This window comes from Pongo abelii, chromosome 7, assembly GCF_028885655.2.
Source record: "Pongo abelii isolate AG06213 chromosome 7, NHGRI_mPonAbe1-v2.0_pri, whole genome shotgun sequence".
Taxonomy (NCBI): Eukaryota; Metazoa; Chordata; class Mammalia; order Primates; family Hominidae; genus Pongo; species Pongo abelii.
Genome location: NC_071992.2, coordinates 122,214,400 through 123,276,915, shown reverse-complemented (window position 1 = coordinate 123,276,915; position 1,062,516 = coordinate 122,214,400). Strand labels below are relative to the sequence as shown.

Genomic DNA, 1,062,516 nt, shown 5'->3' with positions numbered 1-1,062,516 from the left:
TCTGTATTCCAGTCCTGTTGAACTTTCATTTCATCCTGTTGATTTGATTCTTTCTTGTCCCTGTGCCTTGTGTATTATGTATGTGTATATGATATTTATATTATCATGTGATATTACAGGCAGTACTGCCTGCAGTACACCCTCCGTATACCCGCTTATTCCTTATTCTTCTTCTAAAAGGTTTTCCTGACTTTTGAGGGAAACAGATCTTCCTTCTCTATGTCCTCACTACTCCTTGTGCTATCCCCAACATCATACTCTGTGCCTCTTCTGGAAACAAGAAACCTGAAGGCAGGGGCCAGGTCGGGTTTGTTTACCACTGTATCCCCTGTACCTGGGGCACTTCCTGACGTGAAGTGGTTGTTCAGTAAATATTTCTTGAATAAATGGTTGAATAAATTTTATTCAAACACAGGCTTGTCATTTTAACACCCCATTTTGCAATTCCATATGTGTTCAGTATAGCATTTAGACAGACTTGGAGAAATAATATAATATAAGGGAACTTTAGGTTCCAAATATAACACAGTTAGAAATGCTTTCCCAGGGAGTTTATTTTACAGTGTCAGGAGCTGGTAGCTATCAATGTGGAGAAGCCTGTATGGATGCACAGGCAGAGTAAAGCTTGGAAACAGCGACCCTGCTGGTGCAGCTTCTCGTCTTGTATTTCCCTACTCAGCTACCCAAACCAGAACCTGAGAGTTAGGTACCCTTCTCCTTTCTCTACCTCCTGATCCACCTTCACAGCAAATCACCAGGTCCTCCTGATTTTACCCCTTGAACGATTCTCAAACACACCCCTTCCTCTCCTATCTAGGTCCCCATAATCTGCTACCCGCACAATTGCAATATCCCCTAACTGTTCTCAAGGCTCTAGCTTTTTCTTCTCAACCTCATCTTCCCATTGCTACAAAGGTGAGCATTTAGAATTAGAATATGGCACTCCTTTCCTTAAATCATTTCAGTGGGCGGCTCCTTGTCACCTTGAGCATTAAATCCATTCTCTCAGCATGGCAAAACAAGGCCCTCCATGATCTGGTCTCTACCAACCCATCTAATCTTTTCTTGGATTTAAAATTCTAGTAAGTGTGAAATATGATTTCCCCCATAATCCATGAGATTTCACACATCTATGCTTTTGTTCATCTTACTGTATCTTTCTTACATCCCTTCTCTCATAGCCTCTTGCATAATTCTTACTAACCTCTTAAGATTCACATGGACAGTCATCTTATTCAGAGAGTTTTGTCTAAATTCCATGTATGGCTTAATGTCTTTCCTCTGGATGACCATAATATCCTGAATATACCTCTGTCTCTACTTTGAGATGACTGTCCAGTGGTCCCAAAATTTTTATCGTGTTCTTTATCAATAACATTGCTGAATATGCACCTCAATATGTATATTTATTTGTTTATGTATGCAGGTATATATTTATGTGTGCATAAATTTACATATATACTCCTTCATTAATTATGTATTGTGTATTTTAAGGTATATGTAAAATTGACATTGTAAGCACCAGATAAAGGTAAAATGACAACATTTAAGGCATTTTGAAATGTCTTAATGCATTGAAAAACACATTTTTGTATACAATTAGTAATGCTCTTTACAGAAAGTCATGTACCTTGATTGGTTTGTTAATTTTGAATTTAATTCTTTAGGATATACCTATTTAAAAGACTCAGAAAGCCCGTACCAGAAAAAAATTGATAAGTTGGACTTCATCAAAATTAAAAACTTCTGCTCAGCAAAAACACATACGCACAAAAAAGAAACTAGAAAAAAGGATTTGTATTTCAAATAGATAACTCTTAAAATGAAAATATTTAAAAACAACAAACACCTTTTGAAAAATAGAGAAAAGACTTAGACAATTCACAAAGGAGGGTACAGAAAAAGCCAAAAAGCACAAGGAAAGGTGCTCAATAGCATTGCCATCAAGGTAATGGGAATTAAAACCACAATGAAATACCACTATGACTGCATGGAAAAGATAAACTAAAAGATGAACAACATCAAAAGCTGTAGAGTTTGTGAAACAGATGGAGATCTTGTGCATTGCTTAGCACATTCTCATAAAGTTAAACATGTACCAACCCTAGGACGCACAAGGAAGAACAACATACTTACAGAAAAATGACTTGTACAAAAATACGTGTTTTATATATAATAGGTAAAATAGTAAACAACCTAAGTGTCTGGCAAATGGTGAATATATATACTTTTTAAAATGTAGCACCGCCAAACAATGAAATACTACTCAGCAACAAAAAAGGTCTAAACTACTGATAAGTGCACTAAAACAAAAGGGCCTTGAAAATGTTATTCTAAGTGAAAGAAGTTAGCCACATATGAATACATTCTGTGTGAATTTTCTTTATATAAACCTCTAGATAAGGCAAAACTATGAGACAAGAAATAAAAGCAGTGACTCTCTCTGGGGAGTAGGATTGACTGAGAAAGGGTCTGGGAGAATCTTCTAGGATAAAATAAATGGTCTTTATGTTGACAGGAATGTGAGTTGCATGAGAATGTGCATTTGGCAAAGTTTATCTCACTGTAGAGATAAACTCTGTATAAAACAGTGTCTGGATGAACCAAAACCAAAACAAAGACTTTTTTTAAAAAAAAGTTTCCTATAAGGGGCTGGGTGCAGTGGCTCACGCCTGTAATCCCAACACTTTGGGAGGCCAAGGCGGGTGGATCATGAGGTCAGGAGATCGAGACCATCCTGGCTAACACAGTGAAACCCCATCTCTACTAATAGTACAAAAAAATTAGCCGGGCATGGTGGCAGGCACTTGTACTCCCAGCTACTTGGGAGGCTGAGGCAGGAGAATGGCATGAACCCAGGAACAGATACAGAGAGTACCAGAATATAGGACTTCCATGGATATACCTTGTTCTATTGATTTCATTTTGGAACCATGTGATTTTATAGAATTATAATGCAAAACAAAACAAAACTGATACATTGAATGGCAAATAAATTGTACTTGTTAACTGTGCATTGCATTGCTGGCTCAACCAAAAAAAGAGAAACTATTTCAATTAATTTTAGAGCACAGTGATTTGACAATATGCTCTGGTGGAATATCTGCCAAACGTACTCACAAAATTAGTCATATTGTTGTTGGTAATGTGAGTTTTTGTCATCCAGAGACTGCTATGTGTATTTTGTAGGATAAATTACATGAAAAATTATGTTGATGTTTTGGAGACCAGGAGTTTCCGTCTGGAAAAAAGGCTCTGCCGATGAAGATCAATTAGGTTAAATAAAAACCAAGTCCTGACTCTGAATTAGTATTATCAGTATGGATTCAAGATGCAAGCTACCATCTTAAAAAAGTCATGCTTTTTTGCAGTTTCTCCTGAAAAGACCTGGGATCAATGACCAACCAAGTAGCAAAAAATGCCTCTAACATCCAGATTATAATTTCTATTATTTCTGACTAATAGGAAATAGGACATTTTGAAGAAATGGCTAAACTCAGATCTGAAAGGGAAAAAAGGTACCAAAAAATCATGATGCTATCAAAGGCTAGAGGGGGCCTGTCAAAAAGACTCTGAAATAAGCTTAAAGTGGCCCACTCAACAAAAAATAAAAGATGCAATGGATTAAAACGAAGCAAGTATGCTTGAATTTATTGAAAAGAACAAGTATGGTCAATTTATTTTTTAAATACATTGGACATCTTTGGATAATGCTAAGAAACAAAATCATTATGTTGAACACTAACAAATGAAAGAATCAGGTGTTTATCCTTCTTCTCCTAGACAAACTGTACCTTAGGGTAAAAAAAAATAGTTGATGTAGATATTTATCTTTACAGAATGATAAAATCACAATATTACTATTTTGCAGCCCATAATGAACCAGTGGGTCTACCTGATGGTTGTTAGCATAATACAAATAAAGAACTAAATATTAAATGACTCCTAACTGAAGCACACAACATTGTCTATGAAGCATTCTTGCCGAAAATAAAATTGAGTCCAATATGATGCAACCACTGCTAGCTAGGTCTAATGACCAGCTTATATGATCCCTATTTACACAAACAAGCTATTATGTACATTTATAAGATAATCAGGCATTTTGAGGTAGAAATCTTATAAAGATATGCAAGTTCAAATGGTAGAAGGGCATCAGAGACTGGGTTCATTAGATAAAGAAACTCATTTTTAAACATGATTTATAAATTAGGCAAAGTTTTGTTGAAATTTGATTGATAACTTCATTTTCCTTGATGTCACCAGTTTTCTTGCAAACTATTAGTTTGAATATTTAATAAAAGTTTTCAAAACCCATAAGAACTCTTTATTTGTAAAATTTTAACAGGTAAGATAATACCATATCTCTAATATTTTTTAAATAAGTAGAAATAATGAATAATGTCACAGATAAATGTACTCATAACACTTGCAAAAAGGAAATCATTTAACCTGAAAACAGTTTTTATATCCTTCTTCAAAATGAATTTTCTATAACCTGTGTTTCTTTAAAAATCAATGTGTTTTAGAGTGTGTGATTCCTAAAAATAGATTAATTAGGTATTATACCAGTAAAGTCCATTTGTCAAAAAATTTGGAATACCTTTTTCTGTAAAAGAATAAGCATATAGATTAGCTTTAAGTCCAACAGCATTTCAACATTTTTCAAAAAAAGCTTTAGAAAGTATTTCAAAGATCCAGATGGCATTGGGAGATATACCTAGTGCTGGATGACGAGTTGGTGGGTGCAGCGCACCAGCATGGCACATGTATGCTTATGTAGCTTACCTGCACATTGCGCACATGTACCATAAAACCTAAAGTATAATAATAATAATAATAAATAAATAAATAGAAAAAAAAGAAAATATTTCAAAGATCCTACTATATCTGAGATGCCTTGTGATTATAAAGAGGATATTTCTTAAGAATTTATGCACTATATGCATTTCTGAGTGTATGCACTTTTTTTGGCCTAAATTGCTTGCCTATGAAGGATTCAGGAAATTATATTCTCACCTCAACATTTCCCTGAAATCCATCTAAAAAATTCCAGTAAAGAGCAACCGCTTCATCAGTAACTACACTTCACAGTTATTTCCACAAACATTATTTTTATTAAAAAAAAATTTTCTCCTGAGAATATATTATCTCTGCTACAGCCCTCCTTTGGTGGTTTAAAAAAAAACAAGTAGTTCTTTGTGTATGTTATTGTTGAAACAGGATAGAGAAAATACCAGCAGCTGGGACATGTTAGAAACATTTCTGCCTTCTTCCAAGGCATTGCAAAATTCCCAAGTTGGGTAGCTTCTGTCTAATATTTACAACTGTATCAATATTGTGCATCTTCCAACGATTTTATGACAAAGGAATGCATATAAGTATTTAACTATGTTATATCATTTTCTATGTATTATTTTGGCCATTGTTATTGTGGTAGGAAGAATAAGCATGTTTCTAAAAGTATTTTTTTCATCATTAAGTAACATACCTCAGATAAACCTTTTAAACATTGATTATTATGTTTAGTAAAATTTTGCAAGACTCTAATTGCATTTCTTATGATTTTAAACATTACGCAGAGGTATGGGTATTTGTTTATATGTTTTTCACCACTCCAAATTCGTCATAGTAAATGTGAGAGAGTCAAGATGCCACGATCCCTGTGGGTGATTAGTTTGTCTTAATTTCTTCGCATTGGACATTGTTGGATTTCACATTTCACGTATTTCTTTATTTTATAAAAATAAACAGAAATAAGCATTTTGGTATTTTCTTCCTGTAATCAAAGGCTTTTCTTGTAAATCCATGGTGTAGGAACCCCATTTTGAAACCATGTCTCTCCTAAGATTCTTCTACATAGGAATGAGGTTTTATTCATATTTGTAAACCTATATGAAAGCTCAGGGCTTGGCATATGCTAAATAATTGTTAACGGAGCTAAAAAAGAACTGAAAGATTAGATCTCAATGAAGTTATATATTTTCTTATATATATTCTTATTCTTTCAGAGACAGATATTTTATCTGGTTTATTGTACTTATTATCTAGGGTTTATTTCACTCACCTTTTAATGACACTGTATATAGATATTATCAGTGTTTTACAATAACAGCCATTTCATTAAGGCAAGCAATATTTCATCATGATTCTTAAAAACAGGCTCTCCCCAAGTATCTGAAATCTGCTTTAGGATGTTACATATACAGGTACCTGCTTCCTTTAAAAGGTAGGCTCTTACCCTAAAAATAAAGTATATGGTATACCCATATACCAATCTCAATGCCATTTCCTACATTTGAGGAAGCAGGAGTCGAACCTCAAAACCATTATGGAGACACGATATCCGTGATTCTCTTGGATATTCAAAGTCTACTACCAAAACAAATAATATTGCTTTGCTTCCACTTAATAATTTTATTAGGCTTAGTCTCTAAAAACATGCCTGAAATTTAAGACTTCTCCATTATTAACCACTCTTTATTGGCTTTAAATAATAGACTTGAGGTTGTAAAAGGAGGATAATTTTTACTTTAAGTGTTTGCTGGGTAACTTAGACCAGAAGCTCAATTGAAATGTTTCAGAGTAGAGCTCCAATTTTAGCTGCATTTGTAGTTCACAAATGCAATTATAAGGAGCCAAAAACCTCTAAGTTATGCCACTTACAATTCCAAATTCCAATCAGTCAATATTTATACAGCACCCACTGGGTGGAAAATGCTGTAGTGGCACCATGCATAAAAACAAAATAAGCATTTTATTACAAGGAATAAACAATACAGTTGCGACACCACTGTGTCACACCCTTAATATCATGCCATTGACTCAGACATAAAATTGAATGGCATGTTAATAAGTGAATGCACTCCAGTGTTTTTTGATTCTACAATACTAACATCTCATGCATGATCTGTCACACTGTGGATGCTGCACTGTTTTGAGCAACCAGATACAGCTTGTTGATCAATTCCACCCGTCATTGAGATGCTAAGGCAAGTTTCTAGGTTCTTCTTGAATGAAGCCTTTTAATCTCTTCCTGTAAATAATGAAAGAGAATTAGGGCCTGATTCCCAAAGAGAAGACTGAAACTCTCAGATAAGAAAGGGGAAGAAAAAACTGAGGGTGCCTCCCAAATAAAAGGTGTACCCAATGACAAGTAAAAAGATCATCCCCACCTAGGAGTCAATATGCATCTCCGAGCAGCAAATATTACTAACAAGGGTGCTAGGAATAATGGAGGACCCAACTAGAAAGATGGGATTGTCAGGGAACCAACATAATTAAGCCTACGTCCAAAAAAGAAATCAATAATTTCACTAGTGTTACAAGAAGGCCTTGGATCTGAGTGCATATCTGGGTATGTGTATGGAAGCCTGCTTGGGGAAACTTTGTCCTGTGGCCTGGGGGAGGAGGATATCATATCAATATTTTGTTGAATTTGGAGCAAATAGCAGAGCACCCAAAATTATTTTGGAAATTCGATCAGAAACAAGGCAAAATCAACAGCAACATCCAGTTTAGGATAAGGTTGGGGTGAGGGTGGAAGAGGTAAGGCAGTAGTAAGATAAAACAATAGTTTCAAGAAGTTGTCCTGGATAATTTATAACGTATAGTTTAGGGCAGTTTTTCCCCTGAATATAGAGAATATTCCCTGGAGAGAAAGTGCTACCTTCAGAAGGCCAATTTTAGGCTAATAAGAATCAAATTTCCCTTTTTTCTTAGGCCTTAAACACAGAGACACCAGAGACTTCTGGGAATGTGGGTGAGGGTGGGAAGGGGATTAGAGGCCACCTACTGAAACATTTATTTGTTTGTTCATTAAAAAATATAATGAGTAAATGCTAGGAACCAGGTACCGTCATAAACTGGGAATAAGATTAACATATTCTCTACATCACTGAGTTTGCATCTTTGTGGGGGAGACTGAGTCATACGTAAATAAATTACATAGCTTCAGATAGCTAAATACACCATTAAGAAAACAAAACAGAGCAGGACTTGAGAACAAAGGCGGAGGGGATAAGGAGGCTATTTCAGAGAACTTTGTCAGATCATTGTGAAGAAGGTTTTAATGGGGCTGAAATTACATGAAGAAATGAAGCAGGCAAAAGCTCTGGGGACAGAAATATTTCATGAGGAAGTAGCAAGTAAAAAGCCCTGGAGGCAGGCCCAGGCTTGGTGTGCTAAGGATAGAGAAGTCAGTGTGGAGGGAGTCAAATGCTGGGAGTGGTTAGTGGCCTTTGGCACTTTGGGTTGCAGTACCCATGTCCTGTAGACTGTTGTAGGATACTTAAAGATTTAGTTTTTATTGCAGGTATTGTAGGAAGCACTGAAAAGTTTTGAGCAGAGAACAGTGTGATCCGACTAATTATTTAAAAGTTATCCCAATGTTTCTGCTTTATGATGAGAGCTGCACCCGGATCTGTGATACTTTCATCCCTGTCTTATTTCTGACAGCACTATGACCCATGGCATATGCCAAATATTTGCCTTAATATTATTCCGGCAATGTCTACCAGGCAGATGTTTAAATTCTTTAGAGGTTAACTATAGGAAGGAAAGTAGTGAATAAAGCCAATCTTTAAAAAATGAAGTCCATGAAGCAAAACTTTCAGGATGTGAAATGTTCTCTAAGATAGTCAAGTCCTTCTGTTGTTGCAGGATGTAGTAACAACACAGTAGACTTCTACTGAAAAAATCAGTGCCAAAAATTCCTAAATGATGATCAGAATCAAAATAAAGCTTTGGAACGGAATTAGGCAACAGACAGATGCTTCTCAATTCAGGGTCTGCTCCCCAGTGTTCTTACACTGACTGGCCACTTTTTTTTCAGGCAACAGGGGCACATTCCCTATTGCAGCCAGGGACATCTGTTACTGGCCACCTATTTGTTTGAAAACAACTATTTGTTTGAAAATCCCCAGGAGGAATAAGTTAAAGAGATCTGTTCTATACCATGGTGACAGTAGTTAATAACAATATATTGTATACTTAAAAATTGCTAAGAGTGTGTATTAGTTTGTTCTCACACTGCTAATAAAGACATACCCGAGACTAGGTAATTTATAAAGGAAAGAGGTTTAATTGACTCCAAGTTCCACATGGTTGGGGAGGCCTCACAATCATGGCAGAAGGCAAATGAGGAGCAAAGTCATGTCTCACATGGTGGCAGGAAAGAGAGCTTCTGCAGGGGAACTCCCATTTTTAAAACCATCAGATCTCATGAGACTTATTCCACAAGAACAGTATGGAGGAAACCACCTCCATGATTCAATTATCTCCAACTGGCCCCACTTTTGACATGTGGGGATTATTACAATTCAAAGTGAGATTTGGGTGAGGACACAGCCAAACTGTATCAGAGAGTAAATTTAAACTGCTCTAACTGCAAAAATAGATACATATATGAGATGATGCATATGCTAATTAGCTTCATTTAGTCATTCCATATGTATGCACGTATCAAAACATGATGTTGTACACCATGAATATATATACTTTTTATTTGTCAATTAAAAACATTATGTGAAAAAAATAAACAGTTTCTTTTTGTGTACTCTTTTCCTTTTCCTTCAGATTAATCATCTGGCTGTGTCTCCATATTGTCAAAACTCCTGGTTAATTCTCTCTACCAATAAATTTAATTTTTGATCATTTCCATGCCTACACTCAGAACTATATTCAGAGTAAATAGAAGAGCTTTTGAAAATGACTTTTTCTATGCAGAGAAAGGGTTGAATCTCTCCCATTTAAAGCTGTGTGATCTCATGCAAATAACCTTAACCTATCTGGACCTCAGTTTTCTAATAGGAATAATTTCTACCTCATAAAGCTATTACGACAGTAGATGAAAAGAAAAAAAAGTATTAATTTATTTGATATTTCCAGCACCATGTTCATGATAGGTAAAATAAATGATGACTTTCATTATTAAAGTTGTTAAAATGACCATCAGCAGTGCAGCATAGTCCTTTGATTAAAAGAAAGAACACAGTGAGCCTATAACAATTTCTGGTTCCTGATCCACCTAAAAAATACAGACAACCGTATGAGAGGAGTTTTGGAAGGAAAGTCAAGAAGTTACTAGAAGATGTGACTATTTTCAGCTAAACTTTACATAAGACACCACCAAAGAGCTCAACTTCCAAATGTGTGCCATAAGCGTTAGACAAAAAATGTTAAATAATGAATAAAATAATATAATTAAACATTTATGAAAGAGAACAGCCTCTCATGGTGATTTCTCTGTGACCCTGTTTTACTTACATTCCTCTGCAGGCACACTTAAGTAAAACCCTAGGAAACACAAGAGATTATTTTTCCAAGTGTTGGCATCCACATTACTTTAAAATGATATTTCTTATTTTTAGAAAGAGAATCACTTTTTTTTTTCCAAAGGAGTATAACAGTTTCTTGGCCTTTACCTCTGAACTCTCACCTTCCCAAAAGGCATCTCCAGCAATGTACAAACTCCTCCATAAGGAATGATTTAATTTGGCAAAGGACAAAAATACCAATTAACTTTATGTTAACTGACTCAACTGTGTGATGTCTGGAAAATTTGATGACTCACAAGAAAATCTGACAAAAATGTTTTCACATCAGAGGGAAATTGCAAAACTTCTGGCCGTGCACCAAATAGGCCAACTTTGGCAACATCCTGTAATAAACACCAGGAGAAAATTGTTAGGTATGCAACAATTTATTCAGGACATTTTTTTAAAGGTTTCCATTGGATAAAATGGCCTTTTCTTTTTTCATTTAATCTTGAGTGCCTGTCTGTGTTTGGTATCCTTCACAGTGAACTACTAATTAGAACCAGACCCAGCACAAGCATCTCTGAAATTCTCCTCAGTTAACTGTTGACCTGTAACATTCATGATTTCTACTGGACAACTATTATGCAGGTACTTGCCTTAAAAATAAAACACACACACAAACACACACACACACACACACAAACTTCTTGTATCAGATACATTAGGATTAAATTGCAAACTTGACTTTTTCCTTAGTATGGAGTTACCAGTAGTGAATATTATCTTCATCTAATGGGCAAAATGCAGCAATAATGAGAAGCTATTTAGTCCAATGGTCATGAGCTTGGGCTCTGTCATTGACCTAGGCCTCTATTTTAATCACAAATTCTTTGCTTATTAACTGAGTGACCTTGGACTTGTTAGTTAACCTTTTCAAGCCTCAATTTCTGATCTGCAAAACAGAGCTAGCAATGTTAATTCCTCTAATTAAGGGTTAAATCAAGGATAAAATAAAATAAATTCCATAAAGTTTTCAAGCAGTGTTTAGCAGATTTGGGATGTATTACATTGTTTTATACACTTGTAAATTCAGAATAAAAGAAGCAAATTTTATTTATACATATTGGATTAGATATACAACCAGGATAAGCTATATTAATGACTTCACAGATTTAGATGGGAAAAAAAGTGATCCCTTCTAGCAGATATTGGTTAGTTTTATTTTGTGGAATACATGTAATTTTAGTTTCAGCACTCAAATCAGTCAAAAGAGTTGGGCCAATTTTGTCTGTAAACATTACTTGAGATTGACTCAATTCTAAAATTATGTAATTTTGTCTTTTGTTTCTGAAGCCTGATTCATTGGACTGGGACCAACCAACTATAAGAAAAACAATACAACATTAATTTTATTTGGATCCCTCTTATATTTCTATGTACTCAGACAAGTTAGCCACTCCCCCATGGAGAATTATTTATAATGAGTTACCATATCTTAAGAAATTTACATATATTAAAATACACAAAACAAATAAAGCCACACTTCTAAAAAGAAGCAAACTCTCTGGACTTCTAAAGAACAGGTGACCTAAAATGGTATGCTCACTGTTCTCTGAAAGTCAACCAGAGGATGCCAAATTACAGTACCCACTCCAGACTTTCTACAATATTAAGCATTTAGAAATGTTAATATTTCTAAAACAGTAACCCAATCAAGATGAGAATAATGACTGATCTTCATGGAATGTGGAGAAGAAACAGAAGTAATCCCAAAGGTGGCAATTTACAATAACACAAAGATGTGCAGTTTGAAACTGTCACCTTGCATAGTACCTAGGAATGAATAGGAAGAAAATAAGAACTGCAAAAAAATTATTCCCTTTTGCTCCAGGAATTTAGGAGAAAAGTTTAGGAGGTATGAGGCTTCTGGATAGTTGTCCAGGGACTTTCAGTAGTATCCCACAGGCTTGGAGAGCTTCGGAAAAGATGCTACAGGGCTTTAAATGTACAGCAACTGAAAAAGTACTTTTAACCCTGTTGACTTGTTGGTACCTCACAGAAGCACATTCAAAAGAAGCATCACTGAAGAGAAAGTCAAATGGAATCACAACAAAAAACTTGTACTTCCTAGCAAGCAGTTTTATTTGCTTCTTCAGATTTGGCAAAAGTCAGTTTCGATTTTGTCTTTAATTTGAACTCTTAATGTTATATCGAGGGAGGATGACATGGAAAGAAAGACGCAAATTGAAGACTTTATGTGGCTTATAGTAATAATTCTTCTTAATTTAAGATGGTCTTCTCTCTTCTAGACTTATAGCTTGAAGTTTATGAGTGTCAAGACAGAAAAAATAGGTCAAGAATGCTTTTGTAGCTTGACATAATAAAAGGACATGCTTAAAAGTTTTGAGAAATGATCAAAATATGCCTTTCACAATTCGGTAATCCCAAGGAAAGCTGAGGATAAAATTTCTAATACACAGGGAATGAACATGCCAATATTTATATATTTCAAAGTTGCCTTAAAAATAAATATGCTTAGCAGAGTACATGACATGTTATATACACATGAAAGAGATAGAGAGAGAGAAGGGGAGAGAAAGAGAGAAATGGAAGAAGGAAGAAAGGAAGAAGAAAGGAGGAAGGAAGGAAGGAAGGAAGGAAGGAAGGAAGGAAGGAAGAGAGGGAGGGAAGGAGGGAGGGAGGGAGGGTAAAAGAAAAAGAAAGGAAAGAAAGAAAGAGAGAAAGAGTGAAAGAAAGAAAGATTAGGTCTTTTTTCTTTGTTCCAGGTCTACCAGTTGATAAGACCTCCCTGAAAGGAGGTTTTGGAAAGGCATTCTAAACTTTTACCAATGACTGATGATGTTATAGCCTTCATACTTAACCAATTTTCAGATGACATGAAGTATATTAGAGGCTATCTAACCTATTGACCATCTGTCAGAATCCCTCCCTCCCCACACACAGAAAAAAGATAAATGGAGTGAAGAGAAGAATCTAATAGGTTTTTAATTTTATTTTAAATGTAGAAGCACAGTACATAGTCACTGTAAAAAATGATCTTAGAAAAAAATCAAACAAGAAAGAAGGCTATAAAGTGAATATTATAAGAGTGTTTTATTTTTTCTTGGACTTCTACAATCTCTTCAAATATAATCATGCCTCAATGATTGCTTACCTTTTCAATATATTCTATATGACTATATGCATATAGATACATATGTAGCTAATTTGTATACATTTTCTAAAGGTTGCATAAATGGATCAAGTTACACATACACACACACATATACAGAGAGATCCATATATAGTATGTATGCATGTATGTATGTATGTATGTATGTATGTATATATGTATACCCACACATAATTTACATAATTATTGTTAGCAATTGCATGACAATCCGTTATATGAACTAATATCTATTTAACTAATTTCCTATAGATTGAGATTCAGGTTTACATATAATGCTGAAATAAACAATGTTATACACAGATCTTTATGCACTAACATGAGTTTTAAAAAGTGAAATTATTGGAGCAAAGTGTGAAAATACATGAAAACTTTTGTTAACTACTAGGAAATCTCTAGGAATGTCCAAACTCAAACTCAGCTCACAAAACAAAATCCTAATGAAACAAGCATGGATCTGAATAAAATACTCAGAAAACACAATACAAATATAGAGGATATAAGACATGAAGAATATAATATAATAATCAACAACTAAGCCTATCATAATAAAATTATAGAACACAAAAAATAAATTTCAAAAGCAAATAAAGAGGAAATGTAGATAATATAAAAAGGAAGGAAAATTAGACTGACAGTAAACATCCTTACAACAATATTGAAAGTAATACTTGGAATGGAACACAGCACAGGTTTAAAAAAATCATAGGCGTTTGAGTTAAGAATATACTTATTCTCAGCCAAAATTAAGCAGTGACTTCCAAAATAAACTAATACGAATTTAGAGCTCATTTATAGAAATATAGTAATGATATTAGAAAAAGGAGGGGAAGAGGTTTTAGAATTGATGTGCTATTTACTTGTAAAATTACACTGGGAATGTGGGACTTAGTTCTATTACTATCTTGTTTCAAGTGAAGATATTCTAAGTTCTGTTCTTAAAGGAGCTGGTGAAGGAATTGGGGATTTGCAGAAGTCATAGAGATCACAACAGCTATTTTTAAATAGTGTCAAATTTGAGTGCTTGCCACACAGAAAATAAGTTAGATATGTCCTACATGGGATAAATTTGAATGATTGTCATACAAAATAGGAATTAAATATGTTCTGTACCTGAGAACCACATGTGCATTGTCATATTCTGAGGAAACAATGATCTCATTATTAGAAATATTCAAAGATGGAATGAGCTCTTTCAAAAGGCAGTGAGAGTCTCATCGTTGGAGATATTCAAAAGAAGGCAGGAAGAAACTTGGCAAGTAGACTATAGAGAGAAATCAGGAAGTACACGAAAAAAAGTAAGCTTTAAAGTTTACGTCAGTTGGCCTGGAAGAACAGGAGCATGCACTGGGGTATCTCTTTGGAGAAAATAACAGCAACGAGTGGAAACCACCTCTCACAAAATCCCATCTTTGCCAGCAAAGGCCTCAGTCTTTTTATACCATCAAAGACCAAAGCAAGGAAAATGCAACAGTTAAATGCTGGCCTCTTTTAAAAACATAATTTAAAAAATAATTCTCTTATTTATATGGATTTTTAGTTGTAAAATCTATCCAGTATGTTTACTCACTTCATGTCTTCAGCCCTATGGGAAGAATTAAAAAAAAAAAGAGCTCTGGTGGCCAATAATGAGTGTGCAGATTTCTCTATTTTTCAGTACAATATTTTGTGTTCCACTGTACATTATTTATTTTGATAAAGTTAAATTATTGAGTGAAACAGAGGAAAGGGCAATTTGAATAAAAATTCAATAAAGTAGTTGATGGCACTAAACTCAGGAGAGGTATCAAACTATGGAATCACACCTGGATTCAAGTGATTACTTTGTTATTTACTAATTTACTCTGTGACCCTAAGCAAGAACTCAATCTCTCCGACCCTCACTTTTTCACCTGTGAAATGAAGATAATGGTAACTACCTTGCAAAGCCACTAGGAAATTTAAGTAAGAGGGCAAAAACCTAGCCGAGTCCTGGTGCAGTTAATACTTGATTTATGTTAGTTTCTTTCTCTTCAATTAATTGATTCATTTTGTAAAACTTGTTTAGAGCAATGAAGAAAAATATTTTCATAACACTAAGCAGCATGAAGGTAAGAATCAAATCTGGTTGTTTACCATGACAGACCTAGGACTTGGCACAAAGGAAGTCCCCAAAAATAATTAGGTTGATATTGTAATTTATAAAATTTAATTATATAGATTTGAAAAAACAAGTTAAGATTAAAATTTTCCCCTTATTTTCCTTCCATTCTATGACGTGAATTACTATGCTAAAGCAATGATCTTGTCTTAAAATTTGGAAAAAAGTAACAATTTTGTACTTTGAGATACTATATCTCATCAGAAGCTGTATTTCCTTATCTTCAAATACAAGAGGCCACATACTTTACAGGACAACTTCTTGGGACAGGCCAAAACCCATGATCCCTAACATCTGACTTTGTGACCAACAAAAGCTGCCTTTTGAGTTTGTATTTGTAGATGTCATTTTAAAAAATCAATTTCCCATTTCGGCATAAGAGTCAAGGACCACATTTTCAACAGAATGCATCTGGTTTGCATTTCATTTCCAACTTCAACACCAGGTGTCTTTCATGTGTATTTAATTTTAGAGAGACAGAGCACCTCAGACATGGAATGATATGAAGTGGTTTAATAATACAGATAAAGGACATGCTGATATTGTATTTCCAGAATACAATTACTTCTTATTGGGGATGTTGCTATTATTGTTGGTATGGACTGAACTGAAATTATCTTTCAAGTTGTAGGCTTGGGATATAAGACAGTAAGCCTGATTTTAGGTACACAGTGAGCTCACATACATTCATGAATAAACACTGTATATGCTCAATGAGAGTTTCAGAAATTAGGACACGCCCCTCCCAAAAAAAAAGAAGAAAGGAGGGAGGAGGGAAGAAGAGTGGAGGTGAGGGGGAGAGAGAGAAACAGAAAGAGATTTTTTCACCAACGTCTTTATCAAACAATTAGTCATCCTTGGGAAATGTGGCTCAATCTCTTTGAGAGTGTGAAATTTAAACAGAAGAATAATTATTACATTAGTTACAAAAACCAAGCTTTCTTTAGGGAAAATGTTTTGATTAATGAAAATCAATTTCATCTCCTTGTATACAGAGTGCTATATCTAGAGGCCTTTCAGAAAGCCCAGCTTTGTGTCCAGCTCATTCCTGCAATGACAGTACTGAGAAATAATTTTACCTCTTTGAACTTTAATAGTAGGTATTAAATAAGCTAATGCATCGCATGTACATACTTATTGTCTGGTCCACAGTAAGCAGTCAGTACATAATTATAATCTTTATTGCTACTATTATTATTATTATTATTATTGTTTTCATTAACTCCTAACCCAAGGGGAGGACAGTTGCTTAATGGAAACTTATCAGAGCACACAGGGTGAAATACAAAGACTATCAACCAACAAACTCAGACATCTTTAGTTAACTTGAAATTATAGAATGAAAAAACACACTCCTATAAGCTAATTAAGATTAAGGATCACATTTTCCCTTAAGAAAAGCTGAAAATAAATTGGGCTTTTCTGCCTATCTCAGTTTAAAGACTATAAGCCTTATTAAATACATAGTAAATAATGGCTTTTCATTAATTTGATTTATTTAGATGTAAAGAAACTGGAGAGATGCACATCCTGAACTTATTATATATCCCAAACTCCTAAACCGAGGAAGGAATGGAGTAAGCATATACTCCATACTCCAGAAGCAGAAACTAATGTTTTAAAGGTTGGAACTATTTTACTTAAACTCTAACACATGGGAAGATTTTTTTTCCATATAAACTGCAAAGATTTGAAAATAAAGATTGATAATAGAAATGCCACATGACCCCAAGGTGAACTTGGTGGGTAAGCCAAGATGCAAGAAGTCAGAGTTATTTCCTTATGACTTGATTCTTCATCTGCCTAACTCCCTTAGAGATCTGCAGAGCTTGTAGTAGTTAACTGGCAGCAGCTGGGTTGGTTATCAAAGACATGCATTAGATAAACCTTTATTGAGTTATCTATTGTAGAGCCAGATGCTGGGTTAAACTGTAGAGATAAAAAGATGACAAAGACACTTCTGCTGCTGCCATCTGTAAAGTTCAGTGACCCTAGAAACATGAAAATAGCGAGTAACTGTACAGCATGGTGACAAGTTACCAAAGCACTGCCAAAATGCAACATATTATGTCCGGCTACAGGAAGGGGCATTCTAATTTACCCAAGGGATAGAAAAGACTTCACTGAAGTTGTAATACTAGAAACAGTGGTTCCAGAATACCTACCTAGGAAAATCTTGGAGCAGCAATTTGGTCACCAGTGACTGGCTTAAAGTTGTGTTTGCATACATAGCGCTTTTTACTAGATTAATAGATAAAATGTCACTCTTCACAGGAGAAAAAATGTGCACGGGAGCGGGCATATATTATGAGAGTGCTGAAGTTGTTCTGAGTCTCTCTCTCTCTCCTCTCAGTGCCAAAACTAATTTCAACTGAGTGTTTAAAGATGAACAGAGGTTTGCAAGATTGAAATGGTGAGCAAGGATTTCCCTGGCAGGGAGACAAGAGAGAAAAATAGAATTCGGAGATTACAATAGTTTAATTGGTGAGAAGAAGTGGGTCTCGTTCTGGTGGCACATTAGAATCCCTTCATGGAATTTCTTTTTAATGCCAATGCCCAAATTTTATCTCAACTAATTAAACCATAGGCTCTAGAAATGAGGTGCTGGCATTGGTTTTTGTTAAGTGATCCCAAGGTGATTCTAATGTGCATGCTGGCTTAAAAACTATTGATCTAGAAAAGTGTTTGCAGAGACAGGGAAGAAGATGTGACTGGGAAATTACTAACCTCGAATCCTTCATTATCTGGAAAAGAGAGATTATAATACCTAGTGCATAGGCTTGATGTGGGCATTAACTGGGAAAAAGTAGAAAGTAACATTGGTAACATTTATAAGTGCTTATAATAATACAGAAACTCTTCAAAGTATTGGTATTTTGTACATATTCTAAATTTATTTAATCTCCATAAAGCCATAGTAAAATATTTAAAGGTGAGGAATCTGATAAAAAGAGGACTCTGAGGTCACATAACTGATAAGTCTTCCAGGCAGCCTTCAGAGAGCCTTGTTTTTAAGCTTTGCTTTTCCCAGGGTGCCTGGCATCTGGGAGGAACCAATAAATACGGATGATCATTCTTATTGTTACTAATTTAAAAGATAAAAAAGAAATACATAAAAAATAGAGAGGGTTTGTCTTTGAGTAGTGGGCCTATGGATGCTATATTTATTCTTCTATTGTTCTGTATTATCTTTAAATTACTTTATCATGAACTTTCAACTTTATGGTACGATAAAATAAAAACATAAAATAAGTTAAAAACAATAATAATCCAAGTTCTATTTCTGCTTCCACTACTGTCAGAATAACTTCACTGAGTTTAAATGGGGATGATATTTAGCTGTGACTTTCAATATTTTTAGCAGTGGAATTCGTTGTTTTAAGAAAGTCTATTTTAGAAGTCCAGTCTGGTAAACAGACCAACACATAGCTTCTCTGATTATAGTACAGGAGGGGAAAGAGATTTCAAGAAATCTCTTGTGGGGGACACAGAGTAGTGGGGCCTGAGCTATCATCACCCTATAAAATACACACACACACACACTCAGGAGAGACAAGGTTATACTGTAGAAACAAACAATCTCAACTTTAAGTCACTTTAGTCAACAAGAATTTCTTGCTCATGCCCTATGTCTAAGATAAGTAAGTGTAAGTGATGGGCAAGGAAAGATGGAGGTAGTGGATTCAGCTCCACATAGTCACTCAGGGATCCAAGCTAAGGAGACTTCTCCAGCTCATTGCTTTACTTTCAGAAGCTCATGGACTTTTTGGTTATGAGGATGGGGAAAGACACAGATTGAATAATTACATAGAGTCTTTATTTGACTTAACCAGGAAATGAAATGTGTGGCTTCTACTGACATTTCACAGGCCAGAAATAGTTATATGGCCAAGTCAGCTATGAAAGGGCTGAGAAATGCAGTCTCCCACATGCCTGCTAGAATAGGAGTAGCTATCAATGAAACCCAGCAATGTTCACTATATGCATCAAGGGGGCCTAAGAGATTCCTCAGAATCAGATTCCTCAGAGCACAGTTTTAATACACCACTAAAAGAGGTGTTTCATCATACCCTTTCTACTCAAGTAGTCTGTGAATGTTTGCATCCTACAAAGACTTTCAACAACTCTCCTTTCTTACTCCTAATATTAAACAGAAGACATAAATCTATATTGTATTACCTTATTTATCCTTCCTGTGCTTATGTTTTTGGGTGCAAATAAATGCTCATTAACTCTCTTTACCTGAGCACAACCCATAATATCGCTATGTACTTTCCTTTTCATTCAATATCATTTTCCAATTGAAATGAGGATTTCATGAGAACAACAAAAGTTCTACATTCAAATAAATTCCAGAAATACTGGATAAAACAAAATTAAACAGTTATATTTATTGCAGAATTACTTGCTTTTAATATGGCTGCATGATTTAAATTTTGTATAAGGTAGTTATGCAGCACTTCTCAATCTAAATATTCTTTTAATTAGACAATTATACAAAATTTTCAAAACTCCCTAGAGCACAGTTATAAAAATACTGCATATATTAGAATATGGCATCTACAGCACAACCAATATTTTGATACTGATAGATGTGCTATGAACCATGTTTTGGCTTGTCCTATTGTTTCCTAATACCTTTAACAGCCACAGAAGTAAGGTATAGATAATCAAGTTCCCAAATTCCAAATCCCACATGACAGTAGGTGTGAAGTCTCTCAGCAGCAGTGCCTCTGACCTGACTGTAATGGTGTTACACAAAAATCTACGCATGTTGCTATGCAAAAGGGGGATCTGGTTTTCAACACCAAACCTGATAAAGAAGTGAGAAAATCTTCCCCTCTAAGGGAGGAGAATGTGACCATCATCTGTGTCCATAGAGCACATCCAGTAAAAAGCAGACCAAAAGAACAGAGCATTCAGGCCACAAAGAGCAACAGGATGAAGCAGACAGATAAACATGATACCTAGGATTAACTGGCACAATCCAACACTTTGCAGAACCTTTTCAAAGTAGATGTCTGAATAAACAAATTGATAAAGACTAGCGGACTTTTTTCAATGTATATAAATGAGGCTTGAAATTAAAATAAAAGATCATAAAAAGAAAAGTTACAATCTGAACCTAGATGATGATATTTTGCAAGATGCGAATGTCACATGTTACAAAAAATTTTAGCAGAATTCAAAAGATTAACACACCTCTGTCCATAATCTATCCCCTTAGACTCACTGACCTAGGGCTTTTGCCAATTTATTTGTGAAACAACATCAGTTTTATCAGAAAAAGAAAGAAACATAGCCAGAATCCAGAAATGATCATCCTTGACCAGATGCCTTTTGCCAACACTGGCCTCTGAGAGAGAGGCTCACTTGATGTTCTGGACGAAAATACTCTTTATTACTTGATAGACCTTAGCCCTGAGTCGTTCTTTGGTCTTCTATGCCTCAAACTTGGCTGGCTGCTGTGAGAAACATACAGGTTCTCTCTTGACACTCTTGTCTCCAGTTTGCCTAAGCAGATTTTTGTCTCCACGTTTGTCTTAGACCAAGCTCAGCCTTTGTAGTTTCATCATTATAAATGGTAAGAAGAGACATGGGAAGAGAAACCCACAGAAAAATGAGCATCATTTTTGAAGCCTAGTATAGAGCTGTCCAAGTCATTCCCTAGATGCTTTCCTTCCTGTCATGGGCATTATAAGCAATAGGAAAAGGAGTAGGAGGCCACTTCTAGTTGCATGATAATGCCATTGTCACTCTCTGGCACTGCAGCCCAGTGGGATCCCTGGGGGTTAGGTATATGACATCAGACTGTATATAAAAGGGCACTTCAAGAATTTCATGGAAAAATGAAATTAAAAGATTAAAGTAAAAACTATAAACTTTATTTCTCAACACAAGCTCCACCAAGTTTAAGACACTTTTGTAAGCAAGGATACCAGTCATTTAGTCCAGCCCTTGAAAACTAAGGGTCTTAGGAATTTAACCATGCCAATGCAGTCTTTTTTACATGATTGATGGGAAAAAATCAGAGCCCTCTAAAGATTTTTTTAAGATTAGGAAACAAAAAAGTCAGAAGGAACCAAATTAGGACCATAAGGTGAATGCCTAATAATTTCACATTGAAACTCTCACAAAATTGCCCTCATCATAATGAGGAGGAATGAGCAGGAGCATTGTTGTGGTGAAGGAGGACCCTCTGGTGAAGCTTTCTTGGGCACTTTTATTCTAAAGTGTTGGTTAACTTTCTCAGAACACTCTCATAAGGAGCAAATGTTATTGTTCTTTGGCCCTTCATTAAGTCAACAAACAGAATGCCTTGAACATCCCCAAAAAAACTGTTGCCATGACCTTTGCTCTTGACCAGTCTGCTTTTGCTCTGACTGGCCAACTTCCACCTCTTGGTAGCCATTGCTTTGATTATGCTTTATTAAGCCATGTTCCATTTCCTGTTACAATTCTTTGAAATAATGCTTCAGGATCTTGATCCCACTTGTTTCAAATTCCATTGAAAGCTCTACTCTTGTCTGCAGCTGATCTGGGAATAACAGTTTGGCACCCATGATGTGGAAAATTTGTTCAACTTTAATTTTTCAGTCAGAATTGTGTAAGCTAAACCAACTGAAATGTCGATGATGTTGGTAATCATTTCTGATGTTTATCATCAGTTGTCTTCAATTAGGGCATGAACAAGATGAAGTTTTTCCTGACAAATTGATGCAAATGGTTTGCTGCTGCAGGCTTCTTCCTCAATATTGTCTTGTTCTTTCTTAAAATGCATTATCAATTTGTAAACCGCTGATTTCTTTGGGGTATTGCCCCCATAAACATTTCATAAAGCATCAATAATTTTGCCATTATTCCACGCAAGCTTCATCCTAAATTTGATGTTTGCTCTTGTTTGAATTTTAGCAAAATTCAAATTGCTCTGATAGGAGCTCTTTTTAAACTGATGTCTTAGCCTTCTTAGTGCCTCAAACTAGATCCTGTTCAAACATGTTATAACAAGTTAGTATGAGTTTATTTTGGTGGAAAAAAAATGTGAAATCCATGCATTTTCTTTTTATAATAAGCACTTTCCATGAATATTTTAAAGATTACTCATACAATAGATTGGGCAGCCTTTACACCATGTGAGGTACAAGGGAAGGGATTACCCAGAAATAGCCACATCTCCTCCTTCTCAGTACTCCCAAATATCTCCTGGTCTCGCGGTAAGAAAACAGGGTACGCCACTATCCAAGTTCTGGGACAGCCTGACATGATGGCACTTGAGCAAGGAACAGTGGACTTTCTAATGGTAGGCTTCAGAATCAGAGAGATTTACCCTCAGTCATAGGCAATGTCGTCCAACCACCAGACTTCCACAAAACAGGGGCAAATCCTTCTTCTCTCTACCTGTCCCACAGCTGGCAGTCAACCTGAACACATGCTCTAAATAGCCAGCATATCCCTATTGAGAAAAAGGAGCAGAAGGAACAATATTACAGAGTCCTTGTCACAAATTCTATAGACAAGTCACCACACCCGGCAAGGGAAAGAGAGAGTCAGGCAACAGGAGGGGGATGACATGCTACAAAAAGGAAGCAGAAAGCAGGGGGAATGGAGGTTCCTGAATCCAACAAGACACAGAGTTAAGACTTAATGGTGTCCTATGCATTTCAAGGCTGGTCACGCACAAGTGCTCATGGCCCTCCCCCACAGTTCTCCCATTCTGATTCCTCCTCTGAGCCAATGTTTGCCACTCAACACTCCTGCAGCCTTGTCTAATTGCAGTCACCTCTGTGGGGAATCTAATTATGCTGCCTTTTTACTTTGTCTAGACTACTCTCTTCTTGTCTCCTTCATCTCCTCTCATTTCTCCCACAAGCGGCCCAATTAATGCATGGAGGCATATGGTTAACTGGCCACACTTGCCTTTCAAAAGAAAGCCCCCTTTGTCCTAGCAACCTGAGTAATGATAGGTACCACCAGGTTTTCTTTGTTATTTAGGGTATCTTCCTCACAAGCAAACAAAAGCACATTTTAAAAGACTACCTAAGAGCTGGAACTTATTACAGAAACTTGAGGTTTCTGGAAAGACAATTCTTGGATAACAGAAATCTCATGCTAGATCCAGAGTTACTGTAGATCCTAGTTTATAGTCATTACATGGGGTATCAAGAATCTTCACAGTGACCACTAATAGGGTTCTCCAAATGGCATAAATGTCTAAAGAGGTTTTATTGCTGTAGCTTATTCCTGATGACATACAGGAAACCTCAGTACATATTTGACTTGTCTATTCATTTGTGAATTTAAAAATGAACCTATATAATTTTCTTCAGAAATTACATGTGGCATAATTTTCATGTCACATTATTATTTTTTAAAAATTCAAATTTAAATATTTTGGAAACTACACAATTTTTATTATTCTTTGCCATTGCTTACATTTGATCGAAACGCCTATGTTTTTCTTCAAATTTTTACCAGTGGCAAATCTATACGGGTCTGCAGCAACTTGATCCTTGCCTCCTCAGTGTAAAGAATTCAACTGAAGGACAGAAATAGATTTAAGGCAGAGGGAGAGACTAAGGCAAGTTTTAGAGCAGGAGTGAGAGTTTATTAAAAAGTTTTAGAGTAGGAACAAAAGGAAGTAAAGTACACCTGGAAGAAGGTCAAGCAGCAACTTGAGAAATCAAAGTGCCCAATACAGCCCTTGACTTAGGGTTTTATGTACTGACATGGTTCCAAGGTTTGTGTTTCCTCCCTGCTTGATTTTCCCCTTGAAGTGGGCTGTCTGCATGTGCAGTACTTGGGAGGGGCCCCATGTGCAGTGTGTTTACTGTAGTTGTGTGCATGCTCACTTGAGGCATTTTTCCCTTACCAGTCAAGCATTCCCAGAGGAAGGTCATATATTGGTTGAACTCCTCCATTTTGCCTCTTACTGCAAATACTTGAGCTCACTCACCCAGCTCCTGAGATCTCCTCAGGAAGCTGCTGATCACCAGCTTCAGTTTTGTATCTACTGGAAGACTGTCTTTTCTCGGTGCTGGCTGTGGCCAATTATCATTTTTGAGACAGTTTAACAACTGCCTCTCCATCACCTGATGGTCTCCTGGCATTCCTGGTCTGGGCGGGGAGCCTCTTCTGCCCTGCTCATGTCTGTCTAGCTACCTACTCTGACAAAATCACCTCTAATATTTTATGTTTTAAATGCAATGGAATATAGCTACATATAGAGGTAGACAGCAAGAGAGATAGATATAGCCTAAAATAGGAGCACAGTTCTCATTTCACAAATGCAGGTATAGCAAAACACATGGTTTCTCCATCTGGGCAGAAACTATTCTTGTTATGCTTGCCTAAAACAAACCATATAGTAGTTACTCAATAAATATTTGTGAATTGTTTAAGCAATTGTCTGGAAAAAATGGAAACCTAGAAAAATAGTGTGTTTTTAAAATTATTACTATTATATCTCTACAAAAACTCATTCATAAGCTATGATTAAGACCTTGAAGTGGAGTCAAACTACTTTGATGTAAATTCCAACTCCATTGTTTAAATAACTGTAACATCAGGCCTTAAACTTACATCTTCTCTGCTTCAGTTTTTTCCTCTCCTTTAAGATGGAGAAGACAGTAACATGAACTCATAGGGTTAGAGTGACGATTAGGTAACGTTACATGTTTAAGGTATTACTGAGTAAGCACTCAGTACATTTTTACAGCTACTACTACTACCACTACTATTACTACTACTGCTACTATTTTCTCTGTATTGCAATTTCCTCACTTATAAAACAACGTGTATGAATAATGAGTAGCTTTCAATCACATTTAGTATATCTTCTATGGTTCCATCAGAGAAGCAGAGGGTCTTTGAGTGATATAGAATAAGGAACTTATTTTATGTATCATACCATATACAATGGTGGGAGCTGTGAAGATATCTATGGAAGGCTGTTGCATCTATAGTCAGTAGTGGGATTGAAGTTGCTGTAGGTCAACAGAGCCAGCATCAACATCTGGAAAGAAATGCTTAACATGAAGCAGGGAAAACATGGATAAAACAGAACTCTCAAGTACAACAGAAACCCGGGAGATCAAATTGGAACTTGCCTCTGTTCTGTACCCCCTCTACCTGTGATGAGAAAGGCAACTTTCAGAAAAAACTAGTACCCTTCACCATAGTAGAGTTGCATTGCTACTGGCTCAGGACATGGAGAAGTTGAAGAAGCAACAGGACTAGTTGCTGTCTCATGCAAGCAAAGTAATCCAGCAGATTAGTGACAATATGTAAAAGCTGGTCTCTATACTGAACTTCATAGCATAATGATACCTCTTCATTTAACTACCAAATCTAGTACAAAATTTCCTGTGACCAACCCTAATCTGAAACAATACAGAAAAGGGAATTCTGGAAAACGTAGTTGTAGTTAGGCTAAGCTGACACAGTACAAAATGACTGCATTTAGCAATAGAACCATAAAAAATCTTCATGTAGGATCTATAATCCAGTAGTCCACACTTATTTGTGTTTTCACTTTCCGTGGTTTCCATTACTCATGGTCAACCCTGGTCTGAAAATACTAAATGAAAAATTCCGGAAATAAACAATTCATAAGTTTTAAATTGGATGCCGTTCTGAGTAGTATGATGCAATCTCACAATATCCTGCTCTGTCTTACTCAGGGTATCAGTCTTCCCTTTGTCCAGCATATCCTCGCTGTAGGCATTCTCCATCTGATAGTTACTTAGTAGTTGTCTGGGTTGTCAGATGGACTGACAATTTCTCAGTGCTTGAGTTCAAGTCCCTCTTACTTTACTATTCATAATGACCCAAAAGTGCAAGAGCAGTGATGCTTGCAATATGGATATGCCAGAGAGAGGATGGACAGTGCTTTCAAGTGAAAAGGTGAACGTTCTTCACTTAATAAGAACGTTCTTCACTTAATAAGAAAAGAAAAGGAAAGAAAAAAAACTGTATGCTGAAGTTGCTAAAATCTATCTTAAGAACAAATCTTCTATCCATGAAATTTTGAAGAAGGAAAAAGAAAGTTATGCTAGTTTTGCTGTCACACCTCAAAACGCAAAAGTTATAGCCATAGTATGTAATAAGAGTTTAAAGTAAAAAAGGCATTAACTTTGTGGGTGGAAGACATGAACAGAAATGTGTTCTGATTGATGGCAGTCAGATTCAGTACTATCCGTGGTTTCAGACATCCACTAGGGATCTTGGAAAGTATCCGCTGTGGATAAGGGGGAAATACTGCATCAGAAACCAAAAACAAAAGTGCTTTAGCTGAAAAGGAGCAAAGGTCAAGGATCTAAACCCATTGGCTTCTTCCTTATATGTCTCCCGCAAGCTAGTCCCTCCCCAAAACTCTGCGCAGTTTGAAAACTCTTTTCAGTTGATCTCTCTTTCTCTGTAAAATGCAGACCAGAGTGTAAAATGTCAGATATGCTTCTCATATCACAGGGCTATGATGTCAATTAGGCATTAGACTGTTAAATAACATAGAATTCCAGTCAATAAAATGCAAATTATTAAAATTAAATTAACTCTGTAGAGTTACATTAGATTCCATCATTTTTCAGTAATGATCCAACATACCACCATTAATACTGATATCAACCATGTAGACAACAAATGTCCTAAAATAGTGACATTAATGTTTTAACTCAATGGTGCAGAATGTAGAAGAACATGGATTTTCCATATATCAGTTCAATCTATATGTTACTCGAGGATTTAAGTATACCTGTATTTAATCCAAGGGTTTTTTATTTGCACAACTGTTGCTTTTAGAGTTTTTTAAACTGTCATGGTATTACCAATATAGAGAATTATTTTCCTAATAATTTTAAAACTTGGATATTCAAAATATTAAATGATAGCTCCCACGAATCAAAGTGTGTGAAATGAAAACATTTTCACAGAACACAGACCCAGGTACGTTGTGTGTGAGTGTGTACATGCATTTTAGGAGTCATCTAAGATTTATAGAGGTAACTGTCTCAGAGGCTGGCCAACTTTTTCTATAAAGGACCAGAGAGTAAACTATTTTCAGCTTTGTAGACCAGATGGTCTCTGCCCCAGTGATTCAATTCTGCTATTAGAGAACAAAAGCAGCCATAGACCATATGTAAATGAATGGGCATGGCTATCTTCCAGTAAAACTTTACTTATGGACACTAACATTTGAATTTCAGGTAAATTTCTTGAGTATTATTATAACTAAAAATTGTTTTTTTAGCAATTTAAGAAAATAAATATAATTATTAGCTCACAGGACAAAAGAAAACACAAATGGACTGCTTTTGAATCACAGGCCATAGTTTACCAACCCCTGACTTATTTCAATAGAAATCACTAGCCAATTAAGAAACTAAAAAAATTTAACAAAAACATGCAAATGCTTAGATAAATTTCCTTATAGAGAAACTCAAGATTAAATATATATATATATAATTTTGTATCACTAAAACAGAATTATTGAAAACTAAAAGCCTTTTGTATACTAAAAGTTGCAATTTTTTTTCACATTGGTACTGAAACAGAGCATATGCCTTGCATGCAGTTATACTGAAAAAATCTATTATTTAATTAAAATAACAAAGATAAATTTCTGTAAGTTTGTTTTTAAATCAGTGTAGGCTTTAGACAAGTTAAAGTTACTTCTTGGCTACATAGACGCATGCCAAGAACGATTAAATAATCTCTTGTCACATCATCATAGCTGGTTGTTGAGTATCTTGCTTTTTCTATCTTACGGAAAAATGAAAATCTAAGCATTCTGCCAATGTATTTCTTTCCCTAGTGCTTCAAAATCCAGTGTATAAAGCCATCACTTGCCAAAGAAGCAAAAGAACATAGGTTGTAATATACAGAATATGTCAAAACATAGTATGGATTATCATATCAATCTAGCATGTAAGAAAGACCTTCGCAACCCTGCCAATTGATTATGGGATTTGTGTCTCGCAATGGGTAAGCTTAGTATTCCATCAGGAAATATCATATTACTGCATTGATTCCATTGTGTTTATCTTTAGCAAATGTTCTGGGCAATGTTATCAGAGACAACAATTTAAAAAATAGTGATTTCCATCTTTTAGCAAAAATCAGACCAAAAAAATTCAAAATTTAAATTTCTTTAAAGTGCACCTAGACTATAAGACTGTAATTTAATCTTTGTTTCAAGGGAGGAAGAAAGCTCTCAATTAAGCTCATGTTAAAAACTCCTTTGTCTGTAGCCATGCATTCTAAACTTACCTTTTTATGTTAATTGAATAGTACACACAATGAAGAAAATAATTTTTGAAAAAACTCCACTTTTAGTTAAAAGACTACAAACTACAAATTTTCAAATTAATTCAATTTATCTTCCCCAAATTCAGGTTTGTGTAAGTTACTTGTAATTTTGTTTAGTTTTGTTTTGTCTTGGTTCTTTAGTAGTTTCTTTTTGGAATTGTTTCATATCTATGAAAGTGAATTGTTTACTATAAATATTTACTATTATACATCTCTTGCTTTTATTGGAAACATGCCACATAAATATCAGTAATAATTGAGTAACACATAAAAAAGTGAAAAGTCTAGAGTATTTTAAGAATTGGATTCAAAAATAATGCATCAGAATGTCAGAATATTAGAGAAATTTAAAGTTAAAAGAAAGTGAATAACAATATATTGACAATACATAGCATTTCAACTTATTAGTTGGACTCCAATCAATTAAAAATAATACATAGAAAATTATAAATGAATTAAAAATGAAGGTCTTTTATAAAATGCAGGTCTTTTATACCATTTCAAATTCCTTGTTTTTATCCAAAAAGTACTTTGTGTGTGAAAGAATCTTTAAGTGTAAGGCAGACCTGGTGGTGACAAAATCTCTCAGCATTTGCTTGTCTGTAAAGAATTTTATTTCTCCTTCACTTATGAAGCACAGTTTGGTTGGATATGAAATTGTGGGTTGAAAATGCTTTTCTTTATGAATGTTGAATATTGGCCCCCACTCTCTTCTGGTTTGTAGGGTTTCTGCAGAGAGATCTGCTGTTAGTCTGATGGGCTTCCCTTTGTGGATAATCTGACCTTTCTCTCTGTCTGCCCTTAACATTTTTTCCTTCATTTCAACCTTAGTGAATCTGACAATTATGTGTCTTGGGGTTACTCTTGTCAATGAGCATCTTTGTGGTGTTCTCTGTATTTCCTGAATTTGAATATTGGCCCTCGTTTGGAGGGCTCAGAAGAAGACGGGAAAATTTGGAGCTTTTTAGAGACTTATAGGGCTCAGAAGACAGAAAAATGTGGGAAAGTTTGGAACTTCCTAGAGACATGTTGAATGGCTTTGACCAAAATGCTGATAGTGATATGGACAATAAAGTCCAGGCTGAGGTACTCTCAGATGGAGATGAGGAATTTGTTGAGAACTGGAGTAAAGGTCACTGTTACCATGCAAAGAGACTGGTGGCATTTTGCCTCTGCCAGAGATCTGTGGAGCTTTGAACTTGAGAGAGATGATTTATGGTATTTGGCAGAAGAAATTTCTAAGTGACAAAGCATTCAAGAGGAAGCATAGCATGAAAGTTTGGGAAATTTGCAGCCTGACCATGCAAAATTCTATGGGTCTACCCTAGAATTGTAGATCCATTGACAGCTTGCACCATATGTCTGAAAAAGCCACAGACACTCAGCACCAGCTGTGAAAGCAGCCATCAGTGGGGCTGTACCCTGAAAAGCCACAGGTGGATCTGCTCAAGGCCACAGGAGCTCACCTATTGTGTCAACATGACCTGGGTGTGAGACATGGAGCCAGAGGAGATCATTTTGGAGCTTTAAGGTTTAGTGACTGCCCTATTAGATTTTACATTTTACGTTTCCACCAACAATATATGAGGAGACTCATAGGCCCAACACCACGTGTAAGCCACCAAGGTTTGGAGCTTGCACCCTCTGAAGTAACAGCCTGTGGCCCTTTTGTTTTGGCCAATTTCTCCCATTTGGAATGGGTGTATTTACCCAATTCCTGTACCAACATTGTAACTAGGAAGTAACTAACTTGTTTTGATATTACAGGCTCATAGGCAGAAGGGACTTCCCTTGTTTCAGATGAGACTTTGGATTTGGACGTTTGGGTTAGTGCTGGAATGAGTTGAGACTTTGGGGGACAGTTGGGAAGGCATGATTGTGTTTTGAAATGTGAGGACATGAGATTTGTAGAGGGGCGGGGGTGGAATTATATGGTTTGTCCCCACCCAAATATTATTTGGATTGTAGTTTTTATAATCTTCACAGGTCATGAGAGGGATGCAGTGGGAGGTAATTGAATCATGGAAGTGATAACCCCCATGTTGCTGTTCTCATGATAGTGAGTGAGTTCTCATAAGATCTGATGGTTTTATAAGGGGCTTTTTCTCCTTTAGCTCTGCACTTCTCCTTCCTACCACCATGTGACGAAGGACATGTTTGCTTCCCCTTCCACCATGATTGAAAGTTTCCTGAGACCACCCCAGCCATGCTGAACTGTGAGTCAATTAAACCTCTTTCCTTTATAAACTACCCAGTCTCAGGTATGTCTTTATTAGCAACATGAGAATGGACTAATATAGATGTCCATGTGGAAAAGAATGAAGTTGGACTCCTACCTCACAGTATAAACAAACCAATAAAAAACCTAAAACTCAAAATAGATCAAAGATTTAAATGTAAAAGCAAAACTATACAACTTCTGTACAGGAACATCTTCAAGAATTTTGGTTAGGCCATTATTTCTAAGACATGACATTAAAAATACAAGTGGTAAAGGAAAGAATACATCAATGGAACTTCATCAAAATTGAAAACTTTTTTGCTGCAAATTATGTAATCAAGATAGTAAAAAGGCGACTCACAGAATGAGAGAAAACATTTGTATATCATACCTCTAATAAGAGACATGTATCCAGATTACATGAAGAATTCTTACAATTTAATAATAAAAAGATAAACAATCCAATTTTAATATTACAAAGGACTTGAATAGACATATCTTCAAAGAGAATATACCAATGGCCAATTATCAAAGAAAGAGATTATCAACAGCATTAATCATTAAAGAAATACAAATCGAAGTCACAATAAGATACCACTCTATAACTACTAGGCTTCCCTTAATCATAAATATAGATAATAACAAGTGTTGACAGGGGTGAAGGAAACTCAACTCCTCATATATTGTTGGTGGAAATGTAAAATGGTGTAGCCTCTTTGGAAAAATATTTTGGCACTTTGTCAAAATGGTAAGCATATCAAAATATCACATACACCCCATAAATATGTACAACTATTATAAATTCATAAAAATAAAAAAATTAAAAGAACATAAAATTGCCACATACTCCAACAATCTGTTACTAGGTAGATAATTACCAGAAATGAAAACATATGACCACAAAAAACTTGTACACAAATGTTCATAGCAGCATTATTCATAATAGCCAAAAAGTGGAAACAACCCAAATGTCTACTAATTGATGAATGCATAAACAAAATGTAATACAACCTTAAAATAGAATATTATTCAGCCACAAAATAATGAAGTATTGAGACATGACACAGTGTGGATGAGCCTTGAAAACACTATGCTAAGTGGAAGAAACCAATCACAAAGTACTGCATATTATATGATTTCATTTATATAAAATGTCTAAAATAGATAGCTCTATAAAGACAGGAGTAGATTAGGATTTTTCTAGAATTAGATAAGGGGCATGGAGAGTGACCATAAGGACTACTGGGTTTCTTTTATAGATGATGAAAATGTTCTAAATTTAGATTGTGGTGATAGATAGCTGCACAACTTTTTTAATGTAGTAAATACCATTGAATTGTATACTTTGAATGGCTAAATTATATAGTTTCTGAATTACGTCGCAATAAAACTGTTAAAAATAATATGATCAAAGCTGAATTTCTCCAAAAAGTTAAATGTAATCTTAATATGTGGGAACTAGAGTGAAGAGAAATTGAACATAGAGAGAATTGGGAGTTTGTGCCTTGGTCTATTCAAGAAGTACCAAGGATCTGAAAGGAAAAGAAAGACAATCATCATTTATTCTTTTTTTTAATTATTTTATTATTATTATACTTTAAGTTTTAGGGTACATGTGCACAATGTGCAGATCAGTTACATATGTATACATGTGCCATGCTGGTGTGCTGCACCCATTAACTTGTCATTTAGCATTAGGTATATCTCCTAATGCTATCCATCCCCCCCCGCCCACCCCACAACAGTCCCCAGAGTGTGATGTTCCCCTTCCTGTGTCCATGTGTTCTCATTGTTCAATTCCCACCTATGAGTGAGAATATGTGGTGTTTGGTTTTTTGTTCTTGTGACAGTTTACTGAGAACGATGATTTCCAGTTTCATCCATGTCCCTACAAAGGACATGAACTCATCATTTTTTATGGTTGCATAGTATTCCATGGTATATATGTGCCACATTTTCTTAATTCAGTCTATCATTGTTGGACATTTGGGTTGGTTCCAAGTCTTTGCTATTGTGAACAGAGCCGCAATAAACATAAGTGTGCATGTGTCTTTATAGCAGCGTGATTTATAGTCCTTTCGGTATATACCCAATAATGGGATGGCTGGGTCAAATGGTATTTCTAGGAAAGGATTCCCTATTTAATAAATGGTGCTGGGAAAACTGGCTAGCCATATGTGAAAGCTGAAACTGGACCCCTTCCTTACACCTTATACAAAAATTAATTCAAGATGGATTAAAGACTTAAACGTTAGACCTAAAACCATAAAAACCCTAGAAGAAAACCTAGGCATTACCATTCAGGACATAGGCATGGGCAAGGACTTCATGTCTAAAACACCAAAAGCAATGGCAACAAAAGCCAAAATTGACAAATGGGATCTAATTAAACTAAAAAGCTTCTGCACAGCAAAAGAAACTACCATCAGCGTGAACAGGCAACCTACAAAATGGGAGAAAATTTTCACAACCTACTCATCTGACAAAGGGCTAATATCCAGAATCTACAATGAACTCAACAAATTTACAAGAAAAAAACAAACAACCCCATCAAAAAGTGGGCGAAGGACATGAACAGACACTTCTCAAAAGAAGACATTTATGCAGCCAAAAAACACATGAAAAAATGTTCACTATCACTGGCCATCAGAGAAATGCAAATCAAAACCACAATGAGATACCATCTCACACCAGTTAGAATGGCAATCATTCAAAAGTCAGGAAACAACAGGTGCTGGAGAGGATGTGGAGAAATAGGAACACTTTTACACTGTTGGTCGGACCATAAACTAGTTCAACCATTGTGGAAGTCAGTCTGGCGATTCCTCAGGGATCTAGAACTAGACAATCGTCATTTATTGATAACTAATTGTGTCTATATCATGTTTAATATGACCCAAATCTTTACTTACAATATCCTTTCAATAGTACTCTTGACCTATACTATACTGCAGCTAAACTTAATATCCCCTTGAACTAAGGTGATAATAGTAGGATTGGTAACGAAGATTCAAATGAAAAATATACAGTTACTGCTTTCCTTTTCCTCTACAAAGACTATATTTAGTTATTTAACACGTTGAAAAACTAATTATCAATTATTAGAAAGGACAGGCTAGATTATGCTACTGTGGTAGTATTTAAATTTTAACTTGCATCAGAATACCCTGAAGGGATTATTAAAATACAGACTGCTGGGCTCCATCCCCAGAGTTTTTGACTCAGCATGTCCCAGTGAGACCTGAGAATTTGCATCACTAGTAAATTCCTTGTTGAAGCTATTGTTCTTGGTCTGGGACCACACATCCAGAATATGTATGATAATTTTAACAAATATGTTTGCAAATCCTTGTGGCATATTTGCACAACAACAACAAAAAATTGTCATACATGCTACTTGTCCACCTAAGGTAGACTAATGTCGAGAGGGAGGTTTCTGTTTCAAGTAGTCACCCAGGGACACAGGCCAGGCTCCATCTCTGTAGCTGGATCCTCTAAATCCCACCACATCTTTGGTTGCCAAAGAAGGAGAAGAGAGACATGGGGTCCTCAAGGCCAGTCTCCTATGCCTTGGCCTAGAAGTGATGTATGTCATGTCTGCTAAGAGCCTACTGGCCAGAACTAGTCATATGACCCTCACAGCTTTATGAGGGTCATAAGATGAGTAAAAGAAACCAGTCACAAAGTACTGCATATTATATAATTTCATTTATATAAATGTCCAAAAAAGATAAATCTATAAAGATAGAAGTAAGTTAGAATTTTTCTAGAATTAGGTAAGAGGAATGCAGAGTGACTGTAGACTCCGTTTTCTCTAACTGAAAACAAATTGGATATTAGTGAGCTCTAGTTCTCTAACATTAGAATTGCATGTTTAGGTTAATTAGCCTCAGTCTTTTATGGAACACAAATGATCTAACTATACACAGTTGATAAGCCTCAAGTCTGATAGTGGCTGACTAGAATATAGTTGTGTGAATACTAATTTTCTACGGTTATCAGAATAGTGTGATACTGGCATAAGGATAGACATACAGATCAATGACATAGAACAGAGAGCTCACATATTCATACCCCTGCGTATGTGATCAAATAATTTCTCACAAGGATGTCAATACCATTCCACAAGGAATGAACATTTTCTTCAACAAGAAATGGGAAAATTAGTGCTGGGAAAACTGGATATCCACATGTAAAAGAATGAAATTGGACTCTTACTTTGACCATATACAAAAATTAACTCAAAACTGAATAAAATATAAGAAAACATAGGAGAAAATCTTCATGACCTTTGATTTGGCAATGGTTTCTTAAATAAGACACTAATAACACAGGTAACGAAATAAAAATTAGATAAATTAGACCATCAAAATCAAGAATGTTTGTGCAAAGGATATCATCAAGAAAGCAAAAAGACAATCTTCAGAATGGAAGGAAATGTTTACAAATAACACATCTGACAAAGAATTAATATCCACAATATAAAAAGAACTTCCACCACTCAATAACAGAAAAATAAATATTTTAATATTTATATTAAAATATAGGCAAATGACTTGAATATATATTTTCCCAAGAAGATATACAAAGGACCAATAAGCACTTATTCAACATCATAACCATTAGGAAAATTCAAATCAAAACCACAATGAGATACTGCTTCATCCTTATAAAATGGCATAATAAAATACAAAACAGAAAATAACAAGTGCTGGTGAACATGCAGAGAAATTGAAACTGTCATACATCACTAGTGGAGGTGTAAAATCATAGAGATGCTGTTGAAATCAGTTTGGTGTTTCCTCAAAAAACTATATGACCTAACAATTCCAAGAGAATTTAAAACAGGTACTTTAACAGGAACATGTACTCCAATATTCATCTCAGCATTATTTACAATAGCCAAAAGCTGGAAACAATCCAAATGTCCATCAACAGATGAACAGATATACAAAATGTGTTAAATACACACAATGAAATATTATTCAATCATAACAAGGAATGAAGTTATGATACATGCATAGCACGGAAAAATCTTAAAAACATCACGCTAAGTGAAATAAGTCACGTACAGAAAGACAAATATCATATGATTCCACTTATGTGAAATATCTAGCATAGACAAATACACAGGGATAGAACATAACTTAGTGGCTACAAAAGAGGGAAGTGGGGAATTATTGCTTACTGGTTTCTGTTTGGGATAATAAAAAATTGTAGACAGTAGTGATGGTTACACATGTTGTGAATATAATTAATGCCACTGAATTATACATATAAAATGGTTAAAAAGGCAAATTTGACGGTTTTATGTTTACCACAAAGAAAAAATTGACATTATAGTGCCTCTGTATCACAGTAAATATTATAGTGATCTCATTTAAAAATGAATATCAAAACTGTGTCTAATATGTATATATATGAGGGTATGTATATACCAGAATATGGACAATACTCTCAAATAATAGGAGAAATTATCTTATTTTTCCTCTTATTATTAGTAAAAACGTTTATCCTGTCATTATTTTATCAGCAGTTATATTTAATGATATCATTGAATCATATGTCTATTACTCAAGCTGCTTTGAGAAATGCCAGATGGATTGTGATGGTTAATTTTACCTCTCAACTTGACTGGGTTAAAGGATACTAAAACATTATTTCTGGGTGTGCCTGTGAGGGTGTTTCCAGAAAAGTTTAGCATTTCAATCTGTAGGTTGAATAAAGAAGATTTGCCCTCACCATTGTGGATGGGCAGTATTTTATCCATTGAGGGCACAGATACAATAGAAAGGCAGAGGAAAGGTAAAATCTCTCTCTTCTTGAGCTGAGACATCCATATTCTCCTGCCCTGGGACATCAGAGCTCCTAGTTCTCAGTCCTTCGGACTACAGGACTTGCATCATTGGGAGTTACACCATCAGCTTCCCAGTTCTCAGGGCTTCGGACTCAGACTGAGTTACACCACTAGCTTTCCAACTCCTCCAGCTTGCAGACAGCAGATGGTGGGATGCTTTGGCTTCAATAATTATGTGAACCAATTCTCATAATAAATCTCCTCTCATATGTCATATATATAATGTATAATCCATGTCTGTTTCTCTGGAGAATCCTAACTAATACATGGAATCAGGTAGGGAATCAACATAAAATGGTTATGAGCACAGATTGTAGCTGGAGTACTTAGCTAGATTTGGATCTCAACTCTGGCATTCATTACCTGTTTCATCTTGGGTAAGTAACTCTGTCTCTCTTTCCTCTTTTTAAAATGGGGCTAACAATAGTACCTGCCTCTTACATTGTTTTAAAATTTAAGTGAATTAATACATATGAAGCACATAGAACAGTGTCTGGTTCATGGTGAATGTTATGTTTGTTAAATAAAGTACATTTCCCAACACAATGTCCAGGTGATTTAATCTGGAATAGCTCACAGATTCTCAAAGTACTGTAATGCTTCTGTAGTTGCTATAGTGGTAATGCCAATATCATATCCCCTTTCTTTAAACAAAAATTTCACTTGGGTTACTACAGTTTGGAAAGTCTTTGTATGGCAGTGAAATGATGTAATCACATTTGGGAAAGAGAACACAAATGATCCATCAGAATATCTGAGAAGGACCCAAAGAAAATACAGTTCTCCCCAGTCCTTCTCACCTAGGTAGGTGGGAAATGATGCCCAAATCTCTCTCCTGTCAGGGGATGGGAGAGATGAACTCTGCTTCTCCACCAGGGTTCTGCAGGGTAAATACTGGAGGAGGAGTCTCTCACCAATGTTTTCAGGAACACTGAAATCCCAGGAGTCAACTGAGCTAAGTTGAGGGAGATTCTCAACTCCAATTAGCCAAAAAGCCTGGGAGGTGGGAGTAGGGAGGGGTAGCCAGGGATTCAAAAGCCAGAAAAAGAAAGTGAACCAAACAATAACAAGTCGACTGTTAACAGGAAGAAGTCTAGGTCAATTGCTTGTAGTTTTATTGCTGTCTGAAATTTGCTTTTATGTCTAAACCACAGCTATGGAACTAGGAGGCAGATTTCATCGTTTGTTCATTCAACAAGCATTTAGGCACGTACTGTACCCGGCTGGGAACACTGTGCTATGCATGAAATGGGGTGTAGGGCCTTCAGTTGCACCAATACATTATGGCTAAGAAGGAAAAAAAATGTTGGAGACGAGGGACCCCAGGGAGCTCTAATATTATTGCTGTTGTTTTTAAAAGGAAGTGTAAAAGGATACCAAATATTTCTTGCATGATGTCCCAGCAAGAAAATTCTTACACCTAGTTTGGAAAAAAAAAAAGAAGAAGAAGAAGATAAAATCAACTGTGGGAATAAAGCTCTTTTGACCTGGTGACTTATCTAAGCAGAAAGTTGCTTCCCTTGATGGTGGGTAAGATGCCTTGTTTGTACTCACTTGATCCCTGGACTTCTTTACCCTCCCCCTACCCCCCATCTGCCTGAAAATAGTTAAAAGGCAAAGCAGTAAATCAGGAAGTCTCCAAACACAGCAGGGTTCACTTTACAGTACATCAGGGTTAGGGTTGAAAACTGAAGTCGTCTAATTCCATTTTCAAAGCTGAACATCTAATGGCGGATTATCATTAATGACAGACAGCATGGTGTCAAAGGGTTGTGTCAGGTTCCAGACCTTTTCATGCTTTAAATTCCTATGTTTAATCAAAGGTTAACCAAATCATTGCTGGTAGCAAACTGCTGCTTCAGTATACTGTGGGTGGCCTGTCTCTGCCACTGAGTCAGCCATTACTGATAAGGAAAAGAATCCACAGAGTTCATATAGATACATTCCTTGATGTTTACCACTTTTCAAAAACTGTAACAACCAGCACATGGGAAATTGGGGCTGGAGAGGCTATGTCATTTTATCTTCAATTGGAAACTAATTTGGTGATCTGAATATAAAATTGCTGCTTTGTTAAATCATGTCTTTGTGTGTTAAGCATTACTGAGTCTTAGCAATGTGCCCAACACTTTGTTAGCTCCTAAGTATTTCCTTGAATACAAGAATCCTGTCCTTAAGCCTAGACACATGTAAACAGCATTCAATTGATTGTGATGATTATTTTATTCACAGAATATAAAAAAAGATTTCAGGAATATAGCAGAGAGTGACTGCTGGCCAGAATGAAGGAAGTCTTTAGGGAGGAGGTAATGTTGAAACTTGGGAAGAAAAGTAGGGGTTTGTTAGAGTGAGAGAAGTATGGTCTAGACAAGATAGTAGAGATAATACAATAGCAAAGAGCCTGGTGTGGTCAGGAGACTCTGAAAATTGTGCATGTGTCTCATATAATACAAATGTCCTCAGTGTGATAGTTGGGTGGCAGCCTAGGGCTAAATGAGGCTGCAAAAGTTAGGAAGACCGTAAAGAGCCTTGAATGATATTTAAGGAGTCATCACTGTACCTGCAGGTGAGTAGTTCTCTACTCAAGCACTCCTGAGAATCACCTGGATGACTTTTTGAACTACACATTGCTGAGCCCCACCTGCGGAATTCCTGATTCAGCAGGTCTGAGTGGGGTCAAGAATGTACATTTCCAGTAAGTTCCCAGGTGATGCTAATGCTGCTGGTCAGGGGATCACACTTTGCAAATTATTGTTGGTAACTGGAAGCCAGAAGCAGGTTTTATTCCTAAAAAGAAAATTAAAAGTATAATAGTATTTGATATGGTTTCACTGTGTCACCACCCAAATCTCATCTCCAACTCTAATCCCCACGTGTCGAGTGAAAGCCCTGGTAGGAGGCAATTGGATCATGGGGCGGTTTCCCCCATGCTGCTCTTGTAATAGTGAGTTCTTGCAAGAACTGATCATTTTATAAGTGCCAGTTTCCCCTGCTCTCTCTCTCTCTCTTTTCTGCAGCCTTGTGAAGAAGGTACTTGCTTCTCCTTTGTCTTCCACCATGATTGTAAGTTTCCCGAGGCCTCCCAGCCATGTGGAACTGTGAGTCAATTAAGCTTCTTTCCTTTATAAATTACTCAGTCTTGGGTATTTATTTATACCAGTATGAAAACAAACTAATATGGTATTTAAATGGTAGAAAGAAAATTCAAGATGGAATGGATAAATTAGAGTATGCGGTTGCAGAGAAATAAGACACATAGTCCATTTATTGCCATTTACTGCATGAAGCATTCTGTGTTGAGAGTTAAATTTGTAACTTTCATTTAAAATACTTACACAATTGTCAAGTCTTATGCATAAGGCTTTGATTTAGCTGAGCGTTAGAATCATAGTTAATAGGTTCTGGAGGAGAGGAAGAGCTGCAGGGTAGTGTTGGTCCTGGCATGGTAGAGCTGCAGCTCCCAGGACCAGCTGTTGGCTGCTGGTAGGACATGGAGCATTTCCAATGAGGTGAAGGGAACTTCAGCACAGCGACCTTTTCATTAGCTGTGATGTGGGAAGGGAGGCTGGCCCCATCACCCCACAGAAGCTCCTAAATCCTCCGAATCAGGCACCTTGGCAGCTGCAACCAAACCTCACCTTCCAAAAGTGAAGACAGGTGAGTTGCCTAGACATAGCTTGAAATTTAAACTTTTCATCTAGGCTTTTTGAGTTCTCTTTAAACTAGATAACTTTAGGTTCCACTGCTTTTAGATATACACTTGTTCTTGAGAGCCTGGTTTTCTGACAAGACCTCTAATATGCCATCTTTGGTCCCACCTTAGTGCTTTTTCCCATACCTGTAATGCTCTTCTCCTCTCCTGTCAGTCATATCCTTCTCATCCCTCAAAGCCAAGCTCATATTCTTCTTCCTTGAATCCTTTCTTTATTTTTCTAGCCTGCACTGATTCTGCAAATTGTGAAATTCTATAACCACAACTGACTTATAATTCTCATAATTTAGTAATTAACTATGCACATTTCTAACCTCTATTCTGTGTTTCTTTATCAGTCTTAGTTTCTCAGCCAGACTGCCAATTTCTTGAAGTTGTCTTCTATATTACCCAGAAATTATCAAGGTGTTCTGTACAGAAAAGAAAACCAGACCTGCAATGCTGATTCATAGTGTCAATGAAAAGAAGTAGAGTTAAATCCTGAATCAAACATGTACTTCAAGTGGCACATGAAAATGCTGTGGCAAATAACCTAAGATAGACTAATGTAACCTACACATATCTGATGAACATCCCACGCACCCACCCTCTTTGTACTTGGCCTGTGTGAGCACCTCCATCTTCTGATTGCTTGTCCTCATTCTTATAGGCATTTGTCTTCTCTTTGCTTTCAGGAATAATTTTTGTCTTTTGTTAGTTTTAAGCTTCTGAATTGCAAACCATAGGAGGAGGCAGGAATAGTACAGATACAGAATTTTGAAATTCGAGACTCCAGGAAAGTGCCTTCTGCACTCCTACCTCATCTTGCTGCCTTTGTGTCTGGGACTAGCTCCAACTTGGCTTGGCTCCTGGAGTAAATGGTGCCCAGAGCTCCTTTTCCCTAGCAGAAAACTATACTCTCCCTACAACAGCATTATCTTGTAGATCATTCCCAGACTACCTTTCTAAGCCAATCTTACTACTCCCCTTGTCTAGGCCTGCATTTTAAGCTTTCAGATATTTTTGCCCAGGTGTTTCACAGTCTGCAAACATATCATCCTATAGACAAATATAAAGCTTGCTATTTGCCCCCAAGGCCATGCTCCTGTCTTGCTTGTCATTATTGGTAGTAGGAGCAACAAACCACTGCAGTTCTCACAGGCAGCCAATGTGGAGATCATTTTAACTCTTTCTCTTAGTTTATTTTTGTCCTCTGTTCTTTGTTCATAATATTTGCAATATATCCCCATTTGCAGCAAGAGGAGGAACCCATACCTTGCTAAACACATGGAGGAATTATGTGTAACACTGGCCTCTCTTTTGTGTTGTCCATTTAATTTGAATTGGTTTTTCTGTCCATAGTAAATGTGGTTTCCAAAGACTCTAACAGGATTAGATTCTCTCTCTCTCTCTCTCTCTCTCTCTCACACACACACATTCCATTTCTGTACAGAATTTATAAACTCTTAAGAGTGGCTTAAATGTTGGCCACACATGTGTCCTTATTTGCACTCTTTGCCTTCTACCTTCTGACTCCTGAAATCAAGTTGGACATTGGATTACTTCAGCTCTTTCATTCTCATTACCTCTATACTTCTATGACATTCTGAAATCTAGAACAATCTTTTTTATTGAGTTAAAAATTATTTTAGGAGCCCTGTCCTTCAAAGAAAATCAGGAGTTACCCAAAGCAGCCCACTTGAAATACTAATCTTAAAAAGCTGGGTGTGTGTGTCGGGGTACATATTGATTATTTCTAAATTTTCATCAATAATCAACCTAGACTAACCCAACTGTATTTTAAGCTGAATCTACTTTTAGATTCCAATTGAAACCTTCTTTAGATTATGTGGGGAAAATAAAAGAATCATGGCCCAAATGGTCTGAAAACTTGGAAAAAATATCTTGAGATAATGGGAGGATGGACAGTGGCAAGTAGTTTTCTTCCCATTTCTTTATGTATACTATAATTTTTCATAACCAGTACAAAATAGTACTAAATATATATAAAAGAATAAATTAACATCAAAATAATGCCTAGAAAATTATAGCATATGGAAATGTTCCTACTGATTCCAAAGTCTGCTGGATTCTCAATTCAAGATGCTCTAGTTTAATTTTCATGTTTTGAAAACATAACTGAGGATGCAGCCAAAATACATCATGAAAACTACATTTTGAAAATCTTGTTAATTTATGTTTCATTTTAGAAGAAAAATTTGTTTCATTTTTTAAATTTATTTCCCTGAGTCTTGTCAAAAGGGTGGTATTGATTACAATGTTTACTTACACTTTGGAATCTCTCTAAACTTTAAACTCAGCTTAAAAGCAGGATCATGTATCTGTTCTTGAGTAAGTGTAAGGCAAAGTTGCTATAATCAAATAACTTTAGTATTCACATTAAAAATAAAAATAACACTGAAGTCATTTTAGATAGACAATTTGCAAAGGCTCCCCTGAGTCCATTAATAATTGCACATTCCAAAATCTCTGTAACTTTGATTGATGCATTGATAATACTTTCTTCTGTTTTAGATAAAGAAACTATTGACTAAAACTGAAGCCAAGTTTTGCTTTTAAAATATCTCCAGTGAATGTCAAGCCATATCATAACCTAATTTACACTGCAATGCATATCATGAACATTGTACCAATCATAAATCCCTACTTTAAATCTAGATTTTATAATGACAGCTCTTTCAGTTACATTGTTGGCAAGATTTCTCTGAATACTGACTACAGGGATTACAAGGTCATTGTTGGTTCCAATGAATCCCATAAACTTGTGAATAAGAAGCCCTTAATTTTCCAGAGCTTTAAGTGTCATGATAAGGAATAGAATATGTCAATAACCTGCTCTGTAGGTTTCCTGTCTTAGATGTCTGGATTTGATCACATCTCGGGTAATAAATTTGCCTAATAATTATTTAAGGAAGATCACTTGGAAACATGGATGGCCAAAGGAACTCTTAATATTTAGTTACTTGGAACCATTAAACAAATTTATTAATATTGATCAATTTTAATTAATATTAACCTCAGGATAACAAACCAACGTTAGATGATTTTGAGCACTCTCTTGATTATTCGTATTACTAATGCTTGATTAGTTTGTCCAAATTGTCCTTTCATACGTGAACTTTAACTGTTTCTGAACATCAAGTCTGATTCAGATGGCAGTAAGAAAAGGTACAAAAGCTTTATCCACATAAGAGTCCTGATTACAAAGCTAGAGTTTCACTGACACTATGAGTTCCATTATTCTTAACCTGTGAATAACAGCTTCCATAGCCATTTAAATGACATCCTACTTCTCCCAGTATGTACCACTGAGTCAGCCTTACCCTTCTGGTGTACATACTTGATTCTCATTGCTTCTGTGTCTCTTGCCTTCAATATATTTCCTTTTTCTTTCTTAAAAGTCAAGAAACTTCTGACAGCCTCAAATCCAGGGTGCCATTTCTTCTATTTTTAACTCCTTGACCCTTTAAGCTACGTGTATTACTCTTTACTTTATGTGTCACTGGTGTGTCTCTCATTCTCAGAGAGGCAGAAACAATGTAGTTTTTTGTTAGTACTCACACACAGCCAACTGTAATATTCAGTATGCAGTAGGTATGTCACATATGCTTGATGAATGAAGAGACAGCAATGCAATTTGGAGAAACTTCCCAAAAAGAGTTATCTTGCCCACTAACCCATGTGGTTTGTTAACACTCTATGAAAACAAATATTAATGAATTATATTATTACATCCCCCACTCTCCTTTATAATCATCCTTCGCAATAGCAACTATATTGCCCAGGTATAGGTACTTGGGGAGAAAAGGAAGAAAATCTGGAAAATGGCTGATTTAGGATTCATCTTATTGCTTAACAATCATAATTTATAATGTGATATTAAGAGTTTTTAGGGAGATATATAGCTTGAAATAATTTATTCTGTTTATTAAATTATTTTGAAAGCCCAGGAAATTATGCTTACTACCAAGCTTTGCATTTGATTTTTCTAGCTCTGTCATTTCTAAAATATATGTGCAGAAATATTCTTCTGGAAGCCTGGTATTCTGGTTTCATAGATGGGAACAAAGTAAAGTAGGCTGTTGAATTAATTGGAACTGAAACAAAAGGCTTCCTGAACCTCACCTGTTAATCACTGAAATGAAAGGCCAATTCAAAGATGTAACACAACCCTGTCAGCTGTCCAGAGCTGCTTGCATTGCCACAAATTCACTTATGACTCTCCTGGGAGTACCGCTGCTGTGAAACCTACAGATTTAGAAACTGCCCCTCAATTCTGCTCAGCACAGAATGCAAACATTTGACTCATATGGCACTTGTTTGTCAAATGAGCCAGGACAGGGAAATTGATGAGTGTACTAATTATTCTTGAAAGAGCCAGAGAAGAGTGGAGAACATTCGTGAACTTAAGATAATGAAGTGAAGAGCAAGGGAATGAATTTCCCCAAATTTTAAAAGGCTTCAGATTCACAGACAGCAAGGCTGGTGAGCAGGACAGGGATTTCTCAATTAGAAACAGGCCTCCTCCTCTATTGCAATCCTGACATCTCCCTTGCAGATTAAAGCAATTGGAGCATAAATTTTTGGAAATTGTGAAATTTTTTATTTTTTTCCAGCATTGAATATCTATGCGTAATAGGGAAATACAGACCATAACTGCTTTGAGTAATCACTTGTCTTCTTAGTTTTTATAAAAATTAATGCTTTTTCTCCTAAGTACCAAAGCAGAACACCATGGTAGTTCAAATGGTGGAGGCTTTCAGAAAAAGGCTAAATTACTATTTAACATAAGAATACAAAGGAACAATCCTGAGCCTAAGTGAAATTACTCTGGACTTTTTAAAAAATGAGTCAAATTTTATTTTTAAGCCACAGATACTTGCCTGCATCAAAGTTACAAGTCAAAAATGTCATAAATATGAGCTAGAATAAAATTTTTGAGTTGGTATACTAATACAAAGTGGCAATGATTTTAAGCTTCTTGCAAGGAAAATTAAAATATTCATATCTTCTACATCCTTTCTCCAGAAAATAAAGAAGACACTAGAAGAAAAAAACCTTCAAAAGAGAAATATCTTAGGTGAGTAGGCATCCATTGCCATAAGAGGACACAGTGGACTTTACCCAGGGATATTTGCATTTCTAACTGGACATGGTTAAAGATTGAGAAATTTCCAAGCCTAAAGAAATGAAACCTTATGTTGGGAAATCAAGTGGTATGACTTACCAAGATGGAAAGTATTTGAATGTGTGCTGGAGTATGATGAGCTATCCAACGTCTATAAAATCATACCAATGAGATATCAAAAAAACTGATGAAAGTTTACCATGTTTACAGAGCACTGTTGGAGGTTCTATAAGAGCTTGCACTAGCCTTCAAAGAACTTTTAATTTAGTAGTGTTACAAGAAACACACAGAAATCTGATGAGAAACTGGTTGGTTTAAGACATAACATAGAAAGAGATGTTATGTGAGAGCACAAACATTGGAAAACCAATTCTCCATGCTGAAGTGGTCAAGAAAATTTATGGTAATTAAACATGCACAGTTGCTTGTTTTTTCTAATTGTAGAAACATTCCTACTGGCTGAACTCTGCTTTTCTGCTTTTAAAATGACTCTCAAGTCTTTCATTATTGATTTATTGGGGAACACAAACAATCCTGACAAATCCTCTTCTCCCATTTCTCACCTACTGTGTTACCCCCTCGACCATCATAACCCTCTCACAAAGGGTGGTTGATGTCACAAGAAACAGTTTAGCATAGTGCCCATAATTGTCTTTCTTTTATCCCCTATAAAATATTTCAGCTTCTCCAGTAACTCAGAGCTTGGCATATCCAGATAAAAGATAAGGTTAGATTATTAAAAAGAAACTAGAGTGAAGAATTATGGTTGGGTGACCCCATTTGAACTAAGGAAATATATTGCAAACACACTCGACTAGGCCAAAAAAGACATGTTCTTCCCAGAGGCTTGCCAAAGCTGGTTGCAGTGCCAATACCTTTGATCTCAATGTTCTCCAGTAACTAGGATTGTGGCTTAATAAAATAGAGTGCTATTGTCCTTGGTTTCTGAAAATAAATACAGATTGTGGGCACCATCTGGGCATGCAGGTGCAACCAAGTGTCCTGTGCACCCTATGCCCATCAAGCCAGGGCAGCACACTCTGTCTAAGGATGCCCTGAGGAATGCTTCAGATGCAGCCAAAGGCAGGAAGCTGTCTCCCAGGCAGAATGGGTTATTCAAGGGAAATCCTAGACTCAGGATTGTTCCTTTGCATGCTTAGCTTAAGTAGTAATTGAGCCTTTTTCTGAGAGGCTCCACCGTTTGAACTGGTAAATGTTCTGTGGTTATTCAATTTCACAATGACTAGGTCTGGATTACAGAAAGTTAAATCTAAACTGGGACAGAAAATTGACAATAGAAGCAATTCAAATAGATTCTTGAATTAGGACAGTGACATAGTGACTCAGATCTTCAAGGAGGGTTTTGTTAATGTTTTTGTATTTTTGTTTCATTTAGTTTAGAGAACTGCTAGGGTGGCCAAGACTGGGTCCATGGAACAAAAGGGTATATACTAACTATCTCAGGTAGATAATTGACACTTCCTTTTTTTTTTTTTTTAACATAGTGTTCACTGTGTTGAAATGGATACTTGAGGGTAAATTACATGGTATGCTCCTTTTTTTTCCAGTTAGTTCTAAAGCAGGAAATGACAGACTGTTCTGTTTCCTTGCATGTCAGAAGAGAAATGTCAAGCATTTTATTGGCTAGGAAAATTTCTGCCCAGTTTTGTGGGCCCAAGGGACCTTAGATATAAGAAAGACTCAAGCTGAGAGTGAAGAGTGCATAAAAGAGCACTGTTCTTAGAAGACTTCCTGAGAGAATGATTGGCTATACTTTATCTCTCTTCTGACATTTAATTCTTCCCCTCCTGTATTTTCTTTGAACTTTGGGCCATAATAAGCCTTCAGACTATTCTGCCTCTCAGAGGTCCCCAGATGTTTTGGAGAAGCTGTGGGTTCAGATGTCTACAAGTATCCTCACATATTTGCTATACTAGCCCATTGTTTAAAACTGCCATGTTCTCAAGTCTTTTTTATTTTTTAATAGAAAGGCAATTCCATTTGTTGGAAGATTTTTCTTACCAAATGTTGGAGAGTTAAACAGAAATTTCCCATATACAGCACTTCAGAAGGACCCAAGTCATTCACAGACTGTTTATGACTACAATTAAGTCTTCCCTTAGTAGATGATATCAACTCCAAACCCACACAAGCAAGTTGAGTTCCATTCAAAGCAATAACAGCACCTACTCTGTGCTTCCTCTTCTCTTCTGAAAACAGCTTAGCAGCTTCACAGTAATGATGTCTTCAAAGAATTCTGATGATCCAAGACTATAAATCTGCACATATGGAATGAGCATATATATATATATATAGAGAGAGAGAGAGAGAGAGAGAGAGAGAGAGAGACATGCACATATTTATACTGAAATGAAAAACTGCAACTGTAGATAAGTAAATTGTTTTCTATTTTTCAAGTATTAAGTAATTTTTTTTTTTTTTTTGAGATGGAGTTTCGCTTTTGTTGCCCAGGCTAGAGTATAGCAGCGCAATCTTGGCTCACTGCAACCTCCAACTCCTGGGTTCAAATGATTGTCCTGCCTCAGCCTCCCAAGTAGTTGGGATTACAGGCATGTGCCACCATGCCTGGCTAACTTTTGTACTTTTAGTAGAGACAGGGTTTCACCATGTTGGCCAAAATGTTCTAGATCTCCTGATCTTGTGATCCTCCTGCCTCGGCCTCCCAAAGCCGAGGGATTACAGGCATGAGCCACCACACCTGGCCTATATCTCTTTTTCACAATAGATCACAATTATAACATAATTACCCTATTTTAAAATGTACAGAACTATTCTATAAGCATTTGTAGACATAGAATATAAGTACGAAAAGCTAATAATTTGCAGGTTGCAACTTTTAAAAACAAGTCCATCTTCTTACACTGTAAGAGCAAGATTAAAGTATTTCATATAATGTATTATAATGTTTTTTGAAAATGGATTACTGATATTGCTCTAAAAACAGAATTTTTAAGCCATTCTCAATAGTAGAATAGCTTTCTTTAAATAATTTAAAGAAATTGTTAAAAGAAAGCTATTCTCTAATATTGAGTCATTAATATACAGTATTTCTTTTCAAAATACTGTGGCTATAAAAGTTTGCAGTGTGTATGTGTGTGTATGTGTGTGTATGTGTGTGCGTGTGACTGTGTGTGTGTAGTCATTGTCTGTCTTCAACTAATTAACAGAACTAACCAGATCTGTGAGTGTTATGAAGATGTCCTAAAGGCAGACAGCAGTTGCTCTAGGTTAATGCTATTGCCCTGTTTAAAGCATGTGCACAAAGGCAAATTATCAGCACTCTTTCAACCCAACAAACATAGTAATACATAAACAATGGGCCTTCAATAAAGAGCTATTAACAGCTATTTAGTGAGCCTCTACTACAATCCTAACTCTGTCTTACTCCTTCTGTAGATAAAAAGAGGTTTAAGAATGATTACCTTCTAAACTCAAGGATTCAAATTTTAACAAAAAGTAAAGAGAAGAACAAGTGAGAAAGCTAGTAGCAATGCAAGCATGCTTGAGGACATAGAAAAGTCATGGAAATCTGCACCATGAAAAAATCAGAGAAATGGTCAAATGGGTATCAGAAAAAGGTTATGGGAAAAGCCGAACATTGGTTGAATTTGAGCTGACTGGAGGATGCAAACTACAGCCGCAGGTCCAGGCAGGTAAAAGGAAATGTGCAAAACAGGCCACTGTAAGACGTAATAGACAAGGATGGAGACAGTGACAACATAGAGAGGGGACAATTCCTTCTCTTTCCCAGCAGGTTGTCAAAAGGTCATGAAGACCCAGTGTTGGCAGGTCTTGGGTTTTCCAATTCCAGTTTTTTGCCTGAAGACAAAAGGGAGTCATGGCTAAGATAGTGATGCCAATTGATTCTAATTATAGAGTCCTAGCCCCTCTGTGAGACAGGGTTCCAGTCAAAAAAAAAAAAAAAAACAAAAAACATAACCCCTAGGAGATGTAAATACTTACTATGGGAGTTTGGCCATGTGTAATTATCAGAACTGGTTACATAGTCAATTTTTTTTTAGATTTTTTTAATTAAAAAAACAGGATACATGTGCAGAATGTGAAGGTTTGTTACATAGGTATACCTGTGCCATGGTGGTTTGCTGCACCTACTGACCTGTCCTCTAAGTTCTCTCCCCTTACCCCCGACCCCCAACAGGCCATGGTGTGTGTTGTTCCCCTCCCTGTGTCCATGTGTTCTCAATATTCAACTCTCTCTTATGAGTAAGAACATGTGGTGTTTGGTTTTCTCTTCCTGTGTTAGTTTGCTGAGGATGATGCCTTCCAGCTTCATCCATGGCCCTGCAAAGGATATGATCTCATTCCTTTTTGTGGCTGCATAGTATTCCATGGTGGTGGGAATGTAAATTATAGTTTAACTATTGTAGAACACAGTATGGCGATTCCTCAAGAATCTAGAACCAGAAATACCATTTGACCCAGCAATCCCAATTCTGGGTATACACCCAATGAAATATAAGTCATTCTACTATAAAGACACATGCACATGTATATTTATTGCAGCACTATTCACAATAGCAAAGCCTTGGAACCAACCCAAATGCCCATCCATTATAGACCGGATAAAGAAAATGTGGTACATAGTTGATTTGAGGCTATTGTTCGTTGTTTCTGTGTCTGGTGCTAGAATCAGAAGTTCAAAAACAGGACGTTAGGAAGGAAGAGTGGACTTGAGAGGAAAGCAAGGGAAATCTGGAACCTGTGAGGCTGAACTGGAACCCATAAGGAAGAAAAACCTGCAGTGGCCTCTCACTGCTCCCAGGCTTCCAACTTCAGTGAAAGAAGTGTCCTGCGGGAGAAGCTGTGGGCTGGGTTGCTGCCCTGCAAACCAGCTGAGTTAGCATATAAGCAATAACTTGTGCATTGCAGCAGTGCTTTGGACTCTCCTCTAACCTCCAAACATAAAAAGATAGCTGCTGCAATGGCATCCACTACCTGATCCTCTTTCAGCTCCTCTATTCCTCTGACAAATGTGTTTTAGCTTTTTGATGAAAGGTGCCAGTTCTCCTGCAGAGAACTCCCATCATCAAAGTTGGGGGCTTGGAAGAGTAGAAGCAACTTAGATAAGATGATAAACAATGTCAGTTCTGGACTTTACTCTTTGCTGGAGTAATTCTAGGCTAGCCACTTAACTTCTCTGGGCCTCAATTTTCTCATTAATAAAATGGAAGAATTAGGGTGGCCTCTAAGTTGGCAAGCCTAGAAAAACAATGCCTGTGAAGACGAAAATAATACGTGAAAATTGCACTGGGAGAGGCTGCTCACATCTTTGCATGGGGTATGTAAAAGTACCTAATGAAAGATCTGAAATTAAGCTCACAGGCCAATTCAAAGTCAACAATATGAAATAAGGAGAGGTAGGAAGACAAGAGTATGGTGAAAAGAAAGAGAATTAGGAGCTGAGAGACCTGGACTCTTGTCTTGACTTCATCACTGACTACTTGACCTATAAACACAATCATTTAACTTCAGAGGGCCTTAGTTTTCTCCTCTGTGGACTAAAGGCATGAGGTGGTGTTGCTCATCATTGGCTGCACAGTGGAATTCCCTACGAAGCTGTAAAAAATATTGATGTGCAGATTCCATCCCTGGGGATCCTGATTTCATTGGTCTGCGGTGTGGCCTGGGCATCAGGATTATTTAAAGCTCCCCAGATTCTAATGTGAAGCTAAGCTTGAGAACTCTTTGTTAAGGATTGCTTGGAAAATGGCAGTATGATTTAAGGGTGGCGGGAAGACTTTCCCCCTCCCCCCACCACACACATACATGTCCACCACAAACCTGTCAGGCTGCGTGACATTTCATCCTTAGAGATTCACCCCATTGAGCTTCGAAGGCTCTTCATTACTTATGAAAATTCATATACTCCTGGTAGATGTGACACCTTGAACTTATAATAAGTATATCTTACCCAGAATCAGAAAAACTAATTTGGAAAGAATTTCGGAGGTCACAAGTTCAAGCTGGCAAGTATTTTTATTGTGATTTTTTTTAGATAAGAAAACTGAAACTCAGAGATGTCTTTCTCCAGCATTAGGCTTTTCTGTAATCATTCATTTTGGTATGTATGTGGGAAGGGAGTTTAATTAATGACATCTTTCTTATATAACCTTTGTTTTTTTTAAAAAAAAAAAAAAGGTTTTGGATTGTACTTGTGTGATCATGTCTTTTTTCTTTTTTTTTTTTTTTTTTTTTTGAGACAGGGTCTCACTCTGTCACCCAGGCTGGAGTGCCGTGGTATGGCCACAGCTCACTGCAGCCTTGAACTCTCAGGTGAGGACTACAGGCACACCACCATGCCTGGCTAATTTTTGTATTTTTAGTAGAGACAGGGTTTTGCCATATTGCCCAGGCTGGTCTTCAACTCCTGAGCTCAAGCCACCTGCCGGCCTCAGCTTCCCAAAGTGCTGGGATTACAGGGGAAAGCCACTGTGCCTGGCTAACCATGTATTTTTAAAAGCCATATGTGCTTTTATCTCAACCTATTTTAGAGTTTTAAATCCTTTCTAGATGGGAGTCACCATGAATGACATCTAGCCTTTAATATGCCTCATTTCCTGCTCCGTGTTACCATTCTGTAATTGCTTCCTGTGATCTACCTTTTACTCTTTCTACCTTTCATCTTGATCCACAATATCTCTGTTATGCTGGCCAAAAAGAATAAGTCATTGCAAACTCAAAAGCAGAAAGATCTCCCCTTTATATCAAAAGACATAGACAGCTGGCATGTAATCTACATGTCTGTTCTCAAAGACATGTTGGGCATTTTGCCTCTCTGGGAATAGCTCAGTTTTCCATAAAGTGAATGGAGGCAAGTCTATAAATTTGTAAAATGTTAAATAAATCAATCCTTAAAAGTAAAGTTCTAGTCTGTTTAAGCATTGGTTATGCTAATTGGAGGACACCCTTGCTCTCCCCTTTAATTAGCATAGTCTGTCTAAATCAACCTGTCTGAATCAAACCCGAGGTATCTTTCTACCAGATGTTGGTGAAATGATGTTTGCAAAGGCATGACCTCATCAAAGATTCCATTCTATAGGAAGGGATTCTGAGGGATTCAGACAAGCAGGAAGTTACAGGCAATATATTTATTATTCTTTGTGACCTAAATTATAATTGGAATAACGCAAGCCTCCTTGTCAAAATTCCATTGCTGGTTTATGTCTCCATTGGGGAATTTCTTTCTGTACGAAAATAACTGCAAACAATTAAATAATTTTTAAAATCTCACAAGTTTTGATGTTTCTCTCCCTTTACTATCTACTCTAAAGCATAAAGATGAGTGTAACATTTGAGTATATTATATGTTGCTTATGTTAAGACATCTTATTTACATAAGGGACATTGCCATAATATGTTGATTTGAAAAAGTATTCGATATGTTACATGTTCCAGCCTGAGAGAGAAGAAACCTCTTAAGATGTTTCTTAGATGTGACTATTATGTCCTAACTTACCAGACTAATACAATTATTTTTTAAAGAAATAAACAAGAAATAAAAATTTTCACTTATACCTGTCCAGGAAGAGAAAAAATTACATTACTTTCACTTGGAAAAGTTACTAAAATGATCTACTATTTTAAGGCTTAATATTTTTGAAAGTCTCAGGAACTTTGGGAATTTTGGAATTTATCCATAAATTAATAACTTTCAGCATAAATTTCAATTTTCTCTTCATTTTGACTCAAATAATATGAAAACTGTTTTAATAAAATTTGTTCTGTGAATCATGCAGGGTTTTAAATAACAATAATTAACACAGTGATATAGTACTTCTGAACTCTATCTTTACTCTGCCACATACTGGTTGTATAAAAATTAGCAAAATTACCTCTTTAAAAACAGTGGTATTCTCATTTGTAAAATTCATGTGTAATGAAAAAATGCCTGACAAAATAGCAGCTACTTGAGAGAAAAAAGCATTTTTAAAACAAAACATGATTATCCCTGAGAGAGTTGTTACTTAATAGTGATCCCTATCCATTAAGGATTCCATCAAATTTCATCTTCTCCAGAACAACCCTCCCCAAGACTTGCCGAAATCTGGATCTTGCCACTTTCTTCTCATTCTTGAGATCTCTTCATACTTTGCTACTTAATTACATGCAATTTGCCATTATAGGAATCTTTATTTTTAAATATTTTCATGGAATCATGGTATCTAACATTATAGGGAGTTTATGAAATAGTCTACTTCTATAGAGAAGGAAGTGTTGTATATTTGTGCAGCTTTTGTAATAAGGGCTGTATGTATTTAATACGCTTAATTAGTTTATTTACATATAACAGCTTCATCAACACAAAATTCACATACCATATAGTTCATCCATTTAAAGTGCACAATCCAGTAGTTTTTAGTATATTCAGAGTTGTGCGAGCATTACCACCATAAATTTTAGACTATTAGTATTACCCTGAAAGAAATCCCATACCCACTAGCAGTCACTTCCCATTTTGCCCCAGTCTTCCCATTCTTAGGCGATCATTAATCACTTTCTGTCTCAGTAGATTTGCCTATTACTGACAATTCATATAAATGGAATTACATATTTATGTATATGTGTATGTGTGTGTATGTATGTGTGTATCTATTTATATATGCACAGACCACATTTTGTTTATCCATTCCTCAGTTGATAGACATTTGGGTTGTTTCCACTTTGGGGCTATCATGAATAATGCTGCTATGAATATTTCTGTATAAGTTTTTGTAAGGACATATGTTTTCATTTCTCTTAGGTGTATTTCTAGGAGTGGAGTTGATGAGGAATATGGTCACTCTATGTTTAACCTTTTAAGAAACTGCCAGGCTGTTTTTTTTTTTTTTTATCATTTTGCATTCTCACCAACAATGGATGAGTGCTCTAATTTTTCCACATACTTGCCATCATTTAGTATTACCTGACTTTTAAAAATTAAATCCATCCTAGTGGGCATGCAGAGGTATTTCATTGTGGTTTTGAATGTATCCTATGTTTCCCTCATGGATAATGATGCTGAGCATCTTTTATCTGTTTTTGTGTATCACCTTTGGAGAATTGTCTCTTCAATTCCTTAATCTATTTTTTGATTGGGTTATGTCTTTTATTGTAAGATTTCAAGCTGGGAATGGTGGCTCAGGCCTGTAATCCTAGCATGTTGGGAGGCCAAAGTGGGAGGATTGCTTGAGCCCAGGAGTTTGAGACCAGCCTAGGCAACATGGCAAGACCTCATGTCTACTAAAAATTTTTAAAATTAACCAGGTTTGACAGTGTACATCTGTAGTCCCAGCTACGTGAGAGGTTGAGGCAGGAGGATTGCTTCAGTTCAGGAGTTTGAAGTTACAGTAAGCTATGATCATGCCATTGCACCCCAGCCTGGGTGACAAAGCAAATCCTTCTCTTTTTTTTTTTTAAAAAATAAAAAATAAAAAAACTTATTATACGTCGGAAATGCAAGTCACTTATCAATGCAGTATTTTCTTGCATTATGTGGGTTGTCCTTTCACATACTTGGTGGTACCCTTTAAAAAGCAAAATATTTTAATTTTGATGAACTATTTATCTATATTTCTTTCTTTGCTTGTGTTTTGAACGTCATATCTAAAAAGGCTTTACCTAACCCCAGTCACAAAGATTTACTCATATGTAATTCCTTTAATAATATTTTCACTATTTTTTAAAGTTATTTCTCAGTGGTTGCTTTAGGGTTTACCATATATACCTTATAGAAATTTCCTTCAGATATATACTATGAATAACACTACTCAAATTAGATATAGAGTTGTGACTCCTATATAGCTCTTTTCTCCTTCTTCATTTCTTCATGCTATTGTTGCCATACATATGATATATACATACGTTAGAAAGCCAACAATACATTTTTGTATTTATTATTTTGTATTATGTGTTCTAAAGAGGCTGACAGAAGGAAAAAGATCTAGTTTATATTTATGTAGTTTGTTATATTAATTTTAATTTTCTTATTTACTCTTTCTTGATCTCTTCATTTCTTTCTGTGGATTCAAGTTACCATGTGGTGGTATTTCTTTAATAAAAGTGGGTCCTCCTTCCAAATTCTTTGTGCTATTATTGTCAAATAGGTTATATTTCCATATATAGGCCAATAACACTATTATGTTTGTTTTGTTTTATGTGACTTTAGATCCCTTAAAAGAAGAAGGAGAAATATGTAGTTTTTACAATCTTTTATAACTACCTGTATAACTGTTTTCACTGAAGCTCTTCATTTTTTACACGCGTTGAATTACTGTCTGGTGTCACTTGCTTTTAGCTTGAAAGGACTTCCTTTAGTATTTCTTGCAATGGAGGCCTCTAGCAAAATGTTTTTAGATTTTGTGTGTCTTGGAATGTCTTTATTTTGCTTTCACTTTTCAAAGATAGTTCTGCTGGATATAAGATCCTTAGTGATCATTTATTTTTCTTTTAGCAATTTTAATATGTTATCCTACTGCCTCTAGCCTTCATTGTTTCTAATCAGAAGTCAGTTGTTAATATTATTCTCTTGTATGTGAGGAGTTGTTTTTCTCTTACAGCTTTCAAGGTATTCTATTTATGTTTGGCTTTCATCATTTTCTCTGTGATGTGTCTGTGTATGGATCTTTTCCATTTATCTTATGGGGAATTCCTTGAGCTACATGAAGTATAAATTAATGATTTTCAGCAAATTTGAGTAGTCTTTCTTGATTATTTTCTCTACACTTTCCTCTTTCCACTCTGACTCTACCAACAAACATGGCAAGCTTAGTGCTGTCCCACATTTCTCATTTTTCTTTATTATTTTTTCACTTTATTAATTTTTCTCTTCTTCTGATTACATCATCTCTCTCTACCAATTGTTCTTTAAGCTTATTGATTCTTCTGCCAGTTTAAATCTACTATTGAGCCCCTTGAGTGAGTTTTTCATTTCAGTTTTACTTTTCAACTCCAAAATTTCCATTGGTTCTTTTTATAATGTTTCTCTTTATTGATAGTATCTATTTGTTGAGACATTATCATCATATTTTTCTTCTTTAATCATGGTTTGCTTTAGTTCTTCGAACACATTTGTAATAACTGCTTTGAAGTCTTTGTTAAGTCTAACATATGGGCCTTCTCATGGTAATTTCTGAATGTTTCGCCCCACTCCCCTGTTCACCCCCATGCATATGAGTCATATTGTTCTGTTTCTTTGCATGTCTCATAATTTTTGTCAAAAATTGATGTTTTAGATAAAACAGTGTAACAGCTCTAAATACTGACCCTCCCCACTCCGTATACCAGATTATTGTTTATTTGTTTAGTAACGTGGCTGGACTATTTTAGTGATGTCTGTATCTCTAGCAGTATGAAGCCTCTGATGCTGCGCCTCATAGGGCACAGCCTTGGACATGAGCACAGTTGCCTTGCTATGATAGTAATTTCAGCAAGGTCTCTTTTTGTCTTTTTCCCTGATCTCTCTTAACTATCTGCCTCTTTAGGTATCACACCCAGTTGTTAGCTTCTATTTATTGCTATCTGATTACTCTATTGTTTTCAACATTTCCCTAGGATATAAATTGCTTCAGTCTAATCCAATTAAATTTGAGCATCTTTGAAGGGATACTTTTTGAGGCCAGACTTGGGGGTTAGTTCTGAACCTGAATAGTACTCTTTTTAGCTGTTCCTGTTCCTGGTTCTAATAAATTAGCTGGCCTTGTATAATATTTAGTTTGTTGTTCTCATGGAACTACCAGCCTCCTCTTTATTTCTTACCACCAAAATCTCATGGTTTCCCAAAGTGTTATTAGGCTTGAACTCCCCCATCATCTGTTCTAAATAAAGTCAGTTCCCTGAGGAGAGCGTTAGGGCCTTGTATTATTATGGCCTGCTTCTCCCTCCTGGGAAAAATCTCTGAACTTTTTCAACAGGATGGAGTTATAGCCCTGCTTTAAGAGCAGGCCACCCAGCAGGGACAGTGGCATCTAGTCTTCTTAACTTACCTCTCCAAGGACTGAACTTTTTCCCTGCAAGTGATCTCGGGTGAGGTAGACTGGGGCCCCAGCATTCTTGGCCTGCTACCCCTGGAGTACAGCCTTCACCCTGAGAGGGGCTTGGGTGGAGAAAGCCCTTTTCCAACCTCTTGGCCTCACTCACCTAGAATATAGCCTCTGTAGCATGAAATTGAAGGGGCTGGTTTCCTGCCCCACTTGGGAAATGCCGAGTTTTAAGAAATTGAGAAATGCTGGTTTTCTGCCCCACTTGGGGAGATACCATAGCTCTTAACTGGCAGCTTGGGGCAGAGGGCAGGAGTCTTCGGTTCTTGGCTGTACTGACTTAGAATGGAGCTTCCATCACACTGAACTGACAAATTGATTACTAGAAAATAATTTCCATTAATAATTTTTCTGTGCTACAATTAATAGGATGAGAATATCCCTTTTATTTTTTAACAGGAAATGACATTTTCATTTATATTACGTTATTACTGATATTGAAAATGTTTCCATTTTCTCAATATTGATTATTTATACATTTTATGCATGTCTATTGAAACTATTGAGGCTTTTCTTATTTTTAGTAGATATTTATATGATATAATAAAGATAAAAGTGACAAATATTTGATAAGTGCTTTTACTTGTTTTACACTCTTTGAACACATTTTTGACTAAGTAATTTGTATACAATCACATTTATTAAGGAGAACATCTATTTGATTTTTTTTAGATGGGAGAAAAGAGGCCCATAATGACTTATCTTAGAGGTCACAATTCTGAAAACTATCAGTTATTTTTGGGCCATGAAGCACTTCCTGGGGAGCAGCTACCCCATAATAGCTGTAGTAGCAATGTCTCCATTGAGATGCATAGGGCTGGTCTAATCCTCTCATGAACATCACATCTCATCAGTTCACTCTGTCTGGGAAACTCCCTACCAAGGAGCTATGCTCAGGGTCATTTCCAGCGGGTTGGGCAGATCAGCTCTCTCCATTACCACATTACTGTTATTCATTTATTAATTTTATTTTTTTTACCCCAAACACTTTGAGAGCCATGATATTCTATATTGTAGACTTCAATTTTTCTTCATCTTGGAGGCACATTTTTCAACCCACTCAGTGGTGTTATCTGGGGGAAACTAACCAGATAATGTAAAGAAAAGAACATTTCTCAATTCTCTTTTTTTTTTTCATTCATCTGATTGAATGAGAACACATCCATTCATCTTGACTAAGATAAATTCTTCCTGCATGGTGACTATCTCTTGACTATTCCTCTTAGTAGGAGGGCACCAGCATGTGCCCTCTAAAATGTGTAGTTCACCATCAATTATGAATCTTAATTGACAGTACACTGAGCTCTGTAGAGACAGCACTGGGGCACTTGAGACTTGGATGGGCACTGAGCAACTCTGTGCCTCGCTGAGGAAAGATAACTAAGCCTGGGCAAAGGAGGTCCTAAGAAGCCGAGAGGCAAAATGTCATTATATGCATTCTTTGTGCAAACTTGTCAGGAGGAGCTCAAGAAGAAACATCCAGATGTTTCAGTCAACTTCTCAGAGTTTTCAAAGAAGTGCTCAGATAGGAGGAAGACTATGTCTGCTAAAGAAAAAAGAAAATTTGCAGACTTGTCAAAGGTGAACAAGACCCGTTAAGAAAGAAATGAAAATCTATAGCCCTCTTAAAGGGAAGACAAAAAAGAAATTCAAGGATTCCAATGTACTGAAGAGGCCTCCTTCAGCTTTTTTCTTGTTCTGTTCTGAGTATTGCTCGAAAGTCAAAGGAGTACATCCTGGCCTATCCATTGGAGATGTTGTGAAGAAACAGAGATGTGGAATGACACTGCTGCAGATGACATGCACTCTTATGAAAAGAAGGCTGCAAAGCTGAAGGAAAAATATGAAAAAGATATTGCTGTACATGGAGCTAAAGGAAAGCCTGATGCAGCATAAAAGGTAGTTATCAAGGCTGCCAAAAAGCAAGATAAAGTAAGAAGAGGAGGAAGATGAAAAGGATGAGAAGGAAGATGAAGATGATTAAGATCATGATGAATGAGTTGGTTCTAACAGTTTTTTTTCTTGTCTATAAATCATTTAATCCTCCTGTACACAACTCACTTCTTTTAAAGAAAAAAAATGTGGTGCTGTCTAAGATTTATTTTCAAACTGCACAGTGTCTTTATTTTGTGTAATTAGCACACTACCAAATGTATCTTTAGATAGCTCTGTCCTGGTGGTGGTTTCAGTAGACACTAACCTTGCCTGGTACAGTATGGGAGCTGTAAATTGTCATGGAAATTTAAAGTAGGTTCTTGGTACGCAGCACAGATTAATCGTATACAGGGATGGGGGTTTTCTCATCCCCATTTGTCTCAGATGCACTGAAATAATTACATGAAATTGTTCTGTTAACTACTCTGTTAACAGAGTAGTAGTAAATACTACTCTGTAATTGCAAAAAAAAATTGTAGCTGTTTTTTTGACATTCTGAATGCTTCTAAGTAAATATAGTTTTTTTGTTGTTTTTAAAAAATCTTAATTCTCAAGTTTTCTCAGACAACATTTCAACCTATTTAAATGCCTCCTGTAAATGTCTGTTGTTTTCCTTTAAGAGGGTAGCCATATTTAGTTAAACTTTCCACATTTTCTAGCCTCTGGGCTACAGGTAATTATGGGTTGCATAAATTCTCAGGTAACCAGAAAAAAATTAAATTCAATTTCAAGGTGGCTGGGAGTTGAAAGCATGATATGCAAATCCATATGTCAACTCTAACTGATCTAACCAGTGACATCACAAAAGTAGATAGTCATTAGAACATTCCAGGATGGCTGTGCAGACAGATAACTGCTAATGGGCAATCCCCCCTTATCAACCAAAATCCAACTAACAGGAAAATGAAAACACAGGCACATATCCTGCAAGTTTGTGTTATTAAGTTGTTATTTGTATTATTAATTTGCAATACGATTAGACAAATGTGATTTTATTTTCTTAAAATATCTGGCTGGTAGTAGTTCCAATAGAAAATACTGATCAAAGTAAATAACAGTCCAGTTCATTTGGGAAAGGAATCAGCTTCTATCAGATAATTTTGCTCTATGGTCTGAAATAATATGGAATCACGTTAATTTAGTCCAGAAATAAGTCAAAATTATGTGTTACTACCCATTCTCCCTAAATATATACCATGCTCTATAATAACTTGCAGTTTTTCCCTTCTGCCCTGAAAGGAAACCGTTCTAACTGAGAGCTCTGGAATCATATAACCTATATTTTATTAGCTGTGGGGGAGGGGTGTCTTAAAAATGGAAATTCCAAACTGGCATTTTCTCCAGAATGCAGCTCAGGCTCACTTTTCATATGTGACCTTATCCTGAACTTCTCTGAAACAGCACAGTCAACTGAATATATTTGTATGACCCTGTCATTTTACTGGAATTTGAATATATCTATTTCTATATCTATATCTGCATATATCTATATTGGCATATATCTATAGATAGATAGATAGATAGATAGATAGATAGATAGATGCCAGTATTAGCAGGGAAATGATACTCCAAAGTTTCAGGTATTCAAAACCTCTTCATGTGAAAATCTGAATGTACTTCGTTACTAATTGAAAATGTTTTGCCCACTGTTATCTGCCCCTATGTGAGTCTTCCCATCATAAGCAAAAACCTTGGAAGATCAAAAAATATAAAACACAGTAGCTAATGTTTACATCCCCAGAGTATGTTGTTAGCCTATGTCCACTTTGGGGAAAAGGAAGTCAATTGCCCATTTTGTCTCAGGCAATTACTATGGCCACAGTTACCAGAAGGAATAGAAATTCATGTTGCAGCATTTTTTCCTTCAGTGAATTTTACAAAATGGATATGTGACAAAGGTCCCACCCAGTAGCACCACAACACACCATGCCATGTCAACACATTCTTGCCATTGTTATTCTCAATGGCTCAGAGGAGAAAAACAATAGAAATTCCTCTGGGCAAGAATATGAGCCAGCAGGCCCCAACCTAGTGAAGAAAGTTTACTTTTAAAAGGTTCATTGTTTTTGGTAAAGTGGTTTCATGGGCTTTATTATACATTCATGCATTTTGCTAGTGATATTTTTAAGTAAATATTTCACAGATATAATTTATAAATCCAACTTTTGACAAATCTGACCAAAAATATATATATAAATATTAAGCTCTTCAAATGGGAAACATGTCCATCTTTGGTTATGAATATTCATAGGCCTGAAAGTATGCTTTACAGAATATTATGTAGCAAGCACCCTTGGCCCACACATCTGTGCTCTATTGTGTTTTCCTGAACAAATCAACTCATTCAGGCACTATAAAACAAGAATTCGTATAAAAATATATATAAGGAAGACACGTTTCCCTTTTTAAAAGTTCATTCATCCATGACAAAGCTATTAAAAGTAGTTCAAGTTAATAATAAAGAATAAAAGATAATTGTGTGGATCTATGTGGTGGGAAGACCCAGACACGGCAGTCAAGTTAGAATGATGGAGACCCAGACACCAGACAGACCACAAGGATGTCCTCTGGGGACTTATTTGGGTATGAATAAAGAGTAGGAGATCTACACAGATGTGCCAAAGACTCATGGTAAACAGCTGGCAGACATTCCAGTCAGTGAAGAAAGGGTGGTGCTGGAGAGTGCTGGGGTTAGAAGAGGAGAAGTGTGGCAGGACATGGGAATGGTGCTGGGAAAGAATGGACAGCCAGCAACACAGAGAAGTTAAGGAAGATACCTGGGAAGTGGGGACCTGAGAGGTGCAGCTATAGCATATACTAAGGGAGGAGACCACCCCTCATGCCCAATTTCTGCCTCTAAAGAAAGAAGTAAAAACTAAAAGGCAGAAATGAAATCCACAGGCAGATAGCCCAGTGTGCACCCTGGGCCTGGTAGTTAAAAATCAACCGCTGACCTAACTGCTTGTGTTGTCTATAGATTCCAGACATTGTATGGAAAAGCATTGTGAAAATCCCTGTCCTGTTCTGTTCTAATTACCAGTGCATGCAGCCCCCAGTCACATACCCCCTGCTTGCTCAATCGATCACGACCCTCTCATGCGGACTCCCTAAGAGTTGTAAGCCCTTAAAAGGGACAGGAATTGCTCACTTGGGGAGCTTAGCTTTTGAAACAAGCCTGCCGAAGCTCCTGGCTGAATAAAGCTCCTTCCTTCTTTAACCCCTGTTTGAGGACTTTTGTCTGCAACTCGTCCTGCTACAGTACCAGGGGAGGTATGTTCAGGAATAAATCTCTGACACATCTGTGGGTCCTGGTTCTCAAGAAACTGAGACATTGGAGGGGCTCACAAAGCAAGAACTGCAGCACAAGTGACCCTCCTGATCTGAAAAGGATTCTCAAAAATGGGAAGGGACAATTCCCCCTTGGCAGTATGTATCAGAAACTGATCAGAGTAAAGGCAGTCCATATGCAAATTATGTAACTCTACCTCCATCCATCCTCCACTCTACCATAATATGCACTCTTACTGACAGAAAAGCCTCTTGTTGTGAAGGTATGTTGAGGCAAATAAAAAATGATGGAATGCTGAAAATCACTGAAATAGGAACTTCGTCATAAAAGAACCAACTTAAGGAGCCTAGTTCATGAGTGCAATGTCAGGAATGGATTTGAATTTAGGTCAATCATGATGCTGAGCTGTGAGCACCAGGCAGCTGGGTGTTACAGGAGTATCATGCACCTTAGAGTGAGAGTGGCCAGGGTTCAATTCCCAAGCCGTTGCATACCATAAGGCATGTTTTTACATCCACTGACTCTCATTTTTCTACTACTTTAGATCCTCATGACCATATTATTTTTTTAAAGTACACAGCACATTTGCTATACTTTAGCTCTTCAGTGACTTATAACATTCCTCCCACTACCTCCTTCAAAATCTGTCCCTTCCCATCCAGCTGGAAAATGGAAGGAAATGTCTTTACAATCTAATTTTCTAGGGCTGGGGCTCAGGCAGAGGATGCCAGAGAAGGCACAATAGAAAGTGAAGAAAAATAAATTGGAAGTTGAGTAGGGAAGTAAGGATCATTAATATGAGCTCTTGGTGGGGCAGAGGAGGAAGGCTGAGGATGACGTGGGGCCATCCAGTGTAAAACCCAAGAAGCAGGTGCTCTGTGCATGGCCAGAGGTGTTTGTGTTCAGCATTCCCTTTGTGTTCTCAGGTTCCTGGCCCCCACTTGCCATCTGTGACAATCATCTCTCTTTATCCCTCTCTTCTTTAGCTCTCTGAAAAATGAACTGTAGTTTCAAACAAAAAAAAAAACCCCACAAATATATAATTACACATCAAGTTAAGTGCTAAGTAAGAAAAATACAGAATGAAATGAGAATGTATATCAGGGGCCTAATATAAGTATGGGGGGTTGGATTTGAGAATTGGTGAAATAGAATAAGTAGAAGCTAAACATGTACAAAGTAGGAAAAAGGGGGTTTCTAGGCAGAGAGAGGTACAAAAGTTCTATTTTAGCATCACTTGTGTTAATAACTCTAAAAAGCAGTCATCAGTATCCAGAAACCAGCTGGGTTTCAGAATCAAATGATCTATGAATGCTGTGATGCTTACAAATGGAAAAAACAACAATACTTAAATTCCTAAATAATGAGACTAAATCAGCAATATAAAATAAGAAATTAAATCAGTAGTAATTACATGGTTCTAGCCATTTCCATTTTGACCCAAAATGGGAATTTTCCAAGGTCCTAACAGAGGGAAAGGGGAAATAAAAGCTTAGAAATCTTGAAGTGTTCCAGGTTGTCTTCCTCACCATTCTGTAAGCTGCCACGGATATTTAAGAAACTTAGACTCTCTCACATGCTTCCAGAAAAGTTCCAGAAATCTCCTACAGACTGTCTCCCATGTGCTTCATGGACTAGGACTCTTGACCTCTTCCATTTTTCCTCCTCTTTCATTGATTCTCTGTCTAAGCAACCTAAAGAAGCAACTCTCCTGCATTCTCATCTCCATTCCTGCTGGGGCTGACCAGGAACTGACAGGCACCAAAGGGAGGTATTGCCAATCTGCCATAGCTGTCTTGAGACAATTGATTACTTACATCAAGGGCTCTACTGACTGCACCTAGAGTAGCTTCTGTCATTTCTAGAAACTTCTGGCACTATTTCTCATCATTGCCAGAAACTCCTGAAAGTTTATGGTCTCACTGTTTCACAAAGGTTACACTGAAAATTAGACTAGGTTTCACTTATTTCTTTAGTGCTGAATGAGGATTTAGTCCTGAGTCCTTTGGACCTCTGGTAGAAAGACAAGCCCAAATGATCAGCATAATAAATATAAACAAGATGATGCCTTACATATTATTATATGTTTTTCCTTTTGCCTTTCTGAATACAAAATTCACTTACCCGAATCATCCATTAGCCTTGGGGGACATTTGGATATTATAAAGAGAAAAGCAAAGTAATACTCAACCTCTAAGATCAAAACAGGCTATTGTTAAAAGCAGAGAATTTTCAGATTCCATGGAGGTTTTATCCCCCTTTTAGATTATAACAAGTAAGCCTAGGAACACACTGTGGTGTGGAGAACATGTTCCATCTGGGTTAATTGAATATAAAGAGAAGATGTGATTTGAGAGAAATAAAAGAAATGATCAACACTTTTCAGGTCTAGGAATTTGTGGGAAGGAGAAGAGAAGAGAAAAACGAGAGTGTGAGACGGATATCCTCTCTGAGGAGGAGAAGAGAGAACATTTCAAAAGGGTGAGGGAAACGCTGAAGGCAGAGAAAAGCTATGTCTATTCCACATGAAGGCCTCTAGAAAGAGGCTACCTCTGAAAAATCCCCCAGTCACAAAGCCGGGATGTGGCCACGCACCCGGGCACCATGTGGCGGTCAGATGGAGGAATGCCTCAGAGGTTAATTTTCTGGAACCACTCTGAGTTTTAAAGCAACTGAGATTGTGGCTGGGGAGGCTGTCACACTAGTTTGACAAGAGGACTTGTACCAGGGGTTGCTGAGCAGAGGACAAGGCTGAAGTTTCACGGAGTCAGACCCCTTCAGGGTCTGAACACAGCAGAAGCCAATGCAAGTCTCATTTGCCAGGGCAGACTACTCAGCCTTGACCACGCTGAGAAAGATTCCATTCAGATATTTTGTCAGCTACAGGCTTCAGTGGCAAATGGCAAGACAATTAGCATCACCAGCTGGAGGAAGGATGTTGTCCTAGAGCTGGTCACAACATGGAGCCTGAGGACCCGGGCCCTTCCCATTAACTGAAGGTTATGTGTGCCATACTCCATTCTTCATGTGCTCAGACTAACATCAGATACTATCATAGGACACTAACATAGGACACTAACTTAGGGAGAGAAAGAGTGACGAAATGATATTTGAATGGCTACATATATTGTTTCAAGAAAGACTGAACACTTAAAGTAATAGTTATATTAAATATTTATTCTTATAAATGTTTAAGAAGATGGTAAATTGTGTCAGCTCCTTAAGTTGAAGGATCATGCTTTTTTTTTTTCCCATTTTTGTATCTCTTCCTGTACCCATTCCATGACTCTGCATGTAGAAAGAGCTCCAAAACCACTGTTGAATGAGTTATGAGTAACTAGATAACACTATTTTAACATTTTAACGTTTCACAAAACCCTAGAAAGCAGCAGAGTATCTTACAGTTTATCCCCTATTTCCACACTTCCCTAACTCAGTGCTCCAGAGATAAATTATCTTGAGAAGAAACTGCACTCGTACGATTGGATTTCAGAACTTAATGATTTTTTTTCTGTTCCCCAATAATTTTTGTGTTGGGAGGGGGCGATCGCATCAAGTTTGTGAAACTCTGGCTGTAAGAGATTTTCAATCAACACACAGGTTCAGAGGTTGTTCCTTCCAACGATAATCTCCCAGGGCCTCATTCAACAATACGTATTTCCCAACTTCCCCATGCAGAAGTCCGCAGAAGTCCGCAGAAGGCCGCACACAGTAAGGAAGTTGGCTCCGCGTCCAGCCCGCTGATTCGGCAGGCCGAGAGCCGATGCGCAAAGAAGGTCCGTTTCCGTTTGTTTTCCTCCTACTTTTCCTTCTTTCTGAGCAGTAAGCCACAGAGTTATGGAAAAGGCTGGGGAAGAATCTGTGGCCGAGTCCGTCTTCCCACAGGTCCACTAATTATGGAGAACCAAAGTTTTTTCTTAAACTGACGGGACAATCGATGAACCTGACCACTGCAGACATGGACTTCCCTGAACTTCAATCTGTGGAGAGAGGCCTCAGAGTCTTCACTCGCTATTTCATTTTCAGGCTCCTTCCAGCAAAATAAAAGTAAAAACAACAGCTATTTGATGGCTCATTGCCTTTGTTTCCCTGGTAGATCCTCAGGGACTTTCCAAGGACATTCTACTTTGAGTGTCATAGAAAAAGCACCAAAATCACAGTCTGATATCTTAAGAGTGACAAGAGACCAGCATTCAAGACTTAGCTTCTGATAATGGTATGTATGGATAAAGCCACTTGCTTCCTGCATGACAATGGCCAGGTTCTTTTACCTCTCTGTGTCTAAATTTCCATCCTTAGTTAAAGGAGATCTTGGAGTAGTGTTTGAAATTCTGTATACAGGATTTTATTATTATTATTGTTATTAACTAGATAAAATACCTTGACACTTTGGCCTGAGTTACACTTCTGTTTTTGCAAGAATCGTTTTAGGCGATTTTCTAAATTCGTTTCTGGAATTTACTAGCCTGAATTAGTTAATAAATAAAAACTTTCCTTCACAATCTATTTGGATACTTTTAAGATAAAATTCATACAGGAAAGGTAGGATAACTATTTTTATTCTTTCCCGTTATCACACATCGTATTATCAAAGCCCAGAGAGCCTTATGAATAGAGTTTGTTCGTGATTTTTCTCTTTGGAGTTCTGAGTATCTGTCTCTTGTAGATAACTATGTTTTATGCTAAAAGATGGAGGATGGGCCAGGTGCGGTGGCTAATGCCTGTAATCCCAGCAATTTGGGAGGCAGAGGTGGGCGGGTCACCTGAGGTCAGGAGTTTGAGACCAGCATGGCTAATAGGGTGAAACCCTGTCTCTAGTAAAAAATACAAAAAATTAGCTGGGTGTGGTGGCGGGAGCCTGTAATCCCAGCTACTTGGGAGGCTGAGGCAGGGGAATTGCTTGAACCCAGGAGGCAGAGGTTGCAATGAGCCAAGATCGCTCCACTGCACTCCAGTCTGTGCAATGCACTGCTTGGTGCATATTGGTTGTATTCAGCCAAAAAAAGGTATTTTCTGGAACCAGCCTTGGTCCAATTACTAATTTTTTGAATTTTGTAAAAGCTATATTAATCAAAGGACTCTCATGCTGTATAATGGAAAAATTCTTCCTAGACAATAACAATATATTCAGAAAATCCAGGTAGTCTCAATAAGAGAAATAAAGTGTTAATGAAGAATAATAATAATGAGATATTGAGATGGTAGCTCGAAAATAGGGACTTCAGATTAAGAAATGTCTTGAGAAAGAGGTTTGCAACACGTATTCAGAAATATATATGACAAAGTGATTAAACAAAATTATTTCCCCAAATTTGCACTAAGAGAACAAAACGGATGTCAATTTATTTAAAATTATATAGGTGTTAGAGGGAGGGCATGATTTTATGTATTTTAACACAAGCATGCTATTTATGGTTTTTGAAATACTAGCTTTTATATACTCTAAATCAGCAGTCCCCAACCTTTTTTGCACCAGGAGCTGGTTTCATGGAAGACAAGTTTTCCATGGATGGACAGATGGCAGAGGGGACGGTTTTGGAATGAAACAGTTCCACCTCAGGTCATCAGGCATTAGGTCTCAAAAGGAGCACGCAACCTACATCCCTCACATGCACAGTTCACAGTAGGGTTTGTGCTCCTATGAGAATCGAATGCTACTGCTGATCTGACAGGAGGTGGAGCTCAGGCAGTAATGCTCTCTCACCCAACACTCACCTCCTGCTGTGCAGTCTGGTTCCTAACAGGCCACGAACCGTCTCTGGACCACGGCCTCAGGGTTGGGGGCCCCTGCTCTAAATATACTCCTCTATTCTTGTCAATAACCACTTGGCAAACCACGTATACTTGTATTAAGTTCTCAATTATCTCTATGTTAGCAACCTCCAACATCTATACTCAGGTCAAACAAGTGCAATATCTAACAGAAATCAATAAAGAATATGACATGTGGAACCATTGCTTTTTCAGTTACAGGTGATTATGTTCAGAAAAGAATGCAATAATTCCTTTAATGTTAACTCTACTTAAATGTCTGTTTTCCACCTTTGTGTCTTGCCAGAAGCACAATAAATCATTCCAGACCTGAGCTATGTAATAAAGGTCTGGGAATAGTTTACTTGCTTGATCTGTTCCTCATACTAAGACACAGAACATGTGTTATTCCACCATCTGGGGCCAGTATTCGTAACTCTTCCTAGGTCTCCACAGAGTCACATGCTCTGAAATACAGTAATACAAATAATAATAAGATATTATTTCACCTATGGCTCAACCTATTATTCAAAGAAGCCAATTAAACTTTTCATTTGAAGTAAGTTTTTAAAAATGCTTTGTTGGAAAATAATGCAGAAAGTGCATTTGTATTTTAAATTTCTAAAACAATTACCAAAGTATCAGAAGTTTACAGCTTGATAGTAATCCTCAAACAAAAATCAACTGGAGGGGGGTGGTTAGGAATCAAATGATTACATTTTAAAATGCAACAAGGGAGGTGATGAAAGCATATTAATAATGAAAAAAAGTAAAACACTAACAGATGTGGAATATTGTACAAAGTCCAAACTCAATAGACATCCATGTAGAAAATAATCATGAAAATGAAAAGCTAAAAGAAATTTCCTGAGGTGGTTTTAGTTTGAATTCAAGTAGGCTGGGCTTAGTTAAATTTCCCTAAAATTTTCAATTTCCCTGCCAACCTGGATGACTGATAAATAGATCTTAAATGCACAGATAAGCGTATCACCCAGTGGGTAGAAGTATGGACTGGAAATAAAAGGTGAGACATTCCCCCGGTGCTAGGAGATACATACTGTATACATTACGTTCCTCAATGTTCTCTTGAAAATGCAAAAGCTGATTCTTCTGGATACTTCTCTGTGAACAACAGTCGTGAGAATGGACTTCCTGAGTTTCTTTCCTCACCCTCACCCCCACCCCAGGTCCAGGCCAATTATGTCTATACATAATCTACCAAGCTGGTGATTTTCCTGGAATTATCACTTGGATTTAAGAGTCAATTACTACAGTTCCCACAAGGTCACTCCACCCAAAGAGCCTAGATTGTTCTTCAGGAGTTTGCTATGACCTCCAGAGTTCTCATGTGATCTGTCCTCAGCCTCACTCACCAAGCTCAATTGGTGAAACTCTGCTATCCCACAGCTACACTGGATTTCGAAAGGTCTTTTCAAAAGCACACAAGCTCTTTCCTGATCCTGCCCTTTCTCTCTGCCTGAAATGTTTTCCTCAGGTTCTTTACATGTTTGAAGTGGTCTTATTCTTCAGATCTCTGCTTAAATACAACTCTTGAAGGTCTTCCTGAACGCTAGGTAAAGTGTTTGTATTTTACGTAGAAAGGAACTGGTCTCCGTTACTATCTGTAACAGCAACCCTTGACTGTCCTGGTTATTACCGTTCACTTGTTTACTGTTGGTTTTCCTCACCAGAACATAGCTGGGCAGGGAATATTTCTGTCTCATTTATCATTGTGTCCCTACTGCCTAGCACACCTTCTGCAACATAAGCCTCAGAATAATGTTATTAAATAATAGAAGAATGAAAAGTTTTTATAGTGAAATGGAAAGATAGAAGGAGGGTAATTAGCCATTCTAACGGGGGTAACATGATATTGCGGTTTTGATTTGCATCTCCCTGATGATTAGTGATGTTGAACATTTTTCATATACCTTTTGGCCATTTGTATATTTTCCTTTGAGAAATGTCTATATGGATCCTTTGCCCACTTTTTAATGGGATTGTTTGGTTTTTTGCTTTTGAGTTCCTTGCGTATTCTGGCTATTACTATTAATCCCTTGTCTGATGAATATTTTGCAAACATTTTCTATCATTTAACAGGCTGTTTCTTCACTCTGTTAGTTGTTTCCTTTGCTGTGCAAAAGCATTTTAGTTTAATATAGTCCCATTTGTCTATTTTTTTTTTTTGGTCTGTGCTTTTGGGGACTTACTTATAAAATCTTTGCCTATATAAATGTCCTAGAATATTTCTCTCGTGTTTTCTTCTAGTAATTTTTTAGTTTTAGGTCAAGGACTATTATCAAAAAGATGAAAATACAACAAATGCTGTCAAAAATGCAGAGAAAAGGGAACTTATACACTATTGGTGAAAATGCAAAATTAGTAAAGCCATTATGGAAAATAGTATAGAGACTTCTCAATAAACTAAAACTAAACTACCTTACAATGCAGCAATCTCACTACTGAGTGTTCAAAGGAAAGGAAATCTGTATATCAAAGGGATACACATACCCCATGTTTATTGCAGCACTATTCACAATAGCAAAGATATGTAATTAACCTAAGTGTCCATCAACGGATGAATAAAGAAAATGTGGTATATTTATAGAATGAAATATGACTTAGTCATAAAAAAAATGAAACCATGTTATTTGCAGCAACATGAAGGGAATTAGAGGTCATTATGTTAAGTGGAATCAGCCAGATACAGAAAGACAAATATTTCGTGTACTCAGTCATGTGGGAGCTAACAAAGTGGATGTCATGGAGGTAGAGAATAGAATGACAGTTACCGGGGGCTGGCAAGTATGTGGGTATGTGTGTGGGAAGATGGAGAATATAGTTTGGTTAATGGGTACAAACATACAGTTCAATAGAAAAAAATTGTGATGCTCAATAATAGAGTTGGGTGAATATAGTTAACAACAATGTGTTATATATTTCAAAATAGCTATAAGTGAGGACTTGAAATGTTCTCAACACATAGAAATAATACATGCTAATGGTGATAGATATGATTAATATCCTGACTTGATCATTACATTCTATACATGTGACAAAATATCACATGCAACCCATAAATATGTACAAATATCCATCAATGAAAAAAGATGGAAGAAGGAGAGAGGTTCATGTAGATGGTGAAGGAGATGAGAGTATCAGAATTAGGGTGAGAAGTTGCTTATTTCCTGTGACTCTTTCTAAACCCTGTGATTTTCCCCAGAATCTATGTGGACAATATGAAATTGTTCTTAAGTGTATCCCTAGACCCTTTGGGGATGCAACAATGAGGTCTGACTTCAAGAAGAAAATGAAAATCAGAGGGAAATAGCCAAAATACCACAAAAACAAGTCTTCAGATACTCTAGAGGGACTAATAGAGTCTCTGGATGCACTCCTGCTAGTTACCTTAGCCATTTACCCTGTCTGTAATTTGGGAAATTGAGTATTGCTAGAAGATAAATTTTAAACATCTTAAGCGTGTTAAATTGTTAACTAAAAAGACAAAAATTAGGATAAGATTTGTTAGAAAAAGGCAAAAGACAGTACAAAGAATGCTTATTATATTCATAGTATGAAATCATTGAGAACAGTGTAAGATTAGAGACATACATGTGAGAAGGTGAGTAACATTAAGAATCAGAGCAAAAATGCAGCCGAGAATAACCCTGCAGTCATCCTTAGTCAGATGCCCTCCGTGGGGACAAAATGCCCACTGTCACCTTGTTGGTTGGTTCAGGAGTTCAGTGACCTTCAGTTAAGCTGTATTGATGCAATGTGCTGGTGAGAATAGATGTTTGCACTTCTACTGAGGATGGAGCAGCTTTTTCCTGATGTTTACTGTAGAACTTGGACTGTAAAACATCAGCAATAAAGAGGGAATAGACAACTTAAGCTTTTTCCCGTAAGCACTCACTCATCTCTCACTTGTCCCTGCCAAGGGCTCCAAGTCAATCTGCATTGAGCAGAGAGCTGAAACCCCACTGAGCTGACAGCTGCTGCTGGCCTGGAGCCCACTGTGGACCTGAGGAGAATAATGCTCCCTACTTCACTCAGGGCTCAAAATAAAGCTGAATCACCACTTTGGAGATACACAATGTGTCCTCCTGGGGAGGACTGAGGTCTTTGCCTATGATCTTCTTGGGTCACACAATAATAGCAGCCTTCTGAAAATACGTTAAACACGCCACGAACTGAATCACTTAGTTCACCAATTTGCATTATTTTCCTGTTTCCTATGCAATGAAGAACGCATGGACTTTCCAAAATTACTTTTGCTTCTCCACTCATTTCAGAAAGTTGAGGATAACTTTCCAGACCTTGAAAAATATTTATAAAATAATGTTTTCTAAAGAAATCATAGAGAACTCTTAGACCCGTGGTCCAAAGTAGCGGGACATGCAGGCTCAAGGGCCATTGTCAGGCATTCCTGCATTTCTTTCCTTTTATGTCCCAAAGTGATGGCAGAACTTTAAGAAATAGATTTGAAATATATTTTGACAAATGATTAGAGAAGAAATTTGTCAACTAGGTAAAGGATGAAGCCGTCCATTTGAGAATAACCAAATAATAAAATTACAAGAGTTTCCTGGGATACTGTTCCTGAAAATTCATCTTCCTTTTTGACAAAGGATTCTTAAACAAATATAATTATTCACCATATACAAAAGCTATGTGTCATCAGAAACAATTTATGAAGCAGTAGAAGGTTGTATGTGGCAATATATTAAACACTTCTCAAATACATAGGCAGCAGGGGTTTTTTAATATGCAAATAATTTAAGTTCTCTATTAATCATCTCATGAATTTCAGAGAAAAATGGATACCATATAAATGGTGTGGAAGAACTGGAAGATGCTGAAACACCTCATTAACACATCTAAGAAACTGGAGCATGTTTTAATCATGTGTGTTTTTAATAGCCTAGTTATTTAAAAATTAGTAAACTACTTCTGTTTTTAACAGAGGGATTCAGATGAACTAGAATATTCCCTTTCCATTTTTAAAATCATTCATTTCCTACTATGTCCCAGGCACTATGCTAAGCACTAGGCATATAGGAATTAAGAAGCTGGGTATGGTGGCTCACATCTGTAATCCCAGCATTTTGGGAGGCCGAGGTGGACAGATCCCTTGAGTTCAGGAGTTCGAGACCAGCCTGGGCAACATGATGAAACCCCATCTTTACCAAAAATACAAAAAATTAGCATGTTGTGTTGGCATGTGCCTATGGTCACAGCTACTCAGGAGTCTGAGGTGGGTGGATTGCTTGAGCCCGTGAGGCGGAGGTTGCAGTGACCCAAGATCACACCACTGCATTCCAGCCTGGGTGACAGAGCAAGACCCTGTCTCGAATAAATTAATAAATAAATAAAAATTTTTAAAAAGAAATTTAAAAGAGAAAAGATCCATGCCTTCGTACAACTGGTTATCAAAGGAAGTAGACTAATTTTCATATTTAATGATATAATTATGCCTATGAAAAGTTTCCCTCAAATGAAAATAAGTGGCACTAAAAGAGCTTATAACAGGATATCCTGACTTAGTTTGGAAAATCAAATAAAAGTTTTTTGAGGAAGTGATGTTAATCTGAGATATGAAGTGTGGTTAATATTAGATAGAGAGCATTCTAGGGAAAGAAACAGCATGTGTGAAAGACCTGAGATGGGAAAAAGCTTAGCAAGTTTAATAACTAAAAGAGCCAAAGTGGCTAGAAGCTCAAAAGCAAGGGGGAGGGTAAAGGGAGAAGGAGGTGTTAATGTAAGCAGGATCTTTCAAAAAATTTTATGTAAAAAATTTGAAATTTATCTTAAGAGTCAATGGGAAAGTTTGATGTATTTGATACATCAGAATGCTATGTATTTTTAAAGATCAATTTTTTTGCTATTTTAAAAAATGAATTGAAGGGAAAACAAAGATGTATGTAGAGAGATGCATTCAGCAGCTATTGCAAAAGTTCCAAAGCACAAGAATAGTAGCATAAAGTTGGATAGTAGAATCAGTAGAAATGAAAAAAAGTAGATGGATCTGCAATGTGAAGGAGAACACTTGATTTATCTGGTACAGAGTGGAGTTCAGTAAATATTTGTTAAATGAATGACTGATTAATTTTGCATTTAGGAAAAGAGAAGAATCACGCATACATCTTCCACTGGTTTAACTGAGAACTTATTATGCGTAAAGGTGTTTTCTATTCAAAGAGTTTTCCACAGACCAGCAGCATCAGCTTCATTTGATACCTTGGTAGAAATGCAGAATCTCTGGCCCTCCTCTCAGAACTGCTAGGAATGTGGCTGTTAATGAGATCCCTTGATGATTTGTGTGCACGTTAAAGTTTGAAGAGTGCTCTCAGGTAGGGCAACATTGAGGCTCAGACACACAGTTGAAACCAAAAGAAGGAAATGCAGAGTGTATTTAAATTATACATGGATTGAAGATAACAGCCTATTAAAGATAGACTTTAGTACATAATTCGGTGAATCTTTTATGGAAACTTGTCACCAAATTTGCCAAATTGAATTTTCAAAATCGAAAAGTCATAAAACAATGCTTGTGATAGGACTATTTCTCTGCCTAAATGAGTAATAATAATTGTAATGACAAGGGTTACATTGTGTTTTATCATTAATGTATGTGTGTATATATATTTTTCTGTTATGTGAATTTATATGAAAGAAAAAAACCTGTACAAGTAGGGGGAAGAAAAGACTATTGTATAGTGTGTCCAAACAAATGTTAAAATTCTTAATTACACCTAGGTATTTTGACAGAGGCTAACTTAAGGAAACATAGATACTAAAGCTCAACATAATCATATCATAAAATCTATAACCCATATGTATAAGACAAATTATTCATGCTGTTTATACAGAACAAGCACATAAATACTGGAATATAGAAAAGATGTGTCCAGGATTGCTGTATCAACATGAATCTTGATAGGAGGAAAATGCCAAAAATAGTTCTAAGTGGCACTCTAACCCAAAGTACCATGCAACCAAAATTACTAGCCTGCTTACCATTATGCACTAGAATAGTTCCATATATCCCCAAAGTGGAGGGGGCATGGGAGGGAAGCCACAATATTACATCTATCCTTTGTATATTGCCAAAAATAAACAAGGTTTAATTGTGCTCAATGGCTCCGGAGGTTACAGAACATCATTCTTTTCTAAAGTTCCAGCTGGCAGGTAGTTCCCCTACTCTTACCTGCTCCTTTGTTTTTTTTGTATTCATGCACATGACAGTGGAGTAACCAATTTGGCCTGTGTCATCATGTCGATATTGTGGTCAGAAAAAAAAAAGGCACAGGACAATTATTAGATCAACAATTGAATAATTCAAGGCGGTCACTTAATATTAAAATCAAGTATATAACTTGAAAAGGGCAAAGAGAGGAGCAACAAGAAAGTTACAAGGTATAAATGTTTGACCTACAAAGAAAGAATGAAAATGATGACTTGCCTTGACCTTGGAAACAGGAGACTGGAGGAAGAAATGAGAAGCCTAAGAATATATGGCAGGCTTTAAAGGTGGAGGCACTAGCCCTTGGTCAATAGGGCAACAGAACAACACGATGGAAATGGCCACAACAGAAGTTTAGGATAAACCTGAAAGGGTGAGAAAGCCCTAGCATCATGGTTAATACAGGACTTTGGATTTTAATATCCCTGGATTTAAATTCTGGCTCTGCCAGATTAAGATAAAACTGACCAGAAAACTGTAGAAATAGAGAAACTATGAATTGTTATTTTTGTAATAAAGAGGGTGAGAGAGTGGGGTTTAGATTATGTAATGTCTTCATAGTGAAGATTGAAACATATAATCTTAATCTCTGGTTTGTAATTCCTGTCAATTACTTGCTAAACTTTTTTTTAAATTTTGTGCCTTTTCTCTCTCTCTCTTTTTTTTTTTTTTTTTTTTTTTTTAAGTCACACTGCCTGGGTTTGAATATTTACTAGCTACTTACTCTCTTGAAGTTTGGGGTCTCACACTCATATAAATAATAATAGTACCTATGTTGTATGGTTTTCAAAGAATTAAATGATGCCTTCTGGACTGCTTGGGACATAGTAAATATGCAATAAATGTTAGGTCTTTTTATTATTATTCCTGGCTTGTATACAGGACTAAGTACCTATGAAGAATTCAGAGATGAATCAGATAATGAACCCAACCCTAAGAGCTTTTAGAATCAAGTAGGGAAAATAAGACATGCAGGCAAGTGACCATAATAAAGACTAAATCTGCCTCAAGAGAGATACAGGTAAAATAAGATGGGCATTTAAAGGAGAGAACTGACTTTAAAAGAGAGAGGAGGATATGGGAGGAATTTGTGGAGAAGGTGGTTTTCGAACTGGATTTCAAAAGACAAAAAGTTTCACTGACTAAAGATGGGAGTGGCACAGAGTAGTGGGAAAATGGTGAGATAATGCATTGCTTCATAAGGGAATAGGACAAGTATTCATTCTGCAAGGTTTTCAGATTCTAATACTGACTTGAAGATATGTTTCAACAAATTTTCCTTTTAAGATATTCTAACACTATGCTAAACTTTCAGTAGTAAGTTGGCCTGCACATACCAGTCCCAAAAGCTGTGACACCTGGTTTGTTAAAGAAACAACAGGCATTTCAATGAAATGCCAAGGCCTCACATGGGGTATAACCCTTACGAGTTGTCATTGTTATTCCATTATTGAACTTGCTTCCAAGTTTTATTTAATCATCCATATTTGTGCTAGAACAGTAGTTTATTCATAATTGTTAAAAGAGAAACCTCGAATAATCTAAACAACCTACTTAGATCCCAAATACAAAACTCAAAGTGCATCTTTTTGGAACAAATGTTCTATTTCACATTTTGATTCGAAAAGTGTAGAAAATCATGAACATCAATAAGTTAAAGATGTTAGAAAGGAATGGATTCATTTTCTAAGTCACATAGAAAATTTATTGGGATGAAAATACTAGGGGAAACATTCTTGGCAAAAATATATTTATGATTTTTCTTCAGGCCGTTAATTTGGAAACTTTTGCATAACTATGAGGGAATGACTCTTGGGACTCCCAGATATAGCTTTCTCTCCTCTCCTCCCATCACCCCTGCCCCAGCTTATGAATATGGTTTTTAATAATATATATTTACATAAATATATATCTGTTGTATTTGTACATTTCAATAAAAACACGAATTGTATAGCATGAGGACTTAAATTCTCAGCTCCACAAAGGGGGCGTTGCCTTCTGAAACTTTGTTGACATTCAATGGGTCAGAATTAGATACCAAGAAGGAAGGATGCCATCACTTCACCAACTTGACCCAATCAATTCAGACCAGCTGAGAGCAAAACAGAAGCAAATACAGATTAAAGTAGCTCACCCCAGGTAATGTTCACATCCTTGGCTGAGGTGTCCAAATGAATCAATAATATGCTTTCCTGACCTACATATAATGGTAAAAAATTGAACTCAGGTTCACAAAGAAACTGTTAACTTTGGCTATAGCAATGGCATTTCCCCCTTCTTTGGAATGTATTGAACTAATGTTTCTTCTGAATCATAAATTCCTCAAAATTAAATCTAATGCAAAATCACATTTCCTATAAGAAAAAATCAAATTTGCAGTTTCATCAGAACTGAAATACAGGGACTAGAGTTCAATGTGGAAGGAATCCCCTGCTTGGGCTGTGTGTCTACTAATGATATTATAGTACCCTCTCTCCTTACTTCTGAGACACTATTTTATTTTTATTTTTCTAATAAAGGAAGGAGTTCAAAGAATGTCTTAAGAGAATAATGCCCAGATTTATGGGGAATATTATGTCTTGGGAAACACATTTTGTTGTAAACATTTTTTTTAAATTCTTCTTAGAGGTAGGCTGTGTATTGTGGGAAATGGAGGGCCTCCTCTCATCTGTGCACCATATGAACTGATAGTTGAACAGCTGTGGTATATACACACATTTATGCATATATTAAAAGTGATCGCTACATCTGAACCTATATTCTCTAAGGAAAACCACATTGAGAATCATCACATTGTAGCAGCTTACCGAAGCTTATCTATCTTAGGTGAGGACAAAACCCTTCACTGGGGAGTTTATTTTACAAAATTATCAATGAATTCTAATTTCTAGGTCATGAGAAATGCAATGTACTGAGAAAGGAATGCTTTGCCTATATTTGTCAAACAGAAGATAGAGTGCTTTTTTTTTAAAATACATGATTACAGGAAGGCAGTTTGGTACAGTGGAAAGAACATGAACTTCACAGTCAGAAATTGCTAGGTTTGTATCTTAGCTCTACCACTTACAAGAGTCCTGGTTTTGGGTATGTTATTTCTCTAAGTTTCAGTTTCTTAAATGTCTATGGTAGAAATGATAATGCATATTTTGCAAGCTAATTGTGGAGGAATAGATAAGATCATTTGTGTATCCCAAACAGTTTCTAGACTTCTCAAAATCATAGGCACTGTTGGGATCTTACTCTACTGATGGGAATAATGCAGGCCTTAGTGTTTTTTGCCCAGTCTGTCATAATGGAGGATTTACAGTCTAGCCAAGTTTCACCCAGTTATTTCTTGACATTGCTAGATAAATCACCCCAACAGTATTTACTACCCCAGTGCTTTCCTTTGCAACGTTCTCTGAGCCTGAAAGCTTTCCTGTGTCAACACTGCTGTTGCAGTTCATGAGAAGGCCAATAGATGTTCTAGGAATGTTGGCTTCCAGAGCTGCCCAAATGGAACACCCTCAAGGTGTTTGAGCCACCACCTTCCCCTAAATCCTGTCTGCACTGAAGCCAGGATGAGGCCTACTCAGAAGTGAGAAGAGAGTCTGCCTCTTACTCTGTGGCACATTATGTCACCTGAGCCCCAAACCTACTTATGCCACCCTGGTTTTCAGAGTAACTCATACAATCAGTTTCTTCACCTTTTGCCTACAGCTTCCCTCCCCACAAAGCTCAGAGTGATAGAAGCCATAGAGACCTGCTGTGTGATCTTGAGCAAGTTACTTAACTTTTCTATACCTTGGTATCCTGCCATATAAAATAAGTATTATACTAATAGGTACTCAGTAGAATTGCTGTTAAGACCATATGCTTCAACTATACAAAACATACATTGTAAGTATTGCATAAGTGTTAGTGGTTAGCAGAACTTTTATCCTCAGAATTATTCTAGAATGTAGGCCCCGGGAATAAGAAGAAATTGTTGGAAGAATTATATAATGACTGAAACCATTTAATTGAAATATGAAAAGGAGAAGTGATTAATGCTGTGCCCCAAACTGGTATAGTTATCTCTAATCAGATGATACTGTTTCAAAACAAATAAGTATTCTAAGAACGTAGAGGAAAAATTAATTGTCCTGTGAACCTAAGTCTATTGCCTGTATAAGAGGAAAGGAAGAAAATTCATACAGGAGTTAGTGTCTTCAAAAACCTGGAAAAATTTAAGTGATTTTAAAAGAAGAGAAGAGGAGATGGTAAAACTAGATTAATGGTATGTCATGACTATGGAGATGGCAAGGAAACCAGGTATATTTGAAAACAGTGAGTGGTACACAGGACAATGGAAATGAAAAATGTGGGCATTCCAGTTTGAAAAATAAGCTGGGAGTAGGGATAGAATTGAATGGCATGTTCAGAAGTTTAAATTTACTCTTCAAGCAATGAAGAAACACCAAAATTTTTGTAAATGGAACCCTTGACCATTTTAACATTTTCAAAGAATGCTCACTTTCAAACATGATGCTTGAAAACCCTCAAATTGCCTTTTATGTTCTCAATTTACCTGTGTTTTTGTTGGTAGGGCAAGCTGTGTAATTTGCAGGTGCGTCAGCATCTTAGCACAAATTTTTAAATTGTATGTTTTATTGCATTTTACCTATATTATACCAACAGAAAATAAAGTGCTGACATAGGTAAGAAACAAAGACCTCATGAACTGAATAAACTTTGAGATAAAGATGGAAATCATCACATAGAGACTGTTAACCTTCAATTTGTTATTCATTGAACCTAAGCCTGTTGACTGCATAAGTAATTAGGAATGAAGAGAACAAAGTCAAAGAACATATGTGAAATGCTAATTACAAACTTTTAAGACGATATCTAAAAGGTGAATGGTAATTAGAAGTTTGGATCAATTTTTTTGTACTCCAGGAGTTTTTTCTTATATAATTTCACTGGTGGCTTGCACATATTTGCCTTTGGTAAGTTTCCAGGAATGTTGTTATGTAAGAAAACAGGGGACTATTTGAAACTGATGTTTTGAAAAGATAACTTGGATAATCCTGTGGGTAAGGGAGGAAAGCTTTGCTATAGCTCAAATTAAAGATGATGGAGACCTAAGGCAAAAGCAGAGAGCATGAACGGAGGTTCCACAGCAGCTGCTCAAGAGAAGAGAAAGGAAGGCCAGAAAAGAAAGGAAATTGGATGACAGAATATCATCTAACTTTCTCTAAGATATTTCATGAAGTTTGTATAAGCCTAACGTCAATACCACACAAAGACAAAAAAAAAGGAAAATTATATCTTGAACTGTGTGTACATAGACAGAAAAGTTCTAAGAAAGTATTGGCAAACCAAAGATAACAATGCATAAAAAATCATGACCACATTGGATTTATTCCAGTAGTGAAATGATGGTTCAATATTAAAAAGACATTAATATACATTACCACATTAACATACTTTTAAAAAGACATCATTATTTCAACTTGTGGAGAAAAGGACTTTAAGTTCAGTGCCCATTAATGATATTTATGATAAAACCTTTAGCAAAATAGAAAAATGACTTAACTTGGTATATCAGTGTTGTTCTAATCAGGAAAGGAAAATCATACAGCAATATGAATAGGGAAAGTTTAATAAAAAGATTTTTTTAAGTAAAACATGTTATTAGAGTGGGTGAGGGATTAGCTACAGCAAGTATAAAATGCACCACTACCACTAGGGCTGAGATACAGTACCCAAAGAAGACACTCTCCCCATTCCAGATCCAGAACTTCTTGGAGTGGGAGATGGTAGAGAAGTTACTATGGTGCCATGCCACTGGAATTTGATGAAAATCTGCCCTCAGGAAATTGCAAGAAACCTACTCTGGGATTTTGAGGGAAAACTGTTCATACAGTAGCATCTTCCTGGAAGAATTGTGCAATGAAACAATAGGAGAGGGATGCCAGTGGAAGCTGCTGTTCACTGGTGGCTTCTACCCTCCATGCACTCTGGTTGCCTAGCACTGAAGAAGCAGTTTGTGCTATAGGAGCTGGACACTGGGGAAGCTGCCCATTCCTGATCTTGGAGAAGCTGTAGTGCTTCAAGAGCAGATGCTAGAGGAGCTGCCTGTGCTGTAGGGGCTGGGCACTGGACAATCCATATGAGCAAGAGCATGCATGGTTACCACCCCAAAGTCAGGAAAGAAAACCCTTTCCTCTTGCAATCTCTACAACCCACTACTGGCAAAGTTTAACATTATGCCAGCTGTCAAAGGAAAAATCTTAAAGGGCCCATCTCCATTTACACAGGCAGGCAACAAAGAGTGTATTTGGAGTGAAGAGGCAATAATTTGATACGTAGTGCAGCTACTAATAGAAATCAGCCAAAAAATATAGCATATAGAACAACTATTATAATTTTGCAATATTTAAAAATATTTCTTTTTAAATCAAGAACAGGACACAGATTCTAGCTATTATTTCTTCAACATTTAACTGAAAGATCTAGCCAGTAAAATAAAATAAAAATGAAACAAAACATACAAGCATTGAAATCAAAGGACACAAAAAGATTATATTTTCATGAAAAACATAAGAGACTACAGATAAATAATTAAAATTTACATCATTTTTAACCTGGGCTGCCAGACTATGAGCTCATATTTTTAATTGTCTTTGTATGTTGTCCCCTTAAATTCTCAAAGACAAGTGTGTCCAGGGCAGTGGCTCATGCAAGTTCAACATTCAACAAATATGCATTGAGCACTTGTTATGGGTTAGGCAATCTAAGTTGTTGGAAAAACAGCACTAACAAGATAAGCAAAGTCCTTGCTCTCTTCAACTTATATTCAGATAGGAGAAGTTCTGTGAGGAAAGTAAAACAGGGTAATCTACTAAGGGTGCCTTGGTGAGCTTAGCAAAGATTCTTCTTCCAACAAATCAACTCAACAGATGGAGCACTAACACCAGTCTCATGAGTTTAAGTACTGATTACAAAACTAAATTTGATAAAACATCTTTGCTCAATGCACACTCCAGCCCATCGATTTCAGGGTTAATTAATACCTAATGGGCTCTTGAATAAGCTCAGTTTGAAACCTTGGTGTACCATTTACTATTCATTAGCTATTCATGACACCTCTGAAATGGAGATAACATATATATATATCTCAATAAATAACATTATGTATAATCACATATGATGGTTATCAGGACTGAATGAAACTGAAGTGCTGGGCATGGTGGTTGGCAAGCAGTATTCAATATATATTGAAGATAAATGGTGATTATTTTAACTTTATTAAAAATATTATTTAATATAAAATATTAATATAAATATTTTATTTTTATTAAAAGCCATATATCTTAAGTTATCCTATCAAATGCAGTCAATCAAATGGCATACCTATATGATAGTTACTGAGCTGAATGAATAAATTTGTTGGTCTATATCCAACTAAGATCTAAAGGGCTCTTCTGTTAAAGAAATCATTAAAGCTAGGGAAACAGAGTTCTACATGTTTCTCACCATTGGGTGTAGGCAGTCCAGATTTAGTGAAAACACATTTGTGAGCAAGCTTACATAGAATTGTACTTTAGATTTACACAAACCTATACATTTTCAAAGCACGTTATGATTATTTACCATGTTGTTATGACAAAGAGCCAAAGCTATAAGTCGGCATTGTATGGGAAATGCTTACAATTACATACAAAGAAGAAATTAAAGGTGTTTATAGAAGCTTTAAGTAAAAACAAAAAAAGCAAGAAATTCTGTGTAGTATTTTTATTTTTGATGAATTGTTTAATCTTTGAAGTGATCACTTTGGGTGAGGTGTGTAATCAAGATTGGTGATGTTAGCTTGCAAGTCTTTTGCCAGTAGCAGATAGCAGGAATCTGGTATTGATGTCAAAAATAAAAGAAGAAAGGGAGAGAGAGGTAGCAAGGGAAGCAGAAAGGCTTAGAAGGAGGATGAGAGAGAGAGAGAGATCTCCAGTTGTCATAGTGATTCATTTTGTGTTTTCTACTTAAAGCTGTTTGCTAAGGCATTATTATAAATGCAATTCTCTGCTTTTCCTTCTCATTCTCCAGATTTTCTTTCATTCACCTTTCTTACCCTACTTTTTCTGTATCTTTTGACTCTTCTCAAAGTCAGGTTTCTTCTATTGGGTCTAAGATTTTGTTTGTTTTCTATTTGTTAATAGAAAATAATGATCCATTCAGGTCAGCAGAGGACCCGAATAACAATGTTATGTCCTTTTCCCTTATAACAAAACTAAAGTTTTGTATAGGAGAAGGCATTAAGTAAATTTTCTAAGAAGTTTGCTTTTGATGGAAGGAATAGTATGGAGATTATTTTTCTGTTATTAATCTTCAGAAAGAGGCTACAGTAATATTCTCAATACCACCTTAGAGATTTCTCTAGCCTGAAGCAGTATTATATATAAAATATAGAATCATAGAATTGTTAGTGGATCTATGTCATTTTTCATCTATCTAGGAGGTCTCCTCCTTCCTAATCCCTCCTTGGTTTCTGTCAAAGATGTCATCCTTTCCTCATTATATGTAGTCTCAGCGGGAAGTAGCATCTGCTTCCTATCACAGTCTTGGGGTAAGATCCTCCCTCACCGTGTTCCTGCACACAGAGTCAGTAGACTGTGATCTGGGCCAGAAAAATGAGATACTTTCTCCCTGGACCAGAATGATAAAGGATATGAGTCACGGTTAGAGCTTATTGTTTATCACTGCAGTGGTGACATGCTACCTAAATTCCTGTTGAATGTCATTCCTCTTTAATCCTCAAGTGTGATCCAAGTGAATCTCTTTTGCTTTAAGTAGCCAGAGTAGATTTTTTTGTTGCTTACAACCAAAAACTGAATTTTAGAGTCATTTCACTGATTAGAAGAAATCTTGGAAGTTCGATTTTAGGAAAAAGATATAAACAAGATGAGAGTGGTCACCTATAAAACAAGGTTCAGATAAACTAACCTTATCAATGACCATCCATCACTTGATTGACAATGGATCATAAGCATGCAGTAGTTTTATCTATAGAGGGACATTCAGAGATCAGCTAGTGTGGATTGAGCTCAGTGCTCTGGAGAAGGGATGTCACACAGAACAGGAGAAAAAGTAAATTCTCAAAAAATAGACCTGAAAATACTAAGCAAAAGATATATATGATCAAGGATTTTTGAGTTATTGAAGCCTAGCTTTGGTTGACCAAAATCCAACTTATTGTATAAAAACAATAGAAATGAGAAGAATGTATATGAGAGTCAATTTTTCTAACCTGAAGTTAATTAAAAAGAAAAAGCTGAGGAGGAAGAAGAAAAGCCTAAGAAGAGAGCAACAGGAGTACAGGTTGGATAGGGGCTTTAAGCCATCTTCTCCAGATTGTCCTCACTCTAAAAGAGGTTTAGAATAATAAGAGAGTACATTAAATGTGCCTAGCCTCTAAATGAGCCTAAGGAGGCAGGAAGCCTTCCTGAGATCCTCACACTCAGGGGCGATTGTCAGTGGAAGAGAAGACGCAATACCTTGATGTCTAGGCAGAAGGGATGTATGTGGCCTACCAAGTTTTGATTATATAGCAGAGAATCAGGAAGTTTCTCAAATTCTTAGAAGGGGTGCAGAAATACCCTAGAGAGGTTTGACTCCAAATATGATTTGGCTTTTTGTCTCCATCCAAATCTCATCTCGAATTGTGATCCCCATTTGTTGAGGGAGGGACCTGGTGGAAGATGATTGGATCATGGGGTCAGTTTCTCCCATGCTGTCTCATGAATTTTCATGAGATCTGATGGTTTTATAAGTGTTTGGCAGTTCCTCCTTTGCTCTCTCTTGCTTGCCGCCATGTTAGACGTGCCTGTTTCCCCTTCTGCCATGATTGTAAGCTTCCTGAGGTCTCCCAGCCATGTGGAACTGGGAGTCAATTAAACTCCTTTTCTTTATAAACTACCCAGTCTTGGGCAGTTCTTTATAGCAGTGTGAGAATGGACTAACACAACTCCTCTGAGAGTCCAAGAGGATCCTGTTTGCACGGACTGATGCACATCAAATAAGAACTTGCCTCTCCACAGATGCCAGTGAAGATGGATGCCAAAATGTAGGGTAGGGATGATGTACATTTGAGTGGATGCTATCATGGACACATGAGGAGCTTGGGCCATATCCCTGACCCTTCAAACCCAGCCTCGTAAATATATAATGTTACAAAAGCTTGCTGGATGGCAGATCATTTCAGGTAAAAAGAGAGGACTGACATGCATGAGAAAATTCCTAATTTGAGTTTACTTGGCATTAAAATTATATTTTATGCAGTCATAAAAATTGGCAGCTAAATAGAAAATCTACTTTGAGTTATAGAATAATAAGAAAAATATATTCTTGGATGAATAAATTATGGATCAAAAAGATTGTACCTCATAAATGTATCCAAGAGTGTATCACTTATTTTGTTAAAAATTCTTCAAATATCTGATAAAAATATTTTGTGATTGCCTGCACAGAATTCATCCCCTCTTGTTCTGCTTGGAGCTCTGTAGCTTTTCTTCGAGAAATCCACCATCTGTGTTCATTCCTGAGAGGTTTTTATGAGGCTGATTCCACCCTCTAGCTCTGGGTGGGCAAGTCAATGAGGCACAGTGGATCAGAGTCAAAGTGCTTGGTTCCCAAGTGAGTTTGTGATAGTGCAGAACAATAAGGGTCGTCCTGGGGAACTGTTTTTGCATGGAAAACAGGTGTTAGTGTGGACATGCTAGTAGTCATCTTTCCCATGTTAAGGTAAAAGCTTACCTGAGAGTATAACCAAAATAGAGAAAGTAAATACATAGAGAAACAAAAACTGTCCTGAAATTATTACTGAAAGTCTGGATCTAGTTCTGCCTGGGCCAGATTTTTTTTTCTTCACTAATTTTTGGTCGTGTGCAACAAAATTTTTTTGCTTGTTTAAGTAAAATTTGTTTACCCAAATTTGGGTACCCAAAAAAGCCATAATAGAAATACATTCTCATTGAAATTCAAAATAAAACACAAACTTCTTAGCATGACCTACCAGGTCTTATATCATCAGTTCCTTGCTGGGCCCTTCAGCCTCTTACTATACCCTTCCTCCACAACAAAGCTCTGGACATCCAAAATTATCCTGCCTCATTCTTCCCACTTTCCCTTCTGTGATTCTCATGGCTATTTCCTTCTCATCCTCAGGCCCTGGTTCAAATATTAAAGATACTATCTCTGTTCAATACTGCTCCCACCCCACCTCAAATCTTCTCCATTTCATCATTCAGTTTATTTTCTTCATAAAATTTATCAGTACCTGGAAAAAAGATGTCTATTTAATTATTTACATTTCAAATTGTCTTCCTTCTCTAACCAGAATGGAAGCTTCATGAGAGCAGGTACGTTACCTATCTCAAGCAAGCCATGGTGATTAACTAACCTTTGGTAGGCACATAAATACTGCTGGAACAAATGAGTAAGTTTTACTTTTATATTGAACAATTACATAGTGCTTACTACAATGCTACAGGTCTTCTGATTATTAATATTTTTCTTATAATGTTCCTATGAGGTTGGAATTAGTACTTATCTCCATTTGCATGATTATCAATCTGAACCACAAGATGGTTAAGCCATTTGCCCAAGTGGGAGAGCTGGCTTCATACTGGATTCACACAGGCCAGCTGGCTCTGAAATTACTTCTCTCATCCTATGTGCTTTGCTTCCGGAAACACAAATTGGATGATTTAATGAACAAGTTGGCTATTAAGGAAGTGATCCTTGCTAGATGGGCTGAGAATGCTCAGTTCTGAATGTAAAAAGCAATGATTGACCTTGGAATCCATAACTTGGCCAAGACATTAGCCCTAAGAAGTCTGACCAGTGGCTGTAGGAGCTTCCTTCATATTTATGGTACAATATTGTGCATATTTGAGAGAGTTGTTAGGCTGCTGTGGTGGTTTATGAGTGCTTGTAAAATCTTTTACATCTATTTAATATTGTTACATAACCTTAGTCAGTTGAAAAGATACCAATTAGTTCATTCATGAGGAAAGATTGTAAGGGCTTTCAATGAGAAAAGACCTCAAAGGCATACTTTTCTCATTCTTTATAAAGCAACTGTGACATTTTGTAATGTTTGACCAACCATTGTATAGTGAATGCTGTTGAATTTTGTAATGTACTTCAAATCTTATCTCCCATTTTCTTTAATACTTTTACAATAGATGATGATGCTACTCATCATCTGGAAATAAGATGAATTTAATAGAAAGAATGTTTCTCATTTATTCTTCAAAACCATTTTTATGTTAACCAACATTAAAAAAGCTGTGGGTATATTTGTTTCTTTCCATTGAGAACATTATTCTTCTCTTGTTATAGACAACTTTTTCCCCTTCTTTGGGCAAAACTTAATCCTTACTGAAACGAATTGCAGCTGTTGTCCAAACTTACATTTTTATACTGATAGGAAGCAGTCAGACATTTCAAATATTCAGTTTTGTTTAAAAGTAAGTTAACAGTTCGGTTAACTGTTAAGAGCACATCAATGAAGGAATTGTACAAGAATGTGTTTGTGGCTAACTGGATGTTTGTCATTTAAAATACTTGTGAAGGCAACACAGCTAGACTTGAAAGAGTTATAAGGCCCTGCAGACTGGAAGAAATTCATTGAGGGAGAATCCACTAACTCTTGAAGTGGTAGCTTTTGACTTCTGGCACTGTAAATACCAGCTAAATGAGGCACAGACTGCATTTCTAAATGAACTAACCCTTACATAATTTCCTTTTTTAAACAACTCCATAAGGGCTGCAATAGTTAGAATTACAGAATCTGGCATAACAAGATACATTTATTTTGATACCAAGCTCCCCTAAAAGTCAACCACTCTCTTCTTATATCTCCATTCTTGACTCAGAACAATATTGATTTCCTTTTTTGAAAACTTGCAAAATATTAGGAAAAATCAGCATTTGATACACTCTCTTCACCTTGAATTTCCCACTGGCAATTCACACCTTATTTAATCTTATGAAATAGTAATTAAAAGCATGGGCCTGAGATAACTGATCAGAGTTAAAATCCAATTAATGTAAGCCCACTAGAAAGTAGCCTCACCACTTAATAGCCATCTAGCTCAGGGTGAATTAGGTAACTTTTCTAAACCTCACTTTAATCTTCTGCATAAAAGAGATGATATTGTCCACTTCATAGAATTTTGGGGGGCATTAAAGAAAATAATCTATGTGTAGTACCTAGTATCTATTCTACGATTCATCAACAGAAACACCAACACCAAGAGTTAAACGAAATATTAAAAAGCTTAGATTACCACCAGAAAAAAAAGGTTCCATCTCCCACCAGCTTGTATTAATTAGAACTAATTCAAATTAACTTAAGAAAAAACTTCCTTAATGATAATTCAAAATAATACTAAGATGTCTTATATAACTCAAGGACAGGAATGCTGCTGGTCTCAGGAAGAACTGGAAGAGAAACTTCAAAGACAACAGAATTCTCTGTCTCTCACCTATTCACATTTCTGAATATCCACGTTGTCCTTCTCTCTACTCTGTTTTCTCTCCCTTCTCTTGACCATGTGGTAGAAGTCATGACCATTAACAACTCCCAAAGGTTATAAGTTCATCTGTTTAAGAGAAAATTACTTGTTATTTACATGTCAAATCCAAATCCCTGATCAAAAGCTTCACTAGTCCACTCTGACTCAAGAGCCCACTGCTGGTACAATAACTGAAATCAGAGAGCGCCTTGGCTACAATCATCATAATAGGAAGGATGAGTAGTAGTAAGGAACTATTTAGTTTCTTGCAAAGGGATTTCTTGGGTGGCTATAAAATTGCCCAGCCTACTCCAACTCCGTTCAGCTCTCCCCTTATGTTGGGGCATGTGTCATCTTGGAGATTCTGGTTTCTGTTGTTGCCGATGCCATTTTTCTCACAGGCATGGTATCTTTCTATAGTACTTCTATTATGAGCACAGCTACTAGCCTTGATGCAAATGGTCCAGGTTCTCAAAAGTGCTTGTCTAATCTATGTGCCTTTTTTCTCTCCTCCAGGTGGATTATAGAATCTCAGCACATCAAAGTGAATTTAGAAAATGGAAGGCACACACACGTATATACACATTTTAAAAATGAGAAAACTGAAGCCCAGATAGGTGAAATGCTTAGCTAATGTCACACAGCAAATTAATAAATTATGACCAGAATTCAAGTCTCTGGACTTACAAGTTAGTCGTCTTCTTCCTATATTAATCTGGATACTTCTTGGTCACCAATCACCACTCATAATCCATTTCTCTGTCTACAAAATGCAGATTGTTTCTGTGTCTAGAGTGCTGCTCTTCAACAAGAATAGCTGCGTCCCTCAGTGCACCCTAATGATAACTATGCTGATTATACCCCACTTCAGCAAAAGCAGCTGCTGCACGAAATTGTGAACTTTAATTGCTGTTAGCTTAGAGGCAACAAAATACAACTGAAAGGGGTATAAATTATAGATGGTAATCGTTATCTTTGTTACCCATATTTCATTAAGTTCCTTGTTATTAGTGCATGTATTAAGCACCTGAGTATCCCATTTGTGAATATTTTGAAAAATATTTATAAGTGGACAGCAGAAAATGTATAATAGTGAAGAGTTTGGACATTGTGAGACTTATTGTGAATGAGCTTGGGCCTTTGAGGAATCATGGATATTTTTGAATACATTTCTGATGAAAATAAAGTCACTCGTTCCTAGAAAAAAAAAATCAAAACACTTACAAAGAGAGCCTGATGCAAAATTATTTCATCTACTCTTTGATAGTTCTCTAGATAACCCTAAATATTATGTATTTGAAAAAAATAAGGAATAATTAATTATTACTGCCTAATGTAAAGTATTTCCAATATTATATCATGATGTACTGAGCTTCATGATTATTTGTTTATATTACACATATACTCCTTATTGACATACCCATATATTTTTCTTCATGTCATATTTACTTCACATTGGTTGGTTTGGGATTCTCAAAATGTCTACTAATTTTTTCAAGTCCCCCTTTCTGCACTCTAGTCCATGTGGTTTTAGGGAGTTGGCTCTACCCTTGGATCCAAGGGATGGCATGTCACCAAGATATGGCCAACTAGAGCCCCCAGGTCTCCTGTCCCTGCTCAGGAATAAGCCTGTATCCCAGTAAAAGACAATGAGATATGGTTTTATGACATTTGTTTAGATCATTGGGTAGAATTCTAAAAAGACAGATTGTAAGTTAAAACTCTTGGCAACCACCAGGGGAAAAAAAAAAGCCTTTCTGAGACTTGAGCCAACACAGAAGCCAAACTGAAAGATGGAGAGAAGTTCAGCTGATATTATTTGAGCCCCTGGATCTAGATCTAGCCATGCATGATTTTTTTTTAATTTAGGAAAATATTAATTATTATTATCTGTCACTTGCAGGTGGAAGAATCTTGACCAATTTGATGTAATAACTTCTTTCACAAATCTATTTTCATATAATCACACTTTGCTATATCTTGCCTACTTTTAGAAAGGTGGAGCTCATTTAAAAGCGTAACTGCAAACATTGCAAGATCCTTAAGGATGGCATGTTTTCTGAAAGGAAGGGAAAAGACCAATAATTAGTAATAATTGGTTGATGTTGGAATTTGATTTTTTTGAAAGTAAAATATAATAATCAAGATGGGAGATAATCACACTTTAAATGATGAAGGTGGAGAGGAGGAAATGCACAGTGGAAATATTGAAGAGGAATAAAATCAGCACTTGTTAATATTTACCCTCAGGCTTTGAGCTTTGGGTAATAGTAGCATGATTCAGTGCATTTGACAACTGGGGAGGGGCAGAAATTATGCAAGGGAAGTCTGCTATTTTATCTCTGCTCAGTTTTCTTTGATTTGGCACCAAAACAACTTGTTTTAAAGCTCTGAGGCTTGGATCATAGATAGATAAATCCATTTGCTGGTCTTTTGTGTGGAGAAGCTGGTTTAATGAGAGTAGGAGGAATTAGTTACATGTTGTCCTGCAGAGATTCAAACACAAGGTCTAGGCTGAGATGCCAGAAGTTCACAGTTGTTGTGAAGAGAACTGTGTAGAACCTGCCATGGGGAATCCCAAAGGTAGGGGAGGTAAACTGGTAAAGATGCAAATTTTCTATTTGACCATTTGATGGAGCCAAGGAAGACTAGCTAAAAGCAATGTTCTATCCCATGGCCTGTATATTTAAGAGAAAACCCACATTTTAACACAAATTAAGGGAAAGAAAATTGGAATTCTTGAGTTCTACTTTAATGTGAATTTAGCCAGATACCAATAGACATTTTTCATTATCCCCTTCTAGTTTGTCTGTTTTTAAAAATAATGTGGCAGATTAAAACACTCAGATAATGTGTTCAATGTAAAACGTGACACCAAAAAAAATATTGTGGTTGCTCTCTTTTTATAAGACACCATGTTTCCAAACTACTAGATTTATGGTAATTTACCTAGTGGGAAATTACCCTTCCAAAATTTTAGTGTAAATGTTAGTTTAATAATATCTGATGATTTACAGTATGTGGCATTGGGAAGGTTTAAATCATGCTTGTTCTGTTAAAAAAAATCTTTATACTTAAGCATCACCTTAGCATAATTTAAATAACTGAATATATATAAATGTTAATAACTCTCTTTCTATAAAGTGTATCTATCATTTGGAACAAAGAATAAACATATCCTACTACTTTATTTTCAAGGAATTATTCAGAAATAGACCACTATTCATTTATATGTATGGCTTGCTTGAGTTAATATATCTTGATAAATTTTTAAAAGCATTTATATCATCAATAGAATATTATGCATGGAATTTTGTATGATTCAGGAAATAATTGTGAAAGTTATATTAATACATAATTCTAATAGGATTTCTAAACATGCTTCCTATACTTTACAGAGTCATGTGATTATTAGCTATTTACTCATCCCTTTTCTTACAAAAACTAAGAGATGGGTATTTAGGGATAAACAAATTTGGACTTTTATAAGAATACAAGCATTTCTCATTTTGTTGAACTTTGCTTTATTGTGCTTTACAAATATCTCATTTTCTATAAATTGAAGATTTGTGGCAACCCCACGTCAAGCATATGTACTGGTGCCATTTTTCCAAGAGCATATGCTCATTTTGTGTCTCTGTGTCACATTTTGGTGATTCTCATAATACTTCAAACTTTTTTATTATTATTGTGTCAGTTATGGTGATCTGTGATCAGTGATCTTTGATGCTACTATTGTACTTGGGGGAGGGCACCATGAACCGTGCCCATGTAAAATGGCAGATTTAATTGCTAAATGTGTGTGGTCTGGTTACTCCACCAATCAGCTATTCCCCATGTCCCGTCTGTCCTTGGGCCTCACTTTTCCCTGAGACACAACAACATTGAAATTGGGCCAATTAATAATCCTACAAAGGCTTTTAAGTGTTCAAGTGAAAAGAAGAGACATAGGTCTCTCCCTTTAAATTAAAGTTGATTAACAGGTTAAAAATACACAGTTTGATAGAAGAAATAAGCCATAGTATTATTGGATAGATTAGTAGCATGACTATAGTTTACAATAAGCTTTTATACATTTCAAAGTAGCTAGAAGAGAAAAATTTAAATGTTTCTAGCATAAATAAAAGATAAATATTTAGGTAACGGATATTCCAAGTACATTGATTTGATCCGTATAAATTATATGAATGTATATGGATCACGTGTACTATTTTTTTAATTAATTAATTAATTAATTATTATTATACTTTAGGTTTTAGGGTACATGTGCGCAATATGCAGGTTAGTTACATATGTATACATGTGCCATGCTGGTGTGCTGCACCCAGTAACTCGTCATCTAGCATTAGGTATATCTCCCAGTGCTATCCCTCCCCCCTCCCCCCACCCCACAACAGTCCCCAGAGTGTGATGTTCCCCTTCCTGTGTCCGTGTGTTCTCATTGTTCAATTCCCAACTATGAGTGAGAATATGCGGTTTTTGGTTTTTTGTTCTTGCGATAGTTTACTGAGAATGATGATTTCCAATTTCATCCATGTCCCTACAAAGGACATGAACTCATCATTTTTTATGGCTGCATAGTATTCCATGGTGTACACGTGCCACATTTTCTTAATCCAGTTGGACTAAGAAATCCATTCTTGGACATTTGGGTTGGTTCCAAGTCTTTGCTATTGTGAATAATGCTGCAATAAACATACGTGTGCATGTGTCTTTATAGCAGCATGATTTATAGTCCTTTGGGTATATACCCAGTAATGGGATGGCTGGGTCAAATGGAATTTCTAGTTCTAGATCCCTGAGGAATCGCCACACTGACTTCCACAAGGGTTGAACTAGTTTACAGTCCCACCAACAGTGTAAAAGTGTTCCTATTTCTCCACATCCTCTCCAGCACCTGTTGTTTCCTGACTTTTGAATGATTGCCATTCTAACTGGTGTGAGATGGTATCTCATTGTGGTTTTGATTTGCATTTCTCTGATGGCCAGTGATGGTGAGCATTTTTTCATGTGTTTTTTGGCTGCATAAATGTCTTCTTTTGAGAAGTGTCTGTTCATGTCCTTTGCCCACTTTTTGATGGGATTGTTTGTTTTTTTCTTATAAATTTGTTGGAGTTCATTGTAGATTCTGGATATTAGCCCTTTATCAGATGAGCAGGTTGCGAAAATTTTCTCCCATTTTGTAGGATGGCTGTTCACTCTGATGGTAGTTTCTTTTGCTGTGCAGAAGCTCTTTAGTTTAATTAGATCCCATTTGTCAATTTTGGCTTTTGTTGCCGTTGCTTTTGGTGTTTTAGACATGAAGTCCTTGCCCATGCCTATGTCCTGAATGGTAATGCCTAGGTTTTCTTCTAGGGTTTTTATGGTTTTAGGTCTAACATTTAAGTCTTTAATCCATCTTGAATTGATTTTTGTATAAGGTATAAGGAAGCGATCCAGTTTCAGCTTTCTACATATGGCTAGCCAGTTTTCTCAGCACCATTTATTAAATAGGGAATCCTTTCCCCATTGCTTGTTTTTCTCAGGTTTGTCAAAGATCAGATAGTTGTAGATATGTGGCGTTATTTCTGACAGCTCTGTTCTGTTCCATTGATCTATATCTCTGTTTTGGTACCAGTACTATGCTGTTTTGGTTACTGTAGCCTTGTAGTATAGTTTGAAGTCAGGTAGTATGATGCCTCCAGCTTTGTTCTTTTGGCTTAGGATTGACTTGGCGATGCGGGCTCTTTTTTGGTTCCATATGAACTTTAAAGTAGTTTTTTCCAATTCTGTGAAGAAAGTCATTGGTAGCTTGATGGGGATGGCATTGAATCTGTAAATTACCTTGGGCAGTATGGCCATTTTCATGATATTGATTCTTCCTACCCATGAGCATGGAATGTTCTTCCATTTGTTTGTATCCTCTTTTATTTCCTTGAGCAGTGGTTTGTAGTTCTCCTTGAAGAGGTCCTTCACATCCCTTGTAAGTTGCATTCCTAGGTATTTTATTCTCTTGGAAGCAATTGTGAATGGGAGTTCACTCATGATTTGACTCTCTGTTTGTCTGTTGTTGGTGTATAAGAATGGTTGTCATTTTTGTACATTGATTTTGTATCCTGAGACTTTGCTGAAGTTGCTTATCAGCTTAAGGAGATTTTGGGCTGAGACAATGGGGTTTTCTAGATATGCAATCATATCATCTGCAAACAGGGACAATTTGACTTCCTCTTTTCCTAATTGAATACCCTTGATTTCCTTCTCCTGCCTAATTGCCCTGGCCAGAACTTCCAACACTATGTTGAATAGGAGTGGTGAGAGAGGGCATCCCTGTCTTGTGCCAGTTTTCAAAGGGAATGCTTCCAGTTTTTGCCCATTCAGTATGATATTGGCTGTGGGTTTGTCATAGATAGCTCTTATTATTTTGAGATACGTCCCATCAATACCTAATTTATTGAGAGTTTTTAGCATGAAGTGTTGTTGAATTTTGTCAAAGGCCTTTTCTGCATCTATTGAGATAATCATGTGGTTTTTGTCTTTGGTTCTTTTGATATGCTGGATTACATTTACTGATTTGCATATATTGAACCAGCCTTGCATCCCAGGGATGAAGCCCACTTGATCATGGTGGATAAGCTTTTTGATGTGCAGCTGGATTTGGTTTGCCAGTATTTTATTGAGGATTTTTGCATCAATGTTCATCCAGGATATTGGTCTAAAATTCTCTTTTTTTGTTGTGTCTCTGCCAGGCTTTGGTATCAGGATGATGCTGGCCTTATAAAATGAGTTAGGGAGGATTCCCTCTTTTTCTATTGATTGGAATAGTTTCAGAAGGAATGGTACCAGTTCCTCCTTGTACCTCTGGTAGAATTCGGCTGTGAACCCATCTGGTCCTGGACTTTTTTTGGTTGGTAAGCTATTGATTATTGCCATAATTTCAGCTCCTATTATTGGTCTATTCAGAGATTCAACTTCTTCCTGGTTTAGTCTTGGCAGAGTGTATGTATTGAGGAATTTATCCATTTCTTCTAGATTTTCTAGTTTATTTGCGTAGAGGTGTTTGTAGTATTCTCTGATGGTAGTTTGTATTTCTGTGGGATCGTTGGTGATATCCCCTTTATCATTTTTTGTTGCATCTATTTGATTCTTCTCTCTTTTTTCTTTATTAATCTTGCTAGTGGTCTATCAATTTTGTTGATCCTTTCAAAAAACCAGCTCCTGGATTCATTAATTTTTTGAAGGGTTTTTTGTGTCTCTATTTCCTTCAGTTCTGCTCTGATTTTAGTTATTTCTTGCCTTCTGCTAGCTTTTGAATGTGTTTGCTCTTGCTTTTCTAGTTCTTTTAATTGTGATGTTAGGGTGTCAATTTTGGATCTTTCCTGCTTTCTCTTGTGGGCAGTTAGTGCTGTAAATTTCCCTCTACACACTGCTTTGAATGCGTCCCAGAGATTCTGGTATGTTGTGTCTCGGTTCTCCTTGGTTTCAAAGAACATCTTTATTTCTGCCTTCATTTCGTTATGTACCCAGTAGTCATTCAGGAGCAGGTTGTTCAGTTTCCATGTGGTTGAGCGGTTTTGAGTGAGATTCTTAATCCTGAGTTCTAGCTTGATTGCACTGTGATCTGAGAGATAGTTTGTTATAATTTCTGTTCTTTTACATTTACTGAGGAGAGCTTTACTTCCAACTATGTGGTCAATTTTGGAATAGGTGTGGTGTGGTGCTGAAAAAAATGTATATTCTGTTGATTTGGGGTGGAGAGGTCTGTAGATGTCTATTAGGTCCGCTTGGTGCAGAGCTGAGTTCAATTCCTGGGTATCCTTGTTGACTTTCTATCTCGTTGATCTGTCTAATGTTGACAGTGGGGTGTTAAAGTCTCCCATTATTAATGTGTGGGAGTCTAAGTCTCTTTGTAAGTCACTCAGGACTTGCTTTACGAATCTGGGTGCTCCTGTGTTGGGTGCATATATATTTAGGATAGTTAGCTCTTCTTGTTGAATTGATCCCTTTACCGTTATGTAATGGCCTTCTTTGTCTCTTTTGATCTTTGTTGGTTTAAAGTCTGTTTTATCAGAGACTAGGATTGCAACCCCTGCCTTTTTTTGTTTCCCATTTGCTTGGTAGGTCTTCCTCCATCCTTTTATTTTGAGCCTATGTGTGTCTCTGCATGTGAGATGGGTTTCCTGAATACAGCACACTGATTGGTCTTGAGTCTTTATCCAATTTGCCAGTCTGTGTCTTTTAATTGGAGCATTTAGTCCATTTACATTTAAAGTTAATATTGTTATGTGTGAATTTGATCCTGTCATTATGATGTTAGCTGGTTTTTTTGCTTGTTAGTTGATGCAGTCTCTTCCTAGTCTCGATGGTCTTTACATTTTGGCATGATTTTGCAGCGGCTGGTACTGGTTGTGCCTTTCCATGTTTAGCACTTCCTTCAGGAGCTCTTTTAGGGCAGACCTGGTGGTGACAAAATCTCTCAGCATTTGCTTGTCTGTAAAGGATTTTATTTCTCCTTCACTTATGAAGCTTAGTTTGGCAGGATATGAAATTCTGGGTTGAAAATTCTTTTCTTTAAGAATGTTGAATATTGGCCCCCACTCTCTTCTGGCTTGTAGAGTTTCTGCTGAGAGATCCGCTGTTAGTCTGATGGGCCTCCCTTTGAGGGTAACCCGACCTTTCTCTCTGGCTGCCCTTAACATTTTTTCCTTCATTTCAACTTTGGTGAATCTGACAATTACGGGTCTTGGAGTTGCTCTTCTCGAGGAGTATCTTTGTGGCGTTCTCTGTATTTCCTGAATCTGAATCTTGGCCTGCCTTGCTAGATTGGGGAAGTTCCCCTGGATAATATCCTGCAGAGTGTTTTCCAACTTGATTGCATTCTCCCCATCACTTTCAGGTACACCAGTCAGACGTAGATTTGGTTTCTTCACATAGTCCCATATTTCTTGGAGGCTTTGCTCGTTTCTTTTTATTCTTTTTTCTCTAAACTTCCCTTCTTGCTCATTTCATTCATTTCATCTTCCATCACTGATACCCTTTCTTCCATTTGATTGCATCGGCTCCTGAGGCTTCTGCATTCTTCACGTAGTTCTCGAGCCTTGGTTTTCAGCTCCATCAGCTCCTTTAAGCACTTCTCTGTATTGGTTATTCTAGTTATACATTCTTCTAAATTTTTTTCAAAGTTTTCAACTTCTTTGCCTTTGGTTTGAATATCCTCCCGGGTAGCTCGGAGTAATTTGATCATCTGAAGCCTTCTTCTCTCAGCACGTCAAAGTCATTCTCCGTCCAGCTTTGTTCCGTTGCTGGTGAGGAACTGCATTCCTTTGGAAGAGGAGAGGCGCTCTGCTTTTTAGAGTTTCCAGTTTTTCTGCTCTGTTTTTTCCCCATCTTTGTGGTTTTATCTACTTTTGGTCTTTGATGATGGTGATGTACAGATGGGTTTTTGGTGTGGATGTCCTTTCTGTTTGTTAGTTTTCCTTCTAACAGACAGGACCCTCAGCTGCAGGTCTGTTGGAGTATCCGGCTGTGTGAGGTGTCAGTCTGCCCCTGCTGGGGGGTGCCTCCCAGTTAGGCTGCTTGGGGGTCAGGGGTCAGGGACCCACTTGAGGAGGCAGTCTGCCTGTTCTCAGATTTCCAGCTGCGTGCTGGGAGAACCACTGCTCTCTTCAAAGCTGTCAGACAGGGACATTTAAGTCTGCAGAGGTTACTGCTGTCTTTTTGTTTGTCTGTGCCCTGCCCCCAGAGGTGGAGCCTACAGAGGCAGGCAGGCCTCCTTGAGCTGTGGTGGGCTCCACCCAGTTCGAGCTTCCCAGCTGCTTTGTTTACCTAAGCAAGCCTGGGCAATGGCGGGCTCCCCTCCCCCAGCCTCACTGCCGCCTTGCAGTTTGATCTCAGACTGCTGTGCTAGCAATCAGCAAGACTCCATGGGTGTAGGACCCTCTGAGCCAGGTGTGGGATATAATCTCCTGGTGCGCCATTTTTTAAGCCCGTGGGAAAAGCGCAGTATTCGGGTGGGAGTGACCCGATTTTCCAGGTGCCATCTGTCACCCCTTTCTGTGACTAGGAAAGGGAACTCCCTGACCCCTTGCACTTCCCGAATGAGGCAATGCCTCGCCCTTCTTCAGCTCGCGCACGGTGCGCGCACCCACTGACCTGCGGCCACTGTCTGGCACTCGCTAGTGAGATGAACCCGGTACCTCCGATGGAAATGCAGAAATCACCCATCTTCTGCATAGCTCATGCTGGGAGCTGTAGACTGGAGCTGTTCCTATTCGGCCATCTTGGCTCCTCCCCTGCCACGTGTACTATTAAATGATCATGTGTACTATTTTTTAAAAGCTAGAAATGATTAAGCTTAGTGAAGGAAGGCATGTTGAAACCTGAAACAGGCCAAAAACTAGGCCTCTGGCTCCAAACAGTTATCCAAGTTTCTAATGCACAGGAAATGTTCTTGAAGGAAATTAAAAGTGCTACTCCAGTGAACACACAAATGATACAAAGGTGAAACAACCTTATTGCTTATATGGAGAAAGTTGTAGTGGTCTGGATAGATAATCAAACCAGCCTCAACATTCCCTTAAACCAAAACCTAATCTAGAGCAAGTCCCTAACTCTCTCCAATTGTATGAAGGCTTGGGGAGCTGAGGAAGTTACAGAAGAAAAGTTTGAAGCTAGCAGAGGTTGGTTCATGAGGTTTAAGTCAAGAAGCCATCACCGTAACATAAAAATGCAAGTTGAAGCAGCAAGTGTTGATGTAGAAGCTCCAGCAAGTTATCCAGATTTAAGTAATATCATTGATGAAAATGGCCATACTAAACAATAGAATTTCAATGTAGATGAAACAGCCTTATATTAGAAGATGATAGCTAGAGAAGATTAGAAGATTAGAAGATAGCTAGAGAAGAAAAGTCAATGCCTGGCTTCAAAGCTTCAAAGAACATGATTACTAGCTTGTTAGGGACTAATGTAGCTGGTAACTTCAAGTTGAAGACAATGTTCACTTACCATTTCAAAAATCCTACAACCTTTAAGAATTATGCTAAATCTACTCTACCTGTACTCCATAAATGGCAAGTGGCACCAACAAAGCCTTAATAATAGCACATCTGTTAACATCATGGCTTGCTGAATATTTTAATCCCACTGTTGAAACCTACTGCTCAGAGAAATATATTTATTTCAATATATTATTGCTCATTGACAATTCACGTGGTCACTCAAGAACTCTGATGGAGATATACAAGGAGATTAATGCTGTTTTCGTATCTGCTGACACAACATCCATTCCGTAACCCATAAATTGAGAAATAATTTTGAGTTTCAAGTCTTATTATTTAAGAAATAAATTTTGTAAGGCTATAACTGCCAGAGGTATAGTAAATTTAGTTATAGTAAATTTTTACTATAAGTAAATAGTAAATATATGGTAAATAGTAAATTTTAGTATGTACTATAAAATTACTACTATATTACTATTATTCTATGAAATATAAAATGTTTAGTATATACTATAAAATATAGAGTATATAGTAAGTTTTTACTATAAGTAAATTTTTTGGCATATACTTACAGCCTTTTGTAAGGCTATACCTGGGAAAAGTAAATTGAAGACCTTCTGGAAAGGATTTATCATTCTAGATGCCACTAAGAGCATTCATGATTCATGGGAGGAGGTCAAAATATCAACATTAACACAAGTTTGGAAGAAGTTAATTCCAACCCTCATGGATGATTTTGAGGAGTTCAAGACTTTGGTGGAAGAAGCAACTGCAGGTGTGGTAGAAATAGCAAGAGAACTAGAATTAGAAGTGGAGCTGAAGATGTGACTGCATTGCTGCAATCTAATGATAAAACTTCAATGGATGAGGAGCTGGTTCAATGGATGACCAAAAAAAATGATTTATTGAGATAGAATCTACTCCTGGTTAAGATGCTATGAACATTGTTGAAATGGCAACAAAGGATTTAGAATATTATATAAACATCACTGATAAAGCAGTGGCAGAGTTTGAGAGGATTGACTCTAATTTTGAAAAATTTCTACTGTGGGTAAAATGTTATGAAACAGCATTGCATTCTATAGAGAGATCTTGCATGGAAGGAAGAGTCAATCAATGCAGAAAACTTCACTGTTGTCTTATTTTAGGAAATCGCCACAGCCATCCCCACCCCCACCTTCAGCAACTATCACCCTGATCAGTCAGCAGCCATCAACATCGAGGCAAGACCCTCTACCAACAAAAACATCAGAACTTGCTGAAGGTACAAATGATTCTTCACAATTTTAAAAATAAAGTATTTTTTAAATTAAGATATATACATTTTGTTTTTAGACATAATGTTATTGTACAATTAATAGATGACAGTAGAGTGTAAACATACCTTTTATAGGTACTGGGAAAACAAAAAATATTCATGCGACATGTTTTGTGATATTTGCTTTATTGTAGTGGTATGGATCTGAACCAGCCATATCTCTGAGGTATGCCTGTACATTAACTCTCCCAAAATGTCACTGAACAACTAATAGATACAAATTGTGTGCTTATTAAAAAAATAAGACATGACTCCATGATTGCTTTTTTAAAGTACCTTCATACAATATTTATGCTTAAACCCACCTGCATCCAAACTTCCATACCTATGTTCCTAGTTTAAAAGGATCAAAAAGAAGAAAAAGAGGAAGAAGAAGTAGGAGAAGGATAGAAAGGAGAAAAACAGAAAGAGGAAGAAAAAGAATATTAGCATACTTTCTTTTCTCTTCATGTCTAAAGGCAAATCAAGTTTTCTTTCTGTAAGATGAGAGGGAAGTTTGGAAGGAAAGATACCCAGAATGAAATTGGAAAACACCATCTGGCTTTGGTTGTCTACCAGTCTAGAAATCCTTAAGAAATTTACTACAGGACACTTCTTGGTATTAGAGGGAAATAGAACCTGTTTTTGAGGTGAGAACAATAAGATTCTAGGTGCCAAGCTGTTTTGCCCCTGTATTGGACTCCCTGTTAGGATTATCTGCCATACACTTTCGTACCCCTTTTTAAAAAATTCCCTGAATTCACATTTCATCCACAGAATCCTCCCTGACAATTTGCTCCCCTGCTATGGCCCCAGCTATTTTTGTACAACAGTCATAAAATGAAGAACAAAGTTTAAATGACCAAAAGTGTTAACCACCATCTGTAAGACTAAAAACATGTTGCTAGTTGATGCTGTAAGAGTCATAGCTTTTCCTTGACCTGTAGTTTTTATTCAGGCTCCACAATTTAACTAAATCTACTTTGATACACTCAGACCATATTTTCATCTCATGGAAGAGCATTTTTTCCTTTTATACTTTTAAAATTTATTTTATATGCTTAGGAGTTTGACACACTGCCTCTTATAAATTCCAGTATTTATTACTATCCCGAATGGACTGCAGAACATTCTGGTCGAAGAATCTAACCATGAAATCGCTTTTCTAATCCTTAAGACTTGTATTTTTATAGAGGCATATGCCTTTCTAGTTTCCTTAGAAATGCTTGAGCAGAAGTCTAAGCAAATTTAGCCATATGTCTGATGCAGTGAAAGGTATATGTATTTGGAAGCACAAAATGGTAGGGATACAGGCAATAATTTAAATGAATCACATAACTTCATTTATTTAGTAATTCACTAGTGTAGGTAGAATAACCTCCCTGTAGTAGTTATAGATGGGGGTGAAGTATTAAGTAGTAGTAATGACAGAAATATCCTGTTTCATTTTTACATAATTTTTCTACTTTCTGTAACCACCCAAAAGCAACAAAAAGCACTTTGGTTTTGTGCCCTACTTAGTTCTTTAGATAGTGCTATTTTAGAAACTTTATTGCATTTCCTTTTCATATTTCAAAAGGAAATACATGATTACTCAAAATATATTCATGTAATTTTAAACACTAAAATTAAAAAATATCTGTAATGGAGTTTTGCTCTCTACTTCTCCAGCATTGTTTCTTCTTGTAGTATTTATTCCAGGTTTATACGTGGGAATCCAAATAGGCAAGGCTACAGGTTACCTAAGCCTAAACTGATCAACAAGTACCATACTTTGATATGAATGATTGGGTCCCAGATGAGCACTGTAGTAGTCTGTTCTTGCACTATTATAAAAAATACCTGAAATTGGGTAATCTATAAAAAAACGGGTTTAACAGGCTTAGGGTTCTGCAGGCTGTACAGGAAGCATGGCTGGTGAGGCCTCAAGAAACTTACAGTCATGGCAGAAGGTGAAGGGAAAGCAGGCATGTCTCACATGGCAGGAGCAAGAAGAAGAGAGTGAAGGGGGAGGTGCTACATATTTTTAAACAACCAGATCTTGTGAGAACTCCCTCACTACCATGATAACAGCAAAGGGAAAAGTGCCCCCATGATCCAGTCACCTCCTACCAGGCCCCTCCTCTAACATAAAGGATTACAATTTAACATGAGATTTGGGTCGGGACACAAATCCAAACCAAATCAAGTGCTTCAATGATAGGTAGCAAAATGTAATGAAATTTTTCTGAAATGTTGCAAAAGAGGTTTCTCTTTTTCACTGGCATTCTGTCTGGGAGCATATGAGGAGATGATTCAGCTACCTTGTAACTACAGTGGAAAATCCTGGCATTCTGGGGTTATATTATTGAGCCTCAGAATAAAACCAAAATAGGAATAGGAACTACTGACAAAGGGAAACTGGGCCGGGCATGGTGGCTCACGCCTGTAATCCCAGCACTTTGGGAGGCCGAGGTGGGCGGATCACGAGGTCAGGAGATCGAGACCATCTTGGCTAACACAGTAAAACCCCGTCTCTGCTAAAAATCCAAAATAAAAAACAAAATTAGGAGTGGTGGTGGGTACCTGTAGTCCCAGCTACTAGGGAGGCTGAGGCAAGAGAATGGCCAGAACCCAGGAGGCGGAGCTTGCAGTGAGCCGAGATCGCGCCATTGTACTCCAGCCTGGGTGACAAAGTGAGACTCTGTCTCAAAAAAAAAAAAAAAAAAAAAAAAGAAACTGATAACCTTTGAGCCGCAAATCTATCTGTGTTGGCAGCCCTACTTCTGAATATTTCTGATGCTGATAAATGTATTTGAGCTGATTGAAGCCTTTTACTATTTTTGTTCCCTTACAATTGGAGTTGTTAACTGATACACAGTCCTTGGTTAGAGTAGGATTTGTTAAAGTATTAGCCAAAATATTTTCCAAAATTTCCTCAGGAAATTTATCATTAAAACAAATTTTCATGGTCAATACATTTGGAGGAATTCTAAATATCTTTTTCAGGAATATGATATTTTAAACACCAGTTCCCTCCTTAAAACTTTTTGCACTTAGAATAAAAATCATCATTCATATGATCTGTAAGATTCTGCATGGACTTACCCTTAATTATTTCTCCTACTTCATCTCGAGTCTCTTGTTTGCTAGACTTTAACCACATTGGCTTTTTCTCTCCTCCTATATAGCAAACTCTCTCTTGCCTTGAAGCTTTGAATTTGCTGTTTTACTCTATGATTTTAAATGCCCCTCTTTAACTGGCTAATTCCCACTTCTTGCTCCAGTTTAGATCACCTTTTTTGTGGGGGGACTTTCCTAAATCCATCCTCCAGTTAAATTGATACCTCTTCTTCATTCTCATGGCATCTTATTCTTTCCCTCCATAGTACATTACGATTCACTGCTATCTAAATATTTACATTTTTATTTGTTTAATCTCTATCTTCCCACTACTTTGGAAACCTTGTGAGGACAGAAACCATGTCTGATTTGTTGATGTTTCTTTGAGCAAAGCGTGGTACCATTCCTGGCACACAGTAGGAACTAGATAAATATTTATTGCTTAAATGCTATCTAGAGCTGTGAAGCATCTTAGCATATTACAGTGTTTTAATAAAGAATCCTATTTAAATTTGTTTAACCAAGAATTTCCCAACTATTTAAAAATCTAAACTTTTTGTGTTTAACATATACTAATATTTCTAGATGCTATTGTCCTATAGCTCACATTTCATAAAACATTGTTTTACACTGTTTAAGTCATTTCTAATTTAAAGACTCAAGTCTAAAAGCCTGAGCTTATATTCTTATGATCACTGGATGAATCTAACCTCAGAGGCTTAAATAAGATAAAGCAACAATAATCTTTTAGGACATTAACCCCAATCACTTTAGGGGGCATTGTATAGTATGCATATGTTACTTTTCTTGTGTTGCTTTTCAGGGAAAGGATGTAAAATGTGCATCTTAAAGTTCATCAGCACGGAGATTTTTATGATATTAGGCTTTAAAGAACTAGTGCATACTCCATTAGAATTTTAAAAGTTACTAAAACAGTGTTCATTGAGAATATGGTTTGGCTTTTATTTTTAGGCACATTTTAAATAAAGACAATCATTGTTATGGGGATTAAATACTATGGCAATTATTTTATTTTATTCATGTTCTCATTTATATTTGAAATGTACATTTTCTTAATACACAGAATTCCATATAAGTGTCCTTTAAAAAAATCTCGGAAGAACACTTCAGGCTGGCACTTGCTTTACTTTGCCTTAGTATTTTGAACTTAACTTTCTGAGTTCTGCCAAAAGAAGATGACGTGAGTCCAAGAATATTTCAAATGACCACACACATCAATAGTCAAATCTTCAAGCCCAGGTTCCTAACTCCAGAGCATAATAGAGTGCAGAAAACATTGAAAACGTCCGTTATGCTGAGCAGGTGGAGAGTGAACTATTATTTGCTCACTCTGATGGAAGTCTGCCCACAGGCAGAATTCTTTCAAAAACCACAGGCTCCTCACTAACCATATGCAGGAATGACTTGCTCAAGGAAGGGTTGGGAAAATATCATCAGCTAAACCTGATAGTCATCTTTGCTTCTACCCAAATAGATCTACTTTCTCAATTTCATTTTAAACCAATGGATTTCAAACCAAAACTTACCAAGGAATGTTATGATTTTCTACTTATGATTTGTCCAACACCATCTGTAATAGTTTTTTGATGTGTTCAAATTCATTTTCAACCACTGCAGAAGGTAAGAAGTTTTTCTCTCTTTATCCTCACATTGGAACATAAAACACAACCATCACCTTCTGGAACTTGCACGTAGAAAGCCTGGACAATGAAGAAGAGGCCCTTTTCACTGTACCTGAGAGCAAGATAAGAGATAGAGGGTCTCTCTAGTGAAATAATACTCAGGTGTCCTGCAAGAGACAAGCCATCCTAGCTAAACCAAAATCTGTTTTGCCTCTAGAGAATTGGCACTGAGATCAGTCAGAATTGTTTTAATTGTCTCCCTGCAAATGTCCTCAACCCTCCTTGGATTTGAACACTCCCTAGTTTAAGGAAGAATGATTGGAACTGCATGACAGACATCCCCAGCCAAAGGAGAAAGAGAAAGGGTAGGACTATGAGAGGAAGAAGGGAGTGGTGTGTGAAAGTGGACCTAGAACACCAATAGGAAAGGAGTGGAGAGGAGCTCTGAAAAGAAATAGGCTCCTTGGGGAGCAGAAGAAGTAGAGACTGTGCCCAGGAAAGTATAATGGGTGGAAATGGGCTTCTGTGAGTGGCCAGTCCTGCAGAAAGGATTGTCCTGCACATTGTTATGGATGGCTTGTGTGTGATTGATCAGCCAGCGCTGAGTTCCATCAGTGACAGATTATACTGTCTCATTTGTCCAAAGTTAAGGTTGGGTTAAGAAAAATTATTTTTTATAATTTCAACTTTTATTTTAGATTTAGGGGATGCATGTGGAGGTTTGTTACATGAGTACATTGCATGATGTTAAAGTATGGGGTATGAATAATCCCATCACACAGGTAGTGAGCATAGTACCCAATAGATGGTTTTTCAGCCCTTAACCCACTTCCCCACCTCCCCGTCTAGTAATTTATAGTGTGGGTTAAAGACATTTTTTAACACAGTTTAAAAAAAATACCTCATATCAGAAGCACATTCAGGAATAAATATATTCAACTGTTGTTGGTGGAATAAATGCCTATTTTAGGACAAATTCTAAATCACTTTATACAATATCAAATATACAGATACCAAGGTATATATACAATTCCAGGCATCTATAGGAAGCTCAATGCATTACATAAATTATTTTATGTAGCTGAGATTCTACATACACACACACACACACACACACACACACACACACACAGACTACCATCATTGCCTTAGGAATCCTGATTCTACTTTAAAGCTTACTAATACCTCATATTTATTCTGATGCTGCTTTGGGTTCTTAAAATGAAAGTGATAATTTAAAACAGGGAGATTTACTGTTGAACTTTGATACTGAAGTGAGACCAAAGAACAAAACATTTGTATTTCTCCAAGTTCTAGCCAAGTAATTTTATGTATCAAGGACATCACTTCTTTTTTCTGGGTTCAATAACAGTCTCACCAGTGGTGGCCAACATTTTTCATGAGTTGAATATCATTTTACCAGACTTTAGCTGCAATTCAATCACCATGGGTCCTTACTTTCATTTGAGGAAGGGGAGTAGATTAATTAATACTTATAAAGCATTACATAAGTTTAGATAAAAGTTGAAATTAAAATGTGCTCGAGGCAAGACAGACTGAATTTCATCGGCAAAATCTTTAGTCAGTTAATTTTTAAGTATATGAATAGGGTTAGGGAGCCAAACTGCCAAAGAAAGTCTTAACGACATTGAAAAAGGGATAAATAAAGGCCAGAAAGCACAAAAATTCCTCAAATGAAGGAAACAAAAAGAAGAAACAGACATCAACTCAACTTTTAAAACCTGAAACCACAATCAGCTAGAAAATACATAAATAGAAAACAGGAAATTAAGACAACAAGAGAAATTTTTTTTTAATATGAGAAGAAACCAACAAGAAATGGAAGAAACAGAAACCTAATTATATTTAAATTACAAGGGTGGAGATTTAAGCAGCTAAATAGATGGCAGATGTTAGAGATTTCAGGATAATAATACAAACCTTTGTATTTAAGTGGAAAGCGACTTAACAAAAAAATGCAGCAAAGAAATACAGTGTTATATTAAAATAAGAGTGTAGGTATAAAACAGCTAAGCAATGAAGTTTAGGAGGACCCAGGTTATATTTATACCCAGATCTCCAGCCTGAGATTTCAGCATGCTTGGATATGAAGGGAGTGTTTGTAGGATGGCTCCACCAGGAGCCATCTAATAGAAAGAGCTACCTGGGAAAGAAGAAAAAAAGAACAGGCACTTGAGATTGGCCAGTATGAACACATCAGTCATCCAACAGGCCTATTGGAAAACAGTGTGGTTCTTATTTAACATCTGCCATATATTGAACATTCCCAGGACCCCAGAAATACTATCTGCAGCTGAGGCTCATCCACTATTCACCTCCTTCCTCTTTCCCCCTTCCTATCCTCTCCACGCACGTGCCTCAGGTCTAAGGAAAAAAGTGTGATCATATTAAAAATAATAAAACAAGAATCAAAAGATCTTTCATCCCCAAATCCTTGTGAAACCATTTTGCTTTGCTACCAGTGGAACACAAAAGAGTGAGAAAAAAGATGCTCCTTCCTTAGTAGATAACACATCCTGGATATCTGTAGAACAAAACCTGCCACTGACGCAAGAAAAGTACCTCAGGGGCCTGGAAAACAGGAAAACCTGATTGAGGCATGAATATCAGCTCCCTGTGCAGTGCACACAGCCAGCAGTGGTAACGTGAGTTGCTCTCATGAGGGTTTACAGACATGTGAGGCCCAGAGAAGGCAAATATCTTGGAAGTATATTTATGATAGCAGAAGTGACCTATTTGTGAGCACATATGAGATATTCCTGGAGGCCTCCCAAGGAATGGTAGAGAGACTCTGAAAGAGAGGATGGAGATCTATAAAATTTTTGGTAGAAACCAGAGCCAAAAAAGTTTATCATCAACTTGTAGCCCTGCCTTGGTTTGAGATAACAATGGTCTGTAAAATGGACCCTATAATTCAAAATTATAAAAGGCATGAAACCACTTGCATGAATGCATGATTACCCAGAGATATGTAATAGTTTAACAACAAATATATTTACTGAGGACTATACTTCCTATCAAATTGAAACTCTGGATGAACTGAAAGTCTGAATGAATTCTACCACCTGCAATCAAGACCTAGGTTCAAGAAATCTTTTTTTAATGCCATAGAAAATGACCCTAATCCCTTTGGGTTTAAAACACAATTATCACAGGTTTTTCTCACTCACCTACATTTGAGAAACCCTTCCAAAGTTAGTGACTTATGAATGGTTTAGCCCTCAGAATAGAAACTACGATGGGTAATGATTAAGGGCCACTGCTCCAGTATTAGTGTGCCTTTGTATACATCACACTTTCAATATTTAGTAGTTTAAATGCTCTAAACTTCAGTATACCTATCTGTTTTGTAGACTTTTAAGCACAGAGCCTGAGCTCATGTCAAAAGTATATGTGCCATAATCACATTCTCAACTAAAGTTTTATTTACTGGGTTAGTGCAAATGTAATTGTGGTTTTGGACCATGAATGTCAAATCAATTTAACTAGGCTAAAACACATCTTTATTAATGAGAATAGAAAATGATAGAGTTTGGCTGTGTCCCCACCCAAATCTCATCTTGAATTACAGTTCCTATAATCCCCATATCCCCCAGATAGAGAAAATTGAATCATGGGAGCACTTTCCCCCATCCTGTTCTCAAGATAGTTAGTTCTCACAAGATCCAATAGTTTTATGCAATACTTCATAGTTTTATAAGAAGAGTCCTTCACCAGGCTCTCATTCTTCTCCTTTATGCTGCCATGTGAAGAAGGATGTGGCTGCTTCCCCTTCCATCATGATTGTAAGTTTCCTGAGGCCTCCTGAGCAATGCTGAACTATGAGCCAATTAAATCTCTTTCCATTATAAGTTAGCCAGTCTTGGGTGTGTCTTTATTAGCAGTGTAAGAAAGAATTAATATAGTAAATTGGTACCAGTAAAGTGGAGTGCTGCTATAAGGATACCTGAAAATGTGGAAGTGACTTTGAAACTGGCTAACAGGCAGAAGTTGGAACAGTTTAGAGGACTCAGGAGAACACAAGAAAATGTGGGAAAGTATGAAACTTCCTAGAGACTTGGAGGACTCAAAAGACAGGAAGATGTGAGAAAATTTGGAACATCCTAGAGAGTTGTTAAATGGCCTTGACCAAAATGCTGATGGTAATATGGACAATGAAGTCCATGTTGAGGTGGTCTCAGATGGAGATGGGGAACTTCTTGGGAACTGGACTAAAGGCCACTCTTGCTATGCAAAGAGACTAGTGGCATTTTGCCCCTGCCCCAGAGATCTATTGAACTTTGAACTTGACAGAGATGATTTAGGGTATCTGGAAGAAGAAATTTCTAAGCAGAAAAGTGTTCAAGAGGAAGCAGAGAATATAAGTTTGGAAAATTTGCAGACTGATGAAGTGATAGAAAAGAAAAACTCATTTTCTGGGGAAAAATTGAAGCCAGCTGCAGAAATTTGCATAAGTAATGAGGAGCTGAATGTTAATCTCCGAGACAATGGGGAAAATGTCTCCAGGGCATGTCAGAGATCTTCACAGCAGCCCCTCCCCTCAGAGGGACAGAGGCCTAGGAGGGAAAAATGATTTTGTGGGCCAGGGCCAGGGCCCCCCTGCTCTATGCGACCTTGGGACATGGTGCCCTGTGTCCTAGCTGCTTCAGCTCTAGCCATGGCTAAAATGAGCCAAGGTACAGCTCAAGCTGTTGCTTCAGAGGATGCAAGCCCCATGTCTTGGCAATTCCATGTGGTGTTGGGCCTGCAGGTGCACAGAAGTCAAGAAGTGAGGTTTGGGAACCTCTGCCTAGATATCAGAGGGTGTATGGAAATGCCTGGATGTCTTAGCAGAAGTTTGCTGCAGGGGCCCTCATGGAGAACCTCTTCTAGTACAGTGTAGAAGGTAAATGTGGGGTTGGAGCCCCCATATAGAGTCCCCACGGGGGCACTACCTAGTAGAGCTGTGAGAAGAGAGCCACCATTCTCCAGATCACAGAATGGCAGATCCACCAACAGCCTGCACCATGTGCCTGGAAAAGCTGCAGACACTCAATGCTAACCCATGAAAGCAGCCAGGAGGGTGGCTGTAGCCTGCAAAGCCACAGAGGCAGAGCTGCCCAAGACCATGGGAGTCCACTTTTTGCATCAGCATGACCTGGATGTAAGACATAGAGTCAAAGGAGATTATTTTGAAGATTTAAGATTTAATTACTTCCTCATAGACTTTTGGACTTGCATGGGCCCTGTAGCCCCTTTGTTCTGGCCAATTTTGCTCATTTGGAATGGGTGTATTTACCCAATGCCTGTATCCCCATTAAATCTAGGAAGTAACTAACTTGCATTTGATTTTACATGTTCATAGGCAGAAGGGGCTTGCCTTGTGTCAGATGAGACTTTGGACTTGGACTTTTGGGTTAATGCTGGAATGAGTTGAGACTTTGGGGGGCAGTTGGAAAGGCATGATTGTGTTATGAAATGTGAAGACATGAGATTTGGGAGGGGACAGGGCAGAATGGTATGGTTTGGCTGTGTTCCCACCCAAATCTCATCTTGAATTGTAGTTCCCACAATCCCCATGTGTTGTGAGAAGGACCTGGTGGAGATAATTGAATCATGGGGACAGTTTCCTCTGTTGTGTTCTCATGATAGTGAGTGAGTTCTAATAAGATCTGATGGTTTTATAAGGGGCTTCCCCCTTTGCTGGGCTCTCATTCTTCTCCTTTCAGCCACCATGTAAAAAAGGACATGTCTGCTCCCCCTTCCATCATGATCGTAAGTTTCCCGAGGCCTCCTAAGCAATGCTGAACTATGGGTCAACTAAATTTATAAATTTAGTTTATAAACTTATAAACTTTATAAATTTATAAATTACCTTTATAAATTACCGGTTTGGGGTATGTCTTTATTAGCAGCGTGAGAAGAGACTAACACAGGAACCAACACAATCAACACATTTATGCCAATGAAGAACATATTTATTTATTGCTGTAGTGTGAAAATTGATGCTTTCGGATGCAATGAACCTTGGAAAGCATTTGCTACATCCTGCTGGTTGTGGAAGTGTTTTCCTTGCAAAAAGTCATCAATGTTTTTGAAGAAGTGATAGTCAGTTCATGAGAAGTCAGGTTAATATGGCAGATGAGCCAAAAATTTTTAGCCCAATTCTTTCAACTTTTGAAGCATTGATTGTGCCATGTACAGTTGGGCATTGTCATGGAGAACTGGGCCCTTTCTGTTGACCAGTGCTGGCTGCGGGCATTGCACTTTTCAGTGCATCTCATAGATTTGCTGAGCATACTTCTCAGATGTAATGGTTTCGCCAGGATTCAGAAAGCTGTGGTGAGTAAAACCAGCAGCAGACCACCAAACAGTGACCATGACCTTTTTTCTATTCAAGTTTGGCTTTGGGAAGTGCTTTGGATCTTCTCAGTCCAACAACTGAGGTGGTCATTGCCAGTTGTCATATAAAATCCATTTTTCATTGCACATCACAATCCAATCAAGAAATGGTTTGTTGTTGTTACATAGAATAAGAGATGATAGTTCAAAGCAACAATTTTTTTTTTTATTTTTGGTCAGCTCATGAGGCATCCAGTTATAGAGCTCTTTCACCTTTCCAATCTGCTTCAAATGCCAAATGACCATAGAATGGTCAACGTCAAGTTCTTGGGCAACTTCTCACGTAGTTGTAAGGTGATCATCTTTGATGATTGCTCTCAATTGATTGTTGTCAACTTCTGATAGAAGGCTACTGTGCTTCTCATCTTCAAGGCTCTTGTCTTCTTTGCAAAACTTCTTGAACTATCACTGCACTGTATGTTCATTAGCAGTTCCTGAACCAAATATATTGTTGATGTTGTGAGTTGTCTCCACTGTTTTATGACCCATTTTGAACTCAATTAAGAAAATTACTTGAATTTGCTCTTTGTGTAACATCATTTCCATAGTGCAAAATAAATAGAAAATAAATAGTAAGTAATCATTAGCAAAAAAGCAAGAAATGTGCATTAAAATGATGTATAACAACCACATTTATTTAAGCATGTATTCCAATCCAATATCAAACAGCAAATTCCAACTGTGCAAAAACTACAATTACTTATGCATCAACCTAATAATTAGGTATCATTATAGATTAGACATCATTATAAAAAGGGTATATTCTCTTGACATTTCACCTATGTGAAATGCCATGCAACTCATACAAATCCACAATATTAACTAAGTTATTCACATAAAATCAACACATTTTATCAAGTTTTGAAGGTTATTATATTACCATTCATTTCATCAACAAATATTTACAGAATGCCTACTTCCTGTCAGGCTTTGTTCTAGAGCTATAGGCATAGTGATAAACAAGACAAATTAAATTTTTCCCTTCCTACCTCTTAGATTCTAGCAGGGGAGTCAGCCAATAAGCAAGGAAATAAAAACATAATATTATATAAAGTTGGCATAAAATATGAGATGAGAGAGTGATAATTTAAATACACTTGAGGATCATAAAGGCATCTTTGAGGAGGTGATAGTGAGGAAGGAACAAACTGAAGGGAGACAATGATCCTCAAGAAGAGATGAAGTCACGCAATTCCAGGCAAAGGCAAAAATAACTGCAAAGGTGCTAAGCCAGGAAGAAGCAGGGTATGTTACAAAAAGGGTAAGAAGTCCCATATGGCTGGTGCAGAATGAACATGGGGTCAGTAACAAAAGATGAGATTAGAGATGTATGCTGCAGCCAGATCAGGCTATGGTAAATACTACAAAAATTCCTAATTTGTGTGTGTGTGTGTGTGTGTGTGTGTGTGTGTGTCTGGAGGGGGAGGGTTCTGTAATAAAAACTCCAGAACTAAATTGTAAACATAGAACTAATAGATTATTATCCAAGTAAAAATGAGGAAGCCATATAGGCAGGCTTTTAATTACCCCAGGTCCTGTGGAAGAGCAAAAAATTATAAAAGCCAAGGACCATGAGGTATTAAACTCCGGTGAGGTGTAACAAAATGGTCTAGGGTCACTTGTTTGGAGGTATGAGAAGGGAGAATCTGGACTTGACAGGAGGCTATATGACTCACACATTCTCTGATGTAGGCTCCCGATCTGTTATTTCTTAGGAGAGAGGATCTGTCAGTAAAGAAAAGATAAATGAATGAGCGAGTTTGTTTGCCTTAATATTGGATTTAATATGAGAGGTTAAAAATGAATGAATGAAAATGAATGAAAAAAAACTTGAACTTCTATTTCTAATAATATTTCAGACTAGAAGGTCTCAGATACTACTCCTAGCACAGCGTAGCTGAAAATGCTATAAGGGGACTCTTCTGTCATGGGATCCTTGGGTTGTTACTTCACCAGCCAGAAAACTCTGTGGCCAGTGGTGCCTTTGCCTGAGTTTTGCTCGAGCCCGCTGCGCTCGTTCTGCCCACTCAGCCTAGCAGGCTGCGCTTGGCTTTTGTTACCAGCCCAGTTCCCACGCCTGCCAAGGGTGAGCCACACGTGAAACAATGAGGGGTGGGTAAGCGAGCAAGCACAAGGTCCAGCCACTGTGTGCAGCCATGCATGCCAGCTGCAGTGGGGCAGGCAGCTCTAGGCGCAGACACAGGCACTGGCTCTCTGCAAGGCTGCGACTGGACCAGGTGTACTACAAGTGGCTTCCACTGTGGACACCAGGGAATGCAGTGGCACCCAGAAGCTTGAAGATGCCAGGAACCACAGAGCCCCAAGAGGGTGTCACATCCCTGGCTTGGGGTGTTCCTAGGTCTGGAATCCCTGAAGGGCTGCAGCTCTTCTCTCCTTCTTTATTCTCTTCTTGTCACCTGCAACGTGGTGAGCAGGTTGGTGGGGCGGGGGGCGGAGGGGGGCCTGTCTTAGCCCTGTTTGTGTTACAGCTCTTTTAGTCCCTCCATTCAATGGGTCCTGAGTTCTTGTCCAATGTCCAGGAAGAATAAGGTACATGGACAACTGGAGGGTAAGAGTGAGCAAGGTGGAGAGGAGCTCTACAATAGTTCTCAGGAGACCTGGAGTGGGTAGCTCCCTTCCACAGGCAGGTTGTTCCCCAAGTGTGCAGCTCTTAGCAGAGAGGAGACCTGAAGTGAGTAGCTCTTTTCCGTACACAGGTTGTCCTGATGAGTGTGCAGCTCTTAGCAGAGAGGAGACCCAGAGTTGGTCTATATGCAGGCATGTTGTTTCGACGTCTGCACGGCCCTCAGCAGAAAGGAGACCCAGGGTCAGTAGCTCCTATGGGCAGGCAGGTGGCCCTGTTGTCTCTGAAGCCCTCAGCCGACAGGAGACTTTTCTACCCAAGAGCCTGTCTGCCTCCTGCCGTCATCAACCTGCTGTGCATGGCGCCCAGGCTGTTCCTGCGGAGAGGCGCTTGCAGGCTCATGTTGAGCCGCCCTCAGCCCTGCCTTGGCCTCCCTTCCATGCTGTGGCACCCAAAGTCCAGAGGGGGCTGAGGCGGCAGGGGGGGTTGGCCTATCAACACCACCCCAAGCATGCACACATCTGGCCAGGTCAAAACAGCGCTGGGGCTTGGCCACAACTTTGCTCTGAAATTGAAGCAGGCGCTGGGAGTGAGGAGAAGCCAAGTAGCAGGAGCAGGCACTTCTGAACCTGTGGGGGAAGAGGAGCTTCCTGGTCTCCAAGAGTGCCGGGACGCCCGGGTCCACAACCATGGCTGAGTGGCGGCAGCTACCGCTGGGAGGGTGGGGCTCCTGCCCCTCCCACTCAGAAAGGGGCGGGGCTCCTACCTGTCCTGGATCCTGCAGGCTCCATGGAGCAGGCAGCCCCCCGGCACCTCCCACACGGCAGCCGGAGTCATGGCAGCTGCTCCAGACAGGCCACCTCTGCCATCGCTTCCAAAAAGGTGATATCCTCAGTTAATACATTCTGAAAATAAGCAAACGAGAAAAGACAATAGGGAAACGTTATCTGTCTTGATTTTTGTTCTAAGTAAACTGTGAAAAAAGTCAAAATGAAAAATAGTTTCCCTTGAGAAACTAGCCACAGCCATGTAGTCACGTGGTTTTGGTGTGGGAATTCATACTAACCACATGGTGGGGGAAGGCCTCACAAAAACAAATATATATATATACACACACATACACACTCACACACACACTCTGTCTGGAGAAATGTACTTAAAAGCCAGATCTAAGGGACATGCAGAATGCAGAGAAAAAAGTAACTGATATTTAAAATTCTGTATCCAGTAAAACTATCTTTTAAGAATAAGGTCGAAATAAAGACAACTTCAGACACACAAAACTGAGATTTTATTACACAAAGATCTTCAGTAAAGCAACTTTGAAAATATATCCTTAAAGATCTGTGATGTAAGGTGAATAATGAGCTAAAAAATGTAAACATATAAAAATAATAGGGATTTAAAAAGGGTAATAAGAATGAATAATTTGTGAGATTAAAAATTCAACATTGAATTAACTGAAGCATCTACCATTACGTAAATTGAGTGATAGAAATTGAACCACTCTAAGGAGTTTGTATTATTCAGGAGAAAGAAAAAAGATATATAACCTTTAAAATTTGTTGTTACTTGAGTATTTTCAAATGTCTAGTATAACCATTAAAAACATAGAAAAATACTTTACATCTCCCAAACTATCAGAGAAAATGTAAAATGGTGAGAGAGGAAAATAATTGATTAATCACAAAACTAGCAAGGAAGAAAATTAGAGAAGTGAAAAAATAGAAAGTAGAATATAAGATGGTTGAAATTAATCCAACTATATCAGTAGTCACAATATATGTAAATAAATTATTTCTTCATGAAGAACAATGTTAGAATTGACAATAAAATCCAATTTTGTATTGTTTACAAAAGACAAAGATTAAAAACTGAGAACAAAGCATATTTACATATACTATGTAAATATAAATCAAAACAAGTCTTGTTTAGCTGTTAATAATATAGATAATAAAGAAAATTCATTTTAAGGCAAAAAGCAGCATTAGTGATCTTTGTCTTTTGGGAAATCAGATACTGATATATAATGTAAATATATATCAAAACAAGTCTAGTTTAGTTCTATTAATAACATAGGTAATATAAAAAATTCATTTTAAAGCAAAAAGCAGCACTGGTGATCTTTGTCTTTAGGGAAATCAGATACTGATAAATATTTTAATTTTGAAAAATGATATAACAATTCTTGGATACAACTATAGTGAAACTATCAATGTAAGAAAAATATTGATATATCTACATAATAATTGACAAATCATCTCTGAATTTTAGACTTTCTAATACTTCTCCCTCAGTATTCTCTCAAGTAGACAAAAGACATTAATAAAACTATAGAAAATTTGAACACCAAATTAATTCAAAGAACATATGCAGAAAACTCACACAACTATTGCAAAATACACATTCTTTGTCAGCATAAATATTTATAAAAATTTATTTTATTTTATTTTTTGAGATGGAGTCTCGTTCTGTCACCCAGGCTGGAGTGCAGTGGCGCGACCTTGGCTCACTGCAACCTCCACCTCCCGGGTTCAAGTGATTCTCCTGCCTCAGCCTCCTGAGTAGCTGGGACTACAGGCACATGCCACCACACCAGGCTAATTTTTGTATCTTTAGTAGAGACAGGGTTTCACCATGTTGACCAGGCTGGTCTCAAACTCCTGACCTCAGGTGATCCACCTGCCTCAGCTTCCCAAAGTGCTGGGATTATAGGCGTGAGCCACCGTGCCCGGCAAAAATTTATGATGTACAAGTCCATATAGCAGCTCATAACAAATTTCCAACATCTTTATGTACAGACATATTTATCAACCCAAAATGCAGCTTTGAAAATCTAAAACAGTAACATAAACTTAAAAAAATTAACATTTATATGCTAAAGAAGATATAGTACTGAAAATTAGACAATACTTAGAACTGGTCATTATTTCTTAATGATAAAAGTGACACTATTAGAGAAGTAGCAAAGACATAAAAGATAATATGAACCACTTTGAGGCAATGTATAAAAAATTTAGTTGAAATGAAGAAATTCCTAGATTTAAAAGTAACAAAATTGTCATTAAAAAAAACCCTGAGACGTACAACAATTTAAATATTCTGATCAGTGGTTTAAATGTTTCTCCCAAACACTATGTCACAGCTTTGGTATTTGGTTCACATTACTAGCCCCCCAAAATGTCTTTTTTATAAACTGAGAAAAAACATCTCCTGTACTATAACAAGAATATAAAAAATAAGTGTATAAAGATTTTAAAAGAATAAATATTTTTATTATTTTCAAATTCTGTGATTGTCTACTTAGCAAATCCAAATTTCTAATGAACAAACTATTACTAAAACTAACTAGAGATTTCAGCAAAATTGATACATAGCTAATATACAAGAGCTCATGGTGTGTCTTTACATCAGAGAGAAAATGTTAGACAATAATTTTTCTTTTTTGTTTTTGAGATGAAATCTCCCTCTTATCCCCCAGGCTGGAGTGCAATGGCACAATCTCAGCTCACCGCAACCTCCACCTGCTGGGTTCAAGGGATTCTCCTGCCTCAGCCTCCTGAGTAGCTGGGATTACAGGCACCTGCTACCAGGCCCGGCTAATTTTTGTATTTTTAGTACAGACGGGGTTTCACCATGTTGGTCACGCTGGTCTCGAACTCCTGACCTCAAGTGATCCACCCGCCTCAGCCTCCCAAAGTGCTGGGATTACAGGCATGAGCCACTGCGCCTGGCTGGCAATAATTTTTTTAAACCATTTGCAATAATAACTAAAAACAAAAGCACCTAGGAATAAATATAGCAAATTATGTACAGGACTACTTTGGAGAAATCTACCAAACTTTTAAAAAAGATTTTAGGGAGGACTTAATAAGTAAATGTAATGATGTGGCACGGTCATGTAATAACACAAAATAGCCTAAAAGACATCAATTTTAAAAATCTATAAATTTATGTAAAATCTAATTAAAATCTGAATACAGTTTTTTATATGAATGTGAAATTTAAATAAAAACTAAAGGGCCAATAACAGCAAAAAAATTCCCAAATAGTAGCTAGGGGGAAATGACTTATTAGATATCAAAACTTTTGTGAAGCTATAATGAACAAGACAGTGTAATAGTGGAAGAGCATTGGAAAAATTTTCTAGTTAAACCAAATAGAGAGCTTAGAAATAACACAACACCAGTAGAAAAAAAGGCAAATCAAGTATGGATTGCAGAGAAATAGGAAATTGAAGGACTACTTTTCAAAAAATGGTATCAAAAATTGGGTATCTGTATGGGAAAATGGAAATGGATCTCTACTTCACAATATAAAACAATTACAAAATGGATTAAGACTTAAATCTGACAAACAAAACCTTATAACTTTCAGAACAATATGTAGGAGAATAACTTTGTAAGCCTGTAGTTAGGGAATATTTTCGTAGACTCATAATATGTAAACTGAAAAATATTTCTACAGATCTGCAAGAAAAAGAGAACTCGAAAGAAAAATAAGCAGATGTAAACAGACATTTCATTGGAAAGGAAATGTAAGTGACCAATAAAAATGTGAAAAATACTAAACTTTGCTAATAATGAAATAAAATTTCATATTAACCTGACTTGCAAAAATTTTGAATGTTAGGCCAAGTGTTAATAAGATTATAGTCATCTCCTTCACTGTTGGTGGGTATATATAAATAGGGTCAACTTCTTTGGAAAACAGCTGGGCCTCACCTAGCAATATGGTAATGAAATGGTCTTAACTCTACTACAGTTTTTTGACTCCTAAGGCATATACCATAGATAGCGTTTGCACATATTTACATATAATTACACAGAACATGGATGGACATTCACGAGAGAATTGTTCATATTATTTCAAACATTGCTGACAAACTAAAATCCATCTAGAGTAGAAATGACATTCAAAGGGGCAATTCATACAATAAAACATTAATACAGGAGTGAAAACTAATAAACCTTAGCTATGCACACCAATGTAAATGAACCTCAAAAACATATAATGAGCAAAACAAGCAAGTCATAGAACAAATGCATTGTAATTCCTTGTACGTAAAGTTCACAACCAGGCAAAACTAAATACCGTACACTTTTGGGATATGTATGCATGTGGAAAACGATAGGAAAGGCAGGGAGATAAGTGCTAAATTCAGGCTAGTGGTTATTACTCTGCTGGGGAAGAGGGGATGAGACAGGGGGACAGAGAGTGATTCAAAGTTAAAAAGTGATTAAAGTTCTATTTTTCAAGCTGGCTGTCAGGTTCATGAATGTTCATTTTATTATTGTTGTTTATACATACAGGTATATCATATTCACTTTTGCATGCATTATATATTTTATTAAGATTAACATATTTAATATATGATATGGTTACAAATTTTTTAAGAAAAGGTTTGAGGGCCCACTATATTCTCCCTCTTCAGCTTGGTGATGTTGAAGCAGAGCAGCTACACGTTATTGGGGTGCTTGCTAAAACAATCAGCATGGCCTCAAGAGAAACATGGATAATTTTTAAAAATGGTACCGGTTCGAGGTTGTAAATTCCAGTCATTGAAAAAACAAGGGTACAAGGATAATTAGCACAAAGTTGACAAGGAGGAATACCTTAGTCACTCCTGAATGCACGAGAAAAACCAAGCACTGCTTAAACTGGAGGAAAAAATATTTTAGACGATTCAGGTTATAGTGTTATTGCTAGAAATTTGTTGCAGCCAGAAATTATTATTTTGTTTCTGGTCTGCAATGCACAACAGGCTGTAGTTGCCTCAAGAAATGTAGAATAAATACGCAAACATAATTAAATTAGAAAATTATTAAATTAAATTTTTTCCCCACTGAGTTATATAATGATTCCAGGTTTTCTCAGTCACTAGGTCCTTCATGTTTTAAAGCAAACTGCATAAGACAACCTGTATTTGAAAAAGTAAAAATCTATGTAGGTCACTTTGAATTCTGATATTCTTGTACAGAGCTAAAATTAGCAATGTATTGCATTGCTTCTTAAGTGTGTTCTGAAATTATTAACACATTCTCCAAGAGGCTAAACTTCTTCCAGGAAGGCTCTTATCTCAGAATAGTAAAGCTTTTCTGTTTTTTTCTAAAACAGCTATAAAATAAGACTATTATTTCCTGCCTTCCTCAAGACATGGTAGTATAGTTGATTGCTGAGATGTTTAAAAAGATCTATATGGTTCTATAGAATAAAGGACAAGTAAAGCATTATTATATTTGAACATATTTTCCCCTAATGAACTCTTCAGATTTTGGGGGGTTGGTATCATTCCAACAATTATAAATTAGGAAGAAATGTGTGTTTTCTCTCAAAGGGCAGTTGAACTTTGTTCAGAATGCTTAAGAAAACATCCGGTGGGATGTTTGCTGATGGAGCTATGTCAACTCATCTTCAAGATTCCCCTCTAGAACAGTACAACAGTTATGAGTGCAAATGCCATGAATATTTTATTATCACTGAGATCTCATCTCCTAGTGGTCACAGAGCTGTTCTAAACAGCTACTGCTGGAAGCTTGGACATGTTGTTTATTCAAGAACAAACTGAAGGTTAAACGATAACATAAAATTTTAAGAGTTAGCATTAGTCACAGGAACAAAACACTAGAGACATTTTTAGCCAATAAGAAGTGTGTGTGTGTGTGTGTGTTTGTGTGTGTAATTCTTCTCCATTGAGAAGCATTTCAACATTAAACAGTTAACAAATGAAAATGTCTAAGAAGATCCTTACAAGAGCTGAGCCATAGAATATTACAGTATTCACTGGATGAGGTGGTTTGACCCTGAGACTCTGTCTCCTGTTCCTCATGTGTTGTCCCCCTCCAGGGCTGCAGCAAGCAGGCATCTTTCTGATTGAGAGATTCAGAAACAGGAACAAAGGTCATGAATGTGTGACTCTACAGAGAGAGGAATTTAAAAGGAGATTACTCAGATAGTTCTTCTGTTCTTTTGATCTCTTAATCAAATTATATTTAAAAAGTCATAATTTCAGGCATTCTAGAAACAGTCTTGATTTATTTTTCTTGACAATTCCTTTTAGAATGTATGGTTGATAGCTCATTATAAGCAAATCTCCAAATGGAGGCTAACTACAGTCTTAAAGTATAACAATAACCAAGTGTAAATCTGAAAAATTTAATGTAAATCAGAAAATTGGGATGATTCATTTATTCATATATAATTACTGATTACCTGCTATGTGCTCAGCACTGGGCTGTGTACTGGGGGATGTAGCCAACCCACACATGGAACTCACAATATAGTGGGATGAGTTGTTTTTACAGCCACATATATCATCACACAAATGTGATGATAATTAATAACTACACACGCTATGCCAGAGTGCTACAATAAACAGCGTGTAGCTGGGGGACCGTGAACACACCACACACATATGCGTGCACGTACACACACACACACACACACACACACACACACACACACACACACACACGTCTTAGTGGCTGGAAATGTTTTTCTTGTTTTGTTCCTGTGCCTAACCCTAACTCCTTACAATTTTATGTTATCCTTTAACCTTCTCTTTGTTCTTGAGTAAACATGTCCAAGCTTCCAACAGAAGCTGGTTAGAACAGCCCTATGGCCACAAAGAGATGAGATCTCAGTGATTAATAAAAAAAATTCACAGCATTTGGACTCATAACTATTGTACTATTCTATAGAGGGAATCTTGAAGGTGAGTTGACATAGCTCCATCAGCATGGAGGGATTTCTGGCCATTAGAAATGCAGAATGGCTGCACAGTATTTCATGGTGTATATATACCACATTTTCTTTATCCAATCCATGGTTGATAGATACTTAGTTTGATTCCATGACTGGAAATCAGAGAAGAATTCCAAAGGAAGCAATGGTTCATCCAAAGATAAATAGAAGTTAGCTTGGCAAGGGATTGAAGATGAAGGATGTATGAAGAGAGTTCCAGGCATTTAAATATTTTTCAAAATTCAAAACCAAGACAGACTTTATGTTTCAGGAGAGTTTTTAAAATGTATTCACTGGAGTCACTTGTCCTCACAAACCAAACTGAATATACTCTAGGCTGAGAGAGACTGATGGCAGAATCACTAAGCAGTGGCTCCATCTCTGGTCTAACCATACCTTTAGGCGAGGTAAGCCACCTGTTACATGGAATGATATGTGAAACTTTGTAAGACCAGGTGAGCTCAAATATCATGACACATTGTTATCTTTCCATTCCACACTTTTATTTTTTACTTTGTTTTATATTCAAGAAATACTCTATGCAGGTTTGTTACATGGGTGTATTGTGTAATGGTGGGGATTGAACTTCTAGTGTATCCATCACCCAAATATTGAACATTACACCCAAATGGCAATTTTTCACCTCTTCCTCCTCTTCCTCCTTTTAGAATTCCCATTGTCTATTATTTACATTTTTATGTCCATGTGTACTCTTTGTTTAGCTCTAACTTATAAGTGAGAACATGCAGCATTTGATTTTCTGTTTCTGCATTAGTCACTTAGGATAATGGCCTCCAGCTCCATTTATGTTACTGCAAAGAACAAAGGACATGATTTCATTCTTTTCATTATATAAAAGACAACTGAACTTGTATGTTTATTGCAGCCCTATTCACAACAGCAAAGTGAAGAAGCCAACCAAAGTGTCCATCACTGATTGACTGGATAAAGAAGATGTGGTATATATGCACCATGGAATACTATGCAACCATCCTGCATTTCTAATGGCCAGAAATTCCTGCCATTAATTTCTTTCCTTTAGATTACACAACTTCAATAAAGGTATGGGCATTGTCCTCTATAAAGCCATTTGTCATGACTTTTCAAGACCTTGCATGATCTGGCACTTGTCTCCTCCCAGCCTCAGCTTCCCCTCATGTTTCTTTCCCTCATCCTCAGTATAGCCCCGCCACTGTAGCCTTTCAGTTCATCTAATATGCCATGTTTCTGCTCACCTCAGTCTTCACAGATACTCTTTCCTCTCCCTGATGTGCTCTTCATTCCCTTCTTTTTATCAGTAATTGCTCTTTTTAATTTAGATCACAATATATTTCTCAACCATATTTCCTTCAGGAAGGCTTTCCCTGACCCTCTAGGCCAGGCTACTTTCTCAGTCCATACTGTTTTAGCAGCCTGTACTTATATCATTTATCACAATTGAAATAATTAAGAAATTGAATAATTAACTAGTCATTTGAAGTTTATCTTCCTTGCTAGAGTAAATATGAAACTTCACAGAAGCAAGGTTATATCTGTTTTATTCCTGACCCTTTTTGCAATAACTAGCACATCCTAGACGCTATTGAAGGAAGAAGGGAAAAGGGAATGAGTGGCCCAACAAGTTTTCCCACTACCTCAATTTAAAAACTACTCATCATTGCAAGTAGCATAAATGGTGCTGGTTCCAACCTAGGACATTAGGCACAAGCCTATCCATATCCCTGGTCACCATGATTTATTCAGGGTTGTGCATATGGCCCAAATTGGGCCAGTTCATCTTCTTTCCCAGATTTCTTATCACAGAGCTTTTGGAAGAGATGCCGTTATTTCCTCTGAAATCACAAGGTTAAAAGAAAATGCAAGTGAAAAGATATGCAGTTATTATCATTTGCCACATGGAAGAAGCAGTCAGTTACAGAAAACAATCACACCAAAACTCAAAATGTAGCACATGGAGACATGGGACAGAGAGAGTGTGGACACAGACAGCAAGAGCAAAACAGTAGGCTCTATAACATCCCTTGACCTCTGGTTCAGCCACATTTGAAGGCTCCCTATCCACAGATTTTCAGTCATACAAATTGATATGGTTTGGATCTGTGTCCCCACCCAAATCTCATGTTGAATTGTAATTTCTAATGTTGGAGTTGGGGCCTGGTGGGAGGTGATTGGATCATGGAAGTGGATTTTCCCCTTGGTGCTGCTCTCATGATAGTGAGTGAGTATTCATGAGATCTGGTTGATTAAAAGTATGTGACATCTCCCACCTCTTTTTCTTCCTTCTGCTCTAGTCATGTAAGATGTGCCTGCTTCCCCTTTGCTTTCTGCCATGATTGTAAGTTTCCTGAGGCCTCCTCAGATGCCAAGCAGATGGTCAGCATCATGCTTCCTGTACAGCCTGCAGAACTGTGAGCCAATTAAACTTCTTTTCTCTACAAATTACCCAGTCTCGGGTATTACTTTAGAGCAGTGTGAGAATTGACTAAAACACAAATCAATTCATTTGCTTTAGATTTAAGTAGGTTTCTGTTACTGTTTCTAAGGTGGGTTCCTATTACTTGGAAAAAGAAATCAAGTTATGCCTGTAATCCGAGCTCTTTGGGAGGCCCAGATGGGAGGATCACTTGAGGTGAGGAGTTTGAGATCGGCCTGGACAACATAGAGAGACCCTGTTTCTACAAAAAAGAAGCAAGCAAACAGACAACTGCAGAAGTTAGTGGTCTGCTTAAACAGAAATTAAACCCTTCTCTCAGTATAAATTAATATTTTTGTTTAGTCTGTTCTCATGCTGCTAATAGAGACATACCCGAGGCAGGGTAATTTATAAAGGAAAGAGGTTTAACTGACTCACAGTTCAGCATGGCTGGGAAGGCCTTAAGAAACTTACAATTGTGGTGGAAGGGGAAACAAAAATGTTCTCTTCACATGGCAGTAGCAAGAGAAGAATGAGAGCGGAGCTAAGGGGGAAGCCCCTTATAAAACCATCAGCTCTTATTAGAACTCACTCACTATCAGAAGAACAGCATGAGGGTAACTTCCTCCCACAATTACATTACATCTCACTGAGTCCCTCCCAGGAAAACATGGGAATTATGGGAACTAAAATTCAAGATGAGATTTGTGTGGGGACACAGCCAAACCCTATCAATGTTGTTCTTCCCAAGTGCCAAGAGCAGCGTGCAGCATATGAGAGGCACCTAGTAAATATTTGTGACTGACTGATAAATGGATGAATGACCTAAGAGTAACCATGAGTATTTTCAAAGGCACAAACAAAGGAAAGAAATCGAGAGAATATAATTTCAACATGAGATACAGAGTTCTTGGCTAGCAGATGAGAAGTTCAACCTGAATAACTATCATGGGCAAACTAGGCATCAATTATTAAGCAATAAACCTGTTCTAAATTGGGACAAAGAAGACCCAGCTTGCATCTCAGCCCTATTCACTACTAGAGAGTTGTTGCTGAAGAAAAAATATCAAATAACACAGAATTCAATCAGTAAAGAAAATGCATGAATCTAATCAAGCTTTCATTGAAAACACAGACACATACACACCAGGAGAAGTAGGGTATAAGGTCAGAAATAGATTGCAATTTAAATTGAATACAATGGGTTTGATGATGCCCCGTGGGCAGTACTAAAATAATTGCTCCAACCTTCCAGCTATGGTTCTAGGAGGATCATATGGAAACTTTTTACTCTCAGGCACCACGTTCTAGACTCTGATTCCTAACTGAGAAGTAGCTATATTATGGTCCTGAGTTTATGGATTGACAACCTAAATATGTCTCAGATAGTAACTCTCCTCCATGTAGCTGGGCAATTAAACTCTAGGAAGACTTAGAAACAAAAATCAAATTAATACAATGTTGAATAGGAGTGGTGAGAGAGGGCATCCTTGTCTTATGCTGGTTTTCAAAGGGAATGCTTCTAGCTTTTGCCCATTCAGTATGATATTGGATGTGGGTTTGTCATAAATAGCTCTTATTATTTTGAGATACGTTCCATCAATACCTGGTTTATTGAGTGTTTTTAGCATGAAGCAGTGTTGAATTTTATCGGAGGCCTTTTCTGCATCTATTGAGATAATCATGTGGTTTTTGTGTTGGTTCTGTTTATGTGATGGATTACATTTATTGATTTGCATATGTTGAACCAGCCTTGCACCTCAGGGATGAAGCTGACTTGATCGTGGTGGATAAGCTTTTTGATGTGCTGCTGGATTTTGTTTGCCATTATTTTATTAAGGATTTTCGCATCAATGTCCATCATGGATATTGGCCTGAAATTTTCTTTTTTTGTTGTGTCTCTTCCAGGTTTTGGCATCAGGATGATGCTGGCCTCATAAAATGAGTTAGGAAGGAGTCCCTCTTTTTCTATTCTTTGGAATAGTTTTAGAAGGAATGGTACCAGCTCCTCTTTGTACCTCTGGTAGAATTTGGCTGTGAATCTTTCTGGTCCTGGGCTTTTTTTTGATTGGTAGGCTATTAATTACTGCATTGATTTCAGAACTTGTTATTGGTCTATTCAGGGATTCGACTTCTTCCTGGGTTGGCCTTGGGAGAGTGTATGTTTCCAGGAATTTATCCATTTCTTCTATATTTTCTAGTTTATTTGCATAAAGGTGTTTATAGTATTCTCTGATAGTAGTTTGTATTTCTACAGGATCAGTGGTGATATCCCCTTTATCATTTTTTATTGTGTCCATTTGATTCTTCTGTCTTTTCTTCTTTGTTAGTCTGGCTAGCAATCTATTTTGTTAATCTTTTCAAAAAAACAGCTCCTGGATTCATTGATTCTTTTTTTTTTTTTCCAAGTCTCAATTCTGTTCTTTTTTTTTTTCTTTTATTATTGTTATTATTATTATTATTATTGTACTTTAGGTTTTATGGTACATGTGCGCAATGTACAGGTAAGTTACATATGTATACATGTGCCATGCTGGTGCGCTGCACCCACCAACTCGTCATCTAGCATTAGGTATATCTCCCAATGCTATCCCTCCCCCCTCCCCCCACCCCACAACAGTCCCTGAAGTGTGATGTTCCCCTTCCTGTGTCCATGTGTTCTTACTGTTCAATTCCCACCTATGAGTGAGAATATGCGGTGTTTGTTTTTTTGTTCTTGCGATAGTTTACTGAGAATGATGATTTCCAATTTCATCCATGTCCCTACAAAGGACATGAACTCATCATTTTTTATGGCTGCATAGTATTCCATGGTGTATATGTGCCACATTTTCTTAATCCAGTCTATCATTGTTGGACATTTGGGTTGGTTCCAAGTCTTTGCTATTGTGAATAATGCCGCAATAAACATACGTGTGCATGTGTCTTTATAGCAGCATGATTTATAGTCCTTTGGGTATATACCCAGTAATGGGATGGCTGGGTTGAATGGAATTTCTAGTTCTAGATCCCTGAGGAATCGCCACACTGACTTCCACAAGGGTTGAACTAGTTTACAGTCCCACCAACAGTGTCAAAGTGTTCCTATTTCTCCACATCCTCTCCAGCACCTGTTGTTTCCTGACTTTTGAATGATTGCCATTCTAACTGGTGTGAGATGGTATCTCATTGTGGTTTTGATTTGCATTTCTCTGATGGCCAGTGATGGTGAGCATTTTTTCATGTGTTTTTTGGCTGCATAAATGTCTTCTTTTGAGAAGTGTCTGTTCATGTCCTTCGCCCACTTTTTGATGGGGTTGTTTGTTTTTTTCTTGTAATTTTGTTGGAGTTCATTGTAGATTCTGGATATTAGCCCTTTGTCAGATGAGTAGGTTGTGAAAATTTTCTCCCATTTTGTAGGTTGCCTGTTCACTCTGATGGTATTTTCTTTTGCTGTGCAGAAGCTCATTGATTCTTTTAAGGGCTTTTCGTGTCTATCTCCTTCAGTTCTGCTCTGATCTTGGTTATTTCTTGTCTTCTGCTAGCTTTTGAATTTGTTTGCTATTGCTTCTCTAGTTCTTTTAATTGTAATGTTAGGGTGTTGATTTTAGATCTTTCCCGCTTTCTCCTGTGGGCATTTAGTGCTATAAATTTCCCTCTAAACATTGCTTTAGCTGTGTCCCAGAGATCCTGGTACGTTGTGTCTTTGTTCTCACTGGTTTCAAAGAACTTATTTATTTCCGCCTTAATTTCATTATTTAGTCAGTAGTCATTCAGGAGAAGGTTGTTCAGTTTCCATGTAGTTGTGCAGTTTTCAGTGATTTTCTTAATCCTGAGTTCTAATTTGATTGCACTGTGGTCGGAGAGACTGTTTGTTATCCGTTCTTTTGCATTTGCTGAGGAATATTTTACTTCCAATTATGTGTCCCAGAACTTAAAGTATAATAAAAAATAAAAATAAAAAAAGAAATTATGACTAGATCAAGAAAAAAACAAATTAAATCTTTAGTATTAAAACATCATGTTAAATTTGGAATAATCTGTTTGCTATTTATTTTATGTGTAATATTTAAGATAATCTGACATAATGGTTTTGTAACTTTTAAGTGAAAGTTATTAGAGAATTTAAGTTAGTGAAGAGTACTAGAATGTCTAAGAGAACTTGATTTACTATACTGATGAGTTAGATATACTAAGTTAGTAAGAGTTCTGATACTTATTAGCTTATGTGACTTTCAGCAAGTTACTCAACACCTCAATGTCTTAGTTTTCTCATCTGTAAAAGAGAAATAATAATATTTAGCCACTTAATGGGAATCTTGTGTGAATTACATAAATTAATATTAATATATGTAAAAAGCTTACAAAACTATCTGGCATAGCATAAGCACTAAACAAATGTTAGCTGTAAGAGTTTAGAAAAGTTTTGCAACTTAAGGTTACAAGTCTACCCTGTTATACATTTGGATAATTTAAGAAAATCAAATTATTAAATTCATAAGTGCACATAAAATATTTAGAGAAATTTAACAAAATTGTAAATGCCATTGATTATTTAAGATGTTTTAGTCTATTCAACCTGAGCTCATGGATTGCTGTTTTGATACATATAAAAGTGATTTTGTTTTTATATTGTAAATAGCAGATATATTGATAGAATATATATCAAGAACTGTATGTTAAATTGAAAGACTAAAAGCTATGTTTTAAATTTTTTTCTAATTTAATATATTGAATATTAGTTGAAATCCCAAGTAACTATTACTTTGCTCATCAAAAGTTATTTCTTGCTGAGATGGCTTACACCTGTAATCCCAGCACTTTGGGAGGCCGAGGTGGGCGGATCACTTGAGACCAGGAATTTGGGACCAGCCTTGGCAACATGATGAAACCCCATCTCAAAAATACAAAAATTAGCCAGGTGTGGTGGTGCTCACTTGTAATCCCAACTACTTGGGAGGCTGAGGCACGAGAATTGCTTGAACCTGTAAGGCAGAGGCTCCAGTGAGCTGAGATCACACCACTGCCCTCCAGCCTGGGCGACAGAGTGAGACCCTGTCTCAAAGAAAAATAAAAATTATTTTTGCTCCCAATATTAAAAGAAAATTTACCTTGACAAATACCAGTTTCTCTTAGTGCAAAAGTGAAATAGAATCTTATAGGTAAAAATGTATTTAATTATTTTCCAGTGTGTGTTAAGAAACTACCTATACTATCTGTCACTTGAAGGGTCACAGTGCTTGTTAGCCTGTTGGTAAACCTGTTTAAATTTATCTAATCTGGATTTTCCAACAGCCACAGAACATTTTATTTTTGTACATCTATTATCTTTTTTGTGTAACAATTTTAGAGCTTTAAACTCTAGGCCTACAATAAATTTATAAATCACTAACTTTGGTGTGTCTGAGATGGTCACTCTCCTCTCATGTAGGAGCCAAGAGGGCAGGTGCCTGGAGGGATGACAGGGAGACCCAGCGGAAGGTGGGAGAGAAATCTGCTCACGAAGGGGAAAGGCAAAGGGAGACAGTAATCCTGGGACACCTTGGGTTTAGGGGCTCCTTGTCAGGCCATTCCTCCCTCATTTGTTTTCCTGTCAGCATTCCCATGGACAACAAGACGATAGAGATTCATTCCTCCTCAACCCTTCCTCCCAATTTCTGTTACTCCTGGGAAAAAATTGTACAATATTTTATTGATAGTTTTTTTTTTAATTAGTGGTTTCGATGGTGCATCATTTCAGTGATTGATGTATGGAACTGGCAAAAAAATTGCCTGACACTGCAAAACCCTGATGCGCATGAGTCAGCCTACCACAGCAGAATCTGGAGACGTCTTTCCCCCACTTCCTCCATGCTTTTCCAATGTTCATGCATTCTTACCTAGGATATTCCTTTTCTGGTGTTCATTGGCTCCACCTGCATTTGGCTGATGCCCCATCAAGTGCATGTCAGTTATGCTAGCATAGGACCTGAAGCCCTTTTTTCCTCAAATCTTAAGTATGTCCAAAGAAAGGAAGATTTTTTTATTTGCTTGAAGTCCCCAATCCATTTTTTCCAGGTGTCTTTTACTTTCCCAAATCTGAAAGTTGTCACTGTCATCTTCCTGTGGAAGCTTTCTCCTCCAGCCAATCTCTACTCTTTATCGTAGGGACCCTCCCATGATGTGAAGTTGCAGGTATGCTGTTTTCTGAAACACTACATTTTCCATAAAAGTTTTGGCCCTAGCTTGTATTTACCAAATAAAATTATGGTTCTTTTTTAGTTTATATGTATATGCATGTGTGTGTGTGTGTTCTTTGAAGTTGTTCTAATTACTTGTTGCTCTGATTTTGGTTTGTTTGAGGTTAGCCAGAGGAAATACATGACCCAAAAAAGGACTGTCTGAAGAATTTTTGTTTCCTGTCTATTTTTTTAAGGTGCTGAAAAAAAATAGATGAGATTCGGTTGAAAAATCTCAGAAATGAGAGGCAGTCAGGATATTCGTTGGAGAACTACACTTTAGAAATTGAATATAGCTTCCATAATCTAAACAAAACTTCTGCTTTGAGTAACTGTTTAAAGTTACCTTAAAAGGTTTAATAACAGTCAATGTATGTCCTCCGATTTACACATTTAACACATATAAACACATATAAAAATTTATAACACATATAAAACAAAATATATGCCCCTAGATAAAACTAGGCTGGGCTTCAAGCAATCTAGGAGATAAAACATTTGTATTAACATCTGCAACTGACCTGCTTCATCTCAATCACATATGCTCGATGGAGGTAATATCAACCCCAACAGGGCCAAAATTGGTTCTTGAGAAGTGAAAACAATCTTAGCTATTACGATGGTTTGCAGTTACATATAAATAGATATACCTATTGTATTAAAATTTCATGGGGAGTAGGAGAAGTGATTAGGAAAAATGCTCATTGGCAAGAGAATGATAATGAAATAAGGTTGAGAAACAGTAATCTGAACTGAGATTGTGATGAATTGGTAGAATTATTGAAAGTTCATTTTTCCAACATTTATCAGCCCTTGTTCTGGAATGTATGCTTTGCAAACAAAATCTGCTGACTGTGTGGATCTTTCTGCTTTGGTGCTGAAGAATTCTGTCATTTCTCATAGCCATGCAATTTTTGGTGTTTCTTAAATGACATGTTGGGAGAAGGCTATACATGCGAAATTCAAAACGACATTTTTCTAATGGGTCATTTGACTGAAGCAAAATCGATTTTTGTATTGGCCTAAGAAAACCTTAAATGAGGCTGGGCGTGGTGGCTCACATCTGTAATCCCAGCACTTTGGGAGGCCGAGGCAGGTGGATCATGAGGTCAGGAGATCGAGACCATCCTGGCTAACACAGTGATACCCCATCTCTACTAAAAAATACAAAAAATTAGCTGAACATGGTGGGGGTGCCTGTAGTCTCAGCTACTCAGGAGGCTGAGGCAGGAGAATGGCATGAACCCAGGAGGTGGAGCGTGCAGTGAGCAGAGATTGTGCCACTGCACTCCATCCTGGGCGACAGAACAAGACTCCATCTCAAAAAAAAAAAAAAAAAAAAAGGAAAACCCTAAATGATTGGACTGCATTGCCATATGTCACCACTCATAATTTGTAATTACTTGCAATTGGAAAGACATATAATTTCCATACCTACTTAATCTTCAAGAGCCAAATCAAGCACCACTCTTTCATTGAAGTCTAAATAGAGCTTCAAGGTCCACAGAGTAATTATTCCTTCTTCCAAGCTGGCAGTACTGAGTATATATGTCAATTATGATACTAACCACACTGAATTATAATTATTTGTTTCTGTGTCCATCTCACCACCTACACTGAGAGCTCCTGGTAACTGGAGAGCAATGTCTTTTCCATTTCTATATGCCTAGAGCCTAAATGCTAACTAGCAGATGGGGATGTGATGCACAATTGATCAGTTGTCCAAATCAGAAACCTGGGAAGTCTAACTTGCCTCATCCCAATCTCCACCGCATGTTGATCTCTTTTCTACCTCTTTAATATTTATTCAATTCTTCTTCAACTTCTAGTGGGAAAGAAACAGCTTCATAAAAGTACATCCCTACACTGGTTGAAGTGTTAAATTTGCTGTAGTGCAAAGACATTGTTTTTTCAAGCTATGCTGTGGGGAGAAGATGGTGGCAGCTGCAGTGCTGTAGCTTGGTAAAGTTTGGAAAGTAATATGTTCGGAAACACAAGGATTTCAGAATCAAATGGCAGCCATTTTTATTTTACATAGGAAGAGAGAACACAGGAGAAGAGAAGACTGCAAAAGCTGAACTGCTTTTATAGTAATCAGGGATATTTTGAAATTGAAGAGACCTCTCAATAAAACACATAACACACACACAAGCAAACTATACAATAGGCTAATGCTGTTATATACTTACCTCTATTTTCACAAAAAAAGTAGTTTAAACTGAATATAGTTCCTAAAAATAATTTTTCTGTTTTTAAACGATTATAAACATTCCCTGATAGCCATACAACTTTATCACACATTATTTAATGACTATCCCATTCTATTCTAGTCTATATGAGGAACCTTGCATTGTGCAACATAATATTTTTCAAATTTATCATTATATATAATACTTTGAAGGAAAACTATATGCATGAATCTTAATATACATCATTGAAATTTTTCCCCAAAAAATTCCAGAGTCAAATTGCTGAGTCGTGAATGGTGAGCATTTTTAAGTTTCTTAGTGGGTACTGCCGCATTTCCCTCCAGGATGGTTGCATTGATTCACACGCAAAATATATTAAAGACAATATTTAAAACCACAGCATGACCCACCTTCACATCATAGCACAGATGTGGGCTTCTAGGCTAGACCACAGCAGATAGAATGGCTTGCTTTGTGGCAATAAGGAAAGCTCTCTTCCTGGAAAAGTTTGAGGCAAAGTTACAGAGTCACTAATAGCAACAACCTTGATTTAGGGTTCAAACCACAAACAAGAATTAATTCCTACATTACATGCTGGTCATGCCAACACATTTTTTTAAACTTTTCCAATAAGGTTAGTAGTATCACTTTCAGGATTATGTTTGAATCCTATAGGACAACATAGGCACAGCAGAGAAGGAAATAAATAAAAATACACATAAAGCCTTCCAAATAGACACCGAATTAAGATTCTAAAAGGAAACCACAAATTATGCCTGTCTCTATAGATGGTCTCTGCATTTACATGTCAAATAAAGTTTAATGCCACACTGTGGAAACATTTAGGGACCTAATATTAGTCTTGTCAGCCATTTCTCCCTCAGAAATTACATATAAAGACAATAGAAGCCTTTGACTTTATAGTGTCATTTCTTTCCAGTGCCCAAAGCATTTCATGTAAGTGACAAATGCAATCATTTGTTAATGCTGGATAATACTGCTTTTATCTCCATAGTATAATTACAGCTGCCTCTTAACATATCTTAACCTGATAAACAAACATGTTTTCTACTTCCTTCTCTGCTCTCACTGTTGACAATGACAGAACATCCAAATGGGGAAAACATTCAAAAGCAGAGATCCGACTTATAGAAGAATTAATGTCATCATCAACTCATAGCCCAGGGGTCCTTGTACAGACATGGCATTCTAATAGAAAATGGGCGACGTGACACTATTGAAGGTAACTGGACCTCAAGTGACAGAATTCATCAGGCCAGTCATTCTGCACAACTCAATTTATAGACAAAACCCATAAAATTTTACAATCAGGAAAGAAATCTTCAAAGAGTTTCATCTCTTCAAAGGATCAATTTTCATAATTAAGCCCACAATTTAAGGCAGCAAAATACATTTAGTGGGAATGCAGCCTGGTGATTATCTTTACAAAATAAGCAGCTCTCAACACAAAAAAGAATTTACACGTGCACACTTCTGTTTGTATAAGCAATCTACTTTGCACATGAGGCCTTATATTGTGCAGACACAGCTCCTTAAAATGTTCTGGAGCCACTGTGATTTAGCTGGTTGGTATTCACCTAATGTCAGTAATTAGAGTACAAGTGCTGACCTAGGGGCAAATTCAAGTTCTTTACTGTTTTACAGCTAAATACATGTATTTTAAAAAACCATAGTAATTTAAAAATTGATAGGTTTATAGTTAAAGTATTCAAGGATAAATACTCAAAAAATCTAACCTCTGTAATAGTAAGTTTACCTATGCCTTGATTTGTTTTAAGTTCCCAACTTACAAACAGACCATGCTCAAGTAACCTAAATCTCTCAACAATTGCTCCTTCTTACCCTGCTTCTGAAATACTTACTAAAAGGATTGCTGGGAATACCTACCAAACGCTTATAGGAAATTTGTTGTTTTAAAATGGAAAGAAAAGAACAAATTGAAAAGCAGAAATCATGAAGAGTGGCTAATTTCAAAAAAAAAAAAAAAGGTTATTGGCAAAACTAGGTTTGCTATGTGCATATTGAACAGAGCCTTCCTCATTCTACACAGGGCACTGGAATGATTTTATCCTTTCATTTTTTTCACATCCCTTTACAATTAAAAAAATAGAGATATATTTTTAGAAAGCTTCTTCATAGTGCAAAGGGCTCTGCAAACTTCTATTCTTTAAAAACCCCCACATTTTTGTAAGGACTACATAAGATAAAATAAATTAAAATGCTTTTTAACCTTTGAGGTAGTTTATAAATGTACAATCCCCTCTACTATTGCCTAGCAAACCTAAATTATTCCTTTGCCCCCTTTTCACTATGTGAGAACTTGATGTCTTACACATAAAAATTGCTTTAAGAGTTGCCCAGACTTAAAATAACAACTTTATCTCTTTGCTGAAATGTGGCAACATATATGCCAAGTGTGCATATACAGGGTACACTTTTAAAAATGTCCACAGAAATAAAGACTGATTAAAAGACCCAGTATATCCATGGAATTTTAGATTAACAACCTAAGCAATAGTAAATTGGGAGCAGAAGGAATGGTGCAAGGGTATAATAAGTCTTTTTAAAACTTCAAATGGCTTTACAATAAGGAGGATGGTATATTTTCTTAGAAAACAATTTTATTTAATAGTTTCTTCAAGTTCTAGTGACAGATATGATTATTGCCAAAGCAGATTAAAAAATGATAAATGAGAAAAGGCAAAGATAATAGCTGACAGAACAGGGTACTAAAATTTATCATCAGTAATAAGTACCCTCATGAATCAAGACGCTAATGCTCTATATCATATGGAAAACAAATAGTGTGACTTACTAATTCTGACACAAAGCAAGAGACTTTCATGCATCTTCCCAAGATATTTCTAATACACTCTTTTCTAAGTAGCTAAAAACAAATCATATGATGAATGATTGAAGCAATGGAAAAAAAAGTTCTTTTGCCTGAGGAAAATAAATATCCAAGGGGTAGCATAAGAGCATCACGAAGGAACAACAACAACAAAAACCTGCTCTCAATTCAGACAGCAGAAAATGATAGGAAGTACAGAAAGACAGACTTCAGCAAATCAACATAATCTAAGAAAGAACATTTAACAACTACAATCGACTAGCAGTGAAACTGATTCCTTATAAAGTTGTGTGTGTTTCTTGTCACAGATGTTCTGTGGAGTTTCAGCAGAGTTGGGCTGACTTTTTCATGGAAGTTGTATAACAGCATCTTATTTATAACTTTCCGCAAACTTACTGAATATCTATGATACACCAAGCATTCTGAATTATTAGAACCATGTGTTACTAGAAAGGGAAATTTATTTTGCGTAGTACCTGCTGCTGATAAATGCCACATCATACCTCTATTGGGAAAGGAGGTCAAGCCTGAAATCAGGCTTGACTACCACTAACCCTAAACTCTTGCTTATCCTGGGAGTGCTAGGCTGCCAATCCAATATATGGCAGATCAAGACCTGCCTTTGAAGCAACAATATGATAGATGTCAAGGAACTGATAATTTGATGAGCTAACATTCTGGCTGAATGATCGTCTCATGAACATGTTGTGTGTCTGGTCAGAGCTCTGTTTACTCAACAATACACAACTGTTTTCTTGCTTTCTACAGTGAAACCATACAAATCAATGAAACTATTTTGGTATGCACAAGTGTTATGTAACACAACACTGACCGTACTACTATGCTTTATGACAGACACCTCTGGGCTCCACTTGTGTTGTCTATCACCTCTTCTTTCCTATTTATCTTTGGTATCACCTGGTATAGAATCCTATCATCCCAGTGACTATATGTTTACCAGGAACAGTCTTGATTTATAACTGTTATCCCTGTATAATAATTGATAGAGTCTATTTCACTCTCAAAGCAATCTCAATTTAAATGGTAAATTGTATTGCCACCTACCTGTGGACCTACTACATCCTAGAGTAACTATACATAGTCCTTGCTTTGCATGGTATTATTAGTGGGAAGTCATGCATGTCAGAACTGTGTCCTTGCTTTGTACAGTGAAACCATACAAGATGATGAAAATATTTTGGTATGTACAAGTGTTATTTAGACAGGCCATGCACAGTGAAGACTGCCTGTAGTCTGATATAAAGACTCCTGTGCTTTATATCAGACACTTCTGAAGCAATTATTTCTGGCAAATTGGGATTACAGGTCTACTCTAACCCTTCTTCTAGATATTGTCAAAACATGTCAAACACTAAGGATACTTTTGCAATTAGTATGCTAAATATTGTGCCTCACAACACAATCGTTATTTTGCAATTGACCTAGTATCCTAAACAAAAGAACTGGAGCCCCTGACCCAAATGGCTTTCTTGGTCCTCCATGTAGTTAACAACACTAATTAGCTTACCTGTGTTAGGGAATCTGCATCTACAAAAAGCTGGCCCTTTGGAATACATACAAACTTCTCTGGGTACACATCTAGGCCAGTTTAGACTTCATGATGTCATAAGCTGTATATAACATTGTGTCTCATTAGTTAATAAATTGTTTACCCCATGAATTCCTGACCTGGGAAATATTCGATGTAGTCTATAATATATTTAGATGATATTCTAATACAGTATTCAGACTTTCTTGTACAAATCTTCAATCTACACAGATCTCAGTCATCACCATTTTTAAGCTAATTCCAAGTAATGTTTTGTTTCCATTCAAGCAGTGGACTTCCTGGGCTTAATTTATCAGATAAATATTATTTATTTTTTACCTTTTTGAGATAGGGTCTTGCTCATTCACCCAGGCTGCAGTGTGATGCTGTGATCATAGCTTACTGCAGCCTCAGACTCCTGGGCTAAAGCTATCCTCCCACCTTAGCCTCCTGAGTAGCTGGGACCTCAGGCACACACTACCACACCTGAAAAATTTTTAAAATTTTTATTATAGATGGGGTCTCCCTATGTTGCCCAGGCTGGTCTTTTTTTTTTTTTTTTTTTTTTTTTTTTTTTTTTTTGAGGCAGAGTCTTGCTCTGTCACCCAGGCTGGAGTGCAGGGGCACGATCTTGGCTCACTGCAAGCTCTGCCTGCCAGGTTCATGCCATTCTCCTGCCTCAGCCTCCTGAGTAGCTGGGACTACAGGCACATGCCACCATCCCTGGCTAATTTTTTGTATTTTTTAGTAGAGACGGGGTTTCACTGTGTTAGCCAGGATGGTCTTGATCTCCCAACCATGTGATCCACCCGCCTCAGCCTCCCAAAGTGCTGGAATTACAGACGTGAGCCACCACTCCCAGCCTCCAGGCTGGTCTTAAACTCCTGGGCTCACGTAATCATGCTTCAGCCTCCCAAAGTGCTGGAATTAATAGGCATGAGCCACCACACCCAGCATTTGATTCTTTTATCAATATCTATATCTATCCTCTTTGTACATCAGGCTCCCTAGGCTAACAGCACCAAAGTTTCTGAGGTTTCAACTAAACTCCAGATATTCCAAGTTCCAGTTCTCCATCCTTTATGTTTCATTTATGAATTCCTTCAAAAGGGGACCCCCACAAGTCACCATAGTGTTTGTAGGAGAAAAATGGGGAAACCCCAGCAGAAGTAGAAAAGAGCACTTTAAGAAGACCCAAGTACCAACAGCTTTTACAAAAAGTTGGCCCCAGATATGGTCATGCATACTCATAAAAGATCATTAAGTCCACATTCACAATTCAAGCATCCAATAATCCAGGTTTGGAGAAGGTCTGACAAATCCAGAAAATCTTCTATGATGTGATGTGCCAGTCTTTTGGGATCAGACAGGTCTGGGTTGAATTACTTCAATCTAGTTTGCCTAAAGCCCTTTCACATAGAAACCATTTAATGAGAAATATATCTAATTACTAAATCTAAAATACAATGCTTTTCCATGTGTCTCTACATATTCTTGGATGTCTTAATTCTTTTTGTCATTTTCACAGGCTTTTCAGGATTTTGTAAACCAATTTGTTTAAGTTTATATCCAACTTTTTAAAAAGTATTTATAATATTTACAGCATCTTAAAATAAAAAGTGTTGTTTTGTTCCCTTGTAGGAATTCTTTCTTCTCTGCCTTTGGGAACTTAATAATGCCCTCCCCATATTAAGAAGGAAGCTTTGTACACATTTTAATAGTTTTATTTTATTTTACTATTTTTGACTGCTTTAATGAATCCTTAAACACAAGGGACTCCAATTTTAAGCTAGCTAATCATTAAAACATTAAGTCAACAAACTGGTATTAGGTGAAGAAGTGAGTTTGTTTGTTTGTTTAATTGGTTAGTTTTATTGTTTTTCCCCTTTCTTCCTCCATCTTTTCCTTTTTTCTTTTCTTATTTTTCTTCTTTTCTTTTCTTATTTTTCTTCTTTTCTTTTTTTATACCTGGGATCCAAAATCAGTAGGCAGATTTCTGCTTTGAAACCTAGAATAGTAAATGGAAAGCAGAAGCTTTTCCACTCACATAAACTCCTATTGAGACTCAGAAACTGATACCCTGAAATATCAAACACCCTGAAATACAGTGCTTTGACATGCTGAACTAAAGAAGCAACCTCAAGGTCTCTCTGACCTCCTGCCTACCCACCCTTGTCTCAATCCTCCATCTCTCCCAAAACACAGGATGAGGCTTTTCTCTGATGTCCCCTTATTTACCTAGAAACACAAACAAAATTATTTTTGATCTCTTCCCTGAAATGTCATTAATCAGAGAAGATTAAAATTCCTCTTACAAAGGAAGACTCTGAAAATTAAATATCACACCTAGAATGTAGATGAACTTTGTCCCAAACTACTGTCTGTTTGTAGATCCCATTCAATTCCCAAAGAGAATCATTTACAAACTATTTTATAGTCTTCAGGCCCATGGTTTTACAGCAACCTCCTCCCGGCACCCCATACACGCTTGCTTCTCCTCCAATGAAGAGGGTATTTAAGCATCAACCATCTGGCCCTTTCTTTTTTTTTTTTTTTTTTTTTTTCATAAGTAATAAAATTTTACTCAGACATTGCTTACTATTTGAAAATGTTGCCTCTGAACTTTCAGGTCAATAATACAAATTATATTAATATTTCTTATAGGTACAAAATTCGAACAAAATGCCATGAAATAATATAATGTAAAAAATCAACAACAAATAGCAGACTGGGGAAAGAGCAACATTTAAATAAAATCCATCTGGCCCTTTCTTTGAGTTTTCAATATTTTGCATGACTTCTGTGCACATAATACACTTGTTATGCTTTTCTCATTAACCTGTGTTTTGTTTTATAGGAGTATTGGCTGTGACTCTTTATAATTGGGAGGAAAGGGATTTCTCCCTTTCTGCCTCTAAATCCCCAACTTGCTGAAACTTCCCTACAACGGATTAGCTGAAGTTGGAATCACATAGGCAGGACTGATGCTCTTATGTCACTGTGTATCTATATACACACAATGTTATATCTATTCAAGTTGTCTATAACTGGTATCTTTTAAAATTGAGCCAGCATCAGGTATGATTGGTTGATACTTATGCTATATTAAACTTCACTATACTTCTGCACTGAGAATAGATTATTTTTAATATCTTGGCTTTCATGGCCACTAATTTGCCCATAACACTGTACATTAGGGGTCCCCAACCCTCAGGCTATGGACCTGTACCATTCTGTGGCCTGTTAGGAACTGAGCCACGCAGCAGGAGATGAGTGGCAGGGAGCAAGCATTACCACCTGTGCTCTGCATCCTGTCAGATCAGAGGAGGTATTAGATTCTCATAGGAGTGCGAACCTCATTATGATCTGTGCATGCAAGGGATCTAGGTTGCGCGCTCCTTATGAGAATCTAAAATCCGGTGATCTGAGGTGGAACATTTTCATCCCAAAACCATTCCCCAACTCCCAGCCCCTACCCCACCCCACCCCCAAGTCCATGAAGAAACCATCTTCCACAAAACCAGTCCCTGGTGCTAAAAATGTTAGGGACTGCTGCTATACATCATTATAACACTGAATGTGAGCTGGAAAAATTGCCAGGCCAAACAGGGATATTATAACACACAATCCAATTCACCAACAGGTAATACAATTGTAACTGAGTACCCTATTTTTTTCCTCAACAAATACAATTTTATTTATTTATTTTTAACTTTTATTGTAAGTTCAGGGTACAAGTGCAGGTTTGTTACATAGGTAAACTTGTGTCATGGGAGTTTGTTATACAGAGTATTTCATCACCCAGGTATTAAGCCTAGAACCCATTAGTTATTTTTCCTGATCCTCTCTCTCTTTACACTCTCCATTCTTTGAAATGTGTTCATTGTGTTCCCTCTACGTGTCCATGTGTTCTCATTATTTAGCTCCCACTTATAAGTGAGAACATGTGGTATTTGGATTTCTGTTCCTGTGTTAGTTGCTAAGAACAATGGCCTCCAGCTCCATTATGTCCCTGCAAAGGACATGATCTTGCTCTTTTTTATGGCTGCATAGTATTCCATCATGTATATACACTACATTTTCTTTATTCAGTCTATCATTGATGGGCATTTAGGTTGATTCCACGTCTTTGCTACTGTGAATAGTGCTACAACAAACATACATGTGTATGTGTTCTTATAATAGAATGATTTATATTCCTTTGCGTATATACCCAGTAATGCGATTTCAGGTTGAATGCTATTTCTGTCCTTAGGCCACTGATGAACTTCCACACTGTCTTCCACAATGGCTGAACTAATTTGCACTCCCACCAACAGTGTAAAAGTGTTCCTTTTCTCCACAACCTTGCTATCATGTGTTTAAATTTTTCTTTCTGTTTTCCTTTTTCATCCTTTCTTAGTAATGAAGTCATAACCTTTGCTCCTTCTTCCCATCAGGCATCCCCTGAGCAATGTTTCCCTTATCTAATTATATGCTTGCTTCAAAGTAAGTTCTGGGGACTGAATCTTAAAACAATCTGGGCACCTGTGGAATTCTCGCCCACCAGGGGATTACCTCAAGGCTTTAGTTAATTTACAGCCTGATTGTGCCCAGGAGGACTCTAGCCCACTTACCAGATGGGACAATAACTCAAGATAAGTCCTTAGAACAAGTCTCATAGAATAGCACCTCCTCACCCTCCTTGCGTGCCCCGCATTCCAAGCACTCCTTTTTAAGTCTTTGTTTTTTGTCCAAAATTTGAAATGGTTTCTTTAAGGTAGGAGCCTGGACCATTTTCTCACTGCTAGCTTTGTAAAATAAAGTCATTTTTCTTCCACCGAACCTCATCCTTGTTATTTGGTTCTGCGAGTGTTGAGGGACTGGATCTGCGTTTGGTTACATAATCAGCATAAGTCATAGAGAAAGGACAAGCATGGACTTTCAGGAGAGACACTGACTCAAAAACTGCATGGTACAGAGCTAACAGTAAGAATTCAATAAATATCATCCAGGCTCACTTCTCATTTGTTACATGAATATCTTTTTTAATAATATAATAACCCTATGAAGTCAATACTGTTATTATGTCAATGTTACTTATGAAGAAATTGGCATTGACCCAGCATGGTGGCTCACACCTGTAATCCCAGCACTTTGGGAGCCCAAGGTGGACAGATCACGAGGTCAAGAAATCAAGACTATCCTGGCCAGCGTGGTAAAACCTCATCTATACTAAAACTACAAAAATTAGATGGGTGTGGTGGCGCACACCTGTAGTCCCAGCTATTCTGGAGACTGAAGCAGGAGAAGTGCTTGAACACGGGAGGCGGAGGTTGCAGTGAGCCATGATCACACCACTGCACTCCAGCTTGGCAACAGAGTGAGACTCCATCTCAAAAAACAAAAAACAAAAAACAAAAAAAGAAAAGAAAAGAAAGAAACTAGCATTCAGAGAAGTTAAGGAATTTGCCTACAAATCTATTCATTAATGTTACTTTTCTGAGGTTTTCTCAATCCCCGTGACTTCCTCTGATCTCCATCAGTCCATGTACCATCCACCACTGCTCCTGCTGCCCAGCACGCACTATGAGGGTAGCTGCCATCTTTTGCTTTCTAAATGCTCTTTCTAAACATCTCTGACCAGTGAAGTTTGGACATACTGATCCTTTCCACTTGTCAGTAAGCTAAGCTCTTGTTGCTTTTGACATCTTTAACTCAGCACTTGAGAATTTCTCTTATTCTTCACTGTAGCCTTTGACTTGATCAATCTTGATTGTGAATGGTTAAAGATCCAGCAGGCAGAAGGTTGGTAACTAAGGCATTACTTTAATGAAGTGGTGGATAAAATATATTTGAATGCCTTCAAAGTACAAATAAAAGGTAATTTGCATCTTCTCTAATAATGTGTGTTGGTATTTGTGTGTATAAATATGCACATAAATGTATATATATCTATATATGAATACACATATCTATTTTTAAGATTAGAACATATTTTCAGGAAAATAAAATTTACAGATGGGAAGAATTTGCCATCTATTTCATTGCTATCCTGATTTATAACCCCCCTTAGTTAAAGGCATTTATTAATTTTGGAAGTTGTTAGTTCTTATGTATAATCCAGTGTCTCAGAACACACTACAGAGTGCCATTTTTTAAAGAAAAAGCAAGAAACAACAATATAAAGCAACACATTGAAGACAATAGACCTCAGTCTAGAGTGATCTCCCATTAGCCATCTGTCAATTTAAATAAAACTTCTTGCACAACAAACTTTTTTTAGGCAAAGACTTGACTAAATAGGTTTGACCTTTCCTTCTTCCTGTCCACTTTCAATTCACTATGAAAGAGTTTAAGACAATTGGTTTGACATTATGAGCCAGGTCTTCTAAGTTGCTGTTACAGATAAAGCAAAGCAAAACAAAACACCACTGACAAGAGTTCATTTTGAATATAGCTTATGAGATTTTTATTTACCCCAATCCAATGATAAGAGTAGGTAGATCCAGGTTAAAGCGTATATAAAATATTCAAACATCATTGCCTCTGTCTTATAGGCCATAGCCACACTCCTGCCATACCACAGCAGTAGCAACTGGTAAAAAAGCCAAAGTAACATAACAAATTTCTAGATTTAGAATAGCCAAAATCTAGAAAATCTGACAGCACCAAGTGCTAGGGAGGATGTAGAGCAACAGAAACTTTCATTCATTGCTGGTGAAATGCAAAATGAGACAGACACTTTTGAAGACAGTTTGGCAGTTTCTTACAAAGCTAAACAGACTCTTATTATAAGTGATCTAGCAGTTGTGCTCCTTGGTATTTACCTAAAGGAACTGGAAACTTATGTCTACACAAAACCTGCACATAGATGTTTATAGCTTTATTCATAATTGCCAAAACTTGCAAATAACCAAGTTGTCCTTCAGTAGGTGAATGGATAATAAACTGTAGTGCATCCAGACAATGAGATATTATTCAGCACTAAAAAGAAATGAGCTGTCATCCATTAAAAAACAAAAAAGGAAACTTACGTGCATATTATTATACTAAGTGAAAGACATCAATCTGGAAAGGCTATATGCAACATGATTCCAATTATATGACATTCTGGAAAAGGCAAAACAGTGGAGAGAGTAAATAGATCAATAGTTGCCGGAGGTGAACGGGTGGAGGAGAGATGAATAGGTGGAGCATAAACGATTTCTAAGGCAGTGAAAATGATCTGTATATTACAATGGTGAGTACATGTCATTACACATTTTTCTAAACCCACAGAATGTACGAGAGTGAACCCTCATGTAAACTATGGACTTTGGTTGATTATGATGTGTCAATGTAGGTTCATCAACAGTAACAAATGTACCATTCTGCTAGGGGATTTTAATAACGGGGGAGGTTATGCATTAGTGGGGACAGGAGGTATATAGGAAATCTCTGTACCTTCCAACCAATTTTGCTGTGAACCTAAAACTTCTACAAAAATTAGCCTTAATGAAAAGGTCAAGGTGACACTTCTGTGTGCATGCCTATTCCCACACCTTGGATAAGGTCTAGACAGCCCACTGAAAAGGAGGCTCACTCTGTTATCAACCAGCTGTGTTTTCAGCACCACATAAAACTGATTTGACTGATTCTTGCTCAGTGAATTGGTCAAATTATTTAGCTGGTTTAGTATAGGCTTCTGGATCTAAAGTGAAGTCTTAAAAGTATTATTTAACCTTTTGGGGAGAAAAGAGAAGCAAATGTCCATCCGATTTATCCTTGCTTGGGTAGTGGTGTAAGAATAGCTGGCTGAACATGTGTGCACTGATGAATGTTCTTAGGTACTACTACCAGAAAAGCAAAGTGAGTTAAAATAAGTGACAAAAATTTATCCAGAATGTTGAACACTAAGCATTTTACTTCATCAAAATCTTTGAAAGCAAGAAGGAATTCTTGCTTACTTAATCCTTTAAAACAAATTAAAACTTTAAATAAATTGTGAATTAATTAATTTACCTATGGTAATGACACCTATCAACAACAGTGAATAGCACCTCTGAAATATTTCCTAAGTATTCTGAAAAGTAGTAACTCCTGATATATAAATATTTTGAAAGCATGTTAGGAACAATTCAGTATTTTTTAAAGATAAGAGAAATTATACTTTTACATGGATATCTTGGAAATTCACGTCTTTTTCTTATTTTTTTAAGTAGTGGATTATATTTCCTGATATAAAATTGATCCAGTCAAAAAAAGTTTGAATATTATTAATATATGTATTCGTATTGAATTCTCACACCTTTTCAATCATTTCCTTGACAAATTGGGTATTGAATACAAATGTTTTTTTCAGAGAGTATTACTGATTAATAATTTCAGTGATCTTTAAGTCACATACTCTTACATATATATTCATAAATATGTACTTTATAGTACTTTCACGTATATAAATATGAACTTAAAGATCAAAGTCCTATAATTATATATATTTATACAATTTTATGTGTGTGTGTGTGTGTGTATAAAATTATGTTAAAGCAAGTTTTGTTGTTGTTAACAATCTAATGTGATTTAGGCTCTTTTTTATTGCTTCGTGTACTAGACAGGCCCAAATAAAAGACAATTCTCCCATCTCCTTTGCTTTTACTTTCCTATTATCTCACTTATGGTACTCTGTTTGAAGTCTGTCTTCCACACATTAATAAAACATTTCTTGGACTTTCCTGCCCAGCAAACTTCATATCAAAATACAGGAGCGATCATGTGGGAATCTTGCTGTCATTTGTCTTCCACACAGGCTCAACTGGGCTGGCTTTGGGGCAGATTTGTTAGGCTCCTGATGATGATGGGCTTGTTTGGGGATTTTCTTTTTGGTAACCTTGCCCTATGTATGTGAAATTGAGCCCAGGATATAGTTGATTCTTCTAAAATCCTCCCAAGACCTACTATCTACAGATAATTTTTCACAGAGAGTCATACAGCTCACAAATCTTTTGGACTTTGATTACGCATCCTTGAATTACTATTTAAATGAAGAGAAAACAAAAAATATGAGTTCTTCAGTATATTTGCTAAGTAGTTACTGAGCACCTATATTTTACATAGCACAAGTGGGAAAACTAACATTTGTTGAGTACTAAGTGTTTTAGATGAGGATCATTATACTTGCTGTGATCCTTTGAAATAATTTGTCTCACTCATTCTTAAAGATGAGCACTGAGGCTGAGAGAAGTTAAGGAATGAACTTCATGAAGCTTGTAATGGTGTCAAGATTCAAATTTTAGGATTGCATATTCTAAAATCAATGCATTTTTATGCACAGCATTCCAAAGGATAAAATAGGCAGTGTCTTCCCTAAAGAGCTTCTAAAAATAGATGTAGTTAAATGATAGCCCAAGAATCAATCAAATATATTACATAGAAAAGTATGGATATAGTTAAATGATAGCCCAAGAATCAATCAATCACATATATTACATTAAAAAGTATAGATATACCAAAAAGCATCACTAGGTTAAATGCAACAGATTGATATAATGTAATGAATGCTTGGGAATAGACATTACGGTGGTTTGAAATGATCAAAATAGAGGTGAGAGAGGAATTGGACCTAGAATTAAAGGTAACTGGAAAGGCAACTGGAATTAAAAGTAACACAAATTGAGGAGAGGGACAAGAAATTATGATATAAGGATAATTAAGAGAGATGTTATAGAAGTAAGAATGACCAGCTTTAAGAAAGAGTGAATAACAGACACTTGCCAAAGAAAAATGTAAAAAAAAGAATAGTGGCAGATTTGATTTCAAAGGTCATTTTATGGTTGATTATGTAAAACTTTTAAGACCTAATAGTAATTTGGACACTACCATATAAGGGAAAAAAAAAAGGGAACCATTGAAGATTGGTGAGTATGAAAATGACATGATGAGAACAGGATTGAAATTAGTCTGGAGTACATGTGCAAGACATAAAGAAAGTGAAAGAAAACTAGAAGCTAGAACCTGAAGTCAGGAAGCTGGGTAATACTATGCAGGAGGCAGTGAAAAAATGTGTTGGGGAACACAAGAAATGCTTAGGCAGGAATCTTCGCATTGATACCAATATGTGGGCCATTCTTAAAGGTCTGATGTTATCATAAGTAATCTTATTAGTTTATGTTTTATTTTTAATTGACTGGCATATATATTAATTGTAGATTTTATAACACACACAGAGCCACAAACCTTTATGCTAAACATAAAGTAATTATAGACTAAAATGTATTTTCAAGGCTTTATTAAAATTAAAATTTAAAAAAAATTGTAGATATCTTTGAAAAGAGCAATTATTTTACTGGTCTCTGGGAGGAGGGGGCTAGAATTAAATATCACATATCAATATTAAATTTGGCCCAAAAAGTATGTATCAGCAGACTTGAAAAATAAAACGTTAAATGCACACATCACTTTTATCACTGTCACAGACAATTTTCTAAAATATGATCCTAAATTAAGACTACTAAAGTGTCAGCTAAATAATGTTACATCAGGATCTTTGGATAAAATAATAAATGGGTTCTTTGACCTACAGTGTTAAATTGTGAGTTAATATTTATTTTACTACCACAAGAGAAATATTAATTTTTGAATGTAGTGATAATTCTTATTATCAAGATAATCCCCTCATATATAACTGACTGTAAAGAAATGTTCCTGAATCTATTGTATAAGACTCATAATCTATTCTTAAATATGTTTTATGCTCTTATTTATGAGCTTCTTATCATTATAATATTCAAATTTTAAATAAGATTTGTAATTTAAACTTCTCTAATGTAAATGTGACTATGTGTAGTTGAGGCTATGTGATCAGAAACAGGCAAATGTCTGCTTCCTTGAAATTTCATCTAACAGTAATAAGATGTGTGTCAGTTATGAATCTTAGCCAAATTTCTGGATAATGTTAAGTCTCAATTTATGTACTACTTCATTAGATAAGCAGACTTTTTAGAAGCCAGACCTCCCAAACCAGCATTTGTAATAAAGAAAAACGGGCTGTTAATAGTAATTCCCTCATTGGTAGTGGTAGAATTTTCTATTTATGTTTGTTTTGGGGGGATTTTTTTTTAGAACCAGCAGAGACAGAAGATATTTCTAATAATGAAATGGAGGAAAGGAATATAAGAAGTTCAGAAATGAGGAACATCATTTAGTCCTCCTCATCCAAAATATCTATAATCTAAGTATATAAGCCTGAGAGGTTTTTTTTTTTAAAAAAAGTTTTAAGTTATGTTGTATCTTATCCATGATTATTCTGGATAAGAATGGCCAATAATAAAATGATGATATTGAGGCTGATGATGATTATGATGATGATGATAGTCCAAAAACAAAACATGTTATTTAAAAAATATTTTTGATTGTAAAAGATAAGGGAATTGAGGTGATAAAAAATAATGAAATCACCCACTAATAACAATGCTGGGAGTGTTATATTTTGACTCGGGAGTGTGAGGAAGATTAAACCTATGTATAAAGCTAAGAGTAAACCACTGAACTTCCAGAAAAAAAAAGAAGATATGATTGGTTTTTAGTCCTTCTTTCCACAGTGATTTCCAGGAAGCATTTTCTTCATGATATCATTTTTCCTAATCTTACCTACAATATTACAATTTGGAAACATCTTTATGATGCTGTGTTCTAAAATATAATCATTGCTGGACCAGCCATTATAGTAGATAAGATGAAATTTATTATACCATATATTAGTAATATTATACTCTAATGTATATTGTTAGATGTGGAGGAGGTACATTCTTAAACTCCCTGGTGGGGAAGCTCTCATACATTATCTCTTATTCTCCACAAGCTTGATTCTCACAAGTATTGACATAAATGTAGAGACAGCCTGCCCGAATGTTTGTTTTTGAGAGGCCCGAGTTCCTGCCTCTCAACAGAGGTCTAACACTCAGACCAACAAAATATTGTGATTCTTCACTGAAAGTCAAATGCCATTGAAAATATAGAACCCTGACCACTAGATCTCAAGATACTGAAAGCCTGGTAATCTGATAAAATTTTATTTGATATTGGAAAATATTATTTCTTTAAATATTGCTTTGAAAGAGCACTACACGTTTGTTTGGTTGTTTGTTTTTCAAATTTCAATTTGCCACATTGAGTGTTCCTGCGTGACCCACAGATACACAGTATCTGTGTCCTTTTCAATTTTGCTGACCACTGAACCTATTATGAGGGATATGAACTTCCTACACAGAATGGGCAGGTGAGTGAGCCTAGCATCCATGAGCACACACCTTTTCATCAGGCTTTGTGTTTGTACCTTGAAGTGGGTTATTACTGAATCCAGAGACTTTAGAAGGTCCCTGTGGAATAAAAAGTCCAGTCTACATATCATAATATATAAGATAAAGTTAGAGTTCTAACTGTTCTCTGATCAAGGACAGAAAGCGAGTTTACATTGTACATTCTTAACAGACCTTCTCTGAAACGCCTTGATTTCGATTCAATGTTACTAACAAAGTTGTTGAATGAAGAAACCATCCCCAGATCTCTTAAATGCAGTATACTGTATTAGAATATGTTCGAGGTAGAAATCTAGTTCACAACATTATTAAACTGGATGCCAACAGATAGGAAAAAGTGATTATGACATTCAACAAATTATTGTCTGCCTTTAGGTAACAGACAAATAAGCCCAGATATCTGATAACCATTTAAATTTCCAATACAGCCACAATAAATCCCCTAAAGCTTAATTACAATAAGAAAAACCAAATACTAAAGTATCTAACTAAGAGCATCCCTTAACATCTGTTCCATAAAAGAAATTTGCCAATATATGTACTATTGTCTCTGAATTAATTGCTTTATGTTTTTTATTGTATCATACCAGCAAACATTATAATCATTCAGTGCATGAATTTTGTCTTTATTCATTCAACAAAGATGTCTATTTCTATTTTTCTTCATGCTTAAATGAACAGTACAGAGTATACAGTTGAAGCTCAATAAGTAATTATTAACTAGGCTTGCCTATATGACACTGTACTAGGCTCAAACAATACTTTCAAGAATTGACATCTGTAATCAAGGTGTGGTATATCACTTCAGGAAATACAAATTATTCTTCACAATGCTTTAAAAATCTCAAGAAAATGTATGCTTTCTTCATTACTCTCTGTGATGGCTATTACTTCTGCTCATAAGTATGCAGTTGATTGCTTCAAATATATTTGTGAGTAATTCTCAAAGTTTGTGAGAACAGTTTCTTTTGTTCAGTTTTCTTTCTAGAGCTCACAAGCCACAAAAACTTTCACAGAAGTTGCCTCTCACAGCAGGAAGTTCTACTGTGTCATAGAGAGAAAAACATAACAGTACCAACCAAAGACTTGACTATACCCTTAGCTGTAAACAGCAAAAAGCATTTGACTAAAAATGAATTGGCCACAGCTGGAGCAATTTGAACAACAAAATAAATAGTCATAAGACTGTATTACAACCCAAAGAATAAAATAAATATCCATTAATCCATACTGATATCAATAAATGATTAAACAAACAAACTAGGGAGGTGGGATAGCTGCTCCTTAAAGAAAAATTCTAACTTAAAAATGTTAAATACATGAGGGAAACAGAAAGTCACTACTGAAACACTTCAGTAATACAGCTGCAAGCAAGATTTACTGAAGAATGCTAAATTAAAGAGAAACAGAAAGTCTACATAGCCTCAAATACCTCCCTCAACATATTTATTAATTACTGTGGTGATTTTTAAACATAGCAACATATTTTATGACACACATTCTTTGATGCTCCTCTTTAGAGGGTGAACCTAAATCCTTCTCTCCTTGCGTATGGTCTGGACTTAGTGGTTTATTTCTAAAGAATATAGTACAGAAAGGGAAGAATAGTGACTTCACAGTAGTGAAACCTGGCAGGTACCACCAGGTTATCAAGGTCATTATGGCTTGTAATAAAACATTGATATCCCGAAACTTTTTATATGATGAGAAGAATACATCGCCTCTGTGTATTTTTTCTCAAAATTCATAACCTCAGTCTAATCATCGAAAAATCAGACAAACCCAAATTGAGGGACATTTTACAAAATACATGACCAATACTCTTTAAAAGTGTCAGGGTAATGAAAGACAAGAAAAGGCTGAGGGACTCTCACAGATTGGAGGAGATTAAGGAGATATGATCACCAACTGCAATGTAATATCGAGGCTTGGACACTGGAGCAGCAAAATGGCATTAGGGGAAAACTGGGGAAATAGGATTAAATCTATAGTTTGGCAAATGGTATTGTAACAATGTTAATAACTTAGTGTTGACCATTTTACCATGCAAAATGTACAAGATTAACTTTAGGGGAATAAAAGAGGTCTCTGTACCATTTTCATTTTTTTTTGGAGATAGAATTTCACTCTTTTCACCCAGGCTGGAGTGCATCAGCGCGATCTCGGCTCACTGCTACCTCCGCCTCCCAGGTTCAAGTGAATCTCCTCCCTCACCCTCCTGAGTAGCTGGGATTACTGGTGCACGCCACCACACCCAGCTAATTTTTGTATTTTTAGTAGAGACGGGGTTTCACCATGTTGGCCAGGCTAGTCTTGAACTCCTGACCTCAAGTGATCTGCCCAACTTGGCCTCTCAAAGTGTTGGGATTGCAGGCATGAGCCACTGTGCTCAGCCTCTGTACCATTTTTATAACTCTTCTAAAGACTAAAATTATTTCAAAATAAAAAATTTTAAAATTTTTGGAAGGACTCTTAAGTGATAAACCTTCTCTTCAGGCAGGTAACGTGTCATTTATTCAACCATTTATTCCTAGAATGCAAACTTCATGAAAGCAGAGAATTTACCAGTTTTGTTCACCACTGTAGCCCAAACATCTAGGTGTAACATGTCATGAGGGGAATTTTTAAAAATTTGAGCTATAACGAAAACAAAAACAGAAATAAAACACCATTTAATAAAGTTGACTTATCCTTATATCTTAAAAGTAAAAAAATAATGACCGTAACAATAGCATAAATCATAGATATGAAGGATATTCTTAAACTGTCCCTATTTTTTTAAAAGCTATCAAGTTCTCATAAGACATTTCTCATTTTCCTAGTTTTGAGGAGCTGAGATGAATTTACTGACAAGGAATCACCCTGCACCTTGTTTCAAGGCTCTTTAATCATGAAGTTAGATATCGCCTTCTGAAGATTTAATAAATAGCTACAGTGGCTTGGGGCAATAGACAACCAGTCAGTATGGAAAGTGATCTGGAACTTGTTACCGATCACCAGGAACTTGTTAAATGATGTACTCTGTGACTGATGGAGGCTTTTGAGTTAACACTCTGCAGGAAGCTGACAGGGCACAGGTTACACTCTGCTTTATCTTCAAACAGGTTTTAGGAGGAAGGAAAAATAGGAGGGAGATTACAGACACCTCTGGTGAGAATTCCTTAAATGTGAGAGAGTTTCACCCTGCTGTCAGAAAGCTTCAATCCTGACACTTTCCTCTATCTAAACAGAATCATCTTTGGAGCGTAAAAATGACAGGATATGGCTATTCAGTCAGAGGAAGGGTAACTATTGGTGAAGTGATTTAATCCCTGTAATCTGACACAACAAGGAAAAAAAAACGTAAATATTCAGACCCATATTCAAAATGTGCTACTTTGGAGCCAAGACACAAATAATATGTCTGCTTAGCAACTGAATTGGCCAAAGTAAATAATATTTTCTCTTCTGCTTCTTACCTCTTCGTAATATATATGTGTAGATACAATTCTTGCTGAAAACCAAAAAGAACATACCATATGATTTTTTTTTGCTAATCTCATAAAATTACAAATAAAACTTTCATAGAATCATAACATCTGCTTTAGCAGTATTTTGGAGAAAAGCCATCTCTGCAGAATCACATGAGGACATACAGCTTAATGTGCAACTTGCCTTTCACATTTGGCATTTACATTGTCTTTGAGAGAGCTTGGAGAACATTAACAATAAATGTCAGATGAGGAATACAAAACCTCTGCACATATGAAGACTTTTGCCTTATGTTACTGATAGTATTATCAAAATTGAAGTATAGTGTTATTAATTTGTTCTTAAGACCTATGCTAAGGCTTTTTAATATACATTTTCTTAAGAAACAAATGGTATGACTAAATGTACAATGGAATGTCCAGAGTTTGACCTTTGTTTTCAAGCTGGAACTACTTGAAGAGTACCAAGTTAGAACTCTACTGGCAGATTGGAAAAGAGCCTGGTGCATCCTATGCCTTTCTTCTGTCTCCATCTCTACTTCCAGAAAGCCAGATCATACCTAAATATTTCTCAAACGTAGTCATGTCATTCCATTCCTATTGCTACCACCCGTGTCCAGGCCTTCATTTTTCTCATCTCCAGTCTTGCTTATATCCATCCATTGGCATTCTGGTAAACAAGCTTTCCAACGACAATAGCAACATGAAAACCAGTAACAACAAAACATTTACTTGTGGTGTTTGCCATTTCCAATATATAAACAGTCCTACCATGGCCAATTTCAAGCTACCAACAATTTAACAACCCGTAAGATTCCTAAATCTTTGAGAATTGACTCTCCTGTGCTAGCTCAGCACACCACTGTCTCAATGCAGTACCCTTTGCAGCCAGTCATCTGTAATCTCCTTGCTTAAGAACCTTCAATATCTCCCACTTCCTTTAGCACTAAGTCCCAAATCCCTCTCTAAATTGACAAGCCCCCTGCACTCTGGCCCACATCCACCTCTTTTTTTTTTTTTTTTTTTTTTTTTTTTTTTTTTTTTTTTTTTGAGATGGAGTCTCACTCACTCTGTCGCCCAGGCTGGAGTGCAGTGCCATGATCTTGGTTCACTGCAAGCTCCACCTCCTGGGTTCACACCATTATTCTCCTGCCTCAGCCTCCCGAGTAGCTGGGACTACAGGTGCCCGCCACCACGCCCGGCTAATTTTTTTGTATTTTTAGTAGAGATGGGGTTTCGCTGTGTTAGCCAGGATGTTCTCGATCTCCTGACCTCAGGATCCGCCTGCCTCAGCCTCCCAAAGTGCTGGATTGCTGTCCCTCTTTTAACCACACACCAGCTACACTGTTTTGGTTTGCTTTTGTTTTCTAGTTCCTTTAACTTATCCTGGTATCTCTGGTCATTGAGCCATCTATCCTTTGCTCCCTGCTCTGTTCACTTTAATTACTTTTACTCCTTAGGTCTCAGTTTAAACAGTCAACATCCAGGAAGACTCTAGACATTGTAAATCAGGTAAGTATCATTCTAATGTACATTTGTATGCATTCCTCCTATCAGAAAACTCCCCAAAGTCCCTCAAGATTACTTGTTTTATTACGTTTTCACTCATCAAACTTAAAAGATCTCAGGAGCCATGTCCCTGAGATCATCACTCTTTTCAGGGTCTAGCAAAAGTGCCTGGCACCTAGCACACCTTTACCTTTTTATTAAATGGTAACTAAATGGGGATTTTTATCTGATATACCTGATCCTTAGTACAGGGCATATTTATAAATAAAAGAAATTCATAGCTATATTCAGTTGTATTACAACTTTTGCCATTAAGAGTCAAGTAAATTCCAAAAGAAAAGGTTTTCCACATTCTCACCACCAAAATACGGTTTAAAAAGCAATATATTCTGAAAGCTGAGGTCTTATGAAATCAAAGTTATGTAGCTTATGGCGATGACTAAGGAATGCCACTCTTAAAGGGGATTTCAGAGTATAAAACAGGAACACATTCTTCCCTAGTCCAGAGCATACACTTTTGAATCTTGGTTCAGGGCCTAGAACCCAGAGAAGAATTTTTATAAACTTGTCAAAGCTAATAAACAAGAGATCTCTGTATTAAGAAAGAAGTCAGAGCAGATGATCTTCATGTTTGCGTCCAATTCAAGAGTTCTAAGAATACATAAAATAAATATGGGTGGTAGGTGATGGTAGAATAATATTCTCTTCTGCCTCCACTTAGTCTTTTATCCTGGCACCCTGGCAGTGACCCTGAATGTAACTGCAAATAGGGACACACTTCCACTGAGCAGTGCCAGGAAAGAAATAGGGTAGCACAGTGAGAACAATTTTGCTTTGCAAACCATCAACCTCTTCTTTAATGTTAGCGTTAGAAAAAAATTATCTTCAGAGACTCGAGGAACTAAAGATATATGTAAAAACAAAACATAAAATGCTTAAGACATTGTGTATGTGTATTCTTAAAACTTACAGATTCCTAGATGTGGATTCCCACATAAATCAACCAAAAATATTAGAGCAGTTTATAAAGAATCTCTTATAAATATTACAATGTATTTTTGAAAGCTCAACTAAAATTATAACCCCACAAATAAGAAACAGCCCTCTTCCTTTCAGGATGTGAGTGCCGAATACCTCCTATTAGGAGTCTAAAATTAGCTCTACAGGTGGTGTTGGTGGTACACATCTGTCTATGATATAGTCTGTGCCCTCAGGATACACACAGTATAATAGAAGAGACACATAATGGAAATACTTGTAATTCGGAGTGATGGGTTCTGTCATAAAGATATGTATAAACTATTCAGGAACAAGGAGTGAATACCACGTGTTTCCTTTTAATTAGTTCTTTAAAATGCCACAGAATATTTTCAGATAGATCTTACATTATATTATATGTCTCCCTCTCAAATTTTAACACACCAGATGCATTATTAGATTAAATTCACATATTGATTTTAAATTGTATTGCATTTTCAAAAATGTTTACACGTGAAAAAAAGTATTTGTATAGAAGTAAAGAGATAAGTGAAGAAAACTAACTTCAAAATGAAAGCCAAATTCTTCTTAGATAGGTAATTCTATTAATGGGGAAATATTATATTACAAATATATCTGATAAGTGATATGGTATCTTTTCCTTCAGTGCTTAGGTTTTGGCTGGGCAAATTTGGGGTGAGGTGTGGGAATGGTGATAGCACTCTACAATTTAAGGAGGGACTGGAAAGATAGTTTCCAGGGCAAACTCATTTGTGAAAGAAGTAAAAATAACAGAAAAAAAGGGTAGGAAAGTAGGGAAACACTGATAAGAATATTGTGAATTATTCACCACGTTCAACCTAATCAACATATCCGTCACCTCCCATAAGCTTTTTTTGTGTGCTGAGAACATTTAAGATCTACCCTCTTAGCAAATTTCAAGTGTACGATACAATATTGTTATTCATAGTCACAGTGTTGTACCTTAGATCTTTTTAACTACATACAATTTTTAAATAGTTAACTGTATCTCAATAAAGTTGGGAGAAAAACTTAAAATTTAAAACACTGTGAGCTTGTCCTCTAATACATAAAAACCCAGAAATTTTCATCTTGAATTTTACAAGAAAGGAGTGGGGAGCATAATGAAATGTGAGATATAGACAGGGCTGGGTTCATGGGCATGCAAACTATATGATCACCCTACATGTTGTTTAATGCTCTGCTGTTGTCATCTTAAAATTCCTAATAATCTTTGGAGGTATATTTTGTAGGTGAAGTCCAATGAGACAATGGAGCTTATGTGTGAGCAGAGGAGATAAGAGCAATATGCATATGTGCCATTTTTGCTGCCCTATTTGCATGCAATAGTTTCAATGTCACATGAGTGTAGAAATCCCAGGGACCTACCCTGCATGGGAGTTCAGCAAGACTCAAAGCATGAAAAAGGTACGCATATTATGTCTACTCTTGAGCAAGTGGGGCCATTGACAACCCTTAGAAAGCACAGTGTCCAGTCAAACCAGAACTTGCTTAAAATGCAGAAAGAGGACAATAATTTTCCAAAAAATACAAATAATCAAGAAATCTATCATATCACTTACATTGCTTCTCTGTATTAGCTGACCCTTATGCTAAAAATGTTAACATTATGGGGAAGATAGCAATACATACTTCTTTTTCAGTTATTTTTTATTCATCAGTAAGCCTAAGATAGTGTTGGTAGAATGTGCACACATCAAGAAATGAAATAAAAAATAGTTGAGTTAGTTTTGTGCAGCATTTCTTTGGTTCTAGTCATAATTACATATATATGCATGGATGAGTTGTAAAAGATAAATTGTATAATATCAGTGATTCTACCTATAAATTAAATGCTGTAATATGGCATTAAAGCTGGAATTGCATAATGTAAAGATGAACAGTAAAACTCATTCTAATAATTTACAATTTTGATTTTCTTTACTTAGAACAATGATAAATAACAAAAAAATACCATAACCAGTAGAGAGAAAAACTACAGAGGTGAGAAAACTTTTACATTTTACTGTGTTTAACAGCAATTTCTTTCCTGCTTTATGTGTTTATTTTTCACTAGGCCTCAAAATTAAGTAGCACACCTTGGATGTATAAGGTACAGGAAGGGAGAAAGGGAGGCAGCAAGATGAAAGGAGAGGTCTAGAAGCCTCCTGGACACATACCCAAAGGCAAAGCAAGGGATGGAGGATTACTTCCCAGGTTCTCAGGTGACTTCACCTCAGAGTGATTTTCTTCTCCAAACTGTGGTTAATGAAATTTTTACATATGCCAAATCACTATATATTATGTATTTGATCCTAATAAAAATGTAAACTCATTATTGGCAGGAGCTATATTTTAATCTTTATATATGCATATTCTCTTACAATGATGTCATTATTAGAGATTTTTTAAAGTATTTAACTTATATCTGTTGAGTCTACCCTCAAGATATGTCCAGAATCTGAACATTTCTCCCAGCCTCTACCGCTACCAGGGCTGGCCCACCACCATCATATCATACCTGGATTATCACAATGGTGTCCTAACTGGTTTCCTGGATTTTGCCCCTCCTCCCATTACATATCCTTTTAGCACAGCAGCCAGCGAGATTCTTTCAAAATTTAGCTAACAGATTAAATGCAATCCCTGTCAAAATGCTAATGACATTCTTCACAAATTTTTTTAAATCCTAAAATTCCCAAGGAACAACAAAAGACCTCAAATGGTTAAAGCAATCCTGAACAAAAAGAACAAAGCTGGAAACATCACACTACCTGACTTCAAATTATACTTCAAAGCTATGGTAAACAAAACAGCATGGGACTGGCATGAAAATAGACACATAGACCAGTGGAACCCAACAGAGAACCCAGAAATAAATCCACACATTTACTACAGATTTGACTGTGTCTCTACCCAAATCTCACCTTGAATTATAGTTTCCATAATCCCCACGTGTCCTGAGAGGGACCTGGTGGGAGGTAATTGAATCATGGGGGTGGTTACCTCCATGCTGTTCTCATCATAGTGAGTTCCTATGAGATCTGATGATTTTATAAGGGGCTTCTCCCCCTTTTGCTTGACATTTCGCCTTGCTGCTGCCATATGAAGAAGGATGTGTTTGCTTCCCTTTCCACCATGATTGTAAGTTTCCTGAGACCTCCAAAGCCCTGCAGAATTGTGAGTCAACTAAATCTCTTTTCTTTATAAATTACCCAGTCTCTGATATGTCCTTATAGCAGCATGAGAATGGATTAATACAGTAAATGAGTACCTCAGAGAGTAATATGCTGCTATAAAGATACCCAAATATGTGTAAGCAGCTTTGGAACTGGGTAACAGGCAGAGGTTGAAACAGTTTAGAGGACCCAGAAGAAGACAAGAAAATGTGGGAAAGTTTGGAACTTCATAGAGACTTGTTGAATGGCTTTGACCAAAATGCTGATAGCAATATGGACAATGAAATCCAGGCTGAGGTGGTCTCAGATAGAGATGAGGAATTTGTTGAGAACTGGAGCAAAGGTCACTTTTCCTGTGCTTTGGCAAAGAGACTGGAGGCTTTTTGCCCCTGCCCTAGAGATCTGTAGAACTTTCAACTTGAGAGAGATGATTTGGAGTATCCGGTAGAAGAAATTCCTAAGTGGCAAAGCATTCAAGAGGAAGCAGAGCATAAATGTTTGGAAAATTTGTAGCCTGACAATACGATAGAAAAAAAAAATCTCTGCAGAAAAATTCAAGCTGGCTACATAAATTTGCATAAGTAATGATGAGCTGAATGTTAATCACAAAGACTATGGAGAAATGTCTCCAGGGCATATCAGAGACCTTCATGGCTATTCTTCCCATCACAGGCCTGGAGGCCTAGGAGGGAAAAATGGTTTCCTGAGTTGGGTCCAGGGGACCCCTGCCGTGTGCAGCCTCGGGACTGCATCCCAGCCCCTCCAGCCATGGGTAAAATGGGCCAAGGTACAGCTCAGGATGTTGCTTCATAGGGTGCAAGCCCCCAGCCTTGCCAGTTTCCACATGGTGTTGGTCCTTTATGTGTGCAGAAGATACGAATTGAGGTTTGGGAACCTCTGCCTAGATTTCAGAGGAGGATGTATGGAAATGCCTGAATGTCCAGGAAGAAGTCTGCTACAGGGGTGGAGTCCTCATGGAGAACCTCTACTAGGGCAGTGTGGAAGGGAAATGTGGGGTCAGAGCCCCCACACAGAGTCTCCACTTAGGCATTGGCTGGTGGAGCTGTGAGAAGAGGGCCACCAACTTTGAGCCCCAGAATGGTAGATTCACTGCCAGCTTACCCTGTGCACCTGAAAAAGCTGCAGACAGTCAATGACAGCCCATGAAAGCAACCAGGAGGGGAGCTATACCCTGCAAAGCCACAGGGTGGAGCTGCACAAGGCTGTGGGAGCCCACCTTTTGCATCAGCATGCCCTGGATATGAGACATGGAGTCAAAGGAGATTATTCAGGAACTTTAAGATTTAATGACTGCCCTATTGGATTTTGGACTTGCATGGGGCCTGTAGCCCCTTTGTTTTGGCCATTTTCTCCCATCTAGAATGGTTGTATTTACCCAGTGCCTGTACCCCCATTGTATCTAGGAAGTAGCTAACTTGCTTTCGATTTTACAGGATCATAGTTGGAAGAGACTTGCCTTGTTTCAGATAAGACTTTGGACTTGGACTTTTGAATTAATGCTGAAATTAGTTAAGATTTTGGGGGACGGTTGGAAAGGAATGATTGTGTTTTGAAATGTGAGGACCTGAGATTTGGGAGGGGCCAGGGGAAGAATGATATGGTTTGGCTGTGTCCCCACCCAAATCTCATTTTGAATTGTAGTCCTCATAATCCCCACGTGTTGTGAAAGGGACCTAGCAATTGAAGAGGTAATTGAATCACGAGGTGGTAACCTCCATGCTGTTCTCATGATAGTGAGTGAGTTCTCATGAGATCTGATGGTTTTATAGGGGGCTTTTTCCTGTTTTGCTTGACACTTCTCCTTGCTGCTGCCATATGAAGAAAGACGTGTTTTCTTCCCCTTCCACCATGATTATAAGTTTTCTGAGGCCTCCCCTGCCCTGTGGAAGTGTGATTCAATTAAACCTCTTTCCTTTATAAATCACCCTGTCTTGGGTGTGTCCTTATAGCAGCATGTGAATGGACTAATACAACAACCAACTCATTCTCAACAAAGGTGCCAAGAATATGCATTAGGGAAAGGACAACCATCTTATAAATGGTGCTGGGAAAACTAGATAACTATATGCACAGTGAAACTAGATCCCCATCTTTTACCATATACAAAAATAAACTCAAAATGGACTAAATACTTAAATTTAAGACTTAAAATTTTGCTAGAAGAAAACATTAGGGAAATGCTATAGGACATTGGTCTGGGCAAAGATGCTTTGGGTAAGACCTCAAAAGCATAGGCAACAAAAGCAAAAGTAACAAATGAGAATACATCAAGCTAAAAAGCTTCTGAATAGCAAAGAAAACAATCAACAAAGCAAAGAGACAACCATCCCAAACAATCAACAAAGTGAAGAGACAGCTACCTATTCTTGTCCTGTCCATGTGGCAAGGGAGCAATAATAAGAATATATAAGGAACTCCAATGACTCAATAGCAGAAAAAACAAATAACCCAGTTTTAAAATAGGCAAAAACCTGAATGGTATTTTTCAAAAGAAGACACAGAAATAGCCAACAGGTATAGGAAAACATTTTATCATCATTAATCATGAGAGAAATACAAATTAAAAGCACAATAAGCTGTATCTCACACCGGTTAGAAAGGCTATTATCAAAAATACCAAAAAACAACAAATGACAGTGAGGATGCCAAGAAAACGTAATGTTCATACACTTTTGGTAGGAATATAAGTTAGTAAAGCCATTATGAGAAATAGTATGGAGTTTCTTTAAAAAACTAAAAATAGACCTACTATATGATCTAGCAATCCCAGTGTTAGGTATATATCCAAAAGAAAGGAAATCAGCATATCCAAAATATATCACATTCCCATGTTTGTTGCAGCACTATTCACAACAGCCAAGGTATTGAATCAACCTGAGTGTCCATTAACAGATAAGTGGATTAAAAATGTGATATAGATACACAATGGAATATTATTCAGCCATTAAAAGAATGAGATCCTGTCATTTGCAAAAACATGGATAGAACTTGAGGTCCTTATTATAAGTGAAAAAAGCCAGGCATAGAAAAACAAATATTCCTTGTTCTCATTCACATTGGGAGTTGAAAAGATGGATCTCATAGAGGTAGAGAGTAGAATAGCAGGTACCCGAAGCTCAGAAGGGTGGGGGTTGGGGGTAGATGAAAAGAAGTTGGTTAATGGGTACAAAAACGCAGTTAGATAGAAGGAAAATGTTCTACCATTTGATAGCACAGTAGGGAAATTATAGTTAACAATAATTTATTGTATATTTCAAAATAGCTAGAAGAGAAAAATTAGAATATTCCCAACACAAAGAAAAAATAAATGTTTAAAATAATGGATATCCCAATTACCCTGAATTGATTATTACACATTGTAGACATATATAAAAATGTCACATGTACCCCAAAATATGTACAACTCTTACTTATCAATAAAAAATCTAGCCCTTAATAAAGGATTGAGTATCAAAAAAAATTAATTCAGATCATGTTGCCCTTGTGCTGAAAACTGTTATTAAAGCCCATTCCATAGCTTGACTCCAAGGTTCTATACATGATCTGGCCCCTGCTACTTTTTTGAATGTATCTTTCCTACCTTCACTTTTCACCAGCCACACTGACTTCTTTGCTTCCTTGCTGTTTCCTAGCATACCAGACATATCCTTGACTGGGGACTTTCACAATGGTTCTTCCCAGCTCTTTGATTACTCTTCCCCCAGATACCTCAGTACTTTGCTCCTTCACCTCTTCTTTGTTAAGCCATTCTCATTTTTAAAGTACAACTCCATTCCCAACCAAAGCATTCCTTCTTCCCTCTTCCATGCAGTATGATTCCCCACAGCACTTAGCCCCAGCCAGCCAGTATGTATTTCTTATATTTATTTTAAATTGCCTCCACCTGGAATGTAATCCCCATGAGGGCAAGGACTTTTCTGTCTGTATTGTGGAATGCTATATCCACAGCATTTACAACAGTAACTGACACTCACTGAGAATCCAATAAATATCTGCTAGATAGATGACTAAATGAATACCAGATGATTTACTAGCATGCTTATAGGTGATCATGAGTCTCCAAGAAGACTGTGTTTCTGTATTTTATACCTTTGGGGAAATAAGTGTTTAGTACCATATGTCAATATAAAATGTCATTTTTCTTGATTTTTTTAAGAAATGTATTTCCCTTTATATCTTCACCTTGATTGTAGTATATCCCTTGTCACCAGAGAGTGGTGAGGTGTAGAGTACCACACTGCAGATTTTCAGAGATTCTAGAGGAGCTGTCAGGGGCTTGTAATCCAGCAGCTTAGTCAAGCACTTGCCCTGATTAACACCTTTGAATATCCTCAGCATGTCTGTGGTTTCGTTTTTGGTGCTGGTGTTGACTTTTCTTGGGATTCTTAAGCCAAGTGGCCTCTTCTGCTGCTGAGGTGCATTTGAGCGTGAGAACGAGCCATGCAGCTCCCATACGAACATGTTTCTCTTGATGCAAGCAACTCTTAATCCCACGTTACAAATCTCAGTCTAGCTATGAATACTAGGAATGTAAAAATTGAAAAATATTAAATATTATATATATACATGCTTTCCAAAATACAGTTGTCTTTAGACAACTATAAATGTGCAAAAAAACCCTGATTGATTGTTCTTTAAAATCTTCATAATCAAAGTATTTTCTTCCAGAAGCCAAGATGTGTATTTTCAGAATTCTTTTCTTTGCAAATAACAGAAACCCATCTCAAAACATGAAGAATAAAATGATGAAGGCTAGGAATAAAAATGGCTACTAGAATATCTGTAGTGAAATAATGCTATGTGAGTCTCTCTCCTTCAGACAATTCTCTTTTATGTGGTAGGCAAGATGACTGACCTATATCCTGCCAACTTATCAAGCCCAATGGAGAGGAATAGTTTCACTAATATTTATGGTGAAAAGCTAGAGAAGAAGTGTTCTGACTGAGATTACATGCCACTTGTCCATCCCTTAACCAATCTCTTTAGCTAAAGGGAGAAATACTCTGATTGATTGGATCTGGAGGTTATGACTACTCTTGTAATTGATGAGTGGAGTGAATAGGGCTATCTCAACCACAGAACCACAGGAAAAAGTGCTTCTTATACTGGAAAGGTCTATCATAATTCTCAGTGTAATCTATCACAGACCAATCACCTGACTATTATTTACAATACTATTCTAGGCAAGTTTCATGATTCAGATCTCCAGAAAAGGAGAGGCTTTCAGAAGTCAGGAGGTGGATAAAGTGGTGGTCTGGGTATACAGACAGGGTCTACTGGTTGCCTTCTATTTGTAACAGACAATGCTCACTATGCCTAGAGCTCCCATTTTTTTTTTCTCTTTAATCTTCAAAACAATTCTGGGAGGTAGATATTACTAGTCCTCATTTTGTGGCTGGGAAAGTAAATTGCCCGAGTTCACAAGCTTGGTCACATAAAAATTAGAGCCCAATTCTGAACCCAGATCTAATTCTGAAAACCATATGCTTTTCGACATAAGGTAATATTCTTAGTTGGAAAATGTTGATGCCCTGACAAAAGTAGAGGTTTTATTTTGTTTTCTTCCTTTTGCTTTCCTATTAATCAGAACATGTTACCTATTAGAGGTCAACTTTGAGAAAGTGACCCATTTCCAGGGTCCAGGAGCATGGGTCCCAGAACGGCTGTGAGATCATTAGCATTGAAAGCAGCAAGAAGGACAAGAAAGGCTTTCAGGTGATCTCAAGATGGAAGACCTCCTGTTCCTCTATAATCATAATATTCAAGGGATGGAGATTTGGTAAGATATTTTATTTCCATATGTAATTGATAAATGTATTATTTGTCATGAATTTTATATTAGTTGCTATGGAATATAAGAGTATGTTATTCACTTATGTAACTACTATTACTGAATTTTTACTATGGGTTAAGCATAAAAAAAGAAACCTAAGGGAATAAAATATCTAATGAAACAATAAAGACATAAACCAGTGCTAAAGATTAAGAAAGAAAGGTACAAAAGGAAGACTATTATGAGTCTCTTCATAAGCAGAGTCTCACATAGGCTACCTTATGTACTTTGACCATTCTCATCCTCATAAATATAAAGAAAGAATGTGTTATGGCCAAGTTCAGCTCTTGTTATTCCTTCTACAAAATTACAGTACACTATGAACAGTATAGTTTCTGTCCAAGTGAAAACTTCCCACAATTACGATTCTGGCATTTTACTATTTGAAAAGAAAAATCTAATTTATCTACAGAAAAACATGATTTCCAAATTAAACCTGGAAAAGTGAATAGTTCAAAATGCATACTCTCTCTGTTATTTGGAGTGGCCTTCAAGGATGCTTAGTTGGAACCACTAAAGAGCAAAGTTCTTTATTTTTAGTTTTTCATTTTTAAAAAAAGTACGTGCATATAAAGACCCCAAAACCCCAAAGGGAGCTTCACAGCGTTGTCTAATCCAGAATAGACATCGTCAGTATCCTCACATATTTATTCACAGAAACCTTCAGTTACTCAATTCCTACAGGATTAAGTCCTGAATCTTAAATGGCATACTTGGCTTTCTGCATTCGGGTTCCTGCTTACCATTATGTCTTGCCTAAGTCACATCGTCTCCCTCCTTCAGAATCCAAAGACCTATTTGCTATTTTCAAACATCCTGTTGTGGGTGGTTTTTCATTTTGCCTCTATGCCTTTATATACATTTATCCCTGTGGGCACAATGTCTGTCACTTTTAGAACTAGGAAACTCTAATAATGCACCCTTCAAATTTTAACTCAAATACAATTCCGGATGCTGTTACCAAAGGAAAAGAAAATCAACCTAAGTATCTGCTCTCCTAAAAAATGTTTTGTCATACCTCTAGGACAGATATTTTACTAAATTATTTTACATTAAATTATGTTTAATTAATTGCATTTAATTATATTTTCCTTGATTTACTTAATTTAGGTCATTAATCTGCAAGTTTTTCAAAAGCACTGTTTTATTCATTATTATGCTTTCAACCCCTAAGGGTGCTTTTGTATGAGACTAATTGCTCACTTCATAGTTGGTTAATTAATTCATTACTTTCCTGAACTACATGCTAAACAGTATTCCAATCAGTCAAGATAAAAAGAGACATAAATAATGCCTCTGACTCCAAGAAGTATGCAATCTGTTTGCAAATGGAAGGTACACAAAATTAATGACAAAATAAAAAATATTGATATAACACATACCATATACCAGGGACCATTCTAAGTGTTTTAAATGTATTAATTTGTTCAATCCTCATGATAGTACCTATAAGGTAGATGCAGCTTTACTAGTCAGAAAACTGAAACACAGAAAGAATAGGGAATTTGTTCAAGGTAAGCAATGTAAATGGAACAAAATCCCAGGCAGTCTGGATTTAGAGTTACTTTCAATCTACGTATTATACCATAAATGACCTAATAATATCAAAAGTTAAATTTAGTTAATTACATTAAACTAAAATGACTTTAAGTGTAAAATAACTACACATTCAACTATTAACACATGCAAAATACCCATACGAAAATATTCTATATTTTAATTTGAATCAAGGGCTGTGCCTTCATCCCACGTATCCTCTCAAACACCACTAAACTTGTAGAAACTCCTAACAGCTCCTTCTTAAGGTCCCCCATTGGTACTAACTGCCACCTACTTCAACCAGGGAAGCTCTGCTTTTTAAAAATTGATACATGATAATTATATATATTTATGAGGTATACATATTTTGATAGATATATACGAATACATAATGATCAAATCAGAGTATTTAGGATATCCATCACTTCAAAACATTTATCATCTATTTGTGTTGGGAACATTTCAAATCATTTCTTTGAACTATTTTGATATATACAACAAATAATTGTTCAATATAGCCACTTTACTCTGCTATAGAACAGTAGAACTTATTCCTTCTACTTTTTATGCACTGGGGCTTCATACAGGATTTTGCCCACTGATCAAGTAAAAGGTACTTTGGAAATCACTGTTATATCTAACATATATGTGTAAGACTCAGGACTAGCCTCAGACAAAAAAAACAAAAAATGAGTAGAATGTTCCCTTGGAGATCACATAGCTCCCTTCATCTCCAACTCCCCATACTGCCAACAACAGTACCACTCTCCACAGCCACTACCAGCTGCACATGTGGTTAAGCCAACCTGTCCTTGAACTAGATGGGAGACACTCTCCAAATCTTGCCTTTATTAACCATCTATGTCCTGAACTTTTCAACCCATCTCCTCCCTCTTCCTTTGTCAACACCATTTTGATATCTGTACTTGATCCCCTCTTTCTTCTCTATTAACACTCACTAAACCTTGCATTTGATGCTAAGCACATGCTTCCTTCAACCGTCTCTATTCTGATCTTGTTTCCCATATCATCCCAAATGTCCTGGCCCAGGACATCATGCTGGTACCAGTCCAGGTCACTTGTATTCAGAAGAAAATAGAACATCCACAGGGTCTTGATTGGGGCTATAGCATTTGCTGATCAGAGATGTCTCAGCTTCTATGACTTTATATTTTATAGATTCTTATAAAGTAAAAAAATTGGATTTCTGTTGGTAGTTTGTAGCACTGCTGGAAGTCTGGGTTCCAGAGGCCTATCATCAGAATTGATTTTTCTGACCTGCCATCTCTTCCAAACTCATGTAAAAAGGAATTATAGTGTCACCCACCTTTTCTATTTTATCATTCTTTTTCTGCTATGGTGTCTGTAAATACAAGGCTCTATTTATAGGTGGTACTGTTCTTGGCTCCAGAAACCATGAAGAATGGGCTTTAAAATAGGGCTACATAAGTTAAAATACAGATAGAAAGTAGAATATCTAATCAACAAGACCTTCAAATCCTTATATGAGATTAAAAGACAAAGTCTTATAGGAAATTAAAAGTACCAATAGGCTGACACTGGTATCATAAGTAGCATCATATGCAGTCTTTTAAATAACCCTTAACAACATTTTATGTTTAAGGCAAAACAGAATGGCCAAGAACCTAGCTATTCTAATATTTCTGAAATCGGGCTTGTGGCTTACAGAAACACATGTCCATTGGACTTAGTAACTGAACAAAAGACAAGTGCTGCTGGATGGTAGATAAGATAGATGGATGGATATAAAATGTATAGAAAGGGAGAACGCTGGAAAAGCGTCGCAAAAGTAGAAGCTGAAATTACCTGACCATCAAATTCTAGGAAGTCAATCCAGTAGACACTCTATTATAATGCTGTAGGAATGATGACAATCTTTTTGAGCCAGGAATCATGTGGTCCCTAAGACAGTTAGGTAGTTTGATAAGATGCAAAGACCTCTGTAAACAATACCAATGTAATAGAATAATTCTGATATATTGGAGAAGATTAATCACATATATATCTTTAGAAAACAGAAGATGGGAGGAAATAATCTCAGAAGGAGTATATTCTCATACAGAGAACACAAACAACATGCTTAATACTCGTTCAATTTTTTAAGGAAAAATTTGAGAGCATCTTAATAGGACTTGGGAGTCACCCATCTGACCATATCCATCTTCTTGTGGTTATTTAAAGGTAACTTCTTTCCTTCTTATTTTTCTTCCTTCTTCCCTCAACCCCTCTCCTTCCCTCCTTTCCCTTCATCTTCCTTCACCAAATATTTATTACATTTGCACTCTATGTCAAGAACTTCGCTAAACAGTTCATATCTTTATGCAATGGGTCTTGAAGCCATTAGAGCCTAGGATTGAATCCAATTGTGTAACCGTTGACAAGTTGCTTAATCTTTAAACTGCTATAGCTTCATTTGTAACCTGAGAATGGTAGTTACTTATCTATCTCCTAGGTTTGTGGGAAATATTAAATGAGATAATCCATGTCAAGGATTTAGTATTATACTTGGCATATGGTAATAATCCAATAAATCTTAGCTATTATTATTGTTATTTTTAAGATTCATTGTGGATTCACTATCTATGATCTACTCCCTGAGGCTGCTTTGTAACCTTCCTCTAGGGTTTCATAGCATCCTATGTGTATGTGATCTATACTGTAATGCACCACCCAAAATTCCCTGTAAGAAAGGACTTGCTTCTGAGCTTATAGGAAGTGTGGTCATGAGGCAGCCTTCAAATGTCAGCTTCAGGGTCTGCCTCCGCTACAAAGAGTGACCTCAGCCTCACCCAAGGTCATGCCTTCCTAGGGCAGCCCACATCTAGCCACTGAGTGAGACAAAGATTTAAAGGCTCAGGCTGAGGTGGGACAGCTCTACTGGGCAATACTTGCCCCAGAAGTCCCACCATGTTGCCCAGTGCTTTGGCAGACCTGCAGCACATTTTAACTTTCCTCCCTGCCCATTTCTATTTCCACCCCCATCTTTTCACAGGTTTTTAACCCTAATAAACCTCTTGCACCCCAAACTCCATCTCAGTATCTGCTTTCTGAGAACGTAACTTAGGACCACATCATAACTGTGCTCTGTTAGTTGGCATATTTCTCTCTAACTCACTGCCTGAACTGTATGATCCTTGAGGACAGGGAAAATCTTATTTACCTTTGTATCCCCAGCAACTAACAAGTGATGGTTAAATAGAAAACACTCAATCAGGATTTGTGGACTGAATGAATAAAAAACAAAGTCAACTTGAGAGGCAATTTAAAATAAAAACAGTATGTTCAGGGAAATTAAACCATCATAACAATAATTAGTACATTTCAAGTTAACTAAAATGTTTCCCATGAATGAGGTAGCAGTTCTTTTCTAAACTGCATGTACAATGTTAGAGGAAGTAAATTTTATCAGTAAACTCAACACTGCTCTGGACAGAATCTTCTTAACAGCTGCAGCAATTCTTTCTCTTTCCAGCACTTACTACATGTACTTGGAGAAATCAAATAATGAACAATGTATGTACGACATCTGGTGGCTCCCAGATTATGTTACATCGACCTTGCCTGGAGTCTGAGCCACAGAGGTTGGTGATCCTGTTAGCCTGAACCTTTTCTTCTATTGAAATCCTACACAGCATTAACATGGGTCAGTCTGCCTGTGCTGGCAAGATGGGAGCTATTAAATTTGTCAAAGATTCCAGTTGTGATGAATATAACAGCCCCATTTTTAAATCCTTTGATTTATATTATCTTTAGAATCAATAATCATTCATCCAATGAAATGATCTTGGTCTGGGCCTCTAGCCAATTCTGTCATTGAAGGCGATAAGACCTATTAGCTATAAGCCTTATATCAATCAGCTTCAGACCCAAGGGAAGTATGTTGCCCAAATGAGCCACTCCCTTCTAATTCCACGCCATCATGACTGATGCTAGCAAGCATCTTCATTACATTGCTGCTGTCATGGTCTGCAGAACAGATTTACGTGCTATAGTTAAGACTACAAAACAAGATCTCATGGTACTTTTTCAACCAGTGGTGAATTAAATTTAGATAATTTTAAAAATCTATACAAATATTACATGACCTAACACAAACTTACGCAAACATAACCATCTATAGGTAGAACGAGTAGAATAAAAAGCATACAAGAATTTTATATGTTGTTGATGATATTATTACAGTATTATACTCTGGTGACCAACACTTTGACTTGGTTTAAAAATACTCTGAAAAAAAAATAGGAAGATCAAACTTTTGTTAATAACAAGTTGCAGATTGAAAGTGAAATTATCTTGATTTGTATTATTTGGATAATTGACTTTATTCTACCCTTAATTTTGCTTGTCTTTTTATAGTTTGTGTTGACAAAATATAAACATATGGAGATATAGATCATATATCAGGAAAACTAAGAGAAAAAAATCAAATCAAAATGTAGGAAACATTAACTAAGTATCCGAGGTTTCTTCGGGATGCAAAAGAAATCCACTAAAGCTAGGTAAACGTTTGGTGTAGTTCATATGGGTTGGAGCATATAGTACTTTGTAATGGGCTAAACTATGGACCTTTCTTTGAACTACAAATCCACAAGAATAAGAACTGATGAAAAGGATCAGTTAAATCGCCACGGAAATCCAGGCATTTTTACACTCTTCACTTTCAAAGTTGACAAGTGTCATTGCGTTGAGGTCAACCTTGGTGTTCAAATAAGAATGCACCTACATTCCTTATAATGAAAGCCTAATAAATATTTTTAGAATATGTTATTAATAGAAACATCAATATATCTTCAATCTTTTAAATTTTCTTATAATGTTAATAAACTTGGAAACTTTTTTCTAACAGTGCAATGATACTGGGAAATATTTCTTTATTAGTTTTCATCTAAGTACATGAATTGCCTAAATTATAATTACCAGAATTTGTTGATCATGGTTCAGAGAAAAGCCAGGAGTTTTTCTGGATTAAGTTACCCCACAGCTTATTTTATTCCACTTGATTTACAATGATTTGTGTATAATCTCATGACTACACAGTTTACCACAAAAGTTTGATTAGTCAAGAAGGATATGAGACAATATTTGTTCTTATTGACTGTTGCCTGCCGAGGACTATGCCATCAATTCATGGATAGTAAACTCATCCAGATATGGGGTATACACATGAAGCTCTCTAATTCTCTCTTTATTTATCATTCCTATGTTATCATGCTTATATATTTATCATGCTTATTGAACTTTGAACTTAAAGTCTTTCTCAAAAGTTACTATCATTTCTTCCTATCATAAATAGACATCTATAGAAATGAAAATAGCTGAATTTGTATTTGATTCTTAAATCCCCAAATTGTAACTTATTAAGCAAAATTTTAATAAATGACTGAAAGTACAGACTTTTAAAAATAGCTGATAGATGACCTCATGAAAATCAAACTATAATTCTAATTTTACCTTAGAAATTCTAAAAATTTGGAAGGAAAATATATACATATGAACACAATTAGTTTTCTTTTATATATGTCTACTTTTTCTGTTTTAATTATAAATATTTAAGGTGTACAACAGGATGTTTCGATATATATACACATAGTGAAATGATTACTACAGTCAAGAAATTTATCCTATCTATCATCTTCCATGGGACCTTCTAGTCATCACAGTGTACATTAGATCTCTAGAGTTATTCCTCCTACATATCTTAAAGTTTGTACCTTTTTGTCAACATCTCCCAATTTTCTCCCCCCTCCCTCCCCTAGTAGGCTCCATTCTAACCCTCTGTTTCTATGCATTCTAGTTTTTTGTGGACTCCACATATAAGTAAGATCATGCAGTATTTTTTATTTCTGTTTCTGGCTTATTTCACATAGCATAACCTCCTCCAGGTTCACCCAGGCTGTTGCAAATAGCAGAATTTCCAAAAATGGGAAGCATTCCCTTTGAAAACTGGCACAAGACAAGGATGCCCTTTCTCACCACTCCTATTCAACATAGCATTGGAAGTTCTGGCCAGGGCAATCAGGCAAGAGAAGGAAATAAAGGGTATTCAAATGGGAAGAAAGGAAGTCAAATTGTCTCTGGTTGCAGATGACATGATTGTATTTTTAGAAAACCCCATCGTCTCAGCCCCAAATCTCCTTAAACTGATAAGCAACTTCAGGAAATTCTCAGGATACAAAATCAATGTGCAAAAATCACAGGCATTCCTATACACCAATAACAGACCAACAGAGAGCCAAATTATGAGTGCACTCCCATTCACAATTGCTACTAAGAGAATAAATTACCTAGGAATACAATTTACAAGGGATGTGAAGGACCTCTTCAAGGAGAACTACAAACCACTGCTCAAGGATATAAGGGAGGACACAAACAAATGGAAAAACATTCCATGCTCATGGATAGGAAGAATCGATATTGAGAAATGGCCATAATGCCCAAAGTAATTTATAGGTTCAATGCTATCCCCATCAAGCTACCAATGACTTTCTTCACAGAATTGGAAAAAACTACTTTAAACTTCATGCGGAACCAAAAAACAGCCCACATAGCCAAGACAATCCTGGGCAAGAAGAACAAAGCTGCAGGCATCAGGCTACCTGACTTCAAATTACACTACAAGGCTGCAGTGACAAAAAACAGCATGATACTGGTACCAAAACAGATATATAGACCAACGGAACAAAACAGAGGCCTCAGAAATAACACCACACTTCTACAACCATCTGATCTTTGACAAACCTGACACAAACAAGCAATGGGGAAAGGATTCTCTATTTAATAAATGATGTTGGGAAAACTGGCTATCCATATGCAGAAAATTGAAACTGGACCCCTTCCTTACACCTTATCAACTCAAGATGGATCAAAGACTTAAATGTAATACCTAGGACCATAAAATCCCAAGAAGAAAATCTGGGCAATAACATTCAGGACATAGGCGTGGGCAGAGACTTCAGGTCTAAGACACAAAAAGCAATGGCAACAAAAATCAAAATTGACAATTGGGATCTAATTAAACTAAAGAGCTTCTGCACAGCAAAAGAAACTATCATCAGAGTGAGCAGGCAACCTACAGAATGGGAGGAAAGTTTTGCAATCTATCCATCTGACAAAGGGCTAATATCCAGAATCTACAAAGAACTTAAACAAATTTACAAGAAAAAACAACCCCATCAAAAAGTGGGCAAAGGATATGAACAGACACTTCTCAAAAGAAGACATTTATGCAGCCAACAGACATATGAAAAAATGCTCATCATCATTGGTCATTAGAGAAATGCAAATCAAAACCACAATGACATACCATCTCATGCCAGTTAGAATGGCGATCATTAAAAAGTCAGGAAACAACAGATGCTGGAGAGGATGTGGAGAAATAGAAATGCTTTTACACTGTTGGTGGGAGTGTAAATTAGTTCAACCATTGTGGAAGACAGTGTGGTGATTCCTCAAGGATCTAGAACTATAAATACCATTTGACCCAGTGATCCCATTACTGGGTATATACCCAAAGTATTATAAATCATTCTACTACAAAAACATATGAACATGTATGTTTATTTCAGCACTATTCACAATAGCAAAGACTTGGACCCAATCCAAATGTCCATCAATAATAGACTGGATTAAGAAAATGTGGCACATATACACCATGGAATACTATGCAGCCATAAAAAAGATAAGTTCATGTCTTTTGCAGGGATGTGGATGAAGCTGGAAACCATCATTCTCAGCAAACTATCACAAGAACGAAAAACCAAACACCACATGTTCTCACTTGTAAGTGGGAACTGAACAATGAGAACACATGGACACAGGGAGGAGAACATCACACACTGGGGCCTGTTGGGAGTGGGGAGCTAGGGGAGGGATAACATTGGGAGAAATACCTAATGTAGGTGATGGGTTGATGGGTATAGCAAACCACCACAGCATGTGTATACCTATGTAACAAAGCTGTACATTCTGCACATGTACCCCAGAACTTAAAGTATAACTAAAAAAAGGAAAAAAGAAAAATAAATAAATAAAAATAAACATAAATAAAATCATTTCCAAGGCCATATTTTCTGTATCTTCTAGGAGTCTTATAGTTTCGGGTCTTATATTTAGGTATTTAATCTATTTTGAGTTGATTTTTGTGTGTGGTGTAAGATGAGTCCAGCTTCATTCTTTTACAGGTGGATATCCAGTTTTCCCAGCACTATTTATTGTGTCCTCTTGACAGCCTTGTTGAAAATTAGTTGATCATATATGCTTGCATTTATTCTGCATTCTCCATTTTGTTCCATTGCTCTATGTATCTGTTCTTATGCTAGTATCATACTGTTTTGACTACTATACCTTTTTAATATAATTTCAAATTAGGAAGTGTAATGGCTTCAATTTTGTTTTTTACTCAAGACTTTTTTTTTTGCCTATTTTGTGTCTTTTGTCGTTCTATGAATTTTAGAACCACTTGTCTGTTTTGTGAGAAATGTCATTGCAATTTTGATAGGGATTGTGTCAAATCTGTATATTATTTTGAGTAGTATGGGCATTTCAACAATATTAAGTCTTCTAATCTATAAACATGGGATATCTTGACATTTATTTGTGTCTTTCTCAATTTCTTGCATCAATATTACATAGTTTTTATCATACAGATCTCTCACTTTTTTGGGTAAAGTTATTCCTAGGTATTTTATTCTTTTTGATACTATAAAAAATGAGATTATTGTCTTAAATGACACAATTATTTTTAAAGTAACACACAAAAAACCCTTCCCTTATTTCTAATTCTAATAAATTATCATTTTATAAAACAGAAAATCTACAGCACAGGAAATTATCAATAGACAAAGATAATGGATGTAAAGAAGAGGAGGAAGAACTTTAGCATAGTAATCAGTGTACAGGAGAGTCCAGGGCAGGTGCAAATAGGCCATGATAGGAAAACTGTATACTTACAGGGACTGAGATCCTCCTGTTGACTCTAGGTCACCACCTGGGGTCTTGTTCATCTATTTGTGAAACCATGTGATCATAGGCAAGTTCTTAAATACTTCTGTGCCTCCATTTCCTCATCTCTAAAATGGGGGCACAAAATACCAATGTTTTGGACTATTAAATATCTCAGTTCTCATAAGGCACTTAACAACTCAGCCCACAATTGGCACATGATACATGTTAGCTAATATCATTATAGAAAGAGGTTTTCAATAGGATCAAATGTTGTAGAAAGTCAAGGAAAATAAAGAATCAGAAAACACCTTCAGATAATTATTATGAGGTTAAACAAATGAAATTTTATGTGCTAAAAGCAGAGAGATAGCTTTTCTTTGAAAGTAGGGGAAAATAAATTATTGTTTTGTGGATTAAATGAACCTATATACTCATTTTAGTGCCTGGCAAATAGATCAACAAATGCTAACGTGATTATTAATGTTATTAGTAGTAATGGCAGATTAAATTTTATATAGCTAAAGCTTAAAACAAATTACTGAGGATTTGGGCTTGAAAAAACAAGTAAAATTATTGCTAAATAAGAAAGCCAAGTCTTTCTTTTAGGCAGATTTCCCTTTTGATGTGAATTAAGGGAAAATATTTATCATTCACTGAGAAGTTTGCAGAGAAATGTTCAGATTTAAATTATTTTATCAAAGTAGAAAATTATTTGAATTAGTGAGGAAGGAGATTGTTCACTATGGAATATAAATATCAAAGAACGTGTAGAAAATGACAAAATGTTGTCATAGTCAAGGGAGAAGTAAAAAAACACTCAAGAGTAAGGAAGAACAGAGCACTAATAAAGAATGGAAAACAAGATGAAGGAGAAGTTTGGGGAGAAATAAGAGGCCTCTACAGAACTAAATCATCGCAAATGTCCTAAATTTAGTGCAAATTACATTGGCTCTGAAACTGGCTGAGCTTTACAGGAACTACCTGGGTTGGTCTCAGGAAGATAGTGGAGGAGTAGAAAGGGAGTAACCAACTGCATCAAATGCATGTGACTGGTTAATGTGGCAAAGACAGTGGTATGTGCTCCCATTTTCCTATCCTCCCGGCCATAGAGCTAGATTCAATTTCCATTATGTTTAGCAGTTAGGTGTGGCAATGACACTGAATTAGGCCCAAAGGAATGTAGCAGCTATATTGTGCATCATTTTTAACACTGACCCCTTTGTAAATAGTAAACCTTGCACCATTTTCTTCTTTTTTCTCTTCCCTCATCTGCCAGCTGTATGCCAAGAATCCAGGGGATGACTCTAGGGATCTAGGGGATGACTCTAGGGCTCTAGGGGATGACGAAGCCATTGCTGGGAAAGGACTTGGTCATAAGGTGGTGGCGTGGAGCAGCCCTCCTCCTTCTCCAACCTTCATCTAACAGTGGCATGAGCAAGAAAAAAACTTTCATTGTGCAAAGACATTCAGGTTTCATGAATGTCAGTAAACCTACCCAGATGAGAACTCTCTGTTGACCTTTAGGTTTGGCACAGTGTGGGTAATTGATAACCTTCAGCTAAGTTTCTAGTAGAATTATGAGAATGAAAGCATTATGACAATATATCCGAGAGACAGTGTCAGAAGAGAATGTAGAGACACAATTGAGGAGTTTTCCTGTGAAAGCCAATAAAGTGTATTTGTATGTATATATAAAGTAGAAAATATAAATGTATAATGAGGTGTGTGGTAGGCAGAATAATGCTACCTCAAAAGTCCACATCCTAATCTCTACAACCTGTGACTATATTAGGTCACATGGCAAGGGTGAATTAAGGTTGTAGGTAGAATATAGTTGCTAATTAGCAGACCTTAAAACAAGGAGTTATTCAGGTGGGCCTAATGTAAATTTACATAAATTCTTAAATAGAGGAGGAGGGAGAGGAATCAGAACCAGAGAGATGATATCGTGAGAACAGCTCAACTGGACATTGCTGGCTTTGAAGATCGAAGGGGGTCAGCATCTGGGAACTATAAAAGGCAATGAAATATTTTCTTCCTTAAAGCCTCCAGAAGGAACACAGCCCTGCCGACATCTTGCTCTTACACCAGTGAGGCCCCTTTTGGACTTCTGACCTCCATAACCGTAAGATAATAAATTTGTGTTGTTTTAAACCACTAAGTTTGTAATAATTTGCTACAGCAGCAATAGAGATCAAATTTAAAAAGCTCATTGTTTAAAAAACAACAAAAATGGCATGCCTAAGAATATACTTTATAAAGAATATGTTCATATATGGAGAAAATTACAAAATCTTAATGCATGTTATAAAAGAAAATCCATATAATTAGAGAAATATGATCTGCTTCTAAGTAGGAAGGCCAAATACTAAATGTGTTCAGTGTTCTCAAGCTAATGTATAGATTTAATGCAATAGCCCTAATATTCTCCAAGGCCTAATGTATTAGTCAAATATTAAATCCAGCTTGACGCAGTATTTTTTAAGTGCTTTTGTTTTGAAAAAGTGAAGCTAGAAAGCATTGAAGATTTGGATGTTCCTTGCCTCTCTGTTTCTCTCATCAAATTAATTTCATTACTTCCTACCACAGTTAGGTTTTTCCACATTCTCTAGGGTGAGAGGGTAGGAAGGTGGGGTATGATTGCCCTGCAATGTGCAGTCAATAAGCTGATTGGCCCTGTCTGGGTCACATAACTGCTCCTGAATGTGTTTGTGTCATGAAAAGAATGGGTATCATAATTGGCCCAGTCTGGGACACATGCCAGTCTTGTAGCCAGAGGAGATGGGTATTTTACCATAATAAGTAGGGACACAGATAAACAGAGTAGGTACTTAACTTTATTTCTAGGAATCTACTATAGGAAACCAGATGCAGAAAAATGTCTATGCAAACGTTCTTCATCATTGTAGTATTTATAAAAGTTAAGTAAACAATTTAAAAAATCCAACATAAGAAATAGTAAATTAAATTATGGCCTATCCACATGATGAAATACTTTGCAGTCATTAAAAATATTTTCCATGAGTTTCTAGAACTGATTGATAGAATTCAAAATCCATGGGGAAATGCTCAAAATAATAAGCTAGCAAAAACAAAATACAGAAGAAGATATAATATGGCCTAATGTTACAAAAAGGTATATATTTATACAACTTATCAAAATAATAATATACCTAAATAATATTAAACTTTATCTTGAACCTTTTCTGTTTTCAAATAAATAGCCTAAAGTGGCAGATACCTTAAAGTGTATAATTCCACATATAAGATTGTCTTTGTAAACTCTATAAATATTCAATTAGTGTAGACACATCTCTTGCCATGGTACCCAATGTTTTAATCCAATAGTTCTGAAGCTTGACTGTGTATCCCAATCACCTGGAGGGCTTGTTAGACCATAGATTGCTGAGCCTTATCCTCAGAATCTGACTCATCAAGTTTCTGGTGGGAGCTGACAAATTGCAACCCTAAGAAGTTCCATGTGATGCTAATGATAATGGTTTGAGGAGCACAGTTAGCTACAGCTCAAATTCTGACTAAATAAAATGCCTTCAACACTCCCCTCAGATGCACCTCTGAGCCTTCATCTAGCTTCTCCTTTTCCAGGTACCAACCCCACCACCATGCTTTCTCACCTGCTGAAATCCTCCCTGTTCAAGAATCAGCAGAGGGATCATCTCTCCCAAGAGGTATTTCCTTAACTTCCTAATCTGAATCATGTGATGTTCTCACCTGCTCTGAGTGTCTTGGCTGACTTCTGTCAGCCTCTCTGGAAGTCGACAAGCCAGTATATCCCCTACCATAGCTTTGAATAGATAAATGAACCTATTATTTTTATTGATCTATAATTATGTAAGGTGGTAGTTGTTATTCAATCAAATTGTACAAACCAGCAAACAGATTCACAGAGATTAGTTACCAATTCAGGGTTAAACAGACAGTGATTAGCAGGGGCAAGTCTCAACCCAGTTTTTCTGAATGCAAGTTTTATCTTTTCTATATTAGTCCATGCTGTTCTCCAACCATATATGACATATGCTATGCATATACAACTTTTTTTCCTACCACCTACTACTATGAGATAAATTTGGCTCAAAACTAATGGATTTGAAGGCTTCATCTTTGCATCCTTGAAGAGCCACCAGTAGCAGAAAAGTAGAAGGCAAAAGAAATGATTCTTATTTAAAAACAAAACAATTTCTGTTTAGCCAAAATGGTTTTTTGTAACAGACTTATTGAGATTTTTCATATATAATATACCTATTTAAAGTATACAATTTAATACTTTTTTAGTAATTCCATTGTGCAACCATCACTACAATCACTTTTGGAACACTTTCATCACCCTCAGAAGAAACCCATATCGTTTAACTTTCATCCCCCAACTCCTTCCTCTAGCCTTAGGAATCCACTATTCTCTCTCTCTGGATTTGCCTGCTGTGGACATTTCATGTAAATGGGGTCATGTCGCCTTGTGTGCCTGGCTTCTTTAAGTTAGCACAACGTTTAAGGTTCAGCCATGCTGTAGCCTGCACCAATAATTCGTTTGGTTTTATTTCACTTAAGATATACTATATTTTAACGTTTGTTCATCAGGTGATGGACTTTTAGGTTGCTTTCGCTTTTTGACTATTCTAAACAATGCTTCTGTGAACATTTGCGTATAAGGTTTTCATGGGAATATGCTTTCATGTCTCTTTGGGCATATACCTAAGAATGCAATTGCTAAATCATATAGTAATTCTATGTTTAACCTTTTGAGGAACTGCCAGACTGTTTTCCAAGATGGCTGCACCATTTAAAATTTTTTAAATTATGAACTTAGTTGATAAATTTTATTTGTTCTGTGAAAAACAACATTTAAACCAAATATATACTTTTCACTCGTTATTCATTGTCAGGCCAATACAACTGGCAGTCTCCTGGGTCTCTCTGAGGGAGGATCTCTGAAGAATCCTCACGCTCCTCACTTGTTCATGCCGTTTCATCTGGTCCATCTGTTACCCGTGGCTAATTTATCATTTCACTCATTGCCAATCTCCTAGTCTGACCATTTCTAGAATCCTGGAATAAGGCCTAATTGATTGAGCAGGTGACCTGTGGTTTCATGTAAGAAATTGAAGAAAAAGTTGGTGAAAACATGTAAGTTTACTCAACCAGCAGACAAGGTTTGGCCTTATTTTTTTCATTACTAATCATTTTTAACCTCTTGATATATTTCTGCTGAACTCATGGAAAGTACCATGCCATTGAAGTACTAATCAAGATATCTGTTTCCCATTTCAAAAATATTTATCTGTAATCTCTTATAGCCTGTTCTTTTATTCATGTTTCAATTAGGCTTTTCCATAATCAGAGTTAGGTATCCTCTTAAAAAAAATCAAATTTACAAAATGCTTCAAATTAGAAAAGAGTCGTAAAGGTGGGCAGCCTATAAGCCTACTGCATTAAGATTAAGTTTACAGTAATTCTGAAAACGAATAAGCCATTGAAATTGTGATTTTTTAAATTAATGAGGAGTTGGCAGTACTCTGTGGGATTTTAATATTTCTCCAACAAAATAAGAATCGTATGTTTCAGAGCACAGGCTTTGGAGTCTGTAGCCTCCAAGCTGAGTGACCTTAGGCATGTAATTAAATCTCTCTAGTTTCTCATTGGTAAAATTGGGCTATCGATAAGATTACCATCTTCTTACAGGATTTTTGCAAGAATTAAACCTGTTATGTAGCCAAAGCTCATTGCCTAGCCCTTCGAAGATAGCAAGTACTCATAGATGTTAATTATTATTATTGTATTACTGCTAGCAAAAAGAGCAATCAATCATCTCTGAAAGAAACTATTAACTATTAAAATGTGTCAAATAATAGAAATAAGAAGTCTGTAATGAAAAACAGCAAAGGATGTTTTGCCTCCAACTTCTCAAAAACTAAAATGGTTTTTAGAATTGGTTTTGGTACAGTCCCCCTTCAACAAACTCACCTGCTTTCAAGCACTAGTTGAGTCTTCTCCCAGGCTATTGTAGCAATTTTTTACAGCTGTCTTCCTTGCCAGTTCACCTTTCCTTCTTTACCATATCAATCTTCAAATAGTTTCTTCCAAATGGTCCCTCCTTTTTAAGCTGTTTCTCAGCTTTTCAGACACAAATCGCTGTCTTCATTACCATCGCTTGAATCTGGTTCACATCTTTCATGCTTATCACTCCTATTTTTATCTTTTACCAGTTCTACCTCCCTTTTTCCCTTTGTATTTTGAAAATTAAGTCTTCAGAAAGATTGCTAAAATAGTATAATGAATATTCAAATACCTTCACCTAGATTCATCAATTGTTAATTTGCCACATTGACTAATTTTATGGTATGTATTTTTTCAGGATCACTTGAGAGTTCAATGTAAACATCTTGATATTTTACCCTAAATACTTCAGCATGTCTCTCCTAGGAATAATCATTATACTCTGGAAATTTAGCATTGTATAATTGTATTACCTAATACATAATTCATATTTAAACTCTTCCACGACTGGGCCACTGGAGTTGTCTATTAAATGTCTTATTCCCAATCTAAGTTAATGGAACCACTATCCATCATTAACAGCATGTTTACAAACCATGCAAAACATGTCTTTAAGGTTTTTTGTCCAATAACCCCACATTTTGCAACATTTTGATTCCAAACTGCATTAGTTAATCAATAGATTTTGAACTGTCAGCAAAAGGTTAAATTTTATTTTGGGTAAATATCTATTATACCTTTTATAGACTTAATGTTGACAACAGTATTTAGACTCCTTCCCACACCTCTGGAAGGGATACATGAACCCCCAAATTGAGAACCATTATCTTAATAAATGTGAAACTACTTAACCTGCCCTGTAAATCCCTTACACTGTGTCCCTTCCTGCCTCTGGCCTAATTATCCACCTCACCTTGTTAAAGAAAACCTGAAAGGTTAAAGTAGTAAAGGCAGTAAAATTTTACTTAGGAACTATTGAAATAGGGTAAAAGAGACCTTAGTATAGAATTGGGCTCAATTCTGAATACAACAAGACAAATAAGAATTTATAGCCAAGAAGCATGTTTTTATGTTGTTTGTTTGGGGAGAGTGTGGAATTACTAAGAGGAGACATTAAAGGTAAGGGAGGTTCTTGCTAATCTGACCTAACAGGATTCTTGCTGAAGGAAGGTCAGGGTGATCAGCTATCATTTCAGGAATGGTGGGAGGGAATGAGGAATTTGATCAGATATCAAGATTGAGGGATTCTCCCTAAACTGACTTGGCAGAAATCTTTCTAAAACTAGGATATACAGTCCTGAGTACAAGGGCCAAGGACAGGCCTATTAAGAAAAGGTCTTTTAAGTCTATTGATAGATGTAGATCAAGTCTATTAAGACTCCTATTATAGGAGTCTGGCTAAAGTTTGGTCAAGGAGAGAGTCTCTAAACTCCTTTTTACATGCTATACTCCAGCCATTTTTGCTGTTCCTCCAAATATTTCACATTTACATCCTTTCTTTATCCTGTTCCCAAAGCTTGCAATCTACTTGTCTCCTTTTTTACCTGTCAAGACATGGGTCAAATATCATGTTCTCTGTAAGGACCACTCTTCTCACACTGACATTCCTAGTCTTATTTGAATGACTTCTCAATAATTTGATGATATCTCTATCATAGCATGTATTGATTGATTGATTGATTGAGATGGAGTCTTGCTCTGTTGCCCAGGCTGGAGTGCAGTGGCGCGATCTTGGCTTAATGCAACCTGCATCTCCTGGATTCAAGTGATTCTCCTGCCTCAGCCTCCTGAGTATCTGGGATTAACAGGCCTGCACCACCATGCCCAGCTAAGTTTTGTTTGTTTGTTTGTTTGTTTTTAAGTAGAGATGGGGTTTCACCATGTGGGTCACTCTGGTCTCAAACTCCTGACCTCAAGTTATCTACCTGCCTCGGCCTCCCAAAGTGGGATTACAGGCATGAGCCACTCCTCCTGGCCTATCATAGCTTTTATCACATTCTATTAGAATTACTGGTTTGTCTCACTTTGTACAAGAGATAGTAAGATACTAAAGTTCACAGCCCCTCATTATTTTCTTCTGTGGCCTTGCACTCAGAGATCATTAATAAATATATGGCTAATAAATTAAGCAACTAACTCTTGGGCAGACAGTGAAGGCAATTAGTACCTTGGTGATAGTGGTCTATTGGTTCTCAAGCATTTTGGGGTCTAGAACTACTTTGATCATATACAAGTTCAGAACCCATTCCCCACAAGGATGTTTACATGAATAGCCACATAAAATTTCTTACAATGTTAGGTCAGTGAACTTGGTCTCAGCTTATAACTTCTGTCTTGAGAGAAAAGGATGTTCTGTTCTTCTGATTATGGGGTGGGTACCACTTACATGAGGGTCGTATGACCTATTTCAGGGGAAGGACTGAAAATTCTAAGTTTTATGGACCACTTAAGGGAAGAAGGATGGAAGATGGTCAGGCTTTCCTGCTTCTGTAATTTTCTCAGCTTCCTTCAACTTAAAATATTCAGTATACCAAAGTGTTATATTGGGGTAGTGTGCTCTGAATCCATCAGGAGAAAAGGATAAAGAAATATGAAGTGAAGGGACACATTTAGACTAGTATTTGTTGTCTTAAACTAAAATTAATGTAATTATTGCTTGAAATAACACAAATGTAAAAGACATACTACATAGAGTACAGAGCTAGAGGATAAGGAAAGAGTTGGTGGGAGGGAGAGTCCATATCTCCACCAATACTGTATTTATTGTTTTCTGTTGCTATATTTAACGAGAAAATAAGCAGTAGGATAGGATATCATTTTTCTTTCTATTGTGGTTAATGGGCACAAATTACAAGATAAAATGTGTCTGAATAATGTCTTTGTAATTAGTGACTGAGTATGTCATTGCAATAAAGGAAGGTAATATCCTGGGTTGGTTGAACTTCAATTGTGATGAATTGTGTAAATGAAAATACCTGAAGAATTAACTAAATCAAATTACTTTTGGAAAAATGGATGAGAGAACACACATGACTGTAACAATGTACGTGTATACTAGCAAAAGTATACTAGCAAAAGTGTTCTTGAGTTGCTTCCATGAAATCCATGAAATTAGGGATGTTTCCATTTGAAACTAAATTATTAAGTTCTTTTAGAAAACTATTATAATGGGATTTTAGAAACCTATTATAATGGAATCAAGTTGGTATTTGCACATCTTTTGAAATGTTACTGCATTGATAGAATCATTTTAAACAAAATTGTTGCCCACAGATAGTTCAAATATGTGGAGATGCCATCAAGGAAACTATCTGTGTGCTAGATATTGATAAACAATTTTACAACTGTCTCTATTTACATTGTAAAACTGCCTCTTCAAACAACTTCTCTAAAATGACTTCTTTACATGTTAACTTTCATAAAGTTTAAATAGATTTAAAGAAAAGCTGTTTTCTATTAAATAACATTTTGGTAAGCATCCCACTATTTTATCTCAGTTCTATAAAAAGGAATAAACAAACTAAATACATCAATGCCTATTACTGCTTGAATATAATACCTTCTTCACTTATTATTTATGGGGGAAAATACTGAAAAGACAGGAAAGCATAAATTAGATGTAGAAGACAGGCTAAGACACAGATAGGGAGAGGAGTTTGTCCCTTCAGCTACTATTGTTAATAGGAAGAATGTGTAATTGATTATCCAAGTCGAGACACTTCAGAGAGTCCAAAGTGGCTATTACTAATTATGCTGGGGCAATGGGTATAAAATTAGGCCTTTCTCAGGAGAACTGGGTCATATGAAGTGGGTCATATGCTCACCCTAATTAAGCATCTGTTAACATGCCAAACATAGGGACTCTTTGACAGCAAAAGAATAATAATTGTGGCCCTCAAGGGTCCCACAGTCTAACAGGTGAAAGAGTACATTTGTCCTGCAAAACTTACTACAGAAAGGCACTATTTTCCCAGCCAGCTGTGCCTCATAACACCTTTCTCACCCCCTGTTAATGTAGGTTTCCTACATTTAAGTAGGAGCACAAGAACACTCTTGCTGTCAGAATTGTGCATGCCACAGAACGCTTGAGCCAGTTCTGAGTGTTAGCTCACTCTCTGAGGACTTATGAGATAAACAGCATTGATCTTGAATCTCTACATTGACACTTTCAAGTAGATAACAATTTTCTCATTGTTTATAATATTCTGGGCACTATTCTATATATTGGCTTCCACACATATATTGACCCACACAATCTTCAAAGCCACTCTGTGACATTGATCCTACTGTCACCCCAATTTACAGACGACAAAATATCTGTAACATTTTATACCTCAAAGAGGTTAATTAACTTATTCTAGGACACAGCTCATAACCGAGGAAACTAGATTCAAATCCAGAAATGTAGCTCCAAACCTGTTATCTATAATCACTACACTTTACTGAATTTAACAGAATACCAGGTTCAACTTGGAACTGACATCTATGAATTAATAATTGTTATCAGTTCAACTGTAATATAAGTAGGTTTAGTGTTATTAATCTGCTTGTATAGCTATATGTACTTCCCTTATAATTGATTATCTTTCCCCAAATATGTATGCTTAAAAATAAAGGAGTCTAAAATTGCTTGGAAGATATATTATCCTTTCACAAAATAAATATATACTAATGTTATTGAAGAAAGGCAGGAGTCCATGTTTTAAGGGTCAGAGAAAAAATCACTATTTAAGCTCCAAAACCCACAGGAAACCACAATCCCTTATCCAACAGAGCAATCAACTGAGTGGTCCAAGTATCCATCATTCCAAATATACCTCCCCAAAGGCCAAATGAAGATGATTGGTTCAATCAAATTCTTCAGTCAGAAAAGCTATTTTTTTTCCTTTTTTTAACATGCTGATCACATAAAGATGACTGACTTGTACCTACACTGTGAGTAAGTTAGTTTAACTTACATTTCAATTTCTGAACTCTCTAAATAGTTTCAATTACTAGAACAGTTTCAGATATCAGAAGGACATGAAGAGGATTCTCATGGCCTATCATCTGCATGAAGAAGTATTCTATCCGGTTATTCTAAGTTCTCTGCATAATTGGGTTTATATTATAAATGTTTGCTAACAGAATTAATTGGAGTCCTCTTGCTTTTGATCTAAATAACTGAAAAACATTCTAAATTGCATTTGTTCACATTATTTCTTTTATACATATAAAGACTTTAAGGTATCTCCACCAGTCCTTAATGAGGCAGTATGAAACAGTAAACTTAGAGTGAATTGGGTTCCATTGCTGTCTGCTCCTGTAATTTAGTCATTATTGAATGTTTTAGTCTGTTTTCACACCAGTATAAAGAACTGACTGAGGCTGGGTAACATAAAGAAAAGTTCAATTGACTCACAGCTCTGCATGGCTGGGGAGGCCTCAGGAAACTTACAGTCACAGCAGAAGGTGAAGGATAAGCAGGCACCTTCACAAGGCAGCATGAAAGAGAGCAAGCAATAGGGGAACTGCCAAACACTTAAACCACCAGATCTTGTGAGAATTCACTATCATGAGAGCAACACTGGGGAAACTATAGAACTGAAAATAACCAGCCTGAATATTACAAAGATGATGTTGTTCCCCCATGATCCAATCACCTCCTACCAAGTCCCTCCCTCTACATCCAAGGATTACGGTTTGAGATGAGATTTGATGAGGACACAGAGCTAAACCATATCATTGAGGAAAACACTTGACAGTTTATGCCCTGGTTTTCCAAACTATAAAATGAGATGATTTCCCACCTATTTAATTTTAAATATTGGTTCAAAATTAAAATAGAATAATACATACAAATATACTTTGTAAATTATAAAGCTCTATATGTTTCATATTATGAAATATGGGTTGCTGGACAATATGAACAGATCCCAAGGTATAATCTGAAAGTTGAGAGCTTATTGTCTGATACTTTTTTTCCTTACTGCATTTGACTTCTTGATACAATAATCTATAATCTATATTCCTATTTTGTGAAGGTAATATATTTTATAATGTTTATTCCTCCCTTCAATATGGGGTCCAGTCAAGAATTACATATTGCGCTTAGTTGTCATATCTCTTTAAGCCTCTTTTTATCTAAAAAAAATTTTTAACTTTCATGACACTGATATTTTCATAGTATATATCACTTATTTTTATACAAATGATATTCAGTTTGAATGTGTCTGATAGTGTCTTGTGATTATATTCAGATTGTCTCTCCAGCCTGAACATTACAAAGATGATGTTGCTGCCTTCTTTTGTTGGTACATCCAAAAGCACATGATGTCCAGTAGTTCCTCATTCCTAATATTAAGCTTAAGATGATGTGTTAATGACATACTTAGGGAAAAACCTTGAACCTACCAGAGACTGTGGGGAGACATTATGGACCATGTAAATATCCTGTTCCTCAGATAACCCACTATCCAAAAAGGTTTATTATCTCTTAATTCTTGCCTGAACAGAATTACTATCACATTTGAAAATTCTGACTTAAAAAAAATTTCCATTACTTTCTACTTACGTTCTCACAAGTATGTATACATTATTTGAAAATTTTATATTTGTTTTAATAGGAAAACATATTTATTGAATATATTGTTCTCTATTTCTTTCTCTCTCTCCCTCTCCCTGTTTCTCCCTCTCCCTGTCTGTCACCACCCACCTGGTCTCACTGCTCACTATGCCCCCACCAATCTCCCCTCCTGGCTCCCTCCCAGCTCTAACCCTTCCCCCTCTGCTTCCCTTCCCCCTCTGCTCTCCCTTCCCTCTCCGTCCTCCCTCCCCCAACTATTCCCCTTTTGCCCTCTATCCCCCCTCCCCCGTGTATACCCTCTTGCTACTTCTCCCATCCCTCCCACACACCCACCCCGGCACTGCAAGCTCTCCACCCACTCCTCAGCCAGCCCCACCCCCGCCACGTGATCCCCACCCCTGCGCACCCCCAGCTGCTACACACTCACACGCCCACAAGCTCTCCCCCACGCACGTTCCCATCCCCATATTTTTTTTAATTTTATTTTTCTTTAAGTTACTGGATTACAGGTGGTATTTGGTTACATAAGTAAGTTCTTTAGTGGTGTTTTGTGAGATCCTGGTGCACCCATCTCCCAAGTAGTATATGCTGTACTGTATTTGTTGTCTTTTATCCCTCGCCCCCTCCCACTCTTTCCCGCAAGTCCCCAAAGTCCATTGTATCATTCTTATGCATTTGCATCATCATAGCTTAGCTCCCAACATCAGTGACAACATACCAAGTTTGGTTTTCCATTCCTGAGCTACTTATAATAGCCTCCAGTCTCATCCAGGTCATTGCAAATGCTGTTAATTAATTCCTTTTTATGGCTGAATAGTATTCCATCATATGTATATCACAGTTTCTTTATCCACTTGGTGATTGATGGCTATTTGGGTTGGTTCTACGATTTTGCAGTTATGAATTGTGCTGCTATAAACATGCACGTGCAAGTATCTTTTTTGAATATTGACTTCTTTTCTTCTGTGTAGATTCCCAGTAGTGGGATTGCTGAATCAAATGGTAATTCCACTTTTAGTTCTTCAAGGAATCTCCACACTGTTTTCTACAGTGGTTGTACTAGTTTACATTGCCACCATCAGTGCAGAAGTGTTTCCTGTTCACTGCATCTTTGCCAACATCTACTGTTTTTTTGATTCTTTGATTATGGCCATTCTTGCAGGAGTAAGGTGATATCACATTGTGGTTTTTATTTGCATTTCCCTGATCATTACTGATGTTGAACATTTTTTCATATGGTTGTTGGCCATTTGTATATCTTTTGAAAATTGTCTATTCATGTCCTTACCCTGCTTTTTGATGGGATTGTTTGTTTTTTTTCATACTTATTTGTTTGAGTTCATCATACATTCTGGATATTAGTCCTCTGTCAGATGTATAGATTGTGAAGATTTTCTCCCACTCTGTGGGTTGTCTGTTTAATCTGCTGACTGTTCCTTTTGCCATGCAAAAGCTCTTTAGTTTAATTAGGTCCCAGCTATTTATCTTTCTTTTTATTGCATTTGCTTTTGGGATTTTGCTCATGAAGTGCTTGCCTAAGCCAGTGTCTAGAAGGGTTTTTCCAATGTTATCTTCTAGAGTTTTTATAATTTCAGATCTTGGATTTAAGTCCTTAATCCATCTTGAGTTGATTTTTGTATACAGTGAGAGATAAGGATCCAGTTTCATTTTCCTACATGTGGCTGGCCAATTATCCCAGCACCATTTGTTGAAAAGTGTGTCCTTTCCCCACCTTGTGTTTTTGTTTGGTTTGTTGATCAGTTGGCTGTAAGTATTTGGGTTTATTTCTGGGTTCTCTATTCTGTTCCATTGGTCCATGTGCCTATTTTTGTACCAGTACCACCAGCTGTTTTGGTGACTATGGCCTTATAGTTTGAAATCAGGTAGTGTGATGCCTCCAGATTTGTTCTTTTTGCTTATCTTTGCTTTGGCTATTTGGGCTTTTTTTGGTTCCATATGAATTTTAGAATTACTTTTTCTAACTCTGTGAAGAATGATGGTGGTATTTTGATGGGGATTGCATTGAATCTGTAAATTGCTTTTGGCAGTATGGTTATTTTCACAATGTTGATTCTACCCATCCAGGAGCATGGGATGTGTTTCAATTTATTTGTGTTTTTTATGATTTCTTTCAGCAGTGTTTTGTAGTTTTCCTTATAGAGATCTTTTGACACCTTTGTTAGGTATATTCCTAAGTATTTTATTTTTTTGTTTGTTTTTTGCAGCTGTTGTAAAAGGGGTTGAGTTCTTGATTTGATTCTCCACTTGGTCACTGTTGGTGTATAGAAGAACTACTGATTTGTGTACATTAATCTTGTATCCATAAAATTTGCTGAATTCTTTTATCAGTTCTAAGAGCTTTCTGGAGGAGTCCTTAGGGTTTTCAAGGTAAACGATCATATCATATCATCAGCAAAAGGGACAGTTTGACTTCCTCTTTACTGATTTGGATGCCCTTTATTTCTTTCTCTTGTCCAATTGCTCTGGCTAGGACTTCAGTACTCTGTTGAAGAGGAGTGGTGAGAGTGGCCATCCTTGTCTGGTTCCCATTCTCAGAGGGAATGCTTTCAACTTTTCCCTATTCAGTATTATGTTGGCTGTGGGTTTGTCATAGATGGCTTTTATTACATTAAGGTATGTCCCTTGTATACCGATTTTGCTGAGGGTTTTAATCATAGAGGGATGCTGGATTTTGTCTAATGCTTTTTTTTTCTGCATCTATTGAGGAGATCATGTGGTTTTTGTTTTTAATTCTGTTTTTGTGGTGTATCACATTTATTGACTTGCATATTTTAAACAATCTCTGCATCCCTGGTATGAAACCCACTTGATGATTGTGGTGGATTATCTTCTTGATATGTTGTTGGATTTGGTTAGCTAGTATTTTGTTAAGGATTTTAGCATACTTTCTCCAAGACAGGCCGTATGATAGGGCATAAAATGAGCCTCGATAAATTTAAGAAAATTGAAATTATATAAAGCACTCTTTCAGACCACAGTATAATAAAACTGAAAATCAACTCCAAAAGGAACCTTCAAAACCAAGCAAATACACAGAAATTAAATAACCTGCTCCTGAATGAGCATTGGGTCAAAAACAAGATCAAGATGGAAATTTAAAAATTCTTCTAACTGAATGACAATAATGACACAACCTATCAGACCTCTGGGATACAGCTAAGGCGGTGCTAAGAGGAAAGTTCATAGCCCTAAACACCTATATCAAAAAGTCTGAAAGAGCACAGACAATCTAAGGGCACACCTCAAGGAACTAGAGAAACAAGGACAACCCAAACCCAAACCCAGCAGAAGAAAGGAAATAACTGAGATGAGAGCAGAACTAAACGCAATTGACACACACAAAAAAATACAAAAGTTAAATGAAACAAAGCTGGTTCTTTGAAAAGATAAATAAAATTGATAAACCGCTAGCAAGTTTAACCAAGAGAAGAAGAGAGAATATCCAAATAACTTCACTGAGAAATGGGAAATATTACAACTGATGCCACTGAAATACAAAAGATCATTCAAGGCTACTGTGAACACCTTTATGCACATAAACTAGAAAACCTAGAGGAGATGGATAAATTCTTGGAAAAATAGAACTCTCCTAGCTTGAATCAGGAAGAATTAGACACCCTGAACAGACCAATAACAAGCAGTGAGATTGAAATGGTAATTTAAAAATTACCAACAAAAAAAGGTCCAGGACCAGTCAGATTCACAGCAGAATTCTACCAGACATTCAAAGAAGAACTGGTACCAATCCTTTTGACACTATTCCACAAGATAAAGAAGGAACCCTCTCTAATATATTATATGAAGCCAGTATCATCCTAATACCAAAACCAGGAAAGGACACTACCAAAAAAGAAAACTACAGACCAATATCTTTGATGAACATAAATGCTAAAATCATTAACGAAATGCCACCCCATCTTTTTTTTAAAGACAGTTTTCCTCTGTTACTCAGGCTAGAGTGTAGTGGCACAATCACAGCTTGCTGCATCATTGAACGCCTGGGCTCTAGTGATCCTCCTGCTTCAGCCTCCTGATTAGCTGGGACTTATAGACACACATGCACTACCATGCCCAGCTAATTTTATTTTTTTTTTGGAGACAGGGTCTTTCCAAATTGCCCAGGCTGGTCTAATGAACTCCTGGCCTCAAGCGATCATCCCACCTCAGCCTCCCAAAGTGCTGGGATTACAGGCATTAGCCCGTTGCACCTAGCTCCTCTGCTATATGTTTGAACTTAACTCTATCATAAATTTATATAATTACTGTATGTATTATATTTTATTTTCTATGGTGTTCTCTACTGGATATGTGTTTACTTTGTAAAGAATTTTCGTTTTGAACTTATGAAGGTTAATATTCTTAATCGTTACCTTTGTAGAATCCTTAACCCTTCTTTTCTTGTATACCCTTTTACACGCTGTTGTTTAAAAATATTATTTTTTGGCCGAGTGTGGTGGCTCACACCTGTAATCCCAGCACTTGGGAGGCCAAGGTGGGTGAATTATTTGAGGTCAGGAGTTTGAGACCAGCCTGGCCAACATGGCAAAACCCCATCTCTACTAAAAATACAAAAAATTAAGCCTGGGTGGTGGTGTGCCCCTGTAGTCCCAGCTATTCCGAAGGCTGAGGCAGGAGAATTGCTTGAACTTAGGAGGCAGGGTTGCAGTGAGCTGAGATCATGCCACTGCACTCGAGCCTGGGTGATAGAACGAGACTCCATCTCAAAAAAAAAAAAAAACAAAAAAAACAAATTCCTTGACTCCCATACATTGCCTATTCAACAATCGGTAGCCACAATTCACTTCTCCCTTTCCCTTTTTCTGTTGCAGACTTTCTCTTCTGTAAGTACACATAACATTTGCTTATATTCTTCCGCCATCTTCCTACTTGTTTGTCTTGTCTTCATAATTATATCGTATGCTCATAATATCAATGTTTTCTGCTCACCATCAGTCCTTTTGCTGAATTTTTCCCAATTATATAGTTGTATAACATGTATTAACTAGTAATTTCCTCAAGAGGTACACTTCTGAATAATATTCCCTGCTTGCTTAAATGTTTAAAACTGTTTTTTCATGCTCGCCTCGGCAACACACATACTAAAAAGCACCTGTTTTTCCTATAGTCCTGATAATTAAAGTACAGCTTGGCTGAATAAAACTTATTCTTTCTTCATAACTTCCCTGAGCTTCTTAAAAATTACTGGTCTACTAGTCCTTGTATTAAAAGTTGCTCAAAGTCTGATAACAAGCCTAATTTTCTTAACCTAATTAATACTTTGATCATTTTGCATGGAAGCCCTAAAGATATTTTTCATCTTTCAAATCTAGTAGTTTTAATAGGCAAAGAATGGACCCCTTTTGATTTGTAGATTTGTCTTATTAATAGAATGTTTACTTGGATTATAACATTAAATATTAGTTCTGTTACATTTCCCCCCCATAGGGACCTCAGTTATGTGTATGTTGAACCTTCTTAGTTTGACTTCCTTCTTATCACTTTGTCCGTGACCTTCATCTCTTTTCTTTTTTCTTCTTTTATTTCATTCTCATTTTCTTGGATGTTACGCCTATCTTCAGTATACTTAAATTTGTATTTGAATCTTTTTTCCCTTGTGCATCTTATTCTTTACTTCTGAAGTGGTTTGGAGTTTTCTTCTATTTTTTCCCTAAAATTGATCAGCTGTGATATACTTTCTCTTCTTTTTTGTCCATTTCTATTTAGTTTGTTATTCAATTTCTGATTATAATTTTGTTTTTTAAATCTCCAAATGCTTTTTAAATATACTAAATGACATTTGTAATATGTCACACTATTTTTCTGCTTCATAATTGTTGGGGAAGGAGGGAATTTTTATTACTTAAAATGTTATAATTTGCCTTTTCTGTTTCTTTACCATGAATTTTTTTTCTATTTTTTCAACTGCCTTCTGACAAGGGTTTCATCAAGCACACACTCTTTAGCCAGTTCCAGACCAGCCTAACTAACATGGTGAAACCCCCATCTCTACTAAAAATACAAAAATTACCTGCGTGTGGTGGCTTGTGCCTGTAATCCCAGCTACTCGGTAGGCTGAGGCAGGAGAATTACTTTAACCCAGGAGGTAGAGATTGTGCCACTGCACTCCAGCCTGGGCTACAAGAGCAAAATGCTGTCTCAAAAAAAAAAAAAAAAAAAAGAAAAGAAAAAAGTACAGTTTCTTTAATGAGTGGTGGTGGTGGTAGTGGTGATTGTATGAAATTAGGAGAGGATGACATGTCATTTTTTCTTTCTACAAGGTATTTTATTTTCCCCTTTTACTTTCTTCTTTCCCTACACCTACCACTTTTCTGGGAATACCACCCTTGTTTATTTACTTCTCTTACAGAAGTAAGGCTTCTCTGAGGTTGCCATTCTTGGTCCCACTCAGGTCAAGTTCTTTTCCTGTAGCTGATACTTTCAGTTGCCACATTCCAGTCCTGAGTTTAATATTTTGGAACTGGTTTTGAATGTATCTTTCTGAAGGGGATTCTATCTGTGTTTCATCTATATCTTAGGTACTCTTTCAACTCTGACACACAAAAGTGAACAGCTGTCCTTCCCCCACTCTCATAGGCTTAAAGCATCAGGAAGAGCTCTTTTGAAAATTAGTGTATATTTCTTTAATCAAAAGAAATGGAAACTTCAGAGAATTTTGTGTCCGCCATGTGTGATTCAATTTGTGCCCTTTGCTTTCTCATTCTATAATTTTTGAGATGAATGTGTGAAGTCATTGGATTCAGGCTACACAATTATTCCCCAAACCCTGAATTTGGCTTTATTACTGACTAAAGATGAGTAAGTAAGGCGAAGAGAAGGGAGAAAGAATTGAAAAATGACTGGAAAGTATGACATAATCAAGAAAAGATAAAAAATAGAGACTGATAAGGAAAGAGACAAGGAAGGGCAGCAATATAAAAGGTGAGAAGACAGCAATTAAAAAGTATCAAGACTGAGAGTGACCTAGGGAGATTATATACATACACATATTCACAAAATTATACATGCAAGTCATTAAGGAAAAACTAGTTAGATGACACAGTAGTAAGTTCTTCATCTATATAACAGGAATAATTATACCTCATAGGAATTATGTAAGAATGAAAGGAATTCTTATATGTAAATAGGATATTAGTGTATTATAAACACTCAATAAATGTTAACTATTAGTTAGAAAACAAGAATGCAAGTTTGCAGAGAGACTGACAGGCATATGCATATTCACAGAAACAGAAAGTTACAAAGAAATCAAACTTTCAAGTAAAAACATTTTTACTCCGCTATTAAAGAGGAAACTTCCTCTTGACTCAGGTCCTATGACTATGATAAAGCATGGAAATGCAAGAGGTAAAACTGATATATATAATGAAATTACTCATTAATACATGCTCACTTTAAGCTCAAACATACGTGGTTTAATGCACTGAGGTGGTATATGTCTCACATTTGTATTTATTTGAAAATATAAATTGAAGTATTTTGAAAAGTCTTAAATTATAAAAATACATTTAGAAATACATTTGAAAAGCATAAAAGGTAGACAACCTTAAAAAAATTATGCCGAGTTTTCTCTTTATCTTTTTTGTTCTTTGTAAAATTAATTTTTTCCATGATTACCTTGTCTTTATTTTTCCCACTCTATCATATTTATTTTGGTCTTTTTAGCAGGTACAAATATTTCTAAAGCTCCTTAACATAGGCTCAAAAAATGTTAGACTTGGAAAAGGACTTTATTTTCTAAAAGAAATTAGCTTCTCTTCTTCTCTTTTATATATGTTTTAAGGTTGAAAAATTGAAGACACATGAATATCAATAAATTGTATAGTACTACTTTATGTGAAGCTCTCTTCTCAACCAAAACATTAAGAAAAGGTGTAAGACATATCCCCATCTTTAAATGAGTTATAATAGGTACCTTATTACCCACATAAACTATTATTTTATACTAGTGTCATTGTATATCTATGTGCCTAAGCCTTGAAATTAATCACGTTAATTTGAAAGATAGCCTGATATATTAACATCACCATCACAGGAGATTTCATTCCTATGAAACTGCTTAGGTCACTAGAAACTAACTTTACCAAAGCCAGCATTTAACTGTCTCTTTAATCTTGACCTCTTAACAGCATTTGACAATGTCTGTTGCTGCTTCTTGCAATGCTTTCATTGCCAAGCTTCCATGACCACACACTTGCCTGCTTTGCTCCTCTCCTGACTAGTCTCACTTTTTTAGATCCTTCTCCTCTACCAGACCTCTAGTTATTGAAGTACTCTAGAGCTCTGTCTTGAACAATGTCTCTTCCCTATGCACATCATCTCCCTACAAACCTTCCTCTGCTCCCATGGTTTCAATATCATCTATATGCCAATGTCTCTTAAGTTTTACATCTTCAAACTGAAATGATTAAGTGACTCAATGTAAAAACTTCAACAAACAATTGCCATCTTCTTTTGAATGCCTAAGAGTAGTCATTGACTAGTTTTGTAGATTATGCATTGTACAACCCTAGAGGAATATCATTCAGATTGAACATGATATGAACATCTTATATAAATTGTTTATCTTACTTATAATCTGGAAAAGTAGATTCAACTAAATTCCAAGGTTTCTCCATATACTAAACACCTGGAGCTAGCTATTATACTTTTACTATCTCCTTTCCATTTTAAGCAAAACTGAAGTTATACTTTCATTATTCTAATATTCAAAACTAGAAATTAGTAATTGGTTTTAGAACTTGCTAATACAGGCAATTGGAAAACTTTTATAAAACTGAATAGAAATATATCCTCACCAAAGATAGCAAGCAAAATTTTGAAAAATATTCTGCGGTTACTCCAAAAAAATTAATACAGACTAGGATCATGTTAATACATCTACAACTACATTTTACTAGTGGAAAGGAAGAACAGGATTCAGTGATAAACTCGAAGACATAAAGCAGATACGTAAACAAGTCTTCCATTAAATAAAACAGCAAGTAAACTAAAACATTGCCAGACTCCCTTGATAATTAGTGCATGAATGACAGTGTCCTATATTTCATTGGTTTAAGCATAAATGATAATTATTAAAGTAATCCTGCAGTTTTCAGTAGGCTGACTGTGAGTTTCCAGAAATTTTAAGATTCATAATATGTCTTCTAGTCTAATATACAAAGCCTTGACACTCTAGTCTAGCTGGGATTCTTATGTCCAAATTAAAGAAATTCAAAAATAGTCTATTCTTAACTGATTGAAGAAATCCTCAAGCAGCTTCCATTCTAACAGATTCATATATATTTCTGATTTTTCCTACCAAATGAAAATGAGCTTTCGAACAGATTTACTTCCCAAAAGATGTTAAAGAATTAAGAAAAATCAGCTTATGCAAAAGGTAATAGTAACAATAATATTGTGAACAGAAGAAACCAAAAATTTCCTTACCTTCAAGTTATTACCACAGACAGAAGAGTTCTCAAAACGTTTTATCATATATGCTCCAAAGTATCTTTGTATATAGTGTACTATTTTAATTTTGAACTAATATACGCTCCAATCTATACTAAATTTCACCAGTTCAACTTTATTTTTTCTTCCTTTTTCTCCTCTTTCTTTGACTGAAGTAATTGTTTTTTTAAATAAATGAAATGAACTCGAAGGTTTCCATATTAGAGTAAACTAGGGAATACTCCTAAATACAGACTTGATAACAAAGAAGGATTTTTAAGAAGAAAAATTGATCACAAATGATATCTGAGACAAATGTTACTGATGCTAATATTCTCTATGACAGTGGTTCTCAAATGTTAGTGTGCATCAAAAACACCTAACGAATGTTAAAACACGGATTGATGGTGCCCACTCCCACAATTTGATTCAATGTGTCTCAAATACACTCCTATATTTGCATTTTGATCAAGTTCTTCACTGATGCTGATGAAGTTATCTGAGAGACCACACTTTGAGAACTACTGTTCTATAGAATTCTTCTGTTCCTTAATATTTTGAAAACCTGAGAAAATCCAATTATTTATTTTTCTTATGAATTTTCAAAGAGCTGTCCTATATCATCATCTGGCCACTTTGATTAGAGGTTTCAGGTCTCTACAGCATTAGTAACTGTTAGTAACAATAAGATATTTTTAGAGGCTTAACAAATTAAGCCTCTTTATGTGGTAATTTCATTATCTGACAGATAGAAATATTATTATTCCCACCTTAAAGATATAAAAACAGTCACACAACAATAAGTAAAGCCAAAAGTCACACGGAGGTCTGCCTGATCCCAGATAATGAGGTTTTACTCCCTCCCTATGATTTGCTTTGAGATAATAAACTTGGAAGACCAAAGATGCATTGATCTGTTGACTGTGGCACAATGTAATTCAGCAAGGATAGTTAATAATTTGATTGCATTAATGATAGAATTCTTTTACAAGACTAAACAGTATTCATTGTATATATAAAATACATTTTTATTTATCATTCATACATCAATGACCACTTGGGTTGATTCCATATCTTGACTATTGTAAATAATGCTGCAGTGAACATGAGAGTGAATGCAGGTACCTGTTTAATATGCATCCCTTGAATATATGCCTACTAGTGGAATCTTAGGATTCCTACTGGATCATAGGACAGTTCTATTTTTGATTTTTTGAGTACATACCTGTATTACTCCATTCTCACACTGCTAATAAAGACATATCTGAGACTGGGTATTTATAAACGAAAGAGGTTTAATTGATTCATAGTTGAGCATGGCTGGGGAGGCCTCAGGAAACTTACAAACATGGTGGAAGGGGAAGCAAACACATCATTCTTCACATAATGGCAGAGAGAAGAAGAATGAGAATTGAGCTAAGGGGGAAATCCCTTATAAAACTATCAGATCTTGTTAGAACTTACTATCACGAGAATAGCATGCGGGAAACCGCCCCCAAGATTCAGTTACCTCCCACCAGGTCACTCCCATGACATTATGGGAACTATAAGTCAAAATGAGATTTGGGTGGGGACACAGTTGAACTCTATGAACTGCATACAGGTTTTCGCAACTGCTGTACTAATTCACATTTCCACTACCAGTGTATAAGTGTTCTCTTTTCTCCACACCCTTGACAGCATTTGCTATCTTTTGTCTTTTTGATAATAGCCATTCTAAATAGTGTGAAATAACATCTCATTGTGGTGTTAATATGCATTTCCCTAATAAGTGATGTTAGTGTAATTTTCATATACATCTTGGCCATTTGCGTGTCGTCTTCTGAGAAATGTCTGTTCAGATTTTTTGCTACATTTTAATTGTGTTGGTATTTTACTATTGATTTGAGTTATTGATATATTTTAGATATTAATCCCTTATCAGATATATAACTTGCAAATATATTTTCTCATTGAAGTGAAGGTTCTTTTCACGCTATCCTTTGCAATGCAGAAGCTCTTTAGGGTGATATAATTCCATTGGTCTATTTTGCTTTTGTTGCTTGTGATTTTAAAATTATATACAAAAAAATTATTATCCAGCTCAAAGCATGGAGCTTTTCCCTTATGTCTTCTTCTAGTAGTTTTATAATTTTAGGTCTTATATTTAAGTTTTACTGAAATTTGAGTTAAAATGTTTTTAATGTGATGTAAGAAGATGGTCTAGCAGCAGAAGTAGTAGTATTGGTAGTAGTAGTATTGGTAGTACTGCACGTGAATATCAAGTTTTCCCAGTATCATTTGAAGAGAATGTCCTTGCCATTGTGTGGTCTTGGCACCTTTGTCAAAAGTCAATTTGCCATAAATGCATGGATTTATTTCTGGGTTTTCTATTCTGTCCCACTGGTGTATTGTCTGTCTTATGCCGTTATCATATCGTTTTGATTATTATAGCTTCATAATGGATTTGAAATGAAGTAGTAAGATGCTTCTGGCTTTGTTCTTCTTGCTGAGGAATGATTCTGCATTGGGGTCTTTTGTGATTTCATACAAATATTAGGTTTGTCTTTTCTATTCCTATGAAAAATGTCATTGGAATTTTCATAGGGGTTGCTTTAAATCTGTAGATTGTTTTGGGTAGTATGACCAATTTAACAACATTAATAATTTCAATCCCTTAACATGGGATATCTTTCCATTTATTTGTGTCATCCTTAAATTTTTTATCAATGTTTTATAGGTTTCAATATGTCTTTCACCTGTTGGTTACATATATTCCTAAGTATTTTGTAGCTATTATAAATGGGATTGTTTTCTGAAATTCTTTTTCTAGTAGTTCACTACTAGTGTATAGAAATGCTAGTGAGTTTTGTATGTTGGTCTTATATCCTGCAACTTTATTGAATTTATTAGTTTTAACATTTTTTATGGAGTCTTAAGAGTTTTCTATATACAAGATTGTTAAGTGTAAACAGAGACAATTTAAGTGCTTCCTTTCCTATTTGGATGCCTTTTATTCTGTTCTCTTACCTAATTGCTCTGGCTAGGATTTCCAGTACTATGAATAGAAGTGGCAAGAATGAGCATCCTTGCCTTGTTCCTGATCTTGGAGCTTTCAACTTTTCACTGTTGAATATGATGCTAGCTATGGGGCTTGTTGTAAACGGTTTGAATTGTGCCAATGTACATTTCTTCTATACCTAATTAGTTAAGAGTTTTACTATAAAATGATGCAAAATTTTTTAAATGCCTTTCATGCATCTGTTAAGATGATAGTATGGCTTTATCCTTCATTCTGTTAATGTGATACATCGTATTTATTTATTTACATATACTGAACCATCTTTGAATCCCAGGGATAAATCCCACTTGATCATTCTGAATAGTTCTTTTAATATGCTAATGAATTTGGTTTGCTAACACTCTGCTGAAGATTTTTACATCCATGTTCATCAGTGATATTGGACTGTAATTTTCTTCTCTTGCAGTGTCCTTGTTTGGCCTTGGTATCAGGGTAGTACCAGACAAATAAGTTTGGAAGTTTCCCGCCTCTTCAATCTTTTGGAAGAGTTTGAAACAGTTTGGTATTAGTTTTTATTTTTTCTTTCTTTTTTTTTTTTTTGAGATGGAGTCTCACTCTGTCACCCAGGCTGGAGTGCAGTGGTGTGATCTCGGCTCAATGCAAACTCCGCCTCCCAGGTTCACACCATTCTCCTGCCTCAGCCTCCCGAGTAGCTGGGACTACAGGTGCCTGCCACCACGCCCGGCTATTTTTTTTGTATTTTTAGTAGAGACAGGGTTTCACTGTGTTATCCAGGATGGTTTCGATCTCCTGACCTCATGATCTGCCTGCCTCAGCCTCCCAAAGTGCTGGAATTAGTTTTTCTTTAAATATTTGGTGGAATATAGCAAAGAAGCCATCAGTTCCTGGGCATTCTTTGATGGAAGACTGTTAATTACTGATTCAATCTCCTGACTTATTCTGTTTAGATTTTATATTTTTTTATGATTCAGTCTTGGTAAGTTGTATATGTCTAGGAATTTATCCATTTCATCTAAATTATATAATTTGTAGCTGTATGATTGTTCATAGTAGTCTCTTATGATCCTTTGCATTCGTCTGGTATCAGTTCAAATGTCTTCTTTCGTTTCTGAATTTGAGCCTTCTCTTTTTTTCTTAGTTTAGCTAGAGGTGTATCCTTTTTCTTTTCAAAAAATCAACTTAGTTTTGATCTTTTGTATTGTTTTTCTAGTCCTTATTTCTGCTGTGGTCTTTATTTCCTTCTTTCTACTTTCTTCAAACTCAGCTCTTTTTCTTTTTCTAGCACCTTAAAGTGTAATGTTAAGTATTTTTGTTCTTGTGTGATGTAGGCATCTATTGCTATATACTTTCCGCTTAGAAATTATTTTCCTGCATCCCCTAACTTTTGCTATGTTGCCTATCAATTTTTGTTTCTATGAAGATATTTTTAAATTTCCCCTTTAATTTCTTCTTTGACCCATTGGTTTAGGGGCATTTTGTTTAATTTTTACATATTTGCAAATTTTCCAGAATTCTTCATTGACTTCTACTTTCATAACATAGTGATTAGAAATGATACCTGATATGACTTCAGTCTTTTAAAATTTGTTAACACTAGCATAATGGCCATATGATCTATCCTACAGAAGAATATTTGTGCACTTAAGAATGCATGTTCTGTTGTTGTTGATAGAATATTTTATATATATCTGCTCACTTATTAGAACTCCTGTGTATGTGATCTCTTTTTCTCTTGCTGCTTTCGGTATCCTCTCTTGTTTTGATTTTTTGCAATTTAATTGTAATATATCTCAGTTGTCTTGTTCTGATTGGAGACCTTTGACCTTCGTGTACCTGGATTTTTATCTTAGAGTTCAAAAGTTTCTTGCTATTATTTTTTTTAATAATCTTTTTTCCTCATTTGCTTTTCTTTTCCTTAACTCCTGTAACTTAAACCCTTTCTCTCTTAATGCCATTCCATAAATCCCATGTTTTCTTCATTCCTTTTTATTCTTTTTTCTTCTGTATATTTAAAAATAAACTGTTTTCTAGTTCACATATTCTTTCTTCTGTTTGATCAGTTCTGCTCTTGACATTTTCTATTGCATTTTCCATTTAATTTATTGTAGTTTTCAGCTCCAGAATTTGTTGGCTTTATGTGGAGATACATATAATTCAGATAGATAGATAGATAGAGATATATATGTATATACACATATAATTATTTTGGTCATTTATTGCTTTTCTGATTTCATTGAATTGTTTTTCGGTATTTTTTGAAGTTTGCTGTGCTGCTTTAATTATTTTTGAATTCTTTGTCAGGTAATTTGTGTATCTATTTCATTGGGTTCAGCTACTAAAAGATCATTTTGTTCTTTTGATGACATTATGTTTCCTTTGGTTTTTTATGTCTTCTTACTTTGATATCTGCACATTTGATGGAAGAATCACTTTTTCCAGGCTTTGCAGGCTAGTTTCACTATGGAACAACTTTCCCTTATAGGGAGTATGTGACAACACTGGGGTAGGTGCAGTGGTTAGGGTACTTGTGAAAGTTCCTTTGGTATGGTCTCTGCAGCTGTTTCAGCTAAGGGTCAGTATTGATGAAGATTTTGGAGATCCCCAGTAGCTAGGACTACTATGGTGGAAAGGGCACTGGGTAAACATTCCTATTCCAAAAAAGAGAAATCAGTCAAAAGAAACGAGCAGCAGGTCCCAATGCAAGTCCAAAAACCAGCAGGGCAATTATTGATTCCATGTCCCACGTTCTGGGCACACTTATGCAAGTGGTAGGCTCCCAAGTCCTGGGGTAGCTCTGCCCCTGTGGCTTTTCTAGGCTGAGATTGTAAGCTTCTGTGGTCTTAAGGGTGGTGCCCCCATTCCCACAGCTTGTCTAGGCAATGCTCCAGTGCAGACTCTGTGTGGAAACTCCAACCTCATATTTCTCCTCAGCATTTCTTAGTAGATTCTCTCTGCAGGAGCCCTGCCCTGTAGCAGGCTTCTGCCTGGGCACCAAGATTTTCCATACATCCTGTGAAATCTAAGTGAAAGTTGTCAAGCCTCCTTCACTCTTAAATTATGTGTGCATCCTGACTTAACACCATGGGGATGCTACCAAGGTTTTTGGTAGTTTGTGCTCTTCAAAATAGCCCAAGCCATACCTGATGCCCTATGAGCCATAGCTGGAGCTATAGTAGTGGGGATATAGGGAGCTGTGTCCCAAGGTGGCACTGAACAACTCCCTGAGCCTGGGCCCCCAAATCATTCAGTCCTCCTAGGCCTCTGGGCCTGTCAAGGGAGGGACTGTCTTGAAGATTTCTGAATTGCCTTCAAGGCCTTTTCCCTATTTTCTTGACTATTAGCACTTGGCTTTCTTTTGGTCATGTAGATCTCTCTAGCAAGTGGTTATTCAGGAGCCAACTTGTATTCCTCTCTGGAAAATGCTTTTTCCTTTCTATCACATAGCCATGTGGCAAATTTCCTGAATTTTATGCTGTACTTCCCTTTTAAATATAAGTTCCAACTTTAAGTCCTTTCTTTCCTCCCATATCTTATCATAGGCTACTAGAAGCAGCCATGTCGCTTGTTGAATGTTTTGCTGCTTAGAAATTTCTTCTGCCAGATACCCTAAGTTACCACTCTTACATTCAAACTTCCACAGCCGTTGGGCATAGAGGTAGTGCAACCAAGTTATCTGCTAGGGCATAACAATAGTGACCTTTGTTCCAATTCCCAATAAATTCCTCATTTCACTGAGACCTCGTCAGCCTGGGCCTTTGCCGTTTATATTTCCATCAGCATTTTGGTCACAGCCACTTAAGTCTCTAAGAAATTCCAAAATTTCTCTCATCTTCCTGTCTTCTTCTGAGACCTCACAACTCTTCCAACCTCTGCCTCTTATCAAGTTTCAAAGCCACTCCACATCTTCAGGTACTTTACAGCAATGCCCCACTCTCAGTACCAATTTTCTGTGTTAATCTCTTCATGTTGCAATAAAGGAATACCTAAGACTAGGTAATGTATAAAGAAAAGAGGTTTATTTTGGCTCATTATTCTGCAGGCCATATAGGAGGCAGGATGCCAGCATCTGCTTCTGGTGAGGCCTCAGGAAGTTGACAATCATGGAAGAAGGCAAATGGAACAGATGTGTCACATGGCAAGAGAGGGAGCAAGAGAAAGAGGGGGAGGTCCTAGACTCTTTTAAACAATCAGATCTCACATGAACTCAGAGTAAAAGATCATTTATTAACATGAGGACAGCAGTAATACATTCATGAGGGATCTGCCCCTGTGACCCAAACACCTCCCACTAGGCTCCTCACCTCCAATATTAGAGGTCACATTTCAACAAGAGATTTGGAGAGGACAAAACATCCAAACCATATCACATGGGAACCTGTGGAGGGAGTATAGCTCTGAGATCCAAGACCCTAATGACACTGGTGCACGAGTTGCAGTTATCCCCACTGTCATGTTGGTAACAGAATGCATGGTATAGATGATTCTGAAGCAGCCATGGAGCCAATAATGGAAGCACTGGCACTGGAGAAGCTCCATGCTTGGAGCAGGGTCTAGCTCTCTGTGGCACATGAGCTGGTATCCAGCATGGGCAGGTACAGCAAGTACTTGCTTCCAGGCTTGTGGTGTGAACTAGCTAATTATGGAAATGACTTTGTTGTCTGAGATGTGGGTTGGTGTTTGGTCCAATGCAGTCACAGAATTTAGATCTGGATTATGAGAACTCATGGAGTTGCTGAAGCTTAGGGGTCAAGGCATGCAAGGGGTTGGGAGAAGTGGCAACTGCTTTCCCAAAGCAGCTCAAAAGAGTGACCACTTAATAGGTGGGCAAGGAGTGTGGAGCTAGCTCTATGGAATTCCCTGGCAGGAATGGCTGTTGGTTACCTCAGTCACAAAATGTGCTGGTATCCTCTGGAGAGCAGGCCACTGGAGACCAGTGGTTCCCACCATGTGGCTGACACTGATAGCTTTCACCTTTCTTCTTTGCTCCTAGAAATCTCCTGGTGTCTCAGATATGCCAGTCTAACCAGCAATCCTTTCTATGTGGATACTCTCCTTTTCTTGCTCCACTCTGTTGCTGCAGATTCTTTTATGGGTCATGGAGCTTTCCCAAGGCTATTTTAATATGTAAATAGCTCTTTTTGTTATGTCAAGACATGAAGGTTGGTATCTCCTACTCTAATATCTTGGTGACGTCACATCCTTGGTCATTTTCATATTCTCAGCAACATTGTCTGCCATTTGACAAGAACCAAAAAATCACTGATGGAACTGACTTACACTTGAGTTGTCTCTCAATTTGTTTTCAAATTACCAAGTCTCATCACATGGTATTAGCAACGATCAGGTTTGAACACTCTTGGCAGCAAGATGCAAGCAATTTTCTGGAAAAGACTAAAAAAAATTTTAAAGGGCATATATGTTTGTATTCAATTCTTGGATCTCAATCAGTAGCACCATTTTCTTAGAATAGTATAACAAAATAAAAAGCAGATATATTGATAAAACTCTAAATCTCTTTCAACAATGCTTGCTTTATGGCCTGACTCTGAGAGAAATTTAATCCTAAGCATTGAATAATGAAAAAGATTCCTACTTTCTGTAAAGGTGTGATTCCCCCACTCGTACCTAAAGTACAGTCAATCGCCCATTTATCTTTTCTAAGGAGCAAAAATATCTATATTGTTCATATATTACATTGATAGTATTTCTATCAATGAGGAACAAAAAATTCTTTGTTTCCCTTTCCAAAGTGCCGCCCAGAGAAAGTAGTAAATTTACTGTTGGAAGTCACTGGGAAACCAAAAAAAATTTAAAATCTTGATTAAAACCCAGATGTTGAAAAATCTGTGGCCAAATTCCAGGGCAAAAATCTATAAATTTCAGGGGTACAGATGCCAAAGAAATGTAATGTAAAAACTAGTGTTGACAGGGAACCAGCAGGGCAAGATCATAGGAAGCAAAAAGCATGTAATTAGATATTTGATCTGTGACATGTTATAGTTAAGTCGAAATGATGTCAACCAAGTTATGGCACAGTTTGAAAGGCTTACAATGAAGCTGAAAGTAAAGAACAAAAGGATTACATGGACAAAGGATCCAAAGCAGTAAATAAACCAAGACATGCTCTTGAAGCAGACTAACATCTCTACTGGTGAGGGCCAGGGGGTTACCATGTCAAGAACAATCACATCTGAGCATAAACTTTACAAATTTATAGCTCTACAAGTACTCTATATATACATACATATGTATGTTGTATATCCAGGCATTCTCTCATTCAGTAAATCCGACGCAAGCAGTTTTTCCTCCAGGCTGAAGGACAGCTGTTTCTTAAGGTGACACTAGAATAAGTTATGTGCTTTGTATCTTGATATACTAGGTAGTAACATACTTTCAATATAAGAGACTCACGGGATCAAACAAGGAAGGATAACAGATTTACTTCACCCACCTGCCACTCAGAGGCATTGGCTCATCCCCAGGGAAGGACAGCTTTTCCCACATTGTCTTCTTCCCCACTCTTCTCCTTTCACTCTTTTACATTTGAGTAAGTTACATATTGGTAACTGGACTCTTTTGTTTTGATTTGATTTTGAAGTTCTACCTCTGGGTAGACATGGCCTCTGTAAACATCCTACCTGGCTTGACAATTTTGGATTTGATCCAATATCATTTAATCCAGCCTCCTTTCTCCTAACACCAAGCATCTGTTCTCCATCTCTAGAGGTTAAAACAACAGGAGCTGCTTTCTTCTCCAAATATACTGAGGTTTTGACAGTATAACTTTTTTTTTTCAGAGCTACACCTGACTTAATAAAACAACTATTTGGAGACAATAGAGTTGAAAGAATACTTGGCTTCTAACTTCCCATGGACATTGAGTCACTGGCTTCAAACTACAAACCCATTGTTGACAGTAACTATTTAAAAAAGAAAATTGTTATATGAACTTGTGAGCTCAGTTTCAAATAATTATTTTCTTTAAAAGTAAACTTTTGCATTATTTTGAACTAGCAAATACAGCCAATACAAGTAGGTATGGACATGGGATGCATCATTTGCAAGTAAAACAAAATAGGTATGATAAATTTTATCCCACATTATATTTCCATTCACTTTAATCTGTAATGTCTTCATTTATTGTGTCTCTCTTTTACAGTACTGACTGTAATAGTAGTAAATACCAAGTTTTTCAGAAAATAAAAAAATGGAAGTAACTTAAAACTGGAAAAATTATGGATTTTTTCTTCTAGAATCTAGTAAAGGCTCTGCTGTTTTTTTCTGTAGGAATTTATTCAGCTCAAACACCAGTGTTTTACAAGATCACAGTTTGAGAACTATCATGAAACCATCTGATACTATGATAATAACCTATTCTTGCTCCATCTCTCCATGATTTGGACACAACTGGTTCTTACAGCCAGTCTCTTCTCTACATGGATTGCAAAGAGCCTAAACTAAACAGAGCAATTTTGAGACCCCAGTGTAGTTCATATATTATTGAAAGTAAAACTCTAATCTGTGGCCTTTTGTGGATACAGGGCCCCAGGGCAATAGGTTTTGTTGTGTATTTATTTTTGTTTGTATTGGTTTTTAGTGAAGGATAGCCACAACTATGAAGGAAATAAGATTTTAAAAGAATTTCTATCTTGAGGAGATAGCTCTCAGCAGCTCTTAGTCCAAACAATATTATACTTCCTCCCAAAATGTATTCAAAAAAGTATTTCAGGCCTGGTGCGGTGGCTCACGCCTGTAACCCCAGCACTTTGGGAGGCCAAGGCAGGCAGATCACCTGAGGTCAGGAGTTTGAGACCAGCCTGGCCAACATGGCAAAACCCTGTCTCTACTAAAAATACAAAATTAGCTGGGTGAGGTGGTGCATGCCTGTAATCCCAGCTACTCGGGAGGCTGAGGCAGGAGAATCATTTGAGCCCAGGAGGTGGAGGTTGCAGTGAGCCAAGATCACGCCATTGCACTCCAGCCTGGGCAAAAAAGCAAGACTCCATCTCGAAAAAAAAAAAAAAAATCATTCTTGTTACTTGAGAGCATCTGGAAGGAGGAGCACAAGAGAACTGTCCACTGTGCAACTCCCCTTTGCATTGATTTGAGCAATAGTAGATAGAAAAGTGGCAGTAGAATTACAAGTGACAGGGACCCATGACGTTCACACAGAAAGCATCTTTCCCTTACAGGCTGAGATTTGAACAACTGCAGGCAAGTATCTTCTGTTCTTAACAATGAGCCCTAGATACAGAATACAGAAGCAAACCATGTGAGTCAGAGGCAGAAACAGAACTAAGATAAAGACTTAAAACAGACCAAGATTCAAATATATTATTCTAACCATACCCAGCTAGGGACTTCCCCAGGAGCAAGAAAATGGGTGATAAACAGCTTTCTACTCCAGAACCTGTTCGGATATTGGGTAGTAGTTGCTGGAGTGCGGTTAGGAAATCTCACCTGATTTCATTCTATATAAGCTCCATGTTTGAGTCCAATGGCTGTCCGTAGGTGGAAGAGACTTAAAAAGTAACACTTGTGGCCGGGCACGTTGGCTCAGGCCTGTAATCCCAGCACTTTGGGAGGCCGAGGCGGGCAGATCACAGGGTCAGGAGATCGAGACCATCCTGGCTAACAAGGTGAAACCTCGTTTCTACTAAAAATACAAAAAAATCAGCCGGGCATGGTGGTGGGTGCCTGTAGTCCCAGCTATTTGGGAGGTTGAGGCAGGAGAATGGCGTGAACCCGGGAGGTGGAGCTTGCAGTGAGCCAAGATAGTGCCACTGCACTCCAGCCTGGGCGACAGAGCAAGACTCTGTCTCAAAAAAAAAAAGAAAAAAAAAAAAAGTAACACTTGTGCTATAGGTTTACAACCCCAAGCCTAGAAAAATACTGCACACAACCTACAAGCAATTATGTATTTAGGCTTCTGTTAACTATAAATAGAATATTTTAAAGAATGGATTTTATATTTCAAAGAATTCTTTTGTTGATGTTATAAAGTATCAAGTAGAAAACCTTGTTCAGACCTTGTTTAGGAAGGGCATATGAATGAGAAGGCCCCACATGAAATTGCAGTTACCATCCTGGGTCACTAATGGATTTACAGAAATGGCTCCATCACAGGGAAACATGCCTATTGAAACAAGTCAGTAAGTGGTCTCCTTTTGAAATGTGTCTGAAAAGAGCCCAGATGTTTAAAAGCCAGCATGTAGCAAGAAAATACACATAACTGCATCTTTAAATCTAAGACATACATTTATTGTTTCTGAAGTCAGTAATATTAGAACATTGATGTAGTGATAGGTTTTTGCTAAACCACTGAATTGGTAATTAAACTGACCTATTACAAATTATGATACCTTAAAACTGGGAATATGACAGTAGTTTCATCATGCTATCAAAACATTAAGCCCAGCATTTATCCTGATTAACCTAACCTTAGGTGATCTGTATAAGCCTCTGATTCAGAAAGTGATTGAGGTGCTGTTGTGGAGAAAATCCAAATGACCTGGATCTTATTTCTGGTTCTATGCTACATGAACTTATTAGAATCTATTCTTCTATTGATAGTAAGCTTTGATTAGATTATGTCTGTGAGCTCTGCCAAATCTAATCTTGGTTTTTATTAGTAAGCTTCAAAATATCCATAATACAAGAAGAATTGATATTTATAACAAATCATTTATAATTCAAAATATAAATGTATAAATTATCAAGGATTAAACCCTCAGTATAATCTTAATGCTAGATATATTTTTTATTTTCACCTTTAAATTGCCCATCTACTTACAGCAAATAAGCTTTTTCTTAAATAGAATTTGCTATCAACTAATTAACTCTTTATTCAATCTGGTTAAATAAGCTAAAATTTATTTTTTAGATATTATAAATTTGATACAAGCATGGGCTACCACATAAAACAGGTGAGATTTAAATTATTATTTCTAAGTAAAAATAAGGTAGGCATATAGCATCATCATAGATTAATCACTAAGTTATATTTAAGTCACTTTTCATTCAAATTAAGAATCTGTCCAAGAAGAAACATATCAACATTAGAATATATTCATTATACATAAACACAAAGGACTATCCCTAGAGAATTTAGCAAATAATTAATCCCCCAAATCTGAAATTTATAGATATATCCCAATATGCTTATCATGGACTGTAGCAATAGCTTGGTTTTTAATCCCTAAATGACATTAAACCCATAGGCATCACTTGGCAGAAAAACATCACTAAAGTAGAATTGAAGCTCATATTGTTATTTGGAGAGGCTTAGATTTAGGAACTTTTTGTAAAACCTCCAAGAAGACTAAAATAGAAATATTGGCATGGGATATACCACTTCTTTGCCTGCTTTAAAAAGAGATGTCTGTGACAAAGTTTATTGACATGGAAAAGAACATTAATGATATCAAATTCTCAATTAGAAATCTTGAAACATGCATTTCTCTGAATTAAATACCAGTTGCACGTTGTCTCTCACCAATGACCATTTCAAATAGTGTTTTAGCAACACTGGTGCATCATAGTCCCATAATATGTTTTCATTCCAAGCACAAACAGTTGTACTTGGAAAATATTAGTAATGTACCCAAAAGTCCTTTAAAAGAGACATTGCAAAATTATGAGACAGTCCAATAAGGGAATTCTTACATGTGAATAATATTATATTTACAAAAAATTAATATGGGGAAAACATGACAATCTCATGTCAATGAAAATTCGTAGTACAAATCTGTATGTATAGAATAATGTTCGCCATATATAACATCTGTAAATATAAATGTATTAAAATGAAAAAAATTTAAATTATTCACATCAGCTCTGGGCATGACCTTGATTATTCCTTCTTTTCATATTTTAATAGCTTAATTAGCAAGTGAAAATTGTATGTATTCATGGTGTACAGCATGATTTTTTAATTTATGTATACATTGTAGAATGGCTAATTCAAGTAACTTAAGGCATTCATTACATCACATACTTATTTACTTTAGGATAAGAACATTTAGAATATGGTATCTAAGCAATTTTCCAGTCTACAATATATTGTATAAATTGTAGTCATCATAACAGATCTGTTGAATTTATTTCTCCTGTCTAACTGAAATGTTGTATATTTGGCCAAAATCTTTCCAATCTTCCCATTCTCCAACCTCTGGTTAATACCATTTTACTCTGTTTTGATGAGTTCAACATTTTTATAATTCATATATAAGTGATATCATATGGTATTTATCTTTCTGTGCCTGGCTTATTTCACTTAACATAGTGTTTTCCAGGTTCACCTATGTTGTCATAATGACAGGATTTCATTATTTTTTATGGCTGAATAGTATTTCATTGTGTATATATACCACGTTTTTAAAAATCATTCATCTGTTGATGAACACAGGTTGATTCCATATCTTGCCTATTGTGAATAATGCTGCAGTGAACACAGGAGTACCTGTGATTTTGGAGTCATATCCAAAAATAAAAATAAAAAAATAAAAATCATTGCCCAGAAAAATTTCAAAGTTTTTCCCCTATGGTTTCTTCTACTAGTTTTACAATTTCATATCTTACATTTAGATATTTAATCCATTTTGAGTTGATTTTTTACATTGTATAAGATATGCATGTAATTTTATTCTTTTGTATGTGGATATCCAGTTTTCCCAGCACCATTTATTGAAGACCCTGTCCTTTCCCCACTGTGTGGTTCTTGACGTTTTCATTCAAAGTCAATTGACCACAATGTATGTATTTATTTCTGGGTTCTTTATTCTGTTTCTTTGGTCTATGTGCCTGTTTTTATGTCAGTACTATGCTCTTCTTCTACTTCTATTTTAGGTTCAGGAGGTACACGTGCAGGTTTGTTACATGGGTAAGTTTTGTATTGCTGCAGCTTGGTATACAAATGATCCCCTCACCAAGGGTGGTAAGCATAATACCTGATAGGTAGCCTTCCAATCCCCACCTCTCTCCCACCCTCCCCACTCAAGCAGTCCCAGTGTCTGCTGTTTTCATTTTTGTGTCCATGTGTATTCAATACATAGCTCCCACTTTTATGTAAGGACATGCAGTATTTGGTTTTCTCTTCCTCTGTTCACTTAGGTTTTGTTCATTTTTTAAAAGTTCTTTATTTGTGTCTGTCTGTGATGCTTTAAAGAAGCGCTCTTCAGGTTCTGAGATTCTTTCCTCAGCTGGGTCTATTCTGTTGTTAATGCTTGTAGCTGTATTTTGAAATTCCTGTAGTGAATTTTTTCATTTCCAAAAGTCCAGTTTAGTTCTTTCTTAAAATGGTTATGTGGTCTTTCAACTCTTTGGATTGTTTTACTGTTTTCCTTGGATTTGGTTTCAACTTCCCCTTGTATCTCTGAGCTTTGTTGCCATCCAGATGCTGAATTCTATGTCTGTTATTTTAACCATTTCCATCTAGTTGAGAACCACTGCTGGAGAGCCAGTAGATCATTTGGAGGTAAGAAGTCACTCTGGCTTTTAGAGCTGCCAGAATGCTTGTGCTGGTTGTTTCTCATCTGTGAGGGCTGATGTTTTGTTGTTCTTTAACACTGCTGCCAAAGCGGCTTTTTGGATGGGGCTTTTGTTTTTAGATGCTCTTTATTGTCCTTGAAGGTTTGACCATGGTGCAAGTTGGTATATTGAATGCTTCATTTCTGGGTGCTCTCAGAGGTCCGGGGTTCAGATTTGCACTCATGGGCTGTGTGCTCTAGGACCTGGGACTAGGTCTGTGGCTTTGTCCTCTTGTCCCTTAAGGTCGAGCCCTGGCTGGGCTGGAGGGGCCAAGGAGATACCAGACCCACTGGCAATAGCATATTCTAGGAGAGGTGGGGGCAGGTGGGTGTAAGTGCTTCAGTGGTGGCTCCATGGAAAGGAAGCACACCCCAGCAGGGGTTATGGGGGCACTGTAGGTGAGCATTCTCTGGATGGGTGGCAGGGGGGTCACCGGCAAATCCATTCTGCTGCGAGGCTGTCAGCAAAATCACTCCAGTGGGGCAGTGGGGTCCTCTGGCAAAAGCACTACGGTGGATGGCCCCTGCCAAAAGTGCTTCAAATTAAGGAGTAGCTGAGGCTGCGCTGCATGCAAATATAGCCAGGCAGGGACTCTAATTAGGGGGCTGGCAGAGAGCAGGGGCACACATCAGACTCTCTCTAGTCCCACAGGATAGACATCCCTGCTGTCTCTCCAGGTCTGGCAGATTACACAGGTCAGAGCCTCTCCTTTAGGAGCTGTCCGGGTCCTGGAATGCATCTCAGTGCTTGGCAACCCCATGCAGGATTTACAGCATCCTTCCACTTCAGTCCTGGTGTCTAGGTCATCTCTCTAACCTCTCTCAGTGACTTCTCTCAGATGATCTGTTCCAATATTCTGTTTACTCAATATTCTGTTCTATCTGGGTGGAATAAGTTCTTCCTGGCTGCGTCTAGTGGGCCATCTTGCCTACGTCTCCATATTATGCTGTTTTCATTGCTATCATTTTGTAGTGGATTTTGAAATGAGGTAGTGTGATACTTCCAGCTGTGTTCTTTTTGCTCAAGATTGCTTTGGCTATTCAGGGTCTTTTATGGTTCCATACAAATGATAGAATTGTTTTTAAGTTTCTTTGAAAAATGTCATTAGAATTTGTATAGGATTTCATTTAACCTGCAGATCACGTATGGACATTTTAACAATATTCTTCTAATCCATGAATGTGAGATATCATTCGTGTCAACTTATTTCATGAATGTTTTATAGTTTTCAATTTATTGGTCTTTCACTTCCTTGGTTAAACTTGTCCCTAAGTATTTTATTTTTGTAGTTATTATAAATGGAATTGATTTATTGATGTATTTTTTGGGATAGTTTGTTAGTGTATGAAAACTGCTGATTTTTGTGTGTTGATTATGGTATCCTAGAACTTTACTGAATTTGTTAGTTTTTGGTTTTTTAGTAACATCTTCAGGGTTTTCTATATGTGGAATCATGTTGTCTGCAAACAGACACTTTAATTCTATCCTTTTTAATTTGTATGTCTTTTTTTCATAATTGCTCTGGCAACGACTTCCAGTACCATGATGAATAAAAATGGTGGTAATGGGTATTCTTGTCTTGTTTTGGGTCTTAAAGGAAAAGTGTTAAACTTTTCCCCATCGAGTATGACATTAGCTATGGGCATGTTGTATGTGGCCTTTATTGGGTTGAGGCACATTCCTTCTATTCTTACTTTGAGAATTTTTAATCATGAAAGGATATAGAATTTCATCAAATGTCTTTTCTGCATCTGTTGAGATGATCACATGGCTTTGGCCTTCCTTTTATTTAGGTGGTGTATCACACTTACAGATGTGCATATGTTGAACCCTCCTTGCAATCCAGAAATAAATCTGACTTGATTGCAGTGATTGTAGTGTGTAATGTGCTACTAAATTAGGTTTGCTAGTATCTTGTTGAGGATTTTTGCATCTATGTTTATCAGATATAGTGGCTTGTGATTTTCTTTTCTTGTGCTAGTCTGACTTTGATATCAGGGAAATGCTGACCTTATAAAATGAGTTTGGAATTATCCTCTGTTTAATTTCTTTGGAAGTATTTGTGAAGAATTTCTTTTTTAAAATATGTGGTAGAATCTGCATGGAAGCCATCAAGTCCTGGACTTTCCTTTGACAGGAGACTTTTTATTACAGATTCAATATCCTACTCCTTATTGGTGTCATCAGATTTTCTATTATGATTCAGTCTTGGTAGGTGATATGGTTTGGGTATTTGTCCTCTCAAAAATCTCATGTTGAAATGTGATCCCCAATGTTGGAGGTGGGGCCTGGTGGGAGGTGATTGGGTCATAGGGATGGATTCCTCACAGATGGCTTGGTGCCCTCCCACAGTAATGAGAGAGTTCTCACTCTATTAGTTCACACAAACTCTGTTAAAAACAGTCTAGCATTTCTTTATATTTCTTCATTCTCTCTCTGGTTCCTTCTCTTACCATGTGACATGCCTGCTCCCTCTTCTCCTTCTTCCTTGAGTAAAAGCTTCCTGAGACACTCACCAGAAGTAGACACTGGCACCATGTTTTTTTGTACAGTCTGCAGAACCGTGAGCCAAAACAAACGTCTTTATAAATTACCCAGTATCAGGTATTCCCTTTATAGCAATATAAAATGGATGAATACAGTAGGTATTATATGTAGGTTTTATATTCCTACAAATTTATCAATTTCTTACAGGTTATTCAATTTGTTGATATGTAATTGTTTATAGTTGTCTCTTACAATCTTTTGTATTTCTGTGATATCTCACTTGTAATCTCTCTCTCATTTCTGATTTTTAAAAATTTGGTTCCTCTTTTTTCTTAGTGTAAGGTTTGTTGATTTTGTATATCTTTGACACACTTCTTAGTTTTGCTCATCTTTTCTAACGTTTTTCTCATAATCTGTTTCGTTTATTACTGCTCTGATCTTTATTATTTCCTTGTCCCTACTACTTAGCTCAGTTTGTTTTCTTCTAGTTCCTGGAAGTATAATGCTAAGTTGTCTATTTGGGATATTTATTCTTTTTCAATGTAGGCGTTTATTGCTATAAACATTCCTCTTAGGACTGCTTTTGTTGCATCCCTTTAGTTTTTGTATATTGTGTGTCCATTTTCATTTCTCTGAAGAAATTTTTAAATTTCCATTTTTTCTTTGACCCATGGGTTGTTTTGGGAGCATGTATAATTTCCATATATTTGTGAATTTTCTGAAATTCCCCCTATTATAGACTTCTAGTGTCATACCATTGTGGTCAGAAAAGGTACTTGATATGATTTCAATCTTCCTTGTTCAATTTGTTATGACTTACACTGAGGCCTATCATATGATCTATTCTGGAGTGTGTTCCATGTACACCTAAAAAGAATGTATATTCTGTAGCTATTGGTTGGATGTTCTATATATATCTGTTAGGCCAATTTAGTCTAAAGTGCAGCTCAAATCCAATGTTTCCTTATTGATTTCCATCTGAATAGGCTGTCCAGTGTTAAAATTGTGTTATTAAATTCCCTATTACTCTTGTATTGTGGTCTGTCTCTCCCTCCCTCAAATCTATTAATATTTGATTTACATATTTTTGATATTCTGTCAGATATGTATATATTTACCATTTTAATATTCCTATGATGAATTGACTTTTTATCATTATATATTGACCTTATTTGTCTTTTTTAAAGTTTTTCACTTAAACTCTATTTTGCCTTATATAACCATGGCCACTTCAGCGGTCTTTTGGTTTCCATTTGCAGAAAATATTGTCCCTTTCTTTAGTTTCAGTCTATGTGTGTCCTTATAGGTGAAGTAGGTCTCTTGTTTGCAGTATGAGTTTGCATCTTGTTCTTTATCCATTCATTTACTCTATGTCTTTTGATTAGAGAATTTAATCCATATACATTCAAGGCAGTTATGACAGGTAAGTATTTACTACTGATATTTTGTTAATTGTTTTCTGGTTGTTTTGTAGATTCTTTCATCCTTTCTTCCTCTTTTGCTAACTTCCTTTGTGATTAGATGATTTTCTTCAGTTGTATGCTTTGATTCCTTTTTATCTTTTGTATATTGTCTTTAGGTTTTTGGTGGTTACCATGAGTCTTACATAAAATGTATGAATAATATATTTTAAATGGATAACAACTTAACTTTGATTGCATAAAATAATACACTTTTAATCCACCCTTCCCACATTTTTTATTGTCACAATTTATATTTTTTATATTGTATATCCCTTAACAAATTATTGTAGCTATTTTTAATAGTTTTGTCTTTAAGTCTTCAAAGTAAAGATATAAATGATATAAGTGATTTACACACCACCATTAAACCCTCACTACAGTATTCCATAAAATCATTACAGTATTAGGCTATCTTAAAGTTGGCTGAATACTTTCTTTTACCAGTGAGTTTTATATTTTCATATGTTTTTGTGTTACTATTTAGCATTTTTAAAATTCAGTTTGAAGAACTCCCTTCAGCATTTCTTGTAAGACAGATCTGGCGGTAATAAAATTCCTCAGCTGTTGTTTGGGAAAGTTTTAATCTTTCAATTTCTGAAGTACTGCTTTGCCAGGTATACTATTTTTGGTTGCCAGATTTTTTTTTTCCTTTATAACATTGAATATATCATTCCATTCTCTCCTGGCCTATAAGATTTCTCTTGTGAAATGCACTGATAGTTATTGAAACTCCTTTTTATGTGATCTGCTTTTTGAAGTTTTGCTGCTTTTCAGCAGTTTGATCATAACATGTCTTAAAGTAGTCTTGTTTGGATTAAATCTCATTGAAGACCTTTGACCTTCCTGTTACCTGCTTTCCTTATATTTGGAAAGTTTTCTGCTATTATTTCTTTAAATAAGCTTTCTAATACTTTTTCTTAAGCTCCCATAACTAGAACATTTGTTTTTTGAAGCTGTCCCGTAAATTTCATAAGATTTGTTTATTCTTTTTTACTCTTTTGTTTTTCTCCTGACTGTATATTTTTAAATAGCCTGTCTTCAAGTTCATAGATCCTTTATTCTGTTTGATCAACTCTGCTGTTGTTGCTCTCTATTGTAATTTTTCATTTCATTATCTATTTCTGCTTCAGAATTTCTGGTTTTTTTTAAAATATAACTTCAATCTCTGTTAAGTTTCTCATTTTGGTCATTTATTGTTCTCTTGATTTTTCTTGGTTGAATTGTTTCTCTGTATTTTCCTGAAGTTTGCTTAGCTTCCTTAAAAACAATTATTTTGAATTCTTTGTCAAGCAATTCATATATCTCCATTTCTCTAGGGCCAGTTACTGCTGCTTTAAAGTAGTCCTTTAGTGACATGTTTCCCTGATTATTTTTGACTGTTGTGGCCATGTGTTGGTAGTTATGCATTTAAAGTAGACTTATTTCAGTCTTTTAAAACTGGCTTCCTCTGGGAAAGCCCTTCACCAGTTAACCTGCCCAGAGATTCTGTAAAGGCTGTCTAGTGTGGTCCATAGGCAGACGTGCTGCTGGAGCCCTTGGGCAGCCTAAGTTGTGCCTGGGTCAGCAATTTGACTGTAGTGGCCTCCGAATCTATGGGTTTGTTTCTGGATCTGATAAACAGGCCCATAGGGTGGAAGTGGAGCCTGAATTTACATGGGGCCAGCATGAGACCTAGGTCTACAGGTACTACCTGGAACTGGGGTAGGCCTTAAGACTGAGTCTGCAGAGACCATCCAAGCCCTGGGATGGGCCTGGTGCCTGGGTCCACTGGGACAAGCCTGGAACCTGGGTTCACGAGGGCTGGCATGGTGCTAGGGCAGGCTTGGATCCTGAGTTCCTGAGAATAGGCCCATATCCAGGGTCTTGGCAGCTGGCCTGGAAACTGATTTACAAGGGTGGTCTGGAGGCTTAATTCTTGATGGTTGACCTGGCACCAGGTCCTACTGGAGTTGGCCTGGATCCTGAATCCACTGGAGTTTGGAGCCACAGGAAATAATCTGGAACCTGGGGCAAACCTGGTCCTAGGGCAGGTTTAGAGACTGGGACCATGAGGGTAAGCACATGGGATCTCTTCTGGAGGTTAGGTCCAAGAAGGCTGGCCTGGATACTGGATCCAGTTTGCAACCTGGATCCACAGCAGTGGTTCTAGAGCCTGGGTCCATTGGGGGCTAGCCCAGTGATGGGATCTACTGGGATAGACCTGGGTCGACTTGAGTGTGGGGTTGCAGCAGCCAACTTGGGAGCTCCCCAGGGCTCCAGGAACTGGCCTGGTCTTGGGAAGGCCTGGAGCCCATGTCCACAGGTGCTGACCTCATCCTGAGGGCTCCAGGAACTGACCTGGCCTTGGGAAGGCCTGGAGCCTGTGTCTACACGTGCTGACCTCATTCCTGAGGCCAAGAGTATTGATGGAGACCTGATTCTGGGCTGTCTTAGAAACTGGAGTATGCTTGCATCCTGGGACTGCAGGGGCAGGCCTGGCACTGAAAATGTCTGGAGCCTGGGTCTTGAGGTAGGCCTGGTCCTGGAGTGGGCCAGAAACTCAGGACCCCTGGAGCTGGCTCAGTATTTTAGTCTGTCCAGAGCCTGGAGCCACTGGGGTTGGCTTGGCTTGTGGGACAAGCCTGGAATCTGGGATTGTGTAATCTGGCCTTGCATCAAAGAGGGTCTGAAGTTTGTGTCCATGAAGATCTGCACTGTGCTGGTTTTTAGTTGGGCCAGCCCAGTATTGGGATCTGAGGCAATGTCCAATACTCACTTTACTATCCTTCCCTATGCAGAGGGTCTCTCTCTCCATTCTGTTCTATCTCTGGTTGGGAGAGGGGTGACATAGGTAATGTAAAACTGTTCTTCCTGCCCTCTTAAATGCTATTTTCTTATTTTTCTGCTATGCCCGGGTGCTGTAGTCTCTCATCTGGTTTCTTTATCTCTTATGAAGTATTTTTGTGCATGAATAGATCAAATTGATGCTTCTATGGGGGATTAGAGCTGGAAAGCCCTATTCTGCCATCTTATTAACATTCCCTCCTGATTATATTTTTTATACTTTGCTATATTTTTCACATTATCCTTATGAAAAGGAAGTATGGCTAAGGATATAATACAAAATTAAATGTTTTTTTTGTTATTAGAAAGCTAGAATGATACAAAAGTGAAATCATTTATTTTTTTTATTTATTTATTTATTTATTTTTGAAACAGGGTCTGACTCTGTTGCCCAGGCTGGAGTTTAATGGCCCAATCTCAGCTCACTGCAACCTCCACCTCCCAAGCTCACACAATCCTCCCATCTCAGCCTCCCAAGTAGCTGCAACTACAGGTACTTGCCACCACACCCAGCTAATTTTTGTGTTTTTTTGTGATTTTTTTTTTTTTTTTTGGTATAGACAGGGTTTTGCCACATTGCCCAGGCTGGTCTTAAACTCCTAAACTCAAGCAATCTTCCTGCCTTGGTGTCCGAAAGTGCTGGGATTATAGGTATGAGCCACTGCACTTGGCCTGAAACCATTTAAATGGGGTGAAAGAGTGCCTCCATACCCAATTCAAATAAATAAGACAGAATCAATTCTAGATTAGAAAAAATTAGTATTTAAAATTCAGTAACTAACCAGAGAACAATATCTTTAGTAAAAATGTTTTCTTCCTAATAAGAGAAAGGAATCATTGTCTATATTCAGAATTGGGATTTCAGTCTTTTTTTTTTTACTAGTTATCTTGTGTTTCTTCTGATTGATGTCTACAACTCAGTGTTTGTGTTACTGAAGTCTGTGTCTTCTTCTCCATTGTTAAATCATATTTGAGATCATGTTATAACATGTTATATGAGAAACCAAGCACAGATAAGTCTTGAGTCAGTCACCTGTATTCATATCTTGCCTTCAGCACTTTTTCTGAATGCTAGCCAGTTTCTTAATTTCTGTCTCAGTTTCATCTTCAAGATGTAGACTATAACATCAAAGAGTTTTAAGATGATTAAATGGATAGTTCTTGTAAGCTGGTGATAATCTCTGCCACTCTGAAACTTCACCCTTCCCACCTCACTTTCATTGCTCAGGTCCAAATCCAGGCCCATCCTGATCCCTCTTTTTCTTTCACACCCCACATCCAACTTGTCAGCAAATTCTGCTCTCTCTGCCTTCAAAATAAATGCAGGCTCTGATCACTTCTCACCATCTCCACTGTCACCAACTGGGTAAAAACTGCCATCATCTCTTTCCTGGATTATTGCAGCAGCCTCCTATCTCCCTTGCTTTCTATGATAAATTCTCTGCAAATAATGATGTAAGCCAAGTCATGTTATGCCTCCACCAAAATCCTTCAATGGATGCCCATTCTTGCTCGGAGGAAAAAGTAAATTCTCAACCAAGGTCTAGGAAGGCCTACAAAATCGAATCTCTCACTCTCTCTGAGCTTAATTCCCACTAATTTTCCCTGTAATACTTTTCTTCAGTCACACAGGTCTCCTTACAGTTCATCTAAGACAAAAGACACATCTTGCTTCAGGACCTTTGCACTTGCTGTTCCCACTCATGCCATGCTTCTACTCTAGAGGGTCCCATAGTTTGCTCTCACTCCTTCACATCTTCACTCAAAAATAATCATCTCAACAAACCTTCCCTATTTAAAATTGCAAATCCTCCTTTTGAATGCTCCATCCCATTTCCTCGTTCTATTTTTCTCTTTAACATGTAGTATTCTCTAGCTTATTAATGCTATTTATGCTATTTAGAATACCACTTTACAAAGGTAAGAATTTGATGTAACCCTTGGGCCTAGAACAATGTCTGGCATCTAATATTTAAAAAGTATTTTTTAATGAATGAGTGAGCACATGCCCTCAGAACAGTATCTCGAAGATAGCAGGTACCATCTAAATTTTTAACTACTTTCATGTTTTATGATAATACCATGAAATCACTTAATTGAAAAGAATAAACACTTTTGCTAATCTAAATTTTTAGAAGATGATCATCTGACCTTTAAACTCTTTCTCAACAGGGCATTTTCTACCAAACAAAGCAGCCAGTTTCATTTTTTACATCACTGTTTGCTAGCCAATGACAGGCTGAAATGTGTCTTCTGAGATGTTCTACTCATTGATGCTATGTTTACACTCTGCAGCTGCACTAAGTTGCAGGAGTTGGATGGACTCATCCAATTTCTACATAAGGGAGCATTCTGAATATTTGAATATAGCTTGAATGTCAAATTTAAGTCTTTCCTTTGGGGAAAAAAAAACTTCAGACAAATTAATTTAGCATAGTTTGAGCAAAGAATGATTCATGAATCAAGCAGCACCCAGGACCAGTAGAGGTTCAGAGAGCTCTACACAGCAGTGTGAGCAGTGAGCTTCATGGAAGCAAAGTAGGGAAATCACCTGATTGGCTTCAGCTAGGCATCTGACTTATTTGGGAATGGTGTGAAGATTGCCTGTGATTAACTGAAACCTGGCTGTTTGTTTGTTATGTTGGAACTCAAAGTATGGAGACGCTTCAGGCTCATGGACTCTTATTTAATGTAACATCATCAGCCTCAATCTTGAAAGATTGACCCAGACCTTAAGCATTGCTATCACTCTCTCATGATGGACTTGTTTGGTCTCAGTATGAAATCCACAAGTTATGATGTCAGACCAGTTGAATGATTATGTTCTCTTCTTAATCTGGAGTGTGACCAGTTGACACACAGTGGATGGATACAGAAAAGTATGTAAGACTCTTGAAGATACAGTGCACCAGGGGGCTACTATGATAGCTATCAGAAAGTGAATACTAAGACTGAAGTATATTCTTTAACAGGATCCGCCATGAACCAAGCTATTAAAATCACATAAATTTTATAAAATGATCCAGAAGAATCTACTTATTTTAAGACCCTAACATGTATGTTGATTTCTTGGAACTGAGTTTCTACTACACAACACACATTTATCCACATGCAACAAGAGATGTCAACTATCAAACTACCCCCTCTGTTTAGACAATAGGTAGTCCAAAGCAAACATGTGATTTGAAATGACATTAGTAAGAAAAGTTAAAGAAGTTTGCTAGGCAACTACAGTGTTTGCAGTAGAGTCAGCTATAGTGATTAATGTTTGAGACAGATTTCTAATCATGACCTCACTTATATTTATTCCAAGCCAGGTAAGAAGCATTTTACTAAAAATGCTTAGAGAGATTTCTGCCTGCTGTAAATTAAGAAGTATAGACCAATATTCAGTTTCTAATTTGTTATGGAGTGGCAATGTGGCACTGTTAGTATCTTCAATTCACATTAGTTCCTTATTTTCTACTTATTGACACATTGAGTTGGCCATGCCTATGATTGGTTGTTAAATCCTGCACAGAAAAAAAAATACATCTTATAGGAACACAACAGAGATGTTTCCTGTGGGATACCTTGTACATAGGGGTCCCTGGTAAAAAAAAAAAAAAAGGACTAGTAATTCTTACCTAAGCCTCTATTATCTGAATCACTGCATTGTTAGATGGTATGGTAATTAAGGAATGAGGGTTTGTGTTAGTCTGTTTTGTGTTGCTATAAAGGAATTCCTGAGCCTGGGTAATTGATAAAGGTTTATTTGGCTCATAGTTCTGCAGGCAAGTTCTGCAGTGCAAGAAGAATGGTGCAGTGCAAGAAGAATGGTGTCAGCATCTGCTTCTGGTGAGGGCTTCAGGAAGTTCCCAATTATGGTAGGTGGCAAAAGGGGGAGCAGGCATGTCACAGGGTGAGAGAGGAAGCCATAGAAAGATGCCAGGCTCTTTTAAACCACCACATCTCACATGAACTAACAGAATGAGAACCCACTCATTACCATGGGGAGGGCACCAAGCCATTCATGATGGATCTGCTCCCATGACCCAAACACCATCTACCAGATCCCACCTACAACACTGGAGATTACATTTCAACATCAGATTTGGAGGGGACAAATATCCCAAATATATGAGGGTTATAAATTTACCTACAAGCTGTCAAATTATCTCTCCTGTAAGTTTTGGTTTTATTATTCAATTTCTGGCATAATTTAACTGAAAATTTCACTACAGGTTTTCCCTACTGTTAGATTTAAGCAAGGAATCTGAAAATCTAAATTGAGAAGCCTAACTTTATAGAAAGAATTACATGGGTAATTGGAACAAATAGTCACACTGGGGATATCACATCAATTTGTTACATGGTGAACTAGAGAATCCAGATCATGTAGGATTTAGTTTTGGCATAACATATCCAATATTCAATTAAGTTCCCTATGGATGCTATATCAATTGTGAAATCTTTATTATCATATTATTTTTCCATGTATAAACAGAAAAGAAACACAGGGAAAAGAGGGAAAAGGTCAAGTGTTTCATGAAGAAAACAAAACAAAAAATAGAAAAGATGACTTGGTCCGTAATTTTAGGAAAGCTTTCCACATCTTGGATGTCATCTGCTTCTGAGTAGAAACCTGCCTGGTCAGTTTTACCTTGATCTGCAATGGGTGTAAATTTCCAAAAGTCTGAAGGTACCCTCTTGGGTTGAGAGAGGCGAACCCAAGACTTGAGGCCCTGATGTTTTACTGCAGTTATTGGTGGTGAAAATCTGGCATGGCCTTCTGACAGAGCTCAAGGGCAGTCTTTCTCTGGTGTAGTTTCCAAAAGGCCCAATCTCTGGGTACTAGATGATGAAAGTTCTGATTGTTCCCAGTCGGCGGCGGCTTTTAGTTGGTAAAAATACATTTTGGCATAATGCGTTAAAGCCTTCTAGTATTTAGTCATAAGCAGAGATTACAAGCACAAGAGATACATGAGGTTCTATTACTGGGTATGAAAGTCTCCCAGTAACTATTTTATTAGGGGTTAAATTGAATATTACAGTAGGAGTGGATCTGATTGCTATCCAGGCCATTGATAATAGCCAAGGGAATCTAATTAATTTAGTTAGCTTTGTCAATTTGTTTAACATTTTTTAAATTTAGGTTTTTGGGGAACAGGTAGTGTTTGTTTACATGAATAAGATCTTCAGTGGTGATACCTGAGATTTTGGTACACCCACCACCCAAGCAATGTACACTGTACCCAATGTGTAGTCTTTTATCCTTCACCCCCCTCCCAGCCTTTCCTCTGAATCCCCAAAGTCCATTGTATCATTCTTATTCCCTTGAGTCCTCATAGCTTAGCTCCTACTTATGAGTAAGAACATATGATGTTTGGTTTTCCATTCCTGAGTTACTTCATTTAGAATAATGGTCTCCAATTCCAACCAGATTGCTGCAAATGCCATTATGTCATTCCTTTTTGTGACTGAGTAGTATTCTATGGTGTGTGTGTGTATATGTGTGTGGTTGTGTGTGTATGTGTGTGTGTGTGTATATATAATCACATTTTCTTTATCCACTAGTTGAGCATTTGGACTGGTTCCATATTTTTGCAATCGTGAATTGTGCCACTAAAAATATGTGAGTGCAAATATCTTTTTTGTATAATGACTTTTTTCTGCTGGGTAGGTACCCAGGAGTGGAACTGCTGGATCAAATGGTAGATCTACTTTTAGTTATTTAAGAAATCTCCACACTGTTTTCCATACTGGTTGTACAGGTTTACATTCCCACTAGCAGTATAAAAGTGTTCCCTTTTCACCACATCCACCCAACATTTATTATTTATTGTCTTTTTGATTATGTCATTCTTGCCAGAGAAAGCTGGTATCGCATCATGGTTTTAATTTGCATTTCCCTGATAATTATATTGAGCACTTTTTTCATGTTTGGCCATTTTTATATCTTCTTTTGAGAATTGTCTATGTCCTTAGCTCACTTTTTGATGAGATTGTTTGTTTTGTTCTTGATGATTTGAGTTCCTTTGGATTTAGTACTTTGTTGGACACATAGATTGTGAAGATTTTCTCCCACTCTGTGGGCTGTCTGTTAATTCTGCTATTTCTTTTGCTGTGCAGATGCTCTGTAATTTAATTAAGTCCCATATATCTTTGTTGTATTCTTGGTCATGAAGTCTTTGCCTAAGCCAGTGTCTAGAAGGGTTTTTCTTATGTTACATTATCTTCTAGAATTTTTATGGTTTCAGGTCTTAGATTTAAGTCTTTGATCCATCTTGAGTTTTTGTATAAGGTGAGAAATGAGGATCCAGTTTTATTCTTCCACTTGTGGCTTGCCAATGTCCCTTCCCCACTTCGTTTTGGTTTGCCTTGTAGAAGATCAGTTGACTCTAGGTATTTGGCTTTATTTCCAGGTTCTCTATTCTGTTCCTTTGGTCTATATGCCTGTTTTTATATCAGTATCATGTTGTTTTGGTGACTATGGCCTTATAGTTTGAAGTCGGGTAATGTAATGCCTCCAGATTTGTTCCTTTTTCTTAGTCTTGCTTTGGCTCTGTGGCCTCTTTTGGGGTTCCATATAAAATTTAGGATTGTTTTTTTCTAGTTCTGTGTAGAATGTTGGTGGCATTTTCATGGGAATTGCATTGAATTTGTAGATTGTTTTTGGCAGTATCGTCGTTTTCACAATATTGATTCTACTCATCCATGAGCATAGGATGTGTTTTCATTTGTTTGTGTCATCTATGATTTCTTTCAGCAGTGTTTTGTACTTTTTCTCGTAGAGGTCTTTCACCTTGGTTAACTATGTTCCTAAGTATTTTATTTTTGCAGCTATCGTAAAGGGGGTTGAATTCAAGATTCTCGGCTTGGTCACTGTTGGTGTATAGCAAGGCTACTGATTTATGTACATTAACCTCGTATCCTGAAACTTTGCTGAATTCATTAATCAGTTATGGGAATCTTTAGAACTCCTAGGGTTCCAAAAAGATGAGTTCTTTAACTCATCTTTTTGGATGAGTCTTTAGGGTTTTCTAGTGTACCATCATGTCATCAGCAGACAGCAACTGTTTGACTTCCTCTTTCCCAATTTGGATGTCTCTTCTTTCTCTTGTCTGATTGCCCTTGCTATGACTTACAGTACTATGTTCAACAGAAGTAGTGAAAGTGGGCATCCTTGTCTTATTCCAGTTCTCAGGGGGACTGCTTTCAATTTTACACATTTAGTATAATGTTGGCTGTGAGTTTGTCATAAATGGCTTTTATTACCTTAAGGTATGTCCCTTCTATGCCGATTTTGCTGAGAGTTTTAATCATAAAGGGATGCTGGAATTTGTCAAATGCCTTTCTGGGTCCATTGAGATGATCATGTGATTTTTAATTCTGTTTATGTGGTGTATCACATTTATTGACTTTTGTACGTTAAACCATCCCTGCGTCCCTGGTATGAAACCCACTTGATCATGATGGATTATTGTTTTGATATGTTTTAGGATTCAGTTAGCTAATATTTTCGTGAGGATTTTTGCATCTATGTTAATCAGGCATACTGGTCTGCAGTTTCCCTTTTTTTTTTTTTTTTTTTTTTTTTTTTTGTTAGGTCCTTTCCTGGTTTTGGTATTAGGGTGATACTGGCTTCTTAGAATGATTTAGGGAGGATTCCCTCTTTATCTGTTGGAATAGTGTCAAGAGGATTGGTACCAATTCTTCTTTAAATGTCTGATAGAATTCAGCTATGAATCTGGTCCTTGACTTTTTTTGTTGTTGGTAACTTTTTAATTACCATTTAAATATCACTGCTTGTTATTGGTCTGTTCAGAGTTTCCATTGATTCCTGATTTAATCTAGGAGAGTTGTGTATTTCCAGGAATTTATTCATCTCCTCTAGATTTTCTAGTTTATTGTGTAAAGCTATTCATAGTAGCCTTGAACAATCTTTTATATTTCTATGGTATTGGTTGTAATATCTCCCATTTCATTTCTAATTCAGATTATTTGGATCTTCTTTCTTCTTGGTTAATCATGCTAATGGTCTATCAATTTTATTTATCTTTTCAACGAACCAGGTTTTGTTTCATTTATCTTTTGTATTTTTTGTTTCAATTTTATTTTGTTCTTCTCTAATCGTGGTTATTTCTTTTCTTCTGCTGGGTTTGGGTTTGGTTGGTTCTCAATTCTCTAACTTCTTGAGGTGTGACCTTATATTGTCTATTTGTGCTTTTTCAGACTTTTTGATATAGGCATTCAATGCTGTGAACTTTCCTTTTACTACTGCCTTTGCTGTATCCCAATGGTTTTGATACGTTGTGTCACTGTTATTGTTCAGTTCAAAGAATTTTTAAATTTCCATCTTTATTTCATTGTGTACCTAATGATCACTTAGGAGCAGGTTATTTAATTTCCATGAATTTGCATGGTCTTGAGGTTCCTTTTGGAGTTGAGTTCCAATTTTACTCCACTGTGGTCTGAGAGAATACTTGATATAATTTTGATATTCTTAAATTTATTAAGGCTTCTTTTGTGGCCTATCATATGGTCTATCTTGGAGAATGTTCCATGAGCTGATGAAAAGTATGTATATTCTGCAGTTGCAGGTTAGAATGTTCTATAAATATCTATTAAGTCCATTTGTTCTAGGGTATAGTTTAAGTCCACTTTTTCTTGACTATCTTGATGACCTGTCTAGTGCTGTCAGTGAAGTATTGAAGTCCCCCACTATTATTGTGTTGCCATCTATCTCATTTCTTAGATCTAGTAGTAATTGTTTTACAAATTTGGGAGCTCCAGTGTTAGGTGCATATATAGTCCCTCTTAGTCCTTTTTAACTGCTGTTAAAGTTTGTTTTGTCTGATGTAAGAATAACTGCTTCTGCTTGCTTTTGGTATTCATTTGCATGGAATATCGTTTCCACCCCTTTACCTTAAGTTAATGTGACTGACTCTTTAGTGTCAAGAGAATCTCTTGAAGACAGCAGATACTTGGTTGGTGAATTCTTAATCATTCTGCCATTCGGTATTCTTTTTTTTTTTTTTTTTTTTTTTTGGATGCAATCTCAGCTCACTGCAACCTCTGCCTCCCAGGTTCAAGCAATTCTCCTGCCTCAGCCTCATGAGTAGCTGGGATTACAGGCATGTGCCACCACACCTGGCTAACTTTGTATTTTTCATAGAGACAGGGTTTCTCCATGTTGATCAGGCTGCTCTTGAACTCCCGACCTCAGGTGATCTGCCTGCCTTGGCCTCCCAAAGTGCTGGGATTATAGGTGTGAACCACCACACCCGGCCCATTCAGTATCTTTTAATTGGAGAATTTAGGCCATTTACATTCAATGTTAGTATTGAGATGTGAGGTATTTTTCTATTTATTGTGCTATTTGTTGCCTGAATACCTTGTTTTGTTTTGTTTTTAACTTAAAAACTTCCAGGGTACAAGTGCAAAATGTGTAGGTTACATAGGTATATATTTGCCATGGTGGTTTGCTGCACCTATCAACCTGTCATCTAGGTTTTAAGCCCTGCATGCATTAGCTATTTGTCCTAATGCTCTCCCTCCCCTTGCTCCCACCTGTCGACTGGCCCCAGTGTGTGTTGCTCCCCTCCCTGTGTCCATGTGTTCTTGTTATCCAACTCCCACTTACGAGTGAGAACATGCAGTGTTTGGTTTTCTGTTCCTGTGTTAGTTTGCTGAAAATGATGGCTTCCAGCTTCATCCATATTTCTGCAAAGAACATGATTTCATTCCTTTTTATGGCTGCATAGTATTCCTTGGTGTATATGTGCCTATTTTCTTTATCCAGTTGATCATTGATGGGCATTTGGGTTGGTTCCATGTCTTTGCTATTGTAAATAGTGCTGCAGTAAACATATGTGTCCATGTGTCTTTATAGTAGAATTATTTATATTCCTTGGGGTATATACCCAGTAATGGGATTGTTGGGTCAAATGGTATTTCTGGTTCTAGATCCTTGAGGAATTGCCACAGTCTTCCACAATGGCTGAACTAATTTACATTTCCACCAACAGTGTAAAAGCGTTCCTATTTCTACACGGTCTTGCCAGCATCCATTGTTTCCAGACTTCTTAATAATTGCCATTCTGACTGGTATGAGATGGTATCACATTGTGGTTTTGATTTGCATTTCTATAATGATCAGTGATGATGAGCATTTTTTCGTATGTCTGTTGGCTGCATTAATGTCTTCTTTTGAGAAGTGTCTGTACGTATCCTTTGCCCACTTTTTAATGGGGTTGTTTTTTATTTTGTAAATTTAAGTTGCTTGTAGATTCTGGATATTAGCCCTTTTTCAGATGGGTAGATTACAAAAATTTTCTCTCATTCTGTAGGTTGCCTGTTCCCTTTGATGATAGTTTCTTTTGCTGTGCAGAAGCTCTTTGGTTTAATTAGATCCCAATTGTCAATTTTGGCTTTTGTTGCCATTGCTTTTGTTGTTTTCATCATGAAGTCTTTGCCCATGCCTATGTCCTGAATGGTATTGCCTAGGTTTTCTTCTCGGGTTTTTATGGTTTTGGGTTTTATATTTAAGTCTTAATCCATCTTGAGTTAATTTTTGTAAAAGGTGTAAGGAAGGGGTCCGGTTTCAGTTTTCTACATATGGCTAGCCAGTTTTCCCAGCACCTCTTATTAAGTAGGAAATCCTTTCCCCATTGCTTGTTTTTTGTCAGGTTTCTCAAAGATCAGATAGTTGTAGGTGTGTGGTGTTATTTCTAAAGTCTCTGTTCTGTTCCATTGGTATATGTGTCTCTTTTGGTACCAGTACCATGCCATTTTGGTTTCTGTAGCCTTGTAGTATAGTTTGAAGACAGGTAGCAGGATGGTTCCAGCTTTGTCCTTTTTGCTTAGGATTGTCCTGGTTATATGGGCTCTTTTTTTGTTGTTGTTCCATATGAAATTTAAAGTATTTTTTTCTAATTCTGTGAAGAATGTCAATGGTAGTTTGCTGGGAATAGCATTGAATCTATAAATTACTTTGGGCAGTATGGCCATTTTCACGATATTGATTCTTCCTATCTATGAGGATGGAATGTTTTTCCATTTGTTTGTGTCCTCTCTGATTTCCTTGAGCAGTGGTTTGTAGCTCTCCTTGAAGAGGTCCTTCACCTCCCTGTTAGCTGTTCTCCTAGGTATTTTATTCTCTTTATAGCAGTTGTGAATGGGAGTTCATTCATAATTTGGCTCTCTGCTTGTCTATTGTTGGTGTACAGGAATGCTTGTGATTTTTGCATATTGATTTTGTATCCTGAGACTTTGCTGAAGTTGATTATCAGCTTAAGGAGTTTTGGGGCTGAGACGATGGGGTTTTCTAAATATAAAATCATGTCATCTGCAAACAAACAACTTGACTCCTCTCTTCCTATTTGAATATCCTTTATTTATTTCTCTTGCCTTATTGTCCCGGCCAGAACTTCCAATTCTTTGTTGAATAGAAATGGTGATAGAGGGCATCCTTGTCTCATGCTGCTTTCCAAAGGGAATGCTTCCAGCTTTTGCCCATTCAGTATAATGCTGGCTAAGGGTTTGTCCTAAGTAGCTCATATTATTTTCAGATATGTTCCATCAAAACCTAATGTATTGAGAGTTTTTAACATGAAGGGATGTTGAATTTTATCAAAGGCCTTTTCTGCATCTATTCAGATGATCATATGGTTTTTGTCATTTTTTTTTATGTGATGCATTATGTTTATTGATTTGTGTATGTTGAACCACCCTTGCATCCCAGGGATGAAGCCAACTTGATCTTGGTGGATAAGCTTTTTGATGGGCTGCTGGATTCAGTTTGCCAGTATTTTATTGAGGATTTTCACATTGATTTTCATCAGGGATATTGGCCTAAAGTTTTTTGTTGTTGTGTCTCTGCCAGGTTTTGTTATCAGGATGATGTTGGCTTCATAAAATGAGTTATAGAGGAGTCCCTCCTTTTCAATTGTTTGGAATAATTTCAGAAGGAATGGTACCAGCTTCTCTATGTACCTCTGGTAGAATTTGGCTGTGAATCTGTCTGGTTCTGGCCTTTTTTAAGTTGGCATATTATTATTACCTCAGTTTCAGAACTTGTTATTGGTCTATTCAGGGATTCGACTTCTTCCTGGTTTAGTCTTGGAAGGGCATATGTGTCCAGCAGTTTATCCATGTCTTTTAGATTTTCTAGTTTATTTGTGTAGAGGTGTTTACAGTATTCTATGATGGTAGTTTGTATTTCTGTGGGGTCAGTGGTGATATCCCCTTTATCATTTTTTATTGTGTCTATTTGATTCTTCTCTCTTTTCTTCATTAATCTAGCTAGCAGTCTATTTTGTTTTTTTTGTTTTGTTTTGTTTTGTTTTGTTTTTCCAAAAAACTGGCTCCTGGATTCATTGATTTTTTTTTTCTTTTTTAATTTTGAAGGATTTTTTATTGTCTTCTTCAGTTCTGCTCTGATCTTAGTTATTTCTTGTCTTCTGCTTCTTTTGGATTTGTTTGTTCTTGCTTCTCTAACTCTTTTAATTATGATGTTAGGGTGTCAATTTGAGCTCTTTCTAGCTTTCTGAAGTGGGCATTTAGTGGGCATAAATTTCCCTCTTAACACTGCTTTAGCAGAATCTCTGTGTCCCAGAGATTCTGGTACGTTGTCTCTTTGTTCTCATTGGTTTCAAAGAACTTCTTGATATCTGCCTTAATTTCATTATTTGCCCAGGAGTCTTTCAGGAGCAGGTTGTTCAATTTCCATGTAGCTGTGTGCTTTTTCATGAGTTTCTTAATCCTGAGTTCTAATTTGATTGCACTGTGGTCTGAGAGACTATTTGTTATGATTTCAGTTCTTTCACATTTGCTGAGGAGTGTTTTACTTCAAATTATGTGGATGATGTTAGAATAAGTGCTATGTGGCACTGAGAAGAATGTATATTCTGTTGATTTGGGGTGGAGAGTTCTGTAGATGTCTATTAGGTCCACTTGGTGCAGAGCTGAGTTCAAGTCAAGTCCTGAATATCCTTATTAATTTTCTGTCTTGTCTACTATTGACAGTGGGGTGTTTAAGTCTCTTTGTAGGTCTCTAAGAACTTGTTTTATGAATCTGGGTCCTCCTGTATTGGGTTCGTATATATTTAGGATAGTTAGCTCTTCTTGTTGAATTAATCCCTTTAAGATTATGTAATGCTCTTTTTTTTTTATCTTTGTTGGTTTAAAGTCTGTTTTATCAGAGACTAGGATTGCAACCTCTGCTTTTCGTTTTTTTTTTTTTTTTTGCTTTCCACTTGCCTGATAATTTTTTCTCCATCCCTTAATTTTGAGCCTATGTATGTCTTTGCACATGAGATGAGTCTCCTGAATACAGCACATCAATGGGTCTTGACTCTTTATCCAGTTTGCCAGTCTGTGTCTTTTAACTGGGGCATTTAGCCCATTTACATTTAAGGTTAATATTGTTATGTGTGACTCTGATCCTGTCATTGTGATGCTAGCTGGTTAGTTTGCACATTAATTGATACAGTTTCTTCATAATGTCATTGGCCTTTATAGATGTATAATTAGGTCCACTTGATCCAGAGCTGAGTTCAAGTCCTGAATACCTTTGTTAATTTTCTGATAAGAAGAATTTACAATCTATTCTCTTTGAAGCCAGCCACCTGGAGGCTTTATGTGCATGACAAAACTTTGGTCTCCACAGCCTCTTATCACAACCCAAACATTTCCTTTCTATGACCCCAGGTCTTTAGATAAACTCAGCCAATTATCAACCTGAAAATTTTAAATCTACCAATAACCTGAAAGCCCTGCTTTAAATTGTCCCACCTTTCTGGACCAAACCAATGTACATCTTAAATGAATTTGATTGAAGTCTTGTATCTCTCTAAATGTGTAAAACAAAGCTGTACCCTGACCATCTTGGGCACATGTTCTCAGGACCTCCTGAGAGGCTGTGTCATGGTTACTTACTTTGGCTCAAAATAAATCTCTTCAAATATTGTACAGAGTTTGACTCTTCATCAATACAGACATACATAAACACATAGAAACTGATCTTACAGCTTTTGTTTTAAAATTTTGGTGATGTGCCTGGTACAGTAATACAAAGCTCACTAATTTATTAAATAAGATCTGAAGCCAAATTGTATTTCTGGATAATCAAACAAGATTTCCTGATGGCTAAAACGGTTTACTAATATTTGTGGAAAATCATTTTTATTTGTCCAGTTTCTAAATACCTATTTTTAGTTCTTCTAATGAGTCATCTCCCCTAAACTTTAAAGGGACAGCTGTCAGGTCCTAGAGAAGACAGGTAGAACATTTACATCTCAAAGGTATAGAGCTTAGACTTCAAGCTTAAATACTGCCATTTGCCTAAACCATGAAACAGGAGTGTAGGTAAAGGTCTAGTTAAAACAAGATGGGCCGGGCACAGTGGCTCATACCTGTAATGCCAGCACTTTGGGAGGCTGAGGTAGGCAGATCACTTGAGGTCAGGAATTCAAGAACAGCCTGGCCAACATGGTGAAACTGTCTCTACTAAAAATACAAAAATTAGCTGGGAATGATGGTGCACACCTGTAGGGTCCCAGCTACTCAGGAGGCTGAGGCAGGAAAATCACTTGAACCCAAGAGACAGAGGCTGCAGTGAGCCGAGATCGCACTTCTGCATTCCAGCCTGGGCAACAGAGTAAGACTCCACCTCAAAACAAAAAAAAACAACAACAACAAAAAAAAAAACAAGATAGCCAGAAAAGCATCTTTAAACCAAGAGTAAGAAGCCAATGCCTTCTCCATTGTAAGAGTTTCTAGTGACTTAGTCTCTCTTTCTGCACTGGGAAGAAGACTCTGACAAATGGAGATTTCCTTTATAGATGTAAATTTCTCTTGCAAAAGGGTTTTAAAATAAGCTAAAAATAGTTCTAATGCCAGAAAGACAAATTTTAGAGACTAATTCAGCTGGATCAGTGGTTTCCCTGCCCAGCTTGTGTTTTAACTATATAACTGAGTTCAGGGTTGAGTCCAGAAAAGAATAGAACAAGCATTTTCTATGCCTGCAGTCAGCATGGATACTTCTAATCTTGCCTTATTGTCAGAGATGGGTTAACTTTTGTTTGTTTTTCAAGAAAGAGTTTTGGGGTATAGCAAAGGCAATGATAACAAGAAAGACAATGTTGGCAGTACATATCATTTGTCAGAGAGGTTCCCAGGGGAGAACAGGGTTAGAGAAAACAGAGGACTAATTTTTACAAGTGCTTTTCTGAAAACGAACTTTATTTCTGCAATTGGGGTTTCAAATATTCTTCTGGTTTTTTTTTTGTTTTGTTTGTTGTTTTTCTTGGAGGAATTGGTTAATTATTGTCCTGGGAATCAAGCCCTTGGCTTGATTTCCTCTAATGAGGAAGTGGTCCAGGCCAAAGGAAAAATGTCTATCAGATGGCTGGTGTAAGCATGGACAATTTATTTTTCAGTGGCCTGGCTATTTACAATAAAGGAAGACATCTCAGGGCATAGGGCATAGTTTGGGACCTCTTGGTTTCGTTTAGAATGGTGGTCCCCAACCTTTTTGGCACCAGTGACAGGTGTCATGAAAGATAATTTTTCCACAGACAGGGTGGGGGGGATAGTTTTAGGATGAAACTGTTCCACCTCAGATCATCAGGCATTAGTCTCATAAGGAGTGCACAACCTAGATCCTTTGCATGTGCAGTTCACAATAGGGTTCACACTCCTACGAGAATTTAATGCCACAGTCATTGACCTCCGATGGAGCTCAGGTGGTAATGCTCACTTGCCCACCACTTACCTCCTGAGTGGCCCAGTTCCTAATAGGCCACAGACTGATATAAGTACATGGCCCGGGGGTTGGGGAATCCTGGTTTAGAATGCATACATGGAGGTCCTCTTGGTCCCTGTAGCTGTTGTAGCTATAAAAATACATGTCCTTTTGCAAGGAGTTTCTCCACTGCAATTCTAAGTTATCTTTGATAAGGTCCACCCACCTCACTAGAAAAGCATGTTTTGGGTCCATAGTTCTTGTACATGAAATTGGCCAGAATTCCAGATTGAGGAGTTATAGATTCCTTGGATCCAAATGACCCCATGATTCCCTGTCTTCTAGTAACCTTCTCTGCTGAAGGTCTCTTAGTGGTCCCAGTCCATTTTCCTTATTGGATGTCATCCAATCCTGAACCCAGTCTGGTCAAAGAATTTCCCAATAAAGTCAGAACACAAAACAGAAATCTGCAGAGCTTGAATCCAAGAAGAAACTTACCCATGACCTCCAGTTACTGTGAAAGAATGATGGGTCTAGTGGAAATCTTCTCTGGGTCACTGGACGTCTCCTTCATGTCCCACTTTTGATGCCAAACTATTAAGTAGCAACTTTAGAGAAATTAATTTTAGAAATACTTATTTGAACAAAGAATGACTCATGAATCGGACAGGACTCAGGACCAAAAGAGGTTCAAAAAGTTCTGCCCAGCAGAGTGAGCAACAAGCTTTTACAGGCCAGATGGAGAAGCAAAGTAGAGAAATCACCTGATTCTTTACAGTTAGACATTGCCTTATTTGGGCACAGTGCAGTAAGTTGTCAGCATGTAATTGGCCAAAACTTGGCTCTTTGTTATATTCCTAAGTTAGGTTGTGGTTTGCTACTTAGGAACTCAAACTATGTAGATAGTCTCAGACTAATGATCTACTTATTTAACACCTTCACAAAGACATTGTGAATCCTTTCACATCCTCCACTTCACCCCAAAATGAGCACAGACGTGGTCATGCCAATATTAATTTTATCTAGTGTGGTCACATCATTAGCTCATGGTGAATTTGTAGTGACATAAAATGTCAAAATCATGCACTATTTTTCACATTAGCTTCTTTTAATGTAGTTCTTTTTCATTCCATCCTATGCTTTTCTCACAAACACAACTTAATCTCAACTGAGGTCCTATCCTCTTAAGTTTAAAAATAAAAGTCATTCCAGTGAGACTCTAAGGCTTTGAAAGAAAACGTTTGGTATATATTTAAAGCATCACCAAAGAATTTCCATTAAAAATTTTCTTCACCATGTTATTTTCTGCTAAAATTTTCAGAATTTGCAGCTAAGAAGGATCCCATCTTCCATGGCATCCTCTCAAGCACCTCTCTCTCTGTCTACCACAGAATTCCAAGATGTTAAGAAAACTTTGAGCTGAAAAAAGTCTCCTAATGTAAAATAAAAATATTAAGTAGAAACTTTAATTTGGTAAACAGCATCCTTATTCTATGATTTTTTGAAACCTCATTGCTCAACCCCTTTATTATTAAAAGTATGACCATAGCACAGTATCTAACAATATCAACAGTAAAATCAGATAGCCTTAATTGGATGCATTTGTAATGTATTTGACCTCCTTACAAGGCATATTATAAGTAAGTATTTGAGTTAAAGCATAAATGCAAGCAATTAAGAATTGTTTAATAGCAGAGCAAACAGCTTATTTCCTGTAACAAAATATATTAGAATCCTCCCCAAACCAAGCCTCAACATGGCTAATGGAAAACAGGCTTCATTCTAACCTCAAAACAAATTAGTAGCCAGGAAGATGGCAATAGATGTGGTGCTGCTTCTGGGTGTGTAGTATTTGTGATAAAAACAAATTTGTTGAACAGTTATCTACTTTGGACATGAAAGACATATACATATACATACATTAAACCCTGCAGATAATGAAATGTTCATCAAAATGTCTTCCAGTGGCATGTACAGGACTTTGGCTAAGATACAGTTGCCAGGTTTAGCAAATAAAATACAGAATGCACAAACTTGAATTTCAGATAAATATGAATAATTTTTAGCATATGCATTTTTGAATGGTTCATGGGACATGTATATGTTAAAAATAGTTCATTGTTTATCTTAAATTTAAATGGATGTCCTGTATTTTATTTGGAAATCTTAGTCTAAGATCAAAGTAACATGACTGTCATTGGCGTTCACATCAGTGTAACAGTGCCTTCACTGAAAGTTTTGACCCAGGTAACTAAAAGGAAGGAAAAATATTTTTTCTCCTAACCATCTTAGGTTCATGCCTGAGGCCCCTCTAACAAAAGACAGATTAACAAGAAAAATGCAAACTCATTTATTTAATATAAGTTTTATGTGACACAGGAGCTTTCATAAGGAAATGAAGACCCAAAGTAACTATTAAACCTGAGTGTTTTTTTACAGAAGGTTTGATGAAGAATGGACAGTTTTGGAACAATATGATAGAGCAGAAAGATTATGATCTAATAGTAATAACCTGGGGGAAACGTGGCAAGGCCTGTTCAGATTCTCTTAGCAACTCTGTATTTGGAGATTAAGATGCTTCTTTCCTATGGGTAGAGGGAGCGCACCTCTCACATGAGTGTTTTGTCTGCTTCAGGGGAAGGTAAAAAAAAATCCCTGGTAGGTTTTATAAACTGCCCTCAAGGGGCAAAGAGACCTTCCTTATTTTGTTGTTTTCTCAAATCTCTTTAGCTTGAAATACTCAAAATGCCAAGGTGGCATATTTTGGGGTACCACATCCTGAACTTCATCACAAAGATGCCAAAGCTAAGGCCCAAACAAAATGCAGAATTCACAAACAAAATGTGCAAAAACTGGTTTCACACTTGAGCTTCTGAGACAGATTAAGGATATATTAAAAAGTGACTGTGCACAGAATGAAACAGAATGTTGTGGGGAAGGTTCCCATGGGAAAAGCTGGGCTTGAGCCTCACCTCTGCTACCCAAGGAAAAGAAGAGTTTGTTGCCCACACATCTCAATGTAAGTAAGGGCTTCACTTGGAGGGCCCGATATTCTCTGCAGGGGGGATAACATGGACTGAGAAAGTTAAATGGCTTGTGCAGGGACCATAGAGAGAAGAGAGGCCTGTGTTTGTGATGTAACTATATTTCCACTGGTAAAAATCAAAGAATGTGTGTTTCCCATGGACCAGATGTGGGCACGTTAGGGAGAGAACTTGCCTGGAGCACAAAAGGACTTGGATCAGCCCTGAGATGGAGAGAGTCTCAGTACCAGGGATGAGGCGGGAAGAGAAACATTACCTGTGCTGTGGGAGCTGCTGCTGGACAGGGCCAGTCATAGGTCTTCAAATACTCACAAGAAAAAGCATTAGTTGCAAACACCTGCAGAGTAAGAAGTCAGGTTTTGACAGTACCTATCACCAGTTAGGAAAGAACTTGCCTCTTTGTCTCCCTAAATTTCTCCCTTCTTCCCTGGCGGAATCTAGAATTACAGCTAGAGAATCCAGGCCCAGAAAAAGGGTGCTAATAAGCTTTTCTTCCTCCTCTGCAAATCCCCCAGACTGCCATCTATAGAACTCAACCTTTTACTCTTGATTAAAGTGCTAATATATTTCTCTGGATTATTTTTTAAATTATGCATTAAGACTATATCTTATCTCTTACAGTAACTACATACCTTAAGTGTGAGCATAAACATTTAGAATCTGCTAAATTTTCATCTAATAGAGGAAAGTTTTCCCCAACTAAATTTAAAAGGAGTGATAAGAGATAAAGATAAAACTGTTTAGATTATATCCAGTCACTCACATGTATTAATGCATTGCTTATATTGAGACAGGGATTAAAATTGAATGCTTTTTTTGAAAACTTGGTTGGCTGGAACAGCTAGCAAGATAAACCCATCTGTTTATCATATTGATTAGCCAAAACAAAATGAAAACTACTGTACTGGCCACTTTTGCCATGCTACATTTATTTTAATGGCCAAATATAGAGCTAGTTTCAACTTTAGAAGTCTGTACACCAAGATGCTTTTCATGCACTTAAAAGCCTACCATTGAACATTTTTTTCAACTTGTGATTCTCAGTAAGAATGGAAAGGGACTATATATAAAAATACTTCTAAATTTGTCTGCATTTTTTCATACCTAGCAAGGTTTCCCTTTGAGTCAGTTTATAGTTTTCTCCCCCAAAACTTCATTCAGCTCTTTAAAAAAAATGTGGCAGTTTTGTTCAGCTCTCAAGGATTCCTAGATTCCTTTCTGCAAGAAAAGGAAAGATGCTAGGCAGATTAACCTCCAGAAACTGAGAACAAGAAAGACATATAAACATATCTGGAACCAATAACAAAATCTATTGCAATAATGTATACCAAGAAACTCCTGACACAGCCAAAATGTGATATTAGCCAAACATTGCACAATGCTGAAGGCAGCAGTCAAATTTGAAAGTAAAAATGGTGGTGTCAGCATAAACAGAATGTACAAATTCCTTCCCATAATATAATTATCTCCCTGGGAATGCAGAAAAAGAAGAGCAAATATGAAACGACCTGATGGTCTATTACATGTGTCTATCTTCAAAAATGTTCAGAAGTCCAAAATGCATAGACAAAACTATCCTGTCATACTTTCTTTGATATTATCTTTTATAATAAATAACTTAAATAACTAATTTCACACTTGGAAAAGGGCAGGAGATACTTTTAAACAAAAGTGAAATTACATATAGCATCTTGTGGGTCCATGGAATTTATATGTATATATCCAAGTATTTATTTTGTTTTCCTAAACTTCTGAAAAAATATATAATATATTATATATAACATATATATTTTAAATATATAGAAAAAATAGTGTGTATATATACATATATATATGTGTGTGCATATGTGTATATATATGTGTGTATATATATATATATATATACACACATTAAAAGCCTAGTTTTAGGGCAACGACCGAAAAATGCTATTTATGGGGTTTTTAAACATTTCTGAAGAGCTAGGCATTAATAACAACCAGTCCTTCAGAAGAAATTTTAAAAATTATGTTAGTGGGTCACAAATGAGAAGCCCTGGCTGTCATCTCCTGAGAGAACCTGAAGAAACCTGGCGCAGGTGCACCCACACACCATTGCTTTTGCACCATAAACAGTTTTGCAAAGGAGTAGTTATGCCAACAAATAATTCTACCTTGGAGCCATGGCCTAGAAGAGTCTCTAATATAAAACACACTTGTCTGTAATTTCCCCTCACTTCCCACCCTCACCCGTTCCCAATACAATATTAATTTTTTTTTCAGTGGAATAAGCAAGATGGATGCAATCTAACCAAAGATTCAGGTTAAATTTCTGCCTGCCCATGCAGGTTAATCACAACAAAGTTTTTCAGGCAACTGATTCAAAATAAGCCAAGCTCTGCTACACATCCAGAACATTTATTTATTTTAGGTTCTATTCTGGGCTTTACTTTGAAAGCTATTCCTGTAACAGCTACAATAGGGGAACATTAAATTACATTTTGGAAGTTTGGGGACTTCACTTTGGCTTTAATTATGTTGGGTTGAAGGGGCTTAGGTTTGTTCATTTGTTTCCCTTTCTTTCTGAAAATTAAATTTACACTACTGTCATTGCATATAACTTCCTTAATTTTTTCATTTGAGACATTAACAGACATTTGAAAATTCACACAAGCAGAAACAAAGCAAGGAAAACAGTCCATTTTCCTACCAGCTACCTTCAACTACTTTTTTCTAACAACTGTTGTCTTTGTATTCTAATCCTTTGACAAAAAAATAAGTGTACTTCAAAAAATATATATTTGTGTCTTTATAATATGTATCTTACATATGGCATACGTGATTTCATTTTCGGTTCTTTTCACTTACTCTTCCATTAATGGTAGCCATGTTACTGCATAATCTTTGTAAATACTTTTAGTGGCATTTACTATTTTATTGAGTGGGTATACCATGGTTCATTTATTTATGATTCGATATTCTGTTTCCAGTTTTTCACAATAATTAATGGTGAACCTCTGAACTTCTTTGGGTATAAAGCTCTTTTCTAGATTTGGAATTATTTTATTACAGTAGATTTTCCAGGGTGAAATTACTGTTCAGAGGATATCACGTTTCTTAGGACTCTTCAAAAATACTGATAAACTGCTTTCCAGAAAGGTCGTACTGATTAACACTGCCAGCAGCAATAACTAGTGCATTCCATCACACACTTACTAGTGTTTTCATCCCAGGCTCGCTAATACCTTTGCTAATTTGAAAGGCAAAGAATTGGATTCTATTATAACTTTTAGTGCATACTCTTTCATCAGAGACATATATGCAGATGATTGTAGGCTTAAAAATCTTACAAGGACTTTTACGAAAAATGATAATCCCTTAAATCCCTGCCCAACTACTTCCCTACTGCACAGAGGCAATGTGTTCCAGCCACTGATGCTGCCTTATCTTTTAACAGTAAGACCACCTGTGTACAGGCCTGGAGTAGCATGACATCCTTCCCTCCCTATTCTGATTGCTTATCTGTCCATCCAGCTTGGCAGGATAATGAGCCAAAGGAGTGTCCTTATGTTGGTGTGCACTGAAATGCCCCACACATAAGGATGTAAAACAATTTTTGTCTTGGTTTTTGCTCCTTAACATGTTTCACTCAATAGTCTGTCCCTGGGTCATTCTGCCAACCTTATGCCAATAGCCCAGCAATACATAAGTTTAATGACAGGGTCAATTGTTTTTACCTGTCTTTCCTGGCTCTGCTCATGGAGTTGATTTTCTCCATCTTCAGCGGTCCAAGTGCATTCACTTAGTTACAAGATTAATTACTACTACCTTCCTCCAAAGCAGTGGTCCCCAACCTTTTTGGCACCAGGGACTGGTTTGGTGGAAGACAATTTTTCCACGGATTGTGCAGAAGTACTAGATCATAAGTGCATGGATCTAGTACTTACATCCATCAATCTAAGAATAGTACTTAGAGCGCGTGCTCTTATGAGAATCTAATGCCACCACTGATCTGACAGGAGGCAGAGCTCAGGTGGTTGGAGACCCCTGCTCTAAAGAGTATCTTGGGGGTATTGAGCTGCTCCATTTCCTGCCTATACCAGGGTAATTTCTCAAATAGCAGAGCTGAAGTCAAAACGAAGAAAAATAGGAGAGAGTAGGGTAGGAGTTCTAACCTCAGTTACTCTCTGGTGTGACCTTATTGCTACTTACTGGTGGGACCTGGGGCAAGTTCTTCAATCTCTCTGATTCCATTTTTGATGTGTAAAATAGAAACAATAATACTTACCTCATAGGGTTACTGTAATGATAAAATGAGCTAGTATGTGTGTGTAGCACTTAGATATACCATATGTGCTAGCTATAGCTACAGTTTTATTCCACTTAATTCTTGCCATCTGAAATGAACATCTTGCATTCTGGTTTATGTTTGCTTGCTCCAGACCTTTCACACAACTTAACTATGTCATGCTTCAAAGCATGGTACAGAACCTGGCCACTGCTATTAATTTGTTGCAGCCTTATGCTCCCACCAGGGAGCCTCAGGGATTCAGTGCAGAGACTTTCTGTGTTCTGTGGCACACTTACTGTTGAACTATTCTTACTGACGTTTTAAGTTCTCGGAGGTATCCAACTGGATTTGTATCAGGACTATTAAATTCATAACTGCTTTCAGGGAGAATTGACACCTGCCCAATAGTTAATCATCTCAGTTTACAACATGACATGTGCTACAGATCTCTGGCATCAGAAAGAATTCTATCAGAGAAGCAGAACCACTGCATGTAAAATAAGGGACATGTTATCAGGATTGGATCTTACACAATCATGGGAGCTGGCTCAGTAGTATTTGTAAGGCTGTTGTCTTCCATCTGATGTTGGAGCTTGAAGTCTGCAGGGCAGAAAGTTGGGGACGCAAGATGGATGTAATGCAGGGGAGACCAAGGACCAACTAGAACTTACAAGAAGGAGCTAGAACCCATGAGGAAAGAATAAAACCCATCCCAGTTCTCACTGCCTGCAATCTTGATGACACAGTGTTCTGCACAGAAAGATGGCACCTGTCATGTAGCTAGATACATACCTGCCAAGAGGAGAAGGAGGATCCAGGGGAAGGAATTAAAGCTGCAGACCCAGTTGCTGTCCAAACCAAGATCCAAAACAGCCCCACTGGGTACGAACCACAATGATTTCTGTTTAATTTCCATTCCCCAAACATCCTATGAACATTCTCTAGTGGCCCACTCTAACTGGCAATATACAAGAAAGGGAATTTTGGGAAATATTGTTGAGCCTAGCCAAGTTGACAGATGACAAACCCACCCCATCTGTTAGAATTTTTAATCGATCATGCATGTTTCACACTCATAATTGTTTATTAGCATGTTGCCACCATTGACGTGATCTTTATACACCATACTTACCATATGATTGTAAACACCCTAATTCCTTTTCCCTCTTTCCCTCCATCATATTATATCCCAATAACTCAAACTTTCTTGTCCAACACTGTTCTCTGTGCACTAAAGTAGCTGAATAATGCTAGAATAAAACCTGAAACTATGCTGAACAGTCCAACTTTAAATTTATGAAAAAAAAATCTTAGGTAAGCCCTCAGAACTGCCTGCCAAACTTACTATTAAATTTCCCTGCTCAATTCTCTTTACTATTCTCCTATATTACTTTTACATAATTTCTCCTCAAATCTCCAATGTATCTTCTTCTGTTTCAGTTTGCTTAGGTAACAAAATATCACAAACTGGGTGGCTTAAACAACAGAAATTTATTTTCTCACATTTCGGCAGGCTTGAATTCCGAGATCAAGTTGTTGACTAATGTGGTTCCTTGGTGAGGACCCTCTTTCTGGCTTGTAGACAGCCACATTCTCCCTGTGTCCTCACATGGCAGAGAGAGGGCAAGCTCGCTGGTGTTTCTTCTCGTAAGAGTAAGTCATCCAATCACGAAGGCCCCAGCCTCATGACCTCCCCTAAACCTAATTATGTCCCAAAGTCCCCATTCCAAATACTATCACATTGGAGGTTAGGATTTCAACATACAAAATCTTTGGGAGGGGTGGGGGTCCACAACTTAGTTCATAGAATCTCCCTCTTACTGAAAAACCTCTTCTACTTTTTATGTAGAAAATGGAAACAAAAGAGAATGTGTACATCATCACACCTACAAATCTATCAACTCACACACGCCTGAATTCATATACTCTCTTCCTCTCCTGTTACAATAGCTGAAATATACACACTTCATTGTGGGACCAAATGTTCTGCTTAGGCACCAGACTTTCTTGTTCACTGAAGAACCTCACTCCGGGAAATTATCTTCTTTCTCCTACAGTATTGATTTCTCAATATTTTGTCTGCTGAATAATTCTCATGAGTACAGCAAGTTATTGTAATATCACTAATGTTGATAAAGCCTTTCCCTTCACCTTACATCCTCCTACAAACAACTGTCTTTAGAACAAAATTCAGGAGTTGATTATACCTACTTTCTCTGTTCCTTCTCGTGTTCTCTCGGGCCCATTCCAAACAGGCTTTCATGGACACCAGTGTACCAAAACTGTTCCAGTCAATTTTGCCAGTGACTTCCTCAGCAAATAAACCCAATCATTAGTCTCCATCATATGTGGTCCACTGGCAGCATTTAATAATATTAACTCCTTCTACAAAAACTCTTCTTCACTTTTGAGACACAAGGTACTACAAGTCTTTTACCTTCCTGGCCACTTTTTCCCAAGGTCCTCTAGCTAGACCCTCTTCATTGCTCCACCTTCTGAAGGTCAGAATGCCTTGATAACTCAACCCTCAGTGCTCTGCTCTTCTCTAATCAAACTTATTCTGAAGTGATATCATCAAGGCCTCAGTTTAAAAATCTTTCATGATCTGGTGATTCCTAAATGTGCAGCTCTAGCCCCAATCTCCAGACTCATACATGCAACTATCTACTCAACGTCTGCACTTAGATGCCTAAAAAGCACCTAACACTTTCATGTTCAAAACTTTCCGATTCTCTTTACCTTCAACATGGTTTTTTCCCCAATATTCTTCTCAGTAAATGTCAATTTTATTCATCCTGTTAGGCCCAAATTTATAGCATTATCCTGCCTCTTTTTCTCCTGTGCCACAATCTATCAATGAAACTCATTGGTTCTTTCTTCAAAATACACCCAAAATATACCCACTTCTACCCAGGTGGTAGCCTGTTCCAAGTCCTCTTCATCCTGGAAAATTGTACAACCCACCTAAATAACCTCTCTGCTTTCAACCTTGCAAGTCTACAGTCTGGTTTCTAAAAACTCTTAGAATGGGCCTTTAAGTGTTGGATTATGCCAGACCTATTCTCAAATCTAATAGCTTCTCATACAACATATTGCTGTTTTGCATGTTATACATCTAGCCACTTAATTCACCCAAATTTTAATCATTTTTGTGTTCTGATGCTTTTAGGTATCCAAGCATACACATTTCAAATATTTCCTTATTTTCATATATTTACTATCAAAAGGTATGCTTTGTATCCATTTTAATTGATTGGAACTTTTATAATAATAACCTTTACTGTTCTTCCATCTCAATTTTAAGAAGGATACATAACAGTGGCTACTGGAAAAAAGAAAATATCAATTTTGAAATTTACTAGAATTCCTTTTTAGTGTAAACCGTAGTCAGATAAGTTCTTTCTTATTTAACCTGGTAAAGTGGTAAGAGTTTGTGTGTGGCAGCCAACTGTTGCAATCTAAGCACACAAACCCTGGGATCATACAGACATAAGTTCAACTCCCAGCCCTGACTTCCCAGTCCAATGACTTAGAATCAAAGATTCAGTGACTTGTTCAATTATGTTCCTACTTCCTCAAACGATTCCTGTAATAATTGAATAAAACAAAGAATATGCTTAAATTGATTAACAAATAACCTAACATAAACTATATACTACATGCTAAAAATGTTGTGTCTCTCTTCCCTTCGTTTTAAAGAATCATTTCTGAATACTTACATTCATTTATTTGTCACATGTGTATACAAAGTTTACTAAATATTAGCCGTTAATCCAGCCACTGGAATAGAAGTTTCTCCCAGTCTTGTAAGAGATAGATCATTAAACACATAATTATAATGCAATGTAAACTGGGCAGGTGTTCAATTAATGTTTAGTAAATAAATGAACAAATAAGTAAAAAGCTTAATCTATAGTACCTATCTTTTTCTAGAGAGTCAATTTTAAAGTTATATATCCTTCATTGGTGAAGGCTAAAACTTTCAGTTTATGAATATATTAGCACAGTATTCTTCATGTATGTCTGTGGCTAAAACAGGGAAGATGATCTAGGTGATATAGAGTATGTGGCAACAGTAGAATGACATTATGGTTTTGGTGCCTCAAAAAAGGTTTCAAAATAGACTAATCTTCAGTGATTATTTTCATAAATATCCAGCTCCATCATTACCAGTATATTCAAACAACAATCACATTAAAAAGTGCCATTAGCACAAAATGAAGAAATTCATATGACTTCTAAATACCCTTCAACTGTTTTCTTTTCTGAGTTTCCAATAAGCACTTAATTGTGAGATAAGGCAAAAGTCCAAAATACCACCCTGGTATTTTTCTAATTCCAGAAAAAAAATAGACAACATTAAAGTTAAACCTAAAATATTACATTCACCTATCATCATCCATCTTTACTCAGAAAACAATAGTTGACTATCCAAACAGAGAGTTTGATTGATCCTAGGTTCTCAAAACACAGATGAATGATTTTGGACAGATGCTTCATCAATGACAAATTGGCCTTGAGGGAAATCCGACCACCTTGGAAAAACGCCACATATCCAACTACTTTTAGTTCCAGCAGTACTCATTTGAAACTATTTTCCAATCTTAAATTTCTAAGTAAACTTTTGTTAAAATAAATATTAAGGAACTCCATTTAAATTAGATTTAAATAAATCCACTAAAGGCTAAGATTACAGCTTTAAATAACCCACTAATCAACTCTCCAATTTTTATGGCAATAAAATTGTTGGCAAGATTTTGCAAAGTGGTTGATGGCATAAACCACAAAGCTCTGTTTGTAAGTGCATATTATCACATTAGGGGCACCCTGTTTTGATTTTTAGAAAATTCCATTGAAGTTTTGACCTTGAACTGATCTCATTAATACTTTTTCTTGTAGTGGTTGTATTTCATTTTTGACAACAGTGGGAACAGACGAAAATTTCCACTTAAAATTAAATTCTCGAAGTATCTATGATTTAGCACTGTTAGCACCAGAAACTGTGAAATTATCTCTTAGATATTCTGCAGAATCTAGGATGGCAGAAATATCTGTAGTAGACTTACACTGTGCTTTCAAGAGGAATCCAAGAATTTCATAGCTAGGTAATCACTAATGACTGAGATGTTTCTGCTGAATTTATATTAAATGTTCTCTAATCATAGAATTAGATGCCCACAAAAAAAATACTACCACCAAATACGATGAGGGCTCTTTATGCTATGAGATTGTTCTCAATCTACCCATCCCATTTTTTTGGTTGTTTTATTCATTTTATGATATGTTTTGTAGTCTTCATTATCCTGAAACCTGTTTTAATGCCATATTCAGGAAATCAGTTTATCAAAGCTTAAATGCAAAGAGCAAATAAATGCAAAAACAATCAAGTGTGTCTAAGATTCTCTTGACCTCATAAAAATGGGTTTGTGGATATGTTTTCACACATAAACAGTTGTGCACAGGCATGTACACATGATGCTTCTTGGGTCAAATATTTGATCATTTAAATGCTCATGAAGATACAACAATTTCTAGAGAGCTTACCACTCCTCTTAACTTAAAAACTTTTATGTTTAATAGCACTTACAGGATATTCTCACAAGTAACACAGGATGGGTTGTGATAACTGGGTTCTCGCCCTCCCTACCCACTGGTTTAGACACACTATACCCTAGTAGAAGTGACTCTCCTCACTACACCCTGAGCTAGGGCAGGAAAGATTCTCTTTCCCCCTGCTAAAGGAGATTAATATTCCTAAGATTCTCTCTCCTCCTTCTAAAGGAGATTAATATTCCTAAGCTCTTACATTCAATAAGAGCACTATAAAAAGTCATGGACTCAAAGCTAGCAAGACCCTCGACACAATCAAGTCCAACATTTTTCACCATTGTCCCAATCAATGACCTGAGCTCTCCTCCTCTTCACCAGACCAACCCCTGGCCATCCTGTGAGTCTCTCTCTGGTTTCTGCTTCTGTAGAAATTAGATTGGCAAGCACCTTTCCTGTGATTTCACTTGGAATTCTTTGCACACCTCTATACCTCTCTCAGGGCATTTACCAAACAATATTGTGTAATCCAAATGTCAACCATTCCCTCAGCCCCATGGTCAAATTACACTTCTGCAAATACAAAAATAAAGTCACTATTAAATAGGTTTACATCACACAATCTACTACTTATAACTTTAAAATTCTGCTTTTGAATCTGTCTTTTTCAAAGTTCCCTTCTTTACCATTCTCCTTTTGGAAGAAGCATCCTGGCCTCCAGGATTCCCTGGTTCTCATCAACAGAAAACAATTCCACTTTAAGGCATACCAGATGCATTTTAATGATTGAAAAAACTACATCATGCAAATAACCAAATCTACCCTCCCCAGAGAGCAATCACACATCAATGCAGTCTAGTGTTTCTTGAGCATGCTCTTTGACAGCTTCCCTCCTACTTGAAAAAACAGAAGTATTTCACCATCAGGACTTTGCAGTTCTTTGGTCCAGTGCTCTACTAATGTAATTCAACTCCCCTTCAGGTTTCTGCTTTGTCTCCCATTCTCCATTTCTCCAACAATTGGCCTCTTCGCTCTGTGCTGTCTGCTTGCCATTTTTCCACCTCGAGGTTGCTGCTAACTCATAGTATCTGCCTCCCTCAAAACTCCAGCCTGTACATTAGGTCATCATGGCTTCTCAGCTTCTGCTTCCAATATAGCCTACTTCAAATATCCAAATTAAGAAATCTGATTGTCCTAGCTCATCTTTGAAACCTGGTCTTATCATAACTCACTGCTCAACGTATGTACCGACCGATCTTTTTCTGAGGCCTACTCTATCAAGCCATATATGGTTTTGATAATCCCATGGTAGAAAAATAAGCATCCAGACCTACGCACTCTGCAGCCATTGCTGACAATTTAGTTCATGTTAGACTGGGCCAGAAGGAAGCAGCTATCATGGCTGTTGTCTGCTATGCCAATTGAAGGTCTTTTTTGTCTATTGCAATAGCATGTAATCCATAACCCTGTCTGCATTGTGAGGCAGTGCACCCTCTCCCAGATCCTATGACTATGATTCCCTCCCTTCTCCAGGAACTGTCCTCAGCTGATGGGAGCTGCCTCAACCCACAGGGCATTGCCCTTTCCCCTCTAATTCACCTTCCCTCTCCTGCTTCACTTCCTCTCTTACAGAATTTTTTTTCCTGAAGAACACTCCCTCAATAAATCTGCATCTAAATCCTTGTCTCAGGCTCTGCTTTTAGTGAACATAACCTAAGAACCCTGTTATGTAAACCAGGCTTCTCTTGTAACTCTATTGGAAATAAGCAATTCTGCCAGCTCCTTTTGATAGTAATAACTTTGCATTTATTTTTAAATGTCTAGAATGCAGATTGTTTTGATTTCAGACATAGTATCATTCAAATGGGGACATATAATTGCATAATTAATCTATTGAAACAAATTCACAAGTTTGTGAAGGTAAATGAAACGAACTACAACAAACTTAGCATTTGTATTTATATACATCATATATTTTTAAAAATCAAATTTCCAGGACTCAAATTTAATGAAATAGGCTTATGGGAAATAAAATTAAATCATTTCTATCTAAAAATAAATTAAAATAAAAACATTTTTTAAAGTGCTTTTAAAAAATGGATCAGAATAGTTAGCCTTAGGAAGTAGACAAGAAAAAGGAACCAAAATAGAATTTCACCTTATACAGATAAAAGTTGGTATTATATTTAGATTTCAGTTCTCAAAAGCTAACTTCTTCTAAGATTAATGTTTTGTCTCTTGCACTCTGCTTTATACATTTATTTTTTAACAAAACTGTTTGAGATGGCTAGTTTAGAGTCCAGTTAAAAATAATTCCAAGAAAAAAAATCTCCCTTATGAGGTATATGTCCTTCTTATTCTAATAACTTGTTTCTGGCAGAAATTGATTAAGGAGCACTTAGCTCCAGGCCTAATTTAAAGACCTTTACATGTTAGTTTTCATGTTGTCAATTTTAATTAGGTAATTAATGTTACCATTTCTGAAATCTTTAGAAAAGTTTTTCACTTTTACATAAATAACCTCAGCCTTTTGTTGTTGTTACTTGGTATTTCCAATATTAATTTGTCTTCTGTATTCTTGATTAGCTTGCTTTGAGTTACTTTTATATTCCCTGAACTACTAATGGTTTCTTGGTTTAATCTGAGATATAACACAAGTCTAGCAGTTTTCAACAAGATATACTTCCATTCTTTTCAGTTTCTCCATACTATAAAGATGGTAGACCTTACTTTCTACACTTTGAGTCACTCTACATGAAGTCAAGGTGATTAAGACAAATTCCCTTCACTTAAGAGATCATTTATGATTTTAAGAAAACTTTTTGTCAAATACTATAACAAAAAAACACAAATATTAACACCCATCCGGTAGGATACAACACCAATTATCTAGTTGGTGTGTTTTAGTGTTGTTTTATTCACATTATTATAACTATTTACCTAAAATTCTCCTCATTTTAATACAAAACACGTCTAATGTTTACTGAATACCCCTCTGGTAAATAAGAATTGGCTTACCGGTGTTCTGTTCCCTCTACTTTCTAAAGGTAATACTGAAAAACTAAAAAATTATATTTCAAACTCCCTTGCAGCTAGGATTCTAGATGCCAAGCAGGTTCCACACATGAGATCCACTCATGCAAGATGCAGAAGACAGAAGTGCGTTGGAGGGCAATGATCTACTTCATTGCTGTCTTCTGTGGACAGCCATAGCCAGAGACATTGGGTCTTTCTGAAATGGTGCTCCAGTGCCCAATTACTGCCACAGGGATGCCCAGCAGCAGTTGTGGAGTCCACTGTTGTAGCCTTGTGATTCCTACCCTTTACTGTGATGGAGGGAGCCACTCTGCTGACTGGCCTGTTCCTCAGTATTGTTCTGAGTGAGGGTCATTCCTGGAGGACCTGCCTAGAAGCTTCTCTTTTCTTGTTTTGAATCCTATTTTGCTTCAAATAGCAGGATTTTTTGTTTCTTGCAACTGTATTCTTACTGATACTTCCTGTTTGCAACTGTATTCTTACTGATACTTCCTGTGGAAGAACAGCTTAGAAAAGAGCAGCTGAGGTATATTTAAGGTAAATCATTTCCAAGAAATTCAGCCACTGAAGCACTTTATTGTAGTCTTTGGTGCTTGGTGGGCAGGGGCAGGTAATAACTGACTGATCATGCTGATAGGAAGTATAACTGGGTGCAAAAAGCAGAGTCTTTGAAGACAGACAAGATTGCTAAGTCTAGTAGGTTCGCAGTTAGAGTTCTGGTTCCCAGACAGGCTGACAAAAGAAAAGGGAGCAAAATCAAGGAAATCTATCCTATGGTAAAAGTTTCATGGTTGTCACTGGAAGATGAGTGTCCCATGCCTGGGAAGGTGACCCACCATAAGCTAGACCTGGTAGACAGACCATAGCATAGTAAAGAAGAGAAAAGACTTTGATAGGCAACAGTCCTGATGTCTTCCATGAGCTTTGCTACATACAAGCAGCATGATCTTAGGCATTTTGCTTAATCTCTGTGCTTCAGTTTCTGCAACTTTAAATGTGGATTTAATACCATACACATATAGTTATTTTATTAGAAATAAAGTATGCAAAGCCCTATACTGCTGGGCACATAACAGGTGTTCATAAATAATTAACTATCCTTCCCTCAGCTTTTGATTTAATAGCAAATCCAGCCTTGTTTATACAGAAGCAGAAAGAATATGAGAATTTAAACAGAAAAAGTAATAAGATAAATAGCAAGAAATAGAGCCAAAAGGACTCATAGAGTCTCATGGGCTCTGAGACATAGGGAAAAAGGAAACATTCTCTGATGGTGACAAGAAAGGAAATAAAGTAGTTTGGAGACACAAAGAATCCAGGATGGGGCTCTCCTGCTGCATTAACAATGGGTGACTACAAAAACATGAGGTCTGCTCTCAGCAGCAGAGGCATGCATAATGGTTTCTATTATAACTCTGTTTTCACTCAAAACTTGCTAAAAATTTGCAGTATTTTCTACAGCACAAATTGAGTATTTGAAAGTAGCATTGAAATAAAGTGGAAGAAGAGGCACAAAGTTGTACGATATCCCTTGTAAAACGTTAGCTGTTAGATTGCCCATCTGGATCATTAAAAAGCGCTTGCATTTTTTTTTCATTGAAATTCAGCATGTGAAACAGCTTTACAGTGAAGGGTTCTGAATGTTTAAATATTCTAAATATGAACAATATTGACTAAAACACAAAACAATGTGAACTCCATGAGTCTAGCAACCACATTCTTTGCTTATTTGGACCAACATGGCTTAATGTATACTGTGTCCACAGCCTATATGAAACAACTTCTACAGCCAAAAACAGCACAAAAGTGACTCGTTCATTCAGTAAAATCAACCAAACTATTAGATAGTTCAGTGAAACAAAACATGGCACTTGTTTTACCAGGCAAATCAAATTTGTTTGTTTGTATATAGACATATCTATAATCTTCTAGTTAATTTAAATTCCATTTAAAAAACCATGTCCAAATAGCATAGTATACATATTATTATTATAAACTCTTTAAATATGGATTCAACTATACTTTTTGGAATGAGTAGCCATATTCAATGAAGTTCAATCTTTGTCTGGTGTCAGTTTTCTTTAAGAAAGTTTACTTTGGTCAGGCAGAGATAGGTGTGAAAAGTACCATTGTCTTGAGCATGACCCAGAAGAATGATGCTTCCTGGGAAAGCCAAGAGCTCTGGACACTTCAGGATGGATCAGCAAGTGATACAGGTAAAACAGATACAACTTGGAGGTCTGGCTTAATTTAGAATGTGGTTCCATGCAGATATTTGAACAGAGTAGGAATTAGAGAATAAGGCACAGATACTGAACCTCGATGGCATTAAGTACCTGGTCATTGGCACTCTTCAGATTAGCAATCCCTTTGAGGCAAGAGGAAGGTGCTGTAAAATCTCCTGCACTCATGGATGCCACCCCCACATAGTACCCTGTGCTGACTGACATCAAGTTCAAGCCCTCGGAAGAACTTCCAGCCAAGGATTTGATCCTGCCCCTGGTGGAAGCCATAGCCTTCTCCTTTTCACAAGCCAAGGTTTCTCTCCAGCCTGGCAGCTTGAGTCCATTGTTTCTCTCGAGCCACTCCACAGACCCTTGTGGTATATAGCCCTTTAACAAGAATCCTGCAGCATCCCGTATTGCCATTTTAAGCAAGAATGTCTGCCATTCTCTCTCAGGGGTCCTGTCCTGGCTGCCTCACACGGTTCTGGTAGCCAATAGGTTTTGTACGCAATTCATGCTGTCCCCTCAGTCAGTCTGCAGGGTAGACGGCTGGCTTACAGGCCATCCTGGCAGTGGTGAGATCACTGTTCTCTGTGGTATAGGCTACATGGCAGCCACTGCCTTTTCATTCACTAGGAAAAGTGACAAAAATACCAACACAAATAATGTAGTTTTTCTGGTCCTCCCTTCCCTTCCTCCTCCTCAGCTTTCTCTCTCAACCTTCTAATCCATTCTAAAGTCCATTTTGTCTCTTAATACTAAAACTTCAAAAACTTGGTTTCATCCTGATTCTGCTCTGTCAATGTTTACTTAAATCTTACGTCCATAACGTTAAATTACATTTAGACTGATGTAGACTGGAGAGGAGCCTTAGGTCCAAAACATTAAATAGTTCATAGAATCCATCTATTGCGCCACTGAAGTTGTAATTTGACTTGAAAATAATAGCAGTAGTAGTAAAATACATTTGGTATTTACTGAATTCCAGACACCATGTTAAGTACTGTCCATACACAAAGATGGTATAGAATAATGGTTAAAATCTTCAATCTAGTGTCAGAAAACAGATTTAAATCTCAGTTTTGCCATGTACTAACTTTGTAATCTAGACAAATTAATATTCCAAAGGCCTCCAATTTTCTTCCCTATAAAATGTAAATGCTACGAGTATCTGCTCCAGGGCTATTTTTGTTACAGGTAGTTAGATAGGCATGAGCAGGGCAAGAGAAGGCTCTCTTGGTATTAGGAATGCCAAGTGATGGTTTGACAATTGTCACACTGCCTCTCTAAAAATGATGATTTGCCAGCCCACCCAGGGATCCAGGGAGAGGCCATTCCCTGATGATCCACAGCTATTAACATTAAAGTGTTGATTGAATGCCAATGCCAAGGAGAAGAAACTTCCTGGGCATATGCATAAGAGACAAAATGGTGAAATACGATTTTCCCGGTACACTCCTCAGGAAAAAGGAAAAAAGCCTCAGATAGGCATGCATACAACTTCCTAAATATACTGTGCCTGCTCAATTTCCAAGGGTAAGGAAGGCACCACGCATGCGGGAAGTCTATCCTAAGGGAAGAAGCACGGTCTGGCCTGTACAGACCCAGGATCAAGATTAAATACCTCTTTTATTCTCTTTAACCTTCACATGCCTGCCTGGGTCTCTTCCAAGTGCACCTTCTTTTCCTTCCTGTTCTAAAGCCTTTTTTTTTTGAGACAGAGTCTTGCTCTTGTCCCCAGTCTGGAGTGCAGTGGCGCGATCTCAGCTCACTGAGAGCTCTGCCTCCTGGGTTCACACCATTCTCCCGCCTCAACCTCCCTAGTAGCTGGGACTGCAGGCGCCTGCCACCACACCAGGCTAATTTTTTTTTTTAAGTAGAGATGGGGTTTCACTGTGTTAGCCAGGATGGTCTTGATCTCCTGACCTCGTGACCTGCCCGCCCCTGCCTCCCAAAGTGCTGGGATTACAGGTGTGAGTCACTGCGCCCAGCCTCTAAAACCTTTTTAAATAAATTTCCACTCCTGCTCTGAGACTTGCCTCCATCTCTTTGTCTGCTTTACGCTCCCCATAGTCTTTCTTCTGAGGAAGCAAGGACTGAAGTTGCTGCAGACCCACACAGATATGCCACCTGTAACTCGGGGCAACTTGGAGCCCCTCTACAGGTAACATATCAAGGATTAACTGAGATATTGCATGTAAAACTCTTAGTGAATGTCTAGCACTTACCAAATCAGAAATGCAGTGTGTGAGCTGTTGCTGACACTAGTATTTTTTTCATCGAATAATGATGTCATGTAACCCCACTACGTAGATGAGGAAACTAAAGCTCAGAAAAGCTAAGTAACTTGCCCAAGGTTATGCTGTTGCTAACTGGTTGCAAAGGAGTTTATTTCTAGTCTGCCCATAGAACCTGGGCTGTGAAACAACGTATTTATGGTTCTTGCCTCATGTTCTTTAAAACTACAGCTGCGCACGTGTACCCATGGGGATTCACATTCATGAGTTTGGTGCAGCTACTCACAGGTGGCATTTTGTTATTACTTTTTAGTTTAACCAATAATATTGATTACAGCTACACAATGCACACTGCCTCTCACCTATAAAAGACCACCAACGCCTTCCTCATGGTATGCTTTGATTAGGATAAAATGAGAACAAGTATATGAAAATTACTTAGTCTCTAAAGACCAGCTTCATGTCAAGAGTGATTATTTTCCTAATTATGGATATAGACAAACATAATTCATAAGGATAAATGCATCAAAGGAAATTCTTGTTTGTTGGGCAAAAGACATTGCACCTGGCAGAAGGAAAGCTCATGGGCTCTGAGTAAATTGCACTCTGACTCTGAAAATTCAGGAACTTTTCAGGAAATGTTGAACAGTTGTTCCCTGGGATAGAACAGGAATCTGATCCCGTGGGGTGAGTCTACTGTGCTCCCAGCTGATCTTCCCATGAGGAGCCACCTGCTGTTTTGACTCTGCCCTCCTTACATCCATTGCTGTGCTTCCTTCACTCCAGTCCATCTTTTTCCTCTCCTTTCCCACTGCTTCTACTTTAAATCAAGCTCACATTAACTTCCCTCCTGGAATATTTTAAGTTTCTAACTATGCTCCTCAATCCATCATTTCTACACACATACCATAGCTCTGCTTAAAATTCGTTTTCCTAACTAAATCCAAGTCCCCTTAGTTGGCTAATCAACGATATCTATGAGCTGGTTCTAGCACTAACTTTCCATTTCTTTCACCGCAATCACACCCCATGCTTTCTCTCCACTCTCTGCCATATTTCTGCATGGCCAAGCCCTGTCCTGATCTCTGAGTGGAGTTCCAAAGCCAATTTTTCCACAACTTTTTTCTGGTTCCTACAAGCAAATGTGATATCTCCCACCTGTGAACTCATGCCAAGTGTTATTATTCTATTTCTACTAATTTTATGGCACTATAGGAAAGGAAAAAAATATCTGCCTCCACTCATCTTAGGTTCTCCAGCTTAGAGGACTATAAAATGAACTAGGCAAAGACAGATTAATAAGAGAAAAAAAAAGTTCATTAATATTTGTGTCACACAAGTACACAGGGGAGCACCCAGCAATGAGTAACCCAAAGAGGTGATTAGAAGTGTGATTGCACCACTGAACTCCAGCCTGGGCAACAGAGCAAGATCCTATCTCAAAACAAACCCAAAAAGAGTATAACAACAAAATAATTACAACAACATATTGTAATTAAAGTTATATGAATGGGGCCACGCTTTCAAAATATCTTGCCGTACTATACTCACCTCTCCTGTGAGGATGTGAGATAATAAAATGCCTACGTGATAAACTGAGGGGACGTGAATGATGTAGGCTTTGTGCCATAGAGTTAGGTTGCTACTGAAGTTCTGATACTACATCAGAAGGACATCATCTGCTTCAGATGATCCTGGGTCACTGAGCCTCAATGATATTGATGACCAATGGGCAGGTCACATCTACAGTGTGGATACGCTGGAGAAAGAGACAATTCATGTCTTGGGTGGGACAAAGCAGGACAGCATGAGATTTCTTCAGGGTACTCAGAATGACATGCAATTTAAAACTTATGAACTGTTTATTTATTTTTTTTAATAGTTTCCATTTTTTTTTTATTATTATTATTATACTTTAGGTTTTATGGTACATGTGCGCAATGTGCAGGTAAGTTACATATGTATACATGTGCCATGCTGGTGCGCTGCACCCACCAACTCATCATCTAGCATTAGGTATATCACCCAATGCTATCCCTCCCCCCTCCCCCCACCCCACAACAGTCCCCAAAGTGTGATGTTCCCCTTCCTGTGTCCATGTGTTCTCATTGTTCAATTCCTACCTATGAGTGAGAATATGCGGTGTTTGGTTTTTTTATTCTTGCGATAGTTTACTGAGAATGATTATTTCCAATTTCATCCATGTCCCTACAAAGGACATGAACTCATCATTTTTTATGGCTGCATAGTATTCCATGGTGTATATGTGCCACATTTTCTTAATCCACTCTATCGTTGTTGGACATTTGGGTTGGTTCCAAGTCTTTGCTATTGTGAATAATGCCGCAATAAACATACGTGTGCATGTGTCTTTATAGCAGCATGATTTATAGTCCTTTGGGTATATACCCAGTAATGGGATGGCTGGGTCGAATGGAATTTCTAGTTCTAGATCCCTGAGGAATCACCACACTGACTTCCACAAGGGTTGAACTAGTTTACAGTCCCACCAACAGTGTAAAAGTGTTCCTATTTCTCCACATCCTCTCCAGCACCTGTTGTTTCCTGACTTTTTAATGATTGCCATTCTAACTGGTATGAGATGGTATCTCATTGTGGTTTTGATTTGCATTTCTCTGATGGCCAGTGATGGTGAGCATTTTTTCATGTGTTTTTTGGCTGCATAAATGTCTTCTTTTGAGAAGTGTCTGTTCATGTCCTTCGCCCACTTTTTGATGGGGTTGTTTTTTTCTTGTAAATTTGTTGGAGTTCATTGTAGATTCTGGATATTAGCCCTTTGTCAGATGAGTAGGTTGTGAAAATTTTCTCCCAATTTGTAGGTTGCCTGTTCACTCTGATGGTAGTTTCTTTTGCTGTGCAGAAGCTCTTTAGTTTAATTAGATCCCATTTGTCAATTTTGGCTTTTGTTGCCATTGCTTTTGGTGTTTTAGACATGAAGTCCTTGCCCATGCCTATGTCCTGAATGGTAATGCCTAGGTTTTCTTCTAGGGTTTTTATGGTTTTAGGTCTAACGTTTAAGTCTTTAATCCATCTTGAATTGATTTTTGTATAAGGTGTAAGGAAGGGATCCAGTTTCAGCTTTCTCCATATGGCTACCAAGTTTTCCCAGCACCATTTATTAAATAGGGAATCCTTTCCCCATTTCTTGTTTTTCTTAGGTTTGTCAAAGATCAGACAGTTGTAGATATGTGGCATTATTTCTGAGGGCTCTGTTCTGTTCCATTGATCTATATCTCTGTTTTGGTACCAGTACCATGCTGTTTTGGTTACTGTAGCCTTGTAGTATAGTTTGAAGTCAGGTAGTGTGATGCCTCCAGCTTTGTTCTTTTGGCTTAGGGTTGACTTGGCGATGCGGGCTCTTTTTTGGTTCCATATGAACTTTAAAGTAATTTTTTCCAATTCTGTGAAGAAAGTCATTGGTAGCTTGATGGGGATGGCATTGAATCTGTAAATTACCTTGGGAAGTATGGGCATTTTAATGATATTGATTCTTCCTACCCATGAGCATGGAATGTTCTTCCATTTGTTTGTATCCTCTTTTATTTCCTTGAGCAGTGGTTTGTAGTTCTCCTTGAGGAGGTCCTTCACATCCCTTGTAAGTTGGATTCCTAGGTATTTTATTCTCTTTGAAGCAATTGTGAATGGGAGTTCACTCATGATTTGGCTCTCTGTTTGTCTGTTATTGGTGTATAAGAATGCTTGTGAGTTTTGTACATTGATTTTGTATCCTGAGACTTTGCTGAAGTTCCTTATCAGCTTAAGGAGATTTTGGGCTGAGACAATGGGGTTTTCTAGATATACAATCATGTCATCTGCAAACAGGGACAATTTGAGTTCCTCTTTTCCTAATTGAATACCCTTTATTTCCTTCTCCTGCCTAATTGCCCTGGCCAGAACTTCCAACACTATGTTGAATAGAAGTGGTGAGAGAGGGCATCCCTGTCTTGTGCCAGTTTTCAAAGGGAATGCTTCCAGTTTTTGCCCATTCAGTATGATATTGGCTGTGGGTTTGTCATAGATAGCTCTTATTAGAGATACGTCCCATCAATACCTAATTTATTGAGAGTTTTTAGCATGAAGTTGTTGAATTTTGTCAAAGGCCTTTTCTGCATCTCTTGAGATAATCATGTGGTTTTTGTCTTTGGTTCTGTTTATATGCTGGATTACATTTATTGATTTGCGTATATTGAACCAGCCTTGCATCCCAAGGATGAAGCCCACTTGATCATGGTGGATAAGCTTTTTGATGTGCTGCTGGATTCTGTTTGCCAGTATTTTATTGAGGATTTTTGCATCAATGTTCATCAAGGATATTGGTCTAAAATTCTCTTTTTTGGTTGTGTCTCTGCCCAGCTTTGGTATCAGGATGATGCTGGCCTCATAAAATGAGTTAGGGAGGATTCCCTCTTTTTCTACTGATTGGAATAGTTTCAGAAGGAGTGGTACCAGTTCCTCCTTGTACCTCTGGTAGAATTCGGCTGTGAACCCATCTGGTCCTGGACTTTTTTTGGTTGGTAAGCTATTGATTATTGCCACAATTTCAGCTCCTGTTATTGGTCTATTCAGAGATTCAACTTCTTCCTGGTTTAGTCTTGGGAGGGTGTATGTGTTGAGGAATTTATCCATTTCTTCTAGATTTTCTAGTTTATTTGCGTAGAGGTGTTTGTAGTATTCTCTGATGGTAGTTTGTATTTCTGTGGGATCAGTGGTGATATCCCCTTTATCATTTTTGATTGCATCTATTTGATTCTTCTCTCTTTTTTTCTTTATTAATCTTGCTAGCGGTCTATCAATTTTGTTGATCCTTTCAAAAAACCAGCTCCTGGATTCATTAATTTTTTGAAGGGTTTTTTGTGTCTCTATTTCCTTCAGTTCTACTCTGATTTTAGTTATTTCTTGCCTTCTGCTAGCTTTTGAATGTGTTTGCTCTTGCTTTTCTAGTTCTTTTAATTGTGATGTTAGGGTGTCAATTTTGGATCTTTCCTGCTTTCTCTTGTGGGCATTTAGTGCTATAAATTTCCCTCTACACACTGCTTTGAATGCATCCCAGAGATTCTGGTATGCTGTGTCTTGGTTCTTGTTGGTTTCAAAGAACATCTTTATTTCTGCCTTCATTTTGTTATGTACCCAGTAGTCATTCAGGAGCAGGTTGTTCAGTTTCCATGTAGTTGAGCAGTTTTGAGTGAGATTCTTAATCCTGAGTTCTAGCTTGATTGCACTGTGATCTGAGAGATAGTCTGTTATAATTTCTGTTCTTTTACATTTACTGAGGAGAGCTTTACTTCCAAGTATGTGGTCAATTTTGGAATAGGTGTGGTGTGGTGCTGAAAAAAATGTATATTCTGTTGATTTAGGGTGGAGAGTTCTGTAGATGTCTATTAGGTCCACTTGGTGCAGAGCTGAGTTCAATTCCTGGGTATCCTTGTTGACTTTCTGTCTTGTTGATCTGTCTAATGTTGACAGTGGGGTGTTAAAGTCTCCCATTATTAATGTGTGGGAGTCTAAGTCTCTTTGCAGGTCACTCAGGACTTGCTTTATGAATCTGGGTGCTCCTGTATTGGGTGCATATATATTTAGGATAGTTAGCTCTTCTTGTTGAATTGATCCGTTTACCATTATGTAATGGCCTTCTTTGTCTCTTTTGATCTTTGTTGGTTTAAAGTCTGTTTTATCAGAGACTAGGATTGCAACCCCTGCCTTTTTTTGTTTTCCATTTGCTTGGTAGATCTTCCTCCATCCTTTTATTTTGAGCCTATGTGTGTCTCTGCATGTGAGATGTGTTTCCTGAATACAGCACACTGATGGGTCTTGAGTCTTTATCCAATTTGCCAGTCTGTGTCTTTTAATTGGAGCATTTAGTCCACTTACATTTAAAGTTAATATTGTTATGTGTGAATTTGATCCTGTCATTATGATGTTAGCTGGTTTTTTTGCTCGTTAGTTGATGCAGTCTCTTCCTAGTCTCAATGGTCTTTACATTTTGGCATGATTTTGCAGTGGCTGGTACCGGTTGTGCCTTTCCATGTTTAGCGCTTCCTTCAGGAGCTCTTTTAGGGCAGGCCTGGTGGTGACAAAATCTCTCAGCATTTGCTTGTCTGTAAAGTATTTTATTTCTCCTTCACTTATGAAGCTTAGTTTGGCTGGATATGAAATTCTGGGTTGAAAATTCTTTTCTTTAAGAATGTTGAATATTGGCCCCCACTCTCTTCTGGCTTGTAGGGTTTCTGCCGAGAGATCCGCTGTTAGTCTGATGGGCTTCCCTTTGAGGGTAACCCGACCTTTCTCTCTGGCTGCCCTTAACATTTTTTCCTTCATTTCAACTTTGGTGAATCTGACAATTATGTGTCTTGGAGTTGCTCTTCTCGAGGAGTATCTTTGTGGTGTTCTCTGTATTTCCTGAATCTGAATGTTGGCCTGCCTTGCTAGATTGGGGAAGGTCTCCTGGATAATATCCTGCAGAGTGTTTTCCAACTTGTTTCCATTCTCCCCATCACTTTCAGGTACACCAATCAGACGTAGATTTGGTCTTTTCACATAGTCCCACATTTCTTGGAGGCTTTGCTTGTTTCTTTTTATTCTTTTTTCTCTAAACTTCCCTTCTCGCTTCATTTCATTCATTTCATCTTCCAGGGCTGATACCCTTTCTTCCATTTGATCACATTGGCTCCTGAGGCTTCTGCATTCTTCACGTAGTTCTCGAGCCTTGGTTTTCAGCTCCATCAGCTCCTTTAAGCACTTCTCTGTATTGGTTATTCTAGTTATACATTCTTCTAAATTTTTTTCAAAGTTTTCAACTTCTTTGCCTTTGGTTTGAATATCCTCCCGTAGCTCGGAGTAATTTGATTGTCTGAAGCCTTCTTCTCTCAGCTCGTCAAAGTCATTCTCCGTCCAGCTTTGTTCCGTTGCTGGTGAGGAACTGCATTCCTTTGGAGGAGGAGAGGTACTCTGCTTTTTAGAGTTTCCAGTTTTTCTGCTCTGTTTTTTCCCCATCTTTGTGGTTTTATCTACTTTTGGTCTTTGATGATGGTGATGTACAGATAGGTTTTTGGTGTGGATGTCCTTGCTGTTAGTTTTCCTTCTAACAGACAGGACTCTCAGCTGCAGGTCTATTGGAGTACCTGGCCGGCCGTGTGAGGTGTCAGTCTGCCCCTGCTGGGGGGTGCCTCCCAGTTAGGCTGCTCGGGGGTCAGGGGTCAGGGACCCACTTGAGGAGGCAGTCTGCCCGTTCTCAGATCTCCAGGTGCGTGCTGGGAGAACCACTGCTCTCCTCAAAGCTGTCAGACAGGGACATTTAAGTCTGCAGAGGTTACTGCTGTCTTTTTGTTTGTCTGTGCCCTGCCCCCAGAGGTGGAGCCTACAGAGGCAGGCAGGCTTCCTTGAGCTGTGGTGGGCTCCACCCAGTTCAAGCTTCCCGGCTGCTTTGTTTACCTAAGCGAGCCTGGGCAATGGCGGGCTCCCTCCCCCAGCCTCGCTGCCGACTTGCTGTTTGCTAGCACAGCAGTCTGAGATCAATCAGTGAGACTCCGTGGGCATAGGACCCTCTGAGTCAGGTACGGGCTATAATCTCCTAGTGCACCGTTTCCTAAGCCCATCGGAAAAGCACAGTATTCAGGTGGGAGTGGCCCGATTTTCCAGGTGCCCTCTGTCACCCCTGGAAAGGGAACTCCCTGACCCCTTGCACTTCCCGAGTGAGGCAATGCCTTGCCCCTGCTTCGGCTGGCACACGGTGCACTCACCCACTGACCTGCGCCCACTGTCTGGCACTCCCTAGTGAGATGAACACGGTACCTCAGATGGAACTGCAGAAATCACCCATCTTCTGCGTCGCTCGCGCTGGGAGCTGTAGACCGGAGCTGTTCCTATTCGGCCATCTTCTGAACTGTTTATTTCTGGAGCTCCCCATTTTATATTTTCTGATCACAGTAGACCATGGGTAACTAAAACCACAGATAAAGGGGAGACTACTGTATCTGCAAACATCTCATCTTGCCTAATATTACTATATGTGGATAATCCTGACAGAGATTAAACTTGAAATCTTTCTCCCCTCTCTGCCTCAGCAAGAAAGATACTTTTAAAAAGGGTAAAAGAATAAGGAAAAATTGAGTCCTACCTTCTTTGGAAGAGGTGGGGTGGGTGACTGGGGTGGGAATCCTGCAGTCACTCTGGAAACACCAACTCATCACTCATATTTTTCAGAGAGAAAAGTACTTGGAATCAATAAAAACTCATTTTACTTAACAAAGATTGGTGTGACTAAGTGGCCCCACTGTCCTTGGTGGGGGGGAAAAAAGCAGAACTAAGCCTTTCCTATTTTTTAGTTTAAAATCAGAGCAGCCTCAGGACTGGGACTTGTTGGCTCTGAGCCTGGGAGTTGGCAGAGTAGATGTGCATCTCAATCCTGACCCGCACTCTGATACTGTCCTGTAGCCAGGGAAGTGACAGAACTGCTTTAAAGAGGCATCGCCAACAGAAGACCCAGTTTAGCCCCTAAGCTCCCAAGCTCCCGAGTACCTGACGACTCTGCCCAGGAGCTCCAGAAGAGGATGGGCCTTAGCACTCCCGGGGACTGCAGGCTCTGCACATCAGAATTTCCTCTCTGAGGTACTCTCCCATTCCCCAAGGGCAGCACTGGGAGTCTGGCTCTGAGTATGTAGCCCTAGGGGACCTCTGGAAAAAGGATGATTTTGGATTTGCTACTATTCTTAATAGATGAGGAAAGGAGTGTCAATCAATCATCTTATCCTATGTTCATAGTAACACTCCTGAAATATAGAGAGAAGACCCACCCCAGTTACAATAATAAAACCACTGTAGTAGATGATCTGTCTTATTCACAGAGGTTCAATAGCACCTTGCACACCAGGTATTAATACTTACTGAATAAAAGTTATATAGATACATTTTGGTAATTGGTGTTTTCTTTTCTTAGATTGTGCAACTCATCTCACTTGGATTTGTTGCTAATAAGTATAAATGGCAAGTTTTATATAACATATTGCAAAAGTACTATGATTTAGATAATTCTAAGACATTGTTTATGCATTCCTTCATTTAATAAAAATTTGAGCTCCTAATATGTGTAAAGAACCATGCTTGATACTAGAATAATCATGATGCAAAACCACAGCCCATGAGCCTGAAACTGACAATATATTTAGACAGGCATTCACCAAACATTTACACATGCAACTTCTATTTGGGGAAAACCAAAAAAACAAAAAGCATCTTCCTCGCTGGGCCCTAGTGACACAGCCCTTCCCTCAGCGTAGCCACTGAATAAGTAAAGAAAAATTTAATATATAACTATAAATCTTGATGAGCTCTCTGAAGAACACAAATAAGGTAAAGTAACTGAAAATTACCCACATAAATGACAGAAGATCTCCATGAAGAGATGAGGTTTCAGCTGAAACTTGAAGGTCAGGAAGTAATCATTTGTGGGAACATCACCCCAGACAGAGAATAGTATGCTGAGGGCTTTAAAGAAATACCTTTTAGACTGATCCAGCAAGACATTATGAGGGATTAAACTGGTACAGTATTAAGAATATTTATATTCTTTTCAACAAGTGTTTAGTGAGTGAATACAATGATTTGGAAATACAGTGGTGAATACAGACACAAAAAGGTCTGGCTGCCCTGGAACTTGCAATCAGGTGAGGAAGATGAACACTGAGCATGTATTGAGGCTCAGAAAATGATACTCCAAAGTGGCAGCCTCGAAAGTAAAGTTTCTATCTTTGTCCTCCTGTCTCTCACCCCGCATTCTCCACAGAGGCTAGCCATAGAAACTATAATTCCTCTTCCCCATGGTGAGCCATAAAAACCAGAACCCCTTTTCCCCAAAGCCAGCCATAAAACCTAAAACTATGACTCCAACTTCCCCCCACCTTTCTGTGTGAGAATTGGCCATAAAGAAATTCTCTGGCCTCCCTTGTTTGATTGTAGGTCATAAGACCCCCATTCCAAAGAGGGCCCTGCCCCATACTCAGAAGGAAGGAATGCTGCGGGGAGAAGAATCCAAACAAGCAGGGCTTGCTGGGTTTTCCACCCCTCAGTCTATTACTATTAGATCACACCCTTTTTGTTTAATCATCTTTCTACATGGCTGGCCATGCTTCATCTACCTAAGCATAAAAATGGATAGTTCACCCTGGGTCTTTGGGGTCTTCAGTCTGAAGCCTCCCATGTCATGTAAAACTATGATCAAATAAATTTGTGATGCCTTTTCTCCTGTGAATCTATTGCCAGTTTATTTCAACAAACTGAAATCTCAGATCTTCAGAGGAAATGATTGAACTTCCCTACACATGTAATTACAGGTGTGATGAGGGTCATGTGACAGAATCATACGGATGTAGGTAGCACGTGGATCTTAACGAGCCTAGAAGGACTGGGGGAGTTCTTTCAGAGGAAATATCTAAACTTCAAATTTTGAAAGACAAGTAGGCATTGATTGGATAAGAATAGCTGGAATCTCAGGAAATTGTCCCAGACAACAGCCCTTATCTGCTGGTTAAAGAATCTCTGAACGTGGGGACAAGCATATCTGTTATTTCAGGTAAAGGATTGATAGGAGTTTAGGGGCAGTTTAGCACTGGATGGTAGAGAAGGAAGCAGTAAACCTCCTTTGTTGAAAACAAAAGGGATAAAGTGCTGCTCATTGCTGGATAAAGAAAGGAGGTAAGCAGATTTGAGCCTGATGGCCCATTAGTTTTTACTGAAAACTGTTTGTGTAATAATTAGCCTTATATTATCTATTATCAATGCTATTAATAATAAATTTAATTCTTTTCAAAATTGCTGTCAATAGGGCATTTGGGCTCCTCTCCTTAGGGTATAGGTTTTGTTTCTTTTCACCCAGAGTAGATTTCCTTGGGGGAAAAAATGGAGCAGATTTTATGAAAACTAAAGTATGTCACAAAACATAAACACAAACAAACAAACACAAAACAAGAAAGGTATGTGTTTTCCCCCAAAGGCTTCTAAAGTAATTTTGAACTCAGAACATTTCTGATTTTTTTCCTGTCCACAGCATCAGGCATTGATGAGAGCAAGAAAAAGGTTGCAAAAGGTGAATGCATTCCTTTAGTGGAAAGCACAATTTGTGGGAAATACTAAAATATTTATTGTTTTTCTAGGAGCTTTACCAAAGGATGGCAAGGCCATAAGATTACTAATCAAGATTTTACCATTGTGACACTGGATTGTCAAAATACTTTAGTTTTTCATTTCAGAAGTTGCTGTTCTAAATATAGTTTTGTGGCATGACAAATTGTCCAGTGATCTATGGAACTTACCATACTGTGGAAGTTGCTGTATTATAAAAGCACAGCTGAATACCACTTCAGATGGAGAAGTAACAGATGGAGATCTTGAGCCCTGTGTCTCCTAGTCCATGAAACCTTCCCATCTTCTTTTGAAGACCTGATACTTTCTGTGCTCGGCCTTCCATTCCAGCAGTTATAATTGATTGTAGTTATTGTTCACATGACTATCTCCCTTGCTAAACTGAATCATCAAAGGCAGGGACTATTATTTGTCTTTCTAGCTGCATGAACTTGCATATAGTAGATGTTCAAAAATCTGTTTTGCAACTATAAATGTAAGTGAAGTTTCGAGATATATTATTGAGGAAATCAAAAATCAGATTTTTGTCTTAACATAGATAAAACCTAAAAGATGTTCATTTAAAGAGACCACCTCTCCCCAACAAGTGAACCAATATTCAAATATCCCCTCAGCCATTTTGACACCCAGCTCTTTTAAATGTTTCCCTTCCTTGAATGTACTCACTTTCATGATCCAGTGAGCCTAGGAAACACAGCCTTGCTGAAACATCTGGGATTCATCATGCTGGTTCTGTTAATCAAAGTTTTCTAGATCAGTTCCAGATGTTGACTAACTAAAGTTACACAAGCATTGTTCACATTTTTAACAACAATCAGATCTAACCTTGCATATCTTGAAGGTGGCTTAATTTGTATACGTAGGAGTTGCACTCTGTCCTATTTTTAAAAATTAACTCTTAGTACCGAGATAAAGCTGATAGGTTATCCTAGAAGTAAATAAAGATCAATAAAAAATTCAAGATATATTTTCAGGAATTATACATCTAGTCACATAAACTCATGGATGTCATGAGAAGGAAAGAAAAATTAATCCTGTGCAAGTATCTACTATGTGCTGGACACCATGATGGGTAATTCCACACGTATGATCTTGTTTAATTGATTTAAATCTCATAATGACTGTACAAAATAGAAATTATCTCCATTATACAGATGAGAAAACACAGGCTCATTATATTGTTGAAAATAATATGCTTAATGTCTAAGCTGAGATTACAGACTAGTTTTTCTGACCCAAAATTCAGTATTTTTTTCCACATTTCCTTTCCCTGTAATCTTAAGTAATATGAATTTGGAAAAGAGAAAATATACGTACAAGTATATTGTAAAACATTTTCTCTAGGAAGACTATAAATGTAAAACCTATATCTACTTTTCACATAATTTAGTATTTTTGTGCATATTTTATTAAAATAATTAGTTTAATTATCTGATAACATAATTGGATTTTCATGAAGCCTGAACAAATCTGGCAGGCAAGGAAAATAAAGTGAATCAATGTAATTCCAGTGCTGGAGACTCCATAATAAACACCTTACACCAATCCAGAGATGCTGCAGGGCACTAGAAGAAGGCTGTCAGTTATAATAATGAGCTGACTTCTGCTGTTAGAATTATGAGATAGATGTTTCTAATGGCCCATGGATGGCAATGCAATTTGATCCTGCATAACTACAACAAACTTATTTTTTAAAGCAGTGTTGGGGTTAAAAAAAAACCTGTAGAAATCACCAAAGATGAAGACAAAGAAAAGATATGGGAAGGAGAAAGTGGAGAAAGAAGAAAAGAAACAGGGAGCTATACGCTGAATTATGCCAGTAAGCAAATACAAAAGCCAAGGTTCCCTGATTCTAAGAACAGTCCCTGGCTCAGGAGATGGCTCGGCCATTCTTTAAGGTCAGGATGCCTAGCATGAAGGCAGGATCCTCCACAAAAGTTAAGATGTACATTTACTTTTACTGGAGCCAAAGAAACACAGATCTATAGTCACTTTATGTGGCAGAAAGCTACTCTACACATTAGGGCTTCTGTTCTCAAAGATTATGCGTAGTTAAAATGAGCTCACAATTTTTTTTTAACTTACCCAACCATAAATAAAATAGGCCACCATGAGTGAGAATCAGCAGAAACCACACAAAAAAACTACCAAATATTGGAGACATTGGAATTAGCTGATGGTAAATAGAAAATGATCACATTATAAAATATCTAGGAAATTTTTTAAATAGTGAAAGTCAGTGAGGAACAAGAAATTATCAAAAATGACTAAGCAAACTGATTATAGACAGATGAAGCAGAAATTTAAAAAAAATAGATGTATTGAAATTAAAAGCTCAGTTTTAATTTAATTTAATTCAGTTATTTAAATTAAATAACATTAATGGTGAAAAGACAATGAACTAGAAGTAAGAGCTGTAGAACTTGCAGCATTGAGAGACAAGGACATGAAAATATAAAAAGAGCTATTGAAGACAGAATAAAAATGAGAAGGTCAAACATATATGTAATTGTACTCTAAGAGAATGGAAAAGAGGCAATATTGGGAAGACAGAGACTTAAGCTGAGAATTCCCTGACTTTTTGGATAGGCACACATCTACAACAGAAAATGCACAATATATACCAAGAAGATCAAGCAAAGAAAAATCCACAAGTAAAACATAGTAAAATTTCAGAGCACCAAATATAAAGTATCTGAAACAGAGCCACAGAAAAAACCAGAGTGCCTAAAAGGAGGATGATTTACTCTAACAGCAGATTTCTCAATAGCTTCAATGGAAACCAGAGTTCATAGAGTAATATATTCAAAATACTGAGAGAAATACTATCAACCTAGAATTGTGTTGTTATAAAAATTATTTTTCTAGGACATTGTCAAACACATGTCCAAAATTAAAAACTGAGTTTACCACCAGCAAATCTTTACTAACGTACATTCTAAAAGATATATTTCAGGAAGGAAAGATTGTAACAAGTTCTAAAATGCAAGAAGAACTGTTGATCCAAGAAACTGGAATATGTAAATTAATCTGAAAAGAAATAATGTAAAATAATACATAATAAAATGAGTAAATTCTGAGTTCACAAAGACAACAAAAATACTACACTGACACTGTTCAATACAGAATCTACTAGCCACAAGTTGCTATTTAAATTTAAATACAATTAAGTTAAAAATTTAGTTCCTGAGTCACACTGGCCACATTTCTTGTGATCAATAGCCATATACCAATAGGGGCTAATGTTTTGGATAAAACAGATATAGGACACTTCTATTATCACAAGAGTTTATATTATACAATGCTGCACTAAATATATACTTGTAATTCAGAATGTATTAGTCAGAAGTAGATGGTTCTAGGGTCCCTGTGTTCTTTAGTTAGGATACTGGCTCTCTTTAAGACTTTTAAATCACTAAATATGCCTGGTAAAATGTTTATAATAATCACTAAGGAATAAAAATAGAGAAGTAAGGTGTGGAAAAATCAAATAAGGAAAAAATAAACCCAAAGTAGAAAAAAAAAATGAAAGTGAAACAAATAGAAAGCACAAAGGAAGGTGGTGAAAACAATTTCGAATATATTCACACACAGTAAAATGTAAATAGACTGAAATTGCTAGTGATGAATAAAAATACCTGTCATGATTTAAATAATTTGTTTTTTTGGTTCAATATAAGAGGTTTAATTAATCTAAGTATGTAATACTATGAACAATTTTATAATACAAATTTGAAAACTGGGACAAAATGGAAAAGTTTTTGTAGCAATGAAACCAAATGAATGTGACTAAAACCCAAATTTTAACAAATAAAATTTGCCAAACTATATGCTATCTAGTGCTGAGTGGCAAACCACTCCAAAACTTACTGAATTAACATTTATGTTGTTCATGGTCCTTTAGTGTGAGCAGAGATTAATGGAGCTCATTCTTCTCTGTTGCACTCACATCAACTGGAGCAGCTCAAAGGCTGGAGGCTGGAATCCAATCAAAGTTCAATCATTCACACATCTGGGGTTGGTGTAGGCAATTGTCTGAAACCTTGACTGGGTCTGTCAGCCAGAACACCTACATGCAACCACCACGTGTGACTTGGACCTCTCAACATGGTGGCTTTTTCCCAAGTGAGCATCCCAAGAGCATTCCTAGGGCAGGGCACTTGACGTTTCATCACTTAGCCCTAGAAGTCATGACACATCACGTCTGCCTCACTGTGCTTGTTGACTCAGTCACAAAGTTCCGTCACCTTTTAAGGGAAAGGCAAATAGACCTCACCTCCTAAAAGGAGTGGAAAGGTTCTGGTAGATGTTGTGGGACTGAAAAATTGCTGTGGCCATTTTCGGAAAGCACAATCTGCCACATGTTTCAATAATTTACAGAATTCATCAGAAATTAGGAAAAAAATAACTTTTTTTGAGTCTAGTTTTACCTCAAATACAAAAATCATGCAAATCTAGTAAAAGAAAAGTAGGCCAATCGAATTCACATGTATGAGAAAATATTAGTAATTCAGCAGCCTTCCCACTACTGGATATGCATATAACAAAAAAATGAAATAAAATATTTGTCAAAGAGATATCCACACTGCCACGTTTATTGTGGCATAATTTGCAATAGCCAGGCTATGGAATTGACTTCAGTGGATGAATGAATAAAGAAAATGTGGTTTATATACACAATGGAATATGCAATGGGATATTCAGCCTTAAAAACAAAATCCTACCATTTTTGGCAACATAGACATTATTGTTCAGTAAAATAAGCCAGACACAGACAGACAAATACGCCCATGATCTCACTTATTTGTAGACTCTCAAAATGTTGAACTCATAGAAGTAGAGTGTAGAATGGTAGTTAGCAGAGACTGGGGGTGAGAAGGAGGTTGGGAAAATATTGATCAAAATACAAAATATCAGCGTGGATGACCAAGGTTCAGAGATCTATTGTACAATATGGTGACTATAATTAATAACAATGTATTATAATCTTGAAAATTGCTAAGAGAATAGGTTTTCAGTGTTCTCACCATGAAAAATAAGTATGTGAGGTAATGTATTTGTAAATTAGCTCAATTTTGCTATTCCACAGTGTCTAAATTTTCAAGCCATCATGTACATGAGAAATGTATAAAATTTTGTCAACCTTTTAAAAGATAAGGAATTATTAGGTATCCAAATGTAGTCAAGTGTTAAAAAAGAGAATATATCATGAAGAGGTTGTGTTTACTCCAATAATCAAAGGTGGCTTAACATTAAAATGTTATAAGTGTAAACCACTATATTTCCAGGTTAAATGGGAAAAAATATAGTCGTCTCAATAGATGCAGAAAAAACATTTTCTATAATGCAACACCCTTTTCCAACAAAACTAAACTAAATGCTTAGTAAAACAGGAATAGAAGACAGTTTTCCTTATCTGCTAAGAAGCATTGACAAGGAGAAAAAGAACCCATAGCAAATACTAATGATGTAATGGGGGCATTCAATTTAATATCATGAAAAAGAAAAAGATGGATACCCCAAATCACTACCTCTATTCAACACTACGCTGAAGATCCTATCCAGTTTGTAAGAGAAGAAAATACTATAAATATGGAAAGAAACCAGGCTGTCACTATTAAAAGGTGATTTGATTGCTTACATAGAATCCCATCTACCAACAAAATACGAGAATTAATAAGTATTTAGCAAGGTGTCTGACTATAACAGTATGCAAATTTTATTGTGTTAATATACAACAACTATAAAACTAGAAAACATTTTAGAATTCTTTGTAATAGCAAAAATATGTAAGTAAAATGAAATAGATATTTTTAAGAGGATCTGTAAGAAACTAAGGAAGAAAGACAAGATTTTTGAAAGCTATTTTTAAAAGACATAAATACGAAAAGGGAAATATGCCATGTTCATGGGATGGGATAACTCAATATCATAAAAATGTCATCTTAAATTGAACTATAGATTTAATTTGTTTCCAATATCATAAACTCAATATCATAAAAATGTCTCCTTAAATTTCTCCTCAAAATGAACTATAGATTTAATTTTTTTTTCTAATCTAACAAGGTTTTTGAGAAAATTGACAAACTAATTCTAAAATTTATTTGAAAAGGCCAAGGCTTAGTAATGGGTAAAGTATTGAAGAAGGATAGGAAAGCAAAATTGTGTTACCAGATACCAAGTTTTATTATAAAGCTAAGTCAATGAATACAGTGTCAATTAATAAGCAAAAACCAATCAGACACTAGGACAGAATTCCCAGTAAAATAGAGAACCCAGAAACAGATCTATACATAACAGAACCTGATATATGGCAAAGATGATATTACGATACCTGGAGAAAGGAACTAAGCTAATAATATTTAAAAATACAGGTATTACTTGTTTATATAATAAACAATATTATATATAGGCATATATAGGCATCAATTCCAGGTAGATCAAAAATTTAAGGCAAAAGGGAAAATTTTAAAACTTTGAGAGCAAAATATAGAAAATAATCTTTGTGAACTCAGAATAGAGAAAATATTAACTATAAATTTTTAAACAATGCTAAGCTCACCTAGATTAATAGGAAGAACTTCTGTTTATCTAAAGACAACATAATATAAAGTTACAAACTATTTGTAACTTTTAGAGTCAACAAATAATTAGTATTCATTAAGTATAATGAACTCTTCCACACTGAGAATAAAATAACAACTTCCTCTCTCCCCTCAAAAAACTAGCAAATGGCCAAACTGGCATTTCAGATCACAGAAAGTACTAATGACCCAGCCTCTTCAGTAATCAAAGAAGTACAAAGTAGGATCATAATAAGATATCTTTTTTTTGCATTATACTAAAATTAAAAATTGAGATGATATCTATTGTTGGTAAGAAGTAGATTGATGAAAAAGATATACAGCTCTATAGTATAAGCATAATTGGAAACATCTTATTTGAAAAATACTCATCTTATACATCTAACCACTAACTTATCTATAATCCAGCAATTTTACTCCTAGAAACAAAACCTAGAGAAATTTTCATGTGAGACCCAAAAGATATCTACCAGAATTTTATAATTTTCAATAATAACTGTTGTCAATAATAGCAATAGAAATAGAAAAAAATCAGGTAACAAAAGTCATTTTACAGAAAAAACATATTGATTATAGCATAGTCACATAATATTATAGAATTGTGAAAATGAATATATTATACCTACTGGTGACACAATAAACAATGTTGAGTGAAAAAAGTTGAAGAAAATTGTATAATATATGAAACGACATACAGTATGTACATAATTATTACATGTTATCAATTTGGAACTGTTACTTGTTTTAGAAACTGCCTTTATGTAGAGATTGCTATGTATTTGGTAAATTTATTGTAGAAAGAAAGAGTAATAAATACATCAGTTACTTCTGGAAAGGTGGTAAAGGAATGGAATTTTGAAAGAATATGCACATAACTCAATGATGTTGATAATGTTCCAGTTTTTAACCTCAACAGTGGGTTCACCAGTGTTGATGTCATTATGCATTCTAAAATCTCATAAATTATGTATATGTATTGGATATTACATAATGATGCTTAATCAGAGCTTTTGTGTATTGTTTGATATACTTTATAAATTGATTTTCTAAAAACAGTAAAGAAGGATTCATTCAATAAATTATATTATAGATGAGTAAACATAATAGAAGAATGAATTTGGAGCCATATAGATCTGGACTGGAATTTTTGTTTTGAAGCTTACTAGCTTGAGCTATATACTTATGAACCAGATACTTAAGACCTCTGAATATCACTTTCCTTCAACAGTATTTATTTTAAGTCTACTATGTACTAAGTACCATTCAGATCACTGGAGATACAGTGGTGAACAAAACAGACATCATCTCCAGGCGCTGCAGAAGTGTATGTAGAAGAGGTTCTATAGGAGCCTGTAAAGGGCTAACCACGAAAGAGCAGCAGTTCTTGGTGTGAGATGTATGTCAGTACATTCTTACAAAAATTTCTGTGGAAAGCATGTCATGAGCCTTTTCTAACTTGCAATATGCTATTTTTGCAACTTGTGCAACATTTTGCACAATATTGGGGAAATTTCCTGCAACTGTGAGCAAAGCAACACAATAAGACTTGACTATGTATTCAGAATATATATCCTGGGAATAGATGAAACATAGCTGAGGACATTATGCATCAAACTAATATGAACATAAAATACTATCAAGTAGTTTGTATAAAAGCTGACAATCTGCCCTTTTGCCAATCAAATAATGGTGTGAGGATGGTTGTCTCTGTAGAAAAGTCTTTATTATAACTTCATCAAATGCTAATAATCCCAGACTGCTTTAGTTGTGTATTTTTTGTATTTGCATTATGACTGCCTTGAATCTTCCCTAGTGTTACCAGAAAGAGAATTCACTTCCTCCCAAATTACTTTTGCGGGCATCAGGATTCTAGTTCTCCCCACTCCTATCTCACTTTCTGTCTGCTCTCACTGAGCTTCTAGACACTCAATATGTTCTACGGTTACTGTAAGTGACTCTATGTGGGTTTATCAATAACTGTCTATCCTCAAGGAACATTTGCTCCAAAGAGGCACATGGCCAATTTGAAAGCAGAAAATGTTTCTATCATCTGCAAAGAAACTAAGAAAAAAATAGTGATAATCTGATACCAATATCATTACTATGAAAATGAAATTTGAAGAAAAGAGAGAAGAATCAAATAGATGCAATAAAAAATGATAAAGGGGAGATCACCACCGATCCCACAGAAATACAAACTACCATCAGAGAATACTACAAACACCTCTATGGAAATAAACCAGAAAATCTAGAAGAAATGGATAAATTTCTTGACACATACCCCCTCCCAAGACTAAACTGGGAAGAAGCTGAATCTCTGAATAGACCAATAACAGACTCTGAAATTGAGGCAATAATTAATAGCCTACCAACAAAAAAAAGTCCAAGACCAGACAGATTCACAGCCGAATTCTACGAGAGGTACAAAGGAGGAGCTGGTACCATTCCTTCTGAAACTATTCCAATCAATAGAGAAAGAGGAAATCCTCCCTAACTCATTTTATGAGGCTAGCATCATCCTGATACCAAAGCCTGGCAGAGACACAACAAAAAAAGAGAATTTTAGACCAATATCCCTGATGAACATCGATGCAAAAATCCTCAATAAAATACTGGCAAACAGAATCCAGCAGCACATCAAAAAGCTTATCCACCATGATCAAGTGGGCTTCATCCCTGGGATGCAAGGCTGGTTCAACATATGCAAATCAATAAACGTAATCCAGCATATAAACAGAACCAAAGACAAAAACCACATGATTATCTCAAGAGATGCAGAAAAGGCCTTTGACAAAATTCAACAGCCCTTCATGCTAAAAACTCTCAATAAATTAGGTATAGATGGGACATATCTCAAAATAATAAGAGCTATTTATGACAAACCCACAGCCAATATCATACTGAATGAGCAAAAACTGGAAGCATTCTCTTCAAAAACTGGCACAAGACAGCAGGGATGCCCTCTCTCACCACTCCTATTCAACACAGTGTTGGAAGTTCTGGCTAGGGCAATCAGGCAGGAGAAAGAAATAAAGGGTATTCAATTAGGAAAGGAGGAAGTCAAAGTGTCCCTGTTTGCAGATGACATGATTGTATATCTAGAAAACCCCATCATCTCAGCCCAAAATCTCCTTAAGCTGATAAGCAACTTCAGCAAAGTCTCAGGATACAAAATCAATGTGCAAAAAATCACAAGCATTCTTATATACCAATAACAGACAAACAGAGAGCCAAATCACGAGTGACCTCCCATTCACAACTGCTTCAAAGAGAATAAAATACCTAGGAACCTAACTTACAAGGGATGTGAAGGACCTCTTCAAGGAGAACTACAAACCACTGCTCAACGAAACAAAAGAGGACACAAACAGATGGAAGAACATTCCATGCTCATGGATAGGAAGAATCAATATTGTGAAAATGGTCATACTGCCCAAGGTAACTTATAGATTCAATGCCATCTCCATCAAGCTACCAATGACTTTCTTCACAGAATTGGAAGAAACTACTTTCAACTTCATATGGAACCAAAAAAGGGCCCACATTGCCAAGTCAATCCTAAGCCAAAAGAACAAAGCTGGAGGCATCACGCTACCTGACTTCAAACTATACTAAAATGCTACAGTAACCAAAGCAGCATGGTACTGGTACCAAAACAGAGATATAGACCAATGGAACAGAACAGAGCCCTCAGAAATAATGCCACATATCTACAACCATCTGATCTTTGACAAACCTGACAAAAACAAGCAATGGGGAAAGGATTACCTATTTAATAAATGGTGCTGGGAAAACTGGCTAGCCATATGTAGAAAGCTGAAACTAGATCCCTTCCTTACACCTTATACAAAAATTAATTCAAGATGGATTAAAGACTTAAATGTTAGACCTAAAACCATAAAAACTCTAGAAGAAAACCTAGGCAATACCATTCAGGACATAGGCATGGGCAAGGTCTTCATGTCTAAAACACCAAAAGCAATGGCAACAAAAGCCAAAATTGACAAATGGGATCTAATTAAACTCGAGAGTTTCTGCACAGCAAAAGAAACTACCATCAGAGTGAACAGGCAACCTACAGAATGGGAGAAAATTTTTGCAATCTACTCATCTGACAAAGGGCTAATATCCAGAATCTACGAAGAACTCAAACAAATTTACAAGAAAAAAACAAACAACCCCATCAACAAGTGGGCAAAGGATATGAACAGACACTTCTCAAAAGAAGACATTTATGCAGCCAACAGACGCATGAAAAAATGCTCATCATCACTGGCCGTCAGAGAAATGCAAATCAAAACCACAATGAGATACCATCTCACACCAGTTAGAATGGCAATCATTCAAATGTCAGGAAACAACAGGTGCTGGAGATGATGTGGAAAAATAGGAACACTTTTACACTATTGGTGGGACTGTAAACTAGTTTAACTATTGTGGAAGACAGTGTGGCGATTCCTCAAGGATCTAGAACTAGAAATACCATTTGACCCAGCCATCCCATTACTGGGTATATACCCAAAAGATTATAAATCATGCTGCTATAAAGACACATGCCCACGTATGTTTATTGCGGCACTATTCACAATAGCAAAGACTTGGAACCAACCCAAATGTCCATCAATGATAGACTGGATTAAGAAAATGTGGCACATATACACCATGGAATACTATGCAGCCATAAAAAAGGATGAGTTCATGTCCTTCGTAGGGACATGGATGAAGCTGCAAACCATCATTCTCAGCAAACTATCACAAGGACAAAAAACCAAACACTGCATGTTCTCACTCATAGGTGGGAATTGAACAATGAGAACACTTGGAAACAGGAAGGGGAACATCACACACCAGGGCCTGTTGTGGGGTGGGGGAAGGGGGAAGGTACAGCATTAGGAGATATACCTAATGTAAATGATGAGTTAATGGATGCAGCACACCAACATGGCACATGTATACATATGTAACAAACCTGCACGTTGTGCACATGTACCCTAGAACTTACAGTATAATAAAAATACATAAAAAAATTAAGAAACCTCCAGATTAACTGAAAAAAAATAAAATAAAAAAGAAATTCAATAAAATCCCTCACATTTAGCAAGAAGACAGCTTAAGTGTCACACAAAGAGCCTGTGTAAAACTAGTGGTAAATTATTGGAGAAGGGCAGTTAACTGAAACAAATTTGAGTATAAAAGCAGCATGGAGACAATGATCATTAAATTCTCAGCATCTGCAAAGAAATAGGATGGAGAAGAAAAATAAAAAATTAAGTCAAGGACATTTTTCCCAAGTAATATTTGAGAAATTTCCCACAACTCTGAGCAAAGCAACAAAATTAGACTTGAATACGTATTCAGATAGTTATTGATGGAAAAGAAAAAAAAGAGATGAGATTATAATCATTTAATTTCCTAGAAAAAGTAGTTAGGAGAACACATAATAGAATTCTGTCAACCCAAAGTTCAGATGGTAACATAGGCTTTCTTGAAAGGGTACTTCCCATTCTCAAGCAGCTGAAAGGGTAAATGAACCAGGTAATCAGACCACAGAAGAAACTTTAAATATCAGAGGTTGGTTTTTAATTGTTTACTTATTTGTATTGTTGAAGCTCAGATTTATACCCCAAAATATGGCCAACTGACATGCTGAACCAAAGAAGCAGCCTCATGGTCTCTGACCTTACCCATCCCTCAATGTCTTTGCCAAAAAAGTTGACGTTCTTTTATCTGCCTGAAGTGCAGATCCACCAAAGGAAACAACTGCTTTTTCCTCCCTTCTCTGTGAGACCAAGAATGTTAAGACCACACCTGAACAGACCCTTTCATTGTCAAAGAAAATTATTTATGATCTCTTCCCAGATCCATTCATTCTCCCTAGAATTGCCAATAGAATTCCTTTTCTCCCCCTTCCCATATCCTGTTTTGCCAGGATAATATATAGGCTTCTGAATCATGTTGCGAGTTGCGTCTTCATTCTGAAGGCTCCCCTGTATACATGTTAAATAAATTTATGTGTATTTTCTCCTATTAATCAACCTGACTAATGTCAGTGATTTTTAAGCAGACCTCTATGAAGCCAAGGGCTGTGGCCCCCACAGGGTTTTGGAGTTGTGTGTGTGTGTGTGTGTGTGTGTGTGTGTGGCAATATCTACAACATAAGACTTGCCTCATTTACAAACAAAGCATAACACCTAAGCAAAAAAAAAAAGTACCACTCTGACTCTATCCCATTATACCACTTTTTAAAAAAATTTTTAAGTTCCATGATACATGTGCAGAATGTGCAGGTTACATAGGTATATGTGTGCCATGGTGGTTTGCTGTACCTATTGACCCATCTTCTAAGTTCCATCCCCTTGCCCCCAACCCCTGACAGGCCCTGGTATGTGTTGTTCCCCTCCATGTGTCCATCTGTTCTCATTGTTCAACTCCCACTTATGAGTGAGAACATGTGGCATTTGGTTTTCTGTTCTTGTGTTAGTTTGCTAAGGATGATGGCTTCCAGTTTCATCCATGTCCCTGCAGAGGACATGATCTCATTCCTTTTTATGGCTGCATAGTATTCCATGGTGTATATGTACCACATTTTCTTTATCCAGTCTATCATTGATGGGCCCATTATACCACTTTTCCAACCCATGGGATTAGGAGAACCTAGAACTACTAGGCTACTAGCTCTATCCTGTTTTAGCTATCTTTCCATAGAAGATCAATGAACATTCCAATTCTATTATAGGAGCCTTGAATTTCTTAATCTTATTCGAATAAATGGGATTCTAAGCACAAACAAGGGTCAAAAATCTAAAAAGCATAAGATCCAGTCAGCACACATACCTCTATCAAGTAACTGAGATGGATTTTAGCCTGCACAATATTTATATGATTTACTTATTCTAACACCAAGTAATAAGAATCTTCATGCAAACTATGCTTTTCTCTCACATGTGTTCTGTATTTTTTGTGTTACTCTGCATAATTAAGCAAACCCTTGAAAATATCTAATTGATCTAATACTTCAATGCTTTGCTGTTTTTACTAGTCCCAGTGGTATCTTGCAGAAACACTTCTAGTCCCTCTAGTCAAAGCATAATTTTTTTCTTAGGATGAACAAAAGAAGCTATTTACATCTGGGTAGTGTGTAGCTGCAGATTTTTGTCAAACAATATTGGAAAACAAAAGGGTCACAAATCCTTTTCTCAATTGAAAATACAAATCGGTTCCTACTTTCTATCCAGGCAGACAGGCAAATGTAAAATAAGGGAAGGCATATATCCATATTTGAGACAAAGGTGCCTACATAAGTAAGAATTTCCCCCAAAGAACAAAGTTAACTTTTTTGATGGCTTTTGGTGAAAGATGGAAATGTAATGGATAGACGACAAAACTTTAAAAATACTTTCCAAATAGCTTGAGGTAGTTTTTGAAGAAGAAACAGCAAGATAAAAGAGCCATAACCTTCATCAAAACTGATTAATGCAAAGAGGCCAGCTATGGTATTTAAAGGTTCACCAGTTTCCTTACACTCAAGCACATCTGAAACTTATTCCCAGTTATTTTTATCCATGTTCAAAAGAAGAAAAGTCTCTGACTAAACAGGAAAGAACCTGTAAAACTGCCCATCTTTATCCCCTTCCGGATCTTCATCTGTGCTTAAAGATGATTTTATACACTTCCATGCACTTCAAGTAGACTGATCCTAACATCTCCAGGTTGGGACGAGACTAAAGCTCTTCCAAACAAGTGGCTCTTAACTGGGAGCAATTTTGCCCAGAAACAATTTGGCATGTCCAAACTTTCGATGGACACAATAGGAGTGGAAGGAGGTACTAGTGGTGTCTAATAAATAGAAGCCAGGAATGCTCAGAGCATCCTATAACACACGGGACAGCCCCTCACAAGAAAGAATTCTGGCCCAAAATACAAGAGTAAAGGCTGAGAAATACTCTTCTAAAACAATCTCTCTGGATCAGCCAATCTGTGAGAAAGGATGGTCCCCTTAATGGACTGATTTCTGACCTGGGAGGCCTGCATGATAAGCAGCTCTTTGGAGCCACATTCCTCCTGCTGTGTATGCAATTTGTGCAATTTCTTTTCCTGTTTCTGAGCTGGGAGGTTGTCCTTGTAAGTAAATATTTGAAGCCCTTAGCATGCACGGCTGCTCTCTCCTAAAGGTTCTGGCTGTCAGATCCTGTCCTGCTGTAGCCTAAAAAGAAAGGCAAAGAAGGGAGGCTAGAGCTATATTATTTAATATCTGCTGTTCTTTGGCTTTTCTCGGCCCACCTAGAATATTCTAAATTAAGCGAAAAGACAGAATATGCTTCCACCCCTAGGTCAAATCGTATGTTTAACTGACTCTAAACAAAAATAAACTTCAAGAAGAGCTTAGCCCGGGCACAGTTGCTCATGCCTGTAATCCCAGCATTTTGGGAAGCCCAGGACAGTGGAGCTCCTGAGCTGGGAGTTTGAGACCAGCCTGGGCAATGTGGAGAAACCCCATCTCTGCAAAAAAAAAAAAACACAGAAAAATTAGCCAGGTGTGGTGGTGAGCACCTGTAGTCCCAGCTACTTGGGAGGCTAAAGTGGGAGAATCACCTGAATCTGGGAGATCGAGGCTGCAGTGGCCATGATTGCATGACTGCACTCCAGCCTGGGCACCAGAGTGAGACCCTGTCTAAAATAATAATAGCTTAGACAGTTGGATTCTATTTCACATTATATTATTCTATGCATGAATTCCCAAATATATTTGAGAATATAATTACGTACCACATAACAAAACATAAAATGTTAAAAAAAATTGTCCTTATTTGAAAAGATTTAAATACATGCTTTAAAAAAATATCAGTCCAAAGTGGCCAACTTTTTCTTGAGGGAAAAAAAAAATATGCTGGGATGATATGCTTCATTATTTTAATGTTAAAATGTTACTTATTAAATGGCAGTGGAAATGGGAATTATCTGGTTTTTGTTGTTTAATTGTGATAACTTTTATTGCAAAATAGTAAGTTGGAAACTGTTCTTTAATTATAGTTGTCATCCAGTATACATAGGGGATTGGTTCCAGGACCCTTATGTGTCCCCCCCCCAATCTATATGTAGTCAAATAAAGTCCCTACAGAACCTATGGATATGAAATATCAGCCCTTGGTATATGAGGGTTTCATAACCCACCAACACTGTATTTCTGATTTGCATTGGGATATAAAAAATCCCCATTGGGATGCAAAAAAAACCCATGCAGTTCAAGGGTCAAGTGCATTCATTTGGAGTTTTGCTGATCCATGAAACCCCAAATTCGGGAATCACTGTCCTAGTCTAGATAATAATAGCTAATAGTCAGGGTTTTTGCTTAGGAAACTCCAGCCGTGAGGAAAACACTGCTTTCTGAGGAAGACCACATGGTACTTACCCAGTCCTGTTGGAAAGTTACTCTATGTTGAGGTAAAACGTAATGTTTGCAAGCATTTGCAATTTCCATCGCTTGGCTCTCGTTCTATCCTTCAGGTCACAGCAAACAGGCCCAATTTTACTCATACAGGACTGCAATAAGTAATGATGGTTCCCACGTCTTCCCTGAACCTTGTCTTCTCTAAGGCAAGCATTCCCTACTGCTACACATGACACTACCCCGAATTCTTCTCATCATTCTGGCCATTGTCCTCTAAACAGATTCCAGTTTCTACAAAATTGAGCGACATAAGTTCTGATTGCTACAGAGTTGAATAGCACTATCATTTTTCTATTTTAGACACTTCACGTATACTGTTCAACTTTAAAACAAATTAAATTTGTTGGCAGGCCTCAGTAGTGTTGACACGTGAAATTGTAGTCAAATCAAATCTATATAGTTAAACAAATTCTTCTTTTAACCCACATGTCCCCTACTGTATATGCATCCAACTGGTGGAGTTTCTATTTGATTCAAAATTAGGATTTGTTTTAGCTCCCTCCGTCTTAAATTTTAACTTGTTATTGTCAGCACATTGTTCTACCCTGCTGAGATTTTTAACAATATTTTGCCTATAAAATATCCCAAACATATGGAAAATTAGAGAGACTAATATAATGAAAACCCATGTGCCCAAACCAGATTTAATAAATATTAACATATTTTCTTTAATGTTTTTTCTTTTTTGGAAAACTAAATATTAACTACAGTTCCAGTCCCACTGATGACTCTGAAATCTCCTGCCTTTCCCTCTCTCCCCAGTAAAACCACATCTTAAAGGTGCTATGTGTCCTTCTCATACAAGATTTATGTGTCTAAGCCTATATAAGCAGATAGCTATAAACTAAAAATAGTATAAAAACTTTTATGTTATCATAGTATATGAATCATTCTGTAACTTTTAAAAAATTTACTCAATTTTCATTTTTAACACTTATCCTTGTTGAAACATGAGCCACAGTTCTTTCCTTTTCACTTGTCCATTTACCTACTTTCCTATTTTCTCTGTTTCAAACAATGGAGTGAACATTCTTACACCACATCTTTGTGTAACAATGGCTCTAGAACAGACATCTAGAAGTAAAGTTCCTGAGTTACAATCATGTATCTTCAGTTTGAATAGGTACTGTCAAATTGCTTTTCAAAGCAATGGTAGTAATTTATGTTCTCATCAATAGTGTATGAGACTTTGTATCACTCTACACCCTAAGGAATACATGGTATTATGAGTTGAACTGTGTCCTCTTCCAAAATTTATATGTTGAAGTCCTAACCCCTCATCACTCAGAATGTGACCTTATTTGGAAATGAAATAAAATGAAGTTGAAATTGAGAGGGCAGTATATTGGACAGGGTGAGCCCGTAATCCAAAATGTCCAGTATCCTTATATAATAAAAAAGGAGAACTGGACACAGACATGCACACAGGGAGAACACCATGTGAGGATGCAGGTAGAGATCAGAGTGATGCAGCAAAACCCCAGAAACACCAAAAACTGCCAGCAACCCACCAGAGGCAAGGAGAGAGGCAAGAGACAGAGTGTTCCCTCACAGCCCTCATCAACAGCCAATCTTGCTGAAACCTTGATCTCAGATTTCTAGGTTCCAGAACTGTAAAACAGGAATTTTCTATTGTTCAAACCACCTAGTTTGTGGTACTTTGTTATGGAGATCCTAGAACACCAATACACTTGATATTGCCTGACCTTTCAAATGTTTCCTAATCTGCGGGATATAAAGCAGAATCTTTTAATTTTAATTTCCTTGAACTAAAAATAGTGAGTTCATATATCAGTTGAGTTTCTTCTTCAGAGAACTATCTTTTTACATTTTTACTTACTTTTTTACTAATTTCCATTTCACTAATTTTCATATTAAATATGAAATTTAATATTTTCACATTTTCTTTTACATATATAATTTTAAAAATTATTCCATATATCTTTATGTAATGGACTCTTAGTATCATGATTAAAGATATTTTCTGCCCTGTGGCCTTAAATATCTTCTACAAATTCTTGTAAAAATTTAGTTTTCACAATCTGTTCTTTAATCTAGCTGGACTTGGATTCTGTATATGGAATGAGAAAGGAATTTAATTTATTGCTTTATCTATTTGGATAATCAATTGTCCAAGGACCATATATAATTATCAGCTCTTTGTTCATTAATTTGTATTTCCACATGAGTCATAATCTATGTTCCCATATATGTGGGATCAGGTTTCGGGGCGCTGTATTCCATTCTCTTTGTCTATTTGTCTAATACTCTTGCAATTCTATAATGTGTTAAGTATTATAGATATGTAGTAAGCCTTTCCACATATTTAATGACACAAAAATCTATCATTTTCTCAATTTCTAATACCATTTTCTAAATATTATCGAAGCAATTGCTAAATAGCTGATGACAGCCCAATCACCACATCAAGGACAAATAAACTTTAAAAGTAAAATTTAAAGAGGGGAGAAGAGAACATTTCCATGGCAAAACTTTCTAGAATATTGTAGCATTTTCCCCCTCCCACACAGGGGAAAGAAAGAGATGCTCACCTTATAACTTATAAGGAGCTTTAAGAAACCACTGGTAGTTCGACGCCAGTGTTCTGGAGCTCAAATAGCAAAGTGGAAAGAAATGGAGATTTACCACTAAAGGCAGCAGAACCTGATGTGGAGGGATCAAGCAACAAGCAGCCAGCCAAGGAGTTGCTGCCTACATCGAGGGAGCTAGAGCCAAATGGAGACTCTCTGAGGAAACTTTGGAACTACCCTCAAGAGAAACATTCAGATGACTTAAAAAGAGTTAACACGAATCCATGTCAAACTCTTCCAAAAGCTAAAAGCCAAAGGACTACTTTCCAACTTATGTTATGAGGTCATTATTATTCTGATCCCAAAACAGATAAGAAAATTATACAGATTAATATCCTTTATGAATAGAAACCTAAAAATCTTCAACAATTACTAGCAGACGAAGTCCAACAACATATAAAATGTACTGTACACCATGGCCAAGTGGGATTTATTCTAGGAATGTAAGGTTGATTCAATATGTGAAAATCTAGCCACATAATATACCATAATAGTAGGAAAAAAGACAAAAACACATGATCATCTCAGTAGATGCAGAAAGGCATGTGACAAATTCAGCATTCTTTACTGTCAACAAACTAGAACTAGAAGAGAACTTCAACCAGGGCATCTATGAAAACCTCACAGTTAACATTATACTTAACAGTGAACAACTGAGAACTTTTCTCCTAAGACTAGGAGCAAGAAATGGATGTTTGCTCTCATGATGTACATTCAACTTTGTACCAGAGGTTGCAGCCAGAGCAATTAGGCAGGAAGAAAATATAAAAGGCATCTAGATTATCAAGAACTCTTACAAGTCAACAATAAAAGGACAAATAACCCAATTAAAACATGGGCCGGCGGGGCACGGTGGCTCACGCCTGTAATCCCAGCATTTTGGGAGGCCAAGGCAGGCAGATCACGAGGTCAGGAGATCGCGACCATCCTGGCTAACACGGTGAAACCCCATCTCTACTAAAAAAAATACAAAAAAATTAGCTAGGCATGATGGTGGGTGCCTGTAGTCCCAGCTACTCGGGAGGCTGAGGCAGGAGAATGGCGTGAACCCAGGAGGCGGAGCTTGCAGGGAACAGAGATCGAGTCAGGGCACTCCAGCCTGGGCAACTGAGCGAGACTCTGTCTCAAAAAAAAAAAAAAAAAAAAAAAAAAAAGGGCCAATAAATTAAATAGACATTTCTTCAAGTGGGAAGGAAAAAGTTGAAAAAGTTCTCAACAATATTAGTCATTAGTGAAATAAAAATTAAAATCACAGTGAAATACCACTTTTCACCTACCAGGATGGCTATTAGAAAATAGGTTTTGGCAAAGATGTGGAAGGTCCTAATGTGAATGAAAAAGGTACAGCTGCTTTCAAAAAGCTTGGCTGCTTTCAAAAAGTTTGGCAATTTGTTAAAAACGTCAACCTAGAGTTACTTTATGACTCTGTAGTTCTGCTCTTAAATATATACCTAGGAGAAATGAAAGCACATATACATGTAAAAACTTGTATCCAAATGCTCATAGTAGCATTATTCATAATAGCCAAAGAGTAGAAACAACTAAAATCTTCATCATTATTCAGCTATATAAAGGATTGGAGTGCTGATACATGCTACATCACAGATGAACCTTGAAGACTTTATGCTAAGTTAAATAAGCCAGATATGAAAGGCCACATGTTGTCCAATTCCAATTATACTAAATTCCCAGAATAGGCAAATCCACAGAGACAGAAAGCAGCTTGGTGGTTGCCAGGGGCTGGTCAGAAGGGACAATAAGGAATAACTGATTAATGGATAGAGGGTTTCCTTTGCGGATTATTAAAATATCTTGGAACAAAATAGAGGTGATAGTGTCACAGATTTGTCAATATTCCAAAAACCACTTAATTATACACTTTAAAAGTAGAGAATTTTAGGTACATGAATTATATCTCATTAAAAAATGATCAATGTAATAGCCCACATGAAGCAGGGAAAAGTAATGTGATTGCTTCAATGGAGGAAAAAAATTTTGAAAAAATTCCAGGTTCATTTATAAGAAAAAACTGGCTGGGTGCAGTGGCTCATGCTTGTAATCCCAGCACTTTGGGAGGCTGGCATGGGAGGATAACTTGAGGCCAGGGGTTCAAGACCAGCCTGGACAAAGTAGTGAGAGTGTCTTTGCAAAAAAGTAAAATAAAATAATTTTAACTAAACAAAGAAAAAACTGATCACAAACTAGAAATGGAAAGAAACTTCTTTAGCTTGTTAAACTTCACATTCACACACAAAAAGAAAACCAAAAATGCAACTATCTATGATTAATTATATACTTAAAGTAGAATAACTTTTTCCATTAAGAATACCTACCACTGGCTAGGTGCAGTGGCTCACGCCTGTAATCCCAGCACTTTGGGAGGCTGAGGCGGGCAGATCACGAGGTCAGGAGATCGAGACCATCCTGGCTAACACGGTGAAACCCCATCTCTACTAAAAAAAATTCAAAAAATTAGCCGAGTGTGGTGGCAGGCACCTGTAGTCCCAGCTACTTACCCACCACCAACGATGTTATTTAACATAGTACCAGAGCTCCTGCCCAATATGATGAATAATGATAATGATGATGATGATGTAAACCTTACAAGGGAAGATTTTTAAATGTTGCTTACAGATAATATCACCATCAACCTAGAGAAAAACAACTAAATTAGCAAACATTAAGAATTAGTAGGACAGTTTCACAAGATTACCGGAGATAGAATCAATATATTTATCTGGATAAATGGAGATATATTCTGTGGATGAGTCCACTTAACATTATAAAGATATAAGTTCTCCCCAATTTAATCTATAAACAAACTCAATTGAATCCAATAAAAATTGCACTTAGAATTTTTAAAGAAAAACCTCCAAACATATTCTGAAATGCACATAAAGAGAAATATACAAATAACTGTCAGCCTAGAAAAATGGTTTAAATGGATAATCATTTCATATGATACTGAAAAAGCAATTAATTTTTATCTTGCTTAATTCAACAGTTAAGAGAAATTTCTGTTTCAAAGGGGAATCAGTAAGGATGCCTATTCTGACCATCATTATTTCTTGTTTTTCTAAACATTCTGGCCAATTTCAATAAGAAATCAGAAAACATAGATGTAACAACATGGAAAATACAATAAAAATAATTATTTTCTGATTTAAATAATTCTTTACTGATAAAGCTCAAGAAAATTGACTAAAAGCTTACTAGCATTTTACTAGCATTCAGTAAAAAATCCAAATAAAAATGAAATATTCTCAAATGAATAAACATTCTCCTAATTTAATGAAAGGAAAATAACAAAATTATAAGATGAATATAAATGACCTCAATAATATGCTGTGTTCATAAAACTACAAAGTTTCTCTAAAGAATAAAAATTTATATTAAATAATGACAGTGCCAAATATTGTAAAGATATCCATTTTACTAGAATAAAATTTTAGTTAAACCCAAAGATAACAAAGAATATATTTAAATTTTTCTTGATACATTTGAATTTAAAACATCTAGATAATAAGTGTTTTACCAAGAAAAAAAAAGGTAATTAAAAAGGGATGCATCCTACAAAGTATTCAAATTTATTGTGGAGTTACAGTAACTAAAATAATGTAAGCTTAAACTCAAAAATCAATCAGAGTATATGAAGTTTTAATATATGCTAATCATTGTACAATGAAAAATAAATGGGTTATTTCAAGGGAGTTGGAAAAAATTGACTTGTAGAAAATCAGTTGGGTCATACTGTACCCCCAAACAAATTTCATATTAAATGCTAAATATTAAAAAGAGTAAGCTAGAATAAAATATAGGAGAACAGTTTTAGATGACAGAGGAAGGTTTTTCTATGTGTGCTGAGCCAGGATAAATGGAATAAAGAAAAAATGTGTCTAGGGCCTCTGAGGGAATGCCCAGAAACTAAATGTGGGTTAGATATGGATAATTTTCCCACCCACCATGCATCTTTCCATAAATATGGACTTCCTACCCACTTCCCAGAGCACTACACCTAATTATGTCAGTTTCTCTGTGAATCTCTCACACCTTCTTCCAATAACTCATTTAATAAATATACATAGCAGAATACACAGGCTCTGACTGATGAAGAAAAACTTCTGGCTTTTGGGGGTTGAACTGAGGATCTCAAAAAGGTAGCTCATGGAGGAGAGACCCCTACTTTTTATGAGAAGTTTATAGTTTATAAAATGTTCATAAACAATCCAGTATTTGAGCAACAGGACCTTAACAAAGGTAAACTTTGAATATATGGATGCAATAACAGGGCAGTCCATTATAAAGGAATAGCAATGAAAAAAGGCAAAGAATTGGGAAGGTTTGGGAACACAAATGGGGATATCAAGAGATGGAATGAGCAAAAAGATGAGGAGGTATGTTCATCTGCCAGGGCTACAGTTACAAAACACTAGAAACTGACTTAAACTGATAGTCTCATGGTTCTGGAAGCGAGAAGTCCAAGATCAAAGGATGGTGAGGGACATGCTTCCTCCAAAGGCACTGAGGAAGAATCTCCAGATCCTAGCTAAGTAGTTGTAGCAGAGCTTGGCTTGTGGCAGTGTATATTTTCAATATTCACATGATGTTTTCCCTATGTGTCTTTTTTTTTAACCAAATTTCCCCTTCATATAAAGACAGCAGTCATATTGGATTAGAGCCCACCCAAATAATCTCATTTTAACTTGATTACCTCTATAAGTTTGTTTCCAAATAAGGTCACATGCTGAGATACTGGTGGTTAAGACACCAACATACTTTTTTTGTGGGGAGTGAGAGGCACAATTCAACCTCTATAGTAAGCAATAGACCAGGGGGAGCTTTATTTCATGGGCTAGTGGGGTGAAGTACTGATAAACAATATCTGGTAACAATGTAAGTTAAGTGATTTTAGTTTGAGGAACAAATGAAAATGGGAGGAAGAAAAAAATCTAGTCATCAAAAGCAAAAATGTTAGTGCAGGTAGCAAGGTAGAATAAGCTATAACAATTTACATAGGCTTTGTCCTTTCCTTTGGAAATTAGGAATTTGTAGTTAAGGTCAGGGAAGAACTACACCAAGATACAGATTTTAGCAAAAAAGGATACTGGAGCTACCAAGAAAAGTTGAACCAACAGTCTGAAAAAAAAAAAAAGAAGGAACATAGCAAAAAATCTGCTGGAGGATATACAACCCCAGGAATTTTGCATGCCCTAACAATGAACAGCAGATGGTACTAAGTCCAAAGAACATCGGTAAATAAAATAGCCACTGGTTTCAATCAGTTGAAAAACTAGAATGTTAACTCCAAATCCTACGTAAACCAGTTTCCACAGAGAAATTTTTTTTTCTTTTTAAGTGAAAACATATTCACATTTTGATAGCACATTTCTTCCATGGCTTTCAAAGCATTTCCATGGGTAAGTGTTCAGCTTTATGAGTCATCCAGGGCAGATCACTTTTAAATTGGTATTGTGGGGTTTCTTTCATTATAAAGGGGGTATTTCAGGTCTACTGTAGTTTCTAGGGTTTGGGGATGCCTTTCCTGGGAAGGGAACCATTTATAACAATGTTTCTATGTGAAAATGAGTACAACTGTATGAATAAAGTGCAAACTACGTAAGTATAAGCAAACCAGGAAATAAGAGACTTACATATTACCATAAAATGCATCCAACTTAGTACTAGTTATAGCTGTTTGCAGAATGTAGAGATGTTGGCACAAACCCATGAATAGTAACCAATTATGCAAAAATTAATCTAACCCATAGAAAACAGTTCACATTAGCACCACAGTGAAATCTCTAACAGGTGTTATGTTCCAAAATAAAGCACATGAAAAAATTCATATTGTCATAATTACCTTCAATAAGCCCCCAAACCACCCATAAAGTACATTGTGTTTTTGTACACTCTCCCAACATAGAATAAAACTGCTATTTTGTTTCTGCTTTTTGTTTTTTAGGTGGGCACCAAGCAGAGATAAAGTAGCTAATACAGAAGGTCCATATTTAATAGATTTTTAAAGGTATGTATCTATTATCTATGTCGAGTGCTGTAGTTGAATTTGGATAAGCGATATGACAGCTCTACTTTCCCCTTAAAAATATTATTCATGATTAGGGTTCACTTCATTTTTACTCAAGTCAATAAAGTATCCTTAGGCCCTGACCTAATACTTCTCTTCCTCCCTCTTATTTTCATTGTCTGTTTCTGTTGGATCCCACAGGTCCAACCAATTCTTGCGGGCATAATGGGACAGCAGCAGTACTGGAGCTGTGTCAGCCTTAACCAGACTCTGCCACTTACTAATTTTGAGGTCTTGGATCACTAAACCTCTCTGATCATTAGCATAAAGTCAGCATTAGCATCTAATTTATATGGTTTGGGGAAAATAAGGTATTTATAGACAAACAGGTAGCTATAATATATGTGTAAAATGGCACCCATTTTACAGATGAAGAAACCAGAACTCAGAGCCATTAAGCCCAAGATTATTCTGATACGAAATTATGATTGACTATTTTAATTCAAGCTGTTATAACTACAGAGCCAGAGTTCTTCACCACTCTATGTTCCTAATACAAAAGCCATAGATCCAACAGAACAGTCCTCAAGATCTGAAATACTGCAGTCAGACTTACACATATTCACCTAACAACTGAGAAACCCAGGCTCTTTTCTCTTCTGCATCCTGCCATCTGTTTAAATGTGAAGATTCTGTGCCAAAATTGCCACATTCTGCAAATTCCCCCAGATACTACAGTAAGATGTGGCTCATAGAAAATATTTGAGAAAGAGCTAAAATATACCACATGGTGAATCAAGATTTCAACTTGAACATATGAGATGTTCAACTCAAACATATCAACAAAAACAAATCAACTATTTGTTCCATATCTACATCATCGAAGTATTAAGACAATTTTTTATAAATTCCCTTAGTATGCCTTCTAAAGGGGCTTCATATAAATTCTATGTTATCTTAAACATTCTCTTACTTTAGTAAAATGAAAAGTATAAGAAAGTGATAAAAGTCAGAATAAAACTTAAGCCATGTTCTCAGTAATATTAAGCACAGATAAAAATAAAATAAATGCATGCCAGAAATCAACTTAGAAAAAAAAACAACAAAAGCGCTAAAGAAAAAAAGAAATAAAAATTGAAATGTGCTATTTCCTTTTCATTCCAACTAGCTTACTTTTGCTTATAATAATCTTTTAGAATATATACAGAATTTTCCTGGGGCAAGGATACATTCTGAATTTAGCAATTTCACTTTTTGGCCCTCATAAATACATAGCAAAGAAACATAAAAAGATGACAAATATTGAGATGCTGGATGACCCTGAATTAGTAACACACCATACTTCATTTGTTAGTGGCACTTAGTATTGATCCTTAGTCCAGATATTCACAATTCCAACCATTAAAAAGAGTCAGTAAAACACATTTATGAATTTTTTTTCTGATCACAAGATGAATATGCATGCCCTTCTTGAAAAATTCTACATTAAAAAATATGGCAGAAACAATAAAATCTTCCATAATCCTCCTTGAGATAACTTCTACTTCATTTAAAGATGTAAGGCATTATGGCTAAAAAATAAATAGGCAAATACTTGATTAAATTTGGTTCTAAATTGCAACTCTCAAATTTTAGAGAAGTCTACATAGAAAATATTTGTTTAGGTCATCAGTTAAGATAGAGGTACACATTATTTGTTCTAGGAATCTTTATTTGATTCTTTATTCAACAAATTCCATTTGAAATATACTAAAATTCAAGTACTTTCCTAGGTGATAGGAATGAACTAAACACATGCAAATTTCTGCCTTCACAGAAAAATTACATTTTATTAAAGGGAATGAAACCAAATAATAATTATCTTTAAAAGATAATATTTTACAAGAAGCTAAATGTATTGATGAAAAATAAAGCAGAGAAGGGAGAAAGAGCCTGCCAAGGAGTAAACAAATGCTGCAACTTTAAGTAGGGTGGTTAGGGAAGGCCTCACTGATAGGATGATGGTTGAGCAAAAAGCTGAAGATGAAGAAAGGACGTATGTCTGTCTAGGAAGCAGATTTCAGACATATCTCACATGCTGTCATGGGATCCTTGGGGTGTCACTTTGCCAGCCAGAAACTTCTGTGGCCAGTGGCGTCCTCTGCTTGAGTATAACTCATGCCCTCTGGGTTCATTCTGCCCACCTGGCCCAGCTGGCTGTGCTCAGTTTGCACTACCAGCTGTAGCTCTTCTCTCTTCATCACCCACAATGTGGCAAGTGAGGGACAGGCATGTTTCAGCCTGGTTTGTTAACAGCTCTTTCACTCCTGCCATTTAGAAGATCCTGAGTTCTGGCCCCATGTCCAGGAAGAATGAGGTACACAGAAAACTGGGGGGTGAGCAAGGCAGAGAAGAGCTTCATTGAGTGACAGAACAGCTCTCAAGAGACCCAAAGTGGGTAGCTCCTTTCCACAGGGAGGTCATCCCAACAAGTCAAAGAGACCCGAAGTGGGTAGCTTCTTCCAGCAGCTGGTAGTCCTGATACCTGTCCAAGTCTGGCTGAGTCCAGGGTTTTTATGGGATCAGATGGGAAGAAGTGCATGCTGATTGGTCTATGGGTGGCCATGGGTGGGCCGGAAAAAAGCAACATAAGTTCTCACTCTGGGCTGCAGACTCCACCTGGAACTGGCAGCTCAGCCCCCAAGGTTTCAGGCTGTCCCTGGCTTGAAGGTGGGGTCTCACTGGGGACCTGTCCCTTTCCACCCAGAAGCCTGCCTGCCTCCTGCCGCCATCAACATGCCATCCATGGCACCCAGGCTGTTTATTCTGAGGAGCACCTGCACCAGGCTGCCCTCAGCCCCTCTTTGGCCTCCCTCCTGTGCTCGTTGGCACCCAAAGTTCAGAGAGAACCGAGGCAGCAGGCAGCTGGTATGTCAGCACTACCCTAAGCACACGCATACTTGGCCAGGTTGCAACAGCACCCAGGCTTGGTCACAGCTTTGCTCCACTCTGGAGCAGACACCAAGAGTGGGGAGAGGTCAGAGAGCAGGAGCAGGCACTTCCAAGCCTGGACAGTAGCTGAAATTGCCATCCTATCTAGTCTTGCCGGCAAGAGAAACATTCTATTCTCTAATACTAATACCAATTACCTCTTAATGGCCCATATGAGCGGCCTTTAGAGGAATCCTATTGCTAGCTTATGAGAGGGAATATCTGGAAGACACACAGACTCTTCTTAGTTACAGCAGCTTATTAAATTTAGGTCTTCCCATCAAGGGGATGCGCAATATTGTTATCAACTTTTCTGACAAGTTTTCACTCTTAGCTGAGATAGTTTTAATAAAAATTTTGGGTCTACCTACCCATATACAAACTGCAAAAGATAAAAAGCTACTTGTCCTATAACTCTCCACCCTTCCTGGGGTCATGATGTATGCACCCAACAAATCAAACGTCTTTCTTCACCCTTGGGGATGAGCCAGACACTTTGTTCTTTTTCTGGAACAACGAGCTCTATAGGAATTCAGGAATAAGCATTTCACTGCAAAGCATGACTTCAGAAGCAGAAGTAGCCCTAAAGCAAAGATGAGGTTAGAAGTACCCTTGCAGTCAGCATGATTATTAGGCACCAATAGAAAAGAACATTCACATTCATGTCCATCTAATTGCCTTCAACCAAGGTCTAGTTAACACCAGTTTTTTTTCCATAGGAGATACTCCTTATAAGTATACCCTTAAAAATCTGGTCTTAAATGACCTGTTTGACCATGCAAATGAGGCCATTAGCAATAGCTCATTAGAACACACCTTAGATTTCAGCCCACTGAGAAAGGGCAGGCAATACTGAGAGCTACCAGAATTTCTAATTATTATGCTTGATACTGCAGTTCATTGACTATGACCACTTCAGAGGTAAACTACTTCATCAGGGAACCAGTTTTACTTGTCAAGTCTTAAAGACAAAACTCTTTTTGAGCTAGAACTTTAGGAAAAACAGCTAATGTAGATATTTTTCTAATAGATGGGCAGCTAACTACAGGTGGAGTTAACTGAGTCTGGGAGGAATGGTCTTATTCCTTGACTGGATGTACCATTTTTATTTCACAATACAGCATCCTCAGTTTTGTTCTACCTTATGGGACTTCAACTCAGAAAGTACTTATTATCAAATAGGAATGTGAAATTGAAGAGTCAAAGTTTTCCTTTAATGAGGAAAATTTCTCTCCACCAAATCTAAAAAGAGGTAAATAGATGCCAACAGTTTTATTACCAAAGACACCAGCCAACCAAGAGCCAAGTAATGTATATCTGCAAATACTCACTTTGAATAACCATAGGAGGTCTTGGTAGCATAGGAAGCTCCTACTGGTGCATTCAGTGTCAACACATCGGGTCCTACTGAGGGCCTTCTACAGTATGAATTCCCTTTGCCAATTATGCAGTCTGACAAAGGAAGGGCTATCATGTTCCACTCAAAAGGTGAAAAATATCAAGTAATTATGATCTGGGCTTATGAGCAATGGCAAACACTAATCTCAAATCAAGAAAAAAAAAGAATTTATTTTGTAGCTTCTCTGACCCATGGGTAAAAGTTACCTGGTGTTTCTAATCTGGTAAAAGTAGGAATTTCAAGAGTTCAACACTTATGGTGATTCTCCCTGGGAGATAACAAGGACAAGACCTCAACACCAGCTTTTTAATGTGAAAGGGCTCCCACTCAGGGACCAGGATCAGTTTTACAAGATGGTGCTGAAAGCAGCAAGAGTTTCCTCCATGTGCTCCACTTCAGTACCACCAATGTAAATAAGATTGGTTTGACAAAGTCTTTAGCTTCATCTCTTGGACGTACTTTCAAAGATTCAGGGATTTGAGGCCATGCATGGCTAACATCAAGGATGAGAACAAACAATTCTAGTCTTTAAAGGGATCTCCCTTTGTCTCAATCTTCCAAAGGTTCTCCTCCTACTAACAAATTGCTCTAGCTCACAGATTAGTCTTCTTCATTATATCCTATTAGTCTGTTGCTTGTACTTTCTTTAGCTTCCTTTGGGTTTCCATATATGAAGAAGCTACCTTGCATCTAAAAGTTTGAGAAGCCATCATTTCCTCTGTGTCCATCTCTTTTCATAGGAGCTTTAGTCACATTGTTTGGTGTGAGATAATCTCATAAGGCAGTTTGTGGTCCAGCACTCAATCTCCCCCTTCATCTTTATTTCTTACTGTTTTGATAGAAAAAAACATGGACTCATTTTGAGGATCCTTTGTCTCCATTAACTTCTTAATGCAAGTCATCTACCAGCCTGGAAGAATCATCTCATCCCCATTTAGACACCTATTCCGGGTATATTCAGGTCAGGCAACCAGGTGGGGCTTCATCATGCTGTACTGGTGTTTCCCCCTCAGGCCAGATTTGCTGCTCCAGGGCTGCGGTAGTCCACAGACAAAGACCCCTAATCACTCCCTTGCTGGCATCCCAACTCAGCCAAGTCATCCCCCATGTCCAAAGGGAGATATTTCTCCCATTTAGGGGTAATATAACACCTTGGACACTTTGTAAAGGTTGTACCATCAGGACTAGTGGGGCTTGTCCTTCACTAGGTGCCACCGGATGTGCAAGTAGAAAGAGCAGATATTACAACCTATGTGCAGGCACACAGAAATGTATACCTTCAGGGGTAGCAGGAAAGATGTGGTTTGACATCCCAAGGAGAGGCACACCTGGTCAGCCATAACTAGGAACTTGGTGGATTTCCTCCAGGAGACGGACATACATCCTTGCCTCCTCCCACTTACATGGGGGAGCTTGGAAGGGATGGAGCAGGATCATCTGAACAATCTGGCCTTGGTGGCATCCAAAGTTTCCTGTTTTCTCATACTAATGACATGGAGAGGAGAGTTACATATGAGAGATCTGGCACGGTTCCTTACTGAGCCACAGTATCCAATGAGCATATTTCTGTCTCTGTTGAATCCACATCCTGGCCCCAGTGGTTCTGGAAACATAGCTTTCATATCAGAAGACATATTAGTTGCTAGTATTGTGACTTGCTTGCACCCTGAGCTATTGGCTGGCATGAATCCGAGAGGCTATTTGAAAGAGCTTCTCCATAGCTATAATACAAGGGGAGAAAGAAAGGATCATTTGCCTTGTAACCACAACATGCTGCTACTTGCTTTCTGGAGCTGGAAAGATTCACCCCAAAGTCCATAGCCCGTGGCAGGGCACATGGGGGTGGGTGCCAGGTTTTTTGGTCCATGCCTGTCATTCACTTGACTGGGTTATGTCTAGCCCAATTATGTCTCTTATATGGGATTCCAAAATTCTGGGAGGTGATGTATATTTTGATAGTCTGGCATTTAGAGATTATGCCAGATTATGTCTTTTCTGGTATTTATCCTATCCCTTGCTTAACAATCCTAGAAAAGATAAAAACTACGTTGCATGTTTAGCCAGGGAAGGTCTCAGGCAGAGTTTTCCACAGCGCTGGTGAGGTCCAGGAGCAAAGGTGATTGGTAAGCTTACATGGAACAGTAAGGTAGCTAAGTAAACACAAAGTCTGAAGAAGACTTCTTGTTAGAAGCAAGAGATACCTTAGTTATGATCTATGTGGACTATCCTGGACCAATCTGTAGAAAAGGTTGACTCGGCCAGGCGTAGTGGCTCACACCTATAATCCCAGCACTTTGTGAGGCCGATTCAGGTGGATCACCTGAGGTCAGGAGTTCAAGACCAGCCTGACCAATACAGTAAATCCTATTCTCTACTAAAAATACAAAAATTAGCTGGGCATCATGGCATGCACCTGTAGGCCCAGCTATTCAGGAAGCTGAGACAGGAGAATTGCTTGAACCCGGGAGGCAGAGGTTGCAGTGAGCCGAGATCGCACCACTGCACTCCAGCCTGGGTGACAGAGCAAGACTCCATCTTGAAAAAAAAAAGAAAAAGGTGACTCAACAGATGCCATCTCAAATAGAGAGAAACCTAGTCCAGCCTCTTTCAATGTCCATGGGGGATTTGTACAGATTGTAACCCAGAAGCAACCCTGGGAAAGTAGAAAAACTGAACTTAGTGTTTGCCACCATGTGGGATGGGAGTTCAATTAAAACCCAACTTGGCATAAAGAAAAATAAAACTAGTGGGTTCGTTTTCTTCTGCTGTGTAACAACCACAAATTTAATGACTTAAAACAAGATCTGCTTATTAAGCCATAGTTCCACAGGTTGGAAGTCTAGCATGGCATGCCTGGGTTTTCTGCTTAGGATATCATAGGCCTGAAATCAAAGCATCGCACAGGCAGAGCTTTTGTCTGAAGGCTCTAGGAAAAAACCCACTTCTAAATTTATGCTTATTGTTGGAAGAATTTTATTCCTTTTGGTTGTAGAATCGAGGTCCCTTTTCCTTGCTGACCTTCATACAGGGGCCTCTCTCAGTTCAAGAATACTCAAGTTCCTTGCCACTTGGCTTCTGCTAACTTCAAGCCATCTTCCTGTGTCTCAAATCTATGACTTCCTATCTCTGATCCCCTGCAACAGCTCTAAAAGGCTCATGTGATTAGGTGAGGTCAACCTGGATAACTCCCTTTCTTAACGTCAATGGTTCCATGTAGCATAACTTAATCATGGTTTTTCTATTCTATCATATCCACAGTACTCAGGGATTTTGCCAGGCGTGCATGCCAGGGGATGTGAATTAGGCAGACTTCTAAGAGGTCCTCCAATCACAAGTATATATTTTCTGTATCCTTGATTTAATGAGCTGGGAGAGATACTTGCTACATGTATATCTAGGCTGGTAGGCCCTTGGGACCAGCAATTGTCTCCATAAACAGTAAGTGGATGTTAATGACTTATGGAACAGGGATAATTTGGCCACTTGAATATAATGCAGGTACTTTAGGTAGGTAGCAAGAAAACACAGCAGCATGTTCCACTACATACCACGAATATCTTTGTAAAGGTTTATTCAACCTTTAGTTCCTTTTGTGCCTCTTCTCAGCTTTGTTTCACTTTCCTACTTCATTTCCTTTTTTACCTCTTCATTCTTCCTTTATTTTCCCTTCTCTTGTGTCTGCCTAAGACCTATCATCTGTGGATTGGAATCAGAGGACCTAGCCTCTACATTCTAGTTCCACCAAAATATGGGTGGCCTTGGGCAAGTCTCTTATCCTTCCCATGGTTTGATGCCTTCCTCTGATGGTTATAGGGAGAATAGAGAGGGGGTGCGTGATATTGAAGTATATAATAGGGAGGCTGTAGATTTACACTGAACCACAGGGGTTTAGAATCAGGCTTCTCTATGTAAGTTGCACAAAGTTATACGACAAGTAGGTTGTAGAGGCAAGACCAGTAGGTTGTATGACCTTGTGCAACTTACATGATCTAACTAGTTCTTAGTCTCCCAGTCATAAATTGCAAATGATAGTACCTCAACTGTCTGGAGTATTTTCATTATTATGCACATAAGGCACTTAACACAATACCTGTCACATACTAAGTTACCAATAAATGATAGCCATTATTTTAATTATCATATAAATATACATTATTATTTTACCTTTCTGATTTTATTCATAGCTAAAATTGTTAATGATATTCTTCCTAGATCCTTTGCAAAAGATTACCAGTAGCTTTGGGAAAAAAACACATCATATTGGAGTTTCATTTTTCATTTACCACTTTGCATCAACACCATGCATTCAATGTCATCTTCTTTTGGCAATTAAGAATTTCTGCTGACATTGGCTTTTTCTTTTCCTCCTTGTATCTTATTAGCTTATCTTTCTCTTACTCGTGACTGATTAGGTTATCTGCTCCTTTGGTAACTTGCAAGATTATATGTTCTTAAGATCTATTGGCTATGTAATCTTTCCCTTGAGTCAATCTAATACATATTTAGTAAACTCCTGGAGCCTCAATAAAGTGAGGGGGCAGAGTAGACTAAATAAAGCACTAGAATGTCATTTCTGTCTGTCTTTAGCTGCAGGTGACCAGCTAAAGGTAGGTAGCCATGAAAAGAGGAAGGAAAAAGAAGAAACGTTAAAATATAGGGTTAAATACAACATGGAAATAGAAGTCAGGTCAAAAAAGTAGACGAAAGCTGTGGTAGGCAGAATAATGCTCCCTCCCCACGGATGTCTACATCCTAGTTTCCTGAACCTGCGAATCTGTTACATTACATGGCTAATGGGACTTTTCAAATGTGATTAAAGTTCTTGAGATTGGCAGATTATCCTGTGTGATGCAGGTGAGCCCAATGTAATCATGGGATTCCTTATAAGAGAGAGAGGCAAGACAGTGACTGTGAATAATATAGCCTGAGAAGGACTCTTCCAGCTATTTCTAGCTTTGAAGATGCGAAGGAGCCATGAACTAAGAAATAGAGGCAGCCTCTAGAAGTTGGAAATGGCAAAGAAACAGATTCTTACTCAGAGCCTCCCAAAGGAATACAGCCATGTGATACCTTCATTTTAGCCCAGTGAGCCTCATTCAGAATTCTGACCTACAAAACTGTAAGGTAATAAATTTATGTTGATCTAAGCCACCAACTGGGTGGTAATTTGTTACAACAGCAATAAAAATGAATACTAAAAAGGTATCTAATAACTGCAGTGACACTTAAATGGCAGCCAATTCAACAAGAAAAATCAGCATAGGCATTATAGGAGATGCTTCAGTGCATGTGTTGTTTACTATCCCCCATCTTCTGTGCTGGGTTCCCAAAGGCAACTGTGGTTGTAACATTTTGCTGCCACTCCTGTTTATTACAGCAAGAAACAAACACCTGATCAGATATGGGCCAATCAGGATCCATTTCCTAGAAATAAGAGAAGTCTGGCTTTGCAGTGTGCATTGTAATATATGAACCTGAATGTCATCAGTGATCATTTCCTTCTTACCACCAATATTGATAACAAAGAAAGCCAGCCTGTCAAGAAAGAAGACTTCAGCCCTGCAGAGAGGAGGAGAAAGGAGGGAAGGCGTGTGTGTGTGTGTGTGTGTGTGTGTGTGTGAATTTGAGAGAGAATATTCTCTAGGCTTCCTACCCACCTTCTAGTTCCTGGCTCAAATCCATTCTAAGGTCAAGCTGCATTCCTGCCTTTCAATTCCATGCGAGTTCTCATTCATGAACAGTTGCATATGCCAATTTCAGGTGGTTTCTTTTAGCCAGAGCGCAAAAAGTCTTAAATATTGCAGAAAGTAAAGAATACAAAAGGAGAAGGGATGGATTAAGACTTCTATCTAAAAACCACAAGCTAATGAACTATAGCTGACTTACTATGTAAGAAAGGATTGGTGACCTGGATAGCAAAGTATGTAACAAGGTGTTATATTTAAATTTTTGTTGTACATACATACATATAATTTTGTATGTCACTTTTAAATTTTTGAAAAGTAAATATTTTAATAAGTCACAAAGGTAAAAAAAATAGAAATTTACAAAGGCAAAATGTCAAATAGAAATGCAGCACTTACAAAAATAGTCAAAACTTAGTCCAAGATGCTTTGGACAGCATGGACAGAAGAAGGATATAAAAAGAGGTCAAAGTGGAAAGAGAATATGATTTTAAAGAGCTACTTCTGTGAAGAGGACTTTCAGAGCATGCCCCAGAAGGCTGGAAGACCTACTCCCTCAAAGGGAATATTGTGGAACCTAGCCCCATACCTTACAAGCTGGCGAAGAGGGATTCCAATCAGACTCCACAGAGAGCTTACTCGGAAGCTTAGGGCATAGTGAATTAGGGTGCAGATAGAGATAAAAGACAGCAGAATATGGGGCAGAGGGCTAGACACCATTTTATGCAGAGCAAAAACTAGAAGGTGTAAGCCCAGGTGACTTGGTGCTTTTGGTTGCAGAGCCAGGACAGTTGCCTTGTCACTAGGGTTGGGGCCATCCCCAGAGTTTGTTGAAGCAAAGAATGTGTGAGTGTTTCCCATGTGCCATGAGTGAGAAAGAGCTAGTGAGGGGTCACCTCTGGGGTTCTAGAAAGGTCAAAGAGATCTTTCAGCAAGAGGCTAGAGACGAACATGAGTTCCTGAAGGCCACAGAAGGAAGTTCAAGTGACTAGTTAGAATGGAAAATCTCCTGGGTCAAGGAACAGCCAAGTGAGAGGTCCCCTATTTGAGATTTTCAAAAGAGCCTATGGAAGACACCACAAGAGAGAGAGTGGGCATAAACCATGCCAAGCCCAGAGAAAATAAAGCCATTCAGCCCAGAGACACCTGTATGTCTTCTGACCTCTCTTCTCTCCCCAAGCCTCACCCCTGGAGGGGTATAGAACATCCACTGGGGGATAGAATTAGAAAGGGTGCAGGTAGTGAGTACACCCCAGACCTTAGCTGGGAGAAGGTGAGAAGTCATGTCTTTCAACAAAGACAGAAGTGTTCATTCACAGCTTGGACTAGATCCTGCTAACTCTTGAATTATGACTGTATTTTGTGACATAAATTGACTCTGGGACAGTCTATTATTTCAGTAACTCTATCGAGGAGCTGAGGAAAGTCTTCCTCCACTGAATGAAGTTGAAAGGGACGTCGGGAGACAGAGCTTTTATCCATCTTATGAGTCATACATTCAGTGCATCAGTTACACATACCTACTACATATAGGTAATCTTCATTATAAATGTTGTGGTTTTCACCTTTTAAGACATCTGTAAATAATTGGGCATGCTTAATTTAAATGCTGTAGATTTGATCTTACCCATACATTTAGTAAGTAATGAGCTCTCAGTGAGGAATGGATGCTTCTAAGTCTGTACAGACACAATGCAGCCAATGTAACTGTTGTCCCACTCCCTAAGCACTGAATCTACCTCTGAATTCACCTCCAGGTTGGGGGAGAAGATCCATGCAGGCTGATAGTTTCCCTTCTCACAAGGGTGCTGTATCATTTAGTGATGTAGAGATAATTAGCAGGAAAATGTAAAGAGAATTTGTATAAAAAGGTAAAAATGGTTTCTTCTGGGGAATAGGATGGAATAGAGAGGGGAGAAACAGGTGATGGCTTTCCTTATGAACACCTATCTCCTTTTAAAAAATAATTATTTAAAGTATTTATCTGTGTGATATGGTTTGGCTGTGTCCCCACCCAAATCTCATCTTGAATTCCCATGTATTGTAGGAGGGACCCAGTGGGAGGTAGTTGAATCATGGGGGCAGGTCTTTCCCTGCCCCTGTTCTCGTGATAGTGAATAAGTCTCATGAGATTTGATGATTTTATAAAGGGGAGTTCCCCTGCACAAGCTCTCTTTGCCTGCTGCCATCCACGTAAGACGTGACTTGCTCCTCCTTGCCTTCCACCATGATTGTGTGGCCTCTCCGGCCATGTGGAACTGTAAGTCCATTAAACCTCTTTCTTTTGTAAATTTCCCAGTCTCAGGTATGTCTTCCTCAGCAGGGTGAAAACAGACTAATACATTGTGCATACTTTCCAAAAGGAAAGCTATACATTAAGTTACAACTACAAGGTGCAACAAATATATACCTATCCAATTTCAATAGAACTAAATGCATGCATACATAGGCACATACACAAACACACTCAGAGGACATAATATTTTTGAAACTTCTCTTAAAATGAGCCAGTTTCTTTTGTTTCAACTTGACAGCTATTATGATCCAGAGAAAGTCAAGACAGGACAGGTGCTATCCTAGAAATTTCTTCCAACCCCAGAAGATTGTGGGAAGAAAAAGATTAGTGGGGAGTGGTCAAGACCTCCTCTTTACTTTAAGCCAAAATCTTCAGTTGGGGTAGGAAGCATATTAGATAGGTTGAAGAGAAGCTGAAAGTGGGAGGGCTTTTTGCCAGTTTAGCATTTTGTCCTGTGGGAAGAGTCTTGCATGGAGTGGCCACCACATAGTAAACACATGGACATGGTGCAGTGAAGGAGAAGTCAGGTCTGAGTTTATCTTCCTAGAACTTCTGCCAGCAGCCTGCACACTATGCAGAAGGTATCCACAGTTCTTAGGTGCCCTGTGGAGGGAGGATGGGCCTTAACTGGTTCTGTCCGAGAAGCAGGACTGGAAGAGGAAGATGGGGGAAGGTATAGAAGAAAAAGTTTGGGCAGGAAGAGGAGAGAAGAAGCAGCTGACCCTAGTCTCCTTACAAATACTTTTGTACAAGTGAGCTTTTAATATGCTCTCCAGCCACAGGTTTCAGCAGGCAGGGGTAGCAGTGACCTTGCGGACAAGAGTCACCAGGCTGTAGAGTCCACTAGGGAGCCAGAAAACAACTCTGGGACTCTCCTGCAGATCTGAAGCCCTCCCTCCTAACACCCCCTCCACCAGCCACCGACACATGGCAAACTGCCCTAAGACTACGTCATCAATCTGGGAAGGAGAAGAGGTAAGACAATCTGAAAAAGCAAGTATTTCCTCATGAAAGGCTCTGGTACACAAAAAGGAGACTTATAACTACCATCAAAATTTCACAAAATACACCCAGAAGTTTTTTTTTTTTAAAGAAACTGTCAGAAAACGAGTTCAAACATGAAAAATGATGAGTCATGAAAACACAGTGTGAGCCGTGAACTTTTTTTTTTCTCCAAGACAGTGTAAAATGTACGCAGGTTTTGTTAGAATAAAATGGAGAATGGAGAGGATGGAGTGTCCTCTTAGGGGAAGACCTCCCATCCACTGCCTCCTGGGAGCCACTGGCCCTTCCCCACCCCCAACCTATGTTGTCCCAGATCATACATGCATATCAGAGTTAGCTAGTGTCAAACTAATTAATCAGAAGCACATAAGGTTTACATCAGACTAATTAACTTCAAAACAAACATAAATCTTGAGAGCACGTTCCACATAACAGCAGGAGTAAGTGGAATAAGACATTGTGACCAGGGCCCCAGCTCCAGCTCTATAACACCTCACACAGCCTCGCCATCACTAACAGAAGACGACCAGGTTTTACTTTAAAATTGTTATTTTGGCCAGGTGTGGTGGCTCACCCCTGTAACCCTAGCCCTTTGAGAGCCAAGGCAGGTGGATCACCAGAGGTCGGGAGTTTGAGATCAGCCTGGCTAACATGGTGAAACCCTGTCTCTACTAAATACACAAAAGTAGCTGGGCATGGTGGCACACACCTGTAATTCCAGCTACTCGAGAGACTGAGGCAGGAGAATGGCTTGAACTCAGGAGGCAGAGATTGCAGTGAGCCAGGATCGAGCCACTGCACTCCAGCCTGGGCAACAGAGTGAGACTCTGTCTCAAAAAAAAACAAAAACAAAAACAAAACAAAACAAAAAACTGTTATTTTATACTAGATGACAAAACAATGACCTGAAAACTAAGATACACAGTAAGTGAATGAGCCACTTCCACAATGCTAAGCTTTATTTTTACAGCCATTTTTTGCACTCTTTTTCTCACTAAGTTGAATGAAATGAAAATGGTTTCAGCATCACAGACACCCCTGAATTGAGTTAGGATGAGAAAGCCTGTCCCTGCCCTCATTAGAGGTGCCACTGCAGAAGGGTATACAGGTTTTAATGAGCCAAGAGTGATTTTCTTATAAAAGTGGACCCAGAGGAAGCTTTGCTTGGAAAAGAAGTCATCTCTGTAGCACAACATATTAGAAAGAGCATGGACTTTGTAGACAAATAGGTCTTCATTAAACTCTGATTTTATTCCCTCTTTGATGATATCAGATTAATAATATTAAATGACTTAGGTTCTTAGATGCAAGCAGCAGACGCTGACTATGGTTTCGTTAAGAAAAAAAGAAAAAAGAAAAGACTTGATTTAAAAGATACTGAGTGGCTGACAGGATTGCAGGGAAGACCAGAGAACCAGGATTAGGCTAAGGAACTCCACCGGAGCCCCTACTGGCAGATGCCTCAGCTTGCCTCTCAGATACTATGGCCACCTCTAGAAAATGGATGTCTCTTTCAATCCCTACTGCTTCCATCAGTCACCAGCTCAGTTTTATTTTGTTTTTCTATCGTCTCTGCTTCATCAGGACACTCTCTTCCCATTCAAAGTCTGGGGCCAATGTGCCCACACCTTAGCTAGGAGGGATGCTGAGAAAATGGAGTTGAAAACAGACCCTGCTCATCAGTCAACTACAAATACTTCTTTGGAAAAGTTTCAATAAGGCTGAAATTACAAAGACAGATATAAATTCCATCAAGGAAGAGATCTTGACCCCTAATTTAAGGCTGGCACATAATGAATGCTTAAAAAGAGTTGTTAGAGTAATTTTGGAAAACAAGAAATGGATGAAGAATGTGGGTAAAAATTCTTATTCTGTGTGGAATATAATAGACAAGTAAGGAAGTAAGACAAGTTTTTTTCTTTTTTGGTCTTATGTCACTAACTTCTTTGGAAACCATATTCTATACATTCTTTATATTTGGCAATAAGAAAATAAGTTTTCTGATACATGGCTTAGTATGTTTAAATGGGAACTATACGTTATCCAAATTATCAATTTTTAAAATAACTAGAATGAAATAAATGCACTTATTGCCAAAAAGTTTTTTCATCTTCAGAAAGTTCTATGGCAGGTGGGCATTGTGGCTCACGCCTGTAATCCCAGGACTTTGGGAGGCCGAGGTGGGTGGATCACTTGAGATCATGAGTTCGAGGCAAGCCTGGACAACATGGTGAAACCCTGTCTCTACTAAAAATACAAAAATTACCTGGGTGTGGTGGCGGGCATCTGTAATCCCAGCTACTCAGGAGGTTGAGGTAGGAGAATTGCTTGAACCTAGGGAGGTGGAGGTTGCAGTGAGCCGAGATCACGCCACTGCACTCCAACCTGGGAGACAGAGTGAGACTCCATATTGGAAAAAAAAAAAAAAGAAAGAAAGAAAGATCTATGGCATTACCCTCTGGGCATTATTTGTTATATCTGTAATTAATATTCTGGTAATGAAAGTAAATGTCACATAATAGACTTCTGAATTTTAGATTGCTTCCTAAATCAACTTTTAAATGAATACTTTTCTTAGTGACTATAATTTTAAAAATATTAAAAATTTAAAAAACAAACACCAGTGACTTTTTTTAAACAATGTCATTTCATTTTCAAGAGAAAGAAATGCTGTTTTCAAACATGCAAATTAGTTTTTAATTGCCTCACTTATTGTCCTTCCTTCACGCTATGAAGTGTTTGTGTCCTCTAAACAGAATTTGCTTTACTGATGATGAAATCTTCATCATGGGCCAAATTCTCACCCTATTCAGTTGTCAGAATTCAAAAATTTTATTTATTTATTTATTTATTTTTTTTTTGCATTTCTTTTTTTTTTTTTTCTTTTATTATTATTATTATTATTATACTTTAGGTTTTATGGTACATGTGCGCAATGTGCAGGTAAGTTACATATGTATACATGTGCCATGCTGGTGCACTGCACCCACCAACTCGTCATCTAGCATTAGGTATATCTCCCAATGCTATCCCTCCCCCCTCCCCCCACCCCACAACAGTCCCCAGAGTGTGATGTTCCCCTTCCTGTGTCCATGTGTTCTCATTGTTCTATAAAGGTCTTATCATTTTCTAAACAAGGCACTGAAAAAGTGGAGGGGAAAGTAATTTACCACAGTAACTCTGAATAACTTTATCTTTCTACCTCTGAAATTTGCAGGCTTATAAAATTACAAAATAAATATAAAAGTAATTCAAGATGTTCTGAACCATGGTAAATCAGAGTTAAACAGACCATGCAGCAAAGCTATTTACTCAGCATAGAATTTTGGCCATCTGGATCATCTTTAAACTAGACCAGGCAAAATGATAAAACACACAGCAGAAGGACAAAAGCCACATGCAGCAAAGCCTCCACCTCTCATCTACACACTATGTGTGGCCCCATTGCTAGAAATCGCCTAAAAACCAAAGGTTTCAAAAACAAACTTTCAACAAAAAGCCTTTTTTTTTTTTTTTTTTTTTTTTAAAAAAAACATATCAAATAGATAGCATTGGGAGATATACCTAATGCTAGATGACGAGTTGGTCGGTGCAGCGCACCAGCATGGCACATGTATACATATGTAACTTACCTGCACATTGCGCACATGTACCATAGAGCCTAAAGTATAATAATAATAATAATAATAATAATAATAATAAAAAGAAAAAAAAACACATACATTACAAAAATCCCATAGTTCATAAATCTTACTGACATTTTATCAATTTTGGGACTTGCCATTATTTCTGGTATCTCAGTCTTAGCTGTGGGTTTGTTCTTCTTACTAATGTACTCACTTCGGCTGTAATTTTACTTAGGGTTAAGTAGAGTTGGCAAACTGTTTTCAAAAAAAAAAAAAAAAATCAAATATATGTTAAAGGAAAATGCAAATAAACAAAATCAGAATGAAATTCATTATAATCCTACCAAAAGTAATCATTGTTAACATTTTTGTGTATTCGCTTCTAATTTTATGTGCATATATGTGTACGTATGTGTGTTTAGATGTATATGTGCATATTCACAAAAAATGAAGTCATATTGCACCTACTTTACATAACTTAATTTCCTCACCTATCAATATTTCCAGTCTCACAATATTTCATTGCATGGAGCTACAAAATTATTGACTACATCCTCTCCTTGGGTATTTAGGTTGGTTCTAATTCTTTGTCAGTATAAGTAGAATTATGATGAATATACTATAATAAAAAATCTGACTTCCTTTCTGATATTATACCACTGACCCCTTTCAAATCCCATCCCTTATTTTCCCCCAGTTGCCCCACATCTTGGCAAGCCTATAAGAAAGCCTGGTGCTGCTACTCCTGGCACAGAGAAGAACTTCAAGCTGCACAAATTCTGCAGGAACCCTCACCCAAGCTCCAACCCCCAAATGCAATAAAAATCAAAGCCAATTTTTCCTTCTGTTTTGCAAACCATTTTAAATGATCCTATTGCTTGAGTATAAAAACTTTTCCTATCCCATTACTGCATGTGTGGCATCATCAGTCTCAGCATCTGAACCAATTTTGAGAGGTACAATTGGCGCTACAAGCAGGAAGTTCTAGGTGATGACTCCTACTTCCTGGGTCTTTCTTCTTTTGCCTTTGGCTTGCCAACTGGATCATTTGTTGTTACAAACATGCCCTTTGACCTGTTGTCTGCTGACTCACGCAAGCTTTGAGCTATGTGGCTGTCTGTTGTCAAGCTTGTATTTTGAGCATTCCCATGTTCTGATCCACTTGTAGAGTCCTACTCTGAGCATCTGTTATAGACTTAACCTACCTAAGTCATATGTTTCAATAATTAGCATTTAGGGACAGGAGTATGAAATTGAGGCCTGCTTTATAGTGAATCTGGGTTGTATGTCTTGGCCAGGACCTATCCATCTGTCTCAGGTTGAATCATGTCTCAATCTCAGCATCTTCAGTAAATTAAAGTTGGGCCATTCATGTCATCACTGACAAATTGCCCCATTTTGAATTGGGTCCTCTACAAAAAAAGAGGGGGCAGGTGGGGGCAGTAGTCTCTAGAATCCATCCAGATTGCTATGCAACAGGAACTCCCATTAGTGTTGCCAGAGAACCCTTCCTGTAGAGGCTTTAACAACCTCCTCTCAGGCCTCCTGGAGCCACTGGACCATCCACAGTGGCCATAGTTGCCCATGTGTTTCTGACACAAGAAACTGCCCTTCCCAGCCCAATGCCACATTCCTGTAGAGCAGCAATTTCTGGCCTCATAAAAGGCCCTTCTGGAGATGAAGGCTTCCACAAGCCCTGAGCCTATGACTCTCCAAACTTAGCTGATTGTTATGTCTCGGGTTGTAGGGACAGAACCCTGAAGGCTTGGCATGGCCAATGACCTCCTAATGAAAATGGAAATTGTGCTTCCAGATAGACCCAAACCTGGACCCTCTGGCATATTCCTCCTATGAGAGGAAGCAGCTTCCCCTGTCCTCATTCCCTTGTCATGTACAATGACGCCAGAGGAAGGTCATCCCTCTTTGGACCCAGTGACCACTTAGGAAGCCCACATGAGTCCACTGAGTGATCAGAAAGGGTGTTCATAAACTTTACAGATATCACATGTGTTGAAGCTCCCTGGAGAGCTTTTGCTGTCTATTCCCCAACTGGGATATCCCTGATCAAAGACGAGATCCAAGGGTTACAACAACTGACCAAACTTCAGGCAATCACCTTAGCACTAGAAGATGACTTGGACAATAAGAAGCTCTTTCTGCACATTTTTACAGACTCTTGGGCTATTGACAATGGTCTGGCTAACTGATCCAATTAATGCTAACAGCAACAGTTCCTGCTCTGAGGTTATCCCATTAGAAAGAACTCTGGGAATTCTTTGTCCCACAGATACCTAAAATACACATCAAAGTCACACCTATCTCTCTGTGCCCTGATGCACGATACGAGGCCTCACCAAGACACTCCTTATACCCTTCAGTTCTAGTCATTTTTGATGGTGACCAAGGCATTCATTTTATTTCTCAAAATATGAAACACTGGGCCATTCACCAAAGCCTTTAATGGAACTTTTGCATTCCTTACCAGGCTCAGGGTGCAGGCCTCACAGGATGCCAGAATAGCCTACTTAAGTTCAAATTTCATTAAATGAGACATGGTACATTTCCATCATTGATCAGGTATCAGGAATGAATTATAATAGAGTCTGACTCCAGTTTTGGTGTTTGTTCACTGACAGCTTTTAAGGCCCACCCCTCCTCTTGCCCCTTTTGCCCCACATCTGGGCAGGCCCATAAGAAAGTCTTTTGGTGCCAGCAGGAAATTCAAACCACACAAGTGGCTGGCCCTGCACAGGAACACGCACCGCAGCTCCAATCCCTAACCGCAATCAAAACCATCACCTCTCACCTCTCGCATCACTCAAGCCTTTGCAGATTGGCTTGGGTTTCTGCCACGCTCTCCCAGAAAGTCCTATTATGTGAATTAAAAGCCTTTCCATACCATCTTGGTGTGTGTGTGGCTTTATCAGTCTGCACATTCAAAACTATTTTGGGTGAGGGGTTGATCCCAGTCTCCAGTGGCAAACACAAAACATATACCTATAACGTTGGGCACTTGTCTAATTATTTCCATACAAAAAATCCCTAGAAGTAAAATACTCATGGCTTACAATTTTTAAAAGTTTACTCTTTACCTAGCAATATAAATTGAGTATGTTTCTTGTAAATATCAAATAAGATACATTTTTCATCTATGAGACTAGCAAGGATAAAGAGTATCTTATTGTTTAACTTAAATTTATTTGATTCTTAGTGGTGTTAAGCATGTTTTCCAAATTATTTCCGATACCATTTATCTATATTTTTTATTTCATGTACTTTCTATTTATATAATTTGTCCTTTCTTCCTATTGAAGCTTTTTTTTCTTAACTCTGAGGAAATTTATATGTTGATATTAATCCCTTGTATATACTAACACATAGAAATATATAAAAATTTTATATACAAAATATGAACAAAAAATACAAAATAAAAATACAAAAAATATTCTTTGTTACAAATATATACAAAATAATGTTTGTCAACTGTCTCATTTAACTATATCTATGGATTTTTGCAATAGAAAGATTTTAAAGTTTTTATATTAAATCCAAAGTCTTCTAGTGTCATTTACTGATAACTTGGTAACCTACAGAGAGATTTCTTTTTTATAATGAGTTAAGAAAATGTTAAGTTTCTAATTTGTAGTGGGAGGAGAGATGGCATATTTGGATTTACTGTGATTGCTATGAATTTCCTTTAATTATTGAGCAAATGAGATTTCCTACAAGGAGAAGAGATCCTTGGATATGCAAAAAAATTCTCATTGGCAATATCCAGTTTTTAAAAATCAGGATCCAATGAATTACAGAAATATTGTATGATTTCTCTCTCTACAATTTATACTCAAAATAGCAGCCAGAGTGATCCTATAAATTTTAAATCAGATCTGCACCCTTCCCTTCAAAACCGTTTAGTGGCCTCTCATATCACTTTGAGCAGTGGTTCCCAACTGGGGGTGGTTTTGTCCCCCAGGGGATATTTAGCAATGTCTAGAGACATTTTTAAATTTTCACAATGGGGAAGTGCTACTGTAATCTAATGCACAGAGGCCAGAGATGCTACAAAACATCATGCAATCCCCAGGACAAACCTGTAGTAATATGTCAATAGTGTTCTGATTGGGAAGCCCTGAATTAGAGTAACAGCCAAAGTCCTTGCTATGACTTGCAAAGTTCTACAGTATCTACCTCTTATCTGCAACTGTTACTGTCTGACTCATCTTGATCTTCCTCTCCCTTGCTCTACTCCAGCCATGCTGGCCTCCTTGCCTTCCATTTCACAGGAAGCCAAGGACAGAAAGGCACAGAAACTGCAATGCAGAGGTACTGTCACCACAGTACTCCTTCCCTCCCAGCATCTCTCCTCAAATGCTGCCTTCTCAACAAAGCCTTCTCTGGCCACAGGCTCTAAACTTTGTCTTCCTCCAATGCTTTCTTCTTGTTCTCTTTAGTGCTTACCACTAACAAGCTATGTGTTTTATAGCATATATTGTCTCCACTAACAAGCTATGTGTTTTATACCATATATTGTCTTCCTCCCTAATTAGAATATGCTATGGTTTGGATGTGTCCCCACGCAAATCTCATCTTGAATTGTAGCTCCCGTAATCCCCACCTGTCATGGGAGAAACCCGGTGGGAGGTGATTGAATCGTGGTGGAGGGTTTTCCCTTGCTGTTCTCATGATAGTGAATAACTATCACAAGATCTAATGGTTTTATAATGGGGCATTCCCCTGCACATGCTCTCTCTCTTGCCTGCTGCCACGTAATATGAGCTTTTGCTCCTCCTTTGCCTTCTGTCATTGTGAGGCCTGCCCAGCCACGTGGAACCATGAGTCCATTAAAGCTCTTTTTCTTTATAAATTATCCAGTCTCACGTATGTCTTTATCAGCAATGTGAGAATAGATTAAAACAGAATATAAGCTCCAAGAGAACAGAAATTTTTTTGTCCATTTTTGTTTTTTCACTGCTGAATCTCCAGTACCTAGAACACTGCCTGGTGTATAGCAGGTAGTCAGTAAATAATTGTTGAATTAATGAATTGATGAATGTCCTAAAATATTTGACACCGTATATTTGCTGTATCCCAGGAACTCTATACCATCCACAATACATAGTTAGAGGTTTTTTGTTTGTTTTCCAATGTTAGTTTAGGTGATAAGAGAATTTAAGGAAAGTATTTGAAGTATTTAACTATAGAATCCAATTTTGCTTCAATTATTTGGCTATATCAGACAAAATTTTGTTTTTACCTCAAAACAAAGTACTTCAGAAACTATAAATTTAAACAAATGATTGGGGCCAGAAAAGATGTAGAGAAACTAACACTCCCACAAATGCCTTTCCTAAATCTACACCAAAAATTCTTTGAAGTTTTCTAAACATTTTCTAAGAAGACAATTTCTTTTATAATTTTGAAGATCTGAGCATAGAACAATTGCTTTACTTTGGATGAATGATTTTAACTATATTACTTTATTTTCCAAGACTCATTTTCTACTGCTCTGTTCAATTCTAAGATACTCCTCAGCATTCTGCAATATATACCTTCTCTGTTCAATTCTAAGATACTCCTTAGCATTCTGCAATATATACCTTCTAAAAGTGTTCAATCCCTACAGACATCAAAAAAAAGGAGATAGGATTTGCTATACAAATATAACCTATTTGCATACTAGCTTCAACTCTGCACTTATATTCTTGGGTCTAAAATACAATACTATCTACATGAAACAAATGAATTAAGAGCCATAATCAAATACTCATATCTTGATTCTAAATAAATTGAGTTTTCCCTGGACTATGTCAACAGATAAATATTACAGAATACGTACAGCTTAGAAAGCCTATGTCTATCAAAGACTTCCATATCTGTTGACCTGTCATAGAATGGATTGAAGAGACAACTCCCAAAGCTACTTATGTGGAAAATTCGAGAGTGAAAAACATTCTGTGGACTTAAAAAAGAGTAGATTCAAAGCAAAATGTGAATCTGAATCTCATAAAATTGTCTGCCTTCATCAGCCAGCAAACAGATCAAATAAAGTATATACCAGCCCTCCCTTCTCTCTGATTTTAGGTCATCAGTTTATTAATGCAGGTAGAAATTTTGCATGGTTGAGTGATTTGTATAGATTTGATTTAAAAACAAGAAGAGGGCCGTAGTTTCACTTTGGCAGGAGGACTGAATATCAAGTGAAATACTCCTCTCAGTCCCAAAGTCCAGACTCATAAATGTGAAGGAAAGTTTTATAGAATCAAACTGAGCTCTCAAAGATACTTGTCCAAGTATCCTAAGTTCACAAAGCTGTGTATTCCTTCTTAAAATATAAATTTTAGTCCACATTCTGCTAATGCTATCTTTTTTTTTTTTTGAGATGGAGTCTTGCTCTGTCACCCAGGCTGAAGTGCAGGGGTGCAATCCTAGCTCAACCTCCACCTCCTGGGTTCAAGCAATTCTCGTGCCTCAGCCTCTTGAGTAGCTGGGATTACAGGTACCTGTCACCATGCCCGGATAATTTTTGTATTTTTAGTGGAAACGGGGTTTCACCATGTTGGCCAGGCTGGTCTCGAACTCCTGACCTCAGGTGACCCTCACCTTGGCCTCCCAAATTGTTGGGATTACAGGTGTGAGCCACTGTGCCCAGCCAATTTTTATTTCGTTTATTTGGGAGCGGTGGGGAAGGGAGGTACAAAACAGAAAATAGTTGAGAAAGTAACCTCCTACTACCACAAAAAGAAATGTTTTAGTTCAAGCATGGGATCCAGAGATGGAACTTAAAATCTTCTCCCAGTCAAGTAGGGTTGATCACCAGTGACTGTCAAGAGAGCTCCACTGGGAAGGGGTCTGAGGCCGAGGGGAAGTGCATCTAGGTCATCTAGTTACATAAGCTCTCAGTTGTGAGAAGGCTTTAGAGTCAGAGAGATGTGGGTTTGAGGCCTGTTCCTGCCCATTGCTAGTTTTTAACCTGGCCGCATCATCTATAAATGGAGATAATGTTTCCTACATCAAAGGATCTTTGTGAATATTACATAATTTCCATAAAGGGTGACACGCACTCATGGTGAGTGCACAAAATGAGTGAATACGCACTCAATACAATGATAGCTGTTATTTTAGATTGATCAAGTCCTCATACAGTTGTTTATTCATAACCTGTCTTGTTCCAAAAAGGACAAGAAAACATTTCAAAATGATATGCTAAGTAGTGGTATAAATTTACGTTTGAAAAGACATGTTGGAGTAACGACAAATCATGATAAGAAGACAAGTAAGAGGAGGTCAGTAAGAGAGATTAGCTCCCAGAATATATATATATATAAAGTTTTTAATTTTGCTAAAGTTTAGGGGAAAAAATTGACTTTAAATCTTCTTACAGGAAGCATGAGAAGGAAACCTGAACACATTAAAGATTCACAGGGCCCAAATGTAAAAACATGTTAGTTGTTCAGATGAAACAAAGCCATTCCTAATTTAGCATTAGAAACATTCGTATGGTTAATAGAACAATCAGTTTCACACAGGTCTGCTTCTGAAAATACCTTTCAAAATAATTCAATGTCATTAATGCTAATTCATCTATATATATATATACACACACACACCACCACGCCTGGCTAATTTTTGTATTTTTAGTAGAGACGGGGTTTCATCATATTGGCCAGGCTGGTCTTGAACTCTTGACCTTGTAAACCACCCGCCTTGGCCTCTCAAAGAGTTGGGATACAGGCGTGAGCCACCACGCCCAGCCAGATCAGCTGATTTTTAGCAAAATACTATGAACTAGCTGAACTACTCCCTTGCCTATAATATTATTCTCAATATCAAAGAGGCCTTCCCCACTTTTAGACCTTAGTTTTTTGCCTGATTATATAGCATGTGATACCTATGGCCTTCAGTATGTTATTATAGCAGTAGTCTTATTGTTCCAACTGGACCATGCATTTCTTGAGTCCAAGGAGAATATCTTACTAAATGTTTAAGACAGAATAGGATTTATATAATTTAATATAAACTCAGTATTTATATAATTTAATAACTGATGCTCTTTTAACACTATATAGATATAAATTAGAGTGGCAAAGGAAGATAGCAAGATAGATGACAGCGAGATAGAAATATATAGTGTATTATATCTCTTCATTTTCCTTCTTGGTAGGCTGACGGTACAATGGAAAGAAATTTGGAAAATTACTTCAGGAAGGACTATTGTGATTTAGCACAGATTGATAAATAATACCTAAAATCAGGAAATAAAGAATAGTTAATATATCTGGGTCTGAATTCTATTGCCTCTACTTACACCTCTGTCACCTAGACACAGTAACTTCTCTGAAACTTCATCTCCTGAATGCCCAAAGAGAGATGATAAAAGAAATCTACCAATAAGGCTGCTGGAAAGAATAAAGAGATGACACATATAAAATATTTAGTCTAATTCCTGGCACAGAGTAAGTGATCAATAAACGCTAGCTGGTGTTGGTACTCCCCTGTGATGATACTTTGCAAACTGCATTTAGAAAAATTTAAAGGTGGAAATGCTCTGGTGGTGAGAGCTCTCTCCTCCTTGCTGTGGGCTCTGTTTTTTCCAAGATTCCCCACAATTATATCTGCTAATCTCCTTGACTGACAATTCTTCGAAACAGGAAGTACTTAAGCCCTATCTTGAAGGGATTGTAGCATTAGGTTATCCCCAACATGAAAAAGCGACATCCCATCATTCTAAGCAAACTAACACAGGAACAGAAAACCAAACACCCCATGTTCTCATCCATAAGTGGGAGTTGAACAAGGAGAACACATGGACACAGGGAGGGGAACGTCACACTCCAGTTCCTGCCATGGGGTGGGGGGCAAGGGGAGGGAGACCATTAGAACAAATACCTAATGCATCTGGGGCTTAAAACCTAGATGATGGGTTGATGGGTGCAGCAAACCACCATGGCACATGTATACCCAGGTAACAAACCTACACATCCTACCTATGTATCCCAGAACTTAAAATAACAAAAGCCAATTTTTTTTCAAAGAAAAAGTGGCATCCCCAGGGTTTCTTCTGATTTGCAGCCTGTTCATTACGTTTTGATGCCTATTCATTTAATTCTAGGGCACTTTTGCCTGTCCTCCTGAGACTACATCATAGAAATTTACCCAGATTCACATCATTGTACTTCTGATTCCATGTTCACTTCTAGAAATCTCTCCCAGGAGTGTAATTCCTTGACCACGCTCCCAAGTCTCTGAGATTGTCTTCACTCTCTCACAGTGTTCCCTGGCTGTAAGGGTTTAGTCCTACTACACTTGGATGCTCCATGAATGACCATGGTCTACTCACCTGTGCTCAGTCTCCATCCTGCCACCTCTGTGAACCTGGGACTGCCCACAGGTGAATATAATTTTGAGTGTTCACTGTACTCCAAACAATGCATATAGTCAGCACAGCAAATTCCAATCTGAGGATTTTAGTTCAGTACCCTCTTGCAGACCTAACACACGCAGAAAAATAGGGAGTTAAGATAAAACTATTTCAGCAACAAGTACAGATGAATCAGAACAGTTTGTTTTTCAACTTTGCCTATGCAAGATTCATCATGCATTATATGATTCTACCATTCCTAGTTTAACACCTCATCAGCTAAATATCTACACAGATCTGCCCTGCCTCAGTCTAACTAGCATTTCATTTCACATACTATCTTCCTAGCAGCGCTCTCTCTATTCCCTGAAATATGGTGTTCTGAGGCAGGTCAGAGAAATCGTTGTGGCAGTGAGGCAGGGATTGTATAGTAACATGCAAGGGCTGAGTCGGGACTAGGAGTTTAGCTACATGGAGTAAGTCCTAATGTTATCTGAGATAGATGTTCAGAGACCAAGCTGAGTGAGGTCAGAAAATCTCCCAACACCAGAAAGATAATTTTCTATCCACTCCTTACACAACCATCTATGGAACTTTCTAAAACGCAGACACTTTGGCCCTAATCTCAGATATTCAGAATCTGTAACTCTGTAAAGGAGGAAGGAAATGATTGCCAGGTTCTGATTTAAAAAGAAAGTAAGTCTGTTGCCCATACAATCATCAATATGATTGCACTACAGATTGAATATTCGTCACAGGGCAGAAACGATCCTAAGTGTTTATCCTAAAATTAAAGCTTGCCTAAAATTGTGCAACAACCAAAAGTCAAAGCTGAGATTTTAATAATGAAACTCCAAAATCCAAAGCCATTCTCAATCTCTACTCTAGACTACTTTTCAGTGTCTCTGGCTCTTGCTGCTGTTGCCATTTATGCAATTTAATCTTTGGGATCTGGCCAGGCGCACTGGCTCATGCCTATAATCCCAGCACTTTGTGAGACTGAGGCAGGCGGATCATTTGAGGTCAAGAGTTCGAGACCAGCCTGGCCAACATGGAGAAACCCCATCTGTACTAAAAATACAAAAATTAGCCAAGCGTGGTGGCATGTACCTGTAGTCTCAGCTACTTTGGGGGCTGAGGCAGGAGAAACACTTGAATCCGGGAGGTGGAGGTTGCAGTGAGCCCAGATTACACCACTGCACTCCAGCCTGGGCGACAGAGTGAGACACTGTCTATGGAAAAAAAAAGATCTTTTTGACCTTAGAATCAAAATTCAGCAGAAGGCTCAGCTCAACCATTTCTCCAAAAGTACTTGGCCTAAACATAACCAAGACAGGAGACAAAGAGCATTAGATCAAGAACCTGTCCAATTCTTTCTCCATGTCAGCTTGCAGTAGGGAAATAGACTTGACATAAAAAAATTACCCCAGTGCTGCTCTCCCAATAGGATTCTGACATTTCCCCACATTTCCCATAACATTCTTATGGCAGCCACATAAAACACTAGAACAAAATGTTCTGAAGCTCAAACTAGCTAGGCTTGCTGACATTGTGTTATTGTGTATGCATATGAGTGTGTGTGTGTGTGTGTTTGTATTATAAAGGTATTGTTTAACCTAAAGCAAATTTAAATCCATAAAATCAAGGCAAAGCACCACAAACAGCTAAAATTGGAAGTAGAATTTGACATAATCATCATCTTCAGAATTCTTCAGTTTGGAATATGTTGTTTATTGGTTTGTTTAAACTAGAAACAAATTCTATTTGAGCAGGTATTAGAGAAAGAGGCTCAGCTACTTATAGTGTGGCTATTCTCAGATTTCAAAGGCCCTAAACACATGCACAACCTAAGCAGAGACGAATTCATCATCATTACTGCTCCAACCCACTAATATGAATCATGTAAATTGGAAGGTAATCAGGACTTTTTCTCCAGCCATTAATGGGATAAACACATGTGCTGAATTGCCCGAAGAGACAAATGAATGTACAGCACGAGCAATGTTAGAACACTTCTGTCCCAAATTTATGCTACCCTGTGTATCCATCCATTCCTGAAGTGAAATGTCAAGACAGACATGTCGATCTTTCTTGGAAGCAGCAGCCAGCAGCACTGTGAGCATCCAGTAGTCTAATCTGTTCAACTTGACCATGAAACAAAGCCTCTGGGGCTTCTCCCAGGCCCATGTCCTAAGCCAGTCTCCTCTCCATTAGTGATCACATTTCCCCCATCTGTGAAATCGAAAAAACCTATCATTTTGCTCTGCAAGGATGAGATGATGATTAATTATTTACTATCTGTCAAAGGAGCATAACTACTCTGGGGAAAATACCCAAAACTTTTATGAATAGTAATGTACAGAAATGTGCCCTCCTGCTTTTTTCTTTCTTGGCCAATTGGCAGCTACTGAAAGATTAAGGGCTTCAGAAAATATTGCCCCAAAGCCCCAGCATTCCAAAGATGTACAGTCACAGCACAAAATATTTCATCTGGTTTTTGGTGTGAATACAAATTCTATCTTATTCTCTTTCTCTCCAAAAGACCCAATAAATGATGGATCCTTTGTCTCTAGAAATAGAACATCCCCAAGTGTGTCAAGCAGTTATTTAGGCACGGTTTTTAGAAATCATAGAAAAACCTTTTAATAGCTTGAGAGTGTTTATTAAACTTCCCACCGTCAGTAAGCTTAGATTCTCATGGGTATAGAATGCTTCAGGAGAATAAGTTGGAGACAGGAGTATGCCCCATGCCTGCTAAATGACCTCTCCTCTTTTACGGTCTGACACCTGCTGTATTAGTGTGATACACAGTGTGGAAGGCTCACAGGGCTTAGACAGAGGCTGTTTGAACTGCTTATGTGTGACCACAGACTCCAAAAGACACGCTGCCTCGTCTGCTCAATTCATGGTTAAATCTGGGTTTCTTTTTTTTAAGAAAAGTTTAGGTTCACAGGAAAATTGAGCAGAAAGTATAGAGTCCCCATATACCCCTGTCTTCACCTGCCCCCTGCCCTCCCCTCCACACACACAGTATTCCTCACTATCAACATCTCCACCAGTGTAGTACATTTGTTACAGTCAGTGAACCTACATTGATGTCATTATATCCAGTCTATCATTAACATTAGGTTTCACTCTCGATCTTATACATTCTATACGTTTAGATAAATGTATAATGACATGTACTCCCCAGTATAGTATAAGAATGCTTTCACTGCCCTAAAAATCCCCTAGAAAGAAATCTCCCCATTCATCCTCACTAACCCCTGCCAACCACTGATTGTTTTCATGTCTCTAGGGTTTTGCCTTTTCCAGAACATCTCGTAGTTGGAGTCATACAGTATGTTGCTTTTTCAGATGGCTTCTCCTGAAGTGAGACGTCAAGTAACATTCTTTTAATGTTCTTCTATTTCTTTTCATGGCCTGATAGTTTATTTCTTTTTAGTGCTGAGTAATATTCCATTGTCTAGATGTCCCACATTTATCCATTCACCTACTGAAGGACGTTCTGGTTGCTTCCAAGTTTTGGCAATTATGAATAAAACTGCTATAAACATCCATGTGCGGGTTTTGGGTAGACATGAGTTTTAACTTATAAGTACCAAGGAGTGTGATTGCTGGATTGTATGGTAAGACTATGTTAAGAAACTGCCATACTGTCTTCCAAAATAGCCCTCATTTCTTTCTTTATCCGGGGGAAAATTGTCTTGGGGCTCCAAAATTCTCCTGTTTATTACACCATCATACTCAAAGAATGCCTCTAAACAGAGGTGGGCCTCTGGCTGGGACACTTCTAATACGGTTTGGCTCTGTCTCCACCCAAATCTCATGCCAAAATGTAATTCCCAATGTTGAGGGAGAAACCTGCTGGGAGGTGATTGGATTATGAGGGTGGATTTTCACCTTGCTGTTTCTCATGATAGTGAGTTCTCATGAGATCTGGTTGTTCCCCATGGTTCTCTCTCCTGCTCCGCATGTGAAGAAGGTGCTTTCCCTTCGCCCTTCTGCCATGATTGTAAGTTTCCTGAGGCCTCCCAACCATGCTTTCTGTACAGCCTGTGGAATTGTGAGTCAATTAAACCTCCTTTCTTTGTAAATTACCTAGTCTCACCTAGTTCTTCACAGTAGTGTGAGAACAGACCAATACAACTTCCAATTCCTTCCTTCCTTCTCCAATCTCTGAGCAAGGCTACTCTGGAAGAAGATGCCAGCAATGAACCATGCACCACTAATTAGGTGGTCAAAAATCATATCCAGAAACTTCCATCATCTATTTCATGTCAAGAAGAAGCCGCATCCCAATCACAGTTCAGTCCGTGTGTTGTATTTACTGGCAGGAGTTTTTCCTATACCCAAACCAACCTTTCAGAGGTTAAGATTTGCAAAAATTCTTCATCAATTTGCCTGTTGGGCTGTCAGGTAACTCACCCATTAGTGGCTGGTTATCATCCATCAAGCTCTTCAGGATTTTCTCAGTTTGAGAAACACATTGCTGTCATCAGCTACATTGAAGGGTCTGGAGCTAGAAAAAATCTCCAGTTCACTATCTATGGATGCAAGCCTCCATATGTTCACAAATTCTTAATTGAATAAATGGATGAACAGAGTCACTCTGCATCATCACCCACAACGCACAGACGTGGATATGTCTTCCCTTTAGAGTGGATACACATGCATTCTCTTATGCACTCCAAGAAGCTCCACTGAGCCCTGACAGGCAGGCTCATGAACAAGGACAAAGTAATAAATTATTGTCACTTAGACCTGCCCAAGATTCTGTTAAACACAAATCATTGCCAGAAAATGTCAACATGTTAATTCCACAGTCTAAAGAGATAAAGTAGTTAACCTGGGAGTATTCACAGTAAGAATACACTGTAGGTTATAATGTCCACATAATAATTAAATGGCCCCTGATTATCCACAAACAAAGAAAGCTATAACTCTGGAAATCAGGATAAGTAAACTTTAATTCTTTGGTTGGCCTGGATTGTGAAAATGTAAGGTACAATTTGTATTTGATAAGAATTGTTTTGAGAACTATCTTGTTGACACAAGTTAAAAAGTCCTGTGTTAAAATTGCACTTGTGAATAACATCTAGAATATTACAGCACATGGCATCAGTCAGGGGCCTAACAGTAACCATTAGGCAAAAACTAGGCATTGATGAGAGCTCAATAATGAATTGCTATGTACAGCTTAGAGCAGAGTGCAGTAGCCAAGGGCTATAGCGGGGCTATTACCATTCACAAGCCAAAAGGTATACAGGAAAGGGGAGGTAACTGGAATCCAAAGAGAGTTGTATGCAAAGAGGTTGCCGGACAGAAGTCTGTGACTTCCAGAGACGAAAAGCAGCCAACCTATGGCAGTAGGTCAGGGAGGAAGCTGGGGGGATAAATACTCAAAAACTCACTCTCCTCCAGTCTTCAATACCCTGCCACTGCTTCTGCTGGTAGAGCCTAAAGGATGACAGAGAGCAATGTGTCCTGTGATACAGAGGTTAGCCATAAGGAGCAATTGTCTTACTTAAGTTGAAATCTACATGCTCTGTTTCTTATTAGCACGATCAAAGCTCCTCACCTTAATATTCAACTGCTTAACTAACCTTTTGGTTTAATCACAAAGGAATGTCACTTTTAACCATAAAGCTTTTAATAACCACAAACCTTATGAAACATTTGTTATAGAAAGCCACACTCACCCATGTAAATAAAAAAATGTTATCAGAAGTTAAAGTTACACACTTAATTTACAAGTGTGCTTACCAGCATCACCCGTATAATCAATCCAGCCCTCTGTAAATGAACTCATCCTTTTTGTGGATTCTCTGTTAAGCAGGGGGCTTTCTGGCTGGTCGCCTTCTCTAGCTGTAGAAAGGAAAAAAATCCATCTCACCTCTAAATTGATCTAAAAATATCACAAAGTTAATTTGCTTTTTCATACCAGGTAATTTCCTATGTCCTGGTTAGAAAGCTTGTCTGTCCTTCGATATTTATGTAAGTCATGGTCATAATTACTGGACCTTGAAATAGAAAAAATTCTAAATTACCAAAATTTTATATGCTATATTGTTTCTTACTTACGATCACCCAAATACAAGTGACTCCAGACCTTTGCAGGATATTCAAAGCAATTACCTGGGGCTGGGGAAACAACAGGAAAATCTGTATGTGTATCTGTTCAAAACTTATCTGCAGGTGGGAAATGTCAGTGAAGCACAGATCCCAAGTGTTCAGTGTGTACTGCTGTTCTCTCTACACTTGACCCTTGGGTCTTACATTAGCCCTATGATACCAGGATTCTGGAAAATTGACTTAATAACACTCCTTAACACGCATTCATCCAGAACATTTTGAAAATTTTCTAGGCCTCAAGACAACCCAACCAATTGTTATGGGAATCAAGCATCTGTTTTTACACTTTAATTTTTTAATGCTATTTGCAGTTTTCTTTGTATACTTATATACAACAAAATAAAAAGGAATTTATTCTCCTAAGTAGTGTGGCTAAGCAGGCAGCTGTGAGTCAGTTCTAGAATCTTTTCTATGGGACTCGCCCTGAGCTTTGATGTCATTCTCCAATGTCTCCTGAATCCAGGGCCTGTATCCTAAGTCTTTAGGAAGGAGCTGATGGGGGGTTTACCAACGCATTTGCCACGAGTCAGCTGTTATTGAAACCTCATTTTTCTTCCTCCAGCCTCACCTGCACCTGATCCTGTACAAGCTGCCCCAGTCCCTTCTAGGTAGCCAATACTAAACACCAGTCTGCAGTCTTCCATGTTTTCCTTTTGCTCATAGAATTACATATACACATGCACATTTACACTTACCTAGGGATGGAAGATTGTTTTACAAAAATTATTTTCACATTATTTTCTCTACATCTATCATTTCGCACAAAGAAATCTCTTTTTTCTCAAGAGAGTTGACAGATCTAACTCATTCTTTGGTCACATATACATATTTGATGCATTTAATCTTAAATTCTACCCCATCTAATAATAGTGCCGTTCTGTCTCTTTGTTTGCGTTTGTCTGGCTTCTCTTTTTAAAATTTCTTCATAACTTTCAGTGTTTCATTACTGACTATATCTGGGTTTTTTTTTTTTTTTTAAGTCTCTCAGTGTCAATTTTTCAATAAGAGAATTTGGGCAAGTCATATTTAACATAACTTTTATTTACTTCGTTTTATTCCTTACATCTTACTGTTTACCACTGTTTTACTTTGTTGTTGCTTCTTTAATATTGCTTACACTATTTTATGCTTGCTTTTGATGTTTTGCTATTTATTCCTTCTTTTCCTTGGACTTAATATGAAATTCTGTAGTTTTCCTTTCTATGAGTATTTACTTTCTCTTTTCCAACTTCTTACATCTCATTTATCTCTTTTTATATGAAACCAAAATAACAACTATTTTCCTGACTGAGATGTGCTATTTCCCCACGGTGGTGGTGGTGTTTTTTTCTTCCCTAAGAAGGCCACTGAGAGACTTTTCTTTCTCTGTTCTCCCTTTTAATGATGAACCCTGTAGAATGAGTCTCCCTCCTAAGTTTTGGTGAACATTTAGTAACTGCAGGTTTTCTCTCTGAATGTCCCTTCTGTTTCAACAATTTGTATTTAACACTTAAAACATGCATTCCTTGTTATCTTATCACTACTATTTAAATATTTTGTATCTCCTTGGTTATATATTTTAGGTACATTGTATACATTTTAAGGTTTATTGCTTGCTTGCTATTTGTTTTTCGACTTATAGTCACCTATGTGGAAGTTTCTTTTTTTTTTTTGAGACAAGATCTTGCTCTGTTATCCAGGCTGCATTGTACAGCACAGTCAAGACAGACTCACTGCATCCTGAACTTCCCAGGCTCAAGTGATCCTCCCACCTCAGCCTCCCAAGTAACTGGGACCACAGGCATGTGCCACCACATGCTGGAGTTTCCTTCTGATGAAAGCTTTATTTTTTTTTTATCTTTCCCATTTGGGGTATATACATGACATATTCTCCGAATTCTCACAAATCCATAAATATCTTTCTTTTCCTTTAGCAGATGAATTATATCCACATTCCCAGCTTGTAGCCCTCTCCTCCTACTGATCTGCAGCCAGTTAGTCCACCATCTCTTTGCTTCCAGAATTCTAATCTCATTTTTCTTCCATTGTAAGTAGCTTATTAATATTTTTTTGCCTCTTTGGAAACTTGCCAGATTTTCTCTTTGCATCTTTTACCTTCTCAAAAATTTTACAGGCCTATTCTTCACATTTCTTCACTTTTTCTATTATCTTTTACATTTTCCTGAATGTCTTCTAATTACATAGTAAGGACCATCCCAAACTAAATTTTTTTCTAATTTTAAATTATTTTTTACTTATCCTATTCTTTCAGCATGTTGCCACACTCTTTCTATTCTCTTCTTCTGACACTTCTTAAATGAGAAATGTGCAATTAATGTCTGCACATTCATCCACTGTCCAGTACGTGGTAAGTGCATACTGTTTCTCATGTATCCTTTCAGGGGCTGGGGGTCAGTCACACATTTTAAAAAGACAAAAATTCTTGCCCTATTGAAACTTGCTGTCTTCATTTTATTTTCCCCCATTCACTCTTCTACCTACTGAAATCTGCTTCCATCCCTCTCCCCAAACAGGGCTAATCTAGCAAAGATAGAGAAAGAACTGCAATTGCCAAACTCATGCCTAAGGTTTCTGTGGCATTTGACACTTTTCTTAATGTCTTATTTCAACATGTCCCTTTTTAATTGTATATATTTAAGGTATACAGCATGGTGTTTTATATACATACACAGCAGAAACTTCCATTGTCATTTTGGGTGTGTGAGTGTGTGTCATAAGAACACCTAAAATTTACTGTCGTAGCAAATTTTCAATATGCAATACAATATTATTAACTACATTCCTCATGTTGTTCATTTGCAGCTATCAGGGTGCTTTCCATTTCAAACATAGGAAAACTTGAATAAAGTTGGTCTAAATAATAACAACATATAAGTTAATGTAAATGAAATTTCCAGATAAGGCAGAGGTCAGAGCTGATTGGATTAGGCAGTTTGTCCAAGGACCTGGCTTCTTTCCTTCTATTCTGCATCTCTGGTGTCACTTTTATCCTATGTTGTAACAGTTCCAAGCTTCACATTAACATGTCACACCTTTCAGAATGAACAGACTGTCTTTCAGAAGATATGTTTTCCCCAGAAACCTCAATCCAGCAAATTTCCCATCATGTCCAATTAAATTTCATTAGATCTTTTGCCCCTCCCATCCTGAAAATACCACGTTACTTAGGCTTGGGTTATTTGAATTAATCATTATGGCAGTGGTATAGTCTGAATGGCTGTATAAACCATGGCTCATCCCTAGAGCTGGGTTTGAGACAGAGTCCTAAGGAATCTCGGCAACATAATGGGAAGATGTATGGATACCCAAACAAAAACCTGGGCACAATTAGGAAGGGAAAAGGGGGAAATTATTGCTCAGCTGACCATAGACAAATGCCAATCATTATTACTCTCTCTCAGCTTCCTTCTTGATCACGAAGTAAATTTTGTGGCTTTGTAGAGTTTCATGTACAGCAATTTTGGGTATTCTCATCCACTACTCCATGGCTTTAACTACCAGTTCTATGATGGACATTCTCAAATCTATATCTGCAATTTCAGTTTCTGACCTAGAATGAAATACATATTTCTAGCTATAAGACAATTATCTCGGCTCATCAGTACTGCAGACTTAACTTGTTCTATACCTGCATCGACATCATCAGTAATCCAAGACAGAAGTCTCAGAATAACCTTTTACTAATAATCATCCTTTCTGTTGGTAATGCTTTCTCCAAAACTGGGGAGCTTCTTACTCTCTGCACCAAATATTTGAAACTTCTTTATCAATGTGCATCTTGCCTATCCTCATATTACAGTCATTCCAGCACCTGAGACTTTCATCAAGAGGACATTTAATGTTGAGTCTTTGCTCCTGACTGTATCTTTTGTCCTAAAGGTCCATCAACATTCACAATATCAAGGCAACCTGGTAAACCAGCTTAGTAATACGGGAAGGTTGATGTCATTACCCTTTGTTATTCAGCCTTCCTTGGAGTCTTGTCCAGAGCTAATCAGCAGGAAATACCTTACTCTTTAATGTCTTTGAGTCACTGTCTATTCTCCATCCCTGAAATTTTCTTTCTGCTTGTGCTCTTAGGTGAAGTCTTCCTTGACTCATCCCCAATCCTAACAGAGTTACTGACTCTATCTCTCCAGATATCTTACACAGACCTAATCCTCTATAGTAAACATTATCTACTATTGTCCAGATGCATTGCATCAAAATTATTCAGTTTTGTCTATCTTCACAGCAGATAGCAATATCCTTGTAGGGTAAGTAAAGATAAGCAAAGATGCAAAAACTATTTTTAAGAATGGAAGAAGGGAGGGAAGAAGGAATGTGTTGCATAATAAACAATGATCCATATTGTGCTCCTTATAGAATTTGCCTTCAATTTTCAGGAGATTTTATATGGGGAGAAAAAAGAATAATTTCAGCATCAAACAAGGATCTGAATCAAAATTCTTCTATTAAGCACAATGTGTACCAGGGGCCCCAGAAGAGCCAAATTCCTTTTCTTTCCACGTCCAGCCTCAGTCATTTACAAATGCAGACAATTCTAATCAGTCAGAAATTTTAGGTTGGCTCTGAGCGCTATGAGATATGCAGTTCACTGAAAATGTTGCAAATCAAATGAAGCATGTTACTTTGGTAATATATACCTGGTTTCATGTGCCACAGCACAAATCTACATAGGCACTAAAATAGACACAAATATCACAAGAGGATAGCAGATATCTCTCTGCCCCATTTAACACACACAACTTTTTCTTGTTTCTTGGAGATTGAGCTCTTGTTTCAGTTTTTTATTGCCTATCAATCAGCTTGAGAAGGCATCTGCAATTGTATTTCGTTCATGAAGACATAAATCCTGGCAGCAGCAGCCTACACACATCGAAAAGCTCCATTCTAAATTACCTTTGTCAGACTGTATAGAAAGTAAAAGGCACACTTCAGTCTTCTTTGATTAAACAGGGGACGTACCAGCCAGCCTAAAAATGGAAAATCCTTTTCATTGACATGCTCCATTAACTGCATTTCTCTGAAAAAAAAAATATATCTCAGTGCACTTCTTTACCTCTGCTCCTCTAATTGCTGCTTACAAATTCTTTTCTCTCGATCATGCTATCTCCCATAAATCAGGAAGCAAAAACATTTGCAGCTGAGTCCCTAGCTATAATTTAACATGATATGCCACAATGCCACTATTATGCCAAAAACTAATAATATACCAGTTGCCAAGGGAACCAGGGCATGAAAAGGTGAAAGTCTTCCTTTACACAAGATGGGTGGGACTTTTATGGAGCCATGTGTCCCACCAACATCATTAGCCATACTATTCTGGCAAAATTCCTTAGACTCAGCCGATTCTCAATCCCAGAGAAGTGTTCATCCATCCTGCATTTCCTGATATTTAACTTGCAATTTGTCTATACCCCCAAAGGAGATAAATTATAGGGTAACCATTCATATTACGAACAGGTTTTTCATTATACATTCACTTCCAAGAAAAATAGCATATGACAAAACATTAAAAGATCAACTTATAAAAGTGATAACTGGGAGTTATCACTACCATTAAATTAGTATATTTCACTTTACAAAAGCACTGATGGATCTTAAGGTTCTATACGGTACTTCCCAATTCTTATGGACACATTCAAGATTGATAATTTCAAAGTTGGAAAATGTGGTCACAATGTTAAAGGTTGATCAGAAAAGAATTAAATATCTCTATAGTTATAAATCAGTGGGAAGGAATTATTTCATTTTCCAAAATATTAATTCACATAGTGATTCTGTGATAGGTCTTGTTTCAGTGAGGAAAACCTATTCTAGCACATGCATTCATACCTGTGCCCCCTACATACAAGGAAGGAGCTCCCATATAATTCTGTTCTGCAAAGATTTCTTGCTCACTCCTCTCCATTTCTATCTTATTTGCTTGGCTTTGGCCTCATGAAAACAGAAAATTTCAACTACAGGGGAAAAAATAATTGGATTTCTACCATAAGGAAAATATTTCTTTAGAGGAGAAGGCAAAGAAAATGCAGGGGACAATACTAAAATGATAATATATAATGACTTTGGATAAAAGTCAACTCAGCTGTACGTATGGTATTGAATGATATAACTCACCTATTTTTCTGCAAAGTTTTGTCCATGATTTCAAGAACTGAGCTGAAGTTCTCTTTTGTTATAGTTCTATAAAATTTAAAGTAAAAATTGGTGCACAAATGCATTGCTAGTTACCAGAGTAGACAAATCTTTGCCACACATGTTGATTTCATTGTGATTCAAATGATTGCTAACAGTCTTGAGTTCATTAAATTTAAAACATATTTTATGGACTATTTTGTCCCTTCAATTTGAAAACCATGTGTGCTTTAATAAAAAATTTAGTTCAAGAGAGTTCAATTCCATTTCAAATTATTACCATTTAAGTGATTTTCTTGATGTTAACCAATAAAGTCAGCTAAACCTGCAGAATAATGTCGCATGAGATGTTTTGCAGTTAATGGGAGGCCAAAGTTAGAATTAGTGTCCTATGGAAGGAGTGGAAACATTTGTCTATGGACGCCAACAAAGTAACCATGAAATTTTGAAAGATAATGGTGGATTAGAGGGTGCAGATTTATTGCAAAGGGTCTTCAAATGATTTGGCACATTTATTTTGGTCTTTTTGTGACTAAATAAATACATATGTCTCTCACATATATCCTTTCTAGTTGTGTGTATGTTTGTACGTGTGTCTACATGCATTGTTATAATAAAATATAAATTCATCTAATAGGATAGTTTTTCAAGTGTTTTTTAAAGTAAATCATTTCTTTTCATGACTGTTCAAGTATCAGTTGAGCTCTAAAGATATCAAAATATATTATGCTTGAAATAATACTAATAAGATAATATTTATTGAGCACTTACCATGTGCCAGACACACTGCTAAAGGCTGCTTAAAAATCATCTCATTTAATCCTTGAAACAATTCTAAGAGGTAAACCTCTACCATACCTCAGATCTCTTCCAAGGTCATATATGTACATATATATATGTACATACACATACACACACGTTTGTTAGATTGGTGCAAAAGTAATTGCGGTTTTTGCCATTACTTTCAATGGCAAAAGTGACAATTACTTTTGCATCAACCTAATATATGTGTGTATACACACACATATATATGTGTATATATACATGTATATTTTGTGTGTGTGTGTGTATGTGTATATGTGTGTGTATATACACATATGTGTGTATATATATACACACATGTCTTTATATATATGTATATATATCTATATGTCTTTATATATGTATATATACACACACATATATGTCTTTATAAAGGATAAATATGTCTATCCTTTATAAAGCAGTTTAGAAAAGAGTGCAAAAAAACAGGCTACCCTGAGAGGTTTTTATTTTTAATTTTATCCTCTCAAAAAATAGGCATCCTAGAAGATATGGGGGGAGAGAAACATCATCTATTTGTACCAGAGTCAAAACTAGACAATCTGTAATTGTATATGCTAGAGAGTCAAACAGTCTAGGTATTAAACATTGTACCAGGCCCAATCAGGCAAAACCAAAAACACAAGAGGTAAAACCCTTTTCTTGCAGCAACATAGTATGTTATATTATTTATTCAAAATATTCATTGTTCCTCAGTGGGAAGATTATACATCCCCACTCTGCTGATAACAGGTTTAGCCATGTGACTTGCTTCGGACAATGAAAAGTGAACAAAAAGTGAGATGTCACTTCTTGGCAGAAGTTTACAATTCAGCTCATGAGTCACCATGATTCTATGTCCCCTCCGTTATGAGCCTTGCAATAACCCTGACAGAATCTCCATCAGCCCGGGTCCAGTTACAAAGTCAACAGATGGCAAAGCCTCAACTAGCCCATGGTGAACATGTAGATGTAAATGAGGAATAAGCTTTTATGGTTTAAAGCCTTTAAGTTTGGGGGTCATTTGTTATTACATATTAACTTCCTACACCCCAACAAATACAAACAATATAGGACAGGTCTTAAAAGAGTGGGATAAGCAAACTGCCTGGCCTCTAATCAAAATTCTACCACCGTGATTTATGCTATTGTGATTTGGTTCCAAAAATCTGACCATTGAATTAGCCAAAGTGAATGTACAACAAATTTGATTTTATTCCTTAAATATTCTCATTGGCTAACGTGGAAAAACAAGTAGGGCAATTTAATGTAGGGTTTACATTAAGCAAGGTAGATTACAAAGCTCATACATCTCAAAGGTAACTGTCAAAGTTTTTCCTAAATATATGTAACCGTTTAAAAATTTTAAATTCTGACTCTGATGACCTAATTCCTTCTAATAACACATGCATAATAGCATGTGTTATTTATCATGAATTCACAATTCATGATAACATGAATTGTTTATCAGTTTTTTTCTCCCTTTCCATTACTGGAATAACAACACTAAGATTTTTTCATTTCTGATCTTCATACTTTGGAGACCATATTCAGAAAATAATGGTATGTGATTTTTTATCTGTCAGTTTGGCATAGTTGATAATTCATTCCTTGTTACTGTTTATTGCACTTATAAATTTTGATAAGGAAAAATACAACATTTGTTCAGGTAATTATACCCTACGTGCTTTCAAAATGATTTGAAGTTTCTTACAGAAATATAGATAATGCAACAGGCTCAAAAACAAATCCAAGAATGAATACAAAGGATAATAAAGGCTGGCCTATTAGATAAATTTAGTACACAAAATTGAATTCCACAGGATATTACACGGTTAATAAAATGCTTTTCAAATTCAGCTTTGAGATTCCTAGTGTCCAAAGCAAAAAGAGAAACACAATTGCTTGTCATACATATAATGTCCAAAGAATTTTAAAAGGCAATCATTCAAAAGAAGCATAACTTTTCATGTCATGGAAATACGTCAGACATTTCTTCTGTGGGTCAACATAAAAGAAAAAATGCGACATACCATCCTTAGCAATGTCTTTATCAATATCCCTACAAACACAACAGCAATGTGTTTATCAATCATCCTACAAACCCAATAGGAAAAATACAGGAAATTTTTCACTCTGCATTCTATTGGAGTTGCAGTTCTTTTGTGACTTGAGGAAATAGTCAGTCCAAGCTGATAAATTCTTCCATGATTTTCCTTTACATTAAACTTATGCAGCCATTTACACAATGCCAGATTCTTTATGTATAACATTCCAAGTGGCACTTCTGAACCAAATACAAAAATTAAGATTGAAACATTAGTTGTTGTTGTAGATACTCTGTGGTCTGTGTACTACAATTTATTCAGGCCAAATGTTAGAAAAACATTCTGATTTATCTCCAAAAGAGCTTTGAATAAGCCAGACCATATTTTTATTCAGTCCAACAGTCTCTACATTTCTTGCCATCAACATCATTTTCTATTGTCACATACAATTGCTTAGTTTTTATTTAGATTTTCTGAAGCCAGTCTTCATTTTATAACTGCCATCACTCATCTGTCACTTCACTTAAGGTGACAATCATGTGAAACTAGCACAGGATACTGTGTTCCTAAATAAGAGTATAACTCCTTAGGGAAACACCCCACTTGTATTAATATAGAGATTTCACAATGATATCACCATTGGCACTTCTCTACAGAGTCCCTTGCTTTCTATAAAGTTTCCTTGACTTTGCTTATCTTTCTATTAGGTTGGTACAAAAGTAATTACGGTTCTTGCCATTTCTTTTATGGCAAAAACCGTGATTACTTTTGCACCAACCTAATATATATGCCAATGATTGTTGTAGTAAAACTGGGCCTCATTGAAGAGTATTAACAAGTGCAGTCTAGAAAAATGAAAAAATCAGCAAAATAATGGATTGACTTGAATAGCTCTTTGAGATTTCAGATTTAAAACGAGAAAAATGGTTTCAGAAGCCATATAATGCACTGATAGGAAAAAAAACAGTCTTCATTTAGATTTCTAAAGTCACTTTGGCTCTGCTATTCATTCCTAAATATATAAGGATTTGTAAAACACTTCATTTTGGAAACTAATATTGGGACATACTGTTCATATTTTAATTGTTTGTTTGACCCAGAGCAAGTAGATCTATCTCTTGCTTCTGTTTCTTCTTCTTTAAAATAGAGATTATAATCGCACCTCGTGGACTTATTATAAGGATTACATGGATTAAATTCGTAAATCACTTAGAGCCCTGCTGGGCACAGTGTGAATACTATAAAGTGCCTGTTATACTTATTGTTCCTGACAAAAATCTAATTCCCTGTATTTTTTTCTTCAACTATTCAATAGCATATGATGGAAATGAGGACCATGAAAATTAAACATATTTTTAGATGAATTCCAATTTCTACTTCATTAGGAAGAAATGAAGCTATAAGTTTTCCTTTTTTTGCGCACACTGTTTTAATCAACAGACATCATGACATTTCAATCAGTGATAATTCAAGAAAGATTTGTTATTGCTGACATTTCTTCACTAATTAGTACCTTTTGTTGAGGCCTAAATGAAGCGAACTACAGTTTTAGATTAAAAAAAAAAAAAGACTTAAGCTCTTCCATTTAGCTTGTGCCTAAAGGTCCTCTTCACCCATCCCTGTGGGCAGCAGGTTACAATAAAAAAGAGCACCAGTCTGGAAATAAAAACCTTGTGCTGAATTGGCTGTGTGACTCATAAATTCTTCATATTTAAACAAGACATTTTCCCTCATTTAATTGAGTTTCCTGCAGGGGCTAAATGAAGATGATCATTTTGAATTATGAAAATTATATAATTCTCAGAAGCCTTTCACACATTATCTACATATGTTGGACAATGTAACATCAACTCCTCTAAAATTATACATCTAAATATATTCAGATTATCATTTATATCATTCATATATTACCCAGTTTTTTGTTATGTTTTGTTTTTTGAGACAGAGTCTCGCTCTGTCACCCAGGCTGGAGTGCAATGGCACGATCTCGGCTCACTGTAACCTCTGCCTCCTGGGTTGAAGCAATTCTCCCACCTCAGCCTCCAGAGTAGCTGGGACTACAGGTGTGCGCCACCACACCTGGCTAATTTTTGTATTTTTAGTAGAGACATGGTTTCACCACGTTGGCTAGACTGCTCTCGAACTGACATCAAGTGATTCACCCATCTCAGCCTTCCAAAGTGCTGGGATTACAGGCATGAACCACCGTGCCTGGCCAATATATTACCCAGTTTTTGTGCTTTCTAGTAGGAAGGGAAAATAGTTTATATTTAAAGCTAATTAATACTTTAATAATTAGAATATTCTTAACAGCATGGGAATTATCTTTTCTTTCTTTCCATAAAGCAAACACACAAATTTGACTGTATTTTTTTTTTTTTTTTAAGACACAGGATCTAGCTCTGTCAGCTAAGCTGGAATGTAGTGGTATGATCATAGCTCACTGCAGCGTTGAACTCCTGGGCTCAAGTGATCCTCCTGCCTCAGCCTCCCTGGTAGATGGGACTACAGGTGAACACCACCATGCCCCACTAATTTTTAATTTTTTTAAGTAGAGATGATATCTCCTTATGTTGCCCAGGCTGGTCTCAAACTCCTGGGCTTGAGGGATCCCCCCAACTCAGTCTCTCAAAGTGCTGGTATTACAGTCATGAGCCACTGTGCCCTACCAGTACTTTTTACCTTTCCAATGTTGACAAATTTCTGGCTGCTGCTTCTTGTTAGACAGTCACAAATACAAGAAAGATACTAATGCCAACATTTGCCTTTCAAAATATAACACCTTAAATATGGTTCTTTTACTTCCTGTATACAAACATAGCTACTTTCTGGGACTGCCACTTGTATATCACAGTGCCAAGACATCATCACCTTGTTTTTACTTCCAGGGTCACTAGTATTTAAAAGGTACGAGCAATCATTTTATTCATAACCAGAAAAAAATACTGCACATCCTTGGAGACAACCACTGGTGTCACAAAAGGTAGGAAACATTTCCTGGAGTCACTGCCACCACCACCAAAAAGAAAACAGACAAGCCAACAAAAGATTGCTAATTCCAGGACTTCCAGGGCAGGGAGTCTGGGTCAGACTGGATACAAAGCAGGAAACCCTGAAGGCTTCAGGAAAAACATCCTGGAACCCATCCCAGAGAGAAGGGGAGTCTGAGCTAAAGCAGCAGTGAGTCAGAGCAGTGGGCAGCCAGAGGGCAGCGAGCTGGACAAAATCAACAGGTGCCCCTGGAAAGCGGTGCCCCCAGGGAACAATGCTGTAGAGATAGCACCAGGAGGGAAATTGAAGTCTCAGAGCCCTCTCCTGAGCCATAACTGAAAGAATAGCAACTGAAGTGTCTGGGATAAATCACCCACAGGCAAAGGCTGAAGCAAGCCCTCCTTGAAGGAAACTTTCCTCAGGTAGGCTAAGTCTCCTACAGATTAAAAGCAAGCATGACCTTTCAAACAAGGATTCTCAAATACACAGAAAACCAAGCTGTTATGTGTGAGAATCGTCAGACAAAAAAAAAAAAAAAAAAAAAAAAGATTTAAAGTGAAGGAATTGCAGACCTTGAAACTGACGTAATAGAAAATAGCTATAAGGGCCGGGTGCCGTGGCTCATGCCTGTAATCCCAGCACTCTGGGAGGCCGAGGCGGGCAGATCACAAGGTCAGGAGATCGAGACCATCCTGGCTAACACGGTGAAACCCCGTCTCTACTAAAAACACAAAAAACTTAGCAGGGTGTGGGTGGCAGGCACCTGTAGTCCCAGCTACTCTGGAGGCTGAGGCAGGAGAATGGCATAAACCTGGGAGGCGGAGCTTGAAGTGAGCCCAGATCGCGCTGCTGTGCTCCAGCCTGGGCAACACAGCGAGACTCCATCTCAAAAAAAAAAGAAAAGAAAATAGCTATGCATGAAATTTGTAAAAGAAAAGTGAAGTTACAAAGAGAAGCATAAAGTAAAAAACATGAGACATAAGCACATTGAGCTGAAAAGATTGTAATTACAGAAATAAAATATTATAACTGTTGAAATTAAAGGTTCAATAAAGGCCAATAAGTATATTAGGTAAATAGCAATAATTTTTTTAAAGAATAATAGATCATACGCCTGTAATCCCAGCACTTTGGGAGGCCAAGGTGGGCAGATCACGAGGTCAGGAGATCAAGACCATCCTGGCTAACATGGTGAAACCCCATCTCTACTAAAAATACAAAAAAAAAAAAATTAGCCGGGCGTGGTAGCAGGCCCCTGTAGTCCCAGCTACTGGGGAGGCTGAGGCAGTAGAATGGCATGAACCCAGGAGGTGGAGCTTGCAGTGAAGCAGAGATCGTGCCTGCACTCCAGAGATCGTGCCTGCACTCCAGCCTGGGCGACAGAGCGAGACTCCGTCTCCCCCCGCCAAAAAAAAAAAAAAGAATAATAGATTATGTAATCCCAGCACTTTGACTTTGGGAGGCCAAGGCAGGAGGATCCCTGAAGTCAGAAGTTCCAGACCAACCTGGCCAACGTGGTGAAACCCTGTCTCTACTAAAAATACAAAAATTAGCCGGGCGTGGTGGCAAGTGCCTGTAATTCCAGCTACTTAGGAAGCTGAGGCAGGAGAATCGCTTGAACCTAGGAGGTGGATGTTGCCGTTAGCCGAGATTGAGCCACTGCACTCCAGTGGGGTGACAAAGCAAGACTCCATCTCAAACAAATAGTAATAATAATAGAATAGGCTGGGCATGGTGGCCCATGCCTTTAATCCCAGCACTTTGGGAGGCCGAAGCAGGCAGACCACCTGAGGTCAGGAGTTCAAGACTAGCCTGGCCAATATGGTGAAACCCCATCTCTACTAAAAATACAAAAATTAGCCAGGTGAGGTGGAAGGCACCTGTAATCCCAGCTACTCAGGAGGCTAAGGCAGGAACCCAGGAAGCAGAGGTTGCAGTGGGCCAAGACTGCCCCATTGCACTCCAACCTAGGTAACAAGAGCGAAACTCTGTCTCAAAAAAAAAAAGAATAATAGATTAGAGGGAGACATAGCAAAATAATTTATCCCCAATGTAGCATAATGAGACAAAACAAGTAAACATTAAAAGATATAGAGGCCGAGTGCAGTGGCTCACGCCTATAATCCCAGCACTTTGGGAGACCGAGACAGGTGGATCACTTGAGGCTAGGAGTTCGGGACCAGCCTGGCCAACATGGTGAAACCCCATCTCTACTAAAAACATAAAAATTAGCCAGGCGTGGTGGTGCATGCCTGTAATCCCAGCTACCTGGGAGGCTGAAGCACAAGAATCACTGGAGCCAGGAGGCAGAGGTTGCAATGAGCCGAGATTGCACCACTGCACTCCAGCCTGGGCGAGAGAGCAAGACTCGGTATCAAAAAAATAAATAAAATAAAATAAAAGATATAGAGGACATAGAGGACAGAATGAGAAGGCTTTGGATTTTGTTGAAGACCCAAAAATATATATAAAAAGAAAGAAAATGAAGAGAACAAAAGAAAGGCAATAATAGCTGTAAAATTCCCAGTAGAGATGCAAAATAAGAAACCACAGATCCAAAAATACATCCATATTTGACAGATCATAATAAAATTATCCAAAAAATAATCTTAAACATGTTAAAGTAAGCCCCTACTTACAGACAAAATACATTCCCTGTGGCTGAGGTGCTCAAAGTTAAAACAGGTGGCCATGGCTGGGTGAGGGAGCAATCACACAGTTTGTGTTCTCAGAAAGATGTTGTAAAAGTTATCGTAGGACCTCCCTTTCTAGAATCAAGGCAGACCAGTTATTGTTGTTAGTGTCAGCATAAACTGCTTCCAGAAATCCTCCAACACCTGGCATTTGAAAGAAGCATCTGACAGATTCCTGGTTTGAGGGTTGGAAACCAACCAATCAGAGATCATTTGTCCTAGTCCAAGGGCTGAGCTATATCAACCAATTAGGGCTCAACTGTATTGACCAAGCATAACTAAGCAAAGTTCAATTCTTTTGCATAAGTGAACTTGGTTGAGAACCTAGACAGGAAAGTTTGCTATAAAACCCAAACCCTCTGTTTTTGGAATGTATCTTTGTCTTACACTGCTATGCTTCTCCAGTTTGCAAACTATTCACTGGAATAAAGCCTCTTTCCTCCAAAATCCTTTCCAAAGAACTCTTGTTCATAAAAGCAACTAGAGAAAAAGCACAGCTCATATTTTTAAAAGAAGAAGATCAATTAGAATGACAGAAGAATTATTTTTGTTTGTTTTAATTCAGATGGAGTTTCACTCTGTCACCCAGGCTGCAGTGCAGTGGCGTGATCTTGGCTCAGTGCAACCACCACCTCCTGGGTTCAAGTGATCCTCTTGCCTCAGCCTCCCAAGTAGCAGGGACTACAGGCACATGCCACCACACCTGGCTAATTTTGTATTTTTAGTAGAGACAGGTTTTGCCATGTGGGCCAGGCTGGTCTCGAACTCCTAACCTCAAGTGATCTGCCTGCCTCAGCCTCCCAAAATGCTGGTATACAGGTGTGAGCCCAGCCAGCAGAATTCTTAACTAAAATTACAGCCTAAAGATTATGGAATAAGAACTTCCAAATGATGAGAGAAAATAACTGTCAACTTGGATTACTTATTGCAGCAGAATAAGGACAAAATAAAAATATTTTCAGATAAAAACTGACAGAGTTTAATCACAAGATCCTATTCAGAACACTTGCTACTACATTGGTAGGGAAGGAAAGATAAAACCTAAAATGTTTTAATATACATTTATCATATAGGAGAGGGATCAAGATAGTGTTTAGCTTTAAGGCTCTATTGGATTAAATGTATACAATACAATTATAAAGCTAAGGACTAAAGAAGAGAAGTTACATGTATAAATTCTAAGCAAATAAGACGTGAGAAAAGGAGAATAAAAACAAATGAAAACTCAATCACAGAAAAGGAAGAGGAGAAAATATAAGTTTTAAATGGTAGAAATAGCTCCAAATATACAAATAATCACAATAAATATAAATGTACTAGAATCATAAATTAAAGGACAACATCAAATTAAAAGGAAATGTAACGTATTACATTTATAAAAAGTATCTGGTCTTTGTATCCAGTCCCTGGCACACAGCTCCTAAAACACATGGAATCTGCATAAAGAAATGAGTGTCTCTTGTATGCTAATTAGATGACTGGCGGCTGAGGGTCCCTAGTTAGCTTTGGGATTGGAACTAGGCAACAGGAAGACTAAGGTATGATTGAAGTATTAGAGCTTTCAACTCCTGGCCTGCAGGGAAGAGAGTGGGGCCAGAGATTGAGTTAATCACCAAAGGGCAATGATTTAATTAATCATGCCTATGTAATGAAACCTCCCTAAACAATGGGGTTCAGAGAGCTTCCAGGTTAATGAACACATTGAGGTCCTGGGAACACCCTGAGAGGGCACAGAAGTTCCACATATCTCGTCCATACCTGACTCTATGTATCTTTTAATCTGGCTATTCATTGGAATCCTGTATGACATCCTTCATAATAAACTAGTAATAGTAAAGTGCTTTCCTGAGTTCTATAAGCCATGCTAGCAAATTATGGAACTTGAGAAGGGGGCCATAGAAAACTCCAATTTATAACTGGTTGGTCAAAAGCAAAGATGGCAACCTGGGACTGGCATTTGCCATCTGAAGTAGGCAAAGCTTGGTGGGATTGAGCCCTTTAACCTGTGGGCTCAGTGCTAACATGAGAGAGTTAGTGTCAGAATTGAATTCAATCATAGGACGCAAAGTTGGTGTCCACAGAGTTGGAGAATATATTGGTATAGAGAAAACCCCCACAAATTTGATGTCAAAAGTGTTGATAATAAATATACGTCAGGAAAAAAGTTGTATTTTGCTTTTTAAAATTAGACATACATAAAGAAAAATTCATTTAGCAGACTTGGAGCCCAGTCTACAACCCTGGCACTCACCATTCTGGTCTTTGCCTCAGGGTTATTGCTCAGGTACCATGTAAGACAAGTTGAAAATGCCTGGCAGTTAATGGCCCATGCTTTAGTCTGCATATTTTCTGTGGGCCTATATTCCGGTTCACTAATTCTATCTTTTGTTTGTCCAGTTGGCTAATAAATGCATATGTTGACTAATTAATTTCAATTATTGAATTTTTCAGTTCTAGAATTTATATTTAAAAAGAATTTTTAGAGGCAAGGTCTTGCTCTGTTGCCCAGGCTGGAGAGCAGTGATGCAATCACAGCTCACTGTAACCTTCTATTCCTGGGCTCAAGTGATCTGCCCTCCTCAGCCTCCCAAAATGCTGAGATTACAGGCGTGAGCCACTGTGCCTGGCCTATAAATATTTTTTTGTCAAAGAAAAGATAAACAAAAAATTCAGCATAATGTTTACCTCTGAGAGAGTGGCCAAAGACAAGCTGGAGAGAAGGCTGTAGGTAGAATGACTGGCTTTGTTATAATTCCTGGTTTAGATAAACTCAGAATGAATATTATTGAGTAAATAAACAAATGAATAAAAAGAATGTGAGGGTCCTGTGTGGAGCAATAATTACAGTACCATTGCTCTCATTCCTCTGCAACAGCTCACCTTTCTTATGAGCTACCAGAAGGAAAGTTTCCTTCCTATTTCAAGAGCAATTGGTTCCTTATATGAGACTTTGAAACATATCCAAATTAAATAATCTGTATCTTATTTGAAATCCCACCATTTTATCCCATAATACCATCCTCTCTTCCTTAGGGCGAAAAGAAGAAGGAAGAAGGGGGGCAATCTGGAATTTAATATATATATATATATTTTGCCTCAACACTATGTTTGCATGGCATTGCTTCATGCCTTGAAAATGGACCTTCAGTCACTTTGACACTAAACAGCCAAGAGTATAATTGTTTTCATTGCATTGAATAACTGATTGAATTAACAAAAAATCAGGCTTGTGTTTGATATACTTAACATAAATTGAGGCAGAGTTCATTTTTCCATAAAGGTTTTAAAAATGTAATTAAATTAAAAGACTTTTCATCCACAGAAGCCACAATATTCCCAATATTTTTTATTTCTCTGAAATCAAAAGGAGTTATTCTGCAGACACCAACTTGAATTGAAGAGTCACAGAATCTTACAAAGGACCTATGGTAGACTAATGGACCCCAAAATGTTTATATCCTAATTCCCAGAATATGTGAATGTTACTTTTTGTGTCAAAAGAGGCTCTGTGGATGTGATCGAGGTTATGAATTTTGAGATGGGGAGGTTATGCTGGATTATCATAATAGGCCTAATCTAACCACATCAGCTCTTAAACATAGAAAACCTCTCTCAGCAATGGTCAGAGAGATGTGATGACACATAAAAAAGCAGGAGAGAGAAGGCAGCAGAAGGATGACGACCTACATTGTTGGATTTGAAGACAAAAGAGCCCACAAGTTAAGAAATACAGGCCACCTCTAGAAGCTGAGAATGACCACCAGCTGAGAGCCAGCAAAGAATGGTACCTCCGTCTAACAACTTCAAGGGAATGAATTTGTATTTGTCGGTTCTCACACTGCTAATAAAGACATACCCAAGGGTGGGTAATTTATAAAGAAAAGAGGTTTAATTGATTCACAGTTTCACATAGCTGGGGAGACCTCAGGAAGCTTACAATCATGGTGGCATGGGAAGCAAACATGTCCTTCTTCACATGGTGGCAGGAGAGAGAATAAGAGCCAAACAAAGGGGGAAGCCCTTTAAGAAAACCATCAGATCTCGTGAGAACTTACTATATTGAAACCAGGATGTGGGAACCTTCCCCAATGATTCAGTTGTCTCCACCTGGTCCTGCCCTTGGCACATGGGGATTATTACAATTCGAGATGAGATTTTGGTTGGACACACAGAGCCAAACCCTATCAGGTCCAGTTTACTCCCTATCAAGATATAAAATAATATATGTGTGTTGTTTAAACCACTAAGTTTGTTGTAATTGATAAGGGCAGCAATAGAAAATGAATATAAAACCTTAGTGAACAGAGATGTGATTTGCTCAAAGTCTACAACTTTTAGGAAAAATATTAGGGACAAAATACTGTACTATTAATTTATCAATTATCTTTAAATTTATTATTGGGAAAACTGGAATATACCCATAGTTTCCTGGTAATAATTATTGAACTGCTTCCTAATGTCCATTAGCAAATTAACAAATGTTTTGAAAAGTTGCAGAAAATGATTTTCTTAAATTAACAACAATTAGTTTTCAAGGAAAAAAATTACAAAAACTTTTTTGTTTTGACTTAGATGAAAATAATTTCCACATTTTAAAAAGTTGTCTCATGTACATAATTTAAGAAATGTTAGCTTTCATAGATGTGTACTCTGACTACTCCTATTCAACATAGTACTAGAAGCCCTAGCCAGAGCAATCAGGTAAGAGAAAGAAATAAAAGGCATCCAAATAGTAAAAGAGGAGCTCAAATTATCTCTCTTTGCTGACAATATCACTCTATATCTAGAAAACTCTAAAGACTCCACCAAAAAGCCCCTGGATCTGATAAATAACTTCCGTAAAGCGTTAGGATACAAAATCAACATACAAAAGTTAGTAGCATTTCTATACACCAGTGATTTTCAAGCTAAGAGCCAAATCAAGAACACAATTTTTACAATAGCCATACACAACAAAATAAAATACATGTCACCAGGGTGGTAGGAGATCTCTACAAGGAGAACTACAAAACACTGCTGAAAGAAACCATAGATGACACAAATAGGAAAACACTTTATGCTTATGGATTGGAAGAATCAACATTGTCCAGATTGTCCATATTACCCAAAACAATCTACAGATTCAATGCTATTTGTATCAAATCACCATCATTTTTCACAGAAAAAACTATTCTAAAATTCATATGGAACCAAAAAAGAGCCCAAATAGCCAAAGTAATGCTATGCAAAAAGAATAAAGCTAGAGGCATTATAATACCTGATGTCAAACTATACTACAAGGCTACAGTGACCAAAACAGCATGGTACTGGTACAAAAATAGACACAGACTAATGGAATAAAATAGAGAACACAGGAGTAAAGCCACACACCTACAACCAACTGATCTTTTCAATAAACTCGACAAAAATAAACAATTAGGAAAGGACTTTCTATTCAATAAATGGTGCTGTGAAAACTGGCTGTTTGTAGAAGAAGGAAACTGAACCCCTACCTATCACCATATACAAAATGACTCAAGGTGGATTAAAGACTTAAATGTAAGACTGCAAACCATAAAAATCCTAGAACAAAACCTAGGAAATACCCCTCTAGACATTGGCCTAGGGAAAGAATGTATGACTAAGTCCTCAAAAGCAATTGCAATGAAAATAAAAATTGACAATTGGGACCTAATTAAACTAAAGAGCTTCTGCACAGCAAAGGAAACTACCAACAGAGTAAACAGACAGCCTAAAGAATAGGAGAAAATATTCACAAGCTATGCATCCAACAAAGAACTAATATCCAGAATCTACAAGGAACTTAACTCAACAAGAAAAAAAAATAACCCCATTAAAAAGTAGACCAAGTACATGAACAGATACTTCTCAAAAGAAGACATAAAAAGGCCAATAAACATATGAAAAATAGGCCCAACAACACTAATCATCAGAGAAATGCCAATCAAAACTACAATGAGATATCATCTCACACCAGTCAGAATAACCATTATTAAAAAGTCAAAAAATGCAAATCAAAACCACAATGAGATACCATCTCACACCAGTTAGAATGGCAATCATTAAAAAGTCAGGAAACAACAGGTGCTGGAGAGGATGTGGAGAAATAGGAACACTTTTACACTGTTGGTGGGACTGTAAACTAGTTCAACCCTTGTGGAAGTCAGTGTGGTGATTCCTCAGGGATCTAGAACTAGAAATTCCATTCGACCCAGCCATCCCATTACTGGGTATATACCCAAAGGACCATAAATCATGCTGCTATAAAGACACATGCACACGTATGTTTATTGCGGCATTATTCACAATAGCAAAGACTTGGAACCAACCCAAATGTCCAACAATGATAGACTGGATTAAGAAAGTGTGGCACATATACACCATGGAATACTATGCAGCCATAAAAAATGATGAGTTCATGTCCTTTGCAGGGACATGGATGAAATTGGAAATCATCATTCTCAGTAAACTATCACAAGAACAAAAAACCAAACATCGCATATTCTCACTCATAGGTGGGAATTGAACAATGAGAACACATGGACACAGGAAGGGGAACATCACACTTCGGGGACTGCTGTGGGGTGGGGGGAGGGGGGAGGGATAGCATTGGGAGATATACCTAATGCTAGATGACGAGTTAGTGGGTGCAGCGCACCAGCATGGCACAGGTATACATATGTAACTTACCTGCACATTGAGCACATGTACCATAAAACCTAAAGTATAATAATAATAAAAATAAATAAAAGAAAAGAAAAGAAAAAAAGAAAAACAAAAAAAAAGTCAAAAAACAACAGATAGTGGTGAGGCTGCAGAGAAAAGGGAATGCTTATCCTCTGTTGGAGGAAATGTAAATTACTTCACTATAGAAATCAGTTTGGAGATTTCTCAAAGAACTAAAAATAGACCTTCCATTCTACCCAGCAATCCCATTACTGGGCATATAACCAAAGGAAAATAAATCATTCTACCAAAAAAAGAAAAACATATGCATTCATATGTTCATTGTAGCACTATTCACAATAACAAAGAAATGGAATCAACCTAGGTGCCCATAAACAGTGGACTGGATAAAGAAAATGTGGTACATATATACCATGAACACCACACAGCCGTAAAAAAGAATGAAAACATATCCTTTGCAGCAACATGGATGCAGCTGGAGGCCATTATCCTAAGCAAATTAACGCAGGAACAGAAAACCAAATATCACTTATAATGTCACTTATAAGTAAGAGATAAACCTTGAGTACACACAAACATATAGATGGGAACAATAGATACTAGGGGCCCTAAAGATGGTCAAAGGGATGAAAAACTTCCTATTAGGTACTATGCTGACTATCTGGGTGATGGGATCTATAAAAGTCCAAACTTCAGCATCATGAAATGTACCCTTGTAACAAACCTGCACATGTATCCCCAACTCAAATTAAAATTAAAAAGGAAATGTTCATTTTATTAGCAACAGAACTCATGTAGACTTCCAACAAAAAGGCTGTTTGCTGCTGTTCTTAGTACTACAAGAGCAGCAGGCAGGTTCCCTGGAGAGTTCAGGGTGGACCACTATGGAAATTACTGCTTTATTAATTCAATAAAACATGTATTTTAAAATATTATAAATATAAGAAATCCAAAAAATATGAAGGGGGTTTAAAATAAAAAGATTGTAGAATTTATTAATGGGCCATAGGGAACTTTTTTAAGTTGGAAAGCCAGCAAATTGTAATGGAAATAGCTTAAACTTGAGGGCAAAACATTTCTCATCATATAGCCTTGGACAAAAACCCCTCTAGGGCTCAATATTCCTATCTGTAAACTAGTGGAGGACCAAATCTGTTTCTGCCTGAATGCCATATTATTTTAAGAACCAAATGATACAGTGCAGATGAAGGTGACATGTAAAGAGAGCACAAAAATTACTCTGGACTAGGAGCCAGAAGCCCTGAGTGTTCCTTCCCAATCCGCCACATGACATTGTATTCCATAGCAAGCCATTTCAGCCTTCAAAACTTTAGTCCTATCATCTGAAAAACAAATAATATAACATTGCCTTTGAACATCGTAAGATGCTGTCTTTGATATTATTTTCAAATAGCAAAGCTATAATACACCTGAGACTTTTTGGATACATAAGAAGGATACCTCACTTTCAAGGAGTCAGGTCCAAAGAAATCTGAATACTCTGAGTAAATCATGAGACAATGTGTTCTGGATGGAGTTGTTGTCCCAGATACATAAAGTCATGATTTTAGACTGCTATGTAAACCTACAAGTTTGGATTAATTCCCAAAGCAGCTTAATCCTTAAAGGAAACACTCTTTGAAAGAGAATCATTAAGTATATGTGCAAGATTAATGGAAGAGAGACCTAAAGTGAAGCCAAAAAAGAAAGGCATTGCACAGAAACTTTCTGGAAGTCAAGAGGTAAACACTAACAGCATTGATATAATGAAGAGGACTTCCACATATTACTTCATGAAGAGAGGATTCTGTCTCATGTGTTTTCAGAAATACCTGAAAGGGTTATGTGATATCTCAGTAATGAGAAATATCACAAAAGCTAGCCCACTCATCTCTTTGAATGGAATCTGGAGTCTCTAACAGGTCATTAAATTAAGAACATAAAAGTAGAATGCCATTTATTTTTTAGGTTTTTGCCATGTAATTGAGACTCTTTTTCTTACAAAAATGGTCAGAATACTCTAATATTTCTGATTAGAACACAATTCCACCAAACTAACCATACATGCTTAGATGGGCCAGGTATCTTATTTCTAATATAAATTACAAAAGAAAATGTGTATTCTGTTCAGGTGGATCAGAATCCAGAAATTCTAACAACTACTCATTAATTGTACTTTCCACTGTTAAGACCAAATATGATAACCTGCTGTTAATAATTCTTCCAGAAACCTCCCTGGATGCTGACATACTGTTTCTGAATAAGTTGTGATTATTTATCCCTCTCTTCTTGCAATTGTTTACAAATATCAAACTTCTCATTCAGAATTAAAATTTTAATTTCTCCCAACAAGTAGTAGAACATCACTTGGCAAATCCACAGTATGGCATCATTATATCTTCATAAAAGATAGGATTTTTAATATAATCACTAGGTCATTAAAAATGTAATGGCAAAATATTAAAAATTTTAAGGAAACTAGCTCAGAAATAAACCAATTATAATTGAATTATAAAAATGAACAATAAAATTATAAACACAGAAGAATGTTATTGTATGGCTCTTTAAAATCCCCACCTTACCTTTGGAATCACTCAGACCTGATTTAAATCCTCTCTCTGACACTAATTCATGTTAGGAACTTAATCATCTTAACCTGTTTACATTATAGTATGCTTGGTAAGACTATCTAGTTTATAGGACTGTGGTGAAAATTAAAAAAGGAAATATGTTCAAAACTCCTACCATAATATATATTAAACCATCAATAAATAAATAGTAGATATTTCTCTTTAATTAGTCCATAACCATAAAAAGTAGAGAAAATCATTCCAATTTTACAAATGAAAGCTCTGCAGAAATAGAATCTAGAAACCACTTTGGTGACACCAGTGTAATAATCAGAGCAACCTTTTATAATTGTATAAAAGTTTGTCATTTAAAACACTTTTAAAGTATCTTATTTGATACATATCCATAGCAAAAGACAATTCATACACTTTTAGAGAAGAGAAAATTGCGGCTTAGAGAAATTAAGTGACTTTTTAATAATCACTGTTATTGTAGTAGATGTATTTTGGTTGCATGGCGTTTTTCTTTGTTCTAAAACATGTCCTGTTCTTGCTTCATTTATAGGGTTCCTGTGAGAACTTCCAAGCCTCAGATCATTCCCTTTTCTGTCTAGAGTTGATTGGCTCATGAGTGGGAAGAAAACTCAAATAGGGCAATAATAGTAGCCTATATTCACAGAGACCACAATTGATTGGTCCAAGAGTAGACATCTGTCTCAATCTGAGCCAATGGGTCCCATCTCAAGATTTTTTGAAAGTTCTCTGTGATGACAGGGGTTTAATATGTTTAACTCTGGAGCTGTGTGTTGGCTTCTGTGACTTCTGTAGAATGTGAAAGATGATTCTGAGCAAAAGAAAAGAATAAAGTAAATAAACAAATTGAAGTAAAGATGTAAGAGAGCAAGAGAGTCCCTGTTATACTTTTTCATGAGATGCAGGCTCATCACATCCCTGTTCTTGGGTTCCATAGGGTACACCAGTATCCTTGTACTAAAAAATTCCATTTTAGATGAGGCCAGTTCATATGGTTTCTGTAACTTGGAGCCAAGAGAGACTAAAAGGAGGTTTTCTTATACTAAATTTGGTAATCTTTTCACTAGATAAGACACTAATAACCATCACTGTCTTCCAAATACCTCCTTTTGCCATTTTTATTTATTTAATATTTGGTCCTAAGTAGGAAGTGTGATGAGCTTGAAATTCTATGCATGCATCGAATGTATTACAGTGTATATGAAGTAAATGACCCAAAACATAGAGGGAAAGACCCATGAATTGAACTGCTTCAATTCATCCAGTATACACTCAATTCAGCTAATGAATATTGAATTATATAAGCCTGCCCTTTTCCATATGACCCCAGTTCATTCCATATGTTTGTTGTTTGCTTGCTTTTCCTGTTGTTGGTACTCCCAACCCCCAAACTACAACCTTGACAGCTGTTTACCTAGCAAAGTGTTGTTGCTTGTATCTCAGCAGAGAGGTAATTTCAAGAAGTCTTCCCTTAATTTCCAGCTCTGGGTTCTGTGCACCTCCTTGTGCTCTCTGAGCATCTGTATTTGATCTACTATAACCCTTATTCCTCTGCAGTGAAATTGCCTGATAGGGTCTACCAATATAATGTAAGTCTAAAGGGCAATAACTACCTATTTCAGTGCTGGCTAGAATGGTAGTGGTAGCTACCTATTTTTGGTAGCTAGAATATTGTATAACATGTAGTGGGCACTCAACAAATATTTGTGAGAGTCACTCTTTGTGAATAAACTCCCTTGGAGATTTTTAACAACTTCAAAAGCACTCACATGCAAACAAATCACTGATGAGATTATCTCCTTACTGATGAAAGCATCTGAGATTACTCAGTTGTGTTGGGATACACATTAGATTGAAAGCTACTGAATTTTAATATGCCTGAAGTCCTCTTTGGAAATCTGATAAACAGAGTATTAAAGGCAAATTTAAATGGGCACTGAAATAGGAACTGCCTTCGGAGCATGTTTAGACAATTCTATTTAAGGTTGATAATCGAGAATGAAAGATTAATATCTATATTCCAGCAAAGGACAATAAGAATACCCAATATTGTCCCCCTAGAAAGGCAACTTACAACAGGTTAAAATTGAGAATTGTATAATGGTTCTCATCTAACTGGCTATTGACTCATATTTTGGCAATATTATTGTAGACTCTCAATTCTCAAAAAACAAAAAAATGTTTTGCCATATGGGAGTGGACAAAACTGTGTAACCAAATCTCTCTCAGAATCTATTGGAAATGACAGTGATTAAATAAAATAACACAGTTAAAGAAATATATATGCTACTCAGATTCCACCAGCAATTTAAATGGTATGAAACAAATGATCCCCCTCACTGGGTGACATCAATCTGACATAAACAATAGCACTAGGAGAGAAACATACCTAAATATATTCCTGTCACAAAGACTTAGGTTGAAGGGAGGCAGAGAGGAAGTCCAATGTTTTAGTTTCTATCAACTGTTTGACAGAGTGTTTTCATCCTACTGCTGATCTTGGCCCTCCACTGTTTTTCTTAAGATTTCTAGAAATTTACAAGGGCATTGTGCATCCTAGGCAGGAGAATGGCAGTGCTTGGTAATGTGGTATGTCTAATATCATGCCTGACACATAATATGCATTTAATAAATACCATTCAATAAGTGAAAGAACAAAACTAGCCAGTTTATTGCTTGGCTATACACTTTAAACTTATTTTGCAAATGCTTTTCAATTTTTAATTGATTTTTAACAACAACCACAAACCTTGGTAGTACATGAAAGCAAAGCAGTTTTATTCATAAATAGAATAGACGGCCTCTAACACATCTTGAGTTTAAAGCATGCCTCTCCCAAACTATGTCTATGTCTTTCATTAGAGTCACTTTTGGTTTGTTTATAGAAGCACACTAGTGAAATCCAAATGTTTTCTCTGGGTCAAGTATTTGAATATAAACATACCTATAGTTCTTAACAAATGGGAAAAGACCAATTTGTATACTTCCCCAGAAAATATCTTTAAAATCAGAAAAGTGACAAATAATAATATATTAATATTGTGCCAACATGATTAGTAAACTAAATAAAACAATTTCCTGCAAACATATGTTTAGTATAAGTCCCTCAAAAAGAAACAGAAAACATAAAAATCTATAAACCATTTGTGTTGGTTAGTACTGAGTGTCAACTTGATTGGACTGAAGGATGCAATATTGATCCTGGGTGTGTCTGTGACGGTGTTACCAAAGGTGTTACCAGTGGGGTGGAGAAAGCAGATACACCCTTAATCAGGTGGGCACCATCTAATCAGCTGCCAGATATAAAGCAGGCAGAAAAACATGAAGAGGCGAGACTGGTCTAGCCTCCCAGCCTACATCTTTCTCCCGTGTTGGATGCTTCCTGCCCTCGAACATTGGACTGCAAGTTCTTCAGCTTTGAGACTTGGACTCGTTCTCCTTGCTCCTCAAGCTTGCAGACCACCTATTGTGGGACCTGGTGATTGTGTAAGTTGTGTAAGTTAATATTTAACAAACTCCTATATATATTATATAATATATATAATATGTATTATATGTAATCTATGTGTATTATATGTAATATAATATATATGTATTATAGGTAATATATAATAGATATATAATATCACATATATTATATATTATAGAAATATTAATATAATTATATTATAATTTATTTTATTTACATATTACATACAATATATTATTTTATACTATTACATTATATATTATATTATATTATATATAATCTATAATATAATTTATATATAATATCTATTATATATAATATACTAGATAATATAATATCTATTATATATAATATACTAGATAATATAATATCTATTATATATAATATACTAGATAATATAATATCTAGTATATTATATATCATCTCTATTATATATAATATAATATATAATATCTAGTATATTATATATAATATCTATTATATATAATATCTAGTATATATAATATAATAGATAATATATTATATATAATAGATATTATCTATTATATTATATCTAATAGATATTATCTACTATATTATATATAATAGATATTATCTATTATATTATCTATTATATTATATATATATTATATCTAATAGATAATATCTATTAGATATAATAGATATTATTATATATAATATATAATATATATAATATATATTATATATAATATATCTATTATATTATATCATATATGATATATTATATTATATATCATATATGATATATTATATTATATATCATATATGATATATTATATTATATATCATATATGATATATTATATAATATATCATATATGATATATTATATTATATATCATATATTATCTAATATATTATATATTATATTATATATTATATTATATATATTATTTCTATAATATATAATATATTATCTAATATATTATATATTATATTATATATTATATTATATATATTATTTCTATAATATATAATATATTATTTATATAATATATTATTTATATAATATATATTATTTATATAATATATAATATATTATTTATATAATATATAATATATTATTTATATAATATATAATATATTATTTATTATATAATATATTATTTATTATATAATATATAATATATTATTTATTATATAATATATTATTTATATAATATATTATATTTTATATATATATATATATATCCTATTTGTTCTGTCCCTCTTGAGAACCCTAATACACCATTAAAGAAATATTAGCAGTTGAAAATCTACCCAGGTCATCCAAAGCATTTCAAACTACATTACAGATAAATTATACTAAATAATACTACTAAATAATATACTACTAAATAATATACTACTAAATATACTAGTAAATATACTAGTAAATATACTAGTAATATACTAATATACTACTAAATATACTAGTAATATACTAATATACTACTAAATATACTAGTAAATAATATACTACTAAATAATATACTAAATAATTCAAACTACATTACAGATAAATTATACTAAATAATAAAGAAAAATTGTTACAAACGTCGCAAACTCTTCCAGAAAAACGAGGAAGAGAAGAAACATGCTGTAACTTTTTTTGAGGATAGCATCACCTTCATATAAATATTAGAGTTTATAAAGGAAACTTTAGAGTAAACTCCTTAACAGAATTGAAAAAAATGAGTAATACATTTTAGATTTATTCTATGAATACAAGATGAATTTTACAATAGAAAATATTATTCACCACCTAAACAGAGTAAAGAACATTCAGATAATCACAGAAGCAAGGCAAGCATTCAGAAAAATTCTATACCAATTAATGGCAAAACTTTTATAAAAGTAAGAGATTAGAATTTCAGTAAAATCACCATCTACTGTGATATTTATTGGAAGTTTTATATAGATCCTTTTATGCTTTCAGATAAAAAGGATCTACATAAAACTTACAATAAATATCACACTAGATGGTGAATCATTAAAAGCATCCCCTTTAAATTCAGGAATGGATAATATCTGGAATTATCACTTTTAACCCACATAGACCTGAAGGTTCAAACCATTCAGTAACACGGAAAAATTAATGTTTGAAGTAATAAAGATTGAAAAGGAAGAAACTAAACAATTATTATTCCTACACATAGATACCCCAAAAGTGAACATGGGTAATTTGTGAGAACTAAGAGAATCCATTGAGATTGATGGGCATAAGGTAGTTTTAAGTCTCATTTCTATATACTAGCAACCAATAAAATAAAATTTTAAAACATCAATTTAAATAACAATAAAACATAGTAGATAGAAATGAATTTAAGAAAGAGCTTCATGGAGAAAAGTATAAAAACTTACTCTAAGACATTTTAAAACACCTGGATAAGTTCTTTGCGGGGACATGAATAAAGTTGGAAACCATCATTCTCAGCAAACTAACACAGGAACAGAAAACCAAACACTGCATGTTCTCACTCACAAGTGGGAGTTGAACAATGAGAACATATGGGCACAGGGAGGGGAACATCACACACTGGGGCCTGTCGGGGGTGGGGGGCAAGGGGAGGGAGAGCATTAGGAGAAATACCTAATGTAGATGAATGGTTGATGGGTGCAGCAAACCACCATGGCACATGTATACCTATGTAACAAACCTGCACTTACTGCACATGTGTCCCAGAACTTAAAGTATAATAAAAAAATACCTGGATAAGTGGACAAGGGTAATAAAATATGGTATTTCTCAAACTTAGCTGTGGCTGCTCATTGGAATCATTTGGAGGATTTTTAAAAACACTGACCTCTGGGCCCCACTCCCAGAAATCATGATTAAATTGGTCTGGAGTACAGGCCAGGCTTTGGAAGTGTGCAGAGCTCCTCAGGAGATTCTAATATGCAGTAAAGGCTGAGAACGAATGAATATTCTAGTGGATGCTGTGGTACCCACCCAGATCCCCATATATGAAAGAAACACACCATTCCTCCAGCTGCTTAGGGTAGTACTGGCAACTGATAGCTGTCAGGTGACTCCCACCCCCAGAACTTGCCCTCAAGTACTTCAGCTGAGGACAGTAGATATGTAAATTACAAAATTGAACAGATTCTGGCATACTTAAACCAAGATCATATAGATGATCCACAACAATGATCCAGTTCCTCCCTCTTGTGTTGGTCCTGGCAGCCTATGATTTCTAATGTCCTTGTACATGCACGGCATTGATTCATCACCTGGTTTACGTTATGACATCGCACATCCCTTCCCTTGTCCATCAGTCCCACTAGAGACATCCTGAATCAAACGATTTCCACACCATTATAACTAGGATGAACTTTCATTCTCACTTACCTAGGACAGTCATACTTTATAGCTATCTCCCAGTGCCATTATTAATAGCACCCTTTTCACTCTCATAAGTGTCCCACTTTGGTAAATTTTATGATTGCCAAAATTGTAATTCAATTTTATGATTACCATAAATGCAATAGTTGAAGACAGGCTTTTGAGAAGGAAACTTCGTCTCTTAGAAATAAAGACACTGAAGTAACTTTTAAACAAACATATGCATTCTTTCCAGCAGTCGAGAGAGATGAATAGCAACCAGTCTTACCAATATTCAGAAAGTCCTTGCCACAAACAGAGACTGCAGGTCCCTACAGCAGATGTTCACTAAGGAGATGGAATGGACTAGGTGGATGAAAAGAAGCTGTTCTCCATGCTGCCTATTGCAGGAGAAAGAAATGGTTCTCTGACAGCATGACTAATGATGACTTGTCCCAGCCTTGCCCTTTCACTGGCCAAATCACCTGACCTCTGAACTGATACAACTACTTTTAGAATCCAGATTCTCAGAATTCTTAGTAACTTGTCCAGCTCCCAAAACTAACTTTGTAATTCCCAGAAAGAAAACATGTTGTGAAAAATGCGTGTAGTACCACCAGTAGTCAGTTCTAAATACACACTTTAAGTGGAAAAGTGTATACTATATTTTCTATGCCTATCTTTGATACAGTAATATATGAACATTAGAATGGCAGCATTAAGAGTGCTTTCATGATGATAAAAATGTTATAATCAAATGAAAACTGAACACAGCATTTTTTATGTATTAAATGGGGCCACAGAAATGAGTTAAATCATACATTAGTGATGTGGAACTTTCAGTGATGCACAATTCTTCAAAAAAATGAGACAATCTCAAATTTCCAATCTATTTGTCCACAAAGACAATCTATAAATCTAATAAAGTAATAAATATGAATAAGAAGGAAATGAAGATTTGAAATTGTATATCTAAATTTAGGAATGTATATATATATATAAAATACATGCTAAACAGAAAGATTATCATGCAAAAATCTCCCCAGAGAAAAATTCCTTTCTTTTAGAAAATTGCCAGAGCTCTAAGTAAATTGAATTAATGTAAACAACTGATACCAGTGAGAGCTAGATAAATATCACTGGAATCCACCTGGCTTAAGGAGTAAAAATTCTCTGGTTGAAAGTATTTTATTAAAGGAAGAAAATCATTCAACCATATGATCTCCAAGGAGAAAAATCCTAAGGAACAAGTATCCATCTTACAAAAAAATCGAATAGGACCTACATTCTGATATAAATGCTGATGGTCTCGCCGAACGTTCTCATGCTGCTGAGATTTTCCCCACAGCTTGCAATGAAAATTCAACCATAACTGGCACCTAGGGACAGGTTCCTTGTTCAAAAATCCAGTCTCACCAAGTGAAGTAAAACCCAGTGTATGTCAACCTTGAGGGGATTGGTGTTTTTATTTGGCTCAAGAATTTGATATGTAGAACATGAGCTGGGAACACAATTTAACCCAATTCCCATCTCAAAGCCTAAATCCAAATGAATCCCTTTTGGGTTTTATCTGCCTGGTACAATAAAGACGCTGTCAAGTTAAAAGAAAGCTGTGACATGATGGACCAAGAGGACTCCTCCCACAGCATTGAAGCCAGTGCCAAGGAACTGGAATATTTGTAGGATGAAACCATATCCTGACTGGTTAGTCTTCTAAAAGGGCATACTATTCTGTCAACAACAGTGGAGGCAAGGTTGTTTACAAATGCCACCTACAAAGTTACTAGCTTTTGAAACTTCCGTGTGCTTCCATCCCATTAGGCAATGCTGCTTCCCATTCCGTTAACAAGGGCCAGTGTCTCCGGCAGGTGTAGCGAGTTTAGACAGAGATGTCTTGCATAGGCATCCCATAGAGCTGACCCTAGACCATCATTTTGAATCCCTGGAAAGACAAAGCAAGAAGTGCTTCTGAAACAACCTCAGGTTCATGCCAAGTCCCTAGCTGTACAAGAAAGAAACATACTTTTTATATATCCCCAACTAGAGTTTTTGTAGCTGAGAATAAGGTTTTTAGTCCTCAGCATACCAGTGAGAATTAGGTTCTGGACCTCCGCATGGTACCTCATGGAAACTGGAAATACATGACTTTCTACTTTCTCTAAATATCTGTTTTAAGCCCTGTAAAACTTAGGGAATGTTAGGAATCCAGTGACTGCATGAGGAATATACCTTCTGCCACTTCGGGTGCTTATTAATTGGCATCTGAATATTTTAAGCTATCTAGAAAGCATAGTAAATAATATACTTCTAAAACACCCTTCATTAAAAAGTAGTAACAGCATCAGTGAAAACCTGTTTATAATACAAATGGGTACTTATTCATATCAAGTATCTAGTGAGCAAAAATATATATATGTAGGTAACAAATATTATATGTTTACATGGTTTTATGTCTCCTCATTAATTGAAAGTTATCTACTTGGGTCAGCCATGCACTGACCTAAATTTAGAAGGATTTTTTATTGTACTTGGTTCCCCTTCTAAACAATATGATAACTAAATTTATCTGTCAACTTAGTGGGCCTCAGGTGCTCAGATAGTTGGTCAAACATTATTCTAGGTGTGTCTGTGATGGTGTTTTTGGATGAGATTGACATTTGAACTGGTAGACTGAATACAGCAGATTGTTCTCCCTGAAGTGGGTGGCCCTTATCTAATCAGTTGAAGGCCTAAATAGAACAGATAGACTATCTCCCCCATGAGTAAGAGGAAATTCCTCCTGTCTGACTGCCTTTGAGCTAAAACATCAGTCTTTTTTTTGCCTTTGAACTCAAAATGAAACATAGGCTTTTCTAGGGTCCCGAACCAAACTGGGTTTTGGACTAGAACTTACACCACTGGCTCTCCTGGTTCTCAGGCTTTCAAACTCAAACTGAAACTACATCATCAGCTCTCTTGGGTCTCTACGTTGCTGAATGCAGATCTTGGGGTTTATACTCCTCCATAATCATATGAGCCAATTCCCTATAATAAATAAATATATCCTGTTCTGTTTCTCTGGAGAACCCTTACTAAATACACATGAGGAAAACCACCGAAATAATTACCGAACCACCAGAGTTTCAAAACTAGCCTTTGGAATTCAAGTTCAGTTAATGAACAAATATATTTTTAAATATCTAGTGAATCAGAGCTGCTCTGGGCAACACTGAAGAAAAACACAATAAACACAGTCTAGTGAAGAACAGACAACATATCTAGGCTAGGGAAAGAGATACTTATTATGTAGATAAGAAAACTTCTATACATGAAAAGCCAAGGAAAATTTCCATGAAAAAATATAAACAAGTGCTAGATGGTGAAGAAAAGAGTTACTTTAATGTCAGAAATAGCCCTGGGTTAACCAAATTATTGACACAAAATTCAGTTCTTTCACATCTGCATTTAGCATTTCCTGCTTTATCTAAATTATTTCATGTCTTCCTTAAATTTGGAAACCTCAGTCATCTACATTATATTACGTGTCAAGTTGCAGACTAGGAAACAATAATCTATATATAGAAAGAGGATATATATATATATACTATATATATATATAGTGAGAGAGAGAGACTATACATATATACCCTATATGTATAGCCTAGATATATGGTGTGTGCGTATGTGTGTGTGTGTGTGTGTGTATATATATATAAATAAAATAAAGAAAATACAATTAAAACCACAATGAGATACCACTACAAACTTACTAGAATTACTGAAATTTTAAAAAGTTGACATTGCCTAATGTTAGCAAGACATGGAGCTATTGGAACACTCATATACCCTGATCATGGAAGTGTAAAATGTTGCCAACACTTTGGAAATGGTTTGACAGTTTCTTATAAAGTGGAAAGTAAATTTTATGTATGATCTAAAAATATATCTCTTCCCAAAGATCTACAAGATAAATAAAAATACATGTCTATACAAAATCTTCTCTTAAATGTTTATAGCAGTTTTGTATGTAACAGTGAAAAACCGGAAAACTGGGAACAAACTGAATGTCCATTAACAAATGAATGGAAATACAAACTAGATATTTTTATGCAATGGAAAATTACACAGCAGTGAAAAGCAGTGAGTTGCTGAGATACTCAACAAAAAGATGAACCAAAAAGTATGCTAAGCAAAAGAAGACAGATGCAAAGAAATACATATAATTTTATTTTTCTAAAATTCTAGAAAGATAAATCAAAGTGTAGGTATAGAAAGCAAATCAGTAAATACCTGGGGCTAGTGGTGAAGCGTAGGGACTGATTAGGAGAGAGCATAAAGAAAGCTTTGGAGGTGTTGAAAATGTTTTATATTTTGTTGGTGATGGCAGTAACATGGAATATATATTTGTCAAAAATCATCAGCCTCTACAGTTGTCATGGGTGCATTTTACTGTATGTAAATTATCCCTCAATAAAATTGAGTTTAAAAATCCAAAGAAAACCCAAAGTCAAGTCTAATGTTCTTCTAGATACTCACATGAAAGAGGTCCTTACCTCCTTTCAGTCTTTGTTCAAATGTCATCTTCTCAGTGAGGACTTCCCCTACCACTCTATTTAAAATTTCAACCAGGCTTTCCAATTCTTAACCTTTCTTCTACTCTATTCCCTATGGTACTTAGTGTCACCTAATACACTATATAGTTTACCTAGATTGTATATTTATCATTTATTTTCTGCTTTCTCAAACTAAAATGAAATTTCCATAAAGCTGCAAATATTTTATATTTATTTTCATGTTTTGTTCACTAATGCAACCCCAATAGCTATGTACCTTACACACAGCACATGCGCAATAAATCTGTACTGGATAAATGAAGGAAGTTCCAAAGAGCAAATTTTTTCAGAGCAATCCAGTTTTAGCAAGCCACTAGAGGAAATGTATTGGGATACCTTTGGGTAATCACATTTCTATGTTGTCATATCTAAACAGTCTTTCTCAAATGTATTTGCAGTGTTACTGGTTGACTCTAAGTAACAACTGACACATAATCTTGGTATTAAACAGGAGAAAGACTGAGAAAAATATTTTTTAAGGGACATAAAGACCATGGTGCCACAGCCAATGATACAACAAAGGAGCTGACACATACCCTATTAAAATGTCACTTTAATCACATTTACTCTTAGGAATGCTTTCAAAGTTAATTTACTCTTAGAACCATTCAAGCAGGTTTATTTACCTGTGTCAAAGAAGGTTTATTATATTTACTTTAATCAAGTTATTTAACCTCTCTGGATCTGTTTTCTCAACTGTAAAATGAATAGGGTTTTCAGACTAGGCAGAATCACTAAGTTTTGAAGAAGCTTCTGAGAGATCTAAAGGGTGTTTTTGGCAAGTAGAGATGGGCTTAGGTAATTAATGAAAAATATTTGAAGCCAAGTCATCAACATATCAGAATGCTAGAGAGAAAATTCACAAATTCCAGCTAATTCTCCACTTCCCCAAAGCTAAATTGTCCCACTCTTCTTTTGATTCTATGGGTTACCACAGGGATTCTCCCATAACCTCACCCACTCTTTTAAAAGTATGTTGACCAGAGTCATCCTCTATCATTTGTCACTGAGAATCCTGACTGATAAAGAAGTTGGTCCTTGGTGAAGTGGGGTATCACATGTGACAAGTGGTAAAATGAGAAAATAACTGAAGTTTAAATGAGAAACATCAAGGTTTTCTTGCATTAATTGAGAAAATTTCAATTCTTGCTAGTTTAAATAGAAAAAAATGTTTGATTAAGCTGCCATCTGTTATATTTTGAGGCCCAGATCAAATGACTAGACTGGACTTCCAGGCTGCTGATAGGAAAGGTCAGTATGCTGAAGTCTGTCAGTTACTTCTTTCAAATTTTCATAAAATGTTGCAAGAGAGCGATGATCCATTGACACAGCTATATGTATAGGCTTTACCACAAAAGTTCATGTGAAATAATTTCTGGGGGTTCCTGTCATTTTTGCTGCGTTTTCTAAGTGTTTGTTGTAATTGTTATAATTATGGTAATGAAAAACTAGTACATTTAGATTATAACAAAATTTCAATTGTAAATCACATTACTTTTCTATGTCCTCCAATATTGATCGAGGTACAGTACAGAATATTATTAATATAGAAGAGCTTAGCTAATTATAATGAAAAGATTCAGATCTTCCCAAGCGTTAAATATGCCATGTTTCTATGACTCTCTGAGAAAACCTGTTACTGTCTCTTTATGTAATTGTACCTTTAACTTTCCTTATTTGCCATTTATAAAAAGCCTTTATAATGCTTAACTGTAGATGTATCTTTCTACCAGTCACATCACTGTTTTATTGTGACAATCAGACAAAACAACTTTAAAGAATTGTAAACAAAGTTTCATCAGCTTATACTTGCATTGTTTTTCTTTTTCTATTATTATATTTTAGGTTCTAGCGTACATGTGCACAACCTGCAGGTTTGTTACATACGTATACACGTGCCATGTTGGTGTGCTGCACCCATTAACTTGTCATTTACATTAGGTATATCTCCTAATGCTATCCCTCCCCACTCCCTCCACCTCACGACAGGCCCCGGTGTGTGATGTTCCCCTTCCTGTGTCCAAATGTTCTATTGTTCAGTTCCCACATATGAGTGAGAACATGTGGTGTTTAGTTTTTTGTCCTTGCGATAGTTTGCTGAGAATGATGGTTTCCAGCTTCATCCATGTCCCTACAAAGGACATGGACTCATCCTTTTTTATGGCTGTATAGTATTCCATGGTGTATATGTGCCACATTTTCTTTATCCAGTCTATCATTGTTGGACATTTGGGTTGGTTCCAACTCTTTGCTATTGTGAATAGTGCCGCAATAAACAGCAATAAACATATGTGTGCCTGTGTCTTTATAGCAGCATGATTTATAATCCTTTGGGTATATACCCAGTAATGGGATGGCTGGGTCAAATGGTATTTCTAGTTCTAGATCCTTGAGGAATTGCCATACTGTCTTCCACAATGGTTGAACTAGTTAACAGTCCCACAAACAGTGTAAAAGTGTTCCTACTTCTCCACATCTTCTCCAGCACCTGTTGTTTCCTGACTTTTTAATGATTGCCATTCTAACTGGTGTGAGATGGTATCTCTTTGTGGTTTTGATGTGCATTTCTCTGATAGCCAGTGATGATGAGCATTTTTTTCATTTGTCTGTTGGCTGCATAAATGTCTTCTTTTGAGAAGTGTCTGTTCATATCCTTTGCCCACTTGTTGATGGGGTTGTTTTTTTCTTGTAAGTTTGTTTGAGTTCTTTGTAGATTCCGGATATTAGCCCTTTGTCAGATGAGTAGATTGCAAAAATTTTCTCCCATTCTGTAGGTTGCCTGTTCACTCTGATGGTAGTTTCTTTTGCTGTGCAGAAGCTCTTTAGTTTAATTAGATCCCATTTGTCAATTTTGGCTTTTGTTGCCATTGCTTTTGGTGTTTTAGACATCAAGTCCTTGCCCATGCCTATGTCCTGAATGGTAATGCCTAGGTTTTCTTCTAGGGTTTTTATGGTTTTAGGTCTAACATTTAAGTCTTTAATCCATCTTGAATTAATTCTTATATAAGGTTTAAGGAAGGGATCCAGTTTCAGCTTTCTACATATGGCTAGCCAGTTTTCCCAGCACCATTTATTAAATAGGGAATACTTTCCCCATTGCTTGTTTTTGTCAGGTTTGTCAAAGATCAGATGGTTGTAGATATGTGGCATTATTTCTGAGGGCTCTGTTCTGTTCCATTGGTCTATATCCTGTTTTGGTACCAGTACCATGCTGCTTTGATTACTGTAGCATTTTAGTATAGTTTGAAGTCAGGTAGCATGATGCCTCCAGCTTTGTTCTTTTGGCTTAGGATTGACTTGGCAATGTGGGCCCTTTTTTGGTTCCATATGAAGTTGAAAGTAGTTTCTTCCAATTCTGTGAAGAAAGTCATTGGTAGCTTGATGGGGATGGCATTGAATCTATAAATTACTTTGGGCAGTATGGCCATTTTCACGATATTGATTCTTCCTATCCATGAGCATGGAATAGTCTTCCACTTGTTTGTATCTTCTTTTATTTCATTGAGCAGTGGTTTGTAGTTCTCCTTGAAGAGGTCTTTCACATCCCTTGTAAGTTGGATTCCTAGGTAGTTTATTCTCTTTGAAGCAATTGTGAATGGGAGTTCACTCATGATTTGGCTCTCTGTTTGTCTGTTATTGGTGTATAAGAATGCTTGTGATTTTTGCATATTGATTTTATATCCTGAGACTTTGCTGAAGTTGCTTATCAGCTTAAGGAGATTTTGGGCTGAGACGATGGGGTTTTCTAAATATACAATCATGTCATCTGCAAACAGGGACAATTTAACTTCCTCTTTTCCTAATTGAATACCCTTTATTTCTTTCTCTTGCCTGATTGTCCTGGCCAGAACGTCCAACACTATGTTGAATAGGAGTGGTGAAAGAGGGCGTCCCTGCTGTCTTCTGCCAGTTTTCGAAGGGAATGCTTCCAGTTTTTGCCCATTCAGTATGATATTGGCTGTGGGTTTGTCATAGATAGCTCTTATTATTTTGAGATACATCCCATCAATACCTAATTTATTGAGAGTTTTTAGCATGAAGTGTTGTTGAATTTTGTCAAAGGCCTTTTCTGCATCTATTGAGATAATCATGTAGTTTTTGTCTTTGGTTCTGTTTATATGCTGGATTATGTTTATTGATTTGCGTATGTTGAACCAGCCTTGCATCCCAGGGATGAAACCCACTTGATCATGGTGGATAAGCTTTTTGATGTGCTGCTGGATTCGGTTTGCCAGTATTTTACTGAGGATTTTTGCATCGATGTTCATTAGGGATATTTGTCTAAAATTCTCTTTTTTTATTGTGTCTCTGCCAGGCTTTGGTATCAGGATGATGCTAGCCTCATAAAATGAGTTAGGGAGGATTCCCTCTTTTTCTATTGATTGGAATAGTTTCAGAAGGAATGGTACCAGCTCCTCCTTGTACCTCGGGTAAAATTTGGCTGTGAATCCGTCTGGTCCTGGACTTTTTTTGGTTGGTAGGCTATTAATTATTGCCTCAATTTCAGAGCCTTTTATTGGTCTATTCAGGGATTCAACTTCTTCCTGGTTTAGTCTTGGGAGGGTGTATGTGTCGAGGAATTTATCCATTTCTTCTAGATTTTCTGGTTTATTTGCGTAGAGGTGTTTACAGTATTCTCTGTTTTTCTTTAATTAAGCCAATGCAGTTAAGCTGAGGTTTAAGAAGATACGCAGAGTCCTAGTTCTGTTCTTAAGAAATTATTATTTTTTACTTAATACACATACATAATGTGCTGTACGCTATTCAAAATGAAGACAAATACTAACTCTTTAAATCCTTATGAGGTTGGTACTGTTATTATCCACCCTATTCTACAGATGAGAAAGCTGAGACCCAGAAAGCATAAATAAGTGTACCTGATCACACAATTAATAAGCAGTAGAGCTGAGATTTGAACCCAGGCAGTCTGGCTTCAGAAAACTTTTTTGGTAAAGACCATCTTTATATTTATGTCAATGGAAGGTTTTAATAGAAGATCTTTATGTACATAATCTTTATGTATATAAAGGACTCCATTTACTAAAATATATAAACAAAATTATCTGATATATCAAATTATCCTAAGCACTTAAAAACTCAAAATAACATTGACAATTCCAAGATTAACCAAGCCCCAATGCAAATATTATAATTCAACAACATTTTTAGTATTGATTACTTGGTATCAGAGTATTCTAAAAAGAAGACCAGGCCGGGTGCGGTGGCTCACGCCTGTGATCCCAACACTTTGGGAGGCCAAGGCGTGCAGGTCACGAGGTCAGGAGATCGAGACTCTCCTGGCTAACACAGTGAAACCCTGTCTCTACTAAAAATACAAAAAAAAATTAGCCAGGTGTGGTGGTGGGTGCCTGTAATCCCAGCTACTTGGGAAGCTGAGGCAGGAGAATGGCATGAACCCGGGAGGTGGAGCTTGCAGTGAGCCGAGATCGCGCCATTGTACTCCAGCCTGGGTGACAGAGCAAGACAACATCTCCAAAAACAAACAAAACAAACAAACAAACAAACCCAAAGGACTGAAGGTAGTTGTGTTGTCAGAAAAATGCCAATTCTGAAAGCAGTCTATTGTTGTTTGATCTTTGTAACAATCTCTTAGAAATGGGTAAATAAGTTTTTATATACCTGCCAAAATATACTCTACAAATACCCACTTACAGAAGGCCATCAAAAACTATTATTGGTTTCCTCCAGCCCAAGATCACCAGAGATACGCCCGTGGTCAAAAAAAGTTGGCATGATTAACTAATGTTGCATAAGAGAGCACACACACTATGGAGAACCACTGGGCATCTCAGCGAGAAAGGTTTAGAAAATATTCAAAACAGGGTTTTGGCTTGTGTTAGGTGATCTGGGGTGAGGTCTGTGGAAGAAGGGCTTGCTTTATTTTCTCCAGGAAATTAGCATAAACTTCTAATTATCTTAAGTTTTATCTAGAAGGTGGGAAGAATGAAGTGAGGCTAAAGCTATAATTGGTGAAGAAGCAGTTTTTGCTCACAGTAGCCAGGAAATGGGATGTTAGGTTGTTTTTGTGGTTTGGGCAACGATCTTGCATTTTTCTGTGGCTAGATGTGCTTACGAAGTTGTCTTAAACCACAGCACAACTGAGCTTTAAGAAATTACTTGTTGAATTTTGGTGCAAAAACAAAGAATGATATTTACAATTATCTGAAAAGGCTACTAAAATGCATCTTCCTTTTCCAACAACATATTGTTTTGAGGCTGGATTTTATACAGATCCTTCACCCAAATCAATATATTAGAAAAGGTTGCAGAAGCAGAAGGAGCAATTCATGTATCTTCTATTAACGCAGACATTGAAGAAATTTGAAGATACAAAACAATGGTACCCTTCTGAATTGTTTTATTTTGAAATATATAGTTTGCCCTTCATAAAAATGTTATTTGTAATAACACAATAGGTTCATGTTGTTATATCAGAAATTATTAAAGTTTCAGATATTTAATTTCCAATGTGGTAGACATATAGCCTATGTCAACAAAGGCTTTTTGGAGTTCTCAATAATCTTCATGAGTATAAAGGAATCCTGAGAACAAACAGCTCGAGAATTCCTGATCTGGGCAAAGGGAGCAATGTGTGCAAAAGTTCAGAGGTCATAAAGGATATAACCTCACTGCAAGAACTGAAAGAAATTCAGTATGGTTTCATCATAGAGTAGGAGGAAGTAGAAGAAGTTGGCAAGAATTGAGGAAAAACATCTGTCAGAATGGCACAAAACTCTCAGGGACGTTAGCGTCTCATGGTCCATCACAAAGGCCCAGCATATTTTCTTATTAATTCTTTGATCTTTTTTGTCAGCACTCATTGGTGATAAGGCAATATCATTGTGAGATCTACATTTAGGCAAAAATCACAATAATAATAATAATAATAATAATAATACAAAATTACTTGGAAGAATTCCTTTCCTCCTCCTTGCTTCAATTATTTGAAAATAAACAAAAATTAAGACCTCTTTCTAATAAGCAGTTTTGGTGAAGGGTGAGAGATTGAATGAGGCAGAAAACTTTATTGCCTTCTTTTCAATAATCACCAGCTAACCATCATGATATTGTGCAGCATTAAAATATACCTGCTGTTAGATTTCAGGTCATGCAAAATAATGATTGAAATACTTATAAGCTAAGCCACTTACTGCCTGAAAACTCACCCCCCATATTTTTATTTTGCCTTAACTTAGGCAGGTACTGTGCTTCTCTCTAAATAAATTGTGAAGAGAGAAACTTAAAGCCTGATACCTCTCTGATGGAAGTGGCAGGCAGGCCTCTAAATTTGAAGATCCTTTTGATATGGAAAGTTGAAGATACTTTATTGTACTGTCAAGTATAACCACCTAGTTTTTCTGTAACACAACCTTGGTAAGTTTGAGCAATGAATTTTAGTCATAATATATCTTACCCAGGAATAATACATCATGAATTTGTTATAATTACTATTTTTATATTAAAGGACATGGCTTTGAAACCGATAAGAAACTAAGATCTATGAGGTTAAAATAGCTCACATGACAAAGCAGTATGACCTTATACATATAAAAAAATCAACACAGGGAAATATGTTGAAGATACTTTTAACAGAGTGAATTTAACTGATCAATAAGATCTCCAAATTTCTTTAACTTACCATCCTAGAATTATTCATATTTTATTAATTCTAATGGTAAACATCCACAACACAAAAGTGCCTTAAAAATAGTACAAATGGAATTATCTGACATTTATTTGACAAATAATTGCCACATTCTTTTTAGAAACCAGATTTAAAATATGCATAAACTGATCTAATCTTCCAAATGCCCTTCTCTGTTGCTTCAGTTGTCCTGTCATATTTTTAACCAAAGCCAAACCCCTATCTTTTTCTGATAATTGCCATTAATCTTCTTAGGAGAAAGAACATAGCTTCTGTTTTTCACCACAATACTAATATAAGTCATAAGCCTCAAATATAATGAATTCACTGGAAAAATCAGTTGGGAATGTTTTTCACACATGCTACACATTAAAATCACATAAGAGCTTTTTAAAAATACTTGTATTTGGATCCTACTCAGAAATTATGATTTAATTGTTTCGGGCAGGTAGATAGGTGGTTATGTATCAGTACTTTTAAAGCAATATTTCTCAGCCCCTATTTCGTATAAGAATTACTCGGTAGACTTTTAAGCCATGTAATGCCAAGCCCAACCCCAGAACCATTGGTCAGACTTTGGGGGTAGCACCCAGCCATAGTAGTTTTTAAAAGTTCACATATATTTCTAACTGGCAACACATGTTAAAAACTTCTGGTAGAATTTTTTTTTCTACAAAATGAATGAGAAATCACAAACTTGCCCACAGTAGGAGATCCTATCAATGGATGAACTTTCTGGCATTATGCTGGTAGAACATACTGTGTTCTGCAGGTCTGTCAACTTGAAGCTGCAGTGCGATCAGCTATACTGAATATAATGGGGTTTTCATATCTGTACAACTGGACAAATTACAAGCCCATGAGATTTTCAAAACTTAGTGCTAACACATTACTTAAATATCACCGTTTAAAAAAGAATGTAGAAGACTGAACATTCCTAAGGAAAGGCCAGAAGTTGCTACATATGAAAACCAAATATATGAAAATAGTAATTCAAGAGATGAATAAGAACGAGATTATAAGAGGAATGTAGCTGAGGCATAGTTGAAAAGTGCTGACTCAGAGGACATAAGGCTACATGAAGGTATGGGCTAAATTCACCTAGCCTCTATTTCCTCATCTGTAAAGGGGGTTCATATCGATTCCATGTAGATATTGGAGGATTCCATGTCAACATGCAAAACTCTGTGCCCTTGCTACTCCAAGTGTGGTCCTAGGATAAACAGGATCACGTGGAGTCTTGTTAAAAACGCAGAAACTCTGACCTCACCAGAAACACCCTGAATCAGAATTCATATTTAATGAGATCCTTCAGATGGCATGCAAACACATGCAAGTTTTAGAAACTGACCTCTGTACATCATCATTGATGCTTCTACTGTTGAAGTCAAATATAGTATCTCAAATTTCTAAATTTAAAACATTTTATATGGGAAGCAAGAATTGCAATGTGAGGCATACACACAGTCCAGGTGGTCTTTGGTATGTCCAAAGAACAAAGAGAAGGTTGGAGGTCCTATAAAAAGGAGAAATGTTACATGCTGTTTTGCAAGAAAGTTCACTGTGACCAGTAAAGTTTTAGGGAGCTAACAAGCTCCAACTGATGGCAAAGGGTAAAATTCTTGTTTCAGAAGCTATTAGATAAAACTGGTTTCAGGTTACAACAGGCAGTTTCAGCAGCCAGGCTTACACAGAATTACATTCTTGGAGCAATGTTATATGCCCTGAGTGCTTTCCCCCACTGGCCTCTGAAGTCTGTTTTAGATGGGTATGACAGAAATGACTCAATTTGTATGATCAATTTTCACATTACTAAAGAAGCCATTTGGGAATGTGTTTAACATCAAATCCTCTGATACAGATTCAAACACAAAAACAAAATACATGTACATAGAACTTGCCAGTCACACAGATTTTTCTGAAGCAGCGAGCATCTATGAAGCGTTGAGTTATCTGCAAACATGTGCTACAACCTTGCAACTTAATAGTGGGAATTTAGTTGCCCTGATAGTCAATCATTGGAATTCCTGTTCTGAGCCAGCTTTGAGGCTCCTGCCCATGTGACCATGACATCTCAGTGGAGAGGGCAGCTTATGTTCAACTGTTTTACATTCAGTTGCCTGAGAAGACGCCTGTCCCTTGTATTCCGGACAAACACACAAGATCCAGAAATCATTTCTAAGGTTAATTAGAGAATGAGACCAGGAAATGAGGCTGAATTAGATAAATTTTAAAAGACAGGAACTTGTTCAGAAAAACAACAGATAGAAGATCATGAAGTTTTACAGAAAAAAAAAGAAGTTATAATTTTTAACCCTTAACTACATCTCATTTCTTTGTTTTCACAGGAACCATGCTTCCAGGAGTGAACTGAAGTGGCTAAGCTATATTTTGGTAGGTAAAATATCTTTTGAGAGTAGAACAGAAGTTGCCTGGATCTGACGGAAGCTGTTTATGTTTATATTTGATATAAAAGATGAAATACACTACATTGTTATGTGACCATCCATAGTTTCTCTAAGAAACTCTCTCTCTCTCTCTCACCACATACAAATGCAACATGTGTCAAAGGATAAACAAGTTACTATTTTGTGTTAAAATATCTATATGGAATGGTCATATGACCATTCTCACAAGCCCTAACAAAAGTGAGCATGACAAGAAAAAAAGAAAAGTTTTTTTTAAATATAGTAATTTAGCATATCATTGGAGACTAAATGTCCTTGTGAACTTTCTCAAGAAATACTTTAAACATTTGGTCTGCCCCAGACAAAATGATAAGCTCTTGTTAATGCCTGTCTGATGATAAATCTGGATAGGAATTTTCAATCTGCTTTGCTTGTAGGCAAACTTTCCTCTATTTAACCAGTCCATGAAAAATGGAAATACAATTACGCACAAGAGTGAGGAAAACAGAAACTCATTCTCAGCAGGTTTTCCCTTCAACTAAAGATAATTTCAATATCTATAAAGATTGGAAGTTTAGGAACAAAATAGAAAAGCACAAAGACTGAAGAATAAGCATTTATCTAGGGTGTTTTATTTAGATCTCTAAGAATTTTTCAATTTTAACCCTTTCTCACAAGTAACTAATGGTAATATCTTTATGAGCTAGCATTTAAATATTTTGCTCACAGGTTGATATTAAGTATATTCTCCAACTGCTCAATGCAATGTTTTGTTTTGTCATTGAATCTAGTTTCTTAATTATTGTTCAAAATCTACCATGTATTTAACTGATTTTTGTTTTTTACTGCTTCTTTTACTAGGAACTTATATGATATGTTCTCCCTTTTGATTATAGACTTTTCCATTTCTCTTTGTACTACAGTCAATTTCAGTTTAGAATTGTTCTTTCTTCCAAGTAAATCAAAGATTTTTTCATTATGGGGTGACTCTATGAAAGAATAAAGTAATCTTACCTTTTAAAAAATTGCCTTTAAAATTATTTTAACCTTAAGGTCTACTTTACCTATTAATTCAGCTTCATTCACTTTCTTTTGGTTAAAATATAATCATATATTTCCATTTCTTTTTCTTTCAAAATTTTACTGTTATTTTAGCCAAATCCCTTATAAATATCACAAAATTGAATTTTAAATTATATGCTTACAATTACTATATTTTAACTTGGAGGTATATTCCATTTATCTTTATTTTGGTTGCTATAAGTTTTGACTTATTTCTGCCCTATTTGCACTTTCTCATTGTCTCAATTTTCCTTTTTTTTTCATCATAGCTTGCCTTCTTTTGATAGGGATATCTTGTTTTCTTATTCTGAATCTATCCCCTCTATTAGTTTGTGAATTAGGCTAATTCTTTTAGTGCTAATTCTTTTAATTATTTCATGCATAACTCAACAACAGGCCCCGGTGTGTGATGTTCCCCTTTCTGTTTCCAAGTGTTCTCATTGTTCAATTCCCACTTATGAGTGAGAACATGCAGTGTTTGGTTTTTTGTCCTTGTGATAGTTTGCTGAGAATGATGGTTTGCAGCTTCATCCGTGTCCCTACAAAGGACAGGAACTCATCATTTTTTATGGCTGCATAATATTCCATGGTGTATAGGTGCCACATTTTCTTAATCCAGTCTATCATTGATAGACATTTGGGTTGGTTCCAAGTCTTTGCTATTTATTTTACCAATAGTCTTAAATGATATTTTCACCAGATGTACAATTTTAGGCTGACAGTTATTTTCTTCAGCATTTTGAAGACATTTACTTATATTTGGCTAGGGCTTTTAAGAATTCAATCATCGATCAAATTGTCACATCTTTGTGGTAATCATTTTTTTCTGTGTTTGCTATTAACATCTTGTTTTTGCCTTTAGGATTCTACAGCCCACTCTGACTCATCTAAATTAGGATTTCTTTTTATTTATCCGGCTGAAAATTGTATTTTATTCTTGTATTTCTTCAAAGGATTGGTATTTTTCTAAAATTCTAGAAAATTCTTAGTATTTACCCTCTCAATTATTGTTCCTTCCTCAGTCTCTGATTTCTTTTAGACTTCTAATTAAATATATTTTAGAATATTACCTTCTCACTATTCCTTTTTTCTCTTACTCTCTCTTTTTCATTTTCTATCTCTCTATGTAGTCAAAAATATTCAATTATATGCTTACAAATTTCTCACAGGATTCGAAGTGGTTATGCTTGATATATTTTTGGAACAAACAGATCACATGAATCCAGACAGTAACTCTGCATGAGGATTAAGTTGTGGTACAAAAAATCAGGGGAGATATTTTCTTCTCCCAATCTGTGTCAGAGTTATGCCCTCCTCTGTGTGGCAGGGTCATCACTCATCCTCCATTACATTAAAGTGTGGGTCTTTGACATTCCAGCTTCAGCAGCTTTCACCATTAATATCTTATTTTTGCCTTTGGCATTCTACAGTTCACTCTGACTCATCTAAATTATAATTTCTCTTTGTTTATTCTGCTTAATTTTGTATTTTATTCTTGCATTTCTTTAATCAACGGATTGATATCCTTCCAGAATTCTGGAAAATTATTAGCATTTAGCCTCTCACATATTGCTATTAGATTATTCACATTGAGAAGTTCCTAGACTTTATCCCTGTACATCAAGACCTAAGGAACTTTGGAAATTGGGATTCAATTCTCTTCCCCCTTCCTTCCTCTTTTTAATTTTAAAAATATATTGACTTCTTTCCTTCATCAAAAAGCCATTCAAAAGTCCTGAACTTGGTGGTGTCCTAGAGAGGCAGACTCCTAAGTAGGTGGAGTGGATTAGCCGCCAACAGAGTGAGAACATTGGCCACACACAGGGAGACTGAGGGAACAGGAACCAATTTTCTTATTAGACTAGGGGGAACAACTATAAAAAGGAGAAAGCTAGAATAAATCTTTTGTTGTTGGACTAGAATTGGAGATACCAGTATGAACTCATGGATTTTAGCAAATATCTAAGTAAAGGAATGAACGTATGTTTTGTGAATATGTGTGTGTGTACACATATATACATGCATGTATTTCCTAATCTGTCCACTGAAAGCATGGGAGGAATGACACCCCAGTAGCACCATAAACAGTTCCTACCCAGATACTGCTTTCTGAATACCTTTCTCCACTAAATGGAACTAAGTAAGGGTCCTTGGAATAATAGGTTAATCGAGCCTATTATTCCAGTCCTAGCCTGTACACAGGAAGGACAAGATAGTAAAGACATATACAAATAATTGGGACATGGCCAAAGAACTCAAAAGGCAACTTGAAGGAATTTCCATTGGCTAAATCAGGGGAAAAAAAGCATCAAAACAAATAGTGGTAGTAATGTATTATATCGCACCCAATAAAATAGGAGCTCAGAAGCCCACACTAATATAAATTAATAAATCAGTATAGAGAAAAGAAACTTCTCACTTAATAGACACCAGCTAACAAATGTTGAAAAAATAATAGTATTATTTTTAAAAATCACCATTTGATAACCATACTAGTAGTCATTAATTCAAGCAAGAAACATTAATGCTAAAATTAGTTGATCAAAGTTATTTAAGAAACAGGATTTTGCCTAGTCTTTAAGTATCTTACCATAAAATAATTATTAAAAAGGAAGGGGTGTTTGGGAACAACTCTACAATGGAGAAACCTGGCAAGTATCACCTTTTTAAAGTAATCATATGTAACTCAACCAATAATGGGACAAATAGACATGCACTATCCAATAGGATTCAGTGATATTCAGATGAAAAAACATAACCTGGCTGTAAAAGCATGTATTGCCTTCATAATCAGATAAAAAATAAAGCTAAAAACAAATTTTTTAAAAATACAAAACCTGAGACGGATAAGGCAATACAAGAGTAGTTTAAATTGAGAAACATTCTACAAAATGACTAGCCTAGAGTCTGCAAAACTATTAATGTCATGAAAGTTAAGGACTGAGGTGCTGTTACAGATTGAAAGAGAGAGACATACAACTAGTATAAGCCCTAATACAGGATGGAACCTTTTCTATTTAACAAAAACAAACAAACAAAAATTATTGGGATGCTTAGCCAAATTTAAATGGGGTCTCTGGAAAAAGGATATTTAGGGATTCTTTGTGATATTTTTACATCTTTTCTTTAGTTTCAAACTATGCCAAAATAAAATAATAATAAATCAAACAACCTGAAGCTCAGGGTCACTTACGGTAGAGCAGGTATCCTCAGGGCACTTCCTCACCTCCCAGTATTCCTGCTTTCCCTTTGCTTATAGCCTTTGTGGATTTATTTTGTCAGCTCAGTGATACATCCTAAAGATTTTTTATCGTATTTTACCCAGAATTTTCCATTGTTTTAAGTGGAAGAAATATTCAGAGTATCTCATCTACAATATTGCCAGAAGCTGTAGTCTCATATCTATTTTAATCTTTTTTGTTCCATTTTTTGTTCTATTAAGAATATCTATAATGTGTGTGTGGTATCTCCTTTGCCTTTCTAACACATTCTCCCTATTTCCTTTCTTTATGTTCTTTTTATTCACTTTTTTCAGTTTCTTCAGATGTCTTTCATATCTCCAATTTCATTTTTAGCAGTATCCAATTTTCAGTTTTCTTTTTGTCAATTATTTTGTGTTTTTAATTTGTGATATGCTTTTGTTTCTCACATTTCTTTCCTGAGTTCTGCCAACTTACCATTTTTATTACCTTCTCTTGTCCTATCTCTGTTTTGAGCATTTAGGGCTTATCTCTATTTTTAGCATTTATTTCAGGGTAGTCCCTACTAAAATAACTTTATGAAGACTTTCTATCCTAAATTGACCTGCTTCATGGTTAAAAAAAAAAAAAACTAATATGTACCAATTTTCAATCCTTTGTCACATTTTTGTCCAGATATTTTATACAATTTTAAGAGTCCCATACTAATTACAGTTATTACTAGCCTTTAAAGGGGGCTGTTCGTTTGTTGTGCCACCTATATTACTGAAAGATGGTCAATAAAGAGCTTCAATTTCAGTAAGTTGTCTCTGTACACTTACTTCCCCACCAGCTTTCTGCAAAATGAGCAAGTTTCCACTCCAGGAGAACAGGAATGTTTTCTGGTTACAATGACGCCCCTAATTCACAAGCCAGTATGTAGTAATTTAGTTTACTTCTCTTTAGCTGACAAAGATCTACAGCTGCAAAACTAATTACAACCAGCAGTGTAGTGATATGGCAAAAGAAAGCAAGCAGGTAGTAAAGATGGCGTATCACTGCATTTGCCTTTTCTCCCTGTCCCCAAACAGTCTGCAGTGTCACACGGGGATGTGCATATAGCATATTAGACACTCACAAACCTCTAGATCATACTAGAAGTGTTGCCCATAGGTGAGATGAGGTCAGAGGAGGCAGTGGCTGGCCCTCAGAGAGGGAGTGGGGAGTCCAATTTGAATGGTATTCTCCTAATCTAAAAAAGAAATTGGACTTAGATGGTAGCAGTGAAAAAGGAGTGAAGTGCATGGATGAACAATTTGGGAGATACAACCATCAAGACTTGCTGATGGATGAGATATGGGGGGAGAACAAAAAAGAAGACTCAAAGATGCTTTGTAGTATTTTTCTAAACAAAGGGGGAAATGAGAGATTATGAGTAAAAATAGGAGGAACCTTTTTAGAAGGAAGGTTAATACTAAGGTTTGGAAATAAATAAAAAAATCAATGAGGACACATCAGTCTCTGCCCTCAAGGAGCATATCTAACTCAGAAGAGAAACATAGAGAAGAAGGGAGGAAATGTCAACAAAATGTGATAAGTGTGATCATTAGGAGAATGTAGAGCACAGTTGAAGTACGTAGAAAGGGCAACTAAACCATTCTTTCCAAGCTGGAGTGGACTACCTGGAGGAAGTTACTATCACTTGAGTGAAGATCGGTGATGAGAAAGAGCTAATGCTTTCAGGAAGGCTCAGGATGGCTGAGACAAAAAGTAAGGCAGGAAATAATGAGAGGAGGGCTGAAGGGGTAGAGGAAAACAGACAGTGAGCAAACATTTAAACCATAATCAGAGTTTGGTAATTATCCTGAGGGGAACAGGACATCAGGGCAAGTGACATGCAAGCAGGGAACATATGTACTTCCCTTCTGCTCTCATTTCATTGGCCAGAACCGCTCACTGGCCTCACACTGCTGCTTAGGCAGCATAATGAGGTCTCCTGCAGGTCCAGGGAAGAAAAGAAGCAATAAGTGAGCACTAGCAACCTCTACCACAGAGGGAGATCAATTACTATGTAGATTGTATGTTAAATACCAGGTATCCAAACCATTCTTCTTCAGTGGAAAAACCACAGGGACTAGAGTTTTTTTAAATGACCTATTAAAATAAAGTTCCAGTCTATGTGTATATTTTTCTATTGCTATGATATATGGATAAAGATATACACACTGTCATCAAATCTGCAAGCTAAATTTGGGACAATTGATTTTTAATATGAGCTCTGCACCAAACGCCTGAACTGCTGAAATGGGACCAAGGAGAGCCCAGTATGGCTAATCGGAAGAGATTTGCCAAATATATCAAGATATCATTGACAGAGAAAACAGCAGTTTCAAATCTGATCTCCAAACAGAAAGCCACATGCGGAGAGGCCTCGGATTGCTGTGAAATGATCAGACTGTTTCTCCCTGTGACTGTCTGTGTGGCCAGGGGAGAACAGATCAGTGGTTGCTTTTTAATAATGGTTTTGATTCCCCTGAATACATCTGTAAAACCTAGCTAATTTTTGATATTACAGGGAAAGTCCAGTCTATTGCTGATATGAATCTCTGCTTAAGCTGTTTGACATTGCTTGAACTACATCACCTTTGCCTGCCACTTAGATAAGCTCTTTTTGAGCTCTAAAATTGTTTTATCTCTTCTACTCCTTTATTCTGCTACATCTGGAGCATTTATATACAGCAATGCTCTCACCATGAAAATAATAGCAGGCACATATTCAGCTGTCTTGTGAAGCAAGTTAGAGTAACTCTTCCTTCCACTTAGGTCCTGGGGCTGCAAAAGCTCTAGCTACTTTCAGCTGGACTCTTGCTGAAAGTTCAGAATATCACTCTCTTGTAGGATCAGATTCTGAAAAACCGAATTCGCTTGAATTTCTCAAAGAGGTAAACAAATGCTAAGTATTCACTTTCTTGTCAGTAAAATGCACCAGTAGCCTTTCACAGATTAATAAATTATAATGATGAAATTGACATTTCTCAGGCTGTGCAGTGCTTCCTATTTACAACTGGTAATACACTCTACAAAGTTTACTCTTACTCATTACTGTAGGTAATACACTCTACAAAGGCATGTGCTTTGGTTTGGTTAGAACCCAAAATAACCCCAAGTTCTACCATCTACTAGCTCTGTGGTCTTGGATAATAAACTCAAACTTTGTGAGTCTCAGCTTCCCCATCTAGAATATGTCATAATAATATGTATTTTACTATGTTGCTATAAGGATTAATGTTTTAAGGCCTGTAAGTCCCATAATACCATGCTTGGCATGTGATGAAAGTTCAATGAATGCAAGTTCCTACAACCTCATCTTTCAGACTCCTGTGTGCAGTTGTCATTTTTGGATAAAACCCATTTTTTTAGGTCACAAATTTAAAATAACATGACTTTTTGATTTTAAATGTACAAAATAATTATCATAAACAGGAATTTTTATAAAGTTCATTTTAATAAACGCATTTTACTTAAAAAACACAAGTCCTAGTAAGTTCAGATCTTTTTGTTTTTCATGAAGTGTGGACAAGTAAAATCAAATGTTTATTACATGTTTTATCATCTGCTGGAAACTACAAATGTCCTAGCACATGGTCCAATAACACCCACAGTCATGCCCACAGCCTGATGGGCTCAAAAAAAAAACCTAATGTTTTAATATGAGCTAATGTTTTAATATGATTCCTAACATATGGAATCAGAGCACATGGTGCCTGTTGGTTCACAAAGCACCCCAACATCCAGCTCTCGGGCTGGGCTTGGTCCACTAATGGCCCCCTCAGGAACCCCTAAACTTCGACTCTGTGAGTACTAGAGGCATTAAATGCAGATAATGCATTTTTGCAGATCTCCCTGTAGATATGATCTGTTCCAGAGTTCATACGGTAGAACAGGTACAAAGAAAGAGGGAAAGGATTAAGCAGCATCTGGACATTTGTGCTTAAATAGTAGTTCTGTAAAACATGAGGATAAATACAAACGACATGGGAAAAGACTACATCAACATCTATGCAAATTCACCAGGTTGCTAATATTAGGAAAGAAAGAGCAGAAAAGAACCATAAAAGGGAACTCATATTCTGAAATAAGGCTTCAGAGAGCAATAACACTAAAGCAGACGAAGTAACACAGTCCTTGAAACAGTAAGGTTTGGCTAATGAGCGGTTCACTGACTAATGCATGCCTGAGGTCCTTCCTTTCATTCTATTCCTATTCCTTCTGAATGTGTGCAGGGAGAAGGGCAAGAAAAGATCAACTTCCACAAACAAGCTGAAGGGTAAGAATTCACCTTTGTTCTCATAGTTCCCTCATTATGATTTGCAAAGTTTCCTATCTAGCCTCTCTTGCCAGGTGAGCATAGAAACACGTAAAAGAGTAGTTGGAAAGGAAGGTTAAGTATATAGGAGAAACAGACACACACACAATTTTATCAAGAGATGACTTTTCTCCTAACTTGGTCCCTGGGGGAATGTGTGACTTCACTAAGTTACAGTGTAGAACTGTGGCTTCTTTTCCTAATCTGTAGCATGACAAGGTCGACAGTTGACCTCTTGGTAAATTACCATACATCCCAGAACAGTCCAGCCTACACCTGTTGTCCTAGAGTTATTATAGCATCTCCTCTCACTCTCAGACATGTTCTGGTTTGAAATTATATCGCCTGCCGTATTCATTTCAGTTGTCTTTTTCAGCTCTAAAATTGTTTAAATTCTTCTACTCCTTTATTCTGCCACATCTGGAGCATTTATATACAGCAATGCTCTCACCATGAAAATAATAGCAGGCACATATTCAGCTGTCTTATGAAGCAAGTTAGAGTAACTGTTCCTTCCAGTTAGGTCCTGGGGCTGCAAAAGCTCTAGCTACTTTCAGCTGGACTCTTGCTGAAAGTTCAGAACATCACTCTCTTGTAGGATCAGATTCTGAAAAACCGAATTCGCTTGAATTTCTCAAAGAGGTAAACAAATGCTAAGTATTCACTTTCTTGTCAGTAAAATGCACCAGTAGCCTTTCACAGATTAATAAATTATAATGATGAAATTGACATTTCTCAGGCTGTGCAGTGCTTCCTATTTACAACTGGTAATACACTCTACAAAGTTCAGGATTTTTAGATGCTAAAAGTCACTGAAAATATACGTATACAATGCCACATTTTGTGGAAGATTTTTAAAGGATAAGTCAAACTCAAAAACTACTTTGCCCATAAATATATTTAAATAATTTTAACATCTTCTTTCCCAAATTAAGGACTATCATGATTCGTTACATGTTTTAATATGCCAACAAAATTGTATAATTAAAATTTTCTGGCCGGGCACGGTGGCTTACGCCTGTAATCCCAGCACTTTGGGAGGCCCAGGCGGGCGGATCACGAGGTCAGGAGATCGAGACCATCCTGGCTAGCACGGTGAAACCCGTCTCTACTAAAAATACAGAAAGTTAGCCGGGCGTAGCGGCGTGCGTGCGCGCGCCTGTAGTCTCAGCTACTCCGGAGGCTGAGTCAGGAGAATGGCGTGAACCTGGGAGGCGGAGCTTGCAGTGAGTGGAGATCGCGCCACTGCACTCCAGCCTGGGACAAAGCCAGACTCTGCCTCAAAAAAAGTTTCTGTCTCAATTTTTTTTTTTTTTTAAATCTAAACCTCTAACTTGCCAATTAATTAAAATATACTTTATCTTAGCATAGCCTAAAGCAAACAAATCTATTTCTTGGCCCTCTTATCCACACTTGATGCTCTTCCTTGGAAACCCTGACTCCCTCTCTTCCTTCTCCTTTTCTTTGGCAGCCATGATTGTTTTCTGGGACTCTCCTCCTCCCTCTGTCTGGGCCTCCTCTGATTGCCTTCATCTGTCCTGCACCCTTTGGCGGGAGCTGCTGGAAATTTATAAATGTGATGGCTGCTTTCAGCAAAGCTGAGCTTTAAACATTAACACAACATGTGTTTGGGGACATCTACAGGCTATCTTCACAGGGAACTCAGATGAATTCTTGGATTAATTAAGGTCACCTCACCTTCATACCTTGCACTCTCATCCTTCCTCCAGCAATTAATCTTCACATTTGTCACCATTCCAAAAGAAGACTTAGACACAAATCTTAAATTTATTTATCATCCACATAAATAATCTGTACTTATTAATTACTTTGACAATAACTTCCTGGAAAGATTGTAAACTCTCCCCTCTATATATGTGTTCCAAAAATATTTAAGTGACTGATTTTATACTTCAAACTGCAGAATATTAATAGTTTGACAAGTTATAGTTCATACTTAAAGATTAAAATACTTTGGAAAGTCAACCAAAAAATGACACATGCATTCAGATAAGATTAAAAAATAGATAAGAAATGAGAGTTTAGTCAATGTTTATAATAATTGTATATAATGTTTACCAAAAACGTTTTGTGTACCAGTCCCAGATTTAAGCTTTGAGATGGAGTCCTGCTCTTGTCGCCCAGGCTGGAGTGCAATGAATGGTGTGATATCAGCTCACTACAACCTCCACCTCCCAGGTTCAAGCGATTCTCCTGCCTCAGCCTCCCAAGTAGCTGAGACTACAGGCACCCGCCACTATACCCGGCTAATTTTTGTATTTTTAATAGAGAAAAGGTTTAGCCAGGTTGGCCAGCCTGGTCTTGAGCTCCTGGCCTCAAGTGATCCACCCACCTTGGCCTCTCAACGTGCTGGGATGACAGGCGTGAGCCGCCACACCAGGCCGATTTAAGCACTTTCTGTTGTATAAACTTATATAATCACCATGGCAATACTATGAGTTAATCATTTCACAGATGGGAAAACTAAATGAAACAGAATAGGAATGAATTCCCAAGGTCCTCCCAGCAAGTGGCGGAGATGGGATTCCATCCCAGGGTCAAGTTCGTAGTCCTTGCTCTTAAATCATTGTGCCCTTCTACATAGATCAATGATTGTCAACTCTATCAAATCAAATACCCACTTAAAAATAAATATTGTGTAACTCCTTTTTCACTATTCTAAAATATAATTTATAGAAAATATAATCTGCCTACAAGTATAACTTTTAAAAAACATAGAACACCCTAGTTATCATATAAAAGAAATAAAAAGAAAGCAATTTGCAGTAAAATAATAAATTCAATATGTAAATGCTGTGGAAGCAATAATGATCTAAACAGTCAAAACTGCAAGCTGATACAAGTGCATTGCATTTTTAACTCAAATACCACAAGCAGCATTGTCATCAGTGATGAGATTTAACATAATAACAGACAATTCTTGGTAGAGTTCCAAATCAAACAAAGTAAAAGCTTTCTCTATATCACAATAACTGCATTCTAGCAGGAATAGCAAATTGAGTTAATAAACTGCATTTTAAAAAACGTGTTTATATGTGAAAAGAAAATTTGGTTATTCCTTCAGATAGTTATAAATAAATTGTTTGCATATATAAATGTCTAAAGGGACTTCAAAAGTCAGCAGTACAGGCTGGGTGCAGTGACTCACGCCTGTACTCCCAGCACTTTGGGAGGCTGAGAAGGGCAGATCACTTGAGGTCAGGAGTTTGAGACCAGCTTGATCAACATGGTGAGACCCTGTCTCTACTAAAAATACAAAAATCAGCCAGGTGTGGAGGCAGATGCCTCTAATCCCAGCTATTTGGGAGGCCGAGGCAGGAGAATGGCTTGAACTCGGGAGGCAGAGGTTGTAGCGAGCCGAGATCTCGCCACTGCACTCCAGTCTGGGCAATACAGCAAGACTCTCTCAAAAAAAAAAAAAAAAAAAAAAAAAAGGTCAGCAGTACATAGGATGATTATTTATTATGTAGGACTCTCCTGAACATTGTTCAACATCTAGCTTCCTGAGTTTCCTACTCTCTAAATGGCAGTAAGACATTTTAAACATTGGGACAAAAACAAAATAGCTGCATAGATTGCTAAAACACTGCTTAGCAGGGGGACTGGCCCTAATAAGCACCATTGCTATACATGAGAGAACAGATGATTGCCTTAGAGCAGAGAAGGCACCACCTCCAGAAGAGGAAAGTAAAGCACAAGAACAAATAAAGATGGAAAAGTTTTCTTTAGAATCTACAATCTAAGAAAAACTGAACTTGAATTTTAAATGGCTCCTGAAAACAGGTCTTCCAGGGTTTTGGTTTTGACATTTTCCTCCCACCTCTCCAGCAAAAGGCAACCCACCTGGCACAACTGAGTGCATGCCTCTGGGTTTGGTCCTCTTCCAAAAGATCATCTTGGAATGGGCCCACTCTACTCTGAAATTTATTTGCTCTTTATTCTCTTTCAGTCAAACATCATCACCTTCTTGTCTCTGACCTCTCTTTCCTCATTATTCCATTATTCCTAGCAGATGCTCCCAAGAAAGAGAGAGGGACAGAAATGAACTCCAAGAACATTTTTGTGATAAAGAGATTAGTTGATATAAAAGGGGACTATGACTCTTCTAGAAAGTATTTTATTCATTCATTCAACAGATATCACTAGGCACCTTTGCTATGCTAAACACTGGGTTTGGTACATACTGTCCCTCTAAAAGGAAATTACAACCTAGTGGGAAGACAAATAATAAACAGGCAATTTCAAGAGACTATCATAGGCTGGGCGCAGTGGCTCAAGCCTGTAATCCCAGCACTTTGGGAAGTAGAGGTGGGCGGATGACAAGGTCAGGAGTTTGAGACCAGCAGTGACCACTTTTGAAAGTTATGATGGACAAAGGAGTTGATAGAACTAGGCAATTGTCTGAATCGGAGGGGTGAGGATGGGTCACATGAAGGTCTCTGGTCCCATAACCTCAGTGGACGATGGTGCCATTAACTGAGGTGGAAACCACAGAAGAAGCAGGTTAGGAATAATGAGAATGCTAAGGGTGGAGTTTGAGGCACAACATCCTGTTACTAACAGCTCTGTTACTAATGCATCTAATTGGTGGCTCAGAAACCAGCTTCTCTATTTAGGGCTATTGACTTGTATAATAATAGAACCAAAGGAGGCTTTGGATATAAGCAATCTCACTTTAAAAATAAACTGGGTACAGACTAGGAGAGAAAGCAACTTAATCCCAAAAGTACAGCTAATTAATTAATACAGAGTGATATGATGAGAAGAAGACACAATCAAATCCCTGACCTGCTACTTGTCAGCTATGTGATCTTTCCAAGTTTCCTTCCCTGTCTACCCCTGCTTAGTGTTAAAAAACAAATTAAATCCCAGATGCAAAATGTAGCATAGTGCTTGGCACTGGGTAAGTACTCAAAAATATTTTCCTTGTGTCTCATTCCAGGGAACTTGATTATTAAATTAAGTCTTCTCTAAGTAAAAGGGCAAAAGTACAATATTCCTAAAATTTATTTTTCATCAATCCTCCACTTGAGCATTGGGATTAGGCACAATATGATTTAAATACAGTTTCTGATATCCATTTACTAGATAATCTACTTAAACATCTTAAACTAGATGTCCTTATCTGTAAATATGAAGACATCTACCTTGCAGGTTTTCCCAAAGATTACATGAAATAACAGATACATGAAAATATCTAAAATATCATCTGTCACATAGTAGATGCTCCAGAAATCCTTCCAAGGAGGCAGAGATGGTGGAAATTTCAATCCAGCTGTTAAGAGATCAGGATGAGAGGTGGGGTACTCTAAATAGTGACAGTAGATAGAAGATTGAGATTGGGAAGAGAGAGATTAGGAAGACAAGTAGCCCCCCCACACACACCAAAAAAAAACCCCACAATTAAAAAACCCAAAATGAAAATCATGCACACCCCTGGAAATTAATATTTGAAGTACAGTACATATTTACTGACTTTTTTTTTTTTTTTTTTTTTGAGACAGAGTCTTGCTCTGTCACCCAGGCTGAAGTGCAGCGGTGTGAAAAAGGGAGAAATCTATTAAGTCTTAAGGAGAACCTATACTTAGAGATGAGGGAGAGAAACGAGGGTTAGTCAAACAAAGAAAATAGAACCAAAGATACAGCATAACAGTGTAGAGAGGGAATACAGATTAAGTAAGTAGAAAAAGAGGCACAGAAGTAGATAATAGGAGGTGTGGTGCTAAGAAAAGACTATAAAATATGGAAACCAGTTGTGAAGGATAGGAACATTTAAAAGAGCAGTTTCAGTTGACACTACAGGAGGCTGAACTGGTACAAAGTAAAGAAATAAGTCGTTTGGGAGGCTGAGGCGGGCGGATCACGAGGTCAGGAGATCGAGACCATCCTGGCCAACATAGTGAAACTCCATCTCTACTAAAATACAAAAAATTAGCCAGGCATGGTGCTGTGTGCCTGTAGTCCCAGCTACTGGAGAGGCTGAGGCACAGGAATTGCTTGAACCTGGGAGGCAGAGATTTCAGTGAGCTGAGATCACACCACTGCACTTCAACCTGGGCGACAGAGCGAGACTCCGTCTGGGAGAGGAGAGGAGAGGGGAGGGGAGGTCAGTAAATACATACTGTACTTTAAATATTAATTTCCAGGGGTGTGCATGATTTTCATTTTGGGTGTTTTAATTGTGTTTTGTTTTTTTTTTGGTTGTGGGGGGTACTTGTCTTGTAGTCAAAGGATATTGTCTGCACCATTTTTGCTTTGGAGAAGTTGTACATACCGGAATCTCTGAGACACAGCTAAGGTAGTGTTAAGAGGGAAATTTATAGCACTAAATGATCACATCAAAAAGTTAGAAAGGTCTCAAGTTAACAACCTAACATCACAACTAAAAAGAAGTAGAGGATCAAGAGCAAACAAATCCCAAAGCCACCAGAAGACAAGAAATAACCAAAATCGGAGCAGAACTGAAGGAGACTGAGATACAAAAAAAAAAAAATTCAAAAGATCAATGAATCCGGGAGCTGTTTTTTGAAAAAATTAATAAAATAGACCACTAGCTAGACTAATAAAGAAGAAAGGAGAGAAGTTTCAAATAAACACAATCAGAAACAACAAGAATAAAATACCTAGGAATACAGCTAACTATGGAGGTGAAAGATCTCTACAAGAATGACAAAACACTACTGAAAGAAATCAGAGAGGACACAAACAAATGGAAAAACATTCCATCCTCATGGATAGGAAGAATCAATATTGTTAAAGTGTCCATACTGCTCAAGCAATTTATAGATTCAATGCTATTCCTATTAAACTACCATTGACATTCTTCACAGAACTAGAGGAAACTATTTTAAAATTCATATGCAATCAAAAAAGAGGCTGAATAGCTAAGACAATCCTAAGCAAAAAGAACAAAGCTGGAGGCATCATACTAACCACCTTCAAACTATACTACAGTGTTACAGTAACCAAAACAGCATGGCACTGGTACAAAAACAGACACATTGACAAATGGAACAGAATAGAGAACCCAAAAACAAGACCACACACCTACAATTATCTGATCTTTGACAAACCTGACAAAAACAAGCAATGGGGAAAGGATTCCCTATTCAATAAATGTTGCTGAGATAACTGGCTATAGCCATATGCAGAAGATTGAAACTGGATCCCTTCCTTACACCATATACAAAAATTAAATCAAGATGGATTAAAGATTTAAATGTAAAACCCAAATCTATAAAAAACCTAGAAGACAACCTAGGCAATACCATTCAGGACATGTTAACGTGGCCATTATCCTTTTGAATTTCTTTATTCCTGACAATTCCTTGCCATTTCTTTTATTCTAAATATTTTTTGTTATTTCACTTTAGCTGTGTCCCTTGCAGTATATATTTGACTTTGGTGGGTTGGTTTGTTTGTTTGTTTTGACACAGAGTCTTGCTCTGTCACTCAGGCTAGAGTGCAGTGGCACAATGATCTCTACTCACCGCAACCTCCACCTCCTGGTTTCAAGCAATTCTCCTGCCTCAGCCTCCCAAGTAGCTGGGATTACAGGCACGTGCCACCACGCCCAGATAATTTTTGTATTTTTAGTAGAGACAGGTTTCACCATGTTGGCCAGGCTAGTCTCGAACTTCTGACCTCAAATGATCTGCCCAACCCCAAAATGATCCTGCCTCAGCCTCCCCGAGTATCTGGGATTACAGGCATGAGCCACCGCACCTGGCCTCCTTCTCTTTTTTATTTAAAAATAGAATCTGTTTATATTTAAGTTACAGACAAGTTTGTTGCTATTTATGTGTATGTCTTTTAATACAGCTCTTGTTTATACTTTTCTATCACCTTGTTTCTACCTTTTTCTTTGTGTATCTGCTATATTTTCTCTGCTTTTATTAAAAGTTATCTAAAGTGTCTTCCAAATGTATTTGAAATCATCTTCTCCAATCGTCAATATCAAGAATGTAACATCCCTCCCACATAAATAAGAAATTAGCATGTTTTTGTTTCCCTTAATTCTCTTCTACCTACTTGGAATTTTTATAAATAAAATTTTATATAACATGTTTTTCTTTTATTTATAAAATATGGCTTTTTTAGGCATATATTTTACATATTTTCTTTGGACATGTTTTTATGTTTGAACTAGTTTTGTATTTGTTTACAGCAAGAACTTAGGCTTGCATCTATATGTTACTATTTTCAGTATTTAATATCCATCTTTTTATGATCTTATCTTTTTATTTTATTATGTCTTATTCCAAGGTATATTTAAATTAATTTTTTTAAAGTAGACGGGTGGTATATTTGAATTTTTTACTTTATGAGACTTTCTTTTTTATTTTATATTTCATATACTTACATTTTCACATTTCACATATACCTTGGATAAAGAGCAAAAAACTGGGTCACAAATTTTTCCCAAGAATGGATAATGGGTTGTGCCTTTAGAGTCTAATGCTAATGTTTTCTTTTTCTTTTTCTTTTAAATAGAGACAGAATCTCACTATGTAGGCCAGGCTGGTCCTGAACTCCTGGCCCCGAGCCATCTTCCCATCTCAGCCTCCTAAAGTGTTGGGATTACAGGCATGAGCCACCACACCTGGCCTAACTCTAATGTAAAGAAGTGTGGGCCGGGCACGGTGGCTCATGCCTATACTCCCAGCACTTTGGGAGGCCGAGATGGGTGGATCACTTGATGTCAGGAGTTTGAGACCGACCAGCCTGGCCAACATGGAGAAACCCCATCTCTACTAAAAATACAAAAAATTAGCAGGGTGTGGTGGTAGATGCCTGTAATCCCAGCTACTTGGGAGGCTGAGGCAGGAGAATCGCTTGAACCTGGGAGGTGGAGGTTGCAGTGAGCCGAGGTTGCGCCATTGCACTCCAGCCTGGGCAACAAGAGTGAAACTCCACCTCAACAAAATAAATAAATAAATAAAAGTGTGAGACCAGTTTCATTTCCGTTCATTTTTAACTACTCTGGTTTGCTTCTGTGTTGTTGTTTTTTTTCTGCCTGGGTATTTAAAGAGAGTGCTCTCTCTGAAATTTAGCAATTCATCAGGGTATGACTAAGGGTTGTTTTAATCAATTTCACTTGTTACTTGATGAGCCTATTTTATCTATAAATGGTGTTTCTTAGGTCAGTAAAGCTTTATGTTCTCATGTATTTTATTTTATTTTATTTATTTATTTTGAGATGGAGTCTCACTCTGTTTCCTAGGCAGGAATGCAGGGGCACGATCTTGGTTTACTACAACCTCTGCCTTCCAGGTTCAAGTGATTTGATTCTGAGGTTATTTTTAATATTTATTATGTCTTCCATTGCTTCTATCGAAACTATAAGTCATGCTACATCATTTACGGTTTTGTATATGATTTGTATTACTTTTACCTCCACAAAAGCCACTCCTTTTTTATATTTTCTTGTCTTATATGTATACGCTAGGCATCTTCTTATAGAAGTTTTCTGTGTTTTACACAGAAGAGCTTACAAACTTTGCTTTAGTATTTTTCAGAATTTTCCTCTACAATTTGAAAAAGAAGTTCTCGTTCTTTAGACTGTACCATCTTTCTTAAGTACAATATTTATTTGATCTGATTTTTTTATCTTTAAATGAGGAGCACTCTATTCAGGTCAACTGTTTTTAAAAAAACGACAGCATGAGAACATTCTCCTTGAGATTCTGAACTTGGCATTCAAGTCGACGTCCACAGCCTTTAAAGAAATTCTTGATGTCTAACACTCTTTCAGTGTTAATGTTAATTGTGGTAACTGGAGCATGTTAGAGCATTCCAAAGCCAATGAAGCCTATAAAATGTTCCTCCCACCCCAACCCCAAGAGGAGTTCACCAGCAGAAGGTATCTTGATACACCAGAGGATAATGGTTCTGCCCACGGATTCTGGGGCCCAACTGCCCAGGCTCAAATCCTGGCTCCACCCCCTCTTAGGAGTATTGTTACCTAGATGCCTGCTTTGGAGAAGGCCCTCTGGGGCTGTGGTGAAGAAGTATTTCATAAGCTTTAATGGTCTCATCTCTACAATAGGGATAATGATAGTTTTTTCCTCACAGGGCTGTGAGCATAAAATAAATTTATCTATAAGCATAAAATAAATAAATCTGCAAGAATGCCTGGCACATAGTTACGTTATACAGCATGGTGGCTGTTTTTAGGAAACTTTAGCTTTGAAAGAGATTGTGAGATTGGCAGCCTTAGCATTTGTACAGATCTATGCCCTGGCAAATAGGAACTGAAACAACTAGAGCAATAAATACCACCTGGTGCGCAGATGATCCACTCCACACTGAGGAAACTGCCTCCACAGCGCTGTTTCATCTTTGGCTGTGTGCTACCCGTGACGTCATGTTCTAACAATTCTGTAAATCCCAGGGTGTATATTCACACCCATTGAAATCCTCCCATGGAAAATGGGTCAATAATGATGTAAGTATCCTTACTATCTGGCTGGCAGTGAGCAACAATGAAATGAAAAGACAGCTGTGTGTTTGGAATTTGAGACCTCTGGAAGGATAGAGAACTGCACCGAAAAGGCAAATGAGATAGATGGTGGAGAGACACAGGGCTGTGGGCCAAGCAACAGAACAGACTTGAAGTGAACTGATTGTTCCAGAGAAACAGACCTGTGATGTTTCAAAGGACTCAGTAAAGAGAACAGAGGTTGCAAAAGAATAAAAATGCTAAGGAGTCAACCGTCCCAGGAAGGACATTAAAGGACAGGGCAGAGGCACTGCCTCCCTCTGCATTCACACAGACAGCAGCTACTGTGTGCGGAACACCACAGAGGCCCAAAGCATCACCAGATATAATCGATCGCTTGTATGGTGGGGCACACCTGTAATCTCAGCTTTTTGGTAGGCTGAGGCAGGAGGATCTCTTGAGTCCAGGAGTTCAAGTCCAGCCTGAGCAACATAGCAAAAACTGTTTCTTAAATTCAAAAAAAAAAAAATCAACAGTGAATGTAGAAAAAGGGATTCTCTGCCCCTCTACATATAAAAAAGATTCTGGAAGGGAATAAAATTAAGAGTGGTACAGGTTTGTGTTGATACAGAAGGAGTAGGAAGAGGGGGGAAATGGTTATGCTCACATTTATTTGGCCACAAACCTGGCCCACCCCATTCTGCTCCTGTGATGTTTATACAAAGTAAAAATGCCAAAGGTGGAGCATTTATGTACTTTATACATATGTGCTTCTCTACCTGATCTTCTCTCACTGTTTATTATCAACAGTCTTTTTTGTTTCAAACCTAACCATTATAGATTTTAATGATTTATAGATTTTTTTTAAACTAAACAAACTACCTAAATAAAATAGATTTTGACCCATAGATACTAAAGAAGTTAAGAAAACATCATAGATTCTGTATGTTCCTCCAATCTAACCAGATCAAGTATAGTTTTCTGGTAATTTTGTTTGAAATTGCTTCAATAATGTACATATTTAGGTAAAAACTCACTTTGATCTTAAGCATCTAAATAATTCATGTCCATTTTTAAAACCACAATATTTTCTCCTTGGTTCAATACACACGGCTTTGCTATTACCTTGAGCAGTCATGGTTTAGATCGAATCTGATGCAGTTCTCACTATGTCCTCAAGATGGCAGGCGGGGATTTAGACTGAGCTTCAGGGTTCTAGCAAAGCGTTTTTACAGCTTTTTTTCTCTGAGTTAGGTCTCCTGTTACTGAATCTATCAGCAAATCTTTTTGGAATGCATATTATGTGCCAAAGATTATGCGAGATTTTGTTGGGCAATACTATTCAGTTTTTCAAAGTGCCTTAATGCACCACATGGTTAAAAAAAAAAAAAACAGCACTGGGTGTTTTGGGTTTGTGGGAGAAAAGGCAAAGACTTTTGTATAATGTAATTATACTGTGCACAGGATGCTGCAACTAAAAAGCATGGATGTAAAGTAACAAACACATAAGACAATAGTCAGCATATGAGAATGACTGGGAATACCTGGAACATCTTTTAAAACCTACCAGGATTACCACAAAAATCTGGAGATTGACTTCAAAATCCCAACCCTCTTTTGTTCCCAAAAATATTTCCTTTGGAATTTGTTTACAATAATAAAATTATAAAATATTTTTTCAGACACCAATGTTAATCTTGCTTATTGATCAGTTTGAATGATCAATACTAAGAAATCAATCTTCACTATGTTACAAAAGTCAATAAATAGAGCTATATTTTAAAATAAGGGAAATTTGAATAATGCCGCAATAAACATACGTGTGCATGTGTCTTTATAGCAGTATGATTTATAGTCCTTTGGGTATATACCCAGTAATGGGATGGCTGGGTCAAATGGTATTTCTAGTTCTAGATCCCTGAGGAATTGCCACACTGACTTCCACAAGGGTTGAACTAGCTTACAGTCCCACCAACAGTGTAAAAGTGTTCCTATTTCTCCACATCCTCTCCAGCACCTGTTGTTTCCTGACTTTTTAATGATTGCCATTCTAACTGGTGTGAGATGGTATCTCATTGTGGTTTTGATTTGCATTTCTCTGATGGCCAGTGATGGTGAGCATTTTTTCTTGTGTGTTTTGGCTGCATAAATGTCTTATTTTGAGAAGTGTCTGTTCATGTCCTTTGCCCACTTTTTGATGGGGTTGTTTGTTTTTTTCTTGTAAACATGCACACGTATGTTTATTGCAGCATTATTCACAATAGCAAAGACTTGGAACCAACCCAAATGTCCAACAATGATAGACTGGATTAAGAAAATGTGGCACATATACACCATGGAATACTATGCAGCCATAAAAAATGATGAGTTCATGTCCTTTGTAGGGACATGGATGAAATTGGAAATCATCATTCTCAGTAAACTATCGCAAGAACAAAAAACCAAACACTGCATATTCTCACTCATAGGTGGGAACTGAACAGTGAGAACACATGGACACAGGAAGGGGAACATCACACTCTGGGGACTGTTGTGGGGTGGGGGGAGGGGGGAGGGATAGCATTGGGAGATATACCTAATGCTAGATGACGAGTTAGTGGGTGCAGCGCACCAGCATGGCACATGTATACATATGTAACTAACCTGCACATTGTACACATGTACCCTAAAACCTAAAGTATAATAATAATAAATAAAAATAAAAAAATAAAAAAATAAAATAAAATAAGGGAAATTTGAAAGGTCAAGAGATACCAGGAAAAACGTTCTTTCCAGAATCTTAAAATTTAAATAAGTTTTCTTTCTACCATATCAATATGAGGCAACCTAGATTTAAGCAAAACTGAAGTCACTGAAAAATTATATGTAATATAGCTTTTCACGTGTTCATTTTCTTAGCATTCCATTCTGTTTAACATCATTAATTAAATTAAAATTATAAAAGATAAAATTTAAGATTAGTATCCAAGATTAGGGAAGGCTAAAATAACATGACCAAATGCAAAATGGTTTTATGGATTAAATCTATCTGGGAAGAGAAAAAAGGATATTAGTGGAAAAACAGATGAAATCTGAATGAAGTCTGCAGTTAATAGTGTGGTATCAATGTTAATTTCTTAGTTTTGAGGAACTATGGTATGTGACATGTTAATACTAGGAAGAGGGGAGCTAAGTGAAGGTTATATAGACACTTCCTATATTTGTAGCTTTTCTATAAATCTAATATTATCTCAAAATGAAAAGTTAAAACAATATTAGTGTCCAATCTATTCAACATTGCTGAGCACCCCCCACATATCAGATAATGATCTGGATGCTGAAGACACACACCCTACCTCAGTTGTTGACAGCCTAGCAGAAAAATTATATTGTTATATTACAAAATATGTCTTTACTAAACATTTTGAAAATTTGCCATTCTTGTTTTCTTTTTTAATTTCAATTCTTTTTAGAGATGGATCTCACTGTGTTGCTCAGGCTGGTCTCAAGCAATCCTCCTGCCTCGGGCTCCCTAAGTGCTGAGATTATGAGCACAACTGGCCAATTTTCTTTGGAAGAAATAAAAATATATCAAATAAATTAATGTGAGTGAGAGAAATGGTATAAAAAGCAAAGAAGGGAGAGGTCAAGTGGAGAAACAAAAGGAATAGTGGCAGAAAAAAAGAAGAGTTGTATTGATGAAGTACACAATCTGGTATGGTGGTGGAAACCCTCTCCACAATGCTTTATCTGTAAACTTGTTTCTTATTTAAAATGTGCAATTATTAATAGCTGCAAAACAAATATGACTAATATGACACCATTCTCATGGGTAATTTCATGGATACCTTGTTTTACATCCTATCATTTGGCTTGCATGAATGGGGCATGTGTACCCCATTCTAATAATATGCTTTGTAGATCGTGAGGAAAGAGAGGTTAAAGAGAGAAGAAAAAAGCACAGGAATAAAACATCTTGTGGAAAATTAGAAAATAGAAGAGAAATATCAGGGAGGGAAATGGAAAAAGGAAAAGGCATCTTCAATCCAAACATTTTTCTCTAGTTCTTTAATACTCAAATAATCCATCTCTTATCTTAAAATTTTAAAAAGATCCTCTTGAAGACTTTTATTTGGGGGGTAAGTTCAGAGACTGAAATACATTCGTTCATTCATTCATTCATCCATTTAGAGACAGAGTCTTGCTCTGTCACCCAGGCTGGAGTGCAATGGCAAGATCTCGGCTCACTGCAACCTCTGCCTCCTGGGTTCAAGCAATTCTCCTGTCTCAGCCTCCTGAGTAGATTAAAGGCGCACGCCACCACGCCCGGCTAATTTTTTTTTTTTTTAGTAGAAATGGGGTTTCATCATATTGGTCAGGCTGGTCTCAAACTCCTGATCTCAGGTGATCCACCAGCTTCAGCCTCCAAAAGTGCTGGGATTACAGGCATGAGCCACCGTGCCTGACCAGTTGAAATCTTTATATTGAGAGAAAGATGTTCTTGTTTAAAGAAAGTATTTTTAGCTTGCCTTTCTCTTCAATGGTTTCATTGTATATAGATGGAGATTCTGATTTAGAATTATCTGTATCAATTTTGATATCATATTTTCTTTACACTTTGAAAAGTCATCTCACTAAAATAAAATTTGCTCTTCCAATATGAAAATAAAAAAGGAAAGGCATCCTGCCTTATCCAAAAACTCAATCTTGAAATATTGAAATAAACAAGTCAGGTATATGCTAAGCCAAACCTACTCAGGATCCAGCTATCAACATTAATTACTAACAGATGGCCCAGATAATGAACTCTAATCTGAAAGGATGCAGGAACTCTGAGAAGGGAGGCTAGCAAATTCTGAGAAAGTCACATTTTCACCTTCCTTTACGAATCAAAAATAATTTTGCCTCCTCTTGTTTCTTTTCAAAAATTGAACCATACAATTTTCTTGAACACATCACAGTCTGTAATGAAGTATACTTCTGTACCAGGGAACATGGGATATGATACAGGTAAAATGTATACATTTAAAAATTGAACTGACTGGCCACCTTGAATTTTGATAAATAACACAACTATTTTATGAGAAATCATTTCTCATGTCGAAAACTCAAAGTTCATTAGGTGGAAAATGCTCAGAGAAGGGCAACCAAAAAGATCAGAGGAGAAAGGGTGCTGACAGTTTGGAATGTGTAGATTTATAAATGCAAGGCTGGAAAGGGAACAGGAAAATGAATAAAACGATAGCATGGATAAACAGAGTCACTCATCAGATTCTGTAATGTGAAAATACTGTTTGAAATCTGATTGAAGTAGAGCTATAATATATTTAAATATTTGTTCTTTCAACTGGTTAAATTTTGGGACTGAGGGGGTGATAAAAATCAGAAATTTGTAGAGGTTAAATCAAAACTGGTTTGAGGAAAAGAATTTTGACTACAATATGCTAAGGGATCATTTTGTGATGGTTTGCCCAATGTCCCTCCACAATGTGTGTGATTGTTATAAGAGCTGTCGGGTTACAATGTGACCTGTCCACCGGCCGATGAGTTTCCTCCCTTTTGAAAATCTGAACCTAAGTCAAGAGAACTGAGATAGTCTAAGCCCGTGTTGTCATACACAAACCCTGGGAGTTGTGTCCGTGTCCCACCATATAGACAGAGGATCAAAAAACGCTGGTGTATACTAAGAGGAAAACGTAAACCCAAACATCGTCAAGGAGTAGAAAGAAAAGCAAGAAAGCGTCTTCATAGGGGTTCAGGTCCCTGAATCCCTAAAAGGAATTTCCAGAGGCCCAGGGCATTCCTGTTCTTTGATTCCATGATATACCCAATAACTTTAGAGTGAAATTTTTTGCTGAAATTTAAATCGGTTTCTGCTCCTTTTAACCAAAATAATCTCAACTAAAACAAAAGCTGTATACCACTGTCTCTTCCTTTCTCTCTCTCTCTCCAATCTTTTAGTCCCCTGCTGTAGACTGTTTATGTATACATGTTGAAACCTAACATTCAATTTGATGGTCTTAGGAGGTGGGGCCTTTATAACTGGCATTAGTGCCTTTATAAAAGAGACTACAGAGACTCACCACTTAACGCCATGTGAGGACACAGTGACAGGATGGCTATCTATAAACCAGGGAGTGGGTTCTCACCAAATACTAATCTGCTGACACTTTGATCTTAGGACTTTCCAGCCTCCAGAACTATGAGCAATACATTTCCATTTATAAGCCAGTCAGTTTATGGTATTTTGTTATAGAGGTCTGAACAAACTAAGACATGTCCTCTCTCATATCTTCAGTTCCTCTGTATATAACCAGTATGTATAACACAGAGAAAACTATTAAAAGCAGTTACATCCCTGCTAGTTAGTAAGTAGAGAATGTTAACCACAGCCACAGCTACTTGGGTTTCGGGTGGGTGCAGTGGGATAGCATCACCTGATAACGCAAGCAAACAAAAGAAAAATAAAGAACAATTACTTTTAGTGATGAGTCTGAGCCTGAAGTAGTAGTCAGCCTAGAAGGTTTTCTGACCTTGCTGAATACAACTCGGGTCTTTAAAACCTCTTCCGCTGGGCGCGGTGGCTCACGCGTGTAATCCCAGCACTATGGGAGGCCGAGGCGGGCGGATCAGGAGGTCAGGAGATAGACACCATCCTGGCTAACACAGTGAAACCCCGTCTCTACTAAAAATACAAAAAAAAAAAAAAATTAGCCGGGCGTGGTGGCAGGCGCCTCTAGTTCCAGCTACTCAGGAGGCTGAGGCAGGAAAATGGCGTGAACCCGGGAGGCGGAGGTTGCAGTGAGCCGAGATCGCGCCACTGCCTTCCAGTCTGGGTGACAGAGCAAAACTCCGTCTCAAAAAAAAAAAAAAAAAAAAAAATTACTGGCCGGGCGTGGTGGCTCACCCCTGTAATCCCAGCACTTTAGGAAGCCGACGCAGGCGGATCACCAGGTCAAGAAATTGAGACCATCCTGGCCAACATGGTGAAACCCCGTCTCTACTAAAAATACAAAAATTAACTGGGCCTGGTGGCGGGCACCTGTAGTCCCAGCTACTTGGGAGGCTGAGGCAAGAGAATCGCTTGAACCTGGGAGGCGGAGGTTGCTGTGAGTCGAGATCTCGCCACTGCACTCCAGCCTGGCGACAGAGCGAGACTCCGTCTCAAAACAAAAATTACCAAGATAAATCTTATTATATATGATAAAATTTAGCATTTATCCTAAATAGGAACAGAAATATCCAGTCATAGAAATAAGGTTGTTGAAAACCCTAAACCAATATGGCAGTTAGTGTATCACCTCTGGCTCCAGAAAAGACAGAGTAGTGTAATCACAGAGAGCACGGCCCAGTCCATGGATCACTGATGATGTGGAAGTGGTCTTATTAGTACCCAATCTACTCAACAGACATCACTGAGCATCTACCAAGCAAGAATCAGAACCAACATTTTATTTAGATTTCTATCGCAATGATTTCACCAGTTCCCTGGGTTATTAAGGGGAGAATTGCCTTGCACTGACACCTCTCATTTCTAAGAGGAAGTAAAAGTTCTAGCACATGGGGCTGCTTGGACTAGATGATCTGAATTTTTCCCTCCAGCTCAACATGTTGCTGTGCTTTTTATATTTCTAAACGTGAAAGCACTTTTTGGTAGACACCATTAAAAAGCTATTTGCAATGACAGTAGAGGATGTGGGAAAGTGGTGACAAGACAGAGGAAATCAGTGTGTATAAAAAGGCATTTATTTCATCAAAAGAGGATTTTTCTTGTTAAAATGTTTGAAGTACTTAGAATATGTCAAACTCAAAATATCTCTGTGGAAGGTATATGATGATGTATAAAGCTAAACAGCACACCAAATTGACTCATTTTATTCTCATCATAGATTCACATGCATTAAGAAATGAATCAGGCCGGGCTCGGTGGCTCACGCCTGTAATCCCAGCACTTTGGGAGGCCGAGGCGGGCAGATCACGAGGTCAGGAGATCGAGACCATCCTGGCTAACATGGTGAAACCCTGTCTTTACTAAAAATACAAAAAATTAGCCGGGCGTGGTGGCGGGCGCCTGTAGTCCCAGCTACTCGGGAGGCTGAGGCAGGAGAATGGCATGAACCTGGGAGGCGGAGCTTGCAGTGAGCGGAGATTGTGCCACTGCACTCCAGCCTGGTGACAGAGCAAGACTCCATCTCAAAAAAAAAAAAAAAAAAGAATCAAAAATATATATTTCCACGTAATATCTGAGTGTCTGAATGTGTGTGTGTACTGAACATATAAGTATTTTTTCACACTTTTTCTACTTTGACACGGCAATACAGGCTGGCAGCCTTCTCTTATAGGAAAACCTCAATATCAGATTGGAATTAAAGTTATTTAGGAATAATAAAATTAACTTTTCTTGAGAAGTCACTGTGTACCAGGCACTTTTATATGTGCTTTATGTATACATAATCCTCATCATACATCTATGTGTCAAGTACTATAATTATCAGCACACTTTTATAGATGAATAAACCAAAGCACAGAGAAATCTTCCAACTTGTCCCATGACCCACTTCTAGGAACTTGCAGTGTTGGGATTTGAACCCAGGCATCCTGTGTTCAGACCTACAGTCATAACTCCCACATAACCCAGCTTCTGAGAAGCCACTAGGGGTAGAATTGTATGTGTAGGGGCTTGGTGTGGGCTCTGTAGGCTGTCATAGCTCGGTGCCACAATTCAGGTGGGAGAAGCTAATACAAAATTGGAACGGACTGTTTGGAGAGGGTACAGTGGATATGTATCAACTCTGCAGACAAATCGCATGTAATAAAGGACCAAGTACAAGTTTAAAGCCAATTCCACTCTATTCACTTTATGTCATAGGAAATGACAGAAACCACAAAAGGGAACATCTGGATTGCTCGCTACTTTGCTCATATAAAATTGAAAACTATTATGATGCCATCAAGACCACCAGTGTACATCCCCTTGGATCATTTAGAGATTGTTCCCATCACGCACTCACTCACGCATGTGAGAGCTAATAGAGCAATATAAATGTCCTAATGGGACCTACTGTCTTTTATATACTACTTGCTGAATTTTTGAAAGTATTTAATAATTTTTGGTAATATATTTTCACATTGCCTTTTAGAATTGGAAATTCTATGAAAGTTACTTATAGAGGGTTAAAAAGAAGACTTACGTGGAAGCATAGTGTATAAAAAATACTAAAAGTATGGTGGCTTCACTGAAGGGGCTGCAGAGTTCTGGACTCCCACCATCACCCCCAGCACCACACACACACCCTCAATCTTTTTTTCTCTCTCCTTCCCCTAAGAGAATCCATAAATGTCTCTATTCAACTCATAGGCCTCCAGATCACAGTTTGAAAAGCACTGGCTTAACTGAATGGGAAGTCTTCCTGAATTCTGGAGGTGATGTATACTGCTTTCTGAGGACCAGAAAGATCATGTTTTGGTGACTGGCAAAGTGATTTAGCATAGTCAATTTCCCAGAAGGTCTCCATGGAAATGGTAGTGGTGGGGAAGGGATAACTTGGGTAATTCTGAAATACCCAAGCACATATGACAGACTAGACACAAGTCCATTTGATTTAGGATTTGAGAAGTGTCTTCAAGTATTCTAAGCTGAGAAGATTTTATGAAGGTTATTAGTGCACATAGGGCAGGGGGAAGGTGAAGGAATAAATGACTATGGTCAGAGGCAGAATGTCAGTCTGATATTAGTGACAAAAATGCTTCCTGATAGTGATAAGTACAAAGAAGGGTCACTGAAGTAAATTTGAAGATGACTGCTTAAAAGTGAGAAAATTGAGGAATGATGTTACATTGCTGCCAGGATCATCATCAATATAGACGGAAAGAAGAAAAAGCCAGGGAGTATACTGAAGAGAATAAAGCACATTTGATGGAGAATCAACTGCTATAAGCATTGAGCAATATTTCGGAAAGTTCAAAAGGTTCTTAGCAAGGGTGGGACAAGCATCATATGGATGGAAAGCACAATCACAGGTGGTGGTGGAGGTCTTCATCCCAATTAGGGAGCCTTATGATACCTGTGTAAATTTCATCATGTTACAGACTTTTGCTCTGGCTGAGATGCTTTTTCGATTATATGTCTGTTACTCCAACATTTTACCATTTTTTTCCATCTTAAATTCATGAAATCAACTTAGGTCTCAACCAGCATTTTTAATAAAATGGGATAAAATATTAAATGTATTTCACAGAGTAAGAGTATTGTTTTGTGAGAGCTTTGTATTAAATATATGTGCATACATTTATTATGTGTATAACAATGTGTGTATGTTCTAAATTACAATATAAAACTTGTCTTTTCTTACTGTTGGGTTATATTCAAGATAATTTGGAAAGCCATTGGATTAGACAAACTTCTGGTAATGATGATGGTGTGGGGGAAAAAGGCATTCTCATAAGCTTCAAGAGAGAACAATAAACAGTACAACCATTTTAGAGGGCAATTTGGCAATAGGTGTACTGAAAGTCTCAACGTTATTCAGAACTTTTGATCTTGTAATTGTGCCCCTCAAAATTTAGCCTAAAGAAGTATTTGATCAAGTACTTAGGCACATATGTTTTTTCACAGCAACATGAATAATAATGAAAACCTGGAAACAATTAAAGGTCAAATGAAGTAATACTCTAAACAAATTTTGTGGCAGGTATATAACATGCAACCAAAGTTGCTAGTTGTTATTTACCAATATAGAAAGATATTTATTATAATAGTACATAACACAAATGGTATCATCCAAGTTTTGTGGTTTTCTAAATTTGTGTCCATAGAGACATTTCTGAAAGGGTCTATATGCAAAAACTGTAAAAATCAGTAACTCTGTGGGAGATGGAGAGGCATTATAGATAAGTTCTATTTTTCCCCATTTCAATTATTTCAAACATGCTTTTTTCTAAAATGAATATGGATTTCTATTTTAGAAACATTGATAATTATTCCAATCTTGTTCAATCTCAGATACGATGACTTTCAGATCTTATGCCTGGAGACCAACTTTTGACACTCAGCCCAATTTCTTAAAAGAGTATTTTGACTTATGTATGTCATACCCTAAAGTTTGAAAAGGGAAATCAGAATCGTGTATAAAGGAGACAAGAAGAAATTGATCCAACTAGAATAGGAGATGCTTTTCATAATTACATTATAAGACTAGATAATAAAAGGAAATCAATATAATATCAGGCCTTAAGGTTTAGGATTTACAACATGGACTTGATCTTCATAAGGTAATGTGGAGTCATTTAAGAGGAAGGCATTGATGATGTTTTGCCAAACAGTACATCATAATTTCACTTCGTGTAACTTTAATACTCTGTGAAAACTAGTTCTGAAGGTCAGTGTGAGAGCCATGCTGCAAAGTAAGAGTGGCGGAGTATGGAATGAAAAGTGAAAGTGACGCAGGAGGGTTCTTCATGGAACTCTTTTCTCACAAAATGTCATATTCTATTCCAGCTCCTCTTGCAAGTACTTAAATCTTTATGATAAGCTTAAGAACATTGCATTTATACACCTATAAATGTCATCTTGAGTTCTAGTATTGATATTCTACTTGAATATCACCTCCATTTTGTGGGGAAAGGATCTTTAAAGATTCCTTTTTGGTTTTTTTGCAGTGTTTCAAGAATTATGTTTGGAAAACACCATGCCCTAGTGAAGACCTTATATTGTTCTAAGAGAAATAACATAGGCTCTACTTAGTATTTCAAATAAGACCACACATATATTTTGCTTTGACTAAGCTTTAGTCTAGGAGTTGGCAAGCTTTTTGTAAAGGGTCAGATAATTATTTTAGGATTTGTGAGACATATGGTCTCTGTTGCAACAGGAGCCACAGACAATGTAAAACAAATGGGGGTGGCTGTGTTCCAATAAAACTTTATTTGCAAAACTTTGTTATTTGCAAAAACAGATACCGGAACCAATTTTGCCCACAAACCAAGGTTTTCCAGCTCCTAACTTAGACAATATAATGTAAACTTTACCAAAACACAAATTTATCCACATTCAGAAATTTACTAAAAAATAAGTGAACAGGACATTTGATCATTTAAGAATTCAATATTCCACTAGATTTCATATAACTCATTTATATAGATTTAGTGATTTTCTAGAAAGTTTTTATATTTTACAAAATCCAACAATATAGAAATGGAGATCAGGTCTCATGTTTACAAACTTACTTAGAATTTTAAATTTAATAAAGGTTGAAATTATTCTAAATCTGTTGGAATCTGCATGCATTTTAAGTGCATGCTTGGCTGTGCAAAAATGTAGCCTTTTTCTCTATACTGGAAGTTGACTAACTTCATAGCCCGCTTTTCTGCTGATGGTGGAAAATTAGCCAATTCTTGATCAGTTCTCAGTTCAGCTCAAATACTCAGTTCAGGCCCAGGCTCAAAATTCTCTCCCAAATTTTTGAGATTTCTCCTTTATCCAGTTCCTGGATTGACTCTGTAGTCCAGTACCAGGGAGGTACTAGTATCAGCTATTGAATTTTTGTCCCATTTCTTCCCGGGGCACAAATGAGGCATGTTTCTCCCGAATAGTAACCTTAGTTAACTGACTCCACTTCTTCCCTCTTCCCTGGGTTTTGGGATCTACTAGAATTCTAACCAAGTTTTCTGATGATACCCGAGATAAACTATATATCACACTCTCTCCCACTTCTATTCATGGCCACCTGGTGGCAGGCCTAGGAACACTTCGTCTTGCATATTCTTTGAGACTCCTCCAGTTCTCCAGAACAGTGAGAAAGTCAGATGGGAGATGAGGACAAGGCAGTCCCTGACCTTCTGATTCTCAAATATGTTAATTTGCATTTTTAGCTCTCTCCCCCCATACTGAGCTCAGTGGTATGGGGAGAAAAGGTATGGCTGCTACTGTTCAAGATCTCAAACAGGCAGTAGACGAGTCCATTCTCTCCCCAGTCCTCGAATCCTATGGCAGTGGAGGGTAGGGGGTGTTGAGGCTGTTGAGTCACGGCACCACATCCTCACTAACTATTATCTAACTCATTTTATTTCCACAGATAGCTCTTTAGATCTGGTAGAATGTACCCTTAGTTTTACACAGGAAATTAAGATTTTGAGGTCCTTTATTTTAAATTGGTCTGTCTTTGTCAACTCTTTCTTAGTGGATGGGGTGGGTGATGGGATGACAGGCAAAACAAAACAGGACCTCAGGAATGGAGCCCAAGAATCTCTGAGCCTTTATTCTAAGGAGGCTGCCATCTCTAGTTGTCAAGAGCCCAGAAACTCATGGGTGAGAACAGCTGGGAACAAAACTCTTGGCTGGAAAAACGAAGTAGGAGATTAACAAAATATATTTATTGCCACTGGAGGCTTAAATAAAAAATAAAAATAAATTTAAAAAACAATGAAAATATATTCTTATGATTCTTACTTTTTAACACATTTTCAGAAGGAGGCAGGAATATGATATAAAGCCATGAACTAGTAAATTGAGGATAAGGTATTTGAGGAGAGATAGACATAACAGGAAATTCATACTGAATGGTAACTTACAGGGGTATAGAATAATGAATTTAATATGCCATTGTCTGGTGACTCAGCAGCAGAAACACCCACTTCAGAATGCTTAGTTCCCTTTACTTGTCACAGATGAATTTCCAGCTTCTATCCAAGGCCAACCACTCCACTGGTACAGTGGATCCTTACATTACCTACCCTTCAAAGATTTTGCTTCTGAATAGACCCCCTTTCTCTCCTATGCCATCCTTTTACTGTCTTGATGGGGTCTTTTCTATCAACATACTTAGGTGCTGTAATATCTGCCGTCTTTCTTTTGTTTTTCTGTTTGTTTGTTTTTGTTTTCTTGAGAGGGAGTTTTACTCTTGTTTCCCAGGCTGGAGTGCAATGGCACAATCTTGGCTCACCACAACCTCCACCTCCCGGGTTCAAATGATTCTCCTGCCTCAGTCCCCCGACTAGCTGGGATTACAGGCATGCGCCATCAAGCCCAGCTAATTTTGTATTTTTTTTTAAATAGAGACAGGGTTTCTCCATGTTGGTCAGGCTGGTCTTGACCTCAGGTGATCCACCCGCCTCGGCCTCCCAAAGTGCTGGGATTACAGGCTTGAGCCACCGCGCCCAACCCCAATATCTGCCATCTTTCAGAAGACCCCACATCTACTATATTAATCTGCTCTAATGCTGCTAATAAAGATATACCCAAGACTGGGTAATTTATAAAGGAAAGAGGTTTAATGGACTCACAGTTCCATGTGACTGGGGAGGCCTCACAATCATGGCAGAAGGTAAAGGAGAAGCAAAGGCACAGTCTTACATGGCAGCTGGCAAGAGAGCTTGTGTGGGGGAACTGTCATTCACAAAACCATCAGATCTTGTGAGATTTATTCACGACTATGAGAACAGTATGAAGGAACCCACCCCCATGACTGAATTATCTCCACCTGGCCCCACCCTTGACATGTGGGGATTATTACAATTCAAGGTGAGATTTGGGTGGGGACAGCCAAACCATATCATCTACCAACCCTTTTCTCTCTTCCTATTTACAGTAAAATTTCTCAAGATTTCGTCTGTACTCACAGTCTCCACTTCATCACTTCCCATTCCTAGAAAGCCACTGGCTATGCTTTAATTCATTCTAAACAAGTTATCCTAATAACCCTATGGAAACCTCACTTGAGATCACCAGTGGACAATCTGAAGGTCAATTCTCCCAGCTCATCTACTAAAACCATTCAGCAGCATTTGGCATAGCTGATTATTTTCCCCTTGAAATACTGTCTGCAGTTGTTCTCCAGGATATTACACTCTGGGAATATGACTCCTATTCATGGATCCATATTTCTCAGTCTCTTTTGCTGGCTTTGCTGGCTCTTCTTCCTCGATCAACTCTCTTTTTTTTTATTTTTTATTTTTTTAAAGACAGAGTCTTGCTCTGTCGCCCAGGCTGCAGTGCAGTGGCACAATCCCAGCTCACTGCAAGCTCCGCCTCCCAGGTTCATGCCATTCTCCTGCCTCAGCCTCCCAAGTAGCTGGGACTACAGGCGCCTGCCACCATGCCTGGCTAATGTTTTGTATTTTTAGTAGAGACGGGGTTTTCACCGTGTTAGCCAGCCAGAATGGTCTCTATCTCCTGACCTCGTGATTCGCCCGCCTTGGCCTCCCAAAGTGCTGGGATTACAGGCGTGAGCCACCACGCCTGGCCTTCCTCAGCCAACACTTGTCTATCCTCACTTTCCCTAATGAGCCCTTTCAATGTTCTTGCTTTAAGTGCTTTAAATATCATTTATAAGCTGAAGATTTTCAAATCTTTAGCTCTGTTCTTGACATCTACTCTGAGATCCAGAAAGACTGCTCTGTATCTCTATTCTAATACATAATAGGCACCTCAAATTTAATTGCCCCAAATAGAACTCAAAATCCTTCCTCAGTCTAAAGATGAAAACAAATGCAAACAAATAGTGAACTCTATAAATAGATTGTTTTTCATGGTGATATGAATTAGCAATTCTGAAACTATTTTATATATATTTCAGGATTGAACAAATGGTTAATATATTGATAATCATGGGAACCAGACATCTCTGTTAGAGAAAAAGCTACAAATATGGGAATGAAAAAGTATAGACTGGAATGGAAAGCATTAGTATGAACTATGATGTTTGACATAGATGATAGAATGTAAACAAATATAGTTACACACAACACACACATACACACACATACACACACACACACAGACACACACACAGCTCTTTCTGCTGAAAAGACAGTAGCATTGACACCCCAGGAGCAATGACCTCACCTCGCGTATACATTTCGATTTCAAAATAGCATTCCTCACAATAAGGAACCAGGGAATCTTGGAAATCATGGAGCACCAAAAGTACGTCATAAACCTGGAATATCTTTTTCCAGAAAGTAATGAATTGCTCAAAGAGTAATGGGAGCATATAAAAAGGCTACAAGAATTAGCATAAAGATGCTCTCAATGGCTATATTTCTTGGGAAATTGGAGCAGCAAAATAATTAATGAGAATAGATAATAATCCATTGAATAAAACAAAAATCCATAAACCAACACTAATATAAATACATAAATGAATAAGTAGTATACGCAGAAGAAAGAATAGCTTTATCTTAGAGTTGAATGACAACTAATAAATGTAAAAGCAATGAGAGAGTTAAGGGAAAATTATCATTTTGCAACCACCCTGTAAGAACTGATTTAGGTCAAAGTCACCAGTGGAGTGTTTGATGAGGAACAGGGTATTTACACAACCTCTGAGTATCTGACAAAGGGAAATATAGTAACTTCACAGTGGACCAAGCTAGTGGACACCTTAATATAGAAATCAAAGTTAATATCACCAATAGTAGGCAACACTTTATCACATGCCTTCTGATATGATATACTGAGAAAAACATAACATTATTAATCTAGTTTCCCTGCTGAAAATACATAAATGAATCTAAGCATGAGAAAGCCGTAGATAAACCCAAATTGAAGGACATTCTAGAAATTAATTGCCTGTCCTCTTAAAATATTTAAAGCTCAAGAAAGACAAAAAAAGACTGAGGAAATGTCCTAGGCTAAAGGAGACTAAAGATATGGGGAAACTAAAAACAATTCATGATAGTGGAATACTAGGCTAGGAAGAAAAAACATTATTGAGACAACTAGAAATTTGAATATATGAGTTAGGTAAGAGATATTTAATATTTAGTATCCTGATTTGGATCATTTTACTGTAGTTATATAAGTCCTTATTCTTAGGAACTGCACCCAGAAATGTTTAAGGGGTTAAGGGATGCTTTGCAACTTAATTTTAAATAAATCAGAAAAAAAAAGAATGAGAAAGCAAAGAGGGCAGAGTGTTAAGTGCTGAATGTGAATATGGAGAAGAAAGTTGTTTGTACTATTTTTGCAACTTTCTTATGACATTGAAATTGTATTAAAAGTCAATTGTTTTTAGAAGAATTGAGAGCAGCAAAGATGTCATAAATAATGCCAGAAGCTAATATCAAGTTAAGTAAGAATAAGAGAATTCAAGTGTATGCTGAGAAGAAGGAACTTCAGAGTTTTACCTCATAAAGGAAGCTGTTTCAGAAGAAGATACAGTCTAAATTATGGCCTTACTTATGGTAATGGTTGATTTTATATATCAACTTGGCATGGCTAAAGGACGCCCAGATAGCTGGTAAAACAGTATTTGTGGGTGTGTCTGTGAGGGTGTTTCTGGAAGGGATTAGCATTTGGGCAGTAGACTGAATAAAGAAAATTGTTCTCACCAATGTGAGTGGGCATGATCCAATTCACTGAGGGCCCGAATGGAACAAAAAGTCAAGTGGGACAAATTTGTTCCCTCTGCTTGAGCTGGAACATCCATCTTGTCCTACCCTCATACATTGACACTCCTGGTTCTTGGGCCTTCAGACTCAGACGGGAATGACGCCATTGGCTCCTCTGGTTTTGAGAACTTCAGACTTCAACTGGAACTACACCATCAGCTTTCCTGGGTGTAGCTGCAAGACGGCGGATCATGAGGCTTCTTAGCCTCCATAACGATGAGTCATCTCCTCATAATAAATCTCTTTCTATGTAGAGTTAGTTCACAGTATCCATAGGTTTTGCATTAGTAGATTCAACTCACCATGGATCAAAAATAATTAGACTTTAAAAAACAACACTATAGGCCAGGCATGGTGGCTCACGCCTGTAATCCCAGCACTTTGGGAGGCCAAGGCAGGTGGATCAAAAGGTCAGGAGATTGAGACCATCCTGGCTAACACAGTGAAACCCCGTCTCTACTAAAAATACAAAAAAAAAATTAGCCGGGTGTGGTGGCGGGCACCTGTAGTCCCAGCTACTTGGGAGGCTGAGGCAGGAGAATGGCGTGAACCCAGGAGGCAGTGCTTGCAGTGAGCTGAGATCGCACTACTGCACTCCAGCCCTGGGCAACAGAGCAAGACTCTGTCTCAAAAAAAAAAAAAAAAAACAAAAACAAAAAAAACACCCTAAAAATAAAAATACAAATTAAAAAACAGTATTAAAATATTTTAATATCAACTAAAATAGTTGATATACTGCATTAAAAATAATAAAGTATATCAACTATTTAAATAGCATTTACATTGTGTTAGGTATTATAAGTATACTAGAAATGATTTAAAGTATATGGAAGGATGTGTGTAGGTTGTATACCATTTTATATAAGGTACTTGGGCATCCACAGATTTTGGTATCCACAGGGGTCCTGGAACCAATCCCTCTAAGATACTGAGGGACGACTGAATGTGTATCCTACTTCCTACTGGTTTTGTTTCTCTGGAGAACCCTGACTAATATACTAATAGTTTTAAAAAAGGAAGCCCAAGATCTTGGCATTGTGTCAAGGGAGAGAGGCCAGTCATCAACATAAAGGCCTAAATATAAGAACTAAAACTATACAACTCTTAGAAGTAAACAGAGTAAAATCTTCCTGACACAGAATTTAGTAATGATTTCTTAAATATGACACCAAAAAGCAACAAAAGAAAAATTGTACTTTAACTGCTACTTCAAAAGACAAACTGTACTTCAGCACAATTTGAAACTTTTGTTTATCAAAGAACACTATCAAGAGATTGAAAAGTCAACCCACAGACTGGGAGAAAATATTGGCAAATCATACATCAGATGAGGGTCTAGTATCAAGACCACATAATAAACTTTTATAATTTAACAACAAAAATACAAACAAAACCCAATTGCATGTGTGTGTGTATATATATATGGATTTATATACAAGTATACATATAAATTATCGATGGATTCAATAAATTCATATATATAATTATATATAGAATATGTTTATATAAATTGAATGTTATCTTGTTGAGACTTCTATATGTATTCTAAATACATATTTAAATTCACATATATATGAATTGAAAGCAGATGTTGAGAAACTTGTATACAGATGTTCATAGCAGCTATTCACAATAGTCAAAAGGTGGAAATATCCAAAGTGTCCATATTGGGTAAACAAAATTTGGTATATACATATAATGGAATGGGTAAACAAATGGGTAAACAAAATGTGGTATATACATACAATGGAATAGTCTTCAGTGATATAAAAGGAATGAAGCACTGCTACATGCTACAACATGGACGAATCTTGAAAGCATTATGCTAAGTAAAAGAAGCCACCTGCATAAGGCCATATCTTGTATTATTCCATTTATATGAAACATCCATAATAGGCAAATTCATAGAGACAGAAAGGGCTGGTGTGTGGAGGAGAAAATGGGGGTGGATACTTACTGTGTATGAGCTTCCATTAGCAGTGGTGAAAAAGTTCTGGAACTAGATAGTGGTGATGGCTGTATCACATTATGAATATACTTAATGCACTATATTTTACACTTTAAATGGTTAAAATAGTACATTTTACGTTGAATATGTTTTACCACAATTTTTTAAATCTGGAGTTCCTTCTGGGAACATAGTAGAGGGCCCTAGAGAGGTGTGAAGTTGTATCAGGTGTTGGTGTTGGAGGGATGGGGAACAAGCTGATGGGAGGAGGAGTTGCATAAAGACACTAGAAAGGAAATTTGGGACCAAATTGGAAGAGGCCTGAACATCATACGAGTTTGCGTATTACCCAAAGACTATAAAGAACCATTAAAGAATTTTGAGCAGCAGGATAAATGGATCTGGCAGTTCTAAAGTTTCTGTAATACTCTTTTGAATGGAGTCCTGGTAGGGTATCTAAGCAGCTATCAAAACACTCTTTTACTGAGAGTTTCATTAGTAAACATAATTAAATTATCCCCCACCCTTTTCAGGAAGCCAGGGCTAAAATGTCCTCTCCTAGTGTGTAATTTTTGCTAAATCTTTCTTCCAAATGTAAGCCAAAAGAAGTAGCCAGACTGGTGACCATCTCTGACAAAGTTTTAATACCTCTCAAAGAACACTTTTTGTAAAAAAGTATGAAGACTAATGTCGCCATAAACAATTAGTGGATTAAAGGCTAAGCCATGTTAAAAGGAAAAAAAAAAAATAGCAAAAATGTTTCCTCTGCTCCTAGGTAGCCCTGAAACCTCCTCCCAGCTGTGGGATGATCCTTTGTATATAAGCACAAAAGCCAAGGCTGTTAATATTACAGGGCAAAAAGTCAACTCTGCCGCCCACAAGTCTGGCATGTAAGGCATATAGATCTATCTTTAATGAAAACCACAAGCAGCTGGTACTTTGGGCACTCCAAGAATGCAGGCAGGAATTCTCCATGATCCAACCCTGGTCCTAAGTGCTCATGAGCACCTGATGTTGAAAGACTTTGGTAAGATCATTGGTAAGTCTCTACTGTTTCAATAGTCTAAGCACTACTCTAAGTTAGATGAGTTCATAAATTTCACACGGAGACGTCATTACCATAGTTCTCCATTTGCAGGCCTTTAGTAGACTTTAAGTCATGTTATAGTTTCCGATTCAAATATCCAACTAAATAATACTTCTTTTGTTTTAAAAATCAACCACATTAGCCAATGTGTATTCAAGACCCTCCTTGAGTTGCTTAGAGTCATTCTATGCTTCTAGACTCATCTCCCTCTTCTCCCCCAGAGAGCTCCGGCTTTTACCCACTTATCTTGTTGTGTACCTACTAATGTGCTGGGTGCTGGAATACAAAGATGAATAAGATGTGGTTTCTGCTTTCAAGGTACTATCATAGTCCAACAGAAAAACAGACACTGGGCTATCGCAGGAACAAGGTATCTTTCAAATGTATCTCCCCAGTGCTGTTTTAGTGTCTGCCAAAATTCTATGCAAAACGTTTTAGAAGCTTTACAAAATTAGAGTCACCTCTCCATTCTAGGCAGGGCCTTACTTTGCATTGTTTAATCACAATGAGATAGAAATGTAGGAAAATTAGAAGAGACTAGCTAAATGGGCTTTAGTGTCTCTTTATGGCTGACAAAATGCTGTGCCAAGCAGTACTTCGATAATACTAGCTTTGCCCCTGCTCTGAGCATGAGGGTGTCATCCCCACCCTAGGCCAGACACACATTCCACAGCCAAACTTCATGGCCTTGACCAAGCTGATGGCATCAAAAGCTGAGGAAGTGCTGTATTCTCTTTTACTATCTCCTGAGCCTCAAACTGTGCTATCTAATCACAACTTTCACTTATTTTTGAGTCGTGAAGGGGCAAGTCCCTAACATCTTCTATAAACATTAAAGAGCAGGCAATCTCTGGGCCAGGCGCGGTGGCTCACGCCTGTAATCCCAGCACTTTGGGAGGCTGAGGAGGGCAGATCACAAGATCAAGAGATCAAGACCATCCTGGCTAACATGGTGAAACCCCATCTCTACTAAAAATACAAAAAGAAATAGCCGGGCTTGGTGGCAGATGCCTGTAGTCCCAGCTACTGGGGAGGCTGAGGAAGGAGAATGGTGTGAATCCAGGAGGCAGAGCTTGCAGTGAGCCGAGATGGCGCCACTGCACTCCAGCCTGGGCGACAGAGCGAGACTCCGTCTCAAAAAAAAAAAAAAAGAGCAGGCAATCTCTGGACAAATAGAGTTTTCTCTCATACATTTTATAAGATCAATATGTTCACTCCCCTGCGCAATATGCAGAATTTATCTCACAGTGACTTACTAACAACACTAAACGATGGGTACAGTTAATCCTATTTGTTTCCCATGAAAAGATAAAAATAACAATTACACACCAAGTATCAGGGATTTTGACTGAGGACCTCGCATAGCAAACATCAAGCGTGGTGCTGGGTGCATAGTTTATATATGTGTTCGTTGTGGGCATGGACGCAATAAATGACAAAGGTCATCTGGAAACACAAGAAGCACACTGTCTGGAAATAGTCAGGCCTGGTTTTGGTCCTCCCTTGCTATTAATGACCTCAAATGACTGTGAGAAAATCCCATCACTTTTTGTGGTTTTGGTTTCCTCATCTGAACATTAGAAACTGAGCTTAATTTCCAAACTTCTTTCTAACTCTAAAAAATGTACCATTTTGTATTCTTAAGCCAAATCTCCCACCCCATCCTCAGCCTTTCCTCTAAGATGCCCAGTCTTTTTAGTCTGACCACCAGAATATAATGAGCCCCATTAAATCTTAGTAATCTAAGTTCTAATTTCTAATATATGGTAGGCACTCAGTAAATTTAATTTCATCTTACTATAGAATGACAGTAAATTTAGTCCTGAATGTGGGCTTCCATGGAAAACTGGTAGGTACTTTTCTCCTAGTTTATACAGATTCTAATTAAATTTCTAAATATAGAACTTTTTTCAATGCCTATTAGGTCCATCCTATTTGCATGTAGGAATTCTACATAATCATTAATAAATTTTTATCACTCGCCCCCTCACTTTGCAAACTAAAGTCAATCTGATGTTTTCCACCTAAAGTCATTAAGGCAGATAGCTTTCTGTCTGTCTGATATTTCCACCCTATGTGGCAAATATTCCATACCAATGGAATGGAATCACACACAAGGGGACAATTGTGAACTTCATATGCAGTCTTTGGATTAAGACAAAAAGTATTACGGGATACATATTCACCATGAATGAGTTTTCATTTTGGCCTGCATATGTTATAGGATTATTATTCTAAGACTACTATAGTCTTGAAACTAGAGCAAACTCATATGGGAATATTTCTCTTCTCCCTGCGCTGCTACCTAGCAGTAAGGCAGCCCAAGATCCTCCAAGTAGTTAGTAGAATCAGGTCACTCTATGTTTTGCAGACCCAACCTTCTCCAGGGCCAGTTCAAGGCCATTTGGATGGAGGTAGTAGGAAGCCTCTAATATTGCATTAACTGCCAATCAGGGAGCCATGGGCTTTGGGGTAATAAAACTAATAATTAAATTTTATTTGATTTATCTGGATCTGTTTTGTACTTGTTAGTACCCAGAGCAGAAGAGAGGTGATTCCTTGGTACCCCTGGATGCCAACAAGTTTAGAAGGCCATTTCTACATTGGCTCAATTGTACTTTTCAGGACACGTTTTTATAACTTTGTGGGCAAAAGAACGTGGAATTAGAGTGAACACTTGAATCCCTTAGCTCTAACTCTTCCTCTCCCTAAATATATGGAAAATCTATCGTTCAGAAGGCAGATCAGAGTCTAGAATACCAGACAAATCTATGTCTCTCCAATTTACTCCCAAATAGCAGGAGTGAGAATCTATTAAAGGGAAAACGATAAGAAATATGAGATGAAAAAATAGGTAAATAGCTATAGAAACTAGAAAATAAATTCAATCTTAGCAAAAACAAAAATTCTAATATTGAGGACGCTTAACAAAGAAATTAAACATCACTAGAAATACAATGCACAAGCTAGGTGGTCATGTCAAAGGGCTCTAGATGAGCTGTACAATCTGAGGGATAAATTAAAGATTCTCTGAGATCCAAATACATGACACAGTCAGAAGACACCAAGCTGCTGGCCAGCCCAAAGCACAACCTAGAATGGCTTTCTTTCCTCACATAACATGAGGCCACCAGGTGTCAGTGAAAGCTAGAAAATAAAAACAAGACTTTGGGAGTTTTTGTTGTTTTGTTTGAAAATAGCTTGCCTAAATTTACATGAGGAGATAACATTCTGGACATGTTTGAGATATTTAAAAATGATGAATCTCAAATATAGGAAATCTCAAATACAGAAATTCACAAATGTCAAAAAAGTTTGTTAATAAACATCATGAGGTACTCCCAATTTTTTACATATCAGAGAATGTCTATTTTAGTTACCCAATGCCACATTTGAGATGAAGAAGCAAAGTTTTCAATTGGTTAGAGATGCAGGAGATAGTAAAATTATTTTAATCAATTCAACTGTCAGATGCATCCCCACCCAGGATCAGCACAAGCATCATGTGAAAGAGGCAGTTGTTTGAGGATCCCGACTATTGATTAACTCCAAGGAACTTTAGCTGGCTTTTCCATACCACACTGCCCTCCCCCAAGCTAATGACCTTGCTTCAGATTCTTAATGACTATTTAGAGAAAGTATTATTTCATGAATTGTTGTGCCAGAAACAATCTAGTGAAAACAATCAACTCCCTTTCCCCCCCATGGATCTTAAACTTACCATGCTTAGAATAGATTAGAACCTCCTAGAAAGCAATTTTCTAACTTTCTAATTTAGAAGCCAATAGGTCCCTGAGGGGCCTCACCTGTGCTTTCAAATTAGCCCGGTTCTTAAGACTTAACCGCCTCTCTTTGCCTCAAAACCAAAATTATTCCTGAGTAAATAAAAACCAGCATTTTTAATCTCGCCTTATAGGACAACACATTCACTCATATTATTTGACATTAGCAGCAATTCTATTGTGTAGGTAAAATAATATCATCCCTGTTTTATAAATGAGATTGAAACTAAATAATTCATCCAAGTTTGCACACTGTTAGCTTCTTAGCCTCAATTTCCAATCTGTAAATTTTTCTGACTCAGCTCCAAGAGCAAATATAAATAAAGAGCCATGTTATAAAAAATATTTTCTGTTTCCAGAGAAAACCACTATACAAAGGTAGCATAAAGAGACAAATGTGAATCTGGTTATCTGACAGAAAAAAAAATTCAATTCTGAGAACAAAAGCAATATTAGTCAAATTTTAGCAAGGAGACTAAATTTGTCATGAGGCTACAGCACTATAAACAAAATAGAAAATGGCCACATATTTTTTCATGTCTTTGGCAGAAACCGAGTGGGTTGTGAAACAAACTCAGTGTTTATTTAAAAGGCTAAATTTTATATTTTTCAATTTTATTACCAGGAAACTAAAAGAAGCAGAAAAGAAAAAATTATGAAGACTTGAGAAGAAACGCCAAAAATATAAACCATTTACCCACCTGGTGCTGAACTGAGCTAAACAGAGAGGTCAGGCAGATGGGGCTGGAAACATCTGCTTTATCACTATGAGCTGTGGGAGAAGGCAGCATAGGCGGGAGGCAGCGTTGCCTAAATGATGGTCTCTAAACAGATTCACCTGAAGCAGAACCCAAGCCAAGGATTGGACTAGAAGTAGTTCGTTTGGGAATCAATCCAAGAAGGGGAGTGAGGGAGTGAGACAGGGAAGAGAAGAAAGTCAACAAAGAGAATATTCTAAAGCCAGTTATTGTTGCAGGCAGCCTAAGCTCAATCCATCTGGGTAAGGCTGGGAGAAAGCACAGAACAAAACTCTGAGAGTTATCTCAGCCTAGGCTCCAGGAAGCTGGCATATTTATTCATTAACTCCTAGGCTGTCATTGTTTGAGGGCTACTTCTAGGGACATGAACTCTTAAGTACAGCTTGTCTTATGCATGGGCCAAGAATATTCCCATGGCCAGAAAAAAAAACAACAACAAAAACATTCCAACACAAAGTGCAGGTGTTTGTGATAAACACTCTTCTGTGTGTAGAGGTGAACACTGGGAGAAGGATGGGGATGCGGCAGCATTTGTTGTATCCATCAAATCACAGGTGGGGAGCCTGGCATGGTGGCTCACACCTGTAATCCTAGCAATTTGGAAAGCAGAGGCGGGCAGATCACTTGAGGGCAGGAGTTTGAGACCAGCCTGGGCAACATAGTGAAACCCTGTCTCTACTAAAAATACAAAAATTAGCCAGGCGTGGTGGTTCATGCCTGTAATCCCAGCTACTCGGGAGGCTGAGGCATGAGAATCCCTTGAACGTGGGAGGCAGAGGTTGCAGTGAGCCAAGATCACATCACTGCACTCCAGCCTGGACAACAGTCAGAGTGAGACTCTGACTCTGTCTAAAAAAAAAAAAAAAAAAAAAAAAATCACAGGCAGAACTGGCCAAACTCAGGATCCCCCCGGCTCACCCCTGTGAACACACACACACACATATACACACATAAACACACAAGGCAGGCACTTCACATTAAGCTTACCACATGGCCAAGAGCGGAGAGACCAGACATTAGGTGTTCCTGAGCGAAGAAGAAGCAACTGAGCCATGTATACCCAGGTCTTCACCCAAACTGATTGCTTAAATCACACCTCTGCTGAGGGGAATGAATGGGGAGATGAAAGGGGCCAGGGGTGTGCTCTGATGGAGCTGGGGAAAAAGGGACTTCTCAACAAAGATAGTTCTGGCTAAGAATTACAGCAGGTGAGGACTATCTAGAAAAATCACCCAGAATGTTTTCACTCACCTTTTTACCTCTTGTTGCTGACTATAAAGAAACCCTGAGAAAACTGCTTTTTCTGGTGTAACTTAGGTTTCACTGAGGTATTAGCACATCTCAACAGAAATAGCAGAAGGTATATTTTAGGCAGTAGAGATCCAAAATATATACATTTAATAGAGAGTCAACTGGTATAAACATTACTTTCAGACATTAACATTTTTCCTCTATGGGAGAATTCAAAACTGTAATCCAGCTATTGGGTAGTAAATCGGGCTATCTTAAAATATTTTTATAACTCCCAGATATCAAGTAAATTGACTTAAAAAGGTGAGAAAAGAATAAGCAAAAATAAATAAATGCTATGAACAGCAAATAGTCTTATTTATAACTTGTCAGAATTTTTTTTTAAGTTTTTATGGGATTATAGCATACTTGTCCTGGGACCATTTACATAACATGTGGATGTGGCAGGCCAACACAAACCACCCAACTTATTTTAGAAAGGGAAGCCTTTCTGATATAAATATATTTGGCAATATCTATATCTATATATAGATACACACACATATATAATGTGTGTGTGAATGTATTTATGTGTGTATACCACTGACTTACTGAGTATAGATTTGAATAATAGATGTCAGTGTAGATTTAAATAATAGCCTTTGGCAATTTTCAATTCCATAGAAAGTTGAGACAATCAAGAGACCTGTAAAATTTCCATAAGAAAAACAAGTATGTGCTATGAGAGACAATGGACCACCTTTATGGGCCAAAGACAACTTATTCAACGTTGAGGAAGGGAGACTGGGGAAAGGACAGAAAGAGATCATATTAGTTATCTATTGCTGTGTAATGAGTTCATCTACAATGTTGCAGCTTGGAACAAAAACAATTGATCATCTTACAGAATTTATAAAGGTCAGGAATCTGAGAGTGACTTAGTTGGGTCTGACTAAGGACTCTCATGAGGTTGCAGTCACCTGAAGTCTGGGCTGGAGGATTCACTTCCAAAGTCCCACTCCTGGGACTTTTGGCCCTAATACTCAGTTACTCACTGCATGGGCCTCTCCTTAGCACCACATGGAAGCCAGCCTCCATAGAAGCATGTGATCTAAGAGAAAGAGAGAGCAACCAAGAAGGAAGCCACAGTGTTGTTTACCATCGCAGAAGTGACACACCCACACTTCTGCCACATTCCATTGATCATATAGACCAACCCTGGAACAATGTGGGAGGGAACATGTATAGATACCAGTGCCCACATTAGCAAGCAGGATCACTGGGGGCTATCTGGGAAGCTGGAAGAAAATAAGTACATATAGGCCTTGGAGCCTTTCCATCACAGCCAAAGAGATGATAACCTCAGTGAAATCTTTCTGAAGGATGAGGTCTTGATGCAAAAACAAAAAGATGGTCAGAAAAAGCCTGAAAAACTGGAAAAGGTAGACTATTGCAAGCTGATAAGACAACACAGAGAAGCTGAAGGAGGAACCCAGTTGGGAAAGCAGTCGGTCTACTGTGAACTGATAATGCAGAAAGCAGGCATTTTCTAAGCAAAACTGTGGTTCTCACTTTGGAAATTTTATATCCGATCCTACTCAGAGAAGAAAAGATGTCTTGGGATTTTCTGGTTTTTGTTTTTCTTTAGTATATTTCTTCATCTGTCATGCATTTCAAGATGGCCAGCTCTGGCTCCCAGCTAAGGAAGCCCCATAGGTAATCCTTGGGCACACAGAGATGAAAAGGAGGAAAATCCATCAAATTCAGATGGGCCAATGGTTCTGAGCAGACAGAATGCAATTGTATCTCTTCAGATCATTACCAACAACCTCCAGAGCACAAACCATGTATAGAACGGTGATACATAAAATGTCACTATGGGAATGTTAGGCTCCAGACATTCAAACGATACCATATGCCTGACATGGTACTGAAGGCAAATTTGTTTCTTATGGCCACAGATCTAAATTACAGGCTTTACTATGACCAGGGATTTGAGTTTTTTTCATACCAAGAGCAGGGCCTTTGCAAATGAAATGAGTTTGACCCTGCGGTGGTTGTAAAACATGCCGCCGATTGTTTGGCATGTCGCCCAGCAGAGGCAGATCTTAATCCTGCTTTCCTTAAGCAAGGGCCAGGCTTACTAACTTCCTCCTAACAAATGGAATGTGGAGGAAATGACTTCCAGGGCCAGGTCATACAAAGCAATATGACGCTGCTTGGCTGTCTCTTGAGACACATGTGTTTGGAGCCCTGAGTCACCATGTAAGAAGTCTGAAAGCTGAAGACACCATGCTGAAGAGAGCCCTTGGAGAGGCCACAGAGACCCAGAGAAAGACGCCCAGGAGACCCAGTGTGGCAGCCCCAGCCCACAGCAGACCTTTGAGTTTGGAGGCCTTCGAGAAGACCCAGCCTCAGCCACTATGGGACTGCAGTCCCACGAGAGAACCTGAGAGAGAGCCACCTACCTGGACTCAGCCAAACCTCAGCACTTTCAGAGATAATAATCATCAGTGATCCTTCTGGCTTTAAGCCATTATCTGAGGGAGTTTTGTTACATAGTCATAGATAACCTGAGACAGACTTCATTAAAAGTAAAAAGTCCTTCAACCACAACTAATCAGAAAAGGGGACTGAGAGGGATTATTCATTTGTATGGAAAAGGACTTCATCTGATGTGTTTTAGTTGGGTTTGGTGACCCTGAAAGCTCCTGATTTCATTCTTCGCGCTTCCTCTCTTCCTCGTAAGTGCAGGCCTCTTACAGCACTTTCTCTCCTACCAAGCTCAGCTGTCAAACTTTCCCAGTACAAGTCACTTTCTTATCCTTCTGTTGAGAAATTCTAGTGGCCATTACCCTCAGAAATGGCTATTTTAAGGGAGAAAACGACCAAATAACTGTGAAAAAATGATATTTTACTGGAAGATAACAATATCTAAAGGGTAATTTTCAATATGACATTAATATAAACTGCACTAGTCTCTTCTGTTGTTGGGTTTTTTTGGGGTTTTTTTGTTTGTTTGTTTGTTTGTTTTTTGAGACAGAGTATCACTTTGTTGCCCAGGCTGGAGTGCAGTGGCACAATCTTGGCTCACTGCAACCTCCACCTCCCAGGTTCAAGCGATTCTCCTGCCTCAGCCTCCTGGGTAGCTGGGATTACAGGTGTGTGCCACCACGCCTGGCTAATTTTTGTATTTTCAGTAGAGACAGGGTTTTGCCATGTAGGCCAGGCTAGTCTCGAACTCCTGGCCTCAAGCAATCTGCCCGCCTCAGCCTCCCAAAGTGCTGGGATTACAGGTGTGAGCCACTGCGCCTGGCCTGTTGTTGGTTTTAAGCTACATATAAAGCATTCATACATTCACGGGTGACTCCTTTTAGTCACCGCAGCAGGAAGTGTTGTGCGGATTGAAAGACATCAAATGCAGGAAATGGACAAGATGCATTTGCTTCCCAGATCTAATTTAGAGGATGCTAGAAGTGCAGGCAACAAAGCAGTCTCAGGAATGGCCAGTGCGGCACCTGCCAATGAGAGACACTCCAGGAGTGCCAGGAGAGAAGGAATGCCAGGGTTAGGGGCAGCCAGTGAGCAAAATAGGAGGGACTAGGGGGATAGGTAGGGGGAATGAAGTGGAATACCAGAACTTCTTACTCAAAGTAACATCAACTATGTCTCCTACATCTGTGACACCTCTCCTACGTGGAATTAGTGTTGTCACATTGGGCAAATATGAACTAAGTGTCCCAGGCCCTCCTTTCTACAGATGCAGAACATCAAAGTAAGCTTTGCCCGAATGTCTGATCTGCTCTGTAGGACCCAGTGGCCTTTGTGGCAGATTTTCGACATTTGCATACTGGCCTTGAACCTTGGGCCAATTCTGCCATTTATTACAAATGCAACATTTAAATGTGGCCATGAAGTTTCTTTCTGAGGTCACACTTATTCTGCATGTTAACTCCTAGATACTCATATCAACCCAGAAAGGCTCCTTGACTTGACAGTATCTTTACTTCCTAAAGAAGCACTAGAGATGGGCTTTCTTGTGATATATTAAAGCTGAATGACAGAAGCGTGTTGGAGAAAATGTATGAGTTCTCCACACATGTGGCTCATATGCTTGTGGCCTTCATCGGCATGCTTGGTGGTGATAATCTCTACAACAGTGGTCCTCAAGTCTGGCAGCACATTAGAATCACCGGGAGAGTTTATAAAAAATAGTCATGCCAAGCCCTCCCCAGACCAATTATATTCAAATCACTAGGGGTAAGACCCAGGCATTGGTATCTTTTAAATCTCTCTCATGATTCTAATGTGCAGTTAGGTGCATTTCTGCTTTATATCATTTTTATCTATAATAAATTCTTCTGGTTTTCAGAGTAAATAACTGTTTTCAATGCCTTCTGGTACTATAGGGCTGTTCACCCCTATCATTCATCTTTAAGTATTGCTACAATTGGTACTAAAAATGGCCCTAAATCATTATTGAAAAGAAACATTGAAGACTATTAGGAAAGACAAAGCTCTGAGAAGAAATTGATGCTTGAAAGTGGAGATCTGTACTCAACATGATCCTGAGTCTAGTCATTTTCCTTAAAGACTTGACAATGGCTTCCAAGAATCTTACGTAACCCAAGTTAAACTGGGTACCCTCTAGACCAGAACCAGCATAGTATTGAATCCACAAGGCAGCTCAAAGATACTTCCAAAAAGCCTTAACAGATGGTATAATTCTTTACTTATATTTCTTGAAAATTGAGAGAGAAAACTATATAGCAATGTATGCTTTAAAATACTGTCACCTCAAAATCCTACCTTATAGTATAGTATAGCAAACACCTCTAATATGATTCCCTGCTTTTTTTATTTTTATTTTTATTTTTTGAGACAGAGTCTCGCTCTGTCACCCAGGCTGGAGTGCAGTGGCGCAATCTCCGCTAACTGCAAGCTCTGCAACCTGGGTTCATGCCATTCTCCTGCCTCAGCCTCCCGAGTAGCTGGGACAACAAGCACCCGCCACCACACCTGGCTAAATTTTTTGTATTTTTCATAGAGATGGAGTTTCACCGTGTTTGCCAGGATGGTCTCAATCTCCTGACCTTGTGACCTGCCCGCTTTGGCCTCCCAAAGTGCTGGGATTACAGGCGTGAGCCACTGCGCCCGGCCAATTCCCTGCTCTTTCTAAATACCCCGTCTTTCTTTTTTTATTTTTGAGACAGACTCTTGCTCTGTCACCCAGGCTGAAGTGCAGTGGCACCATCTCGGCTCACTGCAAGCTCCGCATCCCGGGTTCACACCATTCTCCTGCCTCAGCCTCCCAAGTAGCTGGGACTACAGGCGCTCGCCACCACGCCCGGCTAATTTTTTTTGTATTTTTAGTAGAGAAGGGGTTTCACCATGTTAGCCAGGATGGTCTCCTGACCTCATGACCCGCCCGCTTTGGCCTCCCAAAGTGCTGGGATTACAGGTGTGAGCCACTGCGCCCGGCCAATACCCTGTCTTTCAAAAGCTCAGCGTACTCAGGGTTTTTTGTTTCTCTCTCCCTTCCTTTTCAAATCCATTCCTTTCTCCTATAAATAGCTTTCTGTCTCTTTAATATCTCACCAGTCATCAATATCTTTTATATTTTATGCCCAGTATCCATAATTTCTTTCTTCCCTAGCTGAATTTAGGTGTAATTGATAAAATTGTGTACATTTATGGTATGCAATGTGATATTTTGATATCTATATACATCATGAAATAATTAAATCTAGCTAATTAACATATCTATTTCCCCTCTGCTTATCTTTTTGTGGTGGGAACATTTAAAATTTACTCTCAGCAATTTTCAAGTGTGCAATATTATTAACTGTAATCACCATGCTGTGCAGTAGGTCTCCAGAACTTATTCATCCTAACTGAAACTTTGTACCCTTTGGCCAACGTCTTCCATTTCTTATTCTAGTAATGATAAAAGCATTTTTCTTTGAGTAATCAACCTTGCCTCTCTTAAAAGTGTTTCCAGTGGAGCTGACCAAGCCTGCCTCAAGGGCCAACCATCAGAGGGCCAAGCATGAGATCTGGTCAGTCATCTGCATCCCACAGTGATCTGTTTAAGATGAACAAATGTCCCAGCAAGGTGAATTAAGGGCAATGGAACAATTCCAAGATTGTTTTTATTGTTAGACAAGAAGCTTGCTTTCTTCTGAAGATACTAGTCTTAGGAATAGATGGTCTGTAACTGCTGAAAGTGACTATGAGAATTCTAAGAATGAAGCCAATGACAAGGAAATAGAATTTATGGGTAGAAAGAAAGTACACCTGGATATGACATAACTCTAGTAGGTTAATCCCAAACCTACTTAGCTTTTGATGGAATCCAGTTGTGCTTCCAGAAAAGCTATCCTGTGTTATACATATAGAAGACAATGAACTATTTTAAAGTAGACTGAGTTTGGTTTCTACTACTTGACACTGAAAGAGTTACATCTAATACAGAAACCAGCACTTGGAAATAAGGTGTTATAAATAAATCCATAAAATGTGGAATTGGCTGAGCTGTGATATGGTAGATGGCAGTAAAAATACCCATATCCTTACTAAGTTAAGGATTTGGAAATGTTTGTTACAAGGTGCTTGACCTGTCACTTATCGTACCTCGGGATACAGATAATGTGCCTAACAAGGCTAGAATGCTAGAAAACTTGTCAGAAAAACTCTAGAATGTAGGAATACATTGATTACTCCTTGCAGCCTTCACTGAAGTCCAGCAAGAGAGAGACTTTGTTTATGAAGAACTTATATGCATGCTAGCCTATCTGGAGACAGAGAAGGAAATCAGTAACACTTTGCTAAGAAAGACTTTTCCTGTCCACAAGTAATTGAAGATGTTTTAGAACCTGTTTGTCTTTTTATAGCAGGGCTAGAGATACTGAATTCTTTGCCCCATATTGAAGTTAGAATTGAGGCTAAAAGCGGAACTGGAGATAAGACAGACACTCCCAGGAGGAAGAGTCAACACCATCCTCCCTGGGGCTTCTTTTAAGCACCCGGACCTATGAGCTCCCTGTCTACATAGCAGATAACCCCAACGAAAAAAGCCAATCATTGGTCTGCAGGTTGGCAACAAGGGACAGATAAGATAGCATTTTTCAGCTATCTGGAGACAAAGGTGGAACTGGAAAATATGAAGCTAATCACTGGTCTAATGCGCAGAGCTCTCCTTAGGCCCCATTGCCCCGAATCTAAATTCTGAGACACTGAATTGACAAGATAATTAACCTTATCAGGACTAAAATGGACACACCTACCAAACTTTTAAGAGAGGTGTTTTCAGTGAATTCTCAATCTGTTAAACAAAGGTCAATGTGTGTATCGTTCTGAAGCTTTTCTTCTTTCAGTTAGTGGTAGGTTGTATCTTGTGAAAAGGTCTATACTAGTCTTTACTGTCTTAACTCTCGCACATTAATTTCTGCAAATGGTATTTCATTGTATAATTTATTTGTCAAATTCACTATTTATCTTTATTTTCAAGTCCACTATTGCTAACCACGACTGCTATCCAATTTAGGTATATCATAAAGAATGATCCAACAGATACACTTTACTGTATTTATGGAAATAGTTTTTTAAGTCTCAAACCTGGTACTATTGGAAAGGTTAACGTATCCTAGCTGACAACTTCTTTAGGCTCAAAAAAAGCATTTGTTCAAGAAACAAATTGACGACTCTCATTATTACCATGAGTGTCATACTTTATTCCCTCATCTGAGGGTCTCATAAATATCCTCCATAATACTCCAACCAAATACCCCACTGATGGAAGAGCAAAGTGGCCCATGGATAGTGAGTTGAGGTCCTGGTCTTTTGTGGAGCCCACCAGCACAGTCTCCACACCAGAGTATGTTTTTTTTTTTTTCTAGTTGGTTTTGTTAAAGTCCCATGGTTTCCTAATATGCCAGCAGTATGTTTGCTTTTCATTTGCTTGTGGGTTATTAAAGCCACAGATGTGGGTGGGTGGCAGGAACTCAGCACTTTGCTTCCTTAGCAATAAGTACTGCCATCAACTGCACACACATGTCTCCTATTAAAGTCAATGGAAGGCACGTGTCTAATTTGGAGGGCAAAATTGGCAAAACTGAAACAGCTGTAGCTATTGACCCTCTGTTTTGAATGGGTGCTACATGAGGTGAATAGTTCAGTTCCTTCTTCTAACCTGTTTATATGACTTCCTCATTGCATAATGGTCATCTCTTTCGACCTCTGTTCACATATCCTGGGATTTTCTCTAGGCTTTTCTTGGTTCAGTATTCGCTTCTTTCTTTTTCATTATGAAAGAAGAAACCTAGGAAAGTCATTTTGGATCAAGTCTATGAACACCAATGACAAACAATAACCCTCTAGTGCCAACAGAACCTGGGTGACCAATTGTTGAGACATTTTACAGGAGAATTAAATATCTAATTGGAGCAATGAGTCAAAGGTAATGAGAGGTGAAGCCAGCTGGACTTCCTGGGTCGAGTGGGGACTTGGAGAACTTTTCTGTCTAGCTAGAGGATTGGAAACACACCAATCAGCGCTCTGTGTCTAGCTAAAGGATTGTAAATGCGCCAATAAGCACTCTGTAAAAATCCACCAGTCAGCGCTCTGTGTCTAGCTAAAGGATTGTAATTGCACCAATCAGCACTCTGTAAAAACACACCAATCAGCACTCTGTGTCTAGGTGAAGGATTGTAAATGCACCAATCGGCCCTCTGTAAAAACACACCAATCAGTGCTCTGTGTCTAGCTAAAGGATTGTAAATGCACCAATCAGCACTCTGTAAAATGGGCCAATCAGCACTCTGTAAAATGGACCAATCCACACCCTGTAAAATGGACCAATCAGCAGGATGTGGGCAGGGACAAATAAGGGAATAAAAGCTGGCCACCCCCGCCAGCAGTGGCAACCTGCTGGGGTCCACTTGCACACTGTGGAAGCTTTGTTCTTTCGCTCTTCACAATAAATCTTGCTGCTGCTCACTCTTTGGATCTGTGCCACCTTTAAGAGCTGTAACACTCACCATGAAGGTCCACGGCTTCATTCTTGAAGTCAGCGAGACCAAGAACCCACCAGAAGGAACCAACTCTGGCTACAATAAGGCTCCTTTTGCCCTCAATTTGTCTATGATTCATTGGCTAATTTTGTGAACATTTTTTGAACACCTCAACATGCCAATTACTGGTAGAATCAGGACACGTAACAAAACGAAGATAATTTCTACATCCGAAGATTTACATTCTAGGAAGGACAGTCAAAAAAAATTGTCTCCAATGTGAAATCATGAACAACTTGAGGGCAGGGAACTTATGCCATTACTGTCATGTTGTCAGTTCTCAAGAAATACTTACTATTTTTATTAATAAAATAATTGCAATGTGTGGGAGGTGGTCAACTAGAGACAGTAGACACAAAGTCTGAGAGTTAAAAGAATGGTTCAAACTTAGATGGAGAATTACAAAGCATCACCACAGAGGTTATAGAGAAAATGTCAAAATGAATAGGATTGATCATACGAAGCATGGTCAGCTTTGGAGCAGCTGATGACCCCTAGGAGACAGAACAAGAACAAGGAGTCATCAGGACAGATAGAGATGTAGGATGAGAATCTGTAAAAACTAATGCCGCAGAAGGCAAGGAAGAGAGAGAAATATCCAAGAGGGTATAATTAAAGATAAGAAAAGTTACAGAGTACATATGTAAAATGCAGACTAAAAGTGTATGTTGAATAACGAGGATTGAAAAAACATAAAAAAATGAAAACCAGGCCAAAACTGTAAATAAGAAGTAGGTGAGACAAAGAAAAACATAAGCTTAGAGGAATAAGGGGTTCCTATGCCCATCCTTATGAATAGAAGCTTCTTTTGCACTCCTCGACAGAACCCAACACAAAGATTATTAAAGTAGTCTCCTATGAAATTCAAATATACTTCAAGGCCAGGCACAGTGGCTGGGATTACAGCTGTAATCCCAGCACTTTGGGAAGCCGAGGTGGGAAGATCACTTGAAGTCAGGAGTTCAAGACTAGCCTGGCAAACATGGTGAAACCCCATCTCTGCTAAAAATACAAAAATTATCCAGGTGTGGTGGTGGATGCTTGTAATCCGAGCTACTTGGGAGGCTGAGACAGGAGAAGGGCTTGAACCCAGGAGGCAGAGGTTGCTGTGAGCCGAGATCATGCCACTGCACTCCAGAGTGCAGTGGGCAGCAGAGGGAGACTCTGTCTCAAAAATAAATAAATAAATAAATAAGCTGAGCATGGTGGTGCCTGTCTGTAATTCCAGCTCCTCATGGGGCTGAGGCAGGAGAATCGCTTGAACCCGGGAGGCAGAGGTTGCAGTTAGCAGAGGTGGAGGTTGCAGTGAGCCGAGATCACACCCCTGCACCCCAGCCTAGGCAATAGAACGAGGAAAGAAAAAGAAAGAAAAGAGAGAGAGAGAAGGAGAGAGAGAAAAGGAAGGGAAGGGGAGAAGAGGGGAGTGGAGGGAAGGGAAGGGTAGGGAAGGGAAGGGAAGAGAAGGGAAAGGAAAAGAAGGGAAGAAAGGAAGAAAGAGAGAGAAAGAAAGGAAGGAAGAAAGAAAGGAAGGAAAAAAGAAAGAAAGAAAGAAATTGATATATTTCAATAATTCAAGTTGGACAAAAGGCATTGTATCACCTTAAAATAAAATACTGGTAGTTTTCCCCAATTTGCAAGAAAAAATAAAGGGTGATATGTTGTTAATTTCATTTGTCTCATATATTTGTATTACATTTTTGGCATCCACTCCATACTTCTGCTCTCAAGTGATAAAGCATGAAAAATAAGGGACTCAATGGCAATCAATATTAAAGAAGGAAACCTAGGAAGAAGTTAACCATGTTGGTTTGGTGACTTTATTTCATGGACATGTATGCCCAAGATTGTGATTTTATGCTACAAATTAAAGTATGCTCTTAATACATATGATAGAATTAACTAGTGCTTTTTTTCATGGCGATCTGAAAAGTACCATAAAATTTGAGCACTGTATCTCCTAAAACAATTTAAGGACCATTGGCCTAACACATTAATTGGCATAAAGTAAGCAAACAAACTTCTAAAGTTTCATTTACCTAGATTTCTATGATAGCAATCAGAGAAATAATGGTGCAACAGTGTCCTGAAACTGAAGAAATGATGGCACAGCCCAGGTCAATTTTACTTTTCCCCACGTATATTTCATAGTGAGTTCAGTGTGGAATGCACGCTCTGGTGAGAAGCAGCTTTCTCCTTTGGGCCTACAGGAAGATGATTATTGCCAAGAATGTGGAATCTTCTAGACTGGGAAGTGAGACTATTGGGAGAGATTGGAGAAGGTAGATAATTGAAAAGAATCAGCATTTTCATAAGTATTACTGTATACTATTGAAACAGGAAAAGTTCTGTTGTCCCCCTTTCAGGGCACACAATGCGGGTGTGGCTTGCTTCTTCAGTGCCCCGCTGCTTAAACCTCTAGGAGAGCATACAGATGGGCAGGCTGTGGGGCTCTGACCCCACCACAGTGTCTAGGGTTGAATGTTTACTGCTCCTGAAGCCCCAGTGGACATGCATTACAGGGTGCTCTTTTAGTTTTGCTCTTTTTATTTTGCTCTCCATAGGAGGCTTGTGTTAACCAGCTCAATTAGACCCTCTACCTTGTCACAAGGACAGAGGGCTTTCTGTATCCCTGGGTTTCTTGCCATCAGATCACACATGGACTTGGAGAATGAGAGCAAGGTTATATAGAGCAGAAGTAGCTCTCAGCAGATGGGGGAGCCAGAAGGGAGACGGTTTCCCCTGGAGTCAGACTGCTGAGCAGCCCAGGCTCTCCTCCGACTGCCCCAACCAAACTCCACGTTGTTGCACCAGTCAGTGGCCTGCCGGCCTGCTGGTGGCTGTCAGTGCACTCTTCTGCCTCATGCTCATCTTGACACCTTCACAACGTCCAGTTGCTTCTGTTCTTCTGCTGCCAATGTGTTCCTCTGGCCATCCAGCAGCTTCTTCTGTCTCTGCTGTGCTAGGGTCTTGGGTTTTTATAGGCCCAGGATGGGGGCGTGGCAGGCCAGGGTGGTCTTGGAAAATGCAACATTTGGGCATGAAGGCAGAAGTGCCTGTCCTCACCTAGGTCCGTGAGGGTAGAGCCCTAGCCAGGGACCACGCCCTCCTCTACCCAGCACTTCCCTTCCCCAATTCCATATCATTTAGAAGGACCACACTCTTCCCTTCTCAGCACTCCCATATCACTTATTCATTCCTATTAATATTCTCAAAGTAGCTCAAATACTTGAATTTTTTTCTACATTCCTTTTAAGTGTCTGGATTGTATTTTTTTAAATGTAAAACTACTACTTAAATAGGCCTATATGAGTCCCTGAGTTCAAACACGTTACACATAGACTTTCAGGTTCATTGGGGTCACTCTGGCAGGTCTCCAGGTTTAACAAGCCTGACTTCCTGGGTAGAAGACTTCCTTACCAATGACATGCTGATACACACATTCTCTTTGTATCAATGTAGATGCTGGGCCCACCACCTCTGAGTGACTAAATCCTGGACAAAGAGCTGTGTCCACCTACCTTGCTTTAATTCGTTACTAAGTTTAAAACCAGAAGGCTTTCTGTTTATCAGCAACATGTATAACCTACTTCCTATTAGTATCCAAAGGAAGCTGGATACCATCACGAATAAAATGAAATGTTCTCTAAGACCTTCAAGAAGGCAGAGCTGAAGGAAAGACATTTGAATACTATTGCTATGGTTGGTCTAAATAAAAGAGTTGGTCTCTCTGGCCATGCCCAAAGCTTGTGATCTTTAATATTATATACAAAGAGGTGACTGTGGGCTGGGCGCAGTGGCTCATGCCTGTAATCCCAGCACTTTGGGAGGCCGAGGCGGGCAGATCATGAGGTCAGGAGATTGAGACCATCCTGGCCAACACGGTGAAACCCCATCTCTACTAAAAATACAAAAATCAGCTGGGCATGGTGGTGGGCGCCTGTGGTCCCAGCTACTCGGGAGGCTGAGGCAGGAGAATGGCGTGAACCTGGGAGGCAGAGCTTGCAGTGAGCCAAGATGGCACCACTGCACTCCAGCCTGGGTGACAGAGCAAGACTCTGTCAAAAAAAAAAAAAAAAAAAAAAAAAAAAAGAGGCAACTGCACACAAAAATCTACATTTAGAAGAAATTGGTGTCCCACTCTTAATCAAACCTCTCAGGTAGGGAAATCAGAGTCTTGTACCCCACGGTGAAAATTTACTGCTGCATCATTGGTAGGCTATCATTCTCCACACAATCACCAAATGAGCTAGAGGAGTTTCCCATTTTCTCCACCCTTGGGAGAAGTCACTGGAAGAAGTAGACCTCAAATTGATTTACAATTCTAGACAGGCTTTCCCACCTATGTGAGAAAGTATTTCTCACAGGGCTTTTCTCAGCTGTTGCCTTTTCCTGACACAAGTGTCAAACACTCTGGCAGGTGAATTCTGCACCCCTTGGTGGCCTTGGGTGTTGGCATTTGTAAACCAGTATATTTCTGACATCACCCACATGCCAAAGCTCAGAAGAAAGCTACATGTGCATTGGAGGAAAGACAGCTGCCTGGTCCCTGGAGGAAAATGCAATTAAGAAACCTTTCACCACACAGCCTCAGCAGAGTAAAGGGAGTTCAGGCGAGGGGAATGGACTCCCTGGGACCAGATATATGTCCCTGACCGAGAAGCCTAAGGAGACAGCAAGGTAGAACAAAAGGGTAAAAGATCAGTGTCTCATCTTGTTCCTCATTTTGCCCAAACCCTTGTCTGACGCAGCACCCAAAAACTGCTTCCTTTGATTCTGTATGGCAAGGCATCCAGGGTGAAATTAATTTCCATTGCACTTAATGTTGTGTAAACATAGCATGAGCTGATTGGAACAAAAGAAGCCAAATCTACACAAGAGTCATCTACCCTGAGCCTGGTTACCTGTCAGGTGAAACATCTGACACTTTACTGGAAGACAATTAATGCTTTTTCTACTTTGTCAAACAATAAAGAGAGTGTGTAAAACCATCACGGGATGAAGTGACACTTCACACACTGAAAAGATTATAGAATGTTAGAGACAGAAATTACCTTAGAATTAAGATTTCTAAGCCCCTCATTTTGGATGAGGAACCTGGGTCTCAATAAAGTGAATTCACCAAGTTTACACAGCCAGTTATTGAGAGTCATATACTTGATATAGTTATTTAGCAAAAAATCATTTAGTGATATTTCCAGGCACTATGCTGAGGACTGAGGGTACAAAGGAGATATAAACAAGTCTGAGTTCCTTGAGGTTAGGGGCTATAGTTTTCCAACTGGGAGGTGAAGGTTGAAGTATTACACTAAGAATCATCCAGGTATGATGACGGATAAATCCAGAAGTAGATGAGTTCATTCAGGTACAATGTGCAAAGGGGAAACAGGGGACTCACAACCCAGTCTCCTCATGAGCAGTCCAAAGTATTTTCCACAAGGTCCACCCCAGCCAATACCTTCAAAAGAAAAACAGAGCAATCCCTGCAGCATCACCTTGTAAAATCTTGTGATTTAGGAGAGTTTTCTGTGAATCAGGAATGTCATATTTATTACCAAAATGCTCTCAAATCTCATACTTGTACTGATTACTATAAAACAGATCTTGGTACATTACATAAATAGCCCAGACTTCACAATCCGTGAGGTCCCACTTTCCTTTAACACACAAATCACAACAGTTGGAACTTTTTATCCTTCTAATGTTCAGTCTTTCGTCAGGTTTTCTTCTTCTAACAGTTTCTGAATATCTCAGTTTCTGATGTGTTCCCTGTACTAGTCAGGGTTCTCCAGAAAAACAAAACCAATAAGAAATACAGAGATATGTGACCAGGCATGGTGGCTCACGCCTGTAATCCCAGCACTTTGGGAGGCCGAGGCGGGCGGATCACGAGGTCAGGAGATCGAGACCATCCTGGCTAACATGGTGAAACCCCATCTCTACTAAAAATATAAAAAATTAGCTGGGCGTAGTGGTGGGCACCTGTAGTCCCAGCTACTCGGGAGGCTGAGGCAGGAGAATGGCGTGAACCCCGGGAGGCAGAGCTTGCAGTGAGCTGAGATCACGCCACTGCACTCCAGCCTGGGCGACAGAGCAAGACCCCATCTCAAAAAGGAAATATAGAGATATGTAAGAGGAGATTTACTAGGGGAATTGGCTCACAAAATTATGGAGACTAGGACATGTTGCCATATGCTATCTTCAAGCTGGAGAACCAGGAAAGCCAGTGGTGTAATTCAGTCTGAGGCTGAAGGCCTGAGAACCAGGAGCTCTAATGTCTGTGGGCAGAAGATGGATTTCCCAACTCAAGAAGAGAGAGCAAATTTGCCCCTCCTCTGCCTTTTTTACCATTTTGGGTCCTCAAAGGATTGGATGATGCTTGTGCACATTGGCAAAAGTGAAGCTTCTTTACTCAGTCTACAAATTCAAATGCCAATCTCTTCTGGAGATAGCCTCACTGGTACACCCAGAAAAAATGTTTTACAAGCTATCTGGGCATCCCTTAACCCAGTCAAGTTGACATATAAAATTAACCATTGCCTTTCCCAGACCCCCTTCAGCAGCCATGTGATTCTGGACTCTGTAGATTGCATCTTCCCATTCTAGGGGAGCCATCTTCAAGTAGAGCAGAAGCTATTTCCTTCCATTTCTGACAGCATTGCAGAAACAAGATACTTTTTGAAAAACTAAGACTTTTCCAAGATATTGCACAGTCTCCACCCTCTTCTAGGTCTCTTACAAAGTGAGTTGACACCGTGTCTTCTATCCCAGGCCACTTGCTCAGGCCCAGGGGTTTATCCTACCCCCAACATCTATATGTGTTCTTGGTTCCTTTCACTCCAGATCTAGGCTAAATTAACCCAGGCTTGGAGAGAAAAGAAAGGTGTTTTCCTCACCCTTTCTAAGACTCATCCAGGAATGACTTCTTTCCAAAATGATAGACAATTGAAATATCCACTTCCATTAGAGGCAAACTTACTCCATGTACAAGGCTGCAGTTGAGCTGCTCCCAAGAATTTTCTATGATATGTGATATCAGCACATCCCCTAAAGCCTCTGTTCTTTAGTTTGTCCCAGTTTATAGGACATCAGTAGCCCAATGGAAGTTAGGTGGTGCCAAAATTAGTCTTATTTTGTAATAGGCAACATAATGGCTCCCAAAAGTATCTATATCCTAATCCCTGCAACCTATGAATATATATGTTACCTTACATGGCGAAAGGTACTTTGCAAATATGATTAAGTTAGAGACCATGAAATGGGGAAGTTATCCTGGGTTATCTGGGTGGGCCCAATGCAATCACAAGCATCCTTAAAAGCAGAAAGCTCTTCCTGGCTGTGAGGAAGATATGACTATAGAAGAAAGATCAGAGAGGTGTACATTACTGACTATGGAGAAAGGGGCCACAAGCCAAGGAATGCTGGCGCCTAGAGAAGTAGAAAAGGGCAAGGAAATGAATATTTCCCCAGAGCATCCATAATGAATTCTACATTGCCAACACCCTGATTTTAGCCCAGTGAAATCTGTACCAGGCATCTGACCTGCAGAACTGTAAGATAAAAAATTTGTGTTGCTTTAAGCTCCTGAATTTGTGGCAATTTGATATGGCAGCAACAGAAAACTAAAACCTATTCCCTTTCAGTCTCTTTACATAAAGAGTGCAGAAGGCATGGAGGAGCAAGTCTTACCCAGAAATATCCTTGTAATATGAGTTCATCTTGGATGTGGTTTAGTGGGTTTTGATAAGCAGCTGCTCTTTCCTAACCCCAGTCATTATCAAACTCAAGAAAATCATCTAAATCGGTAAATAAGGTTGAAGTCAATAGAGAAAATATTTAAATCAATTAGAAATAGATTCTCTAACCTAGGATTTTTAAACCTTGGCACTATTGACATTTTGGACTGGACAGTTTTTTGTTGGAGGTGGGGATACTGTCCTCCTCATTGTAGGATTTTCAGCAGAATTCCTGACCTCTACCCACCTGATGCCAGTAGCAACCCTTCACCTGTGACAACCAAAAATATCTCCAAATATTGCCAAATGTCCCCTGGGGGGAAAAATCACCTGTGGTTGAGAACCACTGTTCTATCCCAAAAATCTCTTGGAGAAAAGCAAGGAAGCTGTCTTATAAAAATAACTAGGATATTTCAGGATATGAAATGCTTAGTTGAGAAGTAAACACTGGGAGGATACGTGTCAATCCCAAAGGTCTTTACATTTCTGGTACGTGAAACAAACAGAATCAGGGATGTAAATATCCATTTCCAAGTGATTTAGGTATCAAGACCTTCTTGAATAAATTCTCTGTGCTTTCCTCCACTTTTAATACAAGCTTTCTTTCCATGAGTCAATCATCTTTCCTGGCAAAGTGACCTGGAATGGCTTTAAATGAAGCTAGGCACTGTGGTTTCACTTGTAAGGACATGGCATGACTTCTTAGGATATTACACACCAACACAACCAACTGCAGGTGGCTTCAAGTTACACAGCAGAGGCCAGTAGACAGTGGGGGGTGTCATCATAGAGCAACCTACTGAGAGGGGTGGAGGCCTCCAACATAGCTAAATTAACTTAGACTAAAACTATTAGGTGGAATCTCTTCCTAGGAAAGAACAAAAACAATTGAATTCAATGTCACAACTACAACCAGCCACATACTTTCATTCCATGAATGAGATTTAGCTACAATAGCCCTAAATGCTGGCACCTCAAGCTGCCACATGCCTAGGAAATCAAAGGTTCTCTATTCTTCTCAAACACGGTAATGATCTAAAAATAGGGAAATGATTTAGGAACTAAACAAAGCAACTGAGTTAGTTGTTGTAACCTGTAAATAAGTCAGCACATGAATTCAACTGAATTTGAAATTTGAAAAGGAAAAATTTGAAAAGGAAAAATTCAACCTAGAGCAAAATGTAATCTATCATCACAATCATATTAACCAAATTAATACATTAATGGAGCAAATGATCCAAGGTTTGAGTCTATAGCAAAACAGCTAAAGATCTGGGTGACTATTTTTTCAGACCAATAATAAATTTGTCTGGATCTCTTTTGTGGGATTGAGACTTTTCAAAATTGGAATTTCTGTAAAGTACATTTCAAGATCTATTACATTAAGGGGGAATAAGTCCTTATGTATTTTTCCAGAACTAGGGCCCATGAATGGAAGTTTTAGAAAATCAGGTTTCAGAACAAAATACCAAAAAGCATTTTTGCCCGTGTTGTTGAATAAAAATTGCTTAACAACGGACTGAATTCTGTTGTGAATCAGTTTCCAGAAGGGGCTGCATCATCATTTATTAAAAATGGTGGTCAGGCGTGGTGGCTCATGCCTATAATCCCAGCACTTTGGGAGGCCGAGGCGGGTGGATCACCTGAAGTCGAGACCAGCCTGGCCAACATGGTGAAACCCTGTCTCTACTAAACTACAAAAATTAGCTGGGCGTGGTGGCATGCGCCTGTAGTCCCAGCTACTTGGGAGGCTAGGGCAGAAGAATTGCTTGAACCTGGGAGGTGGAGGTTGCAATGAGCCGAGATCATGCCACTGCACTCCAGCCTCCAGCCTGGGTGATGGAGCGAGACTCTATCTCAAAAAAAAAAAAAAAAGGTGCATGTGAGAGCCCTGATTTAAATGAGAGGTTAGACTAGCAGCCCTTCACATGGCCTCTTCATGCTTTTGGGGCGGTCTACACTAAGTTAACAGCATCCAAGAAGTGACTGTCATTGAGGGCTTCCGGGTCCTGGGTTCTAAGACACCAGATGACCTTTCCCTGCCCCCAGTCCCAGAGGAACCTGCTACTGTCCCCAGGAGAATCGGTGACAGGGGGCTTGTCCTCGCTTCTATGATGGAGCCACTTTATGACTGAGCACATAACTCTGTCAGTTTGCACAGGTTAGCAGGGGATGAGGAAGGGCCTATCATCCTCTCTGTTCTCTTCCTCTTACTCTTCTCGACAATATTTTTTTTTTTGATGGGGGGTAATTCAGTTAAGGTAATTCAATCCCTAATAATTTAGTTCCCTTATTGATGTTTTTAAGTTGGCTCAAAATTTCAACTCTCACTTGTTCCCTTTGTATATTATAAACTGAAACCATTCTTTCAATAAATATTCATTAAGAATCCACTCATGTTCGATACTGCAGCAGGCACTGGAATTAAAATGGTGAGCAATATAGGGTGGTTCCTGCCCTTCAAGGTGTTAACAGTCAACAGAGAATACATGCAAACAAGCAGGCAGCAGCATCAGTGAGGTGTCAGAAGGGCAACAGAGGGCCTTAGGGGAGTGAAGGGCAGCAGCCTCTCACCTCTGGGAGGGGTTTGCCGGAGCCAGGGCCCTTTAAATTGAGCCCTGGAGAAGGAGTGAAAATTAGACAAAGAAAAGAATAACTGTTCCAAACAGAGAGAAAAGCATGAAGGCCAGGAGTCAAGAGAGCTACGTGCTTTTGAGGAGGTGGTAGGAGCTGTCCATGGCTGAGTTGCAGAGGACCCGGGGGCGGGGAGCCCTGAGCAATGAGGCTGGAGAGGTGGGTGGATGTCCTTCTTCCCTTTGGTAACCATGTGGTGTAGCCACATTAAGCCTGTTATAGTGGGAACTAGGAAAGCACCACCCTCCAAGTGCTGTAAAACAACCCTGTCTGTGTTCAAGCAACCCCAGGAGGTAATCTGCTCTGGACACACTTTTCCTCCACGCAGCCTAGAGATGACACTAATGGTGGAGTCAGTGACTGTCCCTGTGCCCCATTTCTCCACAGTTCCCACCAAAGGCTACAGTTAACGCTCTCCCCTCTCTCAGAGTGGGCTTACTGGTAATGTACACTGCACAGCACAGGTAGGTCCACCCCACCTCCCTAATTCTGGTACTACCTGCAGGAACATTCCCAGTAGGCAGGCTGGAGCAGGGGCCTCAGTGAGGAGCGCCCACCTATCAGCATTGTTCTCAAGGCATAGCCTTACCCGGAGAGGGAGGTTGGTGAGGAGAGTGTTAGTGAGACAGCATGTCCCTTCCATACTGAAGGGTTTCCGCTGCCTTCCTTGCCAGGGTTGACTGGAAAGATCATTCTGGAATGACAGATACCAATGCCAGCCTCTCTCCTGCACCCTTCCTCCCAGGATACATAACATGGGAGGGTGGGGAAACAGTGGAGGTGGCTGTAGGCAATGAGGTCTCCCTCATCTAGAATTTGGGCCTGCCCACTCCTGTGCATCACTGAGCTTACTAACAAGGAAAGAGGAAGCTCACTTGATTCTCACACTTAGCCACTAGCACTGATTCAGGGTCTCATGGGTGAATGTGGATTTTCAGGACATGCCTCTTCCCTTTTTCTCATAGCTGGCAGCTCTCCTGGGCCTTGGCACTCAATATTCCCAGAGAATGCCCCGAGTGGATCAACTTGGTTGCCAAAGGTTCTTGTTAGGCATAAAGTGGCCATCTAATGGGTGACCACACAGATTGACAATTCGTTCTGGAAATGACACCTGGGAAAAAAAGCTACAGTTTTCTGAAGTTAAAAATATGATTCATTTGGTGAAATTTGGACCCTGACTTATTGATCATGATGTTAAGAAAATATTATATTTTAGGCTGGGTGCGGTGGCTCACGCCTGTAATCCCAGCACTTTGGGAGGCCAAGGCGGGTGGATCACAAGGTCAGGAGATGGAGACCATCCTGGCTAACATGGTGAAACCCTGTCTCTACTAAAAATACAAAAGATTAGCCAGGCGCGGTGGCAGGCACCTGTAGTCCCAGCTACTCAGGAGGCTGAGGCAGGAGAATGGAGTGAACCCGGGAGGCGGAGCTTGCAGTGAGTCAAGATCACGCCACTGCACTCCAGCCTGGGTGACAGAGTGAGACTCCGTCTCAAAAAAAAAAAAAAAAAAAAAAAAAGATAAAAGAAAAGAAAATATTATATTTTAGATGTGATTATGGTATTATAGATATATTTTTTAAAATAGATTTATCTTTAGAAAGATGGGCTGAAATATTTATCAAAAGAATGATATGCTCTCTAGGGTTTATTTCAATAGAATCTGACAATAGAGAGAGGGTGGGTATGTAGGTAGATGAGACAATTTTGGCCATTAGCTTATGAATCTGGGTGATGGGGACTTGGGGTAAATAGAATGTAGTATGCTATACTCCCTACTTTTGCTTCATTTGTAACTTTGCCCAATATGGAGATTTAAAGGATATAATTAGTAAATACATAAGCTCTTCAAAAGCTTTAAAATATCTGAAATCTTTTAAAACACTTTAATAAATACCATTTCACCTCGTGAATAAAAGAAGAACAAAGCCTTCATAGTACATGTTGTATTCAACAAATCAAAGATTGATTTTGGAAAACCTGCTACTGTGGATTATAGGTAAGTGAAAATTTAGGCTCAGAAAATTAAAATTAGATCACATACAAAGAAGCTAAAATTAGTATAGAGATTTTAAATATTATATATTCTTTCTTGGCAACAATACTATTGGGTTTACTTGTAGATGATCAGTATTGAACAACAACAAAAAATTTTACATATTTTCTGAAAAGTTTTGAGTCTAGGTCTGCCTAAGGACAGAGATATAGTTCCAAGTAACCTCGGATCTCTCAATTGAGTTTCTGTGTAAATGAGACATAATATGAACTCTCTCAGAGACATTCTTTCTGTTCTATTGAGGGTCCATTTCATCCAAAAAAAAAAAAAAAAAAGCAGACAGAAGTTTCACTATAGAAGCCCAAGGGACTGGAGATGCCCAGTTTTAAAACAATGGTGTAGACAGATGTGGCAAAATTCAAGCGGCTCCTAACCCTATAGTTTGGGCTTGCTCTCAAATGTAAGAGAAAAGAGACTACTCCAGCGAGCTGATCATTTCATTCTAACTTAGAATTTAGGTGTGTGTCACAATCCAAATTCTTAGAGCTCTGTTCGTAAAAACTGGCAAAGTTTTCATGTCACACTTCAACTGCCACTGAGGAACTGTATCAGGGGACAGATAGACATTGACCACTTGGGCCAGTGCCCGGCCACTTTCAGGTAGGAACGGAGTTTAACAATGAAATATTGAGTACTTGCTGGGTGCTAAGCACGTCGCCAGCATTATCACATGAAAACCTTTCAACACCCTTATTACTGTCTTCTCAATTTACAAATAAGGAAACTAAGGCACAGAGACATTCAGAAAGTCACCTGAGATCATACAGCTGAAATCATGGGTCAATTGAGATCATGGAGAAGCTTGGATTTAAAAGATATGAATAACTCTAGAATATATATTATTCACCAGCACACAAGCCTATTCTATTAAATACAACAGAGATATATAAAATATATCAGAGACCACGTTCTCTCTGACATTGACCGAATAAATATTAATACATATCTTTTTGTTGATTCATCAGGCAAGTCATGGGCTGTGTCCTTTCTCCCTCACTGCAATTAACCTGTGCTGTGAAATTCCTTTTCATACAGAAGCTCACAGAGCTCCAACCTGGGGTATGGCAAAGAGCCACTCAAACATCCAAAAGTAGCCACTTATTTTATACACACACACACACACACACACACACACACACACACACACCCTGTACTGATTTCGGTGACTTGAAAGAGACGAAGACCAAAGAATCCCTCAAAATGATTGCTGAGTCAAGAATAACTTCTGATTAGAATTCAGAAGAGAGCCCAATCTAAGGCAGAGTTGACTTCTTAACTTACCAGAGAGTATATTTCCTACCCTGGGAGAAAAAAAATCTGGGCCTGCAAGTATGTGGGCAAGAAGGCTACACATGACTTGAGAAGAAACTAGGAAAGGAGTAATTCATTCAAATAGAGTCTTTCTCAGTAGTAAGAAGAAAGGCTGATCTTTTCTCTGCAAGTGGACTTTAAGTGGATCTGGTTACAAGGTCCTTGTTAACCCTAAAGGACAAGTTACTTGGCAGAAAGGCCAAATACAATCCTCACTTTTGAGAGATGTAAATGTTTACCTCCCTAATACCACTTGAACAGCAATCTTGTGGCAGGCAATATCCTCCATGCAAAGATTTACCATAGTACCCAGCACAGTATAGTTGTTAATTAAATGACAGCTTCTCCATGACATAACATTTGTGCCACCTGACAAGAAGCATTTGAGAGTAAATAAGGCATCTTATTTCCTGGTTTTTGACACTTATTTGGGTTGACTATACTCAATTCATAAATTCTTTTTTTTAGGGTTGGGGGGGCATTATATTATGTGTTTCAAGAAGACCTATTAGGTTTAGTGTTCTGTTGTACTTTGTGTTGAGATTTTTCATGAAGGATGGTGGCCAATTTCTTTTATAATGCTTGACCATAAGACATTCTTAGGTGTGGTAAATTCCTTCTTTAATTAAAATGTGAAATGGACAAATTATTGCCCAGACTCATGCTCTCCTTAAAAGACATCCCATAGTAATTAGATAAATGGCACAAAATAATATCTAATTGCATTTAAGAAAACAAACATTTACATGATTTTTTTCTTAAAGCAGAATCATGGTTATTCCTAGAATGTCACTCTCACTGGCTTATATTTTATTAAATTCCAGATTTTACTTGATTTTAAATGACAAACTTTTTTGCAAGATGGCTCAAACAAAAAAGGGAATTTACTGACTAACAAATTGAAGAGTCTCAGGAGACTACCACCTTCAGATACAGTTTGGTCAAGGTGCTAAACCAATGTTATCAGGAATCTGACTCCATCTTTTGGCTTTGCTTTCCTTTATGTTGATTTGATTTTTATATAGGCTTTCTCCGTGAACTGGCAAAACAGAGTACCCATTATTTAGCAACACCCACAGTAAGAAAATCTCCCCTTCCCAGTAATTCCAGCAAAACTCAGGGATTGAGTCTCAATGTATCAATAGAATCATGTGTTCATTCTTGCCTCCAAGGGGCATAAGAGATGCTAATTTCTTAATCCAGTGGGAGGGAAAGAACTGGGTATGTGGTGGGTTTTCAGTCCCATTCAACTACATAAGTAAGGAGTAAGATGATTTCCCAAAGAAAATTTGAGATTCTATTTCCAGAAAAAAAGAAAAATAAGAGACAAACAGACAAAACCAACAGTAGTTAACTCCATACAGTAGGGTGGAGTTTTAGCAAAAGCATTTGTGAAATGCACATACAAGCCAAGCCTATCTTTTTTTTTTTTTTCTGACTTTTACGATAGCAGCAGCTTTATAAGTTACAGTGGTATTTGTGGGTTATAATTTCATAATTCCTTTGAACTTGTTTTCTCATTTTATAAATAGATAAGCTTTGAACAAGGAAGAAAGAAACGGAAAATGCAGAAAGAGTAAGTAGTATATCCACATCTACATTGACTGTGATGCACTTATGCAAACTTTGCTTCAACTTACATCCACATTGTTTAAATTGCCCTCTATCATGTGTGTGAAAGCAGATAGAAGTTTGACAGCTGCTTTGAAACCTCTGGCGATTAAACCTTAGGGTACCCCAACTCTGCCATAAGGTAAGCCTCCAGCCCACTAAAGATTTTTCTGGACCCTTAGTTTACGGTGTTTTGGAGTATCCTGTATTTTTTTCTTAGATTTTCAACATACACTAGCACATTATGTAGAAATTGCCATAGATGTGACGGCTATCTACTGAATATAATTTGCATAAAGATTCATGCATTGGCCGGACGTGGTGGCTCACACCTGTAATCCCAGCACTTTGGGAGGCCGAGGTGGGCGGATCACCTGAGGTCAGGAGTTCGAGACCAGCCTGGCCAACGTGGTGAAATCCCATCTCTACTAAAAATACAAAAATTAGCTGGGCATGGTGTCAGGCACCTGTAATCCCAGCTGCTCAGGAGGCTGAGGCAGGAGAATTGCTTGAACAAGGGAGTCAGAGGTTGCAGTGAGCCGAGATCACGCCACTGCACTCCAGCCTGAGCAACAGAGTAAGATTCCATCTCAAAAAATAATAAAAAAAAAGATTCACGCATGAAAATGAGGGTAGAAATAATTATTTCATTGCTTTATACATGTAGTACACGTAGTTGCCTTTTAATGGTCCTAATACAATACTACCTTGTTTAACATTGTCATAAAATGAGATAGATATTCAACATTGGAAATTTTTCCAGTCGATTATTTTAATTACTTGTTTCCTTGACATATTTTTCTAAAATGCATTATTTTTTTAGTAGCTGGCTTAACACACATATCTGGATCATAGACAAAAAAAAAAAAAAACAACAACAAACAATTAAATTACTATGCCTAGAATCAGTGGCAGCATCAGGGCTTATGTCTTACTCAAGTTTGCAAGGATTGTTAGCCAATAGATTAGATGACTTCAAACCCACACATTATTAGAGTTGTGTCTGCTGTGGCCTCTGCCATTGCGAGATGGTCAACTGAGGCTTCTTAGGGCTATATCTTCTTTTTTGTGGTTTCCAATTTGTTAGAGAAGGGATAATACACAATTGGGTTTGTTAGACTTTTCTCCAAGATAAGAGTACCTAGATTTCATGTGATCATATAAGGGGCTCTGTAATGAATAAGGTATAACAGTGTCAGTGCATTGGTTGTGTTTTCATCAACCACTGCACTCTAAAATCTAAGACAGCAGAGGCCGAGTCTACATTAGAGCCTGATAGAGTATCTAATATATAATCAGCACTCAATAAATATGTGTAGAGTGACTGAATTTTTAGTTTGTCATTTATTCTGTCTGAAACTTATAAATGTACTTGCATACTCTTGGCTTTGTTCCAGATAGTGAAGATTTAGATAGGTGGATTCTGCATGAACTATTGACCGTTCATATGAAGTGAGAAAACGTGTATAAAAACCACCTAGCTTCGTGATGGACATATAATATAATGGGTGCTCAAAAATATTAGTTGAATCAGCATTTTCCTCACCTAGGGTACCCTTTAGTTTGTTTTTAAAATTGACCTTCATTGCTTACAGAATTTTTAGAGTTTGCATGGTATATCAGGAAAACCAGTTAATCAGGTGTCAGAATACCAAGTTCAAGTCCTCGCTTTCTCACATATTGTTTATCTGGCAATTAACATCTTTTTTTTTTTTTTTTGAGACAGTCTCACTCTGTCGCCCAGGCAGGAGTGCAGTGGCACAATCTCAGCTCACTGCAAGCTCCGCCTCCTGGGTTCCAGTGCTTCTCCTGCCTCAGCCTCCAGGGTAGCTGGGACTACAGGCGCCCGCCACCAAGCCTGGCTAATTTTTTTCATTTTTATTTTTAGTAGAGACGGGATTTCATCGTGTTAGCCAGGATAGTCTCAGTCTCCTGACCTCGTGATCCACCTCCCAAAATAACATTATTTCTTTGAACCTCAGGTTCTTCATATGTAAAACAGAAGTAATGATTCAACCTAACAACATGTATTGAACTCTAGTCAGTGTTACGATGTACGGGATTCAAAAATGATCTATGCTTTGCTACCTCACATGGGTTCTTTTGAAATTCAAATTAAATAATATATCATATGTAAACTATGAATCAATATTAAAAAATTAAATATGATTGGTATTATTTTTCCATGAACTCTATTGTATTTTTTTGCTGCTGAAAATCATCTAAATCCATGAGTTTCCCCCCTTCATTGTATTCTTCTGAGACAAATCAAAATCAATACTATTTTGTTTTATTGAAAGCTTGTCTTTATTTGCATTTGATCTGATTTCCCCAAAGTCCAAGTTCTAGTTTGCCTTTCAATTTGTTCTATGGGATTCAGCTAAATACAAAAGTTTTGGGAATGTTAGGAATGAATATTTGCTTAGAGGATCTTGGGGAAAGGTTTGCAGCATTTTAATAGGTAGATTTGATTGACCTAGGGAATCTACTTTCTGTATCGATTTAACAAAAAGCCAAGGAATAAAATATGGAAGGGGATGATAAATACTTTCTTCGAGACCAGCCCCTTTCTTTCTTGGGTAGAGATTCAGGGTACTGTGCTAGGTTGCCAAATTTAGCAAATAAAAATAGAAGGCAGTTAAATTTGAATTTCAGATAAACAATAAATTTTTAGGGTTAATACTGCTGAATATTTCATGCTGTATTTTATGTGTCAACCCTAGGTGAGACAGTGCTTTTAAGATTCTTAGAATGCTTCTTGTCTAGTTGAAAGTGTCTATGAGTTATGACCTTTAATCTTACAGGAGCCTTAACAAATCTGCACCCTTCAGATGATCTTTACCTTATTAAAATGTAGGGTAAATTTGCCAACGGGATAGAGGGGTCTGTTCTTTGACTAGGGTCATCTGGAAAGTTCTCTTTGGGCTCTGTCATGTGGTACAATGATATGGCTGCTGGGGCTGGAAATTTCTGATTGCTCAACTAAGGATGATATCTAAGAGAGCTCACTCACAGGGCTGACTGTTGGGCTGGGTGGTGACCAGGAGTTCAGCTGGCAGCTATGGACTGAAGTGCCTGCATATGGCCAATCCCCACGGCTTGGGCTTCTCCCAGCACAATAGCTGTGTTCCTAGAGGAAACATCCTAAGAATGAATGTTCCAAGAGCTGAATCCCTTTCTTTTGCCTTCATACTAAAAAACTCACTGGATTTGGTGATACCACCAGCACCTACTTCTTATAGATGATTGATATTGTTATGTGGCTTGTTACACAGCTTCTACTCTCTAGGAGAATATTTATTTCAATGACTAGGAATATAAAGATACAGAGGAGAGCTCAAAGCCTAAGATGTGAAGTGAGGATTGAACAAGGAGTGGCAGAGGGACTGGGGAAGCAGGTGTCCCCCTAAAATGCATATGTTGAAATCCTAACCCCCAAGGTGATGATACTAGGAGGTGGGGATTTGAGGAGGTAATCAGGTCACGATGGTGGAGTCCTCATGAATGGGATTGTCGCTCTTATAAAAGAGTCCAGAGATGTCCTTGCCCCTTCTACCATGTGAGGTTATGGAGAGAAGATAAAGAAGGTCCTCACCAGACACAGTATCTGCAGGTGTCCTGAACCTGGGCTTCCCAGCCTCCGTAACTGTAAGAAATTAAATGTATGTCATTCATAAGCTACCAGTTTATGGTATTCTTTTACTAGCAGCCTGAACAGATAAGACAGCAAGTTCATAAAGCAGATATATAGTGTTTGAGAAATAGCCACCTCTGCTGGATCAGGGTATTAGGTAAAGTGGGAGAGTTATGGATTACATTGGATTGATACCTGCATTTTCTAGGATAATTCTGAGAATAAAGAGAACAGGTTTAAGAAATAAGTTGATCTCTGGGGAATAAAAACTAAGAATCTAGAATACACTTTTTTTTTTTTAAATCTCAGTCTGCCCAAACATTGGGTCTGAAACATTAGAGGTTCATGGTTTATCCTTTTAAAAATTCTCATTTGCTTTTATTTATACTTTTTTCATTTAAGTCTATGCCTGGTTGCTTTAAAAAAAAAAAGGCTACTTTTACTTAAATGCATTCAAAAATGGCAATTAACCAAAGGAACTTGCCTCTGACACAGATCTTGGCTTATATCTTGAATTGTATTGTAATACTTGGTGCACTGCTATTTCCTTTCCATATTTCATGGATGTCCCACATGTAACCTAAGAGTCCCAAAGGCACTCAGGAGCCTGAGTGAGTATAAATCCCACACTACTGAGGTTTCAAATCACAAGTTCTTGACATGCTTAAGACACACTAGATGTACAGAAAATGTTTGATTGAAGCTCACTATGATTTTACGTTAGCCCCAGAGGTTGCTTTTAGCTAAATAAGTATTAGGTCTGTTAGAAGGGCACCTTTTCCAACCACAACATAGCTGCCTGCTGAGCAAAGCAGTTGGTAGCTAGAAAAGCAATGAATAAGAACATATTCTGCGTGTTGCTATGAAATGTGAAAGGAGGTAGCTGATAGCTCAATTTGCTCCAAGAGACTTTGAAGAATAGAAAGGTCAAGCAGCTCAGCTTTATTTTTAGACTAAAATGAAACTGAGTTGTTTCTCAAAGCTTAGTCTAGTGAGGGAATGTAACAAGAGGGAAAAATGAGATCATATTGTCCATCTACTGACTGAAAAGTCAGGCTGTGCTCTTAGGGTCTGCCACTGTATCAGAATTGACAGTTTCACCAATAGCATTCAGTAGTGGGACCTGGAAAGCCATTTGCATAGGGAGAGAAAGGTAATGAGAGTGTGTATTTCACTAAAGCAGAGTACAGGTGGCCCTGGAAAATAGTAAAATAAAACCGGTCATCAGTGAACAATATATACATCTGTGAATGTGGGCTGGCCATTACCAACTAAAATAAAGTTTTACTTGGTAAATGGGGATTAGGGATGCAAAAGAATTACTCTCATAATGAGCAAAGAATCAGTTTGATGCCATAGAGAATACAGGTCGAAATAATTCTATCCTAAGATGGCATTTCTGAACAACCATTGAGATGGATACTAATGCCTAAATATTTAATCTTCAGTCTCCTTCTCTGTGAACTAGTCTTGACATTGGAGCCATTCAGATATGTTGGAAAACTAAGGTGAATCTTTACTACGTGAAATGTTGCTTTAACCTTGTCACATTATCACAGCAGAAAGACGAGTGATTCATTTATAGATATTTGAAACTTCAGTTACCCGTCTTCCCTCACTTAAAGAAAAATAACTCACGAGGTTTATCTAACTCAATTCACAGACTGTCTTTGTTTATCTCCCAGAGAAGATCTCTTCTTTATTCCTATGTGTTTGAGGCCAGCTTATCATAACCAGCAAGGTTTGTTTCTATGCAGACAAATCCTGGCATTCTCCAAGAAGTGGTTCTGATAATATTTTTGCTCTCATCAGATTACTGTTTTAAAGCATTCAGAGGGACTCAGCAAGAGTTTTTTAGCAGCTCCATTAGGGTATTCATTTTTCCAAATATCAGGCCCCATGAAGAAGTTTTCCAGGTTGGAACTTCACAGAGCAGAGGCAGATTAGTTGATATTTTTAGAGTTTGAGATGAAAAAGTAAGGAAGCATGCTACAACAGAAAGAAGAGAAAATACATCACAATCCTTTTTAATACTGCTCTAGATCTTAAAAAGGTGAATCACTGAAACTTCGCCAGCATCACAACTAGTTATTAAATAACATTGTCCATGGGTGACACTCGAAATATTGAACCACTGGGACAGCCTGAGCACTGAGTTGAAGCTGACTCTTAGGGTGCCACTATGCACCAGGTGTTGACCTTTGAATGCTGGATGTGGGGTGTCCAGGTGGGGTGTTGAACATGGGTACATATTTTAACAATTTAAGCAGCTCTGATGGCTGTGACTGTGTTTACCTGAATCATATTATTCCATATTCATATTATTCCTGTTTATCCCATGCTGCCCCCCAAATTGTTTATTACAAGATACAACAAGAAACAAATATGAGCATATAATCTAGATTCTGTACCTTTGTGGTGATTTTCTTATGTGATTGTACAATTTACTTAATCTCTTCATGTCTTAGTTTCCCTTGTATAAGATAATTTTTCCCACCCTAAGTCAAGGCATTGTGAAAATACAATGATGGTGAAAGCTTTCTGAAGGAAAATCTGTCATCTAAAAATATTTTTGTAACTCTCTAGTATTGTTTGTCATTAAAAAGTTCTTTAGGAATTTTTGTCACGTAACTTTCCTAGCATAGTCCATTAAAAATGCCTACGTATAAATTTAGCTGGGTTTAGATTTTTTTAAAAAGGTCTACTTGTTATCATCAATATCATTATTATATTGTGTGTATATTGTTTAGATATCTTCAGTCTCTAATAATGTTGTGAAGAAAAGTTTATGCTCACTTTTATCACTATCACCAAATCAAGTTGTTGTTTTTTTTTTTTTTGAGACAGAGTCTCACTCTGTCGCCAGGCTGGAGTGCAGTGGCATGACCTCGGCTTGCTGCAGCCTCCGCCTCCTGGGTTCAAGTGATTCTCCTGCCTCAGCCTCCCAAGTAGCTGGGATTACAGGTGCACACCACCATGCCCAGCTAACTTTTATATTTTTTAGTAGAGACGGGGTTTTACCATGTTGGCCAGGATGGTCTTAATCTCTTGACCTCATGATCCGCCCACCTCGGCCTCCCAAAGTGCTGGGATTACAGGTGTCAGCCACTGCACCCAGCCAAATTAAGTATTTTTAAGTAGGTTAAAAACATACTCCATTGTGGCTTTTGTCACCAAAACAACTACAAAACCCGTAGTTAGTGATGTTGGCCTCTTAGGTTTAAAATATATTAGGAATCCAGGGACTTATAATACATGGATATGTTAGGTTGTGGCAAAAATAATTGTGTTTTTTTTGCCATTACTTTTAATGGCATAAACCACAACTCCTTTTGCAACAACCTAATGAATAAATATTTACGTACATGCAGACACCTGTAACCTGTATATTAATTGAGACATAACTTGTAATCATCAACACTGGCACATTAAATTAATTAGTGAATATGAAATACATATATGTACATATGAATACAGTCTATTGTATTATCATGCATATCTGAGGACAACACATAATTTCACAATTCAGCCACTTCTTCAGCAGGCAAAGGTAAGAAAAACACATTTGCATTAGGAACAAAACCTAAAGCTTTAGTTGATAAAAGAATGAAAAGTAAAACACGTACTGAGAGAGATAAACCTGCTTCTTTATCGTATCCTTTAGTGGCTTAGGAAAGGTTTCTGTGGGAAGAAAAGGTTGTGGGAATTTGGTTGCACATTGCAAAGGATGATTTATGAAAGTTGGATTATAGAGTGACCTCATCTATGGTATTTGCTAAGAACCAAATGTGAGTGTCTTTGGTAGAGTAGAACAAAAAGCACTTCTAAATGAATATTGAGCTTCAAAACAAATAGCAATATCACAGGAGGCTGCCAAATACAAGTGTCCTGAAAGGGCATTATAATTAAATATATCTAAACAGAATTCTAAATACAACATACAAGGTCATTCCAATAAGAAGGTAACCCAGGCATTGAAAAAGAATGACAGGGATACTAAGAATGTAGGTGTCTGGAACTGCATTGCATATGAAGGTTCATGTAAAGGCTAAAAAATTAAGCATCAGAAGAAAAGATGGAATTCATCTCCCATTCTAATTTTATTGTCACGACAGCAGTTGTGTTGCCACTCAAAGACTCAGAGACCTGCCCTCACTTCTGCATTGTTGATACCTGCAAGCAATGGTGTATAATCAGAACTAACATTTTACAAGTCTCCAAAGTTTCTGTCAAAGAGAACAATGGATGGTTTATTGATTGGCAGGTTAGGAGGGGTAGACCCAGAAAAAAGACACAAGAGCTGAAATTTTCCCTGAGAAACGTCCATCCTCTGCCTTAATTTCTCCTTTGCCAAATAGCAAATAGCTGATGATGTTGTGAGAATCCAGGCATGAATCAAGATGTAGGACTTCAGCCAGGCGCAGTGCCTCACGCCTGTAATCCCAAAACTTTGGGAGGCCAAGGCAGGCAGATCACAAGGTCAGGAGATCGAGACCATCCTGACTAACATAGTGAAACCCCGTCTCTACTAAAAATACAAAAAATTAGCTGGGTGTGGTAGTGGGCGCCTGTACTCCCAGCTACTCAGGAGGCCGAGGCAGGAGAGTGGCATAAACCCGGGAGGCAGAGGTTGCAGTGAGCTGAGACCATGCCACTGCACTCCAGCCTGGGCAACAGAACGAGACTCTGTCTCAAGAAAAAAAAAAGATGCAGGACTTAAATTCCAATTCCATTTACGCAATCTATTTCCTCCATGACATGCAGAAATCATTTCCTCTGCAGCTTCACCTAACTGTCCATAAAATGAAGATAATGGTGCATATTTTCACACTTTGGATTGTAACCGATAGATGCTTCAACAGATTCTTTTAGGTGAACAAGCCTGATACAAACAGGGACATAGACTTTAGCAGTGCTTACCTATATTTTTAGTGAAGCTAATTCAATAGACGCATTTGGGTTTAATGTCCTAGAAACTCATATGCACGAAATGCACCATAATTTTTTGACCTTCATTCATTTTTCACACACTGCTTCAGCTCCCTTAAAAAGCAGTTTTTGGCCAGGCTCGATGGCTCACGCCTGTAATCCCAGCACTTTGGGAGGCTGAGGCAGGCGGATCACAAGGTCAAGAGATTGACACCATCCTGTCCAACATGGTGAAACCCCATCTCTACTAAAAATACAAAAATTAGCTGGGTGTGGTGGCTTGTGCCTCTAGTCCCAGCTACTTGGGAGGCTGAGGCAAGAGAATTGTTTAAACCCAGGAGGCGGACGTTGCAGTGAGCTGAGATCGCGCCACTGCACTCTAGCCTGGCAACAGAGAGAGACTCTGTCTCAAAAAAAAAAAAAAAAAGTTTTCAAAATAATTAAATCATGTAATTGTTTGTATCAGATAAATGCTATAATAATACAATTTACTGAGTACTTACCATATGCCAAGCACAGTTTTAGACATTTTACACATATTACTCATTAATCTGCAAAATAACCCTACGGTTAATACTAATTTTATCCTCTTTTTATATTTAGACAAACCTGTCAAAAGCAGATAAGCAAATTGCCCTAGAAGTATTGGTTTTCTATTGCCATGGAACAAATTAGCATAAGTTTAACAGCATAACATAGTATTCGTTTATTAACTTATAGTTTCTGTGGGTCAGAAGTCCAGGCATATCTTAACTGGCCCTTTGTTCAGAGTCTTACAAGACTGTAATCAAATTGTTAGTTGAGCTGCATTCTCATCTGTAGGCTCAACTGGGGAAGAATCTGTTTCTATGCTCCTTTAGGTTGCTGGCAGAAATCGTATCTTTGCAGCTATATGGTGAAGGACGCTGCTTTTTGCTGGCTATTGACTGGAGGTCACCCTCGGGTCCTATAGGCCGCCAGCAGTTCCATGTGGGCTTCTCCAACACAAAGCCATTTATTTCATTTATTTCATCAAGCCTAAAAGAAGGTCTCTCACCTCAAGGAAGGTCCAGTCCCTCTTTTAAAGGCTGCTCACCTGATAAAGTCAGGCCTGCACAGAGTACTCTCCCTTTAACTCAGAACCAATTAATTTGGGAGGTTAATTATATCTGCAAAACCTTTTCACCTTTGCCCTCTTCCATTGGGTAGAAGCAAGTCACAAGCCCCATCCATACCCAAAGGGATGGGGTACACAGAGGTGTGAACAATAGGAGGTGGGAATTATTGGAGGTCACCCAGGGTGTTTCTGTGACACTAGGTTAGTGCTCCTCAAACTTTAATGTACCTACAAATTATCCAAAGATTTTGTTAAATGCAGATTCTGATACAGTAGGTCAGGGATGTGATCTGAGAATCTACATTTCCAACAAGCTCCTACACAATGCTAATGCTACTGGCTGGTCTGGGAACCACCAAAACCCCATAAAGTTGGGACTGGAACCAGTAATTTCAGCTCCAGGCCAGATACTCTTAACCACTTCCCCTATACTTGTCAAATCTCCCTGGACTTTATCTAAGGTTGTTATCAATAAGGGATATAGTTTTATTTTTGTTCCACATTTATCCTAAGGTAGTCAATGTAGTTGACATCTAATTGTCTCTTTTCACATTTATGGTTTTTTTGTTTTTTGTTTTTTTTTTGACAGAGTCTAGCTCTGTCACCCAGGCTAGAGTGCAGTGGTGCCATCTTAGCTCACTGCAAGCTCCACCTCCTGGGTTCACGCCATTCTCCTGCCTCAACCTCCTGAGTAGCTGGGACTACAGGCACCTGCCACCACACCCGGCTAATTTTTTGTATTTTTAGTAGAGATGGGGTTTCACTGTGTTAGCCAGGATGGTCTCGATCTCCTGACCTTGTGATCTGCCCGCCTCGGCCTCCCAAAGTACTGGGATTACAGGTGTGAGCCACTGCACCCAGCCTATGGGGTTTTACAGAACAAGCTTTGCCACAGGAAACGTGGCCTTTGAATCAAAGCTCAAGCATTCTCCAGCTGGCCCAGATGTCCTCTATCCCTTTCCTCAGGCAAGTGACCATCTGCCCTGGGCTAGGTAACACTCCGTAGGGGGAAGATTTGCCTGTTCTAGAGGCCCCATGTTTTACTTGCTGAGGAGTATTGGACAAGTGTCTAGGCCATCACCACCTTTCACTAGATGGTAGAAGTTTCTTCTTTTCAAATTTATTTGTCATTGCATATATTGGAGATGTGTGTACAACATGATGTTTTGACATACATATAAATGGTAAAATGATTACTACAGTCAAACAAATTTACATATTCATCAAAAGAAGTTTCTTCTTGTTTTATAAATTGGGTATCCTAGGGACTTTTCATTTGACCTAAGTGTTTTTACCAGAAAAACATTTACTTTTCTTTTTTAGAAAATAAGAGAAGCGAAGATTTTAAACACTAGTTGGCTTTTGAAGAGAATAAATATTTACTTTGAAGAAAAGACTTATGAGGACTTAAAACATCTTACTTAACTAGCTACAAATAGCCCCTCCCTGGACTTTATGTAGGGGGTAGAAATCATTCTCACCAAAAGAGTAAGGAAATGTTGAATCAAAGTTTCCTTTTCAGTAATCTTTCCCAGACAGGAAGCTGTTATCTTTCTTCTTTTAAAAGTGCTGCTTATACCCTTGCAACTTAAATTTAGCTCTGAGGCAGCCTCTCCTTTCTCCCTGTGGGGTACAAGTGGTGCTAAATGGCAGACAGATGTTAAACAAAGATACCTTCCCACACAGCTTCCTTTGACTCTTTAAGTAAACTCCAATCTCTATTTTTTAAGAAAATTGCAAGATAAGCCTGTCAGAGGCCTCCGAAATTAACATAATTCAGACCTCCTGCCAGTGTCCTAAATCCTAAAATAGTGAATTTCCAATTGTCTGCTAGCAAGCTGCAAGGCTTTCAAAGCAAAGTCAGCATTCCAAGATTGGAGTAAACCCCCAATGCTAACCTTAGCATTGGGAACTTGAAGGCAGAGGAACCAAGATAAATGCCTCCTTGTATAACTTGTATAACTATACATTGAAAAGCTGGAGTGCTCCTGGTCTCTACTGTTAGAGATTGCTAACCACAACAAAATAATATCTTCACATATTTATTGAGCTGCCCTAGGAACTTTACGTTCCATGCCTCATTTAATCTTTACAACAATCCTGTCAAATGCTCATTTACAGCTTCCATTTGGATGGACAACTCAAGCAGAGAGAAGTTAAGTAACATGCCCAAGGTCACACAGCTAGCAGCTAGGCAGAATTCGATCCAAAGTCAACATACAGTGCTTTTAAAGAAGACTAAATACATAACAAGATGCTAAAAGAAAGAGGACCCTTGCTTTCTTCTGAAGTGGCTGAATGGTGTTCCCCTAAAAGACATGTCCATGTTCTAACTCCTGGATTCAATGAATGTGACTTCATTTGGAAAAAGGGTCATTTCAGATATAATTAATTGAAGGATCTCAGGATGAGAATATCCTGGACTATCAGGCTTGGCCCTATATTCAATGACATGTGTGCCTGTAAGACAAAGGCAGAAAAAGATCTGACTTTGACAGAAAAGAAGACAGAGACACAGAGGAGATGACCACATAAAGACAGAGGCAGGAATTGGAGTGATGCCGACACAAGGTAAAGAGGCCTGGAGCCACCAGGAGGTGGAAAAGAACAAGGAAGCCTTCTCCCCTAGAGCCATTAGAGGGAGCATGGCTGCGCTGACACCTTGATCTTCTTCTGGTTTCCAGAACTGTATGACAATAAATTTCTATTTTCAGCCACTGAATTTTTGGTAATTTGTTATGTGCAGCCTTAGCAAACTAATATAGTCATGCACTCCTGTTTCCATCACTGACTGACCACATATAAGACCATGGTCCCATGAGATTACAATGGATCTGAACATTTCTTGTCACCTAGTGATAGCCTAACCATCACAATGTGTCTGGAGTTGGTTCCTTCTGGTGGGTTCTTGGTCTTGCTGACTTCAAGAATGAAGCCATGGACCTTCGTGGTGAGTGTTACAGCTCTTAAAGGTGGCACAGAACCAAAGAGTGAGCAATAGCAAGATTTATTGTGAAGAGCAAAAGAATAAAGCTTCCACAGCGTGAAAGGGGACCCGAGCAGGTTGCTGCTGCTGGCTGGGGTGGCCAGCTTTTATTCCCTTATTTGTCCATGCCCACATCCTGCTGACTGGTCCATTTTACAGAGTGTTGATTGGTCCATTTTACAGAGTGCTGACTGGTCCATTTTATAGAGTGTTGACTGGTGTGTTTACCATACTTTAGCTAGACACAGAGCACTGATTGGTGTGTTTTTACAGAGTGCTGATTGGTGCATTTACAATTCTTTAGCTAGACACAGAGCACTGATTGGTATGTTTACAATCCTCTAGCTAGAAAGAAAGGTTCTCCAAGTCCCCACTCGACCCAGGAAGTCCAGCTGGCTTCACCTCTCAATCCCCCCTCTAAATAGGACACCCCAACTGCTGTTGGGAATTGGGCAATGACTGCTCTAGCTACTTTTTGCTGGATAGGGGTGAAGAAGGGGCCCTGCACATGTAGTGGCCTCCAGAGGGGAACTCTTTAGGCCAGTCAAAGGGCCAGCTGGTTGGTCCAGGGGTCCTCAGTAGAAGTTGTTAGTTGAGCTCATTTGGGGTTCCATTTGTAAGACCATCTGTAGCTTGATGGCCTCAATTCTAGAGGAAACAAATTTGACAAGGAGGTTAAAAATATAGGGCCCAAAGGCGAGTAATAGCAAGATGGCTGTCACGGGACCTAGAAAGGGGAGAAGCCATGTCGCCCAACTCCAGAGGTTGGTATAAGAGTTTGAAAGGCATTGTCTGATTTCAGAAGCCTTTTCCTGTAAATGCCAGGCAGCATCTCATACTATCCCTGACTGGTTAGTGTAAAAACAACACTCTCCCCCTAAGAAGGTGCAGAGTCCGCCTTTCTCAGCAGTGAGGAGGTCTAGGCCTCAGTGATTTTGGAGAGTCACTGCTGCCAAAGAGTCTGTTTGGGATTGTAGAGTAAGGATAGATTTCATTATTTCTTGCAAACTGTCTGAGAAATCCTTTGAGGGTGTGTGGTAGTGGGATAATGAAGCAGATAAACTGGCTATTCCAGTTCCTGTAGCAGTAGCCATTCCTAACCCTGTAAGTAGGGGTATTAGTTGTATGGCTCTGTGCTGACGGACTTGAGCTTTGAGAGGCACTGATAGGGTTTGATTTCCTGGGGCAATGTTAATGTTGGGACTTAGGAAGACTAAGGTGCAGGTGCCTATCCAGTTAGTAGGGAGGAAGATATAGGTTGACATTCCCCATAAGAAAAATATGCCTTGGCTGGATAGACAGAACTGGTTGTGTATGTTAAAAAAGCTATGTGAGTTTGTTGTTTTCATTTTCCCATACTCCTAGAGTACTTGCTAAGGTAGCTTCAGTGAGCAGCTGGAAAGGGGTGTTGGGAGCAAACTGAATGGCTCCCTGTGTTCTATTTTCCCACTGGAGAAAAAACCGTTTTGTATCTACTAGGAACCATTCGAGAGTGTGATTGAAAGAGGGGATGAGAAGGAATTCGCTAGTGGTGGGGGTGCTGCTGCAGGGGGTCGAGGGGTGAATGGTCATGCAGGGAGTATATTTGCCATTAGAAAACCTGGACTGTTTGTTAAGTAGGGAGGAGGTGATGAGTCTAAGATCTTGCACTAATCTCCACCGACCATTTGGTTTTTGTACTCCTAGAATTGGGGTGTTGCAGGGACTGCTGCATTTTCTTACTAAGCCTTGAACTTTTAAATTTCTAATAATATCCTGTAATCTCTTCTGAGCCTCAGGCCTTAAGGGATATTGCCTTTGATAAGGAAAAGTGGTGGGGTGTTTCAGCCTGATTTGGACTGGATAGGCATTTTTTGAGCTTCCGAATTGTCCTTCCAAAGCCCAGACTTCAGGGTTGATTCCCTCCTCAAGCAGGGGACTACAACTGGGTAACTTGTTCCCCATATTCATGTAGATAATGGCTCCAGCTTTGGCTAATATGTCCCTCCCTAATATAAGGGTATAGGACATTCAGGCATAACAAGAAAGGCATGTGAAAAGAGCAAAGTCTCCCAATTACAACTGAGGAGGTGAGAGAAATACCTGGTTATAGGCTGTCCCAGGATTCCTCAGATGGTAACAGACCTTGAGGACAGTCATCCAGGACAGGAGATTAACACTGAGAAAGCCACGCCAGTGTCCAGGAGGAAGTCAACTTCCTGGCCCTCAACGGTTAAACGTACCCGGGACTCAATGAGAGTGATGACATGAGCTGGCGCTTGCCCTGGGCACCCTCAATCCTGTTGTTGGATCATCTGGTTGGGGGCTTCTGGCCCAGAGAACCTTTGTCCTCTGGGGCAGTGCACCTTCCAGTGATTGCCTCGGCATAGTGGACACGGGCAAGGGGACGGCTTGTTTCTTGTTGGACAATCTTTTTTAAGGTGTTCTTGCAAACCACACTGGTAACAAGCCCTACTGGGTGATTGGCCTGCTCCATTTTCTGTCCTCTCTGAACCACCAAAGTTTGTTTGTCTGAGGGCCGTGACTAAGGCTGCAGCCTTTCTCTGATCTCACTTTTCCTTTTCAGCCTATTCCTCTTGTTCCCTATTATAGAACACCAAGGTTGCCAGGTTTAATAATGCCTCCAGATTTTGTTCAGGGCCCAGGGGTTGCTTTTCAAGCTTTCTCCTGATATCTGCAGCTGATTGGATAATAAACTTATCTTTTAGGATCAATTGAACCTCGAGTGAGTCAGGTGACAGGGGAGTGTATTTTCTTAAGGCCTCCTGTAGCTGCTTGAGGAAGGCAGAAGGATTTTCTTCCTTTCCCTGAGATATGGTGGACATCATTGACTAATTCACAGGCTTTTTCCTAATTCTCCCTAGTCCTTCTAGGACACAGGTCAGCAGATGTTTACGACTCCAGTCTCCATGATCTGAGTCTAGATCCCAGTGGGGATCCATACTGGGGATGGCTTGCTGACCGCTAGGGAATTTGTCCCTTTCTTCAGCTGTCATTCTATCATTTACTTGACTAAGACACCAGGTATCTCCAAACTCTCGGGCTGCAACTAAAGCCGCATTCTTTTCATGAAAGGCCAGGGTTTGATCTAACAATAGCATGACATCTCTTCAAGTGAGGTCGAAGGTTTGCCCCAGACCCTGTAGGACATCTATATACTTATCAGGATCATCTGAAAACTTTCCCAGGTCTTCCTTGTTCTGCTTTAAATCAGAGATGGAGAAGGGGACATGTACCCAGGTTGGGCCAAATTCCCCTCCCCCTACAGCTTGAAGGGGACATAACCAATAGCCTGGGGGTTTTTGTGGTCCCTTGGAGATTTCTTTGCTTGTTTCCTTCTGGGTGGGGGAGATTAGAGGAGGCTTATCATTAATAGGAAGGGGAGCTATAGGGATGCTAGGATATGGGGGTAAGCTGAGAGGTCTTCTTGTGGGATATAAATTGCAAGCTTTGCATAGTTGTGGATTATCCTTCAATGAAAAGAAAGCTTGGACATAAGGTATTTCATTCCATTTGCCTTCCTTCTTACAGAAAAGGTCAAGCTGCAGGATACTATTGTAATTTGTACTTCCTTGGGTGGCCATTTTTCCCCATCAGAGACAGAATACTGGGGCCAGGCCATAGTGCGGAAAAAAAATGAGCCACTTCTTTTTCAGGGTTTGCAGGTCAAATTGGTCCTAATTGTTTAGGATGCATTTCATGGGAACCCGCAACAGTCCTTGGACCCTGCTGATCGGAATAGTTGTGCTCACCGATGCAGCAGCAGAAACCCCTCTTGCCCAAGAACCTGCAACGGTCCCTGGACCCTGCTGATCGGAATAGTTGTGCTCACCGATGCAGCAGCAGAAACTCCTCTTGCCAAGAACCCACAATGGTCCCTGGACCCTGCTGACTGGAATAGTTGCATTCACTGACACAGCAGCAAAAACCTTAATTTTCCTCTTAGACCACAAAGAGGACCGAAGAAGTTCAGATTTATTGGCCCTTACAGATGTATTCTCGAAAACCTGTTAGAGTCCTGTTAGTATTGGGACCTTACCCCTGTCCTATAAAGATGTTATGCCCCAAAAATGAAGTGGAGGGCCATACCCTGAGGGAGGGAAGGGATCTCCAGGGTTGGAAGAGTGATGCCTTTTGTCCACACTTCTCATCATATGAATAGGAAGGATATCACTTCTGAGGCTCCCCATATCTTAGCTTCAGGAATAGCTTTTGTTAGGCCTGTTAGTCTGAGGAGGGATCCTAAAATTCCAGATAGTCCCCGCCACCAATGGGGCTTTGGGAAAAAATTATGTCTTTCTGCCTGGTGAGCCCAGGTGCCTAAAGAAGGGAAGAGAGTCCGGAAGTTTATACTAGAAATCATTCTTATAGGAGAAACTAGAAAGGCACCAGAGACAGGGAGTGGTTTTTAGAAGTGGGACTAGCCTTGGAGAAGGGAGGCAGGAAGAAGTTGTCTGACAGGCATTAGGACCGAGGAGGCAAGGGCCAAGATAGACAGGATAGATGGACGAGTCTCACTTGGGTGACATGACTTTGAGAGTTCCACTCATGGCTACAGGGTCAATCAACTTTTTGTCAGGAACCCAGAGCTGAATGGTTTTCCTCTCTGTCAACCCTCGGCTTAGCCCAGAAGTACAGGAAAAGTGGAAGCTGGTTCCAGGCAAACCAACGCTCCCAACTCCGAAGAGTCAGGGGTTGTTAGAGAGTCCTTTCTCAGAAAGCCTGACACCCGTTGTCTTTAGTCCAGTGGCTGCACTAGTTGCTTTTAACTGGCTGACAGATGCCCAGTATTTAGCCCCTGAATTCTAAGGAAAAACAGGACAGAATAGCAAGCAAAAGGGGTCCAATGGTACTCACTGCTTGGCGATAGTCCCATCTGGGTTGCCAAGATATGTCCGGAGTTGGTTCCTTCCAGTGGGTTCTTGGTCTCGCTGACTTCAAGAATGAAGCCATGGACCTTCACGTAACAGTGAGTGTTACAGCTCTTAAAGGTGGCACAGAACCAAAGAGTGAGCAACTGCAAGATTTATTGTGAAGAGCAAAAGAACAAAGATTCCACACCATGGAAGGGGACCCAAGTGGGTTGCTGCTGCTGGCTGGGGTGGCCAGCTTTTAGTCCCTTATTTGTCCATGCCCACATCCTGCTGATTGGTCCATTTTACAGAGTGCTGATTGGTCCATTTTACAGAGTACTGATTGGTGTATCCTTTAGCTAGACACAGAGTGCTGATTGGTGCGTTTTTACAGAGTGCTGATTGGTGCATTTACAATCCTTTAGCTAGACACAGAGTGCTGATTGGTGTGTTTTTACAGAGGGCTGATTGGTGCATTTACAATCCTCTAGCTAGACAGAAAAGTTCTCCAAGTCCCCACTCGACCCAGGAAGTCCAGCTGGCTTCACCTCTCAGCAACATCACAGAACAACATAGTACTCATGTGTTTGAGATGGTGCTGGTGTGAAAAAACCTACTGAGCTGCCAGTCCTATAAAAGTCTAGCACGTACAATTCTCTAGGGTACATAATACTTGATAATGATAATAAATGACTGTGTTACTTGTTTATGTATTTACTATAATATACTTTGTATTGCTATTAGATTGGTGCAAAAGTAATTGCATTTTTTTGCCACTAAGGGTAAAAACAGCAATTACTTTTGCACCAACCTAATATTTTAGAATGTGCTCCTTCTACTTATTTTTTAAAAAGTTAACTGTAAAACAGACTTAGGCAGGTCTTCAGAAGGTATTCCAAAAGAAGGCATTCTTATAGGAGATGACAGCTCCGTGTGTGTTATTGACCCTGAAGACCTTCTAGTGGGACAAGGTGCAGAGGTGAAAGGCAGTGATATTGCTGATCCTGACCCTGTGTAAGCCTAGGCTAATATGGATGTCTGTGTCCTCATTTTACAAAAAAGTTTAAAAAATTTAAAAAAATTCAAAATAGAAAATGTTTATAGAATAAGGACATAAAGAAAAAATATTTTTGTACAGCTGTACAATGTGTTTGTGTTTTAAACTAAGCCTTACTACAAAAGAGTCCAAAAGGTTAAAAAAAAAAGGTTTAGCCAGGGCGCAGTGGCTCATGCCTGTAATCCCAGCAATTTGGGAGGCCAAGGCGGGCAGATAATGAGGTCAGGAGATCGAGACTATCCTGGCTAACACAGTGAAACCCCATCTCTACTAAAAATACAAAAAGAAATTATCCAGGCGTGGTGGTGGGCACCTGTAGTCCCAGCTACTTGGGAGGCTGAGGCAGGAGAATGGCATGAACCTGGGAGGTGGGGCTTGCAGTGAGCTGCCGAGATCACGCCACTGCACTCCAGCCTGGGTGACAGAGCAAGACTCCGTCTCAAAAAAATGTATATATAAAAGGTTTATAAAGTAAAACAGTTACAGTAATCTAAGGTTAATTTATTATTGAAGAAAACTATTATTTAATCCATTTAGTGTAGCCTAAATGTCCAGGTTTTATAAAGTCTACAGGAGTGGACAGTAATGTCTTAGGCCTTCGCATTCACTCACCCTCACTCACTGACTCACCCAGAGCAACGTATAGTCAGTCCTGCAAGCTCCACTCATTGTAAGTGCTTTATCTAGTGTACCATTTTTAATCTTTTATTCTGTATTTTTACTGTACCTTTTCTATGTTTAGATATGTTTCGATGCACAAATACTTACCCTTCTGTTATAATTGCTATGGTATTCAGTGCAGTAACATGCTGTACAGGTTTGTAGCCTGGGAGCAATAGACTATGCTGTCTAGCCTGGATGTGTAGTAGGCTATACCAGCTAGGTTTGTGTAAGCATAGTCCATGATGTTTGTACAATGACAAAATCACCTACCAATGTATTTCTTAGAACATACCCCTGTCATTAAGCAACACATGACCGTACAAAGACTTGAGAAAAAAAAATCTTTAGGTGAACTCCCAACAGTCCCCTGTAATTATTATTTGTGCCTGTCATCCTGAATTGCAAGCCCTGAGATGGCACAGATGACATAACATTCACCTTTGTGCCTCTAACATTCATGACACCAACGTGGAGCTCAATGAATGTTTGTTGACTTGAAATAGCAGGAACACTGGTGAGTGAAGACTGTGAAGACCACAGGTCTGCAATCATCTAGGAACATACAGAGAAGAATGAAGCAAGTCAAATTTTTGTAAAGGTGCCAGATCAGGAGGCAAACATCCATGTGGCTCTTCTGCAGAACTGTGAAGAAGGCCAGGAGGCCCTCCGTCCTTTAGGGGCATGTGAAGCTGGCCCCGGGAAGGTCAGAGCCACCAAACATTTTCAGCCCTTGTCTAATCAAGACACAAACATCGAAATGAAGACTGATTTCAACAGATACTGAAATGGGAAAAAAGTGGGAATACATCTACTACTATTCACTTTTTGGTTTTACTTTTAATTTACTTTTCAAAAAAATTTATTATTAAAATATACGAAAGTATGCAGTGAAGTTTCCCGCCCCCTTACCTATTCATTCATTGAACACACATTGGAGTGTCTACTGTGTGTACTATTCTTGGCGCTTGGGACATACCAGCGAATAAAACAGACAAAAGCAATAGTCCTCATGGCCTTCACATTCAACTGGGTAGCTAGCCAAGGTAATCCTCTTTGAGAAGGGAAGATTTTTCCAAAGGCTAAAAGAAGTGAAAGAAATTAGCCAAGAAAGTATGTTTCCCAACAACCTCTGTATTTAGATGTTTCTCAGTCCTCCCAGGGTTTCTTTATGGACTTGTCCACAAATTCAAACATATATTATTTTCCCTTATTTTCAATTCAAAAGACTGTATATTATATACATCTTGCTTTCCTCATTTAATGTATCTTAGAGCTTTTTATCCAATAAATTTATCGGAAAGTTTATAAATTTATTTATTTTTGTATTCCTGCATAACCTATTTGGGTAGCTATGCAGTAATTCATTTCACCTTTTCCGTATGATAGAATTTAGGTTGTTTTCATTATTTCGAGAAATGTTGTAATGCCTGTGTATAAATATCATTTAAATCCCTTGGATAATTTCCCAAAGAGGAATTTCTTGGTCAAAGACATATGAATAAGTCATTTTGACAAATATTGCCAAATTGCCTTCTATGGGGTTTTACTAACGTGTGTCTCCCCAAAACAATGGAGAGTTCCTGTTTTCTTGCAGGTTGCCAATGGACTATGATGTCAAACAAAAATTTGTGGGGTTTCTAGCCATTATGATTAGGAAAAAAAATGATAATCCCATGTAATTTTAAATTTTCATTTCTCTTATTTTGAATAACAATCAACAGTTTTCATGTATTTAAAAGTCATTTTTATTTCTTTTCCAGTAAACTTTTACTATTTTTTTGCCAATATAACTGGGCAAGCAATTGGGAAGTTGGTGTTTTTCTCATCAATATCTATGTGCTTTTTATATATGATGGAGATTATTCTGTTTTATGAATTATAAATTTTTTTCCTGTGTATTGTCTTTTGACATTTTAAAATAATTTTTTTTTTGCCTTACAGATTTTTAAGACATAATAACATTTACCTTTTTTTACGGCTTCTGGATTTTTAGTCATATTTTAAAAGATTACACACATCCCAAATTTAAAAAGCAATTGTATCATTTTCTTCTAGTAGGCTTATGATTTCAGATTTTACATTTAAGTCTTTGATCTATGTAGAATATATTCTGATATACGAGGTGAAAGATGAATCCAACTATTCCCCTAGGTGGCTCTCTGGCTTTTGTCTGTGACCATTTTTTGAGCGGTTTATTTTCCCTACTGATTTCTGATGACATCCCTATAACATATTATGTTATTAATATGTCATTGGGTTTATTTATTTCCTATCTTGCTCTATTTTCTGTTTGTCTGTTCATATGTCAATACAATACTATTTAATATTTTAGCTTTCTTCCTTTCAAATATTTTTTTGACTATTTTTGGTTGTTTCTTTTTTTATACAATCTTTAGTATCAGTTTGTCTCTTTCTAAAGAAAGAAAAAATTGATACTTTTCATTGGAATAAAGTCAAACTTACCACAGAGAGAAATGGTGTTTCAACTATGTAGAATTCTCCTATTCAAGATTACGGCTTTATCTTTTCTTTGTTTGATCGTATTTAGTATCTTTCAAAGCATTCTTCATATAGTTTTTGAATATTTTCTAGTGAGTTCATTCATAGATATTTTATTTTTATTGCTGATATTGTAAATGGTTCATTCCTTTCATTATATCTTCTAAATGATTTTGTGAAATATATGAATGATATTTTATACATTCTCCTTTTTTACCCTACTATTCAGCTAAATTCTCTTTTTGATTTTAATTTTTTGGTTTATTCTTTTGGCTTTGGTTTTTTTAGAGTGTCTTGGGTTGATATTATACTCTGAAAAAAAGTATTCATCATTGAATGAGTTAAATTTTTCTGGACTAGCCATTTAAATAAGTTCCTATGGGGAAGGAAGAAGGACCAGAGTAGCTTCCAGGTGTCAAACTCTAAATAACCTTTCAATACAACCACACAGACAGCTTTTCTGCAAAGATGGCACATCCATGTCATGCATTGTGTGATTTTACTGCCTCTGCATCTTCAAATCCACTGCTTTTCAAAGTTGAAGTCCAGGAGAATTTTTATTCGGGTCTTGCCACCAGATTTCTTCACTCGCTGTAGCAAACAAGCCATGTAGCTTTTTCATTAGAGGGTGGACCTCTTCCTTTCAGAAAATGTGTTTTTGCAAAATCCATCACTTCTAGGACTTCTAAGTATTCCTTTTGACTTCCTTCTAGATTAAATCTAACCAGTCTCAGTTAGTCTTAGTGGTCATTGTTAGAATCTGCAGATTATAGTTTTAGTGGTCGTTGTTAGAGTCTGCAGATTATCTGTGTCCTTTTTTACTGAAATTGGAATTTGAGAGTTTTTAAAAATTCTACTTATTACCTTTGGATGGTTTCCAGAAGAGGAGAAAAATCTGGTATACAAATCGATGTTTAATGGGTTATCTCAACTACTTCTCAAAATGAACTGAAAGTAATACTTCTAGCACAATCAGTTTCAGGATTGGGAGTAGACTGTAACCAGATATGAAATATACATGCTTATGCATGAGCTGCATGAGTGTGGCGTAATTATGATTGGCCATTTCCTTCTGATTTTCTAAACTTTCTATTTCTATCATGACTCCTTCTCCCTCGATACACACATATAAACACACACAAGAGTGTGTGTAGAAAAGGATGTGTACAAAAATATCCAACACTGGGCCGGGCGCAGTGGCTCACACCTGTAATCCCAGCACTTTGGGAGGCCGAGGTGGGTGGATCATGAGGTCAGGAGATCAAGACCATCCTGGCTAACATGGTGAAACCCCGTTTCTACTAAAAAAAATACAAAAAATTAGCCAGGCGTGGTGGCGGGCGCCTGTAGTCCCAGCTACTTGGGAGGCTGAGGCAGGAGAATGGCACGAACCCAGGAGGCAGAGCTTCTAATGAGCCGAGACGTGCCACTGTGCTCCAGCCTGGGTGACAGAGCGAGACTCCGTCTCAAAAAAAAATAAATAAAAATTAAAAAAAAATCCAACACTGTATTATAAACAGTTAAAGTAATTGAGAACTAAAAATCTTTCTTGGATTTGGCAATGACTTTCTGTATGACTTTGACTAAATTGAGTTTATAGGCAGAAACCAGAATTCTTAATGGAGTGAGTTGAAGGGTGAGCAGGAGGTGATAAATTAAGGAGTGTAGACTACTTTTGCAAGACTCTTGGCTATTAAGGAAAGGAAAATTTTACGGAATCAAATAGAAAGTCACTGCTGAGAAACTCTATATTTAGATCCCTGTAAGAAGCTTGTTTAGGGAGTGATGTCGCAAGCTTGTAAAGTTCTGCCCTTCAAAGTGGGGGTGGGGAGCAAGGAGGAAGGAAGGAATTTGTGTCAGAGCACAGTTGTCAACAGCCCTGACCCTGGAGCCAGAGTGCCTGAGTTTGATCCCTCTGTAACTCTTCTCTCTCTCTCTCTCTATATATATATATGTATATATGTGTGTGTGTGTATATATATATATATATATATATATATATATATTTTTTTTTTTTTTTTTTGACAGAGTCTCTCTCTGTCATCCAGGCTGGAGTGCAGTGGCACAATCTCCTGCTTTCCGCAACCTCCACCTCCCGGGTTCAAGCAGTTCTCCTACCTCAGCCTCCCAGGTAGCTGGCATTACAGGCTCCCACCACCATGCCCAGCTAATTTTTGTATTTTTAGTAGAGATGGGGTTTCACCATGTTGGCCATGGCTGGTCTTGAACTCCTGACCTCAGGTGATCCACCCACCTCAGCCTCCCAAAGTGCTGGGATTACAGGCATGAGCCACCACGCCTGGCCCCTCTGTAACTCTTGTTGGCATGTGACTTGGCATGACTTAGTCATTCTGATCCTAAATGATGCCCTAATCTACGTAATAGCTCAGATCTTTTTCCTTAGCTTCAATCTCTGTATACTGGATAATTTCCCATAGATGTCCTACAGGTACCTCTGAGTCAATAGGTCCAAAATATGCTCTAATATTTTGTCCAATCCCCAAGCTTGCCCCTACCCTTTGTATGTTTATTCTTTATGAATAAAACCACCATTTACCTAGAAAACCAGGGCAGGATGCACATATTCATCCCAAATGCCTTCATTTCTTTCATATCTGACATCTAACTGTGACTAGTTCATATCAATCCTCTCTTAGTTTCACCTGTAGGACTTATGTCCTCCTTTCTAACTTTACTGCTACGATTTTAGAGCAGGTTCTAATTATCTCCTAGCCAGGTTGTTGCTATCACTTCCTAATTCTTATCTCAGCTTCTACTGTAGCCCACACACCATTCCTGAATCATCCTCCACACCATCAACAAAATGAGTTTATTAAAATGCTATGCTCATCCTGCCATTCTGCAGGTGAAAACCTACATTTCTTGTCAGGGTATTCATGTTTCTCAACAGTCTGATCCTAGCTGTGTGACTTTCCATCCTCAAACCACACTGTATGTCCTTCCTCAGTCTCCATTGCAGACAGACAAAATAAAAGAAGGCACAATTCCACCCCCAACCCCCTATTCTACAGAAAAGGAAGCATTCCTCCTAAGAGGAGAACTTCCCTTGTTTAGGAAAAGATTTTAAGAAGTCTTTTGAATATGCAGGAGCAAGGGCAGCAAGTCAGGTGGGAATAAGGAGGTTAAGGGGCTAGTGCAGAAGTCCTGAAGCAGGTGCCAACTTGGAGATCAGTATGACTGGCGCAGGACAAATAATGGGGTAGAGGAGGTGACAGCAGAGGTAGTCAGGAAGCTAACAAGGGGAGGGAGTTGTAGGATTTTACATTATGAGGGTTTTGGCCTTTACTTGAAATGAAAGCCATAGAAAGATTTTGAACAAAGTAATCTGATCTGACAATGTTTTACATGGTCTGGCTAATGTTGAAAGCATCCTGTGTGGATAAGAGTGGAAGCAGGGAGACTAGTTAAGTAGACTGTGCAATAATCCATGCAAGGCTTGATGTGGCTTGAGCCATGGACGGCCAGGGTGGGTGCGGTGGAAGACTGTTAATGGTGGTAAAGATGGTGAGAAGCATTTCAATGTAGATCCAGGATATAGTGGACTGTATGTGAGACATGTTAGAAAAAAAGGAGTCAAATATTTTTTCAAGATTTTTGGCCTGAGCAATGGGCAGAACAAAGTTGACTCTAGGCTGAGAAGGAGAATGCTATGAAAAGCTCAAGCTGGAAAGAAGATTGAGAGTTCACTTTTTTGCACATTAGGGTTGAGCTAGACATTAGACAGATATCCTACAGAGATACCTAGCAAGTTGTTTAGTATACAAGCCTGAAGTATAAGGGACAGGTCAGACTGGGGATACATGTGTGGGAATTGTCATCATAAGATGGTATTTAAAGCCTGACCCCACCAAGGAAGGGAGTATAGATGGAGCAATGAAGAAAACCCAGGCTAAGCCCTGCACACTCCAGTGTTAAGAAGTTGAAGAGAGCAAATAATGACAAAGGAGGCCGAGAAGGAGCATCCAGTGATGTAGAAGAAAGCCAGAGAGAGAGTTTTGACCCAGAAGCCAAGTGAAGAAAACACTTATAGAAAAGGTGAGTGTTCCTGCATGTTCTCACTCATAAGTGGGAGTTTAACAACGAGAACACGTGGACACAGGGAGAGGAACATCACACACTGGGGCCTGTTGGGGGGTGGGGGGCTAGGGGATGGATAACATTAGGACAAATACCTAATGTAGGTGACGGGTTGATGGGTGCAGCAAACAACCGTGGCACATGTATACCTATGTAACAAAACTGCATGCTCTGCACTTGTACCCCAGAACTTAAAATATAATGAAAAAAGAAAAGGTGAGTGTTCTAATGTGTCCAATACTGCTGATAGGACAAGTAAATTTAGGACCAATAATTGATCATTAGATTTAGCAATGTGGAAGGTATTGCCGATAGAACAAAAGGAGTTTTAGTGAATCATGAAGGTAAAACATGTTTGGATTGGGTTCAAGAGAAAATGGGAGAAAAAAATTGAAGTGGGCAGTACACACAATTCTTCCTAGGAGTTTGCTGCTGTGGGGCAGGGGGAGAAGAATGGGATGGACCACGGGGTCAAGGGAGCGTATTTTTTAAGATAAAAGAAATTGCATTATTTTTGTCTGATGGAAAAGATACAGAGAGGCTGAAATTGTGACGAAAGAGAGCAAAAAAGACCTAATACAAGCAGTATCATGATGGGGGGAGTGGATGTGCCAATAGAGATGATGGCCTTCATCAGAGATCTGACCACTCATCCATAACATCATGGCCAAAGGCAGGGTGCATGGACACACGCAGGAAGGCGGGTAGACTTCAGAGTGGGAGTTCAAGGGTACTCTTGGTTCTATGTGAAATGGACAGCAAACTCACTAGCTGGAGTGACGACGGTGGAAGAAGCATTGAACATTTAGAGAAGGGAAAACATTAAATAGTCACTCAGGACACTGGAAGAATGAACGGACAAGGGAAATACAGTAGAGAGCTGAGCAGCATCTGAGGTTGGAGGTCAAAAATTGTAAAGTGAGACAGCAAATTTCCATGTGTTTCTCTAGTCACATTCAGCTGTGTGTGTGGGCATGAAGGATGTGGTACCACATGGCTGTGTTTTGCTGTGCAACTCAGTGAGAAAAGAAGTCAGAAGTTAGGGTAGCTTAGGTTTAAGGTGTTACTCAGTATTATGAGATACACATTTAAGTTAGTGCAGTGTGGAGTTAATTGGGCATTAATTGAACCAACTTAGTGTTACTAACATAGCGAAGGCTTAGCAACTGCTACTCAAAGAGAAGTGAGTTTGAATCATAATTGCAATACCAGTTTCTGAGACACCATTTTTCAGATTAAATTAGGTATGCCAGGCAATTATGTGTTTGTTTCCTGAATTAAGTTAATGTGAGTATTGTTTATTAGACCATGGGATCTTGTGGCATTTGTTCCCTGAAATTTTCTTTAGGCTCTGACAATGTATGTAAATTGCTATTGTTTATAATATAAAAGTTTAAATGCATTATTCATACTGAAGTTTAGTATGTTGTCTATGAATCTAGGTCATTTATTTACAAAGTGGCATCATTACCCTCAATAATAGTATAAATAACAATATTAACAGCTTCCATGTGATGCTCCTGTACGGTGTATTAAGCACCAGGCTAATGTCATCACAGACTTGGGCTCATATAAACCTGATAGCAACATGTTGTAAGGAGGAGGTTAATGTTACTACTATTTTCAGACAAGTCAATCAACTATCAGAGAAGTTAAATAACTCCTCCAAGGGTAGACACCTTCTAGAAGAATATCCAGAATGCAAAATCAGTCTTGCTGAACCCACATCGTGCTACACTCTTGAAACCTGCAAGTCAAGTGTCTGCTAGACCCGCAGCACTCCAGCAGCTGGAACCATGGTTCTCAACCCTGATGCTATGCTTAGATCAAGCTGGTGCCAGGATCCCACGCAGGACTCGTCTCCAGAGACAGCATTTTACCATCTGTAGTTTTGAAAGCGCCACAAGTGATCCTATAATGTGATTTAAGATCTCAAATTCTCAGTGATCCCCAGTGATTGGAAACCGCTGAGCTCTATATTCCAGGAGGCTCCAGGAGACAGTCTGTGTGCAACACTCCCAAGTAATTGAGACCTCATCTGACCTTATCCACCAGGCAGAGAGAAACCTTTTAGACGTAACCTTAAAAGCCACACCATAAATTGCCTTAAAATAAAACACTATAAATAAGTTTTCCCTTGCAGCCTCCAGTCCCTACAGGTGACCCTACATGACCTTCCTACCTGAAGACTCACCCCTGCCCTGGGTCTGGTATCAACCTTGTCCTTGGTCAAAGAGAATTTAAGGAGTCTTAGTTTGCTAACTCCCATGACTCAACATTAAAATATTAATAGTAACTGCATATCAAGAATTAATATCTGCCAGGCATGGAGCTAAGTGCTTTACACGTGTTAACTCATTTAATCTTCACACAGGCCCTATGAGCTAGGTGCTGTGCTAATATTCATTTTACAGAGGAAGAAACAGAACCTTAGAGAAGTTAAATAATACACCCCAGGTCACTGTGCTAACCAGCAGAGCCTGGATTTTCACCTGGTTCTGCCTGACCATGTGATCCAGGTTCCTGATTAATCTTGCTACTTAACACCTCCACACGCAAGTCCCAGAGATTCCCCAACTCAACATGAAAACTTTTCCCTCTCGCCACAAATCCTTCTCTTCCACTGCCTTCTCCCTGCTGTCACTTAACTCAGAAGCTTCTGGATCACTCCTCACTGCCCTCACTCATGGTGACTTGTCAGTTTCTATGTCATTTTGGTGTTATTCTCAATGGCTCTCAGATCTCTTCTTTCAGAACTTCATTTGTTTCTTTCCAAGATTATTTTAGTAATCCCTATAAATAGTCTTCCTATCCTAGTCTTATCTTTCTCAAATCCAAACTTTTTTTTGCTGGTTCTAGATTGATCATTTGATAACACAAATTTGATACCACATCCAGGCTTAAGATCCTTGAGTGATTCAATGAGCCCTACTTGATAAAGCACCAATTTCTTAGCAAGATCCTCACAAAATAGCTCCAACTTACCTCCTTAGAGGTATCTCTTACCACTCTCTGGCCCCTTGTCCTTACCCAAAAAACACTATGTTCTCCAAAGGTCATAAACTGGGAGCACACAAGCAGGATCCAACCCAAAGACATGATACATTGTTTTGGTTGACCCAATACCAGTGTGCGTGTGCACACAAGTCTTATCATTTAAGGAATGAGAGCACTCAAACAAAAATACAGATCTCTTACTTCTTTGAAACGTTATTTTATAAGTTGTCCACAATTCTCACCACACACTATTGTGGCTCCAACCCAACTCACTTCACATCTTTAAGTGACCTGCCTGACATTTGAGTTTGTGATCCCTACTGTAGATCATGAGAAAGTCTCTAGATATTCCAGATGTCTTCATGCCTTTGTAACATTTTTTTTGTGGTATTTCTAATGTAGCTCTCTCCTAACTATTAAAGGTAGTTGTATGTATGTGTTTTCTTGGCTAGATTGGGAAAAATCATGAAAGTAGATTCTCTTTTGTTCATCTTTATACCCTATCCCACATTGTTTACCATCAGTCTTCACCCATTGTATACAGTCCACGAACATTGAGCATGGTAAATTCCATTGCAATAAGAAGCTCTTTTTTACTCTATTAAAGTATTTTCATGACCAACTGTGTGAAACTAAGCAAGTTACTTGTTTACCAAACAAATAAGTCCAAACAAGTAAGGGACTTATTTGTTTAAGGACCTCATATAAAAAGGATTAATAAAATTATTCTTTCTCAAAAAATATTAGCAAAGAGAATTAAACAACACATCCAAAAGATTATACATCATGATCAAGTGGGATTAATCTCTGGCATACAAGGCTGGTTAAACATGCAAATCAAAGATACATCACATTAACAGAATGAACAATACCACATTATTGTCTCAATTGACGCAGAAAAAGCATTTGACAAAGCTCATTATCTTTTCTTCATAAAAATTCTTAACAGTTTAAGTATAGAAGGAAAGTTTCTCAACATAATAAAGGCTGTTTAAGAAAAATCCACAGCTGGCTGGGCGTGGTGGCTCACATCTGTAATCCCAGCACTTTGGGAGGCGAGGCGGGTGGATCACGAGGTCAGGAGATTGAGACCATCCTGGCTAACACGGTGAAACCCCATCTCTACTAAAAACATAAAAAATCAGCCGGGCGTAGTGGCAGGCACCTGTAGTCTCAGCTACTTGGGAGGCTGAGGCAGCAGAATGGCGTGAACCTGGGAGGCGGAGCTTGCAGTGAGCCGAGATCACGCCACTGCACTCCAGCCTGGGCAACAGAGCGAGACTCCATCAAAAAAGAAAAAGAAAAATCCACAGCTAACATCGTAATCAACAAGGAACAAGTGAAAGCTTTTCCGCTAAGATCCAGTACAAGGCACGGATGCCCACTATCACCACTTCTATTCAACATAGTACTGAAAGTACTAGCAAGAACAATCAGACAAGAAAAAAAAAAAAAAGGAAAAGGCACTCAAATTTAAAAAGAAGAAGTAAAATTATCTCTGTTTGCAGATGATATTATCCTGTAGGTAGAAAACCCCCAAAGTTTCATATAAAAAACTGTTAGAACTAATAAATGAATTCAGTAGTTGCAGAATACAAAATCAGCATACAAAACTTTTTAGGTATCTATACACAAATAACCTAGCTGAAAAAGAAATCAAGAAAAACAATTGCACTTATGATAGCATAAAAAATACGTGAAATAAATTTAAACAAAGCAGGTGTAAGATTTTTACAATGAAAACTATAAAACATTGATAAAAGAAATTGAAGAATACACAGAGAAGCGTAAAAATATCCCATGTTCTCAGACTAGAAGAAGTAAGATTGTTAAAATGTCCATACTACCCCAAGAATATACAGATTCAATGCAATCAGTTTTTTTTTTGAGATGGAGTCTCGCTCTATCACCCAGGCTGGAGTGCAGTGGTGCAATCTCGGCTCACTGCAAACTCCACCTCCCAGGTTCACGCCATTCTCCTGCCTCAGCCTCCTGACTAGCTGGGACTACAGGCGCCCATCACCATGCCCAGCTAATTTTTTGTATTTTTAGTAGAGACGGGGTTTCACCAGGTTAGCCAGGATGGTCTCAATCTCCTGACCTTGTGATCCACCTGCCTCGGCCTCCCAAAGTGCTGGGATTACAGGCATGAGCCACTGCACCCGGCCAACAATCCTAATGTTTTTAAGGAACCATATAAAAAAAAAAACAAAAAAAACACCAAAGAGCCAAAGCTATACTGAGAAAGAAAAAGAAAGTTGGAGGCATCACACTTCCTGAATAAAAATTATATCACAAAGCTATAGTAATCAAAACAGTATGGTATTGGCATAAAACGGAAACACAGACCAAAAAACCAGAATAGAGAGCTCAGAAATAAATATAAATATATACAGCCAACAAATTTTTGACAAGGGCATCAAGAAGACACAATGGGGAAAGGGTAGTCTCTTTAACAAATGGTGCTGGGAAAGTTGGATTTCCACATGCAAAAGAATAAAATCGGACCCTTATCTTATACCATACACAAAAACCAACTGAAACTGGATGAAAGACCTAAATGTAAGACCTAAAAACATAAAATTCCTAGAAGTGAACATAGGAATAAAGCACCTGGACATTGACTGGCCTTGGCAATGATTTTTTAAATATATTATACTAAAAGCTCAGGCTACAAAATCAAAAATAAATAAATGGAACTATATCAAACTAAAAAGCAGCACAGCAAAGGAAACAACAAAACAAAAGGGCAATCTATGGATTGGGAAAAATATCTGTAAAAAAATCTGTAAATTACATATCTGATAAAGAGTTAAGTATTTTAAAAGTATAAATAAAACATTATTTAATAGCAGAAAGACAAATAACTTCATTAAAAAATAGACGAAGGACCTAAAGAGACATTTATCCAAAGAAAATATAAAAATGGACAGTAGGTATATGAAAATGTGCTCAACATCAATAATCATCCAGGAAACGCAAACCAAAACCACTATGAGATATCACTTCATATCCATCAGGATGACTGTTATTGAAAAGTCAAGAGATAATAGATGTTGGCAATGATGTGGAGAAAAAAGTACATTGTTGGTGAAAATGTAGGGTGTTGCAGTCATTATGGAAAACAGTATGGAGGTTCCTAAAGAAATTAAAAATAGAACTATATATGATCCCACAATCCCTCTTTTGAGCATATACCCAAAGGGAATGAAATCACTACCTCATAAAGATATCTGCACTCCCATATTTATAGTGGTATTTTTCACAATACCCAAAATATGGATATAACCTACATGTCTGTTGGTGGACAAATGGATAAAGAAAATGTGGAATATGTATATATGTGTGTATGCGTATATATAACATATATAATATATATATTATGTAGATGTATGTGTGTATATATATGTGTGTGTATATGTATATGTGTGTGTCTATATATAAAGAAAGAATGGAATATTATTCAGCCCAAAAAAAGAATGGCATCCTGCTATTTGGCACAACATGGATGGACAAGAAGGACATTTTGTTAAGCATAATAAGCCAGACACAGAAAGAAAAATATTGCATGATTTTTTTAAAAAGGTCAAATATATAGAGTATAAAATAGTGGTTACAGGAGTTGGGTTGGGGGATGAAATGGGAAAACATAGGTCAATGGATACAACATAGCAGATACATAGGATTAACAAATCTAGAGATTTAATGTACAACAGAGCACTATAGTTAATAAAAGTGCATTAGAAATTTTAAAGTAGATTTTAGCTGCTCTTATCAAAAAAGCAACTATGTGAGATGATAAATATGTTACCTTGCTTTCTTATAGTAATCATTTTGCTATTTATTATACATGTATTCCATAAAATCATGTTGTAAACGTCAAATATACACAATAAAACAACTTAAAAAAGCAGCTATTCTGGCCTGGTGTGGTGGCTCACGCCTGTGATCCCAGCACTTTGGGAGGCCCAGGCAGCTGGATCACCTGAGATTAGGAGTTTGAGACCAGCCTGGCCAATATGGCGAAACCCCGTCACTACTAAAAATACAAAATTTGCCAGGTGTGGTGGAGCAGAGGCTGAGGCAGGAGAATCACTTGAACCCAGGGGGCGGAGGTTGCAGTGAGCCAAGATCATGCCACTTCACTCCAGCCTGGGCAAAAGAGTGAAACTCCATCTCAAAAAAAAAAAAAAAAAAAAAAAAAAAAAAAGCTATTGTTTCATATAGCTTTGAGCAAATGTAGGTTCCTAAAGTCTCTTTAATCAGATTATACAGCTGGCTATGAGGGTTGGCTCTACCTAACTTCTAAGTATATCATGCAGAAAAACATATAAATACCTCTCCTTTCTCTTTCTACTATTCATATGATCAAAAAATAACAAATACTATTTTCAAGATACTTTCTCACTTATGACAGACTTCTTAGGCGATAATGATTTCATTAATCAGGTCTGCATCTTCACAAACAGTTTCAAATCTCAAGGTTTCCTAGGAAACTCCCATTGTAAAACACTTAATTCATTTTATTTTTGTCTTTGAGGTTTTATTTTCATTTCTAACATAAATGAAACAGGAAAATCTAGAACTCCCAAGAATTTGAATTTCGATTGAGACAATGAACGTAACATTTCTATAGTAATCAAAGATGTATGGGAGGTAGCATACAGACCTTGCTTTAGGGAAGAAAGGCCCAAAGCACACGTGAGGAGGAAAACGATTTTACACTCTCTTCTGTAGAGTTATGAATGAAGGACTGCAGTTGCCATGGAGGCTAAATCTCAGAAGGAATGATTAGGTTCTTTTAGAAGCTGCTCCTGTTTTTCAGCCAAGACCATCAGCTGACATCCCCAAACCCCAGTAGCTGACTGCAATGCCAGTTAATATGTGAAAGACTGTTAACATTTGCTGTTTCCATTTCTTCTCCCTCTATCAGGACTGAATCTGGGGCAGGTGTGGACAGGCAAGCAGGAAAATCCCATTGAAAGCTATAAATTACCCTGATTCTGGGCTAAGCGTATGGGTGTCTTAGAGGAACTCTATTTTTTCCTAAGACCTTCCAAGTGGGATGAAGAGATTCTGATAAGAACCAAACAGGCTGCAGTGAATCTGCATTGTTGGGAGGAATGCCAGAAATTTCAGGCTCAGATTGAAATCTTTGTTTGTAATAGTTTTCTTTCCTTGTCATCCAATTTCCTCTTCATTCATCAAGAGGGATTTTTTTTTCTCCGCATTTCTGGCCCTCAGTTAATGTTATCAGATGCTGTTGAACTCTGGAAACACCTCTGACAGATTTGTAGATCAAGTATTAAATCACTTCCCAATTTTTTTTATCCTAAGAGGTAAATAACCCACATGACGAAAAACTAACACCAGCCGGGCGTGGTGGCTCATGCCTGTAATCCCAGCACTTTGGGAGGCTGAGGCAGGAGGATCACGAGGCCAGGAGATCAAGATCATCCTGGCTAACACGGTGAAACTCTGTCTCTGCTAAAAATACAAAAAAATTAGCCGGGCGTGGTGGCAGGCTCCTGTACTCCCAGCTACTCCAGAGGCTGAGGCAGGAGAATGGTGTGAACCTGGGAGGCCGAGCTTGCAGTGAGCCGAGATTGCGCCACTGCACTCCAGCCTGGGTGACGGAGCAAGACTCTGTCTCAAAGAAAAAAACTAATACCAACTTTTTTCCAAAATAAATGTCTCACTCTCTGAAATAATTAACTTTTATACCTTTTTGTGCTCTTAAACAGCAGTTTTCAATCAGTATGGTTACTTGCATGCAAGACTGAAGGAAAGGATATAGTTTTAAAGCCAACAAACCTGTTGAATGAAAAAAAATTCTGTCTTACTTTAAGAAAGTATTCATTGCTGAGCCCTGGACATTTTTATCTGGTTTAATACGCTGCATAGATGTTTCTCTTTCTGTCCACATGCTTGTCTTTCCAGTCCTTTTAAAAAAATATTATATTTCAGTCTCTCTTGTGAGAGTTGAAAAACTGTCTTTGCCTACATGAACTTAAAGTCCTGCTAAGGAAGATTGTGTTACTAAAAACAAAGGGGGCCAGACGTGGGGGCTCACATCTGTCATCCCAGCATTTTGGGAGGCCAAGATTGCACAAGCTCAGGAGTTTGAGACCAGCCTGGGCAACATAGCCAGACCCCGTCTATATAAAACAAAAACAAAAACAATTAGCCAGGCATGGTGGCGCATGCCTGTATTCCCAGCTGCTTGGGAGACTGAGGCAGGAGGATTGATTGAGCACAGGAGGTCAAGGCTGCAGTGAGCCATCATCACACCACTGCACTCCAGCCTGGGGACACAGCAAGACCTTATCTCAAAAAACAAAACAAAACAACCACCACAAACCAAAGGGTAAGGGTAGGCGGGATGGGGATAAGAAGTGAGCTACCATAGCATTCATTTATTCTGTCCTTAGAATTCTGTCCTTAGATGATCTTTTCAAACAGAGTATTTCAAAATATATATTCCAATAATAATTTCTTTCTTTCTTTCTTTCTTTCTTTTTTTTTTTTTTTGAGATGGAGTCTCGCTCGTCACCCAGGCTGGAGTGCAGTGGCATGATCTCCGCTCACTGCAAGCTCCGCCTCCCGGGTTCACAGGATTCTCCTGCCTCAGCCTCCCAAGTAGCTGGGACTACAGGTGCCCGCCACTACGCGCGGCTAATTTTTTGTATTTTCAGTAGAGATGGGGTTTCACCATGTTAGCCAGGATGGTCTCGATCTCCTGACCTCGTGATCCGCCCACCTCGGCCTCCCAAAGTGCTGGGATTACAGGCGTGAGCCACCTCACCCGGCCTCCAATAATAATTTCTAAAATCCAATGTGTATGCAGGTTTTAAAAACATTTTTTAATGATTGGACCAAAATTTTGACTCCCTTTTTGTATTTTAGTATGAGTTATCTATACAACAGTTCAAAGCTGGGACTAGAAAGTAATTAGTCTTTGACTATCTGGACTTTGGTCTTTCTCTTATCTGGGCTTCAATTTTCTCATCTGGAAAATGAAGGTTGGATGAGTTGATTTTCTAAGGTCTATTTCTAATGGAGTTGAATGAAAAAGAAAAAGGCAACTTAGGATCTTTGATAACTGGAATAAAAGGAGGCACAAGCTTTGAATTACACAGATATGGATTTGAATCTCAGATTTTATTAGCTGCAGGAAGTTAGATTTTATTTTACTTAGCTATAAAGTGGAACTAATTAGGAGCTGAACTGAGGGCTGCTGGGGTTTAAGTGGGAACAATCCTATAATATTCCCAGGATAATATGTATGCATATTGTATGCACCTATAAATGGTAGGACCATGTTAAGGTCAGACAAACGTAAGGCTGAGCACATGACTTGATCTAGTAATTTCCACTCTGGCACTTGGAGAAGAGAGTGAGCATATCACTGTCCCTTACCAGCAGAGATGTCCCTCTGCCGTGATGAAACTGGAGCTGTCATGATTTATAAAAAGAACACCATCAGGGCAAAGGCGTCACATCTTGGCAAGAAATGCTTCACATAGTTTCCATCGTCACTAAGCTCTCCTTCCCACCCCGCACCCTGCTTCTATTTAAATCCCAGGCACTCCACTGGACCACACTCATTTTAGCCAGTGCCCAGGCTATCAGCAGAGAAAAGACAGGTGGGCAGCATGGCTCCAGGCGAAAAGGAAAGGGGGGAGGGCCCAGCCAAGACCGCCCTCCGGAAGATACGCACAGCCACCCTGGTCATCAATTTGGCCCGAGGTTGGCAGCAGTGGGCGAATGAGAACAGCATCAGGCAGGCCCAGGAGCCTACAGGCTGGCTGCCGGGGGGGACCCAGGACTCACCTCAAGCTCCTAAACCAATCACACCCCCTACTTCACACCAGAAAGCTCAGAGTGCCTCAAAGTCGCCACCCTGCCTGCCAGAAGGACATGGAGATGGACAAAGCTCAGAGAAAGCCCCTGAGGTTTCTCACATCAAAAAGAAAGAGGTGTCCAAAACGGTGGTCAGCAAGGCTTATGAGAGAGGAGGGGACATGAGCCACCTCAGCCACAGGTACGAGAGGGATGCTAGCGTGCCTGAACCTGGGCAGGCAGAGAACGACATTGACAGAATCCTCCACAGCCACGGCTCCCCAACGCGGAGGAGAAAATGTGCCAACCTAGTGTCTGAGCTGACCAAAGGCTGGAGAGTGATGGAGCAGGAGGAGCCCACATGGAGGAGTGACAGCGTAGACACAGAGGACAGCGGCTATGGAGGAGAGGCCGACGAGAGGCCCAAGCAGGATGGAGTGCAGGTGGCTGTGGCCAGGATCAAACGCCCCTTGCCCTCCCAGTAAGTGAACGCATTCTCCCAGTCCTTGTGTCAGGATCACTACTGAGCCCCAGCCAACTCTGGGAATCCAGGCAGCAGATGAAGTCCTGCCGGGGTTAGAGTGAGAATCTCAAAGACTGGACAGGCAGTGAGTACTGTAGAGGAGGGATGTCCCTGGGCTGAAGGTCAGTGCCAACCTTAGACATGAACCTTTTGGTCAGGGCCTGCGCTATTTTGTTTCTCCTTTTTGTTTTGAACTCAACACCCAAGTCTTAGCCTCAACAAAGACGAAGCCATCAGAGAGGCAAGCCTGTTTTGCGTGAATTCTTTAAGTCAGTTCTATAATGAGTAACAAATTGGCTTACTTCTTTAGAGAGAAGAGTGGTTTCTGATAGACTCATTGGGGAAACTTTTACCTTGTCCCAAATGTTTATGCTATTATCAGGAGATACGTCTGCTTCAATAACACCCATGGAATACAAATCTCCGACTCTAAACAGGTGGAAGGCTCCTGTCTAATTTGAAAGCAGGCTCTGAATGAAGTCAGACAGACCCAAGTTCAAATCCTAGTTCTGCCCCTAACTAGTCATTTTTAAAGGTGATTTCATCAGCTGGGCGTAGTGGCTCAGCCTGTAAACTCAGCACTTTGGGAGGCTGAGGAGGGCGGATCACTTGAGGCCAGGAGTTTGAGACCAGCCTGACCAACATTGGTGAAACCCCATATCTATCAAAAAATACAAAAAAATACCTGGGCACAGTGTTGTGCACCTGTAATCCCAGCTACCCGGGAGGCTGAGGCATGAGAATGGCTTTAACCCAGGAGGCTGATGTTGGAGTGAGCCAAGATCATGCCACTGTACTCCAGCCTGGGCAACAGAGCAAGACTCTGTTTCACATAAAAAATTAAAAAAGCAGATTTCCTCATTTGTAAAATGATAGCAACAGTAATCTTTTGGGAGAAGTTCTATTGTATTGGGAAACGTAAATGAGATTAGGGCTACAAAACACAGAGCTTGTCACATATGCTCAATACATGAAAACTATTATTATTCACATGGATTTGGTTACTTTGCAACTTTTCAAATTTTCAAAAACAGTTTGTCCTATTTGTAAACAAAGACAGCAATAATTAAAATATCTAGATGGTAAATACACATACATACACTCACATACACACTTACTCAAACTGGAACATTTATATAGACAAGAAACACGTGCTTTATTTCAAGATAGTAACTCCACATGGTAGAAAGTCAGGATTTCTTATTCCACAATGCCAGGGTATCAAAATATAAGAAAAATGTCTGATGTCATTAAATTTATAGACTGACTCCCATTGAGGACAGTTTAATGTGCAAGTGTGTTTTTCAAGTCTTATGAAACAATAAGAAAATAAAGAAAAAAATTGTTACCTAATTTGACAAAAAGCTGTTCCTTTTTTTTAATGAGATGAAGTCTCACTCTGTTGCCCATGCTGGAGTACAGTGGCACGATCTCGGCTCACTGCAACCTCCGTCTCCTGAGTTCAAGTGATGCTCCTGCCTCAGCCTTCTGAGTAGCTGGGATTACAGGTGCACACCACCATGCCAAGCTAATTTTTGTATTTTTAGTAGAGATGGGGTTTCACCATGTTGGCCAGGCTGGTCTTGAACTCCTGACCTCAGGTGATCCACCCACTTTGGCCTCCCAAAGTCCTGGGATGCATGAGCCACCGCGCCCGGCCTAAAGAGCTGTCTTATAGTTTGAGACTGTAAAGGTGTTTTGAAAGAATTAGAACTACTACACTGCCAGCTTTCAAGAAAAATAAAATGGCAACTGGGTAATTACAATAATCTGTCACATGTTTAGTGTGTGCTGTAGGTGTTTAAATGCTTTGTCGCTTCACTTCTCATAATCCTCTGAGGTAGCTATTCACTCATTCCAGGCATAAGAACACCAAAGCTCAGAGGGGAAGTTTGCCCAGCAAGTTAGTGACAAAGCTAAGACCTGCCCTACTCCAAATGCAATGTTTTAAAACCAGACATGGTTCCAACCTTCATGCAGTGTCTTCAGGATGCATTCAGAGGTCTGGATTTGTGCTTAATGTAGGAGTTCATGATCAGAAGTAACTATGCTATCCGAACATGAGGAACCATATTCCAAATTCTGGCCTTTTGGATCTTGGGACATGTGTGCTAGAAATGGAATAATGGGGTCCAAAAGAATAAAGACTGAGGGGGCACAATGACAAGATCTTTCTCTCAGCACATTTTAAATTAACTAGAAGTAGGGAGGTGACAGCTGGGACCGATCCTGAATGCATAGTAGAGCTAGACATTCTTTGGCACTTGTTTAAGCACTTTTCATATATTTATTTATTTAATCCCACAATATCCTCATATGATAGGTTATAATTATCATCCCTCTTTGATAGATGGAGACAGGAGATGAAGAAATATTAGGGAATTTGTATGAGATTTTATAGCCCATGAGATTTGAACTCAGTCATTGTGGCTCTGAGTAAACTGTCTCACCTAAAAGTGGGGAGTGGGATACAGGACCCATCTTGGGGTTCCCCAAATCAGGCTGGTATATGGGCACCTTCTTAATGTGTTGAAATGCCTACGCTTGGAATAAGAGACAACTAGATTTGAATCATGGTTACTTTTGTAATCCTGAGTCTCTCAGTCCTCATCTAAAAAATAGATGTGATAACTCATATCTCATGGGGTTATTTTTATATTAGCTATGTAAAGTGATAGACTCAAGGGAGCTCATTAGTAAATTGTACTCATTATAATACAGGAAGCCAGGCTTGGGATCCCAGCCCTTCAAGATGCTAGGAGCTTGGCTCTGCAGGTTCAGAGTAGTAGTGGTGGTTAAATCTCTTCTTTCCTTTTTTGGTTCCTTTCCCTCAGTCTTAGAGTACATAGGGTACCAGAATGTTATATGCAGCAACAGCAGCTCTTAATTCCAGTGGTAATCCTAGCTGTGCTCAGGAAACTTCAGCAGAAGCCTCATGGGAATTTTTGCCCAATGATATTCTCAAATATTGCTTGAGAAATGAAAGCAGCATTACCAAGCCAATTTGGAAAGCCTTTTTGTCCACTTATTTTTAATTATAGGCACCCTTCTCTCCCTGTATCTGCCAATAAGGAGACAATTATGTATCATAGATGTTTAGGTGGAAAGAAAGTTTCTTGGTGGTTAAGATGTTCCATGGATAATAGAAACAGATCAACTGTGAAAAAAGTAGATAAATTCTTTACCAACAGTGGTTCTTCTGACTGGAGTTTTACTATGAAAATGGTTTATATTTTGTCTTACTTTAAAAATATTCAGTCTTTTGATCATGTGTGACTTGTTCAATCCAGTTCCTTTAGACAAAAGAAATTAGATCTCTCTCCCATAAAGGTGCAAGATTAAAGTACCAATCACTTATCCATCCTGTCCTCCATGTTTAATTCAGTGAAAATAATAGCAGTTGAGCAGGAGGCTGCCATTTTGTAAATAGGGAAACTGACACACAGAGACATTAAGAAACATATAATCCAAGTCACAGAACGAGGAAGGGATGAAGTTGGGAAGGCTGATGCCAGCACTTGTGTTCTTAACCACTATGCTAGACTGTCCCTCTCAGTAGAGAACAGACTCAAGGAACAAAATGGAGATCAAAATGTGGGCTTAATTAGTGAAATCCTAATGACTCCCAAAGTTCAGGGTTTTGGTGCAACTGTATTGAAGGACCTCACAAGAAACAAAGGCAAAATTATGCTGTCCTTCTGCCTATGCCCAATTCTAGGGCCGCGAACCCTTTCCATAGACTCTGAAGACAGTTCAATCTGCAAGGAGAATCACAGGCCTGGCTCTCAAACGAAGCTGAAAATGACAGACAGCAAAACTGCTGAGCAGAAATGTCCATATTGCCTTTTGAATGCTGTCACTCTGCTTCTGATAAATGTGCCCCTCTTGATGTCACGCTCTCAGTAATCAAATGGGCTAAACTGTCTGTAGGGAAGGACAAGCAAACCAATGCAGCATTTCTCCTAGAAGTTGGAAAGGGTAGCAGAGATTCTTTGCTTTACTGACAGAGAAGGGTGCCTGCATGAGGAGGAGAAATACTCCCTCTACAGGAAGATCTATGGAGTTGGCAATGAGAGCCCATTTTCACTTTCTCCATACAGATCAGAGACAGAAGAGAAAATCATGCCTTTAGGCGTCCCACGCATTTTGAAGCTGGTGATTCAGGTGCAGGGCAACCACCAGGAAATGTTTTCAGTGCCAGTGTTTTCAGTGTAGCTGGGACTACAGGCACGTGCAACCAGGCCTGGCTAATTTATATTTTTGATTGACTATAAGAAAGTTTGTTTACTAATAATGAAGAAACTGAGAAGATGGGTCTGGATTTAGGATTGCTGTTGTAAAATACGGGTGAAATGTTAGCCTTTAAATATTGCTTTGCTTTCTTTCAATTTATGCTAGGTTATCTTTCTAAAGTTCAATCTAAAGTATCATTCACATTTTTCCCTGAAATTTTTAGAAACAGTATAATCTGGTATCGATTCTTATATTTATAGTACTTATGACCAAAAAAATTTCAGTGTATAAGACTTTCTAGCCCTGACTTAAACCAAATACACTGACCTTTTAAAAACCGGAGATATAAAAACAATACAGAATGTTTATAAAATAGAGAAAATTAGACGCTCATTAGGATGAATTTCCTTCTTTTTTTCCTAGCCCTATTTTCCAATTTTTCCTTATGGGACCAACTTTCTTTGGTGTTCTTCCCTCCAATTAGAGGGCATTACAATTTGACAATATAACAAATAGACATTAATATTTAAATGGTGCTTCTTTTAGAAGCTCTTTATAGTTTTTTGTTTGTTTGTTTGTTTGTTTGTTTTTAATAGAGTCTCTGTCACCCAGCCTGGAGTGCAGTGTAGTTGCACCATCTCAGCTCACTGCAACCTCTGCCTAACAGGTTCAAGAGATTCTCCTGCCTCAGCCTCCTGAGTAGCTGGGACCATAGGCATGCACCACTACGCCAGCTAATTTTGTATTTTTAGTAGAGATGGGGTTTCACTATGATAGCCAGGCTGATCTCGAACGCCTGGCCTCAAGTGATCTGCCCACTTCACCCTCCCTAAGTGCTGGGATTACAGGTGTGAGCCACTGTGCCTGGCCTAGAAGCTCTTCACAGATTTATTGGCACACACCAATCCCAGTTGTTATCCCAAATGACACTAAGTTTCAACATTTAGGGAAACTAAGTTCCTAATTAAAAATTAGAAGAAAAAAAGGCTACATCAAAGAATCAGAGACCCATATAACGTACAGTTTAAACAAATTACCTCTGGATGCAAATTTGAGTATTTACCTATTTTTTGCTTTCTTTGTTACAAAATCAGCATAATACCAACATAAAAGAGAATTTTGAAAAGTGAAAAGAACCAACTGTTATCTGGATACCGACATTATTATTTTCAATTGTGCAAATGTTATTAAATTCTTCAGCCTAGTGCTTATACATTTTACAGAGTTGTGATTGTACCATAAACCCAAATTTATATTACTCTATTTTCATTATAAAATATCCAATAAGTATCTTAAAAAGTGCCTGGCACACAGTAAGTATCATAAATAAATACTTCAAAGCATGGGAGGGATGTAAAAGTGCTCAAAAACTGTTTAAAGGCAGGATGCATTAGGATTTATACAATAGGGCAGAACTACAGTTGGTGCTCAGGAGACAAAGTATGAGTTAATAAATCACACTATTCACTTTCATTTGAGATACTTCAAGCCTCTTCTCTGGCAGGACACCTCAACTGTTAAGTCTGGCATGAAATTTATGCTCGCCAAGATGGCCTTGGGCTTGATATTGAAGAATATGCCTTTGATCAACATGGTGATCAGTCATCAATTAGCATGGCTCACAAGGGACAAGGTATTTGCTCTCTTTTGATAATGAGATTGAGCAGCCCACACTGAGGGCAGCTGAACAGGAAAAGTCGATGGAGAGGCAGGGGATCAACTGACAAGGAGGGTTGAGGGAAATCCATTACACTTCAGCCTGGTGAGCTCCTAGCACTTTTTCATACATATATTTTATAAAGTTTTAATAATTGTGTGTATGGTTTTTGTGTGCTTTCTTTTACTAATTAATTTTGTCATACACTTTTATCCATGTGTATAAAGGACAGTAGTGTTATATGTAGGAGTATTTCCAATTCCAATTCTATTGTGCTATGAAACGATGTAGCAAGCATAGAACTTTGGGAAACACCAAGCATAAGAATTGATGAAAGTTCGCCATCTAGTGGATGTCATTTCTTTTTTGAAAACAATGTTAATGTAAGTATGTATTCCTCCCGGTCCACGTGTTTGGTTCCAGCCTTTGGGTAACCAGATTTCAGGAAGTGAGTTTGGACGGTGAGGGATACCCAAATCTGATTGGTTCCTGGGTTTTGAATAGTAAATTGTGAGAGCTGGGATAGCTCAGGCATGTCGTTCACACAAGTACTTTCAGCACCACTTGAACATCTCCAATCCCAATGCTTCCAGGCAGGAGGCCACTTGTTACTGGGGAGAAAAAGGGAGGGTGGGACGCTTGTGACGGTTAGGAGTACAACTCTCTTTTAGATAGTTCAAGAGTTCGTATTTTAACTGTTAAGTTAGAGACCTAGGGAAAAAGTCTAGGCAATTGGAGACAGAGAAATGGCAGGGACGTCTTTTTGAGTTCTGGGATACATGCGCAGGATAGGATGTGCAAGTTTGTTACACAGAAAAATGTGTGCCATGGTGGCTTGCTGCACCTATCAACCTGTCACCTAGGTATTAAGCCCCACATGCATTAGCTATTTATCCTGATGCTCTCCCTCCCCCTGACCCCCAACAGGCCTCGGTGTGTGTTGTTCCCCTCCTTGCGTCCATGTGTTCTCATTGATCAGCTCCCACTTACAGGTGAGAACATGTGGTGTTTGGTTTTCTGTTCCTGTGTTAGTTTGCTGCCCCATCCTAATATTAGGCTGGCATCCTCATGATACCACTAGTCTACACTTTCCAGAGTTGGTTTTTTAATAGAAAATGCATTCTGAATTCCAAAGATACACACATTTAAAACGCAACTTATTCCTTTATTAGACACTGTATGGGCCTGCTGAGTGGCATCACTACATAGTAGAAAGAGCATTGACCTTGGTCTAAGGCAGTCTTGCGTTTGAATCCTGCAACATCACCTATTTAGGGCAGTAATTCAGTTATAGACAGGCTCTGGAGCCAGCTAAACTTTGGTTCAAAGTCTAGTTCTACCACTTAACAGTTTTGTGACTTTAAGAAGTTACTTCATCTCTCTGGCCTCAGTTTCCTCATTTGTGAAGCAGGAATAGTAGTACCTATCTCAGGAAATGGTTGTGGGGAATATTAATAAAGCATTTAGAAGAATGCCAGTACATAGTGTTCAGTAAATGTTACTATTGCTAGCTAGTGTTTTCTATCTGACAACTTAATATTTCGAAGTTTGTGGCATTGATACTAGTCTATATATGCTCTCACTGAAAAATCCACATATGAAAATCTATATATGATTAAATATTAAACTGCATGTGTAGTGCTAGAGTCCTTATCTTTGGGAAATAATTGGTTTCAGAGGTCCTCTAAGAACTAGATTCCTGAAAACACCTACATGATTTCAGTTCTAAAATGTTACTAATACTCAACTTAAAGATATACATATTTGCATTAACTTTGTGTGGGGAAGCTTTTTCTTAAAATAGATTTTAATATCATTATAATGCTTAAAATAGTTATTCATAGAGAAAACAATCTAGAAGGATATGCACCAAACTAAGAACAATGGTGGGACTATGTATGATTTTTCTTCTTTCATTTCTAATTTTTTATATTGTGTTTATTTTTGTAGTGAAAAAATTATACTTACATTAAAGATGCATATGTGTGGGAAGTACAAACGGAAAACAACACTTGGTGTTAACATATCTGTATCTTGATTGTTCACCCTCTCTCTACTTTAGGGTAAACAGATTTACAGAGAAACTCAACTGCAAAGCCCAACAGAAATATAGTCCAGTGGGCAACTTGAAAGGGAGATGGCAGCAGTGGGCTGATGAACACATACAATCCCAGAAGCTCAATCCTTTCAGTGAAGAGTTTGATTACGAGCTGGCCATGTCCACCCGCCTACACAAAGGAGATGAGGGCTATGGCCACCCCAAAGAAGGAACCAAAACTGCTGAAAGGGCCAAGCGTGCTGAGGAGCACATCTACAGGGAAATTATGGACATGTGCTTCATTATCCGCACAATGGCTCACCACAGACGAGATGGCAAGATCCAGGTTACTTTTGGAGATCTCTTTGACAGATATGTTCGTATTTCAGATAAAGTAGTGGGCATTCTCATGCGTGCCAGGAAACATGGACTGGTAGACTTTGAAGGAGAGATGCTATGGCAAGGCCGAGATGACCATGTTGTGATTATGCTACTCAAGTGAACCTTCAAAAACAAAAGCCAAATTTGGCCCACTATTGTCTTCATGCTAAATGCTCATGTAGTAAAATGAAAATGCAAACTCTCTGTAATAAATTAGTAAATATTAAACAATTTTTACATAAACGACTTTCTGGCATTCTATCTAGAATGAGGAATTTTGGAGATTTTAAGAAGGCACAAAGCATTTCAGAAAGCACATAGAATGTTAATGTATAATAATAGTATTAATAGTTGAAATTCCACAAGGTGTTTTTGTTTTTGTTTTGAGACAGGTTCTCTTTGTCACCAAAGCTGGTCTTTTAACTCCTGGCCTCAAGTGATCCTCTCACCTCAGCCTCCCAAGTAGCTGGGATTATAGGAATGAGCAACAGCACCCAGCCACTTGTATATTTTAGGCAAAATATTTAGCTATTCATTGTAGAAATTACTATAGATTTTTAATTAAACATTACATCTAAGAAGAATGCTGACTTGAGATAAATATCAGCAGAACATATAATAATGTGTCTTTATTTGGAAAAAAGAAAATACCATTAAGTGTGGTAAAACTAAACTTAAAATTTTTTCAGAAGCTTGACTTTGTATTATTGTTTATACCATACCATCACTTACAAAACAAGCACATATATAACAAGTTGTCAAGATGTTGCTGAAATTGTTGAAGTTCCTCTGTGGGCTTGGATTCTAACAGGTTTCCAGTAAGAGTTCACCTTCCTCTTGTTTGATTTGAGTAAATCACATAAAAACGGACACTTCCTGTCTTAGCACCAACAAAGGAAGGCACACCCTCACTAAAAGTAGAGCAGAGGTGAGAGATTCAGATTTACTTGCCTTTGTAGACTTCTTGGAGAAGTTTATTGTTTCATTACATGTCAGCATATGAGTCAAGCTGCTTGCATTAACATCACTGCAATGATATGTATTTCTCTAACAATGGAGAAATACAGAAAATCTATGAAGTGGAATGTTCAGTATTAGAAGAATCTCATAGAATCATTGGTGAATTAAAAACAGATTTGAGACAGTTTAGTTTTCCTCATACTGTAACAAAGAAAACTTTATGAAATGTTTAAAAGTCATAAAACTGCAATATTAGTTCTGCCAAAGTAAAAAATATACAATTATGATGGCAAGGAGAACATCATTGGACATTAATGTGCCTACGTGATCTTAAAAACAAATGGAATGGAATGTGAGATTGCAATTCTTACTGGATTCAATGAAATTACTAAAATGCATTGATAGTATAGCACTCTGGTGTTAAATGTAAAAATTAATATCTAAATATGATACCTCAAAATAATAGGTATTAGACTGCTATAAGAATTATATTTGTTTTCATGTATGAGTCTCTTTCAAACTGAAGGTTCTGATAACTTCTTTAAGAAAGTATGTGTATTTTGTTTCCATACCATATTTATAAAGCTATAAATTAATGACCAATATTTCTAAGTAGGATTTCGTAAGATGCACACTTCTATTACAAGTGAAACCTATGCCAAATGTTAAAGACAAATAGCACAAGAATAAAAGATGTTTTCTTGTATTTTGTTCTTGTTTTTTATAGGTTATATTTATATATATATATATTTATAGGTTATATTCCACATACACTTTCTTCTGTTTGAAATACAATAAAATTATAGTGTGCAACTTATGTTACTTACAGTATCAGTAGAATATGTGTTAACAGATGAAGGTTTCAAGAGTCTCCTCATATTCAATTCTGAATAATAATAATTTATGCAGGCACTGACATAGATTATTCAAAGTTCAATTTGTTTGAGGGTAAGGATGGAGTAAAAGGCCTCTTCTCAGACAGCTTCTAAGACATTGACACTCTTCTGAATAAGGCCTGGCTGTAAAGTCAGAAAGCTACTTTCCTTAGATAAAAACACCTGCTGTGTGATAGGCACATCTTCACAAGCACCTTGTGAGATAGATATCATCGTTAAGAAGTGTCTTGTGATACTAGCTTGTGGTTTGTAGACTTTTTTCTTTATTGTGTATTATTCTTCTGATAAATAGTTTATTTATTTTTAAAGCCATTTGTCATCTTAATGTTTCCTGAATTGGGATCCAAAAATATCTCCTCAACCAAAATATTATTATCCTAAAAACTCCATGATAGGAATATCCACAGTTGGAAAAACTTAGGATATTTTGACAAAAAATTAAAACAAAAAATAAAAGAACTCAGATGGCAAACGAGGTAATGAAAGTCCTCGTATTTTTATGGTTACCAAATAATATATGAAATCATGTATTTTATCACTGATAATTCTAAATTCCCAATAACAGGCAATATACAACTAATTTCCCAATCTTCAGGATTTTCCTTTTCCAAACTTTCAATCAGATGTTTGGAGGGTTTCTGTGCTGTACTTTATTACCCCTTCTATCTCATAACTTAAAGTTGTGTAAGTTCACCTCATCACTCTGCCCACTTACACCACAAGGAAGGAGTTTCTGAGCATGGGCTTTTTTCTTCCCACAGTGTTGCAAGATGAGGCTGCATCTATTCTTGGTTTGCCTTCTGCTTTTTCCTTTCCTTTCCCAAGCTCTACTTCCTTCTTTTTCTAATCGCTACTGATAAAACATAAGAATACCCAGTGCTGTTTCTCACATGATATAGAAACAATTCTGTGTAAACTAGAATTTTATGTCAATGGGAACTTCTCTATTACATTACTGTTCAGGGTATATAAGAGGAGCAGGAGACCATGGAGTCCATACTGAAGTGGTCCCTTAACGTAGATGCCCCCTGGGATTCCTAGAATATTCTAATTTCATTCCCAGTACCTATGATATATTTTTAGTATAAGTACACAGTCAATTTCTGTTACTTAATTTAAAAATGTGCTCTATGACCTAACCTCTTAGCCTAGAGGTTTTGTGATCCATCCACCAGCTATCATTCCCATAAGGATTATCTAATAATACTGTGTGCCCAGATTTGGGGGACATGCAGTATCTAACAAAATGACATTGCATTTACTTTTTGACCAATAAATCCCACTCCTAAAATTTCCATGGAAGATACAACTCAAGCAATATGAAAATACATATGCATAATGTGTTGTGCCTTGTTTTTAACTTAAAATACTATAAACAACCTAAAACATACAGGAAATGGTCAAATCAAGTACGGCATACGCACACAATAGATGCAGCTATAAAAGAAAAGGAGTATCTTTTAAGAAGTGAAATAGAGGGCCAGGCGCAGGGGCTCACGCCTGTAATCCCAGCACTTTGGGAGGCTGAGGTGGGCGGATCATGAGATCAGGAGATCGAGACCATCCTGGCTAACACAGTGAAACCCCGTCTCTATTAAAAATACAAAAACAAAATTAGCCGGGTGTGGTGGAGGGCGCCTGTAGTCCCAGCTGCTTGGGAGCCTGAGGCAGGAGAATGGCGTGAACCTGGGAGGCGGAGGTTGCAGTGAGCCAAGATTGCACCACTGCACTCCAGCCTGGGCAACAGAGCGAGACTCAGAGTATACCTCTTTATAGGGTTAGAGGTTTTGACTTTTGGGAACTTAGATATTATGCATGCAATAAAGTAAAATTAAATAGGAGTAGGAGAAAAACTAAAATTGGACACAAAGCAAATAAACTGAATTCTATTTTATCTTATTAAAATAACCACACGGGAAGAAAAAAGAAATGTACCCAACTTTTGAATACAATGCTTTTTGAATAAATACTTTCAGTCTAAAGACATAAAAGAACTACAAAGAAATATCAAATTCTACTTAATTTTGATGTTTGGGAGGGCATGGGTTTGGTAATTCTGAAATTCTAAGGTATCATAAAATGAAGAAAACAAGTAAATATACTGATGTCCTTACTGTGGGGGAAGAGACGAACACGGAATGAGGGAAGACAAGCAAGAACTCTGTGATGTGAGATTGCAAGGAGTGGTATTGGTGTGAATTCATGCTGTATTTAGATGTCTCCTGAAAGGCCCTAAAGTGATACCAGCCTAGTAGCAACAAGTGCCCCTGATTCTAAATAAGATTCTCCTGCAAAGGAAATATGGGTCCTTTCAGAAATGGCTGATTCTAGGATTGGGTTACAGAAAGTACAAATAAATCTAAAACATCTCTGTTACATGAGGAGTAAGCAAATGCTCAAGAAAATTGAAAAACTCATAGAAGTAAGACTGATGGGGTTCCAACTGGTTAAATCTAGGATAGAAATTGATTACGTAACCTTTTGAATTAGAAAAAAGAGAATTCGGTTGGGTGTGGTGGCTCACGCCGGTAATCCCAGCACTTTGGGAGACTGAGGCAGGCAGATCACGAGGTCAGGAGATCGAGACCATCCTGGGTAACACGGTGAAACCCCGTCTCTACTAAAAATACAAAAAAAAATTAGCTGAGCATGGTGGCGGGCGCTGTAGTCCCAGCTGCTGGGGAGGCTGAGGCAGGAGAATGGCATGAACCCGGGAGGCGGAGCTTGCAGTGAGCTGAGATCGCGCCACTGCACTCCAGCCTAGGTGACAGAGCGAGACCCCAACTCAAAAAAAAAAAAAAAAAAAAAGAAAAGAAAAAGAAAAAAGATAATTCATTAGTTCATACTGATAATACATATTCATAAATGATGGAGAAAGGAAAGCTCTTCCTTGTAGCAAATGGCAATGGCAACTAATGCGTTGGTAATGAAAAAGTTTAAAAATACGCATCTCTCTACATATTACTTATTACACAAGGAAAACTGATAGCAGGGGAGAAACATGGTAGACACTATCTAATCAAATAATCAAAGCTAATATCACCAATAAAGGGATAAATATACATTATGTGCACCCTGATTTGATGCAGACGACAAAACACTTCTTTGGTTTTCCTATCAAAAATGCGTAACCAAAATTTAAGCATAAGGAAAAATTCAGACAAATCCACATCAAAGCACATTCTACAATCCTGAAATTTTTCAAACATACAACTGTCATGAAACAATGAATAATGAACTCTTCCAGGTTAAAGGAGATAAAAAAAAAAAAAAAAAAGGCAGAACAATTGAATGCAAGCAGGATCTTTGGATCATGAACCAGGAAAAATAATGCTTGAAAGGATATTATTAGGGTCGTTGGAGAAATTTGAAATGAATTGCATATTAGACCATATTATTGTATTAATGTTAAATTCCCTGAATCTGATCATTGTACTTTGGCTATTTAGAAGAATATCCCTGTTCTTAGGAAATGCACACATATCTTTATAGGTAAAGTTTAACAATGAGATGCAGTAAATTAATAAGTAGGGTGTGTGGGTATGTGTACAGGAGGAGAGAGGATGGGAAGTGATGAGAGCAAGCAAATAGTTCTGGAAACATTCCAGCACATCTCTTGGTAAACACATATACATATTACTGTTCAGTACATATCACTGAATTAAATTTGCTGGTCAAAGTCATGTGTATACTTAGCTTTAGTGGATACTGCCAGAAACATTTTCCAAGATTGTTCCACTCTACATTCCCTTTTAAAACAGCTTTCACAGTTTTGGGTTTCACATTTAAGTCTTTAATCCATCTTGAGCTGCTCTTTGTGTATGGTGTAAGGCTGGGGTGATTCTTCAAAGACCTAAAAGTAGAACTACTATTCAACCTAGCAATCCCATTACTGGGTATATACCCAGAGAAATATAAATCTTTCTACCATAAGGACACATGCATATGAATGTTCACTGCAGCACTATCCACAATAGCGAAGACATGGAATCAACCTAAATGTTCATCAATGACAGACTGGATAAAGAAGATGTGGTACATATATACCATGGAATACTATGCAGCCATAAAAAGAACAAGATCATGTCTTTTGCAGGAACATGGATGAAGCTGGAGGCTATTACCCTTAGCATACTAATGCAGGAACAGAAAACCAAATACTACATGTTCTCACTTGTAAGTAAGAGCCAAATGATGAGAACTTATGAACACATGGAAGGAAACAACAGACACAAGGGACTACTGGAGTGGGGGTGTGGGAGGATGGCAAGTAACAGAAAAGGTAACTGTTGGGTACTAAGCTTAATACCTGGGTGATGAAATAGTATGTACAACAAACCCGTGACACATGTCTACCTATGAAACAAACCCTCACATGTACCCTCAAACCAAATATAAAAGTTGGAGAAAACAATAGCTTTCACTCTTATTGGACACCTTCTTACTTTCAATGATGTTTTTTGATGAAGTGCTTAAAGTTTTAATGTAGCATAATTTATTTTTTTCCTTTATATTTAGTGCTTTTTGTGTCCCATTAAAGAAATATATGCTTACCCTAAGGTCATGAAAATATTCTCCTGTATAAACTAATGTCTTTATTGTTTTGCTTTTCACAATTATTTTTCAATCTCTAATTGTGGTGTGAGATGAGTCAAGACTTTTTGTTCCACATAGATATCCAATTAATCTACCATCCTTTTTTTTTTTTTTTTGAGACGGAGTCTTGCTCAGTCGCCCAGGCTGGAGTGCAGTGGCGCGATCTCTGCTCACTGCAAGCTCCGCCTCCTGGGTTCATGCCTTTCTTCTGCCTCAGCCTCCCGAGTAGCTGGGACTACAGGCGTTTGCCACCACACCCGGTTAATTTTTTATATTTTTAGTAGAGACGGGGTTTCACCGTGTTACCCAGGATGGTCTCCATCTCCTGACCTCGTGATCCACCTGTCTTGGCCTCCCAAAGTGCTGGGATTACAGGCATGAGTCACCACGCCCAGCCTAATCCACCATCTTTTACTGAACAGACCGTCTTCTTTACTGAGCAGACAGCAGTATCACCTTTTTTAGAAATCAGTTTCTTTCTGAACTTTTGACCAATATATTGTCTTTCTTACTCAGCTTTCTAATAAATCATGATTATCTGATACTGAAGACCAGATACTCAATTCTTCCATGATGCCTTAGTTATTCTTTGATTTTACATTTCCATATAAACTCTACAATCAGTTTAACTTCCAAAAAATAAGCCTGGGTGAGATTTTCACTGTCAATATAATTTAAGAGAACTGACATCTTTTAATCAATATTGTCTGCCAATAATGAATATGGTATATCCTTCCTATTTTGGTCTTCACTTTGTTATATCTGATATTTTCAATGGTATTACAAATGGTAATATGTAAATTTCATATTTGTTTGCATACAAAAAGTGAAAGAGTTTTATTGTTTTTTGTTGACTTTTAAAGTTCATCTTTCAGAATAGTATATAAAATGTCCTATCCCCAAAAAGTTTATTCTCCTGTTTCTCACATCACACTCCCATGAAGTCATGACTAACTTCATTTTGCCACCTGCTTTTTTTGTTTTTCCTCTATGTACCTTGCCCATCTTGATAAATAATACACTAAACTCTTAAATCAAAATCCTGAGAGCTATACTTAACTTTTTCTGACATCCAATCAATAATCAACTCCTGTTCATCCTAACTCATAAATCCTTTCCAAATCTACGCTTCCTTATTACCATTACCACTATTCTTATTCAGGCCTAATCATTTTTTTCTGGACTTTATAAAAGGCTCATTTTCCCCTTGTCTCTAGTTTTTCCCTCTACTCATCTATTTTTCACAGATATTTTCCTAAAGTATACACCTGATCATGTCATTCCTCCTCTCAAATGTTAACTGAACCTATGGGATACAAAATATCAAAATTTCTTGGCATTGCATACACATAACTGTTTATGATAAGGGGCTTAGCTTGTTATGCATTCTCCACCCAAAATGAAAACAATGTACTTTAAAAATATCAAATAACTTGCACTTTCCCATGTGTCAAATGCCTTCTCCCATCTCCATTTTAAAAAATGTAATGCTCCCTCTAATTGAAGGCATCCTCCTATCACTATTACTCCTAACACCATGACCACCACCACCACAATGTAAGCTATTAGAAGCATTAAAAAAAAAAAAAAGATAGTAGTAGGCTTAATCAAAGACTTGCTAAGAAAATGAGTATTCAATAAATTCAAACTCATTTGTATTTCTGTATTTGATTTTATTTGGTATATGCCACTATGACCTTATTTTAGTTGAAATCCATTACAGGATTTTTTAATTATCATTAGTCTACTCCACAAAGACAATAATACTGCTGTGGAAGACCAAAGGGGAAAAAAACTGATATATTTATTTACAATTCCCTATATTGTAAACATTTAATCTATATATTGTTACTAACTTATAATGAGACAAGGAAATGATGCCCTGTATTTCTATTCATATTCAGCAATAGCATATTATAATAGAACATCAAATTTTCTTTTCCATTAGCATTATGCTTTCTTTAAATAATTATCTAAACTCTCAAAAGAACTAAATATGTAAGTGCTATACAACTAAATCTACTTAAGCCAAATATTTGGCTTATAATTTCATTTTTAGAATAACTTAGAGTGCTATAAGCAACCTGGCAATCAACACTTTCTGTAAGAACAAAACTACCTTTAAACATTAATTTACAAGATATACAATGTTTATCTGGAATAGCTGAAATTTCAGCACAAAGTCACTGTCACATGTATAACAGCAGGATTCTTTTTTGCATAACATGAAGCTTTAAAATTAACTGATGAATTATTGCCACAATGGCTATTGTTGGTTTCCTACAAAAGAGGATAAGAACTACTAGTGTATTCTATCTTTTCATTTTTTTTTGAGGTCACTTGACAGTAAGTTTGCATATTCAACAAGTCTACTGAGTTACAATATTGTCTACTATAATCATTGCCCTTTGTAAGAGCAAATGCTAATGGTAATTAATAACATATACCACTCAAAGAAAATCACAATTTTTTTTTTCCTTTTGAACAAGAGTAACCTATATTTTGGGAGTTGGTGTGCAACAAGGCTAAAACAACCAAATTATAAAACAGTATACCTGACACAGTATGTTGAGGAAATATGCATCTGTTTCATAGTTTTTGTACTTATGATAATGCCTTACTAAGCTACACATATGTAAATAGTATGTTTTCTTGCTTATTAAATCCAATAGAATCATTAAGTTCTCATTCTCCTTTGTGATTTGTAACTTTATCAGATAATTTAATGATGAAAGCATATGCCCAAACCTGCAGATCATGTGTACTGTCATCTATTACAACCAGAATTCTCCTCAAATTTCATTTTTCTTAAAAGGAAATTGAGAATACCTGCAACATCGTTAAAGAGAATGTTATAGTGTGAATAAAACTAGAACTCAGTGGTCTATGAAGTATGTATTATTTTGGCATGTTATTTTTTCCTTCCTAAGAATAAGATGAACAAGTCCAAATGTTACCTGTGCCAACTTCACAGATACAGAAGTATCTAGTCTTCATTTCCTCAATGCCCCAATTAGACTCTTCTAGTAAATGAATCAATATAGTTAAAAAATAAATAAATCAATACAGGTTCAACAAAAGAGCACCATCCTATTAGGGAACTGAGCAACATGTGAAAATGAAGTTGTCATTATAATCAAAATGTCGCCCAAATTCTAACAAACCCAAGCTGTTATACTAGTACATGGACGCAGTCCATAGTGTTAACCTAAAGAACTCTGGGACAAGAACATGATTTGAAAAATAAACTCCAAAATTATACCTGTAATAAATGGTGATACAGACTAATTTTAAAGCACAAGTGACATGTTACACTGTATTGCTTCTTGAACTTTCCAAACAATGCTTGTCCATATCAGGTTTGGGCCATTCTCCTGCTAAGACAGAGAGCATTGTATTTATTCAAAAGCCCAGATTTCAATATCTTGGATAAAGAAATCTTCCTTCTTAGAAAGTGTACGATTCCCAAACGTTTTACAAGAATGGCTTCTTCCATGGTAGAGATCTCCATCAAGCCAAAGGGCAAATTCTCCTCTGCAATACATAAATAATAATCTGTTAATATTTATGCCCTAAGTTACAAAACAATTTAAATGAGACTTTGAATACCTAACAACCCTAAAGTTATTAATTTTCTCAAATCCTTCCCTACTCCTTTCCACACTGACACAATTTTGTTTTACTCCTATTCCATTAAAAAATTATTTATGGGCCGGGCGTGGTGGCTTATGCCTGTAATCCCAGCACTTTGGGAGGCCGAGGCCAGCAGATCACCTGAGGTCGGGAGTTCAAGACCAGCCTGACCAACATGGAGAAACCCCGTCTCTACTAAAAAATACAAAAAAAAATTAGCCAGGCGCGGTGGCACATGCCTGTAATCCCAGCTACTCAGGAGGCAGAGGCAGGAGAAGCACTTGAACCCAGGAGGCGGAGGTTGTGGTGAGCCGAGATTGCACCATTGCTCTCCAGCCTGCGCGACAAGAGCGAAACTCTGTCTCAAAAAAAAAAAAAAAAAAAGAAAAAGAAAAGAAAAAAAATTATTTATGATACAGACCAGGAACAGTGTCCTCTAAAATGAACTTTATATAGGATTAGCCTTTGAGACAGGTACTACTCTGTAATTTTTTGCCTGGTATTATGAGTTTTTCTTTGGGTATTTTTTTTAGTATTTTTTTTGTGTGTGTGTGTGTTTATCTTTTCGGTATGGTTTTAACATATTTAACATGACTTTCGAAGGCACAAAAACTCAGTATCATCTAAAATAAAATTTGGGGATTCATGTTAAGGACCTAGTAAATAACTCTGGTTTCCTGCATAGGAAGCTGTTTGCAAAAGGGCTCAGTTTGAAAGGACTTTAAATGGACAAATATGTGATGCTGAGATTCAAGCAGAAGAACCAAGATATAATCTAGGTATAACAGGAACTTAACAGATAGATTATAAGGTCCATTTTATCTAATTATCTAATACATAACCGAGAGGGGAAAAAACCAGGTTATGAGAGGACTTCTTTCTATTCTCTAGAAAATGTTTTCCTACCTAATAGAAGAGGAGAGGGGGCAAAGACTATTAATTAACATAATATCCAGAGAGCTATCCCTAGGGATTCTCTAAATCTAAAGTAAGATATCAAGTCAGCAGAATTGAGCCAGAGTTTAGGAGGAGGAGGCTTTTAAAAAAAATATGGGCAGTTGTATTTCAGTGAAAGAAAAAAACTGGTCTGGGATCAAGACTTGTCTGTCAACTCAGTGGCCACAACTTACGTCAAACTTAGTTAAGTCACTTAACCTCTCTGGGGTAGAGTTTGTCAATTATATTAAAACACACAAAAAAGAAAAGCATATTAGGTAATCTGTAAAGACTTACACAACTCTATAATTTGGATGGCTATAACCTCTGACCTTCAGGCTTGCCATCAGGAGTCACATGGCATCACAGAGTTAACTGACTTGTATGGGAGAGGAACTGACCTATTTTTTTTTTTTGAGACAGAGTCTTGCTCTGTCACCCTAGCTGGAGTGCAGTGGCGTGATCTTGGATCACTGCAAGCTCCACCTCCTGGGTTCAAGCCATTCTCCTGCCTTAGCCTCCCGAGTAGCTGGGACTACAGGCACCTGCCACCACGCCCGGCTAATTTTTTCTATTTTTTAGTAGAGATGGGGTTTCACTGTGTTAGCCAGGATGGTCTCGATCTCCTGACCTTGTGATCCACCCGCCTCAGCCTCCCAAAGTGCGGGATTACAGGCGTGAGCCACCGTGCCTGGCCTGGAACTGACCTATTTTTAACACTATCTTAGAACAAAAGAAAGGAACTATTTATTTATACTCTCTAATAAAAAACGGCATCAAATATATAATGTATATTAATTACATATATAAATTTTAAGTATAGAGATGTGTTTCTAAGTAGAGAAGGTGGCTACAGTGACCATGTAGAATGGTTCCTTTAAGAGTTGGGGCTGGGTGCAGTGCCTCACGCCTATAATCCCAGCATTTTGGGAGGCTGAGGCTGGTGGATCCCCTGAGGTCAGTAGTTTGCGACCAGCCTGGCCAACATGGCGAAACCCTGTCTCTAATAAAAAATACAAAAATTAGCTAGGCGTGGTGGTGGGTGCCTGTAATTCTAGCTGCTTGGGAGGCTGAGGCAGGAGAATCACTTGAACTTGGGAGGCAGAGGTTACAGTGAGCCAAGATTGTGCCATTGCACTCCAGCCTGGGCCACAAAAGTAAAACTCCATCTCAAAAAAAAAAAAAAAAAAAAAAGGGGGTTGGTACTTCACAACAAAACAGAAAAGACAGATCAGTATAGTAATTCACAATGACCAGGTAAAGAGATCATCCAGTGTCACTCAAGAAAAGAGTTGACAGTACAAAAAAACTGTAATGGGATAACCAGTGATGAGGTTCTGATGAACCTCTTCTATAAATGAAAATGGAACTTTGCTAAGATACAAGATCACCCTGAAAATCATAACAATCCAGAGTCTGTGATACAGAAGCACTGCAAAACTATATCGTCCCCAAAATGCCCCCTGCCCCATGAGGAAGCCATCATTTGTTAAGGTTCAAATTGAAATTCGTATTTGACTAATTTGTTCAACTTTAAACGTGCATTTATCATGTTTCAGACACTGGCACTGGAAAATACAAAGATAAATTAGAAACTGCATTTGAATTTAAAAGTTTATGGTCTTATGACAATAGACTTCTAGAGACTCTAACACTACTGGCAACAACATGCCTTTAAAGAGATATCTGAATCCATGAGCCTTTAAAAGCGCGAATAGACTATCATAGCCAATCTATTAGAAAGGAGAATATGAAAGGGTCAGACTTCATAAAAACCTTCTGCTAAATATGAAAGGGTTAATAAAAGATTAAGACATTTAGTTGTAATCTCAGATGACTACATCTAAGTAGTACCTCAAAATTGACCTTCAAGATTCATGAATGTCACTGATGCTGCAATAAGTTTTATTACCAAGTATGAATAGTTTTTTCCAAGGTAACCTGAATTTTCTGAAGCCCTGAGTAGAAGCTTTCAACATTTTTGTCAATTTCTTAATATCACATATAAAATTCGATTTGCATATTCATTTTAGGACAATGGGTACCTCTGCATTTCATCAGCATTTCAAAAAGGTATGTGATATCCAAATATTTAAGTAAATGTATTTAAGAGGTTACAGATCTGTCCCAGGTGAAACACCCAGAAAGCCAGAAAGTGTATTTTTATATGAGCAATGCTTTCAAAGATGATACATATGACTTTCTGAAAAGAGAATGGCTAAGGAAGTGGAAGGAATAAAAGTAGTCTTCTAAATCTTTAATTAATGTCTTATAGCTCATGCAGCCAATGATACTGCAGGCAGAATTCTTCCTGGTATCAGAAGGGAACAGATCATGTTGGATGAAAGAAAATGAGTAAAGGTGGCTATCAGTTTAGGTGGCTATCAGTTGTTGAGTACTTACTATATGCCAGATACTATACTAGGATTTGCACAAAAATTATATCCTTGTGAATTCCTTATAATCTCTCTGCAAAACTGATTTAATTTATAGCTAAGGAAAGTTTAGATTCGTTAAGGAGTTTGCTCAAGGTACCACATATAGCACATGTTGAAGTGAGAATCTGAATCAGGTCTATTGGACTCCAAAGCCTACATTAAGTCCACTACATCATTATTTTTCTTTTGGGGTGCCTTTCCCTTGGAATTCTGGAATATCAACTCCCTGTAGTTTCTGCTTTCTGAAGCTGTACTCTCCTTCAAACACTGAAAACTTATATTAATTTATTATCAAATAACCCAGTGGTTACTTTAGCTTTGTGAAATCATGTTGTACAATAAAATCTAGTTCCAGCAGACATCTAATGGCATTGTGTATGACATTTTTGAAGACTTAGAGCACCCACAAAATCTTGAAATTATAAGCCACTAGCTTGAGTGGACCTCTTGGAGAGCTAACAGAATCACATGTAAGACTACTGTTTAGGGGAGGGCTGAATGATACCTCCCCAAAAGGTATAATTGGACCATGTAAATACATGCTGAGTTCAACAACTAAAACTAACAGAGAAGGCTACAATAACCATGATCACTTTTTAATCACCCTAATTATACCCTCCAAACACCTACTTACAGAGAAGTTGTAAGAAAATTTGTTAATAATAGAATAACCTGGGACGATGAATATTCTTTGGCGGTCTGAATAAATTATCATTATATATCCTCAACTGTGGGATACAAATAATGTAACACTTTTACAAGTCTGAAAATTATTTAGCATACCCATGTCTAATACTGAAAGACAGAAATACCAAAGGAAGGAGTTTTTGTTGCTTGCTAAGCCCAGGCTAGGTGGGACCAGAGCAGCCTACCTCCCAACAATGTAAAGATTAAAGGAGGCTGGGATACCAAATAAAAAAACAAAGTTCCTCACAGTACTTGCAATGCCAAGATAATCACATTATTGTCTGATTCATAATTGTTAAAAAACAAGCAAGCAAAAACCCCTGAAAACTTGAGGGGTCCCTACAATTTTCTGCAGAAATACTCATTTCTATTATTGTCTAAAATATCATTCCAAATGGTCTCCAGAGTAGAATAACATGAAAACAATTGGACTTGTTCTATGCATTGGGAGAAATAAAATATTCCATCACAGTTATTTAAAAATTAGAGAAGTTCAAAGGTACTGAGATATTTCCCTTTATATTATCAAAGAGCCACTGTGCTCTAAAGAAAAAGATGGGTCTTAATAAACAGTGAATAAACTGAACAGTATTTTAAAATGAAGAAACAAATACTCCACCAATAATTTCAATAATTACACTTGAGCGCCTTCTTGCAAATATATTATACTTTCTTTTTCATAATATACAAATTTGAATTCTAACGTCAAAACTTTCTAAAGATAACTGAATTTATAAATAATCCAAATGCATTTTGAAAGTTCTTCAAAAATCTCATAGTGAAATGTTCAAGAGACTTACCCTCCACCACCAAAAGCCAGTGAATCCATGTCTCCTTTGATAAAAAACATATTATCTCCTGTCCACTTAAAGACCTATATAAATTTAAAAAAAGCTTTAAATATATAGATGAAATGGTTATTATAGAGAGTTAGTTCTCCAAAACTCAAAAGAGTTAAAGCCAAGATTGGCAGTATAAGAATAAGAACACCACAAAAAGCTTGGCACAGAAGGCTCTGGTGGTTTGGGTTTCAGTGTTCATATGACTAAATTTGAAAGCACACACTCTATCACTTAACTTTCAATTCCAATTTCTCAAATTTTGTTAATTTTTCACACATACTTCTTTCTCCTGACTCTACAGACACCAAGAGTTGGATAGTTAATAGAAAAAATTGAGAAAGAAGTAAATGAGTTGAAAAAAAATCAGACACAAATGCCATTAACTTTTACCATTAAACATAAATGTATGTTAATTTGATAATATTTTAACATAGGGCCAAGGCCTTTTCTTTGGATATATATTTACTGATCACAGTTCTTAAATAAACCATGACCGTAATGGGTATTTATGATTTTCAGTTTCAATTTCTTTCAACAGTGAGAACTTAAAATCATTTGAGAAATCCAAGAGCAAACTAGACATGAATATTCTTAAACATCTTTTTCTAACCTTTTATGGGTGTTTTACCTAAACCTATCATAGTAGCAATTTCTAGCAACTTACCTTTATCAAGTTTTTCAAATGTGTTCATTACAGTTTTCAATAAAACTTTCTTTTAGCACTCGTTTTTCATAGTTATGTAACATTTAATTGACTACATTATTACACTTATCAGGTAGCAGTAACATAAAAAGTTTGAGAATAGGCACTACTGATGCTTAGAAAATCTGTAATAACTACAAGCTTTCAATTAGCTGTTGCTATCAGTTGACATATTTTATGGAAGGAATGAAAAGCATTGGTTATTCTGGTGAGCTAGTTAAGTACAAATTTGCTAAAAGAATTTTTATTGTGTTACCAAATCGTTCCTATTTTGTTCATTTATTTTTATAACCAATGGTGTTGATTCCTTTTCTTGATATTAAAATGAAGGTTTTATGTGCCACACTCCAATGTGCCCGAGATATCTAATATTGCACTCAATGTTTTAAGAATAAGTCACATATTCACTAAAATTCATTTATACCTTTACATTTTAGATTTTATTGGCATGAGAATGTACTCAATTTATGTTAGTCAAGCCACAGTAAAGCCACACAGGTAAAGAAAAAGAAACCAGTTAATAACTTTTTATTTAAATCCAAATAATTTATTTTTTATGCTTTCATGACTTACATCATTAAGCTTAGTCATTAAATGTTTCTGGAAATTTCACATCGACAATTTGTAAACAGAATGGTAATGATAATGTATATTCTTTACTAAGACCATAATTTGTGTTTGGTGCCATCCCAAGTATTATATATAAAGGATCCTCATTTAATTATTAAATGACCATGCCATATTTTATGATTCCTCATTCTATCTGCAGGAAAGTTGAAGTTCAAAATGGTCAAAGAAAAGTTACCAGGGAGCAAAAGGCAAAGATAGGGGTCAGATGCAACTGTGCATGACTCCAAAGTGCATGTTTTTTTCATTTATGCCATCTCTTTATTTTTTTTTCCTTTAACTTTTAAGTTCAGGAGTACATGTGCAGGATACACAGGTTTGTTACACAGGTAAATGTGTGCCACAGTGGTTTGCTGCACAGATCATCCGATGAACTAGGTATTAAGCCCAGCATCCATTAGCTATTATTTCTGATGCTCTCCTCTCCCTCCCCGCACCCTCACCCCTCGACAGATACAAGGTCTGTGTTGTTCCCCTGAAATGTGTCCATGTGTTCTCATCATTCAACTCTTTCTTATAAGTGAGAACATGTGGTGTTTAGTTTTCTGTTCCTGCATTAGTTTGTATGGTATATGTGGTGTATCCCATGGTGTATATGTACCACATTTTCTTTATCCAGTCTATCATTGATGGGCATTTAGGGTGATTCCATGTCTTTGCTATTGTGAATAGCGCTACAATGAACATTTGTGTGCATGAATCTTTATATTAGGAGGACTTACATTCCTTTGGGTAAATACCCAGTAATGGGATTTGCTGGGTCAAGTGGTATTTCTACCTCTAGGTCTTTGAGGAATTGCCACACTGTCTTCCATAATAGTTGAACTAATTTACACTCCCACCAACAGGGTAAAAACATCCCTTTTTCAGTTGGGCATGGTGGCTCACCTGAGGTCAGGAGTTCGAGACCAGCCTGACCAACATGGCAAAACCCCATCTCTACTAAAAATACAAAAATTAGCTGGGCATGGTGGTGTACACCTGTAATCCCAGCTACCTGGGAGGCTGAGGCAGGAGAATTGCTTGAACCTGGAAGGCAAAGGCTGCACTGAGCTGAGAATCATGCCACTGCACTCCAGCCTGGGCGACACAGCAAGACTCTGTCTCAAAAACAACAACAACAACAACAACAACAAAACAAAACATTCCTTTTTCTCTGCAACCTTGCCAGCATCTGTTGTTATTTGACTTTTTAATAATAGCCATTCTGACTGGCGTGAGATGCTACCTCATTGTGGTTTTGATCTGCATGTCTCTAATGATCAGTGATGTTGAGCTTTATTTCACAGGTTTTTTTGGCCACATGTATGTCTTCTTTTGAAAAGTGTCTTTGCCCACTTTTCAATGGTGATTTTTTTCTTGCAAATTTGCTTAAGTTCCTTGTAGATTCTGGATATTAGACCTTTGTCAGATGGATAGATTGCAAAAATTTTCTCCCATTCTGTAGGCTGTCTGTTCACTCTGATGATAGTTTATCTTGCTGTACAGAAGCTCTTTAATTAGATCCCATTTGTCAATTTTTGCTTTTGTTGCAACTGCTTTTGGCATTGTTGTCATGAAATCTTTGCCCGTATCTATGTCCTGAATGGTATTGCCTAGATTTTCTTCTAGGGTTTTTATAATTTTGGGTTTTACATTTAAGTCTTTAACCCATCTTGAGTTAATGTTTGTATATGGTTTACAGAAGGGGTCCAGTTTCAATTTTCTGCATATAGCTAGCCAGTTCTCCCAGTACAATTTATTAAATAGGGAATCCTTTCTCCATTGCTTTTTTTTGTCAGGTTTGTCAAAAATCAGATGGTTACAGGTGTGAGGTCTTATTTCTGAGTTCTCTATTCTGTTCCATTGGTCTATGTGTCTGTTCTTATACCAGTACCATGCTATTTTGGTTACTGTAGCCTGTAGTATACTTTGATGTCACGTAACGTGATGCCTGTAGCTTTGTTCTTTATGCTCAGCATTCTCTTGGCTATTTGGGCTCTTTTTGGGTTCCATATGAACTTTAAAATAGTTTTTCCTAATTCTGTGAAGAATATCAATGGTAGTTTAATGGGAATAGCACTGAATCTATAAATTGCTTTGGGCAGTATGTTATGCCATCTCTTTATAAACAAAATATTGAAATAGTGGTTCTTACCTCAAACTCTGGACAGAATGTAAAAACAAAGGTCTCTCCAGTACCATAAAAGCCATCGCTCACTTTAAATGGCTCAGATGCTAACGCACCAAAAACCTAAGGATAAAAAAGGCATATTCAATGACATGACTAACAAATTTATTTCAGTAAGCATTATTTCATCATATATGTTTAAATAAAATGCAAAAAATAGAAATCTGGTATAGTTTCATCTAATCATACCTAAAAAGGGAAAAATGGCTAGCTGCTATATAATTTACATTATTGTCAAATATAAAGTATATTGGTTTTTCAATGGAAAAACAGATTTTTTCCTAGTTTTTAAATTTTGGGATTTTATTTAAAGTAATTAAACAGACAATCTTAAAAAGTGGTTAACACATTTCAGGAGGACTTCTATGTACAATGTATGTATGATATGGATAATAACATGATGCTATGGGATTGTGGCACTTAATAAAATAAGTCCTTCAGTATAGGGAAACATTCTATCACTTTTAAAATATGCTATTTTTTCTTTATCATTATACAGTAAATTCCATGAGGGCAGGTGTTATGTGTGAATTGTTTTGTCCTTTAACCCTGTGCATGATCTTATACAAGACACACAGTACCTTAATGAGAAAACTGATGAATAAGAGATTGACCAAGTAATTTCAGTGTTATGAGTTGAAGTTTCCACATCAGAAATGGGAGTGCAGAGAGTCTGACAGATAATCTGTATAGTCACTGTCTATCCTGACATTCTATCTTTATAGTCTTAATTTTGAAAATATTTCCTTATTGAAAAGTTATTTTACATATACATTATAGAAAAGTACACAAAACATAAACGCACAGCTCAGTTTAGAACTATCACAAGGCAAAGTCCCATGCAACATTCATTCAGACCAAGAAACAGAACACTACTAGTTCTAGAAGCTCTCTTTGTGCTTCCTCTCATCAATAGCCTCAACTACCTGAAGGAGTTACTAGCCTAATACCACTATAGATTCATTTGGCCCACTGATAAAACTTTCTATAAATGAAATCATAAGAAAGTTACTCTTTGGTGTTTGATTTCTAATTCAATATTATGTTTGTGACATTCATTTTTGCCATGGCATGTAGCAGCAGTTCATTCATTTTCGTTGGTGCAAATACTTTTTCTTGGGTATGTAACCTTGGGCAAGTTGATGAGCTTATGTCATAGTTGACTCATTCTTTAATATAAAGATAACAGTATCAATCTCATAGGGCTTTCATGATTAAATAATGCATAAGTGATTAGTCAAGTTTCTCACACATAAAACACTAAAGGTGTTAGTAATACTAGTGTTTTGTTCTAATATTGCTATTTTACCTTCTCATTAGTTTCCAATTACAACTGACTTGAACTTGCTATTTGAGGAACAAACCAATATTACTCTTATTTGTGCTTTTGTTCTGGCTATCACCTTCAAACAATTATCTTTAATCAAAACTTCACCCATTATTCAAGATTCTGTCAATTTCTACCTTTCCCATGAACCTCATTCTTATTTCCTCACTTTTTCTAGGTTCTAAGAAACCTACCATTTTTCCCAGCATTAGAGATGTTGGTATGTGCAAATGTTCTTTTCTACCACTCTATAATCCCTTTGAAGGCAGTAACTCTTAATCATCATGCTCACATCTATCCTCTGTAACACTCAACATTGCCTTGCATATTAAAAGTACCCAGTAATTATCAGTTAAATAATAAAATGCACTAATAAAGTAATGTTTATCAAATAAATATGCTAAAAGTTACTGTTACTGCTCTTAAAGGATAAGCAATCTATGCAGTTGGTGTTTCATACCTGTCCATCACTGTCTTTAATCACCATCAGCACTGGGGTATCTAAACCTGTCATTGTTCGATAAAGAGTTTTCAAGCTTGTGCCATGTTTTCCAGTACCATAAACAAGAGTCCATGGATAGCCAATTGTTCTTGGTGGAAGATGCTTGGTAAGCTTTAAAATACAAAGTGTTAGTATTTACTTGATAGCTTGTTGCTCATTATGTAGAATACTAATGCCAGCTGGAATTTAATGGTGCTTATACAATATAGGCTATAAAAATAAATTAACAGTAGAAATTATTATTCTCAAAGATACTAAGATGATTGAAAAGTATTACACATTTCTCAGAATAAAATATTAATTGTCTATTAGGAAAATAAAGAATCATCCTGAACCAGACACAGATTAGAACAGAGATAAGAAACATAGATTACTTAATGCTTTTGCCTTCCATATTGAATTAACAAAAATATTTGATAGACTATTAGCTTGATTATTAAAATATCTCTCAAATAACAGGCTAGGGAGACAGACTATCCAAGTTAGGAATCAAGCTTTATTACTTCTCCCTGTGTGACCTTGAACAAACTAATCGCTCTATGCTCCCGATTTTTTAACTTAATAAAAAATGTGCATAATAAGAGCATCCAATTTCTACAGCTGTTGTAACAACTACATGAAATAATCCACATAAAGCAAGTAACAAGCACACAACAATAAAACAAATATTGGCTTTTAGTGTCTGCTTACCTAAATCTCCTAACATCTTAATTAACACTAGTTGCTATGTTTTGCTTACTCTTTCTTTTCACTGGAGTGGAATAGTAATAGCATTAACGCTGTTGCTTCAGAAACAACTAAAAAGAAGCTGTTTTACTCTAATGGGTACACACTCACACTCAGAAATGCACATATGTGAGCATGTCATACCTTTTCAATTTGATCTGGCAGTAAAAGTTCACTGGGATCACTTAGGTTTGGTCGAAAAGATTCAGACTCCAGGTCTGCTTTCACTGGAGCAACCTGCTTTGAATTTATGTCTTCCCTTGTAGTAATCTAAAACAGTAAATAGAGTTAGTGCATTAATGTAAATTTGTGATTTGCTTTCAAAATTGTCAGACTTTTCAGATAAATAAAGCTTTATATTGTAGAAAATGTGGCTAAATCTTTAACCTTAAGATTTTATAGGGCAAAAGATGGCCCATATCTAATATCTATGATGTAGCCAATGTAGGAAAAGATTTTATAACAATATAAGCAGACGTTTTCTCAGCCACTACATGAGGAAGGACTGGTAGGAATAATAAATCCCCATATTTCTGTGTAAAGATAGTTGCATGCATCTTTAATTAAGCCCTTGAAGGGCAAAAGTCAGCCAGCTGGCTTGCTTTGTGTGTGTGTGTGTGTGCGTGTGTCTGTATGTGTGTGCACGTGCTATTTAAAATAGAATTCTTTCATGCTAAACACAAAATTTGTCAAAAATAATTAACAAAACTTCCTGGGTGCCAAAATTTTAATGTAAAGAATAGTAGAATTAAAAAAATAACTATTTTCTCTGAGTTGTGCATGTATTTATTTGTTTCACTGAAAAACATTACCATTTTTTAAATGCTTTCTTTTTTTAACTTTCTAAACATTTAATTTTTTTCATCTACTTGGACCAAACAATAAATTTTACTGTTAATTTGTTCATAAATTTATTTTTTAAATTAGATTAATGTGTTGCATTACAAAGAATACATGCTTTTGCTTGGTGGAAATGATTTCACTGGTATTCTTAAAGTGATAAAAATGTTACCTAACTAAAAATAAAGCTTACTACTGCACAGTATATTCTATTGGTGCTTACTTTTTAATATTAATTTTATTTTAATATATAAAAACATACTAACATTAGAAAATAAGAGAAATGAAACATTATTATTTATGAAACTTTTAAACTGGAAAATATGCAGAATTCTATTGGAGCAGATAACTAAAATGCAGCAATGCTCAGCAACTGTGATTCTATACAGGAATGAAATTCTTGCTAAATTATTTTGTTCCTTTAACAGGTTTCTTAACAAACCTGAGCAGCATATATTTGCAACCAATACATGTTCTATAAGTGTATTGTTTTTTGACAAGAAGCTAAATACTCATTCTTTCATATCATCATGTTTCACCCTTATTTTGATGATGTGAAAGGTAAAAAGAAAAAGAAAAAGAAACCCAAGGCAGCATTAGAAGCATTAAAAGAAAAAATTCAGGTCTAGCAAAGCCATGAAAGCATATCTTATTAAGAAGAAAGAAACACAGTATAATAGACAAAACTTAAAAATGAGTTTTCAATTACATTGCTTTCTTGTTTCTAAAAAAAAAATCACAAAGATTATTTCACAGAATTTTAAGTAATTTATCCAGTTCTGTGTCTAAACTGTACTATTCCAATGTACTCCTAATACCAACCAAGAATGCCTCAAGAACAGCTTATCCTACTGAGATATTTGATGTGACGTTGATACAAATGAAATAGCCTTAAAGAAAGTATTTAAGCCTTGCTATTAATTTTTTTTTAGTTTTCCTATAGTACCATATCTTTCAGATTTTGTTTAGAAAAGATTCAATCTCAAAACCAACACCATTCTTCCAATGTTAAATGAATGAAAACTCCTCATCGCTGAAAGAAACACACAATACTGAGAATAATTCTGAAGTGACAGAACATTCTTCAGAATATTTTTCAAATGAAAAGATGACAGAAAAGATAATCCATAGCTCTTCAAGGCAATACTATAACCTTTAATACAAAAAGGAATTTAATTTTAGTGCTGCAGTCAAAGCAAATTCTTCAAATGAGATTTGCCATGACAAAGAACACTAAAAACAGGGAGTATTTAGTCTCTGGAGGGGTTTAAACTACTGAAGGGGGCACCTGGAGGCGTCTGCAGAGTGTGCGCAGTTCTTCAGTATTTAGAGCATCGATCCTGCGGTGATACTCAGCCACTGACACTACCTAAATATGGAGACAGGAAGACAATAATTCCACTGACAGTTGAGAAAAACAGCAAAAAAAAAAAAAAAAAAGAGGAGAAATTAAAATGGGAAGAGAACTATAATTAGGATTTCTTCCCCACTCTATGCTGAAAATCCAAGAGATTTATATATCAAACTAGAGTGAAATACCCATGAATGATTTTCACTACTACATCCAACTAGTTGGTATGTAAGGTTTATTTTATGGACTATTCCATATAGATTCAACTTAGTAAATAGAAATTATAGTTTTTTATACAGAAAACACTATATAAAACACATACTTTGCTAACATTAAAGATAACATCTGAAAACTAAATGGTCTTGCAGTTACAGAGGAAGTGGTAGTTTCAACTACCCACTCCAAATTAGGTGAGCTCAAACATTATATCCTAATGGCCATGCTGGAAGAATTTCTTCTAGGTACAGGTGACAAACATACCCATCTATAACAGAAACAACAGAGGGGAGAAGAGCAAGAAAACAATATAGAAGTACATTTTAAAACCTATGGCAATAAGAAAGATAAGCTCTAGAAAGTAGAAAATTAGATTTTCAAAAGTATGTCTAATCAAAAGTACCTTCTAAGTATGTCTGCTTTAGTCCTTTAAATGACATTTTTTTTCTAGTTTTTGCCTCTCTCCTGTTTTATTTCTTTATGGTTTTTACTGTATCACTTGTGACTAAAATTTAACAACTTTCCCACATTTTAACTTTCAAAGGAAAACTTTCTATCTTCTATAATTGCCTAGACCAGGCTCTTGCACAGTATTAAATTTGAAAGCCATATATGACAGATAAACACTATTATAGAAAGCCCACAAAAACAGGTAAGTTTCCTCAGGTTGACATAATAGTTACAGCTTTTTCAGATCATGACATAATTCTAAAAACAGTTACCATACCACAGTGAACGCTAATGGTGTCATAAATATGTGACGATTCTCTTGAGCTATGACTAGTTCCTCTTGTAATCAATCAAACATGCACAGAGGCTCTGACCATAAAATGAGTTAAACCAACTGGCTCATAAAGCATTTAGATTTTGAACCTAGGTTTTAAAGGCTTTTTATTTAGCCAACTAAAAGGAACTGGCTACCAGTAAACATCAAGGTAACTATGAAAAGCTATGTAAACTTGTTGAAAGTTCTGAAAGGCATGAGAATAGAAAAACGGAAAAGAGGCTGGACAGATTTCCATTCTGGCCATTATTATTATATTGAATTTTGCGAAGCAACAAAGCATACAATGTTAGCTGACTCTGTACTTAGAAACCAGCAGCTGTTATTCTCTCTAGCTCTTGGGGGGGCAGGGGTGGCGGTCAGATAAACCTGGGTTCCCCATTGCCTGACTATCAATTTTGTTATAAAACAATGAAAATAATAAAAGTGCATATCAAATCTGGTTTTACGTGAATTACTGAGGAAACGCATATTAAGGACTCAGTATAGTGCCCAGAACATATTAATGAGAGCTACTATTATTAATATGACTTTTACTTGATTACTTTTCACCAATTACCCTGAGGACTAGGACTAAATAATAATGGCTGAAGAGCCTCCTTATTTATTTTTGGTTTTAATTTTTGAATGAGAATATTTCAGGTTTGACATCTCAACTATTTTTAACATTTTGATTATTCTGAATTTAATTTTTATATTTCAGTATTAGATAAAAATAATGAACGACTTTCAATTAAGAACAATAGGATTTCAATAAAGATTAAAGAAAAATTAGGTACTAAAAATAAAAAAACATCATGGGCTTGCTTTTCTATGCCCAGCAAAACAGGTCTCTAGAAATATTTAATGGCCAATTATATTTTTCTTTCTTTTTTTCATGGCCTTCAATCCAATAGTCTCCTAGACAAGGATTCTCAAAAATAACTTATCTAATCCTCTGCTTTCCTTCTATCCCTCCAGTTAACAATTATCTTATACCTATATTCTAAAACTCCTTCATTTACTATAGGAAAAACACTTCCTGGGTGGAAGTGAAATTAAATTATGCTTACAAAAGAGATCAGTCATAACCTAATTGTATCAGCATTGCTGAGAGTAGGAGTTACTAATAAGAGAACAATAAACCGCCATCATAAGGCTAAGCTTATCTTAATAACACTTGATTAAGTCATAGTTTCTTTCACGTCACAAATCTACTTTTTTGAATTTATTTTTTTCAATTTTGTTTTTTTCTAGGACTTAAAAACTTTCTGCTTCCTTAACCTTAAACATTTACTCATGCCCTGATGGGTGAGGATACAGAAAACTGTAAGAAAAAAAAAAAAAGCCTGTGAGTTAATAGAAAAAAGAGATTTGAATTTGAGTACAGAAATATACTTCCTTCTCTCAAAATAAAGGGATAAAAGAGCTATATATTCCCAGTATATATGAGGAAACTGGAATTAGTCTTACACTAATTTTTACCCCTTGGTAAACCATATTCCATGTATACAATTTATTACTTTACCCAAAAGATTGAACCTAAATAAAAAATGAATACATTTCTCCAAAATATCCCTTATCACGCTCTGAATTATTAGGAGTAAACAGTTGAGAAAATCAAGACCTTCCAATTAAAAGTGCATTCACTGGCTAAAAAAATCATTTCTTGAGGAATAAAGTATTTGGATATACTGCTAAGTTCTATCTGTAGGAACTAAGTACCATGACCTATACTCTGCAGAATTAAATGCCATTCTCTAGTCTTTTCAGTCTTTGACAAAGGACCCTCACACAGAGAAAGTATTTTCCTAAGCCTTTACTTCTACAGAATTACCAATGGAAAGGCAGGGGTAAATCCACACATCACTATTACAAATGGACTAAAAAAAACAGAGACTAGAGAAAATTCACAGTTGCTGCCAATCCCATGAATAAGAACACGTTCATCTCTTAGATATAAAGAACAATACCTTATGGATGTTCCAGTGTTTCCCCAAAATTACTCCAAAACAAACCCCAAATCTCCCTTCCTTCAATGTCTTGCACACTAACAAAAATATGCTAGTTATACGTCAATGTGCCATTTTTACTACTTTCTCAGTAAATGGAAATGCAAGAGAAAAAGAAATACTATCTAGTCAATGCCACTTATACTTACTTTGGTCCCAAAAAATATGTTAAAGAAGGAAATATAACTCTAAGCTTCTGTATCAAACAAAAAGAGCATACAACAGCACCCCTGAAGTCACATAAGCCGTTGTTCTACTATATCTCATCATATATTAACAGTCTTCATTACAAAATAAGACCTGAATTATGTTAAACTTTGCCCCATTTTGCCCAAATTAAAACTACTGCTTTCAAAATAACATTCCATTTTGAGACCAGCCTGGGCAACATGGAGAAATCTCGTCTCTACAAAAAAATACAAAAAATTAGCCGGGCCTGGTGGCATGGAAGGATCACCTGAGCCCAGGAGGCTGAGGCTTCAGTAAGCCAAGATCAAGCCACTGCACTCCATCCTGGGCAACAGAGCAAAATCCTGTCTTAAAAAAAAAATCCAGAATTAATTCTATTAGAGAAGTTTGATTTGAAAAAAATCTGCATTTAAAATCACTTCCTGTCTTTCATCAATACTGGGAAAAGGAAAAAAAGGGAAGGAAGAGGGAAGCCATATCCCCATATCCTTTTTTTTTTTCTTTTTTTTTTTGAGACGGAGTCTCCCTCTGTCACTCAGGATGGAGTGCAGTGGCACAATCTTGGCTCACTGCAACTTCTGCCTCCTGGGTTCAAGTGATTCTTCTGCCTCAGCCTCCCAAGTAGCTGGGACTACAGACGTGTGCTGGGACTACATACAGGCATGTGCCACCACGCCCAGCTAATTTTGTATTTTTTGTAGAGATGGGGTTTCACCATATAAACTATACTAAAAAAATGTGTGTTACAAATTCTAGGGGAACCATTTAAAAAAGTTTTTTAAAAAAGTATAACTGAGATGCTAAGAGATGAAAGAATATGGAATCAAATTAAATCTGAAGCACAGGAAAATAAAATTAGAGCAGAAATCAATAGATTAAAAACAAACTCAATAGAAAAACAGCAATGGAACCAGAAGCCAGTTTTGTAATCTTTCAAAAGGTCAATAAAATTGATAAACCTCTACCTCTAGCCAGGACAGATGAGAGTGAGAGAATAAATATCAGAAATGAAGAGGTGCCATCATTACTGATCCCATGGATATTAAAAGAATAATGAAGAAATACTATAAACTGTACACTCATTAATTTGATAATCTATATAAAGCAAACCAATTCCTTGAAAGACACAAACCACCAAAAGTCACACAAGAAGAAAAAGGTAATGCATGCCTATTATCTCAGCTACTCAGGAGGCTGAGGTGAGAGGATCACTTGAGCCTATGAGTTCAAGACCAACCTAGGCAACATAGCAAAACTCTAACTCAAAAAAAGAAAGAAAGATATGTATTTAATTAATCAATAATTAATAACCTCCTAAAACAGAAAGCACAAGGCCCAGATAGACTCACTGATGAATACTACCAAACATTTACAAAGAAATTATACAAACTCTCCACAATCTCTTCCAGAAAACAGAAGCAGAGGGAATACTTCTTAACTAATTCTGTGAGGACAGCATTACTCTAATAGAAATAAAAACTTTACAAGAAAGAAAAACTACAGGCAATTATCTCTCATTAACATACATGCAAAAATTCTCAACAAAACACTAGCAAACTGAATTAAGCAATGTACAAATGTATAGAATTATATACAACGACCAAGTAGAACTTATCCCACCTACACAAGACTGGTACAACCTTGAAAATCAATTGATGTAATCTATTACATCAACATGGTAAAGAAGAAAAATCATGTGATCTTATCAACAGATACAAAAAAAGCACTAGTCAAAATCCAACACTAATAAAAATGCTCAGGAAGTTAGGAATAAAGAGGAACTCCCTCAACTGGATAAAGAACATGTATTAAAAAAATTCAGTTAATACAACACATAATAGTGAGAAACAAGATCCTTTCACACTAAGACTGGGAGCAAGGAAAGGCTATCCCTTGTCAGTACTCTTACCTGACATTATGCAGGAAGTCCTAGCTAATGCAATGAGACAAAGTTATATAAATTAAATTTAAGGAAAATTAAAGTTATATAAATAGGGAAGAAAGAGATAAAACTGTCTTTGTTAGCAGATGACATGATTGTTAGTATAAAAAATCCCAAAGAATCAATCAAAACTCTACTGGAATAAGTGATCATGGCAGGCTTTCAGAGTGCAAGATTAATATGCAAAAGTCAATGGTCTTTCTATATATCAGCAATGAAAACTTGGAATTTGAAAGTTAAAAAGAATACCATTTATATTAGCATAATGTAAATGAAATACATATAATTCTAACAAAATACATAGAGATCTACGTGAAAAAAAGTAGAAAACTGTGATGAATAAAAGATTGAAATACATATCCCACATTCATAGATAGGAAGACTCAATATTGTCAAGCTGTCAGGTCTTTCCAACTTGATGTATAGATCCAATACAATTTCAATCAAAATTCTACCAGGTTATTTTGTAGATACAGGCAAATCGATTCTTATATTTATAGAAATAGTTTATATGTAAAGACACAGAATAGCCAAGACAGCAATGAAGAAAAAGAACAAAGTTGGAAGATTGATACTACTCAACTTCAAGACTTATTATACTATAAAGCTACAGTAATCAATACATCATGGTTTTGGCAAAAGAACTGACAAACAGATCAATGATACACAATAAAATACTGAGAAATATCCCACATAAATAGGGTCAACTGACTTTTAACAAAGGAGTAAAGACAATTCAGAGGAGAAATAATGGTCTTTACCCCAATAGCATTGGAACAACTGGATATCCACCTGCAGAACAGTCAACTGAGACACAGTCTTTACACCAAATGGACTACAGAGGAAAACACAAAACTATGGATCTCCTAGAAAATAGCACAGGAAAAAAATCTTGGTGACCTTAAGTCTGAAGGTGCATTTTTAGATAAAATACCACAAGTACAATCCATGAAAAAGAAAATTATTAAGTTGAATTTCATTAAAATTAAAAATTTCTACTGTGTGAAAGACACTGTCAAGAGAATGAAAAAGACAAGCTACAGACTAGAAAATCTCTGCAACATATATAAATGATAAAGGACTGTTATCCAAAATATATGAAGGAATACAGATAGGAAGGAAAGAGACAAAATGGTCTATCTCTATGTTTATGTAAAACATAACAATAAGATATCAAACAACCTGATTAAAATATGGACAAAAGATATGAATAAACATCTCATTAAAGAAGATATACAAATGGAAAGTAAGACTATGAAAGGATGCTCACTATGATACGTCACCATGGAAATGCAAATTAAAATGACTGAGATATCACTACACATCTATTTAAATAAAAGCTAAAATCCAAAGCACTGACAACAGCAAATGTCAGCAGGGATGTGGAGAATAGGAATTCTCATTTGTTGTGGATACCATGCAAAATGGGTACAGCCAGATGAAAGACAGTTTGGCGTTTCTTTTTACTTTCTTTCTTTGTTTCTTTTCTTTTTACTTTGTTTCTTATCTTTTTTTCTTTTTTTTTTTTTTAGAGACAAGGTCTCACTATGTTGCCCTGGCTGATCTCAAACTCCTCCCACTTCAGCCTCCTAAAGTGTTGATATTACAGGCGTGAGTCACCACACTGGCCTAGCAAACACACCCTTAACATAGGATAGAGTAATCATGTTACTTGGTATTTACAAGTTGAAAACTTTCATCCACACAAAATCTACATCTAAAAGTTTGTAACAGTTTCTTTTCATAAGTGCCAAAAGGTGGAAGAAAGCAAAATGACCTTTACCAGGTGAATGGGTAAAGAAGTAGATAAAACCATAAAATAGAATATTAATCAGCAATAAAAACAAATGAGCTGTCAAGCCAAAAAGACATGAAGGAGTCTTAAATAAAAATTGCTAAGTGAAAGAAGCCAATCTGAAAAGGCTACGTACTATATGATTCCAACTATATGACGCTCTGCAAAATGCAAAACAGTGGAAAGACCAGTGGGTGCTAGGTGTCCACTGGAAGGGAATGAGTGATAAACGGCTGCGGCACAGGGAATTTTTAGGGCAGTAAAATTATACCATGTGATTCTACAACTAGATACATGTCATTATACACTTTTCAAAACCCACGGAATATACAACTCAAAGAATGAACCCTAATGTAAACTATAGACTCTGCATGACAATATATCAACATTAGTTCATACACTGTAACATATATCACACTAATGTCATATGTGAATAACAGGGAAAACTGTGTTTCGGGGAAAAGAGAGCATATGGAAACTCTCTATACCTTCCATTCAATTGTTCTGTAAACCTAATATTGATCTAAAAAATGAAATCTATTATAATTTAAAAAGTTAGGGGGATAATAAAACAAAAAATCCAGAGAGGTAGTTACCAATATGAGGGTGACACAAGATGAGATGAGAAAAAACACACAGACAGATGCAGCTACACTAATGATGTTCTAGTTCTAATATTGAGTAGTGGTACATCACAGATGTTCATTTTACTATTATGCCTCATAACTTGCATACATAAGATATATGCGTTTCAACTACTGAGTCAGTGTTACAGCTCTCTTAGAATTTATCTAGCAGGTTTTCTGGTCTTCACTGGAAAGCCCCCTATGCTATTAAATTTCTTTAAATGAAAAATAAAAAACAATTGAGTCAAATAAATTAAGAAAAAATATTCTACATTGAATATATGTGTATGCTTTTTTCAACTAGGTTGTGATTGGAGAGCAGAAGATGTTTCAGTTACCATAAGACATATATAAATACTGGTTAATAAATGTCTTATGACTATCTACTGATAGATAGGCGGCATAATATTGAAGAATACTGGCTTTGGTTTTAGACTGCTACCTTAATTTTGATTCTGATTTTTATTAGTTTTGTGAACTTAGGGAGCCTCATTTAGTTTCTCCATTTCTGATTCTTCAAATGGAAATACTTGTACATTTTATGAGAAATAAATAATATGTATAAAGTACATATAAAATAGGTTCTGATACATTAAACATAAGAAATAAATAATTCTCTTCCTCTTGTTATATTCTGAAGATTTTTGAGGGCAAGTATGGCAAAGAGTTTAAGGGCATCAGCTAGAGCCAGAATGCCTAGATTAAAAAATCAGCTCTGACTTGCACTAGTTGTAGTATGGTTGCTATGTCCCTGTTTTTTCACTTGTAAAATGGAGATGATAAAGTAATATTCCACAGGGTTGTGAGGATTAAATAAGGTAACTTATATTAAGTGTTTAGAAGAATATTTGGTATACACTGTCAGTACAAGAAATTATTTTTATCATTAGAGTTATTATCTCATGCTGAAGTCACTGGAAAGATTTTTACATTTAAATTAGCTCTTCCTAAAAATCCACCTGTCGGCTAATTCTTGAACAGATGTAAATAATTCGACATACAAACTTTTCTCCTGTGTTTTCATATATGAAAGCCTAAATTAAAAAAAAGTCTGTTCATATATGACGGCCTAAACTAAGAAAATGGTGATGAAATTAGTGACTACTGATAAAGGTAATGAAACAATGATGCTATTTAATGACTTGTGACTTTGATTAAGACTAAATCATTATAAAATGGGCTTACAATTTCAAGTAAATTACGGTTTATTGACAGACACTAACAAGGTAGAATATAGCACATGAATATATCAAATACATGAATAGTTTCAAATAAACGAATGATTAAAGTTTAAATTATCAGAATAAACTATAAAACGGCCTTTAAAAAAATAAAAGATAACAAAACTTAAGCATGCTTGATCAATATGGTTCTCATTGAAGCTAACTGGCAAAAGGTTAATTTCATGCCATGCATTTTGTTAGGAGTGTATGCTACTTATTAGTTATTAATGTATTTGAGATATAAATTAAACAAAACAATCTGGTTAACACACAGGGTTACTGTAAGGTCATGTGATACTAAATACATAGGCATTTGGAAAATTGTCAAGGTATCTACAGATACCTCAGTGATAATCTCTCTTACAGAGGTAGTAATAATATGGCCATATTATTTGTTGGGTAAAGACGAAGAATTCTAAAAAGCTACACATTACAAACTCCAAAAAGTCAAATTTCATTTGCTCTGAAATACTGTTTATTCTCTTAGTTTTTTTTTTTTTTTTTTTTTTTTTTCAGTTTAAAAGCATAAGAGGCCCCTGTCAGGCAAAATCTTACAGGGATCTCAATCTACAAAGCAGGTAAAAGAACTGCTAATCCTTTTCATCCCAATTTTCTTAAGAGCTGCCTGCCCTACAGCTCCTAGAATATCTGCTTTAAAGCAAAGAAAACAACTAGAAAACTGGGACTTCAGCTTGTCTACACATCAAAACACATCATATTGTTCTATTTCAGAAAAACTTCAAAGTCATCCTGGTGAACTACAATATGTGCTAGGGTCAAGCTGTCTCTATACTACATGACAACTTAGTTCAGTGACCACTCCATGCTTCAACTAGTCTTCAAATGGGAAATAATTCTACTAAACTTTCAGGGTTACTGTGAGGGTTCAATTAAATAACATATATGTATGGGCAGAGCTAATGACCAATGAGTAGGAAGCATTCTTGCTCAGGCATGAAATAAAGTATCTGACAAAATTACATAGCCTCCCATAAGAATGAACAGAACTTGGCTGGGTGCAGTGGCCTGGAATCCTAACACTATGGGAGGCCGAGGCGAGTAGATCTCCTGAGCTGAGCTCAGGAGTTCAAGTCCAGCCTGGGCAACAAGGCGAAACCTAGTCTCTATAAAAAATACAAAAAAATTAGTGGGCCGTGGTGGTGCACGCTTGCAGTTCCAGCTACTTGGGGGGCTGAGGCAGGAAGATCACTTGAGCCCAGGAGGCGGAGGTTGAAGTAAGCCAAAATCCCATCACTGCATTCCAACCTGGGTGACAAAGTGAGACCCTGTCTCAAAAATAAAAATAAAAATAAAGAATGAACAGGACTTGGACGTGGTGACTGTAATAAGTGTAAGTGTTTGATGCACATTAATTAGATTGACCTATAAATTTCAGAATATCCACAATTTATTTTGCTTGTATTTGTAATAAACTGTATTGAAGTCTTTGCAAACTAAGAATAAATGATCATTCAAACTTCAAATCAAAAAAAATGTATGAATAGCTTCATTGTTCATGGTTTAAGAAAAAAAAAACAACGGTGTGAACTGATTTATCTGGTAAATCTAATCACAAATTTCAAAAATTCAATCATTTCAGGTGCCTAAATCCCTCTGTGCTGATGTAACATATAAATGAATTTTGAAATTACAATTAAAAATAACACCTATTAAAATTTTAATATTTTGACACACTTAACATTTAAGGAAGGCAAGCTGCTTTGGGGGCATCTTCCAAAGTCCTTATTGGATTTTAAATCATCTACAATTAACAGTAAAAATAAAATAAACATTCATAAGCAAAATATAATCCCAAATTACCACAGAAAGAGCAATGGACAATACATTTATAACAATGTACACATACAGAAAAATAACAATAGTATGGTTGACTGAATTTCCTTACTAGGATATCGTTTAAAGATTTGTATTAGGTAGCATTGCCTGAAAACTTTTTGAATAGCTTAAAAAACCTTTTAGTCAGATTCTTAAAATTTACCCTTAAATAAACAATATTATAAAAGAATCTGGTTTGAGATCCAGTCAATAATAATTTACTCTGTTCTATTCAATTTATTTTCAAGCAAGAGAAAATTCTGAATATTTTTCTACAAAGTTAAGCTAAAATAAAAAACATTAAGGCAGCAATTAAAATTTAGTATCTTCCTGTTGGTGTAGAACATACAAAACACTTAATATGAAACAAAATTACAGTCCCTTATTAATTTCCCTTTTTGAAGATACTCAGAATTAACAGAAACAACTTCAAGGTACTTTGTAAAATCATAAAATTTTGTATTCTATAAATATCCTCTATGCTTAAACTTTCAGAAACTGTATAATTTTTCATGTCACCATGAAAAGACTAGTATATATACAAATTAAAATAATTGACTAAGATTTACCAGAGTGTATTTATGATTAATTGGTTGATGTCTTCTTCCTTTTTTCCCATACCAGAGACGAGACATTTCCTTTCCAGGGCAAATTAAGTTACATAAAATCACGTAAGAACTGTTTTCAAAAGCATTCTTGCTCTGTCAAAGATAAATTTCCAGCACCAGAGCCTTACTACAGTGACAAAACAGTTTGCTAGAGACAAAGATTTGATTGACAAGAGAGAGAGCTAATCACTAAGTAGTATCCATAGCAATGATAGTCCTGAGTGGAGGCTGTAAAGCTGGGGAGGGAAGAGAGAATTTCCCATGCTTAAGTTTGGTTGCACTGTATCCAAATGTGCAAAGAAAGGGCTCAAAACTTTAAAGATACAGAGCCTATATTTCCAAACATCAGTACATGAAGAAATACACTAAAAGTAACCCAGTAACAAAAAAGTAGTAAATATAATTTCCAGAGTCTCTCAAAGCACATTAATGATTTTAATGGACATTTTGTTTGTTCATACAGTCATAAAATTATGTTCCTTACTTACAGCTAACAGTACTATAAAATTGTATCTTTTATGTGAACATTTTTTAAGCAATAAGATGCCTTTTGTGGACTCTTCCACCCTAAAATTTTACAGAATGACTATGTAAAAACCAAGCCAATGTGCTACAAATAAATCCTACACAAATATTCAGTGACCTGAAAATCCCTTTGCCTGTTACACAGTCTGTTTTTAAATTGCATTTTCTAACATCTAATTTCTTGAAAAGGTAGTTATATTCACTATGCCTACATATACTTCACTAACCAGTGATATTTTGAATATAAGAAAAGAAGTGAATTTTTTAAAGATTAAATATAAACTACAAATATATATAAACTAAAACTATCTAGAATTCAGTTTTAATTAGAGTATCAATATCATGATGATACATTTGAAAATTTCTTCCATTTTAGGGTAAAGCAGTTCCTTCCACTTCACTTTGTTGTATGTACACATGATGCCACTTTTTCACACACACACTACCTTTCTAACATGCAATACTGCATCCCAACCAAACCCCCAACTCCCATCTCCTTCCTCCACATTCCAGCATGCGCTCACACAGGGCACAGCACACCCCACAGTAACACCCTACCTCCCCCACATACCAGCCATTTCCCCTATTCCTCTCATTCAGCCCCACTACATTTACCCTAAAATCTGTCCTACAGTCCCTCACAGGCACACCATCATTATCTTCACACCAGGCTTAAAGTTCTCTTCTACATACAGTGCATTGTGGTCACACTCCACCCCTCCATCACAGACTCTCCTAACAACCATGAGCAATATTATATAATTTGGTGGTGGTGGTGGTGGTGGAAGCAGCATTTTGAAAGCTTGTCATAACTTCCAGCTACATTTTCTAAAATAACAAATATGATGTGTGTTCCAAAATGACGTTTAAATGAGATATTAAAAACAAAACCAAAAACCATCAAGCATGGCATAGTCTATTCTGTTGGTTGCCTATTCAATATCCACCCTTACACCTCCTTCCTAAAGTGGCCTTGATTTTGCTCAGGTATCCTTCCAGCCTTGTGTTTCTGAGGAGGCTGGCTCTCATCTCTGGACAGAACTAGTCATTAGAGACTTAAATCAGTGGCTTTCAAGTTTTAGCTAGCATCAAAATCACCTGGAGTATTTGTTATACCAGAATGCTGGGCTCCAAAAATGGTTTCTAATTAATCAGACTCAAATGGGGCCTGAGAATTTGCATTTCTAACAAATTCCCAGGTGCTGCTGCTGCTGACGGTCTGAGAACTACACTTTGAAAAACAACAGGTTTAAGCTATTCTGAGTGTGGTTTTCTGTTTCTCGAAGTCATCCAAATTTATAAATACAGTGTCAGGCAAACATAAAATGAGCTCAGTAAGTCTCCTTCTTGCCCTTTCTGTTTTTGTAGTATTTACAACACATATTGCTAAGTCATTTAAATTTGCCTACATATCCAAGAGTTTGAAGCAGATGTCAATTGTTATTATTATAACATGATGGGATATAAAACAAAGCACTTTTGAAAACACTACCAGTTTACAAGTTGAACATAATCTGTTCTCATAATTCAGATATTCAATTTAATAATCCTTTTCCTTTACTTTATTCGAACTGAAGTTATTAAATTACCTTATATCTCTTCCTATTTGAGTTGGGAATGGTATGATAGAAGCTATAATACATAATTTACCCTACTCACTATTTATTATTTTATGCCAGGTGAGATGGCTGTAATCCCAGCGCTTTGGGAGGCTGAGGCAGGAGGATTACTTGAGCCTATAAGATTGAGATCAGCCTGGGCAATACAGCAAGACTCTATCTCTACAAAAAAAAAAAAAAATTAGCTGGATGAGGTGGCACATGCCTGTAGTCCCATCTACTGAGGAGGATGAGGCAGGAGGACCTCTTGAGCCCAGGAGTTCGAGGATGCAGTGAGCTGTCAGTGTGCCATTGCATTCCAGCCTGGGCAACACAGCAAGACCCTTTCTCAAAAAATAATAATAAATTTAAAAATAAAGTAATATTTTAGAATTTTAATATTTAAAATCATAAACTAGTCTGTCACCCATACATCCTCTTCTGACAGTCTATATTAGAGGTTTTTTTTTTTTTTTTTTTTTTTTTGAGATGGAGTATTGCTTTGTTGCCCAGGCTGGAGGGCAATGACGTGATCTCCACTCACTGTAACCTCCGCCTACTGGGTTCAAGTGATTATCCTGCCTCAGAGTCCTGAGTAGCTGGGATCACAAGTGTGCGCCACCACGCTCGGCTAATTTTTGTATTTTTTTTTTTTTTTGAGACAGAGTCTTGATCTGTCACCCAGGTTGGAGTGCAGCGGCACAATCTTGGCTCACTGCAAGGTTCGCCTCCTGGGTTCATGCCATTCTCCTTCCTCAGCCTCCTGAGTAGCTGGGACTACAGGCATCTGCCACCACACCTGGCTATTATTTTTTATATTTTTAGTAGAGACGGGGTTTCACCATGTTAGCCAGGATTGTCTCGATCTCCTGACCTCATGATCCGCCCGCCTCGGCCTCCCAAAGTGCTGGGATTACAGGCATGAGCCACTGCACCTGGACTAATTTTTGTATTTTTAATAGAGACAGGGTTTCACCATACTGGCCAGGCTGATCTCAAACTCCTGACCTGAGGTGATCTGCATGCCTTGGCCTCCCAAAATGCTGGGATTACAGGTGTGAGCCACCACGCCTGGCCTACATAAAGATTTTTAATGGAAATGTTATAGCTCATAACTTTGGGCTAGCAACTGAAGAATATTTTTAACAGGGAAAGCAAAACACTAGTTCAAAACTCTCCTGAGGTCGATAACAACTTTAAGATAATATAATCAGTAGTCAAAACAGACCATATTAGGCATAAAACCTGAGTGCCAAATGCTAATAAAAGAAAACATATAAATAGTCTAAAAGTTTCATTTGTAACTATACAGGTTCTCAACATAGAAATATAGTCATATATCACATAATGACAGGGATATGTTCTGAGAAATGCATCTTTAAGCAATTTCGTTTTGTGAACATCACAGTGTGTACTCACATAAACCTAAATGGAATAGCCTACCATATAACTAGGTTATACGGTATGGCCTATTACTTCTAGGCCATACCATATAGCACGTTACTGTACTGAATACTATAGGTGACTGTAACACAGTGATAAGGATTTGTGTATCAAAATATATCTAAACATAGAGAGGGTAATGCATTGTACTATGATGTTATGACATCACTAAGAGACAGCTCCATTATAATCTCAGGGGACCAACCAAAATGTCATTATGTGCTGCATGACCGTATTATGAAAGTCAGTACCTATCAACTAATAAATTCTAATTAAGTGTTTAATCCTTCTGATTTCTTTTTCAGATTTATTAAATTTCTTCTGGAGTTATAATTTGTAATATTATTTGATTATTTGATCAGTATTAAAAAAAAGAATACTTAAAAAAATTCCCTTTATCTGAGAAATGTGATTTCTCAATGTAGTGACTTTAGACACAAAGAATTCCTTCACTTTTGGACAAAATTAATTCTATGTGAATTTTGCTGGCTAGACTGAGAAGAGATCATGAGGGTTTTGTGCGTTTAACATATTAACTCAGTTTTAATTTTGGTGTTACTTGTACCTTAATAATAATAAAAAACATATGTTTAATAAAATGAACACCAGAATACTCACTGCCTGTCAGCTTAGGAAATAAGATATTAACCAAACAAGGGAAGTCTCCTGATAAGGTGTTTCTTAAAAGTTGCAGCAATAACCACAGTTGTAGAAGTTTTCTGGGAAACCTAATGAATGATCCTGACCATAACGCTACTTAATGACAGCTGTGAAAACAGAACTGGCTCCACAAGGCAATCACCACATAGTAGTGAAAAACCAAATCCAACAATGACATAATGTGATAAATGTTATGGCCTACAATGCTAAGAATGGGTTACATATTTTACACTTATATAACTAAAATGGACAGCACTAAATACTAAAGTCAAAATGGAAAGACTATAAATTATTTTAAAAACTAAGCTGAAAGGCAGATTCTAACATATTTTGAATAATGGTATAGAGGTTTATATAGTAAGTAGTTAACATATTTACATTTATACTTAAATAACCTAAACTTCAATTATTGAGAAAATGTGACTAATGTCATGTACCTAAAAAGATACAAGTTGTTTCAAAACCCCAAAATTTTACAGGATGTCTTTTTATCAATATTTTGGCAAAGGTGAGAAGCAAGAGGGAAGCCAGAGCAATTTTATTCAAATACGAATCATTTTAAGAATGAAAAATACTGTTACACAGCCTATCAACACATAATCTTAGTAAATTCATTCTTAAAATTTAATCAAGTAAATGTGTGGGAGACTAAATAAAACAAGTAAAGTTGATTTAATAAAACCAGTTTCTTAGCTGTTTTTATTTATCATCCTACGAGAACTGGATACTTTAATTAGGTTTGGAGTATGAAAGATACTGAAGTACATGTGGTATAAAATTAGAGATGAAAAATTTTGGAAAGCTTTCTCTGCCAGCTTTTATCCCAAAAGGACTGTTGTCAATCCAAAGGAAAGGAACCAAAAAGCAATGTTAGCATAAAAAGTTCCACCTTTGAGGCCTGTGTGGTCGAGCAGCAAGACTGGCATACTGAACACATGACACAATGAATCCTTGACTTTCAGAAAATTCTAGTATACAGCCTCTTGAAGTTGGTCCTTGGGGTGGATGCTGATATTGTCCAGGGGTATGTAATGTCTCACGATAAATGATGGCAGGATAAAAGTGATTCAACTTACAGTATTACCATTTTGACTTCATGATAAGAAATTCCAAATTTATCTTTATATTACAACAAATTATAAAGCTGAATGAAAAGTTTTACATGAATCTGAGCTTATTGTGGTGGTCACTCCTTTAAGCTATACTACTGGATCCTCAGGCACTTGCCAAATATATTAAATTTTAAAGGGTATTTGATGGACAAAGTTGAAGAAGACAAAGTTCAAAGATCATTGACTTACAGCCTGGTATGTTTTTTGATTTTCCTCTCCTTGTAGTATCTCTGAGTACACAACATGATGGAAGTCCTGTGGTATGTAAGGGAGCTATGACAACATTAATTGTATCTGCATGGCTGCTACTGAGGAGAAAATATGTTTTCTTAAAACTCAAGGCACAACATGATTAAATAAACCTTTCTCCATCGTGAACCAAATTTATGTTTTTGATGCAACAGCCAGATGAAAGGAATATGAAAAATATTTCATATAACTTGCATGACAGGAACTCAAAAGCTGATCTACATTATAATCAATATAGTCTAAAGAGTCTTCCACAGTCTTAATATTGTATATGTTAACATATACAATATGTTAACACAGCACCTGAAGTTGTAGCATGGTGGTATACTAGTTTTCCCACCTTGACTGCACAATTTAACTACCTAGGTAGCTTTAAACAACACTGATAACTAGGTCCTAGCCCCAATTATTCTGATTTAATTGGTCTGATTTGTGACCTTGACAATGATACGTTTGAAAGCTCCCCATCATGATGCAAAGGTTCTGCAAAAGTTGAGTACTTGGTATGGTGGAAAAGGTATAGGCTCTGAATTAGAGATTAACCACTATGAGAATTTTAGCCAAATAAAAAAAAAGCTTAAAGAAATTATCTGGGCCAGACGCGGTGGCTCACGCCTGTAATCCCAGCACTTTGGGAGGCCGAGGCAGGTGGATCACGAGGTCAGGAGATCGAGACCATCCTGGCTAACATGATGAAATTCCGTCTCTACTAAAAATACAAAAACATTAGCCGGGCGTGGTGGCGGGCACCTGTAGTCCCAGCTGCTCGGGAAGCTGAGGCAGGAGAATGGCGTGAATTCAGGAGGCGGAGCTTGCAGTCAGCCAAGATGACGCCACTGCACTCCACCCTGAGCGACAGATGGAGACTCTGTCTCAAAAATAAAATAAAATAAATAAAAAATAAAAAAAAATTATCTGTAAAATAAAGATGATAATCTATACTTAAATGTATTGCTCTAGATCTATCAATCATTCAAGTGGTAGAATAACATGTTAATAGACACTATGGGGATGCAAACAGCAAATTCCATACTGTGTGACATTCTATGGAAAAAAAATCTGATTTCTTAAAAACTGAAATAAAAAAGCAAAGCAAAGCAATGGAGGAGGAACCTACATTTAGAGAGACTTAAGAGATATTTTAACTAACTGCAACATTTGAGAACTTAGTTGGATCATGACTCAAAAAACAAATTGTAAAAATACATACTGTACATATTACATGTATTCTAAATATTTTTATGACATTTGAATAACTATGAACAATTGGAGAAAAGGAGGGACACAGAAGAAATAAGCTGATGAAGCTGAATGGTACATGTGAATTTGTTTTACTACTAATCTTTTATTTTTGTATATTTATTGAACAAAAGTGCAATCATCACGAAATAGCAGATATAGGCATTCTGCCTCATCTTCACCTCAGGAGTTGCCTGACAATTTGTTAAAATGCCATTAGAGTACTTCCCTTTTCAGTGAAAAGGCATAAAAAAATCTGTATCAAAAAACAGAAAGTAATATTTTTCACAGAACTGCAAAGCCCCACATCAAACAGTATCTTCACAACACTGGATATACTTATTGACTTACTGTGTTGAATACTGGCAGAAATCAGGGGAAAGACTGTAATAAGCAGTTCCTTCTCGGTTACAAAATAAGGTTATCAGACCCCCAAAAGCAAGACTCATAATGCATATTTCTTTTATTTGGGTATCACACCAAAAACATAAGTTTGGTTCACTATGAAGAAAGGTTTCTTTAATCATTTTGTGCCTTGATTGTTTAAAAACATGCTTTCTTATCAATAGCAGCCATGTTGATGCAATTAATTCAGGCATAGCTCCTTTGTTTTTTTTTGAGGTGGAGTCTCGCTCTGTCGCCCAGGCTGGAGTGCAATGGCATGATCTTGGCTCACTGCACGCTCCACCTCCCGGGTTCACGCCATTCTCCTGCCTCAGCCTCCCGAGTAGCTACAACTAGAAGGGCCCGCCACCACACCCGGCTAATTTTTTGTATTTTTAGTAGAGACGGGGTTTCACCGTGTTAGCCAGGATGGTCTTGATCTCCTGACCTTGTGATCCACCTGCCTTGGCCTCCCAAAGTGCTGGGATTACAGGCGTGAGCCACCACGCCTGGCCCACACCAAAGTACTCTTTATCATGTGGCATACAAAGTGACACTACAAAAAGAGGAAATTTAGTCCTTTACACATCGTGAGCAGTAAGAATAGTATTTCTCAGATCCTTTATCCAAATACTTAGGAACTGATTTATCATTAGGAACTTTTACTCCTGACCACCTTAAAATTTGGCTAAATTTTCTTTTTCTTAGTAAATACACGTTTCTGTCTGTCTTCAATAGGACTGAACTTCAATGTTCATATTTGGAAATTAAAATTTTTAAAAAATATTATGGAATTTTTCCTGCTATCCCAAGTGTACATTTTAGTAATTTGGGGTGCCATAGTTTATGAATTCTTTTAATGTATTTTAGGGTACTGATATGAATAATATAACATCTGAATAGAGTTCACAGTTGAAGTACTGGAGAAAATAATTCTGAAACAAGATTAAAAGGGAAGACAACAAACATTTTCACACTATCGCAGTAAATAGAAAATGTTTCTTGTTGTTATTGACTTGCATTGGAAAACAGAATAAAGATAAATGAATCAAATTTACAAAGATACATTTCCTTAAGCTTATTGTAACAAATAACTTTCTAAGAGAGCTGTCCTAAAATGTAAAGTATTGCCCTTTGAGGTAATAAATTCCCTTTCACTGAATATGTTTAAATAGAACAAAAAAAAATGTAAATGACAGACTGTGGACTATTAGTTAAAATGTCCAGAATCTATGGCTTTATGAAAAAATATTTACTACAACTAATGTAAGAACTTATTTCAGGAAATAGAGCAATCTTGAAAGATTAGAAGCTTTATACCTTAATTTTAATCTATGCCCAAGTTTATCCATTAATAAATATTGAGAATGAACTATATGCCTATACAATTCTTAGTTCTGAAGATATAATAGTGTATGAAATTGACAGATCCCTGCCTTATGACCCTTACATAGGGAAAGGGAGAAAAAGGTAAACAATAAGTTTACCAAATTTATCATATACAAACTTCCCCAGTCAATGTATACATTTCTGGCTAGCAATATATTTCTGCCTGAGTAACAGTCAGAGATAATAAAGATCTCTTTTAAGTATCACTAAAGCAGAATAACAGTGAGTAGTGGTGTTAGTTTAAATCTAACTGATGCCCAAGTTGGTAGCCATAACCAGTTCATCCTAAATTCTAGGGCACCTATTCTCCATTCTTTTGTAGAACAAAAAAATAAAAAACATCATGGCACATTCTGAAGTACTACTGTTTTATATAAGGGCTTTAGCCAAATTCTTCCTGTTTTAAAATAAATCATGTTAACATTTAAAATTACTCTTTCACTTAAACAAGTACTCATTAGTTTAACAAACATTTTTATTTTATTATTTTTTTTGAGACAGAGTCTCACTCTGTTGCCCAGGCCGGAGTGCAGTGGCGTGATCTTGGCTCACTGCAATCTCCGCCTCCCAGGTTCAAGTGATTCTCCTGCCTCAGCCTCCCGAGTAACTGGGACTACAGGCGCGTGCTACCACGTCCAGCTAATTTTTGTATTTTTAGTAGAGACAGGGTTTTACCATATTGGCCAGGCTGGTCTCAAACTCCTGACCTTGTGATCCACCCTAGTTTAACAAACATTTTTTATTTGTTACCCTCGGCCTCCCTAGTTTAACAAACATTTTTTTAGGCACTTAGTATCCATGAGGCATAGACCTGCACTGTACAAGAGCAATATAATGTAAGATACATTAAAATTGTAAATTTTCTAGACACCACATTAAAAAAGTGAAATTGTATTAATATAGTTTATTTAACCTAATGTATTCAAAATATTATCACTTCAACATTAATCAGTATAAACAAACAAGATGTTTACATTCTTTTTTCTTTCCATTCTACGTCATTAAAATCCAGTGTATTTTATACTACAGCTCATTTCTTTTTTTTTTTTTTTTTTCTTTTTTTTTTTTTTATTATTATTATTATTATTATACTTTAGGTTTTATGGTACATGTGCGCAATGTGCAGGTAAGTTACATATGTATACATGTGCCATGCTGCTGCGCTGCACCCACCAACTCGTCATCTAGCATTAGGTATATCTCCCAATGCTATCCCTCCCCCCTCCCCCCACCCCACAACAGTTCTGAGAGTGTGATGTTCCCCTTCCTGTGTCCATGTGTTCTCATTGTTCAATTCCCACCTATGAGTGAGAATATGTGGTGTTTGGTTTTTTGTTCTTGCGATTGTTTACTGAGAATGATGATTTCCAGTTTCATCCATGTCCCTACAAAGGACGTGAATTCATCATTTTTTATGGCTGCATAGTATTCCATGGTGTATATGTGCCACATTTTCTTAATCCAGTCTATCATTGTTGGACATTTGGGTTGGTTCCAAGTCTTTGCTATTGTGAATAATGCCGCAATAAACATACGTGTGCATGTGTCTTTATAGCAGCATGATTTATAGTCCTTTGGGTATATACCCAGTAATGGGATGGCTGGGTCGAATGGAATTTCTAGTTCTAGATCCCTGAGGAATCGCCACACTGACTTCCACAAGGGTTGAACTAGTTTACAGTCCCACCAACAGTGTAAAAGTGTTCCTATTTCTCCACATCCTCTCCAGCACCTGTTGTTTCCTGACTTTTTAATGATTGCCATTCTAACTGGTGTGAGATGGTATCTCATTGTGGTTTTGATTTGCATTTCTCTGATGGCCAGTGATGGTGAGCATTTTTTCATGTGTTTTTTGGCTGCATAAATGTCTTCTTTTGAGAAGTGTCTGTTCATGTCCTTCGCCCACTTTTTGATGGGGTTGTTTGTTTTTTTCTTGTAAATTTGTTGGAGTTCATTGTAGATTCTGGATATTAGCCCTTTGTCAGATGAGTAGGTTGCGAAAATTTTCTCCCATTTTGTAGGTTGCCTGTTCACTCTGATGGTGGTTTCTTTTGCTGTGCAGAAGCTCTTGAGTTTAATTAGATCCCATTTGTCAATTTTGGCTTTTGTTGCCATTGCTTTTGGTGTTTTAGACATGAAGTCCTTGCCCATGCCTATGTCCTGAATGGTAATGCCTAGGTTTTCTTCTAGGGTTTTTATGGTTTTAGGTCTAACATTTAAGTCTTTAATCCATCTTGAATTGATTTTTGTATAAGGTGTAAGGAAGGGATCCAGTTTCAGCTTTCTACATATGGCTAGCCAGTTTTCCCAGCACCATTTATTAAATAGGGAATCCTTTCCCCATTTCTTGTTTTTGTCAGGTTTGTCAAAGATCAGATACTTGTAGATATGTGGCATTATTTCTGACGGCTCTGTTCTGTTCCATTGATCTATATCTCTGTTTTGGTACAAGTACCATGCTGTTTTGGTTACTGTAGCCTTGTAGTATAGTTTGAAGTCAGGTAGTGTGATGCCTCCAGCTTTGTTCTTTTGGCTTAGGATTGACTTGGCGATGCGGGCTCTTTTTTGGTTCCATATGAACTTTAAAGTAGTTTTTTCCAATTCTGAGAAGAAAGTCATTGGTAGCTTGATGGGGATGGCATTGAATCTGTAAATTACCTTGGGAAGGATGGCCATTTTCATGATATTGATTCTTCCTACCCATGAGCATGGAATGTTCTTCCATTTGTTTGTATCCTCTTTTATTTCCTTGAGCAGTGGTTTGTAGTTCTCCTTGAAGAGGTCTTTCACATCCCTTGTAAGTTGGATTCCTAGGTATTTTATTCTCTTTGAAGCAATTGTGAATGGGAGTTCACTCATGATTTGGCTCTCTGTTTGTCTGTTATTGATGTATAAGAATGCTTGTGATTTTTGCACGTTGATTTTGTATCCTGAGACTTTGCTGAAGTTGCTTATCAGCTTAAGGAGATTTTGGGCTGAGACAATGAAAGGCCTTTGACAAAATTCAACAACCCTTCATGCTAAAAACTCTCAATAAATTAGGAATTGATGGGACGTATCTCAAAATAATAAGAGCTATTTATGACAAACCCACAGCCAATATCATACTGAATGGGCAAAAACTGGAAGCATTCCCTTTGAAAACTGGCACAAGACAGGGATGCCCTCTCTCACCACTTCTATTCAACATAGTGTTGGAAGTTCTGGCCAGGGCAATTAGGCAGGAGAAGGAAATCAAGGGTATTCAATTAGGAAAAGAGGAAATCAAATTGTCCCTGTTTGCAGATGACATGATAGTATAACTACAGCTCATTTCAATTGAGACTGGCCACATTTTAAATGCTCAATGGTTACATGTGGCCAGTGGCTATAGGAAGTAGAATATTTTACACTACAGCACATCTCAATTCAGGCACTAAATTTTCACAGGAAATACTTGACCTTAATTAGATTTAGACTGATTTAGATCATATTTAGATTTCAGGAAATTTACAGTTGAAAAAGTAGATCATATATCTAGGTTATTCCTAATATATTTAAAAATTGTCCAATAATGGAACCAAGTATCGGTTTTTAATTAATAATTAAAACTAAAAATGCAGTCCCTTAGTGGCATTAGATGCATTTCAAGTACTCAATAGCCACGTATGGCTAGTGCTACCATACTGGATACTATGGTAATATTTTTAGACAATGTAGCAAGGAGTTTCCAAAATTATTTTTTTCTTTTCCATTTTCTTTTGAATTGCACCAATTCTGGTCAAAGGACTGGTGAGGAGACATTTATTTTTCCTTTAGAAATTATAACCTGCAGAGATTTGCACAGAAACTGAGATAGTTCCTTTGAATCAAAATAGTCAATAGTCTCTTATTTCCAAAGTTAAGTACTCCAATCCCAATGGAGAGAAAGCTCTCAATTCCAGTTTGTGACTGACAATTCTGCCATCCACCTTGCCACCCAAGCTGGAGATAACTTTATGGTTACCAGGTTGTCACTGAATCCTGTGTAATTAGCTAGCTAATACCTTTTCTTCTAACTGTACCTCATCACCTTCTACTCTACCTTCAACTGTTGCTGCCTTAGTTAGGTACATATCTTTGATCACCTGGGCTATTTTAAGTACCTTCTAAAGCTAATCTTAAAAACACAGCTCAGGGACATAGATGTATATATAATAAATATATATAATACATATATAATATATATAATACGTATTATATATATTATATATATATTTTACATATGTAATCACCCAAGTAACCACCACCGAGAGTAACATATAGAATACCCCCAGAACACAATAAAGTTCCCTCCTGTCCCTGAGCCACCCTGTCACAGCCCAGTATCAAGTAGTGTGAGGATTTCTGACTAGTTTTGCCCTTTTGAGCTTCGTGTAAATGAAATTACATAGTATATGCTCATTTGTGTCAGGCTTCTTTTACTCAACATATTATTTGTAAGATTCATCCATGTCGTTCCCTGTACCAGTAGATCTTTTTTATTGTTATTTGGAATTCTGTAAGTATTCAAAAATGTATTCATCCATTCTCCTGCTAATGGGACTTTCCAATTTGGGGTCATTATGAATAAAGCTGGTATGAAGATTGATAATGTTGGTTTAAGTATTAAAATAACCCAAAATACATGGTCAATATGTTCTTCTTTCCCTCCCTTATATTGGAGTCACAGTAGAAACTGATGCTGTATATACTACACGGAATGAAATTAGACACATTCCAAATCAGTTTGCATTTTAAACAAAAGACAAGCCATGTATACCTTCAATTACTATACATGTTAAGTGCATGCAAGATACATTCATATCACATTAACAGCCACAAACATTAACACCCAATGAATAACAAAATTTGATTACATTTATTATAACATTTTAGCATCTGCTCTACACCCAATGAATAACAAAATTTGATTACATTTATTATAACATTTTAGCATCTGCTCTATATTTTCTAATGCATCAAGAAGAGATTAATCTAGGCAACAACAACAGATATTGCCACCCTACCAACCTTATAAGATAAAGCATGTAAAATGTAATATGTAATCTTAAGATATATCTAAGAGGAGTTACAAAAAGTTTATTAGTATTACTTTGACCATTTAAACAAGTTCAGTAAATTTGAGCACATAAAATTTCTACTTTACAAAATTAGCACCTGCTTATTTCCTTAAAATTATTATTGAAAAATTTAAGTCAAGATAATGCTTACTTAGGTCTGAAACCTAGAAAGGAGTAGTAATTTATATAGATGCTATGCTAATACTATGCACAGATGTGTTAAATGACTGCCGTACCTCCTCCATGAAGGAGATGAAATTAAAACAAATCAGATGTGAAATCAATGTTTTATGAAAATATAACAGCAAAATTAAAATTATTTCCTTCTTTGCCATAATGTTAATCTTTCCTAAACTAAATATTCTATAAGACACTCAGTAAAACTCATTTTATTGCTGGTGGGTTTTCTAGTATTTTAAAGCAAAAGCAGAATGACAAATATAGTATTAAAGTCACTATTCAGATTCATTCAATAACCACATATAAACACGGATAGTGAACTTGACCTTTAAAAAAATTCCTCTTTTGTGCGAACATCACTTATACTTTGTACTACCATAAAGCTATAAATTCATACAAAGTAAAAAGATGACTAAAATCTTCATATTTTTCTCCTTACCTCCCATTCTCTGGCTGCTGCTTGATTACTAGAATCCTCAATTGTTTCAGACTCCTCAATCTTTTTTACTACTATAAATCCAGGTTCTCTGGTATATTCGCCAGTATCTTCTGCATATATTTCTGGACTCCACTGAATGAAGAAGGCATACAAGTGATCTGTCCTGTTAGGAGAAGTGATTATTAATATACCTAGTATTCTGTGCTGCCAGAATTACAAAATTATATTTGTAAAATATCTTGATAAATCTTGAAGACTTAAAATATACACAAAACATATTGTTTTATATCAGTATAAAAGGTCTACTATCAGGAAGGCATTAACTTAAATATTTTATTTGGCTATATTCTGTCAGGTTGTTCTTCAGAAAACCAAATGAAGATTTTCCTTGGCATGTTTTTGACTAGTTCAGATGCTGTATATTATAATGCTTTTCTTCTTTAAAGACACTAGTGATGGAAAAGGAAATTAGATACACAACTTTGACCTCATTCCTACAATAATCTAATGATCTAAAATACAAGTAAACAATTTATTATTGGCCTATTTTGAGACATTATATAGAATTTTCCAAGTTAATAGAAATGTAATGTCCTTAAATTTTAAATGATACTAGGAACATACAGTGTTGAGAGACAGATGATCTAATCTTAGAAATCTCTGGTTCCCCTTTTCAATGTTTTGTTTACTAGAGTAAAGCCAGTTGTTACATTCCCTGATAAACGTATTTGAGAGTCACACACACATTTCAAATATCTATGTTTTATTGGTTTTAATAAACATGTTTCTGAAAATTGATTATATAACTTTCAGCTAACATATACCAGTTAATAACCATGGTTCTAGAAATTATATTTTCAATATAATAATTTTTAAAATTGCCATTCTTTATGTGGCAGCTAACATATTTAAAAGGTGTTACATTTTATCTTTCAATGTAACATCTTATCTTTTTATCAATTTCTCACTATCTATGCAGCAGTTTTCCTGTTTCATGTCTACAATAAAGATCAGAATCCTAATAATACTAATTTGTAATGAATATTAACCAAGATACAAGAATGAATATTAAAATAGGGAATTCCATGTAAACATTAAAATAAAACCAAGAATAATGAGAAAAACTAAATTTTTATGTCCATTTTAACTAAATATAGTTACATTTCTCATTGTAGTGATTTCAACATCACTGTCACTGGAACGTTTGAATATCAGGCTCTGTCCCTTTCAGGTATTCATCAATTATACAAATCATATTTTAAGATTAAACCAATGTTGTGGAAGACACACATTGTACTTACTTTATATATGGTGGAGTGGGAAAAGGGAAAAGAGCATTATCATTTTATGCCTAAAAGCTGCAGTCTTCCAAAGCAACATATAAAGATTTTCCAAGAGGTACACAAACATGTAAGATGGTGCTAAGGGAATCAATTTGCGTATCTCCAATTTCCATATGTTACTCTTTACTCATAATAATCTGCCTAAAAACAGTATGGTCAAGATATTTTACAGATTTCTTGTTATCCGCTTTCACTAAAGCACTTTTTCTAATTTATAAAAGAAGGGCATATCTTCACCTATTCAGAATTTACAATGGGATATGCCCTATACTATAAAAACTTCTAGGCTGCCCAAGATTGGTGTTGAGACAGGAAACGATTATAAAGACTGGGTAATAAGTCCTTCTGTATGTCAGGTTGTTTCTCATTAATTGATTTCCACAAAACTGAAGGAGTTTTCAATGGAGCTGTTCACTGATGATCACTAAAAATATTGTGACAAAAATGATTAATTTTTGGAATTATATAGAAACAAGTTTAAATAATTGAATGACATTATTAAAATGAAACTCTCTTCAGTCTCACTGACTTTTCTATGAACAAAGCTTCTCAGTATTTATAAAGAAAAATAAAAGGGAGAGGCAGAACTGATACTGAGTCCTATCTCATCCTTTCGATGAAACATATTAATCTATCAATGGATATAGGAAAGGTCTATCTAACTCCTTAAGACAGGCATTTCCTATGATATTTTACTTTTTATGTGTTAATACCTTTGCTCAGCAGTATCTTTTCAAGTATGTTAGTGTAGCATTATCTTAGAAAGTAGAGATAGTATCTTACTGTGTAGCAAAGGGTAACCATGCTTACTGTCCATTATAAAAATTCAGGTTCCCTAAACTTATGGTTCCTCTTCTGTAAAATAACCCCAGGTATGTGCAGCTGTCACTTGGCCTTCTGCACATCCTTTGTGGAAAAGGAGGTACAGAGAAATCACACAATTGCTGATGCTCTGATTACTGCTATTGTACAGATGTCTGTGCTTTCTCCCAGCATGCACCAAATGGAGGCAGACTAAGTTGTTGGCTAAGTAGCCTAAAACCTTAAATCCTTTACTATTTTTACAAAAGTCACAGAAAATGTTAAAATAAATGCAATTTAAATATACACACACACAGATATGTAAATGTGTTAAGTATATGTAGTTTGTTGCAAAGAACTATAATAGGGGATAAAAATATAGTACCTTATAATGAGTTTGTGTGAAGTGGTATTATGGAAATACAAGTTTAAAGAGAAAAAGTAAGATGCAATGTCTAACTGTTAAAGTAATTTTAAGTGAATAATAGTACAGGGAAAGTTGTTATAATGTTTCATTTCTACTGGGTATAAGTAACACTATTTACTTAAAATGTAAAAATTGATAAGATAGTACAATAGACATCTTTTACAACTGCTTAAAACTTATGATGAAAAATTTAATTGTGCAAAGGGTACATACAAATATTGTGAAGACCACTACATCCTTTTAGTAGCTAATTTAGTGTCATGTATATAGAAGGTATTTAATGAATATTTGAGGAATTTTTAATATAAAGGAATTATACATCATTAGCTGCCTTCAGGAAGGAGCTATATCAAATAATATTTTGATGAATCTTCTTGCTCCAAGGTATCTTAAGTTTCTTTACTACCCAAACTAGATATTTGTTCACATTTTAAATAATAAACTACAAAAGGGAATGCAATTAAAAATGGGGCAAATTATAAAGTAGGGGCAAAATGGTTTCAAATAGACTTACTGTCTGCTTTTAATCATAAACTATGTTTCAATAGTTTATCATTGGTATTTTGACACACAAAATAATTTCAGTTCAAAGAATCTCAATAATGCTCTCAAGGTGTCGTATGGGATTTTTACCTTTCTTGTGGCACAGCAAACCAATATTCATGTTTCTTATCTCTCTGTGCATACTGTTGCATTGTAGCACTTGCTTGAGATACAAATGTTTTCCTCATTGGTTTTCCAACTCTGAGACACAAGAACTTATGTAATCGATGCCTTCTCTTTTCTTTTAAAAGCGCAGAACCTAGAATTGAGATGCAAACAGTGTTTATTCAATTCTCATACACCAAGTTTAAGCAGTTTAAGTAATTTTACCTTCAAAATTCTGACAAATAATTACAGAATAAAACCTCACTTTAGTGGTGCTAAATTTTCTTAATTTATATTTTTTTTCCTCCAAAGGTAAAGTCACAGATACAACATGACTAAACTTAACAAAAGAGCCAAGTTAATGAACAAAAATTATGTCTAAGGACATTAAGAAAAAAATGTAAAAGCTTCAGAAACATTGTTACATTTTCAACACCCATACTAAAGTAATCATATATATATACACACACATTGTATATATATAATTTTCTACATATTCTCTATCAGTCTTTTTGAATGACATCTAAATAACTGTAGAAGTTTTAAAGGCATACTTAACATGGTTGTTTCAGACAAAAATTTAATGAAGTGTCTAATGCTTTTACATGTATATGAAATTGTAATAAAACAGTCGATAATATGTTAGATTCTGCCACCTGTTTGTTTGGACAGTTAATTAAGAATGAATTAGTTCTAACTCTTTCAACCAGAGGTGCTGATAGAGTCTGAATATATAGGTGAATTTAGGAACCCAGACATTGATTAGCTTACCAAGGCAGCACACTGGAGGAAATAGCACTTATAGTCAGGAGACCTGGGTACTCATCATGGCTTTTTCTGTGCAGTATTACACAAGGTAGATAATCTATGGGAACCCCACTATTTTCACGTGGTTAAAATGATGAGCTTTCACCATTCTTCTCATAATTGTACTAGACAGTTTTATATTTCTTACATAATTTTATTATAAAGTCATAAAGATCAGAAAGTTTGAATATTTCTCTATTACAGAATATTAAATAACTTAAAATTACTTAAAACTAATTATTCCGAAAAAAGAGGAAACCAAATGGTAACAGTTTAGAGATGTCTGTTTAAAAACATCTATCAATTTTTTCTCCTTTTAATATTTGGTTATAATAACTTCCCCTAACCCCATTAAACCCCCAACCCCCACAACAAAATTAGTCCACCACATTATCAGTTTAAACAGATTATTTTATCTTTCTCAAAGGTTTTATAATATAAGGTAACTATCAGATGTAGTCAAAGATGCAGTCAAAGATCTTCAAAATATAAGGTAACTATCAGATGCATTTTCTGTCTTTGATGTTTTGAAGAATGCTGGGCAGCATTCTTTAAAATGTCTTAACAATACAGATTGTTAATAACAACTGGATGTCTTAATAAGCAAATGGTTAAATAAATTTTAGGGCCATTAAAGCCATGTTTTTAAAGAACTGTAATGACATAGGAAAAGGTTCATGACATAAAAAAGCAGGATACAAAAGTATAGTATAATCTTGATTTGATGTAAATAACAAATTAATATGTATGATTTTGTTCTAAAAGAAAGACAGATATATTGAATGTTAACAAGGATCATCTCTGGGTGATGAATTCCAGGAGATTCTTATAAATTTTCTGGAATCTTCCTATGTTTGCCAAATGTTCTTTACTGAACACGCATTAGTTTTGAATTAAAAAAAAGTATTACAGAAGAAAAATATTCAATCTTTTATAGAACTTGGTTCAAGTATTAATACATGAATTATTTTAATATCTACTGAACACAGCCCTTAGGTCTTCAGGGTATCTCAACGGCATGATGAAAAGAAAATTCGGTATTTTAAAAACTGACCCAAATCTTGTGTACTGCTGCAGAGAAGGTAAAATGGTGCAGCCACTATGGAAAACAGTACGGTGGTTCCTCAAGAAATTAAACATAGAGTTACCATATGATCCAGAATTCCACTCTGGGTATATACCCAAAAAAAATTCAAAGGAGGGATTCAAACAGATATTTGTACACTAATGTTCAAAGCAGCATTATTCACAATAGCCAAAAGGTTGAAACAACCAAAATGTCCAGCAACAAATGAACAGACAAAATGTCCACACATACAATGGAATATTATTCAGCCTTAAAAAGATAGGAAATTCTGACACATAGTACAGAATAAATGAACTTTGAAGGCATTATGCCAAGTGAAATAAGCCAAACATCAATGGATAAATATTGTATGACTCCACTCACATGAAGTATCTAGAGTAGTTAAATTCAGAAACAAAGTAGAATGTTGGTTGCCAAAAGCTATGAGGAAGGGAGAAAAGCAAGTTACTGGTTTTTGTTTTTCATTTTTTTGTTTGAGACAGGATCTTGCTCTGTTGCTCAGGCTGGAGTGCAGTGGCATGATCATGGCTCACAGCAGCCTCGACCTCCTGGGTTCAATCAATTCTCCCATCTTAGTCTCCCGAGTAGTTGGGCCTACCGGTGTGCACCATCACCATGTCTGACAAATTTTTGTAATTTTTTTTTGTAGAAACAGGGTTTTACCATGGTGCCCAAGCTGTTCTCCATCTCCTAGGTTCAAGCAATCTGCCTGCCTCAGCCTCCCAAAGTGATAGGATTACAGGCGTGAGCCACCATGCCTGGCCAACTTATTGTTTAAGGGGTACAGAGTTTCAGTTTTAGAAGATGAAAAAAGCTCTGGAAATGGACAGTAGTGATGATCTGCATAACAATGTGAATGTACTAATGCCACTGCATTGTAGATATAAAAATGCTTCAAATAATATATTTATGTTATATTTTACCACAATTTTAAAAAGTTAAATGGTAAATTTTATTTTATATATTACAGCAAAACAAAAATCTTTGACTTTAAAAAATGAAAGAAAAGTTCACATGTGAATGGATTAGTCTGGGATAAACATTCTAATAGAATATCAGAAATGTTAGCAAAGTTAGTTGTTATACCCCATTTAACCCATAATGTATTAACTAAAGCACAGTATATTAGAAATAAAAGACTGAAAATAGTATAATTTTCAGAAGTAAACAGTACCAGAAAACTGAAAGATAAAATAGTGTTTTTATTTGTCCTGAGTGCAGGTTTTTAAAAGAAAATAATTAGATGATGATGATGAAACTTCTTGATACGTGGAAGAATTCTGTAAGTACACTTTTAGGTTTAACTGTACATTTTATAAAAGATGGGATTACAACTTTGGCAATTAAAATGTTATATATGAAAAAAGACATTTTTAATGGTAACATACCAAAAACTTTTTAAGAGAAAATGGAGTGATCAAAGGTATTATACAGCTTTTGTGCACTTTCTCAAGAAATAAATTGTTTAACGATAGGATGTTGTGAGCCAAGAATGTTTAAACATGGTGGGTAGCAATGATGCTCATTATGTGTACGAGCCACCTGTGGGATAAGAAAAGACAGTAGACACTGGAGACTGTATATACTTGTCCCCAGAGAATCACCAGTCAAGGGTCACTCACTTATCCTTCAGGTTGGCCTAAGGTACAGCGGCTTTTGAGTCAGTGAGGAAAGACGGAGACACCATACAATCGGATGAACTAACTTTATTTACTCTATAACACTTACTTTCTATGTGTCCATCAGCAGATGTAATTTTATGCTTAGCTTCTTTTTGTGACACTTGTTGAATATTTTCCCTTTGCTGTTTAGTTTGTTGCATAGTATGGGTTTTCCAAAGTTTGCGTAGCTCTTCTACCTCTGTCTGTGAGTCCTGATTTTGCTCCTTTCCTTGTTTTCCTTTGTTAACACTTGGCTTTTGTTTAAATTCTGCTGTTTCCCCACAAGGCATATTTTCTTTTTGACTCTCTTCTTGGTGTAATGAATTCTCATGAAGAAAAGAATCCTGGTCTGAATTACCTTTTATACTTGTGCTGTCTTCTTTAGGGCCTGATATTCCTTGAAAGTTATCTGCAATCTGATCTCCTTCCTCAATGGCCATTTCAAGATTATTTAAATCAGTTTTATGACATAAAGTCCCAACTTCATTTGTAGAATGTTCAGTATCAGATCCTAAGTGACCAGGAGTACCAGTAGATTCTGATTTGACTGTCAGACTTTCTACTTCAGCCTGACTGACAGTTTGCACAGATTCTGATGACGCACCAGAAGATTTATCTTGTCGCAGTTCATCTGAAGATACAAGCTCCTCTCGTATAGGGGAAAGTTCTGATTCTGTGAACACATCTTCAGAAAGAGACTCCTCAGTGCTCCTAGGAGCAGTGCTGGCACTATCATTACCTGCATCTCGGATTCTTGAGTCTATTTCCTCAGTGTTACTTCCTGTCATTTTCTTTGAATGGCAGAAGTCCCTTCCTGATAGCTGATCTATGTCTCTGTCATTAAACAAAATTAAAAATAATTAGACTTTTAAAATTGTGGTATTTTACTTTCCACACACTGAACACAGAATTAGTATCACTAAAAAGACTTTTTAACAAAAGGATGTAGCACGTATCTCCAGAGAATATAAAAAATCTGATTTATTCAATATGACCAAATAATTAAGTTTATAGACTAAGTAATTCTATAAATCAAGTAATTAAGCCAAACTTTTACATCAATTGCTTAATATTTAGGAAATATCAAAGTAAGATTTCCTTGCAAGTAATCTACTTGAAGGGAACTTGATGACATAAATCCTGGGTAAAGCTGTAATTCTAAACTAAAATTTACTCACTGATGGAATATGGAAAATAAACACAGAGAAATGTTTAATTAAAATTTTAAATCTCCCAATAAAGTAAAAATAAACTGATTTCCATAGACATACACACACACAGTGCTTATCTACATTCAAATAGAGCTTAAATTAAAATATATGGCTCAAATGTAAGGCTTAAAACCAATCTGAATAGAACTCAAGCAAAAGTATTTAGAGAAAATCTTCAGGCTAACAACTATACTCTTTAACACCTCTAAGAGAACTTGTTCAGGTGAAAAGTTTAGATACTAGACAAATGAATGGTTCATAACTGGGTCTAGACTTTCAGATTTAATGACATTTATATATGTAAACACTAATGTTCAAAAGTTAAGTTCTGGAAAGAGGGAGTGTAAACCTCTATACCATGAAATGTAAGTTGCTAATTTAAAATGATGGTTACAAGAAGTCTGTGATAAATGAAAATTATATGAGTTCTCAATGAAAAAAGTATTAACATTTATACATATATAGTTTGAGAACCATGTAAAATATGCTGAAAAGGAAAGATTGTAAAGTAAGTCGACACAAAAATAATTGGCTATCTCTGAATGGTGAAGCTGGGTAACTCTTTCTCTTGTTCCACTTTTCGGTATTTTCCAATTTTTCTGCAACAAGTATGCATAATTTCTATAACTAGGATGGATAAATTTTTAAAGTATTAATTAGTTGAAGTCAGTATCTCTGTCGCCTTTGTATCTGATTCATCTTAAAAAAACAAGAATCTAGTTTGTCATTAAATATACAATAGTGTCATCTACTGGTGATGCACTCAAACTGCATCTATAGGGTGCTGGAACAGGGCAAAAGTTTTGAGAAATTTTATCTGTACATTTAAAGAATTAGAAGACCCTTAGGTAAGAGATAAACCTAACAAACGTGACAGGATATATATTTAGAAAAGTGCTATACTCTTCAGATTTAATATGCTGAAAGGCTAAACATTTATGTCAATGATGTTGCTACTGTTGAATGTAATACCATAATAATACCTTTGAAAACAACCTCCCAAGGAGCCTAAGACAGAAGAAAAGCAGTCAAATCTTATACCTCATTTTTGGCATACATTTGTTTTATTTATCTAATTTTGTGCCAAATATTGTTTTTTATCAATCCATAAGGCAGAATTTAAAGATATTTCTTTTTGAAGAAATATCTTTAAATATTTAAATCCAGGTGACACTTTCCAGGTGACAATGAATGACAAAACAGTGATTTGAAAGGGAAGAGCTATACAGCATCCTTGTAGAACAGTGATGGATTGTTTGGAATAAGAGAACCCCAAAGTACCATATCACAAATGGAAAAGGACAAAGCCAGGCATCGTGGCTCACACCTATAATCTCAGCACTTTGGCAGGCCTACGCCAGCATTATCACTTGAGGTCAGGGGTTCGAGACCAACCTGGCCAACGTGATGAAACCCTGTCTCTACTAAAAATACAAAAATTAGCCAGATGTGGTGGCAGGTGTCTGTATTCTCAGCTACTCAGAAGGCTAAGGCAGGAGAACTGCTTGAACCCAGGAGGTGGATGTTGCAGATCGTGCTATTGCATTCCAGCCTGGGTGATAGAGTGAGACTCCACCTCAAAAAAAAAAAAAAGAAAGAAAGAAAAAGAAAAAGAAAGAAAAGGAGGACAACAGAGTCTCACCAATGACTGACTCTCTCTCTCTCTCTCTCTCTCTATATATATATATATATATCCTTCTTCTTCTTTGAATCTAATCCTTCACTCTTTTACCTTTGTCTCATCCCATTATCCACCTCCCAATAATCCTTATTTGCTGAAACTGGCCTTGGATGATGATCTACAAATATAACTAATACGAGGATACTAACACCTTCTAGGAATTATCTGCAGCTCTAAAGATTAGTCTACCAAGTCAAAATAATATCTGTTGGGTGGAAGGTAGAGTGGAGACTTTTGAGCAAAGGATTTTATTCTGTCACAGATATTCTACCAATTCATTTAGTCTTCCTTAGAAACAAAAATAATTTGTTCCTTTTTTCCTTTGTAAGTTGCTCTGCCCCACAAGGGTTAATTTTAAAACAGCTATCATTCCTGTGGGCTAATATAGGGATATAAATATCAGTATCAGTTAAAGTGAAGACAATTTGAAAATGTTGGTAGTCACGTACGAAGGAATGAGGAGGTTATTTCCTAGTACATATCAATTTCCTTCCTTGCTACTTCCCCTTCCTTTCTTTGTATACCTTTTATCTTTTTCTCCTTTTATTTCCCATTCCTCCTTTTCTTTCTGGCCATTACTTTGGACAAGCATATTACTTTCAAAAGCTGTGTCCAAACTGTAGTCTCACAGCTATCTTAAAGTATCACACAAATCCTCTGACCAGTATATTCCAAAGTTAACTCTTTATATTTGAGCAAGTTGTGGGTTTTCTTCCCTGTACTTTACACTGTATTTTATACTGGGAGAGAGGATTGCAAACATATAAATCAATCAATTAAAAAAAAAAAAAAGCTGTCTTGCCCACAGCAATGTCAGGTCTTTGCTCATGTGGCCTCTCCCAAATCACAGCCCTTCAGTCACTTCCAAGGGAAATTTGAAAACTATCCCGACAGTGATTGCTCACAGGGGTAATTTAGAAGACTGAAAGCTGTGTCTGAATAAAAAGGTTGGTAAACACTGAATTAAATGGGCACTATAGGTTACTTTTCAAATATCTGGTTCTCTGACCACACACACAAATACAAATCTAAGATAATTCCTAACTATCCAAGGTGCAAATTAAGAATAATCTTCTCAATAATGCATATATTTTTGTTTCATTATTGACAAAATAAAAGGCAGCTGTAAGAAAACTAGTAAAAATAGTTAAGGTATTAGACAAGGGTCAACTATCTAGATACAATAAAGTTGCAAAGGAATATAAATATCACTCTTACATGGGTAAGGATTCCTTTATTTTGCTATCCAAAATTTCTTTGTACATTGCAGCTGACATCACCTCTTCCATTGGACACATGATGCCATATTCCTCACAGCCATTCTCTTGAACCAAAGGGTCAGTTTTATGTGGATCAAACATTATATTATTTGGTGTAACTAGCAGTACACCACTGACTGTGCCCTAAGGTGAAAAAAGAAAGTAACATTTAATCCTCAAGGTTGATATTTCAAAAATTGTCTAGCTATTTTTACTAATTTTCTTCTGATGTTAGGCCATATATAAAAATAGTACACTCAGGAACTGTGGCATTCTCACGAAACCATTTTTATTAAAACCCAAGTTTTCCCAGTAAATTCTCCTCTTTAGGAGAGGTAGAATATCATATTCCCCCAAAGACAATCAAGTAAGGAAATAAAATTTGCAAACTGAGTAAAATACTGAGTTACCTCATATCAGAAAGGTAACTTCACAGTAAGGTAAAAAGCGCCACCTTTTATGTTAATTTGCATACTGCTTCCTGTGTTATTTCCTCACTACAAGTAGCAAATACAGCGTCATGTATACAGTGCAGACTCAATAAATAATGTTGATAATCCAATCCATTATATTATAAAAGGAAAAGAGTATAGTATCTTTAAAACACCTCTTTAAAAAATCTGTTTCCACTTGACTCTGCTACTACCTAGATTTGTGACCTTGGGCAAGGAGTCTCTGGGCTTATTTCTTCATCTGTAAAATTACGTAGATTATATGACATCTAAAGTATATAGTGTATATATACTTTTAACTCACCATGAAAAGCTATAAAATTTTAAATATATTTATATAAATAGTGACACAGGGCAGGCACGGTGGCTTACGCCTGTAAGCCCAGCACTTTGGGAGGCCGAGGTGGGTGGATCACTTGAGGCCAGGAGTTCCTGGCCAACATGGTGAAACCCCATCTCTACTAAAAAACACAAACTAGCTGGGCCTGGTGGCATGTGCCTATAATCCCAGCTACTTGGGAGGCTTAGGCATGCAAATCGCTTGAACCCATGAGGCAGAGGTTGCAGTGAGCTGAAATCACACCACTGCACTCCAGCCTGGGCAACAGAGTGAGACTCCATCTCAAAAAAAAATAAAAATAAAAATAAATAAATAGTGATACAAATCTTAAAAGTTGAACTTTCTTATTTTATAAATGAGCAAACTAGGGTCCACAGGAAGCTGATCATACTAACATGAATATTTATTGAATACTTCATATGTAACATGCTTTATATGCATATTGCTTATTTGATCTTCACAATCATAGCTCTGAGATGGGTAAAACCATTTCCATTTTACTGACAGAGAAACTAATGCTGAGAAACACCTGGAAACTTGTCCTAAACAGCTAGGATTTGAAACTTGTCCTAAACAGCTAGGTAGTTCATGCTTTATGCTATATATAATTCCTCTGTATCCAAGTCACAAACTATAATCACTCCAAGGGCACAACATTCCTTAATTTCATTTTCAAATTTTCAGTCCACTATATATCCTGTAACTGTAAAAATGAAGAGCCAGAAAGAATTTAAAAAATAAACTACATAGCTTCTTATCCAAAGAAAAAGAAAAACTCAAATCCTGATTGATTTGGTATCACATCCTCCTCCCAAGTCCATATTCAGCTCTGTGAATTCACCTGGTTTAACCTTAAGAATATAAAAATTAAGTTATGGCAGATATTGCTTTTAAAAATGATAATATAAAAAGTAAATCTACAGAAAATGGTCATCCAATCACAAGTGAAAAAAAGCTACTGTGGATGTTCAAAATCATATACAGTTAATGCACACAATATTGGAGAGAAGAGTATATGTGTGTGTGCAGTTTGGTGAGGGAGAGGGAATCCATATGAAACTCTGAATAGCACCTCTTTTAGTTGAGGAAGTGGACCACCTAAATAAGGAGTAACTTTATATAAACTCAGCCTATTTCTCTTTCAATTAATATTTTAATGAGATCCATACACATCAGTTTGTATTCCTGGGTCACACACCAACTCAAGTCAATGAGAGATGGTAAAGTACATTGTAGAGAACATTTACATTGTCAAGGATAATCCAAGATGTAGATAATCAAGGATACAGCATATTTGATATTAAAAAAAAACAACTTTAAAGGTTTCTGATCTTTCATAACTTCCTCTCTCCCATCTTCTGTAAACTCATTGGAGAAAGGAAACCAAGCAATCAGCTAGAAATAAAAAAAAAAATCAAGCTCTAAATTCTCTGAAACACTTCAGGTTACTCTTCATTTCATAAATTTCACTTTTGCATTAGTTTTAACCAATTATTTGGTTCACTAGCATAATACTACATTTTATCTTTAAGGAAGATTTTCACAAAGTCAGTGATAACTAGCTATGTATGACAGAAAAGGCCCAGTATACTGATGATGGTTTTATTTCTCTATATACCTTAATACCTTAATCCTAGTACTGTAACTATACAAGTCATTTGAAAAGCATCTCAAAACCATGCTTCTACTTTTTGGATTAGAAAGAGTTTGAAGTCCTACCCACTAGACTGATCAATCTGCTAATGTTACTTTCCAGGAATCTCCCTTTAAGTTTCTTTCCCTCTGCTACACACTCAAAGTTCCCATACAGCTGGGGCTTTCTGCGGTAATCTGTTAGATGTCATTCTCCATAAATCAAGAGTTTGCCAAGAGAAACATTTCTTCAACATAAAATTCATGAAAATGTCTTGAAAAAGTAAATTCTCAAATTCATTTGATCAAGTTGAAAATCATAAACTTATACCAAAGCACTCCCATCTCATTATTTTTAAAATATTTCATAACTCCTACATATTATCAACATTATATTAAGACTATTATGAGCAAAGACATTTTCAATTAAAGTATCTACTTAATCCACATGAACTTCAGAAACTTTAAGCACAGATTATTCTTTTGTATTAACAACTTCCATTTCCTTACGTGCAATTACCTGACTAATCTTCTAAGGAGAAATTATTTCCATTAGAAAATAAAGTTAAAAAAAAAAATAAAGTCTATCTGCAAAAGAAAAATTACCACTTACATTACAATGTTTCTGCAAATACTGAGATAAAATCATTATAATTGGGAATCCATCCTAGCAAAGAGAAAAGCTTGTACTGATATTTTTCCAGTCTTACATCCACAATAACTTAGCCATTGTAGTTACTGTTAATAAGTTTCCATAATTGTTACATAAATAATCTTTTGTATAATCAACTTGTAGGAAGATGAAAAAAGAAAAAACGACTTCTATGAGAAAGCACCACTTCCTGCTTATCTCCTTCTGTGCAGCAGAATGCACAGAGCCAGCCTACAACAAGGGATTACGTTCCAAAAACACTAGGCTGCAGATCATTCCTAATCCTGCCAATGACCTTATCTTTGCTTTGATCTTTAGATAAAATTTTTATTCAGATATCAAATGAACTTCTGCTTCTAGCCAAGAACTAATACTGCCTAAAACTACAATAAACACACACATGCACACACACACCAAACTTACACGAACAAAATATGTGACATAATTGTTTTCAGACACCGCAATGCTAGGCAATGATACCTGAATAAGGAGAAACACGTAAGATTAGCTCTTTGATTACCCAAGCATACTGAGTGGAGAAAGTTTCCAGTCCACAGGCAGAGAAAAAACAAGCAAAACAAACAACCCAGAAATGAGCACTGTCCAGTGAGAAAGCTTTAGAGGTCTACAAAGGGTTCCCTTCCAGCTTTGAACTGAGTACTGATTACCACCTACATGTATTGCAGCTATCCAACGATAAGAAGAGAGTACTTGAAAGGAGCAGAAGAAACAATAGTCAGCGTCCACACAGTAAGAATAGTTCGTGTTCTCACTAAATATTAAAGCAAAAAAATCTTTATTTACAAAGCCTCAGAATACTTACAAGTGTATTATTGTCTTAGTAAGGAGAAAAATTAGCTACACACTAAAGGCTATTCTGGTCCTAACAAAACTTATGAACAAGCCATTACCAAGTGATCATCAAAGAAATAAAAGCCACAATAGGATCAAGAAATAACTGTGTCCCAGATAAAAAGTGCAAGAATATATATAGGAATACAAAAATATTCAGTATCCAATTACATAAAATTCATGATGTCTGGTAGCCAATCAAAAATTACCAGGCATGTAAATAAACAGAAAAAAATGAACCACATTAAAGAGAAAAATCAATAAACACAAACAGACCCAGAAGTAACAGAGATGAAAGAACTGGTACAAAAAAAAAAGATGTTAAAACAATTATTATAACCATATTCAACAATATAGAAGATTATACACAGTATGGATATGGAAAATATAAGGGACCCAGTATGAACTTACAGGGAGAAAAATTGCAATGTGTGAGATGAAATATGCTGGATAGGATTAAGAGTAGATTAGCCATGGCAGAGAAAAAATTGGTGAATTTAAAAACGAGCAATTAAAATTATCCAAAACGAAGAGAGGGAAAAAAATGAATGGAGCATGAGGGAGCTGTGAGACCCAATGTTAAGCAGCCTAAAATATGTAGAATTGGAGTTCCCAAAGAAGAGGAAAGAGAGGATGGGAGACAAAAAATATTGGAAGAAATCTGGCCAAACATTTTCCAAATTTGGCATGAACTATAAACCTACAGAACCAAGCTAAAGGAACCCCCAGCAAAACAAATAGAAAAAAATATACCAAGGCACATCCTAATAAAATTGCTCAAAATCAGTGATAAATAGAACATCTTAAGTGCAACCAAAGATAGACACATTTTTTAACAGAACACCAAACATAAAAATAATGCAAGACTTCACTTTAGAAAAACGCAAGCCAGAAAACAGTGGAGTAAAATTTTAAAGTTCTGAAAAGAAATAAAACCTCATCAACTGAAAATTCTGTCTGGTGAAAATATCCTTTGAAAATGAAGAGGATATCTGGGTAGAAAATAAGCATATAAGACGACGCTCGGCAGCTGCAGCCCTTGCCTTGAGTGAGTGTGCCGCTCTCTAGCCCGCTTGAATGCTTCCCGCAGCCACCGCCACCCATTGGAATGGCCAACACGGGAGCTGCATATGGCCTGAGCCGGGAGGTGCAGCAGAAGATCGAGAAACAGTGTGATGCAGATCTGGAGCAGATCCTGATCCAGTGGATCACTACCCAGTGCCGAAAGGATGTGGGCCGGTCCCAGCCTGGACGCGAGAACTTCCAGAACTGGCTCAAGGATGGCACAGTGCTATGTGAGCTCATTAATGCACTGTACCCCGAGGGGCAGGCCCCAGTAAAGAAGATCCAGGCCTCCACCATGGCCTTCAAGCAGATGGAGCAGATCTCTCAGTTCCTGCAAGCAGCTAAGCGCTACGGCATTAACACCACTGACATCTTCCAAACTGTGGACCTCTGGGAAGGAAAGAACATGGCCTGTGTGCAGTGGACGCTGATGAATCTGGGTGGGCTGGTAGCAGCCCAGGATGATGGGCTCTTCTCTGGGGATCCCAACTGGTTCCCTAAGAAATCCAAGGAGAATCCTCGGAACTTCTCGGATAACCAGCTGCAAGAGGGCAAGAACGTGATCGGGTTACAGATGGGGGGCGTCTCAGGCAGACATGACTGGCTACGGGATGCCACGCCAGATCCTTTGATCCCACCCCAGGCCTTGCCCCTGCCCTCCCACGAATGGTTAATACATATGTAGATACATATTTTAGCAGTGACATTCCCAGAGAGCCCCAGAGCTCTTAAGCTCCCTTCTGTCAGGGTGGGGGGTTCAGCCTGTCCTGTCACCTCTGAGGTGCCTGTTGGCAGCCTCTCCCCGTGCTGACTAATACATTCCCTTCCCTATACCCATCAAAACTGGACCGACTGGCCTCTTCTTTTCCCCTGGGACCAAAATTTAGGGGCCTCAGTCCCTCACCGCCATGCCCTGGCCTGTTCTGTCTCTCCTTTTTCCTCCTGGCCTGTTCTGTCTCTGAGCTCTGTGCCCTCTGTTCATTCCATGGCTGGGAGTCAGTGATGCTGCCTCTGCCTTCTGATGCTGGACTGGCCTTGCTTCTACAAGTATGCTTCTCCCACAGCTGTGGCTGCAGGAATGTAATTTATAGGGAGGAGCCTGTGGCAGCTGCTGCCCCAGCCACAGCTGCACTGACTGTGCTCACCACACATCTGGGGCAGCCTTCCCTGGCAGAGGCCCTCGTGGCTTCTCATTTTCCATTCCCTTCACTGTGGCTCAGGGATGGGGTGAGGGGACAGAGAGGGAGGGCTGCCTACCATGGTCTGGGGCTTGAGGAAGATGAGTTTGTTGATTTAAATAAAGAATTTGTCATTTTTGAATGGAAACAAAAAAAAAAAAAAGAAGATGCTCAATATAATATGCCATTAGAGAATTTCTAATTAACACAGTGAGATACTACTACTACGGATCTATTAGAATGGCTGAAGTCTAAAACACTGAAAACATCAAATGTTGGTAAGGCTGTGGAACAGGGATTCCCATTGCTTACTGGATACAAAATAGCACAGGTCCTTTGGAGGAGAGTTCTTCAGTTTCTTACTAAGCTAACAATGGTCTTACCATACCATCCAGCAATGATTCTTGATATTTTACCTGAGATGAAAACTTACCACACAAAACCTGAACATGAATGTTTAGAGTAGCTTTATTTACAAGTGCCAAAACTTAAGAGTGATCAAGATGTCATTTAATAGGGGAGTGGATAAACTACAGTACATCCACTCAGTGGAATATTCAGTAATATTAGTAAAAAGAATTAAGGTGTCAATCCGCAAAAGACACGGAGGAATCTTAAACACACATTGCTAAGTGAAAGAAGCCAATATGAATTCATTCAATCATACTCTATGATTCCAACTATATGACACTCTAAAAAAAAGGCAAAACTATAGAGAGAGTAAGACGACCATTAATTACCAGGAGTTCAGGGAAGGAAAGGGAAGGAGGGATGAATAGGTGGTGCATAGAGGATTTTTAGCCCAATGAAACTAATCTGGTAATATTGTAATGATAGATAAATGTCATTATACATTTGTTATAGCCCATAGAATGTACAACAAGAGAGAATCTTATGGGCTTTCCTTGGTGCTTGAATACTGGTTCATTGATTGAAACAAATATAGCACACAAAAGCAAGATGTTAATAAGGGAAACTGGGGAAAGGGGGAGAGTATAAATATGAATTCTAATTTCTGCTCAATTCTTCCATCCATTTAAAACTGCTCTAAAAATGAAAGTATATTAATTAAAAAAAAAATCAATGGACCAAAAAAAGATAAAATGGCATAAAATTTAAAAGTTAGGGATCCTTTTTTATAAACACACATATAATTTTGAAAATATACATAAACACGCTGGGTGCGGTAGCTCACGCCTGTAATCCCAGCACTTTGGGAGGCTGAGGCAGGCGGATCACGAGGTCAGGAGTTCGAGACCAGCCTGGCCAAAATGGTAAAATCCCCTCTCTACTAAAAAAATACAAAAATTAGCCAGATGTGGTGGCATGCACCTGTAGTCCCAGCCACTCAGGAGGCTGAGGCAGGAGAATTGCTTGAACCTGGGAGGCGGAGGTTGCAGTGAGCTGAGATCAGGCCACCGCACTCCAGCCTGGGCAACAGAGTGAGATTCTGTCTAGGAGAAAAAAAAAAAAAAAAGAAAGAAAATATACATAAACGTGATAGTAACATTTAATAAAAGAAGGAAAAACATAGACTTTTTCAAGGCAAATAAACACTGAAAGAATTTATCACTAGCTGACCTACACTGTAAGAAATTTAGAAGTCCTTAAATAAAAGGAAAAATGATACAAATGGAAATCTGCAACTATAAAAAAGGAATGACAAGTGTAGGGAATAAGTAAGTGGATAAATATAATAGACTTTACCCTTATTTTAAAAATTATTTCAAATTAACTTTTTAAAGCAAAAATAATAATAGTGTATTGTGGTGTTTATAACATGTAGAAATAAGAGGTGTTATGATAAGAACACAAAGGCTGGAAGGGGGAAATAAAAGTATACTGTTACAAGGTATGTGTACTATATGTAAAGTGACATATATAATGCTACTTAAAGTGAGAATGTGACATATTAAAGATATGATATACATATAAAAATATATAAATATGTTTATATATAAAAAATATAAAAATATATAAATATGTTTATATATAAAATATATAAAAATATATAAATGTGTTTATATATAAAATATAAAAACATATATAAATGTGTTTATATATAAAATATATAAACACATATAAATATGTTTATATATAAAATATATAAACACATATAAATATGTTTATATATAAAATATATAAACACATATAAATATGTTTATATATAAAATATATAAACACATATAAATATGTTTATATATAAAATATATAAACACATATAAATATGTTTATATATAAAATATATAAACACATATAAATATGTTTATATATAAAATATATAAACATATATAAATGTGTTTATATATAAAATATATATAATGTATGGCAAACACAGATAAATAAAACTGAAAGGCAAAAATAGATAAATCCACGATAACAGTGAGACAGTTCAAAATTCTTCTATCAATAACTGATAGACAGAAAATCAGAAATACAGGACACTATCACTCAATTTGATTTGATCGACATTTGTGGAATATTCCACCCAACACAAATGTAATGTGTCTTTTAAAGTGCACACATTACATTTATTAAAACATACAATATTCTAGACCATAAAACAGGTCTAAATAAAGCCTTCAAATAGTAGTATGTTCTGTGATCACACAGAATCAAATTAGAAATTAGTAAAAGACAGTTATCTAGAAAAATAAAACACTCTCAAATGGGTCAAAGAAGAAATCAAGAGAAAATATTTTAAAGTAAATGAAAACGAAAACACAACATTTAAAACAATATTTAGGACGAAATGCTTATTATGTGTTTCAAATACTCATAAATGTATGAATTATACTACAAAGAAATAGTTCTCATGTGTGACTTCTAAAGGCAGTATCATGTTATAGACATTTTTTGAGCAAAACCTGGAGTTTATTTTCCAACTCTATTACTTTACTATATTCTCTTTTCAGATTAGAATTTTTGCTTAGAAAAGCAACAAAGTGAAGTAGATAAAATAGATTCTGGGCTGGGCGTGGTGGCTCACACCTGTAATCCCAGCACTTTGGGAGGCCGAGGCAGGTGGATCACCTGAGGTTAGGAGTTTAAGACCAGCCTGACCAACATGGTGAAACCCCGTCTCTACTAAAAATACAAAAAATTAGCCAGATGTGGTGGCGAGTGCCTATAATCCCAGCTACTCGGAAGGCTCAGGCAGGAGAATTGCTTGAACCCAGGAGGCAGAGGTTGCAGTGAGCCGAGATCACGCCATTGCACTCCGGCCTGGCTAAGAGTGAAACTTCGTCTCAAAAAAAAAAAAAAAAAAAAAGATTCTGACTAGGTTTGAATTCTGGCCATTATAGAGAGTTCTTGGACCTATTAAGCTTTCCTATGAACCTTTCCTGTTTTGTTTTTCCCTGTGGAAAAGAAATATGACTGCCTATTTCACAGGACTGTTTTGAATTGATAAAATAATTAAGACACCTCAAATAGTCTCTGCCATATATAGCAGGTACTCAATAAATACCAGATATCTTCCTATTTGTGTGCTATACTAGTTATACAGAAGTTCACACTCCACACAGTACCCGGCAGCAGTCATTTTATTCACACTTTTGAAATATCCCACCAACAGCAACTTAGCTGTGCCTTAGTGAATTTATTTATATTCCATTACCTTTAACAATTACAACAGATCACCAGACTCTGAGTTATAAGCAACATCCATACTAACCCAAAATAATAGTATCACTAGTACCTTTTTATAATAGTCAAGCATTTGCTGACATTGATGACTTAAAATGTAAATGCCAAACTATCACACATTAGTAATAACTAAAGCATGATTAAAGGTCTTCTCTAAAGTGTCATTCTTTACCTTGCCACTGGTAATATATTTGCAATTAATTTTAAGAAATTTCTCAGTAAATGCTTCCTCTTCCTCAGAAGTTGAAGATACAACTCGTGCAGGTCGAATACCAGTGAAAGCAGATGAGGGAGTTGCTTCTGTTGGATGGACATCAGGATTCTTTTTTTTTAAAGAAAAAAAAAAGGAAAGAAAAAAAAAGAAAACAAAATAAAAATGAGCACACTATTAAAAAGTCAAATGAATAGCTTTCCCCAATAAGTGTTGTTTCATTTCACCACATTCTGGAAGTCAGCCCGAAATATTTTTACGTAGAAATTATAGGAAAAAAGTGGCACTATTTTCATATTCAATAAAGATCACAAACACAGGATAAACTTACATTTATAGTGATTTTTAATAGGGAGATACACATATCTATCTATAAATTTAAAAAATAAAATAATCTGGAGAACACTGAAGACTACATCTCTTGTACCCACACCCAACACATAACACACATGTGCACACACACTCAGATGCTCCTGAATTAAACCACTGACTCTGATAAGACCATGTAATATAATATCCATCAGGTGCTGGGAGCAGAAAAAAGGTGGAAAGCTTGCCTTAGTACCTAAGCATACAGCAGAACCCATTCACTGGAATAGCCTTTTAAATCTCAAGCTACAGTTGATAAATCCCATTCCACTAGATCACAAGCTTCTTAACTTTTTTGGTGCTACTGACCATTCTGACAGTGAAGCCTATGAACCAGTTTCTCAGAATGTTTTGGAATGGCCAAAATAAAATATAGAATTATAAGGAAAAACAATTAAATTGAAATAACACAGTATTAAAACATTTTTTAAAAACAAACTAGAAGTGTATATATATATATATATACATATTTCATATGTATATGAAATATATATATACATATATATGTATGTATATATATATATATATACACATATATATATACATATATATACAAATATATATATATATTTCTTGGTTTTGTTTTTTTTTTTTTTGAGATGGAGTCTCGCTCTGTCGCCCAGGCTGGAGTGCAGTGGCACGATATTGGCTCATTGCAAGCTCTGCTTCCCGGGTTCACGCCATTCTCCTGCCTCAGCCTCCCGAGTAGCTGGGACTATAGGTGCCCGCCACCACACCCGGCTAATTTTTTGTATTTTTAGTAAAGACGGGGTTTCACCGTGTTAGTCAGGATGGTCTCGATCTCCTGACCTCATGATCCGCCCGCCTGGGCCTCCCAAAGTGCTGGGATTACAGGCATGAGCCACCACGCCCTGCTATACATATATATATGCTTCTTTACTAATATATTAAATAACACAAGATTTAGTGGTGACTCTGGACTCTGATAATTACAAGTTTGAATCCAAATTGTGATATAATGGCCATGAGCAACATTTTGTGTTCTCTGTAACAATTCTAAGGTGATCTGAAAATATCTGTAAGTTCTACTGAGGACAAAGTCCCAGGTATGCCAGGTATTTGCTGCTTATATTATATCCTCTTATTTTTAAAAATGTTAGAGGTCACTTAAAATTTTTTACATCCGAGTTCACAGGTCCTTTAAATACTACTCCCCACAATTCCCCCCAAAGTTTAATATTCTCTACCTTGTAGGAAAGCTAGACAGATGTGTTTTAAATACTTACAAAGGCTTTCATACCGTATGAATAAATCCACACTGCCTTGAAGAAGTTTTCATAGAAGCAAGATTCTTCTGAGCTTTGAGTTAAAATCTGTCACTTTGTAACTTCTACCTAATAGCTCTGATTTGGCATTTAGAAATAATACACAATACTGCCTTCTCTTCAATATCATAAACTGAGATATCTGAAAAGAACTATCAAACCTGAACATAACTTTTTCTCCCCTAATACATGGATCTAATTCCTTCAACCCATATGAGGGCAGAATTTTTACACCTCCTTTCATATATCCCACCTAAAATGTAGGGCTAAAGCCCAAGCACTGGGGCAGATATTCAACAAATGTTTGTTGAAGGAAGGACAAACAAATGCAAAATACTGTAAAACAACTACGTTTGATATACCACAATTCCACTGTTTTAAAAAACGTGAAATGGAATGAGATTTTAAGTTTCATGACACTGTTCAATCATTAATATCTATTAACAAAATTTTCCTCAATCTTTTCATTTTAAAATACAAATTAATAACTTTGCATTCATCTTGTTGTCTTTGGTAGTTATTATAGTTAAGAGTTTTATAGCACATATAAATTCAGTTAGCACAGATAAATAAGTGATATTAATAATAATCTCAATGATATTTATGAATACTTGTTATTTCTGTTATATGGACTATTTCATTTAATTTTTCAATCACTCATATGAAGTATACTATGATCTTAATTTTTAAGGAAACTTAAGCTTAGCCAAGTTCGATAACTTGACAAATGAGTAAGGAGCTAAGATGCAAACCTATGTTATCAACACACAAACCAGTGAGCTTAACTGTAATACTGTATCGCTTCCCTTTCAAATCTTCTACCAAACAATTCATAAATATGCTAAGAAAAAAATAGCTGGTGCAGAGCTATAAGAGGGTCCCCCTGCAAACTGGCAAAAAGCTATCAACAAATTTTGTGATTCCTCAATTCCCCCAAAATTGAGTTAACCACATTAGTCACACACAAATATAAATATATGTGTGTGTATATATATATATGTATATATATGTGCACACTGTCATATGCTTTCCTTAAATGAAGATATGCCTTTTTGAACAATATATGATCTCTGAGGTTACCTGAAAGTCTGAACTCAGTATCTATAGCAATACCAATGTGTCAATGTAATCCTTTTAAAAAGAATGTGAGATTAGCAAATGCTCAAAGCAAAGCACAAAAAAGGAGATAACTTTCAAAAAAGATCAAAGTTGTTCAGAGGAATTACCAGACCTCACTGTAACTTACATAAATGTACACTATTCAAAGTATTAGTATCCCTATGTAGATGGTTTTGAATGCTATTTTTAAACTGTGATTATTAATGTGGTGGTTTTGCAGCTCATTTGAGGGCTTGCTGATGCTTCTCTGTATAATTTTGTTTTAGCCACCAGAGAAGGTCCTTAAAAATATAGAAATATAAACATCTATATCTATCTATCTAGCCTCATTATTGCCCCAACTATTCAAATGTAAAAAAGCAAAGCATTGCTAGGGCCAATGATTTACAAAAAGTTTAATAATCACCTAGAGTTATCTTTTTTTGTAGAACATATTATACAATATGATTTGTATGTTATTATAAAGCATTACCATAAATGAATTAGCAACTCCAAACTGCCCACTTCCCTTCTTGCCTTGGCTTTATTGTATTTTTGCTCTTTTGTGATTGAAAATTTGTAGAAATGTTCTCTAGTAACACATAGGTAGGGCAAAGGAAGATTGAGGAGGAAAATCCATACAGGCACAGAAATACCAACATTTGTATTTACTTCATGCAACGTATATACAATATATCCTTTAAAGAAAACATTTACTTTTAAAGCAGTGTATGCTGTATTTTTCTTTCAATCCAATATATATGACGATTGCCATTTACTGTCTATAAATTATGTTTAATCATCTCCACTTCCTGGGACCAAGAACTTAAGAGTGTTTAAAATCAAATACAGAATAAAATAATAAAATTAAAATATCAGGATCAATTTTTAATTCTAATTATGGAAATAATGCTCCCATCTGGAATCTAGGAAAAAAAAAAAACCCTCATCCAGTAATTTACCCATTTCTTGTGATGTTAAAAATATAGGGGTTTCTTCTATATAAAATATTTGTTTCCGAAAATCTTCGCAAACACTAAGTCCTATTATAAAGTTTAATTTTTCAGATACTAACCATAAAATTTTGTTCTAAGGATATAAGACCAAGGTATAATTACAGCATAATCTATTAAAAAGTACATATTAAAAAACAATTCCTTATTAAGTTGTTATTTAAAATAGGTTTAAAAGCATCAAAGCTAAATTATATGTAATAATATGAACGTAGTATGTATGATTTATGTGTTATTTACACATTTGAGTGGTATTGATATTTATAGTTTTATTATAATATATAAGCTTACATTTAATATATGTTATATATCGCATAAGTTGTATATATTTATATTAATATTGAAGTCTAAAAGTATTAAAGTTAAAATCATAATTTAGGAAAAAATTACAATTTATATATTCTATAAAAGAGATAAAACATGTTTTATATATAACATATAATATTGTATGTGATAGATATTAGTGCCTTTAATTTTAAGTTAAAACATATATATATATATATATTCTATATATGCACAGAGAGACAGAAAAGAGAGGTTATGTTTGTGAATTGTTAAAGGATGTCATATGTGAGAGCAATTCCTGAAGCACAGGCGATATTTAACCTTTTCAAACTACTTTAATATTCCTAACTAAAATTGTTTTAATTTCTTGCATGTCTGCTATTACTTGTAATTAATGTCCATTTTCAGGTATACAGGCATACCACTTCAAGATGCCAATTAATTATGTGACTATCATGATTAAAAAAGAGAAGTTTTTTAAAAAGTTTTCACAATATTTTACAAATATTCACAAGCTTCCCAAAACCCTATGAGAAATTAACTTTACCCTTCAATATATCCTAAATGAAGAAAATTAACTAAACATCTCTAAAAAAATCTTACTTGACTAGAATTAGAAAGTTTTCTAAATTTCCCCTTCCCTTCAAAGATAAAAAATATAAAATTCTATAATATAAATAAAACTCCATAATATAAATTCTATATAATTATAATTTTATGAGGCAATGTTATGGGTTGACTGACTGTCTCCCCCAAAATGATAATGCTAAAGCCCTAACCTCCAGTATCTCAGAATGTGACCTTATTTGAAAATAGGATTTTTCAGATGTAATTATTAATTTAAGGTAAGGTCATACATGAGTAGGGTGGGCCCTTAATCTGACTGTTTTCTTTATATAAAGAAGAGACCACCATGCGAAGACATACATACAGGAAGTAGATGGCCACTTGTCACAAGCAAGGCAGAAAGTGGTGATATATTTACAAGATAAGGAATGCCAATGATACCTGGCAAACACCAGCTAGAAGAGGCAAGAAATGATTCTCCTCTACAAGTTTCAAAAGGAGCATGGTCGTACCAACAGTCTGAATTCAGACTTCCAGCCTCCAAAACTATATGGTAATAAATTTCTTTTGTTGTAACCCACCCAGTTTGTCACCCTTTGTTATGATAATACTAGGAAACTAATATAGGTAATTAAAAACATTTCTAAATCTTCTACATTTTTATTTTTGCTTTGGTCAAGCAAAAATTTCATGCATTACTTCCACACAGTTCTTTACTACAAACTTCCTAGTTCCTACAAATTGTGACACATATATTTAATTTAGATCATATGTCTCAGTTATAGAGTACCTGCACTTGCTAGTAGTCATCATTTCATTACTTAGGCAGTACAAAAAGTAGTTAAGAACACAACACAGAATCTAGACCTTGACTGCCAGGTTTTCAATCTCAGTTCTACCACTTACTAACCATCATTCTTCTCTCTATGCCTTACTTTCCTCATTTTTAAAAATACAGATCATGATTATTATACCTACCTCATGGGTTAAAGACTAATTAGAAGTCTAAAGTAATTAAAATGTTATTAAAGTGTTAAAGATTAATTAAATTCTGAAATGAACACAGTAAATACATAGTAAGCACTCTTTAAGTAAAAAAACAATAGCCACTGTAGCAGCATAATCACAGCCTATCCTTAAAAAGGAAGATTTAATATGCCTACATTCTATTGCTATTTTATACTTTTTCCTCTTTCCTCCTTTAGGACTTCCTGGGCCTTCCCCAGAATCTCTTAAAATTATTTTTTTTCAAAATTATATTGTCTTATCATCATGTGTATCCAATTCAAGTGTTATTAATATTCTATTTTTATCATATTTTAGATTGATTAGAGTATTATACCATGTTTTATCTTAAAGAGAATATGACTATCTGCATATCCCACCCTTCAGTAGAGTATATTAATATAAACATGAGTACTTTAAAATTATTTCACTTTTTCATATTACTTATTTTAAACATTCTTCCACTGAACTTCATCCTGAATATAACACATTAACAGTTTTAGCCTAAAATGGCATTAGCATAATGGGTGAACTTAAGGTACAAAGGAGAAAAACCAAAGGCGTACAAAACAAAAGCAGGTTTCTATATTTATTCAAAAAATGAGAGATTTAAAGAATCTTAGGAAGATGATAGTGCTAAGTGGTAGCTATTACTATACCGACTTTTATAATGATTAAATATCACCTAACTCTTTGGGTCCAATTATTTATTGGACAAGAGTAGTGTTTCTGAGTTATCATTTTCCAGCTATAAAGCAGTAATAAAAAATATGGGCTCTGAACCAAGCCCATCTGGGTTAGAATCTTAGCTTAGCTACTAGCTGAGTGACCTTAAACACAAAATAATTAACTTCTCTTCCTCTGTTTCCTCCTCTATAAAATGGATACAATAGTTATTGGTCAGGTACTAGAAAAAACAGATGGCACATCAAACTGAGCTTTTTTTTTTTTTGAGACAGAGTCTCACTCTGTAACCCAGGCTGAAGGGCAGTGGCATGGCTCACTGCAACCCCCAACTCCTGGGTTCATGTGATTCTCCCACCTCAGCCTCCTGAGTGGCTGGAATTACAAGTGCCTGCCACCACACCCGGTTAATTTTTGTATTTTTAGTAAAGACGGGGTTTCACCATGTTGGCCACGCTAATCCTGAACTCCTGACCTCAAGTGATCTGCCTGCCTTGGCCTCCCAAAATGCTGGGATTACCACCGTGAGCCACCATGCCTGGTAGAAACTGAGTAATTTTAAGAGGATTTAATTATGGAACTATTTACAAAGGTACATATGGTGTACAAAAACCCAGGGTGAACAATAACAGAAGACTCCTCTATCCCTAAAGAGGTAAGGGGGAGAAACAGATACCTAAATTTAGAGATGGCTCTGTGGAAAGGGCTGACAAAAGATAAGATGAGATGCTGAAGAATGTGGTCACTCTGAAGTAACCTTATAGGGAAGCAGCTAGGAGAATAAATATGTCCCCATCTTATTCTCTCTTTCCTTCCCTCTTATCTTCTGCAACTGCTCCAGAAAGAACACCACCAACAGAAGCAAAAGGTCAAGAGAGAGTCCACTGATGCAGTCTACCACCCAAAGGACACTAGAGAATACAGAGTAGTCTGGAGGGACAAACACAGAAACCCAGGCCAAATGCCTACCTCATAAATTTGAGATAAGGAATAAATGATAATACTTTTAAAGTGCTTAGAATTATATCTGCTGCAATACTACATTTTAGCTATTTTTATGATTTTTACCATTACTTTGGTTCTATCTCCTTCTATGTTTCTTCCTCCATATGTGAACAAAAAAAAGTGAAAAATAAAGAAAAAATAGTTTTCCATGGAAATTCTCAAAATGCAATATTTTTAAGTGAAAACAAATTATTCAAAAACCAATGAAAGTCTTTATGCTGACAAAACCAGGAACATATTTTTAGCCTCATAGTAAACCACTACTAAGCTAGACATTCAAAAAATTTATCAGTGGTTGCTGGAAATATAAACTGAAAATTTCTGAGAAAAACATATAATAGCAAAACTAATAGACATTATTTTAATCAGTGTAATGAAAATGTAAACTATATCTAATAAAACATAATATCCTTACTTCTAAGGGATTTATACAGCATGGGAGACATAAAACTCAATAATTAGAATATAGAAATATAGGCACTTGAGATATGCAGAAAGTCATAGAAATATTATCCTGGAGCCTGGTAATGAATATAATCCTAGGTAAAAAAAAAAATACAACTAAAATTTACACAATCAACCGTTGTAAGAATTATTTCTAACTATTGCCCATAATCTCTTTGATGGCAGGTAAAGAGTATCATTCCATGTAATGGGAAGTTCACAAACTCTTCTCTTACCCTTTTTTTTTTTTTTTAAATTATTTTCCATTTCAATAAGTTTTCAGGGAGCAAGTATGTCTGGTTACAGGAATAAGTTCTTTAGTGGTGATTTCTGAGATTTTGGTGCACCCATCACCTAAGCAGTGTACACTGTACCCAATGTGTAATCCTTTATCTCTCACCCTACTCCCACACTTTTGCCTGAGTCCCCAAAGTCCACTGTATCATTCTTACGCCTTTGCATCCTCATAGCTTAGCCCCCACTTATGAGTGAGTACATGTGATGTTTAGTTTTCCATTCCTGAGTTACTTCACTTAGAATAATAGTCTCCAATTCCATCCAGGTTGCTGCAAATGCCATTCTTTCATTCCTTTTTATGACTGAGTAGTATTCCATGGTATATATATACCACATTTTCTTTATCCACTTGTTGATTGATGGGCATTTGGGGTGGTTCCATATTTTTGCAATTGCAAATTATGCTGCTATATATGCATGTGCAAGTATCTTTTTCATATAATGACTTCTTTTCCTCGGGGTAGATACCTAGTAGTGAGATTGCTGGATCAAATGGTAGGTGTACTTTTAGTTCTTTAATGAGTCTCTTACCTCTTTTTTTTAATCTATCCCAGAGACAAAGAATTTACCCATATCGCTGGCCAAATTACAGGAAGTTTTTTGGTCCATCTTTGACGTAGCTAAGTCACTGAGGATTAAAAGATCATTCACATAACCTTATCCTCTCCATCTCTTTCAGTCAAATGGCAAAAGTAAGAAGGGGCACATTTTCACACAGGTTGAGGCCTGGCCTTGTTGCTCCCTTAACTTTCAACATTTTGTTTTCTTTGATCTTATACCTTCCAAAAAGCCAGTAGACAGGCAGATTTAGGTTAAAAGCCGATGAACAGGAAGAGACCCCACAGGTCTCTAGTCAGGCATGATGCTACAGCTTAGATTTTCATAATTCTGCTTTAGGGTTTGAAACACAGGCTAAATTAATCTAAGGCTACGTAGTTACTTTGTCATTGCCCCTTATGAGTACATCTCTTTGTAAGTCCCATGGGAAAATGGCTATGTTCAAAAAGGTATTGTGTCATTTGGTAAGTAATACCTACCATTAAAACCTGACTTCTATTCTTATCAATGATGACAACAAATGTAATATATTCCTTTTATGTGACTGCATTCTAAAGCATAGTATTGCCATAATTATATAAATAAGATATCCAACAAATAAATGAAAAAGACCTCATTTCTCTCTCTCTCTCTCTCACACACACAAACACACATACATGCAGAAAAAAGTTCCCAGGCAAGGAGAAAAATAGTTATTAATAATATCATTTAATTTATTCTATGAAAGGCAAAGAAATATATAATTCCTTTCAGAAGATTTTAGTCAAAATTGTTAAATGAAGTTTAGTTCCCTGAAGTTCATTTGTAAAATGTAAGTTATTAGAACACTCATTCCTTAGAAATGCTAGATAAATTAATCTACTATGTCAATTCTTGGATGACTAAGATGATAAATTATTTTTTAAAAGGCAGTGCGTCAAAATTAAACTCACTTAAGAGTTCTAAGTACTATATACTCATTTATTTATAGATGAAATAAACATCAAATTGGACATGAACTTCCTCTACTGTGATAATGTCATGTTTTTTGGGTAAGATTCCTTTGTAAGTTAAATTATATATGTTCTTGAAAAAATAAGAGTTGATGAATATTTTTGGCCCACCACCACCACCTACAAAGGTAAGTCAATTTAAGCTATATGGTTTCATAAGAATGTCTTATTTTTAAAGCTGGGATTTACAAACTTAAGCAACAAAATAAAAAGGAAATATTTCATTCTAACCATAGTCAAAATGGAATGTAAAAAACAAGACAGTCAATGTAGACACAGTGAGATTTCTTCAGAGCCATCTTTGCAAAGCAGAGATACTTACAGTGGTCTTATCAAATTCAGCCTCAGATGATGTTGGTGACAGAGGACTTACGGGGCTTAGAGATGGAGAGCTCTCTACACTGGAGACATATTCAGGATCAGGAACATACAGAACCTGTAAGAAAACATTCACACAAAGATTTAGTTAAACTGAAGTGTTAATAATTAGATGGTGTTCTATAAGCAAGCACTATTAACAATGACCTTGTTCTATAAGCTAGCACTATTAACAATTACCAATTAACTAGAAAAACATAAAAATTTTCAAATTATAAGAATATGAAAACATTTTTAAAAAAGAACCTTTAAAATCAATTTAGATCCATTTGATAATATATACGGCTGGAATAGGGTGAGGAAACATTAATTTTCATATACTATACAGGTGTCACTCCTAAAGGACAATTTGGCAATAGCTAGCAAAATTTAAAGTGCACATATCCTCTGATATAGTAACTTTACTTCTAAGAATTCACCCTACAGAAATACTTGCATATAAAGAAAAACAGATATGTATAGGCATGTTTACTACAGCAGTATTGACCTTAGCAAAAGAGTAGAAATAGTCTAATGCTTTAAATAAGTATGATATATCAATACAATGCAATACTATGCACGCGTGAAAAAGTCTGAACTAGAACTGTGATTAAATACAACACTTTCCAAGAATCAAAGTTAAATTAAAACACAACAACAACAAAAGTAGGCTAGATTATTCCTGAAAGAAATGCAAACTGGCAACTGGTTGCTTTTGGAAAAGAAATTGAAAGTTTGAGATGGAGGGATGCCTTACTTTGATAAAGTAATTTTTTATCATATGCATATATTGTTCTGAATATTTTAAAAAGCTCTTTGTAACTATATTTAAAAAGAAAAATTTACAATTATTTTCAATATATATTAAAAAAGAAACTCATACAGACATAAAACCGTTAATTTTCTCTTACATGGCCAATATGATTTGTTAAAAGCACATATAAAATTATTCTCAAATTTTCTATATTATTAACTACAGTACAATAAATACTTTCTGCCTTTCTGTTTAATGTTTCTAAACATCAGCACATTAAAAAAAAAGATACTACCTGTCCAGTAACAACTGCTCGGGAGAATAACTTATTTAATTGAACAAGTTCGTTAGGTGTTGTATCAAATTTCAGGGCTATGCTATTCAAAGAATCCCTTGATTCAACCTGTTTAAAAGAAAAAATAAATTATTTCAATGTTTAAAACAGAAAAACTAAACTATAATATTTAATGAGCATTAATATATCTAGGGACCAGCTTACATTTGATTAACAACTGGTATTGTCATCTTTGAAAATAACTGTCAAGAAACACTGTGTTTTGTTAGCAAATGCTCTCAATCTATTACAACACAGAGTACAGGCTTCATCACAATACATTTACATTAGGTCTCTACTTCAAGTAATTTCAAAATACAAAACATAATTTAAAAATCAAAAACTGATTATTTTCATTTTACAAAGGTTTTAAAATAATATACTATTCCTTTGAATAGTTTCTAAAATATATGTGACTTCTAGCAATATACTAATTTCATTTTTGCAAAGTACACCTGTATTAAACTCAAAATGATCTTTATGCATATATTCTATCATTGCACATATAAATTAGAAAAATATTTGAACTAAAGTTGAGTAATTTAGTTCTGAATCATTCGTATGTTTCCACGATCATATGTGTAGAAATTATAAATAATGAGATTTCGTCAATTACCCTAAAAGAAAATGTCACTTGGTCAATATAATATAACCACTTAGAGTCCCCATTACACATGGCATTAAGAGAGCTCTGAAGAAAACACAAATAAGTGCACCTAAAAGTGGTTTTAGTGCACAAGGAATTTACAATCTAGTTGGAAACTAAGATAGAAAAGGTTATAAAAGATGAGCAATTTAAAATGGAATAATGAATGCAATAGAAGTTTTGAGTATGAATAAAAGCACCATGTAATCCAAATTTTCTAGAAAAGACTACAGAAAAAAAATGATTTAAAGCTGGGTCTTGAGGAAGGGTCGGGAATTTGAAAAGTAGAGAGAAAGGAACGAACTTTCAAAGTGAAGATAACAGAACTGACATAGTTAAGAGACAGAAAACTATAACATATTTGTGGGATACTGTCCTCTTCCTCCTAAACCATCCAGAGTAGACTCATGAAGCACAAATTTTTAGGAAGGTGATTACATGGAGTTAAGTCTCTAAAAAGGATGAAGAGGCATTCAGAGGTCAGACATGGTGGGTCATGCCTGTAATTCCAGCATTTTGGGAGGCCGAGGCAGATGGATCACTTGAGCCCAGGAGTCCAAGACCAGCTTGGACAACATGGCAAAATCCCATCTTGACAAAAAATACAAAAATTAGCTGGGCGTGGTGGTGCATGCCTGTAGTCCCAGCTACTCAGGAAGCTGAGGTGGGAGGATCACTTGAGCCTGGGAAGTTGAGGCTGCAGTGAGCTGTGATAGCACCACTGCACTCCAGCCTGGGCGACAAAGCAAGACCCTGTCTCCAGAAAAAAAAAAAAAAAAAAAAAGAGGCATTTAGAATTAGGTTACAGAGGATTTCAAAAGTCAGGAAAAGCACATGTGTGTGCATTTGTTTGTGTATGTAAAACAATAATATATATATTTTCCTTAATGGTTTTATAAAACCAAATTTATGCCAAATATTTGGGTTAATACAATAATAATCTAGTTCTGCCTACATGCTTCTGTGCAAACTTCCCCATCTACACAATGTACTGATATAAAACCTACGTTACCGAGATAATATATATAAAAGGTCTCTGTAAACAAATGATATTTTGCAGTAACATCTGTAAGTTTACCAAGTACTTTCATAATTAATAATAACACATTTTATTCTCACAGTGATTCTATTAAATGAGACGATGAAGGTAACAAAACAGCCCAAGTGGCATTTCATATTACTGGCATCAGGGCTAGAATTACTGGAACAAGAAAGAGAATGGATACAGAAAAACAAAGATAAGGTTTAAAGTAATAAAAATGTAAAGAAAGAAATTAAGGTACAAGATTTCAGCTAAGACTCAAGAGAAGGCATTCATGGATTGAATGGAGTTGTGGTGACAGCAGTAACAGTATGTCAGGGAAGCAAATGTGAATGAGCAAACCGATGCTGACTCTAAAGACTGCAACCTGAATGAATAACAAACTGAAAGGGAACGGAAATGAGAAAATCAGGAATTGTGGAAGGATGGAGGAAGAATTGGTAAGAGGTTTCCATAATTTGTTTAGTATGAAGTGATAGTAGGAAATGCAAGCAACTAGAAAGGTAGGGATAGAAAAAAAGTTTGGGTCTCACTCCACATAGTTTATAAAGTTCTTAAGCACTCCAAGTAATAGAATGTCAGTAGAAAAGCAAAAAGAAACAAGGGACCACTCACGTTGGGAATTAAGAAGAGGCAAACACCCAACAAAGTAGACAGAAGATACAATCAAAATAATAGCAAGGTCAATGAAGCATAATGATAGCAAAATGTAGTACAATTAGTTTCAATAAAAAATTAGAGTTCTGGAGAAAGAAAATAGAGAAAGCAGGAGAAAATGCAATCAAAGATAATTACCAAGAATTTTTCTAGAATTTATGAGCGACATGATTTCTTAGACTGAAGAAGAAACACAATAAACATGATAAAAACATGTATATATCTAAATTTTTCATATTGGCACTGCAGAATTGTAAAGACAAAGAAGAAATGTTAAAGGTTACCTATAAAAAACTTATTTGAACTTATTTTCTCAATTATGCAGAGAAGGTACAAACACACGCAATTTGAGTTTAAAATATGCTGTGAGATTATCTTGATATTAGTAAATTTTATTTCATCCTAAATTATCTGATTCCTAACCTTTTAAAAATATTTAAAATCTCACACTGTCCATTACATACGAATGGTATATCAAAATAGAGTATAACTTACAATTTTGATAATTTGTTCAATTTTAAAGATGCATGGAAAATAAGAGTCAAAGACTGGACGGTTTCATAATGACACAAATGCTAAATTAATGTTTAAAATTGCTGTTCTCCTTAATATAGTTATGTTAGAAAAACACAAAATAACAAAATTAATCTCAGTTAAAAGTGCTTTACAACACGTTAACATTATCTAAATAAACAATCTTTACATACAATCAAATATGCAGCATACCATACACCAAAGCTGATTTCTCACTTCAGTTTCCCAGAGTAAACAGAAATGTGAAAAGCCAGCTGACTGCAGGGAGATTTGAAGTTCATTTCAAGAATACAGAAAAAAAAAAAAAAAAGCTCAATTTTTAGAGCTAAAGGGAGTTAGCTATAAATAAATACAAATGATTTAATGTGGAAGGTTATACTGGAAGATTAACATCAACTTGTCTTTTATGTATCCCATCTGCCATTATAATTATCACTAGCACTGCTGGGAATATAATGAAGATCACATTTCTAAAAAAATAAATATTTTCCTAAAAGCCTAACCTAATAAAAATTATTGGCCGATGGGAACTCTCTCAGTAAACTATCATCTATATTAAATTAAATTTTCTAGGATAACTACCTTTGTATCTCAGTAAAATTTCTCTTTAAAGAAAAAAACAACAACTAAAAAATAAAACAATTATCCAAAGTGAAATACAGATTTTTAAAAATAAGGCAATTAACAATGCTTGTCTTATTTATAGTATAAACAGAGAATGTCTCAAAGAAGACTCTTACAATGAAAAACAGCTTTTTCGAAAGCAAATAACTTACAGTATACTCAATAGTCCCTTTAGGTTTCTGAAAAGACATTCGTCTTCCATCTTTCTTGTCTAGGGTCTTCTTTTGGCCAGTGTCTGGGGAAAAAAGGCAAAATTCCTATTAAACTCATCTTTCTTTCAGAGTAATGTCAAGGACTACTGAATAGAGCTCTTTGGGCAGATGTCTAATTTACTAGTAATACAACTTACTCCCTGGGATGCTCTGCTGTAAAAATCAAGCAACTGTCAAAAAAAAAGGAACTGAACTTCCTACTTGCTTGCTTTAGGAACTTAACTAGTATGAACCACTAGAATAATTGCAAGTCAACGCAAAATGTAATTGTCAACAGAAAGGAAGTCATTAAAAACTAAATTACAATTTATTTCAACAGATTTAACCTGATTATAATACCACCACATTTCAACATACCTATTTTTAAAATACATCTTTCAAGATATATATTATTATTTTCCAAGTAAGAAATTGTAACATTAGTTCTCAAAGGAAAAAATTTTTCTATAAGTCATAATGAAAAATAGTCTTCTCTATGGAATTAAATTATGAGCTTTCATATTAACATGCCATGAAGTAAATCAAGGTGTGCTTTCATATAGAAACATACATTCGAACATTTAATTTCAGACTGAATGCCAATTATTAATATTTTTCATTTGCTTATCAAGACTTCCTTGAATGTTTCATTATCATCAAGATTAGGGAAACTGTTTCCCTTTAAATTTTGTGTTAGTGTTAACCTTCTCATCTATACTTCATGTAATAACAACACTGAATTGATAAAACACCACTCCTACCTAAACATAAAAATTATTAAAATGAAATCTAAAAAACTAAATAAATCACAAAATTAAATAGGATAGTAAACATGGCAAAATGCTACATTTACTTTACCCTCAAAATTTACCAAAATTAAAAACTATAGTTTTCAAAGAAAATTTAGTTCAACCTAAGACCATATAATCTAGAAAATATCTATTTCATTGTTCTCCCTCTATCTAAACTTAAATTGCATTTTGACCATACAAGAGTTTATGTTGACCTAATCATCTCAGCTGTTGGGTGAATGGTTCTAAACAAACACTAAAAAATAATAATAATAATATCAAAATCCCCAAAAAGGACAATTACCTCTGCAATGCTTTAAAAAAATATCCTAAATCTTTCCTGACCACCCAGCTAACCCAAGTCCCTGTTATTAGTCACACAGCATCTTTATGTCTCCTTCACAGCATCTGACACAGTGTTAAGTTAATATTTGTGTTTTAAATCTCTTACACTAAATTGTAACCTCCAAAACACTGCCTTTCTTCCACAAAGCCTCCTCAGTGCCTAACTAGGGGCCTGACACACGGCAAGCATCTAATGAAGTAATGTTCTGAAGCAACAACTTGAACTATACTTTGAACTACCAAAACTATTATGAACTGCCATTAATTTTCCATAAAGAAAAGTAGAGAAAGAATTATGGTTCATCCATTACAACTCTAGGAAAAAAAGTATGCAGAGATACACACACACACACACACACACACACACACACACACACGCATACATACACACGTTCTACTTTTGTATCCTAAATATTTAAAGAACTCTTAAAAACTAGGGAAAAAATAATGCAGGTGAAAATATGCACAAAAGATATAATCAGACAATTCACAAGAGGATGTAAAAATGTCCTTAAACATGTAATAATGTTGTTCAATCTTACTCATAATTAGATAAATGCAAATTTAAACTATACTGAAATATCCTTTCACACCTATCAGGTTGGTAAAAACTCAAAAGAAGTTTGGTCACATACTGTTTGACAGTAGGAAATGAGATATTCTGCATTCCTGGTGGCAATGCAATATGGTAGAATTTTTATAAAGAATATTATTTGTGCTTATCAAAGTATTCTAATTCTTCTACACTGAATAGTTTATATTTAAATTTGCTTCTCTAATGAGAAAATGCAAACATTAAAACTATTTTAAGATAAAATAAGTTTTAAAGAATTTATTTTTATTTTAAACAACTTAAAATGTATTAAAATAAAATTCGATTTATTTTTGAATAATTTATGTTTTAAATAATTTTTTAAATGATTTCTTTGAATAGCAAAAGAACCAAAAACACTCCTCATTTTGCAATTTAAACTTCTCAAGCAATGCAATATACAATTACAGATTACTTTTAACTAATAATATACCCTTCCTTAATTGATTTTAGGAGTAACCCTTAGTTTGTATTTACTTTGCCTAATAGCTTTTCGATCTGTGTTTCATAATATCCCAAGAATTCATTAAACATGTTTGCAAGTTTGCAATCGCTCTGTAATTTTCAAGAGCTCACCACAGAATGCAGCTCAGGGCAAGAAAACTAATGTACTAACTTTCTACAGTTTAAAGTTTGAAAAACAAATGGAAAATATTCTCTTTACTAATTAAAAATTATAAAATATGCAATAATTACATTTTATAAAAACAGTTCTAAATTTTAATAATTAATATTAAAATGTTTATTCACAGATATAAATACCAAAGCACATAAAATTATTTGTTTTCTTCCATCAATATGAAAGTACAATCAAATAATCACAACATTTGAGAGCAGCTAGAGAAAAAGGCCAGGTCACCTACAAAGGGAAGTCCATCAGACTAACAGCAGACCTCTCAGCTGAAATCCTACAAGCCAGAAGAGATTGGGGGCCAATATTCATCATTCTTAAAGAAAAAAAGTTCCAACCCAGAATTTCACATCTGGCCAAACTAAGCTATATAAGGGAAGGAGAAATAAGATCGTTTCCATAAGAGCAAATGCTGAGAGTATTGGTTACCACCAGAACTGCCTTAAAAGAACCCTAAAATATGGAAAGGAAAGACCATTACCAGACACTAAAAAAACACAATGAAGTACAGAGACCAGGGACATTATAAAACCATCACATACACAAGCCTGCAAAATAACCAGCTAAAATCATGACAGGATGAAATCCACACATAACAATACTAACCTTAAATGTAAGTGGGCTAAATGTCCCAATGAAAAGACAGAGTGGCAAGCTGGATAAGACACCAAGAACATTGATATGCTACCTTCAAGAGATACATCTCACATGCAATGACAGACATAGTCTCAAAATAAGGGTATGCAGAAAAATCCGCCAATCAAATGGAAAACAGAAAAAAGCAGAGGTTGCAATTCTACTTTCTGACAAAACTAGGATTTAAATCTAGTTTTAAACCAAGACTTTAAACCAACAAAGATCAAAAAAGACAAAGAAGGGCATTACATAATGGTAAAGGGTTCAATTCGTAAGATCTAACTATCCTAGATATATATATGCACACAACACAGGAGCACTCAGATTCATAAAGCAAGTTCTTAGAGACCTACAAAGAGACTTATACTCCCAAACAATAATACTTGGAGACTTTAACACCCCACTGACAATATTAGACAGATCACTGAGACAGAAAATTAACAAAGATATTCAAGATCAGAACTCAGCACTGGATCAAATGGACCTGATCTCTACAGAACTCTCCACCCAAAAACAACAGAATATACATCGTCACATGGCACATACTCTAAAACTGATCACATATTTAGAAGTAAAACACTCCTCAACAAATGCAAAACGACTAAATTCATAAGAAACAGTCTCTTGGACCACAGCACAATCAAATTAGAAAAATTAGACTAAGAAATTCACTCAAAACTATACAATTACATGGAAATTGAATAATCTGCTCCTGAATGACTTTTGGGTAAATAATGAAATTAAGGCAGAAATCAAGAAGTTCTTTGCAACTAATAAGAACAAAGATATAACATACCAGAATCTCTGGAACACAGCTAAGATAGTGTTAAGAGGGAAACTTGTAAGATGTATAAATTTTGTAAATGCCCCATATATGCTTGAAAATAATGTACACTCTGCACTGCAGGGTTTAGTGTTTTATATATATGTATGCATACATGCACACACATTTATTTACATATCCATGAGGTCAAGTTTGTGGACTGTGTTAGTCAAATTATGTATATTTGTATTGATTTGTTTTTGTCTGATTATTCTGTTACCAATGGAGGTTGTTAATATCTCTCACTCTAAATTATGGGTTATTTGGTTCCCAGTAGTTCTCCCTACTTTGCTTTTTATACACTGGGACCATGTTATTAGGCTTATACAAATCAAAAATTATATCTTCCTGGGAAATTAAACTTTTTCTCAGAATACTGTTTCCATAAAGTATTCTTTGTCTAATATTAATGTACCAGTTCTCTTTTCATTAGTGTCTGCTTTTTCTTTCTACTCTCAACATTTCTGTATCCTTATGTATTAGTCCATTCTCACACTGCTATAAAGAACTGCTCAAGACTGGATAATTTAGAAAAGAAAGAGGTTTAATTGACTGACAGTTCCACATGGCTGGGGAGGCCTCAGCTTAACAGTCATAGCGGAAGGCAAAGGGGAACCAGGCACCTTCTTCACAAGGCAGCATGAGGAAGAATGAACTCAGGAGGAACTACCAAACACTTATAAAACCATCAGATCTCATGAGAACTCACTATCACAAGAACAGCATTAGGGAAACCACCCCCATGATCCAACTACCTTCACCTGGTTTCTCCCTTAACACAAGGAGAGTATGGGGATAATATTTCAAGATGAGATTTGGGTGGGGACACAAAGCCAAACCATCTCATTCTGCCCCTGGCCCCTCCCAAATTTCATGTCCCTTTCACATTTCAAAACCAATCATGCCTTCCCAACAGTCTCCCAAAGTCTTTATTCATTCCACCATTAACCCTAAAATCCAAGTCCAAAGTCTTATCTGAGACAAGGCAAGATCCTTCTGCCTATAAGCCTGTAAAATCAAAAGCAAGTTAGTTACTTCCAAGACACAATGTGGGTACAGACATTGGGTAAATGTCTCTGTTCCAAATGGTAGAAATTAGGCAAACCAAAGGGACTACAGGTCCCACACAAGTCCAAAATCTGGAAGGGCAGTCGTTAAATCTTAAAGTTTCAAAATAATCTCCTTTGACTCCATGTTTCACATCCAGGTCACACTGATTCAAGAGGTGAGCTCCCATGGCCTTGAGTAGTTCCACCCCTGTGGCTTGGCAGGGTACAGCCCCTCTCCCAGCTGCTTTCGCTAGCTGGCATTGAGTGCCTACAACTTTTCCAGGCGCACAGTGCAAGCTGTCAGTGGATTTACCATTCTGAGGTCTGGAGGAAGGTAGGCCTCTTCTCACCGCTCCACTGGGCAGGGCCCCAGTAGAGACTCTGGGTGGGGGCTCTTACCCCACATTTCACTTCTGCACTGCCCTAGCAAAGGTTCTCCAAGAGGGCTCCACCCCTACAGCAAACTTCTGCCTGGACATCCAGGCGTTTGCATACATCTTCTGAAATCTAGACAGAGGTTCCCAAACCTCAATTCATGACTTCTGGGCACCCACAGGCACACCACCACATGTAAGCCGCCAAGGCTTAGGACTTGTATCCTCTAAATAAATGGCCTGGGCTGTATGTTGGCCCTTTTTAGCCACAACTGGGATTCAGGGCACTGGGTCCTGAAACTGCACAGAACAGCAAGGCCCTGGGTCTGGCCCACGAAACCATTTTTTTCTTCCTAAGCCTCCAGGCCTGTGATGGGAAGGACAACCACAAAGGTCTCTGACATGCCCTGGAAACATTTTACCCATTGTCTTGGTGATTAACATTTGTCTCCTCATTACTTAAGTATCTGCAACTGGCTTCAATTTCTCCTCAGAAACGGGTTTTTCTTTTCTATTGCATTGTCAGGCGGCAAGTTGTCCAAACTTTTCAGCTCTGGTTCCCTTTTAAACATAAGCTTCAAATCCAAACCATCTCTTTGTGAATCCATAAAACTGACTGATTTTAAGATCACCCAGGTCACCTCTTGAACACTTTGCTGCTTAGAAATTTCTTCTGCTAGATACCCTATATCATCTCTCTCACGCTCTACGTATCTCTAGGGCAGGGGCAAAATGCTACCAGTCTCTTTGTAAAGCATAGCAAGAGCCAACTTTATTCCAGTTCCCAACAAATTCCTCATCTCCATCTGAGACCACCTCAGCCTAGACTTCATTTACCATTATCACTATCAGCATTTTGGTCAAAGCCATTTGACAAGTTTCTAGGAAGTTCCAAACTTTCCCACATCTTCCTGTCTTCTTCTGAGCCCTCCAAACTGTTCCAACCTCTGCCTGTTACCCAGTTCCAAAGTCACTTCCACATTTTTTGGTATCTTTATAGCAGTACCCCACTTTGTAGATCCAATTTACCGTATTAGTCCGTTCTCACACTGCTATTAAGAATTGCCCAAGACTGGGTAATTTAGAAAGGAAAGAGGTTTAACTGACTCACAGTTCTGCATGGGTGGAGAGGCCTCAGGAAATTTACAATCATAGCAGAAAGCAAAGGCGGAAGCAAGGCACCTTCTTTACAAGGTGGCAGGAGGAATTACCAAACACTTATAAAACCAACAGATGTCATGAGACCTCACTATCACAAGAAGAACAGCATGGGGGAAACTGCCCCCATGATCCAATTCCCTCCACCTGGTCTCTCCCTTGATATGTGGGGATTATGGGGATTATAATCCAAGATGAGATTTGAGTGGGGACACAAAGCCTAACCATATCACGTTATGTTTCTGGTGTGTATCTAAGCAGGTCCTTTTTGTTTATTTCTTCTCTCTCTCCCTTTCTTCCCTTCTCTCTTTCTTTTTTCTTTTCTCTCTCTCTCTTTCTTTCTCTCTTTCTCTTTCTTTCTTTCTTTGATGGAGTCTCACTTTGTTGCCCAGGCTGGAGTACAGTGGCACGATCTTGGCTCACTGCAACCCCAACTTCCCAGGTTCAAGCAATTCTCCTGACTCAGCCTCCTGAGTAGCTGGGACTACAGGCACAGGCCACCATGCCCAGCTAATTTTTTTTTTTTTTTTTTTTTTTTTTTGCATTTTTAGTAGAGACAGGGTTTCACTATATTGGTCAGGCTGGTCTCAAACTCCTGACCTCAAGTGATCCACTGACTTTGGCCTCCCAAAGTGTTGGAATTACAGGTGTGAGCCACTGTGCCCAGCACTGTTTGTTCTATTTCCCGTTTGTCTACCTGTTCTTTTAGACTTCTCTCCTTTGTTGCCTTCCTTGGATTCAGCATTTATTAACTCTGTTTTTTCCCCACATATCTGAAAGTTATACATTTTTTTAAACAATTCTTTTAGTGGTCATCCCAGAGATAAAAAGTCTGAATTACTGACTTCTCACAGACTTTTTTTTTTATTATAATTATTATTATACTTTAAGGTCTAGGGTACATGTGCACAACATGTAGGTTTGTTACATATGTATCCATGTGCCATGTTGGTGTGCTGCACTCATTAACTCGTCATTTACATTAGGTAATGCTATCCCTAATGCTATCCCTCCCCCTTACCCCCACCCCACGACAGACCCTGGTGTGTGATGTTCCCCTTCCTGTGTCCAGGTGTTCTCGTTGTTCAATTCCCACCTATGAGTGAGAACATGTGGTGTTTGGTTTTCTGTCCTTGTGATAGTTTGCTGAGAATGATGGTTTCCAGCTTCATCCATGTCCCTGCAAAGGACATGAACTCATCATTTTTTATGGCTGCATAGTATTCCATGGTGTATATGTGCCACATTTTCTTAATCCAGTCTATCATTGATGGACATTCGGGTTGGTTCCAAGTCTTTGCTATTGTGAATAGTGCCACAATAAACATACGCTCACAGCCTAATATTAACTGGTACTTTTATCCTCTTCCCAGACAATGCAAGGATGTTAAAAACTGTGTGTGCCACTGCCAAGATATATGAAACAGTTTTACACGCTGAACACATATGTATTCAAAAAACATTATTTTTAAGATAGTCAAGGTTGATTTAGTTTTGCTCTCATATTTATGATTATTATTGTATCTCTGGGAAATTTCACAGGTCACAGAATTCTAGGTGGCAGGTATTTTCTTTTAACATTTTAAATCTATAAGTTCCCAGTTTTTGAGTTTTTACTGTGTCTGTTGAGAAATCAATGTCCATCTTAATGCTGTATGATTGAAGGTAGAAAGACTATTTTTTCTTTTTTTTTTTTTTTTTTTTTGCCTTTGGTGTGGTTTCCACTAGAGGTTGATAGGGATGCTTGAATCTGAATTAAAGTTTTTCTTTAGTTTGGAAGTTTTCAGCCATTCTTTTTCTTTTTTTCTTTTTTTTTTTTTTTTTTTTTTGAGACAGAGTCTCACTCTATCGCCCAGGCTGGAGTGCAGAGGTGCAATTTTGGCTCACTATAACCTCCGCCTCCCGGGTTCAAGCAATTCTTGTTCCTCAGCCTCCCAAACAGCTGGGACTACAGGCACGCACCACCACGCCTGACTTTTATATTTTTAGTAGAGACACGGTTTCCCCATGTTGGCCAGCCATTCTCTCTTTAAATAATGCTTTCGTCCATTCTATCTCTCATCTACTTTCAGGATTCATATGTATATGTACATACATATTAGAACTTCTCACTGTATCTTGTATTGAACTTACCTTCTCCTATATTTTCCTTTCTTTCCTGTTTACTCTGAACATTCCCTGCTGACTTACCTTTCAGTTAGGGACTTCTTTCCTCTGCGGTGTCTAATTTGCTGCTAAATTCATCTACAAAGGTCCTAATTAGAGGGGTTGTATTTTTCACTTCTAGAATATCCATTTTTCTTTCTCATAGTTTGTATCTTTCTACAAAATTCTTAATTAGGTCAAAATTCTCAACATAGCTATTTTAAATTTGATAACTAGAATATCTAGAGTTACTGTGGGCCTGTTTCTGTTCTCTATTGTGTCATATATCTTGTTGTCATGTGCCTATTTTGTGTGCTGAACATAAAATTTGCAAAATCGTCTGAAGAAACATTTTGACATGTAGAAACTGGTAATTCTCCAGAGAGAATTAATGTTTGCTTCTGTCAAGTGCCTGAGGACACTAGTAATACCAGATCTTATTAATTTATAGAAATTTTGATAATTTGAAGCTGAAGTATCTTCCTAGGGAGGCCTAGCTACTTCAGTTTATCTTTCTCCCTAATGTACAACATTTTGGGGTCCAAAGTGAGAAGAGATCACTAGGGTCACCCATCCCCTGTGATACGCCTTGCACTCTGGCCCAGTTCCATTATACCCACAGCCTGTCAAATGCACCTTTTGGTCTCTCAGTTCCTGTTTCAGGAATCAACACTTCCCCTGGGGTAAAAAGCAATCAAATTGGAGTTCTCCCTCCTTAGACCTTTGTCCTCATTCAGATCCTATCCTACCCATACCACTTAGCTTTCTGATACGCTTAATAAAATGTTTGCTTTGTGTCCAGCTTTTTAAATTATTCTCAGCAGGACAGTCTGAATTACCTAGCTTGCTATTACTAGACTCAGAAGTCCTAAAGGACTTTCAAGCAGAGAATTAACAGAGCAGTATAAAATCTTTAAAAAAATTATTTTGGTAAAAAAAATGGAAAGGCATGCTGTAGAAAGTCTGGAAATCATCAATGAAAGTACTCTGAGATCAGGTTTAAGGTAATAAAAGACTCCTATTATAACTGAATATTACAATATTGATAATAGCTATGTATAAAAAGTTTGACTATTTAAAACATTGAGCTGCAAGTCAGTATTTTCAAAAATAGTAATATAGATACTAAAACGTCAAACACTTTAAAAGCATCTTCTAAACTAAAAAAAAAAAACAGATTGCTGATTGTAGCTTTTCTAATTATTCTCTCAATAATGAGATACTAGGGAAAAAAACCTGTATTTTCAACATTTCACTATTGACTCCTTACCCACGATCAAAACAAAAACAAAACAAAACCCTTCAATTTTCCCTCAAATCTGGTATCTATCTTTTTCTAGATACTACTCCATCTTTCTGCTTCTTTTCAGTTGATTTTTTGAAAGTAGAAATCTACTTTTACTGTCTTTACTCCATTATCTCCTACAGAATCCACAATGTATTGTAATATCTTCTCTTCCCCAGTTCACAATCCCCACCCTAAAATGAATAAATTAAGTGGCAAATTTGATGGGCTTTTCCACTTTTATTTTATTTGATCTCTGAAACATCCAAGAGATTTCTTCTGCATGTTCCTCTTTCCCTTTATTTGAAAGTATTTCACACTCCTCTTGGTCTCATACCCATTAATGTTCCTTTTTACTGCCCCTTTTCCTCCATCTAGACCTTAAAGTTGGCTCTCTTCTAAGTGAAAAGATCCATGATATTAAAGAGCTATAGAGCCTTGCTATTTAAAAGTGTGTTCCAGGGACCAGCTGCACTGACATCACCTAGAAGCTTACTGTGAATGTAAGATCTGAGGCTCAGTCTGGACCTACAGATTTACTATTGATTTGCATGCACAACACATTTGAGAGACATACAAATAGAGCTTCTGAAGAGATCAAAGACCTGCAGACTGAGTAAGTGACAGAAGAAATGGGCTTCCCTACATAACTTCCTATTTGTGACAGTTAACACCAGCAGTTTTCAAATCTCTGTCAAACTAATACAATGGTTTCCAAATTAGTCATGGTGATAGACTATATTATTGTTACTAAGCCTGTATTCCTTCCTGTTGAGGAATATAAAATATACTTCACCATCCTATTGATGTCAGACATGGCCAACTTGCTTTGCCCAATGAACCATATGCGTCTTCCAGGTGGAAGTGTTTAGAGCCAACATTGTACTTCTTAGCTCTCTTTTCTATCTCAAAACCAGAGATCTTCCATATAGTGGCTGCTCCATCAACATGTATTCCAGAAGAAAGATGTAATTCCTAAAAGATTATTCCACATAGACACATGTGGACACATGAGTCAGGCTATTCCCATTTCTATGCTTGGTAAAATTATTATGCTTGAGAGCTTAAAAAAATTATTCAACAATTCGTGCATAAAAAGCAAATCATCTACTAGGGGAAATGGAAAAGACTCTGGCTGGCTTGCATGAGACTTCTCTACTGAAACATTATTCAATGCTATAAGACTGAAATTATGCCAATTGTATCAAAAACTCCAGAATCAAGGAGGACATTCTAAAAGGATTACTAGAGAATATAGAACAATAATAAGTTATAAAAAAGTGGTTGAAAAACTAAGTATGAATGTTACAAATACGGACAATGTAAAAATAGTAAAATGAGTAAATATTAGGATGTGAGAAGGTGAAAAATGAGAAACGAAACTGCTAATGTCATACCAAAGCAGGGTTAAATATATCCCACCTAAAACTGAAACAAGATTGTAATAACAGTATCTGTAATTTTTTTTTTTTTTTTTTTTTTAGAATTTGCCTAAATTTAGACACACCCCTTAGGAATTAATCTCTTGTGGTGAATAAGTATTATCTTTCATTCTGTCACTCCCTCCTTCTAACCACCCATCCATCCTTCTATATGTATATACACATAGACGTGATCTTGGCAGTAATGCCTACCCAAATATTAACAGTATCTCTGGGTGACTGGATTAGAGGTGATTTTTAAAGTTCAGTATTTGCAACATATGATTTATTTATATATAGTATATATCAGGTTTATTTTTAAAATTAATTTCTTATAAAAGACTGGAAGCAAATATTCCACAATATTAATGGTTCTTAATTGTGGTATGTGAAAAAAGAATGATCATAATTCCAGTAGTTTATTTATTCCACACGGACCTTGCTACACAGTCATTTTATCTTCAGCATCTTTCTCTCAGCATACAAACATACTTCCTTTTGGGAACTTTTCATTGTAACTCACCTCAACTTTCCTAAGGTCTCAATACTATCCAGAGGCTAGCAGAAAACTTAAACATGCATTTCTTTTATTAACTTGCATCATAAAATAGGTGCATGCCCCAAGTACTTGTAAAGAAAAATAAATAAATAAAAACCTGCTAAATTCAGCAAGAGTTTGATTGAGAGAAATATCATTAAGGAAAACAGAATGATGTAGAGTCCTCCACATCCTAAGTCAGTGGTTTTTAACCCTAGTTACATATTAGAATTCCGTAAGAAACTATGAGTGGAGATCTTAAACAGAGATTTCAAGATTAAATCTTTGATTAAAATCAGATCTTGGCATCAAAATTTTTTAATGGCTACCCAGGGAATTCTAATGTGTACCCTGCATTGGGACTCATTGCTATCAATGCTGCCCAATAAAACTTTCTGCAATGGTAAAAATGTTTTATATCTGCCTTGTATAATATGGTAGCCACTAGCCATCTGTCTTTTGAGTACTTGAAATGTGTCTAGTGAGACTGAAAACTGAATTTTAAGTTTTACTTAATTAAATTAATTTACATTAAGATAGCTACATGTGCCTACTCACAAAGATTCTTTGCATGGCCAAATTTTAGTCAGGCTGCTGAAACTTCTCCTATGCCAATCTGTTCACTTCCTTATAAAACCCAGTTTCAGCAAGAATCATGTTAAGGTCAGTGTAGTAGGAACCCCCACCCCGATCCTGGATATCTGATTACCTTCCGTATCTGATCAGTTTTCTCATCCTCCACTGTCCAGGTGAAGTCTGATTACTCTGGCCTGTCTTCAGCAAGAATCCTGGTAGGTCGGTTTCACCATAATACCCCTTATTCCTGACGTTACCTCTTAGCAATTGTCCATCCATCTATCCTTACTCTACTCCTTAGCTATATATTCTCACTTGGCCATTTTGTATTTGGAGTTGAGCCCAGTCTCTCTCCTCAACTACAAAATCTCATTGCCACAGTCCCTATCCCTATTGCAATGGTCCTGAATAAAGTCTGTCTTATTGTGCTTTAGGAAGTATTATCAAATAACTTTTCCTTTAACACTAATTGCTACCATATTAGATAGAGCAAATACAGAATCCTGAATCCAAATTTCTCAATCCAGTTCCTCATTTGCATTAGCTGCAATTCAGATACTCAATAGCCATATTTGCCTAGTGGCTACTATACTGGCCATCACAGATACAGACCATTTTCACCACCTCAAAAAATTCTATTGAGTAGTACTCTCAAAAAAATCCAAAACAGAGAGTCATAACTATCTAAAATCTATAGTTTAAAATGTAAAACCTACCTCTCAGTTACGATGCACTGTTAGATAACTGCATATTTGGATTAATTGTTTCCGCCTGTACAGAAGTGCTTTTACTAACTTGCAGTTTAGAGCTACACCATTGAACTACATTCAAGATTTAATGGGTTTAAAAAAATTAAAAATAGGTTTTTGAAACTGAAGTCTGTACTTACTATAAAAATAAGCTTTTTGGTTTGTTCTGCTTTATTACAGAGTTCCATGAGATTTTTTTTGTTATATTCTCACTATAAGGAATAACTGTGTTTCTCCTGGCTGCCTAAGCAACAGGTTTATCTTTATCCTAGGGACACTGTGATTTATGGCTGATTACGTTTCCTTCTTTCCATTTACTGCTAGAAAATAAAAGCCAATTTTTGTCCTTTCTCTAATGTATGTATTTGACCTTAAAACATGTTCCTTTTTTGTACTAGTATCACCTATTGAACAACATTTATTAAGAGTCTCCTAATGTAAGTTTCCTAGTGGCCATGAAATAAGCCTTCATACACAGAAAAACACTATCTGCAGTCGCTTTACTTTTAATGTTAGATTTCTTGAAGTTAAAAATATAAAAACCTACTTTCCCTTAAGTCTTCTACCATAAAAAGTGCATTCTATTTATAATCTAGCAAATTTTAACACTTTCTAAGGTGCTTTAAATAGCTGACCAACTCAAACTGGAAAATTAAATATCCCTAAATAATCCTGTTATAAACATGGGTAACTAAGTTCTCTTACATATATTGCAGGTCCTTGAATAACATCGTTTTGTTATTGTTTTGTTATAACTTTGATGAGAAAAAAAAAATCAATTCCCAGACAAGGCCACTGTCTGTGTAGAGTTTACACATTCTACCCACATCTGTATAGGTTTTCTCCGGGTACTCCAGTTCCCTCCCACATCCAAAGATATGCACATTAGCTTAATTAGTGTGTTTAAACTGTCCTAGTATGAATGAGTGTGTGTGTTTGGGTGCGTGTGTGTGTGTGTGTGACTGTGTCCTGAAGTGGAATGGTGTCCCGTCTAGGGCTGGTTCCCACCTTGTGCCATGAGCAGGACAGGATCCAGCCAACAGTGACTCTGAACTGGAATAATTGAGTAAATAATTCTCGTCTTTATTAATCTTTCTTTAATGTTTGTATAGTTCACATTTATTTCAATGTTTAATAATGGAAGTATTTTAGGTCTTTACTTACAAGTTTGCTAATGTTTTTGTGACCAGAAGTATATGGTAGGAAACTAATTCTTGTTTACATCAATTAGCTTATGGTAAAATTGGTTTCTTTACACATCATTTTGCTTAAAAGTTGCAACTTCCACAAACCTATTGATGATGTCAAAGGAGGACTTACTATACTAAACTGCATTTATAAATTTACTATATTCTATTTTAAACACATTGCTTCTAACAAGTAAACCTCCTGAGAACTTAAATATTAAAAACCCTATACTAAGTTTTAAATATAATAAATGTTAAGTTCTTAAACATTCCAGTGGTTTCTAAGTTTAGCCAAATTGTTGCACCTTTCAACTTAAAATCCCAAGTCAAAAAACAGTTACGCAAGTATGCATTTTAAATTATACTCTTAAGACTAATTTGTTGGCCACTTTTATAGGCCTAATTCTATGAAACAGAACAAATACCTTAAAGACCAAATACACTGATTGTTCCTAGACTTAAAACAAAACTATTAATATAAACATTTAATAAATTTCATCATTTCTATATTTACTTCTAACCTTCCCATGGATAAAAGACTTACCCACTAAGAAAAGTGTGGTTGCCAGACCAGCAGCATTACTTAAGAACTTGTTAGAAATGCAAATTCTCAGCCACACAGAATCACAAATTCTAGGAGAGGTATTCAACAATGTTTTTCTAACAAGCACTTCAGGAGATGATTCTGTTGCATGCTAAAGTTTGAGAATCATCAGCTTATTTTAGAGGCAGTTTTATTCTGTAACACAGATAATACAGAACTTCCTATCAGCTATCCTGTGAGAGGAGCAGCAATCCTAAAACAGGCAAATTAACCTCATGCCTGAGAACCACTGAACTAAATGAAACACTATTAAGAAAGGCTAACTAGTTGGGAGTTACCACTAGAGCCCACTGAGGGGGCCGATCAAGCAGAGAGTATTCTCTTCCTCCCACCCGGCTTTAGGAAAAGAGACTAAAACTGGGGCCAGTTAGGGTTATCTTCTACCAACACTGTGAGTTTTTTGTTTTGTGGTGGTGGTGGTGGTGGTTGTTTTAAATAGTTACTGTAACAACTGGTACACTCCAGGTCTCTCAGAACAGTGGTCCCCAACCTTTACGGCACCAGAGACAGGTTTCATGGAAGACTATGGATTATGGACATGTGGGCAAGGGGTGGGGGATGGGGAGAGAGATGGTTTCTCAATGAAACTGTTCCACCTCAGATCATCAGGGATTAGACCTTGCATGTGCAGTTCACAATGAAGTTCACACTCCTATGAGAATCTAATGTCCCCACTGATCTAACAGGAGGCAGAGCTCAGGCAGTAATGCTGGCTGGCTTGCTGCTTACCTCCCGCTGTGTAGCCTGGTTCCTAACAGGCCACGGACCAGGGCTGGGGACCCCTGCCTTAGAGGCACTTGGTCTTCCTGGGTTCAAGGTAAACCATCATCTAACTCTTTTTTTTTTTTTTTTTTTTGAGATGGAATTTTGCTCGTTTGCCCAGGCTGGAGTGAAGTGGCGTGATCTCAGCTCACTGCAACCTCCACCCCACTGGGTTCAAGTGACTCTCCTGCTTCAGCCTCCCAAGTAGCTGGGATTACAGGCATGTGCCACCATGCCTGGCTAATATTTGTATTTTTAGTAGAGACAGGGTTTCGCCATGTTGGCCAGACTGGTCTCAAACTCCTGACCTCAGGTGATCCACCCGCCTCGGCCTCCCAAAGTGCTAGGATTATAGGCGTGAGCCACTGTGCCGGGCCAACCATCATCTAACTCTTAACAGATCATCTGAGGTGGCAATTTCCAACCTAATATATATCTAATTTTTCTCACACCCTCATTGGATTTTGCATTTCCAGCTCTGTCATTTTACTATCTTTCTAACTCTAGAGAACCTTCAATGACAATCCATCCTATCCTTTACGATCTTAACTAATTGAACTTTAATACCTTACATGATAGAATTTTAATTCTTCTCACATTTTTTCCCCTATCTCAAGGACTGTAACTCTTGCAAATACTAAGAAAACACCCAAATAAATTCTGAATTTCTCACTTCTTTCTTTGGCTCAGATTTTTCAAAAGAAAAATAGGATAATAATAGTACTATCTCATCAGGTTTTTATTAGGATTAAATAAAAAACATTTGCTCAGAGCCTGCCCCATTACAGCTATTATTCTTGCTATAGGCTGAGTACCACTTATCTGAAATGCTTGGGAACAGAAGTGTTTTGGAGTTTTTTGAATCTTCCTAAAGGACAGGATGGATTTGGAATATGTGCATTACTGATTGAGCATCCTAAATCCAAAAATCCAAAATGCTCCAAAGAGCATTTCCTTTGAGCATCATGTAGGCCCTCAAAAAGTTTCAGATTTTGGACTTTCTGATTTGGGATGCTCAACCTGTATTACTACTTCTGTTATTACTAAAAGTATTATCATCATCATAATCATCATCATCATCATCATCCCATTTATTGAAATAGACATTACCCGCAATCCAAGCAAAACATGATTTTTTACACACCCCAATATTAGGTTAGAAACCCTTGTTATATACTCCCATAATATATTTTACATTCCATGCCCAATAACCAACACAGTTATAAATTCCTTGTCCAATGTCTATTTTCCCAACTATACAGGATCATTAATGAACCTCAGTACCCTCACCAGTAAAATGAAAATGCTACTATTAATTACCTCATAGGGTTGTTGCTGAGGGTTAACTTGTGCGTAAGACACAGCAAGCACTATATGTTTTGTCTATTCTAATTATTATTCCATGTCTTGGTTTACATTTTCCATGATTATCAAAAGTGAACCAGTAACAAGAATATCAATCTCAGGCTTCTAAACTCTTCTCCTTCAGTTACATACATTCAGTACATAGGATTTGCTTAATGTAAACCTAAAATGAAATTTCAGCAACACGGATAATCATTTAAGAAATATTATTATTAAATAGTTTTTCCTTGACATGTCAAATAATTCAAGTCATAAAAATGTAATATGTTCCCACTTAACTTCATTTTTCATCAACTCTATTGATATACACACACATACCAGTAATATATATGCTACGAGGCAGAGCAGTTTTAGGTGCCCAGTTCAACAATTTGCAACTAAGGTCTATGGTTGGTATTACAAGATGTTAATGTCCCATATTTAAAGTTGAAAGAACTGTTGGCTACTGAAGTCAGCACTTCTGCATAGGAGTAGCCATTTTAGCAGAACTGTTCCATCACTGCTTCTACTACTGCTACCCACCATTGTCATCCTCCCACTAAGGGGCCAAGAAGGACTAAGATGAAAAAGTGGACTCCTGCTTCTATTCCTTCTCACATCCCAACATCAGAGGAGTTAATGCATCAAGAAGGGGTGGAGGGGAGTTTGTGAGAGCTAGACCACACCTCTTCTCCGCTACCAACCTAACCTGGAATGGGAACTGAGGTAGAAAGATAAATGGAGATATAAATTGAATATGAGACTGTAATTTTTAAATAAATGGACCAAGTCTTAAATAACTGAAAGATAGTTTTAATTGCTAAAAATAAATGAAAAGAAAATGTGAAAGGGCTGAGATGTGCTCCAAGAATCCTGTCACCAAGTGGGAAAATGAGGTTGATATAACAGGACAGCTTATGATAAAAACTATTTCATGTTTATATTACAGTAAGTTGAGAGTCTACGCTAGTAAAATTTATCTATATTTATTACAATATAATCTAGTGAAGTGAGTACTTTTAAAGATTTTACATTATGAGTTATAGTCATGCCCCCAAACAACAGCTATATTTAAAGTTCAAAACAATTTTTTTAAATCAAAGCATAATGTACCCTTTAATCAGGAACAAGCATTGTATTTTAAGATGTTTCCTTTGTAATTGTTATTAACTAGATCAATGGTGTGATAATGTCCTTAATATGTCTAAGTCTCAATTATGGTTTTCCTGAGAGGGCTATAATGGTGGAGCCAGCAAACACTAAAAGCTGGTAAGAGCAAAAGCAGCCACCTTGGAGAGGAGTAGGGGAAGGAGAGACACTAACAGTTCAGTAAGTGGTTTGTTTATAGAAAGGGTAAACTCAGAAACATTGACCAAAGTTTTTTTTTGTTTTTGGTTTGTTTGTTTGAGATGGAATCTTACTCTGTCACCCAGGCTGGAGTGCAGTGGTGTGATCTTGGCTCATGGCAACTTCCACCTCCTAGGTTCAAGCAATTTTCCTGCTTCAGCCTCCTGAGTAGCTGGGATTCCAGGAGTGTGCCACCATGCCCGGCTAATTTTTATTTTTGTTTTATTTTTGAGATGGAGTCTTGTTCTGTGGCCCAGGCTGGAGTGCAGTGGGGCGATCTCACTGCAACCTTGCCTCCTGGGTTCAAGCCATTATCCTGCCTCAGCTTCTCGGGTAGCTGGGATTACAGGCACGCATCAACACCCCCAGCTAATTTCTGTATTTTTAGTAGAGACAGGGTTTCACCATGTTGGCTAGGCTGGTCTCAAACTCCTCACCTCAGGTGATCCGCCTGTCTCGGCCTCCCAAAGTGCTGGGATTACCGGCGTGAGCCACCGCAACTGGCTGACATTTGACCAAAATTTTATCTGGTCTATCCTTAATCTGTCAATGGTGAAACTATCTTATCAACACCATTACTGAACATGACTCCCTCCACCCCTTCTTGATGCGTAACTCCTCTGATGTTGGGTTGTGAGGAGGAACAGAAACAAGGTTCTACTTTTTCACCTTAGTGGATGAAAGGAGGAATAAGATCACTAACAACAAAGGGTTTCCTGGAATGCAGTCAATTTACATGTGTGAAAGTATCTGTAACAAGAAATACTCCTATAATACACAGGACTTTTTAAAGAACTGAAGAAAGAATGATAGCAGGAAACTTAAGCAGCTATTAAGAAACTGAAATAGGAGTAGAAAGAGCAGAAGAAATCCTTCAAACAGACTGACAGACACTCATTCTAAAGGACACAAACACAAAGAACAACCCTAGAGCCAAAATCCGTCTGAGAAGCAGCTGCAAAGCACAGAATTCTCATTTTAAACAAAGGCTAGCTGGAAACATATGAAGAATCATTTATTTTTTACTTGTGTATATACATGTTGCCTCTCAAATGTCAGCTAGTTTTCACTAATTCTGCTCCAAATGAAAATGCTCTAGAACAGAGAATTTTGAAATCACCAAATCCAACCTCATTTACAAAGGAGAAAACATAGGCCCAAAGACACTAAGTAACTTGTCCAAATTCTTTCAGGAAGTTAATGCTAGGACGTACCTGCCCACATGACTGTGGTCATACTTTGACCTCACAAGGCCTCTCTAATGTGTCAGAGATTTGGGGGCACCATGACTATTAAAGAATATGCAATGAATACATAAGGCAGCTTCAACAGAAGAGGAATACGAATCACTTCTGAAGCGCCACTTTGAAGGAGGGTGTCAGATATAGCTGTGTGCTCCATATATACAAATACAAAAGTGTCTCTCTGCTGCCCAGTCTGGATTCTCCTCCTGGGCTCAAAGGATCTTCCCGCCCCACCCTCCTGAGCAGAGTAGCTGGAACTACAGACACGGGCTACCGCATGAATCAGATACACGTGTTTGGGCATATTTATTAAAATATTAACCATATTCCTTTTTAGTTAAGTTACCCCACATATTTCTGAATTCTCCATCCATTTCAAGGCGGTCACACATCAACTGTTTTCAATTAGGCTACTGAAAACTCATTTTAAAAAATCCTTGATTTGAACATGTTAAAGTCCCTTTCCTATGCCTGGTCCCACCTTTAAGAGGATTCTGCATTTGGTTAACGTCCTTCAGAGCAGAAACAAAAAGTATTCCCCTCCCCTTTTCATTTCCTAATTCCATAAACAGCACTTCTAAAGATAAAAAATATTTTATGTAAAGTAAGGAAAATTTATTTTAAAGGGCTATGCTAAAATTAGACTTTAATATTTCTTCAAAGCTTAAATCACATACCTACACACATAGATCAAAAATGTCCTCACTGTTTTACTGCTTTAAAACAACTGGCAGGGCCCAGCATGGTGGCTCAGGCCTGTAATCCCAGCACTTGAGAAGGCCCAGGCAGGAGGATCACTTGAGGCCAGGAGTTAAGACCAGCCTGGGCAACATAGCGAGACTCCATCTCTACAAAAATAAAGATAAAATTTAAAATAAAATGACTGGCAGGATGTGGAGTTATAAACAGATTTTACACACTTTGTGCCTATCTCTATTTTCTAAACTCTCTAATGCTCATTTATTTTCATAACTCTCAAATATTAAAGCAATTAACAAAAATAAAATAAAATAAGACATGGCTAGGATGTCTGCTACCTGTTAAATGAAGCCAAAGACACTGGAAGTTACCCTATGCATTACGCTAAAACTGTTCAGCAGCACTTTCAAAAATTCTTTAAGTTATCAATATCATGTCGCTACAAATGACTGTTTTAAAGAATGGTACAAAGCCACTGTGGTGAAAAAAATCGGCCAACACAACACAAAATAAACAGGAACTGAGAAAGTTTCTAGGTTCTGCCACCACAAGACAACGTGCAGCCGTTCAAAAAGTACACGACGCAAAAAGTCAACTAGCTTCCAATGTTAATGAGGTGTTTTATTTTACAAAGAAGTATCTGGCTTTTTATTTTTCGATTAGGAAGTGAATCCTAACAACTGAGAAATATCAAAGAAAGACTGACCCAAACCAAAACCAAAGCAGGCACAGCGCTCTTCAAGAATCCAAGACTGAAAACACGGTCTTCATAACTGGTTCAGTCTTCACCTCCCAGTGGGAGGGAAAGAGAATGGATCGTACCCTTGAAATACTTGGCGGGGAAAGAAAATCAAGTCTAGGTGGGGAAAGCAGGAAGAGCAGAGCAGGAAGAGCCGGCACGCAAAAAGTCTTCCCTCCCCAAAGCCGAACGAGTCCTTCCTTCCTAGCCCCCGGCGGCCGCCACCCCGGCCACGTCGCCCGCCCCGGCCCAGGCACACCTGCCAGGGCCGGGCCGCGACCCCTGCCCGGCGCCACGACCGCCGCCTCCCCCCAGCCCTCAGCCCATGTCGGCCGCGCGGGAGGCGAAAAAAGGGTGGGCTCACCAGGTCCCTCCGGGCTGGACGGCGCCGGGGGCCGGTGGGGCGGGGACCCGCACCCGAGGTCCCCCTGGGCTGGCTCCCTCAGGTAATCCTCGAAGCGCACCTGCCGGGCTTCGCCGCCGCCCCCGAACCCCCACAGGCGGTTGGCTGTGCCCCGCAGAAGGCGCCCACTCTTCTCGGTGAACGTGGTCAGGTAGTCCATGCTGCCGCGGGGCTGGACGCGGAACTGGGGCCCAGGAGGTGGACGGTTTCGGCGGTGGCGGCCACCACTAGCGCGCCCGCCGGCCCTTCAGACCTGACCCAGGGGAGGCGGCTCCGCGCGCCTCACAGGAGGCGGAGAGGGGGAGGGGGCGTCCCTCTCCCTGCCCGGGGACGGACCATCAGGAAACCACGCGTCGGGGGAGCAAAAGACGGACGAAAGTTTTTGAAAAGTTTTTCTTGTGGCTTCTAAATGCCAAATGAGGCAGAACTTAGCTTGTCATATAGGTATATTCTTCCTGGAACCGATGTGGGGTCAGAAAACTGGTGGCTTTTAAGCAAGCTGGACGGGTCCTCTCAGCGCATCCCCCCACCCGCCTGGCGCCAATGGAGCTGGCCTGGCCCGCCCTGCCCCTCCCCGCCCCGTCCGCGCTCGGACCTGACTTTCAGGACTGCAGGGGAAAGGGGTGGACACCCAACCTCCCGCCAGGTCAGAGGAGAGGCTAAAAATGGCCCAGGGGAGACTTTGCTGGAGTTGCATGGAGTTCGGGAGCCTAGGAGGCGTCTGCAAATAACTGTCAAAAAGTTTGAAGGGTGTGTGTTGGCTTGGGGAAAAAAGAGGGTGGAGTGAGTCACATAAAACTTTTGCAGCTTGTATTTCCTCTTTTTTTTTTTTTTTAATGTTTAAGGACGGCGGAGATACTTTCAACGTAAGACTGCAATCATAATTAAAACATGAATAGTAACATTTTAAGTTCGTTGTGCCATTATGAACTCATGTTAGTGTTGGACATTCTATGATCCCAGTCCTGTTTAGGCAACGTAATTGAGGGATTTAGTTTGCAGATCTACCTTTCAGGGACAAAGAACCTTGACAGGGAAAGAGCAGTGACTTTTGACAGAAATTTTGCTTCCTGTGAGATCTGGTTATTCTCTTCCTTTCACATTGTTTGTAGTTCTTTTAGTTTTCTCAGGCATTAAATAAACCCTCTTTCTTGGAATCACCAATATATTAATATATTGGGGGAAAAAAAGATTTGAATTACTTAGGAAGTTGATGAACTACCCACTCCAACAACAGAGTCCTGAAAATCAGGCTTAAGCTTTTGGCCAAACTAGTAAAGATTATCCCTCCTGACAAACACACACCCTCTTTTTTTTTTTTTTTTTTTTAACCGGTTGACAGATCTTTTTTGCATCATCACCATTTTCAGTTTAGATTCTTACTAGGTGGGATAAATTTCACCATTCTAATATCAGCCATCACCATTATGCCTGGTGAAAAACACAGAATGTCTGGGCTGCACCCTCAGAGTGTCTAATTCGGTGTTTATGGGAAGGGGGCCCAGGAGAATCTGCATATCCAGCAATCCATGTTTTCAGGGTTGTGGCTTGGGAAAGAACTGTTCCAGACTTCTGCACTTCCTAAGGACCTATTTTGTAGATGTTGCAATGGACGGAATGTTTGTGCTTTCCCTTAAATTCATTTGTTAAAATACTAACCCCAATGTGATGGTATTAGGAGGTGGGGCCTTTGGGAGGTAATTCATAGCATAGAGGCCTCATGAATGCGATTAGTGCCCTTATAAAAAAGGGACCCAGAGAGCTGTCTCCATCTTTCTGCCATATGAGAATACAAAAATACATCAGTTTGCAAACCAGAAGAAGGTCCTCACCAGAAACCAACTATGCTGGCACCCTGATCTTGGACTTCTAGCCTCCAGAACTGTGAGAAATAAATGTGTGTTTATAAACCACTCAGTCAGTCTATGGTGCTTTATTATAGCATCTGGAACGAGACAGCTACTAAGTAGCATTCCATTTGACAAGGAAGATTTACCATGCACACTACTTCTGAGTTCAATGAAAGAGAGGCTCGGTAAGTTTTAAAAATCAAATTTCAATGACTTAGTCTAATTCTCATTAATAATTTAAATTATTTTTCTAAGATATGTTTTACATCTTCTAAAAATTTTCCAGTTTGTTATAAGCATATCCAATCAATTCTTAAGATTTTACCTGATTAGATCTGCACTTTTACATCCAACATTTGCAGGAACCTTCATTCTACCAGTTCAAATCCAGATTTACAGGTAGTTAACCCATCTGTTTTGTGGTTTTTTTTCTGCTTCTATTTCATAGAAGGCTAGAGCTGCTGGAGAAAAATGTATAACCTTGATGATTGAATGCCTTGAAATCTTTGATTTAAACTCGGCTGAGTCGTAATGTCTCTAAAATCCTTCTATTCATATAGTCAGTGTTCTCTTTTATTCTCTATATTTGTTGTCTGAACTGTCATCATTCTCCTGAAGTTACCAAATTCATCACTTGAATACGTTACTTTGCCTTCTACATGACCCAGAAAATCATAGGCCATCAAATATGAACATTCATTTTTCTTTCCTTTTTCTCTTCAATCTACATCAAGTTGCTCTCCCTACCTTGCTTTAGAAGGAGGTCTTTATTCCTGTCCATGCCTGTCTTCCAAATTTTCTTCTGATAGTCTAATTATGTTGTCTGTGACTTGCCAGCTTTATTATTCCTCTCTGTTCCTTTTCACTATATTTCCTTTCCTCTTATCCTTCCTCTATCAGCCACATAAATCACTCTCAGCCTTAAAAAAAGCTTGCTTATATACCATGCCTGCTTTTTCATGCTACCTTTTGCCTCATTAAAAAAAAAAACTTTACTCATATGTAATTTAAGTACTGTAAAATTCACGTGTTAAAATTATATAGTTTACCTGATAACAATTCAGGGTTATAAAGCCATCATCAAAATGTAATCTTTGAACCTGAACATTTCCATCACCACAAAAAGAAACTTTTTACCATCTGTAGTCACTCCGCAGTCACACCTGCAGCCCTAGGCAACCACTAGTCTATTTCTGCCTTGGTGGATTTGCCTTTTATAGACATTTCATATAATGCTTGGTCGTTGGGGTCTGGCTTCTTTCACTTAATGTTTCTGAGGCTTCTTCATGTTGTAACATGTATTGGTACTTCATTCCTTCTTACCGCCAAATAACATTACATTGTATAAGATATACCACATTTTATTGATCCATTCATCCATTGATGGATATTTGGATTGTTCATAACCTTGCAGCTATTATGAATAATGTTGTTAGGAACATCAAGGTAATTAAGTTTTTTTGTTGACCTGTTTTCATTTCACATATATACATAGAAGTGAAACTGCTGGGACAAAATGGTGGCTTTCAATATGCAAAAAGGTTTAATTTATTTTGATGAAGTCCAATTTATCAATATTTTTATCACATCTGTGCTTTGCATTGTATCTAAGAAATCATTGACTAATCTAAAGTTCGAAGATTAACTATTATGTTTTCTCTATGAGTTTTATTTTATTTAGCTCTTCTATTAGGTCTTTGATCTAACATAGGTCTTTGATCTAATATAGGTCTAATATAGGTCTTTGATCTTATATAGGTCTTTGATCTATTTTGGGTTAATTTTCAGGTTTGATGTGAGGAAGTGGTCCAAATTCATTCTTTTATGTGTGGCTATCCAGTTGTTCCAGCACCATTTATTGAAAAGATGATTTTTCCCCCATTGTCTTTGCATCTCTGTCAAAAATTAATTGACCTTAAATACAAGGTTTTATTTCTGGACTCTCAATTCTGTTCCTAAACCCATGCCAACACCATGCTATCTTGATTACTGTAGCTTTGTAGTAAGTTTTGAAATTAGAAAGTATGAGTCTTCCCATTTTGTTCTTCATTTTGAAGATTGTTTTGGCTATTTTGAATCCTTTTCATTCCATATGAATTTTAGGATTACATTGTCAATTTCTTCAAAGAAAAAAGTCAGTTGTAATTTTGATAGGGATTCCATTAAATAGGTAGATCAATATGGGAAGTATTGCTATATCTTCCATAAACAAAAGGATGTCTTTCCATTTAGGTAGATCTTCAGTTGCTTTTGGCAATGTTTTGTGCTTTTCATTGTATAAATCTTGTACTTTTTTTTTGACATACATTAATAAGTGTTTTATTTTTTGTTGGTATTGTGAATAGATTTTTTTTAGATTGCCATGGCTAGTATACAGAAATAAAATTGATTTTTGAATACTGTTCTTGTATCTTACAACCTTGCTGGACTCATTAATAAATTCTATTCATTGTTAAATGGATTTCTTAACATTTTCTCTGTGTAAGTACATGTTTTCTGTAAATAAAGATGGTTTTGTTTTTTCCCTTCCAATTCAGGTGCCTTTTTTTTCTTGCCTAATTGCCCTGGTTAGAACTTTCAGTACAATATTAAATAGAAGTTGTGAGAGCAGATATCGTTTTATTCCTCAATTTGGAGAAAATGCATTGAGTCTTTCACAATGAAGTATGATATTATACATTGTTTCTTTGTGGATGCCCTTACTCTAGTTTAGGAAACACCATTCTATTCCTAATTTCTAATTTTTTTGTCATAAATGGACATTAGATTTTGTCAAATGCTTTTTCTGCTTCTGTTGATATAATATTGTGCTTTTTGTCCTTTATCCTGTTAATATAGTGTTTGCATTAATTAATATTTGTGTATTAAATGAACCTTGCCTTCCTTAGATAACCTTCAGAATGTATACTATAATGCTTGATTTGGTTTGTTGGTATTCTGTTGATTATTTTTTGTCTATATTCATAATAGATATTATATTGGTTTATACTTTTCTTTCCTTGTGATATCCTCGTCTGGCTTTGGTATTTGGGTAATACTGGCCTCTTACAATGAATTGAGAAGTGTGCCATCCTTTTCACTTTTTTGGAAGAGTTTCTGAAGGATTGTTACTAATCATTCTTTAAATGTTTGGTAGAATTCACCATTGAAGCCATCTGGCCCTAGGCTTTTCTTTCTGGTAGTATTTTAAATTACTCTAATCATTTACCATATATATATATACTTTTTTTTTCTATTTCTCCTTGTGTCAGTCAGTTTTGGTAGTTTTGTCTTTCTAGGAATTTGTTCATTTAATTGTAAGTCATCTAATTTGTTGTTCATAGTATTCCTTTATAATCCTGTTCATTTCTCTGATTTATATTAATATCAGCTCTTTTACTCCTAATTTTAGTAATTTGAGTCATCTCTGTTTTTTTCTTGCTTAATCTAAATCTTTGTCAATTTTGTTGCTCCTTGCAGAGAGCCAACTTGAGGTTTCATTAATGAGGTTTCTCTAATGTTTTTCTATTTCCTATTCCATTAATATCCATGCTAATCTTTATAATTTCCTTCTTTCTATTTGTTTTGTGTTTAGTATCTTCTATTCCCCCCTCCAACCTCCCTAGTTTCATAAGGCAGAAGGTTAGGCTATTGATTTGAAATCTTCTTTTTTTTATAATATAGGTTTTTACAGCTACATACCTCATTAGTTCTGTCCCACAAATTTTGGTATATTGTACTTTAGTTTTTATTTATCTCAAAGTAATTTTCCTTATGACTTATTATTTGACTCATTGGCTGTTTAGGAGTATATTGTTTAATTTCCACATATTTGTGAATTTCCCAAATTTCTTTGTGTTTTTGACTTCTAACTTAATTTTACTGTAGTTAGAGAACATACTTGGTATGATTCCCCCATCCTTTCAAAATCATTGAGTCTTTTTTGTGGCCTAGTTTATAGTCTATCCTGGATAATATTCCATTTCCTTCATTTTTAAGCCTTCCATTCATCACTGAATTTCTTGAAAATCCATATTTGCTGCCTCTCTTAAGCTCCTACCCAAGCTCACTCTCAGCAAATTTTCATCCATTCATTCAGCTTTAGTAAATGCCTACTCAGCACTAAGATAGAGAGTCCCTATTTCTATGGCACTTTCAAGCTGATGTTACACTCCCAAAGATCACCAGTGCCAGCACAAGATGTTTTTGTGCGATTAGAAAGAGATGCCCCTGCAAATAGACACATAACAAAAAGGCATCTCTAATCCAAAAATGAAATTAAGAAAACAGTTCCATTTATAGTAGCATCAAAAAGACAAAATACTTAGAAATAAATCTATCCAAGGAGGAGCAAGACATATACTGAAAAATACAAAACATAATTGAAAGAAGTTAAAGAAAATCTAAATAAATGGAAAGACATCCCATATACATGGACTAGAAAACTTAATATTGTTAAAATGGCAATTCACAAATCAATATACAGATGCAATACATTCCCTATCAAAATTCTCCTGCTTTATTTACAGATATGGAAAATCCCATCCTCAAATTCATATAGAATTGCAAGGAACCCCAAAGAACCAAAACAATATTAAAAAAGAAAACCAGAGTTGGGGGACTCATACTTCCCAATTTCAAAACTTTCTTCAAAGCTGCAGTAATCAAAAACTGTAGTACTGGCATAAGAATAGATGTACAGATCAATGAAATATAAGTTAGGGTTCAGAAGTAAACACATACATTTAGGGAAAACAAACTGATTTTCAACAATGATGCCAAGTCCATTTAATGGGGAAAAATAGTGGCTTCAATAAATGGTGCAGTAACAACTCCATATTCACACACAAAAGAATGAGATTAAACCCTTACCTCACACCGTGGACAGAAATGAACTCAGAATGGATTAAAGACATAAGTGTATGACTAAAAACTATTAAATTCCTAGAAGAAAACATAAGGTAAATCTTCATGATCTTGGAATTGGCAGTGGACTCAGAGATTACACCAAAGGCATAAACAACAAATTTGCTTCATTACTAATAAGAGGAATGCAAATACCTGCCAATAAATACCATTTTCTTCTATCAGGATGGTGAAGATCAAAAAGTTTAAAACCATTTTGCTAACAGTGGGTGGAAACTACCACTTTCATATATTACTAGTAGGGGAGCAAAAAATGGTACTACCGTTTTGCAGGATCATCAAAGAGGTCATTTTGCAGGATGTATCAACGTTTTTAAAGCACACTCCTTTTGACTCAGTGTCCTCACTTCTTGATATTTATCCTATTGGTGTATGAAATGATGCAATTTTCTATTTGCAATAGCAAAATGTTGAAAATAACCTAAGTGTTGACTAATAAAGAAATCATTAAATACAATATGACATGTCCATATAATGGAATATTATTCAGCCATTAAAAATAACTGCACAGTTCCTGGTATAACCGATTATGAAAGAATCTTGAAAAAAGTATTTTTAAGGGGGAAAGCAAGATATAGAACACCACATGTGGTATGCTTCAATTTTTGAAAACAATGTAAAGTATGTGTAGTTATCCACATACAAATAAAACATTTGTTAGTATATATAAGAACCTAGTAATGGTGTTTGCTTTCTGAGAAAAGAAGTGGGTGGCTTAGGGTGTGATGAGAGAGAACCTTAATTTTCACTGTGTGTATAATATGCATTGCATTGCATGTATCATCTATTCAAAAATGATTTTTTAAGTTAAAAAGGACCTGTTACCCATAAGCCCATTCTATCTTCTAGGAGCTTGCTAGACTGTCCACTGTCAATTTGACTGCCATTCGGCTCCTATGAAAGGCATTTGAGATAGACTGCATTTCTCAATCATCAGTAAGAAAAATGTGATCTTTCTTAAGTTGTCTAAGAGTTACAGGCATATCAAGTTGGGTCATCTGCAGTGAGTATACCTAAGGCATGTCTCATCATTAAGAACATGGGCCCTTAGTCTAACTTCAGATCCTGGCTTTGGCACTTACTAGCAGCATAATGGGAAAGTAACTGACTTAGCCTCTCTCTCCCTCAGGTTCCTTACCTGTAAAATAGAGATAATATAGAGATGTCGGGAAGATTTAATAACATCATGCAAGCAATATGCCTACAAGAGTGCCTGTAAAACATTAAGCCTTGGTAAATGTGAGCTATAATGCTTCCTATAAAATACCTTATCAAGTTACACCATTAGTGTTATATTCTGAATTTTATTGAAGTTCAATGCAAGAAATAATTGTGTGAGGAACTGATATTGAACACATTATTCATTATGTTGTTATTTAGTGTATATAATTAAAAAATATTTTTGGCCAGGTGCGGTGACTCACGCCTGTAATCCCAGCACTTTGGGAGGCCAAGATGGGCGGATCACGAGGTCAGGAGATCGAGACCATTCTGCCTAACACAGTGAAACCCTGTCTCTACTAAAAATACAAAAAATTAGCCGGGCGTGGTGGCGGGCGCCTGTAGTCCCAGCTATTCAGGAGGCTGAGGCAGGAGAATGGCCTGAACCTGGGAGGCGGAGGTTGCAGTGAGCCGAGACCGCACCACTGCACTCCAGCCTGGGTGACAGAGCGAGACTCCATCTCAAATATATATATATATATTTTTTGACAGATATTTAGAATTTTATGTCAGGAAAAATCCTTGTGAAGACAGGACAGGCATTCATTAACCAGATAATACATGTTATCATCTTAAGTTTCAAATACAATGACCATCTTTTTTTTTTTTTTTTTTTCCAAAAAAGTAGAACTACCTTGCCATTTCCTTTGCTTAGTAATTTCTGGTCTCACTGAAATTATTATTTTTTACTAGATGTTTAAATTAAAAGGACAATATATAACTGGGTACATGCATATGGGAAAACAAAACTATAGTACAGAAGGCTATATAATAGTAAATTTGTTACATCCTTCCTGAATCAACCTCCACAGCTTTGTGTATATCCTTCTGTAAATTTTGTATGCATATATTTACATAGGGGTTAGTATGTGTATATATGCATGTGTGTTTCTTTTAAAAAAAAACCCACACAAATGGGAACATATTGTGTCCACAATTTTGTTGTTGTTGTTTTCTTGTTTGAGATAGGGTCTTACTCTGTTGTCCAGGTTGGCATGCAGTGGTGTGATCAGGGCTCACTGCATCCTCGACCTCCTGGGATCAATCCATCCTCCTGCCTCAGCCTCGTAAGTAGCTGGGACTATAGGCACTTGCTGTCACACCCAACTAATTATTGTAGTTTTTGTAGAGACAGGGTTTTGCCATGTTGCCCAGCCTGGTCTTCAACTCCTGGGCTCAAAGGATCTGCATGCCTCTGCTTCCCAAAATGCTGTGATTACAGGCATGAGCCAAGGCGCCTGGCCCATGTCCACAGTTTTATACAAATATTTTTACTTCACTTTGTCTTAGACACCTTTCCATATCAATTTCTATTAGTTCTCCTTTATTCTTTTTACAGTTTCTGAGTTCAATTTATTATTATCTGTTGAAAAAGCCTTTTGTTGTTAGTTGCTAGAATATTTAATTTAATCACATCACATTTACTTCCAAAAAAAATGTAGGAGCTAAAAACTCACTGGAAAGCAACTATTAATAAGTTGGAAACTTGTGCAACTACTGTATGTAGGTTATTTAGTTAAACCACTCCCCAAAATGCTTTTAAGAAATTCTGCCCCTGCTCCTGCGGCACCATTCCTTAAAGGAAACATTGTTCTTTTAATTGTGGAATCTTAAATAGAAAAATTTCAAGTAAGACAATGATTTCTAAAAATATGAAGAAAAATGACATAAAAACTAGGCAAATGGCTCTGATTTTATATTTTTATACTAAAAGAATATCATCAGTAACCTAAAAATAATTAGAACCAGATTAACAAAAACATTGGTTTGTAATGTTTATATTTTCTTAATTGTTAGATGAATTAAATGATTCCTATTTTAAGGGGACTATTCTTCGATTGCTTGTTTACATTGGCTAATGACTGAAGTTCTGTTTAATGTTCAATCTTCTCAATCTTTTTGTTCCTGCCCTAGCTCCCATCTCTGTCAGTCATCCTATATACCAAGCTCTCTGAATTCAAGCTCACTTCTTTATCTTTTACTGAAGATGACATGAAATGGTTTTTCTACTAACAACCATTCCCTGGCATACTTCCTGATTCACTAAAACTATTATGGGTAGCCACAACATTGTGTTCATTACTTTTTAAAATACTTTTTAACACAGATAAAATTGTTGAATTTTAGGAAATAAAAGAAGCAGAACTGTAACATCCTGAGAAAACACAGAGACATTGAAATATATGAGCACGATGCATCTGCAAATCTTTAAGCAAAATGGTAAAAGTGAGACCTGTGTTCTCATTATAAGGCTAGCTATATTAATAAACTAAGAAAATAACAATTGGATCTTAAAAGAACAAAATGAGAAAATAATTTTCTCCAGTAACAAGTTATATCTACCTGTCAACTATTTCATAAGATAGAAATGTTAGGGTTGGGCATGATAGCCCACACCCGTAATCTAAGCATGTTGGGAGGCTGAGGCCAGAGGATCGCTTGAGGCCAGAAGTCAGAACTCAGATTTCTGATATGATTAGCAAAACCACTGATGGAATCAATAAAGCAGACTGACACTCTGACACTAAACTAAGCAAAGAGATTTTGTAAGTTTAGAAACTAAGGCATTAATCTATTATACAGTCACTACATCTGCATCTGCCAGTAAACCTAAAGCTTAACTTCATAGATAAATTTGCTACCCTTAAAATTGACTCTTTTTTTTTATATAAAGCATTTGTGTGTTTTTCGCCACTAAAATGGTTTATGCTAGCATTCAAATTCCTTATCATATGTGAGACTGCCACCTGTGTCCCAAATGACCACAAAGAGGAAGAATGTGGGTTATTGTTTGAATATAATCATGATCACAGCATTGAAGAGTATATGACAGAGATTTAATATGGCCTTTCAATAGACTGGGACAGAGTCTAATATTAATTTTCTAAAAAGATCCCCTCTAGAAGATACCAACCTTGGATATAATAATTACAACCCCTACTAAAAACCAAGTAATTTTCTCTCAATTCTGAAAATTGTCCAAAAGGTGTTACTCCCTCACTTGTCAGAAAAACACTGCATGGCAGTCAAGCCAAACAAGGACTCAGCAATAGCATTGTTAACAATTATAATTGAAACTTGGGTCACAATAACTGACATCAACTTACCATAGAATTATTCCAGTTCTATTTTTAATCCTATGAAGACAGTAATTACAATGATATAATTACAGCCCCCAAATACTCCATACCTGGAATGTGGCAGCTTCTGGAGCTTTTGGATCAGTTTCACTCAGCTCATTGGACAAGTGCCAATTGGTATTACCAATGGTGCCTAAAGTTCTGAAAACTCAATAAAGCTTTAAAAATCTTTAGGAACAATAACTCATCAGGACATCCAAAAAGTAACGTTACATCATGAAGACAAACATTCTCATTTTCTTTCTTCTGCAGATTTCTTTTCCTGCCTGCACTTTCTTTGAGGTTGCAGTAGAGAGTGCATGTCTACAGAAGGTACTGTATGCATAGCTATGAGGAGGTCTTACCCTCTGTCTTTTTATCTTTCTGGGCCCTTCTTTACCCTTGTTCTTCCTCTTCTCCTCTCTTAATTCTATAATGGGTCTTCACATGTTGCTGTACCTTCTCGTGTTACTTGAATAGAATTTTGATACTTATTCTTAATCTGAAAAGCTGATAAGTGAAAACATTTGTTTTCTGGTATATTAAGTACTTTATTCAAATTATTAATTTAACATATTTTAAAGTTATATAGCTTTTAGCTAAATTTTTGGATAATTTCCCTATCTTTGTTTTTATTAAAGATAATAGGGCCAAGCACAGTGGCTCATGCCTGTAATCCCAGCACTTTGGGAGTCCGAAGTGGGCAGATCACCCTGAGGTCAGGAGTTTGAGACCAGCCTGGCCAACATAGCGAAAACCCATCTCTACTAAAAATTACAAAAATTAGTCAGGCTTGGTGGTGTGCACCTGTAATCCCAGCTACTTGGGAAGCTGAGGCAGGAGAATCGTTTGAACTTAGGGGACGGAGGTTGCAGTGAGCCGAGATCACACCACTGCACTCTAGCCTGGGCAACAGAGTGAGACTCTGTCTCAAAAAAAGAAAAAGAAAAAAAAAAAGATAATAAAAGATAATAGAGAAAAAAGAAGATGAACAGGCAAAATAATATTGGAAAAACCTAAATCTGTTGCTAGCACGTTTCCAGCTTTAACTGTAACCAGTAGTTAGGTAGTTGTTTTTTTTTTTTCCTTCTGTTGGGGGAAAGTTTATACCTGGGGCTGTGTCAATGCAAGATGAAATGAAGTATGACAATAAAAAGAGAGCCTACTTATAAGTTCATCCATCTCAGAGAAAGTGCTGGGCAGCAATGACAAATTTTTATCAATTGTCCAAATGTTTCAGCCATGATGCATGAACAGCAAACTCCTAAGTGCTGTACATAATGTTTGAAAGGAGTAGAGAACTTATTCCTCTTCCCAAAGCAGATGGGAGTTCCCTGACTCCCCGCCTCCCCATACCAAACACAATCTGGGAAAGATGCTAATAACCCCAGATGAATCAGCCCAAAGGCAGTCAGCATATAGGAAGAGAAACTCAAACCTAGATGGTCAATCTTTAAATGATCCAGCACTGACTAGACAGGTTTAATTTTCAAACAGAATCATGCACTGGTCATTTTCTTCTGTTGCAGATCTACTCTAAATTCTCAAGTCTTCCTAGAGAGCAGTAGACACAGCAATATAACCAGATTCAAAACTCAAATCTGTGCTGCCCTAACAGGCTTAAAGGAAAGTTGGATCATTTCTAATTGCCTCTCAAGAGAGAAGCAGGGCATGCCTAGGCACCTCAGCCCCACCTACTATCCAGAGACTCATATGAGTGCCAAGCTGGCTATACAGCCACCACCACCAGTAGAATTTATCAAATGTATTGAACAAGGACGGGTTGGCAGCCACTTTGTACCTACCCTACTGGTTTTCTAGGAGTCAGGAAGGAAGGGTTGGGGATAAGATTCTTAAATATACAGAGACATCAACAACATTGTTAGGCCCTCAGATTGAGCTGGTTCTGCTAACACACTGCATGATATGTAAGCACATGCATTTATGTTTGCTCATTAGAGCCTATACATTATGTAGTAAAATGAAATCTCCCAGCTTCTACTTTACCCCCTCTTTAATCGATCTCCAACACTGCAGCCAGGGTAATCTTAAATCCACCAATCTAAGTATTGCCTTTTCTCTGCTTTAAAAACACTCCTTGTTCACAGCAGCAGCTGCCTGTTGATAATGAGAATCAGCTGTGGAACTTTTTAAAAAATTAAAATTCTCCAACTATACGCAGAGATTCTGGTTCCATGGCTGTAGGGTGGGGAACTCAGGAACCTCAATTTTTAAATTATGAGCCATGTTTGCGACCTGCTACTTTAGTTCTTCCAAATGGTTTTTGCATATTTAGTTCATGTGAGTCACACAATGACTTCCGAAAAAGATCCATGAGACTAGATCTGGCAACCACCGAGCAGTGATGTATATGTTTCACATATGTGTGCAAAGAACAGGTGCTGTTTAAAACTGCCAGTGTTTTACGCTCCAGGTGCCTCGGCCCCTGCCTCAGCAGCTAAGGATATGACATGCACAGGATGGTACAGCTACAAGATGGTGGAGCCTCCATCAGTCTGGATCCCTATGTAACTATATGGATCAGAGCCCCTGCTCCCAATACAACCCGAAATTGGATATGTAAGAGGAACAAGAAATACATCAAGAAATATACACCTATTTCAGCAAGTCACTTAGGTTTAGGGGTTCATTTGGCATCACAGCATAAGCTTAGCTTATTTTGACTGATAGATTTTGCAAATGATTAAGTTACATTTTTAATGATATATTAATATGCTAAAGATCACCTGATTTGTTAATGATTTTGCTTTTCAATTGTCTCTTGCCATGTCTGTATTCTGAAAAGTATTCCAAGATTGCAAAACTATTCATTTACCTTTTGTGTATGTGAATAAGTATTTTCTTAATACAACCAGAGGAAAACCAACAAACAACAAAAGCAAAATGGGGAGAATGCGGAGTTGCTAAAGCTAAAAAGAATCTGTCGATCATTTATAGTCCCAGTTTAAAAATTTGGTTTCCTATCAGCCTTATTCTTTCAATAAATATCTTTATAATCAGAAAATGTAAATTTGAACTTGTAAAACACATGTAGACTCGTAAAATGCCATTTTTATGTTTTACGTATTGCTCTCCCATAAAAGTACACTAGAAAATGGTTGAAAAGAATTACTTTAAGAGCTACAAAGAATACATCTCAATTGTCTTTCACACAATGCCCTTAACATACTAATAGCCACCTTAACCATAAGACATGAGCGGGGCCTTGGTGTTTATCTGGTCAAGCATTTCATTTTTATAGATTGGGTCACCAAAGCCTAGAGAGGTCAAGTGTACCTCTCAAGGTCACACACTTGGAAAAGAACAGAGCCAGAATGCAAGGTTTGCCCACGGGAAATGCTGCCACATGACATTTCCCTCCATCTTTTACTCAAGCAGTTAACTGTTACTCTCTCAGTTCACCCAAACATTTGGTTAAAGTGGAATGATGTCCCACAGAGGGTTTTCTGGCTGTGAAAGCTAGGTCAAACTATTTATTTATTGAGATGTAGCTTTCTAATCTGTAAAATAAGAGTAAATAGTGCCTAACTTGGAGCTTTTCTATGATTAGAAAGGACATGATGTATGTGTTAGACCCATTGTTCTTTCGCTGTAAATAAAAAAAAAAATTATATTGATTCCCTTCAGAATTTCAGCCTGTTCTTCTAGACCAGGGAACAGCAAACTCTGGCCCATGAACCAAATCTGGCCGGCCACCTGTTTTTATAAATTCGGTTTCCTTTGAACACAGCCATGCCCATTCATTTATGTATTGTCTGCGGCTGCTTTGGGACTATATCAGCAGAGCTGACTAGTGTGACAGAGACTTTATGGCCCAAAAAGCCTAAAATATTTGCTCCCTGGCCCTTTTCAGAAAAATTCTGTTGGACTATATTCTAAACTGTTGGGATCATTTTGATTCTTTCACCCACAGTGTCACTCGGCATCCCTAATTACTGAGTCAACCACAAATTTGCCTCGTTAAGGTTGTTCATAAAAATATTTAATGAGACATGAGAAAGGAAAGTCACAAGACACAGGTCAACTGACACCTTCAAGGATGACAATGACTACCACTCATTGAACACATTAATCTAAAGAAGTATGAATCCACTAAATGCTACCATCACCCAGAACTCATTTATCAACAATGCCACATATTAGTTAAACATCTTTCTAGTATGCAGAAGATGAGGTACAGACTCCAAGTGATCACTGCTTTCCCCTCTGAAATGGTTTCAAGTCTATGATGTTTCTGTATCCTTCAACTCCATTTCAATAGCATTTTAAAAATTCGGGCTATTCACCTAACTACAGTTTTCTGGCACATCTCTCATTATCCAGCTACAGAATGGCTAGCTGTAACCAAACCTGATTCTTCTTTTTTCTGGGCACATAGTGACCCTGTATTTCCCAGATTCCTTTTTGGGCAGCAGTGCTCAAGTGATTATTTTTTAGCCAATGGAAGGACTGCAAAAATGACGTGTGCTACTTCCAGGCCTGGCCAGAGAGTCCCCATTGGTGATCTCCATGCTCTTTTCTTTTCACATACTTGTAGCAGATGAACATGGTGACTTGAGAAGCCATTTATTAAATATGACAGAGCCTTGAGATAGAAGGTACCTGGGTCCTTGAACCCACCCTTAGTGGAGAGCCACCACCACCCAGGAACTCCAAATGTAGACTCAAACAAGAATAAACTTCTCTTGTATTTAAGCCATTTTATATATTTTGAAGTTTGTTACAGGAGGGAGTATAACTGTCAAAAATACACTACGATTCCTGTAAAGTTACTACCAAAGGTTTTGTGACCAGATAGGAAAATATTCTGGTTTTCTGGACCAAGAGGTTTCAATTCATGTAAAGTAGATGTGGGTGTTCTTTCACTATATCCCTGTGTGCCTTAGCCTAAAAATTTTAATTTTACAGTATTTGTTTTGTACTTTCTTGTAGGTCATTCTTCTTAATTGAGAAAAATAAAGCAAAACTGTGGCCGAGTGTGGTTGTGCACACCTGTAGTCACAGCAACTTGGGGCACTGGGCTGGGAGGATCTCTTGAGCCCAGGAGTTCAAGCCTAGCCAGGGCAATATGGCAAGATCCCATCTCTTTAAAAAAAAAAAAAAAGCTAAATAGGCATTAAACTTACTCTTTCTTTTAATAAACTGTTAAACAACATGAGCCTCACCCATCCATCTTGTTCTCCTTTATTGTAGGACTTTCCTTTTTACTAGTTAGTTTTTTTAGTGCTTGTATAACCTCACTCTATGTTTTGGCCTGATACTCTTTCACAGTTTTATGCCAGTCTTTTCTGTTTGTTTGTTTTTAGTCCCTGGTAATATGTTCCTCTTTTGTTTCTTCTAAGAACTAAGCTCAGAAAACAGCTTGCCAAATCACACTGGTATCTCCCCGTTTTGCTTTCTTATAAAGATTACTGATGACTTTGTTTGCCAGTTTGATTTTTTGGGTATGCTACCAACACTCAATTAAGAAACCCTATTCTACTGGATGCTGAGAAAGATTCAGCACTCCCATAACCACCTCACGCCTCTGGCAACTTTTATAGTCTGTTTGTAAAAAGCCTTATTTCATCCTGTATCTAGACACAATATTCAATATTCTTTAACGCTCGTACTTTAGTATGCTGTGCATGGAGATAACATGCTTCTATTGATCCTGATGCTTCTCCATCTCATTTACAGAGAAGATGCAGGGCAGGCTGTTGCCACTTCCTGACATATCTTTCTGGGCTTGCTCTTTCAGCCCCACGTTTTCACTCACTAGCTTCAAAAGCTATGAGGTCCCATTCAAGACATCCTACTCTCTAAAGCCCTCTTTATACCAGTTTGACTTAGCTTCAATTGGCACAGAAAAATCTGGGAATGAAAGATGTGATTATAAGCTTATATGGCAAAAAGAAGAAGACAGCTGTGTGCAAAAAAGTTTATGGCTAACAGAATGATGTTTCTTTAGCTAGCAAATTTATATGTTGTAAATGTCATTAGCATGACTGGATGTATTTGATAACTTGTAGAGTTATACTACTGTCTATGTAGATGCTTTCTTAAAATTTTAGTTAAAAAGTATAGAAGTGAGTTTTACCTCAGTGAATTTCTGCAACATGCACATAAGCTTGTCATAAATAAATGAAGTAAATTTACTTTATAGTATGCATATGTTCTAGTTTGATTTTGGAACTAGTCAAAAGCATGCTATGTATTCTTTCAAGTATTGTGAACAAACATAGGGTGTATTTGTTAAAAACAAAGTTGTAACTATTTTTGCAAGAATTTGAACATTGAATCACTGGCAAAATTTGAATTTCAAAAATTTAAATTTGTCTTTCTCAGACGTAATTTAAATATAATCAGTTTAGGGTGTTTCTAAAAATTGATTTGCAAAGAAATAAATATTATTTTTATGCTATCAAAGTTACTTCCCAAAGTAAAGATTACATGTTATTCACACTTTAAATATACATGTACTTATTCTATTATTATTAAAGAGAGGATTCCTCTGCCATTCTGACTACTTTCTCCTCAAAAGAAGAGACCATATGTTTTAGATAAAACAAAAAGAGCACCATACAGATGCCTGCTTATCTTTAAGGTCTCAATGATGATTATCTGCATTATAAGAGGAAAATCATAATTAACATGAAAATATAAAATATAGTTCCTTAATATATATGTATATATACATATGCATATATTTGTGTATATATACATCTATATACAAATATGCAAATATATGTATTGGTATATATACACAAATACTTATATACAAATGTATATATTTGTATATATGCAAACATATATATATATTTGCATTGGTTGTATGATATAGTAGGTCTTTAATAAATATGAACTATTTTCATTCCCCACAAATTTGATATTGTTTGTAAGATAAAATATGTGAAAGTATACACGTCAGTTCTGAGGGTGTTAACAGTATAAACAAAGAAAGAGAAAGAAACAAGGAGAAACGTTGCCTTGCTAAAAATCAGTGCCTTTTCCTTGATATACCAGAGATAAACCAAAGTAAGACATTCACCATCTTGGAATTCCTGGCAGTGGCAGATGGCAGGGAGGTTATGAGATTTGATATACTTGCTCACAAAGGGCACTGTGACTACCTTGATTATACTTACCTTACCATACTAATTTTTTGTTTGTGTGTCTGTCTCTGAGAATGGAAACCATTAATACAGTTGTCTACATTAACATGACCTTACACTCACTCTACTGTCTCCTAGTTTTTTCTAGGAGCATCTGGAATGATATATCAATTCTTCAATAGAAAGCATTAATCAATAGTTTATACACTAGGACTTTTTGAATCCCTTGCCACATCTTATTTTATCAATCCTAAACTATCATATCATGATCCTTACCCAATCTTAGCCAAGTTGCCCTATTGAGAGATCTGCCTTAAATTAGACTTGAAAATCTCAAATATTCCAAATATGTCCCACCCTTTTCCTACTTTTTAGGCACTACAAAGGCTCTGTTGAAGTGGTACTCTCCATACCTCAATGAACTTGTTTTGTCTTACCAAAAAGGTAATATCAGTGATATTTTGGGGAGCCAGCTTTCAACACTCCCGTTAGATTGTGAACTCATGAAGAGCTGGGTATATGTCTCATTCATCTTCTTATCTGCAATTTTTTACATGGTTTCTCTGTATAAAATAAAATTTACAGAAGGCCATTGTTTTATGGAAGGTTGGCCATTGTTTAATGGCAATTGTATAAGGCCATTTATGGAAGCGCCTGCAGTAGGCCCCACAAGACCAGAACAAATCAGAATAGAGTGACATGTGCTAGGTGCCACATAATCAGACTGAAATTTAAAATGAACCAGTTTAAAAGCAAAAACGAAAATAGGGGAAGATTCATAGCAACCAGTCAGAAGGGGTCCAGTCAACCTGAAGTGGCATGATAGGAAAGTCCCCTCTGGTTTAACTCTATAAGGAAAGTAACTTCAAAATGACCAATCTACTTTTTGTTTCCACTTCTTTAGCCCTTTTCTTCCTATAAAGCCCACACATTCAAGCACCTTTCTATTTCATGGATGGGATGCTGTCCCATTCATGAGCTGCTAAAAAAAAAAAAGAAAGAAAAAAGCCAATTAGATTTTTAAACTGAATTTTTTTTGATTTTTGATTTTTGTTGTTGTGTTGTTTTATAGGTGTTTTTTGTTTTGTTTTGTTTTGTTTTTGTTTTTGTTTTTGTTTTTATTCAAATGGAGTCTCACTCTTGCGCCCAGGCTGGAGTGCAGTGGCACGATATCTGCTCACTTGCAACCTCCACCTCCCAGGTTCAAGCAGTTCTCCTGCCCCAGCCTCCTGAGTAGCTGGGACTACAGACACGCGCCACCATGCCCGGCTAATTTTTCTAGTTTTAGTAGAGACGGGATTTCACCATGTTGGCCAGGCTGGTCCTGACCTCAGGTGATCTGCCCGCCTCGGCCTATCAAAGTGCTGGAATTACAGGTGTGAGCCATCGCGCCCAGCTGGGTATTCGTTTTTTGACATCCCTGGGTGGGTGGTTCTTAAAGTGTTGTCCTCAGAGAAGCAGCATCAATGTTACCTGAGAACTTGTAAGAAATGCAAATTCACAGGCCCCACCTCAAATCCAGTGATACAGAGGATAGATGAGGCTCAGCAATCTGTGTTTTAACAAGTACTCTAGGTAATTCTGATGGCTTCAAGTTTGAGAACTATCATTCTCAAACTTGATCACAGCAGATAGTCAATACAGAAGAAAAGTACTAAAAAATGTGATAAGTATCAAAAGGAGGGTAGTAATTCCCAGTTAGAACAGATAAAATACAACATGGCTTCTTGGTGGAGGTGACAATTTATCAGTGACTTGAAAAATTAATTAGAATTTGGGAATATGTAGTTAACTTTGACTAAATAAAATAGGATATGGGGTGGTGAGATTGATAAAAGAAAATGTTAGAAAGAAGTTGAAGCTAAATTGTGAACGTCAGCCTAACAAGGCTGGACTTTTCTTTTTCTTGGCAGGAGGGACTAACTATGGGTATCATGCCCTTAGGAATACAATACTGCTGGTTAAACAAACAAACAAAAAAATCGGGCCAGGCGTGGTGGCTCACGCCTGTAATCCCAGCACTTTGGGAGGCTGAGGCGGGTGGATCACGAGGTCAGGAGATCAAGACCATCCTGGCTAACACGGTGAAACCCCGTCTCTACTAAAAAAAATACAAAAAATTAGCCAGGCATGGTGGTGGGTGCCTGTAGTCCCAGCTACTCGGGAGGCTGAGGCAGGAGAATGGCATGAACCCGGGAGGCAGAGCTTGCAGTGAGCCGATATGGCGCCATAGCACTCCAGCCTGGGCGACACAGCAAGACTCCGTCTAAAAAAAAAAAAATTGAAACTATGTAGTGTCTAGAGTATACTCTTAGGGCTATCTGATTCTGATTTGATAGGAGCTAATTTACAACTCTATAAATTGTAAAAGCTGGTAGCAAGGCAAAACAGTTTTTGTCTATAAACAAATACATTCTTGTCTATGCAAATTCAACCCAATAGACTTTGAATTGACTTTCCTCCCCAACATTGGAAGAATGTACCTCCGTCTGTACTTTCATTTCAGTCATCTTGATCTATAAATATGTCTGGTTTTTGAGTTCTTCTTTGAACTATCTGTAACATCTTGCTGGTTCCTTCATTACAGAATGAAATAAAATATTTAACACATGTTCATCTTTGTGTCTTAATCTTATGTTTTCTGGGGAAAATGATCCTTAAATGGTACTCATTGTTTTATTTCACTGTAGAATCCATTTTGGATATATATACACACACACACATTAAAGTTCTTTCTTTTGACATAACATAATTTTAAAATAGCATCATGCTCCTACAGTAGTAGAAGAATTTTAGGTATCTTGAAATGTTATTATATTTTATAATCATGAACAATCGTTAACAGTAGCAACAAGGTTAGGAGAAACAACAAATTATTTTAATTACAATTCTCTAGCCAAGGATGATAATATTGTACCATAGCAAAACAAACAAGCTGAGGAGTAGAGGGGTGTGTGGGGCATGTTTGCAGTATGCCAAAGGAATGATAACTATTTGACTACCAGATTTTGTTTGTACTCACTGAGGGCTAATGAGCAATGGAGAGAATTTTATGCAGGAGCTGCTCTTGTGGATGGAACAGAGAGAGACTAGGTGACTAGAAGAATAAAGAAGAGGAAAAGCAAACAAATATCTACAAAACTGAAAATCATACACATCTAAGAATGTGGCTTCCTATAAATAGGGAGTCTGTCACCATGGGCATACCTAAATGACAGGAATGTAAGGAGCAGTGTCTGAGTGTCAGTGACTCTGCTTCACAGTTGAAACCAAAATTCCCTTCACTAGCCTATTATTCTACTCATTTATTCCTCCTAATAGGTATTCATTTAAAGAAAAACTTAGATCCTTTGGATTATCCCATGAAGCCCAAACAAATAGACCAAAACATAGTACCATGTAGGAGAAACTATTTGTATTTTAAATAGGAAGGTTTCTGGAAGCAAATTTTTGCTGTCCCACTGACTCACTCTATAAATACATGGCATGTACTAAACCAGTCAGGCATCAGTGGTTCATCCACATACAGGATAGTGTCTATCTCTGGGGATGTTGGCTGAGTTTATTTTTAGTCTTTGAAAACTATTCTCGGGTTTCTATAGGAAGGAGCCACAAAATATAAGACATACTAGCACAAATATTGCCACTTAATAATTGCAAAAGGGTTTGGATGGTAATAGCTTGTGGAATTCCTGTTTGCCCTCCTTGTCCAGAAATTTAAAAAATGATGTGCTTTACAGTGAGTAAGTATATTAAAGGGTTTATATGACATTAAAAGGAATGCTTTTCTATATGACAAACACATACCAGCTTAAAGTGTTTCCTATTGATCACATAACATCAAAAGGCCTTAGTTTGCACTTATAAGAATGAGATCAGTACAGGACTCTATTAAATGCTTGATGTGGACAAGTAGGTAGCTCAACATTCCATTGGTCAACCATTAAAGTGAACGGCCAGTGAAGAGTGCCATGAGAGTAAGTGCAGGGCTAGAACAGAGCCATCATCAACTGCTTTTTAAGAAAATCATAACTAAGGCATTAAATCTGATGCAAATGGCCCAAAGTATTCAGAAGTATAACATCTACCATGGAATCATTTTTTGTGAAAGAGAACTTGAAAGTTTTTAAGTCTTCTGGCTTTTACCAAGACTATATCTAAAACTGCCCCAGACCAATGAATTTGTCCTATTGTAAAACATCCTTCGGAGAAAGATTTTCTGGTATCCCTTTAAGTGATTAATCACTCTTACTATAAGAAACTTCTTTCTTATTGTTATTTCTAAAACTCAGGGCCAGGTGCAGTGGCTCACACCTGTAATCCCAACACTTTTGGAGGCTGAGGTGGGCAGCAGATTGCTTGAGCTCAGGAGTTTGAGACCAGCCTTGGGAACATGGCAAAACCCTGTCTCTACTAAAAATACAAAAATTAGCTGGGTGTGGTGGTGCATGCCTGTAATCCCAGCTACTTGGGAGCTGAGGCACAAGAATCGTTTGAACCCAGGAGGCGGAGGTTGCAATGAGCCGAGATTGTGCCACTGCACTCCAGCCTGGACCACAGAAAAAGACTCTGTCAAAAAAACAAAAACAAATGCACCTCTCTTAAGGCATAAACCCATTTATTTTAATCTTTAAAATAAAAACAAATTTATGAAAATCTCTATAATATACTCAAAAATAGAGGAGTAGAATGGCCAATCACACATAAGCAACAATTTTCAAGATTTTCTCATATTTGCATAACTTATTGCTATTTTCTTTGATAAAACACTTTAAAGAAAATTCTAGACATATACACTTCACTCTGCATACCTAAATTTTAAAAGATTTGGACATTCATTCATATCCAGGAGGCACCATTATCACACCTAGTAAAATTAACAGTCATTCTTTGGTAGAATCGATGAACAAGTCAATGACCAAATCTCCTCTCTTGGCAAAAATATCTTTTTGCAGCTGGTTCTTTATATCATTCAAATAAAGTCTACATATTATAACTGATTAAGTCTTTGTCATTAAGACCAGTGCCTCTCAAACTTTAATATGCAAATGAATCACTTATGGATCTTAAGATTCAGTAGGGTCTGGGGAGGGCCAGAGCTATTGCATTTTAACATCTCCCAGGTAGTGCCAATGTTGCTGGACTCAAAGTGGACCACACTAGCAAGATCCTAGCAAAGCAAAGGCCTTTTTTTTTTGCATGCCAAGAGGTTGTTACAGAAATAGGTCAATTATCCTGGTCTAGATTTGCATGTTTGCTTCCATGTGGTATTATTTAACATATTCCTCCTTTATTACCCTTAATTTCTAATTAAGTAAATGATGTTAAGTCTAAAAAACTTGAATAGATTAAAGCTCATCTTTTTTGGGAATAATTTATTAAAGAAATATGTGATTCAGTTAACTATTTGATCTGTAGGAATATCATCCTTATACTTGGTAATAACTGTAGCGTTAAAAAGAGGGCTCTACAGTCATATTTCTATTAGTCCACTTCCACCTCTATCACTTACTACTTGTATGACCTTAGCAAGTTACTTAATTTCCCTAAACCTCAGTTTTCTCATCTGTAAAATGGGTATAATAGTACCTACATTATAGGGCACATGACAAGTGATCAATAAATATATGCTACTATAACTTGATTTTGCAACCTTTTTACTCTGAGCTAAAATATTTTAGTTGCTGGGACCTTCCTTCTAAAATTAACTTTTCAGCCCTTTGTTCATTTGAGGCTCTCCTATAAATCAGATATAGCTTTGCATACCACAGAACTAGGCAGGACCCTCAGAGGGAGCATATTGTTAGTTTTTGGAGGATTTCCTTTTCATGTTTTAACTTATCTTTCACATTATAATGGCTCATAAGGCCTACAAATAAGACTTTCAAAAATCTTTTGTTAACACATTCAAGTAAGTCTTTCAAAGAGTAGTAGTTTTGATAGTTTATCATAGAAATTTTGTAGCAAAATGGTACTATGTAAAATGGTTCAAAATCATCCTAAGGTGGATATTAGAAAACTAAGGGAGTTTATTGTCGATTCAGGTAAATCCAATATGAATTATGTAGCCTTTTTGTATGTCATTATTAATAAGGAAATTGCTGAAGTTAAGCAGATGGGACCACTGATATTTCCTTACCTTTGTTTAATAAGCTCCTGCAGTTTGGAGCAAATCCTCAAATTAAACTTGACACTTTGGGAAATCTCAGAAGCTAGAGAAGGAAGCCTAGGATGACTCAAAATAGCAATGTACATTCTGAATTGTCTTATGACTTTAGGAACATAGCAGATGACTTATATGAACTTGAAGTCTGCAATTATAAGTTGACACCATGACTAGGAAATTATTCCTTTCCTTGTAATAAATTCTATCAGCACAGAGTAACTTTGAGCCACCTTTCAAAAGAAGCAACTGCTGGCTCAGACGATCAGGGCCAAAAATAAATTAGGTAATAAGCCCAACATTGTTCTACACTTTGGTCTTTTCTTTTTCCTTTCGGGCTTGAGTTTTTCAGATGTCTTTCCTAGAAGACTATGGCTTTCAGAGATGTATTATCTTACTTTAATGATACAAAGAGGAAGATAAGATGGTAGAATTGACAAAGAGTACTAGGACCAAAGAAAAATAATTGAAAGGAATATTTTGAAAATCAATAACTTTTGAAGAGTTATTTGTAAGACAGCCATATAACAGCAGAGTAGAGTAGTGCTATTACCATAATTTTGTAGTGTTTATTATTATGCAATATTTTGTTTGGTTGGCTGTTTTTGTTTGTTTGTTTGTTTGTTTTGTTTTTTGATGGAATCTCACTCCGTCGCCCAGGCTGGAGTGCAGTAGCGCAATCTCAGCTCACTGCAACCTCTGCCTCCCGGGTTCAAGCAATTCTCTGCCTCAGCCTCCCGAGTAGCTGGGATTATAGGTGCCTGTCACCATGCCTGGCAATTTTTGTATTTTTAGTAGAGACGGGGTTTCACCATCTTGGCCAGGCTTGTCTTGAACTCCTGAGCTCCTGATACACCCGCCTCAGCCTCCCAAAGTGCTGGGATTACAGGTGTGAGCCACTGCGCCCGGCCGGTTGGCTGTTTTTTGAAACAGGGTCTCACTCTGTCACCCAGGCTGGAGTGCAGTGGTGTGATCTCAGTTCACTGCAACCTCTGCCTCCTGGGCTCAAGTGAGCCTCCCACCTCAGCCTCCTGAATAGCTGGGACCACAGCCATGCACCACTATGCCCAGCTAATTTTTTGTTATATTTTTGGTAGAGACAGGGTTTTGCCAGTTGCCCATGCTGGAATATGCAATATTTTGAATCATACTATTTACATTGTGATACAAGTAAAGCATAACTAAAAATTGTACGACAGGCTACAAAATTATGTCTAACTTGACAAAAGGCAGAAAAAATTGAAATAAAAAAAAAGAGATATATAAAATGTTCCCCTCTTTTGAGTGCCTGGACCAAAATTAAGATCAATACAGAAGAAGCATTAGCCAACAAGAAAAACCCATCAATTATTAGATAGTAGAGCATTTAATTTGACAGCTTGTTTGATTTTCAGACATTTAATTGCATTTAGCCTGAAATTATTGATTAAAAGCTGAACATAAAAATGAATTAGATGAAATAAGATTATCCAGAAACAAACACAATAACATTTTTAAAACATGTTCGGATTTTAGGCCATAACAGTTTTCCAGAAGTTGTCCATATAAAGATAAAAGACACAGAACATGTTTTATGTAATCACTTGAATAATGGATGCTACTGCAAAACTAGGTATGTACTTGTAAGACACCACTTGAAGGTAATATTTGTTTTCACATTAAGCTTGAAGAACACTATTTTTTTCTCTCTAAACGTTTCATTAAAATCTGAAGGGTAGCTCTATTTGGATAATGTTGTATCTTTCTTCATTTTATATCTAGAAAACCTTCTGTCTTCCTAATCTATATTTAGGTTTAGTGAGCATATTGACATTTTCTCAATGAGTATACACTTTTTGATCTCCTTGTCTAGGATAAGAACTAAAATATTCCCAGGGCCTCTGATTGTATTTCAGTTTCCAAACTAAGTATTTAGTATATTTTTTGTACTATATCTTGATGAGGGATATAGTAGTATATAAGGTGCTGTAATAAATAGCAGATATAGCAATTTTCTCAGAACTTTACTGAAGGGATTTTTTCAGTTGGCAATTAAATCCCTGTCTCAGCAATATGTTCTCCAAGTAAATTCACTGAACATCTGTATGACCTTATTAGAATCAAATCTTTCTTAGTAAGCTGATTATGATCCTTTACAACATGATCTAGCTCATTATTGGCAAATAGTAACCATTTAATAAATATCTGTGAAATGAAATAAATAAATACTAACAGAATGCAATTACAACATATTACATGTTCACTTATTGCTCTCACTATAGGCTTACACCATAAAATATTTTACTTTTAACAATTCAATTTTCAACAACTTAAAAATTAAGACCACAAAAACATTTTAATAGGGCTTTTATGGCAGCTAAACAAAAGACTAAAAGATAAATGCAAAGTGGGATGCTTTAACAGTTGAAGGGTGGATATTTCTAAAGGCTTTACATTGCCACCTTAATTTTGTGTTCCATCCATATGCATGTAAAACAACAGGTTAACATCCTCACTTAATGCCATCAAGAACTGCCATAGAATAGTTGCGAGCTTTGAGAAAACCACAGGTGATAATGTAATATTTACATTTATCTCTATTTATAGATAATATATTTACATTTGTATTTATATTCTATTTATATAGATGTGGAAATTAAGGAAATAAAGGAAGGAACTAGGGTATATGGAGGATTAGTAATGATCAAACATACATAGGGTTAAGTCAGCTCTTAACTCTTATCTAAAAATCTTCAAGCACTTCCACTCTCTTGGTTCCCTTTTCTGCCTTTCGTCTCTCAACCACTCACATATTGGTCTTTCTTACTTTTCATTATTGAATGAGTATTTGACATGTTTAGTCAATATTTTCTTCTTTTCCAGTTATCTTCATGCCCAGTAACTATTCCTCATCTCTTTCCAACCAATCTCCGAAAGTCCCTTACATTTTCTCACTGCACCTTCTGCCCTCAGCCGGCACAGGCAGCAACACAGCATGAAGCAGGGTTTTGGTGCTCATTGTTAAGAGCCACTGAGCTCTAGAACTAGAAGTGTTAGAAACAGAGAAAGCAAGGAATGTGTTTTTGATAATTCTATACATTAAAAATAATACCCTTAGTAGATATTTTAATCACATATACAAATCTGGCTAATTAAAAGGTTTTCACTTTTTACTCTATGTTTGGCATGCTGTAAACTCTCTAGTAAATATTCTTCCTTGTACCTTCCTCTTTGCTAATCTGCTATCATGTTACTTTGTGTAAACAACCCGCTTCCCCTTCCAGATAATTTTATCATAGCCTTTACTTCTTGCATGTGCATATGAGTTCTGTTGTGCCTATTAAGTGAAAAGACAAAGAAACCTTACAGCGACACAACAATAAAACACAAAAATAAAACACAGCAACATAGCACGGAATCAAAAGACTTAGTTTCTAGTCTTATAATAGATGTATAAATCACTGGCCAAGTGTCTTAGACATGTACGACCTTTACCATTCCTGTGCCCCAGTTTTCTTAGCTGAAAAATGGCGAAGTTAGAGTCCATGTTGTAAGAGTCCTTCTCTGTTCGGAGATTGAATGAATTCAGCCCTATTTACACCTATGTCATTCATCTCTGCAACAACCTTGAGGGGAAGGACAGTAAGTAACATTATCCCCACATTGCAGATAAAGAAACGGAAGCTAAAGGAGATTGTAGGACTTTTTTACTGTTCCACATTTGTCTGGTAGCAGCGCTAGGACCCAAACCCAGGCTTTATTTGCCTTTTATATCTACAGAGACAGCTAAGCTACAATCTCCCAGAGAAAGCTAAGCCACAATCTCCCTATATAAAGAAGAGACAAAGGGAGTAAATTGGTGAGATTTTAATGTTTGTCTAATAAATGTAAAGGCAGAGGCAGGAGTTTCTCTCTCTTAAGAAAGAGATTGTACTTTATAGATATACTGTATTTAGATCACATTGACTATTATTTTGTTTTACATTATTACTATTTTCTCCCAGAGTACCAAATCTGCTTTGGACCTTACAGTTGTTGAATCTCACTCACAGATGGAGAATCCTACCACACAAGTTTTTTTAAAGAGCAGTTTGTTAAAAATAATGTCTGCTCTCTTCCTTAGCAGAATAATAATGCAGAATGAATATTTATGTGTTTTATTCTATAATTTATGAAATGCCTTTGTGGTGATATTATGTGGGTTCTCTGTATTTAAGGGTATAATGTAAATTATAGAAGTATTTCTGTACTGGTGTTTTTTACATATTATTACATAATAACCAATAGCATACATGCATTAATGAGTTTTTAAATTATGCTACTGAACATGGAAAAATAGAACATGGACAGTGGCAATGACAATGATTTACTTTGTCAGTTATGCCATCTGCTATTTTTACCAAATTTTTCAGGGAACATGGCAGTAGCTAGATGACTAGGACCCTAGATGAGTAGTCAGAAGATCCAAGCCCTATTCATAGAACTTACACTGACTCACTTGGTGACCATGTGCTCATCAGTTGATCTCCCGTAAGTTCTCAGATGTTAGAATTTGAGAGTGTTTCCTCATTTGCCAACCTCTCAGAAATGCCATGAATGTAGATTTTCCTGTGTTTGCAAAATATTGTTAAAAAGGATCATGAGGAAAAAAAAAACAGACTTGAATAGCAGACTTAACACAAGGTATAACTAATCTTTAAAAAAATTTACATGTTATTTTACTATCTAAGCACACCTTTTCTCTCCTTCAACTTTGTCTCTTCCTCATCTGGCAAGACAATCTCTCAAGTTTGGAGGGTGGGGGAGAGGAATGAAGTAAAAGAGGGTGATTTTGTCTTTTCTTCATTCTCTCTTACTCTGTTACCCTCCGAAGTCTGTCTTTGATCTTTCATAATCTAGCTGAGTGTTAGTTGAAGTGTTAGTGCAGTTAAACATTAAATGGAAGCAGAAATGCAGCATTTGTGAGAAAGGAGAGAGCCCACATACTTTAAAATTATTCTTGGAGTCTGTTTTATTCCTTCAGTTGTTCAACAAATATTGAATGCTGAACATCAAGATGCTAATCCCTGAGGGTACAAAGACAATGGAGACACAGTGCTGCATATGTGAAGTTCCAACAGATCAGAGGCATTAGATATACAGGTCAACCATTACACTCGAAGTATGATGCGTGTAAAGACAGAAGAGGATAGCAGAGAGGGGATGGGACATCTAGAAAGAGTCCAAGAAGTGAGGTATCAGCTAACCTTGGAGGGCAAGGGAAGCAAAACAAAATATTTTTTAGATACTGTAAGTTTTTATAGTAATGGTTTTTAAAAAATGAATATTTAATCAAATGGAATTGTACACTAGGCAATGTGCCAAGCAACAGTAAAATCTATAAAAGCATAAATTTTGGAGTTGGAGAGATAAAATTCAACTCCATTTCTATCTATAGGTGTGACCTTGGGAAAGTTGCCTGACCTCTCAAAATCTGTTTCTTCATTTATAAAATGGAGTTTACAAAAGCATTTACATCTGTTGGGGTTGTACGAAGACTAAATAAGAGAATATGTAAAATTTCCCTGCCCAGTCCTTGGCACCTGGTGAGATGATAAAGGGTCAATAAATGCTAGCTATTATGAAATATTTGTATATATTTTATCATTGAACCCTTGCAACAATCCAATGGATAGGCATTCCTAATGTCAGCTCTTTGGGAAAAGGACACAGAAAACAGGAGGTTCTAGGAATATAGGTTAGAAACCCTGAAAGACGCACATGTGCCATAATAAGGAGTTTGGACCACATGAAGAAGGCAATAGGAAATCTCCAAAGATGTTTAAAAGAGAGAACCAATGAGTTTTATGTTTTATAAATACTGTTAAGATGGCACTGTGGATAATGGATTGGAAAGGCAGGGAGAAACCTGAAAGGTAGGAGTCCAGTTAGGAATTCTATGTAGTAAATCTCTCTGTGTAATAGTAAGCATGGGAAATCTCCTAAGTGCAATCATACAGACCTGCAGAAGGGATAGCTGGTGGATCCCCTGTGCCCTCAATCTCCACCTATTCCTATATCAATCCTGCTATGGTAAAGGCTTTAGGACTCACCTCCAAAATGCTTAATGCTTTCCACTATGAATCCCACCAGTAATGGTGGTCTCTTTATTGCTAAGTGGCATGAGGTTTTAATCATCTCTGAAAAAAGAGTAAGTAAGCTTCCTGCTGGAAATGAAAGAACTAAATGTCAGTATCATTGCTTCTTGGCTGCAGGGAAGAAGTAGACAGATTCCTTAAAAACATTTGGGTAGTTCGGTGGCTTAATTTTTTTTGTCATCTTCATATGTTGATGACATCATCATCATTAAGCTACTACATTGATTCAAGGGTAAATCAGACATAATAGTAGAGTTGATGTAAAACACAAATATAGAATATCTCACTTTACCACTTTTTAACCATCAGATAGCTATTATTTCATCTTTTTTTCTTTCAAAAAGTTGATTTTCCTTATCTCAACAGCATTTAGTATTTCCACTGTAAAACACTAGTCCTTTTCCACTATTTTTGTGGGAGATTCTCCATATTAAAATGCATACATTTAAAAAGTAATGAATGCAAGGGAAGTTTAAGACATGTTGAAGGCTACTCTTCTCTCAAAACACCAGAAACTAAATAATTTGGAAGGAATGTTCTCTTATGTAACAACAACTGAATATATACCATGAGGAGTCTGTGAGAAACCAAGTTTTCTTTTGAAATATCACTATTCTATCCTGAATTCTTCCCTTTATGGATGTGCCTCTGATCCAGTTTTGCTTAATAGCATGTACTTTTTTTTGCCTTGATTTTAGTTGTTTGCATAACACGTGCATGTACTTTGAGATACAGGTTGTTGCAGACATGAGAGGTTAACTACGGAGAAAAGCATCGAAACATAATAGAGGAAATGTATCCAAGCATTTCATATTTTTCAGGACTCAAATATTTTAAATAATATAAGAAAAAATATATCCTAGTGCTTTATAAAAGTTATTGAGCACATTAAAATCATGATGCATTTAAAATATGATAATTATCATATATTTAAAAATTAATTTGAAATATTTATCACAACACTAGTGAATAATAACCACAAAATTTTTTCCTCAAGTTTAAGATCTGGTAATAGTGATTTGTAAAAAATTATTACAGGGATCTACAATGTTAAATCAGGAAAGCAGCTTTGAGACTTGGCAGAAAAGCGAAATAATTTTTTTAAAGATATTCTTAAACACATACCTCAAGCTTAATAAATGTGTAAGTGTTAAAAAAAAAAAAAAAACCTAAGAAAATGAGCTACTTTTAAGGTAAAAAAGTTTTACAACATGGATTAAATAATTCAGACAGAGAAGGTGTTAATAAACCAGAAAACCAAAGCAAAAATAAGTACATTAATGTAAAAATATGAAAAGGACTGAATGAAAAGTGAAAAGACACCAAACTTCAATCAAGGCCATGCCATACAGAGAATGACATGTGTAGAAATACAACTAAAATTATAAAAACAATAAGCAAGAAACAGGAAAGACTGTTTTTCTTTTTAGAAAATGAATTTTAAAGATAACCTTCATCTTATCATCTGCATAGGGTGAGAAGGCTTTTTAGTTAATAGTTGAGTCAGTAAATACTTCTATAAAATATCTTTTAAAAAATTTTTTTTAAAAGGTAAAACAGGATTAGCTATCTTTTGCCTCTAAAAAGTAGGCTTGATAGCTTCAACACTGGAATATTTTTAATGTATCTAGATTGTTTTTTCAACTTAAGAAATTTGTCTTTTTTCTTGTAAGAACTTATGCTATAAGACACACACACACAAAACGCAGAACAGAGCACAATAGTACTTCTTGATAGAAAATATTTTTTTAATTCTGAAAATTATACATTAGTATTTGAAAAGATATAAAATTAAAAGCAATTTTAAGCATATAGAGGAGAAAAAAATTATATATTAAATATAACTGAAATTCCTAAAGACATATATAATCTAATATACGTTTACAATAAAGTAAATATATGAAAAATAGAAGAAAAGTAACTATAGCTCACTTCTTTGAATTTTTAAGTGCTATCACATGTGAGGTCATTTCAACAAGATTGGGAAACATTATTGATTATACAATGCAGACACACCTTAGTGACTAAGATGGCTAAGTGAGGAGACCTAAACTATCATTACCCTAGTTCGGATTGTCAACATATCTCACCAGGCCTAAGCTGTCCTGCTCTCCTCATACATGTTCCAGAGAGAATTACTTAAAACTTAAATCTGACAGTGACCATCACATGAATTATAAACTAGCCACCCAGCAGAATCAACAATGTGGCTGAACAGAGAATGTAGATTCTTGCTCTACACACATGTGCTATTAGAACAAACCAAGGTTGCCTGTTTTTAATTCATTGCAGCAATTCTTTTTGTTTTCCTGTTTTGAGCAATAATGAGCCCTTAGTTATACCAAAGTCACAAATCCATTTTCTATCCAAGCTAAAAGGCAGTTTTGACTTTCTGAAAGGGGGTGGTCTCACTTTGTTGTCCAGGCTGGTCTCAAGTAATTCTTTTGCCTCAGCAAGCTGGGATTACAGGTGCACACAACTGCTCCCAGCTTGAAAATTTTGATTTAGCCTAGCAAGTCAAAATGCGTGTCAAGCATAGCATGTCAAAACATGTGGGGTATGGGGAGGAAAGGGGAGTTGACCTTTTCATGGAATTCATGTAACCTTTTGGTATCATAATTTCCTTATCCATAAAACAGAAATAACATTAGGCTTGGCCAGGTGCAGTGGCTCATGCCTGTAATTCTAGCGCTTTGGGGGGCCAAGGTGGGAGGATTGCTTGAGCCCAGGAATTCGACACCATCTTGGGCAACGTGATGAAACCGCATCTCTACAAAAAATAGAAAAATTAGCCGGGCATAGTGGCACATGCCTGAAGTCCCAGCTCCTTAGGGTGTTGAGGTGGGAGGATCACTTGAGCTCAGGGAGGTCAAGGCTGCAGTGAGCCATGATTGCGCCACTGCACTCCAGCCCGGCAACAGAGGGAGATACTGTCTCAAAAACAAAACCAAAAACAAACATCAGGTCTGCAAACTTCAAAGTGATGTTATGAAATGTTAAATAAAATGCAAATGTATGTCAAAGGTTTTTTACAGTGCAGGGCAATGTGAAGTAATTTTCTACAATAAATAATGGTAGATTTACAATTGGGACATACCTGAAAAACAGCAATTCCAGTGCTTGTAGAAGTAAACGAAGGTCAGTTTTGAGTGGATACCCAGCCCTCAGCTATCTCCGAGACCTCATTTTTGTACCCCTACCACTCTGTCCCATCTTACTGGTATTTGTTCTGTTCCTTGAACAAAGCAAATTAATTTCCACCACCAGGCTTTTCTCTCTACCTGGTTAGCTATTCTTCCCGATCCTTGTTTGTCTGCTTTCTTTTCACAATTTGGGTTTCAATTCTAATGACACCTTCTCAGAGATGCCCCCATCATTATCCAGGCTAATTGCACCATTGCCCTACCCTACTCCAGTCTCATTACTCTATTATTTTCTTCTTAACATTTGTTATCTAAATATCTTACTCCTTCTTTACTTCCTTATTTGGAATGGCCACCATATAAGGGCACTATGCCCTTTTATCAAAGGACCTGAGTGACCCAGCAGTCTGTCACTAAGCTAGACCATGCTGCCAATGGTTGCAATGAAAGGAAGTTCAGAGTGACCTTGTCAAATCAGGGAAATAATCGGTCGAAAACCTGACTTTCCAGAGGAACAAGGGTGGAGAGGTAAGAAAACACACATGTGAATGAAAACACTAAACAGACACAGGATAACACAGGATAGTGTGTGTGTGTGTGTGTGTGTGCTGTAGGAAGCTGAAGCTGGCTTAATGAGTTAGCAAAAATAACAATTTGGAAAACAGAATTTCTTGTTCTGGTTTGTCAGAAGGAATAGATTGAGGTAGTCTGGGGAAATGAACTGGACAATTTTCTCACATGATGCATTTGGATAAGTAATGATACCCTTTTACAAGTTAAATTCAATACAGCCTTTCAATAACTGATTTTCCTGTAATTTCTATTCTACGGCATATAAAATGTTATTTAAAAAACTTCTCCCATACTAAGTCCCATCCTCTATAGCAAAATAGTGAGGGAAGTCACATTTCTCTTTGGTACTCTCCCACCTCCTCTTTCAGAAACTGTTTCTTCAGTCTCCAGTTCTTTAATCCCTTTCCACCACTATTATTCACCTGCCCACAACTTACTCTACCAGGCCCCACTTTCAGCTGTCAGAAGACTTCTGTTTGATGTTTTTTCTTCTAAATTCCAATTTAGAGTTTGTCTGAGTATGTGTCTGTCTCTCTCATTAGACTCCATGTGTAATAACAAATATGTCCTCAGAGTGCCGACTTATTACAGAATATAATAGGCATTCAATGCATGTTTTCATTTGATACTTTTCCTTAGTGTTTCTTTTTTACTATTGTGTAAGTTAACATTATTATTACTATTTTAATGTCCACAGGGGTGGGATTAGGGTTGTTTTTAAAAATATACATATATTTTCTATTTTTAAAAGGTCTCATACTTTTTTCTACAAAAAGAAATTAAAGAGGAATGAGAAAAAGGAGCTTTACTATATCTGACTATGTTGTCAGTAGCAGATGACACTCAATTTTTCCATTTAACTGGATGGAACCCATATTGAAGAAAATCTCAGGGAATAGAGGAATCTATAGGTAGCTCTCTTCTTCTAATTAATCTACTCAGTCAGTGATCTGAACATATATTCTGGAGCCAGGGACTTGGGTTTGAATCTTAGCTCTGATGCTTGCTTAGCTTGTTTGACTTTGAATAAGTTTCTTAATTTTTCTGTCCTTAACTTCCTCATCTGTAAGATGGGGGTAATAATTGTACCTACTGAGGGTACAGGGTTAACTGAGGATATATTCAACAAATAATGTTTGAAGACATTCTATGTATTAGGCCCTGCTCTTGGTACAAGGGATAGAATATGGAGGGAAAAATACAAAAATTTATTTTTTATAATGTTTGTGTTCCAGTAAGGTAGGTAAATATGCAGACACCTATACGTGTTAGTGTAAGGAGAAAAAGAAAAAAAAGCAGAGAAGAGTGTATGTGAACTGTTGATGGGCAGGGGATTTGAAATTTTAGGTACGGTGGCCAGGGAAGGTCTCACTGAAAAGACAATTTTATAAGAACCCGAAGAAAGTGAGGAAGTTGGCCATGTGGATCTCTAGGAGGAGAGCCTTCAAGGTAGAGGGCACAAAAATTGCAAAGGCCTTGAGAAAGAAGCAGGCATGGTGTGTTCAAGGAATAGCAAAGAGACTAGTGAAGTCAGAGTGGAGTAATGGCGGGGGAATTATATGAAGTAAGGGGTGTGTGTGTGTGTGTGTGTGTGTGTGTGTGCTGGGGGTGATCAGTTAGGGCCCTGTGGGCCATGATTAGGACTTTGGGTTTGGACAAAGGAGCGATACAATGAGATTCATATTTGAACCACATTCCTCCCAGTTGCCTCACTGAAAACTGACTGGGGTGGGGATTGGGGAGCAAGAGCAGAGGCAGGGAGACCAGTCGGGAGCCTCTTGCACAATGCAGTCAAAAGATGATGGTGTTTGGACCGAGGAGGAAGCAGCACAAGTGGTAAGGGCTGGACAGATTCTGGGTTTATTCTGAGAAGACAGCCAACAGGATCTCTGGGCTGATTAGATGCAGGGTCAGTAAGAAAGAGAAGGCCTAGAATTACACCAATGTTTCTGGCCTGAATAGCTAGAGAAATGATGCTTCCATTAATGGAAATAGGAATATAGTTTAATATATGAATAATATATTATTATGCCAAAATGTGTTAACATGTTAATGAATTGGTGAATGAAAAGCACTAAGTATAGCAGTTAACATCAAGTGGGCCTGATGTGTGTGTTGTTATTAATAATACATTGAAATGGGAACATTTTTTAAACCCCAGTGTATGATTAAATGTTCATGTGAGAGTCACAACTTGTGGTCTTTGGAAATAAAGTGATTTAAATGAGATATTAAAAGACTTTCCACTGACAGATGTAGTATAGGAGAAAAATATAATTTTCAAGTAATGACTAAGAATTCCATCTCCTTCAATTCCCCTTTTAACCTGAACATGCCTTTAATACGGCACTTCCTTCTTTTCTTTATTCTTGCCTTTTCAAAGTATCCCTATCCTCAAAAGTAACACATACACTAAATATATTAACTTTTAATGAATAATCTTGTGTTTTATAGTTACTATTGCAATGGAATTTCTATTCAACAGTACTATTTCAAGTGCCATTGAAGTATCCTGTCTTTTAAAGATGCAATAATAACAAGGTTTTTTTTTACTCTTATTGAATGTTTTTGGAAGTGAAAACCAATAAAATTCATTTTTGTTTTTGTTTTTTTTAGAGACAGCATCTCACTCTGTTGCCCAGGCTGGAGTGAATTGGTGCCGTCATAGCTCAGTGCAACCTGGAACTCCTGGACGCAAGCAATCCTCTCACCTCAGTCTTTGAAGTAGCTAGGACTACAGGCATGCACAACCATGCCCAGTTAGTTTTGAATTTTTTGTAGAGACAGGGGTCTCACTTTTAAATGGAAAGAATCAAGGCAGGAAAGGAACTCGGAAATCTAAGTAATCTCTTTTATTTTTAATACCACAGAGATACTGTGGGTTGTGGCTTGCTAATTCAATAAAGGATACAAGCTCTCAGAGATTGGCATGCATTCAGCACTGGAGTTCAGAACAGACAGGACTCTGATATGCAAGAAATAATCTGAAGATAGATTTCACGGTTCTCCTCTAAATTCAGAAAGCTAGTTAATGGGTCGTATCATCATTTCCAATGATAATTTAAAACTCTCTAATTTGGAATGAATTACATAATTTTTCCTTCTTTCCTTTCCCTAACTTTCTACTCACACATTTCTAATAATGTTTCATTTAATGTTGATCCTTATGGTTTATAATTTAACAGTACTTCATGGCTTAAAAAGTACTGTCATACACATCTCATTTTCACTATTTTTACTGGTACAGTATTTTTTACTAATTGTCTTAATTCATAGATGAAGAAATTATTTGTATTTTTCCTTCTTTAGATGTGTAATTTGAAGCTCTGGGAATAATTATCAGATTGCTAAACACACATAGCTTTTAATGAGCAGAAACATAACTTGAATGTGGGTCTTCAGTTTTAAAAACTTGTTCCCTGTCCATTTCATTACAGTTGAATATTGGTAATTACTAATAAAATTCTCTGAGTATTTTCCAGGGAGTTCAGTCAAGACAGTGGCCTAAGAACAGTTATAACCACAGTGCCAGGAAGCCAGAGTGGAAGAATGTAGTGAGGAGAGACAAAAATTGGCCACGGATAAGCCACATAAGGAAAAAAGAAGACTTTATGAAGTTCCAAATATATGGCCTTTAACATATTATACAAGTCACAAACTTAGGTATATATTTTCACTGCTGCATTTCATCAATCTAAGATACCAGTGATTGTGAGATGCATGACCAAGAAAGAAAGATTAAAAAAAACCTGTCAATTAAATCACAATACAGCTTGATCACAAGGAGATTTTAGATTTTAAAAAGTTAAAATTTGAAAAAAATGTACATCTCAGAATCAAAGAAATATAGTACTAGTAACTGCAGAGGGTATGAAAATTCTCAAAATCAGTTATAATACAATCTCACTAGACAATCAATAAGCACTTATTAAGTGCCTATGGATGGGTACAATGAAGCAAAATGCATAATCTAGATGAAGAGGTCTAAGTGCTATATATGAAATATTCATTGCTATCCTTCAGTTTCACAACAATGACCACTGTTGAAGACAGCAGATCCACTTGTAGAAAATGATGTCTCAGTGTAAAAGTGCCAAGAGGATATAAGGCATAGGAGGGAGGAGGAGAGAGAGGAATACAGAGGCGGAAGCAGCTAGGGGAAGGGAGAATGGGCTGGGGAGAGGTAAGAAGGATGGGAAGACGTATCTAATTGAACCAGGAGTTTCATTGAAATTCAAAAGTGGTCTGAATCCTGCTCATGCCAAATCTCCTGATCTTATTAAATATAAATGCTGTCCTGTATATGAAATGATACCTTAAAACATCAGCTTTGAAAAGGGGTTCATACATTTTTATAGTGTTGACAGCTCCATGTTTAATACCAAAAATTTTTCTCCTTTCTTGTGTGTATTTTTTTATTACAAAGGCAATTTTAGTACCTCTCAAATTTGAACTAGATATAATTGATTAAATATTTGGCATTGCATAAAAATTAAATTTTGTTATGACTGGTTATCAACCTCCCCAATGACTTAAAAGATTTAGAATTTGTGATTAAAATTAAAAAATTGTTTGGGCTCAAAACCAATCACCTAAACATTTCACTTGGTAATTTTCTATAAATTATGATTATCATCACAGTATCTGTGTGCTGAACTGGAAAAATGAAAGTAGATTATTTCTAATTAAAAACACTTTTGTGTCAGCAACGAGAATTTCATAAATAAATTGTCTTATGATATGAAATAATTGCTTTTGAAATTACCCAAATAAAAAGAAAAGATAGTCAACCTCTTAGCTGTGCATTATGCTCGTAAATTTATTACTGATTTAAAAAGGGATAATGTCCTGCAACATCATTAAGCCTCATGTCTAAATAAGTGGTAAAGTATATTATACATTCTTATACTGTCACACAGTTGCTTGTGATTGAGGAAAAACTAACCTAGTAATGGTAATTACTTCTTTTGAAAGGCAAAACTATAAATAAATAATAATGCAGAGTAATTTCATTTTTAAAAGTCAATAATGAATTCCATCTGCTGCATGCCATTAAAAATCAAAGAGGTTACTTACACGCCTCAGTTCTTTTTATATCTTTATTCCTTCCATTTAAAAGTACAGGTCGATCTGTTTAATGATAATGTTATTTTGGCTTGTTTGACCAAAACTTCAACCAAAAAAAAAAGAAAAAAGGAAAAAAAAATCCTCATATTTCTTGCCTCATTTTTCTGGAGCCTAGAGAATGTAACGTAATAAAACGCTAATGAAGAACAGAGACATTTAAACAAATGTTTAAGAGGATGGTTTGGAGAGTCTTAATGAAATGAATTACAAGTCTTTGAAACCCAGAATACGGTGGTGACAAAAGTGAGAGCATGTGACTTGATCACTGCCATTACCCGAGTTAGGGACAATTTTTGAGTGAAGAATAAGGTAAGGCAACATGGAGATCTTACTGACAAATGTTGTCCTACGAATGAATAAAAAATAAATCTCTAAGGACTTGTTACAAATGGCCACTGGACATGAAGAGACTCAAAATCATTATGTCTGAATCTATTTCTGGGAGTACTTATGGAATCATAATTAGCAGCAGTACCTACAGCAAATCATAGAGAAATAATTTACACACATGTGAAGTCTTTTTAAAAAGATATTCTATTTAGATTCAGTGTTCTGACAGAGTTTAATCCCTCCTAACCTCCCCAACCAAACATTTGCATTTTGGAGGCAGTAGCTATAGAACCTCCAACTGCATCGTCATAGATCCATACAGCTCATCTGGACTTTGAAAATGCAACATGAAGTGTGCCCTTTAATGTCCGCTGTATCTGACCTTCCAAAATAACTTATTTAAAGCCACTAAGAGAGCACTTACACATACCTTTGCGCTGGCAGAACATTTCTGAGGTCCTTCCTTCGAACCTTGCTCAGCTAGCAGTCAGCTGCTTTCAAGAAGAGGAGACAGGAATTTTGGTTCCTGTGCTTCTCAGGGTAATATAACACTTCCTTTCTGCCAGAGTGCCTTCTCCTCCAGCCCAGTCCCTGACCCCTGGTGGCAGTGTGCAAGATTCAGAGGTTTCTGTTTCTGCACACAGGAAACTCACTGTACCTGCCCTGTGACTGTGGACGTGCTCTCGGCTCACTGAACATTTTAGAAACAGTGACGACGACATGCTCTGTATGATACGTTACTAAGTTGATACTGTAAAGTCTATCATGGAGTGAGATCACAAGACTCAATATCTAGCCTCTGTACAATTTCTTATCATAAAGTAAATAAATGGCATGGCCACCTTTAACAAACCTCTATTTTATAGTCCTAATAGCAACAACAGGTAGCAGATTTGATAAGCTGAGTATGAACCAGGCTGGTGTTTTGTACCTTTATAGATACGTAAATACGCTAGCCATTGTCAGAACATAATTTTGATTTTTTGCATCCAGAACTTCCAATTGCGTCATAACGGATATAGTTCACACTGCTTTGCATTATAGTTATTTCTTTTAGTCTTTTTTCCCTACGAGGGAAAGAAGAAAGTCCACACAACAGCACTAACTGCTTAGTAATTAAATGAATGGATAAAAGTAGTAATAACTTCCTTCTTTGTACTTAGCACCCACCCCCCCCCCCTTTTTTTTTTGAGATGGAGTCTTGCTCTGTCACCCAGGCTGGAGTACAGTGGCGCCATCTTCAGCTCGGCTCACTGCAATCTCTGCCTCCCAGGTTCAAGCCATTCTCCTGCCTCAGCCTCCCAAGGAGCTGGGTCTACAGGCACAAGCCATCATGCCCGGCTAATTTTTGTATTTTTAGTAGAGACGGGGTTTCATTATGTTGCCAATGCTGGTCTTGAACTCCCGACCTCAGGTGATCCACTCGCCTTGGCCTCCCAAACTGCTGGGATTACAGGCATGAGCCCTTAGCCCCCTTTTAATCCACATTCCCTGTTATCCCGGTAGAAGCAAAGGGCAGCACCTATAGCCCGGCTGCTTCTGACTTACTGTTTACATCCTTAAACTTTAGAATCCTGGAGAAGATTGTGGTGGAAGTCTGCCTTTCCTTCTTCCCTGTCATCACATTTTTATGAGACCCTTCAACAACAACTCACTGAGATATACACATACTGTAACATCATATTTTATTTGAGGGCAGAGATCACAACCATTGAGAACAGACAATGTCAACTCAGTGGGTAAAGATCTTTGTGAGTCTAAGAACTAATGGATGCCCGAACAGGTGGGCTTCAGGGGTAAATTTAAAAGATAAACAAATTGTCAAAAACCACGTGCAGAGTTAGTACAAGGTGATGAAGTGACAATGATCATGAAGAAAATGGAGTTCATGGTGCCACCAGTTCACAACGCTGAAGTTGTATAAATAGTAATAATACTAAGATTTTGCATGTAATATAGAGCTTATGGTCTTGGCCAAGTTCTGACAACTCCATAATAACTGGTCATTGACTAGTAAAGTACATGAACAAGCCAATAAGCTTTTACAGGAAAATGATATAAATTGGCAAGATGATTCATTCTCAAATGAAAATTCATGATGTCTAATCTTCTCTATGGAGCTACATTTGTATTCACTACAAACTCTATTTGGTTCCTTTAAGAGTTCCAGTATTTCCTATGAATGCTGTTCAATACATGAGATAACTTATGTAAAACTTCTAGTTAAGCTCCTGGTACTCTGCTATAAGAAGGTGTTGGGCTGGGCATGGTGGCTCATGCCTGTAATCCCAGCACTTTGTGATGCTGAGGTGGGCTCATCATGAGGTCAGGAGATCGAGACCATCCTGGCTAAGACGGTGAAACCCTGTCTCTACTAAAAAACAAAAAAACAAAAAAACAAAAAATTAGCCGGGCATGGTGGCGGGCACCTGTAGTCCCAGCTACTCGGGAGGCTGAGGCAGGAGAATGGCGTGAACCCTGGAGGCGGAGCTTGCAGTGAGCCGAGATCGTGCCATTGCCACTGCCCTCCAGCCTGGGAGACAGAGCAAGACTTCGTCTCAAAAAAAAAAAAAAGAAAGTGTTTCATTGGATATTAATTTCCATTCTCCTCCTTAGTGACATGAATGGCTTATTCCAGTCCTGGATTCCATTCTACTACATTAAAGTAATGCCAATGATAACAATGACTTACTATGTGTAATGTTTTATTGTTTACAAAGTGCTTCAACGAATATTCTCATGTTATGCACACAACCACCCTGGGAGATGTTGCTTATTCTCCAAGATTTGCCAAGCCCGCTATGTATAGAAAATTAATGACACAATGTTTCCTTGCAGCTTTATATGGTGAGCATAAGGAGAGAGCAGAAATGTTTTGAAGATGCCTTGATGTTCCTGTTCAAATCATTCAGCATAGCTGCAGACTTCTGGAAAACAACAGCAGCAGGTAGAAAGCAAGAATGAATTGGCATTTTTTCCTTTTTTTTTTTTTTTTTTTTTTTTGAGACAGATTCTGGCTCTGTTGCCAAGAGTGGAGTGCAGCAGTCTGATCTTGGCTTACTGCAACTTTTGCCTCCTGGGCTCAAGCCATCCTCCCACCTCAGCCTCCCGACTTGCTGGGGCTGTGGGGCTATAAGTGCTTGCCACCATCCCGGCCATGTTTTTTCTTTTTTTTTTTTTTTGAGACGGAGTCTCACTCTGTTGCCCAGGCTGGAGTGCAGTGGCGCGATCTTGGCTCACTGCAACATCTATCTCCTGAGTTCACGTGATTCTTCTGCCTCAACCCCTCGAGTAGCTGGGACTACAGGCATGTGCCACCACGCCTGGCTGATTTTTTGTATTTTTAGTAGAGATAGGGTTTCACCATGTCGGTCAGGCTGGTTTCAAAGTCCTGACCTCAAATGATCTACCTGCCTTGGCCTCCCAAAGTGTTGGGATTACAGGCATGAGCCACCGTGCCTGGCCTATTTTTCCCCATGTTGCCCAGGCTAGTCTCAAACTCTTGAGCTCAAGCGATCCACCAGCCTTGGCCTCCTAAAGTGCTAGGATGACAGGCATAAGCCACCATGCCCAGCCAAATTGGCTCTTTTTTAAAGCAGGACTTCATGTAACAATAAAACTCATACACACAGAAGCAGCACCCCAAACAAAACATAAATACATGTGGTTTTCAGCATCTGCAGAATATGCAAAGGAGGGCTTTTACAATATTTACATCTCACATAGATGGTATAGTAATACTATCTACATTTGCATTGTGTCTGAATATGAATAAGAGAGTTATAAAACCATGCACATACACACTGCCACATCAAACACACCTATGAATTGGTCATATGACAGTATGTATATAGGTAAATATATCTATTTTTCTATATGCCATATCTATAAGATACCTATTTCCCAATATTTGGTCATTTGTTGTTTATTCTTTGCTCTTATTAGGAATCTGATAAGAGCTATACTCAAGTCACTGGTCAGTTAAGTTTACTTCTTTCAAGGTTTTGTAAAACCAAATCAATCCTATAATTGTGTTTAGAGCTGTCCACTAGGTATACAATCAACATCATTTCTGACAAATATTGGCTATCTACCACTTTTGGGATGTGGGCTGCTAAGAAGCTCTGATTTACGGCAGTAAAAAATGCTTTTGCTTCTACATCTCCAGTTTTTATTCTAGATTCTTTTTCTAGTTTAGTTATTTATTTTACTCTAAGTTGGTTCTTTATATCGTAGCTGACTTATCTATTTTCCTTATATCTGTTGTCATACCATGTAGATTGACCAATTTGTGATAATGTGACTTAAATGTCTAGGTTTATTGATTTATTTTTATGGGATTGAAAAATGTGCTTGAGAATATAATTAGAACTTGATCAAACTGAACCTTTTTTAAGATGGTGAAAATAATAGACTTTTTACGAAAGAAAAACATATTAAAAACAAGCCTTTCCAAGACTTGGGTAATTTTGAAATCATGTAGTTTTCCTAATTATAGATGTGAATTGTTGGCAGGTAGGATTATGAAAGTACTTTTGCTAATATCACATTGCAATGCTGAGGGTATAGTCTTAGCCTGAGATGTGAATTTCACTTGTAGTGTGTACACGTTTCTCAAAATGCACTCCGCAGAACACCAAAATGAACACTTCCCCCTGAGAAGTGCCAGATGGGGAAACAAATGCAGTCGAGATGCCAAGCCATATAAATGGTGTCAGTTCTAAAACAAGGCTCTCCAGGGGATGGCTGCAAGGGAAAGAAGTCCAGAGAAAACATCAGTTTTTCTGTGAGAAAGGTTACTTACTAAGTAGTTAACTCATTTTCAGGGGAAGAGAGTAGGTGTTTAAGAGTAATTCTTAGGAGAAATTTTGAACTACTTATACTAACAATTATGGTTGGCTGATACGTATAGGACATAACAGGCCGGGCGCAGTGGCTCACGACTGTAATCCCAGCACTTTGGGAGGCCGAGGTGGGCAGATCACCTGAGGTCAGGAGTTCGAGACCAGCCTGTCCAACGTGGCGAAACCCTGTCTCTACTAAAAATACAAAAATTAGCTGAGTGTTGTGGCACATGCCTGTAATTCCAGCTACTTGGGAGGCTGAGGTAGGAGACTTGCTTGAGCCTGGGAGGCAGAGGTTCCAGTGAGCCGAGATTGTGCCATTGCACTCCAGCCTGGGCAACAAGAGTGAAACTCTGACTCAAAAAAAACAGGACATATCAAGTATGTTAGGTTTTGTTGAAATTAAATACATCACAAAATTCCCATAAGTTTAGGTTGCATAAAAGAGCCTTCACTAAACCACATCAGGTGGCATGCAATGAAAATCAAAGTTTAATGAGCAACTATATGTTTGATGCCAGCCTACACTAAGCACTCGGGTTACTGGTGATTCAGCCATCTGATCCAAACAGCCCTTTTCATTTCCTCCTCTTTCCCTCTGTGTGAACATATTTTCTTCTGCGTGAAGGAAAATAGCCAAAGTTCTGTTTTCCCTAGGGAAAAATGTCTCATATTAGGTAAGAAGCATGTTTTCCATTCTGTTCTTCCCTCCTGTTATATTTCTCAGCAATCTGCATAAGTAGTCAACTTGCCTCCTGTTTTCCCTGAGCTGCACTGGCTAATGCTTGTCTGAAAGCACGTGTTGCAGAGTGACGAGCAGTTATGATTCTGAAGATAGTTGACCAAGGTTCAAATCTCAGTTCCTTCACTTTCTAGCCTTGAAGTGTAGGGCCAATTACTTAACCCATCTGCCTCTCAGTTTCATCACCTGTAAAACTAGAATCTTAGTATTCATAGGGCTGTGTGAGATTTAAAGTATTTAATACATGTAAGATACTTAGAATAGTAGTTGGAATGTAATAAATACTCAATAAATGCTAGCTTTAAAATTTTCAAGAAGTGAGAGCCATAAAAGTGTATGTAGGTATTTCACATTTTGCCTGCTCTGTCAAAATAAACAATGTTAATACAGTCCTAAACATATAGAAATGCATTATGATGAACGCCTGAAAACAAAGATTTTCTTAACTATCTGACTTAGAAAATACAAAATTGTCATAAGAGATGCAGAAAGGAAATGAATTAAAGAAAAAATTCTCAGATCATAATGAGAAATGAGTTTTGAGCTTGAATTTCAAGCTTCTATAAAAAGTCATCTGAAGAAAATGAATGATACTTACATATGTAACAAGTTATATATGAAGGTTATTATACCCCCCAAAATTATATAAAGTTATTGTTTAAGTACTTACATCAATCATGCTTTGGAGACTGCTTAATAGTGTATATGTTTACCTTATACAGTTTCACTGGACTTAACCTATATGCCTTATATATACTATTTCATTTCCATATTATTTTCTTCTTCAGTTTCCCTTCTGTCTTATATATGTATTTACATTTCTTTCACACAAATTTGAAAGAGTATTCCCAGCATGGCACATGTATACATATGTAACTTACCTGCACATTGCGCACATGTACCATAAAACCTAAAGTATAATAATAATAATAATAATAATAATAATAAAAGAAAACAAAAAAAAAAAAGAAAGAGTATTCCTATCAGAATAATTTTTTTTCTACAAAAGGTAGACAATCTTTAAGGTATGAACATGAGAAAAGGGAAAAAGCAAAGATCAAATACAAAAAAAACTGAAGGAGAAAATTATGAAATGAGTAGAGACTGATTAACAAGAAAATGCAAAATCCTTTTGGAAAATAATTCAAGCTCTCTCAGTCATACAGATTAATCCTGGAAATAAGGCAGGTCTCACGAAAAACAGAATGACCTATTTTTTTTTTGTTTTTATGTGTTTTTACCATACAAAGGTGTAGAAATTAAAAGTATGCTACATTTGGTCTGTTTAGGCCACTGCGCTGAAAACTGATGTAAAAACTGAATTCATTATTTTCTTTTCTTTTTTTTATTTTATTTTATTATTATTTTTATTATTATTATTATACTTTAGGTTTTATGGTACATGTGCGCAATGTGCAGGTAAGTTACATATGTATACCCGTGCCATGCTGGTGCGCTGCACCCACTAACTCGTCATCTAGCATTAGGTATATCTCCCAATGCTATCCCTCCCCCCTCCCCCCATCCCACAACAGTCCCCGAAGTGTGATGTTCCCCTTCCTGTGTCCATGTGTTCTCATTGTTCAATTCCCACCTATGAGTGAGAATATGCGATGTTTGGTTTTTTGTTCTTGCGATAGTTTACTGAGAATGATGATTTCCAATTTCATCCATGTCCCTAAACAATGTGTTATACTTCCTTACAAAAGTCACTGCTGTTTGCAGGCAACAGGACTCTCCATCCCCACCTAATGCTGGCAAAGAATAAAGATGTTCTAAGTTAATTTTGGAACAGTTGGGAATGAGTGGGGGTGGGAAAGGGCAGAGGGGAGAGATTAGATGCCAGGACACTCTGACAAGCACTGCCAATTTGCGTGGGACAAACACTTTGATCTACTTACTTCTGCCTTTCTGACATCACCCTTCTGGTTCTCCAGGGTCTATCCAATTCTCAATCTTTAACTCTTACGGAAATAACTTTTTACTAGAGATGCTCTCCGATCACCCTTGACCTCCATACAAAATGCAGCCCAGTTTGTGTTCTCCATTCACTCACAAAGTTATTCGGACAAATGAAATGCGTACAGAGTTAAACTGAACCTGACAAAGCAGATTCACTGCTCAACACTCCAGGTTCTGGCCCTCAGGACTCCTTTCCACCAACACATCTTGCTCACTAAGTTGAACACAGACAGGCCTCTTTTCTAGTCCTTGAATGCACCAAGCATGCTCCTGTCTTAAAGCCTTTGCCCTTGCAGTTTATCTTTTCTTAGAATGCTCTTCCTCAGACATTGGCCAGCCCTTGCTCTGCCATTCTATTTAGGTCCCGACTTACATACCTCCTCTTTGGAGAGGTGTTCTCTGACTACTGTATCTAGGTCAGCACCCTGTACATGTTTCTTCTTCGTACCACTTATCACTAACTGATACTACCCATCTCATTGTTTGTGATTAGTCACCTCTGCTAGAATCTAAGTTCTAAGAATGTTCACTGCACCCAAAATAGTGTCTGGAACACTGTAGGAGATCAATAAATAAATATCTGTTCAATGACCCAATCAGAAGTTGCTGGGCACAGAACAGATATTTAATAAATATTTAAGGAAAACCTTATTGGCTGAAGGACTGTGTACATGCTTTATGCTAGTTTAAAAAAAGGCAGAATCTTATTACTTTATTTTAAATTTGCATCTAATTATTGGTTGGATCAGACTTGGGATGTCATGATTGTTTCTTAGAATAATGTCATCTAAGTTGGGATTTAAAGGAGGAAAGAGTAAGTCAGGCAAGTAGGATTATGTATTGAACAGGTAGTTGGGAGCAGGGGAAAAGGAAAGTTCTCAAGTCAGAGAGACTAGCATGGGCAGAGGCCTGGCAGCCAGAGGAACTTCCACTGAAAGGAGTCGAATGAGACTGTAGCATGGTATGAGACAGGATAAGATAAACGATGGTAGGGTGAGAGGAGAGAGATGAGGTTAGAAAAATAAGCAAGAACCAGTGCCTTCACATGCATTGTAATTATATTGAGGATTTGGATTTTGATCTGGGGGTAATAGAGAGATACTTCAGCATTTAAGCCGAGCATGAACAACATTAGATTTCAACATTCGAAATTAGCTGCAAATGAGAAGATAGACTGGAGGAGGCACATCCTGAATGCAGGAGACTACTGAGAAAATGATAATTATAAACTGTATGATATATGAAGCTGAATAATGGCAGCAGTAATTGACAGAAGTGGATCAACTGAAGAGAATTTGCAGGGTTGGATAGACAGAATTTTTGGATTGTAGCAGTGTTGGTGGGGACTTGGGAGGGAGAGGAAAGAATCTAGTTTGGTGCCAAAGAACATTGAAGGCAACTGGCTTAAAGGAGTAAATTACAAAAAAAAAAATTCAAAAGGTTGATTTTAAAATACCTGTGAAATATTTTACTGTATATTACTAGTGAACAATTGGATTTATGGGTCTAGAGTTTATGATAATCTTCTGGGATAGAAATTTAAATTTGAGCATCATCTTCCCACAGATGTGAATTGATATCGTTTAGGAAAAACATATACTCTTTACCTATATTCAACTATTGTTCATACTTTATCCCATTTGCTTTATGTTTGTGTTCTCTTTCTCTCATAAATATGTGGTATATATATACCACACACACACACACATATATTTGTTGAACCATTTGAGTGTAAATTACATGCATCATAGCCCTTTACCTCTAAATAGGAAATGTATATTTCCTATAAGTATGGGTAGTCTTTTACATAACCATAGTGTAGCTTTCAACTTTGGAAAATTTCACATTAATGGAATACTTTTTCTATAATCTATCAACTGCATTCTAACTTTGACAATTAACCCAATAATGACTCCAGAGAGCACTTTTAATTTTCAGGTTAGAGTCTTAATTCTTCTGCTATGTTGTTTTCACAATTACACAAAAACCTAAGACCTATGTAGAATAGTTGATTCTGTTTACATTTTCCTTCCGATAAAAAAGTAATAGGTTTGAAAGAGTATTTCCTTATATTACTGAAGACCATTTCTTACAACTTTTCTATTATCTACTTAGAATCCATGAGGGCAAAGCTACTATGTGATTGAAAAAGAGTTGCCCAAACTGACCTCCTGTGTATATAGCACTTGCTTTGATGCTTCTTTGTGAGCAAGAAAACTTCTCAAGGCCCAGGAAGTGCTCTTCCTTTTATTATTATTATTGTTGTTATTATTATTATTACTTTTTTGAGATGGGCTCTTTGTTGTCCAAGCTGGTCTTAAACTCCTGGGCTCAAGCGATCCTCCCCCCTCAGCCTCTCAAAGTGCTGGTATTACAGGCATGACCCACCATGCCCCAATGCCCACACATTCTTCCTTTTACTAAGATCAACTAAGATTGAGTTATGTTATGTTTTTCTCTCTTCAAGAGAGTAAAAACAGAAAGCAATCAGGAAAGCATATGGTGGAGTGGTAAGTGGGGAACAAAGTTCATTCTATAAAAGTGGGCTTTATGATTTCAGTCACCTTTAAGGAGTAGCAGAATTCAAATACTAAAAAATGCAATGCAGCAGGCATCAGCTAGAACTAAATTCACAATGTTGTCACTAAGAATTCAGAGTAGGATGATATAAACCCATCAGCATTCCAAACCTAACATGACCAGAGAAGCACAATGAGAAGCTTTATTTATGGGAATACTTCTGCACCCACTTGCAAAGTTGCTAAACTGGTTTCTGTTTCCTTTGTGGGTGTTTTGGTCAAAGAATAAAAGCATGTTTGGGCCTGTCACTGGGTACTGAGAGTTGATCTCTAATGACAAAGAACAGATTTATCAAGATTATTTACCTCCACAAGAGCTCTAACTTACTGTGACTCAAAGCCTCTCATATATAGAAAAGTTACTTCCTTCCCTCAGAAACCATCCTTTTCAAAAACTATGAGAACTATACCTGGATTAATCCACAAGCCACTTCAAAGGCAGATGTCTGACAGTACTAGATCTCTGATAAAAAATAGTACACATAGCAGTCTTTAGCTGCCCACAGAAACCACCACCAAGATGACCCAACCATAATATGTTTGTCATTAGGCCACTGAAAGATTTGCCCCTAAAGTACATGAGCACAGGTAAGCCTTGATAAAATGGATATTTTTTTCATTGTTTTTGTTTGTTTGTTTTTTGCTTTTTTAGAGACAGAGGACAGGGTCTCGCTCTGTAACCCAGGCTGGAGTCTAGTGATGCAATCATAGCTCACTGCAGCCTTGACCTCCTGGGCTCAAATGATCCTTCTGCATCAGCCTCCTGAATAGCTGGGATTATAGGCACATACCACCATGCCTGACCAGTTTAAAAAATAATAATTTTTTTTTTAGAGATGGGGGTCTCACTGCATTGGTCAGGTTGGCCTCAAATTCCTAGCCTCAAGCTATACTCCTGCCTTGGCCTCCCAAAGTGCTGGGATTACAGGAATGAGCCATAGTGCCCAGTGCCCAGCCTAATAAAATAGACACTTTCAAAATAAAGTCAAATGACGAGTCTAATGTAGTGGTAAAACTAGAGACTTTAAAGAAAGACACAGCCGAGTCTGAACTCTCTCTTTGCTACATACTGTGTAGCTTTGGCTGAATTACATAAAGTTCTCTATGTCCCAGTTACCTCACTAGTAAAAAAAAAAAAAAAAAAGGAAATAACATCGACCTGCTAGGGCATTAAGTTGGGATTAAATGAGATAATGTATGCAAAATGTCTAAGCACAATGTCTGGCATATGGTGGCTGCTTAAAAATAGTTCCCTGCACCCTTTGGCATGCTGACAAAGACTTATTTAATACTAAGCAGAAGGGCTGATTTAAGGCAGAAGGATTGATTTAAGGAAGAAGAGATGAGAAGGAGGGACCTGAGACCTCCAGGGAGTGATGACACAAATCAGTGAAGGAAGGCAGGAGATGGTTCCGAGACTTTGCCTGTAGTTCAGATAAGTGTAAGCAATCCTTGAACTTGGATAGCACAGTGAGGAAGGCTACTTGAGAGGACTGTGAAAATGTTAGTACAAGAGGGCTATTGACTCCAAATGTTGACTTACGCATGGCAGAAAGAATGGTGCTGCCCTTGCAACCAGCGGGGAGGAAGGGATAACTTACGTCAAAAATGGTCATTTGAATTCTGGAGATGTTTTCAGAGGCACACAAAATATAAGGGGAAAGTTGCCTAGCTCACAGCTGGATTGTGGTGCTTTAAGCTCGACAGAATGGCTGGCATTCAAGTTGCACTTCTGAGGAGTCAGCTACATGTAAATAAATTGATACCCTAGCAGTAAAATATCTTCAAGAAGGGAAGAGGTATGGAGAGAGAAGAGGAAAGTTACAGACCATGTGTATTTAGGTCAGACATAACAACCCTGCTCTTTGTTTTTCAGCTTGGTAGGCAAAGTGCCAAAACTACTGTTTGTGAAAGGTGTTGAAATGAAGCATGCTAGGGCTCTACACCCATTTGGTTTCTGGGACATTGGTCAGTTGGCATTTTCCTAACTAAACAACAAAAACCATTCAGAGAAGGGCTCTTTCTTCCTTTGGCTTAAGAATAGCAAAAACTACCATTCCTGGTGTTTTTATTTGGTAGCAGGTACTCCAACATGGTAGGCAGAATGATGACCCCTAAAAAATATCCTTGTATTGATCCCTGGAATCTGTGAATTCTACCTTACTTGGCAAAGAGAAATTAAGGACGTAGATGGAATTAAGGTTGCAGCTGACTGTGAGATGGGAAATTATACTGAATTATCCAGGTGAGCCCATTGTAATCAAAAAGGTCCAAGTGGAAGAGAGAAGCAAGAGCTGTCATATGATATCAAGAGTATCATAGTGGCCAGGGGCAGTGGCTCATGCCTATAATCCTAGCACTTTGAGAGGCTGAAGGGGGCGGATCATTTGAGATCAGGAGTTTGGTACCAGCCTGACCAAAATGGTGAAACCCTGTTTCTAGTAAAAATACAAAAAAAAAAAAAAAAAAAAAAAAAAAAAATCAGCCAGGCATGATGGCACACGCCTGTAATCTCAGCTACTAGGGAGGCTGAGGCAGGAAAATCACTTGGACCTGGGAGGTGGTGGTTGCAGTGAGCCAAGATTACACCACTGCACTCCAGCCTGGGCAACAGAGTGGGACTCTGTCTCAATAAATAAATAAATCAATAAATAAATCAATAAATAAAGAGTATCATAGTGATATGCTGCAAGGAAGACTTGCTGGGACATTGCTGGCTTTGACGATGGTAGGTGGCCAAGAGCCAGGGAAAGTAGGGGACCTCTAGAAGCTAGAAAAGGCAAGAAAATGGATTCTCCCCTAGGGCCTCTAGAAAGGAGCACAGACCTACTGACACCTCGACTTTAGCCCCAGTGAGATGAATTTTGGACTTCAGAATGTTGGGACTTAATATAATAAATTTGTGTTTTAAGCCACTAACTTTTGCATGACTTGTTACAACTGCAATAGGAAACGTAATATATCTGGTAAACACTTTGCATCCCATAGTGAGGTGGGATTATCATCCACATTTTATTATTATCATCCACATTTTATTGAAAATAAAAATAGAGACTTAGAGAAGTTATATGTTGTTTCAACCTAAGTAGGAAGTGGGAGATATCAGATTTGAGGTGTTTTTTGTGTTTCTTTTTTTTTCTTTCTTTCTTTCTTTTTTTTTTTTGGAGACAGGTCTCCCTCTGTCACCCAGGCTGAAGTGCAGTGGCACCATCTCGGCTCACTGCAACCTCCACCTCCCGGGTTCATGCGATTCTCCCGCCTCAGACTCCTGAGTAGCTGGGATTACAGGCGCCCACCATGCCCACCTAATTTTTTTTATTTTTTTTTTAGTAGGGACGGGGTTTCACCATATTGGTCAAGCTAGTCTGGAACTCCTGACTTCAGGTGATCCACCTGCCTCAGCCTCCAAAAGTGCTGGAATTACAGGTGTGAGCCACCATGCTAGGCCCAGATTTGAGGATTTTAGGAATGCCTTTGTTCTCACCATTAAACCCTAGCTATTTCTGGCCTGGCTCGTCCCCTACAGAATGTGGTTGGCTCAATTAAAGCAGGTCACCAGGCAAGTCCAGGCTGAATCTTGTTGGAGAATAAAGTAGAATATCTGTCCTGTACAAATAGACCTAAGACAGAAACCAGATTAGCATTGCAGAAAGCCAACCATACCCTATCTGTGTGTTTTAATTGCTAGAGTTTTGATTTGGACAATGTCTTTTTAAAAAATTTTAGCTTTCAAGTATAAAATATTACAGATTTTATCTTTATGAATTATACAGCAAATTCTTCTAAAAAAGCTTGGCTTTCCCAGTGGCATCTTGTCAGCCACATGTTTTCAGCACAAAGGAATGATTTTGCCCCAGTGCAAATTAAAAGTCCCAGGCTCTCACCTCCTTCAACTTGTAAGATTTTAAGAAATCTAAGTTGAAGAGAGCATTATGTAGCATCTGACCTATTAACTGTTTGTAATCTGAGGTGGCTTTTACCCAGGATGAATGACATCCTGAGTGACCTCAAATCCTTTGTGAAAAGAGATGTGTGAATCACAGGCATATACACTTGCCCAGGCCCACACAAACACACTCACAGGCTTTTGCACACAGATAACCAGCTTCAATCATTTCTGAAATGCTTCCTTCTTAGTATAACCTTCAGTCATATTACATAAACTTTTTGCAAACAACTCTAGGAGAACAAACAAGAAAAACTTATGTCACAATTGTCGAAAGATAGGCTTCTTCCATGTTATTGCAAACAGCTGTACAACCATTTGTTAAGCAGCTGTTTCCTAGAAACATTTATTCAATAAAACTCTTCCTCTCTCCTTTTTGTCTCAAGTTTAAGGTCATGCTATCAAAATACGTTAGTAAAGAAACTCAGTTTTGTTACTAGATGTATTGTCTGCATCTGTCAGAGTTCAAAAGCAGTGCTTTTTAATGCTGCAAGATTTAATACCTATAGAATTTTACAAAAAGCTAAATATCCTATCTGGTTTGGAGGATATCAATAACACTGTATATGGGTGGCTCACACCTGTAATCCCAGCACTTTGGGAGGCCAAGGCAGGCAGATTACTTGAGATCAGGAGTTTGAGACCAGCCTGGACAACATGGTGAAACCCCATCTCTACTAAAAATACAAAAATTAGCTGAGCGTGGTGACATGTGCCTGTAACCCCAGCTACTAGAGAGGCTGAGGCAGGAGAATCGCTTGAACCCGGGAAGCAGAGGTTGCAGTGAGCTGAGATTGCTACTGCACTCCAGCCTGGGCCACAGAGCAATACTCCATCTTAAAATAATAATAATAATAACACGACAGAAAGAGAAAAGATGGTGGTATCTAAGTGTTCTCTCAAAAATTCACATAAATCATAGGTTTGTCCAATGAATTAAGCTCTTTTATGTTCCCTGCTGAAAGCTAGCCTTAAGTCACAAACAGAGGAAACAAGTTGTGCACTGTCTTTCCATTAATAGCAGTGGCCTTGTCATGGTATAGCTATATTTTCTTGTTTTGCAGCTCTAAGCTATTAGCAGCTTATATTTTTCAAGTAACTGAGCAGTTCATGACTATGAAACACAGCAAACCTTATAGGTAGATGATGGACTGGGGAGGGAAAGCACACAGCATAAGAGTCCAAATATACTGGCTATAAAACAAATTAGTTGCATAAACTTTAGCTAAGACTTTTAAATTAACCTTAGTAAGATCACTTCCTCCAGCTGTAACATATATTTTAGCAAACTAATATAATTAACCCAACTAATGAGATCAAACACTAATTAATAAATACCACCATTAATAAAAACTCAGAATAGCCATATTCCACTGAATGAACAATGATAATCCTATCATATGGACTGCCAACTTATGTGGGAGTAATTTCTAGAGTCAACATGGAAGAGCTGAAAAACCTATATTATCAAATGTATGATTTAAAAACTCCTTAAATCATCTGTTCGTACCATATGCATGGTTTTGTGTATATACCACCTGTAGAGAAATTCTTAAGTGCATTAAAGTTTCTTTTAAGGAAGATTAAAAGGAAAGTCTATATGCAGATGTTTGGACACTTAATACGTCCACTTATTGCCTTTAAAATAATCTGAAACCCTGGTGGTGAATGAGGTGTGAATAAGGATTTGAAAGTGTTTCTGTTTGTTTGTTTTTAGTTCTGTGTTTAGTTCTGCTTTTTAGTTCTGTGTTTCATATAAAGCTGTAAAAGTTTAGTAGATTTAATTATAGTGAGGCTTAGATGATAATATTAAAAGCACATTCTATACTTTCTATGGGGTAAGGTTCTAAAGTCCCTGGATAAATTCGAAGTGATGTGATTCCACTACAGCTACAGATGGTAGATATGTCTAGGAATATTACTCACCTGACACTTTGAGCTCCAGAATCTACCTCTTAGTGTCAGGTGGGACCTCATCATGTAGTCAGCAGCTTTGAGGAACAGGTCATGGAGAGCCAACATGGACTCCCCTCTTCAACAAGGGAGCTATGCAAGCTTGGGTAACATTCCTAGACATGTAGAACTGGGGCCCAGTTGAAGTCAGAACAACAAAAGTCATGTGCAAGCTAATGGATAAGGAGAGAAACTAGGCTACAGGCAGGAGAATGGAAAAGACTGATTTCCAAGTGGAAGTCAAAGGCCTTGGAGAGAGAAAGAGGGCGAGAGAGCCAACCTTGGCTCCTCACTTTCTAGGACCAAGTCCTGTCTGTACCCACGGAGCCTGGCCAGCAGATGTCAATTCAGCTGCTTGCCCAATCATTACCATTGCTATCTTTTTTGAGTTTGCTTGGATCCATTTTAATTTTGTGTGACTTAGAGAGCCTTGACTGGAAAGAACACTACCATTTAAAAAGTGCCAAATACTGTGCTGGAAAATTTACATATTTTTTTGTTTGACTCTCATTAAAGCTTTGAAATAATATTATTTTTATTTTATAAATGAGGAAAGGAACAGGACACAGGAAGATTTTGTCCAATGCTGTATAGTTTTGTCCAAAGCTGGCAGAACTGGAATTTCAACCCAGGAATGTTCATCTCTGTTATACTATACAACTATCACCATTATGCCCAAAGACAGTTTCTTCTCAGTAGCTAACAAGCTTCCTCCACAAACAAAAACATTTCTTCTTTTCCTAATAACTGGCACCATGTTCAAAATCTATCTAAGATGATGGAGCTTTCTTATCCCTGACACAATGATGCCAAAGCTTCCATTAGAGGCTCATCCCTCACAACAGATCTGTAAATCTGATAGCAACACATACAAGTGTTGAGGGACACAGTAAGTGAATTTTTGTGAGGATATGGACTATTTTAAAGAAACACAGGCTTTTCGAGTAATCTCTAAGCACACTGAAGGCAGGACCACAGCTGTGCCTAGCCCATAATGAGAACTCAGGTATCTAGAGTGTAATGGTTAATTTTATATGTCAACTTGACTAGGATAATTGGAGGCAGAACAAGATGGCAGAATAGAAGTCTCCACTGATTGTTCCCCCTACAGGGACACCAATTTAACAACTATATACACAAAAACAGCACCTTCATTAAGAACCAAAAATCAGGTGAGCACTCATAGTACCTGGCCTCAGCTTGGCTGGACTGTGATGCCCAGGTGTTTGGTAAAATACCAGTCTAGACATTGTGAAGGCATTTTTTAGATATGATTAAAATTTAAGTCAGTGGACTGTGAGTAGAGCTGATTATTTTCCATAATATGGCTAGACCTTATCCTATCAGTTAAAGGCCTTAAAAGAAAAGACTGAGGTTTCTCAAAGAAGAAGAAATTTGGCCTCAGGACTGCCACATAGAAACCCTGCCTGAGTTTCCAGCCTGTTTTGCGTGCCCTGTGGGATTCGGACTTAAAATTAACTCTTACCTGAATTTTCAGTAGCTTGCTCTAAGGATTTCGGATTTGCCAGTTCCCATAATCGCATAAGCCAATTCCTTAAAATCTATCTATCTATCTATCTATCTATCTATCTATCTATCTATCTATCTATCTATTTACCTACCTATCTATCTATCCATCCATCCATCCATCCAAAATCCACTCAAATATCTAGGGTCTATGATGGATGGATGGACAGGTAGAAATAGATTAAGTGTGTGTGTATCTCATGTGGGGATCTCTATAGTCTATCTCTATATTTATGCATCCTGTTGGTTCTATTTCTCTGGAGAACCCTAACATGTAGGGTTTGTTGAGGTGGTTGGAGGTAGGATTATTTAATTTAGGAATTGTGGGGGAAAAAAAAAACCACGGTGACTTCAAATCTCCAGTCAGTTCTTTGTAAAGGTGAAGGCAGGGATCATGAATGGATTGTGCTTTACTTAATAGAATATCTTAATGAGTTATTGAAATATAAATGTAACAGAGCCTAGACTGAGGTGGGAGATGGGGAGCTACTGGTACATAAACTCCCCACTTTTGGAGAGTCAGAAGCTGGATGGGGCTTATACAAATAGTTTGCACAAGAAATGCAGAAGGTCCAGCAACATGTCAAGAAGTCTAAGTTTGTGGTGGGGGATTCTCAATAAATTCCTAAGAACAGTGGTATCCGACACGGATTTTGAATTGCTTCCTGCTCTTTGTAGTAATCATCTTCACTGCTACTTCCTAGCCTCCAACCTCCAATTAGATGTGTCACACCTATACTATCGTTTTAGCTGTGCTTTGAGGGGTCAAAAGGAAGTAAGTGGGGCTTCCAGCTTGAAGCAAAGTTGGTCAGTGAGTGAGGTTCTGCACCCATTGGGCACTTTAACCAAGATAAATGATTAGATATTGTAATGGCAGAGAAGCAATTTGCAGCATAGTTTGACTGAACAACAGTTGTTCTTAAAATTGATTAAGTTCAAATCTGTCTCTACTGGGGGAAAAACAGTTTAGAAAGATAGCCGATTAAGGATTATGAGAACCTTCACTGTTTACCAAAGGGTGATCTCGGGCAAGCTACCTCTCTGAGTACTCCATTTGTAAAATTGGGTAACTTTAAAAAATTATTTAAGACTTTAAAAAGAGTGCATGGCCGGGCGCGGTGGCTTACGCCTGTAATTCCAGCACTTTGGGAAGCCGAGGCAGGCGGATCACCTGAGGTCAGGAGTTTTGAGACCAGGCTGGCTTACATGGTGAAACCCTGTTTCTACTAAAAATACAAAAAATTAGCTGGGCGTGGTGGTGCATGCCTGTAATCCCAGCTACTCGAGAGGCTGAGGCAGGAGAATCACTTGAACCCAGGAGGCGGAGGTTGCAGTGAGCAGAGATCACGCCGTTGCACTCCAGCTTGGGCAACAAGAGTGAAAATAAATGAATTAATTAAAAAATAAATAAATAAAAAGAGTTCATGTAAGCATGCAGCAGACTACCCAGCACAGAGAAAAACCTTAAATAATATATATTGTTATTATGAATAAAGAGAAGCCTTTCAAGGTGGTCTGCAAATGCCATTTAATAACTGGGATAAGTGCTTAATGCTGAGCTTCTACAAGCGAACAGGAAAGCATGTCTTTCTCTGTGAAAGCCAAGACCCCTGACTTCAAGCATCATGGTTTATCCCTTCACCCGTAGGAGTCATAATGCTTTTGACATTTTTGCCCCTGACACATTTTTAAAAGGTGTTTGAAAATATATTTAAAGGTTAGTTAGGGGTTTCAGAAGTATACCTGGTTTGAGGCCAAGTGCTATGGCATACAGTTAATAGACGGTATACACCTGCTTTTTAAAAAGTTTTCCCATTTAATCCCTGCAAGTGTTCAGGCTGCTTCTGTTTTTTTGTTTGTTTGTTTGTTTGTTTGTTTGTTTTTTGAGATGGAGTCTCACTCTGTTGCCCAGGCTGGAGTGCAGTGGCACTATCTCGGCTCACTGCAACCACCGCCTCCTGGGTTTAAGCGATTCTCCTGCCTCAGCCTCCCGAGTACCTGGGACTACAGGCATGCACCACCATGCCCAGCTAATTTTTATATTTTTAGTAAAGAGAGGGTTTCACCATGTTGGCTAGGCTGGTCTTGAACTACTGACCTCAAGTGATCCACTCGCCTCGGCCTCCCAAAGTGCTGGGATTATAGGCGTGAGCCACTGCGCCCGGCCCTGTTCTTGATTTTTAAAGCAATTTTACAGACTTGCTTTCTAAGACATCTTAAAGTGCTCTTTATTAAAATGTAAAGCTCTATTCAAACCTTTCTTTTTAAGGGAGAATTACTCGTTCCATATTAAAAGTTTTGGCAATATAGAAAAGTAACAAAAACAAAATAACAATCACCCATCATAAACCCATCACCCAAAGGGAACTATTATTAAATAATACACACCCTCATTCACTTAATACACCTCTCATAACTGATTCTTGAAATATGTCGTGGAGGTTTTACTTGATAGTTTTAGCTGAAAAAGATGGTAGTATTATCTACCATATACCATTTAAAAAATACGGAAAAGCCAGATGAAAAATGTTACTGACTTTTTTTTTTGCTTTTTATTTGATATAGGCAAGGTATAAAAATAACTATACACTCTATGTTTTTAGAAAAAAGCTGACTTGTATATGAGGACAGCACCAACGCTTTCTGATTCTAGATACAATCTCAAGAAATGTCAGAGGTAATACCCATGTTATCACAGAGGATGTGTGACTTAATGGCATCATTCTTACTAACAACAGGACCTGACTCCAGTCATACGCACGTCAAATACAGTGAGAGATGTTAGGCCAGGCAAGAAGAAATAATACAAAACAGTGAAGCATACCTTCAAGATATACAGTCTATGAAACATTAATAGAGAAGTGAGGTTTTTTACCTTTAAAATGGCAAAGATGCTTTTAAAATAATAATACCCAGTGGTGAAAATGGGGTCAACTAGCTTTCTTATATACCATTATGAGGAATGTAAATATAAATCATCTTTCTGAAGGGTAATCTAATGCATTTGAATAAACCCGAAAGGATAAGAATATTCACTAGGACAACATAAAAGCAAAAAACGAACAAAACAAAATAAAACAAAAGACAAACAATAGGGGAATAAGGGACTGTACAGGGTAGAATATTTTATAATTATTAATATTTATGTTTTTACTGTTAAGTGGAGAAAAAGTAAAATGAAGAAATGTACTATCATCATAATTTTTATAAAATAAACACATAATCATATGTAATACAACATGAATACATATATACATGTATGTATACACATACATATGTATATGAAGTTCACCTAACTTCTAATTTGGTAAAATAGAATATTAATAAAACTGAACACCATCTTTTGCCACTCTTGTTAACTCCACAGAACAAAATATTCCTTCCCTATTCTTTCAATATTTACTAGACAGCACCGCCATCCACTCATTTGCTTATACCAAAGTTGTAAGAATCATTCTTGATGATTTCATTTCTTTCACCCTCCAAACTGTATTTATCAGCTAGCTAGCCCTGCTTCACTTCCAAAACGTAATTCAAAGTCTGTCTACTTCTTTCCAAGCCACTCCAGGCCATGCTTATCTTTTGCCTAGACCACGACAGTGACTTTCTCAATAGCCTCTACTCTTGTCCCTCTCCAGTCAGTTTGGTTACAGAGAAAATCATGTCATTCCCTTTGTATGAGTTTGCTGTTGCTGTGCAACAATTACTATAAATCTAGTGGCTTAGAAAAAACAATTATTTATTCTCTCACAATTTACTACCCATGGTTTTGTGGGCTAGGAATCCTGGCATGGTTTTCCTGGGTTCTCTATTCAGGTTCTCACTAGGCTGAAATCCAGGTGTTGGCTTGGGTTGCAATCTCAGATCTGAGCCTCTTCAAGATCACTGGGCATCATAACACATTTCCTTTCAGTTGTAGGAGTGAGGCCCTCAGCAACAAAGGGCCACCCATCACTTCTTGCCACTTGGGTTTCTCTACACAGCAATTTTCTTTAAGCCAACAGGAAAGCACATCTACTGCTCTGAATCTCTCTGACTCCTGTCTCTGACCTCTAGAGCCTCTTTTAAAGGGCTCCCTTGACTAGGTCAGGTCCACACAGGATAATCTTCTTAAAAAACTTAATATAACTAATCAAACACTTTAATTACATTTCTAAAAAATCCTTTCACCTTTGCTACATAATGTAACCTAATCAAAATAATGATAAAACTTATTCATGTTCACATTCCCATAGGCAGGAGGAAAAGAGTACACAGGGAATGCACACCAGAGGATGGGAATCTTGGGAACTGTGATGAACCGCCTGTTTGTGACTCCCCAGAATTCATATATGGAAACCCAAACCCAAATCCAATGGGATAATATTAGGAGATGGAGCCTTTAGAAGGTAAAGTCAGGGTTATATTAGGAAATGGGGGTGGAACCCATGAGGGAATTAGTGTCCTTCTAGTATATTAGATGGAAGGGCCCGGGCTCTCTCCATGTGAGGATACAAGGAAAAGATGGCTTCTACAAGCCACCTGGAGTGCTTCACCAGACCCAGATCTGCTTGCGCCTCAGTCTTGGGCTTCCCAGCTTCCAAACTGTGAGAAATAAATGTTTGTTGTTTAAGCCACTCAGTCTGTGGTATTCTGTTTTAGCAGCCGGAACAGATAAAGACAGGAGCCATTTTAGAATTCTGGCTACCATACCTCCCATCCTACACCAGACTTGTCTCTGGGTAATGGTCTCTTGCATAATGGATATTCTTTTTAACTCTTTTGGGTATTTTCTCAAATTTCTACACTGAATATATGTTAGTGTTCTCACTTTGCAAACAGTGCCCTAAGATCATGTTATTCTGCTTAAAATCCTTCAGTGGCTTCTCACTATTTTCTTACAATACTCCAGACTCCTAATAGCCTGGAAGTCTACTAGGCTGCATGATCTGGCTACCTCCTGCCTCCCTCCTCCAGCCTCTATTTCCTTCAGAGAATTTATTAGAACATTTAATTACCATGTTTTTGTTTTCTTGATTGTATCTATTTCCCTAACTAAAATGCAAGCCCCAGGAAAGGATAGCCCTTTATGACCTTTTCTCTCCTGTATCCCGGTAATTAGACAGTGCCTAGCATGAAGAAATCACTCAGTAAATACGTGATGGGGTGAACCAATGCTAATGGCAAACAGGCCCTTTCTGAGATCAGCCTATATGACAATAAGCCATGGAAGTAAACTTGGAATAATATAAGAAAAAGTAAGATCACATTGTGCAGTTCTGAAACTGACTATATTGTCCATGAAACAAAGCGTTATAATCCTCAACAGGGACAGAGTCTCAAGGAACAATCACAAAACAAAAAGAGGTCCATTGGATCCTTGTTGGTCAGAGCAATTTACTGTTAAAGTTCACTAATCTGTTCTGATTTTATCCTAAAGCACAAAAGATACTACCATCACTACCACCACTAATATGATTGGCAAAGGACTTGACAGTCCCCCAAAATTCTTGCAACTGGAATTGCTCAAACAGAAGTTGAATGGCCACTGGTAGGAGTGCTCAAGAAAGAACCTAGGCCTTGGATAAGAAGTTGGAAGAAACTGTAGTCTAGGCTGGGCTAAACTGTAAGGGGAGAAAACTGGAGAGCCACAGGCCACACTGGGTTTGTGGATGGACTTTACATGGAAAACACAACATTTATTTTTAAGTTGATTTGAATATCTTTAAATAGGACATATGCTCTCAAATTCCCATGGTTTCCATTACTCCTATTACTTACAAGTGACAGATATGCTCATTCATTGTAACTGCTTGGCCCCAAATAAGCATATGGGTTTGCTACTCTTGGACTCTCTAAGGCAGGGGTCCTCAACCCCAGGGCCACAGACTGGTACTGGCCCTTGGCCTGTTAGGAACCAGTCTGCAAAGCAGAAGACAAGCAGTGGGCAAGTGAGCATTACTGCCTGATCTCTGCCTCCTGTCAGATCAGCAGCAGCATTAGATCCTCATAGAAGCATCAACCCTATATAAACTGCACATGTGAGGGATCCAGGTTGCACACTTCTTATAAGAATCTAATGCCTGATCATCTGTGGTGGAACAGTTTCATCCAGAAACCATTTCCCCAATCCCCAATACCCCCACCCTAGGTCCCTGGAAAAATTGTCTCTCTGGTCCCTGACACCGAAAAGGTTGGGGACTGCTGCTCTAAGGTTTCTTCTGGCACCTGAATATAAAGGACAAGGTAATATGTTAAAAGAGTTGTTGGCATGGAGGAATATAAACTTTACACTAAGGATAATCATTTTATGGATGACTTGCAAATCCTTCCTCTACCCTTTATCCTTGACATTCTAGCACATGAAATCTAACTTGCATTACTTAAGCTTCTGGCTCACTTTGAAGATTTTATCTGTTATCAAAATATTAACCTAACCTTTTCCAGTAAGAAATTTGACAACAATCCAATACACATGTGGATCAAAAGAAAATTAAAAAATCTCCTTTTGTTCCTGGTTGAAGAATAAATATGATCCAGTTCAGACATTAGAAGGAAAAAATACATATAGTAAGAAGTCTCTCTAATCATGAAATATTGAATTCAGGCTCAGCATCCTTTTTCATTTTTGACCACTGAGTTACAATTACGTTCGGTTTTAAAAGTGCACACTTTTAAACTACTCTGGTTGAGTAACTTTGTGTCCTGCCACCAGTTTTCACCATTTGAGGTGCTGCATTAGCTTCTGTTAAAAGAGATGCTGACATTTTCATCTTTCAGTAATAAATAGCAACTGGGGAGAAAGAAAACTACTCATTATGCATGAGAAGGAGGCAATGTCATCCTCGCATTTGCCTTTTGGCTAGCCTCCTTAAATGAAATGAGGCCTACTAAGTGAAGCCACTGAACTTGTCTACAATGTCCCCTCTTTCTCATGTGTTTCTAATTTTCTCCAAAATAAAAGTTAATTTTTAAAATAATTTCCCAAGTTTTATCAAATGAAACCTGAAGGTAACACTTTTTAAAATTAAGGACATAAGAAATAATTCTTTACAAATTTAGCCTCTATTTCAGGCAATTATATTTGCTTAAAATATCAGGGGCCTCCTGTTATTTTATTTTATTTTTTTTCTGAGGCAAAATATCCCTCACTTGTGAGATTAAGTTTTTGAAGATATTGTTCAATGGTGAAGTTTATACTAAAATTTCATCCTGAATGTATTCCATCTGGACTATGTAAATATGAGTATTAATCACTTCAAAATTAGCAATTGTTCAGCTCATGACTTCTGTTTTCTATGGATATTTGTAAACTTTCCAAAAATATTAAAAGGCATTAGTTAGAATTACTATACAGCTTATAATAATACATAGCTTAAAAACAATTGTCTTTTGAATTTTGGACATGTTGGTTCCTGAAAGCAGGAATCAAACCCCAGTGAGCACACTGGGCTTGCTTCCACAGAGTGAAGCAGGGAGGACAATCGCAGCAGAACTGTGAAATTGCCAGACATTGATGCGTAAGTTATTATCAAAACTGGACGAGTTTTAGAGAGGCTCACAGAAAGAGAGGCAGGAGTTACCTTTCCTCCTGTAGTGATAGAGCTGTGATAAGGACAGGAAGCACCTGGCAGGAAAAACTGAAGTTAGCAGAAGTGAGCCTGAAGGAGATACCTTATAAGACATTAAACTTGCAGAGAAGCCATGTGTTAAGCCACTAATCTCTCATCTTGAAAGGTCAAGAAAAAAATTTTAAACAGGAGAGAAAAGGCTGACCTAGATTATGGATTTCACCCTATCTAAGCTTCAAGCTCCTCCAGAAGTTTAAAAGGTTTGGATGAGGAGTGGGGACCATCATGTAGGACCCTAAAGGAGAAATACTGAGAGAAACTATAATGGCCAGAAGGTGCCTATGGAACAGGGGGAAGGCCCTAGACTCAGATGATTTTGTATGAGAGGTTCTAGCACTGGGAAATAAATGATGCCCAAGTGGGGACTGGGATAATCTTTAGAGGGTGGCCAGAGGAGGTGACAAAAAATAGTATGTGCAAAAGTCCAAAGGCAAGAAAGGGAGAGCTTAGCAAATAGTGAAAGGAAGTAGCTAGATATTGTGGAAGTATGGGCAGTAAAGAGGAAATTAGCAAGAGATGCTGTGGAAATGAAGCAGAAGCCAGATCGTGAAGGGCCTTGTGAATAGTGATCAGAGATCTGGGGAATGGGGAATCCGAGCGGGCAATGTGGGATCACTTAAGGGGGAGTAACTTAAGCAAACCTGTAAGCTTCATCTTTTTACCTAGAATATGGAAATAATTCCACCTGTCTCAATGAGTTATAACGAACATCAAATAAAAATGTGTGAGAAGAACTTTGCAAGCTAAAAGCTTGAGAGAAAAATATTTTTTAATAGTCCTTTCCCTTATTGTACAAATATAGAATACCCAAAACAGATATTCTTTAAGCAGTTTATTTTGTAGAATTGTTTGTGTTAAATTTGTCTTCCTTTCTTAGTCCATTCAGGCTGCTATAACAAAAATACCATAAACTGATTGTGGCTTACAAAGAACAGAAATGTATTTCTCATGATTCTGGAGGCTGAGAATTCCAAGATCAAGGTGCCTTCAGGTTCTGGAAGGAGCCTGCTTTCTCACAGGCAGCCATTATCTCACTCTAACTTCACAGGAGTGACGGGGTCTCTCCTGAGCCTCTTTTGTAAAGACACTAATCCCATTTATGAGGCCTCTGCCCCCATGACTTAATCACCCCCCCAAAGGCTCACCTTTGAACAGCATCATCTTGGGATTTAGGGTTTCAGCATATGAATTTTGGGGAGACACAAACATTCAGACCATAGCACTTTCCCTCTTTGTTTTAAAGATGTGTTCTATGAGGTGTACATACCACGTACTAGTTCTTTTTGTTTGTTTGTTTGTTTTTGAGGCACAGTCTCGCTCTGTCCCCAGGCTGGAGTGCAGTGGTGCGATCTCAGCTCACTGCAGCCTCTGCCTCCCAGGTTCCAGCCATACTCCTGCCTCAGCCTCCTGAGTAGCTAGGACTACAGGTGCGCACCACCACTCCCAGATAATTTTTGTATTGTTAGTGGAGACGGGGTTTCACCATGCTGGCCACAATGGTCTTGATTTCCTGACCTCATGATCCACCCGTCTCTGCCTCCCAAAGTGCTGGGATTACAGGCGTGAGCCACCGCACCTGGCCCCATCCACGTACTAGTTCTTTACCATTTAATGTATACTACTTGGATAAATGGAAAGAACCATTGACTCTATGGAGTGGGAAAGTCAATTAAAAAAACACCAACCTCCTCTCTATGAGTCATTGCTGAAAAGTCACCAAGGCCCACTCTGACCTCTCTAAAAATACAACGTGCACACCCTCTATTTTTGATCCCTCTTAACCTGCTTCAATTTTACGTCTTCCATTGCACTCATTTCCTTCTAATTTGCTGATAAATTTATTATTTATTAGTTCTGGATTGTAAGCTCCTTGATGGCAGGGCTCTTCATAAGTTTGTTTGTTTTTTTGAGACAGAGTGAGACTGTCTCCCCAGGCTGGAGTGCAGTGGTGTGATCTCGACTCACTGCAAACTATGCCTCCTGGGTTCAAGTGATTCTCATGCCTCAGCCTCCCAAGTAGCAGGGATTACAGACACGCACCACCATGCCCAGTTAATTTTGTATTTTTTAGTAGAGACAGAGTTTCCCCGTGTTGGCCAGGCTGGTCCCAAACTCCTGATCTCAAGTGATCTGCCCACCTTGGCCTCACAAAGTGCGGGGATTGTAGGTGTGAGCCACTGCATCCAGCCCTTTCATCTGTTTTGATAACCTATTGATCTTGTGTGCCTAGACTGATATTTGGTATTAGTAGGTGCTCAATAAATATTTATTGAACAAACTGAATGAATAAAATAAAAGAAGGGTCAGTAGAAAGTTTTGCTAAAATTTATATTTAAAAATAAATGATAAATTGAAATTACAAAATTAGGAGAAGGAAGAAATATTTAGAATTCATTTTTCAAAAATCTAAAGGCTTATTCAACACTTTCTTTTTCAAGGGTTCATATTCACCAGTCTCCCCTGACCTGCACCTGTAGCTAGACATGCTACAGATTCCATTTCCAAAAATACTCAAATGTGTACTGAATTCTAATTTCAGCAGGTTTTGAGAATTTGAATACTGCTCTAGGAGTTTTACTTGGCACAAATGTTTATGGGATATGCTGCATCTCTATGAGGCACGTGGGATTATTTACAAGCAAGGAAGAAAGGCTATTTCCAGCATTGTTCCATGCTGGTAAAAGTGACCGGAAAACAAACAAGATAAATGTTGCCTTTCTTACTATTTTCCTCCCATGAGTTATAGTTCTAGCACTCTTTCTTTTTTTTTTTTTTTTTGAGACGGAGTTTCACTCTTGTCGCCCAGGCTGGAGTGCAGTGGCGCAGTCTCAGCTCACTGCAACCTCTGCCTCCCGGGTTCGAGCGATTCTCCTGCCTCAGCCTCCCAGGTAGCTGGGATTACAAGCACCCACCACCATGCCTGGCTAATTTTTGTATTTTTAGTACAGACAGGGTTTCGCCATGTTGGCCAGGCTTGTCTTGAACTCCTGACCTCGTGATCCTCCCTCCTTGGCCTCCCAAAATGCTGGGATTACAGGCGTGAGTCACCACATCCGGCCAGTTCTAGCACTCTTAAGGAGAAATGATACTTCTTTAAACAGAGAAGGTAATGATGAGACTGCTTGTTAACAAAGCAAAACGATAGTTCTGTGCATGCTTCTTTCTCAGAGTCTAGAGAACAGAAGTTGGTTATAATTTTAAGGCAAGGGTTGCAAACTGATCGTCCACACAAAGAAGACTGTGGTTTTGCCTATATGTTTCAAAAACTTTTTTGAATTGATTGACAACATTTAAAGAATAGAAAGTGTTTCATAAAAATGCAGAACATCAACTTCCACTGAAAAATCTAGCAGCAATGGGCAGGCATCTGCAGAGCAACAGCTTAACAGAGCTAAACAAGAGCTGCCTCTTTCATCACTCTGATACTTTCCAATTCCAACAATTCCCCTGCCAATTTCCCTCTGATGTAGTACTTGCCCTTACAGACAAGGGGCATTGTGTAAATACTGAGCACCTTCCAAGGGAGAAGAGCCCAGCTCTGGTTCATTTGTGCCCACTCTGCTATGTTTCATAGGTCAGTTCTGAGTCTTAGCAGCAATATGAATCAGTCCATTCTTATCAGTATCCCTGGGCTCCAGATTCCATGCCTCACAGTCTTACTGGTTGCCTCCTCTTATTTTTTTTAGATGTCAAAACTTTGTTTTCAACTAAACTTGCTCTGAGAAGAGATTATGTACTCACACTGAAGGCAGAAAGGCAGATGAGGTCTTTGAGACACTAGGAGGTCTCAAAACAGGAGGTACAACTCTCAACTAATAAGGTTCTGAAAATAAAAGCAGCAGTTAAGGGTGGGTTCCCAAGGCTTCCGTGGGGGTCTGACATGATTCTTCCAGTCTTGCATGTAACAAAGAGGACTATCCCCAGCTTTGCTGGTTTTAGGACCACTTATACAAACTTCCAGTGGAAAGAGATGATGAATTCATCATTTAATTTCAAATTAATTTCAAAGATGACAAGGAGGTCCTCTTACATAGAAACATTGGTGCTGACATACCCTTATTAGAGTTTCACTTTATTGGGGACTAAGAAGAAATCAGCTCTCAAAATAGAGACACATGTCCTTTACACTGCTAGCTAGAGAAAAAAAATTAAAGCCTCAGCAATCTAATACACCCTTATATTTTACTTCCCCTGGATATTGTGACTTTTGCTGAAAATATGTCATCATCAATCTTAACAAAAGTCCTCAAGGTTTCTAAACCATGGTATCATAGACTGTGGTGCACTGCAGTGTCCTAACACTTCAACATAATGGCCTGTTCCAGTTTGACATACCTTAAATCTGTCATCTACTCTTTGTTTCCCTCTTTTTACACAAACCACAGCCTATCAAGCAATTGAGATATGGTGGCTGTGCAGGGGGGCTTGGCAGGATGTCCAATCTCATTCCTTTCTGCATATAGCCTTGGTAAATGAGTAAAGCATACCATAAACCTTGAGTTTTTCATCTTACTTTCCACAATTGGACTTAGTTAAATCAGAATCTATTACTATTATTATTAGAGATGGAGTCTCGCTCTGTCACCCAGGCTGGAGTGCAGTTGCGCGATTTCTGCTCACTGCAAGCTCTGCCTCCTGAGTTCACGCCATTCTCCTGCCTCAGCCTCCCGAGTAGCTGGGACCACAGGCGCCCGCCACCATGCCTGGCTAATTTTTAGCAGAGATGGGGTTTCACTGTGTTAGCCAGGATGGTCTCGATCTCCTGACCTCGTGATCTGCCTGCCTTGGCCTCCCAAAGTGCTGGGATTTCAGGCATGAGCCACTGCGCCCCGCCAAATCAGAATCAATTATTAATAAAAAGGTTTGATAAAATATCTACTATGTATATACTTCTATTGCTAGATGTGATGTGCTGTTTCGGATGCAAAGATGAAAGAAATCAATTCTGGATCCACTATTTTATATGATATCTCTATACAAATTAGACAAAAAAGGACTCTCCCCTTCATGGGTGCAGCCTGTGTCAGGGAGCTCAGTTTGGTGAGCAGAGTTCCGGCGGGTCGGCTGCCCTTGTGAAGGAGTCAACGTTCATACTTACACAGGATGGCCTGAAAGTCCTAGCCCTTGATCTCAAGATTGGGATCTAACAGTCCGTGAGGTAGGCAGTCAAATAACAGATATCCTAGGACAGAGGTTAACACAGAAAAGCTATACTTGAAATATACAGAGTTCAAAGGATGGAAATTATATAATTGAAGAATCCAGGAAAGCTTCACAAAAGAAATCTTAAAAGGCAGGCTGCAATGGAAAGGAGGAGAGGACTCAAGGAAGGGATTCTAAACAGAGGAAAACACCTGAAAAAGGAACAGGAGACTGTAGGGGTCACATTTAGAAAACATGGAGTTCAGTATTGCTAGCATTTATGCAATGTCTATATAAATGGTAGAAACAGGAAACTCTTATCCTACCATCTGTTTTCCTTTCAATATCCGGAGTGAGCTCCTTATATCATAAATCAGGTCACTGCTCTGATTGAAATCCTTCAATGGCTTCCTCTTGCAATTTAGAATAAAATCCAAGCTCCCTACCGTGACCTGGCCTCTGCTAGTCTTCTGCATGCTCCTTTAGTACAATCATATGGGATGGTTTTTGTTTGCTTGTTTGTTTTTCCCTATACCTTGCTATACCAAACTCACTTCCACTTCCAGGCCTTTGTGCTTGCTCTTCCCTTAGATCTTCAAAAGCCTTGGCTTCTTCTCTTCATTTCACTGTTGCCTTCTCAGAGCAGACTACCCTAGACACTTCCGGAGTCAGAAGTGGCTTGGTTTCGAATCTTGGTTCCATCACTTAGGATCATTCTAGCCTTGCCTCAGTATCTTCATCTGTAAAGTGAAGTAGCTATTTGCAGGTTGCAGTGAGAATCAAATGAAAGAAATCATGGAAAGCACTGGGAACAGTGCCTTGAATTTCATGTTCTCCTATTACTCCAGAAATCTTTATCATTATTACTATTTAATACATCTATCATCCTCTTAAATTATTTATTGATATTTTTCTTATTTATTGGCTGTTTACTCACACAAAAATATGTTATGTAAGTGCAGAGATCTTGATTTTCACTTCTCCATTTTGAGTACTTCTATGTAGGCACACAATAGTTTGTTGACTTTTAATTTAATAGGGAAAAGGCAATATGGTAAAGCAGGAAGAAGTGACTTTTCCATAATCTAAATCTTCTACCATCCATGTCATCCAGATCACTTTCAGGGCCTCAGTTTTCTCCTCAGTATGATTTTATAATCTGAGTGACAGACAGTGTTAATTTTGAGTATACGTGAAGAAGGAAAACGATGTATCAGGCAGCAGGGGGCAGCAGTGTGTCGGAAATGCCGCTACAGCTCTCACGCCAGGTGTCCCCTCATTTACCATTTTATGAATAACCTTGTGTTTAAATTTCCCATCAAGTTATTACATCCTGTGAGATAAAGAAAGAACTGATGTTTTCAGAGAAATGGATTGTAAAATGTCTTTTCTTTCTGTAAAAATGGAGTTTTCAATTCAAGGATCAAGAAAAACTCATTTTTGGTTTCTTATTTCATCCAACTGGGAAACAGTCATGGGACCCTCCCCACTCCCCCAATAATTGGGTGGGTAGTGGTGGTGGCAGCAATATTTATGATTCCCAGCTGTGTTATGTTTACCAGCTGTGTGACCTTTGGAATGTTGGGAATAAGTGGTAAAAGGTAACTTATCTATAATTATACATTTAATTTATGGACTAGACTTATAACCAAGTACTCCCATTTTTCTAAGAGTAAGAGTTATTTTTTAATAATTTTTTCTTTCCTCCTTTCCCCTTGTTTCCTACCTCCTACTTAGTTCTTTTTTTTTTTTTTAATTATACTTTAAGTTTTAGGGTACATGTGCACAACATGCAGGTTTGTTACATATGTATACACGTGCCATGTTGGTGTGCTGCACCCATTAACTTGTCATTTAGCATTAGGTATATCTCCTAATGCTATCCCTCCCCCCTCCCCCCACCCCACAACAGTCCCCGGTGTGTGATGTTCTCCTTCCTGTGTCCATGTATTCTCATTGTTCAATTCTCACCTATGAGTGAGAACATGCGGTGTTTGGTTTTTTGTCCTTGCGATAGTTTGCTGAGAATGATGGTTTCCAGTTTCATCCATGTCCCTACAAAGGACAAGAACTCATCCTTTTTTATGGCTGCATAGTATTCCATGGTGTATATGTGCCACATTTTCTTAATCCAGACTTAGTTCTTTAGAATCACAGTGATACCCTTTACCCTCCCTTCACCAGATGCTCCCCATAGGGCAAGCTTCTCTAACTATGTACTTATCTCAAAATGTGTACTTATCTCAAAAGCTCCAGGTCCACGTCATGCTACCAAAAATAGAGTGGGCTTCCTCAAGGAGATGGGCACACCTGGCTATCAGGGTGAACGCATCAATCAGCTCATCCGCCAGCTGAACTAGACCCAGGTGAGGCAAGGCTGAAAACTGCCTTTGGGCTGACTTTTGATAGGCCATGCCTTGCCACTTTACAAGTTCTTTTTGCATTTACTAGTATTTAAGAGTAACCTTGAGATTGGGAGGAAAGAAGAGGCTGATACAAATAGATGGAGACCTGCTGGGATCAGTGAATGCCTGATTAGGACATGGGGCTATGCATAGCCTAAGAGTTATAGGCTTAAAGATGTCGAGTAACTAAAAACTGTATTGCTGGCTGGGCACGGTGGCTCATGCCTGTAATCCCAGCACTTTGGGAGGCCAAAGCTGGCAGACCATGAGGTCAGGAGATTGAGACCATCCTGGCCAACATGGTGAAACTCTGTCTCTACTAAAAATACAAAAATGAGCTGGGTGTGGTGGCGCGTGCCTGTAGTCCCAGCTACTTGAGAGGCTAAGGCAGGAAAATCGCTTGAACCCAGGAGGCAGAGATTGCAGTGAGCCAAGATCACGCCAGTGCACTCCAGCCTGGGCAACAGAGCGAGACTCCGTCTCAAAAAACAAAACAAAACAAAACAAAAAAATACTGTATTGCTGCAGTCATTTAGATGGAAATGGGGAAAGAATAATATTAATAACTGATTTGAAAAAGGACTTGAAGATATGAATCATCTATTTTGCTGAAGAAATCTTAACTCTTTGAAATTACTTTTTATTGCTGTTGTCATACTCTTAGGTGCCAAACTGCAGTAAATTTTTTATCAATGAAGTGGAAGCATGTGTTTTGTTGTTTTGGGAATTTTTATCAAGTATCTTCAGAGAAGATTATTTCCTGCTTTATCTTCAAAAACTGGAAAGGAAGGGTCAAAGAAAAGACAGTGGCTGGCCGGGCGTGGTGCCTCATGGCTGTAATCCCAACACTTTGGGAGGCTGAGGTGGGCGGGTCACCTGAGGTTGGGAGTTCGAGACCAGCCTAACCAACATGGAGAAATGCCATCTCTACTAAAAATACAAAAATTAGTCGGGCATGGTGGTGTGTGCCTGTAATCCCAGCTACTCAGGAGGCTGAGGCAGGAGAATCGCTTGAACCTGGGAGGCAGGAGTTGCAGTGAGCCGAGATCACGCCATTGCACTCTAGCCTGGGCAACAAGCGAAACTCCGTCTCAAAAAAAGAAAAGAAAAGACAGTAGCTTATGTTCATGTCAAGCACCTCTCATCACAGTCTAGTTCCAAGGAAAAATTCCAGCGTTTTCTACATTGGGTGCTGCGTCGTCTGAAATTGGCACATTCCATGGAGGAAGTAGTCCTGCTTTGTTGCATCTATCCTAGGGTTTACTGTTGGTAAATGAGTCACTCTAGCATTTGTACAAGGCTCCCTAAGACTCCTGCAGCAGTCGACCAAGCCCAAGGACATCATTGAATCTGGAGAGTCCTGGGGCCTTGTTTTGAAAAAGACTTGAAATACACATAGGAAGAAAGGCATAAAAATAAATGTTCACTTGTCTCTGCTGTGAAAAAAAAACAAAAAAAGCTCCAGGGCTAGAACTCTCTCTCACCAAACTGCCTAGAGACAACAGCCAATTTACAACCTGAAGTGTGCCCTGCGATGGAACTCTCTCCCACCTGGAGGGTGTCTTGAGACAATGGCCATTTTACAACCCACCTCTGCCTGTGATGGGGCCAGCTCACCACCCAGTAGATAAGGCACCAAAATGATCAGCACCTGCTCGCTCTCTCCCCTGCATGCTGTTCACACCAAGTCCCCCTTTAAAGCTTCTGCTTTCTGCCCCAAAAGTGAAGCAGTCCACTAAAGGCAGGAGCCTGCACCTCTTTCCCTAAGCTAAGCTTTGGAATAAAGCCACCTTCTTTATACCAGACATCGCTCTTGTTAGTTGGACTTTGCACACAGTGTGTGATGGAATCTGCATTTTGGTTACAAAGTTATGAGTTAGATATTAAAACACCAAACAGTGAAAGATTAAGTAATCTGCCTAGTATTGTGCAGCTGAGATATACAAGCCCTGACAGGAAGCTTTTAACTATTATACCATATTAAAAGAAATTGCTTGGTTTAAAATTAAATGAGAGGCCGGGCGCGGTGGCTCATAGCTGTAATCCCAGCACTTTGGGAGGCCGAGGAGGGCGGATCACGAAGTCAGGAGTTCGAGACCAGCCTGGCCAAGATGGTGAAACCCTGTCTCTACTACAAATACAAAAATTAGCCAGGCACGGTGGACGCCTGTTCCCAGCTACTCGGGAGGCTGAGGCAGGAGAATTGCTTGAACCTGGGAGGCAGAGGTTGCAGTGAGCCGAGATCGTGCCACTGCACTCTAGCCTGGGTGACAGAGCAAGACTCTGTCTCAGAAAAAAAAAAAAAGTAAATGAGAAATTATATGAATTTCTTGCACATAAATGAAGACCAAGAACCAATGAACATTTTCCTCCTTGCTTGGCACATTAGATCATTAAAGAAGAGCTTCAGTGCTCAGTTAACCCAATATCTGGCAGTCCTATCAAAGATAACTCAAAATAGGTTGGGAGTCCTTTGAGATATATTGAATTTCCACACCATCACTGCGGTTTCTTTTCCTTTTATTTAAAAAAAAAAATTGTTAGCCGGATGCGGTGGCTCATGCCTGTAATTCCAGCACTTTGGGAGGCCGAGGTGGGTGTATCACGAGGTCAGGAGATCGAGACCATCCTGGCTAACATGGTGAAACCCCATCTCTATTAAAAATACAAAAAAAAAAAATTAGCTGGGCGTAGTGGTGGGTGCCTATAGTCCCAGCTACTTGGGAGGCTGAGGCAGGAGAATGGCGTGAACCCCACAGGCGGAGCTTGCAGTGAGCCGAGATTGTGCCACTGCACTCCAGCCTGGGTGACAGAGCGAGACTCCATCCCCCTCCAAAAATTGTTTATATTTAGAAGATGGTTCAACTGATCTTACCTTCATGGATCTATTATTCTAAGTAATTCTTTATCTAAATATCTATCTTTTCCTTCTCTGTACTAGGCATCCTGGTACCATTTTCTTTTCCTCTTCCCCAGCTCAAAATAATGGTTATACTCAGTGATTCAAATATTAATGTTCCAGTCTATACCCTTAAGAAAAAGAAAACATGAAAGAAGAGAGGGAGGTTTCATGAAGAGGAGGGAAGGAAAAACCATGCTACGTAGTTTATCCAGGCACAGCAACGGCCACAGGTGTGCACACACCTCAACCAGAACCCCAATGATGATTACAAATCTATCTACTGGGACTTCTCTGAGAAGTGCTGCAGCCCATCATTTAAGAACATTCTTTATTTAAAGTCCATCTTAAAATAACAACCAAAACTAAGGTTTCTTTGTATTTTCAAATATAACTCTGTCATAATGATAAGCAAGCTTTGCTAAGATATTTATGAGTGTGAGCTTCAAGTGAACCTTTAGTGCTGCCTGGTCTTTGTAGTATACTTTCATAGTTCATTCACTCTCCTACTCTCCTAGAGGATAATTTCACGCCATTTGTTCTTTCCCCGCAAACCCAAGAAACTCTTCCAACATCCTTAATCTCCACTGATAATCTTGGTCCCTACTTTACCGAAAAAAAAAAATTAGAGAACTTCCACAGACGTAATACCACATTGACCCACCTACCAGTATCTGTGCCCACTGGCTCAACCTTCTCAGATGCTTCTACTTTAAGCTAATGTATCCCCATCCTCTCTCACCTATTAAGAGACAATCTTGAAACTCTTTACTCTCTTCTATATTGTCAAATTTTCCACCTCTACTGGATTAATCCACATAAAAATACTCTGTTACCTTCTCATCTTAATAAAACCCTCTCCTGACCCAATTTACACTATGGATGAACATTCCTTTCTACTGCTTCTCTTTACAGCAAAAATCCTAGAAATTTTCCCTAGTTACCATTTCTAAATCCTCTCTTTCCATGCTCTTTTAAAAATCCATTCTAAGTGGGCCTGGAGACCCACCACTGCACTGAACTGCTCTTGCTGAAGTCACCAATGACCTCCTCCTTGATAAACAGTCATCTCAGTTCTCATTCAACACATTTATCTCTATCTTCTTCTCCACATGCTTTCCTCACTCGCCCCCAGGACATCACAATCTCCTGATTTTCCTCCTCCACTGCTGCTCCTTCTCAGTCTCTTTTCCAGGTCTACTTCTTCCTACCCAACACTGGAAATCCTAGGCCTTAGCACAGATCATCTATCTATGCTTTCTCCTTTGCTGAGCTCTTCCATGGTTTTTGCTATCACCCATGTATTGAAGACTCCTAAATCAATATTTCCAGTACAGATTTTCCCCCAAACTGCACATTCAAATAGCCAGCTAGTTTATTCCATTTCTCAATTTAGAGATTTAGCTAACACCTGAAACTTAACTATGCTTAGAAGTGAACTCCTGAATTCTCTGCAAACCTGTGCCACCTTCACTGTTCCCACTGTATGTGAGGTCAAATCCATTATTTTCTCAGGTCAAAACTTGGGGGAGGAATACATAACTGCTTTGCTTGTTTTTCTTCTCTCTCTTTTTTTTTTCTTTCTTTCTACTCCTTCACACTCACCCCATCGTATTCACCAGGAAAATCTGTCCGCTCTACCTTTAAAGTATATAGAGAATGTGACCACTTCTCACCACCTCTATCACTACCATCTTGGTCTCAACTACCATATTTCTCACCTGAATCATGGCTATAACTTCCTAACTGGTCTGCTTTCCATCTTGGCGTTCCAACAGTTTGTTTTCCACGTTCTAGCTAGAACAAGTCTCTCAAAATGTAAGTCAGATTTGTCAAATCATTGCTCGAAATCACTAATCACTTATCATTTCACTGGGAGTAAAAACTCTAGCCCAGAATTAGAGTAAAATGTCTAATTGGGAGTAAAAGCTTCTAAGATGTCATATGATTTGGCCCCCATTATCTCTCCAAAAGCATCTCCCATATATTCTCCTGTTGTTCATTCTAGTAACATGTACCTGGATATTTCTGAAATATGCAAAGCAAGCTCCCATCTCAAGGCCTTACTTTCCTGCTTCTTGGAATGCTATTTCCCGATGTATCTACCTTACTAACTCCCTTACCTCCTTCAATTTTTTACTTATTTAAGTCATCTTCTCAATGAGGCTTACTCTTACTACCGTTAAAGATTGTGACACATCCCCTCTTTGGCACTTCTGACTTCCTTTACCTGGCTTGGCATTTTCTTTACTCCATAGCATCTGTTACCTAATTTCCTCTACAATTTACTCATTCCCTACATTCATGTTCATTTATATAGTTTTTGCCTTCTGCTGATATGTAACGTAAGTTCCATGAGGAACTGAATTAAATTACTATAGCATGTAGAATGGTGGATAATGAAATAATGTAAAATTTTAAGAGTACTGAATTCAATCAGGTAGAAAAGAGAAATTCTAATCTGGGTAACGGATATACAACCTAGCAAGTCAGTTTAGACTAAAGTTGCCTGAGATAACAGGAAAATAGTGAATAAAATAACCTGGGATGCACTAGGGTGTAAGAAAAGGAGTGGGCTTTAGAAGTCCCACTGAAAGAAGGGACTTGGATTGCTATCTTGTTTTTAGATAGAATTTTCCTAGAAATATCTCTGAGAAGCCCTATTCTAGAATTTCCATCCACAACACAAACCTATGGTCATAGTTGCTGTTGTAGACTGGAGATGATGATAAAATTCTCCTTAGTCAAATGAGCAACTTTTCACCACAGGGAAGTATACCATAAAAGTGCAGAGATGATGAAGGAATAACCATTATTCAAGTTGGGTTTATAGAGGAACAGTGGATTTTCTAATTGACATGGCATTTAAATTATGTTTTGTCTCTTTATAAGTTTAGTTTTAATTTTTATCAAAGTTCCACATAAACTAAAGAAGCAAACAGCTAGTTCTAATTGACTTGTAAAATAAAGCAATCCCCCCAATCCCATCCTTTTTCCTACTCTCCAGAGCCAACCACTCTGAATTATTTTCTCGGACCTGCACCAGCCTAGACTGTTTTTATGTGGTATAGCTAGCTGTCTTAGAATCGCCCTGTGCAGGATTCCCTTCACTTCTTCCTTATGAATATCTCCTATTACTTGGATTCTGTTTTTTTTCTTTCTCATATTGCTGGAGCACTTGAGAAACTGTAATGGGAGGGAAATTTTTAAAATGTGCATATATGAAAATGGCTTTATTCTACTCATAGTTGATTTATGATGATAGTAAAACTATTGATAGGAAATAATTTACCATTTACCATTCAAATTTTAAAGGCATACTCTATTACTTTGTAGCTTCTAGTATTGCTGTAGAGAAGTCCTATGTCATTCTGATTCTTGATCCATTGAATGAATATGTCTCCCTCATGATTTAAGAATCTTTTCTTTGAAACAAGTTTTCTGAAGTTTCATGATAATATGCCTGAGTGTGAGACGTTTTTTCATTGTTCTTACTACTGGGCCCTTTCAATTTGGAAACTCATGTCCTTCAGTTCCGGGAAATTTTCTCACATTATTTCTTTGACTTTTCTCCCCCCTCCCCCGAACCCTCCTCTCTTTTTTTAAGTCTGGTATCTTTTTCTGGAGATCCTGTTTGGATGATGGAGTTCCATGACTGGCCGTCAGGTTTCTCTACTTTTTCTCTATTATTTTCATCTCTTTTCTACTTTCAGAAAGATTTCCTTCAAAGCTTTTACTGGGTTTTTCCTTTATGCAATTATACCTTTAACTTCCTAGAGATTTTTGTTTCTTGAATATCCCTTTTTGTATCACCTTATTTTGGTTTCCTGGATACAATATATTTTATCCTTTTGAGAATGCTAAGAATCTCTTTAGATGGTTTTCTTTCTTCCCAAGTATTTTCTGTTCCTTCCAATTTTTCTTTTCTGTGTCCTTGGTTTAGTCAGTGTTCTCACATTAGGAGTTGAATCTCAATAAATTTCCCATTTAATAACGAGACACTAAAAAAGCTGATTGGAAGTGAGGAAGTGACTGTGGTCTTGACTGTACCATGCTCTGGTTGAGCTGGTCCTAAGAGAATTCTTAATGTCAGTAACGTTAAGTCTTCTCTCCTAGGTCAATCTGCTTTTCGAAAAGATACTTTAGTTTTATCTTTACTCCTACTTTTTAAAATACTCAACATCACCAACTACTTTCAGGAGTTCCACACTGTAAATTGGGTGCTTCTCAGTTATTCCCACTGTTAGCGTTAGCTTTCTTGGGTCTGCTAAATTATCTGCCTTCAACCTACGAAATTTTATTACTGTTACCTCCTCTTCTGGTTTTGGTCCTTTTGGCATATGTCTCCTTAGAAAATCCCTTTACTGTCATTTTAGTTGAGGATAAAAATGGAACAGACCTTAATGGTTGCATTTAATCCTCCATCTTTTACTGGAACTCTTGCTTCCAGTCCTGATTTTTAAGATGTTTGAAATGCTTAGGAGAATCTAATTTACTACATTTATAGGTTTGATTTATTAGTTTTACAGAGGTTAAGTGTTTAGCAAACATTGGCTTATTACATTTTAAGTTTGTCCTATCAGGCATTTAAAGTGTTCGTTAAAAATCATATAAATTTGTAATTTAGCTTGAAGTATTTAAAGAAGTTTAATAGGCTTGTAAATGAGAGTAAATTTTGGGGGAACTTAATCCATTAAAGTCACGAGTCAGTAGAATCAAGTGACTATATTTTATATGAAAAATACTTAGCCTTATGAATTGCCCTTAAAGCTTAAGGAAAAACTATACTTTCTAATTCATACTCTGTTTATGAAAGTTATATGTTTAGACACAAATAATTTTAGTCTTTTTCAAAAAAAAAAAACCCCTCCTAACAACTAAAAACTTAATCAATAGGAATAAGTTTAAAATAGCATAATTACATTATGTCATAGAAGTGGAGAAGCAATGGAAATGGAACTTTGTTTTAGTTTTGGCTGAGAATCCCAAGGCTGAATACTGTGGGGAGGGTGCCAAATATATTCATATACTAAAAGTGGTGCCAAGAGACTGTGACATTGGTTTGGTCTATCGTGTCCCTGAAACGTATAAGACAATTGATAAGGAAGATGCTTCTCCAAAGTCTTATTATTTTATAAATTAGTAAGTTCTTTGTAAAATAAGCCTGCTTGTCAAGTGATAAGCTTTAGTGGTTATTTTCTAAAAACAGGAAAAACAACACTTCTGTTGTTTAATAAGCTTTTTTCACTACTTTATAAAATGTGGTGGGTGTTTTTCCTCTAACTTCATTATTATTAAGCTTTACTCAGAAACTCAATAAGGAATTTGTCTCTTTAACATTAACAAAGACTAAATTAAAATGTTGTAAAAGACTGCCTACTTTTATTTAATGCTCTCCATTGTGGAATACTACCACCAAGAAGAAATAATTGTAAGCTCTACAATGGCAGGCACATTTCTGTTTTAGTCATCATGCCAGCTAACCAGCATAGAGAATACGGGAAGAAAAACCTTGTTGTCCCCAGGTTTGCTATTTTCAGCTGCCACAAAGAACAAGTGCTTTGTTTTTAGTTTATTCTTAACTATTAATCCTATAGTTCCAAATAATCTTGTTTTACCTAATAGGTCTTTGTTATTTTTATTTCTCTCCAAGTGAGCTGCCCTGGATTTTGATCAGTATTTACCTTCATATATATATATATATGCTCCTTCATATATATATATGTTCCTTCATATACATATATATGTTCCTTCATATATATATATATATGTCAATAGAAAAAAAATCTGTCTTGCTGGTTTTTTAAATCCATTATTGTTATAAATTATCTGATAGCTTTAGAAAATGTACTAGTCACTGGCTAGAAAATGATAATTTTCTTTTTGTTGTTGTTGTTTTTTAGGTTTTTTTTTCGAGACAGAGTCTCATTCTGTTGCCCAGGCTGTGGTGCAGTGGTGCGACCTCAGTTTACTGCAACCTCCACCTCCCAGGTTCAAGCGATTCTCCTGTCTCAGCCTCCCTAGTAGCTGGGATTACAAGCACCTGCCACCATACTCAGCTAATTTTTGTATTTTTAATACAGACAGGGTTTCTCCATGTTGGTCAGGCTGGTCTTGAACTCCTGACCTCAGGTGATCTGTCTGCCTTGGCCTTCCAAAGAGTTGGGATTATAGGTGTGAGCCATTGTGCGTGGCCCTGAAAATGATAATCTTCTTTTCTCCATACAAGCAATTTTTTAAGAATCTCAATATGGTTGTCGCAAGTGTGACATTAAATATATCAGAAGTTCATTTTATTCATCTGCTTTCAGGTTTAAAATGAAAAAAGACACTTACTTCTAGAAGCTTCTATGAATGAAACAGGAATTGGAAACCATAAAAATCAAGTGACATTAATAGAAATAAGACAAATGTTTTAAAGGTTTTTTTTTTAAAAAAAAAACACAGAATCAAAATATTACTGACAACACACATATTAATATTCTTTTCTTAAAGTCAAAAGTTAGCAATTTCTAATACTCCATAAAAGGGCCACTAAACAAATATCTGAATCTACTGTTATTTGCATAATACTCTATTTGGTTAATTTATACATTCCAGTAGCAAGACTCTGCTTGCCTCAACAAGTGGTTGACATTTTTTAGGCAAATGAAAAATTAAAAAAAAAAAAAAAATAGAAAGGCATGATTTCAGAAACTTACTTCTCAGCTTCATGGATATTGGGCATATTTCCTTGGAATTCAGCTTTCTGCAGCAGTGGTTTGTCAAGTTCTCTTTCAAATGTTCTTGCTATTTCACCGGATTATTTCCATCCAAAATTCTAAATCTTTAAGTATAGACTGTCTTTGAATAGCACCATATTTTTCCTCCATCTTTAGCAGACTATTGAAGTGAGAAGTCTACACCTTCCCACTTGTCTTCCTCTGACTAATCTTAAGAAGCTTTCAGTGCTGGGTAAGACAGTGGTAGCCACAAGAATGAAGAAACAAGCATGTGTTTTAGGTTCAAAAGAGCAAGTTATTCATTTACTTAAGGAATGTTCAGGAAAATATTTAGCTTCTGAAAGTGAACACACTTAAAAGGCTGGATAATATTTAAATATATTGGCCCTGCATTTTTGCTCACAAAATATTAGCTTAAGTCACATATTTTTTGAAATAAAAATTATATTGCGTCATTAAAAAAAGAAAAAGATATAATGTTTTACAGACAATAGCAAGTGTTGGTGAGAATGTGGAGAAATTGGAACTGCCGTGTACTATTGGTAGGATATAAAATAATGCTACCACAATAGGAAACAGTATGGAGTTTCCTCAAAAAATTAAAAAAATAAATAAATACCATAGGATCCGATAATCTCAGTTCTCGGTATGAATTCCAAACAATTGAAAGCAAGGTTTCTATAAGATATCTGCATATTTATGTTCACAGCAGCACTATTCACTATTGCCAAGAAGTGGCATCAAACTACTTGTCCACCAATGAATGAATAGATATACAAATGTGGTATATATGTACAATGAAATATTATTCGGTCATAGAAAGAAAACCCTGTCATGTGCTACAACATGGATGAAACTTGAGGACATTAGGCAAAGTGAAATAGGCCAGTCACAAGAAGATAACTACTGTAAGATTCCACTTTTCTTAGGTATATAAAGTGGTCAAATTCACAGAAACAAAAGAGTTGAGGGAGGGGAAAAGGAGAGTTGTGATTTAATGGGTATAGAGTTTCAGATTCACAAAACCAAAACAGTTCTGGAGATGGGTTTTACTATGATGTGAATATTCTTCACACTACTGAACCGTACACTTAAAGATGGCTGAGATGGTTTAAAAAAGATATAATGCTTTAAAGGATACTTGTTGAAATTATTCTCATGCCTATAGTTCTGTGCATTTAGAGTCACAGCTGCCAGTCCATCACACACAGGAAGAAAATGCTGGCCATCAGTATGCTTTCCAATCTAAATCATGAATAGTGATTTTATGCAGCTGGCGGGAAGTGTGTGGTCAATCAGAATGCACATGCTTCTGCTGTGAGCCTAGGATGATAACAGCATTTGCTCTGCTGCCATGAGACCAGTGAAACTTTTTGGACTTGCAACCAATCATTACTATCCCAAACCTCACTGAATTGAAGAACTAAACAGATTGTGAGGGCTCAATTATATGAAATCAAGCATATATAGCATAGTGATTAAAAAAAAAAAGTGGGACCAGAAACAGCCTGGATTTAATTCCTGGCTCCCCTCCTTAGCTACTGTGTGCTTTTGGACAAGTTACTTAACCTTTCTAAGCTTTAATTTTTCTTTCTTAAGTCTGGATGGTGAAAGGGTGATGCCTACCCTGTGGGGTTCTCATGAGCAGTGCATGAGATGAGGCAAGGAAATGCTCCAGAGCCAGCAAGCTCAGTCCCAAGGCTTTACAACATCCTTCCCTGCACTCTCGCAGATAATCAGACATGCAGAAAGTCACCTAATTCTCCCAGTTTGGCCTATTCTTTCCAGCTCATTTTATTTAGCTAGAAATAGCTTGCTCATTTATTTCAGCAGGCCTGGAAAGCAGCAAGCCCAGAGCTAATCCAGGGCCTCAGGTAAGATGAAAGGACACACAGGAGAGCCAGAAGTTTGAGGCAAATCAGGGATAAGGAGTTTCGAATGTCAAACACTAGCAATTACAGGATTTCAGGCAGGAAGTGATGGGTTTGAAGTGATCACTGTACAACCAACTACAGCCATAAATAGGGAATTACAATGAAACCCAAACTGTAAGCCAGAAATGTGGCCCAAGGCAAGCCAGAAACCCAGAGTCAGTTCAGAAGGGTATAATCAAAATAGTCCAGCTAGAGAAAGGCAAAAAAAGGAGAGAGTCAAGAATTTTAGGAGCTTTGAGAGGACATTCCCAGTCAACAATAAAGAAGGTGGTATTGGGTATATTTTCATACTAGGCAAAAAAGAAAAAGTGAGGTTACCTAGGTGGTCACTAAAGTCAAAGATGCCACTATAGCAGTGGTTGGAACAGGCTGGGAACAGGGTGGGAATAGGGTAAAGAGTAAATGGGAAGCCTGGATAAACTTGATTAGAGCAATGCAAACACCATGTAAATACCACTGAGCTGATGAATATATAACCAGGTGTGCTGACTATTTTGCCAAGTAATGAATTTAGTGCCCAGAGTCTAGAAGTCAGATGCAAGTGGACTAGAAAGTAATCTATTTTACAAATTAATAATTGTTGTATTTTACAACCACATTAAATCTGTAAGTTGTTTTTCTTCTTGTCCTCCTGTCACAATTTTACAATCACACACACAGTATATGTAGTAAGTCCTTAATTCCTTAAAATGTTGATAAAGGAGATATGCTATGCGCAAGAATTTACTATGAGTTATGTCTCTGAACCACATAGAACTACAAATATTATGTATATGAACTCATTTACTTGCAAGTTAAACAAAGTTTGTATAGCTTCTATCAGAGTTACCATATGAGTATCCCTGTTAACTTATACACAGGAAAATTAACTGGTAGGAAAATTATCTTGTCAATCCCAGTATCTGCTTTAAAAAACTCTACTTATCAATCCATGTAGTCAGGAGACAGGACAGAATATAAAGAATAATGTAGGTATCAAGTTGATGACACTAAGTTATCACAAAGAAAGCAATAGCTGAAAACAGCTACTGACTCAGGGGCTAGGGAGCAAAGGGAAATGGTTGGAATTATTAAAATACAGAAGCTTAGAGAAGGAACCCTGCACACGGCTGCTGATAAAATACAGTAAGCACAGTTAAATATGCAATATCGGGAACATACTTATACTAAATGTTTATTCATTGTTTACCTGAGATTCAAATTGGGTTTCCTATAATTTTATGTTAAATGTGACACCTCTAGCCTTGTGAAGCCATAACCCAGATTTCTACAAAGGGGCACTGGCCAACTAATGCTGGCGTCTCTGAAGAGCAGGGTACAATGGAGCTGTTGTGCAAATGTTAGAAAAACTGCAAACTGAATTCAGTAGTTGCTGCTGGAATGAACCCTTGTTGCCACAGCAAGGAAGGGTAGCTGGAAAGGAGATACAGGAACTACAAGCGTACCTGAAGTGAGTTCCTCCTCCCAGTTCCGGCCTTGCAGCTTCCTTCTGGAGCCCCCTACTGGCAGAGCCTAGCAGGTGGCTGCTGGCAAAGCAGAAACTTGGGTTGCAGGAACTCAGCCCCAGCATCCTGAGGCTGAACAGAAAAGGGTAGCTTTGACTTGGCGCAGTAGCTCACGCCTGAAATCCCAGCACTTTGGGAAGCCGAGGAAGGTGGATCACCTCAGGTCAGGAGTTCGGGACCAGCCTGGCCGACCTGGTGAAACCCTGTCTCTACTAAAAATAGAAAAAATTAGCCGGGCGTGGTGGCGGGCGCCTGTAGTCCCAGCTACTCAGGAGGCTGAGGCAGGAGAATGGTGTGAACCTGGGAGGTGGAGTTTGCAGTGAGCTGAGATCATGCCACTGCACTCCAGCCTGGGCGACAGAAGAAAGACTCTGTCTCAAAAAAAAAAAAAAAAAAAGAAAAAAAAATTAGCTTGGCGTAGTGGTGGGCGCCTGTAATCCCAGCTACTCGGGAGGCTGAGGCAGGAGAATCACTTGAACCCGGGAGGTGGAGGTTGCAGTGAGCCAAGATTGCACCACTGCATTCCAGTCTGGGCGACAGAGAGAGACTCCATCTCAAAAAAAAAAAAAAAAAAAAAAAAAGAAAGGGATAGCTTTGGGTCTGTGAGACAATAATGTAAAAACTGACATATATATCCATCGTAATTTATAATTTCATGAAGGAAATAATGTAGTTTAATTGTTCATGTTAGTTTAGAAAGTCTGCCGATGACTATTATTAAAGCTCACACATTTAATAATTTTCTGGAAAATACAATAAATTCTTCTAAGTAAAGGTAGTTGAAAGTTACTCCTACAAAATACAAACAAAAAAGTTAGAATTAAGAGATACTACAAAAACAATTTACATAAACATGCCACTCTCATATGCAAGATGAGTGTATATAAAATTTAAAAATATTTTGATTAAAATTGTTGGGGTTCTACCAGCTTGAAATGTAATTTTACTTATTATAGTGTTTTCAATATTTATACAGCATGAGCACACTAAATATATGATGATGTTTGACTTACTGTATTTGAGAATTTTCTTTCTAATGCCATCCTAGTCACTATGATCATTATTTTATGAAACAAATAATTTAAATATTACTCAAGAGACATCCTCAAAAGACTAATGCCTAAATAATGATTTTTAAAATAACCCCTAACTATGAGTTTTGAATCTCTGTTGTTTACCTTTATATGTTACATAGACTGTATATTTATTTTTACTTTGGATAAAAATCTTCAACAACAGATAACTTTCCCAGGTCTTCTGCAATAAAGCCTGTGGCTCTATTTGATGTTTTCTTTCTTTTTTTTTTTTTTTGAATAACTGTGCTACCATTATAAGCACAAATAATTGTATAATTCTATTTGTTAGTAATATACAAAAGAATAATTTCTACTCCTAAAATTTCCAGAATGTTATTCTAAAAATAACATAAAGTTAATTTTCTTTATTAAAGTAATACATCATATACATTTTAGAAAATTTACAAGATACAGAAAATAATCTTACTGTTCCTAAGAACAGTACTTCCAGGATATCTCTTCAACTTTTAAAACCATATTTGTAATTAAATTCTATCTGCAAAGTTATATCCAGCTTTCCCCTTAGTATAAAAGTGATTTTTTGGTGACATTAAAAGTTCTTGTAAAAATAATATAAGGACTTCTTAATAATCTTTGAATAGATGAGCTATAATTTACTTAAACTCTGTTATTATTAAAAACATCACCATTTTAAAAAACATAATTTCAGGGTTTTGTGTGTGTGTGTGTTATAAACATTTCTATCTCTTCTCTTTGTCATTTTCTCAGTGACCATTGTTTGTTGTTAATGTGTCTGCTGCTCCTTTCTACTTTGCTGTTTTTAATCTGCCATGTATTTGAAAATCATATAATCAAATGTGTTAGGATTTTATCTAGGTTAAGAATTAATGTGCTTTGAAATAAGAATTTAAAATCTTTCCTTCTGAGAAAACTGCATGAGCTTTGGCACATAAGTGAGGTGCCATTTATTTCAGTAATCAGTAATTCAATGCCCTTTCTCTTTTCTTAAAAAAATATATATATTCTTCAAGGTTCTTGGATGGATCAAGTTGATTGCTGTCATTAAATTAATTGTATATCATTAAATGTAGGGGTCATTAAATGAGATATCTTCATTTACTTTGTACCTGCCTTCATGCTTAACACAGGCAGGACTGTTCATATTTGCATTAAAACAAGAAATGAATACATGATCAAAATATGACAATTTAATCATGATAACATTGCTGGTACATGTGAAACCATAGGAGGTCTCATCAGTTATCAAGGGGCTGTGAATGTCCGTTTTCATTTAATCAACTGAGTCGAATTTATTTAATTGTAATAATGCTAGTGAGGGTGATATGAAAAAAACTAGTAGAATTAATTTAAGAAGAAATTTTCACAACACTTTTTGGAAAGTGATTTAGCAATATAGATTAAGAGCCTTTAAAATTTCCCTACCATTTGAGCCCATTTCACCTTTAAGATTCTATATTAATAAATACAAAATCAGACAGAATTTGTGCATAAAGATGTTGATAGTAGCATCATTAATACTAATAAAGACTGGAAACTCTAAGCATCTAACATCAGTAATATGTTGAAAAAATTCTGGAACTTCTACAGGTTAAATGAATGCAAATGTAAAATGATATTGAGAATCACATTTTAATGGTGTGAGAAAAATGTATATTATTAATATCAGGTTAAATAATGCAAAACTGAGTCCAATTATGTAAATGAAAAGTCACATGGAGAAAAGCCATAAAAAAAAACAACTAAAGAGAACTTAATGGTTATCTCTGGCTAACGGAATTGTAGTTGATTGTCATCTTCTTTATTTATTTTTAGTATTTACCAAACTTTTTAAAAAAGGGCATTCAAAAAAATCAGAAGAGTACGTGTTATAATTTTTTACATGCTGGAATCTAGAAGCCATGGTAAGCTGCATTAGAAGCACTATTTTCATAAGTGTATAAGAATCTTATGTTCTTTCCATGGTCATTTCTATTTGGACAACCTGGCACACTTACTGGGAGATCTGGACAGATGCCCCTTACTTAGCTTTGGTGGATGGGACATAGCCCCTGTCCTTCAGAGGCTCTGTGCCAAAGCCTTCTTGCTTTCTCCCTACTATCTATACTCACCTTTTTCTATGAAGATATAGGGTTTAACTGTGTCCAACGCTGTCCAGTAAAGGATCTTATCTCCTAGACTTACTTGGTGCTAGGTGTGGCCATGTTTGTGGCCAATGAGAGATAAACAGAAGTGATGTGGCAACATTTCGGTCATGTTTTTACAAGGAGGGTTCTGTGTCCATCTTTCATTTCCCTCCTTTTTTTCCACTGGCAGATGTTGGAGTGGGAGAGAAGTTACCAGCAAAGCCTTTTTAGACCTAGAAATGGGAGTTGAATATTAAGGAAGCCAGAGGAATTAGGAGAATCTACACTTGATACGAAAAATCTGCCCAGGAGGTTACTTATCTTCAGACTGTTGCGTGAAACAAAAATAAACGTTTTGGGACTTTTTTATAGGAGGAAATTAGTACCCTAACTGTTACTGCTTCTATCTGGCAGAAGCAGCTGGATTTTGTTGATTATTCTTAGAATATTAAGTTACCATTAATTACCCCCAAACTAAAATCACTATATTTAGTAGCCATTTCCCAACATTTAAATAGCTAATCTTAAATAGCCCATGCTGTAGGCCAATTAATATAACAATTTGAGAGTGCAGAGTGCCATGCTACTTGAAACCAGATGTCTCAGAAGCCATCTAAATTTCTTCTAAGAATGAATGCTTTCTTTTTTTTTTGAATTAAAAATTACCCATTAAATGCCACATGGCCCAGAATCAACTGATGGAGAACATTCCAGGAATTTATTTATTGAGAAAATGTTGTGAATACTTTTAGGTTACATGGTTTCCCATTCTAGTGTCCAAATAAAAATTAGTTTCTCAAGTCTTCACAGTAGAAAGCTGGGTACTTCAGATCAGACATCTCAAGCATAAAGACATCTTGCTTTACTTATCTTAAAATGCTGCGTTATAGTCCCTTCTTAGAGAACTTAAACATGAAGTCACAGCAATAGATACTGCTCAAGCGTTTACAATGGCTTTATTTGAAGAACTAATGGATATATTAGCAATCTAGTCTAGATTCTTTAAACCACGTCTTCCATTAAATTAAAACAAATATGTATACAAAAAGTCAGTATTTGGCCAGTGTTTCTGAGCTTTTTTAGCAGAATCATTACTGGATACAGCATCTCTGCTTTTGGCATTTCACTCAATAAACTCTTCCTTGAATTTAATTCCTGAAAGTATAACATACACTTCAAGCTTTCTGTGTGTGTGTGTGTGTGTGTGTGTGTATGTGATGGTTAATTGTAGGTGTCAACTTGACTGAGCCATGGGGTGCCCAAACATTTGGCCAAACATTATTCTGTGTATGTCTGTGGTGGGGCAGGGGTGGGGTGGTTCTTGATGAATTTCACATTTAAATTGATAGGCTGAGTAAACCATATTGCCCTTGCTAACGTGGATGGACCTCATCCTATCATTTGAGGACTTGAATACAACAAAACGATTTAGTAAAAGGGAACCCCTCCTGCCTGACTGCTTGAGCTGGGACAATAATCTTTCCTGGCTTTCAGACTCTGACTGAAACATCCAGTTTTCTTAAGTCTCCAATGTAATAACTGTGGACTAGAACTTACACCATCATGGTTCCCATGCCTTTGGTCTCAGACTGGAACTACACATCAGCTCTCCTGGGTCTCCATTGGCTTGGTTGACTACAGATCTTGGGAGTTCTGAGCCTTCATAATTCCATTAGCCAATTCCTTATAATAGATTCTGTACTAAGAAGAAGGGGCTGCTGTAACAAAAACTTAAATATATGGAAGTGGTTTTGGAACTGAGCAATGGGTAGAGGCTGGAAGAATTTTGAGATGCATAGCAGGAATATAGATGTAAAGGGTGATTCTAGTGATGTCTTAGGCAGACATGAAGAAAACGTTATTGGATACTAGAGAGAGAGCAGTTTTTGTCATGTAGAAGCAAAAAAACTTGGCTGAATTTTGTTCTAGGGTTTTGTGAAAGTTAGAACTTGCACGTGATGAAACTGAGTGTTCAGCAGACGAGATTTCCAAGCAAAATATCAAAGGTATGGCTTGGGTCTCCTTACTGCTAATAGTAAAATGCAAAAAGAGAGAAATAAATTGTAGAAGCAATTTTTAAGCATAGATGCAAGAGCTTGGATATTTGGAAGATTTTCAGGCTACCTATATTGTGAAAAAATGAGAAAGCTTTTTCTGAAGAGAACACTAAACATGTGGCCTAATAACAACTTGATAAAGAGATGGTGAAAACAATGGATTTAATCAGCCATCCCAGTGGAAGCCAGAAATAGAGATCGGATTATACCATAGGGGTCATTACCAGTTTGAACTGAAGGAATGGAGGCTAGGTAAAATGAAGGAAGGCTGTCAGACTTTTTGGAATCTATAGGATGGAACCACTGAGTTATTTGGTTGTGAAAATGCACTATTCTTCAAGAAAAGAGAAGGATGATATTGAAGGTGATTCAGAGATCACCAGGGCTGCCACTCCCATCACAGGTGGAGGGGGAAGTGTTGTTTCTTAATCCATTTGAAAGAGTGGGGACTCTGCAGAGAGCCACAGGGGCAGCAGTCCCAGGCCAAATGGGCAGGGCTACCCCATCAAGTCATGGGAGTGACATTGCCATCTCTGCCTGGAGGGCAGAGCATCAAACCAAAGAGGATTATTTTTGAGCCTTAAGATCTGATGTGTCTCTATAGCAGCGTGATTTATTATCCTTTGGGTATATACCCAGTAATGGGATGGCTGGGTCAAATGGTATTTCTAGTTCTAGATCCCTGAGGAATCGCCACACTGACTTCCACAATGGTTGAACTAGTTTACACTCTCACCAACAGTGTAAAAGTGTTCCTATTTCTCCACATCCTCTCCAGCACCTGTTGTTTCCTGAAAGATGTATGTTTATTGCGGCATTATTCACAATAGCAAAGACTTGGAACCAACCAAATGTCCAACAATGATAGACTGGATTAAGAAAATGTGGCACATATACACCATGGAATACTATGCAGCCATAAAAAATGATGAGTTCATGTCCTTTGTAGGGACATGGATGAAGCTGGAAACCATCATTTTCAGCAAACTATCGCAAGGACAAAAAACCAAACACCGCATGTTCTCACTCATAGATGGGAATTGAACAATGAGAACACATGGACACAGGAAGCAGAACATCACACACCGGGGCCTGTTATGGGGTGGGGGGAGGGGGGAGGGATAGCATTGGGAGATATACCTAATGCTAAATGACGAGTTACTGGGTGCAGCACACCAACATGGCACATGTATACATATGTAACAAACCTGCACGTTGTGCACATGTACCCTAAAACTTAAAGTATAATAATAATAAAATAAAATTTTTAAAAAAAGATCTGATGATATTTGCCTTGCTATGTTTTGGACTTGCTTGGGACCCATCATACCTTCCTTCTTTCCTATTTTTTTCCCCCTCTTGGAATGGGAATGTCTATTCTATGCCTGCCCACTCTTGTATTTTAGAAGTGTATAACTTGTCTGGTGTCACAGGTTTATGGCTGGAAAGCAATTTTGCTTCAGGATGAATTTGACTTCAAGTCTCACCCGTATCTCACCCCTATGATTTACATGAGAGTTAGATAAGACTTTGGACATTAGAGTTGATCTTGGAACGAGTTAATACTTTGAGGGCTGTTGGGATGGAATAAATATATTTTGCATGCAAGAAGGACATGAATTTTGGAAGGTCAGGGGACGAATGCTGTGGACTGAATTATGCCACACCCCTGGCCCCCACCAAGTTCATATGTTGAAGCCCTAGCTCCCAGGGCAATGGTATTTAAGGAAGGAACCTTTGAAATATAATTAGGTTTAGTTGAGGTCATGAGGGTCAGGCCTTCATGATGGGCCCCAGAGAGGTACCACAGAGCTTTCTCTCTCTCTCTCTCTCATGTAAGAACACAGTGAAAAAGCAGCTGTCTACAAGCCAGGAAGAGAGCCTTCACAAGAACCCAACCACACTGGCACCCTGATCTCTGATTTCCAGACTTCAGATTGTGAGAAAATACGTTTCTTTGGTTTAAACCACCAGTCTATGATATTTTGTTACAGCAACCCAAACTAACTAATGTAAAACCCAATGTTTCCATTTAGTCGTAGCTACCCTGGTGGATATCTGTCTTTTTGGCCACCTAGCATATATTCCTCTTGCTCTTGGTGGTAGCACTTTCATTTGTTTACCGGTTCCAACCCTTTGGAACAATGTGTCCCGTGTGCTTCAAGGGTAGCTGGCTTGACCTCTGAATTAGAATCTTTGACTCAAGTCTAAGCTAATTGGCATGACCCCATACCCAGCTGCATTACTGGTATAGAATGGGCAAGTGCTCTAGGGTGATTTGTTTAGGTCAAAACTCAGTAATTTTGTTTGAGAGTGAAAAATCTGTGCTCTTGTTTGCTGAATGTGAATAAGATAGCAGGTATAAGATTCAAGTTCCCAACTGTTCACAGTAGAATGTTGGCTATTTAGATTGGACAGCTTAATCAGGAAGAAACCTGAATGTCAACAAGACAGGGATTTGGGGACAACGAGGTAGGAAGCCTGCACAAAATGGAGTCAGCATGAAGGAAGCAGAGTCAGGAAATGAAGACAGCATGGAAAAGGGTCCTTCTCAGAGGATGGAAAAGGGTTCTTCTTGCACCATTTCAGAAGAGAGAACAGTCTCAAGTCAGCTGACCTCTGTACTTCAGGCACATGTGCCTGTGAACTTCTTTTATTATTTATATCAATTTGAGATAGGAGTTTCTCTTACTTATCTTTCTAAATTCTCAATTTTCTCCCCTCCAATCTTCACCCTATCACTGATCCTCCTTCCGAATCATTCATGTTGGTTACTTCATAAAGAGCGAAATCATATCTAAAGCTCTTGGTAATCATCATTTGATCATATCAAATTGAGCTCTGTGCAATACAGCAAGTACAAAGCGGAGCACTATGCAATACAGCAAGTACAAAGTCATTAGTCCTGGACTTCCAGGACTATGTATTCTAAAATATCTTCAAAGGGGAAGAAAATCACAAGTATGGAGATGTAGACACAGTGGAAGCAGCACTAATGATTTTTCTGAATGTCAGAGAACATAAGGAAGCATACTGGATATTATCAGATTTATTGTTCACATTAAGAGTGGATGATAAAAACACAAGCAAGAATCATGGCCAGGGGTCAAACTCAGATCAAAGCATCAAAGCTGCACCATGACAGTGCACTGACAAGAATGCAGCAGCCGTGAAAATTATGTAAGGGCACATTCAGATGCTGTGTGTTCTGGTTATTTAAAAGCATTTGCACCTAGAGATATAAATAATAATCTATTTACCTTAGGAAAACAGCTCCCACACAGACATTTCACATTTGAGTCCATAATGGGAGACTACTATACAAGCTACAAATGTTCCACAAGGGTTTTTATGGATTTCATAACAGTTTAGAATTAATTTAAATGGGTATTGTAAAACTCTCTGCATGTAAAACATTATTTACTGAAAGTGATACTGATGTAGAATGGTAAAATGTCAAAGGGAGAGAATTCATGTGAATGTCAATGGACAATTTATAAGAACTTTCCTGTCATTTCTCCTAAATTAATCAAATTAGTAAGACAAGACAGAACTGTCTTTATACTGATTTAGTGAGACTGCATCTTTGCTGGGTTATAGGATCTTGTATATCCGGAAAAGGGTTTGGAAAGTTGTCGTGGGCTGGTAACATAGCATGAAGAATGGATGTTCTTGCCATTCAACACTTAGGATGTGATGACTTGCTTTTTAAATGTGTTTTTTATTTTTATTTTTCAACATAATACCTATGCCTGCAATTGCAGAAAAATGCTCAATCTCAGTTGACTGGATTGTAAATTGATATAATCTTTTAGAGAACAATTGGCAATATTTAATGATTCCCTAAATTGTGAGTAGATTACTTGAACTTAGCAACTCTCCTTTTAGGAATTTATCCAAACAAAATCATTGAGAAGAAAGAAGAAGGGGGGCATAGGTTTGTTTGCATGGGTGTTGATTAAAACACTGTTATGGGTGAAAAAAAGGAGAAAGCCTGACAAGTCAAAGTAGGAAATAAACTGTTTTGATTTTATCTATATTGTAGAATACTATGTGATCATTAAAACTGATGCTGCAGAATTGTATTTATTGACACAAAAAGATATATAGAATATACTAAGTTTAAAAGGGTATCCAGTACGTACCCTGTGTCCAGCATGTTACTGAAAAACAGATATCAAAGCAAAGCACACCCCAGCCTTTATAGAACACTTATTCTGATGCTTACGTTAGAAATATATAGTATTAACTCTTGTTTTGTACATGTTTTACATAATGTTTACATGTAGTTAGAAAATATAAGAAGTTATATAAAGTAGCTCTCCCTGGAGGGTGTGTTTATGCTTAATGTCTTACATTTATTTATTTTCTAGTATTTTGTATAATGAACAAATAATCATGTTGGTATTAATTTTAAAAATTGTGATATACAATAGCAAAAATAATTTAAAAATTGTTGGAAAGGAGCAATGAGGAAAGGTATTCTATCATACAGGAAGCATGCCACTTTCTCATGATTCGGATGTATTTCATTTACAAAAGCAAACTGGATGTGAGACCTCAGTGACAAAAGGAAAAGGGAACAGCAGGAGGGACAACTCTCTTCAAGAGCTGCCATCATCCTTTTTACTAAGACAACTCAGGAGGGAGGGAAAAAAATTGTCTTTTATGTTTTATCTGCTATAATTCTCATCTATATTTTATCATCCGTCTAGTACATTCTCCAGAATTGTAGTATTTTCTATTGGGAGCAGAGGATGGACGGTTTCATAGAAAAGGCAGATTTGAGAATTCTAAAATGATGGAATATAAGAAAAGAAATACAGCTTACTGAGGACTTGATAAGTGAAGAATCAGTATTGGAACTTTAAATACGTCCTTATTTATTTATCATAATCCCATGAGGTACGTGTTCTCCATTTTTTTCCAAATGAAGTAGCTCAGGCAAAGGTGTCTTGTTCATGTACATACAGCTATGAAGTGAGGAAGCAAGATTTAAATTCATATCTGAGTTTGAAATGAGTCTTCCTTCCATTACTTGATCGGTAGTGCAGAAGAAAACAAGATATAACAAAGTCACAGAATTTTAGATCAGGAAAGAATCTTGTATTCCTGAGGAAATGTGTTTCCATTTCCTCATTTTGTAGATGGGAACACAGAGACTCTGGAAGGCTAAGAAACTTTTCCAGGCTCACATTCCTCTAGTACTAAAGAGGAATGATTATAACGTGTCATAATTTGAATCATGAAGCAATGATTCTACTTTTTATTTTAGACATTGTTCAGTGGCTGTTAGTAAATTATTCAATGATGACATGTCATCCAGATAGATCGCTTCATGCAATGAATTCCATTTACATTTTAATTGAAGATATTCTGTATTTATTAACAAACTGGAATGGAGAGCTGCAGAAAATTATTTAAAAATTATTTAGTTTTCATTACCTTTATTTGGTTTGCATTACCCTTATCAACTCTTCCTAAAAACTTCATGTCCTAAAAAGATGCATAAAAGATACAGCTTTCAAATTATTTACTATTTTGACACACCAATGTAAGCTTCCAAATGTTCCTCATTTTAATAGCATTTGTATTTGGTATTACAATAAATCTTGGCAGGCCAACTCCAGAAAAGTAACTCCTTATTTAGGTAATTATCTGGCCATCTGCTCATAGAAAAAAATGTAAACAGATGAGGCTAAAAAATGAATTTGAACTCATTCCTCACTGAAATAAGCACAAAACAAAAACAAAAGCCATGGCATTAAACTAAGTATCTCTCCCTTTTCAGGAAGCATCTGTATAAAGCATACAGTGCTGATAAAATTTCAGAGCATCTGGTGAAGCAATGAGTAATCATTTTAAAATCTGAGGAATTTACCTGAAGTGTTTGGTCCACCTTTCCTGAATCTAAATAGATTCAACATCTCGGAAATCTCTATGCACACAGCAAGCATGTATAAAAGAAAAAGTTCTTCTCTTCTCTCTCCTCACTGCACCGAATGGAACACAAAGTTTGAAAACAAAATAATTCCATGACAGGTAACATAAACACGTTCTTTTATTATTATTTTTTGTTATACTTTAAATTCTGGGATACATGTGCAGAATGTGCAGGTTTTTTACATAGGTATACAAGCGGCATGGTGGTTTGCTGCACCTATTAACCCATCATCTATATTAGGTACTTCTCCTAATGCTATCCCTCCCCTTGCCCTCCAACCCCCGACAGGCCCCAATGTGTAATGTTCCTCTCCCTGTGCCCATATGTTTTCATTGTTAACTCACACTTATGAGTGAGAACATGCGCTGTTTGGTTTTCTGTTCCTGTGTTAGTTTGCTGAGAATGATGGTTTCCAGTTTCAGGCCCTGCAAAGGACATGAACTCATTGTTTTTTATGGATGTGTAGTATTCTATGGTGTATATGTGCCACGTTTTCTTTATCCAGTCTAACATTGATGGGCATTTGGGTTGGTTCCAAGTCTTTGCTATTGTGAATAGTGCTATAATAAACATGTGTGTGCATGTGTCTTCATAGTGGAATGATTTATAAACCTTTGGGTATATACCCAGTAATGGGATCGCTGAGTCAAATGGTATTTCTGGTTCTAGATACTTGAGGAATCACCACACTGTCCTCCACAATGGTCGAACTAATTTACACTCCCACGAGCAGTGTAAAAGCATTCCTATTTCTCCACATCTTCTCCAGCATCTCTTGTTTCCTGACTTTTTAATGATCACCATTCTAACAGGCATGAGATGGTATCTCATTGTGGTTTTGATTTGCATTTCTCTAACGACCAGTGGTGATGAGCCTTTTTTTCATGTTAGTTGGCCACATAAATGTTTTCTTTTGAGAAGTGTCTGTTAATATCCTTCGCCCACTTTTTGATGGGGTTGTTTTTTTTCTTGTAACTTTGTTTAAGTTCCTTGTAGAATCTGGATCTTAGCCCTTTGTCAGATGGATAGATGGCAAAAATTTTCTCCCATTCTGAAGGCTGCCTGTTCACTCTGATGATAGTTTCTTTTGCTGAGCATAAGCGCTTTAGTTTAATTAGATCCCACTTGTCAATTTTGGCTTCTGTTGCCATTGTTTTTGGTGTTTTAGTCAAGTCTTTGCCCATGCCTATGTCCTGAATGATATTGCCTAGGATTTCTTCTAGGGTTTTTATGGTTTTGAGTCTGACATTTAAATCTTTAATCTATCTTGAGTTAATTTTTGTATAAGGTGTAAGGAAGGGGACCAGTTTCAGTTTTCTGCATAAGGTTAGTCAGTTTTCCCAACATTTTTTATTACATAGGGAATCCTTTCCCTATTGCTTGTTTTTGTCAGGTTTTTCAAAGATCAGATGGTTGTAGTTGTGTTATTTCTGAGGCCTCTGTTCTGTTCCATTGGTCTACACACCTGTTTTTGTAGCAGTACCATGATGTTTTGGTTACTGTAATCTTGTAGTATAGTTGTAAGTCAGGTAGCATGATGCCTGCAGCTTTGTTCTTTTTGCTTAGGATTGTCTTGGCTATACAGGCTCTTTTTTGGTTCCATATAGAATTTAAAGTAGTTTTTTCCTAATCTGTGAAGAAAGTCAATAGTAGCTTGATGGGAATAGCATGGAATCTATAAATCACTTTGGGGAGTATGGCCATTTTCATGATATTTATTCTTCCTATCCATGAGCATGGAACGTTTTTCCATTTGTTTGTGTCCTCTCTTATTTCCTTGAGCAGTGGTTGGTAGTTCTCCTTGGAGAGGTTCTTCACATCCCTTTTAAGTTGTATTCCTAGGTATTTTATTCTCTTTGTAGCAATTGTGAATGGGAGTTTGCTCATGATTTAGCCATCTGTTTGTCTATTATTGGTCTATTGGAACGGTTGTGATTTTTGCACTTTGATTTTATATCCTGAGACCTCACTGAAGTTGCTTATTAGCTTAAGGAGTTTTGGGGATGAGACAATAGGGTTTTCTAAATATACAATCATGTCATCTGCAAACAGAGATAATTTGACTTCCTCTGTTCCTATTTGAATACCCTTTATTTCTTTCTCTTGCCTGATTGCCCTGGCCAGAATTTCCAACACTATGTTGTACAGGAGTGGTGAGAGAGGGCATCCTTGTCTTCTGCTAGTTTTCAAAGCGAATGCTTCCAGCTTTTGCCCATTCAGTATGATATTGGCTGTGGGCTTGTCATAAATAGCTCTTATTATTTTGAGATATGTTCCATCAATACCTAGTTTATTGAGTGTTTTTAGCATGAAGCTGTGTTAAATTTTATCGAAGGCCTTTTCTGCATCTATTCAGGAAATCATGTGGTTTTGTCATTGGTTCTGTTTATGTGATGGATTATGTTTATTGATTTGCTTATGTTGAACCAGCCTTGCATCCCAGGGATGAAGCCAACTTGATCGTGGTGGATAAACTTTTAATGGCTGCTGGATTCGGTTTGCCAGGATTTTATTGAGGATTTTCACATCGATGTTCATCAGGGATATTGGCCTGAAATTTTCTTTTTATGTTTTGTCTCTGCCAGGTTTTGGTATCAGAATGACGCTGGCCTCATAAAACGAGTTAGGGAGGAGTCCCTCTTTTTCTATTGTTTGAAATAGCTTCAGAAGGAATGGTACCAGCTCCTCTTTGTACCTCTGGTAGAATTCACTTGTGAATCTGTCTGGTCCCAGGCTTTTTTTGGTTGGTAGGCTATTAATTACTGCCTCAATTTCAGAACTTGTTATTGGTCTACTCAGGGATTTTAGTCTTGGTGGGGGGCGGTGGTGTATGTGTCCAGGTATTTATCAATTTCTTCTAGATTTTCTAGTTTATTTGCATAGAGGTGTTTATAGTATTCTCTGATGGTAGTTCGTATTTCTGTGGGATCAGTGGTGATCTCCCCTTTATCTTTTTTTATTGTGTCTATTTGATTATTCTCTCTTTTCTTCTTTATTAATATGGCTAGCGGTCTATCAATTTTGTTAATCTTTTCAAAAAACCAGCTCCTGGATTCATTGGTTTTTTGAAGGGCTTTTCGTGTCTTTATCTCCTTCAGTTCTGTTCTGCTCTTAGTTATTTCTTACCTTCTGCTAGCTTTTGAATTTGTTTGCTCTTGCTTCTCTAGTTTTTTACTTGTGATCATAGGGTGTCAATTCAATGTCTTTCCTGCTTTCTCCTGTGGGCATGTAGTACTATAAATTTCCCTCTAAACACTGCTTTAGCTGTGTCCCAGAGATTCTGGTACATTGTGTCTTTGTTCTCATTGGTTTCAAAGAACTTATTTATTTCTTCCTTAATTTTGCTATTTACCCAGTAGTCATTCAGGAGCAGGCTGCTCAGTTTCCATGTAGTTATGTGGTTTTGAGTGAGTTTCCTAATCTGAGTTCTAATTTGATTGCACTGTGGTCTGAGAGACTGTTTGTTATGATTTCTGTTCTTTTGCATTTGCTGAGGAGTGTTTCACTTCCAATTATTTATTTTTTTTGTTTTGTTTTTTTTGAGTCGGAGTCTAGCTCTGTCACCCAGGCTGGAGGTCAGTGGCAATCTTGGCTCACTGCAAGCTCCGCCTCCCGGGTTCACGCTGTTCTCCTGCCTCAGCCTCCCGAGTAGCTGGGACTACAGGCGCCCACCACCACGCCCGGCTAATTTTTTGTATTTTTAGTAGAGACAGGGTTTCACTGTGTTAGACAGGATGGTCTCGATCTCCTGACCTCGTGATCCACCCACCTCCGCCTCCCAAAGTGCTGGGATTACAGGCGTGAGCCACCGCGCCCGGCCTCACTTCCAATTATGTGGTCAATTTTAGAATAAGTGCTATGTGGTGCTGAGAAGAATGTATATTCTGTTGATTTGAAGTGGAGAGCTCTGTAGATGTTTATTAGGTCTGCTTGGTCTAGAGCTGAGTTGAAGTCCTGAATATCCTTGCTAATTTTCTGACTTGTTGTTCTGTCTAATATTGACAGTGCAGTGTTGAAGTCTCCCACATTATTGTGTGGGAGTTTTAGTCTCTTTGTAGGTCTCTAAGAACTTGCTTTATGAATCTGGGTGCTCTTGTATTGGGTGCATATATATTTAAGGTAGTTAGCACTTCTTGTTGCATTGATACCTTTATCATTATGTAATGTCCTTCTTTGTCTTCTTGGATCTCTGTTGGTTTAAACTCTGTTTTACCAGGGACTAGGATTGCAATCCCTACTTTTTTTTTTTTTTTTGCTTTCCATTTGCTTGGTAAATCTTCCTCCATCCCTTTATTTTGAGTCTATGTGTGCCTTTGCACGTGAGATGTGTCTCCTGAATACAGCACACCAGTGGGTCTTGATTCTATCCAATTTGCCAGTCTGTGCCTTTTATCTGGGACATTTGGCCCGTTAACATTTAAGGTTAATACTGTTATGTGTGAATTTGATCCTGTCATTATGTGGCTAGCTGGTTATTTTGCCCATTAGTTGCTGCAGTTTCTTCGTCGTGTCGATGGTCTTTACATTTTGGTTTGTTTTTGCAGTGGCTGGTACTGGTTTTTCCTCTCCATATTTACTGCTTCCTTCAGGAGCTCTTGTAAGGCAGGCCTGGTGGTGACAAAATCTCTCAGCGTTTGTTTGTCTGTAAAGGATTTTATTTCTCCTTCACTTATGAAGCTTAGTTTGGCTGGATATGAAATTCTGGGCTGAAAATTCTTTTCTTTAAGAATGTTGAATATTGGCCCCCACTTTCTTCTGGCTTGTAGGGTTTCTGCAAAGAGATCTGCTATTAGTCTGATGGGCTTCCATTTGTGGGTAACCCGACCTTTCTCTCTGGCTGCCCTTAACATTTTTTCCTTCATTTCAACCTTGGTGAATCTGACAATTATTTGTCTTGGGTTTGCTGTTCTTGAGGAGTGTCTTTGTGGTGTTCTCTTTATTTCCTGAATTTGAATGTTGGCCTGTCTCGCTAGGTTGGGGAACTTCTCCTGGATAGTATCCAACTTGTTTTCCAACTTGGTTCCATTCTCCCTGTCACTTTCAGGTACACCAATCTAACATAGGTTTGGTCTTTTCACATAGTCCTATATTTCTAGGAGGCTTTGTTCATTCATTTTGATTCTTTTTTCTCTAATCTTGTCTTCACACTTTATTTCATTAAGTTGATCTTCAATCTCTGATATCCTTTCTTCAGCTTGATCAATGTGGCTATTGATACTACGTATGCTTCATGAAGTTCTTGTGCTATGTTTTTTAGCTCTATCAGGTCATTTATATTCTTCTCTAAACTGGTATTATAGTTAGCCATTCTGCTCACCTTTTTTCAAGGTTTTTAGCTTCCTTGCTATGGGTTAGAACATGCTCCTTTAGCCTGGAGGATTTTTGTTATTACTCATCTTCTGAAGCCTACTTCTGTCAATTTGTCAAATTCATTCTTGTCTGGTTTTGTTCCCCTGCTGGTGAGGAGTTGTGATCCTTTGGAGGAGAACAGGCATTCTGGTTTTTGGAATTTTTAGCCTTTTTGCACTGTTTTTTCCTCATCTTCTTGGGTTTATCTACCTTTGGTCTTTTATGTTGGTAACCTTTGGATGGTGTTTTTGTGTGGATGTCCTTTTTGTTGATGTTGATGCTATTCCTTTTTGTTTGTTAGTTTTCCTTCTAACAGGCCCCTCTGCTGCAGGTAGGTCTACTGGATTTTGCTGGAGGTCCACTCCAGACCCTGTTTGCCAGGGTATCACCAGCAAAGGCTGCAGAACAGCAAAGATTGCTGCCTGTTCCTTCCTCTGGAAGCTTTGTCCCAGAGGGGCATCCACCAAATGCCAGCTAGAGCTCTCCTGCATGAGGTGTCTGTCGACCATTGCTGGGAGGTGTCTCCCAGTCAGGAGGCACGGGGGTCAGGGACCCACTTGAGGAGGTAGTCTGTCCCTTAGCAGAGCTCCATCGCTCTGCTGGGAGATCTGCTGCTCTCTTCAGAGCCAGCAGGCAGGAACGTTTAAGTCAGCTGAAGCTGCGCCCACAGCCACCCCTTCCCGCAGGTGCTCCCTCCCAGGGAGATGGGAGTTTTATCTATAAGCCCCTGACTGTGCTGCTGCCTTTCTTTCAAAGATGCCCTGCCCAGAGAGAAGGAATCTAGAGAGGCAGTCTGGCTACAGCAGTTTTGCAGCACCGTGGTGGGGTCTGCGCAGTATGAAATTTCTGGCGGCTTTGTTTATACTGTGAGGGGAAAACCGCCTACTCAAGCTTCAGTAATGGCGGATGCCCCTCCCCCGACCAAGCTCCAGCATCCCAGGTCGACTTCAGACTACTGTGCTGGCAGCAAGAATTTCAAGCCAGTGGATCTTAGCTTTCTGGGCTTTGTGGGGGTGGGATCCGCTGAGCAAGACCGCTTGGCTCCTTTGCTTGAGGTGTTCTAGGTGCCACTGAGGTATGAAAAAAAAACTCCTGCAGCTAGCTTGGTGTTTGCCCAAATGGCCACCCAGTTTTGTGCTTGAAACCCAGGGCCCTTGTGGTGTATACACCCGAGGTAATCTCCTGGTCTGTGCGTTGAGAAGACCATGGGAAAAGCATAGTATCTGGGCCAGAATGCACCGTTCCTCACGGCACAGTCCCTCACAGCTTCCCTTGGCTAGGGGAGGGAGTTCCCCGACCACTTGCGCTTTCCGGGTGAGGCGATTCCCCACTCTGCTTTTGCTCACCCTCCGTGGCCTGCACCCATTGTCTAACTAGTCCCACTGAGTTGAACTGGGTACCTCCGTTGGAAATGCAGAAATCACCCGCCTTCTGCATTGGTCTCACTGGGAGCGGCAGACCAGACCTGTTCCTATTCAACACATTCTTAAGTCAAGCTTATTGTAGCATATTGTGTAAAAATGAGATGGCTGAAGTAGAGTGGTTTCATCAGAGAATGGGATCTACTTGTTGTGGACCCTGGAGACTGTTCTGTGACTTCAGTGCTATTTGGAGCCAAAGTCACTCAGGTCAGCACCCCTGCTCAGCAGATGGGACTTCCAGGTCTTACAGATGCTTCAGAAGATTGTCAACTAGTTATCTGTCAAGGTTCAGGATGGGAACTACATCTGGATGTCTGCTTCGAGCAATCCTACCCAGTTTTACACAACTCCCATAGAAGTAAAATGAGCAAGTAGGGAGTGTTGGTGCTATCAAGACGGGCTTAAGGGTGGATTTATGCAAAAAAAAGCACAGAAGAAAAACCCTACCCAGCTTACGGAGCAGAAATCTGTAACCAGTGGATATCTTGAACTTGCCTTAGCAAGCTGCAGTACCTCTCTTTACTATCCAGGTTAGTGCCCTTTTACAACTGAATTTCCTCAGTACAGTGAATAGTTTGTAGCCAATGGTTTTCCAACTTTAGTACCACTAAGAATCATTTGTTTAAAATATAGGCTCCTGGGCTCTACCCCAGAGATTTCTCCATATGACTCTATTTCCTCTAGCTTTCTCCATATTATCTCTAGTTTCATGTTTCTCGATGTTTTAACCCATGCTGTCTTTTGAAATGGGATGTGTCTCTTTTGCTACTTCAAGAACTGCATGTCTGTGCAAATCTCCACTAGCTTATTTTCTGTTATCTGAAAAAATGGAGCTTTTTTTTGTTCCACTTGACAAATATAATTGCTATATTATTGAAATGCTCAATATGTTTTTTCAAGCTACCCATCTGTCTGTGCCCCATCAAAACTCATATGTTGAAATCGAATCCTCAGTGTGTTGGTGCTAAGAGGTAGAACCTTTGGGAGTTGACTAGGTCATGAGGTTCTGCCCCATAAATGGGATTAAGACCCTCATAAAAGAGGTTAGGGAGCTAGCTAGCCTTTTTGCCATGTGAGGATACAGCAAAAAGGACCCACACCATCTATAGGTCAAAACCCTTACCAGACATCAAGTCTGCTGGTGCTATGATCTTGGACTTCTCAGCCTCTAGTACTGTAAGAAATAAATTTGTCTTATAGTCTATGGTTTTACAGTATTGTTTTTTACAGTCTATGATATTATGTTGTAGCAGTCCAAGTGGACTAAGACAGAAATTGGTACCAAGAAGTGGGGAGATACTGTAACAAATACCTAAAAATATAGAAGAAGCTTTGGAACTGAATAATGGGTAAACGCAGGAAGATATTTTTATGTACATTAACAGGAAAATAGTTGTAAGGATGATTTTGTTGAGGGCTTAGAAGAAAAGGAGAGCTGTAGAGAAAGCCTAAATCTTCTTAGAGATTACCTGTGTGACTGTGATCAGAATGTTGTTAGAAATATGGACAGTACAAGCCATTCTGATGAAATCTCAGATGGAAATGAGGAACATGTTACTGGAAGCTGGAGGAAAGTCCATCCTTGTTATAAAGTGACAAAGAACTTGGCTGAATTGTGTTCATGTCCTAGTGTTTTGTGGAAGATAGAACTTCTGAGTGATTAAATGGGGTATTTCAGAGAATAAATATCTAAGTAAAGTGTTGAGGGTGTGGCATGGTTTCTCTTCATTGATTATAGAAAAATGCAAGAAAATAAAAATGAATTAAAGGTGAAATTTATAACCAAAAGGGAAGCCAACTTAAAGATTTGGAAAATTCTCAGCAAAAGACACCATCACTACCACCTTTTCTCCTAAGAATTTTTGCCCTATTTCTAAGAAGTATGTATATAATGTGTGTTTGTTCTTGATGTGGCTTTATTGGCGTTTGGGGTAGGAGGGATGGACAGACACATGGATATAAGCAGTATACTTGTTGTGAAGATATAGGGAATACCAATGCTAATTGGGCCCTCACATCCTATGTGATTCATCTCACTTGTTGAATTCATCATCCTACGATTTTGGAAAAGATTTTCGGTTGTCTTGCAATAAGGTTGTTCCTAATAAAAAAAAGTAGAATTCCACAAAACAGTAGTTTTACTGTGCTTTCTGCTAATTTATGGGTATATTAATGATAAGATATCAAGATGCTTGGGGCAACCTGGACAGGAAAAGGATTGTAATATGAATGGGACAGGGCTAACATGGCCAACATTTAACCATTGTGTATCAGAATACTTTGTACTGGCTAATATATAGCTGCTGCCTTAGCCTTCCAATGGCCCTCTCCCTTGCTGTCCTGGATCCTCCATTTGGCCTACCAGGCCACCTGATTATCTAGGAACTAAAGGACTGTCAATCACCTGGCAGGGGGAATCCAGGGTGGTGATTCTGTACCAGGGCAGTGGCTTTGGAATTGCCAGCTCATAGAATTCTGAGTTTGATAAACGGTTGTTGTTTTAAGCTGCTGGCTTTTGGGCTGCTTTGGTATATAGCAATACCAAAAGGCTATGTGCTTTTACTCCCCAGAGTAGCCTCTTCAAGAGGGAAGCTTTTCCTACGCATATGTCCTAGAATTAGGAGTTCATTACTCATGTGATTCTCATAGTAACTCTATGAAGCCATGATTGTTATGTCCACTCTGTACATGGTGAAACGGAAGTTTAGAGAGATAAAATGACTTCTTCCAAGTTAAAAAAATCTACTCAGTGGTAAAGCAGAAGTTCAAAGCCAGTCTGACTTCAAATCATAGAGATTAACAATCACAGTATAATGTAATATACTTTGGTTTGCTCATATATCTTCAATTTTCAATTCAGTTCCTGAGTTATGTTTAAATTATCACTTATTGATTTTTCCTTCTTTATTGAGATGGAAGTCTCTTCTTAAAAATAAAAACAAAAGGAACAAGGCGAGTCTCAACAAAGAACCCACTTTAGAGAGAAAAATTCTGTTACCAACATGTGTGGCGTTTAACCCTGCATAGGACAGCAGATTTTATGTACGACTGTAAGGGCTTGTTCTTGCAGCATTTTAGCTAAATTCATCATTAGGTGCCTGCAGAGAGAGCGAATAAATGCTAAGTCCCAATATTCCTTTTTGCTGCCAAAGTATCCTATGTGATGAATTCAACATGCGGAATCTAGGAAAAAAAATTGAGTTGCCTTGCAGTAAAGTTATTCCTAATTTTAAAAAAAGTAGAATTCTAAAAAACAGTAGTTTTACCATGCTTTCTGCTAACTTATGGGTATAGAATTTTGTGGCTCAGATATACAAGCTTTGGAAATGATACTCACCTGAGTTGGCTGTCAATCACCATAATTATTGAGGAAAAACCTTAGTCTAGAACTCTATGAATAACATAACCCCAAACTATATGATTTACATAATTAAAATTTCATTTTAACCTGAACATTACCTTACAGCTATGCATGGAATTATTTCCTATGCTTCGGCTTACCTTAAAAAGAACAGCAAGAAATGAAAATGGTTTTAAGTACCAATAAAGTGGAAAGATTTCTTTAAATCCTAATAATCAGCTTTTCAGGTATATTTCCTCAATTAGAACAGGAAAATAATCTTAATTAATTGGAAGGGCTCAATGTAGGAAATGTTTTATTAACCACAATTAGAGCAAACACGAAAGGAGAAAGGAATTTGAGTTTGTATATTATGTGTGAGAAGAAAAAGAAAGAATTAGATTCATATAAGAGTTTGGAAAAAAAAAAAAGAAAACTGCAGGTGAGTATTTGTTCAAACTGCTTAAATATCTTCAAGGTTACAAAGTTAATGAGGGAAGGGAACTGCTCAGTCTTGGATGATGAGAGCAAGAAGCCATGGCTCAAAGCTATGGGAGGAAAGCTCAGACTAGCTGTTAGGAAACACAGTGAGTTAGAAAGAACATTTAGTGGTGAAGCATATACACAGAAAAGTGACTGTGAAGCAACACCAGCAGAATCATTACATAATCAGTGAGGAAAGATTATGTAAAACACACTTGGCATTAGCTGGTCATCTTGCATAACAAGGGGCTTCTGATCAGCTTTTGCTGGAGTGAGTTTTCAATTCCTTTTTTGCCTTTTGATTCTTAAGGACATATGACTTCCTACTAAGCTCAGCTTTCTGTGCATGATCTCATTTAATCAGAACAATTTGGGAATTAGATCTTTCTATAATCCTGTTTCCCAGATGAAGCAAATGAGGCTGAGAGATATTAAGTATTCCACCCAGCTCACACACACAATAAAGGCAGAGGCAGGATTCATTTGGGATTCTCTACTTCTTGATGTTTACATGACTGGCTTCTTATCATTTAGGTCTTAAATTAAAAGCAATTTCCTTGGAGATGCTTTCCTTGATGGCCCAATCTCAAGTACCCACCCACTGTCCCACATCTGTCTCTGATGACATCATAAGGAACTTTTTAAAATTATTATTGGTAAGGCAAAATGTGCATAACATAAAATTATTGTAAAGTGGACACTTTAGTGGAATTTAGTGCATTTGTAACATTGTGCAACCACGACCTCTATCCAGTTCCAAAATATTTTCATCACCAAAAAGGAAATGTCATATCCATTAAGCAGTTGCTCCTCATTTTGGCTACCCCAGGCCCTGGCAACCATCAATATGCATTCTCTCTCCACGGATTGATCTTTTCTGAATATTTCATATAAATTGATTCATACAATATGTGACCTGTTTCTTACTTCATTTAACGTAAGTTTTTTCAAGTTTTATTTACATCATAGTATCTATCAGTACTTCATTTCTTTTTCTAGTTTAATAATATTCCATTGTGTGTATATATATATATATATATATATATATATACGTATGCCTACACATGTATATACAGACACACACATATATATATATACACATACACATACACATATACATATACACATACACTATAATTTGTCTGTTCGTCTGTTTATAGACATTTGGGCTGTTTTAAAATTATTTTTTTAATAGTAATTTATCTGAAACTATCATATTCATTTATAAATTATGTATAATATTCATTTATACTTATTTATCATTCTATCCCTCTACCACTGGAATGCAAGTTCTACAGGTCAGAGACTTAATTGTCTGTTACTGTTTTTAGTAATGAGCACAGAAAGTGCTTAGAAAATCATGAGTGAATAAATAATGGCCACAATTACTTATATTCCATTGGAATTGGGGATTTCTCATCTATAGACTCTTCATTTTCCTGCTACTACCAGCTCTACAAAAGGTCTCTTAGTAGGGCCTTAAACTTCACTGTCAGAATCTGGACCACACCTAGAATTTCTAGACAGCATGTAATACTTTCCAAACTTTTCTGATAATAAAATTCATCTTGAGTGAATGTTAAAATACTATCCTCCCTGAATATTGATTAAGTAGATTTTTAGTGGGAGCCTCTACATTAAAATGCTCATGATCCTGGACTATTCCACAATATACTTATTATCATGCACATTTGGGATCCTTAGCTTGCAGCAGCAGTTCTCAACCATGACTTGCATGGAATTACCTGAAGAGCTTTTAAAAAACATAAAACAGTGGTTTCCAAGGGTAAGGGTAGAGGGAGAAATGGGGAGATGTAGATCAAATTACACAAAATAGCATATGTAGAATGGAGACACCAAAGGATCTAATGTACAACATGAGGACTATAGTTAGTGTATTGTATTCAGGATTTTTGCTAAATGAGTACATTACAACTGCTAATGCCACAGGGACTAAAACTGGTAACTGTGAGATGATTAATACCTTAATTTGTTTTATTATAATAACCATTTTACTATATAGATATCCTGTTGTATACTTTAAATATATACAATAACATTTTTTCACAAAGTTTAAAAAAATAAAAATATCAATTCTTTGGTCCTACTCTTGGACATTCTGCTTTAATCTGGGGGTTAAGAATGAGCATTAAGATTTTAAAAAATCTTCCCTGCTGGTTCTAATGGACAACCAAGGTCAGCTAACATTGGCTTAGAGCACTGGTTCTCATATAATTTGTGGGGATTTTTAAAAGTCTCAATGCCCAGGTTTCACATCTGGGGGTGACATAAGTCACTTTGTAAAAATGCTTAAGTTTCTATTTAAAAATAATTGTAGATTACAATAAAGTTGCAATAATGGCATTAAGAGTCACCATATACACTTCACCCAGATTCCTCTAAAATTGTCTTACCTAACCATAGTGCAATTATCAAAATTAGGACATGTGACAGAATATTTTAACTAATCTACAGGTCTTATTTGAATATTACCAGTTTTCACAGTAATGTCCATTTTCTAGTTCAGTGTCCAATCCAGGATCCTGCATTAGATCCTGAAAATGGAGGTGAAATTGATATAACATAAAATGAATCATTTTACCCTTGAAAAATCCCTTGCAGAAAAAAACAATAACCATTTTGAGGAGTGCTGGCTATTTTGTAAGTGTCCTTGAATTACATCTATCTGATGTTTTCTCAGGATTAGACTGGGTTATGCACTTTTGAGAAGGATACTGCAGAAGCCACGTTGTAGCCCCTCTCTGTATATCACATCCGGGGCACATGATGTTGATATGTCTTATTACAAGCATCCATCTATTTTCAAATTCTCCAGGTGACTCTAATGTTAAGTTTGAGAACCACAGGCATAGAGGATGTTATGGTGAGGGTCTCCAGCAACCCATGGTAACTCAAATCCTTGGACTTGGATGTTACAGAGAGGATAAAAAAGAGAAAAAAAATTCCAGGATAATGAAAACTCATATATAAATGACTGGCATTTAGGTTTAACATTTTAAATTGGATGTTTACTACATGCTAGGCATTTTGCTTGGTTTTTGGAAACACCGATAAATGGGATATTCACTTGGCCATCAGGGAGCTCAAGGTAATGGGTAAGAAAGTATTTTTAGCATAAGATATCCAATGCAGAGGCACTATGAAGGCCTCCTGGAAGTGATGCTACTTGAGCCGAATCTTAAAGAGGAACTGTGTGGATAGAAAACTGGAGGCAAGAAGTGAAGTTTATGGTAGGAGTGGTGGAGGTGGATGTATAGATTATACACATTTTGCTCTTAGTATTATATAATGTTTTGGTGATTTTTAAAATCTAATACTGGAATACAAATTATATAAGAATAAAATTGCAGCTGGACATGGTGGCTCACACCCGTAATCTCAGCACTTTGGGAGACCGAGGCAGGTGGATCGCTTGAGCTCAGGAGCTCAAGACCAACCTGGGCAACATGGCAAAACCTGGTCTCTAGAAATCATAGAAAAATTTAGCCAGGTGTGGTGGAACACACCTGTAGTCCCAGCTACTGGGGAGGCTGAGCTGGGAGGATTGCTTGAGCCAGGGAAGTTGAGGCTGCAGTAAGCTGAGATTGCACCACTGAATTCCAGCCTGGATGACAGAACAAAACCCTGTCTGGAAAAAAAAAAAAAGAAGAAAATTGCATGAAAAGTTTACTTTGAGTTTTGATTTTTAAAGTACAAGACTTTAGGCTTATTTTTTTCCACAGTATGAATATATTTCTAATCATGCCTACAATTTTTTTCTCTCTTTGGTTTAGAAAAATTTTCTTTCCTAAGATGCTGGCAAATACTTATAAAATCCTACCGCACACCCAGCACTCTGATCAGTGTTGAGGGGAATAAAAGAGAAGGAGAATAAAACAGTCTTTGTTATCCAGGATGATATTATTTATTTGGAGAGACAAGTTGAAATCATCAACCACTATGACCACACTTGGGCTGAGAGAAAACATGTGGATTTAAGTAAACTGAGAACCCACCAATGTTACTATTGTTAAGAGAAATGAAATATTTATACAAATGAACTTAACTGCATTTCAAATGAATTTCATATCTGAAAATCTAAGGATAAATATAGTCTTCAGCCACCTCCGTCCATCAGAAAAGCTATCTATTTTATCTTTTGCAAATGCAAGAGTTACTGAATCCTCTCTCAGGAAGACACAGAGAATAAATGAAATCATCATGCACTTTTGCTTTGTGGCTTTCCATCAATATATATGGCGAATTCAGAGCTAAATTTACAAAATAATCTCTATCAGGAGGGCTTCATGTTTAATGTCTCTAAAGTCCCTATGGATCTAAGAGGCTTGAATGTACTGAATTCAAATTTGGTTTTTAAATGTTATAATAGTTTAGGACCGAGAGCCACATATTTCTGCCTAAGAATAGAAAGCATAGCTAGCTGCCCACACAGAATATTCATATAGAGGTGGGGGACAAGAACAAAATTTATTCATTTGATACATAGAAATGGGACTACTTAGAATAGACTCATAATAAAAAGCATCATCCGGTTTCTCATCTCAGCTGCAAGTCTTCCAACAACATGGATTTCTGCCATGTACTTGATCTACAGGCAAGCACAAAGGGTGATGGCAGCTTTTACCAGAGGTAAAACTTCAGTATCTCAAACTATGAATAAATCCTCCCTGTTCTCTTTATACAAGTATTCCCCTAGTATGAATGATTACCCTAGCTGCTTTGGTACAAATGATTATTTACTGAACCCTGCCCTCCTTTTATTTTTACTTTTGTTTTTTGAGACCAGGTCTCGCTCTGTCACCCAGGTTGGAGTGCAGTGTTGCAAACATAGCTTACTGCAGCCAGGACCTCCTGGGCTCAGGAAATACTCCTGCCTCAGCCTCCCATGTAGCTGAGACCACAGTGCACACCACCATGGCTGCTATATATATATATATATATATATATATATATATATATATATATGGTGGAGACAGGGTCTCACTTTGTTGCCTAGGCTGGTCTCAAACTCATGGGCTCAAGTGATCCTCCTGCCTCAGCCTCCCAAAGTGCTGGGATTACAGGTGGGAGCCATTGTGCCCAGACATACCCACTCCTTTTAAGTCAAATCTTCTTAAAAATTTAGCTAGCAGAAAAACAAAGAAACATCCCCAGGAAGTCCCTCTCACTCTCTCTCCTCCTTCTCTAAGATATTAAACTAAGACTTGGCTTCAGCATTTGAAACTGAATTGTTATCACAACCAAAAGCCAGTATTCAAGTAATAGGCTACTTTATTTTCGCCTATAAAGCAAAAAAGTGAACCATATACTAAAGCAAGTAGCTAATTAAAAGTTTATATATTTTTGTATTTATACCCTAAGTGAATAGAACTTTCAAGTGGATTTTCTTTGGCTCATTTAGTTTCTTAATCATTATGTTTCAACCAAATTTTGCTCATTTCAACAAGAAATATTCCCTAATCACAGCAATTATTGAGCCCTATATGGCTGGTTGTTGGTTGAATACGATGTCTAATTGACTATTTCCTAAAATAGATATAGTGTTCTGGAATGAGTGAATTTTCCAGGTAATTTACCTACTTATTTTAAAATGTAGCTGCTCTTGATGTTAAACTCTTTGAATTACATTACTCCAACTAAACACCTAAATAGACAAAGGTATAACAGAATGAAAGCACTGAGGAAGGAAAGATTTATTTGGGACTGGAAGTAGGTTTCAGAGGACAGGTAGCATTTAAATTAAGTTTTAGAACATTAATAAGCTCTCAGGTCTAGACAGCTGAAGGATAAAAGAAAGGGCCATTCTAGAATAAACAATTGAGAACTTAAACATTTTAACAGTTCTTTTCTGCATTGCTTGGTCATCACTTAGTTTGGACTGTTAATTGTTCTAGACAGGGTGTATTAGTTCATTTTCACACTGCTATAAAGACATACCCAAGACTGGGTAATTTATAAAGAAAAGAAGTTTAATTGACTCACAGTTCCATGTGGCAGGGGAGACCTAATGAAACTTACAATCATGGAATCACGGTGGAAGGGGAAGAGGTACGTCTTACATGGCAACAGGTGAGAGAGAATGATCAAGAGCAGGGAAAACTGCCTTATAAAACCATCAGATCTCATGAGAACTCACTCACTATCATGAGAACAGCATGGGAGAAAAAGCCCCCATGATCTAATCACCTCCCACCTCATCCCTCCCTCAACATGTGGGGATTATGACAATTACAATTCAAGACGAGATTTGGGTGGGGACTCAGAGCCAAACCATATCACAGGGGATTTGTTTCTACCATAGGTGAAATCCAAATGAGTGAGGTTTCTGGAGGTCTTACCCCTTTCCACCATGACTGTAAGTTTCATGAGGCCTCCCCTGCCATGCAAAACTATGAGTCAATTGCATGGAATGCTGTTGTGTGAACACACTGTGATTTCTGCCCTTGCTCTTCTTTGTCTAGTGTACACTCTGTGTTTTCAGAGTAGTGGCTATAACATTTTTCTCCATTGGAATCCTCAGAGAGAGCATTCTGAGACTATCTGCTTGTGAACATCTGATGAATCCATTACCAGTATGAACCAAAATTAACACCACAGGTGACTGAATTCCACTTCTTAGTGGCATCATGACTTTGGGTAGATATTTAAGCTCTTCAAGCCACGGTTTTCTCATATGTGGCATAGGAATTATAATAGCATCTGCCTCACAGGATTGCTGTAAGGATTAAATTAGACATCCAGGAAATGTTTATTAGCACAATGCCAGGCAGACACTAAGAGTTGAGAAGTATCAGTTATTTTTATTCAAGGTGACCTCTGCTAAACAATGCTCTTCTCCAAAGCAGGAGATAAAATAGGATTGTTTGTGTTGTCCAAAAGTCGTATGTTGACACTTAACACAAAAAGTGATGGTATATGAAGGTAACACCACTGAGAAGTGATTAGGTCCTGAGAGCAGAGCCATCATGAATGGAATTAGCACCCTTATAAAGGGACCCCAGAGAGCTTCCTCATCCCTTGCATATGTGAAGACATTGTGAAAAGACAGTCATCTATGAATCAGGAAGCAGTCCTCACCAGACATCAAATCTGCAGGTGCGTTGATCTTGAACTCTCCAGCATCTAGAACCATGAAAAATACATTTCTGTTGTTCATAAGCCATCCGGTCTATAGTATTCTGTTATAGCAGTCTGAATGGATTAAGATAGTGATCATTTTAAAAATAGATATGAGGAAATTAGTAAGAAAAAACCCTTGGTGTCCTGTGCAGAAACAAAACTTCAAAGCTTTTAAAAATTAGAAGTTTCTAAATTGTGTTCATACATATTTGCTAACATTCAATATTTATTCACAAATTCAACCAGTGTTTACTATTTCCTATATGTCTAGTCTCAAGTAAAGTGCTGGAGAGATAGTAATAAACCAAGTAGCCATAACTCCTGCCTTCCTGGAGCTTATGGTCTAGATAAGGATGTAGCTAACTGCAAAAAAAAAAATGTTTGGTATGTTTGTGACGGGAAAATACAAGGGTGCCTGGGGGTTTTGCAGTAGGATTTGTGACATAAGAATTTCCTTTGCTTCAAGGAGCATTGCTTCTATTTAGGCTGTTTCAATTCTCTGGAGGAAATAGCCATATCTTAGATTTATTTCACTGTTTTTTTTTTTTCCAGTGATCATGACTTTGAGGCAGGTGTAATCTTTGTAGGCAACAGAATTTCTTCTTTATGCTACTTTAATATATTCATGGATGTGCGGAAGTTATTTTTGTGTTGTGATCAATTTCAGTGAAAGGGAAAGATTCTGTGATTGGATGTTTAGACAAGCAATTCTTTTTCTGCAGCTGGTTTTAGGCTGCCAGAAATGGCACAGTTTATAATATTCACAGACTACATTACCTCTGAATTCCCAAATATTTTGAGAACTCTAAAAATCAAATCCAAATCTCTTCATATTAATAGAAAATGACAAAGCAATAGTCAATACACATCCCACTAATATGCTGAGCACTCCTTTGTATGTAGCCATTCCCTCCAAACTACTTCATTGAGTTCCTAAACATACAGTATACTAATAAATTAAAACTACTTTGGCTGCTTATAATTTATTGTTGAGCAAGAGAGTGTAAACTACTCTTTAATTCACCCTTACTTATTAGTTTCTGGAGGAAATAATATTTGCTCATGTTTCTTATTGAGCTTTTTATATATTATAACATTTTTATAGTTGTTGCCTCTGTAGCCTTATAATTTTCTTCTCTCTTTTTTATAGTGAGATATTAGAAAATGTTTAGCTAGAAAGCAAGAGGGAGGCAAAGACAAAGTTAAAATAGAAAGTTTCTGGCCTGTTCCTCTTTGTGTCTACTTATATGGCCATAGGGACATTTTGGCTTGTTGGGAGGAGCACTGGACCAGGGGTCGGGAAAGATGTTAAGTAGTCATTTAACCTAGAGTAAATCCCATGAATCTGAGTCTAGGTTTGCTTAAGGTGTAATGAGTAAGTCAAATGAGACAACTGCTGAGATACATTCTAGGTATAAAAATGAAAGATTCATAGCATTTCCCACTCATTAGGATGACTATTATTAAAAACAAATACAACAAACAGAAAATAGGAAATACTGGCAAAGATACGAAAAATTGGACTGTTGTGCATTGGTGGTGATAATTAAAATTCCCACCATGAGAAACAATATGTTGGCTCCTCAAAAAATTAAAAATAGAATTTCCATAGGATCCAGGAAAGCCACTTCTGGGTATATACCCAAATGAACTGAAAGCAGGGACACAAACAGGTATTCGTACATCCATGTTTATAGTAGTATCAGTCATATAGCCAAAAGATGAAAGTAACCCATGTGTCCATTGACAAATGAATGGAGTAAGCAAAATGTGACACAGGATGGGATAATATTCATTCCTAAAAAGAAAGGAAATCTGGCCAGGTGCAGTGGCTCACACCTGTAATCCCAACACTTTGGGAGGACGAGGCAGGTGATCCACGAGGCAGGTGACAAGGTCAGGAGTTTGAGATCAGCCTGGCCAACATGGTGAAACCTTGTCTCTACTAAATGTACAAAAATTAGCTGGGCATGGTCATGTGCACCTGTTATCCCAGCTGTTTGGGAGGCTGGGCAGAAGAATCGCTTGAACTCGGGAGGCAGAGGTTGCAGTCAGCTGAGATTGCACCATTGCATTCCAGCCTGGGCAACAGAGTTTCACTCTGTCTCAAAAAAAAAAAAAAAAAAAGAAAGAAAGGAAATTCTAACACATTGTACAACATGGATGAACCTTGAAGATATTATACTAACTGAATAAGCCAGTCACAAATGAACAAATGCTGCGTGAGTCCACTTATATGAGGTACCTAGAATAGTGAAATTCAAGGACAGAAAATAGAATGATGGTTGCCAGGGTCTGGAGGGAGCGGGAATGGGGAGTTTAATGGGCGCAAAGTTTCAATTTTGCAAGATGAAAATGTTCTGGAGATGAATGGTGGCGATGTGTACTTCATGCCACTGAGCTGTTCACTTAAAAATGGTTAAAATGGGCTGGGTATGGTGGCTCACGCCTATAATCCCAGCACTTTGGGAGGCTGAGGCGGGTGGATCATGAGGTCAGGAGGTCAAGACCGTCCTGGCCAACATGGTGAAACCCGGTCTCTACTAAAAATACAAAAATTAGCTAGGCATGGTGGTGCACACTTGTAATCCCAGCTACTTCGGAGGCTGAGGCAGGAGAATTGCTTAAAACCAAAGGCGGAGGTTGCAGTGAGGCGAGATTGCATCACTGCACTCCAGCCTGGTGACATAGTGAGACTCCGTCTAAAAAAAAAAAAACAAACAAGTTAAAATGGTAAATGTCATGTTATGTATGTGAAAGGAAAACAAAAACTTGGAACCCCAATTCACTATGCCAAAAGGAAAAAATTAAGTTGAAAGCTGAGTCATGCAAGCAACTGCTTTTCCTTTTATGCCTAAGCAAATAGCTGCAGATGAAAGGTTAACTATCTGCACAGGTAGCTTCTCTATGTTCACCTTACCTTATGTAGAGCACTGATTTGCTGACCATGAGGGGAATACATCGACTGTTCCCCTATCTGCTTCTTTTTTCTTGCAACATTTCGATTCAGTAATGTGACCATACCCTTCCTCTTTTCCCTCCAGGTCGCTTTTCCCCTTTAAATACCGAAGGTCTCAAAATCATCTTTGGAGAAAGGTACAGACCTCTCTTCCAGGCACATTCTTTACCTTGGCAAAATAAACTTCTAAATTGATTGAGACCTGTCTCAGACACATGTTGGTTTACAGGTATGTTTACCACAATTTTAAAAATGAATGATCCCTTTTATAAATGTACTTAACAAATAACAAGTCCACTGTGTTAGATCCTGGGAATGCAATGACAGAAGTCTCCCCAAAGTGAGCACAGTTTAGCAGAGACAACAGCTAAGGGACATTCATGATGAAAGCTAAGCATATCCTCGTGTGGAATTACATGCCAGAGGTATCTAACAAAAACTGTGGTGGGTAAAGCATGAAATGACTCAGCTACGCCCTGGGGTGAGTGTCCTGTAGCCTGGTGAAAAAAACAAGACAGGCTCTTGGGTAGAATGAGACCCTACCAAATGGCACGTGACAGTCAACATTTATTTTGTTGAAATGTAATGTGTGAAGTGTTTAACATTTTTATTCCAAATGATTAACCAATTATACCTGCATCATTCAATTTTTGTTTTTGTTTTTTTTTTTTTTTTGACAGAATCTCACTCTGTCACCAAGGCTGGAGTACAGTGGTGTGATCTCAGCTCACTGCAACCTCTGCCTTCCAGGTTCAAGCAATTCTCCTGCCTCAGCCTCCAGTGTAGCAGGGACTGCAGGTGTGCACCAACACAACTGGCTAATTTTTGTATTTTTAGTAGAGACAGGTTTTGCCATGCTCACGAGGCTAGTCTCAAACTCTTGGGCTTAAGTGATCCACTCACCTCAGTCTCCCAAAGTGCTGGGATTACAGATATAAGCCTATTTTCCTTCCTTTACCTTTTGATCTGTGGGGCTACCTTTCAAAACTAACTTTGTTATGTAAATCAAAGTCAGTTTTGAGGCAATTCTGTTCTGCTTGTCTAATCAGATATACTTTAAAGAACATTTCATGAAGGTCTAATGGTTAGTTACTTCATCTGTGTACCACCGTTTTAATTATTATAGGTTTACAGTATGCTTGAGTGTCTGGAAGAGTGAAATGATTTTCATTCCTTTCTCCTTTATAATATCCACACACACTTTGCTTGTGTTCTTTATAGTTTTTTCTTTTGTTTTTGCGACACAGTATAAAACGGACTTCTAAATTACATTTGCTAACTTGTTATTGATAGTTATTGATTTTTGTACATTTATGTTGTTTTGGCTACTTTATTTAAGTCTTTAGATCAAATAACGTTCCAGCTGAATGTCTTGTTTTCAATCAATCACATTATCTAAAATAATCATTTTTATCTCTCTTTCAGTACCTTTGTTTCAAACTTCTGTTTTGTATTATACTGCAGTGTCTAGAAGAGTAGCTTTCAACCAGGGGTGAGTTTGCTCCCAGGGTACATGTGGCAATTCCTGGGGACATTTTTGGTTGCCACAACTGGGAGTAGTGCTGTTGGCATCTAGTGAGTATTGGCCAGGGATACTGTTAAACAGCCTGTAGTGCACGGGACCGCTTTCACAGCAAATAATTCTATAGCCCAAAATGACATTAGTGCCAAGTCTAAAAAAGTCTAATGTCAAACTTCCAGAAGATGTTAAATAACAATGGTAAAAGATCGGCAATATTGTTTCTGGATAATCACTTTTGCAGTAATAAACTCTAATAAGCTAATCCAAATCCGGATGGCGAAATTCCAGTCTATGTAAGTGTGCTGGCCATTGTGAAGGTTCTTATAATAGGATAGTCACAAAAAATTAATTAAATAATAGGAGATACTTTGGAGTTAATTGAGACTATTGTCTTGTTCCAAACTTTATAAATTGTTCCAACACAAACATATAATCTTTAATACAAACTTTCAGGGAAAATCCATCTCTTGTGATGATGAGATTCAGCATTATATATTTTTTTCCATTTTCTTATTTGCAGGGAAAAACAGAATACTTTTTCATAGTGCTATGTCAGTCAAAAAGAATGAAACACCACAAGAAGAGCATCGCTCTTTTCCCCACAACTCTTTTCACTGATGTTATAGACATAATTCCTTTCCAATAGACAACAAATCAGATATACTGTAAAGAACATTTCCATGATGAGGTGTAACCTTTTAGCCTCTAAAGCCAGATAAAGTGAAAACACCGAAATAGGTTTCTGCATGCTTCACCTTTTAATGTGATCAAATTCTCTAACGAAAATGCTCATACAGGCAAAGAAAAGCTGGACATTTCAAATCTCATTGATTGCTAAGGAACTCCCTTATTACCCGTGTGTTGCACATCTGCCTCCCTTTGGATTTATGCCTTGACAAGAACACCATCTTATAAATGAAAAAAAAAAAAAAAAAAGAAGAAGCTTATCCTTTCTACAATTAAGAGACAGGATAAGAGTGGGTACATAAACATGCAGAACATTAATTTATTCAACATTACTCAGGCCAGTGCTTTGGGAAAAAAATAAAATTCTGCATAAGACTTATAGGAGCTGACCAGTGTGCTCTTTATTGTATATATGTCAATGCAGTGTCATCCCTGACCTTTTATGCACAATGACCTAAAGAGTTAGAAGCTTGAAAACCACATTTTTCAAATTCTTCTAATAGTAAGGGTTCCATTTAAATTCCATCAAGGAGAGTTATTCATAAAAGATTTGGAAAGGATATGATATGGAGAAGTCATTCCTTTCCTCCATTTGTGACATGGTAGACTTAGGGCTGGATGGCAATGGGAGGTTTTCAAAGGCTTCTTGGTTAGGTCTCCACAAATTATTCACTTTAGCACTGCAGGCAGCTGAAAGCCTGGCTACAGCTTCCTGCCATATTGACATTTCTGGGTTTGTTTAAAATCAGCAATAATTCTCTCTGAACTTGACCCTCAGCCCTTTCCATAGCTTTTTAGGCATATAATTCCCTGTATTAGAGAAGTTATTTCTTGGTCAAATATCTAGAGCAGTTTCAGTTTTCCTAAGCAAACCTTAGCTGATACACAGTATCAGCTCATCAATGAATATTCATCTGGGGATATTCACCTTACTTGTATCTGAAGACATCAACTCTCCTCTTGAAGGAAGGAAGGCAGTAGCTTTTCATAAAATTTTAAAGATACCATACCAGTTGTGGTTAAGAATGACACAATTTCTACAGGATTTTTTTTTTTGGTCTTATCTTTTATTTGATGTGAATGCAATGTTCAGAATCATTAACCTCTAACCCCCACAAAAGTGAAATAAACATGGAAAAAAAACAAAGATGAATAGACTGCATCTCAGGTGGGGAATTAAAAAAAGGATGAAAAAACAATGACATGAACACACATAAATTAAAATAGTTAAATTAATTCAAAGCACGGTACTTAATCAATAAAACATTCATGGAATTCTGTGAATGACGAGTGTGGTGCTCATTAGGAAGTCTCTTTCTCCTTCCTCAATTCTGCTCTGTAGAATCCTCCAATATACAAATTCAGAGCAAGCTACAGTAGGTGCAGCCCCTTTTATCACAGAAAATAAAATAGGACTCATAAAAATAGGAGCTCAGAATTGTGTCTTAAGTCAAAAGCTAATGGACTTACAACCTAAATTTGAAATCAGTTAAGGGCAAAAAATAATATAGCATACCCTCAACTCTTTGGGGGCAATCGTTGACACAAACTATCTATTTATGAAAAACAGAACAAACCAGAGAATGGTGAGGGTTTGCTAAAAATATTAAAGTAAGATTCTTCTGAGATGCCAGAACTGACACATAATTATATTAATTTTTTTTTCTTCTCATGATCCTAGGCATCAAGCTAAATAATGAGAAACTTACTTTCTTGCAGCGATACTACTTCGTGGTTATTGCTAACAGCATGATATATTTGAAACATTTAAACTGAATCTATTTTTATGCAATAATGCTACCACAGTTTTACTGAAGGGAATGGAAATTAAAAAAGAAAAAAAATAGGTGCCTAACCCACACACTGGAAATTTACTAAGACAAAATAATTGTATGATTGCATATATGTGAATATACGCATATATATAATTTTCTTAACAAACGTTGGCGGAAATATGGATTAGGAAGTAAAACAAGTCTTTTCTTAAGAATCTTTTAAGTTCTTAATAAGAATTTCATGTTTAGGAAGCTCTGCCTCCAAATTTTCCTAGAGTTGCCCTTTGAAGATGAACAAAAATCCATCTAGGTGTAGGGGGGAGTGTTTTCCCCAGTCAAGTGCAACACCAGTTTAATAAACACTAGTTTTAGGCTACTTGCTGCTTTGTTTTGCTTTCTTGTAAACTTGATTCATTTTAGGATTTTGATCTTCATAGTAATTTCCAAGTATAAACTTAGCTGCTGAACGCTTTGCCTACATCTAAAAAATTATCTCTAAAGGTCTTGGGAAAAAATCTGCCTACCTATTAAAATTTTGAAATAATTGTGCCCTCTTTGTAAAAGAAAGGGTCACTTTATCCACTGAAGGCAGTGACATGGAGCACAGCCTTTGTACAGAAGCTAGACTCAAGTCCTTACTCTAGGTTACTAACTGGGCTCTCAAGGCAAGCTCCTTAACATGTCTGAGCCTTAATTTTGTCCATTTGCTAAATGAAGGTGAAAGACACATAAGTTAGATACTTGAGATTAAACAAAATGATACAGGTAGCCAGGACCAAATACACACAGTAAACACTGGGCCTGGGTAAAATGTTGGTATCTTATCCCTACTTCATTTTATGTGTTTCTTCTTTAGCACTTTTGAAGATCTCTGCTTCCTCCCTAGATTCCCCTTGGGAACTATTTTTAACCACTCAGTGTTAAATCCTCTCCCTGCTTCTCCAAGGCTTACTGAAATCAACTGTTTCCATAGCTAATCACACCCTGGAGAACTGCTTCCTTGCTTCTCAGATATCGGCCAACAATTTACTAAACTCAGTTTTGGCGAGGTACTGGTAAGCAAGAATAAAAAGTTTGGTTTGGGATCAAATTAAAAGAGAAAATATTTGCAGGATAGATATGGTTTTGTGATACTACTTGAAACACACAGTACATACTAGCACCAATGTTTTAAATGAATCATTCTTTCATTTCTTCACCATTGTATTTCTCTTGGTAGAAGTTAATGTAAACAATACAGTGCTTCTAAGAAGAACATATAGCATGAATTTATGCTTGTTGGTAGAGGCACATGAAGTGAAAATAAATGATTTGTATCAGGTCCTCACACATTTGAAACACTGTTTAAGGAGCAGCATTATACTAATTTGTTTCACATTAACATAATAGTTATTCATTTTTATTTATTTACCACTTACTATGTGTCTGACACACTACTAAATGTTTTAAAACATGAATTATCATACTTTTATAAACTGTTACTTGTGGGTATTATTTGTTAAATATTTAACATATTTTAAAGGATATCCTAATTTAAAAGCACATAGTCCACTGTCCTGAAACAACATAGTGATATAGAGAATATCTTTTTACTGATGTAGAAAATGAGGGTCAGAGAAATTAAGCGACCTTTCCAACATCACATAGTACGTGGTAAGCCTGGATTTAAATCAGGATATATCTGGCTGTGCACCTGATATGGTTTGGCTCTGTGTCCCCACCCAAATCTAATCTTGAATTGTAATTCCCACAATTCCCACTGTGTCATGGGAAGAACCTGGTGGAAGGTGATTGAATTATGGGGGCTGGTTTTTCCTGCACTGTTCTCGTGATATGAATGAGTCTCACAAGACCTGATGGTTTTCACAAAACAGGAGTTTGCCTGCACAAGCTCTCTCTTTTTGCCTGCCACCATCCATGTAAGCTGTGACTTGCTCCTCCTTGCCTTCCACCATGATTGTGAGGCTTCCCCAGCCATGTGGAACTCTGAGTTCTCCATTAAACTTCTTTCGTTTGTAAATTGCCCAGTCTCCAGTATGTCTTTATCAGCAACATGAAAACAGACTAATACAACAGCCATGGCTTTTAGCCTCTTTTATACTGCCTAATTGAGGGCAGAAATGCAGAAGTACTAGAGGGAAAAGAAAATAGAAGTGTATCAAAATGCAAACAAGTTGACTGTAACGTTGTGTATTCTAAAAACTGGAATGGTGCAGATATTAGCATGGTTTTGTGCAAAAATGAAAAATGTCATTTTAAAAGAATAAAATAGATTCACTCTAGGACAGAGTTGTCTGGAATCCCTTATATATATTTATTATTTTCATATAGTCCTTTTTTACATTAAGTTAAATAGTGATCTTTCTGGAACTTTTACTCACGGGCTTTAGATTTACCTATGGAACCCATACAAAAAAATGGTTGATCTTTGCTCCTCGGGTGTTCCACTTTTAACATGTATCTCTGTGCTCCTGATTCTTTAAGTTTATTTTCCTTTTTTGGCTTGCTATGTCACTTTATTGACAGTTCACTCCCAAAGAACAAGCTTCCAAATGAACTCACTGGATCTTTTTTACCCAAATTGCTGCTAGTCCAAGTGTTCTGAAATCTGTATATGTATACTTGACTTTTTCAAAGGCAGAGAAGAAATAAACATTTAAATTTCTTAAATATTAACTTTTCCATTTGAGTCAATTTTATAAAGTTTGAATCAATTATATAAATATTATTTTTTCTATTTACAGGTATCATTCAAAGTGAACTTATCTTGTCATATGTTGATCTCACTCAGCATTGTGTTCATTCTTTTCTGTATGAGTCAAAGATATGAATGAATTCTGGATGAGACACAGTCCTAAACTCAGGCCCTTTGGCTCAGTGCTAGGGACCACTCTCCCATCTGACCCCTCATTATTACTCTTCAAAACTAGGAGTATTATCTCATGTGCATTTCTCTTTCTTTCTAAATGACAGCCATAGGTTTGTAAAAGGTTCTGCTAAAATCAACATATTTCTCTATGGTATTTTCATAATCCTAAGAAAAGTTGTTTGACATGATTCACTCTTAAAGAATTCATACTACATCCCACTGCAAATCCTAACCTTTTCTTTTGGTTTTTCTAATTTACCATTTCCTTAGCAATATGTTTACCGAGCTTAATTTTGATTTTCATCAAAAAAACCACTGTAATTTTATCAGTTCATGATTTACTAAGGAGTAAAATATGCAAATTATAGAAGTCGTATTTAGTTTTTACTAAAGAACACAGACACACACAATTCCCCAGCACAACTAAATCATACAATGAATTTTCAAACCTTGACAATATGGAAAGGGCATGTTCAATGCTTCAGTGGCAGTAATATATTGATTACAAAATACTGTTTAAATATACACATGAGAAGTAAAATTACGGCAATAAGACTAAGTGCATAATTGGGCTTATCAATTACTTATTTTTGTTACTTAGGAAGTTTAAATGGCTTATTCACTTTTATCAACTACAGCAACATAAGTGATAGTTATTTAGCACTTTTTGGTTTATACAGAGTTGATACAGTCATTATCTCATCTGATAAATAAGTGGCCACAAGATAGTATGACATGTACCCAGAGAAAGTAAAATTTAATGGAAGGAAGACAGGCTTTGAAGTCAAATGCGGATTTAAAGCCTTATTCTACCCCTTTACAGGTCGGCAACCTTGGGCAAGCCATAGAATATCACTGAAATTTACGTGTAAAATGAAGATGTAAAAAACCTACGGCACAAGGTTTTTAAGATTATTAAATGAGATAATAATGCATAGCATCCAGCATATGCAGTTCCATCCTTTTTCCTTTTCCCCACGTTGAAGAACTTCACTCTGCATGCATTTTTGAGCAAACTTTAACTTTGTTTTACTGCATGCAAAAAGCCTATTTTTATGCTATTCGCAATTGTTGAGTTTGTCAGAGCTATCTGGGGGCATGAAACCAAAACAAAGAGCATATATGCTGAGAAAAGATCCCTTTCTATACAGATATTTAATTATTACAAAGGTTGCTCATTTTAATCCAGCAATAGAGTTGTGCTAAATAAAGAAGTTTATGAAGCTGCAAAACAACAAAATGTGATAAATGGTTAGAATTATGAATAAGCAATAAACAAGTCCAACCTTAAATTTGCACATTTTGGAAAAAGAGTTAAGCCTAGATTTGGAACAACAAAACTTAATGGGAGAGAACAAAAATAGCAGAAAAGAGATGATACAAGAAATTGAACATGTTTTTATAAACAAATGTTATTTTGAGCTTTATTTAGAGATGGGTTGTGCTAAAAAATCAAATCAATGCTGAAGATAATTTCATTTTTACTTTTATCCAAAAATTAAAATTAAAAAGTAATAATTTCATTTGAATACAGCACTAATAAAATGAATCCCAGTTAAAAATATTAAAATTCAAGAATTTGAGGCCTAAAGGGATCTTTGGGATCACAGGATATTAAATCACATAATTTGCTAGATGTGAGATTTAGAATCCCAGGAGAATGAACTACATGGCTGCTATGGACTGAATATTTGTGACCCAGGTCCAGGACCACACATTTAGCTAGGAGTAACTATTTCTCACTATTTATGCCCAATTCAGCCAGGACAAATAACTTAATCCTGTCATCAGTTTCCACAGAAAATCCAATCACAGCCAGAATTTCATGACTTGTATAAACTTTGCTAAAAATTCAGGAGTCACAGATAGAGGAGGTGGGAAGGTGGTATAAGGCTCAGCATTCTACTGCTAATTTCACCCTCCCCTCTTTTTCCTCTCTCCTTCCTCTCTTTATTCAGGGTTCTACTCCAAGATCCACTCTTCTTTTTTGGGATGGAGAGTATATTCCCCCCTCTCTGAACCCTGAACCTATCTACGTCAAGTCTCCATTTGGAACTCCTTCATTATCTTCACTGTAGAAATCTGTGCCTGGCTGTCAATAGTGGCCACTAGGATTCTTCTTCTTCTTCTTTTTTTTTTTTTTTTTTTTAATACTTTAAGTTCTAGGGTACATATGTGCAATGTGCAGGTTTGTAACGTAGGTATACATGTGCCATGTTGGTTTGCTGCACCCATCAACTCGTCATTAGCATTAGGTATTTCTCCTAATGCTATCCCTCCACCAGCCCCCGACCCTAGGATTCTTAACTATTACTGAAATCCTTTCCATAGGTGAAGGCCCACCTCAGACTTTCCTTTTTTCTGGAGCCATGCTTTGTTCTTCCTAAATTACATATGAGCTCCTCCGTTTTTAAACTCTTATGGCATTTTGCACTTGCCTTGGGACATTTACATCCTGTGTGTTATTAGAATCACTGCACCCTCACTCTCTTTGCTCCACTGTACTAGCAGTCAGCTCCTAAAGAAAGGGGCCTTGTCTTACTAGCTTTTGCATCATCTGATGCATTGCTGCTATGGACTGCATATTTGTGTCCCCTTGAAACTCATATATTGAAGCTGAATCCCCAATGTGATGATATTAAGAAATGAGGCCTTTGGGAGGTAGTTATATTATGAGGGTGAAGCCCTTGCAAATGGAATTAATGCCCTATAAAGACATGAGGATACAAGGAGAAGATGGCCATCTGCAAATCAGCATGTGGGTTCTCACCAGACACTGGGTCTGCCAGCATCTATTCTTGGACTTTCCAGCCTCCAGAACTGAAAAATCAATATTCATTGTTTAAACCACCCATTCTAGGGTAATTTGTCATAACAATTCAAACTGGCAAGATAACTGCTTTTCAGATAACAGATAATGTTGTGGATTTGAATTCTCATGAAGATTGAATGTTTCCACTGGTGTCAGGGTCCTTTGTGAGTTCGGTTAGAAAAAATACAATCAAAAAACAAATGGCGGACAAATCTGAGCAACAGAGACAGTCTCAGAATCTTAAAGCATTTTTTAGGCTTTTGTCTCTGCTTTTTCCCCTTTCATGTTTGTAGATTATTTGCTTTGAGTGACCCAGCACCACCTATTTAAAAACGGCTGGCTAACCCAATAAATATATACTCCTACAATGTACCCACAGAAATTTAAAAAACATTTAAAAAAATAAAATGGCTGGCAAGATTGCTCTGTAAATGCTATTTCATAGTAGCCCTTAGCTTAGTCAAGTTACATCCGACTATGTTCATGGAGACACATGTCCTTTAGCAATTTCCCTTTAGCAACTATCCTTTAGCAATTGCTTGGGTATTAGTCTTCAGTCATTTCTGTGCTTGGCAATGACCATGTGTTCTCGGTGATGCTGATGTCAGAGAGACTGCAAATTCATAGCCTTGCTACTCAAAGCCAATGTGGTTTGTACATTGGTGGGAACCATACAGAGCATAGCCACATCATTTGGTCAGGTGTTACCTGCCTTGTGGTCAAACTAGAGAAAGGCTTCCTAAATTTTTGAAAATTTGTTTTCTTTCTTTTTTTTGGGATGGAGTCTTGCTCTGTTGCCCTGGCTGGAGTGCAGTGGCACGACCTCGGCTCACTGCAAGCTCCATCTCCCAGGTTCAAGCCATTCTCCTGCCTCAGCCTCCCGAGTAGCTGGGACTACAGTCACCTGCCACCACGCCTGGCTAATTTTTTGAATTTTTAGTAGAGATGGGGTTTCATCGTGTTAGCCAGGATGGTCTCGATCTCCTGACCTCGTGATCCGCCCACCTCGGCCTCCCAAAGTGCTGGGATTACAGGCGTGAGCCACTGTGCCCGGCCTGAAAATTTGTTTTCTATCTTTATAACGACTCATGCAATGACAAGGAAAATAGTTCACACATTAGGAATTATTTAGGAGGTATGGGATGAATGACACACACTAATAATGAAAAATTTGAAGGAAATTTATAGAAAGCCTGGGTTTTTCTTCTTATTATTATTATCAGAAATGAAGGTTGAGTAGGGGAGGATTTGCTAGGGATGGTTTTACTTTTTTTCTGTTGTATGAGGTAGTTAATAATTTTGTTTTTCTCCATTAATGTAACTTTATAATAGGGTTATAATTATCAGGAAATGATGTAAATTTCATGTTGCTACAGGGTCAGGTTTTCTGAGCAAAGAAAATTGGCAACTGGGTGAAACGGTGATAGAATAGATAGCTCAGGAGAGAAACAGAGATTTATCTCCTTGGGGCTTTGTGTTTACATTTCAAAGGAGGCTAAATCCCTGAGCTATTTTTCTTATATTCCAAAGGACTGTAAAAACTTAGGGATCTTTCCCAGAGAAGACTCTTTTACATTAGGGACAAAAGTTTCTCTCCTTCTTTCCAGAGGGGGAGTAGGGCAGCTGTCCAGCTCCTCTACAGATGTCCAGATTCATAATTTCAGCAGTTTTGCAGTAGAAAGCCCTGTAGGTACAGCTGACATCTACCTTCATTGCATCGCCTTGGGGACTGGGGAAGGGGGAGCCAGCCTGCTGTTATTTCTGCAGATCATAGTTCTCATCCAAGAACCTCGTGCTACGAGGTCAGGAGATCGAGACCATTCTGGCAAAAACAGTGAAACCCCGTCTCTACTAAAAATACAAAAAAATTAGCTGGGTGTGGTGGGGAGTGCCTGTAATCTCAGCTACTTGAGGGGCTGAGGCAGGAGAATGGCATGAACTCGGGAGGCGGAGCTTGCAGTGAGCCGAGAAAGCGCCACTGCACTCCAGCCTGGGCGACAGAGCGAGACTCCGTCTCAAAAAAAAAAAAAAAAAAAAAACACAAAAAAACCTCATGCTAGCTTTCAGGATAAATGAATATAGGTATTAAAAACTTATCAATAATGTATTTTCCCAAGCTAAAATCACTTACTATTGATTAGCTATTACTTCCCCCTATTAACCTCTTTCCATTTTCTTTCTGCTTCTTTAATGAAATTGCAAGTATTTGTTAAATACTTACTAGTCAGATTCAGTACTAAGAGATTTACATGCATTATCTTATTTAATAATCACACAAATCCTATGAAGAAAGTGCTTTTATTCCCATTTAACAGTTGAAAAACTGACCAACAAACTTGACCAACACAGCCAATGACTGATAGAGCTAAAATAGCCAGTGAATTGCTAATTTTAATGTTTTTGTGTGTGTACATCTGAACCTGTGTTATTTTCACTGCTCTACACTACACTACACTGTCACAGCTAACTGCTAATGTGTCTCAAATGCTCTAATTTTAGTAAAACAATTTTATCTATTACCACTTTATGGTCATTTCTGTCTTTTATAGAATAAAAACTACAGGGATGTCTCTGTAATAATATCCATATTATTTTTCTTACTCTAAAGGTTTCTTACAGGTGTTAAGGGCTGGGAACTGGGTAGTTTGTTCTGGGAAAGGAACACACGTGTTAAGATAAATAAATTCTTGATTCAGGATGATAACTTGGGATCAAATAGCGAAAAGTATTTTATATGTGTTGTTCGATGATGAAAGCCTTCAGGCTCTTTAAATTAGTCTTGCTACCCAGGATTGGCAGCATCAGCATCAGCATCATCTTGAATCTCGTTACAAATGCAGAAAAAATTGTAGGCCCCGCCCCAGATCTGTTGAGTCAGCATCTGTATTTTTGTAAGATCCCCAGTGCACATTAAAATTTGGAATGCAATTCTTTGGAATAGATTTCAGGTTTTAAAGCTTTCCCCTCTGAGTCCTGCTGATAAAAGGTAAACCCGGCTGGGCGTGGTGGTTCACGCCTATAATCCCATCACTTTGGGAGGCTGAGGCAGGTGGATCACCTGACGTTGGGAGTTCAAGACCAGACTGACCAATATGGAAAAACCCTGTCTCTACTAAAAAATTTCAAAATTAGTCGGGCGTGGTGGCACATGCCTGTAATTTTAGCTACTCGGGAGGCTGAGGCAGGAGAATTGCTTGAACCCAGAGGGCAGAGGTTTGTGTTGAGCCGAGATTGCACCATTGTACTCCAGCCTGGGCAACAAGAGAGAAACTCCGTCTCAAAAAAAAAAGTAAACTCAACTGCTGCCCTGTTCAGGTAGCATATCATAAAACTGCCTTCAAGTCCTGAGCCATTCATTCTCTGCTGCCTTGCCTGTAAATCTTCTATAAGTCCCAAAATAACATAGGAGAAAGGTCTCAGTCCATGTGATGTGGTATGACTCTTCAATACATAGGGTGTTTAAACAGAATGAATCCTAAGTGTGATTTACACTAAGTGCAAAAACTAATAAATACCAAACCAATGTGCTGCTTCCTCTCTCTCTTTGAATAGTCTTCTCCTGCTACCATCCCCAACATAGCTTTCATAAACACCTTTATTCTCTAATTCCAGGATGTCAAGGTCCCATCCTAATCGTCTTCTTTTGTACTTTTCATCATATGAATGACATAGTTTCATTTGTTTTCCTAATTACCAGCAGAGGCTAATAATTAACAAATTTATGGATTATAGATTATGGAAGAAACAAAAAAGATTGCCTTCTATGTCTCTGATCATTGGTTCTCAACGTCCTTTCCTATTTGACTCTTCCTATCCCTTTAGGGCTCTGGTCCAGAAATAGTCAGGGGCAGCCAAGAGCTCAACTCTAGCATTGTAACTAGGAAAAGGACACCATAAACTGTCACAGATGAGAAAAACCCCAGATGTGACAACTAAATATAATGTAGTACCCTGGATAGGATCCTGGAAAAGAAAAATGATGTTAGGTAAAAAGTAAGGAAATATGAATGAAGAATGGATTTAATTAATAGCAATGTATCAACACTGTGCCTAACAGGCTGTCCTCCATATGCTCAATGCATGATGTTTCTGATATTTATGATAAGGTTATTTTAAATTAAATGTATATTAATTCAAAAGGCCTATAGCTTCAACACTCATTTATTGTTATGCATTTTATCCTTTTTCTGGCCCACAGAGATATTTATTTTGTTCGTGAAAGAGGATATATCTTTTTAAATGAAAAGGTTAGCTTCTATGGCTTCAAGTATTTAAAGCCTGAAATCACAGCATTGACTGGAAAATTTTCCTCTTACTTATTTCTAGCTGGTCATGAATTCATCTAGATTTATATACTGCATCTGTCTGGAATCTTTTGCTTGTCCTGCTGCCTCTTAGTTTTGGTTCTCGTTACTCCTCTTTATTTTTATTTTGATAATTTGCTTTTTAATTAACATTTATTGTGTGCTTACTGTGTGCCGGGATCGTTTAAGCAATTTATGTACATTATCTTATATTACAAATCTGAGTAATACCACGTAATATCCTTAATTTCATGAAAATCAGAAGTCCAGAGAGATTAAGTGACTTGTCCGAGGTCACAGATTTGCCCAGAATAGCAGAGGTAGGATCCAAATCCAATTGTATGTAATTCCAGAGCCAAGGCTCTTAAATAACATAATATGCTATCTTTTTAGCTCTTACACTATATGGCTAAAAGATTCTTCTCTTTGTAAGCACATAAATTCCCAACCATTCTCCATGTGATGCTAGAAATATCTCTCTATAAAGCAATCTCATCAAGACACTGCCTTAGGCAAAGCCCTTCACAAGTTCCCAAGATGCCAAAAGTAAGTCCAAATTCCATGGTGTAGCACACAAGACTTCCTCTCCTCTCTCTCAAGCCTTGTTTCCAACTATTGGTAGTTGATAATGTAGGCATTCAATCATGTTTTTAAATTAATGAGTAAGCATTCTTAAAATTGTCCACCGAATTGAGGTTTACACAGGCTTATATATGGATGGAGGTGAAAAAGAAAGAAGACAGCATGGAGAGAGAGAATTATTATTTATATTCCCCTTTTCCGTAAGTGCATCTTTTTGGCTATCCCCATTCCATCCCAAGCACTATATGTTTATTTACAAGAGTGTTTTTCATATCACGGAAGATCTGCAACTTGAGAGAATTATTTAAAGCAGGAAGTAAAAACTTTGTACCCCAAACAGCACACCACGTATCTTTTTTCTTTACTTAGAGTAAATATTATTGTGCTGATTTTGCCACATCTTGCCTCACTTGAAATAGTACTTGAAAAAGACTTCAAAATGGAATCTATCTAACTGGAAAAGAAACTCGATTGAATTGGCCTGTAAGACACTCAATAAATCAGAGTCACAAGGTTCAACTCTCTGTGGGCACCTATGATATTTTATCTACGATATGTTATCAAAGATAATTTTTGCCCCCTCTAGCTCAGAAAACTATGAGAGGATATCAATGCCCTTTCTATCAACATGTATGAAAATTTAAGCAACACAATAACCTCCAGGGATCTTTGAGTACAAATCCTAGCAAATAGAAAACATTGAAATGCAGCAGGGAGGCAAATACTGTTAAAAGTCTTACTGATTTGTATACTGGGCTGGGCTGCCTCTATATGCCTAATACATAGTGTTTCTCATACTAAGAGGGTTTATAAATATAATAATTCATTCATTAAGAGTTTATATTGCATTAGTTAAAAAAGTTCATTTAAATCCAACGCATATTAGTTTTTTCTATAAAGCATATTAGTCTTTTTCTGTAAGACAGAAGATTCAAATTTATGAAAGAGGCTTATCAAATTAATGATCAAACAGAATGGAGGAAACAGAATGCTAAGATTTGTTGGTCATAATTAAGGACACATTATGGGCTTTCTCCCTCAAAAGATACCAATCTAAATTAACTAAACTTGTTCAAGTAATATTTTGGAGGAATTCCACTTTATTATTTTCAAACATACATGGTAACATAAAATAAACTAACAAATAACCTTACTTTAAAACCAACTTATTAATTTCTCTTAGTACATATTTTTCCCTACCAAAAAGCAGTTTTCTAAGCTAAATTGCTGAACCTATTATATTCTGTGTCCTGAAATCATGTTTCAGTTATAAACCCACATAGATTTTTTTTCATATTGTACTAACACAAAGACTTTTTATCTCAGTTTGTTCAGATGATCGCAAAATTTCAGTTAGTGAATTTTAAAGCTGTTTACTAATAGCTTGCTTGTATGTAGATGTACACATAATATATAGGGAATGTATCATGAATGGTCACTGTAACGTTTATAATCTTCAGTTGAATTCACAGTTTTTAACTATAGTAAAAGTAGTTTCAAAACTTTGGTAGAAACAGCAATAGAAGATTCTCCCCCCCATTGTGTCTGGTTTTTACCTATTTTTCCATTCTCATAAGTAATATTCTTTCAGTCATAACTGTTAACATGGTCAAAATTTCATTAACAAGCATAAATCCTGTAGTATTTTTACATGTAAAGAAATATCTTTACTCGGTACAGTTATGCACACCTGTAATCCCAGCTACCCTGGAGGGAGAAGGCTCACTTGCGCCCAGGAATTCAAGGCTGTAGTGAGCTATGATCGTACCACTGCTCTCCAACCTGGATGACACTGAGACTTCATCTCATAAAAGAAGAAAAAAAAAATAAGAAAATATATATCCTTAGGTACAACATGGGAAGAAAAGCAAATTTAAAAAAATCAGGAGATACCAATAGTTTCATTTCTGAATGTGAGCAAGATCCTAGAAGCTCTTTAAATTCATACTCTTAAAAAAATGAAAACATTGGGAAATGTAGACATATTACTTCATTGTTCAAATCGCCATTAATTCTATCTATAAATGTTTAAAATAGAGTAGGTCTTGCTTAATAATTTGTCATTTTCTTCCCCTCATTGTTATTCAGTGAAATGGGATGTTCATAGACGTGTTAGCAGGTTAAAAGGGCAAGTTTTGTTTGCTAACAGCGGTGAAAGACTAATTTTAATAGTGATTTAGGAAATTTCAAACAGGATCATGCTTATTTCTCAACCATGAACAATGTCAATTTTAATTATTCCATAAGTTAAACCAGTATAGGTTTAATTGGGCAGTTTAGAAATCACTAAATAAATTGACAGATATAATTTGTTTTTTAATAAGTTATAAGACAATTATGCTGCAGCTCAAACATAATACCAAAACCATTTGCTCAAGAAGACCTCAGTGTTACTGACATTTCTTAATCTGTTTATCATGGCCATGATTAAGCTGTGTTTCTTGATTCTGGGTTGATTACTTCTGACAGAGAACAATCACAGAATCAGGGCAAAAAGGAATAAAGCAAATCTATAAAATAAGGTACTAATGCTATAAAACTAGAGTTGGCAAGCTTATATAACAAATTATAGGCGCTACGAATCTACAGGAATATCAAGCAAATGTATTTTTTCTCGTTCTGAGAATACCTCTGGTTCCTTGGTAAACTTTAGTTAAAATTACATACATGATTGGTAAAAAAAAAAAATCTAATTTATCTTGAAAGAAATAAAGCTTTCATATTAATTTTAGAGTTGCAAGTAGTTTCAGCTTGTGGGATTTCCTTAATCTCATGTTTTAAAGTAGATATTAAATGAAATAAATGAAAAATGTTGTAAAATAAAATCCCAATCAAATATCACCCCCAACAAACATGGACACGGAGCTGTAGACTGTCAGAAACATATATTGAATCCCATGGTCTCATTAATCCACAAATGAACCAAAAAATTAAACTTGAAATCTTGATATCCTCAAATTCCACTATCTTGATAAAAAAAATTCCATATTGGGTACTTACACAAACTTTGAACCACTCTTCAAAAGCTGTGAAATGCCCAGGTCCACTTAGGGACTTTTAGCTTCCATGTGTAACAAGAAACCTCAGCAAATGAAATAATTTTCCCTAAACATTTTTGTGACCCAGAAAATGTAAAAAGTCATCAAACTGTCAAAACAAATTTCAATTCAAAACAAAGTCATAGTTCTCAAGAATTTAATTTAATTGGAACCCTCAGAGCAGCTATCTGTTTTAGTTTCTGTGCTTATAGACAGTGACCTGCATGCCAAGATAGTTCTGTTGATTAAATCGCAGAGACCGTCTGCTTTTTCATGAAGAATCTTCTAACTTGGAGAGAACGTTCCAGGTCAGTGGTGACCTAGTTTCACACTGCAGAATGTGCCACCTCTAGCAAGATTAGTTTTTTCCTTTTATTTTTTAACCTCTTGTTATAGTATTTTTACTTTAGGGTTACCTTTTTTATTAAATGAGAGGCGTACAAGTTATGTGATGATATTTTAAAGTGTCTGGTGTATTGCAATTAAAAAGCAGTTAAATATGTGTCTTGCTTTTCTCTTTAGAGCTTCCAAACTAGTTATTACTGTTTTAATTTTGCCTACTACTGAGAAGAATTCCCAGGGAACCCCTAATTCCATAGGCTGTCTTTTCAATATGTAAGCAGCCTGGGGTTAGTAAGATATAAATTTGTATTTAACTGTGCATCGTTAAGTTTGGAATGTTGAAGGTATTCGATTCTGCAAGCAGGGCAAAAGACAAGATCATTGCATTGGATTTTAGAATTTGCAATTTCACAGACCATCATAATTTTAAGAGAATATTTTAGGGACCACTTCCCAACTTAATATTTTGAAAAGTAAAATAATTTTAAAAGAACAGACAAATATCCTAAACTGATACCATATACTAAGCAGTCATTTCACAAAAGACCATTCATTTTAACACAAGGAGGGAAGGAAAGAAGGAAAAAGAGAGGAAACAGTGGAAGAAAGAGCAGAAGGGAGAAAGAAAGGAAAGAGGGAGGGGACAAAGGAGGAAAAAAGAAAGAAAAAACGGAAAGGACGGTCACTTCAACTAAGTATAGTCTTATGAAAAACTACTGTTCTTTTATTATTGCATCGTTTTCACCATCAATGGTATAGACTAGCACTTGGAGAACCACTCAATGAGATCTCCATCAATGATCTAATTTCATTTTTGTTTTTGAAAAGAGAATTTGACCTGAAAATCAATGTAGAGGATGAGCTCTTTACCATTGGCCAGTTTACTTAGATTCTTCCCTTGGCTTTGAAACTATTTACAGTAGGACCATGAATAAGTCATTTAACTTTCAGAGACTTAATTCCACTCACTCTATAAAAATGTTATAAGCATTTATTAAATTTATTAAATTCAATATGTTAGTCACCTAAAAGATTGACAATCTGTATATTAAAATGCTTGAAACGTATTCATATTAATCAGATTTAGAGAAGTTGTGGCCAGGTGTAAAGGATGTTTGGATTGAATCCTGGCAAATGAGTAGTTAATCAGAAGGCTAAACGAGGCGGAGGTATCACTATTCTAGGCAGGAGGAAAAGCCCAAGATACATCATACAGAATTACAACTTTGAGAAACCACAAAGAGTTTTTAGCTTGGCTGGAGTGTAGGGCTGAGGTCTGCAATGAAGCTGATGAAAGATAAGCGCAGTATGAAAGGTCTATAGAGTAACAACCTTATTTTGTGGAAGTGGGGAACCACCGCCGGGTTTTAAACAGGGGATGACTTGATCAGATCCACAAAGGTGAAGATAAGAGGCTTGTTTCATATAAGCTCCATGAGAGCAGGTACCATGATGCTTCATTCATGCTCTATCTTTAATTCACAACAACAACAAGCTCACTAATATTTACTGAGAACTTGCAAGTTCTAGGCACTAATATAAGTACTTTAAATACATTACCTCACTTACACCTCACCACAGCCCTTTCAGTAAGCAACAATTTTATTTCCTTTTATAAGGAGGCATACTGAGATTTGAGATTCTAACTACTTTGTTTATGGTCTCATAACTAGCAGGAGGAATATAAAGGTCCAACTTGGACTTTAGATTCTCAAGGCCAAGTTCCTCACCATTGATTGATTCACCTGCTTTCCTGAGCAAAAGAAGGAGCTCAATAAACACCCACTGAATGACTACACAGCTTTCATGGCCTTGGTAAAAAAATTTAGGCTCTTTGAGAGCTGATTTTCTCCTTCCCTCTGGCAAGCTGACACCTAAACCACTCTGAAGAGACAATAGCTATACATTTTTAAAAACCCAGGCCGGGCGCGATGGCTCACGCCTATAATCCCAGCACTCTGGGAGGCCGAGGTGGGCGGATCACGAAGTCAGGAGATAGAGACCACCCTGGCTAACACGGTGAAAACCTGTCTCTACTAAAAATACAAAAAAATTAGCCGGGCGAGGTGGCGGGCGCCTGTAGTCCCAGCTACTCGGGATGCTGAGGCAGGAGAATGGCGTGAATCCGGGAGGCGGAGCTTGCAGTGAGCCGAGATCGCGCCACTGCACTCCAGCCCAGGCGACAGAACGAGACTCTGTCTCAAAAAACAAACAAACAAAAACCAACTTCCCTGTATATACTAATACTTGTTACATTTTCCCTGATATTTAATTTCAATATTCTAAATTACAGCTTAATCCACACTCCTTATTCATTGTTGGTAGAAATGGACATCTAGATACCTCCTCTTGAAAACAATGTGGGGAAGCATGAGGGTCATTAAATTTCCCCTCAATCATTTTCTCTTTCATGCTTCAAATATCAGTTCCATTAGTCTTTTCATAAGCTAATCTGATTCCAAGGAAGGTGAAAAACAACTCTGAAAAATCTATTATTAATGCATCTAATGTCCTGTAATTCAATCCAGCCAATTGAGTTCCCAGTTAGAGCTGAGACAATTCATCATCTAGAATGTCCATAAAAATTGTATAAGATTTAAACATATTTTACGTGAATAACATATCACCTCTCTCGCTTAATCTATTTTATTCTTCTTTAAAAACTTATCATTACTTGACACTGTGTTAAATACCTGATTGTATATTTCTTGCCTGCCTTCCCCACTAGAATATAAGCACCTGAGGGCTGGCCTTAGTTTAGTTTAATCTTTTATTCACAGGACTTTGAACATAGCCTGGAACATAGTAGGCATTCAATATATATTTATTTAATTCATTTATCTGAATCTAAATGACTATAAATGGCTGTGTAAAGAACATTGGATGATTAATCATAGACTGTGTCTTACAAGAAGGTGTTACAGTGAGATTAGTTTAGATAGGATAAAAGGGAGAGGTTGATCCTGAAGACAAACAAGATTAAAAGGGACAAATAGACTGTCAATTCCCATGACAAGGTGAGAACCTGAGAGGGAGAGATTTCAACTGAAGGAAAGTTCCAGAGGTATTATTCAAACACCTGTTAGCCGAGGAGCCCCCCTTTTGGACCTATTCAGGAGCCCTGCCGAGGAAAGGCTGAACTGAAAGCTTTTCTGGCTTCTCTATGAAGTTGCAGAGAGCATTTAGGTGGCATAAGTAATAAAAGAGGACTTTAAAAAAATAAACATAAATGTTGTAATTATCTTACTCATTGTTTGCTACACCAGGTATTCCAATCCTTCTCTAATGGACTACAGACAGAAGAATCTTTTAGCTGTATACTTACAGTGAGGGGTAAACAGATAGCACGTTGTGGTGTTTAAGAGCCTTTGCTCTGCAATTACATTAAACTGGGTCTGGATCCTATCTAGGCTATTTGGGGAAGCTGTGACCTTAGACAAATCTCCTAACCTCTCTGGACTTCTGATTTTCATGAAAGTGAGGCCATTACCCTGTGTCACTGAGCTTTGGATAGTGAGATAATGTGAATAAATTGCTTAAAGATCCTGGCACACAGTAAATGTTAAGCTCGTCCTCCAACTGAATTCTGAGCAGACTCCCTCCTCTCCTCCTCCACTTCAAAGGACAAGATTCATAACCCTTTCTGACTATCCTCTCTGCCCTCCACAGTTATTTGGCACTTAACTGTGTGCCTCACACTGCACTAAGTGCTGGGATTAATGAGATTGCAGGCACCATTCCCTCTTCCTAAGAACTGAGAACCAGTATGGAGACAGACATGCCAACACAAGAAAACAGGAGGCACAGAGAAGTGCAGATGCCAGGGGAGCTCATAAGCAAAAATAGAGGAGGGTGGTGAGGGTGTCTTGCTCTATGGAGCCCATAAAGGGCCTCTGAGCATCTATACAATCCGAGATTTCTCCATTTTGTGGATTCCAGGGCACTTTGAACCTCCCTTGGCTCCTGCTGCCTCCTCCCTCATTCATTACACACCACTCTCTCCCCCATCTCTATGGCATTTAGGACATTCTGTGTTGTCTGTTTTGCTTACCAGTGTGCTCATTTCAACCAGGCACACTCTTTCCCATCGCATACGATGGCTGCCTTGAAAGCAGGGTTCTCTGTTTCATTTTTCATTCTATTCTGAGCATCATCTTCTATGAGGCCTTCACACAGCAGGGATTGATCAGCGATGAATCACTGAGTGATTCTGATTGTGAGGATTTTCATTCAAGAGTGGTCCTATTTCCTAACTGTCCAGCAAAAATCCTCCATATGGAAAGACATCAGGAGCTTTTACTAATAGTCACAGAAGCTGGACCGTGATATATGAATTCCAGCTCCAGTTCTCTGAAGTGAGGAATCAATATCACATAGAACTGTGCAGGTATACCTTAGGGAGCAACGGTACATACTTGGTTCCTGTGTGCACAGTTTTCTTTACTACCTCCATTCTTAATTTACAATATTTTTCAGAAGTCCTTATATGTAGTTCTTTGAATGAAGGGTAGTGAAATAAACTGATTATCACAAATATCTGAGTCTACTATTTGGCTTCGTTATCTATCTTTTAGTAGGGGCTGTGGTTTTGAAGGCTATGTTTCTTATTCTCACTGTAAAATTCAAGTGGTTTTATGTAACACAAACAATAATTGGAGTAGTAAAAAATTCCACTCCAGGCCGGGGACGGTGGCTCATGCCTGTAATCCCAGCACTTTGGGAGGCCGAGGCGGGCGGATCATGAGGTCAGGAGATCGAGACCATCCTGGCTAACCTGGTGAAACCCCGTCTCTACTAAAAAAATACAAAAAATTAGCCAGGCGTGGTGGCGGGCGCCTGTAGTCCCAGCTACTCGGGAGGCTGAGGCAGGAGAATGGCGTGAACCCGGGAGGTGGAGCTTGCAGTGAGCCGAGATCATGCCACTGCACTCCAGCCTGGGCGACAGAGCAAGACTCTGTCTCAAAAAAAAAAAAAAAAAAAAAAAAAATTCCACTCCATTTTTTTCTATTTACCTATTAGTGCTACTCCACTAAGTTAATATTTTTTATTCTAGCTCTAGTTAACAATTCTATTTTTAAAAGAATAATAGAAGTTTGAGTATCTGAAGGATTTCAAATATCAAGTCCAGTGATTTTTTTCAAACTTCAGGTCATAGCCCATTAATGGACTATGAAATAAATTTAGTGAGTTGAGACTGTATTTAAAAAAAATGAAATAGAATATTGTATTCTATTTCATATTCTATAGAATATTCCATTCTATAAGTAATCAAAATAGTAATGGAAATGCTTTTAAGAAATTTCATCTCAGATATATTGGTATTTGCATGTGTATATATCAGGTGGTGCTGTAAAATGTGATAGGCAGAATTCTAAAATGGTCACCAAGATCTCCCACCCCTCTGGTGTACAGGCCTGCATAACTCCAGGGCCTGGAATTTATGATGGAGTTTATTCCTGTGATTAGGTTGTGTGGAACTTAAGACAGAAAAATTATCTGGGTGATCCTGACTCAATAACATGAATTCTTTAAGAGCAGAGATTATTCTTGTTTGGTTGAGGCAGAGGATCCAAATGAAATAGATTTGATGTGAAGTTCTTTGCTTGAAGGTGGAGGGGCCACATGACAAGAAAAGCAAGTGGTCCCTAGGAGCTGAGAGTGGTCCCTGATTGACAGCAAGCAAGGAACGGGTAGCTCAGCCCTACAATTGCAAGCGACTGAATTCTGCCAAGAATAAGAATGAGGTTAGAAGCAATTTTTCCCCTGGTTGAAACTCCAGATGAAAACACAGCCCAGCTAGCCCCTTGACTTTAGCCTTGAGACACCCTGAGTAGAGAAGCCAGTCATACCATGTGGACTGAACTACAGAGCAGTGAGTTCATAAATCGGTGTTATTTTAAACTGCTAACGTGTGGTATTTTGTTTCACGGCAATAGAAAACTTATACAGTACTTTCTATGGTCAGCTGTGATCATAAAAAGAGAGTAAGATGAAAAACAACTCTGAAAGACAAGATGTGATTTCTCTTTTTCATTGTACACATGTAAGTATTAAGGTCAAATGATGGTAAATAACTTCTGCCAGATTACACAGTTAGTGATGGAAGCAGGGCAGAAAATGCTCTTTCCTGAACCACAGCCTGAGATGGTGATTACTTTCCTTTTATCTGAAGATTCATTTATTTCACATCAATAGTGACTAGCTTTCCCCTACTTATTCTAAATCAATGGAATTTTATTATACAGCCATCCCTCCATATCTGTAGGCTCTGCATCTATGGACTCAACTGACCACTGATTGAAAATATTCCAAAGTAAAAACAATAAACAGTAACAATGCAACAATATAAAACAATACTGACTAAAAATACAGTATAACAACTATTTATTTAATTTTTACATTGTATTAGATATTATAAGTAACCTAGAGATGATTTCCAGTATACAGGAGCATGTGCATAGGTTATATGCATATATTATGCCATTTTATATCAGGAGCTTGGGCTTTGCAGATTTTTGGTCTCTGTGAGGGTTCTGGAACCAATCCCCTCTACTCCCTGAATACTAAAGAATAACTGTACTTCTCAGAAAATAATTCTAGAAGAGCCACTGCAGCCACTAAAAAACACTTCAATGGCTGCAATATTTTTCTAGTTATTATTTTTTATTTGAAAATCCTTTAAGCCCTAAAATTATTGCTTGAATGTATATAGTAACTATAGCATGAAACTTCATTGCTAAATTTAAATGCACTTTACTTGGCCACAAGAGGGCTCCTAGAGTTTTCCAGGAGTATAAGCTCTAAACTGAGATATTGAAAAATATCTTTCAATGAATGAGCATATTGGCTTGTAGACGGGTTTGTTTGTTGGCAAGGCTTCCTTCAGTGAGATTCTCTGGGACTTGTGGTAAAAATATCACTCCGCTATATTACCCATAAAATTTCCTCCAGCTGGCCGGGAGTGGTGGCTCATGCCTGTAACCCCAGCACTTTGGGAGGCTGAGGTGGGCAGATCTTGAGGTCAGGAGATCGAGACCATCCTGGCTAACGCAGTGAAACCCCGTTTCTACTACAAATACAAAAAATTAGCAGGGCATGGTGGCATGTGCCTGTAATCCCAGCTACTCGGGAGGCTGAGGCAGAAGAATCGCTTGAACCCGGGAGGTGGAGGTTGCAGTGAGCCGAGATCGCGCCACTGAACTCCAGCCTGGGCAACAGAGCAAGACTCCGTCTCAAACAACAACAACAACAACAACACTCCTCCAGCTTATTATAGCGCAGAGGGGATGGCAACCTTTGAGAGTCAGAGAAAGCCTGATTCTGACGGGTCACAAGAGAAGGTAGATTTAATTTGCAGAGCCTGCTCTCTACAGCTCATGACCCCATCTTTAAATGATCTATGGCTCTATCCTCATCTACCCTATAAAAATCTCATCTACCCTATAAAAATAGGGTGTAACACTTGCCTGTCCAAGGTGTTGTAAGGGTGAATTGAGGATAGAACCCAGGAGCTTAAATTGCCCCTGGCATATGAAATTATCAATAAATGAAAATTTTTATTGTTTATTACTAATACTTTTACTAAGAGACATAGAAGTACATTTGTTTTGTAAAGGGAACTTTCAATACCGATGATTATACGGTTGCTAATATGTTAGCCTTGAAAATAATGTTTCCAGGTCTAAATTACTAAAAGGGTTATATAGACAGAGTATATTTAACAGTTCAGATGTCTCTTTTAACACAATAGACATGCCACTCACATTGATTATGAATCAAATTGTTACCAATTCAATAGTGAAGAATTCACGAGTGGTGGTATTATTTAAAATAACTCATCGTTCATCTTTCTGCAATCCACCCCTTTTGAGACTTCTATTTTCTAGGCTTAGCCCATTAGTCATGGTGGCCAAGCTGGCCAGTATCTCTCCCTTTTTTTCTAATTTTTAATGAACATTGAGTTTGTAGAATAAGCTTTATTCTACAAGAAGGAGAAAATACTAATTATGTCTTCTTAGCCAATTAGAAAAGCAATAGAAGGCGACAGACATGTTGCAGAGGAGAGGAGGATATTGGTAATTGGAGAGAGTTATATAGACTTTGTGAGCTTTTCTAGTCAATTGATTTGAGGAACTGTGCTAGCATAGGTTTTAAAATTGGAAATATGTGCCTGTCTACACTTTTATTAATTCTCATTACCTGACGATGGACAGTCTCATTGACACCATGCTTGTTGCCTTTTAGAAAATAAGACTTGACCCTCTGGAAAAAGGAAGGCTGAGAATGAATATATAAGAAGAGGACATAAAATGGTGGAGAGAGAAAGCATGGTTTTAGCAGCCAAATTCTGAAATAAGGCTAAACCTACATGGAGGCATTTCTTCAGCTTGAAGGAAGGAATTTAACCCAAAGACATTGGAAAATGACTTGACAAAGTCACACAGGAAATTGTTGTAGGAATTAGAACTAGAAATCTGGTCTCCTGATGATCATTTCTAGGAATGGCTACTAAAATACCAAAGAAAAAGATTTCAATCATCTTAAAACAAACAGTCTCATATTGGGGTGGTGAGGATGGTAAATTTTAAAGAAAACAGGCCCTCTTTGATGTAACACTGGTTAATCCATTAAGCCACAGTCTCTACTATTACAGCTTTTGGATGTGACCAAATCTCTCCAAATTGAAGTTAAGCAAGGCCAAAGCACCCATTCTCTTTTTGGGTGGATTTATCTCCCCTACACATCATTCTTTCCCATATACTAGATGTTTAGTAACTTTTGTCTCAGATAGACTTAAGACACTAAAAGCTGCTATTGTTCATTACAAAGCAAGGCCAAAGACATGCTGGGCTGATATGGTACACAAAAGTTGGTAATTTGATTTGTTTGGACTGATTGCCTACAACTCTCTGATTAAATGTTAAAATACAAAAATTAGAGGATATCATTATATCTGGGGGAAATAATGTAATGCCTGCAAAACCCAAGCCATATCCTATTACTCTTCCCTATGAAGGGCCTGGATGTCATTCAATTTTTCCAAAGTAAAGCAAGGTGCAAGGTCAAAATAAACTCACAATGTAATCTGTCCTCTCTCAGAATGTAATAACTTTACTTTCTTACTGGCTTTGTTAGTTACAGGCTGACATCAACCACAGTCTTAACAACCTGACAGAACAGGTTCAGGACCTGGGAGCCTGAAGGGAAAATGAAAATAACAAAAACAAAAAACAAGAAAGGCACTGGCTGAACAATGGCTAAAATGAAAATAGCACACAAAGTTAAAAATTAAAAAACCTAAGAGAGACAGAGAGAGATAGTATATGTATATGTATATGCATATGTATGTATATGTATATTTACTTCCCTTAGGTTAGGATATAGAAGGTCCTCAAGCCTCCTTTTATTTAACTTTGCTGAAAGTTTTTCAGTAGTTTTCCATCTTTATGTTCAGACCACAGAAGAAAATGTCCAAATAAACCATCAGAAAGATTTACATGTTTTATAACAAGGAGCCACTTAACTAAACAGACCCAGAAATTCTCAATGCCATTTAGGTAGATTTCATCTATTCACTTGCATAAAACATCTGGTACTCACCAATTGTGTAGAACCTCTTCAGTTCGCTCCTTCTGGAAGGATGTTTCTGAGTATTTGCTGCATTGTTCTGCTCTTCTTCAATGATGGGGGTCTTGGGTGCAGGGGGCTTACTGGCTTGTGGTGTTTGCTTTCCTGCACCACCCAAAGGGTTGAACCCTGGAGCATTAATATCCACCGACTGGGACTTTTTCTTCAGCCTACAAGTAAAGAAGACCACATGCTGTGAATCCTGATTCTAGAGACACATTTGTTCCATGTTTATCATATTTTTTTCAACAATTGAGTTATATTTAACCTTGAGATAGAACCACATCTATTCAGAAATGATAGACACTCCCTACAGTATTTTAAGAAAAATTCTACAAATATTTTTGAAACTAGAAGGAAAAATATCTTCTGCCTAATCATTTTGAAAGATTTCATTAAAATATAAGGTGATAAAGAGCTTTTATTTTTTCAATAACCAATTAAAATATAGTGTCAAAGATAATGGATTTGACTATAGTATTTAGTTCTGAAAGGAATTTTTTAATACTACAGTGAAACATTAGTTAAAAATAAATGTTAACTCCAAAAAGAATAATAAAATCATTATTTTTTAACCAGAGGCTGCCAGTGTTTTTCTGCTTAATCTATACACCATCTTAGCTGTAAAAATGATAGAATTCATGTTATTTTACTATGCATTCTCAATAACAATAAATGTGTTGCTCACTTCTACATTTTAGATAGCTGACATAAGGCCTAACATGGAAAGCAAAAAGCTATCCAGGAAATATTTCCTTGCTCATGCATATTTCCTTTGGCATAAAAATCATTGTAAATGATGGTGAGTTAACTTCAAACATTTCAAGCTACACAACTAATGTAATTAAACCCTAAGTCCAATTTACTATTGGCCCTTGGTACTTCTGGAGGCTAACGTTAAGTGTCATTTTTCAAGTCTTCATTCCCTATAAACAATTTTCTTTATTTTCTGAACACTTGCAATTTCCTAAAAGTTTCATACTTCTTCATACCTTCAAATTTTATTTAGGCTTTTCTAGTACGTTGGCTTCCCTTTTCTGCCTTACTTGCAGACCCTGTTCATGCTTGTTAGACATAGCTTCAACGTGACATCTGGGAAGCTTCCCATGACGTGGACCTTGGTAGCCTCACACCATTCAGCATGGAGGGTTATTCACAATTAACCCACAATTAGCTTTTATTGAACTGAATTTTCCACGGCAAAAGCTTTGCAAAGATAATACAATCTATCAATTAGTAAAAGAGTCATTAATGAAAGCAATGTTTACTAAATTTTAGTCATTAAATTATGACCTATATGATTTCTACCTTATCTTAGATAGATATATTATATCTATCTATATTATCTTAATATCCTATATTATCTTAATATCCATGAAAATAGATTCACATAACTCAAATTGGCAACAAATACATTTTAAAGTGTTCAATAGCAACAGTCCTGAGGAATACAAATTATAACTACATTGCACTCATACCACACCCACCACAGTGGCTAAAATGTAAAAGACATGATACAAAGTGCAGTGATGAGAAGTGATTGGAATCCTGCTGCCCTGCTGGTGGTGGTGCACACCGGTAATATTACTTTGGAAAAATGTCTGGCAATACATTTTTGAATGAAGTTCAAGGCATGCATTTTTATGTGTTAACCAAAAGATGCATTCAAGGATGTTCATCTCAGCAGGATTTGTAATACACAAAAATTGAAAAAAAACTCAAATGTCTATCAATGGTAGAATGGAATTTTATACAGCAATGGAAATGCATGAACTATGACTATTAGCAGCAACATGAATGATTTTCATAAAAATAGTTTTGAGCAAAGAATCCAGATATAAAAGAGTGCATGCCCTATGATTCTATGAATATTAAGTCCAAACACAAGCAGTACTATCTATGATAGTAAAATGGGAGGCTAAACATTGGGGAGTTACTACATTGACGACAACATGAAGGGGTTTATGGGATTCTGGTAATGTTTTGTTTCCTGATCTGGGCACTGGGTACCAGGATGTATTTACTTTGTGAACATTTAACCATCTAAGATTTTTGGATTTTTCTGGGTATATGTTATACTTCAATAAAACATTTTCATGAGAAATTGACTTTTACCATACAGTAATCGCTTCTTATCTGTAGGGGATATATTTCAAAACTTCTAGTGGATGCTTGAAACCACAGATAGTAACAAGCCCTATACAGTACATACCATGTTTTTTTCAATACATGCATAAATATGATAAAGTTTAATTTATAAATTAGGCACAGTAAGAGATTAACAAACATAACACAGAACAACTATAACAACATACTGTAATAAAAGTTACATGAATGAGGTCTCTCTCTTTCTCTGTCTTAAAATATCATATTGTACTGTATTGCAGGTAACTGAAACTGCGGAAAACCAAACTGTGGATAAGGTGGTACTACTGTATTCATTTACAATTGAAGATATATGGTGCCAATGGCTATTTGCCACAAAAAGTGGTAATAAAAATAAATAGAGTGAAGCTCTTTTCATTCCAGCCTCCTAGAAACTGACAGAGTAGCGTGACATTTAATGAACAACCCTTTTTTTTCCACTGGGAATGGCTGTTCTCCCTATCAAGTGCCCTACTTCTCATGAGCTGAAATGAACTGTTCATTCATTCCTGGAATGGCTACTCTCCACCCCATACTGTTCTGGGCACCAGGGATACACAATGAACAACACAGGCAAAACAACTGCAGTCCTGGAGCCCTTATTCTTATGGAGGGAGACAGGTGATAAGTAAACAAGCCAATATATAACAAATTAGGTAGCAAAAAGTGCAGTGGATTAAAATCAAGCACAGTAAAAGAGGGAATAAAGGTATGTATTTGTACTGCTATATATGGGACAGCCAAGTAGGACTCATAGACCATTGGACTTTTGAGAAGAGATTGAAGGAATGAGCTATGATCATAACTGACGGAGCAGTTATGAGGGAGCAGCATTTCAGGAAACAGATTTGTATGTTATGTTAGTGGAGCAGGGAGGGCACAATGGCTGGAACAGAGAAAAAGAGGGGGTGAGAAGCTGGAGATGAAGTTAAACAAGATGGTCCTGAGGGCAGGGGAGTGAGGCCAAATCATATAGAGCTTTAAGGCTGTTAAATGAGGCGAAGAGAGGATTTGAGCAAAGGAGTCATCACATGGTAAAAGAATCCCTCTGAGCTGCTTTGTGGAAATTAGGGTGAAAGCTGTATCTCACAGTTAAGCAAGCTGAAGGGAGTCCTTCAAGGAGTAGTAACCAAAAATCACCTATGTCGTCATATACTTGAGGAAACATGGATTTACACTGTATAGCTTTATCTACTTTTTCCTAATGCTTGTTCCTCCCAATAACACCATTCTTATCTTAGGTGTTTGCAGACTAGAGCTAAAAGCTACAGAAGTACTTACTATATGTACCTAAGAAGGCATTAAGATTAATTTAAAAAAAAACAGTTTAAGAAATAAGTTGCATTTATACACAATGGAATACTACTGAACTTGAAAAAAAAATCTTGTCATTTGCGATATGAATGAACCTGGAACACGTTAAATGAAATAAGCCAGGCACAGAAAGACAAATACCACACAATGTGACTTATATGGAATCTAAAATAGTTTAACTCATAGAAGCAGAGTAGAATGAAGGGTATAAGGAGTTTAGATGGGTATAATGTTGATCAAAGGATATAAAATTTTATCAGGAGAAATAAGTTCAAGAGATCTACTATACAACATGGGTGACTATAGTAAATACCAATGTAGTGTATTTTGAAAACTGCTGAGAGTAGGTTTTCAGCGTTGTCACCACAAAAAATAAATATGTGAGGTAATGCATATGTTAATTAGATTAAGCCATTGCACAGCATATACATATTTCAAAACATCATTTTGTATCCTATAAATATATATAATTTTAATTTTTCAATTAATAAAAAAGAAGAGAAATAAGCTATAGATCACCAAGGCAACAAAGTTTATTTGGACTAGCATGGCTTTCCAGGAGAGCACACTTACACACACCAAGACTTAGACTGCACTAACAGTATTATGTTGAACCCGATGAAATCACTAATATTCAACCATTTTTGACATGCAAAATGTCAATATTCTATAGTTGATCCTATAAATTTTATTTCAAAATTAAATTTAAGTTTCAATATAAAGTAAGTTATTTTGGGGGAAGGCAGTTTCAGAGCAGTAAATATTTAAAGGAAAGGTGTGAAATTATACAAAAAGCCAGCTGCTCTTTTGTTCTCAGCAATAATTATCATTAACAATTATTTACATTTTATAAATATGTTTTACCTTCAATTCACATAGCAGATTATTTTATCGTCAGAAACTGTTTATATTTTACATTGGCCCATTTTAGAATTGATCTAAAGTCTCATATTGGCTTATATGATGGCTTATATTTGATAAAGGGATAGCTACTATAACTGATGATGCTCTACCAGCACTACAAAATATATAAGCATCTCATTGCCCTTTTTATATTCTCTTTAGAATGAGCAAAGGACGTGGAACTGAGCTCCAGACGGCCAAAGACAAACAGAAAATGACACTATTATTCCCCTTCTTCTTTCTCCCCCTCCTCACCAAACACTCTCCCCAACCAAGACTCAAAGGGCATCACGTTTTTGTTCTAAGTTTAGAACACTGCTAGTAGGTTTTCTGGCTTGCATAAGACAAGACTTCCATTTGCACGTTCTTAGAAAGCAGAACTGTGTGGGTAATTGAATTACTGGCTAACAATTCTAAAAATGAGTATTGTGGTTAACAAGGAAACCTGTTAAATGCTACCTTCAATTTCAAAATTTCGTGAAAGGGGAAGTCTTTTTAAATTTTTAACAATGTTCTTAATTAAATGCATTAAACAAATGTAAATATGGCATAATGGAACATGTAGGTGTGCACGAGATACAGTACCCTATTTGATAATAATGAAACATTAAAAATGAAGACAAAAATAAGCTCTTAACAGGCACTGCGAGGTTCTTTGTTAAATGTGCTTTGCATTCCCAAAGGAAAATGGGTGCTGAAGCCTTAGATAGAGACTAGGAAATAAGGAAAAGAAGCCATCTCTCTTGGCATGGCTCCTATAAGCAGACCGATTTGTCTTAATTTTTGCTTTTTCTTGTCCCTCTGCTTTTGAGAAGAAAAGAACAATCTCATTCCTCTGCACATGCATTCCAATGCCTTCCTTCAGCATGGTAACAATGTTGGGTGCTTTTCTGAGACTCACTCTTCTCATCTATAAAACGGGTATAAAATACACCCAGAAAGGTTCTAAGAATCAATAAACACCATATGTGAAAGTGCCTAGCACAGCATCTACACAGGAAGCTCTCTATAAATGCAAGTTCCAATCATTTTGTAAGAGTATGTAAGATGCTATAATTGTGTTCTGCACAATTCCCAGGAATGCTGAGGAAATTATATCCACTTCTCAGGCTCCTTTCCTCCTGTACCACTTTCGATAAACACTGAATCTGCAGGGACTGCACTGCATTTTGAAGGAGGCTTGACTCATTCTGGAGTGTGGGTTTTGAGGGAGGAGTGAAGGATAACAAGAGAACTGAATACGAGTCCCTTATGTGGTATGCAATGTGGTATTTCTTTCACAACAGTCCCCAAATCTTTCAGAAAACAACTAAACCCATCGGATAGATCACCTGAGTGTGTGTGTGTGTGTGTGTGTGTGTGTGTATATATATATATATATATATATATATATATATATAAATCCACGCAGGTTTGACCAAAGACAGCAAACTCAGGAGCATAGATGGAGACCAGAGAACCGTGAAGAAGTAAGGACAAGAAGTGGTAATGCAATTTGAGGAGGGCTCTTGACTTTCCTACTCTGTGAAAATAGGGTTCAATCCCATTTCAACAAGTTCTCCAAGGAGCAGGAAACGCCTGGTAGGTTGATAATGAAATCTGAAGTCACAGAAACTAGTGAAAAAAAGAACTGGCAGAAAATATCCAAAACTCACTAATTTTACCAGAATGATTCTTACAGTAATTAGCTAATTTTACTCTGCATAATTTATTTCTATTTTACTAGAAGCATAGGAAATCTTACACTCATTTTCTAAATCACTTTTTGAATAGGATAAATGCACTTTTTGGCTTAAATGAATGAACGTACATCCCAAAGCCCAGGGCATAGGCCAACAGTGACTGAATGTGGCTTTACACTGCTCACTGTGGAGGGTTTCTCCCAACATCTGGGTCAATTCTTTATTTCAATAGCTTTCGTTGTAGCGAATCTTTCTTCAAGCTTCTTCACTTTTAACCCTTATAAACCATTATTTATCACTTGTCTTACTTTTTTTGTCTTATCTTCCCTTTTCCTCTCACATCTGTGGGGTTTTCTCTTTCCCACTATCTCCACCCTTCTATCATCATCCCCTCACGTCATAATCAAGCAATGCTTTTCATCTTTCCTCGTCTATCATGCTCTGCATCTCTTAATACTCTTGTAATCTTGTCTAAATACTACATGATACAACTCTACCTTGAGCCTAAACTACATCATGATATGACTGAAACGCATAAAAAAAGTGTTTTTATTTAATTGAGTTCTTCACTGGAATCACCTCTCCCATCAAGTGGAATTCAAATTGTGCCTGGATTATAACTAGTTGGATATGTTCCTGAGTTCTGTAGTTGTCTGGAAAAAAAAAAAAAAAAAAAAAAAAAACAGATCTTCTGCTATCCACTTACTATAGTCCTAAGATATTGGTGGTAATAGTAGCAACAGTTGAGAAAACCCACTATAGCATATGGGAATATTCCCTAGGCCTTAGGAATTTAAAGCAGTATAAAATTACCATATAAAACTCACATTTCCATATATCCCACTGTGTACATTGAGAGTAACAGAATAGCATTTAAGACTATGGACATGGGGACTGGATTATCTGGAATTGAATCCCTAATGTGGCATTTACCAGTTGTGTGACCTTGGGCAATTGGGCAATTTTCTTAACATTTCCTTGCCTCCATTTTCTCATCTGTAAAATGGGAATACTAACAATATCTGCCATAAAATTGACATGAAGATTAGACTAATATTTGAAAAAGTACTTAGATTTGGCATAAGTATTGTATAAATATTTGCTTTGAAAAAGCAAACATGAACATTCATTGAGCATTTATAATGTATCAGGTACAAGGCCACATGTTATACATGCAATATTTCATTTATTGATCACAACAAGCTTATGAGGTAGGTAGCATATGTCCTATTGGTAGAGGTATCAACTGAGGCTTTAAGAAAGTAATGGATCTAGAAATTAGAAAAGCTGAAATACAACCAGGGCATTTTGAACCAAAGGCCACATTCTGGAATTAGGAGACAGAGATAAACTTCAGCTCTTACACTTGGGCAAGGACCTGGACTATCTAAGCCTTATCTACAATAATGGTGTTCATGCTATATCTGCCTGCTCTACCTAAGAAAGCTATTGTAAACATAAAATGTGTTCATTTCTATTAAAGCAGTGTATAAAATTCCACAGAAATCTATATACTAGTAGTAGCTATACACATTCTCACTTTGCCTTATTCATTTGTTGTATATTCACACAAGTGTGTGTGTGTGTGTGTGTATGTGAGAGAGAGACTGTGTGTGTATGTGTGTGTGAGGTGTATGAACGCATGTGAATGACTGTGCCCCAAAGGCCCAACACTCGTAGTCCTTTCCAGTAATTTCCAGCAAGAAGACCATCTGTGGTTTGCACATCTTGTTACTGTTAGGGAAGCTGTCTCTTTGCTTCCTAAAAGAGCTAATGTAAGAATATTATTTAAAGTAGGAAAGCTGCTGAGAATGCAGGTTTTCCAAGTTGGATACTGTGGCTGCTGCAAAAGTCTCAAGTTACTCAAAAATAAGCTTTCGGGAGCAAATGCATAAAGAATTTTCACATTGCAAAATTAAGGGTTTTTGTTACCCCTCCTATACAGTCTGACTAAAAATCAGCAGCTAAAAACAAACCATAAAATCAGCAAAACCCAAGCATATTCAGAAACTCAACCACAGAAGAAATGATAGATTGGAAACTTATGCTTTAAAAGAAGAAAACAATCCCTTGAGGGTATAGAATATTCCAATTCTAGCCCACTCAGTAATTGCAGTGGCCATACTATTCTTTGTGCCCTTAAACAGGAGGATTAAGACAGAAAGTCTCATTAACGTGGAATCGGGAATTACACAATCTACTTTTGCAATTCCAAACCAAAGCAAAAATGCTTCAATAGAAGTATCCTTTGGGTATTCAAATTGGCGTTGGAACAGTTAATGGGATGCTGAAACTAGATAGTTTGTTATAACAAGATGTGTTTCTAACCCTGTATTCACTCTAAGAAATTTATGCTTTTCTATCTTGGAAATTCAGAGAACAGAAAATTTAAGAATTAAGCCACAGGTGCAATGACATGCAGAAATGGTTTGCTAGAAATTCTAACAAAAACAAGAAATTCTCTCATTAAATGTAGTTGAATTTAACTCCGTGAAGGGCTAGGCCAGTATAAAGAATAATAATAATTATATAGAAGCATACATAGATTCACTGCTATTATACCTAATTTTATGCTATGAATACTAGAAATTAAACCCCAAACTAATTCTGCCTCTTCAGAGTTTAATAAACGCTAACATAAAACGTTGGCATTTCTTATTGACCTTTAATGAAAAGGACATCTAAATCCTCTAAGTTTGCCAGCTGGTTTATTTATATTCCAATTCTTGCATCAGCTCAGAGAAAGAGGTAATATGAGAGAAGCATTTTCTATTAGAAGTGCATACCACCAGATCAACTTAATTACTATATTCATGGAAATTCTAGTCTGTTCATCATTTCATTCCTAGGATTTAGCATAGAGCTAGTCATAGAGTAGCACTTAGGAAATAAATTGTTGAATGAATGAATGGTTTCATTACAGGGGAAAAACCACAAAGAAGAAAGCAAGTCTACATATGAAAACCTATGAAAATAAACTAAAAAAAGACTTTTGATATTTGGTAGCGGATATAATGATTAATGCATCCACATAACATAGCCTCCTCCCTATCCCATTAAAAGAATATGTGTTAGGGCCGGGTGCAGTGGCTTACTCCTGTAATTCCAGCACTTTGGGAGGCTGAGGCGGGCAGATCACTTGAGGTCAGGAGTTCGCGACCAGCATGGCCAACATGGTGAAATCCCGTCTCTACTAAAAATATAAAAATTAGCGGGGTGTGGTGGTGTGCACCTGTAGTCCCAGCTACTCAGGGAGGCTAAGGAAGGAGAATTGCTTGAACCCAGGAGGCAGAGGCTGCAGTGAGCCGGGATCTCACCACTGCACACCAGCCTGGGCCACAGAGCCAGACTCTGATTAAAGAAAAAATAAAGAATGTTTGTTGGAGCTTAGATAAAAGAAACAGTTTCTTCTCCACCATTAATACTAAGATAAATCCAAATAATACCTCAATTTTTTACTCACTAAGTCATTTTATAATTTCTAAATAAACACTCTGTAGTTTTGATAAATTGATATCATTATGCAAAAATTTTCTATAGTGCCCTGGTGGACAAAACAGGGCAAGGGCTCTAGAATCAAAGATCTAGATTTAAGTCCAGGATCTAATGCTTTCAATAACCTAGTGATCAGATATTTTAATTTTATTGATTGGAAATATGTAGCATGTGTTCTTGGAACAATCTTTAAGAATTTTGCATATCATCTTTCTACTATAAAGTTTCAAACACTGAGTTAATAGTAGCAAAATTTGTATGGGTTTTCCCCCATGTGCTTTCTGATTATGTCACTATATCACAAGCATTCACTTTGAAATTACACAAATTTCCAATTTATTTCAGTTTTTGCCTTGGAACTTCAAAGTCTTTCAACTGGAAAAGCCTGAAAGCAGGAACACATTATGTAAATCCAAAGATTAGGGCTTGAAGGATTTGGAAGTCAAATTCTTGTAAATGTTAAACAGTCTTTTGCAGTAACACAGAGATGAAATTTAATTTCATTACCTTTGATGGAGTGATTTGTAACAGGCTATTGCCACATCGATTTCATTCTGTTTATTCATTTTAGGAAGAAGGAATCAGAATAAATAAGACTATTTTAAGACTTTAGGCTTTTATCCAATATTGCTGATTAAAGAAACCTATTTTTAACAAGGCCTATTACAAACTATCTCTATAAAGCATATGGACAAGCTGATTAAAATATAGTTTTGCTTATGCACAACATAAGGCAACTCCAAACTTAATCAAGATAGCTTCTGCAGGTAATAATAATCTGGGCCAAAGTCCAGTGGTTTATATTTAAAATGACAATGTAGTCCAACAATCTACCATCTTAAATTTCCCCAAAAGAAGACACAAAAGACAGGAAAAAGAGGTAAAGAAAATATGTTTCTTAGCTACATTTTAATTCAGGAATTGGATGGAAAACACTCTGGGTAACCCATTGTTTCTTGACTTCTTCAAACTAAATCATCCTATTGATGAATATAAAACATCCTTAAGTCATTATAAATGTTTTAAGTAAAAATGACATTTTGTGGTTTTTTAAAATGTACGATTGCATTACTGATTACATTGTTGATTGAAATGATTTCTTTTGAAAGCTGCCCTATCTAAATTCGGATTAGCTACCCTAGACAGGGCATGCCATGTCCTCTTCCTCAGTTTGAGAATCACTAGGTGTATCTGTTCTAGTTTTCTTCTGCTTAGATGATAGGGGCTTCACACATGAAAGCTATGTAGTGCTCCCAATACAACCAAGTTGGAATTCAGACTTTATTCAGAAAAAAAATTATAAAATCTTAAAAATTACATTACAGAAATCACTTTTCTTCTTCTCAGCAGCGACTCTATAAACATTATCTTTCCCCATTATTTTAAAACTTTTCTTTCTGTTACAGAAGAGAATATGATCCTCTTCTTGCCAAAGCCAATCTCTCCACATGTTCTCTAAACCTAACTGCATTCCCTCTTTATACTGGGGGTTTTAATGTACTAACCACTCTCTTCCTTCTATAAGTCCTGAACTAATTGAGAAATAGACACAGGGGACAAGGACCCCACCCCAAGCTGGCACTTGGAGAAGCAGTGTCGTGGTGAGATTGCCCCAGGGGCAGCAGGAGTTAAGATGGACTTGCTGAGGGCCATCAGGTCCCAAAAGAAGAAGCCAGAGGAGGCCGTGTCATGCAGCCAGAGTCCTTCCTTTTCACAGCCTCAGAAGTCACTTTTCTTCCTTTAGGGAGGCATGAGTTAGGGAGAATGAAAGAAAAGCCAACATTCTCTTTGAAATCCTTCAGAAAGGAAGAACATTTCTATTTTATGCACAAAGGAAGGGATGCAGGAAAGGGAGAAAAAGTTCCTCCTACACTCCCTTTTCAAGGCTTTACTCCGAAGTGATCTCTCTTATCCTGTTCAATCCCTCCCTGCTCACTTATTCCTACCAGCATTCACCCAGAGCAAACACTTCACATCACTTCAAGTCTGTTTCTCTGTAAGGCCACCGTTCGCTTCCTCTAATTTCTTCTCTCCTTCTCAGCACACAGCTTCATCTCCGATTCCCTGCACAACCCTCTCTAAAATACTGCTTTGTACTCACCGCTTTCACAAAACGACTCAGGTTTTCCTAACTTCATGTAGTCAATTTCAAAAGGTACTTTTTGATATTTACTTTTCTCAGTCTTTTACCTGCTGGGTGTACTTGTGGAAGAGAATAGCACAAGGGTTAAGACTATGGACTCTGAAGTTAGAATGCCTGGCATTTGACACTTGCCTTCTTATTATGGGATCTTGGGCAAATTACTGAATCTCTCCATAGTTTCCTCATTTGTAAAATGGATCTAATAACAGTACTCAACTCAATAGTCTATAGAATGGATAATATAACACCATCCAGATAAAGTATTCGGCATGATACATACTGGCACATATAAATACTCAACTTTTTTTTTAACCACTCCCTCTATCTTGAAACATTCTACTTTCATAGATTCCCTGACATAATTCTTCAAATTTCCCTTTTTCACTATTCCTTGATTGACCCTCTTTTTCTTTTCTTTTTTTAAGAGCCAGGCTCTCACTGTGTCTCCTAGGCTGGAGGGCAGCTGTTATAGTTCACTGTAGCCTCTGAACTCCTAGGCTTAAGGGATCTTCCCACCTCAGCCTCCCAAGGACCTGGGACTACAGGGGCACACCACTGTGCCCAACTTTTTTTTTTTTCTGGAAGACACAGGGTCTCACTATGTTGCCCAGCTTGGTCTTGAATTCCTGAGCTCAAGCAATCCTTCCATCTCAGCCTCCTAACGTGTTGAGATTAGAGGCATAAACCACCACACCTGACCCAAGTCCTCTTTTTCTATTCCACCTCTAAATATTTTGTAATTTTGATTCAATCCCTAAGTATTTTGGAATATCCAGGGGCCTAATCCACTTGGTCCAGTTGGGTCTCCCTCTGCTCTATTTTCACTCTTTCCCTAGATATTGTAGTCTATTCCTTTGGGATTAAATATTTATATCCTGAAGACTCTTTTTTTTTTTTTTTTTTTTTTTTGAGATGGAGTCTCGCTCTGTCACCCAGGCTGGAGTGCAGCAGCGCGATCGGCTCACTGCAAGCTCTGCCTCCTGGGTTCACGCCATTCTCCTGCCTCAGCCTTCCGAGTAGCTGGGACTACAGGTGCCCGCCACCATGCCCGGCTAATTTTTTGTATTTTTAGTAGAGACGGGGTTTCACCATGTTAGCCAGGATGGTCTCGATCTCCTGACCTCGTGATCCGCCCACCTCGGCCTCCCAAAGTGCTGAGATTACAGGCATGAGCCACCGCGCCCGGCCAAAACTCTCTGTTTTTACCTCCAAAGTTTTCCTCAAAACTTTGAACTTAAATATTCAACTAGCTACTTGTCATTATCCATTACATGCAACACATTTTATACTTAACATGTCCAAAACAAATTCTTGATTTCTAAACTTGACCCTAACTTTCCTCCTTGTCTTCCCAATCTCTAGAAATGGCACCAGCAGGCACCTACACAGTCGCGCATGACAGAAACCTTGAAGTATATTTGATCCTTTCCTTTGTAACACTTTCCAACTCTGATTCATCAATAAACCCTTTCTATTATACCTCCAAATTATATCTTAAGTTTCTTCATTTCCTAGTCACCATTTCTCTGGACTGTTACCAAAGCCTCCATGTTGCTCTCTCTGGTTAGACCTTGGTCTCCTACTACCTACTCTGCTATAGCAGCCAGAGCAAGCATTTTTAAACATCAAGCAAATGGGTTGTTCTCCCACTTTAAAGAACTGAATGGCTTTCCACTGTGGTTAGATAAATTTCTAAGCATCTTTCAACGGTCCATAGGGCCCTGATATCTCAGTCTTGGGCCACTTTTCTTGCTCATGTCCTAGTTACCTTGATATCCTTCAAGATTCCCAAATATGTGAATCTCTTTCTGTCCAGAGGACCTTTGCAGATGCTCTTCCCTCTGCCTGGAATGCTCTTTGAATTGCTGATTGCTTCTTATTTTTTAAGTCTCCTCTGAAAGACCATCCCTACAATTTTAAGCAGGTTGTCTCTCATCCCCCTTCCCTAGCCCCCACTTCACCCCAGGTTACTCTTTAGCACTGCATTCTGCTCATTTGCTTCTCATGGTGTTTATCATAAAGGCTACCAACAGATTTGTTCATGTCCACTTTGTTGTGTCCCTCTCATTTCATTAGACACTCTGATGGGGAGTGTCTTGTAGAAGTCATTTCTAAAAGGAAGTACATTTCTTTTATGTATCCAATATAGTGCTTTGCAATTATATGCACACCAAAAACATATACTATATGAATTAATAAATGAATGAATCAATCAATTCATGAATCAATGACCCCCTCCTCATAGGCTTCACATCTGTCTTCATACAGAAGCCTTATAGGACATGTGGTTATGTTTATTTTCTCCATCTTCTTTCATTCTTAGTTTGGCTCAGTCACAATGTTCCAAATCTTTTGCAAGAAATGACTGTCATATCTCTCTGGTTAGAAAACCACAGCATTCCTAATAGTTATGTAAAAATAGAGCTATCTCCTGATCTATAACCTGGACCAATTTTGAAATCCAAAAATTATGACTGAATACACAGTTTAAGAAATAGGGTTAGGTAGAAGATTCTTTTAAACGTGTTGATTTATTGGTATTGTGCTAATGAGCATTTCACACCTGCATTTTCCAGGCCTCATACTTCTGCAGGTGGTAAATTACATTAGGAGAAAATTCAAATGGAGGGTGAATGCAGAAAAGCAATATATTATACATTAACAAAGCCAGGAAAAAAAGGGACAATAGAAAAAATATGTATCCACATATGTATTTCTAATTGCATGACTGATAGAAATTATGATATAACTATTTAAAGCAGTATATTTTTCAGTCCTCATTAGTATATTTAGTCAATCATCATCAAAGAATAATAAAATCTGATGATAACAAAAAGTACAATCTTTATTTATCTCTAGATTAGAAGGCTTTTACATCTGTTGGGAAGCCCAGTTCAACCATTAATGTTATAGTGACAGTAATGTAACTAAGATTTCTTGAGCTCATGCTATACATTAAGTAAATGATAAATAATTGCCTTTAATCCATTCGTTATCAGCCACTTGAGGTCAGGGATTGTCTTATTGTCATTTGAGCCTTCAGTGCCCTGTATTCTGCCAGGCACATAGTAACTACCACTTAAAGCTTGACTTCACCTAAGATAAGCTTAATAACCTGGAACGTAAAAACAGCACAGGAAAGGAGGCCTTGAAGCCCTCTCAGAAACACTTAGTTGCTCTACATCACAAACTTGATATTAGCACTATAGTTTCAAGGGTGCTCCTCTGGACTCCTCTTCACTGTGAGTGTAGTAAAATTAAAACAACACTGGTCTGGACTAAAAATTAAATTTTGAAGTGAGGCACCTAACCTGAACCTCATAATTCCTTCATGTGTACAAAACTGAGAATCATTCCTGCAACATTAGCCTAACGAGGGAACAGGTCTTTGTGTTCACCAACATCTGTTGAGTCCCTTCTATGTTGAAAGCACTGTACTAGGTTCCAGGGATCTTACTTGCTGGCATCAGCTCTCTGTATTTTGTTAGGTGTTTAAAGCTGACTCTCTCTTGTTGGGTGGGATATTTTAGGAGTTCTTTGTCTTCTCACTGGAGAGATATCTTATCTGCAGTTTGCTCTTTGTGACTGAAAGCAGCTCTTCCCACTGGTCACTCATAGCTCCTTCCCAGGGCTCTGACAGTACACCTCCATGTTCTTTCTGCTCGCATTACCTCCCTCCCCAGGTAGAAGAGAACTAAGACTCTTGCAGGACAGTTTTGGACAAGATCCAAGACTCTTTCAGGCCAGTTCTCTCTTGTAAGGCCACATCTTGCCAACAGGAAACATTCTTTGCCCTGCAGATTTCAGCATACTCACCGGATGGCAGCTGTTTACATCCCGTTGTCAGGTCTCCAAGCAGCTGTCGTCTCTCCCCCTTTTCATTTCCCATATTTGACTCAAAGTCTAAGCCATTGTTTCCCCCAAGCTCTTTGGTTTGTTTCAATGAAGCCTCTTACCCACTTGGGATAAGGTAAAAGCATCCCTCACCACTTACCCTTAATGTCCCAGAACATCAACAACAGCCATCTCTGAAAACCTTGCTCTAATCTCCACACTGTTGTATTGGGTGGTCAGCCAAGGGTCATGAAATCAGTCCCTGACTACCAGCTTTTCAAGGCTTTATTTGGTGGGCTCATGCCTCATTTTGAAATGAGGGAGTAATAGGTACCTTCTCAGTTTTAGCTGAAACAGAGAGAAAATGTCTAATTTTAACTTCCTGTTACAGATATAGTGTATCTTTATTAACATTTCTTACGGTCATTATTGTTCTCTGGCTAAGGAAGGGTTGAAACTGCCAAAGAAGGTGTAAATGGAAGAGAGATATCCTTCCATTTCTAGTTTAAAATTTTTATTTATTTATATTTATTTAGTTTCTATATATTCATTGAAGGATTATTGAGTACAATGCCCTGTGCTAAATGCTGGAGACACAAAGATGAAAAGAAAAATGTTGCTATCCTTTGGGGCATAGAAAGGATGGATTTATAAAATAAAACTATAAAAAAAGATAAGTAGTTTGGTTGCAAGAGGGTAATCCTTCCCTAATTTTAATTTTGCCTTGCCAGAACTTCTAATATTCATGTGGATTTGTTTCTGATTACCTTTTACTCAGTTGTACAAAACTGAGTTTAGGTATTTGTGAATGGTGAGCCATTGGTATTGAGAATAATTCTCAACACCAATAAGAGAAAAGTGAGGCTGGGATTAGAAAAAACAGGTAAACGTACAGGAGTGGGATAAAGGGCTTCTACTTTTCTGCCAAGAAGCATTGAGCTGAAATGAGGTGGTCAAGTTTTCTTTTACAGAAGGTACTTTAAATACAAAGAAAAAGCTTCTACCTATTGCCAACATGTTATTATACAAAACAAAAATATTTTTAGAGCAAAAATTATAGGCGAATCTAATCTCAGAATAAAGAGCAGACATTTGAGTTGAATAAATTTAGCTAAAAAATAAGAACCCAATGGCATCATCATTCTTGTGATTTTGCTATGGAGAGGTAAAAATCAGGTGGGCATGGACTGTACACAAGCACTTGAGAATCACTAAACTAAAAAGTCTCAAATTCTGTAATTGATGAATTTGCTTTTCTGAGTATTCTTTTATTCAAGTCTGCTCCTTTCCTGTCTCTATCTTTCTATATCTTATAGCAGACGAATAGATTTTCACAGAGTGTTTTGAGCCCTGAATTCTGGACTGGCTACATAATTTGTGGTGCCTGGTACAAAAGGAAACTGTGAGGCCCCTTGTTAAAAAATTATTAGGAATTCAAGCCAGTGAAGGCACAGCATTAAACCAAGTGTGAAGCCTTGCTAAGCCCAGGCCCTGGGAAGCTGCATGGGTTGCACATTTATGAAGCTATTGCTGCCTGTAATTCCTGATACAATCCCCCAAATTGATTTCCCAAAGCACAGTTTTTTAAAAATGATGTTTCAGTATCTAAGAATCTTATCAAAAGAAACATTTCTGGAATGAGGTTCCAGCTAGGTGGAGTCTTTGTTACTGGTCAGTAAATCACATCCCGCAAGTCAAAGCTTAACCCCAAAGTATTATAGATTATGAATTGAAATATTGCCTTAATCTCCTGGCAGTTAACATTTCTTTAGTCAGTCTATGTTAATCTTTGTATCTGTAGGGTTATTATTGCAGCTTAAGAATAATATTCTAAGAATACATGATTTGATCAAAACCACCTGGATGTTTCAAAATAATCTCCATGTGGAGAAAAAGCACTGACAGTCCCAAGCCCTGCAACAGGAAACAGATGTGGAGGAAGTATACCATCCTTTCCATTTGCATTAAAACAGGAACTATTTACATGGAAAGGATTTTGTTTTGCAGAGGCAGGAGGCATTTCGGAACAAGGATCATTGGGAGAGTCCTAAAAGAGTGCTCTGGCTATCACCCTAGGCTAACCCACTTTTCCTCTTTTGGATACCACTGTGGCTTCCTTCTCCTGCTTCCATTCTTTCCTCTCACTCATTCCATTCTGCACATGAAGAGCAAAGTGCTTTTAAAAAACATAATTCAGATCGTGTCCATCACTCCATTGGCTTCTCACCCCACTGAGAGGAGATTCTAAACCACTCACCATACTCTGCAAGATCCCATATAACCTGGCCCCTGCCTACTTCACTGGCTTCATCTCTATGCTCCTCCTCCCTCTCTCCTGTTCTGTTCACACTTTCCTTTCTGTTCTGAGAAATTGCACCAACTTCAAGCCAGGCGTGATGGCAGTTGCCTGTCGTCCTAGCTACTTGGCAAGCTGAGACAGGAGGATCCCTTGAGTCCAGGAGTTTGAGGCTGCAGTGAACCTTGATTGTATCACTGCACTCCAGCCTCAGCAACAGAGGGAGACTCTGTCCCTTAAAAAAACAACAAAGAAGCAGTTGTATGAGTTTGTACTAGAAGATTTTTCTGCTTGAAATCCATCTTCCCTAAAATTTCACATCTGGCTTTTTGTCATGCTGGTCTCAACTCACAATTCCCTTTCAGAAAGACCTTTCTTGATCACCCAACTTCAACTTGTCAACTCTCTCCATCACCCAATTTTATTTGTGTTTTCTTCAGATGATTTATCAATGATACATTTTCTTGTGAATTATCTGTGACCTTAACCCGTTTACTAATGATGTAAGAGTTGAAAGTTTGCCTGCTTTGTTCACTGATTTATCCCCAGTGCTTAGAACAGAGATTTAGATGATATAGCAATTTTGTTGCACATTCACATATTTCACTCTGCATTAACTAAAAGGAAAACATTATACACTTGCTATAATTAAAAAATGACAGTTTCTCTGCAGAGATTTTAAATATACAGGGAAAAGAATGACATCTTGAATATAACGCTTCAAGGTATTGTAGCAGGACGAGCCACAGACAAAACCTCTCAGACACCAAGTTGTAGAAGGAAGGGCTTCATTCAGCTGGGAGCATCGTCAAGCTACTGCCTTAAAATCCGAGCTCCCTGAATGCACAATTTCTGTCCCTTTTAAGGGCTCACAACACTAAAGATTTTACATGAAAGGGTCATGATTGATTTGAGCAAGCAAGGGGTACGTGACAGGGGCTGCATGCACCGGTGGTCAGAGAGAAACAGAACAGGGCAGGGAGTTTCACAATGTTCTTCTATACGATGTCTGGAATCTATGAATAACATCGGTTTCTAAGTCATGAGTTGATTTTTAACTGCTGGGTTTAGCCAGGCAGGCCCAGGCCTGGTTTCAGGCCTGGTGCCGGCTGCCTGTCTTTGGTTTTACTTCCTTGTTGTTTTTTCTTAAAACAGGTACTGAGTATAAAACAATATAAAATAATACGAGAGGTCTTTCTCTTCCTTCAGTATAATATATGCTATATTTCTCTTTGATGACTATACTTATTTTATTTCTTTGGTAATTTCACAGGAGCTCCTTTAAGTAGTCTACACTTGATGACGATTTGTAGCACAAAAATCCATACAGCATACAGCCAACAGCTAGACAGTAGTCACTTGTGATTCCTGGGTCACTGGCTTTCGGCACAGTAAGCAAATGAAAACTCAGTGACTACATATTTAGCATTCACTTCTCAGCGTCACAGCCACAAAAATGCTGCTTAATTATTCAGGCAATGATTTGCAATTGCAAGTCACTGCTGAGACAGTGACAAGCAAGTCAGAGCTTTAGGGGAGAACACGTCTTTTTTCTACCACACATGCTCCTATTTGACTTCAAGGGTATTGCTGGAGTCAGAACCCAAATATTGCTTTATCTCATATTAGTTATATTTTCGTGGTTCCTTTCTCCTGTGACATGAAACATAGAATAAAACTCTACCAGTTATTCAAAAGTCAAAGAAGAAAAGAGAAAACTGTGAAACTTGTTCATCATTTCTGTCATGCACTGAGTTGATTAATGGCAGCAGCAATTTTGGAGGTGGTGGTGGGTCTGTTGTGTGTTTTCATCACTCCTACACAGTAAAAGCAAAGTATCACATAAGTTTACACAAAAAAACCCTCTAAATATACAGAGAAGAATCTATTATGCTATTTGTACTGCTGTCAACATAGATTAAGAAAGAGAAGCCAAGCTATACAAAGGTTTGGGTTACAAAGAGGAAGTATATTTTACATGAAACATATACACTCTTTCCCCTGACTTAGGAGGACCCTCATCAACTGGTCTTCAATAAAGACCACTAGAAATAACATTTTTCATGAGAATAAAATATTAGACCAATAGAAAAATAGTAATTTAGCAGTCATTCTGGTAATCATCTCCCAAGCAAAATTATAGTTGTCAAGGAAAACAGGATATAACATTTAAACATCTCCTAATTCTTTAGCTAAAAAGGTAAAACCTGCATCAGTTGGTTCCTTGTTATATAAGACGATGAGATGAACTAATGGCACATACAATTATCTTGGAACAAAATTAACTCCAAACATTTTTTTAAAGTTTTTAAGTGACATACTGCAATGAGTGCCCAGATGCATCATATAATTTACACACACACATGCACACACATGCACTTACAAGCACACACGCCCACACTCACACACACACACAGCTTAACATGTGAGTTGAATGAAAAATAAAGATGCAATCATGATTTAAAACAACAGTCTTGAATTAAAGTCTCTTAAATAAACCACATTTCTATGGTCCATGCTGTGATTTAAAGCATTCTGGATTTCGTATAAAGCTTTTTGATCAAAACTACAATATGTGGGCTGCAAATTGTCTCATGAAATTTCTTCATTAGTAAGCAAAATTTTTACTATTTATCACATATAATATTTCCCTCCATATATTTTTATTATATCTGAGTCACACACTTGATTGATTTATTTGCAAAGCAAAATAGTGTTGGGATTTATGTTTAAAGGAATACTCCATGTATAGATTTATTATCTAGGCAGTAAACCTCAAAAATACATTTGAGAAAAATGTTTGGTGTTAATAAGTGTAGATATTTGATGTTCATGCAATTGTACCACTTTCCTAAAATTATATTTTACTACAATATTGTGAAATGGAATTTACAGCAAACAACAGAAGCATATTTCCAGGAGTCTCCATAAGAACTTTTGGTGGCTATTGCTTAACGACAACTATAAGCAAATTTCTAGCATGGAATTCTAATGAGAAGACAAAAGTCAAACATACAAAAGTCAGAGATGAGACAGTACATTTGAACCCAGTTAAAAGTACATTAATTAATCCTATAAATCAGTTTTCCTGAGCAATACACATACATGGTAAGAACGGGGGAAAAAACAGGGCCACAAGTGGGCAGAAATTAAAATGTCCATATTTCACAGTGAGTAGGTGAAACATGTGTTTGGCCTCACTCTCTGACATGCAATGAAGACACACACACACACATGCACACACACACACGCACACACACACGCACACACACACACACACGCACACACACATGCACACACACACACACACGCACATATGGTGACCATATAAATTTTTCTACCATAAACCTTTCCCCCAAGGAAGAGGGGTTTAATCATCTAATACACATTACAATGCAACTGAAACAAACATCAGAGTCATTCAATACAAATGTGCACTTCAGAGGTAGATTTTGATCTTCATCAAATACACATTCATGGTGTCATAGTGGCTAAGACTCCAGTAGATATTTCCAAAAGTGTGAAGCAATAAAACCTTCACCACATGAGCCAGACTTTTTCCCAAGACTGTATTATTTCAGCTTTTACTATGACTGCTTTCTCATCACTACATGGCTAATACCTTCTCTTTATTTTGAGATGAAAGCAAGGCAGGCAGAGAAAATTATATAATAGAAAAATACCAGCTGAATGTGTGTAAAATTTTCTAATAGATAAAAATGAATTACCTGTCACAATCACAAAAAGTGACTAAGTACCAACGACTCATATTTCTCCATTAATTGAATCCCCAATATGAATTTAGAAAAATTATAGGTCTCGAGCTTTTCTAAGTCAATATGTCAATTTAGTGTTAAAGTATATGAAGAGTTTATTTTACCATCTTCCAAGCATTTATGAAATCCTCCTCTAAACTGCCCTGTGTTAAGTGCTGAACTAGTGCAGTTTACACAGATAACAGCTCTAGTGGATATGAACTTTACTCCCTATGTTGAAGTGTGCCAGAAATATCACATTTCTCTGAATCAACTTAAATCTAACACTGAGCATCCTGTGGCAGGAAATTCAATCTCAGTCACTTTTGTGTTCTCCTCCCTTGCCCAGAATGGTGCAAAAATCCCAGGATCTTAAGCATCTCTAAAGCAAAAGGAAGTGCCCCCTTCCTTGACCCTCCCAGTCTTTGGTTTACATTGCTCTACCTCTGTCACAGATTGCATGGAACACATTGGTCCACACTAGTCCACCCACTGTCTCAGCTGATCCTTCATGGCTGTGATTCTGCTGTTTCTGTGCCTGTTGCAAGCAAGGGAATCATAAGTGTGACTGCAATAGTCTCCCTAGGGATATTAGCAGACCATCCTCTCTGAGATCTTGCTGTATCTTGATAGTGTGTTAGTCATCATTAGCTCCCTGGCTTCCAGGCCCTTCCTTTCCTTGTAGTTACTGGCTGGAACCATGGGACTAGCTCTGCCCAATTAGATGTTAGTAGAAGCGATATGTGTCACTTCTGCACCAAGAATCACCAATGTGAGACTCTCCAGCTCTCTTTCTCTCCTGGTATGGTACTGGTAATGTTGGAGATGATGGCTGTTGTGTCAAACAGGTTCCTGGATTGAGGAGACATGGAGCAGAATAAGTCCATACTATCTGTGATGAAAATGAAGATCAAATAGAAAATAAACCATGTTTTTTACACTACTGAGATTTGAGGCTGTTTTTTTTTAAATTGTTTGTTTACAAAAGTATAATTTAGCTTTGTGCTTCTAAAACTTAAGCATGTATCAGAATCACCTGGAGAGCTTATGAAAACATACATTACTTGGTCCTGTTCCCAGAGTTTCTGGTTCAGTAACACTCAGATTGGAACTGAGAATTTATATTCCTGATAAGTTCCCAGATGATACTGATATTATTAGTCCAGGGATTAGACTTTGAGAACCACTGACCTAGACTATCCTGACTGATATGCACTGCCTCAAAGTGATGTACAAGCCCTTCTTCTGAACCTGGGGTCCATCCTCAGGGGTCCATGGACTTAAGTAGGAAAATAATAATGTCCGTTTTTTAATTAACCTCTAACTGAAAATTTAATATTTATTTTTTATTATAAACGCAGATAATGAACCACAATAGTATTAGTAGTAACTATAAATCTATAGTGAATAAAAAGCAGATTTTCACATAATTTTATAGTTAAAAATCTGTGCCCATCACTATATGAAGGTTAATTACTTGATCTGCTGCTAGATATTAATATTTTATGAATTAATAAACAAACACATAAGTTACTTATTCCAATCTCTAAAGTATTTTATAAACAATTTTTAATATAATGCTTCCTTTGACATCTTCATCAAACTGTTGAAGGGGATTGTGGTGTAGAAAAGATTAATATTTGAAGTTATCATCCTCTTGCTCAGACTGAATCCTTTGCTGTCTTGGGAAAATTCTCTTTCCACTAGCTGTCTGCAAAAGAACCCATCTCTTCTATCTTACCCCAGGATACACAGCATAATTTCAGCAAACTTTGGAATTTACAAAACGTAGAAAGAACAAACTTCTAGTAATTTCTGCTTTTTGCACTCAAAATTCCCTACAACAGGAAAACTAGGGAACTGGATAATTGATCAGAAATATGGAGATGTCAAGAGGAATAAAACTTGAGAATAAAACATCAGAAAATTATCCCATTACATTCCATCTACATGGAATACCCTCTTCTCCTTTTCTCTCTCTATTTATAGAATTGTCTGTCTTCTTCCAGGACGAGTGCAAGCTCTAGTTCTTCATTCCTAACACTTTCAACAGTTACCCGATTTCAGTAAGTTTTATTGTATTTGCCCATAATACTAAATAGAAACATATTATTGCATATTACAACCTGTGGTTGATAATAGATTCCTCAAAATGTTATGTGGATTATGTAACCAATATATAAATATTACATGTCTATATATATTAAACAATAGATAACTATTATATATCTATGCATATTACCAATACCTATATTCATTTACTCATATATTGAATCACAAATATTACTGAGCAGAGGTGTGCAGGGGCAAATCGGCTATCAGCTCCACTACCCTACTGTGAGTACCTACACGTGTCTGGCACTATTCCAGGTGCTGGGAACACAGTGATGATCAAGGTAGAAAGGCCTGTGCTCTCATATAACTTAAATTCTCCTGGGGGATATAATAAATAACAAATGAACAATGAAGAAATACCAAAAAGTATTACACAGAGATTTAAAAGGCAGAATGGGACACCACAGTGTGTCTCAAACTTAAATGTGCATAAGAATCACCTTGTCCACAGACCAGCAGCTCTGCTGTCATCTAACAGCTTGTTAGAAATGCAGTCTCAGGTCCCATTCTAGACCTACTGAACTGGACTTTACATTTTGATCACTTCCCAGAAGATTTGTTTATATATAAACGAGAAGCACTGTTATAAGTGACTAGTTGCACATAGTAGGTATTCAATATTTATTCATTTAGTCCCAGTCAATATTCATAAGCCAACTACATACTGTAGATGCAAGTGGATAAGTCAGGATACTGATGGGAGTTAGGGAGGGTTAGGACTTACAGACACCTGTCTTCAGGCTTTAAGGGAACTGGGATCATTTTCAGGGCTCCTTTCATTCCTTACAGTGCACACCTACTGTGTGTGTGGTGAAAGGTCGTCAAATATAATTTTTTCTTTAAAAAATAGGGAAAAGCCATTGTTTTTAGTGAGACCACACACAATATAATCAGCTTTAAGTTTTCATCAAACTGAAACAAAAAGAGCTAAAATCTTAATACTGCAAAAACTTGATGCTACAGAATCCTCAGCTCCTAGAGGGCAATGAATTATCTGGCAAGAAAAAGTCTAGAATGGGGCAGGTAGGGGTGGAAGGTGCCTTCTGGTCCTGTGGTTTATGAGCTATGAACTGCAGCATGTTCTCTTACTTCCTCTGTCCTCAGTTGACTCATGTGTAAAATGGGTTTAGTAATAATCATGTGTTTACAATTTTCAGAGATTTAAACTCTTTCAAACATTTTCTGGTATAAATCTCATAATGACTATGCAAGGTAGGTATCATCTCCTTTTTATAAAGAAATAACTGAGGCTTAGAGTGGGTGAATATATTAGTCAAGACCATGTAAACTTGCAGAGCTAGTTTGAGAACCAGTTCAGAAAGCAACCTTCTAAGAGTGTGTCCTTACCTTTAGCTTACACTGCTTCATAGAGCTATTTTGGTAATATAATACTAAATTAGCCTTCATTCCCAGCTCCATTTTTCTTTCAATCTCCTCTCCTATATTAACCATAAATATAAATGTAGAATGTAAACAAGTATAACCTTGATATTCAATTAGCCGACCCTGAGCCCCCAGAAGACAAAGCATGGCTTGGGAAGATACTGAAATCTCAGGAAGGGAGAGAAACACATTCATGTGTAGAGAGTCCCAAAAGAGCAAAAAGCATATTTTTTTAATGGAGAAATGGAAAAACATATTTTTTTAATGGAGAAATTCAGCGTGGCCCGACATTTTTAGTTAATATAAGCATGAAAGAATCAAACGGGAAGTTAATTAACACTGCTCATTCCTAGGGCCCATCCTCAGAGGTTCTGATTTGATGGGAGTGCATTTTAAATAGGCTCCCAGGCCCGTCTGGTTCAGATGGTCCATAGACCATCTTGGGTATGGTGCTAACAAAGTGTGTAAAATGAGGTAAGAAGGGAAAAGGTAAGAGATAAAAGGAGGACACTCAAAGGAAAACAAAGAGGAATGAGAAGACACCTGCAGGGAATACAGGTATGTGACAAATGCACACTGGAACCCGACAGAGGCAGCATGCTAACTTCTGCATGTCAAGCAATATGGTTCTGCAGGCTAGAATAGCTTTTCTCTAAATTGTAATATAGTTGCAACATTGCTTAACCCAAAAGGTCCCCATCAGTTAGCTACCCATATAGCTGTAGCTGTAGCATTTAAGAATGCATAACAACTTATAATGCATTTTAGAAAAATTTACTGTGAATACTAGTTCAATTTTTTTTTTTTAAAGTCTCCTAGCCTGAAGGTCTACTCCAGGTACTTCTGTACATATAACTACAGCTCTCCAGAATGTGGGAAAATCCACAATGCATTTTAGAAAAAAAAAATATTTTTTAACATCAGTTCATATATAAAGGCTTGTGTCCCTGTCTATCCCCCAGATCTTCATAAATGTAGACCCACCTATTTAGGATTCTGGACTGGTGAAAGTTCGTTGAAGTCTTAACACAATTTGGTAAGCATTAATATGGAACATACACTATTTGAGAGGTTAATTGGCCTGAGAGTTTAAGGTGTATGAGGCATAGCTTCTTATCCCAAAGACTTAATCAGCTTCTTATACCCAAATACCTGTAGACAGTAACTTAAAAGCTTGTAAAGGATCTGAAAGACAGTAAGCAGACAATGTTATATTGCTGTCTGTTTCCAGAGCCTGGAGGGAGGCATGGTAAACATAAGACATTCCTTTTACACACATCATTGTGCAGGTGACCTTCAAGTAGCTCCTGCTTGGTACGCCTGCCAAAGAACCTCAGAGAACCATAAAAGCAGGTATTCCCAGGTTTTAAGGGCAACTGTAATTGATATAGTGAACACACTTAGAATTTAGTCTCTTATTTTCCTCCCATTTTGCTTTAGATTCTCTGAGGCTGTTGGACACAAAACAACACTTTACCCGAAGTTTTAGCTTTCTTTTTAAAGTTTTCCTCTGAGGGCCTTCTGAGCTAACTATCTAAAGAGATCAAAATGTTTTGGAGACAGGGAAGTCATGAATTAGCAGCACATAGCACTTGCTAAAAGTTGGATGAGTTAAATAGCAGTCAGAAGGTAAGAGCTGAACAAATGAGTTCCTCCGTCATTCCCAAACTGTGCCCCAGGCACCTCAGGGCATCAGGGGAATTTTAAATTTTCAAAGAAAACACATTGATATAAAAAGTTATCTTTCAGTTGTCTGAACCTAATTATTTCACATACAAAATGTTAGGTATTTATTTTAGTCTGGGGGCCCCATACAAAATTCTGAGGTAAGGATAAACCCAGAAAGTTTGAGAACCTCTGGTGTGTCACATAAAATATAGCCAGATAGCATTTTACATCACTTTTCTTTTTTTCATTTGTTTTCCATTGTTAAATTGAGAGGTAACATACTAAAGGTGACAACTTAAAGATAACATAGCATGTGTTAAGCATTGACCTAAACACTCATGTAAACCACCTCAATTGATACTTACGAATTTCTCATTTCTAGCTTCATTTTACAGGAAAGAAATGAAGTACATGAGGTTGACACACTTGCCAGAAGTCACACACATTAGGAGCAGACCATGAGCCCCTGGAGGTGGTTCTTCTAACCACCATATTGCTGGTCCTCACCCGGCAGAAGCGTATCAAAGTGTGCGGCACGTAATTCAACTAGTCACCGCTTGCTTTCACAGGCTTGAAAACTAGAAATTTCACACTACCAATATTTGCACACTTCTAAAATGCCACAGATCATATAGGAACTTTTTATGGGGATTAGGAAGACGAGATATATCACCACATTAATGGTATGTATTTGTTAAAAGAGTTCTATTTCAGATTAGTTAAAATGTGAAAATAAAGGTTACTTAAAAACAAGGAAAAACAATATGCTCACACTGGTGTTTGGGTATATGTATGTGTTTGTTTGTAGGCAAATGAATGTTTGTCGGCACATACATATTAATTACAGGTGTGTTAAATGAAATAAAATGTCAACTAAAACCTGTTGACATTCAACTAAAACCTGTTGAATACTCATGGAAGAACAAAGATAAATTAGAAGTGAGAAGAAAACAAAAAAGAAAGGAAAGCAAGGCCAGTATCTAAGCAAGACTGGCAGAGGGAACCCCTCCCAGAGAGGAGGCAGACAAGAGAAAGTCTTTGGCTATCCCATTGCAAGTCAGTAAAAATTAGGATGCCTGCATATTGAGCAGAGCATTGAGGAAGCAGATCTGAAAAGAGCAGAGGGAAATGAATGATAACCCCAGATTGAGATTACACTGGTCAGTATAAAGGCAGATAAGACACGCAGGACAAGCAAAGGGGCTGAGCACTATCATTTGTTTAATAATAAATAAATCATATAAATATATAAATATATATATCCCTCGGATTGGCACTCCAACCCTCCATAACGCTATAGGGCATTATCTCCTACACCTCCCCCCTCCACATATGCTAAACACGCCAAATCCATCTTATCCTTCTCTTGAGCCTTCTTCCAAGCCATGGTGACAGAATAGAAGGCTTACTCTTGGCCAGAGATATTTCCCCGGGGTGCTTGCCCACTTACATTTCCATCTTGAGTCCTTCTCACCATCCCTCAAGGATCATCCTGAAAAGCACTCTTAAAATAGTGCATCTGGCTGTGCTCAGTGGCTCATTCCTGTAATATCAGCACTTTGGGAGACCGAGGCAGGCGGATCATTTGAGATTGGGGGTTCGAGATCAGCCCGGCCAACATGGTAAAACCCCATCTTCCCTAAAAACATGCACCCACAAAATTAGCTGGGTGTGGTGGCGCAGGCCTGTAGTCCCAGCTACTAGGGAGGCTGAGGCAGGAGAATAGCTTGAACCTGGGAGACGGAGGTTGCAGTGAGCCAAGATCATGCTGCTGCACTCCAGCCTAGGCAGCAGAGTGAGACTGCATCTCAAAAATCAATCAATCAATCAATCAATCAATCAAATACTGCATCCTCCTACCTTCCACAAGATACGCTTTCCTTTACCTCTGTTTATCATAGCATTTTAAATCTCTCTCATGACACTGACCATATTCCTGCACTCTAATCCATCAGTGGCTTTCAAATACTTTAAGCAGGTAATGTATTGTTCAAAGGAAAACAAATAAAATACTACATCAAAGCAGAACACTGTTGGCTGGTGGTGAAGACGGCTGATGAAGGGGAAAGGTATTCCTTTTTAAAAATCTGTGGTCTGAAACACAATGTCTTGGAAATAACAGTACTCAATAAAAATTTGTGGTATTTAATGAAAATCGGGCTATGGTTGGGTGATCCCACATTCCAATTTACCTGGGATGGTTTAATTTAAGCCAGTTGTCCTCGTATAATTTTTAATAATACTTTATTCTCTCTCAACTATTTCAATCTGGACAAAAATTATATGATCACCTTATGTATAGGAAAAAATTTATGTGATAGGTGAGAAATATATGCAGTAGAAAAGGTTAAATTATTTTCCCAAAATCACAGCACATAAAAGGACTAAGAATCCCGTTAATAAAGCCCATAAAACTCAAGCCAACAGAATGCAAGTATTTTTCATAAAACCAAACATCATAAGTACAGAAGACTATTTCAAAAAATGAAATAGTTTTTGAAATTTTTTTAAAAACCATATCAGAACAATTCCCTTAATACATATAAATATTTTGTGTTGTCTATATCATCACTAATTTATTTAATATTCCAAACATATCAATACAGTCCTCAAAATGGCAAAATCAAGCAACCAATAAATATTTACTTAGTATCTACTACATATAAGATATGATATATGTCAGATACACTAATATCAAATGTTTGTATTTTTGGCACATATCATAGTTATTAAAGGAAATCTATCTCCTGGGAAAACTCACAATGCTGAGCTTTCCTGGCAATTGCTCAAACTCACCCAAGTGAGGGTACTGCTGGGGTGTGCTCTCTCAGGGCTTATCCTGTCTCTGCCAAATCACACAGCAGCATTAGAAATACCTGGTTTAGACCAGGGAGTGGTGGCTCACACCTGTAATCCCAGAACTTTGGGAGGCCGAAGCGGGCAGATCACCTGAGGTCAGGAGTTCGAGACTAGCCTGGCCAACATGGTGAAACCCCGTCTCCACTAAAAATACAAAAATTAGCTGGGCGTGGTAGCACACATCTGTAATCCCAGCTACTCCAGAGGCTGAAGCAGGAGAATCACCTGAACCCGGGAGGCGAAGTTTGCAGTGAGCTGAGATCCTGCCACTGCTCTCCAGCCTGGATGACAGAGCGAGACTCTGCCTCAAAAAAAAAAAAAAAAGTGTCTGGATTAATATTCAAGGAAGGCCTCACAATATTTGGGATATTTACCCACTATTACCCAAAGCTGTTGTTTACTTGAACTTCAAAATTTTTCAGGTTAAAAACTACATTGACGTTGAAGGTATAATTACCATATAATTATTATAACTTATTATAATACAATAACATCTATCTTGTCATTTCAGTAAGTTATTCTGCATATGAATTTAACTGCTGTACTATACTGGAAACCTACAAATTTTACTTCTTCCTAAATAAAAAATGACAAGATGAAAAGATTCACTTTATGCATATAAATTAAACAGGAATATAAATGAAAATTGAAACAAGAAATCTCAAAAACTCTTAATATAAATAAAATAGGTCTATTTTCCACAGTTTCAGGCAACTTAACATATAAACACACATTTTACTACTTACGTAATTGAAATACTGCAAAAAAGACAAAGGAATTGTTAAAAATTCACAAAACTACCAGTATTTTTCTCTAATTTATTCCATCCGATTAAACAAATTTAGAAAAGACAAGTAGGTAGGCTCTGGAAATTTTTATGAAGATCAGGTTCCTTAATATGTCTTACTTCTTGACATAGTAGACTCTAAAACCTGGAAGGTCATATCTGAGAGAATACACACATGCACAATTTGCTAGAAGAAAACCAATTTGAAACATGGCGTGCAGCTTGTGAAATTAGCTAAATGTAAAAGTGGAAGCAATTAGAGGTTGTAATGTAACATTTCTTTTAAAAATGTTTTATTTTGTTTTTAAAAAAAATACAGATAAAATTTTACATGATTACCATGTACTACATGATGTTTTGAAACATCTATACCTTGTGGAATGGCTAAATCAGGAGAATTAACACATGTATTACTTCACATATCTCGTGATTTTGTAATAGAACACATATAATCTACTCTCTTAGCATTTTTAAGAATACAATATATTATTAATTATAGTCACCATGTTGTACAATAGATCTCTTGAACTTACTCCTCCTAATAAAAAATTTGTATCCTTTGAACAATATCTCCTCAAACTCCACCCCCACCCCCTCTGCCCCAGCCGTTGGTAATCACCATTCTTTTCTCTGCTCCTATGAGATCAACTTTTTTAGATTCCACATATCAGTGACACTATGCAAATTTGTCTTTTTGTGCCTGGCTTATTTCACTTAACATAATGTCCTCCAAGTTCATCCATGTTATCCCAAATAGCAGGATTTCCTTCTTTTTAAAGGCTGAATTGTATTCCATCATGTATATATACCTCATTTTCTCCATCCATTCATCCATTGATAGATCATATCTTAGCTATTGTAAATAGTGCTGTATTAAATATGTAAGTGCAGATATCTCTTTGACATACTGATTTTGCATCCTTTGCCTATATACCTAGTAATGAGATTGCTGGACCATATAGTAAGTAACATTTCTTTGAAATGTTTAAAACAAATGGCTGAGACTAACACTCTGAAATAGGTGAACAGTTTTCTTTTGCTTGATTAATCAATGGAATAATTATTTGATAAATGAACCAAAAAACATTTATTGAGTGCTCTGTTCTAGGTCCTACAAAACAAAAACTGTAAGTGAGGCATGGCTCTTCTACTAAAGAGGCTGAACATTTAGGGGGAGATAAGAATGTTACATTTTTTACACTTGATAAACTTATACTAACACATCATAATAATGCAAAGTCCATAGTTTACATTAGGATTCACTCTTGCTCTTGAACATCTATGGGTTTGGAAGAATGTATAGTGATGTGTATCCAACATTGTAGTATCATACAGAGTACTTTCACTGCCCTAAAAATTATCCATGCTCTACTGTTTATCTCTCTCTCCTTTGAACCCCTGGTAACAATGGATCTTTTTGTTGTATCCATAGTTTTACCTTTTTCAAATGTCATATAGTTTCAATCATACAGTAGGTAGTCTTTTCAGATTGGCTTCTTTAATTTAGCAATATGAATTTAAGTTTCCTCCCTATCTTTTCATGGCTTGAGAGCTCTTTTATTAGTGCTGAGTAATATTCCATTGTTTGAGTGTATCACAGTTTATTTATCCATTTATCTACTGAAGGATATCTTGGTTGCTTCCAAATTTTGATAATTATAAATACAGCTGCTATAAATATCAGTACGTAGGTTTCTGTGAGAACTCATTTGGATAAATACCAAGGAGTGTGATTGCTGGGTCATGTGGTAAGTATATGTTCAGTTTTTTTTGTTTTTGTTTTTGTTTTTTTTTTAAAAAAAAACACCAAACTGTCCCCCAAAGTGGCCGTACCATTTTGCATTTCCATTAGCAATGAATGAGAGTTCCTGTTGTCACACATCCTTGTCAGCATTTGGTAGTGTCAGTGTTCTGGACTTTGGCCATTCTAATAGGTGTGTAGTGGTATCTCAGTATTATTTTAATTTGCATTTCCTTGATGACATATGATGTGAAGCATCTTTTCATATGCTTATTTGCCATCTGTATATTTTCTTTAGTGTGGTGTTAAGATCTTTGACCCATTTTTAATTGGTTTATTTTATTTCTTTTGCTTGCTTTCTTAAAAGATTTTAATTATTATGGATACATAAGAGTTGTATTAATACATGTTTATGGAGTGCATGTGATATTTTGGTACAAGTATACAATGTGTAATGATCAATTCATGGCAATTGGGCTATCCATCACCTCAAGCATTTATCATTTCCTTACGGTAGAAACATTGCAATTCTACTCTTTTTGTTATTTTGAAATAAACAATAATTGTTAACTATAGTTGTCCTATTTTTTCCTTATACTTGAGTTTTAAGAGCATTTTGCATATCTTGGATAAAGGTCCTCTACCAAGTATGTCTTTTGCAAATATTTTCTCCCAGTCTTTGGCTCATCTTTTGATTCTCTTGACAATGTCTTTCACAGAGCAGACATTTTTTCATTTTAATAAAGTTCAGCTTATCATTTTTTTTCTTCCTTGGATCATGTCGTCAGTGTTGTATCTCAAAAATCATCACCATACCCAAGGGTATTTAGATTTCCTAGTCATACATTTTTACAAACAGAGTGACAGACTAACAAGTGAATCAAATTCCCTTGGGCTGAGTTCTTCAAAATCAAATGTACATTCAATCATTTTATTTGAGTCTAGGATATAATAGCTTCATTTTGAATGAGAAGGTTTTCAGCAAGGTTATCTGGGGGAGGCTGGTTCCCCAGATAGTCTCCCTTAGCTTATAATGACATTATATGACATTAGCTTATAATGACTATTTCTCAAATCTGTTCCTCAACTCTGTGGGCTTGGAAATTTGGTTGTTCATCCATGGGAGAAAATCTGCATATAATCAAATCACCATAAGACTAATATGTTAAGATCACAATGCCAAGTCATTAATTTATAATTAGAAATGTTTTCAAGTGGACCAGATACTTCATTGGACTATATGCAAACTAACAACTCATAACTATATTATAATTGGAAACTTCTTAGTGCAGATGGGGTTAAGTGGATTTTTTGTTTGTTTTGAGATGAGGTCTCACTTAGGCTTGCCTCAAACTCCTAGGCTCAAGCAATCCTCCTGCCTCAGCTTCCCAAACAGCTGGGATTACAGGTACATGCCACCGAGCCCAATTAAGTGGATGGTTTTAATGGCTACATTTCTAAATTCAATCATGTTTAAATGGTCATATCCACCCTGTCCCCCACTCCAGATGGCACTGGAGGTCAAGCGTCCCTCACAAAGTTGCCATTTTGTCTTTTCATTGCTATTAACTCTCTACTGACTGACACTTTGTTTTGTATAGAAATGCCCATAACCTCAAGTCAAAGCTTGCCCTGTGAATCATTCTCAGCTGACTACTGTGAAGCATGACATTTGCTTTACAATATACCTATTGGTATATTGTATTTCTTTTCCCCTAGTGGTTAGAGCTAGCTGTTGCTGCCATATTTTCCTATAGGAGTCAGATGACCAAGTGACCTAGGATATTGCTTGGCAATTTTCAAAGCACTTTCACATGTTTGGTGTCATTAACTGTGAAGATTATTTTATCTTCATAGTAACTTAAGGCTCATACGACTAAGTATTTAGGAAATGATATCTGGTAAGACACACTGTACTCATTACTAAAAAAATTGATCTAAATGCCCCACATCATGACATGTGTAAAACCACTGCTCATTTGAAAGAGTTTTTGAAGCCTGGAACAGATGGTCCATACTTAATTTGAATCAAAATGAGTGAAAAGAAATTCTACAGTTAATAAGATAGATGAAGGAGATGTTAGTATTTTGTCTGTTATTTAAGTCTATGGATATCTGATGCCCATCAAACTATACTACTGATATTGTTGTGTCAATACAGTAATAAGGAAAGTCATATTTATTAATTACATCATATTTATTAATTACCTACCATGGGCCAAAAACTATGCAGGACACTATGTGCAAGCTTGAGTAGTAGGTATTTTTTAAACTCCATTTCATAATGAAGAAATAGTCGTTCAGAAAATCAGTGTAACTCTCTCAACATCACAGAGCTTGCAGGGGCTACAGATGGGATTTGAGCCTTTTTTTTTTTTTTCCCCCAATTCCTAACTCTTGTTCTTCCCAATATCCCACACTGCCTCATCATCTCACTTACTCATTACTAAAACATTTACTTGACTGGATCCCTTGGGGAGGGGTTTTAATTCTTGCTGTTCGTTCTTTTCTGCCAGATAATCTGGGTGCTTGGAGCAGGCATGCCCATACCACAGCCCTTCACAGCCCCTATCACTAATACTTCCTCCACCAAGATGCGGAAGTATAGAAAGGCCATGAGGGCAGCTTGATGTTACTTACTCTAAGTTGTTTTGGCAATTTCATACCTTTTTCCTCATTAAATACTCATGATATATTTAAATGCAAACCAGCGCGGGGTCTGTCTCAGATTTGGCACCCAATAAATGTCTGTTTAATGAATGAATGAAGGCATCCTTGAATACTATGTACGTGTCATTTTTTCATGTGTACTCTCCTATCCCCAATTTTCTGATAACAGTATCTCAAATGTATTTTCTTACATATTCTGCTCATGGAAGCCCAAGAGAATTATAAGTATATAGGAAAATTAGAATTACTTCATCTACCCATAATTCATTTGCATCACTATTAGGAGGAAGATGTTACACAATACAATAAAACTTAATGGACAATTTAATTCTGAGACATAAATATTGACCCAGTAGGAATCAAGCTATGAGTCCATCAAGTTATATGTTAGCATTTTTTTCAAAGTAAAACAGGTTAAAATTTTAAAGTCACAAGTGGCAAAATTGAGTTGATCCATGTATAGAATGATTTATACTTTTCCTTCTCAAAAACTAAATTTGAGTGCAAGCTCTCCCCGATTCTCCATAGCTCATTTTAATAATTTACCCTCCGGGCTCTCTAGCTTAAAGACGCTTCATTTTTTCCTCAATTTCAATTAAGTCCTGCTCACATAGAAAGCAGCCAGTCAGATGTTCTTACTGGAGCTATTAAAACACTTTATTGGAGGACTATTCACTATGGCCTTAGAAAGTTGTTTAATAGAGATAGCATTGGGAGATATACCTAATGCTAGATGACGAGTTAGTGGGTGCAGCGCACCAGCATGGCACATGTATACATATGTAACTAACCAGCACATTGCGCATATGTACCATAAAACCTAAAGTATAATAATAATAATAAAAAAAAGAAAAAGAAAAAAAAATCAATATTAAAAAGGCTTCTGTATCTGGTTGCGTTATATTTCTGATATTCAGCCTCTCTTCATTGTTGAAACTCCTTAGTATGATTTTCTAAAAGTTTATTTGTTTAAATTTAACATGCAGAATTAAGTAGGTAGCAGAAAACCATGTTATACAGCTTCATGGTAAGGCCTTCCCATTCAATATCCAGTCTGTAATATTAAGGGTCTTATGTGTCACAAAGGCCCAACTATTTAAGATTCTGAGATCTGAGTATGTTTTACTAAAGCACTTGCCTGTCTTATGATCAGCACAACATAAATTTCTCAAAGAAATGAGAGGCTACTGTTATCCACCTCATCATTCTTGCTTAGTTCTAGCTATGGCCTGGTTTTCTTTATTTACTTGGTAAACCATATACTGTCCTAACAGTGCTGGGGATAGTTATGTAGGAGTCAGAGTTACCAATTTATTTTTACTCAGTGACCTGAAGTAATGAAGCTTTTATACGATAACTGTCACCTTAATTCATTTGAGAAGTATTCATTCTCTTCCTTGGATTCATATGGCATTTTATTGGTCTAAAGAGTTTTTCATGTACATTAAATAATTTGATCCACACAAACTTTTGTGAGATAGGCAAGGCAGGTATTTTTTATTTCTATGAGGAATTTAAGGCTCAGAAATCTTATGTGACTGTATAAGTTTACATGGCTGGTGACTGGCGGAGGGGTGACTGGCGGAGGTATCTGCATAAAGCCAGATACCTCCCCCATTGTTGGAGCACATTTTGCTATGCTACAAAATAAGGGTTTACTGAGGGCTCACAGTAAACCCTTATTGTGTAGCATTATCTAGTTCATAAAACCATATAGAAACACATGAAAGAATGAAGCAAAGCTATCACTCAAGTGGTCTGAAATACTTCTATAGTTTAACACTCAATATCCAGTCAACCAATCTAAGTACATTAGTAGTACAAAGGAAATAGCATTTTAAGGAAAAAAAGGAGAATTATTATACACATAGCAGTTAATATTTTTCCATATGCCAAGTTAAAGACTAAAGTAAAACCTTCTCACACAAGGCCTTTACATTGAAATGAGAAAAAATGCAGAAAATGAAATGGCTATAATAGGTTTGAATTTTAGAAGCAAGATAATTGGACAAATTTCACAATGCAGAAAAACAAGAGATCAGAGCTGGGTCTGCATATTGGTGTGTGGTATTAACAAAATCAGTTGATCTTTCAATGTTTTTCCTCTTTTCTATCATCTTTCCATCTTCCCAATTATTTATCACATATAGCTTGAGGATTAATGAAAAAATAATCAGTTCTTTTGGAACCACTGTGGGGTAACAGAGGATCCCAGAAATTTGAGGCATTGCTACCATAGTTGTTAAAAACATAGAGAAATCAGGGAGTTGCAAAATGCTTGTAATATACTGACTATCACAACTCCTACAGCTCCCGCCTACATAACTAACCAACTTCACAACTGAAAACATTGCACTGTAAATATGCCAAAACTATTTACATTCCAGTAAAGTCTTTTACGTTTGTTCTTTAAATCAAAGTAAAAACTCTATAATCTTTTGGATAGTAAATTATAAAGTCCAAATCTTTATATTCCCAAGTGCCGCTTCCACTTTAGGAATAACTATGAACTGCCAAAGAATAAAACAGATGTGAATATTGATTAAATTTATAGCAACTAAGTCATGTTATCAAATTCAGGATCTTTATGAAAGTGCTAGTTTATGTAAATCCTATGTCAATTAATTGTCTGTCTCTAAATAGTAAACATAAATACCTCAAATTGTATTCTTCTGTGCTTGTGCAAAGAAAGCAATGCCATGGCTGCTGTGGATGGTCAGGCAGGCTGTGTACTGCACAATACCGGGGGATTGGGGTGGGGAGCAATGATGCAATAGTGCTCTCTGGAATTATACAATGCAACAGTGTAAGTCAATTTAGTGGAAGTAATTGTTTCCTATTAGCAGTAGAGAAAATCCAAAGTTATACTACAGAAGACAATAAAGACTCATTAGGTAGATGAGACAGTGCATAGATTACGTTAATGGGAATTGAACGAAAGATTTTAACTTATGATTCCATTAGGTATCATAACATGATGGCATGCATAATTATTAGCAGCATTAGGTTGGTACTAATTTCCAAAAGTAGTTTAAACAGGCACAATCCTAGAGAAACAGACAACATAAGACAGGTACTAACACTATATTATTCTAAATATTTAGGCCAATATTTAGATCCAAAAAGCTAATTATTGTTGTTGTAGTTTTTTATGTTAATGTACTATTTAGTTAGGATGGAATTGTAAAAGTGAAACAACCTACTGAAAAGTCACACTTTTTCTCCTCTGAGGAAGTCATACTTTTTCTCCTCTGGATATTGAATTGCTATAGTATTTAATGGAGGATATCTATAAATTATCAAAAGTATGGGACTGGAAGAGAATTGCATAAGAAATAAACTATCATAGATTATTTAAATGTAGTTAAATTTAATTTCCTACTTTATAACAAAGTATACACACGCAATCACATATACGTATATACACACTGTCCAATTTTTCTTAGAAACCTATTCTAATTTTTAAACCTTGCTTGCAGGAAAACTTTTCCTTACTGCTGAAGTTCATAATGGGTTTATAATGAAAAGCAAGCAGTAGGAAAAATTAAATAATAGTACAAATTATTTTTTAGAATTAATCATACGTATTACATTAAATTTAATGATTACCTCAAAGGCACTGACATCTCACCCTAACTTACCCAACTGTCACCTAAAATATTCTGTTTTTCTGGATTTAACTAAGTCCAGTGTTTATCTCTAAACAAAAAATTCTCTACCAGCCAAGCACTTCACTTCATCCTTTTTTATATAGATACTCTCTTTGCCAAGAACTTCCTTACTTACTATTCTGACACAAAAGAATTCAACCATGAGATTTTTTTTTATTGCCCTTTTATCCTACTTTGCAAGTGTGAATTAAAATGTAATCTCTGTCAACTTCTGGTGATTTGAGGTGGCCTAAAATATATAATATAATAAAAAGTAATCTACTTTGACTCCAGTAATTTTGAATTCATGGCAATTTGGCTAGAAGGCTTACCAGTTTATTTTTTTAAATATATTAAGGATAGTGTGCTTTGTGAAATAATGATATAAACACAAAAAGTTAAGGACTCCTTCAGTCACACTCAATCTTTGTAGAATGACCAGTTACATAAAATTCACACACTGATAATAAACTATTCTCAACTATTTATATAACAAGGTCACTTAAGGACATTAGTTAATAATTACTGTCAAGTTAAGGTCAGTGTCATCGATGATTTTAAATGTAGGAATAAATATTGTATCAATCATATGGAAGGCCTTTAAATTTACTTCCCTTTTACTCCCTTTTATTCTGACAGCCATCCAATCCCCAGTCAACATGAGAATCACAGATACACCTGCACATTACAGCTGGAAATGTGTCTCATCAATAACAAACAATAACAGCTAACATTTATTGAGCCCTAAGTTTCACATGAATTATCCCATTTAATTCTTATAATAACCCTATGAGGTAGATGAAAACAATCACAATACTATCACCAATAATAAAAAAAATTACACTATTAAAGCCAGACACTACAGTTGACCTTTGAACAACATGGATTTGAACTGTGAGAATACAGTTACATGTGAATTTTAAAAAATAAATGTACTGGAAAATATTTTGGAGATTTGTGATAATTTAAAAAACTTGCAGATGAACTTTGTAACCTAGAAATATTGAAAAAAATAAAAAGGTATGTCACAAATGTATAAAATATGTTTAGATACTAGTCTATTTTATCATTTATTACCATAAAATACACACCATCTATTATAAAAGTTAAAATTTATTAAAACTTACACACTTGAAGACCCTACACAGAGTCATTCAAAGTCTAGAGAAAAGTAAACAAACATAAAGATGCAGTATTCAATCATAACTGCATAAAATTAACAGTAATACATAGTACATACTATACTACTATAATAATTTTGTACCCACCTCCTGTTGTTATTGTGGTGAGCTCAAGTGTTGCAAGTATTGAGTATTGCCTTAAAACACCATGTGATGGTAATCTTCTCTGTGTGAGCAGTTTGTCTCTCCAGTAAAATACATGTCACAGGGAAAAAGTGATTTCTCATGGTTCTAGTGTACTTTTCATTGTGTTTGGTGCAATACCGTAAACTGTGAATAACACCACAGGACCCATATAAAGGGTAACTAGTGATGCTGAAGGGCTCGCAAGAAGCAGAGAAAAGTCATGACATTACAAAGAAAAGTTTAATTGCTTGACATGTACTGTAGATTGAGGTCCGCAGCTGGGTTGCCCACCATTTCAGGATAAGTGAATCCAGCATAGGGACCATTGTGAAAAGAGAAAAGAAAATTTGTGTAGTCGTGGCTGCAGCTGTGCTGGCAAACACAGAAACACTGCACTTTTTGCAAAATGCCTTGAGGCTTTCATGTGGGCACAATATTGCTATAAGAAAGGCATAGCTACAGACTCGAATAGGATTCCAGAAAAAGAAAAGCCATTATATGACAAATTAAAGGAAAAGGAGGGTGAAGAACCTAAAGTTGGAGAACTGAGGTGCCGGGAAAGGACAGTTTGATAATTTTAGCAAGAGGTTTGGCTTTAAAATGTCAGGACAACAGGAGAAACAGCTTCTGCTGACCAACAGGCAGCAGACAAGTTCCCAGACACCATTAAGAAAATTACTAGGGAGAAAGGATATCTGCCTGAACAGTTTTTCTCGTGCAGATGAAAGTGCCCTATTCTGGGGGGAAAAATGCCACAAAGGACATTTATTAGTAAGAAAGAGAAGTGAACACCAGGATTAAAGGCAGGAAGGGTTAAGCTAACTCTACCATTTTGTGGAAATGCAGTCAGGTTTATAATCTGGACTGTCTTTATCTATAAAGCTGCTAACCTCTGAACCTTGAAGGGAAATGACAGACATCAGCTACCAGTCTTTTGGTTGCACAACAAGAAGGTCTGGACAACGATAACCCTTTATCTTGATTGGGTTCATCAACGCTTTGAGTTATTGAATTCAAGAAGTATCTTGCCAGGAAGGGACTGCTTTTTAAAAGTTCTTTTGGTATCGGACAATGCCCCTGGCCACTCAGACCTCCATGAGTTCAACTGAAGATGCTCTACTTGCTCCCAAACACAACATCTCTAATTCAGCCTCTAGATCAGAAGGTCATAAGGACCTTTAAATTTCATTACACACAGTACTCTACGGAAAGAGTTGTCAGTGTTATGCAAGAGAAACCTGATAAAGAGAATGTCAAGAAAATCCGGAAGGACTGCACCATTGAAGCTACCATCATTGTTATAGAAAAAGCTGTGAAAGCCATAAAGCCCAAAGCAAGAAATTCCTCCTAGATTAAACTGTGTTCAGAGGGTGTGCACAACTCTATAGAATTTATGACAGAGCCAATCAAAGAAATCATGAAAGAGATTGTGGATGTGGCAAAAAAAGAAAGGTGAGAAATAAAGGGTTTCATGGTATGAATCGTGAAGAAATGAAAGAGCTAATCAATACCACAAGACAGGAATTAACAGAAGACGACTTGATGGAGATGAGTGCTTTCGAACCACTGTCAGACAATGAGGAAGAAGGTGTAAAAAAAGCAACGCCAGAAAACAAATTGACATTAGAAAATCTGGCAGAAGGGTTCCAATTATTCAAGACTTCTTTGATTCATTTTCAAAATGGACTCATAAGATATGGGCACTGAAACTAAAGCAAACAGTGGAAGAAGGATTGGTACAGTACAGTACAGAAACATTTTTAGAGACTGAAAAAGTAAAAAACATCAGACAGAAATTATGATATATTTCCATAAAGTTATATCAAGTATGCCTGCCTCTCCTGCCTCCACTTCCACCTCCTCCACCTCTTCTGCCTCTGCCACGCATGAGACAGTAAAACCAACCCCACCTCTTCCTCCTCCTCCTCAGCCTACTCAATATGAAGACAAGGATGAAGACCTTTAGGTTGATCCACTTCTACTTAATAAATATTAAATATATTTTCTCTTTTTTAGATTTTCATAAACATTTTTCTTTCATTTAGCTTACTTTATTGTAAGAATATGGTATATAATACATACAACATACAAAATATGTGGTAATGGACTGTTTATGTTATAAGTAAGGCTTCTGGCCAACAGTAGGCTATTTGTTAAGTTTTAAGGGGAGTCAAAAGTGATACATGGATTTTGACTGTGTGGGAGATTGGCACCCCTAACTCCCACACTGTTCAAGGGTCAACTGTAACAACTAACCTATGTTAACTCATTTGATTTTACAGAAATCCTATGAGGTAGGTACTAGTACTATATTTTCCTCATTTTATAGATAAGGAAACAGGCACAGAAATATTATGTAACTTGTCTAGGCCAAAAGCTATTAAACAGAGGACCAAGATTTAAACTCAGACAGTTTGGGTTCCAGAATCTACGTCTGTGATCATTACACTATACTGCCTCTTCATTCTCTTATAAAAATTCTATGAAATAGGTTCAGTTTATTATCTTCATTTTGCAGATGAAGAAACTGAAGCACAGAGAATCTAAGTAATTGAATAAAATCATCTTTCTCAAGCATTGGAAAAGCTTTTCTGGAAAGGGATAGATAGTAAATATTTTCAGCTTTGCAGACCATGGGGTCTCTGTCACAACTACTCACTTCTGCTGATGTAGCACAAAAGCAGCCATTGATAATACAGAACTGAGTGTGGCTGTGTTCTAATAAAACTTCATTTATGAACACAGAAATTTAAATTTTATGTAGTTTTCATGTGTCACAAAATATTCTTTTGTTTTTTTTTTTCAACTTTTTACAAAGTACAAACTATTCTTAGGTTGAAGGCCATACAAAAATAGTCAACAGGCCAGATTTAGAATTGCAGCTATCATTTGTCTACCCTTGACATACCTTCTTGAGATTATTGGAGTTTATATATTACTCTCAGGTAATTCACCTCCTCTGTTTGTATCCCAAAACACTGTAATCTAAAGAAGTATTTCTCATACTTGAATGCACATAGGCATCTCCTTAAAATGCACTTCTTTAGATTACCATAAACCCTCCTAGACACTGGAAGCTACACATCCAGTAGTATGCTGCTGTTCATGATCAGACATTCGAAAGCTCAAGACTTCCAAGCATACTTTGAGAAATAAGTTTTACCCCTGTCACATGGGGATGTCAGTTTACCTGGTAAATTAAAAAAAAAAAACTTTAGATTACGTAGTCCACATATTGTCAGTCCTAAGGGAACATTAGCATGAAATTCACATGAAATACTGTGTGTGTGTGTGTGTGTGTGTGTGTATATATATATAGTTATATATATATTTATATTTATATATTATATATTATATGTTATATATTTATATATAACATATAATATATAATATATAAATATAAATATATATAAATATATATAACATATATATAATATATAACTAGATTCATGATAGCATAGTACAACTAAGTAATTAAACTTTTGCTTTTAAATTGGACATCCTTTCTGCCTTCCATTCATAAGGGCTATAGTACTTATAATATTGGCAAAAAAAGAAGAATAGACAGAATACGAAAGAAAATGAGGCTCCTTATCTGATTTTTCTTAAGAGTATTGAGTAGGCAAAACTAAAACTACTCTCCCTGACAAGACCCCAAATGCTGAAGTTTATATCTTAAAAAATGAAAATAACTCTCTTAAGAAATCTTCACTTTCCACTAGAAATTATTCACAGTTAACTCCTACTTTAGTAACGTGGGTTTTTTTCATCCTATAGATTTGAGATCATATCACATGGCTCTTTTTAGAGCCTTTTAGAAAATAGACATATACTTTGTGTAAAAATAAAGCCTTTATGGTTATTTTAGGAGTTTATTATTTTACATAACAAAAGGTTACATTTAATTTTCTTTTAAACCTACAATCTAGTACTCAGAACCCTAACATTTCTTTTATTTTTCTAAAGAAAACATGAGATACTTAATGAGGGCATTTTCTGCCTAAACAAAACACATAGTATTTTTTAGACTTTTCAAGTGGCATTTTCAAAGGCACCAGGAGAAAGGCTGATGTTGTGTGATGACTACCATTAGGATGCAGTGATATTCTTGGACCTTTATTTAATCACCATCATCAAAAGGCATTTTCCAGGTGCCCAGTTGTGGCAACAGCTGATTTGTGCTGTGGCATTAAGTTCCATCCTGACTTAGAGCTGAAAAAAAACACTTGAGTGGTCATTTTATCCAACATGAGCTTCCAACCAAGAATACACTTACCCCATTCAGAGAATTCTCTCTCCTTTTCCAAATAGTGTAAACAAATTTTTATATCCTTCCTTGTCAATCATTTTATGGTAAACTCAACTGAAAGGCAGTGAAAGGCAGATTTTATACTACATACAAGTAATGTATAATTTGGGTAATGCTGGGGAGAAAAGAATGATGGAGAAACTGGTTAGGAAGTTTGCAACATGGCTTACTGTTAGGGAAAAACAACCAACAAAACAAAAAACTCAGAGTATAAGGTTAAGAAGAACAGCTGTAAAAATTCAGTCACCTGTAGTCCAGACTAGAAGACCATATGGAGTGAGACTACTGATTACTCTGGCTTAACAAAGAAAAATTCCTGAGAAATAGAACCACTGGACACTGATATTTACATGGAGGGCAAATGTGGATATTAACATTAGAAAGAAAAAAGACTGGAGTGACAGGAATGACAGAATAATGTAATTTAATTGCATAAGTCTATTCCTTTACCTAAGCATGGGATAGCAAGTTCTCTGCATGTAGACATACCTTTTACTGTAGCAGTAAATTTTTCTTTTAAAATGCTTTTCATTTAAACTTTTGTGCATATACATTTTAATAGTGAAAAAATTCATTAACAATGAACATATTTTCTATGTCTTGTCACCTAAGCCTGACTGTACAGTATTTGAAGTAAAGGATTATGTCATATATTTCCTTGTATTTCCTGAAGCACCTAACAGTATGTTTTTACTTCATACTTTCAAGCATTTACTGAGTCACCTTTTTATTTGTGAATAGGAAATCCTCAGTAGATTTAAACTGGGGAAAAAAACCAGCCCAAAACTGTTAAAATGTGGTCTTTAAGATTATATTGTTTGCCTATAACATATTAACTACTTTTTGCACAAATGCATCCTGGCTTATATATTCCAGAGAGTATTCTCCTACATATCCTGAATCCCGTGATGTGGAAACATCATTCAGACATTCTTTAAAATAACTGACCCTTACTCTTCGAAAATGGGAATGTCCTGGATGATAAGGAAAGACTGACACAGATTAGGGCATACTAAAGAGACATAACAGCAAACTGCGTTGTGGGATCCTGAATCGGATCCTAATCCACACAAAAGAGTAGTGGAAAAACTAATGGAATTACTTGGGGTTGGTAAATTAATTAATAGTATTTCATCGATGCCAATTTCCATATTTCAATAAATTGAACTATGGTAATGTAAGATATTAACACTAGGTGAAGCAGGGTAAAGGGCATATGTCAATGCTGTGACTACTTTTGTAACTTTCCTCTAAGTCTAAAATTATCTCAAAATAAAATGGTAAAGACCAAATAAAAGTATGTAGCTTTAATATTCCCCAGTGATTCTGTTGTTGTTTCAAATATTTTTGAAACTTATCTTTCAGAATTGCCTTCAGAGCAAATTAAAAAAAAATCTCTTATTACTTTAAAATCAGAAGCACTAGCTTGGTATATGCCTTATATACATGAGACCCTTGAACATGGGAACAACATTGGGAACAATCTAGAATGCAATCTAGCTGTATTGTAGCTTCAGCACCAGGTCTATGGTTACTGAATAACCTAGTCTATCGCATGCAATACACAAAGAAACAAAGATTAATGCAAAAGTTCTTTAACTTAGGCACAGGAGGGAGAACTGAAGGAAATGAAGCCAGTAAGGTACACTGAGGTCAGAGTACAACCATCTTGCCTGCTGGGCTGAGGTTCCTAGGCTGGAATGAGTAGGCAATGGGCTGCTACAAAAGATTTTTGAGCAGAGTGATGAAAAACTCTCTAAGCAATTAATAGAGAAACACTTTCTCAAATAAATTATTGCTAATTATTAATATTAAAATTAATCATCTACTTATGTACTAGATAATATTTCTTATCATCTATTCGAGCCCATTGCTCTAATAATTTCCCCTTTCTCCTCTATAATCCACCCTTCCCTTTCTACTAAACTGTTAATATCAGCATATAAACATGCTGTTTTTACTCTCGTAAATACTTTCTTTTGATCCCACTTCCCCAGCCAGCTACAGTCCCATTTCTGTGCCTCCTTTGCCAAAAAACACCTCAAAAGCGTGGACTCACATTTATTGTCTCTAATTCTCTTTCATTCTCTTTTAAATCCACCCTGGTCAAGTTTTCACTTTACCATACCACCAAAACTGCTCACATCAAGGTCAGCAATGACCTCCGATGGTCAGCAATGACCATTGCTAAACCTAATGGTCAGTTATCAGTCCTTACCTTAGCAGATGGCACAGTTTATCAGTCCCTCTTCCTTCATACCCTTCCTTCACTTAATGTCTAAGATGTCACACTCATATGTCTTTTCATATACCTCACTGATCACTTCTTCTCAGTCTCTTTTGCTAGATCCACCTCTTCTCCCTGACCTATTAATGTTGGATGCCCCAGGGCAATCTTTGCCCTTTTTTCTATCTACACTTACTGCCTCAGCGAAGCCATGGCTTTAAATACCATTTATATGCAAACAATTTCCAAACTTCTATCTCCAGACCAGATCTCTCCAAAAGTCTCAAAAACCTATTGGCATCTCCATTTGGACACCTAATAGACATCACAAGGTTCACATGTCCAAACTAAACTTTTATTTCCCTCCAACTGTTCTACCTCACAGTCTTTCCCATCTTGGTTGATGGCAAGTCCATTTTTTCAGTTGCTCAGGCCAAAATATTTGGACTTATTCTTGATTTCCTTCTTTTATTCACACTCACCTCCAATCTGCCACCAAAACTTAGCTCTACATTCAAACTACAGAAATAACTGGAAGAATGGTTTCCACTATATTTTTCTGGTAGTGCATCTTCTGGTTTTTAATATACAAACTTCATAGGATGTACGTACTTTTAATAGTTTTACATGAGAAAATTTAGTATTTACAGATGATGTCTTCTGCTCAAAGTCCTGCAATGGCTATCCTTTGCTCTGAAAAATAACCAAAGTCCAGGGAGCCTACAGGCCAATCACGAGATACGTCCTCCAACTCCATTACCTCACTGACTTTCTTTCTTACTATTCTTTCACTAACTCATTGCACTGTAGCCACTCTGGCTTCTTTGCTGCTCCTCAAACTGATCAAGTATATTCCTACCTAAGGGGTTTTGTTCTACCTACTTGCCCTGCCTAAAATGCTTCCCCCACAGATACCTGTTTCGCAGATTCATTTGTGTCTTTCATTCACGCCTTTGTTTCACTTCATTTGCGTCTTTGCTTAAACTCACCTTCTTCAATGAGGTCTACAGACCTGTCTGACCAACTTCTTTATTACTGCAACCTGATTTTACCCTTGTCACTCCAGATGCCTATTTCAGGCTTTACCAACATACCGTAAGATATATCTGTTGCCTGTTTCTGAATATCACTTTTGTTTTAACCTTTCTACAGGTGGGAACACCAAAGGAGACCTTGAGGATCCCTAATTTACACAACTCATGATACTGACACTGTTAATCACAAGCTGCCCATTTACTTGACTAAATTGTACTGCTTACTCAAAACCTGTTACTTTCTGTTAACCCTAGCCAAGCATTCAAGTCTACTAACAGCCAATACATTTGTTCCTTTATATTTCTATAGCTGCAGCAGAAATTAATTGAGCTATAAGCCAATACTGTACATGCTCTTGTATGTATAACTGTGCTCTCACAGCTCCTGCCATCCCAATTTAAGTATTCTAGCTCAGCTCATTTCTGGCCAATTGGATCAGAAGTAGACACATGGCCCAGGACAAATCAAGTGAAGAGTTTCTTCAGTGAAATGTCAACATAGATTCAGGGAAGATATATAACCATTCTCATGCATTCAGACTGGGAAATTACGTAAAGTGGAGCTGAAGAACTTCTGGTTGGCCATAGATTACCAAAGCAGAGCAAGTCTATAGGCAAGAAGGGAGGGAGGGAAGGAGGAAGAGAAAGACAGTATGAATACAAATGAATCCCTTGGTTCCTGATAGCTTTCTGTTGACTTTGGTTATCATGTTCACAGAAGACTTCTCTGAGGTGTTAACATTTGAGTGAATATGTAATTATTAGAAGATAGCTATACATATACTACACACACACACAACAACAACAACAAACAAACAAACAATGACCACAACAACACTTCAGGATGAGTAAGTATTCTAGGCAAAAGGAATATGCAGTCAGTTTCTTATGGTGACTGACTACCTTTCTGCCCTTGATTTTCATGAGCTATCCTCCTTACGATAAATTCTTTGTTGTTTCAACTAACTTCAATATATTTTTGTCTCTCATGATGAAATAATCCCTAAAATGTACTCTCTCGGCTCAAGCTCTGCAAACATTATTAGACTCTCTGTGTTCTTCCTTGTCCAACTACAATCCGTTCCACAATCCAAGCCACAAGGAGCCAGTGTAGCCCATATTAACCATATATCCAAATATATCACACCATAATTTAAAACTTTCAGTGACAAACAAAATTCCTTACCATGACTTCCCCAAAGATACTACCTGACCATCCCCTTGACTACTGCTTTTTCTCCACGGCCTCTTAATCTTGCCCTTGTTCACCCTCTTTCCACCACGTTGACATACTTGTTCTCCTTCAAACATACCCAGCTTACTTCTGCTTTACAGTCTTTGACTATGTATTCCTTTGGCCTAGAATACTTACTCATCCTGAAGTGTTGTTGTTTTGTGTGTGTGTGTGTGGGTGTAGTATATGTATAGCTATCTTCTAATAATCACATATTTGCTCAGATGTTAGCGCCTCAGAGAAGTCTTCTGGGAACATGATAACTAAAGTAAAAATTGTTTAGTTTTCTTCACAGCACTTGTGACTTTCTGATCTTATTTACTGTTTGCATGTCTGTTTCCTTACTATACTCATTAAAATGTAAGCTCCTTGAGGGTGAAGACCTTGTTGGTCTTGTCCATGGCTGTTCTCTCCAAGACCTAGAATGGGGGCTGGTGTTGGACAAATATTTGTCATTAAATAGATAAAGAATGAATAAATACACAATGCTACTTATCTTCCTGTCTCATTCCCACAATCATTACCACCACAGACTAATGGATCAAAAATTTATCCATCCATCTCCATCTCTGTCACTCTCTTTCTCGCTCTAAACATACTTTTCCCTCATACTTTAACCTAATTTAAATTTTAATCACTCAGGCCATTTGGGATTAATATCTAAACACAAAGAAATAATTAGCAAAATGTTACTATTTGCCATTGGTAGCTGTACTATTTGGATACTTGAAATTATGGTTTTACTAATTTGTCAACATTGTCTCTAAGAAAGATTAGATTCTTGAAGCTCAGAAATAAAAGAATCCAGTGGGAAGAGATATCCTCCATGGATGTCTTGTGCTCCTACACATCTCATTAGGAGTGCAAAGCATGTAAGTAAGGCCTTAGCTTTTCTTTCCCTGGCCACTTCTCAGAGTGTATTTGCCATGAACAATCTTGATTAATGAGATAATGTCACCCTTCCAGACAAAGAGCATATTTACTTACTGCTTACAATAAAATGAGTGGATTTCTAAAGCTCAATATTCTTTTGTAAGTATAGCTTCCATCAGGATCATCCCCGTGAGATATGGAGACCAGAAGCAAGGACTTAGGCTGAGGGTCATCCTGCCTATCAAGCCACCAGTAATAAAGCTCTTTGTGGTCATCCATGAAGCAGTGACAGGCTAACTTGCAAATAGGGTAAAAGCAACTTTGAGACCCGATGAATCCCACTACTATATTTGTTAGCAAGTATTCAACTTCAGTCAATATAGTCAAAGAATACAGCTTACATCACCAAGACTAGCCCTGAAAATATTAGTACAAACAAGCCCACTCTTCATGAACATGATAATAATTGTTTGTTGTTTGCTAAACTAGACAGAATGAAGGAAGCAAGTGAAAAGTGGATTTCAGCTGGTGACCTGACCTTAGACGTCTTGGTCATCTCATCTCTCAACAGTGGATGAAATGCTCTAGAAGGTAGTTTGGAAGTGAAAAAAATGTCAGGCTTTGGGAACAGACTTGGGCTAAAAACTTGAAATTATCACTAGGAGCAACTTTCTTTAACTAAAAATTGGAAAGGATACTCCTTAGTTTATAGTGTTGTGGAATAAAGATGCAAATATGAAATACCAAGTACTATATCAGGTATGTTGTAAGTAATCAATAAGTATCATCATTTATCAGCTGTACAATATCAAATAAAAATATCTATTAGCCATCAATAGTATATTTTAATATGCTTAATCAGGGTTGTATTTTGCATATATTTACATGTATTCAATATCCATTATGAGGATATTGTCTGTATACAGAAAAATGACATCTGTTGAGGCTCTTCCATGATGCAACACTGTGGTATGTGTTTTCCAGTATAACTAAATTGTATGATGCAAACTGTAGATCTTCTTCGTGGCAGGCCTTGAGCCTTTCATCATCATTCTATTTCTACATTTATACTTATTATAAAAATGTATTTCCTCTAGGAGGGAAGTCAACAAATGTAAACTGAATTGGAAATACATTACATTCTTATAAATTAAGTTTATAAGATGTAAACTCTTGAATTGAGAGCAAAAAATCAAAAGATAACCATGTAATTTCTAAGTTAAAGGTTTAACTTCTGAAGAATAATCACGAGCATGATCAAACTACACTAGTTTAATGTAAACTATTAGGGATAAAAGAATTGGCATTGAAAAAGAAGTCCCTCTTGTCTGCCACACTCTCCCCACAAAAAAAAAAAGTGACTCTGGGTGGTATAATCCATATTTCAAAACAATAATATTAATTTTTCCTTTCTACTTCTATAATATTTTCTAAGATTATACTATGAACACTGAATTTCATGAAACAATGACAAATGTTCATCTTTTTATTAAATTCAGAAATCATGTAAATTAAGATTTTAAGTGTCTAACGTGTTGCTGTACACAGGATGCAAAAACTTATAAGACTCAATTGAGGACCAAATGGTATAGTAAGGAAAACAGATATATCAAGCACAAAATATGTGGACTATTAGAAGTTTATACAAGGTATAGAAGTAGGTCAGTAGAGACATTGATGAATACTCTTTGGACAGTGATATTAGAGAAGGCTTCTTAGAGAAGATAATGTCTGAGTCAGTCTCATTTGCAAATGAATAAATTTGAGACTTACAGTAAGTGGTTGAATCATACATCCCATGGCTAGTTCATGGAATACTGAAGAATAGAAACCAATCTCAGAATTCTCCCTTGGATAAAGTATTATAATAGTATCCTGCCATTATGTTCAAGTTGGTGAAGTTATCCACTCTAAATCTAGTAATATAAGAGAAAGGATGTTGACAGGTCATGATGTTTCTCATATTGCTAATGCCAGCTCTAGTCTTCTAGTTACTGAAAACAAAAACCCTGGTATCATTCCTGTTCTTTCTCTTTTTCTTACACTCCACATCTGGTCCCTCATCAAATTTTGCAGCGTATACTTTCAAAATTTATCAATAATTTGACTACTTCTCATCCTCCCATTACCATTACTGTAGCCCAAGTCAACAGCATCTCTTACCTGGTCTCTCTGCTTTGCCTTAGTCTACTCTTAAAACAGCATCTAAAATGATCATGTTAACATGTAAATCTGATCATATCACTCTTCTGTTCAGTAACTCTAGTGGCTTCCCATCTCAATCAGTGTTAAAGCGAAAGTCTCTGCAATGAACTACAAGGCTGTACATGGTTTGACCTCTTATTGCCTCTCTGACCTCAACTCCTATTACTCCTCCACCCCTCCTGCCACCTTGATAACACCACTTCAAACACATTGTCCTCTTCATTGTTCTTCAAGCACATCAGGCATGCCCCCACTTCAGGCCTTTGTACCTACGTTCCTTCCACTGGGAATGTTCATCTCCCAGACATCCACAGCTAACTCCCTCACTTCCTTCCAGTATCGATCCCAAATCACCTTCACATTGAGGCTTTCCATGGCCAATCATTTAAAATGTCACCCCACCCAACATTTTACATCCCCCTTCCGTTTTTTATTTTTCTCCTTAATACTGAAAATTATTTAACATACTCTATATATTAAGGTATCTTGCTTATCTCCCCTTTCCTCCTGGAATGAGGGCAGGAACTTTGATCAAACTGTTTTCCTTACTACTTTATCCCTAGTACCTAGCATATAGTAACTACTCAATAAATGCTCATTGAATGAATGAATGAGTATAAATGTAGTGACAGCAGAGAAGAGGCCCATCCTCAGTGATACAGAACAAGGAACAGATAAGAGATGACAGTCCATGGTTATTGTGTAATGAAGCCTGAGATATGCTTTGTGCTCAATAAATACTCATCAAATAAATGAACGTTTTTTAAAAATATTTCTTCCAGCTACAGGATAAGTAAGATTTGCCACTCAACAACTATGAAGTCAATAACAGAAAAGGCAGATGGATTGACTGCTAAGAGTCTGTCTCACTGCTACTTCTACTGCACTAGTGCCAAGCAACCTGGGGATATCTCCTAAGGATAGCTGTGATAGGCTGACATTTGTCACGTCGAAAGCTCCTGCACTTAAGGAAGAAGAGAAAAAAAATACCATAATAGAAGGCAGGAAATGAATAGTTTCTTCTTTATGTCTTTGTTTCAATTTTTGCATTTTTTAATGCCAAAAAATTGTCACGGGGGCAATAAGCCTCTTCTCACAGATGCACATATCTAATTAATTAATATTTTCAGTCTAGGAATAGACAACTTGGATTTCCTTCCTCATAGCTTGACTTCACTCCATTAACTATGGTATCAGTTTTCTCATCATAAAATAAGAATAAAAATATCTCCATCACAAGATGTTTTGAGGATTAGTGCAATATTGGGCTTGAAAATGTTTTTAAAGCATAACTGCTATTATTATTCCAAAGGAAATATTTGTGGAATACAGTATATTTCTATGAAGATTCTGGGTTCAGGTCAGTAGGCTACAATAAGACAAAACTATGAGAATATAATCAGAGATTTTAAGAAATTCATAGGCTAAAAGAAAATTAATAAATAAGTAACAGAAAAAAATAGGTAAGTTCACTTAACTGTAGAGATAAATAGATGAGGCCCTATAACTGTATTCTGCAATTGGAAGGATCTGTAGTTTTGAGTGAAATCAATTATGTATCTATGAAGAAACTGAGGCTCTGAGCAATAATTGACTCTGTACTACACAGATAAGTCAGGCTTAGAGCTCAGGTTTTCCTATTTCTAAATCAGGATTCTATAATATAGCCAAAAAGCAATTATTGAGCTTTTCCTAAATGCCAGTGTTGTCCTAAGCACTTTATATGAGTAACAATATGAGGCTGCTACTCTTAGAATCCTTACTTCATGGATAGGCTTGTTTAGACAAAGATCAGATATGTAATTGAGCAAGGTTGCACAGCAGGTAAGTGGCTAAACTAGGATTTGAATCAAGACAGACTGATACAGCCTCGCTGTGCTCCCAACATCTATGCCACTTCTCTAAGCAGAGATACATTGCTCAGCCTTCCATCATGTATTCTCATCATACAAAATTAGGTCCTGGGGTGAAAAAAATCTTAGCATAATGATTCAGGAACTCCAAAGGGCCAAAGAACATAAATAGACATGAAGTATATTTGAGTTATTAACATTTTATTAAGGGGAGATTATGAAAAACATGTCTAAGAACTCTTCTTATTTGAGAGGCGTGCACAATTATTAACATGTTGAGAAATACTGCCTTCAATTGATACCTGACTTAACAGAGAAAAACTAAATGTTTATGCATTACATTGAAAATGGATTCAATAAACCCCCCCCCCATTAAATCTCTTCTTAACTCCACTTAGAATACTATTATAGTTGAAGGTCACATGAAAGAGTCATTTAAGTAAGGAGAGCATCGAGCTTTATTAAGGCTGACAACCAGCCTCTCTCCCAACAATTTTTTCTGTGTTCTCCTTGGCTTGCTGTTCTGTTTCTCCAAAGTGTATAAAATATGGGCTTAGGGAAACAGGTATTCACTCAAAAGAGTGAGGTGACTTATGGGTCAACCATTTGCTGGTTGATATTGATAGATCATTTTAAACCCTCTGAACCTCAGATCTCTCACCTATAAAATGGAAATAATAAACAATTAGGTGTAATAGATAAAGAATTATAAAAATGTTAGGTATTGTTATTATTGGAAAGAATGTAGGTGGTTTCACTTACTACTACTGAACTACAGAAATAATTTAAGTGTACTTATCTATACTGTCCCCACTGATCCTTCCTCAAGATATGGTGGGTTGATCATTATTTGTTCTCTTGAACACAGGAGAAAAAATGTGGTTCAGGGAAGTGAATGCATCTCCCAAGGTCACAAAATTAGCAACTATCAGAACCAGGTCTTCTAACTCCTGATGCAGTGCTTTCTGGCAAATGTTTCTGTTTATTGCACATTATCAATAGGTAAAATTTTGTTGACTTTTGAATATATTAATTAGTTTTAGGAAAACAAAATAAATGATGATGCTGAGAAAAGTAGGAAATGTCTTCACCATGATAATGTTTCTGCTGACTGATTCATTCTTCAGAGGCTCTTATTTGACTTTTAAATAGCTTATCCAAGGTCTTGTGTTGCATTTACTATTCATTCAAAGAAGCAAAGTGTTTTCCCAAAGTTCACCCAGGAATTGATGAGTATATGAATGGGTAATGATTTAAACAGAGGTGAAAAAACAAACTAACATATTCAATGCAGAAAGAGCAATTAAGAGGAACAACATATTATCTCATTTATACATCTGTGCGCTGCCTGAAGCATAACAATCAGGTAAACCTTGTAACTTTTAAAGTTTAATAAAAACTATTATAGGAATGTGAATACATAAATCTGGGAAATCTAACTTAAGTTCTCTAAATGTTTTTAATTCTGCTAAATTATTTGCAGAGGTAGGATTTTCTGGGACAGATTATTATCCTTTTCCATAACTTCTTTAATGTAAGACATACAAAACAGACCAACAAACCAATAAACCAACAAAAACCAGTCTGTAAGGTCACCCATCATCTTAAACATATTAGAAAAAGAAGACATTAATACAAATGACTAAAATTAAATACAAAATGGAAATAAATCCATTAGTAATCCAAGTCCCTTTAAAGTGAGTCAGTGTCCTTTTCTCTAAACATAGTTTCAAAAATGCAAGTTCATGTTGTATCTTTAGGTGTTTTAATTTGAATGTTTCTTATAGATGATAATGAATAACCTGTGGTATTAGTCACATCTGATTCACACTCATTAATGAGTAATTTCCTTTGGTGCAATACAAACACTCATTCCTTATATTTTTGTGACACTGCGCGTATTATCTGTTCCGATCTGCACAACAATCTACAGGTGACAAGACAGGTAATATTATTGTCAATTTACAAATAAAGAAACTGAGAATCAACAGGAATCCTGTATTTCCAGGCTTAAAATAGTTTTAAAGGCCATGTATTTAAACTGCATTCCCAATGCTTGATTCCTCTCCAAAATTCCTTTATTTATTTATTTTTATTTTTGAGACAGTCTCACTCTATTGCCTAGGCTGGAATGCAGTGGCATGATCTCTGCTCACTGCAACCTTCACCTCCTGGGTTCAAGTGATTCTCCTGCCTCCTGAGTAGCTGGGATTACAGGTACACACCACTATGGCCGGCTAAGTTTTGTATTTTTGTAGAGATGCGGTTTCACCATGTTGGCCAGGCTGGTCTCGAACTCCTGACCTCAACTGATCCACCTACCTCAGCCTCCTAAAGTGCTGGGATTATAGGCATGAGCCACTGAGCCTGGCGAATTCCTCTCTAGAATTCTTTTATATTTAAGTACATCTAAGGAAAGAGAACTCACCATTTCCCAGGGGAGACTACTCTTACTCTAGCCAGATCTGAATTTGAGAAAATTTTTCTTCATAGTAGCTAAAATCCATTCCCATAATCTCAAACCACTAGCCCTAATTTGCTTTTGAGGCCATACAGGACAAATGTAACTGCTCTTGAATAAACAGATACACAAATACACATGCTTTGCTATTATGTCCCCCTAGTGTTCTTTCCTTCAGGCTAAACATCTGCTTGTTCAGCTCTTCATGTCTTAAATATATATAAATATAAAATATATAACTAACAGATTTTAATTTAATATACACGTGCCCATTAACTTACTTGCACTTTATATATAACTTATAATATAGAAATATATCATCCAATTATATGTAATTACATATGTATATAAATAGCTGTAAAACATCCTTTTCATATTAGTCTATGGTTGGCTCATCCATCAGTCATCTGTCTTAGACCAGTGTACATGGCTAGTACATTCTCAGTACAGGGAACAATTTTGCCTTACAGAAAGTCTTTTCCTTAATGAGAGACATGTTAAGGAGAACATGCCCAGAATTTTTGAAACATACCATCAGATGAATGCTTATTGACTTACTTTTATAAAATGACAATATTCTACAAATTGTTTCACCAGCAGTGAACCTGGTTTTGCCCAGGCATGAGGCACAGCCACTTTTAGAGACTTTTAAGCCCCTAGCCACCATTAGAGCTGCTTCTGAAACCAAGGCATCACTTTACTTGGTGCAAATACTTTCCAAGTACCAAGCAATGGAATAGTAGGAAGAAGAACACAGGTCTTTGTGTCTCATTAGAATCCACCTCATTGTCTTCTGTGCAGTCCTTAGATAATTGGAAGCAGAATATAAGGTATTGTGAGTCATGTTTCTCATACATAAAAAGATGAAGGCACTTAATCCTGTGCATGGAAACTGACAATGGCAGCTTTTAAAGGATAGGGCAGATTCCGATGGTGTAATCAAAGTCTTTACAGATATTTCTAGGTGTAAAGAGATTCTCGGTGATCTATTCTTGGGTAGCTGTCAACTTAGAAGTCAGTGATTGAGAGCAATGGTGTTAAAAGTAAATTTAACATGAGTAGCAAGTGACAAACTGAAATTCCTAAGGCTAGGACCATCTCTGCCTTGTCAACTATTGCATCTCTTGTACCTAGCACAGTGCTTCCACAAAGCAGGCACTCAAAAAACATTTTATTTTAAAACAAGTAAATGAATTAATGAATAAGTGACTGTGAGGAGTTGACATTCAACAGTCCACTCTACACCCAGAGCAAGAGAAATGTATGGATGCTCCATCTCCCCTTGATTGTAGCATGTGCTGGCTTGTGATACCTAATGAAAAATGAGAGTTAACCATGTATCATCTTTCTGACAGCCTTTAGTATAAGGAGTGTCTTTTATGAAATTAGTGAATAAGTACACAGTGTGGCAGCTGATGCAATAGGAAGCACCAGAAATTTATAAATGAGGCTATATCATGACAGACATATTAAGCAAAAGGAACAACAGATATGCTGTGTCCTGGGCTTTTTAAGATTTGGGACTGCCTTCCTTCTAATGAAGAGCTCCTGTGTAGAACAGATAATGGTTAGCTTATTGTAGATGGGGACAGGAATAAAGAAGATTTTTCCTAACCTGTGTTAGAAGCTAGATAGTTAGAAGGAAGTAACTATTTTCTTTCAGATAAGAGTATGCTAGCTTTGTTTATAGGTAATGTGCTTGTTTTAGTCTGCTTTGTATTGCTATAATGGAAAAATACAGACTGGATATTTAATAAAAAAATAAATTTATTCCTCACAGTTCTGGAGGCTGGGAAGTCTAATAATCACAGTGCCAGCATCTTACGAGGGCCTTCTTGCTGTGTCATACCATGGCAGAAAGCAGAAGGAGAAGACAACATAAGAGAGGGCAGGGAAGGGGGCCAAACTCACCCTTTCATCAGGCACCCAATAATGCAATAACTAGCCCACTCCCCAATAACAGCATTAATTCTTTAATAAGAGGTGATGTAACCACGTCTTACTAGGCCCTATCTCCCAACACTTGCATTGGGGATTAAGTTTCCAACACATGAACTTTGGGGGCTATGTTCAAACCACGGAATTCTACCCCAGGCTCCCCAAATTTATGTCCTTCTAACAGTGCAAAATACATTCATTCCATCCCAGCAGTCCCAAAAGTCTTAACTCATTCCAACATCAACTCAAAAGTCCAAAGTCCAGAGTCTCATCTAAATCAGATATGGCTGAGACTCAAGGCATAATTCATCCTGAGATAAATTTCTCTCTACCAATGAGCCTGTGAAGTCAGCAAATTACCTGCTTCCAAAAAACAATGACAGGACAGGTATAGGGTATACATTCTCATTTTAAAAGGGAGGACTAAGCAAGAAGAAAGGGCTAACTGGTCCCAAGTAAGTCCAAAACCTAATAGGGAAAACAACATTGCCTGATAGTTCCAGAATTAACCTGGGCATACTGAGGCAGGCATTGGGCTCCCAAGGCCTCAGGCAGTCCCACCCCTGTGGGACTGCTGGGCTCAGTCCACCCAGCAGCTCTCCTGGGTTAGAGTCTCATGCCTCCAGTTCTCCCAGGCTGATGCTGCAAGCTGGTAGTTCTACAGTTCTGAGATCTTGGAAGTGGCCCCACTTTCATGGCTCCACTAGGTATTGCTTTAATGGGGGATCTCTGCAATAACTCTACTCCTGTGAGAAATCTCTTCCTGGGCCCCTAGGCTATCCACAACAGTCCTTGAAATCTTGGTGGAGGAAGCCAAACTTCCACAGCTCTTGTAATCTGCATGTCTGTAGAATTAGCACCATGTGGACACCCACCAGGGTTTACAGCTTGTACCTTCCAGAGCAGCAGGTTGAGCCACATCTAGGCCCAACTGAGCCACAGTTGGGGCAGCCAAGGAGCACTGCACCAGAATGCAGGGAGCAGAGTCCCATGGCAGACCTGGGCAGCAAATATCGAGCTTTTAAGGGAACCTCTCTGGAAATCTGGCCCTCAAGTTCCTAGCTTGCCTCGAAAATCTTTGAAATGCCTTTGGGGTCATTCACTCATTATCTTGATAAATAGAACTTGGCTTCCTTCTATCCATATTAATCTCTTTAGTGATCAGTTGCTTGGTCAGACCCTTAGAATTCTCTCCTGAACATGCTTTTTATTTTTTATGTGGCCAGGCTGAGAGTTTTCCAAATTTTTCTGTTCTTCTTATTTTTTAGCTATAAACTCAGTCTTTAAATCATTTCTCTCCACTCGAATTTTACTATAACTAGTTAAAAGCAGCTACACAGCTCTGTCAAAATTTTACTTAAAAATTTTCTTCCACCAGATATCCTAGTTTATTGCTCTTCAATTCTGTCTTCCATATAGTCCTCAGGCATGGACACAATTCAGCCAACTTCTTTGCCATTTTGTAAGAAGGATGGCCTTTCCTTCAATTCCCAATACCTTGTTCTACATTTCTAATTGAGAGCTCATCAGAACGGCATTTACTGTCTATATTTCTACCAACATTCTGAGACCAACCACTTAAATAATCCCTAAGAAGATTTTGGGTTTCCCTACAGCTCCTGTCTTCTATGCCTTCATCAAAATTGTCTTTAATGCTCCATTTACAGTTATCTAGCCTTTTCTAGCCTGCTCCTCCGAATTCTTCCAGCCTCTATTTGCTACACAGTTCCAAAGCTGCCTCCACATTTTCAGGTAGTTACGATGGCACAGCCCCACCTCTTGGTACCAATTTTCTGTCTTAGTCTGGCTTTTGTTGCTATAAGAGAATAACACAGTCTGGGTAATTTAAAGAGGAAATACATTTATTTCTCAAAGTTCTGGAGACTAGAAAGTCCAACATCAAGGTGCCAGCATCTTGTGAGGGCCTTCCTGCTGCATCATCCCATAACAGAAGGTAGAATGTAAAGAAAACATTAGAGAGGGCAGGGAAAGGGACCAAAATCATCTTTTTATCAGAAAACTATCCCAAGACAACTAACTAACCCACTTCTGGGACAACAGCCTTAATCTTTTAATAAAAGGTGACCTAATCCAAAGTAATTATTTTGCACACCAGTGAATCCCAGTACCTAGCATAGTGATTGGCACACTGACTGGCACATTGGAGGTATTTATCAAATGTCTTTAATAGATAAGTAGGCATTCAACTAATAAATTCTAGCTTAAGAAATGGAGAACTACTAAAAATTTTGATGAGAACTGTCTAAACAATAATGCCACTCAGATGGCTTAGCCACTTAATTAAAGGTCAATTTGATGAAGTGTTATTATGTACAACGCATATAATAAATGCAACTGGAATTTACAGGAAGAACACACACACATACAACACACACAAACACATGCACACACATGTTTCTTTATTTGGTCTCCTGGATTCCTGAGTCTCCATTCATCTATCATTCCTTTGTTTGACATGGGACTTAATGTTTAATTTCATGACCAGTTCAAAGAACAGCTGAGCAGAGGGATTAACAAGGCTCAAAAGGTAATCAAATAGCTGCCAATGTATTGTTACGTTATCATGGATGGATATTCTATAGGTTACGCAAGCTGCAAAGAAAACATGTAGGTGAAATCATGGTATGGAGAAAAAAAGCCCACAACAGCTGCTCATCAAGATAGATTCCATTTGTTTCTTCTTCAAATTACATTGATGGCATTAAATAATTTCCAACATACTTATTTTATCAATAAAAATAAAACAAGACAGTGGTGCTAGATGTATCAAAATCCATTATTTGATCATTTTTTCAAGTTTTTTTATTTCATAAATAATCCAATGCTTTTTTAAGATAAATAATGTTAATTCTGCTTCTGCTGAATATACTAGAAGCCCAGAAAATCCTTAATAAAAAGCTATTCAGGAAACAACAACACTATGAGACAGTCATATGACTCAATGAATGAATTTGAATTGTTGGAGGAAGCAGGCAAGTGGGTAAGGGACAGAAAGACAATATCTTCATTCTATTCCCAGCTATATCTTCATCCTCTGGTTGACCTATGATGACTCACATCTCTCTGAGTGCTTGCAGTGACTCTGAATTGTTTTAAAAAGTTTTTTATTTAATTCTATATCATAGATCATTTCTGCTGGAAAGCATACAATACAAAATGATCTCTTTTTATTTCTTTCTTCTATCTATTCAAAGGAAAAGTTATTAACTTCCTGTATAGATTGAAGTGAAATGTCATTAAGTTTACAGAATTTAATAGTGAAAAACTAGTTATAAAAATGTTATAGAAAATATTTTTTAAAGTTTTTGAATTACGTGACTAAACAGCATTGAATTGTATGGTCCAGAAGCAAGAGCTCTACTGGAATTTGGATATTAATCTAGGTCTATTGGGAAAACACTAAATATATCTTTCGTGGTATCAGATTCAATGGATCATAATCTAAAAATACAAGCTTTCAAACTTCCTTTTCTTTAAGAATTACTCAGAATCCTGGGAGTCAAAAGAGTCCAAAGGTATGAGTCTGACCCCAGGTAGCTGCATTTCTGCCCAGTATCCCAGGTGACTGATCGGACCAGACAATATTTTCAGTAACACTGCTCTACAGGGTCATCACCTGTTCCTTTGTTGGCATCTCTTTGAGAATTACATTAACATCTATAAATAGAATGACTCATGACTAACATCAGGAATTCAGACACAGACTCTTAATTTTAACACTCAGTAATGAAATGAGAAGACAATTTTAAAGGACATGCATTTGACCTTGGCTAATGTTTTTATCAATAGACAGTATTTCAACTGAGACTTGACACTTGCTCCTGAAAGTTCTGTAATTGCTTTTAGTTGTCTTATTTAGGTTCCAGTCTCTGGGATGATTTTAGTGTAAAAATTGTGAAGATGTAAATTGTCATTTATCAAATAGATTGTTCAATCCTGATGAAATGCACAAAAATATTGGGTTAGTGAGCTTTTTATTTGTTTATTTTGTAAAACATGGGCCTTGGCCAACACAAAATTTAAATATTCTGACTAACTCAAAATAACAAATCCTTTGTTAAATGATGCTTGACCAAGGGCACCAAGTCATATAAAAGCAATAGTAACAGAAGTCCTCCCTGGACAACTCTGGAACTCTAAATCACTCCATAAGCAAATAAAAGGAAGGAAATATATCAAACTATATTTAATCAAGTTTTATCAAATAATAGCTGTGTGCAAGCAGCAAGGGTACAGACAAAAGTACTATAGTGTTAGTTCTTATCTTTCAACATGCATACTAAAAATTGTGAGAAGTATTCAAATAAGTATACACAAAATGCTCAGAGGGTGGCAAGGCAGAAGAGACCCCGTCCATCTGGGGAAGTAAGAAAGGCTTGAAGATGGCAATTACATTGGAATGAATGCAACATCACAGAGTCAAAAAAGTATCTGCCCCAGTTCACAAAATCTCATAGTCTGGAGTAAAAGTGTGAGGGATTGAGTAGTGGGAAGAGGAAACTGGAAGAGTATGTTGGGGACAGACTAAAAATACCATACATTGATTCCATGAATAAGATAATTAATATCGTCAGTTCTGAGACAGACTTTAGTTATTATTATTTTTTAACATTTTAACACCTTTGAAATGAAGATGCTGTTGGGTGGGTAGCAGTTTTGATGTTGTCACTACCTATACATGGACATCAAAACTTGCAAAGTAGGTGTCAGCAACTTGAAATAAAATTACTTTTTAAATTATATATGTCTATATATGTATATATACATATATACATATGTACACATATATACATATATGTGTATATATATGTGTGTGTATATATATACACATATATACATATATATATATATACACATATATAATTTTTCTTTTTTTTTTTTCAGACAGAGTCTCGCTCTGTCTCCCAGGCTGGAGTGCAGTGGCGCTATCTTGGCTCACTGCAACTTCCCCTTCGCAGCTTCAAGCAATTCTCCTGCCTCAACCTCCCGAGTAGCTGGGACTACAGGTGCACACCAGCACGCCTGGCTAATTTTTTGTATTTTAGTAGAGACAGGGTTTCACCGTGTTGCCCAGGCTGGTCTCAAACTCCTGAGCTCAGGCAACCCGCTTGCCTAAAATCACTCTTTTAAGAAATGCTTCAACTCTAATACTCCTGTTGAAATGGAGAATACTGTGTGGAAAAACACAAATCTCAATGATTTGCAGGTAGAAAGAAATTCATAAAGGTCAAACTTAAAATGTAAAGTTGTAATAATTACCTTAACCAATGTATTTTTTCTTATGTTTCCCTTTTATTTATGCATTAGAGTGACATATAACAAAATCTTTTTTCCTGAAGTATAAAAATGTTTTTTCAATAAGAATAAAATAAAAATTCAAAGAATAAGAATGCTTTGTGGCTTAGTTTAATTGGCAGATTTTTTTTTTTCTTAGCAGTACGTAAAATAATGGTGTGTTTTCTGATCACCACCATCTTCGATTTGATGAAATGGGCTACTCAGCCCATGTGTATTGTGCACCTAGGCTATGCCAAGTACTATGCTAGATGCTGAGGCGATAACAGTGGGCAAAACATGACAATGTCTCACATCTTACAGTGTTTACAGGCTCAGGTCCTGAATTATGGCGGAAAAGCCTGGACTATGTATTATAATTGGATGTATTATAATTGGATGCCACCATGAGAGTTTAAGAACAGGAGTGATGTGATCAGACACATTTTGAGGGAAGTTAGCTCTAGCAGTGGCATATAGGAGAGAAGGCAGGAAAAGGAACTGGTGGTAGGAGGAATAGTTAGAAAAGTCTTGAAATAGTTTGTGTGAGATATAATGAGGGCCTGAATTAAGGCATGGTCACAGGCAGAGAAAGAAAAAAGAGAATTTAATCAACATGATTCCTACTGCTCATAGTTCATGATCAAAGAAATCCAGCAGACAATTTCAACTGCCTTCACATTGATGGAAATATACTAAAGCATTTGAGAGCTATTCTATCATCAAACATATTTTTCATTTTCAAAGTGATCCATATACTTTACCTTTGATTAGCCCAACACTTAGGGCAAGGCACCATGCTAAGCCCAGGAAATACAAAGAAAATAGTCTTCCCAGGTGAGGGAGAGAAAGAGATCCATGGGTGATGTGATGACACCAATGTGACTATGTGCAGTAAAACCAACTGGGTGAGCTCAAAGTACACAGCACCACTGGAGATGGAAAAGATCTCCAAGGGGCAGTCACATCTGACCAGGCACTTGAGGAAGTAGTACAAGGAAGTCATTGTACATTCTTATACAATGCAAGAAAGGGCATCCTGGGCAGAGGTAATCTTGTGCAAAAACAAAGAGGTGAGATAGAGCAGAGCACATTTGGGGCAATTTTCAATATATGGCTATGGCTTAGTACAATATGCCTATCAACAGTGGGAGAGGTTCGGGGCAGATAATCCAAAAGGCCTTACATCTATTAAAAGGTTTCAATTTAGTCCTAATACAGGACAGATCCACTAAAGGATTGCCTACGTTTCATTTTACGTTTTTTAAAAAGGCCCTTAAAATGTACTCTAAATTGGATTCCACATAGAAACAATCCTGGAAGAATTTTCAACAAGTTTCAAAATAAACAACAAAAAGCAAAGGACAAGATTTCAAATGTGACCCTAGTTTAAGGATGCAATTAATTTGAAATGTTCTCATAAAGTACAATTCTAGCAGCAGTAAATTGGTGACCAAGTTAAACTTTTGTTTCTTTAAAATTCCAATATCAAGTAGAGTGGGTGGCCCTATTTTCAGAATAATTCCATGATGCACTTTGATGTAACAGAAAGAAAAGGTATCCATAGATACAGAATGTTGTTGGTGGTGATTTTTATTTTTTGGTAAAGATAACAAGATATGAAACAATTTTCCTGTTAATTAAAACTCTATTTCTGAGCATGATATTTTAAAGAAATTTTATACATATAATGAATATTTGGATATATATGTGGTTAATGGTTATTTTAACAAACATTTTGGTTTGCTGAAATTTTTATAGGCTAAATTAAAAGATAGTGCTGTCTTTAAGTTCATACATGGATAAAATGCAATGGAATAAAAAATTCAGCTAATATCATGCTTCTCTTTTGGATATTTGTGGAGTTCAGTTTCCATCTTGTATCATATTTAATTTACCATTGAAGAATTAACCACTTCTTTGTCCTGAGTCTGTAATTACACATGAGCTTACCAGACAGAAACCAAATGCAGATGGAGTTAGGAGCTAGACTATGTTCCATGTGTCCTGCATACAATATGTCAGCTAGCCTCTGGGACCCCAAACTGAGCACACAGTGGACATTTAGTCAAATATGCTCCCTTTCCCCAAATCATCTCACGTTCTCATGTTTTTAACTTCCTACTGTTTGAGCAGTAGCAGCCTTCCTGCTGTTACATCATATTTGTTTTTAAGCATGTAACTCTCAGTCTCACCCACTAACCTGTAAAATTCTGGAGAGCAGGAATCATGTTTTATTCATTTTTGAATATTTTTATTTTAAAAAAAGTCAAGGGACATGCAAAAAATAAAAGCTAAAGAAATGTATGTTGAACCAAATTGGAAATATATGCACAATACTTAAAACTTTTATTGCTAATCTCAACAGAGACGATGTTTCTAGAAAACAATCAAAATCTTATACTATATCAAGCAACGTAATGCCTCTGTCTCTGTGCTATTTCAAAATCATAAAGTTTTCAACCAGCATACTTCAACATCATCAAAACTAACATTTGAAAGAAAAAAAAGAAAATTTCCTGTTATTCTAAATTAAAAACAATCATTATATAAATTGAAACTGAACTGGCTTCCAAGTGAATGATTATGTGTATACAAAATTGCTTAAAATGGCAAAGCTAAAAGAACACATTCTTAACCCTATTCTGATCCATGTATAAGAATGAAAACTATAATGTATTCTACAGATAACTTTTTTGTTTCTAAATGGGCATAATTCATCTGTATAAATAAAATATATATTAAAGACAGTATATATGCTTGTAAGATTTCCAATTGCAATGATAATAAGCCAAACTGTTTGCAAATATCACACACTCAGATGTGGCCCTTGATTCCAGGTAGTCTAGAATGAAATGTTCAGAGTATCAACATGAAAACTCACGTGCTCAGGTGACAGCTTTCTTGTCCTCACCTCAAGAGCATATTGTTTTACACTAAACCCTGAGGGAATGAGCACAATTTCATTTAGACATTAGAATATTTGTTTCAGACACTGGAGCTGTTAAGAGAGTCAGGCTCAACATCTCTAGCCTTGATAGGTTCTATAGGAGTGCAAAGAATGTGTTATATCCTTTCTCGGTTCCCAATTTGCAGTGAGAACTTCACTGAATATCACAGTTTGCTGCTTGACAGAATACTACCAAATTAGCAAATTTGCTTCAGTTCTAGAAGCAAGAAAAGTTAGGGAAATGACTAGATAAGCTGTTTGTTCTTAAGAAAGGAATTACTTTTCTGAGGTACACAGGCAAATTATCAATCAGTGCCAAAGTTTTGCTTTGCCTTAAAACAAAAACTTAAAAAAAAAACACCCTCTTTCAGAGCTCTGTAAAATGAAAATATAAGAGCATTTAAGGAATCATACTCCTATGCTCAAGAGATACTTAGGTGGCTTTAAAAGGTCTGCTCTGTTTTACTTGGAATGCTAGCTGGCACTACAAGGAGTTTGGGACTGGCAGTTTGTTGTGTACAGTGCACTGCTGCTGCATCAGCCAAGAAGAGCAGACTCTTAGGGAGAATGTCCTAGGCAATGTGTTGATTTCAGAGCTGCCTCTCTTTTCCTGCTTCATATTTTGATTGCTTTTGCTTTTCCTTTTCAAACCATAATTTAGAACTGCAATAAGTTAGTGTTTTTTTTTCCCTTTCCAACAACAAAAATTTAATATTAAATGTACCCAATTCCTTCCACTTTGCTACAAAGAATCTAAACTGAAAATACTACACGGACAAACATGAAAAGATTCACCACATTCTTTCAGGTGATACAGAATAATTTAAGAAATGTGTACTTGGGAGGTAGCCAGGCATAATTTTGATCATTTAATAACTAAGAAATTGCAGGGTTATGAGGAACGTCTTCATAATCAGACTTTAGCTTTGGTAAAAGCACCTAGCTCATTTCACTCTTTCTGTCAGGTGTCTATTTAAAACACTCAAGGAATTGATCATTCTCTTATCTGAACATCCATCATTGCATGAATAAATTATGGTTCATTCATCACATGAAATATTATGCACCATTGCAAGCTCAGCTATGACTCTACTGGCCTGGAGTAAGCACTATGATATACGACTTGATGAAATATCAAATTTCAGAGTAATGTTTATATTGTTATTTTTGTTTAAAAGTATGCATGCCTGTGAGACAGCATACATGTGGCAGGCATGAAGAAAAATGTGAAAGTGCTCTCCATGCCCGGAGAGTAGGATTAGAAAGGGGATGTGGCCCCTACTGACTCCAAGGGACAGCAAAAAAAAATTAAAAGACAGAAAAGTAAAAGAAATCCTCTTCATGTGGGATCATTAAGATTTTTCTTTTGTTTGTATCAATATGCACACATTTTGTAATTTGAATATCTAATGAAGGAAATGTAAAAGGAATTTTAAACAAGTAATTTGGGATTGGATTTGTTTTGATTTTTAAGAAATCTATTACCAAGCTTCTGTGGACTCTACCATCACCATTTACTAGCTGCGTGGAGCGGGATAATTTGCTTACTCTTTTCTTACCTCAGTATGCTATCAGTTACGATGGGAAATATAACAATACAAACTTTGCAGGAGTGGTTGTGATGATGCCGTTAATACAGGCAAAGCGTACAGAACAGTGTGTAGCCTACATTCAACAATAACTTTGGCTTTGAGTAGAAGTGGTGTTGTATCTGGGACTACTTCTAAAGGAATAACTTGCTAAGGTTTCTGGTAACTCTGTTGGTTCTGTGACTAAACCATATTCTATGTAGCTAGCTGCATTTGGCTCAGAGCTATGGATGCTTTTCCTTGTTTAAATATTGATGGAAGGGAGGCAAGAAGAACTGCAAGTTATTTTCTTATAATTAAACGAAGAGTCAAAAGTCATCAGCGGGGTAACATCAGCTGAGGAAGGTTAATTCTTAACAAGGCAATTTCAACCCCTAAAATATAAGTCAGGCAAAATTTTTATTTTTTAAATTAAGTTTCCAGATAATTGTTGTTTTCTGGCTTCCGAGATGCAAATTCATGATCAACTATAAATGTCAAGCCAGGCAGAAGAGGGTGCTAATTAAGTAATCTGGTTAAGTACTCAACTTTCAAAAATTGTGTTTTTCTCACCTGCCCACCTATAAACTTTATACCAGAGAACAAAATAGCTTTAATTATATAAGAGCATAATATAATCTTGAAATTTAAATGATGTTAACATCAATGATGTTATCTATATCTGACAGAAATAACGAAAAAGAAAATGCATTCTTACAGTCAGGAATAATGAGAATTCATGAGTAAAGGTAGTTTGCTTCTGGGGGCGGGAGATTTCTGCACTTTTGTTTTAACTGATTTTCTAAAAGAGCACCTGGTCATCTACCAAGGCCAATGAGGTCTATTCCTGTAATGAGGTCTATGCCGGTAACAACTGAAAATAAGAATTTCCAATAATTATTTTTTGTTGCTAGACCTATGCTATTATTAGTTTAAAATATTAAGTGGTTGAAACTATTATTCACAGAATAATACAGACAACATTTTTCATGATTCTGTTTTTTTCAAGTAATTTTAGATTATTTTAAATATATTTAAGCTGAATACAACATACTGAAATATATAAGTGCTTAATATATTTTAATTGAGAATACAAATTATGATTATCTCCCTATGCCATTTAAAACCGCTTACACCAAACAATAAAACTGTGTTCATAAATGATAGGTGGTGCCAAGTTGAAATTAGGAAAAACCGCATTTAAAAACGAAGAACTATGACTTTGAAAGGGATAGTATGCAATGAATACTGCACAGCAAACATATCAGAAGGGTTTTCCCTTTCTCTAGTACCTATGTCTTTGGCAGTCTGCCTTGTTCACGGTCCCACTTCGCCAGGAACAAAATGGCAACAGAAATCCATCTGTTTGGTCCCATAAACACAAAGATTTGATTTCTCACTTGCACAGAAATCAGAGAGCTATTTTATAATGGAACGAGGAAACGTTTTCTTCATAACACAGGAAGTAACAACAGATGGAGGCTGATAGATCCCACCTACCCTGGGCTGTTTTTGTCCTTCGTCATTTCTGTGCAGGCAGGCAGGCAACCTTATATCTGTGTGGGAGCCAGGGCGGATCTGATCAGAGTTCTGTTACCTGTGAGCCCCGTACTAGATGTCTCGCTAGCTCCACCCACTACCTCCGCCAGGAGCCCGGCTGTTGGGGGGTGGGGCTAGTATCAGACCAACATCTAAGGCAAAAAGAGACCCAAATCCCACATAGCAAGCTGTTATCACCCAAAGAATATGCCGTTTGGTGTGTACAACGAAGGGGGGTATTAAATACGATGACTCTTCAGATATGTATGTGAGAAAGATCTTCTGGAAGTGTATTTTTCTTTGTATGCTACAAGGAGAACACAGAAGCGATTTAGAGATAGTGCCCATATCAGACTTTTAACCAAGGAACCCAAGAATGTTGATATTGACACTGCTATCACTGTAATTCATTGTGTTCTTAAAATGTGCTAGGCAGTATGGTAAGTGATTTAAATGCATGACTTCGTTAATCTCACAGTGGACTCTAAGGGAGGTGCTATTCGTATTTCCATCGAACAGAATAAACAATAGAAAATTACCAAGGTTGAGGAACTTGCCCAAGGTTACATAACTAGTAAGTGGCAGAGATGAGATTTGAATTTTGTCCTGTAAGAACCCAGACACTGACTTCTTCAGCACTTTACCATACTTCCCTCCCCTTCATACATTGCTTTCAGGAGATCTTTTTATATCACCAGACCGTTTTCCCTTTATATTAAAAGAAAAATCAGATAAAGTAGATTAATGATTTCTTGAGAAGCATTCTAATAGAGATTAGCCTCAGTTACCAAAAGTCAAATTAATACCCTCAAAAATTTAAGATGCCCTCAAAGTAACGTTTGACTTTTAATTTATTTTAGAAATAAGAGATGTGTATGCTGATACACAAAATTTGTAAACATGGTCTTCAGCTATAAATTAGTTACACAGCATTATAACAAATAGAACTACCAGAAAGAATAAACTGTGTCTTTTAAGGAATATGTTGAGGGTGGGATAAAAGCTTATTAAGTTTTCTTCTACCAGAGGTCACCACAAAAATTCGGTTTCCTTTCTTTGTTTTTTCTGTTTTGGTTTGGTTTTTGAGACAAGGCCTCGCTCTGTTGCCAAGACTGGAGTTCAGTGGCACCATCTTGGCTCACTGCAGACTCAACCTCTCAAGTGATCTTCCTGTTTCAGCCTCCAGAGTAGCTGAGAGTACAGACACATACCACCATGCCTGGCTACTTTTTGTATTTTTCAGTAAAGATGAGGTCCTGATATGTTGCCCAGGCTGGTCTTGAACTCCTGGCCTCAAGCAATCCTCCCACCTCAACCTTCCAAAGAGCTGTAATAGCAGGCATGAGCCACTGTGGCTGGCCAAAAATTTGATTTTTTATTTATTTATTTTTTTTAGATGGAGTCTTGCTCTGTTGCCCAGCCTGGAGTGCAGTGGTACTATCTCAGCTTGCTGCAACCTCCGCCTCCCAGGTTCAAGCAATTCTCTTGCCTCAGCCTCCTGAGTAGTTGGGATTATAGGCACACACCACCACGCCTGGCTAATTTTTGCATTTTTAGTAGATACAGGGTTTCACCATGTTGGTCAGGCTGGTCTCGAACTCCTGACCTTGTGATCTGCTTGCCTCAGTCTCCCAAAGTACTGGGATTACAGGCATGAGCAACCACAACTGGCCTCAAAAATTGGATTTCTAAGTGGAGAAGTTCCCTGTGGATTCAGAGAAGTCATGAAACAGGATAGCCCCAGGGTATTTCCACAGCTTAACTTGTAAAGAAAAGTAGAAATGAGTTACAGCAATGTTCTTAGAATACAAGTTTATTTGTTAATGAACCACATTTGAACACAAGTGTCCACCTTGCAGATTTCTAGAGGGTATCAGGGATGGGGAGACAAACCTCTTCTCATCACCCTCATATTTTTCACTCTCATTCATCTGCCTCGACTGGAAAAGAAAACTTTCACAAAGCCAACCTCTACTTGATAGCCTAGTAAGAAAGGGCTCTTCTTGCTTCCCTCTGCAGATAGTAGGGTCTGAAAAACATTGTAAGGCCCTGGTCTTGTTATTGTTTCTGTTAATCAGCATGTCCAACCCAGGCGAAATTAAAGTCAACTTATTTTTAAGAAAGGACATAGCCTGGCTCCACAAACCTTCATTTTTGCCACTGTTCTCCAGGAGGAGCTGCATTTTTCTTGCACTTGAAGAGGAGTAGGAAGATATGATTTGCCATGCCTAGAAATTCTTTCTAAAGCCTCGCAGTACGAATAGTGCTAAGCTGTGAATTAATTAGTATGAATGTCCTTTCATTTCTGCCCCTAACATTTATATTCACATAGAATCTGATTAAGTGGACATCTAGAGTATACTTAAAAAGTAAATAAGGTCTAAAATAGGCAACAGATGATGGACATGGTTGGAAACGATGGTAAAAATGATGACTTGGTAAGTAAGTGAGAGGGTGCATAGGAGACAGGCATGGTAATGAGGCTAGTCGTCTTTTAGCACAAGCTGGAAGTGGTGCATCTGGGGTGCTGTCCTGAATCATGACCCAGTTAATAATGAGCAGTTCTCAAACTGCGGGCACCAGACAGCATACTTCAGTATCCTGCAGATGGATTCACCTGGCACTATGAAAACGCTAATGTTTGAATGGACTCTTACAATAAAGCTGTTAAGACTCATGGTACTTTTCACCTCTATATTATGGTTTGTTTTATAATGATTCAGATTTCACTCTTCTTTGGTATTTCATGCTACATAAAGCCTCTTAAATGACTGCAAATGTATCACTAGTCCATGAGGTTATACTAGAAATAAAATAGGTAAGATGAGTGTGTTTGTCTACTTCACTGTACTCCAAGGCTCTTTAATAATAGGACAGCAGGTGGAGATTATCAGGAGTGCTTTAGCAGTTTCCATTTAATTCCCTGTAAATAAATGGCTCTGTTGTAGACTCATTAGACAAAGGATTTAGAAACACTAGAAGAAGAACTCTCCTTGAATTCCTAATGCCTATTGCCCAAGGTCATATCTAAACTATTCATATTTGTTCTTAAATATTGTGATTTATATTAAATAATCATAAATCTAATATCTGTGTGGTGTATATATATATGGGGTGTGTGTGTGGGTACACATACATTTTCTACAAGAATTTTGTAACTAAATTTTTCAGATGATACTATCCTTTTTAATATATCTTCTTAAAAAAATGGGATACATGTGCAGAATGTGCAGGTTTGTTACATAGGTATACGTGTGCCATGGTGGTTTGCTGCACCTATTGATCCGTCTTCTGAGTTCCCGCCCCTCACCCCCCACCCTCAACAAGCCCTGGTGGGTGTTGTTCCCCTCTCTGTGTCCATGTATTCTCATTGTTTAACTCCCACTTATGAATGAGAACATGCAGTGTTTGGTTTGCTGTTGCTATGTTAGTTTGCTGAGGATGATGGCTTCCAGCTTCATCCACGTCCCTGCAAAGGACATGATCTCATTCCTTTTTGTGGCTGCATAGTATTCCATGGTGTATATGTACCACATTTTCTTTATCCAGTCTATCATTGATGGACATTTGGGTTGGTTCCATGTCTTTGATATTGTAAATAGTGCTGCAATAAATATATGTGTGCATGAATCTTGATAGTAGAATGATTTATATTCCTTTGGGTATATACCCAGTAATGGGATTGCTGGAACAAATGTTATTTCTGGTTCTAGATCCTTGAGGAATTGCCATACTGTCTTCCACAATGGTTGAACTAATTTACATTCCCACCAACAGTGTAAAAGCATTCCTATTTCTCCACAGCCTCATCAGAATCTATTGTTTCTGGATTTTTAATAATCAATTCTGACTGGCATGAGATGGTATCTCATTGTGGTTTTGATTTGCATTTCTCTGATGATAAGTCATATTGAGTTTTTTTCATAGGTTTGTTGACCATGTAAATGTCTTCTTTTGAGAAGTGTCTGTTCATATTCTTTGCCTAGTTTTGATGGGGTTGTTTGTTTTTTTCTTGTAAATATGTTTAAGTTCCTTGTAAATTTTGGATATCAGACCTTTGTCAAATGGCTAGATTTCAAAAATTTTCTCCCATTCTGTAGGTTGCCTGTGAACTCTGATGATAGTTTCTTTTGCTGTGCAGAAGCTCTTTAGCTTAATGAGACCCCATTTGTCAATTTTGGCTTTGGTTGCAATTGCTTTTGGCATTTTTGTCATGAAGTCTTTGCCCATGCCTATGTCCTGAATGGAATTGCCTTGGAAAACAAAGAAAAAAGCAGGGGTTGCAATCCTAGTCTCTTATAAAACAGACTTTAAACCGACAAAGATAAAAAAAGACAAAGAAGGGCATTATAAAATGGTAAAGGGAACAATTCAACAAGAAAAGCTAATTATTCTAAATATATATGCACCCAATACAGGAACACCCAGATTTATAAAACAAGTTCTTAGAGACCTACAAAGGGACTTAGACTCCCACACAATAATAGTAGGAGTCTTTAACACCCCACTGTCAGTATTAGTCAGATCAACAAGACAGAAAATTAATAAGGATATTCAGAACTTGAATTTAGCTCTGGATCAAGTAGACTTAGTAGACATCTACAGAACTCTCTACCCAAAATCAACAGAATATACATTGTTCTCAGCACCACATGGCACTTATTCTAAAATCAACCTCATAGTTGGAAGTAAAACGCTCCTCAGCAAAATGCAAAATAAAACTGAAATTATAATAAACAGTCTCAATACAACAGTGCCATGAAATTAGAACTCAGGATTAAGAAACTCACTCAAAACCACAAAATTTCATGGAAATTGAACAACATGTTCCTGAATGACTCCTAAGAAAATAATGAAATTAAGGCAGAAATGAAGTTCTTTGAAACCAGTGAGAACAAAGATACAACGTACCAGAATCTCTGGGACACAGCTAAAGCAGTGTTAAGAGGGAAATTTATAGCACCAAATGCCCACGTCAGAAAGCTAAAATGATCTCAAATCAATACCCTAAAGTCACGAATAAAAGAGCTAGAGAGGCAAAAGCAAACTAATCCAAAAGCTAGCAGAAGACAAGAAATAACTAAGATCAGAAAAGAATTGAAGAAGATAGAGACATGAAAAACCCTCCAAAAAATCTTAATGCAGGAGGTGTTTTTTTGAAAAAATTAACAAAATAGATAGACCAATAGCTAGACTAAGAAGGAACAGGACAATAATCAAATAGACACAATAAAAATTGATAAAGGGGATATCACCACTGACCCCACAGAAATACAAACTACCATCGGAGAATACTATAAACACTTCTATGCAAATAAACTAGAAAATCTAGAAGAAGTGGATAAATTCCTGGATGCATACACCCTACCAAGACTAAACAAGGAAGAAGTTGAATCCCTGAATAGATCAGTAATAAGCTATGAAATTGAGGTAGTAATTAATAGCCTACCAATGAAAAAAAAGCCCAGGACCAGACGGATTCACAGCTGAATTCTACCAGAGGTACAAAGAGGAGCTGGTACCATTCCTTCTGAAACTATTCCAAACAATTGAAAAGGAGGGACTCTCCCCTAGCTCATTTCATGAAGCCAGTACCATCCTGACACCAAAACCGGGAAGAGACACAAGAAAAAAAGAAAACTTCAGGCCATTATCCCTGATGAATATCGATGCGAAAATTATCAATAAAATACTAGCAAACTGAATCCAGCAGCACATCAAAAAACTTATCCACTATGATCAAGTCTTGGCTTCATCCCTGGGATGCAAAGCTGGTTCAACATATGCAAATCAATAAACGTAATCTATCACATAAACACAATCAAAGACAAAATCACATAATTATCTCGAGATGCAGAAAAGGGCTTCGATAAAATTCAACACCACTTCATGGTAAAAACTCTCAAACTAGGTATTTATGGAACATATCTCAAAATAATAAGAGCTACTTATGACAAACACACAGCCAATATCATATTGAATGGGCAACAGCTGGAAGCATTCCCTTTGAAAACCAGTACACAAGGATGCCCTCTCTCACCACTCCTATTCAACATAGTATTGGAAGTTTTGGCCAGGGCAATCAGGCAAGAGAAAGAAATAAAGGCTATTCAAATAGGAAGAGAGGAAGTCAAGTTGTTGCTGTTTGCAGATGACATGACTTTATATTTTGAAAACCCCATCATCTCAGCCCAAAAACTTCTTGAACTGATAAGCAACTTCAACAAAGTCTCAGAATACAAAATCAATGTGTGAAAATCACAAGCATTCCTTTACACCAACAATTGGCAGGCAGAGAGCCAAATCATGAATGAACTCCCATTCACAATTGCTGCAAAGAGAATAAAATACCTAGGAATGCAGCTAGCAAGGGATGTGAAGGACCTCTTCAAGGAGAACTACAAAGCAGTTCTCAAGGAAGTAAGAAAGGACACAAACAAATGGAAAAACACTCCATCCTCATGGATAGGAAAAATCAATGTCGTGAAAATGGCCATACTGCCCAAAGTAATTTAGAGATTCAGTACTATTCCCATCAAACTACCATTGACATTCTTCACAGAATTAGAAAAAACTATTTTAAATTTCATATGGAATCAAAGAACCCCATATAGCCAAGAAAATCCTAAGGAAAAAGAGCAAAGCTGGAGGCATCATGCCACCTGACTTCAAACTGCACTACAAGGCTACAGTAACCAAAATAGCATGGTACTGGTACCACAACACACATATAGACCAATGGAGCTGAACAGAGACCTCAGAAATAATACCATACATCTACAACCATCTGATCTTCGACAAACCTGACAAAAACAAGCAATGGGGAAAGGATCTATTCAGTGAACAGTGCTGGGAAAACTGGCTAGCCATATGCAGAAAACTAAAACTGGACCCCTTCCTTCACCTTATACAAAAATTAACCCAAGATGGATTAAAGACTTAAATGTAAAACACAAAACCATAAAAATCCTAGCAGATGATACTATCTTTTTAAAAAACAATGAAAATTTTAAACAGAAGTTTATAAATCCAAGCTCAGCTATTAAAAATTAAGCAATGGCTAATACTAATACTGGGAATATGGTAAGAATGGGGAAGTACCAATTATTTTTATACATTTAAGCTGGGAATACACATTGCTGATAAAACACTCCTATCATCTAGGTTAACATGCTATACTGGTATTCTAATTTCAATTTGGTGATGTTTTATATTTTAGTATGTTTTCAAAGACTAAAGATAAATTATTACTTAAAAATCCCAACTGCTGAATAATCTTTTAAATATTATTTTTCAATTTTCTATATCTAAGGATATAATAATTACAAACAAAATCCTATGCCTTCCTGAAAAGAAAAAATGAGAGTGGAAACTGTGGCTAGTAATCTATTCAACAGTGGCTTGATATGTTTTAGATGCATGCCTAGGGCTATAGTAAGCTTTAACAATCAAATTTTGATGAGTTGGAAATTATTCTATCACCCAGAACTAGAAAGGAATGGAAGTATCTTTTTATTCTTTACATACCAAATAGTTTACCACGTAATAATATACTATATAATTTCTCTACTACTGAAATCAGCAGTAGTTTTCAGTATATATAGAAAAAACATCACATTTTCATTAGAGATTGAGCCGATTGTCCTGTGACATTAGGATTGAGGACAAATTGTGCAGTCGTCCATATGGCAGCACTGAGCACAACTGTCCAGAAAATATTGCACTCTTTTCTTCAAAGCAGAGCTTATTAAACCATAGCTTTTTGGGGTAGGATGTGGGTGTGAGAATAAACCAATAAATTATAAGACTATAATTATCTAGATAACATCCTAGAGTTTCTAAAACTGCTGTCCACCTTGAAAATTACCAATACAGTCCCACCGCTGAGGAGCACCACTCTCAGTCCTCTCTATAATTTCGAGCAGACTTTTTTCAATTTAGTTGAAGATGAAATAAAAGGTCAATTAAGTGAAATTTTCTTCATGCCTCCAAATATCAGCCACAGTAAAACCTCACTTATCCAGCAACTTCAGCTATCCAGAATCTAGTCAATGATTTAAAAATTCACAAATTCTTAAGGATTTTATTCACATAAGAGCTTTAAGTGTAGAACCTAATTAGAATTATATCTACAACTTGATTTCCTTATTATTCTTCAAGTAAGTGTTTATATCTGGTTTCTCATTCATTCAACAAATTTATTCAATACTTTGGTGAACACTTGGTGGCATGTTGCTAAGTACTAAGGATTCAATAGTAAGAAAAAAATGATCTGCTCCATCTCCTAGCAGGTAGCAGGGCAAGGTAAGACCCATAATGTTTGGGTGTCAAATAAGAAGGTGATTGAGGTGGGGTGGGTAGTGACTATCAAAAGCCAGCACATGCCTTTAGCTACATGGGAATTCACAAGACATAGCGGTTTAGAATTTCTGAATTTAAAAGAAAATATCAGAAAAAAAGAAAAGCAAATATCAGGAAAACACAAATTGAACTAAATTTAAAAATTTTTTTAAACTAAAATAACTGTTTTATTTTGAGCTGCTCTAACAAACTATGATAGCCTGGGTGGGTTAAACAACAAATTTTTTTTTTCTCACAGTTCTAGAGGCTAGAAATCTGAGATCAGAGTGTGACAGCGTGGTCAGGTTTTTGGCAAGGGCTCTCTTCCTAGTTTCCAGAGAGATACCTTCTTGCTATGTCCTCGAATGGTAGCGAGAAAGCTCTGGTCTCTTCAACTCCTTATAAGGGCATTAATCCCATCACTGGGGCTTTACTCTCTTGATCTAATCTAATCCTTATTGCCTCCCAAAGGCCCCTAACTCCAAATGTCATCTAATTTGGGATTAAGGTTTCAACATATGAATTTTAAAGGGACACAGAAATTCAGTCCATAGCAGTAACAAACACAAATAGAAATACAATTTTTAAAGAAGCAAATACCTTCTGAATACGAGCAATTGCAGGAACAACAATACAACTATAATTTTTCATTATTTTACTCCAGGAAGGTTCTAAGCACCTTTCATGGATTATCTCATTTAATTATCCCAAGAACAGCAATGGGGATGCATCTCTTAATAAATCCAACTCATATGCAGATGGGGGCTGAGGTACTTAGAGGTTAAGTAACTGGCCCAAGGTCTTAAGGCTAGTAAATTATCGGAACCAGAGTAGTGCTAATCTAATTCCACACTTATTGGACAAGCTATATCGTCCTGCACCAACATGTTATGTCTATATCATAAACATACTGCTCTCATTTATTGAATCCTAACTGTAAGCTGGGCACTGGTAAGTACTTATCAAGTATTATTTGATTTAACACTAAGAACAAATGTATGAGAACAGCACTACTTTCATCCCCATTTTACAGATGATAAAAGTGAATCTCAGAGCAGTTAAATGATTTGCACAGTTCCAAAGCAGAAAACCCAGTGCCATCCAATAGCCATATCATACACGCCATATATGTAATTTTAAGTGTTCTGGAAGCCACATTAAAAAATAAGTAACTTAATTATGTTTTATTTAGTCCAGTATATCCAAAATATTATCATTTCAACATGTAGTAAGTATAGAAATGATTGAGATATTTTGCATTTTTTTCATATTAAATCTGGGAAATTCAGGGTGTATTTTTCATTTACAGCATATGTCAATACAAACTAGTGACTCCTGTTTTGGACCTTATAACATAGGTAGATATAACCATTTATCTGGTTTGTGGTGGGTTTCCCAATCTCTTTCTTTATTTAGATGACTCTGGATTTGGATATAATTGGTTGACAATCTAGTCCTTGTGTCCCTACCTTGATCTCCTATATTTACCTCTATGCTGATACCCATGGACACAATGAGATCCACACATATTACAAGGTACATGTGAACAGTCCCTAAAGATCTGCACTGGTCATTAGAAGCTGAACGTCCAAAGTGGTTGTTTGTCCTGTTCACATGGCACATCACACATCATATATGCTGCCTTGTGTGTTTATCTTTCTTTTTGCTTACATCTCTCCAGCTAGTGTATAAGCCCCCAAGTAGTTTTCTTTACATCTCTACAGTCCCAGCTTCTAGCACAGTGTCATGCACATATTAGATAATGCATTTTAAGGGATGACAACAAATTCCCAGGAGGAGGCATCTTGCAGCTTCACTGTATCTACTACAGTACCTTGTCATAGATTCTCAATTCATTTTGTCTGAGTGAATGAGTTTTGCTTTATTGGCTAATATGAAAAACTCTATTGCACTCAGCATGAAAACAGCCATTAAAGAGATTATATAAGAGGGTTGTTGGAGATGATCTCAGAAATTTAGAACCCATTTGCCATCCCTTATTCACAGGGAGCCAATGTCAAATTGGGATCATGATCCTGGTTTCTTGGTTCCTAATAGTGTACTCTTTCCATTGTTTACATGATTTCTTTCTGCTTATACGCTTCCTAATTTCTCCCAAGGGGAGAGTACTGTCCTCTAAATCAGAGGTCAAAGATAATGAAATAAAGATTGTGAGTTGTTGATAAAGACCAGTTGCACTGGTGTAAAAGGCAGAAAATAGTGCAGTCTTATAAGGTAAGAAAAATTCCATTCTATGCTAAATATCCTTTATTTTGGAGATATGAAGAGGGACATTTTACTTAATGCAAAGATATCTATGAAATTAGACACGAAATCATTACATTTTCTTACCTAAAGTTCAGAGTTTGTAGCTTCTAGAAATAGTATTCACCTGTACACTGATAGACTTGCTATTTTAAAAGAGATTAACCACAAGTATGCTAATGCTTTTGAACATCACTTCCTTAATAATTTTTTTTAACAGAAGTACAAGGGCTTGACAAATAGTCTCACGATGAATTTTAAAAGACAATTATATGGAGATAAAAGACAGCATAAAGGGTAAGAGAAAGTATTTTGGAGCCTTATAAATCTGGATCTGAGTCCTGACTATGCCACTTACTGCTATTGCACTGGAGGCACATAGAAAGATTTTTTTGTTTGTTTGTTTTGCTCAGCCAATAATCATCCCCCTTTCTTTATGGGGAAGGTACAATGTACTACTTCTCTTCTTATGGGGTTTGAGTTGCATTTAGCTGACCTTCCTGCCCCAGGGTGAGCATGTATTTCAGGTCAAGCCAATCAAGGAAAATGACACTCAATTCCAGAAACTGTAGGAACTACAGGGAGAGAGGCATGGCTGGTCTTCTAAGGTGACCAGAGAGGATGTGAGCCTGTAGCTGCTGGAAGCTATTCTGCTACTTCTGCAGGGAAGGCTATGTGTGAAGGTAGCTGACAGAGAGAAACATACAGTAAAGAGATGAATAGAGGGAGATTATCTCCTTTATGCTTAGGCATGACTGAAGCCAGCCCCACCCCTAGACTTTATATGAACCATTAAACCATTAAAACTTAGGTTTTCTGTCACTTGAAATTGTAAGGTCCTGAAGAAAACTTCTCATCTTCATTTTTTTTGTTTGCATAGGCACAAAACACTCAGTTTTATTGGGCTGTGGTGAGGCGTAATTGAGCTCATATTCATAAAGCTCTTGGGATACAGTACAGTGGTGGCCATTTTGATTTTAAATGGGACTGGAGAGTGAGGTGATTACAACTTTGCGCTGTTGAGCCAAACAAATCTTGTTAGAAACCTGGATATGCTAATTACCAGTAGTGAAAATTTGAATGAGATTACATAACTTCTCAATTCCAGCTTAATATGTAGACTGAGAATAATAATAAATACTTGATAGAAGCCTCATGCTGACCGGAAATGACATATGCAAGGGTCTAGGTGACTGTATGGCACATAAACAGGAGTCATGACATGGTAGCTATGGCTTATGCTATTATCAATTTCAATAATTACTACCTCTAATTTTTTTATGAAGAAAGGCTTATAAACAGTATCTGTTTTTGTTTTTTAGGCTAAAAGAGATGATTATTTTAAATTTCTCCTTGGAGAGGAAAAAAAAAAGTGAAGCGGATTTCAAAAAAGCTAGGGTGACCTTAAATAGTGAAAATGGATGTAGCATCCAGAATGTAAAGCTCTACTTTACTCTTCATCCATCTGACCCACTTTTGATTGGTTAGATCACTTTTGGTCATATTTGTATGACCAACAACAACCAATAAAGTAGTGAGTGATCAGAGCACTGAAGGGTGATGAAATATGTCACACAAAGAATGGTTACTATACCTGAGACTGCTGAGCCTTGAGAAGATAGAGGGCTTTGATAGGGCCACATGCTATGGTGGTGAAGAAGGAATGTTCCGGAACACCAGATAGTAAAGGAAAACTGTAGTGAAATAGTATCACTCTTATTTCATGTCAAAATGTACCCACTTTCCACAGTTTGATGGTCACCCCATCCCATCATGTAGAGAGAGTGTACTGATTCTTTACATGGGACATAAATTCATATTCACAAGTCCCCGATGTGCTTATAAAGTCACATGAACATATGAATAACTCAGGCTTTAAATGTTTAAGTGATTAAACAGATGTACTGGTAATTATTGGAACAGGCACTTGCCTTTCATAGCATCACAGATCCTCACAATTGAGGGTGATTAGGGAGAAGACCTGACTGAATGACTGACAAGCCCAGATTCAAAGGTAATTTTGTCGTTTTCTATGTTCAAGTAGAGACTCTGTCAAGAGCAATAAGGTCAGCAAGTAAGGTGTTGCTGCCAAGGAGAGCTCTTCGAAATCGGCTTTAGGAAACTCCTTATCAAGTCTCCACGGCCCCCTTCCTGTCATGCCAACCTCACTGACCATTCCCTCCCTCACTTCCTCAGTCACGCTGACCTTTGTCTTCCTCCAACACAGCAAACATGTTCCCATAATCAGCACTGTTCACTTGCTGTTCCTTGGACTGCAGAGTCTGTCACCGGATGTCTGCACAGTGATCCCTCATTCAGCTCTTATCTCGACTGTTACGTCCTTAGAGGTGACACCTGGCCACCACAGCTAAGGCAGTTCCTCCCCACCCCTACCCATTCACCTTCAGTCATGCCGCCCTGTGTTACATGCTTCATAGCAATGGTCATCTCACCATGGGATGGTCTCTCATTGAAACGTGTTTATTATTATCTCTCTCCTCCACTAACAGTAAGCTCAAAGGAAGTAGACACCTCAATGATTTTATTCATAATTGTATGCCCAGCATCAGGAATAGCATCTGATTCCTAGTAGGCACGAATTACAAAATTGCTGAATTAATGGATTGTATTTTCTGAATCCATTCAACTTTAACATTAGCTAATTTTTAATTTTTCTTAGCACAGATAAATGTAGAAGTAAAGTTTAGATTAACCTGTCTAAACTGTTACAAATTACAAATCAAGTAAAGTGAACTCAGCTTCTTTGTCTCTCAGAATAATTTGACTATGAGCAAGGAAAAATTATCACCCCTGGAAAAGTAATTTTTTTTCTTATCTGTTTTAGTGACATTCATAGCTTCAGAGTCAAAACACATGACATCACCCATAAAGTATGCTTCTTCAGAGCACATAAAAGCTCCTATTCTTTTGGAAACTGTCTGTACTATACTCTAGAATTACAACCCTTAATGAGTTTTTCAATAGTTCCATTTCTTTCTCCTCATCTGTTCAGTTTAATAAAGCTTACAATTCTGTCACAAAATTAGCTTTTTCTTAAACTTTGACAAACAAAACGCAAAACTCTCTGAAAGGTTTCTCTATGATTTACTGGAAGAGCAGTGTTGCCTATTACCACTGGGGCCACAGTAATTCAAATGATCTTACTGCTATACGTGCTCACGCAAACATGCATGCATATAACACCAGAACAAATAATTTAATCATGGGTAACACTACTTTCTAGTTTTTTTAGAAGAAAATATTCACAATTAGGGTATTTTATCAGAAAAGTGTGAGATTTAAAGGATAAACATAATATCAAACTTGTTCTTTTAAAAAAAATGTGATATTATGTTTCCCCTCCTAAAATGACTTTTAGATTTTTATGGGAACATTTGCTGGTAGACCAATCATCAAAGCAAAAAATAATTTAAATGCAATCACTATTATCATGAATTTAACTGTTAAGTGAAAGAAACCAAATGCTTATTCTGTTATACATCTACAAGGAAAAAACAAAGAAGGTAACTATCTTTAAAAGAATGTTCCTTTCAGCATTGCTTAGAAAAGTGAAAAACTGTAACTACAATCTAGCAATAGTGAAATGGATCAATAAACTGTGTGGGATAATGAGCCATGGTTAAAATAACTGGACTAGATAGATTAGATATACAGATAAAGAGCTCAATCTGAAACCGCCTTTGCAAAATTATAACAGAGAACATTATAACAGTGAAAGAAATCAGACCTAATTGACTCTACCTTGCTTCTAACCCTTAAGCTGTCCTTATTCATTCCTGGGCATAGACGGAACTAAGTTTGGGAAGGAATTCAGTTCATGGTTTGACTCTGAAACAAAATTGATAACAGCCCTTTCCCCAAAAGACCCACTTCTTGCCTGGGGCCCAACCTGCCTTTGCAGGACTAACAAATTAGCTACAAGATTTGAAATCACAATTTAGGAGTCATGCAGCCTCTGGCTCCAAGAGTCTGAACCTCCCCAAATTGCTCCTGGGGGTAACATCACTAATGTAAAACCTAAGATCAGTGCTTGAGATGTTTTGCTGACCCTGCACTGGATGAATCAGCTGACACCACTCAGACTGATAATCTGGCCCAACCAGTTCTGCCATCACACCCAGGAACAGAAGACATTATGAAAACCTAACTTCACCCCCTATGATTCAATCTCCAACCTGACCAATCAGCACTCCCCACTTCCCAAGCCCCTACCTACCAAATTATATTTAAAAACTCTGATCCCCAAATGGGGAAACTGATTTGAGCAATAATAAAACTCCGGTCTCGCACACAGCCAGCTCTGAGTGAATTACTCTTTATCTATTGCGATTCCCCTGTCTTCATAAATCAGTTCTGTCTAGGCAGCAGGCAAGGGAAACCCATTGGGCAGTTATAGATCAATCTCAATATGGACATACTTTGACATGAGAAAAGCAAATTGCCACAAGATGCATCCAGTATGATAAACTTTATGTACAGTTTTAAAAGCAAAACACTAGATTCCTATATTTTTTCATTCAACACATACTTTGGGGGCACCTACTTTATGTCAGTCATTGTTCTAGGCCCCAAAACAATAGAATAATAGAAGGTCCCTGACCTTACAAAGTTTACAATCTAAGGAGGGAATAGACAGCAAACAGATAAATGCATCCTACATGCATGCATACATACAAACGTAAGCAAATTCTACCAGGTAGCGGTAAGTTTTGCAGAAAAAAATAAACCTTGGTATGGGTGCATGAAGGTAGTTCAACTATTAATCAGTTGGTACTGCCCATCCTCATTGGGAGGTGACTTTTGAACAAAAAACAAATGCAGGTTGTAAGCAACTCACATGAGACAAGACGTTGGGAGGATAAGCCAAGGGAATGAATGAGCAAACGCAAAGGCCCAGAGGAGGAAATGTGCTCAGTGTACTCCCTAAACAGCAAAGAGGCCAGTGCACCAGGAGTGCCTGGAGCATGGCAGGAACAGGAGGGCTGGCACTGCAGCATTTGATGAAACAGGGCCTTGAACATGACAAGGATTGGTGTTATATTTCAGGTACGATGGAGACCATGGAAGAGTGAGGAGAGGGGAGGATACGTGATCCAATGTTTGTTTTTGAAGGATCAGTCTGGCTGCTGGGTGAAGAAGAGATGGAGTAGTGTTGCACTGATGCTGTGAGAGAGTAAGCAGAGAACGGTTAGGAAGATGTTGTAGTAATTCTGAGAAAAGATCGGGGATGCACTAGGGAAGTAGCAAGGGCAGGTGAAAAGGGATTGGAAATATATTTTGAAGGCAGAGCCAAGTAGATATATTATTTGTAGATAAAATTATATCTAATAAAAGCATAAGAATATACAAGTCAAATATATAACAGTGTTGACTTTAGGACAATGAAGAGGGAAACAGAAAAATATACACAAATTCAACCTCAACTCTAATATTTTATTTCTTTAAGACAAAAACTATGATGTGAACATGTATCATCTTAACATTTGCTACGTTGGGGTTTTAGGTTATCAAATGTTTGCTTTATTACCTTTGTAATATTCTGGTTTTCATATTTTCCCAGAAGAATAATAGTCTAAACAGATACAGTGATATTTATGCTTTATTTTCTCTGAGAATCATTTTTCATTAATTCATTCATTTATTCAACAAATACGCTGTGAGTGCCTAATCATGCCTGATGCTAGTATAGGTGCTGTTAAAGCTACAAAGAGCAAAATAAAGTCCTCATAGAGTTTATATCCTGGGAGAGAAAGAAGATAGATGAATGAATAGATTTATAACATAATGCCATTTTGGTTAGGAGATATGAAAAAAAATGAAGCATGATGGCAGAGTTATTTTAAATTGGTTCTAGCTTTGTTTTCTTATGAGAGAAATATAACTCATTCATTTTATTCCTGTAATTCCTATAAATCATAAGTTTAATACAGTATCACAGGTACATGGGCAGCTGACAGATACGGGGAGGAAATTGAGCACAGGCACTGGAGTCAAAAACTCTGAGTTAGAGTTTCGCAGGTGTTCCAGTTATCCACACCAGTTTAGAACAACAGTTTATCATTATTATTATTATCTTCATCATCATCATCACCATCATCATTATCATCATTAAATCTCGTGAATTTTTAGGTCAGGAATTTAGACTCACATGAGTGGGGAAAATTCATCTCTGTTGCATATTATCATCTGGGATGGCTCAGAAGTCTATGGGCTACAACCCCTATATGCTGGCTTAGCGTATCTTCAGCATATCTCATAGGACGGTAGCCTCAGGATAGTTGGACTTCTATATCAGCTCAGGGCTCCAACAGCAAGTGTCCCCTGGGAGCCCTGAGCTGATATGTGTGTAGAGACTGAAAGGCTTCTTATGATCTAGCCTCAAAAGTCTTAGAGCATCAATTCTCCCAAATACTTTTAGTCAAACAAATCACTAAGCCAGCCCAAATTAAAGGGAAGGGAAGAAGAGTTAGACCTTACATCTCAATGAGAGGAGTAGCAAATAATTTACTTTACTACAGCAAATCACTTAACTATTCAGAGTTGCATTACTCTAGTCCACAGATAGACTAAAATGGGTTTGTCCTGTCAGTCTGACCAGGAACTGGCAAGGAGACTGCAAAATTATTTTCCCCTGAGATGAGGAAGGGCCAGGAAATCCTTGAAATCCACTGTACTAGAGAGTGTAGTATTCATAAGAAGGCTCTATTATTTTCTCCAGCAACTGGAAGAACATGACAGGAAGATAAACTGAAGTACTGGTTCTAAAATATCCCAAACTCTATGGATCTGTCTTAGTTTTCAAAGTTTTATACCTTCTACAAAATAAGCAGCAACTTCATTTCAATAGAGGTAGGGCATCATTTTACACCCAGCAGGTGTTTAGGAGAGTGTTAGGTAATGAAGTCTTTATTCTTAGAATTATAAAATCAATGAACTTTTCTTCCTGAGGCAGCTGTTAAAACCAACTCATTTTGAACATGTTAATAAATATTCCTTCTCTTAGCTCTGAAATGAAATCAGATAGGTAAAGAGTATAATCTACATTTGAAGAAAGCACAGGATAAACATAACATTCATTCCATCTGTGCTGTATACAATTGTAGTTTTTAAATGCTAGCTAATTCCATTCCATCATTTCCCTTTTAAGACTATCTAAAAGTTGGCCCGTTGGTTTATATAACACATAAAGTTCCTTTCAATTTTTTGTAGTGGGCCTTTGGATGATTAAAAAATACATTCATTTTGCAAGGGATTATGACTTTAGAAAAAAGACTTCAAGAGAAATAAAGATACCAACCTGTTATATAAATGAAAGCACTACAGTTCTACACACACACACAGGCTACAGAAATCCTTCTATTCTTAGTTTCCATGTTAAGGGAACATCAGCCTGTATAACTGTTAATTCAAAGAGAAATTATTACAGAGATTACTGGAAAATATTTACACTGAACATGTATAAGTTTTAAATATACTGAATAAAATATTGGAAGATATTCATAAATTCAACCTAAATTTTACAATCATATTTTCTTAGAAAAACTGAGAAACTCAAAATCAGTCTGGAAACAAACCAACCATCCCTGGTGGAAAGAGAAAAAAAAATAACATTTACATATTTTTCTAATAGCCCTCCAAAACTGGAATAATTTTTATATCTGTATCATAGATTATCTGATAAAGTAAGCATTTTTTTTTTTTTTTGAGACAGAGTCTGCTCTGTTGCCCGGGCTGGAGGGCAGTGGCGAGATCTCGGCTCACTGCAACCTCCACCTCCGGGTTCAAGCAATTCTCCTGCCTCAGCCTCCTCAAGTAGCTGGGATTACAGGCACATGCTACCATGCCTGGTTAATTTTTGTATTTTTAGTAGAGACAGGTTTTCGCTATGTTAGCCAAGCTGGTCTTGAACTCCTGATCTCAGGTGATCCGATCACCTCAGCCTCCCAAAATGCTGGGATTACAGACGTGAGCCACCATGCCCGGCCTGAAGTAAGCATTTCTTAAGTGTGTCAGATGCTCTTCTGGGTTCTAAAGACAATTAGAAGAAACTGTGAACTCTGGAGGAACATATGATAGTCTCGGGCATCCTCCACTCCCTCATTGCAGGCTAGAGGGCAGAGAGTGAGATTGGGGGGCCAACTCAGAGCAGCCACTGTTAACGAATTTCAAGCTGGGGAACAAGTGTGAGCAGATGTGGTCATAGAAAGAGCGTGTAGATAGGGGAAGAGGCAGAACGCGAGCCGGGACAACAAAGCCGTGGCTTCCCTGCCTCCGCCAACTTCGGATCTGAATCCTGACTGTCACATAGCAGTTGAGGTTTTAGACAAGTAGCGTAATGGCTCCAAGCTTCAGTTTCCTGTTCTGTAAAGGGAAGTTTTAAATCTGTGTTCGTGGTTGAGAGGATAAGCATTCGTGTGGGGGTTCCCGGGGTGACCCACGAGCTGGTGTTGCATCAGGCCATGAGTCTCATATATACTGTAACAACGAGATGCTTACTAATGTTGAGATTTTGGTTTTCAATTTCTAACTCTTATATTTTTATTTCCTCAGTACATGCTAAGTTGTTTTTAATACTTCAAAATCCACTTACACTATCCAGTCATTAGATAGTTTTCTTTAAATGCAATACTCATCATCACTCCAATATATCAAAGTTCTAATCCTATATTCTATGTGCTAAACAGTCTTCAAGCCCAAGTCTAGTGTCATTTACCATTTGCCACCTAGATGTTTAAAAAAAAAAAAGAAGACACTGACAACTCCAGGCCCGTGATTGTGGCATGATTGTGGAATTCCACAGGTCAAAGAGTCAAATGTCTGCTATGGTAAAAACTGTAGACCAGTGGCCTCCATATCCATTCCAACCTCTTCCTCCTTTTGCTTTATCTACAACAGAAGTTGCTGAGGGAAATACTTAAACTCCCAGCCTCTCTTGCAGGCAGGGACGGCCATGTAACAAGTCCAGGTCAATGAGAGGTTGGTAAAAGTCTTTTTGGAATAAACACAGAAGAGCCTTCTGAAAATGTCTACCTTTTACCCAATCCCCTTCTTCCTGGAGAAAATACAGATGAGATGCGCCAGGGCACAGCCATCTTGTGACCGTGAGGATGAAAGTCAAATGTCAGGCAGGGATGCTGAGGAAGAAAACGGAAGGAGCTCATTTCCTTACAACATCCTTAGGCACCCATGGTATCCCTGTGCTTCCCAGTTCCAGATTTCTTCTTATTTGAGGAAAATAAACCTAGTACTCATGAAAGCCAATAGGGTAGCCACCAGCCACCCACAGCAACTAAATTTTAAATAAAATAATTTGTTCCTCAGTATTAGGCAGCACAAGTATAGAATATTTCCATTATCATAGAAATTTCTATTCAAACAGCACTGGAGAAAATTTTGTTAATTTGCATCCGTAATTATGAATGCTACAGATGCTAATATTTTCATCACTAAGCTAAAGGCAGAAACATTTCAGCCTCTGTCCCCCAACTAAGACCATGTGCCCCCAGGTGTCTGTTTATTCTACATTGCGATATCACATATTGATTTATCACTAGCCTTTCTTCTAAGACATTTCTCACACTTTCTTAGAGGATTAGATTAGCCTGTCAGAACATAGTCTTCACATAGCCCCAAGTAATCAAGTATTTTTCATAGAGATAATGGAAGACTTAAAAAAATTAATATTCCTATGCTAATATTTCAGGAAGAGAGGGAAAACCGCCACAACCATGTCACAATAACAGCAGCTGCCAAGTTAAAGCAACTGATGACAATATACAGTGACGACAATGTACAGTGACGCCCCTGGTGGTGGTTCTTAGCCCTTTGAGAATCTATCAGTCTCTTTTATTCTCTTAAAAATCAGTTCATGCCTGTAATCCCAGCACTTTGGGAGGCCGAGGCGGGCGGATCACGAGCTCAGGAGATCGAGAACATCCTGGCTAACACGATGAAACCCTGTCTCTACTAAAAATACAAAAAAGTTAGCCGGATGTGGTGGTGGTCACCTGTAGTCCCAGGTACTCCGGAGGCTGAGGCAGGAGAATGACATGAACCTGGGAGGCTTGCAGTGAGCCGAGATCGGGCCACTGCACTTCAGCCTGGGCGACAGAGTCCATCTCAAAATAAATAAATAAATTAATTAATTAATTAATTAATGAGGAGAGATGAGTCTGAGACCCATATCATTCACAGCTGCAAGCCTGGTTGTTTGAAGTCTTCTAAGAAGCTTTGCCCTGCAGTCTTTGATTGGGCTTCAGTGAATACAGTCATGAATCAGTCTACAAAACGTGCAGCCATAAAGCAGAATTAAAATTAATGGAGGAAATATCTGATGAGTCCATTTCTTAACATTTTTAACTTAGTAACAGCAGAAGAGAAGGAAATGATAATTTCAGAAATATTTCTAACAAATTTCCTGATGCAGTGATTCTAATTTTAGTTCACTTATATACTTCTAAGTCACAAATCACTGATTATAATAATAGTATCCAATATTTATTGAATGTTTACTACTAGTCAGGCAGCCTTGCAAGTAATGTTCATACACCATACACTTTCATTGAATCCTAAAAAATGTACTGTGAGATAGGTACTATCATCATATGAATTTTATAAAGAGACTGAGGCACAAAGAGTTTTAAAAACTTGCCCTAGGTCGCACAACTAAGTAGTGAAGCTCAAATTCAAACCCACACAATCTGTATCTAGGGTCTTCACTCTTAATCACTATACACTTTTAAATTGATCATATTCCTAAAGAATGAAGTCAGAAATTACTCAATGACCCAATGGAAAAATATCACTTTCATTCCAGAAGAAATCTAAGACCACACTGAAGCTTTTCTCCATCACTTATAACTCTACTTCCTGATGAACAGAAAACAGCTATTATAAATACAAATGTTTTTCAAGACATAAGTACTATAGATTCAGGCCTGATCCTTCAATCAATTGTTTAAAAAAAAAAAAAATCTAACAAGGCATCCAAAAGAGGCAAAGTAGAGTGGATATGCCAGAAATTAGAGGCCTTTAGAGGCAGGTATCAATTTTTAAAATAACAATAACAAAAAACTACTTAAGTCTTACAGTGCCAGGTCCTGTTCTAAGTACCTCAGATCAACACATTTTATTCTCATAATAGGTCAGAGGGGGAAATATTATTATCCCATATAAGGGAGCAGCTGAGGTATAGAGACGGTCACACAGACAGTAAGCAGGAGTCCCAGGCATCTGGTCCCACAGCCCCTCCACTGTAAGTCAGGGAAAACTGTCTGTCTCTCAGGACTTTTGTGGTCCAGCCCTTGACTTTGTCTCTGACTTCAGCTCCTATGGCTCTCCCCTTCATTCACTCTGTTGCAGCTCCCTTGCTCTTCCTTACATACCTCCTCTGCAAGAAGTTTGCACTTGCTCTTTTCTCTCTCATCGGAGAGAACCTTCCCTGGCCTTCTAAAGTAACAATCCACATCCCCAATCCAATAACCTACCCCATGTTTATTGAATGAATGAATAAACAGACCTGTGTCAACTCCACCTCCTGCATTAGGTGCAGTGATGATATCAAGAACTCACTTCTGCAGAGGTGTCTCTATTTGCTTTCCTTTCCTTCCTAGTTTTTGGCACAGTTTTTAAAGAGTGGAAGCTAAGAATTCCAAGATAAAAAAACTCACTCTGGAAAACAAAACAGTTCAGAGATAGAAACAGTCCACATAACCATGGTACTGCAGATGATGTGTCCCTTTTACCATCTCAGACACTGAAAGAAACAAGACCAATAATGATGCGGACTTACTGAGCCCTGGTTCTTTTCTTTGCTGATTATTTTTATCGTCTTCACTTATTGGTAAATCTTGTACTTTCACAAAATACATTCTGAGAGAGAAATTACATTCTCTACAAGACTGTATGAAATAAAAGGTAATATTTAAAATTAAATAATCTGTTTAGTTTTTAGTTTTACCACTGGGCACATTGGCTCATGCCTGTAATCCCAGCACATTGGGAGGCTAAGGAGGGAGAACAGCTTGAGCCCAGAAGTTCCAGACCAGCCTGGGCAACATAGTGAGACCTCAACTCTACAAAAAAAAAAAAAAAAAAAAAAAAAAAAGGCGGGAGGATCGCTTGAGCCCAGGAGTTCTAGGCTTCAATGAGCCATGGTCACCATGCCACTGCACTCTTACCTTCCTACCTGGGCAATGGGAGTGAGATCCTGTCTCAAAAAAAAAAAAAAAAAAACCAAACCAAACCAAACCAAACAAAACAAAAAACCCTTCTAAATATCTACAAATTAGAGTGAAATTCAGTACTCAGCTTTCATAGGTTAATCCCAAATTAGTCTTCAATTTATCTTTTTGATCAATGATGAAAGCAATAGTTCGAAATAGGCTAAAAACTCAATCTTGAGGAGAGTTTTTAAAAATATGTCAAATCAAAAGGAAGAAATGTGAATACAAAAATGCATAAGAAAAGCATTTATCCTCACTAATAAGAAAATAAATAGAAATAAAAATAACACCATTTTTAACTCCTCAAATTAAAAAATTAAATTATAGTAATCAAAAATAGAGTCCAAGGAAAGTAGAATCTCATAAATTTGCTAGTGGAAATAAGACCTTGCAAGAGGACAAGTTGACAAAATTCACTGGAGATTTATAGTTTTACATACCCCATGGTCCATAATTTCTACTATTATGAATTCACACTGAGGAAATAATTTTAGATGTTGGAAAATTTTGTCAGATGGATGGTCATTGTAGTGCTCTTCTAAAAGTGAAAAATTAGAAACAATCTAAGTATGACCAAAATGACTGGTTAAATACATAACAGAATCTATAATGGAAGTTTTACTCCCACTTACTAGGCAGCCATTAAAAATATTATTGAAGAATATTTCATGACATGGGAAATTATCATACTATATATTTTAGTAGGAAAAAGTAGATGATAATCTGAACCCATTTAAATATATAGAAAAATCTTAATAAAATACACATAAAATGTTAAAAGTTTACTTGGATTACTAAGTTACAGATAATTCTGATATTTTCCCTTTTATTTACATGTATTTTCTAAGTTTTTGTATAAAGAATCAGGCTGGGTGTGGTGGCTCATGTTTGTAATCCTGGCAGTTTGGGAGGCTGAGGCGGGTGGATCACTTGAGGTCAGGAGTTAGAGACCAGCCTGGCCAAAATGGTGAAACCCGGTTTCTACTAAAAATACAAAAAATTAGCTGAGTGTGGTGGCAAACGCCTGTAGTCCCAGCTACTCAGGAGGCTGAGGCAGAAGAATCACGTGAACTTGGGAGGCAGAGGTTGCAGTCAGCTGAGGTCATGCCACTGCATTCCAGCCTAGGCCACAGAGAGAGACTCTGTCTCAAAAAAACAAAAACAAACAAACAAAAAATCAAGACTAGTTTAGGAAAGAAATGATTATTCTATTTAAAAGACTGCTTGGAAGAAGGTTGAGATTTCACATTTTCCCTAAATTTTAGCTAAAGTGATATGATGGGATTATATTTCTCTCAACAGAGGCTCCTGAAGGAGGATAAGATTCATTACTCAGAAAAAGGAGAGCTAACTCTTAAGAGATGTATGGTTTTTCATTTTGTCTTCATCTCCAGTGGTTTAAATACTGCCCACGTGCACAAATCAACACCAAGCCAATTTTTCCTCTACTTTTAAGATCTGGTTTTGCCTTAGCAAAAGTTTAAATAATGGCACAAATCCACTGAGTAAACAACTGTTCTGGCACACTAATTAGCAGAACAGAGGCTGAGAGAATAAACTCTGTTTAGAACCATCTTTGGATTAGCTAATTTACCTGCCAGAATTTAGCCCATTTATTTTTTTCAAATTGCTTCTAGAGTATAACCTAGCTATAATTCTAGAAATACAGAAATCGCTCCTTAAATGAACGACAGTCATTTAGTTTGAATGACAATTCCAAGAGTGAACACTTGGGACTGCTGCACTGATAAAGTAGGATGGTCAAAAGGATAGTCGATGACTGCGTTTTTGAACAAATCTTTCATCTGAGGGTATCCATCATGTGCACTTTGGAGATATTCTATATAGTTTTGAAAGACTGAGTTTACAGTGATAAGAGCTGTAGTCTTTCTTGAAATATTTTTCTCTGTTAATATTTACTTAACTAGATGCTAATTTAATCAATTATGATAAGTAATAAAACTCCCATGAGGCCAGTCTGTGTATTCATTATGGGAGCAAATCACAATGAGAGGGTGACTTAGTTGAAAACACAGTCAGAGCCAAGGCTGCGGTCCAGTGGGCTGGGTCAGCTTGAGAACTAATGTTATTGTATCTAGAATGTTTGAGAATGCTGGATATTTACGCTGACCAGCCAGGGGATTGTCTCTCCTGGCCAATCCCAAAGACCATTTTGACCATATCTTTTGTAGGCACCATTCAGACCATTTACCTCTTAAAAGTTCTCTATAATATTAATATCCATTAAGTGCAGCTAAATGTAATGGTGAAGAGCATTGGCTTTCGTGTCAAAGAGAAAAGATTTCAAGTTCTGACTCTACAACTGACTGTGACCTTAGGCAGTCTACCTTTAAAGCCCTTCTTTTTTGAATCTGCAAATATAGGGTAATCAAAATACCTGCCTTATAGAGTTGTGAGCATAAAATGAGTGCTGTAAAAATGGCAGTTATTGCTATAAGGGTACGTATGAACTCTGAGAAGTCATACGGCTCTTCATGTGAAATGATACATGTGAAAAACAAATGGAAAATTATTAAATGCAATCAAAGTGAAGATATTCTTACTATTTGTCTTTTTTTACTATTTTATAGTGCTTTAAATAAGCAAATATTATTTAGTATAATGAATAATAAGCAAATATTTATTGTCTTTTTCTAAGAAAAAGCACGGAATCTAGGACATTTATATTATCTCAAAAATAGATACAAAGTTATCATTCAGAATTGACTTTTTTTCATTTTTGAAGAGAAGTGCTCTTATTTCCCATTGGGATCACATGTCTTTTAAATAATAAATGTATGTAATATATACTACAGGACACAGACTTTGTATCTTTGTAGTGGAGCTTATCAATTCTTTAGCTGACTTACAGAATTTTAACACATTTCCTCCTTAATTTTCAGCCAGTGCTCTGAAAGGAGAGTTCCTTTCTCCACTGCGATGTCCTATGTAGAACTAGTAAGCTCTATCCACATGTGGAACAAATGGATGCATAATTATGATAGTCACCATTCTTCCCTTCTTCCTTAGAGCCCAGACTACCCAAGCCAGTGATAATGAACCCCTTTAAAAATTCTATTTTAAATTTTAACTTAAACTTCCAATGAACTGAATTACAAAGATGCAACTTCTCTAGCCTCTATGGCTAGAGAATTACCCCAGTCAAATAATCAGAACACTGGGGTATAATTAGCACTAGCCACCCTCATAGCTATGTAGAAATTATCAACTTGCATATATTTAAGGAAAAGAGACTTTCTTATTGCTGTAGATTGATTGCATTAATAACTACAATTCATGGCCTCTCATATTCATGCCTTTTGTCCTTTAATTTTGTGTCCCCCCTCCCAGTCTACTGCTGAGCTTCATCACATAACTTGCTTTGGCCAATGGGATAGAAGCAAAATTGATATAGTTTCTTTCTTCATGTTTATTTATTCATTTATTTCTTCATGTTTCCAGTCTTGCCTCCTTGAGATCACCATGAGAACATAACCAGCCTAGACTTCTAAAGGAATGTGATAGACAAGTATGTGAGAAGCATATGGAAGGGAGACCAGTTGTCTCAACTGAAGCAATCCTGAGTTAGGCATGTGAGAACCATGTGACCAGTCCACAGCTAGCCATGTGAGAGAACCCAGCCAAGACTAGCAAAACTGCCTCTCCACCCTGCAGCTAACCACAGGCTTACAATGGGCCCAGAAAACCGGCAGCCAACCTATAGACATGTGAAGAATTATAAATGCTTATTTTTTTAAACTATTAAGTTCTAGGGCAGTTTGATGCATCCTACTATTTTGGCAATAAGATAACTGATACACTTGTCAATTAGCAAAGAATTTTTAATCTTCCAATTTTAACTTCCAATTATACAGCTCAGAATTATGTCAAGAGGTCTAGGGAAGAGCAGCATTCTTTACTAGTGTTCTATAGAATGTGTGTGGGTTGTAGGGGCCGGGGGACACAAATCCAAGTATTCTAAGAAATCATCTATTTGGCAGTGGTATTAAATATGTTAAAATTTCTCCTTATCTTAATAATTCTATTTTGGAACTATGTTTTACTATGTACATAGTATGTTATTATAGTAGTTCATATATAATTCATTAATAAATACATGCATACATATTGGAAGGACAGGTTTTATTGATGGGGTACAGCCTCAAAAACACTCAGAGACAGCCGATCTTGACTCTGCTTACATTTGTTAATTTTCTTCTCTAGTAGCAGTTTCCTTATAGTGTGGGTCTTCATTGTAGGTCATCTATCCAGAACTTAAATAAAGACCAGCTAGATTTTACATTTCTGAATTGTCTGAGACTTTAAATATCTTTAACAATTATTAGCATTAAATTAGGGTAAACTGAAAAAAAGCAAGTAACTACACACACACACACACACACACACACACACACACACACACACACACACATATATAATAGTTTAATGCATTGTCAGAGCATGGTCTCTTTGACTTGAGAACATTACTAAAATATTAATACCTTAACTGGTCATACTAATTATGATGTGATATCTTCTTAATGCTTTAAGCTATTTTAGATATTATATATTATATATTTAATACCAAATATTTTATCAATAAATGCCAGTAGAAAAAATTATCTTAATGAGTATACAGATTTGGGAGTTTGTGATTTTATAAGAGATTGCATATAGCAATGTTTTAAAGTGATTTTAAAACATCACTTATTTATTTAATCAAATAAACCCTAAATAGCTGTAAAATTGGAACTGAAATTAAAAATAAAACTACTAGTAGAGTAAATATCTTAGTAAATAATAATATATTTACTTCTCATACATAAGGAAATTTATACAAAAGAAATTTATAAGAAAAATATATTCTTCAGTACTTCAAACTAAAAATAAATGTTAGAACATGAATTCTACAAACTAAGAAATAAAGATATATGACCTCCAATTCATAACCAATTTAACAAAGTGCTATAACTTTCAAAGAAAAGTAATTTAAAACCGTCAGCTTTGCTTCAGTGTCAGTTTCTTATATGTTAAATTTCTCTCATAATCCTATAATAAATATTTTTCCTTTCCCCTTAGATTATTCTGCAAAATTCATACATGTTTATACTTAAAGGTATTTTTGAGCACAAGTTATTTTCCTCCTCTTTACATAAAAATGCTTTCCTTCCTTTCTGCCCTAAGAAGTTAAATATTCTGGGCTACTGACTTTCTAAAAGCTCAGTTTCAACCCTTTAAAAAAGGGTTAAAATAACGTGTATGCATTTATCCAGGATGAATTGTTTCCTTTTCTGAAAAAAGTTTGAATGCAGAGTCCAATTCGCATGTTGATTTCCATAGTGTTTGGAGTTATGAGTTATTATCTAATTCCATAAAATAAAATAAACCTGTGAGCTATTACTACTTCAGTGGGACTGGCAAAGAAAAACATCCAGTGACTAAGAAAATCCAATTAGTTACTGCCCAAATAAGAAACAAAGAACCAGAGAGAAACTAAAAGGCTGTCTCCCAACAATCCAGCAATCCAGAGGAACACAGAGCTGGGGACTTTGGTAGGCTCTAACTGCCCTGTTGGGAGACCCTCCGCAGCCCCACAAAGGGAATGGAACATGATGCAGGATAAGAAGTCTCACAGGCTCTTTGGCATTTCCACTCCTCATGCCTCTAGCTATATGATGAGCTCATCTATCATCTGTTTAGCTTTTGAGCCAACAACAGGCTATAGACTAGATCCAGACTCCGGGGACTGGGATGTTCTTTTGCAGATCTGCTGACAGACTCATCATGTGACCTTGAACAAACCAATACACCACTCTGTGCTTCAAAGTTCTCTATTTGTAAATAGAGGATAAGAAATAGCCTGCAACGTGCCTGCTCACCAGAGTGTTAGGAGGCAGAACGAGCACATCCTTTTAAGTCACTGTGAGTTCTGAGGAAGGAAGATGCTTCATCAGGGTAAGATGCATGTTCTAGCCCACAGCACTCACAGCAGTCACAACTCTCAATTGCTCACAGTGCTCCTGTGCTTCTATTTCCCAAAACATTACATGCAAATGTGTGTAAATAGAAAATTTGACATTTCAGTGGAGTCAGTGATGCCACCAATGAAATACGTAGGAGTGGAATATTTTGCTTATTATATTTTTCTGATAATAGTGTTATATGTGTAATGCTTATGAGCATTGGTTATGAGCATTTTTATAAAATTAAAAATAACTTTTTTCTGAAAACTAATATATGCTCATTGCTAAAAAGAATTTGAATGATACAAAAATGTAAAATGACTCTGAATCCCATCACTCAGAGATAACCACTGTCAACATTTTGGTGACTTTTCTTATAGACATCTTTGTGGATACATGAACAGAATACATACACACATGCATACATATCTGGAGGTCTGGAGGTAGGTTCAAAGTGGCGCTGACCTATCTATTAACCCATCTAAGTAGCTGCTATTTTGCAGTCTCATTTTTTTTTCAGTTGTGTTGTGAACATCAATTCCTCTTCAGTAAATAAATATACTAACAGCACGATTTTTAATGGCTGCTGCATTATGTTCCATAGCAAGGATATATACTATTTTACTGAATCCCATTACTGAGATCTATTTTAAAGCATTCTAAAAAAAAATGACCAACAAACAACAGGAATGAGCTTTAGCATCATTAAAAAAATCAGACATTTTGTTAGAAGAAAAGTCACTAAAATGTTGACAGTGGTTATCTCTGAGTGAGGGGATTCAGAGTCACTTTATATTGTAACATTTGAATTTTTGCTCAGCAATGAACAGGGCAATGCCACGAAATATACAGAAAAGAGGTGAGAGAAGACAAACATATTAGTATACTTGCAAATGAATCTTTTATAGCTTATCTTTAGACATATATTATATATATATAAAGTAGTCAATTTACAAAATAAAATAAAAAACCAAAGATTACAAAATCCCAAATTTGCAGTCTCCATTCTTTGACAGTAACACAGCTCCAAATGAACTTCCTCCTCAGTGATTTAATGTCTTTTTCTACTTCCTTTTAATAAAATTCTATACATTTTTGAATGATCTGTCACTTTTGTCAAAAGTTGAAATTTAAGATGAGTCCCTTTACTATAGCTGACCACTTGATACTGACTAGGCTACTGCATCCCTGAGAGAAGTCTGAGACTTCAAGCCCTCTCCACAAAGCCCTCAGTTTCTCACTGTCCTTGGCCACTCAGGCCTAGAAGTGGTAAAGCCCACCCCACCACCAATGCTGCTCCTAGTCCCCTGAGGATACTGCACTTTCCTTGTGGTCACCCACACTCTGGTCCAAACCTCTGCAAATAATCCCTTTATTAAACTCTCCTCAAATTACCCGTTTTGAGAGTGCCATCTATTTCCGGTTGGGACCCTGACTGAACAATACTTCATACTTTATGGGTCTAAAAGCACTTAATAATAACACTGTATGAATGTGGTAAAAGTTGGAACTCCTAGTGGGTCTTGTTTACATCACAAAATTGGGCTGATTGGGAAACTTAAGACATTTTTCTGTGAAAAGTAAGAGTTTTTGTAGACAGTGTATACATTATGTTATTATAGAAACAAATTTTAATTAATGATCTTATTGGCCTTAAGGACATGTTTTGAAATTTAGACTATTAGGCATTTTCTAATCACACTTGAAATGAATGAATCTCCTCAAACTCACAGTCTGAAGTGACAAATAATTAGTTTCAGGGAATAAGAACTATACATAACACACTATAGTAAACCTTACTCAGATCTGAGTGATAAATCTAGTTTTAAGAAGTGTACATTCTCTGTTATTTGCACAATTTATCCTCATAACCATGTCACATTTGCATAATAGTGGAGTTCCAATAGTTAACACCAATAGAATATTTAATATCTGCCAGCTACCATGTTAAATATGTATATAAATTATTGTATGATTCTCTAGTGATCTTATGACATAGGTACTATTATAGTGATTTTTCAGATGAGATCACACAGCTGATATAAGGCAGAAGTGAACTTGACAATTCAATATACGTGTGTTAAACATAATGCATTAAAAAATTCATTAATCACACAGAAATATATTTGATGTGCAATATTCCTAAAGTCTCCTTATAGTACTCATTCTTCCTTCTTATGCATCAACCTTGTTTCTTTGTCATGTTAATTAACATTCTAAGCTAAGAGAAAACTTGATAATTCCTGAGTCAAGGCCCCATCCATCTCACCAACCACAAAAGATTAAGCAGCAAAAAAGTTATTTGAAATAAAACCTTCAAAAGCTGCTACTTTGGGTTTCAATCTAGAGATAAGCAATGGTGAAATAAGACGGGCCTTGGACCAAATGGCAGATATTTAAAAAATATTAAACCAGAAATGACAAGCTTTCAAGGGAGCATTGGCCAGATTTATACATTCTCACCAGGCCAAATATACTTCATACCTCACTGGATCTTTCCCATTAATACAGATGGAACACTCCACAAAACATACCAATAATACAAATTGAATTCTTATGTTTGCTGTGCACTATGGTATTCACTTTGTTTGCATTATCTCATTGAAAATTCAAATTTTAAAAGAAAGTACTATTATTTTTATATATATGTATATGTATACATATATATTAGAACTCTAATTCCATATAGATTCTAAATGTGCCTATAAGGTCTAAAATAATTAAATAAAATAATATTATTTTTAAACCAGACAACTTTTATTTTTTCAAAGAAATACCAATGGATAGCCACAGCAATTGACCCCTTTGTCAAGAATTTAGCAACCAATTAATTTTAAATTGTAGCTTTAAAATAACAATATAGAAATCTGTTTATAATTGATTTTTTGTGTTAAACCAGATTTATTACTCATCACTCCCCTCAGGCACACAATTAGCTGTGATCTGATCCCATGATTCTCTCTTACACTCATGACTGTGTAGACGCTGTTATAACTATAGCTCCTGTTTTCTCATCTTTACACTTTTCCTTTTTAATTGCATTACAACTCAGATAAAAGGTCACCTCCTCTAATTAGCCATTCTCTAACCTCAAGGTTACCTACACCAATCACACTTACAGACTACATTGTCATTTTCTGATCCTTTGGCTATAAGCTTTCTAAGAGAGGGACTCTGTTCTGTTTACCTGGCAAAATACTTAGGATATTCTCAAGACTTGTGGAATGAGCAAAAGCCCAAGCATGATAGTTCTAAGAAAGGAACACTTAAACTCCATGGAGTAAATATGTGAAAATATACTATGAGCCAAGATGCCATGCTATGCATCAAATGCATAAACATGTCTTTCAGAGACACACAATCTAGTTAAAAGGAAAAAGGAAGAAAGCTTACTATAATAAATAAATTTTGTAAGTTCAAAATAATATTGGAATGCAGACAAAGAAGCAAAAATTTATGACTATGTAAGCAATAAGTGTGAGTAGAACTAACCATCAAAATGTATTAAAAAGAGTGTGTCTTATATGTAACTTAATTATGTAACTTTTTGGTTTGCCAGGAGCTGCTCCCAAGAAGGAAGCAATTCTCTCTCTGTCTCTCTGTCTCTCTCTCAGCCTCGCTCTCAGTCTCCTGCCGTTGTATGCGTGTAGGTGAGTACACACACAGACACACACACACACACACAGTCTTAAAATTACCAAATGGTAAAGGAAATTAATATGTTTTTATGTAGCTTACTCTCTAAATTTTAAAGAATCATCTTGGTTGCTAGAACTAAATTTGAATGTTGTCTTGTAGTCAAAATCAGCTGTTAAATCAAATGGCAGAAAACATAATGATGTCTTCCCTTTTGGCAAAGCCTATTAATACCAATAAAAATAGCAAAACATTATTACAGCTAATAAGACAGATGGCAATAGATTTCAGGCCTGCAGAAGAGCCATAAAAACACACTGAATATTTACAAGGATGAGAGATTTGTTAAATGGTGAAAAGTAAATTATGGCACTGTTAAGGCATTTTAACAGCATGCCACTGTGGAGTCAAATAAGTGAAGCTGGCTCCAAAAAGACATGTCACCTGTCACTTCAGATACTTGTTTACATTGCCAGGAGTTTCTACTCCATTGTGAAGGATGACTCAGATTAAATTCAGGCCATCACCCCTCACAGTAATTGGTATGCTAATTCTGCAGTACAGCGTTTGGCTTCTGCTCAGCAGTTGGCCTAAGGTTATAAACTGTACTATTTATTAAGTCTTATTAAGACTGCTGTCAGCTATAATCATATTGCTCCTCCACACAGAACTCTCAGTAGCTCCCTGGTGCCTTCCTAATTAAGTCCATACTCCTTATCTTGGCATTTGAAAAGTCCTTTACAATATGTTGCTAACCTTCCTTTCCAGTCTGTATTCTCACCAATCCTCCAAAGATTGTTCTGGCCAAACCAAACTACTTCCTGTTTCTCAAACACACATTCTAATCTCTATCCTTCACCATGTCACTGTGACTGGAATGTTTTTTACTGCTTCCCCTTGTTAACATCCCATTCCCACCCATCCCTCTACCTGAGCAATGCTTTACCAAGCTTTCCAGATGTAAAAATACATTGTTTATTAAATAATTTAAGTAGTATAGATGAGAAGACTATCTGCTTCTGGAGAGATAGATTTGATTTTGAATTCTAGCTCCTTCTCATACTTGCTAGATGACCTTGAACATGTTAAATGAGATCCCACATATAATAATCCTGTCACAATGCCTGAGACAGTGTAGAAAATCAATATACACTAGCTTCCCTTTCCCTGATCTCTCCAATTCAACATGGTCCCTTCCCTCTCGGAATTACATAGGATAGACACCACTCTAACTGTGGCGACTGGGAGCTGATCACGGTCTCTTAGCACTGGTCACGTTGGAAGTATCTGCCATCACTGATAAATCATTGACAGTGCATTTACAAACCAACACCAAGAAACCATTAATACCATGAAACAAAGTCCCAAATGACACAAATCAGTTCAAGTTCAAAAATTTAACATAGCTCCTTAGATCCTTATTTATACTAAAAATATTATTGGTTAAGAAAAAAAAGTACTGCATAGTACTAGCAATAAAATTATAAAATATTAAATTAAAAGTAGATAGAGCAGTCTGCGTGCAGTGGCTCACGTCTGTGATCCCAGTACTTTGGGAGGCTGGGATGGGTGGATCACTTGAGTTCTGGAGTTCGAGACCAGCGTGGTCAATATGGTGAAACCCTGTCTCTACTAAAAATATTTTAAAAAGTTAGCTGGGCATGGTGGCAGGTGCCTGTAATCCTAGCTACTCTGGAGGCTGAGACAGAAGAATTGCTCCAACCAGGAGGTGGAGTTTGTAGTGGGCTGAGATTGCACAACTACACTCCAGACTGGGTGACAGATTGACACTTTGTCTCAAAAAAAAAAAAAAAAGTAGATGCAGCATTAGCTATATCTTAATCCTATTTTGTTACTTACAATAGAATAACTACTGTAAGCACTGAGAACTGGATCTACTTTGAAGACTAGAAAGCATACAATTAAGAATATTTTCTAGATAGTATGGGGGCTAAAATAAAAATCTAATTATTGACGCTTAACGTACTAAAAGTCTTTTCAGTGTTACTGAAAATGTGTCTTACTTAGCTCTTATTCATCTTAACAAACGTTTAACAATCACTACCTCTGTCTAGGATACCTTAAATTTTCAAAGATTTTAGAGTCTTAAGAAGCTCAAAAGACATTGATGTCTTTCCAAAAATACTAGCACTTACATTAGCAAATCACAGTGAGTATTGCAAGGGATCGTTAATTCTGAGAGTACATGGAGAGTACAGTAGAATTCTCAGGGTCAGCTACCTGTACGTGCTTGAATATACATTTTGGCCTTACAGCAAATGACTATGTTCAAAAGCAATGTTCGGCCAAACTCGAGGGCAAAGCCAAAAAATATCACAGAAGAGCTTACTAAAAACAGGATTCCTATATGATGAATGCTATATATATATATATAAAATATATATATAATTTCTACAAAAGTAAAACATATATTTAAAAAATTAAATGAGGGCAATGTTGAGCCTTGTATAAAACAAATTTTCCTTGGTTATTTGCCAAAAAATGTTCTAAGTCAGTCATACACAACTAAATGAATTCACTGGCAAGCAATTAAAATTCATATGGTATTCATCAAGATTAGCTTTCAGAAAAATGCAAGGTATCATGTATCAGTAAATTTCTATAACACATTGTACATAGGACCATAAAAATAAATAGGATTATAGAAGAGATACATGTATGCATCATTACCCTGTGATGATATATACATCTTTTTTAAGAAAAAATAATTTTTCTGATTATATAAATAATACAAATTCATTATAAAACCTTTGGAAAATACAGAAAACTACCAGAAGAGAAAAGTTATCCCAAATACATGTAAGAAATAAAATGCAGTCAGCTCTCAGCCAATAAAAATTGAGGTGCATATCACCTGACTTGATCATAAACATAATTTTATTTGAGAATAAAGTTTTGGGTCTAAAATCCTGACTCCCTATGTACTCCACCTTGAAAAATGATAATGGTTGTTCAGGAACTTTCTGTGCCAACATAAATTTGGTTCTGAAAATTGATAAGAATACTTATGTAGGAATTGTTTGCAGCCCAAAGGTCTATTTGGTTCTAATGCTATAAGTTGGCACACTGTTATTATGGTGACAATTTTAAAGAAGTCCAGAAATTGTTTCCAAGATTGGGCTTTAAATAACTTTTATATTTACAGCCCAGTTTGAGAGATGGGCTTTCAGGCCCAGAGACACAATTTCCCCATCCTACCATTTGAAGCACAGGATGCCTACTGGGATTAGGGGAATTGATTTTTGTGCTACTGAATACAACTGAGTAAACTTCCTATTGGCACAAAAAGCCTGGGGCAGCCAGATATAGTCAAGAGTGAAAGTGATCAGAAAAAACAATTGAGGGTCAAATGTTAGAAACACTAGTATCTCACAGGAATTGTGAGAATTACCTAATAAAACAATAATTTAAATGCAGGTAACATTTTTGAGTATTTAATATTAACATGCATCAGGAATGTACTAAGAACTTTCACATTTAATCTTCACAATAATCCTGTGAAGTAGGTTCTGCTTTTCTCTCCACTTCATTGCTGAGAAGCTGGGGATAAGAAAATTAAAATATCACAGCTCTTATGAGAAACAGAGTCATGACTGGATCCTGAGCACTTTGGCTCCAAAGTGTTCAATTCCCACACTGCTAGTAAGATCCTGTACATAATACAATAGCTTACTTTTAGTGGCCTAGCACTTACTCAGTCCTGAATGGGTGGGGCCCCCACCATCTCTAAGGTGGTATGGTTTAATCACAAAGGTTCAGAGGCAGTAGCCTGAGCCCCAAGCTCTCTAGATTCTAAAAGGCCAAAGTTCTGAGAGTCAAAATCTTGCACAGAAATCAGGGACCTGGAAAGGCAAGGCCTTATCATCACATTATGGGTGTTTATTAAAAATCATGCAATCAATATATATTATTTACTACTGAGCAGAAAGTAGGTGTCATCTATTTTGTGAAGGACAGGGAATAAAATGAAGGCTTAGGGACACTCTCTTCCAGAAGTATCACACGAGAGAAAAGGCATCTTGTACTTGTCTCCTCTATGATACCAGAGGCTTCTTGAATGAACCAACTATGTCTTCCTCACTTCTGTGTCCTTCATGGTGCCAATTAATTGGCATCCTGTGCATATTATGTGCCAATTGTACACTGCACAGTACAAAATGGCTATCTGTTGGGTAAAGGCCAACATATTTAACTTGGCCTTAAATGCTGTGCATGATCTGTCATGCCACTCTCTTCCTACTCCTTATCATCCAGCCTTCTCTTTGGTCTCTTAATTCCTTGAAGATACCAGGACTTTCCCAAAGTAGAGAGTTTGCCCACATGCAAGTTTCAGCTTAAGTGTCACTTTCATAGGGCAGTTGTCTCTTTCCTGTACACTAGATCAAATTCTCTATAAATCAGTCTCATATCATAAAATGCTTTTTCTTTATTACACTCATCTCAAATGTAATTAGACACTTGTTTATGTAATTAATTATAGCAAGGCAAAAACACTGCAGAGTTTATTTGCTGTTATAGTCTCAGCACTTAGCATAGTACCAGGTACCTAGCAGCAACTCAATAATGGTGTATTAAATCAATAAAAAGGTGAATAATTGGACGAATATAAACATTTCTGAACAAATGAGTCATTTCTGGGGAACACATATAAAACCATAGATGCAACAGAAACAGATGAAGCCTCAGAAGCTTCGAGTTTAATACAAAATAGAGTCGTTAGAAATTATTGTTGTCTTCTCTGGGATATTAATTTTAAAGTTGCCTGTTATACATATTCTATCACTCCTCTTTTTCTTATAGCAGTATGTCAACCATATAATGATTTTCTGCTTTGTAAGCCATATCTTATATTGGCTTAGCTACATCTTAGGTTTTCAAATCAGAGGCTTTTGACTATTCTCTTGGCTAAGTTTATAAGCACTTGGATCCTCACTTGGCTCGGCATCCATTTTCACGAATTACCTTGAAAGTCTTTCAGTGTTCTAAAAGACCACTGCCTTCTAAAGGCTCACGTCTACTTTTGAAGAAGGTTCCAGGCTGAGTTTGTGCTAATGAACTGGTTTACTGAATATTGAAGGAATTACATATTTCTTCTAAGGAAGAGTTACTAACAGCCAACACCTAACACTACTTCACATATAAAAGATACTTAATAATCACTGAATTTGATTAGAAAAGCAAGTAAGTTACTGGAGTGTTAGCTTCCAAGCTAAAACAAACTCATTTAATTCTTTTGTTTGACAACAAAAAAATCTCTTTACTGGCAAATGAAATATCAAAGCCAAAAATATGCTTAAAGAGATATTAAAACTATAATTCAATCTACAGAAAATCTGGTGTACATACATTCTTTTCCTCCTAGAAATGGATGAGGCCAAGTGCAAATGCAAACTCAAATTTGTTTTGGCCTTCTAACCTCAGATTGTTATTGAGATAATAGGAAATTATCTATCTATTGTCAGTTTTCAGTTTGAGATTTTGTTGGTAGTTTTTTTAAAAAGTTTACATGTGTGTGTGTGTGTGTGTGTGTGTGTGTGAGAATTCCTGTAAGCACTTTCAAAAATGAATCACAATAAATCAAAAAAGTCTTCATTCTGATATTTAGTGGCATTAGGCCTTGTCATATACTCTCCAAGGTAAAACATTTGCAAAATGATTCTCTAAGGAGAAAAATCAAGTATAAAAATAAATCATTTAATTCACAAAACTCATTTCAAAGGCCATATGTACTTATTTTTATGTACTCCAGAAAAGAAGGTCAAACTAATTCTTTTTCTATCATTAAGCCCAACTGTAACTAAGCCTTTCATGCAGTGCAACTATCTCATCCCGCTAAAATAAAGCTAGTGAGTAAACCACAAATATTCTTAAACATTCTCTAGGAGTTGTGAATTAATTTCCATGGATGTCATTCCTTTGAGCTTTAAAGTTACACTAAATGTTTTAAGGTTTTTGTTCATTATTTTTAAAATTTCATTGGCTTTGTGTGTTCAGTATATTTAAAATGTCTGGTATTTCTTCTATATGATAATTGTTAAATCCCTTTTGTTAAATCCCTCCTCCCTTCCTGTTTTTTGTTTGTTTGTTTATTTGGACAGAGTTTTGCTGTTTCCCAGGTTGGTTTCAAACTCCTGCCCTCAGGTGATCCTCCTGTCTCAGCCTTCAGAGTCACTGAGATTATGGGCACCAGCCACGATGACCAGCTAAATTCCTCTTGACAGGCCAAGTTCCCCTCCTCTCCATCCTCCCTTTGGCCCCACAAACACCACACCACAGAATATATGGTCGGTCTTTTCTTCTGAGAAGCTAATGGGGTTATCCTATTGTGACTGCTATTTTCCTCAGCTAAGTCATGTGTGAGGAATCAGTCAGAGTGGTGGGAAAAACTATAGGGAAAGGACACAAACCTTCTGAAATGTAGGAAGCTTCTGCAGAGCCCCGGGGAAGAATAGCTGAAGGCAGCTATTCTATAACCCTAAGGCAGAAGGCAAGGAGTAGATACAAGGGAGTATGGGGGAATTTATCTTAAACCGGCTTGTTTACTTGTGTTGACCAGGAACTCACCTTTGATCATCCGCATGCCTGACGTTCCCTGAAAGGGGAACAATAAATGTTAATTACCTACAGGTTGTGTTGGCTCCAGGTTTTTGGCATTGTGCCTCCACTGAATAAAAGCAAGCAGCTCCAGCTTCTTGCTGCTGTTCTCTGGCCACTAGAGCCAGGCAGTCACCTAGCTACTCTTACACTGCATACCTGTGTCTGGAGTAGTCATTTCATCTGTCTGCCAGGATCTGCGGGACAGATCCGGCAGTCATGATTACACCCACGTGCATCTTGCCCAAAGAGCAGCAACAATTGAAAGAATGTATAAAACAAATTTATTGGTATGTATAAAGTTGACATTAGTGAAGAGAAAGGGACCTGCCCACTGAATTTGCCACCAGTGAGATATTAGTTTGCTCTTATTGGAAGCCAATAATTCTATTTTGGAAGAGGGAAGATAAAGTAATACAGCCATCCCTTATTCCCTCCCCTTGAAAATGTAAGTGAAATATTGTGTGTCTAAATCCTTACAAAGTAAGGGAACTTAAGCAGGGGGAGGAGGAGAAGAAAGAGAAGTTTCACCATCAAAGAACTGATGCCAATGTAAGTCATATCTGAATACTGTTGAATACAGTTTTAGGTTTTAAAAATTGCAAGAGCAGTGGGAAAAAAAACACACCTTTGACTTAATGTGTGTCCCTTGATGTCCTAAAATGTTCATCTTATTGTTTAGTTTAAAAGAACTAAAAGTAACTATTCCAGAGAGAAGAACCATTCTTGGCTTTGGCAAGTATCTGAAACAATAACTATAATTCAGGGGTTCTCAAGAGCAACGCTATTTGGGGATCGATGATTCTTTGATGAGCATGGGCTGTCCTGTGCATTGCAGGATGTTCAGCAGCATCACTGGCCTGCACCCACTAGGTACTACCTCAAGCCATGACAATTAGAAATATTTCCAGACATTCCTCTATTTCTCCTAGAGAGCAAAAGCACTGCTTGGTTGAGAACTGTGGCTGTAACTGATGGGTAGCACAAAATGTAGTGGGGATCTGGTCAATAGTGCCTAAGTACACTAGTGAAGGCTTCCCAAACAATATGATGCTTAAACTGAGTTTTCAAGGGTGAGCAAGAATTGTACAGAAGGCCAAAATAAACCCCTTCCTCCATGAGGAAATGTAATTGAAAAACTCAAAATTGAGCACATTCAGGGGTAGTACAGGCAGTTCTCGGGTCAATGAATTATCCAAATTGTACACATACAGTTGCTGTGGCATGCTCTCCTTCCACCATAACATGTTTCAGACAGTTTGTACTGCTGAAAGATGTTATCAAGTAATAAATAACAGTACTGGCCCGATCATTACCCAGCTATGTGATCTTGGGGAAATTGTTTAACTCTTGAGAATTTCAGTGCCTGTGTCTATAAAATGAAGGTGTTCAATTAGTAGATGACCTCAACTGGCACTTCAGATTAAGAAATTCTTTGATAAATCTTTCTGTTTCTTAGAGTAGTCTTTCTGCTCATTAAAATGGACACCCTTCATGTTATATTGATTTGCAGTGGGCACTAATCAAACAGCAATTCTAATAAGTTAGGTACAGCAAACTGATTAGAAATGCATTCTGAATTCTCATGCCCCTCTGGGGAAAATTAATCAGATTTAAAGGAGAACTCACTCACCCTTCAGACAAATCCCAGCATTATTACACTGATGGTGAATTAAGTAGCTCAAGATAGTATCAGTTTCAAAGATTTAAATCTTGTCATGTGTTAGCCTGTCACAGATGTACATACATAAGTATACATTAATATACTTCAAAAATTCTGAAATGTTTCCACAAAAAGAGAGAGGGAAACATTTAGTTTAATACATAATCCATACTTTTAGTAATAGTCTTTGTATTTTAGAGAATTTTTAGGGTAACAGCAAATCTGAGTAGAAACTACAGAGTTTTCATATACCCCCTGCTCCCACTCTCGCACAGCCAGAGTATTTAGTTAGTGCAGAAGTAATTGCAGTTTTGCTATTACTTTTAACAGCAAGAACAGCAATTACTTTTGCACCAAACTAATAGTACATTGTTACAAGTGATAAATTTACTTGGACGTGCTATTATCACCCAAAGCCCATAGTTTCCATGAGGACTTACTCTTGATGTACATTCTAGAGTTCTGACACATGTATAATGACAGGTATCCACCATTATAGTATCATTCAGAGTAGTTTTACTGCCCTTAAAAATCCTCTGTCCTCTACCTATTCATCCCTCTCTCCAGAGTAATCTCTGGCAACTGCTGATCTTTTTATTGTCTCCATAATTTTGCCTTCTCCAGAGTGTCATTTAGTTGAAATCATACAGTATGTAGCCTTTTTGGATTAGCTTCTTTCATTTAGTAATATGCATTTAAGATTTCTTAATAACTTTTCATGGCTTGATAGCTCATTTCTTTTCAGCACTGAGTAATATTCCATTGTCTGAATGCACCACAGTTTTTCATTGCTTCATCTACTGAAAGGACATAGTTTTGGCAACTATGAAGAAAGCTGCTATAAGGGTCAGTGTGCAGGTATTTGCAGGGAGACAGGCACTTTTCAAAACATAGTTTTATATATATATATATGAATAAGTAAAACAGAGAATGGGTATTACATCTTAATTTTTTTATTCAAAAATAAGTGAACTTCTATTAAGTCAACTTTTAATTTACATGTTTCTGGATCAACTCAGCAGTTATGTTAGAGGGCCAGAAGTAACAGCCATTTTGGGGATCAATGAGTACAGACTGTGCTCCAGGTACTCATACAAATGCAAAAGCAAACAGTAAGCCAAGCCACCGTACGACAAGATTAGGTCGGGGTAAGATACAGACAAGAGAATCCCAAGTATGTTCTAGCCACACAGCCTGCAGATGCTTACTAGTTTCTTTGGAGGAATAAGAGAATGATTTCAGACTATTCATGCTTTTTAGAGCTAATTATATACAGTATATAAGATAGAGTTATTTAATATAATGTTGATTAGTCTTTTGTTCTGTTAAAGAACTCCTTTGGTGTATCAGTTATCTATTGCTGCATAACAAACCAACCTAAAACTTAGTGGTTTAAAGCAGTAACCACTTACTTAGCTTATTATTCTGTGGATAAACAATTTAGGCTGAACTCTTCTTGGTGGTTTTGGGTTTTTGTTTGTTTGTTTGTCTAAATTGGCCTCCTTCATCATCTGTAGTCAGTTGCAAGTTGGTTTTGTTGATCTTTGCTATACTCTCTTACATCATCATGGCTAGGGTAGCTGGGTTGACTCAATTCTGGCCCATATATTCTCTTATCCTCTAGCAAGTTAACCTGTGATTGTTCACATGGTGGCTGGATAGGGTTCCAAAAGAGTAGAAGCCTGTAACAGATCTGGTGGGCTAGGCTCTGAACTTGCACAAAGTTATTTCTGCTGGATTTTGTGGGCTGAAGCAAATCACAAAGTCTGCCCCTATTCAAGGGAAGGGGAATCAGACCTCATTTCTTGATGGGACAAGTTTCAAAGTCACCTTTCACAGAAGAGATAAAGAAAGGAGTGAAGGATTATGCTCCCAGTTATCAGGTCTTCAGACTTGGACTGGAATCTATACCATCAGCTCTCTGGTTCTTAGGCCTTTGAACTATGCCACCAGCTTTCCTGGACTTGCACCTTGTGGATGGCAGATTGTAGGATTTTCCAGCCTCCATAATCACATAAGCCTATATATATATATATACACACATATATATGTGTATGGTTTCTGAATTTTTATATATATGTGTATATATATATGTATATATGTATATATATGTATATACATATATGTATATGTATATATATGTATATATATGTGTATATATATGTGTGTATATATATATGTGTATATATATATATGGTTTCTGAATTGGCTCTCTAATCTGATTTGATTTAAATATTTTAATGACTTCCTCTTCAGAAGTAAAGAAAGCACTGATAGTACATGTTTGATCTGGCAACAGAAATACACAAATATTTGCATTGGAAACTCAATCCATCACTTACAAGAAGCAAGGAGCAATCCCAGCACTTTGGGAGGCTGAGGCGGGTGGATCACGAGGTCAGGCGATCGAGACCATCCAGGTTAATGTGGTGAAACCCCATCTCTACTAAAAATACAAAAAATTAGCCAAGTGTGGTGGTGGGCGCCTGTAGTCCCAGAAACTCAGGAGGCTGAGGCAGGAGAAAGGCGTGAACCTGGGAGGTGGAGCTTGCAGTGAGCCAAGACTGTGCCACTGCACTCCAGCCTGGGCAACAGAGTGAGACTCTGTCTCAAAAAAAAAAAAGAAGCAAGGAGCTGAGTGACTGCATATAATAACTTCTGACACTTTTGGAAAAGTAGCAAACATAGTAAGTTTGCCTGTTCACTCCTAATGTTTCTGGACAAAGTGGTGAAAAAAAAGAATGAGCTAAGAGGTTCCAATTCCCAGTTTGTATGTGGTAGAAATGACCTAATGTCTTCTATGTGTGTCCTGAAGGAAACCTGTTACTCCTGTAGCCATAGGGCTGAGATTGATGAAAATCAAATGCAGAATCTCATCTTGCAGCTGGCTGAATTATAACACAAGTTGAACTCCTAGTCTTACAGGTTCTCTACTGTTAAAATGAGCGTACTGGTTGAAAAAACAATGGGATCCTATAAGTTGGGATGGAGATATGTGGGAAAACCCTGATGAAGTTGGGGACATTGAGGCCCTAAATTCTGATAAGTCTTCTTTACCCATAGAAGAAGTCTCCCCATGTTCAGTACAAGAAGCTTCTCCGTGCAGCAGAAGTGGCCTCCCCACTCCCAGCAGAAGTGGCTTCCTCACTCCCAGCATCTCCACACTCAGTGGTAGCAGCATCCCTACCCCCAGGTGAACTGATTTGTCACCCAACAACCTCAAGTGGTATAGGGCTTTCCATCCCCATCTGAAAACCCTATACCACTTTGTCTGAGGGGATTAACCCTGCATTGCCTGAAGAAACTGAAACGGTAACCCCTGAGGCCTCACATGCAAGACAATGCTAGATCTCCTTAGAACCTCCCCCCTCACATCTCTTTGTTTGCAGATCTATAACAAGATTTAAGACCCAACAGGCCCCTAAAGGTGATGTTCAAAGTGTGACCCATGAAGAGTTGTGCTACATTCCAAAAGAAATATTTGAGTTTTCTAATGTACCCAGACAAAAATCCAGGGAACATGTGTGGGAATGGATACTAAGGGTGTGGGATAATGGTGAAAGGAACATAAAGTTGGAAAAGGCCAAACTTATTGATCTAGACTCCAGCAGTTTATTTGGATGGCTGAAACATGAACCAAAAGGTGGTCAACAGTGAACAAGTTGGAAATGCCCGACCTGACTTTGTTTATTACAGAGGAAAAAATTCAAAGGCTCAAGGAGATTGGAATGTTAGGGTAGGCTCGTTATTTGTGATCTACCTATCTAAACTGGTAGAATCCAGAAGATATACCTTTTACCATAAGTATGACAAATAAATTTGTGTGGGAGGCCCCAGTATTCTTGAAGAGGTCCTCAATTGCTCTTCTCTGTAGGCCAGAACTTACAGTGGGAACTACACCCATTGATTTGGGAAAACTTAATGCAATGGGAATAACTGAACTGCAGTGTGGCAGAGGCCAAGTGGCAGCACTCAACTGTCACAGGCAAGGTGGGCAGGGTTTCCCTGATGGACAGAAGTGCCAAAGCAGCAATCAGAATACTCCGAGTCTTGTAGACCTGTGGTATTAGCTAGATGATCATGATGTTTCTCAAAGAAAAGAAATAGGAAGCCTACTAAACTCTTACTTCATTGGTATAAGCAGAAAAGTCTTGGTCAAGTGAACAAAAGCTTAACCTGAATCATAAAAACAGAGAGTCATATTCCCTCAATCAGTTCCCAGACTTGAGCCACTTTAAAGAATCAGGACCCCTTTGGGAGGCTGAGGCGGGTGGATCACGAGGTCAGGAGATCGAGACCATCCTGGCTAACACAGTGAAACCCCGTCTGTACTAAAAATACAAAAAATTAGGCAGGCATGGTGGCGGGCGCCTGTAGTCCCAGCTACTCTGGAGGCTGAGGCAGGAGAATGGTGTGAACCCAGGAGGCGGAGCTTGCAGTGAGCCGAGATTGTGCCACTGCACTCCAGTCTGGGCGACAGAGCGAGACTCCGTCTCAAAAAAAGAAAAAAAAAAAAAAGAAATAAGACCCTTTCAATGAAGGGGAAGTTGGGTCTCCTTGAGGAAGGATTCCAGTATACTCTCAAAAATGTATGCTATAATTCTTTTTCCCAGGCTTTTCCAAAGTGACCTATAGCCTTTTACTACAGTAATCTTGCATTGAGAAAAAGAAATAATCAGACCTTTGGAGAAATACTGGACACTGGTTTTGAGCCAACATTAATTTCAGGAGACCCAAACATCACTGTGGTTCACCAAAGTAGGGGCTTATGGATATCAGGTGACCAATGAAGTTTTAGTTCAAAGATGTCTCACAGTGGGTCCAGTAAGTCCCTGAACCTATCTTGTGGTTATTTTCCTAGTTCCAGAATGTATAACTGAAATAAATATACTCAGCAGCTGGCAGAATCCTCACATTGGTTTCCTAACCTGTGAAGTCAGGATCATTATGGTAAAAGACCAAATGGAAGCCACTAGAACTGTCTGTACCTAGAAAAATAGCAAACCAATGGCAATACTCCATTCTTGGAGGGACTGCAAAGATTGGTGCCACCATCAAGGACCTGAAGGACGCAGGGGTGGTGATTTCCATCATATTACCATTCAATTCATCTGTGTGATCTGTGGAGAAGACAGATGGATCTTGGAGAATGACAGGGGATTATCTTAAGCTAAACTACGTGCCTACTCCAATTGCAGCTGTTGTGCCAGATGCGATTTTGTTGCTTGAGGAAATTAACACATCCCCTAGTATCTGGTATACAGCTATTGATGTGGCAAATGCCTTTTTCTCCATCCCTGTCAATAAGGCCTACCAGAAGCAGTTTGCTTTTAGCTGGAAAGGCCACCAATACACCTTCACTGTCCTATTTCAGAGATATATCAACTCTCCAATCCTCAGGCTATGAAACCATAGTTTGCAGGAATCTTGGTCACTTTTCCCTTTCATAAGATATTATGCTGGTTCATTACATTGATGACATTATGCTGATTAGACCTACTGATCAAGAAGTAGCAACTGCTTAGACTTACCGCATGCCAGGGTGGGAAATAAAACTGACAAAAATTCAGAGGCTTTCTACTTAGGTGAAATTTCTAGGGGTCCAGTGGTGTGGGGGCATGCTGTGATATCTCTTCTGAGATGAAGGATAAGTTGTTGCATCTGGCCCCTCCTACAACCAAAAAAGAGGTCTCTTTGGCTTTTCAAGGTAACATATTCCTCATTTGTGTGTGTTACTCCAACTAATTTACTGAGTGACTGAAAAAGCTGCCCGTCCTTTGTCAGACCCCTACAGGCGAATTACAGTGCAGGCCCTTAAAATTTCAGAGCTGCCAGGCCTTTGTCAGACCCCTACAGGTGAATCACAGTGCAGGCCCTTAAAAATTCAGAGCCCTGACATCACGTGTAGATAACTACTCTGCTTTTGAGAAACAGTTACCAGGCCTTAGTAGACACCAAACGCTTAACCAGAGGAAGATAAGACCATAGGCATGGTCTGCAAATGGTTCAATGTGATATGCCAGTACCACCTGAAAGGGAACAGAGAGCTGCACCTCTACAGCTTTTTTTCTGGGACATCCCTGAAGTAGAGTGGTAAGGGAAATCTTTCTCGTGGGCAGAACTTTGAGCAGTACACCTGGTTGTTCACTTTGCTTGAAGGAGAAATGGCCAGATACATGATGACATTCAAGGACTGTGGCCAATGATACAGCTGGATGGTCTAGAATTTGGAAGGCACATGATTGGAAAATTAGTGATAAAGAAATTTGAAAAAACATCTGTCATGTAGTTTCAAATAAAACTCTCTTTGGAAATGTTTTACTTTTCATTTGTCTTTAATTCTCCATTTTCTTTAACTTACTCTTCACCATAATATGTACTAACAGACTGAAATTTTTGAGTAGCAGCTAATAAACCATGTTGACTAAATTAAAAAGTAAAAATAATCATTTACTCCTCCAAAACACACACCTACTTGTATCTATCTGTCATAATCCACCCAGCAGAATTGTGATATTTTGGAGCATGTTTTATTTACATACTGCAATTAGATACTCTGTCTCTAAGTGTGATTCAGAATGAAACCTCCCTATGGAGATATTTAATACAGACATTTCATTTTATAACACAACAAATTTAAGTCTTATGTATTTTCCCAGTCTAAATTGGATATTATAATTCAGTATTTCAGTCACAAGTAATCTGCCAACTCTAGCTATAAAATCATAATATGAGACCAATTTATGTTAATTAAGAAATAAAAGTTTAAAACTATTATTATCAGCATTTTAATACCTTTGAAAAAAGAGGAAACTGATTGGAAGGAATAATTTTGCTAGTGTTGGAAAATCCTGGGAATCTTCCAGTCTAAAAATATTGATTGTGTTTCATCCTCTTTTGGGAGTATTTTTAGGAGGGTAGACATTAAACCAGAATAACAAAACCCAATGGAGTTGATTTACTACAGGAAGATTTGTCATTTAACAAAAAATACTTTTGAGCATCTACTATGCACTGCTTGGTGGTGATATAAAGAATATTCCTGACTTAAGGATGTTGCAGTGTGCTTGGAAATATGGACCATGAACACTTTAATGATGTCAGAATATATACAAAGAACATAAACATGAACGATCATTAAACTAGTGCAACACATGCAACTGCTAAGAGTCACATAGTGAAACAACAATCAAAACAGTTGGAAGGCTTATAATCAAGAAATGATTCAGGAAAAAAAGTGAATTTTGAAAGGGCAAAACACAAATAATTTCTGTGAAAAAATGAAAGTAAGTTGGGGTTATTAACAAAAAGTAGAACAGAATGGCCACAAAACATATAATTGTTTTATATAACAGCCTGATGGTAAGTTTTCTTTAATTAACCAGAAACAAGGATTCTTGATGCAAGGAAAAATGCACTGAGATTTTCTACAGAACCCTTTATCTTTTCATAGGGACAGCAAAACTCAGGGGTAAGAAGCTTGCAATCTGGAATCTGACTGTCTGAGTTCAAACCTGACTTTACCACTAATTAGCTGTGTGACCTTGAGTAATTTACTTGACTGCTTTGTGCCCTGTCTCTCATTTGTAAAACACAGATGATAGTAGCACCTGCTTAAGCTAGATTGTGTTACGTCTGTTTGGTTAAAGTGGGAATTAGATTTCCTAGAATCTCATCCCTGTATGACTCTGGGTTATTTTGGTCAAAAGAAGGTTTCTAATCACAGTCTGAATGTCACATACAATACTTCAGAGAGGGTTCTTTGGGGATAGTGAAATCCTATTCCAAATGATATTTGTTAACTATTCACATCCATCACTGTAGCACCCTTTTTTTTGTAATGAGCTTTAAAATATAATATATTGGATGAGGTAGCTAGCATCAGACTATAAAATCCAAAACAAGCTATAAGAACTCATATCTATTTTGATTGCTCCTGGCCAGGTAAACAGCTGGGAGCTCAATCAAATAATGATGATGAAATGCTAGGATTGCTATTGTCACAGCTGTATCACTGAATACAATAAAACTGAGAAAATAGAGAATTTTATATTTCCCAAGTCCTTTTTACTATCTTTATTCTTCTAATCTTGACAAGAACACAATGAAGTGCACTGGGACAATTATGGAATTAATGTGTCTGTGTCAGAGATGGGGAAATGTAATTCAGATCATTTAGTAGGCTTACTGTCTAAGTGGTAGTTACTTCCACTTAAACTTCACAACATTTCAGTATTTTCAAGTGGCCTTTTGGGCACCAAAATCATTATGGAAGGTACAAATAAATAAAGACAGTATTGAAAAAGTAAAAGATTTAGTATTCCAATTTGGTTGAGATGACTTTGTTGGGGAGGGATTAAACAGAAATTTTAGGGAAAATGAGAAAAAAATCCCCAGATGTGCATGTGAAAGGATTATTTTTAGAGAACAATAAGACTCAGTGAGTGAAGCAGTGATTTATCAGCAGAAAGAAGAATAGCAAATAGCTATCTTTATACTCTCAGATGTCTGTATTATTTCAAGTGTAGGCCCTGATGAATGAAAACTAACTGATTCACCAGAGGTGGGGTGGGTGGCACCTGAGCAATTGCTTCTACTCAAACCCCATTGAACACATTCCCAAGAAGGGAAGAGGGAAACTTAAAGATAGTAAAGAAGGCATCTGGACCAACTAAATTTGCTGAGAGCCATTTAATTTCCCTTAATATTCCTGTGTGCTTGAACCTTACACACACCAGAAGGAAAAGAGGCTAATTAGTTTTATACCTATTCAGTATTCAAAAATAGAAAGGGTTGTGATCACTGACCCACTCATTTCCCATTCCTTGCCCAAGGCAGAACGTGCTTATATGGCAACTGACTCGTTCTTTCTCCTTGAGTGCATGGGGCTTGCAGCAGCAGCTGTCAATCCTGCTGCAAATGGGAATCATCTGGAAAAATGCTTTTAAACACTCTGATGCCCAGGCTGCACTCTGTACCAAATAAATCTTAATCTCTGAAGAGTGACACTGCTGCATCAGTATTTTTCAAAGTTCCCTAGGTGACTCTGATGTACAGCTAAGTTTAAGAATAAAGGAAGACCGCGGAAATGCAATTACTGACAGTCGAGACCACAGCTCAGCCAGTGAAGAGAATTAGTGATACAAACTTTATTTGGAGATAGAATCTTTACAGAGGGAACCAAGTTAAAATTAGTTCATTAGGTAAGCCCTAATCCAATATGACTGGTGTCCTTATAAAAGCAGAATTTGGACACAGACACACACACACAGAGAAGGCCATGTGAAGGAGAAGGCAGAGATCGGAGTGATTAATCTACAAGACGCAGAATGCCAGAGATGACCAGCAAACCACTGGAAGCTAGGAAAACAAGCTTAAAAGAGATTCTCCCTCAGCCTTCAGAAGGATCCAACCTTACTGACACTTGATTTTGGCTTGTGGTCTCCAGAACTGTGAGACAATACATTTTTGTTGTTTAAGCCACTCTGTTGTACTTTGTTGTGGCAGCTCTAAAAAACTAATGCAAGGTACAACTCGATATCTAACTTATAAGGCCAAGTTGAACATATTAAAACATTCTCCTACTTGGGTCATGCTGACTTTTAGAAGTAATTGTTGATTTATGGGAAAAAAAAAGTTGAGGTAAAACCTTATTAGCTAGCTTTTTTCCAAGGGCAGAAAAAAGCAATCTGTAGATTTAAATCCCCAAACAGGAACTAATAAATACTTTATTTATTTCATCAAAATTCCCAAGAGTATAATCATCTTCTGCTGAACTCTTAAAAATTCCCATGGAAACTATAAGTAATAAAGATTTAGAAAACAATCTCTTCAGAGAAGTATGACGAGAATGCCACCACTAACTGAGCTTTTTAAAAAGTTAATTGTATTTTTTAAATCAGAAAATACAAAAGTTTATTCAGTAAAAAAGTAAGGCTCTTTCCGACCCATGTACCCTACAGTTGTTATTTAATATTCAAAGGTGTGACCTTCCTCTCCTCAGCCTTACGCCATCTTCCTAGGGTTTACTTACTACCCTTAAGCCCTAAGAGATAAGCTGGGTTTTAAAATTTATATACATATCATTAGTTTATTTTTTCAATAAGAAATGCATGCACAAGTACCAAAATTTAAATGGTGCAACAAAGTGCAAGATATCCAAGTAAATCTCCTTGCCACTCTTCTTCCCAGAAAACCTCAAGGCAATCAGCATCACCAAGTTTTTGGACAAACTTTCCAGGATACTCAATGCAATATGAATAATTTACACATACATATTTTAATATAAATAGTAGCATATTATACATATTGTTCTGCAAATTGCTGGGGGTTTTTCCTTGCACTTAATAATATATCTTGGAATTGTTCCAAGTCATTATACATACAGAGCATTCATTTGTTTTTAAATAAAATTTTATTTTTAGATAATTTTAGATTGAAAGAGCTGTTTCAAAGACAGCATAGAGAGTTTCTGTGTACCCTTCATCTAGCTTCTCTTAACGTTAACACTTTACATAACCATGGTATATTTGTCAAAACTAAGACATTACCCTTGGCATATTACTATTATTAGTGCAAAAGTAACAGTGGTTTTTACCATTAAAAGCAATGGCAAAAAGCACAATTACTTTTGCACCAACCTAATAAAAACTACAGACATTATTCACCAGTTTTTCCACTGTCTCCTTACTGTCTGAGGGTCCATTCCAGAGAACCATACTGCATTTAGTTGTCATGTCCCCTTAGTCTCCTCTGTCTGGTCTGTGACAGTTTCTCAGTCTTTCCTTATTTTTTTATTACCTTGACAGTTTTAATAATATTTGTCAAGTATTTTGTAGAATGTCCTTCAGTCTTTGTTTCATAATTTTTTTTTCTCATAATTAGACTAGGACTATGTGTTTGGGGAACACTGTCACAAACACGAGGCACCCTCCTCCCCACATCCTATCAGGGGGTACATGAGATGAAGGTCCGGTATCACCAGCAATGTTAACTTTGATCACTTGGCTCAGGCGGTGTGTGTCAGGTTTCTCTACTGTAAAGTTACTCTTTCTCCCTTTCCAAACACTATTCTTTGGAAGTGAGACACTAAATATGACCCACTCTCCAGCACAGTGGAATTAAGCTCCACCTCCTGGAGGGGGTTATATCTACATACAGTATTTGGAATTGTTCAAAGTGGAAGATTTGTCTGTTCTCCCTCTATTTATTTATGTATGTATTTATTTATATAAGTAGGAACTCATGGACATTTGTTTTATGCTTTGGGTTGTAAACTAATACTATTCTATTTATTTTGTTGCTCAAATTGTTCCAGTCTTGGCCATTGGGAACTCATTTAGGTTGGCTCCTGTGCCCCTGTGACATGCCCATCCTTTTCTTTTTTTGAGCACTTCCTCAATTTTGACACTAGAAGACACTCTAGGTCTGTCTTGTATCTCCCCTGCCCAGCCCTAGAATTAGCCATTTTCCCAAAGAATGCTGAGTCCTTTTATTGGAGAGTGGTATTTAGAAAGTACAATCTGGGCATTGGGTCTGCTCTTTACCACTAGTGTATCATTGCTTCTTGGCCCTCTTGGTAGACAGACCTAGGAAATAGATGTATCTATACTAAACGATGTATACACACATATCTATACTTTTATGTATCCATATCTGATATGGTTTGGCTGTGTCCCCACCAAATCTCAACTTGAATTGTAGCTTCCAGAATTCTCACATGTTGTGGGAAGGACCCGGGGCAGGTGATTGAATTATGGGGCCAGTCTTTCCCATGCTATTTTTTCGATAGTGAATAAGTCTCATGAGATCTAATGGGTTTATCTGGGATTTCCACTTTGTTACTTTCTCATTGTCTCTTGCTGCTGCCATGTAAGAAGTGCCTTTCACCTCCCATCATGATTCTGAGGCCTCCCCAGCCATGTGGAACTGTAAGTCCAATTAAACCTCTTTTTCTTCCAGTCTCAAGTATGTCTTTATCAGCAGCATGAAAATCTTTATCTTGTGCATATTGATGGCTCCAACTCTAATTCAACACCACAGGATTCATTCTAGACTGCCCCCTTTGCTTATTTTAGCTTTCATCTGATAGTGATTTTAGCTTTTATCTGATAGTGATAAATCTGGCTCCCATGATCTAAAACATACACATACATCAAAACATATAACATGGTTTCAGAATTGCCAAAAGGTATCCCTATGCACAGTTCCTTTTGTTTTTAGCTTTTCAGTTTCCAGTGAAAACAATGCTTTCTAAAGTTATTCAGGTCAATTACTTTCCCCCCCACTACTTTTAGTGAGGTTATAACATACATTTGTAAAACGTTAGATTTCTTTCTCAGTCTGCATTCCATCCTGAGATCCTTAGGTTGATCCTTTTGAAAATTTCTTTGCATATCTAAATTTTGCACTCATGACGCACAGTTCTGTGGACTTCAAGAAATGTATAGAGTCATATTTCTGCCACCCAAGTAGCATGCGAAACAGTCCCATCACACCAGAGTTCATTTGTGCAGCCTCTTTTGGTCAACTATTGTCCTCTCCCCCAAACCCTGGCAACCACCAAACTGCTCTCCATCCCTAAAATAAGTGAAGTCAAATATGTAGCGTCCTGGGTCTAGCATCTTTCAGTTGACAAAATATATTTAAGAGTCATCCGTGGTCCCACTCTTTATTGCTGAGTACTATTCCATTATTTGGCTGTATCATATCAGTTTATCCACTTACCAGTTGGAGGACATTCAGGTGGTTTCCAGTTTTTAATGATTATGAATATAAGTGATATTCAGAATGCACAATGATATTCACAGTTTTTAATGATAATGATTATCAACATCATAGCACAGGTGTTGGTGTGGATATTGGTTTTAAGTTTTCTTAGGTAATTACCTAAGAGTGAGGTTGCTGGGTTATATGGCAAGCATGTGGTTAATTTTGTAAGAAATTGTTTTATCTTTTTTTTTTTTTTACCATTCTAACAGATATGTAGCATATCTATTAAATATACCCTTTAAAAAGTCCTCTAATTTTAAAGATTTCATCTTTCAAAAAGGGCAACATGTTGTCACGATTTTGGGGTGGCTGTGTGTCAATAGCTGAAAATATGTTTCCTGCCCCCAACTCTTAGAATAAAATGTTGCAGCTGAAAATTCCCTGTCATTGATTATTTAATCAGTGAGTGGATAGTATATCTGTACAACAGTTATGGTCTGCCTTTTCAGGTAGAGATTCCATTTTAAAAATAATTTTCTACTATTTCCCTAAAATTTATGTCCCATTATTATCTTAAAATGTATCTTAAACAGAAATAGCTAAAATTGTCTTTAAAATGTAGAAGTATCACCTTTTCTTTGGCTAACAATGTTTTAATTGTGTTTCTGATAGTATAAATATACAGGAACATCAAATCCTAATGATAAGTATGTATTATACAAGTTATATCAAGTACTTAGTAAAATTTGATACCAAAATCATATATATGAAGATCATTATAGAATTATTTATAATATGTACATAAAATTTACTAGAAAAGTTACATTTTCAAAATTCCTATATTCTTAAACTATAAAGTACTCCTTACATATCTGAAATATAGCACCTTTCAATCCACCTTATGTTATATATTTCATTACTCACAAAAACCATCAAGAAGAAGGAAGGGGAAATAAAGAAGAATTCATATGATTATTTCAATAGCATTTAAGTGGTTGGAGATTTTTAACATTTCAGACATAATATGTTTTTTTCTATCGACTGTTTCTTATAGCAATGGAAAGACTTTTACATAGACTGTTAAAAATAGATCACACGTGATTTCTACTTTTATTCATTATGTAAATTAGCAGTTTGAATAAAAAATTCAAAGCACTGATATAAATTGGTGGCTAGACTATGATTCGTAACTGTGTTTTGGGATTATCTGAGTCCAGGCACACTGTAGTAAACTAATGAATAACTATCTCGCGTGGTTTATGACATGCAAAGATAGTGTTATCAATTTACCATTAGGAAATTTGTGTTGACTTACTTCTCTAGTAATAAGGATAAGCTAATATTCGCCCATACTGTTTCTACTAATTTCTCTTTGTCATACATTTGTGAGATTAATTAGAGTTAAAGGTACAGACTGTAGTAATGAAAAGATTACAGGTTATCAGCTTGCTATGTAAGAGGAAGGAAACAGAAACCATATGGAGCTGTGACTCAGAAAGGAAAACAATCTCAAGTTGAGTGGAGAAGTGGGAGAAGGATGGAAACAGTCACAGGTTCTCCGGATCCCCTGTGTGGGGAGCAATATGGTTCTAAAAGGAGCTGGGGTAATTGTTTTGAAGCTGCGTATGGCAAGAAAATCTAAAACACAACAAAAAAAGAGCCAGCAAGCTGTTTTTATTTAGATTCAATGTCATTGAGTTGGCACATCTATTGGGTAATAACACCTATCCTGTGAAGAAATATCATAGCTATATTCACCCTTCCTAGGAAATTACTTTCCTATTTGCTCCCTGTCTTTTAGATATTATCGTCTATGACATACCTAGCTGGTTTAGGGTGATAACTAGGTTACAGGAAAATTATAGAAACTTTCATTCTGAAGCTTCTTGGTTAAAGAATATGAAATTCTCACCCGTTACCAATTTTTTATGCTGATAAATCAATAATATCGTCACTGCATATCATATGCAATAATATCATCACTGCATATCATAAGCAACAGGTTTTCCGTACTTGGCACTACCTTACTATATTTTGTTGTCAATATAATATTCCCTCAAGTCTCTACCTCTGTGACCTTGTGTATGCTCTAACTCACCTGGAAAAAAAGTCTCTTGTCTCTTCACCAACCTAACTTAAATTTTATCTTCTCCAACTGCCTACTTGACATCTTTACTTAGATGTGTTAAAGGCAGCTCAAATTCAACATTTCCAAAACTGAGCTCATAAATCCTTCCCTCTCAAACCCAGTCCTCTTCCATTGTCCTCCACTAGAGTAAATAGGACCATCCTTTGGTCCTTTGTACAAAGCAAACACATATGTGGGGTGAGGATTTCCTATGTACAAGGAACTTTCTAAGCAATGGGAAAAATCAGTCAGTCACCACCAGGGTTGAACATCCATTGGGTTATTCGTAAGTCCTAAGGTCTCACTTGCCAGCAGAGAGTACCAAGAGCCAACTGCCATTGACCACAGATGCACATAGGTTCATGCTGATCACCTGGTTCTTTCAAACGTCCTGCAGCTCTGATGATGCTTTTGTGTCATGCTTTGAGCAAGGAATTATTTGCTGAGGATGAGAGGCCTTTAGGACAGAACATAACAATCCCAGCTGGTGTCTCCCTAACTCTCTGGGGCAGTGCCAAGGTATAGTGTGAAGGTGCCCCTTCCCTCAGTGTTTTGATTGGTACTTCTGGATTACAGATCTCCAGATGCCTTTTTTTCTTTAAAATTTTCCATATTTTAAATGTTTCTCTTATGTAAAGAATGGCTTTAGCCACCAGAAATAAATAAATAGTGTATGGAAAAGCACTAACAACAACAACAACAAAAAGAGATTTTAAATCTGTATGCTAAGATTTAAAAAAAATTCTGAGCTTGCAGAGCTCAAAAGAATGCACAAATAAATTTATCCTTCATAGGACATCAAACTATGGTTTAAAAAAACATTTGTTGTGGTATATAAAAAAACTAAAGGCACACAGACTTGAAATCTCATTTTAAATGGAGCATGTGTCTTTATTTGTTACATTTCAGCATTCATTACTCAAAAATATTTTAAAGAAAGAATACATTTTTCCCTCATGACTCAAGTCAAGGAGTGTATGTCGTGGTCATGGAACACAGGCATCATTTTAATAAGGATGATTTATTATTTTTATACTACCACATGCATAATACCATCTATGTAAATTCTTAGCAACTCATGCCCAAAATTTCACATTGGATATTAACCCTAGCTGAATTAGATCTAGAGAAAAATGTTAAAGTATTTTTTGTAAATATAATTTCTGTATCTTTCTAAAACTTTTAATTGTGAAAAAATGACAAATACAAGCATAGAAAGATAACCTAATGAATCTTCATGATTCAATAATTATCAAGTCATCACACATCTTTAATAATTATGAACTCATGGTCAATCTTGTTTTATCTATACTTCCACTCACTTTCTCCAATTCCAATTATTTTGAAGACTTCGTATCATTTAAGTTTCTATGTTTTTTAAAGGCAAACCCCACAAGAAATAAATGACAAACATAAGCAAATGTTGCCTTTAATTTAATAACACTGAATTTCTCTTCTTGTGCAAAAACTTGAGTCCTACAGGCACAGGGTTGGTAGTTTACTAACGAGAGTATTTGGGGGAGGGGGGCTTCCAAAGAGCAAATTAAAATTTCCAGTGAATCATTCACTTAAGACCAAACTATATTGGAGACTCTTATGTGTGAGTCTACTTGGGTAATCTATACATATTGACTTACAGAAGAATTTAGGTTTTCTGGAATAGAAATTATAAATTATTTTACTATTATTACCATTACCAAATTAACATCTGTTTTTCAGTAACTAAAGTTTTCTACTAAATTGTTTATTCTGCTCATACTGTTATGATTTTTAAAATTCTGCAGAATAGTAACATAATGATACTGTATGTGCAATACTTATGAACACCTGCAACTAAAGCCAGGTTGCCTGGGTTTGAAGCATTGTTCTGATACTTTCTGTGTGACGTTGGAAAAATTGCTTAACTTCTTTGTATCTCAGTTTCCTTATGCATAAAGTAGGAGATAATAACAGTTTGCATCTCTTAAAGGTGTTATGAGGAACTAACTGAATTAATATATGGAAAGTCTTTAGAACAGTGCTTGGCACACAGAAAGCATTATGTAAGTGTAAGCTATTATTCCATACACTCCGCTTCTCCTCCTCTCCAAGAGACAAACTCTAGAGAGGCTGGTGTTTTTTGTCCATTAAGGTGGCCCAGTAGTGTCCCTAGTACTGGCACAAAGCAGACATTCAAATAATATTTGTGGAATAAATAAATCTATAAAACCTTAGTTATATTATTATAGATTTTTAAACATGAATGTATATTACTTATTATAACATTAAAAAATAAAAATACTAAACAATCCTGCTGAAGTAAAAATTACAATTAAGTAAAAATCATGAAATTGCTACTTTCATCCACAATGGATATTTTTTTTTGAGACAGAGTCCTGCCCTGTCACCCTGGCTGGAGTGCAGTGGTGCAATCTCAACTCACTGCAACCTTCACCTCCCGGGTTCAAGCAATTCTGCCTCACCCTCCCAAGTAGCTGGGACTACAGGCACCTGCCACCACGCCCAGCTAATTTTTGTATTTTTAGTAGGGACAGGGTTTCAACATGTGGGCCAGGCTGGTCTCGAACTCCTGACCTCAAGTGATCCACCCACCTCGGCCTCCTAAAGTGCAGGAATTACAGGCATAAGCCACCGCACTCAGCCCATGATGGATAAATTTAAAATTCAAGAGCAAATGAAACTAATCCATATATACCCCCAAAGATTTGTCTTTCCAGTTAATATCTGAAGGCATACATCGCCAAATATGAAATATCAGTTTTATTGAGGTTGAATTTATACTTCTCTTTAGGAGGTAAACTCAATTCTTTAGGTCAGATCTATATTTTAAAAACTAACTGGGAAAACGGGTATGATCAACTTCTCACAAGTCTTCCAAGCATATGGATTATTCCATGAATTACTGAAAAAGGATTTAAAAGTGTTAATTATAAACTAATTTAGGCTCTATAGACACAGGCATCATAGGCATGGTAGGGATATAGTATTCATGTTTATTAATTAACAACTTATTGTCTTATGAGAAAACACAGTTAAATACAGACATGCTTCATTTAACCAGCACTGACAGTACATGGATGTTTCATAGAATTTAACTTACCAAATAGCCTAAAGTTATCTTTCCTTATAGTGTTAAAACATTTTCATGGGCAGTTTTTCAAAATGTATTCAATTCTTCCTTGCCTTTTTGCACATAGCAGGCATTGCTTGATTAAACTTTATGTTGGATAACTTAACCTTTTCATAATGACTCAAGATCATCATTACAAAAATTAATTATTACTCTTTGTTATAATACAGTAATGTTCTCAGGAGTTTTTGAGGTTTGGAAAGATATTTATCTTACTAAAGGCTCTGGAGTGCTATGATTCTTCTTATTAGAAGGATGAGGGTAAAGAAGGGGTCTAAACTGAATACTCAGTTCCCATGGCTCTGATTTTAGAGGTCATTATGTAATTCTTAGACACCTGAGTTTTGAGGCTATCCCTGGAAGAAACTACCCTAAAGTGGGAGAGAACAGAAAGATCTCATTGAGCACAGAGGACATCTACTGAAGCCCAAATAATTTTATACTATCAGCTTTCCGGCCTAGCTTATTGGCCTAAGCCATCAAAGCAGGAACATATGAGCTTCAAGGTGTAAGATAGTAAAATGGTAGAATTTCTTAGGTCCGGTGCTATTGAAGCTCAACTTAAAGAACTGAAAGGCTGGGCACGGTGGCTCACGCCTGTAATCCCAGCACTTTGGGAGGCCAAGGCAGGCGGATCACAAGGTCAGGAGTTTGAGAACAGCCTGGCCAACATAGTGAAACCCCGTCTCTACTAAAAATACAAAAAATTAGCCAGGTGTGGTGGTGGGCACCTGTAATCCCAGCTACTCAGGAGGCTGAGGCAGGAGAATTGCTTGAACCAGGGAGGCAGAGGTTGCCCTGAGCAGAGATCACGCCATTGCGCTCCAGCCCGGGTGACAGTGCAAGACACTGTCTCAAAAAAAAAAAAGAAAAAAAAAAAGAACTGAAAGTCCAGTGCGACCTTGGGGCTAACAAATGGCATAAGAGCAGTATTAGGCCAAAGGCAAGGGCTGCAGGTCTTTGAATGCTGGGCCCAAATGCACAGGTATTGGATGGGGACATCATTGTTCCAGCATTTGCTATAGGGTTAGCCACAAATTTTATTTACAACTAGGCCTTCAAATAATTTTTCCAAGACTGGGGAAATAAGGATTCTATTTCTCTTCATCCTCTTAAAGTGAAACACCTAGCTTTTACTACTTGATGCACTCACTGTATTTGTCACTGTCACCTTTTCCTTCCCTTTGCAATTTCTTGCTTCTAATTTGTTATGGCCTGGAAAGCCACAATCTTTCTAATATTGGGTCTACAATAAAAGTAATATTTCCCCAAGGGATTTACCCATGGAAAGCATAGGACCTTTATACAGTAGACATTGCCATATCTATTTTAGGCTGTAAGAGAATTTTAAACTTGGTTCCTTGTCCTTTATGTGTCCTAGGATGGCTAAAAGTGCAAAATAAATTACCTTGAGAAAAATAAGTTGTTACTGTAAACAGATTTAGAGTCCCTTAAGTCACCAGCTTAGTACTGATGTGATGCATACTACTCAAGAGTTGGAGCATAATGAACACCTTCTGGGTACTCTTATTACCAGGAAAATTGAATGCATTTATATGACTGGTCTATAGCATGTGTCCTCCAATGATCTATTTGAAATTAAATGCTATGAGAGATGCAACCCTAGACTTAAAATATCTTTTGTATTTTTAAAATTTTCCATGTAGGAAAAGAAAAAGTAATCTTGAGCTCTTCTGTGAACTTTGCAGTTTTCCATTAAAAGGTAAGTATTCCAATGTCACTTTTATAAAGATTTATAAGCAAAATAAAAACAGAAGCAACAACTGGATAAAGAACCTCAGAGAAACACTCAACAATCTAAAAGAATGACCTCTTTTTTTCAGACCCATGAGAATGTAGCATGAGGTTTCTCCTAGTGCAACCTGGAAAACATAATTGGGTCTAGATGGAGAGAGAGAGTTTCTGTGGTAGACCCAGCAGCTTTTAGATATTTGGTGCTACTTATTTCAATTGTGAAATAAATACTTTTTCCACTAACAAACAACTAAAAAGAATGAGTGGTCTGTGCAAACCTGCATTCCTTGATATTTGCAATCATTTTCCAACATTGTATTTGGAATTATGCCTCAAGGATAATTAATCTTCAAGTTCTATAGTTTAATATGTCTGTATTCTTATTTATATGTATGAGGCATGGCACTAATGCTCACTCTCATCTTTTTAAAGCTCTGTTTTTGTACCCAGCTTACATAACAATTTCTTAAGTTAGACCAGTATATCTTTGCTAACTCTTGTCCTTTCTGTTTCCAGTTTTTTATTTCAGGTGTTTATTTGCCATTGCTGGCTTACTGAAGCAGCTTCATCACTATTTCTCCTGCTGTTTCGTTCCCACCTCCAATCATCTAACTTACCGATTTCATATTAATGATGGAAGACGATCTCCTTAGCTCTTTCTTAGCTCCTGTCCCCAAGCTTATTTTCCCCTGCTTCTCCGCACTTCCCTTTACACCAGAGAAACTTGCAGACTCCCTGTTTCAAAAACATCCTGCCCTTCTCAATGACTGTTCCCTTCCAGGGAGGCTTCCCACATCACCATATCCACCTTCAAGGTCCAGTGCCCTTCCCATTTTCCCCTTGACTTAGGGGTTGGAGGAGGGCAGGAGAAGAAAAACAAAGAAAAGAGAGATCAGAAAACTCCCCATTCCATTATTGCTTTTCCAGAATTGATTGGATTCACATAACAGGCAATGTTCATTTGGGCTCTCCTTAATTATTTTGGTTTAGTTATTCTTCAAGACAGTATAAGAGGCACATTTTCTCCCAGAAATGCAATGCTTTTTCTCATATGGCTAACTCAGGAGGGAGGAGATAATTTCTATAGAAAAACTTGCTTAAGCAAATGCATGAAGGATCTCCTCTCTACCCTATTCAGAGTCTTCTGTCTTAAAAATCAGAAAAATTTTACACTTAAAATGAGCCTTCTAGTTCAATTTTCCAGCACTGGAGGGACACCAAAGGTCAGAGACCCTCCTGAACCAATATCCCTTTACAGGCTTGAAGCCCTCTGCATCCACCAGGGATCTTGTTTGCAGAGAATGTAATCTAGCTAGCTTAAGTAGCAAGAATTTTATTACAGGATAGTAAACAGTTACAGAAGCTTCCAACCATACCCTAAGAGTGTTCTAGAGGAAACCTTGCTGCTGCTGCCCACTGCTCAACAGCTATAATGCCAAAGACCAGACCAGCATGCACAAAAGTACCCATCACATGTCTTTGCTGCCATGCCCGTACCTCATTTTCGCACATTCCAAGGCTTAGACGTCTGAATCTGCTTGGCAGAACCTAGAGCACAGGTAGAAATCTAGCAGTAAAGGACTCTTAAAAACGTGGCTTTTGAGTTTCCAGCCTTTAGAGTGCAGGAAGACATTTTAGAATGGGAGCAGGGTGGATATCAAGTGAGCCAATGTGCAGTGACTGCCCCACAGACTCCCCACGTAATGAACAATTTTGCTTCTTTCATGCATAACAAATTGGATAACAAAAGGCCATCTAGAAACCTGGTTATGTGTGTGCACATAACCTGGAACCTGGAACAAGAATGTTCAGTTTCAAGTCACATTTTAGACACTCACTACCTGCGTGACCTTGGACGGTTACTCATTCTGTGCATTTATTATGTCTATAAAGAGAGAATATTTGTCATTGTTAACTCCCCAGGTTGGTGTGGTGTAAAGTACTTGGAACACTGCCTGTCACATACTGAGTGTTCAACACATGTTAGTTACAGTTGCATAATATAGCATTATATAAGTTATATTATAGGAAATGGTGACTTTTAAAAAATTTATGTAAGCTCAACTAAGATCTGGGTGCATTTTTACAAGAAGGCAGTTTATATGAATTGTAACAAATGAAACATATTATATTTGTAAAATATCAATAAGAATTTTCTCTCTAGACTTCCCTCCAGCTTTCTTTTGCAATGTTGCTTTTGAAGAATGGAAAAGAATTGTCATTCATCTGCCTCAGATTAGGTAATTGTCACAGACAACTGCTGTTCCAGGGAAAGTAATAAAAGCTTTCAGGCATCATTCTTCTTTGAAGGAGTTGCACAGTCCTGCCCTAGGATGTTCACTTTGAGTTCTGAATGAACCCCTCTATTTCTGTCTCTTAATAAGAAGAAAAAGCAAGAGTCTAGACTGGAACTAGTGTAAGAAATAACAAAATGCTCTTTAATATTATTTTAAGTTAAGAATTTTAAGACAGGCCAGGAGCAGTGGCTCATGCCTGTAATCCCAGCACTTTGGGAGGCTGAAGTGGGCCAATCACTTGAGTCCAGGAGTTCAAGACCAGCCTGGCCAACCTAGTAAAACCTCATCTCTACTAACAATATGAAAATTAGCTGGACTTGGTGGTGCATGCCTGTAATCCCAGCTACTCGGGAGGCTGAGGCAGGAGAATAGCTTGAACCCTGGAAGCAGAGATTACAGTGAGCACTCCAGCCTGGCCAACAGAGTGAGTGAGATTCCATCTTAAAAAAAAAGAAAAAAAGAAAAGAAAAAAGAAAAAAAGAATTTTAAGACAGTAAGACAGCAATGAATGCTTTTGACAATCCTTAGTACCTAGATAACTGGAAATTTCCATCTCTATAGAAAAAAGAAAATAAAAGGAGCAGACCAAAGATAAGAGCTTCCCCTGATTTCGAAATATACCTAAGATAGCTCCTCCTGCCATTTTTTCAGCATCTGCCAAATTTAGCCAATGACTAGCTCTGTATCCTTATACTCGATGAAGCTATGAAGTCACTTTCCTTCCTCACACAGTGTTGAAGGCCTAGGATAACACTGTCAAGGACCGGCAACTGCTTATGTTTGATGTAGCACAGCACTGTCATTAAGAACATGGGCTTGAGCTCTCCCGCGTCATGTGATCTCAGGAAATGCAGTGACTTCTTTGTGTGCATGTCATTATCTGTGAAATGGGTGATCATAAGCACGCCTATTTCACTGGATTGTCAGAGCATTAAATGAGATAATGAAATAAACATTGTCCTTAATGATATCATCATCATTACAGATTCCAACTGGTCTTAAAGCTAACTAACATTTTTAAACTCAAACATCCTAATGAGATGCAGTTCTATTTTTATTTACTTTTTATAGACAAGCGTCATTTTGTCAGTCTTTTCCGTAAAGTACTGGTTAGAAATGAGCCCCCTACTCTACATGTGATCTAACTACTACAGCACACAGATGAAGTCTTCCCCCTTGCCCATTTGTTCTTGCCCCAGACTTCTATTCATTCTACCTTTTGTAATAGGTATAGAGGCTCACCACAATTTAAGTGTATATTAACTTTTTATTTGTTAAATAAAATCCCTAGGTCTTTTCCTGAGGAGCTGCTATTATGCCAAGTTTTTCTCATTCTATAATTTTGTGGTGATTTTTTTAATCCTAAGTGCTACATGATAAAATGATTTTGATTAAAGGCTGCACTGACTTGACTTACGATGTATGGCTTCAGACCCTGTAGGTAAATAGAATAAATTCAGTGAAGTTAATTCCTATGGTATGGTTTTGAAAGCCCAGTCTTATATCTATCTCTTTCACCAGACTGTGAGCTATGTGAAGCTGGAGTTTCAGTCTTGATCATCTTTTTGTCTTTTGGCCGAAAGTGTACACTCACTACATGCTGAACTTCTAACCTCTATATTGTAAAGTAATGGTTTGCTCCCTACATTTTCATCAAACACATGCAAAATAATCCTTATAGATTTGTGAGCATTGCATCAATTTCTTCATAATGCAGTATTTCAAATGAGGCAATGACAAGTGCACACATCTGGCTTACAGGCGATGCTTCATTTTAAAACAATGCTGTAGTTCCCAAGAGGATATAATACATATCATAGATAATACATTTCCAAACTAATGCAACATGGCCTATTATCAGTGCTGAAAACGAATTTAGATATCCAGAAACCAATGATGCTAACTATGTAAAACTCATGGAAACTTTACATAGAGAAATATAAAAACAACTTTAATGCTATAACCTAATTGAAATACTGATTAATAGTGTTCTTGCATCATTATACAAGCAACTCAAAGAATAACAACTGCCTTCATGATCATTTATTATTAACAACGGGAAAATATGATTTCCATTAGAATAGATACCCTGAAATGAAATGAATGTGCTCTCCAAAGATATGGTTACCAATCTTTCCTTTCTCATATTCTTCAAGTCTCCCCACTTCCTTCCTACCTTTCCATGCACCCAGGATAACAAAAAAAAAAGAAAAAGTACTCTTCCACCCAAAGTTACTATAGATGCACAAAATCAGAGTAGCTAAGGGCCAACACTTTGGATGTTAGCTGTCAGAGGTTCAGACCATTTCCCTCCACTTACTTGGGTAAGTTATTTCACCTGCATTAGCCTTAGCTTTCCCATATTTAATGTTGTGATCACCCAGCTGCCAGAGCCAGAATAGGTATAAATATTTATTGGAATTATATTACAGATCACCTAACACAGTGCCTAGTATATAGCCCCCAGTACCCCTGACTACCTTCTCTCTCTCAAAAAAAAAAAATAAATAAATAACAACAAGAACAACAACAAAAAAACCCTATAGTTCTCAGACCTGGATAGGAGACTTTAGAAAAGAAAATACCGGATTGCCGGGACCCTCTAGCAGAGCCGGGCTTTGGGGTGTGAGTGTAGTAACCATAATCATGGTCTACACCAAGCAGGAAGCCTAGCTCCTAACAAGTGCACAAATGCTGTTCAGAAGGCCCGTAACTGGGACAGCTCCGCAAGCAGCTCTAGATCAATGTTAGTTATATGTGAAGGAATCTATGGACAGGAAGGAAACACCACGATTTCTCCTTTGAAGGTTTGTGGTCAACTGAAGAAATCAGCCATGAGAACATAAGACATTATGGAACATTATACCTTTAAATCAGGATGCTGCATTTTTTTTTTTCACTTGGGGATCTGGGTTAGTAAACAGTAAGAGAAAGTTCAACTCCAAACTAACATAAAGACTCACAAAATAACAAAGCTGGAAAGGACTATACACTTAACATTTTGATCTTGTGATTTCACAATGAAGAAGCAAAGTATTCAGAAAGAATGTGACTTGACCAAGGACACAGAGCTAGTTAACTACAGAGCCAGGACTTAAAGCTAGGTCTCCTGATTTCTGCTGAGTTAAAAGTCTGATTTCCATACATTTAATCTACAGATAGTGAAATCACATCAATAAGAAAGCTTCATATATAAACCCTAGAAACAAAAGGAATATCATCTGATGGATGCTCATAATTTAGAAAGAAATGTTTAGGCTATTGTTTAATTAAATTTGCTTCAGTTAAGTGATTAATGTTTGTAACCATTTCCCACTTTTATATGCCACCTGGAATTGTAGTATGACTGGAGGTATATTTAAGCCACTAAAATACTGAATTATAAGGGATATCAGGAGAATTTTTGAATTAAAATCTTGCCTCAAACTTCAGAATGTCACTGCAAAAATAACTCAGTAATACAGAGTATTCCATAATAAGGAACATTTCTTCATGAATGAATCGACCCTGATGATCAGATAGAAAACTTAGATAAATATATTAGGAGAGGGAATTTGATGAAGATGAGAAACCTCATTCAGGTCAACAGGCCCACGTGAACAGTAAAGGTATAACCTGTGTGTTTAGATCCCACATCTGAGCAAGGTTCAGGAACTCTAAGAGGTGACTCGATGGCCATTATTGAACAGCTCCCTGTGAGTTCTGTATTCTTCCCTGCCTACCTCACTGAGATTCTGCCCTCCCCTTCTATGTTCAATTGATTGTTCCCTCCCCACACACTTTCCTTCCATTCCCTCAAACATGCTCAGATCTTTCAAAGATTTGACCCTCTGCTTCCTTGACCCTAATTCCATCTCCTCACCAGCCTCCTCTCTCCTACTCGTCACATTCCAACTTAATGGAGGCAAGTCTTTTCCATCTCCATTTCCATTCCCCTCTCACACATATAAGATGAGTGCATTTTGTTTCTTGTTCCACCATTCCAGAGAAACTGTGTCACCAATAATTAAGATCATTGTTCACAGGTTGAATAACTTATATTTAGTTCCAGTCCTGTACAAACTCTTCAGTATTCAGCTACCTATTCTTTATGGAAACTCTCTTTCCTTCAGAACTCAGCACTGGCTTCCTTCTCAACAAATTTCAAGCAAAAATCTCTCAATTAAATATCCTGCATAAATAATAGGTAGATTTGGTGTTGAATTATCATACTAATGCCCACTGCTACCCTGTGTTTCATTGAAAAAAAATTAATATTTTTATCTCTCATTAATTTCTCTCTCCATTCACAGGAATCATATTTGATCTTTTAAATCTTCATTCCAAAAAACTTCTATGAAATCATATATCTGATAAGGGCCTGCATCTAAAAGATATGAAGAACTTTTATAATTCCATAATGAAAAGACAATAACCCAAGTAAAATATGAGCAAAAAATATGAATAGCATTTCTTTAAAAAAATCACCAATAAGCATAGGAAAAGATGCTCCATATCATTAATCACCAGGGAAGTAAATATCAAAACCACAGCGAGATTGTACACAGACCCACTAGGATGACTATAACCCAAAGCATATAATAACAAGTGCTGACAAGGATATGGAGAAACAGAAACACCCAAACACTGTAGGTGGGAATGTACAATGGGACAGCCACTTTATAAACTAGATTGGAAGTTCCTCAAAAAGTTAAACACAAGAGTTACCAGGTGAACCAGTCATTCTATTTCTAAGTATATACCCAAGAGAAATGAAAACAATGTCCATGTAAAAACTTGTACATGAGTGTTCACAGAAGCATTATTCATACTAGCCAAAATGTACAGACAACCCAAATGTCCATCCATTGATGAATGCATGAGTAAAGTATGGTATATCCATTCAATAGAATATTATTTGGAAATTAAGAAATGAGGTACTAATATATCCTATGACATGTATAAATCTTGAAAACATTATGTTAAGGGGAAAAAACAGAAAGAGAAGACTATATGATACATGATATGTATGATATAATTTATCTAAGATATCCAGAATAAGCAAATCCATAGAGACAGAAAGTAAATTAGTAGTTGTTTAGGACTGGGAGAAGGGGAAGGGGAATGGAGTAAGAGTGAGAAACAGGGAATGACTGCTAATGGGTTTAGTATTTCTTTTTAGGGTGATGAAAATATTCTAAAATTGTGGCAATAAAAGCAAAACTCTGTGAATATACCAAAAGATATTAAATTGCATAGCTTTAATGGGTAAATCGTATGATGTGTAAATTCTATCTCAATAAAGCTGTTATATTAAAAAATATATATGAGAACCAAAATAGGCAGGGATACACATTCCTTTTCGAGTACTTTAAACATGAAGAATCCAGGTTTGGGACTGGGTTTGGTAGCTCATGCCTGTAATCCCAGCACTTTAGGAGGGCAAGGCAGGTGGATCACATGAGGCCAGGAGTTCGAGACCACCCTGGCCAACTTGGCGAAACTCTGTCTCTACCATAATAAAAACACAAAACTGAGCCAGGTGTGATGACGCACATCTGTAATCCCAGCTACTCAGGAGGCTGAGGCACGAGAATCGCTTGAACCTGTGAGGCAGAGGTTGCAGTGTCCGAGATAGCACTACTAAACTCCAGTTGGGATGACAGAGAGAGACTCTGTCTCAAAAAAAAAAAAAAAAAAAGAAAGAAAGAAACAAAAAAGAAAAAAAAAAGAATACAGGCTTATTATAGTAAACCTGTATACAAAAAATTGGTCCAGTGTTTATATCAATTAAATGCCACAAGAAATAGAAAAAAAGCATGATCTTACATGCTTATAACATTCTTCTCTTGTCAAAAAACAACTTTAAAAAGCAGCTGAAACTGTTAGTTAATATTATCAGAAAGATCTTCTACATATCAATTATGCCTAAAGCCATTATTTTTGGCACTGACACCATAAATCTAGACTCTAGAGTGATAATTTTATACCATCTGCTCTTAAACTTGAACATGCATCAGAATTACCTGGAGTGCTTGACAGAATACAAATTGCTGAATGCCATCCCAGAATTTCTGATGCAGTAGGGTTGCAATGATGCCTTTAACAGGCTTCCAGGTGATGCTGATTCTGCAAAGCCTAGGAACCACATTTTAAGAGCTCCTTATGCTATACTAATCAACTTAGTTGTCTTGTGGTCATAATTACAGCTAACTTATCCTGATTGGGTCAAATACTATTATACTCAAAAATCAAACCCGTTATATAAGGCATATGGCAGATTAAAGTTGCTATAGTAGAAGCATTGCTTGATTGAAAAAGGATATTGGATAAGACTCAGCAGTGTAATGAATGGGCCCACTCTTGAATTTGAAATATACAGTAAGACTTAAGCAGCGGTAGCAGGAGCAGAATTGGAAGTCTCAAAGAAAGTCAGACATCAGGCCGGGCACGGTGGCTCATGCCTGTAATCCCAACACTTTGGGAGGCTGAGGTGAGTGGATCACCTGAAGTCGAGAGTTCGAGACCAGCCTGACCAACATGGAGAAACCTCATCTCTACTAAAAATACAAAATTAGCCAGGCGTGGTGGCACATGCCTGTAATTCCAGCTACTCAGGAGGCTGAGGCAGGAAAATCACTTGAACCTGGGTGGCAGAGGTTGCAGTGAGCCAAGATCGTGCCATTGCACTCCAGCCTGGGCAAGAAAAGTGAAACCCCATCTCAAAATAAAAAAAAAAAAAAAAAAAAAAAAAAAAAAGTCAGATGTCAGTGAATGAGATTAATGCCAGAGAACTAGAAGAGAGATTAATAGAGTCTTGCTCCTTGAAGAGAGTGGGGGGAAAGCAATGAGATGACAGTCACTTGGGCATCACTGCATCTTAATCGGTTTCCAGTTCCTAAACCACATTCTCATTCCCATGTGGCCCAGTGGTGCAGCAGTAAGAAGTTGTCCCAGCACAACCCCTGACACTTGGATGTGCTGCTATTTCTGCAATGCTGCGAGCTTCACTGTGTCACTCAGATATTTGTCCTCATGATTTCCAGTGTTAATCCCTACGGTAACCTGTCTTTACTTGAGATATTTGAGTAGGTATATTTCTTTGAAAGCTAATTAACAAATTCCAAAAAGATCTTAATGTGACAGGTTGATGGACCAGCTCTAACAAGTTGATTCTTAATATAGATATGCGCTTATTACAGATTTCTAGTTTGGTATTTGATAACCACATGAAGTACCAGACAAAAAGAACACAACAAAATAAAAATGAACTTCTGTTAATGCTGATAGAAATATACAAATAGAAAAAGAAGATAGCACCTATGCTACACTAGGTCAAAACAAATCTGATTTTTGTGTTCAGTTATCACCGTATTTTCAACAAAAGCAAAGACAAAACAAGGGCATACCTAGGGTAAAGTTAAAGGGTATAGGAATCATGTAACTGAATAAGGGTTAAAGCAATTGACATGTTTAGATTAAGAAAAGTTAAAGAAACATAGAAGAGGAAATGAATATAATGTTTGTTTAATGATTTACTGCTGCCCCAAATAGCATTCACTGCTTATAAAAATAATAATTCCATAGTCGAAATTTCAGAAACTCAGGTAACTGTATATCCCTCTTAAATATATCCAGCAAATATAACACGACTGCCCATGAACTCCTTATGCTATACTAATCAACTTAGTTGTCTTGTGGTCATACTTATGACTAACTTACCCTGATTGGGTCAAATATAATTATACTCAAAAATATTTTGTTAAGTCAGTCGCCATAGCTCACACCTGTAATCCCAGCAATTTAGGAGGCCAAGGTGGGAGGATTGCTTGAAGTCAGGAGTTTGGGATCAGCCTGGGCAACAAGGTGAGACCTCATCTCTATAAATTTTTTTTTTTTTTTAATTAGGCAAGTGTGGTGGTGCATGCCTGTAGTATCATCTACTGGGGAGGCTGAGATGGAAAGATAGCTTGGGCTCAGGAATTCAGGTTATAGTGAGCTATGATCATGCCACTGTACTGTAGCCTGAGCAATAGGGGGAAACCCTGTCTCAAAAAAAAAAAAAAGTGTGTATATTATCCCAAAAATGCATTTTTGAAGCACTGAAATAACCTATAGTTTGAACTATTGTTTTCCAAAATAATTTGACTGTAGTTCTCCCCCCTTTTTGTGGGAACATCTATTAATAGATATTAATTATTCCAAAGAGTTCCATAGAATTAATGTTCTGTGGAACACAATTAGGAAAATGTTAAATTAGACATAGCATATATAGTTCTGGGTAAAATAAAAAAGTAGCAATTAGTATAGAAGACTTAGATCCAATGTAGAGGATACTTGTATTAATTAGAAGAGCCCAAAAGCATAATGGGTAGCCCAGCTAGCTGAGAACCCACAGGAAGGGTTTTCAGGAAAGGCTGGATTACCACTTGTTAGGATTTCTGCTGACAGGATACATGGTTTGAGTAATTAGCTGAATTAGATCAGTAGTTCCCACATTCTTAGATCTATGAAAGCACACATTTGGAAATCAGAGGTGAAACCCCACTTTAGGGCTAACCACTTCTGATTTTATCAATTAGTGACATCAATGATCATTTATTATCACCTTCATTTCACAAAAGAATGTCCATTTTAATAATAAAAAGTCAGGAAGGACATCATTTTCAGACTAAAGGAAGAAGATTTGTAATGTTAGGCCAATAGCTATCTTTGTTTTTCTCATTTTGAAGTCTTAGGCCAATATTATTTTTATTTTTCTCATTTTCTAACAAGATTCTTTGTCTTCGCTAGTCCTTGATCATGAACTCAGGCTTTGCAACCGTGTCTTTTATGACTCCACAGCTTCGTTCTACAAAACTTTCTACAATTTTAGGGAAATGCCCCGTCAATGTCAGGTAATAATTCATGATGATGAGAAAAGGCTAAGGGACAGTTAGAAAGGGCAAAAGATGACAGAACATGAATCTGAGGATATTTCTCCAAAGGGTAGATGCTAAAAATCAACAGGACAGAATGGGAATAGGATTGTTTTATTTTCTTGAATATCAGGAATGTTTTCACCTTAGCTCAAATGAGCCACAGTGCTAATTCACAGCTGGAAATATATCCTCAAAACTCCTCAGTGACCAGTAAAAAAATGTCTGTCTGTATACAGAGACTAAGGTGAGAAGGGCACTTGAGCCCAGGAATTTGAGACCAGCCTGGGTAACATAGTGAGACCCTGTCTCTAAAAATATTTTTAAAATTAGCTGGGTTGGTGGCATGTGCCTGTAGTCCCAGCTACTCCAGAGGCTGAGGTGTGAGGATGGCTTCAGCCCAAGCGTTCGAGGTTGCAGTGAACTATGATCATGCCATTGCATCCTGGCCTGGGCAGCAGAGCTAAGGCACTCCATGTCTTTAAAAACGTGTCTACATACGGTAGGCACAGAATAGCCTTATGGGAACCAAATTATGTCACCTCTTTTTCTAACATTGGGCTTTGTTTTTTTTTTTTTTTAACCAAACTCTTCAACCAATATTGTATACACACTCTCTGTTCCAAGGCCTAGCTGGGAGTCAGACTGAAGGCACTAATGAATGTCCAGCCATTTGTGATTGCAAAGCACCTGTTGAGCACCTGGGACCAGAATTGTATAACATGACCCCATCCCTTTCCTAGTAGTCAGATGTCTGGTGGGTATTTCAACTGGGAAGCTGAGGTTTCATGTCTCTCCCATATATTTTCTGATGATAACTATAGCTCAAAGTTTGACTTCAATTGATCTCATTTATAACCTGCTAAATAGATGTTTTATTCTCCAAATGGTTAAAATTTTAATAAAAAAAATCTATGGAGGAATATCAAACAAACCTTCAAGAAAATTACTTTCTTATACTCATCTCATGAGAACCTAGAAGTAAACAATGAATGCTTTCACAATGCAAGCAAACTATTTGTCATTAAAAGTATGATAAAAACCACAATTACTTTTGCACCAACCAAATAATAGATGGCTTTTAAATCTTTTTATATCATCGTCTTTACAGTGACTTAAAATATCCAGCTAGTTTTCCATAAAGACACTACTAGCAATATTACAGATTGAAAAAGATCATCAAAATTTCAATGAGCCTGATTCTGTGCAAATTCTGTATCTGAATGTAATTTAATGATACTATGAAAACCTCAGGGAAAAATATCTAAGTGAAAATGCACACAGGGACGTCACTTGGTCTGAATTTCAATTTATGTTGTCATAGTCATGCAAGCACTTTGTATCAGTAATCTAAAACCAAAAAGTAGTTAACCTAATCTAATTTCGTGTCAATTGTTGGAGCAAAACCAATTTTCAATTACAGTGGGAGTCTATGAAGCTAGTGTGCACAAAGCTGAAAAACCATCTGGAACAATAATATTCCTCCTACATGAAATTTATCAGCCAGAAAAGATGGTGGACATCTTAGAACCTCGGCCTTCTGCTATGAGCTCATAGCTGAAATAGGGAGGCCTGGTGAATCAGGCTCTTTATAAAATTGTCTGTTAGTGGAGATTATTCTGTCTCTGTTGCTGCTGCTGGGCTGCTCTGATTACTTAGCACTGAAGTTGCTAAAATCATGGACCCTTATATCTAAACATACCTAGATCAAAGGAAAATGTTCACTTGAGTTCAACCTTGTATCTATAATTAATAGTTCCAACTCACAAAATATCATTTATGTGACCTCTGTAAGTATAAATGTGAGAACATTTAACTTTCCAAATTCTGAGAAATTAAAACACATTCAAAGGCTCAAACCTAGTTATTATGAAAAATAGATATTTCTTAATACTTCGAAATAGCATTAGCAAGTTAGATAGTATTGAACAATTAACTGATTCTGACCATAATAAAAATGAGTTTGTCTGACCCATCAGTAGGAAAACTTTAATGCTATCCAATAAAGAAAATGTAATCATTAAAAAGAGAAGGAAAATGCATAAATGTTAAATATGACTATAAAGCAGTAGTAGGAAAAAAGTAATTATAATGCTATGGTGTATTTCCCAGACATCAAATGGCAAATATCCAGGGAAGAAGATGATTAGCCATGCTCCTTATATAGGCAGTGATATATGTGTGTCTAGTAAAAGAAGACTCCAGTAGGCTGTAATATTTGTATGCTTATAAGATCATTTTTAGCCCTTTCTAGGCAATTATGTAACATTTAAGCTGTTTCAATACACTGAATCTACCAACCTAAGTGCCAAATGAAGGTGGGAGATACACATGAGTGACTTCTGTAATACGGATCATATACCATTGACACTACTTTGGCTAGGAGCCAATTTTAAGTAATTCCCATTACATCAGTAATTCCAAACATTTTGATTTTACATTCTGATTTTTAAAAAAGACATCAGGGCTGGGTGCAGTGGCTCACACCTATAATCCCAACACTTTGGGAGGCCAAGACAGGCAGATCACTTGAGGTCAGGAGTTCAAGACCGGCCTGGCCAACATGGTGAAACCCTGTCTCTACTAAAAATACAGAAATTAGCCGGGTGTGATGGCACATGCTTGTAGTCCCAGCTGCTCAGGAAGCTGAGACAGGAGAATCACTTGAACCTGGGAGGTCGAGGTTGCAGTGAGCTAAGATCATGCCATTGCACTCCAGCCTGGGTGACAGACGGAGACTCTGTCTAAAAAGTTATTAAAGAATACCCTATCTTCCATCTATAACCAGTACCATAGAAGAAACCATATTTTACCATGAAAAGTATAGAAAGGTCATAATTTTAGAATAAAGTGAATTTTATCCAAGAAGGATGCCTAGTAATTTTATGCCAACATTCTCTCCTGGATGGGTTAGCACCTGGATGGGTACCATGTTATACCTGGTTTCTCACTAAAACCACATGCACATTAAACAGCCAGTAAAAAAATTTATTGTTTAATGCACTTTTGTGTTTACAAATTGAAATTAGCCTTAAAGTTTATGGGAAAGGGAGGGGATTTAAAAATAAGCATAAAACACAAGTTGGGCAACTGTAATACAGCCATCCCTTAGTATCTATGAAGGATTGGTTCCAGGTCCTACCAAGGATACCTAAATCCAAGGATACTCAAGTTCCAGGTATAAAATGGTATAGAACTTACATATAACTATATTCATCCTTCCAGAGACTTTAAATCATCCCTACATGCTTATAATACCTAATACAATGCCTACACATTACTTCATTCATGTGGATTCAACATAGTACTTGGTGTGGTCCAAATTCAAATTTGTAAGAACTTTGTGAATTTTTTTCCCTGAATATTTGCAATCTGAGGTTGGTTGAATCTATGAATATGGAACTCATGGATATCGAGGGTGACTTGTATATTCTCGATTTCCACAATTTATGAAAACATAATTCATCTACTGATAAAAGGCAAGGTAAAATGTTTCTATAGATGATATCTCTTTTATACAGATTGAGTATCCCTTATTTGAAACGCTTGGGACCAGTAATGTTTTGAGTCTTGGAATATTTGCATTTATGATGAGATAACTCCAGGGTGGCACCCAAGTCCAAACACTAAATTCATTTATGTTTCATATACACCTTATACACACGGCCTGGAGATAATTTTATATAATATTTTCAATGATTTTTTGCATGAAATGGTTTTGTCTCTGTTTTGATTGTGACCCATCACATAAGGTCAGGTGTAAAATTTTTCATTTGCCGCATCACATCAGTATTCAAAAAGTTTGAGATTTTGGAGCATTTCAAATGTTGGATTTTCAAATTAGGGATGCTTAACATAGATCATACGGGAGAGGCCAAGATGGCTGACTAGAAACAGCAGTGTTCCAAGGCTCCCATCGAAGAAAAAAACATAATAAGCATGTGAATTCTTTACCAGCAACCAAGGTATCCAGGTTCTCTCATCAAAATTGATTAGAAGGCTGGTGTGACCCACAGAGAGAAGGAAGAACAGTGTGGTGTGGCAGGCCCACCTGAGAGCCACAGGGAGATGGGGAAGCCCCTCCTCCCAGCCAAGGGAGGTGCTGATTGAGCACACTACCCAGCCAGGGAAACTGTGCTTTTTCCATGAAACTTTGCAACCCACAGATTGGAAGATACCACTTGTGAACCCATGCCACCAACCCTGGAATACGCAGATTCTTACAGCCTCTCAGCTGGAATCTGCTTAAGCCTGCTGAACTCCTGGCGGGAGGGGCAACCAGCACAGTTGTGACAGCCTGCTGTCTAAGTCCTTTGAGCTCCTTGGGGGAGAGGCAGCAGTCAGCACTGGGACTCCCAACTGCCTAACAAGCTAAGCTCCCTGGGCAGGGGAAGGGCAGCACCCATTTCTATAGTTCCAGGCTGTGCTTTTCCCCTGCTGGAGCCAGGGAGGCTTTGTCCCAAGACTTGTCCCCACAGCCCAACACACCTGCTGTGGTAGTCTGCCACCAGAGTGTTTCTTCAGGCCTATCCTTCCTCACTGGGTGAGGCTTCCTTGCAGGAAGAGTTATTGGAGAACACAGTACAATCAAAGTAGAACTCAGTATCAAGAAACTCACTCAAAACCACATGATTTCATGGAAACTGGAAAACCTGCTCTTGAATGACCCCTGGGTACATAATGAAATTAAGGCAGAAATCAAGAAGTTCTTTGAAACCAATGAGAACAAAGAGACAACGTACCAGAATCTCTGGGACACAGCGAAAGCAGGGTTGAAAGGAAAACTTATAGCACTAAATGCCCACATCAGAAAACTAGAAAGATCTCAAATCAACACCCTAACATCACAATTCAAAGAGCTAGAGAGGCAAGAGCAAACTAATCCAAAAGCTAGCAGAAAACAAGAAATAAGAGAAGACTTGAAGGAGATAGAGACACGAAAAAACCCTCCAAAAAATCAATGAATCCAGAAGCTGCTTTTTTTGAAAAAACTAACAAAATAGACTGCTAGCTAGGCTAGTAAAGAGAGGGAGAAGAATCAAATAGACACAATAAAAAAAGATAAAGGGATATCACTATTGACCCCACAGAAATAAAAACTACCATCAGAGAATACTATAAACACCTCTATGCAAACAAACTAGAAAATCTAGAAGAAATGGATTAATTCCTGGACTCATACACCCTACCAAGACTAAACCAGGAAGAAGTCAAATCCCTGAATAGACCAGTAACAAGCTGTGAAATTGAGGCAGTAATTAACAGCCTACCAACCAAAAAAAAAAGCCCGGGACCAGACGAATTCACAGCTGAATTCTACCAGAGGTACAAAGAGGAGCTGGTACCATTCCTTCTGAAACTATTCCAAACAACTGAAAAGAAGGGACTCCTCCCTAACTCATTTTATGAAGCCAGCATCATCCTGATACCAAACCCAGAAAGAGACACAAGAAAAAAAGAAAACATCAGGACAATATCCCTGATGAACATGGATGGGAAAATTCTCAATAATATACTAGCAAACCAAATCCAGCAGCACATCAAAAAACTTTTCCAGAATGATCAAGTTGGGTTCATCCCTCGGAAGCAAGTCTAGTTCAACATATGCAAATCAATAAGTGTAATCCATCACATAAACAGAACCAAAGACAAAATCACATGATTATCTCAATAGATGTAGAAAATGCCTATGATAAAATTCAACATCCCTTCATGTTAAAAACTCTCAATAAACTAGGTATTGATGGAATATATCTCAAAATAATAAGAGCATTTATGACAAACCCACAGACAATATCATCTTCAATGGGCAAAAGCTAGACCCATTCCCTTTGAAAACTGGTATAAGATAAGTCGCCCTCTCTCACCACTTCTACTCAACAGAGTATTGGAAGTTTTGGCCAGGGCAATCAGGCAAGAGAAAGAAATAAAGGCTATTCAACTAGGAAGAGAGGAAGTCAAGTTGTCTCTGTTTGCAGATGGCATGATTTTATGTTTAGAAAACCCTATCGTGTCAGCCCCAAAACTTCTTGAACTGATAAGCAACTTCAGCGCAGTCTCAGGATACAAAACCAATCTGCAAAAATCAAAAGCATTCCTTTACACCAACAATAAGCAAGCAGAGAGCCAAATCATGAATGAACTCCCATTCACAATCACTACAAAGAGAATAAAATACCTAGAAATACAGCTAAGAAGGGATGTGAAGGACCTCTTTAAGGAGAACTACAAACCACTGCTCAAGGAAATAACAGAGGACACAAACAAATGGAAAAACATTCCATCCTCATGGATAGGAAGAATCAATGTTGTGAAAATGGCCATACAGCCCGAAGTAATTTAGAGATTCAATACTATTCCCATCAAACTACCATTGACATTCTTCATAGAATTAGAAAAAAACTATTTTAAATTTTATATGGAATCAAAGAAGACCTCGTATAGCCAAGACAATCGTAAGCAAAAAGGACAAAGCTGGAGGCATCACACTACCTGACTTCAAACTATACTACAAGGCTACAGTAACCAATACAGCATGGTACTTGTACCAAAACAGACATATAGACCAATGGAGCAGAACAGAGACTTCAGAAATAACATGACACATCTACAACCAACTGATCTTCAACAAACCTGACAAAAACAAGCAATGGGGAAAGGATGTCCTATTCAGTAAATTGCGCTGGGAAAACTGACTAGCCATATGCAGAAAACTGAAACTGGACCCCTTCTGTCATCTTATAAAAAAATTAACTCAAAATGGATTAAAGACTTAAATGTAAAACCCCAAACCATAAAAACCCTAGAAGAAAACCTAGGCAATACCATTCAGGACATAGGCACGGGCAAAGATTTCATGACTAAAACGCCAAAAACAATTGCAACAAAAGCCAAAATTGACAAATGGGTTCTAATTAAAATAATGTGCTTCTACACAGTAAAATAAACTGTCATCAAAGTGAACAGGCAACCTACAGTATGGGAGAAAATTTTTTCAATCCACCCATCTGACAAAGGTCTAATATTCAGAATTTACAAGGAACTTAAACATATTTACAAGAAAAAACAAACAACCCCATCAAAAAGTGGGCAAAGAATATGAAAAGATACTTCTCAAAAGAAGACACTTATGCAGCAAACAAACATATGCAAAATAGCTTAACATCACTGATCATCAAAGAAATGCAAATCAAAACCACAATGAGATACCATCTCATGCCAGTCAGAATGGTGATTATTAAAAAGTCAGGAAACCATAGATGCTGGCAAGGCTGTGGAGAAACAGAAATGCTTTTACACTGTTGGTAGGAATGTAAATTAGTTCAACCATTGTGGAAGACAGTGTGGTGATTCCTCAAGGATCTAGAACAAGAAATACCATTTGACCCAGCAATCCCATTACTGGGTATACACCCAAAGGAATATAAATCATTATACTCTAAAGACACATGCACAAGTATGTTTATTACAGCACTATTTACCATAGCAAAGACATGGAACCAACCCAAATGCCGATCAACTATAGACTGGATAAAGAAATCATGGTACATGTACACCACGGAATACTATGCAGCCAGAAAAAGGAATGAGATCATGTTTTTGCAGGGACATGGATGAAGTTGGAAGCCATCATCCTCAGTAAACTAACACAGGAACAGAAAACCAAACACCGCATGTTCTCACTCATAAGTAAGAGTTGAACATTGAGAACACATGGACACAGAGAGGGAAACAACACACACCAGGGCCTGTTGGGGGGTGGCGGTTGAGGGGAGGGGTCTTAGAGGATGGGTCAACAGGTGCAGCAAACCACCATGGCACATGTATACCTATGTAACAAACCTGAACATTGGGCACATATATCCCATTTTTTTAAGAAGAGACAAAAAATAAAAATAAAAAATAAAATAAAACGCAATAAAACAAAACAAAACATATACCATGTCCTTAATTATTCAGATGTGTCAGATTTGTTGAATCTCTTAAAATGTATAATAATGAGAAACTGGTTATATTCATGAAAATGGTTTTCCATTGCCTTGGTATCTTTTCTTTTTTTATTATATCTTATTTTTCTGTCATATGTTTATATTAAGGATACAATATGAATTATTTTGATAAACTTTGAAGAACATAGAGAAATCCTTTTGAATTTAGAAATCAGATTGTGTCAAGACTCTGCTTTCAACACTCAATTATTCCTATCACTGAATTTCTCTAAATTTACATTTCATATGAACTCTCACCTATAATCTAGTAAGGGAGGGCAAAATTTCCCATCAGATTTAGAACACACTCCAGTCTTTCTCTTGGCCTACATGCCTCCCTGCTACCTCTCTAAGCTCAGGTCCTGGGACTCTCCCCTTAATTGGCTGTTTTCCACCTACCTGGCTTCCTAGACGGTTCCCCAAGCATACCAGATACTTTTCAGTCTCAGGTTCTTTGTCCTTTCTGTTTCTCTGCCAGAAATGGTTTTCTTCTGAGTTGTATAGTTCATTTCTGCTTAAATGCCACCTCTGAGGAGCCTCTTCACACCTACTCCCCAATCCTCTGCCATCATACTCTATCTTTATAAGCTGCTTATTCTTCAAAATACATATCACTGTCATGCTGACATATTTTTATCTATATCTGTCTTCAGCACAGATATAGATAAAAATTAATCTAAGCTTCATGAGAGCAGAAATTTCTGCGTCATTCATCATTCTCTCCACAGCATTGAAAATAGTAAATTGTACAATGTAGATGCTCAAAAATTTGTTGAATAAAGAAATGAATGAATATAAATATTTTTAAATTCTAATTTAATAAAAATAATACACTGCCTGTTTAGAAATAAATTATACTAATTTATCTCTAATTGTGCAAGAATTATTTTAAAATTATTCATTCATAAACTAACTTTAAATTATTCTCAAAGCTCATATCAATTAACCTACTCTTAAAAGTGGAACATAGATCGGGCATGGTGGCTCATGTCTGTAATCCCAGCACTTTGGGAGGCCCAGACTGGCAGATCACGAGGTCAGGAGATCGAGACTATCCTGGCTAACACAGTGAAACCCCGTCTCTACTAAAAATACAAAAAATTAGCCGGGCATGGTGGCACGCACCTGTAGTCCCAGCTACCTGGGAGACTGAGGCAGGAGAATCCCTTGAACCCGGGAGGCAGAGGTTGCAGTAAGCCGAGATCACACCACTGCACTCCAGCCTGGGTGACAGGGCAAGACTCCGTCTCAAAAAAAAAAAAGGGAAACATAAAACTAAGTGTAAATGAATGCACTGAATTCTCTTATTGACCATATAATGGTAATGAAAAGTGATTGTTTAAACTGGAATAGTTTTATAATCAAGCTGGAATCTTTTCACAATTTTAAAAACAAATAAAAAACAAACAAAATGTAATACATAAAAGAAGACGGAGAATGTATACTAGGATAACACAATGTTGATAATTTTATACACTTATGGAAAATAGTGTTTAAGATTTGACAGTCAATTTTATTTGATCATGCTGAAAATAACATCTCTTAGCCTACATATCTATTTTGATAACTAAATTATCTCGTAGACTATTTGCTGGTCTTTAACTTAATTGTTCAAGTCCACAAATGGGTGGTGTTTAGAAACTCTAGCCTTAAGGTTTGGAACGGACTGCCCAGTTGTATGTTAAAGCTTCTACAGTCTAAGGAAATATTGGTGTGATAATTCACTGTAGATCTTCCACAAGAGAGTAAATTATGATTCATTTGAGAATGATGAGAAGTCTTATTTCAAAGCATAAATCTAAATTATTTGACCTGGATGATATTCAAAAGGAAGATGATATACGTGACCCCTTATCAACCCCTGAAGAACACTTGATTTTCAGTTTATATTTTTCCCCAAACCTGGTTGTAAGCTGGTGATGATCAATCAACTATTTCTAATGACTTATGACCAATGGCAAGTTTAGGAAGGAGGGCTGGTCAAGGTTACAGGTCTAGTAGACTTTGGCCAAGAAAGAGAACAGAACTTATTAGTCCCTGTGGGGTTTGAACCTGCAGCCTCAGGCTCATTAAATGCACAGGAAATCAAACTCCTCTACCTAGACCAAAACTTACCAAGCAATTCCTTTCAAGGATGTGATTTATGTCTAGTTGGCGTTAGTTTTTAAAGACAAAATTAAAATATAGTGTTTTACTAATTATTTCACTATTCAAAGAGAAATAATTGGAGGAAGATATAAGAAGAAAAATATCCAAGTCTCTTATAAATGTCTAATTTTTAAAAATTCTAAAGGCACATAGCTCAAAGCCAAAAAATGGCTGAGGATTCTAAAAATGTAGTGTATTTAATTAAAGTGTCAATCCCAAATCAAAATAGTATTAATCATTTTGCTAATGAAAGGCTTTCAATTTAAAAAGGCTATATTTTGAATAGAAAGACATTGACATTTTGCAGAATTCATTAAATTTAACTGGAACCCAAATAATGATACTTTACCTTAAAGTTTTATGTAATTTGAGAGGACACATTTTTCATTCCTCTTGAGCTTTTGTTTTGGCTATTCTATTTTTTTTTTTTCTCTTCCTAGGTTATTTTCTCTTAATTTATGCTCCCCTAAACTTGAGTTACTCTACTGTCTCTACTCCTTTACAAGCTGACCATTTCCACTTAACAGGAAGATTCTTTGGTTTCAGGCTCTCAAACCCACTCTCTTCTCAGTGCCGTAAAAGAACAGTCATTCATTCAACATGAACTTACCACTGAGAAATACTCATATTATCTCACAACTAAGCTTCTCCTATCACACAGAGGTCTCCTTTTAAAAAAAAATTAGAAATACCAGACTTACATTCATGTCTAACCTTTCTCTTTATTTTTTCCTTTTTGACAATAGACCCTTCAAAATTCTGACTTTTCCTCCTTTACTATAAAACTGGGGCTAAAAATTTCCCTTACAATCTCTATTTATCCACATCATTCCCCCTGCAGGTCTTGATTGCTCCAAAAATAGAGACAGTTCAAGTCTCTACTTCCTTTGCCATTGCAAACACAAGTACATTAGTACTGTCCCTGAGAGCCTGCAATTTAGCAGCATAAATAGGACAAGTAGTTTGCAGAAGAGTGGCTATAGCAATTTTTAAGAAAAGAGTTTGATTTCCCCATTCCCCCTCCTTAAAATGAAGTGACTGCTTCTGTCTCTCCAGAATTTTCTCCTCCTAAATGCAGGTGCCAAAGAATAATACAGAATGATTCAACTTCTTCATTTATTCATTAAATAAGAAGTTAGATATAAATATTATAAGTAATGTGAATAATCTGACAAAGCAAACTTTCCGCATTTCTAATTTTGCATTTTTTTCAACTCTAAAATTCTAAAAAAAATTATTACTTTTTTTTGTTATTGTTGTTGTTGTTTAGAGATGGAGTCTTGCCCTGTCACCCAGGCTGGAGTGCAGTGGTGTCATCTCTGCTCACTGCAACCTCTGCCTCCTGGTTTCAAGTAATTCTCCTGCCTCAGCCTCCTGAGTAGCTGGGACTACTGGTGTGCGCCACCACCCATGCTAATTTTTTGTATTTTTAGTAGAGATGGGGTTTCACCATGTTGGCCAGGCTGGTCTTGAACTCCTGACTTCAAGTGATCCACCCGCCTCAGCCTCCCAATGTACTGGGATTACAGGCGTGAGCCACTGCACCCAGCCTAAAAAAAAATCATTACTTTTGGATAAAGAGAATAATTCAAATGTATTTATTTCCTATTAAAATGTTATTGAAATTGCCAACATTCATAGTAGTATTTTAAATGATAAACATATGCAATGAAGATCATTCACCATTTCTAAATTTAGTCAAAACATTAATAACTTACCCAACTTAGGCTTTGTTATTTTTCCAATCTGTAGGCATGCAAAACGGAATATTTTGTTGACTTCTGATAAAATTCTACTAACCAACTGCAGTATTTCTCAGTTACCAGCACATTACTTGATGTTTATGAGGAACTAAATCCGGGAAAAGGGTGAGCATACATAATGGACCCTTTTCTAAAACTAAAAAAAAAAGGAAGATGAATTAACAAGACTCTCTCTCAGAAACATTCTTTCTTCCAGGGCCTTGATGTCTACAATCCAGGTAGCTGCAACAAGATAGGGCTCTGCTGCATACCCTGAATGGCACAGTACTTTGTGACCAATAATCTCTGAATAATTTTCCCCACAGCAGAAATATTTACAATCCTATAAAAGAAAAGTGGAAGCTATCTGAAGGTCCAACCTAGATGGCTAAATAACACTACTGCCACGCAATGATACACCAGCCTCTATAGGTGATGATGTGGCTCTATATCCACCAAATGGAGTGAGGGCCATAGAAACTGTTCACTAAAAACAGAAGATGGCAAAGTATCACACATGGTTTGAGTCTAATTTTGCAAAAAAAAAAACAAAACAAAAAAAACAGTGAATATATGCAGAAAATAATATACAAAAACGTTTTAAACAATGGTTTTCTGTGAATGATAAGATTTAGGTCATTTTTAGTTTCTGCTATATAATTTTTCTGTAGTGTTTGACCCTTTGCAATTAGTTTATTTCTTTATATTTAGGAATAAATGTAAGAGGTGTATTTGTATTTCTGAAAAATAAGTCATTTCATCCCAAGCAGGAAAAACAAATATCCCTTTTGTTTTCAAACACATTCTGCACGTACCTTTTATCTTTTAAAGCACTTATCACATTAAATCAGAGCTATTTGATCACTTATCAGTCTTCTGGCTTATAAATGAGCTCCAAAAAGAGCAGTCATTACTTTTAACCAATACTGTTTCGCTGTGCTTAGCACAGGATATGGCATGTTATAGATGCTCACTAGTTTTTGAGTGGCTACTTGGATTCTGCCTTTCATCCAGTGACTTCTTTCTCCCATACATGCCTCTAGTAGAATTACTATCACCTCCACAAGATGCTGTCCCGTCTTTAACAGATTTGGGGACCAAAATTAAAGTGTGTGCAGGCATCATGGTGAAAAATCATTTGGGTCAAAAAGATGTCATCTTGCAAAATCAGTTGAGCCTTCACTAGGATCTCTATCAACATACTGAGACCCTCCACTATAAACCAATTCCTTGCTACTCTCCAGGCCCTACTACACACTAAGTCCCAATATTTTAGTGTTACTGTACATATGTTGACCAGTATTTTGTCTCCAGTTACTTAACCATGCTACCAGAAACAATTCTTTCCCTCAGATTAGCCTGGAACCTGTCACTTGTTCGTAGTTTTCTGCAACAGATTCTGCACATCCCTTTGTTTCTATTTCAACCAGCATCAACTTACTCATTGCCTCTCTCTGATCATTATTTACTAAATAGGAAGATTCATGAAACAATCAAGTTCCACTAGTCCTTTTTTTCCACCTGAGACTGTAGTTTTCTGGAAACTTGGAAGTTTCCTAGATTAAATATATTTCTTAGATTTTACATGAAATTGCTAAATTATTTATATATTTTTTTCAAGTATCATACACATAATTATTAGAGCAAGAAGTTTTTTTAATGTATAAAAAGATAACTTTCTTATACAGGGTATTTAAAAGCTGGGAGAATTGCTTAGGTATTTGTAAATATGCCTGTAACTATACTAACCTATGCTTTTAAAATTCCTAGGTTTTCTATGAGAGTCACAACAGGCATCCTGCACTTCCCACATTAACCTCAGAGTTACATTTTAAAATCGACATGTGGATATGGTCAACTAATACGATGTCATGGTAGACAGACTACACTGTTCACAGATTGCAGGAAGTTTTGACTAGAAGCTCAGTGGTAATATTGACAAGAAAGCCAAGCAGACGGACTCTGGCAGAAGTGGAACTCAGAATCATCGGGACAAACATTGGCAGTGCTAATCCAACTCCTAGACACAAAGTAGCTGCCCTGCGAGGCTGACCTCTGTGTTTAACAGGTGGATCCTTTATTGACAGGTGTATCCTGCCAAGTGAATCCTATCCTGATTCCTTTGAACACTGGAAGCACGTAGTTCTTGTTATGATTATATGGTTACCAGCCAAACTTCTGATTTAGATTCCCGTGTAGTTTTCCACAACAGTTAGAGAATGCACTAGTCAGGCTAAATCAAGCATGGCATACACTTAAATGTTACATGTCTTATTTTAAATTAATAATCTTTCAACCCAGTTAATTTTCCCATATCAGTCAATATTTTCATGCCTTTGTTTCTGGATTTCAAAACAGAGCCCGATGAGGGACTATAACAGCTTAACTAAATTAATGTAATGATGAGTTACTATGCATTCCTATTAAAATATTTATAAAACAATAATCCCCAAAATAAAAATTAGAAGATGTTAGGAATGTAGAAGAATTACAAAGGTTATTGTAAAAAAAAAAAAAAAAGGAAGGTTAACGATGTCTAAACTAGGCATCAGTGACATAAATCGGTGACTTGTTTTGCATGTTTTAGATTTACTTTCTTGTCTCCTTTGCTGCCAGCACTTGGGCAACCCAATTGCTAAGTGGGAGAATGAGGATGCCAAACACCTCACAGCTGCATGGTGGGGGTGACACTGGTAAAACAAATTAATAGCTCCCTGCATGGAAATCTAATGCAGAATACTAGCTAGAATCGAGGATAGTGCTGATAAAAATATCCAAGAATCATTTCTATAAAATCTGAAGCTGTAACATGGAACGAATTCTTATAAACTCCACATACATGAATTCTATAAGATAGCCTCACAATTTAAAGCTTTCTTTTAGAAGGATAACATTTATTTACCATTGAATTACCTGCTTTGCATTTTTTCACTCATTTCCACAGCATGCACTTACAGAATATCTGCTAAATTCTAGGTGCTGTGCTGGACAATTGGGCTGGAAACATGAAATGCAGTCTCTCTCTTTGTGGAGTTCACTGTGTTTTGGAGCAACAATCATGTCCTCATATCACATCAAAGTAGTTAATAGAAGTATGCACCGAGGCCAGGCCTCAATGTTAGTCCTGCCCTGACCCTGTGAACCAGGCTGCACTGCACAACAATCAAACCTGTTTCAGTCTCCTCCTTCCCCTTTCCTTTTCCTTTCCCCAACCCTCCCCTCCCCCTTCTTTGAAACGCTCCCTGCTTTTTGAGAATTCATCTCCTACACACAATTTGCCAGGAGTATAATTCCTTTAAGGAAACGTGTTAAGGTCTCCCAGGAGTTCTAAATGACTCACAGGTTCTACAAAAATTACATTTTTAAAAACTTTTAATTTTAATAATAATATAATAGGAAAACATACTGTGCAGTAATAATTCACAATTTAAATGAAATTTGTTTGATTATACTTTAGTTTCTTTAATTCTTTTTTTTTTTTTTTTTTTCCAAACTGAGATTCTTAGCACCCAGGCCAAAAGATCCAAGGATATCTTCTAGGGAGTCCATTAACAGCGGGTCCTTCAGAAACATGACTCCGAATCTAAACAAATAATTATATCCTTGCCCTAAAAAAATTGCTTACTTCACTAAAAATAAGTTTATGGAGCTAAGTTGAGCAAGTAACAACTGTTTAATCTGATGCTATCTACATTTCCAGCACAAATTGAAGAGCAAGGATAAAATGAATTCTTAAAGAAATGGAAAAAATTACCAGATTTTCCTTATATTCACGTATTGAATACTGTAAATTTATATAAATGTCACTTATTCACCTCTTTACATAAAAAAGTCAAAGTTCCATAAAATACCTTCAAATTTATCCCTACTAGTATTGTTCTTCATTGCTATAGAAAAGCTCATTTTTTGTCAGAAAAATATCCTTACAGTTCTTTTTTTAAATCTCAAACAGTTTTTAAACATGCACTGAAAGTCAAAGATTATTTAGAATGCCAGCTATTTTGAGATGTGCATCTATAACAAATTATTCTCTTCCATATTTCAGTTCTATTCAGTTTAATCTGGGTAGATTTGTTGAAATATAAAACCTGAAGAAAAGAAGTACTGATGAACAAATATCTATCCCACACTGACAGCCAGCCATATAGCTTGTTAGTCCTATATCTGGGAATATACCGATAGCAAGGAATACTGAAAGGATATAATATTACTTCTCTCTCCTAGGATGTGCTGGGAAGAAAGGTATTGGAGGTCACTGGGATTCAATGTGAGGCTTCAATGCTTTCCAGAGGCCCCAGATATCATAGCACTGAAAGTGTCAGACTTCTAATCCTAGATTGCTTTCCTTACCCTAACATGGGACAGTAATCTTTGGAAACCAGATTTTTAAGTTTTCTCTCTGCCCAAGTTCTGCCTGTACGACTCCCTCATAAAATATTGCTCATGAAATATTTTCATTTACATTTAAGATAAGAAAACCATTCACTCACCATGATAGATTAGTTACAGACATTGCAGCAACTTGTTGAGGAGTCTTCTCTTGATTCCAGAACAGGAAATTAGCAGGTCAAGTCGACAACACCGCTAAAAATTTTAGCTTTGCTTCTGGAATGATGCACAAACCACTTAGTTACTCACAGTTTGAGAGGACCTATAAAGAAAAGAAATAAATGAATATCTCTAGTACCTGGTCTATATGGTTTGTCACAGATTTATTTCATCCATATCAATGGTTTTGTCATGGTATAAGATACACACAAAAAATACGATTTTTTTCTTAAAATATAAGACATGTAATAAACGAAAGATAAAATTAAACCAACCATATGATAAGCTGAATGCTTTACTTTTAAAACCATCTGAACGGTTAATAAAATGTTCAATCCCCGGAGTAGAGAATTCAGGGAAATGAGAGAATGTGATTTGGAGGAACCAAATATTTTCTCATAAGGTTATACTCTCCAAATCAGTTTTATATACCTGTGATAAAAAAATTAGAACAAAGATCCAGATTAGCCCATAGCAAAGAAAGAAAGAAAGAAAGAAAGAAAGAAAAAAGAATTCCATGATACAAGTTGCCATCACACCCAAGGCTTTAACAAAAAATTATTCACTAAATAATTTAGTGAATTAAATTATTCACTAAATAATAGAAAAAATGATTTATATTGATTAACATGGGGGAGATAAGCCAGGGTGTTATGTATGTAACAAATATGACAAACATCTCCACACATGTATTTTGACATCTACTATAGGGTCCTATGGTTTTGAATCAAAATCAATCAAATTAATTCCATAGTACTGTTAGCACTTTATTCAGTCAGGTCATTAATCCAGTGCTTTTCAATTAAACAAACACCTATTGAGCATATCCTATGTGAACGTACACTATCCTAGCTATAGCTCAAGGATGAATAAAATAAGACATTGTTCTTGTGCTCAAATAATGTTTTATGTAAAATAAGATGATATCAATAAAATAGGGAAAGTGTTCTAATAAAGGCACATACAGGGCATGTGGGAGCACAGAAGAGGGGGCTTCCAGCCCAGTCTCAGGGATTCGGGAAGGATTTCCAAAGATGTGCCCCAAATGATTACCATTAGGGTTGGCTACAAGTTTAAGAAAAAGCAACCCTAAATAAAGTGGCTTAGAAAAAAGTTTATTTTTCTCTCATACAAATAAATCTCGACCTGAGAAGGCCAAGGCATATATGGCAACTCCATGGACACCAGGGAAGGAGGTGTATTCTTTCTTGTAGTCTACCCTTCTCAATCATGTGTTTCCCTTCATGGTCCAAGAGGTTGCTGAGCTCCAGCGAACATGTCTGCATTCCTGCCAGCAGAAAGGAGGAGGAAGTAAAGAAGGATGCTTCCTAAAATTTACACATGACATTTCTGCCTACATTTTATTGGCCTGAGTTTAGTCACTTGGCCACTCTTACTCTAAAGACAATTGGAAAATGCAGCCATTATTCGGGGCATCTAGCATCCTAACCGTAAACCAAAGTGCCTGTTGTTAAGGAAGGTGGGGAAGTGGATACTGGCAGAAAACTAGCAGCGTCTGCCACCACGTTTGAGACTCGGTGCCCTTGACCCCCAGAGTTTTGTGGTTTTTTTACTTACTGCAAAGTGGAAAACATGGGGCAAAGGAGAGATGGGATCAGTCCATTTTTTACTGACAATTTTACATTTTATATTTATAATTTTAAATATCAAACTTCAGCTTCCTTAAGTCATTCATAAGCAAACAAAATATTTCTCGTGCCCTATTACTCTTAGTATTAATGATACAAGGATTAATAAAATATAATATTTACATATAAAGAACTCACCATTTAACATAGAGGCCATCATATTTTTAAAAAAGGACAAAAATAAAGCACACTCTGAAAACTGTTGTGTGCATACAAGTGCATATGAGTGGCTGTCTAGGAATAAAGCAAGAACCATGATTTTAATGAATTCTAATTTTAGCTGGACCCTGACTGCCAGAATAATAATACTGGCCTGCCAGTGAAGTAAGCAGCTATGAAGTTTCATCCACATCCTAACTTGTCTGTTTACATTCCAAAAGAGGCTGTCTATCCTGTCCTTGGTAAAATTGTTATGGCATATAGACTTACATCTGTAAAGGCAAAGGAACTCCAAATTCTGACACCACAACAGTTAACTTCAAAAGTTTCCAAGCTGTATTGCCTGATTTTTATCGAGGGTTCAGTTTACCAAAAAAAAAAGTATATATACATATATATATATATACACACACACACACACATATATACACATATATATGGAATATTGTCTGATGCAATTCATTCTTCTAGATATATTTAATTCCATCTTTAGAGAACTGTATATCTGGATGTTGTTATTTTCATGCCTAATCAAATTGCTTTTACTAAATTACACTGTGGAGTTTTGCCAAGTTTGCATTGAGAGACATCTTTAAAAAAAAAACAATCAACAAGCAAAAACCCAGACTATGAAATCAACTATTAGGCTTAGTGGACAAGTTGCCAACACACAAATGTTGCCTTTATGAGCACTTAAAGGAAAAAATTGTGTTAGGTCTGAACACCTGTAAAACTATTATTCTAAATTTCTGGGTTGCTTTTCTCCTAGGGTCTTTACTGCAACTTACTACAATTCTTTCCTTGCATTAACTTATGGGAAGCTCTGAAACAAACCTGTGACATTTCTTTAAGAACTATTCAAGAGTTCTGCTAACCATTTTTTTATTATTATTTTTGCCAACTTCAATTTTAACCTTTTTAAAATAAGCACACAGATATATACAAACATATGCATACATATATATATTATTTAATGTAAATACATATAAAATCCCCCCAAGTCCTTTTTGAAATAAGAAAGTGTAAAACTAAAAACCACAAGTGGAGAATTGTTTGCTTCTGCAGAATGCAAAAATAATACAAAAACAAACTGGATCCTAGAATCTTAGATGGAGCCATATGAACCCATTGCTTTTGTAGGTCAAAAATGGTCAAATATTGTCAATGTACATGGTACAACTTAATATAACTGAAGAGTTGACCAAGATAGCCTTAATGTTTCCCTCAGTTTGACTAAACTTTAGGTGGGTTTCTTCCTGTCTATGGCCTCCTGACTTCCTTTTCCTTAGGGTATTTACTTCAGGAAACTTGCAATTGTAAATCCATTCTCTGCCCCTTTGAGATGCAAAGCTTGTGTCAACCACCTGTCAGTTTCATAATCCAGTAATGTATTTCTCAAGGACCTGGGAGCCTTCCCTTTAAAATGTAGCCATTGAAAAAGATAGCTTTGCTAGCTGCCTCTCCCTGTGGGAGGGTAGAAGTCTAATTTAAATAAGTGCCAATTAGTAAACAAAGATGGCATAATCAAATTGACCAACCATGCCCTCCCGCAATGTCCTCTAGAACTTTTCTGCTAGCTCAATCCAGCACTTAAAAACACTTCCGCCTTTTGTTTTAGTGGAGTTGTGTTCAGTCTCTCTCCTCTATTGCGGTAATATGGAATCCAGTTTTTCTTGCAGCTGTTTAACTCTGTCTGATGCATTTTTTCTTTGACAGCATATTGTTTTTAGTCCTTAAAGTTCAAGATAATTTCCTAAGATCCTAGCCATAATGTTTAAAAGTGAAATCTTTGCTCAATGTCCTTTACCTGCAATAACTACCAACTTGGAATTTGATAAGCTTATATGTAGATTTCTAAAATAAAATAAATATTAAAGAATTGCATTTTTTCTGATGACACCAAAAGTAAAAAAATTAAAAAGAAAAAAAACTTACATGTTTATAAGAAGTAAATATCCAAGCACACAAAAAAATTTATAGTGACCATTCATAGCAATTATACTAATCATGCTAACATTCATTTTGTTGTTATATCATCCTTCCTTTTCTTTTACAACTTATAACTATCTGATTTATTTTGTCAAGAATAGGCACAATGTACCTAACAGGCACTCAAAGCTTACTGAGTTGAAAAAAATTAAAAAGCCTGTTATATTTACATTTTTATGATGTGATTTTTTTTAAAAACCCTGTATTGGGCTTGTTATTTTTTTAATTACATGTAAATGATTGATTGCTTATCAATGTAATCTTTCCAGAGAAAACATCTTTAAAATCTTCACAGAAGTTTAAATTTTGTGTTCATTTTGGTGATTCCTAATCTTAACACAAATCTCCAACATCATTCTCCACACTTACGTATGAATTCATAGCTTTCAGCCAAAATTCTAACATTGCTAAGAGTGAGATCTGCCCCTTTTTCACAAGAGAAAGACTATATCTTCATATTAGAGGAAACTTTTTAAAATATATGGGGTGATTTGACTTTCCCTGAATGCCCAGCTATGATATAAGCTATAAGCATAAACAAAATTGTTCTCTTTAGGTCACTCTTTTAGTGCAATATTAAGGAAAAGAGGATGTGAATTTAATGAACCCTCTCTCTTTTAACATATTTATTAAAATGTGAAGAGTCCTTGAATACAACAACGGATTATTGGGATGATACTTTACCAAAATAATTATTTTAATCATTTTATTCATGAATGAGATTTTAGGCTTCAAATCCAGCTGAAAAAAATATTATATTCTAATAAATTCATTTAGTTGTAATTACTTTGCCATTCACAAATCTTCTGTGAAGTGATTTTATTTAAGCAAAAGACACATTTTTCTAACCTACTTCTATGCATACCTAGATGCTGCTGTATCATCAAGATCTTAAAATTCTGTGAATATCAGTTTAAGTAACCTACCACATAATAAATATAGGTTTTCTATATTTCATATTTAAAACAGTAAATCTACAAAAACGGTTCTTGGAAGGAGAACCAAAATGGTTCAAGGTTTTGACCATAAGCACCATAAGCATTAAGTGTACACAGTGAATTACATCGCCTTGCCTGCAGAAAATTAGGCTTCAATTCCCAAGGGGATACTAAACATCATAGATAATTTCAAACTGGGTTATCCAAGGGTCCATTGGATTTTGTTTTAAGAGATGTACTGTGCAGGTAATGAGGTACATATATATTTGAATTCCACTCAGGGCACTACAAGAGATAATGGGCATAAAATGAAGAATAAAATGCATGAGGTATGAAGAGAAGACTTTTATGCTAAAGATTCAAATAAATGTTAGCAGAACAAATTATCAAAGAAATATTAGACTCTTGAGTTTTACAAGGTGGATTCCTTTTTATTTTCACATCAAATCTAAAGCCTCTTTCTTGTTTTCTGATTTCCCTATAAACTTACCTTATTGATATTTCCTAACCTAGGCTCTCTACTCTGCTTGAGCTTGCTTACTTACAATGCTCATACCTGAGCTCTGAATATACTATACATTTCTGATTCTTCTCCGTACTGAAGTTTTCTTTCCCCTCTAATCTCACTTATCCAAATTCTTCCAGAATCAATACAAGGTCCACAGATCCTGTGAATTCTTGCCAGATAGTTTCATGCTTCTCTGATCGCCCCTCTTCTAAGCAATCTACAACTAAAATACATTCCACATTAAAATGTGTACTGCATTTTTCATATGACTTTTGTTTTTGCAAAGGTCAGTAATTATGTCTTTTATGTTCAAACTCCAGAGCATCTAGCTAAGTACCAAGAACTCTCCAGGTGTTAATACACTAAGCGACAGCCAGAAAGTCGTTCTGTCTGCCCAGGGACTCAAAGAGACTCACGTCCTGCCTCGCAGGAAGGCCAGCTGACCTAGGTCCCACAGCAGATCCTGAAACAACCCTGAGAAGTGGTTCCAGCCGTCTCACCTGCAGCTTGAGACAAGTCTTGCCCACAGAGGGACCCGGAGGGAGATAAGCTGGTCAGTGCTCCTGCAGGCTGACTCTGACCTTGGCCCCATGTGGGTCTTAAAACAGCACTGCATTAGGCTCCAGCCCCTCTCAACTGCAATCTGAGAGCAGGCTTGTCTGCTCAGGGACCTGTTGGGAGACACGCCTGTCCATGACTCCAGAGACAGACTTGAAGACTTGGTCTCAGCTGGAGATCCTGAAGCAGCCCTGTGACTTGGTTCCAATCCCCCTCAGCCACAGACCAGGGCAGTATTAGCTGTCTAGGGGCCCATACAGTGACCCAGATGGAGCCTTCCCAGGGACGTGGAGGATGCCACACTTCTTCCCAGGGACCTGTAAGCCACACTCATCCACACATGTAGTAACAGTGTAGATGTAGCTTTCCCAGGGACCTGTGAGCCACACTCATCCACACATGTAGTAACAGTGTAGATGTAGCTTTCCCAGGGACCTGTGAGCCACACTCATCCACACATGTAGTAGCAGTGTAGATGTAGCCTTCCTAGCCACCTGTGAGCCACACTCATCCACACATGTAGTAACAGTCCACCATCTGTGGACCCTGAAGCAGGTCCTTATGCCAGAACCAGCTCTGTGGACCAAGGTCCTGGAGATATCCCAGTCCACCAAGGGACCAGATGGGATCCATGCCCACTAGAACCCTTATACCAGGCCTGTCAACCTTGGACCCTGCTACATACCCAGAAGCAGTAACATGACCCAGATCCAACCCCATTCCACAATGATCCTGGAGTAATCCCATCAGCCAGGAACCTAACAAGAGAAGGGAGAATGGGAGAAAACATTTTCCAACAAGATAACTGAAAAGGGGTTAATATCAAAAATAGATAAGGAACTCAAACAAATTCAATAGCAAGAAGGCAAACGACTCCATTAAAAAAAAAAAAAATGGGCAAAGGACCTGAATGGACATTTCTCAAAAGAAAGAAATTCTGTCATTTGAAACAATTTGGATAACCTGAAAGATAGTACGCTAAAATCAGCCAGGAACAGAAAGACAAATATTGTATGATCTCAGTCATATGTGAGATCTACAAAAGCAGAACTCATAGAAGCAGAAAGTAGAATGGTGGTTACTAGGGGCGGCAGGCTGGAGGTAGTGGGGGAGATTGGGAAGATGTTAGTCGAGTGACACAAAATTCAGTTAGACTGGAGGAATAAGTTCAGGAGATCTATTGTACAACACAACACGGTGACTATAGTTAATAACGATGTATTGCATTCTTGAAAATTGCTAAGACAGCAGATTTTTTAATGTTCTCACCATAAAAAATGATACATTAGTGAGGTAATGGACATGTTCATTAGCTTGATTTAGCCATTCCACAGTGTATACATATATCAAAACATCATGTTGTATATCATAAATATATACAATTTATATTTGCCAATTAAAAAATAAGAAAAAAATGTTTAATGTAAAAAGTGAATAAAATAAAATGTTAGCAACAATATGACTTGAATGACTCAAAAATAATAATTTAAATAGTGACATTATTATATTCTTACACTTGAATTATGAATTTTTGGAACTCCAGGACTTTGGAAGGATGTAAGTCAATCATTGGGGAAAGATATTATTTTTCCTGTGAAAATCGATTGTCTATATAGTTAAATTATTATTATTATTATTATTTTGAGATGGAGTCTCACTCTGTTACCCAGGCTGGAGTCGCCCAGGCTGGAGTACAGTGGCGTGATCTCGACTCACTGCAACCTCCACCTCCTGGGTTCAAGCGATTCACCTGCCTCAGCCTCCCCAGTAGCTGGGACTACAGGCATGCGTCACCACACCCGGCTAATGTTTGTATTTTGTGTAGAGATGGGGTTTTGACATGTTGGCCAGGCTGGTCTCTCGAATTTCCGACCTCAGATGATCTGCCCTCCTCTGCCTCCCATAGTGCGGGGATTATAGGCGTGAGCCACCACGCCTAGCCCATAGTTAAATTCTTAATGAGGCACAAAATAAACAAGGAAACCAAACTAACAGTTTTACTTTTCCCTTAAGGTAAACTTTCTCTAGAGACAAGATTTTAAAAGAGGGGGTTCTGCCTTGAATTTTTATAATTTGTGCTATCTTGTTATTAATTCTTAATAAGAAATCTATGCTTATAGAGTAAAATCAAAAGGATATTCGCTAAAGAATAAACATCTCTCCCTTTTCTGGCCTGTGTACCTAGCTATCAGATTTATATCTATATCTACTTCGATATCTATCTATCTACTTGGCTTTGATAAAATGGCAGCCTAACATATACAGTTTTACCTGCACCTTTATTTTTTACATACATACACATGTCATAAAGTCATGTACATATACAATATTTCCCTATCAATACACATATAGAGATGCCTCATTCCTATTCAGGATTTTAGAGCATTTCATTGAATGGATTTACCTTAATTCATCAGCCAATCTCATACTGAAGGAGATTGAGTTTGTATGCAATATTTTGCAATTACATAAGATGCTGCAGTGTATATCCTTATACACATGATATAATATTGGTTTATATTTGTGGATAAATACCTACACATAAAATTTCTGGGTCAATGCTATGCACATTTTAAATTCTAAAACACACTGGTAAGTAAGCTCCCTTTCATAGAAGTTGTACTAATTTACATTCCTACCAGAAATGTATAAATGTAATCTTTCTGACATTACTGCTTCTTGGAGAACCAACATATCCAGTGGATTTTACAAATACACTTCCTGAAATATACTCATCATCCAAGCCAGAAGTATATTGTTCCACCCATCCAGTTAATCACTAAGCCTGGTTGATTCTATCTCTGAAATATCTTTGGAATACATCCACTTTTCTCCATTCTCACTACCTCTACCCACTGTTTTCTGATGCCTGATTAATAACAATGACTTCATAACTGGCTTCCCTTTCCAGTTTAACTGTCATCTAATACATCATCTGCAATACACTGCAAACTGAGTGCTCTTGGTGGAACATGGTCATTTTCTACGTAAGAACTGCAGAGTAGAGAGGCAGGGTCAGAAACTCCTGGATGCGATTACCAGCTGTGCTTATTGGTAACTGTGAACTTGGGGAACTTAAGTGCATTTCTTGTTTATTTCTTCATTTGTAAAATAGGAATATTAGATGTAGTAATAAGCTCATGATAAAAATTTTATGTAAAAATGCATGAACTAACTTGATATTGCCTGCCACATAGTGAGTTCATACAATGATGATGACGACAATGATGAGGAAGAACAAGGAGACGCTGGTGGTAATAGATGTCTTCCCCAACACTCTTTAATTGCTCTATTTTGCCCTCGCAGTAAAGTATCAGTTCCCTGAGATGGTTCACAAGACTCCAGGTGATCTGACACCTGCTTTCTTTTCCACCTTCTCTCACTGAGACCCTTACCTCCTTTCCCCTGCTCCCCAATACACACTATATTTCAGCTAAGCTGATTTGCATTTTCCTGAATGCATCTGTGTCTCCACAGCTTACAGGCCTTTGATGTGCTATTTTCTCTTTGTCTGCTACACTCATCCCTTTCCTTTCCCCTCTGCTCAGCTAACTTCTAACTCATTATATCTCAACATGGACATCATTTCTTCCAAACTTTCCTAATCCTCATTATGTGCAGCCCCTATGTTCTTTCACAACATCCTGTTCTTATTCCATGACAACCTTCAGAAAGGGTGGTTTAATTACCTGGGCTGGTCTGTTTTCCATCTAGATTTTAAATTCCTTGAGGACAGACCGCAAGTTTTAATGACTTTGCAAACCTATGGCCTAGCACAGTGCCTAGGACAGGGAAGTTATTAAATCAACATTTGTTGAAAAAATGATAAATGTTTTACATTAAGAAATGTTAAGTTCTATACAATTTTGAACTAAGAGCAGTCTCTTTTTTCCTTTTAGACTATCAAAATACCATTTCTTTAATTTGGGGCCATATTTATAGGTTCTAAACTCCTAAAATGTCTATACTTTTACAACTTTTTAAATATTTTCTTGAAACTTGAATATTAATTATGAAATAACTATGAAAACTCTAGAGTAGAAGTCATCCAATTTTTCAAATCTGTTTTGCCCCTCAATTTTATCCAGAATGTAGTTCAGTTGTACAACATGTAAATTCACATCTTTTTATTTGTATATGCAAAGTGGAGTCAAATAATCCTGACATTCTATTTCCACAATCGTTGCACAAAATTTCTAACAGAACACAGATATGTGTCTCTCTAGAACAATTGAATGATTAAAGTCAGCATGGACGTATCCCAAATAAATGCTTAAGTAGCTTCCAAGCTGCTTTTATATCCTATTGACACCTATCCTGAAAATACAGTCTTTGCACAGGTTGAGAAATCCCACACATTGAAACTTCAGATCAGCACAGATGGTAACCTTGGAGACAAACTAATGCACAGCTTTATGTGTCCTCTCACTGCAGTGCAGTTGTCATTTTACTTGTATTAAAGTCATTTCATGGGAGGTATTAGTATTCAATTGAGCATGTCAGTAATTAGTCTAAAGCATTTATCACAGCAACATGTCTATATTTGTGATTAGCCTAAGCACCCCCTTCAGAAATATCCTTATGTTCAAATTACAGGAAGTATTTACCATAGCCAGAGAACTAAACAGTTACGAACCTAAGAGCAACTTTTAAATAAATTATTACTTCAAACAAAGATCACCCTAAAACAGTTTGAGATATTTTCTCAAGAATAATTAACTATATCAGATACTGCTATAATTTTCTGAGAAAAAAAATCATTTCATTCATATATGAACTATAAAGACAACTTTTGTCCCTGTGCGTTGATCTCATTTTCTCCTGAACTTTAATGCGATTGTAAGCTTCTTTGGTGCCTCCATCTTTCATATCTGCCTCTTATTGGTTCTTTCTCCTCTGTTTCTGATTCTGTACAATCTTTCCTTGCCTCAGCTGTGACTTCAAACTATTCCTTTCTCTCACTTCTTCCCTGTATTCACAAATGCCACCAAATATTACCCTATACCCACAGCCTTCACCTTTTTACATCCACTCTCGTTTTCTGAGCTTCACCCTAACATTCTCATCACCAGTCAACTGGTGTATTAACTTAACAACTGATTCCAATAGGCTTCTGTCAGACTCCACTCCACTCACCCGTTTCTGATTTCTCCTTTGCATTTTCCTGAGTGCACTTGTGCCTCTATAGCTCATAGGATGTTTACGTGTTATTCCCTTTGCCTGCTACACCCATCCCTTTCCTTTCCCTCTCTCTTTGGGTAACTTGTAACCCTTGACTTCCAGGGTGCTGAAACATCCAAGCTCTCCAATTTTCACTGTTCTTCATGGATCCATCACCATTTTTCCATATGGTAATATTGTTCAAAGTTCTATCTAATGTGATTTTCTCAGGAGATAATTTTCAAATTTTTAATCTATGGAGTTGATCTTTTTCTTTGGCTTCCAGAATAATTTTCCCTAATTTTTTATTAAATGGTTGCCCGAGGTCGTTTTCGTTTCTGTTTTGTTTTGTTTACTGCTCAGTTGCATATCTTGAAGTCACTTTCTCCTCTTTATTCTGATTGCCATCCCCCAAGTTCAAGTCCTTATTATCTTTTGTTTTGACTGGTTTATTTTTTTCAGATTTTTTAAAGCATCTGAATAATATTTTAAAATCTTAAGAATGGACAAATATCCTAATTTTTTAAAAAAGGTAAATTCTTTGGGCATTTAAAATCTTCAGTGTTTAATGGGGAACATATAATATAATGATTTTTTGAACATTTGGATAATTTTGATCATTTGGATTATCAAAAAATCATATGATCAAAAACCTAATAATCAAAAAATCATCCTAATTTTTTTTAACTCTTAAAATTAAAAAATCTTCAGTGCTTGATGGGGAACGTATCATCGACAAATACTTGAATCCTCTCCACTGATCACTGGTGTTCCTGGTATAAAGTTTGCACATAACTGGCTGGAAATTATTGCATTGGCCTTCAAACTTGTCTCTAACCCTCCAATCCATATTACAATGTAATTTTATTAAGGGAAAGCACTTACATATGCAAATTTCTTATTTAGAAAACCTCTGATGACTATTCCTACAACCTAACTATTACGCTTGGGATCCTCTTCAGTGTGGCCTATGCTATATCTTCTGGCTTGTCTTCCCTCGGATTACTACTGCTCAGTGTGTTTGTTTCCACTCTCTGCCGAAGGCCTAGCACAGTGCTCTTCACTTGGAACTAGCCCAAAATTAAACAGAATTCTTGGTTCAAAACTCACGTTTTTCAGGTGTATTTTATTGTACTCAAGGGTAGCACTAAATAAATAATCATTTTTTAAAAGTACAATATCTCAAAACCAGCTGTTTTGATATATTTATCAATGTTTTTATAATGTTTTTAGAATCTACAATATATTTTGATGAGTCATTAAAGGTTTAATCCCATGTGGATTGCCCAATAAAAAAGATTGCCAAAAAACAGTTTAATTTTAAAAAAAGCAGCAGATTAAATTTTTTAAAATAAATGTTTCAAATGAGAAAATACCTTAGGCACATTTAATGAATCTTTCTGTATTCTCAGAACATAAGCATGTTAATGTTCCAAATTAACGTGGGACAAGTCGAGGAAAATCAGCTTTTGAATACAATGCACTTAGGAATGTAATATATAAATAGGTAGGGGTGTGTGCGTGTGTGTTTGTGTGTGTTTTCTGAAGGCTTTTCAGACATTGCTTCAATGTCCTTCATAGCACAGCCCAAGTCACCTTGTTGATATTCATCCTAAACTTTCCCACCCCTCCTGCCCCCTAAACCTGGCAACACGTACCTGGTTTCTCTCCAAATAAACTAAATGCATCCATGACCTTATGTTTCACAATGAACAAACTGATCATTATGTTCCCATTTTGAGGAATGTCCTTTCCCTTCTTGAACAGAAATATTAGTCTTGCAAAATCTAGCTCAAAAATCAATATCCACTTTAATTCAAATCAAATTCAGTTCCCTTCATATATGTACTCTTCACATTTTATACATTTTGTACATATTTCTATAGCAAGGTTCATCAGAAAACTCAATATGGTTTACCTATCTGCGAAAGGTGAACACTAAATGTTAATAATATGATATTATTTACCTACTTAAAAAATATTTATTATTTAAGAAACACTGAATTTGAAGTTTCTAGCCATGAGAATCATAACCTTTTGTTATGATTTTGTCATAACAAATGACAGTCAATGAAAGAGCAGATATAGTAATAGTCACATAAAATATAATTAATCATTTATAGGTATTTTAGAAAAAGTACAAAAGCAAAATAAACCCAATAACTACGTATTTACTTATTTGATCTGGTTTTTACTAATTCCTCAAGAACAATAATTATATCTTAATTTTTTTCCTAGTACCCATACAACCTAGTATAGTTTATTGCCTACAATCAACAATCAATAAATATCTGTTAAGTCAATTTTAGTTGAATTGCTATGTTATAAAGGTCATATAAGTTACTGATATTTCCTCTGTTAGACAGTGAAGGCATCTGCATCTACTGTTTGACTCATACTCAAACAATAGATAGTAGAAAACTAATGTCTACTTCTAAGAGGGTTAAGAGCTTCTCTGGTGATAACCACTACTCAGCCCCCAGGCACAGGCAGTATTCATTTTTTAGGGCATATTGCAATCCTGAAGTGAGGCATTTTTCACAAATACAGATCACAAAAGAAATCTGCATGTCACTCTTTGCTTAGGAAAATGTTATCTTCTTTAGGGCATTATTGGAAAATACACAACATGATAAAAATCAATTGGCTTCTCTTAAACAAGTCCTTTCATTGAGCCTAGAGAAGAATTGCCTATTCTCTAAAAGCCTTTGTCTTTCACTCCACAGACACGGACATGCTTAATTAAAACCGAACACCAAAGAGCTTCCTTTTTTTTTTTTTTTTTTTTTTTGAGACGGAGTCTTGCTTTGTCGCCCAAGCTGGAGTGCAATGGCATGATCTCGGCTCACTGCAAGCTCCGCCTCCCGGGTTCATGCCATTCTCCTGCCTCAGCCTCCCGAGTAGCTGGGACTACAGGCGCCCGCCACCACGCCCGGCGGCTAATTTTTTGTATTTTTAGTAGAGACGGGGTTTCACCGTGTTAGCCAAGATGGTCTCGATCTCTTGGCATCGTGATCCGCCCGCGTTGGCCTCCCAAAGTGCTGGGATTACAAGCGTGAGCCACCACGCCCAGCCAGAGCTTCCATTTTTGAACTCAACAGAAAGGGCCTCTAAACCTCAGAGAGTACCACTGAAGATTCAGTGAAGCCACAGCATCCTTGGAGGAATGATGTTGCCACTGGCAAAATGAATTAGGGATGGAAAAATAATTCAGATATTCATGCTGATGTGAAAAAAAAAAAGAACTTTTCTTAGTTTATCATCCAAACTAGGTTTCTTCACAGCAACTTTATTAACCATTTATTTTATTAAATGAAATTTACCCAAACCTCAGCCACAATTCTTTATGTTCTAAGATTCTATACCCCTAAAAAATGGACAACTGGAAACAATGACTCCTTGAAAAATGACTGAATGCCTCCTTTTTCAACCAAGTTTTAGATTTAAGAACCACATAATAGACAATTTAAACTTCCACATTTCCTTAATAGTCCCGGCTGTTCAGATTTACACAAGTAGAGAGGTTTTAGTTTACTATCACCACTACAATTTTCACTTAAAAGTTATGCTAACCTATCTTTGGATGCGTAATATCCTAGCTCTTTTTTATTATCTTCTGATAACACTTATTTATAAAAAGCCAAATTATATCAAGAAAATTGGTATTACTGAGAATTTGTTTGCTACCTTTGTCAATAGTTTTTTTCAATTCACTGGCGGAAAAAAAAAAAAACTGCTGCAACCCTATTACCAAGAAGTTGCCTCCTCTATGATCTTCATTCCAATGATTCTGTCTATCTTGCATAGTTTTAAAATCTTTTATACTAGTCCAGAATTTCAGCTGAAAGTCAACTTTTTACCGAATGATCAGATTCTTTCATCTCCTTCAGATCTTCAAAGAATTATAGTGCCATCAGTAGGTAATCCATGGTTTCAATTTTTCTGATTGTCTACCCACCACATGAGATAGGTCTCTAGCTTCTCAAACATACCATGTTATGCTTGAGTGACACAGGGAAGCTTTCAAAAAACCAATAATCATAATATATTTTAAAATTGTCTTACATGTGGAAAATACAAGCATTATAGAGAGAGCCATGTGCATGATCAAACGTATGTTTTATGTGTTAATCTTTCTCTGTATATTTTATGCACCAATGTTTCTTTTAATACATGGGATTTTCTAGACCTCTTGTACTCACCAACTTTCTTCACAGGATTTTCTACTTCCTTAGAAGACACTGGCATGATTCTATATGGAGATACTCTATATCCTCCTACATGGACTCACCTACGACTTAAACATTTCCATTCTTGCACTTATATAAATGTTATGGTAGAATTTTCTATTTGGATACTAAAATTTTTGTGAAAATTCTAGCAAAATGTGACAGTAAATATTTGGATAGCAAAGGCTATCTTTATTGCAGGAATATATGTGTTTAATGGTCTCAAATCTAGAATCTTAGAGTGAGAAGCTTTGCCCAATGCATCCCTCCTAGCTCTAGCCAGCTTTAATTCCTGCCAATTAGGAGTCCCTGTTATATTTTCTGCATATCTCTTAGTTATTCATTCACTTATCTAATATTTATTGAGTACCTGCTATGTGTTCTTATGTCATTCATTCATTTCTCTAACATTTATTGAGCAGCTGCTGCGTGTCAGGCACTTTTCTAAAGACATAAGAAATAATAAAATAGGCTCCCTGCTCTCAAGGATCTTGCAGCATAAGAGAAGTAGACAAACATAAATACAGAAACACAGTAATTAGTTACAGAAACTACGGCAAATGTTCTTTTAAGTGCAATTGGACAAAAGGAAGCACAGCTGTTTCCTCACAAGGAGGGTGATTCCAGGAAGGTGTTCACTGAGAAGATGACACTTGACACAACTTTTGAGAGATGATCTGTCAGATGCAGATGGTGTAGCATTTGTCAAGACACAAAAGAATTGTGAAAGGCATGTAAGAGAAAGGCATACTGGATTTTAGAATAAAGGATGAATGTGAGGGGTATGCGGTAAGATGTAAGACTGGAAAGGAATACAAGAGTGTTACACATAATATACAAAATTTCACTTTTCATGCATCAGCTGGCTAAATTCTTTCTGTCCACTGCTTCTACTGGGAGAAAGGCTGGAATCCTATATAATTCCCTCTTCACTCAAGTAGAAGTTTAAAAAAATTGGCCGGGCGTGGTGGCTCATGCCTGTAATCCCAGCACTTTGGGAGGCCGAGATGGATGGATCATGAGGTCAGGAGATCAAGACCATCCTGGCTAACATGGTGAAACCCCATCTCTACTAAAAATACAAAAAATTCGCCAGGCATGGTGGCACATGCCTGTAGTCCCAGCTACTTAGGAGGCTGAGGCAGGAGAATTGCTTGAACATGGGAGGCGGAGGTTGCAGTGAGCCGAGATTGTGCCACTGCTCTCCAGCTTGAGTGACAGAGCGAGACTCCGTCTCAAAAAACAAAAACAAAACAAAACAAAACAAAAAAACTGGGTAGCTATCTTTGTACCCTGATCCCTGTGGAGGGATTAGGAGAGAAACTGTAGTTCGTGGGAAGCAGATATCTGCCGCAAGCAGCTGGGGACTTAACATCTCCACCCCAACCCAATCCTGAGCTATTAACCTCCTAAAACTAGGGAACCCCAGCCACTTTGACATTTCTATGCACTCTAAAAGTCATCTGGTGCTGTGGAAGACAGGGAATGTGAGAAATCTCCAGTGGTTTTTAGCTCTTTAAAAATGTAACACATTCACTTTATATTATTTAAGTTAGTTTCTGAACTACCAGTCATCTGGCTTACAAATATTCTCAGGAATTTATTAGGTAAGAAAGTAAAGGAAGGCCCATACTCAGAAATTTGTATTTTGCAATAAACACCAGTAATTTGCTGTGTCTAACTTAGCTAAACTACCTAAGCCTTCTGTATATCAGTTTTCCCCCTTCCTCATGATGTTGTTTTAAAAATTAAGTTAACGCATGCAAAACACTGAAGCACTACCTGAGATATACAAAGCACTAAATACATATTACATGCTTTCATTATAAGTAGTAGCTTTCCTACTGTCCATTCTTCCAGCAAGAGTTTGAATTTCCGTTTGAGGATACACCCTCCTTAACTTTCATGTGGCTTGGATACAGGCCAATAAACATATTACAATTTACTAGCAATGGTGATTCCTTTGGGGTAGGCACATGGCCCAGTTGCAATGAGATAATTATGAATCTCTTCATGGGAAGGTTGGAGTTTCTGGTTTCTTTCTTGCTATATGTTAAAGTTGAGAGGTTATACAGCTGCAGTGGCAGCCACCATCCTTGCTATCACACTGAACCTGAGACTGAAACCAACACAATAGAAGGCAGAACTGAAATATGAAGAGAAAAAATCCCGTTGACATCATTCAACCCAGATCCATTCTCTAGAATATTCAGTTGCCATTAGTTCCATTTTGCTTAAGTGATCTGGGCATGGTCCTCTGTTATTTGTAAATGACAAAGTATTATATAATAAAGACATTATCCCAGAGGCTGTGAAGAGCCACAGAAAGATTTTGAGTAGGGAAGAAACTTGATCAGGTTTAAATTTTTAAAACACACCATTCCAGTGGCATTGGGAAGAATTGGCTGAGTCTGACAGAAGGCAGGAGGACCAACTGGGAGAAGATTATAACAATCTATGTAAGAAATGGTAAAGACCTGAAAGAAGGTAGCTGGGAGTGAGAATGGAGTGATGGAGGAGGAGGGACAGAAAGATAGTCAGGGACTGACTGGATTTGCAGAGTGAAGAAAAGCAAGGAGTCAAAGATGACTCCCAGGGTATAGGACTTCCAGTAGAGGCAAGGGCAGCTGTCTAGTTTCAGAGATTTGATGTGAAGTGAAGAAGCTGATGGATTTAGAGTAGACTCTTTTCAAGAACATGGCTTTAAGGGAAGGTGAGGGACTACAGCAGCAGTTTGCCTGTAAATGTTTAACAACCAGTGCTGGAGAGTGGAGGGGAATTTGAGTCATAGAATTTGCCAATTTCCTTCATATAAATAACACCACTATAGTGAGGGCAATTTCAATCTACCAGTGTGACACCAAATGCAATGTTGGGAAGAGTTGCTCACAACGGACTCTCAGATACAAACTGGTGTGGGCTGCACACAGATGAACTACGAAAAAACAACCCAGAGGTGAGATACAGGGTATGGGAAAGAGCCAGTAGAGAGAGAAAAGCTAACAAAATATATAAAAGATGAAAAGAGAGGCTGGGTGCGGTGGCTCATGCCTATAATCCTAGCACTTTGGGAGGCCGAGGCAGGTGGATCACTTGAGGTCAGGATTCAAAACCAGCCTGGCCAACATGGCGAAACCCCATCTCTACTAAAATTACAAAAAAAAAAGTAGCCAGGCATGGTGGTGGGCACCTGTAATCCCAGCTACTCAGGAGGCTGAGGCAGGAGAATTGCTTGAACCTGGGAGGCTGAGGTTGCAGTGAGCTGAGATCCTGCCACTGCACTCCAGCCTGGGCAACAGAGTGAGACTCTGTCTCGAGAAAAAAAAAAGAAAGAAAGAAAAGAAAAGAGAAGCAAGAAAATTCCTGGAGAGAAGAGATCAGATCAAGGATATAGATGGGGTCAGGTTCAGTGGCTCACACCTATAATCCCAGCACTGTGGGATCTCATGAAGCTAGGAGTTTGAGACCAGGCTGAGCAACATAGTGAGACACCATCTCTACAAAAAAAAAAAAAAAAAAAAAAAAGTTTTAATCAGCTGGGCATGGTGGTATGCAATCCCAGTTACTCTGGAGGCTGAGGTAGGAGGATTGCTTGAGCCCAGGAGTTCAAGGATGCAATGAGCTATAATGGAGCCACTAAACTCCAGCCTGGTAGCAGAGCAAGACCCTGTTATCTAAAAAAAAAAAAAAAAAAAAAAAAAAAAAAAATAGAGGCAGGGGATATAGATGGAAGGATGATCCTAGTCCAGAAAAACAGGAGAAAACCTCCTCTGAGGCTTGACAAAAGGAGGTGATCTTGGATGCAGATAGAGAAACACTTTTTAAATACAGAAATGGGAAAATGGGAAACAGTGGTACTTACGACTAAGCAAATGTATGGCCTCCAGTTCCTTTAGAGGTGAGATCATTTGGTTAGCAGTCAGGCGGATAGAAGAATAGAGCTTTCAGAGGATAGAAGAACTTGTGTGGGAAGCAGTAGCAGATGGTGAACAGGACAGAACACTAAATATATATATGCTGTATGTGTGTGTGCAGACACATTCACACATATTTGATATTCCTGTCTTCCCCCACTGAAGTCCCTCTAGAGATGAGACCATATTATTTATCTTTGCTTCATTAACATATATTCTATCACATTTAGTTGTCTTTTAATAATACTGTTTGTTAGAAAGTATATATATAGGTAGATTGACTAATTGAATAAATGAGAAAATCAATATGTATTTCTAAAAAGATGTACTATTTTAAATATTTTCCTTTTTTCTCAATCTTATTCAAGTCTCATTAATCTGAATTTGTATAGCATATTTATACATAGCATTTACTGTTGTTTTAGATATATGAGCACATTTATTTGGAAAATAGTAGCCTTAGTCCCAAGCTATAAAATTAAGTAAGGTGAAGGCTATAAAATAAATTATATATACAGAGGTGACAGAGAAAAAATATTGGAATGTCTTCACTTTTTTACATAATAAATAAAATGAAACTTTTAGTAGCAGCAGCTGAAATATGTTGACTGCTTTTAAGGCAGACAAGATGTTCAAGCTTGGGCTTATCACTTAGCATCTTCATGTACTGTGTTTATATTTGCCTAGTTTACATTATGAATAATGCAAGTTTACCCAATGTATCTTTGAGATTACACTAAGATTTGCTATAAACTTTTTGCAAATATCAGTAGATGTTGAATAATACAGAGGCTTTAAGAAAAATTGTTTGAGATTCCTAAAATTATAGTAGATAGTATAAATGTAAATCATTGCTTCCTGCTGTGTTCCTTGGTGGTTTTCTATTCCTTATTCATTCATTCATTCAACACATATTTGAATGTCTATATATGAGAGGCACTGTTCTAAGTGCCATGAATATAGCACAAAACCAGGAAAAAGCTGTTTCACCACAATTGTCACAGAAAGCTGTTCTGATTTATATCCTAGGGGAGGAAAAAGACAATAACAACTAAATAACAGGGATATATAATATCAAGAAATCATAAATGCTATGAAGAAAAATACAGCAAGTATGTAAGGGGCTAGTGGGTTACAGGGGCTACTATTTTAGATGTGGTGATCAGGAAAGGCCTATCTAGGAAAATTAGGCAGAAAACATGAAAGGGAACAATTTAAACTTTCTTCTGAAGTATTTATGGATCTTAAAAGTTGTATGGAAAACATGATAGGGTATTCAGCAGCTCAGGTGGAACTTCTAAAGCATATAATTACACATACCTTTGCTTTTTTAATGGACTAAAATAAAGATAATTTAAGTGCTTCCTGGTGACTTAGGGTGGCAGGTCATTATTATGATCCATTCAAGTCAGAAGGTTTTTTTTTTTCTTTTCCCTCACAACTGCTCCAATCACATCCTATCAGTTGACCGTTGCTAATCACTATAGTACGAAAACCAGAGTTATGGTTAGAAGGATTCAGGGTAAACAGTTAAAACTTCTGAATGATGGTTTTACAGCTTGCCTACAGAAGAGCTTTAGGCTGGAAGCTTATAAAAATTCTTTCATCAGCTAAGAAAATTGTGTTTTGTAAAGTGACTTTGGGAAAAGAATTACATAAATGCAAAAAAATATTTACCTATCAGATCATAAAAGCTAATATTTATTGATTCACATTTATATACAGTAATATTTACATTGCTTACATTTTAAACTTTGTTCTAAGTACTTTATCTCATTTAATCCTTCAAAAGCTAAGGTCTCTGCCTTAGTTTTATTACCTGTAAAACGGAGAAAGCAGTAGTACCTTCTTCAGAGTTTTACTAACGAATTTATGATCTACAAAATATCCCATTTAGCATAGAAAGAAGTATTTTTTTATCAAAGGAAGAAAGAATAATGAATAAAGGCCCTGACACAAAAATGGATTTGGCATGTTTTAGGTACAGATAAAGGGCCATTATGACTTATTAAATATGTATATCTAAATAGCAGTGCATGCTAGTCTCTATAATGATTATTGATTATTTATTTTATCTGTGATTTTGTTTTTTATATATACGTATGTATATATGTGTATATATGTATATATATGTGTATATATGTATATATATGTGTATATATGTATATATATGTGTATATGTGTATATATATGTGTGTTATATATATATATTATACATATATATTTTTTGGGGGACGGAGTCTCGCTGTGTCCCCAGGCGGGAGTGCAGTGGCTTGATCTCAGCTCACTGCAAGCTCCGCCTCCCAGGGTCACACCATTCTCCTGCCTCAGCCTCCCCAGTAGCTGGGACTACAGGCGCTCACCACCACGCCCGGCTAATTTTTTGTATTTTTAGTAGAGACAGGGTTTCACCGTGTTAACCAGGACGGTCTCTATCTCCTGACCTTGTGATCCGCCCTCCTCAGCCTCCCAAAGTGCTGGGATTACAGCTGTGAGCCACCGTGCCCAGCCTATTTTGTTATATTTATCAATATTTATAGCTGAATACATGCAATTAGGGAATGATCCCCAAAGAGCAGTATTTCAAATAAATTTATCAATGTGGACACAAAAGTATGTAAGTACGTTCTTAAAGGGAAACATGAAATGAAAAATGCAAATTTCCCTTTAAGAAAAGAAGCACCTTTAAACTAAGAGAAAATTGGGGGAAAAACATTTCTGTTCATATATGTAATATGTGTAAATTCCTTCTTTTGATGAGAGCAGCTTGAAGAGACAGAGAGAGTATTCACAGTCCTGTTTGCTAAATAATCAGATAGGGACCAGAAGGTAAATTAAAGGGAGAGAGAGTGGGTGAGTGAGAGAGTTACAGAGAAAGAGAGAAATTCTTGATATAAATACCAAGAATCACAAAATATGTTTTAGATAATTACAAGTTTTAAAGCATGGATGGTTTAGGATATGTCAAAAGATAAAATTACAACAAATTTAGTGATAGATATAATTGGCTTGTATTTGAGACTCATGAATCAAGTAGACTCCATTTTATAAGAAAGAATGAGAGCTCCCACTGGGCTATAGCAGAACAGTGGTTTTTTTAAAAAGTGGGAACAAGGAAACAGAACAATGGGAAAAAATGGATTGGTTAACACTGGGTTACTTTTTTTTTTTTTTTTTTTTGAGACAGAGTCTCACTCTGTCCCCCAGGGTAGAGTGCAGTGGTGTGATCTTGGCTCACTGCAACCTCCACCTCCCAGGTTGAAGTGATTCTCCTGCCTCAGCCTCCCAAGTAGCTGGGATTACAGGTGTGGACCACCACACCGAGCTAATTTTTGTATTTTTAGTAGAGACTAGATTTCACCATGTTGATCACCTCTGACCTCAGGTGATCTGCCCAACCTGGCCTCCCAAAGTGCTGGGATTACAGGTATAAGCCACCACACCCAGCCCTAGATTACTTTTTTTTGTAAGGGCCAAAGCAGAGTGGACTTCCTTATTAAGCTGATTCGGATAGAATAGAATCTCCTATTTTGAGGAAAAACTGGTCTGCTTGGGACTGCATATGCTCCTTTAAAGTTTCCATTTGATTATTTGGCATTTAGCATGAGTGACTCCATTTTGGTTTGGTCTGGTTTGTTGAGGCCCAGAACAGGAACTCAGTCCAAAACAATGGCCTCCTATAATTTTGTTTAACAGATAAAATAGAAGTTCATGAATTATACTTGTAAATAACTTCAGATATAACCGGAACAATGAATGCTCTGAGTTTTCCCACAAAAGAGTTCAGTATTTGTTCTCCTAAACCTATAAAAAGCCACATTAACTTTTAGTGTTTTAAATACCTATTATAATTCTTTATTATGTACAATTTTAACTATTGAAATAAAAATTCTCCTGATAGTGCTTATAACCAGACAAGATATGGAGTTCTGTTTATACATCAACATAAGAGAAAGGTGATTTCCAATAGAGACTTTATACTTCCACTTTCTTTGTTAGGAAGAATATTTTATTTTTTTCTTCATATCATGAAGGAAAAGATATGACCTCAAGAACATTTATGTTTGAAACTCTGAGATACTTAAGACTACATATAACACATTCTGCCAATGTTTAAGTATTTTTTAAACCCAGATCAATAGGCATCTGAGAAGTTGTTTCATAATGAGAGTTTCCTATGGGGACAACACAAAATCGATGGCTTAGAAACTTGGGTTCTACCTCAGGATGGTGTCAGTAAGTTGTGTGATCCTCGTCTGGCCATTTGAAGAATCTCAAGTTTATTCTCTATTCATGAAACAAGGAAGTTGAATTAGAACATCAGTCTAATGTGACACAGTAAATGAAATATCTCATAAAATGTCAAGCATTTACAGGCTTTCCTTCCTTCTCTCTATATTTCTTAGTTTATGCTAGTGTCACATTTTCTATAAGCTCTTACTTCCAATTTTTAATTTTAGTCAGTAAGCCCATATTATCTGCAGTACCTATCTAGGCCACAGAATTATTTTTTCATAATAATAATTACTTCCAAATTGTTCTGATTCATTAAATACGCCATATGATGGAGATATTTAAGCTTTAAAAAGCACAATTAAAATCTCATCTGTAAACAATGAGAATATTTATGAATTATCTTTGTAATTCTATGCTAATTACAAATTAAATATTTTAAGTCATGCTTTATAATTCACGGATATTTCCCAATTAGAAAACTGACTAAGCATAGCTGCTTGATGTTACATTTATATTTGCAAAATATAAGTACAGTTTTATTTACTAAGAGCTTAATTATCCTATCATAATGGTATACACATTTGCCTAACAAATTTTGAATTAGCTCAGTATCTAAATGACTCTAGGTAATGCCATAAGCCATGGGTTTATGTCAAAATTTTCAGGTTATTAAAGAGCCATTATGATCTAGTGTTTATGACATGAAGTACCGGGAAGTTTTGTCAATCTGCCACAGGGCCCAAAATTCTCCTATTTGGTATTAATCTAAGATGGCTTTAAGAGTTCACCAAAAATAAAATACCTTCAGAAGAGAAAGCTGAAGTCAATATCTGGGGCTTGCCAGTGCCCCTTCCGCAAAGTAATAAAAGATTTAGTGGGTAAAGGGGGCAAGACACTCCACCTGATGTTAGTTAAAGATGGGTAACATAATTTGATTCCAATTCATCAGTTTGAATTTAGCCACAAGTCTACATTTGAAATATGACAGTAAGTTAGCAATATGTTACAAAGGGATTGGTGGGTTAGTTATGTGAAGGGAAACGAATCCCTTAATAACTAGAGTCAGATCTACTGCTTCAATAGGGAGTGATTCATAAGACTATCATCCAGGGCACCCTGATGGAACACACTCAAGTCTCTGAATCTGTCATTGGAATTGCTGAATCTCTACAATAAAATTTCTGCCTTTCCCTAAACCACACAATGAATGTCTGTGTCCTTGGGGATCCACTGGGGTGCCAGACAATGGCTACTCCTGTTCTGCACTGACAATGTATACTTTGCCTTACCTGGACAAACTGTGATCCTTTTATCTCATTTTGGCTAGCCCTGCCACCACAGCATTCTTCCCAGTGGGCCTCAGGAAAATGAGATCAACATTAAAATTAGCCTTTTTATTTCTATTATTATTATTATGAAGAAATAGTCTCACTCTGTCGCCCAGGCTGGAGTGCAGTGGCACGATCTTGGCTCACTGCAACCTCTGCCTCCTGGGTTCAGGTGATTTTCCTGCCTCAGCCTCCCAAGTAGCTGGGCTTATGGGCAACCACCACCATGCCCGGCTAATTTTTGTATTTTTGGTAGAGACAGGGTTTTGCCATGTTGGCCAGGCTGGTTTCAAACTCCTGATCTCAGGTAATCCAACCGCCTCGGCTTCCCAAAGTGCTGGGATTACAGGCATGAGCCACTGCGCCCGGCCTTAAAATCGGCCTTTTTATTTATATCTCATGTGTCTATATTATCTGAATTAAAAAATTATTTTATAAGAAAAAAAAAAACAAAACCCTGATTATAACTTAGATTAGGATAATAGATAATTAGATTAGATTAGATGATAACTTAGATTAGGAATCAAATAATCGGGAAATCACTTAGTTGAAATCAAATTTTTTTTTTATTTTTTCTCCAGTGAACAGTGTACTGTAGTAATTATAACCAAGCAGAAAGAATGGGCTGAAAGAGGGATAAAAGAAGGAAAGATTCAGGATGCCATGTCCTTCCATGGAGAAATGTCTGAGTAAAACTCAGTATTTAATTCTGGATACCCAGAAGGGCAGTATGAGTACACTATTAGTAGTAAGCATTCATTCAAATATTTTTGAGCATTTACTCCATATCACTGTTCAGCTCGAGATATCCAGAAACCAAAAATAGAATTTGATGTCAAGAAACTCAAGGGGAAGGTGAGTGGCAGAACCTTAAATCAACAATTAAAATGAAGTATAATTTTATACTTGGGGGTTAGAAAAGGAAAGTGGAGGATAGAAAGCCATCAAACAGAAAAAGGGAAGCTAGCCAAGCTTCCTAAAGAAGGTAATGTGAGAGTTTGAAAATTTGAGGCACCATAGATGAGGGAGAAAATAAGAGTGTTTCAGCAGACGGAACAACATATGGAAAGGACAGAGAGACAGAGAGAGAGAGAGAATGGCATGTTTGTGAAGTGATTAGGACAAGGATGGTTAAAAGAGTAAGGATGTGTGTGCGTGTGCATTTGTGTGCGTGTGTGTCAATGTATGTGTCTGTGTGTGAAGGGCAGACCATCAGAAGAAGCAGGGGAGGTAATAGGATGTTTCAAGAAAGATGCTGAGATGGCAGCCAAGGAGTTTGCATCTGTTATTGAAGTCAATGCAGAACCACTGAAGGATTTATTAGCAGTAGTAGGATGGTGTGAGATGATACGATCAAATATGCATTTTTCTGCTTTCAGTATGGAGGATAAGCTGGAGGACAGAAAGAATGGAATATCAGGAAATAGTTTTAAAGTTTCTGCAATAGGCCCAGCAAAAGTGAAAATAGCTAAAATCAAGAATGGCAGGAGAAGGGGAAGCATGCAATAAATTCCCAAGGTTTTGGAGTGTAGTTTAGATAAGAGTTGATGAGTTATTTTGTTAGTGGTTGCCCCAGGGACTACAATCAACATCTAAATTTATAACAATCTAATTCAAGTTAAATGAACTTAATTTAATTAGTATCCAAATTTCACAGCTAACATCATACTTAATGGTAAAAGACTAAAAGCTTTCCCCTAAGATCAGGAACGAGAAAGGATGGCCATTTTAACCACTTCTATTCTGGAGGCTCTAGTCAGAGGAAGTAAGCGAAAATGAAATAAAAGGCGTCAAGACTACAGAGGAAAAAGTAAAAATACTTGCAGATATCCTAAGGATTCCAGACACAAAGAAATAACTATTAGAGTTAATAATGAGTTCAGCAAAGCTGGAGGACACAAGATCAATTTACAAAGTTCAGTTGTATTTCCATACACTACCAATGAACAAACTGTAAATTAAATTAAAAAAAAAACTTCATTTAAAATAGCAATCAAGTATAAAAAAGTATTTAGGAACACATTTAACAAAAAAAGCAAGATTTGTACACTGAAAACTATAAAACATTGTTGAAAGAAATTAAGACCTAAGCAAGTACAGATCTGTTTATGTTCATAGTCTTGAAGAATTAATGTTGTGAAGATGGTAATCCCCTCAAACTAATCTACAGGTTCAATACAATTCCTCCACAAATTTCAACTGCCTTTTATCTTTTTTACAGAAATAGACAAGTTTATCTATAAGATCGTATGAAAATCCAAGGGACCCAGCAAAGCTAAAACAATCTTGAAAAAGAACAAAGTTGGTAGGACTTAATCTTGCTGATTTCAAAATTTACTACAAAGTTACAATAATAAAAACAGTATGGTATTGGCATAGGATAAGCATAAAGGTCAATAAACTATAATTGAGAGTCCAGAAACAAACTCATATATCCATGGTCAATTGAATTTCGACAAGAGTGCCAAAAAGAACAGTTATTTCAACAAATGCTGAAACAATCATTATCTACATGCAAAAAGAAGTGGATTGGACCTCTACTTCACCATATACAAATATTAATTTAATAATAGATCACAAATATAAGTGTAAGAACTAAAACTATGACAATCTTAGAAGAAAACATAGGTATAATTTTCCATGACATTGGATTAGAGAAATATTTTTTGATAAGACAGCTAAAGCACAGCTAACCAAAAACACAAAAAGGTAAGCTGGAGTTCAAAACTAAAAACTTGTACATGTTAAAGGATACTATAAAGAAAGTAAAAATGCAACCCACGTAATAGGAGAAAATATTTCCAAAGTATATCTCTGATAAGGATCTAATGTCTACAATATATGAAAAATTATTACAACTCAGCAATAAAAAGATAAATACCTCAAAATTAGGCAACTCCAAATTAAAATGTTGACTAGAAGGTTAAGAAACTTGAACCTCCATATATTGCTGAGAATGTAAAATGGTTCATAGCTGCTGTGAAAAAGTTTGGCAGTTCCTCAAAAACTCAAACGTAGAGTTATCATATTATCCAGTAATCCCATTCCTAGGTATCCATACAAGAGTATTAAAAATATATGTTCACACAAAAACTTATACATGAATGTTGATAGAAGTGTTATTTGCAATAGCCAAAAAGTGGAATTATTCTAGTTGATCAATTGATAAATGGATAAACAAAATGTAGTATATGCACACAATGGAATATTATTCAATCATAAAACAGAATGAATAAATGATATATGTTACTACATGAATGAACCTTGAGAACATTATGTAAAGCAAAAGAAGTCAGACAAAAAAGGGCACAGATTGTATGATTTCACTTATATGAAATGTCCATTCTAGGACAAATCCATAGATATAGGATAAGCAAATCCATAGAGATAGAAAGTAGAATATGGTGTCCAGGGGCTAGAGAAAAGAAGGAAGTAAGAAATGACTACTAATGGGTACAGTTTCTTTTTAAGGTGATGGAAATATTCTGGAATTAGATAGTGGTGATGGTTACAGAGCTTTTTGAATACACTAGAAATCACTAAGTTGTACAAAGTTGTATAAAGAAATCACTTTATAAGGGTGAATTTTATGATATGTATATTATATTTCAATTTTTTTAAACGAATTAATGTATAGCCAAAGGAAATGCAAACTCTCAGACACACATGGTAGGACTGGGTCTCCGATATAAGGTGCAAGTCTCCAAAACCTAGCTTTATCTTTCTTAGTTTCTCCTATAATCAGCCCTTGTTCTATCAAATGTATGCAGTTTCCAACCAATAAGCTACTTGGGCATTGGCAAAAATCAAATTCCTAAGCATTAATAATTTGTAATAAGCATTTTAAGTTTCTTAAATATACATAACAAGATCCTAAGTGTTCATAACATTTAAGATAGTGGATATCCAACTGAAAGATTCAACTGGAAGAACAAACATGGCAAAGGCAGATTATTAAAACACAGCTTCTTATGCACAGCTCTGATTTTAAAGCTCATGATTTACCATGTGAGCATCCTAAATTTTTCATTGACCCTCTCTCATATTTGCTTCCCAATTCCTTAATACGTGACTTGATTTCATAAATTCTCAAATCCAAAAAAAGTTATCACTTATTTTATGAAAATAAGAAACTAGTATGCTGAGGATGGGGAGGAAGAAGGGCATACACACACACACACACACACGCACACACACACACACACACAATGTTCTTTCTAAGAAATAAATATAACAAAGAATGCCAAAAGAATTATCTCTTTTTTTTTGAGACAGAGTCTCGCTGTCACCCAGGCTGGAGTGCAGTGGTGCGTTCTTGTCTCACTACAACCTCTGCCTCCTGGGTTCGTCATTCTCATGCCTCAGCCTCCTGAGTACTGGGATTACAGGTGCATGCCACCATGCCAATTTAATTTTTTGTATTTTTAGTAGAGATGGGGTTTCATCATGTTGGCCAAGCTGGTATAGAACTCCTGGCCTGAAATGATCCGCCCACGCTGGCCTCCCAAAGGGCTGGGATTACAGGTGTGAGCCACCGCACCTGGCCTCAAAAGAATTATCTTAAAGATATTCTATGTAATGCTTCCCTTTACCATTACAAAGAATAAAAAGTTTGTCAGAATGGGATTTACAACGTTTCCTTTTGTAGTTCAATACAAATAATTTCAAAGCCATCATTTATTATATTTTTATTATAAGGCTAATATAAATCTTTAAAAAATATTTTATAATTTATTTCTGAGACATCTCTGAGACAGTGCAATTGCAATGAGTTTGCAAAGAAATTAACTTGTATTTTTATAAGTGTTTCATGACAGGTTAATCTATGGCAACAATAATTTTAATTGTGAAAAATATTTGAAGCAAGTTTTCAAACATTTCATTTTAATCAACTAATGAAAAATATCCTATCAAATTTGCATTAAGTTAATTTAAAAATGTTTTGTTGATATTAGACAATTAGAATACATTGCTTTTTTGTCACTGGATGAGATGTTTGTTTACTTGGGGACTAATGATAAAATGAACCTAAATATTTATAAAGTAGGGCAAATAGTTTTGTGTTCATACACAAACAAGTAACAAGCATGTCTTGAACAAGACAGTCATTTATTGTATTGAAGCAATTCTGGGCAACTCACCAACAATAAATCACAGCAATTGCAAATAAAGTAACTCTAATATGAAAGACATTTATAATAAACCTTTATTTCTCTTAGCACTCCATACTTTTCTCCTTTTAACTACCATTTTTGGGGGGTCACTTTTATCAAGGCTGGCTGTGGAAATCAGGGAAGAATGAATATTTTTGAGTTCTCAGAAGAAGTTGCCAATTAACAACTACACATTTGAGTAGGAGAAATGCTTCTAATGTATTTTACTGCGGACAAATCACCCTGGTTGAATGGTTCAATGCTGATGAAAATGAAAGGGCCAGTAGTTCTTCATACTTTGATGGCAGAGCCCAATACACTCAATATTAGTGACCTGCACTTGTAGGGGTCATGTTTGTTTTCTCCAGCACAGGGAAGGTAGAGTCTTAAGACAAGTCATAATCTAGAAGAAGTTCTTAACATCCAGCAGTCATAAACCCCATCCAAAACTCCCCAAAACAGCCTCAGAGAAACTTCTACAATTTCAAGACAATTTTTATATTTTCTCTTATAACCCTATAAATAAACATGATTTCTTTTTTAAATGATCTAATGTTAGCTTTATTTGAAACAGGCTGATCATAGGATTTTTTTTTCATGAAGTCTCTGGGACAACATAGAAAATTTTAAAAGGCTGTCAGTAATATCACTACACTTAGCCCACAAAACCCATTCTGCAACACTGCAGAATACCCCTGACACTAGGGTAAAATAGTTTCCTTCAATAAGGCTTCTGCACTACCCCACTATGAGGCTGAACTAAGGCAAGTACGCAAAGAAGTCAATTCAATTTTGAGAAAGAAATAGTTGTCCTCATCCAGCAGTATTTGTTACAGTCTTCAGCAAAGTGCCTGGCATTGTGTTAAGTATATAAAAGCACGGAAGAGAGAATTACTAACTTTATACTGTTCTGTCTAGTGGAAGAAATAGAAGGGGCAGTACGAATGAAGGCTAAGCAGTGTGAAACAGTTGCAAATGAGGTACTCAGAAGGTTACTGTGGCTAAATCATAGGACAAACTTGGGAGAGTGTCCTTGGATGGGGCTACAGACAGAGAGGGGTCAGAGAATAGCCAACATTCATTTAAAGTTTAGCATTTGCCGAATGCTGTGGTGAATATGTCACATACTTTTTTTTTTTTTTTAATTGAGTTCTCACAACACAAGTCTACAAGGCAGATACTATTTTGATTCCGCATTATAGGTGATGAAACTAAGACCCAGAAAAGTACACTGGTGTGGATGCACACTCACACCCATGCAACCCGCTCACTGACACCTACGCAACCTGCTCATAGGTAGGGGGATGTGAGACTGTCATGTGACTACTGTTCCCACTCGCCAGAGCCTAGGCATATATCATAAAAGGTCCTGTGCTCCAAAACGTGCATCTGTAGTTAAGAAAGTGTCACTGATGGCTGGGCGCGGTGGCTCACGCCTGTGATCCCAGCACTTTGGGAGGCTGAGGCGGGCGGATCACGAGGTCAGGATATCGAGACCATCCGGGCTAACACGGTGAAACCCCGTCTCTACTAAAAATACAAAAAATTAGCCCAGCGTGGTGGCGGGCGTCTGTAGTCCCAGCTACTCGGGAGGCTGAGGCAGGAGAATGGCGTGAACCTGGGAGTTGGAGCTTGCAGTGAGCCGAGATCTCCCCACTGCACTGCAGCCTGGGCGACAGAGAGAGACTCCGTCTCAAAAAAAAAAAAAAAAAAAAAAGTGTCAATGAGTATTACACAGATAAGCAGCATGATTAACCTTGTATTTCAAAATGGTGTGGCCAGGCACAGTGGCTCATGACTGTAATCTCAGCACTTTGGGAGGGCGAGGTGGGCGGATCACCTGAGGTCAGAAGTTTGAGACCAGCCTGGCTAACATGGTGAAACCCCGTCTTTACTAAAAATACAAAACTTAGCCAGGCGTGGTGGTGCACACTTATAATCCCAGCTACTCGGGAGGCTGAGGCAGGACAATCGCTTGAACCCGGGAGGCAGAGGATGCGGTGAGCAGAGATCGCACCACTGCACTCCAGCCTGGGCAACAGAGAGAGACTCCAACTCAGAAAAAAAAAATGGTGAGCCGGACCCCAAGTTGAGCTCCTGACCCCCTCAAAGCAGGTGTGATAAGCAGAGGGCCAAAGTGGTAATCCAGGCTAGGGATGATGAGGTCGAAAATTCTGACAGCAGAAATGAAAAAGGGAAATGGCCCCGCAGGAGCATTAATGCCACTAGGGTATTTCAGTTGCTAACTATTGACTCTGGAATAAGAAATATGCTCTTGATGTATCTCTGAGACTCATTAAATGTGTTGGTCTGAAAGGATGGTGGTGATCTTGTTATGATACTATTCCTGCTCAAGGGTCTTCTTTTTTCTTATTACTTTCTTGCCTTTTAATCTTTATTCTTTGCTCTGAAACAAAATTGTCACCATCTTAGTATCTGAATCTCAGAAAGCAGGCAGACTGACATTGAAGTTTCACATACCCCAAACAACCAGCTTCCAGCACAGTAGCTTTACAGACACTTCCCAGAATACAGCAGGACTGCCTTTGCTTATTAAATTTATTTTTAACTTTTAATGTAGGATATTTTAAAATCTAAAAGAGGATTTTACTGGACAGGGATAAAAACAAAGGATAAAAATATCATCATAATCTTTCCCTTTATTGTGAAACAAATGAAACTAACCCACATTGGAATTTGGTACTGCTGCTGTTCATCTTGCATCTCTGGTTTTAAAGTCTCCCATTCTCTGTTCCTGCCATTTCACCTTTCCTATCTCAGTTGAGCACTTAACCCATATCAGTTTCCCATTCCTCTGGACAAAGACTTATCCAGGGGTGTTCTCATGGCTAAGAATGGCCAAATATAGTCCTTGTGGCCAAATAATAAATACTGGATCGTTAGCTATGAGCCGCATAAGCCTAAAACTGACAAGGGCCAATTTGCTGCCATGTGTTGCCTGAAAATGATGCTAAACTCAGGAGTTAGTGAAGTGAGAGAGACACACAGACAGTCAGCATCCTAGTGCTATCATTTGAACACCTAAAGCCCCTGGGTTGGAATCAACCCCACATCCTTTAGTCTCCCCTCATCCTTTTTAAAATACAATAATTTGAATTGGATTTCTGCTACTTGCAGCTGAAATAGTCCTGATGACTAATGCAAAGACAACAATAAATTATTTTCTTTTCTTTGAAAACACAAAACAATAGAATGCTGGTACATTATATGGTGAAGTAAATTTATACTTTGCTTATTGATAGATTAACTTGAATTATGAGCTGGTACTCACAATTCCTCTGGCATGAGTAACCAAATATTAGAGAACTTTGATGTACAAAGCCAAATGAGTATTCCTTTAAGAAGAAATTTTATAAAGAAAACCAATGACAAAACAGACCAAAAGAGATTTTTTTCACAAGTATAAAAACATTAGGAATCTGAAGATTTCAGCAACATTTAAAACAATGTGGTGAGCTGCATTTAGCAAGACACATTACAATTGAGGAAGATCGAAAACAGGAGTGAATATATTTCATGAATTATGCATTGTATCAGAATCTCATTTGTTAAGTATTTTGACCTCTGCTATTTTTGTGCTGGTGTCTGTTGTACTCCCAATTAATCAGAAAGGAAATTAGCATGGTAGATAATAGATAATGCTAGAATTAAGGACAGAAAGTTGAAAACCTTTATAGTAATTTAACATTTGAAAGCATGAAATTAGTTTTAAAATTAAAATGAAATCAAAGAGCAGGAACAAAAAATAACCTTTTCTTGGTTCAAACTATGCTTTTTGAAAGGATATAAAATTGCTCACTATATTTTTAATCTCCACAAAGTAGTTCATTTGCTTTTGAACTACTTTCTGTCACATACAAATAAAGAGAACAATGAGCTAACCAGTGGAGGTTCTGCATTCAAACTGAATATAGCATATTAAAAAATATGATGGTCAAATATAGAAAACAACTTTTATAAAGGATACTTTATTACTGAAATTATAGGCAAAAATTTTCATCAGAGATGGGAAATTAAAATAATTATATATGTATTTGTGAATTTGCCTAAAAATTAAATTTAATGATTTCTCTCATAAAGGAAGTATTAATTATAAAATTAATTTCCTTTATAAAAATGCACTATTTTCTAAATACAAAGTCTTAAACAGAGAAATTAATAAAAGGCGCCATCTCCTACAAAGTCCTAGAAAGCTCTCATGAGGCCCCTCTACCCTTCCCCACTACCTCTCTGACTCCATTCCCTATTGCTTTCCTCTGCTCACTGTGCACCAATCAAACTGGCCTCCTTCATGTTCCTCAAATGTTCCAGGCATGTTCCCACCTCATGGTCCTTGCACTGGCTGGTCCCTCTGCCTGGAATGCTCTTTGCCCTACATTCACATGGCTCTCTCCCTTCAAGAATTTGTTCTAGTGTCATTTTCTCAAGAAGGCCTCCCTTGACAACTCTATTTAAAATTGCCCTGTGGCAACGCTGAAAGATCTCTGGCTGAGATTAAAACAAAATTTTCTAATCAGAAGCAGAAATCAACTGGTTACTTTATTCTTTTTCTATCTTCATTGACTAGAAAAATAATTGACTTGTCTTGCCAGAGGCAGAATTTAGGTTGGAAAACAAGAGTCACTTTTTTCAATATAGTTTCCTTACCTTTTTCTTGTCTTATTGGAATTATGCTGCAGGCAAGGTTAACATTTAAGATCCATGTAAACACAAGAAAATTTACTTAACCAGAGTATCCCTGCACTCATCATGGTTGTTGTTTTCTACGCAACACACTAGGGACATCCTTCCGTTTTAATAAGACTGCTTTACCTTGGGAATGCTTCTTGGAAGACTGAGAGGTGAAGGGAGACAGGTAGACATACTGAAATTTTGACAGAAGATGTGGTCAAAGATGGTACATTCCCACCTATACGATAATTATCAGCAATCACAGAACATTCACCCAAACCTATTATAATTCCAAAGACAGCAAAGCAACTGACTTTATATACTTGGTATCTAGGGTAAAAGATCAATCACAATGATGATAACTAATGACTATACATATGTCTGTTATTTACTGTTCTTTTACAAGTAACAAAAATACATTTCACTTACGTAACATCACCTAAATGTATTCTTCTTCAGATCCTCAAATACAAATGTTTCCACCTTGAATGAGGATTTTACCTTATAGTAAACTTAATTTTTAAAAGGCACTCTTCTTTTAATAAAGAGCAATTAAAATCAAAATAATCTATGCATATTTGCGTAAAAATGTAAATGTGAAATATATTTTAAGTTTTTCTCTTTATGGGTATATTCCTAAAGCATTCAGATGTGAGTGAAAAATATAAATCAAGTAAAATAAATGTGACTGGCAAATTTCAGGGTGACTCAAAGACTGACTTGTACTAAAAACAAGAGTGGTAAAGAATCACATGTACTGAGCAAGCTGGAGAGTAACCAGCATGCACACAATGAGTGTTCTCATGCAGTAATCATAACCTTCACAGCAACCCTAGGTCATAGATGCTATTATTATACCCACTCTACAGTTGAGAAATCTAGGCACAGAGAAGTTATTTGATAAAGATTAATAGCAGAGTTGGGGATAAAAAAACTAGGAAATCTCATTTGAGCTCTTGGGCCCTTAACCATTACACCATATTTTCTCCAATGACTAGCAAGTCTTCCGAAGGAAAAGTGTGGAAATAAATGAAGGAGAACACATGCAGATTATTTTTAAAGAAAAATTTTGTAGATTCAGAAAGAATAATAGCAAAGTAAAGACAGTCAAGTCTTTATATTGTTAGCAGAATATGTTATATGGCAATATGTTAAGAGTTAAAGAAACAATATTAGGACAAGCAATTCATTGTTCTACTGGGGGAGAAAGATTTCTGTGAAATAAAAAATTCTTCCCAAGAGTTTCTTCCTCTTTGGTCTTCTATTACTTTTATTCTTTTCCTAAAGGGTCTGCTATCCACTTACAGAAGATAAATGTATCTTTTCTTAACCTACAAAATTTCCTTACAGTTTAGGAGGTCACACTATTAGCAGGAATTATGAAAAGATTGTAAAATTTCAAGTTGAACAACCAGGATTCTAGTTCTAATTCCTTTACCTTGTAGTATGTGAATTTTATTTCAACACAATACACATTGTCTTATGGAATCATTTTCTCCTCATCAGCAGAGATGAGTAATTGTGACAGAGACCTTATGGTTCCAAAAGCCTAAAATATTTATTACCTGACCCTTTGCAGAAAAAAGTTTGCCCAAGCCTAGTCTAAGTAATCAGTGAGAAAATGCACAGGTAATACAGAGTTTCTGGCACAGGGTGAGCACTCAACAGATGGGGGCTCAGCATCCACAGCAGCGGGTGGCTGATGACGATGGAGGGCACTAGGTGCTCTAAAAAAAAAAAGAAGGAAATTTCATGGTACCCAAGGACTAACACAGGATGCATTACATGTATTGCCAGAGAGTTCTAAAGTTTTTTTTTCTTTTTTTGTATAGAAAAAAAGATTTTTCCTTTAAAAAAAATATTTTAGGTTTGGGGTACATATGAAGGTTTATTACATAGGTAAACATGTGTAGGGGGGGTTGTTGTACAGATTATTTCATCACCCAGGTATTAAGCCCGGTACTCAATAGTTATCTTTTCTGCTCTTCCTCCTCCTCCCAACCTCCTCCCTCAAGGAGACCCCAGGGTCTGTTTTTCCCTTCTTTGTGTTCATAAGATTTATCATTTAGCTCCCGCTTTTAATTGAGAACATGCAGTATTGGGTTTTCTGTTCCTGTGTTAATTCGGTAAGGATAACAGCCTCCATCTCCATCCATGTAGCCACAGAAGACATGATCTCATTATTTTTTATGACTGCATAGTACTCCATGGGATATATGCAACACATTTTCTTTATCCAATCTATCATTGATGGACATTTAGGTTGACTCCATGTCTTTGCCATTGTGAACACTGCTGCAATGAACATTTACGTGCATGAGTCTTTATGGTAGAATGATTTATATTCCTCTGCATATATACCCAGTAATGGATTGCTGGGTTGAATGGTAGTTCTGCTTTTAGCTTCTTGAGAAATCACCATACTGCTTTCCACAATGGTTGAACTAATTTACACTCTCACCAACAGTGTATAAGTGTTCCCTTTCTCCACAACCTCGTCAGCATCTATTATTTTTTTTACTTTTTAGTAATAGCCATTCTGACTGGTGTGAGATGCCATCTCATTGTGGTTTTGATTTGCATTTCTCTAATGGTCAGCGATATTGAGCTTTTTTTCATATGCTTGTTGGCCATATGTATGTCTTCTTTGAAGAAGTGTCTGTTCATGTCCTTTGCCCACTTTTTAATGGGGTTTTTGTTTTCATCTTGTAAATTTATTTAAGTTCCTTATAAATCCTGGGTATTAGAACTTTGTCAGATGCATAGTTTGCAAATATTCTCTCCCATTCTGCAGGCTGTCGTTTACTCTGTTGATCATTTCTTTTGCTGTGCAGAAGCTCTTAAGTTTAATTAAATCCCACTTGTCAATTTTTGCTTATGTTGCAATTGCTTTTGATGTCTTTGTCATGAAATCTTTGTTTGCTCCTATGTCCACGAGGTATTGCCTAGGTTGTCTTCCAGGGTTTTGCGTTTTACATTTAAGTCTTTAATCCAATTTGAGTTGACTTTTGTATATGGTGTAAAGAATCTTCTGCATATGCCTAGCCAGTTATCCCAGCACCATTTATTGAATAGGAAGTCTTTTTGCCATTGCTTGTTTTCATCAGTTTTGTTAAAGATCAAGTGGTCGTAGATGTGCGGACTTCTTTCTGGGCTCTCTACTCTGTTCCACTGGTATGTGCCCATTTTTGTACCACTACCAGGCTGTTTTCATTACTGTAGCCTTACAGTATAGTCTGAAGTCTGGTAAAGTGACACCTCCAGCTTTGTTCTTTTGCTTAGGATTGCCTTGGCTATTGAGGCTCTTTTTTGGTTCCATATAAATTTTAAAATAGTTTTTTTTTTTTCTAGTTCTCTGAAGAATGTCATTGGTAGTCTGATAGGAATAGCACTGAATCTATAAATTGCTTTGGGCAGTATAGCCATTTTAATGATACTGATTCTTCCTATCCATGTGCATAGAGGGTTTTTCCATTTGTTTGTGTCTTCTCTGATTTCTTTGAGGAGTGTTTTGTAATTCTCCTTGTAGAGATCTTTCACCTCTCCGGTTAGCTGTATTCCTAGGTATTTTATTCTTTTTGTGGCAACTGTGAATGGGATTGCCTTTCTATCTTTGGCTCTCAGTTTGGCTGTTGCTGGTGTAAGGAATGCTAGTAATTTTTTTACATTGATTTTGTACTCTGCAACTTTGCTGAAGTTGTTTATCAGCTGGAAGAGCTTTTAGGCTGAGGTGATAGGGTTTTCTAGATATAGAATCATGTCATCTGCAAACAGAGATAGTTCACTTCCTCTCTTCCTATTTGGATGCCCTTTATTTCTTTCTCTTGCCAATTGTTTTGGTTAGGACTTCCAATACTGTGTTGGATAGAAGTGGCAGTTGTCTTGTGCTGATTTTCAAGGAAAATATTACCAGCTTTTGCCTATTCGGTAGAATGTTGGCTGTGGGCTTGATATAGATGGCTCTCGTTGTTTTGAAGTATGTTCCCTCAATACCCAGCTTACCGGGAGTATTTAACATGAAGGGGTGTTGAATTTTATCGAAAGCCTTTTTGCATCTATTGAGATAATCATGTGGTTTTTGTCTTTAGTTCTATTTATGTGATGAATCACATTTATTAATTTGTGTATGTTGAACCAACCTTGCATCCCAGGGATGAAGCCAACTTGATCACAGTGGATTAGTTTTTGATGTGCTGCTGGATTCTGTTTGCAAGTATTTTGCTGAAGAACCTACTTTTCAACTAAAGTATTATATTGAAACTCAATATGCAAAACAAAAGCAATGCTCCTCTTGTTGGGGATGGAGATGGCAGAGCTAAAATTCAGGCATATTGGTTATCAGCCTTTAGTTTTTTCCTCTGCATCATATACTATTTTCTCATGTAATAAAGTTTTGTTATTGCTGAGTTTTTATTTGAGTAATGAAGATATATAAAGTTGTATTAAGAGATGACAGACAAATTTATCTTTCAACTAATAAACTAGGGCCTCCTCAGCAAAAGGTTCATATCATGTTTTTCCAACATCAAACATCACAGATATTTATTTGATAGTTCCCAATTAATTGTTTAAGATTGTTTTACAACTCTATCATTAATTATCATTGTAGAAAATACCGCCTTATGAAGGGAAGCAAAAGCAATTTCTAACATCAGTCAGAATGCACTTTGGGGTAGAATCTGGAGGCTGTGCCTTTAGTTGGTGGGGAAGCTTGAATGCGAAGGCGGGGCTACACTCTAATTTTCTTCTCGCTCCTCACTCTTACTTCTCACTGCTCACTCAACATCTTTGCTAAATAGTCTTAACACCATTCAGAAACTCGTGTCAAATGTAGGGCTGTTTGGCCCATCTGTGTCCTCCTCCACCACTACCACTACCACCACCACCCCTACCTCAACATCAACCTCTGACTTCTGTCTCCTATCTGTCCCTGCTGCACTTTGGACCACATGTTACTACCAGTCACAGGTCCACTGTCCAAGGACCCTCCTCACCATAAAGGTTCCATTTCATTAGTTGTAGTATAAAATCTATACTATTTACTATATACTATAAAATCCATTATATTTTTTCTTTGAAACACAGTCAACTGAAAACACTTAATGTGGAAAAATTTATTTAACATCAGTTGTCCTATCAACAAATAAAATTTTTCACAAGGCTCTGTTTTGTTACATTGTGATTTCAAATTACTTTTCATATCACCTAAAAACTATTTTTAACTTATTATTTGTAGAGATAAAATAGTTCCTATAATAGATTTGAAAAACATTTGCTCTTGTTACATGAAGTACTACAGATTTGTGTTACTAAGTCTTACGGGCATTAATCAATACTTTCAGCATTCAAAAAGGTATAGGTAATAACTGCTACCAAGGATGAGAGAGAAAGAGGCTAGGCGTGGTGGCTCATGCCTGTAATCCCAGCACTTCGGGAGGCCGAGGCAGTGGATCACTTGAGGCCAGGAGTTTGAGACCAGTCTGGCCAACATGGCAAAATCACGTCTCAACAAAAAATACAAAAATTAGCTAGGCATGGTGGTAAATGCCTGTAATCCCAGGAACTCAGGAGGCTGAGGCACAAAAATCACTTGAACCCAGGAGGCAGAGACTGCAGTGAGCTGAGATTGTGTCACTGCACTCCAGCCTGGGTAACAGAGCAAGACTCTGTCCCCGACCCCCCAAAAAAAGAAGAATGAGAGAAAAAGAGAAGAGAAAAGAGATGGGAGAAAATAAGAATTAAAAACACAGGGTAATTTTATACTTAGTCACCAATAAATTATTTGTGAAGAGGAATATGCTCAGTAAATTCCTAACTGCTAAAATACTACTTTGCCCTAAAACCTAAACAGAAGGGCATATTTGCTTACCACTATTATAGGCAAAGTAATGGAATTATGAGCCTATGAGACAAATGTTAAAGGGTAAGTTATCACAACGATTCCCCCTCCGCCCCGTATAAAAATGAGCTTTGCTGCCTTGTCATTGTGGGCTAACCAGAGGTAAAGGGGACAAATACTTGAAGAAACCTAAGTCTATGACAAGGAGATCCTGAAGCAGGAGTGGATGTAACCCAGTGAAGGAAAGATCTGTAGGGACAATGGTGGAAGAAAGTGACAGAAGGTGAGGACAGTCACAGAACATTGTGAAGATGGATGTTGGCACTTCAGAATGAGGGGCTAAACTTCATTCAGAACTTCAGAATGAGGACTTAGCACTTAGATACGATTTCAGAATGAAGATTTGGTCTTGCTATGTGATGTGTGCTTTGACTGCATCATTACATGTCAATCATAGTTACTACTGCTCTGAGGTCTGCAGCCTGAGAGACAATTTCTCGGCAAAAGGGTACAGAGTGTGCACTTCACTCAGTTTCTCAGCCTCCTGCAGTCCACAAAAGATCACCTCTCAAACTTCTGCAAACTTGGAAACAGAGAAAAGAACCATAACCATCCACAGGACTGTGCTTCGAAACTTCAAAACAAAAAGTACTGCTGACCTGCAACTATTCCTAATCAAAAAGTTGTGTGGACTTTTAGCTTGGGCTAACCAGCAAATTCACAGAAGTGCCCACAGTATGAAAAATAAAGAATCGCCTTTGTTCCTCCTGCCCAAGGCTACTGAGGAACCCATTGATATTCGGGGAGTTATTCTCTCAAATATTCCCTCAGAATGCTGCCTAAGGGAAAACGGCTGCAGCTGCTTCTTAATGCAATTTTTGTCAGGAAGATAAGTTTCCTCATTGAAAGGGTAAGTGGAAGAAGAACAGGCTTCTGCAAACTGTCATATTTCACAACCAAAAGGCCTTTTAAAATTCCCTTGGAGTTTGGTTTTCTCTTCTAGACCAAAAGAGCTTTAATTGCTCTACCTCAATATGCCTTGTTTCTTCAGTCCAAATCTAGACAAAACGTTGAATTATTTGAAAGGCTACTCCTTTTCTGTTAAATCGCTTTCCTTCTGGATATAAAGTTGGCCAATAATCAGTCTGAAATGGGCTGCCTTTAGTGGAATGTGATTCTCTTTAGTCAAAGGAAAGACACTTTTCACCCTGTCCTTCTGGCTCTGTGGCAAAGAGGGAAGACAGCCTGCTTTTCTGTCCTCTTTAAGGAGAGCTCCACTTCAATTCTATCTGCTAGACAGAAGGCTTTCAGATAGACACCAACCCGAAATTACTTCTGCTAGAAGATCTTATGGAAATAAGAACCCGTGAAGCAATCAGTTTGAAGAAAATGGTATGATATACTTTAGCTAGTTATTAAATTGATTTCGTAAAGCATCTTTATGATGCCCACAGTTTGGGATTCATGGTAAAACACAGGAGCAATGCAAATTACCTTTGGAATACACAAGCTAATTAGAAATATCAACTATTCAAATAGTCCATCCACTTAGGCAATAAGATTGATAGACTCAGATAAAAGAGAAGAAAAACATTTTGGATATTTTCTCCCTCATTTATTACAATGACTTTTAACATCTGGAGATAGACCTATGATTCAATTCATTTATTTCTCTCCTTTACCATGCCGGGCTCTAATGATTAAAAGATAAATAACATTGTATCTGCACTCCAAAAGACTAAGAAACTAGCAAAAAAGCAAGTATCTTATAATAATTGTGTAATCTAAGCCAAACTTGTGATATGAACAAAGGAGCCAGGGAACGCAATGGAGGAAGAAAGTAATTTGGCCAGAAGTCAGAAGAAAGAAGAACGCAAGATGCCCTCCTCACTAGAGGGTAAATTTGAGCTGACCCTTGAGAATAATAGGAATTTGCTAAGCAGAGAAGTGTTAAGAGGGTATTTCAAAGAAGACTGAAATCTATAACATTTGAGGCAAAGCGAAGAACTTTGTGAACATAGGAAGCAGGGTGGAAGGAGCGGGGAAGAGGCTAGCAAGGGAGGTCTTTGTGAAGCCTTGAATACCATACAAAAAAAAATGTTTTCCTCAAGGCCCTGAGGAGCTGCCAAAGATTTCTGAGCAAGGAAGAGATTATCATGACTTTGCCTTTAGGTTAAAGTTGAAGCAAATGATAGCTGCAATAAATACTACACAACATAGCTTTTAAAAAGCATATTGTTTTGGATTTTAACAACTCAGTTCTAGGGCAGGGAACAAGAGAGAAATCGTAACCACTGACTTTTGGCTCTTCATTTTTGTGTATGTGTTTACATTCAAATAACAAAGCCACTGATTTTTTTTAATTATCAATTTTGTTAACCATTATTCTCAAGGTTAAATTATGCGTGAGACGCCTACATGTATAATAAGCATCACATATGCCCAGTATATCTAAAACTTATGGAAAAGACACTATAGTTTAATGTTATCATTATTTCCTGTCATGGTCATTAGGAATATATTAATTTTGTCTTTTCACATTCAATACTATTCCTTACAGGTTTATTTTCTTTGTTAGTCTTTCCTCTGTGTCCTCTTTCATGAGCAGAAGGAAGATTGGAATATTAATGCACATTATCGTGGCTGAATACAAAAAAAGCTATTTTCTAAGTTTTTATTTTCAGAAGAACAATACAAACTCTCCCACTCCTTTATTATTATTTTTTTTTTTTTGGAATTTAGTTAGAAAAGGTGAAGTAGAGCGAGAATGAGAGAGAGTTTTCCTACAAAAAGATATTCTGAAGCATCCTGCTGTGTTAGTCATATCCTCAAGCTGCCAGAAATAGGACATATCCAGAAGCACTGTGCTGTGTAATGGGAGAGGGGCCCCCCTGTTTTTGACCACCTTGCTCCAATGGTGTCCTAACTAGAAAGTCACCTCAGAGATGAAGCAAGGAAAAATACACATTAAGGTTATACTTTATGCAAAAAGCAGTAATAAGATCGATATTTAAAGCCAGACCTTACTGAACAAAGTAATGGGCTCATATCCTTTTTTGGTTTTCCTTTAGTAAATAGTTGCCTAAATTTGGTATAGTTTCCTGTATTCCTATTGCTAAAAATAAAAAAGTGAAAATGGGGGCTACTGTTTGGATACCTCATGGTCAACCACCCATAGACACTTAAGCAAAATTTAGGTCATCCCAATTTCCTGGAAATCCTAACCCTAAACATAAAAATGCAAGCGTTATGTTTTTGCCCCTCACAGCATGATTCAGTGAAATTAAATCAATCAGCTATAGACAAATCAGCTTAAATAGCTCTATTTGCCTTAAAAAAGAACACATGACAGCCAATCACGACAAAGGTGAACACACTTCCTCTTTCATTCCCTGTCAACTGTGCTGTAACTGCTGTAGAATTGAGGCTTGATGCCATTTTTCAGTTTTGAGGCTCCCACTCTGCAAACTAGTGCTCTTAAAATTCAAAATTAGCTGGGCGTGGTGACACACGCCTGTAATCCCAGCTACTCGGGAGGCTGAGGCAGGAGAATCACTTGAACCCGGGAGGCGAGGGTTTCAGTGAGCCGAGATTGCGCCATTGCACTCCAGCCAGGGCAACAAGAGCAAAACTCTGTCCCTAAATAAATAAATAAATTAAATAAATAAATAAATAAATAAATAAAATCAGACCTTAAACTTAGAATTTCTACTTGCACAAAAAATTACATCTCTCTGTCCCTCTCTCTTTCGAGCAATAGATAGATAGATAGATAGATAGATAGATAGACAGAAAGAGAGAGAGAAAAACAAATACATTAAGCCACTAACCTTTCCTAGCCCAATGTTTTACTAAAGTTTTAAAGAAAAAAGTTCAACATTTAATCTTTACAGGGACCCAAATAAAATGAGGAAACAAGGATATGATTTAATATTGTAGGCTCATTTATCTTCACTTGTAAAAAGAAAAAAATCATTGTAAGTAAATGGTTATAACCCTCAATGACCAACAGAGGTAAGAAGATGGCAGATAAATGCAAAATGTAATGAGGTAGGAATGTCCAAAAAGCCCTGCCTGTCCTCAGTGTAGATTCTTTTCAATAAAGATTGATTGTAGCCTTCAAGGCACAATGTATGTCATCATTCTTCAGACTGCTCTTCCTGGGAGACTGAACTCCCTGGCTATTTTTATTAACCTGGGTTTGTCTTTTTTGACAGAGAAAAAGAAAAAAGCTTTGAGTTGTGTATTTTTGAAGTGTATGCTCATATAACCAAAGCAACAGGTTTGCATTGATATAATCATCTCATATGTGTGCCTATATTTCTGAAATTGTCAGATTCTTCTCTACATACTGTTATCAGTGTTGAGCCACATCAGTGAATGCACATCATGAATGCACTGTCGACTTACTACAGTTTTTTATTTGACAAAAACTGTTATAAAGTTACACAAATTATCCCAGATGAATTACCTGTCTAAATGGTCTAACCTACAAATTATCTGTTTTTAAAGGCTTTTGAAGAAATAGATTTCATGATTATTCTTTAGTTCACATTGAAGTTTAAAAATAATACACACACATAAAAGAAGTGTTTTCTGATCTACTCCACATGCCTCTTGTTTCCAATTTGGCTCATCCGGATTTACTCTTTGTGGAATTAAGGACTTGTGTTAAGTGTAAGCAGAGATGATCTTCTCTGAAAAGTGGAATCCGAGTCTTTTCTCTACCCACTGCTACACAGGTGTTTGGAACTTCAGTTTCCTTTCAATGAAATGGAGAAAATAACAATTCATATGTAATAGATTTCAACACATTTCTTTGCTGCATCACCCAGTATGTTTCTACTATATTTCTTCCATTCCAAGGTGCCACTGATTGCAAGTCCCACTAGAGAATGAATAACAGCTTTTCTGAACATTTCTGAAATAGTAAATGAGTAAAAACATTGTCTTAGTATCAGAAAAGAAGGATTTTTAAGGCAATTTTTAGCCAGGCTTTAAACAGATGTTCAACTACAAATTAGTTTGTTAGGAGGAAAACATCTGGTTGTAGAAGGTCTAGGATATTTTATCTTGGGATTTAATGTATATATTAAATGAGTTAATTTCAATAACAAAAATTTAAAATATTACTACAATAGAGAAAATGGGAAGAAAAATGTGATAGCTATTTGCCTTGTCCTATGTGTTTTATATAAGTTATTTCATTTAATATTTACAACAATCCTATGAAATACATACCTCCTTACCATTTTAAATTGAATGAAATTCAGGCTCCAAAGAGGTAAAACAAAAACAAACAAACAAACAAAAAACTTGACCAAAATACAATAATAATAGGATATCTAGTAAGTGGAGAAACGGAAACTTAAAAAGCCTAGGACCCTTTCCACTACAGTGCCTCTCAAATAAATGCCCACTCGACAAGTTTACAAAAAACAAACTAAACCTCTGATAAAATATACTTCCACATGCTTAAAACAGTTTGCTTAGAAATACACCTTGTATATTATCTTGATCTAATTATTCAGGGATACTTACTCACTGAGCACTACTGTTAAAGCCAGTGTCATCACAGAGATAAAATCCCGAGTGTCTATACTGTTATGCTCTAATATACATCATCATTTTTAAAATGCAGATAAAATCCCATTATTTTTACTTCAGTTAGGATACTCTTTCTCTGATAAGGCTGAACAATTATTATTAATCGCATTCTCTCTGTGCCTATATATGCCAGAGGTAGTTAGGAGCTGTGTGAAGTCAGAATGAACTGGGTTTGAGTCCCTGCTTCACTACATTACCAGCCATGGGACCCTGGACTAGTTTACTGAGCCTGTTTAAGCCACAATCTCATCATCATTTACAAGTTCATGTTCCTAAAGCTCTGCCTAGCATAGAGTACACCTGGATGATTCATTCTCTAAATATTTTAAATGTTACTGAGGTAAACAACCTATAAAAGGGAATTCAAATTCTCAACACATTTAACTTCAGCTTAGGCAAACTGTGCTCAGTGTCTTATATATAGAAGTAATTATGCCTAATTTTAGACTCAAGCATATTATAGTCAGCTTCATCACTAATTAACATATCAAAAATTGCCTTATCCATAGAATTAGAGAAGTACTGGTGAAAATGGTATGGTGGCCCATAAGCACCTGTTAGAGATCACTTCTTGATCAAGAATATCAAGAACCAAAGTGAACTTCGGTTTGCAATGAGTGAAAATTACCTACAAAGATGTTTCCCAGATTTTATTCCATAGACACTAACATCATAACATACTCCTAGAGGAAAAAAGGGTCCCTGCAATTTTGGATTAATACAAAAACTCCCTTTTGGTGATGCATGCGCGTATGTGCTCTCTGGTGACCTGCAGTAAGGAATTCTGTCTAACTTTGTTTACAGATTCACAATTTTCCGAATTTGTATGATGATAGAATTGTTTTTCTTACATGAAACCTATTAAAACTAGTTCCGTGGAAACATAGTCCAGGATTCAATAGATTTCTTTTGATTCTCCAATTAAAAAGATGAGAAAAACATTATTCTTTAATTTCCAGTAACAATAATGGTATGATTGATCTCCTCTTCAGTTTTCAGAAAGTTTCTGCTGCAGAGAAATGAAGGTACATGTTAAAATTTCAACTAATTCAATGTTGAGGGTGATAGGATGAGAATAGCATATGGCAGTGAGTCTTACACTTCCTACCTACATGAACTGTTTTAGTTCCATAAATAACTTTTTTTTTATTTTTGGCAATGGATTCCTGCCACAGAAATAATATGTCTCTAGGCTATGATATGGCTGGACAAATTCATTTTGTCCTAGCAAAAGTGAGAATAAACCTACATTGGATTGGTAGGTTCTTCCTCATCACAAAACAGCAATGGTGTATCATGCAATGAATTGCTGTGCTTATTAAAAGAAAAAAAAATCCTTCCACAGTAAAACATGGTGTCAGCTTACTGGTCACTAAATCAGGAAAATCTCATTAAATTCAAAATACCCAAATGAAAATCAAACAACCATGGAAAATAGTGTGCTTCATTTGCATGTTTCTAAAATCTACTTGGGACAGAATATGCTGTACCCTAATTATATTGGTTTCTAGTGGATTTAAAATGGAAATTACAACTCTCTCACTCCCTTACCCCCTAAAAGTCCACATTTAGAGAATTTTTAAAATCCCAAAATTGAATGTATAGTTTCAACGGCATGATGTAAGGCAATATTAAATCTTTGCCAACCTTAAAAGCAGTCATGATAATAGAAATTATTTCTCAAAAAAAGAGAAGCCAGTATTGTCTCATCATGCAATGATTCACATATCACTGTGACTGCTTAGAGTATTAGGATTAAAAAAATAAGAAATGACTACTGGAAAAAAAAATAAAGATCCTCTCTATACTCCCAAAATTTCACATTGGTAGGTGATCTCCGATGCTCCTTATAATCACGTTTCTAATAATCACTTTTCTTAAAAAGAAAGTCCTTCCAAAATACATCCTATGTGGTTCAAAACATTAGCCCTTCCAAACAGAAGTCCCTATTTGGGTATCATCTGATTCCTGGCCTACCCATATGAAGCACTGGACACATACACAACGTGGATACCCTTTATTAGCATCTTGAAGGATAATTTTATGTTGGGCCAATTTATAGGGTCCTAGTTAGCTGATAACTGAATTAATAATATGTAACAAATCACACAGATTGGGGTTTTAATTTAAGCTTTATAAATGGCTTTCAAAAAACTGACATTTTTTATTTTCATTCTTCACAAGTAACACCATAAGACTTAATTCATATAGATGCAACAACCTGAGTCATTCAAGCTTGGATCTGAGAGTAACTTAATAAGTGAGGGAGCCTGAGTAAATATCCAGTGCAGTAGCTAACTTCCAGTATGGCCCTCGGTGATTTTTGCCTCTGAGTATTCATATCCCTGTGCCACCTCTTCCACAGTGAATTGACTAGCCTATCTCTGTAATTAATAGTATGCTGAATTAATGAAGAAATGTGACATCTGAGGCCAGGGCACAGACGACACTGTGGCTTCTGCCTCATTTTCCTGTCTTGCTCACTCTGGTGGAAGCCAGCCATCATACCCTGAGGACACTCTTATAAGACTGCTCTCTATTTCTGACTATAAATGATCCCCCATTGAAACTGAAGCTGGCCTTGGGCTGACTTGAGATTGAATTTGGCTGTTTATCTTAATGTACTCAGGGTAGAATTTGGTACTATGATTGTTAACTACTGCACAAGAAGCAAAAGAGGGTAGAGCAGGAGGTGTATGTTCAAGACATATTTAATTCAAATCACTTTAGTTTATCTCACTGAAATCACATAAAATCCAATCTTTAAAATCTCTTACAATCGTTAAGACTCCCAGTCAAACAAGTTAGCCTCTGCTCCCTCCTATAACTACACACACAAGGGAAAAAAAGGTCGGTGGGTGGGGGGGTGGGGATGGAGGTGAAGATGAGGATATAAAAGTCAGAGGCCCAAAAGAACAATGAGAATAAGAAGGGAAACAATAGCAGAGAGAAGAGGCAGGGAGGGAGAGACAGGGTGCAAATTATGAATGCCGGAAAGTGAAAAGATAAAAAGCAACTAACTTAGCAGAGCAGATGAAGCTGAAAGTTCAATGCCAAGAACGGGTAGGGAAGAGAAATAGCCAATTAACAAGCAAATTCACTTGACAGAAATCAGAAAAGGGTGCAGGAATAGGGTGCATATTTGTATTTTTGAAGGCAGTGGTGGTATAGGTGGGGCTGAGAAAAATGGTTGGTTGAACATCTAAAAAGCATATAGGCTCTTAGATCCAATCCCTACCCTAAGCAACCAGATGACTACACCTCCTCCACCCAGTAAGAGAATAGCAGCTGGGTCTTCTAAAAAGTTAAACCAATAGTCTAGTAGGAATGAGATCAGAATATTCCTTTCTGAGCAAATTAACACACACAGGACAAAAATACCTACAATTAATGATAGTTTGGTATATAAACTAAATATACCAAATAAAGTGAACAAGTGATAAAATAGTAATGCTTACCACTCAACAAGTTCTACACATAAATACCAGTTATCTAATTAGCTTTTAAATCCTTTATTTGCAAATATGAACCGACAATCCAGACAGAGAAAAAAGAAACCAAAAAAATGAACACCGCAAGAACAGAGGAAAACTTTAGAACACTATAACCGATATGAGAAGACATGCAAACATGAAACAAGAACAGGATACTATTAAAAAATTATCGTTGAAATTTAAAATAAGAGCAGAAATAACTCATCCCATAAAGGAGTTAGAAAATAAAGTTGAAGAAATCACATTCACAAAGTAGAACAAGAATGAGAAAAAGATAAAAATTAGAGATAAATAATAAGAAAATTAGAAGACTGATCAAGATGGTCCAATATACATATTGTAGGAGCTCCAGAAATGTCAAACAGAAAACCAAGGTATTCATCAAAGACAATATTCCAGAAAATACACTAGAACTGAAGTACATGAATCACCAAGATAGAAAGGATTCACTAAGTATTTTACACAATGGATAAAAAAATGATCCAACCTGAGGCACAAAAATGTAAAATTTTGGAACACTGAGGACAAACAGAAATCCCTAAAAGCTTCAATCAAAGAAAATAAAGCAATTGTAAAAAGCAGACCAAAAACAAAATGTTAGGTAGCAGAATAGCATCACACCTCTCAATAACTGAGTGCTAGAAGAAAATGGAGGAATGCCTTCAAAATTTAGGAGCAACTTATTTCTAACCTATACTCCTGTACCTATTATGCTATGAATCAAATGTGAGATTAGAATAAAGGCATTTTCAGACCATGTGATATCTCACAAATGTATACTCTCCATTATGGAAGCCTTCTCTAGAAGTTATAAGTGGATGTGCCTGACTAAAATTAGGAAGAAAACTAAGAAAAAGGAAGACATGAAACCCCAAGGGGAGAAAATCCAAGACAAGAGAAAAGCAAAGGATTTGTCGGGATGACAGTGAAGGGAAATGGTGCATGACAATGGTGCAGCAGAATTACAGAGCAGCCAACCCAGATTGGAACAGAAGGGCAGACAACCAGGAGACAACTGTCTGAGGAATGTCTCCAGGAAAGCAAAACTAAAACCAAAGTCATGACAGAATACCTGATTTTAACAAAGTTATTGAGAAGTTGTTTATATTTCTGATAGAGAGCTTAGGAAAGAGTTAAAACAAAAAAAAAGGTCACAGGAACTGTACCAATTATTAACTCCAGGAAAAACAAAATACTCTTAAAGAAATGTAATCATATAATAAAATATAACATTTTTATAGCCATAATATGAGTACTAATATTGATTTAACTGAAAATTTATGACTAACTGAAAAATATAGGAAAGTATATATTTAAAATCATTCCCATTTTCCACAGTAGGAAATCAGAAGACAATATGCAAAACAAAAACATAAAAAATGAAGATATTCAGAATCGCAGAGGTAAACCTGAAGAAAAAGCAGCTAAAAATGTTGAACATGGTTTCCCTAAGGAATAAGAATAGAGAGGTGGGAAGAAAGGGACAGAGTAATGGTACATTTTCTTAGACATTTGTAAAACTACGAACCCTCAAGCTCGATAAATATATGGAGAAATATATATATATATATGTGTATACATATACCTTTATATATTTATATATGTGTATATATATTTTTTATTTTAAAATTTTGATTTAAAGCAGCAAAGCTATTGGTTTGTCCAAAGAGTACTAAAATTTTATATTTAATAAAATATTAGAAAATTTCACCACATGTGAAAACAAATTTTATCTCTCAAAGGAAAAAAAAATTTACTGCTCTAAGGTTGAAATATTCATTTTGTTCATTTTTCTCAGGCAGAAAAGTCTTCAATAACTAATTTTTATATTAATAGAGATCCATATATAATTTCAAATACTCATATAAAAGCTAATCAAAGTGACTGATAATAGGTCCACTAAAATGGCTATAAATAGCTCACATATCCTGGAGTGGGTTCCTGCTAATTTATTGTCTATGTAAATGTCGTATATATGATACATACGCACATACATATATATAATTATTTAAGATGTGTATGTGAGGTTATGAAAGATAATTTTGCTATGATTAGTACAGAATTGATTTTATTTTTCTGAAGATGTTTTGATCAATATAAGAATTTAGCTGGGTGCAGTGGCTCACACCCGTAATCTCAATACTATGGGATTGAGCCTGAGTTTGAGGCCAGCTTAGGCAACATAGTGACAGCTCATCTCTACCAAAAATAAAAAATGTAATTAGCTGGGCATAATGGTACACACCTTGTTCCCAGCTACTTGTGAGGCTGAGGCAGGAGGATCTCTTGAACACAGGAGTGCCAGGCTGCAGTGAGCCATGAGTGTGCCACTGCAGCCCAGCCTGTATGACACAGCAAGACCCTGTCTCAAAAAAAAACAAAATTTTTAAACTTAACTTATAAATCCTCCAGTAGTACCAGAGCTTTTCATTGAGTACTACAATTTAAGTCACATATTGTATTAAACTGAGAACTATTTATGTCTGCTTTGCCAACAATTTATAAAATATAAGGGTAAAAAGCAAGTAAATATTGAATATTTTCCTATGTAAATGTACACATTTAGCTGATTTTCAATTTTATTTTGTGTAGATCTCTAGTACTACACAGTAGTTTATGCAAGAGAGAATGTTCTAATGCATTCTAGCATTTTTAAATAAGTAGCTTTTAAGCATTAATCAATAGGCGATCAAGTAAAACTTCCTGATGTTTAGATATTCACCTGCAGTTTCTTTCTTTGGATTTTGATCTAACCAGAAAGCCATTAATAGGGAGGAACCAGCTAATACACAGGGAAGGCAAGGAATTCTTGGGCCCTTCTCCTAGGTCTGACCAGGTCAGTATTGGGTTATTAACCTAAAGAGGTGTGATGTTTAATTATATGTGTCAATTTGACCAGGCTAAAGAATGCCCAGATAGCTGGCAAAACATTATCTCTAGATGTGTCTGTGTGGGTGTTTCTGGAAAAGATTAACATTTGAATTGGCAGATTGAGTAAAGAAGATCACTTCACCACTTCACCAATGTGCACAGGTATCCTCCAATCACTGAGGGCCTACATAAACAAAAAGGTGGAGGAAGGGCAAATTTGCTGTCTCCTTGAGATGGAAATTCTGACAACCTGGGACATTAGTGCCTTTAGTTCTCAGGCCTTTAAACTCAGACCAGGACTTAACACCATCAGCCCCATGGTCCTCAGGCCTTCTGTCCTTGATTGAAACTATACCAATGGCTTTCCTGGGCCCCCAGCTTGCAGACAACAGATTGTGAAAGTTCTCAGTCTCCATAATCATCTGAGCCAATCTCTCTTAATAAATTTCTGTGTGTGTGTATGTGTGTGTGTGTGTGTTTTTGTGTGTGCGTGTGTCCTTTTGGTTCCATTTTGTGTGTGTGTGTGTCCTTTAGGTTCCATTTCTAAATCATTGATTAATACAAGTGGTACTCATTTATTTTCAGAAAATGGACATATGATAATCACTGCTTTTACTCTACCCTGAGAAATATCACCCCAAGATTTTGTAGCCATTGACCTAACATCTTGAGATCTGTCTACAAACAGGGAGAGATTTAGAATTCAACACTTACATTGCTTCTTAAAGTCATGCTACTATTTTACAATGTCAAACTATGTACTTATTTTAAATATATGACTGGGAATCAACTACAGCCCTAGGTACCTGTTATAGCTGGTGAGGATACAACCTTCCAAAAGATCCACATAGAGTTCCCGCCCTTAGGATGCTTTCATTCTGGAGGTAGATACATACAGATTAAAACAAAAAAAACCCTTAGGCCATTGAGTATGGGAACTGAAGAGTTACGTGTTTGAACGTGAGAAAACATTATGGGAAAAAGCCCAGGATGAAACAGAGTTAGACACATTCTGGAAACCAGAAGACAATGGGTGGATGAGGAGTGTGAGGAGGAAAAAGGACTAGCAAAAGATAAGGTTAGAGGGGCAAGGGGACCATGAAGGATTGAAGCTTTTGAATGTTATCCTGGGGACAATGGGGAAATCATAACATCTTTAAAATGTTATTTTCATCAAAGCACTGTGTATATACAGTAACATATTTGATCCATGGACAAACTGCTGAAAAGCACTGCTCTAGTGTGCCCACGCCTCCCTTCATATACCATTCCCAGGAAGCAACCTCCTCTTAACGTTTTCTTATTTTAGGTCACTTGTGGCTACCAACTCTGAATAAAATGCTGTTTCTTGATGATTCATGCTATTTCTTCCTTCTTTTCCCAATTGTTGATAATCCTGTTATTATTTTTAGAAATTTAAGTAGAGTCAGTATCCCCTTCTCCTGCTAGGTAAGGTGAAGCTACAAGTGCTTCTAGTTCTCCCTCCATCTTGGCAATCCTTTTTATTTCTCTCCCTTTGGCTGGCTAACATTTTTCTTTATTATCACAAGCTTGTTAACATCTATAATCTATTTTGAAAATCTACATAAAATCTACACAGAGCAAAATGCACAGTTACGAAGTGTAGAGTTGGGTAAGGGTTAGCAGTTGTACACAACCATGTAACCAACATCCCAATCAAGAAATAGAACATCTCCATTACTCCAGAAAGTTCTCTTGCTTCCCCTTTTAGCCCATAAGTAACTCCTCTTCTGATGTCTGTTCTAGAAATTGATAAAAATCGAATCATACAAAATGTACTATTTTTTCACTCAAGGTACAGTCATGGAGACATCCATGTTTTTGTGTATAACAGTACACCATTTTCTCTGTATTGCTAAGTAGTATTCCATTTTATGAATATACCACAATTTGTAAAACTTGTTTGGGATTTTTTTTTTTTTAGTTTTTAGCTATTACAATTAAAACTGCTGTGAACATCATGAACAGCTATTTTTGTAAACAAAGCTTTCCATTTGCTTTTGGTACATATCTTGAACTATTTTAATAGGGAGCTGGCTCCTCCTTATTACCTGCTTTCTAGTCATAGGTTAAGTGTATGTTTAATGAGATCAAGATATAATGGATTCCGGAAGCTTTAAAACCCAATGTATTATGATATAAGAATGAAATAAAATTATTAACTTTAAGGATTTGTACATCAGTGCTTTGTGAATCCAAAATTGTTGAATCTTACGTGCAGATTAAATCTAAACACTTATGTCTAATATTGCCTCAGCCATCAGGAAAATTATTCCTTTCATGTCCCCAAAGGAGAACCATCTCAGTGCAATTTGAACTAATGTGTATAATAGTATCCCTGGCTCTTCAAAATCTAGATAATCAGATTCATACTGCATTTTAATGAAAAAAAAAAGAGCTCTGAAGGAATGGGGGGAAATGCACAAGAAGGGCAACCTAAAAATAAGAAATAACTCAAACATGTTGCTTCTAAAAATCTAAGTCAATTGGGTAGTCTCTTACATCCTCTCCTGAGGTATTTAAGAAGAACAAAAAATCCTCAGTTTTTCCTCTAGTATACAACTGTGGCTTTGAGTTAGAAATAGCAAATAAAATGCTCTCTATCATCGTTAGATGTTACAAAACAGAAGGAAGTACCAAGGAATATAGTAACATAATGGTAATGAAGCAAATACATAAAACAGAAATTGAATCTTAGATACAGAACACTGCTAGGAAGAGATATTGGGCCTGGAGAAATCAAAGGGAACAGTGGCAGATAAAAAAACACGAGAAGCAGCCACTGCAGAGGATAATGGGTGTGTATTTTGGGGATGCATGGAATTAAAAATGAATGTAGAAAATTATCATCCATCCACACAGCTAAATAAATCATTAAATATTATTTTAATCAAATGTTTCCCAAGTTAATACAAATAGATCAAAGGTCATTTTTATTGTAGTGAAATAATTATTAGCAAAGTCATGAAAAGAATTATTTAAATCTGTCTCCTAAACTAATTTAAATTTAATTTGAATGTTTGCTTTACCTAGAGCTGCTAACCCTTAAAAGCAGTTATTAGCTAAATTTGACTCTCCAAAGTAAAGTTTGAAAACGTGTACTTTCACCCATGATGGACCTTAAGCTGTAAATGCACATCAACTTTTTTATTATCTCTTTATAAAATATATTTTGGAGATTAAGAAAACTTGTTAACACAAATTTGGCTACCAAAAAAAGAATGAAACATAAAAGTCAAATGATGGAAATACGATTCATTGATGGAGTGCATGGGCAAAGAAAGTAGTGTATAACACTTCAATTTCAGTGAATATGATTCTTCTCTACATAATAGTTTTCCTGGACCTAATTTCTTCTAATTTGGAAAGCAAAATCACAAAATCTCTGAACCCAGTTTTTACCCTTTTCTTTATAAAATATTATACTACTTTAAGTGTCATGTAGAAAGGTAATTTTGATATAAATATTTATACTTTTTCTCAATCAAAAATAAGAAATATATTTAAACTAGGCATGTGGACTTCTGCCCATATGTTAGCTAAAGTAATAACTATGGTGAGTTACATTATGATTACTACTGATAATTAATGCCACTTAACCATGAAACTAAAATTCCCTTGAGTAAAAGGTAGAACCTGCCAATATATGTTCCGTCAAATAGACCTGAGCTGTCCAATAGGGTACCACTAGCCGTATGTGGCTACTGAGCCCTTAAAAAGAGGCTAACTTGAGATAATGCTGTAAATTTAAAATATATACCAGATTTTGAAGACTTAATCTAAGAAATGTTAAATTAAATTGCAGTAATGCTTTTTTGTATTCCTTACAAATTGAAATTAAAATATTTTTGACACATGGAGCTAGATAAAATGCATTGTTACAAATAATTTCACCTACTTCTTTTTACTTTTTTAATGTTGCTACTAGAAAATTTAAAATTATATATGTGGCTCACATTATATTTCTAGTAGACAGCCCTGGCTTAGAGCCTTTAAAACAAAATGAACTTCTGGTTCTCAAAGATTTTTAAAGCTGTGGATTCATCTGACTTCAAATTAAAATGCACAATGATATGTCCAACATTTTTTGAGAATAGCTGGCTAGTCTGACAATTTACTTATTAGATATAATTCTCAGCTTTGACTTCAGACAGAAGAAATGATCAAATTCAAAACATTTTTCCAAGAAAATGTGTCTTCAAGCAAAAGATAGAATCCAGAATCCAGTTTGCCTTTAAAAAAAAAAACAAACAAAAAAAATCAATATTTAGGAATTTGAGGTGATGAGTCAAGATTTTGGTTTAACATAGAGTCCAGTTACCACTTAGAGATGAGAGACAGATTAAAATATGGTACAATAATAAACTAAATTAGAGGGGATTTGATATAAAACACGCATTTAGTCAGGATTACAATCACTAGTCAGAAAAGACTTGATTGAATCAATTTTCCTGTGAAAGTAATTAAAACTAAGGCAATGTTATTTAATGAAATAGATAAGGCATTTTAGTGTTTTTTACTGTTTACAGATTAATTTGTTAATATTTTGCATAGCTAAAAAAGAGAGCAGTGAATAATGATGTCTTTTGTCTTAAGCGAAAAATTACTGAAATACATATGATACTTATTAAATCACTAGTAGATATCACAATTTTGGAAGGAGACACACATACACAAATATGCTTACCTGAAGGGTATTGGAAAGGAAGCCACATCAATTTAAAAATATTTAGTTAAATTTTAATTAAAACAAGTTTATTGTTATACATTTTATTCCAATATATAAACTATTTCATTATGTAAGTTTTTGTGTTTTGAGCACGTGTACCATAAACGCTATGCCAACAGTGACTTTGAATCCTGGTTTTTAATCTATTTAGTGGGTTTCCTTGAATGATTGAATGAAGTAAGTTATACAAATTGCCAAGTTCCGGCCAGGCTCGGTAGCTCACGCCTGTAATCCCAGCACTTTGGGAGGCCAAGGCGGGTGGATCATGAGGTCAGGAGACCGAGATCATCCTGGCTAACACGGTGAAACCCCATCTCTACTAAAAATACAAAAAATTAGCCAGGCGTGGTGGCGGGCGCCTGTAGTCCCAGCTACTTGGGAGGCTGAGGCAGGAGAATGGCGTGAACCCGGGAGGCGGAGCCTGCAGTGAGCCTAGATCGCACCAGGGCACTCCAGCCTGGGCGACAGAGTGAGACTCTGACTCAAAAAAAAAAAAAATTGCCAAGTTCCTGGCAGAGTAAGCGTCCAATAAAGTTGCTTCTGTATGTATGTGAAATGCATGCCTTCTAAAAGTTAAAGAAAAATTCAGCCAATCTATATAGAAAAACTGAAATATTAGGCTAACTTATTCAGGGCTTTCCTTTTCATATCTGTAATTAAAAAAAAAAACAGGTTTGCGGCCAGGTGTGGTGGCTCACGCCTGTAATCCCAGCACTTTGGGAGGCCAAGGCAGGCGGATCACGAGGTCAGGAGATCGAGACCATCCTGGCTAACACGGTGAAACCCCATCTCTACTAAAAATACAAAAAAAATTAGCCGGGTGTGGTGGCGGGCACCTGTAGTCCCAGCTACTCGGGAGGCTGAGGCAGGAGAATGGCGTGAACCTGGGAGGCGGAGCTTGCAGTGAGCCGAGATGGTGCCACTGCGCTCCAGCCTGGGTGACAGAGCGAGACTCTGTCTCAAACAAACAAACAAACAAACAAAAAAACCCAAACAGGTATGCTTGTTTTTCCCTTTCTTCCCCACAAATATCCAATTTATAACTTTTTTTCTCTGTCATTTTATTTTACTGCCATTATATTTTCTCTGTCATTATATTATACCTAGGTCATAATTTCTAAACGATTCTTGATTTATTATTTTTTTTTTTGAGACAGCGTCTCGCTCTGTCGCCCAGGCTGGAGTACAGTGGCGCGATCTCAGCTCACTGCAAGCTCCGCCTCCTGGGTTCACGCCATTCTCCTGCCTCAGCCTCCCGAGTAGCTGGGACTACAGGCACCCGCCACCATGCTGGGCTTAATTTCTTTTTGTATTTTTAGTAGAGACGGGGTTTCACCATGTTAGCCAGGATGATCTCGGTCTCCTGACCTCGTGATCCGCCCGCCTCGGCCTCCCAAAGTGCTGGAATTACAGGCGTGAGCCACCGCACCTGGCTGATTATTGATTTTTTTAAAGGTATAGATCCACCATTGACTATGAAACTTATTAAACTGAATATTTTGGGAAAACAAATTGTTGAATTCAAATATAGTAGGAAGTTATTTTGACTGAAGAATGATTCTAGAACCTGGGACAAAGAAAACTGACAATAGACTAGAAAATAGCAGCAGATGGCCACGAACTCTTTATAAAGTTAGGAGGCCAACACTCCCAGGTGACTTCAATCTTGCTATAAGTAGACAGGTCTTTCTTTGGTTACTCCTTTCTTATCCCTATTATCAGTAATTTAACAAAATTGACTTTTATTTTTATCTGCTCTGCTTTTAATTCTCACTCGTGATACTTTTATTTTCTTTTAGAAGGAAAAGATGGTCAAGACTACATTTTATTTCTCATTCCTAAAAGAGTTTTTATTTGAAATATAAACAACCTATCTACAATCACTGAGGCATTTACTGAGTCCCTGAAAAAAAAGGTTCAATATTTCTACCTATTCTGTCATATAACTCCCAGAATATCTCTATAAATCTTGAAAGCTTTCTGAGGAAAATACCATTATTCACTTACCTTTTTAACTGATAAGGAAATTAAAGTTCAAAGAGGTTATTACTTAACTTACCAAAATCAGACAGGTACTATATATTTCTCAGATTCTTTGCATTCCTAAAGTCAGGGTACTATTTACAATCAATGGTGTCTTGACTGGATAAAATGTGCTAACAAGGGCATCACAGCAGGGATTCAGAGGCAGGTTTGTTCAATACAAACCTTACTCTTCTACACAACTGCATTACAAAAGTTAGATGGGCCTAAACCTGAAGTTCAAAACCTGACTGAGCTCCGAGTCTCTGTAAATTTCAAAGCCCGAATACATCTTTTTTATTTTCCTACTGACTGAGTATTGAAATCAATCAAAATAGAAAAAACAAATTATTAGAATAAATTTTAAATAGTTGTTGTATTCTACATATATAACATGGAAGCCACCTCAACTCTCAAATAAATGACTCAATTTTCTAAGTAGTGAAATCAGTACATAAGTATAGCTGAAATATAAAGTGACGGCAAAATTTATAAACAACACCCTATCAGTGACAAGCACTGCTTCTTCAAATCTTTGGCTCCAGGTAATGTGTTCACTGTTCTTATTCTGGGGCAATTTTACAGTTATGCCCCCCAAAACACTATTGAAAGTCAAAAATGCTGGTTTATAGTCACATCTTTTATATGACGTGGGTTTTATCACTTATATTTTTGTATCTAAAATTGTCACATTTTAAAACATATGGGTTTGAGTCACTCTGAAATATTCCAGTTCTAAACCCAAACTATCCATCATCTAATCCAGACATAAAAATGAAAAAGAGTTGGGAAAAAGAAGAACATTGTCCAACTAGTTTCTGCATAAGTATACCCTGGAAGGCAGTGTATTAAGAGATTGCTCCTCCCTAGTGGAAAGTAAAGCATTGATACATAGTGTTCTCAACCTCAATTCAATTGAATCTCTTCAAAAAGATAATGCACAAGAGCTTCTTGTGCAATATCTGTACCACTAACTTTTATGAAAAAGTAACTAAAGCAATGATGGTTTTCCTAGCAGGTTACCTTTCAATCTGTTTCTGAAATGTCTATACAGCACAGTCCTTATGCCACACATAAGTCACTGAATGCCTTGGGTCAAATATTTGTACAACATCAGAAAAACAATGATTCACGGTGCATTTCATTTTGCAAATGACTCTTTTTGTTGAATTAATTCATTTTCTACACACGTTAACTGTAGGATCTAGTATAACAGGGGACATTGTATATGTTGGACAGAAATATAGAAATCAACATGAGAAAGTTAGAGGAGGGTCATCTTTTAGGCCACTCATTGGAGCTAGGTCACTCTATCCAAATGCAATAAGCCATAATAAAGATGCTGAAGTATAAATCTTAGATAGTCATAAAAAATGGGAAATGCGGGCTCAAATTAATCAAAGTTAATACATACAAAGCAACCATGGGACTCACCCTGGGACACTGCTCAATTGAAAAGCGTGAGTAAAAACGAAGAGGTCAGACTGTACAGTCAGGGGTGCCAGTGAGAATACTCAGAAGTTCAGGAAGGTTGACCTTTCTAGATAGAGATGATGAATTGTTTCAAATATCTCCAATGTCTCTTATTGCATATATCCAGATGTATCTTTATGCTTTCCCCAAATTCTATACCATAACTATAAAGAACTAGTTTTATTTCTCAGACATGCTTTACATTTATATGCTCTTCTTTATAGTGATTTCTTTGCCTAGAAGGCTTTCACCCCACTTCTTCCTTGACTTCTGCCAAAATCCCATCAATCTTTCTCTGTAACTATGGTCCCAAGCACTCTGTAAACTTTTCTACAACGTGTCCGTCTCTTCCCACAAAACTGTGATGTAGTTTCATTCATGCACTATAGTACTTCATCAATGTGCTTTTTTATCTAAAATTAACTGTTTACTTCAGGCCTTAAATCACTAAGAAACAGTGTTTCTGAATGAGATCAATGTATAGTCAAGCATGCGGCAAGGTGCCTGACACAAAGTCAGTCCTCAATAAGTACCTGTTGATTTAAAAATATTGGGAGTGAACTTTATAATATAGAAATAGTGTCTCAATGACATTAATATGAAGAATAAAGAGAAAGAGTATATGAGAATAAATGAGGCTAATGCCACAAAGCAAGATTCTGTTACTATCGCCATCACCCCAACCACCTGGAAAAAAAAGTACACACCTAGTATCAGATGGAACAGTTGCCCTGGGTACAATTACACTCTGAAAACTACAATGCATAACACCCATCAATACTTTCTCCAACAGATACAATATTAGTTTTGTGTATCACTCTAATGTGCTACTATACTATAGTAGCTTGCATTATTATTCAAAAATATTTTTTACAAAAGGATTATATATACTTGTCCCATGCTGACATTAAATTGATTTGACAAAATGACATGTAGAAAGAATTGATTCATGTGAGCAGAAGCTCTTAAATCTAGTATGAGGTCTGCCATGTTCTTATCTTTCTCTCTGTTAAAAGATAGGTAATATTACAGGTATAGGCTACACTGTCAGCCTCAGTCCAGAATAAAATGAGGTAAAGGAGAGGTGCAGTTAATCTGCGATGAACACAAAGTGATAAAGTAAGTTCACATGAGTGAGCAATAAACTTTTGTGGTCTAAACCACTGAGATTTGGGGTTTGATTGTTAACGTACAATATTGTCTAGCTTATCCCAACTCATTGTATATCTGTATATATGTGAGATTAAATAAGCAATGTTATTACATATAACACACACATACATACAAAATACACACACACACACACACACATATATATATAAATGCATCTTTCTCATGTTTTGTTTTTCAGGGTCACTGGAGGGGAAAGAAAACAACGTGTTTCAATCTGGGCAGATTAGTAAAGGTTTTATCCTTCTGCCAATAAACACAATTGCTTTTGTTCTGGGGTGGTTTTTTGTTTGTTCGTTTATTTGTTTTGTTTTTTCCTCCAGAAAGTTTTTCTTGCAATAAAAAAGTATTAAATAAAAATATTAAATAAAAAATATTAAATAAAAATTATTTATTTTTTATTTTTTATATATTTTTTAATTTATTTTAAAAAATTATTTTTATTTATTAAATAATAAAAAATATTAAATAAGAAAGTATTAAATAAAAATAATACTTTTATTCTTGCAATAAAAAAGTATTAAAAGTAATAAAAAATCAGCTATGTACATCTTCCATCTGTCAATATCCACCTTTGCATATTTTCTATTCCACTGCATTCTATTCCATTCCACTCACTTTCATAAAATACTGCAGAAAACATTGGCATTATAGAGACAGAGACTTTATTATCATGATTGATTCTGATATGGTCTGGCGGGGTCCCCAACAAATTCTCATCTTGAATTGTAGCTCCCATAATCCCCACATGTCGTGGGAGGTAATTGAATCATGGGGACGGGTTTTTCCTGTGCTGTTATCTTGATAGTGAATAAGTCTCACAAGATCTGATGGTTTTATAAAGGGCAGTTCCCTGGCACACGTTCTCTTGCCTGCCTCCATGTAAGATGTGGCTTTGCTTATCTTTTGCCTTCTGCCATGATTGTGAGGCCTCTCTAGCCATGTGGATCTGTGAGTCCATTAAACCTCTTTTTCTTGATAAATTACGTAGTCTTGGGTATGTCTTTGTTAGCAGCGTAAGAACAGACTAATACAGATTCCTATTGTAAGGACGTATTTTTCCCCCATCCCTACTTGTTATGCATAAATAAGCAGAAGCATATCTGATAGAGACGGCAGAGAAACAAATCATACTTATTATAAGAAAAATTGCTGTTGACTACCAACCGAATTTTATTGCAATATTCCTTTGCAAGGTTTACATTCCTTTGCAAGGTTTGTTGCCAGATCATTGCCTCCCACAGGATAAAGTTTATGTATCTGCCAGGGCAATAGCTTGCTGGCAAAGATCTCTTCTCCATGTTAAACATCTGCTCCATATTCATTAAGTCCCCTCACCACTTTTTGTTTATTTCCTTTATCTTATAGATTTCTCCCTACTCCTTTCCCAAGGTGTTCTTAGGCAAAGAGTTGTGCATGTTTGAAAATACATTCTTAATCCATATTTAACCTAAATCATAAGATTGGTAGAAATAAGAAACTATTTGGAAACAGCTAGGATAGTGCCCCCTAAACAGCAGGTACAGTCATACCTGGCATGATGACATTTTAGTCAACTATGTATGGCATATAGGACAGTGGTCCCATAAGATTATAATACTGTGTTTTTACGGTACCTTTTCTATGTTTACCAATATTTAGATATACAAATACTTACCATTGTGTTACAACTGCCTACAGTATTCGGTACAATAACGTACTGCACAGATTGGTAGTCTAGGAACAATAGTCTATACCATATAGCCAAGGTGTATAATTGGCTGTACCATCTAGGTTTGTGTAAGCACACTCTATGATGTTCACATAACAATGAAATCAACTAAAGATGCATTTCTCAGAATGCTTCCATGTCATTAAGGGACACATTACTGTATTTAATAAGTGGTAGGATCCTCCTCCTTAGGAAAATTATCTAATCCAAGAAAAAATAATATATCTGATATAAGATAAAATAAAATTATATAATCAAAGACAAAGTAAAATAAAATAAAATAAAATAAAATCTGAGTCCATTCATCTAACGTCTTCCCAATCATGAGGTTCAAGTCATTTTATAAAGGAATGAGTAATCAGCCACACGGATTGCTATATACAGATTACTGTATTCATAATACAGTGGAATCAACCTCCTGAGGTTTTTATGAGGATTAAGTGAAATAATGCACATGAAACACATGCAGTTTCAGGCCTAAGTGCCTCTAAACGGCAGTGATAATGTTGAGTAGCGTTACCATCACAGCTCTAGGGTGTGCTTGGACTCCTCCTAGAGGTGAAGACTAACTTTTTCAAGGAAAAGCAATGTTCATACAGCATCTGTTACCAATTCAGGTCAAAATAAATACACAAAAATTATAAGACAAAAATTAGAAACACTCATAGTAGCATGGGCAAAGACAGGTGTCATAACCTGAGACTACTCTTGTCCCAGTGTTATCTTTCCTCTCTTAAACCTGCCTCAGCCTTTGATACAAGCTCAAGAACCATACAAACATTCACTGCTTGTCCAAGGAGAGCACGACAGCCAGAGATGATATTTAGTCCCTAATATGTACACTGGCCTTACTACTATTCATCAACACAAACAGGTGATCACTAGAGTTCAGTCAATCATAGGAAGCTTACAGAAAAACCAGAACTCAATATGGGGCTGGTTTTATAGGTGGTGCTAAGAAATGAGGAAGGTGATAGGCAAGAACTTAACTTCTCTTTGACTAGGTTACTTATTTTAAAATGTAATAATAATGATATCTTCCTTCCACAGTTATAAGGAACAAATGAGAAAATATCTGCCAATCACTTAGAATGGGAACTCACCTATTTTTAGCCTTCAATAAATATTACTAATATCATTATTAGTATTATCATCATCATTATCACTACCTAAAAGAGCTTGGGGGTGATCACTAATTCTTTTTACGCCTGCTTTTAGGAACAGGGTAAGAAAGAGATCTTTGGAGAACTCACCTGTAGCTAAGTGAAAGCTGATAGAACCATTGATTGCTTCAGGGCAAAACAAGGAAATGAGAAGGGATTGGGAGTACAATGCAAGTTGATTATAAGCCCATGAGACTCTGGAAGAACTGCAGACTGGGACAACCAGCAGAAGACTTCAAACAACACTGGCTTTGAAAAGTGCTGTCATAGTTGGGATCTTTCCTAATGAGTGGCACACCTACAGGAACAATTTCAAGAACTGAAGAAAGCAGCCACTTCTGGGAACAATCAGTGGGAAGAACAGACATGACACTATCTGGTTAGAAGACTTTCCAGGCTCTGAGATCTCCACCAAGGAAGCATGACTCACTCTTCAGGACAGAGGTTCAGTCTGCATTATCCTTTAGTATGTGGAGGTATGTGCAACAAAGAAATGGCAGATATTTCATCTCACTCTTCCCTAAGGAAAAGATTCAGGTCTAATTCATCTTTCTATTCCCCTACAGTGCCTAGCACTTTAATGGCACCTGCTACTTTTTCACATGGTAGATGTTCAAAAAATCTTTTGAATGGAAAACACCTTAGCTTCACAAATTGTGATTTGTTAAGAAACCTAGATGCACTGGATGGTAACTGGTCAGCTTGTAAACTATAATTGACTCTTTAGATTCTCAGAGGTTTTGCCAAATACCACTTCTGAACTCCAGCTGATACTAAAGAAGCAAATAAGAGAAAAAAATTACTAGATCCCAGCACCTCAAATCTTATGGTAACATTGTATAATGAGTTATGCATATAATGAGTCGTGCATAACATGTTGTATAACAAATGACAATGAGGTTATTATATGTATACATTATAATATGTATACATCACATATATATGATAGACATATATACAGTGTATATGTAGGTATATATACACAATATATACTATAATGTCCTTTATTTTTGAAGCACTAACACTCATGCCAGTTGCTCTCTTTCAATAGAGATGGTTAAGTCCAATGTGTAATCCTCATTGAAATCCTAAAACCTCTTATCCTCATATTTGAGGTTGCAACTGATATCATTTACCTTGGACTGTCATTAGCCTAATGAAGGCTTTGCCTTGGTAGTTACCCCAAAGTTAAGTACTAACCATTATGCCCAGCAGTGTACACAATTATCCTTTTGTTCCTTGAAATTAAGATCACACCACTTAGCTTATAAGGATTTAATTAAATATCTACAATATTCTATACATCCTACTGGGTACTGAAGTTATAAGACACAGTCTTCCTTCTACTTGCTTCCAGTTTAGGGGGAGGCAGGTAAAGGTAAGTCAACTACTCTTGATTTATAATAATGCTATGATAATGGTAAAATACACAGATTGTTATGAAAACACAAAGGACAAACGTGTAGAATGGTTAAAAGATATGAAAGGCCTCATAAAAGTGGCACATGAGTTAAGTTTTCAAGAACAAGTAAGGGTTTGCTTGAGTTGCCCTGTGATATGGTTTGGCTATTTGTCCCTGCCCAAATCTCATATTGAATTGTAATCCCCAGTGCTGGAGGTGGGGCCTGGTGGGAGGTGATCATGAAGGCAGATCCTTCATGGCTTGCTGCTGTCTTTGTGATAGTGAGTTCTCATGACATTTGGTTATTTAAAAGTGTTTGGCACCTTTCCCTCTCTCTTTCTCTGTCTCTTTCTGTGTCTCTCTCTCTCTCTCTCCTGCATCTGCCATGTGATGTGCTTACTCCCCCTTCACCTTCTGCCATGATTGTAAGCTTCCTGAGTCCTCCCCAGAAGCTGAGAAGAGGACAGCACCATGCTTCCTGTAAAGCCTGCAGAACCCTGAGACAGCTAACCTTCTCTTCGTTATAAATTACCCAGTCTCAGGTATTTCTTTCTTTTTTCTTTTTTTTTTTTTTTTTTTTTTTTTGAAACAGAGTCTTGCCCTATCGCCCAAGTTGGAGTGCAATGGTGCATCTTGGCTCACCACAACCTCTGCCTCCCGAGTTCACGCAATTCTCCTGCCTCAGCCTCCCAAGTAGCTGGGATCACAGGCACATGCCACCAAGCCCGGCTAATTTTTTGTATCTTTAAGAAACGGGGTTTCACCATGTTGGCCAGGCTGGGTTCGAATTCCTAACCTCATCATCTGCCCGCCTCAGCCTCCCAAAGTGCCGGGACTACAGGCATAAGCCGTCGTCCCTGGCCTTTCTTTATAGCAATGCAAGATTGGCCTAATACACCCTGTGACCCTACTTCATAAACACAAATTAATTCACTTTTTTAAAAAAATGTTTTCTTCAGCTTATTCTATTTGCCTACTTACCAAAAAAAAAAAAAAAAAAAATCAAACTGACCATATGAAAATCTAGAAATCATAATGCTATGGTCTGAATGCGTCCCCCAAAATTCATTTGTTGGAAGCTTTATCCCCAATACAAAAGTGTTGGGAGGCAGGGTGTTTTGGTAAGTGTTTAGGTCATGAAAGCTCCACCCTCACGAATGGATTAGTGCCTCTATGAAAGGGCTTGGAGTAATGGGTTCTGTCTTTTGCCCTTTTGCCATGTAAGGACATAGAGTTTGTCCCTCTCTTGCCCTTCTGTCTTCTGCCACGTGAGGACACAGTAAAAAGGCCCTCACCAGATGAAGCCTTGATCTTGGACTTTCCAGCCTCCAAGAACCAGGAGAGAGAATAAATTTCTGTTCTTCATAAATTATCCAGTCTCAGATATTCTGTTATCGCAGCACAAAATAACCCAAGACACATAAGTTTAAGAAGGCATTGCTCCACAAAGTATGTTATAACTTATCTGTGTGCAGTTCCAAGTAATGTTGGCAACCACGACACTCCTGTACAATGACAAAATCAGCAATTCTTCAAGAATGGGACTGGATAAACCACTTGGTAATAATGGCTTTCACTGATGACTTCATCTAATTCAATGCTGCAATGTAAGATCTGCACATGAAGCTGTCTGGAAGTGCCTTCCAGTCTATGACAAGATAAGGGACTGTGCTAGAATGTAAATCAATGTACTTCCTTCCTTGAAAGAATCTTGCCATGGAAAAAAATGTGATTTACATTTTGGCCCAAGCTTCTCATGTTGTTACAGACCAGATAGCAAAATTTCAGATGAATATTTTCTGTAGCATTGATCTAAAGTAGATTGCCCAGTTCTCTTTCCCTCACATCCAATATTGAATCCATCAGTAAATCTTCTGTGTACTACCATTTTTTGCACATTACCTTTGAAATATATCCCAGATCCAGCTACCTTTACCACATCTACTGCTACAATCATAGTCCAAGCAGTCCTTATTTCTCACGTCACAGCAACAGCCCATTAAATGGTTTCTCTGCCTCTGCTCTTACCCTGCTCTAGTCCTGCTCCCTTGGCAACCAGGGCGAAGCTTCCTGAAAGCATCCATTTGATCAGGTCACTCCTGGGCTTAACATTCTTCAGTGACATAAACATTTGCTTAGAACTACTTCCTTGATTATCGCTACCTCACAGGCTGCTCCTTCTCAGTTCCCTTGCCTGGTGCCTCCCTGTCTTCTTATCCTCTAGATATTGGTCTACTCTCAGGTCAATCTTCATGTTCCTTCTCTTTTCTATTACTGCTCACCAACCCTCATGCTTGTCATGCTTTATCACATTATCAGAATATGTTTTCTTCAAAGCTTTTATTTATGTACAGTAGCCCCTCTTTATCTGCAGAGGAATACATTCCAAGACCCACCAGTGGATACCTGAAACCGAGGATAGTGCCAAACCCAATTGCCATCAATCAGAACATGTTTCTGTTCATGGTTTCCATCCACAAATTTAATGCTTTTTCCATCTTAACTAGTCACTCGTCACACACTCTGGCTGTCACTTTTGCAGTTTTGAGGTGCAACCACAAAACTAACACAAATTTTGTTTTTCTTCTCCACAATTTCTTGGCTAAATTTAGTCTTACTGTAGATTTTTGCAACCTCAGCATGTGATTAGTTTCCCTTTCCTTATTAAGTTGAGAACTTTCACCTTTTCACTTAAAGGAAGCAATTTCCAGCTTCTCTTTGGCATATCCAAATTCCAGCATCACTACTCTTGTGCTTTGGGGCCATTATGAATAGTAAAATAAGGATGACTTGAATACAAGCACTACAATACTGCAACAATAGATATGATAACTGAGGCTATGGGTGTGTAGGATCTATAGCATGGATATGCTGAATAAAAGGATGATTCACACCCCAGTTGGGCCACAGCAAGATGGCAGATTTCATTACATGTTGATATGGTTTGGCTGTGTCCCCATCCAAATCTCATCATGAATTGTAGCTCCCATAATCCCCACGTGTTGTGGGAGGGACCCGTTGCGGGGGTGGGGGTAAATGAATCATGGAGGTGGGTTTTTCTCTTGCTGTTCTCATGGTAGTGAATAAGTCTCACAGGATCTGATGGTTTTACAAAGGGCAGGTCCCCTGCACATGCTGTCTTGCCTGCCGCCATGTAAAACATGCTTTTGCTTCTCCTTTGCCTTTTGCCATAATTGTGAGCCCTCCCCAGCCATGTGGAACTGTGTCTATTAAACCTCTTTTTCTTTATAAATTACATGGTCTCTGGTATTTCTTCACAGCAGTGTGAAAATGGACTAATACATGCATACTACTCAGAATGACAAGAAATTTGAAACTAATGAAATTTATGTGTAGAATCTTCCATTTAATATTTTCAGACTGTGATTGACCACTGGTAACAGAAATCTTGAAAAGGAAAACTACAGTTAAGTGGGAGACTGCTGTATGTGCTTGTTTTTTTTGTTTTGTTTGTTTATATTTACTTCCAAGAATGACGCAATTTAATGCTAATACAAATCTTGCATTTATAATGGTTTCCACTGAGACTTTTTGTTCTACTTTCATTTTACATACTGGAGTACAAATGCAAGTTTGCTACATGGGTGTGTTGCACCCATGTAGTGAGCACAATACCCAATAGGTAGTTTTTTGAGTCACATGTTCCTTTCTCCTTCCCCCTCTAGTAGTCTACAGTGTCTCCTGTTCCCAGGTTTAGGTTCATGTGTTCTCAATGCTTAGCTCCAAATTATAAGTGAAAACATGCAATATTTGGTCTTCTACATTCATTCACTTAGGATTATGGCCTCCATCTCCATCCATGTTGCTGTAAAGGACATGATTCCATTATTTTTTATGGCTGCATAGTATTCCATGATGAATATGTACCATAATTTCTATATACAATCCACCATTAATGGGCACCTAGGTTGATTCCATGTCTTTGCTACTATGAATAGCCCAGCAATGAACATAACAAGTGCATGTTGTCTTTTTGGTAGAATGACCTATTTTCCATTGTCCATATACCAAGCAATGGGATTAGTGGGTCAAATGGCACCTCTGTTTTAAGTTATTTGAGAAATCTCCAAACTGCTTCCCACTACGGCTGAACTAATTTACATTCCCATCAACAATGTATAAGCATTCCCTTTTCTCTGCAGCCTCACCAGCATCGTCTCCTGTTTGACTTTAATAATAGCCATTCTGACTGGTTGGGGGTGGTATCTTATTGTGGTTTTGATTATTTATTTCTACGCTGATTAGTGATGATGAGTATTTTTTCATATGTGTGTTGGCCATTTGTAAGTCTTACTTTTAGAAGTGTCTGTGAATGTCCCTTGCCCATTTTTTAGTGGGGTTATTTGTTTTTTGGCTATTGATTTAAGTTCCTTATAGACTTTGGATATTAGACCTTTGTTGGGTGCTTAGTTTGTGAATATTTTCTCCCATTCTATAGATTGTCTGTTTACTTTATTGATAGTTTCTTTTGCTATGCAGAAGCTCTTTAATTTGGTCCCACTTGTCAATTTTTGGTTTTGTTGCAATTGCTTTTTGGGACTTAGCAAAACATTCTTTGCCAAAGCTAATGTCAAGAAGGGTATCTCCTAGGTTTTCTTCTAGGATTTTTGTAGCTTGAGATCTTACATTTAAATTTTTAATCCAACTTGAGTTAATTATTGTATTTGGTGAAAAGTAAGGGTCCAGTTTCATTATTCTGCATATGGCTAGCCAGTTATGTCTTCACCATTTATTGAATAGGGAGTCCTTTCCCTATTGCTTGTTTTTACCAACCTTGTAGAAAATCAGATTAAGTGTGTGGCTTCATTTCTGAGATTTTTACCCTGTTCCATTCGCCTATGTGTGTATTAGTCCATTCTCACACTGCTATGAAGAAATACCTGAGACTGGGTAATTTAAGAAGGAAAGAGGTTTAATTGACTCACAGTTCTGCAGGGCTGGGGAGGCCTCAGGAAACTTACAATCATGGTGGAAGGGGAAGCAAACATGTCCTTCTTCATATGCTCTTGCAGTAGCAAGGAGAAGTGCCAGTCAAAGGGGAAAGTCCCTTATAAAACCATCAGATCTGGTGGAACTCACTCACTCACTATCATGAGAACAGCATGGGGGTAATGGCCCCCATGATTCAATTACTTCCCACTGGGTCACTCCCATGACACATAGGGATTATGAGAACTACAATTCAAGATGGGATTTGGGTGGGGACATAGCCGAACCATATCAGTGTGTCTGTCTTTGTACCAGTACCATGTTGTTTTGGTTACTATAGCTTTGTAGGATAGTTTGAAATTGGGTAGTGTGATCTAATTCTGGGAAGAATTACATTGATGGTTTGATAGGAATAGCATTGAATCTATAAATTGCTTTAGACAGTATGGCCATTTTAATGATATTGATTCTTCCAATCCATGAGCATTGAATGTTTTTCTATTTATTTGTATCATCTCTGATTTCTTCCAGCAGTGTTTTGTAATTCTCCTTGCAGAAGTCTTCCACCTCCTTGGTTAGCTGTGTTCCTAAGTACTTCCTCTCTTTGTGGCTATTGTAAATGGGATTGTGATCTTGATTTGACTCTTAGCCTGGACATTATTGGTGTATACAAATGTTACTGATTTTTATACATTGATTTTGTATGCTGAAAACTTATTAAAATAGCTTATCAGTTCTAGCAGTATTTTGGAAAAGTCTTTGGAGTTTTCTAGGTATAGAAGCGAAGAGAGATAGCTTGATAACTTATTTTCCTATTTGGATGCCTTGTATTTCTTCCTCTTGCCTGATTGCTTTGGCTAAGACTTCCAGTACTAGGTTGAATAGGAGTGGTTAGAGTGGGCATCCTTGTCTTACTTCAGTTCTTAAGGGGAATGCTTCCAGCTTTTGCCCATTCAGTATGATGCTGGCTGTGAGTTCATCATAGATGTCTCCTATTATTTTGAGGTATGTCCCTTGGATGATTGTCACTATAAACTGCAAAGCAGAGTCTGTGAAAACAAGGATTTCTCTGGTGTTATTCACCACTTTTTTCCCAATGTTTGGCAAAGAGTGCACAATCTGTATACTTGCTGAATGAAAGAATGAATCAATGAATGAGTTGTGAAGCCCTGAAATTCAGAATGAAAATGACTTAGTTTATTATGCAGGTATCTTAAGAATATACTATATATATGTACACATATATATTTATATACACATATATATACACACAAATACGTACTCTATATATTTATATATAAATATATATTACATATTATAAAAATATAAATTTATATATTTAATATATAAATTTAAATATATATTAATATAGAGTGTGTGTGTATATAAATATATATAGAGAGAGAGTATGTGTGTGTGTGTATATATATATATACACACATATATATACACACACACATTTAGGTTGTCAAGGCAGGTGTTCTTAAATCAATTCCGATCAATTCTGGTCAGAACCACATTCATGACAGGCTATAGGAAATATATGGACATTCCTTCTACTTTTGTTGCCCTGATGTTGCTCCTCTATGGTTCATGCTATTCTGCATTGGAACAGTCCCTTCCTTGCATCAGAGTCTGTACCGTAAATAACAGAATGCTCAGGCTGTCAGCAATGTTCCACATGCAGTGTTTATGAATTCAGAGTCAACACTTGGACTTCTGCAAGCACAGCTCTCTCTTAATTTCACAAAATTTAAGGAGGCTCCCACATCTTCCAATACACTTCACCTGCCAGTACTAAATTCTCATAGCCCAGGGACCCCATCTGTTTTCACAGCCAGCTGTCTTCAGGCTGCAGCTGTAGGTCCCATCCAGCAGCCTCTGCATTCTGCATGGGTGTGGCCATGGCAACAGGATGTGCTTCACACCTCACTCCTTTTGGTAGAAGAACTTGCAGACAGAACCAAATGCACAGGAAACTCCATCGCACAGAAGTTTGGATTCCAGCCACTTCCCATGTGAGACTATGAAATGTTCCATCTGGCTGGAACAGCTCAGAGGAGCTCTGCTCTGTTAACTACATAGGCTTGTAGAAATAGGAACTAATAACAAATCAAGTATTGGAAGCAAACACCAAATTTAAATGTGAATACTAATTTTGCTTACTAGAAAAATTTCTTATAGATATAAAGGTCAGAACTTTTTTTTGTCACCAAGGCAATAGTTTATTAAGCCATCGGTTCATTAAATACAGCACAGAGTTTCATTATGCTCATGCTGCTTTCTTTGGTACAGATTTTTTTTTTTTGAAATGGGATGTTCTTCCCATTAAATGACTTGGGAAAGAGAAACCTATTTTTCCTATTGCAGTATCATAAGGGATAATAAACACCTTAGTACATTCTATGATGCCATGTGGGAAATTGGTGTTTATTGCACTTTTCCCTCTAATTGGAAGTGAGCCAACCAAGGTGTTTCATAATGTACTTGGAGACCATTCAGACCACACCTTGGATGACACTGTTTTCTGGTCACTGAATTAATATGCAGATTATCTCTTCTTATAGCTTAGTAACCATGTTCTATTTTTAGTTAAAAAGCTTATCTTATAACCCTTCTTAGCAGAAACTATTATCCACAGAACAAGTATCAATGTAAGATAAAGCGAATCTTAATAATACCTCCAATACCCCTGACCTCCTTTTAGCCATGAACAATCCTAATTTATATATGTTTCACATGTCTTTTCATAAAGAAATCATGAGAAATAAGCCTCTATCATAAACTTATACCAGAAATGTCATTTCAGTTCCTCTGTTTTTCTGCTTTCTACTTTAGGTCTACAGGACATTTGAAATACTCATTTTTATTACCGTATTGGGTATCTTTTCTTTCCTGTGGTTAAAAGGAAATGTCTGTAAGAAACTGATACCTACAATACCAAATGGAATGAAGTTGCGGCAGAATTTTGCATCCGAAATGACTGACTCATATTTTCTAGTTATTTAATGTCCAAATGAGAGCATAAATGGCTTTTATTGCTGAGTTACTAGAAATAGAGAATCGACAAGATAATTTGTCCTTTATTATTTTTACTGCTTGTCCCTCTAATCTTGTTATTCATGTTAGAGACCATTACTGGAGTTGTAATATCTTATTCGTTGAACAATAGACCTTAGAATACCTCATGCTAAAAGCAAATGCATGAGAAATAAATGTATCCATGGATTTCAAATGGCAAAGCTGTAACAAGGATTCATCCAGCTCATTTATGTTTGTTTCTGTAATACATAGCAACACAAAGTCTCTCATTTCTGTATATGAGAAAAACTAGGATTCTACAACCTCGGAATGTAAACAGGTTTTGTTAAAACATCCAGTGCTACTTAAAGAAAACGGAAACAGGAGAGAAAAGTTACCACCTTCTTTGGTCTCTCTTACAAACTTTTTTTGGCTCAGGGCAACAGAAATTTTTACATCTATACCAGATGATATCTTCAAACCTCTCCCTTCCTGCTGCCACCTCAGCACAGGGACAGTTTAGGCAGCATTTATGTTTTAATTCTTTTCATTGAAAAAAAAACCCTAACTTAGCTTAAATAGAAGTGAAAAATAATGGGTTAATGCAGCTGAAATATTCAGAAATCATACTGGCTGCAGGTGTGGTGAGATTAATGGGCTAGATGTACTTTTTTACTTTTTGTTTTGTTTTGACTAATTTATCTTTCAGGCAGACTTCCTCCATTGGAAAACAATGATGGGCATCAGCTGCACTAGGCAAGAATCCTAACAGTTTTGTAACCTCCATGAGAAAGACAGCGTGTTTTTAGTGTTCTGTCAAAATCCCAGGGAATACGGTCATCATTTTACCAGATTAGATCATGAATCTATCCTTGAGCAACTCACTGAGACTAGAGGTGAGAGTTATTTGGCTGGATAGGTCACATTAGCCCCACATCTACCACAGGGCTGAAAAAGGTGGTTACGGGGCGAGGGCAGTCCACAAAGGAATGTTGCATAGATTAAAGACACACATTCCCAGAAGGAGGGAAGTCCACAAAGGAATGTTGCATAAAGACACACATTCACAGAAGTACAGTCTCAAAAACAGAACCTGCTAGAGAACAAGGTCCTCTGATAGTAGTCAGATTCTAAGGCTCTTGTTGACATCGTGTATAAAGATGCCACACACATAGAAAAATAATTCTCTGCAACTGCTCTCGTCACCTCCTCTGAATATCCTTGTTTAAGGGGGCTTTGAAAGGGCATCACGATGCAAAATCAATATGCAACTTCTTACGTCTTCTGCTTACTAGATAATAAGTACCTGGTGAATAATAATAAGCCTCCCAAGTGCAGGTGGAGGCCAGCTGTTTCAGCACAAGCTGTCTTTGCTTCAAGTGAAACGTTTCAGAAATTGCACATACGGGGACACACAGACCCAGGGTAGCAGCATTAAACGGAAGGACACTTGTTGCTGTCCAATGCTCCAAAATATCCACAAACAAACTCTGAGTTTCCATGAGAATAATATTATGAGCTGGCAAGTAATTAATCCCCACTGGTAGTTAACACTAAAAATGAGGCAGAGCTGCCCAATTACTCTGCAGACGAAATTTTCTCATTAAAAAAAATATACACATGAAATGAAAACTGCATTTTACATTCTTACTCAAATGATCTAAAGATTGCAAGGACTTTTAATTCAGAGGAGTAGCTGAGAGGGCCATGTACACGATTGTTTAGTATGACTTTGGCTCATGTTTGTTAATCAAATGGGAGACTCAAAATTTTCTAGAACATCACACACTGGGGCCTCTTGTGGGGTGGGGGCAGTGGGGAGGGATAGCATTAGGAGATATACCTAATGTAAACGACGAGTTAATGGGTGCAGCACACCAACATGGCACATGTATACATATGTAACAAACCTGCATGTTGTGCACATGTACCCTAGAACTTATTTTATATATATATTTAAATGTACTAGAGATTACCATCCCTATAAGGGACTATTTTTCAAGTCAATTCAATTCAATTACAGTAACAGTATCTCCAGCCCTTTATAATAAAGCTCAAATAAACAAGTAAGCTATGGCAATAGCAAGCAAACAGCTGAATAATTTTAACAGCCTTTTTTTTTAAAAAAAAAAAAGATTGAAGTTAATGTTAATAGCTTTTTATAATGGAAACTTTACAAACAATTCTTCAAAGGCAAATGACAAAGGCAAGTGGTTTAGAATTCCCTCCCCTCAGAACCTCAGAGAAACTAAGTAATCTAATCCTGGCACTGAAACTGAAAGCTTGCTATCCAGAGGTGAAGGCATATTTGTAATGTTGTATATGTATTATGATATATGTATCATGTCCATTATGTTTAAATAGAAGACTTTTTTTAAAGTTGCTAGGCATGCTGATTTTGCTGAATACTATCTGTTCTCTTGGAAAATAGATATCATTATGTCTGTGCCAATAAAGGATGGTTGTTCATGTCACCCCCTGCTTCAAAGACCAAAATCCTTAGCCTCACCAAGAGGACTCTGGATTATCTGGCACTGGCTTACCTCTCCACCTCCATCTGGTCCCACACTCACCTTGCCCCAGACACTGACCATCTTTGGTGTCCTCATATATGCCAACCTATTTCCTCTGCCTGGAACACCTCTCTACTCCTGCCCCCAGCTCCAAGTGGCCTTCAAACTAGGCAGCTCCCCCATTCTCAGTGTCATGTTCCCCTGCAGCACAACCTGCTGACCCCCTCTGCTTGGCCTTCAGAGCACCTCCCCGGTAGTCTAATTGACATCCTCTCCCCAGCACAAACATTATACTATTAGTTCCATGAAAGCATGGGCCATGTTTGCTTTACCCCTTATTGTATCCTGTGTTCGGCTGAGTGCCTGGCACATACTTGGATCCTCAGCATTTGTTAGAAAAATGTTCTGTGCATTTGGGAAGAAGCTGGTCAAAGGGTTAAAAAAAAAAAGTTCCATGCAACCTAAAACTGCTGTTTCCCAGTAAATATATTTTGATTTGGCAGATGTCACTATGATGTATTCCTTGAATACATCAGGAAGGCCACAGTAAGAGCATTTTAGTAACTTCAGGAAATTCCTAAATAATTGTGAGGTTTCACTGACCTGAGTTAGGTCAATGACAGAAGTTAAACTAAAGCAGATTTTACCCTAAAAGAGCCAAAACTTCCTGTCAGGGAGTCAAAAAAGAAATGAGCTTTATTAAAATAGTTACGAAGTTTAGCTTTAAAATGGGTATGTATCTAATTGTAAATATGACTCATGGGGAAGCAATTCTCCTACTCCTCAGGGGGAGGCCCTTTTACTACTACCTCCACCGATATTTAAGTCACTCAAATGATATGCTTTGGCATGACAGCCCTTAGAATAAATAAAGTTTAAAAGATAAGAGTATAGATCTTGGCAAGGGTGATATGTTCATTTAAGTCATACCCAGCCTGCCAGGGAACCACATTAAAACTTAGAAAAATATCCCTGATCTGTGGGCCTGGAAGTTTGACATCGGTCCTTCTGGAATTCACAGACACATGAGGTTGAACCCAACAGACTCAGAGCTGCCTCTCCTCATCTAGGGTTCCAGGGATCCAGAGTCATGTATATGGTATGGTCTAAAACCTAGGCCTCCTAATAGGAAAGGTTACAATGGGTTGTACGCGGCACTTAATTCTAAGACTGCGTTGCTTCACATAAGAAAAGCCCTTTAGAAAGTCCACAGAGAATCTACAGATGCTCAGAAACGTGCTAACTCAGCAAATGGCATGAAACCTGCTAGAACCAGTGTTTCCTATGGAATTGCACAGCTGACATCTGGCAGATCAAGCACAAGTGTGGTCAGAACACCCTCAATAGTTCGGGCTTTCTGGACCAAGCCAGTGTTCACACTGAATAGAACTTACTACTGGGAGGAATCAAAGAAAGATTTTAGGTTCTTCATCTTTTTTGGTTCTACGAATCCCTCTGGGAGTCTGTAAAACATACAATACATTCTAAAAATGAGATACATAGGATTTCAAATGAAACTAAATGCAATGAGAAACAGTTATCAAATTTTAAAAGAATGAATTTCTGACACAGTCTATGTGTTTCTTTATTAATACAGTTGACCCTTGGACAACACAGGTTTGAACTGTATGGGCCCATTTATAAGTGAATTTTCTTTCATCTCTGCCACCCCAAGAAAGCAAGACAAGTCCCTCTTCTTTCTCCTCCTTCTCAGCCTACTCAGTGTGAAGAGGATAAGGATAAAGACCTTTATGATTATTCACTTCCACTTAGTGTATAAACATATGTTATCTTCCTTATAATTTTCTTAATAGCATTTTCTTTTCTCTAGTTTACTTTCTTATAATAATACAGTATATAATATGTATAACACACACAATAACTATGTTATTGGTAAGGCTTCTGGTCAACAGTAGGCTATTAGTAGTTAAGTTTTTGAGGGGTCGAATGTTATATGTGGATTTTCAACTGTGTGGCAGGTCAGCACCATTAACTCTCATATTGTTCGAGTCAACTATACTTGAAATAAAAAGTTCTAACAGCAGGTCTAATAATCATATTTTCAAAGTTGTGATGAGCATAAATGGTTTTTCAAAATATCTGCAAACAACTGTAATGTGATATATTCTCTGTGACTTCTATTGGTGACAAAGTGACAGGTACTGCTAATTACTTATGTGGTTTGTGACCCACACCCATAATTAATGAGTATGCCAAATTCCAATTAGAGGTCAGTAACAATAAAGATGTCATTTTCTCCATCCAGGTTTGTGAATTAACTGAATTCTATCCATGTCAGTGAGCTACAGGTTAAAACCACCTATTTTAGAAAGATTTTAGATTAAGTTTTAAAACCATTTAAACTTGGAGACTATGATTAACTTGACATAAGTTTGGGGTAGGGGGAAAGTTGTATATATATTGATAAATGGGTTTGAGTTTTAAAAATGGAGTATAGCATATAAATCAGTAGTATTTTACGTATGATAATGAAAAAAATTCAGATTGTATATAGGATATTTTCCTTACTGAAAAATTATGGTCACTCGTTCCTGGCCTTATATTCTCCCCTTATAATCAGCCCTTCTAAGTACTCCTGCTTTCTATATAAGTGTCTTTTTTTTTTTTTTTTTTTTTTTTTGAGATGGAGTCTTGCTCTGTCACCCAGGGTAGAGTGCAGTGGCGCGATCTCTGCTCACTGCAACCTCCACCTCCTAGGTTCAAGCGATTCTCTTCTCTCAGCCTCCCATGTAGCTGGGACTACAGGCGTGCGCCAGTGCACCCGGCTAATTTTTGTATTTTTAGTAAAGACGGGGTTTCACCATCTTGGCCAGGCTGGTCTCGAATTCCTGACTCGTGTTCCACCCACTTCGGCCTCCCAAAGTCCTGGGATTACAGGCGTGAGCCACCTCGACCGGCATATAACTGTCTTAATCTACTTCCAAACATTTACATTTTCCGAACGTTTTCATGAAACTTTCATGGCTCCTGCCCCAGTGGTTATCCTCAGTGATCACTGGTACAGTGGTGAGGTCTATAAAATTCCCTCTATTCCTTTCTGTTGCCAAGTAAAATTCTATTCTGTGGAATCCATGACTATAATTTGTTTATCCATTCCTCAATTGATAAACATCTGGGTTATTTCCAATTTGGAGCAATTATGAACGCAGCTGCTGTAAACTTTTGAGTTCTCTGAGTCCAACATTAGTCTTAGGCCCCATGGACCTGGGCCTTGGGCTGGCTTTTCCCCAACTTTTCTGCCCCTCCCTCTTCATGTGGCACCAAACTATGCTCTATATGGCTTGCAAACCTCTGCTTTGGATAAGCGCAGAACCCTGGGCCCTATAGTTTCTGCCCTTCCCCTAGTTGTGTAAGGCTTTTCACATGAGAGAAAAATCTGGGTGGTATGTGGGATTTTGTGCCTGTTCCTAAGGGCAGGGTCTCAGTACCTGCACACCTGTGGAACCAAAGGGGGCTTTCTCTGGTCAACTTCTCTGTCCCCAAAATTTCTGATAAGTACTAAGTAAAGGTCCCTGGGAAAGAACTCGTGGATGAGCACAGATTTCCCTTGTGTCTGAGGCTCCCAGTTACTCTCAACTATCCTACTGGCCCTCACTTGATTTTTAAGAATTAGAAATTTTCACTAACTTCTTCTTCTTCACTTTTTATATGTTTAATTTTTTTTAATTGTGGTAAAATACACATGACATTACATTTACCATGTGAACCATTTTTAAGTGTATACTTCAGTGACATCCAGTACCTTCACACCGTTGTACAACCATCACCACCATCCATCTCCAGTAGTCTTCACCTTTCAAAGCTGAAACTCTGTACCCATTAAACACTGACTCCCTATGCCCCCATCGCCCATCCCCTTGCAACCACCATTCTACTTTCTGTCTCTATGAATTTGAGTCAGAGACACAGAAGAGAAAGCCATGAGATGATGAAGATGGAGATTGGTGGCGTGATGAGTCTATAAACCAACAAATGCCGGAGACTGCCAGCAAAACTAGAAGCTAAGAGAAAGGCATGAAGCAGATTCTCCCCATATAGCCTCCAAAGCCCGAATGGCCGTGTCAACACCTTAACTTTAGACTTCTAGCCTCTAGAACTGTGAGAGAATACATTTCTGTTGTTTTAAGCTACCCAGTTTGTGGTAGTTTGTTACGTAGCCTTAGGAAATGAAAACAGTATTTCTGTTTACCATACAGACATTGTTGAGATAATACACTCAAGGGTTTTGGTTTTCCTTTTCTCTTTCTAGTAATTCAAGATCACTAAAGCAAGTTTCTGCATCCTGAATGGACATCAGTCTAATCAGGCACATTACCATTTATTCCCCTCTTCCAGTAGTAACAGATCATAGATTATGCTTTAGGACTATTGGTCAAAATGGCCTATTCTTCCCCCAAACTGTGTCTCTCTCTCTCTCTCTCTGTGTCCTTTCTAAATGCTGAGTCTTGAGGACAGTGACACAATGATGGAAAATAACTAGAGCTGATCCATTCCGGCACTGGGATATTACCCTGTCCAAGGTCCTGCTCTTCAGAATTTCCTTCAAGTCCATGAACTCCTCCATAACCAACCAATGGATTCCTTTCTGCTTAATCTGAATAGAATACACTTCTATTTAAGTCAGTGAAGGAACTCTGATAAGTTACAACATCATAACTGAGTTTTGTTCTGTTTTGTTTTAAGATTTACCTTATTTGGACTTACTACTATTAGTAAGTTCCAGTGAAATTTCAGCCTTACTCCATTCCCTTCCACAAAATAATCTAAATGATTAGCTCAGAGGTTTTCTATGTACAGTTATCTATAATGTATCTATTACTGTTTTTGCAAATCTCTGTGCCTCAGTCAGAAGAGGCAGTTGATGGAAAACTTTTTAAAAGTGCATAGTTTCTAACTAAGCTACGAACAACCTTTTATTTTCAGTCCCATTAGACAGCAAAAATAATTTTAAAACTGCAATACCAAAGAAAACTTTACCCATAATATTTAGGGACAAACATAATGTGTGCATGATATTCAAACACAAAACTCTTAATATATGATCAACAGCTATGCCTTAAAGGCTAATGTTAAAATTATCTCTCTCTAGGTATGTCTTAAAATTACCATGTCAGAATGGTAATTTTTTCTTCTTAGTTGTTCATTTCATATTTCAGATAATTAAAAACTGTATCTGAAACATTCACATGACTTTATGCTTTCTCTGTTATACACCCACAAACGTAACTGCTGATTTGAAATTTAAAAACATGCTGGCAAAGAGGTAAAAATCTCACTTCAATGATACTTTAGTCATGTGAAAGAACACCTTTCAACTTCTTTGGTCTTCTTAAGAATTTAAAAACCTAAATAGATGTAACAGAAAATGAAAGTCTAGTTCATTTCTGTGGTTTTTAATTTTTGAACTGCATTGTGCTAAAGTATCTCCCCCACCTCCCATGTTGGAAACTACATATGGAAAAACCAATTGCTACACTGACATACTTACCACAAGCAGACTACATTTTATAGTAGCCTGAAAGCTACTAACTTTAAAAATGCAAAGATATGTGATTTTATTTTCCCATTTTAAGACATTTTAAAATAAGGCACTTACATTTATTTATGTGACTAAACCATTTGGATGAATGAAAACAGAAGAAAATATTTTTCACTCAAAGCCATTTATCAGGGCTGTTAACATTCTTCTGCTTAATATGTGATGTATGACATCCAGTCACTGTGATCTATGCAAAGGGTGAAAAATAAATGAAAGAAAACAACCTTAGTCCATTAATATATTAATCAAAAAAGTAAGATCACATTTTATCTTAGAAAATGACTGCATTTAAGAGACTGCATTCAACAGCCCTAATGGATGATGTAGAATTTTTTTTTTAATATACAAACATTTAACGAGTTAACCTTTCTGGAATTTTTTTTAGTTGCCCATGTTTGTAAAGACTAAGACTTGTTTGTTGCATAAATCTTAGTAGCCTTCCTGTAAAGTGTAATTTGGTATGTCGATGAAGGACCAGAGGTTAGTAAGGTAACCCAGGAACAAAGGAATCAATCACTGGAGGTTAGATTAACATCCAGAAAACAGTGATTCTACTACCTAGTATCTAATGTAAGAAAATATATTAATTTGTTCCTTGAACAAACAGTTGTTTGTAGCAAAACATAAATTCTAGTGTGTACCCAGCCAGTCTAATGATGTAGATTGAAGGAAGAGAGCTAATGTGCACTGGTGTCATTAATCTTGAAAATTCAATCATTGGAAACACATATTCAGTAATTGTACAGAAAGAATCCTCTAGACTTTAACCATGACCCAGATGAAATAAACCCATGACTCTAACATTTTTCTTTGGGGCGAAACAGTAACATAAATGCTGTGGTGGCTTCTTATTGTGCTAGCATACAATCAGCATACAAACAGCAATCCCTCCATTTTCTATGGGAAAACACACTTCCTCAACCAGTATATTCCACCTTTCCGGCCACTATGACTGGTGGAGGGCTCTTGACCTGACCAGGGATATTTGCTGGAATTTCTAAGAAGAGCAGTTTCCTCTTTCCTCTGTAAAAGGTACAGGAAGAGACTGTCCTCTTCACTAGGTTTGAACCTGGGAACATGAAGCTCTCAAAGCTTCTGGCAGCCATCTTAGAACCCTGAAGAGTAAGCCTGTTAAGGACATAGCCAAGACTTAGGAAGAGGAGCGAAGAAATTGCAATGGAAACTGCAGTGCAACTGGTCACATGGTGTGAGCCCTGAATTAAGTCCTGCCTAGAGTCACATAGAGCTCCTGGCTCCACTCACTCACACAGTCGTGAATCATGTCTCTCTTTTTTTCGCTCAAGAAACTTGAGATCAGGCTTTATGATTCTTGAGAGTAAAACAGTTGGAACTAATTAAAGCATAAATGATCACTTGCAAGGGCACAGCTGAAGTGTGGTGGAATTAGCAGAGTACAAGGACAAAGAGGGTGCCAGACATCATGCTAGCATCTTTACTTGTTTATGTCACCGAATCGTCACAGGAATCATAACCTATAATCTGGTGGATATGATTCTCAAAAAGTAGTAAGGTAGAAAGTAACTTGCCCAATTTTTTGTAGCTAGTAACCGAGGAATAGAGATTTGAATACAAACTTGTGCGGTGCTAAAGAGAATGTTCTTTCAAAGTTTCCATCTGTTTTGGTTTCCAACTTTAAGTCTTTAATTATTCCAATTGATCATATGCATATCAGTCACCATAAATTACAAATAAGAATACATACATTATTTATTTTACAATGAACAACATACAACAGGTTTTCAGATTTTTATTGAATCTGAAACGCTTCAATAAACCATAATGGCAACAACATTAAACTGGTATAAAAACATCCATTAACTTAATAACAGAGTTATCAACAAGGGCCAATCTTCAATTTTCTGATCATCAAAAAATACATCCTAGTTGAAAGACATTATGCATATGGTATTGTTTGGTTTTAGATATCTTTACCTAAAGCTCTACTTATGTTCATCCCAATTAGGAAAAAATAAAAAGGCGTTTAATCTTTTTGACAATTTAGGTGAATACTGAATTGAACATAATTAGAGAACCATCAGTTACCTTTTTTTGCCTCTAACAGAATCTAACAACTGAAAGGAGAAGCTCTTGAGCTAAATACAGGTTCTTGAGCATTTTTAAATAAACAGAAGAAACATGGATTTAACCAAGAAAATAAGCATGCTCTTAAGGAGGTTTGGATGGAGATTTTGAAAACTGTAAACTAAGCTGAAATGATGCTGAGTGACTACTGACCTCAGGCAAATCACTTCATAATTATCTTCATTTTAAAAATGAAGAAATAAAAGTTCCATAAAGTTAAGCTCATCTAAAGTCACAAACTACTAAGCAGGCTAGTGCCAGATTTGACTGCAAAGCTCTTGATCCTCCCTAAATGTCTGTGCCTCTTTCCTTGTAAATGGGTGGTTAGTATTCTGGCTCATCAGTCAGTCTTTTCCAAATACATCAGTTGATTGTCAAACTTGGTCAAAACACTGTTGTTCAAATCAAAATTGCAAAAATCAGGCTTCATAATCTAGAAGGCTGAGTTCAGTGTTTTGGTCAGTGGGGTCCCAGACCAAGGTCAAGCAACATGCACGTAATTCTGTAAAACAGACTACAGCCTGCACCTATTACTGTGCCCCCAGTGACAAACAGCATGTCTCTTTTACCTTCTTTAGGAGGATAGAGACAATTCTGAATCACAAAATCAGAAGGAACCACATCAGCCATCTGAGCCCAGGATTCAGATTCCAAACAACATCACAGAATGAATATTCCAGAGATAGAAGAGATACACTATTTATAAAGAAGACTGAAAGCCTGGGGAAATGTTCCAGGCTATTTGTTTCTTAAGATGAATAAGCATTTGTAAACAAAAGTAAAACCTTCCACAAATAAGGTTGCCTTTTTCCTGCATTGCTATTACTTATCTTTAACAATTATAAGATAAAATGAAATTTTAAAACAAGATATTCTCTTTGCCTTTGCTACAGCATAAATTTCAAAATCTTGCTCTGTGTGTGTGTGTGTGTGTGTGTGTGTGTGTGTGTGTGTGTGTGTGTTGTTGCTCCTGAATTCAGCAAGAACAACATAAGGTGTTTGATAAAACTCTCACATGACCCTCCTTCCAGCTGGGACAATAATTGACATGCCAGAGTAAGCAGCAAGTTTGTTTTTAGGTAAATGGAGCTGCCATCTTATCAATATTTCCTTTTCCCCCAAATAAATATGGTTTCTCCAAATAAGTATACTTTAAAGCATGGGTATTCCCTAGTACCCAAAATAACAAAAATGCTCGTTCTGTAGTCTTTATATTAATCTCCCCAAAACAGTGACACAGAATGTTCAGTCTTTGAAAGTGCGTGGTTAGAGCCTTTGCTGCAAACACCATTAGAAGAGAACTGATTTGAAATTCTGCTTCCTCTAACTACCAGTGCCAGCCAGCCCATTGTCTTCTACCACTGTGGCTATCAGAAGTGCAAAAGGGCACACATCCATTCAACAAGTATCTGCAGGGAAGGAAACCACCTCTCCTTACTCAGATGTCAAACAAAATCAATAATCATTTGCTAAGGAAAGGAAAAGGGAGACAAGAACTGACCCCTTTCACCTCAAATTTCTCATTTCCTCCTTGTCTAGGCTGTACAGAAATCCATGTAACTGTTTTCTCCTTAATGATTTCTTCTGCCTTCTGCATCTCACCAATTGTGTTCTGAAGTCTTTTTAAGAATCAGGAAATATCTCTATAATCGTTCCAAATTCAATGAAAATGAATGCCCATCTTATGTTTCTTTGTACAGATACTTTTAGAGATATATCTGGGTATTGCAAGTGCAAGAGTCCTAGTGTCTAGAACAGAACCTGCTACTGCTGAGTTTACAAATGCTTATTGAATTTACAAATATGATTATCATTGGTTCAAATCATATTTATGGGGTTTTCACGTAGTCCAATGACAGGTGCATTCTATCAATACCAGTGTTGCTTACACTGAAGTCATCTTTTCCTCAGTTCTTTCACTATTCCCTTGGGAAAGAGGAAGCCTCTCTAATAGCAAGAATATGCAATTGAACAAACCAATTCAGTAAATATAGAAGCAGAGAAACTGAGGTTGCCTTTGTGAAAAACAAAGGCTCTCCCCACTGCCTTTTTCCAAGACAGGCACAAATCCCCATTCCACCTAGAAGCAGAAAAGAGCTGTTTGTGTTTGTATGCACAGGAGAAAGGGCAGGGCAGTGGGGGTGGGGTGGGTGGCGTTGCTGGTTGCCCCAGAGTCTTAGCAGGAGTATCAAGTCTGCTGCAACACAAATCCCTGAGGGACAGTAATAGGTAAGGGTGATTGGAATGGTTATTAGAACAAGAAAGGAAGTAAGCAACCCTAATGATGATACCTTCGGAATGAATTCTGAAACAAACTAATAACAAAAATGGGTGGAATGGTGAAACAGAAGAGGGGGTAGAAACAATGACCAAATTTTAGTTTCACTAGGCCTCATTGTGCTAATGACAAGGCTTTTACCTATTAAGTGCTCTGAGCTCCTGCATGCAGGGGATATTAGAACAGTATCTTATTACATTTATAAGTGTAAGGTATTGTTCCTCCTTTCTAGGCAACATATTGTGCTACGGAATCAAAAGGCTTGATGCTTCTCAATACGCTCCATGCTGTCGATTTCAAATGGAAATTAAATACAATACGAGAAAATTATACGACATTCTTACCTTTCTATGTAGATACCTATAAATACTAAGATTTCATTTTGGAATATTTTGGGGGGTTTCAAATAAATATTTGTCTAACATTTTTCTCTGATTGTTCAATCCCTCACTTGATAAAGAACTTACAAGTTGTAATTTTAATTAAATTCATTTTAATTAAAAATTAAGATTATCGCTTTTAAAAAGCAATTACCAAACAAGTTCAGTGAAATTGGTACAGCAGAATAGTTTTGATTTGGTTTTATCAAACAATGTTTACTTAGCTCACATGCACATATGCATATAATTCACCTTTTAGAAATTCTCAATATGTCTTAGGAGTTTTTGTTTTTTAAAGGATGAAAAACAGTTCTGCCAAAAGGAAGCCTCTTTAATTTCCTTAAAACGAGTGTTTTTGAACATGGACCATTTTGCAAAGAAAGTCTCTTATTAACTACTCTTGATTTTCAAGATGGACTTCCAATAGGAATATTTGAAAGTATCCTAAAAGGGGTGCTTTTAATGTTAAGCACATCTTGCTGAAAGCCAGGTTTCTCAAATTAAGCATTACTGACATTTGGGCTGGATAATTGCAGAAGGCTGTCCAGTTTATTGTAGAATGTTCGCAGCATCCCTGGCCTGGCCCACAAGACACCAGCAGCACCTCTCCCCCAAAGTTGTGACAACCAAAAATGTCTCCAGACATTGTCAATATCCCCTAGGGGGCAAAACTGCCCCCAGTGGAGAATCACTACTCTAAGCCTATCAATAAGATCTATCCCTAAAGTGAGAGAAAGTGATTTCTCTTCTTCCAGTTTGACTGACATCTCTATTTCTCATTCTGCCTCAAGCCATTTCACCACCTTTACTTTCTTCTTCTTCTTCTTCTTTTTGTTTTTCTTTGTAATGACTTTATCTTAGGGCAACAAAGATTCCATTGACTATTTTCTAAAGCTTACCAGGATTTAGGGAACAATCCTCCAGAGAAAAAGTGTCCAGTTAGGCTTCCACTTAAGGACTAGGAACCAGCCCAAGGGTACAATCCTTTGTATTTCAAATGCAGGAGGTGGGGAGTAAAAGATTCTCTCATCTCACATTAAATTTAGCATTCTATAATGAAGCCTTTTCCTGCACACACTCATAAGATCTACCCGGACCTAATCTCTGCTTTTATATGACACCCTAATCAATCTGGCAGACTTTCCCTCTTCCGTGGCCCCCAAACAAAACAATGCAGGCAAACATATCAGATGATGTTTTATTTGAACAGCATTCTGTGCAGAACATAATTAATGGCTGAAATGATCATTTATTTTACCTTCACATGATTTATAATAATGACTGAAAAAAATCATAGCCATAAAAGCCAATAATGACAGAAGTCTTTTTATTCAAATTTCCCACCTTACAGATGCCCAGAATAATCAACATATTTCAAAGGGTATATTTCAAAAACGTACTAGCAACTCAGCCAGACACTGTCACATGGAATAAGAAGACATGCCCTGGACATTAGAACCATGCTGTTCTCGCTCTTGTGTCCCTCCACGGGACAGACATCACCTTGCAAAACAACCCGTGCCACTGTCCCCAACAGTTTTCCACAGAGTTCTTGTTTCCCTTCATCTGAATCTTCTCTGTGCAATTTGATGTCCTGAACTATTTCTGACGGTTGCACACAAGATCTCAGGAACTGGACATTTTAGTTATGAGACCAGCCCTCTTAGATAGCAGACAGTAGATACAGTGCTTGCCCTCCCTTCTTTGCATCCTTCCAGAGTTGCCTTCATCCTCATTTCCTGCATCTGGTAAAGTCTCTCTGAAAATGTGAAACCGACGATAGGACATGGCAAGCTGGATGGAGAAACCGACAACCCCTCCCCCACTCTCACCCAACGCCGGGCCAGTCCTGTTTCGGATCCTGCACACTGTGGAAGCTTCTTGCTTCCTTGTTTTGGTGGGTGAAATCTTTGCTGTTCAAAAGGGCGTTTTTACATAGAAATTTTAGGACGTGTTTATTCTAGTAACCTAGTGTTTTCTTTTTTCGCTATATTTACATGTGGAGAACTCCAGAGAGGCCCCCACCAGAGATCCCTTAAATGCTGGTCTCCGTCCCTGCTTCTCGGCCCCGCTGGCCTTTTGGAGCCATTGTGCTTCCCAGTCCGCGGGCAACAATCACAGCATCCCCTGCAAGGGGCAGCAGAGTGAACCGCAGACCCCTGGAGAGACGCCTTGGAGATGGACCCTTTGGATTTGGGAACCCCTCTGACGGCCAGGACTCCCAGGATTCCCTTCCATAGAGGGAGTCCACGGTGGTCGCAGCCGGCGGCTGAGTCCTCCTTAGAGTGCCGAATCAGAGAAGACTCGCATCAGATTTGGGATGTAAGCGGAGAGGGAGAGGTTAGAAAGAGGCATCATTGGATAAGCAAAGAATGCTACCTTGGGAAAAGGAGGCAGAAAAGACGTAGGGAAGCATGTTCCCCTTAATCCCTTCCCCGTGCCGCCCGTAGATCCCTGGATCTTCTTGTCATGGAGACAGGCTGCAGCCACACACGCGACCCCGGGCCGGAAACATGCACACGCGCGCGCACACACAAGCCCCGCCGCGAGTTGCACGCTGCAGACTTCTGCCTGACTTCCCGGCCAAAAACACCGCACCTCTGGGGCCAGACCACGAATTCCTGTGGCCTAGAACTGATACCACTCCCCCTACCCCACCCTACCCCCGCAATACACATATTCAGACCCTACACTGCACCCTGAGCGTGCCGGGAATCACTTAAGGGAAGCCCAAGCAGCTCCCCCCGTAAACGACTACCTTCCTCACTGCCTGATGTCTATTTAAATCTCCTACAAGCTCGCCTACAGCGAGCCGAGGTGCGTCCAAGCCAGGTAGTAGACGGAGGAGGAGCCCGGGGTGAAAGTGAACCTCAGAGAACAGTACTAAATCACTATTCAAGGGGCGGCACGGGGAAGCCTCCAACCCTCTCCTGAACCTTTCAGGCCCTACCAGCAGCCCAGTTCCTCCGCCCGATACTGCACAGCTCCCCTCCTCTTCACCCAAATCCCTCAGCGATTTTCCAGTCGGCCCTCCAGGCCACTTTCTACATCCATCCTTTCCCCAGCCAGTTCCCAACATGTGGCCTCGCGTACTCTAGCCGGAGACAGATTCCAGGCTGACTCCATCATGATGTGCCCCCTAACCTTGTACTGATTCCCCAAATTATCCGAGTCCACTCGCCCCTTCGGAGCCCACTGTCCCTTCCACCGGCGTCCTTTGCTCTCGTCCAAATCCGCTTTCCACGCGCTCCACTTTCCACCCATCCTCCTGCCGCTCTGTTCCAGACACGCTTGCCCTCCACTCTGCGCCCCCAACACTGTGCTCTCACGCTGCTCCCACTCTATCCCCCAGCGACACCTCCACTTTCCTTCTGCGGCTGTCCCTGGCCGGGCTCCCGCGCCCCAAACCCAGCCTCCCCGCCCGGTCTCCTCCCTCGCTGCGCGGTCTTTCCTTCTTTCCAAGTCCGCCCTCTGGGCCCCCGCTGGAGCTAGTTCTGCCCTCCTGCTCTGCCCGTCGTCCCCGCTGGAGCATCCCAATGGCCACCCGCTTTCAAATTGGCTAAGAGGCTCGGAGAGGCGTCAGGCACAGGGGGCAGAGGCCAGCCGGCTCTCCCGGGCGCCAGCCGCGCCTCCCGCTATGCCTCCTGGACTCCCCCGGGCGCCAAGCCCTCACCCCAACGCCCAGCAGCCTCACAAACTTACTTGCGGGTCGCCAGGAGGGGGCTGCGGTGAGCGGCGGCGGGCCCCGCGGCGGCGAGTGCGCCCCTCTCGGCGGGGCTGGGCGGCGCGGCGCGGGCGCTGAGCTCCTGCGGCCGCGAGGTGAATGGGCTCAGCCTGACGCAGCCCAGCTCTGCCCCCGCTGCCGCCGGCGCCGCCGAGCGCTTGCAGACATGCTCAGTTTCCGGACCTGCCCGCGTGGAAGCTACCAAGAGCCGGCAGCGGCAGGGGGGACCGAGGGGCGCCGTGAGCCGGAGGCTACCACGCCGGGGGCGGGGGGAGCCACGCACCGCTAAAAATAGCTCCTGCGGAAGCCACGCTGGCTTAGCGCGCACCCCTCCCCGCGCGCGGCCCCTCTGGCTCGGGTTCGGGCTTCTGCGCTGGCTACCGCGGTGGGGACCAGAGCTCGCGGAGTCCTGCCAGGCATCTGCCTGCGCTAGGATCCCCATCCCGGTGGAGACGGCGCCTCTAGTTCAGGAGCCCACTCGAATAGCCTGGACTAAGCCAGAGCTGCCCCGATTTCGGGGTCCCGCCTGTCGGGCAGCTCTAATACTAGGCTCTCCCTAGAGAAGTAGAGGAAAGTTTTGTTAAAGCGATAAAAAAGCTTCTGCGCAGCAAGGAAATTTGTTCAGATTTACGGAGGAAAAAAATGTTTTTCAGATGCTTTGGTTGCTGGGAAAAACAAGGAGGAAAGGAAGGCGAAGTCTGACAGCCTAGAGAGGGACCCAAGGCAGCTTGGAGCGGGCTAAAGGGGGTTCTGCAAAGAGCTTCTAAAATTCAGAATTCTTTGCAAGGCGTTTGTGACTCCTCGTTCCGCAGTGTTTTGCATAATTCGTTGACACCCCACCCTGACCTTGGAGATTTTCTTGTTCCTGTCACCTGAACTGTAATTTACTGTCTCCGCATGCTGCCTTCACTCCTTCCCCCTCCAACCCGGTTTTAAATTACAAAACGAAAAGGGCGCAAACTCTGTATGGGTAGATTCCCAGACCTGAACTGCAACCTGGCTGTTCTGTAACCTTGAGGAAAGGAGCTGGTCCTGTTGCCGAGTTCGGGATGTATCCCAGATCTCCTGTGCATCCAGCAAACACTTCAAGCGTAGGAGCCTTTCAGCCACCTCACCTGCAAATTAGCTATTTCCCCCTCTTAGTGTTCACTGTATTCTACCTTAATTTCTGATCATTTATTATTATTTTTTAATTCTGTTCTTTAAAGTGAGAGGTACAGATATTTCCTGGGTCAAATTTCCGTCTTGTTTCACTCACCTCTCACAGCCACCCAATGAGAGAATCATTATTATTCCCATTTGACAGACAGGGATGTTGAAATTTAGCGACAGGCGCTCATCGCTTGCCTGGAATTATTTAGAGTGTTGAACCTAGGATTGCCCAGACTAGAAACTTTGATGGTTTCCGCATAACCTATTTCCCCGAGTCAATAGCTTTACCTGAGATAAGGGATCAAGAAAATTAGATACTATTCTGAGTGGTGTGGCGTGTCAACAATAAGCCAATTGATAAGCCGATTGATAAGCCGATTGCGGGTTTTGTTCTCCATTATTTTCACCTAATTTCTTTACAAGCATTCGCAGCTTAAATACGTTGAAACTGATAGCGTTTCATTTTTATTCTATCAGAAAGAATTTACTGAGAATCTTCTACAAGCAATGTATAGACTAGGTATGTATTTTATAATTATCTCAGTTCAGACTCTGTGATAAAGCTACTTTGTTTTCGCAGTATTATAAATTAGTTAGACTTTGCTAACCATACTAATTAATGTACATGTGATTTTTTCATAGAACTGTAGTGGAATTTGTCTATTTGGGTCAAGATGTCCTCCCTCCTAAGGTATCTGCGCCCTTCCATCCCCACTTGCAATTTAGTGCCATGTGCACCCCAAAATAAGTAATCAATTAAGGTTTGATCTTTTACTTTTTTACTGAAGCTGCAAATGTCATCTGCAGGACCAGGGCCACTTTATAATGACAATATCATGTTTCTAATTTTCCATAGGTGATTCACTGGGAGATCAAAATGTGAATTTCCTTAGACTATCAACACAAATCATTCCTTTCTATCAGTGGTGAAAGAAGGTGAAAAATAAACTTTATTTTCATCCTGGTTGCTTTCATTCTTCCTCTTTCAGTAATTATTCTTAAGGTGCTATGGCACTCTGAACATCTTCATGCTACGGCATGCACACTACCCATAATCATGAAACAGGGAAGATCTTGATTTCAAAGGCTCTTTGGTGTCCTATGGAAAAGTGTAGCTCAAAAACGTACTGCATTGAGGACTCGAAGTAACAAGTGACAGGGACGCAATTCTAACTTAGGCAGAGAAAATGCATTGACCCGTGTAACTCAGAAGTACTAGAAATAGCAGGGCTTGTCCTGGGCTTAACAACATTAGGAAGAATATGATTTTCTCTTTCTCTAACTTGCTTTCGGCATTGCTTCCTCTGTTGGTTTCATTCCCCTCACATTATGTCCGTGGTGCCAGCCCTACACAGTCGACGAATTTTGTAACCTTACAAAGAAATCAAGTCTCTTGTTCTGTTGAGCAGATCAATCTTTGAAGGTGTACTCTTATTGGCTGTCCTGGCTCACACAATCAACCACCTGCATCCTCTTGGGGATGAAAGATTCTCAAAAGGGAAAAACGTATTTGGTTAGCAAAAGAAGGAATAGGGGATGTTTACAAGACAGAAATAATGGATATCCAGTAAACTCATAGACTGGCCTGTTTCCCCATGGACAAAAAAAGAACAGCAAGTGTGTTGGGAGGTCCGTTGGTTTCAGTTATTCAGAAATGAACAAGATAATAATAATGCTTTGAAGTGAAATTTTCCCATCTCTTTTTAGGCTCAGTTGCTTTGATTTGCCTGCCTAAGGGTAACAGAGAGTCCCCTCTTTGTTGCCTTTTCATCTTTATTTCAGGGCCCTGGTTATTTCCAAGGTGGTGCCACTCATTAAAGACAGCTAATGAGCCACCCAGCCAACTGATACTTTCAGTCCCCAATCTGTCTCTGCAGGAAAAGGATGTTTTCCATATTATTAAAGCTCATTTTTTTTGTTTTGATCTAATGTACTTGATCATTATGTAAACCATTTGATAACAAAAAGTGGGGGTTTTCCCATTGTGCCTCAAAACATGAACAGATAGGGGGAAATGCTGCTGTCCTTATAGTTTTGTATTATTTCTTATGCTAGAATTATTTGAATAATTGGCTGTCTTTTTTCTCTTTACTTATCTTATGCAATTTGTTTGTTACCTCCTTTAATATTTGTTATTCTAGGAATAAATCAATGCAATCCATGAGTCATCTCATTTAAAGTGCATTCTATAGTTACATTAAACTTATCAAATCCAGGATCTTTTCCTTGAACTTCTTCTCATGACTTTGTACATTGTCTTCCAGGAACTCCACCCTTAGCTCTGTCACACCACAGCACATATCTTTTTTTTTTTTTTTTTTTCTCTGAAACGGATTCTCACTCTGTTGCCCAGGCTGAAGTGCAGTGGCACTATCTCAGCTCACTTCAACCTCTGCCTCCAGGATTCCAATAATTCTCCTGTCTCAGCCTCCCACAGACCACATCTTAACCTACACCTCAGATTATTCCTCTTTTCTTCACCTAGTTCTCATCTCTGTAGTTCTTTGTCCCTCTGTACACCACTCTGCCTTTTGTTTTAGTTATCTACATACTTGCTTCTCCTCCCCGACTAAACGGCAAGTTTCTGGAGGATTGGGACAATGGCAAATTTATATTTGTGTGTATTTTATCTTCGTCAGTGCTCAAATAGGTGCTTGCTGATGCACTGAGGGATTATAGGAGAGGAAGTGAATATTAAAGTCTGAAACGGGGAATGCATGAGGTGGGCACTAATTCATCTGCTTTCAGGGAGTCAAGTAAACATGGAGAGAGCTGATGCTGGAGGTAGGCTGACATGCAATAAACACTACTTCTTTCACCATTTTGTGTAGGGATACCTCTGTATAGTCCCTTCTTTTCTCCTTTACTTTGTCTTACTTTGAATTCCTTCACTGAGATCTATGCTACACTGCCAAGCATCTGGTATACTTCCAGGTATTGGCACTGACCACTGAGCATATTCTCCTTCCATTGCACAGGGCAAACCATTTTAGATACTTGAACACTAGCCTGTCTTTCTACCGCACTTCTTTTATACCAAATTTGCTTTTAGAAAATCAGAACCAAGGTAGAAATGTGAAGCAATTTGTAAATGAATTTTTTAAGGGAAAAGGAAATACCAAGACAGCGTCATTAAAGAGCTATTAAAAGTTTGTCTTCTTGATAGCTATTTTCCCATTGTGAAAAAAATTAAATTTGGAGAACTAAATAGGAGTAGTTCAAAGTCACTTATGCCCAAATTATTTTTTCATTTCATGACTATAGATAAATGTCACAACAGATTCATTAATGATATGTACTAAAGATATAAATGCACATTTCTCCCCTCTCTCTGCACTTTCAGGCTGAACCAATTCTAGATAATAGTCATGGGACATTAAGGATCACGCAGTATTTGTGAATCAAAGATGCTTCTTGACTAAAAGACTTAGCTCTGATGGCCCTTTCCTCAGGAAAGAAGAATGTGGATAATTATGTACTTCAAATACCAGGCTGCTCTTTTCTTGCCTCTGAATCTAACACAAACATGGCTTAGTTCTTGCAGAAGCAGCAAGATCCTGATAAAGCTACAACTCCTCTCACTTCTCTTTGAGTCCAATGCTACAATAACAAGTATGTTTAATGTGTGATCTCAAATTCTCAAATATAACTAAGAAATCTATGACCATTAGTTTATTTCAACAATGTTTTTAATATAATGGATTCAAAATACTACTCTGCATCAACTAATATTAATAATAATATTCAACATTTATTGGTACTTCTATGTGTCTCTTTCTGTGGTAGGCACTCCTTTGCATACTACTTATTTAATTCTCATAGCAATCCAATGAGGTATATAGCATTTTAGCCTATTTTTGGTTGGACATATAGAAATTCAACCTAAACTGGTGTAGGTGAAAAGGGAAATTTTCTGGCACAATAGTAGAGTGAAATATAACCTCCAGAAGACAGGGAGCTTCTCTGAGCCTCAGGAGGTGGAAATGCCATCACACTTCTGTCCATATCTCATCAGCAGGTATATTTTCCCACCTTGCAGACAGGCTTTTTTCACAGCCTGTATAGTCCTTGGATCCCTTCATTAAATAAGGACAGGATCTATTCAATTGGCTTTGGTTTAGAAGTTTCCAAAGAACTCGGTGGCTTGCTTCCAAAGAATATAGAAAAGGAAGAATAGCAACTTTACAGTGGAAAATGCTGGCCAAAACTATCTTAACCAAGTGATGAAGGCTTAACATCACCAGTGATGTCATGTGACTATCATTTACCATCTAATATGATGTAATGACAAAGGCACCTCATCTCTGTGGATTTCTTTCCAAAAACCTGAAACTCCAGTTGAATCATGAGAAAATATCAGATAAACCCAAATTGAGAGACATTCTACAAAATACCTGACCAGTACTCCTTAAAACTGTCAAAGTCATAAAAACCAAAAACTAAGCAACTATTATACAACAAAAGAGACCAAAAAGACACAACAGCTAAATCCATTGTGGTATCTTGAATTGTATCCTGGAACAGAAAGAGGACATTAATGAAAACAATTGGTGAAATATGGAGTTCAATTAATAGTAATGTAACAATGTTAATGTTAATAGTAATAAACCAATGTTAATGTTTTGACAAAGGTAAGATGTTAACCATGGGGCAAATTGGGTGAAGGATTACAGGAACTCTCTGTATTATTATTACAACTTTTCTAAAAACATAAAACTATTCTAAAATTTAAAAATGTATATTTTAAAAATACAGAGGAAAAGAAATCCCTGGGGAAAAACATGATCCAAGAAGCTTGGGTTAGGTGCCCATCCGAGACAGATTAACTGAATAGCAGGCAAGCACATCCAGCAGAAAAATGTCCCCTGGGGTCCAGACTTGGTATTCCAGCCATTCCCAGGGAATTAGAGTGGACAAGAGGGATGGAAGAATATAGTTGTGAAGCAGGCAGGACTGCAGCTGGTAAGTAACATAGATGAAAAAGCTGAAGGTCAAAGAACTAAGTACTGTATTTCATCAATCTAAGATAAAATAATCCACATGTTAACCTTCATAAAATTGGGATGTATCTTTTCTTTCTTGGTGATTTGTCAACAATGTTGCAGATGTGACAAAATATGGTAATTTTTTTAATGATAGTAAATTATAAGGCCCAGGATTCCACCACAGGTTCTTAGTTTAACTGTCATTCTTTTCAGGCTTTCCTTGATATTGACCACACTGTCATATAAAACAAATGCTGATTATGTAGACAAAACTGCAAGAACAAAAGTAGAATTGAAACCATGGAAAATTGACCTAAGAATTTATCAATCTAATAAAGTCATCAAGACACTATACACATCTAGAGACACCAAATTAGATAGAATTCTGTGAAATTAGGATAGTCGAGGACCAAGATGTAGGCTATTTGACATGTAATATACAAGATAAGTTATAACACTCCATTTTAGAAATTTTAAGTTGACATTTCAGTTCAAGTAGCTAGAAAGAAGCTAGATATATTTTTAAAATAACTTTTCTTAGCCCTGCACCTCATTAGTTTAATAAGATACTAATGAAACCAGGTAACATGGCATTTGTGTTTCATTCCTTTAATACACAATAACATACTATTAGGAAAACAACTGAAGACAATGAGTCAGAGCCTCTACCAATTCCACTTTTTAATTCATTATCATTTATTGTACACCTGTTATTAGCCATATACCCTAGTGATATATATTTTTAAAAAGATAGATACACTTGTTTCCTGCTTTCATGAAACTTGTGTTTCAGCTTAAAAGAAAGAGGTTTCAGAGTGTAATTACAGTGAGGTAAGAATTTTAAAACTGTAGAAGTTTTGGGAGCATATAGCCAGGGAATTTAATCTAGTCCAGAAGGACTGAAATGGCCTAAGGAAGTGATACTTAAGCTGATACTTTTAATAAAATAAGTACTGACATTTATTAAGCACTTGCTGTGTGCCAGGCACTAACTTCAGTGCTTTACCCAACCTGACAGATACAGTCCAGATGGCTAGCTCATCATATGTTCAGACCTCTTTCTAGAGGTTTTATTGTAGGCATAAGCTGAATGGCTAAAAGCCCACCTTTCTCAAACATCCTTGTAGCTGGATCCCCAGGTATAATTTAGGTTCTACCAGTTAGAAGTTTTTGGCTAGCACACTATCCCAAAACTCCGCTGACCTTTACATGCCTGCAGAAACACTTTTTTCTGGTTGCTTTACCTATAGCTACCTCATCTGAGGTAGTTGCCTTGAAAGATTGTGTGTATTTTCCATTCATTCACTTCTACCAATTTTCTTGGCCTCTAAGCCTATAGCATGAGTAAAATTTCAGCTGCCCGAGGAGTTTGGGGAGCAGGGGGAAATTACGAAGTCAACTCAAAGGAAATTCTGCATGCTTACAGAATAGCAATATTTATCTGTTTTTAAATTGTATTTGCATGAAGCATGAGAATATGTGTATGTGAATGGATTCGAGTTTGCTAAACCAAGGAAGAAAGAGGAGCATAATTTATTAATGTGGGGTCACTCATCAGAGAGTCTGTCTTTAATGTTCTAGCAGTTGGAAAAGGTTCTAACAAGTTGTTCACTTGGTTAACTTAATCCTGGTATTAATGTAAATGTAAAATATGCAGTGAACTGTGATAAATGAAGATGTTAAAAATTCCTAGCTGTGATATAACAGGGATCTGAGAAGGTATGGAGATGGGGATGTTGGAGTGGCATTACCCAGGACTATTGGCTCAACAACTCCCTGTTGGTCTCTGGGAAGGCCCAGAAGACCCTGCTTTCACCAAAACACCAAGTGCTGCATTGACTTCCCTCTTTTGCCAAGAATAAAGGTGGGAGATACTGATATTTAAGTGGTTTCTAAGATTTGATGTAAATGAAAGACTATTAGGGTGAAGGAGGCCAAGGGAGCAATTTAATCACCAGAATCAAGGTGGATGTGATTGTCATTATATCATTATAGATTATCATTATATCATTATCAATCTATTTTATTTATTTGATAGGCCTCTAATGGTTAGCATAAAGGTGTGACTCACCTATAAAATATCATAGGGTCCTTAGGATGGAAAAACCTGAGTGTTACTCTCAGGTCCTGCTTAATCTATATAACTGAGATAGCTTTAGTTTTGGTGAACATACACCTGACTTAAACCATCAAAACAGAGAATCATGACTCTTCATCTAAATTCCAGACCTGGATTAAAATGGCAAAGAGGGGGCAGGACTAGCTTGCAGCTCCTGCTCAAATGGACAGAGCAGCATATGGATTCTCACATTGTGAACTTTTGCTCCAAGAACTACTGCAGGAACATACCAGGAAAGCTGAGAGAATCCACAGACCCTTTGAAGGAACTGGATCACTGCTGCAGGTTCCCTGAGATGCTGAAAAACTATGACTCTGCTTGCATTCTCAATGGGGAGGCTCATTGTCTGGGGCAAGTGCTAAGCCTTGGTCACTGGCTGCCTGGAAATACACTTGGTGCTGTTGCGGCAGGGGGCACGGCGGTAGTGAGACTGGCCTTTAGGACTACCGGCTCCATGGGAATGGGGTGAGGCCTATGACTGCCAGCCTTCCTCCACTTCCCTGGTGACCTTTATGACTCAACAGAGGCAGCCATAATCCCCTGGGAATATAACTCCATTGGACTGGGAACCACACCACTATCACCCACAGCAGCTACAACAAGCCCCACAAAAGGAAAAGCTGAGCTCAAACATGCTTATCCCTGTCTCCACCTGGTGGTATTTCTCTACTCACCCTGGTAGCCAAAGACAAAGGTCATAATCCTCTGGGAGCTCTATGGTCCTGTCCACCACCTGAGAAACCTGAGTACTTAATCAAGTTTTCCTAGGGCAAGTTTGCATCCTTCCTGTAGGACTGCAGTTGATGGTGTCTGGAAAGTGCCACCTCCTGGCTGGAGGCCAACCAACACAAAACCAGTGGTCCAAACAAAAACAAAACCAAGGACTCTCACAGAGTCCACTGCTCTCCCCTGCTACCTCCACCAGAGCACATGCTGGTATCCACAGCTGCAAGACTTGAAGATAAGTCACATCACAGAACTCTTTTCAGACACTCCCCAGTACCAGCCTGGAGCCTGGTTGCTCCACTGGGTGACTAGATGCAGAAGATCAAAAACAGCCACTATAATTTGGGTCCCAGGAAGCCAGTTAAAAACCAAACCAAACCCAATTATAAACCACACCAAGGGAGCATTCCATGGGACAAAAGAATGTGAACAGCAGCCATTGATTCCCAGATCTGCCCTCTGACATAGTCTACCCAAATGAGAAGAAACCAGAAAAACAATTCTGGGAATATGAGGAATCAAGGTACTTTAACACCCCCAAAAGATCATACCAGCTCTCCAACAATGGATCCAAACCAAGATGAAATCTGAATTGCCAGATAAAAAATTCAAGGTCAACTAATAAGCTAATCAAGTAGGCACCAGAGAAAGTGAAGTCCAACTTAAATAAGTCAAAAACATGATACAAGATATGAGCGGAAAATTCCTCAGTGAAATAGATAGCATAAATAAAAAACAATCACAACTTCTGGAAGTCAAGGACACACTTAGAGAAATGCAAACTGCACTAGAAAGTCTCAGCAATAGATTCAAACAAGCAGAAGAAAGAACTTCAGAGCTCGAAGACAAGGCTTTCAAATTAACCTAACCCATTAAAGACAAGAAAAAAATAATTTTAAAACAAAGCCTCCAAGAAGTCTGGGACTATGTTAAATATCCAAACCTAAGAATTATTGGTGTTCTTCGGGAAGAAATCTAAAAGTTTGGAAAACATATTTGAGGGAATAATCGAGGAAAACTTCCCTGAGCTGAGTACAGATCTAGATATCCAAATACAAGAAGCTCAAAGAACACCTGGGAAAATCATCGCAAAATGGCATTGCCTAGGCACATAGTCATCAGTTTATCTAAAGTCAAGATGAAAGAAAGAATCTTAAGAGCTGTGAACAAAAGCATCAGGTAACCTTTAAAGGAAAATCTATCAGATTAACAGCAGATTTCTCAGCAGAAACCTTACAAGGTAAAAGGGATTGGGATCCTATTTTTAGCCTCTTTAAACAATTTTCAGCCAATAATTTTGTATGCAGCAAAACTAAGCTTCGTTAACGGAGGAAAGATGCAGTGTTTTCTAGACAAACAAATGCTGAGAGATTTTGCCACTACCAAGCCAGCACTACAAGAACTGCTAAAAGGGCTCTGAATCTTGAAACAAATCTTCAAAATACACCAAAATAGAACCTCCTTAAAGCATAACTCTCATAGAACCTATATAACAATAACACAATGAAAAAAACCCCAACATATTCAGGCAACAAATAGCACAGTGAATAGAATAGTACCTCATATCTCAATACTGACATTTAATGTAAATGGTCTAAATGCTCCACTTAAAAGCTATGGAAGGCAGAATTCACCAACCAAGTTTCTGCTGTCTTTAGGAGACTCATCTAACACATAAGGACTCACATAAACTTAAGGTAAAGGGGTGGAAAAAGATATTCCATGCAAACAGACACCAGAAGTGAGCAGGAGTAGCTATTCTTATATCAGACAAAACAAACTTTAAAGCAACAGCAGTTAAAAAATACAAAGAAGGACATTATATAATGATAAAAGGACTAGTCCAGCAGGAAAATATCAGAATCCTAAATATAGATGCACCTAACACTAGAGATCCCAAATTTATAAAGCAATTACTAATTGTTTTAGAGCTAAGAAATGAAATAGATGGCAACACAATAATAGTAAGATGGCAACACAATAATAATAAGCTAAGAAATGAAATAGATGGCAACACAATAATAGTAATAATAATAGATGGCAACACAATTAATACTCCACTGACAGCACTAGATGGGTCATCAAGACAGAAAGTCAACAAAGAAATAATGGACTTAAACTATATCCTACAACAAATGGACTTAACATATATTTGCCAAACATTCTACCCAGCAACTTCAGAATATACATTATTTTCATTAGCATATAAAACAGTCTCCAAGATAGACCACATGATATGCCACAAAACAAGTCTCAGTAAATTTAAGAAAATCAAAATTATATCAAATACTCTCTCAGATGACAGTGGAATAAAATTGGAAATCAACTCCAAAAGGAACACTAAAAATCATGCAAATACATAGAAATTAAATAACCTGCTCTTTAATGATCATTGGGTCAACAATGAAATCAAGATAAAAATTAAAAAGTTCTTTGAACTGAACAATAATAGTGACAGAACCTATCAAAACCTCTGGGATACAGCAAAAGCAGTGCTAAGAGGAAAGTTCATAGCATTAAATGCCTACATCAAAAAGTCTGAAAGAGCGCAAATAGAAAATCTAAGGTCACACCTCATGGAACTGGAGAAACAAGAACAATTCAAACCCAAACCCAGCAGAAGAAAATAAAAAATGAATATCGGAGCAGAATTAAATGAAATTCAAAGAAACAAAAAATACAGAAGATAAATGGAACAAAAAGCTGGTTCTTTGAACAGATAAATAAAATTGACAGACCATTAGTGAGATTAACCAAGAAAAGTATCCAAATAAGCTCAACTAGAAATGAAATGGGAGATATTACAACTGATACCACAGAAACACAAAAGATTATTCAAGGTTACTATGTATCGGGGGAACCAGCCCCCAATATTTCAGCGTATGTTCTTTTCTATTTTCCCTAAGTGTCAGCCGGTCTGAGAAATAAAGAGAAAGAGTACCAAAGAGAGAAATTTTACAGCTGTGTCTCCTGGGGTGACATCACCTATTGGCAAGTTCTGTGATGCCCATCTGAGCTGCAAAACCAGCAAGTTTTTATTAGGAATTTCCAAACGGGAGGGGTGTGCGAATAGGGACTGTCTCACAGAGATCACATGCTTCAAATGGCAAAAAAGATCACAAGGGCAGAAGGGTAGAGCAAGGTCACAAGGCCAGGGTGAAATTAGAATTACTAATGAGGTTTCATATCCCACTGTGCACGCGTTGTCATTGATAAACATCTTAACAGGAAACAGGGTTCAAGAGCAGACAACCGGTCTGACTAGCATTTTACCATGCTGGAATTTCCTAATCCTAGCAAGCCTGAGGGCGCTGCAGGAGACCAGGGTGTATTTCATCCCTTATCTTCAGCTGCACAAGACAGACACTCCCAGAGTGGCCATTTTAGAGACCTCCCCCTGGGAATGCATTCTTTTCCCAGGGCTATTCCTTGATGAGAAAAAGAATTCAGTGATATTTCTCCTATTCACTTTTGCAAGAAGAGAAATATGACTCTGTTCTGCCCTGCCCCTCAGGCAGTCAGACCTTATGGTTATCTCCCTCGTTCCCTCAACATCGCTGTTATCCTATTCTTTTAGGATGCCTAGGTTTCATATTGTTCAAACACACATTTTACAAACAATTTGTACAGATAACACAATCATCACAGGGTCCTGAGGTGACATACATCCTCAGCTTACAAAGATGATGGGATTAAACGATTAAAGTAAAGACAGGCATAGGAAATTATAAGAGTATTGATTGGGGAAGTGATAAATGTCCATGAAGTCTTCACAATTTATGTTCAGAGATTGCAGTAAAGACAGGCATAAGAAATTATAAAAGTATTAATTTGGGGAACTAATAAATGTCCATGAAATCTTCACAATTTATATCCTTCTGCCGTGGCTTCAGCCGGCCCCTCTGTTCAGGGTCCCTGACTTCCTGCAACAACTATGAACACTTTTATGCACATAAACTAGAAAACCTAGAGGAGATGGATATATTCCTGGAAATAAACAACCCTCCTTCATTAAACCAGGAAGATAGAGAATCTCTGAATAGACCAATAGCAGTAGAGAAATTGAAATGGTAATAAAAAAATTGCCAACAAAAAATAAAATCCAGAACCAGACAGATTCACAGCTGAATTCTGTCAGACATTCAAAGAAGAATTGGTACCAATCCCATTGACAGTATTCTAAAAAATAGAGAAAGAGGGAATCCTCCCTAAATCATTCTATGAAGCCAGTATCACCCTAATACCAAAACCAGGGAAGGACATAACAGAAAAAGAAAACTAAAGACTAATAACCTTGATGAACATAGATACTAAAATCCTCGACAAAATACTAGCAATCCAAATCCAACAGCATATCGAAAAGATAATCCATCATGATCAAGTGGGTTTCATATCAGGGATGCAAGGATGGTTTAACATACCTAAGTCAATAAATGTGATACACCACATAAACAGAATTAAAAAACAAAAATCACATGCTCATCTCAATAGATACAGAAAAAGCATTTGCAAAAATCCAGCATTCCTTTATGGTTACAACCCTCAACAAAATTGACATAGAAGGGATTGTACCTTAAGGTAATAAAAGCCATCTACAACAAACCCACAGTCAACATTATACTGAATGGGGAAAAATTGAAGGCATTTCCTCTGAGAACTGGAATAAGATAAGGATGCCCACTTTTAATACTTCTATTCAACATTGTACTGGAAGTCCTAGCAAGAGCAATCAAAAAAGAAAGAAAGAAAGGGCATCCAAATCAGTAAAGAGAAAGTCAAACTGTCGCTATTTGCTGATGATATGATTGTATACCTAGAAAACCCTAAAGACTCATCCAAAAAGCTCCTAGAACTGGTAAATGAATTCAGCAAAGTTTCATGGTACAAAATGCAAATAAGTAGCTCTGCTATACACCAACAGCGACCATGCTGAGAATCAAATCAAGAAATCAACTACTTTTGCAATCATTGCAAAAAAATGCAATATTTAGGAATATACCTTACCAAGTAGGTGGAAAGACCTTTATAAGGAAAACTACAAAACACTGCTGAGAGAAATCATAGATGACACAAACAAATGGAAACATGTCTCATGCTCATGGATGGGAAGAATCAACATTGTGAAAATTACCATACAACTAAAAGCCATCTACAAATCGAATGCAGTTCTCATCAAAATACCAACATCGTTCTCCACAAAACTAGAAAAAACAATCATAAAATTCATATGGAACCAAAAAAGAGTCTGCATAGCCAAAGCAAGACTAAACAAAAAGAACAAATCACATTACCCAACTTCAAACTGTATACTGTAAGGCCATAGTCACCAAAACACCATTGTACTGGTATAGAAATAGGCACATAGACCGATGGAAGAGAATAGAGAACCCAGAAATAAAGCCAAATACTTCAAATCAACTGATCTTTACAAAACAAATAAAAAAATAAAGTGGGAGAAGGACACTCTATTCAACAAATGATGTTGGGATAATTGGCTAGCTACATGTAGGATAATTAAACTGGATCCTCATCTCTCACATTATACAAAGGTCAACTCAAGATGGATCAAATACTTAAATCTAAGACCTGAAACCTTAAAGATTCTAGAAGATAACATGAGAAAAACCCTTCTAGACATTGGCCCAGGCAAAGACTTCATGACCAAAACCCCAAAAGCAAATGCAACAAAACCAAAGATAAATAGATGAGACCTAATAAAACTAAAAAGCTTCTGCACAACAAAAGCAATGATCAACAGAGTTAATGGACAACCCACAGAGTGGGAGGAAATCCTCACGATCTATACATCCAACAAAGGACTAATACAGAGAATCTACAAAGAACTCAAACAAATCAACAAGAATAAAACAAACAATCCCATCAAAAAGTGGGCTAAGGATGTGAATAGACAATTCTCAAAAGAAGATATACAAATATCCAACAAACGTATGGAAAAATGCTCAACATCGCTAATTATCAGGGAAATGCAAATCAAAACCACAATGCCATACCAACTCACTCCAGCAAGAATGGCCATAATCAAAAGTTAAAAAAAAAAATAGATGTTGGCAGGGATGTCGTGAAAAGGGAACACTTTTATACTGTTGGTGGGAATGTAAACTAGTACAACCACTAGAAAAACAGTGTGGAGATTCCTTAAAGAACTAAAAGTAGATCTACTGCTTGATCCAGCAATTCCACTACTAGGTGTCTAACCAGAGGAAAAGAAGTCATTATACGAAAAAGATACTTGCACATGCATGTTTATAGCAGCACAATTTGCAATTGCAAAAATATGGAACCAGCCCAAATGCTCATCAACCAATAAGTAGATAAAGAAAATGTGATATATATATATATATACACACACATACACATAAACCCACACACCCACACACACACACACACACATACATCATGTAATACTAGTCAGCCATAAAAAGGAATGAAATAATGGCATTTGTAGCAGCCTGGATCGAATTGGAGACTATTATTCTAAGTGAAGTAACTCAGGAATGGAAAACCAAACATTGTACGTTCTCATTCACATGTGGGAGCTCAGCTATGAGGCCATAAAGGCAAAGAATGATACATTGGACTTCGGAGACTCAGGGGAAAGTGGGAAGAGTAGTGAGGGCTAAAAGACTACACATTGGGTGCAGTGTACACTTGACATGGTTTGGCTCTGTGTCCCCACCAAAATCTCACCTTTTGTTGTAGCTCCCATAATTCTCATGTGTTGTGGAAGGGGCCTGGTGGGAGATGATTGAATCATGGGGGTAGTTTTCCCGATACTATTCTTATGGTAGTGAATACACCTCACTAGAGCTGATAGTTTTATAAGGGGTTTCTGCTTTCACTTATTTCTCATTCTCTCTTGCTGCCACCCTGTAAGAAGTGCTTTTTGCCTTCTCCCATGATTGTGAGGCCTCCCTAGCCATGTGGAATTGTGAGTCAATTAAACCTATTTTTCTTCCAATTATCGGGTATATCTTTATCAGCAGCATGAAAACAGACTAATACAACACTGCTCGGGTGATGGGTGCACCAGAATCTCAGAAATCACCCTAAAGAACTTATTCATGTAACCAAACACCACAAGTTTAATTTCAATAGGTTTTATTGAAATTAAAATAAAAAAATAAATAAATTCCAGACCTAAGATAGGTCCCTGGAGTATGGATATATTCATAGAGGTGTCTTGCATTACAAGTAAATATTTGATTTCTTCTCCTGATCTTACCCCAAAGGACTTGTGGTTATTGACCAGGATAACTATATCTCAGAAAAAGCGAAGTACCCAGACTTTTCTGAGGGTTATTTTATTCTGATTCTGACCCAGAATGCCACTGTGATCTATTGGAAGGTCATAAATAGAAAGTTTGTGCTGAGTCACTGTTATACTGGGCCCAATGGTTCTGCAAACTCATCCTATGCTAATTTCCCATTCCCTGAGTGAAGAGTTGGAATAGACATACTTAGCAACTAGTATTAGCTTCTGACATTGTCCATGAATGCTGTGTCAAGGGAGAAAAAAAGAAAAACTCTCTAGACTTCAACCTCCCTAATAATACCACAACCTTGGGGAATTACAGAGAAAAGTTTCACCACCAAATACATGAAAGATACAAGAATACTGACTGCAATCACATATCCCATTTAACTCACCTGTTTAATTTATGCACAAGCTATATGTATCCTGGGAAAAAGAGGATTCTCAAAAACCTAATTAAGTGATTATTCCAATTGCAGTTGATTTTTAAAGGTGACCTCATTACTGGAACAACTCAAGACAGCCTCTGGCATCCAATATGCAGCTATTTATTTTCCAGGTGTGTTTTTCATTGTATCCATAAATGCAGAACTCCAGAAGGTGTTTGCTTTCACCTTCACTTGACATAGAAGCAGAGCAGTATAATTCACTGTCTTGTCTAAGGGAAAGATCAACTCTTTGGCTCTGTTCCATAATATGTAATCCAGAGGCTCCATGATTATGTCACCATGCCCGGGTTTTATTCTGGACAACTACACTGATGACATAATGCTAGTGGGATCTGATTATTGGAAAATAGTGGATACATTAGGCCCCTTAATAAGACAAATGTGTGCCCAGAAGATAGATTCAGATAAAAATCTATTTACCTATTTGATTTCCAATTTTTTTTTTTTAATATTGCCTCTGTCAACTAGACTGTATATTCCATGAGAGCAAGGATTGTGTCGGCCTCATTCACCACTGTATTTTCAGCATGGTACTGGCACCTACAATAAACAAGTGTTCAATGGATAGGTGTGTTCTTTACCATACACTCTCTTCTAAAGAATGGTGAAGATTTTATAACAGCTATCTCCCCAAAGTAGAGATGAAGTTTTGTACTGCTAGGCATTATAATTCAGAAAGATTTTGAATTCTGCTGAAACAAGATTTGATGTGGAATCATTTGGAGGAAGAAGCATGGTTTGGAATAGGTAACAAACATAAATTTTCTCAATTCTCTGTAACTTGTGCATGAAAGAACTCCCATTTATAAGAAAGGACAGAATAATTACTTACTTTGAGAGATGCTAGGAAGATATTGGTCACATAGGGCAATCATAATATTCTATTTTGTATTTGTTGTTTTCTTTTAGCATTTATTATTGAGCAATGAATCTTGAAACACCAAAATACTGCATATTTATTAAGACAGGAGGTCAAAGCAACAAAAGAAAGGAGTAAACAAAAGTGAAGCATCACTAAGACTATTTCACATCATATTTTTTAACAGAAGACATTAATGAGAAGAAATACATTTTTTTGCCTATCTAAATAACAATTGGTAAAGACTTTTTTGTACTAAAATTTAAGTAGCATTTTTAAATGTCTTTAGGAAGAGACACAAGAATGAATAGAGACTGTTTATTAAATGACGACTATATTCTGCCAACGCATACAAATCTACACAGAAAACCAGAATGGGTCATCTGCATGCCACATTTACCAGTGCAGGGCAAATAAATATGCTTCATCTATCCACCATTATCTGTCTAGATTGAGCTTACAGCTTACATCCCTGACACCCCACTTTTTCTAAGTACTCTCATATTATCATGTTCTGCTCATGCCTCCATAATATTTAATGGTTGCATTTGCCTGTGTTCTTCTCTGCCACCCAAATATAAGTAAGGGGCTACATCCTGTTTCAGATAATATTCCCAACACTAACATAGTGCTTAAGCACAGAGTAGCTCCAAAAAATATGGATTCAAAGGACAAGGATTCAAAAGATGACATTTGACTCCCTCTCTACTGACAAGCATCTTCCTGGATTTTAGGGAGAAGGGCTTGATTACTCCTGATGACACTCTTTAATTCAGAGAAGCAAGGGCAGAGGTGAGGATTGACTAAGGGGCTAAAAGGGCCACAGACGACTTGACTTGCACTTTCTTCTGAGGATTAGCAGCATTTTGATCCATTCAGAATTAGGAGAAAGCTCTGTGTTTTGCCCATAGTGCAAACTCTCATACAACAAAGGAGACAGTGCAGTGAGGTAAGAGGATTTTTTAAGCATTCTCTGCTGAGCCATACAGATCAAGTTATTTCCCTACTGCCTAAAGGCTGTGATAATTTTTTTTTCTTTTGTGGATTGTACTTATATCCTGTCTACATCAAGGCCATAAGACCCTATTTTTTAATACTATTGTGAATAGTATTTTTTTTAATTTCATTTTCTTTTCTTTTTTGTTTTGAGACAGGGTCTCACTCTGTCAGCCAGGCTGGAGTACAGTGGTGTGATCTTGGCTTACTGCAACCCCTGCCTCCCAGGTTCAAGTAATTCTCCCACCTCAGCCTCCTGAGTAGCTGGGACTATACACACGCACTCCATGCCCAGTTAATTTTTGTATTATTGGGTAGAGATGCGGTTTCACCATGTTGGCCAGGCTGGTCTCAAACTCCTGACCTTAAGTGACCCGACCTCCTTTGTCTCCCAAAGTGCTGGGATTACAGGTATGAGCCACCACACCGAGTCACTGCTCCCAGACTAATTTCATTTTTAATTATTTGCTGCTTATATATGGAAATGCAATTTCTCTTGTATATTGACTTTGTGTTTGGAAATTAACTTGTTAGTTCCAGTACCTTTTTTATACATTGGATTTTCTATCTAAAGTATCATGTTATCTGCAAATAGAGACAGTTTTACTTCTTTCCAATGTTTAGGTCTTTTATTTCTTTTTCTTTCCTTATTACAGTGGCCAGAAATTGCATTATAGTAATGAGAAGATGAGACAAAGTGACATCCTTGCTTTTTCCTGAGCTCAGATAAAGTGTATCTTTAGGTATACCACTAAGCGTGTCATTAAGTATGATATGAGTTGTAGTTTCTTCATGCTGTCCTTTATCACATTAAGAGAGTGCCTTCTCTTCCTGATTTATTCATAGATTTTATGACAAATGGGTGCTGATTTTTTGTCAATTTGTTTCATTTTATTTTGAATCACATTGAAATACATACATTTTTTGAAAGTTTACTGAAGTTGCATTCCTGGGATAAACTTCATTTGATAATAATGTATTATTCATTATTTATGTTATTAGATTCAGTTTGCTAATGTTTTGTTGAAGACTTTTGTGTATTCTCATGAGGAATATTTTTCTGTAATTTAACTATATTGCAATGTCTTTTTCAGCGTGTCAGGATTAAAATAAATAAGTTGGAAATTATTCCCATCTTCTGGGATGGTTAATATTATGTGTCAGCTTGACTGAGCTAAGGAATGCCCAGATAGCTGGTAGACATTATTTCTATGTGTAGACACACCTAGAAACAATATGGGAGTGTTTCTGGAAGAGACTAGCATTTAAATTGGTGGACTGAGTAAAGCAGATAGCCGTTCTCAAAGTGGGTGTGTATCATCCAATCCACCGAGGGCCTGAATAGAACAAAAAGTGGAGGAAGGGTGAATTCTGTTTGTCAGAGCAGGGACAGCCATCTTCTCCTGCCCATAGACATTGGAGTTATTGTAAGTTAACTTACAATAAGCTAAGGTTAATTTATTACTGAAGAAAAGAATTTTGAATCAATTTAGCTTAATGTACAATGTTTATAAAGTCTACAGTAGTGGACAGTAATGTCCTAGGCTTTCACATTCACTCACCACTCCCTGTATGACTCAACCAAAGCAACTTCCATCACTGCAAGCTTCATTCATGGTAAATGCCCTACACAGGTGTACCATTTAAAAAATCTTTTAGACCACATTTTTACTGTATCTTTTCCATGTATACATACACACTTACCATTGTATTACAATTACCTACAGTATTCAGTACAGTAACTTGCTGTACAGGTTTGTAGCCTAGGAGCAATAGGCCATACCATCTAGCCTAGGTGTGTAGTAGGCTATACCAGCTAGGTTAGTGTAAGTCAACTCTATGATGTTCACACAATGACAAAATCACCTAATGACACATTTCTTAGAACATATTCCTATCACTAAGTGACACGTGACTACATGTAGCTATTTATCTATCTATATATTCTATTGATTCTATTTCTCTGCGACACACCTTCTGTATTTTCTGGAATGATTTGTGGAAGGTTGGCATTATTTCCTTCTTAAGTGTTTCATAGAATTCACCCTCTGAAACCATCCAAGTCTAGAGTTTTCTTTGTGGAAAGCTTTTTGATTATTAATTTAATTTAATGACTACATGTAAAGCTATTCACATAGTCTATTTCTTCTTGTTTTGATATTATATTTTTCAAAGAATTTTTCTACTTCTCTAAATTATTAAATGTATTCTTTTAAATATGTTAACAATTCCCTGTTATAACTTAAATGCCTGTAAGACCTGTAGTGATATACCCTCTTTTTTTCCCAATATTAATGCTTTGTGTCTTCTTTTACCTGATTAACATTACTAAGGTTTTTTTTTCACTTTTATTTTAGGTTTAGGAATACATGAGAAACTTTGTTACATAGATGAACACGTGTCACAGGGGGTTGTTGTACATATTATTTCATTACCCAGGTATTAAGCCCCGTACCCAATAATTACCTTTTCTGCTCCTCTCCCTCCTCCCACCCTCTCCCCTCAAGTAGACCCAGGTGTCTGTTGCTTCCTTCTTTGTGTTCGTAAGTTCAGTAATGGATTTTTAAGCCAATTTTATTAATCTTTTAAAAAACAACGTTAGTCTTTTTTCTGTTGTTTTCTATTATATTGATTTCTGTTATTCTCTTTTTTATTTCTTTCCTTCTAAATACTTTGAGTTTAATTACTTTCTTAGGTTAAGGTAGTCATTTAGACAACTGATTGAACCTTTTTTCTTTTTTAGTATACACATTTAAAGATACATGTTTCCCTTTAAGCACTACTTCAGCTGTATCCCACATATTTTGATGTTATGTTATTATCATTCAGTTCAAAATATTTTTAAACTTCCTTTTCTTTGAACCATAGGCTATTTTCCAAATATTTGCAACTTTTTCTAGATATCTTCTTGTTATTAATTTCTAATTTAATTCATTTTATAATTTTGAGACTTATTACATATTCTAGTGTATTTTCTATGTTGGAAAATGTTCTGTGTGCGCCTGAAAAGTATGTATATTACACAGTTGCTTGGTGTAGTGTTAATAACAATAATGTCAAGCTAGTTAATAGCATTGATGAAACATTGATGAGATGTTCTATTTTCTTACAATTTTTTTTGTCTACTTCTTCTGTCAATTATTAAGAAAGGAGTGTTAAATTTTCCTACTACACTGTGAATATCTTTCTTTAGTTGTGTTAGTTTTTGTTCCATTCATTGTGAAGATTACAATGTATATGTCTTACTCATGAATTGCCCCTTTCATAATTAGATAATGTTCATGTTTACCTCTACATCTCATATTGTTATTAATGTAAGTATTAATATAGTAATACCAGCTTTCTTCTCTTTACTGTTAATACAAGATAGCTTTTTTCATTCTTTTACTTTCACTGTAATTGTGTATTTGCATTTAATATGCATCTTTTTTAGACAACTTATAGTTGGATCTTGCTTCTTTAGGATTTTAATTTGAGTGTTAATTTCATTTATATTACATATAATTATTGGTATGATATGTTTTAAGCCGACTATCTTGCTATTTATTTTCCATTAGTGATTTTTTTAAGTTAGTCAAATTTTAAATATTACGTTTTCTTTCTCTATTGGTTTCTTAGCTATGTTTCTTTTTTAATTTGTGTTTTTTGTTGATACAGAAGGGATGTACATATTTTCAGGATACATTGTGATATTTTGATACATTTATGTAATATATAACAATCAATGCAGGATAATTGGAATATCCACCACCCTAAACATTTATCTCTTCTTTATGCTGGGAACATTTGAATTATTCTCCAATAGCTATTTTGAAATATACAATAGATTATTGTTTGCTGTAGTCATTCTACTGATTTATGAAACACTAAGTCTTATTTCTTATATCTAACTTTATTTTTATACCCATGAATCCACCACTCTTTCTCCCTCTCTTTCACCCATTTTTCTAGGCCTCTGGTAACCACCAGTCCACTCTCTATCTTCTAGAACTCCATTTCTTTCTTAGTTTGCACATATGAGTAAGAACATGAGATATTCATCTTTGTGTGCCTGGCTTATTTCACTTAACCTGATGGTCTCTAATTAATAGACCTCTAGTTAACATAATGGCCTACAGCTCCATCCATGTTTCTGCAAATGATGGGATTTTATTCTTTTTATGGCTCAGTAATATTCCATTGTGTATATCAGTAATCCCCAACCTTTATGGCAGTAGGTACTTGTTTCATGGAAAACAATTCTTCCGTGGACTGCTGGGGATGGCTTCAGAATGATTCAAGTGCATTACATTTATTGTGCACTTTATTTCTGTTATTATATTGTAATATAGAATGAAATAATTATATAACTCACCATGATGTAGAAGCATTGGGAGCCCTGAGCTTGTTTTCTTGAAACTATTAATAAATGGTCCCACCTAAGAGTGATGGGAGAGAGTGACACCCAAAGTGTGCTGCTTATGTCCAGTCTAATTTTTTTATTATTCATTTATTTTTTTATTTTTATGATTTTTTTTTTTGAGACAGAGTCTTGCTCTGTTGCCCAGGCTGGAGTGCAGTGGCACGATCTCAGCTCACTGCAAACTCTGCCTCCTGGGTTCAAGTGATTCTCCTGCCTCAGCCTCCTGAGTAGCTGGGACTACAGGCATGCACCACCACACCCAGCTAATTTTTGTATTTTTAGTAGAGACGGGGTTTCACCATGTTGGCCAAGATGATCTTTATCTCTTGACCTCGTGATCTGCCCACCTCGGCCTCCCAAAGTGCTGAGATTACAGGCGTGAGCCACCATGCCTGGCCTGTCCAGTCTACTTCTTAATCTCATTTTGGTTGCTGTCACTGCAGAAAACCGTTCTCCACAAGATAGGATGTTGGAAATAGAAACAGACTTTTCAGCGCTTTTGTGGCAATCTCAGGATATTCCGCCTTAACTTTAATCGAGAACATATGGAGATTTGAAGTTGTCTCAAACATTCTTTTAAGACCACCATCATTTGCCATTTCAAGCAGATGATCATTTTCTAACACGGATAAAATTGATTCACCTGGCTTATTCACATGTGCGTCACCGATCCACTCCTCCAAAGTTCAGGGGTCTTTCACGGTTGGGAAGTAATGCTCAAATTCTTTTGAAAGTTGAGATAGGTGAACATGCACCAGCTGGGAGAAAGAAGTTTCTGGCTCAGTTTTTTTCAAAATTTCTGCTAATGTTTGAAACATGTCAGAAATCCCAATGTTGACTTGTCACCCCCATAATTCCAGTTTGGTTTTGAATGTAGCTACTTTATTTGCTGACTTGAACACAGTTGTCCTTCTCCCCTAAAGTGACAGATTGAGTTCATTGAGCAGGTTGAATGCATCACATAAGTAAGCAAGTTTTGCGACCCATTCTGTGTCACTGAAGTGTACTGCCAGTGGTGATTGTTTTTCTAAAGGAAATCTATGGAATAGCTCTTGTGACTCAAAAACTCTGGCCAGTGATCTAACTTTAGAAAGCCATTTCACTTCTATGTATAAGAGAAGATGTGTGTGCTCTGCATCCATCTCCTCGCAGAGCTGTGCGAACAGGCATGAGTTAAGGGCATGTACTTTAACATGGTTGATAATTTTAATCACATCCTGCAAAATGTTTGTTAAGTTCAGGTGGACATTTTTCGGCTAGCCAGCATTTCTCTATGGATGATACAGTGTGTAGACTCACATTCAGAAGTGACCTCTTTAACCCAAGTAGCAAAACCAGAAAGCTGTCCAGTCATGGCAGCCACTATGTCCACGAATATACCAACACAAAATGACCAATTCAGTTTTCCTGACATGTAATCACTCAAAGACCTGAATAATTCTGTAGTTGTGGTGTTGGTTGGCAATAAAAGTGCACATAACATATCCTAATGTGGCACATCCTCCTGAAAAATATATTGCACAAAAACAAGCATTGTTGTTCTGTTGTCAACATCAGTAGACTTGTCAACTTGGATTGCATACCATGGTGACTCATTAATCCTCTCTAACAATTGTGCCACAATATTCTCTGCTATCTCATCAATTCATCTAGTTACAGCACTAGCTGAAACAGGAACACATGTCACCTTTTGAACTTTAGCCTCTCCTAAAAGTTCATGACAAATGCCTTTAGCAGCCGGCAAGATCAACTCTTCACCAATTGTAAAGGACTTCTTAGTTAAGAATGACGCTGTTAGTGCAGACACATTTGATGAAGTGGTAGCCTTCAATAACTGCTTCTGTTCTTCGTGTTCACTTCTTTTTTTCTTTTGGAAAACTCCAAAGCCTTGCCTTCTAACGCAGGGTGCTTGGTCCCCATGTGGCAAAGCAGTTTTGGAGGTTTCATGGCTTCATTGGATAGCCTATCACCATATATTATACCAAGTGGGCTTGGAGAATGTGAAGCACTTGTTTTAATGAACCCATAATTTAAGTAGGACTCTTGGGATTTTCTTTTAAATGCAGCTTTCTTTTTGTTGGCAGTCTCAGAGTCTTCTGCAGTCTCATCATTGGGTCTTTCCTCCTTTTCAAAGAAGCTCTCCAGTGACTTTTTTTTTTACTACTTTTGGCTAGGGTTAACTTGTGGGCTTACCAAAACTTTGACTGAGACAAGTGTGCAGTGTGGGAAAGAGGCACAGATGGAAGTGGTAAATAAAATAATGGGCAGAGCATGCATGGACTAAAATAAGTGTTGGATTCTGTCTTAAAGCCTGCCACCAGATGCAGCTTAATTGTCACTTGCCACTCACTGATAGGGTTTCAATATAAATTTGCAAACAATTGATTTATATAGGTCTCTGTGCAGTCAAACCTCTCGGCTAATGTTAATCTGTATTTGCAGCCACTCCCCAGGGCTAGCATCCCCACTTCAGCTCCACCTCAGATCATCAGGCATTAGAGTCTCATAAGGGGCATGCAACCTAGATCCCTCACATGAACAGTCCACAATAGGGTTCGTGCTCCTATGAGAATCTAATGCCCTGGTTGATCTGACAGGAGACAAAGCTGAGGAGATAATGTGAGGATAGGGAGTGGCTGTAAATACAGATCAACCTTTGCTCACTTGCTTGCCACTCAACTCCTGTTGTGTGGCCTGGTTCTTAACACGCCACAGACCAGTGCTGGAGGTTGGGGACCCCGGCGTATATTTATTTACTACATCTTCTTTATCCATTCAATCATTGATGGGTGCTTAGGTGGATTCCATATTTTGGCTATTGTGAACGTTCCAATAAACATGGGAGGTGCAGATATCTCTTTGATATATTTATTTCCTTTCTTTTGGATATAAACTCAATAATGAGATTGCTGGATCATATGATTTATTGAGAAACCTCCATACTGTTTTCCTAACTGGCTGTATTAATTTACATTCCCACCAATAGTATACAGGAATTCCCCTTGCTTCATATCTTCACTGGCATTCTTTATTGCACGTCCTTTTGATAAAAGCCATTTTTACTGGGGTGAGATGATATCTTATTGTGATTTTGGTTTGCATTTCTCTGATAATTAGTGATGTTGAGCATTTTTTATACACCTGTTGGCCATTTGTATGTTTTCTTTTCAGAAATGTCTTTTCAGATATTTTGCCCATTTTTTAATTGGATTAGGGTTTTTTTGCTGTTGAGTTGAGTTGTTCATATATTCTGGTTCCTAATCCTATGTCAGATGGATAGGTTGAAAATATTTCCTCCAATTCTGTGGGTTATGTCTCCATTTTCTCAATTGTTTCCTTTGCTGTGCATAAGCTATTTAGCTTGATGTAATCCCATTTCTCTATTTTTGCTTTTGTCGCCTCTGCTTTTCAGGTATTACACAAAGATTCTTTGCCAAGACTCATGTTCTAGAGTATTTCTGCACTGTTTACTTCCAGTAGTTTATATTTTAGGTCTTAAAGCCTTTAATCCATTTTGATTTGCTTTTTGTATATGGCATGCAAAAATTGTATATGGAAAGAGATAGAGATATGGTTTAGTTCTTCTGCATAGAGTTTTCTAGTTTTCAGAGCACCATTTATTGAAGAGACTCATTTTTCCCCAATGCTTGTTCTTGGCACCGTTGTCATAAATTAGTTGGCTGTAAATGTGTAGATTTATCTGTTTTGTTTCATTGGTCTATGTGTCTGTTTTTATGCTGGTACCATGCTGTTTAGGTTTCTATAGCTCTGTATATATTTTAAAGTCAAGTTAGCACTACAACTCCAGCTTTGTTCTTTTTGCTCAGGATTGCTTTGGCTCTTATGGGTCTTCTGTGATTCCATATAAATTTTAGAATTTTTTTTCTAATTCTATGAAGAATGTCATGATATTTTGATAGAGATTGCATTGAATCTGTAGAACACTTTGGGTTGTATTGGCATTTTAACAATATCAATTCTCCCAATCCATGAATACAGATATCTTTTTATTTTTTCTGCCCTCTTCTATTTCTTTTATCAGACTTTTATAGTTTTCTTTGTAGAGATCTTTAACTTCTTCGGTTAAATTTATTCATAAGTATTTTATATTTTTTGTAGTTAATGTAAATGAGATTGCTTTCTTAATTTCTTTTTCAGAGGATGTGCTATTGATGTATCCAAATGTTACTGATTTTTATATGTTTATTTTGTGTCCTGCATCTTTACTGAATTTATTTATCAGTTTTCATTCTAACCTTCTATGGCAGAGTCTCTGGGGTTTTTTAAGAATACAATCAAGTTTTCTGTGAACAAGGATAATCTCACTTATTCCTTTCTAATTTGGATGCCCTTTATTTCCGTCCCGTCTCTGATGGCTCTGACCAGGACTTCTAGTAATATGTTTAATAAAAGTGGCTAAAGTGGGCAGCCTTGTGTTGTTCCAGATTCTAGAGGAAAGGCTTCCAGCTTTTCCCCATTCAGTATGATGTTAACTGTGGGTTTGTCATATATGACCTTTATTGTTTTGAGCTACATTTCTTCTATATCCAATTTGTTCAACGTTTTTAGATCTTTCAGATAAGTGATGGAGCAGTGAAAAATATAATTAACCAGAATGCCAAAAGTGGTGATTCTTGAATGGTAACAGTATGTCATATTCATTATATACTTTTTTAACTTTTCCAAACAATAACAAAGGTAAACTTTATTATAAAATATATTTCCCCTTGATATCATAAATGTCCCCAGATACTGAAAGTATAAAGCAGCTATACTTTTTACTTCACAATATTTCTGTGCAAGAGATGTTTCCTTTGAGTCAATTTAATTCAACCAAAGGCCCCTCCCATCCAGGCTGATGGAAAAATTAACTCTTAGAAAACCCTGTAACTGTCTCTTATGATAAAGTACTGCAAAGGCCCTGATTGTTGCATAAGCAACATAGCACACGAAGCCCCATCTTTCACTGATACACAGTGGTTACTGCTCAACTGACTGGTGTTCAGAAAGATCTTCACCCTTGAAGGCCAAGAGATCTCACTATCTTGCCCCCTAGCATATAGAAAACCTTTCCATTTTCTCTAAGGTCCTGCTATTCACATAATTTATGGATCTTCTCCACTTCCTAATGTAGAGTCAGTTATCATCTCTATACTACTTTCCTCACCTCCCCCAAAGCAATGACTTTTCTTCTCTTTTTTTTGTGTGTGTGTTCTTGTGAGATGATTCCCTTTTTAGTTAAGACAGGAAGAGAGCTTGCCTTTGGGCTTCTTATTTCTCCTCCTCCTCCTCCTCTTCCTCCTCCTCCTCCTCTTCTTCTTCTTCTCAAATATCCATTTTGTTTTTAATGAGAGTCAAAGATTTTTGACAGTCAATGCAGTTAAAGGCCTTTTAGCTAGGTGCTGAAGTTGAAAGAAAGTCACAGCCCAGCTGGGAAGACAGGCTACTCATATGGATAATCAGCCAGACAGAGCCAATGTGTAAATGTTAAGTATAAATTGGTGGTGCCGGTTTTATTGTCATCTCTTCCCAAAGTCTTTAAATGTTTTCTACATCTTTTTACTTTTTTTCTCTTGCATGTCCTTAATCGGTATCTTCGGTCCTTTTCCCCCAAATGGAAGCTGACAGATTTCTTCCTTCCTACACAGTTTACTCAGTCACTATGTCAGAAGAGTTTTTGTTTTCCTCACAGAGCAAATTAGAAATCTGAAATGTCAGGTAGACAGATGTGTTAAAATTCTTTTCAGGTAGAGGAAGAGAGATGAGTCAACATGTATATAAAGAGGAAGCAAAACAGAATTCAGTCCTATTGTGTTTTGGAGAGTATAAATCTCATAAATTAGAGTTCTGAATTACTTCAACAAAATCTTTGTCTTTTCATAAGATTTCTCAAAAAACACCCTTTGATGATGATGATGGTGATGATGATGATGATGATGATGATGATGATGATGATGATGATGATGGTTTTAGAGATAGGGTCTCACTATGTTTCCCAGGCTGGAGGGCAGTGGCTATTCACAAGTGTGATCATAGCGCACTACAGTCTCAAGTTCCTGGCCTCAATCTTCCTACCTCAGCCTCCCATTACCTGGAACTATCTTGTTGTTTTTTTTTGTTAAAGAAGCAAATTGCTGTTAAAACACAACTGGTTCTCTAACTTCGTCCTTTGAGTTTTCAATTTATAAGCATTTCTTTCTTCTTTAAATATGCCTGCTTTAATGAAAGAAACTTAAGCTTTTCCTACATGAGCTAGTTTGTCCAATACAGTATAATCTTGTCTAGCTTTTTAAATTAGTGCCAGTTTATTCAAACCATCAGAAAGAAAAAATATAGAGAAAAAAAGTGAAGGAATAGATAACATTCGCAATGCTCTAGTATTGAAAGATTGGAATGAAACACAGAGAAAGCCTTTTAACCCTCACTGTTCCACCCGGCCTTCCTCACACTCACCTTTCTTATGCCTCTTTTTGATCAGTTTGAAGCATTGATTCTCAACATTTCCTATGTTTGAAGTGTCAAGAAACACATGAATATTGTATTATGCATTATTCTTCTGAGTTGAAATTTAGGCAATAGAAGCTATTGTCTTGAACAACATAATTTTAATGCCAAAAGACTTCAGTTTTAGTTCTAATTCTCGCTTCTTTCTTGGACAAGTAATGTTGTAGAAGGAACAACTATCCTGTGTTTTAGTTTTCCTCATTGGTAAAATAAGGAAAATAATGAAATCTAGTTCCTAGAACAGCGAGGGATACAAGAGGTACTCTGTCTCAGAGCCTGTAAATGTAGAAAGTATATATTTGCAATTTTTAAATACGTTCATGAATATAAAGTAAAAAAAAGTTTATAGGTTATATTTAGAACTTTTGCATTTGTCTGTAGATTTTGCCTTTCTCTGGATATATATATATATATATCAGTTCTGTATCTGAGGCTATGGGGAGAGCCTTTTAAAAATAGCATAGTTCTATGGAGTGTTCTCTGCCAGGCATATGATTCGCTTCTAACATTTATTATTTTTTTAAATTTTGTTTTATTGTGTTAAGAACATCTGACATGAAATCCATCTTCTTAGCCAGTTTTTAAGTGTATAATACAGCATTGCTAACTATAGGCTTCTACTATTTTTTTTTTTTTTTTTTTGAGACAGACTCTGGCTCTGTCATCCAGGCTGGAGTGCAGTGGCATGATCTGGGCTCACTGCAACCTCCGCCTCTTGGGTTCAAGCAGTTCTTCTGCCTCAGCCTCCTGAGTAGCTGGGATTACAGGCATGCACCACCACGCCCTACTAATTTTTGTATTTTTAGTATAGACACGGTTTCACCATGTTGGCCAGGCTGGTCTCAAACTCTTGACCTCAGATGATCTGCCTGCCTCTGCCTCCCAGAGTGCTAGGATTACAGGCGTGAGCCACTGCGCCTGGCCGCTTCTACTATTTTTTGAATTTGACTTCTGCTCATAACCTATTTGTGACATCTTTTGGTGTTTTCCATCTCAATTACAAATTATCAGCTGCCCTTTGCCACCCGTTACGCTTTCCCCTTGACTTTGCCATGGGCTGCCCAAGAAGACCAATTGTCTCTGGTCTTCTCACCTTTAGAGATTACCCTGGCAGTGATATCTAGCAGAGTTCAAGACTGTGCTCTCCAAAGGAGCATGAGAAGTAATTTAAAACATATTTCAGAGTGAATGTCAAAGGGAGAAGTATTAGTAAGATAATAATAAAGGTTAGTACTTTATAACTCAATGTTTCTTTACTTATTGAATTTATTTCTTTCCTGTTTTTTTCCAAAACAAAGCAAGTCTCTGAAACTTCTTTAGACATAAAATGAAAGATAAACATTATTTGAATTTTAAAAGACAAGACTTTGAGTGATATCTAAGATAGGATTTTCAGCTCAGTACATTTACTTATTTGTTTATTGTATGAACTTTAGGTAAACAGTTAATAAAAGAAACGCTTCTGGGACTTTAAAGGTACCATGCAATAAAGAACAATAACATCAGAAAGCAAATGAAAGGTAAATGTTAGTGGAATAAAGTTTCATGGGAATATAAAGGAAAGAGATTATTTCTAGTTGGGAAAATCCAGAAAGCATGCAGGAGGTGGTTGTCTATTTCCTCTTTCATTGTTCAGTAATGTTTTGTTGTGAAAAGATAAGTGAAGGGTAAGAAAAATGAAATAAAGTCAAAGGATAAATACAGGGAAATATAGTTAATGAAATAAAACTTTTACTTCCAAAGTTTTGCAGTGTTGGGTCAGTTAATCTATGGCAAGAGTCAGAATCTGAACTCTAGACTAACAAAGGCAATGCATTAGGCCATGTAACTGAAAAGTCCAGAAGGATGCTGATTGCTAGCATAACTAGATTCAGGTGTTCAAATGATGTCGCTAGGCACCCTCTGTCTTAGCTTGACGGCTGTGCTTTCTTCTGTGTGGTTTTATATTCAGAGAACTTCCTTGCATAGTGGCTGCTGGTTTTTCTAAGCCACACAGAGCCAGGGAATACAGTGAAAAGAGGTCCTGGCCCTGACTTCTTGGGTCTGTTTGGTAAAGCTTGGATTTTTGCTTGTCCCTAAGCTAATTATTCTGGCCAAAGAAACATGTTTCTTTAACCGTGCCTGCATTATGTGCAAACCTTTAGTGCCTGAGAGTGGGGTTAGCCCTTAGGTAACCAGGTAGACTGAGAATGGAGAGAGGCGGGTAACCATGAAAAGCAAGGGCGATGTCACTAGCAGAAGAATGACTGTATGCTGAGGAAGCAAGTACACCAAATACTCTATGAAATAACTAAGAGGAAACGCCAGGTCATGAGGAAAGAGTGGCTGACCAAGCAGCCCTGACCATCTCCCTGATCTCTGCCATCATCTTGCTGGCACTGCATTGTTCTTTCTCTAACACTCCGGTTCAAGTATTCTTTCAAAAAAGCAAACAAACCTTTGCTGGGTCCCTTTAGTCCAGATGAGGTAGATGGGGTCTTTAAGACACTGAAGAACAAAAGGAAATAAATGCAAAGGAGTGTAAGTATTGGTATTACAAAGTAAAGATTTATTTAAAAAAAATATAGTTTAGGGGGAAAGATTAATTGCCAGCATAATTTCCTGCTTCCTTCTTTCCAGATAATGCCTATATTTTTATCCCAATTCCTTCAGCTCTTCAATAGTGTCCATGCACTTCAAAGTAAACTGAATGCTTCTTCAGCTCCAAGGGAACTGATATAAATGTCCTCACCACAGGGCACGAGACCTCATTCAGAAAAATAATATGTGAGGAAAAGGTTTCCTGAAGTTTTCTGGAAAGAAGTTTCCCCCCTCTTTTGAATGAGCCTTTTGAAGAAATACTGTTTCTGTTTAGGTTGCATTGTATAGCCATTCAATTTGTTACTGTTACTTAGCTACCAGAAAGAAAACCTTCTCCTTCTCCTTCTCCTCCTCCCCTACTCCTTTTTCTTCTCTTTCTCTTTCTTTTTCTCTTTACTGAGCAACAAAAACAACAACTAACCAATGGGAAAAGGATTTCTAAAAAATACTAGCTTTTGGAGCAAAGATATAGGATTGTCTAACTTTAGTGCTATCTCAAAAAGTAGTAATGTTAAACAATGTGTACAAAGAAACTCATCCACTGTGCTGATTTCCTACATTATCAGGTTACTTGGTTCATACCCAGCGCTCAGTTAATGTGGTCTGATCTGAACGTTTTATGACCAATTAGATGTGGGCCATTCGTTCACAAAGATCTTCAAATGCCACTGGTTAAAACATTTATCATGGACACATTGACTTCTGCATGTTTTTGTCCCTTCAATTAGATTAATTGCCCAATTATACAAGCTTAAATAAAAACAATTGTTGACCTTTTTATAATACTTTAAACACAGGCATTCTTTAGAGCTATAGCTTTAAAGGTAGAATATTTATCTTCTCTTGGCTTTTCTTTTGTTAGAGTCGCTGTTGGCAGCAAAATGTCATTTCTGCATCTGTTTGCATGTTCAGAGCTTGAGTGATATCACGGAAAGCAGAGTGGTACAGAATGTGAAAGGTCAGGTCAAAATTGATCTTGCTTTATAATGATGAAGGGCCAGGACATCTTGGAATGCTTGTTTGCTCATCCCACTCAGATGACACTGGCTGTGATATGTGTTTTCACACTAGTTAAAAATTTGTCAAAAACTTGATGAGAATAAATAAGATCTAGCAACACTGACACTTGGAAAGAAAATTCTCCCCTATACTATGGATCATTCTTTGCATTCATGAAAATAACACAGTATGAAAGCCATTTATGTCTATGTCAAAACATACATGGGGCACTCATTAAACTCATTGGATGCTTACTACGGAGAGTGTAGTTTTTAATAATGAGACAAAATAAGACCAATTAGACTAATTGTTGTATTCCTTCATATTTGGGACTTGCTTTCTTTCCCAAAACATAAACCATTTTTGTACATGAAGTCATTCAAATATTGGAACTATAAATAGGCTTTAAATAAAATATGTTTTAATGTTGTTATAACTCTTTTTTTTTTTTTTTACCCTTGTTAGGTTTTTTGTTTGTTAGTTTATTTGGTTGTTCATGTTGTAGTTCTCAGGTTAAAGCCTTGGAAAAGCTTATATAGAAAGCCCTTTATAAATATAAAATTTATATAGAAAGTTCTATATAACAACTTTCTACAAAAGTTTTTTGTTACCTGGATTCGGAGGCCTGAAGGAAACCACTAGATTCTCTCCAGGGGAGAAAAGGTTTCTATTATCCAATAAATATAGAAAAAATTAAGCATGGCAAAACAGATCTGCCTAACTTCAGCACTTTTTGGAGACTCTACTAAGCTAATGTGCATGAGGAATCTGAGTGGGTGGATCTAATACGCAGCATTTTCCTAACTGTTCTGACCACCAAATCTTTTGGTAATGACCATCTTATGGAGGATTGTTCCTTAGGGCACATTGTGAGAAAAGCCCATTATAATTCCTTTCGAAAGTGGGGAGAGCAGGAATTATGGATGACTTGTTTCCTTCTGGTTGAGACATTTGGAGTCTATGGTAAACTGATAAATTCTGTGGCTCCATTTATCTATTCCATTTTTTTGTTTACTGCCAGCTCGAAGTTCCATCTAAAAAATTTCATTATCGAAATGTCACATTCTAATAGCTTAGGCAATTTAGAAAACGCTTGTAAAACCATACTCATTTTTAAAAGTTCAAAGTAACCAACAATCTTTTAAAGAGAAAGATGTAAGCTTTTTAAAAAGACCTACATATGTTAGTAACAACATGCTTTAATTGTTTGCAATGTATTTTAAAACTTGAAGGTGGTATCTGTCATAATATCGTGGTCTCTAAAATATGTTTGGAAGAATTTTATAATGAATTATGCAAAGAGCAGAAGTGACAACACTTAAATTTCTATTTTCAATAACAACGTGTGTAGAGACAGTGAAGTGACATTTTAAAATCTCTAATAATTTTTGAAATAAGTCAGAAAAAGATTCTGCATTTTCACACTGAAACTCAGAAAGAATATTTACCAAATAATTTTTAGAGCTAGATTTTTTGTTAAAGAGAATCTCTCCATGAATAATTCTAGCATCTTTGCAAATATAGACATTGCTACCAGATAGTTGTACTTTCTGGGAATTTTACTGTACATTTCATTTATTCCTATATTCATGTGTACACGTGTATATGAATAAAAACCTATTAGAGTGACTTTTTATCATATCATATATAGTCATTTTGTTCAATTCATTTACCATAATTTCTTCTTCCTCCTGTTATCTGAAAATATCTGAACTACAGAATAGGTACTTCCAATCTTCTTGTGGCTTTACCGCTATGTTGGAAAAAAATTTTTTTGAAGGTGTTGGGCAGTGTTTCAATTTCCACTTAAAACACCTAAGATTTAAAAAGCAATCGATGTAATAAATGTTGTTTACACAGGAATAAATTAAGTATCCCTCTTCCAGTGGGTTTTTAAAGTACTGCCCTAATATAGCAATGCCTACATTTTTACCCCACTCTACTCTTACCCTTCCTTTCAGCTTTACTGAGGTATAACTGACAAATTAAAAGTCTTTAAATTTAACATATACAATGTAACATTTTGATATACATATGCGTTGATAAATAATTACTACAATTAAGCTAATTAACAAATTCATTACCTCACAGAGTTACAGGGTTTTTTTTAAGTGTAGTGAGAACATTTAAGCTTTATTTTGTTAGCAAATTTCAAGTAAAAAATACATTATTATTAGCTATAATCACCATACTCTATATTAGGTGTCCGGAAATTATTCATCTTAAAACTGAAAGCTTATACCACTTGACTAATATCTCCCCATTTCCCCCACCCCCAGTCCCTGGCAACTATCATTCTACTGTTTTCTATGAGTTTGACTTTTTAAAATCGTACATATAAGTGAGATCAGGCAATATTTATCTTTGTGTGCCTAATTTCACTTAGTATAATGTACTCGAGGTTCATCCATGTTGTCACAAACGGCAGGTATTCCTAGTTCTTTAAGACTGCAAAATATTCCATTGTATGTATACACAACACATTTTCTTTATCCATTCATCAGTTGGTGGGCAGTAAGGCTGTTTCTATATCTTGGCTATAGTGAATCATGCTGCAAGGAATGTGGGAGTGTAGATATCTCTTCAACATACCAATTTTACTTCCTTTGGCTATATACTCAGAAGTGGGATTTCTGGATCATATGGTTGTTCTATTTTAACTTTTTGAGGAACCTCCATACTGTTATCCATAATGACTGTACTAATTTACATTCCCAGAAATAGTGCACAAGGGTTCCCTTTTCTCCATATCCTTGCTACCATTTGCTGTCTTTTGACTCTTTGATAATAGCCATCCTAACAGGTGTGAGGTGATAACTCACTGTGGCTTTGATTTGCATTTCCTTGATTTAGTGATGGCGAGAACCTTTTCATTTACCTGTTGGTCATTTGTTTGTCTTCTTTGAAAAAAATTGTCTATTTAGGTTATTTACCCATGTTTAAATTGAGTTATTGGCTTGTTTGGTATAGATTTATGAGAGTTCCTTATCTATCTTGGATATTAGAGTAAATATCCCTTTATCAGATACATAGTTTGCCAATGTTTTCTACTATTCTGTAGATTGCCTTTCCATTTTGATTGTCTCCTTTGATAAGCAGAATGATTTTCTGCATCTACTGAGAAGATCATTTTAAAAATTCATTCTGTTAATGTGGTGTATTATTGTTTGACTTACATATATTGAAAATCTTTGCATCTCAGGGGTAAATCCCACTTGGTCATAGTTACAATACTTTCTTTCTTTCTTTCTTTTTTTAGATGGAATCTCATTCTGTCACCTAGACTGGAGTACAGTGGTGTGATCTCTGCTCACTGCAGCTTTTGCCTCCCGGGTTCAAGAGATTCTCCTGCCTCAGCCTCCCTAGTAGCTGGGATTACAGGCACCCACCACCACACTCAGCTAATTTTCATATTTTTAGAAGAGATGGGGTTTCACCATGTTGGCCAGGCTCGTCTTGAACTCCCGGCCTCAGGTAATCCACCCCCCTCGGCCTCCCAAACTGCTGGGAGTACAGGCATGAGCCACTGTGCCTAGCTGTAGTATACAAAACTTTTAATGCACTGTTAAATTCATTTTGCTAGTGTTTTGTTGAGAATTTTAATCAGGGATATTGGCCTGCAATTTTCTTTTCTGTTAGTGTTCTTCTCAGTCTTTAGTATCAAGATATTGCTGGCCTCATAAAATTAGTTTGAAAGCATTCTTTCTTCTTCAATTTTTTTTTTTGGTAACAATTGGAGAGGATAGTTATTAGTTCTTCTTTAAATGTTTGGTAAAATATACCAGTAAAGCCATCTGGTCCTGGGCTTTTCTTTGCTGGGAGATTTTTAATTACTAATTCAATACCCTTACTTGTCATTGGTCCATTCAATATTTTTCCATTTCTTCATGACACAGCCTTTGTAGGTTCTATGTGTATAGGGATCTATCCATTTTGGAAGCTGATCCTAATCCTGAAAGTCAAAATCCCTAACATCTTAATCCTGAATGTTGAAATCCCAAAAGATCAAAATCCCAAAAACATAATCTGGAAAACATAAATTAACATTTTTTAAAGACATATTTGTTTATATTTTTAAAAGGGGATCGAGAAACACATAAAAACATGATGGAACCCTTCATAGGACAATTTGTACAATAAAATAGGCAATAACATACATATTTTTGCAAGTATAAACACTTAGGTATACTAATGACAGTCACACAGGTATAATAGCTATGAGAAGATGAACTATATTCACAAGTTAAAAGCTCAACAAGTGATGTATATAAACATATATCACTATGGTTGGTAATTGTGTGCACCCAGCATTATAATTGGTCACCTGAAACACCATGATGGACCACTTAAGTCTTTGACAAGATTGATTAGAAACCACAGTGGGTCACCACTATATGTGTAGTCACCGAAGGGGCGAAGCTCTCAAGAAATTTTATTTTTCACAAATTCAGATGGACAAAAAGGACATCTCTTCACTTAAGAGGAAGTTTTAATGTTTTTACGTTGAGAACCAGGAAAGCTGAAGGTGTGACTCTTAGTCCAAGGCTTCTTTTTTCTCCTGTGACTAGATAATTTTAAATGAGCTATCTTTGAGTTCACAGGTCTTTTCTTCTGCTTGATCAAGTCTGCTGTTGATTCTCATTGCAATTTTCATTTCAATCATTGTATTCTCCAACTCAAGAATTTTTTATTTGTTCTTTTATATTTCTAGCTCTTTGTTGAACTTCTCATTTTGTTTTCCTGATTTAGTTGAGTTTGTCTTAATTCTCTTGCAGCTTGCTGAGTTTCCTTAAAATAATTATTTAAAAATCTTTGTCAGGCAATTCATAGATCTCTAATTCTTGGGGCTCAGTTATTGAAGGTTTATTAATTTCCTTTGTAGTTGTCATGTTTGCCTGATTCTTCATGATCTGTGTAGCCTGGCACTGATGTCTATGCATTTGAAGAAACAAGCATTTCCTTCTGTCTTTACAGACTGTTTTCAGCAGATAAAGACCTTCTCCTGCTGGGTCCCCAGACTGATGGGACTATGTCCAATACTGCATTTAAGTGGGGCTGGAACTGGGCCATGTGGCTGTTACTAGTTCCACAGTTGAATACACAGTTGGCAGGCATATTACAGGGAGTGTGAGCAGATGTGGATCCTGCCAAATCCCCAGGTGTAGAGGATCCAGGTGCCTCTGGGACCACAGTTGAGCAGGACTGGAGCAGGTTGTGGTACTCTTCTGGGTCTGTAATTGAGTCTACAGATAGCAGGATAACAAGAGTGTGGGTGCATGTGGCTCCATAGAGACCCTCAGTAGGCTCTTACAGGATCCCTGAGCAGATCCTTGGGTAAGTCCCTGGGAACAATGGACTGCCTTAAGGACTTTGTTAGAGTGGGGTTTGAGCTTGGTTACAGAGCCACTTCAGAATCTGCAGTAGGGTCCATAGTGAGTTGGCTTGTTACCACGGGAACAGAGAGCATAGTTCCTCCTAGATCCATGTGCAGATTGGATGGCTTCAGAAATGCAGCAAAATAGGGTTGAAGCTGAGTCCACAGGGGACTGGGGCTGCCCTTGGTCTGCAGCTGGGGCCACATTTAGTGAAACTACCACTGGGTCATGAGCCTGCCTTCTCATAGCATCTCTGCTCAGTCTTGGGCTTCTTCAGGGTTTTACAACCTCCTGAATGGATCCTAAAGCTCCCACAAAGGCATTTTTGTCCTTTAATGACTTCTAGATTGTTGCTTGTGGTGGAGGGAAGGTAAATTGGGGATTCTGTCATTTTGCTCCCTACTCTCTAAAATTTTTAAATAAATATAAATTATATTTTTTAAATGCTCAAGTCCATTGATGGCATATGAAAGACGAAACAAAACAAAAAACAAAAATGCTTGCGCTTATCCTCAACATCTCAGTCTTTGATGAGTCCTTCCCAGAGTTCACAACAGCTTACCTGTCCAGTCTGCCAACAAGCTGCATTGTGTGCCTCTGATATGTCACTCTTTTCTGCCCTGTGTTTCCTGAGATTTCACTGTTAACATCTCTTCCTGACCACAGACAGCTTTATCAGTTGGAATGCAGTATCAACCATTGTTTAGTTTCTAGGATTACTGTAATGCCTGCTGTTCATGTAATGATAATTTTAGCAAGAGTAAATGGAAAAGTCACAGCATCTCTTTCTCTAGATGACCATTTCAACTTCTAGATTCAGGCCTTATTTCCTTCTCTTTTTATTTCTTTCCTTTCCTACCGTTCATACCCACCATTGCATAGCTGTTTCTGTTCTCTGGTTCTTCAAAGGTATCACGGGATACTGGAAAGAGTAGTCTTGGGATCAAGTAAATCTCAGTTTGAGTCTGGGTTACAACTTTTACTAGCTATTTGGTCTTAGTGACTAACTCATTCTCAAGCTCACATGACCAAGGCAGACCATATTCTGAGCTATAAAATGCATCTTAACAAATTTAAAACATTAGAAATCATTCAATATCTGTCTGCAGAAAACAATGGAAAGAAAACAAAAATAAATAACAGAAAGGAAGCTGGAAAATCCCCAAACACCTGGAAATTAAACAATGCAGTTCTAAATAATATATGGGTCAAAGAAAAAACCTCAAGAAAAATTTAAAAATAATTTGAATTAAATGAAAATATAACATCAAAATTTGTGGGATGGAGTGAAAGTAAAAGAAAATTTATAGCATTGAATACATATATTAGAAAAAAAGAAAGATCTAAAATCAATAAAGCTTCTACCTTAGAAAACTAGAAAAAGAAGAGCAAATTAAATCCAATGTAAGTTGAAGAAAAGAAATAATAAAAATTAAGACAGAAATCAATAAAATACTTAGGCATAAATCTAATAAGATGTGCTATATCTATTTGAGGAAAATTACAAAACTGATGAACAAAATCAAAGAAGTAAATAGAGAGATATTCCATGATTGTAGACAAGAAAACTCAATATTGTCAAGATGTCAGTTCTTCCCAGTTTGATCCATAGAGTCAATGCAGTCCCAATCAAAATCTCAGCAAATCATTTTGTATATATCAACAAACTGATTCTCAAACTTATATGGAGGGGTATAGGACCCAAACTAGCCAACTCAATATTGAAGGAGAAGAACAAAGTTAGAACACTGCTACTGCCTGACTTCAAGACTTACTGTTAATCTACATAATCAAGACAGTGTGGTATTGGTGAAAAAACAGAAAAATAGATCAATGGAACTGAACAGAAAGTTAAGAGACAGACCCACATAAATATAGTCAACTGATCTTTGCCAAAGCCGTAAAGGCAATACAATGGCAAAGGGAGTCTTTTAAATAAATGGTGATGAAACAACTGGGCATCCATATGCAAAAACAATGAATCTAGATGTAGATTCAGATTTAATTTGAACCAGATCTTATATCCTTCACAAAAATTAGATTATAATGGATCATAGTTCTATATGTAAAATGCAAAATTATATAATTACTGGAAGATAACATGGGCAAAAATCTAGGTGACCTTGAGTATGATATTTTAGATACAACTCCAAAGATACTCATACATGAAAGAAATAATTGATAAGCTGGACTTCATAAAAACTAAAAACATCTGTTCTGAGAAAGACATTTTCCAAAAATAACCTAATAACAGACTATTATCCAAAATATATTTAAAAATTCATAAAACTCAACAATAGGAAAATGAATAACTTAATTAACAAGTGAAAAAAGAGAACTGAACAGACACCTAACCAAAGAAGATATGCAAATGGAAAACAAGCACTTGAAAATATGATCCATACCATATGTTATTATTGATTTGGAAACTAAAACAACAATGAGATACTAATTCACAGCTATTCAAATGGCTAAAATTGAAAGCACTGACAATACCAAACATTGGTGAGGATGTGAAGCAACAGGAACTATCGTTAATTTCAGATGGAAATGTACAACGGTACAGGTACTTTGGAAGACAATTTGGCAGTTTCTTACCAAACTAAACATAGTCTTACCATACCATTTAGCAATTGTTCTCCTTTGCATTTACCTGAATTTGTTAAAAACGTATGGTCACTCAAAAACATGCACATGAATGTTTATAGCAGCTTTATTCATAATTGCCGAAATTTGGAAGCAATCAAGATGTCCTTCAGTAGGTGAATGGATAAACTGTGGCATATCTATACAATGGAATATTATTCAGTGATAAAAAAGATATGAACTATCAAGTCATGAAAAGGCATGGAGGAAACTCAAATGGATATTGTGAAGTGAAAGAAGACAATTGGAAAGGGCTACATACCATATGATTTCAACTATATGACACCTGAAAAAGGTGAAAGTATGGAAACAGTAAAAGGACCAGTAGTTACCAGGAGTTAGTAGGGAAGGAAGGATGAAGAGGCATATTACTATGGAATTTTTAGGGTCACGAAATGACATGTATTGGTGGATACATATCATTATACATTTGTCAAAACTAATAGAATGTACAACACCAAAATTGAATGCAAATTTTGGACTTTGAATGATAATGTTGTGTCAATATAAGTTCATGGATTGTAATAAACGTACCACTTGGGTGTAAGAGTTTGATAATAGTGGGGAGAGGATTGTGCATAGGTGGGTGCAGGAAGGATATGGGAAATCTCCATACCTCCCACTCAATTTTGCTGTGAATCTAAAACTGCTCTAAAAATAAAGTCTCTTTAAAAAAATTAACTTAGATTCAATTTATTTAACTGAAGAAAAATAAAAAAGAATACCAGTGTAATAAAATTGTTGGGAGTATTAAATGAGATAAATGTCTGTGAAAACTCTGGCATATAATTGGCATTCAATAAATATCAAGTTTCCTTGGGAAATTCTCTATCTTCCTGAGCCATTGTACAAACTTCATGTCCCTTTCTAGAATCATTTCCTAATCCAAGTAAAAGCAACAGGGGCAAAACTACCTGCTGTTTATTGCATTTTGACCCTTCAATGCAATAAAATAATTAGGAATTACTTTACTTAGCAACTGATTGTTGTGCAATCTATGTGCATTTTACTGTACTAAGGATACTGTAAAGAAATTTAAGAAAGAGCATCAGCTCTAGAAGAAACATTAAATCTATTTGGGAAGATCAGAAATGAAATGGCAAAGTATCAATTCATAGTTACATATAATTAATTATAAAAATGAGTGCTATAATAAGTCCTGTGGGATTTGTTGTTAAACTGCATATCTTAGCATAGGAATGTTTGGAGAAGGCCTTTTGGAATTAGTTAATCACCTACAAAAGATACTTGTGGTAAATGGTCCCATAAGACTATCCACCTTTCCTGTTTCAAGCTTGAGTGTTTTGAAGTATTTCATGTTTGATAGTCTAAATATTGTCTTCAATTTCTCTTTTAACAAAATCAAATGCTTGCTTCTTAAAAGTAAGATAGCTTTAAATTCTATGAGAAAAACGGTCACCACTTATTGATAAAAGAAACATATTTAAATATTATTTAAGTTATAAAAAAGACAGGAACCTATTTTAAGTAGACACTTAACATTCTTCTGACGTAATTTTTCAGAATAACTATTTTGAAATAAGTCATTTACAATCAATAATGATTTAGAAAGTATCATGTTTTGATGCTATAATTAAAATTCCTTTTTGATGTATTAATTAATTTATCCACTCAATAAATACTACTAAGTGCCTTTCATATTAGAGATGACTCCTGTCTTCCTGGAACTATGGTTAATGAAGGAGGCAGGCATTTTAATACAAATATATATTAAATAAGCAATTACCTATTTTAATAACAGATAATGGAGGACAAAAATTGGTATTGTCAGGGGAGAGGGGTTGTGGAAGTCACAAAAAAGGGGGACCACATTTAGATTTGGGAGGGAGTTAGGAAAAGACTCTCAGGAGAAGTATCTGATAAACTGGAGCTTAAAGAATGAGCAGGAGTCAGCTGGTGACTAGTAGGGAGAAAGAATTCCAAGCACTGGGATTAGCATGTGCCAAAACTCTAATGTTAGGTAGAGCTCAGTACAATGGTTGAAGACAGTTAAAAAGGCCATATGACTAAAAAGAAAGAGCAAGTGGGGAGCGTAAAATGAGAGTGAGGAGGGTTTAGGAGGACAGGACAAAAGGTTTGGATTTTATTCTAAGTAAAAGAGGGAGCCATTAAAAGTTAAAAGTTGCCTTTATAGACTGGTTGTTACATAATAGCATATTTACATAATAAATATAACAGTACATTAGTTCTTAGCAAGTACTAATAAGTGGTGACTCATTTTGATATCATCGGCAACATGAAAATGAATTAAATATGAAATTTCAACCCTAAGATAATTGCTATTCTTGAGTCTCCTATTCTATACATTAATATGACAGATTATGACCTAGTTAAAATTTTACATAAAATATTAGCTTTTAGAGATTCTGATATCCTGAAACCTCAATGCCATAACGATGCCAGGTTTATTCAGTGAATCAGGAGATTGATTTCTTTAAACAGTAATACCACTTAAAATACTTTGGGGATAATTTCTTAGAATTCAAAAACTTGAACACTGTCATTATCAACAACGTGTATTCATTAAACTCACACTGTGATCAGTACCTGAGCTACAAATTGATATAAGAAAGAGCCTGAGAGGAGCTTAGAATCTGAAGATTCTAATTAAAATTGCACACAAAAAGATCAGGGCAGATTCACACACTGTAGAAATTCAGAAAGGGAGTTACCAACAAGAACAGAAGTAGTCTGAAATTCTCTTCGAGGGACAGTTAAGCTTGAACTTAGAATTGAAAAGAGAGTGGCCCTTTGAAATAACACACTCTGAATGTTTGTAAATGTACACAATGTTATTTCACCATAAGACATTAAAATGTTGTTGATAAAAGCATATTTGGAGAAAAAAGAGTATCATTCTTATACTTCTCATCAGTGAGAAAATCCACAATTGGGGAAATTCACCCAGAGCTGGTTAATTAACTGAAAAGAAATTCCACACTTTAATTAGAAGGAGCAATTATGAGGAGGTCTATTTTGGATGTAATGTTATCATTAATAAAGGTAAATCCTCCAAAATATGACTTTATTAATAAAGGGAACATTGATTATAATACCTCACCAAATCTTGGTTCTCTGTTATAGCTGCAGAATCAATCAGTAGCTTTAATTTGGTGTCAGTTCTATACAATGATTGTTAAATTCAATAGAGGTTTTCTGTTAATCTCCTATCTAGTAAACTAATACATTTATGTTGCCCCAAAATTTTAATTTTAATTTTAACGTACATTTTCAGTTTCTGACATATAAAGAAGTACAACTTTACTTTCATTTTTTCAAGATTACTTAAGTTTCAAAGGAAGACTCCTTATCTAGGATCTGGTGACCAAAGTGACATTCCTTTTATTCATTCTATATACGATTTTCTCAGACAAATTTGGAGAGAAAGTATTGTCTAATGAAGAAAGTAGAAGATGGATTATGTGGAATATTTGATTAGCTATAAGAAACAGACTTAGAGCGTACAAGAGCCAACCTATTTTCTTTTATTTATTTATAATTAAAAATTATTGTGGGTACATAGTTTTTAATCACATCATGGAAAAATGGAGTATCCATCCTCTCAAGCATTTATTCTTTCTGTTACAATCTAATTATATTCTTTTAGTTAGTTTTTAATGTACAATTAAATTATTACTGACTGTAGTCACCCTGTTGTGCTTTCAAATACTAGGTCTTATTCATTGTTTCTAACGATTTTTGTACCCATTAACCATCCCTATGTTTCTAACGATTTTTGTACCCATTAACCATCCCTACCTCCCCCTCAATTCTCCTCCACCCTTCCCAGCCTCTGGTAACCATCCTTCTTTTCTGTATTTCATGAGTTCAATTGTTTTGACATTTAGATCCCATAGATAAGTGAAAAAATCTGATGTTTGTCTTTCTGTGCTTTTTTTTCCACTTAATGACCCCAATTGTATCCATTTTTAAGATCGATACACTTTATTTTTTTTAGAGCTGTTTTAGGTTTACAGAAAAATTGAACAAAAAGTAGTGTTTCCATACAGTCTGTCACCACCCACCTAGTTTCACCTGTTATTAACACTTTGCATTAATTTGTCACATTTGTTACGATGGATGAGCCAGTATTTTTACATTATTATCGACTAAAGGGTGTAGTAGTTTAGAGTTCATTCTATAATAACATGTATCCACCATTACAGTATCATATAGAATAGTTTCACTGCCCTAAACATTCTCTGTGCTCCACTTACTCATCATTTCTTCCTTTCCTTCAAGCCCCTAGCAACCACTGATCTTTTTACTGTCTCCATAGCTTTGCCTTTTGCAGAATGCCTTATAGTTGAAATCATACGGTACTTCCAGTTTTAGCCCAACTCCATTTCTCTTTCACTTAAGAAAGCATATAGGTTCACAGTAAGTCAGGGAATTTTTATTATCAGAATATCTTGGACCTGCCCCAATTTAAAGATAAAAAGGTAAATCAGAATCACTTGAACACGAGAGGTGGGGGTTGCAGTGAGCCGAGATTGCACCACTGCACTTCAGTCTGAATGTAAGAGTGTAAGACGGAGACTCCATCTCAAAAAAAAAAAAAAAAGGCAAATCCTTTATAAATTTGAAAAGTCTATTATTAAAGTCACATTACTAAGGGCAGTGTGGCATAATGATGAAATTCAAGGTCCCTGGAGGCAGACTGCCCATGTTTGAATCCCAGTTTCTCTATGTAATCTGGATAACAGGTAAGCTACTGAACACCAGTATGTTGGATAGATTCTGTTTACTGCTCCAGATCCTCTTGCCATGGTTCTTCACAATACTCTGTACTTCTGAGACAGACCTGATGACCTATATCAATGGGCTTGTTTGTCCTCCAGCTTGTGGCTAAGATACTAGGATGAAATTACAGGGTGGAAGGAGAGGGAGATGTAGGATTTTACCCCTTTGATTTCTTCTCACCATCCTATTGGTTGGCAATACCCAAGTTCCTCAGCCAAAGGCTGTCTCACCAGGCAGCCTTCTCCTTCAACTGTGGTTCCCAAAGTTCCTGCTCCCGTCCGTTGCCTCTTCAGACCCAGAGTTGTAAAGACTCCCAGTGTTGATAGTCCTTGGGTGCTTTACCGTCCATTTAGTGTCAACTTTAACCTTTCATATGTTTTAATAAGCAGTTCCTTTATTAAACTTCTTAAGTTGCCACATTTGGGTGTTTCCTGTTGGGTCTCTGACACATGGAATTTCTGTCTCTATAAAAAGAATAAGGCCAAGCAGGTGGCTCATGCCTGTAATCCCAGCACTTTGGGAGGCTGAGGAAGGTGGATCACTTGAGGCGAGAATTATGAGTCCAGCCTGGCCAACGTGGCAAAACCCCGTCTCTAATAAAAATATACAAATTAGCCAGGTGTGGTGGTGCACACCTGTAATCCCAGCTACTAGGGAGGCTGAGGCAGGGCAATCACTTGAATCCAGGAAGTGGAGGCTGCAGTGGGCTGAGATCGTGCCATTGTACTCCAGCCTGGGTGACAGAGGGAGACTCTGTCTCTAAAATAATAAAATAAAATAAAATAATAAAAAGAACAATGATATTACCTCATAAAGTTGTGAGAATTGGATATTTATATGTATTTTTAAAACAGTGCCTGGAACATAGTGAGTTCTCTGTGTTACCTCTCATCACAATTCAGTTCACAATTGATTGTTTCACACTCAGCTATCAAGAAAATGCATAAGGGAACCACTATCTGGAACTTAAAAACTTTGGGTTTGGGCAGAGATTGCTAGATCTTTAATAAAATTAGTTTTCTCCTCTTCCTGGGCAAACAGCGAATCTACATTTTCTGGCCTCTTTTCAATTAAATATGGCCAAATACCTGAAAGTTAGGTAGAATGTGAGCAAAATTGATGAGTGAGCTTTGCCACTTGAAACACTCAACCACATGTTCCACCATGGTCTTTTCTCTTTATGGCTAACTGAGATGGCAGCTACAAACACAGTCTTGCTCCTGAAAATAGCAGAGTGGTCAACAGCCTGACCCTGAGACAACCGTGTGGAGAGATCATCCCACCAACCAGAACACTTGAGTTGGGCCATTATATGAGCAACAAATAAATTTCTACTGTATTTGAGCTAATATACACTTTTATGAAAATTTATTATAGCAACTCATATTGCTTTACCTTATAAGGTGGTTAATTACATTATCACCACCACCAAAAATATGTTGAGATGTTGTAAAAAGGTACAAAGCCAAAATAAATCAATGTACTTGAAAACTATGTATTATTTGACTTGATGCTTTCCAAAATGTCACTTAAGGGTACAATAGATTGCGCATATTATGATTGAACATGAAGATGGTAAACATGACTATATTTTTGTTTGTCTTTCTGTTTGGGTCTTATATCAAATTTTAAATAATATCTATCGTGCTGATTTGATTAGTTGTATTTTTGTTTTACCACTTGACATAAAAATTTCTCATATTCATACATATCATTTTAAAACATGCATAATATATTATTTGATTGATACACTACAAATTTCTTAACATTCATTTGTATACAGTCAGGTGTTCTAGTTTTTCTTTTTTTACAAAATAAATATAGGGGCATAATAAAAACCTTCTGTGTGTGTTTTCCTTAATAAATCTTAAATAAAAATCATTAGGTCCCTTTTGCAAACATTTTTATGACTTGATATCAGTTTTCCAAATTAATTTATTATAAAAGTTATTCCAAATGACTACACAAGAATAAGTGAGTTGTTAGGCCAGGTTCACAGTCACTTCTCCAACATTAGGACTTGGCATTTCCAAATGAGTAAGATACATTGATCTTGTGGTAATGACCAGGAGAATGAGGTCACATCTTCTGTATATTCACAGGAATCACAATTCATCTAGCTAAGTGTCTGCAGTATTAAAGTGCTCATGAAACACTTGCTGAATGAATGCATGCATTAATGCATTAATGAATATATTGGACCATGTGTCCTAGTTTTGATATTTCAATACATTAAATGGTTTGGAGTATTTTTTAAATTGTTCATCACAAGGAATAGGTGAGTCATCATATAAGGACCCTGGCCAAGCCCACGGGGCTGGATCTCCAGGAATCACTTTTGAGGCTATTTATTTCACTTGAGGCAACCCAGCACAGGAAGAAACACAAAAGGGCCTCTGAGAAAACTCTTTTAAAAAGAACCAAGAGTCAAGCTGGAACGCCAGCAACAAGCATCAAGTTCAAAGGTGGGAGTGGTTGCCTTGGTCATCTGTGGGATTGGCCTCTTGGCACTATTTGGGGGTACTGCCTCTTGCCATTTACATGGTTCCATGGAAGCTGGTATGTGTTTCTATGACTCTGACCTCACCCCAATACCAAGGCATAGTTGATTTGTTTATGGTGGACACATGAGTCACAAGACAAGTGAGTCCTTTTCAAGGGAATTGGGACAAAATAGAATGTGAGATACGTTTCTTTGTTGGAATTTGTAGTTTTAAGAGTAAGGCCTAGAGCCTGAGGATGTGCAAATATTCTGCAAGGATAATATTATATAAGGGGATTTTTTTTTAAAAAAGGTGTGTGTAGTGTTTGCTTCTTGTAAGGGTCCAAATTAATTCCCAAATTATTTATTTAGGGAAGGATGTAAAAGTTTCAGAATACTAAAAGATGTCAATCGGAAGTGTTTTCTAACACCGTCCTTTTATGTTCTTCTCAACTAAAACTGTGTAATAATAATTTGAGTCTTCCCTCACAGGTTTCTTTTTTTTCTTTTTCTTTTTTTTTTTTTGAGACGGAGTCTCTATCTGTCGCCCAGGCTGCTGGAGTGCAGTGGCTCGATCTCAGCTCACTGCAAGCTCTGCCTCCCAGGTTCACGCCATTCTCCCACCTCAGCCTCCCAAGTAGCTGGGACTACAGGCACCCGCCACCACGACTGGCTAATTTTTGAATTTTTTTTTTTTTTTTTTTTTTTTTTTTTTTAGTAGAGATGGGGTTTCACTGTGTTAGCCAGGATGATCTCGATCTCCTGACCTCGTGATCCAACCGCCTCGGCCTCCCAACGTGCTGGGATTACAGGCGTGAGCCACCACACCTGGCCCCCTCACAGGTTTCTTGGGATTCTGCTTAGTGAGCTTATTCTCCTTAAACTGTTTTAGATATTAAATCAGAATTCAATTAAAATGTCCTTACATCAACCCCTGTTTCAGAAGGTGAGGGGTAGGCAAAAAAGATCTGTTACCATTCAATTTTATGGATATGTTCCCAACACAGTATCTCCCACTTGAGATCAACTATCTCTTTCTGTCATACTCAAGGTGATTAACAGGGATTTTAGCTCTGGTGAATTGTTTTTTTTTTTTTAAACTGTTTAACCATTTAATTTCTTTTTGTGTGTGTTTTTGTTTACCTTATATTAAGTTCAGGGGTACAAGTGCATGTTTGTTACATAGGTAAACGTGTGTCATGGGGGTTTGTTGTACAGATTATTTCATCACCCAGGTATTAAGCCTTGTACCCAGTAGTTCTTTTTCCTGATCCTCTCCCTCCTCCCACCCTCCCCCCTCTGACATACCCCAGTGTATGTTTGTTCCCCATGAGTTCTCATCATTTAGCTCCCACTTACGAGTGAGAACATGCAGTGTCTGGTTTTCTGTTCCTGCATGAGTTTGCAAAGGCTAATGGCCTCCATCTCCATCCATGTCCTCATTGGTGACTCCACGAGGCCCTTGGCCACTAGGTTTCTTTTTGGTAGTCCTCCGTGTAAGAGCACTATTCTTTCTGCTCTTTGGCTGTCAAACTTGTCATAACTTGCTTTAGCCAATGGAATGTGAGCATATGTGATGTATGCCATGTCTGAAGAGAAAAGTTATAAACGATTGTGAGATTCAGTCATTGTTCCCTTCCCTCTGCTATGAGAATGGCATACTCCCACTATGGGCTTCTCCTTTAGCCTGGAACTTACTACAGAGAAGACACAAAGAGCAGAGACAGTGAACCTTCAGGCAACATTTAATATGAACAAGAAATAAACCTTGTTATGGTAAGTTACTGATATTTTGGGGCTGTTTGTTATTCTAGCATAACCTAGAGAAAATTCACCCTACAACAGCCCATGACTATTTTTCCCTTCTTACTTGAGGCAGTGATACAGGATCTTCTATTCTTTAGTAGAGAGAAGACAAAATGGCTACATGTGAAAATTCTCAAGATACCATGCAAGATAGAAAGACTACAGAATATCTTGTGCTTCTGTCTCATTTCCTTGTCATAAGTTATATAAATTCTTTCCTGGGGAAAACATGGATTAAGCCTTGCTGCATCATACCCTTTTAATGACAGCTTACCAATTCCATGTGTTCAAAAATAAGACAAAGTCATGTGACAAATAGTTCAAATCTCTCTCAGTCTTATTAGGCAGGAATGACCAAGAGACCATAGCATATTCTACATCTCAATTTCTTCTTGTTGACTGTGAACAGACGGGAGCTATGCTATTTAAAGAATAGTAGATTTTGGCATTTGGCCATTATCCAAAGCAAACTGAAAGAAGGGGCAGTATTCATCTGGCTCAGTAACAGAAGACAACTAAAAATAGGCACCCAGCCCAAACCCAGCCAGGCTGTGAGTTGCTAGGCAAGAATGCTTTTTCCACAGCAGTCGAGGGTCCTCCATTCACAAGTTTTCCATTGGCTATAAATGTGTCTAAGATATTCATTTCACTGCTGTGTTTGATTAATATCCACCTCTATGGCCTCTCCATTTTATATTAATTTGAGATACAAATTAAGATGACTTACAAACTGAAGCTAGTCTGTTTTTTCTCAACCTATTGAAACTAAGTGTTATACTCTCAGCTTTCAGAAGTTTCTGCCAAATGCTACTATTAATATTTCATTCTGAAAAGCAACCTTTTCCTCTAGCTACAAAAGTTACACTATAACCTTAAAGGTGTGGTCCTCTGATATTAACATTAGATTTATTAATTGAGTTGCCATTTATTATTGAGCAATTGCTAGAATTGCTGTCCTTTTCTACAGACAGAGGAGTAGTTAAATATACAATATTAGTCTCTTAGAGCAAGGCCATATTTCTCTGTCTATGCTGCAGTGACCATGATTTGAGACTCCCAGCCAGAGGCATAAAACAACTCACTGAGAACTAGTGTATACATAAGCATAGTGTTGGTAAATGGGACAGGCTATGGGAAGAAAAAAAATGAACTAGAACTCCTGAAGCTCACAAGTGGCTATTATACCATTCTCAGCAGACCTCACTTCTTTATACATATTTGAAATGCTGTTGATAAAATTATACCTTAAAATGAAATAAACAGACTGAATACAGTGGCTCATGCCTGTAATCCCGGCACTTTGGGAAACCGAGGCAGGAGGATTGCTTGAGTCCAGGAGTCTGAGACTAGTCTGGGCAACATATTGAGACCCCATCTCTATTTTAATAAATTAAACATAATTTAAATGATATGAACAAACTACAAAAACATGATACAACATGGAAGAAACACACAAAATTAATATTGAGCGAAAGAGACCAGATACAAAAGAATACCGGGTGTATAATAGCGTTTATAAAGTTCAAAATCACATAAAAGTAATCTGTACTGTTAGAAGTCTGATTGTCTTTGCAGAGAAAGGAGACACTAGAAATTGGGATGAACATGAGGAGGCCTTCAGGGTTAGTAATCGTATTTTATTTCTTGACCCAAGTGGCAGTTACACAGATGTGTTCCATCCATGATGATTCCTCAAAGTGTATACTTAGAATTTTTGCACTTTTCTGCAGACATGTTATGCTTTAATAAAAAAGGGGAAAAATCATACTCCATAACTAAAGGCACAATCTTGGGTGGCAATGTATTATTAGCTATGTAGCTATTATCGGTTCTTCTTTATATATGAATTGTGAACTATATATCATGATTTATTTTGAAACACTGCTTTGTACTTCTGTAAGTCCATTAAACCATGTTTTATTCTTTCACTAGTTCTTTCTAAGCAATTAACAGCCTCTGTCTCTTGAACATGGGCAAAGTCTGACCTACAATTAAATGTGGACTGACTTAGACATTTCAAATCACACTAAGGCAATGCTCATTGATTTCCATAACCTCACTGTCCCTGACTCATTCTTATGTGTTCCAGTCATTGAGAACATTTATGTCAATTTCACCTAGTTCTTTATTTCATGGAATTTTTAAAGATTAGACGGCTCCAGTGAAAACCAGGTAAATTTCATATCCCAAGATGATTTAGCTCCATGTAGATTTCTTTTCTTTTCCTTTTATTATTATTATTATTGTTATTATTATTATTATTATTTTGAAACAGAGTCTTGCTCTGTCGCCCAGGCTGGAGTGCAATGGTGCTGTCTGGGCTCACTGCAACCTCTGCCTACTGAGTTTCAGCAATTCTCCTGCCTCAGCCTCCTGAGTAGCTGGGACCACAGGTGCGTGCCACCACACCTGGCTAATTTTTTGTATTTTTAGTAGATAAAGGGTTTCACCATGTTAGCCAGAATGGTCTTGACCTCCTGATCTCGTGATCCGGCTGCCTCAGCCTCCAAAAGTGCTGGGATTACAAGCGTGAGCCACAGCGCCCCGTCCCATGTAGATTTCTTAACACAGTTCGGTTTTTTTGCTGGATACACTTCAGGATCTTATTCTTTTTTTGGAAACCTCCTTCTTTATCTTGGACTTTTTAACATAACACACCGTATCTATATATGCACTATGAGCTCTTAAAACCTCAGAAAGTTTACTTGCAAAAGGTGGTCCCAACAACGCAGAGATGCCATTAGCACAGATGATGATGCCATGGCATTGGCCAAATGTTCAATGCCAACCAAGTCTTCAGTCACTACAGGCATTAGGGAGAAATAACCACTGGAAAACCCTGTCAGTGTGCAGATGACCAGCAGGCCAGCATACATATGCATCAATGGCAGAATTAAAAATACTGAGGAGGCCAGGTGCAATGGCTCACACCTCTAATCACAGCACTTTGGGAGGCTGAGGCAGGCGGATCACGAGGTCAGGAGATCAAGACCATCCTGGCTAACACGGTGAAACCCCATCTCTGCTAAAAATACAAAAACAAAATTAGCCTGGAGTGGTGGGGGCCACCTGTAGTCTCAGCTACTCGGGAGGCTGAGGCAGGAGCATGGCGTGAACCCAGGAGGTGGAGCTTGCAGTGAGCCGAGATCGCGCCACTGCACCCCAGCCTGGGCGACAGAGTGAGACTCCGTCTCAAAAAAAACAAAAACATAAACATAACAAAACAAAAATACTGAGGACAAGAACGAAGTTGGCCAACAGGAAGACATTCCAAACACTGATGCAAGGTAAGTCAGCTATGATGCCCAGGATCACTTTTCCAAAAATGTGAACTATTGCTATAATTGAAGTCAGAGGGAAAACGTCCGTTTGCTCCAATAAGTTATACAAATTGACGATTTCTGGGAGATGAATAAAGGAGATGACAAAGCTGCTGTATGCAAATAAAGCCCAGAAAATAAAGGCTAGAAACATTCGATTTGTAAATAGGCTGTCCCAAAATAGCCTGAGTACCAATCCTCGAAGCCCTTCTTGACTCTCATAGTGAGCCAGCTGACCGTCTTCAGAACCAGAGAGTGCACATGATCTGGCCTGATCGGGGCACTCCTGGGCTTGCAGGTCACAGAGGGTCTCCTCGTTCCCAGACCCGCCATCCTTCTCTTCTATTCTTCCCTGCTGTCCATTTGACATCACAGACTCTGTGGAGTGCGCGGGCAGGACGCGCAGATCTTTCTCTCCTGGGTCATTTGGGTTTTTCCCAGGAGGGAGGGGCCTCATGAGGGTCCCACAAACAAACAGGTTTAAGGAAACGGCGCCTTGGATCAACATGGCATTCCTCCAGCCATACTCTGCACACAAGTACTTCTGTAGCACAGTCATTAGGAACGTACGGAATCCGGTCCCCTTAGTGCTGAGGCCCTGGGCGAGGGCGCGTCTCTTCGGAAATACCTGCTGCTCACCGTGACAACCGCTGACAGATAGGCCATCGCGCTGCCCAGGCCAGCTGCCGCTCCAAAAGTAATGAAGAGAAAATGCACGTTTGCAGCGTAGGCAGTCAACACCCAGCCCAGGGAGTTGACGAGCCCTCCAATGATCGCAGTCTGGAGGCACCCACAGGTGTTTATGAACAAGCCGATGAAAGGGCGGCCCGAGGCCCGCTGGGTTGCGCCTGACTCGGCTCCGCGTCCAGATCCTCGAACTTCCTGCTCTGCTTGGAGCCCCCTGAGCTGCTAGGTGTAGAGATTTCTTGCAATGTCGCCTATCATCCTGGAGATGCGGGTGCCTGCGGCTCAGCTCTCCACCGGGCTCGGTGCGCTGGGTACCCGCCTCCCGCGCTCTTCTGCCGCTCGCTGCCAGGCCAGGTAAGAGTTTGGTGGAGCTGAAAGCTCGACGCCTCAGTCCAGGTGACTTTAAAAAGGGAGCGTTTGGAGGCGCCCAAACCTAACCTGGGCTTCCTTCCAATAGGAGCAATTTCCAATCTTCATGCTCGTTCATTCCTATACCGGCTATTTCTGGTTTGGCGGGGGAAAAATGCAGTCACCTCACATGAACACTCTTGTGGTGGCCAGTTGAAGTTTATAGCTTTGGCTGAGGTTCCCCTAAGGCACTGCACATTTATCACTGGAGGAAAGGTCCTGAAACTGAATCCAGAATGCAGGTGAGACTAGCAGTAGCCTCCATTTCTCTGAGATGGGAGAGAAGGGATGACAATATTTTTGGTCAAAGAGGACTCAATGTGACTCAATGTCCCTTATTTTTTCTCTCTCATTCTTTTAGAGCGAGGGGTTTCACTGTGTCGCCAGGCTGGTCTTGAACACTTGGGCTCAAGCGATCCTCTGGCCTTGGCCTTCCAAGTGCTGGGATCACAAGCTGAGCCACCGTGCCCAGCCAGTCCCTCATTCTGGGTCCCACTCTGCGTTCCACCTCTCCCTGCTCTTTCTGCATGTCCATTACCTACCTTCATGGGCAGCAGGCACAACTTTCATCTCAATGCCTCCCTACCTCATTCCCAGCAGGGAACACAACACAATGCTTTACCTTGGACAATTTTCTGTATTATTGAAGTGAATGCATGAGTCGATGAAGCCTGTGCTGTTTTACCCCTCCTGAAGGTTTTGTAGTAGTTCTCTACTGCTGTTGTAATAAATTACCACAGTAATAGCAGAGGAAAACCAAACAAATTCACTATTTACAGTTCTGGAGTTTGGAAGTTTGAAATGAGTCATACTGTGCTAAGATCATGGTGTTGGCACCTTGAAGACTGTGTTCTTTCTCGTGGCTCTAGGGGAGAGCCACCAGCTTCTGCAGCTTGTGCACATTCCTTGGCTGGTTGCTCTTACTCCATCTTCAAAGCCAGCACTGCTGTATCGTTCTGTCTTCTTTCCATACTCACATTGCCTTGTCTCCTCTCCCAGGATCTTATTCTTAAAACATCTATGTACTTTCCAATTTGTTATTTATTTATTTATTTTTGAGGCATGGTCTTACTCTATTGCCCAAGCTGGAGTGCAGTAGTATGATCACAGCTCACTGCAACTTCTGCCTCCTGGGTTCAAGTGATCCTTCTACCTCAGCCTCCCAAGTAGCTGGGACCACAAGTGTACACTTCCACACCTGGCTAATTTTTGTATTTTTCATAGAGACAGGGTTCGCCATGTTGGTCAGGCTGGTCTTGAACTCCTGACCTTGAATGATTCACCCTCCTTGGCCTCCCAAAGTGCTGGGATTACAGGCATGAGCCACTGCACCTGGCCCCATTTGTTATTTCAATTATATTAGACTGATTATTTACCTGACTTGAGATTATTTTAAAATGGAATTCATTTTGAATTCACTATCAGTCAGGGTACTAGCAAATTCTTACTAAATATGTGTCTGTTAATAGAAATAATTTATAGTTAGGCACAGTTGGACGAGATCTAGTATACTTTATAATTCTGTCTTCATATTAGGCACCTTGAGGTTGACTTAGGTCCTATACACACCAATTAACATTAACATTTGTTTATCCTCATAGATTCACTTACCCAGTAACTATGCCACTTCTATAAAGCTCAGTTTCCACCTATGTATGATGTGCAGGTATGCAATTAGATGTAATGCAAATTAAAACCCATAGTTGGTTTCTGGCATGGGAGCTGAGTTTTCTTCATTTCTCCAGAAATCCTCATGAGTAGTTTCCAGATATGCTTTAAAGAGGAATGGGTTTTCTTTCCATGTCCTATAATTATCTGTAGCCAGGGAAATTTGGGTCAATTAAGTCATAATGACAGCCATGATCATAGTAGCTTATCACTATAAGGAACAGGATTAGGGATCCACACCAGAAAAGTAAACTTTTGTCAAGTAAAATTTCTTAACGTCCAGTAATTTGGGGGCAAAAAATTATATTTTTCTTGGGCTCTAAAGCATTACTTCTTTTTGTATCATTAAGCTATTGCATGTCTTCTGTATGGTTAAAGGAAATTTTCATTTTTACTTAATATTTTTGATGAATCAAAAGTCATGAGTCCTTGGTTTGGTTTAATCAATAAGAAATTTTATATGTTTAATTATTATTTTTTCTGAAATTTTTGTTTCAATTTCTATGAGGTTTTTTTTTGTATAAATGTACTAAATAAGTAAGCTTCACTTTTACTTCCTCCACTTGGGCTTCAACAAATAAATGTTCGAGTCTTATATAGTAGTACCTCCATGGTTATGACAAAATACACCTGGAGTGGGAGGGTGGTGGGAATTACAGATCAAATTTATTTCCTCCACTTAATTTTTTTCTATTCCTTGGTCTTATTTGGTAGGAGGCAAGTGACTACAGAGATAGCATCATATAGGAAGGATCTATAAGACAGGCCCCCAAAGAAACGTTCTATTAATAGACTCAAACCTGCTAACATTTTAGAGTGGGGAGAATTTTAATCCATTCCATAGTCCCGTTACATCCATCGCTTGAAGGTGAGAACAAATAGAAGTTTCATTTTATATATATTCATATTGTGAACCCATTCATAGACAATAGTAATTGTGAAGTTTATTTCCTAAGCAGATATATTGGGATCAGAGATTCTGTGTATTTGAACAACATTCTGCACAAGACTACACATTGTTGATACTGCCTTGCTGCTTTAACTGGAAAAGTGTTCCTATAACCTGAATGAGAATAATATATATGTACACATTTATTTTTATGTGGAAGGCCTAATATGTCCTGGCAATGGACGTACAAGTATTGTTATATGTATGAAAAGATAATCTCACTCATAATGAGAGAAATGCAAGTTATAGCCAATCTGAGATCCTATTTTTTAATATATAAGACTAGTGATATCAAAACATTTAATAACATTATGTTAAAGATGGAGGGAATACAAATTCTTACAACTTCTATGGGATGTAATTTGGCAATAGTTATCAAAATTACAGTGCATTTGTACTGTGGCCCACATTTCCCTTTCTAGGAATTTATTTTACAGATTTATTTGCACTATGTAAAATGATATATATAGAAGAATATTCATTGAAGCATTATAATTGTAATAATAAAAGACCAGGCCAGGTGCAGTGGCTCACGCCTGTAATCCCAACACTTTGGGAGGCTGAGGCGGTTGGATCACCTGAGGTCAAGAGTTCAAGACCAGCCTGGCCAACATGGTGAAACCCCATCTCTATTGAAAATACCAAAACCAGCCAGTGTGGTGGCAGGTGTGCCTGTAATCCCAGCTACTCGGGGGGCTGAGGCAGGAGAATCTCTTGAACTCGGGAGGCAGAGATTGCAGTGAGCCGAGATCGCACCATTGCACTCCAGCCTGGGTGACAAGAGTGAGACCTCATCTCAAAAAAAAAAAAAAAAAGCAACTTAAATGTCAATCAATATGAAAGAAATTAAATATAGAAAGATACATTCATACAATAGCACAATGCACAGTCATTTAAAAATAACAGAGACACTTTTTATGTATTGAATTGGAATTTTTTAAAGATACATATGTTATTAAAGCAAGGTGCTGAACAGTGTGTGTAGTATATTACTATTTATGCAAAAAAGGTAAGAATAATGAGTGTTTGCTCATATAACACAAGTATAGTGTTAAGTATAACAAATCTCTGATGGAGTACTGAGAAACTGATAAGGGTGGTGTCCCTGAGGAAAAGTGAATGAGTGGCTGGGGAACAAACAGGGATAGAATGAAGAATTTTCATTATCTGTTCTTTTATTTGTTTTGAATTTTAAAATTTATGAATAAATTACCTACTTAAAAATTAAACACAGGAAAATAAGGAAAAGAATATATTTTCCTGATCAGTGATCTCATTCAGTTAAGATTTAAAATATCATCCTCATATTAGACACGATTTCAGATCCAGCACAATTGTAGTTGGCACAAACTCATTTAGCTTCCAACCTTCCACAATAAATATGCAGGAACTGTCTTCATATTCAACAAGTTGGTGATTTAAGGGCTAGTAAGTTGGATGGATTACCCAGTTCCTCTCACTCTCAAACCCCATTCGTGATTTCAATCCCTTCTTGTGGGTCATGGTGCAGTTGCCTATTTATAATTGTGGTGGTATGGGGACAATTCCAGAAGTTTCTGTTTCATGTCCTATTATCAACCCTGCTTGGTATCTGCATTTCAGATTCAAGCCACAGCTCCTCCTTTCTGCCATGTTACTCTAACCACACACTAAGGGGGAGGTAATTTCACCCCAGGGGATATCTTTAGTCCTCTGTGTGTAACAACAAAAAAAAATCACAATTCATAAACTGGATCCTTGCTTGTCCAACTCTGTTGTTGGTCCAAGAAGCCCCTCTTATGACTAGAATTAGTTCTTCCTCTGAACCTACATCTGAAAGCCCCTAAGATGATTATATTTATATATTTTCCTTGAAATACCTGGGCTCAGGCATAGGACCATCTTTCTGGAAAGACTTGATATTGTATATGGAGAGAATATACATATTTATTCTTCTCCTTAGACTGGGCTATTTATCCTTCCCCTTAGACCGATGAGTCCAGAGAGGATAAATTGAAATTAGTTTTCCTTAGCATTACCCCTTAAAGTTGTAAAGGAGTACTAATACAGTCAATTATTAAACCATTTTTCTCTTTGCTAGTTATACACACATGTAGTATAGAAGAATATACAATGAAAAGCTTTAATTCAGGCTCAGGAAGCATATTTTAACCCATACCAGGTACATAAGAATTCTGTGGATTTTCCCTTTATTTGAATATAGGTATGATACTTTCAAATTCTGCCCACTTAAAACCTTCCATAGACTTATTCCAATGGAACGAGAAAGAAGTATCCTATTCTTGCCTGACTGATTCCTTTAGCCGACATTATTTGTAAATCTCTGACAGGAGTTAGTTCACAAAAGCGCAGTGCATTTGTTTCATGTGCTGCTGCTCCATGTCTCAGCTTTGCCTGTGTGTTGGCTGCTCAGTGGGTGGGTGGAGCAGGTCAGCTTGGATATTCTCTTTCTTTTTTAAACTTTAATTTCTGGGATACATGCGCAGAACATGCAGGTTTGTTACATAGGTATACATGTGCCATGGTGGTTTGCTGTACCCATCAACCTATCATCTAGGTTTTAAGCCCTGCATGCATGAGGTATTTGTCCTATTGCTCTCCCTCCCCTTGCCCCCACCCCCAGACAGGCCCCAGTGTGTGATGTTCCCCTCCCTCTATCCATGTGTTCTTGTTGTTCAACTCCCACTTATGAATGAGAACAGGCAGTGTTTGGTTTTCTGTTCCCGTGTTAGTTTGCTGCGAGTGATGGCTTCCAGCTTCATTGGATATTGCTGTTCTTAATGCACACAGTTGACCCCTTGTTCTCAGAAACAAATGCATTTTCAAGTTTCCAATAGGTTTTTTTTTCCTTATTAAACTCAGCTACTGGAGTTACAATTTCCCGCATACTTGGCTTGTTTTACTTATATCAGAGTACTCTTTAGAAACCTTCCCTATTATCTTGTGGCTGGCACTATCATTGAAGCTAATAATCCTGCAGCCTCAAAAACATCTTTCGCCTATGTGGACAGAGGGAGGAGAGGAACCTAGAGAAGATCTGCTTAGCTGCCCATGCATTCCTTTGGCCTTCCTATCACAGCACTCCTTTAAGGTAACCGCTGCCATTTAGTCATATTCCTTTACTGTTCCATGAGTCTTTTTTCTCATTAAGTCTTCTGCTTACTACTTTATGTTTATACTCTTAGTCCTTGACTATGGCTTGCCTTCCTGTTCAATTTCAGCAAGTTTGACCTTGGCCATAATTAAATGAAAGACCAGTACACAGAAGGATGTATCCTGATCCCACCAGTCTCTGAGGCATAGCTGTGGTAGGAAATACAAACATAAATTCTGAAAATCCACAAAGTTTTCAGTACAATCATGTCAATTTTCTTCTTCTTCTTCTTTTTTTTTTTTTTTTTTGAGACAGGGGTCTCACTTTGTCACAGGCTGGAGTGCAGTGGAATGGTCATGGCTCACTGCAGCCTCAACCTCCCAGACTCAAGTAATCCCCCCACCTCAGCCTCCTGTGTAGTGAGTAGCTGGGATCATAGGTGCATGCCATCATGCCCTGCTAATTTTGTTGTTGTTGTTGAGACAGGGGTCTTACTATTTTGCCTAGGCTGGTCACAAACTTCTGGGCTCAAGTGATCCTCCTGGCTTGGCCTCCCAAAGTGCTGGGATTACAGGCATGAGTCACTGCACCCAGCCAATCATGTACAGTTTGTTTCTTTCCCCAGATATTAGATTGAGGTCCCTGAGTTTGGGAATATTTTGAAATATATCTTTATTCCTAGCATCTAGCCCAGTGCTTGACACACAGCAAGGACGTAGTAAATGTTTACAGAGGAATGAATTTATTTCCTTTGTTCTCTCTATTCATGTACTTGTTAGGCCAGCATGATTTCCTCTTCAGAAATCAGGTTGTCTTAGGTCAGAAAGTGTAATGTGTACAGCGGCCCAACCTCTGAAATGACTCATTGGCTGTAATTTCCATAGTTTCCTGCGGTACTCTTCTCATGTTCAAGGTCTCATTGGTAAACTCTCATCCTCCAGCATCATTGTACTTATAAAAAAAGGCTTTTCCATTTTGGCTAACAGTTCAACAATTTCATCCTTGGGTTAATTTAAAATTTTCAGTAGCTACCATATGGTCTCACAGATCTAATACATTTAGTTAGCTTATAATTTTCAGAATGCCTGAACATTTGCCAGTGTTTGCTCAAGTACGTTCAACCTGTACACTTCAAAAGTCAATTTCGCAGTGCGAAAACTTTTAATAATTTTCTCTTTAAAAATATTGACAGATAATTTATTTGTTCTCTCTGCTGTCTGTTCTTTTTCTTTAATATGCCCTATGTATCATGATCATCAAAGTGATTGCTTTCTGTATTTAAAGAAATACTTTTCACATTAGGAACAAAGGCCTTGTAATCTTCATCTTCATATGCCATGCCTGCTATCTTCTTTTTCTTCTTCTTTTTTTTTTTTTTCTGAAACAGAGTCTTGCTGTGTTGCCCGGGCTGGAGTGTAGTGGCATAACCTGACTCACTGTAACCTCCACCTCCTGGGCTCAAGCAATCCTCCTACCTTAGCCTCCTGAGTATCTGGGACTGCAGAGGAGTGCCACTACACCTGGCTAATTTTTGTATTTTTGTAGAGATAGGGTTTTGCCACGTGGCCTAGGCTGGTCTTGAACTTCTTGGCTCAAGCGATCCACCTGCCTCGGCCTCCTAAAGTTCTGGGATTATAGGCATGAGCCACTATGCCCAGGCTACCTGCTACATTGTAATGTGCTAAAATTCTTTTTACTTTGCCTATATTGATACTTTTTGAAAAAAATAAAAGGGAATATATTCAGGAGAGTTCCTTTTAATTTTCCAGCTAAGGATGCCAGGTTTTTCTTGTTTACATATCTAATAATCTTGATAGTGTATTTAATCTCAAGGTTCTAATCAGCTGTCTTGAGGAATTTTCTAGAATCTGTGTAGATTAATGGATTTTATATAGTTTCCATAAAAATATCCAAACTGTTTCCTCATTCATTAAAAAATTGCCTACTTATAGGAAAATATGTTAATATAGTATAATGGATTTCAGCATGACTTGTGACAAGATGTTTGATGTTATAAATACACTCAAATACAGCAGCATTGAGATAGATGACTATATATGCAGAGAAGTTTGAGGAGTTGGAAAAAAAATCCCTAAGTGCTTTGAACATAGCACACATGAAATAATTGAAGAATTGAGTCATCTTTAAGGAAGCCATCCGGAGTCAGGACACAGGGCTCTGCAACTGACATTGTACTAATCGAACAAGAGTTTGGGTAACTAATGTAATCTTGGATCTCAAAAATAGTAACATAAAAATAAAAAGAATCAGACTATGTTCTTATCATATCTGTAGAGTACCCTTCCTTCTGGATGCCAGTACATTTTTTTTTTAATTTAAGAACTATGCTGTCAAAGCATAGTATATTAGGGTACACATTACTAAACAACAACTGCTTTGAAAACAAGATGAAGTGGCCAAAGTGGGAACATGGACAATAACTTCAAATATTTGTGTGACATCACATGACATAGGGATTTATCTAACTTAACTCTGGAAAAAATACCTAGGGTCAATAGTTAGAATTTAAGAGGCTGCCAGGTTCAGTTCCATATAAAAAGTGTTTTAAAGAGTATTCCAATAAAATAGTGATTTAGCTTTGTGAGAGAGTAAGTTCCCTGCCATTAGACCTATTAAAGCAGACACTGAATGAAGCTTGTCAGATATTCCATCCAGTTGGGGGTTAAAATAAATTCATAATTTTCCTCTCCAAATTAAAGATAGCATGATTTTGATGCTTCCTGTTTGATTAATTCCATTTTCCACTACTAAGGAGATAAGGTTGATTTGAAGTGCTGCACTCACTTTCAAAATTCATTCACAGGAACTCACCACACTTACCTGACACAGCAATACCAATCACAGAGATGGCTGGGAGCTAATACTCCCTGGACTCTTGTCTTTAGAGGAAATGTTAACAAACATAGCACACCCATAAGGACCTGAACCTGAACCTGAACCTGTGAGAAGGCTGCTGGTTGCCTTCTTTCTTAATCAGCAGATGCGAACATCTACTGCTGGAGGACCATATTTTACAACTGATATTTCTAGGGAAGCTGAGGCAGACACTTCTGGTTTGCTGACCCACCTCCATTTCAACACTCTGCTCCCCCACTGCCCTCTGGGTTGTCATGAAATAGAAGCAGAGTCCTGTGCTAAGGTTCCAGGGAAAGCCTTTGCTTTTTTGATGCAGGCATTGCTACTTCCTCCTTCTAAAGGACTTAGTCATGAAAGCTGATGATGGAGCTGCAGTGGCTAATGTACAGCCAGGCATGAGCAAAAGCCCCTGGGGAACTGCAAAGACAGCACTGACAACAACTGCCTTGCAAACACTCAGCGGCCATTTGTTTAATCATCTCTGCTCAGACATTTCTGTTGCCAGCAGCTGAAAACTTTTCTGACAGAGAGTGATCCTTCATGATTTTCCCCCTTGGGAATGTAATATTTCTAGTCATATGACTGCTTAAGCATCCTGTACAACTAGTTCCTTAAAGATATCCTCATTTGTAACTGAGAGATCTGAGGAACATATTGAATGTTTATGGGAATCATAGAATCTTAGTAGTCAGAAAGAATCTTCAGAGCTCATCAATTTTTTAAAAAGAAATCTCAGAAGTATAGAAATTGTCTTCTATTAAGAACTCAAATAAATGTTGTCTTAGTCCATTTGGGCTATAATGGCAGAATACCACAATCTGGGTAGCTTATCAACTATAGAAACTTATTTCTCACCCTTCTAGAGGCTGGGAAGTCCATGATGATCAAGGCAACAGAAAATCCAGTGTCTATAAAGGACCCACTTTTTGGTTTATAGACATAGACTCTGCCCTCACATGGTATAAGAAGCAAGGGAGCTCTCCTAGGTTCCTTTTGTAGGGGCACTAACCACACTCATGAGGCCCCTGCCTTCATGACCTAATCACCTCTAAAGCCTCATCTCCTAACACCAGCACCTTGAGGCTTTGAATTTCAACATGTGAATTTTGGGGGGGACACAAACTTTCAGATTATAGCAAATGGTCATTGATTTATTCATACAGTAATTCACAAAATATTGATTGAGTGGCTACTAGATTGAATGCCTTCATTGAAGGATCTCAATAACATATCAAGGTAGCCTTTGAATAGCTCTGATTGAGAAAAATTCTTTTATGAGCCAAAATGTTTTGATTTTATATGGAATATCATTTTTAAAAAGTTATATTTTGGTTTTGTAGAGTGTGTAATTTCTGAAATATTTATTACTATATATATAAATATATATATATATATTTTTGAGATGGAGTTTTGGTCTTGTTGCCCAGGCTGGAGTGCAATGGCGCTGTCTCGGCTCACTGCAACCTCCATCTCCCAGGTTCAAGTGATTCTCCTGCCTCAGCCTCCCGAGTAGCTAAGATTACAGGTGTGTGCCACCTTGCCCGGCTAATTTTGTTTTTTTAGTAGAGATGGGGTTTCTCCATGTTGGTCAGGCTGTTCTCGAATCCCAACCTCAGGTGATCTGCCCGCCTCATCCTCCCAAAGTGCTGGGAGTTATTTCTGTAAGTTACAGAAAAAACAACTTGTCACATTGGAAAAGTTCACAGAGTTTGTTGGCACTGTCTCTTACTAGCTGTGAGAATTTGGGCAGTTATTTGGACTCGCTTTTTTCTGTTTGCTCCTCTGAACTCCCTCACCCTCTGTCCTCTCTTTGTACTACATTTTCATTGTGCATCAACAACTGGACTCCCTTGCCTGCTGTCACTGGGGAGCATTGGTTAGTGGAGGCATCTGCAGGAGATTGGGGGATGGGAGGAGAGGGAGAAGAGAGGTGAAGGTATTTGCTCCTTCAGTAGACTTTCTTATTCTCTGTTGGTTCTATCAGTGGCTGCATCCTTTCTGCAGCCTTCTTTAAGATGCTGTTTCTTCTCTCAAACCTTCCTGTGGCTCTAGTAACATCCATCTCTCCTCTTTCTCCTTTGGGCCTAGATGTGGTAGTGGCTCCCTGTGGTTGCACATTCTGGTTGACATTATTGTATTTTCTTTTCATGTTACGCTGCCTCTTATAAGTCTCCTTTTTCCTAATTTCTATCCTTAAATATTGTTCCTTTTGAATATATCATCTGTTTCTTGTTGGGTCCCCAGTTGCTACATTATTAAGTCTTTGTGCCTCAGTTTACCCATGTACATGAGGATATTAATAGCTACATCAAAGAGATCCTGCGAAACTTTAATGAGATTAGCTCTGAAATACTGCACAATATCTGGCACATAGTAAGTGTTCCATAAATATAGGACTATATAAATATTAATCAGCATAGTAAAGAGGGCGTCAAGAGCATTCTTGCCATTTGTACATACTGGTGGAAACTATTTAAATATAAATATAGCATAACACATAGGAGTAGAGAGAACATACAGTAATATTAATGGCTGCAAGTGTAAGAAGAAGCATTGCTTCTCTTAAGATTCTCACCCTCCCCTACAAAGCCCATCTATCTTTTTCTCCCTGGGTGTCTGCTCATTCAAAGATGAGTAATAGGTAATGCTTCACTAGCTGAAAGCAGTGCCAGCTTCATTCATTTTATCACCAATTTAATTACCTGACTAAATGCAATTCAAAACACATAGCACTACATTAATTGTGTGTATATGTGTATATATATATATATATATATATATATATGCCTTTTCTTGATTTTTGAAAAGCTGAATGAAATGTTTGTTTGTATACACTTTAACATGAAGAAAATCCTTATGCACATTCTTGCCAATGTGTAAATTCTTCCTTTAGAATTTGCACATACATCTCTGTATCACTTACGAAATTATTTCATAGTTACTTGCTTTCCAATTGCTCTTCTCTGTGTAACTTTTTAACCCACATCACCTTGTAGATTGCCTTTCACATAGTAGGCACTCAATAAATGCTTGCTGAAAGAATGACACATATAATAAGTTAGTAGGAACTATTGGTTTTATTTAGGATCCAGAGTAAGACACAGATGGCCTGGCAGATGGCATGTGAGGTCATGCAATGCCCTCCCAGGGAGCCTGAAATTATTCACCAAAAGCCATTGCGTCACCACTGTGACCAGCTTGAGCACTCCTGTGAATCTGAGCAGACACATTAGCTAGCAATAGAATGATTAATAAGGGAGAATTCTACATCGGACTCCCTGTTGAGAAAAGACAATATACAGAACTGAGAGAAATAATGGCCTGAGGATACAAGCCTAGGTCAATGAGAGACAATATCTTAAGTTGAACCATGATCAGGGTAAAGCACACAAGAAATGATGTAGCATTTTTTTCCTCTTAACTGAGATCTTTTGGATTTAGATGTTGAACATGTTAAAGGAATGGACAAACAAGAAAAGGTAGTTATGATGGATTTAAAGTCATGGTTGAAAACGTACCAGCAAGTAAATTCAAGGTCTAATAGGAATTTCTTCACTGAGATCACATTGATTTATATTTACTGCAGTCATTATTCAAAAGATCTGCAGCAACTCAAGCGATGTAGCTACTTCATACTTCCTGATTGATGTGTCATGGTGCAAAGGAAATACATTTGTAGTTTTAACCTTCCAAGCCTTTATTTCTGATGCAGATAAAACTTCAATATTGAATGGTTTGCAGTGCATGGAACGTGACATATTTCTTTGTGTTGGGCTGCTGTATTGCTGCTTAAAATGCTTTGCTCTTCCTTTGTCTATCTAAATCCTGAATGAGAAGTCTTCTATGGCTACACTAAGACCAGCATAATTGCTCCTTCTATGTGCTTCTATGAAAATACCTTTGCACAATAGATTTTGTCAGCAGCCTGAGTAAATAACATCACCTGGAAACTCACATATAGCTAGCTAAAATTGTTTTGATATAGTCTAGTCAATATGCGGTTTCTCTAGTCTTTCATTATTTTTTTTTCCAGTATTCATGGCAGTACTGGAGGTGCCCAGAGGTTATCTGGCTCTATTTTACTCTCCCCGTTCCCAGTATGAGGCATATACCTTCTCGTGGATGCTTTGGTGTACTGTACAGAACATGACATGAAGAACTTACTCACCTAGTTTCTTGGAGTAATGGCAGGCAACATCAGCTGTCAACCCCCTTTGGAGGTGGCCTCAGCTGAAGACAGCACCCTTAGCAAGTTTGGTGGGGAGACAGTTTTTCTACCCCATTGAGACTGCTGTGAAGGGTTATTCTTTCTTTGGGATTTCCCTTGGAGTTGGCTGAGGCTTTAGCTGAGGCTTCATTGTTGCTCCACTTTTTCCTCTGCCCAATCTGCTTTCTTTCTGCAGGAACTCACTCCAAGAGCACTCCCTAAACCTTCTGAAGGCAAATTTCCATCTGAGAATCTGCTTCTCAGGGAGCCCAATTCATGAGAGGTGGTGGCAGTAGTGGACCAAGAGAGTACACACACGGATAGCATTTGGAGCTAGATCACACAGCTGCCTGGCAGGCAGTAAGGACCCCATCACTGGTGGTAGGTACAGCACAAAGAGCCTCGGCACAAGATAACAAACAGTATAAACTGCAGAGAACAGGGATGGCAGATAGATAGAAGGGAATGCACTGGATGGTATGACGATTCCAGTGTTTGAGCAATATAGGAAAAATAGTAACTGTAAGGAGTATAGAGTTGGGTGGCTCTTGTTAAGCTTGATTGATGCTCTGGAAAAATACCACAAAAAGATGAATTGTAGCCTTTGTTCAAAAACTAAGCTTGAAAGCCAGAGGGCCTCCTTTGTAGCATAAAAGAGACTAATCTTCTACAGCAGGAGGGGAGAGAAACTGAGGACCAGGGCCAGGACCAAAGAATAGTTGAACCCCCTAAAATATCTAAATCCTACCATGGAAGGTCTACTATGCCAACATCAGGGCTCTGATTGAAATAAACTGGGAACTTGACTCATGGGATGGGGTTGTGCCCTAAAAATCTTGAATCCCTAGATCCTCTTGAGTCCTCTGAACTTTCAAAAAGGGTTACTTTTCCTAACTTTTCTAACTTTTCCTAACTACTAACTACTTTCCTAACTTTTCCTGAGTAGGTACCTCCCTCCATTTGAAAATGATGCAGAGGCCTCGCCCTCCCAAGACAATATATATTCACTCATTTTCCTAGGATCTACCCTCAACTCCCTTCTGTCTACTAGGAGAACAACTAGGGCTGAGTTATAACCTCATCTAGTAATATGCTGGGTCTGACAAGTGAGGAAAGATCTTGCTATCGTGTGCCTGGAGGAGTTGGAAGGTTCATATGGTCTTGGATCTGGGGGGTGCTTCATCAGGTTGGGCATGACATAATGGTTGGATAGAGGAGAGTATATTTAAATGTCGCTTAGGATATGTGACTTAACACCCTAAGAAAGACTTGGGGAGATGGTGAGGATAAGCAGAAAGTGACAGATGACACATAGGGAAGAAATGCCAGAATTTCCATGACATATAGTGTAAGAAGAGATTAAAAGGCTCAGAGATGTGGACATGATAGGATGAATGCACTATGAATATATTATACAAGGCCAGAAGTTCCATCATGTGACTATGTTCCATAGAAAAGCCCAGGGGATATGTCACTCACCAAAACAATGGAAAATGTACTGGGCAAGGGGCATCAACATCAGTACAACATTCAAGGTGGCCATCGTCAGTAGGCAAGGGCTAATGGCGAGACTTGCCAGTACAAAACTGGCTCACTATTGCAGTGGAGATGCAAAGACCCCTGAGACAACAGAGTCCATTGACAGCACTTAATAAAAAGTCAGGTAGACACATTTTAATGAATGGCAAATTTGGAAAGGGGGCAAGGTGTGGCCTGACTCTGTGGTTGACAGAACATGCTGCCCTTAGTCAACTGGTAACTAGTAAAAGTACTACTAAAAGCGTGTAATTTAAAGAAATCACGAATGAATGATTGGGCAGTTGAGGACAGTTGCCCTCCACAAAATTTACGATCTCATGCATAGATCTGAGGTAGTGTTAGACCTGGGATCTACTGACTGAATGAAAGACCTGACCCCAGGAGGCAGGACCCTGAAATACCACAGCAAGTGCACTTGTTGTGATTCCCTCAGTTTTTCCCTCATCCATAGCTTTAAACCACCAAGTTTTGGAATGGATGGTTACACTGCAATAGTTATCAGCTACTCTGATCATTTTGTGCCTGAGCCCACCAAGCAAACACTGGGACAACTGGGGAAGGATCCAGAGTGATTCAACTTTCTCCTAATTATGAAACACTTTTTCCAGAGTGGAGGCCTTTGGTGAGAATTTACATGATAAACACCCATCTTCATAGGCTGGATGTGCTCATAACTTTTTCCCAAACTTTGTTTGTCACAAATCCTCTCTCTTTCCCTACTCCCATCCCCCAAATTCCTGACCATCAAGTAACACCATTAGATCTTCACAAATTGGTATAGATCTTGATTTTAGGCTACCTCTTTAGAGGCAAAGAGGACAGTGACATCTACTGCCCAAGGTTTTGTCTACTGATTAGACTTTCTTTATCCACTGCTTTTTAAGTCAGAGGATGTGACTCTGCAGCTGTCCACTTCCAGCAGATAGTAGCACACTGAGCAGAGTCATTCATAAACCACATAGCTATGGGTGGAGGAGGAGGTGATGTGCCAGGACTATGTATATGAGTCCATGCCTTGAGACAAGGATTTGAGGTTTGAGTGTCTCATTTGCCCTTTCAGCTGACAAGTGCTATTAAAAGCCCTCACTTTATCTTTCCCTGAAGCCATTCAATGCCTTTTGCCCTTCATTTGGCCTTGCTGACATGAACCCCCAAAATATTGCCTTTGTTGTGTAGTTCATTCATTCCAAGGGAACTTGGATGATAATTTCATTAGCTGTTTTGTCATGGTAGGCCATGGACTACCAGTTTCCTATTCCTTAGATACTCCCTATCCCTCAGATTTCCTGGAGGTTTTGTGCTACAGTCCACTCCTGGTACCATTTTCTATAAAGTCAGAGTTTTTCCCTACCAGCAACAGAAGCTGACTTCGGCTGAATTAAACTTAAAAATAAGATACTGAACAAATATTGGGTAACTTGAAGAATTTTGGCAAAGATAAGGAAGCACCTGGAGAATGGGCAAGTTTAAAAGGTAACTGCACAACCTAAAATAGAAAAGCAAAACAAATAAACAAAATTAGTTCTGAGAAGCAGTCCAGTGAGATGACTAGTAACGCTGCCACCAGACATGAATGCTGCAGCTTGCACCCACGCTATCATGGGCTCTGCCTATCACCATGGCAACACTGCCAATCCTGCCTCTGGACTCTTGATGTTGCTGCTGCTGCTTTTGCAACAGAAATAATTCCCTGGAGTCACTGCTTTTTTACGTTATTAGCTCCAGACTCCAGATCCATGGCATGTGCATTTGGTTAACTGAGCCTAGATCCACATCTGCACAGTGGCTGTCTCAGGGGCTTGGAAAACAATGAACTGGCCTTTGTGGGATTTTTTAGTGAAAAGTGTGCTCTGATTCTTACCAAAACTCAGGTTCAGAAAATTTCCCAAACATGGAAAAGAGGTTCAGATGTTCGACAAGGAAGAAAAAAAGGCAGATGTCCTCTACATAAGATCCCTCTGATCTTTCTATCCCTGGCCTAGTTTCCCTACCGTGTTGTATTATACATTCGTCTTCTTCAAGAATCCATTTGTTTTGTAAGATTTGAAATAATCCACTTCCTAAACTTGAACATGTTAGCCTCCAGCCTGAACTTCTAGCACGTTCTGAAGAATAATAAAGCTGAATAAATAAGAAATTACATTTGTTTTCAGGTGAAGACGTTTGTACAAGGGGAACTCCAAGTTAAAGGAAAACACATTTGCTTTGAGTATGAGAGTTATGTAAGGTCAGTAACTAAAGTCCACAGTCAGTTCTACAGAGTTGGAAATTGGTACTTTTTGTCTAAATGAAAATGAGTTATGAAGAAGACTTGTGGTAGAGCCATTAAAAATGAAGTTAACAAGTTTAGATTAATAAAACTGTGGGAATATTTTTAAGATATTAGAATCTGAACTTAAGGTTTTTCATAAAAGAGTCAGTCATAATGAATAAAAAATTTTTACTTTTCCTGAGACAACTTCAATTGAGATGGTTAAATGTAATTTAGCCTATGGCCTCCTTTTCATGCACAGATCTTACTAAATATGGAGAAGAGGTGAAAACTCAATTACATACTTCATGAAAGACAGGAAAGGCAGGTCATTTTACATGTGGCTCGTGGTATGGGTGGCTAATAGAAAGGTGCCACAGATATATCTAAAATGTCTTCTTTACCTTTCCATTCTAAATTAAGCTGCTGGGTCAACAGAGGCTGTAATCAGGAAATTTTCTTGAGTGGATATCCAAAGTGGGCAGCGGGGTGTCAGCCAAATCTGAAAAGGTCATGGTGCACTTTAGAATCTTTGTAAGAATTGTGTAATAGGTCTGAAACGTAGGTTCTAATACCAAAAAGAAATTATGCAGGTGGATCACTGATGAGCATGACACTATTCAGACTTCCAGAAACCATAGAGTTTCTATGATTGTTTTCCCAAGGCCTACTCATGCAGCCCTTACTACACCATCTCCCAACTTTATGTTTTTAGGTTTATGTATTGTCTATTCTGAGATTCTCCCTCTTATCTATTTATCTATCTATCTATCCATCTCTCTATCAGATCTACATTTTATTAAAGAGAAATTAGACCACAAACACAAAAAGACAGAGGAATATAAGAAACTTTAGGTACCATTTTCCAACTTCAATAACAATCAATTTGTGGTCACTTCCACCAGTCCCATGCTATTTTGAAGCAAATGCCTGACAATATAATTGGATCTGAAAATATTTTAGTCGATATCTCTAAAAGTTAATGTTTTTAAAAACAACCACAATACCATTATCACAAATAGAATTCACATTTTTTAGTATCATCAATTATCCAGTCAGTATTCTAATTTCCAACGATCTCATATATCTTATAAATATGAGTGTGTTTTTTTTTTTCATAAAGTAGAATCAAATTCAGACAAGATCTGTGCATTATGAGTGGTTGCTGTTTCTTTAATCTTTCTCAACTGGTAAGTTCTTCCTTTATCTCTGTCCTTCTTTTCTCCCTCCTTGAAACTTGTTTGTAGAAGAAACCAGGTCATTTGTCTTATAAATGTTTCCCACAGTCTGGAGTTGTAAATATTTGAGAACAAAATATAGTAATGTGTGAGATGTGAGTGTTCACAGTCTTGTGGTCCTGGACCCTAAGAGAAATCTGTCTTTGCCATAATAGCAAAGTGAGGATGGGTAAAAAGGTCCTTCTCATTACAAGTCATGCTTACCCCAGGAGGGTTTGAGGATAGAGAGTGTGATAAGAAATAGAGCAAGTGTGTTTGGATGGAATATTAATTTTGTTGTATTTCTTAGAAGCTTGACATAATGGTTAGCAGCTGGATAGGGTAGAAAACTAGTACAGAAGAGGAGGGACCAACTCTTACAATTCAGTTGTTAAAAGACCTTTTAAGGAGAGTGGGCAAGGGAAAAAAGAAAAGAAGAAAGTTTTGACAAACAGACTTGATCATGTAGGCCTCTAGATTCCAGGCACAAAATTTAACATTCTCCCATTCATTCCTTCACAAATATCACAAACACACTGCCTTACTACTTTCCCTCTAGCTATGCTTAGTTTTGTTTGCATAGATAAACTATGGACTATTTCTGTTGTAAGCTGGGAAAATATTTGCATGCATCTAATTATTCTATATGTATAGCATTCATTACTTCTTTGGTCTTGAGTGAATCATATTCTGTATTGAGACAGTTCTATTTTCCATCCCTACTAAAGCATACAGGCATGTATCAAATAAAATAATTCCTCCAACATTTCTTTTCTTCTGCTACAGGCTTTTCCTGGATATAATCACCCATTCTGAGACCTTAAAATATAATTTTTTTAAATATAATTTTTACATTGATGACTTTTGTATTAGCACATATAGCCCAAGCTTCCTATCATCAAGCCTTAAAATCCTGAAAGCTAATTATTAATATGGGATTCAAGTCTTCTTTCCGAATTCATTTTTTGTCCCCTGGAATTCTCATGGTGTTGAGACATTTTTTTCTATTGAATACAGAGAAGCCTTTGTTTTCTCTATCTTGTGTCGCTAATTTACAGCATTTTAAGCCCTTCAGGAAAGTTTTCAAGGTCACTACCAATTGGGCCTACTATGCTAAGTTAGTATGTCTACCTAAATATCATGCAGTTCTCACATTCTCCATCTCCAAAATGGACGTTCTCATCTTTGCCCTCTATCCATCTCTTCTTACATACAGTGTGATGCATTTATTGACTTGTCTATTCTACCAATCTTGGTGTTTGGTACTTTGAGTAATCAAATGATGCATGCCATAGTTCCCTTTCTTACTATCTCACTCCATGATTTTACCTTCTAATGAAAAAGACAGAGGGGGAAATCAGTGATAATTGTCTTTGTTTTCTAAAATCCTACATTGTTGGCTATATATTAATTTTAAAAGGGTATGCATTCGAATTAGTGTAGATTTAAGAAAACACTTCTCTTTATTTTCCCAGAGGTAACTTTTTTTAATTTTGAAAACTTGTTATTTTTAATTATTATGGATACATAATAGTTGTATATATTTGTGGGGTACCTGTGATATTTTGATGCAGTTATACAATTTGTAATGATCAAATCAGGGTGATTGTAGTAAATATTACCTCAAGTATTTGTTATTTCTTTGTGTTAGAAACATTCCAATTCCACTCTTTCAATTATTTTAAAAGATACATGTTAAATTACTGTTAACTATGGAACTATGGTAACCTTTTGTGCTACCAAATACTAGATCATACTCATGTAATCAAATTGTATTTTCGTACCCTTTAACCATCCCCTCCTTCATCCCCCTCTTCCCTGCTACCCTTCTCAGCCTTTGGCCTCCGTCATTCTACTCCCAGAGATAACTTTAGTAAGGAATTGCCAAATAAATAAAAGACAAAATGGCACAATGAAGCAATTTTTTTTTATCAAGATGATAAGCCTGATTGGTGGTGACCTCGAAAGCTTTCATGAAGATTTTAAAGTGACACGGTGTTAAATTAGGGACACTAGACAGAGAAAGCAATGGCTCATCTGTATTAAGTTAAAAAATGTCTTAACATGAGGAAAATTCAAGTGGACAAAAAATGAATTCAGAGAGAAGACTTGAATCACATAATTAACTTTCAGGGACTCAGTCTACTTTCTCATCTGATAAAATCTTTCAGGATGACATGCTGTAAAGGTCAGCATTCTGTTACTTCTAAGTAGAAAAAGTTCTTATTCTCTAGTTTCTTAATAAAGATGACTTGCAGATAATGCCTAAATTATGATTTCTGTGAAACATTCTTCTAACCAGGGGTTAGTGGAAATAATAATGTAAAGAAAAATAAAATTAATATGACTAAATAATAAGACTAAGAAGAAGTGAGTGTTCATGATGAAGTCCCCAAGGACACAGATCCTGTCTTTAAGATTAGAAATTTGTAGGGAAAGGTGTATTCACAAGCTCCTCCTATACAAGGCAAACATTGATAAGTTTTAGAAAATACAAACACAGAGCTATGCGAGTTCCAATAAAGGGAGGTCAGATTTAATAGCAGGAACAAGGCAGTATTCATGCAGAAGTGACCACTTGAGCTGGGTCTTGAAGATGAGCTGAGCAGGCAGTATTAGTTATTCAACAACTATTATTGAACCCATTTGCTAGGTACATACAAAAGTGATCATTGAAATTGTGGGAATGAAATCAAGTAATACTGACTTGATTTAGAGAGGACCTTGAGGAAGTGATTAGGAGGAGAAAGAAGAGCCAGAAAAGAAGCAAGCAGTGGTTAAATGTTGCACAAGGATCAAGGATATACCAACCAGGAAAATAATCATTAAAAAATAAATTTCACTAAAGGATAAAGCTAAATTTTAAAGTGGGATCCTTATAGTTGGGGATGCACATTAGCATGGTAATTAATAATGCAACTCTGACAATTCCAACTGGAATCCTTAAGTTATTAACTATTATTTTATTCTTGATATCTTCAAAATACAGAAAGAATAGTTTTTGCTATTTATTAAGTTTATTTGATTTGAAAATGTTTACTTAGAAATCTAGGATCTTGAACAAAAATGTCAAAAATTATAGATATGCCTTTTCTTGGAGTTCTCAGATTGGTTGGAGTTATCAGAACCAGGATATGAGGTTAGAGGAACCGTGGAGGGGAAATCAGCAATGCTAGAACTAGAAACAGAAACAAGATAAGATCCAGGCTTTTACTGGAGATAGTATCCTAATTATCTACTGCTGCATAAAAATAGCCTCAAAACTTAATTACTTAAAACATAACCATTTTAGGCCGGGGCGGTGGCTCACACCTGTAATCCCAGCACTTTGGGAGGCCGAGGAGGGTGGATCACCTGAGGTCAGGAGTTTGAGACCAGCCTGGACAACATGGTGAAACCCCGTCTCTATTAAAAATACAAAAACTAGCCAGGCGTGGTGGTGGGCGCCTGTAATCCCAGCTACTCGTGAGGCTGAGGCAGGAGAATTGCTTGAAACCAGGAGACAGAGGTTGCAATGAGCTGACATGGTACCACTGCACTCCACCCTCAGTGACAGAGTGAGACTGTCTCAAAAACCAAACCAAACCAAACAAAAAACAAACAAGCAAACAAATAAAAAACACAAAAACATCACCATTTTATTATTTTTCATTTTTTGTGGGTTGCCTAGGCTCAGCTAGGTGGTTCTTTTGCTCCACATGAGATTGGCTGGGAATGCCATCATCTGAGGAATCCATTGGAATGCAATGACCAAGATTTCTTATTCAAGTCACTGAAAGTTAATGCTGGCTTAGATGCATGCTTACCTGGGCTCTGGTGTACTTACATAGTGTGGTCACTGAATACTGAGATGGAGTGTTCCAAGAGCAAGCATTCCAAGCAAGAAGAAGCAGACTCTTCCATCCTCTTAAAGAATAAGGTTAGAACCAGCACAGTGTCATTTTCATTTACACCGCAATCTATTGTTAGGCACTTCCAGGGCCAGCGAGAGTCATAGAGGAAATAAAAGTTCACCTCTCAATGGGGAAAAGGATAAACATTTTGCAGCCAACTTTAATCCACCATAGACAGTGGCAGAAGTAATCAAGAAATATAGCAATGGCAAGTGAATCAATTAATTAAAGAAAGCCAAGGCAGAAAGCTATTTTGCTAAATTTTTAAAACTGTTTATATATACTGAGCTAAATTTTTAAAATTTTAAAAATTTTTAAAAATGGCAAGTGAATCAATTAATTAAAGAAAGCCAAGGCAGAAAGCTATTTTGCTAAATTTTTAAAACTGTTTATATATACTGAGCTAAATTTTTAAATTTTTAAAACTGTTTATATATATTAGGAATGTCCTGAAATAGCCAAAAATACATTTTAAAAACTACCTTAGGTAAGTGTCATGTTATACCTAAACCAAATTTGGTCGGAAAAGCAAAGGAAGTCTTTACCTAAAAGGACTATTGTATCAAAAGCAAAACATTCAGCAGAAAATAATTAATAAATTTAAAAAAAAATTAGTTTTTCCCCACCACTAGAGGGAGTAAATCCCCAAAACAAAGATTCTCAGGAGAGACTGCATGATAGTTTGCCCCAGTAGACTGGAGCATGAAACTATTTCAAAATTTGCTGCCAAAGTGACTTTCACTGATAAGTGAAAAAATGTATTTGATGTGATTCTTATGTATGTATTTCATTTCTAAGTGTGGGTTAATATTTTCTGCATGAAAGCAAGGCATTGCTATGGCAAGGACAATGATAAACTCTGTTCAAATGAACTCAAGCCACGAATGAATAGACTGTTCCACGTGGGAGTGGTAATAATGAATCATTAATTATGTCATTTTTTTACCTTTTGTGTTTTATCATTAAAAATACTTCTAAGATCAGAAGTCAGATAGTACATGAGATTTTTTTTAAAGGTGGAAAGCTCTAACTTACTGACTCATTAATGTTTTTAATCTTTGAAAATATCTTCAGAAGGATAGATCTGAATTCAAACTTAGAACAAGAAAATCCTGAGACTTTCAAATACCCAGGCTTAGTATGAGTTCATATAGTGCATCAATTCAGCAAGTTACCATAAATTTATCTTCAAACTGGATAAGAAACCAAGCCACTCATTCATTCATTGAAACAAGTCTTTATGTGTGTCTTCTCTACACCATGTGCTGGACCAGCTCTAGGTGTAAAATGGTGGGTGGGTTTCCTGGCTCCATAGAGCTGCAGACTCTGGTATTCAGGCCATTATATGGATAATAACACTAACAATTATAATTAATTATTTAATTAAATGGGTCAATCCTAATTTTAGAAGAAACTAAAGAACCCTTCAAAATTAATTTATGCTTCTGCTTCCTTTTTAATCCAGTCTCATATTTTGAGGGACTTGGAACATTATGTTTGTGGAGACAGTGTTTTCTATAGGATGCCTAGGCAAAATTTTTGAAAAGTTGATCATTGTTGCCTTTGGAATTCTATCGCCACTTCTGCTTATCCTCTGCAGTATTCACAGTGCTTAACACCTACTTCCAGTTGTCCCAGTGCATATGTGTGACTCTCTGACTTAATGACTCCACTCAGCCCCTCTCAAACCTACAGAGATTTTTCTGTTTCTTTTTAATCATCCACGTGTCTTATGATCAGACCCCTAGTCTTTCAGTGCAGTTACTAAGAGATAGGTGTTGGGCATATCTTCAACTGCTCTGAGTAGACAATTCTGGGATGTATATCTCTGGCTCAGGCCTCCCCGTTCTCCACTGTAAACCCAAATGGCTATTTCATATCCCCATTTGGGTACTTCAAATCCACCATTATAAAGGCTAAGCATTTTTTTTTTTTTTCAGACAGAGTCTTGCTGTATCACCCAGGCTGGAGTAGAGGGGCGCAATCTCGGCTCAAGGCAATGTACGCCTTGAGATTCTC

At 37.2% G+C, this 1,062,516-nt stretch overlaps 2 protein-coding genes, 3 long non-coding RNA genes, 1 other non-coding gene and 3 pseudogenes across 14 annotated transcripts; 7 read left to right on the top strand and 2 right to left on the bottom strand.

The window, feature by feature from the left end:
- The first annotated feature begins 49,383 nt into the window (after positions 1 to 49,383).
- On the top strand, positions 49,384 to 59,864 carry LOC129060851 (high mobility group protein B1-like; annotated as a pseudogene).
- A 55,341-nt stretch (positions 59,865 to 115,205) lies between these two features.
- LOC129047508 (uncharacterized) lies at positions 115,206 to 124,451 on the top strand. Its single transcript, XR_008509237.2, has 3 exons — positions 115,206 to 115,471; positions 120,096 to 120,165; positions 124,258 to 124,451. It is a non-coding gene; the product is annotated as an uncharacterized LOC129047508 (long non-coding RNA).
- Positions 124,452 to 437,645: 313,194 nt separating this feature from the next.
- LOC129047506 (uncharacterized) lies at positions 437,646 to 452,569 on the top strand. The gene is made up of 3 exons (XR_008509234.1): positions 437,646 to 437,868; positions 440,112 to 440,155; positions 451,971 to 452,569. It is a non-coding gene; the product is annotated as an uncharacterized LOC129047506 (long non-coding RNA).
- Positions 452,570 to 476,411: 23,842 nt separating this feature from the next.
- On the top strand, positions 476,412 to 485,922 carry ABRA (actin binding Rho activating protein). Its single transcript, XM_024251306.3, has 2 exons — positions 476,412 to 477,325; positions 485,320 to 485,922. The coding sequence occupies exons 1-2, from the start codon at positions 476,658 to 476,660 to the stop codon at positions 485,795 to 485,797; spliced, it is 1,146 nt and encodes a 381-aa protein (XP_024107074.2). The 5' UTR covers positions 476,412 to 476,657; the 3' UTR covers positions 485,798 to 485,922.
- Positions 485,923 to 493,780: 7,858 nt separating this feature from the next.
- On the bottom strand, positions 493,781 to 984,438 carry OXR1 (oxidation resistance 1). Of its 9 annotated transcripts, NM_001372293.1 has the most exon segments (17): positions 493,781 to 495,662; positions 500,623 to 500,696; positions 504,132 to 504,227; positions 505,952 to 506,104; positions 506,864 to 506,989; positions 508,848 to 508,928; positions 534,420 to 534,582; positions 537,624 to 537,792; positions 541,261 to 542,027; positions 545,304 to 545,488; positions 555,336 to 555,485; positions 565,300 to 565,413; positions 566,384 to 566,491; positions 570,078 to 570,160; positions 736,396 to 736,592; positions 893,669 to 893,829; positions 984,249 to 984,438. In NM_001372293.1, coding segments are annotated over 16 exon segments (2,625 nt in total). In that variant the 5' UTR covers positions 893,692 to 893,829; positions 984,249 to 984,438; the 3' UTR covers positions 493,781 to 495,526.
- On the top strand, positions 516,592 to 516,653 carry LOC112134777 (U7 small nuclear RNA). Its single transcript, XR_002916129.1, has one exon. It is a non-coding gene; the product is annotated as a U7 small nuclear RNA (small nuclear RNA).
- On the top strand, positions 550,349 to 551,681 carry LOC103891374 (transgelin-2-like; annotated as a pseudogene).
- Positions 591,949 to 606,261, top strand: LOC129047507 (uncharacterized). Its single transcript, XR_010141281.1, has 7 exons — positions 591,949 to 592,308; positions 593,501 to 593,593; positions 599,163 to 599,249; positions 599,443 to 599,546; positions 600,524 to 600,601; positions 602,927 to 602,986; positions 605,088 to 606,261. It is a non-coding gene; the product is annotated as an uncharacterized LOC129047507 (long non-coding RNA).
- A 48,834-nt stretch (positions 984,439 to 1,033,272) lies between the features above and the next one.
- LOC100445100 (monocarboxylate transporter 14-like) lies at positions 1,033,273 to 1,038,871 on the bottom strand (annotated as a pseudogene).
- Between the last annotated feature and the right edge of the window lie 23,645 nt (positions 1,038,872 to 1,062,516).

Bases quoted from the DNA above. Each gene is read 5' to 3' on its own strand.
- OXR1 (XM_054560902.1), bottom strand. From the start codon at position 805,642: ATGACGAAGGACAAAAACAGCCCAGG. The intron at 500,697-504,131 runs GTAAGAACCACT...AAATTTATATAG, and splicing joins CATTCTGTCCAGAGTTTGAG to GTCTTTAAGTGGACAGGAGA. The intron at 495,663-500,622 runs GTAAGTCTCTTG...TATGTATTGCAG, and splicing joins CTGGCTTTTGGTGGTGGAGG to AGGAGAATTTGCCCTTTGGC.
- ABRA (XM_024251306.3), top strand. From the start codon at position 476,658: ATGGCTCCAGGCGAAAAGGAAAGGGGGGAGGGCCCAGCCAAGACCGCC. The intron at 477,326-485,319 runs GTAAGTGAACGC...TCTCTACTTTAG, and splicing joins AAACGCCCCTTGCCCTCCCA to GGTAAACAGATTTACAGAGA.